Below are 994,186 nucleotides of genomic sequence, written 5' to 3'. Positions count from 1 at the left end.
CAAAGGAGAAAAGGAAAGATATATCCATTTGAATGCAGAGTTCCAAAGAATAGCAAGGAGAGATAAGAAAGCCTTCCTCAGTGATCAGTGCAAAGAAATAGAGGAAAACAACAGAATGGGAAAGACTAGAGATCTCTTCAAGAAAAATAGAGATACCAAGGGAAGATTTTATGCAAAGGTGGGCACAAAAAAGAACATAACCAGTATGGACCTAATAGAAGCAGAAAATATTAAGAAAAGGTGGCAAAAATACACAGAAAAACTATACAACAAAGATCTTCATGACCCAGATAGTCACGAAGGTGTGATCACTCACCTGGAGCCATACATCCTGGGATGCAAAGTCAAGTGGACCTTAGAAAGCATTGCTACAAACAAAGCGAGTGGAGGTGATGGAATTCCAGTTGAGCTATTTCAAATTCTAAAAGGTGATGCTGTGATAGTGCTGCACTCAAAATGCCAGCAAATCTAGAAGACTCAGCAGTGTCCACAAGACTGGAAAAGTTTTCATTCCAGTTGCAAAGAAAGGCAAGGCCAAAGAATGTTCAAACTACCACACAATTGCACTCATCTCACATGCTAGCAAAGTAATACTCAAAATTCTCCAAGCGAGGCTTCAATAGTACATGACCAAGAACTTCCAGATGTTCAAGCTGGATTTAGAAAAGGAAGAGGAACCAGAGATCAAATTACCAACATCTCTTGGATCATAGGAAAAGCAAGAGAGTTCCAAGAAAACATCTACTTCTGCTTTATTGGGGCTTCCCTTGTGGCTCAGCTGGTAAAGAATCTACCTGCAATGTGGAGACATGGGTTCGATCCCTGGGCTGGGAAGGTCCCCTGGGAAGTCTACCCACTCTAGTATTCTGCCCTGGAGAATTCCATGTGCTGTATAGTCCATGAGGTTGCAAAGAGTCAGACATGACTGAGCGACTTTCACTTTCTGCTTTATTGACTATTCCAAAGCCTTTGACTTTATGAATCACAACAAACTGTGGAAAATTCTTAAAGAGATGGGAATACCAGACCACCTTAACTGCTTCCTGAGAAATCTGTACGCAGGTCAAGAAGCAACAGTTAAAACTGGACATGGAATAACGGACTGGTTCCAAATTGGGAAAGGAGTATGTCAAGGCTGTATATTGGCACCCTCCTTATTAGCTTACATGCAGAATGTATCATGCAAAATCCTGGGCTGGATGAAGCTCAAGCTGAATCAAGATAACCAGGAGAAATATCAATAACCTCAGATATGAAGATAACACCACCCTAATGGCAGAAAGCAAAGAGGAACTAAAGAGCCTTGTGATGAAATGAAAAAGGAGAGTGAAAAAGCTGACTTAAAACTCAACATTCAAAAAATGAAGATCATGGCATCTGGTCCCATCACTTCATGGCAAATAGATGGGGAAACAATAACAAAATTTATTTTCTTGGGCTCCAAAATCATTGCAGATGGTGACTACAGCCATGAGATTAAAAAACACTTGCTCCTTGGAAGAAAAGCTGTGACAAACCTAGACAGTGTATTAAAAAGCAGAATTACTTTGCCAGCAAAGGTCCATATAGTGAAAGCTCTGGTTTTTCCAGTAGTCATATATGGATGTGACAGTTGGACCATAAAGAAAGCTGAGCACCAAAGAACTGATGCTTTTGAACTGTGGTGTTGGAGAAGACTCTTGAGAGTCCCTTGGACTGCAAGGAGATCCAACCAGTCCATCCTAAAGGAAATCAGATGTGAATATTCATTGGAAGGACTGATGTTGAAGCTGAAACTCCAATACTTTGGCCACCTGATGCGAAAAACTGATTCATCTGAAAAGACCCTGATTCTGGGAAAGACTGAAGATGGGAGGAGAAGGGGACAACAGAGGATGAGATGGCTGGATGGTATTACCAGCTTGATGGACATGAATTTGAGTGAGCTCTGGGAGTTGGTGTTGGACAGGGAAGCCTGGCATGCTGCAGTTCTTGGGATCTCAAAGTGTCGGACACGATTGAGCAATTCAACTGAACTGAACTGACTGAAAAACATGATAAGGGACACCCAGCTAGACATCAAAGTTCAGGAAAGTATAAAGGAAGTCGTATACAAAATGTGACCTGAAGGAGAAGTATGTGGTCATGTATGGATGTGAGAGTCGGACTGTGAAGAAGGCTGAGCGCCGAAGAATTGATGCTTTTGAACTGTGGTGTTGGAGAAGACTCTTGCCAGTCCCTTGGACTGCAAGGAGATCCAACCAGTCCATTCTGAAGGAGATCAACCCTGGGATTTCTTTGGAAGGAATGATGCTAAAGCTGAAACTCCAGTACTTTGGCCACCTCATGCGAAGAGTTGACTCATTGGAAAAGACTCTGATGCTGGAAGGGATTGGGGGCAGGAGGAGAAGGGGACGACCCAGGATGAGATGGCTGGATGGCATCACGGACTTGATGGACGTGAGTCTGAGTGAACTCTGGGAGATGGTGATGGACAGGGAGGCCTGGCGTGCTGCGATTCATGGGGTTGCAAAGAGTCGGACACGACTGAGCGACTGAACTGAACTGAAGGAGAAGTAAGAGAAAGTGGGAAAGGCAGGAAGAGTCTCTAGACAGAAGAAACAGCATGTACTAAGGCTCAGAGGAAAAAGCTTGCATATTTGGGAGACTTCATGTAGCTGAATAGGGCTAAAATATATATAGGGCAAGAGAAAAACTGATGTAATATGAAGGACTTTATGGACACTATAAAGGGTCCATATTTGGGTCACCCTAAGAGTAATGAGACATTGTAGAAAATAGATTTTGCGAGGAGCGGCTACAAGATTAGAAGCTGAGAGACCAATTAAGAAGTTATTGCAATATCTCATCAAAAAATGATCTTGCTCAGGAGTTGGCAATTACAGACCAAAGGCCTATTTTTGTATGGTATACAAAATAGGAATTTTTTACATTTAAACCTTTTTAAAATAATAATATTTCATGGCACATTAAATTCAAATCTCAGTGTTATAAATAAATCTTATTGGAACACAGCCACACTCAATCATTTATGAATTTATATAATTTTTTATTACTTCAGGAGATTTGAGTAGTTGTGACCTACAAAGCCTGAGATATTTATTAACTGGCCTCTTCCATTAACACATTTTCTGACTCTTGATCTTGGGCATCAAGCTAAGGAGGTGTCAATGAGGGAGGAGAGATATTAGGAGACTGAATCAGTAGAACTTGATGAAAGATGGAATGTGAGAATGAGGGACAGTCACAGGTGATGTCCAAGTTCTTATTTTTGCCAACAATAATGACAAACACTTACATGGCCTTATCATGTGCCAGGCACTGATCAAAGTCATGTAAGTATATTAATTTGTTAACCTGTTCAACATCCTTATGAGGTCATTGCTATTTTTATCATCCCCATTTTGCTTATGGGGAAGCTGAGGCACAGAGGTCCAGTAATTTGTTCAAGGTCACACAATTAATGTGAGGTAAGAACTGAATCCCAGTTGTCTGGTTCCACAGTCTCCACTCTCAATGTTCTATAAATCCAGAATAGGGAACTTAGTAGGTAAAATAAGTGTGGAGGGAAACGATAAATGCAGATTTTGGACATTTATAGTTGCTATGAAACATCCAAATGAAATGTCCAGTAGGCAGTTAGATGAGTCTGGTGCTCCAGGTATGGAAGGGAGGGATCTGGATTATAGATATAAACCTGGCAGTCAGCTGACAAGAGCAATCATGGGAAAGACAAGAATTACCCAGGGGAAATAAGAAGAGAAAAAGGCTAAGAATGAAACCCTGAGGACCACCAATATTTAAACAAAGAGCAGAGAAGAGCATCTCACAAAAAAGACTTAGAAGGAGTAGTTACGGAGGTGAGCAGCAAACTGGAAAAATGTTTCATTTTTTGTGAAGTGGTGTATGTACGTGTCTAGCATACTAACCAGCATATCGTAGGCATCACAAATGGTAGCTCCTTTTACTACTGAAGTCTTATTTGAAAGGGCCAGCTCTTTCTTAGCTGTGGAATGGGGCTGTCTGTTCCAAATCTTTTCCACATTCTCATGTCTTTGAACTCCCATCTCACCTTGCAGTTCTTAGCAGACCTTACCTCTCTACTTTAAGGAGAAATTTGAGGTGTTTTTCTTGTCTGCATCAAAATAGTCCATAATTCCCCATCTTTTATCTTTGCCTTCTGTTTCTGGCTTCCTCCAGGAATTTGTTCCATGGTTTTCCCGAATCTTATTAAATACTTCTTCGGCCTTCCATCCCTCACTGCTATGTTCCTCAGGTCTAACTGGGACATATGTTTCAAAAACCATCTTTCAGACCACTTCTTTCTTCCTTTGATCTGTCAAACTTTTGGTAGAATTCAACCTTATGTCAATTTTTTTCATCTCTTGAAATCAGATTTCTGTCTCCACCATTTACTGAAGCTATATTCTTCAAAACCACAGAGTCCCCTACTGCTTGACTCATTTATTGTCCAATCACTACTTTCAGCCATGCTATATTAAATTGGCCTTTCTTGTCCTTGTATTACACGTTCTGTAGAGTCCATAACTTTCTGGTTAATAAAGCCTCAGTTCAGTTCAGTTCATTTCAGTCACTCAGTCGTATCCGACTCTTTGCGACCCCAAGAATTGCAGCATGCTAGGCCTCCCTGTCCATCACCAACTCCCAGAGTTTACTCAAACTCATGTCCATTGAGTCGGTGATGGCATCCAGCCATCTCATCCTCTGTCATCCAGTTCTCCTCCTGCCCCCAATCCCTCCCAGCATCAGAGTCTTTTCCAATGAGTCACTTCTTCACATCAGGTGGCCAAAGTATTGGAGTTTCAGCTTTAGCATCAGTCCTTCCAATGAACACCCAGGACTGATCTCCTTTAGAATGGACTGGTTGGATCTCCTTGCAGTCCAAGGGACTCTCAAGAGTCTTCTCCAACACCACAGTTCAAAAGCATCAATTCTTCGGCGCTCAGCTTACTTTACAGTCCAGCTCTCACATCTATACATGACCACTGGAAAAATCATAGCCTTGACTAGACGGACCTTTGTTGGCAAAGGAATGTCTCTGCTTTTTAATATGCTATCTAGGTTGGTCATAACTTTCCTTCCAAGGAGTAAGCGTCTTTTAATTTCATGGCTGCAATCACCATCTGCAGTGATTTTGGAGCCCGAAAAAATTAAGTCTGACACTGTTTCCACTGTTTCCCCATCTATTTCCCGTGAAGTGATGGGACCAGATGCTATGATCTTCATTTTCTGAATGTTGAGCTTTAAGCCAACCTTTTCACTCTCCTCTCACTTTCATCAAGAGGCTGTTTAGTTCCTCTTCACTTTCTGCCATAAGGGTGGTGTTATCTGCATATCTGAGGTTATTGATATTTCTCCTGGCAATCTTGATTCCAGCTTGTGCTTCTTCCAGCCTAACATTTCTCATGATGTACTCTGCATATATGTTAAATAAGCCTAGTCTAGTTTTAAAACTTTGAATCAAGGGTAGGTTTGGATGAAATCACAAAAAATCTAAAATAACAATTTTTAAACAACATAGGTATCTACTTCTTTCATGTTTTTTAAAGAAAAAGTCCAGAGGTAGGACTAGCACAGTTAGCATGGTAGTTCCACTGTCATCAGGGACTCAGGCTTTATCTTTATACTCCACCATCCAAAACCATCTACCTTCAAGACTGTCTTATAGTACAAGACAGCTTCTGAAGTTTCACCATTTCAGACAACATTAAGGAGAAAGGGAAAACAAAAGGGCCTACCTTCCATCTGAGTCAGCAACTTCTAAGAAATTTCCAGTTTTAAGCAGCCCACATAACACTTCTTTTACATTTCTTTGGCCATAACTTAATCACTTTACCATGCCCAATGGGAAGAGAGCCTAGAAAAACAGGCTTTTAGTAGGTGCATGGACTTGCCAAGCAAAATAGAAGTTCTAACATCAAGGAAGAAGGAGAGGGTAGTCTTTGGATGGCAACTAGTAGTTTCAACCACAAACTATAATCTCAAAATATTTTAAAATCTCATTTCTTTTCCCTTCACTCAAGATCTAGCTCTTCTGGTGTGTTGGTACAAATAGGAGAGGAAGAGGAACCAGGGCAGTAGCACAATTAGACCCAGACTAGAAGGAGCCACTCTGGGGAAGACTCTCTTTCTTTCAGGTAGAGGGGTCCACAAAGCCAAAGAGATTTGCCCAAGAGTCTAAGAAGTGGTCAAGGGACAGCAGTTGGTAATAGAGGTTGGATGTTTGAGTTGAGGTGAAAAACCTCAAGGTTAGGAACTTTGAAGAATGAGGAAGAATCAGAGTAAGAAGAGAAGGGAGGTGGGCCGGGAGCCATAGTTGGAAGACCAACTCTGCCTGTGCTGCCGCATTCTGCTGTGAAACTCCAAAGACTTCAAAAATTCCAAATTGTGACCCCGTCTTACATGTTGTTTTGAAAATATGTTCATCAAAGTAGGAGGATAAAACATATATTGTTTAAAAGTTTGTTAGTTTGATTTATAACGTGTAAATATTTAGACCTATGGTAAGTAAGCTGCCATTTGTACACTTGTCCTGGGCCCTGCAAATTGTTGGGGTGGGTCTCAACGAGTGTCTGCCCAACTGGCAAGGATCACAGTTCTTGCCCTTATAGTTACCTCTGCTTCTTTGGAATTACTCATTCTTGTTATGAAAAATGATGGACGTTCAGACTACTCCATAGCCTTCTAAGTCATTAAAGTAGTGTCCGACTCTTTGCGACACCATGGAAGAGGTTGCCATTTCCTACTCCAGGGGATCTTCCCAACCTAGGGATCAAACCCACGTCTCATGTCTCCTGCACTGGCAGGTGGATTCTTTACCACTGTCACCACCTGGGAAGCCTCCATAGCCTACTTCCAATGCCCATTTGACATCTCTCTTCAGTTCCTTTCCCTTTTCTTCCATCAAGTCTCCTACTCAAAAATACATTCAACAGGAAATCAGCTTCCCTTTCCCACATACCACAACTCCAAACTTACTTGGTGGTGAGAACAGAGGAAAAGCATTGCTTCCCTGGGAGAACAAAAGGCCTCTTGCTATAAACACACAACCTGGAATGGGTTGCCATTTCCTCTTCCAGGGGATCTCCCAGACCCAGGGATTAAACTGGAATCTCCTGTGTCTCCTCCATTGGCAAGAGGATTCTTTACCACTGAGTTACCTGGGAAGCCCGATTAATTAAGATACTATGTTAAATATACTTCGGTCACTGTCCTAAGTGATAGAAGAAAAATAAAAATATGGATACAGTCCTTAACCCCCATGTGCCTCTACAGTAGAGTTGGAGAGAATAAATATACAATAACAACTTTGATAGTTACAAATAAAAATAAATGGTATAAATAAAAATAAATGGTATAAAGAAGTCATGGAAGGCTTCTCTAAGGAAGTGTCAAACTGAAATGTAAGGATGAGTAGACTTCAGCCACTGAAAAGAGAAGAGGTGCACCTTTACCCAGTGAAGGCAAAGACCTTGCAGAAGGAGAAACATGGTGATGTTGAAGAGTTGGTAGAAGACCAGTTTGGCTGGAGCAGAGAGATTGGGGGATGTACCAGATGAGTCATAGAGGTTGGTAGGACCTATGCCATGCAGCGTCTTATAGAGAGTGTTAAGAATGCTTGTCTTTATCATATGAACACTGAGAATCCATTGAAGTGTTTAGATTTGAGAATGGCATAATCCTGAAATAGTTGCTTAAGAATGGATTAACTCAATAACTAATTCTTCCTTTAGATTTCTGCTCTTCCCCATTTATATTCTCCTCTGGGCAAACCACCCACTTTCAAGTCATGAGTAACTGCATAAAGGAGACTGAAAACAAGTGGTCAGTGATACAGGAGGCGATGTCGAAGAAGCCAAGAGAATTTTTCATGAAGGAGAAAGTAAAGAAGAAGAGAGTGATCATTAGTATTCAAAGCTACTGAGAGTAAAACGTAGATTTAATATGTCCATCACTTCCAAATGCTGATGGGATAAAGCCTGAATTTCTTACTCTGGTAGAAGGCCCACAACAATTACATCTTTACCTACCTTTCCATTATTTTTCCCATGACAGTGCTAAAATGAGCCTTTTAGATAAGTTGCCCTTCAGATAAGGTGCCCAATTTTCTTTTTAATCTAGAACAGATAGTATACTCTGCCTAACAATCACCATTGGATATATCTTCTGCCCATCACTACTTATCTAATTACTGCCTATTTTCTAGGCCCTGACCCTATCTTACCTCTCCTATGAAGATTGCTGTGGAGGTCATTAGAATATACTTCTCAGATCTCTGATTGCAGTGAGCATAATTGACTGAGGGCACTAGCTACTGACCTCTGAAATTCATCACTGTTTGTACCAAGGTTCTTCTTCCCATGGGCTGCTCCTGGACAATGACTGAACACAGCACCGACACTAAAGTAGGCCTATTCTTGGGAGATGCCAGACTCCTCTTATAGATGACTTCAAGAAATACTGAAAATCCTTGTCCAACTGTACTTAGAACTGCACTGGGGTGTAAGATGCTTGCATTCAATCTTCCTTCCCTCATCCTTTCACTCAGAGTCAGACTTGTTTTGTAATCTGATGGCTCTTTCAGCATCCTTTTTTTTTTTTTTACTCCCTATTTTCTCTACAGCCATTTCCTCTAATACATTTCTTGCATGATTAGTCTTGTCTTGCATCATTTCTCAGTGACCTGGACTTACACAAGTGGTACCAGAAGTGGTCCAATAAAACAGGCAGTAAGATAAGAATTTGGACTGGCTTTATCTACTGTGGCTCAGACGGTAAAGCGTCTGCCTACAATGCAGGAAACCCAGGTTCAATCCCTGGGTCAGGAAGATCTCCTGGAGAAGGAAATGGCAACCCACTCCAGTATTCTTGCCTGGAAAATCCCATGGGTGGCAGAGCCTGGTAGGCTACAGTCCATGCTGTCACAAAGAGTCAGACACGACTGAGTGACTTCACGTTCACTTTATCTACTATCTATTCAAAGGCACAGCAAGCTGGTTTGTAGGCGGAACATAGGTAGTAGCTCAACTACTAAAGATTCTACCAGTGTTAACCCGCGGAAATGGCCCAATGGATGGGAATGCTGTGGCAGATGTGATGACACAAGCATTTTAAAACGTGGGAGCAGGATTGGGGAGTACTTCCACAGCAGTCCAGTGGCTGACACCACACTTGCAATGCAAGACACACAGGTTTGATCCCTGGTTGGGGAACTAAGATCCTGCATGCCATGTGGCATGGCAAAAAAATAAAAAATTAAAATTAAAATTAATAATAATAATAATAAATAAAAACATGGGAAGAAATAATGCTTACAAAGCAAAACTGAGTGGTTACTACCAAGTTGTACTGATGCCTGCAGAGAAATCATGAGAGATGGAAGGCCATTAACAACAAGCAATTTTTGGTTAAGCAAGAAGCCATAGGCCTCTGGGATAGCTTACAAAGAGACCTTTATGTCCATCAGGGGACGGGAATACACAGCTGAGTTGCAGGATGAAGACCTAATTGTTAGAGCAGCAGAGCTCCAGAGACGTTGGAATGCTCAGCTAAAGCATGTCTGCAGTGGCTTCCAAGGGCACTGAAGTACTCGATAGAGGCAGCAAGTTACAGCGTAGACTTTGGTGCATGGGGTGCCCATCTGATTTAACACATACAAGACACAGTGTATGTGTTAAAGCAGAGATCTCTACATGGTGCTATATCCTCATTAGGAAAGATACATGGGTCTAGGAACCAAGAGATAGAAGCAGAAGTGACCTCGCTTACTATCACACCCAATGTCCTACCAAGGAGTTTTGTTCTTCCTGGACCCACCACACTTTTTTTTTTAAATTTACTTGGCTGTGCCTGGTCTTAGTCGTGGCACATGGGATCTTTAGCATGTGGGCTCTTATTTGTAGCATGTGGGATCTATTGCCCTGACCAGGGATTGAACCCAAGGCCCCTTGCATTGGTAGTGCAGAGTCTTAATACTGGATCACCAGGGAAGTCAATAGACCCACAACTCTTAACTCTGCAGGTTAGCCATCCAAGTCCCCAAACAGGGCACGCTTTTGCCAGAAGATATAATGAGGAACCCTTTGAACTACAAGCTGCAGCTGCTGCCATGGCTCTTTGAGTTCTATGCATCCAGGACCACAGGTGAGAGGAATCACTATCCAGCAAGAGTAATTGACTCTGTTTAGCCGGGTGGGGACATGGCTTTTACACAATGGGGATAAGGAAGAAACATATGGAAGCCAAGTGATCCACTTAGGTGCCTCCTGGTACTCTCTGTTGTAGCCTGAGAAAGGTTCAGACTCTTCCAGGATGAAAGTTTGGGTCACATCACCAGTTAAGTCAACAAGACCTGCCAAGTTGATTCCTGAGGGTGAGGGGATTTGAGAGTGGGTGGTGAGGCTGGAGAGGATGAGCACCAGCTGTGGCCCTGAGAGTAACTGCAGCTACAGAGGCTATAGCTTGTGCCACTAAATGCCCTTTTTTGAGTTTCCTCTCTGAAAGGCAGGCCCACAGGAAGAGGGAGGAACTGCTTCCTAAACCTATGGGAAGAGGCAGATCTGTGTGGGGGTGGAGGGTAGACTGTGGTGGCCCTGAGGATACACCTTTCAGATCTCCAGCTTCAAGGAATATAACTGACCAAGGGCCTCACTGCTGCTCTCCGAATTCCCTGGCTGGATTTTCTCCAAGGCTGTACATCCTATAGGCTGCTCCTAGTCAATGACTGAGGGTGGCAGGGACACTGAAGTTCCTGGGAGATGCGGGGCTTATCAGGTGGGTGACTTTACTCAAGGACTCCTGGATGGTCTGGCTCCACTTTCCTTAACCTACTCTGCAGTTTAAGATGCTTTCACCTAGGACTTCTCTCAGAGAAGGCAATGGCACCTCACTCTAGTACTCTTGCCTGGAAAATCCGATGGACAGAGGAGCCTGGTAGGCTGCAGTCCATGGGGTCACTAGGAGTCAGACACAACTGAACGACTTCACTTTCACTTTTCACTTTCATACACTGGAGAAGGAAACGGCAACCCACTCCAGTGTTCTTGCCTGGAGAATCCCAGGGACGGGGGAGCCTGGTGGGCTGCCGTCTATGGGGTCACACAGAGTTGGACATGACTGAAGCGACTTAGCAACAGCAGCAGCAGCAGCAGCAGGACTTCTCTGGAGGTCCACCGGTTAGGATTCTGAGCGTCCACTGCAGGGGGTGCAGTTTCAGTGCCTGGTCAGGGAACCAAGGTCCTGTATGATGCGCAGCACAGGCAAAAATAAGATGCTTCCACTCAGATCACTTCTCACGTTCTCCTTCACTCAGGACCTTATACTCATGGTCTAGAATCTCTACCCTGGCTCCTGCTGCATTTTCTCTCACTGCTGTGCTGTGCTTAGTCACTCAGTTGTGTCCAACTCTTTGAGACTATGTGAGTAATGTGACCATGTGGTGAGCCTGTAGCTCACCAGGCTCCTCAGTCCATGGGGATTCTCCAGGCAAGAATACTGGAGCGGGTTGCCATGCTCCCCTCCAGGGGATCTTCCCAGCCCACGGATCAAACCCAGGTATCCCACATTGCCGGTGTCTTTACCCTCTGAGCCACCAGGGAAGCCCTTTCTCTCACAGGCATTTACCTTAATACATTTCTTACACATTCAATCGTGTCTGGGTGTCAGTTTTTTGGAGGACCTGAACTAAACACCTGCTCTAAGCCCTCAGCAGTCAGTGACAACTTCCTATTTTGAACTTTTATGGCGCTTGCCCGCACCATTCACTTGATACTTCCTAAGTTCAGTTCAGTTCAGTTCAGTCGCTCAGTAGTGTCCGATTCTTTGCAACCCCATGAATCGCAGCATGCCAGGCCTCCCTGTCCATCACCATCTCCCGGAGTTCACTCAGACTCATGTCCATCGAGTTGGTTATGCCATCCAGCCATCTCATCCTCGGTCATCCCCTTCTCCTCCTGCCCCCAATCCCTCCCAGCATCAGAGTCTTTTCCGATGAGTCAACTCTTCACATGAGGTGGCCAAAGTACTGGAACTTCAGCTTTAGCATCATTCCTTCCAAAGAAATCCCAGGGTTGATCTCCTTCAGAATGGACTGGTTGGATCTCCTTGCAGTCCAAGGGACTCTCAAGAGTCTTCTCCAACACCACAGTTCAAAAACATCAATTCTTTGGTGCTCAGCCTTCTTCACAGTCCAACTCTCACATCCATACATGACCACAGGAAAAACCATAGCCTTGACTAGACGGACCTTAGTCGGCAAAGTAAGTGCTACCTAAAAAAACAAAACTTATCTTTCTATATACATCTTCCCAATAGTTTAGAAGTCTCATGGAGATACCTACCATTATTATGTCATCCTTGTCAACCTCTGCATTTCACCAAGTGCCCTATACACAGAAGGAATTCAGTGCAACAGTCATAGGAAAGAGGTTGTCAGGGATGCTGCATTTTTCAACCTATCCTGCACCCTGGGATTGATATTCCCCATTTACTTCTACTTCCTGGTGTACTATCTCTTTCCCTACTCTCCAATCCCCTACTCAGAGAGTTCCCCACCTTTTCAGTTTGCTTTCATCTTTACTTCCCTGATCCCAAACCCCACACACTTTACACATACATTGATTCAGTACAGGATGTGGCATAGGCAGCATATTGGCAACCACACTTTTGTGACTCCCTTTCTGTAGTGTGGAGTTGTTGCTAGGAAGTGGCTGGCCAGGCAGGGATCACATGGCCAAGCTTGCTCCTATATCCAGGGATACCTGGGATCTTTAAGAAGCAGGACTCCTCTTCTACTTGCCTTCTTCCCTATTCTCCAGTTGAATACAGAGGACTCTAGGGATAGTGAGGCTGCAAGATGGAAGATACCTCGGCCCCTGAAACACCATGTGGAGGAAAGCTGCCCACCACGTGAGGAACACCTACACTGGAATGTTGGATGAGTGAACAATAAGCTTCTATTACATTAGGTCACTGAAATTTGGGGGTTGCTTCATTACAGTTGCAAGCATTATTCTAAATAATACAGAAATCATTTGTCCTTTTCTTGGCTACTCACCATTATAACTCCCTTTTATTTAGAAGGAGTCTCCTTTCATGGGACGCTTGACAAATGGATTAGATCGTTCTCATGCTAGAGTGTGGGCATTTTACTTAGTCTCTGACAATCTGACACATTCCCACTCAAAACTCCAAACGTGGGAGTAACACAAAGATACATAACAGTAGCAAAACCATTCACAGTAGTGGTACAGCCTTGAGAATCCAGGGGCAGCGCCAGCATGGTCTGGCAACAGTGTTTTTTAGGTCAATGTTTTAAGCAGACTATTCTTGCAGCATGACCTTGGCTCTGTTTTCCTACTTCTAGCTTCACTTACTTTTTGACTTTTCTTCAGACTTCTTGACAATTCCTTCCTTGCAATAGTTAGCTATCTTATTCAGAGCTACAGGATTGGTTTCGTCTATACTATCCTTCCTATCTAATTGGCCTCTCATCTCAAGCTAGAGTCAATGAGATTAATGTTTATTAAGCACCTAGTGCATGCTGTCACACTTAATTTAATCCTTCCATCTCTTCTATAGGGTCAATATTAATACTGCTGTTAATAAATGGGAAAACTGCAGCTCAAAGAGATTAACTGAGTTTTTTCAGTGCTGTGTTACTTGAAATTCCATTTTTTATGGCCTCAAAGCATATTTTTTCATTGTGCCAGAAACCCTTTACTAACTCCTAACTACTGCAGTGCTCTTCTCTAGGGCCTCTTGTAGCCTGTGATCATCTGATTCTGGAAGTATGAAGTACATCAATATTTACTTGATCCTTCCCTACATATCAAAGAGGTTCTAGAGAAAATTCTCCTATTGTATCTGCTTTCTAAGCCTTCAACCAATATGTTTTTCATTTCCTTTCTTGCCATTCCCTGCTCTTCCTTTTCTTCCTCTTTCATCTTTCCTTATTTTCCCGTTCTTTCTCCTTCCTCGGTCCCTCCGTTCCTTCTTTCATTTTTCCCTTCCTTCCTTAACTAAATAACAAATCACATGGGACAGCAGATAGTACTTGGTGGCATCACATCATTCAACTCCCGTGCTGACTTTCCTTAGAATGCACTGCCTTTTCCCAAACCTCCTTCCTTCTTTCTCTCATTCACTTAGGGTCATTCACGCTTGCATCAGTCATAAGATTGGATGAACCATGCCCTAAAGGAAAATGACTATTACTTTTTATATTCTTCAGGAAGTATGTCTCCAATATTAAAAACACCATTGGGAAACTGTATAGGTTTCCCATGCTCCATGAGAAAGAAGTTGCTTTTTTTTTTTAAATTTATTTTTAAATTCAAGGATAATGTCTTTACAGAATTGTGTTTTCTGTCAAACCTCAACATGAATCAGCCATAGGTATATATATCACCTCCATTTTGAACCTCCCTCCCATCTCCCTTCCCATCCCACCCCTCTAGGTTGATACAGAGCCCCTGTTTGAGTTTCCTGAGCCATATAGCAAATTCCTGTTGGCTATCTATTTTACATATGGTAATGTAAGTTTCCATGTTACTCTTTCCATATATCTCACTCTCTCCTCTCCTCTCCCCTCCTCATGTACATAAGTCCATTCTCTATGTCCGTTTCTCCATTGCTGCCCTATAAATAAATTCTTCAGTACCATTTTTCTAGATTGCATATATGTGCATTAGAATACGATATTTATCTTTCTCTGACTCACTTTACTCTGTATAACAGGTTCTAGGTTCATCCACATCATCAGAACTGACTCAAATGCATTCCTTTTTATGGCTGAGTAACATTCCATCATGTATATGTACCATTACTTTTTTACACATTCATCTGTAGATGGACATCTAGATTGCCTCCATGTTCTAGCTATTGTAAATAGTGCTGCAAAGAACAATGGGATACATGTGTCTCCTTCAATTTTGGTTTCTTCAGGGTAGATGCCTAGGAGTGGGATTGCTGGGTCATATGGTGGTTTTATTGCTAGTTTTTTAAGGACTCTCCATACCGTCTTCCATCATGGCTGTATCAATTTACATTCCCACCAACAGTGCAAGAGTGTTTCCTTTTCTCCACAACCTCTCCAGCATTTATTGTTTATAGACTTTTTGATGATGGCCATTCTGACAGGTGTAAGGTGATGTCTCATTGTGGTTTTGATTTTCATTTCTCGAATAATGAACTATGTTGAGCATCTTTTCACATATTTGTTAGCCATTGGTATGTCTTCCTTGGAGAAATGTCTGTTTAGGTCTTTTTCCCACTTTTTGATTGGGTTGTTTGTTTTTCTAGCTTTGAGTTGTATGAGCTGCTTGTGTATTTTGGAAATTAATCCTTTGTCAGTTGTTTCATTTGCTATTATTTTCTCCCATTCTGAGGGTTGTCTTTTCACCTTCCTTATAGTTTCCTCTGCTGTGCAAAAGCTTGTAAGTTTAATCAGGTCCCACTTGTTTACTTTTGTTTCTATCTCCATTACTCTAGGAGGTGGGTCATAGAGGATCTTTCTTTGATTTACGTCATTGCATGTTCTGCCTATGTTTTCCTCTAAGAGTTTTATAGTTTCTGATCTTACCTTTAGTTTTCCTCTAAGAGTTTTATAGTTTCTGATCTTACCTTTAGGTCTTTAATCCATTTTGAGTTTATCTTTGTGTGTGGTAGGAAGTGTTCTAACTTCATTCTTTCACATGTAGCTGTCCAGTTTTCCCAGCACCATTTATTGAAGAGGCTGTCTTTTCTCCACTGTATATTCTTGCCTTCTTTGTCAAAAATAAGGTACCCATAGGTGCATGGGTTTATTTCTGGGCTTTCTATCTTGTTTCATTGGTCTATATTTCTGTATTTGTGCTACTAGGATGCTTGATGACTATAGCTTTGTATTATAGTCTGAAGTCAGGAAGGTTGATTCCTCCAGCTCCATTCTTCTTTCTCAAGACTGCTGTGGATATTTGGGGGCTTTTGCGTTTCATCTGAATTGTGAAATTTTTTGTTTTAGTTCTGTGAAAAATGCCATTGGTAATTTGATAGGGGTTGCATTGAATCTGTAGATTGCATTTGGTAGTATAGTCATTTTCACAATATTGATTCTTCCTACCCAGGAACATGGAATATCTCTCCATCTGTTTATGTCATCTTTGATTTCTTTCATCAGTGTCTTATAATTTTCTGTGTACAGTTCTTTTGTCTCCTTAGGTAAGTTTATTCCTAGATATTTAATTCTTTTTGTTGCAATGGTGAATGGGATTCATTCCTTAATTTCTCTTTCTGATTTTTCATTGTTAGTATATAGAAATGCAAGTAATTTCTGTGTATTGATTTTGTATCCTGCAACTTTACTAAATTCACTGATTAGCTCTAGCAATTTTCTGATACTATCTTTAAGGTTTTTTATGTACAGTATCATGTCATCTGCAAACAGTGAGTGCTTTCCTTCTTTTCTGATCTGGATTCCTTTTATTTCTTATTCTTCTCTGATTGCTGTAGCTAGGACTTCCAAAACTATGTTGAATAACAGTAGTGAAAGTGGACACCCTTGTCTTGTTCCTATTCTTAGAGGGAATGCTTTCAATTATTCACCATTGAGAATAACGTTTGCTGTAAGCGTCTCATACATGGCCTTTAATATATTGAGGTAGATTCCTTCTATGCCCATTTTTTGAAGATTTCTAATCATAAATGGGTGCTGAATTTTGTCAAAGGCTTTTTCTCCATCTATTGAGATTATCATATGGTTTTTATCTTTCAATTTGTTAATATGGTGTATTGCATTGATTGATTTGCGTATATTGAAGAATCCTTGTATCCCTGGAATAAACCCAACTTGATCATGGTGTATGAGCTTTTTGATACGTTGCTGAATTCTGTTTGCTAAAATTGTGTTGAGGATTTTTGCATCTATGTTCATCAGTGATATTGGCCTGTAGTTTTCTTTTTGTATGTTGTCTCTGTTTGGTTTTGGTATCAGGGTGATGGTGGCCTCATAGAATGAGTTTGGAAGTGTTCCTTCCTCTGCAGTTTTGAGAAAGAGTTTTAGAACATTAGGCATTAGTTCTCTAAATGTTTGATAGCATTCTCCTGTGAAGCCATTTGGTCCTGGGCTTTTGTTTTTTGGAATACTTTTGATCACAGCTTTAATTTCAGTGCTTGTAATTGGGTTGTTCATAATTTCTATTTCTCCCTGGTTCAGTCTTGGAAGATTGAACTTTTCTAAGTCCTGTCCATTTATTCCAGGTTATCCATTTTACTGCCATATAGTTGTTTATAATAATCTCTTATAATGTTTTATATTTCTGCATTGTCTGTTGTAACCTCTCCTTTTTAATTTCTAATTTTGTTGATTTGATTCTTCTCTCTTTTTTTCTTCATGAGTCTGGCTAAAGGTTTGTCAGTTTTGTTTATCTTCTCAAAGCACCAGCTTTTGGTTTTATTCAGCTTTACTATTGTTTCTTTCATTGCTTTCTCATTTATTTCTGCTAGGATATTTATGATTTCTTACTTTCTACTAAATTTGGGGTTTTTTTGTTCTTCTTTTTCCAGTTGTTTTAGGTGTAAAGTTAGGTTGTCTATTCGATGTTTTTCTTGTTTCTTGAAGTAGGATTCTATTGCTATAAATTTCCCTCTTAGGACTGCTTTTGCTGCATCCCATAGGTTTTGAGTTGTTGTTTTCATTGTCGCTGTTTCTAGAATTTTTTTTCCCCTTTTTATTTCTTCAGTAATCTGTTGGTTATTTACAAACATGTTGTTTAATCTCCATGTATTTGTGCTTCTTACAGTTTTTTTTCCTGATCTAGTCTCATAGTGCTAGGGTTGGAGAAGATGCTTGATACCATTTCAAATTTCTTAAATTTACTGAGGTTTGATTCGTGACCCAAGATGTGGGCTATCCTGGTGAATGTTCCATGTGCACTTGAGAAGAAGGTGTATTTTCTGCATTTGAATGCATCTCATCAAATGTATCATTTAAGACTCGTGTTTCCTTATTAATTTTTTGTTTTGATGATCTGTCTACTGGCGTGAGTCGGGTTTTAAAGTCTCCTACTATTATTGTGTTGCTGTCTATTTCTCCTTTTATGTCTGTTAGTGTTTCTGTTATGTATTGAGGTACTCCTATGTTGGGTTGCATAGATATTTGCAATTGTTGTCTTCCTCTTGGATTGATCCTTTGATCATTATGTAGTGTCCTTCCTTATCTCTTGTAATATTCTTTATTTTATGGTCTATGTTGTCTGATATGAGGATTGCTACTCCAGATTTCGTTTGCTTCCCATTTGCATGGAATATATTTTTCCATCCTCTCACTTTCAGTTTATATGTCTGAAGTGTGTTTCTTGTAGATAGCATATATATGGGTCTTGTTTGTGTATCCATTTAGCCAGTCTATGTCCTTTGGTTGGAGCATTTAGTAAATTTACATTTAAAGTAATTATTAATATATATATTCCTATTACTATTTTCTTGTTTGTGGTTGATTTTGTAGATCTTTTTTCTTCTCTTGCATTTCTTGGCTATATAAGTCCTTTTAACATTTGTTGTAAAGTTGGTTTGGTGGTACTGAATTCTCTTAACTTATGCTTGTCTCAAAACTTTTGATTTCTCCATCAATTTTGAATGAGACCCTTGCTGGGTACAGTAATCTTGGTTGTAGATTTTTCCCTTTCAGTACTTTAAATATATCTGCCATTCCCTTCTGACTTTCAGAGTTTCTGCTGAAAGATCAGCTGTTAAGTATATGGGGTTTCCCTTGTATGTTACTTGTTGCTTCTCCCTTGCAGCTTTTAATATTCTTTCTTTGTGTTTAGTATTTGTTAGCCTGTACTCTTGCCTGGAAAATCCCATGGATGGAGGAGCCTGGTAGGCTGCAGTCCATGGGGTTGCTGAGAGTTGGACATAACTGAATGACTTCACTTTCACTTTTCACTTTCATGCATTGGAGAAGGACATGGCAACCCACTCCAGTGTTCTTGCCTGGAGAATCCCAGGGACGGGGGAGCCTGGTGGGCTGCCGTCTATGGGGTCACACAGAGTCAGACACAATTGAAGTGACTTAGCAGCAGCAGCAGCAGCAGCAGTTTGATTAGCATGTATCTTGGCATGTTTTTCCTTGGGTTTATCCTGTATGGGACTCTTTGTGCCTATTGGACTTGATTGACTATTTCCTTTTTCCATGTTGGGGAAATTTTCAACAATAATCTTTTCAAAAAATTTCTCATATCCTTTCTTTTTCTCTTCTTCTTCTGGAACCCCTATAATTCGAATGTTGGTGCATTTGATATTGTCCCAGAGGTCTCTGAGACTATCCTCAGTTCTTTTCATTCTTTTTACTTTATTCTGCTCTTCAGAAGTTATTTCCACCATTTTATCTTCCTAGCTCACTGACCCATTCTTCTCCTTCAGATATTCTGCTACTGATTCCTTCTAGAGTGTTTTCAATTTCAGTAATTGTGTTATCTCTGCATGTTTATTCTTTAATTCTTATAGGTCTTTGTTAATTGATTCCTACGTTTTCTCCATTTTGCTTTCAAGGTTTTTGATCATCTTTACTATCATTATTCTGAATTCTTTTTCAGGTGGTGTGCCTATTTCCTCTTCATTTATTTGGACTTCTGTGTATCTAGTTTGTTCTTTCATTTGTGTAGTATTTCTCTGCCTTTTCATTATTCTTTTTTTAATCTTACTGTGTTTGAGGTCTCCTTTTCCCAGGCTTCCCGGTGGCTCAGTCAGTAAAGAGTCTGCCTGCAATGTGGGAGACCTCGATTAGATTCCTGGGTCAGGAAGCTCCCCTGGAGAAGGAAATGGCAACCCACTCCAGTATTCTTGCCTAGAGATTTCCATGAACAGAGGAGCCTGGTGGGCTACAGTCCGTGGGGTCACAAAGAGTCAGACACGATTGAGTGACCAACTTTCTTTCCCATGCTTCAAGGTTGAATTCTTTCTTCATTTTGGTTTCTGCCCTATAAGGTTGGCCCAGTGGTTTGTGTAAGCTTCTTATAGGGTGAGATTTGTGCTAAGTTTTTGTTTGTGTGTTTTTGTTTTTCCTCTGATGGGCAAGGCTGAATGAAGTGGTAATCCTGTCTGTTGATGACTGGGTTTGCACTTTTGTTTTTTGTTGTTTAGATGATGCTTCCTGCACAGGGTGCTATTGGTGGTTATGTGATACTGGGTCTTGTATTCCAGCGGTTTCCTTTGTGTCAGTTCTCACTATTTGATACCCTCAAGGGTTACTTCTCTAGTAGTCTAGGGTCTTGGAGCCAGTGCTCAAACTCCAAAGGCTCGGTTCCACAAGTGGTTTGTTATGGCATTAAGTGTGATTAAAACAAATATCCCAAAATGAGAAACCAAAGATGAACCCCAGACAAAATCAGGCAGATAATAATTAAAATAATGGAATATACACATATACACCCATGAGCAAAATCAAAACAGTCCAACAAAAATAAAGTGCAATAGATTGACCTGGCAAACAAAGGATATAAAAAATTATACTTACCAGTTAAGAACAAAACTAACTATAGCAGAAACTGGAAAACAAAACTAAAGCAAGGTGCCAAGTGGGGAATAAAGCAATAAAAGCATAACTAACAAATACGTTGAGAGGAAAGCAAAGAAAGAAAGGAAAGAATAGATATGTAAAGTTAAATAGAGGTAGATGAAGATCTGAATATAGAAGGGTTAACTGCAAGGGGAAAAGAGCAGTAGGAAAGGCAAACAAAGGAATACATGTATAAAAAATATATTGGGTTTAAGACAATTAAAAGTTAAAATTATAAAAAAGAGAAAATAAAATTTTAAAAAATGGAAGAATAAAGAAAAATTTTTTAAAAAGGAAAACTCCACAGAACTGCAGAAGCCCAACATAGATGTAGAGGTTTATAACAACAATAAAAAATTGTGACTGAAAATACACATATACACATACACCCATAAGCAAAATCAAAACAGTCCCACAAAAATAAAACAATAGATTGGTCCAGTGAACAAAGGAAACCAAAAATTATATCTACCAGAACAAAAGTAACTAAAGTATAAACTGGAAAACAAAACTAAAGCAAGGTGCCAAGTGGGGAATAAAGCAGTAAAAACAAAACTAACAACTATGTTGAGAGGAAGAAAGAAAGGAAAGAAAGAAACAAGAGAATAGATATGCAAAGTTAAACAGAGGTAGATAAAGAAGATTTATATATATTAAAGCTTAATCACAAGGGGAAAAGAACAGTAGGAAAAGCAAACAAAGGAATAAATGTAGAAAAAAATAATAGGTTTAAAAAATTAAAAATTTAAATTTAAAAAAGAGAGAGGGGAAAAAAAAAACTATCCAGACCTGCAAAAGCCCAACATAGAGGGAGAGGTTTTATAACAACAATAAAAAAAATGTGACTGAGGAAAAAAAGAAAAGAAAAAAAGCTCAAAACCTTAATTGGATTTTATAGTGCCAATAAAATCGACTACAACAGAGGGGAGAAGAAAAGGAAAGAAAAGAAAAAAAAAATCCCAAAGAATCTATAGTGAAAGTGAAGTTGCTCAGTTGTGTCCAAATCTTTGCAACCCCGTGGACTGTATGTAGGCCACCAGGCTCCTCCGTCCATGGGATTTCCCAGGCAAGAATACTGGAGTGGGTTGGCATTTCCTTCTCCAGGGGATCTTCCCAACCCAGGGACTGAACCCAGGTCTTCCACATTGCAGGCAGATGCTTAAACCTCTGAGCCACCAGGGAAGCCCCTAAAAGAAAGAATCTATAGAACAAGTCAAAACATAAGAATAATAAATCTTTTTCTTGAGTCACAGCTGTCAGAGTCCTTTCCCATGCTGGGAGTCACAGTCCACTTCCCCTCCCTAGGATGCCCTCTGACACTGTGCTGATCTCTGCACCTGCTGTGGGGGCAGCTCAGATTCTGATCTGGTCCTACTCCTCTGTGTTCTCACATCCAATGTCCACAGCTATCAGAACTAGCATGTTTTCTTTTGTGGGAGCTCTCAATGACCTTTAATATACTCCATAGACACAGGGTCTGCCTAGTTGATTGTGTGGGTTTAATCTATAGCTTATACAGCTCATGGGAGGGTTTTGAGTCTTCTTCCTTAGTCACTCTGCCCCTGGGTTTCACTTATGTCTTTATTTCCACCTCTGCATGTGGGTGGTCCACTGGGGTTTGCTCTTGAAGCTGCTCTGGAGGATTTGGGTTTGCCCCTGTGAGGGTCAGGTGTGGAAGTGGAACAGCTGCTTGGGTCACAGGGGTTCTGGCAGCACCAGGTACTTAGGGGAGTTGGCAGCTAAGGCAGCAGGAAATATAGTGCTCTAGAAGCGAATGGCAACCATTGGCCAATATGCTCCTGTATTCTTGCCTGGAGAATCCCCCTCCTTGACAGAGAAGCCTGGCAGGCCACAGTCTACAGGGTCGCAAAGAGTCACACACTACTGAAACATCCCTGCCCGCATAGATGCAAGACTTCTTTTTGCCTGTGATAGCTTTGCCCTAGTGACAATTGAGCGTGAAGGTGGCGCAGCTTCTTGGCTTGTGGGGACTCTGGCGGTGCTAAGTGTGCAGGGACACGGACTGCCTCAGCCGCAGTGTTATGGCCTTATCAGAGTCTTTTTTCGAGCCTCTTGTAGCTGGTGATCAGAGGGCCTCTTTGGCTAGTCCCTCTCTGTGGCTCCACCCACCAGTTCAGGCACTTAGAGGGCTTTCTTGCCTGGGGTCCTTCTCTGTTGTTCAGCTTATCAGGCATGTAGAGGACCCGCCCTCCATCTCCCCCCTCCCTCGCTGGGGTCCTACTCTGTAGACCAGCAAGTCAGGCACTTAAAGGTGCACCCTGGGTTGGGTCCTACTCTGTAGTTCAGGGTGTCAGGCGTTTGATGGGCCAGCCTCTCTATTGTTTAGCTGCCAATGCTTGTGTGTGGGAGGAGAGAGGTTACGGTGATGGCTCCACCCTCTATGTGTGACTCAGCAGTATCGCCTTGTTTCCATGGCTGCCCGGCTTTTCTCCATGGGCATTTCCCACCACAGTCTCCTCCCCCACGTCCCCTCAATCTGTCTCTCCACAGTCAAAAGCAGCCCTCGCCGGGGATTCCACCACAATCCCTAAACTCCAGCTCCCAGCCACTGTGCAATCTAGGGTATGTATGGCTGCGGCAAGGCCTGTCTGATTCTCATTCCATTTCAGTTCAGTTCAGTCACTCAGTCGTCTGCAGCACACCAGGCATCCCTGTCCATCACCAACTCCCGAAGTTTACACAGATTCATGTCTATTGAGTTGGTGATGCCATTCAACCATCTCATCCTTTGTCATCCCCTTCTCCCACCTTCAATCTTTCCAGCATCAGGGTCTTTTCAAATTGGTCAGTTCTTTGCATCAGGTGGCCAAAGTATTGGAGTTTTAGCTTCAACATCAGTCCTTCCAATGAACATTCAGGACTGATTTCCTTTAGGATGAACTGGCTGGATCTCATTGCAGTCCAAGGGACTCTCAAGAGTCTTCTCCAACACCACAGTTCAAAATCATCGATTCTTTGGCGCTCAGCCTTCTTTATAGTCCAATTCTCACATCCATACTGGAAAAACCATAGCTTTGACTAGACAGACATTTGTTGGCAAAGTAATTTCTCTGCTTTTTAATATGCCATCTAGGTTGGTCATAACTTTTCTTCCAAGGAGTAAGTGTCTTTTAATTTCATGGCTTCAGTCACCATCTGCAGTGATTTTAGAGCCCTAAAAAATAAAGTCTGTCACTGTTTCCACTGTTTCCCTATTTGCCATGAAATGATGGGACCAGATGCCATGATCTTCATTTTCTGAATGTTGAGTTTTAAGCCAACTTTTCTACTCTCCTCTTTCATCAAGAGGCTCTTTAGTTCTTCTTCACTTTCTGCCATAAGGGTGGTGTCATCTGCATATCTGAGGTTATTGATATTTCTTCTGGCAATCTTGATTCCAGCTTGTGCTTCCTCCAGCCCAGTGTTTCTCATGATGTACTCTGCATATAAGTTCAATAAGCAGGGTGACCATATACAGCCTTGACATACTTATTTTCCTATTTGGAACCAGTCTGTTGTTGCATGTCCAGTTCTAACTGTTGCTTCCTGACCTGTATACAGATTTCTCAAGAGGCAGGTCAGGTAGTCTGGTATTCCCATCTCTTAAAGAATTTTTTGAATCTTTTTTGGGTGTTAGTTCTAGAAGGTCTTGTAGGTCTTCATAGAACCATTCAACTTCAACTTCTTCAGCATTACTGGTTGGGACATAGACTTGGATTACTGTGACTTTGAATAGTTTGCCTTGGAAACAGGTCATTCTGTCACTTTTTAGATGCATCCACATACTGTATTTCAGACTCTTTTGCTGACTATGATGGCTACTCCATTTCTTCTAAGGTATTCTTGCCCACAGTAGTAGATGTAATGGTCATCTGAGTTAAATTCACCCATGCCGGTCCATTTTAGTTCGCTGACTCCTAAAATGTCAGTGTTCACTCTTGCCATCTCCTATTTGACCACTTCCAATCTGCCTTGATTCATGGACCTAACATTCCAGGTTTTTACAGCATTAAACTTTGCTTCGATCACCAGTCACATCCACAACTGGGTGTTGTTTTTGCTTTGGCTCGGTGTACTCATTCTTTCTGGAATTATTTCTCTACTGATCTCCAGTAGCATACTGAGCTCCTACTGACCTGGGAAGTTCATCTTTCAGTGTCCTATCATTTTGCCTTTTCATACTGTTCATGGGGTTCTCGAGGCAAGAATACTGAAGTGGTTTGCCATTTCCTTCTCCAGTGGACCACGATTTGTCAGAACTCTCCACTATGACCCATCCATCTTGGGTGGCTGCCACAGATCATCTGTTTCACTCTTAGCCTTAAATGTTTCTCCTCTGACTCAGACAATTGCCCCAATGTGGGGAATGGACCCCTGCTTCAGTTCCGCCATCAGCTGAGGCAGGTCCAGTCCTACTAATACTCCTGTTCTTCCCCCTAGTTCATTCATCCTACCGAATTTGGGTAGGTCTATATATTCTTTTCCGCTGGTCAGGCACCCCTGTCCACTCTCAGCTGCTGTTCTGTGTGCATTTCTGTGTTTGAAGTTTCTTCCTGATGCATCTGGGGAGAGAGATGTACTCCACGTCCGCCTACTCCTCTGCCACCTTGTTTTCTCTGAAGTCGCTTCTAATAATGGAAGTGAGGGTCAGAAAATTCCATTTTCCCAAAGAAACTAGAGTAAGGAGATGGGAAGTTCATTCAGTGATTGAATACCTCCCCTGGACTAGGAACCATTGGTCGCTAGAAACTTAGAAATAAAACTTATAGAATCCTTATCCTAAACAACCTTATAAACCAATAGAGAGTCATATATTAATACTCATTTTTTCCAGTTTCTAGATGTTAACTTTAATTGCTTTAGAACAGCATAATTCATACCAAATGCTTTAAACCATCCATTATAATAGAAATAATTGTGAAAGTAGCATAGATCATCTGTGTGAAAGTGAAAGTGTTAGTTGCTCACTTGTGTCTGACTCTTTGAGACCCCATGGACTGTAGCCCACCAGGCTCCTCTGTCCATGGAATTCTATACCAGAAATTAGAAAAGAAGTGAGGAGGAGAAGCCCCTAAATAAAAGAAACTTTCTTAATCCAGTGCCATGACTCTTGTCTTGGAATTTTCTAAGCAGCTGGAAGAGGGCTAGGAAGGAGGAAGATAAGGGAAAACGAAAGAATATTTCTAGTGTGATGGTTAGATTTTAATTTAAATGCAAACCAGTATCCAGAAATGGAGAGAATCATTAAGACATTCAGTTGAAGTGGAAAAGGCTATTCTCAAGGGTAGTAGAATCAATGTACTCAGAAGGTAACACTGGAACTGTTTTTGCAAGCTCAGGACTCTTTCTTCGAATCTACATCATTTTTCTTATCTTCTATCATTCCAGCTGGGTGTATGTACCCAATGTATTATAGTCCTGAACACATTCATCCCAAACCCATTGCCAGTTATAAATACAGATAGAGTGTAATGTGGATGGTAAGGGTCAAGTTTGCAAAACCTGAACAAGTAATTTTAATGCAACTTATCAAGAAGGTACCATCACAGAAGTAGGGACAAACAATGGGAACATGAAAAACAAATGCACACATGTTGGATGTTAGAAAAAAGGGACTAAGTTTATCAGAAAAGGCAAGAAGTTGAAGGCAGTGTTCTTGGAGAAAGTTAAGGCAATCAAGGCGACTTCCCTTGTGGTCCAGTGGCTAAGACTCTGCACTTCTAATGCAGTGGACCTGGGTTCAACCCCTGGTTGGGGAGCTAGATCTAACAGTTTGCATGCTGCAACAGAGATTGAAGATCCCATGCGCCACAACCAAGACCCAGAACAGACAAATTAATCAATCAACTGATTTTAAAAGGGCTGTCTAGTAGGCTCTGAGGAGGCAGAAGAAATCCTTAAGCAAAGAACTCAACTGGTCAAGGAGAGAAAAGGGAAGCAACCAATGGCCTGATTGAGAAGTGGAAGTAGAAAAATGACAGGTTGCTGAGCACTGGGGGGAAGCGGAAGAAGGAGGGAGGAAGATAGAGAACTAGTTAGGGAAGAAGAATCACTAAGAATCATAAGCCTCTTTTGATTGAGAAAGACAAAGACCGTTAGGGTAGAGGGGCCAGGGCAGCATGTTCATTCGTGGCAGGAACAACATAAATGATTCCCATCAGAGCTAAGATTCCAAAGTGAAGACTGCTAATGAAATAGTTTCTGCAACCCAAGAAACCAGAGATTTCACTGGTAATAGGTAGAAACTGATAAAAGCCATTAATTAGGGACAAAAAGCAGATGGGAGTTTGGCAAAAGAAGAGGTTGCTTGGTGTTTGAAAGTGGATGTATTAGATTTGGACATGCAGAGATAGGGTTGAAGAGAACAGCAAGGAACAGCAAGAATCTGCAGTGACCTAGTGCAGTGTTGGGAATGATGTCCCCCCAAATGATACATCCAAGCCCTAACCCCTAGCACCTGTGAATGTGACCTTATTTAGAAATAGACCCTTACATATGTAATCTTGTACATGATCTCAAAATGAGGTCATTCTGGATTTAGAGAGTATGCATGCATGCTGAGTCCCTTCAGTTGTGTCTGACTCTTCGCAACCCTATGAACTATAGCCTGTTAGGCTCCTCTGTCCATGGATTCTCCAGGCAAGAATACTGGAATAGGTTGCCATGCCCTCCTCCAAGAGATCTTCTTGACCCAGAGATCAAAGCCACGTCTCTTAATGTCTCCTGCACTGGCAGGTCGGTTCTTTACCACCAGTGCCACCTGAGAACCCTTCCTGGATTTAGGGTGGGCCCTCAATCCAATGACTAGTATCCTAACAAAGAAAGGAAGAGGGAGAGCACAGAGGAGGAGACCCAGAGAAGAAGACCACGTATGTGAGGGTGGAGATAAGAGTGGTGCTACCATAATCTTAGGAATATCAGGAATCACCAGAATTTGGAAGAGACAAGAAAGGAGTCTCCTCAAAAGCCTTTGAAGGCAGATTGTCCCTGCCAACACCTGATTTTGGTGTCGTCCTCCAGAACTGAGAGAGAATAAATTTCTTTTCTTTTAAGACACTAGTTTTGTGGTAATTGGTTCCAGCAACTCTAGGAAACTAATATGCCTGGTATGATTTTTTTTTACTTCTTCCAGCAACTGTGGGCAGTCTGTGAGCAGAATCAGCATGATCCAGAAGAAGTGGTGACCCAGGGTTGGGCCTTGGCATGGTGATCTTGATGGAAAGGGGTCAAGAGAGGGCAGTGCTAGAGTAGGCAGAGTTTAAATAGTTATACTGTGGGAATTAAAAGAGGTTATATGGGGATTTTTCTGGTGGTCCAGTGGTTAAGCATCCATCTTCCAATACAGGGGATGCAGTTTGATCCCTGGTTCAGGAACTAAGATCTCACATGCCACAGGGCAACTAAGCTCACGTGCCACAATGAAAGATCCCTCCTGCTGCAACGAAGACCTGACTCAGCCAATAAATAAGTACTACTGGACTGTCCTGGTGGCACAGTGGATAGGAATCTGCCTGCCAATGCAGGAGATATGGGTTCAATCCCTGGTCTAGGAAGATTCCACATATCTCAGAGCAACTAAGCCCCTGCACCACAACTACTGAGCTCTAGAGGCTGTGCTCTGCAACGAAAGAGGCCACCACAAGGAGAAGCCTGTGCACTCAGTGAAGAGTAGCTCCACTCGTCAAAACTAGAGAAAGCAGGAGCAAAATAACAAAGACGGACCACAGCCAAAACCAAAAATAAATACTCCTGCTATGTCATCTTCATTAAAAAAAAAAAAAAAAAGAAAGGGCGGGGAAAGGTGGGGGATTATATTGAGGGCATGGACCAGACTCAGTATGAAGAAAGGGTCTTGGAAAGGAGGACAAATAGTGGTAGAGAGAACCTCTGGGTTCTAGGTCCTGGAAGTGGAGCAATTCTAGGTGATTAGAAGCCCCAGCGTGTGGGTGGCTGAAGTAGAAGACAGCTGAAGGCCCTTCTTGTTAGGAAAGCTGAGGCACTCTCAGGCCAGATAATCAGAGGATATCAGTATAAAGATTGAATGAGCTCGTTCATAATTGTGGTGGAAGAAAGATGTGAAGGTTAATTTGATGTGTCAACCTAACTAAGTTTAGGCTAAGGGATGTCCAAATAACTGGTAAACATTATTTCTGAGTGTGTCTGTGAGGGTGTCTCTAGAAGAAATTTGTATTTGAGCATACTGGGTAAAAAGGATCATCATCACAAATGTGGATGGGCATCATCCAATCGACCGGGACAAAAAGGCCAAATGTCTCTGCTTGAGCTGAGACATCCATTTATTTCCTGTACTTGAACACCTGTATTCCTGATGGCTTTGGGACTCAGTTGGAGATTTACATCATTAACTCTTCAGCCTTCTTTTCTCAGAATTTTCAACTCAGACTGAATAGCACAACAGCCTTTCTTTTTAAAAAATAAATAATTAAATAATCTTTAGTGTTGCAGCTGCCGCACGTGCTTTGCTGGAGCGACCATGAAGAGATACCCCATGTCCAAGGTAACAGAAAACCAAGTAAGACGGTAGGCACTGAGAGAGGGGATGAGAGGGCAGACAGACCGAAACCACAATCAGAGACAACTAGCCCATCTGATCACATGGACCAGCCTTGTCTAACTCAATGAAACTAAGCCATGCCATGTGGGACCACCCAAGACGGACGGGTCATGGTGGAGAGGTCTGACAGAATGTGGTCCACTGGAGAAGGGAATGGCAAACCACTTCGGTATTCTTGCCTTGAGAACACCATGAACAGTATGAAAAGGCAAAATGATAGGACACTGAAAGATGAAATTCCCAGGTCAGTAGGTGCCCAATATGCTACTGGAGATCAGTGGAGATATAACTCCAGAAAGAATGAAGGGGTGGAGCCAAAGCAAAAACAACACCCAGTTGCAGATGGGACTGGTGATAGGAGCAAGATTTGATGCTGTAAAGAGCAATATTTCATAGGAACCTGGAATGTTAGATCCATGAATCAAGGCAAATTGGAAGTGGTCAAACAGGAGATAGCAAGAGCGAACATCAACATTCTAGGAATCAGAGAACTAAAATCGACTGGAATGGGTGAATTTAACTCAGATGACCATTATATCTACTACTGTGGGCAGGAATCCCTTAGAAGAAATGGAGTAGCCATCATAGTCAACAAAGGAGTCTGAAATGAAGCACTTGGATGCAATCTCAAAAATGACAGAATGATCTCTGTTCATTTCCAAGGCAAACCATTGAATATCACAGTAATCCAAGCCTATGCCCCAACCAGTAAAGCTGAAGAAGCTGAAGTTGAACGGTTCTATGAAGACGTACAAGACCTTCTAGAACTAACACCCAAAAAAGATGTCCTTTTCATTATAGGGGACTGGAATGCAAAAGTAGGGAGTCAAGAAACACCTGGAGTAACAGGCACATTTGGCCTTGGAGTACAGAATGAAGCAGGACAAAGGCTAACTGAGTTCTGCCAAGAGAATGCAATGGTCATAGCAGACATCCTCTACCAACAACACAAGAGGAGACTCTACACATGGACATCACCAGGTGGTCAACACCGAAATCAGATCGATTATATCCCTTTGCAGCCAAAGATGGAGAAGTTCTATACAGGCAGCAAAAACAAGACCAGGAGCTGACTGTGGCTCAGATCATGAACTTCTTATTGCCAAATTCACAGACTTAAATTGAAGAAAGTAGGGAAAACCACTAGACCATTCAGGTACGACCTAAATCAAATCCCTTATGATTATACAGTGGAAGTGAGAAATGGATTTAAGGGACTAGATCTGATAGACAGAGTGCCTGATGAACTATGGATGAAGGTTCGAGACATTCTATAGGAGACAGGGATCAAGACCATCTCAAAGAAAGAGAAATACAAAAAGCAAAATGGCTGTCTGAGGAGGCCTTACCCATAGCTGTGAAACGAAGAGAAGTGAAAAGCAAAGGAGAGAAGGAAATATATACCCATTTGAATGCAGAGTTCTAAAGAATAGCAAGGAGAGATAGGAAAGCCATCCTCAGCAATCAATGCAAAGAAATGGAGGAAAACAATAGAATGGGAAAGACTAGAGATCTCTTCAAGAAAATTAGAGATACCAAGGGAACATTTCATGCAAAGATAGGCTCAATAAAGGACAGAAATAATATGGACCTAACAGAAGCAGAAGATATTAAGAAGAAGTGGCAAGAATACACAGAATACAAGAAAGATCTTCACGACCCAGATAATCAGGAAGGCGTGATCACTCACACTCACCTAGAGCCACACATCCTGGAATGTGATGTCAAGTGGGCCTTAGGAAGCATCACTAGGAACAAAGCTAGAGGAGGTGATGGAATTCCAGTTGAGCTTTTTCAAATCTGAAAAGATGATGCTGTAATAGTGCTGTACTCAATAGGTCAGCAAATTTGGAGAACTCAGCAGTGGCCACAGGACTGAAAAGGCCAGTTTTCATTCTAGTCCCAAAGAAATGTAACGCCAAAGAATGCTCAAACTACCGCACAATTGCACTCATCTCACACTGTAGTAAAGTAGTGCTCAAAATTCTCCAAGCGAGGCTTCAGCAATATGTGAACCACAAACTTCCAGATGTTCAAGCTGGTTTTAGAAAAGGCAGAGGAACCAGAGATCAAATTGCCAACATCCGCTGGATCATGGAAGAAGCAAGAGAGTTCCAGAAAAACATCTATTTTTGCTTTATTGACTATGCCAATGCCTTTGATTCTGTGGACCACAATAAGCTGTGGGAAATTCTGAAAGAGATGGGCATACCAGACCACCTGACCTGCCTCTTGAGAAACCTGTATACAGGTCAGGAAGCAACAGTTAGAACTGGACATGGAACAACAGACTGGTTCCAAATAGGAAAAGAAGTATGTCAAGGCTGTATATTGTCACCCTGCTTATTTAACTTATATGCAGAGTACATCATGAGAATCTCTGGGCTGGAGGAAGCATTAGCTGGAATCAAGATTGCTGGGAGAAATACCAATATCTGACAATATGCAGATGACACCACCCTTATGGCAGAAAGTGAAGAGGAGCTTAAAAGCCTCTTGATGAAAGTGAAAGAGGAGAGTGAAAAAGTTGGCCTAAAGCTCAACATTCAGAAAACGAAGATCATGGCATCCTGTCCCATCACTTCATGGCAAATAGATGGGGAAACAGTGGAAACAGTGGCTGACTTTATTTTTCTGGGCTCCTAAATCACTATGGATGATGATTTCAGCCATGAATTTAAAAGATGCTTGCTCCTTGGAAAGAAAGTTATGACAAACCTAGACAGCACATTAAAAAGCAGAGACTTTGCCAACAAAAGTCCGTCTAGTCAGGGCTCTGGTTTTTCTAGTAGTCATGTATGGATGTGAGAGTTGGACTATAAAGAAGGCTGAACACCGAAGAATTGATGCTTTTGAACTGTGGTGTTGGAGAAGACTCTTGAGAGTCCCTTGGACTGCAAGGAGAGGCAACCAGTCCACCCTAAAGGAGATTAGTCCTGGGTGTTCATTGGAGGGCCTGATGTTGAAGCTGAAACTCCAGTACTTTGGCCACCTGATGCAGAGAGCTGACTCATTTGAAACGACCCTGATGCTGGGAAAGATTGAGGGCAGGAGGAGAAGGGGACGACAGAGGATGAGATGGTTGGATGGGATCACCGACACAATGGACATGGGTTTGGGTGAACTCCGGGAGTTGGTGATGGACAGGGAGGCCTGGCGTGCTGTGGTTCATGGGGTCGCAAAGAATTGGACACGACTGAGAGACTGAACTGAACTGAATATTGACAACATATGCAAATATGAAATAAACTATGAATATTACAGAGTGCTTTCTTTGTTAATTAAAAATTTTAATCTGTAGCCTTTTTTTAAAAACTGTTTATTTTGTAATGATGTTCAGCTGATTAACAATGTTGTGATAGTTTCAGGTGAACGGCAAAGGGACTCAGCCATATGTATATATATGCATCCATTCTCTCCCAAACTCCCCTTCCATTCAGGCTGCCACATAACATTGAACAGACCTCCATGTGCTATACAGTAGATCCTTTTTGGTTGCTGCTGCTGCTGCTAAGTCGCTTCAGTTGTGTCTGACTCTGTGCAACCCCATAGACGGCAGCCCACCAGGCTCCCCCATCCCTGGGATTCTCCAGGCAAGAACACTGGAGTGGGTTGCCATTTCCTTCCCCAATGCATGAAAGTGAAAAGTGAAAGTAAGTTGCTCAGTCGTGTCTGACTCTTAGTGACCCCCATGGACTGCAGCCTACCAGGCTCCTCTGTCCATGGGATTTTCCAGGCAAGAGTACTGGAGTGGGGTGCCATTGCCTTCTCCGCCTTTTCGGTTATCCATTCAAAATATAGCAGTGTATACATTCCACTCCCAGTTTCCTAATTACCCCTTCCCCTCATCAACCATATTAGTTCATTCTCTAAGTCTCTGAGTCTTTCTGTTTTGTAAGTTCATTTGTATCATTTCTTTTTAGATTCCACATATAGTAGATGTCATATGATAGTTCTCCTTCTCTGTCTGACTTTACTTCACTTAGTATGACAGTCTCTAGGTCCATTCATGTTGCTGAAAATGCCTCTGTTTTTAATTGAGGTGTAATTGACATATAACATTATATTAGTTTTAGGTCTACAATGTAATGATTCTATATTTGTATACATTGAGGAATGGTCACCACAAGTCTAGTTAACCTGACACTATACATAGGTATACATTTTTTTCCTTGTGATGAGAACTTTTAAGATCTATTCTCTTAGCAACTTTCAAATAAGAAATATAGTATTATTAACTATAGTCACTAACCTGTACATTACATTCCCCGTGACATATTTAGTACTGGAAGTTTGTACCGGCTCTGGCAACCACTAATCTGAGCACTTAAATTCCACGTATAAGTGAGATCATACAGTATTTGTCTTCTTCTGCCTGACTTATTTCACTTAGCATAATACCCTCAAGGTTCACCCATGATGTCACAAAGGGCAAGATTTCATTTTTCCTCATGGTTGAATAATATTCATATGATATTATTTACCCACTCATCCATTGGTGGACACAGGCAGTTTCCATGTCTTGGCTATTGTAAATAAAGCTGCTGTGAACACGGTGGTACATATACCTTTTAAAATTCGTGTTCTTATTTTCTTTGGACAAATACCCAGAAGTGGATTGCTAGATCGTATGATAGTTCTGTTTTTAGTTTTTTGAGGGACCTCCATAATATTTTCCATAATGGCTGTATCAAGTTACATTTGTACCAACAGTAAACAAGTGTTCCCTTTTCTCCCACATCATCACTAACACTTGTTATTGCTTGACTTTTGGTAATAGCCATTTTAACAGGTGTGAGACTAACACCTCATTGTGGTTTTGAATTGCATTTCCCTGATGATGAGTGATATTGAGCATCTTTTCATGTACCCATTAGCCATTTTCTTTGAAAACATGTCTATTCAGATCCTCTATCCATTTTAAAATAAGATCATTATTATTTTATTGTTGAGTATAGTTAGTTTATGTTTAATTTGCGCTATATAGCAAAGTGACTTAGTTATATATATTATTTTCCTTTATAAATTATCACCGAATAGTGAATATAATTCCCTGTGCTATACAGTAGGACCTTTTTGTTTATCCATCCTATATATAATAGTTTGCATCTGCTAATTTCAAACTCTCAATCCTTCCCTACCCCACCCCCACCTTTGGGAACCACAAGTCTGTTTTCTATATTTGTGGGTTTGTTTAGTAGATATGTTCATTTGGGTCATAACGTATCTATTTTAAAATTTTAATTAATTTATTTTTGGCTGTGCTGGGTCTTTGTTGGGGTGCATGTGCTTTCTCTAGTTGCAGAAGCAGGGGCTACTTTTCACTGTGGTGCACAGGCTTCTCATTGTGGTAGCTTCTCTTGTTTCAGAGCAAAGGCTTAGGGCACGTGGGCTTCAGTAGTTGCTGCATGGGTGCTCAGTAGCTATGACTTGTAGGTCTTAGAGCATGGGCTCAGTAGTTGTGGCACAAGGGCTTAGTTGTGCCACAGCATATGGAATCTTCCCAAACCAGGGATCGAACTTGTGTCCCCTGCATTGATAGGTGGATTCTTATCCACTGCAGCACCAGAGAAGTCCTTGGGCCATAGTTTAGATTCCAGATATAAGTGATATCACATGGTATTTGTCTTTCTCTCTCCCACTTATTTACTATAATAATTTCTAGGTTTGTCCTTATAACTGTAAAGGGTATTATTTCATCCTTTTTAATGACTAAGCAAAAAGTCCATTGTCCACATATTCTTTTTCCATTCATCTGTCACTAAATATCTTGGTTGTCTCCATGTCTTGGCTGTTATAAATAGTGCTCCTATGAACATAGAGGTACTTGCATATTTTTATAGTTTTGTCTGGGTATACGCCCAGGAGTGGGATTGTGGGGTCACATGGCAACTCTATTTTTAATTTTTTGAGGAACCTCCAAACTGTTCTCCATAGTGACTGCAATAACTTACATTTCCATCAACAGTGTGAAAGGGTTCCTTTTTCTCTACACCCTTTCCAGCATTTGTTATTTGTAGACTTTTTAATGATGGCCATTCTGACTGAAATGAGGTAGTAGCTCACTGTTGTTTTGTGGCACTTCTTATAAAAAACCTCTCTGTGTGTCTTTCTCTGTCTCTATCTATTGCCCAATAGTTCTATTTCTTTGGAGAGCCCTAATCCTGACTACTATAGTAGGGAAGAGGGAAAATGTGAGCCTGACATAGACATTGTAAGAGAAGGCAGAGGAGGTATGTTGGGGAGGTCAGGGAATGCTGAAAGGTGGTATCAACAGATGGCAAAAACTTCAAAAGAAGAGCAGCTCATCCAACGTGGAAAAAAGGATAAGCCAGTTCTGTTCATTTCCCACAGAGCCCAAGGAGTCAGAAAAGATGAAGATTTTCCAAGATGACTTGAAAAATGTGTGGACTGGGGAAAACCAGGTTCCATATCTTAATAACAGTTTTAACTGGAATTTAAACTGGGGCTCTTGTGACCCAATCTCAGAGGTCAAAGAAACATGGTCCAGACAAACACAAAAAGTGAATTTAAAGTACTTTCCCCCTTCACTTAAAAAGTAGAACACTGAGGGATAAGTGCATTCATAATGTACAAGAAACATTTAAAAAATCCTCTCTCCCCACATGGATGGCAGCTGCTGTCCAAAATTTCCTCTAACACCGTTTTGACCTACCTTCCCTAAGGTAAAACAATACCAGTATTACATTAATCCTAACTGACCGAGAGCCCCTGGCTTCATTGCTTAATTAACTGCTGAACTTGCCCTGAGGCCACACCTCTCACAGTCTCTTAAAATGGCACATTACTCTAAAAATCTCCTAGTTACCCTTCTTCCTTCTCTTCCTCTTTGACTAGGGGTCATACTGAACTGCAATCTGACTGATGGGTCTTCCAGCTTCTCCCAAGTGCTGTCCCATTTTCTCTTATAGGCAACTACCCTAATTGATTTCTTACATGTTTAATTCCTTTTTTGGCAGCTGCTTTTCTGAAGATTCTGACTAACCCACTCCCCTAAATATGCCACTTCTTCCAAATTTACTCCTTCCACTTCACCCATCTTTGCTGACAGCGGTCACTGACAAGCACAGAATGGCCAGATCAAGGTGACTCCTGTCTTGAAGTGAAGAAATAACTCAAACATAGCCCAGAGCATATGAGGATTCCAAAGGGCAATTGTTGAGTACTTAAATCTTCCTCCTCCTCCCACCCCCCTAGGCTTACATCTGAAATAGCAGAAATAACATGATAGATCTTCAGAATTCTGTACAGTATTGAGCAGCCAAGGTGGGTTACTAGAACAGTGACGAGGAAGACTGGGAGGAGAAAGAAAGGGAGGGAAAGAGAACTACCTGGACAGGGCTCTTAACAACTCTTAACAGTTGTTTATGGATCCTTCCTGTGCTGTGCTTTCTGTTAAACACAGGTTGCTGCTGCTGCTGCTGCTAAGTCGCTTCAGTCGTGTCCGACTCTGTGCGACCCCATAGACGGCAGCTCACCAGGCTCCCCCATCCCTGGGATTCTCCAGGCAAGAACACTGGAGTGGGTTGCCATTTTCTTCTCCAATGCAGGAAAGTGAAAAGTGAAAGTGAAGTTGCTCAGTTGCGACTCCATGGACTGCAGCCTACCAGGCTTCTCCGTCCATGGGATTGCCTTCTCTGAAACACAGGTTACTCAAAGTTAAATAAGAAAAACTTCCTTGCTGCCAGAGGGACCAATAGTCTCCCTAACTCAGGTAGAGGGAGGGTCAGGGTAGACTGCCTGAGGAGATGATACCTGAGCAGAGCCTGGAAAGACGGAGAGGTCTAGGAGAAAACCTCTTGAAACACATGCTACTGCCTAAAGCTCAATTCAATTCCACAAATACATTCTGAAGGCCTCCTTTGTTTTAGGTCTTCTTCTAGGTGCAGGGGCCACAGTGGTGAGCAAGCTGACATGGTCCCTGCTCTCTGGCCTGGGAATCTCACTGGGAAGAGAGCTAAACACAGAGTGAAATGTTAACACAGTGTGAAATGAGCCACAGGAGAGGGATCTGCAAAGCACCTTAGGACAAAGGTGTCCTAATGCCCCAAGCCACATCAAGTCCCAGTTTCAGAATATTGCGAAGTTCTTCACACCATAATTTACCACCATTCTCCCTAAAGCTGGGGACACAATCATGTGTATGAATCTGGACAGGCCATTACTCCTGGAATGCAGTTACCTTCTTAGAGATAACTCTCCTTGACACACTCAGCCTTGCCCAAATTCTTCCCTGTGCTACCAGGCCGGTCTTTAGTCTACCTTTCTAGGTTGGCTGTGCATGCACGCTCAGCTGTGTGCTCAGTGTGTCCAGCTCTTCTCGACCCTCAAGGACTGCGGCCCACCAGATTCCTCCCTTCATGGAATTTTCCAGTCCAGAATACTGCAGCAGGTTACCATTTCCTCCAGGGGATCTTTCTGACCCAGGGATTGAATCTGTGTCTCTTGTGTCTCCTGCATTGGCAAGTGGACTCTTTACCATCGTGCCACCCAGGAGGGACCCAAATGCAGGGCCAAGAACATCTATTAATACTATGGAGTCAGAGAGCTGCAGGTGGGCTTTGCCCAGTCATATGACTTCAGGCCTAAAATCCTCAGCTTCCCTGCATATCTAGGTGAACAATTCTACTCCAGGAAAGTAGTAAGTACAGATGGTTTGTTCTTGTCAGATAGCAACTGCTCAAAAACATTTGCTGAATAGAACTGTATTAACACTGAACTGAACTGAACTGAACACTGAAGTCTCAGGCCAGAGTTTGGACTTTATGAATGCCCTGGCTGTGAGCTCAGTGGGATTAATGATCAACTTTAGCAGTTTCCTGTGGTGAAGAATATAAAATGTACACCTTATTCTTTTCCTTGAAGAGCTATTAGCTGGGGAAACATACAAGCTTCCAACCGTTCAGTTCTAAAGCCCTAGATGAGTGGTTCTCAAACTCAGAGCAAGTACCAAAATCACCTAGAGGTCATCTGTTGAAACAAATTGCTGGCCAAACCCCCAGAATTCCTGATTCAGTAGGTCTGGGATGGAATCTGAGAATTTGAAGGTTTGCATTTCCCTACTGGCCTTCAGGTGATGCTGACGCCAGGTGCTCAATAAGTCGTACATAACACAACTCTGTGTTTGAATCCTGGTTCCATTTCTGTAGTCGTCGCTGGATCAAATCACTTTCCCTCTTTTAATTTGCCTCACCAGTAAAATCAGGATAATAGTTAATACAGAAAATTCTTAAAGTGACACTTGGTACAGTGTTCCATAAAGCTAATTATTGTTGCTGTTCAGCCACTCAGTTGTGTCCAACTCTTTGTGACTGCATGGACTGCAGCACACCAGGCTTCCGTGTCCCCCATCATCTCCTGCAGTTTGCCCGTTCATGTTCATTGCACTGGTGATGCTGTCCAGCTATCTTGTCCTCTGACACCTTCTCCTTCTGCCCTCAATTTTTTCCAACATCAGGGACTTTTCCAATGAGTCATCTGTTTGCATTAGATGACCAAAATACTGGAGCTTCAGCTTCAGCATCAGTCCTTCCAGGTAATATTCAGGGTTGATCTCCCTTAAGATTGACTGGTTTGATCTCCTTCCTGTCAAAGGCACTTTCAGTAGGTTTCTCCAGCACCACAATTCCAGGCATGAATTCTTTGGCCTTCTGCCTTCTTTATGGTCCAGCTCTCACAAAAACTGACCACTGGCAAGGCCATCAGTTCAGTTCAGTCACTCAGTCGTGTCCGACTCTCTGTGACCCCATGAATTGCAGAACGCCAGGCCTCCCTGTCCATCACCAACTCCCGGAGTTCACTCAGACTCACGTCCATCGAGTCAGTGATGCCATCCAACCATCTCATCCTGGGTCGTCCCCTTCTCCTCCTGCCCTCAATCCCTCCCAGCATCAGAGTCTTTTCCAATGAGTCAACTCTTCGCATGAGGTGGCCAAAGTACTGGAGTTTCAGCTTTAGCATCATTCCTTCCAAAGAAATCCCAGGGTTGATTTCTTTCAGAATGGACTGGTTGGATCTCCTTGCAGTCCAAGGGACTCTCAAGAGTCTTCTCCAACACCACAGTTCAAAAGCATCAATTCTTTGGCGCTCAGCCTTCTTCACAGTCCAACTCTCACATCCATACATGACCACTGGAAAAACCATAACCTTGACTAGGCGGACCTTAGTCGGCAAAGTAATGTCTCTGCTTTTGAATATGCTATCTAGGTTGGTCATAACTTTTCTTCCAAGGAGTAAGCGTCTTTTCATTTCATGGCTGCAGTCACCATCTGCAGTGATTTTGGAGCCCAAAAAATTAAGTCTGACACTGTTTCCACCCTTTCTCCATCTATTTCCCATGAAGTGATAGGACCGGATGCCATGATCTTTGTTATCTGAATGAAGAGATTTAAGCCAACTTTTTCACTCTCCTCTTTCACTTTCATCAAGAGGCTTTTTAGCTCCTCTTCACTTTCTGCCATAAGGGTGGTGTCATCTGCATATCTGAGGTTATTGAGATTTCTCCCAGCAGTCTTGATTCCAGCTTGTTTCTTCCAGTCCAGTGTTTCTCATGATGTACTCTGCATATAAGTTAAATAAGCAGGGTGACAATATATAGCCTTGATGCACTCCTTTTCCTATTTGGAACCAGTCCATTGTTCCATGTCCAGTTCTAACTGTTGCTTCCTGACCTGCATACAGGTTTCTCACGAGGCAGGTCAGGTGGTCTGGTATTCCCATGTCTCTCAGAATTTTCCACAGTTTATTGTGATCCACACAGTCAAAGGCTTTGGCATAGTCAATTAAAGCAGAAATAGATGTTTTTCTGGAACTCTCTTGCTTTTTTCCATGATCCAGCAGATGTTGGCAATTTGATCTCTGGTTCCTCTGCCTTTTCTAAAACCAGCTTGAACATCAGGAAGTTCACGGTTCACATATTGCTGAAGTCTGGCTTGGAGAATTTTGAGCATTACTTCACTAGCGTGTGAGATGAGTGAAATTGTGTGGTAGTTTGAGCATTCTTTGGCACTGCCTTTCTTTGGGATTGGAATGAAAACTGACCTTTTCCAGTCCTGTGGCCACTGCTCAGTTTTCCAAATTTGCTGGCATATTGAGTGCACCACTCTCACAGCATCATCTTTTAGGATTTGAAACAGCTCAACTGGAATTCCATCACCTCCACTAGCTTTGTTCTTAGTGATGCTCTCTAAGGCCCACTTGACTTCACATTCCAGGATGTCTGGCTCTAGATGAGTGATCACACCATCGTGATTGTCTGGGTCGTGAAGATCTTTTTTGTACAGTTCTTCTGTGTATTCTTGCCACCTCTTCTTAATATCTTCTGCTTCTGTTAGGTCCATACCATTTCTGTCCTTTATCGAGCCCATCTTTGCATGAAATGTTCCCTTGGTATCTCTAATTTTCTTGAAGACATCTCTAGTCTTTCCCATTCTGTTGTTTTCCTCTATTTCTTTGCATTGATGGCTGAAGAAGGCTTTCTTATCTCTTCTTGCTGTTCTTTGGAACTCTGCATTCAGATGCTTATATCTTTCCTTTTGTCCTTTGCTTTTTGCTTCTCTTCTTTTCACAGCTGTTTGTAAGGCCTCCCCAGACAGCCATTTTGCTTTTTTGCATTTCTTTTCCATGGGGATGGTCTTAGACTTGACTATATGGACCTTTGTTGGCAGAGTAATGTCTCTGGTTTTCAATACAGTCTAGGTTTATCATCAATTTTCTGCCAAGAAACAATTGTCTTCTGATTTCAGGGCTGCAGTCACCATCAGCAGTGATTTTGCAGCCCAAGAAGAGGAAATCTGTCACTACTTCCACCTTTCCCCCTTCTATTTGCCATGAAGTAATGGGGCCAGCTGCCTTGATCTTAGTTTTTCTAACATTTAGTCTTAAGCCAGCTCTTTCATTCTCTTCCTTCACTGTGGTCAAGAAGCCCTTTAGTTCCTCTTCACTTTCTGCCATTAGAGTGGTATTATCCACACATGTGAGGTTGTTGAGATTTCTCCAGACTGTCTTGATTCCATCTTGTAACTCACCCAGCCCAGCATTCAGCATGATATGCTCAGTGTATAGGTTAAACAATGGGACAGCAGACAGCCTTATCATACTCTTTTCTTGATCTTGAATCAGTCAGTTGTTCCATACAGGGTTCTAACTGTTGCTTCTTGGCTCGCATACAGGTTTCTCAGGTCTGGTATTCCCGTATCTCTAAGAGCTTTCTACAGTTTGTCATGATCCACCCAAAGATTTTAGTGTAGTCACTGAAACAGATAGATGTTTTTCTGAAATTTCCTTGATTTCTCTATAATCCAGCAAATGTTGGCAACTGATCTCTAGTTCCTCTTCCTTTTCTAAATCCAGCTTGGGACAGCTGGAAGTTCTTGGTTGCTCCGTGGAGGACACAACTAGCAGTCTGATGCTGCTGCTGCCAAGTCGCTTTAGTCGTGTCCGACTCTGTGCAACCCCATAGACAGCAGCCCACCAGGCTCCCCCGTCCCTGGAATTCTCCAGGCAAGAATACTGGATTGGGTTGCCATTTCCTTCTCCAATACATGAAAGTGAAAAGTCAAAGTGAAGTCACTCAATCGTGTCCGGCTCTTAGCGACCTCATGGACTGCAGCCCACCATGCTCCTCCATCTATGTCACTTTACAGGCAAGAGTACTGGGAGTGGGGTGCCATTGTCTACGTAGCCACAAAAAGCAAAGGCTAAGTCCCTCTGTTGATCCACACGGTCAAAGGGTTCGGCATAGTCAATAAAGCAGAAATAGATGTTTTTCTGGTACTCAGTGCTAAATATTTATTGGAAGGACTGATGCTGAAGCTGAAACTCCAGTACTTTGGCCACCTGATGCAAAGCACTGACTCATTTGCAAAGACCCTGATGCTGGGAAACATTGAAGGTAGGAGATGGGGACGACAGAGTATTAAACGGTTGGATGGCATCACCTACTCAACGGACTTGAGTTTGAGTAAACTCACGGAATTGGTGATGGACAAGGAGGCCTGTGGTGCAGCAGTCCATGGGGTCGCAAAGAGTCAGACATGACTGAGCGACTGAACTGAACTGAAATCCCTCTTCTGTGCAACCTGGAGGGCACAACACAGATTGATCCGTCCTACACGTCTTCTCAGGGTGACGCCCTAGCGCAGCCTCAGGACTCCAAGGCCTTTCTCCCAAAAGCCTTTGGTATTCCAGCCCTCGGGCTCCCTACGTCCCGCCCATGCTGCGCAGGCGCAGACACCACAGAGCGCCCACTTGACGCACATGCGCACTCTGGTTCGCTGCTAGAGCAAAAATGGCTGCAGCAATGCGCGTGGCGGTGGCCGGAGCCAGGCTCAGTGTTGTAGTGAGAAGTCTCCGGGGCGCTGGGCGCAGCTTGTGCACCCAGCCCGTATCGGTTAACGAACGCATCGAGAACAAGCGGCAAGCTGCACTGCTGGGAGGAGGGCAGCGCCGCATTGACGCGCAGCATAAGCGAGTGAGTCGTGAGGGGGTCCAGGCCAGCCAGCCCGCCCCCAGCGGTCGCGACCTATCACAGCGAGTGCGGCTCGCTGCGTAAGAGGCCTCCCAGCCAATCGAAGCGAGGTCTTGAGGGGCGGGGCGAGGCCGAGGATGTTCACCTTGTGAACCTGATGCCTTTTACTGGGCAGGTAAAACCAGGACAAGCACTATTGTGCTTTGTCACTGTCTCCTTTCTCTTTGAAATTTTAGACTAGCCTGGCTGGGCTCCAGCGGCTCACCAGTTAACTTTGGACAAGTTACTTATTCCCCCGGAGTCAGTTTATTCTTAACAGAAAATGGCAATAATTCTCCCCTCATAATCTTAGTGGAATAAGATAATGAAACAGCGATAGGCACAGAAAAAAAAAAAATCTTGCTCTTCTCATGCCTGGTTTAAGAGTGGTAGGAGCTTCTTACTCCATTATGGAAGCAGGAAAATCGAGACATTTGGCAGGGGAAGTTACATGGGCAAACTTTCCTTCACCTGGGTAGGCGTGTGGTTTGTGTAGGAAACTGGTGGAAACTCTCTCCCCAATGCCAGCCGAAACTCTTATGGGTCTCAGAGTACATCGACCTGCTTGCTGGGTAGGAAAGACACCCTACGAAGCAGGTGTTTGGGTTTTTTTTTTCTGGGGTGGCTTAGGTCATTCTGGGTGTTTGGCTGAAGTGAACAGCTCAAGCACTGCCACCCACTGCCCGGGGTGCTTCTGTGGATCATTTTAGTAGCAGGAGAAAAAAAAAAAAACACTGAGGCCCAGATCAGTGACCTGGGACTTGAGATGAGGTTCGCCCACTGGGTCCTAGACACCTATGAGTCTGGATTGGTGTGGTGGAAGAGTTAAATAACCAAGCTGGAAGGCACAAAAGTGAAATTCTTAGAGATGAAGGACAGTGAGGCATAAACTCACAAGCAGGGGGGTGATGGGATCTTCAGTGAGGAGAGTTGCACCAGCCCTTTATTAAGTTTAAATTGAATGTTGATGTAGATTTGATAAGGGCCTGAAGATGACAGTTCCTTTTTGCCATTTGGGAGTGAGATGTAAATTTGGTTGATAGTGTGTGGTGCCAGGAGTGCCACCCGACCCCAGGTGGCTGTGTTTGTGAGGGAACTTCAGATTGTCCTCTGCAAAGGCCTGTTGGTGCTTTGTGCACTCTTTCTGTTGGGGTCCATGGCTCAGTCCCTCCCTGGATCATCACCCCAACCATTTCCATGTGATCCTACTGGCTTTAGATGTAATCCCCAGAAACTTTTTCTTTTGCCAAAGCTGACTTAGTCAGGAGGCTGACTTGGTTTAAAACGTCTCACTCCACCCACTTTTACACAATTTTTGGACTACTTCCATAGGGTAGATTTCCAGAAGTGGAATTACTAGGTCAAAAGATCTGAATATTTTTCAGCACTAATATATATTGCCCAGTTGCTTTCCTGAAAACTTATTTTATGCAGTAGTGTGGAGGATTGCCTTTTTGTGTTAATACGCAATGCTAGCTTTGGTCTCTTTCTTAAGGGGAAAATATAGCTAGTTAGAGGTGTTTTTTATGTTGTTTTCTTTTTTTAACAGGGCTGGTGGGGTTCCCTATAGGAAGTCTGTGAACCTGGGATGTAGCCTCAGATGCTTTGCAAAGCCTGAGTTTTCTACCTCCTGCTTCTCCATTCTTCTTTTTATTGACCCTTGGGTCTCTAGTAAATGTTTGTGTCTTGTTCCAGGGTCAGGCTTTCCTTACCCCCTCATTTGCCCTCTCCACCTTTTCCTCCTACTCTTTATTTGTTTTCACAGTTAGTGGCTCTTGGAGCAGCTGGTTTGACTTGATTGCCTTACTGGCTGAATTCTACTGATAACACCTGTCTGTTGGGCAGGTTGATGGAATAGAGAGAGGGCTTTCATGTGGAGTGAAGGCAAACCCAGTCCTCCTGGCCCTCCCATGAATACTCCTTGCCTACTGACTTTGTGTGTCATGACATTGCTGAATGATTTTTGTTGCATTTTAGGGAAAGCTGACGGCCAGAGAGCGGATCAGTCTCTTGCTGGACCCTGGCAGTTTTGTTGAGAGCGACATGTTTGTGGAACACAGATGTGCAGATTTTGGAATGGCTGCTGATAAGAATAAGGTATCTGTTCACAATGGTGCAGGCCTCCAAGTTGCACTTACTAGCTGTGGCCCTGCTGGTCTACTACTAGATAATAAAGTCCTACCGGAACTCAGAATACATTGAAAATTTTCAAGTATCAGCTTCTGGCATTGCAGAAGTGCCTCTTGAGAAGCACTGTTGGGGCCACCAGGTTCCCCCTCACCTTTGTCTGCAATTGAAGGATTGTGGGTTCACTGCTCATGCCTTGTGCAAGGTGACTGGCCTAGCTGCCAGGGCTCTGGTGTGGTTTCCCAGTTCTCAAAAGTGTAGAATGACAAACTTAGAAGGAAAGTTGAGAATGTCTTTTGATTGGGTTCTGTTCTGCCTAGGTATCAGGGACCCCTAAAGGCTAACCAGTCACCTCTTTGACATACTTTAAGTTTATGCTTTGGAGTTTTGGAGGTCAGAGTCACCAACACCTATTCTTTCGACTGGGTGTTCTCCAAGATGCACAGAGTTCTTTGGACTCACTGGGTCCATTTTCTTCAGGTCTGTGATCAAAGATTTGTAACCTTGGCAATAAACTAGCCAGCTCCATTTGATTCATTATGAACCACATAGTGACTGTCAGAATTCCAAGCAAAATGCTAGGTTTGCCTCAAGGTTTGGGGGGTGGTATGTGGCTTTGCAGAAATTGCCATGTTTCTTTATATGTCCTCTTCTTTTCTATGAGCCCTCAGTAGTGATAGCCCTAGGGAGTCTCCTGATTATTCTACTTCTAGGAAGGATACAGTGCTTTCACTTGTAGTGATGAAGCAGCAGCCCAGTGCTTGATGTTGCAGAGCTAAGGCGGGGAGGGGGAGATTCCTTCATGTTCTGTATTTATACTGAATTTTAAGGGATTTGGGGTGGAGTTTTATTTTAGGGTGGGATCTTTCATTGGGGCATAATTGCTAGATTCATGAGAGAAGTCTTTGGATTTTTTAACCTTTATTTTTCTGTTTTTCTGGTAGTTTCCTGGAGACAGTGTGGTCACTGGACGAGGGCGAATCAATGGAAGACTGGTTTATGTCTTCAGTCAGGTATTTTCTACTCTAATTGGCTGAGCTTTCCTTGAGGGCAGAGCCAGGAGTAAAATGTTCTTTTCTTTGAAAAAGAAACAGTTCTGGGGAAAGAATGCTTACCTATAGTTGGGGCTGGTGAGGGGATTATTATTATTTTTAGTACATATGTCCTGAGTATTATACTATGTGTTTTTTTTCTTAGGGAGAAAGAGTCCTTAGTCTGTTTGAAGGAGGATCATAGGACAGTAGTCTTATAAGCGGTCTTGGGAGACAGGAGTTTATCCAAGTGAGTGAGATTCCCCTTGGCAGATTGGGTGTGTGCTGGGAGGGCTGCCACGGTCTGGGCAGTGGATGCATTTGGGCAGAGGGGAGTTGACTCTCAGAACCATAGGCCCTTTTGGGCTTTCATGAATGTGTTCAACCAAGTTTTATTAGGCTGTATCAAGACAGATACAGTTTCTTCACATGGAGACCGTAGAAGAATGTGGTAGACAGAATAGTGACTCAAAATCCTAATCCCTGAAACCCGTGAATATGTAATTTTACCTGGCAAAGTAGAATTAAGCTTGCAGATAGAATAAATGTTACTAATCAGTTGACTTTAAAATAGAACAGCTTGGGTTACTTAGGTGGGCCCAGTGTAAGCACAAGGGTCCTTAGAAGTGGAAGAGAGAGGCAGAAGGGGAGGTTGGAGTAGGCTGTGCGAGAAGGACTCCGCCTGCCGTTGCTGCCTCAGAAGAGGGTGGACAGGGGTCGTGAGGGGAGGAAAGCAAATAGATGGTCTCTAGAAGTTGGAAAGAAGAAGGCAATGGCACCCCACTCTAGTACTCTTGCCTGGAAAATCCCATGGATGGAGGAGCCTGGTAGGCTGCAGTCCATGGAGTCACTAAGTCGGGCACGACTGAGCGACTTCACTTTCACTTTTCACTTTCATGCATTGGAGAAGGACATGGCAACCCACTCCAGTAGTCTTGCCTGAAGAATCCCAGGGACAGGGGAGCCTGGTGGGCTGCCATCTATGGGGTCGCACAAAGTTGGACGTGACTGAAGTGACTTAGCAGCAGCAGAAGTTGGAAAAGATAAGACAAGAGATTCTCCCCTGGAGCCTCCAGAAAGGAGCATAGACCCGCTAACCATGATTTTAGCTCAATGAGACCTATGTAGGACTTCTGAATTACAGAACTGTAAGGTAATGAATATCTATTGTCTCAAGCCACTGAATTTATGGTAATTTGTTACAACAGCAATGAAAACTAATGCAAAGAACATGTTGTATACTATTTTTTTGTTTGACTTTTTTTTCCCCTCCACTAAGAGATGGGAATATATATATAATTCTAAATATTCAATTTTTTTTTTTTTTTCAATTTCTTTTACAGATCTTAAAAGTAGAAGCTTGGTTAGGAACCTAGAATGTTTTCTGGGTTTGGTAGTAAAATAATTATACTTGATTATTTTAAAATTCCATACTAATTTGCGAATAGGATTACTTTTGAAATATTTTAAAACTTTTTTATAAATGAGTCTACCAAATGCCTGACTAGAAAGAATCATTTGTGGTCGCAAAGAGTCGGACATGACTGAGCAACTGAACTGAACTGAGGCAAAAAATTGTACAGAAGGAGCCATTAGTAAGATAGCTCGAACAAAGAAGGTTATTGTGCTTTTTGGGCATAGTGTTCTCTGAACTTTAAGCAGATACAAAAATTCACTGAATTGATACTCTGAGCGCCTCTTCTGCCGCTGTTTGGTGGGAGTGTGGTGGAGGTGGAGATGATGAGACAGTTCTTGTCCTGAAGAAGCTAATCATTTTGTGGATGGAGTGGGGCAGAACAGGAATGGCTACATCTACAGTCAGGTTCTGGGCTAGCTCTCAGGACACGGAGAGATCACATTGGGATCCAGGAAAGCTTTAGGGAACATGGGGCATGTGAAATAGGCCCTGAAAGACACTGAGGGGAAGAATGATGAGCTAGCTTTTTTGTAGTGATCCCCCAGATGTTCATATCTGCAGGCCTTTTTTCTAGGAGGAGTATTCATTTTTCCAGAGAAACAAGGGTGCAGTCCATGGGATCGCAAAGAGTTGGACACAACTGAGCGACTTCACTTTCACTTTTCACTTTCATGCATTGGAGAAGGAAGTGGCAACCCACTCCAGTGTTCTTGCCTGGAGAATCCCAGGAACGGGGGAGCCTGGTGGGCTGCTGTCTATGGGGACGCACAGAGTCAGACATGACTGAAGTCACTTAGCAGCAGCAGCAGTCACAGTCTTTTGTGTGATAATTGGCTGTAGATGTGTTCCTGGTAGAGGGAGGTCAACATTGGCTCATTGTACAGATTGGAAATCTCACCTGTTTTCAGCCTCATCTTTGCTGCCTCTAGTGGCGGGGGTTGTGATAACAGCCCTCTGGTTAGGTTTCTTTAGAGAGTAAACATCCTTTTTCCTCTCCAGGTAAAGAAGAGGCCCTGTGGGGTCTAACTGCTCTCAACCCAGACTTCCTGTCAGCCTCTTCCCACCAAACTTTGTGGTTCCTGGACTGTCCTCTCCTGAGGTTATCCCTACACAAGTGTAGAGGCTTCCATTTGCTCCGAGTTAGATACTCTTGTGCTTTCAGTTCGCTCATTTGTTTACTCTCTCGTCTGCTGTTGTTTGCTCTTCCTTTTTTGTCCTCATGGGCTGAATCTGTTATTAATTTTCTACTATCTTTTTGAGGGGGCTTTAGGAAGGAGGTCATTCCTACAGAAAGCTTTTTATGTCAGAAGGTAATGAAAATCTAGAGGCAAGAAGCAGCAGTGAGGCCTGTCATTCACTTTTTTCACCTCTTTTATCAAAACAGCAAATATATCCTAGTAATAGAAATGCCTGTTTGACCTCCATAGAACCTCTGATAACCTCTGATTTTGGAGGTTAATTCAGCATGAAAACTTTTCCTTTCCTCAGAGCTCCAAATCTTTTTTGTAGATAAAAACTAGGTCTTTTGCTCTTCACATTACATGAACCCCTTTTAAGATATTTTATTCACTACTTATTCTATGGAATAATATAGAAGTCAGACTTTTTCCCCAGTCTTTTAAACTTTTGAAAATGCTTTAAAAACTTTAAAACCTGTGAATTTTTCACTTCCTCCTCCTAGTGGGTCTTCGTCTCTGCCTCGTCATTACATATTTTTTTCATTTAGTTGTTTTCTTTTTAGGATTTTACAGTTTTTGGAGGTAGCCTGTCCGGAGCACATGCCCAAAAGATCTGCAAAGTAAGTATTTAATGTTGCAAAACAAACTCAGTACTTTTATCAGTTACATGGGGTGGGTCAGAGGTGTGCAGCATGTGGTGCTAACCTGAAGGTTCCTTCAGTCCAGGGCAGGAGTTCTTAACATTTTTTGTAACATGGAACTCTTTGGCAGTCTTATGAAGCCGGGACCCACATTTTTATACATGCATAAAATAAAATATGTAGGAATAGAAGGGATTAAAAATATTAAAAATCACGTATGTATTATATATGCTTCCTTATTTAATGTGTTAAATAACAAGATTTAGCAGTGGATACACTCTGGTTTCAAAGTAGGTATGAATGAAAACAGTATTTTGAGATTATCTGCAGGAACTTCAATGAGACATAAAAATCTGTGACTTCTATTTATGACAAAAATCACAGGTATTTCTAATACTTCTATGGTTAATAAAGATGTAAGATTTTCCCATCCAAGTTCATAGACTCCTTGCTCTAAGGGTCCAAGTTCACAAGCCGCTTTGGGTTCTTGGGACCCCAAGTAAAGAACCCGTGATCTAGGTGGAGAGTTCAGTTGCTAAAAGAACAGTGCAGGGATTACATGATGGTATTTAAAAACCTCTGCTAGAGATTAGATGCTCTGGAAGTGAGTAATAGTGTGGATCACATTTGGAGAGTTTTGGAATTAAAGGTGCTATGCTTAGTTGCTCAGTTGTGTCCTACTCTTTGTGATCCCATGGACTGTAGCACGCCAAGCTCCTCTGTCCATGGGGATTCTCCAGGCAGGAAAACTGGAGTGGGTTGCCATGTCCTCTTCCAGGGGATCTTCCCTACCCAGATATCAAACCCAGGTCTCCCACATTATGGACAGGTTCTTTACTGTCTGAGCCACTAAGGAAGCCTAGAGGGAACTATGGCCTGTAAGGGGATTGAACCTGTAACCTTGGCGTTACTAGCACCACGCTCTAACCAGCTGATCTAAAGGGAGACATTACTTAATAGCTGGGTGGGTTTCCCTGTGTAACAGAACACCTGGCTTCTCGATGTGGTCCTGGCATGTGTTATTCCTGAGACCTTGGGCCAATCACTTCACTTTTAAACCTTCCTAATTTTTCTTTTCTTACTGCCTCCGTTATGATGGTTAAATGAAACAATGGAAGTGAAAGTACTTTGTAAATTCTCTAGCACTGTTAAAAATGTTGCTCATTAGGTTGTCAACTACTGAGCTGTGAGAAAAATCTGTCTTGTTGGAAGTAGAAGGCCTGAGCCTGGGTTTTGCTTAATAGATGGGTCCACATTTACTTTCACAAAAATACTGCTTTGGGAGACTTCCCTGGTGGTCCAGTGGCTAAGACTCCATGCTCTTGATGCAGGAGGCCTAGGTTCGATCCCTAGTTTGGGAACTAGATCCCATATACCACAACTAAGACCCAGTGCAGCCAAATAAACACATAAACACTAAAAGAAAAATATTGCCTTGCCGTTCTGTCTTCTATCGGTTCTTTCAAAAGAGTAATCGGGGACAAAACTGACTATTGAAAAAATACTACAGCCTGGGCCTCTGGCTCTAGAAATTGCCATGAATAGTCTTAACCTCTGCTAATGGGAAGTTCTTTGGCCTTGGGCTGTTTGGGGGTCTTTAATTAGCCCTTTAAATTTCTGATTTTCTGTCTTCCATGAAGGTACTCAGTCACCATGGGGAATGAAGCCAGTGTTACTGACTCCTGTTTTGAAAAGTACACTTAAAACATTTTCTAGAAAACCACTGTGGTGCTTTGTAAATATGGTTTTTCATAGCAAGATCCGTTGTCTCACAAAAAATTTCTCTGTTGTCTCAGATCATGGACCAAGCCCTCACAGTGGGGGCTCCAGTGATTGGACTGAATGACTCTGGGGGTGCACGGATTCAAGAGGGAGTGGAGTCTTTGGCTGGCTACGCAGACATCTTTCTGGTGAGAAACTGTTCAAAGAGAATCAAAGAGTACAGGACTCAGTTCTCTAAGCTGTGTGCTGATTAGCGCTTCCTCATCTCACCTCCTTGTGTCCTGTGGCTCCTTCCTGTGTCATTGGGGGTGGCATGAGGGCAGATGAAAACCAAGAGAGATGGGAGTTCCCTAGAGACCTAGTGGATAGGACTCTGCCATTGCGTGGGTTTTTAATCCCTGGTTGGGGGAACTGAGATCTTTCAAGCAGAGTGCTGCTACCAGGGGAAAAAAAAGCAAGAGAGGTACAATGGGGAGGATTTTCTTCCTTTTTTACTCGTAGAGGCCTTGTACTTACTGGGGAAAAACAAAGATGATTCAGAAGTGAAAGTCACTTAAATTTTTTTTTTTCCAAAAGCAAGGAGGAAGGAATATAAAAGGTTAAAATTAACCGACTTGCTGGAATTAGAAATTTTCTTATTATACTTTTTTTTGACTTTTTATTTTATATTGGAGTATAGTTGATTAACAATGCTATGTTAGCTTTAGATGTATAGTGTAGTGATTCGGTTATATGTATACATGTATCTATAGGATTGGAATCAGAGAAGGCAATGGCATCCCACTCTAGTACTCTTGTCTGGAAAATCCCATGGGTGGAGGAGCCTGGTAGGCTGCAGTCCATGGGGGTCACTAAGAGTCGGACACGACTGAGCGACTTCACTTTCACTTTTCACTTTCATGCATTGGAGAAGGAAATGGCAACCTACTCCAGTGTTCTTGCCTGGAGAATCCCAGGAATGGGGGATCCTGGTGGGCTGCTGTCTATGGGGACGCACAGAGTCAGACATGACTGAGGTGACTTAGCAGCAGCAGCAGTCACAGTCTTTTGTGTGATAATTGGCTGTAGATGTGTTCCTGGTAGAGGGAGGTCAACATTGGCTCAACGACTAAAGCGACTTAGCAGCAGCAGCAGCAGGCATAGGACTGGAAATTTTAAAAAAGCAGTGCTTTTTTTTCTTTGGTTAAGACATTGCAAGATCATTACACAGAACAAAGTTCAAGCTGTAGTGCAAAGAAGGAAGAAATCTCCCTTCCCCCAGACCTCACCATTTAGGAACTTTTGGTGAACATCATTTCAGATGTCTTTCTGCTTTCCTACAGACTGAAATTAAAGAGAAAGAAATAAAAAGAAACACAAAAATAAATTAAATGTGTTATTTGAAGTGGGAAGTGTATTGTGAGAGTGTAGTAAGGGAGGCTGGGGTGAGGGAGAGATCCTGCCAAATGGAAACTTAAGAGAAGGGACAGGTCAGCATTTCCAGGGAAGGGAGGAGAGATAGGACGGAGACAGGCAGACATTGTTTCTAATCAGGCCAGCTGTTCTTGTTGTCCTCTGGCCTGCACGCTTATGAAGGTTTTTATTCCTAGCCTCTGCCCTCTGTGATCAGACAGAAAAATGTGTGTTTACTTTGTGTATGATACTTGGCTAGTTGTGGGAGCACTTGGGTGCGTTGAGAAGCCACTTTGTAGATCTTAAACCTACTTTTTAATCTTTAAACTTGAGCTCTAGGGATAGCCCACTAGGGAGTAAAGAAACTCCTATATATCGTATACCTGCATTCACCAGTTTACATTTTGCCTGTTTGCTCTTATCATTTTCTCTCTCTGTGTGCATATTTGCATGTTATATTTTTCTGAAACATTTGAGAATAGATTGGAGATTGTGCACCCTTTATCTCCTAAATCCTTCATTGTTTTCTAAGAACAAGGACATTCTTGTATAAACAGTACCATAGTTAGGAAACTTCATACTGACTCATTGATGTTTTTCATATTCCATCAAATGATTCTAATAAAGACCTTTAAATTACTCCCCACTCCCTGGGCATCCCCCCCGCCCCCAATCCAGTCTAGGATTAGGTATTGCCTTTAGTGGCTCAGAGGGTAAAGCATCTGTCTGCAATGCAGGAGACCCGGGTTCGATCCCTGGGTTGGGAAGATCCCCCCGGAGAAGGAAATGGCAACCTATTCCAGTACTATTGCCTGGAAAATCCCATGGATGGAGGAGCCTGGTAGGCTACAGTCCATGGGGTCGCAAAGAGTCAGACACGACTGAGAGACTTCACTTTCACTTTTAGTTGTCATATCTCTTTAATCTCCTTTAATCTGGAACATTTCCTCAAATTTTGTTTGTCTTCCATGACTTCTGATATTTTAAAATACAGCTTTATTGAGATATAATTTACAAGTCATAAAATCTATCCATTGCATACAATTCAACAATTTCTAAAATATACTTAAACCATTACCACAATCTATAGTTTAGAATCTTTCCTTCCAAAAAGATCCTTTTTCATCTGACTCTTTTCACTTAGCATAATGTTTTTGAAGTTCATTCATATTGTACTGTTTATCAGTGGTTTGTGTTTATTGCTGAATAATATTATATAGATATACCACATTTTAATATACCATATTAAGAAGAGGTGGCAAGAATACACGGAAGAACTGTACAAAAAAGATCTTCACGACCCAGATAATCATGATGATGTGATCACTAATCTAGAGCCAGACATCTTGGAATGTGAAGTCAAGTGGGCCTTAGAAAGCATCACTACGAACAAAGCTAGTGGAGTTGATGGAATTCCAGTTGAGCTGTTTCAAATCCTGAAAGATGATGCTGTGAAAGTGCTACACTCAATATACCAGCAAGTTTGGAAAACTGAGCAGTGGCCACAGGACTGGAAAAGGTCAGTTTTCATTCCAGTTCCAAAGAAAGGCAATGCCAAAGAATGCTCAAACTACCGCACAATTGCACTCATCTCACAAACTAGTAAAGTAATGCTCAAAATTCTCCAAGCCAGGCTTCAGCAATACGTGAACCGTGAACTTCCTGATGTTCAAGCTGGTTTTAGAAAAGGCAGAGGAACCAGAGATCAAATTGCCAACATCCGCTGGATCATGGAAAAAGCAAGAGAGTTCCGGAAAAACATCTATTTCTGCTTTATTGACTCTGCGAAAGTCTTTGACTGTGTGGATCACAATAAACTGGAAAATTCTGAAAGAGATGGGAATACCAGACCACCTAACCTGCCTCTTGAGAAATCTGTATGCAGGTCAGGAAGCAACAGTTAGAACTGGACATGGAACAACAGACTGGTTCCAAATAGGAAAAGGAGTATGTTAAGGCTGTATATTGTCACCCTGCTTATTTAACTTCTATGCAGAGTACATCACGAGAAACACTGGACTGGAAGAAACAAGCTAGAATCAAGATTGCCAGGAGAAATCTCAATAACCTCAGATATGCAGATGACACCACCCTTATGGCAGAAAGTGAAGAGGAGCTAAAAAGCCTCTCGATGAAAGTGAAAGAGGAGAGTGAAAAAGTTGGCTTAAAGCTCAACATTCAGAAAACGAAGATCATGGCATCTGGTCCCATCACTTCATGGGAAATAGATGGGGAAACAGTAGAAACAGTGTCAGACTTTATTTTTTTTGGCTCCAAAATCACTGCAGATGGTGAGTGCAGCCATGAAATTAAAAGACACTTACTCCTTGGAAGAAAAGTTATGACCAACCTAGATAGCATATTCAAAAGCAGAGACATTACTTTGCTGACGAAGGTCCGTCTAGTCAAGGCTATGGTTTTTCCTGTGGTCATGTATGGATGTGAGAGTTGGACTGTGAAGAAGGCTGAGTGCCAAAGAATTGATGCTTTTGAACTGTGGTGTTGGAGAAGACTCTTGAGAGTCCCTGGGACTGCAAGGAGATCCAACCAGTCCATTCTGAAGGAGATCAGCCCTCGGATTTCTTTGGAAGAAATGATGCTAAAAAGTTGAAGCTCCAGTACTTTGGCCACCTCATGCGAAGAGTTGACTCATTGGAAAAGACTTTGATGCTGGGAGGGATTGGGGTCAGGAGGAGAAGGGGACGACAGAGGATGAGATGGCTGGATGGCATCACTGACTCGATGGATTTGAGTCTGAGTGAACTCCGGGAGATGGTGATGGACAGGGAGGCCTGGCATGCTGCGATTCTTGGGGTCGCAAAGAGTCGGACACGACTGAGTGACTGAACTGAACTGATACCACATTTTGGGGGCTTTCCTGGTGGCTCAGAGGTTAAAGTGTCTGCCTACGTTGAGGGAGACCTGTGTTCGATCCCTGGGTCGGGAAGATCCCCTGGAGAAGGAAATGGCAATCCACTCCAGTACTCTTGCCTGGAATCCCATGGACGGAGGATCCTGGTGGGCTACAGTCCACGGGGTCGCAAAGAGTCGGACACGACTGAGCGACTTCACTTCACTTCATACCACATTTTGTTTTTCTAACTGATGGACATTTGGATTTCTACTTTATTATAAATAATGCTGCGATGTACATTTGTATATAACTCATTGTGTGGACATATATTTTCATAACCCTTGAGTATATTCCTAAGAGTAGAATTATTGGTCAAATTGCTGAACCTAAGTTTGTGTGCCAGATGCACAGTGAGGCCAAATAAAACTAAAATGTTGAGTGTGGAGTGGAGAAAGGTTTATTGTAGGGCCAAGGAAAGACCTGAACTCCTCAGTGTGTTTCAGGGAAGACTTTTTGGGAAGGTGAGGGTGGGGAGTAGCAGTGTGTCTGACCTTCCTCTATCTGGTTGATGGTGAGATAACATGGTGCTGTTCCAGGACTCTCACTCATCAGCATTCTGGTTCCAGCCAGGCTGGGGTCCAGTGCTTGTGCTTAGCCTCAAGTTACCATCCCCGACCCCGGTGGTAGAGGGCCTTAGTTTCTGTAGAACTCAGAGATATGTGTCAAATTGTTAGGCCCATCCCCTGAGGAGGAACAGTCCCAGGCCCCATTTACTCCCTTAACTAGCTGTTGTTTGAATCTGCCCTTTGAAACTCAGGGAAGGTCTAGGAGACTGAACCATTTTTCCTACAAACAAGAATTGGGGGACACAGTAAGATTTTTGCACTTGGGAAGGTCTTACAAGATCCTGCTTGACTTCATTGTGATAAGTTTATGTGTAACTTTACAAGAAACTGCCAAATTTTTTTCCAAAGTGGCCGTAATTGAGGGTTTCAGGTTCTTGCTATCCTTGGTGACACTTAGCATTGTCATCCTTTTTCATTATAGCTATTTCAGGGATAAGTAGTGGTATCTAAGATTTTAATCTGTATTTTCCTGCTAACGAATCCAGTTGAGTATTTTTTAATGTGCATAGTAGTCATTTGTATATTTTATTTGCTGAGGCATTCATTCAGATCTTTCGCTCATTTTGTAATTGGATCTTGAGTTGTGAGAGTTCTTTATATATTCTGGATACAAATCCTCTATCAGATAAGATTTACAAATTTATTTTTCTCGTCTGTAGCTTTTTGTTTCTTAATGGTGGCTTTTGAAGTGCAAAATTTTAAATTTTAAAGTCCAGTTTATCAGTTTTTTCTGTTGTGAATCATGCTTTATTTGTCATATGTAAGAACCCTGCCCAATATGTCATGAAGTCATGAAGATTTTGTCCAGTGTTTTGTTTTTTTAAATGGAGTTTTATAGATTTTGGCTCTCCTATTAGGTCTGTGATCCCTTTTGAGTTAATTTTTGAGTATGGTGTGAGGTCAGGGTCCAAATTCATCCTTGTCTCACTACCATTTACTGACATGATCATTCTTTCTCTCTTGAATTGTCCTGAAACTTTGGTGGAAAGAAAATCAGTTGAGATAAATGTAAGGGTTTCTTTCTGGACTCAGTTCTTTTCCATTGATCTACATGCTTATCTTCACATCAGAAGTACACTCTCTCCTGGTATCCGTGTATGGTGTTTGTTGGTTCATTTGATGTTTTTCCACACGTCTCTCAGTCTCTGTTCTTATTTTTTTTTAACTTTTTGGCTATTTCTCAGACTGAATAGTTTTAGTTGTCTTGTCTTCAAGTTCTTTCAGGTTTTTCTGCTTGCTAAAATCTGTTAAACCCCTTTAGTCACCTTTTTGTTTCAGTTATTGTACTTTTTAACTCCAGAATTTATGCTTGGTTTCTGTCTGTAATTTCTGTTTCATTACTGTCTTTCTCATTTTGTTCACACATTGTTTTCCTGATTCCCTATAGCTCACTCAACATATTTAAGACAGTTAATATAACATCTTTGACTTATAATTCCATTGTCTGGGCTTCCCAGAAGTAGTATTTGTCGGGTTCTTTTTTCCCCTGTAAATAGACTATACTAGGCTATTTCTTTGTGTGTTTGATAATTTTTTATGTACTAGACATTGAATTATGTTTGGTAATGTTGGGAATCTAATTCTCCCACTTTTTAGATTGCTGATTTTTGCTTATTGAGGGCTGAAAAGTGAAAGTGTTAGTTGCTCAGTCGTGTTTGACTCTTTGTGAACCCATGAACTGTAGCCCACCAGGCTCCTCTGTCCATGGGATTTTTCCAGGCAAGAACACTAGAGTGAGTTGCCATTCACTTCGCCAGGGGACCTTCCTAACCCAGGGATTGAACCTGGGTCTCTTGCATTGCAGGCAGATTTTTTACCATCTGTGCCACCAGGGGCTTCCATTTGTGACTTTTCCAACTTACTTTTGCAAAATGTTTTCCATTTTTGTGGCCACTGAAGTTTTAATTCTGTTGCAGGAAGGGGAACCCCTTCCAGGACCTGAAAGTGGGCTCTTGTCAAATACTCACTGAGGGACACACATGCTAACGAAACAAGAGGTTTTATTGGGAAAGGGGTGCCTGGGTGGAGAGCAGTAGGGTAAGGGAACCCAGGAGAACTTCTCTGCCATGTGGTTTGCAGTCTCAGGTTTTATGGTGATGGGATTAGTTTCTGAGTTGTCTTTGGCCAGTTGTTCTGTTTGCTGATGGCACACTCAGCCAAGATGGATGCCAGTGAGAAGGATTCCGGGAGGTGTCAGGATACCTGGCACCTCCTTTTGACTTTTCCTGAACTCTTCTGGTTGATGGTGACTTATTAGTTTCATGTTCTTTACCAGGACCTCCTTCATAAAATAACTCATGCAAGTGGTTACTGTGGTGTCTGGCCAGGGGGGACAGTTTCAGTCACTGTGCTTCCGCTAACAGTTCCATTGTGTCTACAGTCACCTGGTGACCTGACAAAGATTTCTTTAAATATCTGGCTCCTAGGAGATGAGAAGTCTGTCCCTTTAAATCCCATCTCAGCTGGGAAGTAGCTTTAGCCAGTCAGGGGTAAAACAATGGCTAGCCTCTGTGCTGGCCTCCCAGTGATCAAAACCCATGATCAGTAACCAAACCCACAAACCTGATTTTTGGAGGACAAGGCCCTTGTTACCCACCCTGACACCAGCTAGCCACCCTACTGAGATCTGGGACTCTTTGCTGCAGTGCTGCAGTGCTTGTACCTGGACACACCTCGAGCAGCAAAATACAGAGAAACTATATGGGACTAAAAATAACTTCATGCATGGGCAGTCAGGACAAATTCCGGACAAAAGATGCAAAAAAAAACCAACAGAAAACGCAACTGCTACTTCTCAGGAGCCTGGAGCGAAAGCAGGATACTGTGCATGCCCTCCTCTGACACCTGGACACACCCCTACCCTCACCCAATATAATGAACAACCTGCTTACCACCTGCCTGCCTCCCAATTTCGGGAACCAGCAACCAAAGGAAACTTGTTTGTTCTTGCTCCTCCCTGCTGAGCATGGGTTTCCCCCTCCTTCTGCTAATTAAGGAAGCCAAGAACTCTGTTGCAGGACTACTATGCTAAATGTGAAAATTGACCGAAATTTACCTACCACTTTAGGAAGTCTATCCTGGAAGCTACAAGTGTTCCTCTAGATTGCAGAGTTTCAAAAGAGTTGCTTCAGATAGTTCGTGCCAACTCCATAGTTATTTCGGTGGTGGGATGGATTCCTTTTCTATAATCTTCTTTGATGTCACTCAAATATTATGTCAAACACATATTTTTAACTGTACCTTTTCAATTCCTCTGAGCTTTTGGTACTGTATGAGTTTTTTAAGTGGTTACTCTTGTTGAAACTCAGCCTCTCTTCACAGGTGCCAAATAGAAACACGGAGACAGAATTTTGGGTGAAGTAGAAAAGACTAGCTTTTATTGCTTTGCCAGGCAAAGGGGGCCAGAGTGGGCTAATGCCCTGGAGACTGTGTGACCACCCATGGAAGGGGTAGTGAAGAGTTTTATAGTATTCAAGGAGCAGGGCATGATCAGCTCGTGGACAGTTCTTGGATTGGTTGGCATCAAGGTGAAGTTTCTAGCATCGTCAACTGTGGGGAAATTAACAAGATGGCTCCAGTCAGGCTCTCTTGCTCCATGTTCTCACACCCTCTCACCCTATGTTCTGTAAACAATATCTTTGCAGGGTTATGTAACAGCTGAGATCAATTATAACAATACTCATGCACACCACGAGTTTTGTTCTATAAGTATATATAAGCTTCACCTGAAAAGCCCTGGCTGCTGGGGTGGCATCATGGTTATGTTATGTGAGATAATGTGATGACTCGGTTATGGCTATGTTGCGGCTGCTGCTACAGTTGCTGTGTCAGCTAGGAGAGAGGCTGTGTTATGGCTGCCGTGCCAGCCAAGAGAGAATAAACATGTCTGCAGTTCCTATGGGTCCTTGTGTCTTCTTCCAGCCTCTTAGCTTGCCTACCCTGGGTTCAGTGAACAGTGAGAACAGCAAAACAATTGGCATCACGAACAGGATCAGCAATACAGTCAACCTTCTGGTTTCAACCAGTCCAGGGTCTATGTTCCTGTGGTTAGCATTTTTCATCTGGAGGGGGTCTGCTTCCTGTAAAAACAACTTAGGAGTGTGTGTCATGCGTTTATGTCTTTCAGGAAACTGGCAGTTTGGTGATTCTGTTATGTGGCAGAATTATAGTCTAAATTGTTACCAGTTCCTTAGCCCAACAGCTATTCTTTGTTTCTACATCTTCACATTTCCCACTCATTAACTCTTGAGTCAGCATTGTACTTCAAGAGACAAGGACACCGGGCTTGTACATGGTTTCAACTCTAAGGGTAATAAAATGTAAATTTATCTATTACAAATTGATCCTGACTTAATTCTGGTAAAATATAAGAACTTGGTTCCAACAGAGCTCCACTTTTATCCTCCTTTCTTTGTGCTGTTATTGTTATAAGTCTAACATCAACATGTTACCATTTTTGCTTTATGCACCCTTATTGTTTTTATCTTTCTTTTTTTTTCTTAAATTTATTTATTTTTTTATTTTTTAAATTTTAAAATCTTTAATTCTTACATGCGTTCCCAAACATGACCCCCCCTCCCACCTCCCTCCCCACAACATCTATCTGTTTTTAAAGTATTAAGAGAGAGAACTATGTTTATGCAGTATTGTATATTTAACCACAGATTTACCAGTTTTAGTGTTCTTACGTCTTGTGGATTTGAATTACCATCTGGTGATGTTTTCTTTCACCCTGAAGGACATCCTGAGCTTGTGTGGGCAATGATAGAGCCTTGGTTAAGAATGCCGTAGACTCCCACTGTTCTTATCACACAGTCAGCAGTTTTTCATGAGTAAACACGCCTCTGTTAACGTTTGGTCCACTTTCAGAGCCCTGAAATATTTTTGACAATTTAGTGATATTTTGTAGTTGGTTTTTGGAGAGTTTTCTGAACTCTTTACTCTGTCATAGCTGGAAGCCTGTTCACCCAGCTTGATATTTTTTCTGCAGAGTATGGACAGCTTTTCTTCATCTTTTTTTTAATAGTTGTGGTAAAATACACATAATAGAAAACTTACTAAATTTAAACATTCTTAAATGTACAGTTCAGTGGTCTTGAATACACTCATGATTTTGTGCACCTGACACCATTATTCATCTCCATAACTTTTTGTCTTGCAAAACTGAAACTCTGAACCCATTAAACAATTACTCTCTGTTATCCCCTCCCCCAGTCCCTGGTAATCACCATTCTACTCTGTCTCTATTATTTTGACTAAATAGCTTATTTAAGGAAAATTGTACACTGGTTTTCTGTGACTGGCTGAATAATATTCCACTGTATACACATACATTTTGTTTATCCATTCATCTGTTGATGGGCATTTGGGTTGATCCCACATTTTAGCTACTGTGAGTGTGAGTAATACTGCTATGAATGTGGGTGTAAAATTATCTCCTTGAGACGCTGTTTTGCATTCTATATGGTATATCCCCAAAAGTAGATGTGTGGGTTGGAAAAGAATTTCCTGACATGAGGCAGACTGAGAGGAGGATCGAGTTTATTACAGTGGGAGATGCTGTTATCACAGCGGCTGGCTCAAGCGAGAGCCCATGGGTTTCGTGGGCTAGTAGCCAATATTTGTAGCCTCACAACAAAGAAAATTCCTGCTGGAAGGGTGGCATTAGGTGATTGGTGAGGATGCTATAAGGTGGTAAACAAGGTGGATATTTTTATCTAATATGCTGTCAGAGAATAGGCCAGTTTAGATCAGAGGGGCTCTCGGCAACAGTTGTTATGGGGCTCTGTCGGTTCCAGAGATGACCTTGGTTGTGGGGCTCCACATCTGTGGCCTTGATACAAGACCTTGCACCTGTGACTTTGGTATAAGACTCCACAGTAGACTTTCTGGATTGTGTGATAATTCTATTTAAAGATTTTTGAGGAACTACCATGCTATTTGGAGAAGGCAATGGCACCCCACTCCAGTACTTTTGCCTGGAAAATCCCAGGGATGGAGGAGCCTGGTAGGCTGTAGTCCATGAGGTTGCTGAGTCAGACACGACTGAGCAACTTCCCTTTCACTTTTCACTTGCATGCATTGGAGAAGGAAATGGCAACCCACTCCAGTGTTCTTGCCTGGAGAATCTCAGGGACGGGGGAGCCTGGTGGACTGTCGTCTATGGGGTCGCACAGAGTCGGACACAACTGAAGCGACTTAGCAGCAGCAGCAGGAACCATGCTATTTTTCACAGCAGCTGTACCATTTTACATTCCCACCAGCAGTGCACAAGGGGCCCAGTTTCTCCTCATCCTTACTGACACTGCTTATTTTCTATTTTTTTATTTTTTTTTTATTTTTTTTTAGTTTTTTATTTTTTAAATTTTAAAATCTTTAATTCTTACATGCATTCCCAAACATGAACCCCCCTCCTTCCTCCCTCCCCCTAACATCTTTCTGGGTCATCCCCAAGCACCAGCCCCAAGCATGCTGCATCCTGCGTCAGACATAGACTGGCGATTCAATTCACATGATAGTATACATGTTAGAATGTCATTCTCCCAAATCATCCCACCCTCTCCCTCTGAGTCCAAAAGTCCGTTATACACATCTGTGTCTCTTTCCCTGTCTTGCATACAGGGTTGTCATTGCCATCTTCCTAAATTCCATATATATGTGTTAGTATACTGTATTGGTGTTTTTCTTTCTGGCTTACTTCACTCTGTATAATCGGCTCCAGTTTCATCCATCTCATCAGAACTGATTCAAATGAATTCTTTTTAACGGCTGAGTAATACTCCATTGTGTATATGTACCACAGCTTTCTTATCCATTCATCTGCTGATGGACATCTAGGTTGTTTCCATGTCCTGGCTATTATAAACAGTGCTGCGATGAACATTGGGGTACATGTGTCTCTTTCAATTCTGGTTTCCTCGGTGTGTATGCCCAGAAGTGGGATTGCTGGGTCATACGGTAGTTCTATTTGCAATTTTTTCAGGAATCTCCACACTGTTCTCCATAGTGGCTGTACTAGTTTGCATTCCCACCAACAGTGTAGGAGGGTTCCCTTTTCTCCACACCCTCTCCAGCATTTATTGCTTGCAGATTTTTGGATTGCAGCCATTCTGACTGGTGTGAAGTGGTACCTCATTGTGGTTTTGATTTGCATTTCTCTAATAATGAGTGATGTTGAGCATCTTTTCATGTGTTTGTTAATAGTAGCCATCCTAATGCGTGTGGTGTGGCATCTCATTCTAGGTTTGATTTGCCCTCTTGCAAGTGATTCTGAGCTGGAGGGAGGGGCTTGCAACAATGAGGTGAGGTGCAACAACAATGGCTGCCTAACTTCCTAACTTGCCTTTTAGAACTAACACCCAAAAAAGATGTCCTTTTCATTATAGAGGACTGGAATGCAAAAGTAGGAAGTCAAGAAACACCTGAAGTAACATGCAAATTTGGTCTTAGAATGCGGAATGAAGCAGGGCAAAGACTAATAGAGTTTTGCCAAGAAAATGCACTGGTCATAGCAAACGCCCTCTTCCAACAACACAAGAGAAGACTCTACGCATGGACATCACCAGATGGTCAACACTGAAATCAGATTGATTATATTCTTTTCAGCCAAAGATGGAGAAGCTCTATACAGTCAACAAAAACAAGACCAGGAGCTGACTGTGGCTCAGATCATGAACTCCTTATTACCAAATTCAGACTCAAATTGAAGAAAGTAGGAAAAACCACTAGACCATTCAGATATGACCTAAATCAGATCCCTTATGATTATCCAGTGGAAGTGAGAAATAGATTTAAGGGCCTAGATCTGATAGAGTGCCTGATGAACTATGGAATGAGGTTCGTGATATTGTACAGGAGACAGGGATCAAGACCATCCCCATGGAAAAGAAATGCAAAAAGCAAAATAGCTGTCTGGGGAGGCCTTACAAATAGCTGTGAAAAGAAGAGAGGCGAAAAGCAAAGGAGAAAAGGAAAGATACAAGCATCTGAATGCAGAGTTCCAAAGAATAGCAAGAAGAGAAAGGAAAGCCTTCCTCAGTGATCAATGCAAAGAAATAGAGGAAAACAACAGAATGGGAAAGACTAGAGATCTCTTCAAGAAAATGAGAGATACCAAGGGAACATTTCATGCAAAGATGGGCTCGATAAAGGACAGAAATGGTATGGACCTAACAGAAGCAGAAGATACTAAGAAGAGGTGGCAAGAATACACAGAAGAACTGTACAAAAAAGATCTTCATGACCCAGATAATCATGATGATGTGATCACTAATCTAGAGCCAGACATCCTGGAATGTAAAGTCAAGTGGGCCTTAGAAAGCATCACTATGAACAAAGCTAGTGGAGGTGATGGAATTCCAGTTGAGCTATTTCAAATCCTGAAAGATGATGCTGTGAAAGTGCTGCACTCAATATGCCAGCAAATTTGGAAAACTGAGCAGTGGCCACAGGACTGGAAAAGGTCAGTTTTCATTCCAATCCCAAAGAAAGGCAATGCCAAAGAATGCTCAAACTACCACACAATTGCACTCATCTCGCATGCTAGTAAAGTAATGCTCAAAATTCTCCAAGCCAGGCTTCAGCAATATGTGAACCATGAACTCCCGGACGTTCAAGCTGGTTTCAGAAAAGGCAGAGGAACCAGAGGTCAAATTGCCAACATCTACTGGATCATGGAAAAAGCAAGAGAGTTCCAGAAAAACATCTATTTCTGCTTTATTGACTCTGTGAAAGTCTTTGACTGTGTGGATCACAATAAACTGGAAAATTCTGAAAGAGATGGGAATACCAGACCACCTAACCTGCCTCTTGAGAAATCTGTATGCAGGTCAGGAAGCAACAGTTAGAACTGGACATGGAACAACAGACTGGTTCCAAATAGGAAAAGGAGTACGTCAAGGCTGTATATTGTTGCCCTGCTTATTTAACTTATATACAGAGTACATCATGAGAAACGCTGGACTGGAAGAAACACAAGCTGGAATCAAGATTGCCAGGAGAAATCTCAATAACCTCAGATATGCAGATGACACCACCCTTATGGCAGAAAGTGAAGAGGAGCTAAAAAGCCTCTTGATGAAAGTGAAAGAGGAGAGCGAAAAAGTTGGCTTAAAGCTCAACATTCAGAAAACAAATATCATGGCATCTGGTGCCATCACTTCATGGGAAATAGATGGGGAAACAGTAGAAACAGTGTCAGACTTTATTTTTTTTGGCTCCAAAATCACTGCAGATGGTGATTGCAGCCGTGAAATGAAAAGACGCTTACTCCTTGGAAGAAAAGTTATGACCAACATAGATAGTGTATTCAAATCAGAGGCATTACTTTGCCGACTAAGGTCCGTCTAGTCAAGGCTATTGTTTTTCCTGTGGTCATGTATGGATGTGAGAGTTGGACTGTGAAGAAGGCTGAGCACTGAAGAATTGATGCATTTGAACTGTGGTGTTGGAGAAGACTCTTGAGAGTTCCTTGGATTTCAAGGGGATCCAACCAGTCCATTCTGAAGGAGATCAACCCTGGGATTTCTTTGGAAGGAATGATGCTAAAGTTGAAGCTCCAGTACTTTGGCTACCTCATGCGAAGAGTTGACTCATTGGAAAAGACTCTGATGCTGGGAGAGATTGGGGGCAGGAGGAGAAGAGGGCGACAGAGGATGAGATGGCTGGATCGCATCACTGACTCAATGGATGTGAGTCTGAGTGATCTCCAGGAGTTGGTGATGGACAGGGAGGCCTGGCGTGCGGCAATACATGGGGTCGCAGAGGGTCGGACACGACTTAGCAACTGAACTGAACTGAATCTTCCTTTGGAAGTTAAAAACCTTCAGTAGGCTCTGGAGTTCCAAAAAGTTGCATGAGGCAGATTCTGCCAGTGCAGTTTTTGTCTAGGTGGGGTGTCAGATTCTTGGTGCTTCCCACTCTGTATCTTCCCAGAATCTTCTCTATAGATCCTTTTTGTGCTGTCCTGAGCTATGTCCTGAGTTACAGAAATTGGTCTCAGACCCAGGGCAGGGCTAAAAATGGACATATTTCTCTCAAGCTGATGTGGCTCAGGGAAGGATAAGAGTTGGTCATTGGGCTCATATCTTGTCTAGGTCCTCCATTCCCCTGGGAAATCTTGTTTTTCCCAAGAGATGGCCTGAGGGTTGGCTCTTCACAGCTCCGTTGTCCCTGTGGAACCCTTTTGGCTCCTTCTGCCTCCTTGTTGTCCATCTGCCTTGTCTAGGGGTGGGCAGACATTGAAGACTTAGGGTAAACTAGCACTTATCCTCTTAGCCTTACCCTGTAACTATTGGGTATCCTCTGTGTGGAGTGGGAAGGGGCTCCAAGTAGAGGTCAAGAGTCCAGGATAAGTGTTGGCCCTGTGTATTATGCCTAAGGTTTCCATTCATCCTTCCAGCCAGTTTTGTACAGACAGAGGCTCTGGCTTGCGGTGTGTTGAAGGTGGGGTGCGAGTGGTGGGGTTCTCTCTTGAGTTCATGTCCTGGTGGAGCTTTTGGGGAATGAGTCCTGCCAAGGAGAGAAGAGGTTATTTGGTCCAGAAAGTAATATGTCAACCCTCCCACCAGTTATGGGGAGAAGATCCCATATACAATTTTGGAAGAAACTGTACAGATTAGCTCTCTTGGATAGAATTTCTGTGAGTAAAAGCCAAATGTACTTTCATTGTTGCCTCTGTCTTTTTGCAGATAATGCCTTGAACACCTCTGTAACCAGATACCTTTGACTTTCTCTTTTGGCAGAGGAATGTCGTAGCATCCGGAGTCATCCCTCAGATTTCTCTGATCATGGGCCCATGTGCTGGTGGGGCTGTCTACTCCCCAGCCTTAACAGATTTCACGTTCATGGTGAAGGTAAGAAAGAAATTCCTGGTTTTCCTGCCCTTTGAGAGTTATGCAGCACCTCACGCGCAATAGCAATCATTCCTGACCCATATCTGGGTTGTTATTTGTACAGTTGTATTGACTTTCAGTGTAGTGATGATAAAATCTTGGTAGGGAGAAAGTTTTGGCATGAAAACTGCAGCTTGTGTGCATTCAGTGACAGAATGTGCTTGGGTACTTCATTGGTGGGTGATTTTACTTGCTGATATGAATTGCAGATGATTTTAGGTAATCAAAGGATTCTATCCTCTGCCCAGACAGGTGATTATTTACTGGATTCTATTAGAAAGTTTCTCATGGAAAACTTTTCTGTAATCTGTTTCATTGGGAAGTTGTTTCTTGTGTTCTGCCTGTATTTATTCAGCTCTTTGCCATTTTATTATATTTTGTCTATGGTGGTAATGTTAAATCTGATTTCTAGCTTCATTGTGCAAGGTACATATCTTTATTACATGATTTAGATGACTTGATGTTTTAAAATGATTTGGGGGGACTTCTCTGGCAGTTTAGTGGTTAAGACTTTGCCTTCAAATGCAGGGAGTTTGGGTTTGATCCCTGGGTCAGGAAGATCCCCTGGAGAAGGGAATGACAACCCACTCCAGTGTTCTTGCCTGGAGAATTCCATGGACAGAGGAGCCTGGTGGGCTACAGTCTTTGGGGTCAAAAAGAATCAGACACGACTGGCCACCTCAAGCGAAGAATTGACTCATTGGAAAAGACTCTGATGCTGGGAGGGATTGGGGGCAGGAGGAGAAGGGGATGACAGAGGATGAGATGGCTGGATGGCATCACTGACTCAATGGACGTGAGTCTGAGTGAACTCCGGGAGTTGGTGATGGACAGGGAGGCATGGCGTGCTGCGATTCATGGGGTCGCAAAGAGTCAGACACGACTGAGCAACTGAACTGAACTGAACTGAAAGCGACTAACATACTTTTCTGGGAGCTAAGATCCCTTAGTTCTCATGGCCAAAAAACCAAAACATAAACAACAGAAGCAATATTGTAACAAATTCAGGAAAGACTTTAAAAATGGTCCACATTTTTAAAAAAGTCATATAAATGGAATCATACAATATGTAGCCTTTGAAAAAAATGATTTTTAAAAGAAGACTATTTGAAGTCATATGTGTATAATTACCCTTACCCTGATACTTAAAAAAGTCTTTTCTCTTAAAATATTTTTAAACATAATGAGCAATAAATGTCAGGACAAATTAGTGTGCAAAATGAAAGAGAATCATCCAAGATGAAAGCAGTGTAAACATAGGGAGTGTACATAGGAAACACTTTTCTCTTTGGCATTAGGAATTAAGATTTAGCAGAGTCCTTACCCCTTGATTCAACTATTTTTTCTTAGTGATGGATTAAAAACAACCTAAAAGTTCAATGTTCAGTTTAGGTAGGGCTTTAAAAAATTAAGATGACCACATCCCTTACTTCCTGAACAAAGCAGATTCCTTGAACTTTGCCCACTAAATCTGTATATGCCATACCTACCTGGTGCTACCCTAGTTGTCTTCCTGCCTGGTAGGAATGGAGGTGTGGGATCAGTTCCTCTGGCTAAAGCCTTCTTTCCTCCTCTCCCTACTTACATGCTGGGATTTTAAAACATTTTCTCCTGTTTTATTGAGATATAATTGACATATAACATTGTTCTAGTTTAAGGTGTACATGTTGATTTGATATTGCAAAATGATTACCCTCATAATGCTTGCATAAATGCCATTCCTATTTTGTGATGATAACATTTAGGATCTACTCTCTCAGCAGTTTTCCAGTGTGTGATATGATATTTACTGATAACTAATCACCATGTTGTATAGTAAATCCCCAGAACTTATTCATCTTATAATTGCAAGGTTGTATCTTTCGATTAACATGCCCCCCCCCCCCAACAACTTGGTAACCACCATTCTTTTTCTACTAGTTCAGCTGTTTTAGAGTCCACATATAAATGAGATCAAACGGTATTTCTCTTTCTCTGATTTATTTTACTTAGCATATGCTAAACAAAGTGCCCTAAGGGTCTATTCATGTCACAAATGGTAGGATTTCCTTTTTTATCATGGCTTGATATTTCTCTGTGTGTGGTTGTGTGTATGTATGTGTCATATTTTCTTCATTGATATGCATATCCAGTGGATAATGCTGTGTGTGTGTGTGTGTGTGTGTGTGTGTGTGTGTCACACATTTTTTTTAATCCATTCATCCATCGGTGGGCACTTAGGTTGTTTCTGTATTTTGGTTATTGTGAATAATGCTGTGTTGAACATGGAAATGCAGATATCTCTTTGAGGTCCTTTGGATATATACCCAGAAGTGAGATTGCTGGATCATTTTATAGTTCTGTTTTTAGCTTTTTGGGGAATCTTTCCATATTTTTTTCTACAATGGCTGTATCAATTTACATTCCTACTAATGTGCACAAGTGTTCCATTTTTTCCCACATCCTCACTAACACTTGTCATTTCTTGACTTTTTGGTAATTGGGATTCTAACAGGTGTTTTGGTAATTGGCATTCTAACCTCATCATGGTTTTGGTTTGCATTTCCCTGATGATGAGTGATAATGAGCATCTTTTCATGTACCCATTTTTATATTCTCTTTGGAAAAATACCTGTTCAGGTCCTTTGCCCTTTTTTTAATCAAGAAAACTTTGCTGTTGCTTGAGTTCTCTCTATATTTTGAATATTAACTCCTTATTAGATATATGATTTGCGAATAGTTTCTCCCATTCAGTAGGTTGCCATTTCATTTTGTTGATTGTTTCTTTTGCCCTGTAGAAGCTTTTTACTTTGATATAGTCCCACTTAGTAATTTGTATTTTAAAATTCATTTATTTATGGCTGTGCTGGGTCTTAATTGCTTAATTGTTCTAGGTGTGAGGGTTTCCGTAATTGCAATGTGTGGGCTCTAGAGTGCTGGCTCAGCAGATGTGGAGCATGGCCTAAGTTGCTTGGTGGCATGTGTGATCTTCCCACACCAAGGATCAAAGCTGTGTCTCCTGCATTGGCGAGCAGTTTCTTTATCACTGAGCCACTAAGGAAACCTCACATTTATTTTACTTCTGTTGCATCCTCTTTTGGTGTCTTACATAAAATTATTGCCAAGACCAGTATTAGGGAGTATTTCCCCTGTGTTTTTTTTCTAGAAGTTTTACAGCTTCAGGTTTTTAAGTTGCTAATTCATTTTAAGTTAATTTTTGTGAGAGGTGTAATATGGGTCCAAGTCCAGTTTCACCTTCTGCATGCAGTTATCCAGTTTTCGCATTGTAAATTTACTGAAGAGACTATCTTTTCCTCACTGAGTATTCTTGACTCACTTGTCAAGTATTCATTGACTGTATATGTGAGTGCTTGTTTCTGGGCTCTTGATTCTGTTCCATTAGTCTGTGTTTCCCTTTTTATGCCATGACAGACTTCTCTTGAAAAAAGCCATTGCAGTTTTGATAGGAGTTGCTTGGAATTTATAGATGGCTTTGGGTAGTATGAACATTTTGACAGTATTTTTATCCATAAACATGGGTTCCCCTCCCCCACTTATTTGTGTCTTCTTTGGTGTTTTTCATCAAAGTCCTATAGTTTTCAATTCCTTGGTTAAATTATTGTAATTGTTTGATGCTGTTGTGAACAGGCTGGTTTTATTTCTTTCTCAGATATTTGGTATATAGTGTATATTTTGTATATAGTATGTAAAAGAATAGCTGATTTCTATGTTGACTTTGTATGCTTTGTCTTTTAATCCTGTGTTTGAACTGAACTGAACTGAATTCCATTCTTCACTGGTAGAATTTTAATACCTACATATTGGTACTACCTCCTCTTTCTCGTCCTCCACAACTAATCATTAAGCCTTAAGCAGTCTGCATCTTAAATTTCCCATGTATTTAATGAGAGTACAGTAAAAATGCTAGCAGATTCTCCTTTAAAGGACTAGACAGGTAAATATAAAGTTCATATTAGGGGGAAAACCACAGTGTAAAAATAGACATACCATGAAGGAAGTGCAATGAAGGGTTAGTGCTGCCAGGGGAGAAAATACATGATAAAGCTAAAATAACTAAAGCTGTTTGGTCAGTTTGTAAATAAGTAGCTGCTGCTGCTAAGTCGCTTCAGTCGTATTCGACTCTGTGCGACCCCATAGATGGCAGCCCACCAGGCTCCCCCGTCCCTGGGATTCTCCAGGCAAGAACACTGGAGTGGGTTGCCATTTTCTTCTCCAATGCATGAAAGTGAAAAGTCAAAGTGAAGTCACTCAGTCATGTCCGACTCTTAGTGACCCCATGGACTTCAGCCTACCAGGCTCCTCTGTCCATGGGGTTTTCCAGGCAAGAGTACTGGAGTGGGTTGCCATTGCCTTCTCTGTAGTAAATAAGTGGACCAGGGAACAGAACAGAATTGAGAAATAAATCTAAATATGCTTGTGTGTGTTAGTCGCTCAGTCATGTCTGATTCTTTTTGACCCCATTGACTGTAGCTTGCCAGGCTCCTCTGTCCATGGAATTCTCCAGGCAAGAATACTGGAGTGGGTTGTCATTCCCTTCTCCAGGGGATCTTCCCAATTCAGGGACCAAACCTCGGCCTCCTGCATTACAGGCAGGTTCTTTACCATCTAAGCCAAATATACTTAGACATTTAATTTAGGATGAAAAGGATATTATTCTATTCAGGGTCATTGATAATATCAGTTTCTCTTATCAAAGACATCAACGATTTCTGTATCACTAAATCCAGTGGACGTTTCTCAATCCTCATGTTTCTTGATCTTCTAGCAGCACTTGACACATCTCGCCACTTCTTCCTCTTTGAAACATCAGGGCACTATACTCTCTTTTTTTTTTTTCTAGCAATTCTCTCATTCCCTTGGTGATCTTATCCTATCTCAAGACTTTAAATATCTATGTGCTGATAGCTCTCAGACCTATTTCTTTAGGATGGAACTGTCTCCTGAACTCCAGGACTAAACATTCAGTTTAGTCAACATTTGTCAACATTTCCATCTGGACTTTAATGGGTTTCTCAAAATGGATAGTTTTAGATCTTTCATGAACCTTTCCCAAAGTGCTCTTCTGTAGCCTTCCTCGTCTCAATAAATGGCAAGACCAGCTTTCCATTGGCTCAGGTCAAAAACATTGGCATAATTTTGACTCATATTTTTCTGTCAAATTCCAAGTTCAATCAGTCAGAAATCATATTTGCTCTACCTTAGGATATAATCTAAAGCATAATCAAATTGGCATGTACGTCTTATTACTTACACTGCCATTACTTTGAGTCAAACACCCCATTGAGGGTTATTGCAGAATCCTTCTAACTGATTTTCCTGCTTCTGTCTCAGCCTCCTCTCCCAGTTAATTTAAAAATTTTTAAATACTCTATTTATTTACTTGTTTGTTTATTTTTATTTTTGGCTGCACTGGGTCTTGCTGTGCAGAGACTTTCTCTAATTGGGGCAAGCAGGAACTACTGCCTAGTTGAGGCATGTGGACCTTTCATTGCAGTGGCTTGTCTTGTGCACGGGGTTTAGAACACAGGCTCAGTAGTTGTGGCACATGGGCTTAGCTGCCGCTCAGCATGTGGGATCTTCCTGGAGCAGGGATGGAATCCATGTCCCCAGAATTGACAGGCAGATTCTTAACCACTGAACCACTGGGGAAGTCCCCCAAATTTTGAACGCTTTAAATTTTCTAATGTAGTACATACTCAGGGAAGTAGATAAAGTATGTAAAGCAGTTATTATTAAGTACAGATTCATGTATATAATACCCAGATCGAGAAATGGCCCTGGTGGTCCAGTGGTTAAGGCTCTGTGCTGCCACTGCAAGGGGGTGTGGTTTTGATCCCTGGTCAGGGAATTATGATCCCATATGCCATTCAGCTCAGCCCAAAAATTAAAAAAAAGAAAGAAATGGCCCTCCAGGAACCCTGCTCTCATTACCCTCCTAATCACTATTGTCTCTTATCTATCCTGCCTAGAAGTATTTATTTCAACTTTTATGGTAATTTAAACATTTGCTTTGCTTTTTGGTTTAAAATTTTATTTATGTCTCACTAAACAGTGGGGTAATGCTGCCTATTTTACCTTTAAAGTAAATATACATTCTTTCGTGTGTGACTGTGACTCGTGCTTTTAAGGTTTATCCATGTACTTTGTAAAAGTATTTCATTTTAGTAGTGGTATAGCCATTACAGATCATGCTGATGTAAGCATTCTTACACGTGTATCTTGCTGCATACGTGTCTCAGTTTCTCAAGGTCATAGAATGTACATATCTTCAGCTTTTCTAGGTAACACTTGTTACCAAGAAGTTGCAGCAAGGTACACTTCTGCTAGTAGTGTGTGAGAATTTCACTTGTTCTATGTCCTTGCCAACTGCATCGATGGCATCACTGACTTGAAGAACATGAATGTGAGCAAGCTCCGGGAGTTGGTGATGGACAGGGAAGCCTGGCGTGCTGCAGTCCACGGGGTCGCAAAGAGTCGGACATGACTGGGTGACTGAACTGAACTAATGTCCTTGCCAGCACTTGTATTGACGTAATTTAATTCATGCCAGTTTACATGTGATGTGGTCTCTTCTTGTCTTAATTTGCATTTACATGACTGACGAGGTTGAATCCTTTTCATGTTTCTTTTATTTATTTATATTTTGTCTATGCTGTGTGACTTGTGGGACCTTAGTTCCCTGACCAAGAATTGAACCCGGGCCCTTGGCAGCAAAAGCAAGGAGTCTAACCACTGGACTGCCAGGGAATTCATTTCTGTGTTTCTTTTGTGGCATGCCTGTTCATTGGTTTTGCCAGTGATTGAGGTATTCATTTTTTTAAAGATTGAGGTATTCGTTTTTTTCTTACTGGTTTTTAGCAGTTCTCTATATGGTCTGGATATAAGTATCAACTATGTATGTTGCACCTGTTTTCTCCAACTCTGTGAAGTTTTCTGTCTCAATGCTATCCTTTGGGCAGAATTAAAAAAGAAATCTTATCTCGAAATTTCAAATGTACAGAATTCTTAACTGAGAATGGGATATATATATCATGTCCCTTTACCTTTTTAATGTTTCAGTGTATAATTCTTAAGAACTTATATAACCAGTTGTTAAATTCTAGAAGTTTAACACTGATATAATACTTTTTAAAAAATTGTTGACTAATTTTTGACTGTGCTGGGTCTCTGCTGCACATGTTTCTCTCGAGTTGCAGTGAGCTGGGGCTACCTTCTTGTTGTGGTGCTTGGGCTTCTCATTGCAGGGGCTACTTTCTTGTTGTGAAGCTTGGGCTGTAGCCGTGTGGGCTTCAGTAGTTACGGCACATGGCTTAGTAGTTGCAGCTCCCAGGCACTAGAACACAGACTCAATTGTTACGGTGCGTGGGGTTATTTGCTTCGAGGCACATGGGATCTTCCCTGACCTAGGATCCAGCTAGTGTCTCCTGCACTGGCAGGTGGATTCTTAACCACTGAGCCATCAGCGAAGTCCAGATATAATACTTCAAAAAAAAGTATAGAATATACATAAGAAATGGTTAATGTGGTAAAAATTTGTTACATTTCTGTACCCTTCAGTTCAGTTCAGTTCAGTTCAGTCGCTCAGTCGTGTCCGACTCTTTGCGACCCCATGAATTGCAGCACGTTACTCCAGGTGTTTCTTGACTTTCTACTTTTGCATTCCAGTCTCCTATAATGAAAAGGACAATTTTTGGGGGTGTTAGTTCTGGAAGGTCTTGTAGGTCTTCATGGAAGTGTTCAACTTCAGCCCCTTCAGCATTACTGATCGGGGCATAGACTCGGATTATTGTGATGTTGAATGGTTTGCCTTGGAAACAAACAGAGATCATTCTGTCATTTTTGAGATTGTATTCAAGCACTATATTTCGGACTCTTTTGTTGACTGTGATGGCTACTCCAGTTTTTCTAAGGTATTCTTGCCCACAGTAGTAGATATAATGGTCATCTGAGTTAAATTCACCCATTCCAGTCCATCTTAGTTAGCTGATCCATCTTAGTTAGCTGATTCCTAAAATGCGACTTTCACTCTTGCCATCTCCTCTTTGACCACTTCAGTTTGCCTTGATTCATGGATGTAACATTCCGGGTTCCTATGCAATATTGCTTTTCACAGCATTGGACTTTGCTTCTATCACCAGTCACATCCACAACTGGATGTTGTTTTTGTTTTGGCTCCTTCTCTTCATTCTTTCTCGAGTTATTTCTCCACTGATCTCCAGTAGCATACTGGGCACCTACCGACCTGGGGAGTTCATCTTTCAATGTCCTATCTTTGCCTTTTCAACAAAATGGTAATTCTGTTTAATCTTTTGAGGGAACATCACAATGGCACAGTGGCTGTACCATTTTACATTCCCACCAACAATGCACAAAAGTTCCATCTTCTCCACATCCTTGCTGGCACTTGTTTTCTGTTTTGATGATAGCTATCTTAGTTTGTGTGAAGTGGTATCTCGTTGTAGTTTTCATTTATATTTCCTAATATAATTAGTGATGTTGAGCCTCTTTTCATATTATTTGCCATTGGTAGGGGCTTCCATGATAGCTCATTTGGTGAAGAACATGCCTGCAGTGCAGGAGACATGGGTTTGATCCCTGGGTTGGAAAGATCCCCTGGAGAAGGAAATGGCAAGCCACTCCGGTATCCTTTCCTGGAAAATCTCATGGCAGAGGGGCCTTGTGGGCTGCAGTTCATGGGGTCGCAAAGAGTTGGGAATGACTGAGCAACTGACACTTTCACTTTCACATATCTTTTTCTGGAGATGTCTATGTCTTCTTGATTGGATTGTTTTTGTTGTTGTTGAGTTGTAGAAGTTCTTTACATATTCTGATATTACAGTTTAATAGATACATCTTTGAAAATATTTCCTCCCATTCTGTGGGCTCCTTTTTTATTCTGTTAGTGTTTTTTGCACAAAAGATTTTAATTTTGATGAAGTCTGTGTACTTTTGTTATCTCTGCTTTCATTGTCATACCTGAGAAATCTTGCCAAATCCAGTGTCACAGAGTTTCCCCTTTTTCTTTTCTAAGTTGTATAGTTTTAGCTCTTATGTTTGGTCCTTTTGAGTTAATTTTTGTACATGGTATTACATAAGGTCCAATTTCATGTTTTTGCATGAAGAAAAGTTATGACCAACCTAGATAGCACATTAATTTTTTTCAATTTCTATCTAATCAGGTTTTTTAAATATAAATTTATTTCTTTTAATTGGAGGCTAATTACTTCACAGTATTATATTGGTTTTGCCATACATCAACATGAATCTGTCACAGGTGTACATGTGTTCCCCATCTTGAACCCCCCTCCCAATTCCCTCCCCATACCATCCCTCTGGGTCATCCCAGTGCACCAGCCCCAAGCATCCTGTATCATGCATAGAACCTGGGCTGGTGATTCGTTTCACATATGATATTATACATGTTTCAATGCCATTTTCCCAAATCATCCCACCCTCTCCCTCTCCCACAGAGTCCAAAAGACTGTTCTATACATCTGTGTCTCTTTTGCTGTCTCACATACAGAGTTATCATTACCTAGATAGCATATTAAAAAACAGAGACATTACTTTGCCAACAAAGGTCCGTCTAGTGAAGACTATGGTTTTTCCAGTGGTCTTGTATGGATGTGAGAGTTGGACGGTGAAGAAAGCTGAGCATCGAAGAACTGATGCTTTTGAACTATGGTGTTGTAGAACACGCTTGAGAGTCCCTTGGACTGAAAGGAGATCCAACCAGTCCATCCTAAAGGAGATCAGTCCTGGGTGTTCATTGGAAGGACTGATGCTAAAGCTGAAACTCCAATACTTTGGCCACCTCATGCGAAGAGTTGACTCATTGGAAAAGACCCTGATGCTGGGAGGGATTGAGGGCGGGAGGAGAAGGGGACGACAGAGGATGAGATGGCTGGATGGCATCACCGACTCTATGGACGTGAGTTTGAGTGAATTTTGGGAGTTGGTGATGGACAGGGAGGCCTGGCGTGCTGCGATTCATGGGGTCGCAGAGTCGGACACGACTGAGAGACTGAACTGACTGACTGACTGATCTAGTTTTCCCAGCAGTATTTTTTTTCATTATAGTTTATTACAGGATATTGAATTTACTTTCCTGTGCTCTACAGTAGGTCCTTGCTGTCCTATTTTATATATAGTAGTGTGTATCTGTCAGTCCCAAACTCCAAATTTTTTCCTCTCCCTACTCCTTCCCCTTTGGTAACCATAGACTTGTTTTTTATATCTAGGGGTCTGTTTCTGTTTTGTAAATAAGTTCATTTGTATCATATTTTAGATTCCACATATAAGTAATATCCTATGATATTTGTCTTTCTCTTAGTCCCTAGTGACTCAGATGGTAAAGAATCTGCCTGCAGTGTAGGAGACCCTGGTTTGATTCCTGGGTTGGGAAGATCCCCTGGAAAAGGAAATGGCAACCCACTCCAGTAGTCTTTCTTGAGTATTCTAATGACAGAGGACAGTGGCAGGCTACAGTTCATGGGGTTGCAAACAGTCAGACACAACTGAGAAACTAACTTTATTTTCTTTGGTTCACTTTGTATGATAATGTCTACATCCATCCATGTTGCTGCAAATGGCAATTATTTTATTCTTTTATTTATTATTTATTTTTAGTAAAACAAATTTTGGCCATACTAAGTAGAATGTGGGATCTTAGTTCTCCATCAGGGATTGAACCTGTGCCTTTTGCAGTGGAAGCATGGAGTCTTAATCACTGTATCACCAGGGATGTCTTTCATTCTTTTTTATGGCTGAGGGTTGCCGTCTATGGGGTCGCACAGAGTCGGACATGACTGAAGCGACTTAGCAGCAGTAGCAGCAGCAGTGTTTTATTGTATATATTTAGTACATCTTCTTTATCCAGTCATCTCTTGATGGACATTTAGGTTGCTTCCATGTCTTGGCTGTTGTTAATAGTGCTATTATAAATACTGTAGTGTGTGTATTTTTTCTGAATTAGAGTTTTCTCTGAATATATGCCCAGGATTCCAGCATAACGCTGGATTCCAGCACCATTTGTTGGAAAGACTGTTCTTTCTCCATTGAATGGTCTAAGGATCATTGTTCAAAACCACTTGACCAAGTATGGAAGGGTTTATTTCTGGGCTAATTATTCTGTTCCATTGGTCTGTATGTCTGCTGTTATGCCAGTTCCACACTGTTTTGATTTTTATAGCTTTGTAGTAGGTTTTGAAGTCAGAAAGTGTGAGATCTCCAACTTAGTTCATTTTAAAAATTGTTTGACTGTCATTCTTTTATTGCATCAATTGAGATGATTTGGTTTTTTTTTTTTTTCCTTCATTCTATTAAGGTGGCATATCACATTGATTAATTTTTATCTGTTGACCCATTCTCAAATTCCAGGAATAAATCCCACTTGATTATAGTGTATAAACCTTTTAATGTTCTCCTTTGGTTTGTGCATATTTTGTCTAGGATTCCTATGTCAATATTCATAAAGGATATTTGTAATTAAAAAAATATATTGTTTGACTACATGCAGAGTCTCTTGAGGCTCCACATCAAATTTAGGATGGATTTTTCTATTTCTTCAAAAATGTCATTGGGATTTTGATAGGGATGACATTGAATCTGTATATTCCTTCTGGTAGTTTTGACATTATAACAATATTGAGTCTTTCAATCCACAAATAGCTGTCTTTTCCGTTATGTCTTCTTTAATTTCTTTCAGAAATGTTTTGTAATTTTCATTGTACAAGTTTTCATTTTTTGCCTTTTTGCATTATTCCTAAGTGCTTTATTCTTTTAGAAGCTATTGTAAATGAACTTGTTTTTGTAACTTCCTTTTCAGATTTTTCATTGTTAGTGTACAGAAATGCAACTGATTTTGATGTGTTAATTTTGTATCCTGCAGCTTAATTTGTTCATTCTAACTTTGTATGTAATCTTTGGGGTTTTCTGCATATAAAATCCATGTTGTCTGCAAACAGATAATTTTATTCTTTCTTTCTGATTTAGATGCCTTTTTCTTTTTTCTTTTTTGATTAGGTCTATGTTGAATAGAAATGAGAAAACAGGCATCCTTACCTTGTACCCATTCTTAGAGGAAAGCTTCTAATCTTTTACCATTGAGTATGTTAGCTGTAGGTTTTCCATATATAACCTTAATCATGTTGAAGTAGTTTCTTTCTAGTTTTCTGAATATTTTATCATGAAAGAGTGTTGAATTCTGTCAGGTTTTTTTGCATTGAGATGATCATGTAATTTTTTTCTTTGTTTTTTGTTAATGTGGTATATTACATTGATATTGGTGTGTTCAACCATCCTTATATTTCAGGAAAAAAAGTCTTCGTTTTGGTGTGTAATTCCATATAAAATATTGTTGGATTAGGTCTGCTAGTATTTTGTTGAGTATTTTTATGTCAGTGTTTATATGGGATATTGAGCTGTGCTTTTCTTGTGGTGTCTTTGTCTGCTTTGGTATTAAGGTAATGCTGGGTCTCAGAATGAATTAAGAGATATTTCCTCCTCTTCAGTTTTTTGGAAAGAGTTTGAGGGGATTGGTGTTTAATCTTTCTTAATATTTGGTGGAATTCAATGGTGAAACCACTTGGTCTTGAGCTTTTATTGGGGAGGTTTTTGATTACTGATTGAGTCTCCTTACTAGTTATAGGTCTATTCAGATTTTCTACTTTTTCATGATTCAGGCTTGGTAGTAAGAGTGTATGTTTTAGGAATGTGTCCATATCATCTAGGTTATTCAATTTCTTGGTATAGAATTGTTCATAGGACTCTTATAATCTTTTTATTTCTGTAGAAGTACTAGTTATGTTTCCACTTTCATTTTGTTAAAATTTTTTTTTTTTTTTGTCTTGGGCAGTGCTGGATATTCATTGCTGTATGTGGGCTTTCTTTAGTTGTAGTGAGGTGAGCAGGGGCTCCTCTCGTTGTAATGGGTAGGCTTCTAATTGCAGTAGCTTCTCTTATTGAAGAGCACAGGATCTAGGTGTGCATGCCTCAGTCGTTGTGGCTTCTGGGCTTTAGAGTGTGGGCTCTGTAATTGTGGCAGGGATCAAACCTGTGTCCCCTGCATTGGCAGGTGGATTCTTAACCACAGGACCACCAGGAAAGTCCCCCCACTTTCATCTCTGATTTTAGTAATTTGAGTCTCTTTTTGCTAAATATTTATCCATCTTACTAAATATTTGTCAATTTTGTTGATCTTTTTGAAAAACCAACTTCTGGTTTTACTGATTTTTTTTCTTCCCTCTCTTTTTTCTATTTTTCACTTATCTCAATTCTAATATTTATTTCCTTTCTTCTGCTCTTTAGGTTTAGTTCTTTTTTTCTTGTTAAGCTCCTTAAGGTGTAAAGTTGGGTTCAGAACTTTCTTAGTGTAAGTGTTTACAGCTTTAATTTCTCCTCTTAGCATTGTTTTTGCTGTATCTCATAAATTTTTGTATGTTTTCATTTCTTGATATTTTTAAATTTCCCTTGATTTCATCTTAGTTCATTGGTTGTTTAAAGAGTGTGATGTTTAATTTCCATCTATTTGTAAGTTTCCAGTTTTCTTTCTGTTTCCAGTTTCATTCCATTGTGATCAAACAAGATAGTTTGTATGATTTCAATTTTAAAAAATTCCTTAAGCTTGTTTTGCATATGACTAACATGTAGTCCATCTGATGTAATACTTTTGTTTACCAAGCAGATTCCAGTTCAGTCAGTTGTCCCATAAATGTCCTTTATAGCATTTTCTTTAGTACAGGATCTATTTCAGGATCACATATTGCATTTAGTTGTTATATTGCATTAATTTCCTTTACTCTGTGACAATTCCTCAGATTCTTTGTTATGACATTGAAGGCTGCAGAATGAATTATTTCATAGGTTGTTGCTCAGTTTGGGTTCTGACATTTCCTCATGATCAGATTCAGATTAGATATCCCAGTCTGTCTGCTACATTAGTGATATTGTATTGCTTAGATGATCACATCTGGAGGCAAGTGGTGGCCATCTGCCCTTCATTGATGATGTTAATTTGATCATTGTTTTGGTGTTGTCTGGTTTCGCCACTGTGTAGTTACTGTTTTTCCTTCGTAGCTGATTCTCACTGGAAAGATGCTTTGAGGCCATATAACTGTTTCACGTTATACTTTTGCTCCTTGATTAATCTATCGATTATTCCTGTCCAAACCAATCTTTACAAGGTGGTTATTTTCCAGCTCCACCACTTGCTTCATGTTAATTGGCATTCTACTTTAAGGAAGAGCCCTGTATTTCTTGGGCATTTGTTCATTTCATTGACTTAATATAGGTTCATGGATTTCAGATTTTACTGAGTGGTTTATAATCCATCACTATCATTATTTTGATGCTTAAATCGTCCTTCCCTTAGCCAGTGGGAGTCCCTGTAAGCTGGCTTCTGTGCCCTTTTTATAGGAGAACCAGTGTCAAATGAATACCTTATGGATAGTGTGTTTAAGTTCTTGAAGCTTTTCCAACCCTGAAGTCATGAAGATACTTTCTGTTTTCTAGAGGCTTTTTTATTTTGTGTTTTATATATTCATCTAAAATTGGAGTGGCTTTTACACATAGAGGCTAGTTTGATTTATTAAAGAAAGTTTTTTCCAATACAGGAACCTAGTTGACATCTAGCCTTATATTGAAAAGAACATTGTTTCCTGCTCTGTAATGTCATTTATGTCACGAATCAAGTGTCCACATATCAAGAGTGTTTACTGTGCTTTCTCAATCTGTTTGCTTATCTCTATGGCAGTCAGTATGATACTATCAATAACAATGGCTTTATAACAAATGCTAATATCTGGTACAGCAAGTTGTTCCCCCTTATTTTCTTTAAGTCATATGGATACGGGATATTCTTGACCCTTTGCATTTCCACATATTTTACAGCTTTGAGATATAATCAATATATGGTGAACTGTACACATTTAAGTTGTGTAATTAAGAGTTTTTTGATGCATGTTTATAGCCATGAAGCTATGACCACAATTAAGATAATGAACACAGCCATTACTTCCCAAAGTTTCTTCATGTATCATTGTAATTCATTCTTTCCTACCTCCCAGCCCTGTCCTCAGGTTCATCTGCTTTTATCACACTAGGTTAATTTGCATTTTCTAGAATATTATGTTGATATAAACAGAATCATACAAAATGACATTTTACAAAATAACATTTTGTATGTACAAAATATATACAAAAAGTATGTACTTTTTTTCATTCACAGTTTTCTAAAATTTTATTTTATTTTATTTTATTTTATATTTGACTCCACTGAGTCTTTGTTGCTGTGCATGTGCTTTCTCTAGTTGCGATAAGCAGGGCCTATTCTAGTTGTGGGTGGCTATTCTTATTGTGGTGGCTTCTCTTGTTGCAGAGCATGAGTTCTATGCACGTGGGTTTCAGTAGTTGTGATGCATGGGCTTAGTTGCAGGACGGATCTTCCAGGATTGAACCTATGTCGCTTGCATTGGCAGGTGGACTCTTAACCACTGGACCACTAGGGACGTCCACTATGTACTCTCTTTTTGTTTGTTTTGTGCTATGGGGCTGGTTTCATTCACTTCAGTTCAGTTCAGTTGCTCAGTCGTGTCTCACTCTTTGTGACCCCTTGAACTGCAGCATGCCAGGCCTCCCTGTCCATCACCAACTCCCAGAGTTCACCCAAATTCATGTCCATCGAGTCAGTGATGCCATCCAGCCGTCTCATCCTCGGTCGTCCCCTTCTCCTCCTGCCCCCAATCCCTCCCAGCATCAGAGTCTTTTCCAATGAGTCAACTCTTCGCATGAGGTGGCTAAAGTATTGGAGTTTTAGCTTCAGCATTAATCCTTCCAAAGAACATCCAGGACTGATCTCCTTTAGAATGGAGTGGTTGGATCTCCTTGCAGTCCAAGGGACTCTCAAGAGTCTTCTCCAACACCACAGTTCAAAAGCATTCATTCACTTAGGATAATTATTTTGAGATTCACTTGATGGCATTGGGCTGTTACTAATTTTTGGCTGTTATGAGTCATGCTCTTATGAACATGTGTTTGAGTCCATGTGTAGAGTGGAGAAGATAGACCTTTCTAGCTAGGCCATTCTAGCAAGATTCCAAACCACGGAGCCATAAAATAAAGATTAATACACACAGGTAATAATCTAAGGACTAAAGTCCTTTATATAAAAACATCTATCCAGTAAGAAAATAGGCAAAGAACATGAACAGTGAGTTGACAGATAATTGTAGTAAGATATTTATTGCAAGATTGCTTGCTATAGCAAAACTCTGGAAACAATCTAAAAGACCATCAGTAGGTGACATCAGTAAATATGTGATACATATTTTACTATCCTGATGTGGAGTGATCATCAGGAAGTTCCAGAACAATGTGTGGTTTACTGTGCTGGAGAGAAAATAAGAAGGAAAAAATATATAAATGCTCCCATATGCATGGATGTCAGAGAAACTGACAGCGGTTGCCTTGGGGGATGGAAATTGGAGGCCTGGAAATAAGGGCTGGCATGTAGACTTACATTCCACCGTATCCCCTATTCTGGTTAAATATTTTATAATATGTCTTTATTATCTTTAAGTTAGAAACTAGAAATCAAAGCATATCAGTCTCTCAGAACACCAAACATTGATTATTATCATTATCTCCAGATGGCTTCACTTAAAGTGACTGGTTCATTTTAGGCAAGCTGCAGACCAGTGATAAGGTGATAATAGTACCAAGGCTTTAATGACACAGTCTGCTGAAGTGCTTAGAAAAGTCCTTAGTGCATAGCAAGGTCTGCATCAGGCCACTTGTTAGGGTGTGGCCCTACAGATGAATGACCCTGAAATGTTAGCTACACTGCAGGTCATTTTGCTGAGAGAGAACCAGGCCATGAAGATTTTTTGATGGCAAGGCAGGCAAAACATGGGTCTTTACTTTAGGCATCTGTGAGCTGTATCCTAACTTGGCTCTGCCACCATGTCACCACCTTCTCTGAGACTGAACTTTCTGGAATTTTCTGGTTTCAGGACACCTCCTATTTATTCATCACTGGCCCTGACGTTGTGAAGTCTGTCACCAATGAGGACGTTACTCAGGAGGAACTCGGGGGCGCCAGGACCCACACCACCATGTCAGGTGAGGGGCCTTGAGGCTCACCTCATTATTGTCAGACATGGAGAGGAGGCGTTGCTAGAGCTGACAGTCTGGTACAAATGTCGCTTCATCGACAGAGCTTATTTGAATAGACTGTAGTGTGATGTATTATCTACAGATAGTAATAAATGTGGATTTATAGCTCAAAATTGCTAACTAATGGGGTACTTCTAATGCTTTTGTAGTCTTTGAAAATGTTGAACTAACTAGAATGATGGCTGTAAGAACTGTGATTCATGTGAGTATAGCTGAACTTAAAATTGCATTTTGATGTGACTTTTTAAAAAGAAAATAATTATTTGGCTGTGCTGGGTCTTAGTTGAGGCAAGCAAGATCTTTAGTTGTGGCATGTGGGATCTAGTTCCCTGATCAGGGATTGAATCCAGGCCTTCTGCATTGGGAGTGGGGAGTCTTAGCCCCTGGACCACACCAGGGAAGTCCCTTGGTGTGGGGCTTCTTTTACGCCAAAGTTGGGTTATGTTTTAAGAGTCAGTGGCATCTTACTGGTCACCATTGGCCAGTGAGCACATGGTCAAGACCTGCGTGCTCATGAGCTGGGTCATAGCTTTTCACCTCCTCAAGGTTAAGTGTCACATATGGAAGATTATCCTTTGCTTTCACCGTTGAAAGATTATGTTTATACACAGAGGCATGTAATTGGGAGCAGAGCAGGAATCTGGTATTAGAGAAGACAGTTGTTGGAATAATGATTGGAATTCCATAATTCCTTGGCAAAAGACCTCAAGTTGTGAAAGTATTGCGTACCACACAGCAAGCAGTGTAACTGAAGATGGGAGAAATTGCCTCTTTGAGAGGTTTCAGAGCATCGAGAGGCTGGTGGATGGTCTGTGCGCCTCGCTGTATTGTGCTTAAGGCATTGGGTCATCATTTGATTGCAGCATTTCTTTCTTAGTGTACATATAGTCGAGGTATGTCTTAATGTCCGTGAGGTCTTAACGTTTGATGAAATTTGCTTAAAAAATAAAAGTCAGATCTCTTGTTTCCCCCCACCCACAGAAGATGTTCCTCCCCTATCTTGGGTGGGGGTCACCTTGACACACCCCTTTCTCTCACCTCTCAGGTCCTTTCAGCTCTCTAGCCAGCACACTTCTCACTGCTGACCCACAGCTTGTCACATTCCTATCTCAGGGCTCAATTGACAGCAGTTTTTTTCTTACTGGAATATAAAATCATGTTGCGACTTTTTTTTCCCCCTTGTTCGCAGTCTTGACTTTATTGTAGATTTATAGATCACAGTGCAGAAGTTCTTAAATTAATATCATGATTGGAAATGAACCATGGTATTTTCAAAGATGTATGTATTTATTTAATTAGAGTATAGTTTTATAATGCGTTCATTCCTGCTGTACAACAGAGTGAGTCTGCTATGTGTATATATACATCCCCTCCGTTTTGGATTTCCTTCCCATTTAAGTCACCACTGAGCACTGAGTAGAGTTCCCTGTGCTATATAGTAGTTTCTCATTGGTTATCTATTTTATATATAGTAGTGTCTATATGTCAACTCCAACCTCGCAATCCATCCCACCCTAAATAATGTTGAGTCTTGATGGAGTCTTAGATTTGATGAAATATGCAATTTTTTCCCTGACTGCAATAGTATTACATGTTTGTGGTAGACGACTTAGAAACTATAGGAATAAAAATCACTAGGAATTTTATTATCCAAAGATAAACACCATTCACTTTTTGGTTATACCCTGCAGTCTTTTTGTGCAGATGGATGTGAATATACAGCTGCATACTCAAACATACGTGTATAATGTTCCTTTGTGGCCTGTTTTTTCATTTGACAGCTTAATGTAATGAATGTTTGTGACATTATATTTTCTTCTATAACATAATTTTAGCTTTGAAAGCATCATTTGGTATCCTGAATCTTAGGCTCTTGAGCTGTGTCTGATGCACTCAGCTCTGTAGTCTTAGAGTAAGACCCAAAAGATGCTCTTTATGCACACATATATATATTTATTTTTTAGTAATAGCTTTATTGAGATATAATTCACATAATGGGCTGTGTTTGGGAGAGGGGCCAGGGGAAACTCCAGTGACTAGGCGATATTAGGGCAAAAACTTGTGTAATGAGTGACCCCTGTAGGGGTGTAGATTTGGAGCAGAAGAAACAGGCTGCATAGACAGAGGATCAGCCTGAAGGTGTGTGGTGGGATGCCATCCTCAGTGGAGGTGGGCAGCAACAGGGCTGTCAGCCAGCCTGCCCTAGAAGGGGCAGGTGGGCATGAAGCTGCATCTCTGGGCTGACAGGTGCCCTGGCTCATCACATCCTCCCTGTCTTCTCAGGCGTGGCCCACAGGGCATTTGAGAATGATGTTGATGCTTTATGTAATCTCCGGGAGTTCTTCAACTACCTGCCTCTCAGCAATCAGGACCCAGCTCCTGTCCTTGAGTGCCATGACCCCAGGTGAGTTGCAGGTTGAGGTCCTTCTCTGGCCCCCCTGCTCTGGCTAGATCTCCAGGATCTGCCCTGGTGGGCAGCTGGGAGTAGATTGTGGAGTGGAGTCAGGTGTAGGTGTGGTGGTGGCATGTCTGGGTACACAAGCCAAGAAAGATATCATTTATTTGTTAAAATTCTTTTCTTTTTAAATTTATTTTTGGCCATGCTGTGTGGCATGCGAGATGTTAGTTCCCCAGCCAGGGATCCAACCTGTCCTCCCTCCAGTGGAATTGTGGTGTCTTAACCACTGGTCTGCCAGTGAAGTCACAGAAGATTTTATTTTTATTTTTATTTTTATTCCTCTCTGTAATACCTGACAAGTAGCTTGGGATTAAAACAAATGGGGCCCCAAAATATTATTTCTGGCAGTCTTAATTTGTTCAGAATTGAGATAGATTTTGTTTGTATTAACATGAAGTAAATCAGTGTGAACTGATACAGACAACGTGCCCTTTAGGAAATGTGCTTATGCACACTTGCTTGTGGCCAGAAGCTAGAGCAGCCCTGGGGAAGGCCGTGTTGCTGGCCTCCCTGTGAAGACCTTCTTCACTTTCCTTGTTGCTCATTTGGGCCACTGCCTGACGTGGGGGCACTCCACAGAGTGAACCAGACGCCCAGCTGGGGAACCACTGCTCCCGACCTCTGGCGGCTTTCTTCTCCGCTTTGTTTCCTCTGATTTTGAAGCACTCACTTGGCTTACACGACTTCTGCAGAAGGATTTGAAATTGTGTCCCTTGAGAAGAAACCATTTTCAGACCCTCCCCTGTGGGTGGACCTGGGCTCCCACCTTTTGGGCTGTGTCTGGGCCAGAGTCATGTCCCCAGGACCCCTCCCTGTCTGCCTGCCTTGCTCCTCAGGGGACCCAACCAGTGGCCCACTGTGTGTGGTCATGAAAGGGAGAGTGGTCATAAGGCCCAGAGCAATGGACACAGCCTCCTTTTCTGAGCCTCTGCACTGTGTGGGGGTTCTTGAAAAGTTTAGGACATCTTTGAAGGTGTTATGGACCAAGGGCCTACACATGTCTGAATAGCCTGCCTTGGCCCAGCCATAGCTGCTTTCTATTCAGTCCTAGGGAAGCTGTATGTGTCTGAGTTAAATAGCTAATGAACAGTAGGGAGGCCTTTGTTACTGGGTGGGGTGATGCCCAAAACCCCAGTGTGGGAATTGTCTTGTTCCCACAAGACAAAATTGGATGGGCATTGTCTTGTTCACTACATGTCTTTAGTGCCCTGTACAGTTCCTGGAATCTAGGAAGTGTTCAGAGGATAAATGAAGGCATCACCACATTCAGGGGAATAAGCTCATTTTTTCCCTCTAAATGAAAATGGGAAGATCTTCTGGGTTAATATCAAGCTCAGGTTCATTTTAATGTGATGGTAACATAGGAATGTATCTTTTGAGGACTGCTTTGCAAGCCCAGCAGGAACAGAATCAGTCCAGCCCCTAAACTCTTGTCTCTCCCATTTCCCTCTCCTATCCCCCACCACCCGCAGAGGGCAACTGGCTTTTCCATGTTGATTAAATCTACTTCTTTTTCTACCCAAAGTGACCGTCTGGTTCCTGAGCTTGACACAATTGTCCCTTTGGAATCTACCAAAGCCTACAACATGGTGGACATCATACACGCTGTGAGTCCCATACCTGTTTGTCCGTCTGCTGGCTTGGCAGTGTGCATGTCCTTGTGCTTTGGCTCAGTGAGGAAGTGCAGGACCCACACGCCTTCATAGCAGGCACCACAGACAGGCCATGGGGTGGCACAGAACCAGGGCACTGAGGAACATGTTGTGGGAAGAGTCAGCGGCTGTGGCCACCCTACTGGCTCAGATGTACCTGAGGGAGGGGCAGCATTTGGGCCAGCAGAGCCCGGAGGTCCTGAGTTGGCACTCTGTGGCCCATGGAGAAGGGGCCCTATGTCCAGAGCCTGGAGCTGAGGTGGGTTGACTCTTCACACACTGCTGTCGGGGGTCTCATGCTCAGAGGGTGTTTTGTTTCTCTAGAGAAAGGAGAGTTCACGAGGCATCCCGTGCCAGAGTTGAGGGATATGTGTGTAGGTCTGAGGAGCACAGGAGTCCTTTGTACCTTTTTCTTGGTGTAGTGGGTTCCTGGCTCATTAAGTGAAGAGGACGGTGTTGGAGTGAACTGGAGGTGCCTGTCCCTGGCCATTGTCTCCCTCCTGCTTCCATATGTGCTCTGAGCTCTCAGCTCTTCTTGCTTAATTTAGCCCAGGCAGCTCTGTGGGGTCAGCCTCTCCCAAGGCCCTGGCTCCCCCAGGGACCTGTTCCTTCTCCCCTGTGCTGTGGGAAGCCAGCGTGAGTCAGCAGCTGATCCTTGTTGCCGGGATCATTGCCTGCTGAGCACTGTGTGAGCCCCCTTCCTCCAGCATGCCCTCCTCTGACCTTGGCCTTCACTACTCTCTGCACCTCACAGTTGTCCTGTCCGTCTCTCACTGTCTCTGTCCCTTTCTTCTGGAGCCCTCCGTGCCTTCTGGACACTTCCTTCCTGGCCCAGCTTGGACTCTGCCATTGTGCCAGATATTAGTAGCCAGGCCCTGTTCTTAGTGACACTGTGATGGACAAAACCCTACCTTGGCGACCTCACCTCTGGGTAAGAGATTCAGAGAGTAAAAGCATACCCAGCATGGGTAATTTTAGGTCCAAAATTACAGTGAATAAGGTAAAATGGGTCTTTGCTGTCAGTGCCCCGATTCTCCTTTGATCCTATGGAGCGCCATCCCTGGTTCAAGGCTGCAGTCATCTGCCCATCCACCCGTGTTGCTAGCCTGCTGGGGGGAAGCCCTGGAGCCTTGCTCCAGCCTGAGCTGGGCCCTCGATGTGCCTCTCTGGCCCCTGGCTTGAATATGTGTTGTGAACCTCCCCTCAGCCCCTGGTCTTATCTTCTTCACTCTTCCTAATCCAAACCCTAACTTCCTTGTCTACTCCGCACTCAAATCACGTGACATTGGCATTTCCTTTATGGAGAAAATTAAGAGCATCAGTTTCCTCAAGCCCCCCATAGGTGCCATTTCTCCCCACCACCATCCCCCTCCCAACCCCCCACATTGTATCTCCCCAGGCTCAGGGAATGAGGTGCCTTCACCGGGGCTCCTTGCTCTATCCCTGTCTATCTGGCCTCTTGCTTTCTTTCCTGGTTTAACTTTTCCCTCTCGCAGCTCCTTCCTCTGGGCAATCAATGTGTTTGAACAAGCATGGACTTCTTGTCTAAAACATGCCCCTCTTTACCTGTTTTTCTGCTTAACTGCTGTCCGCAATCTTTTCTCCCTTTTTCCTCCATCTCCTCATGTCTCTTCTTCCTTTATTCCTCTCTGGAACCTGGCTTCTGGTTTTGTCCCTCTGTTGAATGCCAGCCCTCCTGGTGACTTCTCCAGTTGCTAACTCCAGGGGACCAAGAGCATTAAATAGTTATAGTTACAGAGGTAACCATTACTATTATTATTAATTTTTTAACAATTACAAGTCTTCCTAAAAACAAAGCAAAATTATGTAGAGCAGCTCAAATGCATCACATAGAGAAACAGAGAAGCCTCCCTGGTGTTCTCTTCCAGGCACTGTTTCCCCCTAAACCTTTAAGGGAAACCACCATCCTGACTTTTAATAGCACAGTTTAGTTTTTCTTGGTTTGGTATATTATAGGAATGGAGTCACATAGTGTGTGGTCTTACCTGTCTGGCTGCTTTGCTTCAACTTGACAATTGAAATTCGTCTGCATTGTTGCATTGTGTATTGTTCCCATGGTTCTTCATCTTTTGTATGAACTGACCACAGTTTATCTACTGTTGATGGGCATTGGATAATTCTGGTTTGAGGCTATTGCAAATAGTTCTGAAATGATCATTCTGTTACGTGATTTTGGCAAAAAACAAAACTTTCGCGTCTCTGAGTCCATACTGAGAGTGGAAGTACCACGTCACAGTCGTGGAGCTTGAGTGGACACTGCCCAAGTGTTCTTCCTCTTAAAAGGACACCAGTCCTTTCGGACTAGGGCCTGAATCTTTATGACCTTGTTTACTTTATCTCCTTAAAGGTCCCGTCTCCAAGTATAATCACACTGGGTGTTAGGTTTCAACATATGAATTTGGAAGGAGGCGGTACATAGTTCAGTTCATAAAGTGCTATAATAAGAATGTGCAAGTTTTCTTTCTTTTTCTATGGACTGAACAACTGGAATAGCATTGGGATTTTCTCCTCTTTAAAAATGTGGGAGAAATTCTTGTAAAATTGTCAGTGCCTAGTGCTTTATTATTATTATTTTTTGATGGAGGAGTGGCTTTTTGATAACATCCTCTGCTCTTTAATGCTAATGTCTCTAAACTTTATCTTTGCTGGGGTAAAGTATATAAATTTTGGGTAAAGTATATAAATTTTTTTCTGTGACTCACCTATTTTGTCCAGATTTTTAATTTTGCCTGCATAGGGTTATGTAGGGTTATATAGTCTCAGATCAGCAAAATCTGTTTCAGTGGTTTTCTCTTCTGACATTTTGTATTCTGTATTTTCTTGATAGTTACCTAGAAGTTGAAATGTTTCATTAATGTATTTTGAAGGGTCAACTTTCAGAGTCGTTTCTCTTTTAAGGCTATTTTTTGCTTTTGTATTAACTCCTTTTCTCCTTTCATTTAATCATTTTTTCCCCTTCTCAGATTTTTGAACCAGAAGTTTAATATATTTTCTTTTATTTTGATATAGCCACATCCAACTGCAGGGGAGGTTAGGAAATAGGGCCATTTGGCCATCGTTCCTGTTACAGTGGTAGAAATGGAAGCTGGATTTTTGGTGGATACTTAGGAGTCTCTGCTACACTCTCCTTTCAAAATAAAAGTAAATAATATGTACAAAGGAGAAGATATAGTATAGAAACATGTAAGGGGAAATGCAAAACATTTCTCTCCTCATCAGTCTTTCTCAGAGGTAACTACTATTAAGTTTCTTGTGTATCCTTTCAGAAAACAAATTATATGTCAAATATGGGTCAATATATTTACTTTTAACTGAAAAAAATTATTATAGACACTTGCACACCTTGCTGTTTTTCACTTTCTTTCCCAATCATGACATACAGATTTACCTTATTCATTGTGATGGCTGTATATTATTCCATTGTATGGATGGAACATTATTTAAGCATCACTGTACTGATGGACAGTTTAATCTTTTATAGTTTTTGCTTTTACAGTAGTGATGCAGAAAACATCTCTGTGTATCAGTATGTTTTTGTGACTGTATCCATTGGATCAGAATGGATATTTGGCCAGTAATGGAATTTGGCCAGAGAACAAAAGTCTTAAATTTTTTTTTTTTTTTTTTTAAGAAAGAAGGGCAGCAGGGAAAGTGGTATTTCTGGGTAGTTATGGTCTTCTAAATCCAAAACTGTACACATCCTTGAAAAACTGTATGTAGGTCAATAAGAAGAAAAAAAAAAAACCTACCAATTCCATGCGTTTATTGTAACTGGAAGACAGGAAACCATAAACTTAATATAAAAATGAGTGGAACAATAAATACCACTTCCTAGTTGGACTGTTTCTTGAGTTTTGGCTATAAGTCTCTGTGGAGAGCGAGAAGAAGTGTCAAGATGTTGCTCAGAAGGAGAAGGGAATTTAGAAGAAACCACTCAGAAAGTTCACTGTAAGAGTGAAAATATTGGAAAAGAGTCCTGTTAGTTTAGAAGAGTTACTTCAGAGGGGAGATTTAAACATGCACAAGAATCAAGAAGGCAATCATGGAAGGGTATTCCTTCTTGGGAAGAAAAGATTTAAAGGAAGAGAGAGGCACCTTTCAGTTCAGTTCAGTCGCTCAGTAGTGTCTGACTCTTTGCGACCCCATGAACCACAGCACAGCAGGCCTCCTTGAGTCGGTGATGCCATCCAACCATCTCATCCTCTGTTGTCCCCTTCTCCTCCTCCCTCAATCTTTCCCAGAATGAGGGTCTTTTCAAATTAGTCAGCTCTTTGCATCAGGTGGCCAAAGTACTGGAGTTTCAGCTTCAACATCAGTCCTTCCAGTGAACACCCAGGACTGATCTCCTTTAGGATGGACTGGTCGGATCTCCTTGCAGTGCAAGGGACTCTCAAGAGTTTTCTCCAACATCACAGTTCAAAAGCATCAATTCTTCGGCACTCAGCTTTCTTCATAGTCCAACTCTCACATCCATACATTACTACTGGAAAAACTGTAGCCTTGACTAGACGGAACTGTTGACAAAGTAATGTCTCTGCTTTTTAATATGCTATCTAGGTTGGTCATAACTTTCCTTCCGAGGAGTAAGCATCTTTTAATTTCATGGCTGCAATCACCATCTGCAGTGATTTTGGAGCCACCCAAAATAAAGTCAGCCACTGTTTCCACTGTTTCTCTATCTATTTGCCATGAAGTGATGGGACTGGATGCCATGATCTTTGTTTTCTGAATGTTGAGCTTTAAGCCAACTTTTTCACTCTCCTCTTTCACTTTCATCAAGAGGGTCTTTAGTTTTTCTTCACTTTCTGCCATAAGGGTGGTGTCATCTGCATATCTGAGGTTATTGAGGCACCTTTGGAAATTATGAAATGAGGGAATAATGAAGAAGGAGATAAATTTATGTGTTTGCAAGATAAAAAAATTTGAAGGTCATAATACCCCTTTCCTTACCACTCTAATATCCAGACACCCATTAACTAAATGGCACTTTGTTATACTGACAGAAGAGGGTGCTCTTGAACTGGGAATCTTGTTCACCATCCAAACTGCCAACCTTGTTCATTCAGATACAAGTAGTTTATCTATATAAAGCTACTAAAATTAGAAAACCAAAAATGAGAATGAAAGACTTCAATTGACAAAACTCCTTTCAGAGTAAGAGTTCATTCAGCAGTTGATCACCCTGCAGTTGTGTTCAGTAGCCTCAGATCATTTGAATTGTGAAAAATTCAGAAACAAATAACAGAATAGACATAAAACAGGAAAAAGTAAAAATTAGTGGTGACTGAATTAAAATGTGGGGAACAAAATCACATATCAGAAATGAAGACAATTATAAAGTGCTCTAGGGAGAAAATTTGAATGAAATTTAATAGGGAATGTTGAAGAAAGGGGGACGACAACCAAGAATATAAAGAAAAAGGTAGAAGAAAATCAGAAAACAAGTGATTAAAGTGGTAAAGAAGACTGAACATACATATAACTGGAGTGTCTGATGAAGGACAAACAGGAATAGAATTGATGTGTAAAACTGTAATCCAAGAAAGCATTCCAGAAATAAGACCCAGAGCTATACTCCCACTGAGTATATGGGAAAATTAACCAAGACTGATGAAACTCTAGTTAATATCCACATATAACCATTAGATTTAAAAAATCCTCAGATTGGTCATGACTGAGCACATAATGCACGTACAAACAGGACTTTGAGGCAAAAAGATGAAAACTTACAAGGTTGGGAGGACTAGAGTAGCAGCAGGTTTCTCAAAACCAGCAACAAAGTAAGGCAACAATAGAAAAACACTTCTGGAGACTCCAGGAAAGAGTATGGGACTCAGGATTTTATGTCTGGCCGAGCTGCTGTTCATGTATGAAGACTAAAGAAAACTAGTCTTAAATAGGTAAAACTGAGGGAATTCTGTGTTCCCAGGTGTTTCTTGAAGCTACCAGAGGATGAGATTCATCCAACCAAGAGATAACTGGAGAAATTTTGGCAAAGGGATTGATGGTACTTATTTAATTATAAGGCTAAAACTGGGTTGGGAATGAGTGTTCCAATTGGAGAAAAAAATGCCACTGAAAGATGAAAGAGAAGGATGAGGGAAAGAGTATAACAGTAAGTTCACTGATAGCTGTGGCTCAACAGATTTTAAAAGTAGACAGCTCAGTTAATAAAGATATTAAATGGGGAAACAGACTAAGGTATAATTAAAGGTATAATTAAAAAGGTATAATTGCAGTGGCAACCACTAGATAAAAAATATACATCTTTTTAGATGACAACATAAAGCATATCAGTTAGAACAGCAAATACAACATGATAAACAGAATAATTATAAGAATAAAAATCTGAAATACCAATAAGTATGGATGGCTTAACTTATTAAATTGATCTCATTTATTAAAAGAAAAAGATGTTCAGTACACCTCATAAAGAAAAACCATCTTAATGTGATGTACAGGAGACAAAGTGATTCTGAAAAGTTAAACATAAGGGATGGGCAAAGGTATGTCAGGAGAACAGAAATAGCAAGTATGTGTGGGCCTAATATTGGATGATGTAAAATTCAAATATTTACTGTGACAAGGAAAGACATTGTCACATAGAAAGATCTATGCCCTAAACGATACAACTGCCATCTTTGAAAAAGAAAAGCTATAGGATATTCAAGTAGACATAGAAACAACTAAACACACCTTAATTAGTACAATGTACATGAAATGGACAAAAAAATTAATATATGAAAGATCTCAGTAACATCATAGATAGATGATGTTACTTCACTTTGAAGTGAAGTGAGGTTGCTCAGTCGTGGCTGACTCTTTGCGACCCTGTGGACTGTAGCCTACCAGGCTTCTCCATCCATGGGATTCTCCAGGTAAGAGTACTAGAGTGGGTTACCATTTCCTTCTCCAGGGGATCTTCCTGACCCAGGGATCGAACCCGGGTCTCCCGCATTGGAGGCAGACGCTTTAACCTCTGAGCCACCAGGTAAGCCCCATTTCAGACTTTACAGCCTGGTAAAAGGCAATGAGGAGAAGGCAATGGCAACCCACTCCAGTACTCTTGCCTGGAAAATCCCATGGACAGAGCCTGGTAGGCTGTAGTCCATGGGGTCGCTGAGAGTTGGACACGACTGAGCAACTTCACTTTCACTTTTCACGTTCATGCATTGGAGAAGGAAATGGCAACCCACTCCAGTGTTCTTGCCTGGAGAATCCCAGGGACGGGGGAGCCTGATGGGCTGCCATCTATGGGGTTTCACAGAGTCAGACACGACTAAAGCGACTTAGCAGCAGCAGCAGCAGCAAAAGGCAATGAATCTTATTCTTAAGTGCACATGGAACATTTACAAGAGTTGATCACATATTTGGTCAGAAAGAAAGCATCCTAGCAGCCCATAAAGCAAAAATATTATAAATAACACTGATCAAAACTGGAAATTTATAGCTACAACAATACTCATTTGGAAATAAATTTTCTGTTAAACAATTCTTGCATAAAAGGAGAAAATACAAGCCAAAATGACAGAATTATAAGGTGGTGCTAGTGATAAAGAACGCACCTGCAAGTTCAGGTAGATGTAAAAGTTGTGGGTTTGAGCCCTGGGTCAGGAAGATCCCTTGGAGGAGGGCATGGCAACCCACTCCAGTGTTCTTCCCTGGAGAACCCCATGGACAGAGGAGTCTGGTGGGCTATAGTCCACATGGTCTCAAAGAGTTGGACATGACTGAAGCAACTTAACTTGCACACATGACAGAATTAGAATCAAGATAATAAAAACACTGCATATCAATATATACAGAATACTCTCTGTGAGAGGAGGAAAATTTATAGCTTTCAATGCTTAGTAAGAAATGAAAGAAGGAAAAGAAACTAAATTCTGTACTCAGAAAGCTGGGGAAAAACAGAATTTTCTAAAGAATTATAAGACTTTAATAATAAAGCAGAAATTTTATGATTTTGGATATAGAAAAACAACTGTAGCTAATGGAATAGAATAACTACTAGACAAGTTAAAAAGACAAGTAAAAAGTACAAAGGTAGAAATATAGATCAATGAAACAAAATAGAAAGCCCAGGGATAAATCCACGCACCTATGGACACCTTATCTTTGACAAAGGAGGCAAGAATATACAATGGAGAAAAGACAGTCCTTTAACAAGTGGCTCTGGGAAAACTGGTCAACCACTTGTAAAAGAATGAAACTAGAACACTTTCTAACACCATACACAAAATTAAACTCAAAATGGATTAAAGATCTAAATGTAAGACCAGAAACTATAAAACTCCCAGAGGAAAACATAGGCAAAACACTCTGACGTAAATCATAGCAGGATCCTCTATGACCCACCTCCCAGAGTAATGGAAATAAAAGCAAAAATAAATAGATGGGATCTAATTAAGCTTAAAAGGCTTTTACACAACAAAGGAAGCTATAAGCAAGTTGAAAAGACAGCCTTCACAATGGGAGAAAATAATAGCAAACGTAACAACTGACAAAGAATTAATTTCAAAAATATACAAGCTGCTCATGCAGCTCAATTCCAAATAAGTGACCCAATCAAAAAATGGGCCAAAGAACTAAACAGACATTTCTCCACAGAAGACGTACAGATGGCTAACAAACACATTAAAAGATGCTCAGCATCTCTCATTATCAGAGAAATGTAGGTACCATCTCATGCTGGTCAGAATGGCTGCAATCATAAAGTCTACAAACAATAAATGCTGGAGAAAGTGCAGAGAAAAGGGAACCCTCTTACACTGTTGGTGGAAATGCAAACTAGTACAGCCACTATGGAGAACAGTATGGCGATTCCTTAAAAAACTGGAAACAGAACTGCCATACGACCCAGCAATCCCACTGCTGGGCACACATGCTGAGGAAATCAGAATTAAAAGAGACACATGTACCCCAATGTTCATTGCAGCACTGTTTACAATAGCCAGGACAGGGAAACAACCTAAATGTCCATTGGCAGACGAATGGATAAGAAAGCTATGGCACATATACACAATGGAACATTCAGTTCAGTTCAGTTCAGTCACTCAGTCATGTCCGACTCTTTGCGACCCCATGAATCACAGCACGCCAGGCCTCCCTGTCCATCACCATCTCCCGGAGTTCACTCAGACTCACGTCCATCAAGTCCATGATGCCATCCAGCCATCTCATCGTCTGTCGTCCCATTCTCCTCTTGCCCCCGATCCCCCCCAGCATCAGAGTCTTTTCCAATGAGTCAACTCTTCACATGAGGTGGCCAAAGTACTGGAGTTTCAGCTTTAGTATCATTCCTTCCAAAGAAATCCCAGGGCTGATCTCCTTCTGAATGGACTGGTTGGATCTCCTTGCAGTCCAAGGGACTCTCAAGAGTCTTCTCCAACACTACAGTTCAAAAGCATCAATTCTTCAGCGCTCAGCCTTCTTCACAGTCCAACTCTCACATCCATACATGACTACTGGAAAAACCATAGCCTTGACTAGACGGACTTTAGTCGGCAAAGTAATGTCTCTGCTTTTGAATATGCTATCTAGGTTGGTCATAACTTTTCTTCCATTACTCAGCCATTAAAAAGAATGCATTTGAATCAGTTCTAATGAGGTGGATGAAACTGGAGCCAATTATACAGAGTGAAGTAAGTCAGAAAGAAAAACACCAATACAATATATTAATGTATATATGTGGAATTTAGAAAGATGGTAACAATAACCCTATCTACGAGACAGCAAAAGAGACACAGATGTAAAGAACAGTCTTTTGGACTCTTTTGGGAGAAGGCAAGGGTGGGATGATTTGAGAGAATAGCATTGAAACATTTATATTACCATATGTGAAATAGATCGCCAGTCCAGGTTTGATGCATGAGACAGGGCGCTCAGGGCTGGTGCACTGGGATGACCCTGAGGGATGGGTGGGGAGGGAGGTGGGAGGGGGGTTCAGGATGGGGGGACCCATGTACACCCATGGCTGATTCATGTCAATGTATGGCAGAAACCAGTACAATATTGTAAAGTAATTAGTCTCTAATTAAATGAGTTAATTTTAAAAAAAGGAAAAATAAAAAAGTGCAAAGGAAATATAAGAAATTTCAAAATCACAAGAGGTGAGATGAACTGGACATTTTATTTGGAAAATACATTTTACCAAAAACTGACCCTCTTAGACGTAGAAAGCCTAAGTTGACCCAATTACATAGTAGTTGTTTCACAAAAATAGCAGCAGGCCTAGATAGTTTCATGTGGGAATTCTGTAAAACTTTCAAAGACCAAAGAGTGACAATGCTATATAAATTGTTTCAGAGACTAGACATTAAAGACACACACACACACACACCCTTTACAAATTCTTTTCATGAAGCAAGTATGGCATTGATACTTGAACCTGATGTAGAGTAGAAAAACATTTCAGATTGGCATCACTTACCATCACTTGGCAGGAATACCAAATAAATGTTAACAGATTCCAACACCGTGTTAATATATACCCTAAGGAAGTAGGATTTATTGGAATGCAGGGTTGGTTGTATAGAAAATCTATGCTGTACTCTGTTAAAAGATGGAAGAAAGATCATGTAGTTGTTTTCATAGATGCTGAGAAAAGCTTTTAAGAAAGTTCAACACCTAATACACACACGAGACTAGGAACTGATGGATATTTAACATGATAGACTTTAATATACACTTCTTCAAAACCAAGCATCTTACTTGATATGGAAATACTTACACTAAGATCTGGGATGCTGTCCATCTTCACTATTATTTAACATTGTACTGGAGGTATCAGCCAATGCAGTTCAGCAAGAAAGTCAACTAGAGGCCAAAAGCTTTGGAAAGTTTAACCTATGCTTGTAGAGGAGATAATATGCTAAAGATGCTAGAGAATGTGTGATAAATAGAATAAATAGGGAACAGGATATAAAATTAACCTAGGAATAGTGTTCATATACACAAACAATAACCAATTGTATATGGTAGTGTAAAAACTCCTTTTACATAGCAGTAAAGATAGAACTGGACATGGAACAATGGACTCCTTTTCAAAACTGGAAAAGGTGTAGGTCAAGGCTAAATATTGTGACCCTGCTTATTTAACTTTCATTCAGAGTACATCCTGCGAAATGCTGGGCTGGATGAATCACAAGCTGGAATCAAGATTGCTGAGAAAAATATCAATAATCTAGATATGTAGATGATACCACTTTAATGGCAGAAAGAGAAGAGGAACTAAAGAGCCTCTTGATGAATGTGAAAGAGGAGAGTGAAAAAACTGGCTTAAAACCCAACATTTAAAAACCTAGGGTCATGGAATCTGGTCCCATCACTTCATGGCAAATAGATGGTGAAAAAGTGGAAACAGTTGCAGACTTTATTTTCTTGGGCTCCAAAATCAATGTGGACAGTGACTACAGCTATGAAATTAAAAGACGCTCCCTTCTTGGAAGAAAAGCAGTGACAAACCTAGGCAGTGTATTAAAAAGCAGAGATATTGCTTTGCCAACAAACGTCCGTCTAGTCGAAGTTATGGTTTTTCCAGTATTCATGAACGGATATGAGAGTTGGACCTAAAGAAAGCTGAGCACCAAAGAATCAATGCTTTTGAATTGTCATGTTGCAGAAGACTCTTGAGAGTCCCTTAGACAGCTGGGAGATCAAGCCAGTCAATCCTAAAGGAAATCAACCTTGAATATTCACTGGAAGGACTGATAGTGAAGCTGAAGCTCTAGTACTTTTGGCTACTTGATGCAAAGAGCAGACTCATTGGAAAAGACCCTGATGCTGGGAAAGATTGAGGGCAGGAGGAGAAGGGAGCCACAGAGGATGAGATGGTTGGATGGCATCACCGACTCAATGGGCATGAGTTTGAGCAAACTCTGGGAGATAGTGAAGGGGAGCCTGGAGGCTGCAGTTCATGAAGTCGCAAAGAGTCGGACATGACTTAGCAACTGAACAACAACAAAGATAAAATATTTAGTAATAAACTTATAAGGCAAACTTTAAAACTTCTGAAAAACATGAATATAGGCTTAAACAAATGCAGACATCCCTTGTTCCTGGATATTGAGTTAATATAAAAATGTCAAAAGAGAAACTATGGCCATATCCTTTAGTAAAGAAAGTCACTCAGTCGTGTCTGACTCTTTGCAACCCCATGGACTGTAGCCTACTAGGCTCTTCCGTCCGTGGGATTTTCCAGGCAAGAATACTGGAGTGGGTTGCCATTTCCTTCTCCAGGGGATCTTCCTGACCCAGGGACTGAACCTGGGTCTCCTGCATTGTGGCCAGATGCTTTACCATCTGAGCCACCAGGGAAGTCTTATTAAAGCATGCTATAGTTAAAACAGTATAGTCTTGACACATAAATAATGGAATAGAAGAGAAAAACTAGAAGTTGATTCAAGTACATATAGAGTTCAGGCATATATGATAAAGCTGTTATGTCAAAGTCTCAGGGCAAGATTAGCTTTTTAACGGTCCTAAAGAATTTGCTAGCGATTCAGTGGTTAGGACTCCACTCTGTCACTGCTGAGGGCCTGCATTCAGAAAAAGAAAATGGCCCTCCCCACAAAATAATGGTGCTAGGTGACTGGATAGCTGGTTGCATGCTCAGTCTCTAAGGTGTATCCTACTCTTTGCAACCCTGTGTACTGTAGCCCACCAAGCTCCTCTGTTCATAGTATTTCCCAGGCAAGAATACTGGAGGGTGTTGCCATTTCCTTCTCCAGGAATTCTTCCTGACCCAGGTATCAAACTTGCATCTCTGCTTTGGCAGGTGGATTCTTTACCGCTGAACCACAAGGCAAGCCCAGATAGCTGGTTAAGAAAATATAAAATTATATTTTTAGTTCATACCATATATAAGAATAAACTACAAATAGAGAAGTAAATATAATAAGTGAACTGGTACTAAAAGAAATCATGGATCAATTTCTCTAGGAGAAGATAAAGGATTTTGAACTGATTTAAAATGCAGTTTAAGTTAAAAAATTGATGAATTTGACTGTGTAAACATTTAAAAATTCGACTCCACATAGTAAAAAGTTTATACAGTTAAAAGACATCCAGGAATGGGACTTCCCTGGTGGTCCAGTGGCAAAGATTCCACACTCTCAATGCAGGGGACCAGAGTTCAATCCCTGGTCAGTGAACTAGATCCCCCATGCGGGAACTGAAGAGTTTGCATGCTGAAAGATCCTGCATGCCACAGCAAAGATCAGAGATCCTGCATGCTGCAGCTAGGAACCAGTGCAGCCAAATAATAACGTGAATATTAAAAAGACAATCAGGGATTCCTTAGTGGTCCATTGATTAGAACTCTGCTTCCACTGCAGAGGGCTGGAGTTCAATCCTTGGTCAGGGAACTGAGATCCCACATGCCCTGAGGTGTGGCACAAAAGGAAAAAAAAAGACAACCAACAACCTGGGAGAAAATACTTGTGACGTACATCACAAATAAAGGACCGATAACTCTAAAATGTAAAGAACTTTTAAAAAAAGAGAACAAAGACAAAACTGATAAAAAGCAGGAAAAAATCATGAATAGATAGCTCACACACACACAAGATATGAAATGGATGTTAGACATCTTAGAAAGATGTTCAAGTTTACTCATAATGCTAGAAATGCAACTTAAAATTATACTCAATTGTTTCTCCTTTGTCAGATTGGCCAAAAACTAAAAACTTGGAAATACTTTCTGCGGTAAGTCTGTGGGGAGTAGACACTCTGATATATTGCTGGTAAGGGTTATGGTAATATCTGAGGTTTTGCCCTAGCAGTCCCACCTCTAGGGATTTACCTTGACGATACACTTCCCACTATACAAAATTATAGATGAACAAGGTTACTACTGTTACATCATTATTTATGATTACAGAATATTCTAAGCAACTTGATTGTCAGTTTCACAATAATGTAAACAACACATAGGAGATTGATTGAATAAACTATGGTACATCCACACAGTGCAGTGCTATGCAGGAGTGAAAAAGAGTGAGGTAGAGCTGGAGAAGGCAATGGCACCCCACTCCAGTACTCTTGCCTGGAGAATCCCATGGACGGAGGAGCCTGCAGTCCATGGAGTCGCAAAGAGTCAGACACGACTGAGCGACTTCACTTTCACTTTTCACTTTCATGCATTGGAGAAGGAAGTGGCAACCCACTCCAGTGTTCTTGCCTGGAGAATCCCAGGGACGGCAGAGCCTGGTGGGCTGCCGTCTATAGGGTCGCACAGAGTTGGGCACGACTGAAGCGACTTAGCAGCAGCAGCAGAACCCTCTGAACTCATATGGAGTGATTCCCAGGATATATTAATTAAAGAAACCCAGAGTGCAAGAGAGAGTATTTCTCTAAGGTGGAAGGGGAATCAAAATGTTATAAATGTATCTACTCATTTCTGCAATACACACACAAATCATAAATCAGAAAATGATGACATTGATAACATGGTGAGTGGAAGAGATAGGGAATGACATTATTAAACTATGTTAATGTTTATATATTAAAAAATAAAATCAATACTGGTTGGTTAACCTTTGAAATAAAAACAAAAGAACATGACTGTGTTTCAAGTGAATGACTTGAACACAGTATTTTGACTATATCTTTAGTGTAATGACAGAAATAAGGAAATACTGAATTGAAGTTGTATTTTCTGTGTGTGTGTATTTGGCAGTCATATGAATTCTGAAACTATTTCATTTTTATTTGCAAATTGAATAAATGTTTTGAGGTTAATGGAGTTAGATTCCGCTGTAGGAGAAAGAGATATGGAAAGGGAAGTACTAGAATGAACCCTGTAGTTGAACTAGAATGACGTTATCAGTGGAACTCCTGACTTTCATATTACTCACAGAAATGTGTATATGAGTGTGTCTGTGGCCTTCCTATCTCTTTGCTCTGGGATAGCTTCTTAGAAGTAATTGTTTACTCCACCTCTCCATCCCAGGGACCTGGGCTTCTTGAAAAAATGGCTGTTTATATGTTTGGGGCAGGAAAAAAATATGAGGTGAACCTGAAAGTAAGGTAATTCCAGAATGTAGGGTAGTGCTCAAAGAACGATGGAGAAACATCAAAAGGGCATAGGATCTATCTTGAATGAGCTCTCACTGTCAAATATGGGAACATTTGAACATAAAATAATGTTGGTAAAGATTGTAATCCACATGATAAAATATAAATCTGTAAATTCACACTGTGGATTTTCCATTAGTAAATGGGAAAGGCAAAGACATTTCTAACAGTAAAATGCCAAGTAATAAGTGGAGAAGGAAAATGGAGTTAGAGAAATCATTTGACAGTTATTGTAGCAGTAATTTGGGTTCCCTGGTGGCTCAGAGGTAACGGATCTGCTTGCCAGTGCTGGAGATGTGGGTTTAATCTCTGAGTTGGGAAGAGCCCCTGCAGAAGGGAATGGTAACCCACTCCAGCAGTCTCACCTGGGAAATGCTATGGGCAGAAGAGCCTGGTGGGCTGCAGTCCACAGGGTTGCATAGAGTCGGACATGACTGAAGTGCTCGAGCACTCAGCTGTGAATGCTAAGTAAACCTCCCGAGTAAAAACTTGATGAAGAATAGGGTTTTTACATAAGTTCAAAATACTTCCCCACAAAATACTAATTACAAGTGGAAAAATAGTGACTTTACAGGAGAGAAACCTGGCATATCTCACCACTATTAATGGGCAAATTGACTGTGCGTGCCTTTTGATGTGATGCACTTGAGAGGGTCACTTCTGTGATATTCTGCCAAAAATGCTTAGGCTGAAATTAAACATGAACAAACATGAAACCCAAATAACCAAATAACCGACCTGTAGTCTTCAAAGATGTTATGAACATGAAAGACAAAGATGGAGGGGAAAAATTTAAGGGAGGCTAAAGAGACATTAGCCTCGCTTAATAGCGAAGAGTTGGACACGACTGACCGACTTCACTTCTTCACTTCAAAGAGACATTACCACTAAAAGTACCAGGTGACCAGACTTTTGTTGCTGTAAGAGATGTTATTGGAATCACTGACAACATGTGAATAAGATTTTATAATAGATGATATCTGTTAATATTAGCATCCTTATTTTGACAATGTCATTGAAGGTACATAGAAGACTGTCCTATTTTTAGGAGATAGACACTTGGGTACTTAGAGGTAAAGAAGCAGCATGTCTGTAATTCTCAAAATTCAGAAAAAAAGATTGCTTGTATATACATACATAGTAGTAAATACATATACACACTTATATACTTGAGAGACTAAGAAAAGAGTAAGGTAGTTAGATAGGGAGAGGTAATGATAAAGCTTATATGGTAAAATGTTAATAACGGAATGTGGGTGAAGAATATTTAAATTTTTTGTACTATTCTGGAAATTGTTATGTATGTTTGAAATTATTTCAAAATAAGGTAAAAAATGTATTAAATATGCCAAGTTAAATAGAACCTTTAAAAAGAAGGGTGCACTCACTGATTTATCTTCCCCCAGCTGTGCACAAGGAGGAGGTACCACCTTTGCCCATTGTCCTGTTCACAGGGAGAACCTGTCCTAGGAGCAGCTGTCCTGCCTGTAAATCTGCAAATATCTGACTTCCTGTAATGTGGTTATATCTTGTTTATCATTTTGAGCTCAGGAGTGAATTTATCCCTGCAGGTTGTTGATGAGAGAGAATTTTTTGAGATCATGCCCAATTATGCCAAGAACATCGTTGTCGGTTTTGCAAGAATGAACGGGAGGACTGTTGGAATTGTTGGCAACCAACCTAAGGTGGCTTCAGGTAGGAGGGAAATGCTCTTTAGATACAGACCTAAATCGGGGTAGGGGAGCGGATGGGGGCCAGGGCTGCCTGTGCCCACAGTGCCTGTCTTCCTTTTCCTCAGTCAAGGCCTTCTATGGCCAGAAAAACTCAAATAGATGTTGCAAAAGCTCCTTTCTTTCTTAAATTCTCAAAATTAACTTACACTTCTGAAAATGCTTCTTCATGCTTCTCTAGTGTTTTAAATGTTTATGGATTACTTTTTAACTTTTAAGCTCTTTGCTTTTTCAGAGGTCTGCCTTCTGTCCATCTGGTTATGCTATGACTAACCTACTGAACTGTGAGCTCAATGAGGCCAGGGGTGTTGGTGTCTCATTCACAGTTTTATTGCTAGTGCCTTCAGGGGTGCCAGGTACAGAGTTATATGTGACAAGTTAACAGCATCCTGGTGTGCACAATTTTCTGGTGAGATGGCCAAATTTGAATCCCAGCCGGGTGTTGGGGACTATTTCATGCTCATGCTCAGGGTGGGGCTGGGGACTCTGCTTACCACTTCCCTCCTTACTGTCTTCCTTCTTAGGTTTCCTTTGCATCCCTGTGTGGGATGCATACACCTTTCCTTTTTGACCCAGTCTCAATTTTTGTTTCTGCCATGGCAATTTCTCCTTGTCTTTAGAAAAGGGTTTGTAAAAATGTTTTTTATTGTGGTAAAATATATTAACATAAAATTTGCCATTTTAACCATTTTTTGTGTTAGTGAACTATGGTTGATTTACAATATTGTATTAGTTTCAGGTGTACACCAAAGTGATTCAGTTTTTATATACATGTATATGTGTGTGTGTGTGTGTGATATGTCAGTTCAGTTCAGTTGTTCATTCATGTCTGACTCTTTGTGACCCCATGGACTGTAGTACACTAAGCTTCCCTGTCCATCGCCAACTCCTGGAGTTTATCCAAGCTCATGTCCCATCTAGTCGGTGATGCCATCCAGCCATCTCATCCTCTGTTGTCTCCTTCTCCTGCCACCTTCAATCTTTCCCAGCATCAGGGTCTTTTCCAGTGAGTCAGTTCTTTGCATCAGGTGGCCAAAGTATTGGAGTTTCAGCTTCAGCATCAGTCCTTCCAATGAATATTAGGACCAATTTCCTTTAGAATGGACTGGTTGGATCTCCTTGCAGTCCAAGGGACTCTCAAGAGTCTTCTCCAACACCACAGTTAGAAAGCATCAATTCTTCGACACTCAGCTTTCATTTTAGTCCAACTCTCACATCCATACATGATTACTGGAAAAATCATAGCTTTGACTAGACGGACCTTTGTTGGCAAAGTAATGTCTCTGCTTTTTAATATGCTGTTCAGTTTGGTCATAGTTTTTCTCCCAAGGAGCAAGCGTCTTTTAATTTAATGGCTGCCGTCACCATCTTCAATGATTTTGGAGCCCAAGAAAATAGTCTGTCACTGTTTCCATTGTTTCCCCATCTATTTGCCATGAAGTGATGAGACTGGATGCCATGATCTTAGTTTTCTGAATGTTGAGTTTTAAGCCAACTTTTTCACTCTCCTCTTTCATTTTCATCAAGAGGCTTTTTAGTTCTTCATTTTCTGCCATAGGGTGGAGTCATCTGTGTATGTGAGGTTATTGATATTTCTTCTGGCAGTCTTGATTCCAGCTTGTGCTTCATCCAGCCCAGCATTTCACATAATGTACTCTGCATATAAGTTAAATAAGCAGGGTGACAATATACAGCTTTGACGTACTCCTTTTCCTATTTGGAACCAGTCTGTTGTTCCATGTCCAGTTCTCACTGTTGCTTCTTGACCTGCATACAGGTTTCTCAAGAGGCAGGTCAGGTGGTCTGGTATTCCCATCTCTTGAAGAATTTGTTGTGATCTACATAGTCTAAGGCTTTGGGGTAGTCAATAAAGCAGAAGTAGATGTTTTTCTGGAACTCTCTTGCTTTTTCTATGGTCCAATGGATGTTGGCAATTTGATCTCTGGTTCCTCTGCCTTTTCTAAATCCAGCTGGAACATTTGGAAGTTCATGGTTCACATACTGTTGAAGACTGGGTTGGGGAATTTTGAGCATTACTTTGCTAGTGTGTTAGGTGGGTGCAATTGTGTGGTAGTTTGAACATTCTTGGGCATTGCCTTTCTTTGGGATTGGAACGAAAACTGACCTTTTCCAGTCCTGTGGCCACTGCTGAGTTTTCCAAATTTGCTGGCATATTGAGTGGAGCACTTTCACAGCATCATCTTTTAGGATTTGAAGTAGCTCGGCTGGAATTCCATCACCCCCGCTAGCTTTGTTCATAGCAATGCTTCCTAAGGCCCACTGTCGTGAATGGAATTCACTAATGGTGAATGGAATTGTTTCCTCAATTTCTCTTTCTGTTTTCTCATTGTTAGTGTATAGGAATGCAAGGGATTTCTGTGTGTTAATTTTATATCCTGCAACTGTACTATAGTCATTGATAAGCTCTAGTAATTTTCTGGTAGAGTCTTTAGGGTTTTCTATGTAGAGGATCATGTCATCTGGAAACAGTGTGAGTTTTACTTCTTCTTTTCCATTCTGAACTTCTTTTATTTCTTTTTCTTCTCTGCTTGCTGTGGCTAAAACTTCCAAAATTATATTGAATAATAGTGGTGAGAGTGGGCACCCTTGTCTTGTTCCTGACTTTAGGGGAAATGCTTTCAATTTTTCACCATTGAGGATAATGTTTGCTGTTGGTTTATCACATATGGCTTTTATTATGTTGAGGTATGTTCATTCTATTCCTGCTTTCTGGAGGGTCTTTATCATAAATGGATGGTGAGTTTTGTCAAAGGCTTTCTCTGCATCTATTGAGATAATCATATGGTTTTTAATCTTTCAGTTTGTTAATGTGGTGTATCACATTGATTTGCAGATATTGAAGAATCCTTGTATCCCTGGGATAAAGCCCACTTAGTCATGATGTATGATCTTTTTAATATGTTGTTGGATTCTGTTTGCTAGAATTTTTGTTAAGGATTTTTGCATCTATGCTCATCAGTGATATTGGCCTGTATGGTGGTTTTTTGTGCGTGTGTGACATCTCTGTCTGGTTTTGGTATTTGGATGATGGTGGCCTCATAGAATGAGTTTGGAAGTTTACCTTTCTCTGCAATTTTTTCTGGAAGAATTTGAGTAGGATAGGTGTTAGCTCTTCTTTAAATTTTTGGTAGAATTCAGCTGTGAAGCTGTCTGGGCTTTTGTTTGCTGGAAGATTTCTGATTACAGTTTCTATTTCTGTGCTTGTGATGCATCTGTTAAGATTTTCTATTTATTTCTGGTTCAGTTTTGGAAAGTTATACTTTTCTTAGAATTTGTCCAGTTCTTCCAAGTTGTCCATTTTATTGGCATATAGTTGCTGACAGTAGTCTCTCACGAGACTTTGTATTTCTGTGTTGTCTGTTGTGATTTCTCCATTTTCATTTCTAATTTTGTTGATTTGATTCTTCTACCTTTTTTTCTTGATGAGTCTGGCTAATGGTTTGTCTATTTTATTTATCTTCTCAAAGAACCAGCTTTTAGCTTTGTTGATTTTTGCTATGGTCTCCTTTGTTCCTTTTTCATTTATTTCTGCCTTAATTTTTATGATTTCCTTCCTTCTACTAAGAAAGGGGTTCTTCATTTCTTCCTTTCTAGTTGCTTTAGGTGTAGAGTTAGGTTATTTATTTGACTTTTCTCTTGTTTCTTGAGGTAAGCTTTTATTACTGTGAACCTTCCCCTTAGCACTGCTTTTACTGAGTCCCATAGGTTTTGGGTTGTTGTTTCATTTCATTCGTTTCTATGCATATTTTGATTTTTTCTGTGATTTGCTCTTTATTCAGAAGCGTGTTGTTTAGACTCCATGAGTTTGTATTTTTAATAGTTTTTTTCCTATAGTTGACATTTAATCTTACCGCATTGTGATAGAAAAGATGCTTGAAATGATTTCAATTTTTCTGAATTTACCAAGGCGAGATTTATGGCTCAGGATGTGATCTATCCTGGAGAAGGTTCTGTGTGCACTTGAGAAAAAGGTGAAATTCATTGTTTTGGGGTGAAATGGCCTATAGATACCAATTATGTCTAACTGGCCCATTCTGTCATTTAAAGTTTGTGTTTCCTTGCTGATTTTCTGTTTAGTTGATCTATCCATAGGTGTGAGTGGGGTGTTAAAGTCTCCCACTATTATTGTGTTACTGTTAATTTCCCCTTTCATACTTGTTAGCATTTGCCTTACAATTGAGGTGCTCCTGTGTTGGGTGCATATATATTTATAATTGTTATATCTTCTTGGATTGACTCTTTGATCATTATGTGGTGTCCTTCTTTGTCTCATTCTATGGCCTTTATTTCAAGTCTATTATATCTGATATGAGTATTCCTACTCCTGCTTCTTTTGGTCTCCATTTGTGTGAAATATCTTTTTCCAGCCCTTAACTTTCAGTCTGTATGTGTCCCTTGTTTTGAGGTGGGTCTCTTGTAAACAGCATATATAGAGGTCTTGTTTTTCCATTTAGCCAGTCTTTGTCTTTTGGTTGGGGCATTCAACCCATTACATTTAAGGTGATTATTGATAAGTATGATCCTGTTGCCATTTACTTTGTTGTTTTGAGTTTGAGTTTATACCCTCTTTCTGTATTTCCTGTCTAGAGAAAATCCTTTAGCATTTGTTGAAGAGCTGGTTTGGTGGTGCTGAATTTGTTCAGCTTTTGCTTGTCTGTAAAGCTTTTGATTTCTCCTTCATATCTGAATGAGATCCTTGCTGGGTATAGTAATCTGGGTTGTAGGTTTTTCTCTTTCATCACTTTAAGTATGTCCTGCCATGCCCTTCTGGCCTGAAGAGTTTCTATTGAAAGATCAGCTGTTATCCTTATGGGAATCACCTTGTGTGTTATTTGTTGTTTTTCCCTCTCTGCTTTTAATATTTATTCTTTGTGTTTGATCTTCACTAATTTGATTAATATGTGTCTTGGGGTGTTGTGCCTTGGGTTTATCCTGTTTGGGACTCTCTGGGTTTCTTGGACTTGGGTGGCTATTTCCTTCCCTATTTTAGGGAAATTTTCAACTATTATCTCCTCAAGTATTTTCTCATGGCCTTTCTTTTTGTTGTCTTCTTCTGGGACTCCTATGATTTGAATGTTGGGCATTTTACATTGTCCCAGAGGTCTCTGAGGTTGTCCTTATTTCTTTTAATTCTTTTTTATTTTTTCCTCTCTGCTTCATTTATTTCCACTCTATCTTCCACCTCACTTATCCTATCTTCTGCCTCTGTTATTCTACTGTTGGTTCCCTCCAGAGTGTTTCTGATCTCAGTTATCGCATTATTCATTATTGATTGACTTTTTTTTCTTTCTAGGTCCTTGTTAAACATTTCTTGCATCTTCTCAATCCTTTTCTCCAGGCTATCTGTAACTCCATTTTGTTTTCAAGATTTTGCATCATTTTTACTATCATTATTCTGAATTCTTTTTCAGGTAGACTCCCTATCTCCTCATCTTTTGTTTAGTTTGGTGGGCATTTATCATGTTTCTTTACCTAGTGAATATTTCTCTGCCTTTTCATCTTGTTTAGATAGCTGTGTCTGTAAGTTTGTGGTTCCTCTTTATTTTGGAGGTTCTCCCCTGTGGGTGGGGTTGGATGAGTGGCTTGTCAAGGTTTACTGGTTAGGGAAGCTTGCCTCAGTGTTCTGGTGCGTGGAGCTGGATCTCTTCTCTCTGGAGTGTAATGAAAAGTCCACTTGTGAGTTTTGAGGTGTCTATGGGTTTTGTGTGACTGCGCAGCCTGTATATTAATGCTCAGGGCTATGTTCCTGCATTACTGGAGAATTAGCGTGCTATGTCTTCCTCTGGAACTTGTTGGCTCTTGGGTGGAGCTTGGTTTCAGTGTAGGTATGGAGGCTTTTGGATGAGCTCTTGTCGATTAACGTTCCCTGGAGCCAGGAGTTTTCTGGTGTTCTCAAGTTTTGGATTTAAGCCTCCTGCCTCTTGTGTTCAGTCTTATTCTTACAGTAGCCTCAAGACTTCGCCATCAATACTGCGCCGATGATAAAACATCGAGGTTAATGGAGGAAAGATTCTCCACTATGAGGGATATTCAGAGAGGTTCACAGAGTTACATGGAGAAGAGAAGAGGGAAGAGTGAGATAGAGGTGACCAGGAGAAGAGGGGGAATCAAAAGAGGAGAGAGCAGTCAAGCCAATAATCAGTTCCCTATGTGCTCTCCACAACCTGGAACACCCAGAGAAGTTCACAGAGCTTCATAGAGAAGAGAAGAGGGAGGAAGGAGATAGATGTGACCAGGAGGAGAAGATAGGGAGTCAGAAGGAGAGAGATTTAGCCAGGAATCAGTTCCCTAAGTGCTCTCCACAGCCTGGAATACCCAAAGAGATTCACAGAGTTGGGTAGAGAAGAGAAGAGTAGGGAGGAGATAGAGGTGACCTGGGGGAGAAAAAGGAGAGTCAAAAGGGGGAGAGGGCAATCAAGCCAGTAATGACACTCCTAAGTTAAAATGGGTACTGAAGATTGGATTCTTAAAGGTACAAAATTGATAACACATACCAAAAAACAAAGATCAAAAATCTGGAGTAGAGGTTAGACTCTCAAAAATACAATATTAAAAAAACAAAACAAAATCAGAAAAATTATAAAAAATATATATGAATTTTGCTTTAAAAATAGGGTTCTTTTTTTCCCCCAAGGTAATAGTAGGTTATAGAAATGAAAATTAATGGAGTAACAAAGGAATTAAAATTTAAAAAATTTAAAAAATGATAATAGTGAAATATATCTAGGAATTTCTCTGGAGCTGTTGTAGGCAGTGTGGGGTCATTCAGTTTCAGATAGTTCCTTGTTCCAGCTTATACTTCTTCTCAAGGTCTGCAGGCCCCTTCCATTGTAGTTGGTCCTAACTACAGGATTTTAATCTATTGCACCTGCTACTTCCAAAGCGGTTCCATCTGTTTATTTTGGCTTCTTCTGTTTGCAAGTCTCTTCAGTGTCTAATTTCCGCCCTGACACAAGGGGGCGGAGGTGGTCACTTATTTAGGTTCACTTGTTCAGTTGTGCTGTGGGAAGGAACACTGCAAACAAGTATCACTGACATGTGTGGGGAGTGTTTGCAGTGTCTGGGACACACTGGGTTTGCCCCCACTCACAACATGTGCGCTTTTCCAGTCTACCCTGCTCAGGCTTCAGGCTGATCTGCAGGGGAACTGTCTAAAGCAGGCCTTGGGTTGCGTGCAGTTCCCAGATTTAAGCCGCTCCAGTTCAGATTCTCAGGTACTCCACAAAGGCACAGACTCAGTTGGGCCTGCGTTTTGTGCCCTTCCCAGGTCCGAGGAGCTCAGGCAACCAAATGCTTGGTGAGCACACTCTTCCCAGGTGGGGCGGTGCATCTTATCACCTCCCTGGTCCCAGCCACTTGGTTTCCTGAGTGCGCAGTGGGAACGCTGTCTCAGGTATGCCGCGTGTCTCCTCTGGGGAGCTGATCTCTGACTGCAACCTTTCTGGTGGATGTCAACTGTCACGATCCCTGGAAGACTTGGTTAGCAATTGGGGGCCTCCTCAGTTTGGTGGAGGATGCCGTCTCTGGGGCAGAGATTGCCCCTCTCCCTCCAGCTCTGGTGGTTGCCTGCCTGCCTCTCTGCCTCCGGTGGGGAATGGGCCAGTCCGCAGCCAGCTAGCTCTCCTCTGGTATCCGCTCAGTCCTTTGTTCTGTGAGTGGGCCTGGCAGTGCCTTAGGTTAGAGCTTTTCACGGGAAAGGTCTCTCTTTCTCTCTCTCTCTTTTTTTTTTCTCTCTAGCTATCCCACAGTTTGGGTTGCTACCTCAGGTTAGCTCCCTCAGATTGTCCTCAGGGCATTCAGGCCGAGTCCTTGCCCTAAGCAACGCAACCCATGCCTCCCTGTTCAGCCTCTGCTCACTGGTCGCAGACGCAAGTGTCTGGGCTACTTTACTGCTGGGACTTGCAGTTAGGTGTGTACTCGGTGGGTTTTATTTATTTATTTTTTCCTCCCAGTTATGTTGCCCTCTGAGATTCCAAAACTCCCCACAGACCCGCCGGTGAGAGGGTTTCCTGGTGTTTGGAAACTTCTCCTCTTTCACAACTCCCTCCCTGGGACGGGTCTCCGTCCCTAACTCTTTTGTCTCCTTTTTTATCTTTTATATTTTGCCCTACCTCCTTTTGAAGACAGTGGGCTGCCTTTCTGGGTGCCTGGTGTCCTCCACCAGCGTTCAGAAGTTGTTTTGTGGAATTTGCTCAGCGTTCAAATGATCTTTCCATGAATTTGTGGGGGAGAACGTGGTCTCCCTGTCCTATTCCTCCGCCATCTTAGGACCACCCCCCCAACTTTATTCTTTTGCGTGTGGAAACTTAGTTATCCCAGCATCATTTGCTGAAGAGAGTATTCTTTTCCTATTGAATGGACTTGACATTTTTGTCAAAAATCAATGGTCTAGAGATGTATAAATTTATTTCTGATTTTTCAATACCGTTCCTTTTGTCTACATGTCTGTCCAAATGCTGGTATTACATTGTTCTGATTACTGTAGGTTTCTAGTAAGTTTTAATAGTGGGAAGTGTGAGTCTTCTTGTGCTATTCTTTTTCAAGATTATTTTGTAGCCCTCTTGCAGTTCCATATGAATTTGACTATTGATTGGCCTTTATATTTTTGCAAAAAAGGATGTTGGAAGTTTGATGGTGAGTGCAGTGAGTCTATTGATCACTTAGTGTAGTATTGACATTTTAACTATGTAAACTCTTCTGACCCATGAACACAGGATGTCTTTTCATTTATTTTGGTCTTCTTTTATTTCTTCAGCAGTATTTTGACGTTTTTACTGCATAAGTCTTTGAGTAACCTCTTGGTCAAGTTACTCCTGACTGTTTTATTCTTTTAGATGCTATTGTAAATGGAATTCCTGTTTTGGTTTCCCTTTCAGATTGTTCATTATTGGCAGATAGAAGGCCAAGTATGCACCTGCTTTTGGTTTCCTGATCTTGTAACCTGCAACTTTGCTGAAATTATTACCTTGAATAGCTTTCTTGTAAATTTTCTGGAATTTTCTATACATAGGATCATATTTATGCAAATAAAAATAGTTTTACTTCTTCCTCTCCAACTTGGATGCCTTTTTATTATTAACTGCTCTGGCTGGAACTTCAGCACAGTGTTGAATGGCAGTGGTACTAGTGTGCATCCTTGTCTTGTTCCTGATCCTAGGGTGAGAATTTTGCATTTCAAGGCTTCCCTGGTGGCTCACAGGTTAAAGCATCTGCCTGGAATGCTGGAGACCCGGGTTCGATCCCTGGGTTGGGAAGATCCCCTGGAGAAGGAAATGGCAACCCACTCCAGTACTCTTGCCTGGAGAATCCCATGGAGGGAGGGGCCTGGTAGGCTATAGTCCATGGGGTCGCAAAGAGTCGGACACGACTGAGCGACTTCACACTTCACACACTTCACACATTGAATAGGATGTTAGCTGTAAGTTTTTGTACATGGTCATGATGTTCGGGAAATTTCCTTCTGTTTGTAGTTTTCTGAGTGTTTTTCATGAAAGGTGATAGAGTTTGTCAAATGCCTTTTCTGTGTGAATTGAGATGATCAAGTAGATTTTGTCCTTTTTTGTATTAATGTGGTATATCATACTGATTGATTTTTTTGGTATATTGAACCACTTTTGCATTTCTGTAGGTTTTAATAAATATGTAATGATATGTATCTACCATTTGCAGCACTATACTAAATGGTTTCACTTGCCTTAAAAATCCTCTGCCTAGTCATGACTCCCTTAGCCATAACCCTGATAGCCTGATAACCACTGACAGTCACTCATGCGTCTATTATTTCTATAGTTTTCCAAAATTTTGCAAAATACTGTATAGTTAGAATCACACATAATGTAGATTTTTTGGATCAGGCCCTTCCAACTTGTTATATGGGAGAAGCTGGCCTGATAAAGCTTTTTACTCTGTGATTCAAGTTTCCTCCATGTGTTGTCATTGCTTAATATCTGATTTCTTTTTAGCGTTAATATTACATTGTCTGGTTATATTACAGTTCATTTTTCTATTAACCTACTGAAGAATGTCTTTGCTGCTTTTAAGTTTTGGCAGTTATGAATAAAGCTGCTAAAAATACATATGCAAGTTTTTATGTGGACATGCATAAGTTTTCACCTCATTGGGTAAATATGGAGGAACATGATTGCTGGCTCAAAAAAGTAAGAGTGTGTTTAGCTTGTAAGTAAACTTGTAAGTATGTTTATTTGGCCAAAGTGTCTTCTAGAGTGGCTGTACTAATTTGCATCCCTACCAGCAGTAAGAAGAGTTCTCTTGCTCCACATCTTTTTTCAGCATTTGGAGTCAGTGTTCTGAATTTTGGCTGTTCTGATAGGTGTGTAGTGGTATCTCATTATAATTTGCATTTCCTTGATGACGTATGATGTAGAACATATTTTCATATGCTTATTTGCCATGTCTGTGTTTTCTTTGGTAAGGGATCTGTTCAGGTCTTTTGCCCATTTTTTTAATTGGGTTGTGTTCTTATTGTTGAGTTTGTTTGATCTAAATATAGAGGTAAACTGAAACAAGCTCAAGAAAATGAGTTTATTCAGGAATAGCAGAGGAACTGTGATTCAGGACAAGCAAACTGTAGCAAGTGACAGATGAGTCCATTGAGGATTTGGGGCAGGTTGTATTTATGGACAAGGAATGTAAAGAGGGGAGAGTGCAGTTAGAGTCAGTTAAAATAAACAACAAATGGAGACCAGCCTTGACAACTTCCTGAGCAGACAAAAATCAGTTTAGCCACAGAAACAAAACTCAGTTCAGCCCCCTCTTTGAGTCCAACCCGACCTGGGTCATCTCCCGTTTTTAAAGTTCCTGAGTTTGATATGAGACAACCCCTGGTCAACCCCCTGTCATCTGAGAAAATTTTGGCACTATTGGTGTTCAATAAATCAGGCATTTTAGAGAAATCAGTTTTTTAGTCTTTAAGTTTTTTCCCCCTGAGGACAAATGTATGCGATTCTCCATTTTATATCCTCTCCATTTTATATCCTGTTTTAGACTGACATTCTTCCACAAGTTTTAAGAGTTCTTTGTATATGTTAGATAGCAGGCTTTTGTCAGACTGTGTGTTTTGTAAGTATTTTCTCCCAGTCTGTGATTGTCTTCTTGTATTCTGGATAGTGTCTTTCACAGAGGAGAAATTTTAATTTTAAGTCCTGCATACCAATTATTTCTTTCATGGATCATGCCTTTGAAAGTAGAGTATCTAAAAAGTTAACTGCCATACCCAGGGTCACCTAAGTATTCCCCCATGTTGTCTTCTACGGGTTTTATACTTTTGTGTTTTACATTTAGGTCTGTGAATCCATTTTGAGTTAATTATTTGTGAAAGGTATAAGGTTTGGGTCTACATCAGTTTTTTTGGATAGGGATGTTTCAGCATCATTTGTTAAAAAGACTGTCTTTCTTCCATTGTATTACCTTTGATCCTTTGTCAAAGATTAGTTTATTATATTTATGTAGGTCTGTTTCTGGACTCTTTTGTTCCATTGATTTGTTTCACCAATACCATACCTCATTTATTTTACCAATACCATACCGCTTGATGATATTGAGTCTTTCTATCCATGAACATGGAATATCTCTTCACTTATTTAGATTTTTGAGTTTTTTAATCTTTGTAAACTCTACATAAGAGTTTTGTAATCTTCCTCATATAGATCTTGTATATGTTTTGTTAGATTTATGCCTATATCTTTCTGGCAGAGGGGTGTGTGCTAATGTAAATGGTATTGTGTTGTTACTAATAGTTTCAAATTCATTGCTGGTATATAGAAAAGTGATTTACTTTAGTAAATTCACTTTGGATCCCACAGCTTTGCTGTAATTATTAGTTTCAGCAGTATTTTTGTTCTATAGGATTTTCCATGTAGACAATCATGTCATCTGTAAACAAAGTTAGATTTCTTCCTTCCCAGTCTGTATGGCTTCTATATATTTTCTTTTCTTGGTTTGTTGTATTAGCCAGGACTTCCAGTACAGTTTTTAAAAGGAGTGGTGGCACATGTGGTCTTCGATCTTTGTTGCAGCATAGATCTTCAGTTGGGGCATAAGAACTCTTAGTTGCAATATGTGAACTCTTAGTTGTAGCATGTGGGATCTAGTTCCCTGACCAGGGATCAAACCTAGTCCACCTGGATTGGGAGCATGAAGTCTTAGCCATTGGACCACCAGGGAAGTCTGTTTTTCAGATGTTGAATCAGCCTTGCATACCTGGGATAAATCCCATCTGGAAGTAGTGTATAATTATTTTTGTCTATTACTGAGTTTGATTTGTTAAATATTTTGTTGAGGATTCTTGCATTTATGCTTGTGAGAGACACTGGTCTGTAGTTTTCTTGTAATGTTGTTTCAGTATTAGGGTGATGATGGCCTCATAGAATGAGTTAGGAAATATTCTCTCTGATTGTATCTTCTAGAAGACATCATAGAGAACTGGTGCAATTTCATTTTTAAAGGATTTGTAGAATTCTCCACCAAAGAACCTGTTTGGAGTGCGTTTTTTTGTTGTTACTGTTTTGTTTTTTGGCTACACCACATGACTTACACAATCTTAGGTTTCCTGACCAGGGGTTGAACACAGGCCCTGGCAATGAAAGTGTGGAGTCGTAACCACTGGACTGCCAGGGCACCCCTGAATTTGTTTTTTAAATCATGTAAGAAATAAAAAGTGGCATTACAGTAATAATGCCAGAAATAATAACCAGAAATACAGTAATAATGACTTTCATTTTCCCCATGTAGTTATCTTTACTGGAGATCTTGATTTCTTTATACGGTTTTGTGATACCATCTACTATCTTTTTATTTCAACCTGGTGGGCTTGCTTTACCATTTTTTGTAGGGCAGGCATAGTGGTAACAAACTCTTCAGCTTGTTTATCTAGAAACGTCTTAATTTGTCCCTCATTTTTGAAGGACAGCTTGCCAAGTGTAGACTTCTTGGTTGAGATTTTACTTTTTCAGCATTTTGTTTCTTAAATTTTTAATTAAAGTATATTTATTTGCTGTATAATATAGTATAAATATAGTAATTCACAATTTTTAAAGGTTATAATTTAAAAATATTTATAGTTATAAAATATTGACTGCATTCACTATGTTATACAATGTATCCCATAGCTTACTTTATACCTTGTGTCTCTTACTCTCTTACCCCTATATTGCTCCTCCTGTCTTATTTCTCCCCATTGACAACCACTAGTTTGTTGTCTACATCTGTGTCTGATTCTTTTTGGTTGTATACACTAGTTTCTTATATTTTTTAGATTCCATATATAAGTGATATACAGTATTTGTATGATACTGGCTTATTTCGCTTAGTATAATGCTCTCCAAGTCCATCCATGTTGCCACAAATGGCAAAATTTCATTCTTTGTATGTCTGAGTAGTATTCCATTATATGTATGAGTGTTAGCCACTCAGTCATGTCTGACTCTTTCGACCCAGTGGACTGTAGCTGGCCAGGCTCTTCTGTCCATGTTATTCTCCAGGCAAGAATACCGGAGGAATAGTCATTCCTGTTTCCAGGTGATCTTCCCAACCCAAGGATGAACCCAGGTCTCCCACATTGCAGGCAGATTCTTTACTGATGAGCCACCAGGGAAGCCCAATATACATATATACCATTTTTCTCTATCTGTTCATCTGTTGATTGACACTTATGTTGCTTACGTATCTTGGCAATTATAAATAATGCTGCTGTGCACGTTGGAGTGCATGTATCTTTTTGAATTAGTGGTGTGTTTTTTTTTTTTTTGGATACATACTTAGGAGTGGAAATTACTAGGGCAGAAGCACTGAATAGACATTTTTCCAGAGAAGAAATACAAATGGCAAACATGCCCATGAAAATATCCTCAACCTCGCTGATCATCAGGGAAATGAAAAATCAAACCCACAATGAAATATCACCTCACGCCTGTCAGAATAGCTATCATCAAAATGAACACAAATAAATGTTGGCAAAGATGTGGAGAAAAAGGAGCCCTTGTATACTATTAGTGGGAATGTATATTGGTACAGCCACTATTCAGAACAGTATAGAGGATTCTCAAAATACTAAAAAATAAAACTACTATTAAAAAAAAATAGGAGGAGCAAAGACTGCCACCACATTCTGCCTGGCAGTCTGTCTGCTGCAGACACTGGGGTATCCCTCCAGCACCTTGCTTCAGAGAGGGGAGGATCCAGTGATGAGTCTGTGGCTTGGAAGAGTGTCTTCACCTGACCACGCCAGGCACCTCGATCTCAGACCTTCAACCTCCAGCACAAGATCAAGCCCTGAGCCTTTAGAGTGGAAGCACTGACTCCAAGACCATGGACTACCAGAGAACTAACCCTGCTGCTGCTGCTGCTGAGTCGCTTCAGTCGTGTCCAACCGTGTGACCCCATAGACGGCAGCCCACCAGGCTCCCCTGTCCCTGGGATTCTCCAGGCAAGAACACTGGAGTGGGTTGCCATTTCCTTCCCCAGTGCATGAAAGTGAAAAGTGAAGGTGAAGTTGCTCAGTTGTGTCCGACTCCCAGCGACCCCATGGACTGCAGCCCACCAGGCTCCCCCATCCATGGGACTAACCCTAGGGAGTATCAAATAGTGAGAACTCATGCAAAGGAAACCTCTTGAATACAAGACCCAGCATCACCCAACAACCAGTAGCCCCCTGTGCAGGATGCCTCATCTAAACAACAAACAAAAGGAAAATATCACTCAGCCTTGCCCATCAGATTAAAAACAAACAAATAAAAGCGCAGCACAAATCTCACCTATACGAAGCTTACACAAACCACTGGCCCAAACTTAGGAAGGCAAAAACCAAAAGGAAGAAAGAATTCAGCCTTGAAGCCTGGGAAAAGGAAACCTGAAACACAATAAGTTAAAAAAAAATAATGAAAAGGCAGAGAAATACTACACAAATGAAGGAACAAGCTAGAAATGCAGAAGTCCAAATAAATGAAGAGGAAATAGGCAAACCACCTGAAAGAGAATTCAGAATAATGATAGTAAAGATGATAAAAAACCTTGATAAAAGAATGGAGAAAATGTAAGAATCAATTAACAAAGACCTAGAAGAATTAAAGAATAAATATACAGAGACAGACAACACAATTACTGAAATTAAAAACACTTTAGAAAAAACCAATAGCAGAACATCTGAAGCAGAAGAACAAATCAGTGAGCTGGAAGATAAAATGGTGGAAATAACTTCTGTACAGCAGAATAAAGTAAAAAAAAAAAAATGAAGTGAGGATTGTATCAGAGACCTCTGGGACAATATCAAATGCACCAACATTCAAATTATAGGGGTCCCAGAAGAAGAAGAGAAAAAGAAAGGGTATGGGAAAATTTTTGAAGACATTATCATTGAAAATTTCCCCAACAAGGAAAAGGAAATAGTTAATCAAGTCCAAGATGCGCAAAGAGTCCCATACAGGATAAACCCAAGGAAAAACATGCCAAGACACATACTAATCAAGCTAACAAAGACTAAACACGTAGAAAGAATATTAAAAGCCACAAGGGAGAAGCAGCAAGTAACATACAAGGGAAACCCCATACGCTTAACAGCTATCTTTCAGCAGAAACTCTGCAGGCCAGAAGGGAATGGCAGCATATATTTAAAGTACTGAAAGGAAAAAATCTACAACCAAGATTATTGTACCCTGCAAGGGTCCCATTCAAAATTGATGGAGAAATCAAAAGCTCTTCAGACAAGCAAAAATTAAGAGAATTCAGTACGACCAAATTAGCTTTACAACAAATGTTAAAGGGACTTATATAGCCAAGAAATTCAAGAGAAGAAAAAAGATCTACAAAATCAACCCCAAACAATTAAGAAAATGGCAGTCAGTTCAATTCAGTTCAGTTCAGTTGCTCAGTCGTGTCCGACTCTTTGCGACCCCATGAATTGCAGCACGCCAGGCCTCCCTGACCATCACCAACTCCCAGAGTTCACTCAAACATCCATTGAGTCAGTGATGCCATCCAGCCATCTCATCCTCTGTCATCCCCTTTTCCTCCTGCCCCTAATCCCTCCCAGCATCAGAGTCTTTTCCAATGAGTCAATTCTTCACATGAGGTGGCCAGAGTACTGGAGTTTCAGCTTTAGCATCATTCCTTCCAAAGAACACCCAGGACTGATCTCCTTTAGAAAGGACTGGTTGTATCTCCTTGCAGTCCAAGGGACTCTCAAGAGTCTTCTCCAACACCACAGTTCAAAAGCATCAATTCTTCGGCACTCAGCTTTCTTCACAGTCCAACTCTCACATCCATACATGACCACTGGAAAAACCATAGCCTTGACTAGATGGACCTTTGTTGGCAAAGTAATGTCTCTGCTTTTTAATATGCAACAGGAACATATATATCGGTAGCTACTTTAAATGTAAATAGATTAAATGCTCCAACCAAAAGACACAGACTGGCTAAATGGATACAAAAACAAGACCCATATATATGCTGTCGATAAGAAACCTGCTTTAGACCTAAAGACACATACAGACTGAAAGTGAGAGGATGGTAAAATATGTTCCATGCCAATAGGAAGGAAAAGAAAGCTGGAGTAGCCGTCCTCATATCTGACAATTAAACCTTAAAGTAAAGAATATTACAAGAGATAAGAAAGGATAGTACATTATGACCAAGGGATCAATCCAAGAGGAAGACATAACAATTATAAATATTTATGCACCCAACACAGGAGCACCTCAATACATAAGACAAACACTAACAGACATAAAAGGAGAAATGGACAGTAACACAATAATAGTAGGAGACTTTAACACCACCCCCCGACACCAATGGACAGATCATCACAACAGAAACTTATTAAGGAAATACAAGTCTTAAATGATACATTAGATGAGATGGATCTCATTGATATCTGCAGGACATTCCAACCAAATGCAGATGAATACACCTTCTCAAGTGCACATGGAACATTCTACAGGATGGACCACATCTTTAATTGCAAATCAAACCTCAGTAAATTTAAGATAATTGAAATGGCATCAAGCATCTTCTCCAACCACAACGCTATGAGACTAGATATCAATTACATGAGAAAAACTGTAAGAAATACAAGCACCTGGAGAGATTAAGCAACACATTTGTAAATAATCAACAGATTACTGAAGAAATCAAAAGGGAAATAAAATAATTTCTAGAAACAAGTAACAGTGAAAACACAACTCAAAACCTATGGGATGTACCAAAAGCAGTTCTAAGAGGGAAGTTTATAGCAATACAATCCTACCTCAAGATACAAGAAAAACATTGAATAGACAATGTAACTTTACACCTAAAACAACTGGAAAAAGAAGAACAACCCCCCTCCCGCCCCCCCCGCCCTTGCAAATTAGTAGAAGGAAAGAAATCATAAAGATCCTAGCAGAAATAAATGAAAAACAGTGAAAGAAACAGTCAGGTCAGTCGCTCAGTTGTGTTTGACTCTTTGCGACCCCATGAATCGCACCACGCCAGGCCTCCCTGTCCATCACCATTTTCCCAGAGTTCACTCAAACTCACGTCCATCGAGTTGGTGAGATGCCATCCAGCCATCTCATCCTCTGTCATCCCCTTCTCCTCCTGCCCCCAATCCCTCCCAGCATCAGAGTCTTTTCCAACGAGTCAACTCTTCACACGAGGTGGCCAAAGTACTGGAGTTTCAGCTTTAGCATCGTTTCTTCTAAAGAACACCCAGGGCCGATCTCCTTTAGAATGGACTGGTTGGATCTCCTTGCAGTCCAAGGGACTCTCAAGAGTCTTCTCCAACACCACAGTTCGAAAGCATCGATTCTTCAGTGCTCAGCTTTCTTCACAGTCCAACTCTAAGCTTAATAGAACTAAAAGCTCATTCTTTGAGAAGATAAGTAAAACTGACAAACCTTTAGCCAGACTCATCAAGAAAAAAAGAGAGAAGCATCAAATCAACAAAATTAGAAAATGGAGAGGTTACAACAGACAATGCAGAAATACAAAGGATTATAAAAGACTATTATGGACAACTGGTGGATCAGAGGTTAATAGTCTGCCTGCTATGTAGGAGACCTGGGTTCGATCCCTGGGTCGGGAAGATCCCCTGGAGAAAGAAACGGCAACCCACTCCAGTATTCTTGCCTGGAGAATCCCATGGACGGAGGAGCCTGGTGGGCTACAGTCCACGGGGTCGCAAAGAGTCGGACACGACTGAGCGACTTCACTTCACTTATGGACAACTATATGGGAATAAAATGGATAATCTGGAAGAAATGGACAGATTCTTAGAAAAGTTCAATTTCCTAAGACTGAACCAGGAGGAAATAGGAATTATGAACAACCCAGTTACAAACACTGAAATTGAAACTGTGATCAAAAATTTCCCCCAAAACAAAAGCCCAGGACCAGATGGCTTCCTTCACAGGAGAATTCTATAGAACATTTAAAGAGCTAATGCCTATCCTTCCAAAATCTTTCAAAAAATCGCAGAGGAAGGAACACTTCCAAACTCACTCTATGAGGCCATCATCACCGTGATTCCAAAAACAGACAAAGACAGCACAGGCTACAGGCCAATATCACTGAAGAACATAGATGCAAAAATCCTCAACAGAATTTTAGCAAACAGAATTCAGCAACACACTGAAAAGCTCATACATCATGATCAAGTTGGATTTATTCTAGGAATGCAAGGATTCTTCAATATATTCCAATCAATCAATTTGAGAAACCATATTAACAAATTGAGAGATAAAAACCATATGATAATCTCAATAGATGGAGAAAAACCTTTGACAAAATTCAGCACCCATTTATGATTAAAACTCTTCAAAAAATGGGCATAGAAAGAACCTACCTCAACATAAAGGCCAAATATGAGAAACCTACAGCAAACATTATTCTCAATGGTGAAAAACTGAAAGCAATCCCCTTAAAAATAGGAACAAGACAAGGGTGTCAACTTTCACTACTGTTATTCAACATAGTTCTGGAAGTCCTGGCTACAGCAATCAGAGAAGAAAAAGAAGTAAAAAGAATCCAGATTGGAAAAGAAGAAATAACGTGCTCATGGTATGCAGATGACATGATACTGTACATAGAAAACCCTAAAGATAGTATCAGAAAATTACTAGAGCTAATCAGTGAATTTAGCAAAGTGCAGGATACAAAATCAATACACAGAAATCACTTGCATTTCTGTATACTAACAATGAAAAATCAAAAAGAGAAATTAAGGAATCCTATTCACTATTGCAACAAAAAGAATTAAATATCTAGGAATAAATTTACTTGAGACAAAAGAACTGTCCACAGAAAACTGTAAGACACTGATGGAAGAAATCAAAGATGACATATACAGATGGGGAGATATTCCATGTTCCTGGGTAGGAAGGATCAATATTGTGAAACAGACTATACTACCAAAGGCAATCTACAGATTCAGTGTGAACCTTATCAAATCACCAGTGGCATTTTTCACAGAAATAGAACAAAAAAATTTCACAATTCATATGGAAACACAAAAGCTCCCAAATAGCCAAGGCAGTCTTGAGAAAGAAGAATGGAGCTGGAGGAATCAACCTTCTTCACTTCAGATTATACTACAAAGCTACAGTCATCAAGACAGCATGTTACTGGCACAAAAACAGAAATATGGACCCATGGAACAAGATAGAAAGCCCAGAAATAAACCCATGCACCTATGGGTACCTTATTTTTGACAAAGAAGGCAAGAATATACAGCGGGGGAAAGACAGCCTCTTCAATAACTGGTGCTGGGAAAACTGGACAGCTGTGTGTAAGAGAATGAAATTAGAACACTTTCTAACACCATACACAAAGATATACTCAAAATAGATTAAAGACCTAAATGCAAGACCAGAAACTATAAAACTCTTAGAGGAAAACATAGACAGAATACTTGATGACGTAAATCAAAGCAAGATCTTATGACCCACCTCCTAGAGTAATGGAAATAGAAACAAAAGTAAACAGGTGGGACCTGATTAAACTTAAAAGCTTTTGTACAGCAGAGGAAACTAAGGCTGGTGAAAAGACAGCCTTCAGAATGGGAGAAAATAATAGCAAATGAAACAATGACAAAGGATGAATTTCCAAAATATACAAGCAGCTCATAGAACTCAATGCCAGAAAATCAAACAACCCAATCAAAAAGTGGGAAAAAGACCTAAACAGATGTTTCTCCTAAGAAGACATACTGATGGCTAACAAACACATGAAAAGATGCTCAACATCGCTCATTATTAGAGAAATCCAAATCAAAACTACAATGAGATATTGCCTCACACTGGTCAGAATGGCCATCATCAAAAAGTCTACAAACAATAAATGCTGGAGAGGGTGTGGAGAAAAGGGGACGCTCTTGCACTGTTGGTAGGAATGTAAATTGATACAGCCATGATGGAAGATGGTATGGAGATTCCTTAAGAAACTAGGAATAAAACCACCATATGACCCAGCAATCCCACTCCTAGGCATCTGCCCTGAGGAAACCAAAATTGAAAAAGACACATGTGTCCCATTGTTCATTGCAGCAGTATTTACAGTCGCTCAAACATGGAAGCAACCTAGATATCCATCAACAGATGAATGGATAAAGGAGTTGTGGTAAATATACACTATGGAATATTACTCAGCCATAAAAAGGAAAGCATTTGAGTCAGTTCTGATGAGGTGGATGAACCTAGAACCTATTATACAGAGTGAAGTGAGTCAGAAAGAGAAAGGTAAATATCATAGTCTAACACATATATTGTCACCCTGTTTATTTAACTTATATGCAGAGTACATCATGAGAAATGCTGGGCTGGAAGAAGCACAAGCTGAAATCAAGATTGCCGGGAGAAATATCAATAACCTCAGATATGCAGATGACACCACCCTTATGGCAGAAAGGGAAGAGGAACTAAAAAGCCTCTTGATGAAAGTGAAAGAGGAGAGCGAAAAAGTTGGCTTAAAGGTCAACATTCAGAAAACAAAGATCATGCCATCTGGTCCCATCACTTCATGGGAAATAGATGGGGAAACAGTGGAAACAGTGTCAGAGTTTATTTTTCTGGGCTCCAAAATCACTGCAGATGGTGATTGCAGCCATGAAATTAAAAGACACTTACTCCTTGGAAGAAAAGTTATGACCAACCTAGATAGCATATTCAAAAGCAGAGACATTACTTTGCCAACAAAAGTCCGTCTAGTCAAGGCTATGGTTTTTCCATTGGTCATGTATGGATGTGAGAGTTGGACTGTGCAGAAAGCTGAGCGCCAAAGAATTGATGCTTTTGAACTGTGGTGTTGGAGAAGACTCTTGAGAGTCCCTTGAACTGTAAGGAGATCCAACCAGTCCTTTCTAAAGGAGATCAGTCCTGGGTGTTCATTGGAAGGACTGATGCTAAAGCTGAAACGCCAATACTTTGGCCACCTCATGCGAAGAGTTGACTCATTGAAAAAGACTCTGATGCTGGGAGGGATTGGGGGCAGGAGGAGAAGGGGACAACAGAGAATGAGATGGCTGGATGGCATCACCAACTCAATGGACGTAAGTTTGAGTGAACTCTGGGAGTTGGTTATGGACAGGGAGGCCTGGCGTGCTGCAATTCATGGGGTCGCAAAGAGTCGGACATGACTGAGTGACTGAACTGAACTGAACACGTGTATATGGAATCTAGAAAAATGGTACTGAAGAACTTATTTACAGGGCAGCAGTGGAGAAACAGACACAGAATAGACTTATGCACATGGGGAGAGGGGAGGAGAGGATGAGATGTATGGAGAGAGTAACATGAAAACTTACATTACCGTATGTAAAATAGATAGCAAATGGGAATTTTCTGTATGTTTCAGGAAACTCAAACAGGGGCCTGTATCAACCTAGAGGGGTGGCATGGGGAGGGAGATGGGAGGGAGGTTCAAGAGGGAGGGGACATAGGTATACCTATGGCTGATTCATGTTGAGGTTTGACAGAAAACAACACAATTCTGTAAAGTAATTGTCCTTCAATAAGAAAATAAATAAAAAACAGAACTTTCATCGCTTTACATTACATATGTATCCCGTTGTCTTCTGGCCTCCATGGTTTCTGCTGAGAAATCAGTTTGTAGTCTTATTGACGATTCTTTGTATTTGATTAATCACTTACTTTTGCTACTTTCAGGATTCTTTTTCTTTAAATAGTTTGACTATAATGTGTCTCAGCGTGGATATGTGTGAGTTTATTCTACTTAGGCTTACAGTTCTTGGTTTTGTTTCTTCACATCTTGTGCCAAATTTGAGAAATTTTTTGGATATTATTTGTTCAAACAATGTCTCTACTCATTTCTCCTCTCTCCTCCTTACGGTACTGACTTGCTGTATATATTGGTTTACTTCATGATATTCATAGTCCATTAGTCTCTAATCACTTCAGTTTTTCTTTTCCTTCTGTTCCTTTGATTGGATAATATAAGTTTTTATATTTTCAGGATTCCTCATCCTTCTTCCTGTCTTCTCAATTCTGTTGAACCCCTGTAGCGATATTTTCGCTTCCGTTATTGTACTTTTTAGTAATAGAATTTGTTTGGTTCTTTTTTATAATTTGTTTCTCCATTGATAGTCTCATTTTGTCCATACATTTTTTTTTCCTGTTTTTTGTTTGTTTGTTTAGTTCTTCATGTTTTTCTTTACCTCCTTGAGCATATTTAAAACAGTTGTTTTAAAACCTTTGTTTAGTAAATTTATTGTCTGGGCTTCCTTAAGGATGATTGTTTATGTTTATTTTGTTCATTTGAATGATTCTACTTTCCTGTTTCTCTGTATGCTTTTTTTTTATTGCTGTTGAAAACTGAACACTTGAATATTATAATGTGTTGAACTCTGGGATCACATTTTCCCCCTTTTCCAGAGTTTGTTGTTTTCTGATTGTTGAATGCTGTAGCAGTCTGTTTGTCTAGTGACTTTTCCTAACTGGTTTTGCAGGGGCTGTGTTCCTTGTTCTCTTCCTTAGCTTGTGTCCAACTACTGTTTGTGACTGAGGTGCCAAAATAGAAAGATAAGAAAACATCTCTTTTAGTCTTTGCAATTTGGCTCTGTATAGAGGCTTTCTTTCAACACTTGGCTAGACTTAGACAGAGTTTAGGGATCAGCCCAAGGTTAAAGCTTAAGATCCTCTCAGGTCTTTTGTTTTGTAATGTTATTTCATTTTCATTCATCTCAAGATATTTTCTTTTTTAGAAATATTTTATTGAAGTACAGTTAGATGGCATCGTTGACTCAGTGCACATGAGTTTGGGTAAACTCTGGGAGTTGGTGATGGATAGAGAGGCCTGGCATGCTGCAGTTCTTGTGGTTGCAGAGAGTTGAACACGACTGAGTGACTGAACTGAACTGATAGTTGATTTACAGTTTTGTGTTAATTTCTGCTATACTGCATAGTCAGTTGCATTCTGTTTTATCACAGGATGTTGAATATTTTCCCCTGTGCTATACAGTAGGACCTTGTTGTTTATCCACTCTCTATATAATAGATTGCACCTGCTAACAACCAAACTCCTGATTTTACTTCCCCCATACACCCTCCCCTTTGGGCACCGTGAGTATGTTTGTTCTCTGTCTCTGAGTCTGTTTCTGTTTAGTACATATGTTCACTTGTGTCATATTCTGTATCCCACATATAAGTGATATATGGTATTTATTCTTCTGTTTCTGACTTACTTCACTTAATGTGATAATCCGTTGGTCTATCCATGTTGCTGCAGATGGCATTATTTCATTCTTTTTAATGGCTGAGTAATATTCCATTCTGTATGTGTATACACCACACACATCATTCTGTCACTGGACATTTAGGTTCTTTCCATGTCTTACCTCTGAGCCACCAGAGTCCCTTTCCATGTCTTGGCTGATGTAAATAGTGCTGTTATGAACAATAGGAATCCATGCATATTTTCAAATTATAGTTTGTCCGGGTATATGCCTAGGAGTGAGATTGCTGTGTCATACTTCACCTCTATTTTTAGTTTTTTGAGGAACCTCCATACGGAGGTTTTGTGTTGAACTACACTCATTTTCCTGCTCTCTCTCCAGCATTTATTATTTCTAGACTTTTTAATGTGGTCATTCTGACTGGTGTGAGGTGGTACCTCATTGTAGTTTTGATTTACATTTATTTAATAATTAGCAGTGATGAGCATATTTTCATGTGGCTATTGGCCATCAGTGTGTCTTCTTTGGAGAAATAAATGTCTGTTTAGGCCTTCTGACCATTTTTTGGTTGGTTATTTGCTTTTTTGTTATTGAATTGTAGAAGCTGTTTATATATTTTGGAAATTAAGCCTTTGCTGGTTGCATCATTTGCAAATATCTTCTCTGAGTTGGAAGTTTGTCTTTTTCATTTTGTTTATGGGTTCCTTTGCTGTTTGAAAGCTTATATGCTTGGTTGATCTCATTTGTTTATTTTTGCTTTTATTTCTGTTGCCATGAGAGACTGACTTATGGAAACATGGGTGCGATTTATGTCAGAATGTTTTGCACATGTACTGTTCTTGGAGTTTTATGGTGTCTTGTCGTACATTTAAGGTTTTGGCCATTTTGAATTTCTTTTTGAGTATGCTCAGAGGGTGGTTTACATGTTGCTGCCCAACTTTCTTAATTTCATTTGCTGAAAGACTGTTTTTTCCCATTGTATACTGCCTTCTTTGTCAAAGATTAATTGTCCTTAGCTCTGTGGGTTTATTTCTGGGCTCTGTTTTGTTTCACTGATCTATTCAAGGTGCGCTCTAATTTCCCTTCTCAGATCTTTTCTGAGCATACATCTCGCTCTAGTCATATCTGCCTCTTTCTGAATTCCCTTGTAGATACAGTGGCTCTAGAATGTCCAAATTCTGCCCCACCCCCGCCAAACCCCCATGCTGCCTGTTTTTTTCCTCCCTGGCCTTAGATGATCTCAACTGTAATCTTTTGCCTCAGATGTCTGTCGGTGGTTCTTTTTTCTCACAGTGAGTGTTGGCTGCTACTTTTGTGGTCTGGATGAGTTCTGAGTTAGGTACAGAGATGAAAGGCTTGCACCATCTTTCAGGGCGCCCTCACACAAGGTAGAACAGACCTACATGGAGATTTGTGTCTGAGGTCGTCTTTTCTTCCTCTAGAACCAGGGAGAATGTGGGGAAAGTGTAATTCAAAATTCCACAAAGCTTTTCGGCAGTTTCTAAATTGCCTTTTTCCCATTTCAGCTTTTGCTTAACTTGTCTGTTTCAGAATGTGGACAAAGTTAGTTCTGACTGTTTTTGCTTGTTTTTTGATGCTTCTCTTTGAGGATAGGAGCTAGGTGCTGTCTGTTCTGCCGTTTTGTTGTTTAGAAATCATGTTTACGCACTGACTGTGCATTTTGCTCCTGTGGTGAGTTCTCATCTGTTCACATATTCTTGAGTTCCTCCTCCTCACTGTGTCTGTCCCTGGCGTGGACTTCACATGATTTCCTGTGTCTGCACAAAGAGATTTCTTGTCCTGAGACCATGTCTGCAGATTCTGGCACCCTCCGGTACAGGCACATTCTCACAAGCTCTCTTTTGAAGAAACTGCGTGGCTTATTCTGGAAACTTTATCTTCAAATATGTAGACTTCTATCCAAGGCCTTCCTGAGCCCTGACTGGGGTCTGAATACTTGGTTCCATTGTGGTTCTTCAGCTTCCCTCCTTCTGACTTTGTAATTTTCTTTGTGATATTTATGGAGTGTCATAAAGTGTCAGAGGCTCACAGAGGAGGCCTTTGTCATGGTTCTCATTTCTGTTTCTTTTGTATTGATGTAGTTGATTTACAATGTTGTGTTAACTTGTGCTGTACAAAAAAAGTGATTCAGTTATACATATATTAATATATATATATTTTTCATAGTCATGATAAACCATGGGGTATTGAATATAGTTCCCCATGCTATATAGTAGGACCTTGTTGTTTATCCATTTTATGTATACTGGTTTACATCTGCTAATCCTAAACTCGCACTCCTTCTCTCCCCTTTCTCTCCTCCCCCTTGGCACCGGTTCTTATTTCTTCCTTGTAGAATTTGCCAGGGCTCATTGGACTTCCTGGGTGCCAGATGCTCTGACAGGCCTGGACTATGATGAGGCAGCCAAGCTCTTGGACCTAGGGCCCACTCTTGGCAGCTCAGGGTCACAGGTTTTCCATTTCTATTTTCAATTCCCCAATGATTTTATCTTGTTTTGGTTGTCATTGCTCATATTTTTCTTCCTTTTAATTTTTATTCTGACCTCTTTTCCATCTTGCGGTTTCTTAATTTAGAGTTGTCTTCATCCCAAGACTCATCATTCGCATTCTTTATTAACATAGATTTGGATAGAGAGGGAGGAGGGGAGATTTAAAACATTTTTTTTTTACAGTTATAATTTACAGGCCATAAAATGCACAGCTTTTACATGCTCATTTGGGTGGGTTTTGGCAAGTTGACAATTCATGTGTGCTAAATCACTTCAGTCATGTCTTTGTGACCCTATGGACCATAGGCTCCATGGGATTCTGCAGGCGAGAAAACTAGAGTGGGTTGCCATGCCCTCCTCCAGGGTTCTTCCCCACCCAGGGGGAGACTCCCAACCTGTAATCACCATCCAAAATAAGATGTAGAACACGTCTGTCATCTCAGACATTCCCTCTGGCATTTAGCAAGAGGGAAGCTTTGCCTATTGTTTTTATTTTTTGAGTTGTCTTTTTATTGTTTATTTCTAAGATTCTTTATATAGTCTGATGTGAACCCTTTGTCAGATTTGTATATTTTAAATATTTTTTTCCTGCTCTGTGACTTGTTTGTTTATTTAATTAAGTCTTTTGACTCACATTATTTTTAAAAAGTGGTAAAATCCTTTTTATCAGTGTTTGACTTCTGATTAGAGCTTTTGTGTCCTGTCCAGGAAATCTTTGCCTACTGCAAGGTTTTGAAGATAGTCCAAGTCACCTTCTTGGAGCTTTGTGGTTGTGGGTTATGTTAAGCTCTGTGATCCATTTTGGGTTGATTTTCGTGTGTAGAGTATGGAGTGAAACAGTATTACCGTTGGTTAAGAAAGACTTGCTTTCCACATTGTTTTGGTGCGTAGTCTGAAATCAGTTCTCTGGGTCTATTTCTTCCCCATCTGTCCTGTTTGGTTGCTGGTTTTGCCCGACTTTATGCTTCTGCCATCTTGTCTTGATTTCTGAAGCTTTATGGTTCTTGGTGGTTCTCAACTAGGGACAATTTCAATGTACTGGGAACATGTGGCTATATTGGAAACAGTTTTGATTGTCACAGTGGGTGTGATGGGTGGAGGGGGGCTCCTGACATCTAGTGTGTCTAACCCAAAGATGGTGACTAAACATTCTACATGCAGAAGTCAAACCCCCATAGCAAAGAATCATTCTGTCCAAAATGTTGGTAGTGCTAAGACAGAGAAACCCTGCTTTTGTGAGTCTTCAGGTTAGCTAGTGGAAGTCTTCTGATACTGCTATTTAAAAAAAATACCATTTGACAGTCTATCTCCTTTGTATTACCATATGAATTTTCCGTTCAGTTCAATCGCTCAGTCGTGTCCGACTCTTTGCGACCCCATGAATCGCAGCACTCCAGGCCTCCTTGTCCATCACCATCTCCCGGAGTTCACTCAGACTCACATCCGTCGAGTCCGTGATGCCATCCAGCCATTTCATCCTGGGTCGCCCCCTTCTCCTCCTGCCCCCAATCCCTCCCAGCATCAGAGTCTTTTCCAGTGAGTCAACTCTGCATGAGGTGGCCAAAGTACTGGAGCTTCAGCTTTAGCATCATTCCTTCCAAAGGAATCCCAGGGCTAATCTCCTTCAGAATGGACTGGTTGGATCTCCTTGCAGTCCAAAGGACCCTCAAGAGTCTTCTCCAACACCACAGTTCAAAATCATCAATTCTTCGGCGTTCAGCCTTCTTCACAGTCCAACTCTTACATCCATACATGACCACAGGAAAAACCATAGCCTTGACTAGACGGACCTTAGTCGGTAAAGTCATGTCTCTGCTTTTGAATATAGTATCTAGGTTGGTCATAACTTTTATTCCAAGGAGTAAGCGTCTTTTAATTTCATGGCTGCAGTCACCATCTGCACTGATTTTGGAGCCCCCCAAAATAAAGTCTGACACTGTTTCCACTGTTTCCCCATCTATTTCCCATGGAGTGATGGGACCGGATGCCATGATCTTCGTTTTCTGAATGTTGAGCTTTAAGCCAACTTTTTCACTCTTCTCTTTCACTTTCATCAAGAGGCTTTTTAGTTCCTCTTCACTTCCTGCCGTAAGGGTGGTATCATCTGCATATCTGAGGTTATTGAGATTTCTCCGGCAATCTTGATTCCAGCTTGTGTTTCTTCCAGTCCAGCGTTTCTCATGATGTACTCTGCATAGAAGTTAAATAAGCAGGGTGACAATATATAGCCTTGATGTACTCCTTTTCCTATTTTGTTGTTCCATGTCCAGTTCTAACTGTTGCTCCTGGCCTGCATACAGATTTCTCAAGAGGCAGGTCAGGTGGTCTGGTCTTCCCATCTCTTTCAGAATGTTCCACGGTTTATTGTGATCCACACAGTCAAAGGCTTTGGCATAGTCAATAAAGCAGTTCCAGTTTTTCTGGAACTCTCTTGCTTTTTCCATGATCCAGCAGATATTGGCAATTTGATCTCTGGTTCCTCTGCCTTTTCTAAAACCAGCTTGAACATCAGGGAGTTCACGGTTCACGTATTGCTGAAGTCTGGCTTGCAGAATTTTGAGCATTACTTTACTAGTTTGTGAGATGAGTGCAATTGTGTGGTAGTTTGAGCATTCTTTGGCATTACCTTTCTTTGCAATTGGAATGATAACTGACCTTTTCCAGTCCTGTGGCCACTGCTGAGTTTTCCAAACTTGCTGGCATATTGAGTGCAGCACTTTCACAGCATCATCTTTCAGGATTTGAAACAGCTCAACTGGAATTCTGTCACCTCCACTAGCTTTGTTCGTAGTGATGCTTTCTAAGGCCCACTTGACTTCACATTCCAAGATGTCTGGCTCTAGATTAGTGATCACATCATCATGATTATCTGGGTCCTGAAGATCAGACTTATCAGTTTCTACAAAGGCATTTCCTATGATTTTGATAGTAATTGCTTGAAAATGCAAATTTGTCCAGCTATGTTAGCCTATTAAGCTTTAAATCTAAAATAATAAGATAGTGTAAGTAATTAAGATTCAATACGATTAGGAGCTTAGTCTCTCACTTTCCCTAGTCATATTTCAGGTGTTCAGTAGCCACGTGTGTCTAGTTGTTACTATGTCAACAAATAACAGAGTCAGAACATTTTCTTCATCATAGAAAGTTCTCTTGGACAGCACTGGCATAGTTCAGTTTGGGAATTTATATATTCTTCTGATCCATGAGTATTTAAGTTTTTTATGGACATTCTTTATCAGACAGTAGAAGTTCCATTGCACTCATAGTTTACTGCTGGTTTTTAATTATGAATATTGGATTTCCTCAGATGTTTGTATCTGTTGTGATGACCGTATTGTTTTTTTCTTTTAATAATTTCACTGCTTTCCACACATTAGATCAACTCTGGATTCTTGGGTTAAACTGCACTTGGCAGTGTTTTTCTAATATCTCAGAACTTTTCATGAGGGATTTTGCTTTGCATTTTCTTGTCCCAAAACAAGAAGTTTTGGTATCAGGATAATGCTGGCCTCATAGAATGCTCTGTAGACCGTTCTGGGTGAGGGGACTTACTAGTAATTGAGCTCTTATTCTCTTCTGTGCCATTTTACCAATACCGTCTCCTTTAATCCTTACAACTATGGTAGGGCTTCCCTGGTGGCTCAGTTGGTAGAGAATCTGCCTGTAATGCAGGGGACCCTGGTTCGATCCCTGGGTCAGGAAGGATCCCCTGGAGAAGCAAATGGCAACCCACTCCAGGGTTCTTGCTTGGAGAATCCCATGGACAGAGGAGCCTGGCGAGCTATAGTCCACGAGGTCGCAAGAGTTGGACACAACTTCACGACTAACCCACCACCTCCATAGTAGGGGAAGTAACAGCCTTCCTTTTAAGGTGGGGAATCTCAGGCTCAGAAAGTAATTTCCCCAAACACATGGCTGTGGCTGTTGGAGCCAGAATCCAATTGCAACTACACAGACTCTAGAAGACCAGCCCTTGGATGAGGGCCTCCCACTGCAGCTCCAGGGGTGAGGTGGGCTGTGCCTCAGGTGACCGCTGCCCTTCAGCTCACGAGACAAAAGCTGGATGTCTGTGCTGGGGTGTGGTGCCAGCCGCCGGGGCCGAGCCACTGCTGGGTCCTCTGGCCAGAGCCAGGGGGAGTCTCCTGTCCCCCCTGTTTTTCTTGGAGTATGAAGCTCTCCTTTAGTTTCTCTGATGACGAAACTTTGGTACCCCTGTAGAAACCAGCTCCGAATGGTTGCCCAGTGTGGGTGGGGCTGGGACTGGTTTCTCTCTTTCTAGGATGCTTGGACATTAATTCATCCGTGAAAGGGGCTCGTTTTGTCCGATTCTGTGACTCGTTCAACATTCCCCTCATCACTTTTGTGGATGTCCCTGGCTTCCTGCCTGGTGAGTCACTGAGGGAGGTGGGTCAGGAGAGGTGGTTTTGCCCTGAGACGCCGCTTTATGTGGAGGTCCTCTTGCACAGGATTTGTGACGTTGCCATCCTCTGGGCATCTGGAGGTGGGGACTGGCTGGGGTGGCCCTGTGGGGAAGGGGAAGCCCTCACAGCTGAGAGTGGGGGTTGGCCCTGGGGAGACTCTGTGGGTATCCAGTAACTTGCTCCTGCCACAGGCACCGCACAGGAGTATGGGGGCATCATCCGCCACGGCGCCAAGCTGCTCTACGCATTTGCAGAGGCCACTGTGCCCAAAGTGACGGTCATCACCAGGAAGGTGAGGAGCTCAGGCTGGAGGCTGGAGCCCGCTCACTCCCAGCGGTGGGGCCTGGGGTTTGGGGGTCTGGCCGAGAGGGTCAGCAGTGCTGGAAGGAGTCTACGCCTCATTCCCCTTAACAAGTTCTCGAGGATGGCTCGGCGTGGATGGTCCTGCAGAGACGCCTCGCAGAGAAGTCCCTGCTCATCTGGGAGTGGGAAAAGGCCGGAAGACCATGACCGTGAACTGCGAAAGGCCTGTGGCTGTGCCCTCGTATTCCTGGGCCTCCCAGCCCTGGGCCTTCAGGAGCCCAGGAGGGCCAGTCTTGCTTTCCATCCTCACTTCAACTTGGCTTCCTGGGGTCCTACAGGGATGTGATCCGGCTGATTCAGGCTCTAACATCCAGCATCTGGGACTGTTCTAGGCCTACGGTGGCGCCTATGATGTCATGAGCTCCAAGCACCTCTGTGGTGACACCAACTACGCCTGGCCCACGGCGGAGATTGCCGTCATGGGGGCAAAGGTAAGACCCTCCAGCTTCCCCTTCTCCGGGCTCCAGGGACTCTACTCTCCCCGCACAGCTGGGAAGTGTTGGGAAAAGGCCTGGGCCCCTGGGGTCGCCAGGCCTCCTGGGAGTTGGGGTCTAGACCCTGGCAATCCCCCTCCTGCACTCTCACTTCAGGCACGGACCCGGGTAGTAGGGGCCTCGAGTGGGTTCAGGGATTCAGTAGAACAGAAAGGGCTGAGTCAGCTGAACCAGTTGTTGGAGGACTGGATGTTTCCCCAACCCCATCCCCAGCTCCCAAGAGGTCCTGGAGCCACTCCTGCAGCCCACGGGGGCCGAGCTGTAGTCCCTACCCTGCTGACTTTGGGCAGGGTGCCCCCTGTTGCCTAGTCTACTAACCACTCCTTTCTTGCTTTGAAATAGCTGTCGGGGTTGAACTAGGTATCTCCCAGGCCCCAGCCTCCCCAAGCTGACTTTTAGGGGTTCTGACAGGACGGCTTCTCTCTCAGGCCTCATTTTTCTACACTTGCATTTTAGTTTCTCTGCCTCTGGCCATTGAGTTGTGTGCTCAGGGCTCAGGATAATGAAAAAGTGTAACAGCATTCTGCTTCCCTTGATAAGGGGGCCTTGACTCTTAACAGTGGAAACTGGGCCAAATATCTTGCCTTGGAGAAGGACAAATGCACTTGGAGAGATTAGGACAGAATCTAGGGAGGCAGGTGATGCCTCGGCCTGGGCCACCCGGTCATTGGAGCCGTGGCTGAGCATCCATTGCAGCCGGGGGGTTATGGCGGTCGCTCCAGGCACCTGGGGTGGCCACTGCTCTCCAGCACACTTTGTTTACCGAGACTTTGCAATCACTCCCAGTGATGTTGGGGGGGGAGGGCTACTCTGGTCTCCGGGGGCCTCCAGGGCGATCACCAACTCCTCTCGTGACAGGGTGCTGTGGAGATCATCTTCAAAGGGCACGAGAACGTGGAGGCGGCTCAGGCAGAGTACATCGAGAAGTTTGCCAACCCTTTTCCTGCAGCCGTGAGAGGTGGGCCTGTGGTGGGGAGAGCAGCTCGGCTCAGTTGTTGGGTTGCTTGCTGCTTATTTTGCTCCAGAAGGCCCACCTTTGCCTTTCCTGTTAAGTCTGGAGACTGGTGAGGGCTGGCTGGACCCTGAGCCATCATCACTTAAGGGCAGAGAGGCCTGTATGGGCCACTTTGTAACTGATCAAGAAAACATTGCTGGAAGTGGCTAAATCTCTCTTTGTGGTATTCCAGCTACCCAGTACTGTGAAAAATCTACTCAAAACAAAGTGGTCTGAAATAACCTCCCTGCACCTTCCCCTCATAGTTCTGTGTCAGCATTTGGTCTGGTCTGGGCTGAGCTGGGTAGTGGTTCTGCTGGGATCAGTCATGGAAGTATGTCATCTAGCTGCCTGACTGGGGCTGGATAGCCCATGGTGGCCCCACTCACATGGCTGGTGCTGGCTGTCAGCCGGACTCTCCTTCACGGGGTTGCTTATTCTTTGGGAGGTGCGTCCACGTGCTCTGCAGGGTGTCCTGAGGGCAGCAAGAGGGTGAGAGGGGAAAGAAGGTGCCTTGAGGCTTAGGTGTGGAAGTTGCAGTGTTACTCTTGCTACATTCTGTTGGCCAAGGCAGTTTACAAGGCCAACTGAAGAAGTACAGTCCACTTCCTGATGGGAAGAGTGGCAAAGAAAGTGGCAAGACAGACTTATGCACAGGATGGGACGGATGATTGTAGTGAGTTTTTAAAAATGAAAGTGCACTTTCTTAATTTTATTCCGTACTAAATTCATCTTGACAGGATGGAAGAGGGCTCACATTTTCCTTTTCTTGCTGCATGTTTCTGGGCCAGTTTGGGACCCGCCAGAGGAACAGGGGGCTCCTGGGGTCATGGGGAGGTTCGCAGGACTGAGCCTCTCTTGTGTCGGCCTGGCCCTACATGCACACTGTTGGCCCCAGAAGGTGGTGCCCACACTGGGCACCATGTGAGGGCTTGGTGGGCAGCAGGTGATCCGCTTCCTTTCCTGTGCTTCCCCAGGGTTTGTGGACGACATCATCCAACCTTCCTCCACACGTGCCCGAATCTGCCGTGACCTGGATGTCCTGGCCAGCAAGAAGGTACAGCGCCCTTGGAGGAAACATGCGAATATTCCATTGTAAATGAATCAGGGAAAGAAAAACCAGGAGCTAATTACTGCCTGGCCATTTGTATACACCCCTGCCTTTGCAGTCATGAAACCTGGGAATCTAAATACCATTAATCACTTGAAATGGCTAAGTTTATTAAATTCTAGAAAGATTTCATTTGTGCCTTACTGTAAAATTATTTTATTAAAAATCTTAACTGATATATTTTGAGCTCAAATTTCTTTTTCTTTCTTTGTGGTAGAAATCTGAAAAAATGAAGAAAACTAGAAAGAAAACACTCTAGTGTGATCACTTTGAGCTGACCCTTATCTGTGTGTTGTTTTCCTTTCTTTCCCTAAGAATTAACTTTTTTCTCTGAAGGTGAGATAATAAGCCTTTAGAGTGAGCTACTTATCCACTTAGGCATCAGTTTTCTTACTTTTATGGTATAATATTTAAATGATGTATGCTATCCGTTTCCTTCAGGAAATGTTGAGGATTAAAGGTATTTATAATTGTGTTGTATACATGTGTGTGTCTATCAGAATAGATGCTTAGGAAGCATATGCTGTATAGTAATTGCTTACCTTCTATTAACTTCTTTCCAGAAATGTGTTCCCAGATTTAAAAAACTTTTTTGGGAAAATTTCAAACCTGTGGAAATGTGGCAAGAGTTGTATACTCTTTACCTAGATTCTCCAGTTCTTAACACTTTCTACAATTGCTTCATCTCCTACATAAATGCATAATTGCTATTTTTATTGACCTGTTTGAGAGTAAGTTGCAGAATCATAACTCTTTGTCTCTCCAGATTTCAGTGTTTATTTCCTGTGAAGCAAGGCTCATTGTCGTACATGGTCTTTAATGAGATTGACATTTTTGAAGCATGTTTGTAAAATATTTTGTAGACAGTCACTCAGTTTGGGTCTGTCTGTTTACAGACATTTAGATCCAGGTAAGAATAATTCACAAGAGTGTTCTTTTATTACATTAGGAAGCACATGTTAGTTTTTTCCCATTATTGATGAAATTGAATCTGATCACTTGGTTAAGGTAACAGCTGCAAAGATGACAGCCTTTGTAATTTTCTCTTTGTAATTAGTAATGAATCTGGGGGCATTTTGTAAGCCTGTCAGCACACTTTTGTCTAGTACTTGTAGTATGATTCTTGCCTCAATCAGCTTTTCTGTGTTGGTTATAAAATACTATATTTCTGATCCTATCATTTTATCCATAAGGAAGGAAGGAAGGAGTTTTCTCTTCAAAAAATTATTTAGTGTCAGTTTAGATGTGTAAATTATTTTTTCATTTTTAAACAGTTTTCCTGAAATAGTTTATTTTTCTTACTATGTTCAGTTGTGTCTGACTCTGGGACCCCATGGACTGTATCCTGCTAGGCTCCTTTGGGAATTCTTCAGGCAAGAATTCTGGAGTGGGTTGCCATTCTCCCAGTCCAGGGATTGAACCCAGGTGGTCCTGCAATTGCAGGTAGACTTTTTACTGTCTGAGCCACTAGGGAAGCCTTTTCTTACTATACTACCTATCACCCTATCAGATTTTCAAACACACATTATACTAGTTGGTTACATTTTTCTCCCTGTCCCGCACCTTCACCTCAGGGTTTCTTTTTTTTTTTTTTTGCATTTATGTATGATTTTTGGCTGGGCTGGGTCTTTTTTGTTCTGTGGGCTTTTCTCTAGTTGTGGCAAGTTGGGGCTACTCGTGCTTGCCCTGCTCAGGCTTCTCGTTGCGGGGCACGGGCTCTAGGGCATATGGTTTCCCAAGAGTTGCAGCGGGCGGGCTCAGAACTTGCGGCTCCCAGGTGGCCGGCGGGCTCAGGAGTTGCGGCTCCCAGCACAGGCTCTGTAGTTGTGGTCCACGGGCTTAGTTACTCTGAGGCATGTGGGATCTTACCGGACCAGGGATCAAACCCGTGTCTCCTGCATTGGCAGGAGGATTCTTTACCACTGAGCCACCAGGGAAGCCCCAGCCTAGGCTTTCTTGAGATTGAGAATCATATATTCATAGCTGAAATCTGTGCTTGGTATATAATTTCATAAATGCTTGTTTTTAGTGAATGAATATATTCCATCATGGGTTCTTTAAAGATTTAATGTTACACATTTTGATGTTCAGAATTTCCTGATATGGCCGGAGGGGTGCTCTTTCAAGCTGGTTTCTTAGTCCTTTTGGTCTGTTACAGTAATTTTTTGTGCCCTTATTTTTTGACACAGGATAATATATTAGGTTCATGATGTTTTTCTTAGAGCCATGGTTTCTTTTAGTAGATGAAATTTGAATGCAAACATTGACCCTAGATTTTCACATTGATACTGGGTTGTCATTGCTTCTAGGTATTTTCAGCGGACTAAGAAAGATTTATCCTGGTATGTGTGTGTATATATATGTACATGGGGAACATATATACATGAAAATACATATATTATGTACATTTTTGAAAATGAGTTCATACTGAAGCTTCTAATTCTAATCTAATGGATAAGTTATTTGCCTTTCTTTTATTCCATAATTAGGTCTTCTCCTACACTGATGAAATGGGCTCTTATTCAGTATATACTTGACCCTTGAACAATGCGGGGGTTGGGGGGGCTGCCCTCCTAACATCAAGAAGCCATGTAAAATATAGTTGGTTCTCCCTATATGCAGATCCAATCTGTGTTTCCACATCCAGGATTCAATCAACTGTGTGCCATGTAGTACTGTAGTAGTTACTGTTGAAAAATCTGTATAAGTGGACTTGCCCAGTTGAAACCTGTGTTGTTTAAGGGTATTTTACTCACTTGCTTAGTCCTACAGTAAACACCAATTTCAGAGATACTACAGCTTTATCAACATCAAACCTTCTAAAGTTCAAGACTTTTTTGTAATTGTTTCCAAATAGAAGGTACATGGTTGTTTGGATTAGTAACTTGGGTGGTTATCATTTTTAAAGAATCAGTCCTTTATGTTTGTAGACCACTTTATAGAGTTTTTTCCCCCACCCTTGTTGATTTTATTTTTCTGAGTATGTAAACTATTGTTATACCAGCAATGGTGATTTTAAGGGATTCCAACATGAAGATTAAAGCATGGGTGTGCTTCTCTGAGGTGAGAATTCTGAATCCTCCAATCCCTGATGACTTTCTGTTCCAAACTCTCAGCTCCAAAGGTCTGTAAGCCCTGCTTGATTGTATCATTTGAAGCTCAACTTAACCCACATGTGACTACCATCCATTTTTCCCATTTCTGCCAGTCACCCCACCATTCTGGATAGATAGGTTTATGCCCCTAGTTATTTTTCTTGAGCATCTTCCCTCTGTTGGAGAATGGAAATCTCCCACTCTAGTTGGGTTCCGAGTTCTTTTACAACAGTCTTCCCCCACCTCTTGCCCATCTCTGTGGCCTCCTGCTAAGCCAGAAATCCATGTCCAGATCTTGTTGCATTTCTAGCACTTCTAATGGATAGCACCCTGCTCTCGAGTCTGGAGCCCACAGGTATGTCCCTGTCCTGCCTCTAGTGAGTTTTGAGAATACTGTCTTGCTTCAAGTAGCTCCAGTCTGCTCATGCAGTTCATCTCAACTTGTATTGAAATGATTCTGCTCATAACATGTATTTTTTTAAGCTTATGGTGCATTCCTCACCCTCCTTTCCTTTTTAGACCTGAAACCTAGTTTTGTCTTCCAAGCTAGGTGATAAGTTCCTAGTGGGTAGAGATGTTTGGCCAGGGGTCCTTTGTACTTCTCTTTGGCACCAGCAGTAAGATTCAGCGGTGGGAACTGGGAAAGGAGTGGTGGCAGATTCTGGGGTTTTTAGAGGCTTCCTGGCTAAGGAAGAATCATATAGGTACGCTAGTGTGTGGCTCAATAGCTTGAAGTTGCTCGGCCAATCCAGTTTCTGGGGTCTGCCAATCTAGGATTTGGCCCATTTGAAAACCAAGCTGGTGGTGAAGGAGACATGAGGCTGTTAAGATCTTGGCAGCTTTGTCCAGTAGACCAGCCTCTGTGGGTTACAGAGTGGCACTGAATTCTCATGGGCTGGTGTTTAGTCATGCCTTTCCCAACTGTGGTCTTGTTTTTAGAGGAAAATGATGAATCTCGTCACCAGATTTACTTAGTATTTAGTAGGTAGGTACTTCCCATGTCCCTACTGTTTTTGTGATAATTTGTGTCCTTGGGAGTTGAAAGCTATCCTTCTCCTCTGCAGAGCAGGGCACTTAGGAGGGCAGGGATGGAACCTTACCTGAGTTTGGTCTGCTATGAAGAACCTGAACAGGCACTAAGCCTTTGCTTCCCAGGAAGATCCTGCTCCTTGTTTGATTGATTCTTTCCTGAGAGCAGGGCCAACAGTCATAGCCAGGGTAGTAGAATCACACCTGGGTAAAGCCCTGGTCTAATCTCATAAGCACAAACCTTCAAGATGAGCTGCTAGAGCCCCAACTTAATCACCTTCCATCTTTGGCTGCCCCAGAGTCCCCGCTGCCCATTTATCCCCTGCGTTCCTGCTGCTTCTCATGGACGTCTCAAGGCCATCTAATGACCACAGCCCAGAGAACATGGTGGGGCCCGTAAAGTGTAGGACGTGATTTTGTGCAGTGACATCTGGCAGCGGTGTCAAGAGAAACCTTCACTTTGGCAGCCACACAGAACACAAGTAGTCTTTAAAGGGCATGGTCGTGCATAAGTGCTGGGTCTGGATCTCAGGCGGGGGAAGGTCCCAGGCTTCAGACCATTTGATAATCCATGAATGCCTCCCCCAACACTCAGCCCACAAGAGACTTCCTCTTGAATGCTCACTTGGTCTAACCAGTCTTTCCCTCTCGCCAAGGAAATCCAATGGATGAAAGAAAACTGATGAGCTAGTCCTAAAATTCTACTTGCTTAAAAAAGTAAAGCCTCACTGATAACAATGATTTGCTGTTTTAACAAATTATCCTAAAGAGCAAATTCTCAGTTCTTGGTTAAAAAAAAACAAAAGTCTCATCATTCTGTTGGACAGGATGAGAAACCACCTCTTTCAAGCTTTACCTGATATGAACAATAGGATGACTACCACAAGCCTGATTTTGAACAGTTTATTAAAGGAAAGGTGAAGCATCAGTTTCAAATTGTACAAAAGGAAAAAAACCTCATATTGCAAATGTACAATTTACAGAATTACTAGCAAAACCAATCAAGGAGACACTGAAAATACAAAAATTCGATTGACTTCAAACTAAACTGGAAACCCATTGGAGTAGACACTAAGCCTTTTCTGTCGCGTGGTTGTCTACGATTCTAAGTCGGCACTGGTTTTTCCACATGAAACGGTCCAGCAAAGGACCAATCTGTGCAGGTGCCAGGGCTGGTGTGGTGGACAGTCCAGTCATCCCTGCCCCATCACGTCCAGTGAAATCCATATTTCTGGAAGAAAGCGATATCCCAGCCCCCCTAAATGGAGCCCAGGAATTGCTAAATTAGCAGATAAAACATTTTTGGTGACCAAGTTTTTTTCAGAACTGTACAAATGTTGAGAAGTTTGTTTACTAAAAGGATGAATAAAATAACCCATTTTGCTTTCCCACATAGTCACTGGGTGCACAGATTTGTTTTTTAAAAAACACCTTTTTTTTTTTTTTTTGGTAAAAAGGGAAAGCAGAGCCTCATCATTCTGTTGCAGCTACTTTAAAAACCAGCCGGGAAACAGCTGTGGTGGATTGGTTTGCAAATTCTGAGGCTTACTTTTAAAGTCAGAAAGGAAGAAACTAAGTGGGCTTTTTAAAATAACAGTAGCAGCAAGTCATAAAAGTCTAAGCAGAATGTAACTCTAAACCATCGAAGGCTGTCCTGAAGATTCATAATTTCTTTTCCCCAAAGAATTATCCTTAATATGCACATTTAACACTGAAATGTAGCTGTATTTCAAGGTAAGCTTAAGAACTTCACCCTCTAAGCACAGACTTCTATGCAGCACATACTTCTATAATTGGTAAACTTAATTCACAAAATTAGTGCATAAGGGTATTAAGTGCATGGGAAGTAGACACGGTTATGTTACACTTAAAATTACGTTTGAATGGCAAAGGAGTTCATGATTATCTTTTTAAGAAAATGGAAGTCCATGTAACTTGAATTTGGCAGGGCATGAAATAAGTGGTAAAAACAGCAAACTGATAACTTGAGAACCATTTTTGTTTTACTGAGAATACTTTATTTGCTGGTAGAAGTTGCTAAAAATGCACAGAACAAATACCAATAGAAAATGTACTGTATTTGAATCTCCCTATTCTATATAAAATGAACGGTGTACAGCATCTGTTGGAAAAATGGCTGCATGGACATTTCTTATTTTATGCCCCCTTATAAATAAAAATAAACCTTTTTATTCAAGAGTATATAAAATCTGGGAATTCATATCCATGTCCACAGAGGGTGTGTGGTTTTTGGCAGAGATGCACTGTCAGAATTTCATCATAGCTTGTCAATATTCTGCTCCTCCATAATCCCGTATTCCACATGGTCAACCAAATCCAGTGAGCTCCAAAAACACTCTTCGGCAATTAGGGTGAGCTGCTTACTCATAGGTTTAATAAAAATGGTTAGCTTTTAAAACATAAAAAGGCAAAATGTTAAAACGGTTCTTAAATTGTACAACAGGAAAATAAAGTTAAAAATATTTTTTTTTTTTACTCAATGCTGAGTTTTCATAAAACAGGTGTATTACAGTGTTTATCTTGACAGCTGTTTTAAAAATTTAAAATTTCTTCCTCCCTCCAGAAAAACACACACATCTGTACTGGGATAAGTCCAATAATAGGACACAAATGATTTTTCAGGTCAGTCTTTCTGAGGTGACATTCACCAACATTCCCTTGGGTAATTTACATGCGCCTCTTCTGTCACTGCAAAAAGAGATTGACCTTAATCATTTGATTAAAAAACAAATCAGATCACATCAAAAGTGTTTTTTTCCCCATACAAGCTATCACAGTATATAGGCCTCTAGCTCTAAATAATAGAGTTCCAGATTTGTAAATTTTCTTCAGACTTCAGAACATAGGCATTCCAAATCCCTAGAAAAAATGAAACATAATTATCAATTTCATGCATAAACAAGACCCAGAAAAAATAAGAAAGAACAGTAATAATTTAACATTTACTGAATCGTCTTCTATGATAGCTGCAGAATCAAAGAAATCTGGCCTCAACTCAGCTCTCTCTCGCCGATTTCTTGACGGGGGCTGGAAAGAGAAACCGATACTTAATTTTTTCCTGAGATACACTAAGACAAACTGTGATAATCAGCTAATATTTCTATGGTATCATTAATATAAATAACTGTTAAGTGTCACTTTGAAAGGAAAAGAATCAGACTTATAGGAGCATACATTAAAGAAAAATCTAACTGGCTTTTATCACTTAGTTTTTTTTTTTTTTTAAAGGCTTTCAAATTACAATGAATGTATAAAAGCATATAATTTGGGGGCCTATAAACAAAAAACACACCTTTCAATCATGGAATAAGTATAAGATTGATCAAACAGTAGGTGACAAAACTTCACTGAATTCCCTACCCCAAGTAGGTAGATGGAGAGCTACTGATGGGTGGGTTGAAGGAGGTTATAGACCAGATTTGTCTCATTTACATTTCTTACCAAACTTTTTCATTATGTAAAATTCAAAACACATAAAGCATACTGCTATGAGCTAAATTATGCCCCTCAAATTAATATAGTTAAGTGCTAACCCTTAGACCACAGAATTTGACTGTATTTGGAGATGATAGGGTGTTTAAAAAAAGAGGTGAGTGAGGTAACAGGAGGTCGTATGAACGTGAACGTGAAATTGCTAAGTCGTGTCTGACTCTTTGGAACACCATGGACTGTAGCCCGCCAGTCTCCTCTGTCCATGGGGATTCTCCAGGCAAGAATACTGGAGTGGGTTGCCATTTCCTTCTCCAGGGATCTTCCCAACCCAGGGATCGAAGCCGGGTCTCCCACATTGCAGGCAGACTCTTTACCCTCTGCGCCACAACCTGCAGCCCACCAGGTGTCTCTGCCCATAGGATTTTCCAGGCAAACTTACTAGAGTGGTTTGCCATTTCCTTTTCCAGGGGATTGTCCTGACCAAGGGACTGAACCCTGGTCTCCTGCACTGCAGGCAGATTCTTTACCAACTGAGCTACCAGGGAAGCCCAGAGGTCATATGGGTGGGTTCTAATTCAATGTGATCTATGTTCTTATAAGAAGAGGAGACACACACAGAGGAAACATCATGTGAAGACAAAGGGAGAAGATGGCCATCTACAAGTCAAGGAGAGAGGTCTCAGAATGAAATCAATGTTGCTGATACCTTGCTCTCAGACGTCTAACCTCCAGAACTGTGAGAAAATAAATTTGTTAAGCCATCAGGTCAGTGGTGTATTTGTATGGCAGTCTAGCAAATTAATACACAGAGGAAGCAGTGTGATGAACCCCTGTGCACCTATCACCCAGCTTCAACAACTTTCAAACATTTGGCCAATCTTGTTTCATTCAATCGCCTTTTTTTTTTCTCATGTCATTTCACTTCTGACAACTTCAGTGTGTCTCTTAACAGATCTCATTTTAAAAGAACATAACCACTATGTATTTCAGACAAAGTTAATCATTTCTTAGTATACCTACACTAAGTCCATATTCAGACTTCCTTATTTTAAACATGTCTCTCTTTACTGAACAGATAAGGTCCATATTCTGCAATTGGTTGCTATGCTGGAGCATAGTGTATATGGTCAGATTCCAATTTAAAGTACGAGAGGCCAGATGCACATGCTGCACTGAAAGACAGATCTAGGGAAGCGCTTTTTCATGAATGTAACAAGGAGCCAGTTCCTATTATTGCCAGAATTCAAAATCTGACTTGCTTTGAAAGCAGGTTTGAAAAACACAAGCTTATCCAAATGTCACACCCACTGTTGGTCAAGGTTACCCCCTCTTGTCCCTCACAGGGTTCTTAAAACAAGAGCATCATCTTACACCAACGCTTTCACATATTTTAACAGAAAAAAAATGTATTGAATTTCCTTACCAGGTCAATGACCATAGTGTCTTCAAATTCTTCATTCATATCTTCTAACTGGCTCCGGGATGACATCATCACATCTTCAAAGATGGGCTCAGCATCTTCCTCCATGAGACCCCGACTGATACAAAAAGATACAGTCAGAAAGCTGTTCAGACTCAAAGAACCTGGAATCCTGACTCTTATATTGGGTTTGCAAACCAGTTAAAGCACCTTCCAAATGCAGCCAACAGACTGCACAAATTATGCTATTGAACTCAGGTAATTAAGGATCATTCATTTGATTCACTCAAGATTTCATCTCAGTTCATCAGAAGGAAGTTAAATGCAATAACGATATTACTAGTTAACTATGTACACAAATTCCCACAGAACTCTAAGTGATTGGTACCATTATTATCCCAAGTTTACAAATGAGGAATTGGAGGCACAGAGGTTTTAGAGCTTACCCAAGACCACACAGCTGACAAAGGCCAGCACTAGGATTTAAATGCTGAATGCGTTAAGAGCCCATGCCCTCCATTCCTATTCTATGCTGCATAGCATATCTGAATTATGATTTTAACTCCTAAGACTAAACATCAGAGAAACCCAAGTCATTACACAAAATGACCATCATCACAGTCGTCATGTTCTCATGACACTTGATGGAACACTTACACGGCATGCCTTACTCCAGTTCTGACTTTCATGTAGTTCATTCCTGTTCTGTCCTTCCGATTTAAGTCTTCTAATTTTGGCTGGCCTAACCAAGAGATCTGCATCTGAGGACTAAGAGAGAGTAGTATTATTCATTTTGTGGCAGCAGAGGCGGGGTTTAGGTAATCAGTCCCATGCTAAGAAGGCATAGTTGGTTGGTCTAATCCCATGTAAGGGGAGTTACTGGATTTATTCCAGGGTCAAGGTTGAGATAATTATCAAAGAACCTGTCTTGGCAGAAATGGTAGTAAGCTGGAGATCCCTAAGTCCCCAAGAGCTGTGGCAGCTAGTTGTTAGGTGTGAAGGCAATCGGAATATGTCATCCCCAAATATGCCTCTATGAGACAGAAACTATTTTGAGCTGAAGGCAATTAAGCAGCAGCAAAACACACACACAAAAGTTCTCCTTTTCATCCTAAAAGGGTAGGAAATAAATTATCCTTTTACTGGAGACAGACTCTGATGAGCCCAGAGATGGTAGCAGAGGAACCTGCAAACAAACCTTGCTAAACAAATGCTCTTTCTTCCTGGTTAAGAAAGACGAGGACTACCTAGCCCTGGTGCCACCCCTAGTCCAAACTCATGTGTCTTGTCATTTCTTCACAAATGTATTGTTTCTTTGTCTAAAAGGCTTAAAAGCTTCCTACTCTGGTTACTTCTTCAGGTCTTCCTTCTCTTGTGAAGGCTCCCCTGTACATGTAAACATTTAATAACATTTGTATACTTTTCTCCTATTAATCTGTCTTTGTCAGTTTAATTTTTAGACCCAGACAGGGGCTCTAAGAGGGCTGAGGAAAACTTTTTCCTCTCCTATTAGGTACTTAAATTATCAGCTTAATTCCCCAAATCCCTACTGAGCAAGAAGGTTTCTCAGACTCCTGTATCCAGCTGCTACCCTACTTACAAGTGTTCCTAGCTGGACACTCAGTCCCCTAAAGGACAGGAACGATGCTGGCTTGGTGGCTCAGAGCTTTCTAGAGTCGAACAAGGAAGGGTAGACCACATTTTTTCTTAGCCCTTCGAGGAAGTTTGGAGTCAGATACATACTGGGCTAAATCTTCACCTACACTCTGTCCTTCCTGAAACATGGACACTTGCATACATATGCTTCTTGAGAGTTTTATAGGATGCAAACTTGGATGGGATGACTCTCTGGTAGCTAAAATCTGCCACATGAAGTTCTCTCAAAGCAGCTGTCTTTGTATCATGTGAGGCTACCACCTTGATTCAACCTATAAAACTATAGCACGAAAAAGATGACAGACCACTGCCAGGAGGGCCTGACATGGTATAAAGTCAGGAAAGCAAGGCGAGCTGCTCAAATAAGACTTCCCACTGCCCAAGGAGGTGAAGTAGGAATGTTGGTCATAAGGCAAACTCCTCTCTAAGACTGCTCAGTTATGCAGGAGCTGACAATAATTATCCTTTCAGCTTTCAAGATGGCAGATCTTCAGAGAAAGGATTCCTTATGAAAACCCAAGATCTGAATACTTCTAACATTTCTAACCTTTCTCTTTTCAACCTGCTAAGTTTGTTGAGTTTGAGTGAGAATTCTTTTATCCATCAGAGTAACTCACAGAATTATTCTAAATGAATAGAAACACAAGTGAGGAGCTTAGAGACTTTCAAATTTGAATGGAAAAATAACAGAAAAACTTAAGGTTTTCATAGCAAGTCATGCCATCACCCTGACTTTTCTGTGATTTGCAGAGCCATGGTACCAGAAAGCACTTTAATCTCTGGTGTGGGAAAAGGTAAGAGCTTGATTCTCTTTTACAGAAAGAGCAACTATTCTCACAATTTATCACCACTTTAGAAGATACTATATATATTCTAATATAAGTTATTTAATTTCTTGGTGGTTTTGTTTTCTCATGAATTGAGAAAAGAATATGCTCGGATGAAATAATTCTTCTTACTTTAACAGTTGAAGGTTTACGCCAAGAAAACCATTTTTCACTACTCACTTGTGTAAAAAGTCGGGCTCGGAGCCATGTTCAGACTCAGGCTCCTGAATCTGCTCTCCCATGGGCCGGCTGTTCTCCCGCAGGACAGTGGAAGTGAGCTGTGGTGCAGGCAGGGGGCCAGGAGTCTGAATCATGGTGTCAGTCCTGTTCAGCCACGTATTATCCAGGCTTTCATCTGTAAAATTCCAGTCGGAGTCACAGAACGTCATGGGTGGAACGAACTCTGGTAGAAGTTACAGCACACATTCAAAGAGCATGGCCCTGGAGTAGACTGCGTAGGTTTGAATTCCAGTTATACCACTCACTTGTGTGACTTTGTATAAGCTATTAAATTTCCAAAATTCAACCTCCTCATATACAAAATGGAATATCAGTAACTGCCCTCCCTATTGTAAGGATTAAATGAGGTGATGTATATAATCAGCAAATAAATGTTAGCTATCCTACATTATCATCTCTTCTAAGTCCCTCCACCTCCAGAGAGAGGAAGAATGTAGCTAGCCAGAGACCCCTGTACCTTCCTTTGCTCAAGCAATAAAGGGCCTATTTGCTGGGTCTTACAGGGGCCCTAGGCAGTAGAACTGAAAGTCTGGCTTCACTGAGAAATCAGCAAATCCTGTTACACAGTTAGGCTCTGGTCACCAGACAAGTACCTCTGCCAAGTTACACTTCTAGGGCTGGATCAAGGGTCTGCTCTCACACCTTTACCTTTAACCTCGTTAGGGAAGTCTTCCCTGGGCACCCTGCTTGGCCCCCACTTACCATTCTTTTTTAGCTTCTAGAGGAAGCAGAATCATTCTTGCTCACTTAGGGCTTAATTTTATATACTGTCCTGGCAGTGATCTGTAATGTGCATTTGCTATCTCTGTAATCAGATTTAAGTTTCTTCAAGAGACCAGGAACTATTTTTTCCTTCTAAAGATCATTCATAAAGGCTTGAACAAGATTAAGTCACTGTTTATAGCATCATTTGCATATTTAAATTCTGATAAAATACTACGTAGTCATAAAGTTCTACCTATAAAATTCTAAAGTACAACTGATCCTTGAACAATATAGTTTGAACTGTTGGGTTCATTTAAACATGGATTAAAAAAATAAACAAGTATTCCAGTGCTGTATGCTTCACGGTTGGCTGAATCTATGGATGCAGAACCATGTATATGGCCTGTAAAATTAGATATGGATTTTCAACTATGTAGGTGGTTGCTCCCCGTCACCCCATTGGTTCAAAGTCAACTGCATTTTCTTGTGTCAGAAGAATTTTAATCACAAGATATATTACGAAGTTTTCCTTCCCCATTAAGTCACAGAGACAATGTGCACATGAGACTTCTCTTTAGCCACCAAGCATTCTATTGCCCTCAGGTTTTCTAAAATTCTGTCAGATGCACGTATGTTCCAGATAAGCTTTTTTGTTCCTGGAAATATCTATCTACTATCTGGTTAAGGTCATTCCACTGATCTGAAGCTCACTACCAACCCTCTTCTAAGTCAGCCAAGATTACATCTTTTATTCGTATCACTTTCATTCAACATTTAATTCAAAACTGTTATTCTCTGCTGCATTTAAAATTTGATGACCATAGGAATGGTTTCATTTAGGTTTTTTAACTTGGTAAACCATCTTTCAGCTTTCTACTACAGGTCATCTTCAAAAAAATCTTCTGGGCTCCATTAAGAGATTGGTCACTCCCTGTATGTTTCCAGAGAACCTTTTTGGCCCATCAGAGCACTCACCATGTTGAACTGAAACTGCCTGCTTCTGTCTCCCTTTCTGTAGTATGAATTCTTTTTTAATACCAAATCCCCAGCATCTAGCACAGTTCTTAGGATGGTGCTTGGTAAAAACTTACTGAATAAAAGAATAACTTCAAGAAGAATTTATTCTTCTAGAAGAGATCCTCCTAACCCCTCAAGATTCCTCAATGAAAACACTTCTTGCAAAGCTCTCTCATCTTCATCCCAAACCCTGTTGCTTAAGGGTTCTGGACACCTAACCTACCTCAATCACTTGGTAAATCTGAAACTGATACAGAGAAAGATTTTCTTTTTTGCAATTAAATGGTTACCAAACTGGGTTATCTGGCCCACATATACCTCTCTGTCCTGAGCACACTAATGACTAACTCTCCATTTGTGTGTAGATAAGTGGGTATCTAAATTCTCTAGGCCTTTGTTTCTTCTCTGTAAAATCTGGGTAATAGTGCTGAACTCAGAACTGATTTATAAAACATCTACATAGCATTCACTGTGTGCCAGGAACTGACCAAAGTGCTTTACAAACATTGGTCAAATAAATGATTAAGTGATAGAATGTAAGTACATAGCAAGGATTTGATGAATGCTGGCTCAAAAATACATACTACACCTAAGAAAAGCTGTGAGCAGGAAAAAAAGTCCAGATAATGAATAGATATGGGGTGCCCAGATAAAGACATTTTCAAGAGGAAATGACTGAAATCATTCTTTAGAGAAAAGTCGAGGATCCTATACTATGAAGGTAGGGTTCTGTTATTTTCATTTTCTGGACCAAAAAGATGTTAAGTCCTAAAGTTGAAACTTCAAAGGAAATCTTTAACATTAATTTTGTAAATATTTTCAAATCTTTTTATTCTCTTTGAAATATACATTCAGCCTAATCCACTGACTAATGCTAGATGAGGGGCAATACTATCTGATGACCACATCTGAACAATGGCAGCTAACATTTATCAAACGATGTCTTTGTGTCAAGCCCTGTGCTAGGTAATCACTGTCTGTGTACTAAGTTTTTTACCTAAGAGTATCTCATTTAATATTCACAATAGCCAACAGGACAAGTACTCAGATTATCCTTCATCTGCTCAGTGACTGAGGTTTATAGAAGTTCAGTAACATGCTCAAAGGTTATACAGCTGAAAAACGAGAAAGCCAGGTCTATATTCTAGAACTCTGAATTTAGACTTTGTGCTCTTCATCAATAGTTAATACCACCTCCTCAATGATGAAAGAAACATTAGACTTAAATTCTAATTAATTCTGCTACAGATTTCAGCAAAGTCTTTGATGAGTCAGTTTTTAAGGTAGGAGAGGTAAACAGAAATTTGTAAAAAGAAGCATGTTGCTGTCCTGGTTTGTAGAAATTTTGTTAGGAGAATCATGGAGATGGAGGAAGATTATTTGAGGAAATAAGCATTTTTACTTTTGAGTTTTCTCTTAGTTTAAGAATAATCCTTAAAAAAAAAAAAATCCTTTGGGCTTCCCTGGTGGTTCAGATGGTCAAGATTCCTCCTGCAATGCAGGAGACCTGGGTTTGATCCCTGGGTTGGGAAGATCCCCTGAAGAAAAGAAGGGTTACCCACTCCAGTATAATATGGCCTGGAGAATTCCATGGACAGAGGAACCTGGCAGGCTACAGTCCATGGGGTTGCAAAGAATCGTACACAACTGAGCAACTTTCATACTTTTAATAGCAATCTTTAGTCTTTTGGGATATAGGAATTTCTACTCTTGATCACATTTTCATGACAATTCAACGCCCCGTTCCCCATAGCCTATGAGTAATCTAGACCTATGAGGTCTAGATCTAAAACTAGATCTGACCATCACTATTTTAATATACAAAAATAGATTTTCCAACCAAGCAGTGGAAATGGAAAGTTGTTTTGGTATATTCAATGTGTTGCAGAGTTCTACCCTCAACTTACTAGAATCGCTCCTATATTAGGATGCATGTTTATAGAACAACATTCAGTTCAATTCAGTTCAGTCGCTCAGTTGTGTCCGACTCCTTGCGACCCCATGAATTGCAGCACGCTAGGTCTCCCTGTCCATCACCAACTCCCGGAGTTCACTCAGACTCATGTCCATCGAGTCGGTGATGCCATCCAGCCATCTCATCCTCTGTCGTCCCCTTCTCCTCCTGCCCCCAAACCCTCCCAGCATCAGGGTCTTTTCCAATGAGTCAACTCTTCGCATGAGGTGGCCAAAGTATTGGAGTTTCAGCTTCAGCATCAGTCCTTCCAATGAACACCCAGGACTGATCTCCTTTAGAATAACATGACTATCTTGTTTTAAATTTTAATGTATTAGAGGTCTATGTTAAGGGAATCAATTTTGTAAACCTTCTTGTCTCCTTTATTTTTCTGTGCTTATCATCTTCCTGTGTTCAATGCTTTCTCAACTTCTTTTTCCTTGACCCTCTTCTGCTTGACTTTGTCTATTCTAACCTTCATGCCTATACCTCTCTCAGTGTGTATGAAACACACAAGGAAATAATGTGCATAACGGTATTATCTTGCTTCAACAGAGTATTCACCACTTTATTTATCCTGACAGGCACATTATTTGCCTCACACCATAAAGGCACACTTACCTTCTACTCGTTTTTTGTGAAGTGGAGGTCGTCCTTTCTTATTCCTTACTGAGGAGGTTTTGCTGCTGCTACTTCCACTGTTCACAGACATTCTGTCATCTTCACCTCCAGTGACTAAAGAATTTCTATAGGATATGAGTGGAAGCCATACATCCTCTCTCCTTTCCATCATTTGTTCCGTAAGGAATTTTTCTAGGTATGAGTGACTAGAGACAGAAAAGAAGCAGTCATTTTTATGGAAGCAGTTCATGCATCACTTACTTAATTTTTTTCATAACCTGAAGCTCTCTTCTCTCTGAATAATCCTTAAAGATACACATTAATCTGTTCACAGTGGTTACCTTTAGAAAGACAGGGATTGAGAATTTAAGATTTTGCTTCACATTATCTCTGGAATAAGCAATGTATTACTAAGGGTGTATGTGTGTTTCTTCCTTTATTCCTTTTTTTGTTTCGAAATACCAATGTTAAAAGAAATAATCAGAAGTTTGGCTCAAAAAGGATACTGATTCTCTTTTAAAACGTTCAAACAGGGCAGGATTTCTAAAATGGTGGAGTGTGGAGAGTGGCATACCCTGTCCCCAGCAAAACCACCTTTTTGGTGGTAGATGTTGAGAGTGGGGGATGCTAGGGAGTCTATGGGATGGGAACTGTCTGTACCTTCCCCTCACATGTGCTATGAAGCTAAAACTGCTCTAAAAAAGTAAAGTTAAATAAAATAAATACTTTACATCACATGTTTCCCTCTTGGTCTAGAAAACTGTACATGGCCCAAGGCTGCCCTTCTCAGGAGCAATCAGGGAGGAAGCTTCTAAGCTGCTGGTCTCCTGACTGACCATGGGGCAAAGTAAACAATCTGAATTGTGACTGCAGCTTTTAAAAGGCACACACATCTCCAACCATAAAAGGTAAGAATCTAACTTGCTAAGGAGGTTTAAGCACAACCTTTGAGAGGCTAATACAGGTTAAATGATAAAAAACAAAGAATAAAGATCTGAGTAGGGACAGTAGAGGCTGCATACTCCAAGAGAAACAGACCTCACAGAGTTTGTTGGTGCAGGTCTCTAAACAAATAAACAACCAAGTAACCAATCACCTTAATCTCTAGGGAGATAAAGAATGAACATCATGAGTAGATAAATTGTTATCTCATGATGTATCATATGTGCAATATGTTATTTAAAATGGTCACTTTTCAACAAAAAATTATGAGACATGCAAAGAAATAGGGAAATGTAACCCATATATAGGAAAAAAAAGCAAGCAACAGAAAACTTGGCCCAAAACAGTGCAAAGCAATTATTATACATGTATTCAAAGAACTAAAGAAAACAATGTCTGAAGTATTAAAAGTAAGCCCCATAATAACACAATTTCTCATTAAATAGAGAACATGAATAAGAAGATAGAAATGATAAAGAATCAAATGGAATTTTGGAGTACAACAATGGAAATTAAAAATTCATTAAAGGTGCTCAACAGATTTGAGCTGGCAGAAGTCAATAATCTTGATCATATATCAATAGAGATTATGTAATCTGAAGAGCAGCGAGAAAATAAGTGAAGAAAAATGAACAGTGCCTGAGAGAAATGTGGGATATCATTAAACACACTGACATGTGTAATGGGAGTACCAGGAGAAGAAAGGTGTAGAAGCAAATTTGAAGAAATATGGCTAATAACTTCAGAATTTGATGAAAAACAATCAACACATCCTCAAAGCTCAACAAACTCTAAGCAGTATAAATACAAAGAGACCCACAACGAGATGCATCACAATGAAAATGCTGAATGTCAAAGACTAAAAAATCTAGAAAAGTAGTTAGAGAAAAGTAACTGATTACAAACAAGGGAACGCCAATAAGTTTAAAAGCTGACTTCTCATCAGACACAGTAAAGGCCAGAAAGCAGCAGGATTACATAGTCAATATGCCAGAAGTAAAACACTATCAAACAAGAATCTTGTATCTAAAAAACTATACTTCAGAGGTAAAGAGGAAATAAAAACACTCTCAGATGAACGAAAGTGTATAGAGAATTTGTTGGTGGCTGACTTGCCTTACAAGAAATACTAAAGGCAGTTCTTCAGGCTAAAAACAAATCACACCAAAAAGTAATCTGAACTTATATGAAAAAACTATGAGTGTGGAAGAGTAATTACCAGGTAGTCATAAAGAACAATATAATTGCCTACTTATCATTGACTTAAAAAGCAACTGTATAAAACAATATGCACTACTGTGCTGTTGGGCCAATAACACAGAAATGTATATTTAACAATGTACACAAAAAAGTGGGTGACAGCAAAGATGTACTGGAGTAAGGAAATGATATGAGATAGAGATGGTATTTCACATCCACAAGTAAGGAAGAACTGAAAAATATAATTAAGGACTGAAGGAATTAAAATGTTATACTAGAAAATATCTATTTAATATAAAAGAAGGCAATAAAAGGGAAAAATCAAAGACAGACATACAGAAAACAACGTATCAATGGCAGAGATGGTTTTAAAACAAATAACGTGACCTAATAACATAGAACATAACAAATAACCTCATTTTATTGTGCTTTGCTTTAGTGCATTTTTCAGATACCTCAGTTTTTACACATTGAAAGTTTGCAGTAAGCCTGCATTGTCAGATGATGGTTAGTATTTTTAAGCAGTATGTGTTTTTAAAATGAAGGTATGAACATTGTTTATAAGACATAATGCTATCACACACTTGATATACTACAGTAGAGTGTAAATACAACTGTTCTATGCACTCACTGACAAACCGAAAAATTCACGTGACTTTATCACAATATTTATTTTCTTGTGGTGGTGAGGAACTGAACCTGTAATATCTCTGAGGTATGCCTGTATATGCTGTCTACAAGAAACATACTTTAGATTCAAAGGCAACAAAGGTAGGAAGTGAAAGGATGGGGAAAGAAAGCTATACTATGCAAACAGTAACTAAAATAGAGCTGGAGTGGTTACACAGTAGTATCAGACAAAACAGACTTTAAGACAAAAATTTTCTAGGGACAGAGAAGGCAGTAGAGTTGAGAGTCAACCAATCCACCAGGGAGACATAACAATTATATATACAACCTAACAACAGAGTCCCAAAATACACTTGAAGCAAAAACTGAGAACTGAGAACTGAAAGGAGAAACAATTCAATAAAAATAGTTGGAGACTTCAATACCCCACTTGTAGTAATGGACAGAACTAAGAGAAAATAGAAGACTATTATGTTATGAAGAAAACTATAAGCCAACTGGACTTTGATTTTATGGAAACAAGTCAAATACAAAAAAAACTGAACTATAACTAATATAAAAGGAAAGAGGAAAGTGTTCCACAATGGTTAAGCTAGTGTTCACAGATCTTTGAATAAAAGAATAAGAAATCATTCCCACTTGCAAATTCTAGGGTACTGAAGGTAAGCAAAGAAAAACTATATAAAAGTTTAAAAGAAAATTATAGTCCTTTAAACTATCAGAGTCTAAGTTATCAATGTAATTACATGATTAATTTCCTTCAAAAACTGTAACACTTAGAATTATAATGGGAATGAAGTCACTCAGTTGTGTCCGACTCTTTGCGACCCCATGGACCGTAGCCTGCCAGGCTCCTCCATCCATGGGATTTTCCAGGCAAGAGTACTGAGTGGGTTGCCATTTCTTTCTCCAAAAATTATAAAACCACTTGTCTTGCAACGTGCAACTTACACAGTCTTTTTGTCTTGCCGAAGAAGCTTAGATGAAAATTCACTTAGTACTTCTAGGAAAGCCAGATTAGGAGGTGGGTATTCTTGTCCTTTCTGATTTTGGTATTTAAAGGCAAATTCTATGCCATCCCTGAAATAAGAGAAAATATTGTCTTATTTTTCCAAATAGCTAGTATAGTTCTTCAATAGGCTAGAATTTAAAAAAAACAGTTGGGAAGGCAGCAAAATCATCACTGAGGGTAAAAATAAACTCAAATGGTAAAGTAATAATTTGCATGACATAGTTGCATGATAATATTTAATTTTAGTATTTATAGTGGAAAACAACTTATGTTTTGAAGTTATATTTCAAAACTTACATTGTAAAAAATAAAAAATAGCTCTGCAGCCACAAAGCTAAATTTCTGTGTAGCTTTCAGAGGTAATAGAATACCCTGGAAAGATACAGAGATTGTCAGAAAATTTGGTTCTTAAGAGTTTTTGTAAGGTACTTAAAAATTTTTTTATCATTCAGTTTTCAATTATGAAATGAGGATGCACAGTGTTTTTAAATGTATGTCTCCCACAACATTTTCTCACTGATAAAAGTGACAAGAATATTTTGTTAAAACTTTCTGTGAAAAGTCTAACATTTATTACTTTAAAAAATTGGTCAAATAATTTTTTGGTAAGTTTCAATAAGCCAGATTGTGTATAACAGTGTTTATTTAGCTCACTCACTTGTGGAGTGTGGCAACTGCTTCTCGTGTCTTGATCTGGTCCAATCCGAATGTAAGGGCAAAGCGACGTGCCAATTCTTTAATGCCACTGACATGGGCAGATGTCCTATCTAGGTTGGGCCCTTGCTCTTGAACAAGTTCATTAAACAACTGGTAGAAAGAAAAAAAAGAGGAAAAAGTTCATAGCTAAGAAATATTTATTGTTAGAATAGGTAATACAATTTAAAAAATATTTAAAAGCCATACGGTAAGATATGTTATTTCCCTTCTTGTATTAACAGTAGCCACACTTTCCCCTTCTCCAAGTCATCTACTATTATCTACTATTTCTTGAGCTCATTTTCATGCTAGTTGTGTGATTACATGCAAACCAGAATTTATTTTTCTACCAAAAGGAACATATTTTGGGTTGGGGAAAATGTTTACAAAAATATACTATGTATTCTTTTTGTTGTTTTCACAGGAATGGCAATATATAAAACGTAGGGTTCAGAACTTTGTTTTCACTCATTACATTATGTAAAAGAAGATCATTAAGATATATGAAATGTTTTTTCCCATCCAATGACAAAAGATACCAAAAAAGTTCTAAAACTGAGTGACGGGTTTTATAATTACATACACATTACATGTATTGCATCAAAATAACAGAATAAAAACTCTGGAATACTAAAGAATATAAAAGCCATCGTCATTCTGCCACCAAAGTTAGACACTTACATGTATCTGCCTCCTCTTTTATTATGAGAGAATGAACAGTCCAAGCTCTGATCTAAAGCCACTCCCTGCTTATGTACTGAATCTCACCCCCTTTACCTACTTAGTGGTTTGGTCCTGTGTACTGCTTTTTCCTGAATCATTAACTACTCCCTCTCTGTTAGATGCATGCATCTTAAAAAACAAACAACCCTAACTTCTTGATTCCATCTCCTCTGCCAATTACGGATGCATCTGTCACATTCTCTTTATACAACGTTCCTGAGAAATACTGTTTATATTTGTTTTCTTTACTTCCTCACCTCCCAACCTCTCAATTCACTCTAGGCACACCAGTTCATTGAAATAGCTTTTATCTTCTATTAATTATGTTGTCTACCTTTTTATGTTTCTTTAGCAATAGACTGGCTTAAACTACTTACTCTGCCATGACTAGAAACAGCAGTTCTTCCAGAGATTTTCAAATTTATTCATGAGTAATTGTTTATAAATCATTAAACTTTAAAATGTTTTCAGAGATATTTGTACACAATAGCCTTAAACTCTAAAATTTACATTCAAAATAAGTACAAAGAATATATTTCACTGTATAAAATTCAAGGAATATCAAAGTAAAATTCTCTTTTGTCTTTCCCATTATATATCATTCTTCTCTCCAAAGGTAATCAATGTTAGGGTTAAAGTTTGAAAGTTTTTTTTAGATCAATTTAGACACATTAATATATTACACATACATAAAGTTTTAATTTTTGTTTATATGGTACTGCACTATATTTTGTCCTGAAACTTGCTGTTTTTCACTTAATATTTTGTCTTACAATTTTTTTAGCTATTTCAGAATAAGTTTATTTTACTAGTCTTATGTTGATGAACATTTAGAGTATTTAGAATCTTGCAATATTACACAGACTGTTGCAATAAAACTGTCTTTCATATACATGGTTTTGTGCGTACCTGAATGTATCTATGCAGATACCTAAGTAGGAAAAAACTGGTTCAAAAGGAATGTATATCTTAAACTTTGAAATATACTGCAAAATTATATTCCAAGAAGGTAGGAGAAATTGCTTTCACAAAGGACCTTTTTCTTAGTGTATGTTTAACAATCATTGGTATATCTATCATTTTAATTCTTGCCAGTCTATTTGGCAGTAATAAATATCTCCTTGTTTCAATCTGTATTGTATTAATTATTAATGAAGTTATGTTTTTTCACATGTTTACTGCTTTTAAAGGAAAAGTTGCCTCTTCTGAAAAGTGGCTTTTTTCATTTGCTCACTTTTGTATGGGATTTGTTTACCTTTATTACAGATTTGTAGGATTTGCTATGTATGATTAAAAATATTTTCCCATAATCTGTCATTGGTTTTTCAATTTTGTTCAGAGTGCTGGTTGATGTATAAAGCTGTTTAAGTTTATATATATATTATATAATCAATTTTTACATTGTGACTTCTCTCCTGGAGGACTTCTCTACTCCAGTATATAAAAATATCCTTTTATATTCTTTCAAACTTTTAATTTTTAACATATATATATAATCCACCTAGTAGTTATTTTGGCTACATGTTTGGTAGGGCTATTTATAGCCATTTCTCCAAATACATAGTCAATGGACCCATCACCTATTAAAAAGGAGCTGATCCTTTCCCCACTGACCTTTATCAAAGGCTAAATATATACATACATACATATATACCTATAGCCACTACCACCCCTCATCTCTACTTTAATACTAGGCATTTATTAGGAATCTTCTTTAGGAAATGCACGTGACATATTTTCTTATTTGGATACTACTGTTGCCCCTTTAATTATTAAATACTTTTAAAATGTATTTTTATATTTGTTCTTTAAAAACGATCACTTTTTAAATATCCAATTTGGCATTTCATTTGGTCTAAGAGTAGATCACCTTAGGATTTCACCCATTTGAAATGTAAACTATAGGACTGTCTTCCTAAAGAAAAGACACATAACACATCTTTGTACCAGAAAGTATCCATAGTAATGTAGTAATATAATGATCTAATTTAAATGAGGTAAGATAACTAGCATATAATAATAAGCACATGCCAATACTCAATAATATTAATACTACTCATTTCTTTTCCTTCAAATTTCTTACCTGCTGTAAACTGAGAATGAGGGTCTTGGCACACTGAATTTTATCAATTTGCCTAGTTTTACTCAATGTTTCCTTAATAATATCACCATAGTCATTGTAATACTGTAAGGAAAAGAAACACAGTTTTAAAACTGTTGACATTTCATGACATAAAGAACAGGCTGGTGAAAAAAACGGAAAGGAGAGTAAGGACATGTTTAATTTTTAATGTTAAAAACCTAATGAGAGTTAAAAGATATTGTCTAATGCTAAAAAAATACCCATTGGACATTTAAAATTATGAAATAAATAATAAAACTAGAAAACTGGGAAATTCAAAGAGGAGAAGTGATATATGTGAGCAAAATTACTCATTCTTTACAACATGGATTCAACAGACACCACTTGTCCAGATCAAGAAACAGAACTCTGATAGAAATATCTTGAAGAACTAAAACCTAAACAGTCAAAATTGCTTACTTCTGGGGAGAGGGCCTAAACAAAGGAAGGGTAGATTACAGTAACAGATTTAACTTTTCATTAAATATTTTTGTGTACCCATTTCCCCTCACAATGTCTGTATTTTACTATTATATATAATATAAAAAATAAAAATGATTTCTTCAACAGTGATTGGGAAAAATTCAACTAATTTTATAATTCAATTTTTTGATACAGGATTTAAAGAGTTTTCCCTGTGAGTAAATACTTTGGAGAAACTCTGAGACTATTAAATCTGGATGTTATTTCCCAACTAAAGCCTAAAACCTATAACCTATGTAAAGAAATGAGTATATTAGCTTGACAATTGCATTTTATCTTCAAGAAGATGGGTATATACCCATGATGGGAAGCACACACACACAAAAAAGGGAAAGCAAAAGAAGGGGAAATATCTCAAAAGAATCATCTTTTCAGTGCAATTAAAAATTATCTCAGTGAAGACAAAGAGAAAAAGACGTATGAGAACACTAAAGTAGTTCAACAGGTAGATCAACAAAAATTCCGATTTTTAATAATCACATAGAGAAATGAGACAAAAAGCCAAATAGACAAGGATATATAAAGAATAGTAAACAGTGATTAAAATATTCATAAAAAATTAAAGCCTATAATGAACACAGGTTTGTAAAAACTGCTAAGGATGATAAAAGTTTAGATAAAGCCTATTTCTTGAACCCAAGACAGTACTGCTGAAGGACGACAAGGAAAACCATGGTAAGCTCATATTCATCCAACCAAGCCCTATTTAGATATTACTACTGGAAGCCTGTCCTTTGCTCACTTAAGTGTCCATATATCTGTGCTTGCTTTGTAATTTATACATCTATCACCACAATAATCATGCTGAAGTTTTTATATCTAGTGGAAAGAGTTAAGCTTTAAGTTAAAGAAACCAAATGTCAGTTTTTGCTACTTTAATAGTTGTGTGTGATCTTTGAAAGTTACTCTGCCTCTCTGAGCCTTGATTTCCTTTTCTATAAATGATGATTTCCTAAATCACAGTTAATGCAGTCAACAAAGATAATATAAAAGCCTTAGAGCAGTCTCTTGAATATAAATGGCATAGAACATAGGCAGCTATTCATTATTAGCATGTTATATAATGTTTACATTTCAGTTTCTCTGTAATCTATAACTGCCATACTACAGAAATTATGTCTTATTTAAACCTCTGGCTACCAACATAGTACTCATCACATTGGAGTTGTCTAGCAAAATATTTAGTTACTGTGTCATAACTAGAATGGAGCCCAAACATGGACAAAGACACAAGTGAATGAATGGCATACACAATATTCTGAACATGGGCAAAATAAAATACTGTCTCTGACATAAAAACAAGGCAAAAATACATATACCGATAAGTATGCCTGTTAGGTTTTATCATAAAGATTTTTGAGGACTGCTTTTTTTGAGTGTCAGAAAAAAATGGAGCTTCTGGGAAGAGCAGCCAGGAAGTCAGATACTTTTCAGAATGGTGTAAAACCCTCGATATCTCCGTACCTCCTGAGGAAAAAATCCCACATTCTCACAAAACATATAAGGTCTAACCTCATTTAATATCTTTAAATCTTACCTCTAGCTCCATTCTCATAAGCAATCTATGTTGCTATATCAAATTACTTGCATTTTCCTCAATTTCCTTTATCTCTGTACAAGTAGCCCAATCTGCCTAAAAGTCCTTTAACTAGTTCTTTGCTTGACTAATGAATGCTTCTCATCTCAGACTTAGTTCAAAAGGCACGTCTAACAGTTTTCATTAACCCTCATATTTTTTCAGAGTGCATCTATTTTATATATTTCCAGGGACCCCTATACATATCTCTCTACACTGTAGAAATGCAATTGTCTAATCACTTGATTGTCTCCAGCTTTAGACCACTTTGGAGAAGGAATTGAAAAATCTTTGTTAACTTTAGTGCCTGGCAGGTAGCATGGTAGGCACACATATAAACATCAGGAGAGAGAGATGTCATAGGGAAGAGAGAGCGTTTTCTTCCATAAGAAGGGTCCAAGGCCTTAAGAAAACAAAACAGCATTCTTTCTTATAAACGTAAGGAACTCGTACTTCATGGAATTGATATAATGGTATATAGTGATAAAAAACTCATAAAAAAGAGAAATTTTAAATATGTCAGAAAACCATCAATAATATTTAGGTAAAAGCTGTCAATTTTAGCTTGCTCACTACTCTTTCATTTTCAGTAACTTCTAAGGCACTTGGTGGAATGAGAAAAACAAGAATATGAAGCTACTATCTTAATCAATCAATCAATCAATCAATCAATCAATGTCCTTGACCCATTAAAAAAAAGACTATGAAACTATACCTTCATGTAGTGTTTAAAGATGTCTGCAGCTGCGTGCATGTCAACAATATCATAGATGATAAGTTTGCTGAAGGCAGCAAGTAGATTCCTTCTCTTGTGTAAGGCCTCAATTTTATTAGCTTCATCTTCTTCATCACCCTCTAACCACAGAAAATAAATTAGTTATGAACTTTGGCCCTTTATCCAAGGTAAAACATTGTAGACAATCTGTAGAACAAATAACTAGGCTATAACTTTACAAATAGGTACAATTTAGTTTTAGATAGGATAAAAATTATTAGCTGTACTGATTATTTTAGGGTGCTATACTTAGTTACATATTTATTAAACACTAGGCACTAAGGTTCTAGGAGATTATCATAGCAAAGACTAGTTATATAGGTTTTTTTCTCAGATTTTTGTGATAACAATACTATTGTCCTTTTACCTTTAAAATGCTGCCTTTTTTCTGAATATTCCTTATGTGCTAATCTATTTCTACAGAGAAGAAATTTACAGAAAAATTTAAGACACAGGGAAAAGTTTTCTTTTAGATATATATATGGGGAGGAATGGAAATTACATGAAGGAGTTAGTTTTCAGTTCTTGTCTTAAACGTGGTTACATTAGAAGCTGAGAAATAAAGTATATTTTGCAAACCATGTTATGTACATACATATTTTTTAAAACAAATCATTATCAAATGCTTTCAAACAAGTAGTATTTATTCCTCAGTTTTTAGATTCTCAGGTTTATCTATTTCTAATCCCCTTCAAAATATTTCCACAAGTCTCCAGATGATAAAAGTTGACACAGTTGTTTCAGGTTCTGTACTGACCCTCTCATGTCTTGGCCTGCTATTTAGAGAGAGTGTTCTTTTTCTCTTCTTTACATGTATATTCATAAAATAACTTATTCTCATCTTCTCTCTTCCCTTTCTATTACCTGGTCCTGTTGTGAAACACCAGTGCTTTTGGAAGTTGGAAATCTTTTTGCTTAGGACAAGCAGCAGGTAAATATTGTCTCCTAAGATTAACATGAACTCAGAGATCCTTTTTTCACAGTCTAGTATTTTCTAAAATGTTCTGTTAAATAAAGAACATTCCAATAGCACCAGGTAGATCTGTGGATTTCATATGCCACAGATCTTACTTAAGAGAGCTTAAATCATCTATTTCACAAATAAGCTATTTTATATAGTATTTATTTATAATTATTTATATTCAGTCTTATTTTGCTAAGTTTTCATCCTGTAGGCTCAGAACAATTTTGACTGGTGAGGTTTCATAATATTCTTTTAGCATTTAGTATCTTAGAGTCATGTTTTGTTAATTTAAGTAATATATGATCACTCCTCAGGAACAGAAAGGAACTCAGATGCTTTTCTTTAGAAAATTGTGAACCTGGATGCAGTTCTATTAGAAAAAAAAAATCTATCTTAAACATACATTTCAAACATGTGGGAAATGACAAATGTACACAATGATCCATTATAGTATAGCTTAGGATAGCAGAAGACTGGAAACTAGTCAAATATAAATCAATATGAGATGAATAATATAAATTATGCTATATTTAAATAATAAAATACAGTATAGCTATTAGAATTAGAATAAGGAACTCTCTGTACTTAGTGATGGGAAAAGATCTCTAAGGTACTATGTTAAAGGACAGACACTTCACTGTGTATATTATTATTATTGCTTTCTGACTTATATGATTGTATTAACTTTCGTTTAAAAGAGAGAAATTGTAGTAGTTTTTAGGACTGAATTGGAAATTTTTTCTTCAATCTGTTGAGGTTGTTAAGACAAGATCAATATTGACAAGATGACAGCTGCAAATACCCATGCTCTGGTTCTCCTCATCTTGGTCAATGAAAACATGATCCATCACAAAACTGAGGAGTTCAGACTGAAGTCCAGTATCTGGATTAAACACCAAAGGCTGAAGGCCCTCCCTGCCACCTGTCATTAATTGGTGGCTAAAAATCATCAAAAGATCACAGAGTAGCATGAAAGCCTGGAATGAAAAGGAAATACATCACTAAAACATTGTACAGTAGTAGCTACAAATGACAATATACTAAATTAAATGCAGTTCAGTAATGGTACCATAATAGAAATGCTAAGTATTCAAACTGCAGCTACTTAATTTTAATTTCCAAACATAATAAAATTACTTTTTCTCATTATATACTAGTCATATTTACGACTCTTCACTTCCCCTAAATATAAACTATTTTTTAATTTGGCTGTATTAACTCAAAACGATTAAGAGATTTTTGACTTGAACTTACAAAAAATGAACTGAATTCAACTCTGGAAACACAAACTGAATTACTATATTAATGACAGAGATTATAAATCAATCGTATACTGCATAAGCAAAAAAATAAGCACAAATCTTAAAATTAAACTGTATAATTCAATCAATTACAATATAGTACATTAAATCTGTAAGCTACCATTTTGGATTCTTCTTTTAATAATCTACTGTAAAACAAAATTTTGAACCATAGGTTAAACTTGGATTCAAGATCATTCACATAAAAAACAGTGATGCAAAGCTTCCCAACAAATGTATTCACATAAAGAACTTTCAATATATTTTCCCATAGAGAATACATTACAGTTATATTGCCATCCATTGCTATTTAATGGATGGTACAAAATGAACTTGTGTCATCAATTTACTGTTATAGAATAACTGAGGGCTCTCACACCCTAAAACAATCCATTCACCCCTCTCTAAAAATTGACTTCTGTGGAAAACACAATTTTGGTATATATTTGGAGATGGTTGTATACTTGGCTGTTTACCTCCAGCAAGAATCACGGAAATTCATGCTCTAAGTACACTACCATGAAATACATAAATTTAGAAACAAGTCACTTGAAAAGAGGAGAGCATGAAAGGAATCTAGGGAAATGTATATTTTTAACCGAGGCCATACTTTTGCATGTCACCAAACAGTGATGATGCAGAAACACTGAATTTCTGGCTTCAGTGTCCTGAGTTACATACTTTTAGATTGTACTGGTTAAGTTCAGAAAATTTAGAGAATAAGGTTTAGGAAAGATAATCTCTGTTCCCATTTTAAGTTAGATGCTGATAACTTAATAAAGAAGAGACCTTACAAATACCCTATTTGTAAGATGAGATAGCACAGGGTTAAGTACTATTGTATTCTTTAACTAGATATAGACGCTTTCTAGTTGAACATCAGAATAAAAAACAGCATGGAAAAGATATATCTTTTTTTTTTAATAGAAGCTCTTCCTAACAGAACAGTTTTAGCTTACAAAATCACTTTGTGAAAATGGTATTGCCTTGGGCTTCACTTTGACTGTCTTTGGTCTACACCCCTTGCCAAGGGTGAGAAATCTGTTGGCCCAATGGGATATGCCCATCAGCACCCCAACTTTATATCTTTGTCCAGAGACAGGGATTCAGGAACTTCCTGCCCTCACAGACTGGATTCTACTATGAGGGGCTACACAGGCATCCTTCTGAGACACACGGCATCCCCAGTGTGTACCCCTAGGCCCCAGGATAGTTAAGGAACAACTTGTTTAAGGAAGTGATGCTGACAGTTTGGATATGTGGGTTAAACTGTTCACATGCATATGTGAGAAGTTCTACCTGGTGTGGGAAAGAGCTGAAGGTAAGATGAGAAGAAAGTGGACCCTAAGAAGCTCCCATTCTGGTAAAGAATCCTCAGGTTCTGGTATAGAACTCATAAGAATTAAGAATTCTAAACTTAAACCTGACCTCACTTGCCAAGGTACAAAGATGTATAACAAGTTTGTTAGCTTACTTTATAACTTAAATATTTAGACATCTATACTTTTATGCCAGGTCCAATAAGATAAACTACATGCTAAGAACTGCCATAAAAAATTATATCTTAAAAAAATTTACATCTTCTTATGCTTCTTCAATGCATTTGAATTATTTATATTGAGGGCTCTTAACTGACAGTCTCTTACCTGTTCCTTCACTGGAGTATTAACATTAGATAGGCACTGCTGGCAAACAGCCAGAAAGGACTTCACTGTTTTCCTCAATACCAACAAGTCCTCCTGTAAGACACAAATTTGCAAGCATGAATTATAGTATCCTTGAAAACTGAAGAAATAATAAATGGAAAATAGCCGAACCAGTTTATTGTTAAGGAAATTCACAAAACCAAATTTATCACTGGGAACCAAATCATAATTTCCTAGTTATCCTAATGGAAGGGGCAGCGAAACTGATAATCCCAAATACTCTGTTCAATTTCGCTTTGGAATGCTCAGTATGATTTCCTCCAACATATTTCCTTTATAAATATGGTTTACTTGGGCTGGTATTAAAATTGATAGTCATTCCTATTACAAATACTAGATGTAGTAAAATGAGGAAGTGCAGCAGCATCTGAAAAAAAAAAAACCAATTAAGCAATAAACATGTACTGAATTTTTCCCATATTCTCAGCATTCGGCAAAATGCCAAGGCAAAAAGATAACTTTAAGATAGTGTCCATGTTCTCAAAGAGTTAATATTTTAGCAGGGAGTTAGACCAATCATAGAGTAATTGTTTGATTTTTTGGTATCAACTCTAATTGTAGCAGACAGACATGGCTGAGTTGGAGACAGCTTCATAGAAAGACGGGCTTTAATCCAAGATTGGATAGGTGAATAGGTTTTAATCAGATGGCCATATTACAACATTCAATATGAAACACTGGAAAACTATAAAAGGAAATTTAAGTTTATCAAGTCCCTATAAAGTGCCAGGCACTGGTAAGAGGGCTGTTGTATAATTTAATATTTATATTGATTATAAGAAGTAGTTATTAGTAGCAAAGATTGAAAGCAGGACTGTCTGATATCAGAGCTCATATTCTATTCAATGATTAATAAGCAAGATGCATGCAGATAACTCAGTATTATACTGACATTTAAAATAGTAATGAATAATAATTAAATGAGCATAGGCTGGTATAGAAATAACTTTTAAAAAGTATTCTATGAAACTAAGATTCTTTAAGCTTTTCTATTTTGCATAGTTGACAGTACTTATTCCTTTTTGGAATCTTCACATCCCAAATAATGATACTTCAAAAATTACATATATTTCCTTTTGCTAAAATGAGTGCAGTTATTTTGAAGGAATAAGACCCTCTTGTGCAGAGTAGTAAATAGGACACTGTCTCCAGAAACTTTAATGTTCCTGTAGATTAACATCCAACAATCAAACCTCAACATTTCTTGATCTTCTTTAATTTCAAAAACTCATAAAGCAACAGGGGAAAGAGACAAGAGAATAGGCAGTCACAAAAGAATTTAAGGAGTTCTTACATCGGAAAGCTTAACCCAGAGTCAAGAGCAGTCACAGCAGGGTTGCTAAAAAGAGTTCTGAACAACTAAAAGTCATCTACCTATAAGGAAAGGTGTTTCAGAAGGCACAGAATGTTCAAAAGCCTGGAGGTGCTTTTGAGAGACTACTGTTGGGGTGCAAATGGGAGGAGAGTGGTGACAGAAAACAAGAGAAAGAGGACCCATTTCCATTTAAATGGAATACAATTTAAAATTTCATGTTATGTATAATATCATATATGAAACAAATCGCCAGTCCAAGTTCGATGCATGATACTGGATGCTTGGGGCTGGTGCACTGGGACAACCCACAGAGATGGTACAGAGAGGGAGGTTCAGGATGGGGAACACGTGTATACCTGTATACACGTGTATATGGTATATGGCAAAACCAATACGATATTTTAAATTAATTAACCTCCAGTTAAAATAAATAAATTTATATTAAAAAAAATAAAATGCCATGTTAAATTACTTGGCTATTATCCTGTCAGCAATAAGGAGCTAATGAGTAAGGATTTTTATCATGAGGTTGCTAAAAGTTTATGCTAAGGAATCATACTCAACGAAAAGGGAGAAAGATGTAAAATAGCAAATAAAATCTTAATAGTATTAATAAATACACTCTTCTCTTGAGGGTTTATTATGTACCAAATGCTGTGTTCTAAGGGGCATGGTGAAGAGCAGGGAAGCTGGCATGCTGCAGTTCATGGAGTTATAAAGTTGAACTGAGCAACTGAATGGATGACGATGAACAGGCATAAATTTAAGTCTCACAGTCACCCCTATGAAGTAAGTGATTAATATGCCTATATTACAGAGGAGGAAACAGGTTCAGAGCATCTACAGATTTTAAGTGATAGAGTAAGGATCCATACCTAGTGCCATCTGACTCTAAAGCTTATGCTTCAAACCATCATCCTACAGTTCATCATATTAACAGATGCCATAGAATATTGGGCCTAAAAATAAAATGTTGTCAGTAAAGATGTTAACACAGTGTAGAGAAATTAAAGCAGCAGAATTGATAGAATTTAGGCGCTAACAGTGGTTATGTATGGATGTGAGAGTTGGACTGTGAAGAAAGCTGAGTGCTGAAGAATTGATGCTTTTGAACTGTGGTGTTGGAGAAGACTCTTTAGAGTCCCTTGGACTGCAAGGAGATCCAACCAGTCCATTCTAAAGGAGATCAGCCCTGGATGTTCTTTGGAAGGAATGATGCTAAAGCTGAAATTCCAGTACTTTGGCCACCTCATGTGAAGAGTTGACTCATCAGAAAAGACTCTGATGCTGGGAGGGATTGGGGGCAGGAGGAGAAGGGGATGACAGAGCATGAGATGACTGGATGGTATCACCGACTCAATGGACATGAGTATGAGTGAACTCCAGGAGTTGGTGATGGACAGGGAGGCCTGGTGTACTGCAATTCATGGGGTCGCAAAGAGTCAGACACAACTGAGCGACTGAACTGAACTGAGGAGCTAACAGGAACAGAGATGTTGCTGTGACTCCTAATTTCTACGTAGTTGCCTACTAGATAGATTATGGTATAAGTCACCAAGATAGTTAATACAGGAACAAATGCTAAGGTAACAAGTTTGGCTTTAGGGATGCTGATCTGCAAATGCTGAAAGATATCGTTAGGTAGTGAGAATAGGAAAAAGAAGTCCAAAATGGCAGTGGCAAAAAGACAAGGAAGGGAAAAGTCTGCGAAAATAGAACAAACGAAGGAGTGAGGACCTTAGGTAAAACAAACAGCCCTTCTGGCTAGCCCAATCTACATAGGGCAGGCTCAGAGGGAGGAAAGAAAACATAAAGAGAGGAGCCAAAAAGGGGACTCTCAAGAGTCTTCTCCAACACTGGTTTTTCCAGTGGTCATGTATGGATGTGAGAGTTGGATTATAAAGAAAGCTGAGTGCCGAAGAATTGATGCTTTTCTTTTCTTGTATTTTGGATTGGACCGCCCTCACACCTGAGGGTGTATTTTCCTTTGCTTGCCAATAAAACTGAGCTATAACACCGGTCCATCCATCACTTCAAATTTTTGCTGCGACTGAGGAAATTACATGGGGAATGCTTAAAATTCTCCAAGCCAGACTTCAGCAATACGTGAACTGTGAACTTCCATATATTGAAGCTGGTTTTTAGAAAAGGCAGAGGAACCAGAGATCAAATTGCCAATATCCGCTGGATCATTGAAAAACCAAGAGAGTTTCAGAAAAACATCTATTTCTGCATTATTGACTATGCCAAAGCCTTTGACTGTGTGGATCACAATAAACTGTGGAGAATTCTGAAAGAGATGGGTATACCAGACCACCTTACCTGCCTCTTGAGAAACATACATGCAGGTCAGGAAGCAACAGTTAGAACTGGACATGGAACAACAGACTGGTTCCAAAGAGGAAAAGGGGTATGTCAAGGCTGTATATTGTCACCCTGCTTATTTAACTTATATGCAGAGTACATCATGAGAAATGCTGGGCTGGAGGAAGCACAAGCTAGAATCAAGATTGCTGGGAGAAACATCAATAACCTCAGATAGGCAGATGACACCACCATATGGCAGACAGTGAAGAAGAACTACAGAGCCTCTTGATGAAAGTGAAAGAGGAGAATGAAAAAGTTGGCTTAAAACTCAACATTCAGAAAACTAAGATCATGGCATCCGGTCCCATCACTTCATGGCAAATAGATGAAGAAACAGTGGAAACAGTGGCTGATTTTATTTTTCAGGGCTCCAAAATCACTGCAGATAGTGACTGCAGCCATGAAATTAAAAGATGCTTACTCCCTGGAAGGAAAGCTATGACCAACCTAGACAGCATATTAAAAAGCAGAGACATTACTTTGTCAACAAAGGCCCGTCTAGTCAAGGCTATGGTTTTTCCAGTGGTCATGTATGGATGTGAGAGTTGGACTATAAAGAAAGCTGAGTGCCGAAGAATTGATGCCTTTGAACTGTGGTGTTGGAGAAGACTCTTGAGAGTCCCTTGGTCTGCAAAGAGATCCAACCAGTCCATTCTAAAGGAGATCAGTCCTGGGTGTTCACTGGTAGGACTGATGTTGAAGCTGAAATTCCAATACTTTGGCCACCTCATGGGAAAAGCTGACTCATTTGAAAAGACCCTGATGCTGGCAAAGATTGAGGGCAGGAGGAGAAGGGGACGACAGAGGATGAGACGGTTGGATGGCATCACCAACTCAATGGACAAGGGTTTGGGTGGACTCCGGGAGTTGGTGATGGACAGGGAGGCCTAGCATGCTGCAGTTCATGGGGTCGTAAAACGTCAGACACGACTGAGCGACTGAACTGAACTGTAACACTGGTCCACCCACTGCTTCCAGTTTTTGTTGCGGTGAGACAGAACTGAGGAAATTACACACTCCCCCCGGCAATATCCTACTAAAGATGTCTAATAGTCAGCTGGATGAGTTCAAAGTCCACAGTAAAGAATCTGAGCAAGAAAAGATTTGGGAATCCTCAGCATTTAGAAACAATGGAAGTAGATGAGACCTTTAAAATGAGAATATGTAAATAGGGCTGACAAAAGTACCCTGGGGAACACCAAAACTTAACAGATGGATAATAAAGAAAAGCATATGAAGAAATCTAAGAAATAGTCTGAGAAGTAGGAACAAAATCAGAATATGGCATCCCAGAGGTAAGAAAAGGAAACATTTAAAAATGAGTAAAATTGAGACTTTGTTGGTGGTCCAGTGCTTAAGAATTCACCTTGAGAACTGTACCTTAAATACACTACTGCAGGGGATGCGGATTTGATCCCTGTTCAGGGAACTTGGATCCCATAGGCTTCAGGGAAACTAAGCCTGGTACCACAACTACAGACAAGCCTGAGCAACACAACAAAAGATCCTGTGTGCTGGACTGAAGATCCCCCATACTGCAATGAAGATCCCACCTGCTGCAACTAATACCTGACACAGCTAAAAAATAAACAAACAAATAAAAATATTAAACAATAATAATGAATAGAATAGTTTAATGATGACAAATGTCACCAAGAGAAAAGAAAAGGACTTGAAAGTATTACAAGAATAAAGCAATAATGTTATGAGTGACCTTGGGGAGAACACTTTCAAAGGGATTGTTCAGTTGCTAAGTTGTGTTCAACTCTTTTGTGACTCTGTGGACTGCAGCACACCAGACTCCCCTCTCCATGGGATTTCCCAGGCGAGAATACTGAAGTGGGTTGCCATTTCCTTTCCCAGGGGATCTTCTGACCAAGGAACCAAACCTGTTTCTCCTGCATTTACCACTGAGCCACCAGCAAAGCTCTTCAAAAGAACTTTGCTGTTGTTCAGTTGCTAAGTGGTGTCTGACTCTTTGCGACCCTATGGACTGCAGCACACGAGGCTTCACTGTCCTTCACTATCTCCTGGAGTTTGCTCAAATTCATGCCCATTGAGTCAGTGATGCTATCTAACCATCACTTGTCATCCCCTTCTTCTCCTGCCCTGAATCTTTCCCAGCATCAGGTTCTTTTCCAATGAGTAGGCAGGCTCTTTGCATCAGGGGGCCAAAGTACTAGAGCCTCAGCTTTACCATCAGTCCTTCCAATGAACACCCAGGACTGATATCCTTTAGGATGGACTGGTTGGATCTCCTTGCAGTCCAAGGGACTGTCAAGAGTCTTCTCCAGCATTACAATTCAAAGGGATCAATTCTTCCCAGGTGGCACGAGAAGTAAAGAATTTGCCTGCCAATCCAGGAGTCACAAGAGATACAGGTTCTCTCCATTCAGGAAGATCCCCTGGAGTAGGAAATGGTAACCCACTCCATTATTCTTGCTTGGAAAATCCCATGGATAGAGAAGCTTGGCAAGCTACAGTCCATAGGCTCACAAAAAGTTGGACATGACCGAGCACACACACTCATTCAAAGGAATTAAAAGGGCTTAAAACTGCAATGGTAGAAAGGATAAGCAAGCAAGCAACTCTTTCAAAAAAGTCTGACTGTAAAGAGTGAGAGGAAAAATAGGACAGCTACTGGAGAGGTCTTTGGGGGGTCTTTGTTGTCCTTTTCATTAGAAAAGATTTGAAAATGTTTGTTGAATAAATAACTGAAAGAAAAACAAAATGCAAGCCATGCTATGAACTAGTTTAGACCTTAGAGAAACTGTATTTCAGGATTACAGATTTTAAAAATCTATAAACAAAAGGGTTGAAATATGTATTCTCTGAGGTTCTATGGCATTCTGTGAATCTGCTGAATTAATCTAGGCACTCAAATGAGAACATACAGGTGTTAACTGGTAAACCTAGTATTCAAAGGATGAATGCTCACTCTTCCTGCTGGTACCTAGAACAGTGTTTGGCACATGGGCAGATGTTTAGTAAATACTTGCTGAATGATATCCAAGTATACATAATACAGATGATAGCACAATCCGAGGGAAAAATAAATGTGTTCATTTTACTGCACAATAAATATAGTTAAAAATGATGCCAGGAGGCATTAATGCTCTTTTATTCCCTTAAATTTCATGGTTACTGTGCAGTTTGAAGCCGTCTAGGGAATCAGCCATTGCTGGAGCTGGAGACAAAAGTTTCCTTTAAAGGTCAATCATAAAGCAGATGTGCCTTATATAAAATGATTACTTGCCAATCCATCTGAGAAGTTGTAAATTTAACATCACAACTAGGTAAGCAACCTACTGATTGCTTAGTAATCAGCAGTAGCATTTTAAGAATGTAGAAATGGAAAGCAACTAAGGAAACAGAAGCTTTTTTAGCATTAAGTTTAGCATAGATTTGGACAGAACTTCAATATTCAGTGCTCAAGAAAGTTAACTTAATTGTAACCAGTTAGAACCCACTGAGAGAAGTTTAAGTACCAACAATTTTAGGTAAACAGGCACGGATACTGTATATTGAACAGAGGTAGCTAATCTCAAATAGTAAATTCCTCTGAACAGCTGAGAACAAAATTTTAGTTCTTTTGGATTTCAGAATACTGTGCTTTATTTATTCATCCTATAATTTTCCCACAAACCTCATTATGCTAGCATCTCACACTACATAAAGTTAACATCTATTGGCAGTTACTGTGTACTAGGCACTAATCTAAGCTTCTCACATATTAATTCAACTGTGACGGGTATGGATATTATCACTTCAATTCTACAAATGAAGAAACAGGCTCAGAAATGTTAAACGCAGACCCAAAGACAAAGCTATAAGTGAGGCAGTAAATTAACCAGAACAGTTTGCCTCCAGAGTCTATAGTCTTAACCATTTTGCTATAGTGACTTTCTATAATGCAGGAAAATTAATATACTGAAGAAACAGGCAGCATTATAGAGATAAGAAATATGAGACTCAGATAACTCAAATATATAAACAAAAATGCAGGTCAACCCAAAAGACACTGAAAAAGAACAACACATGAGCTAACTTATCTGTAACAGACTGTGATTTTAAGTGACTAAAATTTTTAGGGAGTGCCTCTAACACTCTGAACATGATGGGATTTCTATTTAAATTCTTTCTAGCCAGAGTACTTGCATTATAGTGTTAAAAACTGAAGGCAGAGTTAGAACAGTAATCTCTTCTCTCAGTCCATATAAGAGAATATAGACCAAGAATACAGTGTTTCCTTTTAAATGCTTTCCTCTAGATGAAACCAGTATTTTCTCTTATTTTCAGAAAGCAGCTTGGGGTTAAGAGCACTCTCCCTTAAGTAGTTATGGAAAGGAATTCAAAAGAGTCAAGTGAGAAGATGACACAGACTTAAATTATAATATCTTAGCTATGTTCTTTTATATGCATTGTGCAAGTTGCTTCACTAAGAGAAGCTTTTGCTTCCCTGTAGATTTAGTGAAACCAAGAATCAGAAGATTGAAACCCAATATGCTCAAATGTGAAAGGGCTAAAAGAGCTTCAGTTTTTCAGTGATCTATTGTTAAAAATAAAAGAAATCTCTCTTAAAGAACATGATGTTTTGAAAATAAACCCTAGTCAGCAAAATTTCAACAAATAAGAGCCCCAAATAAGGCTAGCACAATTAAGATAGTGAATTTATCATATAAACTATATTAGAAGTTTTCTCAAAGGTACAAAGGCTCAAACTTGACTTACCCTAACATCTTGGGAAGAAAAATGCAGATTGTCCTTAAAGAGCCAAGTATCTCAACATGATTATAGTCAGTGAGGAAAGATAAGGGTTTAATTCCTAAACACACAAAACATAAAGATCTTGACAGTTTTTTTTTTTTTGGTCATACCACAGGGCATGTGGGATCTTAATTCCATGACCATGGATCAAATCTGCACCCCCTGAATTGGGAGGCGAAGTCATCCACTGAACTCCCTGGAAGACCCAAACAGGCAGATTTAAATGGGTGATTTCCTTTCATTTTTGCATCATAATTTTATGTGTCCAGAGGAAGACTACATTTGGCTGTCCTTTTATCCACAACTATGAAATACGGGTTAGATAATCATAGAAACTGAAGCCATGGAAAAACTAGCAATAAATATCTAAAATTATCTGACAATTGTACATTTTCAGAGTGTGCAGAAGTAAAATATGGGAAGTTGTGAAATAAGGACCTAGATCAGGCCAAAGATCTTAGAATATGAGAATAAAGCCTGTTAATAATTTAGTGAAACATTTTTTGTGATTAAAAAATGGGGCACAAAACTAAGCTAGTTAAAAACAAGACCAAGGGGTTACTCTACCAGGCCAGGTACTGGCAAACCTTTTGGGTATAGGGTCAGATAGTAAATATTTAAGTGTTTGTGGGTCATAATGTTTCTGTTACAGCTACTTAAGTTTGCCTTTGGAACAAGAAAGCAGCACATAAATGAATGAGCATTCTTGTGTTTCATTAAAACGTTCCTTTCAAACACAGGTGTCTAGTCAGATTTGCCCCATGGGCTATATACTTTGTCTAGTTTGTATTGGGCTACAAAGCTCTTTGGACATATAAATTGCATTATACTTTTATGTACTTAGCATCATTATTAACATAAGGTTCATTAAATTATTTTTCAGCTCAACTAACTTATTATCCATAGTAAATATGACAGAAACATATTTCATTCACTTGGGACACATCAGTGGGCAAGAGACAAAAGCCTCACCATTGCTATAGGGTAAACCCTATGGAATATCTTTGAAACTGCTTTCATTCACGAGTAACTGCTACTAGCTTCTCTTCTGAAGATAAGGAGAGTGTGCCACTTCTGTGAATAAATAACAGTAAAATACTGGATTTTAAAACCCCAAATGTAATATCTAGTTTTCAGTGTTGCTTTTCTTGGTGATCTGAATCCCCACCTGCTGACTCCTGCCACTGCCTCAAGGGTAATCCACTTGATCTAGGAACCCTTAAGCTGCCTACTGTAGTTCCAAAACTCTTCTGATTTCTCTTTTCTGTGGTGTACAAAGATGCAGAAAGCTAAAGGAGGAGTCAGAGGGACGGGGGAAAGTAGTGACTGTTAGGAGCAAAGCGAGAGATGTGAATTCTCAAATTTTTCAAAATACAGATGGAGGACAAAATCTACCATGCTATATTCCAAACCTACACTAGACACTGAGCATGTTTATGTACTTCCATAACTTTATGTAACAGTTCATTTAGCCTTAATTTTTGGTTTTGGCAGGGGAGAAGATTAGGAAAGCACAGTCTAGGACTGCAATTTAATGTTATCAAAGCAACAGTTATTGCTGACTAAAACATTTCTTTTAATTTAATCTTCCCAACAACCCTATCCAGCAATGAATATCACTTATTAGGAAACTAAAGTTCAAATATGAAGTAATTTGTGTACCTTTGTTACAGGTGGTAAGAAATGGAGCCAAACTTCAAACTCAATTTAACTCCAAAGGCCATGTTTCAACACAAAAAATGCTGGAAAGATATTATTTATAAACTGAAAGTTTCTTATATATATATAAATTGGGTCAGCAAGAAGAAATCATTTAAACAAATACCTAGTAATTACAGAATGGCCACTGGAAAAAACATTTTCAAAATAAAAAACCTACTGCAGAAAGGAAAAGTGATTATTTTATCACTCAGGGAATATTAAATAATATTAAATACTTACATTCCTTTATTCAAATAAATGACCTGACAGGAAAGTAAACTTCCTTTAGTATTAATTTTGGTGAGAAAAATTTCCAATTTCTGTACTGAAGAGCGGGAAGTGTTATGCTTTTTTAAATATTATTTTTAAAAAATATCTGGCCACACCACACAGCATTAAATATTGTTAACACTGCTTTCAGCCTCTAATAAACTTAGTTAAAACACATTTTTACATTATAATAATGGTTATTTAGAATAGATCTTCTCAGTCCTGGCTCACTGCTTAGATCCTGAGGTGTTAAATAAATCAGGAGTTAAGAGTATTTATAAAGTAGTACTTTAAAGACCACTGTCCCTGTGCAAGTAAAAACAGCATCCAAATGGACAGGCTAGGGAAGCTGAGGAAGCCTTATGCTGTCCCGTCACGGGGTTGGAAGGCATTCCTTACCAGAAAGCAAGCTCCAAAAAGCAGAGGCCCAGGAACAGGGTTGCAAACACAGCATGGAATTCCTAATAAGATGTTGGAATCATGAATTGTACATGCCCCTCTAAGTTGAACATATTTACTTATGATTTCCAGAAATTTTTAGAATGTTAGAGTCAGATAAAATTTTGGACAAGTTGAGAGTTTAGTATAAACAGCCATCTACTTATGTATTCCAGATTTATGAAAAAAAAAAAAAAGAACCCTCGAGGAGCTGAAAAGGAAATGAATATAAAACAAGTCCTGGATCTTTCCCTCCTAACTTTCCTAGACCAGCCAATCAGGTACTTGAGACTGGACACAACATTAATAGAAACAAAGCTATCAAAAAATCACTCTGAAGTCATGGACCAGTCAAAAGGAAAGGCTTAAAACTAAAACCAAGTAGACAGTTATTGAGGATAGACTTCTCAAGAAATAAAAAGGTAGGGAGGGGAGATCTAGAAAAGAATGAAGCAAAATGGTTGTATAATTTATTCCTAGAGGGATAGCTATTGTTGCCAGCTGTTGGCCTCATTCCCTTCCCCTTCAAAGCAGTAAACTCTGCAGACTGAGGTGTATTATCTGTATTTTGTTATTATAAGAGTTTTGGGGCAAGGACCTAAGTAAGCTATCTCTTTCTTATTCACAGATATTAATACTCTACAGGACTTGGAAGGGGAGAGGAAGAGGTCTAGAAAGAAGACATACACAGCAAGGTTGAACATTTCTCCTCATGGGCCTTAGCCACCATCAGTCTCATCTTTACCCTAACTATTTGGAGGTAAACAAGTTGAAATTTGCAGAGGAGAACCTTCAGTCAAGAGTGTAACGGAGGAACAAATTTCATAATAAGTATGCTATACTTCTCAGTAATAATTTGACTTGTAGCTCCCTGAGGGATGTAGATTTTCTTTAATTTGAAGACTTAAGGATAAAGCCTGGGTCCAGAATACCGGGATGTTTCCCCCAGGCTATTCCTACTGCTGTCTAGAATAGAAACATGCAGGATAACGCAGAGAGCACCACAAATTTAAGATTACAGACAGTAGGACAGCTCCTCCCAGGAGGAAAATAAAACTGAGGATAAATTCTAGATCCCCAGGCCAAAAAAGGCAATAGGGATATTAGTTCAGCCCTAACTCTTATTTACCTGGCTCTTTAAATGTCTCTGTATATGTCCAGAAGGAGCTGAAGGAAGAAGTGTGTTTTCTGCTACAGAGAAGAGAAACTGAAGGCTGCTTCTACAGGACCAGCACTAGGGGGCACCCGAGCAAAGTATACTGAGCATGGCCTGTGAGTTTGCTAAAGAGCTTCAACTCTGGAAATTAGGGTAACAGACGAAATACCCATCGGTGAAACCCAGTGGACTACCATTTTAAATAAATAGCTAATCCTGTTCTTGACACAGTCTTCTCATATACTTCATTTTATAGAATACTGTTCACTGTTAAGTTATAATTTGAATTTAAACTTCAAATATAACTACCATTCATAATCCCCCAAATGACAGTGTTCATGACAAAAGAGAAAGAAGAAAAGTAAATTTTAGGAAGTGCTCATTAAAGAGCAATTTGGTAATGTGTATTAACCCTTAAAAGTATGTACAATCTTTGACCAAGCAATTCTAAGAATGTAAGATGAAAAAATGCAAAACACAGAACAAGCTTTTGCACCAGAATGTCCACACAGAATTTTATTACTTAAAATGTGTAAACAGTCTAAATATCCAAGAGAGCAGTAAAATAAATTATAAGCTACACTATGTACTATCATGCATATGTTAAAATATTATCTATAAACATTAAATACATGAAGAATATGTTAATTGAAGAGACACAAAATTATAAATACATCATTATCTTAATATGACTGAAAAGTATGTAAGAAAAAGTACTGAAAGAAAATACATCAAAATATTAACAGGTAGTAAGATTTGGAAATTTCATTTTATGTATATAGTTTTTATAATGAACACATAAGTAAGAAAGCTCGAATTTATGAAAACCATTCTACCTTATATTTTATACCAAAACCAAACATGCATAATTTATTAATTAAAAATATAAGTGACCTTTTCAGAGGTTTAAATGAATTTCTATAAATATAACAACAATGAGCAGAGAAAAACAGCAGTCAGGTGGCCAGTTCCTCACTAAATAAATGGCTCATTCTATATTAACAGTTATTCAACAATAAAAAAAACAAAATTAATTCATGTAGTAAGACTTTCATGTTACCTCTACAAAATCAATATTACAAATGTTAAATATATAGACCCAAAGGGTTTGCTGTATTACATTTAAATTTCAGGAAACAAATTAAAGGGGGAAAAAAAGGACAGAATTTCAGGTGCATCACTAGCAAAGTTTTCCATATACTTTAACTAAGCCACTGACTTTACAAACTGAGCCATTTAGAAATCATGGTAACTTCTCATTTAAATGCCTTGAGGGATACAGAATGACCCCAGAAAACTGCCATGTGTCATACTTTTTCAATATACAACTGACAAATGATATTGTTCAGTGAGGAATCAACCAATGTGTCCTTAGAAAATTTGCTTTTAAAAAAACCAACTATAACAAAACTCCATAAAAAGTAGTTGTATCAAAAGCTTTATAATACAAGATTTTAAGGAGTAGTAACAGAAAGAAAGTATGTTGAGATTCAGAGACTTGCGCTATAAGTGTGATTTTAGACAACTCTCAATTTTTGTTAAGTATTAGGTTTCTTTTCTGTAAAAATGGGATTATAATATCCACTCTATAGGATTATTAAGCAGATTTAATTAAATTAGAACATTTATATTAAAACAATTAATAACATGTAAAATATAAACAAGGTAAAAATAACAATGTCCCCTTATAGGTTTCATCAAATTATTTTCAAATTCCTTTATAGCTTTAATATTACATTTATAAACAACAGAAAAATGCTGTAACAGCAAGTAAGATACAGAACATACTAGTACTTTTTTAGCATTCATCTAAGTCCAACAACTCAGTGAGTTATTTGTGATAAACCAAAACTTAAGATTAGAAGATGGAGAATCAAAAAATTTTCATAGTAGTAGTTTTTAAAAATCATCTTTTAAGATATTAACATTCACTTTAAATATCAGCAACAAAAAAAAATCCCTCAAAAAGTATCAAAAGGTATAAATGGAAAAGTAAATTTCTCTCCTTATGCCTGCCCCCAGAGAATTTCTACTTCCCAGAGGTAATCACTGTTAAGATTCTTGTATATTTATCGAAACATCTTCGGTATAGCAGTTTTTAACTTTATCATAGGTTGTAGAATTCTAGAGCTAGAAAAGATTGGCAACACACAACTATAAACTTCATAACAAAGTAACCTGAGACACAGGTAAGTGATTATTCAGTTGTTACTAGAATATGGAAAGCCCTTTACAACTGATAAAATGCTTTGATATAAATGATTTATTTTAAAATTATTTAAGTGACTTGACTCAAGGTTATTTTCATAACTTAATGATGTGGCCAAGTCTATACTTAAGAATTTGATATCTTATCAAGTGGGATGTTACTAATACAGATTCATGTATACAGAGTTTATGTATGTGACTCATATATTTTCAAAGATATCCTATATCATATACAGGATTAGAAAGTTTGATAATTCCTGATCTTGTGATTATTATAAATAAGAATCATGAAAATATTTTAAAAGAAAAAATATTAGCAACAGAAGATTAATTTTTCAAGTTTGTGTGTATCCTAAAGATTCATGTTTTATAAGGTTATCATTTTCAGCGAATCACTTTTAAACTACAGATACAACCAATACATGATTACTAAATATACGTTGGTTTACAAAAATTACCAACAACTTCAAAGTGAGAAGAAACATCCTGAGATACAGCTAAGTAAGGAGAATTTCACATGTGATATAAATGCACACAAAACCAAAATGGAAATCAATGAAAACTAAAGCATCTAAAAGGTGCTAGGGCACACTTTCTGGAATAAAGAAAACCAATGTTGGCTACAAAATCTGCATTGCCATTGTGGCAGAGACAAAAACAAAATCAGTAGAATGACTAAAGACAAAAAGGAAGCTATTTTCATTAGGAGAATATATCAGATGAAAGTTAAACAGAAAGGCAAAGAATCTCAAAATAACTCTGCTGCAACAGAGTTATTAAAAAAAACAAAATATTCTGGACTTCCCTGGTGGTCCAGTGGTTAAAATTCTATACTTCCAATGCAGGGGGGCATGGGTTCGATTTCTGGTTGGGGTTAAAAAACAAAATATTCAAAGAAGGAGGTCCAAGAATAGATTCTTACTCTAATTATGGAATTTAATTGTAAAGGGACAAAATTTACATTAAATGAAGGAAATAACCACTAATTATGCTAAAGTTTTAGGCTAGCGTATATTTCAAATTTACTAAAATGCAGTTATCAACATTCAGTTAAAATACAAATAACTCAGACAATCAAGATGATCTCAGTGGAAAAACAATATAAAAGTCAAATAAACTATGTGAAAAATTCAAATAAACTATGCATAACATATAAACTCTTGCTTTCAAATTTTAACTTACATATATACACTCTCCTTTAATCTTTTCATATAAAAGAATATTTCAAAAAACATGAAAACTTTATATAGTTTTAAAGTGGTTTTTGTTTCCAATAAAAGAATATTAACCTTGATTTTTGCTTTTCAAGACTAAAACTTTTAATAAAATAGAAAAAAACAAAAAGCCAACAAATATATCAATCTCCTTCTAACTGAAAGTGAACAAAACTCCCAATTACTTCCAAAGGCACAGAAATCCTCCAATCATTCAACGGAAAAGATGAAAAGGAATAAAATTCTTTCTCCAAGAAAAGAATACTCTGTATCAAGCAGTTGGTTCTATATGGAAATGTATTATTATCATTGTCACTGGTTGAATAGCTTCTGTTTTGTTAAGCTGAGGATATATAAACATCATAGTCTCTTTATTTGGTTCTTTATCAAGTGTTTGCTCTTTCAGCATATGTTCAAGCCCCTTTGATTTCATAACACAATTGAAATGTATTTGTTTTGTATTTATGTCAGATAATTTCAATGTATAAAATATTTTTTAGTCTGAATCTCTTCATGGCTTCTAGTCTTCTTTTTAGTAAAGTTGGTTTTTTTAATATGAGCTCATTTTTCTTAAAACTATGGAAAACTCTCTGAGGCAACTTCCTTCAGAAAGGATTTATATTTGATTCTCTTAGGTGCTTGGGTATACTACCATTACAGAACATAATCCAAATCTTATTTATTCCCTCATGAATGGAACTGGTATGAGTTTATTTCTAATTTACCCTTATGCTGGGAGTAGCTCTTTTTGGGATCCCAACTTTATCAAGGGACATGCTACTTATTAGACATTCCTCTTCAGGAGGGCTTTGGGACTTGTCTATATTAGCAAATATCCTCAAGATTAAGTAGGTGTTAGTACTCTGCTTGACTTTCTTGGATCTGAGTTTCACTTAACTTATGGTTTGTATTTTGTTTTGCATGGTCATGGGTAAGTTAAAAATTCAAAAAGATTTTTTTTATCCAATGATTTAAAATGTTCAGAAACAAAAGTTTGTTTAGTTTGGGCCCCAAGGTGCCATAATACCAGAACTGAAACCTACACACTATTGTCTTTCAATATTATTCTCTTTCTTATAGCATATCACCTATCAAAGCTCTTATGGTTTCAAGTATAGTTATTTCTTAAAAGAATTTAAACTTCATGTATACATGCAACTCTGTGGCTATTGCTTGAAAACCTTTATCTTTCAAAGATGTAAAAAAATATATATATATGTTTAGGATAAAACAAGAATTGATAACAATTATATATTTTATTAAAATTATAGTAATAAAAATAATATAATGAGTTAAGCAAGATTATTGTGCTTTAGTAATAATCCTTCTGCCTACGGAAACTCTTACTTACTTTGGAAGGAGAACCATCAGTAATTTTCACCAACTGCCAAAGAATCGAGTAATGGGAACACTGCAGTGCCTGTACGACTATCTGTATCAAATAAAAAATTCAAACAAATGAGACATAATTTACGTTTGTACATTAAGAGAACAATACTTATCACAGTTTTTATCTTACAATAAAGCTTCAAGTCCAAATAGTTGTAGAATTAATAAGAATGCACAAAATAATATTTACTTTAAAAAGACAAACCAATCAATCAATCTAGAGAATACTGATATAATGTATCTCAATAACTATGGACCCGAATACACTATGCTTTAAACAAAAATGCATTGTCATGAATACTTTACTCAGTCAAATTTTTAAGAAGAGATTGAAGAAATTATTTTATTCAAATGTTAAATGATTACTTAATTTGTTTAGTTTTTCATATGAAATATAACACTCACACAGAAATGTGCATAAACATATATAAAACTTAATGACTGAAGTATATGAAGAAAATACTGTCACAGATTAGTGTTTGTTTGTAGATAAATGTGGATATTCTTTGATACAACACCAAATACTTCAATTTGCACTTGTGAGAGAAAGCAAATGACATCTTTCTCTTTTATGAAAATAGTTTGACCTTATGAGCCTGCCTTGGAAATCTCCCAGGTTCCCTCGACCACATTTTGAGAATCTCTGCTCTGAGAACAGGATTGCTGGGTATGTGTGTATTTAACTTTACAGGAGATAGTACCAAATTTTTGTCCAAAGTGGCTATATCTAATATTCTTTGACAGTTCATGTGGCTCCATGTTTTTAACTACATTTGATGTCATCACATGTTTTACATCTGGCGACTTTATGCATGAGTAGTATCTTAATGTGGTATTAATTTATATTTTTCTAATTATCAATGGAGATGAGCACCTTTTCACTTTTTATTAGGACTGAACCGTCATTCTGTAAAATATTATCCATATATTTCAGCACGGCAAACAGTAGAGTTTAGGAAAATAAAAATTAAGAACATTAATAAAAAAGAAAATTTCATTTTGGATAGGGCTTTTATTAACATTTTTGTTTGAATACATGATACATCTCTACTGCAATAAAGCGTATCAGATATGATACTCCATTATTATAGTGTCTCTATTATTTTCCCCTCTAGACAGACTAAAAATCGTAAGAATGAATATATGTAAAAGAGAAATCAGTAAGTGGACTGCTTCAGGAAGTAGAAATTTGATTTTTTAAAGTAGAACTTTAAAAATTTCAGGTTTCAGATCCAGTGCATCTTCTCAGCTCCGAAAATAACTCATCAGAATTAGAAGGATGAGTGGTGCTGCTTTTCATACAATACTAATGAGATGTCAAGGTTTTATTAAACATGATAATTAAATGCCTGATTTATGTCAGAATGCCAGAAACAAGACTTACTGAAACACCGTCAACTTACGAACATTAATGCTAAAGAAATCCTCTTACTACACTTAGAAGATACTCAATATGGTACACTTCTGGTCCCGAGACACCTTCTGATAACTTCTACTTTATAAAAGAAGTATTGAAGTGGTTTGTGTGATTTAAAACTTTTTCTTGAATTTGAAACTATCTGTATTATTAGATTACTAGAAAAGTGATATACAAAAAGCATTAATCAATGGGAAATTAAGATACGGAAAAAATTATTGTTGAAGGATCTGCTTAATTTTGGTTATATCTATCCTAATCATTACAAATATCATTTCTTTTCATTCTACATTTCTATGACCTATATACTAGGAATTACTCAAAATGTATTTCAAAGTTGTACACAAGTTTCTTAGATTTAGAAGAGAGAAACAGGTCACTTCAATACCTATACAGCATCCCCATTTTAATTTTCAATACAATGGTATTCATCATATGTTTACTTCAGAAGGGCTCCACAGTATTATTTTAAAATAAAAAGCTCACTCTCATTGATTGGGAAACATTTTACTTTCTCACAGTTATAATTATGTAACAATATAGTTGATCACACTTCAAAAGAAAATTCAGAACTCTTTCTTCCAGGCTTTACATCAGTCATATTGATTTTTATCTCCCGTATTAGCAATGTTATCCTAAATCTGAGAGTCATTTTTATTTAGCAACTTCACCTTTTTGTAGTACAGGTAAAACAAGAAAGGCAAGCAATTAAAAACTGAAAGAGCTGAAAGATAATTCTAACCTAGGAGCAGGATAGTCCTTCTGCCTTTTCTTGACTAACACTGCTCTGACTCTGAAAAGGATCTTTTAATAATACCAAATAGATGGGGAAACAGTAGAAACAATGGCTGACTTTATTTTGGGGGGCTCCCAAATTACTGCAGATGGTGACTGCAGCCATGAAATTAAAAGACGCTTACTCCTTGAAAGGAAGGTTATGACCAACCTAGACAGTATATTCAAAAGCAGAGACCTTTGCCAACAAAGGTCCATTTAGTCAAGGCTAAATTTTTCCAGTAGTCATGTATGGATGTGAGAGCTGGACTATAAAGAAGGCTGAGTGCTGAAGAATTGATGCTTTTGAACTGTGGTGTTGGAGAAGACTCTTGAAAGTTCCTTGGGCTGCAAGGAGATCCAACCATCCTAAAGGAAATCAGTCCTGAGTGTTCACTGGAAGGACTGATGCTGAAACTCTTAATACTTTGGCCACCTGATGTGAAGAGCTGACTCATTTGAAATGACACTGATGCTGGGAAATATTGAAGGCAGGAGGAGAAGGGGATGACAGGATGAGTGATTGGATGGCATCACCGACTCAGTGGACATGAGTTTGGGTAAACTCCGGGAGTTGGTGATGGAGGGAGGCCTGGTGTGTTGTGGTCCATGGGGTCACAGAGTCAGACATGACTGAGCGACTGAACTGAACTGAACTGAGTAATACCAAGTATTAGTCTCCTGACTAAGAATTTCTTCCAACCCTACTCTTCTGACCTCATTTTTACACAAGGTAATGATGTTCCCAGAAGGTCACAGTAATGTATACTGCATACTTCTGGGCAAAAATTAGTTAAGAAGCAGGACTGCTTTCTTCATCCTTTCCTCCTCTATCCGCCAGCAGGATACCAACAATCAAGGAGACCATGGGTCTCTGAATGACTTGGCTGTGCAGTGACACCTACTTCCTGCAATTGTGCTTTATGGTTATATAAGTGAGAAATTACTTTCTATTGTTTTAAGCCACTGAGATACTAAGATTACTCTATTACAGCAGCTAGTATTACCCTAACCAACATAAAAATTCTTTTTTATTAGCCCTTTAAAAAAATAATTACTTTAATCTATTTAAAGGAGCTAGCTCTATCTTTGATTAGCAGATTGAATCAATGAGAATCATTCAACCTATAACTAATGATATATCTTGGAGATGAAGGTGAATTGTATTTATTACATGTAAGTTAAGACTAAGAGATATAAAACCTTAGAAAGTTAAAAGTTTTGAAAAACTGAATTTGCCTGGAAAATAAAATCTGACAATAAACTAATAATAAGAAAAATGATTATGATACTAAGAATGGGAAAAATGTTTATGTAATATATATGCATGTGTAGATATATATCATCTACATATACGGGACATGTTTAAAATACCGAAAACCTGGGGGCACAGTTCTTGAGGTGCTAGCCTGCTATGTTCCTCCTTTGCCTGACAAAGTAATAAAATTCTGAAAATCCATATAATGACTGGAATAAATTAGGACTCTTACTTTTTTTCTGTTTGTAAGACACTTTAAGGGGAAGGATGATCAAAATTTTTTTAGTGGACAAGTGCATGACAAAAGAACAAACTGAACTTAATACTAGTCTGCTGCTAATATCCAAAACTGGTCTTTTTTATTTATCATATTTAGACTTGGTTAACACGAATAAAAAGAGCCTTTAAGGTAAAAATTAATAACCAACATGGTTTCCTCAAAATGGATAGAAGGCTGGCAAATAAGTACATGTAAACATGTTTAACATCATGAGCATTAAGAAAACATACATTAAAAAACACAAGTGAAACACCAATACATATCTACTCAGATGGCTAGAGTAAAAATTGTTCATATGAAGTGCTGATGAGAATTCAAAACAACTGGAACTTTCATACATTGCTGGCAGAAATGCAGAATGGTACAGTTACTCTGGAAAATGGTTTGGCAGTTTCTAATAAAGTTAAACATATACTTACCATAAGACCCTGCAATTATACTCCTGGGAATTTACTTTAGAGAAATGAAAATTTATGTTCAAACAAAAGACTATATAAATATTTACAGTGCTTTTTATTGTGATAGCCAAGAGTTGAAAACAACCCAAATATTTTCAACTGAATAACTAAAAACAGTGATGCATAGGTTGGTGCAAAAGTAACTGCAGTTTTGCACTGCTGAACTTTGCCATTTGATACTGGAATAGATTCTTAAATAAATGTGGTTATGTTGTATACCATTTTAATGCACATTTTTTGCTTTATGTTTTTTTTGCTAAAGATTTATTACTTGCTGTTTATTTTAGACTAGGGAAATTATGTTACCCAAAAAGCAAATTTGATTTTTTTATTCGAGTTCAAAATGTGTTGTAAAGCAGCAAAGACAACTTGCAACACCAACAATGCATGTGGCCCAGGAACTGCTAATGGATATACAGCATGTGGCAGTTCAAGAAGTTTTGCAAAGCAGAGAAGACCCTTGAGTAGTGGGTGGCTGTCAGGAGTTGACAACGACCAGTTCAGAGGATCACTGAAGCTGATCCTCTTACAACTGCATGAGAAGTTGCCCAAGAACTCAACATCAACCATACTATGGTTATTTGGCATCTGAAGCAAACTGGAAAGGTTAAAAAGCTCCATAAATGGGTGCCTTATAAGCTGACTATAAATTTAAAAAATCGTTGAAGTGTTGTCTTCTCTTATTTTATGTAAAAACAATAAACCCTTTCTCTATTGGATTGTGATGTGTTACGAAAAGTGGATTTTATATGTCAACTGGCAACAGCCGGCTCAGTGGTTGAACCAAGAAGAAGCCCTTCCCAGAGCGAAACTTGCACCACAAAGGGGTCATGGTCACTCTTTGGTGGTCTGCTAGTAGTCTGATCCACAACAGTTTCTGAATCCCAGCGATACCATTACATCTGAGAAACATGCTCAGCAATGCACCAAAAACTGCAAGAATCGCAACTGGCACTGGTCAACAGAATGGGCCCAATTATTTTCCATGACAATATCCGACCATGTCACACAGTTAATGCTTCAAAAATTGAACTAATTGGGCTACACTGTTTTTCTTCATTTTCCACATTCACCTGACCTCTAGCTAACCGACTACCACTTCTTCAAGCATCTCTATAACTTTTTGCAAGGAAAATGCTTCCACAACCAGCAGGAGGCAGAAAATGCTTTCCAAGAATTCTTGAAACCCTGAAGCATGGATTTTTAATGCTACAGGAATAAACAAATTTATTTCTCATTGGCAAAAATGTGTTGATTGTAGTGGTCTCTATTTTGAATAATAAAGACTTGTTTGAGCCTAGCTATAATGATTTAAAATTTATGGCTTGAAACCACAATTACTTTTTCACCAAAATAATTATCTACACAAAGGACTAACAATGAGCAGTAAAAATAAACCAACTACTGACTCACACAATAACCTGATTCAATCTCAAAGGCATGCTCAGGGTTTATACTATAAAATTTGATTTATTTGGAAATCTCAGAAAGACAAAACTATAGTGATGCAAAACAGATGAGTGATTTCCAGTAGTCGTATGTAGGTGGTGTAAGCATATGACTGTGACGGGATAATATGAAGCTTTGGGGATGATGAAACTGTTCTGCATCCTGATTGTGGTGGTAACCACATAAATCTATACATATGTTAAAATTCTTCACATAGGAAGGAAGACAAGTCAGTTTTACCGTATAACAAGGAGCAAGAATCAATGTAGCAAAGAGTAGAGTTTACAGTAATATTTTTGAGTAAATGCAAGAAAAGCACAAACATGGAAGCAAATTATAGTGTTATAAAGTGACAAAAATTATTTAATAAAGAGGAGAGATTCCTAAATCCTACATGTGTTTTGGGAATGAGAGATCATCCACTGTTGTATTACCAATATGCATATTGTATACATTTTTTTTTAATTGTAAGCTTGAAAATATTCAAACAATAAAAGGGCTCAGTAGTAAAGAATCCGCCTGCCAATGCAGGAGACATGAGTTTAATCCCTGTTTCGGGAAGATTCCACATACGGAGGAGTAACTAAGCCCTTGCACATAACTATTGAGCCAGAGCTCCAGAACCCAGGAACCACAGCTACTGAAGGCTGCACATTCTAGGTCTATGGTCTATTTTAAGTTAAGTAAATGAACTGAGATTCTTTTTTTTTGCGGGGTGGGGGGGGCGGGGGGTGGCGGAAGATATGGATATCCAGCCATTTCAGCATCACTTTTGAAAAGATCATCCTTTCTCCAAAGAACTGCTTTGACACCTTTTTCAAAAATCAATTGACCATATATGTGTGGGTCTATCTCTGGATTCTCTATACTGTTCCTCTGATTTAATGTCTATGGGGTCACACAGAGTTGGACATGACTGAAGCGACTTAGCAGCAGCAGCATCCTCTCATCAATGTCACACTAAAACTTTTTATAGTCTTGAAATCAAGTAGAGTGAATCTTCTTCATTCATTTTTAAAACATTCTTTTGGTTATTTTATTTCCTCTCCATATAAATTTTAGTATCAAGTTGTCACTTTCTACAAAAAAATTTTGCTGAGATTTTAACTGGAATTGTGCTAAAGCTAAGATCAGTTTGGGGAGAACTGACATTTAAACAACACAGAGCTTTGTAATTCACCAACTTGACATATCTTCATTCATTAAAATCTTCTATCATTAGTGTTTTGATTTCTATCATTAGTGTTTTATAGTTTTCAGTATACATACCCAGCACATATTTTGTTGGATTTATACCTAAGTATTTTGCATCTTTTGGTGCTATTGTAAATGGCACATATTTCTAAAGTTTCCTTTGCCAGTGTTTATTACTAAACAACTGCCTTTTATACATTGTAGTTTGTATCAATTCCATACCCTTATCTTGCCCCTCCTCCATACCTTACCCTACTGGTCTTAAACACCTGGTTTTTAAACTTAAAAAGTAGTAAGTATAATGGTAAAATTTACAATAATTTGCTTTTATTTTTATTGAGGTATAGCTGATTTACAGAGTTGTGTTAGTTTCAGGTATATAGCAAAGTGATTCAGCAATACATACGGGTGTGTGTGTGTGTACACATATTTTTCAGATTCTTTTCCATATAGGTTATTATGAAATACTGAGTATAGTTCCCTGTGCTTTACAGAAGGTCCTGGTTGGTTATCTGTTTTACACATAATACTGTGTATAGTTAATCCCAAACTCCTAAATTAGCTACCCCCTTAAAATTAAGTTTTTTGACCACTACAAATCTCTAGTTTTCCACTGAGAAAGCCACTATTAAAGTCACTGTTAATTTCCTATGTATCATTTCAGAAATAGTTGTCAATCAAAAGGTACATGTATATATAAATCTCATCATCCTTTTAAATTTACATTGTTCTGTTCCTTGCCTTTTTCATAAAATTTCTTCTCACAGAGAATATTATAGAACAAATAATATCAACTCCACTCTTTTAATTATGACTACACAGTTTTACACAGAATCAAAACTGTCCTTCCATAGATAACCAGTTTTCTGTTTCTGGACATTTAAAATTATCTTAAATTTTAAATTTTTATAAGTAATTTTCAATGAATATCTTTGTACCTATGTCCAAGTACATATCTGTAGTCTAAATTCCTCAAACTACTAACGCTCAATGAAAGGTATGTCCACTTTTAATTTTGATAGAGACTGAGAAATAACCTTCCAAAAGGATCACACTAATTTTTTCTCAGAATGGTATCTGAAAGTATGTCAGTATTACAAACAACAACAACAAGAACAACAACAAACAACTCCATAACGTTTTCTGACACATACATACAGTTGAAAATTACTGGAATAGAACCTAGACTGGACAGTGGATGAAACTCAGGTTACTAAGACAAAATAGGCAGCTACTACTAAGATCTGCAAGAGAAGATATGAAGGATGAAACTAAGGAGATGGCAGTAGGGCTAGAAGAATGATGACAGGAAGAGATATTAAGGAGGTAGAATTTTTTAAAAGATCAAAAGTCTCTTGAGGTTAAACACTGCTTCCAAGATACCCTTATACCTCCAGAACCTGACACTCAAACACATTTTTGGTCAATAAGGACCAGAGAATTAAGTAGATGTGTGTGGAAGGGTCGTGAAGATGTTCCAAAAAGTTCTGATATGGCATGCCCAGAGAGTAGTAAGAAGCTGGTAAGTGAAAATATTTCTATGCCCAGTCAATGAGATAAGTATGTAGTCTTTCAAGGAAAGCATGACTACATCGATATACTTCTACAGAAAACAAGGTCCCATTATTTATATAATAAGCCTTATTATAATCATAAGCAATAACTTGACTAAAATTAAACTTAACCCCATACACTACGTTATGTCTAAAGAAATATGTTGAGGGCTTCCTTGGTGGCTCAGTGGTAAAGAATCTACCTACCAATGCAGGAGACAAGTTTGATCCCTGTTTCAGGAAGATCCCATATGTGCAGGAGCAACTAAGCCCATGCACATAACCACTGAGTCTGTGCTCTAGAGTCCAGGAACTGCAACTACCGAAACCTTCAGAAACTCATAAAGCCTGTGCTCTGCAAGAAGAGAATCCACCACAATGAAAAGCCCATGCACTGCAACTAGAGAGCAGCTCCCTCCCACTCACTGCAACTACAGAAGCATGTGCAGCAATGAAGATTCAGCATAGCCAAAAAAAAAAAAAAGAAAGAAAGGTATTGATTTTCAGTTCACAATAATAAAGTATCAGCATCTAATCTCTCCCTATAATTCTCACTAGAACAATACAAAAGAAGTTCAGAAAAAATATAAAAATGCAAAATAAGAGTTTGACATGGGACAAGCATCAGAAGGCATGGGATATTATAAAGAGTAGTATCAAACTAGCAGTAGAAAATTTGAAAATACAATGAAAAGAATTTAAAAGCTTGATTTAAGAAGGTATGAAGCAGTTATGAGGCTTTGGAGAAGTTAAAGTCTATTTGCTTCAGTTTAATAATCAATAAAATGAGAATAACGATGTATATTCCATAGGGTTGTCAAGAGGCGTCAATAAATGCATGCATATAAAGACTTAAAAAAGTATGGTACACAATAAACACAAAACTAAAATTTTCTATTACTGATGGCTTGACAGGTCCAAAGTTACTGACATGATTAACTTTCCTTTTTATGTGTTTAATCACACTATTATTATATAGCAAATATTTACCAAAATAATTAATGAATTTTTCTTTATTGGCTTTCAATTTTTAGAATATGGAAAGATAATTCTTGGAAATATGTATTAAAAGCAGAATTTTAATATTTAATTTTTCTTAGATGTTGCCTAAGAGGAGTTTTAGATAACTTAACAGATATACTAACAAGAAATACAAAACAGGATAAGAAGAATTTAAATATTTAAATTTTTTTGCCTTCATTTTTTTACTAAAAAAAAAAAGTATGAATACAATAAATTCTGAAACACACGTTCTATATAAGCTAATGACTACTGTGTCAAGGAGTTGCAGTAAAAGTCATGTTTTCCATAGGTTAAGAATTCATTAGCATAGGGCAGGGCCTAAACAGACCTTGGAATATATTCTTGAGCCAGAAAGTATGGTAATGCTCAAAAAGATATTTAAAGCACACAGGAGCAGGCTGAAAAGAAATTCTGTCTGGCTAAATATGACAATTTGAGCACCAAAATAAATAACCATAGTACTGTTTTAACCAGATGAACAGAACAGGAATAAAATAGGAAACTATAAGTCCATTATGCTACTAAATTTTTAAAAATAAGTTTAAAATTTAAAAGGTAAATTAATGAACAAATACATAAGTAAATAACTATTGGGAGTAAGGAAAAGCTCTTTCTTACAGCGGAGGGCCAACAAATAAATACAAAATAAAAGACAGAAAATCACCACTTAAGTTACCATTTTGTGATCATAGTAATAAATGAGTCAGGCAAAATCATAAATGAATGCTCAAATTATTATGTCAAAGTTTGATAGGAAACAGGATTATATAGTCTTAAGGAATCTTCCCATAGATTACTTACACATTAAAAAAGAACATGGCAACTCTACACAGGAGTTACTTGGCAGACCTCACTTACTAAAGTGATCAAAATTATTACCAATACTGAACAAACTGCCATCATGTGCTTCCTGATGTGATTCACTGAAAACAGAGTACCATTTACGTAGCATTCCTGCCAAGAATGCATAATCTAAATCTAAACATGCAGATCAGATAAAACTACATGGAGAACATTCTATAAAATAACTGGTCTGTACTCTTCAAAATGTGATAAAAGATAAGCCTGAATGACCATTCAGATTTAAAGGAGACAAAAAAAAAAAACCCCAAAGATATTACAAAAATGTAATGCATTATTATGACTTGGATCCAGGGCTGGAGAAAAATTCTAGAGTATTGTTAATATTTATTTTTACACATGCATATTATTATATGGGGAGAAGAGAGAAAGAGGGAGCGAGCAAGCGCAAACGTGAGTGTGCAACTACGGGAAATAGACAGCTGATGAACTGAAGGAAACAAGTTAATTTTTCTAACTTTTTTTATAATTCAACTTTAAAAATGTATTTTATGAACAGCTAGATTTTTAAAAATTTGGTTTTACATATTCTACTGTAATAGTTAAAATAGCACTGAAATGAGATCATGGAAAGAGGAGAGAAAAAAAGAATTCAGTTAATCCCAAAGAGTGGGACTGTAAAACTTCTCATTGAAATGGTTACCATAGAAAATGAACAGTCAACCATGAAAGGACAATACAGTTCCACAAACAGTTGGTAAATAAATTTTAATCTATCTTCAAAATGTTAAGCATAACTGAGGCTTAATAACAGTACACATTGTAGTGGTTTTTTGATATATATTTTGGATTCTAAATGAAAGGAACAGAACTGGAATCTAAAAAAGCAAGCTTGCATGGCAATGGCTACACACTCCAGTATTCTTGCCTGGAGAATTTCATGGACAGAATGGACAGAATTTCATGGACAGAAGAGCCTGGTGAGCTACAGTTACGGGGCTGCAAACAGTTGGACACAACTGAGCGACTAACACTTCTACTTTTTTTTTTCTCATGGTCCTATGAAGAAATGACTGAATTCATGGTTTGGATTTTCAATACTGGGTATCTAAAGAGATGTTTCTAAGAGCTGTTAAATGCTAAATAATTTCTAATTGCTAAAATGAGTAAGAGTACAATCTAGTAATGATGTACTCAAAATGCATACACGTGATTAAAGTTTAAAGAATGTGTCTAAGAAGTTAACAAAGCTAAAGCAAATATCACATAAATATGTTCTTTTACTCAAAGAAATTAAAATATGGGGTAAATAATGCACATGTAGTACAAATAAATAACAGAAAACCAGCATAATCACCAAAAAATACTGAGACTATAACAAGTCACATCTAAAACAAAAAATGATATTGACTATAAAGCAATTATCATTCAATTATAAATAAATAATATTTAAAAAGACCACTGAGAAATGCTGGTATTGAGAATTAAAAATAAATTTAGATATAGTTATAATCTCCAGATAAAACAGCAAAGTGCTATTCTTATTCTCTTCTTGAGGAAAATAAGTAGACCAAAAAAAGATTATCTTAACTCTATCATTTCAACTCTGAAGCACAGCTTAGAGTATCAGTGAATTGCATTTAGGCAACTGAAAAGTTTGAGATAAAAAGAGGATGAAAGTTGGAAGAGTCAACAATAAATGAAGAACAAACAAGGGGTCAAATATTCAACATTTTTGCACAAACTGTAATAAAACATCTACTACAATCAGGGACATTTATTATTAAGAGTCCCTACAAAGTAGAGATCAAAAACATGAATTAAGGCAACTTAAGATTTTATCATAGCAATAATAAAGCATGGTTTCTACAATTAAGTTTTAATGTGAACTGATAATTTTGTTACATCTATTGACATTCTTATTGCTTTAGTATAATGAAGTGTCATCTAAGCATTCCATATTACCTAAACAGGAATGGATGAACTCACCCTTAAACATCATCTGTACCTAACCACAGGGATAGTATTAATATTTTGGTCTATATGAATGAGTGTCTACAATGTACAAAATAACTCTTACTTCTTAACAACAGATTGTTACTTTTAATTAGCAATAATTATCATTGCTAATTAATAACTCACAATTTAATTCTCATATAGAAGTACTATATTCTTAATTCTCTGTATGATAGCTGACAGAATCTCTTTCAGACTAGAGAAACTTTTTCACTCCAACTTACTTATGAATACAAAAAAGTCTAAAATCTGCTAAAAACCTCTAAACTTATTTAACTATGATTCTTCCACAAAAACGAAGCCATATCTAAGGCTTACTCTTATTAATACCTAGAACAGTGCCTGAAACACACATGATCAGAAATTTTCATTATATTAAATTGATCAGGTTTTGAAATTGCTTCTAGATTAATTAATGGTATTTTCCCTAAAAGAGTGACAATACTTACTTCAAAATTAAATATTCATATTAAACTTCTGCTACATTATAGCAAACTTTTTCTATTTTTTTCTGTTCAAATCTGAAGGTAAAATATACCTATCTGTAACACTCAATCACTATGGTGATAATTCTCAGAGGAGGTGGCTGCATTTAAGAATTGTCAACTATGTTTCCATGAAAGGCTTTTGATAATCCTACATGATCTCAGAAAAGCTTAGCTTTCTAAAATAACACAGAAGGACTTTGCTGGCGGTCCAGTGGGTAAGACTTTGTGCTCCCAATGCAGGAGGGCTGTGTTTGATCCCTGGTTGGGAAACTAAATCCCATATGCATCCTGCAATGGAGTTGTAAGCTGCAACTAAGACCCAACACAGCCAAAATTAATAAGTAAATAAATAAATAAAATGACATGGAAGGAATAACGATAAACTCCTACCTGTTCTGGCATAGCTCCATGTTCAATTCCAGTCTTCAATAATCTGTAGCAATTACCAAATAGATCCCATTTTGTGAGATCATGAGCACTAAAATAAACAAAGATGCATTAACTTTATTCTAGAGTGGAGGAAAGTTTAAATTTGTTGAGCTCAGTTTCACTGGGGGAAAAATAACATAATTTCATTTTCCAGTAGAAGTGTAAAAGTTCCATAAGGAAATGTTCAAGTCTCCAAACTTAGAAGGAAAAAAGAGAAAGAGGGGGAGAGACAAAGAGAGAGAGTGAAAAGAAAAAAAGAGGGAAGAGAGGAATGAGTGGGAGAGAAGAGGACAGAGGTGGGTAGAGAAAGAGAGTAGAAGTTGATATTAGGAATTCATTAAGAGAAATCAATAATAATAAAACTTCATATGTTTAAGTGAAAGTAACCATTTCTCTATTATATTTTAAAGCATATTTAAACAAATTCATTTACAATTTCAAAGTATAAATACATGTGTATTTTTGAAAGATATCTGTAATCATCACAAGATGGAGACAACAGACATGAAAGACAAAGTCAGGGTAAGGGAAATATAGCACAGTTCAAAACCTTTAGTACAACTGTCTATATGGGCTGAGGACTTCTGAATGAGGTAAGACTGACACTGTAAATTCTCATGAGCTCTGCTACTAAAAACAGTATGATTACTGGCTGTCAACTTTTATTTTCATGTATCAAAATATTTTCTTGAAAAGGAGTTTTGACACTGGTTGTCAGCTTTTATTTTCAGATGTCAAAATATTTTTTTCAGATATGAGTCTGTTTCTCCATGGAATTCCAAAAATGTACTTGTGTATATAGAAAAGACTTAGATTGTAGACATTGTTTTTGAAATGACTCTGACGTATTCATTAAAGTAAGAGCTATACCTAAATATTCTTTTTCACAACAAAGTTCTTTACTTCTCCCTCTTTATGGAGAAGAGAAGCATGCTTCATTACAAGGGACATGTAAAGTAGAATTTGAAAATGATACCTATTTCTGATCTGAGCCTTTTTTCCTTACTCAAATCCAACTATTCTGTCTACACAGTAAGAACATAATAATAAACAGACAAACAAGAATAATTCAGGGAAAAAAGCATATGGAAATAACTTTTATGGCTTTTGTCAAAATTGTGATTCTTATTTAGCAAGCTTTCTAAGATCTATGAACTGAAAATTATACCTACAAAACTCTAGCTTACAGAATAAGCCCATCTAATTTGTTAATAAAACTAATTATCTTCAAGTTTTTACAGTGTAGAGTGTACATTCACTATGCTGAAAGATAAATCTTATTCTGTAAGTCATCAAATAATAACAAAAAACTCAATTTATTTTGGGTAAATGAGTAATAAAAAATTTACATCTCAATATTTCTCTAAAATTTCCCATTGTTACACAGATGTTAAACATTACAGTTTGTTTTATGTTAACTAATATAGGATATTTACTAAATCTACTTTAAATAAAATGACATACTTGTGAAAAGAGGTTAACCGCTTTAATGTAGAAAGAACATTGTAAATATCATCATCATCAGCTTCTTCTCCCTATAAACAGAAAGCAGATAGCACCTCACTACCATAAATTTACTCATCCTCAGATTCACATGAAAGCGTACCAATACACACCATATAAAGAAAAATTCTTTTAAATTATACAAAAAGTACATATTCACTGTTGGTAAATGAGAAAGTACAAATAAGCAAAATACCAGAAAATAAACAACACCTGTAAGTCCAAAACCGAGAGATGACCACTTTTGCATTTTAAACAATGTCATAAACATGACTTTGTACCCTTTTCTGGATAAATTCCTTGCAACTGCTGAGTGGAAGGATATATACTTTAAAGATTTTAATGGTTATTTCAAACATTTTACTGACTGTCACTTATATGTGTAACTGCAAAATCACAATGAAAAATTTTAAATAGTTGAAAAAAATTAAGTTAAAATTAAAAATAGGGGAAAATTGATTATAGGGATTAAAAAGAAATCCTATGAGCCTGGGTGTCAGGACATACAAAGCTGTGGGAATTCCAAGTTGCCTTATATAGACGGAAGGAAGACGGCAAGACTCAGGAATCACAGAAATAATTATAAAAGTAACCAGTTGGAGGTGCTTGCTGCTTTCTTAGGCACACCACTGGTGAGCAGCCATTCTTTATTAGCACACTTTATTTTCATGTTCTATTCATTAGTACATCACAGTAGTTCAGTAATATTAAAATGCAAATTAGATTCCAGGAATAGAAAATGAAAAACATAAGTTAAAAAATCTGACCTTAAAAAAGATTTTCCTTTAAAGAAAAAAAAAAATCTGCCCGTTATGAAACAGGTTTTTTAAAATAAAAATAAAGTGTAACTAAGGCTGATCTTTATAAAATGAACTGCAATAATGCTGCCAAGCTGTGAAAACGTTTCTACTAAGTTTCATTTTAAAATGGAAAAATTTACAAACTCAGCTACCTTGAATAATTATTAGCCAAAATTATTATATGTATACATTAACTTTAAAACCAACCTCTTGTAATAGATCTTCCACAGAATGATTGAATCGATCTACAAACTCATCAATCAGTTGGCTTCGAGCTATGTCAACTCTGTTCTGGATGGTATACTCTTCACTGCATAAGATGCTATAGGTTTTACTGCAGGCTTCCAGAACATCTGATTCTACATGTTTCTCCACAACAAATTTAATCTGTTTTAATAAAGCGTCTAGATGCTGCAGAGGAAAAAAAACTAGGATATTTAGATTAATAACAAAAAACAAAACTAAGCATCTGTCACATAATAAGCCTACATATTATATGAAAATAAAATACTCCAAAAAAAAAACAATCCAGTTAATAAAACAGACTATAATAGCAGAATTTCAATTTTACAGTTCCTTACCTTTTCCATTCTACCTGTGCTATAAATTTCTAGATCAAAATACTGTGGGATTTGTAGCAAGTTTGCTACCTTCTCTGCATCTGCAGAATACTAGAAGAAGAAGGAAAGAAAAAGATGTAACTACTTTAATAGTATAGTGTAGTAAGCAAATTTGGTGGCATACTATCACAAAACTGAAAATGGAAACTGTACCTTTGACAGCAACATCGGCAGTGTGATAATAAAATGCTCAGTCAATTTGTTTCTATCATCAATTTGAGTTTTCCTTTCTTTGGCAGTTAGCACCTAGAAATAAATTTAAATGTGTAAAGAATAAGTGTCATGTACTAATGTATAAATCTAGAATGTTACAAAGATGATGAAGCACTGGCAGATAATAAAACAGAATTTGCAGAAAAGCTTAACAAACGACTAAAATAAATGTATCTAGTTTTACTCAAATTACTAATAAACATGTACTCTTCCTTTATTAAACAGGGCTTCCCTCTTAGTTCAGTCAGTAAAGACTCTGCCTGCAGTGCAGGAGACCCGGGTTCAATCCCTGGGTCGGGAAGATCCCCTGGAGAAGGAAATGGCTACCCACCCACTCCAGTATTCTTGCCTGGAAAATCCCATGGACAGAGGAGCCTGGTGGGCTGCAGTCCATGGGGTTGCGAAGAGTCGGGCATGACTGAGCAACTAACACTAATAAACATGTACTCTTCTTTTATTAAATAGCTACTTATTTTAGATAAATTATTACTTGTTTAGATTAAATCAAAACAAAAACATTTCTAAAAAGCCAGTTACAATATTTGAGACAGAGGGGTATAGCCTGTGGTCACTGAGCACACTAGAGCCCTTCACCTTAACCTGTACTCAACTAGTTAAACCATAGGTGGTTCCAAAAATAAAACATTAAAATGCAGGCTCAGTGAGGATAATTATTTCCCCAAAGTATTCTGCAGTTTGAAGGAACTTGCCACCATAATTTTGAATGATTTTACAGGACAGAAACATTCCAATATAAACTGCTACTTTATAAATGTAAACCTCAATGTCTGATAACATATGAAAGAACAGGACGTCCTATTTAATTGTTTTTTCAGGGGCTTTATTGCTTTTCAATAAAATCATGGCATCTGGTCCTAACACTTCAATTAGATGGGGAAACAATGTAAATAGTGACAGACTTTACTTTCTTGGGCTCCAAAATCACTGCAGGTGGTGACTGCAGCCATGAAATTAAAAGACGCTTGCTCCTTGGAAGAAAAGCTATGACAAACCTAAACAGTGCATTAAAAAGCAGAGACATTTCTTTGCCATCAAAGGTCCGTATAGTCAAAGGTATGGGTTTATCCAGTAGTCATGTATGGATGTGAGAGTTAGACCAAAAAGAAGGCTGAGCATCCAAGAATTGATGCTTTTGAACTGTGGTGCTGGAGAACTCTTGAGAGTCCCTTGCACAGACAGCAAGATCAAACCAGTCAATCTTAAAGGAAATCAACCGTGTATATTCAATGGAAGACTGATGCCACTGAAGCTGAAGCTCTAATACTTTGGCCGCCTGATGTTAAGAGCAGACTTATTAGAAAAGACCAGTGCTGGGAAAGACTGAAGGCAGGAGGAGAAGGGGACAATAGAGGATGAGGTGGTTCGATGGCATCACCGACTCGATGGACACGAGTTTGAGCAAGCTCCAGGAGATGGTGAAGGACAGGGAACTCTGGCGTGCTACAGTCCATGGGGTCGCAAAGAGTTGGACATGACTGAGCAACTGAACAACAACTGTTCTTCAACCTCTTAAAACATAAAATAAACATTTTGGAATGATCTACCACCAAGTGTCAAGCTTGGTTTTGCACAAAATAATTAAAGGGGCTACATATAAAATGAAATGTATATGTATATAGAAATGTATTTAGAATATTTAGAAGTCTTCAAATTCGTTAGACAATGTATGAAAGGTCTAAGGATATTGATTTTAGGGTAATAGCTATCGTCAATTAAATGGTCATTGTGTCAGGCACTCTATGTACATGAATTTATTTAATCCTCACGGAATCTTCGATGGGAGAGCAAAAATGGCATACCTATGAAGGGGAATTTGAAAATATCCAACAAAACTGTACACACTTTTTTTCTTTGCCCCAGCTATCTTACTTTAGCAATCTACCCCACCAACACACTTGGTACAAATATGAAATGATACAGGATTATTCACCTCACATTATTTCTAGCAGAAGACTGGCAACAACCAAAACGACTCTCAATAGTGTATCTGCAAAAAGAATCCTATTCAGACATAAGAAAATACAAAAAATCTGCAAGTAAAGTTATGTAGTAATACCCAGGATATACTGTTAAATGAAAATATTAAGGTATAGAACACCATATATAATATGCTATCTTTTGTAGGAGATAGGAAATTGAAAGGGAAGAGAATGGAGAATAAAAATACATGCACCTGTATTTGTACATGCATTTATCTTTATTTGCAAAATGAAACACTGAAGGAGAGATAAAAAAACAAATAAAATTGGATACAGGTAGAAAAGGGGTATAGAGGGAAGGATTTAAGAAAGACTTCTAAACATTCTGATTTTTTAACTAAGTAAATTTTTTATGTATTTCCAAAAAATAAAGATGCGAAACAAAATCAAAGAGGTAAAAACTCTGTTATGCTAAATTGAAGTCAGAAATATTAATATGAATGCATGATTTAAGCACAATACATATAAATATATGTATTTCTTAGCTTTGTATACTAATGGTACCTAGCAGAAATGATAACCAATTGACAATGAGTATTCTTAGTGAATCACAACAAACTGTGGAAAATTCTTCAAGAGATGGGAATACCAGACCACCTAACCTGCCTCTTGAGAAATCTGTATGCAGGTCAAGAAGCAACAGTTTGAATTGGACATGGAACAACAAATTGGTTCCAAACTGGGAAAGCAATACGTCAAGGCTGTATTACTCTCATCCTGCTTATTTAACTTATATGCCAAGTATATCATGAGAAATGCTGGACTGGATGAAGCACAAGCTGGAATCTACACTGCCAGGAGAAATATCAATAACTTCAGATATGCAGATGACACCACCTTTATGGCAGAAAGCAAAGAGCTAAAGAGCCTCTTGATTAAAGTGAAAGAGGAGAGTGAAAAAGCTGGCTTAAAACTCAACATTCAGAAAACGAAGATCATGGCATCCAGTCCCATCACTTCACGGCAAATAGATGGGGAAACAGTGGAAACAGTGGCTGACTTTACTTTTCTGGGCTCCAAAATCACTGCAGATGGTGACCGCAGCCATGAAATTAAGATACTTGCTCCCTGGAAGAAAAGCTATGACCAACCTAGACAGCATATTAAAAAGCAGAGACATTACTTTGCCAACAAAGGTCTGTCTAGTCAAAGCTATGGTTTTTCCAGTAGTCATGTATGGATGTGAGAGTTGGACCATAAAGAAAGCTGAGTGCTGAAGAACTGATGCTTTCGAACTATGGTGTTGGAGAAGACTCTTGAGAGTCCCTTGGACTGTAGGGAGGTCTAACCAGTCCATCCTAAAGGAAATCAACCCTGAATATTCATTGGAAGGACTGATGTTGAAGCTGAAACTCTAATACTTTGGCTACGTGATGCAAAGAGCTGACTCATTTGAAAAGACCCTGATGCTGGGAAAGACTGAAGGCGGTATGAGAGGGGGACAAGAGAGGATGAGATGGCTGGATGGCATCACCGACTCAATGGACATGAATTTGAGTAAACTCTGAGAGTTGGTGATGGACAGGGAGGCCTGGTGTGCTGCAGTCCATGGGGTCGCAAGCATCGGACCTGACTGAGCGACTGAACTGAACTGATCCTTAGTGAGAAGATTTTTATTTTTACATATCACTCTTTATCAAAAGGAACTACTGCTCGTGAGCGAGTCCTGTTCTAGGGTAATGTAGCCTACAGCATGGCTTCCAAAAGACCATTGTCTCCTAGTATTCATGCCCTTAATAGAATCTCTTCCAAAAATGAATAAGGCTGACATGTGTAACCTAAAGAATACTGTGGGAATTATGCTATATGACTTTTGAGGTCATAAAAGACATAGAAGTGTCCACTTTATTCTCTCTTGGACCATTCATTCTGGGGGAGGCTTGCAGCCTTGAAACAGTACTACTAAGAGGTCAACATGGTAAGGATCTAAGGCTTCCTACCAACAATAAACACTAACTTACCAATCATGTGACTAAACCATTACGGAAGTAGCAAATTTACTATCAAGACTCCAGAGGTTAAGGCCCTGGCTATATCTTAACTGTAACCCTATGAGACAATCTAAAGTAAAAAACAGCTAAGTCATTCACAAATTTCTGACCTACAGAAACTATATGAGACAATGAATACTTATTCCTTTAAGCCTTAACGTTTGGAGTACAGTTGTTCCCCTTAACTGTGTGGGATACATTCCAAGATGCCCAGTGGATATCTGAAATTGCTAATTGCCCTGAACCCTTGATATAGTATGTTTTTTACCATCATGAACATGCCTATGATAAAGTTAAATCAATAAATCAGGCATAGTGTGCGATTAACAGTAACAGAAAATTATAATATACTGCAATAAAACATGAATGTGGTCTCTCTCTTTCAAAATATTTTATATAAATTTAATGCCTTTTCCACCTTAACTAAGAATTCATCAAGTATTGTGGCCATCACTTTTGCAGTTTGATGTATGACACTAAACAAACAGGAATTTCCTTTTCCTTCCTCATAATGTCACAGACAGAAATTTATTCTTAATGAACATCTTTGCAAACTCAGTACATATTTTTTTCTCTTCCTGTTAAGTCTAGAACTTTCATCTTTTCACTTATAGGAAGCAGTTATGGGTTTTCTTTGACATATCCAAAATGCCAGCATCAATACTCTGTACATTCAGGTCAATATTAAGTACAATAAGGGATACTTGAACACGATCACAGCAACACTATTATAGCAGATTTGATAACCTACAAGAGCTATGAAGTGTCTAACTGGTGGAGTACATTGGACAATGGTATGATTCACTTTCCTGGTAGGATGGAGAGAGACAAAGCTGGATGTGTGAGAATTTTTACCATGCTTCTCAGCATAGCATGCAACTTCAAACTTATCAAATTTTCCATTTAATATTCTGGACCATAGTTGATTGGTAATTAAAACCTGGGGAGAGAAATGATGGATAAGGGACAACTACTGCAATTTTTTTAAACGTAGTAATAGATTACTAATATAAGCAGTAAAGGTAGAAAGTGAGCCTGGAACATTTTGCTCTAAAAGAAAGCACTCAAAAAGTGGTAGTATGTCAAAATGACAAGAAATTAGCCCAAAGGGGCTGTGAGTCAAAATTACATTCTGTCATTGCTTCATCAATTTCTCTAAGTTTTTTTTTTTCCCATTTGTAGCATTTTAAGGGAAATTGTGGTGTATCATTTCACCCCTAATATTTAAGTGTGTATTTAACAGATGAACATGCAAGAACAGACTTTACATCTCCAATATTAAACAATAATCGCTTATTATCATTACATACTCAGTCACTACTTTTCTCAGTCTTTACTTTTTGGAATCATTCCTGTATTCATGTGGGTGTGCTAGGTCGCTTCAGTTTTGTCTGACTCTTTACAACCCTACAGACTGTAGCCCTCCAGATTTCTTTGTCCATGGGATTTTCCAGGCAAGATTCTGGAGCAGGTTGCCATGACATCCTCCAGGGGACCTTCTTGACCCAAGGTTCAAGTCTCTTAAGTCTCCTGCACTGGTGTGCGGGTTCTTTACCACTAGCGCCACTTGGGAAGCCCTATGTTCATATTTAATGAAATTATTAATATGGTTAAATTTGTATCAGCCACTGGGCTATTTGTTATCTATGTATCTTTTTTTCCTCCCCTCTTTTCATTCTTTGTTGTCTTCTTTGCAATTAAACATTCTTCAGCATGCAATTGGAACTTCTCTGTTGATTCTGTTCTCCTTTTTTAGGTATGAGAGGTTGCTCTAGGGGTTACAATATATCAAAAGCTCTTCAACTTATTACAAACAACTTCAAATTAATAATGAATTAATTATAACAAAATACAGCAATGTTACTCCAAGAGAGTTCTATTTCCTTTACACTTCTTTGTGCTATTGTCACACATCAGTGTATATTACAATCTTAACACTACAATGCTAGTACTATTGCTTTAAAATAATCTCATGTCCCTTTAAAAATTAAAAAAAAAAAACACAGCCGTTTATGCCCACTCACATCTTTATCATTTCTAGTACTTTCTATTTCTTCCTGTGGATTATAGTTTGCATTCTTTACAACTTAAAGGATTTTTTTTTTTTTTAGTGTTTCTTGAAAGGCAGGTCTTTTAAACAATGTGTCTCTCAATCTTTGTTTATATAGGAATGTTTTCATTTCACCTTCATACTTGTAAAATAATTTTACTGAATTTAGAATTCTTGGTTGGCAATTTTGTTGTCTTTCAGTGACTGTCATTTTACTGTCTTCTGGCCTTAACTATTTCTGATAAGTCAAACTATTAAAGTTATTGCTGCTGTCCTCCACATTCTTTTTTACTTGCTGCTTTAAAGATTTTTCATTTTTGTCTTTCAACAATGTGACCTGTGTTTACACTATTTCGTTTTTTAAAAATTTCTTGGATCTGTGGATAAACATTTCTCACCAAATTTGGGTCTTCTCTGGCAATTATTAACATTCCTTTAAATGTTTTCCTTCTTGTCTCCTTCTCTCTTTCCTTTCTTTCTAGGACTCCACTACACAAAGCTGGTGCACTTGATGCTGTTTCATACATTTCTTAAGCTCTGCCATTTCTCTTCATCTTTTTCCCTGTTTTTTTCAAAATGAACAATTTCTATTAATCTTTCATGTTCACTGTTACTTCTGTCATCTAAAATCTGTTGAGCTCATCTAATAAATTATAAATTTCTGTTATTGTAATTTTCAACTCATAAATTAGCATTTGAAAAACAAATTACTCACTCCTTATTTCTTGTTACCATATTTTCCTATAAGTCTTTGAACACATTTACAAAAAGGGCTCTGAAGTATCTGTTAAATCCAACTGGGCCTCATGAGAAGCCATTTCTTGTTTCTAAGCTTTTTAACACTTTAAATTAATTTTGATTTTTTTAACCTGCCCTGGGTCTTTATTGCTGAACGTGGGCTTTCTCTGGTTGTAGTAAGTCAGGACTGCTCTTCATTGTGGTGCATGGGCTTCTCACTGTGGTGGCTTCTCTTGCTGCAGAGAACAGGCTCTAGGCATTTAGACTTCAGTAGTTGTGGCATGTGGGATCTTCCCTGAATAGGGATCAAACTAGTATCCCCAGGACTGGCAAGTGGATTCTTAACCACTGGACCACCAGGAAAGCCCCTGAGAAATCATTTCTATTGTCTACTTCCCCCCCCCCCCCCAGAGTATGGTCACACTAGACTGTTCATTTCTTTTTTTGGCACGGGTCCAATTTTTATAGAAAAGCAGACATTTTGGGGTACCTTGTAACAGCTATGTATTTCAAAGTTATTTTCCTAAGTTTCACTTTAACAAATTAATCTTTAATTGAAACTGTGTAACTTGTCTCTCACATGATGGATGGTTTCTGTTTGGAATTTTATTTATTTATTTATTTATTTTTAAACTGTCTTTCCAGAAGTTTCTTCCGTGTTTCTATATCACTGGTTAACCAATGATTTGGCAGAGATTGTGTTCAAATGCTTCAAATTTATAAGATTCCTCCTCTCTGACACCTGATTTGCTGTGGGATAGGGAGTACATTCAAGGTTCAGTCAGTTTGTTAGTTTCCTTGATTTTTATTTTCTGTTGGGTTCTCTCACGTTACCCAATCAGCCAGGGATGTATAAAGAGTTTATTAAACCTTTTACCATTTTCTCGTTTCCAGTATTTTTATGGTTAGATTCTTGGCTGGTCCACTACTCTTACCAATTGCAGATACAATCTCTGAATGTTACAGGTGAAAGTTTCTCTTATGTGTGTTTCTTTCATTACTAGTTGACAAAGTTGTAGATGTTTCCCTCTTGTCCCATATTGAGTCTTTTCTCTCTGACAGCAATTGCATGCTGGTTTTTGCATACAGTGCCGCTCTGGTAAAATTAGAGATGTCACCATTCAAGCTTGTGGGCTGCGTGCATTGTAACCCTAGGCAAAAAGGCTATAGACTCCTATAGCTTTAAACTGAAGCTTCAGCAGTTTTTCAAGAATATAAGCACACCTCATTATATTTTGCAGATACTGCATTAAAAAAAAAAAATCCACCAAGTTGGAACTCTGTGACAACCCTGTTTGAGCAAGTCTATTGGTGCCATTTTTCCAGTAGCATTTGCTCACTTTGTGTTTCTGCGTCACATTTTGGTAATTCTGGCACTATTTTAAACTTTTTCATCATTATTATTAGATTTGTTCTGGTGTGAACAACAATCTTTGATGTTACCACTTAATTTGTTTTGCAGTGCCACAAAACATGCCCATATAAAATGGGGAACTTACTCGATGAATGTTGTGTCTCACTGCTGCTCCAGCAACTAGCTGTTCTCCCATCTTTCACCCTTTCCTCAGGCTTCTCTACTCCCTGAGACTCAACAAAATTGAAATTAATAACCCTACTAACCCCTAATAAGCCTCTTAAGTGTTCAGGTGAAAAGAAGCTTCATCACGTATCTCTCACTTTAAATCAAAAGCTTGATGCAGGTGAAAGAAGAGGGTGAAAAAGCTAGCTTAAAACTCAACATTCAAAAAACTAGATCATGCCATCTGGTAATATCACTTCATGGCAAATATATGGGGAAACAATGGAAACAGTGACAGACTTTATTTTCTTGGGCTCCAAACTCACTGTGAATGGCGGCTGCAGCCATGATTTTAAAAGATGCTTGCTCCTTGGAAGAAAAGCTATGAGACACCTAGATAGCATATTAAAAAGCAGAGATATCAGTTTGGTGACAAAGGTCCTAACAGTCAAAGCTCTGGTTTTTTCAACAGTCATGTACAGATGTGAGAGTTGGACCAGAAAGAAGTCTGAACATCGAAGAAATGATGTGTTTGAATTGTGTGCTGGAGAAGACTCTTCAAAGTCCCTTGGATAGCAAAGGGGATCAAACCAGTCAATCCTAAAGGAAATCAACCCTGAATATTCATGGGAAGTGCTGATGTTGAACCTCCAATACGTTGGTCACCTGATGCAAAGAGCTGACTCATTGGAAAGGACCTTGATGCTGGGAAAGACTGAAGGCAGGAGGAGAAGGAGACGACAGAGGATGGTTGGATGGCATCACAGACTCAGTGGACATGAGTTTGAGCAAACACACAGGGAAACCTCGATGGTCCATGGGGTCTCAAAGACTTGGACATGACTTCAGCTCAGTTTAGTTCAGTTCAGTTGCTCAGTTGTGTCTGACTCTTTGTGATCCCATGAATCGCAGCACGCCAGGCCTCCCTGTCCATCACCAACTCCCAGAGTTCACCCAAACTCATGTCCATCAAGTCGGTGATGCCATCCAGCCATCTCATCCTCTGTTGTCCCCTTCTCCTCCTGCCCCCAATTCCTCCCATAATCAGAGTTTTCCAATGACTCAACTCTTCGCATGAGGTGGCCCAAGTATTGGAGTTTCAGCTTTAGCATCAATCTTTCCAAAGAACACCCAGGACTGATCTCCTTTAGAATGGACTGGTTGGATCTCCTTGTAGTCCAAGGGACTTAACTGTATACCTGTGGCGGATTCATGCTGATGTATGGAAAGACCAAAACAATATTGTAAAATAATTAACCTCCAACTAAAGTAAATAAAGTTATATTTTTAAAAAAAGTCTTCTCCAACACCACAGTTCAAAAGCATCAATTCTTCAGTGCTCAGCTTTCTTTATAGTCCAACTCTCACATCCATACATGACCACAGGAAAAACCATAGCCTTGACTAGATGGACTTTTGTTTGCAAAGTAATGTCTCTGCTTTTGAATATGCTATCTAGGTTGCTCATAACTTTTCTTCCAAGGACTAAGCGTCTTTTAATTTCATGGTTGCAATCACCATCTGCAGTGATTTTGGAGCCCTTAAAATTAAAGTCTGACACTGTTTCCACTGTTTCCCCATCTATTTCCCATGAAGTGATGGGATCAGATGCCATGATCTTTGTTTCTGAATGTTGAGCTTTAAGCCAACTTTTTCACTCTCCTCTTTCACTTTCATCAAGAGGCTTTTTAGCTCCTCTTCACTTTTCTGCCGTAAGGGTGGTGTCATCTGCATATCTGAGGTTATTGATGTTTCTCCCGGCAATCTTGGCAATCTTGATTCCAGCTTGTGCTTCTTCCAGCCCAGCATTTCTTATGATGTACTCAGCATATAAGGTAAATAAGCAAGGTGATAATATATAGCCTTGACGTACTCCTTTTCCTATTTGGAACCAGTCTGTTGTTTCATGTCCAGTTCTAACTGTTGCTTCCTGACCTGCATACAGATTTCTCAAGAGGCAGGTCAGGTGGTCTGGTATTCCTGTCTCTTTCAGAATGTTCCACAGTTTATTCTGATCCACACAGTCAAAGGCTTTGGCAGAGTCAATAAAGCAGAAATAGATGTTGTTTTGGGACTCTCTTGCTTTTTCCATGATCTGGCGATGTTGGCAATTTGATTTCTGGTTCCTCTGCCTTTTCTAAAACCAGCTTGAATATCTGGAAGTTCACGGTTCACGTATTGCTGAAGCCTTGCTTGGAGAATTTTGAGCATTACTTTACTAGCGTGTGACATGACCTACCAACTGAATAACAAAAACTAGACTTGATTAAACTTAGTGATGAAGAAGTGTTGAAAGTTAGGACAGGTCGGAAACTAGGCCTCATGAATCAAACAGTTAGCTAAGTTGTGAATGCAATTTCTTTGAAAAAATTAAAAGTGCTACTCCAGTGAAAACACAAATAATAAGAAAGTGAAACAACCTTATGGAGGATATGGAATCAGCTTTAGTGATCTGATAAAAGCAAACCAGACATAACATTCCCTTATGTCAAAGTCTAATTCAATGCAAGGCTCTCTCTTAAATTCTATGCTGAGAGAAGTGAGGAAGCTCCAAGAGAAAAGTTTGAATCTAGTTCATGAGATATTAAAAGAGGCCATCTCCATAAAATAGGGCTTCAAGGTGAAGCAGCAAGTACTGATGCAGAAGCTGTAGCAAGTTATCTAGATCTAGGTATAAGGCAAGCAATGAAGGTGGCTTGGGTGGGTCATGGTGGAGGGGCCTGACAGAATGTGGTCCACTGGAGAAGGAAATGGCAAACCACTTCAGTATTCTCGCCTTGAGAACCACAGTATGAAAAGGCAAAATGATAGGATACCAAAAGAGGAACTCCCCAGGTCATTAGGTGCCCAATAAGCTACTGGAGATCAGTGGAGAGATAACTCCAGAAAGAATGTAGGGATGGAGCCAAAGCAAAAACAATACCCAGCTGTGGATGTGACTGGTGATAGAAGCAAGGTCTGATGCTGTAAAGAGCAATATTGTATAGGAACCTGGAATGTCAGGTCCATGAATCAAGGCAAATTGGAAGTGGTCAAACAAGAGATGGCAAGGGTGAACGTCGATATTTTAGGAATCAGCGAACTAAAATGGAGTGGAATGGGTGAATTTAACTCAGATGACCATTACATCTACTACTGCGGGCAGGAATCCCTCAGAAGAAATGGAGTAGCCATCATGGTCAACAAAAGAGTTCGAAATGCAGTACTTGGATGCAATCTCAAAAATGACAGAATGATATATATTCGTCTCCAAGGCAAACCATTCAATACCACAGTAATCCAAGTCTATGCGCCAACCAGTAATGCTAAAGAAACTGAAGTTGAATGGTTTTATGAAGACCTACAAGATCTTTTAGAACTAACACCCAAAAAACATGTCCTTTTCATTATAGGGGACTGGAATGCAAAAGTAGGAAGTCAAGAAACACCTGGAGTAACAGGCAAATTTGGCCTTGGAATGCGGAATGAAACAGGGCAAAGACTAACAGAGTTTTGCCAAGAAAATGCACTGGTCATAGCAAACACCCTCTTCCAACAACACAAGAGAAGACTCTACACATGGACATCACCAGATGGTCAACACCGAAATCAGACTGATTATATTCTTTGCAGCCAAAGATGGAGAAGCTCTATACAGTCAACAAAAACAAGACCGGGAGCTGACTGTGGCTCAGATCATGAACTCCTCATTGCCAAATCCAGACTTAAATTGAAGAAAGTAGGGAAAACCACCAGACCATTCAGGTACGACCTAAATCAAATCCCTTATAATTATACAGTAGAAGTGAGAAATAGATTTAAGGGACTAGATCTCAGAGTGCCTAGTGAACTATGGACGGAGGCTTGTGACATTGTACAGGAGACAGGGATCAAGACCATCTCCACGGAAAAGAAATGCAAAAAAGCAAAATGGCTGTCTGGGGAGGCCTTACAAATAGCTGTGAAAAGAAGAGAGGTGAAAAGCAAAGGAGAAAAGCAAAGATATAAGCATCTGAATGCAGAGTTCCAAAGAATAGCAAGAAGAGATAAGAAAGCCTTCTTCAGCGGTCAATGCAAAGAAATAGAGGAAAACAACAGATTGGGAAAGACTAGAGATCTCTTCAAGAAAATTAGAGACACCAAGGGAACATTTCATGCAAAGATGGGCTCGATAAAGGACAGAAATGGTATGGACCTAACAGAAGCAGAAGATATTAAGAAGAGGTAGCAAGAATACACAGAAGAACTGTACAAAAAAGATCTTCACGACCCAGATAATCATGATGATGTGATCACTAATCTAGAGCCAGACATCTTGGAATGTGAAGTCAAGTGGGCTTTAGAAAGCATCACTATGAACAAAGCTAGTGGAGGTGATGGAATTCCAGTGGAGCTGTTTCAAATCCTAAAAGATGATGCTGTGAAAGTGCTACACTCAATATGCCAGCAAGTTTGGAAAACTCAGCAGTGGCCACAGGACTGGAAAAGGTCAGTTTTCATTCCAATCCCAAAGAAAGGCAATGCCAAAGAATGCTCAAACTATTGCACAACTGCACTCATCTCACATGCTAGTAAAGTAATGCTCAAAATTCTGCAAGCCAGACTTCAGCAGTATGTGAACCATGAACTCCCTGATATTCAAGCTGGTTTTAGAAAAGGCAGAGGAACCAGAGATCAAATTGCCAACATCCGCTGGATCATGGAAAAAGCAAGAGAGTTCCAGAAAAACATCTATTTCTGCTTTATTGACTTTGCCAAAGCCTTTGACTGTGTGGATCAGATTAAACTGTGGAACATTCTGAAAGAGATGGGAATACCCACCTGACCTGCCTCATGAGAAACCTGTATGCAGGTCAGGAAGCAACAGTTGAACTGGACATGAAACAACAGACTGGTTTCAATTAGGAAAAGGAGTACGTCAAGGCTGTATATTGTCACCCTGCTTATTTAACTTCTATGCAGAGTACATCATGAGAAATACCAGACTGGAAGAAACACAAGCTGGAATCAAGAATGCAGGGAGAAATATCAATCACCTCAGATATGCAGATGACACCACCCTTCTGGCAGAAAGTGAAGAGGAGCTAAAAATCCTCTTGATGAAAGTGAAAGAGGAGAGTGAAAAAGTTGGCTTAAAGCTCAACATTTAGAAAACAAAGATCAAGGCATCTGATCCCATCACTTTATGGGAAATAGATGGGGAAACAGGGGAAACAGTGTCAGACTTTATTTTGGGGGGCTCTAAAATCACTGCAGATGGTGACCTGAGCCATGAAATTGAAAGACGCTTAGTCCTTGGAAGAAAAGTAATGACCAACCTAGATAGTATATTCAAAAGCAGAGACATGACTTTGCCAACTAAGGTCCGTCTAGTCAAGGCTATGGTTTTTCATGTGGTCATGTATGGATGTGAGAGTTGGACCGTGAAGAAGGCTGAGCGCTGAAGAATTGATGCTTTTGAACTGTGGTGTTGGAGAAGACTCTTGAGAGTCCCTTGGACTGCAAGGAGATCCAACCAGTCCATTCTGAAGGAGATCAGCCCTGGGATTTCTTTGGAAGGAATGATGCTAAAGCTGAAGCTCATGGACATCTCATGTGAAGGGTTGACTTGGAAAAAGACTCTGATGCTGGGAGGGACTGGGGGCAGGAGGAGAAGGGGACAACAGAGGATGAGATGGCTGGATGGCATCACGGACTCCATGGACTTGAGTCTGAGTGAACTCTTGGAGTTGGTGATGGACAGGGTGGCCTGGCGTGCTGCGATTTATGGGGTCGCAAAGAGTCAGACATGACTGAGCGACTGAACTGAACTGATGCTATACAAAACATTTGCAATGTAGATAAAATAGCATTATATTAAAAGAAGATGCCACCTAGGATTTTCATAGTTATACAGGTGGTGACTTTAAGATGAAGCCAAAGTTCACTTGCCTTTCTGAGAGTTCTAGGGACCCTTGGTGGTGGTGGTGGTGGTGGTGGTTTAGTCGCTAAGTCATGTCCGACTCTTGCGACCCCATTGATTGTAGGTTGTCAGGCTCCACTGTCCATGGGATTCTCCAGGCAATAATACTGGAGTGGGTTGCCATTTCCTTCTCCAGGGGACCTTCCCAACCCAGGAAATGAACCTGGGTCTTATGTACTGCAGGCAGATTCTTTACCAACTGAGCTATGAGCTGCCTGTCACAATATTCATTTTGCAGCCCCGTGGATCAAGGGCCCCTTGAATTATGCTAAATCTATGCTGCCTATGCTCTATTAATGTGGCAACAAAGTCTGGGAGATGGCACATCTGTTTACAACGTGGTTTCAGTTCAGTTCTATTGCCTCAGCCATGTCTGACTCTCTGTGACTCCATGGACTGCAGCATGCCAGTCTTCCCTGTCCATCACTAACTCCCAGAGCTGGTGGTTTGGCAAGTATTTTAAGCCCACTGTTGAGATCTACGGCTCAAAAAAAAGATCCCTTTCAAAATATGACTGCTCACTGACAATGCATCTGGTCACCCAAGAGTTCTGATGGAGATGTACAAAGAAAATAATGTTATTTTCATGTCGCTTAACACAATATTCATTTTGTAGCCCGATGGATCAAGGAGTAATTTTGACTTTGAAGTTTTACTAGTTAAGAAAAACTCTGTAAGGCTATAGCTGCCACAGACAGTGATTCCTCTGATGAATCTGAGCAAAGTCCATTGGAAACTTTCTAAAAAGGATTCAGCATTCTAGATGGCACTAAAAAGATTCATGATTCAAGGAAAAGAGGTAAAAATATCAACATTACCAGGATTTTTGAAGAAGCTGATTTCAACTCTTATGAATGACTTTGAGAAGTACAAGGGGTTCTTTGGAGGAAGGAACTACAGATGTGCAGGAAATAACAAGAGAAAGAATTCAAAGTGGAGTCTGAATATGTATAAACCTCATGACAAACACTTTAACAGATGAGGAGTTGCTTCTTATGGGTGAGCAAAGGAATTGGTTCCTAGAGATGTAATCTACTCATTGTGAAAATGCTGTGATGATTGTTGAAATGACAATAAAGGATTTAGAATATGACACATATTTAGGTGATAAAGCAGTGGCAGGGTTTGAGAGGACTGACTCCAGTTCTGAAAGACTTTTACTGTGGGTCAAATGCTATCAGACAGTATTAGATGTTACTGAGAACCAGTTTTCAAAAGGAAAAGTCCATCAATGAGGTAAACTTCATCATTGTCTAACTTTAAGAAATTGCCACCAGCAAAAAGACTCTTACTTTCTGAAAGCTCAGATGATTGTGTTTTTCTTTAAGCAATAAAGTTTTAAATTACAGTATGTACATCGTTTTTCTAGGCATAAGGCATTGTACACTTAATAGACTACTGTATAGTGTAAATACAACTTTTATATGCATTGAGAAAAGAAAAAAATCATGTGCTTAGCTTTACTGCAATATTTGCTTTATTGTAGTGGTCTGGAACTCAACCTACAATATCTCTAAGATATGCCTAGAAATACTTCTAAATTTTTTTTTTTTTAAATCTGCGGTGAATTTCCAGAGCCCTGATATGGGTTTTGATATTTTTTCCAGTTTCATTCCTTTTTGTGCGGGGGTGGGGGTAGAGAAGAGGAAGGGAAATTGCCTACTTCTTCACACTACCAGAGTTAGTCTTTCCGTCTGTGATCATCTCAATTCATCTGGAATAATAATGAAAGATCTAATCCTTAGGTAGGTTGATAAGGAGTCTGGGGTCCTCAAGGAGGAAGGGGTCCAGAGCCCTTGAGGAAGAAGGGGTCCAGGGCTCTCAAGGAGAAGAAAAGGACAAACTTTCTACACTGCTTTGTCTTAGTCAATATAAGAATGTATCTTGCTCGAGGACATTTTTTCCTTAATAAGAACCTTCTGACTAATCTTGTTATCTTAAGATGTATGCTGTAGGAGTGGATCTTGTAAGACCTTTCTATTGTTAGTTCTAATCCTGTTAATTTAAGATGTATGTTGTGGGAGTGGGTCTGGTAAAAGTATATAAGGCCTTGATAAGACTCTGGAGGGGAGGCACTCTCCATCCTCCTTCTGATGTCCAAGTCAGAAGCTTTCTCTGTCCTTTTTCACTTTAATGAAACTCTGCTGCACAAAAGCTCTTGAGTGATCAAGCCTGGTCCCTGGTCCTGAAGCTAAATCTTCCTCAGAGATTATGAATCCGACATCGTTCACTGTAAGCTATCAGCAATAACACCTGCATTATTAGCCTCATACTAGGGGTGAGCAGTTTAAGAAAGAAAATGGTCAACTGTCCAAAGATTACATAGATGCTAAATGGAAGAGTTTGCAAAACTAGATAGTTTGCCTTCAGAGCCTTTCTGTACTTTAAACAAATATGAATGTGAAAATTCTTAGGATACTGAAGTAGAAGCAGGCACAAGTGTATGCAGCATGGACGAAAAGAATCTAATTTTGGAAACTGAGTAGACAGGATATAAGAACTACCACAACTTGTATCATTTACAAAATTTTCATGTGTATAGGAATACATATGTCAGTAAATGTAAATATTTCAAAGTTGTTCACTTTTTTTTTTTTTTTTTTTAGATTTTTTACTAGTAACTTACTCTCTTGCCGGTACCCCTTCCCACTGGAGGATGTGCCTCAGCAGCTTGACGAATTGTACAAACCATTAGCTCTATAAGAGCACTCTCCTGACGGTCGGACATTGCTAAAGTCAAACAAAACACATTAGCGTAAGTAGATAGTTTTATAATAGCCACATATAAAAAATGCACACAATTATTAAAAAAAAACCCTGCAACGATTACTTAAAGACTAAGGTTAAGTTCTATTCTTTGTCCTTTTTATCTTTTCAATAATATGTATCTGTCATAAGTCAAATAAGAAAGAGATACACGAAGTAAAGAAAAAGAGAATAACCTCCAGTTTCTTCTAATACCTAATCTCTTATAATATCATACTTCTGAACTGGGCAATGCCAAAATTTTCCTTCTATATCATTTCAAAGTTTACATATATTTTGCTTTTTTTAGTAACAAAACATTAACAATAGATTTTGAGTATCTTTCAAGTGATATGACATATATGAATAATTACCTTAAATAATTACAAGTTATTACATAGTTTGTGTTTCACAGTTTATTCAACCTTCTCTATTAACATTCACTCAAATTTTCCCCAAATTCTTGTCACATTTATAAAAAATTCAATAACAAGTATCATAAATACACACGTATTTATGTAACTAACACTTCTATTTCGGCAGAATAAATGTCAAGAGAGGGAATAATGACTCAAAGGTTAAAATCTTGGTACTGACAAATCAGTAAGGTTACTTACTGCAATCCACACCTCCAACTGCCATGATGACAATGTTTGATTCCTTTTATCCCTGCCAACACTGGATGTTATAAGTTCCTTTAATTTTTGCCAATCCAATCACTCAAAGTGGTATTTCTTATTTTGCTCCTGCATAATTAGTGGAGTGCATTTTCTTGTTTATTAAAAAAAATTTTTGGAGATTCTTCTGTTTATTTTCTGTTAACTTTTCCATTGTTACACACCTTTCTTGGATTCTTATATATTAGTAGCATTAACTTTGTCTTAAATGATGCAAATATTTTCTCACAGCTTGTTCTTTAGGTTTTAGACTCCTCATGGTATATTTTGTCAGAAATAGTTAACTTTTACAGAGTCATATCTAAAGAGATTTGTGTTACGACTTTCAGATTTCTTTCTTTGCTTTCCAGGATTTTTATTTATTTTTTTGAGAGATAACTGACATACAATACCATACGGGTTTAAGTTGCACCACACAATGATTCAATTTACTTACATTGTGAAATGATCACCACAGTAAGTTTAGCTAATATCTATCATTTCATATAGATTAAAAAAAAAGTCTTTTGGGTTTCTTGCATTGCTTTCAAAGAGCTCCTTTCTCCCAGAGATTAAGAAGTATATTTTCTTCTCTGTCTCTGTTGCTTGCTTTTACATCTCTTTTCTATTTGAAATTTATTCTGCTGATAGTATTAATATCAGGTTTGGGTCTGTTTGCTCCCACCAGATGAGTACTCAATGATGCCCCCATCATTGTTAAAGAAAAGAAGCTTTTCTTGGTTTATCTGAAACGTCAACTTTTAACATGTTGGTGGGCTGCCGTCTCTGGGGTCGTACAGAGTCGGACACGACTGAAGCGACGTAGCAGCAGATGCTCCTATACAGGATAAAGCATCTGCCTGCAATGCAGGAGACCCGGGTTCGATCCCTGGGTTGGGAAGATCCCCTGGAGAAGGAAATGGCAACCCACTTCAGTATTCTTGCCTGGAGAATCCCATGGACAGAGGAGCCTGGAAGGCTACAGTCCACGGGGTTGCAAAGAGTCGGACACGACTGAGCAACTTTACTTTCACTATATACTTTGATCTATTAATATTTCTGGATTCTTCAGTTTCAGTGTTATAAAGCCATGCTGTTTCGATTATAGCAATGTTATACCCCACGTCTGAGGTCAGGGGCGGTGGCCAGGAGGACTTACCCCGCGTCTGAGGTCAGGGACAGGGGCTGAGAGTGCCAGCTGCGACAGTGCAGGTGCAGCCGAGAGGAGCTATCCCACGCCTGAGGCGGCAGCTGGGAGGAGCAACCTCACGTCCAACGAGTGGTGGCTGCGCGGGCGCAGGAGGGCCTAGAGGAGCTATTCCACGTAAAAGGTCAGGAGATAGCCCTTGTCCAAGGTAAGGAGCAGCAGCTGCGCTTTGCTGGAGCAGCCATGAAGGGATACCCCACGTCCAAATAAGAGAAACCCAAGTAAGACGGTAGGTGTTGCAAGAGGGCATCAGAGGGCAGACACACTGAAACCATAATCACAGAAAACTAGTCAATCTAATCACACTAGGACCACAGCCTTGTCTAACTCAATGAAATCAAGCCATGACCGTAGGGCCACTCAAGACGGGTGGGTCATGGTGGAGAGGTCTGACAGAATGTGGTCCACTGAAGAAGGGAATGGCAAACCACTTCAGTATTCTTGCCTCGAGAACCCCATGAACAGTATGAAAAGGCAAAATGATAGGATACTGAAAGAGGATCTCCCCAGGTCAGTAGGTGCCCAATATGCTACTGGAGGTCAGTGGAGAAGTAACTCCAGAAAGAATGAAGGGATGGAGCCAAAGCAAAAACAATACCCAGCTGTGGATGTGACTGGTGATAGAAGCAAGATCTGATGCTGTAAAGAGCAATATTGCATAGGAAGCTGGAATGTCAGGTCTATGAATCACGGCAAATTGGAAGTAGTCAAACAGGAGATGGCAAGAGTGAACGTCGACATTCTAGGAATCAGTGAACTAAAATAGACTAGAATGGGTGAATTTAACTCAGATGACCATTATATCTACTACTGCAGGCAGAAATCCCTTAGAAGAAATGGAGTAGCCATCATGGTCAACAAAAGAGTCCAAAATGCAGTACTTGGATGCAATCTCAAAAATGACAGAATGATCTCTGTTCGTTTCCAAGGCAAACCATTCAATATCACAGTAATCCAAGTCTATGCCCCAACCAGTAACGCTGAAGAAGCTGAAGCTGAACGGTTCTATGAAGACCTACAAGACCTTTAAGAACTAACGTCTGAAAAAGATGTCCTTTTCATCATAGGGGACTGGAATGCAAAAGTAGGAAGTCAAGAAACAGGCAAATCTGCCTGGAGTAATAGTCAAATTTAGCCTTGGAATGCGGAATGAAACAGGGCAAAGACTAACAGAGTTTTGCCAAGAAAATGCACTGGTCATAGCAAACACCCTCTTCCAACAACACAAGAGAAGACTCTACACATGGACATCACCAGATGGTCAACACCGAAATCAGACTGATTATATTCTTTGCAGCCAAAGATGGAGAAGCTCTATACAGTCAACAAAAACAAGACCGGGAGCTGACTGTGGCTCAGATCATGAACTCCTCATTGCCAAATCCAGACTTAAATTGAAGAAAGTAGGGAAAACCACCAGACCATTCAGGTACGACCTAAATCAAATCCCTTATGATTATACAGTAGAAGTGAGAAATAGATTTAAGGGACTAGATCTCAGAGTGCCTGATGAACTATGGACGGAGGCTTGTGACATCGTACAGGAGACAGGGATCAAGACCATCCCCATGGAAAAGAAATGCAAAAAAGCAAAATGGCTGTCTGGGGAGGCCTTACAAATAGCTGTGAAAAGAAGAGAGGTGAAAAGCAAAGGAGAAAAGCAAAGATATAAGCATCTGAATGCAGAGTTCCAAAGAATAGCAAGAAGAGATAAGAAAGCCTTCTTCAGCGGTCAACGCAAAGAAATAGAGGAAAACAACAGATTGGGAAAGACTAGAGATCTCTTCAAGAAAATTAGAGACACCAAGGGAACATTTCATGAAAAGATGGGCTCGATAAAGGACAGAAATGGTATGGACCTAACAGAAGCAGAAGATATTAAGAAGAGGTGGCAGGAATACACAGAAGAACTGTACAAAAAAGATCTTCAAGACCAAGATAATCATGATGGTGTGATCACTTACCTAGAGCCAGACATCTTGGAATGTGAAGTCAAGCGGGCCTTAAAGGCATCACTACGAACAAAGCTAGTGGAGGTGATGGAATTCCAGTTGAGCTATTTCAAATCCTAAAAGATGATGCTGTGAAAGTGCTACACTCAATATGCCAGCAAATTTGGAAAACTCAGCAGTGGCCACAGGACTGGAAAAGGTCAGTTTTCATTCCCATCCCAAAGAAAGGCAATGCCAAAGAATGCTCAAACTACTGCACAATTGCACTCATCTCACACGCTAGTAAAGTAATGCTTAAAATTCTCCAAGCCAGGCTCCAGCAATACATGAACCGTGAACTTTCAGATGTTCAAGCTGGTTTTACAAAAGGCAGAGGAACCAGAGATCAAATTGCCAACATCCGCTGGATCATGGAAAAAGCAAGAGAGTTCCAGAAAAACATCTATTTCTGTTTTATTGACTATGCCAAAGCCTTTGACTATGTGGACCACAATAAACTGTGGAAAATTCTGAAAGAGATGGGAATACCACACCACCTGACCTGCCTCATGAGAAACCTGTATGCAGGTTAGGAAGCAACAGTTAGAACTGGACATGGAACAACAGACTGGTTTCAATTAGGAAAAGGAGTACCTCAAGGCTGTTTACTGTCACCCTGCTTATTTAACTTCTATGCAGAGTACATCATGAGAAATTCCGGACTGGAAGAAACACAGGCTGGAATCGATATTGGTGGGAGAAATATCAATAACCTCAGATATGCAGATGACACCACCCTTATAGCAGAAAGTGAAGAGGAACTAAAGAGCCTCTTGATGAAAGTGAAAGAGGAGAGTGAAAAAGTTGGCTTAAAGCTCAACATTCAGAAAACGAAGATCATGGCATGTGGTCCCATCACTTCATGGGAAATAGATGGGGAAACAGTGGAAACAGTGTCAGACTTTATTTTGGGGGGCTCTAAAATCACTGCAGATGGTGACTGCAGCCATGAAATTAAAAGACGCTTACTCCTTGGAAGAAAAGTAATGACCAACCTAGATAGCATATTCAAAAGCAGAGACATTCTCTGCCAACAAAGGTCCATCTAGTCAAGGCTATGGTTTTTCCTGTGGTCATGTATGGATGTGAGAGTTGGACCATAAAGAAAGCTGAGCACTGAAGAACTGATGCTTTTGAACTGTGGTACTGGAGAAAACGCTTGAGAGTCCCTTGGACTGCAAGGAGATCCAACCAGTCCATTCTGAAGGAGATCAGCCCTGGGATTTCTTTGGAAGGAATGATGCTAAAGCTGAAACTCCAGTACTTTGGCCACCTCATGTGAAGAGTTGACTCATTGTAAAAGACTCTGATGCTGGGAGGGATTGGGGGCAGGAGGAGAAGGAGATGACAGAGGATGAGATGGCTGGATGGCATCACGGACTTGATGGACTTGAGTCTGAGTGAACTCCGGGAGTTGGTGATGGACAGGGAGGCCTGGAGTGCTGTGATTCATGGGGTTGCAAAGAGTCAGACACCAATGAGCGACTGAAGTGAAATAATGTGTAACTCTATTCAACTAAATTGAATATTTAGTTGAACAAATTTCCCTTACCTAATCCTTTTCCTTAAAATTTTCTAATTTCTATAAAGGTCATAGCAAGCAATTTATGAAGTATTTTTTATACGTAGGGCAGTTATAAACAACTTTTCAAGGCACTCAATTAGTAGTAGACCCCAGATATGAACCCAGGCAGTCTGACTTCAAGGTTTATGCTCTTAAGCACTATGCTATACTGTCTTTACAACATATTCATGAAATTCTGCATAAACTTTAATTTTTAGTTTTTATTGGAGCATAATTTATTTACAGTGTTGTGTTAATTCAGGTATACAGCAAAGTGAGCCATATATATATATATAGCTCCACTTTTTTTTAGATTCTTTTCTCATATAGGCCATTAAAGAGTACTAAGTAGTTTCCTGTGCTATACAGTAGGCCATTATTAGTTATCTGTCTTATACACAAAAGTGTGCATATGGCAATCCCAATCTTTCAGTCTATCCGCCTCAACTTTCTGGTTACATGTCTGTTTTCTGCATCTGTAACTAATTCTGTTTTGCAGATTGTTCATTTGTACCCTTTAAAAAAAATATTCCACATATACCCAATGTCATGTATTTGTCTTCTCTGTTGGACTTACTTTACTCAGTCTATGTAAGTTTTAAAATCATTATGCTTAGTTCATTTTCTCACCTCACCTTTCAGAACTCTCTCAAATGCACTGGAATTTGCACTGGTATTTTTAAGAAAATTATACATTATGCTGGGAAGAACTGACATTTTAATCATCTTTCCTGCCAGGAACATGATATAACTCTTCATTTATAAGATCATATTTGACATTATTTAATGAAACATTATGATTTTCTTTACAGTGATTCTGTACTTTCCTTATTGAATTCATTCCTATACATATATTTTAAAACATTTTGAAACTAATTTGAATAGTTTAATTTTATCTTTGTCTCCTTCCTCATGTTCTTTTCTCTGTATAGTTGTTTATGCTAAAGAAAAAAAGAAAGACCAATAGATATGCGGATTATAGAGATAGAACTAAGCATAAAGAAAAAATAATAAGCTTTGGAAGCTGAGACATCTATATTGATTATTTCAAAATAAACTGGGGTAACACCAACGAAAAGGCAAGCAAAGCTGTTACATCTTATCCCTTATTCTATACCAAAATCATCCTGAACAGGAATATGTATGTACATCTTAATTAATTTTTACACTTTTACTGATAGGAAAAACACATGAAGTTTAGCTTGTTTTAGTAAAACCACAGAAATAGCTTCAGCTTTCCATTTATACTCTCTGATTCAATGCTTAATAATATGAAAACCTTCCCATGCAATAAAACAATCAAAGAATTTCTTATTTTTTCACATTTGGCTAGGGATAAAGGAATGACAAGACTATGAATTACTGGGTCAGCCAAAAAGTTTGTTTGGCTGACAAACAAACTCTCTGGCCAACCTAATAAATGCATTTTCTATTATTTATGAAAAAGAATCTAGTTCTGAGGAAAATGAGGTAAAAGAAAATCTTATCAAATATAGAAATACTCTTCTATTATACACTAAAATCTATAGATTAGTGTTGAAGAATTCAACCTTATACAGTATCTAACGTCATCAGCTTTATTAGTGTATATTTGAAACCATCCATTTTGATATGGCAAACTCAAAACAATTGAAATTTACAAGTGAAAACAAGCAAGCCTTAAGCCATATTTGAGAGTCAAACAGCCACAATGGCAGAAAGGAATGGGTGCTGTTTGCTCTCTGAATTATCAAATAAGTACACCACTTTTTAAGTTTTCAAAAACCTCTTTAGATATCATCTCAATTTCCTCATTATTGATTTCAATCTTATCACCTTAAACTCTGGCTTTTCTCCTTAATACCACTGAAAAGAAACACTACAAAGTCACTGATGACCCAAATCTTCACTTAAAGCTGATGGTCTTTGCACAGTCCTTTTTCTCCTCCTCTGCAATATTTGATATTATTAACCATAGCTCTCTTGAACACCCTCTTTACTTTGCCTTCTATAGTGTATAGTTATCTCTTACCATCCTTTTTATATAGCTTGCTCTCACTCTTGTTCTTCCTGCTTTTGTCCCCTTCCTACCCACAATTTTAAAAACTGACATGGGCTTTTTATTTCTGTAATTTATTTTCATCTTTTGTATTTTTATTATCATTTCCCAATGAGACCACTGCAACAGTTATCTAATTGATCTTCTGCCTATTCCAAAAATGTTGACAGAAAGCATTTTCCTTAAAATACAAATGCGATCACATCACTTCCCTGTTTAAAATCTTTCAGTGGCTGCTGGGAGCCAGCATGAGGAGTACCGCTCATGGCAAAGGTCATGAGGCTAAGGGGTCAGACAGGCAAAGGCAAGTTGACAGGCAAAGGCGAGTCCAGCCTTAAGGGAGCCTCGCTGAATTTTCTCGTGCATCTGCCCCCAAATCAGAGTCTGCCTGCCTTATTGCATTGTGCTTTTCGCCTACTTTTCTGACATTAACAGGGGGATGTCCCCCCACCACCTTTTTCTGGAAAAAGTTAATTTAGAGCTTTTAGATAATAAGTCTCCTGGGCACAATCAGAGTGTTTCAATCCAAAAACCCCTCTGATGGCTTTCTAGCTTGCCTAGAGGACTCTTACAGCTGCGCATGTGATTGTTTGTGGCCTCCTGGCCAGAGGCACAGGAAGCTTAAAACATCCTAGGAATGCAGGGGCTTCAGAGGAGTCAAAATCATTAGAATAGGACTGATTAAGGGTTTCATTTGTTGAGCCAATACTTGCTGCCAAATTTTCATATCTTTTATTTGTTGATATAGTTGGTATATAGAAAAAAGCAAGTAGCAACATAGATCTTTGAGGTAAGTACCTTCTTTGTTATAACCCATTGCACCATTGTTCTATAGGGATGTAACTTTAGTGCTTTGAGGGTGATGCAGATTAAAGGAAAACACTTCAGGGGAAATGAGATTAACATTCATTAAGGAAGAGAGCCATAAAGTGTTAACAGGCCTCTTGACCAGAAGATAATGTAAATCACCTGAGACCCTTTGTATACAAAAAGATATACAGAAAGGGTCAGGACTGCTGCCCCTGCATGACTCTGTATCTTGCATTATGTAAAACTTAGGGTATATAAACACCTTTTAAAAATAAAGCTAGGGGGTTTTTGCACAAGCTTGGCCTCCCCCCGTGTCGACTCTCTCTTTCTCCCTCTCCCTCCCTCTCTTTTTCAGGCTGATCCCTTGGAATGCTGAGGCTCTGTGTGTCTACTTATTTGCCCAGGCTTCTAAGACCCAGGCGAGAGGGAGCCCAAGGCAGGGCACCCTCCGCTATTCAAGCGGGAGCCTGTGGCCTAACGTAGACGGTGCAAGTTTCTTGTCTTGAGACTTTATTAGCTTTCCGTGTAAACCAAGAAATATCAGCCTCTTTTCTCCACTAATTTACCTACTACACTATTCTTTCCTAATCTCTGTTTATATTCCTAATTAAATAATTCTTTCCTAAGACGCCGACTCCGTCCCCCCTTCGAATTACCCTGGATCCACCAGGGCTGGACCCCAGCAAGTGGCTTTCTATTATACTTACAATAAACTAAATAAATCCACTTATGAACTTAAATAGTCTACATCATCAGGCCTCTGCCTCTATCTCATCTAGTGCCGCTGACCCACAGTGCTCCAGCTATTGCAGCTTCTGGAATATAACAATATCATTCATGCTATAGATACTCTGCAGTTACCATTTCCTCTATTAACCCCCATATCCTTTAGATTCCTGGCTCATGGATGACATCCTTAGAATCTCCTTTTCAGATTCAATCTAACAATGAACACTTTCTTATTGTTATCACCTATCACAGGTACTTACTAACTTTTGAAATTATTCTGACCAGTTTTGGTCTACCATCCCCACTTGAAATGTAAGCTCCATATGGGCAGTGAGCTGTCCCTGCTTAAGACTACACTCGCAATGCTTAGTATAACAGCACATAAAAGGTGGTCAACAAATATGTTCATATTGTAACTGAATTAATTACTCACTGCCTGAAGAATTCCACTTATCCACGTTACGTCAGCCTCAACTGGATCACAGAATTCTAACCGTAAATGACCACAGAAGTTTATCTAATCAATAAGACTTTTCTTAATAAATGAAGAAGCTGAGACCCAGAGAAGTTAAATAACTTAGCTATGGCCCTGTTTTTGCCTGATTACCTGTAATCTAGACCTTCACATTACACTAAAAAATTTAACCAGAAATTTGATTTTGCTGTAGAATATACATATATCCCCACAAACTACCATCTCTTAAAAACACTGCAAAGTAGTCTTATAGAAGTTGTGATTTATTATTATTTTTCTTTCCATTATGGTTTATGATACGATATTGAATATATTAACAGTTCCCTGTGCTATACAATAAGACTTTGTTGTTTATCCATTCTACATACATTTGGGATTCCCTAGTGGCTCAGACGGTAAAGAGTCTGCCTGCAATGCAGAAGACCAGAGTTTAATCCCTGGGTCGGGAAGATCCCCTGGAGAAGGAAATGGCAACCCACTCCTGTATTCTTGCCTGGAAAATCCCATGGACAGAGGAGCTACTGGTGGGCTACAGTCCATGGGGTCACAAAGAGTTGGACACGACTGAGTGACTACACCTTTATACAGTCGTCTGCATCTGCTAGTCTCAAACTCCCAATTCAACCCCTTGCCCTATCAGCAACCGCAAGTCTGTTCTCTATGTCTGTGAGTCCATTTCTGTTTCATAGATAAGTTCATGTGCGTCATATTTTAGATTTCACATATAAGTGGTATCATATGGTATTTGTTTTCCTCTTTCTGACTTACTTCATATAGTATGATAATCTCTAGGTCCATCCATGTAGCTGCAAATGACATTCATTCTTTTTATGGCTGAGTAGTATTCCACTGTACATATACACCACATCTTTTTCATCCATTCATCTGTTGATGAACATTAAGGTTGCTGCCACATCTTGGCTACTGGAAATAGCGTTGTTATGCACTCAGGGGTGCATTTTATCTTTTTGACTGATAATTTTGTTTGGACATATAGCAGTTATGATTTAAACTTTTATTGGTAGTCTTTGATAAATGTTTTGAAAAAATTTTAGTCCTATATTTGCAACTGCTAACTAGACTTTCACCCACTAGAATATCTAATAAATTTCACTTACCTAAAGTACAACTTAACTTCTAATTAGTCTTAAGAAAATAAGTTACTATGGCATTTTATTATATCAAATACAGCGAAACAGTAGCTCAGAATATTGATTTGGATGTCATTCCATACCAAAGCTTATATGTGGTACAGCATGCATATGGACAAATGTATGAAAAAAAGGTGAATCAGGATTTCAAAATAGTTCTGCATTTGTTATGAATAAATTCTCCAGCCTTGCCTTTCCAGATTCAACCATACCCTGAAATTGTGGTTGATTTAAAAATTTCCCCCCATTTTACAATCTGCTTTTCTGGTTAAAATCAAACCAAATCAAACCAAACCAAGCCAACTGGCTGAAAGTTAAATTCAATGTCAACTAAACTTAAACCACAAAGAAAATCTAATAATAATATACAGTTATTTTAAGAAGGCAGATTCATCTTGAAAACCTTGAAGACTAACAGTCATGGTAATTGTTTTCTGAATGACATGTTTTATATAATTAAATGAGAGTAAAAAGTTAACAATACCAAGGACTTTCCTGGTGGTCCAGTGGTTAAGAATTAGCATTACTGCTTGGAAAGAACACTAAGGGATGGTCACTATTAAGTATAGGTAATCTATTGCAGGTAATGGCTAATTCTGCTCTTATATACCAGAGAGCTGAACCACACAGAAAAGTAGGAGAAAAAAAGAATAGAGAATCAATAGTAAACTATTTCATTTAATACTCACAATAGCTATTTAAGAAAATAAGACAAAGAATCTATGTTTTAAAGAAAGGTAATCTAAGGAACAGAAAAAAGACTATATAAGTAACAAAGGATAGTTAGATATCTGAATCTGTTTCTTTCAATTCTAAAGTTCATTACAAGCCTCATTTACATCAAGGTATCATCTCCATTCTAGGAATTCATATAGATTACATGAAACAGTCATTTTTTAAACTACTATTGTGGGGAAAACCACTAGGCAATTCAGGTATGACTTAAATAAAATCTCTTATTATTATATCACATAGGTAACAAATAGAGTCAAATAATTAGATCTGGTAGGCAGAGTGCCTGAAGAACTATGGACAGAGGTCTGTAACACTGTACAGGAGGCAGTGACCAAAACCATCCCAAATAAAAAGAAATGCAAGAAGGTGAAGTATCCAACATCTGCTGAATCATAGAAAAAGCAGGGGAATTTCAGAAAAACATTTACTTCTGCTTCAAAACTGTGGAAAATTCTTAGAGATGAGGATACCAGACCATCTTACTCGCCTCCTGGGAAACCTGTCCTCAGGCCAAGAAGCAACAGTTAGAATTGGACATGGAACAAAGGACTGGTTTCGAATTAGGAAAGGAGCACATCAAGGCTGTATATCGTCACCCTGCTTATTTAACTTACATGCAAGTACATCATGAGAAATGCTGGGCTGGATGAAGCACAAGCTGGAATCAAGATTGCCAGGAAAAATATCAGTAACTTTAGATATCCAGATGTCACCAACTTTATGGCAGAAAGTGAAGAGGAACTAAAGACCCTCTTGATGAAAGTGAAAGAGGAGATTGAAAAAGCTGACTTAAAACTCAACATTCAAAAAACTAAGGTCATGGCAACTGGTCCCATCACTTCATGACAAATAGATGGGGAACAATGGAAACAGTGACAGACTTTATTTTCTTGGGCTCCAAAATCAGTGTGGACTGCGGCTGCAGCCATGAAATCATAAGACGCTTGCTTCTTGGAAGAAAAACTATGACAAACCTAGACAGTGTATTAAAAAGCAGAGACATCAGTTTGCTGACAAAGGTCTGTCTAGTCAAAGCTATGGTTTTTCCAGTAGTCATGTACGGACATGAGAGTTGGACTATAAAGGCTGAGCGCTGAAGAACTGATGCTGTTGAACTGTGGTACTAGAGAAGACTCTTGAGAGTCCCTTGGACAGCAGGGAGATCAAACCAGTCAATCCTAAAGAAAATCAGTCCTGAATATTCACTGGAAGGACTAAAGCTGAAACTGAAGCTCCAAAGCTCGGGCCACCTGATTCAATGAGTGGACTCACCGGAAAAGACCCTGATGCTGCGAAAGATTGAGGGCAGGAGGAGAAGGGGGTGATAGAGGATAAGATGGTTATATGGCATCACCAACTCAATGACATGAGTTTGAGCAAACTTTGGGAGATGATGAAGGACAGGGAAGCCTGGTATGCTGTAGTCCACAGAGTTGCAGAGAGTCAGATATGGCTTATCGACTGAACAATATTCTGGGCTAGACTGAGAAACAAGCTATACAGAAGAGGCATTGCTAGCTTTACGGAGCTAATATTCATATAAGTGTTTAGAAGATGAATGTTTTATTAAGTATACATATCCAGTCTGCTGTTCATGTTATTACACAAAGTGTAACATTAAGATGCATACTTCAGAAATTATCAGTATAGCAATTATTTCTCTTCTTTTTCTTAATATTTATTTATTTGGCTGTGCTGGGTCTCAGTGGCAGCATGTGAACTCTTAGGTGCAGCATATGAGGTCTTGTTCCCCTATGAGGGATCAAACCTAGGCCTCCTGCACTGGGAGTGTGGAGTCTTAGCCACTGGACCACCAGGGAAGTTCCCTCCCTATTTCTTGAACAGTTAAGTAACTGACTTTATTGTTGGTTTCCTGATTTTAATGTTAAAAAAATATATAACGAAAGATGGGATGATTGTGGTCTAATTAAACCTTGTATGTGAAAGGCCAAGTACTTATATACAGCAAAAAGACTCGGATAAACCATTTTTTTTTCTTTTTACGTTAAGTACATCAGTATTTTGTATCTGAAATCAGCATAAAGAAAACCTTGAATGCTCCATGATGTTTATAGGGTTTTAAAAACTTCTGGGACATGCACGGTTGTAGTCCTAATATAGAAAGATGTTAGATACTATTAAGACACCTTTGCTTGTTACAGGAAACAAACTGTTCTCTTTGAAAAAAAGATACACAGATATACTTGCATATACTCATTTTTAAGAAGTCATTTATACAGGATGGTATGATTATCAATATGAACCCAAAACAATATATAAATCAACTTATCAAAATACTGTACCTTCCTCTCCTTGAACAGGTTCTTCTAATAGCAATTCTGTCATACATTCCCAGTCTTTCAACAGTTCTTGAGAGCTCTCCCACAAACTGTCCACTAAGTAGGCGGCATGTTCATGTAACTAAAAATAACAAATCAAATGTGACTGAAGAACATTTAATGAAGAAACTACTACTAATATATCGAGTTATTCAGCCATTTTGTTTATAATTAAAACTGTTGATAATGTTTTCAAGAGCCACTTAGAGAACACACACACACATACACACACACTTGCTTTCTACTACTGATAATGGGGATACAATATATAGACTCAATCAATTTTTTAAAATAATAGTTAAGCTAAGGATCTCCTAGTCCAATGGCATGATCTTTAATGAGTAAACTGAGAGGACAACTAGTTAACAGATTTCCTGAAGTTACATTTGGATTTATGCCACTATTCATTACTTTTAGTTTGTCTCTCTCTATAACAACCTTTAAAAAAAAAATCAAGTACTTTTCCCCATAATTTCATTTGAAACATCCAACATTGGTACCAGCCTAACTTTTTATTTGTTTTCTTCGTAAAGGTAAAAATGTAAGTTACTCCGTGTCTCTGCTTTTCCCCTCTAATTTCCACTTAATTCAATGAATCTGTCACTTCACCACACCTTCACTTTTTGCTGCTAATTACTTGACTATTTTCTTTGGAATCCTTGTTCCCACAGTAAATGCTCTCAAGTTTCTCATCAAACATTTCATGCTCAACTCTTTTCTGCTTGTCAGTCACTAAACTGAAGAATATTAATCTCTTTAGAAAAGGTAAGTAGAAGTGTTGGCCATGTACTAGTTTCTGCTACTTAAAATTAACTTCTCTATCCTTGTATGAAAGTTCTACTACTTTTGAGTCTCATGACAACCACCTTCTTGATCAGCATTTCTCAAACTTTAGGATTGCAACCCATTCACTGGCTGTTAATATAATTTAATGTGTTGAGATCAAAGTTTAAAAAAAAAGGAAACACTAAAAGAGAGTGTAGAGCACATAGAATGTTAAGTACTATTTTATTTATCAGTCATATGTTCTTGTATTTGTGAGTGAAAATAGTTTTACATTGTGAGGAGGGGTCTGAAAATGTGAAAGTCACCTTAGTAGACCTACTGGTTATCTACTGATATCTTGGTACATTTTGCAGGTGAGTTGCTTTTCTTCCTCATTCCTAATTCTACCGTTATTCTTAACTTCTATGTAAATTTTGACGACCTATTTAAAGCTCTGCCTCATTTCACCTCTTGAATTCTATACTTCATTTCCATTGCATTTTGAATCTCATATTCTGTTTTCTGAAATGCCTCAGGAAATTATGTACATACTTATGCACACTCAACATCCACAGTTTCCCAATGTTTTTTGTCAAAGCCAGAGTAGATAATACTGATCAGCATCTCTGTTCAGAAAGAAGACGGGCAAAGGTTTACAGCCAGATATAGTCAAACTTTCTAAATCACATATCCTAGGAAAACATCCCTAGACCATCAGTAACATTCAAACAGTGACAGGCACAAGTACAGTGTACAACCTGGTATCAAAAATGAAAATTAACAGCAGAAAATAGAAAAACCAATAGTTTTTTTAATAGGCTAGTAAAGTGAAGTGAAGTGAAGTCGCTTAGTCGTCTCCGACTCTTTGTGACCCCATGGACTGTAGCCTACCAGGCTTCTCCGTCCATGGGATTCTTCAGGCAAGAATACTGGAGTGGGTTACCATTTCCTTCTCCAGGGGATCTTCCCAACCCAGGGATTGAACCTGGGTCTCCCACACTGGAGGCAGATGCTTTAACCTCTGAGCCACCAGGGAAGATCTAATAGGCTACTAACCCTATGCTGAAATGGAGTTACTATTTAGTGGGTATAGAGTTTCAATATAGGGAAGATTTTGAAAAAGTTCTAGAGATTGATGGTAGTGACACCTGGACATCCATGTGAAAGTACTTAATGCCAATGAACAAGTACACTTACTAGAAGCTAAAATGGTAAACTGTTTCACCAAAATTTTAAAAAATGCTGAGTAAACTTGAGTTTATGCTTGACACACTTAACCATATCTATAGAATAGGTATAAAAAGTTCACAAATATATTTTTGGCAGATTATACCTTCTATACATATCCTCCCTGTCCCTTTTAGTTCTGAATTCTGGACTTACATATGACATTGCCCCTTCAGCTTTTTATAAGCATTTGTTAATTACATCCAGTATCTATCCAGTTCACTTTCTATGTTAAATTTTTGATTACGGTGTATTTGTAAACATTTAATCTCTTTATTTCAACCCTATATGATAACCTGCCTTTTAAATAAAGCATGTTAGTCCATTTACATTTATTGAGAGATTACAGATGTTGGCATCTGCTTCCCCTGTGCTCTACTAATGCCATTTTCTTTTTCTTTTTTTTAATATGTGCTTCCTGCAGAGTTTTTTTTCCTAACTCGTTTTTTCCATCACCATGATCAACAAAATTTAAAAATTTTATTTGCCTTAAGCATAAGAATCATATTGTTTAGCTTGATTCCTAGATTTATTTGTTCACCAATATTTCTTATATTCCTTATTTTTCTGTTATTAAATCAATTTTTCACTTTGCTAAAAAACTGCCTCAAGTAATACTTTGCATATAGGATACAAAGGTAGTAAACATTTTAACTACATATCCTTTGTTTAGTCGCCCCCTTTATTCTCTGTTTTCTTTGAAGTTTCTACTAGATAACACAATAAACTTTTAATTTGTACCCCCTATTTCTTAATTTTGCTCTGATACTTTTAATTTCTTTCCTCCTTTGGAAAAAACTTTTTCCTCCCTGGAAAAAAATCCCTTGATCTATAGCCAATCCTTGGTTATGTCAATTCAGGTCATTTAATGATCCACCTTTCCCCTTTCATGATTTTGAAAATCATGTTAATTTCTAAGAACTCTCTTCTTCTTTCATAATTACTCTTTATTGTATTTGGGGGCATTAATAAAAAATTTTCATATGGCAGGCCTTGTGCTTCCTTTTCATTGTATTTTATTTTCAGGTTTCAGAGTTTCTTGGGTACCAGCATACATACATATATATATATATATATTAATGAGCCCAGACTGAAGAATGCTAGTAGCTAGAATGCTTTTCTTGAGTCTGATTGCAAGGTCCTAGCCTCCTTGGTTGTGAAGAAGTGGTAAGGGAGATATATAGTCAGGCAGGCTAATTGCAGGTATGTACTTTGTAAGTTCCCTGTCCCTATAGGTATCCATAAATTATTGGGGTATTTATTCACAACTTTGCATCTCAGCCTAATGTCTATATCCCAATGCCCAGACCAGCACTTCTAAAGTGAGGAATAAGCTCCACTAAAGGGCAGTCACTTAATTATTACTGATAGCTTACTCCTTTGTTGCTCTCTCTTGTCTTTAACGTATTTCAGATTTCTACTAAAAAAGTCTCAAAAATTTTTTTCTCCTATTTTTGTCTTCTGTGAGGGTCAGTTCAGTTCAATTCAGTCGCTCAATCGTGTCCGACTCTTTGCAACCCCATGAATCTGTGAGGGTATGGGTTACTTAACTCTATTGGAACGAATTCATAATCATTTACTTTGCATTGTTCTGTCAACTGGTAATGTCTCATTCATTCTGACATTTTTAGCCTGAGGTTTTCAGTTGGATGAGTTGTTGGCACAATTCAAGGCTTTAAATACTGTGATTCCCTTAGTATTGGCATTTTTAAGGATGACTTTTCTATGCCTTAAATGACAGCATATTAAAATTTAACTCAGGAATGTTGTCATTGTTCTGGAAATTTTTTGTGTGTATATTCTCAATATAGATGCTAATGTCTTAGACCATTTCCTCTTTCTGACTCTAAGGTGGTGGCTTAGTAAAATGCATTCTGTTAACACTAATAATCTCTTGTTTCAAACTCAATGTGTACACCAGCAGGGCATGATAATATGTTGGCCCATTTTTTTATTAAAAATTTTAAGTTCAACAGTATTAGCAACAACAATCAGTACAACATAGTCCGTCAGGAATTGGCTTGACATAATATTCATGATACCATCTTCCTGTCTTGGGGCATCTGTGATGGCCAAATAACTTGCTACTCTCAAACCTCTACAACAATACCAGGTAGACAGATCCATGTTTGAGAAAAAAAAAAAAGTTTTTTATGTGGCCAATAGGGTAAAAGGTTACAATAGTCTTTCACACAATTCATACCAAGGATCTTCTACTGTAAGTGAAAGATGAAGCTATTAAGAAGAAAGGTCTTGAGGCATTCTCAATGGCCATAAAGAAGCCCTGGGATTAAAAAGGATCTGGAACCCTAACAATGAAACAAAAATTTACTTTCTAAAAACAGTTTTTGGTATCATAATTTTATAAAAACTGCATGAAAATCAGGTTGTGCAAGCATTCTTTGTATTTCTTTGAAACGGATGAACAAAAAAGGTTGCTCATTAATGGATAGTCATTGTACAGCAAAATAATCAGAATTATATTATATATATAAATTAAAATTACATTTATGTGGGGTGAATTTTACCCTGCTATATCTAAGCATAATTTATTTTATAGAGTTTCCTCTAATCTTATATATAACAAACTAATTTCATTTTCCTGGTGACTTTAACTAAAATTTTCTCAGTGTGTTCCCACTTGTTTTTAATTGGTTTCAAGGTTACTCATAAATATTGTACCTCATGTCAAATAGTTAACTCTTCTGTCAAACAGTTAATACTATAAACGAGCTCACAGTATAATGGAATCTTACACTTGTTCCTTTTATGAAAAATCATTTACAGTGCAAATAACCATTCTAAATAATTAAGCCTAAATTTGCAAATACTTTTATACTGGGTTTATTCTCTGCTGAAACAGTCAGCTTTGGTAATCTTGAAGAACACATTAAAAAAATAAAACACAGGAAAAAGTTATTCTGGGGGGGATTTCTTGGTTGTTATAGTCATAATATATCTGTTAACTTTCTGTCTTAGATGACTGCCATAACTGGCCTTATCATTCTATATGCCTAGAAGTATAGTTACAATACTTCTAGATTGTCCGGAAATGTTCTGGGTTATGATTAACTGCTTTGGAATAATTATTAACAGCATCCTCGTCACTCTGAAAAGCATCAGTTTCAAAAGTTTGTATAGTAAGTATTATGGTCATACAACCTACAGGGATATCTGGGCTTATCATACACAAGTACCATTTATCCTACTATTTGGCATGTATTTCAAACAACAAAGACAATCTCAAATATACTAGGTATTTTTTCACTTGAAGCCAATGACTGCTAAAAAAGTTGTGATGGCTTAAAAATGCCACTTTTTGGTACAAAAAGAGAAAAACTAATTTAGGTAGATCTCTTAATCTTATTTCACCTACAATTCATATATAAAAGAGGAAGACCCTATGGACTGCAAACCTGTTTCAATTCAATATTTTACAATTCTATTATTAAAATGTTACTACTTAACATCCCAGGAAATTCCAGGGACAGAGGAGCCTGGTGGGCTACAGTCCACAGGGTTGCACAGAGTTGGACAGGGCTTACCAAGTAAAGAACAACATCATCATCCCAGTAAAACAAAGGAATAGGAAAGATAATCAGTTCAGTCAATTATAGGTAACTGACTGATAATTCAACTATAAGCTAGACTTATTCTACTTTTATGATTTCTAAGGTTTCTTTCAATTCAACTTTTTATGAGCCTATGACTAAAATATTACTAAAAACTCACATTATAGTAAAACCAGAGGAATTTAGAATAAGGTATAATCAGAATCCCATCATATTACAAGAATATGGGTTTAATAAGCATTCAACTCCAGGTGTACGGTAGTATTACAAAATAAGAAGAGAGATTTTAACAAACAATGCTTCCTGTAAAACAGGAGACCATAAACACCAATATTATGATCATGAATCAACTAGAAACCCTTAACTACGATTTGCAGTTGTTTTCGCAGCTGACAAGAATGTCACAGAAGACAACTGGGAAATATATTTTAATGTTCTTGTAACATTTTAGTAAAGAGCAGCAAACACATAAAACAGTAATACCATTTCAAAAATAGAGCAATAATACACATCACAAATTACTGCTAAGAATAGAGGATGAAACTGTAAAACTAAGTACTTGTGACTTTTAATATATCAAAAAAGTAAAGTCCTTGGACTTTCAGAGATGTAAAACATTTTCTTTCAATTAATAATCAAGTTCAACTAATCTGATCATCATATTCCCCAAACTTTTCAGTAGTTTAATAGTATATGTGTATCTCATCCCTATCAATTTTTGATACTACTGTTACTATTAAAGTCAAAATTTTAAATAGGACTTGATTGTTGCAAAATACTTTCAATCTCATTTCTTTAAAACTTAAAGGGTTAAGGGTTTAATTTGAATAGCCCATCACAGGTGTGATATTTACTGAGTATTTAGTGTTTTACCTTAAACATTTATAAGCATCTATATTTTACTCCATAATAATATCCACACTTGCTTTGTTAAGAAAATAATGCTTTGGACTCTTGCTATCCAAGTGGTTCCTGGACTTCTGGTCCAGAAGCATAAACAAAAAGTAGCATCTCTGATTCCAACTCAAGAGTAACTGAATTAGAACTGGCATTTTAAGAAGATCTCCACAAAATCTGTATACATATTTAATACACTGTTCTCAAACACATCCTTTACACAAATGCAACTCTCCAGTTGGTTTCATTTTGACTATATTCTTTCTCTGTTCCCAACTGCCTTAAAAAGTATTAGCAATTCCTTCACTTTTCTGGTTCTGCTTTGCCCTAACGCCACTCTTTCCACTAATCCTTACATCTCTGTCTGATCTTAATTTTCTTATGGACTATCTGTTTGTCTCCCAATTCCTCATTTCTACAGAGTATCTCCAGCACTTTCAAACGTGAGCAGTCATACAGTCTCTTACGTTTCTCTTATTCCTAGACATTCCCATACAAACCAAAAATTCTCTTTCCCCAAGTAAAGTTCAGGGTCCTAGATTTCTAGATTTTTGCTACCTTTATTTGCAACTCTATTCCCACTCATTTCTAAGCCAACAAGTTTGTTCATTCAGGGCTTCAGGTATAAGTTTGCTAGCCCCCCATGTTATACCAGCAGTTGGAAATACAGTTCTAACATTAAAGAACATTTAAATGGGCAAACTAAAGTTCACATGTGCAAACAGATTCTGATAGATAGTATGTTATGGACGTTAACTGTTTGATAAACTGACATGGATATGCTGCATGAGCTTGCACTACTACTAATTTACATTCAAATTCATATTTTTCCTTTTCCTTAAATAACTTAACTTTCAAACAAGATAGAACCAGTGGTTTGACAGCTTGAAAATGTTCATATACTGTTTCAATAATATAATTTTTCTTTTCATTTTGGCCATACCACACAGCTTGTAGGATCTTAGTTTTCTGACTAGGGATCGAACCTGGGCCCTCTGCAGGGAATTCCCTAAATAATGTAATTTAAAAGCTACAGGTAAAAAGAAAAGCTACAAGAAAAACAAAAAGCAACAAAAAGAGTATGCTGTGTTGCAATGCAGTACTATAAAACTTTAAAAACGGCTAACCTATATTCAGTGTTAATCCATATCTGCACACATATTCCCAAAAAATGTAGAGTACTGATCCCATTATTATGGAATCAAATCTATGGAGCTAAGGAATTTCTTGGTGGTCCAATGGTTAGGACATGGGCTTTCACTCAGGGAACTAACATCCCACAAGTTGTGCAGCATAGCCAAAAAATTTAAAATATCCATGAAGGCAACTTTGTAAGAAACAGTCTTGTCTTCATTTGATTTTAAAAAATTACTAATTACAATGATTAAATGACAATTTTACTTAAAATATAATCTAATACAACAAAATAAAGAGCTATGTTAAAAATTTACCTCACTTTCAAGAAAGAAAAGGACAAGCATCCTAATAAGGTTCCCATTCGGACTGTTTCTCCCCCTTCTCTTTGCTAATGCTTCTTCTGCTTGTGGGTCATGTCTGCTAAACAATCTGGAAATAAGTAATAAAATAAGAATATTACAAATTTACATGGATATGAATTTAAGTCTTCTCCTTCAGTATATAAACTTCAGTGTTTAGACTAAAAAACAGACTAAGTGTATGTGCATGTACATTTTGTAAAAAACAAACAAAAAAACCAAAGTTGATCATGGAATTCTGAGTCTACAGTTTACTTAACAGATTTTAAAAGATCACAATATTAAATGGTAGGAAAATGCTAAATAAGATTAGCTTTTTCAAAAGTTCTCCAACTGAGTATTTCCAGGGCAGGGGTATAAAAGATGCTTATAAGGCAAAGCTTTTGTTTGCATAGGAACTGACTCCATTTTCTCAAAGAAATAAAAAATAATGGAGGCTTACTTTGGTAGATATTCATATGAAATGTTAAATTTAAAAAATTTTAGTAAATGTTTCAAACTTAGACAAATATAGTAGAGATAAAATTACATATATCCAAGGGCTCTTTCTGATTCCAGTGTTGCCATTAATGGCCTTCATTCTGTAGATAATGAACCTTTTTAAATCTATCTTTGCTTTGAAACTACAGAAGCAATACACTCTTTCTAAATATATGGAAGCAATAAGTTCTTTCTATAATTCCTTTTGAGAAGTTAAAAAAGAGACGAACTGGAACATAATAAAAAAAAAGAAAGGGAAATTAAGACTACAATATACCCTTGATATTCGCGACAGATAATACCTCAAGATAAATATGGAAACAGCACTATTTTATATTAGCCAATGAGTCAGAGTCACATCTTACTGTAAAAGCCATGCCTGAAAATTCTGATTTCTTCACTTTCATTAACAGCACGCACTACTAGCCAGCTTCCTTCTTAAATAAATATTTTTTTACATAGAAATAGCTCTTTCTTGTTTTGAGAGGTATCACTGAGTAAAGAGGGGCTTCCTCAATGGCTCAGCTAGTAAAGAATCCACCTGCAATGCAGTAGACACAGGAGATCAGGTTCGATCCCTGGATCGGAAAGATCCCCTGGAGGAGGAAACAGAAAACCATTCCAGTGTTCTTGTCTGGAAAATTTCATGGACAGAGGAACTTGGCAGGCTGCAGTCCAAAGAGCTGGACATGACTGAGTGGCTAAGCACACTGGATGTGTGGTGCTTCCTTGTGCTTTGCTGACTCCTATGACAGCTGAACACCCTCAATCTTAGCCTACTTTGTGGCTGTCCACAAAGAAACAGGTTTACAAAGAGACAGTGGGACAAATATTTAATAGTTATAAGCAAGAGTCACTTTACCACTGAGTAAAGTGCAGTTTGTGATTGCAGCACCAAGATGCTGATGCTAGATGGAGGGCCACGCTTGCTCATTATCAAAGTTAATCACCCATGTACAACAGTTGCCCAGTGCATGATTTATATCTGTGCTTAGCATAATCACACATAATTACAAATCACTACATGTAAAAGACCTCTGGGTTAACCTGTCAAAGTCACTAAGTTAAATCTATGACAGCAAAACATCCCCCTGCCCAAGAATATGCTTATATTTTAAGAATGAATTAATAAATTATAGAATATATATAGTAGAGACCATGATCGATAACATATTTCATAAGGATGTTTAATTACATCAAAAAACTCTCATTAGCTCTATGCTTTGTCAAAAAATTGGATGAGATTTTGCTTCGAAATTAAACTGTAGCTGCATACATATTTTTACTATCATTACAGATTACTGATTAAAATAATCCTCCTCCTAATAAGATGAAAAAAAAAAACCCTGAAAATTTGGGAGGTATTTTGAAGATAATTTTAGATTACTAGTGTTGGGAAGTTAAGATGAGAACACAGAATTTTAAAAGGGAAAACAATTTGATGAAATAAAATTTCAATTACTTAGGTGAGTCTTTATAAACTTTAAGCACTTCTGCCATCTCCATTTACAAGGAGCTGACTAGCTGAGGACTGTCGTTTTAGATTTTAGATCAAAGGAATATGTCACAAGGGGCATCTTTCTCAGGGATGAGACTCATGATGTGTATGTAGGCTGTAAGAATGTTACAGCCCACAGAATTTGCAGTGGCCACTTTAGCACTATGTTCAGTCACTCTTTTACTAACTATAAAACAACAACAAAACAAAAACAGAAAAGTGGAACTTGTTTCATAGAGAATTAGCTCACTTTTTGTGAAGGAATTCTCCAGCTGCCACAGCAACAGGGCGATGTGCTGAGTACACCAAATGGTAAACATTTTCACAGTCTTCATTGGAAAGAGCTTCTTCACTTCCACTGAAAAATTCAGAAAAGTAAAACTGAGCCAAAACAAATGTTTACTGTCAGTTCTACCTTTATCAAAATTTTGTATGGTTCTTTATAAAAACTCAAGGTATACTGATTTTATTTTTCCACTCTTTTTAGTTGAGTTTGAAAATAATATTTTTAACTATAAAGGGCACTTCAATTGTTAAATAAAATTCAGAAAATACAGATAAAATAAGAAAATAAAAGGTCCACATGTCTTCCCATACACACCTATAGACAATGACTCTTAATACCTTGGGATATATACTAGCCCAATTTAGCTCAGTTTCTTTAAACATGCATAAGTTTTTTTGTTAACAGACATTAGTCATATATTCACCCGTTTCATAGTTAACTGTTACTGTGCTATGTCACTCTTGCCAGAATTGTCTATTTTATAGTTTATCACAATATTTACAATACTATTTAGTCTTCTTTGTATACAAATGATTTACTAGTCATAATCACTCCTTTACTAATGCAAATCTGCTGTCTTTCCTTTCATGCAGTCTTAAGGTTTCAACCTTTTATTGGTTTGCTGGAATGCATCTTTAAGTATTTTTTTCCCAAAGAGGGAATATCTATTTCCTGACTATTAATATGGTTAAAAACATTTGAAAGGATTAAAGATTAATGACTAGATGGGGTACAGAATGTTTGGGCTGTACAGGTTCTTGACAAGATGTAGCAGTATAAACTCATTCCACAGAATTCAATTCTGGAGATGCCTCAGAGACTAGGAGACTGAAGGATCTGTCAAATGAATATAAATTAGAATGACCTTTGCAGCAAAATAATGTAGTTGCATCATAGTATAAGGAACAAACTTTAGTTGTGAATGAAAAAGAGCTGGATATCAAGGATGGGAGACAGATTAGAAGCAGTTTAATTTTAAAGTTCACTCTTTTCCCCCTCTCAACAAGGCCTAAGTTTTAACCACTTAATTATATGTATATAAATCAGCTCAATGAACTAATACCCTCAGGATGAAGTTAAACTCATAGGAAAAAAAAATTAAGATTTCTCAGTAATCCAAGTTCATAAGGGAAAGGAAATAATCCACACCAAAAGAAAAATAGACAGATGGAGAGAAAAAGAATTTAAAGATAGTACAACAGGATGTTAAAGGTGACTTTAACTTGTTATTTTGAGGAAGTTTTGGTAGACATCTCACAAGCCAAGAAAAATAAGGCCAGATTATTTCATGCAGTGCTGTAAGAGACTGGAGAGTTAGTTTGTGAACCTCACCATGTAAGTAGAAATCAGGAGACAGAGCAATATAATGAGTAGAAATTCATACTTCCTCCAAGTTTCCTTTAGGCCAGACATGAAATAATTAAAGAGAGCCAGCCTGGATAGTTTTAAAAGACATCTTGCCCAACAAGGCCATATACAGGGCAAGCAACTCAGAGAGGAAACCGAAAGCCAGGTGCTGAATCACAAAGTAAATAGCCAGAGGAAGCATCATCCACTGCGGGGAACCACTGTCATAAACACCCAAAGCGGAGATAAGACAGGAGGGAAAAGGGCAGGACACAAATGTGAGATGACGACGATGGGGAGCACCTGCTGACATGCTGGACAGGCTGGAGCCAGCTGAAACCAAGGTGGCTTTCAGAATAGTACAGTTATTGACCTTTAGCTCATAATACCTTCACCGAAATACTAAAAAGCACTCCTTTCACACCATGTCAGTTCTGAAAAGGACCATAAAAGGCCAAAAAAGATTGGGCAGTGGCCCAATTTTTGGGAAATCCTCACCCCTCCCCCAAATAGCAAGAATATTTCTCCTACTCATTAGCCTATGAAATCACTTAACCCAAAAAAAGTACGTCCCCATGCCCCTGGGCCTATTTCACTTTCCCAGAGGACCCTGTGCCCTGGGGTGGCTCTTGCCTTCTGAGACAGACTGCATTCTGTCTATGGAATGTGTATCACTACATAAACTTGCTTTCCCTTTACTATGGTTCCCTCCTAAATTCTTCCTGTGGGTTGCCAATGACCCTAACTTGGAGGTCCATCCTAAGGACTTCTGTGGGTCTCAGGATGACACCTCCCTCTCCTGCAACAGGGAGAGCTCTCTGAGGAATCCAGAAAAGGACCAAAGTTATCTAATGAATTAGATCATCTGACACAGTTGGAGGGCCATAACTGTACTTTTTATATAAGATATGTTCTGCCCTTATTTCCTCCAATGAAAGCACAGAAAAGAACCTTAAAAATAGACTTTTGAAACTAGCCAAACTACTTTCTAAATTCAAGATGAAAGTATGATTTTTCTTTTCAGCCAAACAAGGTATCAGATAGTTTGAAAAACACTCTTTAAGGAAGTAAACTAGCTGGAAAATATAATATTGGAAGAGCCTATGAGAGACTGCTGCAAATAAGGCAGAGCACCAAAGAATTGATGCCTTTGAACTGTGGTGCTGGAGAAGACTCCTGAAAGTCTCTTGGACAATAAGGAGATCAAACCAGTCAATTTTAAGGGACATCAACCCTGAATACTTGTTGGAAAGACTGACGCTGAAGCTGAGCATAGTGAAAGTCACTCAGTCATGTCCGACTCTTTGGGACCCCATGGACGATACAGTCCATGGAATTCTCCAGGCCAGAATACTGGAGTGGGTAGCCTTTCCCTTCTTTTTTTTTTTTTTTAGCCTTTCCCTTCTCCAGGGAATCTCCCCAACCCAGGGATAGACCCTAGGTCTCCACATTGCAGGCAGATCCTTTCCCAGCTGAGCCACAGGGGGAGCCCCCAAATACTGAAGTGAGTAGCCTATCCCTTCTCCAGAGGATCTTGCCAACCCAGGAATCAAACCAGGGTCTCCTGCATTGCAAGTAGATTCTTTAACAACTGAGCTATCACAGAAGCTGAAGTTGAAGCTCCAGTATTTTGGTCATCTGATGTGAACAGTCGACTCCTTAGAAAAGTCCCTGATGATGCAGAGGAACACTGAGAGCAGAAGGAGAAGAAGGAGTCAGAGGATGAAATGGCTGGGTGGCATCACCAATCCAATGGACATGAACCTGCCAAACTGGGAAATGGTGAGGGACAGGCAGGCCTGGCATGCTGCACTCCACGGGGTCACAAAGAATGGGACATGACTGGGCGACTAAACAACAACAACAAATGAGAGAATTACTCTTTCTTGAAGGTAAGAGAAGAAGTATTGAAAATATCAAAGCAGTTAACACTTGCCTGAATAAGCAAGTATTGAAACTAAATTAAAAAAAAAAAGCAAAAAAAAAAAGGGGGGGGTAAAAAAGTAATCCTTAACAACAGATTTTAAACTCTAGACAATTTCAATGAAAAAGATGAGTGGGTGGAATGAGGTTATTTTTTGTTCAAGGGAAAGACATTGATAAGCTTGTAAAATTCACACTTAGATTATAATTACTTGTCATAGTAGTCACAATCTTCATAAATGACAAAGAAGAAAGAGATATAACGATAAAGTGAATACTATCAGAAGATGTACAAATCATGAATAGAGAGGTACTGATTTATATACTCTGAAGTATATCAAACAACAGTGTGTAAGAAAAGATAAGATAGTAGTTGAAGACTCTAACACATCCTTCTGAAAAAATAGGCAAAAAAAAGTAAAGTTGTAGATAATTTGGATGACACTGAATAAATTCAAAGTAATGAACAGAAATACATAACTATATAAGCAACACAGATAAGTACTGTTTTTACACATATTTAGAAAATTCAGAATATTGACCAAAATATGCAGAACACATTCTTAAATAAAACAATAAAACAGAAAGAATAGCTTTAATCTGATCTAGGGAGAACAGAAATTACTACTGAATAATCCATGCTTAAACTGAAAATCATAACAGTAATCAAAGTATTTATCATTGATTGTCTATGAAAATATTCCATGTCCAAATTTTTAGGAGACTAGTAGTGAAATTGAAAGTAGTACTTTAAACATGATTATTCAGAAACAATAAACAAACAGCTTAAAGAAGCTAATGTATTGAAAAGAACAGTAGTATGGACAAACCTCTGGCATGACTGATCAAGAAAAAGGGTATACAAATATGATAAATGATGAAAAAGAGAAATAACAGAAAAATAGCAAAGTTTTATGAATAAAGAGATCATAAACAATAAAACAATAAAGTTCAAAACTGTGATAAAACTGATAATATCTTCAAAAGCTTATAAAAAGCCAAAATTAATATGAGGAAATAAAGATTAACTTAGATAGGTAACAATTAAAGAAGTAGGAATGATGATCAAAGACTTCTCCTCAAAAGAAACTTAAAACTGATAGGGCTTTAACAAGAGAATTCTCTCAAACTTTGAAGAAGAAATTAATCTTTGTCATAGAAAAGTTATTTCAGAACAGAAAAAGGGTGAGAAATTACTGATGATAATTTACAAAGAGTATACATATAACCCTGATTTCAAAGTTGGATAAAGAAAAGAAAAAAAATGTCAAAGTTATACATAACACAACTATGAAAACCCTAAATAAAACACAGAACTGCATTTAAGCAAATTATAGTGAAAACAAATATGTCACGTTCAAACAGGATTTAGTTTAGAAATGCACGTGTGGTTTACCATTAAACAAATCCATCAATTTCATTCAGACTCATCTATGTAAAAAAAGAAAATCCCAGAAAACTGAGACTACAGAAGAACGTTTTTCATATCAAAAACCTATCTCAGTAACTGCAGAAACAAAAAACTTTAGATGCCTTCCTAGAAAAAGAACAAAAAAAGCCACTATCAGGGATATTTTTATAGTGCTCAGTATCTGGGCTAATGGAATTAGACAAGAAAATGAAACAAAAGTTTTAAAATTAGAAGAGAAGACAGAACTAAAATTGTCTTCACATCATAAAATAATCTACATAGTAAATTCAAGAAAATCAAACCATCAACATGGATAAAAGTTCTAATATGCTGCACACAAAAGACAACCATGAAAATTAAGGTTCTCTATCTTAGCAATAATTCAGTAGAAAATATTTTAAAACTAAATATTTATCACATAACAAAAAGAACATATAGTATTTAAGAATTAACCCAGTAAATAATGTACGCTACTGCTACAAAACAAATTTAAACCTTATACAAGACTTAATGAGATCTGAATAAAGGAATGTATCACTTTCATGTATAAATGATATATATAATTATAAAAAATTCCATTCTCTTCTAAATTTATCATAAAATTAAACACAGTTCTTTTTTTCTTTGGCCACACCACTATAAGATCTTAGCTTCCCAGCCAGGGATCAAACACTTGTCCCTATAGTGAAAGTACAAAGTCTTAACCACTGGACTGCCAGGGAAGTTCCTAAATGAAGTTCTAATATTTAAACTCCCAACCAAAGTTTCTGAGGAATTAGACAAAAGCACCTTAAAAATTCATAAAGAAAAAAGTAGCTAAGTGCATTTTAAAAAGAAAGGCAAAGAAGGTACTGATCAGTAAGAGGCCATATTTATAAACACACAACATCTACTAGAATATAAAGCCACAATAATAAAGAATATGGTAGTACAGCAGAAAGAGGTAAAAAGAAACCAAAACAATAGACCCTGGCATACATGATATTTGGTGTATGACAGATATAGCATCACAAAATAGGAAGTGGAGGATTTGTAATGACTTTGTCAGGTCTTTCATTTTCTCATACAGATTCTTCCTGGTTTTTAGCTAGTTCTATATATGAAACTATTCCTATTTAAAAATCTGTATCATATTAATGACATAATTTAATCACCTTGCTTCCTTTCTTTTACTTCTGTACCATTCCAAAGAAGTCTATTTGAAAAACTGAACCCTTTTAAGTCTTTTATTTCTCAATTTCTCTGTCTCTCTCTTTAAGCAGAAGAACCCACCTGCCAAGGCAGGAAATGTGGGTTCAATCCCTGGGTTGGGAAGATCCCTTGGAGAAGGAAATGGCAACCAACTCCAGTAATCTTGCCTGGGAAATCCTATGGACAGAGGCGCCTGGTGGGCTACAGTCCAAGGAGTTGTGAAAGAGTTGGACATGACTTAGAGATTAAACAATAACAATGTTACTTCATTGATACTTTTTCTGGATTGCATAAAAGAACTTTTACATAGAGGAAATAGAAAATATTCAAAATAAAAAACAAAGAGAAAACATTTTGTTTCAAACCTAACCTTAAAATAAGAAAGCAAAACCAAAAGTAGTAAGAATACACATTAGGATTATATATGTGAAGGGCACTAATAATGCTGGGAAACAACATTAATATTTTAACAGACTAAATTAAAATATTATACTTACTGAAGTATTAGTGTAACCAATCGAATAGCTTCAACAGCAACATCATATTCCTTATCAAGTGTCATTGATACAATGCGATCCTGAAGAAAAGTTATAAGTCAAACCAACTATGAACAGAAAAAAAGCTGAGACAGATCTGAGGTAATGTTTTGGGGGGAGATGATGGAAGAGTAATGATAGATTAGTCTAATGATGATTAGATTAGATGGTAAGTTTTCCTTTTCAAATGTTATCATCATGGTCCTATGCACACACAGGAGGTGTTGTAAATGTCTATAATTTCCATCAACTAGCATTCTCTAACAAAGAGCCAAACCTTACCTTGCAAAATCAATATAAAAAGATGTCCAGGAAAAAAATCTTATTTGAAGCAGGAGAGCTTTCCATTGAAGGTAATAAATAAGACCTCATGTTGGTAATATCTTTTTTAAAGCAGAGATTCATCTATTTAATACAGGTCTATTTAAAGAACATGTATAAAGAATATGAGCTACACTTGGTATGGTAATGCCATTTGCTAAGCTAGCTTTAACAAGCATTTTTAAAGTGAAAAAGAAAAGTCATTCTTACCTTGAATCGGTTAGTGAATAGCTCCAACTTGGGGAATAATTCTCTATTAGTATACAGACTTTGTAGAGCTTTCAAACACTTCAGCCTGACTTCTCCTTGCTTCAGAAACAGAAATAAAATCAAAACACAGTCAATTCCATGTCACAAAAGTTAGATTTTCAAGTCTATATGAAAATGAAAGTGATTTTCAGCTTAACCATTCAATTTATTTCATACTGTAATTTGACATAAGACAGAACCAAGTAATTATATTGTACTTACATTTAACTAAAAGTGCACTAAAACCCCTTAGTTAGGTGAGAGAAAGTCTATACCTTTTTCAAATGTGTATCAATTCTGGTTCAACATGAAATATTTCCTACAATCATACCTGTGGCACTGTGAGATAATTTTTGACATATGATTTTAATTAAAGAAGGGTATGCTAATTTCTCCTTTTTTCAAAAAGCATCTAACTTCATAATAAAGTATTATCACTCATTTATTTAGCAAATATTTACTAAATGTCTTTTATATTCCAGAAAGAGCAGTTAGGAAAATATGATAAAGGGATGAATGTTTAAAACAAAGGCAAAATGATAGTCATGTGTCCTGGGGTTGCTCTTTACTAGGGCAATATAATAAAGCCATTAACTTGGAGTAGATGTTGGTAATCAAAATGCATTCAGAATCACATGGAAACTTAGCCAATCCAAATGATTCAAAAGAGAACGAAATTTCTATGTTCAAAAAGCAACATGTTCCACAGTGGGCATCCAAATTTTGGAATCAGACAAAGCTAGATTTCCAATTCTGTATATTCTTAGAGAGATGATAAGTACACTAAAACCATCCCCAAGGAACAGAAATGCAAAAAGGCAAAATGGTTGTCTGAGGAGGCCTTACAAACAGCTGAGAAAAGAAAAGGGAAAGGGAAAGGAGAAATGGAAAGATATATATATCTCTCTGAATGCAGACTTCCAAAGAACAGCAAGGGGAGATAAGAAAGTCTTCCTCAGTGATCAGTGCAAAGAAATAGAGGAAAACAATAGAATGGGAAAGACTAGAGATGTCTCCAAGAAAATTAGAAATACCAAGGGAACATTTTATGCAAAGATGGGCACAATAAAGGACAGAAACAGTATGGACTTAACAGGAAGCAGAAGATATTAAGATGTGGCAAGAATACACAGAAGAACTATACAAAAAAGATATTCATGACCCAGATAACCATGATGGTGTGATCTTCAACTAAGAGTCAGACATCCTGGAGTGTGAAGTCAAGTGGGCCTTAGGAAGTAACACTATGAACAAAGCTAGTGGAGGTGATGAAATTTCAGGTAAGCTATTTCAAATCCTAAGAAATGATGCTGTTAAAGTGTTGCACTCAATATGCCAGCAAATTTGGAAACTCAGCAGCAGACACAGGACTGGAAAAGGTCCGTTTTCATCCCAATTCCAAAAAAAGGCAATATCAAGAATGTTCAAACTACCACACAATTGCATTCATCTCACATGCCAGCAAAGTAATGCTCAAAATTCTCCAAGCCAGGCTTCAACAGTACATGAAACAAGAACTTCCAAATAAATGTTCAAGCTGGATTTAGAAAAGGCAGAGGAACCAGAGATCAAATTGCCAACACCTGTTGCATCATAGAAAAAGCAAGAGAATTTCAGAAAAACATCTACTTCTACTTCATTGACTATGCTAAAGCCTTTGACTGTGTGAATCACAACAAACTGGAAAATTCCTAGAGATGGGAATACCAGACAACCTTACCTGCCTGCTCAGCAATCTATACGTAGGTCAAGAAGCAACAGTTAGAACTGGACATGGAACAACAGACCAGTTCCAAACTGAGAAAAGAGCACATCAAGGCTGTATACTGTCACCCTGCTTATGTAACTTATATGCAGAGTACACCATGAGAAATGCTGGGCTGGATGAAGCACAAGCTGGAATCAAGACTGCTGAGAGAAATATCAATAAGCACAGATATGCAGGTGACACCACACTTATGGCAGAAAGTGAAGAAGAACTAAAGAGTCTTTTGATGAAAGTGAAAGAGGAGAGTGAAAAAGTTGACTTAAATCTCAACATTCAGAAAACTAAGATGATGGCATTTGGTCCCATCACTTCATGGAAAATAGATGGGGAAACAATGGAAACAGTGACAGACTTTATTTTCTTGGGCTCCAAAATTACTGCAGATGGTGACTGCATCCATCAAATTAAAAGACACTTTCTCCTCAGAAGAAAAGCCATGACTAACCTAGACAGCATGTTAAAAAGCAGAGACATTACTTTGTCGACAAAAGTTCAACTATTCAAAATTATTGTTTTTCCCATAGTCATGTATGGATGTGAGAGTTGGACCATAAAGAAAACAGAGTGCCAAAGAATTGATGCTTTTGAACTGTGGTGTTGGAGGAGACTCTTTAGAGTCACTTGGACTGCAATAGATCAAACCAGTCAATCCTGAAGGAAATCAGTCCTGAATATTCATTGGAAGGACTGAAGCTGAGGTTGAAGCTCCAAATCTTGGACCACCTGATGTGAAGAACTGACTCACTGGAAAAGATCCTGATGTTAGTAAAGATTGAAGGCAGGAGGAGAAGGGGACAACAGAGGATGAGACGGTTGGATGGCATCATCAACTCGATGGACATGAGTTTGAACAGGCTCTGGGAGTTGGTGATGATGGACAGGGAGGCCTGGGGTGCTGCAGTCCATGGGGATGCAAAGGGTTGGACGTGAGTGAGAGACTGAACTGAAGTACACTAATCATTCTGATACTAGTTTTCTCACTTTTAAAATACGATTCTGACTTCATAAAGTTGTTTTAAAATTTGAATGCAGAGGTATGTTGGTAAAAGTTTTAACAACAAGCTCTGGGAATGGAGCCCTGAACTGTTCCATTTACAGATTTCTGTGATGTGATTTACTCCCTCCACAGCCAATTTCAAGATACCAATCCTGAACTGATATAAATGAATGGATAAGCACTGAATGCTGATTCAAGGTAGCTCAAGTCCCCTCCTGTGAGATATGGTTGTTGGTCAAGTCTCTAGCACAGAGAAGGTATCTGTGGTAGTTGCTGTTGATGACCTGCCCAGATGTCCAAATCCTAATATACACGGCTAATCTTCCCACTTCCTTCTGTACTGACAGCTAATGGAGCTTATCTGCATTTCTCTCTGGAGAATTGATCATGGCTGGAAAGAACCACCTAGTACAGAGATTCCTATGCTCTACTTTGCCTTTGCCTCCTTCAGGATGAAGCTCATAGCCATTGGGGAATGAAATAGGAGGATGAAAGAGCCCAATCTCCTTGTCTCAGGACAGGATAACCTCTGAGGTGCAATTTATTCTTCAAAGTTCCTTCTGAGGTGATGCTCAGACAAAACTCCTGAAACCATATTTCTGTCAGTGTATCCTACTTTATCTTATATTCCTCATTTACTTACAAGTTTCTCCTGAGAATATAAACTTCAATGTATTTCTAGCACAAAAATCTCTGACTGAGGTGAGATTCTAGGGAATGTGACCCAAATACTTGGTAGCAAGAGTGGTCCTAACAAGCAGACTTCACTGATGGGATTCTGAAGATGGATCACATGAAGGAAGAGCTACTATGAGGATGGACCCAATTATTGTTTGTAAGTGAAGTCAATGATAGTCTCTGACATAGAAGAGTAGCCATTTGTTAATTCACTTGTACATGAAAGGAGATATGCACTTAGCTTGTACAACATGATGAACATTTGAGGGATAACACTGTAAACAGTAACTATAAGGGCAACGGAATTGGGTGGCTGTCACTGAGAGTGCTGAAGAGAGAAAATGACAGGCTAATTAATTATAAGTTTAAATTAACAAATGGCAACATTTAAGAGACTTTCATCTCCTGTGGATAAAGAGTTCATTATATTGAAGACTAGACTGAGAACTCAATTTTAAGGGTGAGAGAATTTATGAGCCATTGCATCTCAGGCAAGTCTATGCCAAAATCACAGCCATATAGGAAAGAAGTGGGAGTTCAAAGACTAGCTGGCAGATATAGACAGAACAATGAATTTGAAATTTTCCATGAACATGTGGTCCTGCAAATAAGTCTCAAGTTCCCCTGTTAGAAGAGAGCATGCTTTTTCCACCTAACTATCCCCTTGAATATTCATATGGAAACCTCAAGTGAAGCAACTACCTTAAGGACAATGCTAGCAGCTTTCCTCATGTTCTATACCAACCCTCCGTTATGGCCACAAGCTAAGGTCAAATTTCAGTATGGCCCAAGTGGGGAAGTAACAGGTCTGCTAAAGGAAGAGGAAGATTATATTGCTGTAAGTGCTACAGGAATGCGCCAAGTTGAACAAGTAAGAACAGAGAGTGGTTGCTAAGGGTACTGGACTAGGGAATGGGAATATCAAACAAGATAAGAGAAGGAGTTTTTGGATATGGGGCACTCTTTCTTGCCTCAGAATTTAAGGCCCATGCAAACAGACTAACACTGCTGGATGACCTCTGGAAAAAGCAGTGGTACATATTAAAGAAATAAGAGATCCAAGAATCATTGTGACAGACTGTGAAGAAAGGCAATTAAAACACAGCGAAGTAAGCAATATAAAGGATCTACCATATAAACTCAGAAGACCTATTGGTTGGGTACATTCCTCAGGAGGGCCTGGTCAATACTGTTTATCAAGGCAATGAAGAAAAGACTTGGGGCAGGGGCACGCATTACTGAGAAACTACAAAATGGCTGTGTTCTGGAGGCTAGAGCTGGCAACAGAAGAGACTCAAACAGAATTCAGTTTCCATTCCAATAACAAAAATGATGATGAGATGATAGAATAGCAGAAACAAGGTACCATCACCGAACTAGTAGATGCAAGGTGCACATGATAACTGTAATGGGCAGAGCAATGCTGAAGAGCAGCCCATGGGGTCTGTGGATATGGCTCATAAGATATGGTTTTCCTGGAGGCAAGATATATGAAAAGCCAACAAAAGTATCATATAATATGTATCCATGATCACAAGAGATCAACAGATGAGCAAAAGATTAAAGACAGCTGACCCAAAGTAAAATTATAACTCCAGATTTAAGATAGCATCTAAGAAGTTTCTTTACCTCTAAATTTCAAAATAAGGCCAAAAGAGATGAAATTACTTTCAACCAATCAAGTTCACACAGCTAATTATACAAAGACATTAATCAAGTTTTATCCACACCTTGTTTCATGATGCTTCCTAATCAAGTACCTCTCATACCAAATCTTTGTTCTTTACCTATAAGATGGCCTGCTTACATTACAGGAACTTAACTAAATCTTCAACAATAACTTAAATGAAAAAGCCACCTGAAATTTTGGTAATTTTTCTCTTTTGGGACTCCATTATACTCTGATTGTTATTAAAATGCATACAATAATATGAACACCCCAATGGGAATACTGTGAAAGAGTTCAGTTCAGTCACACAGTCATGTCCAACTCTCTGCGACCCCATGGACTGCACCACGCCAGGCTTCCCTGTCCATAACCAAGTCCCAAAGCTTGCTCAAACCCATGCCCATTGAGTCAGTAATGCCATCCAACCATCTCATCTTCTGTTGTCCCCTTCTCCTCCTGCCTTCAATCCTTCCCAGCATCAGGGTCTTTTCCAATGAGTCAGTTCTTCGCATCAGGTAGCCAAATGTTGGAGCTTCAGCATCAGTCCTTCCAATGAATATTCAGGACCGATTTCCTTTAGGATGGACTGGTTGGATCTCCTTGCAGTCCAAGGGACTCTCAAGAGTCTTCTCCAACACCACAGTTCAAAAGTGCTCAGCTTTCTTTATAGTCCAACTCTCACATCCGTACATGACTACTAGAAAAACCATAGCTTTGACTAGACGGACCTTTGTTGGCAAAGTAACATCTCTGCTTTTTAATATGCTGTCTAGGTTGCTCATAGCTTTTCTTCCAAAGAGCAAGCGTCTTTTAATTTCATGGTTGCAGTCACCATCTGCAGTAATCTTGGAGCCCCCCAAAATAAAGTCTCTCACTGTTTTCATTGTTTCCCATCTATTTGCCATGAAGTGATGGGACTGGATGGCATAATCTTAGTTTTCTGAATGCTGGGTTTTACAACAGCTTTTTCATTCTTCTTTTTCACTTTCATCAAGAGGCTCTTTAGTTCTTCACTTCCTGCCATTAGTGTGGTGTCATCTGTGTATCTGAGGTTATTGGTATTTCTCCCAACAACTTGATTCCAGCTTGTGCTTTAACCAGTCCAGCATTTCACATGATGTACTCTGCATATAAGTTAAATAAGCAGGGTGACACTATACATCCTTGACGTACATAGTAGCTCTGTGAAGAGTGAAGTTACTCATAGAAGGCCATCCACATGTTTTTGTGGATGAGGCCCTTTAGACCATTTCAGGTGCTGATAATCTTATCACTGAGTGGTTCCTATCACTGAGTATACAATAGGTATTAACATTTTGGCTGTATATATACTGACCACCATCACTGCCTCATAGGGTATGTACGACAAGGACAAATTAATTCAAGCACAATGGGACAGGTGCGCTCCTAACCAACTCCAGAGCTGTCCAAATCACAGTACACTGTTCAACAAAAATATTAACTCTATGGTGGGGAAAAGGACATCATTCTGCTAATTCAAGATAATACAAGCAGTCCAATCTAGCCCATAAGGAAGGCCTCCAGAGACTAGACGTTGACAGATTACCAAAGGATAAATGTCGAAGTCTGAGCTTTTGCCCCAGCAGCTTCTGATATTATCACCATCACTGAGACAGTGCAACCCATAAGTGAAACAAGCAAGCTGTGACTGATATGGCTAAGGCTTTTTACTTGATCCCTTTGCAGAATAAGGTCATGACCTATTTTTGTTCACACTGAACAGGCTCCAGTATATTTCTACTGCACTCCTGCAGGGATACCTAAATCATTCTGCAATATGCTACCAGAGGGCAGGGCTTGATCTTCAATAAACCCAAGGGCCCACAGAAATTTGTCATCCCTTAATGAGATGGCTACAGTGCTGCTAATGACATGGAGGCTACAGTACTGTACTGCGCCACTGACACTGAATGATTAGTGCCAATTTGACTATAAATCCAGATAAGTCCTGGCCCTAGGCACAACAGGTGCAATTTCTAAGGCTCAGGGTTCAAAAATGACATTATGGCATCGTTTACAGACAGCTCTATGAAACAAAGGCAGATAAGTCCTGCTAGGTTGCAGCCACCATCTGGACCAATGGATGGCTATCTTTTGACTATCAGGTGTCAGCATTTCAATAGGCCAAGCTCTGCAATATGGTAGTAGCAGTGCAGGTCACCTCTACTACCATTCCTTGTAACATTTTTCACCAACAAGCAGGTTGTTGCCAATGACCTAACCATCTGGTCAGGCAAATGGCAACTGAAAGACTGGATCCCCCATATGGGAAAAAGATCTATGGCAGCAGCTTGCTTCCTGGGAAGAAAAAAACATATGTCACTTATGTAGATACTCATGGCAAAGGATCTTCTTTTTATATTTATTGAAGAATAGTGGATTTACAATATTATATTTGTTACAGGTATACAACATACTGAGTCAATATTTTATAGATTTATCCTCCATTTAAAGTTATAAAATATTGGCTATATTTCCTGCTTTGTACAGTATATCCTTGTAGTTTGTGCCTCTTAATTTCCTATGCCTTCCTGGAGCTCTTCACTTCCCTCTCCCCACAGGTAAACACTAGTTTGTTCTCTATATCTGTAAGTTGGCTTGTTTTGTAATATTCATTCATTTCATTTCTAGGTATGTATTAACATGCAGTATTTGTCTTTCTCTGACTTTTCACTAAGTATAGTACTCTCCAGATCCATCCATGTTGTTGCAAATGGCAAAATTTCATATTATTATACGACTGAGTAATATTCCATTGTACGTGTGTATATATGTATAACAACACATTTATCCATTCATCTGTTGATGAACACAGGTTTCTTCCATATCTTGGTTATTGTAGATGATGCCATTATGAACACAGGAGTGCACATATCTTTTCAAATTAGTGTTTTCGTTTTCTTTGGACATAAACCCAGAAGAACTGCTATATCGCATATATTTTCAGTTTTTTTAGAAAACTGTCATGCTGGTTTTCACAGTGGCATCTCCAATCCATTCCCAGGAACACTGTAGGCAGGTTTCATTTTCTCAACATCCTTGACAACATGTTACTTATGGTATTTTTGATGACAGCTATTTTGACAGGTATGAGGTGGTTTTGATTTGCATTCCTACGGTGATTAGTAGTGTTGCAATGTTGCATCTTTTTATGTGCTTATTTGCCATCTGTATGTCTTTGGGAAAATGACTATTCAGATCTTCTGCCCATTTAAAAATCAGGTTGCTCGGTTTTTTGATATTGAGTTGTATGAGCTGTTTTTAACCCCTTATCCATCATATCATTTGCAAATATTTCCTCCCATTCAGTAGGCTGTCTCTTCATTTTGTTGATGGTTTCCCCTTTCAGTAGGTTGTCTTTTCATTTTGTAGATGGTTTCCTTTGGTAAAAGCTTTGCAAAACTTTTGAATTAGTTAGGTTTTATTTGATTATTTTTACATTTGCTTCTTTGGCCTTAGGAGATTGAGGCAAAAAAAATACTGCTATAATTTATGTGAAAGAGTATCCTGCCTGTTTTCTTCTATAAGTTTGTACTTTTGGATTACATTTAGGTCTTTAATCTATTTTGAATTTATTTTTGTATATGGTGTGGAAAAATGCTCTAATTTCATTTACGTATAGCTGTCCCCACACCACTTATTTTAGAGACTGTATCTTCTCCATTGTATAGTCCTGCCTACTTTGTCTTAGATTAATTGACTTTATTTTGGGCTCTCTATTCTGTTCTATTTATCTGTGTGTCTGTTTTAGTGCCACTGCCATACTTTGATTATTGTAGCACTGTAGTATAGTCTGAAGACAGGGACCATGATATCTCCAGCTTTGTTCTTTTTTGTAAAGGCTGCTTTGATTATTCAGGGTATTTTGTAATTCCACATACATTTTAAGATGATTTGTTCTACTTATGTGATAAATGACATGAGTTATTTTGATACAGACTACAATCTTTAGATTGTTTTCAGTAATATAACCATCTTAACAGTATTCTTTCAGTCTGAGAACAAGGAATATCTTTCCATTTTTCGTATCATTTATGATCTTCAACAACATTTTATAATTTTCAGAGTACAGGTCTTAGCTGGAGTAACAGGCAAGTTTGGCCTTGGAGAACAAAATGAAGCAGGGCAAAGGCTAACAGAATTCTGCCAAGAGAATGCATTGGTCATAGCAAATACTCTTTTTCAACAACACAAGAGACGAATTTACACATGGACGTTACCAAATGGCCAATACTGAAATCAAACTGGTTACATTCTTTGTAGCTGAAGATGGAGAAGCTGTATACAGTCAGCAAAAACAAGACCTGGAGCTGACTGTGGCTTCGATCATCAGCTTCTCATAACAAAATTTAGGCTTAAACTAAAGAAAGTGGGAAAAACCACTAGGCCGGCCAGGTACAACTTAAAGAGAAAGTGAAAGTCGCTCAGTCGTGTCCGACTCTTTGCAACCCCATGGACTTAGTCCATGGCATTCTCCAGGCCAGAATACTGGAGTGGGTAGCCTTTCCCTTCTCCAGGGGATCTTCCCAACCCAGGGATCAAACCCAGCTCTCCCACGTGGCAGGCAGATTCTTTACCAGCTGAGCCACAAGGGAACCCCAAGAATACTGGAGTGGGTAGTCCATGCCTTCTCCAGGGGATCTTCCCAACCCATGAATTGAACCGGGGTGTCCTGTATTGCAGGCGGATTCTTTACCAACTGAGCTATGAGGGAAGCCCACAGCTTAAATCAAGTCCCCTATGACTATGCAGTGGAGGTAACAAATAAATTCAAGGGATTAGAAACTGTAAACAGTGTACCTGAAGAACTATGGATGGAGGTCTGCAATACTGTACAGGAGGCAGCGAACAAAACCATCCCAAAGAAAAAGAAAGGCAAGAAGGCAAACTGGTTATCTGAGGAGGCCTTACAAATAGCTAAAGAAAAGAAGAGATGTGAAAAGCAAGGGGAAAAGTGAAAGGAATATCCAACTAAATGCAGATTTCCAAAGAACAGCAAGGAGAGACAAGAAGGCTTTCTTCAATGAATAGCGTATAAAACAACAGAAGGGGAAAGACTAGACATCTCTTCAGGAAAGTTGTGGCTATCAAGGCAACATTGTGCCCAAAGATGCGCACAATAAAAGTCATAATAGTAGATACCTAGTAGATGCTGAAGAGATCAAGAGATGGAAATAATACATTGAAGAACTGTACAAAAAAGATCCAAATAAACCTGATTACTATGATGGTGTAGTCAGCCACACAGAGCATGACATTCTAAAGACTGAAGTCAAGTGGGCCTTACGAAGCACTGCTGTTAATAAAGCTAGTGGATACAGTGGAATTCCAGTAAAACTATTCAAAAACCTTAAAGGATAATGCCATCAAGGCATTGCATTCAATATGTCAGCAAATCTGAAAGACCCAGCAGTGGCTACAGGACTGGGAAAAGTAAATCCTCATCCCATTTCCCAAGAAGGGTAGTGACTCAAGAATGTACTGACCACTGGACAACTGCAGTCATCTCCCATGCTACTAAGGTCATGCTTAAAATCTTACACGCTAGGCTTCAGCATTATGAGAACCAAGAACTTCCAGATGTCCAAGCTGGGTTTAGAAAAGGAAGAGGAACCAGAGATCAAATTGCCAACATTTGCTGGATCACAGGGAAAGGTAGAGAATCCCAGAAAAACATCTACCTCTGTTTCATCAGCTATGCCAGAGCCTTTGACTGTGCGGATCATAATAAACTGTGGAAACCTCCTAAAGAAATGGGAATACCAGACCATCTTACCTGTCTCCAGAGAAACCTGTATGTGGTGAAGAAGCAACATGTAGCAGCCTATATGGAATAACTGATTGGTTCAAGGCTGAGAAAGAAGTATGACAGGGCTGTCTGTTGTCACTCTGTTTAATGTATACGTTGAGAATACCATGAGAAATGCCAGGCTGGATGAGTTACAAGGTGGAATCAAGATAAACGGGAGAAACATCAACAACCTCAGATATGCAGATGATGCCACTCCAATGGTAGAAAGTGAAGAGGAACTAAAGAGACTCATGAGGGTGAAGAAGGGGAGTGAAAGACCAGGCTTAAAACTAAATATTAAACTAAGATCATGGCATTTGGCCCCATTAATTCATAGCAAATTGGGAAAAGGTAGAAGTAGTGACAGATTTTCTCTTCTTGGGCTTTAAAATCACTGAAGACGGTGACTGCAGTCATGAAATCAGAAGACATTTGCTTCTTGGCAGGAAAACTATGACAAACCCAGACAGTGTGTTGAAAAGCAGAGATATTACTCTGACAAACGTTCATATAGTCAAGGCTATGGTCTTCCCAGTGGTCACATATGGTTGTGAGAGCTGAACTGTAAAGAAGATGGAGAGCCGAAGAAGTGCTGCCTTTGAACCATGGAGAAGACTCCTGACAGTCCCCTGGACAGCAACGAGAACAAGCCAGTCAATCTCAAGGGAAATCAACCCTGACTAGTTGTTGGAAGGACTGAGGCTGAAGCTGAAACTCCAGTATTACGGTCGTCTGATGTGAATAGCTGACTCCCTGGAAAAGTCCCTGAGAAAGACTGAGAGGAGGAGAAGGCGTCAGAGGATGAGATGGCTGGATGGCATCACTATGCAATGGATATGAACTTGGGCAAACTCAGGAGGGGTGAGAGACAGAGGCCTGGCGTGCTGTAGTCCATGGGGTCGCAAAGAGTTTGACACAACTGGGCGAATGAACAACAGCAACAGGTCTTTCATCTCCTTGCTTAAGTTTACTCCTAGGTATCTTATATTTTTGATGTAATTACAAAGTATAATTGATTTATAGTGTTTTGTTAGTTTCAGATGTAGAACAAAGTGAATCAGTTATAGATATATATACACCCATTCTTTTCCAGATTTTTCCCCATTATAGGCCATTACAAAGTACTGAGTAGAATTCCTGTATAGATAGTTATTGGTTATCTGTTTTATATACAGTAGTGTATATACATCAATCACAATGCTCCAATTTACTTTTTCTCCCTTACCCCCTTGTAATCATGTTTGGTTTCTATGCCTGCAATTATTTCTGTTTTGTAGATAAGTTCATTTGTATTCTTCAAAAATTGTTTTTAAAATTTATTAATTGAAGGATAATTACTTTACAATATTGTGATGGTTTCTGCCATATATCAACATGAATCAGTTATATGTATACATATGTCTCCTCCCTCTTGAACCTCCCTTCTACGTCCCTCCCCATTCCATCCCTCTAGTTTGTCAAGTCCTGACTTTGGGTTCCCTGCATTATACAGTCAATTCCCACTGGCTATCTATTTTACATATGGTAATATATATGTTTCAATGCTACTCTCTCAAATCATCCCACCCTCTCCTTCCCTCATTGTCTAAAGTCTGTCCTTTATGTCTGCATCTCCTTCACTGCCCTGCAAATAGGATCAACATTACCATTTTTCTAGATTCCATATATATGTATTAATATACAGTATTGGTCTTTCTGACTTATTTCACTCTGTATAATAGGGCTACAGGTTCATCCACTTCCTAGCATTGACTCAAACGTGTTCCCTTTTCAGAGCTGAACAATATTCCATTGTGTATATGGACTACTACTTCCTTATCCATTCATCTGTTGACGGACATCTAGGTTGCTTCCATGTCCTAGCTAATGTAAATGTGCTGCAATTAACACGGGTGTACCCCCCTTTTAGATTCCACATATAAACAGTACCACAGGATATTTGTCTTTTTCTGATTTACTTCACTCTGTATGACAATTTCTAGGTCCATCCACGTTGCTGCAAATGGCGTTTTTCCATTCTTTTTTATGGCTTAGTAATATTGCATTGTATACATGTACTACTGCTGCTGCTGCTGCTGCTAAGTCACTTCAGTAGTGTCTGACTCTCTTTGATCCCACAGACAGCAGCCCACCAGGCTCCCCCATCCCTGGGATTCTCCAGGCAAGAACACTGGAGTGGGTTGCCATTTCCTTCTCCATGTTCTTTATCCATTCCTCTGTTGATGAACACGTAGGCTACTGTAAACACTGCTGCAATGAACACTGCGGTGCAAGTATCTTTTCAAATTATGTTTTTTTCTGGATATATGCCCACGAGTCAGACTGCGGGATTATATGGTCTCTCTCCATATAGATGAATCTCTATATAGAGATATGCAGACTGTTTTCCACAGTGCATGTACCAGTTTACATTCCAACCAACAGCATAGGAGGGCTCCCTTTATTTTACACCTTCTCTCGCATTTACTGTTTGTTGATTTTTTGATGATAGCCATTCTGACTGGGTCTTCCCTGATAGCTCAGGTGGTAAAGAATCTGCCTGCAATGCAGGAGACCCCAATTTGATTCCTGGGTTGCGAAGAACTGTTGGAGAAGGGATAGGCTACTCACTCTAGTGTTCTTGGGCGTCTCCTGTGGCTCAGCTGGTCAAGAATCCACCTGCTGTGCGGGAGACCTGGATTTGATCCCTGGGTTGTGAAGATTCCCTGGAGAAGGGAAAGGCTACCCACTCCAGTATTCTGGCCTGGAGAATTCCATGGACTGTATCGTCCATGGGGTCCCAAAGAGTCAGACACGACTGAGTGACTTTCACTTTCATTCTGACTGGTGTGAAATGATACCTCACTGTACGTTTTGATTTGCACTTCTCTAATAATTACTAATTTTGAGCATCTTTTCATGTATTTTTTAGCCATCCGTATGTCTTCTTTAGAGAAATGTCTATTTAGATATTGTGCCATATTTTGACTGTTTTGGGGTTTGTTTTTTTTGAGCTTTATGAGCTGTTTGTACGTGGGAGATTTATCCTTTGTCTGTTGCTTTGTTTACAAATATTTTCTTCCATACTGAGAGTTGTCTTTTTGTTTATGTTTCCTTTGCTGTGCAAAAGCTTTTAAAATTAGGGTTCATTTGTTTATTTATTTATTTCAATCCACCTCTCAAAGAGGTGGATTGAAAAATATCTTGCTGAGTTTTATAGTATCCAGCTTTACATTTAGGTCTTTAATACATTTTGAGTTTATCTTTGTGTATGATGTTACAGAGTGTTCTAATTTCATTTATTTACATATAGTTCTCCAGTGTTCCCTGTACTACTTACTGAAGACTTCCCTTCTTCCACTTTATATTCCTGCCTTCTGTCATAGACTGGGTGCCTATAGGTACATGGGTTTATCTCTGAACTTTCTATTCTGTCCATTTAATGCAGTTTTAAATGGGACTGCTTTCATGCCTTCTTTTTCTGATAGCTCATTACTAGTATACAGAAAAGCAACAGATTCTGGTATATTAATCTTGTGTCCTGCAACTTTACTAAATACATTTATTAGTTCTAATAGTACATTAGTGGACATTTTAAGGTTTTCCAAATGCAGTATCATGCTATCTGCAAATAGACAGTTTTACTTTTTCCTTTCCAATTTAGATGCCGTTCATTTCTTTTCTTCTCTGATTCTTGTGGCAAGGACTTTCAATACCATGTTAAATGGAACTGGCAAGAGTGGGGCATTCTAGGCTTGTTCCTGATTTTAGCTGCTTTCCACCACTGAGGATGATGTCAGCTGTGGGTCTGTCATGTGTGTGTGTGTGTGCTAAGTCACTTCAGCTGTGTCTGACTTTTTGTGACCGTATGGACTGTAGCATGCCAGGCTCCTTTGTCCATGGGATTCTTCAGGCAAGAATACTGGAGTGGGTTGCCATGCCCTACTCCAGGGAATCGTCCAATCCAGGGATTAAATCTGTGTCTCTTACATCTCCTGCACTGGTAGGCAAGTTCTGTACCACTAGGGCCTCTTAAGTTTGTCATAAATAGGCCTTATTATTTGACATATGCTTTCTTGATATCAACTTTGATGAGAGCTGTTGAATTCTGTCAAATGCTTTTTCTGTGCCTACTGAAATGATGTGGTTATATTCACCATTTTGTCAATGTGGTGTATCACTGATTCATTTGCAGATATTAAATTATCCTTATATCTGTATAATAAATTCCAGTTGATCACGGTATATGATCTTTTTCCTATATTGCTGAATTAGCTCCATTCATATTTTGTTGAGAATTTCTGCACTTTTATTTATCACAGATATTAGTCTCTAGTTTTCTTTTTTTGATAGCTCAGTTGGTAAAGAATCTGCCTGCAATGCAAGAGACCCCAGTTCAATTCCTGGGTTGGGAAGATCCCCCGGAGAAGGGATAGGCTACCCACTCCGGTATTCTTAGGCTTCCCTTGTGGCTCAGCTGGTAAACAATCTGCCTACAATGTGAGAGACCTGGGTTCAATTCCTGGGTTAGGAAGATCCCCTGGAGAAGGGAAAGGCTACCCACTCCAGTATTTTGGCCTGGAGAATTCCATGGACTGTATGGTCCATGGGCTTGCAAAGAGTCAGACATGACTGAGTGACTTTCACTTTTTGAAGTATCATTGTCTGGTTTTGGTATTGGGTAATGGTGGCTTCATGGAATGAATTTGAAAGTGGTTTTCAATTCTTGGAAATAGTTTGAGAAGGATAGGTAGTACCTTTTCTTTATGTGTTTGGTAGAATATCTCTGTGTAGCCATTGGATCTTGGACTTAAATTTGCTGGGAGTTTTTTGACTACTAATTCAATTTTACTATTAGTGACTGTTCAGCTTAGATTACTTCTTCCAGAATCAGTCGTGAAAGATTGTAAGTTTCTAGAAATTTACCCATTTTTTCCCTAGGTTTCCAATCTGTTTGCATATAACTTCTCATAGTACTCTCTTTTGAGTTTTTCGTATGTCTGTGATATTGGTTATAGTTTCTCCTCTTTCATTTCTTATTTTGCTTATTTGGGTTCTCTCTCTCTTTTTAACAAGCCTGGCTGAAGACTTTTCCATTTTGCTTATGTCTGGAAAGAAATCAGCTCAGCTTCGCTGATCTTTCCTATTGCATCTTTGTGTGTGTGTGTGTGTGGGGGGGTGGATGGGGGACTCTATTTCATAAATATTCTCTCTGATCTTTATTATTTCTTTATCCTGCTGACTTTGGGCTTTGTTCTAACTCTTTCAATTGGTAGGTTACGTTGTTTGTTTGAGATTTTTCTGGTAGACCTGTATTGCTACAAACTTCCCTGTGAGAGCTGCTTTTCTATATCCCATGGATTTTGGCAAGTTGTGTTTTTATTTCCATTTGTCTTGAGGTATTTTCTGATTTCCTCTTTAATTTCTTCATTGATTCACTGATTTTTTTTTTAACAGTAGCATTTTTTTTTCTTTTTTTGGCAAAGAACTACATGCCTGAGTTTGCAAAGGACCTTTTAAAATACATACAAGGAATTCATGCGCCAATCAAATTTGTGCCCAGTAGGTTGCAACAGATGCTTGGGTCCATCTATGGGAAAAGAAGTCCACTTCAGATGCAAAAATGGGCCAGAGCTCAAGAGGCGACCTAGAAGTCTAAGGATGTAATACAATCTTGTGATTCTCAATGACATACTTAAGTCATCCAGAGAGAAAAACTGGGATACATTAACTGAGGACCTGGACTTGCCTGGGTCTGGCAGATTATTCACATCAAACCCCTGACCACCAGCCATAGGCAAGGATGATGCCTCACCGTCATAAGGCTTGGTCAGGCTATGGTATTACTATTCCAGTCTGGCATGTGGACGCCAAAACTATCATAGCTACCCTTGAATAAAACATACATCATATTTTTGGATAGCCCATGCGATTTGACTCTGTCCAAGGAAAATCTTTCACTACCCAAGCAAGACAACAATGGGCATACTCCTATGGACTATGGAGACTAAACACTCCAGTTCAAGGGAACAAGGCTCTGTAAGACATGTTGGGAAATACTCAGTTTGATAGTGGTAGAAATGAACTAGGCAGTCACAGAATTACACCATGCCTGCAAAATAACAAACTCAACATGTCAATCATTATTTTGATTTTTTCTCCTTCGAATGTACAACTTTGGGATGGTCTGAGGTTCTGTATACCAATGTATTCCAGACAGGGCTCCTTGACTCTAGTCTTGATGTGATGCTTCCCATGGGCACTTTCCTTCTATGGGATACCACAAAGATAGGAGATGAAACCAAGTAGTACCAGGGTGTTAGCTAGGATCATTCTAGTAGTACTGGCATGCTGCTAACCATTCCAATTAGGTGGGTGATGTTATCATGCATGTGAAGTTTGTGCAGTCCTTAGACTGGTTAATTGAAGCTAAAAACTTTGTGTTTTGGTTCAAGCAAAACAAGTGTGATGCAAGAAAGTAGGAGAACTGTACACATAAGCTAAAAGTAAAAACACTACAGTCATATTTCCTAACTGTAAAGGACAGAGAAAGGCAAGCTAGAGTCATGAGCATAAATACAAAAAGAGAGTAAGATACTTAGCCCACAGCACAAGATTACTAAAGGTCTATTTAAATTAGATCTCTTCTGTGTCATTCTCAATGTTAGAAGTAAAACGAATGGGTAGGGATTTGGAAATAAGTTTTGGTGGAGAGAAAGACAAACTGAATTTCTAACAACTCCTTTAGTTAAACTAGAAATTGTTTGTCTTTCTATTGGCCAAAACTTATACTTTAAAACTTACACAAACCAGCAGCATAATAAAAATGCTGTTTGTCTTATTTTTACTGTAGTTTATAGTAAACTATAAAATAGTAATATATAATAGTTACATAGTAATATAATATATAATAGTATATATTATAATATTCTAAAATAAAAATAGAATATCAATTTATTCTGTACACCTTAAACTGAAACGATAAAGGCAATTATACTGCAATAAAAATGGAAAAATGCAATTGATAATTAAAATGCAAATCTTAAAAAAAAGAGAGAAGAAATTTTATCAGCTCATTAGAAAAGGCACAGGTTGGGTCTGAACACAGAAGCCATATCCTATACAATGAGCAGTTTCAACCATATGATTAAATGGAGAGAAAGGAAATTACTTTGGTCCTCAGAGGGAAAAATAAAAAGGTGATGAAAAGGGAATGACAAAAAAGAAAGTTTATAAATAAATATTTAATACTTATTCCCTTTTCTAAGTAAAGCAACTGGAGATCACACAAGAAGTTTTTTAAATCCTTCTATGGAAAACTCTTTAAATCATTTTATCAACAATATAAAAGAGAAATCTACCTCTTTCTTTATCTTGACAGAAGATTTCTATAAACACAGTTTAGCGATTTATTTGAAAAGGGTGGTTATTTTTTGATAAGTAACATCAAATTGGTATTTCCCCCAGATTTCGTAGACATACATAAGTTCCGCTAAAACTAGTAAATGTTATTGTTACTGAAATTCAGTACAATACTCTACTAGGGAGATAAGGAAAGGAAGAAAACTGGTATGGTAGTAGTGGGAATAAAAATGAAAGACTTTAAACTTATTCCTACTAAGAAGTTGGTCTTTTCAGGTTTAATAGTGTGGATATGCCCACATAATGGCACAGGGTGAAATCCTGTAATGTCTCCTGTGTAGTAAAATTTAACTGGATGCACCTGAGATGAGGCTTAGACGTGAAGGTCCCCAAAACCCCATGAAGACTGGAGAATGAAAACGAAATCGAGCATGGGATTTATTAGTGAAGAGAAAAGAATCTGAATTGCTAGGGAAAATAAATATTCAGGAAAAAATTCACTATGTACATACTAAGTGATTTCCCCTCACATGAGATAGGAAATAAGAACCATCTATTTCCATCTAACCTTCTAATTATCAAATAAAAATCAGTAATTGTGAAACTGACCAACCCATCTGTGATGCTCTGAAATATCTCTTACAGCGAAAATGGCATTAGTAAATTCCACTGGGAACTTTCATTATAATTTATGTGATTTTGTCATTTTGTAAATATCTTTTATAATACTTAGCACACTACTATTAAAAAAACATGTCTGGGGGATAGATCAAGATGGCAGAGGAGTAGGATGTGGAGCTCATCTTCCCACAGATACATCAAAAATACATTTATGTGTGGAACAACTCTCATGGAACATCTACTGAACACTGGCAGAAGACTTCAGACTTCCAAAACGACATGAAAAGTGGGTAGGGCAAAAGGAAAATGATAAAAAGAGAAAGGAATACAGACAAGACCTATGCCTCTGGGAGGGAGCTGTGAAAGAGGAATGCTTTCATCACACGAGTAAGTCCTCTCACTAGCAGGGACACAAGTGGAGCTTTGGAGCCTCAGAGAGCCCAGCAATAGGTGTGCAGAGGGCAAAGCTGAGTCAGGTCCTGACCACCCAGCACTCTCCAGCCTGAGCTATCTGGAGATGGTGGGGGCAGGGTACCAAGACTCAGGCTTCAGCGACCCTGGGGACTGGACTGGAGTTGGCTGCATGAAGACAGCCTGAGGGGCTAACGTGCAGTGCACTACAACCGAAAGAGTCTAGGAGGAAGCCTGGGCCTGCCAGAGAGCCATGGGACCATTGTTAGGAGGTGTGTGAGGAGCGAGGCGGGCCAATGCTGCTTTCTCCATGCACTTGCAGGCAGCAGGGCTCTGCCTACATGAACTCCAGGGGAGGCTGTGAGCTGTGGCTGTCATCTTAGACTCCAGGTGCAGGCGCAGACTGCTGCTGTTGCAGTCACCTTGCCAAGAATTCTGTGAGTGGGTGTCACTGGCCCCACCTTCCCAGAAGTCAGCATGGCCTGTCACTGCTGAGGGTCCTGTGATCCAGGACCAACATCCCCGAAGTGAGGATGGCCCACTGCTGCCGAAGAGGACTCTGTGACCTGGCACCAATCACTGCTCCCACCTCCCAGGGGTGCATGACACACTGTCGCCACTTAGGGTCCCACGCTCAGTGGTCAACTTTCCTCAAGAGTGGTGACTTGCTGCTGCCCCTGCTAGGGACCCACGATTTGGAGGTAATCACTGACGTGCCTCCCTGGGAGCGAGCACCAGCACACCTGCTATCAAAGGGACAACAGCCAGCACAGGCTAAAGAAAGAGAGAGCAAGCATATAAACCAAAAGCAACCCACAAGTCAAGAACAAAAACTGAACCCACACAAGCTACACAGGGACATTGTTGTTCAGTCACTAATTGGTGTTTGACTCTTTGAGACCCCATGGATTGCAGCATGCCAGGCTTCCCTGTCCTTCACTATCTCAAGGAGTTGGTCAAACTCATGTCCATTGAGTCAATGTTGTCATCCAACCATCTAATCCTCTGTCACCTCCTTCTCCTCCTGCCCTCAATCTCTCCTCGTATCTGAGTCTTCTCAATGAGTCAGCTCCTCACATCAGGTGGCCAAAGTACTGGAGCTTCAGCTTCAGCATTAGTCTTTCCAATGAATATTCATGGCTGATTTCCTTTACGATGGACTAGTTTGATCTCCTGGTTGTGCAAGGGACTCTCAAGAGTCTTCTCCAACAACACAGTTCAAAGGCATCAATTCTTCAATGCTCAGCCTTCTTTATGGTACAACTCTCACATTTGTACACGAATACTGGAAAAACCATAGCTTTGACTCGACAGACCTTCGTTGGCAAAGTGATATCTCTGCTTTTTAATACATTGTTTAGGTTTGTCAAAGCTTTTCTTCCAAGGAGCAAGTGTCTTTTAATCTCATAGCTGCAGTCACCATCTGCAGTGATTTTGGAGCCCAAGAAAATAAAGTTTGTCACTGTTTCCATTTTATTCCCATTTATTTGCCATGAAGTGATGGGACCGGATGCCATGATTTTAGTTTACTGAATGTTGATTTTTAGGCCAGCTTTATCATTCTCCTCTTTCACTTTCATCAAGAGGCTCTTTACTTCCTCTTCACTTTCTGCTATGAGGGTGGGTATCATCTGCATAACTGAGGTTATTGATATTTATGCTAGCAATCTTGATTTCAGCTTGAGCTTCATCCAGCCAGGTATTTTTCATGATGTACTCTGTATATATGTTAAATAAGCAGGGTGACAGTACACAGCCTTGATGTGCTCTTTTCCCAATTTGGAACTGGTCTGCCTTGACATACTCCTTTCCCAGTTTGGAACCAGACTTGTTCCATGTCAGGTTTGAACTGTTGCTTCTCAACCTCCATACAGATTTCTCAGGAGGCAGGTAAGTTTGTCTGGTATTCCCATCTCTTGAAGAATTTTCCACAGTTTGTTGTGATCCACACAGCTAAAGGCTTTAGCAGAGTCAATGAAGCAGAAGCAGATGTTTTTCTGGAATTGCCTTGCTTTTTCTATGATGCAACGGGTGTTGGCAAGTTGATTTCTGGTTCCTCTGCCTTATCTAAATACAGCTTGTACATATGGAAGTTCTTTGTTCACATACTGCTGAGGCCTAGCTTGAAGGATTTTAAGCATTACCTGTTAGCATGTGAAATGAGTGCAATTGTGCAGTAGTCTGAACATTCTTTGACGTTGCCTTTCCTTGGGATTGGAATGAAAACTGAGCTTTTCCAGTCCTGTGGCCACTGCTGAGTTTTCCAAATTTGCTGGCATATTGTTTGTGGTGATTCTTCTTCCTAAGGCCCCCTTCACTTCACACTCCAGGCTATCTGGCTCTAGGTGAGTGATCACACCATTGTGGTTATCTGGGTCATTAAGACCTATTTTGCACAGTTAGACTTCTGTGTATTCCTGCTACCTCTTCTTAATATTTCTGCTCCTGTTAGGTCCATACTGTGTCTATCCTGTATTGTGTTCATCTCCGCATGAAATGTTTCTTTGGTATCTCTAATTTTCTTGAAGAGACTGCTAGCCTTTCCTATTTTATTGTTTTCCTCTATTTCTTTGCACTGTTCACTTAAGAAGGCATTCTTATCTCTCCTTGCTATTCTTTGGAACTTTGCATTCAGATGGGTATATCATTCCTTATCTCCTTTGCTTTTGCTTCTCTTCACTCTTGCTGATAAACAGCCTTCTAAGACCACAGTAGATAACTGTTCCTCCTAAACTCAGAGTAAGAGAAATATAAGAAAATGAAAAAGCAGAGGAATCACTTTCAGTTAAAAGACCAAGAAAATGCCCCTGAAGGAATAAACAATGTGACAGACCTCTTCAGTCTAACAGATACAGACTTCAAAAAGGAGGTATTGAAAATACTGCAGAAATTAATAAACACTATTGATGAAAATGCAGGTTATTATAAAAAGGAAGTAAAAACTATAAGGAGGTGCCAAGAAAAATTAGAAAATTCCTTTCCCGAGACAAAACCTGAGCTCAAGGCAATGAATAGCAGAACAAATGCAGAAGAAAGAATAAGTGACCTGGAAAATAAGACTGATTAAAAACTACCGAATCAAGGCAGCAGACAGAATGCCAACACCCCCCCCCCAACCCCAAAACAACCCAACATAAAGAGACCTACAGGATAATATAAAGTGGGCTAATCTATGCATAATAGGAATTCCAGAAGAGGAAAAAGGAGGACAGAGGATTAAAAATGTATTTGATGAAATTATGGCAGAAAATTTCCCAAACTTAAAGAAGGAAACAGATACCCAGATACAGAAAGCACAGAAGGTCCCAAACAAGATGAACACAATCAGATATACACAAACACGTATTATAATAAAAAAAGGCACAAGTTAAAAGGAGAGGATTCTAAAGGCAGTAAGAGAAAAGTTTGGTTTTTTTTTTTTTTAACAAGCAATTCCCATAAGGCAGTCAGCTGATTTCTCTACAGAAATACTGCAGGCCAGAAGGGAGTGATGAAATATATTGAAAATCTTAAAAGAGAAAAATCTGCAACCTAGAATATTCTAGCCAGCAAGATTATAATTTAGAGTAGGATGAGAAATAAATAATTTTTCAGAGAAGCAGAAATTAAAACAACATAGCAATGCTAAACCTATCCTAAAATAAATACTGAAAGGTCATTGCTAAATAGAAAAGAAGAAATAGGAAGGAGGAAATCACAACTGGAAAGTAAAGCATTTAAATTAGCCATAATACAGATGAAAAGGGGGGGAAAAAAAAAACCCTACTTGCGAAAGTAATGATAAACACAAGGAACAGCAAAGGGATAAATATGAAGATATAAAAAGGGACATCAAAAGCATAAAATGTAAGGAAGCAGAGTAAGAAAATGCAAATTTTTTTTCTTTTCTTTTAAGAATGTATTTGAGCCCATATGAGTATCAGTCTAAATCAAGTGGATTAGGAAGGAGTTAACAGACTTGAAAAAACAGGGCAATGACAAATTAAAAATATAAAAGAAATCCATAGACTTTAAAGCAAAGGCTGAAAGATAAAGAGCATTAATAATGATAAAAGGATCAATAAAATAAGAGGATTTTTACCCACTTCAATATATATGCACCTAATATACAAGCACCCCAATACTAACAGAACATAAAGGGAGAAATCAATATGAATACACTAACAGCAGGAGACTCTAACATCCTACTCACACCAATAGACAGATCTTCCATACAGAGAATCAACAAGGCAACGTAAGTCCTTAATGATACAACAGAACAGCTTCGCTTAACTGGTATTTTCAGGATACTACATCCAAAAAAGAAAACAAACAAAAAAACAAAACCCCAAGTAAACATTCTTTTTAAGTGCACATGGAACATTCTCTAGGACTGACCACATCCTGGGGCACAAAACTAACCTTAACAAATAGTACAGAAACTGTTTTAAGTATCTTCTCTGACCACAATGGCATGAAACTAGAAATCAACCACAGGAGAGAAATGAGAAAAAAATGATGACCTGGAGACTAAATAACATGCTGCTGAAAAATGGGTCAATGAGGAAATCATAATAAAAGAATTTTAAAAATACCTTGAGACAAATGACAATGAAAACACAATCATAAAAAATCTGGATGCAGCAAAAGCAATTCTCAGAGGAATGTTCAGAGTGATAACAGGCCTTGATCAAAAACCAAAAAATTTCAAGTAAATACCCTAAACTATCACCTAAAAGAATTAGAAAAAGGAGAACAAAAACAATAACAAAAAATTAAAGTCAAAGGAGTGAAATAATAAAGATCAGGGTGGAAAGAAAATAAAGATTAAAAAAAAAAAACAAAACCAACAAATCCAAGAGCTGGTTCTTTGAAAGGGTAAACAAAATTGACAAACCTCCGGCCAGACTCACCAAGAAGAAAAGAGATGGCACCCAAATAAACAAAATAAGAAGTGAAAAAGGAGTAATTTCAATTGACAGGGCTGGTGGGGGGGAAAAGGTAAGAGAATAGTGCAATTATACAGCAACAAATTGACAACTTAGAAGAAATGGACAACTTTGTAGAAACATATAGACAGCCAAACGTGAATCAAGAAGAAATAAATAATTTGAAAAGACTGATCACTAAAAGTAAAATACAACCTGTAATTAAAAAACGTCCTAAAAAAAATTCAGTCCAGGACTGGGTGGTTTCACGGACAACTTCTGCAAACATACATACAAGAATGTATACTGATTCTTGTTAAACTCTTAGAAAAGACTCAAGAGGAGGGAACACTCTCAGAGACAATCTATGAAGCCCCATCACCCTGATACCAAAATCAGACTAAGACATTACCAAAAAAGAAAATGACATGCCAGTATCTTTGATGAATGTAGATGCAAAAATTCTCAACAACACATAGAAAAGACAATATACCATGACTATGTGAGATTATATCCCAGATTTACAAGGATAGTTCAAAATACGCAAATAAATGAATGTAATAACATCACATTAACAAAATAAAAGTAAAAAAACACATGATTATCTCAAGAGATGTAGAAAAAGCATTTGACAAAATTCAACATCGATTCATAATAAAAATTCTTACCAAAGTCAGAAAAGAGGGAACAAAGCTCAACATACTAAAAGCCATTTATAGCAGAGCCACTATAATACTCAATGAGGTAAAATGGAGAGCCTTCGAAGTAAATGCTGGAATAAGACAAGGATACCCACTGTCACCACTTCTATTTAATACAGTTTCGGAAGTTCTACCCATATCAATCAAACAAGGAAAAGAAATAAAAGGTATCCAAACTGGAAGGTAAAAGTTTTACTATATGTAGATGACATGAAACTATACACAGAAAATTCCAAGGACTCCACACGAAAACTAATAGATACAAAAAGTGAATTCAGCAAAGTAGAATACAAGATTAACATTCAGAAATCAGTTGCATTCCTTTACACAACAATGAAATATCAGAAGGGGAATGTAAAAAAAAAATACTATTTAAAAAAATTACATCAAAAATAAAATACCTAGGTATAAACCTGACCAAGGAGGTGAAAGACTTATATGCTAAGAACTATAAAATATTAATAAATGGAATAAAAAATTCATAAAATGGAAAAATAACCCATGCTTTTTAAATCTGAATAATTAACACTGTTAAAGAGGCAATACTAGACAAACTAATCCAGAGACTTAATGCCATCTCTATCAAAATACTCATGACATTTTCCACAGAACTATAGCAAATTTATATTGAACGATAAAAGACCCAGAACTGCCAGAGCATTCTGGAAAGAAAAAAAAAAGAAAAAAGCAAGCAGAAGGCATAACTCTCCCAGACTTCAGACAAGACTACAAAGCTACAGTAATCCAAACAGTGCGGTATTGGTACAAAAACAGGCATATGAATCAAAGGAATAGAAAGCCCAGAAATAAACCTACACAACCATGACCAATTAATCTTTGACAAATGGGACCAGAATATACAATGGGAAAAAGAAAGTCTCTGTAGCTAGTTGTGCTAGGAAAGCTAGAGACCTGCAGGTATCAATAAGTCAATGAAGTTACAACACATCCTCACACAATGCACAAAAATATACTTGAAATAGCTTAAAGACTAAACATAAGACACCATAAAACTCCTAGAAAATAGCATGAGCAAAACAGTCTCTGACATAAACTGTACCAGTGTTTTCTTAGATCGGTGTCCCAAGACAATAGAAATAAAAAATAAACCAATGAGACATAATAAAATTTATATACTTCTGTACAGCAAAGGAAACCATTAAAAAAAAAAAACACTGAAAAAAACCTATGGAATGGGAGAAAGCATCTGCAAATGATGTGACAGACAAGGGCTTAATCTCTAAAATATACAAACAACTCAATACAATTTAACAACAAAAAAACAAATAACCCAATCAAAATGTGGGTAGACAACCTTGATAGACCTTTCTCCAAACAAGACATACAAAAGGCCACTAAGTACATGAAAAGATGCTCAGTGTAACTAAATTATTAGAGAAATGCAAATGAAAACTACAACGAGGTACCACCTTACACGGTCACAATGGTCATCATTAAAAAGTCTACAAGTAATAAATGCTAGAGAGGATGTGGCAAAAAGGGAACTTTTCTACACCGTTGGTGGGAAGGAAAGTTTGTACAGTCACTATGGAAAACAGAATAAAGGTTTCTCAGAAAACTATAAAAACAGAATTATTATATGATCCAGTAGTCCCACTGCTGGGAATATACATGGACAAAACTTTGAGTCAAAAAGATATGTGTACCCTTATATTCCTGGCAGCACTGTTCACAATAGCCAAAACACAGAAACGATGTAAATATCCATTGACAGATGAATGGATTAAGATGTGGTAAATATAAACAATGAAATAGTACTCAGCCATAAAAAAAAAATGAAATAATGCCACTTGCAGCAACATGGATGCATCATACTAAGTGAAGTTAAGTCAGAAAGAGCAAGACAAATACCATGAGAACTCTTATGTGGAATCTAAAATATGCTACAAATGAACCTACCTATGAAACAGAAACAGACTCACTGACATATAGAACAGACTTGTGGTTGCCATGGGGAAGGGGGAGAGGGAGAGAGATGGACTAGGAGGCTGAGGTTGGTAGATGAAAACTATTACATTCAGAATGGATAAAAAACAAGGTCCTAATATATAGCACAGGAAACTATATCAAATATCCAGTGATAAATCATATTGGAAAGGAATATAAAGAAAGGAATGTATGTATCTGTATAACTGAGTCACTTTGCTGTACTACAGAGTTTGGATAATATACACTATTTTTCAATTTAAAAAATTTTAAAACTTGCCAACCTATTAAAAAAAATAAATTGCCCTGAGCTCTTTAAAAATAAAAAACTAAAAATGACCTACACGTTAACAATGGTAACATACAGAAAATAAGTCTTAATTGTGGACACAATGGAGAAAAGAGACGGTAGGATGAAGGGAGAAAGTAGCATTGACACACATATATTCAGTTCAGTTGCTCAGTCGTGTCCGACCCTTTGAGACTCCATGGACAGCAGCACCTCAGGCCTCCCTGTCCATCACCAAGTCCTGAAGCTTGCTCAAACTCATATCCATTGAGTTGGTGATGCCATCCAACCATGTCACCCTCTGTCATTCCCTTCTCCTCCTACCTTCAATCTTGCCCAGCATCAGGGTCTTCTCCAATGAGTCAGTTCTTTGCATCAAGTGGCCCAAGTACTGGAGCTTCAACTTCAGCTTCAGTCTTTCCAATGAATATTTAGGACCGGTTTCCTTAGGATGGACAGGTTTGATCTTCTTGTAGTCGAAGGGACTCTCAAGAGTCTTCTCCAACACCACAGCTCAAAATCATATATTCTTTGGCACTCAACTTTCTTTATGGTTCAACTCTCATATCCATACATGACTATTGGAAAAACCATAGCTTTGACTAGATGGACCTTTGTTGGCAAAGTAATGCCTCTGCTTAATATGCTGTCTAGGTTGGTCATAGCTTTTCTTCCAAAGAGCAAGTATCTTTTAATTTCCTGGCTGCAGTCAATATTTCCAGTGATTTTGGAGCACAAGAATAAAGTCTCTTACTGTTTCCATTGTTTCCATGTCTACTTGCCATAAAGTGATGGGACTGGATGCCATGATCTTAGCTTTTTGAATGTTGAGTTTTAAACCAGCTTTTTCACTCTCCTCTTTCACTTTCATCAAGGGGCTCTTCAGTTCCTTCTTGCTTTCAGCCATAAGGGTGGTGTCATCTGCATATCTGAGGTTATTGATATTTTTCCCGGCAATCTTGATTCCAGTTTATGCTTCATCCAGCCCGGCATTTTGCATCATGTACTCTGCGTATAAGTTAAATAAGCAGGGTGACATTAGACAGCCTTGATATACTCCTTTCCCAATTTGGAACCAGTCTGTCGTTCCATGCCCGGTTCTAACTGTTGCTTCTTGACGTGCATACAGATTTCATGAGGCAGGTAAGGTGGCCTGGTAGTCCCATCTCTTTAAGAATTTTCCACAGTTTGTTGTGATCCATACAGTCAAAGGCTTTGGTGTAGTCAATAAGGCAGATGTTCCAGATGTTTTTCTGGAACTCTCTTGCTTATTCAATGATCCAGTGGATGTTGGCAATTTGATCTCTGGTTCCTCTGCCTTTTCTAAATCCAGCTTAAATATCTGGAAGTTCTTGGTTCAGGTACCGTTAAAGCCTCGCTTGGAGAATTTTGAGCATTATTTTGCTAGCATGTGAGACAAGCGCAGTTGTGTAGTACTTTGAGCATTCTTTGGCACTGCCTTTGTTTGGGACTGGAAAGAAAACTGACCTTTTCCAGTTCTGTGGCCACTACTCAGTCTTCCAGATTTGCTGGCATATTGAGTGCAGCACTTTCACAGCATCATCTTTTAGGATTTGAAATAGCTCAACTGGAATTCCATCACCTCCTCTAGCTTTACTTCTTAGTGATACTTCCTCTGGCCCACTTGACTTCACATTCCAGGATGTTTGGCTCTTAGTTGAGTGATCACACCATTGTGGTTATCTGGGCCATGAAGATCTTTTTGCCACCTCTTCCTAATAGAGTCTACTTCTGTTAGGTCCATACTGTTTCTGTCCTTTATTGAGCCCATTTTTGCATGAAATGTTCCCTTGGTATTTCTAATTTTCTTCAAGACACCTCTAGTCTTTCCCATTCTACTGTTTTCCTCTATTTCTTTGCATTGATCACTGAGGAAGAGTTTCTTGTCTCTCCAGGATATTCTTTGGAACGCTGCATTTAAATGTGTATAATTTTCCTTTTCTCCTTTGTCTTTCACTTTTCTTCTTTTCTCAGCTATTTTTAAGACCTCCTCAGACAACCTTTCTGCCCTTTTGCATTTCTTTCTCTTGGGGATGGTCTTGATCACTGCCTCTTGTACAATGTCATGAACCTCTATCCATAGTTCTTCTGGCACTCTGTCTAGCAGGTCTAATCTCTTGAATCTTTGTCTTTTCCATCGTATAATCATAAAGGATTTGATTTAGGTCATACCTGAATGGTCTACTGGTTTTCCCTACTTTCTTCAAATTAATTTTGCAATAAGGAGCTTATGATCTGAGCCACAATCAGCTCCTGGTCTTGTTTTTGCTGACGGTATAGAGCTTCTCCATCTTCAGCTGCAAAAAATATAATCAATCTGAGTTCGATGTTGACCATCTGGTGATGTCTATGTGTAGAATCATCTCTTGTGTTGTTGGAAGAGGGTGTTTGCTATGACCAGTGTGTTCTCTTGGCAAAATTCTGTAAGTCTTTGCCCTGCTTCATTTTGTACTTCAAGGCCAAACTTCAGGTATCTCGTGCCTTTCTACTTTTGCATTCCAGTCCCCTATGATGAAAAGGAATCTTCTTTTGGTATTAGTTTTAGAAGGTCTTGTAGGTCTTCATAGAAACCATTCACCTTCAGCTTCTTCAGCATTACTGGTTCAGGCACAGACTTGGAATTCTGTGATACTGAATGGTCTGCCATGGAAACCAACACAAATCAGTCTGTTGTTTTTGAGATTGTACCCAAGTACTGCAATCTGGACTCTTTTGTTGACTATGAGGGCTACTCCATTTCTTCTAAGGGATTCTTGCCTAAAGTAGTAGAGATAATGGTCATCTGAATTAAATTCGTCCATTCCAGTCCATTTTGGTTCACTGATTTCTAAAATGTCAATGTTCACTTTTGCCACTTTTGCGTGTTTGGCCACTTCCAATTTACACTGATTCATGGACCTAACATTCCAGGTTCCTATGCAACATTGTTCTTTAGAGCATTGGACTTCACTTCCATCACTAGTCATATCCAGAATTGGTCTCTGTTTTCACTTTGACTCTGTCTCTTCATTCTTTCTGGAGTTATTTCTCCACTCTTCTCCAGTAGCATATTGGGCATCTACCAACCTGGGAAGTTCATCTTTCAGGGTCCTATCTTTTTGCCTTTTCACACTGTTCGTGGGGTTCTGAAGGCAAGAATACTGCAGTGGTTTGCCATTCCCTTCTTCAGTCGACCATGTTTTGTCATAACTCTCTACCATGACTCATCCATCTTGGGTGACCCTACATAGCATGGCTCATAGTTTCATTGAGTTAGACAAGGCTGTGGTCCATGTGATTAGGTGGCTAGTTTCCTGTTATTGTGGATTTCATTCTGTCTGCCCTCTGGTGAATAAGGATAAGAGGCTTATGGAAGCTTCTTTATGTCAGAGCCTACACTATCATGTAAAAATGGATAACTAGTGGAAAGCTGCTATATAACACAGGGAGCCCAGCCTGGCTCTCTGTGATGACCTAGAGGGGTTGGATGTGAGCAGAGGAGGCTCAAGAGGGAGAGGAAATGTATAAAATTATTTCTGATTCACATTGTTGTATGTAGAAAGCAACACAATATTGTAAAGCCATTATCCTCCAATTAACAAATTTTTAAAAATAGCATAAAAAAGAAAGTCAAGGAATATTACCAAAATTATCCTAAAAGTCTAAAAATAAAATTGCACTTAAAAAGATAAAATACTGGGCTTCCCTTGTGGCCCAGTGGTAAGGAATTCACCTGCCAATGTAGGAGATAAGGGTTCAAATCCCTGATCTAGGAAGATCCCGCATGCCATGGAACAACTAAGCCCATGTGCCACAACTCCTGAGCCTGTGCTCTAGAGATCAGAAAGTGCAACTACTGAAGCCCACATTCCCTAGAGCCTGTGCTCTGCAGAAAGAGAAGCCACAACATTGAAAAGCCTACATACCACAACCAGAATGTAGCTCAAGCTTGCCACAACTAGAGAATAGCTGGCATAGCAATGAAGATGAAGCACAGCCAAAAATAAATAAATAAACAGAAATTTAAAATGTTTTCTAATACCTATGATACTCATAACAATTCAAATAATGGAATATAGCAACTTTCAAAGCAGACTGCTGTGAGATTTAGTTTTTTTCTGTGAAAATCTGGCAGTTCAAGTTATAGGAATCTAGGCTATTCAATATAAAAATTCCAGTGCTTTCTCATTCCTATCCTTTGTTATTTTAATGATTACATATCCAGTATTCAACACTGTGGGATTCCTTTTATATCAGAGCCTTTTCTAAGAGATGGGAAGTACAGAAATAGTTTAAGATCAAATATTCTAAAATCCAACAAATCTATTCACCTCTGATAAAAGTTCTACTATGGATATGACTCTTGAGAATCAAAATAAGAAAGCTTACTTAGTTTCTACATATTAAGAGAAACAAGGAATCTCTTTCGATTATTAACTAAGAAAAAGACTGTAATCATAATTGTAATTAGCTTCTTAAGATACTGTATCTTCTTAAATTTAGATGTATCAGGCTGTCAGTGGTGGTTTAAGACAGCATTACAACTAAGACAAGAGTTTTGAGACATGTGCTAATGTTTTAAGTTTCATCATGGTCACAAGTAAACAGTATTCAGCTATATCATCTCAAATTTCATTATTATTACACTTTTTGGAAAAAAAGCCAACAAATGCCATCTTAATTTCAAGCTTTTTACCGTTAATATTTGCACAAAGCATATCTTCTATCAAAGCTGAGAACAGAGTAACTTACCCTGTCATGAAGAGTCCAGCCAACATATTTTAGGTAACTGTCATTCAAAAAGGCATCACTATACATTTTCATCCATACTCCAATTTCTTCAATACAAATGGCTCTAATTTCAGCAATAGCATCACTAGAGGAGGAAAAAACAAAAGAAAAAACAAAGAAAGAAAAACCTCTGACTAACATTCAAAGGTAGAATGGACTTCGTACTCATTTTCAGCAAGCAACAAAAACAGTATTATCCAAATACTGGGCTTTCCAGGTGGTGCTAGTGTTAAAGAACCCGCATGCCAATGAAGGAGACATAAGAGATGGGGTTTGATTCCTGGGTTGGGAAGATCCACTGGAGAAGGAAATGGCAACCTCTTCAGTATTCTTGCCTGGAGAATTCCATGGGCAGAGAAGGCTGGTGGGGTATAATCCATAGGGTCACAAAGAGTTGGACACGACTGAAGCAACTTAGCACAATTCAAATACTGTTATATATACATGCACTCTCGAATGTCTCCAATTTGAATATCTTCCATTTTTAACATGACTTCGTGGCTTCCCTGGTGGCTTAGAAGGTAAAGTGTCTCCCTGCAGTGCGGGAGACCAGGGTTCAATCCCTGTGTTGGGAAGATCCCCTAGGGAAGGAAATGGCAACCCACTCCAGTACTCTTGCCTGGAAAATTCCATGGACAGAGCAGCCTGGTAGGGTCCATGGGGTCGTGAAGAGTCGGACACGACTGAGCGACTTCACTTTTCACTTTCTATAAAAGCTACCAATAACAAACAGAAAAAAAAAATGCTTCTGAAAATCATCTTATTCTGACTCAAGTAATGTATTTAGACTTGGAAATGGCATTTTCAGCTTTCTGAAAACCTCACAATTATGGATGAGATCATTAAACATGTTAAAATTTCTAAGGAACTAGAGTATCAATATCCGAATACAGAATAATGTAGAATTCAAAAACTGTTTCGCTAAATAACTGTGAGTTATAAGCTAGTACACATCTAAAGAATTAAACGAAAATGATTTTCATGAACAACAAATTAGTATTTATTAGGCAAAATTTTAGAAGCCTGTATTATTTGAAAATGTTCGAGCATGTGTGTTCAGTCACATCTGACTGTGATCCTATGGACTGTAACCCACCAGGATCCTCTGTCCATGGAATTTTCCAGGCAAGAATACAGGAGTGGGTTGTTATTTCTTTCAACAGGCTATCTTCCTGACCCAGAAATCAAACCTGTGTCTCCTGCATTGGTAGGCAGATTTTTTATTACTGTGCCACTCGGGCAGCCCTTGAAAATATAGTTTACAAAACCCAAAACCTTAATTCACGTTTAGTCACAAAAGAACCATCCTGGTGACTACACTATGAAGTTGTAGGAGAAAAAACTGCAAAAGTCAAGCTCTCTGGCTCTGTGCCCAGACAACTTTTCACCTCACCATCAGCATCCATCACAACCCTCTTGGGATTAGTTCTATTCTAAAATCTGTGCACCACAAAGACGATATTAATTTTTCACCCTATCTTTCAACAGGTTAATAGTTCTGGCTAAAAACACTCCCAAATTATACAATATGGTAAATCCCACCTTTCTTTTGTAGATCAATCTTAAAGGTTTCTGAGCTGCCATACATCAGTACATAGTTAAAACTTTAGGTAATTTTTAATTCTCCAATTTACACAAGGCAATCATCTATCAAGGTGCTTTTCTTGGTTTCTCTTTTGTGATGAGTGCTAGTATTCTAATATTTAATTCTCTGCTCTAATAAATTTTAGTGCCTTCTAAGTCTATGTCATTGCTTAAAAAATAAAAATATGAAACACTCTCTCTCAAAAGTATACTACCAATTACAGAGTTAAGGTATTCCTACATTTTTGTTGTTGCTGTTGTTAATACCCTTTTCTCTATAGCACGGAGGTGAATGATACAGACTTTGGAGCAAGATATCTTGAGTGTAAATCCTAACTCTGCTAAGTACTAGATGATAGTTACTTCCCTCTTTCTTAATTTCTTCATCAGTAAAACAATAATAATGGAATCTAGACCTCATAGTTACTGTGAGAAGGTATAACGGTGTAACTGTGAGAAGGTCTGAGAGTAAAATAAAATATTTAGAAATGTGTTTCGTGCACGTGTGCTCAGTCACTTCAGTTGTGTATGACTCTTTGTGATCCTACGGATTATAGCCTGCCAGGCTCCTCTGTCCACGGGGATTCTCAAGGCAAAAATAGTGGAGTGACTTGCCATGCCCTCCTGCAGAGGATCTTTCGAACCCAGAGATCAAACCCACGTCTCTTATATCTCATGCATTGGCAGGTGTGTTCTTTACCACTCATGCCACCTGAGAAGCTCAGAACTGTGTTCTGTACCTACTAAAACCTTCCATAAATGTTCATTATCATAATCTTTTAGTTATCATCAATCTAGACATTCACATCTAGACAAGATAATATAAAAAGCAGCTTAAGAACTGTAAAACTCTGACCTGTAAAATACTGAATGCAATAGATCAAGGGCATTTTCTAAATTCATGTCTCAACCAATTTTGTCACTAATGTTTTGCTAAAAATTTACATTTTTGGAAACAGCACAACTCTTACAAGGTGAACAAAAGCCTAAGGGAGAAAGGAATAGCAGAAGGAGTCACCACAAAGTCATACTGTATCATTCAACTGGACTGTGAATAAGAACTAGAGAATACATAGCTTGCAGAAAATGATTAAAATACTCACTTAGAGAGTGTTAAATGTTAATAAAGGGCAGTACAGGGAACACTGAACCATGTAAAATGATGGAGGGAAACAGAGGGTCAAAGAAGGCTTCTGAGAGGCAGTAATGTTTGTATAGACCCAAACAGCTGAAACTCTTTTGGTGTGCTTACTAAATCCAAATCTTCCACTAAACTATTTCAGTATGACCAGTGTTATTTAAAGCTGGGGTCCCTAACCTCTAGGATTTAATGCCTGATAAAATGAGGTGGAGATGAAGTAATAATAATACAAATGAAGGGCACAATATATGAATCCTTGCAAAACCATTCCCCTTCACCTCTGGTCCATGAAAAAATTGTCTTTGATGAAACCAGTCCCTGGTACCAAAAACATTGGGGACCACTGATTTTAAGTGCATCAGAAACATAATAAGCTTATATAAAATAAAAATATATCTCCTTTCTTTTGCTGTATTATCCATGAGAAAAAATATGGGCAAAATACATGACAATGCATTATATCACTGTAAGTATCCCACAGAACAGGTGACATAGTTATCTGCTACCTTGTATTATCCCTTAACATGTGACTATTAACAGAAGTTTATGCATAAGAATAAAAACTCAATGTCAAGGATACATTAACTATCAAGGAAAAATATATTTAATTTATATTTATACTGAAACTATGAATGTGACCCACATGTTTAGGTCAAGCATGAAATATTAGGAAGTAAGGAGATTAAAGCAACAGAATGACAGGTTTACTCATAATAAATCATATCACCACATAGTATAAGAACAGTTCTGAAAATGTGATTGGAAATGTTCCATTATTGTCTTAAAAAATGAAAGACTCAACAGGTCTTTCTCAATGGGCTTGGCAATGAGCTACCAAAGAAGCCCCCAAACTAATAACATTTAAATTCTTTTACTGACACTAAAATAGCAGTCTTTCTTTTCTGATTGCTTTAAAGAATTTATCTTGGTCTTTGATGTTTCGTACTTTGACTATGGTATGCATAGATGTGAAATATTTTTCTTAATCTACTTAATACTAATTTTTTCAATCCATTTTTCTAACCAATTTTTGAAATTTCAGTAAATTTTATTACTAATTTCCAATATGTCTCCCTTCTTTTGAATATTATGTAAAGGACTTACAAAGCCTCTCAAATGATTGTTTGTTTTTTTTCCAGAAATGCCATTCTATTAAATTCTATGTCTGGGTAAATTCCTCAGTATTATATTCTAATTTACTAATAGTCCCTTCAACAGTCTAAAGTATATTTCCTTCACTAAATATATATCCATTAATAGAGTTTTTATATCTGGTATTTTTTTTTTCATGAAACTATACTTTTATTTATTTTTTAAGGTAATGGATTTTTTTTTTATTTTTTAAAGGTAATTTTACTTTTTTTTTACTTTACAATATTGTATTGGTTTTGCCACATATCAACAGAGAATCCGCCACGGGTGTACACGTGTTCCCAATCCCAAACCCTCCTCCTACCTCCCTCCTGACACCGTAAAATTGTATCTTTAAGTCTACTTGTTTATATTATATGCCATTTAATTGTTGAATAAACTGAGTCATTTGGTATGAATACCCCATTCTGGACTAAAATGATACCATAAGGATTCAGTCAGACAGAATGATCTTCTATTTTCTGTATTTCCTATAACTAGGACTTATATCTAGCAACATATACATTAATATTTAGTTTTTGTTTGAAGCTGGGGTGGCAGGTGAGACACGAAGCATCAGTTGAAACTGGCATCTCTCCATGGAACTTCTGTTTCTATGTACACGCAATAACATCTTTCTTTAACAAATAAAATAGATTAAGAGATACTTCTGGAAAAATCAATAACCGGTATTCATGACATGCTAATCACTTTGGCAAGATCATCATATGCTTCCATATTGAGGAACTGAAATTCAATGTATCAAAAATGAGCTAGTTCATCAGGCACTCTATCAGATCAGACCCTCGAATCTGTCACTTCCACTGTATAATCGTAAGGGATTTGATTTAGGTCAGCCCTGAAAGGTCTAGTGGTTTTCCCTACTTTCTTCAATTTAAGTCTGAATTTGGCAATAAAGGAGTTCATTATCTGAGCCACAGTCAGCTCCCAGTCTTGTTTTTGCTGACTGTAGAGACTTCTCCATCTTTGGCTGCAAAGAATGTAATCAATCTGATTTCAGTGTTGACCATCTAGTGATGTCCATGTCTAGAGTCTTCTTGCGTTGTTGGAAGAAGGTGGTTGCTATCATCAGTGGGTTCTCTTGGCAAAAATCTATTAGCCTTTGCCCTGCTTCATTCTGTACTCCAAGGCCAAATTTGCCTGTTACTCCAGGTATCTCTTGACTTCCTAGTTTTGCCTTCCAGTCCCCTATAATGAAAAGGACATCTTTTCTGGGTGTTAGTTCTAGAAGTTATTGTAAGTCTTCATAGAACTGTTCAACTTCAGCTTGTTCAGCATTACTGCGCAGGGCACAGACTTGGATTACCATGATATTGAACGGTTTGCCTTGGAAACGAACAGATCATTCTGTTGTTTGTGAGACTGCATCCAAGCACTGCATTTTGGACTCTTTTGGTAACTATGGTGGCTACTCCATTTCTTCTAAGGGATTCTTGCCCACAGTAGTAGATATAATGGTCATCTGAGTTAAATTCACCCATTCCAGTATATTTTAGTTTGCTGATTCCTAAAATGTCAACATTCACTCTTGCCATCTTCTGTTTGACCACTTCCAATTTGCTTTGATTCATGAAACTAACATTCCAGGTTCCTACGCAATACTACTCTTTATAGCATAGGACCTTGTGTCCATCATCAGTCACTTCCACAACTGGGTGTTAGTTTTTGCATTGGCTCCATCTCTTCATTCTTTCTGGAGTTATTTCACCACTGATCTCCAATAGCATTTTGGGCACCTACTGACCTGGGGAGTTCATCTTTCAGGGTCTTCTCTTTTTGCCTTTTCATACTGTTCATGGGGTTCTCAAAGCAAGAATAGAGAAGTGGTTTGCCATTCCTTTCTCCAGGGGATCACATTTTGTCAGAACTGTCCACCATGATCCATACGTCTTGGGTGGCCCTACACAGCATGGTTCATAGTTTCATTGAGTTAGACAATGCTGTGGTCAATGTGATTAGACCTGTTAGTTTTCTGTGATTGTGGTTTTCAGTCTGTCTGCCCTCTGATACAGAAGGATAAGCGGCTTACGGAAGCTTCCTGATGGGAGAGACTGAGGGGGGAAACTGGGTCTTGTTCTGATGGGCAGGGCCAGGCTCAGTAAATCTTTAATCCAATTTTCTGTTGATGGGTGGCATGTGTCCCCTCCCTGCTATTTACCAGGGGCCAAACTATGGTGGAGGTAATGAAGATAACAGCAACCTCCTTCAAAAGATCCCATGCACATATTGCTACACTCAATGGCCCCAACCCTGGAGCAGGGTACCACCGACCCACACCTCCACTGGAGATTCCTGGACACTCACAGGAAAGTCTGGGTCACTCTCTTGTGGGGTCACTGCTCCTTTCTCCTGGGTCCTGGTACACACAAGGTTCTGTCTGTGCCCTTCAAGAGTTCATTTCCCAGTCCTGTGTAAGTTCTGGCAGCTCTATGGTGAGGTTAACGGAGACTTCCTTCAAGAAGGCTTATGCCATATGCAAGTCTGCTACACCCAGAGCTCCTGTCCCTGTGGCAATTCACTGCTGACCGCACCGCCACAGGAGATGCTCAAACACAGTTCTGTCTCAGTCTCTGTGGGGTACCTGGGTCCTGGTGTGCACAAGGTTTGTTTGAGCCCTCTGAGTGTCTCTGGCGGGAATGAGGCTTTATTCTGAATGCAAATTTGCCCCTACTATCATCTTGCTGGGGCTTCTCCTTTGCCCTTGGGTGTGAGATGTCTCCTCACAGTTGCTCCTAGACAAAGTGAGTGATGAACTATGGGTAGAGGCATTGTATAGGAGGCTGGGACCAACACCTTCCCTAAGAAAAAGAAATCGAAAAAGCAAGAGAGTTCCAGAAGAACATTTATTTTTGCTTTATTGACTATGCCAAAGCCTTTGACTATGTGGATCACAATAAACTCTGGAAAATTCCGAAGGAGTTGGGAATACCAGACCACCTGACCTGCCTCTTGAGAAACCTGTATGCAGGTCAGGAAGGAACATGGAAAAACAGACTGGTTCCAAATAGGAAAAGGAATATGTCAAGGCTATATACTGTCACCCTGCTTATTTAACTTGTATGCAGAGAACATCATGAGAAACACTGGGCTGGATGAAGCATGAGGTGGAATCAAGACTGCCGGGAGAAATATCAATAACCTCAGATCACATATGCAGATGACAGCACGCTTATGGCAGAAAGTGAAGAACTAAAGAGCCTCTTGATGAAACTGAAAGAGGAGAGTGAAAAAGTTGGCTTGACGCTCAACATTCAGAAAACTTAAGATAATGGCATCTGGTCCCATCACTTCATGACAAATAGATGGGGAAACAGTGGAAACAGTGGCTGACTTTATTTTCTTGGGCTCCAAAATCACTGCAGATGGTGACTACAGCCATGAAATTAAAAGAAGCTTACTCCTTGGAAGGAAAGTTATGACCAACCTAGACATCATATTAAGAGCAGAGACATTAATTTTCCAACAAAGGTCCGTCGAGTCAAGGCTATACTTTTTCCAGCGGTCATGTATGGATGTGAGAGTTGGACTATAAAGAAAGCTGAGAGTAGAAGAGTTGATGATTTTGAACTGTGGTGTTGGAGAAGACTCTTGAGACTCCCTTGGACTGCAAGGAGATACAACCAGTCCATTCTAAAGGAGGTCAGTCCTGGGTGTTCTTTGGAAGGACTGATGTTGAAGCTGAAACTCCAATATTTGGCCCGCTGATGCAAAAAGCTGACTCATTTGAAAAGACCGTGATACTGGGGAAGATTGAAGGCAGGAGGAGAAGGGGACAACAGAGGATGAGATGGTTAGATGGCATCACCGACTCAATAGACATGAGTTTGGGTAAACTCCAGGAATTGGTGATGGACAGGGAGGCCTGGTGTGCTGTGGTTCATGGGTTTGCAAAGAGCTGAACATGACTGAGTGACTGAACTGAACTGAAAAAGGTAGAAACGCTGTCTGAGGAGGTCTTAAAAATACCTGAGAAAAGAAGAGAAGGAAAAAGCAGAGGAGAAAAGGAACGATACAACCATTTGAATGCAGAGTACCAAAGAATAGCAAGGAGGGATAAGAAAGCCTTTCTCAGTGATAAATGTAAAGAAATAGAGGAAAGCAATAGAATGGGAAAGACTAGAGTTCTCTTCAAGAAAATCAGAGATACCAAGGTAACATTTCATTCAAAGATGGGCTCAATAAAGGACACAAATGGTATGGACCTAACAGAAGCAGAAGATATTAAGAAGAGGTGGCAAGAATACACAGGAAAACTATACAAAAATATCTTCATGACTTAGATAATCACAATGGTGTTATCCCTCACCTAGAGCCAGGCATCCTGGAATGTGAGGCAAAATGAACCCTAGGAAGTATCATTAAGAAATAAAGCAAGTGGAGGTGATGGAATTACAGTTGAACTATTTCAAATTCTAAAAGAGGATGCTGTGAAACTCCTGCACTCAATATGCCAGCAAAATTTGGAAAACTCAGCAGTGGCCACAGGACTGGAAAAGGTCAGTTTTCATTCCAATCCCAAAGAAAGGCAATGCCAAAGAATGCTCAAACTACCGCACAATTGCACAATTGCACTCATCTCACACACTAGTAAAGGAATGCTCAAAATTCTCCAAGCTAAATTTCAACAATACGTGAACTGTGAACCTCCAGATGTTCAAGTTGGTTTTAGAAAAGGCAGAGGAACCAGAAATTAAATTGCCAACATTCATTGGATCACTGAAAAACCAAGAGAGTTCCAGTAAAACATCTATTTCTCCTTTATGACTATGCCAAAGCCTTTGACTGTGTGGATCACCATAAACTCTGGAAAATTTTGAAAGAAATGGGAATACCAGACCACCTGACCTGTCTCTTGGGTAACCTGTATGCAGGTCAGGAAGCAACAGTTAGAACTGGACATGGAACAACAGACTGGTTCCAAATAGGAAATGGAGTATGTTAAGGCTGTATATTGTCACCATGCTTATTTAAGTCATATGCAGAGTACATCATGAGAAACGCTGGGCTGGAAAAGCACAAGCTGGAATCAAGATTGCCGGGAGAATTATCAATAACCTCAGATATGCAGAAGACACCACCCTTATGGCAGAAAGCGAAGAATTAAATAGACTCTTGATGAAAGTGAAAGAATAGAGTGAAAAATTTGTTTTAAAGCTCAACATTCAGAAAACTAAGATCATACCATCTGGTCCCATCACTTTATCGCAAATAGATGGAGAAACTGTGGAAACAGTAGCAGACTTGATTTTGGGGGGGTTCCAAAATCACTGCAGATGGCGACTGCAGCCATGAAATTATTCTTTGTAATAAAAGTTATGACCAACCCAGTTAGCGTATCAAAAAGCAGAGACATTACTTTGCCAACAACAGTCTGTCTAGTTAAAGCTATGGTTTTTCCAGTAGTCATGTATGGATGTGAGAATTGGACTATAAAGAAAACTGAGCACCAAAGAATTGATGCTTTTGAACTGTGGTGTTAGAGAAGACTCTTGAGAGTCCCTCGGATTGCAAGGAGATCCAACCAGTCCATCCTAAAGTAAATCAGTCCTGAATATTCATTGGAAGGACTGATGTTGAAGCTGAAACTCCAATACTCTGGCCACCTGATGCGAAGAACTGACTCATCTGAAAAGACCCTGATGCTGGGCAAGATTGAAGGTGGGAGGAGAAGGCGATGACAGAGGATGAGATGGTTGGATGGCATGACTGACTTGATGGACATCAGTTTGAGTAAACCCTGGGAGTTGGTGATGGACAGGGAGGCCTGGCATGATGCAGTCCTTCCGGTTGCAAAGAGTCAGACACGAGTGAGTGACTGAACTGATACTGAAATTGAAAACTGAGCTATGGCAGACTCAGTGATAGTATGCAAGGTCTGATTAAATTAGAAATCAATAAGCTAACAGTAAGAAATTAAAGAACTGTTGTTTCTATGAGAATAATAGACTGAAAACTTTGGCAATACTCAAAAAGGGTGAGTAACTAAGAGAAAATTGAGGCTGTGTCACTTCGGGGTTGAAGACTAAAGTAAAATCATAAAAAATGAAATGGATTCTGCATTGAAGACTGCATGGCTGAGCCAAGATGGATAGGGTTTATACTTCTACTATAAAAACAGTATAAAAAGCTGCATAAAATATATAAAATAATAGCTTTTAGATGTTGGATTGTCAGGCAGAGAAGCACAGTAGTATAGGCAGAGTAACCCAGACAGAGACTGGGTATCTCCCTGAGTTGAGGGAAAGGAGCTGGGACTATAGACGGTAGGGTAGCTAAATTATTATGAGGCACAGTACCAAGATGCACATGACAGTGAGCTCCCTAAGTCTGCAGAAAGACCCCAGCAATTCTTCAGCTGAATACTCAAGAGCTCCTGTATATGAAGAAACCACCCAATGCTGAGGAAAGAATGGAAAGAGCAGACAGGACAATATCTGGAGCAAACATAGGGCCTGGAATATTTTTGTGTTCCAATGAATTAGAACAGAAAAGCCTTCTAATTCATCCAAAAAAGTACAAAAAATGGTTTACCTTAGTACCTGGGTAAAGTTAACCTTAGACTACATGCTGCATTGGTCCACTTTACAAACCTTGATTAAAAAGTCTTGAAAAGACAAACATTAATTATGTCCTGCCGGGAGCCACCACGGGAGATCCCACCCATGACAAGGTCATGTGGAAGAGAACTGTTAAGCAAGGCTTCAGAACTCAATGGGCTCCCTAGGCTTTCTCGAGCATCTACCCAAAAACCAGAATCTGTCTGATTTACTATTTCATGACTTTCACCAACTCTTCTGACATTAACAGGGGGCTATTCCTGACCACCTTTCTCTGGAGAAAATTAACTTAGGGCTATAGCTAATAAGTCTCCTGGACATGAGAGGAGTATTTCTAATCAAAACCCCTCTGTTAGCATTTTAGCTTGACTGGCACGTGTATCTAGACTCTTGCAGCTATGCATATGATTATTTACAGCCTCCCAACTGTGAGAGGCACGAAAAGCTTAAAACATAGAACCTTTTAAAGAGTTAAAAGTTATTAGAGTAGTGCTAATGTAGGATTTCATTATTGGGCCAATTGTTGTTGCTAAGTTCTCATATCTTTTATCTACTGTGCACCTGGCAGTGCATTAGTTAACATAGTTGGAAAGTAAGAAAAACAAGTGTAGCCTTGAATTTAACTACATCAGACTTTTAAGCTAATTGGTTCTTTCTTGTAACTCACTGCCTCTTTGCTTTGTAAGAATGTAACTGTTTGATATTTTCTGAAGCTGACATAGATTAGAAATATAAAGAAAAAACACTTGAGGGAAAATAAGTTCTCTGGTTGAGCAGCCTTTATCAAAAGAGGGTTATAAAATGTTCACAGGCCTCCAAGGCCAGAAGACAATGTACACAATATTGTTTATGGGAAAGGTTTGCAAAAAAAATCCTGGTTTCGATAAAGACAAAACAGATGTAATGTTTGGGCTGACTCTGTGTGATTTTGCATCATTCATTTCCCTTTATGTATAAGACAAGGTATAAAAGTACCTTTTAAAAATAAGCTATTGGGCCTTGCACACCAGAGCAGCTTGGTTTCCCCGCGTCATTCTTTCTCTCCCTCCCTCTGTTTTTCAGGCTGATTCCTTGGAGCATAGAGGCTCCCTGCGTTCACTTATCTGCCCAGGTTTCTAAGACCTGAACGGGAAGACGTTCTGCATCTTCATTCCGGTGGGAGACCAAGAGAGCACCTGTGGCCTCCGTGAACAGGGCAAACTTCTTGTCTCAGAGTTTTATTGGTTCTCTATGTAAACCAAGGACTATCAGCCTCTTTCTCTCCTCTATTTTCTTATCTACAATATTCTTTCCTTATCTCTCTAAATCATCCGCTGACACCGTTTTTCCTTCAGGTTCCCCTGTATCCTGCAGGGGCTGGACCTTGGCAATGTCTCAGAAAAAAGTGGATGCTAATTTTCAGAATGTCTTGTCTGGCACTCAACAAAACCCACAGTGGCTGGCATCTAATAAAAATTGTGAGGCATTCAAAGAAGAAAGAAAATGACTCATAAGAATGAGAAAAATCAATCAAAAGAAACAAAACCAGAAATAATGCAGATGATGAAACTAGTAAAATAAAGAGTAAAACATTACAACCAAATTCATGTGTTCAAGAGGCTATAGGAAAGCCTGCAGAGAATAAAAGAAACATGAAGAAAATGACCCCAAAGAATAGCATGAAAGAATGGTAAAAACTAGCTATAAATTTTAAAACATCTTAAATACAACCAGTGCAAAAGATAAATTAACTACAAAGGACGCAAGATAAGTATGATAGGAATTTTAGACAGAAACAAGGCAAACCACAGAAAGTGGATCAATTCCTTTAAAAGACTGAAAAAAAGTCAAGCTAAAATCCATACTAAGAGAAGACACCTTTCTAACCACCTCCAAATAAAATATAATCTGTTTTTCTAGAAATTAATTTTAAGAAGTTGAGAAGCATTTAGTTCATTTGTAAAAAGGTGATAAAATTTGAGACAAAAAGAGCAAAAACCTATGGCATCTTGGAAGGGACCTAACCCCTTCAAACACCATAACAGCAGGAGCAGCAGGTATAGTTGAGTTGACAAGCCTGGGAATGCCCATGAAAATCAAAGATTTAAGCTGAGGGAGGTGACTGAACTGATACAGCATGCTACATATCTACACCCAGGGAAGGCTTCAATAAAAATGCTGAACTCTGGAAGAATGAATTTGGAAAGAGAAGAGTTCTGCTTAAAGCTACAGTCCAGCAGAGAGAAATTCTAACGCATGTAAGAATTAAAGATTTTAAAATTTAAAAAATAAAAAACTAAAAAAAAAAAAAAAGTCCAAGTAAATTATTCAAAAACAAAATCACCAACAACAGAACAAATTTCAGGGGTAAAATCAGAACCCAAATTTGGTATGATATATTTTGCAAAATAAATAGTTTCTAACGAAAGTTGGATGATGTACTAAGAAAAAGGGAAGTAATAGTTACACCTGGAAATTGGAATGTGAAGTCAAGTGGGCCTTAGAAAGCATCACTACGAACAAAGCTAGTGGAGGTGACGGAATTCCAATTGAGCTGTTTCAAATACTGAAAGATGATGCTGCGAAAGTGTTGCACTCAACATGCCAGCAAACCTGGAAAACTCAGCAGTGGCCACAGGACTGGAAAAGGTCAGTTTTCATTCCAATCCCAAAGAAAGGCAATGCCAAAGAATGCTCAAATTACCGCACAATTGCACTCATCTCACATGCTAGTAAAGTAATGCTCAAAATTCTCCAAGCCAGGCTTCAGCAATACATGAACCGTGAACTCCCTGACGTTCAAGCTGGTTTTAGAAAAGGCAGAGGAACCAGAGATCAAATTGCCAACATCCGCTGGATCATGGAAAAGCAAGAGAGTTCCAGAAAAACATCTATTTCTGCTTTATTGACTATGCCAAAGCCTTTGACGGTGTGGATCACAATAAACTGTGAAAAATTCTGAAAGAGATGGGAATACCAGATCACCTGACCTGCCTCTTGAGAAACCTGTATGCAGGTCAGGAAGCAACAGTTAGAACTGGACATGGAACAACAGACTGGTTCCAAATAGGAAAAGGAGTATGTCAAAGCTGTATATTGTCACCCTGCTTATTTAACTTATATGCAGGGTACATCATGAGAAATGCTGGACTGGAAGAAACACAAGCTGGAATCAAGATTGCTGGGAGAAATATCAGTAACCTCAGATATGCAGATGACACCACCCTTATGGTACAAAGTGAAGAGGAGCTAAAAATCCTCTTGATGAAAGTGAAAAGAGGAGAGCGAAAAAGTTGGCCTAAAGCTCAACATTCAGAAAACGAAGATCATGGCATCCGGTCCCATCACTCCATGGGAAATAGATGGAGAAAACAGAGGAAACAGTGTCAGACTTTATTTTTTGGGCTCCAGAATCACTGCAGATGGTGACTGCAGCCATGAAATTAAAAGACGCTTACTCCTTGGAAGAAAAGTTATGACCAACCTAGATAGCATATTCAAAAGCAGAGACATGACTTTACCGACTAAGGTCCGTCTAGTCAAGGCTATGGTTTTTCCATTGGTCATGTATGGATGTGAGAGTTGGGCTGTGAAGAAGGCTGAGTGCCGAAGAATTGATGCTTTTGAAGTGTGGTGTTGGAGAAGTCTCTTGAGAGTCCCTTGGACTGCAAGGAGATCCAACCAGTCCATTCAGAAGGAGATCAACCCTGGGATTTCTTTGGAAGGAATGATGGTAAAGCTGAAACTCCAGTACTTTGGCCACCTCATGCAAAGAGTTGACTCACAGGAAAAAACTCTGATGCTGGGAGAGATTGGGGGCAGGAGGAGAAGGGGACGACCCAGGATGAGATGGCTGGATGGCATCACAGACTTGATGGACATGAGTCTGAGTGAACTCTGGGAGATGGTGATGAACAGGGAGGCCTGGTGTGCTGCGATTCATGGGGTCGCAAAGAGTCGGACACGACTGAGCGACTGAACTGAACTGAAAGAAACTGTCTCTGAGTGGGCCCAGTGGTTAAAGACAGCAACAATTTTAAAGCAGATATAACAAACAGAATCAATGCATAACAAGAAGCTATACTCAAAGAATTAGATGAGAACATGAGAAGGACATGAGTGGATTATGAAGAAATACCAACTAGAAAATACGACCAACTGAAAAGCACAATAAAAAAACCTAAAAACTCACCATACTTTCAGCAGTATATTTGAATTGACAGGAAAAAAAAACACCAAACCTGAAGATAACAGAAAATATCCAAATAATTGAGATGAAAAACACTGAGAAGGAAAAACAAGAAAGAGAAAGAGTGAGGAAGAGGAGGAGAGGGAGTGAGATAGAGAGAGAAAGAGAGAATGTGAGTAAGCTCCAAAACCCTAAAAAACAGTATCATGTGTACCAACATATGTGAAAATGGAGTCCAAACAAAGAGAAATAAGGAAAAGAATATTAGAAGAATCCATGGCTCAAAGCTTCTGAAACTGATGAAAATCATTAATCTACAGATCCAAGACGGTCAACAAAATCTCAGGATAAACAGAAAGAGGTCCATATCTAAACAGATAAAGAAACTGTGGAAAGCTAAGAAAAATGGGAAAGAAAAGAAAAATGAACATTACAAAAAAAGTGACTCATGATGTACAGGGGCAAAGCAAGACTAACAACTGAATTTTTATTCAGAAAATATGAAGTACAGTAACTGGCAGAAAGTATCAAGTTATTGCAAGGAAAATTGTCCACCAAGAATTCTATACCCAGCAAACCTATCTTTTAGAAACGATGATGAAATAATGCATTTCCAGATAAAGAAAGACTGCTAGCACACTTGCCTTACAAGAAACAGGAAAGAAAGTTCTTCAAACTGAAAGGAAATATAACTCCATATAATAGCTCACATTCATAGAAGAAAATGAAGAATGTTAGAAATGCTAACAACGGGGTAAACAGAGAAGACAGAATGAACATTTGCTTGTTTAATTTCATTGAATAGCCTAAGATTTTGATAGTGGTAATTTCATTGAATAGCATAAGATTCTGATAGTGGATTATGGTTAAGATGCCACTGTTAAGACAATAACAAACAGAGATAAAAGATATATGACAATAATGCTACAAAGGAAGAACAAGAAAATGGAGATATACTGAAGCAAAGAAACTGTATTTATGTGAAGTCAGTCAAAGCTAATGGGATGAAATTTCTGTAGCAACCATAAAGAAAATAAACAGATTGTTTAATGATTAAAACCCAATATCCATCTCTAGGCTCTTCATATGGGCTTCCCTGGTGGCTCAGAGGTTAGAGCGTCTGCCTCCAATGCGGGAGACCTGGGTTCGATCCCTGGGTCGGGAAGAGCCCCTGGAGAAGGAAATGGCAACCCACTCCAGTATTCTTGCTTGGAGAATCCCATGGATGGAGAAACCTAGTGGGTTATAGTCCACGGGGTCGCAAAGAGTCGGACACGACTGAGCGACTTCACTACACCTTAGGCTCTTCATAAGAGACATGTTTGATGTACAAAGACACAAGTAAACTGAAAATAAAATGATGAAAAAGATGTCATACATCAAACAAACAGAAAAGAGCTTTAGGTATGTTATTATGAGGCAAAGAAGTCTTTAAGAAAAAGATGTTTCATATTAGAAAAGGACATTTCATAATAACAAAAGGTCTATGGGAAGATGTAACAAAATAGAATATATTCTTCTATGCACATGGACTGTATTTTTGGAAGAGGGCATCTAGTAACCTTGTTGTCTCTCACAATTTTTATTGAATATTATACTGGAGAGTCAAGGTAAATATTAAAAGTGTCTTTGCTCACAAAAGACATGATCCTGTACGTAGAAAATCTTAACGAATCTAAAAAAACAAAACACTGAAACCACAGAATGAATGAAAATATTTTATAATTTTTGAGGAATAAAGGAATTATATTTTTAACGTATCGATAAGAAGGAGTCTAGAAGAAAAATTAAGGAAACAACTCCCATTTATAATAAAATAAAAATGAAAACATATAGAAATAAATTTAATAAAAGCAATAAAGACATATACTGAAAATAGTAAAAACTGCTAAAAGAAACTAAAGAATATCTAAGTAAATGCAGATACAACCTATACTCACAGAATGGAAAATGCAATATAATGAGGAAGGCAATTCTCTCCATATTGAAGGACTGATTGATTATATACTCCATCAATATTCCAGCAAGCTTTTATGTAAAGACTGACAATCTAATTATAAAATTTTATGTTCTCACTTTTATGTAGAATCTAAAACAGTGAACCTACAGAAATACAGAGTACATAGATGGTTGCCAAATGCTAAGGGTGGGAGTAAAGTGGGGAGGTACTGATCAAAGAGAACAAACTTTTAGTTCGAGATAAAAAGGGTCTAGGGACCTAATGTACAGTATGGCGATTACAGTTAACCATATTGTATTACACAGTTGAAGGCTACTAAGGGAGTAATTTTAAAATATTACCACAACTATAAATTTTAAAAGGTGAGGTGATGGAGGTATTAACTAACTTTATTGGAGGTTAATCATTTAAAAATATATGTGTTTCAAAGGACTTTGTTGTACACCTTGAATGTATGTATCTTATATGTCAACTAGATCTCAATAAAGCTTTTAAAAAATTTCAAAAGTACTGAGATCAATACAGGTGGTATGGGTGTAAGAAAAGATTTAAAAATCCAAAAATAAAACTTTGCAGTTATAGCAATTTGATTCCCAGGAAAGCGCTAAAGCAACTCAGTTGAAGAACAGCCTTCTACCAATGATGCTTCTAAAAATAAACACCTATATGCAAAAAGCTTATATACACCATATACAAAAATTAACTTAAAATAGGTTATATAAATTAACTTAAATGATTAAAAATCTAGAATATAATGCATAAGAATGGGTTAGGCAAAATGTTCACAGATATGACATCAAAAGCATGACCAAAGAAGAAAAATGGATAAATTATTGTGTTGAATTTGAAAACTTTTGCTCTTCAAAAGGTACCATGAAGAAAGAAAATAAAGTCATAGGCTGGGGAAAATTATGAAAATCATTTATGTGATAACACACCAGAATTAAGAATACAAAAAGTACTCTTATAAAATCCCTCTTGATAATTGTTAGAATAAAAAGAAGATCAGTAAGGATAGAAAAGACTTAACCAACCATAAACCAACTCTGACCTAACTGGCATAAAAACAGAAGCATGATACATACTGTTTTCCTACTCAAAAGGAAAGTTTATCACAACAGAACATACTGTGGTACATAAAACAAATCTTATTAAACTTAACACTTAAATCATACAAAGTATATTCTCTGACTAAAATGATTTTAAGTTAGGAGAAAATAAAAAGAAAGTTTTGAGATATTTGCAAATATACACAAAACTTCTAAATCTAAATAATCCATGGTTCAAAAAAATAAGCCCAAAGGGAAATCAGAAAGTATTTTGAACTAAATGAAAATGCAAACACCACACATCCAAATCTAGGGAAAACAGGTATAGCACTGCTAAGAAAGAAAATTATAGGAGTAAAAAGGCTCCAATACTTTGGCCACCTGATGCTTAGAGCAGAGTCATTGGAAAAGACCTTAATGCTGGGAATGACTGAAGGTAGGAGAAGGGGATGACAGAAGATGAGATGGCTGGATGGCATCATCAACTCAATGGAGACTGTCTGACTCTTTGTGACCCCATGGACTGTAACCCACCAGGTCCCTCTGTCCATGGGATTTTTCAGGCAAGATTACTGGAGTGGGTTGCTATTTCCTTCTCCAGGGGATCTTCCCAACCCAGGGACTAAACCCAGGTCTCTTTACCATCTGAGCTACCAGGGAAGCCCAATGGACATGAATCTGAGCAAACTCCAAGAAACTGAATGACAAGTAGTTCATGGGGTCACAAACAGTTGAACACAACAAACTGACTGAACAACAAGGAATTATAGCAGAAAGAAAAGCAAGGATTAAATCAACAATCTCTGTTTCCACTTAGAGAAACTAAGGACAAAGGAAGGAAACCTAAAGAAAGCAGACGAAAGAAAATAATAATAAAAAGAGCAGTCCTCAGGTGAAACAGAAAACAAAAACAGTGAAAACCAAAATCTCGTTCTCTTAAGAAAAAATAAGTATAACTGATTAGTTCTAGACAGAAGATAAGTGAGATGACAGAGGAATATGTTTCAGACAAAAACAGGATAAAACCACAGAACAACAACCAAGAGATGCAGAGACAGGCAATCTACCTATGCGTTCAGAGTGATAACTGTAAAGATGATGTAAAGAGAAGAATGGATGCATGGAGCAAGAAATGAGGCATTTTTAACAAAGAATTAGAAAATATAAAGAATAACAAAATGGAAGAATACAATAACTGAAATGAAAAATGTAACAGGAGGAATCAACAGTAGACTACAAGAGGCAGAAGAATGTATCAGCTGGAAGACAAAGTAGTGAAAATCACTGCCACAGAACAGAAAAAAAAATTATATAAAAGGAGGAAGTTTAGGAGAATTCTGGGAAATCATCAAGTGGAATAATATTTACATTATAGGGGTCCCAGAAAGAGAGGAGAGAGGTGGAGGAAGAACTTGAAGAGCTGGAAACTTTCCTAACCAAGGAAAGAAAACAGTCACCCAAATTCCCACTCAGGATTAATCCACAGAGGAACACACCTAGACACACTGTAACCAATTAACAAAAGTTAACAGGATTCCTTTCAAATCCCATTATATACACAATATAACCTTCTTTGGATGAAGAGTGGCCTTTGGTGTGGTTGGGGTTGGTTCATACCACTTGCCCTAAGATCTCTTCCATTCCACATTACCAAGATGGTGGAAATTATTTTCAACGCTTATTTAGATATTTTCAGTATCTCAGCTATCTCCTGAACAGTGTTAACATTGATTGTTTTCAATTAAAATCTCGATTTGACTGCCATTGATTTCAACTGCTCTATCCGACCTTGGAGCATTTCCTCCAAGAAATCCCCAGCATGAAACCTTGCAAACCACGTTAGACATCTCTGATTAGTCACAGCACCTTCTCTACACAGTGCACAAATCTTCTGCCACTTTAATGGCAGAAAATGAAGAGGAACTAAAGAGTCTCTGGATGAGGGTGAATGAGGAGAATGAAAAAGCTGGCTTAAAACTCAACATTTAAAAAGTGAAAATCATGATATCTGGCCCCATCACCTCATGGCAAATATGAGGGGAAAGTGGAAACAGTGACATATTTTATTTTCTTGGGCTCTATAATTACTGCGGATAGTGACTGCAGCTACAAAATTAAAAGATGCTTGCCCCTTGGAAGAAAAGCTAAGACAAACCTGCTGCTGCTAAGTCGCTTCAGTCGTGTCCAACTGTGCCACCCCAGAGATGGCAGCCCATCAGGCTCTGCCGTCCCTAGAATTCTCCAGGCAAGAACACTGGAGTGGGTTGCCATTTCCTTCTCCAATGCATGAAAGTGAAAAGTGAAAGTCAAGTCGCTCAGTTGTACCCGACTCTTAGCGACCCTATGGACTACAGCCTACCAGGCTCCTTCGTCCATGGGATTTTCCAGGCAAGAGTACTGGAGTGGGTTGCCATTGCCTTCTCTGAAGACAAACCTAGACAGTGTATTAAAGGAAATCAACAATGAATATCCATTGGAACTTCTGATGCTGAGGCTCCAATACTTCAGCCATCTGATGTGACGAGCTGACTCACTGGAAAAGACCCTGATGCATGGAAAGACTGAGGGCAGGAGGAGAAGGGGGCAACAGAGGATGAGATGGTTGGATGGCATCACCGACTCAATGGATATGAGTTTGAGTAAACTCTGGGGGATAGTGAAGGACAGGGAAGCCTGGCATGCTTCAGTTCATGGGGCTACAAAGATCTGGACATGACTTAGCGAATGAACAGCATGGCAAAAAAATTAGGAAAAAAATAGACTTACATTCATGTACAGTGAGTGCCCTCCACACAAGCTTGCAAGCTGTGAAATTTCAAAGATGAGAACGTGTGTTTGCATGTCCGATTTATATAAGTTAGTTCATATGTCCGGCATACACTGTCATGTGTGTGCATCCTCTACCAGTGGCTGTTCTTTTCTGTACTTTACTGTGAAGTACTGTATAGAGTACAGTAGTACAGTATCTTTATGTAAGTCCAGGATGTCTAGAAGTAAGCATAAGAGCAGCAGTAATATAAGTGGTACTGCTAAGAAGTGCCAGGAATTGGAAGCTCAGAGAAAAAACAAGAAGAGAAAGAAGTAACTCAAAGACTGAAGAGATCCATGATGCAGGAAATGGCTAGGGGATTTTATTTGAGGAAGTGTTATTTGTTTGTAGGCACAGGACTTTAACATAGACCAGTACATGAAGCTTTCAGCAACAAGCTTCAGAATGCAATCCGGTGGTGCTGTGTCATCTATGGTAAGAAAAATAGAGCTACGTATCACAGGATCATTTTTTTTCCCCCAAGAGAGTACACAGAACTGAATCCTGCAAGAAACCAGAAGCTGTACAATCATCGTCAGGTGTGAGTGAAACTGCACCTTGCTCTCTCTTATTGCTGACAATCCTTCAGCTCTACCATCTCCCATCCTTCCTCCCTCCTACAGTCAGCACCTCTTCTTTCTTATTCACTCAACGCCAAGTCCTATGTCAGCTGCTGTAATACTGTACTTTTTACAATACTGTAAAGATTAAAAATTTATTGTTTGCTTTTTGTGTATCACTCATGTATAAAAGTATTATAAAACTATTACACTATGGTACTGTATTATATGGGCTTCCCAGGAAGCTCAGCTGGTAAATTTATCTGCAACGCAGGAGACCTGAGTTCGATCCCTCAGCTGGGAAGACACCCTGGAGGAGGGCATGGCAACCACTCCAGTATTCTTGCCTGGAGAATCCCCATGGACAGAGGAATCTGGTGGGCTACAGTCCATGGGGTTGCAAAGATGTTGGACATGACTGAGCGACTAAGTACACTACTGTACTATATAGCTGATTGTGTTAGTTGGGGGTTCAGGATAACTTTGTTGGACTTATCAACACATTGGACCTAAAAATTTGCTCTCAGGACAGAACTCATGCTCCTATAGGGGACTTAAAGCATGTGTAAATTTTTGTGTGTGTGTGTGTGTATAAATATATATATATATATATATATGTGTATATGTATATATATATATATATATATGAGTCACTTGCTGTGTACCAGAAAGATGATACTGTAAATCATTTGTACTTTAAAAAATAAATCTGAATTTATAGTGATAAAAACATTCAAATGAAGAAAAATAATACATCACGATTATGTGGGTTTTAACCCAAGAACTTAAGGTTGAGTTAACATATGAGAAATCAACCAAATTAACTCACCACATTAATAGTCTTAAAATAGAAAAACCACAAAATGAACTGAAAAGATGGAGAAAAGTACTTGACAAAAATCAGCATTTATTCCTAATGAAGTCTCAGAAAGCCAGGACAAGATACGAAACTTTCTGAACTCAACAAAGTTAATCTATGAAAAACTTACAGTTCAGTCTTAAGGATGAAAGACTTTAGTAGCGAAAGAAATCAGAAGGAGACAAGAACGAGAAACAGGAGTACAATATGGACATACCTTGCCTGTCACTTTTACAGGTGTGTGTGTGTGTGTGTGTGTATGCCAAAACATCAATTATGCATTTAAATGTACAATTTATTTTATGTTAATTATATTTATGTATGTATGTACATGCTCAATCACTCACTCATGCGTGACTCTGTGACCCTTTGGACTGTAGCCTGCCATGCTCCTCTGTCCATAGAATTTTTCAGGCAAGAATACTGGAGGGGGTTGGTGATTCCTTCTCCTGGAGATCTTCCTACCTTAGTGATTGAACCCACGTCTCCTGTGTCTCTTGCATTGCAGACAGGTCCTTTAACCACTGATCCACTGGGGAAGTCCAAAAAGACTGCACAGCAGGTAGGAATTCAAGGAAATTCTTGCATTTTTGAAAATTAATTTGTTGATAATTTATTATGAAGTGAAGTTTGCTCAGTCATGTCCGACTCTTTGCGACCCCATGGACTATACAGTTCATGAAATTCTCCAGGCCAGAATACTGGAGTGGGTAGCCTTTCCCTTCTCCAGGGGATCTTCCTAACCCAGGCCTTCTGCACTGCAGGCAGATTCTTTACCAGCTGAGCCACCAGGAAAGCCCAATATATGGAAGGAAGAGTATGTGATTCTCCATTCAGAGAATCCACACTCAAAAGTAAAAGCCTTGGTTCTATTTCAAGAGTTTTATATTTTGAATGACATCAAAATGATTTAAAGTAAATTATCAAAGTTACAATTTTTCCTTTAAAAAAAAAATTCCCCCTACTTTCTCTGTTTTAATTAACTTTTAAAATTAACTGGCCCATCACAAGTTTCAAAGGTGTCTAAAAAAACAGTATTATTATCTGTATCCATGTCTTATCTATGTAAACATCACACCTAATTAACAGAAAACAACAAGCATATGTATATGATTCATTAATTCTCTATGAAATACACTCATGTAGTTAATATTTTAAAAGTTCATAGGTTTTAAAGAGAGACACTTGAAATAGAGCATGACAAAAATACTTCAGGAGTATATGTTGCTCCTACTTTCATGCATATAGTTGAAGGTAAAGAAGGATGATATTATAGAGATGCTGCATTATTTGCAGAGGTGTCCTTTCTTGTACACATTTCTCCGATAACAATTTTTAAAACACCGCTGGTTGATTTGATCATATAATAAGATGTGTACAATGGGGCATTAAGCACGGAATTCAATTCTTTCAAAAATGAAGATAATGAAATCATATTAAGGCCACATTAACTTACTGATATCTTATTAATTAAAATGAAATTAGTACAAACGCAAGTACACAGGAAGTCTCCAACAGTATATATTCTGAATCTGGAAGAACGTGTCAATGATAGCTGTGGTACAATTTTGACCACAGTTAACAGCATGACATTTATTTAGCTTTCATATACAATAGTGCTTTCCAGCTAACAAAACAAGTAATTAAAGAGTTTATGTTTTTATAATTGAGTAGAACTACAAAGAAGCTACAAATTAAGTTAAAAATCTTCTAAATGATTTTTAAAATCCCTTACCGGTATCTATGAACAAATATACCCTTAAAAATAGAGTTCATCATATTTTCGATTTCATCCTGATTTTCTTGTAGCTGAAATGAAAAATAAATAAAAATTAAAATACTAATAATTTTATTTGAAATAAAGAGTTCCAATCATTTTAAATTCATGATTATTCTCATTCTGTGTAATTTTCAATCCTTTTTCTTAAGTATTGTGCAACAGATGTCTTAAATTACCAGGATCCTTTCATTTTTTTCAACAGCTTTACTACATTGGCTTAGAACCTTTTTCTGTCTCTCTCAACCTTTTTCTGTCTCCTGTATTAATGGAGAAGGAAATGGCAACCCACTCCAGTGTTCTTGCCTGGAGAATCCCAGGGAGGGGGAAACCTGGTGGGCTGACGCCTATGGGGTCGCACAGAGTCAGACACGACTGAAGTGACTTAGAAGCAGCAACACGTATTACACAATGACTAAAAAATAGTGGTATGGTTTAAGTGTGACCAGATGACTATCACAAAATATCATTTGCTTTGGGAATAGGCCTCAACTTATATACCTCTCCTGTCCAAACCAGGTCCCCTGCTTGGTTTTACTTTTCTCAGTAACAGGTAATTCTTGATTATTATATTTGCCATTGTACAGGAAAGTTCCTATCTCACCTAAAGTATCCAAATATTAGTCTATATCTGATTAGCCTCAAAGTGAGTGCAGGTGAAATTCCCAATATAGGAGGAATACAAGGCGGCAAGCATCTTAGCCATTAGTGATGAAATGCAGCAACAAAATGAATACTATAGAAAAGAGATAAACAAATTTCAGGCATTACTACTCATTGAAGTTAAAATCTGAGTTCAATTATTACTCAAAAGTAATAAAACCAGTGATACAAAAAGTACATTCAATACTGTGACAATAAAATACCTTCAGATCTCCTCTTTTAATATATGCTTTATTTTCAGTTTTACTGAAATAAGTTTGGGAATCATTCAAATTATTGAAACCTACTTTAAATTTACTTTTGCTACCTTTATTATATAAAAACTTAATAATTTATATAAGAGGTATACAGTTTGGTTAGCAGGACTTACTAAAGAACAATTCCAAAACTTACTTACAGTTATTTCTAGTATGGAATGTGCTATGAGTTGTACTGTGTTTCTCAAAACTTCATATACAGAAGTCTTAACTCCTAGACCTCAAACCTTATTTGGAAATAGAGTTGTAGCAGATGTGATTAGTTAACTTGGAGTCATAATGGAGTAGGATGGACCTCAAATCTAATTGACTGATGTCTCCTTTTTATAAGGAAAACAGAGATACACACAGTGAGAAGGCCATGTGACGATCAGAGTTATCCTCTACTTTCCAGCCTATACAACTGTGAGACAATAAATTTCTGTCCTAAAGAAAAATCAGTTTGTGGTATCTGCTTTACCAGCCTTAGCCCTCCAATACATCACAGACTATGATTTAATCAATCATAAGTTTGTTCCCTCTTACTGCCAGTTATAACCCAGTATTTGTTGACAGTGATGTGTTTATAGCACTGAGATATTATTCTTTTTTCAAGCTAAAACAGAGATTAATACTGTACCTCTAAAATTTTATTTCTGATTGGATGAAAAAATGTTGCCCATAAAAATCTAGTTTAAAATCATTTTCAACCCATACATGAAACTTTCACTACAAAATTGGGGCCAATCTTATTATTCACAGAAATGTCTCATACACTACAAATATACAGTCTTTGGCTTTCTCATGGAATGCAACTTGGCCCCTAGTTCTGATGTTAGTATTTACTGTGCTTTCTGGTTTCACAGCTTGATAATCTTTTTCAGTTATCTAACTCTCAGACCACTTTCTTTCTAAACAGGGTTGTTTTGTGATACTCTTCTGCCATCACACTGCACTCAGATAACCACTGGCCGGAATCAAATGCCAGATTCATTTGAAAACTTTGAGATCAAACAATCTAGCTTTAAAAAACAAATTGAAGAATCTCAGTTACTGTGAAACTTACCTCTTTACGTTTTTGAAGTAGTAACTCCAACCTTTCATTGGCTCTCTTCCCAATCATTTTATTTCTCTCAGCTTCATATTGTCTCTGTGTATTATCCTGATGAATACTGAGGTTTAAGGCAACATTCACCAGAGCAGTCATGAGCTTCATGGCTATGAAATAAAGGAAGATTATAGTATTCACCTGTGAATCAGAACTTCAAAAGTTTACAATTTTGTAGCAGAAATGGATGATGGAAGGAAACTAGTCAACTTCTATGTTTGATAATCTAGGCATAATTAAAATAAAAAGAAAAATTATTTCATGGAAATAAAATCATTTTAGTCTGCAAAAGTTTTCTCTCTCTCAGTGTCCCTATAAGCTTGGCTTATTAATATTCCTACGAAAACCAGACTCATCCTGGGAGTTCTGCAGTGGTGCAGTGGGTAGGAATTGGCACTTTCACTGTTCAATTCCCGGTTGGGGAACTAAGATCCTACAAGCTGCATGGTGGAGACACAAACAAGCAACAATAACAAAAAAAAAATTCCAAACCCAAACACTGCCCCAACCTCCACAACTGACTCATTCTAATTATCAGCATGAAGAACTTAAATAGCATCTTCAACAACTTTCCCTCACCTTCAAACATACACAAAGCTAAGTGTGTGCATGTGTGCTCTCACTTCAGCCGTGTCCAGCTCTTTGCAACCCTATGGACTGTAGCCCACCAGGCTCCTCTGTCCATGGGATTCTTCAGGCAAGACTACTAACCAAGCCTCTTAGACCTCACTTCTAGCTACCAGTTCTGTGTATACAATTGCTTCTTTAATTCCTGTGCTTAGATGCCTCAGAGGTGTCTCAGCTGTGTACAATCAATTTATGACTTTTATTCCCATATATGGTTCTTTCCCTATGTTTCTCAACTCAGTGAATGGCATAACTTTTGATTCCTGAAAAATGGACTGAACCTATGAAACACATTAAATTCATCAAAAACATATTTTCTGAATTTCTCGTTGATCTAGTTTCCCCAGTCACAGTGTTCATGTACTTTTAAACATTCACCTGTATTCATAAATCTGTATTTAAATATTTTCAAACTTCTGTTTCAAATCCTCTGAGGAACAGGTATGACACAATATTTAATCTTTTGTCTACTCTTATTCAGTTTCATCATTGAAATGATGAGAGTATAGGGAAATCTGTTAAAGGAACAGAAGAACTTGTGATGGAAAAATAATCACCCCTTTTTTCCCTTTAGTTTACTTATCTGCAATATGAATGCTAAGTTACTACTGGGTGTTTTGGAAGAACCAATACAAATATGTACCATAATTAAATGAGCCTGCATTTCTTTTAAAACTTCCAAAATTTCCTTTAATTACACATAAACATATATACATAATGTTGTATCTATATCTTTCTATTCATCTACACACATACACACGTGTTATTCTGAAACTCTATCTATGTTTTGGATACTATCAATTGATACTGCCCTCAAACCAAAATACTAACACAAAAAATCCTAAAAACAAAATGCATTTAAGTTAGTGAGCTGTTAGAAATGCATTTAAATAAAATGTTTCTCTTTTCCTGAGATACAACATTTAAATATGATATATTAAGAAATCTTGTGTTTCAAAATATAGGCTAATGATTTGACAGCATTTTACACACTGTCAGTAGAATACCTCTGAAAGCTAAAAGTGCTTTTAAAATTAACCTGTATAAAAAAGAATAGCTTAAAGACAGAATTGATCAGGGGCATTCAAACTGCCTAAGTCAAGAATAACTTTTCTTTTAGGAATAATATTTTAAGGGAGTTTGTCCTAAGCATACAAAGTCATACCCAAATGGAGCTTCATTCTGTTTATACTTCTAGACTTCTAAAATAAAATGACTTGAAGATCAAGGAGTTGGAAAGCATTTAAATTTATACCAACTCTGTCTGGAATTAATCAGTGGAAGCTGAGACATTAATGCGCTTGAACTTAACCATTTTTTGTTTTGTTGTATTGCCTTGTGGACCCAGATCCCAAACTCCTCAACTGTCAGTTGTGTAATGACCCTTCTCACACTCTAGGTATATATCAACAACAAAATATATCAACATACTAAAACAGAAGAAATGTAAAATGATCAGTATATTTTTAGAAATATATTAGTAATATATTTAATATTAGAAATATATTAAATAATGCAGTATTTAATGTGTATGAATATGTAAAATTTCAACTTCACTGAAACGTTCACCTTAAATACTAACATACAAGCAAATACAGCCAGTGAAGAAGACTCCTAACTTAACAATATAGGTACAATATGGGGACTGTGATATGGATGAGAGTCCCCGGAAAAAAGACTCATTCCTGCATAAAGTGAGCATGAATGACAATTTACTGGTATTATTAAAAGAATTTTACAAATGAATAATACTACAGGAATTCAACCTGGTCTATATGGACTTTGAAAGTATCTTCTCTTTGTTTACCAAAGTGAATACTTCATTTAGCATTCACATTTTAAAGGTTAGCTATGGAATGACAAACTTGTTCTATTGCTGTACTACTAAGAGTGTGCTATGCAAATATGTGCAGAATACAAATGGCTTGTTACCAGTTCAGTAAAGTATAAATCTGTTCTTAAATGATTTGATTTGGCCTCTTGTGCTTCTGTTAAAGTCATAACAAGAACATGCTCTGGGGAGCTGCTGATTCCAGAGGAGAGAAATTCTGAGCACATCTAATCGAAATTGCAGCTTGGAGTGAAAACACACTTGCAGCCTAGAGTCTAGCCAGCTAATCCCTATTTAGTCCACAGAGACTTCCAAGAAAAACTATAAACATATTAGTGAGAAAAACAAATGTTTCTTGTTTAAAAAAAAAAAAAGTATAAATTTGCAAGTAAGTTTTTAGAAATTTTCATAACAATCTGACAGAATAATCTTATATATATTGAGTCTATTAACAAAATGACACTAACAATGTAATGTAAAAACTAGTCTTTTGCCACAAAAAATACTTATTTAGTGCTTCCCACTCATCTGCCAATCCGGAATAAGCACTGTTCTGAGTATTAGAAGCTGAAAAGTGAATGAGATAGTATCTGTGTCCATAAATTTATTGTCTAGTGAGGAGAAGGCAAAGTAGCAATAGAAAATATAAAATAAAAAATACATCAGTTAAATAAAAATAAAATATGGTTAAGAAAAATAAAGTATGGTAAAAAGGACAGAACACAACTGGACTCGTTTCATATGCAAGCAAGGTAATGTGCAAAATTCTTTGACTATGCCGAAGCCTTTGACTGTGTGGATCACAGTCAACTGTGGAAAATGCTGAAAGAGATGGGAATACCAGACCACCTGACCTGCCTCTTGAGAAACCTATATGCAGGTCAGGAAGCAACAGTTAGAACTGGACATGGAACAACAGACTGGTTCCAAATAGGAAAAGGAGTACGTCAAGGCTGTATATTGTCACCCTGCTTATTTAACATATGCAGAGTACATCATGGGAAATGCTGGGCTAGTTGAAGCACAAGCTGGAATCAAGATTGTCAGGAGAAATATCAATAACCTCAGGTATGCAGATGACACCACCCTTATGGCAGAAAGTGAAGAACTAAAGAGCCTCTTGATGAAAGTGAAAAAGCAGAGCAAATAAGTTCGCTTAAAGCTCAACAGTCAGAAAACAAAGATCGGGGCATTTGGTCCCATCACTTCATGGCAAACAGATGGAGAAACCATGGAAACAGTGTCAGATTTTATATTTTTGGGCTCTAAAATCACTGCAGATAGTGACTGCAGCCATAAAATTAAAAGACACTTACTCCTTGGAAGAAAAGTTATGACCAACCTAGACAGCACATTAAAAAGCAGACACATTACTTTGCCAACAAAGGTCCATCTAGTCAAGGCTATGGTTTTTCCAGTAGTCATGTATGGATGTGAGAGGTGGACTATAAAGAAAGCTGAGCGCAGAAGAATTGATGCTTTTGAACTGTGGTGTTGGAAGAGTCTTCAGAGCCTCTTGGCCTGCAAGGAGATCCAACCAGTTTATCCTAAAGGAAAGCAGTCCTGGCTATTCACTGGAAGGACTGATGTTGATGCTGAAACTCCAATACTTTGGTCAACTGTTGTGAAGAGCTGACTCAACTGAAAAGACTCTGATGCTGGGAAAGATTGAAGGCATGAGGAGAACAGGATGACAGAGGATGAGATAGCTGGATGGCATCCTCGACTCAATGGATCTGAGTTTGAGTAGACTCCGGGAGTTGGTGATGGACAGGGAGGCCTGGTGTGCTGCAGTCCATGGGGCACAAAGAGTCGGACACAACTGAGCTGAAGCTTCAACAGTACATAAAGTAAGAAATTACAGAAAAAAAGCTGGATTCAGAAAAAGCAAAGGAACCAGAGATCAAATTGCCAACCTTCACTGCATCATAGAAAAACCAAGGGAATTTCAGAAAAATATCTTCTACTTCATTGACTACACTAAAGCCTTTGACTGTGTGGATCACAACAAACTGGAAAATTCTTAAAGAGATGGGAATACCATACCACCTTACTTGGCTCCTGAGAAACCTGTATGCAGGTCAAGAAGCAACAGTTAGAACCGGACTAATTAGATTAGATTAGAATCAACAATTTTGAACTGACCAGTTCAAAACTGGTAAAGGAATACGTCAAGGCTATATATATTATCACTCTGCTTATTTAACTTGTATGCAAAGTATATCATGCAGATTGCCAGGAGAAATATCAATAACCTCAGATATGTAGATGATACCATACTAATGGCAGAGAGTGAAGAGGAACTAAAGAGCCTCTTGATGAATTTGAAGGAGAGTGAAAAAGCTGGCTTAAAACTCAACATTCAAGAAACGAGGATCATGGCATCCAGTCTCATCACTTCATGGCAAATAGATAGGGAAAAATGGAATGGAAAAATAGTGGCAGACTATTTTCTTGGGCTCCAAAATCACTGTAGACAGTGAATGCAGCCATGAAATTAAAAGACGCTTGCTCCTTGGAAGAAAAGGTATGACAAACCTAGGCAGTGTATTAAAAAGCAGACACATCACTTTTCCGACTAAGGTATGCGTAGTCAAAGCTATGGTTTTTCTAGCAGTCATGTATACGGATGTGAGAGCTTAACATAAAGAAGGCTGAGTGCCAAAGAATTGATGCTTTCAAATTGCGGTGCTAGAGAAGATTCTTGAGAGACCCTTGGATAGCAAGGAGTTCAAACCAGTCAATCCTAAAGGAAATCAATCCTGAATATTCATTGGAAGGACAAATGGTGAAGCTCCAATACTCTGGCCACCTGACGTGAAGAGCCAATTCATTGGAAAAGACCCTGATGCTGGGAAACACTGACGGCAGGAGAAGGGGGCAAAAGAGGATGAGATATGGATGGCATCATCAATTCAATGAACATAAGTTTGAGCAAACTCCTGGAGACAGGAAAGGACAGGGAAGCCTAGTGTGCTACAGTTCACAGGGTCACAAAGAGTTGGACATGAATGAGCAACTGAAAACAACAACAAAAAAGGACAGAGAGCAAACAAGCTAGCTAGGCTTCTCTGAAGGGCTCATAATTAAGCATAAACTGAGGTGATGAACAAGATTTTATAACAGAATTGTGTCCCAGGGAAAAGGAATAAAAGGTCCAAAGGTTATGAGGTAAACTGTTCATAAAAAGAGCAACATATTTAGTGTGGCTGAAGCATAGAAATAAGCAAGAGACAAGGCTGAGGAGGAAATGAAAAGGCAAGGTTACAAGAGTTTTACTAGGAACTAGTTAGAACACAAGAATGAAATCTAAAGGAGATATGACTGACTCACTGGAAATTTTGGTGTGGGTGAGAAATAGCCTGATTTATTTTTTAAAATGCTGTGTGAACATTTATAGAGGAGTAAAGGTGGAAGAAGGAAGACCAAATAGAACACTGAAAAAGAGCTGCACATATTTTGTCAAAACCTTATTAAGCTGATTCTCAAGTTTTTGGCCTTAAGCAACTCAGTAAAGCAATTCTGGCTTTGATTAGAGTGGCAGCAAGAGGTAGAGAGAAAATCAGATCCGAAATATATTTCCAAGGTAAAGCTGAAAGAATATGATAATATAGGAAATTAGAGAAACAGCAAATGCAAGGGAAATTGGAAAGTCTTGTGCTTATTAAGTATCTAAGTGGAAACAGGGCTTTCCACATGGCTCAGTGGTAAAGAACCCGCCTGCCAAGGTAGAAGGTGCAGATTCGATCCCTGGGTCAGGAAGATCATCTGGAGAAGGAAATTTCCAGATGTTATAGTAGTCTTGCATGGAAATCCCATGGACAGAGAAGCCTGGTGGGCCTCAGTCCATGGGATTGCAAAAGGAGATGGACACGACTTAGCAACTAAACAACAAGTGGAGATGGTTAACATATATACATCATCATCAAAATACTAGTTTCTAAAGCCATTAAACTGGATGTCATATTGATTCAATGAGCTACAATTTAGTCACTGGAAACAAATGAGGCATGATTTGTATGCTGAAAAGAAGTCTACCGATACACTTGTTAATGGAGGAAAAAAAGATGATTGTCAGTGTGTATATTATACTATCATTTATGCATAAAGAAGGAATGCATTATTTATTATGATATGCCAGTCTTCTAAGCTCTTTTACACACTTATTCATTTGTACCTCATAACTCTATCAAGTACTATAATTATTTCTTTCTTATATAAGAGAAATCTGAGGTACAGATTAGAGATTTGGAAATTACACAGCCAGTAGCTGGCAGAGATATAATTTGATTGCAGCCATCATGCTCCAAGGTCGAAGCTTTTAACCACTATACCATACTGCCTCTCACTAAATATGCATTTACTATCATATTCATAAAATATCATTGGAAAGATATATTAGAAACAGGAAATTTTGGATGCATCCAGAGAAGCGTATTTGTTGCCTGAGAGCCACAGGTAGAAGAGTGACATTTTACCATATAACATTTATAAATCTGGAATTTTAAATCAAATGACAGCATTACTCTCCTACCATAATTATTTTCTAGTAGAAATAATAAAGACATGGAATTTGTTTTCACTTTATTCACTGAGGAGTGAATAAAGATATACAAGAATGAAAAGATCTTTAGATTGAGTCCTCAAATAATTCAGTATTTACAGCTTAGCTTTCTAAGATCCATCAAAATAGCATTTTAAGAAGGAAGAAGTAGCTATGTCTTTCAAGAGAGAGAAAGGTAACAATGGAACTGCCCAGTGATTAGGACACTAAGAAGGTAACTGCCGACCTCAACAAGAGCAAAGGCAGTGAAGAGGTAGAGATAAAAACCCTGCTTGAGTGGGTTTAAAGAGAGTAAGAGGAGAGTGAGTAGAGACAGTAAACAGAAATGATTCTTTGACATTTGCTATAAAGAAAAGGAGAAAAATAGGAATGTAGCTAAGGAGCATGTGGAAACAAGGGATGGTGGGATGGTCAGTATTAGGTATCAACTTAGCTAGGCTATCAGTTCAGTTCAGTCACTCAGTCATGTCCGACTCTTTGTGACCCCATGAACTGCAGCATGCCAGGCCTCCCTGTCCATCACCAACTCCTGGAGTCCACCCAAACCCATGTCCACTGTGATGCCATCCAACCATCTCATACTCTGTCATCCCCTTCTCCTCCTGCCCCCAATATTTCCCAGCATCAGGGTCTTTTCTAGAGTCAGCTCTTAGCATCAGGTGGCCAAAGTACTGGAGTTTCAGCTTCAGCATCAGTCCTTCCAATAGCACCCAGGAATGATCTCCTTTAGGATGGACTGGTTGGATCTCCTTGCAGTCCAAGGGACTCTCAAGAGTAGACTCTCAAGAGTATTCTCCGACACCACAATTCAAAAGCATCAACTCTTCAGTGCTCAGCTTTCTTTACAGTCCAACTCTCGCATCCATACATGACTATTGGAAAAACCATAGCCTTGACTAGATAGACCTTTGTTGGCAAAGTAATGTCTCTGCTTTTGAATATGCTATCTAGGCTAGTCATAACTTTCCTTCCAAGGAGTAAGCGTCTTTTAATTTCATGGCTGCAGTCACCATCTGCAGTGATTTTGGAGCCCAGAAAAATAAAGTCAGACACTGCTTTCTGGCTAGGCTATGGTATCCAGTTATTTAAACAAACAGTAATGCAGGTGTTACTGCGAAGTTATTTTGTAGATAAACTTAACATCTATAAGTAAAGGAGACTATCCTCAATAATGTGGTGGCCTCATCCAATCAGCTGAATACCTTACGGGCGAAAACAGAGGGGTTCTGGAGAAGCAATTTCTCCTTCAAGACTGTACAACTCCTGCCTTCCCTGTAGGTCTGCCCTACAGATTTTAAAATAGCCCGCTCCAAAACTGTGTGTGTCATTCACTAAAAGAAATCTTTCTGTCTTAGCATATATATATATACATATATATATATATACACATATACACACACACACACTACATAGCTTAATGGTTGTATTATGCAAATAAATAAGCAAGTAACAAAGTATATTTTCCAGTGGTTCTGTTTCTGAAGAGCCGTAACTGATACAAAGTGTTTCTAAAAGATAAGGGCTGTTACAGCATATAATATAATGATAAAGGGTGTGGGGAAATTGAAGCCTGAGAGAGAGAGAACTTCTTGAGGTAGTGAACAGGGATTAGATCCACTGCACAAGTACAAGGATTGATCTTAGGTAGATAGCACCCTCATAAGAGAAAAGGCAGAGTATATGTATACAGGTACAGCTAAAACAAGCAAACTTAATCCTTGAAGGATTCTATTCTGTTCCTATAATCAGCCAAGTGTGAAGAAAAGAGGACAGCAGACATTACAGGTTTGAGGAGAAGGTATGAAATAATATTAGAAGAAAGCAATATCCATGACATAAAATACTGTAATAGGATTGCTAGGTAGAAATGAGAGAAAAATGTAAAAAGCCCAGTCATTATTTGTTTTTCTACACTCACTTTCAACTCCATTGGTGCAATTATGGAGCAGGTGATAATATGAGGTTTTCCTAAGCGATACAATAGAGGGCAAATAGGCAAGGATGTTAAGAGTCCTTCATGAGAAGGACATGATTATAATTAATCTGGGTAACAGAATTAAGCTAGGAAAGTAGAGGAAGTAAAGACATTAAGAGCACTAAACAAAGAGGATCAGGAATTAAACAGCCTAGCAGAGGAAAAATAATACTGGAGCTGGGAACATATAAAACAAAAACAGGGACAAAAGGTATCAACAAATAGGATGGCTGAAATTAAGATTATGGACACTGGCCATTTAATCATTATTCAACAATTTGCAATTATGTTTTCTTAAATATAAAAATGAAAACTAAAAATCTGCCCTTAAATTTAGTGATACCTACCACACTTTTGAAAAATATTACTGCAAACTCTAAAATGTTTGATATTGGGACAAAACTAAATTTTAAAGAGAGATAAGATTATCTTCCTGTTTTAAAAATTGAAGTATCATTGATTTACCATGTTAGTTTCTGCTGCTGCTGCTGCTGCTGCTCCTGCTGCTGCTAAGTCGCTTCAGTCGTGTCCGACTCTGTGCGACCCCACAGACAGCAGGCCACCAGGCTCCACTGTCCCTGCGATTCTCCAGGCAAGGACACTGGAGTGGGTTGCCATTTCCTTCTCCATGCATGAAAGTGAAAAGTGAAAGGGAAGTCACTGAGTCGTGTCCAACTCTCAGTGACCCCATGGACTGCAGCCCACCAGGATCCTCCGTTCATGGGATTTTCCAGGCAAGAGTACTGGAGTGGGGTGCCATTGCCTTCTCTGATGTTAGTTTCTAGTGTACAGGAAAGTGATTCAGCTATGCACATACATACATATTCTTTTCCATAATATTTTATTTTTACATATAAAATCCATTATTTTACATTTTACATATAAAATATATTATGTATGTTTACATAATATATTTTATATAATGTTTACAGGATAGTAAATATAATTCTCTGTGCTATACAGTATAACCTTGTTGTCTGTTTTATATATAGTAGCTTGTATCTGCAAATCTCAAACTCCTAATTTATCCCCCACTCCCATTCCCAATCATAAATTTCTTCTGTATGTGAGTCTGTTTCTGCTTTCTAAATAAGCTCATGTGCATCACATACCATATGTCTTTCTGATCACTAGGTCTACCCATGTTGCTGTAAATGGCATTACTTCATTATTTTTTTAAGGCTGAAGAGTATTCCATTGTAATCATGTTTCTTCATTAGTTTTAAAATACTTATTTTTTAAAAAAAGGTTTACAAGCTTCCACTTTACAAAGAATATTTAATAAATCTTTTATCTCTTAAAAATCCAACCAAAATAATGAGAAAACAATTTTCATCCCCAATAAATCCAGAAAAACACTTGGAATGCCAAACCATAATATGTTAATATATGTATATGAAAAGCAGATGGATGAAGTATTCAAATCAAACTAAATGGTCAAAAAAGCTTGACAACTCTATTTAAAGAAAAAAGACAAAAACAAAGCAGTTTTACTCTGTAGAAACCAGAAGCATTAAGGAATTGGAGAAGTACTGGCTTTTACAGAAGATGGAGTGAAATAAGGTCTAAAAACAGGAGCATTTCAAAGTCTGTATAATAAGCAATTAAATCTCTACTTGAACCAAGGCAGTCATGTAATTTCTCCAACACAAACTCATCTTAGAAGTTAAAAAAGTTTATTCCCTAAAGAACATAAACAAGAGATTTGGATTCATCAGATACAGAGGAGGGATACATGTGAATTGCAGAGTGCCCTAGGTGCTCCTTCACCCTGTATAACTCCCAAATGGTACACAGCAACCAGACCTGAGACTGAAAGATCCTTCTACAAAGGAGCTGAACTTCCCCAGGGAAAAGAATTATCAACACCAACCCTTTATGGTTCATAATGAAAACGGTAAGTGACCACAGGACCACCCGACAATGATGATCACCAAAAAGGTTAAAGTCATTGCCACTGCCTGTCAAACACAACACACACACAGGCAATCAGTTCTTTAGTGTCTCATTGTTAACAATGACTAGAGAGCCAACGGATACTTAAGGAAAGCTTCCCATGAAAGAAACTCATAAAAGAGAATTGAAAAAGAGGTCAGAATGGGGCACCAAAAAAAACAAAAACAAAACTTTTGAGTAATAACACTGTCAAAGAGATAAGAGAAAATGTTACATCCATGATAATGTTAAAAAACGACATGGAGAATGGAAAAGAACTCTTAGAAGATTTAAAAAGATAATGAAAATTACCTCAATAAAGTTGAAGAAATACAAGCAAAGTGAACAAAAAGTAAGGAATGAAAACTGAAAAAGAAATAACAAGAAACTTAGGACTGATTCAACAGATTAACATCCAAGTAAAATATATTCAGCGGAGAGTAATGAATGGGAAATTTGGAAACAAGATGAAAAATTCTCATGAAAATCTTCACTGATGAATTCTGTACTGGGCAAACTAAACATAAGAATATAATGTATTTCTCAGATATGTAAAATCTAAAATATATACTTTCCCAATGCTCTTTTTCTCAAGAAGCTATCAAAAGACATGCTACCCAAAAAGAAGAGGCTAAATTAAAAAAAAAAAAGCCAAGGCAAAAGGTAGGAGATCCAACAGAAGACAAAGGATCCAAATAATGGCAAAAAAGCTACAGTAGTTAAAGGACATCTAGATTTTAGAAGATGAGGCTGCTATATTAAACGTAATTATAAAAATTTAAAGCACAGAAAACGCATTCCACAAAACTGATATCCTATTATTTGTTTAAAAATAAAAAATTCTTATATGTATATGAGGAAAAAACTAGAAACACCAACATGTCATGGCAAAATTAAGAAGTGGTATGATTATGGCTGATTTTTACTTTTGTAGTTTTCTCCTTTTCTGAATTTGTTAAGTTGTATGTGTAATTTTATATCTACAGAAAATGTTTACATGTGTAATATGAAAGCACTGATGGAAAATCTAGATTTTCTCAGTTTCTCTGCCTGCTTTAGAGTCAAACCAAGCAAGCTTTGTCATTATATCATAATTATAACATCAGACACTGAATGACTTGTATACAGAAAACATTTAACACAAATTATTTCATTTAAGCCTCACAACACTCCTAATAAAATGGGACTATTTATATTAATACTATACAGATGAGGACAGTAAGGCACCAAAGTTAAATAACTTGCCCAAAGTCACTAAGTTGATATAGAAAGGACATGCTTATAAAATGATTTTAAAAATCGTAACTTCCTAGCTCCCCAAAGAAAACTAATTTTCATACCTGGTGATAGAAAATAAGAGATAATTCTAAGAAAATGATACTTCTTCATTACTCTAATTATCTATATTTTGATTTGAAAGAGCAAATTACATTTAAAAAGTTTACTATATTTTATGTATACAGTTACATGATATATAGTGGCACTTGTATTATTTGGTCAATTATTGGGCACTAATCCTAGAATACCAGAAGTCTACCATATAGAAATTCATATACAATTTGGTTAAGAGTCATAAAATAGCTACTGAATTTAATAAACAGAATTTGGCACTGAAGAGCCAAAAGACAAATAAAATTAAAGTGCATACTGTTAGTTTTCCTAATAATAGTTTTTGAAAGATCTGTGTATTTACATGTTTGTTTCTGATTTCCCCATCTATAATGTCTTCTATTACTAAAATAGTAGGTGTTCAATAAATTCTGAGGGAAAAAGACATGAATGAAGGGAAATGCTGCAAATACTACTGGCATTTTTTGTAGTTACAGAATAATAGCACTAGTTTACTAAATGTCAGGCATCATTCATGCTTTCCTAATTTCTTTTAATGAGATAGTTATCAACTTCCCATTTTGCATATGAAGAAAGTGAGGCCAAATAAATTATGGACTTGTCAAAATTACCCAATTAGTAAAACACAGAAAAGGATATGTATTCAGACAATCTCGTTCAGAACCCATTCTATGAACCCTATATTATATGGTTTCAGCAACTGAAAGCCAAAGAAAAGATCAATTTACTGAGATAAAATTATTTTTGTCTATGACAGGAGAACAAAGAAATTTCATATAGCTTGTCTTGCCTCAGTAAAAGTCCAGAGATGCTGACTTGGTAAAAAGTGCTAATCAATAACAAATCATACATCAATATAAAAATCAATCATATACCAACATAATGATGTTAAACAATGAGATATAAAAGAAATGTTTACTTCTCCAAGAGTCTGAGAAGCATCCATTATTGTTAAATAATGATAACCTTCCAGCATAATGAGGGCACCTATCATATGATGATTTTAACCATATTTTCTAATTTTTTCATAATTCATTTTAGAAAAAATAGAACAGAACCAATCATCATGTTGCTATTAATAACATTCTGTACGGTTAATCCTTCTTTGTTCAAATTAGCATTTTTACCTTAGAAGCGACACAGTCATTATTAATCTATTTCTAATGTAGAAAATTATGTAGGTGAGAGAAGAGCAAAAAATAAAAAAGGTAAGCCAACATTACTCATCTTGCCATCTAACAAAATTTTAAAGTCAATTTCTAAAGTACTGTCAGAGATTATAACAGCAATGACTGAGTATAATATAAATCTGAAAAATAGATCCTTTGAGAGTAGCATTATCTTTATAATACCAAAGAACAAAGTGGTAAAACAAAGGGAATCCTACTTAATTTTTGACCTGGAGGAGAAAAACATTTTTTCATGAAAATTTCATGAAATTGGAGAAAGAAAATATGGCCAATCTCAGATTGTAAATCCACTAAAATATTACTTATATATATTAATTCCACAAACTATGTTCTAATATGTCTTAACTATTTAGCTATCTATTTATCTATGTACCTTGACAACAAAGGCACGTAACTATGAAGATTGTTAATGAAAAGTTTACTACAAAGTAAGCTTCTTTACTGAAGATAAATCAAAAAAACAAGAGAGTATGCTTTACAAGTACAATTAAAAGAATAGAAAAAAATAAGGAAAATATAATATAAAATCTGTTATTTTTTACAGTTATGTTAACAGTCTGTTTCAATTTAATGGTTAACAGTTATGTTAACAGTCTGTTTCAATTTAATGGTAAAAAGAATTCCAAAAATAAAAGGCAAAGTTCAGTTTATCACTAATGGAAAATGAAACTACTTCTACCTGGAGAATAGACAAACCTGAAAAACTACAAAATGATGAAAAATTTTAATAAAAATGTGGCAAAATATACAATTAAATGCAATGCATAAACACTAACAAATTGGGACACACTATTAATTAACAACAAGAAAACGGGATATTGGTAAACAGATTAAAAGTACTACTGATAAGATCACTCTGATGACTTATGAAGCTCTAAAACTTATCTTGTCTGTACCCTAGAAAACAACTAACCTGATTGTCTCTCTTCTCAGCTAAGATATAAGCAATGTCAAGGAGCATTTTATTCCAAAGCCGATAATCATATCTGGCCATAACTGCCTTGTAACTGTCCATGCACATAGTCTTTGAAGCAGAGGATTAAATGTTCCTGCCCATTTTATCTAGTCCCCAAGACTCGTCCTGCAAAGTGAATAAAAATGATTATCTTTAAATCTATCCCTCATACACATACCATAAAAGAAAAAAAAAGGGGGTGGGGGAGGAGAACCAGAGAAGAGATTAAAGATGAAAAGAAAATAATCCTTGAAAAGATGGAAATTATCATCCAGCCTGGAATTAAATTCTCAGCAAGATTTCCACACTTTGTTGAAGGGTAGGACTGGTATCTCACTTTTTATGAAACTGAACTTTGGAAGACATGTTCATTAATGTACACAGAGAAATTACCATAGTATTCTGAAGTAAATTTGAGAATAACTTGAAAAATAGGTTAGCTTTTGAAAAATAAGGATAAACTTAACATTAATCTCCTATTTTTCTTGGTACAATGCATCTGAAAAATAGCTAAATAAAAGGGAATTGCTGTACACAGACAGAAGAATGACAGATTGAAAAGTAAATAGAAAATATAAAGAAAAGAAAAAAGTACATATAAAGGGCAGAAAATAATAAAAGTCATGAAATTAGAAAAAATATATAGTATCAGGGAACTTTTAAGTAATAAGTAGTATATTTATAGTACCTTGTCAAAAAAGCTACAAAGTCTCCCAAAACACAGAATAAAATGTACTTGATGTTTGTTCCATACAGAAAATTTTTTCAACAATAAACTGTGATTTTACCTTTATAAAAAAGATAAAATTAAGTAAAAGATCTGCCTCTTTACCAAATAAATAGGAAAGGGACACTCTTAAATCTCATTTTTGTCATGGTACTGTGTGTAAGTTGAATATAGTCAGATATTGCTACTAAAAGGGATGTAATTTGGGAATATTTAAATATATGTTTATGCAAACACACAGTTTCTTTATAAACATGCACATATATATAAGAGAAAAAGAATAGTCATTTAGTCATTGTAGGTAAACACAGTTTAAATCGTTGAAAAATTCAGAACAGCTAAATTAACAAAATTATCTTGTTAGAGGAAAACAAGGGGAAAATGAATATACTTGACTCAGAAGTTACATAGATAATTCTAAAACAGAAGCAAAAGGGAAAATGAGAATCTATCAGTTCCTCAGGACTTAGTCTACCTACTTCAACTGATTTTAGAAACACTACATTTAAGTTATTATACCACTAGGAATAGAAAGAATCCTACTAGGTCACAATTACCTATTACAATTAGATGGAACTCTTTAGAAAATATATATATATATAAACAAATATTTACATATTTATGTATAGTAACAATGAAACCATGTAATTAAGTAGGAAAAAACCTGTGAATTTGGAATTTCAACTATTATTTGGTTTTATCAAAGAATATGGCCTGCTGGACCCCTACAACTTATTTGGTTATAAAATAAAAATGCAAGAAAATAACTATACATTCAGAAAGAGATTTGGTAACGTTCATCAGAAAATTTCAATTTTCATTCTCAAGACTAACAAATGTCAGTTATTAAAATAAGCACACATTTTACTTCAACAGAGAATACAAACCATTCATGCAAATTTTGGAGAAAAATTGTGTTTTTCAAGAGTAAAGTAATTAATTTAAATTAATATTTAATCTAAATAAAGCTTAACTGGAATGGAATATATTTAACAAAACTAAATGAAAAGGAAATAAAGCGTTAGTTACTTACCAGCAAGAGTACTTGTATGCCTAAAAGCTCTGACCTGGGAGTCTGACAAACCAGTCAAAAGCGAGATTACTGTGTCCATCATATACTCATCATAAATTATGCTATATTGACACTGTCGAATCAGGACTCCAATAAATTCACAAAAGTTTGAACGAAATTTTTTCCACTGAGGTCCAGGCATGGTAAGGGGATAATCACCACTGTCCTAAAAGGGATAAAAAGAAAAAGTAACATATTAAATATAATATATGATATCCAGTTTGATTTCTTTTTTCCTCCTACTGGAAAAGGAACACTTTTTCTCAAAGTATATGTGGACAGATATCAAGAGGTACATGATGGCTTTCTCCTTTTTGCTTGTTTTGATCTGCCCCAACTGAATAATTGTTAGTAAGTTCAAAATTGTTATTCGGAAAAGGCACTGGAAACCCACTCCAGTACTCTTGCCTGGAAAATGCTATGGACAAAGGAACCTGGTAGGCTGCAGTCCGTGGGGTCACAACCGGTATTTAATTCATTATTCTAAGCCATTCATTCAAAATAATAGTTTAAGTTTTATTGTACTTGGGAACTAGTTGAGGTAATTTAAAGTAAAGAAGAAAAAAAAAAAGTTTAACTAGAAAGGATTATTTGCTACTGAATTCAGATCAAACTAATCATGATATGTGTAACAGCACCTTTCAATTATATTAAATAAGACACTTTAAAGAGTTAAGCATTTCAAAAGTATAACTAACTTCCCACATATGAAATTTCAACCCTACTTCTTCTAACTCTGCTATGAACTTTCATTTAACTCTATAGTTTATGCACTGAATTTATTAACTTTTCCAAGAAAAAGCCGGTTACCATGGGCTCTTGGTATCACCAGATTGTGTCATCTTATTTAAAATACAAAACTGACAGCTGAATCCAGCAGAGGTTTCTCACTCTAGCCTAAAACATTTTGGTGGAGAAATGGAAATTCACAAGGCAGAGAGTGAGAAATTCTGTGAACTTCGTTATCAGACTATTCTCAATTTGTGGCTATTTGTTTTTTACAGGCCAAAATGCGGCTAGGAAATTTGGACACAAATGAGGTCTTGAGCTCTGTTGGTGTCCCATGAAAGAGCACTTTGATAATTACAACAACAAAGAATCTCAAAGAATCTCAACAGCCTTGAACAGAAAGAAGGGGAAAGCTTGGCACTTAAGTTAAATACCCCGCAAAGAGTTTATTTTGGTATTACATGAGTACTACATGGGATACTAAGCTCGATCAGTTCAGTTCACGTCAGTCGCTCAGTCGTGTCGACTCTGTGATCCTATGGACTGCAGCACAACAGCCTCCCTGTCCATCACCAACTTCTGGAGTTTACTCAAACTCATGTCCGTTGAGTCGGTGATGCCATTCAACCATCTCATCCTCTATCATTCCCTTCTTCTCCCACCTTCAGTCTTGTCCAGTATCAGGGTCTTTTCAAATGAGTCAGCTCTTCACATCAGGTGGCCAAAGTACTGGAGTTTCAGCTTCAACATCAGTCCTTGCAATGAACACTCAGGACTCATCTTCTTTAGGATGGACTGGTTGGGTCTCCTTGGAGTCCATGGGACTCTCAAGAGTCCTCTCTAACACCAGAGTTCAAAAGCATCAATTCTTCCATGCTAAGTTTTTTTTTACATTCCAACTTACACTTCCATACATGACTACTGGCAAAACCATAGCCTTCACTAGACAGACCTTTGTTGACAAAGAAATGTCTTTCCTTTTTAATATGCTGCCTAGGCTGGTCGTAACTTTCCTACCAAGGAGTAAGCATCTTTTAATTTCATGGCTGCAGCCACCATCTGCAGTGATTTTGGAGCCCCTGCCGCCACCCAAATAAAGTCTGCCACTGTTTCTCTATCTATTTCTCATGAAGGAATAGGACCAGATGTCATGATCTAAGTTTTCTGAATGTTGAGCTTTAAGCAAACTTTTTCACTCTCCTCTTTCACTTTCATCAGGAGGCTTGTCAGTGCAGAATGACAAGGAATTCACACTCACTCCAAATCTCTTTTTATCAGCTGACCACAGGTTTCAACCAGGTAATAAAAGCCTGAGACAACAGAAAAGACAGAACCTATTTTGATGCAGGCCAGAGAGGATGATCCTCAATTGCTATGGGCAAGGTAAGACGTACAGCTCACTTCTCTAGACCTTTCTCCCAAAAAAGCCAGAAACCTTAATCTTGTGGGGGAGGGCCAGAGATTCACCATCATGGCACAGCAAAAACCCACTACAGCTAGGAGAAGAGTAGAAAAAAAGAATCCTATAGTACATATAAAGATGAGAAAAATAAGTTCTAAAGAACCTGTCCCAGATCACACAGCTACAAGTCTCTGGTTCTGGGTTTGTAAATCCACATATTCTCTATTCTACAATGGAGCGTCACCTGGTTTACTCCAGTAGCTTTGGAGGACAGAAAGGCTGTCTAGTGAATACTCTTCCAAAGGAGAAAAACTCTGTTTTTGCTGCCAAATGAGAGACAAAAAATGAAAATGCCTATTTTGGAAGTTCTGGGAACACTGACGGGTGTGGGTAGGTAAGGGTGTGAAGCTTCAGAGACAAGAGTCAACAATGAGAACTAGAAGATTGTAAGCTTCTAACTGGGATTATATTAAGAATCTTAAAAGGTAAAAGGTGCACTGCAAGGCAGAACTCATGCAGTTAGCAGAGGTGGAAGGCTAACTGCCTAATTCCTAAGACTTTGGTATTTGAGAACGCAATGTGGTCACAAATTAAAATATTTAAAGAGATAAAACAGTTTCTAAGAATAATTTGATTTTTTACCCAGCTGATGGACAATGTTATAAAAAAGTTCACCTATTTGGTAAAACCTAGCTTTTGGTTACCTAATTTCAATAGACTTTGCCTGAGGCTATGTACCACTATTGCTTAAAACAATGATCTGCAAACAACTATTTGGAGAAACTATCCATCCACCCACTCATTTATCTTTTCATACCATTTATTAAGCAACAAATAGCTCTGGCACTGTACCAGGTCCTCAGGCATACAACCAGAACAAAGATACTCTTCTAAGAATTTCTACTCTCTATTTTTTTTTTACACTTTTATTGAGATATAACTGATATATGACTCTGTGTAAGTTTAAGTTATACAACATGTTGATTTAATACACATATATTGCAAAGCTTATCACCACTCCATTAGGTAACACCTCCATCCCATTACTTTTCATATGTGTGACATAAGATTTAAGATCTTCTCTCTTAGCAAGTTTTAAGTATGCAACACGTACTATTGCCGTACATTAAATCATTAGAACTTATTCATCTTGTAAGTGGAAATTTAAACTCTTTTATCAACTTCTCCCCATTTCTCCAATCCCCTAAATAAACTAATTGATAAGATGAACACATTAAACTGTAAAAGAATTAAATACAATAATAGGAATGTGACAAGGGTATTTAGTACTAGGAAAAAATGTCAATTCTCTGCAGAAGCAACTGGATAGGGAAAACAGGGTCAACACCTTTCCTAGGTAATCACAATAGCAAAGGCCTATAAACAAAAGTACAACAATGGGAGGAGAGAACTGCTTTAACTTTGGAATCTAAATTGGATTCTATAACCAAGAAGAAAGATGGGGTTGGATCAAAGAAAGGTAAGGAAGCCAAACTTTACTTTGGAGAAAACAGGTGGTCACTGAATTAAAAAGCAGAGACATTACTTTGCCAACAAAGGTCCATGTGGTAAAAGCTATAGTTTTTCCAGTAGTCATGTATGGATGTGAAAGTTAGATTATGACTCTCTAACTGTGAGAGTTAGAAAGCTGAGCGCGGAAGAACTGATGCTTTTGAACTGTGGTGTTGGAGAAGACTCTTGAGAGTCCCTTGGACTCCAAGGAGATCCAACCAGTCCATCCTAAAGGAAATCAGTCCTGAATATTCACTGGAAGGACTGATGCTGAGGCTGAAACTCTAATGCTTTAGCCACCTGATGTGAAGAGCTGATTCATTTGAAAAGACCCTGATGCTGGGAAAGACTGAAGGCAGGAGGAGAAGGGGACATCAGAGGATGAGATGATTGGATGGCATCACCAACTCAATGGACATGAGTAAACTCCGGGAGTTGGTGATGGACAGGGAGGATTGGCGTGCTGCAGTCCACGGGGTTGCAAAGAGTCGGACACGACTGAGCAACTGAACTGAACTGAAGGATGTTCATCAACAGCTATGAGCTTTAAAAATTTATTTTTGGTTCCAATGTGAAAAATAGAGGAAAAGGTGAAGGAAATAGAGCAAAGGTGACTCTCCACTGCAGTCAATCCAAAACCAAAAGTGTGAGGGGAGAGACCATTTAATATACTAACAATAATGACAGACAAAATGGGAGGGATGTGATGAATATTTGAAAATTGAAGAAATAAAATCTACTGAAGTGAATAATGGACAAAAATGACTTTCTGTTTCTGGGTGGAACCTGTTTCCTCACAACAGGAAACAAATAATTCTTTACTCCCTGACTCCTGCAGAAGGCATAACACTTTTAAGAATGCCTAATTAGTATACCCCATAAGAAGAGACTGCTGCTACTGCTAAGTCGTTTCAGTCGTGTCTGACTTTGTGCAACCCCAGAGAAGGCAGCACACCAGGCTCCTTCATCCATGGGATTTGCCAGGCAAGAGTACTGGAGTGGGTTGCCATTGCCTTCTCCGTAAGAAGAGAATGACACCCTCTAGTTCGTAAATGATTGATAGAGAATATTCTATTTTTAGACAGCACACCACACTGCTATCTACAGTCAAAATACATACAAAATTTCTGGAACACGCTGTCAATGGATGCTAAAACCATTAAGAGGCAAGTTGACATAAGCAAAATGTTAATAAAGTGCCAAATAATTTGAGACTTAAAAAGGGAAAAGCAGTTTCACAAAAAGATTCAAGAGTTATTACCTTAAATTAAACAAGTGCTTAATTAGAATAATAAGTGGGCAACCTGACATTATGAGCTACCTACTGTGACCAAATATGAAGTATACAGCATCACTGATGAAATTATCTTTCCGAGGAATGTAAATATAATTTAACAAAGTCACTAGACCTAACTTTCAGTTACAAAATAGAGGCCATATTTTAGGAGGCTATACTATAGGAATAAATTAAATGATACCATGGAGGGAAAACAAATAAAAATATGAGGTATTGTTTTAGATGACAACTAGGTTGTCATCTAAAAGTTAATGTGATGCAAATAACAAAAAATATGGAAAAACTATTTCATATTTAAAAAGTCCTCAGAACACAACAATCAAGTGCAGTATGTAAATCAGTGTGCTTTACTTCACTGTTGTCTAATATCCTAGTTATGCTTCTATCAAGGGGCCATTAGCCCTTATTGATTTCTCTTCCCCCAGATATATGCCTGCATGCTCCATCACCTTCTTCAAGTCTTTATTTAAGGTTACATACTTAACATGGTTTTTCTGACCATCGTATTTAAAATAATCCTTCCTTTTCAAATTTCTTTGGTCTTCTCTGATTTATTATTCTGCATAGCATTTATTATCATTGGCCATACTCTTTTGGCTAATATATAGCCATTCATTAGCTTTTCCCCTGAATAAAATGAAAATTCCTATGAAGACTGGGATTTTGGTTTATTCAGTGCTATATCTTCCATTTTTGGCATGGTTAACAGACAGTCAAATATTTCTTGGTAGAACAAATGAATTACCTCAAAACTGATACTGTCAAAATGGGCCCAGAATAATGATTCAGTTCAGTTCAGTAACTCAGTCCTGTCTGACTCTTTGCGACTCCATGAATCGCAGCACACCAGGCCTCCCTGTCCATCACCAACTCCTGGAGTTCACCCAAACTCATGTCCATTGAGTCAGTGATGCCATCCAGCCATCTCATTGTCTGTCGTCCCCTTCTCCTCCGGCCCCCAATTCCTCCCAGCATCAGCGTCTTTTCCAATGAGTCAGCTCTTCGCATAAGGTGGCCAATTATTGGAGTTTCAGCTTCAGCATCAGTCCTTCCAAAGAATACCCAGGACTGATCTCCTTTAGGATGGACTGGTTGGATCTCCGTGCAGTCCAAGGGACTCTCAAGAGTCTTCTCCAACACCACAGTTCAAAAGCATCAATTCTTCAGTGCTCAGCTTTCTTCACAGTCCAAACTTTCACATTTATAAACGTAACTAAATGATCCTATCAATATTTTTCTTAATTATAAACTTTGATAACTTTTGTTTCTTTAGGCACAGACAGAAATGAGGAAAATATATAAAGTCAAAGCAGCAATGGGACTACCAATGTCACTCCTTTTAAATATGTCCTGCTCCACACTGATATCAGCTATTTAAGTGAAGTGCTACCAAACGTCTAGCCTCTACTCCTATCCATGCATCCTCACAAACATTTCATGAGGAGTGGTAAATGATTAATGGGTTTGTAAGAAAAAAAATGCTTATTGACCTCAAGACATTGATTACCTCTGATGAGAAGCATTTTAGTAGGTATTAATAGTTCAGTTCTTAAGCTGAAGTTGGGAGATTTACATATCTTACACATTAAGTACATTTTTTGGTATGTATTGAGTGACATATAATTTCTTTAGGTGGATGCATTAAAAAGTGTTTGAAACTATCCACATCAACATCTTTGTGTTCCTAAAATCAATAGAAGAAATCCAAAATTCTGGGGTATCATTATCTAAATTATTACAATGTCACAGTCTGTGTTTAACATCTGTCACTTCACATATCACAGTAATCAGTAGAGTTCTGCATTTTAATTTTCCCTCACAGTGTCAAAATGCATAACAACTGTGTGTCATGGGAACAAAGAAAAGGATATACTTCTTATCTTTGGAAAGATCAGTAGAAAACGTATTTATAAAACAAAACTGAGTATTTTACATTTTATCATTAATATTATTAAATATATCTTTTGAACTTTTGTTTTTAAATTATACTGTACATTTAAAAACAACAAAAATAACTATAAAGGTTATTTACAGGAAAGATTTTGTGGCTGTCTGCCATGATGCACAAAAGAGAAATTGCTCTTTACTATCAGACCAGATGAGATAGCTGGATGGCATCACTGACTCGATGGATGTGAGTCTGAGTGAACTCCGGGAGTTGGTGATGGACAGGGAGGCCTGGCGTGTTGCAATTCATGGGGTCGCAAAGGGTCGGACACAACTGAGCGACTGAACTGAACTGAATCAGACCTCTGCTAATTAAGCTGAAACTAACTCTTTCAATTTTGGCAAACCCTCAGACTTCCAAAGTATCAGTAAATTCATATGCCCATAGAAATATATGTACACTAATTAAGAAACAATATAAAAATGTATTTGGAAAGAACAATTTTACAAGTCAATCCAACAAAAATGTTATTATAATCTTACTCATCTCTGTGTCTGGAGAGGCAATGGCAACCCACTCCAGTACTCTTGCCTGGAAAATCCCATGGATGGAGGAGCCTGGTAGGCTATAGTCCATGGGGTCACTAGGAGTCGGACACAACTGAGCGACTTCACTTTCACTTTTCACTTCCATTCATTGGAGAAGGAAATGGCAACCCACTCCAGTGTTCTTGCCTGGAGAATCCCAGGGACAGGGGAGCCTGGTGGGCATCAGTCTATGGGGTCACACAGCGTCAGACATGACTAAAGCGATTTAGCAGCAGCAGCGGCAGCATCATCTCTGTATCTCTAGCATTGATCTAGGACACTGTCTCATGTGCTTAGGAGGACAACAATGTTTTGGACATGACTTATTTATTAGTACTAAATACAATCTCCTTAGTCTAATCTACAAGGCTATTTTCACTTTTTCCAGGTTTGTATCTCACTGTCTCCTCCTCTACAAGTTAAACATCATCTTCTCTATAAGCTCCTTCCAGATTTTATGACTGAACTTTTATTTATCATTGGAAATCTAATTTTAATAGTTGAATAATCATTATCTGATGTATGAAGCATGCACACCTCAGATAATGATCTCATCCTGTGGGTTCTCATGGGTCTTATATTTTTTAACTATTGAAGTTGTCAGTGTATTACTGCTATTAGTTTACAAAGTTATTTTATCATTTAGAATATAAATTCACTGTCTAGAGCTATAACCTTGTTGATCTCTATAGTTCCTATGCAAAAGTTGGACATGCATTAAGTGTTATTACTGAACAAATACAAAATTACATTAATACCATAGAAATAAGTTTGAAAGATCAAACAGTTCATGTAACACTTGTCAAAATAAAAAGTTACCCCTAAAATAAATGTGCATCATTTATGTCACATTTATGTCACACATCAATTACATCATGATTTTGTAGGTATATTTTAAAACTGAAGGATATAATGCTTGAAATTACCACAAAGGAATAACCTCAATATACAGCTGATTATGATTAACGCAGACAGGGAGTTAATCCAGTTCCCAGCAATACAAGTATTACTGTTGAGTCATACTTTGGTTTATGATTATCTCATTTAAGCATTTCTCATAATAAGTGTCTCAGAAAACTCGATCTACATTAAAGATTTATTTTGTGTGTGTGTGTGTGTTTTTTTAATTTTAAAATCTTTAATTCTTACATGCGTTCGGATTTAATATTAATCAATAGAATGTAATTGATCCTTTAAGAAATACTAGCTAAATTCCACAACTTATTCAGTTAGTCCTAAGACACATGTAATAAAACCCACCAGAAAGTTATAATATGACTAAAGGTGTAACTATTACTTGTACCCATCTCCAGCTATTTCAGATTATACACTTAGAGTTACATATTAGGCAGGATACAGTAGTGGGTACCAATATGAACTTAGGAGCTAAATGATCTGGGTTCAGTTCCTGGCTTTGCCATTCACTAGTTTTGTGACCTCAGAGAAGTTTCTCTACCCTTTTGGCCTCAATATTATTATCTGTGAAAAGGAGATACAGAAAACCTGCCTCATGAAAATGTGAAGAATTACATTTTTATGAAAAGTACTTACAATGGTGCATGGTACAGAATAGGTACAGTATCTGTATTTGCTACTATTATTTTTCAACATGTTTCATCATGCCTTTAATAATTATACCTCAAGGTTCATAGGTATAACATTATTTCCAGCCTGGAACCTTTCCACATTACAAATTGGGTACAAATTCTTGAGTCTGTATTACTTTCCTACACGGTTATTCCTTTGTTTTGGCATTTCTCATTTCCAACTTTGCTTCCTTTCTTTAATATTCTGTTTACCTTCCTCAACTTGCAGTAGTCTCCAAAGTAATATAGACAACACAAACTGAACAATGCATTGCAACAAAATATAACTTTATTTTTATCTAAAAATAAATAATTTACTATAAATATTTAAGATAACGAATAAGATTGGTATGTCCTCACTAGGTCCATATTCCAGATTGTTCTGTGTCACAGATAGTATTTGAGATATCCTATTTGAGGTATTTAGAAGAACAAAAATAGTTCAGTGCTCTAAAGGATTGACACAAGAAATGGAACTCTTCTTAGGTTGTTCATAAGTTACTTATCATTGCAATGGATTTATGATTTATACTATGTTTAACTCTTCACAAAATGGAAATGCAAATATTTCTGGAGAAAACAGACACAAAAACAAAAATCTATAACCACAAGTGAACAAAACGCAACATGGAGGCACTGACACTTCCTGCACAAGCTCTCCTTTAGACCACTATGAAACTTAAAGCCATGATGACAAGCTAACGATATCCATCATTAGAAACTCACCAGCAATTATCCTTTAGTTAAAAATAAATTAAAAACAAAGAAAAACTGACCTAGTAGTACAAGTATTTAATTCTATAAATAAATATATGCTTTAACAAACACTAACAATAAATACAGTGTACTGACATAAGGATAAAAGGAAACAACTTCCTATTTTTATTTATTAGGTGTTTAGGAAATTAACTTAGTTCAAAATTAAGAAAGTCTGCAACAATTAACAGGCAGCTACCTTTTAAGCAACTTCCTTACAAGAACAGAACAATACAGCCTTCTGAGAAGTGTGGGGAAGACATGGGCAGAATAATTTCACATATAAAATTAGCCTTTTCATAAGTTTTTATTACTAGAAATTTAGAAATGTTTCACTGATAGAAGATACAATCAAAAATATTTAGAGACTTTAAATTCAGGTTTCCTCTATCATGTTTTGGCATCTCTTCACATTTTCTCAGTTTGTACTATTTAAACATTTTTACATTTCATAATATCTTTAATCATTTAATAACTGCTCAAAAGGATAAGCAAAAAGTATTATACTTAAGTTTAAATCAACAAATTCACATAAGCACATATGATTAGAAATGAGAAGAAAAAAAAATCTAGAAGGTAAGTCATAATCACTATAAAGAGCACAATAAACAACATTTAGAATTATGAGCAGAGCAATACAAAATAACACACATACGAATGAAAGGTACTAAGTGAACACAGTTGACCCGTGCACAACACGGGTTTGAACTATGCAAATCCACACAAAGGTTTTCAAATTTAAATAAATTGGGAAATTTTTTTTATAGATTTGCAAAAACTTGAAAATTAACTGGCAAACCACACAGCTTGTCAACCGAAAAACTAAGAAAAATAGAAACATCATAAATGCTTAAAATAATGATATCAATTATTTTATCACTACCATAAAATATACATAAATCTACTATAAAAAGTTAAAATATATCAAAACTTACCCACACAAACACTTACAGACTGTCACATGGCGCCATTTGCAGTTGGGAGAAATGTAAACAAATGTAAAGATGCAATATTAAAACATAACTGCATAAAATTATAGAACATACTGTATTACTGTCATAATTTTGTAACTACTTCCTGTTGCTATTTTAGTGAGTACTGGCTTAATATGCTGTGTGACACTAATCATCTCCATGTGAGCACTTTGTTTCTTTAGTAACCTGCATAATTACAGTAAAATGGAATCTCTTGCTCCTCTTTCATATTTAACATCATATTTAGTACAATGCCATGAGAAACCTTCAATAATACCATGAGACCCACAGGAAGTGCTACTAGTGATGCTGGAAGTGCTCCTCTGAAGCAGAGAAAAGTTGCTTGATATGTACGAAAGACTGAGGTCTGAAGCTCTGGCTGCCCACCATTTCAAAATAAATGAAATCCAGCATAAAGACCATTTAAGAAGAAAAGGAAATTCATGAAATGATCACTGTAGCTATTCCAGCAGGCATAAAAACCTTGCACTTTTCATGATATCTTTTTATTTCATTTCGAATGCAGCTCTTATATTGGTATAGGACTGCTTCAAGAAAGGCATATCTATGACTTCTAATATAAGTGGAGAAAATGTAGTCATTATATGAAAACATAAAGCAAAAGAAAGGTGAAACATATAAAGCTGGAGAATTTAAAGCCTGAAAAGGATTGATAATTTTAGAAAAAGTGTTTAACAAACATAAAGATAACCGGCAAAGAAAATTGTGCTGACCAAGAGGCAGCAGACAAATTTAAAGTCTTCATTAAGACAATCACTAAGGAGAAAGGACAACTGCCTAAAATAAATTTTTTAACTTTTATTGAAATACAGTTGATTTACAATGTTGTATTTGTTTCAAGTGGACATCAAAGTTATTTAGGTGTGTACATATGTATCTGTATGTATGTATATAAATATTTCTTTTTTTACATTTTTTTACATTCTCTTCCATTATATGTTATTACAGGATACTGAGTCTAGTTTCCCGTGCTATAACTCTTAGGTACTTGCTGCTTATATATTTTATATATAGTAATGTGTGTATTTTGGAACCAAACCCCTTGTGCCTTTTAGTAAACCAAAAATTTGTTTTCTTTGTCTGTAAGTGCATTTGTTTTCTATATAAGTTCATTTGTATCACTTTTCTTAAATTTCACTTATAAATGATGTATGATTGTCTTTCTGACTTACGCCACTTAGTATGATAATCTCCTAGATCCAACCACATTGCTGTGAGATTTCATTCTTATTTTTAATGGCTAAGTAATGTTTCACTGCAAACACACACACACACACACACAGCACTCTTCTTTATCCATTCATCTGTCAATGGACACTTACAGAGCTTCCATGTCTTGACTGTTATAAATAGCGCTGCTCTGCACATTGTGGTGTATGTATCTTTTTCAACGATGCTTTTTCTTCAGGATATGTTTTTTATTCACAAGCCCAGGAGTGGGACTGCAGGATCATATGGTAGCTCTATTTTTACTATTTTAAGGAACCTCCATAATGTTCTCCAAAGTGGCTGTCCCCATATATATTACTACCAACAATGTAGGAGGGTTCTCTTTTCTCCATACTTCTCCAGTATTTATTATTTATAGACTTCATGATGTAGGTCATTCTGAATGGTACGAGGTGGTATCTTATTATAGTTTTCATCTGCATTTCTCTAATAACTAGTAATGCTGAACATCTTTTTGTGTGCCTGTTGGCAATCTGTATGCTTCTCTATCTCTTCTGCCCATTTATTTGCTTGCTTTTTTGACGTTGAGTTGCATAAGCTCTTTGTATTATTTCAGCGATTACTCCCATTTCAGTTGCATCATTTGCAAATACATTCTCCTATTCTATAGGTCATCTTTTTGCTTTTGTAATTATGTCCCATTTTTAAATTTGTTTTTGTTTCCACAACTCTAGGAGAGGGATCCAAAAAGATATTCCAATGATTTATGTTAAAGAATGTTCTATGTTTCCATATAGGAGTTTTATACTATCAAGTCTTTATTTTTGGTCTAATCCATTGTGTTTTTGTGCATGATGTGAAAGAAAGTTCTTATCTTATTTTTTACATGTAGTTTTTAGATTTCCAGGCACCACTTACTGAAGAGATTTCTTACTCTCCATTGTGGATACCTGCATCCTTTGTCATAGATTAACTGACCACAGGTACATGGTTTTACTTCTGAGTTTTCTATCATGTTCTATATGTCTATTTGTGCCAGTACCACACCATTTTGATGACTGTAGCTTTGTGATATAGTCTGAACACAGAGTGCCTGCTTTCTCCAGCATCAGTTTTATTTCTTAACATTGCTTTGGCTATTTGTGGTCTTTTGTGTTTCCACACAAATTCTGTGAAAAGTCTAGTTCTGTGAAAAGTGCCACTGGCAATTTTATAGAAACAGCACTCAGTCTGTAGATTGTCTTCAGCAGAATAGTCATTTTGACAATGTTGATTCCACCAATCCAAAAATATGGTATATCTTCCAAAGTATTTGTATCATCTTCAATTTCTTTCAGCATTTTATAGTGTTTGGAGTATAGGTCGTTTACTGCCTTTTCTAGGATTGCTACTGCTGCTAAGTCACTTCAGTCATGTCCAACTCTGTGTGACCCCAAAGACAGCAGCCCACTTCTAGATATTTTTTTTCCCTTTGATACAATGCTAAATGAGATTTTTCTTTAACTTTCTGAATTCCCACTGTTAGTGGGAAATACAACACAGAAATACAACAAATTTCCGTGTATTAATTTCATACACTTTAACTTTACGAAATTCACTGATGAGTTTCAGTAGATTTCTAGTACTATATCTAGGATTTTCTAAAGGCAGTGTCATCTGCAAATAATAAAAGTATTCTTCTTTATCTATTTGGATTCTTTTCATTTCTCTTACTACCTTGACTAGGACTTCCTAAAGTGGCGAGAGCAGACACCCTTATCTTGTAACTGGTCTTAGAGGAAGTCCTTTCAGCTTTCCATCACTGAGTATGATGGTAGCTATGCATTTCCTGGTGGCTCAGACAGTAAAGCGTCTGTCTATAATATGGGAGACCTGGGTTCGATCCCTGGGTTGGGAAGATCCCCTGGAGAAGGAAATGGCAATCCACTCCAAGACTATTGCCTGGAAAATCCCATGGACAGAGGAGCCTGGTAGGCTACAGGCCATGGGGTCGCAAACAGTTGGACACAACTAAGCGACTTCACTTTCACTATGCATTTGTTCATATATGGCCTCTATTATATTGAGCTCTGTTCTATGTCTGCTTTCTGGAAAATTTTTTTAAATTATAAATAGATGTTGAATTTTATCAAAAGCATTTTTCTGCATCAATTAAGAGGGCCATATGGTTTTTATTTTCCAACTTGCTAATGCAAAGTATCACACTTACTGATTTGCAGATATAGAAAAGTTCTTGCATTTCTGAGATAAATCCCACCTAATGACTCTTGAGAGTCCCTTGGACTGCAAGGAGATCCAACCAGTCCATTCTGAAAGGAGATCAGCCCTGGGATTTCTTTGGAAGGAATGATGCTAAAGCTGAAACTCCAGTACTTTGGCCACCTCATGCAAAGAGTTGACTCACTGGAAAAGACTCTGATGCTGGGAGGGATTGGGGGCAGGAGGAGAAGGGGACGACCGAGAATGAGATGGCTGGATGGCATCACTGACTTGATGGATGTGAGTGTGAGTAACCTCTGGGAGATGGTGATGGACAGGGAGGCCTGGCGTGCTGCGATTCATGGGGTTGCAAAGAGTCGGACACGACTGAGAGACTGAACTGAACTGAACTGACTGAATCACAGTTTATGCTCTTTATACCATATTCGATTTGCTTGTATTTTCTTGAAGAACTTTGTACCTAGGTGCATCAGTGAAACTGGCCTGTGATATATACATATATATATAATTTTTTTTTTGCATATCATGTGCTATCACATTGATGTTGGCCTCACAGAATGATCATGGAAATGCTCTTTCCTCTGCAATTTTTAGAAATAGTTTTATAAGGATAGATGTTTTAATTCACTTCTAAATATCTGATAGAATTGACCTGTGAAATTATCTGGTTACTTTTGTTTGATGGGAGGTTTTTAGTCTCACATTGAATTTCAGTACTTATAACTGTCCTATTCTTGTTTTCTATTTCTTTCTAGTTCCAGCTTAGGAGACTGTAAATTTCTAAGAATTTTTCCACTTCTTATAGATTGTCCATTTTATTGGCATACAGCTGCTCATAGTAGTCTCTTAAGGTCCTTTCTATTTCTGCAATGTCAGTTTTAACTTTTCTTTTTAATTTTTAATTTTATTGATTTGGGCCCTTTCACTTTTGTTTTCTTGATGAGTCTGTCTAAAGTTTTATCATTCTTTAAATCTTTCAATCTTCCAAGGAATTAACTTTTAGTTACATTGATCCTTTCTTTTGCTTTCTTAGTCTCTGTTGCATTCATTTCTACTTTGACATTTGTATTTTCTTTCCATCTACTAACTGGAAGTTTTCCTTGTTCTTAATCTCATTGCTTCTGTGGATACTTAGGATGTTTATTTGAGATTGTTCTTGCTTCCTAAGGTAAGAATGTATTGCTATAAACTTTCCTCACAGAATTCCTTTTGCTGCATCCCACTGACTTTCAGTCTTCATCTTTTCATTTTCATTTGTCGCTAGGTCTTTACTGATTTCCACTTTCACTTCTTCAATGATCCATTGGTTGTTTCCTAGAATACATGAAGTCTCCATGTGTTCGTGCCATGTGCACAATTTTCTTCCTGTAGCTGATTTCTAGCCTTGTGTTGTGATTGGAAAAGATGTTTCAGTCAATTTCAGCATTCTTAACTTTACTGTGGCTTGCACTGTACCCGGGCATGTGACCTATCCTGGTGAATGCTCCATGTATACTTGAAAAGAATCTGTACTCTGCAGCATTAGGGTGGAACTCTCTATGAATATCAATTAAGTCCATTTGGTCTGACACATCATTTCAAGTCTGTGTTTCCTTCTTTTCTATCCAGATGATGTGTCCATTGATGTATGTGAAATGTTAAAGGAATCCTTATTATCGTGTTATTGTGAATTTCTCATTTTATGTCCATTAATATTTGCCTTATACATTGAGGTGCTTTTATGTTGGGTGCATTCATTTACAGCTGTGATATAATTTTGGATTCATTATTATACAATACCCTTGTTGCCTCTTATAATAGTCTTTTTTTTTAAGTTTATATTGTCAGATATGAGTACTGTTTCTTCCATCTTCACTTTGACTTCCATTTGCATGAAATACCTTCTATCTTCTCCCTTTCATTCTGTATATAACTATAGATCTAAAGGAATTCTCTTGTTGACAGCATACATACAGGTCTCTTTTTATATTCATTCAGCCAGTCTATGTCTTTTGGCGGAAGAATTTAATCCATTTAAATTTAAGGCAATTTTCAATATGTATGTTCTTACTGTTATTTTGGCAATAGTTTTGGATTTATTTTTATAGTTCTTTTTTCTCCCTTCATCTTCTGTTCTCTTCTTTCATGATCTGATGATTTTCTTTAGTGCTGTGTTTGGATTCTTTTTCCTTATTTGTGTGTATATCTATTACAGCTTTTTCCATTGTAGTCACCATGAGTGTTTGATACAGCAGTCTGTACATACACGTTTTCAGTTGTTGGTCACTAGATTTCAAATGTACTTCAAATATCCTGCAATCATATACTCCTTTCACAATTATTGGTACAGATACCATTTATATGCATGTATGATTTCCTATCTTTATTGAATGTTTGATTTTCCTGGTGAACTTTCTTGCTTTGTAATTTTCCTCCTCCTAAAAGTGGGCCTTTCAACCTACAGAATTTCTATTAGCATTTGCTGTATATCTGCTTGCGTGGGGCTGGATTCTCATAGTTTCTCCTTGTCTGTAAAGCTTTTGATTTCTTCACTGAATCTACACAAGAGACTTATTGGATAGTGAATTCTTGGTTGTAGGTTTTTCCCATTCTTCATTACAAAGGTACTATGCCAACCCTTTCTGGTCACAAAGTTTCTGCTAAAAATTCAGCTGATAAAACTATGGGTATTTCCTTGTATGTTATTCGTGGTTTTCCCCTTGATGTTTTTTTAAAATATTTTTCTCTCTATCTTTTTGTCAGTTTGATACTGTGAGTCTTGGTATGTTTCTCCTCGGCTTCATCCATATGCTACTGTCTAAACTTAGTAAACGTAGTTACTGCTTCCTTTTCCATGCTGCGGATATTTTAAGCTATTACCTCATCAAATGTCTTCTCAGGCCCTTTCTCTCTCTTCTCTTAGTAGGACTCCTATAATGCAAATGCTAGTGCATTTGACATGGTCCAAAAGATCACTTAAAATACTCTTTTTATGAGAGAGGGTGGTGTAGGGGTCTGAGCACCTGCAGATTTTGTTTCTGGCAATGGGGAAATGAGACTGAGGCAGACTGCTGTCTATGGGACAGCGAGACAAACATGATGCACAAGCGCTACCCTTTGATATCACTGTCTCTCTCACCCTTACAGGAGGGTTGTGGAGATCAAGCCCTGAACCTCTGGAGTCGGAGCACTGACTCCAAGATCCTAGACTACCAGAGACCTAACCATAGGGAGTATCAAAGATAGAGAAGCTCGATAGAGTCAGCAAAAACAAGACGGGGAGCTGACTGTGACTCAGATCGTGAACCCCTTATTGCCTAATTCAGAGTTAAATTGAAGAAATTGAAGAAAACCACTAAACCATTCAGGTATGACCTAAATCAAATTGTTTATGACTATACAGTGGAAGTGAGAAATAAATTTAAGGGACTAGATCTGATAGACAGACTGCCTGATGACCTATGGACAGAGGTTCATGACGTTGTCCAGGAGACAAGGATCAAGACCATCTCCAAGAAAAAGACATGCAAAAAAGCAAACTGGCTGTTGGAGGAGACCTGACAAATGGCTGTGAAAAGAAGAGAAGCGAAAAGCAAAGGAGAAAAGGAAAGATATACCCATTTGAAGGCAGAGTTCCAGAGAATAGCAAGGAGAGATAAGAAAGCCTTCCTCAGTGATCAATACAAAGAAATAGAGAGAAACAATAGAATGGGAAAGACTAGAGATCTCTTCAAGAAAATCAGAGATATCAAGGGAACATTTCATGCCAAGATGGGATCAATAAAGGATAGAAATGATATGGATCTAACAGAAGCAGAAGATATTAAGAAGAGGTGGCAAGAATACATAAAAACTGTACAAAAAAGATCTTCATGACTCAGATAATCACTTTTGTGTGATCACTCACCTAAAGCCAGACATTCTGGAATGTGAAGTCAAGTGGGCCTTAGGAAGCATCACTATGAACAAAGTTAGTGGAGGTGATGGAATTCCAACTGAGCTATTTCAAACTCTGAAATATGATGCTGTGAAAGTGCTGCATTCAATATGTCATCAAACTTGGAAAACTCACCAGTGGCCACAGGACCGGAAAAGGTCAGCTTTCATTCCAATCCCAAAGAAAGGCAATGCCAAAGAATGCTCAAACTACCGCACAATTGCACTCATCTCACACACTAGTCAAGTAATGCTAAAAATTCTCCAAGCCAGGCTTCAACAACATGTGAATCGTGAACTTCCAGATGTTCAAGTTGGTTTTAGAAAAGGCAGAGGAACCAGGGATCAAATTGCCAACATCCGCTGGATCATGGAAAAGCAAGAGAGTTCCAGAAAAACATCTATTTCTGCTTGATTGACTATGCCAAAGCCTTTGACTGTGTGGATCACAATAAACTGTGGAAAATTCTGAAAGAGATGGAAATACCAGACCACTGGACCTGCCTCTTGAGAAACCTGTATGCAGGTCAGGAAGCGATAGTTAGAACTGGACATGGAACAACAGACTAGTTCCCAACAGAAAAGGAGTGTGTCGAGGCTGTATATTGTCACCCTGCTTACTTAACATATGCAGAGTACATCGTGAGAAATGCTGGGCTGGATGAATTACAAGCTGGAATCAAGATTGCCAAGAGAAATATCAATAACCTCAGGTATACAGATGACACCACCCTTAGGGCAAAAAGTGAAGAAGAACTAAAGAGCCTCTTAATGAAACTGAAAGAGGAGAGTGAAAAAGTTTGCTTAAAGCTCAACAGTCAGAAAACTTAGATCATGGATCCGGTCCCATCTCTTCATGGCAAACAGATGGGGAACAGTGGCTGACTTTATTTTTTGTAGGCTCCAAAATCACTGCAGATGGTGACTGCAGCCATGAAATTAAAAGATCCTTACTCCTTGGAAGGAAAGTTATGACCAACCTACACAGCATAGTAAAAAGCAGAGATTACTTTGTCAACAAAGGTCCATCTAGACAAGGCTATGGTTTTTCTAGCAGTCATGTATGGATGTGAGAGGTGGACTATAAAGAAAGCTGAGTGCTGAAGAATTGTTGCTTTTAAAGTGTGGTGTTGGAGAAGACTCTTGAGAGTCCCTTGGACTGCAAGAAGATCCAACCAGTCCTTCCTAAACGAGATCATTCCTGGTTGTTCACTGGAAGGACTGATGCTGAAGCTGAAACTCCAATACCTTGGCCACCTGATGTGAAGAGGTAACTCAGTTGAAAAGACCCTGATGCTGGGAAAGATTGAGGGCAGGAGGAGAAGGGGATGACAGAGTATGAGATGGTTGGATGGCATCATCGACTCGATGGACATGAGTTTCGGTGAACTACAGGCGTTAGTGATGGACACGGAGGCCTGGCATGTTGTGGTTCATGGGGTTGTAAAGAGTTGGACATGACTGAGCGAGTGAACTGAACTGAACATACAAAGGAAACAACGTGAACACAAGACTCAGCATCACACAACCACCAGTAGCACCCTGTGCAGCACGCTGTATCTAAACAACAAATAAAACAAAAATACAAACCAAATAATCAGTAGAGACGATTACCTTCTCACTCAGCCTTGACCATCAGAGGAAAAAGAAACAAATAAACAAACAAAAACTCAGCACAAATCTCACCCTATATGAAACTTACAGGAATCAATGGACCAGCTTTAAGATGGCAGAAACCAAAAGGAAGAAAGAGTTCAACCTTTAAGCATGAGAAAAGGAGAACTCAAACACAGTAAGTTAAGAAGGAATAATTAAAAGGCAGAGAAAACTACACAAATGAAGGAACAAACTAGAAACACAGAAGTCCAAATAAATGAAGAGGAAACAGGCAAATTATCTGAAAAATAATTCAGAATAATGATAGTAAAGATAATGAAAAAACCTTGAAAACAAAATGGAGAAATTACAAGAATCAATTAAAAAGACCAGGAAGAATTAAAGAATAAACATGCAGAGACAAACAACACAATTACTGATATTAAAAATACTCCAGAAGGAAGTGACAGCAGAATATCCGAAGCAGAACAAACCAGAGAGTTGGAAGATAAAATGGTGGAAATAACCTCTGACGAGCAGTATCAAGTAAAAAAAAAGAAAAAAGAAAAGAAAAGAACTGAGGATCGTTTCAGAGACTTATAGGACAATACCAAACACACCAACATTCGAACTGCAGAGGTCCCAGAAGGAGAAAAGAAAAATAAATAGTATGAGAAGATTTTTGAAGGGATTATAGTTCAAAATTTCCCCAACATGGTAAAGGAAATGGTCAATCAAGTCCAGGAGGCACAAAGCATCCCATACAGGATACACTGAAGGAGAAACATGCCAAGATACATACTAAACAAACTAATCAAAACTAAACACAAAGAAACAATATTAAGAGAAGCAAAGGAGAAGCGACCAGTAACATACAAGGGAAGCCCCATACGCTTAACAGCTCATCTTTCAGCAGAAATTCTGCAGGCCAGAAGGGAATGGCAGGATATATTTAAAGTACTGAAAGGGAAAAGTCTATAACAAAGATTATTGTACCCAGCAAGGATCTCATTCAAAATTGATGGAGAAATAAAAAGCTTTTCAGGCAAGCAAAAGTTAAGAGAATTCAGTACCACCAAGCCACCTTTATAATAAATACTAAAGGGACTTATATAGTCACAAAATACAAAAGAGAAAATATCTATAAAATAAATCCCAAACAATTAAAGAAATGGCAATAGGAACATATATATCAATAATTACTTCAAATATAAATGGATTAAATGCTCCAAACAAAAGGCACAGATGGGCTGAATGGATACAAAAACAATACCCATATATATGCTGTCTACAAAACTCACTTCATACCTAAAGACACATATAGACTGAAAGTGAGAGGATGGAAAAAAAATATTCCATGCAAATGGAAAGCAAAAGAAAGATGGAGGAGCAATCTTCATATCAGACAAATTAGACCACAAAATAAAGTATATTACAAGAGATAAGGAAAGACACTACATAGTGATCAAGGGATCAACCTAAGAGGAAGACATAACAATGGTAAATATCTATGCACCCAACATAGGAGCACCTGAATACCTAAGACAAACACTAACAGACATAAAAAGAGAAATGGACAGTATCACAATACTAGTAGGAAAGTTTAACGCCCCACTCACAGTAATGGAAAGATCATCAAAACAAAAATTAATAAGGAAATACAAGTCTCAAATGATACATTAGATGAGATGGATCTGATTGATATCTTCAGGACATTTAAACCAAATGCAGAAGAATACATCTTCTTCTCAAGTGCACATGAAACATTCTCCAGGATGGACCACCTCTTGGATCACAAATCTAATGTCAGTAAATTAAGAAAATTGAAATCATATCCAGCATCTTCTCTGACCACAACACTATGAGACTAGATATCAATTACAAGAAAAAAAGTGTAAGAAACACAAACACATGGAGACTAAACAACACGTTTCTAAATAACCAACAGGTTACTGAAGAATTCAAAAGGCAAATAAAAAAATTTTCTAGAAATAAATGTCAATGAAAACACAACAACTCAAAACCTATGGGATACTGCAAAAGCATTTCTAAGAGGGAAGTTTACAGAAATATACTCCTACCTCAAGAAAGAAGGAAAACACTGAATAGACAACATAACTTTACACCTAAAACAACTGGAAAAAGAAGAACAAAAAACCCCCAAAATTAGTAGAAGGAAAGAAATCATAAAGATCCTAGCAGAAATAAATGAAAAAGAAATGAAAGAAATAAAAGTAAAAGATGGTTCTTTGAGAAGGTAAACAGAATTGACAAACCTTTAGCCAGACTCATCAAAAAAAAAAAAAAAGAAGAAGAATCAAATCAATAATATTAGAATGAAAAAGGAGAGGTTACAACAGACAATGCAGAAATACAAAGGATTATAAGTGACTATTATGAGCAATACATGGCAATAAAATGGCTAATATGGAAGAAATGGACAGATTCTTAGAAAAGTTCAATCTTCCAAGACTGAACCAGGAAGAAACAGAAGTTATGAACAACTCTACTACAAGCACTGAAATTGAAGCTTTCTTCAAAATTCTCCCAATAAACAAAAGCCCAGGACCAGACAGCTTCACAGGAGAATTCTATCAAACATTTAGAGAAGAACTATGCCTATCCTAAAACTCCTTCAAAAAACTGCAGAGGAAGGAACACTTCCAATCTCATTCTATGAGGCCACCATTACCCTGATACCAAAAACAGACAAAGACAACACAAAAAAAGAAAACTACAGGCCAATATCACTGATGAACATAGATGCAAAAGTCCTCAACAAAAGTTTAGCAAACAGAATTCAGCAACACATCAAAAAGTTCATACACAATGATCAAGTCGGGTTTATACTGGGAATATAAGGTTTCTTCAATAAATGCAAATCAATCAATGTGATACACCATATTAACAAACTGAAAATAAAAACCATATGATCATCTCAATAGATGCTGAAAAAACCTTTGACAAAATTCAGCACCCATTTATGATTAAAACTCTTCAAAAACTGGGCATAGAAGGAACCTACCTCAACATAGTAAAGGCCATATATGAGAAGCCTACAGCAAACATTCTTCTCATTGTTGAAAAACTGAAAGCATTCCCTGTAAGAATAGGAAGAAGACAAGGGTGTCCACTTTCACTACTATTATTCAACATATTTCTGGAAGTCCTAGCTACAGCAATCAGAAGAAAAAGAAATAAAAGGAATCCAGAATCGGAAAAAAATAAGTAAACCACTCACTGTATGCAGATGACATGTAACTGTACATAGAAAACCCTAAGGACAGTATCAGAAAATTACTATAGCTCATCAGTGATTTTAGCAAAGTTGCAGGAAACAAAATCAGTATACAGAAATCATTTGCACTTCTATATACTAACAATAAAAAAATAAGAAAGACAAATTATGGAATCAATCCCATTCACCATTGAAACAAAAAGAAATATCTAGGAATAAACTTACTTAGGGAGACAAAAGAACTGCACACAAAAAATTGTAAGACACTGATGAAAGAAATCAAAGATGACATAAACAGATGGAGAAATATTCCATGTTCCGGGGTAGGAAGAGTCAATATTGTGAAAATGACTATACTACCAAAGGTAATCTAGAGATTCAATGCGATCCCTATCAAATTACCAATGGCATTTTTCATAGAATTAGAACAAAAAAATTTCACAATTCATATGGAAACACAAAGACCCCAAATAGCCAAGGCAGTCTTGAGAAAGAAGAATGGAGCTGGAGGAATAAACCTTCCTGACTTCAGATCATAGTACAAAGCTACAGTCATCAAGACAGTATGCTACTGGCACAAAAACAGAAATACAGGCCAATGGAACAAGGTAGAAAGCCCTGAAATAAACCCATGCACCTATGGGTACCTTATTTTTGACAAACGAATATACGATGGGGCAAAGGCAGCCTCTTCAATTAATGGTGCTGGGAGAACTGGACAGTTACATGTAAAAGAATGAAATTAGAACAGTTTCTAATAGCATACACAAAGATAAACTCAAAATGGATCAAAGACCTAAATGTAAGACCACAAACCATAGAACTCTTAGAGGAAAATATAGGCAGAACACTGAATGACATACATCAAAGCAAGATCCTATATGACCCACCTCCTACAATAATGGAAATAAAAAGAAACATAAACAAGTGGGACCTGATTAAACTTAAAAGCTTTTGCACAGCAAAGGAAAGTATAAGGAAGGTGAAAAGACAACCCTCAGAATGGGAGAAAATAATAGCAAATGAAAAAATTGAGAAAGGATTAATTTCCAAAATATATAAGCAACTCATACAACTCAATGTCAGAAAAACAAGCAACCCAATCAATAAGTGGGAAAAAGATCTAAACAGTCATTTCTCCAAAGAAGACATACAGATGGCTAACAAACACATGAAAAAATGCTCAACATCACTCATTATTAGAGAAATGAAAATCAAAACCACAATGATATTTTCACCTCACCCCGGTCAGAATGGTCATCATCAAAAAGTCTACAAACAATAAATGCTTGAGAGGGTGTGAAGAAAAGGGAATGCTCTTGCACTGTTGGTGGGAATGTAAATTGATATAGCCAATATGGAAGATGGTATGGAGATTCCTTAAGAAACTAGGAATAAAACCACCATATGACCCAGCAATCCCACTCCTGGGTATCTACCCTGAGGAAATCAAAATTGAAAAGGCACATGTATCCCACTGTTCATTGCATCAGTAGTTAAAATAGCTAGAACATGGAAGCAACCTGGATGTCCATCAAGAGATGAATGGATAAAGAAGTTGTGGTACATATACACTATGGAATATTATTCAGCCATAAAAAGGAACACATTTGAGTTAGTTCTGATGAGCTGGATGGACCTAGAGCCTATTATACAGAGTGAGGTAAGTCAGAAAGATAAATATCATAGTCTAACACACATGTATGGAATATAGGAAAATGGTACAGAAGAATTTATTTAAAGGGCAGCACTGGAGAAATAGACATAGAGAATTCACTTATGGACATAGGGAGAGGGGAGGAGAGGGTGATTTGTATGGAAAGAGAAACATGGAAACTTACATTAAAATATGTAAAACAGATAGCCAATAGGAATTTGCTGTATGGTTCAGGAAACTTGAACAGGGGCTCTGTATCAACCTAGAGGGATGGGACGGGGAGGGAGATTCAAAAGAGGGGATATATGTATACCTATCGCTGATTTATTTTGAAGTTTGACAGAAAGCAAGAAAATCATATATAGCAATTATCCTTCAACCAAAAAAGGAAAAAAAATACTACTGTTTCTTTCCATTCTTTTTCCTTTATTCTAAACCACAATAGTGATGTACACTACTCTGTCTACCAGTACACTTACTTGGTCTTCTGCTTTATTTATTTAATGGTTCCTTCCACTGTATGTTTCATTTCAGTTTTTGTATTCTCTAAGTTTTTTGTTTGATTTTTGGCTGTACTGGGTCTTCAATGCTATGTACAGGTTTTCTCTAGTTATGGCAAGCAGGGGCTACTTTCTGATTTCAGTGTGCAGGCTTCTCATTGCAGTGGTAGCTTCTCTTGTTGCAAAGCATGGTCTCAAGGATGCATCGGCTTCAGTAGCTGCAGCATGCTGGCTTGGTAGCTGTGACACATGGGCCGAGTTGTCCTACTTCAAGTGAGATCTTCCTGGATCAGGGATCAAACCCATGTACTGTTCATTGGCAGGAGGATTCCTCACCAATGGACCACCAGGAAGACCTCAGATACCGCATGCTAATTTTTCTAATCCTTATTAAAAACGTCTTTTAACTTATTGCTCTGTGTATCCATTCTCTTCCTAAATGTTTGCATCATGTTTTTAATCATTACTCTGCACTCCTTCTCATATAGTTAACTATCTCCACATCGTTTAGTTGTTTTGGGACTTAATTTTGTTCCTTTATCTGGGACATGTTCTTTTTGTCATTTCATTTTGTCTAAAGTTCTATTTTTATTTTATATATGTGTAAAGTTGTTATTCTTGACTTTGAAAAAGAAGCCCTCTGTTGAGTATGTCCTATGTGTTCTAGCAGTACAATTCCCTCTCATAACGCAATGGTCGGGTACCAGCTGGTCCCATTTTAAGTTCCGACCTGTTTGTAGACTCAGCTCCACAGGGTGTAAGACTGTATGTTTTTTGCTTCAGCTGTCTGCTCCCTGGTGGGAGAGGCTGGTCTAGAGGCTTGTGGAACCTTCCTGGTGGGAGGGAATGGTGGGGAAAATTGGATCTTGGCTCTTTGGTGGGCTGGGCTTTGTCAAAAGGTGTGCCAAGAGGTGGCTGTACGATCAGGAAGTCTTTAGGTGGCCTCTTTATTGACGGGTGGGACTGTGTTCCAGTCCTGTTGCTTACTTGGTCTGAGGTATTCCAGGACTGGAACCTACAGGCTGTTGGGTGGTGCCAGGTCTTCATGCTAATGTCCCAAGCAAGATGTCAACCTTCAGATAATTTCTTATGGATATGTTCACCGCCAACTTTTATGACCGAACAGAGAGCCACAACCCCATTCTCCCTCCCAGGAAGCCCTCCAAGAGCAGGATTAGCTCCAGCCCAGGCTCCTATGAAGTCACTGCTTTCCCTCCGAGTCCTGGTGCTCATACAACCTCATGTGCATCATCCAAGACTGGAGTCTCTGTTTCCCCCAGTCCTATAGAGCTCCTGTGATCAAAAGTTGCTGGAGTTAGAAGCCAAATAAATGCTCTGGAGGCTCTTCCTCCTGATGCCAGACCCACAGGCTAGGGAGCCTAAAGTGGGGCTCAGAGCGCTCACTCCCATGAGAAAATTTCTGTGATGGAATTATTTTCCAGTTTCTGGGTCACTCCAGATGTATGGGATCTGATTATATCACAAATGTGCTCCACCTATCACCTTGTGATTTCTTGTCTTTGGATGTAGAGTACCTTTTTGGAAGGTTTCAGTCTTTTTTATTTATGGCTGTATAGAACTTAGTTGTGATTTTGATATTCTTATGGGAGGAAGTAAGCTTAAGTTCTTCTACTCTGCCATATTGTTTTCTCTCCTGCACCTGCAGGAACTGGCAAGAGCCACAGACCCTTGCTTAGTGTCAACAGTGCTAGAAACTGCTCTCCGGCATAACAGATACCTCGCTGTTCACAGCTGGGTGTGTTCCTACATATCTCAATGGCAGGAAAATAGTTCAGCTTTGCTGGACTAGTGCTCTCAGCTGCAGCTACTGTCTATGGACTGAGCAGAAAGTTCCAACCATCCTGTCCTAGTCAACAAAACTTTTGAAAGGAAAAATTTCCAGCTTGGATCTGGTAGAGAGGGCCTGAAGATTAACTGACAGCCAACAGACTAAGTGGAGAAGAGAGTTTATTTACAACTGCACATGCTCAGTGGTATGTATGGCTGCCTGAACAAGTTTTTAATGCAGATGAAAGTGCCCTTTTGTGAAAAAAAAAAATTGTTCAGGAAAAAAGTTTTCATAAAGAACATTATTAGTAAGGAAGAGAAGTGAGCACCAGGCCATATGGCAAGAAGGCAAAGGTTAACTCTACTTTTTGTACACACAGAAGTCAGGTTTATGATCAAGACTCCTAACTAAAAAACTACAAACTCCTCAGCCTTGAAGTAGAAAAGATAAACACTGGCTAGCAGACTTTTGGTTGTACAATAAGAATGCATGGACAATGAGAACCCTTTTCTGGACTGATTCCATTAATGCTTTGTTGCTAAAGTTAGGAAGTACCTTGCCAGTAAGAGACTGACTTTTAAAATTCTCTTCATAATGAACAATGCCCCTGATTACCCAGAACTCTATGAATTCAACACTGAAGGTGTCAAAGAAATCAAACTGTTCTGAAATAAAACATCTCTAATTCAGTCTTTAGATTAGGAAGTCACAGCTGTTGCTGTTCAGTTCCTAAGTTGTGTGCAACTCTTTGCGGCCCCATGGTCTACAGCATGCCAGGCTCACCTATCTTTCACTATCTCCTACAGTCTGCTGAAATTAATTTCCATTGAGTCTGTGATGCTATCTATCTCATCCTCTGCCACCCTCTCCTCCTTCTGCCCTCAATCTTTCTGAGCACCGGGGTCTTTTCCAGCAAGTTGGCTCTTCACATCACATAGCCAAAGTATTGAAGCTTCAGCATCAGTACTTCCAATGAATATTCAGGGTTTATTTCCTTTAGGATTGACTCTCTGCAGTCCAAGCGACTCTCAAGAATCTTCTCCAAAAGCACAATTCAAAAGCATCAATTCTTCGGTGTTCAGCCTTCTTTACAGTCCAACTCTCACATCCATACATGACTACTGGGAAAACCACAGTTTTGACTGTATGTACCTTTGTCGGCAAAGTGATGTCTCAGCTTTTTAATATGCAGTCAAGATTTGTCATAAGCTTTCCTTCCAAGGAGAAGGCTTTTTTAATTTTATGGTTGCAGTCACTGTCCAGTGATTTTGGACCCTAAGAAAATAAAATCTGTCACTATTTCCACTTTTCCCCCTTCTATTGGCCATAAAGTGATGAGACTGGATGCCATGGTCTTCTTAATCTTTGAATGCTGAGTTCCGAGCCAGCTTTTTCACTCTCCTCTTTCACCCGTATCAAGTTCTATAGTTCCTTTACAACTACTGTCATTGGAGTGGCATCATCTACATATTTGAGGTTGAAATTGATATTTCTCCCAGCAACCCTGATTCCAACTTGTGACTCATCCAGCCTGGCATTTCACATAATGTATTCTGCATATAGGGGCTTCCCAGGTGGTACTAGTGGTAAAGAACTTGCCTGCCAATGCAGGTAGATGTAAGAGACTCAGGTTTGATCCCTGGGTTGGGAAGATGCTTGGAGTAGAAAATGGCAACCTACTCCAGTACTGCCTGGAGAATCCCATGAACAGATAAGCCTGGTGGATTAACGTGTCAGGGCTGCACAGAGTCAGACACCACTGAAGCGACTCAGCGTGCAAACACACACTCTGCACATAAGTTAAATGAGTAGGGTGACAATATATAGTGCTGTTGTACTCCTTTCCCAATTTTAAACCAGTCACTTGTTCCATGTCCAGTTCTAACTGTTGCTTCTTGACTTGAATATAGGTTTCTCAGGAGGCAGGTAAGGTGGTCTAGTACTCCCATCTATTGAAGAAATTTCCATATTTTGTTATGATCCACACAGTCCAAGGTTTTCACGTAGTCAATGAAACAAGCTTTTCTGGAATTCCTTTGCTTTCTCTATGATCCAATGGATGCTGGCAATTTGATCCCTGGTTCCTCTGCCACTTCGAAACCCAGCTTGTGCATTTGGAAGTTCACATACTGCTGAAGCCTAGGTTGAAGGATTTTGAGCATTACCTTACTAGCATGTGGAATGAACACAAATGTACGGTAGTGTGAACATTGTTTGGCATTGCCCTTCTTTGGGACTGGAATGAAAACTGACCTTTTCCAGTCCTGCAGCTGAGTTTTCAAACTTTGCTGACATACTGAGTGTAGCTCTCAGGATTTTACTTATTTTTTTTCCTTTTTTAAAAAATTTATTTATTTTAATTGGAGGCTAATTACATAGCTCAGGAGGAATTCTGTCACCTCCACTAGCTTTGTGCATAGTAATTATTTCCTAAGGCCCACTTGACCTCACAGTCCAATATGTTTGGTTCCAAGTGAGTGACCACATCACTGCAATTATCTGGATCATTAAGAACTTTTTTGTATAGTTCTGTGCATTCTTACCACCTCTTCTCAATGTCTTCTGCTTCTGTTAGGTCCTTACCGTTTCTGTCCTTTACTGTGCCTGATCACTGAATAAAATGTTCACATAAGGGCCTCATAATACACAGGAATCAATGGAAAGGATTGTCTCTGTACTATGGAAGATAGAACATCATGAAAGTCTGAAAGAACTTCACCACTGAAGTTGCCACTGTTGCTACAGAAAAAGTCATGAAAGCTATCAGACCTGAAATAATAAATTCCCACTGGAGATAAATTTTGCCCAGATGTTTTCCATCACTTCAGAGGACTCAGGAGAGAGCCTATCAAAGGAATCATGAAAGAGACTATGAACATGGCATAAAAGGTGGGGTGTGGTGAAGCATTTTAAGAAAATACTGGAGAAATCAAGAGCTAATAGACACTACACCAAAGGAATTATGAAAAGATGACTTGATAGAGATTAGTGCTTCCAAACCAGTACTGTACAATGAGGAAGAACACACAGAATAAACAATTTCAGAAAACAAATAACATTAGACAATCTTACTCAAACACTACTTTTAACTTCTTTAACAACAAGGACCCTTTTAATTTAGGGCATTGAAACTAAAGCGAATGGTGGAAGAAGGTTTGGTATTATATAGAAGCATTTTTATACAGATGAAAAAGCAAAATTCAGACATAAATTATGACGTAGTTGCATAAAATTACACTGAATATGCCTGTTTTCCTGCCTACTGTTCCACCTCCTCCACATCTGCCATCTCTGAAACAGCAAGACCAAACTCTCCTCTTCCTCAGCGTACTCCATGTGAAGATAATGAGGAAAAATACTTTTATGATGATTCACTTCCACTTAAGGAACAGCAAATAATCACTATGCCGTACACTTAATAAATGTATCTGTTGTATATGTCTGTGTCTCCAATGGAAAATATCCCACATAGCTCAGTAGGTAAAGCATCTGCCTTCAACGCGGGAGACCTGGGTTCAATTCCTGGATCGGGAAGTTCCCCTGGAGAAGGAAATCGTAACCCACTCCAGTATTCTTGCCTGGAGAATCCCATGGACAGAGGAGCCTGGCAGGGCTCATGGGATCACAAGAGTCAGACACACCTTAGCACTACTATCTTTATCTTTTTATGGCAAGAACTGCATGAGTTCTTGTGCCATCATCATTGCTTAAGTGTTCAATTATGTTTTGTGTGCAAGACAAGCATAAGGTGAGTGATATTTTTCACACAGTGTTCTATAACTTTGCTTTCGAAGAGTTACATTACTGTATAGTATGACACACTATCTCTCATATAGTTGGAGAAACTATGTATCAGCATATCTTGTATCAGCTATATATGAGCTGAAACTATGTAACTGCACGATTTAAAAAATGTTTCCAATAGTATATTATAAATATGACAGTAATACTATATGCTATAAAAATTTTATAACAATTCATTCATTAGTGTAAAGGCAAGGCTACTGTGAAACAATTTTATCAGTTACCCTAGGCTAATACAAAGCAATCATATTATTGCCTTCTTCATCATCACACATAAATCATCATAATTATAAATCAATATGAATTATTCACAGTATCTTTTCATTTTTGACATCTAGTGTTAGTTATATATGTAACACCTACTATGGTGTTTTGTATCATATAAGACAATACTGATATAGGTACTAACAGATGATTCACCTTGTAAACTGATGACATAAACTTGCAGTAATGATAAACGTAGTACACAATACTGTAAATTTACTTTAGCCCTTTAATGATTTTAATAACATTTTATTTTCTCTAGACTACTTTATTATAAGAATATAGCATATACTACACATAAAACACAAAATACGTGTTAATTGACTGTCAATATTACTGGTAAAGTTTCCAGTCAACAGTAAGGTATCAGTAGTTAACTTTTGGGAGTGTCAAAAGTTATATTGACGATTTTCAGCTACAGAGGCATTACAGTAACCAATACCCACACTGTCAAAGGGTCAGCTGACTATGAAACGTACTGTGTTGCAAAGATTTCCCAACATAGATGTCTTACTTAAATATTTGAAAACTACACAAATTGACCTTTGAGAAACCATATCTAAGAATTTATATATAGAGATCTGATTCTAATAATCTCAGGAAGAAATACAATTACATTTTGCTTTATCTCATAACAACTGACTCCACCAGGAACCAAGTATATCTATTGACCTCGAAGAGTTATAGACTGCTTTGGGAATTAACATATTTCTAATTAGGTTGTTATTACAATTATAAAAGACTTTTGGCCAGGTAGAGATTTGTAGGGCTTTCAAAAAAGGTCACGTAATAACTGGGTATGACTGATTTGTAATAAGGAATAGAAGTTACAGCACACTATTTTTTCAGGTAATAACATACTTTTGACCACCTTTTTCAATTTAAACAGTTTCAATCGAAATGCTTTCTACCTCATTTCACCTTTACTTCACTTTGCTATAATACAACATATTCAGTCATTCATTCAACAGAAGTTTAGTGGCTTTTCTCTATTAACTAGGCATTTTTCTCGGATCTTGGGATCTAATGACTCCTTTCATCAAATATTTCAGAATTTTTTCACATAGCATAATTTAAAAACTAACCTCCTTCCACTCTCAAGGAATTAAATGACCCACTCAGTATTTAAGAAAAAAAACCTCTGTATTTAATAATATGCAAGCATTTAAATGCATTCTCAAGTATATACACAGTAGTAAAAGATTAATATCTTTCTAAAGAATTGAAGATAAAAATTTTTATCTGCATCTCAATTATAATTTCATTGAGTCCATTAAAGTGAACAATGTGTGATTCACTCCCACTTACGCTTATTATGTACTGAGCTCATAAGTCTTACCACTCTTCATCATCAATGGCTTTTGCAAATACATAGTCTGTCCCTCCAAAACACAATACCACCTTTCAAACAGAATTTCCACTTGTTCTTCCTTCATTGAATCTTGTCATACTTGCAGACAATTATCATTGTCGAACAGGTCTGGCACATCTTGTTCACTAATATCATCTCTGGAAATTTTGTGTATTTGTTTGTTTGTGTGTTTATTTATTCATTATTCTGAGTTCAAATTTTTATTTTTCAAATTGTTTATACAAGAAAATCTCAAGCAAATGAGTAAGCATCCTATTTTTTTAATGACACTGTTTTAAGCCACCTAATTAAAAGTATTATATAGATATTTAAAATTGAAACTTAAAATATTTATTAAAATTTCTAATCATCACAATTATATTTACTTACTTTTATGTAGCCCTAGGAGATATTTAATTCTGCTTTAAGTTAATATATTCTAATAACAATAAAAATAATATTAGAACAGAATTGTATTCAAACAGAATGCTGATTTTTAAAAGTCTTTGATTAGGTCAATAATCTCAAATATTCAGACAAAATGTTTAAGAATATGAAACATGCATTCTGAATAATTTCATTTGTTACACTGCATTCATTTTTGTTTTCCCCTCAGCCTGTTTTCATATATGAAGTGTTCTTATAACTTAAATCTTGGATTCCTCTTTTTACTTACCTTAGAATAATAGTTCTCAATAGTTGTTCTATGTTAGAATCACATGGTGAGCTTTTTTAAAAAAAATCCCTATGCCAAGGTCACATTCCTTACAAATTAATTAAATGTCTAGGGCATGTGTAAAGGAGCCAGGCATCAGTATCCCAGTGAGACATTAATTTGCAGCTCAAATTTAGTTTGGGAACTACTGTCTTAAAATACTTGATAATCATTCCATCATGTGTTAGTCCTGAGAAGGTCCAAGACATATACCACTTTTAAATTTACAATCTGAATCACCTGTAATGCAGGCCACGCATAGTAGAACAGTAGCTGGTAAGTAAACATACTACTTGCACCTTAACTGTATGTTACCTGGCTTTAACTTCGATTTCTAACATATAAACTCATGTATTAACAACAACAACAAAATATGTTTTACTGAACAGTAGCCCCACAGAAATGTTCCAGAATCTAGGGTTTTTGAATTTTAAAAGTGAACTTGGTGCATAACCTTATATTTCATCATACCCCAATAAAACCTGGTGTAGCACTCTGTAGTTAAGAACATTAATATTTAACAGCAATGCATATATATATATATATATTTTTTTTTTTTTCAAACTGACTGTGAGAAATAAAAATTGACTGTAAATAGCCTCATGTTAGTTGATGCCAAGTGGCCTTAGAGCCAAACCTGAAAGTTTGGATTACGAACTGTCAGAGCTTTTTTGAGATTACAGAAATTAAGGCAAGTGATTCTGAAATATTATGTCCATAGGTTACAATTCAAGGTCTTCCCTTGAATTGGCTAGTCTGAAAGCCAGTGACAGAATGTTTATCTAGAAAGATACACATTAAAACATTTTGATACTGCTGCTAAAGGTGAACACCTGATGAGAAAAACACATTGAGCAGCCTATGCTTGAATATTTACTTTAGTATGTATTTGTAGTACTTTTTTCAATTAAAAATAAATACTACTGCTACTATTAATAAAAAACCTAAACCCATGTTACTAGTAAGAGTCGACTTATAAGAAAGCCAGTCCTTGTGGCTAGTCTTAAAGGTCGAAACAAAGGAACACCTATCAGAAAATAGAAAATAATACCAAAGGCAGAATGTTAAAACAAGAACTGATGCTGGCCTGAAGCATGACATGAAATGAGTTCACTATAAATAAAGAAATAAAACTGTTAAAATGTCTCAAAAATAAACATTTATGACCAGTGTAAAACTATTTGAGAGAATATTTAAGTCTTAAAATGGAAAACCATGCATGATTAACTCATGAAGACTAGCAGAGAAGACTCATATTCTGAGTAAGAAATCAGATTATCTCAAGCAGAGTGTTCCAAATGGAAGTACTATACACACACACAGAAAATGGAAAGGGGGTGGGTGAGGGTAGAGGGACACATGTCAGCGTCAGGGATCCATACAAAACAATTTTGGGAATTCCGGATTAAATTTAGGAAATTTTTCACTATTAGGATTTCTAATAACCCTAAATAAGATAATGTGCGTTGACAATCTTAGGTCAGGTATCTTAGGTAGGTATAACAGTCAGCCTTCTAACACTTCCTTGACCTCCAAACCCTTTTTTCTTTAAAACATTTAAGAGGACTAGCATTCCACAGAATATGAAACTGTTAGAGGTGCATTTATAAATTCAGGATTTTAGATGGTCTTCAAGAATGAATATAAAGAATCAACTCATACCTCATACCATTAATTTTCCAATCATTATCAGCCATCAGTCATTATTCAGTGCTACTATCTCCATGCAATGTAATAAAATTTCCAAAGATGATTCATTTTGGAAATAACAGCATGGATTATCACATAAATGAGAAAATAGTATAAATTCTCTCATACTAAGTACAAAGTCAAAACAAAACTTAAAATAATCAACATATTCACCATTTACAAGTACAAGCAGGCAATTTATATAAACAGTGAAATGCTATACCTCATCAAATTCTTCAGTCATTTTTCTGATGATTTCTGCATTCTGCATATTTCGAAACATCTCTATTCTCACAGTACCTGTGGAACAACAGATTCTATAGTTAATTTTTCCTCTCCATGCTAAAAGTTAAATGTAACTTGACTACTATTTGAAAAGTTTTATATGAAAGTGATTGGGTTTTTCTTTCTTCCGCAAACTTCTATTTAAAGGAATCTCTTGTTTAAGAATTTAAAAATTCTTTAAACGTTAAAAAAGAAAAACACCTGAATAACCTATGCATTAGGTAAGTCTAATGAAAAATGTTTAGAGAAGTATTAAAGAAGGAAAAGACAAAGAAATAAAACAATGAATTTACATAGTACAGAGGGCCCTAAAGATGGCTTATGATAACCAGATATATGAGGCTTCCCTGGTGACAGATGATGAAGAGTTGGCCCGCAAAGCAGGAGACCTGGGTTCGATCCCTGGGTCAAGAAGATCCCAGGTGGCTACCTTAGTCCAAAAACCATCCAAGTAAAGAGAATGTTATCTCCCTTCAAGGCACCTTCTGTTTTTTTTTTTTTAATCATCAGAATGTTCTCCTTTTATTTAAAACTAAGTGTTTCTTAATTTAACAATACTTTCAGTCAAATCTGTTTTCTTTGAAGATTCCAGGAACTTCTACATAAGGATCAAACAAAGGAAAAAGCCATAACCCCCTTTTCATCTCATTCCTTCATACTTCTACCTTACTTTACTTTTATCTCAAATATGGCTATGTTAATATTATCACTCTTATAAGAATGAGTGGTTTACACTGAAAAATCTATGTTTAAAATAACAGAATTAAAAAAAAACTGAAACAAGGTTCAAAATCAACTTAGATACAAAGAATTCTGATATAATAATTAAAGGAGGTCCTGTTTCAATTGGATAAATGTGTTGGACGCTAAGCTGTGTCTGACTCTTGTGACCCCATGGACTGTAGCCCACTAGGCTTCTCTGTCCATGGGATTTCTCAGGCAAGAATACTGGGGTTGGTTGTCATTTTCTGATGCAGGAGATCTTCCTGACCCAGGGATCAAACAGAGTCTCCTGCACTGGCAGGCGGATTCTTTACCACTGAGCCACCGGGGAAGCTCAATAATTAAATAAGGTTCAGTTTCAACTGCATAAATGTAAAATATTCAAGTTAAAAATCACAAGAATAATACTCAATAAACAGTAGGAAAATAATTAATTTATAACTTCTGACAGGCTCCTTGCAAGTGATTAATATCAGCTCTATCTGAAGTCACAATTAGGAATGGAGGCTGGAAGAGTCTCTGAGTCATACTGTATGAAAGAACATAGAGAACTGAATAGCCATTAAAGTCAAAGTATGATCTAGAATCAGAGTCCTTAAAAAACTACAGTGGTATATTTAGCTCTTATTCAACTTAATTTTTACTAATCTTAAAATGAAAAAAATTATGTTTGCCCTATCTTTAAATCAGAACCATTTTACAGCACATTTTATTTATTGATACATAGCTCTCATTAATTTTCAATAGGTATTCCAAATATTCAACTGTAGAAATGATAGGTTGGAAGGAGAATGAAAAGGAAAAATGTTTTTAAATAGTTCTTCCCCTTAAAAGTTCTTAAAAACTTCAAATAGTTTTTGGAAATATGCAATTTCAAAAAAAAAGAGAGAAAATTTTTACTGTGATTTAAAATTTTATGGTAAAAACAGTAATGCACAGAGTATTCAACAGTGTTGAAAATAGCCTGTTTATGTACTACAGAACAGTCTATGTTTTCAGAGGATTTTAAAAAATTAAATAAACAAGAAATATGCTTAACTGATAAGTGAGCTCAAATAAAAATAACTTTCTCTTAGATATTCTCAAAAATCACTCAATTAAATAAAATTGTTTGCATTTAAACTTGCATAGGTCATAAAATATTGCATCAATCTGAAATAGATTTGATAGATAAAAAGTAAGTCATTTCAGGAGTTAATTCATGGTACTCTTGATAAGTGGAAGGACTGATGCTGAAGCTAAAGCCTTAGTATTTTGGCCACCTGATGCGAAGAGATCACACACTGGAAAAGACCATGATGCTGGGAAAGATTGAGAGCAGGAAGAGAAGGGAGCAACAGAGGATGAGATGGCTGGATGGCATCACCAACTCAATGGACATGAATCTGGGCAAACTCAGGGAGGTAGTGAAGAACAGACAAGTCTAGTGTACTACAGTTCATGGGGTCACAAAGAGTCAGATTTGACTTAGAGACTCAACAACAACATTTGATAAGTAAAATTACATCCATCTGTACTTATTAAAGCAAAAGAAATAAAATCAGATGTTAAAATTATTAAACATGACAAGAACTGTTCTTCTTAGGGGGATGGAAATATTTTAGATCTTGAATAGAGTTGTCATCATTATGGCTGTATGCATTTGTCAAAAGCTATCTATCTACATACTCTGGTGACTTTTAATGCATGGAAATTAGATTTCGGTAAAGTAGATTCTTTAAAAATTCAAGAAAAAGGACAAAGCTAACCCTAACTGTTCAGTAATGAGTTGCACATATAACCGTTAAAATACTTCCGATGTAAATAATGCTCAACTACTCAATTTCCATAATTGACAAGGCAGTTTTCACATAGAGTGGAGTTCTAAATATACTTTCAATAAAATAGCTATGTTAGTTCATAAAGGGAGGACTATTTCATGGCATCAATTTAATGCGGTGAAGGGAAAGGCAACAAAACAACAACCATTATTAAAAGAAATATAAAAAACTTTAAAGATGGCTATAATATAAAAAATCAATTACTAACATCAGATGTTTAAAAGTCACACTTTTTAAAATGAACAGAAGCCTTGCATTGATACTTTTTAAGAAAGAAATTCCTTTTGCTGCCATAATGACTGTGCCAAAGATTACCTTATTTACTTATTTTTCTCCTGTTCATTCTTCTCCAACTGAGTCCCACAATTTTACTGAAACTGCTTCCTCACACCAGTGATCTCTGAACTGCTACATCAACCAATCTTAGTAATAATCTATCTATTCTATTTAAAGCATTTGTTTATTTCATTGGTTCCTATAGCATTCTACATTTGTACTATATTTTCTGTTGATTTGTCTTGATTTCTTTCACTTACTTTTAGGCATTTAACGTGAATAAATACAGGTATTTTCTAAAGCTCTACTTAAGCATTCTTCTTTGTCCATTTTAAAATTTTCTAGCCTGGAAACAGCCCCAATCTAGCTCACCCAATAGAAAAAAGTATAGCAGGGACCACTATTTACTGATCTTTCTATTTCTCCACGAGCCTTAAAAACTTTGACATCTTAAGTTCCTCTGTCCTATTAAGGTTTTTTGATAATAATAATCAAGAATATTGCCCTAATTCAAGACTAATTTTCAGAATACATTAAAGCGCTAACCTCAGTTCATTTTTGGATTCGTCATTCTTAAATATGAATATTTCTAATAGATTATCCTAAGATTATGGAGAGTAAAGGTAAATAAATCTGAAATAATTCAGATTTATGGAAACAAAACTAAACAAAAATATAGAATAAAAAAGAGTAAAGACCATCTTTCAAGCACTTAAATACTAACAAGTTACCCATAAGAATCTTAAAAGAATAAGCCACCAATATACATATTTTATGAAACGTTGTTTCAGCAGGCTCTCCAGACAGGATTGCAGTTTTAATAAAGAAAAAGGAAGAACTTTAAAAATTGTCATTTTAATAACCCAGAGAGATGTTGTGGGGAGGGAGGTGGGAGGGAGGTTCATGTTTGGGAACGCATGTAAGAATTAAAGATTTTAAAATTAAAACAATAAAAAACTAAAAAAAAATAAAATAAAATAAAGAGGAACCCCCCCAAAAAAATGTACTATAAATAATATGCTAAGAAAAAAGAGAACATTGAGTCATATAGAATGCTCAATTAAATCCAGAAATGGCAATAAAAGAGTGGAAGAATAAAATAAAGAATGAGAGAAACAAGTAGAAAACAGTAAAAAGTATAGTGGATATTAACTATATCAATAATCACTTTAAATGTCAGTGGTCTAAATATACCCATTAAAAAACAGAGATTGCCAGAACAGATCAAAAAAGAAAACAAGATCCAATTATATGTTGTCTACAAGAGACAGATTTTAAACAGAAAGATAATTTAGGTTAAAAGTAAGAGAATGGTAACAAAAAACAAATGGGCTAAGGACTTGAATAGACATTTCTCTGAAGAGAAAATACCAACTAAAAAAAATTAGCAATAAACACCTGAAAATATGCTTAATATTGCTAATAATTAGGAAAATACAAACAAAACCTACAATAAATGGTGCCTAACATCATTAGGATGGGTACTATAAAATAATAATGATAATAAAGTGTTGGCAAGCATGTAAAGAAATTGGAGCCCTTATGCACTGTTAGTGGGAATATAAGTAGCTGCTGTGGAAAACAGTGTGGTGGCTCCTAAACTTATTAGAAATAGAACTACCATATTATCCAGTATCCCATTAGTGGATATATACTGAAAGCTATTGAAAACAGGATCTAAAAACAATTTGTACTCTTATGTTCATAGCAGAATTACTCACAATAGCTAAATCGTGGAAGCACTGCAAGTGTCCATTGACAGATGAATAGATAAGCAAAATGTGCTATACACATATGTGTGTGTGTGTGTGTTTATGTATATATATAAAATGAACTATTATTCAGCCTTGTAAGGGAAGAAAATTCTGACATGTGCTATAATATGCATGAACCTTGAAGACATAATGCTAAGTGAAATGAAGCAGTCATAAAAGCACAAATACTGTGTGATTCCACTCATATGAGTTTAGAGTAATCAAAATCATAGACACAGAAAGTAGAATGGTGGTTCCCTGGGCTAGAGGAGGAGGCAATTGGAAATTATTGTTTAATGGGTATAGAGTTTCAGTTTTGCAAGATGAAAAGAGTTCTGGTGAGAGTGGGGATGATTGCACAATAGTATGAGTGTACTTAATGGCATTAAACTATACATGTAAAAGTGGCTCAGATAGTAAATTTTATATTATGTGTATTTTATCACAATAAAAAAGTGGAATAAAAAAATAAAAATAAAAATTGTCATTTTAAACTATGAATAATTTTAGAAAGAGAAGTAACATCAGAAATCTACCTGCAAATTCTTGATCATTTAAACTATGTCAAACACTGATGACAGCAGAAATTGATAAAATCCCTGTGGAATGTGACTTGGCAAATGTCTACAAAAATTAAAAATTTATATTCCTTTTTGCCTTGATATTGTACTTGTTGCAAAGTATTCATAAAATCACATGTGTGAAAAATACTTCACACCAGTCAGAATGGCTGCGATCCAAAAATCTGCAAGCAATAAATGCTGGAGGGGGTGTGGAGAAAAGGGAACCCTCCTACACTGTTGGTGGGAATGCAAACTAGTACAGCCACTATGGAGAACAGTGTGGAGATTCCTTAAAAAATTGCAAATAGAACTGCCTTATGACCCAGCAATCCCTCTGCTGGGCATACACACCGAGGAAACCAGAATTGAAAGAGACACATGTACCCCAATGTTCATCGCAGCACTGTTTATAATAGCCAGGACATGGAAACAACCTAGATGTCCATCAGCAGATGAATGGATAAGAAAGCTGTGGTACATATACACAATGGAGTATTACTCAGCCGTTGAAAAGAATTCATTTGATTCAGTTCTGATGAGATGGATGAAACTGGAGCCGATTATACAGAGTGAAGTAAGCCAGAAAGAAAAACACCAATACAGTATACTAACACATATATATGGAACTTAGGAAGATGGCAATGACGACCCTGTATGCAAGACAGGAAAAAAGACACAGATGTGTATAATGGACTTTTGGACTCAGAGGGAGAGGGAGAGGGTGGGATGATTTGGGAGAATGGGAATTCTAACATGTAGACTATCATCTAAGAATTGAATCGCCAGTCTATGTCTGACGTAGGGGGCAGCATGCTTGGGGCTGGTACATGGGGATGACCCAGAGAGATGTTGTGGTGAGGGAGGTGGGAGGGGGGGTCATGTTTGGGAACGCATGTAAGAATTAAAGATTTTAGAATTTAAAAGAAAAAAAAAATAATGAATACACAAGGTTATGCCCTGAAGCATAGTTTGCAACAATAAAAAAGGTAAACACCCCATTTCCCCATAAATAAGAATCTGATTAAGTAAAAATGGTGATGATAATGACAATGGTGGAAGGCAACATTTGGCTGCTCACTACCAACTAGGCCTTGTACTAATAAGTGCTTAAACTTCACAACAACTTTATTCAGAATACAATTTTTCTCCCATGTACAGATGAGAAACTTGAGACACTTAAGAGATTTAGCAACTTGTAAAGGGCTTTTCCAGCAGCAGATCCATGGCCTATATGTAGGCAGACTGGCAATAGATCCATGGAAACCACTACTATTAAATGGCTCTTAAAGTCAATGGAAGCCATGGATATAAAAAACAAAGTTATCTATGACTGATATAAAAAGATCTGTAGGATATGTTCATACATGAAGAAGAGAGGTATAGGCTCTCGTTCAAGGTGGCAACATAGGAAGATCCTGAACTCACCTTCTCCCATGGAAACAGTCAACAATTACATATGCAAAGACTTCCTCTTAAAAAACACCTAAAGGTTGGCTGAATGGGCTGAATGATGATTACATATCCGGCAAATGAGAAGAAAATCACATCAAAGCAGCAAGACAGGCTGGCACAAAATATCATCAAATGGCACAAGATAAAACCAATCTACACCGCAGTGAACTACAATTAGGAGGGAACTCAAAACCAGAGCTTCTCCTGAGGAGTGAAGGGCTCAAACTGCACATTAGGTACGACAAATTTTAAGATATGCACTTGAGAGATGAGCCCCATCCCCCAAAAATCTACTTTTTAAAATCAACAAGGATCGCATCTTGAGACCCATAAAACAGCATCAATCTAGTAGAAAGTTCTAAAAGGGCCTGCACAACGTGAACTCTTCCACCCAAGGCTCAGCTCAGGTAGGTTAAGGGAACTAAAACTTAAAGCGAATAAGGATCACGTGCTTATATTAAAACCATGGCCTAAGAGGCAGGCACCTAATTTAACACATGCACATCTAGGAGCCTGCTGGAATACTCTGGGGACAGAGAGTAGCGGGCACCATTTTTATACTTTTCCTTTGCCATGCTCTGGAGCACCAATATCTCTTGGAAGAGGGCCTATGTGTGCCTGATGTCCTAATTTTTGCGGCTCCTGCCGACAATATAATTCTTGATCACCTGGCTCTGGAGGTCGGGGAATGGCACTCCTGATCATGTGGAACTGTAATAATCAGTGTCATCATAATGGAGCTCCTATCCATCTAGTGCCCTGATTTTTGTGACTGCTGCCAGGACACCTTTGTTTCACTGGACTTTAGAGGCCAGTAGGACTTAAAATTGTAGATCTCGCAACACCTTAACGAATGAAAAAAGAGTTCGAAATCAGCTACCACTTCCAGGGAATAGGAAGAGGCAACAGATCCAAGAATTCAATCTTTCTGTGAAAGAGACCTATTAGTTAGTCATTACGATTGTGACCTGAGGGGCAGGGTTCTCTTTAAACAATATCTAGGGACTGAGCTTTCCTTTTTCAATGATTTCTCAATAAACTGTGGAAAATTCTGAAAGAGATGGGAATACCAGAGCACCTGACCTGCCTCTTGAGAAATCTGTATGCAGGTCAGGAAGCAACAGTTAGAACTGGACATGGAACAACAGACTGGTTCCAAACATCAAAAGGAGTACGTCAAGGCTGTATATTGTCACCCTGCTTATTTAACTTATACGTAGAGTACATCATAAGAAATGCTGGACTAGAAGAAACACAAGCTGGAATCAAGATTGCTGGGAGAAATCTCAATAACCTCAGATATGCAGATGACACCACCCTTATGGCAGAAAGTGAAGAGGAGCTAAAAAGCCTCTTGATGAAAGTGAAAGAGGAGAGCGAAAAAGTTGGGTTAAAGCTCAACATTCAGAAAACGAAGGTCATGGCATCTGGTCCCATCACTTCATGGGAAATAGATGGGGAAAGAGTGGAAACAGTGTCAGACTTTATTTTTTTGGCCTCCAAAATCACTGCAGATGGTGACTGCAGCCATGAAATTAAAAGACACTTACTCCTTGGAAGAAAAGTTATGACCAACCTAGACAGTATATTCAAAAGTAGACACATTACTTTGCCAACTAAGGTCCGTCTAGTCAAGGCTATGGTTTTTCCTGTGGTCATGTTGGATGTGAGAGTTGGACCGTGAAGAAGGCTGAGCGCTGAAGAATTGATGCTTCTGAACTGTGGTGTTGGAGAAGACTCTTGAGAGTCCCTTGGACTGCAAGCAGATCCAATCAGTCCATTCTGAAGGAGATCAGCACTAGGATTTCTTTGGAAGGAATGATGCTAAAGGTGAAGCTCCAGTACTTTGGCCACCTCATGCGAAGAATTGACTCATTGGAAAAGACTCTGATGCTGGGAGGGATTGGGGGCAGGAGTAGAAGGGGACGACTGAGGATGAGATGGCTGGATGGCATCACGGACTTGATGGATGTGAGTCTGAGCGAACTCCGGGAGATGGTGACGGACAGGGAGGCCTGGCGTGCTGCGATTCATGGGGTCACAAAGAGTCGGACACGACTGAGTGACTGAACTGAACTGAGCTTTCCTTTTTCAATGATTTCAGAGAGTGGGCACTATATTCACCTCACTCTCTGAAGTGTTCCAGAGCACCAGAGTCTACTGGTAGGAACTTCTACATGTATCTGGTGCCCTGGTTTTTTGTGTTTAACACCTGAGATTTTACAAATGGAACTATGGCTACCTGATCACCTTGTTCTGATAGAAGGGGCTGGGGTATCTGGGTGATGGACTGTGGCAATTACAGAGATGATTCGGGGCAGATTAACATGCATAGACCACTGCACAAATAGCTGCCTGAAGGACATTTCCAGTATATGAAAGAGGCTACTTTACTTCTCTTGGACCTTTAGATCGATAAAAAGGCTTGAGGTTTGACACACATGTAGCAGCATATATGGAGCAGCTCTCAAGGAATACAGACTGCGGATGTCATTTTGATGCTCTCTTTGGCCTTGTTTCAATTCACCGTTATATTCTACTCATCTGAAGCCCTGATTTTTGTGACTGTTCTGCAAGATATACTTTCAGATTGCCTGGCTCTAGTAACCAGTGGGTCTTATGCTTGCAGCCTTTAAGGACTGCATATATTATATCTACATATTTTTAAAAGCTGTTAGCTGATGGCCTGGCTTCTAGAATTCCCGGAGTCCACCCAAACCATGTCCATTGAGTCGGTGATGCCATCCAACCATCTCATCCTCTGTCGTCCCCTTCTCCTCTTGCTCTCAATCCTTCCCAGCATCGAGGTCTTTTCAAATGAGTCAGCTCTTTGCATTAGGGGCCAAAGTATTGGAGTTTCAGCTTCAACATCAGTCTTTCCAATGAACACCCAGGACTGATCTCCTTTAGGATGGACTAGTTGGTTCTGCTTGCAGTCCAAGGGACTCTCAAGAGTCTTCTCCAACACCACAGTTCAAAGCATCAATTCTTTAGGGATCAGCTTTCTTTATATAGTCCAACTCTCACATCCATAGATGACTACTGGAAAAACCACAGCATTTACTAGATGGACCTTAGTCTGCAAAGTAATGTCTCTGCTTTTTAATATGCTGTCTAGGTTGATCATAACTTTCCTTCTAAAGAGTAAGCGTCTTTTAATTTCATGGCTGCAATCACGATCTGCAGTGATTCTAGAGCCCAGAAAAATAAAGTTAGCCACTGTTTCCCCACCTATTTCCCATGAAGTGATGGGACCGGATGCCATGATCTTAGTTTTCTAAATGCTGAGCTTTAAGCCAACTTTTTCACTCTCCCCTTTCACTTTCATCAAGAGGCTCTTAGTTCTTCTTCACTTTCTGCCATAAGGATGGTGTCAGCTGCATATCTGAGGTTACTGATATTTCACCCAGCAATCTTGATTATGGGATGGTACCACATATGCTAACATTCACATTTTATGTCTCCCAGGAGAAGAAGGCAAGAAAGGAGCAAAAATCAGACATTCAAGTTCTAGAAGCCCAGAGAATACCAAATAAGATGAATTGAAAATGGCTCAAAGGAAGGCACATTATAAAATGAAAAAAAGACAAAAGGATAATGCTAAAAACAACAGGAGAAAAGCAACTGGCTATACACAAAGACCTCCCATGAGACTTTGAACACACTTTTCAGTAAAAACTCTACAGGCTAGAAAGGAATGCATGATATATTCAAAGTGGTAGAAAAAAAAAGAAAAGAAACTTCTAACCAAGCAAACTCCACCTGGAAGAGTTCTCATTCAGAATTGAAGTTGAGGGAGTTGTCCAGGCAAGCAAAAGCTAAAGGAATCTATACCATTAAACCAGTCTACAAGAAATGTTTAACGGACATCTTTAAGATGAAAGGAAACAGCACTACTTAGTTATCAGAACACATATGCAATAGTAAATCTAACTGAAAAGCAAATATACAGTAAAGTACTGGATTAATGACTTGCATGTAAATGATTAAGAAATACATAAGTTTTTCAAAATGTTAAATATAACATCAAAAATATAAAACATGGAGTGTGGGAACAGAGTAGTCATGTTGAGCCTTAAAATTAGACGAAATGTAAGTTATCATCAACTTAAAATGCTATTACAAATCTCATGGTAATCCAAAGCAAAAACCTATATTATAAATACATAGAAAATAAAGAAATATACACCTACCACTAGATAAAGTTATCAAACTACAAAGGAGAGGCAGAGAAGAAAGAAGAAACAGAGAGTAACTACAAGAGCAGCTAGGAAACAAGAAAAAGGCAATAAGCAAAAATCTATCAGCAACTACTTTCAATGTAAGTGGACTAAATTCTCCAACCAAAAGACATGGAGTAGTTGAGTAAATAAAAACCAAGTTCCTTCTATGGGCTGCCAACAAAGACACACTACAGGTAAAGACACAAAGACCGAAGTAAATGTACAGGAACACTATACCATGTAAATAAAAACTAAAATAAAGCTGGAATAGACATTTACACATCACACAAAACAGACTTATTAGAAGACAATTAAGTAGACAATATAATAAGGAGACAATATAATAAAAAAAAATTAATGTGTAAAATAATGGTAAATGGATCGTCCAACAAAAAAACAACACCTGAAAATATTTATGCATACAACAGCAAATAGGAAAAAAATACCAGTGACCACATAAGAGTCTGGGCTTGACCTACCTTTTAGAACTGGATGGTCTTCTGCAGAGGTGGCATGGTGGGGGTGGTGGGGGGAGGGTGGCTGTTGCTGACTGCAGGGATAAACACAGTGGCAGTTTTGGCGAATATTCACTCATATGAGCCCTCCTGGAAACCATCATTTCCTCCCCAAGACCTAACCTAACCCAACAGCCTGTAGGCTCCAGTGCTGGAAGGCCTCAGGCCATACAACCATCAGAGCCGCATCCAGCAAAAGACAGGCTGCTTAGGTCTTCCTGAGCACAGTGCTGTCCATTAGAAAAACAAGACCCAGCTCCATTCCAGTGAGAGCAGGAATAAACTCTCCCACAAAGAAACCTGCACAAGCCTGTCAGACAGCCTCATCCAGCAGAAAGGCAGAAAAAAGAAGGGGAAAGAAACTACAACTTTGTAGCCTGTGAAACAGAAACTGTAATCAAAGAAAATTAGACAAAACGAGGTGGTAGAGGAATATACTGCCAATGAAGAACACGACAAAACCTCAGAAAAGTAATGAAGTGAAGTCCAAATAGGCAATCTACCGGAGAAAGAATACAGAGTAAAGAGAGTGAAGAAGATGCAAGATTTCGGGGGGGGGGGGGGAACGGAGGCAAAGATTAAGAAAATGCAAGAAATGTTTAACAAAGACCTAATAAAACTACAGAACAAAAAGAGAGGAACAATACTATAACTGAAATAAAAAAGACAACAGAAGAAATCAATAGCAGAATAACTGAGTCAGAAGAACAGATAAATAAGCTGCAAGAAAAGAATGGTGGAAATCACATCTGCAGAACAGAATAAATTAAAAAAAAAAACAATGAAAACAGCCTCAGAAGCTCTGTGACAACATTAAATGCACTAATTTGCATTACAGGAGTCCCAGATGAAGAGAGAATGAGGACCTAAGAGAATATTTGAAGAGATAGAAGAAAACTTCCTTAACATGGGAACAGAAACAGTCATCTGAGTTCAGGAAGTACAGCAAGTTCCAGGCAGGTTAAACCCAAAAAGGAATACACTGAGACACAGTCATCAAACAGACAAAAATTAAAGACAGAAAAAATATTTTTTAAAAAAATAAGAAAAGCAAGAAGTAACATATACGTGATATCCCTCCTGTAAGGGTATCAGCTGATTTCTCAGCAGAAACTCTGCAGGCAAAAAGGGAGTGGAATGATATATTTCAAGTGATGAATGGGTAAAACCTACAACCAAGAATTTCCTGTCTTGCAAGGCTCTCATTCAGATTCAACAAAAAATAAAAATAAAAACCTTTAGAGACGACCAAAAACTAAGAGAATTCAGTATCTTGAAACCACCTTTGCAACAAAAGCTATGGGAACTTTCCTTAGTGAAAAATAAAAGACCACTACTAGAAACAAGACCACTAGTATGAATGGAAAAATTCACTGGTAAAGCCAACTATGAAATAAAGGTAGGAATTCATCTGCATACACTTAGGATATCAAAACCAGCAACTGTGAGAAGAGGAGAGCAACAAATGCAGAATATCAGAAAGGCAACTTAATTTAAAAGGCAGCAACTTAGAATATTCTTGTTATAGACTGCTATATCAAAACTTCCCTGTGGATCCCAAAGAAGGGTACACAGATTTGATCCCTGGTCACGGAGCTAGGATCCCCACATGTTGAGCAGCAGGGCCAAAACTAAAATATCCCCCACTCCATCCTTTGGGTCTTCCCCCAGAAGTCCAGAAATTAGGACTCTGCCTTCCAATGCATGGGATGCATGTTGGATCTCCAAACAAGGAGCTAAGATCATACATGTCTCATGGTCAAAAAAAATCAAAACATAAAACAGAAAGAATGCTATGAAAAATTAAATAAAAAATTTAAAAATGCTACACATAAGAACAACCTAAAACAAACCATCACAATAACCACAAATAGAAACTCTATTATAGATAAACACACACACACATAGAAATCCAAATACAACACTGAAGTAAACCACCAAATCAGAAGAGAAGAGAACAAAATAGGAAAACAGGAAGGGAAGGAAAAAAGACCTACAAAAACAAATCCAAAACAATCAACAAAATGGCAATACTAATATACACTGAGATAACTACCTTAAATGTAAATGGATTAAGTGCTTCAACCAAAAGACATAGACTGGATGAATAGATACAAAATCAAAACTTGTACATATACTGTCTGCAAAAGACACACTTCAAATCTAGGGACATATATAGTCTGAAAGTGAGGGATGGAAAAAAAGTATTTCATGCAAATGGAAATCAAAAGAAAGCTGGAATAGCAACACTCATATCAGACAGTACAATTTAAAATAAAGACTATTACAAGAGACGAACACTACGTGATGATCAAGGGATAGGTTAAAGAAGAATACGTTACAACTACAAATACATATGCACCCAGCATAGGAACATGCCAACATATAATACAAATATTAAGAGCCATAAAAGGAAAAACTGGCATTACCTCAATAACAGTGGGTTAAGACCTCACTTTGATCAATGCACAGATCATCCAGACAGAAGACCAATAAAGAAACACAGGCCTTAAATGACACGTTAGACCAGATTGTCTTCACTGATATTTATGAAGCATACCATACAAAAGCCACAGAAAGACATTCCTTTCAAGTGCTCATGGAATATTTTCTAGGACTGATCACATTCTGGGCCACAAAACAAACCTACCTTGGTAAATTTAAGAAAACTGAAATCATATCCAGTATCTTTTCTGACCACAATGCTCATGAGATTAGAAATCAAGGATAACGAAAAACTATAAAAAACACAAACATGTGGAGGCAAAATATGCTACTAAACATGGATATGGATCCTAGGTGGCACTAGTGATAAAGAATCCGCCTGCCAATGAAGGAGACACAAGAGACATGGGTTCAATCCCGACGTCAGGAAGATTCCCTGAAGTAAGAAATGGCAAACCACTCTAGTATTCTTGCCTGGAAAATATCCTAGGCAGAGAAGCCTATTGGATTTCCATTCATGGGGTCGGAAAGAATTGGACATGACTAAGCAACTGAGCACAGCATAGAAATCATGAAGCTGCAAAAAATCAAAGAAGAAATTTTAAAATATCTAGAGACAATGATAATGAAAACACAAATATCTAAAACCTATAGGGTACCATAAAAGCTTTTCCAAGAGGGGAAACAAACTTACCACAAGAAATAAGAAAAACCACAAATAAACATCTTAATGTTACACCTAAAGCAACTAGAGAAAGGAAAAAAGAAAAAAACTTGTTAGTAGAAGGAAAGAAATCATAAAGATCAGAGCAGAATAAATGAAACAAATGAAAACAATAGAAAATATCAATAAAACTAAAAGCTGCTTCCTAAAAAGATTTTTTTTTTTAATCGATAAAACTTTAGCAAACTCATCAAAAAAAAGAGGGATCAAGTCAATAAAATTGCAAATGTAAAAGTAGAAGCTACAATATACGCTGCAGAAATACAAAGGATTATAAGAGACTACTACGAGCAACTATATGCCAATAAAATGGACAAAATGACAGAAATGGGCAAATTCTAAAAACATATATAACTGTCTCCCAAGACTGAATCAGGAAGAAATAGAAAATATGAACTAAGCAATCACAAGCACTGAAATTGAAACTGTAATTTTAAAAATTCCCAAGAAATCAAAGTCCAAGACATGAAGCTTCACAAGAAAAGTTTATCAAACACTTAGAGAACAGTTAACACCTATCCTTCTGAAATGATTCTTTAAAAAAAACTGCAGAGGAAGGAATACGCCGAAACCATTCTATGAGGCCATGATCACCCTGATACCAAACATTACAAAGATATCACACACACAAAAAAAGAAAACCACAGGCCAGTATCAGTGATGAGTGTAGACACAAAAATCATCAACAAAATGCTAGCAATCCAAATCCAACAAATGCCACATTAAAAGGATCATACAGTAACCATCAACTGGAATTTACCTTAGGAATGCAAAGATTTTCCAGTATCTCCACAAATCAATGGGATACACCATATCAACAAACTGAATAAAAAGCACATGATTATCTCCAAAGATTCAAAAAAAGCTTGTGACAAACTTCAACACCCATTTATAATTTAAAAAAAAAAAACCTCTCTATAAAATGGGCACAGAGGGATCATATATCAATATAATAAAGCCCTTCTATGATAAACCAACAGCTAACGTCATACTCAATGGCAAAAACCTAAGAGCATTTCATATAAGATCAGAAATGCAAACGGATGTCCACTCTCTCGATTTTAATTCAGGATAGTTTTGGCAGTCCTAGCCAGGGCAATCAGAGAAGAAAAAAATAAATAAACAGAATCCAGATTGGAAAAGAAGACTTAAAACTCTAACTGTCTGAACTTCCCTGGTGGTCCAGTGGTTAAGAATTCACCTGCCAAGGCAGGGAACAAGGGTTTGATCTCTGGTTTAAGGACAACCCGTGCCGTGGGACAACTAAGCCCATGTGCCACAAGTCCTGGGCCCAAGTAGCACAACTACTGAAGCCTGCATGTTCTAGAGCCTGTGTGCCCCAACTAGAGAAGGCACCACAATGAAAAGCCCGTGCATCACAAGTGGAAGAGTACCTGCTCATCCCAACTACAGAAAGCCTGCGGGATGCAGTGAAGATCCAATGCAGCCAAAAATAAATAGATGAGTAAACAAATTAAAAAAAAGTTTGCAAATGAAATGATACTTACTATACATAGAAAATTCTAAAGATGCTACCAAAAATCTACTAGAGTTCATCAATGAATTTGGTAAAGCTGTAGCATAAAATAAATGCACAGAAATTCGTTGCATTTCCATATGCTAACAACAAAAGATAAAGAAACAATCCCAGACTACTCTGGTGGTCCAGCGGTTGGGAGTCTATGGGCCAATGCAGGGAACATGGGTTTGATCTCTGGTCCAGGAAGACCCCACGTGCTGAGGGGCAACTAAGTTCGTGCACCACAACTACTGAGTCTAGGCTCTTGATTCTGCAAGGTACAACTACTATGACCGTGCACAGCAATTACTGAAACCCATGCACAGCAACCACTGAAGCCCGTCCACTCTAGGGCCTGTGTGCCACAACTACTGAACCTTTGCACTGCAGCCCCAGAAGCCTATGCACCTAGAACCAATGCTCTCCAACAAGAAGCCACCACAAAGGGAAGGCTGTACACTGTAAGAATAGCCTCCACTCATTGCAACTAGAGAAAACCCACACATTGCAACGAACACCAAGCACAGACCAAAATAAATATGATTTTCAATAAAGGAATAAAATTTGATTTCAAAAAATTTTAAATAAATAATACCATTTATCATCACATCCAAAAGAATAAAATATCTAGGAAAAACTCCCTTAAGGAAACAAAAGACCTGTACACAGAAAACTATCAGACACTGAAGACAGAAATTAAAAACGACAGAAACACAAGGGAAAGATTTACAATGTTCTTGGACTGGAAGACTCAATATTGTCCAAATGACCGAAGCCAATCTAAATATTTGATGCAATTCCTATCAAATTACCAATGGCATTTTTCACAGAACTATTAATATAACAACAACAACAAAATCTTAAATTTGCATGAAGACACAAAAGATCCTGAAGTCAAATCAATCTTAAAAAACAAAAACGGACCTGGAGGAATCAGGCTCCCTACCTCAAGGCTATAGTATAAAGCTAAAGTCAATATCAAAATAGTATGGTATGGGCACAAAAATACAAATATAAATCAATGGAACAGGATAGAAAGGCTAAACTCATGCACCTATGGTCACACAATCTATGACAAAGCAGATAAGAACACACAGTGGAGAGAAGACAGTCTCTTCAATAAGCAGAGCTGGGAAAATTGTAAAGCTACATGTAAAAGAATAAAATTACAATGTTCTCTAATACCATACACAAAATCAAAACAGATTAGAGATCTAAATGTAAGACCAAATAGTATAAAACTACTAGAGGAAAACATAGGCAGAATACTCTTTGACATAAATCACAGCAGTATCTTTTCCAACCCATTTCCTAGAGAAATGGAAAACAAACAAACAAATGGGACCTAATTAAACTCAAAAGCTTTTGTTCAGCAAAGGAAACCATAAACAGAACAGAAAGTCAGGCCACAGAATGGGAGAAAATATTTGCACAGGATTCAACTAACAATGGGTTAGTCTCCAAAATTCACAAAACAGTTCATGTGGCTCAGTATTAAAAGAAAAAAAAAAAAAAAAGACCAAGGAACCCAATCAAAAAATAGGCAGAAGACCCAAACTGGCAATTCTTTCTCCAAAAAAGACAGATCACCAACAGGCACATGAAGCAACGCTCAACATTTCTACTTGTTAGAAAAATGCAAATGAAAACTACAGTGAGAAATCACCTCATACCAGTGAGAACTGCCATCCTCAAAAACCTACAGTGAATGTTGGAGAGTGTATGGAAAAAAGGGAACCCTCCCACAGTGTTGGTGGGAAGGTAAATTGGTACAGCCACTATGCAGAACTATATGGAGGTTCCTTAAGAAACTAGACTACCATATGATCCTTAAGACCTACCTTAAGACCTGGTTCCTTAAGACCTACCATATGATCCAGAAATTCCAATCCTGGGCATGTATCTGGAGAAAAACATGGTCTGAAAGGATACTGGCATGCCAACATTCATAGTAGTGTTGTTAACAATAGCCAAGACATAAAACAACCTAAATGCCCATTGACAGATGAGATAAAGAAGATGTGGTACCAAAACACAAATTATTCAGTCATTATAAAGAATGAAATAGTACCATTTGCCACAACATGGACAGATGTGGAGATTATCAGATAAGCGAAGTCAGAGAAAAACAAATATCAAATAATATTGTATGTTGAGTCTAAAAAAAATAGGATACAAATGAACTTATCTAAAAAACAGAAACAGACTCACAGACTTAAGAGAATGACCTTCTGGTTCCCAGCAGGGAAGGGTGGGAGAAGGACAGAATGGGAGTTTGGGACTGACATGTACACACCACTATATTTAAAACATAGTTAACAAAGACCTACTGCATAGCACAGGAACACTGCTCATGGGAAAGAACTTGAAAAAGTATGGGCTTCCCTGGGAGTTCAGACAATAAAAATCTGCCTGCAATGCGGGAGACCTGGGTTCAATCCCTGGATCACGAATATCCCTTCGAGAAGGAAATGGCAGCCCACTGCAGTATTCTTGCCTGGAAAATGCCATGGACAGAAGAGCCTGGTGGGCTACATGGAGTCGCAGAGTCAGACATGATTGAGCAGCTAACACATACATTTAATGAGAAAGTATAGACACATGAACAATATATATAACCTAATCACTTTGCTGTATACCTGAAACTAATACAACATTGTTAACAACTATGCTCTAACGTAAAATAAAAATTACAAGAAAACTTAAGAGGATTGAAATCATATTAGGCATACTTTGTGACCACAATGGTATAAAGTAGAAATTAGTTACATGTAGAAAACTGGAAAATTTACAATATGCAGAGATTAAACCACATATGGTATTAAATAAATAATGTCAAAGAAATTTTTAAAAAATACCTTGAGGCAAGTGAAAATAGATATGCAATATGTCAAATTTTATGAGATACAGCAAAAGCAGTTTTAGGTGGGAAGTTTACTGAGATAAATGCTTACCTCAAGAAACAAGAAAACAATCTAACTTTATACCTAAATGAATTAGAAAGAGTAGAAAGAAATGAACCCAAAAGTTAGCAGATGGAAGGAAATAATAAAGATTGAGGCAGTAATGAAACACAGACTAAAAGGAGAGTAAGCAAGATTAACGAAATGAAGAGGTGAATCTTTGAAAAATGACACTGAGAAGTGTTTTGGCTAGACTCACCAAAAGGGGAAAAAAAGACAGAGGACTCTAACTTAAAAAAAGAAATGAAAGAGGTGTTCTATCTGATCTTACAGAAACACGAAGGATCATAAGAAACTACTATAACCAAAGATATGCCAACAAACTGGACAACCTAGAAGAAATGGATAAATACCTAGAAACAACCTATCTAAATAGTCAAACAAGACAAAATAGAAAATCTGAATAGATTACTAAAGAGTTACAAGTAATCAAAGCTCTCCCAACAAACAAAATCCAAAACCTTGTACTTATTGGTGAATTCTATCAACTATTCAAAAAAGTATTAATGCCAAACCTTCTGACACTCTTCCAAACATCAGAATTGGGGGCAAGGGGAAGGGAACTCTTTCAAACACATTTTATAAGACCAGCATTATCCTCATACTAAAATCAGACAAAGATGCCACAAAGAGAAAATTGCAGGCCAATATCCCTAATGAACACAGATGTAAAAATCATCAAACAACAAGGAAAATCAAAGATCCTGCATGCTGCAATTAAGACCTGGCACAGCTAAGTAAATGAATGAATAAACAAATATATACAAAATTAAACATCCATAAATGATAATCATTTCCAACTTAGCAGTTATAGAGGAACTTACTGCAACACAGAATAGGCCATGTATGACAAGCCTATGGGCTTCCCAGGTGGCACTAGGGGTAAAGAATCTGCCTGCCAATACAGGAGATATAAGAGAGGCACGTTCCATCCCTGGGTGGGTAAGATCCTCTGGGGTAGGGCACGGCAACCCACTCCAGTATCTTTGCCTAGAGAATCCCCATGGAAAGAGGAGCCTGGCAGGCTACAGTCTACAGGGTCGCACATAGTTGGACACGACTGAAGCAAGCTACCATTATACTTCATTGTGCACAGCTGAAGCCTTTTCTCTAAGATCAGGAACAAGACAACAAGGCTCACTATTGTCATTTTTACTTAATATAGTACTGAAAATCCTAGTCAGAACAATTAATCAAAAATAAACACACAAACAAAAGGCATCCAATCTGAAAAACAGCAGTAGCAGCAGCAGCACTATCACTGTTTGCAAATGACATAATCTTATGCATAGAGAAAACCCTAAAGATTTCAACAAAAACCTGTGACTACTAAACAAACTTTAAAAAATTGTTAAACTAAGGACGGGAACTATAAGAGACAATAAACATAAAATACTTAGCACAGTACTTGCAAGATATAAGATGTTCAGTTAGTATACTCTCTTACTTTAAGCATTCATTTTGGATAGATTATTCTGCAATTTCAGAGGCAAGCTAAGAGCTCTAATTTCTTACCTGACTTCTACTGGACTCCAGATTCCTACTTGTGCATGTTGCCAGGTGAATGCTCTTTGGAGAAACAGATCAGTCACCTCTATTATTCCAGAATCGTGGAAAGTCATCCCAGCAACTTTCCCATCACCCAGACCTTTAGCTTCCACATCCAGAGTGGAGCTGATCAAATATAACAGCAGTAAACATCTGTGCCCCAAAAGCCTAGAACCTGTCACAGGGAAAAGCTATGGCCATAAAGAATTCATTCTTAGAGAAGTCAAGCAGGAACCAGCAAACTATCTTATTCTTATATGTATGGATTCATGGCTTAAAGTACATCTCATCTTATCTTCTTCAATCTTTTCAATTTTATCCCTGCACTATTTTATGATACCAGACAGACAGGAACATTGGCTTCTCTGTATCATTCCAACAAGATACAGAAGCAGGTAGAAATGCAGAATGAAAAACAATCTGTCTAAAAATAACAAAATATTTGTACCTTTTATGACATAGTACCATTACAGCTCACTCAAAAGTAACCTGGGAGTAGGGATTTCATGGGTGTAGGACACTAACATTGCCTGGGAGCACTTAACAGAGAGCCTTCCAACCAGTAAATGTTTTCTAAGTAACTGGTCTGTGTATTTAAAAACTTTTAAGACTGTTTTGTTTTTTTTTTTTTTTTGCAGAGTGGATAACAGAGTCTAAATAAATAAAATCTAATCTGATGAGGGACCAGAGAAGCCAAGTATGTAACAGGATGGTTTGGTTGTCTTTTATTTTTTGTCTCATTTTATTTTATCTAATATGCAGCAGATTATGAATCAAAATAAAATGGAGAAAGAACTGTGGTAGTCTAGTGGTTAAGAATCTGCCTGCCAATGCAGGGGACACAGGTTCCATCCCTGGTCCAGGACGATTCCACTGTCTCAGGGCAACTACGCCCATGTACTGCAACTACTGAGCACACACTCGAGGGCTGGAGAACTACTGAAGCCTGTGCTCCACAGTAAGAGAAGACACTGTAAGAAGAAGCCCACACACTGTAAACCAAAAGTGGCCCCCACTCCGCACACCTAGAGAAAGCCTGTTCACAGAAACAAAGCCTATTTGCAGACAAAAATAATTAAACAAAATGAGAAACACTGAACATAAACATGGTTAAATTTAGTAGAGAAAATTTGAGTCAAAAGAGGGGAAATAAAGCTGAGGCTACTGCTGCTGCTGCTGCTGCTGCTAAGTCACTTCAGTCGTGTCCGACTCTGTGCGACCCCATAGATTGCAGCCCACCAGGCTTCCCCGTCCCTGGGATTCTCCAGGCAAGAGTACTGGAGTGGGTTGCCATTTCCTTCTCCAGTGCATGAAAGTGAAAAGTGAAAGTGAAGTCACTCAGTCGTGTCCAACTCTTAGCGACCCCATGGTATGCAGTCCACCAGGCTCCTCCATCCATGGAATTTTCCAGTCAACAGTACTGGAGTGGGGTGCCATTGCCTTCTCCCTGAGGCCACGGAGGAGTCACTAAAGGAACATCTGCGTACCAAAAATGTAGAATGTAACAGACACCTAGGATTCCAGTGACCCTAGGTAAAAGTCTTTCTCAAGATTTAAGCGGAGGGAGTGGGGAAAAGGTAGAGAGAGACACTTTACTTCCGTTTTAATAAGCATTTCAAGCTTAATTATAAAAATCTTAGGATGTATTTGGTCTAAGTAATATATGAAAATACGGAAAAAGTTAACTCACAAGTTATTATAAATAAGTATGTAGTTTCAGAAACATAAACCTTTCAAAATTGCATAAAAATAAAACTTGTTGTGATGTCTCCAGTGACACTCTGTCTCTAGATGGCAGCCTGTACTTTGTAACATTCTTTGTTATATAAAAAAAAGTTAATATACGTCTTCCTCTGTAAATAGAGAAGGTAAAGGAAACATCAAAATAAATGCTCAAACAGAAAAATCACACATCGGCATAAGATATGATGAGTACCAAGTCTTTCAAAACTGAATACAATATATTTCATCCATATCAAGAACAAATAATTTTACTAAAATATTACAATTTGAAATTTTGGAGCTTGTTTGAGCCATGCTAGTATAGCACAGGGCCAAAGCAAAGCAATATCCCAGAGCTATAATATTTCAAACTATTTTCACCAAACCTTCAACAATATTATAATAACTTCATTTTCACTGCTAGTGCTGTTCATACAGACAAGAATTAAAGAAAAGCGAGGAAAATAAACATTTTTAAAATGCCTGTCTGCTACCTGAGGCTCTATTACTAATATTGCTAACGTAATTCAAGACAGACAGGCTTTCTTGATCCATAGCACATGGATTCCTAAGTATCTATGAACCTTTTGAAACTATATGAAAATTTGGCTCTATGTACTTCTGTAGAGAAAGATCCAAACTTTTCAGGATATTATTACAGGAATTTGAGAAATCAAAAAAAGTAAAAATTATCCATTGCAGAAAAAATACTAAAGATTTTTCTTCTTAGAAAAATAAACAGAGAAATAAAACTGTGACAGTAAAGAATATCTCTAAAGAAAATTCACCCTTCATAATGTGGAACAGCAAAGACTGGACTTTAAAATGGAGAGAAGAAAAGGCTGAACTCTTTCCCATCCTAATAAATCGAGCCATGAGTGAAACAGTATTGTTTAAAGAGAACCCCTGTCATCTCTAAATGGCAAAGGAAAAAGCACTAGGAAATCTGCACATTAGACTAATCCATAAATAGTGAAAATTTTTATTTGCCAATTATCCAACTTAGAGAAAATGCTACGTATTTCATTCCAGCTACATACTATAATTTAAGATTTAAGTATTTGAGATTATATAGGATTATATGGCAGTTTCTTATCAAACTTCATATAAATAACCAAGTCCTGTTTCTTTAAACTGTGTTTCAAAGCTTTATTCATAGAAGGGCCTAAATACTCTCAAGAACAGTTTTGTAAAATCCCTCTTATAAAATTCTTATGGACCATTAAAACTTTTTCAAATTATCTTTGTCTAAAAGGTCTTTTTCCTATTTTATCAACCTTAGGTATGTGATCAAAGAGAAAGAAAACTAACTAGTTTCAATAAGAGTCTCAAGAAGTTTTTCTTAAAGTGAATTCCCCAGTATTTTCTTAAAATATACATTTTATTTCAGAATAGTTTAGGCTGACAGAAAAGTTATGAAAACAATACGCAGGCTGTCATATACACCACAACCAGTTTCTCCTACTGTTAGAATGTGATGTTAGTATGGCATATCTGAAACAACAAGCCAATATTTATAACATTACTATTTTCTGACTAACATTATTTTATTGAGAAATAATTAACATACCTCATGGCATGTACATTTAACACATATAGCATGATGGTTTGACATAGATACACAATGAAATGATTACAAGAGGTTTAGTTAACATCTATCATCTCATATAGTTCAGTTCAGTGGCTCAGTCGTGTCCGACTCTTTGCGACCCCATGAATCGCAGCACACCAGGCCTCCCTGTCCATCATCATCTGCTGGAGTTCACTCAGACTCATGTCCATCGAGTCCCTGATGCCATCCAGCCATCTCATTCTCGGTCGTCCCCTTCTCCTCCTGCCCCCAATCCCTCCCAGCATCCCAGTCTTTTCCAATGAGAGTCAACTCTTCGCATGAGGTGGCTAAAGTACTGGAGTTTCAGCCTTAGCATCATTCCTTCCAAAGAAATCCCAGGGCTGATCTCCTTCAGAATGGACTGGATGGATCTCCTTGCAGTCCAAGGGACTCTCAAGAGTCTTCTGCAACACCACACTTCAAAAGCATCAATTCTTCAGTGCTCAGCCTTCTTCACAGTCCAACTCTCACATCCATACATGACCACAGGAAAAACCATAGCCTTGACTAGACGGACCTTTGTTGGCAAAGTAATGTCTCTGCTTTTGAATATACTATCTAGGTTGGCCATAACTTTTCTTCCAAGGAGTAAGCGTCTTTTAATTTCATGGCTGCAGTCACTATCTGCAGTGATTTTGGAGGCCAAAAAAATAAAGTCTGACACTGTTTCCACTCTTTCCCTATCTCTTTCCCATGAAGTGATGGGACCAGATGCCATGATCTTCGTTTTCTGAATGTTGAGCTTTAGTCCAACTTTTTCGCTCTCCTCTTTCACTTTCACCAAGAGGCTTTTTAGCTCCTCTTCACTTTCTGCCATAAGGGTGGTGTCATCTGCATATCTGAGGTTATTGATATTTCTCCCAGCAATCTTGATTTCAGCTTGTGCTTCTTCCAGTCCAGCGTTTCTCATGATATACTCTGCATAGAAGTTAAATAAGCAGGGTGACAATATACAGCCTTGACATACTCCTTTTCCTATTTGGAACCAGTCTGTTGTTCCATGTCCAGTTCTCACTGTTGCTTCCCGGCCTGCATACAGATTTCTCAAGAGGCAGGTTAGGTGGTCTGGTATTCCCATCTCCTTCAGAATTTTCCACACTTTATTGTGATCCACACAGTCAAAGGCTTTGCCATACTCAATAAAGCAGAAATAGATGTTTTTCTGGAACTCTCTTGCTTTTTCCATGATCAGCAGATATTGTCAATTTGATCTCTGGTTCCTGTGCCTTTCCTAAAACCAGCTTGAACATCAGGGAGTTCACGGTTCACATACTGCTGAAGCTTGGCTTGGAGAATTTTGAGCATTACTTTACCAGCATGTGAGATGAGTGCAATTGTGCGGTAGTTTGAGCATTCTTTGGCATTGCCTTTCTTTGGAATTGGAATGAAAACTGACCTTTTCCAGTCCTGTGGCCACTGCTTAGTTTTCCAAATTTGCTGGCATATTGAGTGTAGCACTTTCACAGCATCATCTTTCAGGATTTGAAACAGCTATCATCTCATACAGTTACAATAAAAAGAAAAAACTTCTCCTTATGATGAGAACACTTAGGATTTCTACTTAGCTTTTTTATTAGAGAATAGAATTAAGAACCAAGATTTGGTCTAGGTGTGTCCATTGCTACTGGCTCACTATTAATAGAATGTCATTTTCTCTAAGTCCTCTCAGCTGAAATAACAAGGAAACACTTATGTGGGGCTTCCCTAGTGGCTCAGTCCCTAAAGAATCTGCCTGCAGTGCAGGAAACTGCCTGCAGCACAAGAGACCTGGGTTCTGGAAGACCCCCTGCAGAAGGAAAAGGCAACCCACTCCAGCATTCTTGCCTAGGAAATCCCATGGACATAGGAGCCTGGTGGGCAACAGTCCCTGCCTTCATGCTTAGTCGTATCTGACTCTTTTTGACCCTTTGGAATTAGTCCGTCAGGCTCCTCTGTCCATGGGGTTTTCCAGGCAAGAATATTGGAGTGGGCTGACATTTCCTTCTCCAAGGGATCTTCCCGACTCAGGGATCGAACCTGCATATCCTGTGTCTCCAGCATTGCAGGCAGATTCTTTACCGACTGAGCCATCAGGGAAGTTCAGTCCACAGGGTCACAAAAGTCAAATACAGCTTAGTGACTAAACCATCACCACCATACAAACATGCCAATAAATATTTTCATATGTAATAACATATATATATTATGCTATATAAATTATACTAATAACTCCAACAGAATTACCAAATGGATTATTCTAATGTCTTCACCTCAATTATCTATAATCTCTTCCTTCAACAGCAAAATATCTGGTTCCCAACGTTAATCATATATTTACTTAATTTTCCAACCCAAGCATACCTCAGAACTGGTAACTGACACTCCCATGGAAAACAACTTGCTATGTAAAGTACAGTACTTATATACAGTTCCTTTCTTTAAAAACACTGAATTATAGTTGATTTATGCAGAAAGTGAAGAACTAAAGAGCATCTTGATGAAAGTGAAAGAGGAAAGTAAAAAAGTTGGCTTAAAGCTCAACATTCAGAAAACTAAGATCATGGCATCATCCCATCACTTCATGGCAAACAGATGGGAAAACAGCAGCTGACTTTATATTTGGGGGCTCCAAAATCAATGCAGATGAAATCACTGCAGCCATGAAATTAAAAGATGCTTACTCTTTGGAAAGAAAGTTATGACCAGCCTAAACAGCATATTCAAAAGCAGAGACATTACTTTGCCAAAAAAGGTCCATCTAGTCAAGGCTATGGTTTTTCATGTGGTCATGTATGGATGTGAGAGTTGGACTATAAAAAAGCTGAGCAGAGAAGAATTGGTGTTTTTGAACTGTGGTGTTAGAGAAGACTCTTGAGAGTCCCTTGGACTGCAAGGAGATCCAACCAGTCCATCCTAAAGGCGATCAGCCCTGGGTGTTCACTGGAAGGTCTGATGTTGAAGCTGAAACTCCAATACTTTGGCCATCTGATGCGAAGAGCTGACTCATTTGAAAAGACCCTGATGCTGGGAAAGATTGAGGGCAGAAGAAGAAGGGGACAACAGAGGATGAGATGGATGGATGGTTTCACTGACACAATGGACGTGGGTTTGAGTGAACTCTGACAGTTGGTGATGGACAGGGAGGCCTGGCGTGCTATGGTTTATGGGGTCACAAAGAGTCGGACACAACTGAGTGACTGAGCTGAACTGAAATGAACTGATTTATGATACTGTGTTACTTTTGGGTGTACTTCAAAGTGATTTCAGTTACTGAAATGCCTACATTCTACTTTGATTCTTTTCTGTTATATTTTATTGCAATATATTAAATATAGTTCTCCGTGCTATATAGTAGATACTCCTTGTTTATCACATAGAGTTCCTTTTGTCATTAGTTATGAGCGTTTACTCACATCTTGAGTTATTAAAAACAGTTTTCCCACATCCATTCAGTGAAGCTGAAAGTGAAAGTGAAAGTATTAGTCAGTCATTTCTGACTCTGCAACCCCAGGGACTGTAGCCTGCCAGGTTCCTCTGTCCAAGGAATTCTCCAGGCAAAAATAATGGAGTGGGTTGCCATTCTCTTCTCCAAGATACTTTTCCAACACAGGGAACAAACCCAGGTCTCCGGCAACACAGATTCTTTACTACTGAGCCAACTGGGAAGCCAAACAAAAAGTCTTTTTTAAAATATATGAAATACCCTGCAGTAAGTTTATTTCATGTATTTTTTTTTTTTAAATACAGTTAGATCCTTTATCCTTTTGTCATAGTCTGCATTCATCCTGGGATTACCTGATAGGTATTTTTTTCAACTGTCATGCACTGATTTTTATTCTTTGTGCTATAAAGTTCTAGGGGCTTTGAAAAATGCAGAATGGCCACATAGCCACCATTACATTATCATACAGAATAGTTTCATCCCCTATTCAACCATAATTCTTCCCCGAAACCTGATGCTGATATGTTTATCATCTTTACAGTTCGTCTTTTCCAGAATGTCACATAAACTTAATTAACGCATTATGAAGGCTTTTCAAACTGATCTCTTCCACTCAATAATACCCATTAAGATTTCTCTGGTTTTGCATGTCATGGGAACTCATTTCTGTCTCATCAGGAAGGATTCATTCTTTGGTTGCACTGCAGTTTATCCATTTCATCTTCTGAAAGACATCTTGGTTGTTTCCAGTTTTAGCAATTATAATTATTATGAAGGGCTTCCCTAGTGGCTTAGCTGGTAAAGAACCCAGCTGCCAAAGCAGGACACACAGACTCAGATTTGATACATTCACGTATTTATAACATTAAGTTTCAAATCAGCTAGGTAACACCTTAGAGCATGATTGCTGGATTTATAGTAAGTCTGTGCTTGGTTTCATGAGAAACGCTTAGCTGTCGTCCAAAATGACTACGTCATTTTGTATCCCCACCAGTACTAAATTCTTTTTCTTCACATTCTTGGCAATAATTGGTTTTATAGGCTTTTCTTGAATTTAGACTTTCTAATGGCTTATATACTGTGGAAAATTCTGAAAGAGATGGGAATACCAGACGACCTAACCTGCCTCTTGAGAAATCAATATGCAGGTCAGGAAGCAACAGTCAGAACTGGACATGGAACAACAGACTGGTTCCAAACATCAAAAGGAGTATGTCAAGGCCGTATATTGTCACCCTGCTTATTTAACTTATATGCAGGGTTAATCATGAGAAATGCTAGGCTGGAAGAAACACAAGCTGGAATCAAGACTGCCGGGAGAAATATCAATCACCTCATATATGCAGATGACACCACCCTTATTGCAGAAAGTGACGAAGAACTTAAGAGCCTCTTGATGAAAGTGAAAGAGGAGAGTGAAAAAGTTGGCTTAAAGCTCAACATTCAGAAAACAAAGATGGTGGCATCTGGTCCCATCAATTCATGGGAAAGAGATGGAGAAAATGTGGAAATGGTGTCAGACTTGATTTTGGGGTGCTCCAAAACCACTGCAGATGGTGATCGCAGCCATGAAATTAAAAGACGCTTACTCCTTGGAAATGGCAACCCACTCCAGTACTCTTGCCTAGAAAATCCCATGGATGGAGGAGCCTGGTGCACGCTACTGTCCATGGGGTCACAAAGAGTCGGACATGATTGAGCGACTCCTTGGAAGGAAAGTTATGACCAACCTAGATAGCATATTCAAAAGCAGAGACATTACTTTGCCAACTAAGGTCCATCTAGTCAAGGTTATGGTTTTTCCAGGAGTCATGTATGGATGTGAGAGTTGGACTGTGAAAAAAGCTGAGCACCGAAGAACTGATGCTTTTCAACTGTGGTGTTGGAGAAGACTCTTGAGAGTCCCTTGGACTGCAAGGAGATCCAACCAGTCCATTCTGAAGGAGATCAGCCCTGGGATTTCTTTGGAAGGAATGATGCTAAAGCTGAAACTCCAGTACTTTGGCCACCTCATGCGAAGAGCTGACTCACTGGCAAAGACTCTGATGCTGGGAGGGACTGGGGGCAGGAGGAGAAGGGGACAGAGGATGAGATGGGTAGATGGCGTCACTGACTCGACAGATGTAAGTTTGAGTGAACTCTGGGAGCTGGTGATGGACAGGGAGGCCTGGTGTGCTGCGATTCATGGGGTCGCAAAGAGTCAGACATGACTGAGCGACTGAACTGAACTGAACTGAATGACAAAGGACGTTGAATGCCTTTTCTCATGCTCAGCTATCATCTGTGTATTTTATTTGGTGAGACGTCTGTTAAGATCTTTTACCCACTTTTAACACAACTGTTTAATTTGCTATTATTGATTTTTAAGGGATATTTGTATATTTGGATACAAATGATTTATCATATATGTGTTTTGCAAATATTTCCTCTAACTCCGTGACACTTCTTTAAAAAATTTTTTTAAATCTATTTATTTTATTTTTCACTGTGCTGGGTCTTCATTGCTGTGCTGACTTCTCTTTTTTGTGGTGGATGAGCATCCCATTGTGGTGGATTCTGTTTTTATGGAACCTGTACAGGCTCTAGGGATGTGGGCCCAGTAGTTGTGACTTGTGGGCTCTAATCACTGGCACAATAGCTGTAATGGCATGTGGGATATTGCTAGATCAGGGATTGAAGGAATGTTCCTTGCACTGGTGAGCAGATTCTTTACCACAGACCACCAGGGAAGCCCTGTGACTTGCTTTTTGTTTTTCTAACCATGATCTTCTACGGGATGAAAAAATTCTTTTAATATAATCCAACTTGCCAAATTTTTCATTCCAGGGATCTCATTCTTCATGGTTGTATCTAAAAACCTCATCACTTAACCAAAGTTCATGGAGACATTCTTCTATGTTTGCTTTTACAAGTTTACAGTTTTGTACTTTACAGGATCGATTTTGAGTTAATTTTAGCATAAAGGAGTAAGCTCTGTGTTAAAATTCACTTTTTACATATAAACATCCACTTGCTCTAGCACCATTTACTGAAAAGATATTTCTTGATTTAACTCCTTTTGCATCTTTATTTATATATATATTTTTTAATCAGTTGAATACATTTGGGTGATTTCTGCAATATTTTAAAAGCTAATTAAAGGTATAAAAATTTGATATCTCATATCCAGGAAGCCAATGAAAAGAAAGGCAAATATATAACAAAATATTTCAGGTTCAATTCCCATATGGGCCCAATCCCCATATTTTAATAATATTCATCATGTTCTCTTCACATCCAACAGTTTCTCATCAACAATAAACCTCTCAGAATTATCTGTGATTTCAAGAGCACTCTATCCAATACAATAGCCTGTATAAGTCTCTATTCAAAAGCTCTTTCAAAAACATGAGAATAACAATGAGTTTAGACTTATAATTAGTCCCAAGAGATTCTAAAGTACATAAAAGTAGAAATTAATTTACAACAAAATAAAAGATGAATATATAAAATATGTTCAAACTGTGAAAATTTAAAAAATTTTAGTTATATTTATATATACACCTGAGGCTTTCTGCTTTGGGCCAACCACTTCATTCTTTTGATGGCTATTAGTAGTTGCCCTCCACTGTTCCCTAGTAACATACTGGATACCTTGAGACCCATGGGACTCATCTTTTGGTGTCATATATTGTTGTTTGGACACTTGGACACTTATCATTCTTCAAGGGAAGAAGTTACTTTTAATTGATACATACAAATCCTGATTATGTGCTATTTTAAACAATATTAGTAATAGAAATCTTTGAAATGCTACCAAAAATATGCAAAATATTAGAAAAGCATCTGAAACATTATAAAGTTGTAAAAAAGTATTACTATGATAAATAACTAAAAGTAGAAATCCAAAATAAGGAAGAAACACCAAAATCACCTTTCTCTCATAACACTTGCTGAACCTAAAATGCATGAACTCAGGATTCTAAAGTGAAACATCAGGGGAAATAAGTCGTTCATGAAGTGGGGGCTCAAAGAATTTAACCTCTAGATTAAGGTTAACCTAGCAGTATACTTCCCCTTCACAGATCACTTCCTTCATGGCAAAGGGACTTGCAAGTAACTTTAAGCCATGAGCCACGCTGTTTAAAGCCACTGAAGACAAACAGGTCACCTGCTGTGAGAACTTCAAGAAATGCATTAAAAAACAACAATATATGACACCAAAGGATGAGTCCCACGGGTCTGAAGGTGTCCAATATGTTACTGGGGAAGAGTGGAGGGCAACTACTAACAGCCACCAAAAGAATGAAGTGGCTGGGCCAAAGCAGAAACGATGCTCAGTTGTATATATGTCTGGTGATGGAAGTAAAATTTGATGGTACAAAGAATAGAATTGCATAGGAACCTGGAAACAGTTCCACAAATCAAGGTAAATTCTTAAAGTCATTTTCTCTCTTCTAAGGTCAACAAGCTACAAAGCGAACTGCTAGTTCAATAAGGATATATATAACTACCTGTAGCTAGGAAACTATCTACCACTCACCCTTAGACGGGCCCTGCCATAAGGACCCTGAGGCTTGAGACCAGTAGGGTTGGGAGGAGGCCCAACACCCCTTGCTGTACCAGCTCAGCAGGAAGTTGCCAGACAGACCTCGATGCTCCTATTCCCAAAGAATTGGCCCTCCTATCTCTTGAGGGGGAAACATTAGGTACTCAGAATAGGAAAAAGGAGTCCAAAATGGTGGTGGCTACAAGACAAAGAAAGGAAAAAGGCCTGTGAAAACGGAAAAAAAGACAATCCAAGCATGAGAATGAAAACCTTAGATGAACCAAACTCAACTCCTTCCTGGCTATCCCAATTTGCATAGGGTAGGCTTAAGGGAGGGGGTAGGTGGAGACAAAACACATAAAAAGAGGAAGCACAGAAAACTCTACACATGGACATCAACAATGCTCAACACGGAAATCAGATGGATTGTATTCTTTGCAGCCAAAGATGGAAAAGCTCTATACAGTCAGCAAAAGAAGACCAGGAGCTGACTGTGGCTCAGATCATAAACTCCTTAGTGCCAAATTCAGACTTAAGTAGAAGAAAGTAGGGATAAACACTAGACCATTCAGGTATGACCTAAATCAAATCACTAACGATTACACAGTGGAAGTGAGAAACAGATTTAATGGACTAGATCTGACAGACAGAGAGCCTGATGAACTATGGACAGAGGTTTGTGACATTGTACAGGAGAGACAGGGAGCAAGATCATTCCCAAGAAGAAATGCAAAAAAGCAAAATGGCTGTCTGAGGAGGCCTTACAAATAGCTGTGAAAACAAGAGAAGTGAAAAGCAAAGGAGAAAAGGAAAGATATACCCATTTGAATGCAGAGTTCCAAAGAATGGCAAAGAGAGATAAGAACACCTTCCTCAGTGATCAGTGCAAAGAAATAGAGGAAAATAGAATGGGAAAAACTAGAGATCTCTTCAAGAAAATTAGAGCTATCAAGGGAACATTTCATACAAAGATGGGCTCAATAAAAGACAGAAACGGTGGTGAAGTCGCTCAGTCGTGTCTGACTCTTTGCGACCCCATGGACTGTAACCTACTAGGTTTCTCTGTCCATGGGATTCTCCAGGCAAGAATATTGGAGTGGATTGCCATTTCCTTCTCCAGGACCTAACAGAAGCACAAGATATTAAGAGGTCGCAAGAACACCCAAAAGAACTGCACAAAAAAGATTTTCATGAACCAGATAATCACGATGGTGTGATCACTCATCTAGAGCCAGACATCCTGGAATGTGAAGTCAAGTGGGCCTTAGAAAGCATCACTAAAAACAAAGTTAGTGGAGGTGATGGAATTCCAGTGGAGCTATTTCAAATCCTGAAAGATGATGCTGTGAAAGTGCTGCACTCAATATGCCAGTAAATTTGGAAAACTCAGCAGTGGCCACAGGACTGGAAAAGGGTAGTTTTCATTCCAACCCCTAAGAAAGGCCATGCCAAAGAATACTCAGACTACCACACAATTGCACTCATATCACACGCTAGTAAAGTAATGCTCAAAATTCTCCAAGCCACGCTTCAACAATAAGTGAACCGCAAACTTCCAGATGTTCAAACTGAGATGTTCCCATCTCTGCATGCAATGTTCCCTTGGTATCTCTAACTTTCATGAAAAGACCTCTAGTCTTTCCCATTCTATTGTTTTCTTGAAAACAACAATCACAGAAAATGAACGAGTCTGATCACATGGACCACAGCCTTGTCTGACTCACTGAAACTATGAGTCATGCCATGTAGGACAACCAAAGATGGACGGGTCATGGTGGAGAGTTTTGACAAAACGTGGTCCACTGGAGAAAGAAATGGCAAGCCACTTCAGTATTCTTGCTTTGAGAATCCCATGAACAGTATGAAAAGGCAAGAAGATAAGACAATGAATGATGAACTTCCCAGGTCAGCAACTGCCCAATATGCTACTGGAGATCAGATAATACCAGAAAGAATGAAGAGATCGAGCCAAAGCAAAAGCAACAACCCAGCTGTGGATGTGACTGGTGATGGAAGTAAAGTCCAATACTGTAAAGAGCAATATTGCATAGGAACCTGGAATGTTAGTTTAATGAACCAAAGCAAATTGGAAGTGGTCAAAAAGTAGATGGCAAGAATGAACATTGAAATTTTAGGAATCAGTGAACTAAAATGGACTGGAATGGATGTATTTAACTCAGATGATCATTATATCTACTACTGTGGACAAGAATACCTTTGAAGAAAGGTGGTAGCCATCAGGATCAACAAGAGAGTCCAAAATGCAGTACTTGGATGCAGTCTCAAAACTGACAGAATGATCTGTGTTGGTTTCCATGGAAAACCATTCTGTACCACAGTAATCCAAGTCTATGCCCCGAGCAGTAATGCTGAAAAACCTGAAGCTGAACGGTTCTATGAAGACCTACAAGGTCTTCTAGAACTAACACCCAGAAAAGATATTCGTTTCATTATAGGGGACTGGAAGGCAAAAGTAGGAAGTCAAGAAATACCTGGAGTAACAGGTAAATCTGGCCTTGTAATACAGAATGAAGCAGGGCAAAGGCTAGTAGAGTTTTGCCAAGAGAACGCACTGGTCATAGCAAGCATCCTCTTCCAAAACACAAGAGAAGACTCTATACATGGACATCACTATATGGTCAATTCCAAAATCAGGTTGATTATATTCTTTGCAGCCAAAGATGGAGAAGCTCTACACAGTCAGCAGAAAGAAGACAGGGAGCTGACTGTGGCTCAGATCATGAACTCCTTATTGCCAAATTCAGACTCACATTGAAGAAAGTAGGGAAGACCATTAGATCATTGAGGTATGACCTAAACTGAATCCCTTACGATTATACAGTAGAAGTGACAAACAGATTCAAGGGATCAGATCTGATAGATGGAGTGTCTAAACAACTCTGGACCGAGATTCATGACATTGCACAGGAGGCAGGGATCAAGACCATTCCCAAGGAAAAAAAAAAGCATAAAGACAAAATGGTTGTCTGAGGAGGCCTTACAAATAGCTGTGAAAAGAAGAGAGGCGAAAAGCAAAGGAGACAAGGAAAGATGTAAGCATCTGAATGCAGAGTTCCAAAGAATAGTTCCAAAGGAGAGACAAGAAAGCCTTCCTCAGTGATCAATGCAAAGAAATAGAGGAAAAGAACAGAATGGGAAAGACTAGAGATCTCTTCAAGACAATTAGAGATACCAAGGGAACATGTCATGCAAAGATGGGTGTGATAAAGGACAGAAATGGTATGGACCTAACAGAAGCAGAAGATACTGAGAAGAGGGGGCAGGAATACATAGAAGAACTGTACAAAAAAGATCCTCATGATCAAGATAATCATGATGGTGTGATCACTCACCTAGAGCCAGACATCCTAGATACATCCTGTATATTGTCACCCTACTTATTTAACTTATATGTAGAGTACATCATGCAAGATACCATGCTGGATGAAGCACAAGCTGGAATTAAGATTGCCAGGAAAAATATCAATAACCTCAGATATGCAGATGACACCACCCTTGTGGCAGAAAGTGAAGAACTAAAGAGCCTCTTGATGAAAGTGAAAGAGCAGAGTGAAAAAGTTGGCATAAAACTCAACAGTCAGAAAACTAATATCATAGCATCTGGTCCAATCATTTCATGACAAATAGATGGGGAAACAGTGGAAACAGTGTCGGACTTTATTTTTTTGGGCTCCAAAATCACTGCAGATGGTGACACAGCCATGAAATTAAAAGACGCTTACTCCTTGGAAAGAAAGTTATCACCAGCCTAGATAGCATATTAAAAAGCAGAGACATTACTTTGCCAACAAAGGTCTGTCTACTCAAGGCTATGGTTTTTCCAGTAGTCATCTATGGATGTGAGAGTTGGACTATAAAGAAAGCTGAGCACTGAATAATTGATGCTTTTGAAATGTGGTGTTGGAGAAGACTCTTGAGAGTCTCTTGGACTGCAAGGAGAGACAACCAGTTCATCCTAAAGGAGATCAGTCCTGGGTGTTCACTGGAAGGACTGATGTTGAAGCTGAAACTCCAATACTTTCACCACCTAATGCCAAGAGCTGACTCATTTTCAAAGACCCTGATGCTGGGAAAGACTGAAGAGGGGAGAAGAAGGGGACGACAGAGAATGAGAAGGTTGGATGGCATCACTGACTCAATGGACATGAATTTTAGTAAACTCCGTGAGTTGATGATCGACAAGGAGGCCTGGTGTGCTGCGGGGGTCACAAAGAGTTGGACATGACTGAACTGAACTGAACTGATACCCATTTGGATACAGAGTTCCAAGGAAAAGCAAGAAGAGATAAGAAAGCCTTCCTCAGTGATCAATGCAAAGAAATAGAGGAAAACAATGAAATGGGAAAGACTACAGATCTCTTCAGGAAAATTAGAGATACCAAGGACAGTCCTAAGGCACTGTCAAAAGACCAAGGAGTAGACCCAATTTCTGAAAATCTCCACCCCTGCCCCAATATGGTTGGAATAATCCTCCCAGTAATTGGCATACTAAATTACCCAGTCTATAAAAACTAACCAGGCCACATTTCGTAGCCGCACTCGCTCTCTGGAATGTCCCACACTGTATCTGTGAAGTACGTTTCTCTCTGAATCTGAATAATCCCAGTCCTTACCCATCAGTTTGTCTCACTGAATCCTTTCAGAGATAAGACATCAAGAACCTGAGCTTCATTAGGTCCTGAAACCAGGTACCGTGGATTTTGGGTGGGTTAGATTTCCAGTCTTACAGGTTCAAGTCCCAAACAGGGTTTTGGCCAGGTTCCAGTACAACCACGTGGGTTCAAGTCCCAAGATGGGTTTTGGCTGGGTTCAAGTTACAGCACATGGGTTCAAGTCCCAATCCAAGGTAAAAGGCTTCAAGAATTCTCCAAAAGGCCTCCATCTCAACACTGTCAACTACACACCAGCACTTGCCTGACAACTACAAACTGGTACTTCCCAAAAGCATTTGGCAGCAAGTGAATAACAAGGGCTTTTGTCATCTGCTTCATGGTGATTGAACCCTGTCTGTGCTGTTGCAGCTACTGACCTTCAGTAGCTCCTGAGGGAATTCAGGGTGAAGAATGAGGCACTCTGCTTCAGGGAAACTGGTGGAACAGGTCTTCAGATAGTTAGATATTTTCAGGAACTACTTTAAGATTCCAATGCTTGTATCTTTTCACATCTAGAAAATCACTAAATCCCTTCATGATGACATCAGCTCCTTGTGCCCAGCAGAAAACCTTTTGTAAAGCAGGCACTTGATTGCACTTAACTTCCCTTCACCAAAATCTTATATACTGACCTTTCCCCATAGCCTCTTTGGAGCAGTTTATCAGAGCTGTCTAAGGTGCTATCTTCCAGGCCACTATACTCATTTTGCTCCAAATAAAATTTAATTTGGAACTCTCACATTGTGCATCATTTTAGTTGACAACACTAAAACCTGGTTCCACTAAACAGCCAGCAAGCTCCAGTGCTGGAAGCCTCATGCCAAACAACTAGCAAAATTGGAACAGAACCCCACCCATTAGCAGCCAGGCTGTGTATACCCATACTAAACTCACAGACTCCCCAAAACACACGGTGGAAGCAGCATTGTCTATAAGAAAGAGAAGATCCAGATCCACCCAACAGAACACAGGCACAAGACCCCTCACTAGGAAGACTACACAAGGAACTGGTCCAAACCCAACCCACTGGGCCAAGCTGCTACAAGATGAACTATGACCCTGAAGCTTATGGAAAGGGGACCCTAAATTCAGTAAGTTAAACAAATGAGAAACAGAGAAATATGCAGAAGATGAAGGAGAAAGGTAAAAACCAACAAGACCAAAAAAAAAGAAGAGGAAATAGGCAGTCTATCTGAGAAAAAATTCAGAGTAATGTCAGCAAAGATGGTCTAAAATCTGGGAAACAGAAGGAAGGCACTGATAATAGAATGGAGATCTGATAGAGAAGATACAAGAAATGTTTAACAAGAACTTAGAAGTACTAAAGAACAGACAATCAGTGATGAATGACTCAAAAACTGAAATAAATACTACACTAGAGAACTAACAGCAAAATAACCGAGGCAAAAGAACAAGTAACTAAGCTGCAAGATAGAATGGTGGAAATAACTGAAGCATTGGAGAAGGAAATGGCAACCCACTCCAGTGTTCTTGCCTAGAGAATCCCAGGGAAGGGGGAGCCTGGTGGGCTGCAGTCTCTGGGGTAGCACAGAGTCAGACACGACTGAAGGGACTTCGCAGCAGCAGCAGAATTAACAAAAAAGAAATGAAAAGAAATAAGGACAGTTACAGAGACCTCTGGGACAACATTAATTACACAAGCATATAAATTACAGGGGCCTCAGAAGAAGAAGAAGAAAAAAACGGATATGAGAGAATATTTGAGGAGATTATAATTGGAAACTTCCCTGACATAGGAAATAGCCACCCAAGTACAGGATACTCAGAGAGTCTCAAATAGGATAAACCACATGAGAAATGCAACAAGTGAAGTGAAGTGAAAGTCACTCAGTTGTGTCTCTTTGCGACCGCACGTACTGGATAGTCCCTGGAATTCTCCAGGCCAGAATACTGGAGTGGGTAGCCTTTCCCTTCTCCAGGGGATCTTCCCAACTCAGGGATCGAACCCAGGTCTCCTGCATTGCAGGTGGATTCTTTACCAGTTGAGCTACAAGGGAATACAACAAGACACATATCAATCAAACTGACAAAAATTAACACAAAGAAAAATTATTGAAAGCAGCAAGGGAAAAGCAACAGATAACATACAAAGGGATGCCAATAAGGTTAACAACTAAAGGAACTAAAAAAGAACGAAAAAACCCCAAAGTCAGTAGAAAGAACAGAATCATGAAAATTACAGTGGAAAGAAGTGAAGAAAAAAACAGCAAAGATGAATAAAACTAAAACAAAGATGAATAAAACTTTGACAAGATAAATGAAATTCATAAACCACTAGCTAGACTTATCAACAAAAATGGGAGAAGACTCAAATCTATAAAATTAGCAATGAAAAAAAGAGAATAATACACAACACAGAAAAACAAATGATCATAGAGACTACTGTAAGCATCTATATGCAAATAAAATGACAATCTTCAAGAAATGGGCAAACTGTTAGAAAAGTATAACCTTCCAAGACTGAACCAGGAAGAAACAGAAAATATGAACAGATCAATCACAAATACAGAAATGAAAACTGTGATAAAAAATATTCCAAAAAATAAAAGCCCAGGGCCAGATGGCTTCACAGGAGAATTCTATTAAATGGTTACAGAAGAGCTAACCACCTATCTTGCTCAAACTCTTCCATAAAATGAGATGGAGGAACACTTCCAGACTCATTTTACAAGGCCACCATCACCCTGATACCAAAACCAGACAATGAAATCACAAAAAAAGAAAATTACAGGCAAATATTACTGATGAAGATACATGCAAATATCCTCAACAAAATACTAACAAACAGAATCCAACAACACATTGAAAGGATCATATATTATGATCAAGTTGGGTTTATCCCAGGTATGAAAGGATTTTTCAATAGACACAAATCAATCAATGTGATATACCATATAAACACACTGAACAATGAAAACCATATGATCAACCCAATATGCAGAAAAAGCTTCTGACAAAACAAAACACTAATTTATGACAAAAACTTTCCAGAAAGTGCGCATATAGGGAACCTACCTCAACATAATAAAGGCCTACATGACAAACCCACAATAAACATTATTCTCAGTGGTGAAAAACAGAAAGCATTTCCTGTAAGATTGGCAACAAGGCAAGGGTACACACTCTCGCCACTATTATTCAATATAGTTTTGGGAAGTTCTGGTCAAGGCAATCAGATAAGAAAAAGAAACAAAGAAACAAAAAATCCAGATTGGAAAAGAAGTAAAACTGTCTCTCTTTGCAGATGACATAATACTGTATACATAGAAAACCCTAAAGATGCCACCAGAAAACTACTAGAGGTAATCAGTGAATTCAGTAGTCATAGGATACAAAATTAAAAAGAAATCTTTTGCAATCCTGTAAGTTTATAACAAAAAATCCAAAAGAGAAATTAAGAAAACAATCCCACTCATCACTGCAAGAAAAACATTAAAATATATACGAATAAAACTACCTACAGAGACAAAAGGCCTGTATGATGAAAACTTTAAAACACTGATGAAAGAAATAAAAGATCACACAAACAGATGGAGAGATATACCATGTTTTTGGATGGGAATGCTATACTACCCAAAGCAATCTACAGATTCAACGCATTCCCTATCACATTACCAATGGCATTTTCCACAGAACTAGAAGAAAAAATATCACAGTTTGTATGGAAACACCAAAGATTCCAAATAGTCAAAGCAATCTTGAGAAAGAAAATGGAGCTGGAGGAATCAACCGTCCTGACTTCAGACTATACTACCAAGGAATAGTAATCAAGACAGTGTAATACTGGCAAAAAAACATATATATATATATATATATATATATATAGATAGATAGATAGATAGATATAAACATATATATATAAACATATATATATATATATAGATCAATACAACAGAAAGTCCAGAGATTAACTCACACACTGATAGGCACCTTATCCTTGACAAAGGAGGAAAGAATATACAATAGAGAAAAGATGGTCCCTTCTGTAAGTGGTGCTGAGAAAACTGGACAGCTATGAGTAAAAGAATGAAATTATAACACTTAACAACACCATACACAAAAATAAACTCAAAATGGATTAAAGACTGACACAGTAAGTTCAGAAAATGTAAATTATAAAACATAGGCAGAACCCTCTTTGACATAAATCACAGCAAGACTGTGACCCACCTCCTAGAGTAATGGGAATTAAAAAAAAAAATAAACAAATGGGATCTAATTGAACTTAAAAGCTTTTGCACAGCAAAGGAAAGTATAAGCAAGGTGAAAAGACAACCTTAAGAATGGGAGAAAATAACTGCAAGTGAAGCAACAAGTTCCGAAATAAACATGCAACTCATGCAGCTAATTATCAGAAAAACAAACAACCCAATCCCATAAAGGGCAGAAGACCTAACCAGATATTTCTTCAGAGAAGATATACAGATGGCCAATAAACACATGAAAAGAAGCTCAGCACTGTTCATTATTAGAGAGATGCAAATCAAAACAACAGTGAGGTACCATCTCACACCAGTCAGAATGGCCATCATTAAAAAATCTACAAACAATAAATGCTGTAGAGGATGGGGAGAAAAGGGAACCTTCTTGCACGGTTGGTGGCAATGTAAATTGATACAGTGACTATGGAGAACAGTATGGAGAGTCCTTAAAAACGAGAACTAAAACCACGCTCTGACTCAGCAATCTCACTACTGGGCACAGACCTGGGAAAACCATAGTTTTTACAGATGTACCCCAATGTTCATTGCAGGACTATGTTAACTAGCCAGGACATGGGACCCACCTAGCTGTCCATCAACATACGAACAATAAAGAAGGTGTGGCATGTATATACAATGGAATATTACTCAGCCATAAACAAACATGAGTCAGATGAACAGAGGTGGATGAAACTAAAGCCTGTTATACAGAGTGAATTAAGTCAGAAAGAGAAAAATACTGTATATTAATGTACATATATTGGAATCAAGATAAAACAGTACCGATGAACCTATTCTCAGAGCAGGAATAGAAACACAGATGTAGAGATTGAACTTGTGGTAGAAGCAGCGGGTGGGATGAACTGACAGAGTAGCCCTGACATATACACAACATATACATATACACTACTGTGTTTAAGACAAATATCTAGTGGGAAGCTGTTATATAACACATGGACACCATCCAGGGTTCTGTTACGACCTAGAGGGGTGGGATGCAGCGGGGTGGGGGGGAGGTCCAGATGGAGGGGTTATATATAATTACGGCTTATATTAGTTTTTGTACAGCAGAAACCAACATGATACTGTAAAGCAATTATCTTCCAATTAAAAAACAAGACAAAATAAAATACTAATATTTGGTTTTTGGTGCAAAACCTCCTATATATCCTGGTTCCTCCCTTACATCTTTGGAGTAGTCCCTTTGAGCTATCTCATAGGCTGTTTTAGGGTTAAGTCCTCAGCAAGTTCACAAAATAAAACATAATTCTCAACTTTTAGGTTGTGCATTTTTTTCAGTGGACAAACCCTAATGTCAACGAAGGACTTTAGTTAATAATGTATCAATACTTTTTCATCAATTTTAACCAAATGTACAAGATGAATGTACAGGTGAAACTGAGGGGAAAAGATGGTATATGGGGACAATGTAATTTTTGCTTAGTTTTTTTGTAAACCTCAACCTCCTATAAAAAATAAAGTCTACTTTAGAAAAAATGAAGACTACTTATAATGATTTCTTTTAATACCTAACATTCAGAAATAAAAATTTTGGAAACACAAATGTAAGACTTTTTTACTCATGTACACACAATTGATGAGATGCACCAAAAACTGGAATGCCTGAAGCCAGCACTGGTCAACAGAAAGAGCCCAATTCTTCTCCATGACAATGCTTGACCACAGGTCACATAACCAACATTTCAAAAGTTGAATAAACTGGGCTACAAAGTTTCGCCTCATCAGCCATATTCACCTGACCTCTTACTGGTACCAACTACCTCTTCTTCAAGCATCTCGGCAACTTTTTGCAAGGGAAATGTTTCCATAGCCAGCAGGACACAGATAATGCTTTCCAAGAGTTCACCGAATCCCAGAGCATGGATATTTATGCTACAGGAATAAACTTATTTTTCATTGGCAAAAAATGTGCTGACTGTAATGGTTCCTCTTTTGTTTAATAAAGATGCAGTTGTACCTCGTTATAATGATTTAAAATTCAGGCTCTGAAACTGCTATTACTTTTGCACTAACCTAAAAGCTGTGTGTCTGTGATACTTACACCTTATTATACTGCCATATATCCTCCATACCAAGTTTGATGTTTCCCTGATAACTCAGTTGGTAAAGAATTCACATCCAATGCGGGAGACCTGGGTTCAATTCCTGGGTTGGGAAGATCCCCTGAAGAAGGAAAAGGCTACCCACTCCAGTATTCTGGCCTGGAAAATTCCATAGTCCATGGGGTTGCAGAGTCAGACATGACTAAGCGACTTTCACGTTTGATAAGAGTTTTTATCACGAATGAATGAATGCTGAATTCTGTCTACTGAAATGATTTGTGTAATTTTTTTTTATGAATGTGGTATATTGATTTATGAATGCTAAACCATCCCTGCATCCTGTATAAAACCAATTTAATCATGGTGTATGATCCTTCTGATTGCTGAATTTTGATCATGGTGTATGATTCTTCTGATGGCTGAATTCTTTTCTTGCTGTATGATCCTTCTGATTGCTGAATTCTGATGTTGGTGTATGATCCTTTTGATGATTGCTGAATTTGGTTTTCTAATATTTTCCTGAGATTTCTGTAGCTATAGTCATCGGAGATATTGGCTTGTATTCGGGGTGGGGCCAGTCTTTGTGCATTAGTGGCCTTACAGAATGAACTTAGGAATGTTTCCTCCTCTTCAACTTTTTGGAAAAGTTTGAGGACAGGCAGTAGATTTTCTTAGTATGTTTGGTAGAATTCAACTGTGAAGCCATCCAGTCTTGGACTGCCCTTGCTCTGTTCCAACATAAGACTGAGTCTGAGCTAGCTCCAAATCTCCAAGTCCTTACCCTACTTGCCAGTGGCAGCCTTCATCCTAGTAGAGTACAGTGTGAGAGGAAGGGGGGCTGGAGCAAGTACTCAGTGCAAGCCAGAGTGTGCAATTGGGACAGTTGCAGGAAATCAGTCAGTCTCAGGTAGTTTTTTTTTTTTTTTTTTTCTTTTTTCTTTTTTTTTTTTTTTTATTTTTAGTTTTTTATTTTTTACATTTTAAAATCTTTAATTCTTACATGCATTCCCAAACATGAACCCCCCTCCCACCTCCCTCCCCATAACATCTTTCTGGGTCATCCCCATGCACCAGCCCCAAGCATGCTGCATCCTGCGTCAGACATAGACTGGCGATTCAATTCACATGATAGTATACATGTTAGAATGTCATTCTCCCAAATCATCCCACCCTCTCCCTCTCCCTCTGAGTCCAAAAGTCCGTTATACACATCTGTGTCTCTTTCCCTGTCTTGCATACAGGGTCGTCATTGCCATCTTCCTAAATTCCATATATATGTGTTAGTATACTGTATTGGTGTTTTTCTTTCTGGCTTACTTCACTCTGTATAATCGGCTCCAGTTTCATCCATCTCATCAGAACTGATTCAAATGAATTCTTTTTAACCGCTGAGTAATACTCCATTGTGTATATGTACCACAGCTTTCTTATCCATTCATCTGCTGATGGACATCTAGGTTGTTTCCATGTCCTGGCTATTATAAACAGTGCTGCGATGAACATTGGGGTACATGTGTCTCTTTCAATTCTGGTTTCCTCGGTGTGTATGCCCAGAAGTGGGATTGCTGGGTCATAAGGTAGTTCTATTTGCAATTTTTTAAGGAATCTCCACACCGTTCTCCATAGTGGCTGTACTAGTTTGCATTCACACCAACAGTGTAGGAGGGTTCCCTTTTCTCCACACCCTCTCCAGCATTTATTGCTTGCAGATTTTTGGATCGCAGCCATTCTGACTGGTGTGAAGTGGTACCTCATTGTGGTTTTGATTTGCATTTCTCTAATAATGAGTGATGTTGAGCATCTTTTCATGTGTTTGTTAGCCATCCGTGTGTCTTCTTTGGAGAAATGTCTATTTAGTTCTTTGGCCCATTTTTTGATAGGGTTATTTATTTTTCTGGAGTTGAGCTGCAGAAGTTGCTTGTATATTTTTGAGATTAGTTGTTTGTCAGTTGCTTCATTAGCTATTATTTTCTCCCATTCAGAAGGCTGTCTTTTCACCTTGCTTATATTTTCCTTTGTTGTGCAGAAGCTTTTAATTTTAATTAGATCCCATTTGTTTATTTTTGCTTTTATTTCCAGCATTCTGGGAGGTGGATCATAGAGGATCCTGCTGTGATTTATGTCTGAGAGTGTTTTGCCTATGTTCTCCTCTAGGAGTTTTATAGTTTCTGATCTTACATTTAGATCTTTAATCCATTTTGAGTTTATTTTTGTGTGCGGTGTTAGAAAGTGATCTAGTTTCATTCTTTTACAAGTGGTTGACCAGTTTTCCCAGCACCACTTGTTAAAGAGATTGTCTTTACTCCATTGTATATTCTTGCCTCCTTTGTCAAAGATAAGGTGTCCATATGTGTGTGGATTTATCTCTGGGCTTTCTATTTTGTTCCATTGATCTATATGTCTGTCTTTGTGCCAGTACCATACTGTCTTGATGACTGTGGCTTTGTAGTAGAGCCTGAAGTCAGGCAAGTTGATTCCTCCAGTTCCATTCTTCTTTCTCAAGATTGCTTTGGCTATTCGAGGTTTTAAATCTGCTTCCTCCACCTTGTTCCTGAGCAGAAACAAGTGTTTTTATGCAACCATCACAAGTGGAACTTGGTTTTTTATAGCCATATGGTAAGTCTTACTGGATTTCAAACCAGCTAAAGTGACTAATCTTCCTGGTAATGGACCCCAAATCTGGGTTGCCAAATATGTAGCTCAAATGTCTCACACCCTAGGAAGGATCCTCGAGCTTGTGATATGCTCTCCTTGCTAGGGGTGCAAGTCCAGAACTGATAATTTCTGCTCTCTTCCTACTCAACTCTGTGTGACTCTTTCTCTGCCGTCTTGGTCACAGAAAGGCTGTTCTATCAGTGTACAGTTTGTTTCAGTAACAGTAGCCACACGTCCTGTATTTCTGAGATGTCCATCAGGGAGAAGGGAGCTCAGCATCCTCATACTCTGCCATTTTGATCTCTTTCAGAATTATTATATTGTTTTTACTAGTTTTTCAAACTCTTCCTCTTGAAATTTCTCAACTTTCAATATTACTCTCAAATAGTGATCATACATACTTCACTTTACTGGCTTCATCACAAACATGCTGGCTTGTATGGATAATATTAACTGGCAGTTGTGAAAAAGGGCATCTCTGTCTTGCTTGACTACAGGGAAAATTATTCTACTATATACCCTTGAGCATGATGTTGGCTTTGGGATTAAAAGGATTTTTCATCCTTCCATTTTTCACTTTCTAGAATTTACAAAAAAGTTGTAAGAAAAGTACACGGGATTCTGAATACCCATCACCAAATTCTCAGATGTAAACATTTTACCCTTTTAATCCTCTCCATCTTCACATATCCCTTTATTCATCAATACTCCTGTATATATTTCCCCAAAGCAAACAAAAATCTAATACTACTACAGAATAATGATCAGAATGCTGAAATTAACAACATAATATGTATGTTCTAATTCACAGAATTGATTTTACAATTTAGTATTCGTCTCAATAATGTTGTTGACGTCAAAAGAAAAATCTAAGATCGTATATTGCATTAAGTTCTGGAAGTTTTCTTAGCCATTTCTATTTCATGACAGGGACACTCTTACAGAGTACAGGATAGTTATTATGAAAAATACACCTCAACTTGAGCTTGCCCACTGTTTTCTCACGAGTAGTTTCAGACTCTGTACTATAGGCTAATGAGGCTGAGTTCTTATAAGTGCCTACCATGAACCATACGGTGTCTAGTTTTTACAGGTAAAGTACCATTTTATTCATAATACATATCTCGTAAGGAGACAATCTGAGGAGGTAAATATGTTTTTCACGTTACCCCACTAGTGTTGGAGTATAAGCACTGAGTTCAAATTTTAGTTTGTACTTTTTATACTCTTCAGCATGTGTTATTTATGCATGATTCATCTATTCTGAGTGCATCCAAGTCTTGGATTTTCCATCCATCTTCAATGATTTTTCCTTTCTTCTGAGTATATGAAACATGAAGATAACTTCCAAAGTCAACCAACACTGTTCAAAAAGTATATTCCAGTAAGTATCATCCCTCCACCCCAATTTCCTGTAAGTTTTACACTCCATTTACATACACACATAACCTACAGGGGACTTCCCTGGTGGCTCAGACAGTAAAGCGTCAGCCTACAATGCAGGAGACCCAGGTTCAATCCCTGGGTAGGGAAGATCTCCTGGAGAAGGAAATGGCAACCCACTCCAGTATTCTTGCCTGGAAAATCCCATGGACGGAGGAGCCTGGTAGGCTACAGTCCATGGGGTCACAAAGAGTTGGACACAACTGAGCAACTTCACTATACCCTACAGGTAGGCAATTATTATTCTGTGTCTTATCTTCCCTTTGTTTCTTTATGGTCAAGTGACCAGATACATGTGTATATTCTACTATTTCCCTTCTTTCGTCTAAAAATGTTGAATACTTTTGGACACTCTTTTGCACTTAAAAAAATAAACGTATCCTGAAAATCTCCCTGCATTAGCCCACACAGTTTTTCCTCATAATTTTTTGCCATGCCATAAAGCTCCACTGAATAAGTTTTGCCATAGTTTATTCAATCACTGTCCTATACACTGGCATTTAGGTTGTTTCCAATATTTCACTACTACAAATAATATGTTACTGAATAACCTTGTGCATTTATTTTTGTAAAATGGAAATATATCTTCATGGCAAAATTCCAGGAACAGTATGGCTAGGTCAAAAGATAAGAACATATGGAGTTTTGGTGAAAGTTGCTTAGTCGTGTCTGAGTCTTTGCAACCCCATGGACTGTATAGGCCAGAATACTGGAGTGGGTAGCCTTTCCCTTCTCCAGGGGATCTTACCAACCCAGGGATTCAACCCAGGTATCCCACATGGAATGTGGATTCTTTACCAGCTGAGGCACAAGGGAAGCCCAAGAATACTGGAGTGGGTAGCCTATGCCTTCTCCAGCAGATCTTCTTGAACCAGGAATTGAACCAGGGTCTCCTGCATTGCAGGCAGATTCTTTACCAACTGAGCTATGAGGGAGTTTTGGTAGATAATGTCAAATTTATATCTATGAGCTATGTATCTACTTTTATTTCTACAAATAATGTAAGAGTGTCTGTTTCCTCACAGCCTAAAGAACAGAGATTATAACATAATTTTTCAATCTCATAGATGAAAACTGGTATATTGTATAGTTGTATCTTACAGCTGTCTTCTTTCATATGTGCTAGTTAGTATCTGCTTACTACAGGTTCACAGGTACTTGAATCTATTTTAGATTTTTATTACACTGTACTAACATGAGAGACAGTGAGCTTTCTCTTTTAAACATGTTAAGGAAATATGCATCTCAGTCTGATATACTAAAATGTTTTAAATCTGTTTTGTCAAATTGCTTTTCAGGAACTATGAAGATAGCTAAAAGGAAAAGTAGCAAGGCATATGAACAGAAAACTGAAAAAAAAAAAAAAAGAAATAAAAATGGCTCTGAAGTCACACACGTAAGAGAAATACAAATTAAAATCATCCAAGTACAAAACTTAACCATGGATCAATGACCTACATATAAGTTCTAAAACTATAAAACTATCAGAAGAAAATATGGAGGTAAATCTTCATGCTCTTAGAAATGGCAACAGATTCAAAGATTTGATACCACAAGCATGAGCAAAAGAAATGAAAAAAGAGTTGGACTTGACAAAGATTTAAAACTTTTGTCCATCAAAGGACATCTTTAATAAAGGGAAAAGACAACCCACAGTATGGGAGTAGTTGCAAGTTATAAAGTTACATGTTATGTATCTGATAACAGATTTAATATCAAGAATATACAAAGAAATCTAATACAATAACTCACAGCAAAAATAAAACCCATCTAATTTCAAAATAAGTATAGGACTCAAATACACATTTCTTCAAAAAAGACATACAAATTGCCAAAAACACAAAAAGTCGCCCACTGGTAATAAAGAAAATGCAAACCAAAACCATTAAAAAAATACCACTTCATACCCCATAGGACACTAAAATCTTAAAACTAGAAAGTAAAAGTGTTTTAGAGGATGTGGAGAAATAAGAATCTTCATATATTTCTGGAATTTAAAATGGTGCAGCTGCTGTGAAAACAGTTTGGCAGTTCCTCAAAAACTTAAAATAGAATTACCATATGATCCAGCAATTTCACTACTAGGTATTTACACCAGAAAATTAAAAAATAAGTACTCAAATAGATAACTGACCATAAATATTCATAGTAGCAATATTCACAACAACCAAAAAGCACAACTCCAACTGTGTATCAATGGATGAAAGGATAAATTGTAATACATACATACAATTAAATGAATTTTATCAATATATGCTACTACTCAGAGAAATCTCAAAGATATGCTAAATTAAAGAGATCAGATACAAAAGGTCACATACTATACAATCTCCTTTTACATAAAATGACTAGAACATAGGAGCAGAAACAAGATTAGAGGTAGCCAAGGACTGCAGGGAAGAGGCTAATGTGGAGTGACTAGTTAACGATAAGTATTCTTCTGGGATGATAACAAAAAAGTTTTGATATCAGAAAGGGGTGGTTGTACAACACTATTATGTTTTTATGTGATAAAAACTACTGAACCACCCACTTTAAAATGGTTAACTGTTTAAGTGTATTTCACCTCAATTAAAAAAAAATCATATCATGTATTTTTAAATTATTCATAAGACCAATAAAAAAATCTGATAAAAACACTTTGTTAAAAAGACCAAATAGAAACAGATTATTTTCATATACTGATAGGAGTAAAATGGACATAATTTCCATAACAGGAAATTTGGCAATATCTAATATAATTAAAAATATAATAACCTACAGATATTCATTCTGCCACAAAGAACAAATGAGGTACACATGAAATTACTCATTGTAAGAGCAAAAGACAACAGATAGTAGTCAATGTGCTGTTAACAGACAACTAGTTAAATAAACTGTTGTACATACATAAAAAGGAATGCTTTGATTCTGGAAAAGAGGGAAAATGAAAGTGAAAGTGAAGTCGCTCAATCATGTCCAACTCTTTGCGACCCCATGGACTAGTAGCCTATCAGGCTCTTCCCTCCATGGGATTCTCCAGGCACAAGTACTGCAGTGGGTTGCCATTTCCTTCTCCAGGGGATCTTCCCGACCCAGGGATCAAACCCAGGTCTCCCGCATTCCAAGCAGACGCTTTAACCTCTGAGCCACCGGTCACTTTCACTTTCTTTTCAGTAGCTCAGTCATGTCAGACTCTTTGTGACCCCATGAATCGCAGCACACCAGGCCTCCCTGTCCACCACCAACTCCCAGAGTTCACTCAGACTCACGTCCATCGAGTCCCTGATGCCATCCAGCCATCTCATCCTCTGTCGTCCCCTTCTCCTGCCCCCAATCCCTCCCAGCATCCCAGTCTTTTACAATGAGTCAACTCTTCGCATGAGGTGGCCAAAGTACTGGAGTTTCAGCTTTAGCATCATTCCTTCCAAAGAAATCCCAGGGCTGATCTCCTTCAGAATGGACTGGTTGGATCTCCTTGCAGTCCAAGGGACTCTCAAGAGTCTTCTCCAACATCACAGTTCAAAAGCATCAATTCTTCGGCACTCAACCTTCTTCACAGTCCAACTCTCGCATCCATACATGACCACTGGAAAAACCATAACCTACACTAGATGGACCTTAGTTGGCAAAGTAACGTCTCTGCTTTTCAATATGCTATCTAGGTTGGTCATAATTTTCCTTCCAAGGAGTAAGCGTCTTAATTTCACGGCTGTGTCACCATCTACAGTGATTTTGGAGCCCCAAAAAAAGTCTGACACTGTTTCCACTGTTTCCCCATCTATTTCCCATGAAGTGATGGGACCGGATGCCATGATCTTTGTTTTCTGAATGTTGAGCTTTAAGCCAACTTGTTCACTCTCCTCTTTCACTTTCATCAAAAGGCTCTTTAGTTCCTCTTCACTTTCTGCCATAAGGGTGGTGTCATCTGCATATCTGAGGTGATTGATATTTCTCCCGGCAATCTTGATTCCAGCTTGTGCTTCTTCCAGTCCAGTGTTTCTCATGATGTACTCTGCATAGAAGTTAAATAAGCAGGGTGACAATAAACAGCCTTGACGTACTCCTTTTCCTATTTGGAACCAGTCTGTTGTTCCATGTCCAGTTCTAACTGTTGCTTCCTGACCTGCATATAGGTTTCTCAAGAGGCAGGTCAGGTGGTCTGGTATTCCCATCTCTTTCAGAATTTTCCAGTTTATTGAGATCCACACAGTCAAAGGCTTTGGCATAGTCAATAGAGCAGATACAGACAGACAGATGGATATACAACAAAGGAGTTAAGAAGTAACTCTGTGGAGATAGATGGTAAAGCAAGATGTAGTAAAGGCTTTTTGATTTACATTTCTCTTGTGTGTGTGTGTGTGTGTGTGTGTTTTTAACCATACAAACAATTTACAAAAGCAAAATATTTTAAGACTACCATTTGTTTTAAAATCGAAACTCATTCTAATAGGACACTTACATAGATTAGACAAGAACACATATGTAAAGCACTTCACTCAGTAATTGCCTTTCCCAGTTTAAGACTGTACAATTAACAAACTCACTTTCCTTCAAATAAACTAATCTCTTGCCAACCCTCATCTAACTCTATGCTCCAGGTTGCTGCCACAAACTTTCTTTATGCACTAGAGTGTGCTGTACTTTCTCTTCTGGAATTTTTACACCAACTGTTAACTTGGACTCAACACCTCAGTTCCAGTATCAAGTTTGTTCCTTTGAGATGCACTTTCTTACAAATATCCCCATATTCACACATACACACAACCTAGGTTGAATCAGAAGCTCCTCCTTGTCGTTCCTACACTACATCTTGTGGTTAGACATGGAGACTAAAGATAGCGACAAGCCTGAATCTGAATCATGAATTCGGCACTTAAAAATTGGATGATGTCCAAAAAACTAACCTAAGCCCTGAATCCTTATTTTGTTGAACAACAGAATAAAAATCATATCTGACTGATAAAACTGTCAAACCAATATTAAACGAGCTAATTTATGTGAAGCATACAGCATGGCACATATACTGCCAAGCTGAAACAGTCATTAAATTGTAACCAATTTTATTAGTCTCTTGGTAATGAGCAGTTCAGTGAACTACTGGTATATTTCCCTCCTTTTCTTTGCTAAACACCCTTTTTTAAAAACTCAACAGGGACTTTATTGGTGGTCCAGTGATCAAGACTTCACACTTCCACTGCAGCAGGCAACAGACTGGATTCCTAGCTGGAGAATTAAGATGTCGCACACTGCATGGCATGGCCAAATAAATAAATAGCAAATAAAGTCAAAGTAGAAAGGACATTAAAAAATTAAAGCAGAAATTATTAAAAAATAAAATAAAAATTAAACATATTCTAATAGTTACTGGGGCATAGACTGTCTTGATAGTGTATATATATATATATATATATATATATATACACACACACACATACACTTAGGAACAATAACCTAGGTACTTTGTAAGTATTTGATAAAATTTTTACATTAATATGGTGAATGATAACTTGATCAGAAATAAGAAAGCCTTCAAGAAATCAATTTGATTAGTGACCCCAATAGAAGATCACCTTTCTTCACTGATAAGCAAAGAATGGTGTTTACCAACTGATGTATCCCATACAGTACAATTTAACCTGTTAATATTTATTCTAGAGAAAAAAGGTCTCTATCAGTTACCTACTAATATGATTAAAATAACTTCACTTTTTAACAAATTGTCTATGGATTCCAAATGATTATAAATTTAAACCTGATTTTCATATTCAAGCACTTCATCTACAAGATGAGGATTCAAAATAATAATGTTAGCAACTGGCACAGTTTACAACATAGAGCACAGATACAAATAATATCAGTAAACATTAACTATAAAACCTTGTGATCTAAAAGGTCAATTCACAAAATTCTTAATTTCAGATTTCCTTCAAAACATTAAAATTTCAGAAATCTGTTATGAGTAAAACTGAAGTTGGAAAAAGAGAAATATTTTTAAATAAAATAATTTTACCACAAAAGACTAGCAATTAATTCCAGAATGAATTATAAAATGATTAACACAAGGTAAAGTAAATTTGAAACTGTTGGACTGACAAAGTCTCAGTGTACATCATTTATTCCAACATTCTGTACCTCGACATCCTGAACACTGGATAAAAAAGTTGATTAAATCCAGAAGTGCAATGTCCCTGTCTTGTTTATATGATTCAATCCAGTCATCGACCACAGACTGTGGGGGGGTGGGGGGGGAGAAAAAAAGAAAGAAAAAAATTTTAATTGACATTACAGCAAATGAATTTTCGATAAATTATTGGTTTTCTATGTGTAGCTATTTAAACAAGAAAACTACTTAATTAAATCACATATATAATATATATTAAATTATATATATAATATAAAATTAAGACCATATATAATAAAATACATTTTTCCCTACACACAAGGACGATTCAAAATTAGGAACTCAATTCAATTAATCAACAATGTAACGAAGAAAAATAAATGATTATAATACCAGATCTCAAAAGGTATCTGATAAAAATCCTGGAGCCATGCTTAATAAAAACACATCTAGAAAAACTGGGCTTATGTGATATGTTGGTAAACAACATAAAGACAAAGGCCAAAACAGATTTCTTGTGGAAACTTTAACACTTTTCAGCTCTAAGAAGAATGAGGCAAGGATGTATCCCTAAGCATTTAACACATATTTTAAAGATTTTAGTTTATGCAAAAATTAGTAAAATATCAATAAGGACAATTCTCCTTTTCTACTGAGTCTCTACTAATGCAATATAAAGATTAATTAAAGATTTTACAACTGACAAAAGATAAAAGTACAAAATCAAATTTGAACATTAGCAATATTATGAAATATAAATGGATTGAGAAGGCTGCTCACAACTAAAATCATCTAAAAACAAATTGAAGGACTACATAAATTTTAATGAAGAACATTATAAAACCACCTTTAGGTTACAGAAAATGACTTAAATCAGTTCCATATTAAAAAAGCTTCATGTTGCATCAAGAAAGTCTTTCCAAATTGTTAGATAAATTTAATGTAATTCCACTTAGCATACTACCAGGCATAACTATTGAGAGTTTTGCTGGGGGTGAAGGGGAAGCACAGGAAATAGATAAAAATTACTTTTCAAAAGTTTTAAGTAAACTTTTATTTCTGTACTTAGCTACAACTATGTATAATTAATCCAGAAATCTTAAGATATTCCTTGATGAAAGTTTACATATACATGCACCTGTATAACCATAACCAAAATGCAAATATAAAAAACACCTCCAGAACCAAAACAGGCTGCCCCATGTTCCCTTCTAGTTAGTAACCATTTGGCAAGCAAATAGCTTAATTATTATTCCTTAACAATAGATACGCTTTTGAAATTCATGTCAATACTATTATGTTTTGTGTTTGATTTATTTCAATGTTTTAGCAGTGAGATTCAGTCATGTTACTATGTGTTATTAGTAATTCCTTGTTTGTACTGCTGGACAGCACTTCACTGACTTAACATACTTATCTTACAATCCAATTTACTACTGATGTACATGAGAGTTGTTTCCATTTTAGGGCTATTGCAAATAAAATTATTATGAATACAACTATACACATATCCTCACATAAATGTTTTTTCTGCTGTATACATACCTAGTAGCAGAGTTATTAACAAACAATACATATATATTGAGGTTTAGTATACAATGTCACACTATTTTCCAAAACAGGTATATACTTCCTCCAGCAACATAAGATACTGATATTCAGTGCTCCACATATCACCAATTCTAGATCTCATCAGCCCTTTTATTTTAACCCATTCTGATTGAACATTTCTCTTCTTTAGTGATCTGAGGAGCAATCATATTTCCTTCTATGTTTAAGGGGAAGACCCTTTATTAAAAGCTGGTGTAAATAACAACTCTCTCTCAACACATTAGCGTCTGGTAGATTTGGTTTTTGAAGTATAAAGAAAATACAGTGGTGGTGGTAGTTGCTCAGTTGTGTCTGAATCTTTGCAACCCCATGGAATGCAGCACCCCAGGCTTCCCTATTCTTCACTATCTCCAAGAGCTTATTCATGTCCACTGAGTTGATGATGCCATCCAATCATCTCATCCTAAGAATCTAAAGTTAACTCCAAAAAGATAAGCCTTTCTTAGACTGGCAGACTGATAACTGTTAGACACATTACCAAGTATGGACACAAGCATGTGGATGATACAACTTGCCATAATTTACAGGACCTTGGCTGATAGGTGAAGAGGAGGATAAAATAAAAACTTCATAAGGTACCTCAAAACTAAATAGCTGGGAACATTTTATAAAGAGGAAAAAAAAAACCATAGGGTACATACATGAGATAAAAGGATAAGATATATGGCACACTTCTCATAGAAAATAATAAAAGCCAGTGAATAATAGAATGATATATTTAAAGAAAGAAAGAAAGAAAAACTGCCTGTTGGTTGGAATAAAACCCAGCTTCTCCATCATCCCATAAAAATCAATGTCTGGAGCTTCCCTGGTGGTCTAGTAGTTAAGAATTCTGCCAAAGCAGGGGACATGGATTCCATCCCAGGCCGAGGAACAAAGATTCCATATGCTGTGGAGCAGGTAAGCCCGTATGCTGCAAGTACAGAGCCCATGCTCTACAACAAGAAAAGCTACCGCAATGAGAAGCACGCGCACTCCAATGAAAAGTAGCACCTGCTTACTGCAACTAGAGAAAGTACTCAAGCAGCAAGGAAGACCTAGCGCAGCCATATATAAATAACTGAATCTTTTTTAAAAAAACAAACAAACCAATGACTGAACAGCTATCCAAGAACAAAAAAAGATCCAGGAGATCTCTATAGTCACTTATGAAGTTTTAAGAACAACAAAACTGAGAACATTCACATTAGAAGAAAATGAAGGTTAAATTCATTTTGCCTGCATCATCCCATCCCCCAAACTGGCACCCTTCAGTGCTAAGAAGAAATCTTCCACAGCTAAAAAGAACTCTTCCTGCCAAAAAAAGGAGTGTGGGGTGACTGACCAGCTTCCCCAGCTTCACAGTGCATTGTACAGAGGTTCGGCTTTGGTTTCATTCCACCAAGCCCAGCCACCTGAGATGTTATTGACCCAGCTATGAACAACGAATAAAAGCAGAAGTAATATTATTAACAGAGAAGCAGCCAGAGGGATCACAGTTCACAGAGAACAGCTCTTCAGACAAACTCAGCAAATTTCACCAATGAGAAAGCCAAAGGCCAGCATAGTCACTGTAGACCCCTACAGATCTCGCCAGCTTTTCCCCCAAAGTTATTTGTGTTTGTGTTCATTGATGTCAACTGCCTGAGTCCCTCTCTGTAACCTTTTCCTGCCAATACCAAACCTACACTTGGCCACTACAGCGGCTATTTTATAAATAAGGATATTTTATATCTTATAAATACATAAAATAAAGAAATAAACATACACACACACAATGGAGGGGGGAAGAAAGATTATAATATGTTATAGTTCTCTACAGCTGTGAGAGTTTAAGATGCCAGCCCCCTGAATCTCTACCCACCAAGGAGCCAGACAGCCACACCTGCAGCCAACTGGGGCTGCTGTAGCTGCACAAATGCAAAATACCAGCCTAATACCACCTCCCCACACTGAACCAGACCACTGTGTTCATGCTCAGGGATTGTCCCTCCAACTGTGCACTACCAGACTGACATCCATCACTGGCCTCCCGTGCAGTGAGCATGCACAGAAGGGATGGGAGGGATACGCAGCCACTAGTGAGAGCACCTACAACGAAGGCACCCCATAGCTTCTTGTGGGCCCAGAAAAGGCCCTGCCTCCTGTCACTGGCCAATACCAACAAGTCCACCTATACTTAGCCACTCCAAGCTGTGCACTGCACAACCCAGCCCAATGACCTCTGGCAGCCTTCAAAGCAGTGTGCACATGTGGGCAGAGTGTGTGCAACCATAGATGATGACACTGATGGCCAGGAACTCCAGTTTAGCCAAGGAGACCATAGTGAGCACGAATCCTTGTTGTCTGCAGTGGCCCTCATCACTGTATGTATGCCTGCAACTGGCCTCTACAACAGCCTACCTTGGTCCCTAGCTGATAAATCCCTAGTGAAGGCACTGCTTAGAACTACTACAAGGTTCCTCTCAGTGCTGAGCAAGAACCACACAGTTGTCAATGGTGTGTAGCCCAGTGGCCTGAGCTAAGTACACATCATGCCTGCCCACAGGGATCCAAACTACCACACGTTCCCCACATTGGCACCCTGCATCACCATACCCAGGGTCACAGCATGTGCCAGTGTACTCTCACTCACACGTGAGAGGCTGACCCTTATCAAATTCAGTCTATATATTCTGGAAGAGGTTAACTGCTTCTTCAAATGAACAGACATGAAAACAAAGCAATTGGGATTATGAAGAATTGGGGGAATGTATCTCTACCAAAGAACATAGTAAGCCTACAATAACTGGCAGATTCAGGAGATCTTTGACAGACAAGGAGACTTAAAATAATTACTCTGCAGATGGTCAGAGAGCTATAAGAGAACACAGATAAAAAACTAATGTATCAGGAAAAAAAATACAAGAACAAAATGAGTTCAACAAAGAAACAAAAAACAAAGTAACCAAACAAATTCTGAAACTGAAGAATACAATGACTATACTGAAGAATTCAATACAGAATATATTACTTTTATTGGTATAAATAAATAGAAATTTGTTATCTATTACTGTATCTTTTGATTACAGACCTTACTGAATTCACATTTAAAGTAATTATTGATATGTATGTGTGACTGCCACCTTATTAATTGCTTTCAGGCTGTTTTTGTAGTTCCTCTCTAATGCTTTCTCCTTCTCTTGGGAAAAATGAAAATGGAAATGTAACACCAAAATTTATGGGATACAACAAAAGCAGTTCTAAGAAGGAAGTTCACTGTGATAAACACCCATCTCAAGAGACAAGAAAAATCAACAACCTAAGATTATACTTCAAGAAACTTGAAGGAATGAAGCTCAAAATAAGTGGAGAGATGGAAATATAATGATAAAGATTCAAGCAGAAATTAAGAACTGGTTCTCTGAAAAAGTAAACGAAACTGACAAAACCTTTATCTAGACTCACCAAGAAAAAAAGACTGAAATAAACAAACTCAGAAATAAAAGAAGTATTATAGCTGATTCCACAAAAATCCAAGGATGATGAAAGACTACTGTGAACAATCATAGGCCAACAAATTAGAGAACCTAGGGAAAAAAATAACTAAATTTCAGGACTTCCCCAGAGATACACTGGTTAAGATTCTGCCCTCCAACAAAGGGGGTGTGGGTTCAATCCCTGGCCAGGGAACTAAGATCCCACATGCTGCAAGGGTGGGACCAAATATTCAAGTAAATAATTAAACCTGATTTTAAAAAGTGAGTTAATTCCTAGAAACAAACAACCTAGTAAGACTATCTCATGATGAAATAAAAAATCTGAACTAGCCAGTTACTAGCAAGGAGACTGACAGTAACTAAAAACCTCGCAACAAACAAAGTCCAGGACCAGAAGGCTTCACTGATGACTTTTAACAAACATTCTAGGAAGATGGTAGAGGTCTTCCAAACACATTTTATGAGGCCAATATTACTCTGATACCAAAGCCAGACAAAAATACACCACAAGAAAACGCCAATATTCCTGATGAACACAGATGCAAAAATCCTGTAGGAATATCAGCAAATCAAACTCAACAATGTATTAAAAGGATCATATACCTTGACTAACCCTGGGATTTCTTTGGAAGGAATGATGCTAAAGCTGAAATTCCAGTACTTTGGCCACCTCATGTGAAGAGTTGACTCATTGGAAAAGACTCTGATGCTGGGAGGGATTGGGGGCAGGAGGAGAAGGGAACGACAGAGGATGAGATGGCTGGATGGCATCACGGACTCAATGGACTTGAGTCTGAGTAAACTCCGGGAGATGGCATGGACAGGGATACCTGGCGTGCTGCGATTCCTGGGGTTGCAACGAGTCGGACACGACTGAGCAACTGAACTGAACTGAAGCAGGATTTGTTCCAGTGATGCAAGGATGGTGCAAGATGCAAAAATAAATGTGATACACCACATGAATAGAATAAAAGATTAAAACAGCACTCTTGTCATCACTCCTATTCAACTCTCCTAGCCAAAGCAATCAGTCAAGAAAAAGAAAATGTATTTTAAAAGGTATATAAAAGGTATCCAAAAAGAAAAGGAAGCAATAAAAAAATGTTTTTGCAGATAATGACCTTCCATGTAGAAAATCTTCAAGACTCCATGAAAAAACAAGTCAACAAGTTGCAGGATGCAATAAGTTACAGGATACAAAATCAACATTCAGAAAACAGCTGCATTTCTATACAATGTAAAACTTGTATTTCTATATTAAATCAAATTAATAAATCACTAACTTTGATAGAAAACAATCAAATTAAAACCTGGCAAAGAATTTGAATAGTTTTACAGAGAACACATACAAATGGCTAAGAAATACATGAAAAGACACTCAACATTATTTAATCATCAAGAAAATACAAATTAAAACCGCAATAAGATATTAATGCCACCCCAGTTTGGAATGGCTATTATCAAAAAGATAAGACATAACAAGTGTTGGTGAGAGTGTGCACTGTTAGTGCAAATGTCAACTAGTACAGCCACTACATAAAGCAGTACAGATGTTCATCATAAAATTAAAAACTAGAACCACCACATACTCCAGAAATCCCACTTATGGGTATCTATATATATAAAGGAAATAAAATCAGGATTTTATTGAAATATCTGCACTCTTATGTTCACTGCATTCACAATGGTCAAAATAAGGAAATAACTTCAATATCTTTTCTTTTTTTAATATTCCACATGTAAGTGTTACACAGTGTTGTCTGTCTTTCTCTGATGTACTGAACCTAGTACAATGGCCTCAAGGTTCATGTAAGTTGTTGCAAGTGGCAGGATTTCCTCCTCTCTCATGGATGAATTAGTATTCCCCTCCCAACACACACATATAGTATATCTCAATAAAGGTGGAGAAAATTAAAAACAGGCTATATAGAATTTTGTATATGGCAGAAAGATACCTTCAAATAAAAGCAACATGAAAACTTCACAAAGAAAACTAAAACAAAACCAAGCAAATAGACTAATAAAGACTACTCCTGAAACACAGACAATCCAGACTGAATAAAAATCAATCACATGATATTTACAAGAGACATACTTTGAATATAACAGCACATATAGGTTATAGTAAAATGGAGAATAAATGTATACCATGCAAACTTTAACTATAAAATGCTGTTATGATTGTTATATTAGACAAAGAAATCAAGACAAGGAATATGACAAAGATTTTTTTTAAAACCTTATAATAATAAAGTGGTAAATAATCAGGAAGATAAAGTGATTACAAATTTTTATACATCCAAATAATGGAGAAGGCGATGGCACCCCACTCCAATACTCTTGCCTGGTAAATCCCATGGACGGAGGAGCCTGGTAGGCTGCAGTCCATGGGGTAGCGAACAGTCGGACATGACTGAGTGACTTCACTTTCACTTTTCACTTTCATGCATTAGAGAAGGAAATGGCAACCCACTCCAGTGTTCTTGCCTGGAGAATCCCAGGGACGGGAGAGCCTGGTGGGCTGCCATCTATGGGGTCGCACAGAGTAGGACACAACTGAAGCGACGCAGCAGCAGCAGCAGCAGCAGCAGTGAGTCCCCAAATACATAAAGCAAAACGTGAACTACAAGGAAAAATGTGCAAATAGACAACTATAGGCGAGATTTTTACTACACCTCTATTGATAACTGAGGGAAGAAGCAAACACAAAAAATAGTAAACATATAGAATATTTGAACAGCACTGCTAATAAACATGATCTATTCAACATACAATCACTACACCAACAATTACAGAATACACATTCCTTTTAGCTACACACTGAACATTCACCAAAAGACCGAACAGCAAGCCTCTATGACTTCTCAAGGATAAAAAAAACACACGGAAAATTCTCTGAATATGATGGATTTAAATTAGACTTCAGCAACAAAAATGTTATCTGAAATATCCCAAATGTTTTGGTAATTAGGCAATATTTTGAACTGAATGATAATGAAAGTACAACATATCAAAATTTGTAGAATGCAGGTAAAACAGTGCTTAGAGGGAAATTTATAGCTTCATGTACTGTATAATAAAAGAAAGTTCTAAACCAATGATTTAAGCTTTCACCTTAAGAAACATACATTACATTTAAATGTTGGCTGCCCTCAGTTAAGGAGCAGAGAAAGATATTACCCCAAGATTACAAGAAAAAAACATTTCTAATAATACACCCACAATCTCTCAGAGAGAAGAACATGTAAAATACCAGTCACACAATCATTCTGGGAGCTAAGGTGACAGAGGCTCTAACATCCTCTATCACCTTTTAAGGTCATATAAGGTCATCCTCTATAAGAGGCTTCCAAGGTTGATCATGAGAAGTCCAAAGCCAGCTAATGGAAGAAAAAACATAGAAAAGCATGACAGATTTTTATAATTCAGCTTTGGAATAATACTTTGTCCAATACTTCATTAGCAAGAACGTATAAACTAGCCATATCTAGATAAATGGGAAGCATGAAGTCTGTTTTCGCCAGTACCTTTCTGGAACTTTATCCACTATGAAAAAGGAAAAACAAATTTGGTAAGTGGCCAGTCATATCTGCCAAAATCTGCCCTCTTGTCTATAAATATTTATATATTTCTTCTTCCTACACAGAAAAAGTACGCACCTGCCTGGATACTTTAAGTGCTGCTTACTGGGGCAAAAGTATCAATCTAAAATATTTATAAAAGAATGTTTCACAAAATTACATTATATGTGTACAGAATAAAATATAACTACACAAATGAGCTATATCAATATGGTAGCACTAATGATTTAAAGTTATTTGTGACATGTTAAGTGAAAAGAGAACTGTATGATTCTACTCTTAGATGATATCACACACATGCATTTATAGTAGCATAGAAAAAGATATGCAAAAATTCAAACTGTGACACTGACAGGCTTGTCCTCAATTCATTATAAAAAGTTTAAATCTAAGACTTTACTAAAATTATAATCTGAGAAATTATAGATCCTCAAAGAGAAAACCACAAGCCAGCAATTAAATCACAGATAACAGTGAAGTGACAAAAATTATGACACTTGCTGTTTTAACAGTCTACAAAGGTAGGACAGTATAATAAATTTATAGTAGTTAGAAGTATAGCTTAAAAACTGAGAAAGAAAAACTAAAGCGAAAATAAATGTCAAGAGTAAGAACAGGAAACAGAAAAAATGTGGAACAGAACAGTCAATATCATAGTTTAAAATGAGTTTCAGATTTGCCTCTAAGCATCATAAAGTAAACCTAAAAGAAAGATTTTAGATATTTTTTCAACACTGCTTTTACTAATATCATATACATGTCTTCTCGGAATGCAAGTAAAAAAATAAATATGACATAGGTAGACTGAGAAGAGTTTTTTTATTATTCCATGAAACTAGACTGTTATTTTAACCTCAGATACAAGCTAAAATATTCTTCTTTCAGAGTTCTCTAAAGGCTGTTCTTTGTTGTTGATTTTTGTGTTAACTGCAGTTTCTGGCCAATTTGATCACCTTATCACTGTCCTTTTACCCAACTGTATTATTGCTTAGAGAAATTTGTTTTTAAACTCAGATAAATGCTGTGACCCATCATGTGACAGGGCAGATTTTATTCCGGAGTTAGGAATAGAATCACATACTGCAATATAATTCCAATGTCATTTTTCAGAAAAATAAACCACTTTCATACTTTTACTTGACACCAATCTTGTTCTGTTCTTCTTTTGTTTTGTATTATTCAGTTTTTGAAATAGAAAGCAATTTCAACAAGTACACTTTTCAGTTTAACATGATAACCTAACTAGGTCTGAAGTTGAGTACTGTAATAGTGATATGTAAGTAAAATGGTACAAACACGTTAAAACGATATTTTAAATATCAGTTCTCTGCCTCAGGGGAACTACAGGGGATTATTACTGTAAGGTGAGTTGCCTCCTACTCCTAAAGCTGGGAAAACACTATCCAGTTAATAGAACTATTGGTTAGTGTGATATTCACAGAAATGGAGGCCATGACAACACCCACTGGATTTGGCCATCCAAATTAAAGTGAGCCTTAAGAAGGCAATGCAAAATAATATGCCTAAAAGAGTCAGCAATCAAGAAGGAAAAAAGAAAATCAGGTATGTATGAAACAGATGGAAGATTTAAAGCATGAAAAGACTTTCTGGAAGTTAAAAAAAAAAGACTATCAAATTTAAATATTCATTGGACCAATTTAAGAATAATCACAACAAAGAATAAATTTAAAATCCTGGAAGGTGAATGGGGAAACAAATCTCAACACAAAAATATAAAAATGGAATTCATGAGTTAAAGGGTAAAGTCGAGATAAAATCTTATGTCAGAAAGCCTATACAAACTCCACTTCTACACACAGAGCATAACCTGCCTCTCTCTTAAGAAAGCAAAGAGCTGCCAACACCAGCCATTTAAGGAAATCTTCATCAGTTACCAGTTTACTGTGCCTCAACTCCAAAGTTACCCTTCAGTTATCTGCTCTGTACTAATGAGCAGATACTTCTCTCACAGTAAAGCACTATTACTTCTCTTTCACAGTAAGCACTATTTAAGCTTTATTCGCATATAGCTCTGGAAGAATACTGCAGGAGGAAAGGGGCCTCTCTTCCTTTTCATATGTCAGTCAAGTTATTCTTGCTCTTAACGTATAGTCCAAGAGCAGCAACTATATAAAAGGAAATCCAGTGGTGTTTATCCCAGGCTCATGACAAGAGTGTGCCGTCCTTGGGCAACCTTATGCCCCAGCCTGGGATTAGTGATTGCCCTTGTGATGCAGGCCTACTGACGCAGACACTGGCATGCTTCAGGGCTCATGCTGGCAGCAGTGCCCTCATCTTTCATGTACAACTGTCTACCTCGCTTAACATGGCTATAACTCAGTACTGTTTTCTGCTGCCCAGTAACTGTGAACCAGCTCTGGTTAAGGCAATCCAGTGAACTTCTCTGTTATTTAATAGGCTCTAACTCCACTTTCTCCAATAAGGTTTGAACTCCTGCCTAGGGAACCTTCTGTCTTTCCTTGAGAAATCTCCTTCAGCCCTAGAAGATTTAGTGTTATCTTTACATCTTTATAGTTACTCTTCTATCATAGTTTAGTAATTATGTATAATACATTTTACCAATTCAAACTGTTGTTTCCAACTCCCAACTGAATCCAGATAGGTACAGAAATAGTCCTGGGAATGGTTCCAAATGATAAACTAGTAAATATGAGATTTGGGGACTGGTTTGGTCATATCCTGGGGATTAAGCACAGGGCTAAGATCCTGGCCAAGCAAATGGGATGCTAGTAATATATGGCAGACAGCAGTTTCAGGAAACCAATGAACCTTTCAGCTGTGTTTCATCGTGATAAAGTGTCAACTCAAGCACATGCCTTTGGAACTTAACTGGCTCTTTATATGCCACTGGGTTTCCCAAGTGATGCTGAGGCTAAAGAATCCGCCTGCCAATGCAGAAGACGTAGGAGACCTGAGTTCAGCATCTGGGTCAGGAAGATCCCCTGGACGAGGGCATGGCAGCCCACTCCAGTATTCTTGCCTGGAGAATCCCACAGACAAGAGGAGCCTGGCGGGCTACAGTCCATAGGGTCACAAAGAGTTTGACATGACTGAATGGCGTAGTACAGCACATGATACCTACCATTACGGTAGTAATGATGACAATTGAGCACTTAGAAAATGAAAAGCTCCAGTCCATTAACTCTCAGCTTAAGTCACATTGTGAGAACCAGAGAGCTGACACTGCTGAAAGCCAAACTCAAAATTTAATTGTGTACACTGCTGAATTACAAACATCAGCTAAATTCAGTCTCAAGTTTCTCATTGGAAAATTAAAACCTTAATGGGGAAAGAGTAAGATCCTGAAATTCGAATAGAGCATCGAGCTGGTCTTAAATGAAACTGAAAATTTTGACTCCTTGCCTACTCCCTAACCCTCCACTACTAATTAGGAACCTCCTATACATTAAAAGACACTCCTTGGAAGAAAAGTTATGACCAACCTAGATAGCATATTGAAAAACAGAGACATTACTTTGATGACTAAGGTCCATCTAGTCAAGCCTATGGTTTTTCCAGCGGTCACGTATGGATGCGAGAATTGGACTGTGAAGAAGGCTGAGAGCCGAAGGATTGATGCTTTGAAACTGTGGTGTTGGAGAAGACTCTTGAGAATCCCCTGGACTGCAAGGAGATCTAACCAATCCATTCTGAAGGAGATTAGCCCTGGGATTTCTTTGGCAGGAATGATGCTAAAGCTAAAACTCCAGTACTTTGGCCACCTCATGTGAAGAGCTGACTCATTGGAAAAGACTCTGATGCTGGGAAGGATTGGGGGCAGGAGGAGAAGGGGACAACAGAGGATGAAATGGCTGGATGGCATCACTGAGTCGATGGACGTGAGTCTGAGTGAACTCCGGGAGTTGGTGATGGACAGGGAGGCCTGGCGTGCTGCGATTCATGGGGTCACAAAGAGTCAGACATGACTGAGCAACTGAACTGAACTGATACAGGTGGAAATAGCTTGCCTTCCAGTGTCTAAGAACACTAGCCCTCTTTGGCTTAAAAATCTTCTGATAATCTCATGTGGAAAAATTCTTGAAGGGTTATGCTCATTTTCCTAAAGACCCGCCACAGTCAACTCCTTTGGCCATTAGATTCATAAATAGAGTCAAAACTCAGCATGATCCTGGGGGGACAGGTACACACTATGACTCAAAAGGAAATAGCTTACATACCCAGAAGAAACTCGAGAACCACGTGTAGAGTGGATTCCTGAACTATTTGACCACAGAAGGTAAAATATAATGTCACATCTGGGCAAATTAATTGATTCATGGGTACACTTAGCAGAGAGAACAGATTTAATATACTAGTTCATGTACCTGAAAGTGGTGATCACTATTATCTAATTGGTGCAACAAAAGCTGGATTTAAAGGTTGAGATGTCAGAGCTTTCTTGGCATTGATATGGAAGGAAGGAGGAAAGAAGGTAGTGATTTAGGGAGCTGAACTGGACTTATCATGTGAGAATTTCATATTGACATTTCTCATCTATGCTACACAAGAGAGCACAGAGAGCATTAGTGCAGGGAGGAATGACATCTACCTTCCTTACAAAGGTCTGTGATTACTCTTCTTTGTGAGCCTGGTAAGAGTGTAGGGAATGTGGTCATGAAGAAGAGCTTCCAGGCTTCAACAGAGATGATGAGAGTCAAGGTAACACAGCCCAAGAGGATATACTTAAGCACCAAAGACAAGGTGGGTACATTACCTGTACAGGGCATCAGGGATGTACTTATCATCAGAATGATTTGGCAGCAGCTAAAGGGTTACAGTGCCCCCAGGAACAAAACAGGTGTGGAGTCCATGTTTACTATGTTTATTTTATATAACAGGAAAAATGCTAGGTCTTGTAGCCAAAAGTCTGTCACCAACACATAGTGCAGAGTTAAAGCCTTCTCATCAAGTTAACTTTTCACCAAGAACTTAAAGCCTTCTCACTTGCCAAATCTGAGTTAGCTCACAGATGCAGAGTTGGCTGAATAAAGTGGAAACCAGGTCCCTTGCAAAAGGACCTTGCAGAAGTTAAGTCACACCATATACCCTCCTCTTAACCTTCTCCAGAGACTTGCAACCACTAATTAGAGGTATTATATATCATAAAAATGAAATAGTTTTTGATAAACATTGTCTCTGAACAGCCTTTAATTCCTGGCACTGTGGTTCAGAAGTTAATTTAAGAAGGAGGTTTATGGGGATACATGATGTATGAGTCAGGTGACATACATGGAGTTGTTAACTCCAGCCCGACCAAGAATGAGGCCAAACGGCCCAGGAATTCACCCTGTGGTTATTTCCTTGGTTCCTGAACATATACTTGGAACAGACATACTTGGCAACTGGAAGAAACCCACATTAACTTTCTGACCTGTGGAATAAGAGGCATTATGGTAGGAATGTCGGAAGAAAGTTCATGGAACTTCCTTTCCTTACCAAAGTAATAAACTAGAAGCAATACAACATTCCTGGGGGAATTACAGAATTTAACCGAAGACTTCAAAGAGGGAGAAGTAGAGAAATCCATCTTTTCCCTACTAAACTCATCAGGTTGGCCAACACTGAAGGCAGATGGAAACTGAAGAACAACTATGGATCACTGTAAGCTTAAAGAAGTGGTAACCTTCAAAGCATCTGCAGACGCTGTCAATTGATATGCAGCTACCAACCTGGTTGGGCTACCCATGTGGGCTCCCTGGTAAAGAATCTGCCTGCCAATATAGGAGATGCCGGAGACATGGGTTTGATCCCTGGGTCAGGAAGATCCACTGGAGGAGGAAATGGCAACCCACTCCAGTGTTTCTGCTGGGAAATCCAATGAACAGAGGAGTTTGGTGGATTACAGTTGATGGGGTTGCAAAGAGGTGGACATGACTGAGCACACACACACACAATTTGGCTAATGTCTTTTTTCCTTATTTACAAGGACCACTCAAAGTCAGTTTCTTTACCTGGAATGGACAAGCAAGTACAACTTCCACAGTGCTGCCTCAGCATTATGTTAATTTTCCTGGTATCATAAACAGCTTCGTGGTTACGTACATCTCCCTATCTTTGAGAGTCAGGGATCTAGATACAACTCAGCTGAATCTTCTCATAGGGTCTCACAAGGCTGCAATCAAGGTATTTGCTATCCTACATTATCACTTGGAGGTGCAAATGAAAACGAATCTACTACTAAGCTCACTTATGTTGTTGGGAGCATTTATTTCCTTGTGGTTGGTTAAAGAATTGAGGACCATGACCAGCTGCTGGCTATTTGCTGGAAACAAGTTGCCCACAGTTTCTTGCCACATGCACTTCCCCAACATGATCAATTACTTTGAGTCAACCAACAATCAGAATCATTAGACAAAATCACCTAGCAAGACAGAATCTTGTATAACAAAGGGTAATTTAAGAATTGCACTCCCACCACCCTTGCTGTAACTGATGGTTAGAAGCAGGTCTCAAAACAGTCAATGGGATGAGTCAAAAGCATGAATAATAACAGGAAGCCATCAGGGGCAACACTTGAGTCTACTGCCAAAGCAGTCCACAGGTATCTTGATCATCTCTACATGTCACAGAACATCACATTAGTTTACTATTTTGATGACATGCCCCAACCACTGAATGCCCAAATACTTAACTGAGATGGCCATGGGGCCCCTAATGTTTTTAGGTACTGCCCTCTATTTTGCATATATATAAGGTTTGCTCGTATTTAATAACTTCTGTTCATCATATTCAATCAGCAAAATGCTGCCAAAAATAATAGTGAGTAATTATGTTGAATAAATATCAGAAGAAAATGTTGAAAGAAATGAAAATATTATTTTGAGAAGCAGGACTGCAAGTAAGTAGGTAAAGTCATGACAAATTGCAATTATAGTCCCTGTACTCTTTGATTTCTCTAAAAAGTCATGTACATACATATAAACCAACTGGCTTACAAAAGGAAGAAAATAAAGATATGGATGAGAAAAACTAGGTGAATAAACAAAAACAGATATGCTGAGTAGAAATGTAAACATTAAACTAGAATTTAAAATTAGAAACACTAAACAGAAAATAGATATTATATAATTCTAAAAGGCTAAATACTAAAGAAAATTAAACAAGTAAAACATTTCCTTTAAGTTTGCTTTAGAATTCTCAACCCAATTATTTTTCATATAACTTTTTCTAATTGTTTCATGACATAACTGTGTATATTTAATTCTCTACTACATTTTTAAAAAATTATTTTCTTATTTTTGCCTGTGCCAGGTCTTCCTTGCTCTGTGCAGGCTTCTGGTTCTGGTGGGTTCTCTTGTTCCAGAACATGGGTTCTAGAGCATGCAGACTCAGCAGCATTGGGAATCTTGCCAGACTAAGGATGGAACCTGTATTCCCTGCACTGGCAGATAGACTCCTGACCACTGGACCACTGGAAATACACTCTACTCATTTAGACATTGGTGTATTATAGGAGATAAAGTTCTGCATTTTTTTTCAAGTTGTTAATAAAGTGACAGCTATAAAGAGCAACAAATAGGAAGGGCACAATTTTTAACAAATTATTATATATGCTTAGGTCTGTTTGTGTTTAGCTGATCCATTTTTGAGTTGTTGAGCCAATCACCAACATTAATATTTTCTGTAGTTTTACAGTCTACTAAATTGCAGACAGAGTCCCCTGTTACTCTTTGTTTTTAGAATTTTCTTGGCCACTTAAGTGTAATTTGTTCTTCTCAATCACTTCAGCAATTTCAAAATCAATGCCTAAGATTCTGAATGGTGCTGCATTATATAAATAAATTAATTTTAAGACTTTTAAAGGAAATATTAATGAACAATACTATTTCAGGAAAAAACTGATTTACTTCTAAGTACAGAAACAAAATCCTGGGGATTCAAAGTTCCACCATTTAAAAATACTTTTTTAACTGATGTATAGTTGATTTAATATAAAGTATAAAGAAAAATAAAAAATAAAGAAAAATAAAGTACAAAGTATGATTTAGTAGAAAGAAATATCAGAGAAGGCAATGGCAACCCACTCCAGTACTCTTGCCAGGAAAATCCCATGGATGGAGGAGCCTGGTAGGCTGCTGTCCATGGGGTATCAAACAGTCGGACACAACTGAGCAACTTCACGTTCACTTTTCACTTTCATGCATTGGAGAAGGAAATGGTAACCCACTCCAGTGTTCTTGCCTGGAGAATCCCAGGGACGGCAGAACCTGGTGGGCTGCCACCTATGGGGTTGCGCAGAATTGGACACGACTGAAGCGACTTAACAGCAGATACTTTATTTTTCTTTATAAAGAAAAACTACATAGGATAAAGAAAGCTGAGCACCAAAGAATTGATACTTTTGAACTGTGGTGTTGGAGAAGACTCTTGAGAGTCCCTTGAACTGCAAGAAAATCCAACCAGTCCATCCAACAGGAAATCAGTCATGAATATTCATTGGAAGGACTGATGCTGAAGCTGAAATTCCAATACTTTGCCACCTGATGCGAAGAACTGACTCATTTGAAAAGATCCTGATGCTGGGAAAGATCGAAGGCCAGAGAAGAAGGGTACAACAGAGGATGAGATGGTTGGATGGCATCACCAACTTGATGGACATAAGATTGAGTAAGCTCAGGGAGTTGGTGATGGACAGGGAGGCCTGGTGTGCTGCAGTCCATGGGGTCACAAACAGACATGACTGAGCGACTGAACTGATAGTTGATTTACAATACTGTTATTAGTTTCAGGTGTATAGCATAGTGATTCAGCTTTTCTTTTCCAAACTATATTCCATTATAGGCAAATACAAGATATTTGATATAATTCTCAGTGCTATACAGTAAATTTATGCTGCTTAATTATTTTACGTATAGTAGTTTGTATCTGTTAGTCCCATACTCCTAATCTGTCCCTCTGCTACTACTTCTGTCCTTTGAGGGTAACCATAAGTTTGTTTTCTATGTCTCTGAGTCTGTTTCTGTTTTGAACATAGATTCATATGTATCATTTAAAACTTGTTTATTGAAATAGAGGTGATTTAAAATATCACATTAGTTTCAAGTGTACAGCATAGTGATTCAATATTTTTACAAATATTTTCATTAAAAGTTGTAATAATAAGATAATGGCTATAATTCCTGTGGGCTTTCCTTGTGGCTCAGCTGGTAAAGAATCCGCCTGCAATGCAGCAGACCTGGGTTCAATCCCTGGGTTGAGAAGATCCTCTGCAAAAGGGAAACACACCCACTCCAGTATTCTGGCCTGGAAAATTCCATTGACTGTACAGTCCATGGGGTCACAAAGAGTAGCACATGACTAAGCAGCTTTCACAATTCTCTGTGCTATACAATATACTCATCAATTTTATACATAGTAGTTTGTATGTCTTAGTCCCATAGCCAATCTAGCCTAGACAGCATATTAAAAAGCAGAGACATTACTGTGCCAACAAAGGTCCATCTAGACAAACCTATGGTTTTTCCAGTAGTCATGTATGGATGTAAGAGTTGGACTATAAAGAAGGCTGAGAGCCGAAGAATTGACGCTTTTGAACTGTGGTGTTGGAGAAGACTCTTGAGGGTCCCTTGGACTGTAAGGAGATCCAACCAGTCCAACCTAAAGGAAATCAGTTTTGAATATTCACTGGAAGGACTGATTCTGAAGCTGATACTCCAATACTATGGCCACCAGATACAAAGAACTGACTCATTTGAAAAGCCCCTGACGCTGGGAAAGATTGAAGGTGGGAGGAGAAGGGGACGACAGAGGATGAGATGGTTGGATGGCATCACTGACTCAATGGACATGAGTTTGGGTGAACTCCGGAGTTGGCGATGGACGGGGAGGCCTGGCATGCTGCAGTCCATGGGGTCGCAAAGAGTTGGCCACAACTTAGCGACTGAACTGAACTGAATCCCATAGCCCCACTTTTCCCCTCCCGATAGGATAAGTACTAGTTTGTTTTCTGTATCTTCTCGTTTTTTCATATACATTCATCTGTATTATTTTTTATATTCCCCGTGTGATATCATACAGTATTATCTTTCTTTGACTTATTTCACTAAGCATAATATTCTCTAGGACCATCCACATTATTGCAAGTGGCAAGATTTCACTCCTTTTGAGGCTAAGTAATATTCCATTGTGTATATATATATCACATTTTCTTTATCCATTCAACAGTTGGGTATTTGGGTTGCTTTCACATTTTGTAAACAGTGCTGCTGAGAACAATGAGAGGCATGTATCTTTTCAAGTTCGTGTTTTTATCTTTTCCAGATATATTGTGGAGACTGGATTTCTTGGGATTATACAGTAGTTCTATTTTTAGTTTTTTAAGAAACTCCACACTATTTCTCACAGTGGCTGTACCAATTTACACTCCAAACAATGATGTACAAGGGTTTCCTTTTCTCCACATCCTCTCTAACAATTGCTATTTGTAGACTTTCAGAGGACAGCCATTCTGACTGGTGTGAGATCTTTGTCAACTATTTACTAAATGTTGAATATATGCATTTTACTGTGGAAGGTGGTATACTAGATACAAAAAGTGCTTGTCATACTTGCTGATACTAAAAAACATTTAAATCTTGAGGGTTTTTGGAGGGAGGGGCATGGGGTCAGGGAGGGACACAAACATATCATAAGTGTGTAGCTAGTATCTGGCATAAGAGGAGTTCATGCATTAAACTTGACTGGAAGAAGCTGTATACACTTTAAAGAAAGCTAAGGGAGTTTGCCTCACATTGAACAGATGTTTCTAAAATAACAGTTAACTGTGACCACCTGTTTTTCAGTAAGCCATCAGCAGGAGCTGATAATGGAAAACTGAAGAGAAAATGTAGCCTGCTATTCAGGTGGCCAGAAGTTCATTCAGGTTTTTCTATACCATCTTATGGAAAAACCCAAATGACCTATTTGGCCAACCCAATACTTACCAATGATGTCAGAGTTTTAGTTAAACTAGTGATTCAAGATGTTTTTATTCCATGAACCAGCAAGTCTAAATATATGATTTGAGAGATAAGCAAAGAGGTGCCAACAACTTAACAGCAAAATAATGAACAACAAGATATGAGAAAGACAGTCAATACTTGCCTTTATTTTTTCTCTTTTGCATGAATTACTGTCAAAGAATTAATGGAACTGTTCTGAACTGTTATGCTTCTTTGCATACTCACAACAGTCCTTTACTAGAAGAGATACTGATATCAAAACAACTAAAAATGTTGAAATTAGTTATTTTTCTATTAACCTCAGCATTTTATTCTAAGCAGCATTTTATTAGAGTACATTATCTAATACACGTTTCAAAAGAACATGATTAATTTGTGGTAACTTACATTACACATGCTTGGCGAGGTCTGCCTTGGCTTAAAACATGACCTCCCAGAATCCTTTTCTTTATAACTTTCTCCAGCTTTAACAAAAATTTTAGCATGATGCATTCTAAAATTCCCCTAAAATATTTACAAATACAAGCCCAAAACACAGAATCAAAACCACATTAAGTCTCACTGAAAGGTGAGCTTTGAATTTTATCATAAAACAAGTATGACTAAAATGTTTTGTATCACAACACTGCCATAAATTAGCCTTACTTACTCTCACAAGGAGCCTAATGTGAACAATAACAATCACTGATAAGGAAACTATAGGTAAAAGATGTTCAGTGACTCTCAAGACCATCTCAGCTGAATAATGAAAACTTTCTCTTCTAACAGTGCAGCATTTTCCCCACTATTGTCTAATAAGGCTCAGTTTTAAGTCAATCAAAGCTAAAAATACCTGGAGAACTGAATGCACTGAATTTTCAAATCATCTTAAGCCACGTTTATTCTGAAAACTCAAGTCAGTAAATCTCTTAAAATGACTATGTACCTTGTTATCATTTATAAACATTAAAACCACTTAGCCCACCTTTTTCCTGCTCTAGAATACTACACAGTTTTTGGTTTCTTTCTCTTAATTCACTCTCCAACTGATTTTTCTTTCACCTATTTTCTCTGAAGACATCCAGAACTAGCAGTTTACTGTAAAATTCCTCTACACGTTTAAACAATTCAATGTCTCTATATCCTTGATGCAATCTGAAACTTGGCTGTTTTCCCTAATGGCTTCATACTACTACATACTTCCTTTTTTTGTGTTTTATGATAACTGGCTTTAATTTTATAGCAAAGCCACCCTGTTTCTATCAGCATTCAAAACTCATCAGCCTTTAAGATCCTTGCCAGGTTGGCTTACCTTTCTACTACTCACCCTTTTTATGATACACTAATTATCCCCTAGGGTCACCCCCTACCCTCTCTCTCTCCCTTACGTAACTGAACCTTTGTTTCTTGGTCAAGGTCTTCCCTTCCACCCCAATCAAAGCATCTCGAACCAATTCTAGAATGTTAATAAAGATATATCCAATATCTTAAGATACATAATTTTTACTTCTGATCATCTGAAAAACCATCAATATTTTAAATTTAAATTCCCCAAATACATCTAAGACACTGAGGAACTACTTCCCCTTTGAAATCATTAAATTTCCATACTCCCTGGCATGATCTCTATTCATTAAACACAACGTTTTATACCCACCCACACTGTGCCTTTTGAGCCTCATCAATAAGCTTCAATCTTATAACTTCATCATCAGTTAATTTCTTTACCAATTATTAGAGTGCCATTACAATTTATCACCCAAACGAAGAACTTAAAAGGTGAAAGGGGGTACTATTAATTACACTAGAAAAGACTGTCCTAAACCTTTTCAGTCTCTTGCCAGGATTCTCAACTGCTTTGTGCTGCTGAGGCTAGCTTCAACCAGTAACACAAAGTTATTCTGGAATTAAATGTTCAGGTTAGTAGAAAAGTGGAGTTAAAGTCATCCTAACTATTTTCTTCTCTTCCATTTTACTCTGGGATCGACTGAGTCCTTCTACAATCTATTCAGTTCAGTTCAGTCGCTCAGTCATGTTGGACTCTTTGCGACCCCATGAATCGCAGCATGCCAGGCCTCCCTGTTCATCACCATCTCCCAGAATTCACTCAGACTCACGTCCATCGAGTCTGTGATGCCATCTAACCATCTCATCCTCTGTCGTCCCCTTTTCCTCCTGCCCCCAATCCCTCCCAGCATCAGAGTCTTTTCCAATGAGTCAGCTCTTCGCATGAGCTGGCCGAAGTACTGGAGTTTCAGCTTTAGCATCTTTCTTGCCAAAGAAACTCCAGGGTTGATCTTTAGAATGGACTGGTTGGATCTCCTTGCAGTCCAAGGGATTCTCAAGAGTCTTCTCCAACACCACAGTTCAAAAGCATCAATTCTTTGGTGCTCAGCTTTCTTCACAGTCCAACTCTCGCATCCATACATGACCACTGGAAAAACCATAGCTTTGACTAGACAGATCTTTGTTGGCAAAGTAATGTCTCTGCTTTTCAATATGCTATCTAGGTTGGTGATAACTTTTCTTCCAAGGAGTAGGCATCTTTTAATTTCATGGCTGCAATGAGTAAATATCATTTCATAAGCCAAACCGTTCTAAAAGGAGTTTTTAAATAACACCTTTAAAAAAATTCTTGCCAGTCCTTAGTATAACTTAAAAATAACCTACTATTGTATCAGTATGTGGAGAAGATGTGAAACGGCTGGCTATAAATGACAAGGAAGTGATATCACAGCATAAAAATCTAAGATATATGTGTGCATATGATGACATGCTTATTAAAACTGATGACTGTAGTGAAAATAAACCTGTCTTGCAGTTAATGCATGAGATGTTGCCATAAAGTTGGCAACAACATTTTCCAAGTATTGAATATATGTCTATAATGTACCTTCTAAAATCAAAATGACTAAATTATGAAGTATTGGTATTTCAAAACCAAAGTTAGGCCATGGATATTATACACAAATGATTTCCTATCATATCTACCAGAAAACCCTGTTAATCACACTCTTCTCAGTTAAAATATAGGATCTTAGTAAAAATATAGATTAACATTTGTCAGACCTACTTAAAATGGACAGGAAGTAAAGACCTAAGCACAACCAAGTTTAATGTATAAGACATCAAAGTTCACAAGGAAAAGCTAACAAGAAATATATCTAGACAAGCATTTCTGAGTGATAAGTGAAAGTTGGAGTTTTACTAGAGCATATGAAATATGTGACTTTCTTCAAAATATGTGTTCATACAGTACAGAATTTCTGTAGTCAGAAAGCATTCATATTTGAGCACAAAGATGCTACAAACAACACAACATACATACTTTTTAAAACTATTGATGTCAGATTAGTTTGCATTGTTTCAAGTAATCATAACCCTCAAAGGATTACAACTATTGAAAAGGAGTCAATGGCACCAATCACATGGAATATATTTCTCCATCCTCTCACTTTCAGTCTACATGAGTCTTTAGGTCTGAAGTGGGTTTCTTGTAGACAGCATATGTATGGGGCTTGTTTGTGTATCCATTCAGCCAGTCTGTATCTTTCGGTTGGAGCATTTAATCCATTTACATGTAAAGTAATTATTGATATATATGTTCCTACTGACATTTTCTTAATTGTTTGGGGTTTGCTTTTGTTGATCTTTTTCTTCTCTTATATTTCATGACCATATAAGTCCCTTTAACATTTGTTGTAAAGCTGACTTTGTGGTACTGAATTTTCTTAACTTTTGCTTGTCTGAAAAGCTTTTGATTTCACCATTAATTTTGAATGAGATGCTTACCAGGTATAGTAATCTTGGTTGTAGATTTTTCCCTTTCAGTATTTTAAATATATTCTGCCATTCCCTTCTGACCTGCAGAGTTTCTGCTGAAAGCTCAGCTGTTAAACATATGGGGTTTCCCTTGTATTGTTATTTGTTGCTTTTCCCTTGCTGCTTTTAATATTCTTTATTTGTGTTTAGTCTTTGTTAGTTTGATTAGTATGTGTCTTGGCGTGTTTCTCCTGGTTTTATCTCGTATGGGACTCTCTGTGTCTCTTGAACTTTATTGACTATTTCCTTTTCCATGTTGGGGAAATTTTTTACTATAATCTCTTCAAAATTTTTCTCATACCCTTTCATTTTCTCTTCTTCTGGGACCCCTATAATTCGAATGTTGATGGGTTCGGTATTGTCTGTGAGGACTCTTGAGAGTATCCTCAGTTCTTTTCTTTTACTTTACTCTGCTCTTCAGAAGTTATTTCCACCATTTTATCTTCCAGCTCACTGATTCTCTCTTCTGCTTCAGATATTCTGCTACTGATTCCTTCTAGAGTACAATTTCAGTAATTGTGTTGTTTGTATGTTTATTCTTTAATTCTTCTAGATCTTTGTTAATTGATTCTTGCATTTTCTTCATTTTTCTTTCAAGGTTTTTGATCATCTTTATTCTCGTTATTCTGAATTCTTTTTCAGGTAGTTTGCTTGTTTCTTCTTCAATTATTTGGACTTCTGTGTTTCTAGTTTGTTCCTTCATTTGTGTAGTCTTTCTCTGCCTTTTTTATTATTTTTTTAACTTATTGTGTTTGAGGTCTCCTTTTCCCAGGCTTGAAGGTTGAATTTTTTCTTCCTTTTGGTTTTTGTCCTCCTAAGGTTGGATGAGTGGTTTGTGTAAGCTTCATATAGGGTGAGATTTGTGCTGAGATTTTTGTTGTTGTTTCTTTTTCCAGTTATGAGCAAGCGGAATGGTAATCCTGTCTGCTGATGATTGGGTTTGTATTTTTGTTTTGTTTCTTGTTTAGATGAGGCATTCTGCACAGGGTGCTACTGGTGGTTGGGTGATGCTGGGTCTTCTATTCAAGTGGTTTCCTTTGTGTCCGTTCACACTATTTGATACTCCCTAGGGTTAGTTCTTTGGTAGTCTAGGGTCTTGGAGTTAGTGCTCCAACTCCAAAGGCTCAAGGCTTGATCTCTCTTTTTTTGGCCAATCTGTATAACAGGATGCTAGTTCCCCAACCAGGGATCGAGCACATGCCCCCTGATATTCTTTTGGAAGAGAAGCCATTGGAATGAAATTGATGTTCCAAAGCTTCTGTGAGCAGCATTAAAATATTTGACAACCACTATTTCTTCTCCATGTACTTACTTTTTCAAAATCAATTTCAAATTTGTTATCACTCTCTTCATCTCTGTTCATGCTTATCAAAAATTATAGCTTTGACTCCAGGTTAAGAAATCCTGTACTATATCAAAAGTCCTCAACAGGAGGAAAATCCTTTTTGTCTTCCATTTTCAAAGGCTTGAGTGTCCCTTGAGGCTCAGCAAGTAAAGAATCCACTTGTCATGCACAAGACCTGGGTTAAATCCCCGGGTTGGGAAGATCCCCTGGAGAAGGGAGAGGCTACCTACTCCAGTATTCTGACCTGGAGGATTCCATGGACTGTATAGGCAATGGGGTCGCAAAAAGTCAGACACAACTAAATGACTTTCACTTTCACTTTTTCAAAGGTTTAGGACTAAAGCCCAAAATAATAATAAGGAATGTTATCAACATATATATAATTTTCTTAAAACAGTTTAGAAACAACTCCTGGAAATATTTTTTGAAAGGTTCTGCTTTATACATGATTAGTTAGTATATACAGAAAGAAACTACAAGAGCACATAATCCAAATTTACTGAAGTGGACAAAAGAAGAAATGCTAAGAAATCTCATTTATACCTCAATACATCTTTATTTACACTTCCCTAAGGGCACAGCATTAAAGAATCTGCCTGCCAATGCAGAAAACACCGATTCCATGCCTGGGTAAGGAAGACCCCTGGAGAAGGAAATGGCAACCCACTCAAGTATTCTTTAGTTTTTAAATTTTTCTTTATTTTTTATTTGATGGATGACTGCTTTACAATTTTTTGGTGGTAAAGAATCCATGGAATTCTCCAGGCAAGAATATTGCAGTGGATTCATTGACATTCCATTCTCCAGAGGATCTTCCTGACCCAGGGATTAAATCTGGATCTCCCTCATTAGATTCTTTACCTTCTGACCACCAGAGAAGCCCTAAGAATTAGACAGACTCAGGAAAGAATCAGAAACTTACTTTAATGTTAATATCTTTTCTCCTGAAAATATTGATATCACTCAACAAATAGCAGAACAAGATTGTCTTCACTTGCTCATTTTTCCACTGTGGTTGGTAAACAGAAGATAAATGTAAATATACATGTATCTTTGAGAAACAGTAAAACAATACTAATACTTCAAAATCTATGCAACACAAAAAGTGCAAGGTATACAGTTTATGTTTGGAACTTTGTTACAACTGTTGTCAAATAACCTAAGCATCTTAAGGCACTAAACTGATTATGAAATAGTCTGGAACAGTTCCAAATGTCAGTTTAACATAGGCACAAAATAATGATATGTGACCATGAATCTTAAACAATAAAGGAGTTGAAAAATAACCCAGTCAAATATCTAAAATGGATCAACAATGATTACTGTATAAAAATTTAATCATTTATGGGAAAAACCTTGGGTTATAAAAGCAGAACACTTCTGAAGTTAAAATTAAGTTACTATGATTCTAAGGTGTGTACCCTGGTATGTTAATATCATGACTAAAGAAACTATTTCATTTCTCTAATTACTATTTGAAGTTCTATTTAAAACATCTTCCTCTTATGTAAAAGCTAACACAGAATAAAAAATATATATATAGGTTTCTTTTCTTTTATTGGCATTATTATGATGCAAGTTCAAACTCTTTCTTGTTATGTCTTCTTCACATTTTACTAAATTTCATTAAGTTTGCAATATTAAGAAAGTCACAAAAGTACTAGTGACAAAGTATATACAAATATTTTAATATAATAAAACACTATTAATATCAGCTATAATAGAGGTAAGCTGAAGAATAAACCCTGACAGTTCCTGACAGTCTTCTGCAAAAAAATAAAAATGTGTTTAAGCAACGAAATTAATATTCCAAGTGAGAAGCATATGTGTTGTTGGTTTGGCCCCAATGATATGGCCATTATGCAACCCCAAATGAAGCCAAATTTTCTTCTCATCAATAAGTAATACCAGCAGATAATTCAGAATGAAGATGATACTTCTCTCTTTGTAATGTACTGAGAAACAGCTATTTCTCACCTAAATTTACCTAAGCCTTCAAAAGGTATTCCATCACTTTTAAATGATTCTAGAATGTAATCCTAACCTTTTTATTTTAGACATAATCAAAGATGACATTAATTTGTCTGCCTTTAGAGAATCAGATTTCTTATCCTTGGACTAAGAGTTCAATTCAGTCATTCAGTCATGTTAGACTCTTTGCAACCCCATGGGCCGCAGCACACCAGGGTTCCCTCCCAATTACCAACTCCTGGAGCTTGCTCAAACTCATATCCCTCGAGTCCATGGTGCCATCTGACCATCTCGTTCTCTGTTGACCCATTCTCCTCCTGCTTTCAATCTTTCCCAGAGTAAGGGTCTTTTAAATGGCAAGCCACTCCAGTGTTCTTGCCTGAAGAACCCCATTGACGCAGGAGCCTGGTGGGCTACAGTCCACGGGGTCGCAAAGAGTCGGACACGACTGAGCGACTTCACTTTCACTTTCTTTCTTTTCCAATGAGTCAGTATTTCACATCAGTCAGGTTGCCATGGTATTGAAGCATAAGCATCAGTACTTTCAATGAATATTCAGGACTGATTTCCTTTAGGATTGACTGGTTTGATCTTCTTGGTGTCCAAGGGACTCTCAACAGTCTTCTACAATACCACAGTTCGAAAGCATGAATTCTTTGGTGCTCAGCTTTCTTTATGGTCCAACTCTCACATCCATACATGACTACTAGAAAAACCATAGCTATTACTAGATGGACCTTTGTCAGCAAAGTAGTATCTCTGCTTTTTAATATGCGGTCTAGGTTTGTCATAGCTTTTCTTCCAAGGAGCAAGCATCGTTTAATTTAATGGCTGCAGTCACCAACTGCATTGATTTTGGAGCCCAAAAAAAGAGTCTGTCATTGTTTCTATTCTTATCCCATCTATATGTCATGAAGCGATGGGACCAGATGCCATGATCTTCATTTTCTCAGAGTTAAGTTTTAAGCCAGAATTTTCATTCTCCTCTTTTACTTTCATCAAGAGGCTCTTTAGTTTCTTTCTGCTTTATGTCATAAGGGTGGTGCCGTATGCATATCTGTGATTACTAATATTTTTCCCTGCAATCCTGATTTCAGCTTGTGCTTCATCCACCCCAGCATGTCACATAATGTACACTCTGCATATAAGTTAAATAAGCAAGGTGACAATATATAGCCTTGACTTACTCCTTTCCCAATTTGGAACCAGTCTATTGTTTCATGTCCAGTTCTGCTGCTTCTTGACCTGCATACAGATTTCTCAAGAGGCAGGTCAGGTGGTCTGGTATTCCCATGTCTTTAAGAATTTGCCACAATTTTGTTGTGATCCACACAGTCAAAGGCTTTGGCATAGTCAATGATGCAGAAATAGATGTTTTTCTGGAATTCTCTTGCATTTTCCATGATCCAATGGATGTTGGCAATTTGATTTCTGGTTCCTCTGCCTTTTCTAAATCCAACTCGAACATCTGGAAGTTCATGGTTCACATACTGTTGAAGCCTAGCTTGGAGAATTTTGAGCATTACTTTCTGAGCGTGTGAGATAAGTGCATTGTACAGTAGCTTGAACATTCTTTGGAACTGCCTTTCTTTGGGCTTGGGATGAAAACTGACATTTTCTATTCCTGTGGCCATGCTGAGTATTCCAAATTTGCTGGCATACTGAGTGCAGCACTTTCACTGCATCATCTTTTAGGATTTGAAATAAATCAGCTGGAATTCCATCACCTCCACAAGCTTTATTCCTAGTGATGCTTCCTAAGGCCCACTTGGCTTCACACTCCAGGATATCTGGCTTGAGGTGAGAGATCACATCATCATGGCTATCTGGGTCGTTAGTTCTGTGTATTCCTGCCACCTTTCTTAGTATATTCTGCTTCTATTAGGTCCATACTGTTTCTGTCCTTTATTGACCCCATCTTTGCATGAAATATTCCCTTGGTATCTCTAATTTTCATGAAGACATCTCTAGTCTTTCACATTCTACTGTTTTCCTCTATTTCTTTGCACTGATTCACTTATGAAGGCTCTGCCATTCTTTGGAACTCTGCATTCATATGGATATATTTTTTTCTCCTTTGCCTTTCATTTCTCTTCTTTTCTCAGCTATCTGTAAGGCCTTCTCAGACAGTCATTTTGCCTTTTTGCGTTCCTTCTTAATTAATCTTAACCTTTTATTTTAAGCACAATCAAAGATGACATTATTGTATCTGCTTTTACAGAATCAGATTTCTTATCCAAGGACTAGGAATAAGAAGGAATATTAGAAATGGGTCTTCAAAAGAGGTTGGGACACAAAGCCAGAAAGAAAGATAGTCCTAGGAAAAGAACTGTTAGGATGGAGACAGGTAGGTGAGAAGAACAGGACGGTGGTGAAGAAAGTACAATACCTGCCTTGAGTCAAGAATCAAATTTCACCCCTGAAGTGGTCTGAACACTGTTCTCTGACTCTCTCCACTATAAACATATGCTGGGGTGTATATTCAGTTTCCCAGTCCTGGATTCCTGCCTTCTTGTACTTCCCAACTTCCTCCTGATGTTGATCAGCAGGACTGCAATGCTAACAACCATGGCCAGCAGGACCATCACAGTGACTGGAACTAGCTGTCAAAGTTTCACGGCAATTGAGCTGGATTTCTTATCCATGTAGAGATTCCCAGCAGGGGACTTAAGTACACAGTGAGACTTCTAGACCCAGAAGAATAATTCAACCCTACCCTTGTCTCAAAATAGGCAGAGCTAGGAATGTCCATCTCATCCACTGTCCATCTCATTTAGGATCTTCTAAAAAGTGCTCTGTTGCTGCTTAATATAGATGGTGGGCTGCTTGTAATGCCAGCATATAGTTGGAATTTAGCCAACAGCAGTCACAAAAGAATCACTGAAGCTCAACTTCCCAGTCTGAGTTTAAAAGCCACAGACATGCTAGCAGTGATGTCTTTGCAACAGGGTGTTTTGCTGAAGACTCAGATTTTCTTTTTCCAACTCATGGATGCCACCCAGGTTAACCAACATGATTACATCTACTTGAACTGGTAGGCCTTCAAACAACATTTCCGTCACATTTGGGACTCTGCAGGCAGTCAATGTTCACAAAGGTATGCTTGCTAGGCCTTACTTACCAGGCTTTGACCATTCTTGTGGCCATTCATGCATGGTTTATCTACAGGAGCTAAGAGGTTTAAAATGAAGCAGTTCATCTCAAGAGCCCAGTGCCTGGCACCAGCAAGGACTTCCTCCCTCACCCCATCCCTAAAACATCAACTTATTCATGGAATATGTAACATGTAATGTGGATAGCTATCATCATTAGTAGATATATTAGGTCCACAAGGGTCAAGACAGAGGAATGAGAAATAGGATTGAAAATATAATCACTGGATTTAAAATAGGACCCAATGTCTGCTACCTTGGGTAGAGACTACAATTGTGCTGCTGTAGTGACTTTCTATTATGTAATATTCATTTTTTATAAGTAGAAAAACTTATAGCTGTTATAGTTATGATTACATATTCCTTGTGAAGCGAAGTGAAAGTCGCTCAGTCATGTCCGACTCTTTGCGACCCCATGGACTGCAGTCTACCACACTCATCCGTCCAAGGGATTTTCCAGGCAAGGGTACTGGAGTGGGTTGCCATTTCCTTCTCCAGAGGATCTTCCCAATCCAGGGATCGAACCCAGGTCTCCCGCATTGTATGCAGATGCTTTACCATCTAAGCCACCAGATTATTAAAGTATTAAAATATATAAACAATTTTGATGCTCCGTCAGTCTACCTACTGCCATTGCAAAGATCACCTAAGATATTTTACATATAAGAGAAATAGATATAAACTATTATTTAAACAATGGCTATTTTCAGTTTTCCACGTTTACCATCACCTAAACTAAATCTAAATGTTTTACATTAAGTTTAGATATTTTATTATGATACTGTTAAAAATCAGAATAAATCTTTTCATTTTTTTTCATGATTTTTAAGTCCTATATCCCAATATCCTGTCACTGTAGTGTTTGTACTTATAACCAGGTATTTCTCATATTACACTGATACATTGATCCTATTCAAGTATTTATGTATTTACTTAAGTTTTGTAAGTTTTCACTCATCATCATTGTAGTATTTCCTTCTTTCAGGATTTCCTGACCATCTTTGTTATAAAATTTCATTTCATGCAATAGTTCTAAGTTCTCCTTTTCATTTCACACAATAGTTCTAAATTCTAATAGTATTTGTCTCTTAAGGTTTGTTTCATTACCAATTCTTCTATAATTACACTTCTTACGACATTCTTCAGCTATTTTCAGTTCAGTCGCTCAGTCGTGTCCAACTCTTTGTAACCCCAGGAACCACAGCACGCCAGGCCTCCCTGTCCATCACCAACTCCCAGAGTCCACCCAAACCCATGTCCATCGAGTCGGTGATGCCATCCAACAATCTCATCCTCTGTCGTCCCCTTCTCCTCCCGCCCTCAATCTTTCCCAGCATCCGGCTCTTTTCAAATGAGTCAGCTCTTCTCATAAGGTGGCCAAAGTATTGGAGTTTAATCTTCAATATCAGTCCCTCCAATGAACACCCAGGACTGATCTCCTTTAGGATGGACTGGTTGGATCTCCTCGCAGTCCAAGGGACTCTCAAGAGTCAGCTATTTTAATACTTAAAACTTTTAAGCTTTTAATGAACATTCAGAAATTTAAAAACTATTATGGACATATTAATCCATTCAATTAACAGCTCAGAAAAGTATTTAATTCTCATACAGTCACTACCTAACAGTCAGTTGAAACACAAGTTAACAGGTGTAATTTTAATAAACTCATAGGTGCTTTTTCACTTTCCTTGGTGTCATCATAAAGTAAGTAAAACTCACCTACACAAACCTTGGGGGAGAACTCCCCTGCATTTGATACCTTGAGATCTGGCATCTAACCCATTTGTAAGCTGGGTACTAAAAGAAACGAATGTCCTGTAAAAGTTTATACTTTCATTTAGCATCAGAACAAAGTTTCCTCCTTAAAAGAGTATGACTAATCACAGACTAACGCCCTAAGATACCTGTCTTTCCCAATCACAACTTCAACAGACAAAATCAGTTTTATCTTCCTAGTCATCTGTCTAAAGCAAATAGGACGCCAAGCTGAGCCATTGAGTATACTTCACTTATAGGCTTAATCCACTTCCTTATTCACAAAATTTATTATATCTGTACATTAAGACCAAATGGAGTTTTATTAGCATTAATCAACAGTGTATAATAGTATATTCACAGACCACTTGACTTTTATGCAGAATTTCCTCTCCCATCTATGGTTAGAAAGTCTATGAAGGGAAGGGTCAGACAAGCTTAGTTCATACTGTATCTCTTGAACCTAATCCAATGCCTTAAACAAGAGCTCTCAATGAATTTCTGTTGAATGAATCAACTGTAGCCCAACTTTTTTAGATGAAGTCTGGGGTACAAAATGCAAATACAAATGGATTATAGAAATTCATTATAATACTACTTCATAACTACTAAAGCAACAAATAACAGAATAATAGCTTGAATGTTCCAAAATTCAGTATGTAGTCAGTGTCATGCACCTAAATGGCAAAATGTCCAAACCAAACTATTTCCATACCCATCATTAACACCTATATTCTTATAAATTTCCTTTCAGTGAATATCCCCAAGTCAAACAAATAGGAATTACCTTTGATTCTGTCCTCTTTCTCATCTTTCAGAAGTATCTTGCAGCCTTAATATTTATGGAATCAGTCCCTTTCTCTTCCTCTTCCCCTTCACTGACACTATAAATTCAAACTTTCATTACTTACGAATTGTATTAAAAAAAAAAAGCCTCCTAACTAGTCTCTCTGCTTCCAACCTCACACACCCCAAATCATCACCTAAACTATTTCCAGAAAGGTACTTCTAAAAATGCTAATATGATCATCTCATTTTCTTACTAAAATGCCATCAATTTCACAAAAAAGCTAAATGTTTAGAATCTAGCCTTTTAGTTCTACTCTTATGGACATCTTATGGCTTCCATTGTAGGGGTAGAGATTTTATCTTTGTGTGTTGCATTTCTGCTATAAGAAGTTCCCTCTGCTAACCTCCTAGCTAACTCCTTTTCATCCTTCATGTCTCAGGTCATTTTTTTCAGTTATACAGGCAAGACTTCCACAATAACCCTGTCCTCTAGACAGGCGCAAGTGAATTTTTAGTGTTTTCAACCTATTCTATATATCTGTTTTATTAAAGTATTCTGTAATACCTGTTCCCCATGAGAGAAAAACTGTGGTTTTATTTCTATACAGTCAGGAAATATCTAGCACAACATCCAATTACAGGAGGTAGATAGCAAATATCTATTAAGCCAGTAAAGTTGATTTTTCACAATTCCAGTAAGGAGAAAAGACTAAAATACAAAATGGTCATAAATAGTTGTAGGAGTCAAAGGTTTATGGAATACTGGATAAATAAAAGAAACTAGGGTCTTTAAAACCAATCTTTCCAAAGCCTTCACAAGTCACCTCTCCAAAGGGGATGGGATACAATCATTTTTCAAATATACTGGCAATATACTATCACTTTTATTTCAAATAATAAGATAGATAAGAAGGTATAAACCATCCAGTTTCAACAACAGTTAATATTTTACAGCCATATTTGTTTCTTTCTGCTTCTTTTTCCGGTTATTGCTATAGTGGTCCAAATACACCTGTCTGATCCCTTTAGGTATGTGTTTATATAAGTAGTACTATATATTATGTATCATTCTGCAGCTTGCTTTGTCCCTTAAAATGCATTTCTAAAATCTGTCCATAATGGTACCTAAAGCTCTAGTTCACACTAGTTTTAACTGTTATAGAAAATTTAACTGTCTGAATATACCACATTTTATTTATCAATTGTTCTGTTCACAGACTTTTACTTCCTTTGTCTTTCTTTTCACCATTACAAATTAACAACAGAAATTACTGTATGAGCCTCATCTATAAAACTACATAAAATTTTCTCTAGAAGTTATACCTAGGAATTAAATTCCCTTTATTCAAAGTATCGCAGTTAAAAAAAGAAAGACATAAGAAAGAAAAACGTGTTGCCCACAGTGTAGGTACTCATTAAATAGTTGCTAAATGAAGGAAAAATGAATAGATCATTTAACCTTTCTTAATACTGTCAAATTTTTCTCCAAAGGGGTTATACAGATTCGTACTCCCACTAGTTGGTACTCTGCATCCTTACTGACTTTTAGTACTTTCCAGATAGTTTTATGCTACTCAAATGAAGAGTATGAAACAGAATTTTAATCTATTTCATGTCAAATTTTATTCACTCTTCTTCCTATTTTCTTATATGGCCTACTGTTTGCTCCAAAGTGTTCTAACTGTTTATTACTACTTTACAGAATGCTGATTTTTCTTATAATGTTAATTTTCTCTCTAGGAGTCTTACTGAATACTCATTAGTCCAACAGTCTAGGTTATATTGAAATTCCTACATAGACAATTGCATATTCTGCAAATCGGATAATTTTATATTTTCAACTATTATACTCTAGCGCTTATTCCTGGGAATACATCTAAACTTCCCTGTTAAAAATGGTATGACGTGAGCTACAATGTTTTTGTGTGATAGCCTTTACCAAACTATGGAACTTCCCTCTTGATGGTTTACTCACAAAGAATTATTGTTCACTGTATCAGCTACTATTTTATCAAATGATTTTTATAAACATTCTACATCAATTTTCCCCTTGATATGATTATGTGCTATATAATAGAAAAAGACTCTCTAACATTAAGCCACCCTTGCATTCCTAAGATAAAATCTGTAAGTTTTGAAGTGTACTGAACTCAAATTGCCAGTATTTTGAATCAGCAGACCTATCATTTCTTTTTCTACTTAATTTGCATTTCTACTTTTTTTATTCCTTTCTTCCTAATTACTTTAAGTTTGCTATTTTTCTTTCTTTAAATTGTTTCTATTATTGCTAACTAGTGCTTTTGCGGGAAGTCGTTGCTTTTATTAACATTCACATTTCAACAGTTTATTTAACTCTTTACTACATGAAATAATTAAAAGTGCCTTTCCAGATTTGTGACTACGATGTAATGTAGAAAGGGAATTTATTTTGCATATTTCAATCTTACTTGCATTGTGGTCAGCAAAAAGGTTCTTAATGAAATATTAAGGTTCCTTAATGAAATTTTCAAGACTTTCTTTTAAGCCTCAATATTCTACAATTATACTTACAGGCACACCTTACACCTATTAAGGATTTGGTTTCAGACCACTGCATCACAGCAAATATTACAATACAGTGAGTCACATGAATTTTTGGTTTCTCAGTTTATATAAAAGTTATGTTCACACCATATTATATTAAGTGTGCAGAAACATTTGTGTCTTAAAAATCATTGCCTATACCTTAATTAAAAGATAATGCTGTTGGGAAAATGGTGCTTATAGACTTGTTCGATGAAGGGTTGCCATAAGCCTTCAATTTGTGAAAAATGCAGTATCTGCGAAGCTCAGGGGAAAAAAAACAAACAAACAAGGAATGCCTGCTTACTCCTGACAGCAAACTCTAGATCCGAGGAAATGTGACTGAAAATTTCTAAAAGACTACCTCTTCAAAACCTATGTCACTTCTATTCCCTTGGAATTCTTCCCCTGCATATTCTGGAACCCTTTCAATCCACATCAAAGTCACTCAACTGCTCTTTCATATTTACTTTTTTATTTCTGGGCTACATTCTGAATGAATGCCTAATGAATGCCAATTCTTGAATTCTCCTTGGATGGCATCTAAAAACCTATTTACTAAGTTTATTTCCTTTTTAGTATTAGTTAGAATTTCTTTCCAGAGAAGGTAATGGCACTCCACTCCAGTACTCTTGCCTGGAAAAACCCATGGATGGAGGAGCCTGGTAGGCTGCAGTCCCTGGGGTTGCTAGGAGTCGGACACAACTGAGCGACTTCACTTTCACTTTTCACTTTCATGGATTGGAGATGGCAATGGCAACCCACTCCAGTGTTCTTGCCTGGAGAATCCCAGGGACGGGGGAGCCTGGTGGGCTGCCGTCTACAGAGTCACACAGAGTCGGACACAACTGAAGCCAACTTAGCAGCAGCAGCAGCAGAATTTCTTTCATCTCTATGGAAACTTAAACATACTTATTTCTTTTATTTTTTACCCCTTCCTATGTTTTTGAGATTATCTCTGCTCCATCTACTCACTTCATGGAGAACTACATCGTATAGTGGGCTTAAAAAGAACTTCCTGCTCTAAGATGATACAGGAGATTTTTAAAGACTCCCTCACCAACCAAGAAAGTAGTCATTTTAATTCAGGTCCTGATTATAAGGACTATGTCTGTCCTCCCCTTTCCTTCATCTCACGATTTTCAAAAAGTGGGGTTTTAGCATAAGCCAGTATCCAAACTAAGGCCATCCTGAGTAGTAAAGGAGTCTCTATTAGTTAACTACATGGATGATAAGCATAAAGCAGAGTCTCAAGGCTAACCAAAGATATTTATTAATATGATCCCCTGAAACACAAGCCTTAGCCTATGCAACAGTTATCAGTGGCTTTCTTCCATCTCCTTCCAAGTATGGGGTCTCATATTAGGCCCTGGCTTCATGTATTTTAAGCCTAACTTTATTCATACACACTTCATGAAGCACTTTACATCCTTTTAACATACAAGATCCAAACTCCTGGCTACAAGTAACTACTTCTGCTACCTTAACCCTAAGGCTGATCACTAGGTAGTTTTTTTCTATATAAACCACAGAAACATTTAGTTTTTAAACCCATTAATGCCTACCCTCTTTTTAGCACTTTGTCTTTCATTACTTTATATTTGAAATGAAGGGATAATAAACACTGAAATTAGTGTGCCAGCTTCATTAAAAGACCTGCATTAATTTTTTAAACATGAATTTTTAAGCATTCCTTTCGCTCAGTAACCACTTTCAGGAATTTACATTACAAAGGATTCCTACAGGCAATATTTCATAAGGATATATAAAGATCTTCAAAGTAGTACTATTTTTAACAGAATAAAACTACTCTTAAATAGTTATCTTAAATATACTTATTCTTCTTAAACAATAAAGTACTCCAACAGAAAACTAATTAGATAATATAAACACTGAAAATTCTAAGGTTAATCCACTGGAAAAAAAATGCCCACAACAGAGTGCTGAATAAAATGAAAAAAATTACAGCAGTTTGTAGATTAATATGAATACAGCTAGGAAACAAAAACATAAAAGAATAATAAAAAATTACACCAAAGTAGAAAATGCATAGGGTCACTTTCAATAGAATAGTGAGAAAAGTTGAAAAAGTGAGTTAAAACCAAATTCTGGAAGGTACCAAGGTTCTGACTACTAATCTTTACCCTTTATAAAATATGAATCCAAAATAATTTAAAAAGAGAATAAAGTATGAAAACAGCAATAGGGAAGAGTAATGTAGATGAAGAATACAGAACATAATGGGTAAAAAAGAAAAAAATCTTATACTCATCACTAGTGTATATCAAAATCAAATGATTAATTTTCTTCACAATAAATATTGAAGATTTTATTCATATTAAATAAAAGATGGAAAAATAAACTTTTGCATGAAAAAAGAAAGCAAAATAATGAAATGGAATTTTAGAATTTAATTTCCTTGATTTTCTGCTTGTGTCTTTACCTATGGATGGGAGGCAATAAATAGATTTTGATTAATATCTCTATAGCCTGTTAACAATTTTTTTATTGCAGTTTGTATCTGCAATAGAAACTATCAAGCTTAATGGCTAAAAATCACTTAATATATTTCAAAATTATACTTATATACTTTAATGTTGTCCATTGCTTTGGATAACTGGGAATTCAATATTTCACCACTTAGCATCATCAATATTTAGCATCATCACACCACTCTAACACCCTCTCCTTCCCATACGAAATTCCAAGATTCCTGAACAAATCAATCCGGCAACATACATTAAACTCCCTTAAGGAATTCAAAAAGAAATACATGTAAAAAATAAAAGGTATATTAATAGAAAGTTGCCTGCTTTTGGCTCTAAAAGTAAATCTGTTTCATAAATTACCCAACTTTCACACTTAAATTGAAAAATGAAGTATCAAAAATGAGCAAAGACAAAATAGAAAGATTAAACATATAATCATTAGTAATTAAAAAATGGAAATTAAAATAATGAATTACAGTCTTTATCTATATTGCCAAATAATTCTTAAATATAAAATAACCAATTGCTAGCTAAACTTCTGGTGAAAGATAAACTAGTACAAATTCTGGAGAATAAAATGGTATTTATTACTACAGAGTTAAGAAATATTCTTAAAATAATTTTACCTCTAGTCCTTCAAAATGAAAAGAAGATGTAAGGAACTAAATACAAAGGATTAATAAGTTTTCAAATATTCTAAAAATGTAAACACACACTAAAGGAATCATAATACTTATAGTTTATCCTTAAAATGAATTAGAAGCCAATAAAGATGTGCTCTTCAAGACTATTTAATGACACTTATTGAGTGAATGAGGGCAGAAGAAACAGTGTAAGAAGTTATAAAAGATCACACAAACACAAATAACCATAAAATGTTAACTGTGGTTATTTCTAATTCACTACTTAGGCATTTTTTAATACCCTTTCTTCTTTCAAATATTCTTCAATACACATGTTACTTACATTAAGTCAAATTCTAAAAATATACAGGACTGACGCAATACAAATTCTCAGGCAGTTCCTACTATACTGCAAATTATTTTATTCAACATAATGCAATTTAAAATTTGTAACATTAACTTACTATTAAACAATATGCCTTTCCTGACACTTTTACAAAATAAGCAAAGAAAAACCCTTAGTAAACTTGACTACACATCAACAATTGTATAAAAATGTCAAAATATACACTAACAGGTCTTACATGTTATTGACCCTATATTGCTTTATTAGTAAAATAGAAACACTTAAAATTTACCTGCATTGCACTTTTCCCCAGCTTCACCACTTCAAATAATGTGACAGGTTCCCCTTCACCATTCTGTTGAGGGTGCCCATTGGCTCTTCCACGGCCTGTTCCTCTAACTCCAGCTTCAATTCTACTCTTCTCTCCTGGTGATTTTCGAGGTTTCTTATTTGTAGACTGAATAAAAAAAGGGGAAAAGCAAAATTAAATGCAGGCATATTTGCCTTATGGAGAGTGATCTCAAATTATGTTTGAGCCTGTGAAAGGGAATTTAGCACTGTTATAGGTAAGAGATAATTTCAAAAGCTTTACAATGTTTGTACTGATTTTTTAAAAAGTGCAAACAGAAAAGTACAAGTTAATTTATACAAGGTATGAAAAGAAAAAGATTTACTATTTTGTACAATAATGACAGTGCTGGAACCCTGTCCCCAAACACAACCCTGTCTTGACATTTTCTTATTACCAACCTCAAGACTAGACTTCCTCCGAAATCATGTTCAACAAAATGCTACCTGGACACACTGCATGTTCAACTTCTCCTTCAACTTAAGTACTAAAATATTTCTTATTCAGTCATGCAACAAATATATATTGACAATTTTTGGAACCATCGCAAGTAATAAAACTACGGCAAATATTCTGGCCTTGAAGTTGTTTTTCAGTAAGTTCATTTCAGTCGTTCAGTCCTGTCTGACTCTTTGCCAGCCCATGGACTGCAGCACGATAGGTTTCCCTGTCGATCACCAACTCCCAGAGATTGCTCAAACATGTCCACTGAGTTAGTGATGTCATCTAACCATCTCATCCTCTGTTGTCACCTTCTTTTCCCCCCTTCAATCTTTCCCAGCATCAGGGGCTTTTCCAGTGAGTCATTTCTTTGCATCAGATGGCCAAAGTATTGGAGTTTGAGCTTCAACATCAATCCTGCCAATGAATATTTAGCACTGATTTCCTTTAGGATTCACTGGTTTGATATCCCTGCAGACCAAAGGACTCTCAAGAGTTCTCCAACACCACAGTTCAAAAGCATCAGTTCTTTGGTACCCAGCTTTCTTTATGGTCCAACTTGCAGATCCAAACATGACTGCTGGAAAAACGATAGCTTTGACTAGACACACATTTGTTGGCAAAATAATGCCTCTGTTTTCTAATATGTTGTCTAGGTTTGTCAGAGCTTTCCTTCAAAGGAGCAAGCATCTTCTAATTTCATAGTGCAATCACCATTTGCAGTGATTTTAGAGCCCCAAAAATAAAGCCTCTCACTATTTCCATTGTTTCCCCTTCTATCTGCCATGAAGTGATGGGACGAGATGCCATGATATTAGTTTACTGAATGTTGAGTTTTAAGCCAGCTTTTTCACTCTCCTCTTTCACTTTCATCAGAAGGCTCTTTAGTTCCTTCTCACTTTCTGCCATAAGAGTGGTATCAACTGCATATCTGAGATTACTAATATTTCTCCCAGCATTCTTGATTCCAGTTTGTGCTTCATCCAGCCCAGTATTTGACAGGATGCACTCTGCATAGAAGTTAAGCAAGCAGGGTGACAATAGACAGCACTGACATACTCCTTTCCCAATTTAGAACCAGTTCGTGATTTCATGTATGGTTCTAACTGTTGCTTCTTGACCTGCATACGGATTTCTCAGGAAGCAGGTAAGGTGGTCTGGTATTCCAGTCTCTTTAAGAATTTTCCACAGTTTGCTGTGATGCACACAGTCACAGCTTTAGGAATAGACAATAAAACATAAGGTTTTCTGGAATTCTCTTGCTTTTTCAATGATCCAATGTATGTTGGCAATTTGATCTCTGGTTCCTCTGCTTTTACTAAATCCATCTTTACCATCAGTACTGTTCATTTACTGTTGAACCCTAGCCTGGAGAATTTGAAGCATTACTTTGCTAGAGTGTAAGATGAGTGCAATTGTGCAGCAGTCTCAACTTTTTTAGCATTACTTTTCTCTGGGATTGGGACACTTTCCATTCCTGTGGCCATTCTTAGTTTTCCAAATTTCCTGGCATATTGAGTGCAGCACTTTCACAGCATCACCTTTCAGGATCTGAAATAGCTCCACTGGAATTCCATCACCTCTGCTAGCTTTGTTCGTAGTGATGCTTCCTAAGGCTCACTTGGCTTCACACTCCAGGATATCTGGCTTGAGGTGAGTGATCACATCATCGTGGTTATCTGGGTCATTAAGATCTTTGTGTATAGTTCTTCTGTGTATTCTTGACACCAATTCTTAGTATATTCTGCTTCTATTAGGTCCATGCCATTTCTGTCCTTTATTGTGCCCATCTTTGCAAGAAATGTTCCCTCAGTATCTCTAATCTTCTTCAAGAGATCTCTAGTCTTTCCCATTCTGTTGTTTTCCATTTCTCTGTATTCATCACTAAGGAAGGCTTTCTTCTATCTCCTTGCTGTTTTTGGAACTCTGCGTTCAGATGGCTGTATCTTTCCTTTTCTCCTTTGCTTTTCGCCTCTCTTCTTTTCACAGCTATTTGTAAGGCCTCCCCAGACAGCCATTTTGCTTTTTTGCATTTCTTTTCCATGGGGATGGTCTTGATCCCTGTCTCCTGTACAATGTCACAAACTGCTGTCCATAGTTCTCCAGGCAGTTGGTCTATCAGATCTAATCTCTTGAATTTATTTGTCCCTTCCACTGTGTAATCTTAAGGGATTTGATTTAGGTCATACCTGAATGGCATTTTCCCTATTTTCTTCAGCTTAAGTCTGAATTTGGCAATAAGGAGTTCATGATCTGAGCCACAGTCAGTTCCCGGTCTTCTTTTTGCTGACTGTATAGAGCTTCTTCATCTTTGGCTGCAAAGAATATAATCAATCTGATTTTGCTGTTGACCATCTAGTGATGTCCATGTATAGATTCGGCTCTTGTCTTTTTGGAAGAAGGTGTTTGCTATGACCAGTACATTCTCTTGGCAAAACTCTGTAAGTCTTTGCCCTGCTTCATTTTCTACTGCAAGGCCAAACTTGCCTATTACCGCAGGTATCTTTTGACTTTCTACTTTTGCATTCCAGTCTATGATGAAAAGGACATCTTTTTTGGGTGTTAGTTCTAAAGGATCTTGTAGGACTTCATACAATCATTCAACCTCAGCTTCTTCAGCATTACTGGTTGCGGTATAGACTTGGGTTACTGTGATACTGAATGGTTTGCCGTGGAAATCAACAAAGATCATTCTGTTGTTTTTGAAATTGCACCTAAGTACTGCATTACCGACTCCTCTGTTGACTATGATGGCTACTCCATTTCTTCTATGGGATTCCTGCCCAGAGTAGTAGATCTAATGGTCATGTGAATTAAATTTGCCCATTCTGGTCCATTTTAGTTCCCTGATTCCTAAAAAGTCTATGTTCACTCTTTCCATCTCCTGTTTGATCACTTCCAATTTACCTTGATTCATGAACCTAACATTCCAGGTATCTATGCAACATTGTTCTTTACAGCATCATACTTTACTTCCATTACCAGTCAGTCCACAACTGGGTTTTTCTTCTGCTTTGGCTCTTTCTCTTCATTCTTTCTGGAGTATTTCTCCACTCTTCTCCAGTAGCATACTGGGCACCTATCAACCTGCGGAGTTCATCTTCCAGTATCCTATCTTTTTGCCTTTTTCCAATGTTCATGGGGTTCTCAAGGCAAGAATACTTAAGTGGTTTATCATTCAGTTCTCTAGTGGACCACATTTTGCCAGAACTCTCCACCATGACCCATCCAACTTGGGTGGCCCTACAGGGCACAGCTCTTAGTTTCATTGAGGTAGGCAAGGCACAATCTTCAATTAACAACCCATCCCATGCCATACCCCCAACTTACAAAGAAAAGTCAACACCTGATATCACCTTATCTATGTCTCACCTTTAGAGTCAAGATAGAGTAGCTTGCAGTCACTACTCTTGTTATCATTCCCATAAATTTCACTTATATATAAACACACTAGAGTTACTGACCAAATTCACCAGTAAAATTAATGTTGGTAAATTTAATAGACATTTTTTTGCAACTCTCCCAGCAAGCCACATTATCCCTATGTGTTTCAGATATCTCTTCCCTCCCTATATTCCTTCCCTGTCAGTGTTACCTTAGGTCTCTGCTAAGCATCCTCTCAATCTTTATACGCTTTCTTGAGTGGTTTAGTTCTCTCTCATACCAGTCTGTTTTGGTTATCAATTTACTGTTCTCCAAATGTACTCTATTTTGCCCCACTTTGTGACGCTGGAACTGGATTCAGTAAACATTTCTCTTGCCATCCGCTGCAATGGTAAGCTTTATAACTCAAATGCCCTAGAGGAACACTACAAAGCACAGCATAGTGGGACTTCTCTTCCCGCTCAGAGGACACACTCCCATCATTCTCTATTCTTATATTCTTCAAAATACTCTCTCACTCCTCTTGATATTATAGTTAATAGCCTGACCTCTATTTGTGTGTGTGAATTAATACATAATAAATTTACTGCTTATTTTCAAATAAATTAGTTTTATAACACTGTTAGCTATAATAAAATAAAGTTGTGAAGACAGTAAAAGGAACCCCCACATATATCGTATCTAATTAGATCTATTAACACCTTACTATTTGTATGATATATGTTACAATTAATGAACCACTATTGATACATTAACAAAAGTCCATATTTAATTCAGATTTTCCTAGTTTTTTTTTAATGATCTGTTCTAGAAGCCCACCCAAGGGCTCTTAGACATATTCACATCATGTCTCCCTAAGCTCCTCTTGGCTGCAACAGTTTTTATTCTTTCCTGGTTTATGGTGACCTTGAAAATTTTAAGGAACTTTGGATAAGTATTTATGTTGTACAGGTATTTTATACAACATTCCTCAACTGGGGTTTATCTGATGTTTTTCTCACAACCAGACTGGAATTATGGGTTTGGAGAGGAAGATATAAGAGATAAAGTGTCACCTTTATCTTTTGTCACCTCACAATTAAGGGTATAGTCTAACACATGACTTATCACTCTTAATGCTGACCTGTTAATCAGTTGGCAGAGGTGATATTTGTCAGGTTTTCCACTGTAAAGTTACTTTTACTCTTGTCTCCATACCTCACTGTTTGGAAGAAAGTCACTATGGGCATTCCACATTGAAGGAGTGAGGAGCTATGCTCCACCTCCTTGGAGATCGAGCCTTTATACATACTGTTTGATATTCTTTCAGCATGGGAGATTTCTCTATTCTCTCTCATTCATTCAATCATGTATACTAATATAGATCCGTCAACAGTTATTTTGGATTACAATTAAATATTATTTTATTTTGTTGTTCAACTTGTTTCAGCTTTGGCCATTGAGAGATCTTTCAGTTTTGTCTCCTTTGTCCTTCAGACATATTATTGTGTGATAAATATACACATACTCCATTGTGTGTATTTTTCATTTAGAACTTGGTTACTTTCTGGCAGCACAACATTCTCCATGCTCATACTGTATATTCTGTTTTCCAGTTTTAGAATCAGGTAATAGTTCTGGTTCCTTTTATTAGAGAATTTTATTAGGAATAAAGATCTGGGCACTAGGTTTTGCTCCTTGATACTGAGTGCCCTTGCTTCTAGGCCCTTAAGTGAGCAAAACAATGAAATCTATGTCCCATATATATATACATAACTACAAATATTTCTCTATGCAATGATCTGTTATCTATATTAAGTTAAGCAAACTTTTTTTGAAACTGGTATCTCCAAATCTAATCCATTAACATATGGATGCTTCTTCCCCATACTCATCTACAAACTCCCACTCCCAACAGCGAGAAATCTGGCTCTCATCAGTGTACTTATACAGCAGTATTTTAAGCCCTAGCAGTATTTTAAGCCCTATCTCATGGGAAACAATTTTATGAACTAGATTGCAGCTCTTTTATGCATTGTGTACAGCAGTTTTCTTTGACTTTAGTCTTACAGACTCATTTCCAAAGTTACTAAAGTCAGCAACAGACTTAGATGATATTGATACACTCTACATTTCATCCTGGTATTCCCCAACCTTATAAATGATTTTTTAAACATGTGAATTAATAAAATTCACTTTTCATGAAAAGTTCAATGATTTTTGACAAATACATATTGTCATGAATGCACAATTATGGAATAACAGAAAAAAGTCTCACTACCTTAAAAATGCCTATTGTTCACATTTAACCCTCCCACTTTCCCTTGGCAAACTCAAAAAAATATTTTTTAATCACCACTACTGTTTTGTCTTTTACACACTTATATAATTGTAGTCACACAGCATATATTTTCATACTGGTATTTTTCATCTTACCAAAACAAATTAAATATTGATCTATGTCTTTTAGAGGTTAAATAGCTCATTTCTGTTTATCTGTAAACAATATTCCACTGTATGCATGTACCATGTTTTGTCATCCAGTTACCCAACAGTGGACATCCTGCCCACCATTTTTAGCAGTTAGGAATAAAACTTCTATAAGAATTTACATGCAGAGTTTTGTATAAACAAAACTTCCGAATCCATTGTGCAAACATCTAGGATTACCATATCATACAGTAAAACTATGTTTAGCGTAGTACAAAACTTCCACAGTCTTCCAAAGTGGCAACACCATTTCACATTCTAACCTGAGCTCCAGCTTCTGTTGCTTCGAATTCGTGCCAGGAAATTGGTATTGCCAGGTTCTTAGATTTCAGCCACTCTAATAGATACTTAGTTGTCTTAATTCATAATCCTTGAATGATAACTGATTAAAGAATTTCAACAAATGATAATTTCTCACATTACATTTTTCTGTTTGAATTACTGGTGAAGATTTCTCTCCTGATTAGACTCTCCAATCTTGTACAATCCAACATCATAACCTCTATCCCCACAAAGCTATTACGATGGTGCAAAAGTAAACGTGGTTTTGCATTGTTGAACTTTGCTGTTTGATATTGGAATACACTGTTAAATACATGTGATTATCATATACATCATTAAAATGTACATTTCTCACTTTCTTTCCTAATGACTTAACACTTGCTCTTTATTTTATATTTTTTTAGACAGAAAACAAATTTGAGCAATTTTTTTAAAAATTTGAGTTCAAAATGGGTCATAAAAGCATCAGAGACAACTCACAACATCACCAATGCATCTGGCCCAGGAACTCCTAACGAACATACAGGGTACTAGTGGTTCAAAAAGTTTTGCACATTACACAAAAGCCTTGAAGATGAGGAGTACAGTGCCCAACCATTAGAAACAGACAACAACTAACTGAGAGCAATCACTGAAGGCAATCCTCTTACAACTGCACATGAAGCTGTCAAAGAACTGAGTATCAACCATTCTACAGTCATTAGGCATTTGAAGCAAATTGGAAAGGTAGAAAGGCTTGATAAGCAGGTGCCTCATACTCTGCCAGCAGATCATAAAAAACCGTCATTTTCAAGTCTTGTCTTTTATTCTACACAACAATCACAAACCATTCCTCGATTGAATTGTGATGTGCAACTAAAGTAAATTGTATAGAATAACTGATAACGACCAGTTCAGTGGCTGGACTAAAAAGAAGTTCCCAAACACTTTCCCCATGAATCGCAACACACCAGGCATCCCTGTCCATCACCAACTCCCGGAGTTCACTCAGACTCATGTCCATCGAGTCAGTGATGCCATCCAGCCATCTTATCCTCTGTCGTCCCCTGCTCTCCTGTTCCCAATCCCTCCCATCATCAGAGTCTTTTCCAAGGAGTGAACTCTTCGCATGAGGTGGCCAAAGTATTGGAGCTTCAGCTTTAGCATCATTCCTTCCAAAGAAATCCCAGGGCTGATCTCCTTCAGAATGGACTGGTTGGATCTCCTTGCAGTCCAAGGGACTCTCAAGAGTCTTCTCCAACACCACAGTTCAAAAGCATCAATTCTTCGGTGCTCAGCCTTCTTCACAGTCCAACTCTCACATCCATACATGACTACTGGAAAAACCATAGCCTTGATTAGACGGACCTTAGTCAGGAAAGGAATGTCTCTGCTTTTGAATATACTATCTAGGTTGGTCATAACTTTTCTTCCAAGGAGTAAGCGTCTTTTAACTTCATGGCTGCAATCACCATCTGCAGAGATTTTGGAGCCAAAAAAAATAAAGTCTGACACTGTTTCCACTCTTTCCCTATCTATTTCCCATGAAGTGATGGGACCAGATGCCATGATCTTCATTTTCTGAATGTTGAGCTTTAACCCAACTTTTTCTCTCTCCTCTTTCACTTTCATCAAGAGGCTTTTTAGTTCCTCTTTACTTTCTGCCATTAGGGTGGTGTCATCTGTGTATCTGAGGTGATTGATATTTCTCCCGGCAATCTTGATTCCAGCTTGTGTTTCTTCCAGTCCAGTGTTTCTCATGATGTACTTTGCATAGAAGTTAAATAAGCAGGTTGACAATATAAAGCATTGACGAACTCCTTTTCCTATTTGGAACCAGTCTGTTGTTCCATGTCCAGTTCTAACTGTTGCTTCCTGACCTGATATAGATTGCATTAAATCTGTGGACTCCTTTGGGTACTATGGACATTTTAACTACTAATTCTTCCAATTGAGGAGCATGGGATATCTTTCAATTTCTTTAAATCACTTTCAGTTTCCTTTATCAATGTATTATCATTTTCTGCATATAGGCCTTTCAACTTGGTTAAGTTTATTTTTGGTAATTTTTGACACAGCTTTAAATGAGATTTTTCTTAAGCTTTCTCTTTCTGATATTTCATTTTACTATAAAGAAACACAACACAAGTCTAGAAATAAATGGTGAAAAAGATCTGGAGAAAAGGGAACCCTCCTATACTGTTGATGGTTATATAAACTGATACAGTCACATGGTACAGTATGGAGGTTCCTTAAACAAACAAAAAACCTAAAAATGAAGCTACCATGCTGCTGCTGCTGCTAAGTCACTTCAGTTGTGTCTGACTCTGTGCGACCTCATAGACGGCAGCCCACCAGGCTCCCCTGTCCCTGGGATTCTCCAGGCAAGAACACTGGAGTGGGTTGCCATTTCCTTCTCCAATGCATGGAAGTGAAAAGTGAAAGTGAAGTTGCTCAGTCGTGTCCGACTCTTAGCGATCCCATGGACTGCAGCCCACCAGGCTCCTCTGTCCATGGGATTTTCCAGGCAAGAGTACTGGAGTGGGGTGCCATTGTATAATCCAGCAATTCCACTCTTGGGTATAAATCAGGAGAAAAATGAAAACTCCAACTCAAAAAGATATATCCATCCCAATGTTCACAGCACCACTAAATACAAAAGTCAAGACATGGAAACAACCCAAGTGTCCCTCGACAGTCAGCTGGCTTAAGAAGATGTGGCACACATATATAATGCAGTGCTGCCCAGGCACAACAAGAAATACTACCATTTGCAGCCACATAGATGTACCTGGAGAATATTATATTTAATAAAGTAACAGAAAAACAAATATTATATGATATCACTCATATATGGAATCTGAAAAAAAATACAAATGTATTTATATACAGAACAGAAACATACTCACAGATGTAGAAAACAAACGTGGTTACCAAAGGGGAAAGAATAAATTAGGAATATGCAATTAATAGATACAAAAAACTAAAACAGATAAGCATGAAGGATTTACTGTAAGCACTAAGAAATATATTCAATATCTTATAATAATCTATAATGGAAAATAATCTCAAGTATATAACATGAATCACTTTGTTGCATACCTGAAACAGTATTACAGATCAACTATGCTTCAATTTAAATAAGTTAATAGAAAAAAAAAAAAAAAACCTGAGTCTTTCCCTTAATTAGGAGGTTACTAATGCCTTAGAAACCCAGCCAGTAATTCAGTTCCTTGGAGCTAGAGTCCTATCCATTATAGGTTTGTCTCAGGGACTGAAATGCTATCCTTGAATCCCAGGCCATTGGGTGGGGCCCTCATAAGAGACTTCCAGGCAATACAGGTGCTAGCTCTAGACCAGATGTACTTTACGATCCTAGAGATACAGTTTCCCTGGTAGATGATGATCAGCTTACTCCATTTATCCCAGCTATTACCTGTCTAGTAAATCTTTCTTCCACTAATGGAAAGTGGACCTCCGTCCAAATATGTGCCTCAACTGAGTATGCGTGGCTAGCTCTAATGTCTTCTCTCACGGAGGCTCATTTATACTACCTCTAAGAACTTATGCTTAACAGCCCAAGTGACAGTAAGTGGTAATATTATCAAATATGTATAACGTGAATTTAATCATGAGCAAAGAGACATGAGCAAATTGATTCCATCTACAGAATATAAGATATCAGACAATTTCTTTCACTCATTGAACACAACTTTTCTTTCTATATTCATTCTCCACTTACTATGTGTGAAAAATATTAAATAGTTGATACTTCTATATAGCAGCACACATACCTGTCAAAAAATTCACAGTGTTTTAAAATGTATTTTTCAACATCCTAATACAATTCTGTCATTTGGTGGTGGAGGAGGGACACTGAAGCTTCAAATCCCAGAAACCATAGTGCAAGTGAGATACCTATGCTACACCGGGTTGAGGTATTCATTGCTATAGGTAATTCAAGGGACACTGTGGGTAAAAAAGACATGAACAAATATCTGAGGGGAGGGGGACAACTTTCTAAAACAAACCCTGACTCAATCTATAAAGTAACGAATTTTCTGGAAAACAGACTCAGGAATTCAAAAACCTAAATACACCCTTCACTTTGTGAAAATGATGCAATTTAATGTAAGAATGTACTCTGGGCTGGAGAATCCCATGGACGGAGGCGCCTGGTAGGCTGCAATTCATGGGGTCAGTAAGAGTCAACATCAAAATCAGACTGATTATATTCTTTGCAGCCAAAGATGGAGAAGCTCTATACAGTCAGCAAAAACAAGACTGGGAGCTGACTGTGGCTGAGCCAAATTCAGACTTAAATGGAAGAAAGTAGGAAAAACCAATACACCATTCAGGTATGACCTAAATCAAATCCCTTATGATTATACAGTGGAAGTGAGAAATAGATTTAAAGGACTAGATCTCATAGATAGAGTCCCTGATGAACTATGGACTAAGGTTCCTGACATTGAACAGGAGACAGGGATCAAGACCATCCCCATGGAAAAGAAATGCAAAAAAGCAAAATGGCTGTCTGGGGAGGCCTTACAAATAGCTGTGAAAAGAAGAGAAGCAAAAAGCAAAGGAGAAAAGGAAAGATATAAGCATCTGAATGCAGAGTTCCAAAGAATAGCAAGGAGAGATAAGAAAGCCTTCCTCAGTGATCAAAGCAAAGAAATAGAGGAAAACAACAGAATGGGAAAGACTAGAGATCTCTTCAAGAAAACTACAGATACCAAGGGAACATTTCATGCAAAGATGGGCTCCATAAAGGACAGAAATGGTATGGACCTAACAGAAGCAGAAGATATTAAGAAGAGATGGCAAGAATACACAGAAGAACTGTACAAAAAAGATCTTCATGACCAAGATAATCACGATTGTGTGATCACTCACCCAGAGCCAGACATCCTAGAATGGGAACTTAAGTGGGCCTTAGAAAGTATAACTGTGAACAAAGCTAGTGGAGGTGATGGAATTCCAGTTGAGCTATTTCCAATCCTGAAAGATGATGCTGTGAAAATGCTACACTCAATATGCCAAATTTGGAAAACTCAGCAGTGGCCACAGGACTGGAAAAGGTCAGTTTTCATTTTAATCCCAAAGAAAGGTAACGCCAAAGAATGCTCAAACTACCGCACAATTTCCCTCATCTCACATGTTAGTAAAGTAATGCTCAAAATTCTCCAAGCCAGGCTTCAGCAATACGTGAACCGTGAACTTCCAGATGTTCAAGCTGGTTTTAAAAAAGGCAGAAGAACCAGAGATCAAATTGCCAACATCCGCTGGATTATGGAAAAAGTAAGAGAGTTCCAGAAAAACATCTATTTCTGCTTTCTTGACTATGCCAAAGCCTTTGACTGTTTGGATCACAAGAAACTGTGGAAAATTCTGAAAGAGATAGGAATATCAGACCACCTGACCTGCCTCTTGAGAAATCTGTATGCATGTGAGGAAGTGACAGTTAGAACTGGACATGCAACTACAGACTGGTTCCAAATAGGAAAAGGAGTACGTCAAGGCTGTATATTGTCAACCTGCTAATTTAACTTATATGTAGAGTACATCATGAGAAACGCTGGACTGGAAGAAGCACAAACTGGAACCAAGACTGCCAAGAGAAATATCAATCACCTCAGATATGCAGATGACACCATCCTTATAGGAGGAAGTGAAGAGGAACTAAAAAGCCTCTTGATGAAAGTGAAAGAGGAGAGAGAAAAAGTTGGTTTACAGCTCAACATTCAGAAAACGAAAATCATGCCATCTGGTCCCATCACTTCATGGGAAATAGATGGGGTAACAGTGTCAGACTTTATTTTTTTGGGCTCCCAAATCAATGCAGATGGTGATCGCAGCCATGAAATTAAAAGATGCTAACTCCTTGGAAGGAAAGTTATAACCAACCTAGATAGCATATTGAAAAGCAGAGACATTACTTTGCCAACAAAGGTCCATCTAGTCAAGGCTATGGTTTTTCCTGTGGTCATGTAATGGATGTGAGAGTTGGACTGTGAGGAAGGCTGAGCACTGAAGAATTGATGCTTTGAAACTGTGGTGTTGGAGAAGACTCTTGAGAGTCCCTTGGACTGCAAGGAGATCCAACTGGTCCATTCTAAAAGATATGAGTCCTGGGTGTTCTTTGGAAGGAATGATGCTAAAGCTGAAACTCCAGTACTTTGGCCACCTCATGCGAAGAGTTGACTCATTGGAAAAGACTGATCCTGGGATGGTTGGGGGCAGGAGAAGAACGGGACGACAGATGATGAAATGGCTGGATGGCATCACTGACTCGATGGACGTGAGTCTGAGTGAACTCCGGGAGTTGGTGATGGTCAGGGAGGCCTGGCATGCTGCGATTCATGGGATCACAAAGAGTCAGACATGACTCAGTGACTGAACTGATCTGAACCTAAAATTATTAATGAGGTATGAATATATAATAATCCCCATCCTTTCACAAATAATGAATATCAACATATGTGGGGTAGTTTAATGTAAAATCTTCAGAAACTAACAACTGAAACAGAAAGACAAATAACTACAGTGAAATACAGTATATTTTTTAAAAAGACTTTTCATAGAAACTTGCTTTAATATAAGTATTGCAAAGGTTCTATGAAAGGAAAAATAACTTTCACTGACTGATAATCAGGGAGAAGATCAAACAAGAGATAAGCATAAAATTGAGACTTGGTCAATTAAGTAAGACTAATAAAGTTAGTTAGATTTCTATGAACAGAATTTAGGAAACAAAGATTTCAAAAAGAAAATAAACACCATGAGCTAAGGTTCAGTTCAGTTCAGTCGCTCAGTCATGTCCGATTCTTTGTGACCCCATGAACCACAGCACGCCAGGCCTCCCTGTCCATCACCAACTCCCGGAGTCTACTGAAACCCATGTCCATCAAATCGTTGATGCCATCCAACTATCTCATCCTCTGTCGTCCGCTTCTCCTCCAGCCCTCAATCTTTCCCAGCATCAGGGTCTTTTCAAATGATTCAGCTGTTCGCATCAGGTGGCCAATATATTGGAGTTTCAGCTTCAAAATCAGTCCTTCCAATAAACACCCAGGAATAAGTGAAAAACCACAAGCCATATACAGAAGGACAAAAGAGATGTATCTGACTAAATAAAAGGTTATGAGTTTACAAACACAATAAAATAAGTTGGAGGAAAATGCCCCTAAATAAAAAGGTGCTTCTTAATATTCGAACAAGTTAAAAAAAAGGGGGTCAACTTGGCAGTGATTTAAAAAATAGGATGGAAAAGGGAAAAGTTTAAAAACAGGAAGGTAACAGTACAAGTCCTTTAAAGTGAGGCCTAAAGAAAGGAACACTGGAAATGTAACAGAAGGGACAGATTGTATAAGACATTATGAAACAAAAATTCATGAGACTTGGAATCTCATTAGATATAGGGTGGAGGGGAAGGGATTTAGTATGAGGAAATTAAATGGAGACTGCTGTTTTAATTCTAGATTCCTGGAAAAAGTATGGTATCTTTTAGCATAATTAAGGAAGCCAGAACTAAATGTTAGTCTAAATGTTTGTCTAAATGTTCAATGAAAAAATTTTCAAAATAAAACAAGAAAGCTGATTTGACAAAGAGGAGATAGATACAAATCCAACTAATAATTACATTTCCAAAACTGATCATAAAAGTATGTAGGCTTAACCTACAAAAACTATTTTTAAAAGATGTTTCAACTGTTTAGAAAATTAAAAATAGAAAAAGTGGTATAGAAAAGGACCAATAGGCAATTCAGAAAAGAAATACAAATGACCACTATTGCATAATATATTGACAAAATGTTACATTACTTAAAAATCACAAAAGATTTAACAATCAGTATACTCAAAAGTAAGATAGGTAATGCCATATATTTTGTTGTGTGAAAAGTAACCCAGTAACATACATCAAAAACTTTCAAAATATATAGCATATTTTTTGAGTAATGAATTGTAATTTTAAGAATCTAGATTAAAAAGTCTGAGAAGGCAATGGCACCCCACTCCAGTACTCTTGCCTGGAAAATCCTATGGGCGGAGGAGCCTGGTAGGCTGCAGTCCATGGGGTCGCTGAGTCGGACACAACTGAGTGACTTCACTTTCACTTTTCACTTTCATGCCTTGGAAAAGGAAATGGCAACCCACTCCAGTGTTCTTGCCTGGAGAATCCCAGGGACGGGGGAGCCTGGTGGGCTGCCATCTATGGGGTTGCACAGAGTCGGACACAACAGAAGGGACTTAGCAGCAGCAGCAGCAGATTAAAAAGTATCTATGGCTCTAGAACAAATTTATTCTTGAGATAGAAGCTTATGTCTTCATGGTTTAAATTAGTAAGCAAATTTTAACATATATATTCAAGGATAAGGAATAAATTAAAATAGATAATCACATTCAGAATACTATACAGTGATTAAATTTATAAAATATATATCGTAAAATTCATAACATAAATAATAGTACCAAGGAATTTAGAGTATCTGATTTTCAAAAATATATTTACCTGTTAACCTTTACTTCTGATACTCATGGTTAATATTTTGTTGTACATGCTATACTAAATTTTCTATGTGTATGAATATATCGGCAGAAAAGTAAAAATTATATCTCTTTTTCTACTTTTCCTACTTAGCCTATGTATATATGAAAGTTAAATAATGTTCAGAATATAAGTACTGGTCTCACTTTAATAGAATGGAGAACAAAAAACATAATAAAACATTAAACCAGAGAGTAAAGACAAGTCAGGTTACAGTTACGCTGATTTACATGACACCTAAAAGCAATAGGAATTCCTGGATTAGATCATAAACCAAGGGAAAAAAAAAAACTTTTTTCTTCTATTTAGGCCATTCTTAGAGCATCAGACAAAATCTGAATGAAATTTATGTACATAAGGTCAGTATTATACAAATATTGCTTTCCTGATTTTTAAAATATGTACTGTGGTTGTGAAGAATACATCTGCTTTTAAGAAAATGTATACTAAATAAAGTACTAGGAGTAAAGTGGCATCATGTCAACAAATTATTCTCAAAGAGTTAAAAAATAATAATTGGTATATAATAGATTTGGATATATAAATGTATACTTACATTTATGCATTTCTGTGTATATATATATAGAGAGAGAAAATATGATAAAGCAAATGTTGTAACATGTTAACATTTGGATAATATGCATGAAGAATCTGCACAGGAATTCCTTGTAGAATTCTTGTAATTCATCTGTGACTGTAATCATCTCAAAATTTTAGAAATTTTAAACACTAACATAAAAAAAGTGATGATTTAACAAAATTAAACACCATTCATTAATTCAATAAACAATCACTGAAGTCAAACACTAGTATACAGCAGTAAACAAACCAGATAAAAATCTCTCACTTCAAGCAGCTTACCTTCTAATAGGGGGAGACAGACAATGAATAAATACCTAAAGGACATACTATGTTAGATAATAGTAAGTACTACAGAGAAAGGAGAGAAGGCACACACACACACACACACACACACACACAGAAGATGAGGATAAAAAGTCCCTTGCAGTAGGAGAGAAGATATGCAATTCCAGATACCATCCATAAGAGAGGCCCCACTGAAAAGATGACACAGGACTCTGAGGCAAAGAGCACACATGATAGGTTTCACCAAAAGCACATGATGATGGCTTACCTCAGCACTACAGTAAAAAATGATTGATGCAATTTGCAAATCAATTAGACAACATACGTTGATATTTTAGCTACAGGCTGGGAAAGAAAGACTGAATGACTACATGGTTTACAGCTGAGCAACTAGAAGCACAAAGCTGCCATTATGGGGAAATGGCTTAGCAGGGGATGGAAGTGTGAAAGTTTGTTTTTTTTTAAATATATTGGCACCATTAAATACTAAATTATGATTTTCAATGGAATCATCATTTAGCTGTGGTCTGGAATCCAGAGTAAAGTTCAAGCTGGAGACATAAATCTGGGTGACATGAGCTTAGAGATGGTGCAGACAGAGAAAATGATGTCCATTAATTCCTAATACAATCACAGGGGTACAATAAACATGATACTATATAGTGTCCATTTGGAGATCAATAATTATTTGAATTGTTGTTGTTCAGTTACCCAGTCTTGTCGGATACTTTGCAATTCCATGGACTGCAGCACACCAGGCTTCCCTGTACCTCACCATCTCCCAAAGTTTACCCAAGTTTATGTCTATTGCATCGGGGACACCATCCAGCCATTTCTTCTTTTTTTATTATTATTTTTTAAATTTTAATATCTTTAATTCTTACATGCGTTCCCAAACATGAACCCCCCTCCCACCTCCCTCCCCATAACATCTTTCTGGGTCATCCCCATGCACCAGCCCCAAGCATGCTGCATCCTGCGTCAAACATAGACTGGCGATTCAATTCTTACATGATAGTATACATGTTAGAATGTCTTCTAATGACGACTTCTCCTTCTGCCCTCAATCTTTCCCAGAATCAGGACTTTTCCAATGAGTCAACTGTTCACATCAAGTGAACAAACACTGAAGCTTCAGCTTCAGTCCTTTCAAGGAATATTCAGGCTTGATTTCCCTTAAGATTGACTGATTTAATCTCCTTGCAATCCAACAGACTCAAGTGTCTTCTCCAGGACCACAGTCTGAAGGCATCAATTCTTTGGTGGTGTGCCTTCTTTATGTCCCACTCTCACAACCCTATGTGACCAGTGAGAAGACAATAGCCTTGAATATACAGACCTTTGTTAGCAGAATACTGTTTCTGCTTTTCAACACACTGTCTTAGTTCAATACAGTCGCTCAGTCATGTCCGACTCTTTGCGACCCCATGAATCGCAGCACGCCAGGCCTCCCTGTCCATCACCAACTGCCGGAGTTCACCCAAACTCATGTCCATCAAGTCAGTGATGCCATCCAGCCACTTCATCCTCTGCTGTCCCCTTCTCCTCCTGCCCCCAATCCCTCCCAGCATCAGAGTTTTTTCCAATGAGTCAACTCTTCGCATGAGGTGGCCAAAGTATTGGACTTTCAGCTTCAGCATCGGTCCTTCCAATGAACACCCAGGACTGATCTCCTTTAGGATGGACTGGTTCAATCTCCTTGCAGTCTAAGGGACTCTCAAGAGTCTTCTGCAACACCACAGTTCAAAAGCATCAATTCTTCAGTGTTCAGCTTTCTTCAGTCCAGCTCTCGGATCCATACATGACTACTGGAAAAACCACAGCCTTGACTAAACGGACCTTTGTTGGCAAAGTATTGTCTCTGCTTTTCAATATGCTATCTAGATTGGTAATAACGTTCCTTCCAAGGAGTAAGCGTCTCTTAATTTCATGACTGCAGTCACCATCTGCAGGGATTTTGGAGCCCAAAAAAGTAAAGTCAGCCACTGTTTCCCCGTCTATTTCCCATGAAGTGATGGGACAAGATGCCATGATCTTTGTTTTCTGAATGTTGAGCTTTTAGCCAACTTTTTCACTCTCCTCTTTCACTTTCATCAAGAGGCTCTTTAGTTCTTCTTCACTTTCTGCCATAAGGGTGGTGTGACCTGCATATCTGAGGTTATTGATATTTCTCCCGGCAATCTTGATTCCAGCTCGTGCTTCTTCCACCCCAGCGTTTCTCATGATGTACTCTGCATATAAGTTAAATAAGCAGGGTGACAGTATACAACCTTGACGTACTCCTTTTCCTATCTGAAACCAGTCTATTGTTCCATGTCCACTTCTAACTGTTGCTTCCTGACCTGCATATAAGTTTCTCAAGAGGCAGGTCAGGTGGTCTGGTATTCCCATCTCTTTCAGAATGTTCCACAGTTTATTCTGATCCACACAGTCAAAGGCTTTGGCATAGTCAATAAAGCAGAAATAGATGTTTTTCTGGAACTCTCTTACTTTTTCCGTGATCCAGCAGATGTTGGCAATTTGATCTCTGGTTCTAAACTTGATCTCTTTTCTAAAACCAGCTTGAACATCTGGAAGTTCACGGTTCACATATTGCTGAAGCCTGGCATGGAGAATTTTGAGCATTACTTTACTAGCATGTGAGATGAATGCAGTTGTGCGGTACTTTGAGCATTCTTTGGCATTGCCCTTCTTTAGGACTGGAATGAAAACTGACCTTTTCCAGTCCTGTGGCCACTGCTGTGTTTTCCAAACTGGCTGGCATGTTGAGTGCTACACTTTCACAGCATCATCTTTCAGGATTTGAAGTAGCTCAACTGGAATGTCATCACCTCCACTAGCTTTGTTTACAGTGATGCTTCCTAAGGCCCACTTGACTTCCCATTCCAGGATGTCTGGCTCTAGGTGAGTGATCACACATCGTGATTATCTGGGTCATGAAGATCTTTTTTATACAGTTCTTCTGTGTATTCTTGCCACCTCTTCTTAATATCTTCTGCTTCTGTTAGGTCCATACCATTTCTCTTTTATCGAGCCCATCTTTGCATGAAATGTTCCCTGGGTATCTTTAATTGTCTTGAAGAGATCTCTAGTCTTTCCCATTCTGTTGTTTTCCTCTATTTCTTTGCATTGATCGCTGAAGAAGGCTTTCTTATTTCTCCTTGTTAATCTTTGGAACTGTGCATTCAGATCCATACATCTTTCCTTTTCTCCTTTGCTTTTCGCTTCTTTTCTTTTCACAGCTATTTGTAAGGCCTCCCCAGACAGCCATTTTCTTTTTGCATTTCTTTTCCATGGGGATGGCCTTGATCCCTGTCTCCTGTACGAACCTCTGTCCATAGTTCATCAGGCACTCTATCAGATCTACTCCCTTAAATCTATTCCTCGCTTCCACTGTGTAATCATAAGGGATTTGATTTAGGTCATACCTGAATGGTCTAGTGGTTTTCCCTACTTTCTTCAATGTAAGTCTGAATTTGGCAATAAGGAGTTCATGATCTGAGACACAGTCAGCTCCTGGTCTTGTTTTTGCTGACTGTATAGAGCTTCTCCATCTTTGGCTGCAAAGAATATAATCAATCTGATTTCGGTGTTGATCATCTGGTGATGTCCATGTGTAGAGTCTTCTCTTGTGTTGTTGGAAGATGGTGTTTACTATGACCAGTGCATTGGTTTGTCATAACTTTCTTTCTTTCATCAGCAGAGTAATGTCTCTGCTTTTCAACCCACTGTCTAGGTTTGTCATAACTTTCCTGCCAAGAAGCAAACATCTTCTGATTTTATGGCTACAGTCACCATCTGCAGTGATTTTAGAATCCAAGAAGAGGAACTCTGTTACTACTTCCACCTTTTCCCCTTGTATTTGCCATGAAGTAATGGGGCCGGATGCCATTAGTTTTTTAATACTTAGTTCTAAGCCAGTTCTTCTACTCTCCTCCTTCACCCTCATCAAAAAGCTCTTTGATACCTCTTAGTTTTCTGCCATTAGAGTGGTATTATCTGCATATCTGAGGTTGTTGATGTTTCTACTGTCTATTTTGATTCCAGATTGTAAATTGTTCAGTCCAGCATTTCTCATAATGTACTCAACGTATAAACAAACACGGTGACAACAGACAGCCCTGTTGTATTCCTTTCTCGACCCTGAACCAATCAGTTGTTCCATACAGGGTGTGAACTGTTGCTTCTTGACTCGCATACAGGTTTCTCAGCAGACAGGTAAGATGGTCTGGTGTTTCCACCTCTTTAAGAGCTTTGAACAGTTTGTTATGATCCACACAGTCAAAGGCTTTGGGAAGATCCCCTGGAGAAGGAAATGGCAACCCACTCCAGTATCCTTGCCTGGAAAATCTCATGGACAGAGGAACCTGGTGGATTGCAGTCCACGGGGTCGCAAAAGTCGGGCACGACTAAGCGACTAAGACACACAAGAGCTTTCCACAGTTTGTTATGATCCACATAGTCAAAGGCTTTAGCACAGTCAATGAAACGGATGTTTTTCCTGATATTCCCTTGCTTTCTCTGTTATCCAGCAGATGTTGGCAATTTGATCTCTGATTCCTCTGCCTTTTCTAAACCCAGCATGGACATCTGGAAATTCTTGGTTCACATAATGCTGAAGCTTAGCATGTAAGATTTTAAGTATGACCTTACTAGCAAGGGAGATGACTACAACTGTCCTACGATTTGAACATACTCTAGTATTACCCTTCTTGGGAAGTGGGATGAGGATTGACCTTTTCTAGTCCTGTGGCCACTGCTGGGTCTTCCAGATCCTTTGACATACTGAGTTAGGGCAACTCTTGGATAGCATCATCCTTTTAGAGCCACAATAATAACAAGTACGAATAGGACATCTGCAAAGTAACAGTTCAGTAAGAAAAGTCTCTGAAATAATAACCTACTGAAAAGAAACACCAAAAATGAGATGTCTCCTAAGAATTTAGAAATAAGGAAAATAATGCTGCCCAAAGTCCTTATAAAATTTGTTTTCATTTCCCTGAGGAAATTAGTAAAATCAGAGATCCATGAAGTCCTTTTAACAAGAATGAACACTAACAAAGGGTTTATGAACCAAAACTTAGAATTGTTCAAAATGGAGCCAGCTGACAGAAAGTGCCCAAGCCAACTTCATAACAGGTACTGTGGCATAACTCAAATATGATCATCCTGACAATTATACCTCTCAATTTTAATTAACATCTTGGTGTTTTGGCATTCTTGAGGGAAAGAGTTTGGGAGGTAAGTTATGAATTTAAATCCTAGTTTTGTTTCTTATGCAACAATGTGACCTCAGCCACTTTCTTTTTTTGTTTTCTACCTTGTAAACTGCATACAAGACCTATTTAACACTACTGGTGTGAAGATTAAATGAATAAAAAAACATCAATACAGTACAAGCCCAGAGTAGAAACTCAGGCAGCTCTTTTGTCTCCAAGGTTAAGAAATGGGTCTGAGTCAGGTAAAAATATAAAATGCTATGTGACTAATGAGTGTGAATATAAGTACTAGAGTCTACATGGCTCTAGAATGCTACTATCCTATGATGGTTGACAGTTTTTCCATACTAGAAACATGGGATGAACATGTACTATTTACATATTAGATTATGTAGTAGCAGTTTCATTAAGTCAGTGCTAGTCTTTCAGTCATGTTATACTCTTTGCAAACTCATGGACTATAGCCTACCAGGCTCCTCTGCCTATGGAATGCTCCAAGCAAGAATAATGGAGTGGGTAGTCATTCCCTTGTCCAGAGGATCTTCTCTATCCACACACACAACCCTGGTCTCCTGCACTGCATACAAATTCTTTACAGTGTGAGCCACCAGGGAATCCAATTTCACTAAAAATAAAATCTTATTTCTAACCACAAAAGAGCTAAGCATTTGGACACACAGACTCCTTTTCATCAGGAAAGCAAAACATTACATGAATATAGCTGTAGACAAGTTAAAACTAAATAGGTTATAAAAAATAATACAACAGAGTGCTGAAGCGGTGATAAATTCTGTTTAGGAAAATAAATAAATAAATAAAGGTGTTCTTGAAGAAGACAGCACTTAACCTGAATCATTAAGTAAAGAATTTTAATTGGAGGGGAACAAATTCAACAAAGCAATCATGTTTGCAGTTTATTCTACTATTTTCAAGCAACTTTTCTCTTATTTCAAAATGTGTACTTATAAACAATGAATCCTAGAGAAAGCAATGTGACTTGCTAATAGTCTTAGAAAAACCATACAGTAGTAAGACAAACTAAAAGAGTCTACCGCTTCTAGGTACAAGACTCTCACTTTGCCCAACATGTTTATTAAACGAATACCATAGCATCAAATACTTCTACAAAATTAAGGACTATAAAGAGTGCCTATAATATATGTCTTCTCCTCCACTATTTTTTACTTTATATAAAGGCGAAGGATAAAATCAAGTGTAAAGAAAACTGTAGAAGTCATCCTTCTATCCCTTTCTTTGTTGATGTTAGACTGTCCTGGAAAGTAAAAGCTATGGAGTTTCACTGAATCTAATAAGAAACTGTGGCAAACAGATAAATACTGATAGAACAAAATTAACATAAAAAACATTTTTAAGTCACTACAAACGACACGCATACATAATAACGGGTTAAATAACATAGCTACTGACTGCAATAGGTAGATCATGAGTCAACCTAACAAACTAATTTTTAAAAGATAATATTTATGAGATGATTATAAACTTTAAATGTCTTATTTGGAGATTTTGCTAAAATACTGTCATCTTGCATTATGAGAATGATATTGGTTGTTGTTTAGGTGCTAAGTCATGGAGTGATGTTTTAAAAAAGAGAGAAGGGAAGCTCTTATTTTTTAGATACATTTTGAAATATTCAAAGATGGAATGCTATCTACAATGACCTTCAAAAATAACACAGGAAAGATTGGCGATGACTTGTTAACTGCTGTAACTTAGATTTATATGGAGAGTTTATTATACTATTATGATTTCCATAGAAAAAGGCTAAATTTTTCCATAAGAACTTTTATAAAACAAAATTTGAAAACTGCAATAACAAAGTCAACTCACCTTTATTCTTATAAAGGTGAGTATAAAATAATACAAGCCTTAACCCACTGATACCATTGATACTACGTCTCTGACAGTACTACTTTCAAGTAAATGACTGTGTACTCATATGACATAAAGATATGATACAGTAAGAATACTTAGAGCTTTTCTAAACTCAATCATGTGTAAATGAGAATATATTCTGAGACTGAACTCAAATACTACAAAAATACATAAAGAGCTCACAAGAAATCAGAGCTGCATCTAAAAATAAAAAGCAAGGAAATCATAACTACACCTTATTCCATGTCGATCATCTTCCCAATCCCTTCACACGGACTACGATTTATTTATAAGAGAGGCATGAAAAGCAAAGAAGATACTGTAATTAATTTTCTAACCACTGCTAAGGCTATTTATGAAGCAAAGTTTCCAAGACATTCTAATGTGTCAGTGAGATTTTATAAAGTATTAACAGTATTATAATTAACAAATAGCTCATATCAAGAACCTTTCCTTGGTAACCATTATAGAAACAAAGATGACAAGTATATACATACTGGAGGCCGGCCAGGTCGACCTCTTTTTCTTTTTCCTTTGACCTCTGTTTCTTCAAGTTCACTGCCAGCATCAGAATGGGCAGTAGTCTCATTAGTTGAATCTCTAGAAAATATGATACATTATTTTAGTGAACAAATTAATAAATACATATCTATTAATAATACAACACAGCTCTACTCCTCTAGCTTTCTTACCTTTTGCTGTATGTACACATATAGCTGATTAGAAGTGGTTTATACTTTCAGGTTCAGAAAAAATCTCTAGCAAATTCAAAATATTACCCTCCCTGGTTAATATTACATAACAATGAATAAAATGATTTTCCAAACTGAGAAATACTGACAAGGAAATAAAACTGTGGAAATGGCAGCTACTATAGAAAATATAAATGCAAAGTACAACTGCAAAAGGCTAATTCTTCAATATAAAAAAAATAAAGGTTTGGGAGGAACTTTATTCATTTCATAATATAATGAAAGTGTGTTAGTAAATGTTTAAGAATGGCACTTCAAAAAATTTATGCACATAAATTATTAGAAACGGTACCAATATAAAGTAGAGCACACAAATTACAAGCGATAATAAAAATGCACAATATTCTTTATCATAAATTCTATCTAGTTCAGTTGAGTCGCTCAGTCGGATCCAACTACTTGCAACACCATGACCCCAGCACGCCAGGCCTCCTTGACCATCACCACCTCCCAGAGTCCACCCAAACCCATGTCCATTGAGTCGGTGATGCCATCCAACTACCTCATCCTCTGTCGTCCCCTTCTCCTTCTGCCCTCATCTTTCCCAGCATCAGGGTCTTTTCAAATGAGTCAGCTCTTCGCATCAGGTGGCCAAAGTACTGGAGTTTCAGCTTCAATATCAGTCTTCCCAATAAACACGAGAACTGATTTCCCTTAGAATGGACTGGTTGGATCTCCATGCAGTCCAAGGGACTCTCAGGAATCTTCTCCAACACCACAGTTCAAAAGCATCAATTCTTCGGCGCTCTGCTTTCTTTATAGTCCAACTCTCACATCCATACATGACTACTAGAAAAACCATAGCCTTGACTAGACTGACCTTTGTTGGCAAAGTAATGTCTCTGCTTTTGAATATACTATCTAGGTTGGTCATAACTTTCCTTCCAAGGAGTAAGCGTCTTTTAATTTCATGGCTGTTGTCACCATCTGCAGTGATTTTGGAGCCCAAAAATCAGAGGTTTCCCCATCTATTTCCCATGAAGTGATGGGACCAGATGCGATGATCTTTGTTTTCTGAATGTTGAGCTTTAAGTCAACTTTTTCACTCTCCTCTTTCACTTTCATCAAGAGGCTTTTTAGTTCCTCTTCACTTTCTGCCATAAGGGTGGTATCATCTGCATATCTGAGGTTATCGATAACCTGGCAATCTTGATTCCAGCTTGTGCTTCTTCCAGCCCAGCGTTTCTCATGATGTACTCTGCATAGAAGTTAAATAAGCAGGGTGACAGTATACAGCCTTGACGTACTCTTTTTCCTATTTGGAACCAGACTGTTGTTCCATATCCAGTTCTAACTGTTGCTTCCTGACCTGCATATAGGTTTCTCAAGAGGCAGGTCAGGTGGTCTGGTATTCCCATCTCTTAAAGAATTTTCCAGTTTATTGTGATCCATACAGTCAAAGGCTTTGGCATAGTCAATAAAGCAAAAATAGATGTTTTTCTGGAACTCTCTTGCTTTTTCCATGATCCAGCAGATGTTCACAATTTGATCCCTGGTTCCTTTGCCTTTTCTAAAACCAGCTTGAACATCTTTAAGTTCACAGTTCACATACTGCTGAAGCCTGTCTTGGAGAATTCTAAGCATCTATCTAGTTTACAGATTCATATAAAATGATGTTGATAATTTTGTGAAACTCTTGTATCCCTAGCTAACCTATGGTTTCAACTGATGAGCAAACAGGCTTTTGACGTGAAAGACAGTTGCTACCTTTGTACACTTTAATGAACAGAATGCAAAAGAAATGACAAAGCCATCTGTTGTAACTTCACTCATTAGTCAATGTTGTGAGCATCTTTTTTACTGAATTGCATATGTAATAGTTTTCAAACACTAGAAGGATATGTCATCAAATTTTTGTGGTGTCATAATATAATGACTAAAGACCTGTTAGATCTTTAAGTTTAATCTGCATTATTAACAATTTCTCCATCATTTTATTGTGTCCACAAACAATGAAACAATTCACTGAGTCCTGATTTATAGTGTTTGCTGACTTTCATACAGTGAATACTCTTAACACAACCAAATTCAAACTAGCAAAGTGACATCACCAAATACAGAGTTGAGAAGTAATTAACAATAGTAGTACACTACTACAAAGTATTTCCACCATACATGGAAGAGGTGTAAATAAAAACCTAATAGTAAGATGTAAGCATAGAAAATAGTAAAATGTAAAATAATTAGGAAGTGATGAGTTTTGAAAATGTACTGTTATTTTTAATAGGATTTATTTAATTTTAAGCTTGCATAATTTAACTTTCCATAATAGCTATGTTATATATGGGCTTCCCAGGGCCACCAGTGGTAAAGAATCTGCCTGCAATGCAGGAAACATAAGAGACACAGGTTTTATGCCTGGGTAGGGAAGACACCCTGGAGGAGGGCATGGCAACCCACTCCAGTCTTCAGGCCTGGAGAATCCCATGGACTGAGAAGTCTGGAAGGCTACAGAGATCCATAGGGTCACAAAGAGTCGGATACAACTGAAGCAACTTAGTACATACACATGCATGCATGTTATATTTAACAAGGTCACAAAATTTCTGGAAATTTAATTTTCAGCTCTCTAGGCCAATACAGACTGGCCCTATCATGGCATTAAAAACGCATGGATAATATTAACAAAAATACCTTCACTGAATTCTATATTACTAGCTGCATCTATATAAAACTGCAAGTAAGAGGAAGGGTACAAAGCAAATGGTAAACTCAATTCACAACTTAATATTTCTGAAACTGCTCCATTGATGGCTCTTAGCTCCACTCTCTTTGTTTTGATCCCTTAAAGCTCATCTCATTAGTATCTGCTCTTTTCCCTTTAAACTAACCTCTCTTGGAGAGCTCATCCAATTCATGTGGAACTTTTATGCAACTTTTATGCAAATGACTTCAGTATATTATCACTACAACTATCTGTAATTCAAGATTTTCAACTGCATGTGTAACACTTCTTTGCATACCACTGCAAATTCACCAAATAACACACATAAAATTAAGTTCAATTATGACTTATTTCTAGCTGTCTACTCAAAGCAATATCACTAAATAACTAATTTATTAATACCCAAATTTGCACTGTTTTACAAACTTATTATTGTCACCATTATCCTGTCGTACTCATACTCACATCAGTCCTTCTCTTAGGCCATCAGTTAAAACTCTTCCTGAATCATCCTCTATATACTAATTCTGTCTCCCATTCTTTTTATGATTACTACCATAACCACAACTTTTTGAGTTAATTGCAACCTATCTCTCTGCTTCTAACATTTCCCTGTCCAAGCAACTCTACACACTACTACCACTAATATTCTCCTATCACGTTCCTTCTTTGTTTGCAAACCTTCAAAGGCAATTTGGTATTTAAAACTATAAATAATACTGATCTAGTCCAAGGGTCAGCAAACATTTTCTTTAACAGCTATACAGTAAATATTTTAGGCTGAATGGTATGAAGTTCTCTGTATCTGATACTCAACTTGTGGACCATAGCATGAATATGGCCATTCATAATATGTAAGTAAATGGATATTGCTGTGGTCCAATAATATTTATAAAAATAGGTTTCTGAAACAGTATCAGTAGTCTTTCAATCACTGATTTAATTAAGAATAAAAAATCATACTGCTTTTTCTCCTCACTATAATCCAAATAGACCCTTTAGTATATACTGTCTGCCAGTTTATACACATCACCAATGCACAAAACCTTATTAAGACAACATATTGATGTCTCAGTTTTACAGATGAGGAAATGAAAGATCTTAAAACCTTAGATCTCAAGGTAAAAGTGAATTCTCTATCTCCATGGCAGGATAGCAGAATGCAAATATTATGTTTAGTATTTCTCTTATGTGGACAGAATACACTAGTACTTTTGATGCTTATAGAAATCTCCAGGCAACTACAAAAGCAAATTTGTTACAAGGATACAAAATGTGTCCCATTAGTGAAATTAATTTATCCTTCAGCAATAGTTCACTGACAACAAAAAAAAGTACAATTGCTTTTTAATTCTTCACACTTCAGACAGCTTAAAAGATGAAAGCTATTACCAACAAACAACTAACATACTTCAATCAGTTTACATGATTTTATTTATTAGAATACATGATATATAAATATGTTTTCTAATTTCAAACAAGATATAAGAATAGAAGGAAGAGTTTCACTTCACTATACCCTAACTCTGAATTTCAATCTGCAGAACAAGATTATTAAGTTTTATCAATACTGTCATAAATACTTATGTTCTGGCATATATATACATAAATACAAAGCAATGTCTACATTTTAATTTTTTAAACTTAAATTAGTAGGAATTTTCCTACAAATACAAAGGATTCCTAAATGCTACTCTATAATATGTTCCCTATCTGTGAGTACTTAAGACTGTCTCCAGTTTTTAACTACCACAAACAGAGGTGAAACAACTATCCTTCCACCTTAACTCTTATTACACATCAACAAATATCTCTCTAGAACAGACACAGAAAGATGGTTCAAGGGCTATGCAAATTCAAACGTCAACCAAACTGCTCTACCAAAAAGCCTGCAAATGACTACTGGACATAAATAAAGAGAATAGAAAAATCATATTCAACCTTATAAAGTCATTTAATTCCCTGAAAACTCTCTAAATTCTGTCTTACTCTCTCCATTTTCACTGTAATCATTTTAGTTCAAGTTGTTATTATCTCTGGCCTGGACACTGCAACACCTTTCTCCTAGTAAGACTCCTCGTTTCTTCTGTTGCCTTTTCCAATCAAATCACTATACTATGTACTAAGAATGATTTTCAAAGCATATATCTTATTCTATCTCTCTCATGATTAAAACTCTATGATGACTTTCTTCTACTGCCGGGGGAAAACAACCTCAAAATTTTTAATTTAAGACTTAGTAGGTCCTATACAATACAGCCCTATTCTACTTGCAAGCCATATCTCACCCCACTCTCCATCTTTAATTCTGGGGGGGGGGGGGGCGGAAATCACAGCTTTATTTCAGTCCCTCAAACACACTGTGATTCAGCCTATCATGATTCCTCCTAACTCCCTACACGTCTTCCTTAGAAAAGTAGACTAACTCAAGGCATGTATTAAAATTCTAATAAAATCCTCTAGCTTACTTTCAAACCACCAATGGCAGTTTAAATCCATATGTTGGTGATTATTTGATTAATATCTATCTATATAAGCATCATGGCAGCAAGGACAAGGTAAGTTTTTTCCACTTGATCTTTCTCCTCAAAGCCTAGCATAGCTCTACTACAACATTTATTGGAATAAATAATATGTTGTAATTGGCAATATTTAATAATGTTTAATGAATAGGAAAGCTTGCCAGGTGGCTCAGACAGTAAAGAATCTCCCGACAATGTAAGAGACCAGGGTTTGATCCCTGGGTCAGGAAGATCCCCTAGAAAGAGGAGCCTGGAGAGTTACAGAGTTGGACAGAACTCAGCGATTAACACTTTCATATTCAGACAAATGAGTAGGGTAGGTATTGATGGCTTTTAGCATGTAAAGTAATTTGGATAGCATTCTGTCTTAAAACTCTACAGGAAAAAAGGAAGGACAGGAGACCAACTGGAAGGAGACTACAGTTTCTTAGAAAAGACACATATAAATGTTCTGGAACTATAAAAATATATAAATAATTATGTAAACTGTTGGTCACTTTCATTATATCTAAACTGCTGTTATCATACATGATCAGAGTATATAGATTCCTACATTGAAGCTGAATGAAACCTATAAAGGGCAAAGAATTTGCCATTACATGATCACATTTCCCAGAGAATAAAAAACAAGATCAAATTCTAGATGTGTCCTGTAACTCCAAAAAAATCTAATTAGATGCCATTAGAAATGCCAGGAAGGACTCATCAATTACAATCTCAATCTCAGGGAAAAGAAGTTCTGGCATGGGGTGAGAGGGTGATATGGGATAGAGGTCTACAAATTCTTGTCTATATAGTCAAACAAAATATTTGTTTGCAGGTTAATTTTTTCTCTAGCACATAAACAATTCTGCAAAGGAGTCAGTGTGATTTTGTTTCATTAACGCTTTATTTACAGAAGAGGTTGGCATGTCAAACCAGCCCATGGTCATAGCTTCTGCTGAATCCTAAAATAAGACAGTAACTTTTTTGTTCAGTAACTTGGACATTACATACTGACATTATAATGCAAAGGCTATAGATGGATATAATAATTATACCCTCTTAATAGTTCTTTTACTTCAAACATATTGCCCAACTATCAAAGAACACATTTCATGTCTCATTAATAAAAGTATTTTGATACAGAAAAGTGTGACATGCACTTAAAAAAATGAAAAGCTGTAATACTTACTGTAACACTGGTAACTCTGAAGTAATCATTGCTGCAAAGATCTTTCCACAATGCAGCAAAATAATCAAGTGCTGTACAACTCAAAACTTTCAAAATAACCTCAAAGGTAATCCTGTTAATTAAAACAGAAAGAAAGAAATTATTTTTCCAGTTTACTGATGTATAGTTGACAAACTATAAGATAGTTACAGCAAGATGATTTGAAATATGGACACACAGTGAAGGGCTTCCCTCATTGAGTTAATTAATACATCCATCATCTCACATATCTTCCTTTTTTTTGGCCCAAACTTTTAATATATTCTACTCTCTTAGCAAATTTCAATTATACAAGAAAGTATTATCAACTACTGTCACCTTATTATACAGTAGATCTTCAGACTATATTCATTTAGAACAAAGTTTGTACCCTTTCACCAATCGCTCCTTATTTCCACCACTTTGCCCTTGGCAACTACTTTTTCCACTACTTTTTCTATGAATCTTCCCGCTCTATAGATATCACATATAAGTGATTTCAGGTGATATTTGCCTTTCTCTGTGGTGCTAATTTCATTAGTATAATGCCCTCCAGGCTGATCCAAGTCGTCTAATGATCAGTTGTTTTTTTTTTGTTTTTTTTAAAGACTGAGTAATATTCCACCGTGTGTACACAGAGACAACCAGGTTTTCTCTATTCATTAAGACCATGGACACATAAAGCTGTTTCCATATTTCAATTATGGTAAATAATGCTGCTGTAGTTCAGTTCAGTTCAGTTGCTCAGTCGTGTCTGACTCTTTGTGACCCCATGAACCGCAGCACGCCAGGCTTCCCTGTCCATCACCAACTCTCGGAGTCTACCCAAACCCATGTCCATTGAGTCGGTGATGCTATCCAACTATCTCATCCTCTGTCGTCCCCTTCTCCTGCTCTCAATCTTTCCCAGCATCAGGGTCTTTTCAAATGGGTCAGACTCTTCGCATTAGGTGGCCAAAGTATTGGAGTTTCAGCTTCAACATCAGTCCTTCCAATGAACACCCAGGACTGATCTCCTTTAGGATGGACTGGTTGGATCTCTTTCCAGTCCAAGGGACTCTCAAGAGTCTTCTCCAACACCACAGTTCAAAAGCACCAATTCTTCAATGATAAGCTTTCTTTATAGTCCAACTCTCACATCCATACATGACTACTGGAAAAACCATACCCTTGACTAGACGGACCTTTGTTGACAAAGAAATGTCTGCTTTTTAATATGCATGGCCGAGAGGAGCTACCCCACATCCGAGGTCAGGGGCAGCAGCCGAGAGGAGCTACCCAACGCCCGAGGTCAGGGGCAGGGGCTGGGAGGAGCTACCCCGTGTCCAAGGTAAGGAGTGGCGGCTGCACTTTGCTGGAGCAGCCATGAAGAGATTCCCCACATCCAAGGTAAGAGAAGCCCAAGTAAGACGGCAGGCACGGAGAGAGGGCATCAGAGGGCAGACAGACTGAAACCACAATCACAGACAACTAGCCAATCTGATCACACGGACCACAGCCTTGTCTAACTCAATGAAACTAAGCCATGCCCTGTGGGGCCACCCAAGACGAGCGGGTCATGGTGGAGAAGTCTGACAGAATGTGGTCCACTGGAGAAGGGAATGGCAAACCACTTCAGTATTCTTGCCTCCAGAACCCCATAAACAGTATGAAACGGCAAAAAGATAGGATATTGAAAGAAGAACTCCCCAGGTTGGTAGGTGCCCAATATGCTACTGGAGATCAGTAGAGAAATAACTCCAGAAAGAATGAAAAGATGGAGCCAAAGCAAAAACAACACCCAGTTGTGGATGGGACTGGGGATAGAAGCAAGGTTCGATGCTGCAAAGAGCAATACTGCATAGGAACTTGGAATGTTAGGTCCATGAATCAAGGCAAACTGGAACGCTGCTGTAAGCACGGGATAAATACATCTATATGTTTGGGATAATGATTTCATTTATTGTGGATATATACTGAGAAGTGGGATTGCTATATAATATTATATATATAATACAACAGTCTTATTTTTAATTGTTTGTTTTCTAGAGATTGTACCAAATTACATTTCTACCAATAGTGAACAAGGTTTCTGTTCTGTCCGTATCTTCAACAAGAATATCTCTCATCTTTTTGATCAAAGACATCCTCAAATAGGTGTGAGGGAAGACCTCATTAGGGCTCTGATTTTCAGTTCCCTGAAGATTAGTGATGTTGAGTACCTGTTCATGTAGATTTTGGTTATCTGTGTATATTCTTCTGAAAAATGTCTATTTGCTGCTGCTGTTGCTAAATTGCTTCAGTCGTGTCTGACTCTGTGCGACCCCATAGACAGCAGCCCACCAGGATCCCCCATCCCTGGGATTCTCCAGGCAAGAACACTGGAGTGGGTTGCCATTTCCTTCTCCAATGCATGAAAGTGAAAAGTGAAAGTGAAGTTGCTCAGTCGTGTCTGACTCTTCGCGACCCCATGGACTGCAGCCTACCCGGCTCCCCCATCCATGGGATTTTCCAGGCAAGAGTACTGGAGTGGATTGCCATTGCCTTCTCCAAATATCTATTTAGGTCCTCTGAAAATTACTTTAGAAAAAAATGAATATGCCAGAATACATAGACTACAATCAACAGTACTACCAACTACCAGTACTACCAACAATCACACTCCTTTGTATTTACCCAAATGAACTGAAAATTCATTATTACTTAACACTTAAAAGTAATGAGCTATCAAACCAGGAAAGGACATGGAGGAAGCTCAAAAACATATTAATAACGAAAAGAAACCAATGTGAAACAGTTACACCCTATATGATTTGAATGACATGGCATTCTGGAAAAGGTAAAACTATGAGGACAGTAAAAATATCAGGGGTGGCCAATTGTTATGTGATAGCAAAGATGAACAAGTGATACCAAAAGATTTTTAGGGCACAGACTCTATTTTGTATGATACTAGAATCATGGATACATCTAAACTGTACATTTAAAACAAAACCCATAGAATATGTAACACAAAGAGTGAACCCTATTGTAAACTACAAACACTGGGTGATAATGACATTGTCAACATAGGTTCACTGATTGTAACAGATGGATCACTGTGATGTGGGATGTTAATAGTGGAAGAGGTCATATATATGTGGGAACAGGAGTTATGGGGGATCTCTCTAACTTCTATTCAATTCTGCTGAGAACCTAAACCTTACCTTAAAACTAAAGTTTATTAAATAAAAAAAAAGGCAGAGTGAGACAAAACAGAGCATCCAAGACAGGCCATGGCACAATACCTAACAGAATAACACACAACTAGAATTTAGGAGAGAGAAACATCAAGGCAAAAACAAACATTTGAAGAGGTAGCAAACAGCTTTCCAAAAGTAATTTGAGATTTTAAAACACAGAAGAAAGATCAGAGAATTCCCACGAATAGTCTAAAATATAAATATTGGTAAATATGAAGAAAATTCAAAAGGAAACAAAAGAAACATAATTCCTCATAAACAGAGAAACAAACAAAAAATTCTGATCAGACTTCTCAGTAGAAACTATGCAAGCTGATTAAACAAGTCCATTCTAAAAGAAATCAGTCCTGAATATTCATTGGAAGGACTGATGCTGAAGCTGAAGCTCCAATGCTTTGGCCACCTGATGCAAAGCCAACTCACTGGAAAAGACCCTGCTGCTGGAAAAGAGAGAAGGCAGGAGAAGGGGACAACAGAGGATGAGACGGTTGGATGGCATCACTGACTCAACAGACATGAGTCTGAGCAAACTACAGGAGATGGTGAAGGAAGGGAAGCCTGGAGTGTTGGGGTCCATGGGATCAGTCACTCAGTTGTGTCTGACTCTTTGTGACCCTGTGGACTGCAGCACGCCAGGCTTCCCTGTCCATCACCAACTCAAACAATGTAAGCTGAAAAGCAGATAAGCAATGTTTGAAATGCGAAGTGGAAAAAATCATGAAAATCGAACTGTCAATCTTTCAACAACAAAAGAAAGAAATGATGTCATGGAAAATGGAAGACTAGGAAACCTCAAAAATTAGGCCCTCCAGTAAAGGAACTTTTGTTGTTTTTTAGTTATTAAGTTAAGTCCAACTTTTTGGGGACCCCATGAACTGTAGTCCACCAGGCTCCTCTGTCCATGGGATTTCCCAAGCAAGAATACTGGAGTGGGTTGCATTTCCTTCTCCAGGGGAGTCCTCCTGACCCAGGGATCAAACAGACATCTTCTATATTGGCAGGTGGATTCTTTACCATTGAACCACCAGGGAAGCCAGAAGCAACTCTTAGTTTGGCCAAAAATACAACAAAGCTCATCTCTTATGAACATCTGGAATCTAATGAAAGTTTATGATAAAGAGAGGAGTGCCTAAAAGTCATCTATTACATTTGATAAGAGAGCACAGTAGTATTTTTGCTTACTCATATGCCATCTCCATAGCCCACAAGGACAGTAGACCAAGTTACTGGTGTGGCTTGCTAATGCCCAAGAGAACACCATGGACCCGTTCTCTAAAACTGTAGCAGAGTGTTTTGACGAGCTTCCTTTTCCTTTTTCTGGAAAAACTATTATCTTTCAAAAGCATTTAAACAGACAGTGATACAAGTAGCTGTCTGGGGCAAGAGAGTGGATTATATAAGAATAAAACAATCTAAAAAGCCTCAAACTTAAAAAGGGGGAGAACAAAGATATTTGGGGAGAAAATACTTTAAAGGGGTATCACATATGCAAGGAAATGGAGAGTATTACATGAATGCCCAGGGCTGAATGGATTCTTAGAGAAGAACTAAGGAGTACTGGCTTTCAATTCTAGGTGATCTTTGCTCTCCGTGCAAGCACAAAGTGAATACTAAGGCAAAGCTGTAGGAAGCCTGCCTAATTTTTGAAGACGTACCTCAGCTAATAGACCATCTGCAAAAAAAAAAAAAAAAAAAACACACCAGAAAGTACTTGTTTCCATTAGCAAAAGAAATCTCGAAGATGACCGCTGAACAAGACAACAAAATTTTAGGACCCACACATGACAAAGAATACAGTCCTTACAAAAACAGGTTAGCAAAGCAAATAAAGAGATGACTGTAGCCCTTGAAAAGACAACAGTAAACCATGGGGAGGAGAGAAGAACCTACTGTCCAATGTTACAACACTGGACATATTGAAAATGTTCCGTTTTTTAATAATATCAAAAATTCAAAAGGCATACAAAAAAATATGAGATGAAGGCCCATTAACAGAAAAAAAATTTTTTTCACAGAAATCATGTCCATCTAAGCCCAGATATTGAACTTAGACTTCCAGAAGTAGATAAAGAGAGACAAGAAAGAATATCTGAAGATACATGGCAAAAACTTAACCTATTTTAAATACATAAATCTACACAATTAGTAAGATAAATGAACTCCAAGAAGGAGAAATTCAAGAGAGAATCAGACAGAGATATAGAGAATAAACTATTAATAGTAGTTACCAGTGGGAAAGGGTGAAGGGTGGTAACATAGGGATGGGGAGTGGGAGAAACAAACTACTGGGTGTAAGATACATTTAAGCATTATTAAAAAACATGATGAATATTGCTAACACTTTACAATAACTAAATAGAAATTCATCTTTTTAAAGGCACACAGATACAAACTATAGTTGGCTCCTGAACAACAACAAGATTAAGGGAATTGACTTCCTGCACATTCAAAAACTTCATATATAACTTTGCAGTTGGCTGGCCCATATCCATGATTCTATATCAGTGCTCAACCAACCAGATTGTGAAGTACTTTAGTATTTACTGAAAAACATTTGTTTAACTAAGAGTGAACAAGTGCAGTTCAAACCTACTTGATTCAGAAGTCAACTGTACAGTCAAACTGTAAAAGCCAGATTAATGAAAGAATCTTAAAGAACAAAAACAAACAAGCTGACCACATACAAGTAATCCACAGAATCCACAATAAGACTAACATTCAACTTCTCATTAAACACGGAAGCCAGAAAGCATTAGAATGACATATCTAAAATGCTAAAAGAAAACTATCAAAACAAGAATTCTATACCCAGCAAACTATCACTCAAGAATGACAGAGAAACGAAGACATTCCCAGAAAAATAAAAACTGAAGAAGCTTGTTGCTATACCTGCAATGCCCTACAAGAAATAATAAAGGAAGTCCCTTATGCAGAAATAAAAGAACAATAAACAGTAACTTGAAGCCACACACACAAAAAAAAACCAGAAAACACTGGAAAAATGAAGTAAAAGGCAAATACAGAAGCCAACATCATTTATTTTGGGTTTGTAATTCCCATATTTGTTTCCTTTATAATTTAAAAGAAAAATAATAAAATAGTATTTATATGGCTATGTTAATGAATACACAATGTATAAAGATATAGTTAACTTTCTAATTGAAGTATAATTGATTTACAACACCATGTTTGTTTCAGGTATACAGCAAAGTGACTCAATTATACCATTTTATCAGATTATTTTCTGTAATAGGTAAGATATTATAGCTTTGTAGTAGAGTCTGAAGTTTGAAAGGGCTATGCTTTGTTCTTTTTCCTCAGGATTGCTTCAGCAATTCTGGGTCTTTTGCAGTTCCATATAAATTTTAGGACAACTTTTTCTAGTTTTATGAAAACTGCCATGGATATTTTGATACAAGTTGCATTAAATCTGTAGACTGCTTTGTCCAAAATGTATGGACATTTTAACACTATAAATTCTTCCAATCCAAGATTATGGAATATCTAATTCTTTGAATGAAAATATATAACAATAATATAAGTGAGGGATGGGGACAGAAACAAGATTTTATAAGTTATTACAAGTATACCTCATTTTATTGCACTTTGATGATACTGCATTGTTTTTAAAACTAATTTAAGGTTTTGTGGAAACCCTGAGGATCTATCACTGCTACTCTTCCAACAGCAGTTGCTACATCTCTGTGTCACATTTTGCTAATTCTCACAATACTTCAAACTTTTGATTATCATCATGTGTTATGGTGATTTGTGATCACCAAGGTTACTATCATAATTGTTTTCAGGTGCTGTGAATGACACCCACATAAGCCAAAGAACACAGTCAATGAATACTGTCTCTATTATGACTGCTCCACTGAACATCCTCCTGTCTCTCTCTCCCTCTCTGCAGAACTATTCCTTGATATGTAATAATACTGAAATTAGGCCAATTAATAAACCTACAAGAGCCACTATGTGTTCAACTCAAAGGAAGAATTGCATGTCTCTCACTTTCAATCAAAACCTAGTTGTGATTAAGCTTAATCAAGAAGGAATGCTGAAAGTTCAGAGTGATCAAAAGCAAGGTCTCTTGCACCAAGCAGTCAAATTGTGAATTCAAAGAAAAGTTCTTAAAGAAAACTGAAAATGCTATCTAGAAAACACAAGAATGATGAGGAAACAAAACAGCCTACTGGTGATAGAAAGTCTTAGTGATCTCGATAAAAGATCAAATCAGTTACAACTTTCTCTTAAGCCATGTCTAATCCAAAAAAGGCCCTAACTCTCTTAACTCTATAAAGGCTAAGAGAACTGAAGAAGCTGCAATAGAAAAGTCTGAAGCTAGCAGAGATTAGTACAGGACACTTAAGGAAAGAAGCCGTCTCCTTAACATAAAAGTGCAAGGTAAAGCAGCAAATGCTGACGCAGAAGTTGCACCAAATTAACTAGAAGATCTAGTTAAAATAATTAATGTATTTACACTAAACTGGACTTCAAAGTTAAACTCCCTGGGGTTTCTCAGTCCCTTGGCCAGATCCCGAGGTGGAGAAATCTGTTGTGGGGCCTAGAACATTCACAACAGTGCAAGAACTTCTTTGGGATAATTGTTCTCCGGTTTCTGGGTGGCCTGCTCTGTGGCTCTGTAGTAGGGATAACGGCAATGTCCTCCGGGAGGACTTTTGCCACTTGCCACACTTCCCAGAATTATCCCAGCAGCTGGCCGCTTCTGACACATGCCTCCACAAAAGACATTCAAACACAGAAAGGCAGGTCTGGCTCAGCTTCTTGTAGAGCTCACGGCTCCTTTTCCTGGTCCCGGGACACACAGGGTTTTGTTTGCACCCTCTGAAGAGTCTCTGGATCCTATGAGGTTTGATTTTAAATGTGACTGCACCCTCCTACCATCTTGATGTGGCGTCCTTTGCCCTTGTACATGGGGTCTTTTTTTGGGGGGGGTCCAACATTCTCCTGTTGATGGTTTTCAGCAACTAATACACAGAATGCCTGAAGAACTATGGATGGAGGCTCGAACGTTCTACAGGAGCAGTGATCAAAACCATCACCAAGAAAAAGAAATGCAAAAAGGCAAAATGTTTGTCTGAGAAAGCCTTACAAATAGCTGAGAGAAGAAGAGAAGTAAAAGGCAAATGAGAAAAGGAAAGATATATCTATCAAAATACAGAGTTCCAAAGAACAGCAACAAAACATAAGAAAGCTTTCCTAAGTGATCAATGCAAATAAATACAGGAAAACAATATAGGAAACACTAAAGATCTCTTCAAGAAAATTAGAGATACCAAGGGAATATTTCATGCAAAGACAGGCACAATAAAGGAAAGAAACAGTATAACTGTAACAGATGCAGAAGATATTAAAAAGATGGTGGCAAGAATACACAGAAGAACTACACAAAAAAAAAGTTCTTAATGATCTGGATAACCACAATGGTATGATCGATCACTCATCTGCATCCAAACATCCTGCAGTGTGAAGTGGACCTTAGGAAGCATTACTACGAAAAAGACAGAATTCAAGAAGAACTACTGCAAATCCTAAAAGATGATGCTGTCAAAGTGCTGCACTCAATATCCCAGCAAATTTGGAAAACTCAGCAGTGGCCACAGGACTTGAAAAGGATAGTTTTTATTCCAATCCCAAAAGAAGGCAATGTGAAAGAATGTTCAAACTACCAAACAACTGCATTCTTTTCACATGCTAGCAAATTAATGCTCAAAATCCTTCAAAGTAGCCTTCAACAATATTTGAACCAACAGCTTCCAGTATTTGAACCAAGAACTTCCAGATGTACAAGCTGGATTTAGAAAAGAGAGAGGAACAAGAGACTGAATTGCAAACATCCATTGCATCATACAAAAAGCAAGAGAATTTCAGAAAAAAACATCTACTTGCGCTTCATTGACTACACCAAAGCCTTTGACTGTTTGGATCACAATAAACTGTGGAAAATTCTTAAAGAGATGGGAATACCACACCACCTTCCTGCCTCCTGAGAAATCTATATGCAGGTCAAGAAGCAACAGTCAGAACCGGACATGAAACAACGGACTGGTTTCAAATTGGGAAAGGAGTATGTCAAGGCTGTCTATTGTCACCCTGCTTATTTAACTTAATGCAAAGTACATCATGCAAAATGCCGGGCTGGATGATGCACAAGTTGGAATCAAGACTGCCAGGGGAAATATCAATAAACTCAGATATGCAGATGACACCACCCTTATAGCACAACGCAAAGAGGAACTAAAGAGCCTCTTGATGAGTGTGAAAGGGAAGAGTGATAAAACTGACTTAAAACTCAACATTCAAAAAACAAAAGATCATGGCATCTGGTCTCATCACAAATACATGGCAAATACATGGGGAAACAATGGAAACAGTGACAGACTTTACTTTCTTGGGCTCCAAAATCACTGCAGACAGTGACTGCAGCCATGAAATTTAGAGGCTTGCTCCTTGGAAGAAAAGCTATGACAAACCTAGACAATATATTAAGAAGCAGAGACATCAGTCTGTCGACAAAAGCACATCTAGCCAAATATATAACTTTTCCAGTAGTCAAGTACAGATACGAGACCTAGACCATAAAGAAGGCTGTACACCAAAGAATTGATACTTTTGAACTGTGGTGCTAGAGAAGACTCTTGAGAGTCCCTTGAACAGCAAGGAGATCCAACCAGTCAATCCTAAGGGAAATCAACTCTGAATATTCATTGGAAGGACTGATGCTGAAGCTGATGCTCCAGTACTTTGGCCACCTATGGGAAGAGCAGACTCATTGAAAAAGACCCTGATGCTGGGAAAGATTGAAGGCAGGAGGAGAAGGGGATGACAGAGGATGAGATGGTTAGAATTCAATGCACATGAGTTTGAGCAAACTCCAGGAGATGGTGAAGGACAGGGAAGCCTGGTGTTCTGCAGTCCATGGGGTTGCAAAGACTCGGCCATGACCGAGTGACTGAACAACAAAACTAAAGTTTCTCAGTGTAGACAAAATAGTATTACACTGGAAGAAGATGTCATTGAGAACTTTCACAGGTATAAGGAGAAGTCAGTGCCTGGCTTCAAAGTTTCAAAAAAACAAGCACACTTTCCTGACAGGGTCTAATGCAACTAGTGACTTTAAATTGAAGCCAGTGTTCATTTACTATTCCAAAAATCACAGGGCCCTTAAGAATTACACTATTTTCTATTCTGTCTGTGCTACAGAAATGGAAAAACAAAGCCTGGTTGACAGTAGATCTGTTTGCAACATTGTTTAGTAAATGCTTTAAGCCTACTCTAGAGATCTACTGCTCAGAAGAAAAAAAAAAAAGATTCAAATATTACTTACTGCTCGTTGACAATGTAACTGATCACCAAAGAGCTCTGCTAAAGATGCACATTGAGACATATGCCATTTTCACACCTCCTGACACAGAACCCATCCTGCAGCCCACAAGGAGTTATTTCACTTTTCTAGTTTTATTAGTTAAGAAATACCTATTATAAGATTGTACCTGTCATAGACAGTGATTTCTCTGATGAACCTGGATGAGGTCAGGTGAAAACCAGGAAAAGATTCAGGAAAAGATTCATTCATTCAAAATGGTATTTTCTAGATACAATTAGTGATGTTCATGATTCATGGAAAAGACCAAAATATCAACAAGAGTTTGCAAACAGTTGTTTTCAACCCTCACAGATGACTTTGAGGGATTCAAGTCTTCAGTGGGGGAAGGAACTGCTGGTGTAGTGAGTGAAATAGCAAAGAACTAAAATTAGAAGTGCAGTCTGAATATATGACTGCATTTCTACAAATCTCATGATAAACACTAACAAATGAGATGCTTCTTGCATATGAACAAACAAAGTACTTTCTTGAGGTGAAACCTGTAACTGCTGAAGATGCTGAGCAGATGTTGAAATGACAATAAAGAGTTTAGAATATTATGCAAGCCTAGCTGATAAAGCAGTGGCAAGTTTGGGAGGGCTCACTCCAATTTTTTTTTAAGTTCTCTTGTGGGTAAAATACTATCAAACAGCACTGCCTGTTACAGGGAAATCATTCATGAATGGAAGAGTCCCCCAGTGCAGCAAACTTCACTGTTGCCTTATTTTAAGAAACTGCCACAGTCACTCCATCCTTTGGAAACCACTACCCTAATTATTCAGCAACAATCAACATTGAGGCATGACCCTCCTTCAGCAAAGAGACTACAAATAGCTGAAGGCTGAGATGATGGCTAGCATGTCTTAGCAATAAAGTGTTTTTATATATGTAAATAAAGGTATGTACATCATTTAAGACATAGTGACACTGAAAACTTAACAAGCTATAGTTTAGACCAAACATAACTGGAAAACTGAAAAACTCAAGTAACTATTGTGCTACTTGCTTTGCTGTGGTGTTCTAGAACCAAACCCACAGTATATTTGAGGTATGCCCAAATATATAAATAAAAAGTCAAGTTACTACTGTTTCAAACTAAATTGATATAAATATAAGATATCATGATCACCAGTATAATTTAAAATGAAATTTTTTTAAATGAAAAAGGTACACTAGAAGACCAAACACAAAGGAAGGCAGTGATGGAGACATTAAGCAACAAAGAAGATCATGGTAGCAGTGTTTACAATAGCCGAACCACTGCTGTTCAGTTGCGAAGTTGTGTCCAACTTTGTGACCCCATGGACTGCAGAACGCCTGGCTTTCCTGCCCTCCACTATCTCTAGGAGTTTGCTCAAACTCATGTCCACTGAGTCATGATGCCATCCAACATCTCATTCTCTGTTGCTCCTTTTTCCTCCTGTCCTCAATCTTTCCCAGCATCAGGGTCTTTTCCATGAGTTGGCTCTTTGCATCAGGTGGTCAAAGTATTGGAACATCAGCATCAGTCCTTTTGATGAATATTTGGGTTTGATTTCCTGTAGGATAGATTGGTTTGATCTCCTTGCTGCCCAAGACTCTCAAGAGTCTTTTCCAGCACCATAATTATAAACCATCAATTCTTCAGCATTCATCCTTCTTTATGGTCCAACTTTCACATCAATATATGACGACTGGAAAAACTACAGCTTTGACAATACAGGCCTTTGTCAGCAAAGTGATGTCTTTGCTTTTTAATATGCTGTCTAGGTTTGTCATAGCTTTCTTTATAAGGAGTAGGAGTTTTTTTAATTTTGTGGCTGTAGTCACGAAAATCACTACAAACTGTGGAAAATTATTCAAGAGATGGGAATACCAGACCATCTTACCTGCCTCTTGAGAAATCTGTATGCAGGTCAGGAAGCAACAGTGAGAACTGGACATGGAACAACAGACTAGCTCCAAATAGGGAAAGGAGTACTTCAAGGCTGTATACAGTCACCATGCTTATTTAACTTCTATGCAGAGTACATCACGAGAAAACGCTGGGCTGGAGGAAGCACAAGCTGGAATCAAGACTGCCAGGAAAAATATCAATAACCTCAGATATACAGATGATACCACCCTTATGGGAGAAAGTGAAGAAGAACTAGAGTCTCTTGATGAAAGTGAAAGAGGAGAGTGAAAAAGTTGGCTTAAAACTCAACATTCAGAAAACTAAAATCATAGCATCTGGTCCCAGCACTTCATGGCAAACAGATGGGGAAACAGTGGTTGACTTTATTTTGGGGGGCTCCAAAATCACTGCAGATGGTGACTGCACCCATGAAATTAAAAGATGCTTGCTCCTTGGAAGAAAAGTTATGACCAACCTAGACAGCATATTAAAAAGCAGAGATATTACTTTGCCAACAAAGGTCTGTCTAGTCAAAGCTATGGTTTTTGCACTAGTCATGTATGTTTGTGAGAGTTGGGCTACAAATATAAAGAAAGCTGAGCGCCGAAGAATTCATGCTTTTGAACTGTGGTGTTGGAGAAGACTCTTGAGAGTCCCTTGGACTGAAAGGAGACCCAACCAGTCCATCGTAAAAGAGACCAGTCCTGAATATTCACTGGAAGGACTGATGCCGAGGCTAAAACCCCAATCCTTTGGCCACTTGATATGAAGAACCTACTCACTGGAAAAGCCCCTGATGCTGGGAATGATTGAGGGCAGGCGAAGAAGCGGACTACAGAGGATGAGATGGTTGGATGGCATCACCAACTCAAAGGACATGAATTTGAGTAAACTCTGGAAGTTGGTGATGGACAGGGAGGCCTGGCATGCTGCAGTCCATGGGGTCGCAAAGAGGTGGACACAATTGAGCGACTGAGCTGAACTGGAAAAACCACACCTTTGACTATATAGACCTTTGTCAGCAAACTGGTATCTCTGCTTTTTAATACACTGTCTAGGTTTGTCACAGCTTTCTTTATAAGGAGTAAGAGCTTTTCAATTTCATGGCTGCAGTCACTGTCCACAGTGATTTTGGAGCTCAGTGGAAAATGTCACTGTTTCCACTTTTTTCTCCACCTATTTGCAATGAAGTGATGGGACCAGATGCTGTGATCTTAGTCTTTTGCATGCCGAGTTTTAAGCCAGGTTTTTCACTCTCTTTTTTCACCCTCATCAAAAGGCCCTTTAGTTCTTCTCTGCTTTCTGCCATTAGAGTAGTTTCATCTGCATACCTGAGATTGCTGGTATTTTTCCTGGCAATCTTGATTCTGGCTTGTGATTCCTCCAGCCCTGAATTTCACATGATTACTCTGCATATAAGTTAAAAAAGCAGGGTGACAACATACAGCCTTGAGGTATTCCCTGCCCCATTTTGAACCAGCCATGACATGGAGGCAACCTAAATGTCCACTGATTGAGGAATGGATAAAGGAATGGATAAATATCACACACAGTGTAATATTACTAAGCCATTAAAAAGAATGAAATAACACCATCTGCAACAACATGGATAGACCTACAAAGTGTCATACTGAGTGAACTAAGTCACACAGAAATATTATATTACATCCCTTATATGCGGAATCTAAAAAGAAATGATACAAATGAACTAACTTACAAAACAGATACTCACAGACTTAGAGAACCAATTTCTCATTGCCAGGGTGGGGATGGGAGAAAGGGAGAATTACGGAGTTTGGCGTGGACATACAGCATAGTGCTGTATTTAAAATGCATAAACAACAAGGACCTACTGTACAGCACATGGAGCTCTACTCAATGTTATGTGCCAGCCTGGATGGGAGGGGAGTTTGGGGGAGAATGGAAACAGGTATATGTATGGCTAAGTCCCTTTGCTGTTCACCTGAAAATATCACACTGTTAATCAGCTACACCCCAATACAAAGTTAAAGAAAAATGAAGATATAAGACAAGCAGGAAAGAAAAAAAAAGCAAAGTGTCAAAAGTCTTTCCTTATCAAGCATGCATGCTCACTCAGTTGTGTTGGACTCTTTGCAACCCCATGGACTGTGGCCATAGTTGGTGATTTCAATACACCACTTTCAAAAAAAAAAAAAAAACAAGATCCACACATAAGATTAATAAGGCAATAAAGGACTTGAACAACAGACACCGTAAATCAAACAGACCTAACAGACATGTAAGGAACACTCCACCCAAAAACAGAATACCCCTTTTTCTCAAATGCACATACAACTTCTACAGCATAGCTGATTAGGCCACAAAAAAAGTCCCAGCAACTTTTAAAAGCTTGAAATCATAGAAACTGTATTCCTAGAGCAGAAAAAAAAGGAAGTAGAAATCAGTAATAGGAGAGAAACTGGAAAATTTGCAAATATGTGGAAAATAAACAACATACTCTTAAATTACTGAGTTAAAGAAGAAATGACAAATTAGAATACTATGAGAATAGTGAAAACAAAGACACTATATGTCAAAATTTATGAGACACATCAAAAGCAGTGCTCAGAGGAAAATATAACTGTAAACACCCACGTTAAAAAAAAACTGTGTCAATTCAATAACCTAACTCTCTACCTTAATGAAAAGCAAACTAAAACTGTGTGCGTGCTATGTCACTGCAGTCATGTCTGACTCTTTGCGACCCAATGGACTATAGTCCGCCAGGCTCCTCTGTCCATAAGATTTTACAGGCAAGACTACTGGAGTGGGTTACCATGCCCCGCTCCAGAGGATCTTCCTGACCCAGGCACCAACCTGCATCTCTCATGTCGCCTACATTGGCTAGTAGATTCTAGCGCCACCTGGAAGGCCCAAATTAAACCTGAAGGCAGCAAAAGTTATGAAATAATAAAAATAAAAGGAGAAATAAACAAGAGTAGAGAAATAATAGAATATACAAGGCTAAAATTTGATTTTTTTAATGTATTTACTTTACTGACAAACTTTCAGACTCAGAAAGTAAAAAAGAGAGAAGATGCAAATAACCACACTCATAAATTAAAGCAGGAATATTCCTATCAACCTTACAGAGAAGTAGGTTCCTGCAGCAAGCCACTGCTGATCCATGCCTCCAACCTCTCCAACACTACCAGTTCCCTCACCAGGGATCGAACCCATGGTCCTGGCAGTGGAAATGTGGAACTCTAACCACTGGACCACTAGAGAAGTCCCTCTAATGGAACATTTTCATATCAAGTATTTCAAATTAATGAAGCTCTCTAACTTCATGAAAGTGTGTGCACTGTCCAAGTTGTCATCATGCACACGGCGTGTAGAACACTAAATGGAACTTAGCGTTGAACTGAACTGAACTCAGCCAGGAATTCAACCTACATGAACACTTGACATCAGGACCTCTACCTATCATTGAGCCTACAAGGATCCCCCACCCTGCCATCCTGGTCTGAGCCCCATGTCAACTGGCTCCTAAGCCCTGTGCAGCTGCTCTGGGTGAAGAGATACGAGCTCCTCCCACAGTTCCATGGCCTTTCTTCAGATGACAGAAGCAGACAAGCAGATGGTAGAATATCTGAGGAGGGACAGGATGTGCTGATATGATGCACATTCTCTGTCTGCCTCTGAGGACAAGTTGGGACCAGTAAGACCCAACCCTGGATAGGCCATTGATGCTGGAGACTGTGGTTTGGAGGCTTTGAATACTCCTAGGGGTTCTGCTCCTGACTGCTGAGGGCACCAGGTCTCCATTTAGGGAATACTAGGAACATTCAGGAAAGCTCTGCACTGGGGTTTTTCAAACTTCGGTGTGTATCAGAATTACCTGAAAGTCTTTGTGGAATACAACTGCTAGATCCCATCCCCAGGGTCTGATTCAGTAGGTATGGGGTGTAACTCAAGAATCTACATTTCTTTTTTTTTTTTCAGCCATGCCATGCAGTTTGCTGCATGTGTTCCCTGACCAGGGATTGAACCCATGCCCTTGGCAGAGAAACCAGAGTCCTAATCACTGGACTTTCAGGGAAATCCCAAGAATCTGCATTTCTAACTGTGCCCAGATGATACTGACATTGCTGGTGGGGAACCATACTTTGAGAACTATTGCTACAGAGCCTGCAAGTGTTTCCTAACAGGATCTGATTAAAGGAATTTTAAATTTATATACTTATTTATAAATCCCCCCCTTTCTTAAATTTCTAGAATTAAAAACCTTACAGAAATAAAAAAGATTATAAGAGAATAGGAAAAAATTACATGCCAATAAATTGCATAACCTATACTGAATGGCTCAAGGAAAAATAAAAGATTAGAACAAACCTGTAACATTCAAAGAGAATCAGGTATCAAAACCTCCCAATAAAAAAATCCAGAATCAGATGGTTACACTAGTGAATTCTACAAGCAATTTAAATAAATAACACTGATCATTCTCAAAGTCTTCCTAAAAATATACAAGGAAGATTTCCTAACTCAATCTACGAAGCTAGCATTTCTTCTATATAAAAGACAAAGACAGCAGCCCCCCCCCAAAAAAAAACCCTTACAGAACAATTTCTCCTGTAAATATAAATGCAAAAATTTTCAAATAGCAAACATACAACTACATATTAAACATAATATATACCATGGGCAAGCGGGGCTTACCCAAGAATGCCCAAGTTGTTCAACATTAGAAAATCAATGTAATAAGATACATTATTAGAAAGTAAAAAAGAACCACAAAATCATCTCAAATTAAGACAAAAAGTATTTCACAAAATCTCAAGGGACATCAAAGAGCCAAAACATTCCTTCATGATAACATTCAAAAAACTAGGAAACTGAATGGACTTTCTTATGAAAAACACGTAACTAATTTCATACTCTGTTGAACGACTAAAATAAAAGCTATCCCCCCTAAAATCAAGAAGTCAACAATGTCCATTTTTACCCTGGTTTTCAACAAATTAGTGTATGTTGAAGCAGAACAATTATGCAAGAAAGAGACATAAATCACATCCAAGTAGGAAAAGAAGTAAAACTATTCAGACATGACATAATCCTTTATATATAGAAAATCTTACAGAATTGAAAATAGTCAAATACTAGTTGAAAATGGCATCACTTGACTCAATGGACATGAGTTTGAGCCACCTCCTGGAGATAGCCAACAACAGGGAAGCCTGGTGGGCTGCAGCCCATGGGGTCACAAAAAGTTGGACACATCTAAGAGACTGAACAAGTTGAAAAAAACTTGTAGGTGGAAGAAAACATACAAAAATGAACTCTTTTTCAGAACTAATAAATTTAACAATGTAGGAGGATAAAAAATACTGTTTTTATACAGTGACAATTAGAAACAATGAAAGGGAAGAAAATCACATTTATAGTTGCATTAGAATAAAGGAAACATTTTCAAAAGAAATTTAACCAAGGTAAAAGATTTGTTCATAGATGGGAAGACAATATTATAAGGATGTCACTAGGTATTCAAAACAATCTACAGATTCAATACTGTGATTATCAAAATCTTAATTCGTTTATATGGAAAATCTCATCCAAAATTCTTGTGGAATCTCATGGAAAGAGAGACCAGAGTTGGAAGTCTCACACTTCTAGAGTTCAAATTTCACCACAAAGTGACAGTAATCCAAACACTGTGATACAAGTATATAGACAAATATACAAACCAAAAGAAAGGCGCTTCCAGAAATAAATCCTCATATATTTGGTCAAACGGATTCTGGCAAGCAAACCAAGATCATGCAAATAAGGGAAACACTGTCTTTTCAAAAAAATGGTGCTGGGAAAAATAGATATTCACATACAGGAAAAAAAGGAATTGAACCCTGGTCTTACATCATACACAAGAATCAACTGAAAATAGATCAAACACCTAAGTGTAAAAAAATTATATAATTTCTTAAAGAAACACTAGTGCAAAAGCATCATGACAGTAGATTTGGAAATGATTTCTTGGCTGTGACACCAAAGGCACAGGCAATGAAAGAAAAAATAAGATAGATTTCATCAAAATAAAACAAAACTTTTCTGCATCAAAGGACTTTATCAACAGAGTCAGAAGGCAACCAAAGGATAGTAAAGAAAATTTGCAAATCATTTATCTGGTAAGAAATCTAGTATCCAGAATACAAAGATGACCCTTGAACAACACAGGGCTTATAAGGTTCAACCACCCACACACTTGAAAAATCACATATAACTTCACAGATGGCCCTCTATATCCACAGTTATGCAGATACAGATTCAACCAACTGTATACGGGGTTTAGTACTATAGGATGCATTTACTGAAAAAATTCTATGTTTAAGTGGATTCACATAATTCATATTCATGCTGTTCAAGAGTCCACTGTAATTTCTTACTATCCAATTACACCAAAAGAGAAAAAAAAAAAAAAACAATTAAAAAGAAATTGTCAGAACGTCCCTGGAGGTTCAGTGGTTGGCAGTCCACCTGCCAATTCAGGGGACCTAAGTTCATCCCCAGGTCCTGGAAGATCTCACATGCCTTGGAGCGAATAGGCCTCTGCACCACAATTACTGAGTCTGTGCTCTAGAGTCTGAGAGCTGCAACTACTATACTCGTGAATCTGAAGCCCATGCTCCACAACAAGACAAACCAGGATAATGAGAAGCCCAGGCACCACAACAAAGAGGAGCTTCAGCTCAGCACAGTTAGAGAATGCTGCCTGCAGCACCAGGACCCACCACAACCAAAAATAAATATTTTTTTTAATGGTCAAAGGACTCAAAGAGACACTTCTCCAAAGAAGATACATTATTGGCCAATAAGCATATCAAGGGTTGAGGCTCAACTTGTTAGAGAAATGAACATCAAAACCACAATGCAACAATATTTTCCAGTTTTGAGGGTGGCGATAATCACAAAATGGAATATAACAAATACGAGAAAATCTTTGTCATCTCCGGTTAGGTAATAAGTTCTTACATGTTGACATCGAAAGTATCATTCATTAAAAGAAAAAAAAAAGAGAGAGATTAACTAGACTTAATCTTTTTTCTCTGAAAAAGACACAAATTTTAAAAAGTCACACACTAAGAGAAAATACTTTCAAATCATGTAATTGAAAAAGAACTTATAGGAAGAAAACTTTCAAACCTCAAATATAAGACAGAAAACAGTTCCTTTTTTCCCCACAGGTGAAGGATTTGAACAGACACTTCAACAAACAACATAAAAGGGTGAAATATATTTCCAGTGGATGCTCTTTTCCATTCCTTTGTTGTTTTAGTCTATTAAGTTGTATCTAATTCTTTTGTGATCCCATGGCCTACAGCCCGCCAGGCTCCTTTGTTCATGGGATTTCCCAGGCAAGAATACTGGAGTGGGTTGCTATTTCCATCTCCAGGTGATCTTCCCATTAGGGAAATGGAAACTAGAACTGACATGAGATACTACTACATACATATTAGCATGACTAAAATTAAAAAGACCATTTCAGTTCTTGATAAGGAGTCAGAACAACTGGAAAACTCATAGATAGCTGGAAGGAATGGAAAAATGGCAGAATCCCTTTGAAAAACAGTTCAGTAAACAGACACTAACTATTAATATATAACTAAGCAGCTAAAGTTGAACAGCACTATTAAGACCTACAAGACATTTTAGAACTAACACCCAAAAAAGATGTCCTTTTCATTGTAAGGGACTGGCAAACAAAAGTAGGAAGTCAAGAAACCCCTGGAGTAACAGGCAAATTTGGCCTTGGAGTACAGAATGAAGCAGGACAAAGGCTAATACAGTTCTGCCAAGGGGACGCACTGGGCATAGCAAACACACTCTTCCAACAACACAACAGAAGACTTTACACATGGACATCACCAGGTGTTCAACAACAAAATCAGACTGATTATATTTGTTGCAGCCACAGATGGAGAAGCTCTATACAGTCAGCAAAAACAAGACTGGGAGCGGACTGTGGCTCAGATCATGAATTTCTTATTGCCAAATTCAGAATTAAACTGAAGAAACTGGGCAAAACCACTAGACCATTCAGGTATGACCTAAATCAAATCCATTATGATTATACACAGAAAGTGAGAAATAGACTTAAGGGACTAGATGTAATAGAGTGCCTGATGAACTATGGACAGAGCTTTGTGACATTGTACAGGAGACCGGAATCAAGACCATCCACAAGAAAAAGAAATGAAAAAAACCAAAATGGCTGTCTGAGGAGGCCTTAAAAATAGCTGTGAAAAGAAGAAAAGTGAAAAGCAAAGGAGAAATGGAAAAATACACCCATTTGAATGCAGAGGTCCACAGATAGCAAGGAGAGATAAGACAGCACTCCACAGCGATCAATACAAAGAAATAGAATGTGAAAAACTAGAGATCACTGCGGATTCATGTCAATGTACGGCAAAACCAATACAGTATTGTAAAGAAAAATAAAGTAAAAATAAAAATTAAAAAAATAAATAAAAACTAGAGATCACTACAGAAAATTAGAGACACAAAGGGAACACTTCATGCAAAGATGGGCTCAACAAAGGACAGAAAACGTACAGAGCTAACAGAAGGAGAAAATATTATGAAGAGGTCACAGCAATGCACAGAACTGTACAAAAAAGATCTTCATGACCCAGATAATACAATGGTGTGATCATTCACAGGAAGGCCTAAAGGAGCCATCCCACGTTGAAGGTCAGGAAGGGCGGCGGTAAGGAGATCCCCTGGTCCAAGGTAAGGAGCAGCAGCTGCACTTTGCTGGAGCAGCCATGAAGAGATACCCCACGCCCAAGGTAAGAAACCCAGGTAAGATGGTACGTGTTGCAACAGGGCATCAGAAGGCAGACACACTGAAACCATAGTCACAGAAAACTAGTCAATCTAATCACACTAGGACCACAGCCTTGTCTAACTCAATGAAACCAAGCCATGGCCGTGGGGCCACATAAGACGGGTGGGTCATGGTGGAGAGGTCTGACAGAATGTGGTCCACTGGAGAAGGGAATGGCAAACGACTTCAGTATTATTGCCTTGAGAACCCCATAAACAGTATGAAAAGGCAAAATGATAGGATACTGAAAGAGGAACTCCCCAGGTCAGTAGGTGCCCAATACCCTACTGGAGATCAGTGGAGAAATAACTGCAGAAAGAATGAAGGGATGGAGCCAAAGCAAAAACAATACCCAGTTGTGGATGTGACTGGTGATAGAAGCAATCTCAGATGCTGTGAAGAGCAATACTGCATAGGAACCTGGAATGTCAAGTCCATGAATCAAGGCAAATTGGAAGTGGTCAAGCAAGAGATGGCAAGAGTGAACGTTGACATTCTAGGAATCAGAGAACTAAAATGTACTGGGATGGGTGAAATTAACTCAGATGACCATTATATCTACTACTGTGGGCAGGAATCCCTCAGAATAAATGGAGTAGCCATCATGGTCAACAAGAGAGTCCGAAATGCAGTACTTGGATGCAGTCTCAAAAACGACAGAATGATCTCTGTTCGTCTCCAAGGCAAATCATTCAATATCACAGTTATCCAAGTCTATGCCCCTACCAGTAATGCTGAAGAAGCTCAAGTTGAACGGTTCTATGAAGACCTACAAGATCTTTTAGAACTAACATCCAAAAAAGATATCCTTTTCATTGTAGGGGACTGGAAGGCAAAAGTAGGAAGTCAAGAAACACCTGGAGTAACCGGCACATTTAGCCTTGGAATGCAGAATGAAGCAGGGCAAAGACTAATAGAGTTTTGTCAAGAAAATGCACTGGTCATAGCAAACACCCTCTTCCAACAACACAAGAGAAGACTCTACACATGGACATCACCAGATGGTCAACACCAAAATCAGACTGATTATATTCTTTGCAGCAAAAGATGGAGAAGCTCTATACAGTCAACAAAAACAAGACCAGGAGCTGACTGTGGCTGAGATTATGAACTCCTTATTGCCAAATTCAGGCTTAAATTGAAGAAAGTAGGGAAAACCGCTAGACCATTCAGGTATGACCTAAATCAAATCCCTTATGATCATACAGTGGAACTGAGAAATAGATTTAAGGGCCTAGATCTGATAGATACAGTGCCTGATGAACTATGGAATGAGGTTCGTGACACTGTACAGGAGACAGGGATCAAGACCATCCCCATGGAAAAGAAATGTAAAAAAGCAAAATGGCTGTCTGGGGAGCCTTACAAATAGCTGTGAAAAGAAGAAAGGCGAAAAGCAAAGGAGAAAAGGAAAGATATAGGCATCTGAATGCAGAGTTCCAGAGAATAGCAAGAAGAGATAAGAAAGCCTTCTTCAGTGATCAATGCAAAGAAATAGAGGACAAGAACAAAATGGGAAAGACTAGAGATCTCTTGAAGAAAATTAGAGATACCAAGGGAACATTTCATGCAAAGATGGGCTCGATAAAGGACAGAAATGGTATGGAAGAATAGATGCTTTTGAACTGTGGTGTTGGAGAAGACTCTTGAGAGTCCCTTGGACTGCAATGAGATCCAACCAGTCCATTCTGAAGGAGATCAGCCCTGGGATTTCTTTGGAAGGAATGATGCTAAAGCTGAAACTCCAGTACTTTGGCCACCTCATGCGAAGAGTTGACTCATTGGAAAAGACTCTGATGCTGGGAGGGATTGGGGGCAGGAGGAGAAGGGGACAACAGAGGATGAGACGGCTGGATGGCATCACAGAATTGATGGACGTGAGTCTGAGTGAACTCCGGGAGATGGTGATGGACAGGGAGGCCTGGCGTGCTGCGATTCATGGGGTTGCAAAGATCGGACACAACTGAACGACTGAACTGAACTGATCACTCACAAGAGCCAGACATCCTGGAATGTGAATGAAGTTCACTGGGCGTTAGGAAGCATTACTATGAACAAAGCTAGTGGAGGTGATGGAATTCCAGTGGAGCTATTTCAAATCTAAAAATGATACTGCACTCAATATGTCAGCAAATTTGGAAAACTCAGCAGTGGCCACAGGACTGGAAAGGGTCATCTATCATTCCAATCCCAAAGAAAGGCAATGCCAAAGAATGCTCAAACAACCGCACAATTGCACTCATCTCACATGCTAGTAAAGTAATGCTCAAAATTCTCCAAACCAGGCTTCAGCAATACGTGAACCGTGAACTTCCGGATGTTCAAGCTGGTTTTAGAAAAGGCAGAGGAACCAGAGATCAAATAGCCAACATCCGCTGAATCATGGAAAAAGCAAGAGAGTTCCAGAAAAACATCTATTTCTGCTTTATTGAGTATGGCAAAGCCTTTGACTGTGTGGATCACAATAAAGTGTGGAAAATTCTGAAACAGATGGGAATACCAGACCACCAGACCTGCCTCATGAGATACCTGTATGCAGGTCAGCAAGCAACAATGAGAACTGGACATGGAACAACAGACTGTTTCCAAACAGGAAAAGGAGTACATCAAAGCTATATACTGTCACCCTGCTTACTTAACTTATATGCAGAGTACATCATGAGAAAGCCTGGGCTGGATGAAGCACAAGCTGGAATCAAGAAAGCTGGGAGAAATGTCAATAACCTCAGATATGCAGATGACACCACTAGATATGCAGAAATTAAAGAACTAAAGAGCCTCTTGATGAAAGTGAAAGAGGAGAGTGAAATGGTTGGCTTAAAGCTCAACATTCAGAAAACTAAGATCATGGCATCTGGTCCCATCACTTCATGACAAATAGATGGGGAAACAGTGGAAACAGTGCCTGACTTCATTGTGGGGGGCTCCAAAATCACTGTAGGTGGTGACTGCAGCCATGAAATTAAAAGACACTTACTCCTTTGGAAGGAAAGTTATGACCAACTAGACAGCACATTAAAAAGCAGATCCATTACTTTGTCAACAAAGGTCTGTCTAGTCAAGGCCGTAGTCATGTATGGATGTGAGAGTTGAACTATAAAGAAAGCTGAGCACCAAAGAATTGATACTTTTGAACTGTGGTGTTGGAGAAGACTCTTCAGAGTCCCTTGGACTGCAAGGAGATCCAACAAGTCCATCCTAAAGGATATCAGTGCTGGGTATTCATTGGAAGGACTGATGTTGAAGCTGAAATTCCAATACTTTGGCCACCTGATGCGAAGAGCTGACTCATTTGAAAAGACCCTAATGCTGGGAGGGATTGGGGGCAGAAGGAGAAGGGGACGACAGAGGATGAGATGGTTGGATGGCATCACCAACTCATGGACATGAGTTTGCATAAACTACCGGAGTTGCTGATGGACAAGGAGGACTGGCATGCTGCCGATTCATGGGGTCCCAAAGAGTCGGACACGACTAAGCGACTGAACTGAACTGAACTGAAAGCAATGCCATGCCTAGGTAGCAAAGTGCAAAGAAAGCTTATGTTCTTACCAGAAAATTGCATTAATAATCAAACGCTTGTAGTAATTTATTCATAACTGCCAGAAACTGTAAACATCCCCAAAGTGAATGTGAAAGTGAAGTTGCTCAGTCGTGTCCGACTCTTTGCAACCCCCATGGCCTGTAGCCTACCAGGCTTCTCAGTCCGTGGGATTTTCCAGCAAGAATACTGGAGTGGGTTACCATTTCCTTCTCCAGGAGATCTTCCCAACCCAGGGATTGAACCTGGTTCTCTCACACTGTAGGCAGACGCTTTACTGTCTAAGCCGCTAGGGAAGTCCAAACATCTCCATAACTACCCTGAATTAAAAGATTATAAATATATGATTAGCACATTCACAAGATGGAATACTATTCAACAATGAAATGAATCTCAAGTACACAGACTATGTACTTACTGTAGAATTCCACTTACAAGACATTGTGAAAAAACCAGAGAGCACAGAACAGACCAGTGGTTGTTAGAGACTGGGGTAAAAGAGGACTGACTAGAAAGCGACAGCATAATAGAATCTGGGGATTGAACAACATATCCAAATTACAACTTAACTTTTAAATCCAACAAGGATCTTCTGCAGAAACTCATTTAATTCTCAAATAATATCTCAAATAACTGATATAATTCTCAAAACAGAAAGGAACTAAAATGAGTAACTACAATATTTTGCAACAGAAAAAGTGAGAAGAAACAAAATACATGATTCCTGTAAGTATACAAACTTACACAAGTTTAATAAGAAATACAAATATGGAATGCTTTACATGTTTATATGCAATTTACATTTTTTACTTGGAAAAAGCACTGTGGAAATTCTACACCATTTGTTAATACTTAAGTGTCATAAGTGTATTTAACCCATTCCTTGGGTTAAATATACTTTAAAACTTATATAAACACAGTATGGGGCTTCACTGGTAGTTCAGCTCTTAAAGAATCCACGTGCAATGTAGGAGACTTGCATTGGATCCCTGGGTGGGGAAGATCCCCTGGAGGACAAAATGGCAACCCATTTCAGTATTCTTGTCTGGGAAACTCTGTGGACAGAAGAGCCTGGAGGGCTACAGTCCGAGGGGTTGCAAGAGTCGGACACAACTGAGCAGCTAAGCATAAACCTACTATAGTTTTAGTTGTATACCAATACAACTTTAAAAGGCAGAACACTCAGCTTACCTTCCTGCATTTAATATTCTTGTTCAGAAAATAAAGGCCACTGCTAGGTATTTTTTTTTTCCTTAGGGGCTTCCCAGGTGGCACGAGTACTAAAGAACCTGCATGCCAACGTGGGAGACGTCAGAGATATGAGTTCAATCCTTGAGTCAGGAAAATTTCTTGGAGGAGGGCAAGGCAACCCACTCCAGTATTCTTGCCTGGACAGAGCAGCCTGATGGGCGATGGTCCATTGAGCTGCAAAGAGTCAGACACAACTGAAGCGACTTAGCACATATGAACACCAGGTTTTGGGATCAAGAAACAAGAAGTCTAGTGATGGTTTACATCTGCAAAATTTTGAGAATCTCATTTTAAGAGTACTTTACTTAAGTAAAATAATCCAGTGCACTCTTATTCTCTATTCCCCATTTTTAATTGTCATTTTATTTTATTTTTTTTTAGTTTTTTATTTTTTAAATTTTAAAATCTTTAATTCTTACATGCATTCCCAAACATGAACCCCCCTCCCACCTCCCTCCCCACCAACTTTGTCTTAGAAACCTATACATTTGGCTCTCTACAGCTCTGAAAAAATTTCCCTTGGTGGAGAAGTTATATAAAAATGATGCATACCAATCTTTCACTTAACATTTTACCATCCCTTAATCTTATTTCTGTTCTAATCACAGCTTTAAAACTCGTGTTTGCCAAGACAGCGACCACCATGAAGAAGGCAGCTGCAGAAGATGTCAATGTCACTTTTGAAAATCAACAAAAGATAAAAAAATTTGCATGGAATACATGTAGAATCACAGAGCTGAAGGAAGAAACAGAAGTAAAAAAGAAACAACTCCAAAATTTAGAAGATGCCTGTGAGGACATCATGCTTGCAGATGACGACTGCTTAATGACTTTGATGCTGGGAGGGATTGGGGGCAGGAGGAGAAGGGGATGACAGAGGATGAGATGGCTGGTTGGCATCACTGACTCAATGAACATGAGTCTGAGTGAACTCTGGGAGTTGGTGATGGACAGGGAGGCCTGGCGTGCTGCGATTCATGGGGTCACAAAGAGTCAGACACGACCGAGCGACTGAACTGAACTGAAGCAATCAAAAAAAAAAAAAAAAAAACTCGTTTGTACTTACTACATTTTTCATAAGCCATTCTAAACATTTCCCTTATCATTCCAGCAGTCTTATAAATTTGTCATTGGTCATATAGTCCTCTTTTTCGTTTTTATAGTCACCCATAAATTGGTATCACTCTATAACTAACTTGCTATTGTTTTTCCTCTTTACTGATAACATCCAACACGCATTAAAGCATCTACCTACATGCTAGACACTGTGCTAAATTTCACTTTCAATAAAGAAAATTCCCCATTCTTTCTGAATTATGTTGGTTTTAAAGATGCATGCATGCTCAGCCGTGTCTAATTTTTTGCGACCCAACTATAGCCCATGAGGCTCATCTGTGCATGGGATTTTTTCCAGGCAAAAATACTGGAATGAGTTGCCTTGCCCTCCTCCAATGATCTTCCTGACCTAGGGATCAAATGCAAATCTCCTGCACTGGCAGGCAGTTTTTACCACTGAACCACCTGGAAAGATATTACACCTGAAAAAGCGTATCTCTCTCTCTCTCTCTCTCTCTCTCTCTCACTCACTCTAAAGGTGCATTCCTCATCATCCCCAAGGTTATCTTCTAAGCTGAGCTGATTACTTCTTCTCAGGGCTCCTAACTCTTTCACTTCTCCCATCAGTTCTCACACTCAAAATACAATGTAAAAGAGTTGTTCCTATCATTTTGTCAAACTTCTGAGGGATAAACAATGGCAACAAAAATAGTAAAAAGTAGGCAGAAAATCAATAAAGACACAAGTGAACTCTATAACACAATCAATCAACTGTATTTAACTGACATCTCTAAACTGTTTCATTCAACAACAGCAGAATTCACATTTCTCTCAAGCTCACATGGAACCTTCATCAGAACAGATAACATTCTAAGCCATAAAAAATTCCTTAACAAATGTGAAAAAGCAGAAATCATACAATGCATGCTCTCAGGCTACAATGGAATTAAATTAGAAATCATTAATAGATAGTTGGAAAAATCACAAAAGACCTGGAAATTAAACAACATGCTTCTAAATAGCATGAGTCAAAGGAGAAATCTCAACAGAAATTTAAAAACCTTTCAACTGAATGAATATGAAAATACAACTCATCAAAATTTTTAGGATGCAGCCAAAGCAGCTTGGAGAGAATTTATAGCACTGTGTGCATGTAGTAGAAAAGAAGAAAATCTACAATCAATCGTCTAAGCTTCCAATCTAAGAAACTATTGGGGGGGGGAGGGGCGGGGAGAGCAAAGTAAATAAAAACTAAGCATTAGAAAAGAAATAATAAAAACTAGAGCAAAAAGCAAAGAAGTTGTAAAACAGTAAGTCAATAATGATGGAAGTGACTAAAACCAAATACTGGTTCTTTGAAAAGATGTATAGAAATTAATAAACATCCACCTAGGCTAAGAAAAAAGGACACAATATCAGAAATAAACGGAGTATCATTACAGAAAATGACAACACAAAAAGGGTAATAACAGAACACTATGAGTATACTCACAAGGTGTGAAACCGAGACGAAATGGGCCCAATATGTGAAAGATAAAATATGCCAAAACTCACAAGAAACAGGCAATATAAACTGGCCTATATCTATAAAAGAAACTGCATCAATATTTTAAAACCTGCCATGACATAAAGAACCAAGCCCAGATAGGTTCACTGGTAAATTCTAACAAACATTTAAGGAAGAATCTATAACCAATTCTCTACTATATCTTCCAGAAGATGAAAGAAGAGGAGATACTTCCTACCTCATTTTATGGGACAGTATTACCCTAACATCAAAATTAGACAAACACACTGCAAGAAAATTACAGACCACTATCTCTCATCAACACAGATATAAAAGCCTCAACAAAATAATAGCAAATCAAAAAATTTTTAAGTATTTTAAAAATTACGCACCACAAGTGAAATTTATCCCAGGTACAGTTCAGTTCAGTTGCTCAGTCATGAGCAACCCCATGAACTACAGCACTCCAGGCTTCCCCGTCCATCGCCAACTCTCAGAGCTTCCTCAAACTCATGCCCACTGATTTGGTAATGCCATCCAACCATCTCATCCTCTGTCAGCCCTTCTCCTCTTGCTTCAGCATCAGTCCTTCCAATGAAAATTCAGGACTTATTTCCTTTAGGATGGACTGGTTTGACGTCCCTGCAATGCAAGGGACTCTCAAGAGTCTTCTCCAACACCACAGGTCAAAAGCATCAATTCTTTGGCGCTCGGCTTTCTTTATGGTCCAACTCTCACAACTACATATGACTACTGGAAAAACCATAGCTCTCACTAGAAGGACCTTTGTTGGTGAAGTAATGGTTCTGCTTTTTAATATGCTATCTAAGTTGGCCATAGCTTTTCTTCCAAGGAGCAAGTGTCTTTTAATTTCGTGGCTGCAGCCACCATTTAGATGGTTTCCCTATTTGCCATAAAGTGATGGGACCAGATGCCATGATCTTAGTTTTCTGAATGTTGAGCTTTAAGCCAACTTTTTCATTCTCCTCTTTCACTTTCATCAAGAGGCTCTTTAGTTCTTCACTTTCTGCCATAAGGGTGATATCATCTGCATATCTGAGGTGACTGATATCTATTCTGGCAATCTTGATTCTAGTCTGTGCTTCATCCAATCCAGCATTTCACATGATGTACTCTACATGTAAATTAAGGTAAGTAGGGTGATAACATACAGCCTTGACATACTCCCTTCCCAATTTGGAACCAGTCTGTTGTTCCATCTCCGGTACTAACTATTGCTTCTTGACCCACACAGAGGTTTCTGAGGAGGCAGGCAAAGTGATCTGGTATTCCCATCGCTTTAAGAATTTTCCATAGTTTGTTGTGATCCACAAAGTGTAAGGCTTTGGTGTAGTCACTAAAGCAGATGTTCCAGATTATTTCTCTGGAACTCCCTTGCTTTTTCAATGATCCAACTGATGTTGGTAATTTGATCTCTGGTTCCTCTGCCTTTTCTAAATCCAGCTTGAACATCTGGAAGTTCTCATACTGTTGAAGCCTCACTTGGAGAATTTTGAGCTTTCCGATCATGTGAAAAGAGTCCAACTGTGCAGTAGTTTGAACATTCTTTAGCACTGCTCTTTTTTCAGATTAGAATAAAAACTGATATTTTCCACTTCTGTGGTCACTGCTGAGTTTTCCAAATTTGCTGGCATACTGAGTGCAGCACTTTCACAGCATCATCTTTTAGAATCTGAAATAGCTCATCTGGAATTCCATCAACACCACTACCTTTGTTTGTAGTAATGGTTCCTAAGGCCCACTTGACTTCACACTCCAGGATGTTTGGCTCAGATGTTTGGCTCACCACGGTTATCTGGGTCATGAAGACCTTTTCTGTATGGTTCTTCTTTGTACTCTTGTCACCTTTTTTTTTTTTTAATATCTTCTGCTTCTGTTAGGTCCATACCATTTCTGTCCTTTATTATGCCCATATTCGCATGAAATGCTCCAGTTATCTCTATAATTTTCTTTAAGAGATCTCTAGTCTTTTCCTCTATTTCTTTGCACTGATCAATAAGGAAGGCTTTCTTATCTCTCCTTGCAGTCTTTAACTCTGCATTCAGATGGGTATATCTTTCCTTTTCTCGTTTGCCTTTGGCTTCTCCTCTTTTCTCAGTATTTGTAAGGACTTCTTGGGCAATCAGACATTTTGCCTGTTTGCATGTTTTTTTCTAGGAAGGTTTTGATCACTGCCTCCTGAACAATGTCACAAAACTCTGTTCATAGTTCTGCAGGAACTCTATCAGAGCTAATCCTGTGAATCTCTTTGTCACTTCCACAGTATAATTGAAAGGGATCTGACTTAGGTCATACCTGAATGGTCTAGTGGTTTTCCCTACTTTCTTCAATTTAAGTCTGAATTTTTCAATAAGGTGTTCATGACCTGCACCACATTCAGCTCCCAGTCTTGCTTTTGCAGACTGTATAGAATTTCTCCATCTTTGGCTGCAAAGAATATAATCAATCTGATTTCGGTACTGACCATCTGCTGATGTACATGTGTAGAGTTGTCTCTTGTGTTGTTGGCAAAGGGTGTTTCTATGACTAGTTCATTCTCATGGCAAAACTCTGTTAGCCTTTGCCCTACTTTATTTTGTACTCCAAAGCCAAACTTGCCTATTATTCCAGGTATCTTCTGACTTCCTACTTTTACATTCTAGTCCCCTATAATGAAAATGACATTTGGGCGGAAGGCGGGGGTGCTGTTAGTTCTAGAAGGTCTTTTAGGTCATCATAGAACCGTTCAACTTCAGCTTCTTTAGCATCAGTGACTGGGGCATAGACTTGGATTACTGTGACACTGAATGGTTTGTCTTGAAAATGAACACCATGAACTGTAACCTTCCAGGCTCCTCTATCCATGGGATTCTCCAGGCAAGAATACTGGATTGGATTGCCATTTTCTTCTCCAAGGAATCCTCCCAACCTAGGAATAGAACCCTGGTCTCCTGCATTGCAGGCGGATTCTTTACCATCTGAGCCACCAACAGTCCTTTATCCCAGGTACACATGTCTAGTTAAAATTTGAAAATCAAATAATGGAACCCATCACAACAAGAGGCAAAGAAGTAAAGCCACACAGTCTTATCAATAAATTCAGGAAAAACATTTTATAAAATCAAACACACATTCATAATTTTAAAAGAACTTTCACTAAACTAAAATAATTGGGAACTTCCTGAACTTACACCTAACACATATTTAATGGGAAGAACTAGCCCTCTTAAGAACAAAGCAAAGATATCTTTTACCACTCCTTTTGAACATTGTACTAGAAATTCAAGCTAAAGCAATAAGAAAAGGAAATAAAAGGTATACAGACTGGGAAGGAAGAAATCAAACTTTCTTTGTATGCAGATCACATGACTGTCTATGTAGAAAACCTGAAAAAACTGAAAAGCCATTTTTCATATATAAAATGAACAAATGAAATTTGAAATTAATACACCATTTACATTGTTCAGTTACTATGGCATGTCTGACTCTTTGCGACCCCAAAGACTGCAGCACACCAGACTCCTCTGTCCTCTACTATCTACCAGACTTTGCTCAAATTCATGTCTATTGATTCAGTGATGTTTATCCATCTAACCATTTACATCAGCACCAGAAAAAAAGAGAAATATTTGAATATAAATCCAAAACAATATGGACAAGATCTAGACAAGGAAAACGCCAAAATTCCAATGAAAAATCTAAGAACTAAATATGTGCTCAGGTGCACCTTGATTCTTTGTGATCCCATATCCATCAGGCTCCTCTGTCCATGAAATCTGTCAGACAAGAATATTGGAGCAGGTTACCATTACCTACTCCAGGGGGATCTTCCCAACCCAGGGATGGAACCTGTGTCCTTTGAATCTCCTGCACTGGCAAGTGGATTCTTTACCACTGCGCCACCTGAGAAGCCCAAGAACTAAATAAGCAGATAGCTATTCCTGGTTCAAATAGGAAGACAAAACTGTCAAGATGTCAGTCCCATCTTGGTCCATAGATTCAACACATTCCCTGTTGACTGTATAACAAGTTAATTTCTATATATCAAAAACTGGTGCTAAAGTTGATTTGGTGGGCAAATGATCTAGAATAGCCGAAACAATATTCAAAATCAAGAACAAAATTAGAAGACTGATAATATCAGAATTTAAGATTTGCTTTAATACGTCTATAGTAATCAAGACTGTGATAGTAGCAAAAAAAATAGACAAGTAGATTAATAAAATAATATAGAGAGCCCAGAAGTTGACCCACCAAAATATAGTCAACTGATCTTTGACAACTGAACAAAAGTGATATAATGGAGAAAACATCATCTTTTCAACATATCATGCTAAAATTGGATATCCATGTGGGAAGAATAAGAAGAATTTAAACACAGATCTTATACCCTTCAAAAAATTAACTCAACATGGATCAAAGGACTAAATATAAACTCAAAAGTAAAACTCTTAAAATAACATATGGGAAAATCCAGAGGACCCGGGTATGGTGATGACTTTTTAGTCATATGGTGATGATTTTTTAGATACAACACCAAAGGCACAAACTACGAGGGAAAAATGATTGTTAAACTGGACTTACTAGAATTAAAAACTTCTGCTCAGCAAAGGACTGTCAAGAAAATGAAAAGACAAGTAACAGACAGGGAAATAATATTTCTCTAGACATTTTTGTTTAATATTTTCAATGTTTTTAATCGTTCTAATATCTTAAGTATCCAAAATATACAAAAAAGTGTTAAAACTCAATAAGAAAACAAATAACCTGTTAAAAATGTAAGTATAAGACTCGAACACCTCACAAAGGAAACTACACAGCTGGCATATAAGCATATGAAAAGATACTTAACATCCTATGTCATTAGAGAACTGCAAATTAAAAAACAGTAAGATACTTCTACTCTCAGAATGGTGAAAAGCCAGAAGACTGACAAAACCAAATGCTGACAAGTAAATGGAACAACAGAAATTCACTGTTGGCAGGAAAGCAAAATGGTATAGCAACTCTGGATGACAGTCTGGCAGTTTCTTACAAACTCCATATATTCTTACCATATGCTCCAGCAATCATGCTCCAAAGTATATATCCAAAGGAAGTAAAAACTCATCTCCACACATAAACCTACATAAAGATGTTTAGTAGTTTTATTCAAAATTGTGAAAACATGGAAGGAACCATGATGTTCTTCAGGAGGCGAATGGATAAATAAACTGTGGTACACGCAGACAATGGAATATTACTCAGTACTAAAAGGAACAAGTCACCAAGTCATGAAAAGACACAGGAAAGTCATATGCATATTAGTAACTGAAAGAAGTCAATCTGAAACTGCCACATTCTCCATGATTTCAACTACACTGCATTCTTGACAAGGCAAAACTATGAGATGTTAAAAATACTAGTGGTTGCCAGGGATTACAGGGCAGAAGAGATAATAGGTGGAGCACAGAAGGTTTTTACAGCAGTAAAACTTTTTGTATGATACTATAATGATGGACACATGTAATGATATAGTTATAAAAAGCCACAGTTCATACAACACCAAAAGTGAACACTAACGTTCCACTATGGACTCTGGGTGATAAGGACATGTCAGTGTAGGTTCATCAATTAAACTCACGTATGTACCGACACGGTACAAGATGCTGATAGTGGAAGAGACTGCATGTACATGGGGACCGGAATATATGGGATAGTCTCTGTATATTCCATTCAATTTTGCTGTGATCCTAAAATTGCTCTTAAATATAAAGTCTTTTTTTACAAATAGTAAATAACTTATTAGGCGATTAAAGTTTTCCACAGAGTTAATTTATATCCTTGGTCAGTTTTCTGACCTCACACAGATTTAAGCACATGAGTACACACACAGATACAGAGGCATAATGCCCCATTTACTTAAATACACAGTGCCCCTATCTGTTTGACATGCACTGTGCCAAAGATGATGACAGGAAGAAAAATAAAATTCAGAATATAATGACCAGCCTGTATCTTGCCTAAATAACACCCAGTTTTATTAATTCTCATTAACTGATTCAAGAACAAGGGTTAAAAAGCAATATCTATCGCACAGCTTATTTCCAATTACAGTCAGTATCACCTGTGGAGTACAAAGTTCTAGTCTTTTTTTTTTTTAATTTTAGTTTTTTATTTTTTAAATTTTAAAATCTTTAATTCTTACATGCATTCCCAAACATGAACCCCCCTCCCACCTCCCTCAAGTTCTAGTCTTTAATCAGAGGAATTCACTCTCCAGGCAAACTTACAATCTAATTAATTCAGGCCCCTATGTTATCATACCTAAAATTTTATCTGAGCTGTCTTAGAAAATCTCTTAGCAGTGAATGTGTATATACATACACATGTAGGTAGATGTTAGTGGGTGGCACATGATTTGCAAAGCAAAACAATGATTAAAATGGGGTTTCCGAAACTGGACTTCTCCAGTGATCCAGAGTTTAAGAATCCACCCTGCAACGCAGGAGACAAGGATTCAATCCCTGGTTAGCAAACTAGGATCCCACATGCTGTAGGGCAACTGAGCCCTCACACAACTAGAGAGCCCATGCATTTTTCGCAACGAAGATCTTGCATGTCGCAGGTGGGACCTGAAGTACTAATCTGTACCAACATAGAAGTGTTACACTCACTTACTCTTTTAACTAGAATTATGATTGTTACCTAAGTTCATGATAGCAAATTAAAGATATTAAGAGAAAAAAATTTTCTAATACATAAATGTATATATCATACTATAAAGAATTTAAGTAATTTCAATCAAGAAAACAAAGTACCAATCTCTTTTCTAAGTAAAAGTAGCCTACAAATGAGAAAATTTTTCTAGTTCTTTTAGTGAATAAAAAGAATGTCAAAATAGAATTCAAACCTCCAAGTTACACAGCAATTCCTACTACAAGATGATGCAAATAGGAAAAAGGCATTATGACACAGGAAATGGAGAAGTAATAAACTTTAGAAAACATTAATCCTCAAAATCTCAAATATTAAAGAGACCAGACAACTTACACCAAAATTGAATTACATGCTCACTGGGACAGTTCACTGGTAACAGCAAGTTGACTTGTTCATTAGTCCTCTTTTTCTCTTCAAATATTCTAAAAAAGTATCCCCTTCTTTTACCATCTCCAGGTAACAAAGCCTTAAAATCAAAAGGAATTATAGCAAAGGGCTTCAAGAATTTGGGCCCTGGATCCAGATCATCTGGGCCTTAAGCTTTCTAACTCTGTAACTCACTATGCCTCAGTATTCTCACCTCTCAAACAGGAATAATAAAACTAAAGAAAAAAAAAAAAGCTTCATATGGTTGCTGAGAAAAATAATTGGAAGAATGCCTATAACTTTAAAAAATATTAAGACCGAGCTACAGAAAGAAGTATATAAAAACATAAAGTTCTGCAGGCCCAAGTATCTGTTCTTTTTGCTCACTGCTACACTCTTAATGGGGCTTCCCAGGTGGCACTGGCAGTAAAGAACCCGCCTGTCAATGCAGGAGATGCAGGTTCGATCCCTGGGTTGGGAAGATCCCCTGGAGGAGGGCATGGCAACCAACTCCAGTATTCTTGCCTGGAGAATCCCATGGACAGAGAGGAGCCTGAAGGGGCTACAGTCCACAGGGTCACACAGAGTCAGATATGACTGAAGCAAATTAGCATACATGAAAGCATACTCTTAATGCCTGAAACCTAGTAAAACTTTGTTCAATTAAAGTGTGTCCATGCATGTATATTATGTAAATACATTTTTAAAAGCAGTAGTTGCAAAACTGAACATGAGAATTATCAAGATAGTTAATAAACCAAAAGCAGCAGTACTTTCTTTAAAAGCAAACACAAAAATAGTTGACAGTAGTATTCTCAGTAACTGACTTACTTAGCAGTGACATTAAGATGTTGGGCAGATGAAGGTGGGAAGACAAGCAGGGGGGTTAAGGGATCAGATGGAGGAACTGAGCATATGATAAATGGAAGAAAGTTGTTTGCAAAAGCCCCCCACAAGTGATCTTATACACACATACAACTCTACCACACAGATAAATGTCCTGGCACTAAGGGAAAATGACAAGCCAAAATAAGACTCCTGTCATATCCAGAGAGCTTCGAATTTTTTTCTGTTTTGACCAAACTGTGCCAAAACTTTACATGTTGCCCTTGGAAAATGAAGTTCCATGATAAACATCCTCAAACTATTTCCCAAATTCTTCCTTCTTATCTTCTTCACATCTAGTCACATTATCCCTTTACTTTTTATATTTCCATTACTTTATGTTCTTATAACTCTAAAACCAAGAGATAACAGCAAGAAACTTAAAACTCTCCTACAATCGCAACTTTCACTGCTCCTCTCCCATTACTTTACTCCTAATTCCAAAGTGCTTGATATTTCTCGACAAAACCAATTCTCTTCTGCTTCTGTGCATGTGCAAATACTACCTCATGCCCCAAAAAACCCTTCTCCTCCTAAGCAAATTTGAAAGCTCTAAACTTATTGAAATCTAGGCAGAGTTAAGAATCACACTTATAATAAGCTTTCATACCACGTTGTATGTACCACTGAGAGCACCTTTTGCTGCATACTATGTGTGTGTGTCTGTGTGTGATGGTGTATTATTTTGTAAGTAATAGTTCCACAAATTTCTTTCGGCTCCTTACTTCTGTCACTCCACTCTGTTAGTCTTTTTCTCTTTTTTTAATTTATTTTTTAATTGAAGGATAATTTCTTTACAGAATTTTGTTTCCTGTCAAACCTCAACATGAATTAGCCATAGGTATACATATACCCCCTCCCTTGTGAACCTCCTCCCCATCTCCCTGACTGAGTTTCCTAGGGCAGTTTTAAGTTCACAGCAATTCACCACACAATTTAAGTATTCATTTGCATTTCTAGCTCTGTAGGAGATTTTATGATCTTTTAGGGAGAAATGTCTTCTCATCTTGTTCCTAAAGAAATGTCTAGTACCTGGCACCCAGAAAAGTGGCTTATTAGCAAATGTAAAACATTAATAAAGTGGTGAGTGAAAGTGTTAGTCGCTCAATCATGCCCCAACTCTTTGCAACTCCATGGTCTGCCCATGGAATTCTCTAGGCAAGAACACTAGAGTGGATTGTTATTCGCTTCTCCAGAAGATCTTCCCAACCCAGGGATCAAACTGCATCTCTTGCATCTCCTGCGCTGGCAAGTGGATTTTTTACCACTGAGCCACCAGGGAAGCTCACTAAAGTGATAAGTAAATTGACAGTTCATTTATAAGTTTGTTTGAAATATTTATTTATGTGGCTTTAGTTGCACCATGTGAGATCTTCAAAAAAAAAAAAAATTGTAGTAGGTGAACTCTTAGTGCCAGTAGGTGGGATCTAGTTCCCTACCCAAGGATCAAACCCAGACCCTTTGCACTGGCAGTGTGGAGTCTTAGCCACTGGACCACAAGATAAGTTTTTAAAGCTATTGTGCATGGGATCTTTTTCTCACTATAATTTCTAACCAGTTACATAGCTGTCATAAAAACTGCCTTTTAGTTTGACTGAGATTTCTCATTTCTGTAAATCTGTACACCACCAAAACTACAAAAGGAAGTCAGAGTACAGTAAGCTTCACCCCTGGTTCCTCTCTAGAGAAGGCTGAGGCCTCCTGAGTTAAGTTTCAAGAGTTCAACAGGCAGGTGTACTATGTGAAAAATGTAGAAAAATAAAAAAGCATCAATTGAACAGATCCAACTAGAGTTTTGATAAGGAATCAAAATCCAAAGTCAGATGCAAAATGACAAATCTAACAAACGAGTAAAATTACAAACACAAAATGGAACTAACAGAAAAGAATCTTACATAAAGTATTACATCAAGACCAGAGCAGACTGGAAACAAATAACAAAACTTCAAAGACTGCATGAATATAATACATGAATTTGTGGCAGAGTCAAGACATTTGCTCATCTTTATTATTAATCTAACTTAATAAAAATTTTAAGAAAGCATTACAAAATATGTATCCATTATCATTTTAATAAAAAATTAAACTTAAATAAATTTAAATATATAGCCCTCTAAAATTATCTTAAAAATATTAAATTATACAACTAACCGACTACAAATATGTTATTGATTGGCCCGCTCTAAATTTAAATAGCATTAAAAATGCCATCAACCTTTAAGATAGCTAAAAAGTAAAAATGAACACCAAGGAGATTAAGTTCCTTACATTGAATCATCCTGTACTAAGTATACAAGAGAGAATACAATTGCAAACATTTAACTCACATACCTGTCTGCCAAAATTTCCACAATATTCTATTTACAATTCACTGTTTCTTTTATCAGCTTGTACAACATTAATTTGTAACACTAACTTTCTAATAGTAATTCTAATTTTCAAAATAAAACATTCTAACATGTATACTATTATGTAAGAATTGAATTGCCAGTCTATGTCTGACGCAGGATGCAGCATGCTTGGGGCTGGTGCATGGGGATGACCCAGAGAGATGTTATGGGGAGGGAGGTGGGAGGGGGGTTCATGTTTGGTAACGCATTTAAGAATTAAAGATTTTAAAATTTAAAAAATAAAAAACTTAAAAAAAAAAACTATACTCAATGAAAAAAAATTAAAAAAAATAAAAATCACTTTTCTTCAAGTCTGAAAAAAAAAAAAGGCAACATAATAAACTTTTCTCACTGCAGAATGCATACTTCCATTCTCTGGTTTAGGGATGAATGTGTAGTCTTCAGGAGACATTCTGGAATAGTTTTCTACATGCTTAGTTTCACAGGGGAATAATTCCACAAACTTAAAAAGACAAAACCATATTCTTCTGGAGCCCTCCATTCCATATCCCCAGTGGTATTTAAATGCCCCCAATGGTATTTGATCTACTAAATGCAAGGCAATGTTAGAAAATGTTGGTATCAAAAAATGTTTAAATTACGGTGCTTGCCATGGTCAAGTAGGGTTTATCCCATGGATTCAAGGATCCTTCAGTATACACAAATCAATCAATGTGACACACTGTATTAACAAAAGGAAAGATAAAAAACGTATGACATTCTCAATAGATGCAGAGAAAGCCTTTGAGAAAATTCAGTACCGATTTATGATAAAAAAAAAAAAAACCTTCAAAAAATGGGCATAGAAGGAATCTACCTCAACAAAATAAAGGCCATACATGATAAACCCAGAGTAAACATTATTCTCAATGGAAAAACTGAAAATATTACCTCTAAGATCAGGAACAAGACAAAGGTACCTACTCTCATCACTATCATTTTTTGGAAGTCCTACCTAAGGCAATCAGAGAAGAAAAGGAAATAAAGGGAAACCAGATTAGAAAAGAAGTAAAACTCTCACTGTTTGCAGACAACAATGATACATGGAGCCCTAAAGATACTATCAGAAAATTACTAGAGCTAATCAGTGAATTTAGCAACACTGCAGAATAAAAAATCATTACACAGAAATCACTTACGTTTCTATACACTAACAATGAAAAATCAGAAAGAGAAATTAAGGAATCAATCCCATTCACCACTAAAACAAGAAAAAAAAGTATCTAGGAATAAACCTACCTAAGGAGACAGAAGAGCTGGATACAGAAAAATATAAGACACTGACAAAAGAAATCAAAAATGACATAAACAGATGGAGAGATACTCTATGTTTCTGAGGTAGAAGAAACAATACTGTGAAAATGACTAAACTACCAAATGCAATCTACAGATTCAATGCAATCTACAGATTCAATGCAATCCCTATCAAATCACCAATGGCAGTTTTCACAGAACTAGAACAAAAAAACTCACAATTCATATGGAAACAAAAAGGACCCAGAATAATCAAAGCAATCTTGAGAAAGAAGAATGGAGCTGGAGGAATCAACCTTCCTACTTCAGGCTATATTACAAAGCTATAGTCTCAAGACAGTATGGTACTGGCACAAAAACAGAAATATAGAGCAATGGAACAAGAACAGAAAGCCCAGAGATAAGCCCAAGCAACACCTATGGACACCTTATTTTTGACAAAGGAGGCAAGAATATACAATGGGGCAAAGACAGTCTCTTCAGTAAGTACAGCTATGTGTAGAATAAAATTAGAATGCTTCCTAACACCATATACAAAGAAAAACTCAAAATGGATTAAAGGCATAAATGTAAAACCAGAAACTACGAAACTCTTAGAGGAAAACATTGGCAGAACACTCTAACATAAATCACAGCAAGATCTTCTATGACTGACCTCCTAGAATAATGGAAATAAAAACAAAAGTAAACAAGTGGGACCTAATTAAATGTAAAAGCTTTTGCACAGCAAAGGAAACTGTAAGCAAGGTGAAAGACAACCCTTAGAATGGGAGGAAATAATAGCAATTGAAACAACTGACAAAGGATTAATTCCAAAAATATATAAGAAGCTCACACAACTCAATATGAGAAAAACAAACCACCTACTCAACAACTGGGCAAAAGACCTAGACAGACGTTTCTCCAAAAAAGACATAGAAATGGCCCATAAACACATGAAAAGATGCTCAACATCATTCATTATTAGAGAAATGCAAGTCAAAACTACAATGAGTCAGTCTCACACCAGTCAGAATGGCCATCATCAAAAAATCTACAAACTGTAAGTGCTGGAGAGGGTGTGGAAAAAAGGGAACCCTCTTGCACTGTTGGTGAAAATGCAAATTGATACACGCTTTATAGAAGACCGTATGGAGATTTCTTTTAAAACTAGGAATAAAACGACCATATGACCCAGCAATTGCATTACTAGCCATATGCCCTGAGGAAACCAAAATTGAAAATGACACCTGTACTCCAATGTTCGCTGCAGTACAATTTACATTAGCTAGGATATGGAAGCAACCTAGATTTCCACTGACAGATGAACAGATAAAAAAGCTGTGGTACATATCCACAATGGACTATTACTCAGACATAACAAGGAATGCATTTGAACCATTTCTAACGAGATGGATGAACCTAGAGCCTATTACACAGAACAAAGTAAGTCAGGAAGAGAAAAACAAATACCTAAACTAACACATATATATTGAATCTAGAAAGATGGTACTGATGACCTATTTGCAGGGCAGCAATGGAGACACAGAGAACAGACTTATGGACATGGATCGGGAAAAGAGAGGGTGGGCGGTATGAACAAACGTTACCATGGAAATATATTACCATATGTAAAACAGATAGCCAAGGGGAGGTTGCTCTATGACTCAGGGAACTCAAACCTGGGCTCTGAAACAACCTAGAGGGGTGGGGTGGGGAGGGATGAGGGAGGCAGGATCAAGAGGCAGGGGACATAGGTATACCTAAGGCTGATTCTTCTTGATGTTTGGCAGAAACCAACACAACACTGTAAAGCAATTATTCTACAATTAAAAATAAGTTTAATTTTTGAAAAATTATGCTGCTTGCTCTTAGGAAACTCAAAATTCAGAGAGAAAAGACACACAGAATCCATGATAGATTCTTAGTTGTTGAGGGAGGAATATGTACCTTTTCAGTCTGATAACTGCAGTGAAAAAACACTCTATGGGGTGATGAACAGGAAGAAATGGGTTCTTAATAAATCCTTATGACTAAACAAACTTTAAAGAATGAGGTCCAATTTTTCAAAAGATGACATACAGATGGCTAACAGGCACATCTGCTAATTATTGGAGAAATGCAAATCAAAGCCACAATGCAGTATCACCTTATACCTGTCAGAATGGCTATCATCAGAAAGTTTATAAATAATAAATGTTAAAGAGGATGTAGAGAGAAAGGAGTCCATTCAGTGCTGATGGGAATGTAATTAATAACAGCACTATGGAAACATTAAGTTGTTGCTGCTTAGTTGCTAAGTCATGTCCTACTCCTTTGAGACCCATGGACTCTGGTCCAAGGAGCCCACCAAGCTCCTTGGTCTATGGGATTTGCCACTCAAGAATACTGGAGTGGGTTGCCACTTTTTCCTCCAGGGGATCTTCCTGACCCAGGAATTGAACCTGGGTCTCCTGCATTGGCAGGTAGATTCTGTACCACTGAGCCAACAGGAACGCCCATGGAAGCAGCATGGAGGGTCCTTTAATAAACTAAAACTAGAACTACCATACGATCCAACAATTCCATTCCTGGGTATATACTGGGGAAAAAAAAAAAAAAAAGGTAAACTTTAACTTGAAAAGATACATGTACCCCAGTGGTCACAGCAGCACTATTTATAATAGCCAAGACATGGAAGCAATCCAAGTGCCTATCAACAGACACTGGGTTAAGAAGATATGCTGTGTATGTACAATGGCCTGTTATTCAGTCATATAAAAAGAACAAACTACTGTCATTAGCAGCAATGAGAACGGACATAGAGAATACTATGCTTAGTGAATTTAGTCAGAAAAAGAAACATATTATGTGTAACTTGACTGTGTGGATCACAATAAACTGTGGAAAATTCTGAAAGAGATGGGAATTCACCAGACCACCTGACCTGCCTCTTGAGAAACCTATATGCAGGTCAGGAAGCAACAGTTAGAACTGGACATGGAACAACAGACTGGTTCCAAATAGGGAAAGGAGTACGTCAAGGCTGTATATTGTCACCCTGCTTATTTAACTTATATGTAGAGTACATCATGAGAAATGCTGGGCCTGAGGAAGCACAAGCTGGAATCAAGAATGCTGGAAGAAATATCAATAACCTCAGATATACAGATGACACCACCCTTATGGCAGAAAAGTGAAGAGGAACTAAAAAGCCTCTTGATGAAAGTGAAAGAGGAGTGTGAAAAAGTTGGCTTAAAGCTCAACATTCAGAAAACGAAGATCATGGCATCTGGTCCCATCACTTCATGGGAAATAGACAAGGAAACAGTGGAAACAGTGTCAGACTATTTTTGGGGGGCTCCACAATCACTGCAGATTGTGACTGCAGCCATGGAATTAAAAGACACTTACTCCTTGGAAGGAAAGTTATGAACCACCTAGATAGCATATTCAAAAGCAGAGACATTACTCTGTCAACAAAGGTCCTGTCTAGTCAAGGCTATGGTTTTTCCTGTGGTCATATATGGATGTGAGAGTTGGACTGTGAAGAAAGCTGAGCGCAGAAGAATTGATGCTTTTGAAATGTGGTGTTGCAGAAGACTCTTGAGAGTCCCTTGGACTGCAAGAAGACCCAAAAAGTCCATCTTAAAGGAGATCAGCCCTGGGTGTTCACTGGAAGGACTGATGCTGAAGCTGAAACTCCAATACTTTGCCACCTCATGTGAAGAGTTGACTCATCGGAAAAGACCCTGATGCTGGGAGGGATTGGGGGCAGAAGAAGGGGATGACAGAAGATGAGATGGCTGGATGGCATCACCGACTCGATGGACATGAATTTGGGTAAACTCCAGGAGTTGGTGATAGACAGGGAGGCCTGGTGTGCTGCGATTCATGGGGTTGCAAAGAGTCGGACATGACTGAGTGACTGAACTGAACTGAAAGGAACAGAAATTTATTCTCTCACTGTTCTAGAGGGAAGAAGTCCACAATCAAGATGTTGACAGGACCATGCTCCCTCCAATGCCTCTAGGTTAGGACCCTTTCTTGCCCCTTCCAGCTTCTCGGAATCTGAGGCATTTCTTGGTGTATTACAGTATAACGCCTACTTCTGTCTCCATCTTCACATGGCTATCTTCCCTGTATCCATGAGTCTCTGTGCCTTCACATAGCATTTTTCTTCCTCTGCTTCAATTCTTTCTTCTTATAAGGACACCCGTCAAACTGCATTAGGGCTCACTTCCAGGTGGTATAGTGATAAAGAATTTGCCTAACAATGCAGGAGATGCAGATTTGATCCCTGGGTCAAGAAGATCCCCTGGAGTAGGACATGGCAACCCACTCCAGTATTCTTGCCTGGGGAATGTTATGGTCAGAGCAGCGTGGCAGCCTACAGTCCATGGGGCTTCGACGGACACGACTGAGCACATTTGTAGATCACAGAATCAGACAATAAATAGACAAACATGACTACTTCGGATTGTGCAGTGACAGGAGGTGATAAAGAACTTTAAACAGATGGTTTAAAATTTTCTGAGAGGCTAACATTCAAGTCAAGACTTGAGGAGTGTGCCAGTGTAATGGTCAATGTAAAAGGATGGGAAGTGAAAGTCACTCAGTCGTTTCCAACTGTTTGTGATCCCATGGAATAGTCCATGGAGTTCTCCAGGCCAGAATATGGAGTGGGCAGCTGTTCCCTTCTCCAGGAGATCATCCCAACCCAGGGATCGAACCCAGGTCCCCTACATTGCAGGCAGATTCTTTACCAGCTGAGCTACCAGAGAAGCCCAAGCAGAATGACTATTCTTGACAACAAACGAAGGGAAGGTATTTCTTTAGTTATCTGTTATGGCCATGTGGCAATGGTGCAGACAGTTTACAATTTATTAAGCATACCTACTTTAAAATTACAATTCTTACTTTAGGGGAGTCTTTTATTAAATTCTGTACATCAAAATGTTAAGACACTTAACTTTTTATGTTATTTCGATTTTGAATCATTTAAATCTATATAGTCCCCAATCATACCATGAGAGGTTGCTGATCACAAAAGTTGGGTTTCAAAAGACATTTAACTTGGTAATTATACGTTTAGTCAAGATACCATGCTGTCTTCATACAAAATTAATTAGACAGTTATAAATTTACTGCTACTAAATACTGTTGTGGTTTAGTCACTAAGTCGTGTCCAACTCATTTCAATTCCATGTACTATAGACTGCTTAGCCTGTGTCCATGGGATTCCCCAGGCAAGAATACTGGAGTGGGCTGCCATTTCATTCTCCAGGAGATCTTCCCGACCCACGGATTGAACCTGCATGTCCTGTACTGGCAGACGGATTATTTACCACTGATTATTATTGCCCACCAGAATAAGACCCAGTTTTCCCCAGAGCTGGTCCCTCCCATCAGGAAACTTGCACAAGCCTCTCATCCTCATCCATCAGAGTGCAGACAGACTGAAAACCACAATCAGAGAAAAGTAACCAAACTAATCACAAGGACTACAACCTTGCCTAACTCAATGAAACTATGCGCCATGCCATGTAGGGCCAGCCAAGATAAACAGGTCATGGTAGAGAGTTCTGACAAAACCTGGTTCACTAAAGATGGGAATGGTGAACCACTTCAGTATTCTTGCCTTGAGAACCCCATGAACAGTATGAAATGGCACAAAGATATGGCACTGTAAGATGAACCCCCAAGACTCGTAGGTGTCCACTATGCTACTAAAGAAAAGCGGACAAATAGCTCTAGAGGGAATGGAGACTGAGCCAAAGCAGAAACAACGCCCAGTTATGGATGTGACCGGTGATGGAAATAAAGTCCAATGCTGTGAAGAGCAGTATTGCACAGGAACACAAATGTTAGGTGCATGAATCAAGGTAAATTGGAAGTGGTCAAACAGGAGATGGCAAGCATGAACACTGACATTTTAGGAAATCAAGGAATTAAAATGGATGAATTTAATTCAGATGACCATTTTATCTACTACTGTGGGCAAGAATCCCTTAGAAGAAATGGAGTAGCCCTCATAATCAACAAGAGAGTGCAAAACACAGTACGTGGATGCAATCTGAATAACGACAGAATTATCTCTGTTCATTTCCACGGCAAACCATTCAATATCACAGAAATCCAAGTCCATGCCCCAACCACTAATGCCGAAGAAACTGAAGTAGAACAGTTCTATGAAAACCTAGAAGACCTTCTAGAACTAACACACAAAAATAGATGTCCTATTTATCATAGGGGACTGGAATGCAAAAGTAGGAAATCAAAAGACACCTGGAGTAACAGGCAAGTTTGGCCTTGGAGTACAAAATAAAGCAAGACAAAGGCTAACAGAGTTTTGCCAAGAGAACGCAACAGTCATAGCAAACACTCTCATTCAACAACACAACAGATGAAACACATGAACATCACTACCAGATGGTCAATATCAAAATCAGATTCAGTATATTCTTTGAAACCAAAGATGGAGAAGCCTTATAAGATCTGCAAAAACAAGACCGGAAGCTGACTGTGTCTAAGATCATGAACTCCTTATTGCAAAATTCAGACTTAAACTGAGGAACAAAGGGGAAAACCACAAAGCCATTTAGCTATGACCTAAATCAAATCCCTTAAAATAAATACAGTGGAAGTGACAAAGAAATTCAAGGGATTAGGTCTCATAGACAAAGTACCTGAACAACTATGGATGGAGGTTCCTGACACTGTACAGGAGGCGGTGATCAAATCCATTCCCAAGAAACAGAAATGCAAAAAGGCAACATGGTTGCCTGAGGAAGCCCTACATATAGCTGAGAAAAGAAGAGAAGTGAAAGGCAAAGGAGAAAGAAAAGATATACTCATCTGAATGCTGAGTTCCAGAAAACAGCAAGGAGAGATAAGAAAGCCTTTTTATATGAACAATGCAAAGAAATAAAGGAAAACAACAGAATGGGAATGACTAGAGATCTCTGCAAGAAAATTAAGAGATACTAACAGACATTTCATGGAAAGATATGCACAATAAAGGACAGAAATGGTACAGACCTAATAGAAGCAGAAGATATTAAGAAGAGGTAGCAAGAATACACAGAACTATACAAAAAAATCTTAATAAACCCAGATGACCACAATGGTGTGATCACTCACCTAGAGCCAGACAATATGGAGAGTCAAGTCAAGTAGGCCTTAACAAGCTAGGCCCTCCTAGAAACAAGGCTAGTAGAGGTGATGGAATTCCAGCTGAACTATTTCAAATCCTGAAAGATTATGCTGTTAAAGGCTATACTCAATATGTTAGCATATTGGGAAAACTCAGCAGTGGTCAAAGGATTGGAAATGGTCAGTTTTCATTCCAATCCCAAAAGGGGGCAATGCCAAAGAATGTTCAAACTACTGCATAATTGCTCTCTTATCACATGATAGCAAAGTAATGCTCAAAATTCTCCAAGGGAGCCTTCAACAACAGTACATGAACAGAGAAAGTTCATGTTCCAGATGTTCAAGCTGAATTTAGAAAAGGCAGAGGAACCAGAGATCAAACACCCAACATCTGTGGGATCATTGATAAAGCAAGGGAATTCCAGAAAAACATCTACCTCTGCTGTGTTGACTATGCTAAAGCCTTTGACTGTGTGAATCACAACAAACTGTGGAAAATTCTGAAAGAGATGGGAATACCAGACCACCTTACCTGCCTCCTGAGAAACCTGTATACAGGTCAAGAAGCAACAGTTAGAACCAGACATGAAACAACGGAATGGTTCAAAACCCTTGTTAAGGCTGTATACTGTCATCCTGTTTAAATTCTATGCAGAATACATCATGGGAAATGCTGGGCTAGATGAAACACAAGCCGGAATCAAGATTGTCAGGAAAAATATCAATAACCTCAAATATGCAGATAACACCACACTTATGGGAGAAAGCAAAGAGGAATTAAAGAGCCTCTTGATGAATGTGAAAGAACATGAAAAATGCTTTAAAACTCAACATTCAAAAAACAAAGATCATGGCATCTGGTTCCAACACTTCATAGCAAATAGATGGGGTAACAATGGAAACACTGACAAACTTTATTTTCTTGGACTCCAAAATCACTGCAGATGCTGACTACAGCCGTGAAATTAAAGGACGTTTGCTCTTTGGAAGAAAATCAATGACAAACCTAGACAGCATATTAAAAAGCAGAGACATTACTTTGCCTACAAAGGTCCGTACAGTCTAAGTTACAGTTTTCCCAGTAGTCATATATGGATGTAAGAGGTGGACAATAAAAGAGGCTGAGAGCAAAAGAACTGTTGCCTTTGAACTGCGGTGCCAGAGAAGACTCTTGGGAGACCCGTGGACTACAAGGAGATCAAACCAGTCAATCCTAAAGGAAAGCAACCCTGAATATTCACTGGAAGGACTGATGATGAAGCTGAAGTTTCCATACTTTGGCTATCGGATACAAAAAGTTGACTCACTGGAAAAGACTTTGATGCTGGGAAAGAGTCAAGGTAGGAGGAGAAGGGGACAACAGAGGATGAAATGGTTGAATGGCATCACTGACTCGATGGACATGAGTTTGAGCAAACTCCAGGAGATGATGAAGGACAGGGAAGCCTTTCATGCTGCAGTCCATGGGGTCGCAAAGAGTCAGATATGACTGAGTGACCGGACAACAATGGAATATTACTGCCCATGCCATTCATGGCACCTATTTATAAAACTTGCCTCATTTTATATTTATAAATGACTATTTTGAGTTTTATGGGTAAGGCCCATTGAAACATCTCAGCTATGTAGAACTCAGCTGAAAAGTAGGACAAATATTTTCCTATAAACTGAACTTCTTCATTACCTACAGCCTCTCCTAAACCATTACCACTCCTGCCCTCCAAGTATGTATAGGCTCTAATCATTCATCTACTCATTTCCTGATCACCTACCACTGCTCTTCACATTCACTGAACAAGTTTGTATCTTGGCCAGAATTTTGCTTTTGTAAGTTCTACCACCATGGGCAACACCTATCTAAAATCAAAATCTCAAGATTCTTGAACCGTTTCAATTCCAAAGACATTCACACACAGCCTCTGGACTTCATCTACCAATTTTATATCAATCATTAAATTAATTTGACCCAATCTTCCAATATTCATAACTCCCTCATGCCCACACTATCTTTATCTCTGCTCCTCAACTTTATATACGAAGCCTAGCACTAACCACTGTCTACCTAGTCCCTTTGTCATATTCTTTCCTTGTGTGGTGTGGTTTCGTCGCTAAGTCATGTCCGATTCTTGTGACCCCAGGGGCTACAGCCTGCCAGGCTCCTCTGTCCATGAGATTTTCCAGGCAAGAATACTGGAGTGGGTTGCCATTTCCTTCTCCAGGGGATCTTCCTGATCCAGGAATTGAACCCAGGTCTAATGCATTGTGGGCAGATCCTTTACTTAGCTATGAGGGAAGCCAGTAACCCTACATGTGAATGATCTCTTAAACCACTTCCTCAACAACACGTTTTTCCCGCTGGTCCTTCTATAAGATCTGTCATGCAAAAGTCCAAGCCTAAGACAATCACACATAGTATCTTCTCTCAAATATCTAAGCTACTGAGCATCTGGAAAAAGGGTCAGATATGAAAATTAATACCATTCTAAACTGTGGTCTACAATTTCATATGGAATCTTAATTCCACCAAAGCAATATTTTTATTTAACCTTGGTAGGTGCCTTTTCTTACTCTCTTTAACAACTACTTAAAAGTTTAATCTTAAGACCCTTTCCCTTGGCCAACCTCCACCCTCCCTGAAGTTTACTTTAAAAAAAAAAAAAAAAATCAGTGATTAAATCTGCCCAACTCTTAGCCTCTCCTTCACTCACTGTCTCTTCTTTAATATTATTTCAGAACATAATTCCTTCTGTTGTTTTTGCTATATTCCCTCATGTCATTATTTCATTCTCTACTTCTCTTTCCCTAAGTCTACAAACCACTCAAGTGTCTCCTTATCACTTAAAACAGAAAGACTGCAGCTCCCTATCCTTGGTAGGTACCACAGTATCTGTTTTCCTTCTTAGAAAAGTTGTTATATTCACTGCTTCCATCTCCTTGCTTCTCATTTCCCCTTGCAGGTTTTTTAAATCTGATTTTAGCCTTAATTTTCTGCTGAATTACACTTTCAACACAATCACTTGGAAATATTTTTAGATTATGAAATTATCAATATTTTAAATGCTTAAGGTCATTATCTTTTATAAATACATACTAAAATATTTACAGATGAAATGGTATGTCATGGATTTGCCTCAAATGAATATGGGATTGGAGATACATAAATGAAACACTATTAGCTATGAGCTGGAGCTGGATTCATTACATATGGGTTTACTAAAAAATTCTATTTATTTCTATATATGGAATCTTCCTGAATAAAATGTTTATAATAATAAAGAACACAGATCTATATATTTTAGTATTCTTTTCAACTAGACCATAATTTTTAACCACCACAGAATCCTTGAATCATCAACCTCCCCAAAATCCCCCAATCCCTGTCATCATGTGACAGTAAAATACTTTAACCTATGGGATGTGATATATCCTTTATTTGGAAAGGTTTAAATGTTATTTATATGAATTTTTAAAGTACCTGATCACTCTAAAATCTTATTTCAGATTTAACTACTTCTTCCTGTATACATTTCTTTAACCAAAAAATAGTGACTTTCAGCTATTATGACAGTCCATAAATTGAGCATCTCTTCTCTATAGTACTTGTCTTTCAAAAAAAATTAATAAAATTAAATTTTAAAATTGTTTTTCCTACAAATTACTCATCTCATCTCACAGAGTTCATCCTGTCACCCAAGCTGAAAATCAGAATCCCTGAGATCAGCCTTGATTCCTCCTTAAAATCTTGCCCATTTTACCAGCAAAATGTATCTTAAATTCACCTTTAATCTCTCTATTCCTCCTCACACTGCCCTAATAAAGGCCCTCATTGTCCCCATGAGTATCTCAATAGTTTCCTACTCTTCATGTTTCCTTCAATTCAATATACCATCCTAGAGCCAGACTGGTTTGTTTAATCATACCAGATCAGTTTAAAATCTTTCAAATAGATCCCTATCATTTCTAGGGTGAAACTCAAGTTCCTAAGCATAGCAAACAAAAATTGTAATCATCTGGTTCCTTCCTAGATTCACTTCCAATCTTTCCCTGACATTTTATAATACTACTCTGATAATACTAAATTACTTGCAGTTTCAATACAAACACTTTTCTGTTTTACACTTTCATGACTTTGTTCATGCTATTTCCTCTCTCAAACATTCTATTTACCGTTTTGTTTGTGTGTTAAATTAAGAGTCCAGTGTGAGTTAATAAAGACTTTAATAAGGAAGCTAAAGAACCAGGGAAAAATGAATAACTTGTTTTTATACCAAAAAGCTGAATAATAATAACAATAAACTAGGATTTCAAAGTCCGTATTAACAACACAAAAATTCTAAATTATGTATAGGATTTCCTGAAATGACAATCCACTCCACTATTCTTTCCTGGGAAATCCCATGAACAGAGGAGTCTGGCAGGCTACATACAGTCTATGGGGTCGCAGAAGAGTCAGACACGACTTAAACAACAGCAGCAACACAGGACTCCCTGATGGCACAGTGGATGAGAATCCGCCACCAAGGCAGGTAACACAAGTTTAATCTGTGGTCTGGGAAGATTCCACATGCCTTGAAGCAACTAAGCCTGTGCAGTACAACTCCTGAACCCATGCTGTGGAGCCTGTGTTCTGCAACAGGAGAAGCGACTGTGCTAAACCTGTGGACCACAAGAGTAGCTGTCGCTCACAAGAGAAAGCCTACGTGCAGCAACAAAGACCTATCACAGCCAAATAAATAAGCAAAAATTTTAAAGGTATATATAAACTTATCAAAACACACAAGATACATATGAAAACACTCAACTCTTATGAAGTTCATTTTAAAAGACTTGACTAATGAGTATCTCTATTTAGTGAGGTTATGAACAACTTTTATTCCCTGTTTTTTATTCTCTGTACTTACTATAACCAACTATTACATACACAATAAAGGAGTTATGATTTTTCACTGAAATAGTTAATTCACAAAGTTAACTATACTTCAATTAAAAAACACAATGTGTTAGTTTCAGATGTATAGCAAATTATATAAGCTCACATCTCAGTTCCAAATCTGCAATGGTCCCTGAGATACCTCCATAAAATCCGGAACTCTATAGAAACTAACAGTGAGGGGAAGAGCCTGTGAGGGAGGAGAGTGAATATTTATGACCACCTTCAATTCCAGCACTTCAAGAGAGGTAACACCCAAAATCAGGTGAGTGATTCAGAACAAAAGAGTACAGATTGATAAGAACACTCCCCTTTAACCAGGAAAACATCAGATATAAGCAGAAAGATCGCAGGAAGGTCTCAGAAGAAAACAGCAGCAGGCATAAAACCAGTAAACGATCTTAACAAGGAAAGATAAGTAGATTTGACTTCATGCAAATCAAAACTCTGCACATTAATACAAACAAGGAAGCTAGGAAACAAACCATAAGAAACCAAAGTGTCCAAATTAACAGAGCTGTTAACTTACAGAAACAGTGAAACTAGTAACACTAGGCAAGCAAACTAGCAAAGGATAAAACTACAGAGGAAATATGGCTAATGCACTTGCAGAAAAATTGCTGGTATCACCAGTGAAACAGACTTCTTTATTCCTTAAATTATTATATTTCTCTTGACTAATAGTGAAGTTAAATATTCTCCCCTCAAAAACATACTTTAAGTATTAATACTCAACAATGGCAAAGTAAAATCACATTGTGACTACCTCTTATATTTCTGGTGTTACTTTACATTAAGAAACTTAAAATTCATTCTATAAAGTTGAGAAGACTACAAACATGCCCACTGTCATTGACAGTATTTAACCATGGTAAAGGTCCTGGCCAATGCTAGATGAAAAGAGAAAAAGGAGAGAGGGAGGAATGAAGAAAGAGTGAGAAAATACAAACGAAGAGACCAAATCATCAACACAGACAAATAATTAGAATCTACAGAATTTAAAGAGTCCAGTAGTATTGCCAGATGATTCCAGAAAAACATCTACCTCTGCTTTATTGACTACAACAGTCTTTGACTGTGTGGATCACAACAAACTGTGGAAAATACTTGAAGAGATGGGAATACCAGACCACTTTACGTGCCTCCTGAGAAACCTGTATTCAGGTCAAGAAGACTGGTTCCAAATTGGGAAAGGAGTTCATCAAGGCTGTATATTGTCACCCTACTTATTTAACTTCTATGCAGAGTATATCATGAGAAATCCTGGGCTGGATGAAGCACAAACTGGAATCAAGATTACTGGGAGAAGTATCAATAACTGGAGATATGACTATCATACCACCCTTATGGCAGAAAGCTAAGAGGAAATAAAGAGCCTCTTGATGAAAGTGAAAGAGGGGAGTGAAAAAGCTAGCTTAAAACTCAACATTCAAAAAACAAAGATCACGGCATCCAGAACCATCACTTCATAGGAAACAGATGGGGAAACAGTGGCAGACTTTATTTTTTTGGGCTCCAAAATCACTGCAGATGGTGACTGCAGCCATGAAATTAAAAGATGCTTGCTCTTTGGAAGAAAAGTTATGACCAATCTAGATAGCATATTGAAAAGCAGAGGTATTACTTTGCCTACAAAGGTTGATCTAGTCAAAGCTATGGGTTTTCCAGTAGTCATGTATGGATGTTAGATTGGGACTAGAAAGAAAGCTAAGTGCCAAAGAATTGATACTTTTGAACTGTGGTGTTGGAGAAGACTCTTGAAAGTCCCTTGGACTGCAAGGAGATCCAACCAGTCCATCCTAATGGAGTTCAGTCCTGATTATTCATTGGAAAGACTGATGCTGAAGCTCCAATATTTGGCCACCTGATGCAAAGAACTAACTGATTAGAAAAGACCCTGATGCTGGGAAAGGCTGAAGGTGGGAGGAGAAGGGGACGACAGAGGATGAGGTGGTTGGATGGCATCACCGACTCAATGGACATGAATTTGAATAAGAAAGCCTGGTGTGCTACGGTCCATGGAGTTACAAAGAGTGGGACACAACTGAGCAACTGAACTGAACTGGGCAGTATTGCCAGATACAATAGAGAAAATCCATACCATTTTCAACTAAAAAATAGAATACACAATTTACAATGGAAACAACAAAAAACATATATCTACCCTGGGTTTCTTAACTCATCATTTCCTGACATAGGGAGCTAGATAACCGTAGTTGTGGGTGTTAGTGTGTGCACTGTAGGATGTTTAGCAACATCCCTGTCTTCTATTCATGAGATGCAGGAACATCTCCCAAATATCTCCAAGACAAACAAAAATGTCACCAGACAAGGCAAATGGTTCCTGGGGGACACAAAATGACCTTGACTAAAAACTAGTTATCAAAAATAATGAGTATTAAGGAGAAAGAAAATAAAATCTAATTTTAGTAAAATACATGAAAAGTTTTGATCAATGGAGAGTCACTCCATGCTCTTGGATATATCAAATATACCAATTCAATGGAATTTCCTCCTATATTCTAGCTGGATTTTCTTACTTTGGTAACAGTAAGCCACTTAATGTAGCATCTACTCTGTGCAAGCTACTAATGTAACACTTCACACATATTCACAAATTTAATCCTCAAAAGGGCAGGAAATTTCTCTGAACTTCATTTCACAAATTACAAAACTGAAGCAGCCAGTTGTTAAGCAAGCCCAGGGTCACAGAATTAACTACCTGACACAGCCAGGATTCATCCCAAGCTGAATGGGTCCAAAATGCACACTCTTAACCACTTCACCTGAGGAAGGCAATGGCACCCCACTCCAGTACTCTTGCCTGGAAAAATCCCATGGATGGCGGAGCCTGGTAGGCTGCAGTCCATGGGGTCGCTAGGAGTCGGACATGACTGAGCAACTTAACTTTCATGCACTGGAGAAGGAAATGGCAAGCCACTCCAGTGCTCTTGCTTGGAGAATCCCAGGGACGGCAGAGCCTGGTAGGCTGCTGTCTATGGGGTCGCACAGAGTCGGACACGACTGAAGCAACTTAGCAGCAACCACTTCACTATCCTATCTGGCAAAACACACAAAAACAACCCTTTCAGTCTTTCAGAAAGACTGAAATGAAATGCCTGGAAAACAAGTACACTCCTAGAACCTGGAAGCAACTGGCTCTTTCCTACTAATATTGAAAAAACTAACCATATCAGGAATTTATCTATAGTGGAAAACCCGGAATCCTCATGAACTCCTGGTGGGAGTATAAACTAACACAATTATTTGTAAGAATAATCTAGCTTTAGTAAAACTGAGTATATACACACATAACTCAGGAATCCAAATCTTGAAAATATATCCGTAAGTGGACGTGTATCAGTTCAGTCACTAGGTCGTGTCCGACTCTTTGCAATCCCATGAACTGCAGCACACCAGGCCTCCCTGTCCATCACCAATTCCCGGAGTTTACCCAAACTCATATCCCGTGAGTCTGTGATGCCATCTAACAATCTCATCCTCTGTCGTCCCGTTCTCCTGCCTTCAACGTTTCCCAACATCAGGGTCTTTCCAAGTGAGTCAGCTCTTCACATCAGGTAGCCAAAATATTGAAGTTTCACCTTCAATATCAGTCCTTCCAACGAACACCCAAGATTGATTTCCTTTAGGATGGACTGGTTGGATCTCCTTGCAGTCCAAAGGACTCTCAAGAGTCTTCTCCAACACCACAGTTCAAAAGCATCAATTCTTTGGCGCTCAGCTTTCTTCACAGTCCACCTCTCACATCCATAAATGACTACTGGAAAAACCAAAGACTTTACTAGATGGACCTTTATTGGCAAAGTAATGTCTCTGCTTTTTAATAAGTTATCTAGGTTGCTCATAACTTTCCTTCCAAGGAGTAAGCATCTTTCCATTTCATGGCCGCAGTCACCATCTGCAGTGATTTTGGAGCCCAAAAAAATAAAGTCTGACACTGTTTCCACTCTTTCCCCACCTATTTCCCATGAAGTGATGGGACAAGAAGCCATGATCTTCGTTTTCTGAATGTGGAACTTTAAGCCAACTTTTCCACTTTCACGTTCATCAACAGGCTCTTTAGTTCTTCTTCACTTTCTGTCTGCCATAAGAGTGGTGTCATCTGTATATCTGAGGTTATTGATATTTCTCCTGGCAATCTTGATTCCAGCTTGTGCTTCTTCCAGCCCAGCATTTCTCATGATGTACTCTGCATATAAGGTAAATAAGCAGGGTGATAATGTACAGCCTTGACGTACTCCTTTCCCTATTTGGAACCAGTCTGTTGTTCCATGTCCACTTCTAACTGTTGCTTCCTGACCTGCATATAGGTTTCTCAAGAGGCAGGTCAGGTGGTCTGGTAATCCCATCTCTTTCAGAATTTCCCACAGTTTATTGGGATCCACACAGTCAAAGGCTTTGGCATAGTCAATAAAGCAGAAATAGATGTTCTTCTGGAACTCTCTTGCTTTTTCCATGATCCAGCAGATGTTAGCAATTTGATCTCTGGTTCCTTTGCCCTTTCTAAAACCAGCTTGAACATCTGGAAGTTCAAGGTTCACATACTGCTGAAGCTTGGCTTGGAGAATTTTGAGCATCACTTTACGAGCATGTGAGATGAGTGCAATTGTGCGGTAGTTTGAGCATTCTTTGGCATTGCCTTTCTTTGGAATTGGAATGAAAACTGACGTTTTCCAGTCCTGTGGCCACTGCTGAGGTTTCCAAATTTGCTGGCATATTGAGGGCAGCACTTTCAAAGCATCGTCTTTCAGGATTTGAAATAGCTCAACTGGAATTCCATCACCTCCACTAGCTTTGTTCGTAGTGATAATTCCTAAGGCCCACTTGACTTCACATTCCAGGATGTCTGGCTCTGGGTGAGTGATCACACCATCGTGATTATCTGGGTCACGAAGATCTTTTTTATACAGTTCTTCTGTGTATTCTTGCCACCTCTTCTTAATATCTTCTGCTTCTGTTAGGTCCATACCATTTCTGTCCTTCATTGAGTCCATCCTTGCACGAAATATTCCCTGGTATCTCTAATTTTCTTGAAGAGATCTCTAGTCTTTCCTAGTCTATTGTTTTCGCCTATTTCTTTCCACTGATTGCTGAGGCAGGCTTTCTTATCTCTCCTTGCTATACTTTGGAATAAGAATAAGGATGCTTTTTTTCAGCACTGTTTGCGCTAACAGAGAGCTGGAGGAATTATAGTGTACATCACTGCACTAAGGCAATGGTTAAGTGAAACATGGCAGGTGGAACACTATGGAATACTAAGAAGCCATTAGATTCAATGGACAAGACAGGCATAGAGTAACATGAATAAATCTTTAAAACATAATGCTGAATGGGTAGAAAAAAAAAGTAAAGGACAAAATGATGCCAATTCTACTCTATGTCTGACAAGGAAAAATTCCACACAAGACAGCAATATGTTTCTCAAGAATGTACACAAATAGATTTGTGTGTGTGTGTGTGTATGAATCATCTTATATAAATGCCTGTGAGAAGAGATGGAAGAGTGGATAATGCAGATAAAAGGAAATTTAAAAAATGAGAGTAGGACCTTAAGTGAATCAGTAATTACCATGTGCCATAAAGTAAGGAGAGTATTAATTCTACATTCCACACTTGGGGTCCAAAAAGTAAATTTAAAGTAACTTCAAAGTAGGAAAAAAAACATGAAAAAAAATTCTTCTAGAAAGCAACTAACAGATTAAGACCTTTAAAATATCAGTAATCTTTGACTTACTGTTATTCCCTGAATCTATCTTAAATTTTAAAAAGTAAATATTTTTACACATACAAATTTTTACACAGTGTCCTGAAACATTATAACAGAAAATAAAAATAAAACTGGAAACAATGCCCTATAAATGAACAGCAGTATATTTCATATACCATTAAAATAATGACTATGAAATATTAAACATGAAATGTTAATGAAACTTTATGGAAGGAAAATATATGAAGAGTGACTTGCATACGTTTATATACACAGAAGCCTGAAAAGGAGATGCACTAAGAAGATACACTAAAATGTTAACAGGTGATTATCTATGAGTTACATACAAATCTGTACATGATTTCCAGTACTTTTCTTTAAATTTCCTAGTATTAAATACAAAATAGGAGTGCTATTTAATATTTTCATCTAGGTAACAGAATAACAATTCATTACTACCAGAATGGCCCAGGCAGACCTGGGCCTAGGTTCACCAGATCCCCCAGATCACGACATTATCATTTAAAAACAAATGATATTTTAAAATATTTCCAAAGATCATACTGATGATGGGCATACAGGTTTAGTGTTTAGAAGTCATTTACTGAACTTCCAAAGCGTTTTGTCAAAAAATTAATAGGGGTACCCCACACTTCTATGTAGTCTGTTATGAAAAGTTCTTTAATATCATAAAGGATTTCCTTAATAAGGGAAACACCAAAAGTAATTTAGGGTGTTACCAAGTGCTAATTAATTTTTTATCATGAGTTAGTTTTGCTAGCAAAATAAGAAAATCTAATATAACTATACATACCAACACAGCTATTTCTTAGTGTATCAATTTCAGCACCACCACCATAATCAACTTTTTTTAACCCTAACATAAAGTAGAAACAGCAGTTACTTAAATTAGTATAATTGCCCTCATTCTAACATTATAGTTACAAAAGAGGTGGTAGGTAGATACTGAGAAAAATTCCATCATTTAAGAAGATAGCTTTAACTGTGCCAATTTGCATGGCTCAATTTATTTTTTCTATGGTAGTTCCTAATTAGACTTGATTTTACTTCATAGGCCTCAAAATCCAAACTACACACCACCACCTTCCTTTTCACACCATTCCTATACCCCTAAGAAAGGCAGGTTCATGGGAATACATTAAGAATCCAAGTGACAGCAGACTCAACTCAGGTAAATAGAGTCTATTTAAACTTCATTCCTAGTTTTACCATTCTTTCTGAGCCTCCACAATTAGTAATCTTTCCATGTCACAATCTAATTAACTCCTCTGAGGTAGGTGCTACAGACAGTAGAACATAGAATGTAACTGACAGCTTTGAGTGTTTCTTTAAACAATAGTAAAATAAGGGAAAGTGACAACACAAGCTTCCAGCATTCTTAAAAGGGTTCAGATAATTATTTTTCCAAAAATGTTTCCTGTCTTTCATTATTCATAAAACTAGTAAATTGTTTAAATAGTGTTATAAATGTTAAAATTTTGTGTGTTAGTCTGTTAAACTTCAAGAGGTTTAAGAGGATCCCTTCAAAACCCTCTTTCATTTGCTCAATTCTCTTCTCAAGCATATTAGACTCCATTAACAGCCAATCATGTAAGCTGAGCTGCAAGTGACCTGAGAGTTGCCATAGCAACAGCTGCTTTCAGAAATACGTGTTATGCATTTTAAAAGCTCTTGCAGAGAGGATACCACATCTATCAATTAACAACCTAAGCTCAACATAGCACATTACCCTAATGAAAGGAGAAACTCAACCATCTTTAACACAGCAACTACTTTGTAACAAAAGGGATACTTGATACTCTTGAATCAAAATGTTACCATGTTCTATAAATTTCAAAATTGAGCTTATAATTAATAACACAGAATATAAAGAATAGATGCAGAGCTTTTTTATAAATGCACAAAACTGATACAGGAAAGGAGATAAAAATAATTAGAACTACATTTAGCAATGGACCATCAAAGGCAATAAACATGCTATAATAAAAACTGCCAAATTTTCATGCAATTCTACTAACGAAAAAGTTGGCCCTAAATGTGGTAGATTAAAATGTTTCTCAATCCACATATGGCATGTGCACGTGTGTCACACAGACTTCACAGATAAAAGATGTGCAGGCAAACAGTAATTACAAAAGACACTTCACTATTTTTAAGAAAAATTATTCTTCTAGCAACACATCACAGATAAGACATCTTTTCTTCAAAGACTATACTGACAAAATTCCTTCTCATGAAGAGATACACAGCTAGTCAGGGTTAACCAATGAAGTCATTCGAACAGTATGCAATTCTGCAATAAAAAACTTTCAAAAACAAATTCGTATCTGCAAATAACTTCAAATGTCTATTTAATGGATTTACATGACTAAAGAAAAAAATGATAAAACTTACAAGTCTTAAAAAATCTATTTCTAAAGCTATACTCAAAAACATAATTCACATAAATACACACAACATATAACAAGTATTACCCAAAGTGTTTTTAAACAGCAAAAAAAGTTGCTAAAAACAGGATAACTAGGTAAACTACAATGAAATTACTAAAAATCTAATATTTTGAGTATGTGATACTCAAAAACTATAAAGAAAAATATTTTCTTTATAGAAACTCTAACTAGAGTTCCAGAAAAACATCTATTTCTGCTTTATTGACTATGCCAAAGTCTTGACTCTGTGGATCACAATAAACTGTGGAAAATTCTGAAAGACATGGGAAGACCAGACCACCTGACCTGCCTCTTGAGAAATCTATATGCAGGTCAGGAAGCAACAGTTAGAAGAGGACATGGAACAACAGACTGGTTCGAAATAGGAAAAGGAGTACGTCAAGGCTGTATACTGTCATCCTGCTTATTTAACTTATATGCAGAGTACATCATGAAAAACACTGGGCTGAAAGAAGCACAAGCTGGAATCAAGATTGCTGGGAGAAATATCAATCACCTCAGATATGGAGATGACACCACCGTTATGCAGAAAGTGAAGAGGAACTAAATAGCCTCTTGATGAAAGTGAAAGAGGAGAGTGAAAAAGTTGGCTAAAAGCTCAACATTCAGAAAACAAAGATCATGGCATCCGGTCCCATCACTTCATGGGAAATAGATGGGGAAAGAGTGGGAACAGTGTCAGACTATTTTTTTGGGCTCCAAAATCACTGCAGATGGTGATTGCAGCCATGAAATTAAGACGCTTATTCCTTGGAAGAAAAGTTATGACCAACCTAGATAGCATTTTCAAAAGCAGAGACATTACTTTGCTAACAAAGGTCCATCTAGTCAAGGCTATGGTTTTTCATGTGGTCATGTATGGATGTGAGGGTTGGACTGTGAAGAAAGCTGAGCGCCAAAGAATTGATGCTTTTGAACTGTGGTGTTGGAGAGGACTTGAGAGTCCCTTGGACTACAAGGAGATCCAACCGGTCCACTCTAAAGGAGATCAGTCCTGGGTGTTCTTTGGCAGGAATGATGCTAAAGCTGAAACTCCAGTACTTTGGCCACCTCATGCGGAGAGTTGACTCATTGGAAAAGACTTTGATGCTGGGAGGGATTGGGGGCCGGAGGAGAAGGGGACGACAGAGGATAAGATGTCTCGATGGCATCACTGACTCGATGGACGTGAGTCTGAGTGAACTCCAGGAGTTGGTGATGGACACGGAGGCCTGGTGTGCTGCGATTCATGGGGTCGCAAAGAGTCGGACACGACTGAGCGACTGAACTGAACTGAACTGAACTCTGTGCAACCCTATGGATTATACAGTCCATGGAATTCTCTAGGCCAGAATACTGGAGTGGGTAGCCTTTCCCTTCTCCAGGGAATCTTTCCAACCCAGGAGTCGAATCCAGGTCTCCTGCATTGCAGGCAGATTCTTTACCAGCTGAATATGTCACTAGCACTGTCCTAAAAGTTTTTTTTTTTCAATATGCTCTAAATTCTAATGATCACAACAACCCTAAAAAGTACATATTACTACCCTTACTTTAGAATAAGCAAACAGGTAGAGAGAAATTTCTGTACCTTATTTGCCCAAAGGTACAGAACTAGTAAGTGGCAAAACGAATTCAAAACCCTCTGGCAGCGTCACCATAGACAGCTTAACTCTTAATTATGACCCAACCAACCACTTAGCTCTGGTGAAAAGGGGAATCACATGATTTTACAGGTAGATATGTCACACAGGCAGTCAACATAAACAATCCTAAAAATAATCATGGCTATGCATGCAGATTTAACCATCAAAAACTTGCAGAAAAATTGGAAAACACATCGCACAGTTATGTCTGACTCCTGGAACCACATGGACTGTAGTCCACCAGGCTTCTCTGTCCATGGAATTCTCCAGGCAAGAATACTAGAGTGGGTTACCATTTCCTTCTCCAGGAGACCTTACCAACTGAGGGATTGAACCCGAGTCTCCTGAATTAGACGCAGATTCTTTACTGTCTGAGCCAACAGGGAAGCACAATGTTAAATAAACTAAAGAACTTCCAATTCAAGATGGCAGACTAAACACACTAAGGTGCCTTTAATAAAATATATCATAAACATATGGAAGAAAAAGCATTCTACAATCAGATCAGAAATTTTGGATAATACCTGGAAAAAAAATTCAGATTAAGAAAAAGTGAACAAGGTAACTCAAATCCAGATAAGCACTTTGGGTCTTCCCAACAAAGTCAAAAAGAGGCGCCAAGCTTAAAGTACTGGGTTGGGCAAAAAGCTCATTCAGGATTTTCTGTCAGATCCCAATAAAAAGAGCAAGAGGTAAGGCTGGGATGTCATCCAGAATATAAATCAGTATATCAATAATAAGAGAACTGCATTCCAAATAATTAGTCAACTCTTTCTGCTTAAAGAAAAAGCTGAGAAAAGTGGTTCTTAGTCTTACAATTAAGTAAGCCCAGGCACTAAAGTCCTCTTCAAACTATGCTGCTGTGCTCAGTTGCTGCCCAGCTACCCAGCACTGTGCAACCCCACAGACTGTAGCCAGCCAGGCTCCTCTGTCCATGGGAATCTCCAGACAAGAATAGTGGAGCAGGTTGCCATTTCCTACTCAAGAGGATCTTCCTGAGCCAGGGACTGAACCCACATCTGCATCTCCTGCACTGGCACGCAGATTCTTTACCACTGCACCATGTGGGAAGACCCTATTCAAACTACAGGTCTGAAGAGTCTGGATGGGTTACAGCTAGCAATTTTTAACAGTCAAGAATAAATAGTACAGAAAACAAAGTGAGAGTATACACTATTTCACGGAACTTTTGCTCAGTTACGGATCTATTAATTTATGTGTGTGTGTATGTACTAAGTTTCAGTGAAAATATCAGAAGACTATTACTCAAAATAAAGTGTGCAGGGCTGTGGAGGGCTCCTAGGGTGGGGGTTGAAGCATGAAAAAAAAGCAAAGCAGCAGCTGAGACACTCTCGACATAAGCTATGATGAGTTTGGCAATTGTGGATACCCAACAGTCTGCCTCCTCAAACAAATACCTTAAAGCACTTTTCCCACCTTTCTTTCCAATATCTACCCACTAAGCTTTCTTAACATCTTCACCCTGATCACCATTTCCATGAAATTGTAGTACCACAGATATACTGTGAATTCATTTGTGTACTACTGATATATGTATATCTGTGGTTTATACTTAAAAAGAGACACTTTTTTTAACCCCATAACCAATTTTTACCCCTTTAAGAATTAATGCCTTAGAGTCAATAAAGAAGCCTACCATAGTATGGGAAGGAATCTATTAATAAAACAAACCTGCAGCAGAGAAACTCACTTACCAACTTAGTCCTTCTTCCACGAGTATGAATAGACAACCAAGAATTACCAAATATAAGGAAAGATAAAAGATGAAAAACCAAACAACAAAAATACCCAAAGAGGGCAGAGATGCAAGCCCAGAGGGCAAAGGTCCCAACTGCAGAGGATTATTCACTCCCAGGCCTTAAAATCTACTGGTAATTCCCCAACTGTCTTTTTTTAATTAATTTATTTATTTTAATTGGAGGCTAATTACTTTACAATACTGTAGAGTATTGTGGGTTTTGCCACACATTGACATGAATCAGCCATGGGTGTACATGGGTCCCCCCATTCCAACTGGTTTTTAAAAGTTACTTGGTACTTGTGACTAATTTTTCTTTCCATTGTCTCCCTTTTGAACTGAAAAATTTAATAACTATCATCTTAATGCTATCCCACCACTGCATTTATGGGATGGATAACTACCTCATTAGTTTCATAGGTCCACAGACAGAGAGCTTCCCCCATACTTGAATTAAATAATTCAGACACAAAATTTAAGACTTCTAAGCTGATGATACTTAGAACTCCGAATTGATACTCTAAGAAGGATAAGGCCTTTGGGGATCTTGAGACAGGGTTAATGCATTTTTACACAAGAGATAGACACAGATCACAGAGGCCAGAGGGAGGACTGTATTAGGCCAAGATTTTGGCCACCTTGATCTCCATTCCCTGTAGTTACTTCTTTATACATCTCCTACATGAGAAATTAGTTAGGGCCTTTTAAACAACGGGATTATCACTGAGCAAGAGTCAGACACGACTTAGGAACTAAACCACCACCATCACCATACAGGTAAGACTATACAGACTACAAAGGATTTCGAAAAGGCAAAGGAACCAGAGATCAAATTGCCAACATCTGTTGGATCATCAAAAAACCAAGAGAGTTCCAGAAAAAATTCTACTCCTGCTTTACTGACTACACCAAAGTTGCTGACTATGTAGATCACAACAAACTGTGGAAAATTCTTAAAGAGACAGGAATACCAGACCACCTTACCTGCCTCCTGAGAAATCTGTATCAGGTCAGGAAGCAACAGTTAGAAATGCACAAGGAACAACAGACTGGTTCCAAATTAGGAAAGGGGTACATCAAGGCTGTATATTGTCACCCTGCTTATTTAACTTATAAGGAGAGTGCATCATGCAAAATACCAGGCTGGATGAAGCACAAGCTGGAATCAAAATTTCTGGGAGAAATATCAATAACCTAAGATATGCAGATGACACCACACTTATGGCAGAAAGCAAAGAGGAACTAAAGAATCTCTTGATGAAAGTGAAAGAGGCTAGTGAAAAAGTTGGCTTAAAATTCAACATTCAAAAAACTAAGATCACGGCATCCAGTACCATCACTTCATGGCAAACAGATGGAGAAACAGTGGCAGACTTTATTTCTGGGGGCTCCAAAATCTCTGCACATGGTGACTGCAGCGGTGATATTAAAAGGCACTTGCTCCTTGGAAGAAAAGCTATGACCAACCTAGACAGCATCTTAAAAAGCTGAGACATTACTTTGCCGACCGGTTCCGTCAAGTCAAGGTTATGGTTTTTCCAGTAGTCATGTATAGATGTGAGAATTGGACTATAAAGAAAGCTGAGCACTGAAGAATCAATGCTTTAGAACTGTGGTGTTGGAGAAGACTCTTGAGAGTCCCTTGGACAGCAAGGAGTTCAAACCAGTTCATCCTAACGGAAATCAGTCCGGAATATTCATTGGAAGGACTGATGCTGAAACTCCAATACACTGGCCACCAGATGCGAAGACCTGACTCATTTGAAAAGCCCCTGATCCTGGGAAAGGTTGAAGGCGGGAGGAGAAGGGGACAACACGGGATGAGATGGCTGGATGGCATCACCAGCTCGATGGACATGAGTTTGGGTAAGCTTCAGGATTTGGTGATGGACAGGGAAGCCTAGCGTACTACAGTCCATGGGGTCACAAAGAGTAGGACACAGCTGAGCAACCAAACTGAACTGATACAGGTAGGTTCAAATGTAATCACAAGCAAAGAGGAAGGGAGAAGATTAAGGATCAGCAGGAGAGATTTAAAGCTTGAGAGGAATTCAACCCTTCATTGCTGTTTCTGATATGAAGGGAACCATAACAAAAAGAATGTGACAGGCCTCTAAATGCTGAGAATGACTCTTCTCCCCAAAGCCAGCCAGGAGGAAAAGAGACCTCAGCCCTAAAACAACTTCCATAAATTCTGCCAACAATCTGCATGATCAAGGAAATAGTTTCTCTCCTAAAGCTTCCAGAAAGGAATCAGTCGTGCCAACAGATTTTGGCCTTGGGAAACTACAGAGGCTTAGCCTAGCCCACTGAATCTAACCTAATGGAAACTGTAAGATGCCAAGCCCGTGGCAATTTCTCAATTATTAATCAAAAGTCAATATAACTGATATCAGATGGATTCTATCCTTTGCAGTCAAAGATGGGAAAGCTCTATCCAGTCAGCAAACATAAGACCCGGAGCTGACTGTAACTCAGATCATGATCTCCTTACGCAAAATTCAGACTGAAATTGAAGAAAGGAGGGAAAACACTAGGCCATTCAGGTATGACCTAAATCAAACCCCTTATGATTACACAGTGGAAGTGACAAATAGTTTCAAGGGATTAGATTTTATAGGGTGCCTTTAGAACTCTGAACAAAATTCAAGTTCGTAACACTGTACAGGAGACAGTGGTCAAAACCATCCCGAAGAGAAAGAAATGCAAGAAGGCAAAGTGGTTGTCTGAGGTCTTATAAATAGCTAAGAACAGAAGTGAAAGGCAAAGGAGAAAGGGAAAGATATCCCCATCTGAATGCAAAGTTCCAAAGGATAGCAAAGAAAGATAATAAAGCCTTCTAAAGTGAATGCAAAGAAACAGAGGAAAACAATAGAATGGGAAAGACCAGAAATCTCTTCAAGAATATCAAAGATATGAAGAGAACATTTCATGCAAAGATGGGCACAAAAAAGGCAAAAGCCTAACAAAAGCAGAAGATATTAAAAAGAGGTCTCAAGAATACACAGAACTGTACAAAAAAAGGTCTTAATGACCCAGATAACCACAATGGCGTGGTTAGTCACTTAGAGCCAGACATCCTGGAGTGTGAAGTCAAGCGGGCCTTAGGAAGCATTACTATGAAAAAAACTAGTGTTGGTGACAGAATTCAAGATGAGCTATAATCCTAAAAGATGATGCTATTAAAGTACTGCACTCTATATGCGAGTAACTTTGGAAAACTCAGTAATGGCCACAGGACTAGAAAAGGTCAGTTTTCATTCCAATCCCAAAGAAGGGCAATGCCAAAGAATGTTCAAGCTACCACACAATTATTCTCATTTCACATGCTAGCAAGGTAATACTCAAAATCCTTCAAGCTAGGCTTCAACAGTACATGATCCAAGAACTTCCAGACGCACAAGCTGGATTTAGAAAAGGCAGAGGAACCAGAGATCAAATTGGAGACATACACTGGATCATAAAAAACAAACAAATTCCAGAAAAACATCTATTTCTGCTTCTTGGCCTACACTAAAGCCTTTGATTGTGTGGACCACAACAAACTGTGGAAAATTCTTGAAGAGAGAGTAATACCAATCTACCTTACCTGCCTCCTGAGAAACCTGTATGTACGTCAAGAAGCAAGTTAGAACAGACATGAAACAATCAACTGGTTCAAAACTGGGAAAGGAATACATCAAGGCTGCATATCGTCATCCTGCTTATTTAACTTATATGCAGAGTTCATCATGTGAAACGCCAGGCTGGATGAATCCACAAGCTGGAATCAAGTTTACCAGGAGAAATATCAACAATCTCAGAAATGCAGATGATACCAGCCTAATGGCAGAAAGTGAAGAGGAACTAAAAAGCCCCTTGATGAAGGTGAAGGAGAGTGAAAAAGCTGGTTTAAAACTAAACATTCAAAAAACTAAGATTATGACATCCGGTCCCATCACCTCATGGCAAATAAATGGGAAAACAATGTAAACAGTTGCAGACTTTATTTTCTTGGGCTCTGAAATCACTGTAGGTGGTGATAGGAGCTGTGAAATTAAAAAATACTTGCTCCTTGGAAGAAAAGCTATGACAAACCTAGAGAGCATATTAAGAAGTAGAGACATCACTTTGCCAACAAAGGTCCATCTAGTCAAAGCTATGGTTTTCCAGTAGTCATGTACAGATATGAGAGTTGTACCATAAAGAAGGCTGAGTGTCACAGAATTGATGCTTTCAAACTGTGGTACTGGAGAAGACTCTTGAGAGTCCCTTGGACTGCAAGGAGATCCAACCAGTCCATCCTAAAGGAAATCAGTCCTGAATATTCATTGGAAGGACTGATGCTGAACTAGATGTTACAATACTTGGGCCACGTGATGTGAAGAGCTGACTCACTGGAAAAAACCCTGATACTGGTAAAGATTGAGAGCAGGAAAAGAAGGGAGCAAGAGAGGATGAGATGGTTGGATCGCATCATTGACTCAATGGTCATGAGTTTATGGAGTTCCAGGAGACAGTGAAGGACAGGGAAGCCTGGCGTGCTGCTTCCATGGGGTTGCAAAGATTCAGATTTGACACAGCAACTGAACAACACACAAACTTTGCAGATCAGAATTTTTAAGCTGAGAGTAACTTGCTCAATATCACATTACAATAACTACTGATAATCAGATTCAACCATAAGTAGTGTGGAATATGTTCTTCACCACTGAAGACGACAACATGAGCAGAAAGAACAGAGATAGCTGGGTATCTAGAATGAAACTTCAAGACTTTCTCTGGCAGAAGCTAAAATACACAGAATTACACTCCTTTATAGTTTCAACAAATCACTTGGTTCACAACTAAATTATACAATTATAAAATAGCAGATGCTATTGTTTAAAATCTATTTTTAAAGTCAACTGACAGTCAAAACACAGTATAAATTACAGATTTTATAACTACGTATAAACAAAACTTTGATGAGGTAAAAATAGTAACAAGTTAACAAAAATTAAAAGAGGAGGAATTATAAAAGGAATGTTAGATACACTAATTTCTTGGTCTTTCAAAACAGTAAGATAACATACTACCTAAAGTTGACAAATCCAAAAAATAATGTTAGAGTATGACATTGGTATAAAAATTAACTTGTGAAGATAGTTTTCTGAGGGTTTTGGCGAAGGGGTAGATATTTTACTTTTCATTTTGTGCGGTTCTCTGCTTTTTTAGAACCAAGCACATGTATTACATCTATAACACTGAAAAAGATTTAGTAAACACTACACACCTGGATGTGAGTCAAGTCAGTTTCTCTGGGAATCAGACCCAACATGCAGTTAGAAGTTAAAGAAATTCATGATGAGAAATGCCTATGAAGAATGAAGGGGAGGGACTTCCCTGGTAGTCGAGTGGTTAAGACTCCAGGCTTCCAAAGCAGGGGGCACAGGTTCCATCCCTGGTCCAAGAACTAAGATAAGATACCACATGCCATGCAGCCAAAATGAAGAAGAAGGGAAAAAAAAAAAAAAGAATGAAGGAGAGGAAGAGGAGCAGAAGCAGGCAGATAGGCAGAGAAACTGTTCAGGCTGCAGCGGAGATCTGAGTACTGTATGAGCCTCAGACCAGTAGCAGCTCTGGTCTGCCAGCACAACAGGGAGTTTAGGTGCAAAAGATAAAGACAGTGCTAGGTCGTGTCTGACTCTTGTGATCCCATGAACTGTAGCCTGCCAGGCTCCTCTGTCCATGGCATTCTCCAGGCAAGAATACTGTAGTGGGTTGCCATTTCCTTCTCCAGAGGAACTTCCAGATCCCCAAAGAACTGCCTTAAAAAGAACCCATGTTGGAAAGAAATGGAGAGACTTTAGTATCCCGCTGTGCTCAGTTACTGGTAGACAGCTGCCCAGGAAGAACATGGCCACGCCTCAATGCTGCAGCAAATCCCAAAGGCTCTGTTGCCTGGAGGCTGTCATCAAACACTTCTTAAGGTAGGTTTCTTTCAAGGGAGAGCTAAGCAGAATACCTATAGGGCTATTACAGATGCCATAGAAAGGAATACACTCTGCAGCCATTAAAAATGTATGTTAGTCCTAACTTTCAATTACACTTCCTAGAGTTCTTCAGAGGTATCGCCAAGGCAGATTATTCAGGCTAGGGAAAAAGAGCCAAATACTGAAGTTTTGTATTTCCATTCTATTTTCAACAAAGCAGCTCCACTGTTATCTATTTACTACATTTCTCCCTAACATTAGTTTGAACTAATGGCTGCAATGCTAAAAAGAACTCAGAAACATCTCTGCCACAAAAAATAACTTCTAATTGAAAAAATTAACAAATTGTGTTTAGAATTATTCTTGTGCTTATGTGTAAGCCTGTAACAGAAACATGAAAGACTATAAGGATAAATGTTGTAGTCTTTTAAACATCAAAATGATGTAACTTACTCAGTGGTGAGAGTGTAACTTTTTTATTTTTTTTGCTTACTTGTATTTTCTGTACTTCTTACAATTCCCATTACAAGATCTTGCCAATCAGGGAAAGTAAACTCTATTAAAATTTAAAGCCCTGAACTGACAAACTGTCTCTCTCCACAACTTCAGATCTATGTATTACTTCAAAAAATTACTTGGCATCTTATTAATAACAGGAAAAAAAAATCACATTTACAAAGCCAAAGATAAAATCCCTTATATGTGGAATCTAAAGGAAAAAAAAAAAAGTACAAATAAACTTATATACAGAAAAAAAAAAATAGATCCCAGACTTAGAAAACAAGTTCCCCCTTATGGTTACCAAAGGGGAAGAGGAGGAAGATAAATTAGGAGTTTGGACTTAATATATACATACTGCCATATTTAAAACAGATAATCAACAAGGATCTAACTATATAACACAGGGAACTATATTCAGTATTTTGTAATAACCTATAAGGAAAAAGAATCTGACAAAAACAGATATATACATATATGCATAACTGAATCACTCTGCTATATATATAATACTCACACATTGTAAATCAACTATATTTCTATTTTTAAAAAAGGAAAAAAGCAATATACTTATCCCCCTCCCCCAAAAAAGTCACATTACAAATTATAACATTCACTTCAAAGAGCACTCTACCCATTAAGGAACAAGACTTGAATTTAATTATTCTAAATAACATACTTACATTCAACTAATGAAATCATGGCACTTACTATTTATAGCAGCACACAAATAACTAACGCATATTACATAATTTTCAGGGAATTTTCAATGATCTGAATATATGTGTCAGGAACAACTTACAGTTAAATTACTCACTTACCATTTCAATTTCACAGACTCCTTCAACATTACCAGCAATGTATGTAGTAAAAAGCAACATAATTTCACGTTTCTCTTTTGATTTTTCCAGCCCTGTAGCCAAAAAAGCTTCCAGTATTCCCATTTAATAAATGCAGAATTTCATGTATGAGTTCTAGGTCGCCAAGCAAGTAAGTGGCAAAGCCAGAAAAAAATACTGATTCATAACTGATTTTTAGACTACCCTAGTAAGGCTCTTGCAAAACTCACCCATTCTTTCAGAACTCTTATTTACCAGAATAAAAATACATTCACTTTAAAGAAAAGAGCTAGAACTCAAGATTTTTTTTTTAATCAACTTGTACTTTGAAGAAAAATAATGTATCCCAGTACATGTTGGGATAAATATTAACTGACACCACCAAGAATTTCAATAATGGATGAATTTTCTAGCTCATGGTGAACTGTTTTTGTTTTGCATCTATAAAGACTATGCCAAAAACAACACAGAAACAAAGAGGCTCAATTTTTTAATGAGCTTTTATTTTCTTTAAAATGTTTTTTCTCTTGCAAATGCTTTATAAACCTATAACAGATACTCTCTCATACTCTATTTGGTTCTCAAAACAGCCTTACTATTATCTTCACAAACGTACCAAAGGAGAAAGGTAACGTCTGGATCCAACGTATCTCTAGATAACTCCTTTGACAGCACCAAGAAAAATGTTGTTGTTGTAGGTGTTCAGTCACTAAGTCAGGTCCAACTCTGCGACCGCATGGAGTGCCGCATGCCGGGCTTTCCTGTCCTTCACTATCTCCTAGAGTTTGCTCAAATTCATGTCCATTGAGTCGGTGATGTTATCCAACCATCTCATCTTCTGTCATCCCCTTCTCTTCCTGTCCTCAATCTTTCCCAGCATCAAAGTCGTTGCCAATGAGCTGGTCTTCGCATCAGGTGGCCAAAGTATTGGAGCTTCAGCATCAGTCCTTCCAATGAATATTCAGGACTGACTTCCTTTAAGATAGACTAATGACTGATAGTCCTTGCTGCCCAAGGGACTTTCAGAAGTCTTCTCCAGCACCACAGTTCGAAAGCATCAATTCTTCGGTGCTCAGCCTTCTTTATGGTCCAATTCTCACATCCTTATATGACTACTGGAAAAACCACAGCTTTCATTAGATGGACCTTTGTTGGCAAAGTGATGTCTCTGCTTTTTAATACACTCTCTAAGTTGGTCATAGCTTTCCTTCTAAGGAGCAAGGGTCTTTTAATTTTGTGGCTGTAGTCACTGTCTGCAGTGATTTTGAAGCCCCAGAAAATAAAATCTGCCACTGTTTCTACTTTTTCCCCATCTATTTGTCATAAATTGATGGAACGTGTTGCCATGATCTTAGTTTTTCAACATTGAGTTTTAAGCCACATTTTTCACCCTCAGATATACTAAGAAATACTTCAAAAACAGGACTTTTGAAGAAGAATTTTAATAAAAATGCAATATACTGAAATGATGACCAGATACAAATAATTTAAGTGCAGAACCGACAAGGAATAAATTAATATTCTCAACTTTAGTGATTTATGAGGTAGTAGGAAGCTGGCTGCTAAAACATGAGCTAAGTCAAATAACCCATTCAACAATAAAGCATATTTCTACAATTTCACTCAAATAAATATGCACAAGCACTTCTCTATTTTGTTGCTGTTGTTACTATTTACAAATCAAAGATTTCCTTGACATGGAGCTAGCATTTTAGCCAACATATATGAGCCTAACTAGAATATAGAAATGTCATCCGAATTCAGATTAGCCCGCAAAAAATGAAGCCCACAAACTGAAAATTACTGCTCCTGCTAAATGTATCAGTTATGATGGAAACAGCATTTTTAATGGATGTATGTACACACAGAGATATGTGAGCTTCATTACAACAGAAGATCTTAAATCTGGGGATAGGGAGTTAATAAGTAAATAAGGATACATAATAAAAAGTAAGACTCCTACAACTCCTTACCCCAGAGGCAACTAGACCCACCATTGTAATCAACTGTGTCTGTATCTTTTCAACTGTATTATATGCCTAAACATATATTCATATATGTGTACATTTTTTAAGTAATCCAATTTAGAGAAAGAAAAAAACTATGACAAAGTTTTGCTATTTTGTATTTTTGACATCCACATATTTTAATTAAAATTTTACCACAAAACATAGAAATTAACAAAGTGATTTTTACCAGGATGTAAAAATCAAGTAGAGAACCTCAAATAAAGTTATCGTTGAGTAAATGTACCAACCACTCCACTCCATGCCAAACACACAAACACATACATACATCCATCCCAAGTCAAAAGAAGAAACAAAGAGAATTAGTACAGCTTCAGATTTTGAATGCAAGAATACTGTTAGACAAAGGGAACAATAAAGAGGCTGACTTAAGTAGTAAATCAGATATAAGGGAAAAGAGACTGCAGAGAACATAACAACACAGATAGTCAGGTCCTGTGAACTGAAAATTGTCTAAAATCCTTCATTAACCTATGGTTAAACTTTTTCGCACAGATAGTTTAAAAGTAACATCATGTACCTTCTATGTTCCTGCTGAAGTGTGAACATAAATTCAATTTTCTTCCACTGTGAGTGATGATGAATCTGATCATTTAGTTAATAAAATGGTAAGATTTACCAGACCTTTCCCTTTACAATTTGTGGAATGATATTGTTGTCCAGAATATCTTTCATGTAATGGCATTAGAATTCACTGATGATCTTTATCTGAATCAGTTATTTCACTGGTGATAGCAAAATGGTAATTTTCTAATTCTTTTATTTCTTCCACATTTACTCACTGGCATTTTTTCTATTACAAAAAAAGAAAACACCCTTACAAGTGAGGGTAAACTATAGCTCGCCTAAAAATGCAGCAGAAATGCTTAATTCTTTACCTTTACTTAACCATATTTTCAGAATAAGGAGTTTATCCAATGTACATTTCTATGGTAGCAAGTCAGTTTCTCATTATGTCTTATTGAGTACCCTTGCGTACAGTTCTTACATTTTCTATAATCAATTATAGTTATTCTTTTTGACGTTAAAATTGTTCAAAATTTAGCCAGTGGGGTTTTTTTCATGCACAGGGAAAACAAAATTGGAGACCAAGGACTGTGTCATCTAATGGGCAGGCGTTGAAATGAAAAACTTCTCCTTTCTCTTTAGATATTAGTTATGAAAAAGAGATTAAAATATTGAGGTAGTAACACTGTAGCAAATATATACAACTTGACATAGGGGTTGTTGGATTGTTATATTACAGTTTTCTAATCCCTACATCAAGTGGTCATTTCTGATGACCTAAATTTATCTTTGTTAAACTTGCTACTCCTTTTAGATTTAACAACTCATGTGTTCTAATATATTACATAATATATTATCTAATAATTACATAATTATAATATATTATGAACATTTCCCTGGTGGCTCAGACGGTAAAGCATCTGCCTACAATGCAGGAGACCTGGGTTTGATCTCTGGGTCAGAAGATTCCCTGGAGAAGGAAATGGCAACTCACTCCAGCATTCTTGCCTCGAAAATCCCGCGAATGGATGCAACCCCGTGGACTGGGTTGCAGAGAGTCGGACACAACTGAGCAACTTCACTTCACTATTATAACTAGTACAATTTTTCCTCCCAAAAATGAAATAATAAATGAAATTCATCCTGGGCTCAGAACATACTTAACATTATCAGAGAGTGAAGAGACTTTATGGTAAAAACTAGTTGTAACTAAAAAGTTTTCAGCAAACACAATCATTCAGTGTTTTCAGTTCACAAGGAACACAGAAGATAAAGAAACAAGTTAAAGAATACCTCTGAAACAATTAAAAAAAAAAAAAAAAAACCCGGTTGAGACATTTTAAAAATAAGCACTCTTGCCTAGTAAAAAGTCAGTACCTTACAAGGAAAAGAGCATGAGTTATTCTAGATGACAAGAGAACAAAGACATAACCATGGGCCTTGATGCAGTGGGTTGCCTATACACATAAGGGAAGGAAAAGACACTATGAAAGACCTTTGAAATCAACTAGGTAAATTTGAACAAAGCATTATATTACAATAAAAAACAAATCACTGGTATTTTTCTCAGACATGATAATGATAAAATAGTCATATAAGAGAAATGACATTTTTAGACAATGTGAACTGACATTATCTATGGAACTGAAAACTTACATCCACACAAAGAGTTCTACACAAATGTTTGAGAAGAATTTATTTCTACTGGGTTAGCGAAAAATGTTCCTTTGGTCTTAAAGTAAAAACAAAAGACACACTTGTCATTTTCACCAAGAACTCTACTGAACAATGTGTTCACCAAGCATTTTGTTTCACTATCTTCTGCAATTTTTCAGGCAACTTCATAATTCCATCTTCCCAAAACTTTTCATCTTTTTGAGCAAAGAACTGTACCAGGTGCCTTTTACAATCTTCCAGGGAATTAAAACTTTTTTCCATTAAAAGAATTTTGCAAAGATCAAAATAAATGGAAATCTGAAGGTACAATCTCTGGTGAATACAGCAGATGAATCAGAACTTCCCAGCCAAGCTGTAACAGTTTTTGCCTGGTCAACAAAGAAACAGGCAGTCTTGGATTATCCTTATATAAGATTATGCATTTTCTGTTGACTAATTCAGATGCTTTTCATCAAGTGCTGCTTTCAGTTGGTCTACCTGGGAGCCGCACTTGTTGGAATTAATCGTTTGGTTTTCCAGAATGAACTCATAAGAGAGGACCCCTTTCCAATCCCAGCATGCACACAACATCACCTTCTTTGGATGAAGACTGGTCTTTGGTATGGTTGGTAGTGGTGCATTTCACTTGTCCCACATTACTTACACTATCCAGTTTTCATCACTCCTCATAATGTTTTAAAAACAGAACATTTTTGTTACATTTAAGTAGACAATCACACGCAGAAATAGGGACAAGAAGGTTTTTTTTTTTTTTTCCACTTTACTTAGGTGGATCCCAAACAACAAAGCAATTAACAAAACCAAGCTGGTGCCAATGATTCTCAATGGCCAATTTAGATATTTTGAGTATGTTGGCAATCTCTCAAGTGGTAGAACATTGATTATTTTCAATTAAGGTCTCAATCTGACTGCTATCAATTTCAACTGGTCTACCCAACCATGGAGCATCATCCTTTGAGAAATATCCAGCATGAAACTTTGCGAATTACTTTTGACATCTTTTATCAGTCACAGCACATACCTTCTCCATACACTGTACAAATACTTTTTTCCATTTCAGTTGGGTTTCTACCTTTGTTGAAATACTAAAGCATAATATGCCAAAAATGTTGCTTTTTTTTCTTCCTTCTTCAATATTATAATGTCTACACAAAAATTCGCCAGTTCTGGTAAGTTTTTTTTTAACTCACAGTTGTCACAAAACAATCTAACAAAATTCTTTCGAATTAAGTTAAAGATAACTAAGTGCTATAGAGTCATCATTGGAAAAAATTGAACAAACTTATTGGCCACAACAGTAACAGCCAAAAATGTCAACACGGGACTAGACAAATTGAATACATTCAAACAACAGAATGCTTTGCATCAATAAAAAAGAGAAAAATACTGATACATACAACAACATGAAAGTGAAAGTCACTGAGTTGTATCCGACTCTTTGCGACCCCATGGCCTATACAGTCCTAGAATTCTCCAGGCCGTAATACTAGAGTGGGTCATCTTTCCCTTCTCCAGTAGACCTTCCCAACCCAGGAATGAAACCCAGGTCTCCCGCATTACAGGTGGATTCTTTACCAGCTAATCCACAAGGGAAGCCCAAGAATACTAGAGTGGGTAGCCTATCCCTTCTCCAGCTCATCTTCCCGACTCAGGAATCAAACCGGGGTCTCCTGCATTGCAGGTGACCTGCTGCTGCTGCTGCTGCTGCTGCTAAGTCACTTCAGTTGTATCCGACTCTGTGCGACCCCAGAGACGGCAGCCCACCAGGCTCCCCCGTCCCTGGGATTCTCCAGGCAAGAACACTGGAGTGGGTTACCATTTCCTTCTCCAATGCATGAAAGTGAAAAGTGAAAGTGAAGTCACTCGGAAGTGAAAGTGAAGTCGCTCGGTCGTGTCCGACTCTTAGCAACCCCATGGAGTATAGCCAACCAGGCTCCTCTGTCCATGGGATTTTCCAGGCAAGAGTACTGGAGTGCCATTGCCTTCATGCAGGTGGCTCGCAGGTGGATTCTTTACCAACTGAGCTATGAGGGAAGCCCACACAACAACATGCATGACTTTTAAACGACACGGCCTCACCAAAGAAGCCAAAAGCAAAACGATATACACTTACTGATTCTATCTGTTCTATTGAAATATTCTGTCACATACAATGTAACTATATTTGCCTGAGATAATGACTGAAGGAAACATGAGGAAACTCTCTTGGAGTGCTGAAAATGGTTTCACCTTGATTATGGTGGTAGTGGTTACAAAAACCTATACATTTGTCAAAACTAAAACCATATACTTAAAATTCAAACATGAACACCATCCCCCAAAAAGTTGATTTTAGGAAGTAACAAAAAAGAGTCCTATTCACAATTGTATCAAAAAGAATAAATGCCTAGGAATAAATTTAATGGAGAAGAAAGAAGTACATTTTAAATTAGAAGACACCTATGGAAAAAAACTGAAAATGACAGAAATAAACGGATATACCATGCTCATGAATTTAAAAAACCAATGCTGTTAATATGCCCATACTACTCAAAACAATCAACAGATTCAATGAAATCCCTATCAAAATTTCAACAGCATTTTTCACAGAACAATCCAAAAATTTGTATGGAGCCCTAGGAGACCATGAATAGCCAAAGCAATCTTGAGAAAGTGTAACAAACCTGGAGGCATCACACTTCCTAATTTCAAAACAGTATTATATTGGCAACAAAACAGTTGAAACAGAATACAGAGCCCAGAAACAATGAACCAGAATACAGAGGCCAGAAATAAAATCAAGACTATACAGTCAATTAATTTATGACAAATGAGCCAAAAATACACAAGGAAAGAACAATCTCAATAAATAGTGTTGGGAAAACTGGACAGCCACATGCAAAAGAAAGAAATTGGACCACCATCTTACATCATGCACAAAAATTTATTCAAAATGATTAAAGCTGAATGTAAGACCTGAAGCCATAAAACTCCTAAAAGAAACTATAGGTGCCAAGACCCTTGGCATTAGTCTTGCTAATGATTTTTTGAATTTGATACCACAAGCAAAGGCAACAAAAAGCAAGTGGGACAATATCAAACTAAAAATTTTCTATACAGCAAAGGAAACCATCAACAAAGTAAAAAGGCAACCTGCCGTATGGGAGAAAATATTTCTAAGCCATATATCTGATAAGGGGTTAATATCAAAAATACATAAAGAACTCATACAACTCAATAGCCAAAAAAAAATCCAATTTAAAAAAGAGTAGAAAATCTCAATAGATACTGTTTTCAAAGGCATACATATGACCAATATGTACATGTAAAGACATTCAATATAACTAACCATCAGAAAAATGCAAATCAAGTCAAAATGAGTTACCACTTCACATGTATTAGAATTTTGTTGTTCAGTTGCTAAGTCATGTCCAACTCTTTGGCTATAATCAAAAAGAGAAAAAAATAAGTCTTGGTGAGAATATGGAGAAAAGGGAACACTTGTATACTGTCGATGGAAATATAAATTGGTGTAACCACCACAGAAAACAGTATGAAAGTTCCTCAAATATTAAAAATAGAACTACTACATGATCCAGCACTTCCACTTCTCAGCATCTGTCCCAAGGAAATGAAAACGTTATCTCAGAGAGATCTGCATTCTCATGTTCACTGCAGCGTTATTCACAATAGCCAAAACATGGCGGGAAGCAACTTAGACTGCATGTTACATAAAGAAAACATTTCATATATATACATGTGCGTGTGTGTACACACGCATGCACACACACCTCTATATGTAGCTATATATATATATATGCAATTAAATATTATTCACATAAAAAAGAAGAAAATCTTATTTGTGAAAAATGGATGGACCATGGGGGCATTATGATAAGTCACACAGAGAAAGAAAAATACTACATGATCTCTTAAATATGGAATCTAAAAATTTTAAAACAAAACAGAACACCAACTCATAAATACAGAGGACATTGATAGTTCTCAGAGGCAGGAGATAGGGTGGGTAAAATGGGTAAAGGTAACCAAAAGGCACAAACTTCCAGTTATAAAATAAGTTAAGTCCAAGGGATGAAATGTACAGCATGGTGACTACAATTAATAATGTTATATTATATATTTTAAAGTAACTAAAATATATAATATAACAGTATTAAAAGTTATCACAAGAAAAAAAAAATTGTAACTGTGTATTGAGGGACATTTACTAGACTTATTGTGGTGACCACTGTGCAATACATACAAATATCAAATCATTATGTTGTATACCTGAAACTATTATGTTACACATCAATTACATCTCAATAAAAGACACACTAACAAAAAAAAGTTTCTTAACTGCAGTGACATGTTTTCACAAGTGTATACTTACGTCAAAACTTAATTGTACAATTTAAAGTGTACAATTTAAATACATACACTTTATTGTACGTCAATTCTAATTCAATAAAGCTATTAAAAACAAAGCTAAAGGGAGTCCTGAATAATTAGTTCCCTATTCCCCATTCTGTAAATAAACAAATGCTATGAACAACCCCTGAAAATGTAGAGAACTTTAAAAGAAAAAAACTAAGTTAACTAGGAAAAAAACTTGAATATAACTGAGACTACAAAATCTTTTTTAACTGTGAGTCTTTTTTAACTGTGAAACACTAAATGACATTAGTTTAAATAAAGATCTAGATGGGAAAGCTTATTTGCCACAAACTTTCTGACACAAATCTCACTCCCCACCATCTTATCACCCGCCAACTTCCAGCCAAGAGTGACCATTTAACAAGGTACAGTCTTGAGATTTGAAAACTACTTTGGAGTTACTGATACAATCACTGTTGCTTCCCCTTCCTCTATCTTCCTGTGCTTGGAGCCATATCAACCACATGCAAACATGAAAAAGAAGTCAAGAATAAATTATGGAGCAAGAATTAATTATCTGTTCTGCTATCACTGTATCAATGAAGCAATACAAAAGACAACTGTGTAAGAAAAATGAAGTTCTATTTTATCAAGCCAAGGTTGTCTGGTTTTCTGTTTCCTAACACCAAATTCAAGGCTAAGTAATACAAATAAAAAGCAACCGTTTCTTTTTAAACACTGAGATATAATTCACACATCATAAAATTCAACCTTATATACTTTAAGCAAACAATTCAGTAGTTTTCAGTTTATTCACAATGTTGTATAACCATCACCACTATCTACTTCCAGAACATTTCATCATCCCCAAAAGACACCCTACACCCACTGGGAGTAATGTCTCATTTCTGTACCCATAGCCCCTGACAAATACTACTTTCTGTATCACTGCATTTGCCTATTCTGAACATTTTCATATAAATGGAATCATACACTATATGAACTTCTGGATTTGACTCTTTTTACTTAGCATAATGTTTTCAAGGTTCATCTATCTTATCTAAACACAAATCAACACTTGGTTCCTCTTTATGGCTAAATAATGCTTTGTTGTATACCACATTGTTTTTAATCCATTTACCAGCTGATGATAGAGAAAAGAGCAATATACAAAAAAACAATAGTTTTTGTGCTGAAGGAAGAATAACCTTAGAGACAGAAGAATAAAATGTTCTCATTATAAAAGCATCAAGACCTATAAAATATTTAAATAAATAATTTGGCAAAATATATAAAGCATGCATTATTATTAAAAAATATAAACATTATCATATCCTGAGAAAGCACTATCATAGACACGTCAGTTATCCCTTATGCTAATGAATTTCATGTAATTCAAATTAGAATCCAAATGGCTTTTACAAACTATTTTTAAGGAAAAGAAGACCATATTTATATATAAGAACTAATGCTGCAAGCCAAAGATGAAAAAGGTTAAGCTGGAACCTGCATCTAATATGAAAACACATTACTGTTAGAGAAAACTACTCAGTATTTATACAGGAACAGAATAGTACAAATAAAATAACAAACTGAGAGAAAGAGTGCCATAAAACTGAAAATTTTTAATAAATAAGGGCATTCCCTCAAATTAGAGGAAAACGGATGGCTGCAGTTCAGTTCAGTTCAGTTCACTCAGTCGTGTCTGACTCTTTGCAACCCCATGGACTGCAGCACATCAGGCCTCCATGACCATAACCAATTCCCAGAGTTTACCCAAACTCATGTCCATTAAGTCAGTGATGCCATCCAACCATCTCATCCTCTGTCATCTCCTCCTCCACCCGCCTTCAATCTTTCCCAGCATCAGGGGCTTTTCAAATCAGTCAGTTCTTCCCATCAGGTGGCCAAAGTAATGGAGTTTCAGCTTCAGCATCAGTCCTTCCAGTGAATATTTGGAACTGATTTCCTTTAGGATGGACTGGTTGGATATCCTGGCTGTCCAAGGGACTCTGACTCTCAAGAGTCTTCTCCAACAACACAGTTCAAAAGCATCAATTCTTTTTTTTTTTTTTTTAAAGCATCAATTCTTAGGCGCACAACTTTCTTTATAATCCAACTCTCATATCCATACATGACTAGTGGAAAAACTATAACCTTGATTTGATGGACCTTTGTCGGCAAAGTAATGTCTCTGCTTTTGAATATGCTGTCTAGGTTAGTCCAAGCATCTTTTAATTTCACGGCTGCAATCACCATCTGCAGTGATTTTGGAGCCCAAAAAAATAAAGTCTGCACTGTTTCCACTGTTTTGCCATCTATTTCCCATGAAGTGATGGGACCAGATGCCATGATCTTCGTTTTCTGAATGTTGAGCTTTAAGCCAACTTTTTCACTCTCCTCTTTCACTTTCATCAAAAGGCTCTCTAGTTCTTCTTCAATTTCGGCCATAAGGATGGTGTCATCCACATATCTGAGGTTACTGACCATTTCTCCCAGCAAACTTGATTCCAGCTTGTGCTTCGTCCAGTCCGACGTTTCTCATGATGTACTCTGCATAGAAGTTAAATAAGCAGGGTGACAACATACAGCCTTGACATGCTCCTTTTTCTATTTGGAACCAGGCTGTTGTTCCATGTCCAGTTCTAACTGTTGCTTCCTGACCTGCATACAGATTTCTCAAGAGGCAGGTCAGGTGGTCTGGTATTCCCATGTCTTTCAGAATTTTCCACACTTTATTGTGATCTACAGTCAAAGGCTTTGGCATAGTCAATAAGGCAGAAGTAGATGTTTTTCTGAAACTCTCTTGCTTTTTTGATGATTCAACAGATGCTGGCAATTTGATCTCTGGTTCCTCTGCGTTTTCTAAATCCAGCTTGAAGATCTGGAAGTTCTCAGTTCACATACTGTTGAAGCTTGGCTTGGAGAATTTTGAACATTACTTTACTAGCGTGTGAGACGAGTGCAATTGTGTGGTAGTTTTAATATTCTTTGGCATCGCCTTTCTTTCAGATTGGAATGAAAACTGACCTTTTCCAGTCCTATGGCCACTGCTGAGTTTTCCAGAGTTGCTGGCACATTGAGTGCAGCACTTTCACAGCATCATCTTTTAGGATTGGAAATAGCTCAACTGGAATTCCATCACCTCCACTAGCTTTGTTCATAGTGATGCTTCCTTAGGCTCACTCGACTTCGCGATCCAGGATGTCTGGCTCTAGGTGAGTGATTGATCACACCACCGTGATTATCTGGGTCATGAAGATCTTTTTGGTATAGTTCCTCTCTGTATTCTTGCCACCTCTTTCTAATATCTTCTGCTTCTGTTAGGTCCATACCATTTCTGTCCTTTACTGAGCCCATCTTTGCATAAAATGCTCCCATGTTATCTCTAATTTTCTTTAAGAGATCTCTAATCTTTCCCATTGTATTGTTTTCCTCTATTTCTTTGCAATGATCACTGAGGAAGGCTTTCTTAGCTCTCCTTGCTATTCTCTGTAACTCTGCATTCAAATGAATATATGTTTCCTTTTCTCCTTTGCTTTTCGCTTCTCTTCTTTTCACAGCTATTTGTAAGGCCTCCTCAGACAACCATTTTGCCTTTTTGCATTTCTTTTTCTTGGGGCTGATCTTGATCCCTGCCTCCTGTACAATGTCACAATGGTTTAATTAATTTTTTTTAAATGTTGGTAATCTTGAAGAAAAAGTGGGTACTCTAAGGTTGTAAGACATACAAAAATAAACTCAAGACAAATGTGAAGTGTAGAAAAAGTAAAAATCTTCCACGAAAAAAAACCTGGGAAACATCTTATTAAAAATTCAAAACTAAAAAAGTATAAAGGGATTCACACAAAAAGCTTTTTGTACCTGGAGAGAAATAAAAACATCTGCAACAGAAGTAATGTATTAATGTATTAAGACACAGTGAGCTCTTACAATATGAAAAAGACAAACAACCCAAACAGAATTTGGACAAAAAGGATATCAAAAGAACAATTCACAAAAGAGGAAAATCAAATGCTCACAAATTAAAAAAAAAAAAAAAAAAGATGTCCAAAGTCCTTAGTACTCAGGGAAATTCAAATTAGAAATAACAATGAACATTACACCTACTAGACTGGCAAAGGTTTAAAAAGCTATAGCCCCAATTCCTGGCAGAGGTGTAGGAGAAAAAGTATTATTACACACTGCTAATGGAAAATTTTGGTAAAAAGCAATTTGGCAACATCTACTTAAATAAAAAATATAAAAACCTTTCAACCTAGCAATTCTACTTCTGGAAATCTATCCCAAAGAAATAAAACCATCTGGAAGAAAGGACAGATGCAATGCTGTTTAAAATGACAATGAAATAGACTACTTCCATAAATGTGGGAATGATTAAATAAATTTTATACAACACACAATTAAGCATTCTTTTGAAGTCACAAAAACAATGAATTAGAGTTACACTTCAAATGGATAGCAAAGTTACCCTTTAGATGGGGGATTTCTCTAAGGCACTATTAATGAAAACAGAAAGGATGCCGAAAGTATATATAATGATCCCACCTTTTTAAACTCAACATCACAGCAAGTCTATATATGCAACTGGGAATACAAATATCTGTATAAGATAATATAAAGAGAGAGAAATATGGAACAATAGATACTATGCTATTCACACAGAATGAAGGAAAAGTTGAGAGCTAAGCCAAAAAGAATAGCAACAGGGGGATAAATTCTCATGTCTTTATGTAAAAATTATATGAATTGAATATTTTTAATTTAAAGTAGATTATATCAAGATGCAAATTTTGTCCAATATAAGGATTAGAGAATTATATATAATAAAACTAAGCACTGCCTGTTGTAACACACACAAAAATTTCATTTTTTGCATGGTAAAAATTTATAAATATGAGTAAATATCAACTGAATTATACAGAGGAAAACAAAATCACTCAAGATAGTAAAGGACAAGGAAGCCTGGCATGCTGCAGTCTACAGGGTTGCAGAGTTGGACACAACCTGGTGACTGAAGAACAAAAATTATAGTATCTCTTTGACTTAAAATACATTAATCTGAGAATTGCAGTTCAGAACACTATAAAATAGCAACATATCTATGCCCTAATTGCAAAATATGCCTCTTTTATACTAGAACTGAAAACTGTATCAAACTCACCAATATTTAACTGTATGACTTAAGTAAGCAGCGTTCATATGTGAAATTCTGTCTGTAGCCTTAGGGGAAGCAATATACTCCCATAAATCAGGTATAATCGAAGCAAGGCAGTATATAAACATGAGGTGAAAAGTAAGAACTGAAACACCACACTATACAAGCTCTGTATAAAATGAACATAGCCTTGTCATTTATTAAGACTATCATTATATAAACAAAAATTATTTTTTAAAATGTTTCAAGACTGAGGTAAACAACAGCATACTGAAAGAATTATACCCCTTAACCAAATGGGATTTATTCCTAGAAAGCAAGGATGGATCAACATATTGAAATCCATCAATATACTACACAGCACATTAATGAACAAAGGGGAAAAAATTACATAATCACCTCAAGCAATACAGAAAAGGCACTTTACAAAATGTGACACCATTTCAGATTAAAAATAACAAACTAGGAATAGAAAGAAATCATCTTTTAAACGATAAAGGCAATATATGAAAGTTTCACAGCTAATATCATACCTAATAGTCAAAGGCTGAAAGCTTTTCTCTAAAATCTGGAAGGAGCAAAGGATGCCTACTTTCACCACTTCTTTTCAACAAAGTATTAGAAATCGCAACAATCAGGCAAGAAAAATAAAGAAATAGCATCCAAATAGGAAAAGAAATAAAACTATCTGTAGATCATATAATATTACATGCAGAAAACCCTAAAGGTTACACACAAAGAGAAAAAATTTAGCACTAATATTAAAAATTTAGCAAACTTGTATGTGCTAGGGACCAAACGACGGGCTCTAGGACCTGAGTCATGTTTACCAGAAAGAGACAGGACATGCGCTCATCCTGCCTGGCCAATCATGTAACGCCAGCTACTCCTGTAACTGAGACAAAGAACTGCCTGTATATAAGCCGCCATACTCCTTTGTTTGGGGCTCTTGTCGGATTCCACTGTGCTGGAGAGACTTGGGCCCTAGCGCGCTAGAAATAAACTCCCTTCTTGCCTTTGCATTACTGTGGTGGACTTGCTCTCTCGGTTGGTTCAGAGATACGGGCTCAGTGCATAACAGTATGATTAAAAAATAAACAAATATATGCTGTTTCCATATAATAAATATGAACAATCTGAAAATGAACAATTCCATTTAAAATGCCATCAAAAATAAAATACTTAATCCTTAAAAAATTAAAAACAGAGCTAACACAGGATCTTGCAACCCCACTTCTGGGCATATATCCAAAGGAAAACATAATTTGAAAAGAAACACACACTCCAATATATATTGCAATACCATTTATAATAACTAAGACATGGAAGTAACCTCAGTGTCCATCAACAAATGAATGGATGTGTATGTATCCCCACCCCCTCATACAAACACAATGGAATATTACTCAGCCATAAAAAAGAATGAAATGTCATCTGCAGCAACATGGATGAACCTAGAGATTATTGTAAGTAAGCCAGACAAATTTCATGCAACATTGCTTCTATGTGGAATCTAAAAAAGTGATACAAATGAATTTACAAAACAGACTCACAAAGAAAACAAATTTATGGTTACCAAAGTGTGGGATAAATTAGGAGTTTCAGACTAAAATATACATACTTCTATATATAAAATAGATGATCAACAAGGACCTACTGTGTAAACATAGAGAACTATACTCAATATCTTGTAATAACCTATAGTGGAAGAGAATGTAAAAAATAAATATATATATTTGTGTGTTTGTGTATGTGTGGATATATATATATTTTTTGACTGAATCACTTTGCTATATACCAGAAACTAATACAACACTGCAAATCAACCATAAATCAATAAAATACAAAATAAAATTGAAAAACTGAAAATAAAATACTTAAGAACAAATACAACAAAGAAAGCAAAAGCCTTACATACTAAAAACTACAAAAAGTTGTTTAAAGAAATTAAAGAAGAAATGAATGATCCAATAATTCCACTTCTGAGTGTATACCAAAAACAATTAAAAACGGGGCTTCAAGGAGATACATGTATATCCACATTCAGAACAGCATTATGCATAACAGCACCTGGAAGCAATCCAAGTGTACACTGATGAGTGAATGGATTAAAAAAAGTATATATACATGTAATTATACATTATACTTATAATTCAGCCTTAAAAAGATGAAAATTCTGACACATGTTATAACATGGATGAACCCTGAGGTCATTATGCTAAGTGAAATAGACGAGTCACAAAAAGACAAACAGTGTAAGATTCCACTTACATGAGGTACCTGGAGTAGTCAAATTCATAGACATAGAAAGTAAAATGGTGGCTGCCAAGGGCTACGAAGAGTGAAAAAATACAAAGTTGTTTAACCAGTACGGAGTTTCCATTTTGCAAGATGAAAAGAATTCTGACATTGATTGTACAATATGAAAGTACTGAACCCTACTTAAATGTGCACTTAAAAATCAAGATGATACATTTTATGTTATGTATCAGTTCAGTTCTGTTCAGTCACTTTCTGTTCAGTCGCGTCCGACTCTTTGCGACCCCATGAATCGCAGCATGCCAGGCCTCCCTGTCCATCACCAACTCCTGGAGTTCACTCAGACTCACGTCCATCGAGTCCGTGATGCCATCCAGACATCTCATCCTCTGTCATCCCCTTCTCCTCCTGCCCTTAATCCCTCCCAGCAGCAGAGTCTTTTCCCATGAGTCAACTCTTCACATGAGGTGGCCGAAGTACTGGAGCTTCAGCTTTAGCATCATTCCTTTCAAAGAAATCTCAGGGCTGATCTCCTTCAGAATGGACTGGTTGAATCTCCTTGCAGTCCAAGGGACTCTCAAGAGTCTTCTCCAACACCGCAGTTCAAAAGCATCAATTCTTCGGCGCTCAGCCTTCTTCACAGCTCTCACATCCATACATGACCACTGGAAAAACGATAGCCTTGACTAGACAGACCTTTGTTGGCAAAGTAATGTCTCTGCTTTTCAATATGTTATCTAGGTTGGTCATAACTTTTCTTCTAATAATGACTGTTATCTAAAATATACAACGGACTCTTAGCACTTTTATAAATGGGCAAAAACCCTAAATATCTCACCAAAGAAGATACTCAGATGGCATATAAAAAGATACTCAACAACACACATCTATCAAAATGGTCAGTCTGGAACACTGACAATATCAGATGCTGATGAGGATGTAGAGCATCAGGAACTCTCTTATACTGCTGGCAGATATAACCACTTGGAAGACAACTGGGGAGTTTCTTACAAAACTAATGTACCTTTACCATATGATCCAGCAACTCCACTCCTTGAAGGTTATCTAAATGAATTAACAACTTGTGCTCACATAAAAATATACACACATACTATCATGTAAGAATTGAATCGCCAGTCTATGTCTGATGCAGGAAGCAGCATGCATGGGGCTGGTGCATGGGGATGACCCACAGAGATGTTATGGGGAGGGAGGTGGGAGGGGGGTTCATGTTTGGGAACACATGTAAGAATTAAAGATTTTAAAATTTTTAAAAAAAAAGAAAAGAAAAAAGAGAAGAAAAAAAAATACACACAGATTTTCAGAGCAGTTTTATTCCTAATTGCTAAAACTTAGAAGCAACCAAGATGTCCTTCAGCATGTAAATGAATAAACTGTGGTGTTATTCAGTGATAAAAAGAAAATGAGTTATCAAGTCATGAAATGACATGGAGAAAGTTTAAATGCATATTTTTAAGTGATGTAGCCAATCTGAAAACACTACATATTGTATGATTTCAACTAAATGGCATTCTGGAAAAGGCTAAACCATGGAGGACAGTAGAAAGTAGCTGCCAGGGATGAAGGGTTAGATGGGATAAACAGGCAAAACATGGTTTTTTAGGGCAGTGAAACTATTTTAGGTTTACTATAATGGTCGATACATGTCATTACATTTTTGTCAAACTCAAAAAATAAACAATAAAATGAACCCTAATGTAAACTATGGACTTTGGATAATAATGACGTGTCGATGTAGGTTCACTGATTATAACTAGTGAACCACTCTGTGATTAATCAGGTCAGCTGAGAATGGGGGGGGGGGGGGTCATGGCTATACAAGAATTTTCTACGCTTTAGTTTAATTTTGCTGTAAACCTAATATGCTCTTACAAAAAGAAAGAAAGAAATGGAAGTACTGATAAATGCAACATCATGGATGAATCTCAAATGCATTCTGCTTAGTGAAAGAAACCAGAATAGGTGATTTCATTTATATGACATTCTTAAAGAAGCAGAACTATAAGATGAGAAAGGAGATCAGTGGTTGCCAAGGTTGGAGAAACAGGCAACTACACAGTGGCATGAGAGAATTGTTACAACTCTTCTATATTTTGATTCTGATAGTTTCACAGTTGATACATTTGTCAAAACTCAGGAAAGAGTAACTTCTACTTTATGTAAATTCCACCTCAATAAACCTGACATGAGAGAGAAAAATTTGCTTTCTTCAACATCGGAGGAAATGGCAACCCTCTCCAGTATTCTTGCCAGGAACATCCCATGGACAGAGGAGCCTGGCAGGCCACAGTCTGTGGGGCTGCAAAGAGTTGGACATGACTGAGCAACTGAGCACACACACATTATTAATAATATTGGGGATTTTTTCATTTCATCTAAAAACTTTAAAGGTTTAAGACTTATGAATATAATGAATACAGTAATAACCTTTCTCCTTTACAAATTACAGAGTTCACCACATAACACCTTTTACTTTGAAATCTATAATTCCTATGTTCCTTATCGACTAAGCTTCTTCATTTAATATCGCATATCCTCCAAAACAAGTAGTTCATAACCTAACAGTACAGTTCTCAAAGTGTAGTCCCTGGACTGGTATCAGTACCACCTGAGAACTTATTAGAACTGCAAAATATCAGGCCCCAAACATAACCAGCTCAATCACAAATTCTCAGTTTGGGATCTAACAAACTCAGAAGACCCCTACAGTTAATTCTAACACTGTTTTAAGAACCCCTAACCACAACTCCAGATGCATTAAGTCAGATTTTCTAGGGGTGGGGTCCAGTCATTTGTAATTTTTTTAATCTTCCCAGGTAATTCCACTGTGCAACTAAGGTTTATTTTGATTCAGTAAGTCTTGGGTTGCACTCAGAGGTCAGATTTTTAACAGCACTCCAGTCATTTCCAATGTCAATAGCCTAAGGATCCACAATTTTTTTAAAATTCATTCATCACAAATAATGACTACAACCCACTACCACAATGTACTGTACTTTTTTATTACTGCTAAAACTCATCTACTTGAACATTCTGAAATCAGACACAACCCAGACATTTTAAAATATGGAGCTTTACAGCAAAGAGAAATAGAAAATGAAGAGACCAAAACTTCCTCATCCTGACTGCATCCCCAAGGTCTGTATCTTGTTTAATAGAGGAGTTAAAATATACATTTATAGAAGCTAGACTACACAACAAATATTTAAGCAAATAAATATGAGGTACATTTGGCACAAGTGAGATATTCACAATCACATTTTTCAATGAAATATATATTACAACTATAGAAGATCTGATGATTATCAATAATTTATAGAACAGGAAACTGTGACTAAAGGAGGTATTTATCCCAAAAATCAAGTAAGTCAAGACATAAACCTATATTTTCCTGCTTTTCAATGCTATTTTATTCATTGCTAAAGACCAGTGCTTGAACCCCACTTTAAGACCCACTGACTCCTGAATCAAACAGTTGCAAATAATTCTCCTTAAGATGATCCCTTACTTCCTGAACATGTCATTTTGTCTTCCTGGAATTCTGTTTTATATCATAAAGCAGGAAACAAATTTGTGGAGAACACACTTTCTTGTTTTCATGTTATTTTAATCTATATAAAAAGGCAATCACTGCTTAAGGAATATAGAGTTTCCTATAAAACTGGGGTTACTCTTTGTAAAAATCTTCTATGATTTACCTTCTAAAATCTAAATTCATTTTAGAAGGCATGAGAATAAATGCTGGCAGAATGTTGTTCCCATGGAGACTCTTAAGCAAAAATCTTCCATTCCTGGGATTCTGTATCTAACAATTCAACCATACTTGCTTCATAGTCAAGAATCAAAATAGTTTCCTATTTTCCTCACATTGAAAATACTTTGATACTAGTGCTATTTGCTAACCAGCTGTCTTACTGGCAAGATCAAACGATCTTCTTTACTCCTATTAAAAATGTCTCCTTTTAATGTCTCACTAGCCTACTTAATTTTATAGGGAGATAATGTCTCTGCTGAGATAACTGTTCATTCATATACTTAAGGCACTCTGTGTGTGATTATTTATCCACTGTTGTATTGTACTTTGTAAGAAGAGGGTCAGACTTTTAAACCCTGTCCCCTGACCTCCAAGGAAGGGAGAAAAGAAAGGATGGAAGCTCAGAGAGCTTCTGGGTTGGGAACTCATGGAGATGGGGGTGCCATGCCTCTTCTCCCACACCTGGCTCTATACCTCCTCTTCCACCAGGTATTCCTGAGTTGTATCCTTTTATAATAAACCCATACTCTAGTAAACAGACCACTATCCTGAGTTCCATAAGCCATTAGAGCAAACTAATCAAACTGAGGAGGAAGGTGTAGGAACCTCCACTGACAGCCAGTTGGTCAGAAGCACAAGTAACAACTTGGGTTAGTTATTGGTATCTGAAGATCCGTGCATGTGTGTCTGTATGTCTGTGGGAGGAGAGGTGGTGGGCTTTGGTCCTGTGGGATTGTCTTTTACTTGTGTGATCTGATGCTAACCCCAGGTAATATGTTAGAATTGACTAAAATTTTGGGATACCCAGCTGGTGACATGCAATTGCTTGATGTTTGGATAACCAACACATCTGGGCAGAGAGTCTTCAATATTGTAGCAGAAGAGAGAAGAAATACAACAGTGTTTTTCTTTTCACCCACATAACCAAAAATTGTTCCAAATTAGAAAATCAGTCAACTGCACTTTCTCATCATCACTTGATTATACTGGCCTGGTGCTCTTCATTGCCTTCAAAGTTTTCCAGGGTCCTTCATAACTATGATTACAGCAAAAACAAAACAAAACAAGAACTCTTTCATTCCTAAATGATGTTGACTTGCCTCATCATGCACCATTTCCAAAGTGCTGTTCAGCTTTTATGACAATTTGTCATTTTTCATCCTAATTCCTCTGACCAAGTGTAAGAAAAAGTAAACTGAAGATTAAATTTTTTTCAAAAATTGAACAAAACTCACAAAATTTATATTCTGAATTAAATGACTATATTAGAACAGTAACTTAAGACAGAGCACACTGGGCCCATCTTTCACAGAATCTGGCCCATCTTTCACAAATCTGGGCCATCTTTCACAGACCTATGACTCAACAGACATCAGTCTATCATAACAGTAGAAGACCTCATTAAGAGAAAAACCAAAGGGATCAATCAAATCTTCAGTGTTGGAAGTAGTAGTTAATATAGGAGTTTCTTGATTAAGTGACTCATTTCTTAATTTCAGAATGGGGATCAAACTGCAATCTAATTCACTAGTCATATTTTCTGTTTATGACAACAGGAGCAATAAGTCTTTCTCCTTTAATTATTTTCATTTAAATAACCTAAGATGCTCTGAATATATTTAATTTCAATAATTAAAATCATGATGATTTGATTTTCATAACATACAGGATTATTATGAAAGACCAATGTCATGCTTTACATGAAACACAAAGAAAAATGAAATGAAATCTAGGAATAGGGCTCAAAGAAGAGTGGTGTGAGCAGTTGTACCAAGAACTCATGATTTTAAGTGGTGAGAATTACATACAGTTCATAACAAAAGTGGTTTTTAATACTTACAAACTACCAGACTTCTGTGAGTTAAGCAATTTCATTATATACAGGCTTACCTATATTTTATACGAGTTCAACATACCAAACTATGTTTACAAGATTCTACTTCTGTCTTCAAAGGTTACAAAGCCACCTCCCCCAACTCTGTCCTCCTTTCTTTTTCAGCATTTTATGTTATGTTAGGCTTATTATTACCTTTGATTAACCCAATAAAGGAAGATAACTGTCAACTACAAACAAAAGAAGATTATACATTTGTCTCTTAAAAATATACTTGAAGTTTATTATACTTAGCTATTTTCTCTTAAACAATGGGTATCATTTTTAGGCAGCCTTACAAATGGCTGAGCATAAGAAAATATTTAATTCACTAGCAATTAGAGGAGTGCAAAACAATACAATACACTAATTTTTACCCATTAGATAAGAGAAATTAAAGATTCTTAATATTCAGTGTTAGTGTAAGCAATGCTCAAACTGAAGATGGGAATATAGATTAAAACAATCTTTTAGGAGGGCATATTTGGCAGATCTTCTGGAAATCCGACAGAAACATACAGCTACTGAAGAAGGATAGATTTTGTTCTTTTCAACAACTGCATTATATTTCCATATGCTCAATCTACTATGCTCACCACGAAGGCTCTAGAGGAAAATTCTTCCCGGCCTCTTCCAGTTTCTGCTGGCTCCTAGTGCTCCTTGGTTTGTGGATTAAATCTCTGCTTCCATATCCACATCACCTTCTCCCCACGCTTACTGACTTCACATGTCTGCTTCTGTGTCTTCTCTGCTAAGGATATTTGTTATTGGGATTTAAATTCCACCCTAATCCAAGATGATCTTGCCTCAGGATCCTTAATTATATCTGCAAAGACCCTTTCTTTCAAAGTCACATTCACAGGTTCCAGAGGTTAGGACACGGACACATAACTGGTACTATTCAACATTACTCAGCTCAGCTACATTTTGTTAATTGTGTGTGTATATATATACACATATACACACATTTATATATATATAAGAACATACACTTTTAAATAGCTAGAAAAAAGGTATGACAGGCCACAGAGAAAACTATTAACAGCAGTTACCTCTGAGGAAGGGAGGCAGATAAAAAAATGAATGGTAATTTTCATATTCTACTTTATATACTTCTGAAAAAAATTAAATAATGAGCACTTTATTTCCCACTGGCCTAGACAACCATTTTACACACACCCACACTAAATCTCTCTTCAATCCTACAACATACCATTTCCCATCTTTGCTCAGCTTCCCCTTTCACAGAAAAAAACTGAAATTATCAGAAAACTTCCACAAACCAAAAACCCTTCATTTACCCACTCACTGGCACCTACGCCCACAGACTTGCCTCCCTCCAGCGAACTTGTCAAGGATATATTCCCACAATTTCTCAAATTTTTTCCAACATCAATTTTTCACATACTGATCATTCACCTCAGCACAGAAATGAATTTGCATTTTCTTTTAAACACCTTCACCAGGGATCTCCCAAGTGGTCCAGTGGTTAAGACTTTTCCTTCTAATGCAGGAAATGTGGGTTGGTTCCCTGGTCATGGAACTAAGATCCTACATGCCTCAGGGTCAAAACTGTCATCAAATAAAACAGAAACAATATTGTGACAAATTCAAGAAAGACTTAAAAATAGTCCACATCAAAAAAAATTTTTAATTAAATAATAAAAATATCTGGAGCCCATTTTAATTACCTGTACTTGCTATTTCCAACATTGCTCATTCCATTCTTTCTTAAACTCACTTTTCTGTAAGACTTTTCCTCCACTACACTATCAAAAGAACTAGCTGAAGTCACCAGTAACTCCTTTTTGCTAAAACTAGCAGTCAATATTCAGTCTTCATCTTAACTTGACCTATCAGCAGCACAAAAATTTAATTTAAAACATTTGTTGACTTCTGGATTACCTTACTTTTCTATCTGTTCTCCTTTGCTGGTAACAACTTTACTGGATCCTCCTCTCCTTCCCTGGCTTCCCAAGTAACTCAATGGTGAAAGAATCTGCCTGACAATGCAGGAGACACAGGAAGCAGTTCAATCCCTGGGTCTGGAAGCTCCTCTTGAAGAGGAAAGGGCAACCCACTTCAGAATTTTTGCCTGGCAAATTCCATGGGCAGAGAAACCTGGTGGGCTAGTCCACAGAGTCGCAAAGAATCAAACACTACTGGGCAGGCACACACATCTCTCCTCCCCAACCACTTGAGTACACATCTCAGTGCAAAACAACCCTAAGGCTCATCCCTATCTATGATCAGTCTCTGCAGATGTAATTTTACAGATTTAAAGATCTAAACTATCTCGATTTTATATTTCTAGTATAGAAATCTTTCCCAAACTCCTGGTTTGTTTCATGTAACTTCCTACACTGACATCGTTCCTTTTCTCTTTTGTCTTTAGCTTCCCTTTCTCAGCTCTTTGTAAGGCTTCCTCAGACAACCTTTTTGCATTTTTTTTCTTGGGGATGGTTTTGATCACTGCCTCCTGTACAATGTCAGAAACCTCCATCCATAGTTCTTCTGGCACTGTCTATCAGATCTAATCTTTTGAATCTATTTGTCCCTTCCACTGTATAATCCTAAGGGAACCAGACGAACCAGAGTTCAAATTGTCAACATTTGTGGGATCGTAGGAAAAAGCAAGAGAGTTCCAGAAAAACATCTACTTCGTCTTCATTGACTAACGCCAAAGAATTTGACTGTGAGGATCACCACAAACTGTGGAAAATTCTTAAAGAGATGTGAATACCACACCACCTGACCTGCAGAGAAATCTGTATGCAGGTCAAGAGGCAACAGTTAAAACCAGACATGGAACAAGGGACTGGTTCCAAACTGTAAAAGGAGTGTATCAAGGTTGTATGTTGTTACCCAGTTTATTTAACTTCTATGCAGAGTACATCATGAGAAATGTCTGACTGGATGTAGCACAAGCTGGAATCAAGACTGCCAGGAGAAATACAAATAACCTCAGATATGCAGATGATACCATCCTTATGGCAGAAAGCCAAGAGGAAATAAAGAGCCTTTTGATGAAAGTGAAAGAGGAGAGTGAAAAAGCTGGCTTAAAACTCAACATTCAAAAACCAAAGACCATGGCATCCAGTCATCACTTCATGGCAAAAAGATGGGGAACCATGGAAACACTGACAAACTTTATTTTCTTGGGCTGCAAACTCACTGCAGATGGTGACTGCAGCCATGAAATTAAAGACGCTCGCTCCATGAAAGAAAAGCTATAACCAACCTAGACAGCATATTCAAAAGCAGAAACATTACTTTGCCAACAAAGGTCCATCTAATCAAAGCTATGGTCTTTCCGTTGGTCATGTATGGATGTGAGAGTTGGACCATAAAGAAAGCTGAGCACCGAAGAATTGATGCTTTTGAACTGTGGTGTTGGAGAAGACTCTTGAGAGTCCCTTGGACTACAAGGAGATCCAACCAGTCCATCCTAAAGGAAATCAGTCCTGAATATTCACGGAAATGCTGAAGCTGAAACTCCAATCCTTTGACCATCTGATGCAAAGAGCTGACTCACTGGAAAACACCCTGATGCTGGCAAAGATTGAAGGCAGGAGAAGGGGACGACAGAAGATGAGATGGTTGGATGGCATCACCGACCCTATGGACATGAGTTTGAGCAAGCTCTGGGAGTTGGTTATGGACAAGGGAGCCTTGTTTGCTGCAGTCAATGGGGTGGCAAAGAATCGGACACACTGAGTGACTGAACTGAACAGTGACATCACCACCAGGTATCTGCAAAGTTAACTTTCCCTACCATTAAATATCTACACCAGATTATTTATGTCTTCTGGTCTCTGGTTCTCAACAGTTTTACCATCCTAATACAAATTTCAACATTCCACCTCTTAACACTCTCAATCTCCTTACTCTACTCTACTTTTTTCTTTTAGAAGATTACTTACCACTTAATCTATTTACTTATGTTCAGCTATTGTTTACACTGTGCCCTCCTCCTCAAATTGAAATGTAACTTTCTTTATGATAGCGATCTTTGTTATCTTTGTTCACTGATTTATCTAGAACAGAGCCTGTCACATGATAAACACATTTATTTGCTAAACTGATTTTTTAACTAAAAAAATGTAAATAAGAGCAATATGGAAGCATATACACTACCATATGTATACTGGATAGGCATTAAAAATTTGCTATATGACTCAGGGAATTTGAACTGGGGCTCAGTAACAACCTACAGGGGTGGGAAATGCTGGGAGGTGGGAGGCAACATTCATACATGTGTGGCTGATTCATGTTGATGCATGGCCGAAATCAAAACAATATTGTAGAGCAATTATCCTTCAATTAAGAATAAATAAGCTTATAAAAAATGTAAATTAAAAAGCCATTCTTTATTCTGCTAACATACGTAGTTCACTTGATACCCAAATTTCACTTGTCTGTGATTTGCCTCTTCTAATTGTATTTCTAAAGATAACTGAAGAAGTCTTCCTCTGTGACACATCATTCTGTTACATCTCCTATTCAAAACATCAATTCAGTTTCAGCATTAACATATTCAGTTAAATAAACATATTTTAAAACTCATCCTTATTTTAAAGTTTTTTCTATCAACTCCAAATTCAGACTTCTCCAAATTCCTATCTTTGATGGAAGATTTAATTTTTTCAACCCTGTTTTCAGAGAGAAGGTAGGAGGCTGATGCAGAATAATCACGTGGGTAGCTTTTCCCAGAATATAAATAGTATCTTCCTCTCTACTCTGACCCTACATTTGTACATTCTGATTTACCAAGGAGAATCATAAATAGATACGTACTTTCCAAAAAGCTTCCCTAGACACTTCTAATATTATATAACCCCAAACACTACACTGACAATCACTGAATTAAAATATACAAGGCTGTGATTCATAATCTATAAGTCTTCACATCTGTGATTCTCTTAAAGAAAAGTACTGTCATAGGAAAAAGAAGTTAATAGTTAAATTAACAGATTAATCAATAGGTTTGATCAATACTAAGAAACAAGGAGGGACCTACTAAGTAGCCACATCTTGTCTACATATGACCACCTTCAAAATTCTATGCTTGTTACCATGTGACAGGCCTCTAATTCTTCCTCTTGTCTGCTAATATCTATGAATTTACTTTAGAAGATTCAAAACAGCCTCCTTGTTGAAAAAGAATAGTTTATTCTTCCCTTTCTTTGATATTCTTCAACATGATTAAAATGCAACAATGTCCTTCCACCTTCTCTCCTTATTGGCCTACCTCCCAAAGTTTTTCTTCCTCCCTGTCTAGAAAGCTTTCCCTAGAATTGGCAATTACAGAAAATGATTTCTAGATGTTCATGCTATCTTCTATTCCTAATCTTGAGCAATTAAGCACCAAGGGAACGTAAAGCAAATATATCACAAAACTGAGTCTCTCTCTGGAGTAGAAAATGGCAACCCATTCCAGTACTCTTGCCTGGAAAATTCCACAGACAGAGGAGCCTAGTGGGCTACAGTCCATGGGGTCACAAAGAGTTGGACACGACTAAGCACATACACACAAACTGGGTTTCTCATCCTAGTAACGTTCAAACTCAGTGTTCTCATCTGATAAATGGACATACAGAAGTAGATTACTTCAAAAATCCCTTCCAGTTACAGGATATATGATTTAATGATTCTGTTCCTTATAATGGTATTGCTAGCAAGAAATCAATACAAGGTCTCGCAAAAACAATTTAAAAGGACATAAATATGCTTTATCAAGTATTTTAAGTAAATGTGATATTCCCTATCTTGAGTTATTCCATCTTCAAAAACCCTTAAATTTATTTAAATATCCAATTTGTCTGAAATATATTAAAAGGTTTTAATAAAAACCTGATTTCTATCCCTGAATAGTTTGGTTACTGATTAAATCTTAACCCCTAGCTGACACACCACCACCATTTTTCTATCCTCAAATGTCTACACGTGTACACAGCTATAAAACTCTTACTAAGAAAGAATCTCTTAATGAATTTCTGGTTGCCGGAGCAGAAGGATGTGGGAAGAGAGGGAGTCTGGAATGGACATGTACACACTGCTATATTTAAAATGCATAATTAACAAGGACCTACTGTATAGCACATGGAACTCTACTCAATGTTATGTGGCAGCCTGGATGGGAGGGGAGTTTGGGGGAGAAAGGATACAAGTATATGTATGGCTGAGTCCCTTGCCTGTACACCTGAAACTATCACGACATTGTTAATCGGTTATACTTCATACAAAACAAAAGGTTAAAAAAAAAAAAAAAGACCCTCTTCTTCAATGAAAACATCAATACCCCATGCCTCATTATAGAAAATTTCTCCAAAGTAAGTCGTATTCGTTCTACTTTTTCAGGTAAGTTCTAGAAGTCACTGTATCCTATAATTAAAAGCAGCTCAGTAAAAGAGCCAGAAGGACCTGAACATGCCTCCAACCTCTGCCACTTAATAGCTGGTATTGGCCACCCCACTGTGTACATATACCTAACCACTCTGAGCATCAACTGTCTCCAATCGAAATGATAAATACCTATCTTGTGAGGATGCTCTGAGGATTAAAATGGATCATATACTGCAACTTTCAGTGTCCTAGGAATATAGCAATCGCTCAATAAAAGGTGACTATTACTTTTGTGGGACTCACTTAACAAATCAATTCTTTCTATCCACTGAAAACTTCAAATGAAGTCAGCTAATTAACATCATAAAATATGAAGAGCTATTTCTTTGCCCCCACAGTTTTACTACACAAATTAATTAGATTTTAATTATTGATTCAAACCTAGTTTGACTATTCTTTTACATTTTTTAAATGAAAATCACTACTTGTTAAAATTATTTCCAAGCAATAATGGCCAACATTAAATTAATTTAAATTATTAAATTAGCAAATGTAACTTTATAAATTCACCTTAATTAAACTTATAATTCATTTCAACAACCCAGGTTCATTTACTGATTTCAGGTCAAAAAAATTGATAATGATTATAAGCAAGCAAAAAAGCCCAGAAAAACACATGCAAATATTGAGAGCTGAATGGAGAAACAGATGATAATAGTTGTGAAGACTCTAAAATTCTGCTTTAAACAACAGCTGGAACAGCTAGACAGAAGATCACTAAGAAAATAAAGTACACAAACAATACTATAAGTCAACTAGATATAACAGACATACACAGAACATTCCACCTACCAGAAGAGCATATACTCTTCTCAAGTACACAAGGAATATTCTCTGGGATATGCCACATGTTGAGGTTTCAAAACAATCCTTGATAAATTTAAACAGACTGAAATATACAACATATCTTCTTGGACCACAACAGACTGAAACTAGAAATTAATATCAGAAGGAAAACTGGAAAATTAGCAATATAAACCCACCTTTACACAAGAAACAAGTCAAAGAATAGATCACAAAGAAAATGAGAAAATAACCTGAGACTAATGAAAATGAAATTATAAGTTACCAAAACCTGTATATAGCAAAGGCAGTGCTCAGAAAGTAATTTATAGCACCTATAAACATCTACATTAAAAAACAGTATTTCAAATCAATAACCTAACTTTATACCTTAAGGAAATAGGAAAAGAAGAGCAAACAAAACCCAAAGCCAGCAAAAAGGAAGAAAGAAAGACTAGAACAGAGATAAATGAAATACAGAAAACAGAAAAACAACTTACAAAAATCAACAAACTTGGCAAATCTTTACCTAGATTAAGAACAAAAAATCAAAACACAAATAATTAAAATCAGAAATGAAAGTGAGGGTATTACTACCAATCACACCAAAAATAAAAGGACTAAAAGAGAACACTATGAACAATTGTACACCAACAAATTAGATAATGTAAATGAAACAGACCAAAACTAACTCAAGAAAATCAATATATTTCTAACAAGAGAATCAATCATCAAAAGCCTCCAGACAAAGAAAAGCCAGCTTCACTGGTGAATTCTACCAAACATTTAAAAAAAGATAACACCAATACTATCAAACTCTTCCAAAAATTACAACAGGAAATACATTCCTAACACATTCTATGAGGGCAGTATTACCCTGACACCAAAGCTAGACAAAAGTACAAGGGGAAAAAAAAACCACTACACAACAATATTTTTTATGAATATACATGCAAAAACCCACAGAGAGTATCAGCAAACTACATACAACAGCACATTAAAAGGATTATATACCATGACCTATGAGAATTATCCTGGAATGGCTCACACAATTTCATCAGTGTAATAAATCATATTAATAGAACGTGGGTGGGGAGACAATATGATAATATTAATAGACACACATACAAAAAGCATCTGACAAAGTTCAACAGCCTTTGGTGCTAAAAACAATACTCAGAAAACTAGGAATAGAAGGAAGCTTCCCTAATATAATAAAAGAAATTTATGAAAAATCAATAGTTAACACTGAAGCTTTTCCCCTAAGATCAAAAACAAGATAAGGAAGCCCAATGCTATTTAACATTGTACTGGCAAGTTAAATAGGCAAGATTTAGAGAAGAAAAAATTAAAGGGCAGCCATGATGCTGAAGCTCCAATACTTTGACCACCAAAAGAGCCAACTCACTAGAAAAGACTCTGATGCTGGGGAAAATTGACGGCAGAAGGGGATGACAGAGGATGGCATCACCAACAATGGACATGTGTTTGACCAAACTCCAGGAGATAGTGAAGGACAGGAAGCCTGGCGTGTTGCAGTCCATGGAGTTCCAAAAAGTCAGATACAACTTAGTGACTGAACAACAACATAGTAGAAAGGAAGAACTACTTCTAGTTATACAGAACAGACTCAGATAGATATATAAACTATACCAAAGAATCCACCAAAAAGTTACTAAGCTAATAAACTAAGCCAAGTTGCAGGACGTAAGATCAACATACAAAAATTGTGTGTTTTCTATTCACAATGAACAATCCAAAAAAGAAATAAAGATAACTCCATTTATAACAACATCCAAAAAATAAAGCACCCCGAAATAAGTTTAACCAAGGAGGTTAAAGACCTGTAAACTAAAATGAAAAGAACACTGCTGAGAGAAATTAGGAAGACCTAATGAAATGGAAAAGCATCCCATATTCAGATTGAAAGAGTATTTAATATTGCTAAAGTGGCACTACTCCTCAAAGTGATCTACAGATTCAGGACAATCCCTTTCAAAATTTTCATGGCCTTTTTGCAGAAATGGAAAAATCAACTCCTAAATTAATGTGAAATTACAAAGGGCCCTGAACAGTCAAATCAATACTGAAAAAGAAAAACAAAGCTGGACAGTTCACACGTCCTAATTTCAAAAATTCCTACAAAGCTACTAAGTCAGAACAGTGTTATACTGGTACAGAGACAGACATAACCAAGAGAAAAGAAATGAGAATACAGAAATAAACATAATTCTACGGTCAACTGATGCAAGACAAGGATGCAAGACAATTTAATGACAAAGAAATCTCTTCAACAAAACATGCTGGGGTAATTTGATATCCACATGAAACAGAATGAAGTTGGACTCTTATCTCACACCATATAAAAGTTAACACAAAATGGATCAAAGACCTAAATACAAAGGCTAAAACCACCACACTCTTATAAGAAAATACAGAGGTAAGCTATGGAGTTGCAGTTGGCCATGGCTTCTTAGAGATAACACCAGAAATACAAGAACTTCATGGAAAAAATAAACTGTACCTCATCAAACTTAACTTTGGACACTATCAAGTGAATTAAAAGACAGTTCACAGACTCCAAGAAAATACGTGCAAATCATACATCTGATAGGGAAGCCCTGGTGGCTCAGATGGTGAAGTGTCTGCCTGCAATGCAGGAGACCAGGGTTCGATCCCTCGGCCAGGAAGATCCCCTGAAGAACGAAATGGCAACCCACTCCAGTACTCTTGCCTGGAAAATCCCATGGATGGAGGAGTCTGGTGGGCTACACTCAATGGGGTCACAGAGTTGGACATGACTGAGCGACTGAACTGAACAAGAATGTAGACTAATAGGAAGTCTACAATGCTGGTGAAAATGTACAGTGGTGGTGCAGCCAAGTCAAGAAAAGTTTGGCAGTCACCCAAAAGCTAAACACAGATCTGGCATATGATAACCATGTGATCTGGCAATTTCACTCCCAGGTATATACCCAAAAGAAATGAAAACACAGGTTCACAAATAAATTTGTACACAAATATTTATAGGAGCATTATTGACAATTAGCCAAAATGTGCATTAGATGAATGAACAAGCTGTGATACAACTGTCCCTTGGTATTCCCAAGGGATTGGTCCCAAGATCCCATCACAGATAGCAAAATCCAAGATGCTTTAGTCCCTTATATAAAAAGGCATACATACAATGGAATTACCATTCAGTTGTAAAAAGGATTAAGCTACAACTGGGATAAACTTTTAAACCATTAAGCTAAGTGAAAGCCATATATTAAATTATTCCATTTATATGAAATACCATAAATAAACAAATCCATAGAGATTTGCTGAAGGCTGATTTCTAACAAGTGTAGGGGGTAGTGGGGAGTGATTCCTTAATGGATATGCTGTGTGTTGTTCTGGTGTTATGAAAATGTTTTGAAGCTGGAGAGGTGTGGTTGCACAAAACTATGACTGCACTAAATGTCACTGTAAAATAGTTAACTGGATATTACATGAAGTTTTCAATTTAAGAAAATAAGGTTCATGGAAAACCAATATGAATTATGAAATACTAGTTTGAAATAAACAGTTTCATTGCTTACTAACAGTGGTATTTGTACCATTTAGGTGCCTAGTTCAATCCTCCAATGCCCCCAAATATAATGTGCAGTAAAAGTCACAGAATCTTTGAAATGTGTGCTAAATTCTTAAAATTTTAAGCATGTGTATATTTACTAGTACCTACTTTATAACCAACCCTGATGTAGAATTTATGATGTAGGAAAGTCAGATTACAGTGTGATTTACATAGATGATATATGGTTATTTGTCAGTTTAAATGAACTTTGCCCTAATTAAGGAAGAATCAGAACACCAGATAAGTCCCACAGAATTTACTCATAAAACATAATACCATTTTCTGGTCTATTTACCCCCAGAAATATGTGAGAATTTTTCTTTTTCCTTCATTTCTGGATATTGTTTTTAAGGGCTAGGAAAGTTCAGTTCAGTTCGCTTCAGTTGCTCAGTTGTGTCTGACTCTTTGCAACCCCATGGACTGCAGCACACAAGGCTTCCCTGTCCATCACCAACTCCCAGAGCCTGCTCAAACTCATGTCCACCTAGTGGGTGATGCCATCCAACCACCTCAACCTCTGTCGTCCCCTTCTCCTCCTGCCTTCAGTCTTTCCCAGCACCAGGGTCTTTTCCAATGAGTCAGTTCTTCACAGCAGGTGGCCAGTGTATTGGAGCTTCATCTTCTGAATTGAACTGGCCTATCTACCCCCCAAAATATCTGGGTTTTGGTGTTCTTCCTTCCTTTCTGGATATTGTTTTTAAGGTCTAGGAAAGTTCATCTACACAAAATTCCAATGCATAAGTTTTTATTAAATGAAAATCAGTCTTCCCACAGTATTGAAATCTGAATTCATAATGATTTTCCAAAAACAAATAAGCAGTTCAAGTATTATTTTATTATTGCATTTTCTAGGGTATTTTATTTTACCATCACTCTCTAACACTTTTCTCTCTTAAACACTCTATTCCAGTGCTCCAGTTACAGAGTTCCTGTCTAATATTTTCTCTCACACACATACACCACTATGCAGAATTAAACCTACACTGTATACACTTTCCAGTCACAGAATTTCAAAATATCTTTTTATACTTCATATTCATTGCAACAATGTTGGAATTTGCATAATGTACTTCACTTTAATGTTTATTTAGGTCATAGTCCTACCCCATTATAACCAGGGACCAGAAGAAATGATTTAATGCGAAGTACAGTTTGGCAAGAAAACTCTAAAACTAAAAAAAAAGTAAAAAGATCATTTTATTTAAGCAACTATTTCTGTAACTAGCTTAAAACTGTAAATCCAAATAAAGGTCAAATGCCAAAAAAAAAAAAGTCTATTCAACCATACTGGGTTAAAGTGAAATGGTCATGTGTATGTATTTTTATCACTACACGCAATAATCACTTTGTCTACCCTCTTTGAAAGCAAAAGGAAAATACCAATATTAGAAGCAGTTACTTTGTGTAGTATCTGGAACCTGTCAGGCTTTAGAAATGCTAAACATGCTTTGGACAATTTGGCTTAGAACTAGAATAAAATTCTGTTCACAAAAAATTTTGCTACAAAACTCCTGATTTCAAAAAAAAAAAAACTCCTGATTAAAGTATCCCAATTTCTGTGAGCTTACAAAAAAAAAAAAAATTAGAGTACTTATAATACCATTTTAAAAAACTAAGTATCTAATAATAAACCTAACAAAAGATATGCATAACTTCTACCCAGGAAGCTATAAAGGGTGTCATTTCTCCCCAACCCAAAACTGATTTAAAGCAACAATGCAATTCCAATCAAAACTCCAACAGGTTCTAGAGTTTTATTGACTTTTTTTGTTGTTTTAATGGGGGTGTGGTGAGGGAAGACCTGGCAGGACAGTTCTAAATTACACACGAAATGCAAAAATTAGATTAAAAAGTCTGGAGGGAAAAATAAGGTGGGAAGACTTGCTTTGTAGAATAGTCTGAGTCAACATTAAACTCAATAAATAAGGTAATGATACTCGTGCAAAGAGAGACAAACAGATTGATGTAACAAGATGGAGGCACAGAGACAACGTACACTATATGAACATGAATTATAAACAGACGACGCTGCAGAGCAATAGGAAAGGTTTCTGACATCTTGTTTGATTGTTTCTAAATGCTGCCAGGACAACTGGATATCTGTATCAAAAAATATTAAAATATGACTTAATAAATACACAAAAGTCATTTCCAGGTAAAGTACACACGTAAATAAGAAAAGCAAATTAAGCTTCCAAATGATTTAAAATAGTAACTTCATAACATCCAAGTACGGAATTTTTTTTAAACAGGGCACAAAAAGCACTTAGCAGAAAGAAAAAAACAGTTAAAAACAACTATATAAAAACAACTCTGCACCAAAAGATAACACTTTAAATGGCACCTTAGGCAACTACAGAATGGAAAATAGAAGGGATCTATTTAAACTGACAAAGGACTCAATATTAAGAACCTCCATTAATCAAACCAGAGACAATCCAACAGAAAAATGGACAAGTGATAAGAACAATCACTTCACTTATAAAAAGAGCCAAAAGTGAGATTCTTAACAGCATTAGTACCCAGTGAAAATAGAAACTTAAGCCATCAAAAATGGCTAAAACTTTAAAAGACTAGGAGTAAGTGCTGAGGAGAAATATAAAGAAAGGAAAGGGAATTCTCATATACTGCTAGTAGACATAAAATATGAAACAACAAAACTACTTTGGGAAACAACTTGGCATTTTTGGATGACATACATTAAGACCAAAAGATCTGACTCCAAGATACAGATCCAAGAAAAATGGTATTAAAAACATATACAGGATTGTTCTTAGAAGCATTATTCATAATGGCCCTGACCTGAAAATAATCTAATGGACATCGACAGTAGAATGGATAAACTGTGGCATAATCACACAACTGAGTACTTATTAAAAATGAATTATGTCTTCACAACCTGGATGAATTTCACAAATACAGTACTGACTGAAAGAAGCAAGACATTAAAAAAAAAAAAAAAAGCATGATTCTGTCCGTGTGAAACTATAAAATAGACAAAGCCAAGCATTTAGGAATAAAGACTTAGAAGGTAGAAATATTTTTTAAAAACAAGAAAAATTCTAAACAAAAAAAACCAGGATAATGATTCATTTAGCGTAAAGGGATGGGGCTATAATGCAAATGGGCATGCAGTGGAGGAGATTCTCCAGTGCGGACAATGTCCTGGTTCTTGACCAAATCAGATTCACAATGTTTACTTTACAATAATTAAGCAGTACATTTATGTTTGATGCACTTAACATGCTTTATTTCATAGTTGAAAGTTCTTTTTGAAAGGCAAATAGAGAAAGTCTGCTAAACATCTTAGTCAATTACTATAGCTAAAAAAGGAATATATAAGGTGGCTCAGAGCATAAAGCGTCTGCCTGCAATGCAGGAGACCTGGGTTCGATCCCTGGGTCAGGAAGATCCCCTGGGAAAGGAAATGGCAACCCATTACAGTACTCTTGCCTGGAAAATCCCATGGACAGAGAAGCCTGGTAGACTACAGTCCAAGGGATCGCACAGAGTCGGACATGACTGAGCGACTTCACTTTCACACATAAATTAACGTGCATCATTTCTAATGGCTCACAACACAGAGAAAGAAGTTACTTTGGGCCTGTCACAAATGGTTTCTGCTCTGGTCTTGCTCTTGCTTAGTATGAATGCCTGCACCTTCCTTAGCTCAAATTTTCTCTATCAGCTTATTTTACCTTGAAAAAAGATAAAACCCTTAAGAGTTAAATCTTCCAAATCTGAGTTTTCTCCAATGAGTGCTATGCAAACCACTAGTGGCTAAGGAAGCATACCCGGTGCAACACTGAACAAGTTTTTAATCTAAAACTGGAAAATGGCAAAACTGCTGACATTTGTACCTGAAAAGCTGAAGTTCTGAAAATACTTTTGATGACCCATTGCTTTGACCATGTGCTTTCAGGATGCTTATTCTATAAACCCAATTCAGCCATGCAGGTAACAGAAAATAACTCGTTTTACTTTTCTATAAAGTTGCCTAAATATATTACTAACAAGTACAGTTATATTACAAGTATTTTAATTAACTAACTGGCCAGAGTAGCTTTTAACATTATAATGCTTAAGACAAAAAAAAAAAAAAAAAGATTAAAAATGTGCATTATCTCCCTGGTATACAACTGTCCACAACAGAAAGAAACATAAACTTTCAAATTAAAGCAGCCCTAGACTGAAATTCTGACATTAACTAGTTGTAAGCATTTTTGCAAATTACACTTCTGCAAGCCTTAGATTCCTCACTCATAGTGAGGATAACATACACATTTTGCAAAACACTTCACATTTCTGAGCTTTGGTTTAGAATGAAGATAATAATACATGTAATCTTTCCAGCATTGTTGTAACAAGCAATCAGGAATTTATGTAAATAAATTACCACAATGAGTGTATCTAACAGGCACTTAATAGCTGCCTTCTGTTTTTCCATTTCTCCTTGCTCTGCTCTGTAAATGTATAAAGTGTAACACCATCAGTTCAGTTCCGTTCAGTCGCTCAGTCATGTCTAACACTTTGTGACCCCATGAATTGCAGCACGCCAGGCCTCCCTGTCCATCACCAACTCCCGGAGTTCACTCAAACTCACGTCCATCGAGTCGGTGATGCCATCCAGCCATCTCATCCTCTGTCGCCCCCTTCTCCTCCTGCCGCCGATCCCTCCCAGCATCAGGGTCTTTTCCAATTAGTCATCTCTTTGCATGAGGTGGCCAAAGTACTGGAGTTTCAGCCTCAGCATCAGTCCTTCCAATGAACACCCAGGACTGATCTCCTTTAGGATGGACTGGTTGGATCTCCTTGCAGTCCAAGGGACTCTCAAGAGTCTTCTCCAACACCACAGTTCAAAAGCATCAATTCTCTGGCACTCAGCTTTCTTCAGTCCAACTCTCACATCCATACATGACCACGGGGAAAACTACAGCCTTGACTAGACGGACCTTTGTTGGCAAAGGAATGTCTCTGCTTTTCATATGCTGTCCAGGTTGGTCATAACTTTCCTTCCAAGGAGTAAGCATCTTTTAATTTCACAGCTGCAATCACCATCTGCAGTGATTTTGGAGCCCAGAAAAATAAAATCTGACACTATTTCCACTGTTTCCCCATCTATTTCCCATGAAGTGATGGGATCAAATGCCATGATCTTCGTTTTCTGAATGCTGAGCTTTAAGTTAACCCTGTCCAATACCCATACTCCATCTACTAAACCTTCTCATTTTATTCTTTAGTAAATCTGAAAGCCCAGACTTACCATAAAGTTACCACTGACTTTGATATTACAGGTGTTTTGGTACTAATTCTGTGTACCAGGAAAAGAAAAACTGTACTCTTTTCAGAAAACAAAACGAAAAATAGACCATGAAACTGGGAGTATCCAGAGGATCTATAATGCTGATCAGAAACCATGTTATAGAAATTTGTGTGCTGTGCTTAATCACTCAGTCATGTCCGACTCTTTGGAACCTCGTGGACTGTGGCCCGCTAGGTTCCTCTGTCCATGGGGATTCTCCAGGCAAAAATATTGGAGTGGGTTGCCATGCTCTCCTCCAGGGGATCTTCCCAACCCAGGGATCAAACCCAGGTCTCCTGCATTGCAGGTGGATTCTTTACTGTCTGAGCCACCAGGGAAGACCAAAACTCAGGAAGCCAATTTGAATGTAAATTTAAAAATTTCCCTAAAGCTGCAATAAAGTAAATTTCAATGAGAAATGGCAAATTCCTTCTAACCTCACCTCATGTTTAGAAGATACTTTAGTTGCTCAGTTGTGTCCGATTCTTTGCGACCCATGGACTGCAGCAAGCCAGGCAGGCTTCCCTGTCCAATACCAACTTTCAGAGCCTGCTCAAACTCATATCCACTGAGTCTGTGATGCCACCCAACCATCTCATCCTCTGTCATCCCCTTCTCCTCCTGCCTTCAATCTGTTTCAGCATTGGGTCTTTTCTAATAAGTCAGTTCTTCGCATCAGGTGGCCAAAGTATTGGAGCTTCAGTATCAGTCCTTCCAATGAATATTCAGGACTGATTTCCTTTAGGATGGACTGGTTTGATCTTGCTATCCAAGGGACTATCAAGAGTCTTCTCCAACACCACAGTTCAAAAGCATCAGTTCTTCAGTGTTCAGCTTTCTTTATAGTCCAACTCTCATCCATATGTGACTACTGAAAAAACCATAGCTCTGACTAGATGGACCTTTGTCAGTTATGTCTCTGCATAGAAGTTAAATAAACAAAGTGACAACAGACAGCCTTGACATATTCCTTTCCCAGTTTTGAACCAGTTCATTGTTTCATGTCTGGTTCTAACTGTTGCTTCTTGACCCGCATACAGGTTTCTCTGGAGGCAGGTAAGGTGGTCTGGTATTCCCATCTCTTTAAGAATTTTCCACAGTCTGTTGTGACCCACACAGTCAAAGGATTTAGCGTAGTCAATGAAGCAGAAGTAGATACTTATCCTAACGTAAATGGACCACAGAAAGCATAATCCCATTCTCCATACCCTCAAAACTGTCGTATTTTTCTAGGTGGGGAGGAGAGGGAAATATAGAACTAAAAAATGCATAAAGAAACATTTCCTTAAAACACACACACTCCAATTCCTGAGTTAGAAATCTATTTTTAAGTATTAATATTTTCATTTTTAATAGTAGACGTATTTAAAATTTTCTTTCTGCATCTCACTCTTCTAAAACAATAAATTCTAAGTAAAGGATTATTACTAATAGCATCAGGTATGATAATGGCTTTATCTTTACGATGTCTAGGGTTTGCTTCAAAATAATATAGGGGAGAAGGGAACAGATATGGCTATAGACAATACTGGACATGATAACAATTTTGAAACTGGGTGATGAGTATGTGAGGATTCACTGAACTAACCTGTCATATTTTAGGTTTTTCTGTAATCAAGAGCTAATTTTAATTAAAGTAACAAATTTTTCCCACAGTTCTATAGAATGCTTTGTCTTAATTTTTTGATTACATTCACCTAGTTGAAATTTAGGTTTTTAAACATTTAGAACTATATTTTTACATTTTCAAATATAATTTTTTTTCTAGCTTTAGAAGTAAAATCCTGTAATGCTATGACTCTTGTTTGCTGATAGCAACTAATATCATATGTGATATTAAAATCTAATCAAAGAGACATCTAAAACATTCAGAAATCCTCACACACTGATAAGCATAAACACAAAGTGGTATAGCCATTTTGGAAAATAGTTTGGCAATTTTAAAAATGTTAAATATAAATTTAACAACAATTCTACTCCAAAGTATCAATGGAAAAGAAATAAAAGTATGTCTTCACCAAGACTTGTACACAAACTTTTAACAGCATTGTTCACAACAGCCAACAAATGGAAATCCAAATAATCATCAACTGGTCAATGTATCAACAAAATCAATATTCTTCAACAATAAAAAAGTAAGTACTGAAACGTGCTATCAATATAGGTCATCCTTCAAAACCACTTAAATGAAAGAAGGAAACACACACAAGACCACATATTTTATAATTCCACTTATATGAATTATCCAAAAAGGGCAAATGAATAAATACAGAATATAAATTATTAGTTGCCTAGGTTTAGGGGTGAAAATGTGAAGTGACTGCAAATGGTTATGGAATTTCTTTGGGGATGACAGAAATATTCTAAAATTAGACTGTGGTGATTGTTGTACAGCTTTGTAAGTTAACTAAACATCACTGAATCATATACTTTAGGAGTATTTACGTTATATATACCTCAGTATAATTGCAAAGGAGAAGGGAAAGGAGGGGAAGATGGAGCAGAGGGACTAAAGTGCCTCTGAGATGATAAATGAATGGACAGATTCATCTAAGTAACCCGACCGAAAATCTCAGCTAAACAGATGTCAGAGCCAATATTGAGATTGAGATCCAAACTTGACTACAAAATAACTTATTCTTCCTACATCCAGAAGTACACTCAAAGCAGTATCACTCAACTCTGCAAGGATAAATTCAATCCACTAATGAAGCAGTATATGGGACACACAAAAAAAGGTTCCTTTAAAACTGAGGTAAAGTCAGAATGAGAATTAAATTAGAGAATCAAACATAAGAAATAAATCATCTGTAGAATGAAAAAAAGTAAATACATAAAATACAAATAAGGCAGCATGGGAAGCAGGACCCCGCGCTTGTCCATGACTATACGAGAGCAGAAACCAAATTAACTGAATTCTGAAGAGTGCTGAAACAAATTAAACCTGGCAGTTTGTCTCCAGCACTGTCTCTGGATAGTGTTCTGACCCAGATCTGCTGCAGTGCAGACATACATATCAGACTATCACAGTTCAATAATACTGACAACTAAGATGACTGAACTTACTTTGGGTTCATTCTAGGTTTACCGGTCAATCTTCAGATTATACTCTGTGTCTGACACAGGTCTTCGGCCAGGAGCAGAATAAAATGACTAATGAGCACAGGCAGTCCATTTCATTTGAAAGTTACATTTCTCAGTGTACAACAATAGACTGACACCCTGACTTACACCGCAGACTTCACCCAAAACCTAAACACTCCTACGTTTAAATAATAAATTGAACTTCTAAACATATCAATTCTGAGAACCAGAGTCTGGTACATAGTTCATCAGTTCCTGCCACACTTAAGAACTGACTCATCAGACTCTAGTCAGCCTTCCCTGAAGACACTCTACCGCCCTGCTGCATGCCTCTGACAACTGCAACTTGTATTTTGTTTTGTTTTATAAACTAGATGAATGCTGCTCAGAAATCTGCAAATGTACAAAGTGCCCCCTCAAAAGACAACTGTACATATTCATTTTTCATAGTTTATAGAGCGCTGTTACAGTAGCCCATTTACTGACATCCTCTGACATACATTCTGATCCCTAACGTCAGTGAGGCTTATCCCTAAAAGTTATTCACAAAAAGACATGCTGCTTAATAAACAGATTAGCTTGGATTAGAATCCAGATATCTGGTCTCCAAATTCAGTTGTTCCTTCCACTTTACACAATGCAAGTGTCTAAAAAGCAAACCCAATAAGACCAAGAAAGCCTATGCTTCTATGAGAAAAACCAATGATTATTTACTGCAGTCTTAAGAGCAGTCAGAGAAATCCTTTAATAATAAGATAATCTTACAGGGATCAGGATGAACTATAATAGAAAGAAATGATAAAATGTGAATAAAGATAGGAAATTTATAAATAAAGACTTATAAACAACCTTGAATAAAGTACTAGCAGAAACAAAAATAGTACCATTTGGAGCCAAATGAAGAATTTTAATCTTATATGTAAATGAAAAACAAAAAAAGTGCCTTTTCTTAGAGTCTTGTTAGAAAGTCTAATGCTCTTTTTGTATTCTTTACCAAAAGGAATGACATTGCTTATAGACAAGGGTACACACGGACATCATCAAATGGTCAATACCAAAATCAAACTGATTATATTCTTCGCAACCGAAGATAGAGAAGCTCTATACAGTCAGCAAAGACAAGACCGGGAGCTGACTGTGGCTCAGATCATGAACTCGTATTGCCAAATTCAGATTTAAATTGAAGAAAGTAGGGAAAACCACTAGACCATTCAGGTATGACCTGAATCAAATCCCTTATGATTATACACTGGAAGTAACAGATTCAAGAGATTAGATCTGATAGAGTGCCTGAAGAACTATGGGTGGAAGTTAGTGACACTGTAGGAGGCAGTGATCAAGACCATCCCCAAGAAAAAGAAATGCAAGAAGGCTAAATGGTTGTCTGAGGAGGCCTTACAAATAGCTGAGAAAAGAAGAGATGCTAAAGGTAAAGGAGAAAAGGAAAGCTATTCCCATCTGAATGCAGAGTTCCAAAGAATAGCAAGGAGAGATAAGAAAGCCTTCCTTAGCTCTCAATGCAAAGAAATAGAGGAAAACAACAGAATGAGAAAGACTAGAGACCTCTTCAAGAAAATTAGAAACACCAAGAAAATATTTCATGCAAAGATGAGCACAATAAAGGACAGAAATGGTATGGACCTAACAGAGGCAGAGGATATTCAGAAAAAACGGCAATACACAGAGGAACTATACAGAAAAGATCTTCATGACCCAGATAACCACGATGGTGTGATCATTCACCTTGAGCCAGACATCCTTGAATGAGAAGTCAAGGGGAACTTAGGAAGCATCACTATGAAGAAAGTTAGTGGAGGTGATGGAATTCCATTTGGGTTATTTCAAATCCTAAAAGACAATGCTGTGAAAGTGCTGCACTCAATAAACCAGCAAATCTGGAAAACTCAGCAGTGGCCACAAGACCGGAAAAGGTCAGTTTTCATCCCAATCCCAAAGAAAGGCAATGCCAAAGAATGTTCAAACTACTGCACAACTGCACTCATCTCACACGCTACCGAAGTAATGTTCAAATTTCTCCAAGCCAGGCTTCAACAGTATGTGAACTGTGAACTTCCAGATGTTCAAGCTGGACTTAGAAAAGGCAGAAGAACTAGAGATCAAGTCGACAACATCCAAGGATCATCAAGAAAGCAAGAGAGTTCCAGAGAAACATCTACTTTTGCTTTACTGACTACACCAAAGCCTTTGATGGTATGGATCACAACTGTGGAAAATTCTTAAAGAGATGGGAATACCAGACCATCTGACCTGTCTCCTGAGAAATCTGTATGCAGGCCCGGAAGCAACAGTTAAACTGGACATGGAACAACACATTGGTTCCAAATCAGGAAGGAATATGTCAAGAACATCAGGTATATTGTCACCCTGCTTATTTAACTTAAATGGAGAGTATATCATGCGAAATGCTGCACTGGATGAAGCACAAACTGGAATCAAGTTTGCTGGGAGAAATATCAATAACCTCAGATATGCAGATAACACCACACTTATGGCAGAAAGTGAAGAACTAAAGAGCCTCTTGTTGAAAGTGAAAGATGAGAGTGAAAAAGTTGGCTAAAAACTCAACATTCAGAAAACTAAGATCACGGCATCCGGTCCCATCACTTCATGGCAAATAGATGGAAAAACAAGGGAAACACTGACAGATTTTATTTTCTTAGGCTCCAAAATCACTGCACATGGTGACTACAGCCATGAATTAAAAGAAACTTGCTCCGTGGAAGAAAAGCTATGGCCAATCTAGACAGCATATTAAAAAGCAGAAACATTACTTTGTCAACAAAGGTCCATCTAGTCAAAGCTATGGTTTTTCCAGTAGTCATGTATGGATATGAGAGTTGGACTATAAAGAAAGCTGAGGGCCGAAGAATTTATGCTTTTGAACCGTGGTGTTCAATACAGCAATAAAAAAAGAACTGTGGGTACATGCCAAAATATGGATGAATCTCACAAACATCATGTAAAGCAAAAGAACTCAGACAAAGTATAATTAAATGATAGCTATAAAAGTTGGAATAGTTTGGGGGAGGAGAGGGAGAAATAACTAAGAGAAGCTTTCAGGGTGTTAGAATTGTTTTAGATCTTTGATCTGCGAAGTGGTTACATGGTATAAATTCATCACACTTATGGGCAGTGTTATTTATGTCATTAACAAGTTATACTGCAGTTTTTAAAAGTGCCACAAGATATTTATTTGGAACTTTTAACTCCATGCAGAAGAATGGTTTTAATCTTAAATTTCAAAACATAAAACTACTCCAAGAATGTAATTATAATTGAAGTGATTTTATACTAAAATCAGCCCACAGTATATTCAACCAAAAGTATTACAAAGTTAAATATTTTAAATTTTGTTCTAAAATTTCTATCTTAGTTTGGTGTATGCCTCCAAGGGTTGGGCATAGCAAATGTCAGGGTTATCTCTCTCTAGCCTCATTTCAACATATTCTGGAAATAAAACAGTAATTAAATCCAAGTTTATCAGTGAATAGATATGATCATCTATTGAGAAAGAGGGTAAGTGGTTAAGGGGGTTACAAGAGAGTAAAAATTTTTTAATAACTGCTATGAGAAGTGAAAAAGAACTAACTAGGCAAAAAAGAACTACTGGGTAACGGTGATGATCCAATTAAGATGGGTAAGCATGAATAATTTAGTAGCTCCAGTCAGCAAAGTTATGGTTTTTTCCAGATGTGCTCAGCAGGTTGGAGCCAGGTACATAGAAATCAGTACAGATCTGTGGCTGAGTACTGACTGAAAAGATACAATGAAGAGACAAAGCAGGAAAGCAGCACAACATATTTCAAAAGTTAAATGAGGTTCTAAGCTACATGAGAAAATTAGAGCAGGAGGGAGACAAGAAAGGTGTCAAAGGACTAAGGCTCTGGACTGTAAAGAAACTGTCAATGACTGTGTTCAAAAAATAAAATTCAACATATACAGAGATTCATGAACAGGTCTTTTATACAAAGTGCCATTTTTTTCTCATTATCTTAGAAAATGAAATGCTCCTAACTATTAAAAAATTTAAGAGAACTAAGAAAGATTACAAATGGAAAAGGTTAAATGTCTGAAGTATTATAATTACAAATTTATATTTTCCTCAACATTCTATGTAAACCCAAAGATAAATTTTTTTCAATAATATTTTGAATTAACTAAAGAAGCATCCAAATTTCTTGGTCAATTAATGAACCTGTACCATCTTTATCAAAAAATCTAACGTAAGCAAACAGGGCAATGCATACATCAATATACCATTCTTTAATTGTGTGGGTATCTGTTTAAAGTAAAGTCACATGACAAAAGAATTATTTCCCATTTCCAAGCTCTGTTCAGCTTGACCTTAAAAGTGAAACTGGTCAGTAACAATATGCAATGAATGAATGAAGTATAAGTAGACAGGAAAAAGGTGGCTGAAAAGATTTAGGAACAAATAGCATAATAAAGGAATTAATCTCAGCAAAGAATGTTTTCAGCATTAAAGCTAAATGCAATAATCTCTAATAAAAAGATTTAAAGTGTAACAATTAAGCTTAGTATACAGTATGAATCTAAATTATTCAATACGGTTGAATTAAGCAGCATTTATTGAGTGTCTATTATTTTGCCCAGCAATGTGCTTGCTCCACTGCTGTAAGGCACACATGCAAAAAACATGTCCCTACCCTGGAAGACACTTTATAGTATACAAAACCGTATGTGAATTATTACAGTTTATCACAATACAAACAATATTTAAGTGCCAAACAAGTAAGATAAAGTCATAGCAGGGTATTTGCGACTTGACCAATATGGTTATTACAGTGGGGTGGAATAATATCACTATCAGACCTCACAGGAGTACCTGATGTTTCTGACTGGCCTGGCTGTGGTACAGTTTGGACTAAAGAACCACAGCTGCAGTCACACTGAAGAATGATAGCAGTAAGAGATTTGGGTTTTGTATGTCAAAGAAACATTACTAACATACACACACATGCACACACCATTTATATACAAAGGAACTTTGTTTTGGTTAATAAACATTCAGTATCTGTTCTACCTTTTAATATAATGCACCAAAACTACTAGCAAACTGCTTTCCAAAGCTATGTAAATTAAACTATTAATAGAAATTATAATGCAATATGTGTGTGTGTGGGGGGGAGCCAGCTAGGTTTTCTAACTAACCAAAATTAAAATGTATTTGTCTATACATCAACTCTGTAAAACTGTGCTGCTAGTATAGGCACACAGCCTCAAAAATCACATGCACATGGAATTTCATTGCTTTAATTTCATCCTTTAGCTTCTACAATACTGCCTTAGAGTGATTTCTTACTTGTCACCCTCTGTACCCATTCTTTCAACAAATTCTACCACTGTTTGACCAGCTCATTGCAAATCCAAGTTTTCACCTGCCAGTGATCTTTAAAAAGTGAGTTTCCCAATTCCATTTGCCACTGCAATGAAAAGAGTAAAACACTTAGGAATATATCTACCTAAAGAAACTAAAGACCTATATATAGAAAACTATAAAACACTGATGACAGAAATCAAAGATGACACTAATAGAGGAAGAAATATACCGTGTTCATGGATCAAAAGAATCAATATAGTGAAAATGAGTATACTATCCAAAGCAATCTATAGATTCAATGCAATCCCTATCAAACTACCACTGGTATTTTTCACAGAGCTAGAACAAATAATTTCACAATTTGTATGGAAATACAAAAAACCTCGAATACCCAAAGCAATCTTGAGAAAGACGAATAGAACTGGAGGAATCAACCTGCCTGACTTCAGGCTCTACTACAAAGCCACAATCATCAAGACAGTATGGTACTGGCACAAAGACAGAAATATAGATCAATGGAACAAAATAGAAAGCGCAGAGATAAATACACGCACCTACAGACACCTTATCTTTGACAAACGAGGCAAGAATATACAATGGAGAAAAGACAATCTCTTTAACAAGTAGCGCTGGGAAAACTGGTCAACCACTTGTAAAAGAATGAAACTAGAATACTTTCTAACACCATACACAAAAATAAACTCAAGATGAATTAAAGATCTAAATGTAAGACCACAAACTATAAAACTCCTAGAGGAGAACATAGGCAAAACACTCTCCAACATACATCACAGCAGAATCCTCTATGACCCACCTCCCAGAGTAATGGAAATAAAAGCAAAAATAAACAAATGGGACCAAATTAACATTAAAAGCTTCTGCACAACAAAGGAAACTATAAGCAAGGTGAAAAGACAGCCTTCAGAATGGGAGAAAATAACAGCAAATGAAACAACTGACAAAGAATTAATCTCAAAAATATACAAGCAACTCCTGCAGCTCAATTCCAGAAAAATAAATGACCCAATCAAAAAATGAGCCAAAGAACTAGACAGACATTTCTCCAAAGAAGACATACAGATGGCTAACAAACACATGAAAAGATGCTCAACATCACTCATTATCAGAGAAATGCAAATCAAAACCACAATGAGGTACCATTTCATGCCAATCAGAATGGCTGGTATCCAAAAGTCTACAAGCAATAAATGCTGAAGAGGGTGTGGAGAAAAAGGGAACCCTCTTACACTGTTGGTGGAAATGCAAACTAGTACAGCCACTAGGGAGAACAGTGTGGAGATTCCTTAAAAAAATACAAAGAGAACTGCCTTATGACCCAGCAACCCCACTACTGGGCATACACACCGAGGAAACCAGAATTGAAAGAGACACGTGTACCCCAATGTTCATCGCAGCACTGTTTATAATAGCCAGGACATGGAAGCAACCTAGATGTCCATCAGCAGATGAATGCATAAGAAAGCTGTGGTACATATACACAATGGAGTATTACTCAGCCATTAAAAAGAATACATTTGAATCAGTTCTAATGAGGTAGATGAAACTGGAGCCAATTATACAGAGTGAAGTAAGCCAGAAAGAAAAACACCAATACAGTACACTAATGCATATATATGGAATTTAGAAAGATAGAAACAATAACCCTGTATGAGAGATAGCAAAAGAGACACAGATGTATAGAATAGTCTTTTGGACTCTGTGGGAGAGGGAGAGGGTGGGATGATTTGGGAGAATGGCATTGAAACATGTATAATATCATATATGAAACGAATCGCCAGTCCAGGTTCGATGCATGATACAGGATGCTCAGGGCTGGTGCACTGGGATGACCCAGAGGGATGGTATGGGGAGGGAGGTGGGAAGGTGGTTCGGATGGGGAACACGTGTATACCCGTGGCAGATTCATGTTGAGGTATGGCAAAACCAATACAATATTGTAAAGTAATTAGCCTCCAATTAAAATAAATAAATTTATATTTTAAAAGTGAGTTTCCATACACAGAAACCATTTATATTATTAACACAAGTACTATCAGTAGTGCTATTAATCCATTTCAACATATCATATGTTAAATGGACTGGTAGGTATGTTTCTGACTACCTACTGTATTTCACATTTTCCCCCTATTTTAACATTTCTGAGATAAAGATGTATCTGACAATTAAAGGCATTTTATAAATGTGCTGAACAGACAGTAATTAAACACAGCTGCCACTGTTCACCCGTGAACTCAAGCATATTTGTTGACTGATCTTGTCATCAACTGAATTGTCTGCACTGTCAGTTTCACGCATGTTGAGTTTAACTACCTGCTAAATGTCTTAAAATATTACTCTGCAATTTAATATTGAAAACTCACCATGCATAAAGTTACAAAAAATGAGATTAGCAAATAAAATTTCATTATTGCTGATAACAATCCCAATTTCATGTTTTCTTGCAAAGCAACAAAGCGACTTATGGGATATAAGAACAGCCATTATGTTATGCTACTGAGTATTATGTTTTGCTACTGAGATACATGCTGAAGAACAGCCTATCACACGCCAAGCAACAGAAATGAAGGAAGAAGAAGTTGTCAAATCTCTGGAAAGAGATGAAAGGTTTCCAAGCAATGAGTGGCTGGTATGACCAATTATAGACTGCACAAGCATACAGCATTTTTTTTCTTACTGCCCATAAAATAGTGCTGTGTCATCTTTTAATAGCAATTCAGGTTCCATGAATAAGATTTAAAAAATCAGAACTCCTCATTCTCGGTCTTTCCCAAGGTGGTGCCAGGATGGCACCACCATTCACTCAGTTACTGAAGTCAGAAACCTGGAGATCATTCTTGACTCATTATTTCCAAAACATAAAAACAATTACATTTCTCATTATTACGTTTACTGAAACCATGGTGCAGGTACCATCACCTGGACATTGCATCAACCTAACTTTTCCTTCTTCCATTCCAACCCTCAGCACAATCCAATATTCACAGAGCAGCTAGAGTAGAAGTTCTCAACTGTGGCACTATGACATTTTGGGCCAACAATCGCTTGCTGGAGGGGGCTTACTGAAGAATGTTTATTTAGCAGCATCCCTGGTCTCTATCCACTAATGCCAGTAGCATACATCATCACCCCCCAGTCATGACAATCAAAAATCTCTGCAAATTGCCAAATGTCCCCTGTAAAGCAAGATATAACCTATAGTTGAGAATCACTGAACTAGAGGGAGGGATGTTGTTTAAATGCTTCCCTGCTTAAAACTCAGTGGTTTGTCATTTTACATATCGTAAAATCTGCACTCCTTACAGTTCCTGCTAACCCAAACATATCGTACGTAGGCTGGACTCTGGCCTACCCCTCTAGCCTCAGGTGAAGGCACTACATTGTTCGGGTATTGTGCACGCTCCCTCCATTATCACCTCTCAGTTCCTAAAATACAACAGCCATTTCTGCTACAGAGATTTTGCACCGGCTCTTCCTTGTGCCTGGACCAGTCTCGTCAGGTTTTGTGCAAGCTCAACTTAAATTTAATATCCTCAAAGATGCCTTTCCTGACTGTATGTATCTCATTATTACCAATCACAGTACCTCAATCATTCCCTTCACAGCTTTTAACACAGTGTATGGTTATTTTGTTTACCTGATTATTGACTGTCTCCCACATGAAGACAAATACCTTGTATGCCTTATTTCCAACATCTAGGCAAAATGAAATGAATGAACTTACCAGCTGGAGAACCTTAAGTACTAGATAAGCTGGTATCAGTAACCTCAGCCCCACTCCCCTCTCATTCCCCACCTATATTTATGATCATTCCCTTGAAGTGGAGAGGGTAAAGCTGAGAGAAGAGGAAGAGACTAACAAAGCCCTCATCCAAAAGTATCCTTGTCATCATCATGTTCTCTGAGGCACTGGGTGCAGATTAAATGACATATGTAATGAATCTAAAGCATTGCAAGGGTGTGAAAAACAGCCTATAGTTAATAAATGATGACTTTATATGTAAAGCCTCAAGCACAATGCCTATACAGATAACTGAAAAATGACAGTTTTCTTGCCCCTTTTAATATCACTCTATCACCAGCTCACCCAGAATAGAGCAGGAATGGAATTCTGTACCTCAGATATACCTCTCCCCTTCTGGGCCTCCAGGAACCCAACATACCATACTAGATGTAACATAGGTTAGTTAGTCACATGTGTATATTGACTAAGGAAAGCCAAGTACCTATTAACCAAAGCCAACTCATTGCAAAATGGCTTCAGAATTATATTTCAGTTAGTTTCAGTGAACAAAATAACCACGTGAATATTCAGTTTCTGAACCCAGCTTTAAATTAAACTTAGGAAAAATATAAATTACTGTTTAACAATATCAATGTTGGTTACTAAAAACACCTAATACATCTAAGACAAATTTACTTACAGAAAATAAACCAGTAAGCTCTGCACAACTTTTAGCTGATAGTTAGAGCAAAATGAGTGATCTTAAATTCCTTTTTAAAATATTGCTTCTGACATCCTGTCAGAAGCACGGGGGCGGCGGGGGTGGGGGTGGGGGGTCGGAATCTGAGGAAAGTGATTAAAGGAACATATTAAAAAGGGAACATAAAGGAAGCAAGACTACCAGGGTCTGAATCCCCAGTTCTGCTAATTACTAGCTATGTGAACTCTGGAAAATCACTTAACTTCTCCAGGTTTCAGTTTATCTGTAAACTGAAACTTAAAAGAGTGTCCACCTCATGGGGTTGTTGTATGGATCTCATAAGTTAATATATGTAAAATGCTTAGGTAGTACTGCTATTAATGTTATTATATTGCTGTTATCGTTATTTTGATTCTTTGCGTTATTATGGTTAATAGATGCCATACTAGACAGCACATAAACAAAACATTTCCATCAATGCAGAAAGTTCTGTTAAATAGCATTGTATCAGATGACCAGATAGTTAGAATGCTTGATAAGATAATGCACATATCTCTTCTAATTTTTCAGAAAGTGCTTTAAAAAAGGCACTGCAAACCCAAGTAGTCTTTTAATAACTTTGACAATAAGAAGAACTTGGGTTTTGGTCCTATTTAACAGTCAAAGAAAAGAAAAGTGGTGAAGGAAAGAGAAACTGTCTTTTATAAGGATCTCAATTCTACAAGATAACAAAAATGATTTTTATTTTCTGTCCACCTTACTCTACTAAACTCTCTCAGCAAAAACTATTATCTAGAAAAGGAATTCATTATTAATTATATTCAAATTTAATTATCAACATATTAAGGAAACAAATTAGTGATACAGTATTGTATGTGCTTCTTTAACACAATAAATGACACATCTAGAGGTGGATCTAACAGCCCAATTTTAAAGCACTGCTTAGGATCAAAGATATTTTGAGATATCTCCAACATCTGTAATTTAATATGAAAATATTTCTGATTTCTATTTGTAAGAAAGCTACAGTATTGCTCACACAACTGTGATTTGTTACCTACATTCAAAATTAAAGAAAATGCGAAATCTCTCTTAGAGATTAGGAAAAATGAAAATATGATTATTTTCCCCTCTAAGTTTATGAATCCCAGGTTTAAAAAAAATTGCTTAAGAGATTTATTATAGAGTTTATGGCTTAAGACTTTATTATAGAGTTATAAAAACTTGGACTCAAACCTACCACTTCCTAGCTAGGGAAAAGTACCTAACTTCTCTACCTCATCTGTGAAATGTAATACCCATGTAAGACTGTGATGTTGTTTATCATCATGCTACTGGACAAAGTATTTGACACATTCTCAGTAAACACATATTCTATTATAATCAGTACCAAGCTCTATCAGGTGTGCACTTCAGAGCGCTCTGTGCGTCAGAAAGTCAGAGACTGGGTGTCAGTTGGTCTGGGGCAGATACCAACCATTCTTTAGTTTATTTTCTATTTCTTCAAACTTTCTATTTACTTTTAATCTTCTGGTTGTACTGGGTCTTCATCCCTGCGGGCAATATTCCGCTAGTTGCAGCTCCTGGGGGCTGCGCGCACTGCAGTGCACAGGCTGCTCACTGCAGTGGCTTCTCTCGCTGGCGAGCGCAGGCTCTAGAGGCACAGGCTTCAGGAGCTGCAGCACAAGGGCTCAGCAGTTTCGGCTTGAGGGCTCTAGAGCACAGGCTCCGAAGCTGTGGTCCTAGACCAGATCACTACATTACCCCTCTATATTTACCTGGAAAGCCATTCCATCTCCATCATCCCACTCTTGCCTGGTTACTTCTACTCTTCTTTCAAACCTTACATAAGAATTTGTGTTCAGGAAGCACGTGCTCCTTCAACAAACCACTTCAAGGCATGTATTACCTACTATAAAACTTACCTGCCAAAAAAACACTATGGAAAGTTCTTAATGGTACACTTATGCACAGGATAGATAGCGGCTACCATATGCAAGTTCTTTTCTAAGAATTGGGGGAAAGGGCCTCTGGGGAGGTGATTAGAAAATCATGAAAAAAGCAAATGGATAGTTGGTCAAGAAGAGTGAACTCTGGATTTCAGCCCTGACCAAACCCCTTGGCTGGAGCACCTTTATGCAGAGCATCACCAATTCCATAGCCAACCATGCCACCCCGGCACAGCATACCACTAAAAGACAAAGGAATAGCACTTTGACCAATCCTGGATTTGAGAAAGGGAGAAATAGTGGGAGTAAGGCCCAATAAGGCTATCGGAAAAGGATTTCTGGAGGTTATCACACCTAAGTTCTGAGTCTTGAATTCTCTGCACATCAGGAAGACAAGAACTGTGCTTTTATGTCTTTATAACCAAAGTGTAAGGCACACTACAGGTGTTCAACAAATGTCTGAATAACTCAAAATGACTAAAATTACATGAAGACACTTGCTAACCTTTTTTTACACCAAATAAAGAAGTAAACAACCATAGCTAAAACCAGAAACTGGTAAGTACTACCTAAATATTAACGGATTTGGTCTGTATATGAATCAGCTAGAGGAAAGCATGAATTATTCTAATAACCTATTAGAAGATGAGACAAAGGAGCCTGCTGATAACACACTCAGACTTAACTAAAGTCTTTAAAATTAAAAACTTTGCATTACCTGATTCAAAGTTGATTTCCTCAAGAGACTAAAAAATTTACAGTAATCTTAGAAACTAAGTCCAAGTCACAAATTTTACAATGAAGAAACCAAGGTTCAGAGAAGTAGTGATTCAAAAACACACAGCTCTTTAGTGGTAAAGGTACAACTAAAACTCAAGTCTCTAGCTCTACACTCGTTTTTCTCTCTTATACCACATTCTCTTCACATTTATAAATTATTAAATATCCAAAACTTTTTTAAAAGCTCAGATTAACCCAGGTTTTGCTTCCTGTACCCCATTTTTATGACAGGAAAAGCAGTCATCTGACCATCTTACTTTAAGAACTTACACAAAGAAGTAACTTTCAAAATTATGTTTTGCTTTTGGTAAAGATTCATTCCTAGTCTCTTTGCGAAATTATACATGCAAAGCTATTTTTATTTTTTTATAAAGAAAAACCTTGATACAGCCATCGAATCTTCTCAATTACTAAGGAAGCATCACAATGGATTTCCAAGATGTTCTACTTTCTAGAGCAAAGAAGAGAGTCTGATTTTTTAAAATATATTTAACAATAAGCACAAAACTCTGGCTATAACCCTCATCTCTCTATTAACCTGAGAACCTCACCCTCTGACCACTCTCATTAATAGAGCTTATTGTTGAACCAGCTTTAACGTGCTAAGAAGAATCAGCTAGCTCTATGCGCTGGTAAGAACCAATTAATTAATAATCCTTGCTTCTGGAAAGTAATCTTATGATTTATCCAGATTGTAACTTTATTCACCTTTTAAATTTAACACTAATGTATTTACATACAAAACAGCAGACTCTAACAGTTAAAAGTTAACTTTCTAACTGATACATTAATCCATGAGGCATTAGTGACATTACACAGGTGAGAAAACTGAGGTTTAGAGAGGTTAAAGAATCTGCCCGTGTTTACATACCTAGGAAGGAGATGAATTAGAATTTGACACCAGGAGTGTAACTCAGGCCAGGATATCTCTTGGACAACAGACAATGGCTTTCTTAGCCCTTCATTATGTGACAGTGCTTCCTTCATCTGTGAACGCACAAACTCTTTAACTATCCCCACAGTGCAAAGCATACACTAGGGCATTTTCTTCCTGAAAATTAATTTAGGACTTAACAACTAAACAGAACATAGCTTAAGACATTCTTTAGCTTCTGTATCTTGCATTCTGTCATAAGAATTTCTGCACATATACTACTTTGTACCGTCTAGTATCTACTAGAGAACAGAGAAAGCCTACCTCTCAGTATTCTAAATGAGATAGGAAAAAAATAATAATAACCTAATATAACAGAATTGGCAGAGCTTCAGGATAACTTCAGGGAAGATAACTTCAGGATAGCTTGAGGGAATCAGTTACCTCAAAAGAGGCAATCAGGTCATATTCATGCTTGACTATGTATAAAGCACTTTTTTTTGCCTCTCTAAGACAAGGAAACAAGCAGTGGTGTCTCAAACCTCTACCTGAACCTTTAGACCAACTCAACAATTATGAAGACAAATCTTGCCAGAGGCTAAAAACAGTACAGGTGATACTTACCTACCAAAGTCAACGAACTACCCTGAAAAACTCTTCTAACTCTTCCTGATACATTAAAAATGATCTACTTTGGGCCGGGGCGGGGGGGGGGGGGGGGGGGAGGTGGTGACAAGGAGAGGGGCACGTCCTCTTACCTCTGTACTTCATGCTTCCAAAGTATCCTGAACCTAATGCTCTCACAACTTCCATGTATTATCCTTATTACCTTGGTTTGTTGCTTTAGGGGGTTTGGTTTTTAAATCTCTCTCAATAGAACAGAAGCTGTTTAAAAGCAAAGTCTATGTATTAAACAACTCTGTATACTCACTGCTAGTCATGGAGTAGGCACTCATAAATATTTATTTAAAGAATCTTAACTGGATTCCCATCACAGAGATAAGACAACTGAGGCCTCTAGAAATCAAATGTTCTACTCAAGACCACCTGACTGTTATATGACGGAAAAGGAAAGAAAACCAAATCTCTGTAAGATACACTTCAAAATGCAAAAGAGTTCAAACAGCATAAATAAGGTTGAGATTAAAATGCGCTTTTAAGAGATTTAAATTGTGGGTTCTGAAAGTAAGCAGGTTTAAATCCTGACTCTCTCATTTATTAGTTGTGTGGCCTTGCAACAAGTAGTCTACAAAATACCATGCCTTATGAACTCCATCACTCACCAAACATTATTGTGCCAATAATATATCTGCAATAAATGAAAATACAAAGAGGGTGAAGATATCAGGAAGACATGAAATAGATTCTACAGCTCAGTGTTTACTTCCTTTTTCTGTTTTTCCTTTCTTTGGGAAATACATCAATTATATGGCATAATACATAAAATCTAAACAACAGTTTAAAGAATTATGAAGTGAGCACTCCATGTAACTATCACTAACATCAAGAAGTCAAAGGATTCTCTATAATGTGTCTCTCCCTCATCACAAACATGAGAGACTTAATCAAACCTAATAAACTTATTTAGTTAATTTAAATAACTAAATTTAACCTAACCTTTGAAACAGATAATAGCAATGTAACTTCTTCACAGGGTTATTGCAAAATATTTATTGCTACACAGTAAATACTCAATGAGTGTTCCTTACATACACATTATACACCAGAACAAAGACATGAGGGACATGGAATAAAGTATGAAATCAATCTAGTGAGAGCATAAAACCCAGAGAGAAGTACAGTGCAGAGAGAGAGCTGGAAAGCTAGGCTGGGGCCATCTAACAAAGAAAAGAAAAACCTAAGCTACGTAGGGGAAATTGAGAAAATTCACCGGGCAGTTTTGAAAGAATTTTCCATGGGTCTCTAGTTTTTCTGCCTATCTTGAAAACAGAGACACCAATTGTCTTTGATCCAATGTTTTCAAGTATATTTGTAGAGTGAATTATCTTGGGAAAGAGAAATAGCATCTCCCTCAGAGAAAAGGAGAGGTATGCTTATAACCCATTATAAAAATATGAGTTTCTCTAAGCTTGGGATTCCTCTCCTCTAACACAACCCATACTGAAAAGCAGAGACATTACTTTGCCAACAAAGGTCCATCTAGTCAAGGCTATGGTTTTTCCTGTGGTCATGTATGGATGTGAGAGTTGGACTGTGAAGAAAGCTGAGCGCCAAAGAATTGATGCTTTTGAACTGTGGTGTTGGAGAAGACTCTTGAGAGTCCCTTGGAGACTCCAACCAGTCCATTCTAGAGATCAGCCCTGGGTGTTCTTTGGAAGGACTGATGCTAAAGCTGAAACTCCAGTACTTTGGCCACCTGATGAAAAGAGTTGACTCACTGGAAAAGACTCTGCTGCTGGAAAGGATTGGGGGCAGGAGGAAAAGGGGATGACAGAGGATGAGATGGCTGGATGGCATCACCGACTCGATGAATGTGAGTTTGAGTGAACTCCAGGAGACGGTGACGGACAGGGAGGCCAGGCGTGCTGCAATTCATGGGGTCGCAAAGAGTCGGACACAACTGAGCAACTGAACTGAACTGAACACAACCCAACACACTTGTGGGTGTCACATCTTCCCTCTACCATGTACAAAGCGGGGCTCCAAGATCTGACACTAATGCTGATGCTGTGGCTGCTGTTATTGCTGTAGTGCACTGTTCATCTCTGACCAAGGAGTCTCATGACTCCATTCAACTGTAACAGGTTAACTTGTTAGCAAGTTAAATCTCAGTAAAATCTTAGAACTTCTACATTTTTTGACAGGTATTAGTACATAATCAATGCAATCAAACTGAAAGATGCCACTTCCACACTGTCAGAATGGATTTTTAAAAAAGCAAAACTCAACTATATGCTGCCTTCAAGAGGCACATTTTAAACACAAAGAAAAATTTTAAGTAACTGGATAGAAGAAAATACACTACAGAAACAGTAAGCTCAAGAAAATTAGAGTGGCTGTATTAACTGAATGTGCCTAGAAATAGAGCTTCAAAATACTGAGGCAAAAAGCAACAAAATTAAGGGGGAAATAGGTAATTCCACAGTCACAGTTAGCTATTTTAACATCCCTCTCAGCAACTGATATAACTAGACCAAAAAAAAAAAAAAAAACAGTAGACAAAAATGATTTGAAAAATGCTACCAAAACACCTGAATCTAATTGATATTTACAGAATAGTATACCATACAACTGCAGAACACATATTTTTTTTCAAGTGTGAAAAGTACATTAATATAAACCACATGATGAACCATAACTCAACGTTCTATACATTTGAAAAGATTAAAATTATACAGCATGTATCTCAAGCCTCAAAATGAAATTGTTAAAAATCAATAACAAGATATCTAAAATAACGCCAAATATTTGAAAATTAAACAAAACTTTTTAATAATCCCTGGGTCAACAAAGAAATCACAAAGCAAGTTAGAAACTATTCCAAAGTAAATGATAATAAGAATATCAAAATCTGTAGGCAACTGCAGTACTTAGAAGAAAATCTAGAGCTTTGCACATTTAAATTAGAAAACAAGAAATGTCTGAAATCTCTGACCACTTTAAGAAGCTAGAAAAGGAGAAGCAAAATACATGGGGAAAAGAAAATTATAAACAACAGGAGAAAAATGAGAGAGAAAAGACAAACGGAGCAAACCAGCATTGTTATTTTTGAAAAGATATACAGATAAACTAAGAATCAGACTGGTTAAGAAAAAAAAAGAACGAACACATTAATAACATCAGAAATTAAAGCGGTATCGATACAAATCCTACAAACATCCTAAAGATGACAAGGGAATTCCAAAACTGACAAAAGATGAAACAAAATCTATGTCCAATTAAAAACAAAAAGAATTTTAATTTACCAAAAGTCTCCCTACAAAAAAATTTAAAAATTTAAGTCTAAACGGTATCACTGATGAATTCTACCAGTCAAGGAATATTTGACAAGGTCTTTCAGTAAGTAGAGGGAACACCTCCCGTACTTTTAAGAGTATCATAATTCAAATACTGAAACCTGACAAAGACATTACAACCTAAGAAAACTACAAAATAATATTCCTGATGAAAAAATATCCCCAAATTCTAGCAAAACATTAAATATAAAAGAGATAGTACACTGTGACCAAGTGAGGTTATCCTACAAATCAAGATTATTTTATCATTTGAAAATCACCACTGGTATTTGAAAAGCAGTGGTAGAATGATGAACACTTTGTTGCTAAATTTTGGCTATTGCAAACATTTTTGTTTCACATAACCCAGCATACAAGAATTTCTCTCATTAGGAATAAAAAGACAAAAACATAATTACTAGGTTAACGTACATGTATTCTACTACTACAAAAGTCACTTTCTTTTACAAAATGACTATGTCCCTCCAAAGGTGGTAGGCTAATTTCCCCACATTCTCAGCAATACTTGATATTATCAGAATTTTTAGTAGTTGCCAATGTGACGGAAGTGAAATGATTTCTTATGGTTCGGTCTTACTTCGCACTCTCCCAATTAACAATGAGATTATAATTCAGCCAAGTGAAAGGGTTGCTGTAAATCACATAAGTGAGCTGTAACCAGCATTCTTAGTTTCAAAAATATATACAATATATCAGCATGAACTGCATGAAGGTTAAGTGTTATTTCTATTGTGTGTGTGTTTGTACTGGGTCACAACATAAAATGTTTTTGTAACTTTGTGCTTCCAGTAAGTTAAAAGCCATCTATAGAGCTGTTTAATTGCAGCAAAACTCTACAGAGAAATTTGGAGGACTAACTAGTGCATCATTTAGGCTCACAGCACAAAGGAATGTATCCTATAAAGAAGGCAGGACTGACTGTCCTGTAAGCACTAACTGGCAAGAACACAGAAAAGGGGAAGAAACTTGAAAGAAGCAATAGGTGTGAATTAGTACACAGAGAAAAGATTCTATAAAACCAACTGGCCTATGACCTACTTAAAGCTCAATTAAAAAGAATCTCATTTGTCAATAACAAGGTTTCTCTCAGCACTAAAGAAGTTGGGATCCTGTCCTCTTGACTACCAAAATGACAAAAAACTGATCCCTTCTTCTCTATAGACACATCCTTATTCCCACCTCAAGAATCATCTCTTTCCTAGGCTTATGCAAGAGCATCCTCTTAGTTCTCTGCTTCCTTCTTTTCCCTACAGTATCACAGTAGCAAGCATCATATAAATTCTAGAGACATATTTTAATTCAGCTAACAAACATCTACCAAGCCCTTACTTTATCACCTCTCTATTAAGAAATTTAGCTGTATCTCCTGAACAATTTTAACTCCTGGTTATAGTCTCTAAATCTTATTCTTAACTAAATTGCCTTCTTTTGAAGATATTTTGCTTCTTAGACTGTGAAACCTCCAATATACCATGACCAATTTTTGCTCCCCTCTTTGTCCACCAGTTGACCTAGGTTCGATCCCTGGGCAGGGAAGATTCCCTGGAGAAGGAAATGGCAACCCACTCCAGTATTCAAGCCTGGAGAATTCCATGGACAGAGGAGCCTGGTGGGCTATAGTCCATGGGGTTGCAAAGAGTAGGACATGGTTCAGCAACTAACACTTTTCAATATCTGTACTCCATTTTAAATAATTATTCTTTTTCATAATTCTCTTCAAAAGTAACTGGACCAATCATACCACAGCAACTGTCTGATGTAATAAGTTTATGAATCTACCTGCCATTTAATAGGAGGATCATCTTAGCCATTTAAATTTCTTAACTTCCCTGAGATTCAATCTCATTCCTAAAATGAGTAAAACAATAGGTATCAGGCAATAATGAAAGCTGCATAATCTCCACTGTTCTCTTTTTGCCTTTCTACTTAACTTTTTAATTTTAATTTTTAATTTCCTCTATATGGAATAATTGGCACAGACAGTAAAGCGTCTACAATGTGGGAGAGCTGGGTTCGATCCCTGAGTTGGGAAGATTCCCTGGAGAAGGTAATGGCAATCCACTCCAGGACTATTGCCTGGAAAATCCCATGGACAGAGGAGCCTGGTAGGCTACAGTCCACGGGGTCACAAAGATTCGGACACGACTGAGCGACTTCACTATTCACTATTACTATTCACTATATGCAATAAAATCTTTTTATAGAGGGAGGCACTTCAACTGAGGTACCAGGAAATACAAAGAGGAAAAAGCATGAAGACAAAACAAGTATGAGTAAACTTGTCAAGTGGGATTACTGCTTTGCCTAAGTGGTCTTCTTGTACATAAAGATTCTAAAGTGTAAAGATACTTCTGTCCCCATGGCAAGCAAAATTCTAACAAACCACAGTGACTCACCCTCATTAGCAACCCTGCAGTGTGGGAGAGACCTGTAATTATAATGGGGTATCACTCCTGTGATTGCTATATGGCAAATAGATTTTTGCATATGTACTTAAGGTCCCTAATCAGTTGAGTTCATCAAAAAGATCATCCTGAGTAGGTCTGATCTAATTAGATCAGCTTTAAAAAGGAGTCTCCTAAGGGAGTCCAGAGGACAAAAACAGAGGAAGCCAGAGCAACTTACTTTTGCTTGCCTGGATGAAAGCAAAAAGTCATGACGTGAAAATGCCTATATGAACATGTGGTAAGGAAGTGAGAAAGTCTTGCCAACAGCTAGAAAGAAGATGGTGACTCCAGTCATACAGCCACAAGGAAATTCTGCCAACAAGTAGTGAGCATGGAAGAAAGTCCTAAGCCTCAGATAAGAACTGAGCCAACACACCCAACACCCTGATTTTAGCCAGATGAAATGTGGAACAGAAAGCCCCACTACAAAGTAAAAAAAGTTGGCTAAAGCTCAACATTCAGAAAATGAAGATCATGGCATCTGGCCCCAACACTTCATGACAAAAAGATGGGGAGACAGTGGAAACAGTGGCTAACTTTATTTTTCTGAGCTCCAAAATCACTGCAGATGGTGACTGCAGCCATGAAATTAAAAGACGCTTACTCCTTGGAAGGAAAGTTATGACCAACCTAGACAGCATATTCAAAAGCAGAGACACTACTTTGCCAACAAAGGTCCATCTAGTCAAGGCTATGGTTTTTCCAGTAGTCATGTATGGATGGGAGAGTTGGACTATAAAGAATGCAGAGCGCCAAAGAATTGACGCTTTTGAACTGTGGTGTTGGAGAAGATTCTTGAGAGTCCCTTGGACTGGAAGGAAGGAGATCCAACCAGTCCATCCTAAAGAAGACAGTCCTGGGTGTTCACTGGAAGGACTGATGTTGAAGCTGAAACGCCAATAGTTTGGCCACGTGATGTGAAGAGCTGACTCATTGGAAAAGACTCTAATGCTGGGAAAAATTGAGGGCAGGAGAAGGGGACGACAGTGGATGAAATGGTTGGATGGCATCACGGACTCAATGGACATGAGCTTGACTGAACTCCGGGAGTTGGTGATGGACAGAGAGGCCTGGCATGCTATGGTTCATGGGGTCACAAAGAGTCGGACACGACTGAGCAACTGAACTTAAGCTACTAAATGTGTGGTACCTCGCTATACATAAAAGGAAAACTAATACAATCCAAAATTTTTCATTTTAGTGATAAGGAAAGTAAGGTTAAAACAGCGACCCCTCAAAGATCAAATACCTAGGAAAAGTTTAAAATAACTTCAGTCCTGGGCTCTCTTCCTACCACAGCCCCCTTAAGGCTTTAAGACAGTTATTCAAATCAACAGTACTTGCATACTGTGTTCAAAGGAAGCAATTCTAACAACATTTTCCATATGGAAAATAACAATTTTCCATATTTCACATCTATTTCAATACCCCTAAGTTTTGCCAGAATATCAAAACTGAAGTGGATATTGAGGAATTTCTAATCAAAGCAGCTTGGTTGTTAAAATGACCATTGACAGACCACCGGAGTAAACTTAACGTACGTTTTGAAATGTAAAGAAAAAACGGTATCAAAACTCTGTCGGTTTTTTTAGTACTTTATTTAGATAGCAAACTACTTGTGTTATAACTATTCTCAAAGACTGAGAGCAAGTAAACAACCTTCCCGAACTTTTCGCTATTTCCTCCCTGGAGTAAATTTTTTTAGCCTGAATTTTTCGTACAGTATAAACATGAGTACAAGGTACACTATCCAATACAATACACAAGTTGTTTTTATTTTCACTGTTCTGAATCTTTATTTTCCTAAGTGCTTCACCATCAGAATTTGCAATTTTCTTAAAAAGGCACATGAAAATCTAAAAGATGGAGTCAAATACCACGTTAAGTCACAAATCACACAACTTTCTTTATGCCATGTCAAATACTTTCATAAACACTACGTTCGCGAAGAGATGAAAGAAAAAACTCCTCTCTAGTCACAATCACGAGAATAAACTATACACATCATCTTAACATCGACTAACAGCAAGTAATTCGCTATCGTCGCATACAAACAGCATTGTTTTGAAACTGTAAGTGCCCAAAACCATCCCCTGCTTTACACTCCCGGGGCACGATTCTCTGCAATATGAAGAGAATCGGTAACATTTCAAATGTAGGTAGAAGAGGTGACGTGACAGTCCTAAAACCTGAAAATTTCTCAGTCCCCACAGCACCCAAGAAGCACCCAGTTTGGACTCTCCGATCGAGGCCCAGGTTCAACTCCAAGCACTCCCGTTTCCCAGCTCTTCACCCCGCCCCCACCCCGAGAAAGGAGGGAAAACAACTTTTATTGGCCTCGTCTCCGGGGGGGCTGGAAAACTAGCGGGGCAGTGCTCCGGCCTGCACACGTTTCTCAAGGAGGCCTCCGTCGGGGGCGGGGAGGGCAGATAGCGGGAAAGCCCGGCTTTGACGTCCCCTCTGCCCCAGGCGCCAGCCCCCCGCTCCTCCCCATTGAGAAGAGGCCTGGGCCGGTCGCCTCGCCGAGCGACCCCCAGGCCCCTCAGCCGAGGCGAGCTCGTTGTCATGTGACGACGCCGCCGCCGCTAAAACACCGCAGAAACGCAGGGCGGCGGATGGCATTCGCACCAGCCCGCCTCGGCCCGGCCCCGCCGGGCGCGGGCGAGTCCCGAGAGTCCGGGCGGGGGGGCGGAGGGCGGGCTTGGCGGCGGGCCCGAGCGCGCCACAAAGGCTTCCGCGCCCGTCGCCGTAGTGCCCGAGCGGGCGGGGGCACAATTTTCGGGGCCCGCGGGAGGGGTGCGGAGCGACTAGGGTTCCGGGGTGCCCGCCGCGCCCACAGCCGTCCCCGCTGGCGCCCGGACGGCCGGCGACCGCCGCGCCCCGCACAGGCCTGCGCGGCCTCCCTCCCCCGCGCGGGGCCCGCGCCCGGCCCGCCCGCTCTCCGCTCGCGCTCTCTCGCTCTCGCCCGGCCTCCATCTTGGATCGGCGCTTCCAGCCCCCGCGCCGCTGCCGCCGCATTCCCCCTCTTTCCCGCCCCCCGCCGCCGTCGCCGCCGCCCGCGCTCACCTCAGCTGCCCATCCGGGCACCGCCAGCCGTCGACCTAGTTTCCCCCCAAAAGTCTCCGGTGTGTTATTCCCGATGTGGGGGGGTTGTTACGGGGTGGTCGCCGGGGGTTCGGGAGCGGGGGCCGCGCCTTCAACGGAGCTGCAATCCTAACCCGCCATCTGGTGGCATTTTCCACACGCCAATGGCGCCGCTGCAGACTTGGGTCCGGACCGCCCTCTGCTGGCCGCGGTGCTTACTGCTTCGCTGACGGGACGGGCCTACCCGGAAAGGGGAGGGAGCTGAGGCGCGAGCTGGGGGCCGCGGCGGGGACGCGCGCGAACGCTTTCCTGTGGGGATTGCGCGCACGCGCACCAGCGGGGCGGGAAACGTGGCCGCTGCGTGGCGGCCCGGCCCCCGCACGGAGCGCTGGCCCAGCTCAGCCAATCGCAAGCGGCGCATACCTCTCCGTGAGGGGGCTGTGGATGGTTTGTGGGCCGCCCAAGGCGGGCGGAAGGATGGCGGCAGTGGCGCCTGCGCGCCCCGCTAGCTGAGTTGCCGCCCGCCATTTTTGGAGCTTTTCCGAGACCTGGGAGGGAAACCCGCCCCTGGCCCCTTCACCGCGGCCCCTCCCCAGGTCGCGAGACTAGCGCACCCCGCAGCCCCCGCCCGGCCTTGCTGCCCCCATCCCCCGCCTCTGCAGAAAAGCGGAGGGGTGGCAGCGCTAAACCACGCTCCCGCCTCCTGGTGTCAACCAGGGCCTCAGAGCTTAGCATTGTACGAGCGATTTATTGTCTACTGTTGACGAGGTGCTTTCCCGGGCGAGGGTGAAAAGGTTTTGAGAGCTGTTTGGGACCTCCCTCGCCGTGCATCTAGACGCAACACTGCGCGCCCCAGGCCGATTGGCGTCGTCACTACCTCTAAAGCAGATCCTTTCCGTGGTGCCGGCTTTGCATAAGGCGGCAGCATTGGCTAGTTAGTGAGAAAAGAATGTAAGTAGATTGAGAAAATATAGCCTCCGCTTTGGAATCAGATTTCTCCTTCCACAGCCTAGGACTATTCTCAGTAGCTCTGAAATGGACGGGAGAATCGTAGCCGTTTAGCTGCCAAAAGGGAAACAATTGACTAGCGTGAGATCATGACCAAAATATGCTTTTGAATGTTGCCTTTTCCCTACTCTTCCCCCCCACCCCCCGCCTCTGCCTGATCGTGGCTTCTACCTTTCACCCACTCAAAACTTTCAATACAAAAGTGAATCCTTAATCTCCCAGGTCATCAGCCCCATTATGACTAAATTCTCTTGTTACTGTAGCCAGCCAGCTCTATTTCTGTATTGCCTTAGAATCGCTAGAATTGCTTAGACTCCTTTATAGTCTTAAGGGTCAGTCTCCAATAAATTATCCCTATTTCTGATTTCTCTCTCAAAGGTCACACTGTGTGGTTTTTCACTGGAGGAAGCCCCAGTTCTACCTGGATGGCTATGAAGTCGTGACCACACTCCCACTTGATACATATATATATAAACTCATCTTTGGATGAATTCCTATCGTATTCTCTACAAACTGTTTCTCATTTTCCTTGTTAAGGTGCCAGTCCCTATCCATACTAATAGATAAAATCATCTGGTTAACAGGGATCAGAGCCATGGAATTCCAGTTTGATATTCTCTCCATCTTAAAATATTTGTTGACACGCCGTGTTCATGACCTTTCAAATTCTCACCAAATTAACTCATTCTCCCTCTCCCCTTCTCCCCAACATCAGTGCTTCTTCCAGGACTACCTATGTCGTCCATTCCTTTTCCTCCTTCCACCACTACTTTCCTAGGATCTTATATCTCCAGTATCGTAGCCATTGGCTTCTTTCTGTTTTTCAACAGTTTCGAAGGGCTTTTTAAAAATGTGTACTACTACCTCCAGTTACTGTAATATCAACCTTCTTTGCACTGTCGCATTTCTTAAAAGAAGTAGTCTCCTGCTTCCACCTTATTCCTTACCTTTTATCAATCTAACCCATAATGGCAAACTGAATTTACACTTTAAAGTCCACAAGTTCTAACTTTCAACCGTTTTCTCATCCTATTTTTCTTGGCACACCCAATCCTTATCTCTTTCTTGAAACCCTGTGCCCCCCACCCCAACTTTTTAAGACAATTCCTGGGATCTACAACCTATCTGGTTTTCTGGTCTTTGTATTCCTTTGCTAGTGCCTCCTGTTTGTTCCAACCCATAGGTCAGCTCTTAGCTCTCTGTGGTGTTCTCTACTACATTATTGCCCTTCAAAAGTCTCCTTAAATTACTATCTGTTCCTGATTTTCCCTTAGCATTCCTCATATTCAGCTTTCTTGCCAGGAAGCTCCAGTGCAAAATTCAACATTTAAAATAATACATCTTTCTTACTCAAGTTTCTGATTCCTCTTAGTAGCTTTGTAATATCAGGTACATTCAACCTTTATCTATTTGATATGATAAAGTAAAAGTGGTTCAGTCATCTGACCCCATGGACTGTAGTCCACAGTCCATGGAATTCTCCAGGCCAGAAGACTGGAGTGGGTAACCTTTCCCTTTTCCAGGGGATCTTCCCAACCCAAAGATGGCACCCAGGTCTCCCACATTGCAAGCGGATTGTTTACCAGCTGAGCCACAAGGGAACCACAAGAATAGTGGAGTGGGTAGCCTATCCCTTCTCCATCAGATCTTCCCAACCCAGGAGTCAAACTGGGGTCTCCTTCATTGCAGACAGATTCTTCACCAACTGAGCTATCAGGGAAGCCCAAGATAAAGTAGAAAGTTTAAGTTCAGTCACTTAGTCGTGTCTGACTCTTTGCAACCCCATGAACTGTAGCCTCCTCCGTCCATGGGATTTTCCAGGCAAGAGTACTGGAGTGGGTTGCCATTTCCTTCTCCAGAGGATCTTCCCAACCCAGGGATCGAACCCGAGTCTCCCACATTGTAGGCAGACATTTACCGTCTGAGCCACCAGAGAAGTCTATAGGTCCTACAACAAGTTGAGTTTGTTGCAGAGCCAGATGTTTCCCAGGAGCCTCTGCTTTCATGAAATTCTTAACCAAGAGTCCAAAGATCTCAGCAACGGTTTTCAAACACCACAATTTTCATTAACAGCTTCAAGTTAGAGGTATGAACAAAAATGTCAAAAAGAATACCTGGAACTAATATGGATAGAACTAAGGATTCTTAAGTATTATTTGCGGTAGGGAGTAAAGTATCAATAGAACAAACATTTGACCTGAAATGAGACCTGACCCACTTTGAAGATTCAGGTTGATAGGTTAGTTGTCTAAAGAGGAAGCACATGCCTATTAGACTTTTGTTTCAACTCATCTCTTAGCCAGTCTGGTCCCAAAGTATATAATACATAAAATACTAAATTTGAAAGTTTTATTATTATAAAATTTTAATTGCATTACAGAATTACATGTAAATGTAATATAAATGCTTTACAGAATAAATCATTAACATTTATTAACCAACAATGTGAAGAACTTTGCCTTATAAAAAGCTAACTTGTGGCTATTTAGATGGCAGAACTCCTTTTAAATTTTGGCTGAACTTACATCTTTTTCCTTTCTGGATAATTTTAGCATGAAGAAGATTTCAAAGTTATTCCGTTGACCTTAGGGTCCTGCTTAAAGTAAAAGACATTCAGCCAACTTGCTTCGTGACAGTAATGATTGCATTCCTTTCACAGAAGCCTTTTTTTAAAATGACTTTTTTAGAGCACTGTTAGGTTCACAACAAAATTGAGCCTGCACACATGTAAAGTCTCCCCTGTAATCAACATCATTCACCAGAATGATACAGTTGTTACTGAGGATAAACATATATTGACACATTATAATCACTCAAAGTCCGCAGGCAATTCCCTAGAGTTCACTCTTAGTATTGTACTTTCTATGAGTTTGGACAAATGTGTAGTGACATACGTCCATCATTATAATAGTTTTTTCATTGCCCTAAAAATTCTCCACACTCTGTGTATTCATCCCTCCTCTTCCCTCATCCCTGGCAATCATTAATTTTTATTGTCATATGGATAGGTAGCCTTTTCAGTGGCTTCTCTCACTTTGTAATATACATTTTAGCCACTTCCATGCCTCTTCCATGTCTTTTGATGGTTTAATGGCTCATTTCTTTTTAGAGAATAATTCATTGTCCAGATATACCACAGTCTTATTTATTCACTCACACACATGTAACTGAGGGACCTGTTGTTTGCTTCCAAGTTTTGGCAATTATGAATAAAGTTCCTGTGGACTTCCCCAGTGGCTAAGTGGTAAAGAATCTACCTGCCAATGCAGGAGATGCAGGTTCAATTCCTGGGTCAGAAACATCCCCTGGAGAAGGAAATGACAACTCACTCCAATATTCTTGCCTGAGAAATCCCATGGACAGAGGAGCCTGGTGGGCTACAGTCCATGGGTCGCAAAGAATCAGGCACAACTGAGTCACTAAACAATGACGAACATTCCTATATAGGTCTTTGTGCAGACATAAGTTTTCAGCTCCTTTGAGTAAATACCAAGGAGTGTGATTGCTGGATCATATGGTAAGAGTATCTTTAGTTTTGTAAGACACTGCCAAACTGTCTTCCAAAGTGGCAGTACTATTTTGCATTCCCACCAGCAATGTAAGAGAGTTCCTGTTGCTCCATATCCTCATCAGCATTTGGTGTTGAAAATGCTCCAGATTCTGGCCATTCTAATCAGTATGTTATGATATCTCATTGTTGCTTTAATTTGCACTTCTCTGATGGCAGGTTATGTAGACCACCTTTTCGTATGCATATTTGCCATTGTGTATCTCTTTGGTAACATGTCTGTTAAAGTCTGTGGCTCATTTTTAAAGTGGGTTGTTTGTTTTCTTATAGCTGAGTTTTAAAAGTCATTTGTACAACAGTCTTTTAATAGATATGTCTTTTGCAAATATTTTTTCCCGGTATGTAGCTTGCCTTCTGATTCTCTTGGCATTGTCTTTTCCAGGGCAGAAGTTTTTAATTTTATGAAAGTCCAACTTATCAATTATTTCTTTCATGGACTGTGTCTTTGGAGTTGGGTAATACATAAAAAGGTATCACCCTACCTATGGTCATTTAGATTTTCTCCTAAGTTATCATCTAGGAGCTTCATAGTCTTGCATTTTACATTTAGGTCTATGATCCATTTTGAGTTAATTTTTATAAAGGATCTAGACCTGTGTCTAGATTCTTCTTTTGGGGGAATGTGGGTATGCAGTTCTTCTAGCAACATTTATTGAAAAAACTATCTTTACTGCACTGTATTACCTTTGCTCCTGTGTCAAATATCACTTGATTATAGGAGTTTACTTCTGGGCTCTCTATTCTCTTCCATTGATCTATTTGTCTATTCTTTCATGAGTACCACAGCTACCTTGATTACTGTAGCTTAATATTAAGTCTTGAAGTCAGGTAGCATTAGTCCTCCACCTTTGTTCCTCTCCTTCAATATTATGCTGGCTGTTCTGGCTCTTTTGCCTCTCTATATAAACTTCAGAATCAATTTGTTGATATTCATAAAATAACTTGCTGGGATTTTCATTTGTATTGCATTGAATCTAAGATCAATTTGGGAAGAACTGACGTCTTGATGATATTGAGTCTTCCTAGCCATCTCTTCATTTATTTCGTTCTTTTCTGATTGTGTTCATCAGAATTTTATACTTTTCCTCACATAGATCTTGTAAGAAAAACTGTTTGAAGTAACATTTTATTCATGATTCTCCCCTTTCCCATACCTTATAACAGAGTTCCAGACACACCTCTTGATATTTAGACTAAAGAAAAGTCTTCTGATTATACTTTATCATACTTCACTTTGACTACCTCCATGGATATCTGTAACATAGTATTTTAGGGATCATGACCACTGTCTCAATTTACTCTTCCCAAATCAAGTATTCTTCCTTTGCATTTTTCACTTGGCTACAGGATATTTCCTGTTGCTTATCAGCTGCTGCTGCTGCTGCTAAGTCACTTCAGTTGTGTCCGACTCTGTGCGACCCCAGAGACGGCAGCCCAACAGGCTCCCCCATCCCTGGGATTCTCCAGGCAAGAACACTGGAGTGGGTTGCCATTTTCTTCTCCAATGCATGAAAGTGAAAAGTGAAAATGAAGTCGCTCAGTCGTGTCCGACTCCCAGAGACCCCATGGACTGCAGCCCACCAGGCCCCTCCATCCACGGGATTTTCCAGGCAAGAGTACTGGAGTGGGGTGCCATTAGACTTTTGCAAAAATCGTAAATGGTTTTCCCTTCTTTTCTACTCTTGCAATTAAGGTGTGCTGCCAATTGGTGGCAATAATGTGCCATAGTGGCCTACCTATCAGATTAAACTGTGACTTTTCCCATTCCATTTTTTAAAACATTTTAATTTATTTATTTTTAATTGAAAGGCAATTGCCTTACAATATTGTATTGGTTTCTACCATACATCAGCATGAATCAGCCATAGATATACATATGTCCCCTTCCTCTGGAACCTCCCTCCCACCTCCCACCTCATCCCACCCCTCTTTTTTCCCAACTCCTTCTAAACATGAAAAATCAATTCTGTCCCAAGACCAGAAGTCCTCCCCTTTCAGAATCAGTAAAACTGGGTTCAGGAAAAACTCTGTCCCCCAAATAATTGAAGAAAAGAACTACTCAGAAACTTTTAAAAAGAAATCTCGTAAGCAGAGTGCTGGAGCTAGTAATGGTAGAGTTAAGGACTCTTACATGTCGTTTGGGCTTCTGTGGTATCTCAGATAATAAAGAATCTGCCTGTAATGCAGGAGACCTGAGTTTGATCCCTGAGTTGAGAAAACCCCTGGAGAAGGGAATGACTATCCACTCTAGTATTCTTGCCTGGAGAATCCCATGGACAGAGTAACCTGGCAGGCTATAAATCCATGGGGTCACAAAGAGTCAGACATGACTGAGAAACTAAGTAAATATCATTTAGGGTAGAGTAAATTATCAGTAGAACAGCCATTTGCTTAGTCCAAGTATCTAGGTGTCCTTGGAATTTCATTTTAAAAGTTCTGAAAGGAGGCCTGACATATTTCAGGGAGTCAACTTTGATAAAGGTAGATGTCTAAAATATTGTTTCCATATAAACAGAGCAACCAGTCTCTAATGTTTTTTTCAATCAAAGAAGTGTACAAATGGCAACAAATGAAACTAATTATACTGTAACAAATCAAACTGCACAAAAGAATTTATGATGAAAAGCAACAAATCTCATGCTAATCCTTTCTACCTCTAGGCCTATTCACCAGGGACAACCTATTTTACATGTTTTTGTTTGTGATTACTTCAATATTTCTAAATATGCTCATATCAGTTTTAGACAGTATCTAAGGACACGATCATAGAAGGTAAGGATTGTGGTAACAAGTCTTTTGATGCTTCAGTTCAGTTCAGTCATTCAGTCGTGTCCGACTCTTTTTGACCCCATGAACCGCAGCACACCAGGCCTCCCTGTCCATCACCAGCTCCCAGAGTCCACCCAAACCCATGTCCATCGAGTCGGTGATGTCATCCAGCCATCTCATCCTCTGTCATCCCCTTCTCCTCCTGCCTTCAATCTTTCCCAGCATCAGGGTCTTTTCAAATGAGTCAGCTCTTCACATGAGGTGGCCAAAGGATTGGAATTTCAGCTTCAACATCAGTCCTTCCAATGAACACTGAGGACTGATCTCCTTTAGGATGGACTGGTTGGATCTCCTTGCAGTCCAAGGGACTCTCAAGAGTCTTCTCCAACGCCACAGTTCAAAAGCGTCAATTCTTCTGCACTCAGCTTTCTTTATAAATTACATTAATCTCAGCTCTTTTGTTGGTTATCTTTGTAACTTTTAACAGAATATTGTGAAACTCTAGATAATACTTCAACCTAAGATAATATTTCAATTCTAGTATTAATACCACCATTCCTCCTTCCCACCTTCTGCTCACCTCCCTTAAACACAGTCAATATCTTTGTGTTTTGTCTATTAGTTGATTCTAAATTAACAGCCAACTTCCAAGCTATGAAAAGTGCCGGGATTACATTTTCTTCTCTAGGCTACACACTCCAGTATTCTTAGGCTTCCCTTGTGGCTCAGCTGGTAAAGAATCCACCTGCAATGCAGGAAACCTGGGTTGGGAAGATCCCCTGGAGAAAGGAAAGACTACCCACTCCAGTATTCTGGCCTGGAGAATTCCATGGAGAGTTCATGGGGTTGCAAGGAGTCAGACCCAACTGAGTGACTTTCACTTTCTCTTTCTTTTTAAGACCTCTGTCACAACCACTAGAAAGCCACTCAGAACATGCAGAGCAGGGATCAAATAAATTATCTCCCCTATTACCCATTGCCCAAATATGTGTGCAGCATACTTGGACCATAAGCTGCTCATTTGGCTTTATTGCTTCTAGAGCTTCAAATTGTACTTTTTTAATATATGTTTTACATAGTTTATCTAATCAAGTTTTTCTGTTTTGTCTATCCTTTTACAGAGATGATTTCTTTCTTTTGTCCTCTGGTGATGAGACCTGATTGACCTTTGGCCTTCTACTCTGACTTTGCCTAACTGTTCTTAAACTCTATTGTACTGCTAAGAGCCTCCTTTTATTCTGCTCCAAAGTTGGAGCTACTCTTCTAGAATCTTGGTCTATGTTCTTGGTAAATCTTTCTGTTTTTCAGAAGAATATCCTCAATAACTACATATAAAAGAATAGGAAGTAATGCTGTCAATATAACTGAATTTACTTTCCCTTAAAACTCTTAAGGCATTGTCTAGTGTATTCTAGTATTCAGTGATACTGATAAACTGGGTGGAAATGTGGTCTTGCTCTTAATGAATGACTAGTTGCTTAATTTCATCATCATCACCAGAAGCTTACACATGTTTAATTTGCTTTATTTGCTATAAATCATCACTGGATAAAATATTTTATGGAAACACAATCAAATCAATTCCTGTGATTTTTTACTGCATTTTTTAAATATCAAATTTTTTCTTAAAAATAACTTTTTTTCGCTGGTTTCCTACTAATGTTGTCAAACTTACATAAGTAATTTCTCAACTATGAGATAAACTGGGATCTAATGTTAGTTTTCTATTGCTACAGTAACATCTTACTGAAAACATGTGGCTTTACAGCAATACAAGTTTATTATCTTAACAGTTCTAGAGTCAGAAGCTCTAAATAGTGTCCACAAGACTGAGTTCTTTTGGAGGCTCTAGGTGAGAATCTACTTCCTTGCCTCTGGCTTCTAGAGGTTGCCTACATTCCTTGGCTCGTGGCTGCTTCCTTAGATCTCTTCTCTCCTCTATAATTTGCCCTCCTCTATTACATTGAGAAGAACCTCTTAATATAAATACTACATGCATGTGACCAATTTTAGAAGTTACCTATCTTTTCCCCCTAGCCTCTTAGTTCTTTCAAGAAGCAGCCACTATTACCCAGTTCCAGAAACTTTTGGACTTTTTCTTTAATCTTAGTGTTATGACATTTCTAGGGATCAAATTTTAATAAAAAGTTACCAGGACCTTGCATTTTTTTTCTGCAACCATGGAAACAATCAATGAATATAAGCGTCTTCTTTCAATGATGTTTAGGTAGATGTGCATTAAGCACTTACTAGTATATATGGCAGATAGTTGGTATGTTTTTTTGTTGTTGTTTTGTGGGTTTAGTTTTATTTTTTATAGTTATATTGAGGTATGATTGATATATAATAAGCTGCACATATTTAAATTATATGATTTACTAATCTGTAACCTATATAAACCCATGGAACCATCACTATAATCAATATTTCCATCAACTCTAAAAGTTGCCTCATATCCCTTTGCCTTTATTGGGGTTTCCCTGATAGCTCAATTGGTAAAGAATCCGCCTGCAATGCAGGAGACCCCAGTTTGATTCTTGGGTAGGGAAGATCCACTGGAGAAGCGAAAAAGCTACCCACTTGAGTATTCTGGCCTGGAGAAGTCACAGAGAGCCAAATAGGACTGAGTCACTTTCACTTTTTTGGACTTCCCTCCTGACTCAGCCAGTAAGGAGTCTGCCTGCAATGCAGGACACCCAGGTTCAATCCCTGGGTTGGGAAGATCCTCTGGAGAAGGAAATGGCAACCCACTCCAGTATTCTTGCCTGATAAATCCTATGGACAGAGGAGCCTTGCAGGCTATAGTCCATGGGGTCACAGAGTTGGACATGACTGAGTGACTTCACCTCTCCTCTCTCTTTGCCTTTATTCATCCATTCAGGCAAGTACTAGTCTGCTTTCTGTCACCATAGATTAACTGCATTTTCTAGAATTTTATATAAACTGAATAATACATTGAAAGGGAAAATGTTAGTTGCTCAGTCGTGTGTGATTCTTTGCGAGCCTATGGATTTGTAGCCTGCCAAGCTACCCTGTCCATGGGATTCTCCAGGCAAGAATACTGGAGTGAGTAGTCATTCCCTTCTCTGGGTGATTGTCTTGACCCAGGGATTGTACTCAGATCTCCTGCACTGCAAGCAGATTCTTTACCATCTGACCCACCAGGGAAGCCCTGAATAATATATTATGTACTTTTTAAAAATTTCTTTACTTGGTACAATTATTTTGAGATTCATCCACATTGTTGTGTATAGAAATTATTAATTCCCCTTTAGCACTGCTGTAATGTTCCATTATATGATTAGACTACAGTATGTCCATTTAACTGCCAATGTACATTTTGTACTTAATTTTTTTCTTATAGTAAAGCTGTTATGAACACTGAGACAATGATTATGTTTCACTGGATTTGGTATTTAGTAGGTAGACTAAATCATGAATCACAGATAGCTGAGGAAAGAAGAGAAGCAAAAGGCAAGGGAGAAAGGGAAAGACAGCCAAGTGAATGCAGAGTGCCAGAGAATGACAAGGAGAGATAGGGCCTTCTTAAATGGACAATGCAAAGAAATACAGGAAAACAACAGAATAAATACAGTCAAACCATAGAATGGGAAAGTGAGATCTCTTCAAGAAAATTGGAGATATCAAGGGAATATTTCATGCAAGGAAGGGCACAATAAAGGTCAGAAGTGGAGAGAACCCAACAGAAGCAGAAGAGATTAAGAAGAGATAGCAAGAGTACCAGAAGAACTATACAAGAAAAATTGTAATGACCTGGATAACTGTGATGGTTTAGTTGCCAGACATCCTGGAGTGTGGAGTCAGAAGGGCCTTAGGAAGCATTTTGATTAACAAAACTAGTGTAGGTGACAAATCTCTAGCTGCGCTATTTCAAATCCTGGAAAACGATGCTGTGAAAGTGCTGCACTAAATATGCCAGCAAATTTGAAAAATTTAGCAGTGGCTATAGGACTGGAAAAGGTCAGGTTTCATTCCAATCTCAAAGAAAGGCAATGCCAAAGAATGTTCAGACTACCGCACAATTGTGCTCATCTCACACACTAGCAAAGTAATGCTCAAAATTCTCAAAGCAAGGCTTCAACAGTACATGAACTGTGAACTTCCAGATGTTCAAGCTGGATTTAGAAAACGCAGAGGAACCAAAGATCAAGTTGCAAATATCCACTGGATCATAGAAAAAGCAAGAGAGTTACAGAAAAACATACATTTGCTTTATTGACTATGCCAAAGCCTTTGACTGTGTGGATCACAACAAACGGGGAAATTCTTCAAAGGATGGGAATATCAGACCACCTGACCTGCCTCCTGAGAAATCTGTGTGCAGGTCAAGAAGCAACAGCTCAAACTGGACATGGAACAACAGCCTGGTTCCAAATTGGGAAAGGAGTACATCAAGGCTGTATATTGTCACCCAGCTTATTTAACTTATATGCAGAGTACATCATGTGAAATGCCAGGCTGGATGAAGCACAAGCTGGAATCAAGAATACTGGGACAAATATCAATAATCTCAGATAGGCAGATGACACCACCCTTATGGCAGAAAGTGAAGAAGAACTAAAGAGCCTCTTGATGAAAGTGAAAAAGGAGAGTGAAAAAGCTGGCTTAAAACTAAACATTCAAAAAATGAAGATCATGGCATCCAGTCCCATCACTTCATGGCAAACAGATGGGGAAACAATGGAAACAGTGACAGACTTTATTTTCTTGGACTCCAAAATCACTGCAGATGGTGACTGCAGCCATGAAATTAAAAGACGCTTGCTCCTTGGAAGAAAAGCTAGGACAAACCCAGACAGCATATTCAACAGCAGAGACATTACTTTGTCAACAAAGGTCCGTTTAGTCAAAGCTTTGGTTTTTCCATTAGTCATGTATGAATGTGAGAGTTGGACTATAAAGAAAGCTGAGCACCAAAGAATTGAAGCTTTTGAACGGTGTTGTTGGAGAAGACTCTTTGGAGTCCCTTAGTCTGCAGAGAGATCCAACCAGTCCATCCTAGAGGAAATCAGTCCTGAATATTCACTGGGAAGACTGATGCTGAAACTGAAACTCCAGACTTTGGCCACCTGATGCAAAGAACTGACTCATTGGAAAAGATCCTGACGCTAGGAAATATTAAGGGCAGGAGGAGAAGGGGATGACAGAGGATGAGATAGTTGGATGACATCACTGACTTAATGGACATGAATTTGAGCAAGCTCCAGGAGTTGGTGATGGACAGGGAAGCCTGGCATGCTGCAGTCCATGGGGTCTCAAAGAGTTGAACACCTGAACTAAACTGAGTGGTGGTCACAACTGGAAATGGTCACTTTCATTCCAATCCCAAAGAAAGCCAATGCCAAGGAATATTCACACTACTGTACAATTGTGCTCATTTCTCATTTTGTTTTTAGTCACCCAGTCATGTCCGACTCTTTGCAACCCCATGGACTGCAGCATGCCAGGCTTCCCTGTCCTTTACTATCTCCTGGAGTTTGCTAAAACTCATGTACATTGAGTTGATGATGCCATCCAACCATGATCCTCTGTCACCCCCTTCCTCCCATGCAAGTAAGGTTATGCTCAAAATCCTTCAAGCTATGCTTCAGCAGTATGTGAACTGACAAATTCCAGATGTACTCGCTGAGTTTAGAAAAGGCAGAGGAACCAGAGATCAAATTGCTAGTATTCGTTGGATCATGGACAAGGCAAGGGAGTTCCAGGAAAATACCTACTTCTGCTTCATTGACTACATTAAAGCCTTTTAGTGTGTGTATCACAACAAACTGTGGAAAATTATTTAAGAGATGTGTGTACCAGACCACCTTACCTGTCCCCTGAGAAACCTGTATGCAGGTCAAGAAGCAACAGTTAGAACTGGACATGGAACAGCTGACTGGTTCCAAATTGGAAAAGGAATACAATAAGGCTATATGTTGCAACCCTGTTTATTTAACTTATATGCAGAGTATATCATGCGAAATGCCAGGCTAGATGAAGCACAAGCTGGAATCAAGATTTCCAGGAGAAATATCAACAACTTCAGATACGCAGATGATACCACTCTAATGGCAGAAAGTGAAGAGGAACTAAAGAGCCTCTTTATGAGGATCAAACAAGAGGGTGAAAAATCTGGCTTAAAACTCAACATTCAAAAAACTAAGATTGTGGCATCCAGTCCCATCACTTCATGACAAATAGAAGGGGGAAAAGTGAAAGCAGTGACAGATTTTATTTTCTTGGGCTCCAAAATCACTGCAGACAGTGACTGCAGCCATGAAATTAAAAGAGTCTTGCTCCTTGAAAGGAAAGCTATGTCAAACCTAGACAGTGTATTAAAAACCAGAGACATCATTTTGCTGACAAATGTCCACATTGCCAAAGCTTATGATTTTTCCAGTAGTCACGTATTAATATGAGAGTTGAACCATAAGGAAGACTGAGTCCTGAAGAATTGATTCTTTCAAATTGTGGTGCTGGAGAAGACTCTTCAGAGTCTCTTGGACTGCAAGGAGATCAAACCAGTAAATCCTAAGGAAAATCAACCCTGAATATTCATTGGAAGGACTGATGCTGAAGCTGAAGCTCCAGTGCTTTGGTCACTTGAAGAGCCTACTCATTGGAAAAGACCCTGAAGCTAAGAATGAAGGCAAAAGAAGGAGGGGGCAGCAGCAGATGAGATGGTTAGAAAGCATTTCTACTCAACTGACATTAATCTGAGCAAACTGAAAGATAGCAGAGAACAGAGGAGCCTGGCATGCTACAGTACGCAGGGTTGCAAAGAGTCAGATAACTTAGTGACTGAAGGACAACTACATGGACTGAATTGTGTCCTGCTCCCTCAAATTCATCAGCTGAAGTCCTAACCCCCATGTGATTGCCTTAGAAAATGGGGCTTTTAGATGGTAGTAATTAAGGTTAAATAAAATCTTATAGGACTTCCCTGATGGCTCTGCGGTAAAGAATCCGCCTGCAGTGTGGGAGACACAGATGCAGGTTTGATCCCTGGGTAGGGAAGATCCCCTGAAGGAGGACATGGTAACCCACTCCAGTATTCTTGCCTGGAGGATCCCATGGACTGAGGAGCCTGGTGGGCTACAATCCATAGGGTCGCAAAGGGTCGGACACGACTGAAGAGAGTGAGCACACACAAAGTTTTATGAATAGGATCCTGATCTGATAGAACTGGTGGTCTTATAATTAAGAGGAAGAGACCTCTCTTTCTCTCCCTCCTTTCCTTCCTCTCTCCTTCACATTCCCCTCCCTTCTACCTCCTCTTCTCACTCTCCCCACCACACACAGGGAAGGAAAGGTCATATGAAGATACAGCCATAAGGCTGCTGTCTGCGTAATGAGCAGAAAAGGTTTATTGGGAACCGAATCAGCTGGCAGGCACCTTGATCTCTTCCTAGAACACTGAGAAGTAAATTTCAGGTATTTAAGTCACCTAGCCTATGGTATTTTGTTATGGTAGTCTGAGCTGACTAAAACAGTGGCTATTCCTTAGCCAGATTGATGCACTGTAAAAAGATAATGATAAGCTAAGTGATTAATCACCAACTGAAAGCTAAAATGAAGACTATAGTACTTTGGTAGTGCACAAAGTAGCTGTCATCTCCTACAGTGGGAGACCAAAATAAACTCAAAGTGGCTAAACTCCGAAAATTAAATGTTTAGTCAAGACAGATATATTAAGCCAAGGTCAGGGCCCTGGTTGGAAAAGAATGGGGCTTAATACAGAAGATGAAGATATTCCCAGTAGGGGCCCACCCTCCTCTGCTAAGACCTATTCCTTTCTCATTATTCAGAGATGGTGCAAAGACTTCTTCCCATCAGGACAAGTGCCCTCCCTCTCAAGATTTGTTCTCAGTTTGTATTGTCCAAGAGGCCTTAACTGAAGTTACATCTCAATGTGCTGGATCTAATAATTTAGGAAATAATTATATTCCAAAGGAGCTTTAATATCTAGTCAGCATGAAGTGAGAGAGTATGTATAGAATCGAAATTTTGAGGCTGCTTGATTAACAGCAAGGGAATGTAAGGATGGATAAGGATGAAATTAGATTTGAGAGTGTTCTCCTAGTAGTCAAGATTTAACATCATAGTTAAACCTCCAGGAGACAGTGTGAATTTGCTACTAGAATGATTTCTAGAAGCATGGAAAAAGCAATGATCCATACAAAGTTGGTTTAAAATCCGTAACTGCCCTGACAGACAGTGGAAGAAAGAATTTAAAGAATCAATTGATTACACTGCAGACTATATACTATGCACAGATGAAAAACCCACCAGATGATCAGTTTACAGAAGGCTAGGAAGCTACATCATATGTAAAGACACAAGAAATGTAGCATTGTGAGGACACCAGTATGATTAAGAGGCTCCATGGTGAGTTCTTATCAGCCAGCTGCTACCGCAAAGTCACTTCAGTCGTGTCAGACCTTGTGCGACCCCATAGACGGCAGCCCACCAGGCTTCGCCATCCCTGGGATTCTCCAGGCAAGAACACTGGAGTGGGTTGCCATTTCCTTCTCCAATGCATGAAAGTGAAAAGTGAAAGTGAACTCACTGAATCGTATCCAACTCTCAGTGACCCCACGGACTGCAGCCTACCAGGCTCCTCCGTCCATGGGAGTTTCCAGGCAAGAGTACTGGAGTGGGGTACCATCGCCTTCTCTGTTATCAGCCAGAACTGATGGTAGAAGAAGCCACTAAGGAGCTAATTTTATTGATAGCAACAGAGACAACAAGACCCCCAAATTATAGAGGTCAGGTTGTGGTGTTTAACGATCAGAACCCAAGTTGGACAATTGTCGTATAAATTTAGAGGAGCAATTGGGGGAAGTGACCTACAAGAATAATGGAGACATTATTAGAATATGATGTCCCTAGGGGAAAAATAGATGGGCAGTCAATAAAGGTGCCACTCAGTTTGTATCATCAGTTGAATTCAAAATTGATAGTCAGGAGACTAAGGAAATTGTCCCAATTAAAAGCATGATTCCTTGCCAAGTTTTAAAACATGAATCTGTGTTTAGACCTGGAGTCCCGCTAACTTAAGAAGGGATCAGGTCCCCAGGAGGAAGGAACCTGTAACTCATTGCAGATGTAGTCAGTAATGATTCCCTCAATTTTTCACCAAAGTTTGGTCCGGAGCCCTTGGGCCTAAGGCCATTTACTCAGATAACTGTGCAACTGGGAAAATGAGAATATATAAAATTTTTCAAGGACTATTGATTATAAAGTCTGAATTGACATTGATACTTGGAGACCCAGAGGATCAGCACGGCCTCCTTTTCAGAGCAGGTGCATATGGGGGCCATATAATAAGTGAAGTCCTATCCAAGTCACAGGTCAGGTCACAGTGGCCCTCGAGGCCTATAGATTCACATGTTAGTCATGTCTTCAGTACTTACATATGTCACCAAAAGAGATATTTCACAGTGGGCACAACTCCCACGTTGAGTCCTTGATCTATGAAGTAACAGGTATCATAATGGGGCAGGCCAACTGGAAACCTCTGAAACTGCCCCCTCCTTTAGCTAAGACATACGTTTTGAAAAGTATTGCTGAGGAAAATGATGGAAATTAACACCACTCCTAAAGGATGTAAGGATGATGATCCCCATCATTCCTCCATTTTATTCACCAGTTTGGTCCCTGCAAAAACGAGACTGATTATGGAAAAAGATACAAAATATGATTCTTTGCTAGAGTAGAATAACAGAGACACAGGTTCTTTTCCATCTCTCTCAGAAACAAGCATCAGAAGCAATTCTCATTTACCTGTACTAGAAAACAATATACATGAACATTTCTGCCCCAGGGCTGTAATTCTCCCACCCTTAGTAATAACACAGTTGTCAAGAACTGTGAAGGTTTTGAGATTTTACCCAATTTGCAGTCTGACAAGTTGGCCTGCCACTACTGTAGATGCTGGTAGAAGACATGAGACGCCTGGTCAGAGTCAGTAGACTTTATTGTTCACAGCACAGCAAGCAACATGAGACTTACATTCGCGCTGGTTTTCCTTGTTCCCCAAGAACCATGAGGAGGAAGTGGAGTGGTCTAGACACAGCTGTACATAGATGGATACCGCAGTATCATGGATGACATATTTTTAGTTTAGAGAAACTTTTATCAAACAACTTGCTTAAATTTTTCCCTACATGCATTATCTTTATTATACTGAACAGTAAACAAAGCTGTCTTCTGCAAATGTCATAAGATATCACTTATACATGGAATTTAAAAAATGACACGAACTTATTTACAAAATAGAAATAGACTCACAAACATAGGAAACATACTTATGGTTACCAAAAGGGAAAGCCAGGGGAGGGATAAATTAGGAGTTTGGGATTAGTGGATACACACTACTGTACAAAAATAGATGAACAATAATCTGTATAGCATAGGGAACTATATTTAATATCTTGTAATAACCTATAATGGAAATGAATCTGAAAATAATATATATTATATATATGTATATAACATATGGGAACTTCCTTGGTGGCTCAGACAGTAAAGCATCTGCCTGCAATGCAGGAGACCTGGGTTCAATCCCTGGGTCAGGAAGATTCCCTGGAGAAGGAAATGGCAACCCACTCCAGTACTCTTGCCTGGAAAATCCCATGGATGGAGGAGCCTGGTAGGCTACAGTCCATAGGGTCGCAAAGGGTCGGACACGACTGAGCAACTTCACTTTATATAATATATATGGGCTTCCCAGGTGGCACTAGTGGTAAAGAACCCACCTGCCAATGCAGGAGACATAAGGGATGCAAATTTGGTCCCTGGGTTGAGATGATCCCCAGGAAGAGGGCATGGCAACCCGCTCTGGTATTCTTGCCTGGAGAATCCCATGGACAGAGAAGCCTGGTAGGCTACAGTCATGGGGTCTCAGAGTCGTACACAACTAAAGTGACTTAGCACACAAGCCTGAATAGCATATATATAACTGAATCACTTTGCTGTACACCAGAAACTAACACATCCTTGTAAATCAACTATATTTCAATTTTCTAAAAAACTTTGTCTTTTGTTCTGAAGAGAGACACCAACTCTATCTTCTAAGGTTGCTCCTGTACAAACATCCTTGAAAAGATAGCTCAGAACAAAAGCTGTTGGTGTCCTCAGGGAAGATCAGCAGAAACAGATCCATGGAAAATTGTCTCCCAGCTCTGTAGAGTTGGAGGTACAGGTCCCCAAAGGCAACCCAGGTTTACCAGCAAACACAGCGAGACTCCCATTGAGATACGAGCTAGGCTGCTAATCCAAGCTCTTCGGGTTCTTTGACTCCAGGAACCAGCAGGCATCAGTTTCTGAAAAATGGCTCAAAGGAGCTACCTCAGAACATTTTCTATAGCCCTTGAGAAGGAACTAAAAGCCCTTAACTCTGCTTTGGAAGTGTTAGTCACTCGGTTGTATCCAACTCTTTGCAACCTCATAAACCATAGCCCGCCAGGTTCCTCTGTCCATGGAATTCTCCAGGCAAGAATACTGCAGTGGGTCGTCATTCCCTTCTCCAGGGGATCTTCCCAACCCAGGGATCAAACTCAGGTTTGCTGCATTGCTGATGGATTCTTTACCATCTGAGCCACTAGGGAGGCCCTAACTCTGCTTTATGGCTAAACTACTGTTATTTTGTCTTGCTTGGCTCTTTTCCTTTGTTTCTGCATTTTCTTACTTCTCTCATTAAACTTGCTCTTTGGAACTTGGGGAAGGCCTAGGAAGTTAAAGCTTCTCTGTGAATGAGAGGTGGGGGATTGGGGAGGCTGTCTCTAGAAAGGCCCTGCAGGGTCCTGATTGGTTTCAGCTGCAGTGCACACCGTGATATGCTGCCTAGATTCCTATTCAGTGAAGGATTTGTTACCCTGACTTCTGGGAATGCTATAAGCTCCCCCAGAGATGGTCTCCTCTGCAAAGAGGTGTGTCCCTTCCCAGAATGGCCCATATCCAATGACCAGGCAATGCCAGGGTATGAAAAGCCTGGCATCTTGGTCTAATTTGGGATAATTCTTGGGGGCAGGGAGTGGCATTTCAGCACCAGAATTCTTTTTGAGGTCAACTGAGACTCTCACTGGGCTTGCATCCCAGTTTAACTTCTCTCTTTCTAATTCTGCTTCCTTCTCCTTCCTCCCATAGATTTTGATACCAAAGTTACTCCTTGATAAATATCCTACCTATTAAAATTCAACTCAGAGTCTGCTTCCCAGGGGACCCAGCCTGAGACAGCCATTTATAGTATTACCTCTTAATAGATTACTGTGTACTTATTAAAAAGATACTGTACCTCCATAAGATGTGTTGGCTTGGAAAGAAACATTAAGTTAAGTAAAATCAGGTTAATATATAGTAAGAAAAAAATCTGGATGTATACCTTGGTGTTAATGGTAATAATATCTGGATAGTAATTTTTCTTTTCCTTTTTACCATTTTCCTGCATTTTCTGAATTTGTATATTTATTTTTAATCAAATGTGCAACAAAGCTATTTTAATTTTGGAAAATTAACTTTGTCATAAATAGACAATCTCTTCCACACCTAAGGCAGTAAACTGGTGTAAACAATCTGGAATTTAACTTCCATGTATGTATAAAGACCCTTAATTCCCAGTAATTCTATTTTGAGGAATTTATTCTTTGAGTATAATTTTAAACAGGATTAAATAAATTAATGGGGAATTGAATATACACAAAGATATTTATCACAGCCTTACTTCAATTAGAAAGAAAAAAATAAACAACATAAATGATTCACATGTATGCATGATATATGAAAACTGAAAGTGAAAGTCACTCAGTTGTGTCCAACTCTTTGCAACCTAATGGACTATACAGTCCATGTTCTCTAGGCCAGAATACTGGAGTGGGTAGCCTTTCCCTCCTCCAGGGGCTCTTCCCAACCCAGGGATCGAACCCAGGGATCAAACCCAGGTCTCTCATATTGCAGGTGGATTCTTTACTAGCTGAACCACAAGGGAAGCCCATACATGATATATGTGTATGCATAAATTTTATAGCTTTTCAAAATATTGTTTTCAAAGAATATTCATTAACATAAAATATTGCAATATAGTACTAGTAAATGACAAAAATTAATATATAAAGTTATAGATACAGATTGATAATTAATAATCCCCATTATCTTGGGGATTGGGGATTGTTTCTTACCAGCATATACACATGGATGTATACGTATCCACACACATACATATACTCTCACAAAAGAAAAGACTGAGAGAAAATATATCAAAATGTTAACAACAAATATTTCTGAAAATTGCAATTTGAGGTCCTTTTAAAAATCTTTAATTTTTCTTATTAAAAAATATACATACTCATGACTATTAAATAGAAAATTATATTGTAAAAAAGTATATGCAAGGAAAAATAAAACTTCCTAACACTTCAGAACAATATTCCTCCCCAGAGGAACCAGTTTTACAAATCAAAAGAAATATTTTTGTGCCCATATTTCCCTTTTTACATTTTTAAATTTTTTGCACAGATGAGTACATACTATTAACATTATCCTACATCATTCATTTTCTCTAACAACTGAATGAGAAACAAGACATCGACTTTCTTTCTAATGGCTGAATAGTATTTCACTGTGTAAATGTACCATATGGACATTGAGGTTACTTTTAATTATATACTGTTGAAACATTATTTTACATTTTTATCTTTTCATGCTCATGGAATGTACCTAGAAAATACATAGAATTGCTAAGTCAAAGAGTATATGTATTTTAAATTTGTATCATTAATTTTAATTTCCCTTCAAAGAGAGAGTACCAATTTGTACCCACAATCTACCAAAAAAACACAGGCAGGATATAAAACTAAAAATGCATATAATTTCATGTTTCTAAAAAATTGAACTATATGATACCAATAACAAAAACACTATCAGAAACTACACGAAAATGTTAGTGGTATATTTCTAAGGTATTAAAATTAAAGGTGATATTTATTTTCTTCTGTTTTTGTGAATGTTCCAAATTTTCTATAGTAAATATCGACTGTTATAATCAGAGAAAAATGATGTCTTTAAAGTTAAACAATGTTAATTGTATTATACATTTTTATGTATTCATTTCTAGAAATTCAGTAGTGTTACAAACATCATTTTGTTTGCTACTTCTGAAGCTGTAAAATAATATGATATGCAACATATCATAATGGAAAATGAACTATTAAACATTCATATTAGTATTTAAATAATGAAAGAACCATTAAAATAATTGAATCTAATTTTCACCACTGAAAAGATTCTTTTAACTTCGGGCTAAAGCACTGAATAACTCTTGGATGAATGGTTTCTGAGCACATGCATCATAAACAGACATCTAGAACTGGAAAGAAACATGAAATCCAAGTCCAGGTGACCTTCCATTAGAAAGAGAGAGGCCTAGGTATCTGCATGTGCCTCTCAGAGGCTGAAACCAAGACATATCATGAGTCTTAAAGAAGAGATTTCCCTTCTCACAGAAGGCTGGGAGAATCTGAGAATGAAGCAGTTCTCATTCATTTACCAAATATATCTGAGTACCTATTATAGTATACAAAGCCTCATGTTAGGTGTTGGGGAGACAATGATGAACAAGACAGACACAGTCCTCACCCTCTTAGAGATTAACATTCTAGCTTAGGATAAAAGCATTAAACAGCTAATTATATAATAACTAAGGGACTAGATCTGCTAGACAGAGAGCCTGATGAACTATGGATGGAAGTTTGTGACAATGTACAGGAGACAGGAATCAAGACCAGCCCCAAGAGAAAGAAATGCAAAAAAGCAAAATGGCTGCCTGAGGAGACCTTAAAAAGAGCTGTGAAAAGAAAGGAAGCAAAAAGAAAAGGAAAGATATACCCATTTGAATGCAGAGTTCCAAAGAATAGCAAGGAGAGAAAAGAAAGCCTTCCTTAGTGATCAGTGCAAAGAAATAGAGGAAAAAAATAGAATGGGAAAGACTAGAGATCTCTTCAAGAAAATTAGAGATGCCAAGGGAACATGGGCACAATAAATGACAGAAATGGTATGGACCTAACAGAAGCAGAAGATATTAAGAAGAGGTGGCAAGAATACACAGAAGAACTATACAAAAAAGATCTTCAAGACCCAGATAATCACAATGGTGTGATCAGTCATCTAGAGCCAGACATCCTGGAATGTGAAGTCAAGTGGGCCTTAGGAAGCATCACTACGAACAAAGCCAGTGGAGGTGATGGAATTCCAGTTGAGCTATTTCAAATCCTGAAAGATGACGCTGTGAAAGTGCTGCAGTCAATATGCCAGCAAATTTGGAAAACTCAGCAGTGGCCACAGGACTGGAAAAGGGCAGTTTTCATTTCAGTCGTAAAGAAAGGCAATGCCAAAAAATGCTCAAACTACCGCACTATTGCACTCATCTCACATGCTAGTAAATTAATGCTCAAAATTCTCCAAGCCAGGCTTCAGCAATGCATGAACCGTGAACTTCCAGATGTTCAAGCTAATTTTAGAAAAGGCAGAGGAACCAGAGGTCAAATTGCCAACATCCACTGGATCATGGAAAAAGCAAGAGAGTTCCAGAAAAACATCTATTTTTGCTTTATTGACTATTCCAAAGCCTTTGACTGTGTGGATCACAATAAACTGTGGAAAATTCTGAAGGAGATGGGAATACCACCTGACCTGCCTCTTGAGAAACCTATATGCAGGTCAGGAAGCAACAGCTAGAACTGGACCTGGAACAACAGACTGGTTCCAAATAGGAAAAGAAGTACGTCAAGGCTATATATTGTCACCCTGCTTATTTAACTTCTTTGCAGAGTACATCATGAGAAACGCTGGACTGGAAGAAGCACAAGCTGGAATCAAGATTGCCGGGAGAAACATCAATAACCTCAGATATGCAGATGACACCACCCTTATGGCAGAAAGTGAAGAAGAACTAAAGAGTCTCTTGATGAAAGTGAAAAAGGAGAGTGAAAAAGTTGGCTTAAAGCTCAACATTCAGGAAACTAAGATCATGTTATACGGTCCCATCACTTCATGGGAAATAGATGGGGAAACAGTGGAAACAGTGGCTGACTTAATTTTGGGGGGCTCCAAAATGACTGCAGATAGTGATTGCAGCTGTGAAATTAAAAGACGCTTACTCCTTGGAAGGAAAGTTATGACCAACCTAGATAGCATATTCAAAAGCAGAGACATTACTTTGCCAACAAAGTTCTGTTTAGTCAAAGCTTTGGTTTTTCCTGTGGTCATGTATGGATGTGAGAGTTGGACTATAAAGAAAGCTGAGCGCTGAAGAATTGATGCTTTTAAACTGTGGTGTTAGAGAAGATCTTGAGAGTCCCTTGGACTGCAAGGAGATCCAACCTTCCATCCTGAAGGAGATCAGTCCTGGGTGTTCATTGGAAGGTCTGATGTTGAACCTGAAACTCCAATACTTTGGCCACCTGATGTGAAGAGCTGACTCATTGGAAAAGACCCTGATGCTGGGAAAGATTGAGGGCAGGAGGAGAAGGGGACAACAGAGGATGAGATGATTGGATGGCATCACTAACTCGATGGACGTGGATTTGGGTGGACTCCGGGAGTTGGTGATGGACAAGGGGGCCTGGTGTGCTGCAGTTCATGGGGTCGCAAAGAGTCGGACACAACTGAGCAACTGAACTGAATTGAACTGAACTTACATAATAAAAAACTATGTAACAAATAGGTATATAGTTGTTGTTGTTATTATGTTCAGTCACTAAGTCATGCCTGACTCTGCAATCCCATGGACTGCTGCACACCAGGCTTCCCTGTCCAACTCCCAGAGCTTGCTCAAACTCATGTCCATCAAGTTGGTGATGTCATCTAACCATCTCACTCTCTGTCCCTTTCTCCTCCTGCCTTCAATCTATGATCTTCTTGCAATCAAAGGGGATCTCAAGTGTCTTCTATAATAGTGAAAGTAAAAGTCACTCAGTTATGTCTGACTCTTTGCAACCCCATGGACTATATAGTCCATGGAATTCTCCTGGCCAAAATGCTGGAGTGGGTAGCTGCTCCCTTCTCCAGGAGATCTTCCCAACCTAGGGGTTGAACCCAGGTCTCTTGCATTGCAGGCAGATTCTTTATCAGCTGAGCTACCCTGGAAGCCCAATAGTAGCTATTCTAATTGTCATAGTGCTATGAAAAAGTGCAGGATTGTAAGATGCCACATACAGGAGCATCTGACTGATGTGAGGATTCTTGAAAAGACAACTTCAAAGAAAGGTTGCTTTAGCTGAGACCTGTAGAGCATGGGTTGCTTGTAAGAGCTATTTGTGCACATGTCTTCCCAACTGTGTTCTGTGATGTCAAGTTGAAATTAGGATTTATACCATGGATATTGACAAATGCCAAAACCAGTGATTCTCCCCTACTTCAACCCTTGAGAGCTAGTTGCTAAATATTTACTGAACTTCCCTGGTGGCCCAGTGGCCAAGACTCCACCCTTCCAATGCAGGGAACATACCACAACTAAAGATCCCACATGCCACAATTAAGACCTGATGCAGCCAAATAAATAAATGTTTTTTAAAACTCTGAATGAAAAAAAAAATTACCAGTATGTCACTGCTACTAATTTATTCTGCCAAAGTAAGGACTCAGTTTCATGGCAGCAGATGTTACCTGCCTCTGAGCAGTGGTAGAACTGAGGATGGCTTTGAGTATAGTAAGAGATGTTCACTTTTCCTTTGTAAGGTCCATCAGCTTTTTGAGAAGAAAGCACTGACTTTGTCCCAGGATAATGCATGATGGATGCATTCACAGAGTGATCTTCAGAACTATAATCTGTCCCATGTGGTACACACTTTGGTTGCTACTGTGTTTGATTTTATCCTGTAGCATTTCTACCATGGCTCCGAGTCTGTAGGTAATTGTCAGCATTTGTTTTATCCTTGCCTCATCCCAGCTGTTCAAATCAACCTTTCAGCTCCCTGCAAATTGTTTACCTGTTCTTTGGAATTATAAAAGGCTAACAGTAGAAGGCAGTTAGATGGTTCTTATCCCAGGAGTCAATGGCACTGGTAATAGTCTTGTGCTGCTCCTTCTTAGATTCTGTAAGTATCTTGTAATTTTCACCAGAAGGAAGGTCTGCTACCTCCCAGATCTCCTTCTGGAAGGTCACTTAGGTACACTTGACCACTTTCTTCCCAGTCCCCTTTCCTCAATCAGTGATGCAGATGTGAAGGATACCCCTGTCTCTCCGTAGTCTACCACTAACAACTTGGATACTTTCTCCAGTCAGGTCCATTTTCTGGGGGCTGTCTGTTGGCCTTTTCTTCCCTGACTGGTTTTTAGATGGCTTTCCACAATGACACTGCTCAGAATGATACTACTGCTGTCTCTACCTATGAAATGTCCTAAGCATCTTACCAGAGGAGAGGATGGGATTGTTTCTGTAGCTCAGAGTTCAGGCTGGTTCAGGGCCTTCAGTGGTCAAAGTCATAGCATCCCCTTAAAAGTTTTAGCTACTGTCCTCTTCAGCTGAGGGAACTTCTCAGGCTGTTCTGTGTTTTATTTTTTTTTAATTTGACCATGCCATATGCCCTAAGGAAGCTTAGTTCCCTGACCAGGGAACAAACCCATGCCCTTGGCAGTGAAAGTGCAGAGTCCTAACCACTGGACTGCCAGGGAATTCCCACAAGGCAGCTTTAAACTGTCCTTTTAAAATTCTTCTTCTTCTGCCTGTTACCTTTAATATACATTCTCCCTCTTCATTTTTCCTTTAGTGCAACCTAGGTTATCCTAGCTATTAATCTTTTTTTTTTTTTTGCACCATGCTTATTCACTCAGTCATGTCCAACTCTTTGTGACCCCATAGACTGTAGCCTGCAAGGCTCCTCTGTCCATGGGGATTCTCCAGGCAAGAATACTGGAGTGGGTTGTCATGCCCTCCTCCAGGGGATCTTCCCAACACAGTGATTGAACCCATGTCTCCCACATTGTGGGTGGATTCTTTACTGTCTGAATCACCAGGGAAGCCCAAGAATACTGGAGTGGGTAGCCTATCCCTTCTCCAAGGGATCTTCCCCTGGAATTGAACCAGGGTCTCCTGCTTTGCAGGTGGATTCTTTACCAGCTGAGCATTTTTTTTTTACTATGGGAAATTTCAAACACGTACAAATTTTGAAAGAATTGTATAATGAAGAGTACACTTTCGTATATCCATGACCCCAACTTCAGAAATATAGTGTAGATACCTCTATATAGTTTCCCAACAGATCTACCTTTAAGCAGATCAAAGAAGTCTGAAACTGAACTTTTTATTTTTTTCTAGTTTGAGGACAGATCATTTTATGCAAAACCATCTCCTCATTGCCTCCTTCTTTGTATATGACTCCTTAGTGAATAGCCCCACCCTCCCCACTGGAAAGGCAGCTTGGCTCCTCCTCTTGCTCTTTCACTGTCCAGTTGATAGTCCTAGTATGTAGGACTCCTACATACTACTGTACTGCCTCCTACATACTACTCCGCTCCATTCGCTTGGTCATGGTCCTGGTCCAGGCTTTTGCATTTCTGGAGCCTGACACTGAGATTTGGGCCACTTCTTAGACAACCAGCATTAGGAGTTTAGTTTATTATTTATCTATTGCTGTGTACAAATTACGCCAAAATTTAGTGGCTTCAAACCATACACATATATCATATTACAATTCCTGTAGGTCACAAATCTGGGCAGAGCTGAGCCGGGTTCTCTACTTTACAATCTTTCACAAGGCTGGGATCATGGCTTTAGCCCAGAGTCTGTGATCTCATCTGAAGGTTCAACTGGGAAAGAATCAACTTCCAAGCCAACAACTCACTGGCTGTTGCACAGAGGACTTCAGTTCCTTGTTGCCTCTTAGCTAAAACAGAGGTTCCCAACCCCTAGGACATAGACAGGTACTACTACATGGCCTGTTAGAGAATGGGCAGCATAGCAGGATGTGAATGGTAGGTGAGTGAAAAAAGCTTCATCTGTATTTACAGCCACTCCCCATCACTTGCATTACCACCTGAGCTCCACCTCTTGTCAGATCAGCAGCAACATTAGATTCTCATAGGAGTGAGAACCCTATTGTGAACTGCACATGTGAGGGATCTAGGTTGCATGCTCCTTGAGAATCTAATGCCTGATAATCTGATCTGAATTATGGTGAGTTGTATAATAATTTCATTATATCACAATGTAATAATAATAAAAATAAAGTGCACAATAAACATAATGTACTAGAATCATCCTGAAACCATTCCTCCATACCCTGGTCCATGGAAAAATTGTCTTTCACAAAACCAGTCTTTGGTGCCAAAAAGGCTGGCAACCGCTGAGCTTGAAGCTGCCCTCAGTTCTTCACCACACAGTCCTCTACTACATGAATTGCTGACTTCCTCAAAATGTTCAAGTCCAGAGACAACAGAGAGCATCTGCTAGCAAGACAGAAGTTATAATATTTTATAACTTAATTATCAAAATGACATCCCATAACTTATTCCATAGAATCAACTCAATAGGTCTAGCCCATACTCAAGGGGAGGGAATTATGCAAGGGTATGAATACTAGGAGTTGGAGAATCATAAGAAGCCATATTAGAAGTCTACCTACCACAGTGAGACAGGAGGGAGGTTTTTACAATGGCCAGAGAGCAAAACTGAAAAGAAAGCTGAGGCACGGGGAGACTTTGTGATCCCCACATGTCTATATTGGGCTTGAGGCCCAAACTCCAGCATATACTAATAGAAACTCAGAGTAGAACATCGGTGAACAAGAATGAGCAGCAGAAAGTTCTACAATAAAATACAGCACAAGATGGAGTTATGTTTGGGACTTCTCTGGTAGTTCAGCGGTTAAGACTTCAGCTCCCAATGCAGGGGCTATGGGTTCAATCCCTGGTCAGGAAGCTAAGAGCCCACATGCCTCACAGCCAAAGGAAAACCAAAACGTAAAACAGAAGCAACACTGTAACAAATTCAATAAACGGCCCACATAAAAAATCTTTAAAAATGTAGTTACATTTGCTGTAAGTTTTTTTGTCAGTATAAATATTGGCTGCCAGGCATATTTATAATGCATTTTTCACAGGGAAGCCAAGTTTATATGTCATTAAAATACAGAATCATTTCTTGGCTTTTCTCATTGATCACTGTGCTTCAAGGGCTCACTTTCCTTGGCCACCTCTGAAATGTGAACATTATCTAGGATTAAGAACTGTGCTCTCTATCTCTCTCCCTTTTTGTGTGTGTGTGGTTACCTCTCATTTCTCTCCCTCACAACTCCTTCACTCTCACACCATTAACAATGCAGAAAAAAATTCCAGATCTACCTCATTAGTTCTCACTTCTCCAACTGCCTATTTAAAATGACCAGCTGTTCTTGGAACATTGCCACCAAGATATAACATCATAATCCTCCACTTAATGCGTCTCAAGCCAGAGTCATAATCTCTCTCTCAAAATTAATCCTTCAGATTCACACAGAGGAAATCATTAACCACAGTTACTGATTAACTATGGGGTAAGGGATGATGACTTAAGAGTGGGGAGGTTCTTAATTTTCACATTAATGATACATTTACTTTTCAGAAGGAGCATGTTCAATATAAAAATAAAACAAACAAAAAGGAAATTATATTTTAAACCCAGTCAGCTCTTCATCCTGACTTAAGCTGCTATGTTTCTGGTCATGGTTCCCCATTCCTGGTCATCCAGACTCTGCCTCCTCCTTGATCCTTTCTCTTTCAGGGTCTATTCAAGTGTCTGAGGTGATAGGTACAGGTGTCACTTCATATTGTGACAACAGAGAGTGATGATTAGAATGCAAACCAGAGAGACTCAAGGAAAAAACCATGATAAACCTGAATGTGATGGGACTGTGGATAGGAACATAGAGCAGAAATTCTTGAAGTAGTTATTGTTTTTGATATTGTTATGGCAGAATTTTACATTGATTTCAGGGTATGAGACCAGCAAATTAGGTAGCCACGAGAAGTGGGCAGAGATTCCCAGGTGGCTCAGCGGTAAAGAATCCACCTGCCAATGCAGGAGCCACAGGTGATGCAAGTTTGATCCCTGGGTCAGGAAGATCCCCTGGAGGAGGAGTTGGCAACTCACTCCAGTATTCTTGCCTGGAAAATTTCATGGACAGAAGGTCCTGGTCAGTCAGAGGACCATATGGTGGTTCATGATTGGTGTTAGGAGTCAAGGCTGTCATAGTGGCAGAGGCAGGTTTATAGTGAAATCGTTAGAACTTAAGCTCCAGGGTTACTGACATCCACACAATTCTTTCAGAGCTCAAGAGAGAGCCCAAGAACATTCTAATAGTGGTATATTTTTGTAAACTTTGCAAAAATAAGAAATTTATTTCCACTTAAATTTCTTGTGTCACACTTCTTAAGTTGTGCAGCATTGGAATGGCCATGAGTATTTTGGAAATCTGGTTAAAGAGAAGTTGAGTTGGAAAAACAGTTTGGATTTAGTGAGGTATATTTATGTACTTGGGCTTACCTGGTGGTTCAGATGGTAAAGAATCCACCTGCAATGCAGGAAAACTGGGTTTGATCCCTGGGTTGGGAAGATCCCCTGGAGAAGGGAATGGTTACCCACTCCAGTATTCTTACCTGGAGAATTCCATGGACAGAGGAGCCTGGTGAGCTACAGTCCATCAGTCATTTCTATATGTAGTAATTTATTGCTTACTGCCCTGGGTTAGAAATGTCTTCCAGGAGAATTCCTATTGCCCATTATACTGATTCACCTGGGATCATGACATTAAGGTATGAGTTAGAGGATGAATTGCCTTATGAAGTTGTCCACAGAACCTGACAGTTGAAGTATATGGGGAGTAGAAACATAGTTTGAAACATATAGATCCAGATGTTACTCTGTGGAATATTTTAGCAATCACTACACATAACAATTATAAGCATGTAATTCTATTCTCATTCATGTCTTTGAGAATATACTTAGTAATACAACATTTATAACTATAAATACTTAATACTTTCCTAGACCTTTTTTGATGGAATTTCTATGAACTAGAATTTGCCAAGATTTCTGTGTTTAACGTTATGCCTAATTTGATACCACATATTGATATGGATGGACTTCTCTGGTAGCTCAGCCAGTAAAGAATCTGCCTGCAATGCAGGAGACCCCAGTTCGATTCCTGGGTTGGGAAGTTCCTCTGGAGAAGGGAATGGCTACCCACTCCAGTATTCTTGCCTGGAGAAGCCCCAAGGACAGAGGTGCCTGGTGGGCTACAGTCCATGGGGTCACAGAGTTGGGCGCGACTGAGCAACAAAGCATAGCACGGAAGCATTGACATGGACAAAGACAATATAAAACTCAAAATGTACCGCTACAACTGGAACACTGGCAATGTACCAATGAGTGAGCATCAGCAGTTCAAAAAATGCTCAAGATTAGTCCTGGTGTTAGACGGAAATTTATTTTCTAACAGTTCTGGTGGCTAACAGTCCAAGATCAAGGTGTCAGCAAAGTTTTTCTTCTGAAGTCTCTCAACTTGGTTTGTAGATGGCCGTAGATGGAGGAAGAGCATTTGACAAAATCCAATGCCAATCATGACAAAAACTCAGCAAATCAAGAATAGAGGAAAACTTTGTTAATCTGACAAAGAATGTCTATTTTAAAAAGTTACTCATGTTACCACACTTAATGGTAAGAAAGTCAAAACATTCCTATTATGATTGTAAGCAAAGCAAGGATATTCCTTTTTATCACTGTTTTTTTTTTTTTATCAAACTGGAAATCCTGGCTAGTGCAATAAGACAAGAAAATAGAATGTATATAACTTGGAAAGGAAACTACATACATTTTAACAAAGACATCCATCTTTGTTCACAGAGGAAATGGTCATCTATGTAGAAAATCTGAAATAATCAACTAATAAGCAATTATAGAAAGTTTGCAGGATACTAGATTAGTATCTTGTAAATAAAAAAATCAATTCCTTTCCTATATATTAATGATGAACAAGTCAAATTTTAAATTAAAAACACTAACTTTCAACAAATTAATTAAGTATAAATCTAATAAAATATGGACAATATTTATATGAGGAAAACTATAACATTCTGATGAAAGAAATACAGAAAGAACTAAATAAATGGAGAGCTACTCCATGTTCATGGATAGGAACACTCAATATTGTCAAGATGTCAGTTCTTCTGAACTTCATCTATAGGTTCAATACAACCCTAATCACATTCCAGAATGTTATTTTGTGGATATTTATAAGCTTATTCCCAATTGTGTATGGGTGATATCACCAAGATGACAGTGTAGGAGGCTCCAGTCTTTGTCCTCCCACACAGCTGGCAATTAGAAGGTAATCCAAAATAAAAACAGCTCTGGGAGAGCTCAGGATTCCACTTAAGAAATTTCAGCCTCACAGTAGGAAAAAAACCTGAGAATAACTCACAAAAAGGAAGAATTAACAGTTCCATTTTGCCTGCATCATCCTATCCCCTAGGCCAGCACTGCTCAGCTCCAAGAGAAAATTTTCTGGCTAGAAAGAATTTCCCTCATCAGTAATGGGAGAGCAGGATGAATAACCAGACTTTAGGGGCAATACTGAAGGGACCCAATTCAGTTTCACCCCACCCAGAGACAGGCAAAGCTGAGATATACAGAAGTATGTAAATATACAGAGATATATAGACATATAGAGACAGCCAGGAAGAAGTTCTCCCATTATCAGCCATGCAGTAGGAAGCACTGCACTTTCCAGTGATCAGCTATGTAGGGGACCCCAGCAGATTTTACCACTGATGGAACCATAGGCCAGCACAGCCACCAAGGACCCTCTACAGATTTCAATGGTTTTCACCCCACCAATTTTTACATTGGAAGACACCAGCTGTCTAAATGCCTTCCAGCTCCTTCTTTAGTCTCTTTCCCTCCTACCACTCCAGCCCAAGATCTATAAAAGCAGCCAGCCTCTGCCTCTACACCTGCATAAATGAAAATGCCAACTTAGCCCCAAAGACTAACCTCCACAGTATTGCACGTGCCTGTCGTGAGATCCTGTAGCCACAAGAATGCGCACCAACAGCTAGAGCCCCCACAGTTGCTTCTGGATCCCAATCCAGCCCTGTCTCCGATCACTGCCCTGCACTGGTGAATTCAACTGCAGCTAGCCCCTTCAGCTGTGCACCTGTACCCTGTTGACCTGCATACTGTCACCAGCCTTTACTGCCATGCACTTGTTGCAAGATTTTGCAGTTGCACAAGTCCAGGTCAACAGCCAGAGGCCCCACAGCTGCTTGTTGGCACATATAAAGCCCCACTTTTGTCACTGGCTTGCACAGCAGATCTTACCTGCAGCCCTATCATCTGTGAAATTTGCACACCCTGGCACAACTCCTGTCATTGGCCTCCACTGCTGTGTGCATTCCCATAGATTCTGTGGCCATAGGAGTATGCTTGCATAGCCAGCATACATAGATGCCATTGTCCCAGCAGTTGGCCTTGGTCTTTAGTTCTGGCCCTAGCCATCACCACTGAGTGTGTCAGCAACCATCCCCTGCCACTAAAGCACCTGCAGCTGGCTCCCACAGCCAAGTGTGTGCACACAATTGGCTCCAGCCACAATCAGTGCCTGCAATGATCTCCATAATCTTATAGCCATTGTGGACTCCCCACAGTACTCACCAAAGACCACATAGTTGTCAATGCTGTGGACCCCAGCAGCCTGAGCCATTGTCACCACACACATCATGGACCTGGAGCTGCCACATATCCCTTCACAGGACACCTTTCACCACTAGACCTTGGGTCACAGCATGCTCTTGTGTACCCCAACCACAGGTGAATATCTTTCTTTACCAAAGTCAGTTCATAAAATCTGGAAGAGGTGACTTCTTTCTCAGATGTGTAGACACCTGTAAAATGCTACAAGGATCACAGAGAAGCAGGGAAACATGATACCACTAAAGGAATACAGTAAACCTCTAGTACCTGAACACAAAGAAATGGAAACGTGAATTTTCTGACAAAGAATTAAAAATAATTGATTTAAAGATGCTCAAGAGCTACAAGAGAAAACAGATAATTTAATGAGGTCAGAAAAACAACATAAGAATAAAATGGAAGTTTAACAAAGAGATAGATAATAAAAAGGAGCCAAGCGGAAATTTTAAAGACTTAAAGAACTAAACTGAAGAGTTCAATAGGGACCAAGTGGAATAAAGAATTAGTGCACTTGAAGACAGATCATTTGAAAATATTCAGAGAGAAAGAAGAATGGAAAGAAATGAAGAAATCCCATGGGATTTGTGAGACTCCATTACGATAAACAATCTGTGCATCATTGGAGTTCCAGAAGGAAAAGAGAGGGAGAAAGAGGTAGAAAGCTTATTTGAAGAAATGATGACTGAAACTTCCCAAATCTGGGGAGAAATTTGGAAATCCAGGTCCATGAAACTAATTTCATGTTTCAATTCAAAACAATCCTCCCCAAGACAAATTATAGTAGAACAGTCTAAAATCAAAGACAAAGAGAGAATTAAAGCAGCAAGAGAGAAAAGTCTCTCTCATTCAAGAGAATCTCCATAAGGTTATCCATGAATTTCTCAACAGAAACCATGCAGGCCAGGAGAGAGGGGCATGATACATTTAAAGTGTGGAAAGAAAAAAATATAACTGTCATCAAGAATATCTTACTTGGCAGAAATGAAAGTAACATAGAGACTTTTTCAAACAAAAAAAAGTTCAGAATTCATCATCAGTAGTCCTCCCTTACAAGAAATGATGATAAGAATCCATCAAACTGAAACAAAAGGATACTAATTCGTAACACGAAAATACAACACATCAGAAAATAATACTCAAGGCAATTCTGTGGAAGTTCAGTGGTTAGGACTTAGCACTTTCACTGCTGTGTGCCTTGGTTCAATTCTTGGTTGGGGAACTAAGAGGACATTCCATCCAACAGCAAGAGAATATTATTCTTCTCTGAAGAACATGGAACATTTTCCAGGACAAATCATACGTTACGCCACAAAACAAATCTTAACAAGTTTAAAAAGGCTAAAAATGCATCAGTTATCATTTCTGACCACAATGGTATGAAACTATAAATAGAAAACAAGAGGAAAACTGGAAAATTCACAAATACATGGAAATTAACACACTCCCAAACAACTAATAGGTAAAAAATGAAATAAAAAAATATCTTGAGACAAATGAAAATGGAGGGGCTTCCCTGGTGGTCCAGTGGTTAAATATCCACCTTGCAATGCAGGAGACACAGGTTTAATTCCTAGTCGGGGAACTAATAAGATCCCATATGCTGCAGAGCAAGTAAGCCCATATGCCACAATTGCTGAGCTTGTGCACAACAAGAGAGTTTGTGTGCTGTGGCAAAAGATCTTGCATAATGCAATGAAGAAGATCTTGTGTGCCGTAACTAAGACCTGACACAGCCAAACAAATAACTATTAAAATTTAAAAAGTGAAAGTGGAGATATAACACACTAAAACTTACAGAATGCAGCAAACCTGAGGTAAGAGGAAAGTGCATAGTGATATGTGCCTACATTAAGAAAAAAAAAAGATCTCAAGCAAACCACCTAATTTTACACCTCAAGCAATTAGAAAAAGAAAAGCAAACTAAGCCAAAATTTAGCAGAAAGTAGATAACAAAGATCAGAGTAAAAGTAAATGAAATAGAGAATAAAAAAAAAATAGGATCAATGAAACTAAAAGTTGAGCTTTGAAAAGATAAGCAATAAACAAAATTTTTTCTAGATTTACCAAGAAAGAGAGACAGAATTCAAATAAATTATAAATGAAAGAGGAGGCATTGCAATTGACATCACAGAAATAAAAAAGGATCATAAAAGACTATTAAGAACAATTATATGTCAACAAACTGGGCAACCTAGAACAAATGGGTAAATCCCTAGCAACATTCAACCTACCAAAACTGAATCATGAAGAAATAGAAAATCAGACCAACAACAAGTAAGGAGTTTGATCAGTAATCAAATCCTACCAATCAAGAAAAATCCAGGTGGCTTCATGGCTGAATACAACAATATATTAAAAGAATGAATCCCATTCCTTCTTAAACTCTTCCAAAAAACTGAAGAGGAAGGAACACTCCTAAATGCATTTTACAAGGCCAGCATTACCTTTTTACCACAGCCAGATAAGGATACTATAAGAAAAGAGAACTACAAGACAATATCCCAGATAAATATAGATGAACTAAATGACAAACTAATTATATGAAAAAGAAATAAAGAAAACAATTCTATTTACAATAGCATCAAAAACAATAAACTACACAGGAATAAATTTAACCAAGGAAGTAAATGGTCTATACATCAGAAATTATTAGACATTCTTGGGCTCCAAAATCACTGCAGACTGTGACTGCATCCATGAAATTAAAAGACACTTGCTCCTTGGAAGAAAAGCTATGACCAACCTAGACAGCATGTTAAAAAGCAGAGACATTACTTTGCTAATAAAGGTCCATCTAGTCAAAGCTATGGTTTTTCCAGCAGTGTGAGAGTTGGAGAAAAAGAAAGCTGAGTGCTGAAGAATTGATGCTTTTGAACTGTGGTGCTGGAGAAGACTCTAGACTTCCTTGGACTGCAAGGAGATCTAGTCAGTCCATCCTAAAGGAAATCAGTCCTGAATATTCATTGGAAGGACTGATGCTGAATCTGAAGCTCCAATACTTTGGCCACCTGATATGAAGAACTGACTCATTGGAAAAGACCCCAATGCTGGAAAAGATTGAAGGCAGGAGGAGAAGGGGGTGACAGAGGATGAGACGGTTGGATGGCATCACTGACTCAATGGGAGCAAGCTTGAGTTTGCTTGCTCCTAGAGTTGGTGATGGTCAGGGAAGCCTGGCATACTGCAGTCCACGGGATTTTAAAGAATTGGACACGACTGAGTAACTGAACTCAACTGATTGAGGGGAAAACTTGAAGAAGATATAAATAAATGGAAAGATGTCTAATGTCATGGATTAGAAGAGTTAATATTGTTAGTGTCCACACTATTCTAAGCCATCTATAGATTCAAAGTGATCCCTATTAAAATTCCAATGTCATTTTTTTTTCAGAAATAGGAAAAACAATCCTAAAATTAATTTGCAATCACAAAGACCCCCAATAGGCAAAGCCATTTTGAGAAGTAACAGAGCTTGAGATATCATGCTTCCTGATTTCACATTATATTATGAACCTATGGTAATCAAAACAACATGGTACTTGCATAGGAACATACACATAGACAAATGGAAGAGAACTGAGATCATAGAAATAAACCCACACATATGTAGTCAACTAATATGCAATAGGGGAAATATAATCTCTTCAATAAATGATGCTGGGAAAATAAGATATTTATACAAAAAAGAATGAAACTGGATCTCTGTCTTACACCATTCACAAAAACTAACCTACAATGGATTAAAGACTTAAACATAAGACGTGAAAATATAAAATTTCTAGAAGGAAACAAGGGAAAGCACATGGGTATAAGTGGTGGCAATGGTTTTTTGGATATGACATTAAAAGTACAAGCAACAAAAGCAAAAATAAATGAATGGGACTATGATTAGGGAAAACCACTAGACCATTCAGGTATGACCTAAATCAAGTCCCTTATGATTATACAGTGGAAGTGAGAAATAGATTTAAGGGACTAGATCTCATAGATGGAGTGCCTGATGAACTATGGACTGAGGTTTGTGACATTGTACAGGAGACAGGGATCAAGACCATCCACATGGAAAAGAAATACAAAAAAGAAAAACGGCTGTCTCAGGAAGCCTTACAAATAGCTGTGAAAAGAAGAGAAGAGAAAAGCAAAGGAGAAAAGGAAAGATATAAGCATCTGAATGCAGAGTTCCAAAGAATAGCAAGAAGAGATAAGAAAGCCTTCTTGAGCAATCAATGCAAAGAAAAGGAGGAAAACAACAGGATGGGGAAGACTAGAGATCTCATCAAGAAAATTAGAGATACCAGGGAATATTTCATGCAAAGATGGGCTCGATAAAGGACAGAAATGGTATGGACCTAACAGAAGTAGAAAATAGTAAGAAGAGATGGCAAGAATACACAGAAGAACTATACAAAGAAGATCTTCACGACCTAGATAATCACGATGGTGTGATCACTCACCTAGAGCCAGATCCTGGAATGTGAAGTCACGTGGGCCTTATAAAGCATCACTACGAACAAAGCTAGTGGAGGTGATGGAATTCCAGTTGAGCTATTTCAAATCCTAAAAGACGATGCTGTGCAAGTACTGCACTCAATATGCCAGCAAATTTGGAAAACTCAGCAGTGGCCACAGGACTGGAAAAGGGCAGTTTTCATTCCAATTCCAAAGAAAGGCAATGCCAAAGAATGCTCAAACTACCGCACTATTGCACTCATCTCACATGCTAGTAAAGTAATGCTCAAAATTCTCCAAGCCAGGCTTCAGCAATGCATGAACCGTGAACTTCCAGATGTTCAAGCTAGTTTTAGAAAAGGCAGAGGAACCAGAGATCAAATTGCCAACATCCACTGGATCATGGAAAAAGCAAGAGAGTTCCAGAAAAACATCTATTTTTGCTTTATTGACTATTCCAAAGCCTTTGACTGTGTGGATCACAATAAACTGTGGAGAATTCTGAAAGAGATGGGAATACCAGACCACCTGACCTGCCTCTTGAGAAACCTATATGCAGGTCAGGAAGCAACAGTTAGAACTGGACCTGGAACAACAGACTGGTTCCAAATAGAAAAAGGAGTACGTCAAGACTGTATATTGTCACCCTGCTTATTTAACTTCTTTGCAGAGTACATCATGAGAAACGCTGGGCTTGAAGAAGCACAAGCTGGAATCAAGATTGCCGGGAGAAACATCAATAACCTCAGATATGCAGATGACACCACCCTTATGGCAGAAAGTGAAGAGGAACTAAAAAGCCTCTTGATGAAAGTGAAAGAGGAGAGTGAACAAGTTGGCTTAAAGCTCAACATTCAGAAAACGAAGATCATGACATCTGATCCCATCACTTCATGGGAAATAGATGGGGGAACAGTGGAAACCATGTCAGACTTTATTTTGGGGGGCTCTAAAATCACTGCAGATAGTGACTGCAGCCATGAAATTAAAAGACGCTTACTCCTTGGAAGAAAAGTTATGACCAACCTAGATAGCGTATTAAAAAGCAGAGACATTACTTTGCTGGCTAAGGTCCATCTAGTCAAGGCTATGGTTTTTCCTGTGGTCATGTATGGATGTGAGAGTTGGACTGTGAAGAAAGCTGAGTGCTGAAGAATTGATGCTTTTGAACTGTGGTGTTGGAGAAGACTCTTGAGAGTCCCTTGGACTGCAAGGAGATCCAACCAGTCCATTCTGAAGGAGATCAGCCCTGGGATTTCTTTGGAGGGAATGATGCTGAGGCTGAAACTCCAGTACTTTCCCACCTCATGCGAAGAGTTGACTCATTGGAAAAGACTCTGATGCTGGGAGGGATTGGGGGCAGGAGGAGAAGAGGACGACAGAGGATGAGATGGCTGGATGGCATCACTGACTCGATGGACGTGAGTCTGAGTGAACTCTGGGAGTTGGTGATGGACAGGGAGTCCTGGCATGCTGCGATTCATGGGGTCACAAAGAGTCGGATACGACTGAGCGACTGAACTGACCTGAACTGATGATTAGCTAAAAAGCACATCAAAAGAATCAATCTACAAAATGAAAAGGTGACCTAGGAAAGGGAGAAAATATTTATAAACCATATATCTGTTAAGGGGTTAACATCCAAAATACATAAGGAACTTACGCTATTCAATAGGGAAAAAACAAATAATCCAATTAGAAAATGGGTAAAGCGTCTGAATACAGTTTTGCCAAAGAAAACATACATATGGTCAACAAGTAATGAAAAGGGGCTCAAAGTCCCTAATCATCACTGAAATGAAAATCAAAATCACAATGTGATACCACCTCACACCTGTTAGAATGGCTATCATAAAAAAAAAAAAAAAGATAACAGAGACTGGTGAGAATGTGGAGAAAACCTTGGTGATTTGTTGGTGGGAATGTAAACTGGTGCAGCCACTATGTGAAACAGTATGGAAGTTTCTTAAAAACTTGAAAATAGAACTGCATATGATCTGGCATTCCCACTTCTGCGTATATAGCCAAAGGAACTGATATCATTATCTTGAAGAGATATCTGCATACTCATGTTCATTGCAGCATTATTTACAGTAGCCATGACAAGGAAGCAAACTAAATATCCATCAGTGGATGAAGGGATAAAGAAAATGTGTGTTACTGTATATATATATATATATATATATATATATATATATATATCTGCATGAAATATTAGTCAGTCAGAAAAAATCTTTCCATTTGTAACAACATGAATGAATCTAGAAGGCATTATGCTAAGTGAAATAAACAAAACAGAGAAAGACAAATATTGTATGATCTCACTTATACTGGAATCTAAAAGTATCGATGTCATAGAAATAAAGAGCAGATGGATGGCTGTCAGGGAATAAGGGGTAGGGAAAATGTCTGCCAAAGGGTGCAAAGTTTCAATTGCAAGGTGAATAAGTTTCAGGGATCTAATGTACAGCATGGTGCCTATAGTTAACAATACTGTCTACTTGAAAATTGCTATGAGAGTAAATCTTAAGTACTCTCACCATAAGATGAACAACAAAAATGGTAATTATGTGAGATGAAGGATGTGCTAACTAACCTTATTGTGACAAACATTTCACAATAAATACATTTATTAAATCATTACTTGTACACCTTACGGTTACATGATATTTTATATCAATTATGTCACAACGAAGCAGAGGAAAATAAAATTAAGAATTTTAAATAATAAATAAAGTTTACATTGAAAGGTGAAAAATCCAGAGTGACCAATATAATACTGAAGGAGGAGGACAAAGTAGAGGATTGACATTATTCAGATTCAAGACTTAACTATAAAGCCACAGTAATCAAGATGGTGCAATAGTGGCAAAAGAATAGACAAATAGATCAATGGAATAGAACTGAGAGTTCAGAAATAGACCCCCATAAATATAATCAACTCATCTTTTTTTTTTCTAGTTTTAAAAATTTATTTATTTTTTAATTGAAAGATAATTGCTTTACAGAATTTTGTTGTTTTCTGTCAAACCTCAGCCTGAATCAGCCATAGGTATACCTATGTCCCCTCCCTCTTGAACTTCCTCCCCATCTCCTTCCTTTCCCCACCCCTCTAGGTTGATACAGAGCCCCTGTTTGAGTTTCCTGAGGCATACAGCAAATTCCCAGTTGGCTATCTATTTTACATATGGTAATATAAGTTTCCATGTTACTCTCTCCATACATTTCACCCTCTCCTCCCCTTTCCTCATGTCCTAATCAACTCATCTTTGACAAAGGAACAAAGATGATACAATGGAAAAAATACAGTATCTTCAACAAATGGTGCTGGAACAATTGGATATCCACACACAGAAAAAAAATTTTAGACATAGATCTTATTTTCTTCAAAAAAAAATTAACTCAAAATGGATCATAGACCTAAGTGTAAAATACAAAGCTTATTATGAAACTCCTAGGTGATAATACAAGAGAGAAGCTAGATGACTTTGGGTAAGATGATACTTTTTTATCAACAGCAATGAAGATACAATCCATGAATGAAATAACTGATAAAGTGGACTCTGGTAAAATTAAAAAACTTCTCTGCAAAAGACAATGCTAAGAGAATCAGAAGACAAGCCACAGACTGGGAGAAGATATTTGCAAAAGACTCATCTGATAAAGGACCTTTATCCAAAAGAACTCTTAAAACACAACCATTAAGAAAACAACACAATTTAAAAATGGGCCAAAGACCTTAACAGACTTGTCACCAAAGAAGACAATGGCAAATATGCATATGAAAAGACTCTCTACAGCACATGCCATCAGAGAAGTGCAAATTAAAGCAACAATGAGATATCTTAACATACTGATTAGAATGGCCAGAATCTGGAACACTTTCAACACCAAATGCTGATGAGGATATGGAGCAACAGGAACTCTCTTACATTGCTGGTGGGAATGCAAAATAGTACTGCCACTTTGGAAGACAGTTTGGCAGTGTCTTACAAAACTAAAAATACCTCTTACCATATGATCCACCAATCACACTCCGTGGTATTTACTCAAAGGAGTTGAAAACATATGTCCACACGAAGATCTGCATGGGAATGTTTACAGCAGCTTTATTCACGATTGCCAAAACTTGGAAGCAACCAACATGTCCCTCTGTAGATGAATGGATAAATAAACTGTGGTCCATCTGGGCAGTGAATTATTATTCAGCCCTAAAAAGAAATGAGCCACCAAAGCCATGAAAAGACATGGAAGAAACTTACTTGTATACTAAGTGAGAGAAGCCAGTCTGAAAAGGCTACCTACTGTATGGCTTCAACTACATGACAGTTTGGAAAAGACAAAACTAACGAAGCATTAAGAAATCACTGGTTTCCAGGAATAAAGGAAGGTGGGAGGGGGACTCCCTTAACCAATGGGAATCCATTGGTTAAGAATCTGCCTTGTAATGCCGCAAAATTGAGCAGAAGTTACAAAGCTTTCTCACATAACTCCCTGCCCATCACACACACAGCCTCCTCTGGTATCAAAATCCCATATCAGAGTGATTCATAAATGACCCAATACATGTGTCCCTTGCAATGCAGGGTAATGCATTGTTAACCCTAACCCTTGCAATGCAGGAGACATGGGTATTGGGGGAGCTAAGATCTCACATGCCGCAGAGCAACCAAGCCTGCTTTGCGACAGATTCAGAGCCTGTGTGCTCTGGAGCCCCTGTGCCCCACAACTAGAAAGTCTGTACCTGGCAACCAAAGATCCTATGTGATGAAGATCCTGCCTGCCTGCATTTTAAGAGTTGTTTTACATAACTAAGACCTGATGAGACCAAATGAATAAATAAAATATTTTTTTAAAAAGGAAGGAAGAAGGGATGAATAGGGAGAGCACAGAATTTTTAGGGCAACGGAACTACTCTGCATGACACCATAATAGTTGATACATACCACGATGAACTTGTCAAAACCTATAGAACCCTATGAACTTCCCTGGTGGCTCAGACGGTAAAGAATCTGCCTGATTATTTAGGCAGGAGACCCAGGTTCGATCCCTGGGTTGGGACGATCCCCTGGAGAAGGGAATGGCTGTCCACTCCAGTATTCTTGCCTGGAGAATCCCATGGACAGAGGAGCCTGGCAAGCTACGGTCTATAGGGTCGCAAAGAGTTGGACACAACTGAGCGACTAATACACACACACACACACACACACACACACACACACACGCACACACAGAACTCTAATGGGGCTTCCCTGGTAGCTCAGTGGTAAAGAATCCTCCGGCCAGTGTAGGAGACAAGAGACACAGGTTTGGTCGCTGGGTGGAGAAGATCCCTCGGAGTAGGAAATGGCAACTTGAGCCAGTTTTCTTGTCCAGAAAATTCCTTGGACAGAGGAGCCTGGTGGGCTACAATCCTTCAGGTCTCAAAGAGTCAGACATGACTGTAACTAAGGACAGCACAGCACGTAGAACTCTAATATAAACTATGAACTGTGGGTGATAATGATATGTCAATATAGGTTTATCAGTTGTAACAAATGAATCACTCTGAGGTGGGTTTTGATATTAGGGGATGTTGTGTGTGTGATGGGCAGGGAGTTCTATGAGAAATCTTTTTACGTTCTGCTCAGTTTTGCTGTGACCCTAAACCTGCTCTAAAAGTCATCTAAAGATTGAAAAAATATTGAAACAGTTTATCTCAAATTATATTCTCCAGTAAGCAGATTGAAAATGGAGTTTAGTGTGCTGGCTATTTATGGGGAAGTGCCCTCAGAATCAACCCTTGTTGAACAAAGGGGAAAGAAGCAGGAATTGACAGAGTGAGAAACCAAACCCCAGAGCAAGGCCAATAGTGGCCTTGGCTCCCTCAAACGGGGTGTAAGAGAGAGAATGGCCCTTCAAAGTTTTCCCACGTTGGATTCAGGTGGCTAGGTCTTTATTTCCTGCATCTTTCTTCATTGAATATGGCCTGTCCTGAAAGACTAACCTTAGATGAAGCAAATCTCTACAGACGAGACAACTTCTGAAGGAACTGAAGGCCAAAGGCTGTCTGCTAACAGCACTCCCAGTAGCTGGGACAGCAATCCTGCCTTGAAGGGGATCTGAATGGCAGGTTACCACGTATAAAGCATTCACCAAGGAGACACCACAGCCGAGTGGCCCGGCTGCCCAGATGGAAGGAGGTAGTCTTCGATACTGTATTTCAGAAAAGTAAAAATACAGTTGGAGAATCCTAATTTCAAATTTTAAAAGTTCATTTAAAATTTCTGATTCATCACTGACTAGTTTCACAAAAGCATTGCTAATCCTTGGAGGATATGTTTTGAAAATAACATTTTCAAGCTTTTGAGTATGGAGAAGGGGAGAGGAATCACTCCAAGGTTGGACAACTAGTCAGTTGCTTGAAACCTTACAGTCTCTTTAAGTTTCGATTTTTTCATTTTTAAAAGTTAGTGTTTTCTCTTGCCTTCTCGACTCTGGCACTATCTTTGTTCACGTCCAGAAATTCATCAACGCTTAATTCTTCAGACTGCTTGTCTGACAGCAACAGAGGAGTGGTGAAGCATATGTTTCATATTCCTTAATGAGATCTTCTTCTGGCCCTCAGCCTGCTGGCTCCTTGAAATGCAAGAAACACAGAGCCAACAGAGGCCAGGGGTGATGCAGCCCAGCCTGCATTCGCAGTGTGCAGCGGCGTCTCCAGGAAGGGCCTCTCTCAGCTTGCATGTAACCAGGAGGCAGAACGGATAGGTCAGCACAGAAGCCAGCCCTCCTCCTGTCCCAGTTCTTTTTGAGTGGAACACTCAATTACTCTGAGTCTCCAGGGAGAAATGACACCGGGCCCAGAACTTGGTGACTTCCAGGGCTGGTGGAAGGCTCAAAGGATATCTTAGATGTGAAAATGTTCCATAAACTGGAACACACTGAACAATCACCAGGCAGGGTTTCTTTTTGTGTTTCTCTTAACAGTGCGACCTTGTAAAAATAAATACTCTTTCCTTGGCAAAAGAAATTTAGTCCCTTCCAAGGGCTAGGACAGCCTGGTGCCCTGAATATGCCCTCAATTTCAGTCATGAAGTTTGGATTCCAATCCCCAATTTTCTACCACCCTAAACTCACTTAATCTCTCCTCTGAAGTAAGAGAATTGGACTCTATGACTACTGAGTCCCCTCCCAGCTGGGTTAAGCTGATGTGTGCTGAAGGGAATGGGACATATCAGGGTGGAGGACACATTGGTGTACAAAGGAAAAAACACCAACTAAGATTTAGGAGACTAGAGTTCTGCTTCATTCTTGTATTAACCAGCTGGTGACCTTGGCCATAACACTAAAATTCTCTCAATCTTCAAAGAAAAGTGGAGATAATATACCACTTTATAATAATATGTCAAGACTTACTATGAAGATTAAACAAAAGAATTTATGTAAATGAATTACCTACCAGTGTCTGGGGGCCTTCTTACTTAACTATCTCATGGTCTGGTTGTGGCAGAAAGAAGGTAATTGGCACTGCTTTGCCGTTAGGCTCCAAAACTCAGCACCTGTTATAGGTAGGATGCACCAGCCTTGCTAGACTTGAGCCATGAACTTGAAGAATGATGATTTCAGCATGGACCCTGAAGAGAATGGACGTTCATGTTTCCAGCGGAGCCTGATGACAGCTGAGATACTGTGAGGCCTGATGCACAAAGCTGAGCCCACAACACAGGTCCTCTATGAACTGAGGGAAAGGCCAAGGAAATTTCAATACGTGTAGAAAGATGGTAATAGCATTACTTGGTTGGAATATTCCAGGAATTGTTAGTGGACATGTTAGTGAGCTATAGTCACAATAATTCTGTGTAGCAAATGATCCCAAACTCATTTGTTTTTGGTTGTGTATCATAGAGTTGACTGATCTAGACTGGATTTGGTTGGCTGGCTCTGCTTCAAGCTGTGGGTTCACCTGTGTTTGCCTCTTCATTGAAAATAGGGCTCAGATATGCTCCATATGTGTTCACTCTGAGGCTCAGGCTGTGAGGGCAGTTGTTCCTTAGGACAGTTCTCATGGTGACAGCCGAGATGCAAGAGGGCAAGCTGAATTGCACGAAAGGATTTTAAGCTTTCCCATGCATCATGTCCAATAATAGCCTCTTGGCCAAAGAGAATCACAAAGCTTTACACACAATAAGGAGAAATATATTCTGCCTCTAATGAAAGGAACAATAAAGTCACATGGCAAAAGGTGTGTTTTCAGGCAAAGGTGAAGAATTGGTGCCAATAAATCCATCTACCATACTGTCTAAATAATACACATCTGTTTAATGGGCCACAGAGATGTAATAGGCATATTGTCTCATAATTCAGAGAGGACTGGTCATAGAACAGGAGGTTATTTGAGTTAGCTTATGTAAGGGGTATATTATTGTAAGAGGTCAATGAACAATGTCTTAAGCACCTGAGGGCAGGAAATGAGGCTGCACTGGCGGCACGGGACTCAAACTAGAAAGTCAGGATGAGAAGCTGTTGCAGAGAAGAAGCTAAGCCTGACTCCGTGTTGAAACTGTTTCTTTGACTTGCTTTTCATTGCTTTTGTTATTACAATCATGTATAATGGCCTGCCTCAGAGGACCCTGTCCCTCTGCCTGACTGTAAACTACAATGCCTTTGTTCAGCTCATAGAGAGATAATCTGACCCTGCCCATCTGTGAAAAGCTATAAGGAAAGGAAGAGATTAACACACCACTTCCAAAGGCTGGTCAATCCCTTGGAGATGTTATGCAACACTGAAGACCCTTTCACTTTATTTCCCTTCTAAATCCTGCTCTCCCTCTCTATCCTGCCTTTTGAGTAGTTCCTCATTGCTTCTTTCTCTGACTCTACAAAAGAAACGCATCCAGACCCTGACAAGATGCTTACTTTGAGACACTAGTCTGCCTTCTTGGTCAGCCAGCTTTCGGAATAAGTCCTCTTCCTTGCCTCAACTTTGTCTCTGGGATTCATTGGCCTGTCGTGCAGTGAACAGAGTGAGCTTGAACTCAGTAACAAAGCTACCCCTGCAGTTCTTGCAAAGTGGTATGGCTCTTGGTTTCTGCTTCTTTTGCATTTGCTTTATTAACCTGTTTCTCTGTGAGACCAGTTTCTTCTTTCTTCTCAAGGTGACTCTTCTTTCTTTATTTTTGTTTCCTGTTAGCTGTGGTGCTGACTTGTTCCTGTGCTGATTTAGGTTCACTCTCTATGGTTTTTTATTAAAATATCCATCAGAGTCAATCACTTGGCTTTTCAGCTTAGATTAATCAGAGAATCTGGTTGCCTTTGGATTGATTTCTATAGGTTCTAATAAACTGTGGCCAGAGGAGACAGGACTCCAGGGTGATCAGGAACTATGCAAGGGATCAGGTCCATGGGTTGGATGGCGGGGGTGGGGGTTGGTTTAGAGGCAACAGTGAACATATCCATTTCACAGTTGCAGGAGATCTAGAAAAGGGGGAAGGTGCTACCCAGAGATATTCCATTACACTAATTTCCTAAAGGAATTTAGGCAAAGCCTTACTGACACAGGCTCAAGACCTCTTCTTCAGTTTAGATTCTTGTTTCTCTGACCTCCTAGCATCCTCCATGAGTGTCTCTTCTTTCGTTCCCTCTTTAAATATTGTGCCCCCGGGACTCAGCTTTTATACTTTGCCCAGCTGAGCATCACCTATGTCCAAGGCTACCTGCCTGTTTCTACAGCTGGTTGTGAGACAATGTCATCAGGACTCTGATTCGCTCTATTCCTCTACACCAGCTCTATTCCTCTACACCAGCTCTCTGCTTGTTTCCTTTCTCTTCTTTATCTTTCTTCCCTCACCCCCTTACGTGTTTCTCCTAAGAGCACACTTCTGAATCATTGCCTCAGCTTTTTCATCTAGGGAACCTCATCTAAGACACATGCACATTTTTGAGTCAGTTACTGGTAGTTAAGGGGAGCGATTATGCTAAGAAATAACCAAGGTCACATGCCCACCTATACCACATAAACCTGAATTCCCAAACAGCTTTCATTAAGAACTTTGAATTGTGCACTACTGTGGCTCCTAGGTCCAGAAGAGCATAGTGAAAGCATCTAATAAGTACTACTTAAATAAATTAAGAAGGGACTTCCCTAGTGGTTCAGTGGCTAAAACTCTGGGGTTCTACCCTTGGTCAGAAAACTAGAACAAATATTCCACAGCTAAGAGTTCTCATGCTGTAACTAAAGATCCTGTATGCTGCAACTAAGACCCAGGGCAGCCAAACAATAAAAATTAAAAAATAAAGATAAATTTAAAAATAATAAAATAAAGAGTGAACTGAGTATGTATTTATTGATTTCCCCCCAAACTGGGAGGGGGAGATGATAACTACATACTATAAAGATGAACAAGCAGAACTGGGCTTAAAAAACCAAAACCTCTTTCATGCTGCCAAAGGCCAGTTTTCTCACAAAGACCAGATACACCAAGTATCTGTGACCCTAAGCAGCCCTTTCACTTTAGGACTTAAAACACATTCCAGGAAATGTGTTTGTTGCTTACTTGCCATCTGGTGAGTTATGGAATTATTTCAAGTAGATAATAAGTATGTACTTTTTGTTTAATATAGAAATTGTGGAGAGCAGCAGCTAAATCCTGGAAACAGGTTTCTTGCTGAGTCATTCACCCTTGCTCAAGACAAGCTTTCACTTTGCATTGAATTTTAATATGATGATTCCTCATCGTCCCCTCCCCCTCTCCTGGAGTCCCAGAGTCAGCTAGTCAGTAATTTCTCTGTGGCTGGAGTAACAGCTGAGTAACAGTAACAGCTGAGTAACAGTAACAGTTGGCCTGACCCTCCCGGGCACTTCCAGGGGCCCCCACGCCTTGGCACTTCCCAGGACCCATTCATGATCTTTTCCCCAAGGGCCCTTGTGTGAGAGACCTCTTTGCAAAACACAGCATGGGACTGGAAAAAAAATACATTTGTTTTCTCAAAATTGATTAATTAAACCAAGCATGCTGGTACAATTCTAGGCCAAACTCAAGCAGTTTTGAGTTCATTTGTTTTACTTGCTTGAGTAAAAGTGGGATCTCCATCGAATTTTTGTAATAATGAAAATATTGGGAGTCACTGAAGAATCTTATTTCAGGGAAATAGAAGTTTACAAAGATCATATTGGGTTGGACAGGAGCAAAAGTCCAGCCAGGGAGAGCCATCAAAAGGCTGTTTTGGTAGGCCAAGAGAAAGACTTGTTAATTTTTTTAAAAATATAAAAAATGCACTTTGGAATAAAATTGATTACCTCCAAGTGTCTGGATTTACTGTGTGAAGGAGGAACCTATACTGTGGAAACTGGAACTAACAAGGTTCTCACAGCCACTGTCTTCAGCTTCTCATCCAAATCATCTACAATCTTTGTAGCTGTCACCAGATGACAGGTGCTGGGAGCCTAGATCTTGGTGTGTAGTCTTCATGATTAGGCCATGGACATGATTAGCCATGGACAAGTGGCCGTCCATATGATTTGGCCCATAAATAAAAACCTTATCATTGATATGAATTAACCAACTATTCATTATTAGTAGGGCTGAATTATGACTTTCATGAGCCTTGGCATTTTGAATTTGTAGGCCTTTTTTTCCATTAATTTTTTTAAAATTGTATTTTATGATTGTTGGTATAAAGATGAATACAGTCCAGGCTTCATTCACTTTTTTTAGCGTGTTATTATGCATCACAGAAAATTTACCATTTTAAGTGTACTGTTCACTGGCATTAAGTGTACTGGATTCGTTTTTATATAGTCATTGCATTTATTTTTATTCTGATTTTTAAAAATATTTTTTTAAATGTGGACCATTTTTAAAGTCTATTGAATTTGTTGCAATACTGTTTCAGTTTTTTGGCCCTGAGGCATATGGGATCTTAGCTTCCCAACCAGGGATTGAACCTACAACCCCTGCATTGGAAGATGATGTCTTAACCACTGGACCACTAGGGAAATCCATATTCTGATTTTCAAAAAAAAAAAAAATTGGTGGTCCCTCTCAAGTGTCACAGATCCTGGATGCTGTGCTTGCTGTGCCTAACAGATAAGTTGGCCCTGACTATGAGAGGGCAAAAAGGGTGAGAAAAGCCAAAACTGAAATGTACTCAAACTCACTTTATAGTTCACATTCAAAACCAATATTCAAACCTGCATTTCCAGTCTGCAGGAGATATTAATCCCGGGAAGCAGTGTGTCTGAGTGGACAGAACACAAGGCTCAGGCGGACTTAGATTCAGGGCTATTTTTGCCCTGTCACACCAGCACAGGTGGGGCTCAGGCCTCGAGAGCAGCCCGGGGTGGGAACAGTGCCAGCAGACTCAGATATAGCACCAGCTTCAGGATGAGAGGTCTGGGCTGGGCTCCAGATGAAGCCCAAGACAGCCTTCAGGAGTCCAGTGGGGAGAACCCAGAGTGCAGAAAAGGACATACGTATCAGTCACAGCTGCAAACCAGGGGACTGAATAAATAAGCAAACAGGAGACTAAAGGGAGAGGGGCAAACGCGTCAGACCGGCTCAGAGCTGCTTTTCTCAAGCTTGCTCTGAGCTCCTTGTTCTTGACACAAATGCCACGGGTTCCCTGAAACTCTGTGTCCCTCAGTACTTGTCTTCTCAAGCCTCAGTTTCCCCATTTATGCCATTAGGGACTGGACTAATGACTCCTCCGGTCTGATGAACCATTTGCCTCTTTCCTGCCTCCTGATATCTCCACTATCTTTCCTGTTCTAGCTCTGGATTGTTGAAATTCAGAGCTTAATGTCTAGTTTCCAAGCAGAGATTGCAACTTGGTAGCTGCTGGGCCAAATCCACCCCACAAGTGAGCTTTGTTTGGCCTGCTCACTGTGTTTAAACTTTGAATTAATTGCCAACATCCCCAGACCGGGAGATGGCTCATAAAACTCTGAACTTCTGCCTCCTCTTGAGAAGTTGGCAGTTCTCCCTTTCTTGGGCCCACATTGCCACAGGGTCTTGGCTGGAGCTGCGTGGGAGTTGCCCCTTCTGGATGAGACACACCTGCTCCAGGGTACCAGTCTCCCCCACCCACTTCACTCTTGCATGGTCTGTGTAGGCAGTTGGATTTCCTACCGCTGAAGGTAAAGATCACGGCGTTATTTTATTTGCTGAATTTCATGTCTCCCGTGCCTTGGCACTGTCCCTTGTGAGTCGGCTCAAAGTTGACTCTCATGCTTCCCAATCTTTGCGGTTCATTCTGAACAAAACCTCTGAGCACTGAGCCACCCACAGCTCATCTCCCCAAGGGAATCTTGATTCAAAGAGCGGTTTTCCCTGTTACCTACCCACCCCTTCTCTCGCTAATAATAGTCCTGAATCTGGAGGTGCTGGGATCTGTCTGACTGAGTGTCATTTTTCCTTTTCAGGGCATTGACTAAATAGACCAGAGGTGCCTGCTTCTGAGGAGTCAGTCAATTAAAGGCTGAAGGACTGAAGATGGACAGTGCTGGTTGGAAGCTCTGAGAGAGTTAGAGAGAGAGAGGAACCAAGAGAACATGGGAGCTACCAAGAGTTATGGAGCTAACACCAGCTACATGCCTACCTACCACTGCCATATTACTGTCTGTGTTCCCTCCACATTTCTTCACAAGTGGGTTCTGTGCTTTTGTTTTCCTCTGCTACAATTACAGAGGAAACTATAACTGTTAATCTTAGTTACAACTGGACTAGAACAGAATGAGCTTTTAAAGCAGTTCTACAGAGATTTACTCATATTAGTTTGAGACAGTTCAAGGATAAATTCAAGTCAAAATGACACAGATTCTACAAAGACATTCAAGTGTCATGTTCTAGACTGTTTTCCTGAACCAGCTCAAACATTATCCATACTACAGTTTTCTCTCCCCTTCCCCCCAACATCACTGAACACCATCCTTCCTATAAGCTAATTATCCCTGGGACCTCTGCACTCCCTCCTGAGAGCTTCTGCTTTGGCTCAAGTAGCCTGGCCTCCTGGCAGCTCCCTACTGGCTCTGATCATCTCCTTGCAGCTGTCAGGGTGAAGAGTCTAAACAGAAATCAAAGTATCCTACTTTCTAGCTTAAAATCTCAGAGGACTTTTCTCACAACTCCAGGGTAAAAGCTAAGTGTCTTCAGTAGATGCTGGAATCCTACTGAGCCCTGCCTCCCTCTCCAGCCTCCTCCAAAGCCCATAGTCTCTAGTCACATAAAATCACCCACAAATCCTCAAGCAGCCTCATAAGTGTTCTACCTCTCAGTCTTTGCTCTTGCTATTATTATTATTTTGGCTGTGCTTGTTCTTCACTGGGGAGAAGGCAATGGCACCCCACTCCAGTACTCTTGCCTGGAAAATCCCATGGGCAGAGGAGCCTGGTAGGCTGCAGTCCATGGGTCGCACAGAGTCGGACACGACTGAAGCGACTTAGCAGCAGTTCTTCATTGTGAGGCAAGGACTCTCTAGTTGTGGTGTGTGGGCTTAGTTGCTCTGAAGCATGTGGGCTCTTAGTTCCCTGACCAGGGATGGAACCCATGTACCCTGCATTGCAAAGCAGATTCCTAATCACTGAACCACCAAGGAGGACCTTGCTCTTGCTATTTCTTTCTACATTTTTCTTCATTGTCAAACTCCTCCCTGGAAAACTCATACCCATCCTTAAAGACCCAGATCAACAAAGCCTCCCCTGGGCTACCCCTCAAGGGATTAGGATAGGACAGGATGCAAGGTGACAGTTCCTTAGAGGCTGAGCACCAGAAAGGGGTGCTCTCCTGTGCTCAGTTATGGCCGACTCTTTGCAACCCCATGGACTGTGGCCCACCAGGCTCCTCTGTCCATGGAATTCTCCAGGCAAGAATACTGGAGTGGGTTGCCATTTCTTTCACCAGGGTATCTTCCCCACCCAGGAATCAAATCTGGGTCTCTTGTATTACAAGTGAGGCTCTGGCTTTGAGCGGGGAACAAATAAATAGACCACTTCAACAAGAAACCTGCGAACTGCAGCTAGACAGTAGCCTGCTCACTGCAACTGCATAAAAGCTCATGAAGCAACAAAGACCCAGCAGAGTCAAAAAATAAATAAATAAGAAATAGACCAGTGATCGCAAGCTGGCAACTTCCCAGTCTATATTCTGTCTCCAGAAGTGTCTTTTTCTTTGTCAGTCATAGGCTTTCATGTTTTTGGATTTGAGCATTTGTTCTTTAGTTCTCTGTCCCTGAAGACCTCTGGGTAAATGAATGAAAGGCCTGTGGATGAAGAGCTGGAAAGGATGCAAAAGGGAGAGTTTTCTTTTTTATCTATGAGGAGTTGGCCACATGAGGTGGCCTGAGTGTCAGGAACCCTCACCCCATCTGATCCCACACCAGCAGCAGTGGCTAGACATTCAAGTTCAATAGAAGCCTTGCCCACCTTTATTTCTTCTCCATGCTCTCTACTCTCTAAGGATGGGAATATACCATGAAAGGCAAAGTTAAGAGCTATCTGTATGGTCCAGGACCCCCATGTGCACTTGTCTAACTCACAGCAAGCCTGAGAGGCAGCAGAAGGTAGAAAACTTGGACTTTAAATTCAGACTGAGTTCTCATCTCGGTGCTTTGTAGAATGTGGTGCTGAGAGCAGGTTATGTCACCTCTATGCCTTTATTGTCTTACAATGGAGATGCTGCTGCTTCTGCTGCTTAGTTGCTTTAGTCATGCCCAACTCTGTGCAACCTGCTATGGACTCTAGCCTGCCAGGCTTCTCTGTCCATGGGGATTCTCCAGGCCAGAATACTGGAGTGGGTTGTCATGCCCTCCTCCAAGGGATCTTCCCAACCCAGGGACTGAACCCAGGTCTCCTACACTGTAGGCAGATTCTTTACCACTGAGCCACCAGGGAAGACCACAATGGGAATGCATGCTCAGTCGCTTCAGTTCTTGGCTTTTGGACAGTACTCTCCCTCCAGTTCACAAGGAAGAGTGCAGTGCTGGCCCTTTATAGTATATGTAGGGTTTCTTATTAGTTTGACCGAAGTGCCCCTGAGAGTAGCTAAAAGCGGATGCAACAGAGCCTCCTCAGCAGGTCTGCTTCTTGCTGCCTGGGCTGCAAGAGCCCGGAATCAGTGCTCACAGATGGCCATCTGTGGGCACAAGCCTCGCCACCCAAGTTCTATTCCTTTCATCTTTCTGTCATCTCTGTGTAATAAGGTAAGCCTGGTGCGGCATGTTGAAAGAGAGAGAAGGTAGGGGGAATTTGATTTGCATCCTGCTGGTACAGTCCTGTATCTTTTTCTGTATCCAAATAATTCAGACCCAAGGCAAAATTTTGCAGAAAGCTTCCTGGGGAGCTCAACTACATTTCTGCTGCTTCTCCCTCCCTCTAACACTTGGTCCCTTCTGTCCTTTGTACAGGCTTCAGTCATAGCACAGGGCACAGCAGTATACCAAATTTCTTCAGTTCCAAGAAGTTACAGATTGTAAGACATCTTTTAATATAGTAACTTGGTAATAGATATCTGGGTCTATATCTATTACTAATAAGGAGAAGCCATATGTTAAATGAACTCATCCGTTGACACACCTGATTTCAGAAGCTTTAAACTGTTTTTAAAAAGCATCTTTTTAACACAATGATTTTTTAAAATACTCTATCCAATAGACTTGTGAACTTGGTGGGGTCAGGGACAGTGCATTTTTGTCCCTCTCCCCACCCCCTCTTCCCCCCAGGCCATGTCTGTTGATGCCCTGAATGAATGTTTCATTTGGAAAAATTTCCAGAACCTCCCTTAGTTACCATGGTAACCCAAAATTGGTTTCACAGTCCTGTGTACCAAGGGGAGCCCTGCTGAGGAAGGCTGCCTGCTGACCTGGACTCTGAACCATGCTGCTAATGTTGGCCTCCCTTCCCCTGCAAGCAGAACAATGATGGAAATGAAACATTTGAATGAAAACCTCAGGGATGCCCTTGCTAATAAAAAACAGTTTGTTTAAAATAATTCTATTGTCAATTGTCAGATTTTCTTATCAATGCAAAAAAAGAATCTATCTCTCAAAGTCTTTTCTCAGTGAGCCCTAAATAATTTGAACAAAGAACTCTCATAGTTAGAAAATCTATTTTCATGGTTCAGTAATTTGTTGAACTTCTGTTGAATCCAGTTATTCTCTGAAAGTTTAGAGATTCTAGCTGAGAAAGAATGCCTATAAAAATAATAACAGCTTATATATATACATATATATCCCAGGCTTCTGTTAATGCTCCTGGCACTTTCCATGCATTTCTTTGTAAACACTTTTATATCACTTACTGTGTGCCAGGCACTGCTCTAAGCACTTTGCACATATTAATTCATTTAATCCTTATGGGAAACCTATGAGGCATCTTCTATTGTTATCCCCATTTTACAGATGATGAACTTGAGATATAGAGATGTTCTAGTGACTTGCTCAAGGTCACATAGCTAGTAAGCTAGAGAGACAAATTTCAAGCCAAGAATAGCCTAACTCCAGGATCTGTGTTTCTAACCAAGTTGCTATGCTGCCTCTTTCAATACTTCCAATAATTCAATAAAGTAGATGCTATCATGCTTACTGGATTGGATACTGAAGCTCAGTCAGGTAACACGTCTCTATGGCTTCTTCACTCCTAATCACATTCTGACCTTGAGAAATTCTGGAAACACTTCAATGACTTAGACTCAATTTTCCATCTTCCAGCTCCCCTCACACACATTCATACAGTCATAGGAAATTTATAATGCTCTTCTCAAAATTATATTTAGGAGATTACAAACCTCAATCTTTGCAGATCAATTATTTCGAAGTGATCTAAGGCATGCACTGGCAGGAGTTGAATATGCAAGCTTAATGAGTTTAATTAGAAGAGTGTTTCTTTTAAGATCACAAAGGAACTGCTTTTTGAAGTGTGAGTTCATAATTGGGAATAAGGTAGCTTAAAGGGTTGCAGCATTTGAATTGTATTATCCTAAGAAAGGGCTCTAAGAACACAGAAGAGTGATTATCTCCCACAGTTGAGAGGTGGTCAGTAGGAAGAATGACCCTAAAACCCTAAAGTTGGGGTTGCTTTTCCCAAACCACATGGTGAATTCCTTGAATACAGAATAATGGAGTGACCAGCTATCCTGGTTGACCTGGGACTGTTCTGGTTTTATTGCTGAAAGTCCCTCATTCTGAGGAAATCTTTCATTCCTGGGAAGACTGGGATGGTCGGTCATGCTAATGAAGGACCAGTTATGAATGACAGTTTGAGGGAGAAATTCCCTGTTGGATGGAGAAGGGGAACTGAGGGGAGAGTTGAGGAGCATCCCAGGCAGTGGGAAGTTTGAGCAAAGGCCTGAGGTACAGAATGATGTGGTGGTTTGGGGAGGAGTTGTAAGGATCCCATGTGAGAGGGGGGCCAAGTGGAAAATGAGGCAAAAGGAGGGGGTTGGCCAAATAGGAAGTTGATGGAATCTGAAGTAGGCAGATAGAACTTTATGAGCCTGGCTCAATGCTAAGAAGTTTATCCTCAGTGATAAGGAGCATTATCAGGACTGGGAGCCCTTTCATGGTGATGGTTAACTTAAAACAAACTAAAACAGTAGCAACTCAGTGGGCTTCAAACATTTTTGCTCTTATGTTCCCTAAAATAATTTGAAAACTATATATCCTGTGCATTTTTTGCATATTTTTAAGTTGAACTTTAAAATGTTTATCATAAGTTTAATCATGGCAAAGGATATACTTTCTGGTGCTTTATAAATATTGGCATTTTAAAATAAACTGTTATATCACTCTTTTAAATGAATCCAGTAGAATTTAAATACTAAAGCAATGCAGTACCGTCCTCCAACCAATATCCATTTAAAACATACATGAACAGCCTTTTTTTCAGTAGAAAATTTTGTACTGCAAAATTTCATTGCATCTTTTTTCTCCTGGAACTTATATTTCCATTTCATTTCCTTCACAGAATTATATTTTTATGCTTGTCAGTCTTTTATTGATCACACTATCATACTTCTTTATGACAAAATTGTGTATATAAATTGAAATGGAATTTTAAAATGTTTGCTATGATCATTAGCCTACATTAGACTAATTATTTAAATACTTTTTAAGTATTGTGTTATCATTACAATTAATATAAGTACTTATTTGATTAAAACAATATAAATATATCCCAAATTTTGACAAGTGATACTAAACATCAAGATTAAAATTAGTTGGAGTAAGTTTATTAATGAAGTGGAGGGCTATTTAAAAAATTAGTTCATGAATACATGGGTGAAAATTATTTATTGCTGGAACAAGATAGCATCCAGTAGCAACCATATTTCTTTTTTGTTTGCTTATATATGTGTGAGCCCTGAGAAATCTTATTTATATGAATAAGATGATGGAGATGGAAAGCATTTTGTTATAAATAAATGTCACTCAGGGTTTCAAACTCTTTTAAGTTATATGCCACAAAATAATAGAATTATATACTAAAATTTATTTTCTTTGAGCTGTCAGCTGATAACTTGATTAGTTCCTCCTTCAATTTGTTGAAGAAAGAATAGGAAACACCTTGCTTACAAAAAGTCTTGTAATCTAGTGATTCACCTCAGCACCAACACAAAATTATCAAATTCCTCCACCCCAATATACTCACACCCTTTTTTGGTACACCATAGTAAAGTGACAGGTGTGACTCTCTTTTGTAAGAAGGAAAAAGATAACCATAAAATAGTAGGTAGGACAGGATGCAAACCTGTCATTTAGCAGAAAAGAAATAAGAAAATCTTCATGTGCCTCTAGAGGTATACAAGCCTCAGGTCAAAGACCATTGTCTTGGGAGACGTTGTTGTTGGCCCGTATGAGACCTAGGATGTGGGAATGTCTCCCTCCTCAGTCCATAACCAACTTTTGAAATAAGAATTTTCTAAGAAAAAAGAGATCCCCTTCTTGCGTCTTGCCAAGTTGGCCTTTGCTTTGAAGATTCTTACCTTCGGAGGGTTCCTGCACCTTGAGCTTTCTGTCTCTGTTTCATGACCCTCCTTCAGTTCTGCTTCTTAACTATGGGTGCTCCACTGGTGGCTGTCATCCATAGACGAAAAATACCAAGGGATGTCTTTCCTGTCTTTATCCTGGTTCACAGGGGCTGACCCCAGAAAAAGATTCATTATCTTTGGAGGAGTCATTATCTTGTTTTGAATCTACAGAAAAGGAGACAGGAAAGGACCCAGCAAGCTGGGGTCCTTGACACAATTTTCCCCATGAACATTCTTCTAGAGTCTTTCTCTCTCTCAGAAACCACTCCCCACCCCCCACCACACACACACACACACACACGCAGAGTTCAGTTCAGTTCAGTTCAGTCGCTCAGTCGTGTCTGACTCTTTGCGACCCCATGAATCGCAGCACGCCCAGGCCTCCTTGTTCATCACCAACTCCTGGAGTTCACTCAAATTCATGTTCATCGAGTCAGTGATGCCATTCAGCCATCTCATCCTCTGTCGTCCCCTTCTCCGCCTGCCCCCAATCCTTGCCAGCATCAGAGTCTTTTCCAATGAGTCAACTCTTCTCATGAGGTGGCCAAGGTATTGGAGTTTCAGCTTTAGCATCAGTCCTTCCAATGAACACCCAGGACTAATCTCCTTCAGAATGGACTGGTTGGATCCCCTTGCAGTCCAAGGGACTCAAGCATGTGACAAAGACTGGAGATGTTTTAAACAGCAGGAAATCTGTTTGGCAGGAGTGTGAAGAATGTGTTGAATGGCCCAAGACTAAAAGCAGTGAGATGACTTAGGAGACCATTATGGTTCATGCAAGAGATGCTAATGGCCTGAACTGAGGCAGGAACAGAGGCTCTTGGACAGAGGAAGCTGGTGGGCTGCAGCCCATAGGGTTGCAAAGATCCAGACATGACTGAGTGATTGAGCAACATTGCCCCATCAATGCCACTACCCCCATCCCCTGTTTATTTCCTTCCTCAAAAAGCTAAACTTCTGACAAGAGTTTACCATTTCTGTCTCTAATTCCTCGTGTTGCTTCTGCTTTTTCCATTTGACAGATCTTGATCTCTCAGGAATCTTCAGACTATCTGATCAGAGGCCTTTTCTCATAGTAGTCTTTTGTAGATAATGCCAGGAAGCAACAGCAGGGAAAGTGAGAAAGAAAAAGGAACAGAGGCAACAAATGGTATCCTATCAAGTCAGTTACCACTGTGATTAGAACTTAATGCTGCACAGGAACTCTGGGAGTCAGTGCAGAATATGGGCTCAGAATTATCCTAAGGGGTGTGGAATCTGGGGTATTTATACACCAACTCTAGTTAGTGATTGACTAAGGGCTGTTGTGCTGCAGCAAGGATAGGAAAGCACTACTTTCCTAGCACTTTCTTTTCTTTTTTTTTAAAAAAAGTACTTATTTTTAATTAGAGGGTAATTGTTTTACAATATAGTGTTGGTTTCTGCCATATGTCAACATGAATCAGCCATAGGTAAACATATGTCCTCTCCTTCTTGAACCTCCCTCTCATCCCCTACCCCATCCAACTCCTCTAGGTTGTCACAGAGCACTGGGTTTGAGTTCCCTGAATTATACAGCAAATTCCCACTTGCTGTCTATTTTACCTATGGTGATGTATGTTTCCATGCTCCTCTCTCAATTTGTCCCACCCTTTCCTTCCCCCACTGTGTCCACAAGTCTTTCTCTATGTCTGTCTCTCCATTGCTGCCCTGAAAATAGGTTAATCAGTACCATCTTCCTAGATTCCATGTATGTGCATTAATATGCTATATTTGTTTTTCTCTTTCTGACTTATTTCACTCTGTATAATAGGCTCTAGGTTCATCCACTTCACTAGAACTGACTCAAATACATTCTTTTCATGGCTGAGTAATATTCCTTCATATATATATATACCACAATTTCTTTATCTATCAATGGGCATCTAGGTTGCTTCCATGTCTTAGCTATTGTAAAGAGTGCTGCAGTGAACCCTGGGATACATGTGTCATTTTCAGTTATGATTTTCTCAGGGAATATGCACAGTGGTGGGATTGTTGGGTCATGTGGTAGCTTTATTCCTAGATTTTTAAGGACTCTCCATAGTGTTCAGTATGGAGATCAGTTTACAGTCCCACCAACAGTACAAGAGGGTTCCCTTTTCTCCACACCCTTGCCAGCATCTCTTGTTTGTAGATTTTTTGATGATGGCCATTCTGACCGGTGTAAGGTGATACCTCATTGTAGTTTTTATTTGTATAGTTTTTTTTATTTGTATAGTTTTTTATTTGTTTTTTTTATTTGTATAGTTTTTATTTTTATAGTTTTTTCTCTAATAATGAGTGGTGTTGAAGTATTTTTTTTCTTGCATTTCTGTCCTGGCACCCTAAGCAAGTTCTCATTTCCATCTTAGTCCTGTCTCCTTAAATAGCTGGTTTTCTTTCTTCTAGCTCTTAAACAGAGCACACTGCAAGGTGGAACTCCAGTCTTCAGTCCTCTGTTCTTTCTTCCTTTACACACTTACTTGATTGTTTTTCTATCCTCATTAACCTAACTCTTGCTTCTATGCAGATTACGCCCAGTGTGTTGAATGTAATTATGTTCAATGGCTTTGCTGTTGAGATCAAGATTTATTTAAAGGTCTTCAGGAAAAAATGACTTTGAATATCTTTTATAACTTAACAGACTGAAAAATCTATAAAAGTCTGCTGGGAGTCATTCAGGAATTACACTTCCCACTGACAGTGTGAGAAGCAGATTCAATATATGACTCAGCTTGCAATCAATGGAGCATTATGCTTCAAGGAAATCGGAAAGTTTCGCACCAATTTAGAATTTGTCACTAAGTCTAGTCTGACTCTTTGTCTACAGAGAAGTGCAGCTCCCTACTGTCAAGGCCTCAGCTCCTGGGATCTTTGCCTATTTCCTGGGCAGAGCCATAATTAACAATTTTTGCTATCAAGAAAAGCAGCATGATGCATGTCCTCAAATTAAGCTAGCGTATGTGTGTCTGTGTGTGGGTGAGAGAGAGAGAGAGAGAGAGAGAGAGAGAGAGAGAAAGGGTGGTAGCAGTGAATAATGAAAGGCTGGGTGGCAGAGGTAAAGTCTGAGGGAAAAATAAAGGGATGGCTGGCAGGCAGGTCCTTAGCTCTGGCTCCATCCATCCCACTGGTTGCTCAGGATGTAGTGGAGAGGGGAATGAGTTTTAGACTTTTAAACAGGACTTAGTCTTCTACTATCATGATTTATAATTTTCTTTTGTCCTCAGTCTTTGACCTATATTTAAGAGTAGAGCACTGAAGGGAATCCCCTGGTGGTCCAATGCTTGAGACTCTGCACTTTCACTGCTGCCACCTGGGTTCAAGCCCTAGTTGGGGAACTGAGATCCTGCAAGCCCTGTGACATGACTGAAAAAGGAAAAGAGTTAAGCACTGAAAACCTGGCTGGAAGTGCTGAGCACATGGCAGGGGCTTTGTTCAAGAAGCCCCAGGAATTCTAATTCTTGATTGATTGATCAATTATCAAAGTATATTTGTTGTGCAATATTGTATAAGTTACAAAAGAGTGATTCACAGTTTTTAAAGGTTATACTCCATTCATGGTTATTATAAAATATTGGCTTATGCTTCCCATGTTGTATGATATATTCTTGCAGCTTATTTTCTAAACAATAGTTTGAATCTCTTATTCCCCTACCTCTGTGGTAACTGCTAGTTTGTTCTCTACACTTGTCAATCTGCTTCTTTTTGTTATATTCATTAGTTTGCTCTGTTATTTAGATTCTACACACAAGTGATATCATATGATATTTCTCTACGTGACTTATTTCACTTAGCATAATTCCCTCCAGGTCCATTCATGTTGCTGCAAATGGAAAACCCCATTCTTTTTTACGGTTGAGTAGTATTCCACATCTTCTTTATCCATTCATCTGTTGATGGACATTTAGGTTGCCTCCATATCTTGACTATTATAAATAACGCTGCTATGAACACTGGGGTGCATATATCTTTTTTAATTAGCGCTTTTGGTTTTTGGATGTATACTCAGGAGTAGAATTGCTGGCTCATATGGTAATTCTGTTGGTGGGAATGTAAATTCACGCAGTCACTGTGAAAAACAGTATGGAGGTTTTTCACAGTGGCTGCACCAATTTACATTCCCACCAACAGTGTACAATAGTGTTCCCTTTTCTCAAGATCCTTGCCAACATTTGTTATTTGTGTTCTTTTTGATGACAGCCATTGTGACAGGTGTGAAGTGACATCTCGTTGTGGTTTTGATTTGCATTTTCCTGACACCTAGTGATATTGAACATCTTTTCATGTGCTCGCTGGCCATCTGCATTTCCTTTTTGAAAAAAATATCTATTTAGTTCTTCTAACCACTTTTAAAATTGGGTTGTTTGTTTTTTTTTGATGTTGAGGTGTATGAGCTGTTTGTACATGATGGATATTAACTCTTTACTAGTCATATCATTTGCAAATATTTTCTCCCATTCAGTAGGCTATCTTTTTATTTGTCAGTGGTTTCCTTTGATGTGCAAAAGCTTTTAAGTTTAATTAGGTCCCATTTGTCTATTTTTGCTTTTAGTTCCTTTGCTTTAGGAGATGAATCAAAAAAATATTGCTATGATTTACCTCAAAGAGTGTTCTGCCTATGTTTTTCTCCAGGATTTCTATGGTTTCTGGTCTTACATTTAGGTCTTTAACCTGTTTTGAGTTTATTTTTGTATGTGATGTTAGAGAGTGTTCTAATTGAGTTTTTAAACATGGGGCTGTCCAGTTTTCCCATCACCACTTATGAAGAGGTTGTCTTTTCTCTATTGTATATTCTTGCTTCCTTTGTCATAGAGATTAATTGGCCATAAGTGCATGATTTACTTCTGGGATCTCTGTTCTGCTCTATTGATCTGTCTCTGCTTTTGTGCCAGTATCATACTGTCTTGATAACTGTATCTTTGTAGCATAGTTTGAAGACAAGGAGCATGGTGCCTCTAGCTCTGTTTTTCTTTTTCAAGATTGTTTTGGCTACATGAGGTCTTTTGTGTTTCCATGTACATTTTTAAACTATTTTGTTCTACTTTTGTAAAAAATGTCATTGGTATTTTGATAGGGATTGCATTGAATCTGTAGATTGCCTTGCATAGTGTGGTCATTTTAATATTAATCCTTCCAATCCAAGAACATGGGGTATCCTTCTGTTTGTGTCATTTTCGAGTTTTCATATATTCTATCAAAATGTTTTTCATTTTTATTTTCTTTCTAGAAGCTTGAAGATGTTATGCTTGTCCCTGTGTGTGTGTCTGTGTGTGCTCAGTATTGTCAGACTCTTTGTGACCCCGTGGACTATAGCCTGCCTCTTCTGTCCATGGGACTTCCAGGCAAGAATACTGGAGTGGGTTGCCACTTCCTTCTCCAAGGCATCTTCCCAACCAAGGGATAAAACCTGCATCTCTTGCATCTCCTGCTTTGGCAGGAAGATTCTTTACTAACTGTGCCACATGGGAACCCCCAAGGGTTATGAAATTTCACTAAGATCTGCCTTCATGTGGGCCTATTTTAGAGAGAGTGTTGGGTACTATATAGGCTCTTTCAATTTGCAAACTCTAGGATATTATCCTGAATCGTTTCAAGGATTATTTCCTCACCTCTGTTTTCTCTGTTCTGTTTTTCTGGACTCTTTATTTGGAAGTTGTACTTCCAGAATCGGTCTTCGCATTGTCTTACGTTTTCTATCCAATATTCCATCCTCTTGTCCTTTTGTTTCACATCATGGGGCACTAGTCTCTTCTATCTCTTTGCTAACTTGAGAAAAAGGCTTTCAGGATTTCTGTGGTGGCACAGTGGATAAGACTCCACCTGCCAATGCATGGTGCATGGGTTTGATCCCTGGTCCAGAAAGATCCCACAAGCTTCAGAGGAACTGAACCTGTGTGCCATAATTACTGATCCTAAGTTCTAGAGCCTGTGCTCTACGACAGGAGAAGCCACCTCAATAACAAGCCCGCACACCTAGAGAGTAGCCCCGGATCGCCACAACTAGAGAAAACCCTGGAACAGCAATGAAGACCCAGCACAACCAAACATAAATAAACAATAATTCAAAAATTTTTATTACTATGTTTTAAATTTTCAAAGGCTCCCTTTGTGTTCTATGAGTATTCCTTTTTATAAATATACTTTCTTTCTTTCTTTGCTGTAATATTGTGCTCTCTGAGAATTTGGGTTATTAAAAAAATTTTTTTTTCCTCCCTAGATAGACTCTGTTTCCTCAAAATTATCTCTGTTTCTTCTGGTCTCTCTGAGGCTTTCCTCAGATGTGTGGTGATCTTTGACCTCTGCTCATATTTAAGGATAGGGCATAAAAAGCTGATTGGATGCTCTCAGAGCATAGATTGTGGCCTGTCGGTTGTTTATTTCACTGTACAGAGGTCTAGCATGGCCAATGGCTAGCAAGTCCTTACGTCAGAATTTTGAAGTCTCTCTCTTGAGCATCAGAATATGCAGAGAAGGCTCTCCCAGGCTCTTGGATGGTACAGGCCTGGCTGCCATTATTCTGGGAGTTAAAATGTAGAAGAGGCCCAGTGGTTTTAACATTCAGTATGTTTGTCCTTTTCATTATAGGGGACTGGAATGTAAAAGTAAGAAGTCAAGAAACACCTGGAGTAACAGGCAAATTTGGCCTTGGAATGCAGAATGAAGCAGGGCAAAGACTAATAGACTTTTGCCAAGAAAATGCACTGGTCATAGCAAACACCCTCTTGCAACAACACAAGAGAAGACTCTACACATGGACATCACCAGATGGTCAACACTGAAATCAGATTGATTATATTCTTTGCAGCCAAAGATGGAGAAGCTCTATACAGAAAACAAAAACAAGACCAGGAGCTGACTGTGGCTCAGATCATGAACTCCTTATTATCAAATTCAGATTCAAATTGAAGAAAGTAGGGAAAACCGCTAGACCATTCAGGTATGACCTAAATCAAATCTCTTATGATTATACAGTAGAAGTGAGAAATAGATTGAAGGGCCTAGATCTGATAGAGTGCCTGATGAACTATGGACTGAGGTTCATGACATTGTATAGGAGACAGGGATCAAGACCATCCCCATGGAAAAGAAATGCAAAAAAGCAAAATGGCTGTCTGGGGAGGCCTTACAAATAGCTGTGAAAAGAAGAGATGTTATGACCAACCTAGATAGCATATTAAAAAGCAGAGGCATTACTTTGCTGACTAAGTTCCGTCTAGTCAAGGCTATGGTTTTTCCTGTGGTCATGTGTGGATGTGAGAGTTGGACTGTGAAGAAGCCTGAGCACCGAAGAATTGATGCTTTGAAACTGTGGTGTTGGAGAAGACTCTTGAGAGTCCCTCGGACTGCAAGGAGATCCAACCAGTCCATTCTGAAGGAGATCAGCCCTGGGATTTCTTCGGAAGGAATGATGCTAAAGCTGAAACTGCAATACTTTGGCCACTTCATGCGAAGTGTTGACTCATTGGAAAAGACTCTGATGCTGGGAGAGATTGGGGGCAGGAGGAGAAGGGGACGACAGAAGATGAGATGGCTGAATGGCGTCACTGACTCGATGGACGTGAGTCTGAGTGAACTCCGGGAGTTGGTGATGGACAGGGAGGCCTGGCGTGCTGTGATTCATGGAGTCGCAAAGAGTTGGACACGACTGAGAGACTGAACTGAACTGAACTGATGTGAACATTCACACCCTCCTGCTTTCCACATGGCTCTCCCTACCCTGTTAGGCCTGATGTCCTCCAGTTCAAGGACCCTCAGATTTCCCTTCTCCAGAGAGCATTCCTCTTCGCTCTCAGAGGGAAGGCCTCTAGTCTCCTACTATGGTGTGGAAGAGGTGGTTTCCTTGCTGTGTGAACTGGGAGAGGAATCTGGGGAACTGACAACTTCTTAAAAGAACTTTCAATCAACCCATTTTATCTCCATCCCTTACTTTAGCCCCACTTTACTGATACCTAGTGCTGCCAGTTCATGAGCTTTGGGGTTTTGCAGTGTAAATTGGGCTGCTTCTTGTTTTCCACCATCACTGATTTAAGATTCTGTTTACTAGAGTCTTTGAAACCAGCTACTGGTTGTTTAGGCATTTTCTAACTTTCTGAATTCAGATAAAATTCAGTTGTTGTCTCCTCATCTTTTATCTTGGTCTTTGTAGATACATATCTTAAAAAATAAAGTAAATGAATTGAAAGAGACATGTGTACCCCAATGTTCATTGCAGCACTGTTTACAATAGCCAGGACATGGAAGCAACCTCGATGACCATCAGCAGATGAATGGATAAGAAAGCTGTGGTTCATATACACAATGGAGTATTACTCAGCCATTAAAAAGAATACATTTGAGTCAGTTCTAATAAGGTGGATGATACTGGAGCTGATTATACAGAGTGAAGTAAGCCAGAAAGAAAAACACTAATACAGTATACTAATGCATATATATGGAATTTAGAAAGATGGTAACGATAACCCTGTATGCGAGACAGCAAAAGAGACACAGATGTATAGAACAGACTTTTGGACTCTGTGGGAGAGGGAAAGAGTGGGATGATTTGGGAGAATGGCATTTAAACATGTATACTATCATGTAAGAAATGAATCGCCAGTCTAGGTTCGATACAGGATACAGGATGCTTGGGGCTGGTGCACTGGGATGACCCAGAGAGATGATATGGGGAGGGTGGTGGGAGGGGGATTTAGGATTGGGAACTCATGTACACCTGTGGTGGATTCATGTCAATGTATGGCAAAACCAATACAGTATTGTAAAGTAAAAAAAAAATAATAATAATAAATTAATTAAATGGGGGAAAATAGATGTTCCGTCATCCTCTCTGAGGGATCAAGAGGAAAATAATAATAATAATAAATAAATAAATCTTTCCTGAACTTCCCTGGTGGTCCAGTGGTTAAGTATTTGCCAGCCAAAGCAGGGGACACAGGTTCAATACCTGGTTCGCTCCCTAGTCCGGGAGGATTCCACATGCTGCAGGATACGTGTTTGAGCACCACGACTCCTGACTCCATGCACCTAGAGGCCATGCTGAGCAACAAGAAAAGTAACAGCAATGAGAAGCCCGAACACTGCAGCTAGAGAGTAGCCCACTCACTACAACTAGACAAAGCCTGTAAGTAGCAATGATGACCCAGCACAGCCAAAAATAAATAAAACCAAAACACACAAAACAGAAAAACTCTTTCCTACTTGTTTTAGTGAGATTTTTAAGAGGGAGTAGAAGTGAAGAAGCACAAGCTGGAATCAAGATTGCCGGGAGAAATATCAATAACCTCAGACATGCAGATGACACCACCCTTATGGCAGAAAGTGAAGAGGAACTAAAATGCCTCTTGATGAAAGTGAAAGAGGAGAGCGAACAAGTTGGCTTAAAGCTCAACATTCAGAAAACGAAGATCATGGCATCTGGTCCCGTCATTTCATGGGAAATAGGTGGGGAAACAGTGGAAACAGTGGCAGACTTTACTGGGGCTCCAAAATCACTGCAGATGGTGACTGCAGTCATGAAATTAAAAGACGCTTACCCCTTGGAAGGAAAATTATGACCAACCTAGATAGCATATTCAAAAGCAGAGACATTACTTTGCCAACAAAGGTCTGTCTAGTCAAGGCTATGGTTTTTCCTGTGGTCATGTATGGATGTGAGAGTTGGACTGTGAAGAAGCCTGAGCACCGAAGAATTGATGCTTTTGAACTGTGGTGTTGGAGAAGACTCTTGAGAGTCCCTTGGACTGCAAGCAGATCCAACCAGTCCATCCTAAAGATCAGTCCTGGGTGTTCTTTGGAAGGACTGATGCTAAAGCTGAAACTCCAATACTTTGGCCACCTCATGCGAAGAGTTGACTCATTGGAAAAGACTCTGATGCTGGGAGGGATTGGGGGCAGGAGGAGAAGAGGACGACAGAGGATGAGATGGCTGGATGGCATCACTGACTCGATGGACATGAGTTTGAGTGAACTGCAGGAGTTGGTGATGGACAGGGAGGCCTGGCGTGCTGCAATTCATGGGGTGCAAAGAGTCAGACACGACTGAGCGACTGAACTGAACTGAACTGAACTGAGAGGTTACTTCAAGCTTTCCAATTGTCATCCTAATTTAGGTGTCATGGGACAATACCTTGGATGTTTCCCCCCTAGTTAGGGCCCTCCTCTAGGAAATAGAGGTGGTGGGAGAGAGCACTGGGTCCCTGGAGGAGCTTCAGAAGAAGGAAATCCTATGTATCTAGAATACTCAACCTCTCCCCAGGCCAAAGTGCATGGGGAGTTAAATGCACACAGAGGCTCCGAGGCTCACTAGAGACTCAGGAGGGTCAGGACCTGCACAGGAGCTTTTCCTCCACCATCTTCATCACCTTGTGGTACCCTGTCTACTTCCCACCTCTTCCTTAATCCCTTCAGCCTGAATGAGTGTTTCTTAGTATCTTTCCTTTTGTAGAAAAAATAAGAACTCTTTATTGGTAACTTCTCATTTGTGACCTGTTAAAAACAAAATCAATTTCTTTGAACATTTTAGAATGCTGCAGGTGAAGAGAGCTTAGAGAACATCAAATTTAATCGTGCTCTTTAGAGCTAAGGAACTGATAGGTCCAGAGGGGTTAATTGATTTGCTCAAGGTCACACAGTTGCAAGGCAGCAGAGCTAACAATAGAACTCGGGCCATCCTCCCCCGACCAGTCAGGAGCTCGTGCCCAATGCCACCTGCCGTGTGGGCAGACTGCCAATCTGCGTGTCCACATCTCCTTAAAAATCTTTAAAGTGTTTCATAAACTACCTCACAGCTGAAGCAAAGTTTGCTCTAATTTTTTATCACATTGGTTATTACATATGGTATTAAATACCCTGTGTGAGCAGTTATATCTCTAGTTCTAAAGTGAAAAAGTCTTTGAGGATTAGTGGAGCGAGAAGAGAGAGGTTATTTTGCATATAGAAAATTTGGTGACGGGCTGGTTATTGTTTTCACCTGTGTTTAGAGAGGCCTCAGAGGGGAGGAAAAGTGAAATGGCAGAGGGCAAAGGCAGGAAGCCCGGGGTGAGTCCCCTCCACCCCCACTGCCGTTGGTCTTGGGTCCTGGTGACCCTCTCCCAACAGACCGCTTCTTTTTCTTTGTATTTTCACAGTCAAATTGAAGCAGAAAGACCCATATATTGCAGATATTATTAATATTATACATAATAATAAGCAATATGATAAAAATTAGAGCAAATTCTGTTCAGTCGTAGGTGATTCATGAACCATTTTAATGATTTTTTAAGGAGATGTGGACATGTAGACTAGCAGCTTGCCCACATAGCCAGGGGTATTGGGCAAAGGCTCCTGTTTCTCATAAAGCCCCAAGGGTTCAAACAAAGTCCTCTCTGTCCTAGGGCAAGGACAAAGACTGAAGACAGAAGTGGGCTAGGACACCTAGGAAATAGGTGAATTTTGTGTATCAAATGCAGGCACTAGGATATTATTTCAGAGAAGGCAATGGCACCCCACTCCAGTACTCTTGCCTAGAAAATCCCATGGACGGAGGAGCCTGGTAGGCTGCAGTCCATGAGGTCGCTAAGTCAGACACAACTGAGCAACTTCACTTTCACTTTTCACTTTCATGCATTGGAGAAGGAAATGGCAACCCACTCCAGTGTTCTTGCCTGGAGAACCCCAGGGACAGAGGAGCCTGGTGGGCTGCCGTCCACGGGATCGCACAGAGTTGGACACGACTGAAGCGACTTAGCAGCAGCAGCAGCAGCAGCAGCAGCAGCAGCAGGATATTATTTTAAAAGAAATTTCCCCAAGCAAGAAGCAGGAGACAAAAAGGATCTGTACTATGAGGAAGAGTTGTAAAGATTAGGTTGTTTCTGTTTTACAATTTTTTTTTTTTTTTAGTTTGACAAATGCTTGTTGAGCAGTAAGTCAAATCAAATCTGGTAGACACTGGAGGTGGCCCAGATCACTGTCATTGTTCACCCAACACATGTTTCCCTTTTTCCTGGTTAATGATATCTACTGCTCATTCCCATGATCCATGGGCTTCAGGGGAACTTGATACCCATTTTCTGCTTTAGAGATGGAATATTTCACATGGGATGTGGTGTTTAACTTAAGCTAAAAGGTATCATCTCAATCACCACAACGATTGGATTGGGGAAGGACAAATACGACCCTGGCTAAAGCTCAAGATTTTGGTTCAAAAGTGGAAGAGGGAATGTGCTCTTCTTTCCTGCAAGTGAGCAAGAAAGCCTGTGGGTCCTGGAGACTCAGACAGTCTCCTGGAGCTTCTGGAAACCGTGAGGGGAGAAACCTGACAAACACGGAACCAACAACGAACGTGTAGATTTGAGAAGCAGGGAGAAACTGAGTACCAATTCCATCATTTCAGCATTCGGTTAAAGCCTGGCCTGAAACTCTGGACTGTCCAGTTAAATGAGCAATTATATTTCTTTATTGCCTAAATCAGTCCATTTTATTTAATTTTAAAAAACACACAGAGGAGTCAAGATGGCTGAATAGGAGGACCCAGAACTCCTTTCTCCTCACAGCTACATCAAGAGTCCAGTTCAATTCACTCAGTCGTGTCTGACTCTTTGTGACCCCATGGGCTGCAGCACACCAGCCTTCCCTGTCATCACCAATTCCTGGAGCTTGCTTTAACTCAGGTGCATCGAGTCGGCGATGCCATCCAGCCATCTCATCCTCTGTCATCCCCTTCTCCTCCTGCCTTCAGTCTTTCCCAGCATCATAGTCTTTTCTAGTGAGTCAGTTCTTCACATCAGGTGGCCAAAGTATTGGAGTTTCAGCTTCAGCATCAGTCCTTCCAATGAATATTCAGGATTGATTTCCTTTAGGATTAACTTGTTTGATCTCCTTGCAGTCCAAGGGAATCTCAAGAGTCTTCTCCAACACCACAGTAAAAAGCACCAATTCTTCAGTGGTCCATTCTTTATGGTTCAATTTTCACATCCATGTATGTCTACTGGAAAAACCATAGCTTTCAGGAAAGTAATGTCTCTGCTTTTTAATATGCTCTCTCAGTTTGTCATAGCTTTCTTTCAAGGACTCTACACATGGACATCAGCAGATGGTCATTATCAAAATCAGATTGATTATATTCTTTGCAGCCGAAGATGGAGAAGCCCTATACAGTCAGCAAAAACAAGACTAGGCGCTGACTATGACTCAGATCATGAACTCCTTATTGCTAAATTCAGACTTAAATTGAAGAAAGTAGGGAAAACCATTATACCATTCACGTATGACCTGGATGAAATCCCTTACGATTATACAGTGGAAGTGACAAATAGATTCAAGGGGTTAGATCTGATAGATAGAGTGCCTGAAGAACTGTGGGTGGAGGTTCGTAACATTGTACAGGAGGCAGTGATCAAGACCATCTCCAAGAAAAAGAAATGCAAAAAGGCTAAATGGTTGTCCGAGGAGGCCTTACAAATACCCGAGAAAAGAAGAGAAGCTAAAGGCAAAGGAGAAAAGGAAAGCTATTACCATCTGAATGCACAGTTGCAAAGAATAACAAGGAAAGATATGAAACCCTTCCTCAGTGATCAGTGCAAAGAAATAAAGGAAAATAATAGAATGGGGAAGACTAGAGATCTCTTCAAGAAAATTAGAGATACCAAGGGAACATTTCTTGCAAAGATGGGCACAATAAAGGACAGAAATGGTATGGACCTAACAGAAGCAGAAGATATCAAGAAGAGGTGGCAAGAATACACAGAAGAATTATTAAAAAAAGATCTTTCTTCATGACCCAGATAACCATGATGGTGTTATCACTCACCTAGAGCCAGACATCTTGGAATACAAAGTCAAGTGGGCCTTAGGAAGCATCACTACAAACAAAGCTAATAGAGGTGATGGAATTCCAGTTGAGCTGTTTCAAATCCTAAAAGATGATGCTGTGAAAGTGATGCACTCAATATGCCAGCAAATTTGCAAAATCCAGAAGTGGCCATAGGACTGGAAAAGGTCAGTTTTCATTCCAATCCCAAGGAAAAGCAATGTCGGAGAATGTTCAGACTACCGCATATCAAGAGTACATCTACAAATGGAACAGTTCTCCCAGAGCACCTGCTGAACATTAGTGGAAGGCTTCAGGCCCCTAAAAGGACAAGAAAAATCTCTTCACAACTAGATAGGAAAAGGAAAAAAGGAAAGCAGGAATCAAAAAATGGACCAGCAACTCTGGCAGGAAGCTGAAAGTGAGAAGATATTTTCCCAATCAGGAAAACTCCCTCATGGTGGGGAAATCAGCTGAGACAGAAAGGGATGTTTGGGGGATTGAAGGAGAACATAGTGGATGGTCTGTGGAAGGCAGGACAGGGTAAGAACTGTGCACATGAGGCATGCCACAGCCCTGCCCACCCTGGCCTGAGTAGTGTGTCTCATTGCAGCAGGGCTGGGTGCTGGAAAGTGGGGGTCTGGAGTGCAGACTCAGGGAGGAGACAGCTGTTGGCTGTGAAAAGATAGCCTGAAACTCCAGTACTTTGGCCACCTCATGCAAAGAGTTGATTCACTGGAAAAGACTCTGATGCTGGGAGGGATTGGGGGCAGGAGGAGAAGGGGACGACAGAGGATGAGATGGCTGGATGGCATCTCACCAACTCGATGGACGTGAGTTTGAGTGAACTCCGGGAGATGGTGGTGGACTGGGAGGCCTGGCGTGCTGCAATTCATGGGGTCGCAAAGAGTCGGACACGACTGAGTGACTGAACTGAACTGAACTGAACTGACCTGAACTGAAGGGACAGGAGTAAAATAATATACAATGTGTTCTTCTCTTTTGCATTTCCATGTATATGACCTCTCTAGTCCTTCAAAGTTAGCTACTAACCATGAGAGTGGGGATGATTAGGACTCCTGAAAGAGGAATTTAATGAGAAGAAAAAATAGAGTCAAAGTTCAGTTTGCTACTTGAGTGCAGAAAGGAGAAGAAAGTGAGAGTAAGAGTAAAGAGGTAGACTCTTGTACTGTGACCTTAGTCTTCCAAGCAGAAATTCCAAGGCTGTGGGGAAGCCAAGAGTGGAAAGAGCTTCAATTCCACTCCTGATGTGAATGATGGAGGAGGAAGCCTCACAGGTGGCTTTGCACCAACACAGGATGGCAAAGCAGAGGGAAAGTGAGCGTGCGCCAAGGCAGAAAAGTGTGGCTGAGGTGACACCCCTGACTCTTCTCATACTCTTGTAGAGAGTGGAAGGGATCCAGAGGCTCCTGCCTGCACTGTGAGGGATATGGAAAGTAGCTGATGATGCAAGTTTGTCTGACCAGAAGGTCACCATGGTGGCAGCAAAGTGACCTTGTGGCCGAAAGATGTTTGCAGATTTCTTAGGCTAGAAATCCTCTGGAAGTCACAGCCAGACATCAAGGGGATCCGTAGTGCCAGTAGGAAGCAATCAAGACCAGAGATGACTTCCCTGCTGCATCTCCTTGACTCGCCCTACTGATGAGTCCTCATGTGATTTTTAATTTTTCATTTGTTCACATCTTATCCTCTACAGGTTCTATGACTTGGGATTATGGATGTCTTTGACAGAGTGCTTATGTATTTGCATTTTGTAACTTAAATTTTAAAAAATTATGGCAAATATTCATAACATGCATTTACCATTTTAACTATATTAAAGTGTACGTATCTATTCCTGGTCAGGGAACTAAGATCCTACGTGCCATGGAGCAATTAGGCCTGTGCGCCACAACTGCTGAGCCCACGCGCTTTGGAGCCCACGCCACAACTAGAGAAAAGCCTGAGTGCCACAGTGAAAGATCCCACATGCTGCAATTAAGACTCATTGCAGCAAAATAAAATAAGTTAAAAATTAAAAAAATAAAGTGTATGATTCTACGTTGGCAGACATTCTCTGATATAAATTGTACCAATGTTTTCTTAGGTCAGTCTCCCAAAGCATTAGAAATAAAAATGAAAATAAACAAATGGGACCTGATCAAAGGTACAAGCTTCTACACAGCAAAGGAAACCATAAGAAATAAAAATGAAAAAAGACAACATACAGAATGGGAGAAAATATTTGCAAATGATGTGACCGACAAGGGCTTAATTTCCAAAATATACAATCATACAACTCGACAACAAAGAAATAACCCAATCAAAACATGGGCAGAAGACCTAAAGAGAAATTTCTCCAGAGAAGGATTGCAGATAGCCAATAGGCACATGAAAATGTACTCATTGCTAATTATTAAAGAATTGCCAATCAAAACTACAATGAAATACTGTCACAAGACAGGAGACCCCTTCCAGGGCCCAAGGGTGGGCTCTTTTCTAATGCTCAGAAATGACTTGTGTGTCGCATGTAAGAATTAAAGATTTTTAAATTAAAAAAAATAATAAAATAAAAAAAAATAAAAAATAGAAATGACTTGTGTGAAGAGAAACACACTGACAAAGCAAGAGACTTTATTGGGAAGGGGTGCCTGGGTAGAGAGCAGCAGGTTAAAAGAACACAAGAGAACTGCTCTGCCACAAAGCTTGCAGTCTCAGGTTTTATGGTGATGGGGTTAGTTTCCAGGTTGTCTCTGGCCAATCTTTCTGACTCAGAGTTCTTCCTGGTGGCACATGCATCATTCAGCAAAGATGGATTCCAGCAAGGAGAATTCTGGGAGGTTTGTAGGACATAGGAACTGGTGCCTCTCTCTTCTTTTGACCTTTCCAGAATTCTTCTTGTTGGTGGTAGCTTGCTAATTCTGATTTCCTTACCAGGACCTCCTGTTGTAAGACAACTTCTGTAAGAAGTTACTATCTTGCCTGGCCAGGGTGGGTCAGTCAGTGGTTTCCCTAATAGTATCACCTCATGCCAGTCAGAATGGTCATCATTAAGAAGTCTACAAAAAACAAATGCTAGAGATGGTGTGGCGAAAAAGAACCCTCCTACACTGTTGGTGGGAATGTAAGTTGATGCAGCCATGGTGGAAAACAGTATGGAGGTTCCTCAGAAAACTGATCCAGAAAATATGATCAGAAAATATGATCCAGTAATCCCACTTTTGGACATATATCCAGGCAAGCTGTAATTCCAAAAGATACATGCTCCCTTATGTTCATAGCAGCACTAGTCACAAAGGCCAAGACATGAAAACACCCTAAATGTCCACTGACAGATGAATGAATAATGAAAATGTGGTACATATATACCATGGAATATTATTCAGCCATAAAAAAGAGTGAAATTGGGTCATTTGTAGAGACATGGATAGGCCTAGGGCTTCCCTGATAGCTCAGTTGGTAAAGAATCCGCCTGCAATGCAGGAGACCCCAGTTCAATTCCTGGGTCAGAAAGATCCACTGGAGAAGGGATAGGCTACCCACTCCAGTATTCTTGGGCTTCTCTTGTGGCTCAGATGGTAAACAATCTGCCTGCAATGTGGGAGACCTAGATTCCATCCCTGGGTTGGGAAGATCCCCTGGAGAAGGGAAAGGCTACCCACTCCAATATTCTGGCCTGGAGAATTCCATAGACTGCATAGTCTGTGGGGTTGCAAAGAGTTGGACACAACTGAGTGACTTCCACTTTCATGACCTAAAGACGGTCATACAGACTGAAGTAAGTCAGAAAGACAAGAGCAGATATCGTATATTAATGCATTTATGTGGAATCTGAAAAAAATTGATATAGACAGTCTTATTCACAAAGCAGAAATAGAGACACAGACATAGAGAATAAATGTATGGACACCAAGGGGGAATTTTCCAAGCTATGCTTCAACAATATGTGAACCGTGAACTTCCAGATGTTCAAGCTGGTTTTAGAAAAGGCAGAGGAACCAGAGATCAAATTGCCACATCCACTGGATCATCAAAAAAGCAAGAGAGTTCCAGAAAAACATCTATTTCTGCTTTATTGACTATGCCATAGCCTTTGACTGTGCGGATCACTGTGGAAAATTCTTCAAGAGATGGGAATACCAGACCACCTGACCTGCCTCTTGAGAAATCTGTATGCAGGTCAGGAAGCAACAGTTAGAACTGGACATGGAACAACAGACTGGTTCCAAATAGGAAAAGGAATATGTCAAGGCTGTATATTGTCACAATGCTTATTTAACTTATATGCAGAGTACATCATGAGAAACGCTGGGCTGGAAGAAGCACAAGCTGGAATCAAGATTGCTGGGAGAAATATCAATAACCTCAGATATGCAGATGACACCACCCTTATGGCAGAAAACGAAGAAAAACTAAAGAGCCTCTTGATGAAAGTGAAAGAAGAGAGTGAAAAAGTTGGCTTAAAGCTCAACATTCAGAAAACAAAGATCGTGGCATCCAGTCCCATCACTTTATGGCAAATAGATGAAGAAACAGTGGAAAGAGTGGCTGACTTTATTTTGGGGGCTCCCAAATCACCGCAGATGGTAACTGCAGCCATGAAATTTAAAGATGCTTACTCCTTGAAAGAAAAGTTATGACCAACCTAGACAGCATATTATAAAGTAGAGACATTACTGTGTCAACAAAAGTCCATCTAGTCAAGGCTGTGGTTTTTCCAGTAGTCATGTATGGATGTGAGAGTTGGACTATAAAGAAAGCTGAGCACTGAAAAATGGATGCTTTTGAATTGTGGTGTTGGAGAAGACTCCTGAGAGTCCCTTGGACTGCAAGGAGATCCAACTAGTCCATCCTAAAGGAGATCAATCCTGAATATTCATTGGAAGGACTGATGTTGAAGCTGAAACTCTAATACTTTGGCCACCTGATGCAAAGAGCTGACTCATTTGAAAAGCCCCTGATGCTGGGAGAGATTGAAGGCGGAAGGAGAAGGGGACGACAGAGGATGAGATGGCTGGATGGCATCACCAACCCAATGGACATGAGTCTGAGTAAACCCCGGGAGTTGGTGATGGACAGGGAGGCCTGGCATGCTGCAGTTCATGGGGTCGCAAAGAGTTGGACACAGCTGAGCAACTGAACTGAACCAAGGGAGAAAGGGGTGGTGGTGAAATGAACTGGGAGATTGGGATTGATAAATATACACTATTGACACTATGTATAAAATAGATAACTAATGAGATCCTACTGTATAGCGCAGGGAATGCTCCACAGTGACCTAAATGCGAAGGAAAACCAAACAAGAGGAGATATACGTATGTATGTATACACGTACATACATACACATGTATAGCTGATTCAAATTGCTGTATGGTCGACACTAACACAACATTGTAAAACAACTATACTCCAATAATTTTTTTTAACATACAGATACCCCTGTGTTCATAGCAGCACTATTTCCAATAACCAAGTTATGGAAAAGACCTAAATGCCCATTGACAGATGGATGAAGAAAATATGGCAGATATATACACTGGAATATTTTGTATGGGTGACCCTCTTAACAGTGAACTCCAGGTCACAAGACAGTAACTGTCAGCTCAGCTGCACCAAGGTTTCTGAAGACAAGAGCTTCTCCACCAAAGCAGGTTGCAAATAAATTTTGAATGGAACCTAGTATCACCCTGAAGGAATTCTAACTCCACACTGTTGGGGTAGTTCACCAAAATGGCTTCAGAGTAGACTAACCTTACACAGCACATTTTTAAAAAGACACATTTATTCAGCATTATGAGCAGACTATTACATTTAGCAATTGACAACATGGGTGCAAAAGAAAAAATCTACATTAAAATCCTTTGTTGGAATGTTTTACACTTTGCACAGAACAAAAACTGAAACAACCTGTTATACAATTAGTTACAAATACAATCCTCGAGTTTTTTCGCCCATACACATGCTGCTGCTGCTGCTGCTGCTAAGTCGCTTCAGTCATGTCCGACTCTGTGCGACCCCATAGACGGAAGCCCACCAGATTCCTCCTGTCCCTGGGATTCTCTAGGCAAGAACACTGGAGTGGGTTGCCATTTCCTTCTCCAATGCGTGAAAGTGAAAAGTGAAAGTGAATTCGCTCAGTCGTGTCCGACTCTTCGTGACCCCATGGACTGCAGCCTACCAGGCTCCTCCGTCCATGGAATTTTCCAGGCAAGAGTACTGGAGTGGGGTGCCATTGCCTTCTCCCCATAGACATGAGTATTGTCTAAAACACGCTTTCTTCGTAGCAGCTAGGCCCTGCCATCATTGTGCTTGCCTGAAAGTTCACAAATCAGTTGTAACCTGTGGCCTCCCTGTCACTTCTCTGGCTCTCCTCTCCTGCTAACCTTTGTTTCCTGGCAGTAATTAAAACTTTCTGTCACGGCCATAGTAACTCGTGGTTTGGGGCTTCCCTGGTGGCTCAGACAGTAAACTGTCTGCCTACAATGCGAGAGACCCAGGTTCGATCCCTGGGTGGGGAAGATCCCCTGGAGAAGGAAATAGCAATCCACTCCAGCACTCTTGCCTGGAGAATCCCATGGACGGAGGAGCCTGATAGGCTACAGTCGATGGTCGTAAAGAGTCGGACTCGACTGAGAGAGAGCGACTTCACTTTCACTTTCACCACTGGGGCCAGGACTTTTGTCTCCAAAGTTTCCTCCTTTCATGGGTCCAAAATTTGAAGATCAATTGTCATAACTGCCCAGATCACTGTAGCTTCCACCACCTCCAAAATTGCTTACATCATTACCAAACCCATTATAGCCATCCCCATTGCCACCGTATCCACCACCCCCACATCTCCCACCAAAGCCACTTCGACCACTGAAGCGTCCTCCACAACCAAGGTTGTCATTTCCATCAAAACCACCTCCATGACTGCCACCAAAGTTTCCAGAACCAGGTCGATCTCTTTGGCTGGATGAAGCACTAGCCATCTCTTGCTAAGATAGGGCTTTTTTTACTTCACGCTTGTAGCCATTCACAGTGTGGTGTTTCGGAATGACAATCTTGCCTATGGAGTCAGGGTCATCAGAGGTTACAAAAGCCTCTCTTTTTGCCACTGCCTCAGTCAGCTGTGATTTCAATTGCTTCAATTTTCCAATATTATTTAAAATAATCTCTTCCGTGACATTCTTCAGTGTCTTCTCTAATGCCACCAACAAAACTCTTTTTCCCAGTTCAGTGGGAAGCAGATCTTTGACAATCTTCTCTTGAGGCGGCCTGCTTTGGTTCCAAAGACTCTTTCATCTGCCTTGTGTGGCCTTGTGTTCATGGCTGCATCCGCCTCCTCCACGGCGGCGTACCTGACAAACTGGAAGCCTCTGGAGCATTTGGGGTTTGGAGCCCTCATTCCCACACAGTCTGTGAGCACTCCCTGTTGTTGAAAATGGCTCCTCAGACTCTCATTGGTTGTTTCAAAGCTCAGTCCTCTGATGAAGAGCTTCCACAGCTGTTCGGGCTCTTTGAGAGACTCAGATTTGGAAAGGGGTACACTTCAACGATGATTATTCTGAGGCATCCATGCGCAAAGAAAAGCAATACATTTTTTTAAGTATCAAGATTTCTGGGAATTGTCTGGTGGTCCAGCAGTGGTTAGGACTTGATGCTTTCACTGCTATGGACCAGGGTTCCATCCCTGGTGGGGAAACTAAGATCCATCAAGCCTTGTGGTAAAACTGAAAATAAATCAAGATTTCTACCTCATATTAAAAAAAAATAGAGGGTCTTTCAGCACTGGATTTGAATTTCCTTAAGGTCTCTGAAGCGGAATGAACAAATATTCTCCCTATACAACATTCTCTTTAGATACGATCTCCACAGATTTTTTTTCCACATGTTTTACTTGTGGAGAGGGATGTACATTTGGGCCCCTGTAATCATAAAAGCAAACATTAATTTAGTGCTTACTGAGTGCCCAACATTGTCCTCCTCAACACTTTACATGTATTAATTAATTTAATCCTGATAACACCCCTGTGTAGTAGATTATCAGTGGCCCTTTTTCTCATAAGGAATCTGAAGCACAGAGCTAGTAAATGGTGTAGTCAGCAAATGCGGTGAAGTGAAAATTGCTCAGTTGTGTCTAACTCTTTGTGACCCCACGGGCTATATAGTCAGTGGAATTCTCTAGGCCAGAATACTGGAGTGGGTAGCTTTTCCCTTCTCCAGAGGATCTTCCCAACCCAGGGATTGAACCCAGGTCTCCCACATCGCAGGTTGATTCTTTACCAGATGAGCCACACGCAAATGTGGTAATAGGGTACTAAATGATAACAAAGAAAGAATTGATTGAGGGGAAAACAGACAGCTCTGTATATTGTTGGTGCCCTTTGTTTTGTACACAATTTGAAGGCTAACGCAAGTGCTTGATCTTTGAGACAGCAAGTTGTCACACATATTTCAAGGTTTGTGGTGGTGTGCCAGGTATTTGGGGCTTCCCTGGTGGCTTAGTTGGTAAAGATTCTGCCTGCAATGCAGGAGACCAGGGTTGGATCCCTGGGTCAGGAAGATCCCCTGGAGAAGGAAATGGCAACCCATTCCAGTATTCTTACCTGGAGAATTCCCATACAGAGGAGCATTTGAGTTATGAAAATCTGAGTGTTCCTGAAATGGGTTGTTACTGTGTGCCGCCCTGTGTGGATATGCAAACCAATTCTTAGCTGTCTAGCCCAGAATGCTACAAGTATTGGGCTTTGTGTCTAATCCCAAGAGTGAAGTTGTGGTGGCATTGATGGGGGAAACATGTATTTTCACAATGGTAATCAGGAACTCTAGCTACTTCTTCAGGCTTTCAGGAATTTGAACCATTTCCCGGGATCAGAAAAGAGGCTTTTAAATGGAGGCTGTATGTATATGGAAACTCAGAACAAAAATATATTTTAAAAATCTTTTCTGGCACCTCTTTCTGTAGGAACAGCAAGATATTTCACTGTATTTTTTTAGTTGAAAGAACATTTCAGCTGCCATGCTTCTCATGTCAACATTATGTCATTTTCAAAAGAAACACAATTCTAATATTAAAAAAAATTGAAAAGCAAACGTAAATCTTTTTTGTTTGTTTAATTTTAATTTTTACTTTATTTTACTTTATAATACTGTATTGTTTTTGCCATACATTGACATGAATCCACCACAGGTGTACATGCGTTCCCAAACATGAACCCTCCTCCCATCTCCCTCCCCATAACATCTCTCTGGGTCATCACCATGCACCAGCCCCAAGCATGCTGTATCCTGCGTCTGACATAGACTGGCGATTCGATTCTTACATGATAGTATACATGTTACAATGCCATTCTCCCAAATCATCCCACCCTCTCCCTCTCCCTCTGAGTCCAAAAGTCCGTTATACACATCTGTGTCTTTTTTGCTGTCTTGCATACAGGGTCGTCACTGCCATCTTTCTAAGTTCCGTATATATGTGTTAGTATACTGTATTGGTGTTTTTCTTTCTGGCTTACTTCACTCTGTATAATCGGCTCCAGTTTCATCCATCTCATCAGAACTGATTCAAATGAATTCTTTTTAACAGCTGAGTAATACTCCATTGTGTATATGTACCACAGCTTTCTTATCCATTCATCTGCTGATGGACATCTAGGTTGTTTCCATGTCCTGGCTATTATAAACAGTGCTGCCATGAACATTGGGGTACATGTGTCTCTTTCAATTCTGGTTTCCTCGGTGTGTATGCCCAGCAGTGGGATTGCTGGGTCGTAAGGTAGTACTATTTGCAACTTTTTAAGGAATCTCCACACTGTTCTCCAAAGTGGCTGTACTAGTTTGCATTCCCACCAACAGTGTAGGAGGGTTCCCTTTTCTCCACACCCTCTCCAGCATTTATTGCTTGCAGACTTTTGGATTGCAGCCATTCTGACTGGCGTGAAGTGGTACCTCATTGTGATTTTGATTTGCATTTCTTTAATAATGAGTGATGTTGAGCATCTTTTCATGTGTTTGTTAGCCATCCGTATGTCTTCTTTGGAGAAATGTCTATTTAGTTCTTTGGCCCATTTTTTGATTGGGTCGTTTATTTTTCTGGAGTTGAGCTGCATAAGTTGCTTGTATATTTTTGAGATTAGTTGTTTGTCAGTAAAAGCAAATGTAAATCTTAACTGAAGTTTCTTTGAGAAGAACTTGTAGTGGACATGTTCTATTTTCCACCTGCCTATCATTTTACAGTTTTTTTCTGATAATAGAACTTTGATTTTCCTTTGGAGAATGACTCATCCCCCATTCTTGGTCCTCTGGACTAAAGCATATGTTTGAGGATATAATCCAGAGTTTGCTAATGAGAATAAGATTTTATTGGAACTACTAGGAAATACGTACTTTGTTTCTACTGGAATGATTAGCTATAAGGATAATATAGGTTCAACACTGGGGAAAGGTGAGGAGGTGGGGAAAAATCACTGCATGAGAATAAACACTTTGAAGGCAACAGAGAGGGAAGGACCATATTTGATAACATTGTTTGCACTATCTGGATCCAGCCATACCTGAAGTTATCTATTTATATATTTTTTTGAGTTAAATCAGTTTGCATTTTTGACACTTGCCAGAAAAAAGTTCTCAATATTATAGCACAAAAGAAGAATTCCACTTAATACACAAAACAAAATATCTAAAAATCATTTTTCTTGTTTCTCTGTATCTCTCAGTATCATTCAGAATGGCAGCTGTGCTAAACTTCTAGTTTTACTGTCTCAAACCTCCCAGAAACCTCTCTTAAACTCAGATTACTCTCTATCTTCATTTTTCTCACTCTGATTCTCAAAACTTTTCAGGTTCTCTTCCTCCTCCACTTCCTTCAAGAGCAACATAAGCCCTAGCTGAGTTTTGTGCATCAGTCTAGCCTTCCAAGGCTCCTTTTGCTTCTATACCTCTGCTCCTTACCTAGATCAGCACAGTTAGTGCCCAGGCTGCTTTCTGAACAACAAAGGATCCTTCCTCTTCAAACTGATGAAAGGCCAAAAATACATGTTAAATTTTCTGTCCTGGCCTCATTTGCATTCAGTACAAATAGTGGACATTAATTTTGTTTGCAAACAGCTACTCCTGAGGTTACCTTTCAGTAAATTTTGTCAAGATAGTGCCTCAGTGTTTGGTTTTGTCTGTATGATTTGTTTAAGAGGGTGGGGTGGGGTGAGGAAAAATTAAGTTAGTTAAACCAGTTTGATTGTCCTTACAAGTCAGAGGACTGGTCAGGAAACCCAGCTAACATGAGTGCTATGGGCAATTGCTACTCACTATTGCCTTTCATTTCTCCCTCTTTGGGAACATTCTTTGGGTTTTCTACAGAAACAGCTGGAAACTCTCATTGACAATTGCCTCACTCAGCAGCTCCTTCTCAAACACATTTTTTTCAGACACTGTGCCCAAGACTCTTTAAGTGTTCCAAGGATTTTGACTCATTCAAAAGCAGCCCAGCTGCAGTTGGAAGGGCACCAGCTCTTGCTCCATAAAGGTCTAGATTGTCTCTACATTAAGAGGCATCCAAAAGTTCCACTATGCTGTACACTCAGACGACTCCCAGCCCTTTTGTGAACACATAGATGGTGAGTAGTCTGAACCACATTCTTGGGTCTACTCAAACTGCCTTTGATGCCCTCAGGCTGGGGAAGTCAGTGGGGAGACCACCATGATGACTGCCCAGAGCCTGAGAACTATCAAGATGAGTCTGGGAGACATCCCACCTTTTAAAAGTCTCATCTTTCTTTGACACATTTTTTTTAAAAAAATGAATCTTCCCAGCCACAATAAAGTCAAAGTCTGTTATAGTAACTTGGAATGGTAGGAAAAAGGTGGGACAATAACGATGGCATGGCACATCCAGGGGATAGTTGAGAATTTAGCGAAGGTACTATTTTAAAAGATCTGGGCAGGGTTAAAGGAAACCTCTGGGAACCATAGGCTTCCCAGGTGGCTCAATGGTAAAGAATCCACTTGCCAATGCAGAAGACCTGGGTTCCATCCCTGGGTTGGGAAGATCCCCTGGAGGAGGGCACCACAACCCACTCCAATATTCTTGCCTGGAGAATCCCATGGATAGAGGAGCCTAGTGGGCTATAGTCCATAGTGTCACAAAGAGTCAGACACCACAGATCCACTGAACATGCACGTACTGGGAGCCATAACTAGCCTCAGGTCTGTAGGGGCAGAGGCAGCAGGTGGGAAACAGAACTAAGAGAGAAATGTAGGAGAAGGCCACAGGGTTGGAGAAATGGAAGTCAGATTAAGAATGCAGACACAGCTAACAGAGTGGCCCTCTGATGCTACAAGGGGGAGGTCCTGAATAATAATCCTGCCTTGTGATCCATTGGTGGCTCAGTGGTAAAGAATCAGTCTGCAGAGCAGGAGCTGCAGAAGACCTGAGTTCAATCCCTAGGTCAGGAAGATCCCCTGGAGAAGGAAATGGCAACCCATTCAAGTATTCTCACCTGGAGAATCCACATGGTCAGAGGAGCCTGGCAGGCTACGTTGCATTGGGTCACAAAAAGTGGGACAAGACTGAAGCTACTTAGCGTTCAAGCACTGTGATCCATCTCCTGTGATCATCTTCCATTGACCAACACCAGGCAAAAAGCCAGAGGATAGTTGATGTCATCCCTAAAAGTCAGCCCTGAGTCACAGAGCAGAGTGGTGAGTGGGTCTCGAAGGACATGGGGAAAACCAGCAGTCACTTCCTATCTCTTCCCGCAGCTGGCACCTTGGTTCAGGCATCACCCTTTCTTGTCTGGCCTGTGATGCTGGCCTTCTTGCCAGTCCTCTTGACCCATCTAGTCCATTGCTTTGATGACCAGGTCTGTAGTCAAGAAGCTGTATTCATTCAGCACAGGATTGGGGTGCATAAAACTCAGTTCAGGAGCCAGCTCTGGAGTGTCAAGACCCTCCCCCGAGAAACCTTATGGGTAAAACTTCCAGTCTGGGATGCTGGAAGACCTTTCCAGACCATGATTTAATGATGATAGACATATTTTCTTATCTCTCCTCCCTATTCTTTGGAACTCTGCATTCAGATGCTTATATCTTTCCTTTTCTCCTTTGCTTTTCACTTCTCTTCTTTTCACAGCTATTTGTAAGACCTCCCCAGACAGTCATTTTGCTTTTTTGCCTTTCTTTTCCATGGGAATAGTCTTGTTTGCATTTCTTTTCCATGGGAATAGTCTTGATCCCTGTCTCCTATACAATGTCACAAACCTCTGTCCATAGTTCATCAGGCACTCTATCAGATCTAGTCCCTTAAATCTATTTCTCACTTCCACTGTATAATCATAAGGGATTTGATTTAGGTCATACCTGAATGGTCTAGTGATTTTCCCTACTTTCTTCAATTTAAGTCTGAATTTGGCAATAAGGAGTTCATGATCTGAGCCATAGTCAGCTCCTGGTCTTGTTTTTACTGACTGTGTAGAACTTCTCCATTTTTGGCTGCAAAGAATATAATCAATCTGATTTCAGTGTTGACCATCTGGTGATGTCCATGTGTAGAGTCTTCTCATGTGTTGTTGGAAGAGGGTGTTTGTTATGACCAGTGTGTTCTCTTGGCAAAACTCTATTAGTCTTTGCCCTGCTTCATTCCGTATTCCAAAGCCCAATTTGCCTGTTACCCCAGGTGTTTCTTGACTTCCTACTTTTGCATTCCAGTCCCCTATAATGAAAAGGGCATCTTTTTTCGCTGTTAGTTCTAAAAGGTCTTGTAGGTCTTCATAGAACTGTTCAGCTTCTTCAGCGTTACTGGTTGGGGCATAGATGGGAATACCAGACCACCTGACCTGCCTCTTGAGAAACCTATATGCGGGTCAGGAAGCGACAGTTAGAACTGGACATGGAACAACAGACTGGTTCCAAATAGGAAAAGGAGTATGTCAAGGCTCTATATTGTCACCTTGCTTATTTAACTTATATACAGAGTACATCACAAGAAACACTGGACTGGAAGAAGCACAAGCTGGAATCAAGATTGCTGGGAGAAATATCAATAACCTCAGATATGCAGATGATGCCACCCTTATGGCAGAAAGTGAAGAGGAACTAAAAAGCCTCTTGATGAAAGTGAAAGAGGAGAGTGAAAAAGTTGGCTTAAAGCTCAACATTCAGAAAACGAAGATCATGGCATCCGGTTCCATCACTTCATGGGAAATGGATGGGGAAACAGTGGAAACCGTGTCAGACTTTATTTTGGAGGGCTCTAAAATCACTGCAGATGGTGACTGCAGCCATGAGATTAAAAGACGCTTACTCTTTGGAAGAAAAGTTATGACCAACCTAGACAGCATATTCAAAAGCAGAGAGATTACTTTGCCAACAAAGGTCCATCTAGTCAAGGCTATGGTTTTTTTGTGGTCATGTGTGGATGTGAGAGTTGGGCTGTGAATAAAGGTGAGTGCCGAAGAATTGATGCTCTTGAACTGTGGTGCTGGAGAATAGTCTTGAGAGTCCCTTGGACTGCAAGGAGATCCAACCAGTTCATTCTGAAGATCAGCCCTGGGTGTTCTTTGGAAGGAATGATGCTAAAGCTGAAACTCCAATACTTTGGCCACCTCATGCGAAGAGTTGACTCATTGGAAAAGACTCTGATGCTGGGAGGGATTGGGGGCAGGAGGAAAAGGGGATGACAGAGGATGAGATGGTTGGATGGCATCACCGACTCGATGGACATGAGTCTGAGTGAACTCCAGGAGTTGGTGATGGACAGGGAGGCCTGGCGTGCTGCGATTCATGGGGTCGCAAAGAGTCGGACACGACTGAGCCACTGAATTGAACTGAACTGAGACATATTTTAAATATCAAGGAATCGACTTGCGACCTTAAACACAAATAGAACGGTGGAAATAGATTGAGGCTGCCTCCCTGCCCCCTTCCAGAAAACCAAGTCACTCGGGCTGGCTGGCGATTGCTTCGAATCTGGTCTCTCCAAGGGCGTGTTTCTGAGGGCGTAGGCTCTGGCGGTCCGGGAAGGCAGTCTCCCGGCTCCTGGGCCCTCCCGCCGTGCGCGTAGGGGAAGTCCCTCAACTCGGCCCGAATACCCGGCGCCCCCAGTCGTCTTCCACTGGGGCACCTGCGGGTGAGGGACGGGGGAGCCGCAGAGAGCGCAGGCGCAGTGTCCGCGCGGGCGACGCCCCTCTCCCCGCCCAGCCCCGCGGCCTCCGCCGCCCGGGCCGCGGCTTTCCCGGCGAAGCCCGCGGTGGCCCCAGCGGGCTCAGAGCCTGGACTAGGCGCGCGGCAGCGGGCAGCCCCGGCCGGAGCACCGGTTCGCGCCTTCCTCGCCGCGACACGCAGGTAACCCGGCCGCCGGTCAGCACCGCAGACTGGGGACTTGGTCCTGCCTGCCGGGCCGCCCCCACCCATAAGGAGTGGGGAAGCGCACACACTCGCTTTCAGCCGAGGCACCTGAGGCCGAGCCCCTCTCTGGGGCCTGGGCCGGACCCGGGTGAAGCGCCCCGCCCCCTTCACACCCTTTCTCCCGGGCTCTGCGCGACGCCTGAGGGTCCACGGGGCCCCCGCTTCCCAGCGCTGCGCCCTCGGAACACCTGGACACGGGTTCGGTAGGGTCAGCATCCGCTACGGCCTCTGCGCCCCCGCTTCCTGCCACCGTCGCGTGTCTGTGTACTTCTCTGATAAAGGCCAGGGCTCTTGCTTTCCTCACGCCCGAGCCCACCCAAACCAGGGTGAGTCCCTGTGGCGCCATGCCATCAATTTCAAACTTTTAAAGAATGCTGGGTGGTTTTAGAAATAAGGCCAAGAATGAGTATTTTCCTTTACTATGTTGCCGACTCTTGGACGCCTGTCTGCATGGTTAGATTTTCGCAGAGAATAAACGGTATAGCGGGATCTTTCGCCAATGAAAGGCAAGGGCAAGGAGTAGTGGAGGAAGGGCCAGGCCGCCGCCGAGTGTGGTGGCTAGAGGCGCAGGGCAAGTCCACGCAGCCTCCCTCAGCTCCGAGGAGGAAAGTGTCACCCCTCCCTGACCCGCCTTTGGGCCGTAGGGTTTCTACGCCACGTGCGCCCGTGTGGCCTCTTTGGAGAGAGGAGGATGGAGGGGTGGCGGGGGCCAGCAAGAAGGGCGAGTAGGGGGGCTGCGCAGACTCGCATCTGTGTCCAGGCTTTTGCTGGGGGTGGCGGGGGAGCGGGATGAAGAGCTGGCGACTGAGTGACGATTGAGGGCCCAGAGACAGTGACGCACTGGGCGGAGAGGTCTGGGAGCGCTTGGGGAAGGGGAGGTGTCGGCTGTCTTTAGGCTCTAAAGGACCTGATTGGGGTTGCCCGTGTCCGTGGTGCTGAAGTACCTCCAGCTTCTTCTTTGTCGGCTTAGTTCCCTGGAGGCGGCCTGCCTTGCGGTTCTACGCCCCACCTTTGCCAGAAATAGCCGGCCTCCAAGGCAGGTGGCCAGAGTAGCGCCCGTTCGACAGTGTAACCCTTTTCGGATGAGTTGATGCTTGTTTCCTGAAGATAACTGAAGGCAAATGTGGCTCGTCCTGGGGGTGCAGATAAAGCATATGCCTAACAGGCTTGATTTACCTACAAGGGCACAGGGTGAGCATAAAGAACTCTCACATATGCAAATACATAGCATATGCAGGATGCGTGTGTGAGTATATACACACAAACATTACACACATGTAAATACACTTACTGGTTTTCAGCGCCATCACATACTACAAATTACACGTTTTCCAGAACTTTTTTATAATCTATCTTTATTTTTGACACCTTTAGTATTTCTGAACTCTTCAGAACCATTAAGTTTCATAATCATCTGTTTCCAGGTTTCTTTTGTTTGTTTCCAAACAAAAAGAATTAATGACAAATTTAATAGGAAACAATAGCTAGCCAACAATCTTATGGAAAGTTATAACCTGAAGGAAATAATGACTAAGGTGTATCACAATGCTGATAATCTCAATGATACTGGTGGGATAAACTTTGTGAACTCTGTAAAGACTACATATATGCTCTTCAAAATGTTGAATAGCTGTGGTTTTTCTCTAATAAAATGTATGCTCATTGTTAAGAAATTTGGGTTATAGGGCAATACATAAAACCAGAGAAAAATATTGTAAATATATTTTTAAAAAACTGAATTATAGTTGACTTACAATATTGTGTGAGTGCAGCAAGTGATTCAATTATACATTATGCATTATATTCTTTTTTCTGATTCTTTTCCATTATAGTTTATTATATGATATTGAATGTAGTTCCCTGTGCTATACAGTAAATCTTTGTTATTTATCTATTTTATATTTGGTAGTGTGCATCTTTTAATCCCATATTCCAACTTATGCCACCCTTTCCTTTTGGTAACCATGTTTGTTTCCTATGTCTGTGAATCTGTTTCTGTTTTGTAAATAAGTTCATTTGTATTATTTTTTAGATTCCACATACAAGTGATGTAATATTTGTCTTTCTCTGACTTACTTCACTTAGTATGTTAATCTGTCACTCCATTCATATTGCTGCAAATGACATTACTTCATTCTTTTATGGCTGAGTAATATTCCACTATATATATGTACCACATCTTCTTTATGCATTCATTTGTTGATGGACACTTGGGTTGCTTCAGTGTCTCAGGTATTGTAAACAGTGCCTCTATGAACATTGGGGTACACGTATCTTTTTGAATTAGAGCTTTCATCTTTTTTGGATGAATGTCCAGGAGTGAGATTCCTGGATCATTATGGTAATTATATTTTTAGTTTTTTAGGACACTTCTATACTCAAACGGATTTTCTTTTAAATAAATCCACATGTATTTTAAATGAACCAATCTTCTGTTGGTTGCATTTTCACTGTATAATTTATCACTAATGTCTTTCAAATCAATACATATAAAACTAGGTCATCATTATTAAGTGTTGTGTAATATTGTACTATGTAAGCAGAGCAATTTATTTAAATAATCTCATAATAAAGAACATTTATTTATTTCTGATTTTTGCTATTATACCGTGCTGCAAATAGTATCTTTGAGCAAATATTTGTGCGCTTGATTATATCCTTGGAAAAAATTCCTAGAAGTGAGATTGATGGTTCAGTGGATATGTATGTTTTATTTTTGATACATTGATTTGTTTATTTCTTTAATTATTTCTTATCTCCTCCCTTGTCTGTTTTATTTTTTACTATGTTCTTAGCATCTACACAATGTTAGATATATGTGTATTCAAGAAATATTTGTTGGAAGAATGATATTTCTAGATTGTGCTACAGAAAAGATGGACCAATATATACCAGTATAAAAACTGAATTAGAATGTCAGAATCCCCACACTATTACCAAAATAAGGTTTTTGGTCAATTGGATAGGCAGTAAAGAGCATCTTTTTATATACTTACTGGTTATACTTATTTTTCTTTTGTGAGTTTCCAGCTCATAGCTTTATTTTTCTGTTGGTATGCTTATAGGCTTTTTCTTATTTGTGAAAATTCTTCAGATGCTAAAGATTTGGTTGCATATGTTGCAACTTTTTTCCTGACTTAAAAAAAATTTTTAAACTTTATTATATTTTCTGCTGTATAGAAAATTTCACATTTTATATAGTCAAATCTATCTTTTTACCCTTTATAATATCTGACATTTACATTTGGTTGTTCAGTTCAGTTCAGTCACTCAGTCGTGTCTAACTCTTTGCGACCCCATGAACCGCAGCACACGAGGCCTCCCTGTCCATCACCAACTCCATCCTTCTATAATAAAGATAATCTACTATGCTTCATGATATTATAAAAATATTACATTTTAAATTCTAGGTTTATACTCCCATTTTCCTTTTTAAATTCATTTCATTACTAGATGTAAAATTCTATTGACGATGGCTTTGTGAGAAGTAATTGCTTATATTAACCCACATGTACATAGGCTTGTCTTCTACGAGGAGTAACATGTTTGAACCTTTTAATACTTATTCAGTTTCTAAATATTTAATGATTCAAAAAGATACATGCACCCCCATGTTCACTGCAGCAATATTTACAATAGCCAGGACAAGGAAGTAACCTAGATGTCTGTCAACATATGAATGGATAAAGAAGTTATGGCATATATACACAATGGAATATTACTCAGCCATAAAAAGGAATGAAATTGTGCCATTTGCAGAGATGAGGATGGACCTAGAGACTGTCATACAGAGTGAAGTAAGTCAGAAAGAGAAAAACAAATATCATATAGTGGCACTTATATGTGGAATCTAGAAAAAATGGAAGAGATGAACTTATCTGTAAAGCAGAAATAGAGGCACCAATGTAGAAAACAAACGTATGGATATCAAGGAGGTGACGGAGAAGGCAATGGCACCCCACTCCAGTACTCTTGCCTGGAAAATCCCATGGACAGAGGAGCCTGGTGGGCTGCAGTCCATGGGGTCACAAAGAGTTGGACACGACGGAGCAACTTCAGTTTCACTTTTCACTTTCCTGCATTGGAGAAGGAAATGGCAACCCACTCCAGTGTTCTTGCCTGGAGAATCCCAGGGATGGGGGAGCCTGGTGGGCTGCCGTCCACGGGGTTGCACAGAGTCAGACATGACTGAAGTGACTTAGCAAGGAGGTGAGAAGGTGGAATGAATTGGAAGATTGGGATTGACATATCTGCATAATTATGTGTAAAACAGATAACTAATGAGAACCTACTGTATAGCAAAAGGAACTCTATCCTCAGTGCTCTGTGGTGGCCATTTAGGCCTATTTAAGGAAGAAAATCCAAAAAAGAGGGGATATGTGTATATGTATAACTGATTCACTTTGCTGAACAGCAGGAACTAACAACATTGTAAAGCAATTATATTCCAATACAAATTAATAAAAAAATACTTAATGAAAGTGTTTTTATTTAAATGCCATTTAGCTTGTCATATTTTCAAACTGTTACTATCCAATCTTTTAAAAAATGAGCTATTCTTTAGAGTATTTTTTGTAGATGAAAGAAAATATGACAATGAAGAAAATGTGTATACATATAAATATATGTATGTATTGAGAATATTGAGAAAGGAGTATTGAGAAAGGAGTACATCAAGGCTGTATATTGTCACCTTGCTTACTTAATTTATATGCAGAATACATCATGAGAAATGCCAGGCTGGTTGAAGCACAAGCTGGAAGATTGCTGGGAGAAATATCAATAACCTCAGATATGCAGATGACACCACCCTTATGGCAGAAAGCCAAGAGGAAAAAAAGACCCTCTTGATGAAAGTGAAAGAGAAGAGTGAAAAAGCTGGCTTAAAACTCAACATTCAAAAAACTAAAATCATGGCATCTAGTTCCATCACTTCATGGCAAATAGATGGGGAAATAGTGGAAACAGTGAGAAACTTTGTATTTTGGAGCTCCAAAATCACTGCAGATGGTGACTTCAGCCATGAATTTAAAAGATGCTTACTCCTTGGAAGAAAAGCTGTGACCAACCTAGACAGCATATTAAAAAGCAGAGACATTACTTTGCTGACAAAGGTCCATCTGGTCAAAGCTATGGTTTTTCCAGTAGTCAAGTATGGATATGAGAGTTGGACTATAAAGAAAGCTGAGCACCGAAGAATTGATACTTTTGAATTGTGATGTTGGAGAAGACTCTTGGGAGTCCCTTGGACTGCAAAGAAATCCAACCCGTCCATTCTAAAGGAAATCAGTCCTGAATATTCACTGGGAAGACTGATGCTGAAGCTGAAACTCCAATATTTGGCTAACTGATGCAAAGAACTGACTCACTGGAAAAGACTCTGATGCTGGCAAAGATTGAAGACAGGAGGAGAAGCGGTGACAGAGGATGAGATAATTGGATGGCATCACTGACTTAATGGGCATGAGTTTGAGCAAGCTCTAGGAGTTGGTGATGGACAGGGAAGCCTGGAGTGCTGCAGTCCATGGGGTCACAAAGAGTTACAAATGACTGAGCGACTGAACTGAACTGAATATGCCATAATCAAATATAAGCTTAATTGGAGCTTATAAAATTAATTTTCACAATATTTTAATTCAAATGGATGGCTAAATTCCCCAGTAACTTTTTTTAATTGAAGTATAGTTGATTTACAATGTTGTGCCAGTCTCTGCTATACAGCAAAGTGACTCAGTTACACACATATATACATTCTTTTTAAAAATAGTCTTTTCCTTTATGGTTTATCACAGGATATTGAATATAGTTCCCCATGATATACATTAGGACCTCGTTGTTTATCCATAGTGACTTTTAAGTTGGATAGTACTGCTATCCACACAGATCTTTTAGCTGATCATAGCAATTGTTGGCCTGTCTAGCAATCTGACAGTTTGTGCTGGTCTTCATGAGGACTAGTTCATTCCCAATTAGTAGGTGCTCTAGGAGTCTTTACATCTTGGTGAACTGAATAGCAATCTAATTTTCCAGTTTGAGGTTGGAATTTGTTGATGGGGAAAATGATGATGGTGTTAATTGTATTCTAACCAAACTCTCTTTTTTGAGCACTTTCAAACATTTCATTGGTGATGAGTGTCTTGTCTCACTTTCCTTGTAGAGGTCACTTTGCCTCTGCAAGGAAATATGGATGATATTCTTAAACACTGTGGTAAGTCATGGTTCCAGGATGTTACGTGCCGCTGCTCTTTCTTATTTCATGTTTCTCTGGCATTATTTTTACTATAAAATCAGGCACAGTAACCTTTTCCATCATCACAGTTGTCTTTGTTTTTCTTTTGCCATTCTGTCCTTAACAGTTGATTCTCTAAGTAACCAAAGTATTGTTTAAAAGTCACTGTGTGCTGATCACTGGCTTGGGTGTTGGAAGGAGAATGATACCCACTCCAGGGCCTCTCCATTCTCACTTTTCATCCATCTACCTTCTAGTCTGGACACAGGAAATCCCCATCTACTTAGGGAAATATCAGAGATAAGCTGAGATCATTGAGTTTTTTCTTTATATATATATAAAGCTTAAAAATTTTGGCCCTTTATGAGTTTCCCTGATAGCTCAGTTGGTAAAGACTCCACCTGCAATGCACGAGACCCCAGTTTGATTCCTGGGTTGGGAAGATCCCCTGGAGAAGGGAAAGGCTACCCACTCCAGTATTCTGGCCTAGAATATTCCATACACTACAGTCCATGGGGACTCAAAGAGTCAGAAACGACTGAGCAACTTTCACTTTCACTATATAACATTATACATGTTAAATACTTACTACTCTGATTTCCCTTATAGTCACTGCTGTAGTTGAATTATATATGATCAATGGGCATATGTAATAATTTATGTGCACTTAACACTATTTCATGTATTGAATTTTATGTATTTATGTATTTCATGTATTGAACCTTGACTTATACTTTAAAAACTTGAAGGAAAGTAAAGCTATTAGGTAATCTAATTTCCCATTTATTTTGCCTCTGGGCTCTGTGTAACTCTGGCTGAGCCATTGTTCTAAATGGGGGTGGGGGACTTGCCCGGTGGTCCAGTGGTTCAGAATTCACCTGCCAATGTAGGGAACACAGGTTCCATCCGTGGTCCATGAAGGTCCCACTTGCCTCAGGGCAACTAATCCCATGCACCACAACTATTGAGTCCTTGTGCCCTTGTTGCTCTGCAACAAGAGAAGCCACCACAATGAGAAGCAGTGCACCACAACTAGATAGTAGCCCCTGCTTGCCACAATTACAGAAAGCCCACACACTGCAACAAAGACCCAGTGCAGCCCAAAATAAAAACAATTAAAAAAATAATAAATGGGAGCGAGGATCCCAAAGGTGAATGAGGCTGCTGAGGGTGGGATGGACTGAAGCCAGATACTCACAATTACTTCTTGGATGACTCCCTTAATTTAGAGCTGAGATAGAAGATAGTGTTAGATTGCAGAATTGTGGCAACCAAAGCTCTACACAACAAATGAGACCCAGAATTAGGGGTCTCTGGCTAAACGGGTGACTTTACTCAAAGCAGGCAAGCTATACCATGCTCCCAGCACTTGTTGAGTCTGGCAATGCCTTAAGGTATGGGGATACCATGAAGAAGATAAGGATATAACCTCTGTTCTTGGAGCAGTAACACTTTATCAGGAGTGAGTGTTACATAAACAATTCACAGTGATACCTTATGCCAAGGGTTGTAACAGAGTTCTGTAGAAAGTGTTCTTGAACCCAGAGGAGGAACAGGTTGTTCAGTGAGAGATTTCTCCCAAGTAGTTCTCCAGGAAGGTTATGGGAATGTGGGTGGGAGTTTGCTGGATATTGCTTCATTGGACAGTAAGTAGTTGATGACTTCAAGTCGGACTGGAAGATGACAGTCTGAATTTGAAGGCTGGCTGCCATAAGCAGCTCTGTAACTTTGGGCAAGTCACTGAAGCTTGTTGATCTTCACTTGATTTGTTTTTAAAGAGAGTCTAATATTAGTGCCTACCTTGTTGGGGTTGTTGTGGGATTTAGTAAAATAATAATGTAAAGCATTAGGTGCATAGTAGTCAGTTTATTTGTCTTTCTATAAAGTTGCATGTAAATCAATCTGGACAAGTGTTTATTGATCACATTGTCACAGGTCAAAAGGATAAAAATATAAACTTTTTGTGTCTTCTGAATCGATGTGTAATTCTCCCAATCTGGAAATTCCTCTCTTAATGTTGCTTAAATCCCACGCTTACTGCTTTTTACCAATTTTTATGCTATCCCAAACCAAAACAGGTCTAGTCTGAAACTGTCATTATTTTTTCTTTGTTCTCTAGTACTTAGTGTTACAACAAATACATATTTAATTAAATAATTTCCTTCTTTTAACATACACAGCACTTGTGTCTATTTTTGGTACTTATTAGCATATTTCTTTTCTCCCAAATGAATGTGTGAGTTCTTTAAGAGAGAGCATATGTTTTCTTAATTTTGTCTCTCACAGTATCTTAGCACAGTGCCTTCCACACCATAGGCATTTAGTAAATATTGACTGAAGGAAAAACCGTAAATGTGTGAGGATGCCAGCATAGCTGGTGTGACCTCAGGCTCCCCTCATAGAAATAGAATCTCCTGAATAGGCGAGATCATAGAAACTGGGGTGGCTAATACGGTGAGAAGAAAATCATGATAATATGTGGAGTAATTAAAAAAAGAGGAGATTTTCAGTCTGGAGAAGAGAAAACTCCTGATGGGAGACCTGGGATGGGGAGGGTAGAAAAGTTCCTGATACTGAAATTTCCTGTGGAAGAGAAATAATTAGTGACCCCAGAGCTAATATGTAGGAACAGACTCTGGAAATTATAGATAGAGAGATTTTGACTGAATGTTAAAGAACAATTTTCTAACAACCAGAATGATTCCCAGGTGACTGCCTTCAAAAGGAATAAGTAGGTTCAAACAGAAACTGTACTATTTGTTGCAGATGCTATAGGGGTTATAGTTGCTATTAAAGGAATTGGAGTAGATGACCCCCAAAGACTTTTTCAACTCTCATCGTCTCATACAATTCTATGTGTATTATTATAATGTTGTATATGACTGCCTTATAATAAATATATACGTTAATTTATATATTGTATATGGATAAAGATATATAAGTATTTATGTACAGATCATATAATCTCATTATCACCATATTGCCTAAATTAATGAAAGATGAAAATGACTTTTCAAAAGCTTGATCTTGATTATTTAAAATATTTTACTAACATCTTTTTTTACTTGAGGACAACAGTTTATAAAATATTATCCTACATGTACACTGTATGCTTAAATTTCAATAAAAAGTTTAGTGATGGTGTTAGCATCTCAAATACAAATAAATGTTCTTTCAATCTCAAAATTAAATCTGAAAAGAGAAAACAAGTGAGCCACAGTCAACTTGTTCTGATTCAGATGAATTGTGGTGTAAAGTTCAGGTATTCATTACTACTACCATCTTTATCACTAACATTTATTTAACACTTACTGTGTACCTTGTTGTTGCTGTTTAGTTGCTAAATTGTGTCCGACTCTTTGCAACCCATGAACTGCAGCACACCAGGCATCCTTGTCCTTCTTTATCTCCTGGAGTTTGCTCAAACTCATGTCTACTGAATCAATGACGCCATCCAAAAATCTCCTCTGTTGTTCCCTTCTTCTCTTGCCCTCAACCTTTCACAGCATCAGGGTCTTTTCCAAAGAGTTGGCTCTTCGCATCAGGTGGCCAAAATATTGGAACTTCAGCTTCAGCATCAGTCTCTCCAATGAATATTCAGGGTTGATTTCCTTTAGGATTAACTGGTTTAATTTCCTTGCTGTCCATGGGACTCTCAAGAGTCTTCTCCAGCACCACAGTTTGAAAGCATCAATTCTTCAATGCTCAGCCTTCTTTACAGGTACTGTATACCTAGCTATGTTTTAAGCACCTCATATGTATTAACTCATGTACTTCTTCCAAAAACTCTTATGTTATCCCCAATATATTTTTTCATATTTTATTTATAAATAATTTCAAATTTATAGTAAAGTTTCATGCATAGTCCAACGAACTCTTGGGGTAAAAGCTAATTCTCATGTAAACTTCACCCCAAGTTCTCCAATGATAAACATTTTTCCATGTTTTCTTTGTCATTCATTCACTTTTTTTTTCCTGAACCAACTGAAAATAAGTTGCAAATGTGATGCCTAATTACCCCTACTTAAGTGTCTTCCTTAAAGATAAGACACACTCCTGTATAACCACAGAATTATCACCAAAATGAGGAACTTAACACCTAATTCTGCATTGAATCCACAGATCTCATTCAGTATTTGTCCCAGTAATTTCCTTTTTGGAAAAATATTTTTTATTTCTTGTCTAGAATAAAATCCAGGGTTGTAATTGCATTTAGTTATGTACCTTCAATCTTTACTCTGTGATAGTTCTTCATTTCTTCCTTGTTGTTAGTGACTTTGACATTTTTGGAAGTTCAGACCATTCATTTGGTAGAATGTTCCTCATTTAGGATTATTTAGGTTAGTCTGAGGCAAGTTATGCATTTTTGGCATAGTTATACATTTTTGGCAGGAAAATTATAGACATGATATTGTGTGTTTTCAGTGGATCTTATTAAGAGACACAATATTGATTTGTCTTTTTTTTTTTTTGCCATTTCAAATGAATTCATTTAATTCCAAGTACCACAGAATTCAGTTTAGAACAAAGACTTAAGAACACACTTCGGCAGGATTCTGGGTTGGATTTATGCAGATCTCATAGCTAAGGTAGAAATGGCTAAGAAAAACTAAAGAGGAGCTACTCTATGATTACTTATTAATTTATACAAACATTTGTTCTTAAATGTACTAGGTTCTAAGACAACAGCTCATTCTAGCTATAGATGGCAACAGATGTTACAGCAGGAAATCCAGATGTTTAAACATGAGTGGAATTAAGGAGCATCATTGCCCACAAGGAACAGCTTCAGTGGTTGCGGCACATGGGCTCAGCAGTTGTGGCTCCTCGGTTCCAGAGCACAGGCTCAATAGATGTGGTGCACAGGCTTAGTTGCTCTGCAGCACGTGGAATCTTCCCGGACCAGGGATCAAACTGGTGTCTCCTGTATTGGCAGGAGGATTCTTTACCCCTGAGCCGTGAAGGAAGCCTTCCCTTTGTAATTAATAAGCATTTTGTGGGGAGATACTTTGAGACTATGTCATCCTATTCTTCAACAAACTTTCAGTCATTTATGATGATTTTTGCCTAAATAATTATTATGATGATTGCCAAAGGGAAATTTTTCCAATTCATTTTACCTTTTTTGTTTTCTTTGGCCTTGCCATGTGGCCTGTGGGGTCTTAACTCCTCAAGACCAGAGAGTGAACCCCAGGTGGAGTCCTAACCACATGACCACCAGGGAATTCCCCATTTATTTTACTTTTACTAGTTGGTATTCTATTGTAAGGGAGTTTTCTCTTTATTTATGTATTCATTTATTTACATCAATTTGGCTTGTGGATTTCTATTGTGTTCAGTGGATTACACTCATTATGGACTTTGATGCTGAAATTATTACAGATTTGGTCATTTGAATCCCATTCAAGTTGTTTCTTGTGTTGCTTTGAAATCTCTATTATCTGAGTACTTTCTAGTGTAAGATGTTTCAGATTCATCTTATACTTTTCCTGTCCCTGCCATTTCAGTCATTTCAAAAGATATTTTTCCAAAGAGCCCTGCTTTCTTTTAGTAGAGAATGCAAGATCTGGGTGCTAGGTGTGGTCATTGCTACTGGAGTATCATTACTTTAGGCTACTTTAGGGCCATCTTAGGCTTCCCTAGTGGTTCAGTAGTAAAGAATCCCACCTGCCAATGAAGGAGAAAGATCCCATAAAGAAGGGAATGGCTACCTACTCCAGAATTCTTGCCTGCGAAATTCCATGGACAGAGGAGCCTGGGGGGCTACAGTCCATGGGGTCACAGAGCTGGACATGATTTATCAACTAAACAAGAACAATGGCCATCTTAGCTGACAGAACTGGGGAACTCATAAGTACACATACACATCTATACTTATTAATCTATTTATATTAAAATTAGTTTAATAGCTTAAACTGCACTCCAGTACCACAGTGTTAATTCTAGTCTTCACCTTTTTTCTATTTATATCTTCCTTCTCTGATGGTGAGAAATTTGGTTCTCATTATCCTCAATATGTTTAACTATAATATTTGTTTATTCTCTCTTTATATAACCAATATCCTGACCTCATGTGCAATCACCTTGGCCACAATTCTTCCTCATGCTCAGTCTTGCTTCCTCTACCAGCCTCTTCACAGCCTTAAGTTACACAGCTAGAAAGTGGTGACGCAGGAAAAAATGTGCAAAGTTGCTTAATTGCTTGACTGGGAGTTCTCCACCCCAAGAGTGTCTATTGTGAAGCTGCTGCTGTGAAGATATACTCAAGGAAAAGGGGCCCTTTGGCTAATGAGATGAAGATTTAAGCGGGCAGAGTGGCAGCTTTCAGGACTGTGCCTTCCAAGGGTAACTTGAAGAATGAAGGATGGAGGCAGCCGAATGGTGGTACCTGCCAAGAACCACAGTGAGGGGATTCTCCAAAACTAGTGCAGTTCAGTGGTCAGTCAGCCAGCCCCTCCACTGCAACAGGTCTCCACCATGTTTTGTTTCTGTATCAAGAGCACATTCCATTAAGACAAACATATCGCAGTGCTGTTATTTCTAAAGAGGGAATATTGCTTTTATTAGCAGTTCCTTAAATTAAAATGCTAGGAGCTGGATGATGGTGTCTGCTGTTATAGTGCTAACTTCATTTCCTGGTCCAGAAGATCAGAAATCTGTTCATGTTTTAGAAAACAGCATGAGATCCATCTGTTCAGGTTAGATTTTTCCACATTAACATGGAGATTTATAGAGTGGTAACTTATGTAAGAAAAACCAGTGATGATTATATTCTTTGCTATTTGGAATCCATGTTATTTTTTTTTGTTAGTCATGAAAATATAGTAATACATGTACACATGCACAGTGAATCAATTCTTTTGAACACTGTATAATAAAGGCATCCACTTTAGTTCATGTAGTATTTCACCTCCGTTTCGGTTTGGGTTCTAGACACCATTTATCCAGTTTCCCTTTGTAATATGGTCTGTTTATATGCAGTTTTCCTTGTAACAGAAGGCATAGAAATGTAAGAGCTACATTTGGCTTCCTGGGTGACTTCTGGTCTGACTGAAACACGGAATACTGATTATATTCCCTATGATGAAAGTAGCTTTTTTTTTTTTTTTTCCTGATTTTAAAGTAGATACGTGGCTTATATGGAAAATAAAACTAAAAAGTAAATAGAAGAAAGTGTTGAATAATTGAAATTTCACCATCCAAAGTCTAGATACAAATTGTTTTATATAGAGTCATAGGATGAATGCTTTTTTGTATGTTTTGTACCTTTCTTTTTACTTAGCATTGTGACATGAAGGGGCTTTCTAGGTGGCGCTAGGGCTTCCCAAGCGGTGCTGGTGATAAAGAACCTGCCTGCCAATGCAGGAAACACGGGAGATGTGAGTTCGAGGTTTGATCCCTGCACTGGAAAGATTTCCTGGAGGAGGGCATGGCAACCCACTCCAGTATTCTTGCCTGGAGAATGCCATGGACCCAGGAGCCTGGCAGGCTATAGTCCATAGGGTCGCAAAGAATTGGACATGACTGAAGCAACTTAGCACGCATGCAGGTGACATGAAGATTTTTTCTGTTAATATATGTGTACAGATACTTTATCGTTTTTGATGACTGCATAATACTGCATTGATTTTTTGTTCAACAGGTCCCTCATTAAAGGACAATAAAGTTATTTTCCATTTTTCACTGTGTAAAGAAAGCCATGATGAGTGTCCTTGCTTGCCATCTTTATGTACTTTACTAGTGATCTCCTTTGGATATATTCTTGGAAATAGGACTGCTGGGTCAAAGACTTCACACATTCTAAATTTTCGTACATGCTGCTGGTAAAATTAACTCTTGATGAGATGGGTTATACTATGCTTTTCTTTCATATACAGTGTCCCTGCCAATGATGGGACTTTATAGAGTCTCTTCAGCTTTGCAGTAGCATCATATATTTGTGTGCATTCTCTAAATGACATTAAAGGAATCGAACAACTTTATTTATAAAAATATTTATCTATTTAGCTGTGTTGGGTGTTAGTTGTAACATGCAGGATCTTCATTGCATCATGCGGGATCTTTCATTGTGGCACACAAACTCTTTAGTTGTGGCGTGTGGGCTTCAGTATTTGCAGTGTGCAGGCTTAGCTGCATGTGGAATCTTAGATCCTGGATCAGAGGGAGAACCCACATCCCCTGCATTGCAAGGCATATTCCCTAAGCACTGGACCACCAGAGAAGTTCCATGAAATAACTTTGATAAATCCATGTATGCCATCTAAGCAACCAGATGTTGTCAAGTTTCATTCAAAATCTGACATAGTTTGGTCTGAAACAAGATGGCATCTGGTCACCATTTTTTCTATTGCTTTATGTTATTTCAGTTTAATAAGATGTATGGAGAGATGTGATGGAGTTGTAATGTCATCAAGTGATGCCTATAGCATGAAGAATAAATTAAATGAAACCAAATGTGTAAAATTTTGAACTGATTCATTTGGCATTTCCATAAGTCTTGGCTTCAAAAGAAAATTCAGGCTTGAATTTTGGCTTTCTCATGGGTAAACAGCAGCAAGAACAGGGCAAATGTGAGCAGGTGGTATATGTAGTGTTTGTGGGATTTGAGAGTAGACTGTTGATCCTGGGTATTCCATTTTTGTTCAGGGACTGGTGTTAAGACCTGGGGGATTGGCAGCTTTCTTTGTACTCAGTTGGGTTATTTGATCATCTTTCATAACAGTTGCTGCTGCTGCTGCTGCTTCTAAGTCGCTTCAGTCGTGTCTGACTCTGTGCGACCCCATGGACGGCAGCCCACCAGGCTCCCCTGTCCCTGGGATTCTCCAGGCAAAAACAGGTTAGGTAAAGAATAAACAACCGACAAGTTCAACTTTAACAAGATATCAGAACAGCACAGTAATCTATTGTACATTTAACATCTAACCTACTTAGTGATTTAACCACTTGGATACATACAAAAAAAGATGATGGAAACAGAAAAGGATCATGTTATTCCTTTCCCTCCCCCTTCCAGCAATGGCTTCCTGCCACTCTTGACCGATTCACCCAGCATGGCTGAATTTAAAGGTGCTGATTCACTGCAAGCTAATTCTGTTTTTTTTTTTTTTTTTTTTTTTTAAGACAGTAGGAAAGTAAGTGGTAGATGATAAATATGTGTTCATTGAGAATGGCAGATTTTATGCAAATTGATAAGTCCACTGCTTCAGAGATGAGACCGGCTCTTTCCTAGAAGGGGAGTGTCGATTATAAATGGTGAGAGACTTTGCATTTCAGCAAGTTCTTAGCTGCCAGCTGACACATTCATCACAGTGTGCCAGAATGGATTTTAAAATGGTACAACATATATTGCTCTTTTTCAGATCAGGCATCATCACCTTCACACAAGCCAAGTCAACCTGCTTGTTTGAAAACTGCCACATGAGGCTGTTTTTCAGGTTAATCTCAGTTAACCTTTCCCTTTCCTGATATACACAGTTCATTAGAATCTACCCAAGTCATTTCAGTACAGAAGAGACAGGCTTCTCACTTCAATTTTGCCTACACAGCAACTGAATGCCCAGAATTTCCAAGCTGATGGGCAAAATAGAATGTTTAGCCCAGCTCTAACCAGACTGATCTGGCGGAGGAAATGGGAACCCACTCCAGTATTCTTACTTGGGAAATCCCATTCACAGAAGAGCCTGGCGGGCTATAGTCCATGGGGGTCACAAAGAGTCGGACATGACTGAAGCGACTTAGCACACACAACCAGACTGATAGCTCTCATCCTTACCTCCCCTCTTTCACCCCTTTCTCTTTCCCACATTTTGCACCTCTACATTTAATTATTTCTTTTTTCTCAGTCTTTTCCCCTCCCAGAGTTGACTCCTGGCAGCTCCTACACAGCTGACAGCCCCTAGCTGTCTCTTTCCTAACTTTCTGCCCTAGAACTGTTAGCTGAATCTCCAGGTCAAACGAGTGCTAGGCTTCCTGTTTGGTGCATCTCTCCACTTCTCCTTCCTACCTCTCCTGCTCTCATATCCACCCTGCTAGATCTCTCTCCCCACCTCACCTTATCTCCAAGCCCTTTAGCTGTAATTGTCTCCTCTCTATAACCCAGACTGACACAGCCCAGCAACATCCTCCGGCCTTGCTCTAGCTTTCTCATAGCCCAGCAGAGCGCAGTACTTCTTAGATCACTGAGACCAGTGGTCCCCAACCTTTTGGGCACCAGGAAAAGGGTTCCTCATGGATCTGGAACCAATATTTCTAACACAGAAAGTCAGAACTCTAGCCAAGTGGCAAAGATAACAGTGCGAGGACAATCTCAAAGGTGAAACCAGGAGAGAAATGGGAGACTGAACATCAGAGCCTGTGAAAACTGATAGCAGACTGGGACAGAGTTCAAGGAGCAGCTACAGAAGGTAGTTCAGAACTGAGTATTTTTGTTCAACCTGCATTTGTTCAGTGTGTTTTGTGTGCTATTAATACAAATATGGATGAGAACTCTCTTGCTTTCATGGAACTTACAGGCTACAAAGGAGATTGTGACTTGGCAAGTTCCCTTTAAATAGTGCCTGGATCTGTTGACAAAGTGGACATGGCAGATTAAAGGAGCTACATTGGGCTGTGCACAACCCAGAAAACTTGAGATGTACTGACAAGTCCTGCCTAGCATGGATGTGGGAGGAGATGGAGTCATACTGTGATGACTTCTGACTTCTCTGTGTCTCTGAGTCCTCTCAGAAATAGCTCTTTTTAAAACATCAGAGGATTGAGTAACTTTTAATACTTGCCTGAAATTTGCTAGCTGGGCCTACAAGAAGATTTGTGAAGTGGTTGACAGAGTAGACAGAATGTGTAAGGAAGTTGTAAGAAACTCATTTTGATAATTGCATTTACAGAGAATTAAGTAGTCCACATTAAATTTCAAAGGTTTCTAACAACAGTGGAAGATGAATTGAAGGAATTTTTTGGATTCTGTCCTAATTAGCAGTCCTAAATTCTTATTTACCACAATTAACATGTATTTCTGCAGTAGGAGCTCAAAGTGCTGTCTACCTATCTTTATGAAAATCTTATGTTATTATTACTCCATACCAATCCTGGTTGATTCTTTCAAAAATCTGTTCTAGCTTTCTTGATAAATTGTAGGCCATTTTCCCCAAAAAATAACTACATGAGGAACAAAATGTTAGGTAATTGTCTACCATGAATTATTATTGTTTACCACCCTGTCTCACCAAGTAAAGAGTTAATGGCAATTTAAGATTATTGGAAGGGATCACCAGCATTATCTTCAGCCTTTGGTTCATTAGATTGGCATTATGTATGAGTGAATAGTCTTCCATAAATTCTAAAACATTAATGCTTTGTTAGCATCTATGTTGTTAAAAGCAGAATGAGCAGAAGAGGTTCCTTGACTGACAGGATTCAGTTTTACATATCACATGGTGTAATACACAGTGCGTCTGTGTATCTGGCAGGGTGTAGTTACAGATAACAAAAATCACTCTAGCTCTTTGAATCAGTAAGAGGTACAACACAAGGGATCAGAAGCCTCTGAAATCATTGGAAGGGATGGAGGAGCAGATTTCAATATGGGCCTCCAGGCACATTTCCTAGAATGAATGTTTACATCCTTTAAAAAAAGTTCCTAATCTAGAAATTTATAAACTATAAGCCTTCTTGCAATAAAAACAGATCATAGAGGAAAACAAGCATTTCCTCTCTGCTGGTAAAAAAAAAAAAAAAAAAAAAAAACCTTTACAACATTTCAGTAACATGAAGGAAGTAAGCTAATAGTTATTGGCTGCTATGTGCCAGGTATTGTTCTAGATGCTTAAAAAAATTTTATTTGTTTGTTTCTGGTTGTGAAAGGTCTTTGTTGCTGTGTGCCAGCTTTCTCTAGTTGCAGTGCATGGGCTTCTCACTGTGGTGGCTTCTCTTGTCACCAGAGCACAGGCTCTATGCAAATGGGCTTCACCAGTTGCAGCATGCAGGCTCAGTATTTGTGGCTTACTGGCTCTAGAGCACAGGCTCAGTAATTGTGGTGCATAGGCTCAGTTGCTCTGCGGCATGTGGAATCTTCCTGGACCAGGGATTGAACTCATGTCCCTGCATTGGCAGGCAGATTCCTATCCACTGCACCACCAGGGAATTCCTTGTTCTAGATGCTTTAGATCTATCTTTTTATTAAGTCCTTATTAAAAACCTTTCCAAGCTGGTAATATCAGCCCATCTTGATGAAAAAAATGGATGTTTAGAAAGATTACACTATAAATGCACAGGTAGAAAGTAATAGAAGTAGAATTCAGGTTCAGATCTTCTGCCTCGAGAATTGGTAGACCTGTTGTCCAGCACTGTTTATTACTCCAAAGTCCTATCTGTGGTATCCAGCCTAAGTTCTGACTCAGTATTTAATGAGTACATCCAACAAGGCAGTTTACTCAGCCCTTGAGAGGTGTTTCATAATTCACTTTTTTCCCTAGATGATCCATGAGGTTCTTAAAAGCAGATGTCTCAAACAGGATCACGGGAGTAAGCAAGCCATAGTAGTAAATAGATAGTAGATATTTTTCTATCTCAGGTTAAAATAATCTTGTCCATGTCACTTGACCCAGAACTTTGTAGTCTCCTCCAACACTTTTCTAGATCTTAAGAATTCTTTTCTGGGGAAAATCATGGATTTACATGCAGGAAGTAGCAACTGAACAACAACAACTAAGTGTGTGGGTCTTCTCTCTAAGAATACAAATCTGATCTTTAGATATCCACAAAATGATGGTGTATGAGTTTCCTGTTTGCTGCTGTAACAAAGTACCACAAACTCGGTGGCTTAAAACAACATGAATTTATTATCTGGCAGTTCTGTGAGTCAGAGGTCCAGTTCAGGTGTCACTGGGCTTAACCCAGGTGTTGGCAGGGTATATCCCTTTCTGGATGTTCTAGGGAAGGATTCACTTCCTTGCCTTTTCTAGCTTCTGGAGGCTGCCCATATCTCTTGGTTCATGATTGCCTTCTATCTCCAGTGTTAGCAACAGCAGGCTGAGTCCTCACATTGCATCACTCTGACTTAGCCTCTGTTGACACATCTTCTCTGTCTCTGTCTTCCACTTTTAAGGACACTTGTGATTACAATGGGCCCGATTAGATAATCCAGGATGCTCTCCCTATTTTAAGGTCAATTGATTAACAACTTTAACTCCATCGGCAACTTTAATTCCCCTTTGTCATATAAGGTAATGTTTTGGCAGTTAGGATGAGGTGGGGGGCATTACTCTGCCTACCATGAATGGTTACTTAATAGAGTAACATAGAGGAAAGGGCTTTGGAAGGCAGACCTTGATATGAATCTTGTCTCTAGCATTAACTAGTTATGTCACCCACTAACTGGCAAATTATCCAATCTCTCAGAACCTATTTCCTTATGTACAGAATAGAGATTATAACCTACTTCACAGAACTTACTTGACCTTTAAATGGTAAAGTTCTTACTATATGCCTGCCACAGAATAGAGGCTAAATAAACATATCCTTATAATTAGAGAACCTAGAACTGTATCAGGACCAAGCAATCCAAAAGAGTACTTCCCAGATGCTTGGAAGTGTCTGTGCTTGATATTTCCTGTGGTTTCATTTTTCCTTTAACTCTAATTGGATGGTTACCTCAAAGTTTTTCAAAACCAAACAGTGTATTGATCCTAAATAAACACAAAAAATGAATGAAGACACTTTATTTCACTACTTGTCTCAGTCAGTTTCTCTCCATAGATGACATTTGTACAGGGAACAAAGAGAGAAACATGAATCCTCTTGACTTATCTCCTATTTATTCTTTCACAATCTTCCCCTGGCCATCAAAAACTGTTTCCTCATTTATACTCAGTGAGAAAACTTCAACATTGTTATCTGTGCCTTTTCCTGGGATGGTTATAGATCTATCCCTGCATAAAAGATCAGCAGCAATTGGTCATCTCATTTGCCTTTCAGCTGTCATAAAGCTGAAGTTAATGACTGACCTATTGTGTTCAGAACCCAATATTGGGTACATAGTAACTGGCCATTAAAAATGATATTTAATGACATAGAAAAATGTTTACAATGTATTGATAAGTAAGGGGGAAGTTATAAAATAGGATATAGTGTTTGATACCACTTTTGTTCCCAGGTGGCATTAGTGGTAAAGTGAAAGTGAAGTGAGCGAAAGTTGCTCAGTTGTGTCCAACTCTTTGTGACCCCATGGACTGTCCATGGAATTTTCCAGGCCAGAATACTGGAGTGGGTAGCTTTTCTCTTCGCCAGGGGATCTTCTCAACCCAGGGATCAAATCCAGATTTCCTGCATTGCAGGCGGATTCTTTACCAGCAAAGCCACAAGGGAAGCCCAGTGGTAAAGAACTCACCTATGAATGCAGGCGACAGGAGATGCAGGAGGCCAGGGTTTGATCCCTGGGTCGGGAAGATCTCCTGGAGTAGGAAATGGCAGCTTGCTCCAGTATTTTTGCCTGGGAAATCCTATGGACACAGGAGCCTGGAGGGCTACAGTCCATTGGACCACAAAGAGTTGGATATGTATGAGTGAGTATTTATATTGCATTACATTGGGGAAAAAATGTTCATAAATAGAAAAAAGTCTGGGAGGGTCAGTAGTTATCTCTGGGTGGTAGGATTATGAGTTGTTTTCATTTTCTTTGCTTTCTCACATTTCTCATTTTCTACAATAAATATGTTGCTTTTGAAATAGGAATAAACAAAATGTGGTGTTTTTTTTCTTAAAGATCTGATGGTGGTGAACAGCTTCTAAGTGAAGCTTGTCCTGAGCAAGTCCAGGGAACTCTGTTAAGGAACTCCTGTGGTCTCGTTGGTGGGATTTACTTGACTGGGCCAAACTGTGAGACATATTCTGGAAAGCAGGGAGATAGCAACTGAAGTTCAATCTGGTGGTGCTAAAAGATATGTATCTCTACATCCTTCCTAACTGGCTAATAATGGTTTAATTAAGAAAAGTAGATACACATTATTTAAGGGACAGCTCTAGTTATGCCTGGAGAATTTAATATTAAAGAAAATATGGGAGACCTAGCAGCAGAAATAGAGGCAGAGAAGCTAAATACACACATTCTCTTAATAGGCAAACTTCTCACCTTGATGTTTTATCATTCTCGAAATGTTATTAAGGACTTTAAAGTACTTTAATGATAAGGCCCCTTATTTGAGTTACTTGCCATTTAAATCCATTTGTTTATGTTACTTATGGGCTTCCCTGGTGGCCCAGTGGTAAATAATCTACCTGCAAGTCAGGAACCATAGGATATATGGGTTTGACCCTGGGTTGAGAAGATCCTCTGGAGGAGGGCACTGCAACCCACTCCAGTATTCTTGCCTGGAGAATCCCATGGACAGAGGAGCCTGGCGGGCTACAGTCCATAGGGTCACAAAGAGATGGACACAACTGAAGCAACTTAGCATGCATGCACGCGTGTTACTTATATTTTCTACTTAACAAAATTTGCTTCATTAAAAATAGTCCATTCATTCACTCATTCATTCATTCAACAAACAGTTACTAAACACCTGTCTCATGCCAAGCACTGAGCTAGGTGCTGCAAACATAAAAATCAGTATTATCTAATTTTAATACCTGTGGGGTTAAAAACCCTCACAGGTCTAGCAGAAGAGAAAGACAAAAATACAGTTATAATTCAATGTATTCAATACATTCTATGATTGAAGCAGTTTGGTGGGCATCTAACTCAGACTGGGGGTGGGAAGTGGGCCTAGGGAAGATCTCCAGAGATGAGCCTTAAAAAATAAGCAGGAATTTACCAGGTGAAAAAGTAGGGGCGGTCTCTACGTCGGATCCCCGAGAGTAAGTGTTTCCGGCCATTCATACGCCCAACCTCGGCTCTCGGTGGTCGGATTTCGTGTACTATCGGGCGGAAAGGGTGACGGCGCCTTTAGGATGAAGCTCGTGAGATTTTTGATGAAATTGAGTCACGAAACTGTAACCATTGAATTAAAGAATGGAACACAGGTCCATGGAACAATCACAGGTGTAGACGTCAGTATGAATACACATCTTAAAGCAGTGAAAATGATCCTGAAGAACAGAGAACCTGTACAGCTGGAAACACTGAGTATTCGAGGAAATAACATTCGGTATTTTATTCTGCCAGACAGCTTACCTCTGGATACACTGCTCGTGGATGTGGAACCAAAGGTGAAATCTAAGAAAAGGGAAGCTGTTGCAGGAAGAGGCCGAGGCCGAGGAAGAGGACGAGGCCGAGGCAGAGGCAGAGGAAGAGGGGGTCCTAGGCGATAATGTCTCCCAAGAAAGTAGTAAGGATTACGGTGGGGCAGGAAGACGGATACGTGACAGAGGAAGACTATGAGGCCAAGGCAGGGGAATGTGAAGTCCTAAGCGATAATGTTGCTGGAGCTTACAAGTTCCACAGGGGTAGATGTTGCAAGTTTTTTGTACAGGCTTTGTTTGTTTGTAGCAGTTTTTAATAAACGTAAATGTAACACACACACAAAAAAAAAAAAAAAAGAAAAAAGAAAAAGTAGGAAAAGAGTAATCCATAAAGAAGGAACAGCATATATAAAAATTGAGAATCATGAGAGAGCATGACATATTCAGAGAATTTCCTGCAGTTTGCAAAAGCCAGAACTTTTGTACATATAAAGGACAAACAATGGTTGAGACTGTGATAGTTAATTTTATGTGTCAACTTGGCTGGTCAAAGATGATGGTGATACTGTTTACAATAGCTAGGACATGGAAGCAACCTAGATGTCCATTGGCAGATGAATGGATAAGAAAGCTGTGGTACATACACACATGAAATATTACTCAGCTATTAAAAAGAATGCATTTGAATCAGTTCTAATGAGGTCGATGAAACTGGAGTGTATTATACAGAGTGAAGTAAGTCAGAAAGAAAAACACCCATAAAGTATATTAATGCATATATATGGAATTTAGAAAGATGGTAATAATGACCCTATATGCGAGACAGCAAAAGAGACATAGAGATAAAGAAAAGACTTTTGGACTCTGTGAGAGAAGACGAGGGTGGGATGATTTGAAAGAAAGCATTGAAACATACATATTACCATATGTGAAATAGATTGCCAGTCCAGGTTCGATGCATGAGACAGGGCACTCAGGGCTGGTGCACTGCAATGACCCTGAGGGATGGGATGGGGAGGGAGGTGAGAGGGGGCTTCAGGATGGGGAACACATGTACACCCATGGTTGATTCATGTCAATGTATGGCAAAAACCACTATAATATTATAAAGTAATTAGCTTCCAATTAAAACAAATTAATTTAAAAAAAAGATGATGCTGATGTTTCTACAAGGGTGTTTTTTGATAAGCAGCTGCTGCTGCTGCTGCTAAGTCACTTCAGTCACGTCAGACTCTTTGCGACTCCAGGGACTGTAGCCTACCAGGCACCTCCGTCCATGGGATATTCCAGGCAAGAGTACTGGAGTGGGTTGCCATTGCCTTCTCCTTTTTGATAAGAGTTACATTTAAATTGGTGGATTTGAGTAAAGCAGATTGCTCTCCATAATAAGGGTGGGCCTCAGCCAATCAGCTGAAGGCCTTAATAGAAAAAACCTGACAGCTCCTGAGGAGAAGGGAATTCTGCCAGCAGACTCTTTTGGACTTAAACTGCAACTGTTTCCTGGATCTGCAGCCTGCTGGGGTATTCTGAAGATTTTAGATTTGCCTGGCTGCATAATTGGATAAGCCAATTCCTTAAAATTATTCTTTTCTTATAACTTTATATATACACATCATATTAATTTTGTTTCTCTGGAGAACTCTGACTAGTAAAGAGGGTAAAGGCGGAAGACAGGGAGAATTCTTCTGAACAGTCTTTAGTTTGAATGATCATGGGAAACTGTAGGTTTTCAGTTACCTGCCATTGATTGAACAGTGATGTAAGAGAGCAGAAGTGGGTCTATAAGATCCTATAGAGATGTCAGTAGTCAACATCATTCCTCATTCTTTTCCATGTCTTCCACTTCTCGGTTTTGAAATCCATCCAACAGACATTTGCTTCATGCCAGTATGTGCCAGAGATAATGGTGCACAAAGATTGGAGAGACCAGTTAAGACTTTGCAAAGAAGGAAGTAACACTTGAGCAAACCACTGAAGCACAAATGTGAGCTCTGCAGGTAGACAAGAGCAGAAAAGGGGAGGACCATGTCATTCCAGGCAGATGGACTCATGTGGAAAAAGAACTAAATTTATTGAGCAATTGCTAGGTGCCATATTCTAGGTGTTTTGTATTATTAAGTGATTTAATATTTTTATTCTACCCTATGAGCAGAATCTTCTTGAAATTTCAGAAGAGGTTAAGTAAGTACCCAAGGTCACATATTTAATAAGTTCTATAACTTAGACTCAAGTCAGAAAATCTGGCTTCAATGACCACTTTAAAAAAAAAAATCTCCATCTCTATCTTCCTCAATCATGCAGTAGCCATCAATTCATTAAATCTTAAAGCCAGAAGGGTCCCTAGATAATTTGGTTGAGTGGTTCTTGCACAAGAAAATTATACATTAGGATCACTGAGGAGGTTTTTAAAAATATCAATGCCTATCATTGCCTTCCTTTATCCCCCAACTGGAGGAATCACAACACCCCCCAACACACACACACCTCTCTTTTCTTTTTTCTCCTATTAAAAAAAATTGGGTTAAAACAGAAATAAAGCAAAATCTACCATTTTAACACTTTTAAAATGTTCAACTCAATGACATTAATTATATTCGCAATATTGTACAACCACCACCACTATCTATTTCCAAAATTTTTTGATTACCCAAAACAGAAACCTTGTAGCCATAACTGCCATTCCCTCTTCCCCCACCCCCCAGGAATCTCAAATTGATTTTCTTCTTTTTATGAATGTGCCTATTCTAAATACCACATATAAGTGGAATTATGCAGTAGTTGTCCTTTTGGGTATGGCTTATTTCAGTTAGCCGACTGTCTTCAAGGTTCATCCATGATGTAGCATGTATTGAAACTTCATTCCTTTTTTGGACAAGTAATATTCAATTGTATGGATATACTGTATTTTCTTTGTCCATTCATCTGTTGGGGCACTTAGGTTGTCCCTCTTTCCGCAAAGACATACTGAGGATCCACTGCTTTTTAAAACTGAACAATGTCATACACAAAGAATAAAATGGCAAAAGGAGGCAGGGTCTAAGTACCAGATAGAACAGGAAAAAGACCCAGAGTAGTGATACGTATACATTTTGGTCTGGATGGTAAGAGGCTAGTTTTTAGGGTGGGGCTCTAATGTCAGGGGTGCTCACGTGACTGAGGTTTTTATCCAACTTTCTGCATAGATATTTTGTCATCCTCACTCCTGTACCCTGTCAGAGAACTTATGATTTCAGGAAAATGAAAATAGTTTATTCTGTTATGGAAGCGGAATGTGACTCTGACAGTGATAATGGCTTGTCCTTTTAGGCAATAAAATAATTTTTTTCCTGAAACCATTTGCATGAACAAGTGGTAGTTACTTCTGGGCTAGAACGTCAGACCAGGTTGTATCTGTGGGTGGCAGGAGTAAAGCTGAGAAGGTAAGATGGGGAAAGAGTGAGTAGATTGGGAAGAGGAAAGGGTGACAGGAGAGCAGAGAGGAGAGACTAATTTGGGGTGACATGCGACAAAGTTCCAGACAAAACTCTGGGACAAATTCTCAACAATAGAAGCTACTGACCTGCTCCACATGGACTACCTGGTGCCCTTCACATAGAGGGTGTTCAACAATATGTGCCAACTTAGTTTTTCTAAAGTGAGCACCTTTAAGTTCTTTCTGTTCACAGTGAGGTGGGCCATTAGTTTTCTCCATTTTGCCAGGGTGGGGGGGGGGGTTGTTTTCCACCCTTCCCCAATGCTGTCCCACTCCACAATCTCCTAAGATTTCATTTTCTCTCAAAGCTGAGTTGACCCATGTTTCGTGTTTAGCACACTGTCTGTACGAATGTAAATATCAACATGGCTGTCTACTGACAGTATTATTATTGACTTGTCCCATATTTCCTTGTTTTCACTGGATTTTAGAGTCATCAGTTGTGCCTTTCTTTTTTCTATGTTTTCCCATTCTTGCTTTTATGCTAATTCTGATTGTTTCCATTAGAGCTGAAAAAGTTGTCATGTTCTCTGGCTAAATCAAGATCTTGTCTTCTTAGTCTCTTTCTGATAGCTATTGCAAGTATGCTTTAATCTAAGTGCTACAAAGGAGAAATTGATAACATGCCTTATTTTATGCTTTTCTCAGATTGATGTAGATGCACTGTTGTTTGTCAGGCAATAATCTGATGCAATATGAGTGCTATTAATATTTTAATTGCAGTTTCAGCCATTATATATAGTCAGTACTCAATGCTCAGTTGCTTAGTCGTGTCTGATTCTTTGTGACCCTAGGGACTGTAGCATGCTAGGCTCCTCTGTCTATGGGATGTTTCAGGCAAGAATATTGGGGTGACATAAAAATAAGCTCAATATGGATTAAATAGCTAAATGTGAGACCAGCACTATAAAACTTCTAGAGGAAAACATAGACAGAACTCTGACAAATCACAGCAACATCTTTTTTGATCCATCTCCCAGAATAATGGAGATAGGAACAAAAATAAACAAATGAGACCTACTTAAGCTCAGCAACTTTTGCACAGCAAAGGAAAACAATAAACAAGATGAGAATACAACCCACAGATTGGGAGAAAATATTTGCAAATAATATGACCGATAAGGGGTTAGTCTCCAAAATTTACAAACACTTAAATGATGCTTAACATCATCAAAACAAGCAATCCACTCAAAAAATGGGCAGAAGATCCAAACAGACATTTCTCCAAAGAGAATATACAGATGACCAACAGTCATATGAAAAGATGTTCAACACTGCTAGTTATTAGAGAAATGTAAATCAAAACTACAGTGAGACACCTCACATCAGTCAGAATGTCTGTCATTTAAAAATTCACAAACAAATGCTGGAGAGGGTGTGGAGAGAAAGGAACCCTCTTACACTGTTGTTGGGAATGTAAATTAATACAGCCATTACGGAGAACAGGATGGAGGTTCCTTAAAAAAACTAGAAATAGAGCTACCATATGACCTTGCGATCCTACTCCTGAGCATATATCCAGAGAAAAGCATGATCTGAAAGGATACAAGGACCCCAATATTCATGACAGCACTGTTTACAATAGCCAAGTCATAGAAGCAAACTAAATGTCCATCGACAGAGGAATGGATACAGAAAATGTGGTACATATGTACAATGGAATATTCCTCAGCCATTAAAAAGAATGAAATAATGCCATTTGCAGCAACATGGATGGACCTAGAGAGTGTCATACTGAGTGAAATAAGTCAGATAAAGAAGGAGAAATATTGTATGACATTTCTTGTATGTGGAATCTAAAAATAAATGATACAAATGAACTTGCTTACAAAACAGAAAGACTCACAGACTTAGAAAACAAACTTATGGTTGCCAGTGGGGAAGGGATAGTTAGGGAGTTTGGGAAGGTCACATATACACTGCTATATTCAAAATAGATAACCAACAAGGAACATGGAGCTCTACGCAATGTTATGTGTCAGCTTGGATGGGATGGGGGTTTGGGAGAGAATGGATACATATATATGTATGGCTGAGTCCCTTCACTGTTCACCTGAAACTGCCACAACTGTTAATCAGTTATACCCCAATACAAAATAAAAAGTTTAAAGTTTGAAAGAAAAAACAAAGCACATTGGAATGGGATGCCATTTCCTCCCCCAGGAGATCTTCCTGGCCCAGGGATCTGTCCTAAGTAATATATTTGAGTTAGAATGATTCTGTCCAGGTTCTTTGAAATTTCTTTCTATATTTTTATAGAGATTCAGTGTGCCCATTTTGCATGCTAGCAAATAATGTTCAAAATCCTTCAAGATAGGCTGCAACAGTACACGAACTGAGAACTTCTAGGTATACAAGCTGGACTTAAAGAAGGTAGAGGAACTAGACATCAAATTGCCAACATCTGTTGGATCATAGGAAAAGCAAGGGACTTCCAGAAAAACATCTACTTCTGCTTCATTGACAACACTAAAGCCTTCGACTGTGTGGATCACAATAAACTGTGGAAAATTCTTAAAGAGAAGGAAATACCAGGCTACCTTACCTACCTCCTGAGAGGAGAAACCTGTATGCAGGTAGCAACAATTAGAACCGGACATGGAATAATGGACTGGTTCAAAATTGGGAAAGGAGTACATCAAGGCCATATATTGTCACTCTGCTTATTTAACTTAAATGTAGAGTACATCATGCTAAATGCCAGGCTGGATGAATCACAAGGTGGAATCAAGATTGCTGGGAGAAATATCAATAACCTCAGATATGCAGATGATACCGCCCTAACGGCAGAAAGCGGAAAGGAACTAAAGATCCTCTTGATGAAACTGAAAGAGGAGAGTGAAAAAGCTGGCTTAAAATTCAACATTCAAAAAACAAAATCATGGCTTCCAGACCTATCACTTCATGGCAAATAGATAGGGAAGAAGTGTAAACAGTGGCAGATTTTTTTTTCTTGGGCTCCAAGAAAATTTCTACATGACTATAAGCCATAAAATTAAAAGATCTTGATTCCTGGAAGAAAAATTATGCAAACCTAGAGAGTGTCTTAAAAAGCAGACATTACTTTTCTAACAAAGATCTGTATAGTCAAAGTTATGGTTTTTCCAGTAGTCATGTATGGATGTGAGAACTGGACCATAAAGAAGGCTGAGTGCCAGTGAATTGATGCCTTCAAATTGTGGTGCTGCAGAAGGCTCTTGAGAGTCCCTTGGACAGCAAGGAGAACTAACCAGTCAATCCTAAAGGAATCAGTCCTGAATATTCATTGGAAATACTGATGCTGAAACTGAAACTCCAATACTTTGGCCACTTGATGTGAAGAGTCAACTCAATGGAAAAGACCCTGATGCTGGGAAAGATTTAGGGAAGGAGAAGGGGGCAACAGAGGATGAGATGGTTGTATGGCATCACAGACTCAAGGGACTTGAGTTTGAGCAAACTCTAGGAGGTAGTGAAGGACAGGAAAGCCTGGTGTGCTGCAGTCTGTGGGGTTTGAAAGAGTTGAATGGGACTTAGTGACTAGACACAACAACAAGAGATTCAGTTGGTTTACCATAGGAGACTCTTAGGTTGTATGTCTTTTCTTTTTCCCTCCTTTAGTTGAATTTGCTTATGTTGGTTCTTTTATAATCTGAGTATTTGAAATCTTATACAATTAACTTTTCTTGCAGCCTGCCATTTACATCTTCATAAAAGTGTTCAGTTTCATGATTTGTTTATAGACATTTCATTTTGATAATTTACTACTTAACACGCAATGTGAATATTATCACATCTTCTAAGAAGGGCAGACATTTACTTCTTCATGGTAAATCCCTCACTTCCTAAGTGTGACTGGTTTAAGAAAGGGCATGTTCTTTACTTTCTACTGTTATTTCTCACTTATCATTCTTGTCTTTCAAATTCTACTTTGTTAGTTTATTTAAGAACTAATTTTCTAGTTCCAGAGGTTGGAGCTTAAAAGGAGATTCTTTTCCCACTAAAACAGTAGGCCTTTACAAAAAGATATAGACTCACAGAGTCTTAATAAAATACAAGCAGACTTAAATGATGCCTCTAATTCTTCTGATCCTCATGGGTTGCAGTGGAGAAGAGAGAGAATTCAAAGAGGGGTGTTAAAGGTTATGTTAGGCAGGGTTCAGCACAAGGATGGGTAGACTCATGCTCACAGCCTTTGGAGCATCAGAATATGGTCCCCTTTTTCATCAGTTTGGAGGGAGAATGGCTTCTCTCAGTAGGTCTCAGAAGGTATGTTTAATAGCACAGATCCTATGCATATCATGATGTCTCACAATATCCTGGAAAGATGGTTGTTGGGTCTTCCCTTTCAGGTGACCAGTTAGGTATGGTCTTTTTATTTTCATTCATGGGCAAGACTGTCCAAGGGTACCAGGGTAATAAGGTTTCTCAGGACTTGGCTTCTCAGGTATAAGGTAGTAACCAATCAGTTTCTGATAAATATTTAGTTCAAAGCCAGCCTGACTCATGAGTGTCAAATATCACATCAATGCCTACATTTAAATCACTATCTTATAATCAAGTTGCACTAGCTAGCTTTATATCTAAGACTTTTTACTATTTTAGGGGTTAGTCTGGTAACTAAAGAAAGAAGTTCTTATTACCAAGTGCCATTTGCCTTAGGCACCATAAGGGTTATGTCTAAGGATTCCCACTAAAATGATAGGGATGAGTGTTAATATTTTCAGCTTTAGGACAGAAGTGATCTTGGGCCTCATGTTGTGGGATGTAGCATAGGAAAGGACCTCTTTTGGATACAAATACTGTTTTCAGGCTTGAATTGTGCCCATTATTCAAGCAGACACCAACTATGTATCCTTTTAATCCATTTATGCCCAGCATTTCAAGTTGATACATTTGTAGCTGGGGAGGCTAGTCTTCTGGTCCTGTTGTTTCACATTCCTTCTGCTCAGGCCAGTTGCTTTACACAGCTGAAATGGACATTTCTGCCTGGGAGGGGGACATCCCCATATAAAGTCAGGGGCCCTGGAGCCATGAAATTAGTTCAGATTCCTCATCTCTGTAAAGAAGGAGGAGAAGCTGAGTTGGCACATTGGTCACAATAACTGAGAGCAGGTAGTAGAAAGCTGTGATTATTGAATTGCATGTGATCCCTCATGGGAGCGATACCAAAACACTAGATATGTGAAATCATTAAACTGACAAACTGATTTTGAAGAGAGTTGAGTTGAAAGATCCCAACAATTATCATCTAAAACTCTTTATCTTAAAATAGACATAATTATTGCTCTATTTGGTGGCAGAGCTAGAACTCAAAATCAGCATTTCTGACTCCTAAATTGTTTATCTCTAGAAAAAAATTTTAGGTTTTTCCCTTTCTCCTCTTTTTTCTTTATAGGTTACATATGCTTAAAGCCCTAGTTCAGGCATCCTTTCCACCTGGAAATCTGCAAAGATCCTCTGTGTTTGGGTTTAGATGCCTTTTGTATGTGCCCTTTCCTGTATTCAAGTAGTTACTTGCATTACTGACTTTTAAAAATATTAAATTTGAATTGCTTGCTGTCTCTTCCACTAGTTTTATTTATCTTTCTACTTATAGAGCCTGGAGTGGTGCTGGGGACATGGTACCTCATTATTTACTGAAATGTTAACAGGTTGAATGACTTAAATGTGCACAAATGTAAGTACTAGTCAGGATTCCAGATTCTCTTCAAGAATTATACTCACAGAGCCTGAAATTAAAGGAAAACTAGAGAGAATGAATAAGATCTTGAGACTTCCCTGGTGGTCCAGTTGCTAAGGCTCCATGCTCCCAATGCAGGAGGCATAGGTTCGATCCCTGGTAAGGGAAGATCTCACATGTTGAATTGTGCAGCAAAAAAAAAAAAAAAAAAAACAAAACTCAAAATCTTTAGTATAAGACTGACTTCTGCATCAGTGGGATACAATATAATATTAAAGGTGTTGAGATATACCTGGAAGATATTAGGTATAAACTAATCCAGTGACAGAAATGAAAAAGATGACAGAGTTCAAATAATACTTTAAAATATGCAGTTGGACTAGGACTAAATACACTAATCTGTGCCTAACAGGATGTTGAATAAAATTTTCTTCTTTATTCATATATATATATGTATGAAAGTGAAAGTGAAAGTGAAGTCGCTCAGTCGTGTCCAACTCTTTGCGACCCGTGGACTGTAGCCCACCAAGCTCCTCCGTCTATGGGATTCTCCAGGCAAGAATACTGGAGTGGGTTGCCATTTCCTTCTCCAGGGGATCTTCCCAACCCAGGGATCGAACCCAGGTCTCCCACATTGCAGGCAGATGCTTTAACCTCTGAGATATATATATATATATCAAAGTGATTCAGTTTTATACATGTGCATAGATATGTATATACATATATATAATAAAATTATTTTGCTGTACACCAGAAACTAACAGATTGTGAATCAACTATACTTATTTGAAAACAAAACAAAAAACTTTCCTCTTACCTCAGAATTAGAATCCAGGATCTCACAACAAGGGACAAAATGTCTGACTTTCAAAAGCCAATCAATTTGGTCCAAATATAAGGGGCCTTTAAGCTATCATTAAGACCATTCCTCCTTCCCATTCCTTAAAATCCTGGGAAAGGAAATAGGGTGTTCCAGCTATCTATTGCAGGTAACAAGTCACTCCAAAGCTTTAGTGGCTTAAAATGACAATACTCATTTTACTATCTGTCATGGTTTCTAAGATCAGGAATTTGGAAATACCTTGGAAGGGCAATTCTGACTCAGGGTCTTATATACACTTAAAGTCAGATGAGTGGCTGGACTTGGAACAGCAGGGGGCTGAAGCACCTGGGGGCTGACCAGGAATTTCTCTTTGTTCAGTCTTAGGACCTCTCCATGTGGTTTCTTTACATGGCTCGTTTGAGCTTATTCACAGCATGGTGGCTTCTGAGCAGTAAGACTACTGACCTGGTAGCTCAGAGCTCCAAGCACAAGTGTTGCAGCTAGGAAGGCATAGTTATATTTATGACTTAATCTCAGAATTTACAACAGGTCACTTCTGCCATACGCTACTGGTGAAATAGTCACAAAAGTGGGGCTACTTTTAAAGGGAAGGAGCATAGACCCTACTTCTCTATTTAATAATGTCAAACTCACATTTAAAAAAAACTAGACATGTAGTATGGGAGATACTAGATTGGTGGCTCTCTTTGGAAAACACAGTCTGTCAAAGGGATCGTATCTGTTATGGGTCCTTGGTCCAAGAACAGTGTGTGCTTTTTCCTATTTGGGACGGGAGAGGGATATTCCCCTTTAAAATCTACTGAGGGTGAAGGTTACCAAATTATTATTTACAACAATTGGGTGTGCTTTCTTCCTCCAACTGAAAGTCTGCTTAGACAGCACATTTAATTTGCTCTTTACTTGCTTGAGCAAAGAGAAGTAAGATTGGAGAGAAGTGGGGAGTGATGAGTAGCTGATACAATACTCACTGAAGTGGTAAGGATATATGACTTTCCTGGGGTCAAGTGAATGCTGTTGGTGCCTCACTAAGAGAACTTCCCAACAGGCAAGAGAACCCAAACAGCGAAAACCTGTGGCCCATAGCAGCCTACATCAAGGATTTGTGCACTGGGAGACTAAATAATTGATGCAAGATAGCATGCATTTGGATGTCTACAACCTAGAGACTATCAGTGGCCTTTTAGAGTTAGTACAGAAACAAAGACAACAATCAAAGACAGAATTTCACCTTGTATTAGAGTCAGGGTGCAACCTGAGACACAGAACCAGTAGGATATTTATTATAAGGAATTGGCTAATGTAATTGTCAGGGCTGGATAATGAAGTCTGTGGTCTGTAGGGCAGGCAATCAGAAAGAAAAGATCAGGAGCATGTTGGAAACCATGCTGCTGCTGCTAAGTCACTTCAGTCATGTCCAACTCTGTGTGACCCCATAGAAGGCAGCCTGCCAGGCTCACCCATCCCTGGGATTCTCCAGACAAGAACACTGGAGTGGGTTGCCATTTCCTTCTCCAATGGATGAAAGTGAAAAGTGAAAGTGAAGTCGCTCAGTCGTGTCCGACCCTTGCTCAGTCGTGTCTGACTCTTCGCGACCCCATGGACTGCAGCCTACCAGGCTCCTCTGCCCATGGGATTTTCCAGGCAAGAGTACTGGAGTGGGGTGCCATTGCCTTCTCTGGTTGGAAACCATGAGAACAGGCCAAAGCTTCTTGTCCACAGGTAGTAAGGAAGGTCATGAGAAGCCTGGAACCCTAATGGCATGAACTATTTGGAATTTCTGAGCTCATGGAAAGCCTAATCTCTTTTTGAATGAGCTTACTTGTTTAGGTCAGAGGTTAACCCACTCCAGTATTCTTGCCTGGGAAATCCTGTGGACAGAGGAGCCTGATGGGCTACAGTCCATGGGGTTGCAAAGAGTCAGACACAGCTGAGTGACTTTCACTTCACTTCACCCAGGATAGTCTTTCTTTTATTAACTTAAAGTCAGCTGATTAGGAACTTCTGCCACATCTGTAAAAACCTTCATAGCAGCACATAGATTAGTGTTAGATTAAATAACTCGGGAATGTAGTTCAGCCTAGCCAAGTTTATACATCCAAAAGCCATCACACAGCAGCAACCAATGTCTGAGATATGTGTCCTTTCCCTTCCTCCCTGTGCCAATACACCGGAGAAGCTGGAGCCTAGCTCCTTTCTCTCAGGAGTAAAACAGCAGAATGTGTCCTTCCCCTATTCATGCTCCTGGGACTAGAAATCTGGCTGCAGTGGGAAGGGAAAAGCTTTGATGGATATAAACCACAATTTTAACAATTTTAAGCAAATATGAAGTTATGAAATGTCATTAAGATACTTGCTAACAAGGAAAGGCTATTTAACAGCAAATTTGGGTACAATGACTGCAGATAAAATTCCACTGAGTTGAGACAAGTAAGTAACAAAGTGATGAGATTACAAAAATTAGAACTATTGCAGATGTTAAATAAGGAAGGAAAAAAAAGTGACTAGAGTGGTCAGGGAAGGCTTGTTTCTAAAAGGCAGGATTTGGACTGGGCCTTCTTAAAAGATGAACAGTTTATAAAGTGGGAGCAGAGGGGAAACTAGTAGGAATAAAGACTTAAGAGAAATATGCAATGTGGGGTGTCAGGACAGGGAGAACACTGGAGTGAAGTCTCTGTGTTAAGGAGCTAAGTATTGACAGGGGCAAGGCTAGGCAGGATCTTGAGAGCTAGGCAGAGGAGTTGAGACTCAGTGAGGTAGTTGGTAGGAAATAGTGTATGTTCTTGAAAGGGGAAAGCTTGAGGGAAGTTTTTTGTTTTGTTTGAATCTTTTAAAGACATTAATGTGACAGTAGCATAATATAGTTGGATTTTAGAAAAGAAGGACTAGGATTCAAGGGGACTAGTTAGGATGCTGTTGCAATATGCTAGATGGGAATTCACAAAAATCTGATCCAGATTCAAAAGGTAAAATAAATTGGAGGAGAAAGGAAAAGTCAGAAAAATATTTCAGAGACAAAAACAATAAAATTGATGACCAAATGGAGTGTGATGGCAGAAAGAATAATTGAGTGTTCCTTGGTTTCTAGCTTGGGGAACTACAAAGATGGTGGTATTTCAAACATAAATGAGGAATTTAGGGACAGAAAATCTATTTGGGAGACCAAGATTGTTAATTCAGTTTGTGACTAAAGCTAAAGTAATGATTCAAAGTGGAAATATCCTGATAAAAGTTAAAAAAAAAGAGAACATCCAGATTAGTTTAATAGCATTATGCATGAAGGACTGCAAGTTGGAGATCCAGGCCAGGAACTGAAGGGCTTGGAGGCACAGGTGGTGGTTTTTAAAATAATTCTTCCAGCTGAAGGTAGTGTCATTTAGAAGAGAAACGAATAAATAGGAACAGTTGGTTTATCCAGATGGTGTTAAAGAACAAAATGGGATTTGATTTCTGGACCGTGGTTTAAGATCCTGGAACTGATGAGTTTTTGGCAATGAACAAGGGAAATATGTCATGAAGACAAAAAATAAAAGGTTTCCTTTTTAAATTTTTTTGTTTTGGGGGGAAGAAATCATTGGGAAGGAAATAGCAAATTGTTCTTGGGGAAAGGGGAAAGAACTAAAGAGAACTGAATGAATACTGGTCTCAAAGAAAGAATAACATTGTAGAAGACACCCAGTGTTTCAAAAGAGTTAATTATAGGTGAAAGGAAGCTGGATTTATTAATATTCTTTGAGATTTTACTATATGCCAACACCATGGCAAATCCTTCATACAACATGGACATCTTTCTACATCAGTAAAGATCAGCATTATTTTAAACAGATGCATAGTGTAGTAGGAGGGTCATTCTGGTGCGCTACAATGAAGTCTCCTGTTCATACATTTTCCCAACCTTTTTATGTGCTCTCTTTTCTCAATACCAGATGAACTTAAAAAAAAATTCAACAATTATGATTCAAATAATATATTAAAAAGTATACAAAATGTTTTCTTTCTATTATTTCCTGTCTCACATCAATGATTATTAGTTTGCTTTGTATGTTTCCATAATTCCTTTATGTTGTACTTTTTATATTATATAAACAAATATAAATATGTACTCTTTTTTCCTTTCTTAAAAAACACATAAGGTAAAAAGCATCTTGTGTTCATCTCTTTAGGGTAAAATCTTAGATGTGATATTGCTGAATTGAAGGGTAGTTTCAGTTAGAATCTTAAACCTATTGCCCAGTTGCTCATCAGAAAAGTTGTATATAGCAACAGTGCATGAATGTCATAAAATCAAAATTTTATTTTCTACTTTCAGTATTCCATATATCTGAAGATGTATGGGAATCCAGAATAAATGTTTAAAAAATCATGATAATTCATAATACTAGTTTTGGTATCATACAGAAGTGATTATACAAAAGAATTTGGACTTAATTTATAGACAAATGGACACAATCAGAAGGAAAGGTTTGATCTACCTTGTTATTTATTTTTCTATCTTACTGGGTTGATAGAGAGGTAGGAATGAAAAAATGGAAAAAATCAGTTATTTATTATTTAAAGAAATACAGTTTAATGAGACAAAGAATAATCATGTTGAGAAACTGGGGCTGACTTAGGATGAGAGTGAAAAAAGGATAGACAATTTCACCGGAGCTTGTATAATGATAAGGCATATTGTCAGATCATCTCTTCCTATTACTTTAGGAAAAAAAAAAAACCTCCTGTTACAACCTCTGCTTTCTATTATTGAATTGATGCATGAGATTATAATGGAATTTAAAGCTATAATTCAACTGATGAACATGAACATTTGTCTTTTTTTCCTTCTTAAATAGACTTGATTGCCTGGAGAAATGGATACTTCTCCCTCCAAAAAATATCCAGTTAAAAAACGGGTGAAAATACATCCAAACACAGTAATGGTGAAATATACATCTCATTATCCTCAGCCTGGGGATGGTGGATATGAAGAAATCAATGAAGACTATGGAAGTTTTATGGAAGAAAATCCAAAGAAAGGCCTGCTCAGTGAAATGAAAAGAAAAGGAAGAACCTTCTTTGGAACCATGGATACCTGTCCTCCAACAGAAGACCCAGTGACCAATGAGATTGGACAGTTCCAAAGCTTTGCAGAAAAAAATATTTTTCAATCCAGAAAAATGTGGATAGTGCTGTTTGGATCTGCTTTGGCTCATGGATGTGTAGCTCTTATCACTAGGCTTGTTTCTGATCGTTCCAAAGTTCCATCTCTAGAACTGATTTTTATCCGTTCTGTTTTGCAGGTCTTATCTGTGTTAGTTGTGTGTTACTACCAGGAAGCGCCCTTTGGACCAAGTGGATACAGACTGCGACTTTTCTTTTATGGTGTATGCAATGTCATCTCTATCACCTGTGCTTATACATCATTTTCAATAGTTCCTCCCAGCAATGGGACCACTATGTGGAGAGCCACAACCACTGTCTTCAGTGCCATTTTGGCTTTTTTACTTGTAGATGAGAAAATGGCTTATGTTGACATGGCTACAGTTGTTTGCAGCATCTTAGGTGTTTGTCTTGTCATGATCCCCAACATTGTTGATGAAGATAATTCTTTGTTAAATGCCTGGAAAGAAGCCTTTGGGTACACTATGACTGTGATGGCTGGACTAACCACTGCTCTTTCCATGATAGTATACAGATCCATTAAAGAGAAGATCAGCATGTGGACTGCACTGTTTACATTTGGTTGGACTGGAACAGTCTGGGGAGTATCTACTATGTTTGTTCTTCAAGAACCCATCATCCCATTAGATGGAGAAACCTGGAGTTATCTAATTGCTATATGCATTTGTTCTACTGCAGCCTTCTTGGGAGTTTATTATGCCTTAGACAAATTCCATCCAGCTTTGGTCAGCACAGTACAACATCTGGAGATTGTGGTAGCAATGGTGTTGCAGCTTCTAGTGTTACATATATTTCCTAGTGTCTATGATGTCTTTGGAGGGGTAATCATTATGATTAGCGTTTTTGTCCTTGCTGGCTATAAACTTTACTGGAGGAATTTAAGAAGGCAGGATTATCAGGAAATACTAGACTCTCCCATTAAATGAATACTTGATTGTTATCTTGTTAATGTTCAGTTACTAATAGGTACACTGCCATTTTAATGTTCACCTATAAATGTTTTTTTTTGTGTTGTATAACTGACAGAGTGCTATATATAATATATGCAGATGTAGAAAAATTTATTCTAGTCTTCTAAATATTAAATTATGTGGAATATCATGAGTCTGGTCTCTTTGCTGTTAACAATAAAAGGTAATTTTTATTATAAATTATTTATTATAAATAATAAAAGGTGGTAGAGAATGTCAGTTTTTAGCACTAAAGAACATAAGACTTGAAGAAATGACTCCTTTCCAGTGGAAATTCAGCAGTCCTAAAGATTAAGAAGTTAGAAAAAATGTTCATGTCCAGTGTTCTACAAGTGTTCAACAAAAATCCCTCAATATTCAGAACTCTGTAAGATGAAATGCTGAATACCAAGCCCTGTTTTTGTCATCTGTTTGCATTAGGGAACTAGAGATGATTGGGCTGGGTAAAGTAGCTGGAGGTGAAGCAAGAAAGAGGCAACAAAGGAAAGGAGTTGGTTTTTCACTGGCAATGGTGGTCATCCTACCTTAGGAGAGGAAACTGTCTTCTCCTTGCCCTGGCCATATTAGGCAATGCATAGGAAATGGAGGTAGGGAGAACATGGATTCCTGCCGGCTCTACTTAGTCTATGCCATTTTGTGTCGTATGGTGTGAGACTGAATGCTGCAGGAGGGTCTACTCATCCTCAGTTATGCCGGTCTCTTCCAAACCTGCCCTTGTTTATGATTTTGTAGCAAGTACATGTGTGAGCTGCAGCAAAGGTACTCCTTACTCCTGGAAAAGACACTAACGGTAATCACAGTACAGCAGAAAACTGACAACTTCGTGTACTGGATTCTTTTCAAAAGAGCTGCTGGTGCTTCAGTTGTGTCCAACTCTGTCAACCCAGAGACAGCAGCCCACCAGGATCCCCTGCCCCTGGGATTCTCCAGGCAAGAACACTGGAGTGGGTTGCCATTTCCTTCTCCAGTGCACAAAAGTGAAAGTGAAGTCATTCAGTCGTGTCTGACTCTTCGCGACCCTGTTGACTGCAGCCTTCCAGGCTCCTCCGTCCATGGGATTTTCCAGGCGAGAGTACAAGTCTGTAAAACTGCATAAGGTAGCATTAATTTGGATCCAGTCTGGGAAGTTTTTACTAATTTAGCACAAACAAATGTTGATATGTTACTGGTTATTAAGTTACTGTTATTGAGCTATCTTAACTTCAGATACACTCATCTATAACTTTCCTATGTGATGCTATGGCTCAGACTCTACAAACTACATTTTTCCTATGCCAGCCGGTATCTTGCTAGGTTAGAGGTGATAGCTGCTCTCTGTAGTTACCACATCTGGGCTACTTCAGTATTCTTTTTTTGCTTTTCCAGTCCATCAACACCCAGTGTTAAGTTCTCTGTTGTAATATCTTTTGATTTCTGTTCTCTTGACTAACATGCCTTTGGACAATACCCCAAAGGAACCCACAGCCATTTGTAGGGTGTTTGTGTTTTGGGGAAAATGTTAACATTCAGATTTTCTGGGAATTACTGGCTCTCAATAGAAATTATGCAAATTGAAGGAAAGAAACAAAAAGATTTGAAAAAAAATGAACAGATCTTGGAATGACTTATACTAAGGAGTAAGAAATTTAGCATAAATGTAAGTGTAGTCACAAAGAGAGAACAGGCAGAAAAAAATACTTGAAGAAATGCTGGCCAAGAGTCTTCCAAATTCAGTAAAAAGATACAATAACCAGCAATCCACACATCCAGGGAAATAAGTGAACCCCCCCAGCAGCATAAATACAAAGAAAACCACACCTAGAAACATAGTGTAACTGTTGATAAACTAAGATAAAGAAACAAATCTTAAAAGCAGCCTGACCTACAGAAAAACAATGATAAGAATTACAGCTAGCTTCTCATCAGAAACAGTGGAGGCCAGAAAGCAACAGAATGACAGTTTAAAGTGCTGTTAAGAAAACCCTTTGATGTCTTCTCATTGCCTATAGTATAAAACAAAGGCCCTTAACTTGCATAACCCACTCTTGCTTACACTTTGTCATCTTTTGCTCTAGCAATATTCTGTTGTGTACTTCCTTTTTTAAAAAACTAAAAAAAAAATTTTTATGGAGGCCCCTCTATGTGAAAAGCCCTTCTCTTCTTTGCCTACTTATTTACCTTGACTAGCCTGATCACACACACACCTCCCCTCGCATTGTGGCCTAATGTCTCCCTGTAGACATCTATTGCTGTATTTACTAAACAAATAATAAGTATCAGTTTAAATTTCATTCTCTGACATTGGATGGAGCTCCTTTAAGACTGATTTTTAGTTCTCTGGTATGTATTGTAGTGCTTAACACAGATTGAACTCAATAAATTTTTGTTTAATTCCCATAAAAGAGTAATAATACTCAACCCAGAAAGTGAATTTAGTTACCAGGGTTCACTAATTTCTACACTTCACAGTCAAGCCTGTGATTAGTGACTTCTTACTGATTTAGTAGGTAGGATTTTGTTTTTGTTTGTTTTGTCCTATGTAGTCCTTACAGTGATATTAAACCAGATCATTCTCTCTAATCATTTCTAACTACAAGTCCTCAATAGTTTCCTGGGAAAGGTCTTGAGACATGGAGGCTCATTTTTCCTTTCCTTGTCTTCTCAAATTCTTTCCTCTGGGATGAATCAAGTGAACTACCTATATGTTCTTATCCTAGATTGATTAGCTACCTGTATCTGAAACCCCATTCCTAGTCCATAGGTCATAAGTTTTGACCTAAATATTGTTGCCTGATTCTGGCTAGTCCACTCAGAACTAATTAGCAGGGTTGATTCCCATTTTTGGTTTGAGTTCTGCTAAAAGAGAGGAAGAAGAAGTCAAGCACATGTTTCTATTTGGAAGTTGGGGAGACAGTGTGAAAGGTCTCTGGGACAACACCCACCCCTTACAAACATGGGCTCCATACGTCTAAGTACACTATTGAGCAATTCCATACATGACTTCCTGTCTATCTACCCCAATGCTTTCCTCTCATTTCTGTTTCCTTATTTTTATTCTTCAATTCCTTCTCTTTCTCTTGTATTTTTTGAGTTTTTCTTTCTTTCTTGAGTTCCTGGTAAGAATAGGGTGATGAGGGAACATTTAAAGAAAAGTTAAAAGGAAAACATGTATTTACAGGAAACTAAAATCCTTTTATGAAAAAATTCTCTCCCTTCTTTTATTACTTAAACAGATGGCACACAGTAGTAGTTAAGAGATCTGGATCAAAATCTCACAGTCTGTTCAGATCATTGACCCATTCAAAATACATAATCCCTTACAAAATAAAATCTAAAATTAAACGACTTCAGCATATTTTTTTTCTGGGTTTATTTTCCCCATTTATGGAAGTGGTTTAAGCTGCCTGATAGCAAGGACTATTTTACCTGTTATGTTTGTATTCACATTCTCCTAATCCCATCACATGTTAAAAAGCTAAAGCTGAACTGAGCCAGGTGTAGCTAAGTTTGTTATGAGCCAGGTGTACCTAACAGTTTGTTGTGTGAAACTATTTTGGAGAAATAGTTTCAACCTCTGGACAATGGGTTTATACAGCTTCAAAAATGAATTAAATATCTCAATCCATAAACTTTATAAGATGTATCAACAAATAAAACTATTGTTAGACAGAGCTATAACAATAGTGTGGGCTGCTGTAACAAAATGCCATAGACTGGGTGGCTTAAACAACAATTAAACTTCTCACGGTTTTGGAGATTGGAAGTCCCACGTCCGGATGCCAGCATGGTTAGTTTCTGGTGAACACTCTCTTCCTGGTTTGCACACGGCTGCTTTCTCACTGTGTCTTTTAGTTGTGAGGACAGACAGCAAGACAGTGTCTACGTCTCTGCCGTCACTTCTTATAAAGGACACTAATTCTATAGGATTAGGGCCCCACTCTTATCACCTCAGTTAACCTAAATTATCTCTGAAAGGCCTTGTCTCCAAATACAGTCACACTGGGGGGTTAGAGCATCAACACAGGAATTTTGAGAGGGGACACAATTCAGTCCATAGCAGCCATGATAAAATATACAAAGGTATTTAGATCCTTAGAATAAATCCAAAATCCACTTACATTATTAACTTTAGATCCTAATTACAGGATACAGATGGAGTTGCTGCCCAGATTTTCCTGGTCCACTTGCCCTCTCAACTTGAGGCCAGGAAGGGGCCACAGGTGATTTATGCTTGACTGTGTGATCCTATATATGGCAAGTGAACCATATTCCTCTATTAGGATACAAATGAATAATTCTGAAGTTAAATACAGAAAAGCATAAATGAATGAAATTGGGGATTGAAGCTGTACTAATGCCTTAAACAATACTTACTGATGATCTACCATGTGCTAGAATCTGCCTGCAAAGTGGGAGACTTGGGTTCGATCCCTGGGTCCAAGATCCCCTGGAGAAGGAAATGGCAACCCACCCCAGTATTCTTGCCTGGACAATTCCATGTGTTACAGTCCATGGGGTCGCAAAGCGTCAGACAGGACTAAGTGCCTAACACTACCATGTGCTAGGTACTGGGGAAAAACAGTACTGACTGACATGATTTCTGATTTGAAATCATGTAGGGGTAGGGAGGTCTCCCCAGGTGGTAAAGAATCCCCTTGCCAGTGCAGGAGACGCTGGTTGTATCCCTAGGAAATGGCAAAAAGCTCCAGGATTCTTGCCTGGCAAATTCCATGGAGAGAGGAACCTGGTGGGCTTCAGATCCATGGAGTCGCAAAAAGTCTGGCTCTTTCAGCAGCTGGATGGGGAAAACACCTGTGCACTTACCAGGCTTCCCTGGGCGGCAAACGCCTAAGCAGAGCCACAGAGATGGCTGGGGAGGAAGAGGCAGGTGATGGGGTCTGAGGCTCCGGCGTGGGGAGAACCAGCTTACTGATGGCAGGTGTCTGGGGCTGGGCAGCTAAGAAAGAACAGACCTGTCACCGAAAGTCACTGTCCTCACAGCAAGGCTACGGCAACCAAGAATGGAAGCTATCCACGCACCAGGGCGCTTCGAAGGCCCTCAGACTCAGCTTATTTTGGTTTGCGGTTCAAGTTAAGGACACGTCTTACATTTTTCTCTCAGGACTCTACGTTCAGGCCTTTTTGTTTGCTTCTCATTTTCGCTCCCGTCCCTAAGAACTTTCCGCTGGTAAGACCTTCTTCAGGTGCAGAAACCAGAAGGAAGCTCCCAGAGCAGTCGGGGCTTAACTCGGAAAGCAGTCAGTTCTGTTGTGGAATCTCCTGTGGCGCTGAGGAGGAAGGCCCCAGAATAATCAGCCAGAGACACAGAAGCAACAAAACCCAGAAACTGGAAGGGCGCTTCTGCCTCTCTCACTCCCTCTCCACCGAGCAGCCTCAGCTCCACACCTAGCACAGCAATTGATTGACAGGAGGGCTCGCCCAATCCCAGAGCGGCGAAGACCGCCCTCGCGTCAGTGATAGGAGGGAAGGGGAAGACTGAACCTATCAGATTGGGCAGGGAGGGGGGTTTCCTGTCTGCGCGGGTCCGCCCAGGGCCTCGCGACCGGTCGGCGCTGCAGCCCCGCCCTCCCGCCGCGCACGCCCCGCCTCTCTCCCCAGAGCTACGCGGCGCAGAGCGGAGGCCTCGTGCCGTAACGACCATCGCGGCGGCCGTGGCGGCGTCCCTGCCCTCCTCAAGTGAGCTGGCGCCGCCCGGGCTTGGCAGAGGGGAGGTGAGACGGTCCTGCCGGCAGGCAGACGCACAGACAGCCTTTTTCTCGTCTGGGCAATCTACATAGCCCGTTACTTGCCGCGGAGCTTCCTCTTCCCTGCTGAAGTTAGCTCCCGGGGCGCCGTCTGCCGGCTCGGAGCGAAGCCGGAGGGGGCGGGGAGGCCGCTTGGTCGGGCCTGGGCTTTTTGCCTCGCGGCTTCGCGCGACCCTCCGGCCACTGCCCTGGGAGGCGCAGCCCTACGACCTTCCTGTCCCTCCCTGGAGCGTCGGGTCCGGGTGAGCGCTGCGGCCGGCCGTCCCTGGAGGCTGAGAGGTCGAGTGTGTGGCGTGCACCCTCCTCCTTTTCTTTACCTCTCAAAGTCCTGACGGCTTTGTGGCGCATTCCGAGGCCGCGGTGGTGGTGGAGAGGGGCGCTTACCTCTAGGAGTGGGAGGGAGCCGTTCCGGGTGCGGAGGATGGACATCCTCGGGATGCGCCTCCCGCCCCTCCCCCCACCCAGCCCCCTGCAGTTTCCCTTGTTGGGAAATCTGGGTTATTATAATATCATGGATTCGTACGTGAGTTACTTGGGCTGTAAGCTTTTGACTTGAGTTGTAATATATCCGGGGGGAAAAATGTATCTTGGTAGTTGGTTTTGTAACCTTTCCTATGTGTGTCCATAAAAGTTTGCTATTAGAAGCTCGGGAAGCTGAATTTTGTGCGGGACTGAGAACCCTTACTTTATAGACGCCCAGTTTAGTGTCACACTAATGAACTAGTCACTTAAAAATAATTCTGCCCGTTAACTTTGGCAAGAAACCAGGGGAGTTAGGAAAGGATGAGTTGAAGAAATTTCTATCCCCATCTTGGGTGGTGAGCAAAAAAAAGCTCACTGTTCAGTCAGGACGAGTAAATGTTGCAAGAGGTATTCATTTTTAAAAATCTTACTTTGGTAGATGTAAGAAAGACCAACCATACAGTTTATTAAGCAGGTGGAAAGTGCTGTGTCTCAACCCTCAGGGAGTTTACAGAGTAAATGGGGAATTATCCAAGAAGAAGGTTCTGTTTGGTAATTGTCAGTAATATTCAGTTCTTAAATAGATATCCCTCATAGTTTGATAGAAACTCGAGATCTGTGCTTTGGTTGATTAATAGTTTTATTTCATTTTTATTGCAAACTTTACGATTTTCTTCTTTGGAAAATTCTGAACAGTTTGCAGAATGTTCAGGATTTCTCAGCTGTGCTTGTTCATATATTAAATTTTAAACTTGTTTGTTCTGTTTTTCTAAATATTTAGTCTAGATTTTACTAGTGCTTTCAGGTCCTTGAAAATAAAACATGAAACATAACAGGGTACGTTTTGTTAGATATTGAAATATGTTTTAGGCCACTGGATTTTTTGCACCTTTGAGAACTTCCCTGCCAAAACTCAAGGTAGATTTGATGCAAATGTTATAAATCACTTGTCAGGAAGACTTAATAAATCCATATCCTGTCTATTTTATTCTTTTATAGTTTAACAATTTTTACAATTTATTTACCTTTGTAATATGGAAAAATACCAGATATTTTTCTGCCTACACCAGAAGACTAAATGATTTTCTTATTTCGTCAATAAGTAGAATTGGAGGAAACTATTGAAATCACTAAGCATTTAACAAATTCTCTGTTAATACTTTGCTGTGCTGTTTTAGGAAGACAATTGACAGGGCCAAAAATGACATTTAAAGATTATTTAATAAGGCAACAATTCTGTCTGGATGTTCCTCACTTTATTTGAAAGATAGAATTTATAGTCTTCCTTCAAAACTGATTGCATATGCTGACTTTGTTTTGGTGATATTTATCATGCCTTAAACTACTCAGGCATAAGCCCTGGTTTTATCTTAAGACTTCCTCTCGCCACATAACATTGCCCAATTTTTGTCAGCCATTTTCTGAAATTTCTTTCAGATATCTGTTCTAACCACTCGTTTTCTTTTTTCCCCCCAGTAGCTTTTAACCGGATTTTCTGCCTCTTTTCTCCCTTAGTATGTTCTGGCTTCTGCCTTGTTCTAAAATAGTGCTTCCACCGCCCTCACTGTTAAACCAGCATTAGTTCCCTGTTAATTTAGAGTATAGTTCAGAATTCCCAGCCTTCTAACAGTCTGCTCAAAACCTGTTTTTTTCTAATGATAACAGTAATTCTCTATAGGAGCTGTCCATCCTAACACAAACCAATCTCTTGTTCTCATCTAGATTGTGTATTTTCCTGCCTTCATGTCTGTTGACACTTTGCCTGTTTATTGCTAGTATTTTTTAAAAGAAATTTTCCTCCTTAAATTAAGTGGCAAGTAAAGTCAGATTTTGTTAACATTTCACATTTGGTCCTTCTGCACAGCCTTCTAGATCTTTCTGTTTCTGTGTTGTTGCTTTCCTTTGAACCCACAGCCCTTACTGTTTTATCATTTCTTTGGTTTTTAATATGTGGACTTGTATTATAATACTACAGAACAATATTGTGGGAATGTTGAATCCATCCTTCCATTTTATGCATAGGGAAAATGTAATCCATACAGACTAAGTTCACTGAAATTCACCTAGTGACCCTGGCAGAGCTGACTTACATATACCTTAATTTCCTACTTGATTTCCTAACTCAAGTTCTGTATATTAACATTTATGTGTGTATTCTTATGAAGCTATACTTCTTTTCATCTCTTGCAGTGTCATTTTGTATTGTTTGCTTCACATTACTTTGCGTTTTGTGTATTGGTTAGATTCAGAACTTCTGTATGAGGGGAGGGGAACGTTTATGACCTGAATTGTTTGAATCCTTGAAACAGTGATTTAAAGTCTACAGGAAGTCTTTCTCTAGCTTGTTGGGTATATTAACAGCATTAACTAAAATAATATTGGTGTGTCCACTGTTGAGTCCTATGACCCATTAAAAATGAATCTCTTACAAGTTTTACTGTTGGATTTTAGTTTGAATTTCTTGAAAAAGAGAAACTCTTTGGGAGCCTTGAAAGTAAATGTGAACGATGTATTACTTGTAAGGCATCTGAGTTTATTGATCTAACTAAATGCTCTTTTTGATAGAACAGGAACACTTTTTGCTAATTTTTTCGTTTTGTTCTGTCAAGAACCAGATTGTTGAGCAATTTGTTTATTGAGCAGAACATTCTGAAAATCATTTGTTCCACTTGGAAAGTTGGAGAGCTTTTGTATGTTTGTTCTTCACACTCTGCCCTCCACCCCCACCCCAACTCTAAAGTTTCTGTTAAAACCAGCAGCATAGAGTTTCCTTGGTATTTTTCTTAATATTTATGTAACAAGACAAGTAGCACAGAAAAATTAGGTGAAATATCTCAGGAGGGTATGCTTGACATTTTTGGCCTGAAACAAATTAGAAGCTATTTTTGTTTTATTTTTTGGTTGTTTGTGAATGGCTTATTTTTATTTGTTTAAATAAATTATCTGCTAAAATAAACTGTTGAAACACTGATTCTCTTGTTCTTTATTCCTGAAATTGTACTTAAGGAGTGCTAAATTGGATAAGTGTGCTATGAGTAATTTCTGTTCAAACAGACCAGTTGAATAAAGCAGTGAGAGTATGCCTTGGGGAAATCTTTTAAAAAAATGAATGCATCTAAAAAGGTTCTTTTTTTTTTTTCCCCCTTGGTGAACCAGCCTTCCAAAAGTCTCAGTACATGCTTCAAAATCATGTTGCACTTAGATCAGTTCAGATAATAAATATAACAAAGAATTTAGTATTCCTTGTACTCTATGCCTAATCCAGGTATATATGAAAACATTTTATTAAACAATGCATTGGAAAAGTTTTTGGAAATGCTTGATCACTTCCAGATACAGTATGTTTTTAAGTAACATTATTTTTAGGTACATTTAGAATACCTTCTGTACCACCTCTCAATTTGCTGCCTGGGAAGTCGGTCCCCCGCCCCCCCTCATTTTTTTTTTTTTTAACATGTTTTTAGTAAGCTCTCTAAAACTTTCCATAATTTAGCTTTTGCCAGCTTCTATCTGCATCTCTTGTCATTATGTTTTTCCTTTAGGCTGCTCTTTGGGCCTTGAATAACCAAGCTCCTTTTTGCCTTGTAGCCTGTGAACCCTTCTGGCAGATGGCTTCTTTAGGGTAATAAGTATTAAGTTTGGCTGCTAGTAATAAAAACACATCAAATAATTATTTCTCTCCTATGCCAGAGAAATCCAGAGTTTGCATGGCACTCGTTTTTTAAGTGTTATTCCTAGTTTTTTTTTTTTTTTCCTATTATAAATAACTTTGAAATAAAGATCTTTGTGTATAAGGCCTTAGAAAATTTTCCTTTTGATTAGTCCTTGTTGTGGGGTCCAATTGAAAAGTTCATTGATTTCTTTAAAAACTTGTTTAGAGACAGTATTGTTACATTTTTTTAAATTGTAAGGTGCCCAAATTTCAGTGTATCCATAATGAATTTTTCCATTTGTAGGCATCCTATTACCATCACCCAGGTCAAAGTATAGAACTTTCCCAGTGCTGCAGAAGGCTCTCTCGTGCTTCCTCCCAATCTGTGCCTCTTGCCTCCCAAAGTAATTACTGTTTTCACCTGTATTACCATAGATTATTTTTACCTGTTCTTGAACTTATGGAACCATACTGTATATACTCTTTTGTGCCTACTTTTACTTAACTTTGTGTTTGTGGATTCACCCATGATGCTGGGTGCAGAAGTAGTTGGTCTTATTCATTGATGACTGAATTTTGTCGGATGAATAGATATGGAAAAAAAAAATCACCATTAATGAATATTTATTTACATTTTTTAAAGCAGTTGTGAATAAAGCAGCTGTGAACTTTTACTTACAACTCTTTTAGTGGACATATACTCTTATTTCTTTTGAGTATATATATGTGTGTGTGTGTGTGTGTCTGTGTGTGTGAGTAGAATTGCTCCGTTTTTGTCTACCAGTTTTTAACTTGATCAGACTAGTTCTTTAGCTGGTCTACAGTAAAATGACCCCCCCTCATTTTGATGGGTTATATTGCACAATAGATTCCTGTGAAAAGTTGAGATCTGTATTAATAACCCCTCCTTTATTTATTTATGTAGGTCTTCCCACTGATTTGGTGGGTTGAGTAATGTATTGTAGGTTGGAAATAATTTCCCTTAGAAATTCTGAAGGCATCTCTCCACTGTTTTCTAGTTTGTAACTGTTTTAGGAATTTTGAAAACATTCTGATTCCTGATCCTAATGCTTTTGGCCATTTTGGAATTTTTTTAATTTCATGAGACTGTGACTTGGCATACTCCCATGAACTACATCTATTATCTGTTATTCATTGTGCCCTCCAAATCTATCAAATTATGTTCATCAGTTCTGGTAATTTTTATTTAATTTCTTAATTGATGGTTAGATTAATTGCCTAGGACTGCCATAACAAAATACCACAGACTGTGTGTTTTAGATAACAGGTACTAATTTTCTCACAGTTCTGGAGTCTGGAAGTCTGAGATCAAGGTGCCGTTGGGATTGGTTTCTGATGAGTTTGCTTCTTGGTTTGTAGACAGCTGCCTTTTCACTGTGTCCTTACAGGGCCTTCTGTGGAAAGAGCTGTATCTTTCCTCTTAGGAAGATACCAATCCTGTTGGATTAGGGCCCCACCCTTATGACCTCTTTTAACCATAGCTACCTTCTAAAGGTCCTATTTCCAAATACAGTCACGTTGGGGGCTAGGGCTTCAACATACAAATTTTGACAGGACATAATTCAGTTCATAACAATGGTTTCCTCTTCTCCTGTTTGTATCTCCTCTCTCTATGAAACTTCTGTTATTTCTTTGGATCTCTTAGACTAGTCCTCTAATACTTCTTTTTCCTTTTGCTTTTCACCTAGTCTTTTTGGTCTGTTTTATCTGGGAGTCTTTGTTAACTTTATTTCCTAAGCCTGGTGTTGAATTTTCCTTTTTTTGTTGTGAAGATTTTGATTTTCCAAGAGTTGTTTTCCTCTTAAACTTTCTCTTTTATAGAGCACATCTTGTGTTTGTGTCATGGATGCCTTGTCTTTAATTTCTGAATATAATTTAAAAAAACCTTTTTTTTTCTTTTTACAGCCTCTTTCCTTCTAAATTGGTCTCCAGCTTTTCTGTTGGAGGCTTACTTAAGTGTCAGTAATCCTTGGATGTTATCTAGAGAGTGAAAGTCTGAATTGATAGAAACTTAAAGACTTCATAGTGGCCTAAGTGAGCCATTTTTTAAAGAAAACCCTGATTGATGTCCAGGAGGTGTTTTCTTCTTGAGTCAGGTTTGTGAAGGAAAATGCAGATCTGCTTGAGGGCTGAAAGTTTGGCTGCCAGTTTTTTTTGGTGTGAGGGGTTGGATTTCTCACCCCCCTACTTTTGGTAAGGTATGTTGCTGCTGCTGCTGCTGCTAAGTTGCTTCAGTCGTGCCCGACTCTGTGCGACCCCATAGACGGCAGCCCATCGGGCTCCCCCGTCCCTGGGATTCTCCAGGCAAGAACACTGGAGTGGGTTGCCATTTCCTTCTCCAGTGCATGAAATTGAAAAGTGTAAGTGAAGTCGCTCAGTTGTGTCCGACTGTTTGCGACCCCATGGACTGCAGCCTACCAGGCTCCTCCGTCCATGGGATTTTCCAGGCAAGAGTACATGCCAGTCTTTATTTCTGGTGAGAGTGGGGAAGCCAACCAGTCTGAATGATACTACATTTTTAAAGGGTTGTAAAAAAGAGAATAGTATGTAATAGAGACTATGCGTGACCCATAAAGACTAAAACGTTTGCTATTTAGCCCTTTACAGAAAAAGTGTGTACCTTGTTCTTGTTGTAATGGTTCTGGTTTCCTTTAATAAAGCTTCTGGACTATAACTACTTTTAGTCCTACTCAGGCTTAAGTTTACAACCTTGGAACTTCCTGAAGCTCTTTGTTTTAATTTAGTCCAGTGCATAACATGGAAGTTATGACTAAGAATTGGTAGGATATACTCTATTCAGAGATACAAGATATTTTTAATTTAAAATCTCAAAAAGACACAAAATATTGAAGAAATAAATCACAACACGTAATGAGTGTACGCGTGCACTGTTCTTTGTCTTGTCACCTAAGTGCAGAACATGAGTGCATATACTTTGAAAAATGGCAGAGTGACAGTTGTATTAAGAACAGGCCCAAGTCATATTTTAAATGAGCCACTTTCATCTGCTCTCTCTGTAGTCAGTAAATCATAATTGGCAGAATAAATCGGCTCTAGACAGGAAGCTGTTCCAGGCAGTAGTATATGTATATATGTGTGTGTGCGCGCGCTTGTATTTTTCCACCTGATAGCAGTCAGAAATGAGAGAATTAATGTAAGCCCTGTGGCAGAATGGGAGAAACAGGAATTACGTTGTTACAGGAAATAAATGTCTTATCCTTTAAGTCCGAGCTGCTGAAAAACTAAGTTGTTTAGTCTTAATTGTGTGAGCAGTCTCATCACAGGTTTCTGTATAATGATCTTTTTCTTTCCTCTAAATGACAACTGCCTTTAGTGTTTATGTGTTTTTCTTGGCTGCACCATGTAGCATGTGGGCTCTTAGTTCCCTGATCAGGAATGAAACCCATGTCCCCTGCTCTAGGAGCATGGAATCTTAACCACTGGACTACTAGGGAAGTCTCTATTATTTTTTGATCTATATATTCCAGAGTTGTTTCTATGAATATATAAACTCACGCTAACTTAAAAATAGGATCCCATGCTACATCTTGTGTTCTAACTTGTTTTTTATCAACATCCTTTTAAGTCAGTATGAAAGTGAAAGTCACTCAGTCGTTCATGTCCAACTCTTTGCGACCCCATGGACTATATAGTCCATGGAATTCTCCAGGCCAAAATACTGGACTGGGTAGCCTTTCCCTTTTCCAGGGGATCTTCCCAACCTGTGGATCAAACCCAGGTCTCCTGCATTGCAGGCAGATTCTTTACCAGCTGAGCCACAAGGGAAGCCCCAGAATACTGGAGTGGGTAGCCTATCCCTTCTCTAGCAGATCTTCGCGACCCAGGAATTGAACCAGGGTCTTCTGCCTTGCAGGTGGATTCTTTACCAACTGAGCTATCAGGGAGGCCCTGAGTCAGTATATATAAGTTTAAAGATTCTAGAATTAGGCAACTTAAATTCCAGTATAGGTAGACTTCATGACTAGATAGACTTCATCACTATTTGTTTGGGCATACACCTTTTTTAAAGCTTATTCTTCAGAAGATTATTATAAAGTTTACATGATAAAGTTGGCTTGAAACTCAACATTTAGAAAACTAAGATCATGGCATCTGGTTCCATCACTTCATGGCAAATAGATGGAGAAACCGTGGAAACAGTGGGAGACTTCATTTTTGGGGGCTCCAAAATCACTGCAGATCATGATTGCAGCTGTGAAGTTAAAAGACGTTTCCTCCTTGGAAGAACAGTTATGACCAACCTAGACAGCATGTTAAAAACCAGAAACTACTTTGCCAACAAAGGTCTTTCTAGTCAAAGCTATGGTTTTTCCAGTGTTCATGTATGGATGCGAGAGTTGGACTATAAAGAAAGCCGAGTGCCTAAGAATTGATGCTTTTGAGCTGTGGTGTTGGAGAAGACTCTTGAGAGTCCCTTGGACCGCAAGGAGATCCAACCAGTCCATCCTAAAGGAGATCAGTCCTGATTATTCATTGGAAGGACTGATGCTGAAGATGAAACTCCAATACTTTGGCTACCTGATGTGAAGAACTGACTCATCTGAACAGACCCTGATGCTGAGAAAGATTGAAGGCAGGAGAAGAAGGGGACAACAGAGGATGAGATGGTTGGATGGCATCACTGACTCAATGGACAGGAGTTTGAGTAAACTCTGGGAGTTGGTGATGATCAGGAAGGCCTGACGTGCTTCAGTCCATGGGGTCGCAAAGAGTTGGACACGACTGAGTGACTGAACTGAACTGAACTTACATGATAATTCATGAATCCTCGTAACTGCTAAGCAATGTTTGGTGCACATTAAGAGCTTTAGAATCAGTTTCTAGGTGTAAAATATCAAGGTTCAAAGATACAGAGGTTTTAAGTGTTGATAATGGTTGCCAAAGTACTATTCAGAAAAGAATACTGGTTTATCTATTTACCAACAAAATGTTCCTTGTTTTTGCGTTGTTATTCTAAGTTTTGCCAGCGTGGTAGATAAAAAACTGGCAGAACTAAAAGAGACAAATCTACAAATATAATTTGGGATATTTTAGCGTAACTTTACGCGTGTTGGGAAGATCCCATGGAGAAGGGAAAGGCTACTTACTCCAGTATTCTGGCCTGGAGAACTCCATGGACTATATAGTCCATGGGGTCACAAAGAGTCGGACATGACTGAGCAACTGAACTGAGTGTTAACTTTGAGTAATTATTAATAGTAGAACAACTACATACTCTTAGATTATTATACAAAGACTTCTGTGTAAAGATACATTAACTTTTACTCCCCTCCAAAGCCTACCGAGATTATCATATAGAATTTTTTTTTACATAGATTTGAACTGTACAGGTAAAGAAAATGGAAGAAGCAGTGAAATTTGGAAGCTAGAAAGCAACAGACTGATAGAAACATCTTCAGTTCAGTCGCTCAGTCGTGTCTGACTCTTTGTGACCCCATGAACTGCAGCACGCCAGGCCTCCCTGTCCATCACCAACTCCTGGAGTCCACCCAAACCCATGTCCATTGAGTCAGTGATGCCATCTAACCATCTCATTCTCTCTCATTTGCTTCTCCTCCTGCCTTCAATCTTGCCAGGATCAGGGTCTTTTCAGATGAGTCAGTTCTTCACATCAGGTGGCCAAAGTATTGGAGTTTCAGCTTCAGCATCAGTCCTTCCAATGAATAATCAGGACTGATCTCCTTGCAGTCCAAGGGACTCTCAAGAGTCTTCTCCAACACCACAGTTCAAAAGCATCAATTCTCACATCCATACATGACAACTGGAAAAACCATAGCCTTGACTAGATGACCTTTGTTGACAAAGTAATGTCTCTGCTTTTTAATATGCTGCCTAGGTTGGTCTAAGAAACAACTTAGTAGACTTAAAAATGTTCAGTCCTAAACTGAAAGTGGGGAAAATGGAGAAGAATCCTCAGGCTCAGGAATTTGCAGCATCAGGTATTCTTGTGGAAGAAGCAGGCTAGAGTGGTGCTAAAAATAGGATTGTTTGAAAGCCTGTTTAAGGAGCCAGCTCAGTCATTCTAATAGCCTAAAAAGTAGAAACAGCCCAAGTGTCCATTACCTGATGAATGGTAAATAAAATGATATTATAATAAAAGTAGTGAGGGACTCATACATGTTGTAACATGAATGAACGTTAACAATATGTTTATGTGAGAGAAGCCAGTCACAAAAGACCACATATTATGTGATTCTATTTTGTATGAAATGTCTTGAAAATACAGATCTATAGAGATAGGGAGTAAATTAGTGGTGGCCTAGGGCTGGGAATTGGGGAGATAAGAGGGAGATGGGAAATGACTGCTTAAGGGTACAGATTTCTTTTTGGTGTAATGAAAATGTTCTAAAATTGTGATGATTACACAACTGAATATACCAAAATCATTGAATTGTATGCTCTAACTTGATCACTTATATAGTATTTGAGTTATATCTCAGTAAGCTCTTATTAAAAAAAGTAGCATGAGCTTAGATATTTTTGTCACTTTTAGCTAAGTGCCCTCTTTACTACCTCAGAGAAGACTGAAGGTTTATCCTCTACAGTGGATAAAATGCAGTGTCTCTGAGAGAGGGATAGATACTAGATACAATTGAAGACCAGGTGTCCTACAGAGAACACTTGGATCATGTAAATGTGCTCAATGTTAGAACCTTATTGAAGTCTCTTCTCTTGGGGGCCCAGAATCTTGACAGTCAAGTAGGAACTTAGAGCAGGGATCCCAAGCCTCCAGGATCTAATGCTTGATGTTTTGAGGTGAAGCTGATGTAATAATACTAGGAATAAAGTGCACAATAAATGTAATGCACTTAAGTAATCCTGAAACTACACCTGATCCATGGAAAAATAGTCTTCTATGAAACCAGTCCCTGGTGGTAAAAAGGTTAGGGACCGCTGACTTAGAGGATGATTCTCAGTAGAACCAAGAATAAAAACTCTTTAAATTATACACAGTCAGTTTTTAGGGCCCAGCTTTTAAATATGAGTAAATCAAGGATCACCAGGTTAATGAGAGAAGCTTTTGTAATACAGGAGACCAAAAAGAAAGAATTTGGAGCAGTCAGAGCAAAAAAAAAAAAAAAAAAAGCCTCTTGAAAATGAGAGGGTAGTAGCAAGAAGAAAACACTCTAGAAGAATAGAAGTTAGAGTAGAAGCAAGTACAAGTGTCAGTCAGTCTGACTCCTTGTGACCCCATGGACTGTCCAGCTCCTCTGTCCATGGGGATTCTCCAGGCAAGACTATGGAGTGGGTTGTATGCCCTCTTCCAGGGGATCTTCCTGACATAGGGATTGAACCCAACTTTCGCTCATTGCAAGCGGATTCTTTACTGTCTGAGCCACCAGGGAAGCCCTAGAGTAGACCTTGGGTAAAGTAAAGGAAAAGATGGAAAACAGCGTAAGAGAAAACAGCAATACAATTCAAAAGTCAGTCCAGGAGATAACTTCCTAATAACAAAAATGCTGGTAAGAAAACAGTATAGAGAATAAATATTCATGAAATATTAAAAAAAAAAAACCCAGAGAGTTCAGAACATTATTTTACATATTGAGAGGTCCTCTGAGTACTCAAGGAAAATGAATGAAAAAAGATAAATGTACTTGGAATCAGTGTCTAGTCAGGAAAATGAAGACCATGCTACTTATAACAGTTTTATAATACAAAGAACTATTTAGCCATATGTAACAGGTTAAGTTGTATCCCTGCAAAATGATATTTGAAGTCCTCAGAATGTATCCTTACTTGAAAAGATTCTTTTCAGAGGTAATCAAGTTAAAGTAAGAAGGTAAAGTCATAGAGTGTCCTTTAAGCCAGTATGACTGGTGTTAAGATTTTTGTGGGTGGGGGATGCGGGGGGATTTGGACTATTTTTAAAGTCTTTATTGAGCTTGTTACAATATTGCTTACGTTTTAAGTTTTGGCTTTTTGGCTGCAAAGCATGTGGAATCTTAGTTCCCTGACCATGGATCGAACCAGCACCCCTACACTGGAAGGCAAAGTCTTAACTGCTGGACTACCAAGGAAGTCCCAACTGGTGTTCTTTAAAAACATTTGGGAAATTTAGACATAAATCTGGACACAGGTATGCATAGAGGGAAGATGGCCATTTACAAGCCAAGGAATGCCTGCCATGTAGAAGCTAGGAGCTAGTCCTGAAACAGATTCTTATTAGTACATTGAGACAGAGCATGGCCAATACTTTAAGTTTAGACTTGTGGCCTCTACAACTGTGAGAAGGATTTCTATTGGAATCCAGTCTAGTTTGTGTTACTTTGTTACAGCAGCCCTCAGAAACTAATAGACTAGGTAATTAGAGGACTGAAAAGGCAATAAGGGAACTTTCAGGTATCACAAAGATAGTTAACTGTAGGAAGTAATTTCTAGCCCGCCCTTAGGTTTAGGAGAACAAAGAGAAGAGATTGGAATTAAAAGAAATCCTGAAGAATGTCCCTGAGGCACTGGAACTCAAACTTCTAAGAAGTTGCTGTATGCTCTGGAAATATAAGTATTTTAGGAGACTTGATGAGGCTGGTCTGGGAATGGCGGGAGAAACAGAAGTTGTTAACTGAAAACCAGTTGCTGATACTAGAATAATTGCTATTGCCAGAGTGAAGGTTGACCGTTGATACTGAGCTGAAGGAGTATACCTCTGTTTCTTCCTTCAGTCTTCCAGTGTCTTGCTAGTGTCCCCTTGGGCAGAGTCTAACAGGAAGCCAGCTAGCAAAGAAATGTGGTTTGCAGGGTTCCAGCCCCTACAGAGCAGTGAAGAGTAGGTTTGAACTCTGGGACAATAGCTTACTAACCAACAGACACTGAAATATGTTATTGTAAAAGTTTGGAATACATGGGCCAAAGAATATCTATAAACTTCCAGAGGGGGAGAAATGGGTCTTTCACCTTCAGAGATTGAGTATTCTCAACTGCAACCTCTCTAGCTGGAAGACTGAGCAATGCCCTCAAATTCTGGAGGAAAAGGATTTCCAAGCTAGAATTCTTTACCCAGCCAAATTATTACACACAAGTATAAAATGTAGACATTTTAAGTTATGCAAGGTTTCCAAATATTTCTCTTCCTCACTAATGCTATTGTGTGATTTGCTCCACCCACCAAAAAGAAGGAGTAAATGTCAATGAGAGAAGAAGGGGAGCAATATAGAAGCAGGAAATAGAATTCTAAAGGGACAAGTGGGAACCTGAAGGTAATAAGGAGGATTCTCTTCATGCTGCTGCTGCTAAGTCGCTTCAGTCGTGTCCGACTCTGTGCGACCCCATAGACGGCAGCCCGCCAGGCTCTCCCGTCCCTGGGATTCTCCAGGGAAGAACACTGAAGTGGATTGCCGTTTTCTTCTCCAATGCATGAAAGTGAAAGTCAGGTTGCTCAGTCGTGTCTGACTCTTAGTGACCCCATGGACTGCAGCCCACCAGGCTCCTCTGTCCATGGGATTTTCCAGGCAGCAGTACTGGAGTGGGGTGCCATTGCCTTCTCTTCCCTTAATGCTAACTGATTGCTAAGTGAAAGAGCAGTGAGTCTGGATTTGAATAGGTGAAAAAGCCTTGGTAGTTTTATGACAGTGAAACTATTAGAATACCTTGTGTTTGTATCTTTTAATATAGACAATTGGCAAAGAGTGTGAAGTTGATTTAGTGATGTCTTTTGCTTACTTAGTTGAAGCCTAAGAGCTTCATTTTAAGAGCTGGAGTTTAGAGGTTCATTCTGGAATTACTTTTCTCTCGTACTGTCCCTTAGTTTAATTGTGTCGTGTGATTATACATAGTATTGGTATGTGGTTGATTCACAAATTTATGTCTCTGTGCAAGACCTCTGCTCCAAGGTCCAGAGTCATAGATTATTATCTATTACTTTGTAAAAGCCACGCCAAAACTGAGTGGTTTAAAACAATGATCATTTTATTTTGTTCATAGGTCCACGTTTAGGCAGGACTTGGGTAGAGATGGCTTGTATCTGTTCCATGAGGTATCATATAAAGGTGGCTTACTCATGTTGCTGACAAGTTGTTAATAGTTGATTGGGGGTTCTGTGGCTGCCTGTGGATTGGGGACCTTGTTTCCTCTCCTATAGATATCTACCTAGGGCTGCTTGGGCTTCATCATAGCATGATGGCTGCGCTCCAAGAACAGGCATTTTTAGAGTGTCCAGCAGAAGCTGTGACAGTTTTTATTATGACAGCCTTGGAAGTCGGGTAGCTTCACTTCTGCATAGTAATAAGCCTACCAGTGTTCAAGGCTAGGGAAACTGACTGTCTCCTCCTCACTTGCCCCCATGCAGAGGTGGTGTCTCAATCATACAGAATCATGCAGTATTGAAGATACTGTTTCAACCATTTTTGGAAAATACAGTATGTCACATATATCAAACTTTTTCCTTTATATTGCCACTTGTATATTTTAGAGATTTTGAACTTAAAACAATCAAAAAAAATTTCTTGATTTCTTAAACTGCACCCTTTCCCTTCTTTCCTCCAGTAGTCCACTCCTCAGTGTTTCTCATTTCATTAAATGGTATTGCCATTCACCCAGTAGCTTGCTTTCTTTACTTCCCATACTTCTAGTCCATCCTGTGTCTTCGAACTCCAAATACATCTTGAATTGTTCTGTGCTCTATCTACACAGTCACCATAACATTCAAGTCCAGGCTACCAAGCCACCACCATCATTTCACTTGGACTCTTGTCAGTATTTATTTGAGATATGATTAACATTTTATTAGTTTCAGGTATGCCATGTAATGATTCATGTCTTTTTAAAAAATTGTGGCAAAATGCACATAACATAAAATTTACCTTTCTAACCAGCTTTAAGTGTATATAGTTCAGTATTGTTAAGTAAATTCACATTGGTGTGCAACCAATCTCCAGAACTTTGCTGCCTTGCACAAACAAACACTGCACTCACTAAACAACTTGCCATTCTCCCATTCCCCCAATGTCTGCACCCACCATTCCCCTTTCTGGTTCTTTCTGTTTCTGTTTGTTTGCTCTGGATACTTCGTGTAAGTGGAATCACTGGCATTTGTTTTTTTATGGCTGCATTATTTCACTTAGCATAGTCTTCATGTTCAAAATTTTCTTCCTTTTTAAGGCTGATAATATTCCATTGAATATATATACCACGTATTGTTTATCCATCTGTTGATGGACACTTAGTTTGCTTCCACTTGTGGCTATTATGAATAATGCTGCTGTGAACATAAATGTACAAATGTCTGTTCAAGTCTCTTTTCAGAAATTGCTAGACCACGTGATAATTCTGATTTTTTTGAGGAACTGCAATACTTTCTTTTGAGGAACTATGATTCCTCCCTCCCTTCCTTCACTCTTTTCTTGATAGTAGCTCTCCTAATGGATATGAGGTGATATCTCACTGTGGTTTTGAGTGTTGTTTCATGATGTTGAGCACCTTTTCATGTGCTTGTTGGTCATTTGTATATATTTAGCTGTTGTCATTAAGTCGCTAAGTTCTGTCGACTCTTTGTGACTCCATGCCATGCACTGCAGCACGCCAGGCTCCTCTGTCCTTCACTCTCTTCCTGAGTTTGTTCAAATTCATATCCATTGAGTCAGTGATGCTATTTAACCATCTCATCCTCTGTCTCTCCCTTCTTCTTTTATCTTTAGAGAACTGTCTATTTAAAATTTTTGTTGTTGAGTCTTAACTAGTCTGATGGACCAGTTTATATTTCTACTGTTTGATTTTTTCCTTTAACTAATTCTTCACCAGTAGTCAAAGAATGATTTTTAAGATTTCCGTATTAATTGTGACATACTAACAGCTCTGCTGCTGCTGCTGCTTCGCTTCAGTTGTGTCCGACTCTGTGCGACCCCAGAGATGGCAGCCCACCAGGCTCTGCCATCCTTGAGATTCTCCAGGCAAGAACACTGGAGTGGGTTGCCATTTCCTTCTCCAGTGCAGGAAAGTGAAAAGTGAAAGTGAAGTCGCTCAGTCGTGTCCAACTCTTAGTGACCCCATGGACTGCAGCCCACCAGGCTCCTCCGTCCATGGGATTTTCCAGGCAAGAGTACTGGAGTGGGGTTGCCATTGCCTTCTCAGCTCTATTAAACAACAAATCTTAAGTGGCTTACCTTGATGGAAGTTTATATTACTTTCTCACGTCAGTCTACTGTATATGTGTTTTGGAGGTGTTGTTACTAAATCATGTCCAACTCTTTTGTGACCCCATGGACTGTAGCCTGCCAGGCTCCTCTGTCCTTGGGATTTCCCAGGCAAGAATACTGGAATGGGTTGCCATTTCCTTCTCCAGGGGATCTTCCCAGCCAAAGACTCAAACCCACATTTCCTGCATTGGCAGGTGACTTCTCTACCACTGAGCCACCAGGGAAGCCCCTATGTGAATACAGTAGGAGTGGGGCTACCTCTGCTCTATGTGGTAATTCAGAGGCGTAGGCTCCTCTATCTCTTTAAGTTTTCACTGTCACATAACAATGTAGCTTTTGAGATGGTCTTGAAAAGGGAAGCAAGTATGGAGGAAGATTCTGGGGTCTGCTCAGAAAGTGGCATATATCACTTTCACCCACATTTCACTCGTCAGAACTGAGTCCCATGACTCTGTCTAACTATAGAGGCTGCTGAGAAATGTTGTATAGCAGTTGTACTAATGAGAAAACATAGATATTCACGAGCAATAGCTCTGGCAGTCTCTGTCACAGTGTGTATTAGATTAGAACTCCCCTGATTAAGGGCTTCCCAGGGGGCTCAGTGGTAAAGGATCCGCCAGTATAGGAAATGCAGGTTCAATCCCTGAGCCTGGAAGATTCCCTAGAGTAGGAATTGGCAACCTACTCCAGTATTCTTGCCTGGAAAATGCCATGGACAGAGGAGCCTGGTGGGCTGCAGTCCCTGGTGTTGCAGAGTCAGACATAACTGAGTACAGCACAGCACAGCCCCTGGTTAAAACCCTTTAATCACTTTATTACCCATAGAGTAAAATTAGCTTATATCTGTTCCAACCTTACTTTGTACCACTTCCCGCTTATTATTCTCAAGTTATATTAGAATAGGTCATTTTCCACAACACGCCAAACATTTTTCCTGCTGGAACCTGTGTATTTTGCAGTTTTCTTTGCTTGAAGCACTCTAAATATTTAGATTACTTCCACATTTTCATCTTCGTTATCAGCTTAAAATCCATTTCTAACTAAAATCCCAAATGAAAATAGCTCTCCTATTCGCTCTTTTAGGACAACACTGTTTATATCTGTACAGCATTTACCACAATCCTTAATTTTATTTGAAAAAAAAATTTATTTGCTTTAAGTAAAGCAAGAGATGTCTTTCTCACTTTTATACCCCTGCAATACCTAGCCAGTGCTTAGCACACTCTAGTCATTCCGTGACTGTGTTGTATGAATGAATGACCATTATACTGAACAGACTGAAATGGAGAGGTTGGAGTGAATTAATTATAACGAACACTTCTAATGGTAGTTTAGGTGAATTGCTGAGGGCTTGGGTTTTAGTGGTGGCAGTGCCAATGGAACAGAAAAGGATAGACAAGAAAGGAAAAGTGAATGCAAATTGCTCTGTGACTAAAGTGGGGAATCTGGGTAAAGAGAATGATAATGGTTTGTAATTTACAGATGAGTAAAGAGGATAGAGGATTCTGGTGGGCTACAGTCCATGGGGTGGCAAAGAGTTGGACATGACTCAGCACAAAGAGGATAGAAGAGTTGGTGTTTTGGAGTTAATGATGAGTTGAGATTGATACTGTTGAGTTTGATGTGATAGCAAGACTTTGATGTAGAAATATTGAGGAACAGTGGCTTAGATTAGAGCACACCATTGAAATTTTAGATCTGGGAGTCAGTTGACTAAGGTGGTAAGATGAAGCCGTGAAAATGGATGATCTACTGAGAGTGTGTATACTGATAAGAGCAAGGGGAGAAGGAAAAAAGAGAAGCCAGATATGGAAATCAGGAGTAGGTAGAGAGGGAGGAGGAGAACCAACATAATGCAGGGTTAAGGAAGCCAAGGCATTTCAGCAAAGAAGGAAGTTTAACTTGACTGCTGCTGGTGTGGCTATTCCTTGAGATGGCAGTATTAATGTCTGCTTCATAAGGTCACTGTGGGGATTATTAACATTTATTAAAAGCACTTAGTGTACTTGCTCTTTTCCTTAAGTGCCCAGTAAACATTTTGAAGTGAAATTCAATAAGACAGTACAATTAAGCATCAAGGAGACATTAAGTAGTTGGTAGAGGAAGAAAAGACTTCTTGGTTTGCTGTAGCATCTTTTCTTTAGATATACATTCTTTTTAAATGTTGTAGATAACATTTATGAATTTATTTTGAAGTGTTTTAGTAGGAATTTTCTGACCTGAAAGTATGCAGAATCATAGTACAATGACAGTTCATCTGTTCATGCTTCTTAACCACATCCTTTTACTGAATCTTACTCCAGATGCATTTATAACGCAGGTGCGTCTTTGAAAGGCATTGTCCTTTAAACTGGGTTGAGATTAAATTCTTATTTAACATTGAAATAAATGAAGGTATATTTAAAATGGAAATGTAGTTTAATACGTCAAATTGTATTAACTTCAAAGAGCACTTGACCTTTGGTAGTGGAACTTAGTTAGAGGTAGTGTAACAAAATTCCAATTCCTTTTATGTAGCTACTACAAGATTCTGTCTCCAGATAAGTAAGAGAGCCCTATGAGGAAAGGTGTGGGAGCTTTCCTGAATTCATTTTCATTATTGTCTTTTTGTTTAGGGGTTTTTGGGCAGGATTAGCCAAAAAAAAGTTTGATTGTTCCATAGTTTGCCTGACCAGTTTCTTTTTTCTTTTCTTATCTTCACATGTATTATTATGAAAAAAATAAATTATTTTTGCCTTATCATGATCAATAGCAATCTGTAAGTAAGAGTAGTAGTTTCGAATAAAGGGTAAGGTAAAAAGTCAGGGAGGCAAGGAAAGACCTGTATAAAGTGAAGGAGGGGAAGAGAAAAGGAAGCTGAGAGATAATTGGTGAATGGAGCTTCTAAAGGTTATCTTTTGCTTTGCCTCAGGTTTCAACTTGCAGTGAATTAGCAGTTGAAAATTGTGTTGCCAGTAGCATGTAATTGATGACTTGTAGGTCATTTGCTACATGAAATGGACATAATTTCTTTATAAAATTCAGATATGACTATCATTAAGTTAGGTGGGAGGATAGGGCAGGAAAGGACGATTATGTAGCAGGCACTGTACTGTTTTACATATTAATTTGTTTAATCTTCACAACGGCTCTGTAAGTAGATGTTACCAAAGCACAGAGAGTTTAAGTAACTTGCCTATGGTCACACATTTAATAAGTGTCAGAGCAAGAATTCAAGCTGTGATGTCTCTGTTTTCTTGTAGTTAATCTTTTATTCATCCCTTTGCTTTACAGTCAGTCCCTGGGCCCTGTTGACATTAAAAACAAAAAAAAAGCTTACTGAGATATAGTTCCCATACATACAGTTCACCTATTTAAAGTATACCATTCTGAAATCAACCACAGAAAGAGAAAAGAGAAAAAAATGATTACATGGAGACTTGACAACATGCTACTGAAAAACCAATGGATCACCAATGAAATCAAAGAGGAAGTCAAAAAAATACCTTGAGATAAAGTGTCCACTTCAGTAGCGTTTAGTACTTTCACAGTTTTGCAGCCGTTAGACATAGAACGTTTATGCCACCCCTGAAAGGAAACCCCACTGCTGTTGCCACCGTCTGACCAGCCCCACCCCCAGCCCTCCATTACTCTACTTCCTGTCTCTAGATTGGTTCATTCTGGGCATTTCATATAAATGGAATCATATAATAAATATGTGGTCCTTTGTGGCTGGCTTCTTCCCTTAGCATAATGTTTTTAAGGTTCATCCATGTTATAACATGTATTTAGTACTTTATTAATTCATTAGTACTTTGTTATTTTTATTACTGAATAATATTCCATTGTATGGATATACCAGATTTATCCTTTTTCATCAGTTGATGGACATTTGGATTGTTTCTCCCTTTTAACTATTAGATAATACTTGGGAACATTCATGTATGAATTTTTAAAATTGCGGTTAAAATATACATAACATAGAATTTACCATTCTAACCATTTTTAAGTATTGTTCTTTGGCTTTAAGTATATACAAAGTGTTGTGGAACCATCACCACCAGCTAGTTCCAGAATTTTTCATCTTCCTCACCTGAAACTCGGTATCCATTAAACACTGAATTTCTCATTCTCCCATTCCGCCTGCCCCTGATAATCACCATACTTTGTGTCTATGTATTTGACCTAGGAACCTTATTTACAGTTTCCTTTTATGATTGGCTTATTTCACTTAGCATAATGTCTTCACATTGTAGCACATCACTTTTAAGGCTGGTATTATTCCATTGATTGTACATATCATATTTTATTTACCCATTCATCTGTTGATGGGCTGTGGTAGCCCCCCCTTTTTGGTTATTGTGAATAGTGCTATGTGAATATGTGTGTTCAAATATCTATTCAGGGTTATGCTATTATTTCTTTTGAGCGTATCCTGAGAAGTAGAGTTGTTTGATTATATTTTCAATTTTTAAGGGACCCCAAACTTTTCTGCAGTGGCTGTACCATTTCACTTTCGTACCAGTAATGCACAAGGGTTATAAATTCTCCATGTCTTCACCAATACTTGTTGTTTTCTGTTTTTTGATAGGATTAGCATCCTAACGAATGTGGGGTAGTGGTATCTCGTTCGTCACTAAGTTATGTATGACTCTTTGTGACCCAACGGACTGCAGCACACTGGGCTTCCCTGTCCTTTATTATGTCCCAGAGTCTGTTGCCCCTTCTCCTCCTGCCCTTGGTCTTTCCCAGCATCATAGGGCTTTTCCAAAGAGTCAGCTCTTTGCATCAGGTGGCCAAAGTATTGGAGCTTCAGCTTCAGCATCAGACCTTCCAGTGAATATTCAGGGTTGATTTCCTTTAAGATTGATTGGTTTGATCTCCTTGCTGTCCACGTGATTCTCAAGAGTCTTCACTAGCACCACAGTTCAAAAGCATCAGTTCTTCGGCACTCAGCGTTCTTTATGGTACAACTCTCCCATCTGTACATGACTCCTGGAAAAACCACAGCTTTGACAGTATGGACCTTTGTTGGCAAGGTGATGTCTCTGCTTTTTATTAGGCTGTCTAGGTTTGTCATAGCTTTTCTCTCAAGGAGCAAGCATCTTTTAATTTCATGGCTGCAGTCACTGTCTGCAGTGGTTTTAGAACCAAAGAAAATAGTATCTGCCACTGTTTATATTTTTCCTCCATTTATTTGCCATCAAGTGATGGGACCTGATGCTATGATCTTAATTTTTTGAATGTTGAGTTTTAAGCCAGTGGCAGATTTTATTTGATTTGCATTTTCCTAATGATTAGTGATGTTGAGCTTCTTTTCTTGTGCTTGTTGGCATTTCGGTATATATTCTTTAGAGAAATGTCTATTCAGATTCTTTGCACATTTTTAAATTGGGTTGGTTTTTTTGTTGTTGTTGTTGTTATTCAGTTGTAAGAGTTCTTTATATATTATGGATATCAATTCCTTATCAGATATGTGACTTGCAAATATTATCTCCCATGCCAGGATGGATTCCTTTGATGCTCAAGAGAATTTAGTTTTGTTAAAGTCCAGTTTGTCGACTTTTTCTTGTGTTGCCTGTGCTTTAGATATTAGATCCAAGAAATTGTTGCCATGTCTAATATTGTGAAGCTTTCGTCCTGTTTTCTTCTAAGGGTTTTATGGTTTTAGTTCTTCCATTTAGGTCTTTGATCCATTTGGGGTTCTTTTGTTTTGTGTATATAATGTAAGGTAAGGCTTCAACTTCATTGTATAAATTTTATGTGAATATAGATTGGGGTTTGTAACTAGGAATGGAATTCTTGGGTTATATGCTAACTATGTTTAGCTTTTCACGTAGCTGTCAAAACTGTTTTTCAAAGTGGCTATGTATAAGGGTTCTAATTTCTCCATGGCTTCTTGAATTCACACTATTACCTTCTGACTGGCTTGTTTCAGTATTTTCTAGACTGGCCTCTTTGGTATAATTTCTCAGTTCTGCCTATCTACTGTCCCCTTTCATCATTCCATAGCATTGTTTGTTGTATCATAAAAGTTTCGAGCTGAAAGGAATTATAGAGAATCATGGAAGACAAATCATTCATTTATAGGTGATAAAACAGAGAAATTAAGAAATTTGAGTCCAGGTTAGTGGTAATCTCAACACTTGACAGCCTCCTTTATCCATAGTTTTTGTTTCCCGTTTCTGTGTCTAAAACTATACCTGACTGACTGCCTTAACCAGGTCTCTTCCTCATCCTCTCCCCTAGAACAATCTAAAAGCAGAGTTGCATGTAGGTGATGTATTTGCCAGATGATCCTAGGGAACAAGAGCAAAGGACCAAGGTGAATGAAATAGAAGAAAAGGTGATATAAGAGTGTGTTATTGAATTATTAAGTGCTGTGACAATTAGGACTCAATCCCAGTGGGAACTTCTGAGGATCTTGATGCTTCTCAATTTGTCGATTCAGGGTTGGTCAGGAGTGAACTGTATCACACCATCTGTCCTTGTTCTCCACCAGTAGACAGTTGCCTCAGTGGGGAGCCCTGTTTTAGGGCTGCACACAGGAGCCTGCTAAGTGGTGTCTCACTTCATGGCTTTAAAGAAGCCTCGGGACACAAAGAAAATGAATCACAGTGAATATTGTGGGGGAAGTAAGTCAGAACCTACTATTAGCCTTGGCTTATGCCTAGTGTGGTAGGCAGAGTAATGGTCTCCCAAAGATATATACATCCTAATCTTCTAAACCTGTGAATACGTTACATTGCATGGCAGAAGGAACTCTGGAGATAGGCTGAGTTTTCTGGATTATCTGGGTGAGCCCAGTGTAATCACAAGGAACCTTAGAAGAGGAAGTAGGAGTGTCAGTTTTAGAAAGAAAAAAATGGAAAAATATAAAAGGTGAAATAAGAATTATATAAAGGTGAAACATTTTAGAAATAACATATTGAGTGTATATTTTGAAGATTTTCAATAAACTTGACTGTTTCGTTTAAAAAAATAAGTATGACAGTGGAGACAGAGGTCATCACAATGATCTGGCTAGGAGCCAAGGAATATGGGAAGCTTCTAGAAGTTGAAATGGACAGGAATGGATTTTCCCCTTGAACCTTTTGAAGAAATGTAGACTTTGATTTCAGCTCTGTAAAACTTATTTTGGACTTATCTCTAGAACTTTTAAGTTAAATTAGTACTGTTTTAAGCCACTAAATGTTAGGCAGTTTGTTAACATGGCATTAGGAAACTTAATACAGTTAGAATCAAAGGGGAATTGGACCGCATGAAGATGAAAATTTTTCTGATAGACTCTATACCTTGCTTCCCGCCTCACCTTCAATTCTAGCTGTTTTAGGCTCTCTCTCTGTAACAAATTACCATAAATGTCCCTCTTGCTCTGTTCAGATCTGATTGTTGTTGTTCAGTTGCTAAGTTGTGTCCATCTCTTTGCCACCTGATAGACTGTAGCCCGCCAGGCTCCTTTATCCATGGGATTCCCAGGCCAAGAGTACTGGAGTGAGTTGCCATTTCCTTCTTCGGGATCTTTCTGACCCCAGGTATCGAACCCATGTCTCCTGGCAGATGGATTCTTCACACCACTGAGCTACCAAGAAGGGCTGCAGATCTGCTTGGACCATGCATTGATTGTAATCCTTCACTGAGTCACTGCGCTCTCAATAGAAATTTACAAAGGGTTGTTGATGCATGCTGTTGGTACTGGCTGCTGCAGCTGGTCTTGAAGCAAGGATTAATATTCAATTGTTTTCCTCTTCCACCACCCATTCTAGATTTTCCTTATGCTGGCCAGCAGTTCAGCTGCTGTAGGTGGCTTGTGATCTCAAGTCCCTTCCCTTCCAAACCTGAGGGACTTGAGCCCTTAATGGTCTTACCCTTTTTGGGCCATGGTTGCTTCGATTTCCTGTTTCCTTTGTTAGTACCAAGCATGGAAAAAGGTTTCAGACAGACTGCTTCCTACCTCTGCTGTGTACAACTCCTAATGAGGTTTAGAGTCCGTTGTCACAGCTAGTATATTTTATTCCTTTCTTTGTCTGCTATTCTGTCAACATGAGGAGCTCACAGTGCCCAAGTAGTGGTTGTAGCTTTTTTAAAAAATGCCAGTTCATCTAATTACATTTCAGTTAGTACAGTTATATTTGCATTAGTCACATTTCAGCCAACACGACTGTGATAACAGTTATGTAGAAAATTTTCAGGACCATGAGCTCGTATAAAAGGAGAGAAAGACTAAGCCTAACATTCAGGAGTTGGGGATGGTCTCTCTAAGGGAATTCCACTTACTTGGAAATGGGATGGATAAGTTGAAATTAAGTAAGGTAGATAAGAACATTCCATCTGATAACACATGTGCAGAGGCCCTGCATCAGGAAGGTGCTTCTCGCCTTCCTCCTCTGGAAGCTGCTCTTTCTTTGATTTGCATGGTTGTAGCTTTTAGGCTCAGTGGAACCCTTATTGTATCTTCTGGTAGAAGTATTACCCTCAGAAACTCTAGTACAGAGAGCTTTTAAATTGTGGGTATGGGAAATCCAGATTCCACAAGTGAGTTACTGGGATTGGTGGTGAAAAAGAGTCCAGCGTTTACTTTTGGTTTCTGGACTAGTACATTCTTTAAGAATCTGCCTGCCAGTACAATAGATGGAAGAGATGTGGGTTCGATCCCTGGCTTGGGAAGATCCCCTGGGGTAGGAAATGGCAACCTGCTCCAGTATTCCTGACTAGGAAATTACATGGACAGAGGAGACTGGAGACACGAATGAGTGACTGAGGACACATCCATGTTCTGGATAATAGGGATGCGACACCATAGTCACCGGTTCAGTGCTTATGCTGCAGCCTGGAAGACTAGCAGGGTGGCTGTTCAGCTGAGTAACATGCCATTTCATTGTTTTGTTAATCTGGTTATTTCCTGATGATGCGATACGTGCTAAGAGCAGTGGATGCTTATTATTAATACTATCTTTCCTTCACTATTAAGCAGGTCTTTTGGTTTGAGGTGATGTTAAGAGGGATCGCATTTTGGTGAAGCAAACATTGTTAAGCCATAGGATGGTAGTGCTGTATGGAGCCTTTATTGTGGTTTCTGTGAGAAAGCATGGATGAAGCAGGGTAGGCAAACTTGAGCAAGTTTGGAACTGGATAGTCTGAATAATTTATAACTCCAGGTGATAGGGGTGGACTTAAGTTGTTTCTCATAGTGGCCCTGGAGTGATTTAGGGCAGGGAGAATACTGGCTTGGAATATGAGCGGATTTTTTTGATGGAAATGGTTGGGGATATGGGCTCTGGGTTCAGTGTTGTACATGAAAGATGTGCTTCTGGGTTTATTTGCTATCTCTAGAGATTATGCAGGTAGTCCTTGGATGGCCAGCCCTTCCCTGGGTCCTAAAGCGAAAAAGCGAAAGCGAAGTCGCTCGGTCATGTCCGACTCTCTGCGACCCCATGGACTGCAGCCTACCAGGCTTCTCTGTCCATGGGATTTTCCAGGCAAGAGTACTGGAGTAGGTTGCCATTTCCTTCTCTAGGGGATCTTCCCAACTCAGGGATCGAACCTGGGTCCTCCTCCATTGTAGGCAGACGCTTTTACCTTCTGAGCCACCAGGGAAGTCCAAAAGGCTGGGTCCTAAAGGCTCTGCCATATCAGAGCATTAAAAGATACGTTGTTGTTTAGTCACTGAGTTGTGTCCAGCTCTTCTGCGACCCCATGGACTGTAGCCTGCCAGACTCCTCTGTCCCTGGGTTTTCCCAGGCAGGAATGCTGGATTGGTTGCCATTTCCTTCTCTGGGGGATCTTCCCAACCACACGGATCAAACTTGCATCTCCTGCTTGGAAGGGGATTCTTTACCACTGAGCCACCAGGGAGGCCTGTTAAAAGATACAGAAAATTTTAAAACATGATTAATGCATTTATGCTTTCTTTAGGTTTATGCTCTTTTACAGTTTTTGATTGAAAATGTATTAATTAAGCATATTTTGTCTTACTAGGGTAATACATGCATTAAAACTATAAGCTGAGATCTACCTTTGGATAGCGTAATACTTTTATTGTTGCCTAATTCTTATTGTATCATTTCTATTTTGATTTTCTTTTAAATTTTTTGTGTAGGAGTCCACTGTTAAAAAATACTTATTTGTCTGCACCTGGTCTCAGTTGGGACACAAAGGACGTTCGACCTTTGTTGTGGCATGTGAACTCTTAGTTGTGGCATGTGGGATCTAGTTCCCTGACCAAGTATTGAACCTGGGCCCCTGCATTGGGGGTCAGAGTCTTAGCCACTGGACCACCAGGGAAGTCCCTTGGAGTCCCATTTTTAAGTTTTAAAACATTTAAAAGATGTTTTATTGATGATTTCAAAATTATATTGTGGTCGGAGAAGGTAACTTAGACATAAGTTCTTTGAAATTTTGTGTTTTGTGACTCTGTAATCAGTTTTTTAGTTCCATTTGTACTTGAAAATAATTATATCCTTATATTTTTGTTTAGTGGAAAGTTCTCTATATAACCGTTAGACTAACCTTATTAATTTTGTGGATCTATTCTACATATTTACTCTGATTTATCAGTTTTTAATACAAGTAAATTAGCAGTTCATGCAGTGGTTGAAGATTGATTTTTTCCTTATATTAGTTTTGCCTTACTTAAGAGTGATGTATGAATAAAGTTTTGATGCATTTTATTAGTTTATTTATGCTTTTTTTTTTTTTGCCACCCTGCACAGCTTGTGAATCTTAGTTCCCTGCCCAGGGATTGAACCCAGGCCCTGATAGTGCTAAAAGTGCTGAATCCTAACCACTGGACAGCCAAGGAATTCCTGTTTATTTATACTCCTTTTGCTGTATATCATACCTTTCCATACCTATTAATGTTATCATGATATTGTTTTGTCTGATATTAAGATTTCTGCATCATCTTTTTTATGTGTTGGTGTTTGCCAAAATATTGTAAAATTTATTTTCAACCTGTTTCTCCTATAAACAACTTTTAGTTGAATTTTGTATTTTATTTTTATATCAAATTTGATAACTTCTTGCAAATGAACTAAACACATTTACATCTAGTAGAGTGATTTTTTTCATTGATTTGTTTACCACTTTTACTTCTCTTTTTCCGTCTTTTGATGAGTTGATAACTGAATACTACTTATAACTCGGTTTATAACAAAGTGGGAATATAGAATTACCTATTGACCTCATTGCCTCAGATACCAAATCCTTATGTGGCATCATCCTCAGCCACTAGATCCTTGTGTATTTAATATGCTAGGGAACTGGGTGATAGAGTGATAAATACTGTTTTTATCTCAGTAGTGGTGGTATTTCTGAAAGTAGATTTGGAAGCTTTTGCCCTTCAAAACTGCAAAAGAAGGGAAGGGAGGGAATAAGGGAGGAAAGAAAAACAGTTGATAAGATTTTTGTATTTCGCATGTGTTTCTTTTTAATAACAAAATAAGTACATGCATATCTTATATAGCTTTACCATACTAACATTTCTTCACCAGTATCTGCAGGGACCCATATAGTTTTAATAATTGGTTGGATTAAGTTTTTAGAATGGGTAATACATGCTTGGTCTATAAAACCAATGATAGATAAAATAGAATTTTAAAAGGTAACGCCTTGTTTGAAAAAATGAGATAAGTTTATATGTGGGAGTAAGTAGTAGATTAGAAGTAAGACTTGCAAAGTGGGGTTGAAGACTTGGCTGTGCCAGGATTTAGATACGGAAATAGTTGAGGTGGTCCTGAATTCATGTCCTGTAAGATAGAGGCTGAGGGTCACACTTGATACTGGAGACCAGAGCTCCAGACATAGGGATGGGTTGCCTTACTTGTTATGGGAGGCACACTACAACTGCCTGCTACTTGAGAGTAAAACTTACATGGTCACAGCTAACTCCAAATTTACATTATATTTTTTATTGTGGTTGCCATGTGCTGAGCTCAGTTGGGGAGTTCTAAATAGGAAGAAGAAAACAAATAAAAAAGGCAGACAACTAATGGTTCCTGCCATATGGAGGTACGGAAATTGTCAGAACTGTGTACAAGAGGATTTCCGATTCAGGAGAAGGCAATGGCACCCCACTCCAGTACTCTTGCCTGGAAAATCCCATGAATGGAGGAGCCTGGAAGGCTGCATGCAGTCCATGGGGTCGCTAAGGATGGACACGACTGAGCGACTTAACTTTCACTTTTCACTTTCATGCATTGGAGAAGGAAATGGCAACCCACTCCAGTGTTCTTGCCTGGAGAATCCCAGGTTCGGGGGAGCCTGGTGGGCTGCCGTCTCAGGGGGTCGCACAGAGTCGGGCACGACTAAAGCGACTTAGCAGCAGCAGCAGGATAAGTATATAAAGAGAAGACGTTAGGTAGATGCATAGTAAAGGGATTGACTAATTCTGATCAGAGATGTATGGGGAAATAATGAAAAAAGAAAACCATAAATGAGACCATAAAGGATATTCAGGAGTTTGCTGACTGAGGAAGGGCACTTGTATTGAGGAATGGAATACCATATGAAGGAAGCTGAAAGTTATGATGTTGAATCTGTAAATTTAATTATCATACACATGGTATTCTGTTAAGGTGCCAAGAATACAAAGTGAAATGAGACTTCGTGTAGTTCATCTAAGAACTTGCTGGGTGGGGAGATACTATTTAAGCAGCCTATTTCAGTGACAGGACACACAGTGCCTTAATAAAGAAAAAGTGGTACAAGAGCACAGTGGCCTGCCTGGTGTGCATGCTCAGTTGTGTCCAACTTTTTGCAATCCCCATGGACTTCAGAGGGTAACAGGCAGGAAGGCCCAGGGGTCTCCAAACGGAGGAAATAGGCTGCAAGCGTCAGACATTTTTTATCTCTCCCTTAAGCGGCAGGAGGAAACAAACTCCAAGGGTCAGATTTTTTTTTTTCCTTCTCCATACAAAATTAAAAGGAGGTTCTCTATGGAAATGTTTTTCTTAAACTGTGTTAATGAAACTATGTGTTTGCTTTGGAATTTGCCTTTCTTCAAAATGGTTCCACCTAAGACTGACTTTTTCTTTTCTCAAGCCTTGGGCTAATAATAGCTCAACGAACCAGTATTCATATCAATTGTTTTATGGCTGGGGGATGATACACCTCATGTCATCCTATCTCAAAAATGCATATTGTGGGAGAGTGGCCTGGTGAAACTCTGTCAGCCTTGAGGTGTCTCTCTTATCTGATGAATAGCTTTCTAACAGACATGAAACAGCTTGCTAAAACGAGCAAGAGGGGGCACTTCCCATCCCCCTTCTGATGTCTTATGTCAGAAGCTTTCTCTGTCCCTATTTATACTTTAATGAAACTCTGCTATACAAAAGCAGAGTGATCAAGCCTGGTCCCTGGTCCCGAAGTTAAATCTTCTTTGGAGATCACGACACCGTTCACTGTAAGCTGTCAGGCTATAGCCCGCTAGGCCTCTCTCTCCATGGAATTTTCCAGATAAGAATACTGGAGTGGGTTGCCATTTCCTGCTCCAGGGAATCTTCCCAGCCCAAGGATTGAACCTGTGTCCTGCATTGGCAGGCAGATTCCCACTGTGCCACCTGGGAGCACAGTGGAGAGGCACCTAAATCAGCCTTATCTGATGATAAGAGAAATGACTCTTGAATTTAGGTTCTAAAGGAGCAATACAGAGACAAACATCTTTAAAGGATGCCAAACTGGGGGAGCAGAACATGGATCTTTATGATGGAGCATAGGTGAGAATATGGAAAGATAGGTTTATATGAAGGTGGTTTTGTTCTGAGGGCTAGGAGGAACCATTGAAGGATTTTGAGTAGGGGACTTTAAAGCTCAGATTACTGTGGCTGTAGCATGGAGACTAGGTCATTTACAATTTAATAATTAAACAGAAAATGGTTAAAAAGGGAAACATGGACCTAGGAAGTTTAAATCTATTGAGTTGGCCAGAAAGTTTGTTTGGTTTTTCCACAATGTTTACAAAAAAATCTGAATGAACTTTCTGGCCAACCCAATATATACCTTCCCCCCAAATTTTTAATATTGTATTAAAATACATATATATAAAATTTACCGTCCTAAACTTTCCTCCTGGTTTTATTGAGATATAATTGAAATTGAGTGCTATGTAAATTTAAGGTATACAACATAGTGATTTGACTTACATGTATTATGAGATGATTAGCAGTATTAAATGATTAGCAGTAGGTTTAGTGAATATCCATCATCTCATATAGATGCAACATTTTCCTTGTGATGAGAGCTTTTAGATTTACTCTCTTAACAATGTTCATCTGTAACTTGCAGCAGTGTTAATTATCTTCATCATGTTTTACATTATGTCCCTAGTATTTATTTATCTTGTAACTGAAAGTTTGTACCTTTTGACTGCCTTCATCCAATTCCCTCCCCCCCGAACCCCTCTGGTAGCCGCAAAACTGGTCTCTTTTTCTATGAGTTTGTTTGTTTTTGATGTATAATTGATGCAACACTATATGTCTCTGATATACAGCATAGTGATTCATATTTTTGTATATGTATATTTCAAAATGATCATGATAAGTCATCTGCCACCATACCAAGGTATTACATTAATTATTGGCATATTTCCCATACTGTATATTTCATATCTGTGACTCATTTATTTTGTAACTGAGAGTTTTCTTAATCTCCCTCACTTACTTCTGTTCCCCCCACCTCTCCCCTCTGGCAACCACCTGTTTGCTTTCTGTATCTTTCTGTTGTTGTATTGGTTCGTTTGTTTTCTAGAGTCTGCATATGAGTGAAATCATTCAGTATTTGTCTTTGTCTGGCTTACTTCCCTTAGCGTCGTGCCCTCTTAGGTCCATCCATGTTGTTGCAGATGCGAGATTGCATCTTCTATGTGGCTGAGTAATACTCGTGTGTGTGTGCACACACACAGATCCCACGTCTTCTTTTTTTTTTTTTTTGAGAAAACTTGTTAAAGGCAATTTTTATTTATTTTTTTAAGTTACAAAAATATGCACATGTCAAAAATACAGTCTAGTCCATATAAGAGTAGTTCCAGCCATTAAAGTTATACAGAGTTTGGAAACAGCAATTTATACACAAGTCTTAAAGCACTCAAGTAATGAACAGAATACATACAACCAGTCAATTCAGTTATTGCTAGTTATATGCCACTTTTACTTGAGACTGTTCTCCTTTAGGGAAAAGGCAATATTTGGGCAATCTGATTGTTGCTACTAAAGCTGTGGTTTTAAAAAGTCAATCCAAAATTAGAATAAACTCAGTTTGAGTAGAATATGTGTAAGCTTTAGTCAGTACTACAAGAAGGTGTGGTCTGTATTTCTGTTCCATCCCTTTCTCCTACTTAGTTCTATTTTATATCAGAAATGTGACATGTAGTTTGTGACAAGAGTAAATGAATCGTTGATCTTCAAATTAAGTAACAAGAAACACTGAGTTGGAATGTGGAAACAAAGTTGGCACATCTAGTGTAACAACATGAGAATGATGAATTCAAGAATGGAAAAATGTTCAAATTTTAACCAAAAAACAAAGATTTCTTTCTCTTTAGATGCTGAGACACAGAATGAATCAACTGGTTTTTCTGAAGTTTATAGGCTATGAAGATCTGCTGTTCTCTATCTTTTCCAAAAAGAAAATGTGAGCTATATAACAGGAACATGTTTTATAACATATCTATTTGCTCAATGCCATATGGAAGAACACCATTATGAGATTAAATAATTTTAGCTTTAAGTAGTAAAAAGATCATGCAGTTGACAGTGTAAACACAGGGAACAAATCACTCACTTTGGGGGTGGATAGTATGTAGCAGACTTTTGGTCTGAAGTTCACGTGGAAGACTTAGAAGTTAAGGGTCCCAAAGAGAGAGCCATGGCTTTGTTTCCAACTTTTCTGTCAGACCCTGCTGCAGGGTCAGGCTTATTGCTGACATTTTTCCCCAACAAGTTCTTAAATTGAAATATATACTGGTAATAATAAGTATGAGGTGAACTAGAAAAACATTTAAAAATAATTCTTAGAACAAAAATGACACTCATGACCTTTTGGTAAAGATACTTATTACCTTAATGACTTAAATTCTAAAATTAGGCTACATTTTTAGGAGGTAGAAAACAAATACCCAAAGCGTACCACTTGGCCATCCTTCCTTACTTGTGGCCAACCTCGGATCTATACATTTTTCACTCCTCATTCTCCCACTAAAGCTATTAGTCCTACTACCATTTACTATCTAAAGTTACAGACCTGGAGCTGCCAAGAAAAAGCTTTTAAAGAAGTCTTGCTTTTAAGTCACTGAGTGTATCCAACACTCGGGTATCAACTGAGAACACTTTATATCTCTCGAGTAGATTAACTCACTTCATAAGAAAACATGCCAACATGAAAAAAATTACTTAATATAAAAAGACTATTGAACTTCTCTACATGTGACTCCAGTATGTCCGAGTAGTTATGTAAACCAAAACTAGTAATGCGTTCGTTGAACTGCTTTAAAAAAGCCTTATATATAAACCGCATTACCAGTGTTAAACGAAAAAGGTACATTTTATACTACAAAATTAACCTAAATTAATCTAATAACAACAACAATAAACACTCCACTTCCTCCCAGAAAGTTACATTGTGCTGATATCCCATAAAAGATTTATAAAAGTACTATAAAAAGATTTTATTTTTGCGATATGCTGGGCTCACAGTGAATATGCTAATACAGCGATCGTGGATATAATGTTACTGTAAGAAAGTCATTAGTGAAACATGTATAAGGCATGTAGAAAACTAGCATTAAAGCTCTTAAGGGCAATGATTCAAATTGGCAGCTGCTAGAAAAGGTGCTGCTAGGAATAAAAAAATATTAAAGAAATTTAGTTTCAGCACATACTAGTTTTTAATGCTTCCACAATGAAATGAATTAATAACGCACATAAATTTCTGTTGCTGGAACTAATGGACCAAAAAAGAATGGACTTCTGCCCCCTTTAAATAGCAGCCCAATCTTGAAAACGGAAACAGTCACTTGCAATCTTCCACGCGGTATTGTTAGCAGTAGTCTGAGCGGTCAGCAGGAAGTTCTGGTTGAAGTAGTGTTGCTTGTTGCCATCAAACTTCACAGTTCCACTGGTCACAACAAGAAATGTGGTTTGGGCCTGAGTAGCTTGCTCATGAACTGGCTGGCAATCTAACATATTGACCTGGAATTCACTAGAAGGCAACATGTCAAAAAAATTGGCTAGGGCTTCCAGCCCTGTAACAATATTTCCATTCCATATTAAAGTGGCCTTGTCCAGATACAGCCTGGTTAGTGCCCGTCTTCTTTTGTCCATTGTCTCATAGTAAATATTGACAAATTCCTCAGCAGCTCTGCATGCCTGATCTACATAAGTTTTAAATTCCACAGCCATGGCCATCGGGGAGTCCGAACTGTCCTTTTTCTTCAGTGGCGACGTCACTACGTCTTCTTGTCCCTGGTTCCCTCTCCTGTGGGATGATCAAATACTTAGCAAGACAGCGAAACCCGCCAAACGCACAGAATTCTCTGCCCGCCCATTCTCTGTCCCACGTCTTCTTTATCCACTCACCTGGTGGGCACTTCGTTTGTTTCAATATCTTGGCTCTTGTAAATAATGCTGCAGTCAACATGGAGATGCACATATCTTTCTAAGTTAGTGTTTTGATTCACTTCAGGTAAATGCCCAGTAGTCAAAATGCTGGGTCATACAGTAGTTCTATTTGTGGGTTTTTGAGGAGCCTTGATGTTGTTTTCTGTAGTGGCTGTACCAGTTTACATTTCCACCAACAAGTGCATAAGGCTTCCATTTTCTCCACATCTTCACCAGTACTTATTTGTCCTTATGATAATAGCCATTCTGGCAAATGTGAGGTGACCTCTGAGTGAAGTCCTAAATCTATTTTTGAGTGAAAATTACACATGGGGGCCTTGAGGGGAAAGGAGAATTAAGTATAGCAGTTAATGTGAAAGATGCTCAAATGTTATGATTAATTGCATGTTATATAGGCTGGAATTTCAGGTGACCACGAGTTTGGTGTATGTCAGGAGAATATGGTTGGTAAATTTTACCATAAATATGGTAAAAGTGATGATGCAATCTAAACCTTATTTATACTGTACATTCCCCTGTGCTGTGTGTTCTGTTATTCTTTTGGAAATATGTACAACTTCAAGTGACACTTTAAAGATGTACAATAATTAGAGTATACTAAAGAGTAAGGAGTGGAATAGTGAGGTGGTTAATATAATGAAGAAAAATAAAAAACACAAGGTAAATATGGTCTTGTTTAGGCCATAAAATTATTCAATTCCCTTATTTTACAAATAAGGAAATGGAGTTTCCTGGAGGTTGATGTGACATTCCCTGAGTCATAGCTAATGACTGAGCAATGTTGAGAACCCAAGTGTGAGGTTAAAAAGGAAATCGAGTGCATCATAAGCATGTTTTATTCACGGGGCAGTCAAGCAGGACTGGAACTACCGTGAGACAAGCAACTAAGTTGCCTAGGATACAGAATTGAAGGACTTACCCATTCTTGGGTGCAGACCTTGCACTTGCAAGATCCTTATTTGTCAGTGTAGTATATGAATGTGATTTAAAATGTCAAATAAGACTAAGAGGTACCTCCCAGCCCAACACATTAGGGATAGCCTGAGGAAGCTAGGTGGGGTGATGGTAGAAGAGAATTGTCTCTTAAGACCTAGCCCTCTGTGTGCAGTTATCTAAGTTTGTGAGCACTTGCGGAACATTGCTTCACTCTGAGAGCAGCGTAGGGCTTACTGTTGTCAGGCTTGGACTGTTTCCTATTCTTTTTCCCTTGAATCAGAGAGTGCAGATTTTCCTTTGTGCTTCTAAAGTTATGTTCACCTACACAACCACCTGGGATTCTCTCAAGCTTGGCTGAAGAGTTAGAGAATCTATAGACAGTCCTCATTTCTTCTACATTGCAGCGCACATACCAATGTGGAGGAAGTTTAGAGATAACTGTAAAAAAGACATAAATCAGCTGTTTTGCTGTCATAGTCAAATAAAACTGGTCTCTTTCTACTCCTTTTTTGTTTTTTGAGGGTGGAGTCACCTAGTTCAGCTCCATTCTTCTTGGAAAAAGAACATGTTTCTTTTTGAGAGTCCTTTCCCCCAGCAGTTAGGGGTTAGAGGCAGACAAGGCTGAGTAAAATGCCTCCTTCCATGTCTCAGGAAGATAGTTTGTATTTACCAGCACCTCCAGGATGGATGACTCATGGAGTAGAAAAGCTCTCCTCCAACTATTAGTGGTTTCCTTTTTCGCATTACCCTCTGTGAGGAGAATGAAGTCAGAATGTAGAGCCTCTCTCTTAGAACTTGTTACGCTGCTCTTCTGGATCTGTCCTGTTTTAACCTGATACCAAGCTTGCCTTCTTAGGACCATTATATTTTTTGTTTTTTAGGCCTTTGAAATTCAAGGCAGGCCATATGTTTTTATATCACATTTTAAAATTGCTGTGTTCTGGAAGCTCAGAGTTTATAAAGTGAAAAGAGAGGCTAAGTTACCATGGAAACCCAAATAAATATGTAAACAGTAGCAACACACTGGACCTAATTTACGCATGCAGTTGGCATAGTTTGTGATTCTGATCGGAAGTGACATGTGTTTAAGATAAGTCAGCATTATAGGTAAAATAATAGTAACAAGAAGTAAAACTTTTCCCACTAGTCTGTAAGCTCTTCCAGGACAGCTTTAGTTTTGTAGCTCAACACACGGTAGGACCTTGAAAACAAACAAACAAACCTGGTAAATATTTACAAGTGAAAGCTTGGTAAAACCAGTGATTTGGTTGTTTATAAGCACCACATAGTGTTCAGTGTTAGCTATCATTAGCCTATTGCAAAGTGTTTATATGTACATGTACAGGCACACATACACACAAAATTGTTAAATCTGAAAGTATCTATACTTGCTAATGTTAGAGTTTCCTTAATCCTTGTCTAGCTTTTTGTATTCTTGTTTTTTCATTTTTCTTCCATCTGAAGTCTTCTTATACTACTATTCTCTCTTTTAAATTTAATACTTTTTTTTCCCAGTCAGTTCGGATGCCTTTCATTCTTGTATGTGACCCTTTCAGTTTGTTTTTAACAGAAAGGTACTTTTTCGCTTGTGAACTGAAAATTTCAGAGATAGATTCTAGACAGAAGAATGATTAAGTTTAGAGGCTAAAAAAATCATCTTTTTTTGCCTCTCAGCTTCATTGCCAGGTTCCACGTGGTGATGGTTGCTCTGAATATACATGTTCTCAGGTTTTAGTCTGTTGGGAAAAGGGTATCATCCCAGTAACCCCTCTAGACATACTGGGAGTCTTTCAGGATGAGCACATTGAAGTTAGTTATTTGGGGATTTCCCCTTCTTCATTGTTTACTGAGAAATCTGTAGCCCAACCTAACTTCCGGAGCTAGTCACTTGGGTATTGTCACTCTGCTGATTTTTATCAGAAACAGGAAGTTGTCAGGTTATGTACTAAAGTACACTAGATTTCTAAAATTGCATTTGTATTAGCATGGGAGATTTCCCTTTTGAATCGCTAGCTGGTTCTTTACTTTTTCCTTGGAATATAATAACTGGCTTCCCCCAAATGGTCATATTTATCACGATCTATATACATAGCAAGAAGCTTCCCAGGTGGCGCTAGTGGTAAAGAATCTGCCTGCCTGTGCTGAAGACGAAAGAGACACGGGTTCAGTCCCTAGGTCCAGAAGACTCCCTGGAGGAGGGCCCGGCAACCCACTCCAGTATTCTTGCCTGTAGAATCTCATGGACAGAGGAGCCTGGCGGGCCACAGTCCATGGGGTTGCAAAGATTGAATGTGACTGAAGTGACTGAGCACTCAAACATATGTAGCAAACATGACCCTCTCTCATTCTGTCCCTATCCTGCACAGTATGAAGATGATTGTTAACATGACTTAATGTTATCACTATGTATGGGTGTGAGAGTTGCTGTGAAGAAAGGTGAGCGCCGAAGAATTGATGCTTTTGAACTGTGGTGTTGGAGAAGACTCTTGAGAGTCCCTTGGACTACAAGGAGATCCAACCAGTCCATTCTGAAGGAGATCAGCCCTGGGATTTCTTTGGAAGGAATGATGCTAAAGCTGAAACTCCAATACTCTGGCCACCTCATGTGAAGAGTTGAGTCATTGGAAAAGACTTTGATGCTGGGAGGGATTGGGGGCAGGAGGAGAAGGGGACGACAGAGGATGAGATGGCTGGATGGCATCACCAACTTGATGGACATGAGTTTGGGTGAACTCCGGGAGTTGGTGATGGACAGGGAGGCCTGGCGCGCTGCGATTCATGGGGTTGCAGAATCGGACACAAATGAGTGACTGAACTGAACTGAATGAATTTATAAAAGTAGGTTGGGAAGAACTTATTTTTAGGTGTTTGGCTTGATGTTATTCCCACATTTAGATAAGCAGTTCTCTAAAGGGGCTTCCCTGGTGGCTCAGTGGGAAGAATCCAGAGGAGCCTTATGGGCTACAGTCTATGGGGTCGCAATGACTTAGCAATTGAACAACAGTAACAACAACAACAATGTTCCTAAAGTGGACCTTTTAGGGAGTTCATAAGGCCCAAACTGTTTTCATTAGACTGAGATGTTCAGTTTCTGTTTCCACTCTGAAATTACTAGAGACTGCTTGAAGTGCAGTGTTACAAAGATGTCAGCATTTGGAAGATCTGCAAAACTTGGTGAATGTATATTGAGTGATGATACAATACCATATATGAGTAAAAATAGTTACATTTAAGGCCAACTAATGAATGTTTTCTGCTGTATATTTATTTTAGTTTATGTACAGTAGGATTCACACTTTGGGGTATAAATGAGATTTGACACATACCTGGAGTGATGTACACCACAGTGTTTGTACAGAACAGTCCCTTCACCTGTTTAAGAAAAAAAAATTTCCTTCTTGCTTTGTAGTTTTACTTTCTTCCCACCATTAACTTGTGAAAGCCACTGATCTAGTCTTTGTTCACGTTAGTTTTGCATTTCCAGAATGTCATATGTAGCCTTTTGAGTCTGACTCAGTGAGATAGCTGTGTCCTATGTAAGTTATGTTTAATTCTATAAGAAGCTGCCAGGCTGTTTTCCATAGTGACTGTGCTGTTTTGCCTTCCAACAAGCAGTGTATGGATTCAAGCTGCTCTGCAGCCTCATTCACACCTATTATTGTCAGTTTTTGTGTTTCCTCCTCCTCTGTTCCACTCGCTTTCCTTGCTCCCTTTTTCCCTTTCTTTCTTTCCTTCCTTCTTCCTTACCTCCTTTCTCTTTTTAGCCATTTAATAGCTGTGCAGTGATGGCATTTTGTGGGTTTAATTTGCATTTCTGTAATAACTAATGATATTGAAGATATTTTCATACGCTTATGTGCTCTCTATATGTCTTCTTTGGTGAAGTATCTGTTCAAATATTTTGTCTAGAACTTCCTGGTGGTCCAGTGGTTAAGATTCCATGCTTCCAATGCTGGGGGCATGGGTTCAATCCCTGGTTGGGAACTAAGATCCCACATACTGTACAATGTGGCCAGAAAGAAAAAAGAATATTTTTTTAATTTCCCATTTAAATATTAAATATTTAACTTTTAATTAAATATATTAATTTAATCAGTGGCAAAGCATTTATTATTAAATAATAATTTAGTGTATGAGACCTCGCATACTAGTGGTTCTACTGGCCTGGCCCCCGTGGCTTTGGGCTGGAAGTCTTGTCAGGCCTGTTGAGACCCCAAGTAATAGCCTCCTCTTTGGAAACTGGGGAGGCAGCCTTCATGATTTCAGAATCGCCTTTGGGGTCCTTGTTCTCATGTCTTGAAGAATATCCTGGGTTCCCAACTGAATAGGTTTGTGGTCCCACCATGTAAAAGTCTTCTAAGAAAACTGACAATCTTTCTTCTACTTCCAGTTCAGATTGGCTGTTTCCTGCTTGGGTGTCTAATTAAGTCTAATTTCACAACCGTACTAATCTCTTTATCAAGGGGTCCTTGGCCACAACCTTAGTGTTCTGTTCTGAACATAGTGCTTTCTCATTTTTTCTAGTATATGTAGGCAGAGAGTTTTTCAACTTAATATTTAAATTTCTGTTTACCACTTGACAAGAGAACAATTCTATCTTTATTTCTCTACTTGCATTTTAGTATTAGCATTCAAGGGAAGCCATACTGCTGCTTCTGCACATTGTTTGGAAATAGTGTCAGCCAAATAGTTCAGCTTCATCCTCAAAAGTTCTACCTTCCACTGAACAATAAGACAAGTTGTCTTCTTGGTCATTCTTGCTTGAGAGAGGACGATTTTCTTGATCATTTCAAAGAACATCCTTTTGGTTTCAGAGTAATTAAGTAAGTGTTAGTCGCTCAGTCGTATTTGACTCTTTGCGGCCTCATGGACTGTAGCACGCACGGCTTCCCTGTCCTTCACCATCTCCTGAAGTTTGCTCAGATTTATGTCCGTTGAGTCAGTGATGGTATCTAACCAACTCATCCTCTGCCACCCTTTTCTCCTTTTGCCTTCAATCTTTTCCTAGCATCAGGGGCTTTTCCAGTGAGTCGGGTCTTCACATCAAGTGGCCAAACTATTGGAGCTTCAGGTTCATCATCAGTCCTTCCAATGCATATTCAGGGTTGATTTCTTTCAGAATTGACTGGTTTAATCTTGCAGTCAGTCCAAGGGACTCTCAAGAGTCTTCCCCGGTACCACAGTTGGAAGGAATCAGTTCTTCGGCACTCAGCCTTCTTTATAGTCCAACTCTCACATCCATACATGACTGGAAAAACCATACCTTTGCCAGTGACATCTTTGTTTTTTAGTATGCTGTGTAGGTTTGTCATAGCTTTTTTTCCAAGGAGCAAGCGTCTTAATTTCATGGCTGCAGTCACCATTCATAGTGATTTTGTTTGGAGCCCAAGAAAATAAACTCTGTCACTGTTTCCCATTGTTTCCCCATCTATTTGTCATGCAGTGATGGGACTGGATGCCATGATCTTCATTTTTTGAATGTTGAGTTTTAAGCCAGCTTTTTTACTCTTTTCTTTCACTCTCATCAAGAGGCTCTTTAGTTCCTTTTCACTGTCTGCCATTAGCGTGGTATTATCTACATAACTGAGGTTATTGATACGTCTCCCAGCAGTCTTGATTCCAGCTTGTGATTCATCCAGCCCAGCATTTTATTTGATGTACTCTGCATGTAAGTTAAATAAGTAGGGTGTCAGTATACAGCCATGTCTTACTCCTATCCCAATTTTGAACCAGTCTGTTGTTCCGTGTCTGGTTGTAATTGTTGCTTCTTGACCTGCATACAGGTTTCTCAGGAGACAGACATTTTGCCTTCATGCATTTCTTTTTCTTTGGGATGGTTTTGGTCACTGAGTCCTGTACAGTGTTACAAATCTCTGTCCATAGTTCTTCAGGCACTCTGTCTACCAGATCTACAGAATATTAGAGTGGGTTCCCATTACTTTCTCCATGGTGTCTTCCAGACCCAGAGATCGAACCCACATCTCCTGCATTGGCAGGTGGATTCTTTGCCTCTGAGCTACCTGGGAAGCCCCTGGTAATTTTCATTCTGAAATCTATGTGGTTAGATATTAATACAGCCACTACAGCTTTCTTTTGAAATAATACATGCTTGATCCTTTTACTTTTAACCTATATAGCATCATATTTAAAATGGATTTTTGGTAACAGTTGGGTCTTATTTGTTAATTTAATCTTGTAGGTCATTTATATAATTATTGATACATTTGAGTTTTAATATTTGTTACTGTTTGTTTCTTGTGTTTTTTGTTCCCATTTTTCCTTTTCCTTCTTTTGGATTGAGTATTTTTTAAATATCTGTTTTAATGTATCAGTTTTTGGCTGTATCTCTTTGTCCCTCTTTTTAGTAGTTGCTGTAAAGACTTTTTAGTAGTATGTTCTAAATAATATACCATATATTTAATATTTAATTTTCCCCATATTATTAAATATAAGTATAATATATTAAATTAAACATTATACTTTCCTGGTGGCTCAGTTGGTAAGGAATCTACCTGCAATGCAAGAGACCCACGTGGGTCAGGAAGATTCTCTGGAGAAGGAAATGGCTACCCACTCCAGTATTCTTACCTGGAGAAGTCCATGGACAGAGGAGTCTGGTGGGCTATTACAGTTCATGGGGTTGCAGACTTGAATGTGACTGAGTGACTAACACTTTTACTCCTTCTTCCCCCCGCCACCACCCTCTCACCTCCTCATATATCTTTTAAGTTTCTGTTTTACAACTTAAGCTAGAACATAAAGCCTTAAGTTTCTGTTTTACAACTTAAGCTAGAACATAAAGCCTTAATATCTGTTTAGGTTCCATTGCTCTATCCACTTACATGATGATTGTCATATGAATTGTACATATATAGGTTGAAAGCTCCCCCCATGTAAATGTTACAGTATTCCCTTTCAAGAGCTGTGTATATTTTGAAGATCTTAAGAGATGAAAATTAATCTTCTTATATTCACCTAGGGATAGTTCCCATTTTTATTGCTCCTCCAACATTCCTGAAGTTTTGTTTCCCTCTGATACAATTTTTTTTTTTTTACTAGTTTTAGCCTTGAAACTTCTTTTACATTTCTTTTAGAGCTAGAGTGTTGGCAACAAAATAATATTTTGCTTCATCTGAGAATATATTTATTTCATTTCATACCTGAAGGATATTTTCACTGAATATAGAATTCTGAATTTTCAGTTGTTTTCTTCTAGTGTTTTTAGATATGGTTCATGGTTTCTGATGAAAAGTCATTTCATTCAAATTGCTCCTTATATCAGGATTTTTCAACTTTAGTACTTTGGACGGGATATTTTCTTGTTGTGGAGTCCTATCCTGTTCATCATAGGATGTTTAGCAGTATCTCTAGCCTATACCCATTAGCACCCCGACCCACACAGTGATAATAAAAAATGACTCTGGACATTGTAACATATCCCCAAGGATGTAAAATATCCCACAGTTGATTTTTTTTTTAAATTTATTGTTTTTAGCAGTTAGAGTATGATGGGCTTGGACATGATTTGAATTTATCCTGTTTGGGTTTGCTTATTTTCTTGAATCTATAAGTTCTTGATTTTTGCTAACTTTTGGAAAGTTTCAACTACTGTTTCTTCCAAGTATTTTTTTTTTTTTGCACCAATAGCTTTTCTTTAGGGTTTTCAAAGACATGAATAGCTTTTTTGGTATTGTCCCATTGGTCCCTGAAGCCCTGTTTTTTTCTTTTTCAAAAATATTTTCCCCTCTCCGTTCTTCAGGTTGGATAATTTTTATTTGATCTGTCTTCAGGTTTACATAGTTTTCCCTTTGTGGTATTTTGCTGAATGGAACCCTTTAAAAAGATATGTTCATTTCCTAAACTCTGGAATTTGTGAATATTACCTTATATGATAAACTGGTGTGATTAATTAACTTGAGAATTTTGAGAGGAGGATAAATTCCTGGATTATCTGGTAAGCTGTAAATTCCATGACAAGTATGCTTATAAGAGTGAGGCAGAGGGAGATCTGCTAGACAGAACAGGAGGAGGCATTATAACTGCAGGGGCAGAGTGATGCAGTCACAAGGAATGTTCATAGCCACCAAAAGCTGAAAGAGGCAAAGTACAGGTTGTTCCCTAGAGTCTTCACAGCTAGTACAGCTCTGTCAGCACCTTGATTTCAGACTTCTTGATTGTATCCTTGATTGAGACCTTCAGATCTGTGACAGAATACATTTGTTTTTTTTTTTTTAAACCACCCAGTTTGTTACAGCAGTCATAGAAAATGAATACATCTGCCATCTTGATTCTGCATTCTATCAAGTCAGGTTTTTATTTCAAATATTGTGATTTTTTTAATTCTAAAATTTACATTTGATTCTATTTAATAGCAGCTTCTCAGATTTATTTTCCATTTGAGTGTTTACCTTTACTAATGGAACATGATTATATTGGCTACCTTAAGATTTTTGATAAGTCCAACCTCTGGATTATTTATTGGTTGGCATCTGTTGGTTGTCCTTTTCTTCCAATTTTCCGCCAAATTTTCCTGCTTCTTGGTATGTTGGGTAATTTGGGGTTATATACTGGACATTTTGAGTATTATGTTGTGAGAATTTGGATCCTGTTAAAATTCTTTGGAGAATTTGCTGTTGTTTAAGCAGGCGTCAATCTGATTAGGTTCAGAGCAGTTTTTACTTGTTTTTTTATGGACGGTAGTTCTAATACCAGTTTTAGTTTCTAAACCTTTTCTGTACTGATTGCGTCTGTTTGCTGTATGCACCGGTCACAGATGGATTGGGCTTGGGCGGCATTTATTTTGTGTTTCAGTTCTCAGTGCTTTTGTAACACTTCTTTGGAAATTCCATGAACGTTCAGCTTGGTGGAGGTTTAGTACTTACGTTTGTTCGTAACTAGAATTATAGATATTAAAGATTCACAAGCTCAATACTAGTTGAAGTGTTAAGGATAGCTTTTATTCAGTAAATATTACAATAGGGAAGAGAGAATTCAACTTTGTCAAAACAAAAGGCAGGAGGCTTTTTAGAAACTGGAGTGTGCTAAGGGAAAGGCATCCAGTGGTGTTGAAGTGGGGTTGGTCCATATGCCGAGGGGAACCTGGATTTGTAATTGTTACTTAGCCAGAGGAGAAATAAACTTCTTTTATAACAGAGGCAGTGGTGCAGGTTTTAGAGCTAAGTGAGTCTCTCAGTTGTGTTCGACTCTTTGTGACCCTTTGGACTGTAGCCCATCAGCCTCCTCTGTCCATGGAATTCTCCAGGCTAGAATACTGAAGTGGGCCACCAGGGAAGCCCAAGTTAGAGCAAGGCACCCACCAAAGTTAAGTCCCTATCTTCCTACAGGGTCTGGAAACAAGAATGAGAATTATCTTCTTGAATGTATTTTAAACAGATTGCTCTACGGTTCTTGAAAAGGCAGTTTTAGGTCGTAGACAATTATTATCTCAAGGCGGCAGAGGAGGTATTTATAATGGCAAGCTTTCTAAAGTAACTGCCCGAAGAGGGATTTCAGGGGCCTATCATCCAGTTTTAGCTAGAACAAACAGTAAATTCTTCTGGCAACACTGAACTTTCTCAGGCAGGAAATTAAGGGGGCTGGAGGAGTCATCTTAGGGATGGAACCATAAGTTGTTGGAAACTGTCCTGGTGTTTGTTCAAGTCTGTTAGTGTGAGAAGTCATTTATGACAAAGCATTTATGCTGAGAGTCTGCAGTTTTTATAGATCAAGTTTGAGGCCTAGTCAAGAAGAGGGTTCAGAAGAACCTGACTAGAATTTGGTCAAGAGGAAGTCTTTGTCATAGATTACATTCTTCTCCTCTTCTTTCATGGGTGTTTTCCCCATATTCTCCAGTTCCTGTAGCCAGAAAAGTTGGATTCTCTTATTAGACGTCTGAGCACTTAAGAATTGATGCTTTCGAATTGTGATGCTGGAGAAGACTCTTGAGAGTCCTTTGAACAGCAAGGAGATCAAACCATTCAATCCTCAAGGAAATCATCCCTGAATATTCATTGGAAGGAGTAATGCTGAAGCTCTAACACTTTGGCCATCAGATGTAAAGAGCTGACTCTTTGGAAAACACCCTGATGCTGTGAAAGATTGAAGGCAAGAGGAGACAGGAATGACAGAGGATTAGATGGTTGGTTGGCATCACCGACTCAGTGGACATGAGTTTGCACAAACTCAGGGAGATAGAGCAGGGGACAGGGAAGCCTGGTGTGCTGCAGTCCATGGAGTCTCAAAGAGTAGGACACGACGTAGCGACTGAACAGCAACACGTACAGTTTCAGTCTCCTGTGTTGTTGCTCAGTTTTGGGCACAACTGTGCCTGCCTTCAGGGTGAAGTGGTTCGAGAAAGCATAGGTGTCCCGTCCCTATGGGTTCTTTTTTAAGAAAAATTATTTCTTTTTTGGTTGTGCCACACAGCATGTGGGAAGCTAGTTCCATGACCAGGACTCAAACCCATGTTCCCTGCATTGGGAGCGCAGTCTTAACCTCTGGGCTGCCAGGGAAGTCCCCTCTCGCGGTCTTAATATATATGCTCTCTCCACCATTGTGGCAGTAATGCAGATGCACTATTGCTGGCCTTGGGACAGGGCTGGGAGAGGAGGAAAAGAAAACAGCCTCAGGGACTGAACTTACCCACTCTGGCTTTCAAGAGCCTTTTCCCCCAGTGCTTTGGCTAGGTGAGCGTCTTTTCCATATGAAGTTTTTCCTTATTGTACCTGCTACACAATTTCCTGTTCCACTTAATTCTGTGTCAAAGCTAAGAAATAAAGTGTGTGTGGTGGGGTGACCAAAAGAAAATTTATTGTTCAGTCAAATTTCAAAGGAAATTTACGTATTTAAAAAGAAATTTATGTATTTAAAGAGAAATTTATGTATTGATCTTTTTTACAAGTTGATTTTCCTCTTCAAGCCACCTGTTGTATACTTCCCAGAGTCCTTAGGTAGCTGATTCTTTGCATTTTTTTCATGGATATTTTAGTTGTGATCAGTTGGAGAGAGGGTTTGCAGCAGGCTTATTTACACTCATCATTCCTGAAATTAAAAATACTTGGGCCAATGATTTTTAATATTTAAAACAATATGGAAAAGTTCACTGATAAAGTTTTAGATTCCACATTGGAAACTAGTCTTTAAGAAACTCTACTGCTGTCATGTTTTGATATAGTACCAAAAAAGAATCCACAGTTATCTGAAAACACTTTTAAAGTACTCTTTCCCTTTTTCCAGCTATGCATTTACGTGAAACCAGGTTTTCTTTTCAGCCAAAACAATGTTGATGGTGGTTTAGTTGCTAAATAGTGTCCGACTCTTGCAACCCCATGGACTGTAGCCCGCCAGGCTCCTCTGTCCATGGGATTTTCCAGGCAAGAATACTGGAGTGGATTGCCATTTCCTTCTCCAAGGGATCTTCCCAACCCAGGAATCGAACCCAGGTCTCCCGCATTGCAGGCAGATTTTTTACTCACTGAGCTATGAGGGAAGCCCAAAACAACGTTGTAATACAGTAAATGCAGAAACAGATATGAAAATCCACATTCTATTAAATAGACATTTTTAAAAGATATGCAAAAAAATGTAAAATAATTCTACTCTTTTCATTAATGTTTTGTTTTAGAAAATATAATTTTCATTTAAAATATGTTAAAACATATTGGCCTAAATGTGATTATATTTAATTGGATTATAAATGCCCTAATATTTTCTTACCTTTAATTTTCATGGTAAATATTGATAGAACCAACATAAAAAAGCTCTTTGAGTCTTCACATTTTAAGTACATGAAGGGGTTTTGAAACCAAATAGTTTGAGAATTGTTGATTTAGTAGGTAATTGGTTTCCATGTATTTATAACTTGTATATTCCTTTTCTGTTCCTTAAGAGTCAGCAGTAATCAAAAGTACATGGACTCGGCGGGGGTGGGGAGTGAAAAGAACATGTATTTGACTCCCATTTGACTCCCATTTGACTCCCACTGCTTATTTTCACAGGTTGAAAAGTCATTTAATTTCTTAATATCTGTATTATGAAGTGAGGATAATACTTTAAATGATTGTTGTGAGGGAAATGCTAGGATATGCCTGAATCATAGACCTTCAGTAAATGTTCCTTGGTGTATATTTTTAACAACTCTTAGCCTTTTTGAGGGTTTAGAAACCTTTCATTTTAAGCCAGTAGGTGTTCTCTAACTCAGTTTGTTGATCCCTTTCCAGTTAGAATGAAGGGTATAATTTATGAAGATTCCTAGAACAGTAAATTTCATATTGTCTTTAGTGACATATTGAAATGATTGAGTTCTTTAATTCCAACTTGGTTCTGTCCTTGTGGTAACCAGATTAGTGAGTGTGTGGAGATCCAGTTTGGGAATGAGATTGGAAGTGAATTTGAAAAACAAACTAAGATGAGGAAATAAGCCCAGAAAAAAAGACAAGCAGGATGTGGGTACTATAAGGTGAGAATGATGTCAAGTGCGAGGTCCATGATTATATGTTGAGAGCAGGGCAGGCAGTCAGTGTGGATTAGTGGACAGCTTTATAATGGAAATCCAACACTCAGTGTCAGGGAGAAATTGGACACTGTTTGGTGAGGCTCTTCGGTTTAGGTGCTAGGTTCAAGGACGGAGACAAAAGGATAGGAATCTCATTCCTGAAAGCAAGAATGGGGGCAGAGAACATCCCAGTGCAAATATTGTTGGTGTAATTGGAAATATGGAGCTGAAGCTTTTGTAGGAAACTGGGATATTAATTGACAGTCTTTACAACCAGGCCTCTGGGTTGAATCAAAGAAAGTGCAGTGGAGTCACTTCATTTTTAATTTAGGTCATTTAAACTAAGCTTGGATAAAAGAGAGCAAGAGAAATGGCTGTTAAAATAGTGCAAATGTTACTACTTGTAACTCTCCCCTGAGCATCTGTTCCAGGGCAAGCATGAGATGGGAAACATTTACTTTTGTTTTCTCAGGTTGCCTCAGTTGCTGTCCCTCCCATAGTGTCATGTCATTTCACTTTGTGGCTTGTTTTCAAAGATGTAGAGTTTTCCCCACTATCAGAACTCTAAAGTTAGCTCTTTTATCTGGTCTTTAACTGAGAGTTGGTCATCAGAGGAAAGCTAAATTATAGTGGGTTTTGTTTTTGTTTTAGAATGTAATTGTTTAAATTTTGAATGTAATTCTGCTGGAAAGTAGATTGCATTTTATATAAACTTAACTACTCTCATATTTCGTTTTTTATCTTACTTGTCCCATGTTCCTCATCCATATTTTGTGTTTTGGATGCCTGTTCTGATTAGCAAGCTTTCAGTTTTCTCTCTTTTTATAGTACATTTAAAAAATCAAGTAATATGAATGAAAAATAGTCAAACCACACATATATATGGAGTGTAGAGAGGGAAATGAAAGGCTTACCACTCAGAGAGGCTACCACTGTACGGTTTGATGTGTATCCCCCTTGAACTCTCAGTGTAGTAGAATTTTTTTCAAAATATCAGTCATATTGTTTTGGAATTTGATGGTGTGATCACTCACCTAGAGCCAGACATCCTGGAATGCGAAGTCAAGTGGGCCCTAGGAAGCGTCACTACAAACAAAGCTAGTGGAGGTGATAGAATTCACTTGAACTATTTCAAATTCTAAAAGATGATGCTGTGAGAGTGCTGTACTCAATATGCCCGCAAATTTGGAAAACTCAGCAGTGGCCACAGTACTGAAAAACGTCAGTTTTCATTCCAGTTCCAAAGAAAGGCAATGCCAAAGAATGTTCAAACTGCCTCACAATTGCACTCATCTCACATGCTAGCAAAGTAATGCTCAAAATTCTCCAAGCCAGGCTTCAACAGTACATGTGAACCGTGAACTTCCAGATGTTCAAGCTGGATTTAGAAAAGGCAGAGGAACCAGAGATCAAATTGCCAACATCCAATGGATCATCGAAAAAGCAGGAGAGTTCCAGAAAAACATCTATTTCTGCTTTATTGTCTATGCCAAAGCCTTTGACTGTGTGGATCACAATAAACTCTGGAAAATTCTGAAAGAGACGGGAATACCAGACCACCTGACCTGCCTCTTGGGAAATCTGTATGCAGGCCAGGAAGCAACAGTTAGAACTGGACATGGAGCAACATGATACATGGTTCCAAATCGGGAAAGGAGTATGTCAAGGCTGTTTATTGTCACTGTGCTTATTTATTTAACTTATATGCAGAGTACATCATGAGAAACGCTGGGCTGGATGAAGCGCAAGCTAGAATCAAGATTGCTGAGAGAAGTTATCAGTAACCTCAGATATGCAGATGATACCACCCTTAGAGCAGAAAGTGGAGAAAAACTAAAGAGCCTCTTGATGAAAGTGAAAGAGGAGAGTGAACAAGTTAGCTTAAAGCTCAACGTTCAGAAAATTAAGATCATGGCATCTGGTCCCATCACTTACCTGGTAAATAGATGGGGAAACAGTGAGCAACTTTATTTTGGGGGGCTCCAAAATCACTGGAGATAGTGACTGCAGCCATGAAATTAAAAGACGCTTACTCCTTGGAAGAAAAGCTATGACCACCTAGACAGCATATTGAAAAGCAGAGACATCACTTTGTCAGCAAAGGTCCATCTAGTCAAAGCTGTGGTTTTTCCTGTGGTCATGTATGGATGTGAGAGTTGGACTATAAAGTAAGTCGAGTGCTGAAGAGTGTTGGAGAGGACTCTTGAGAGTCCCTTGAGCTGCAAAGAGATCCAACCAGTCCATCCTGAAGGAAATCAGTCCTGAATATTCACTAGAAGGACTGATGCTGAAGCTGAAACTCCAATACTTTGGCCACCTGATGAGAAGAACTGACTTCATTTGAAAAGACCCTGATGCTGGGAAAGATTGAAGGCAGGAGGAGGAGAGGATGACAGAGGATGAGATGATTGGATGGCATCACCAACTCAGTGGACGTGAGTTTGAGTAAACTCCGAGAGTTGGCGTTGGGCAGGGAGGCCTAGCATACTGCAGTCCATGGGGTCTCAGAATCGGACACGACTGAGCGACTGAACTGACCATACTTGAGTCATTATTTTAGAAGACTGGTAGGTTTTGAGTCCTTTGCAATAACCCCCCCCAAAGGTATCTTCCTTGTAGATACAGTTGAATGCTAGGGGTTGTTGATACAGTTGAATGCTAGGGGTTGTTGAATTCTAAATTAAAATGCATTTCTCTGAATATGCTGAAGAACTTAACTCCTTTGTTGAGAAAACAGAATGCTATTCAATAAACAGAAGCTGAATTTATTTGCTTGCTAAACCAGGGGTAGCTATTTATGTATCTCTCTGAAGAAAGTAGAGAGCTAATCTAGGTGCAGGAGTGACTTAAATTGCAACATTTCCTCTCTTTATTCTAAAAGAGTTTGTGTAAGTTGAAATTATTTGTTCCTTTTTTTGCTGTTCTGTGAATTTTAATAGAATTTGCCTGTGAAACTATCTGACCCTGGTGTTTTCATTTATGGGAAGATTTCTTAATGACTAATTCAGTTTTACTATTTTGTTACTTTAATTTTTCTATAAATTTGTACACTTTTTCTCATATATTGATAAAGATTTTAATATTCCTGTAGCTTTTGAATGTCTAGCATCTATAATTAGGATTCCTTTTTTATTTATATTTGGGTGTACTTTTTCTTTTTTTGTTTTTAAAGAAATTTGTTGAAGTATAGTTGATTTACAAGGTTGTGTTAGTTTCTGTTTACAGCCAAGTGGTTCATTTTTATATATATTCTTTTTCATATTCTTTTCCATTATGGTTTATCACAGGATATTGAATATAGATCACTGTGTTACACAGTAGGTCCTTGTTTATCTATTCAATACATAGTAGTTTGCTAATCCCAAACTCCCTCACGCATGTGCCCCTGCCCTTGACAGCCTCGACGGTTTTTCCTCTGTGTATGTCAGTCTGTTTTATAGACAGTTTCATTTATGTCATTTTATTTTTAAATAATTCTATTTTGGCTGTGCTGGATCTTCACTGCAGTGCGTGAGGCTCTCTGTTGTAGCACATGGGCTTTCTCTAGTTGCAGTGAGGGGGGCTGTTCTCTAGTTGTGGTGCGCGGGTTTCTCAGTGCTGTGGTTTCTCTTGTCGGGGCATGGGTACGCGGGCTTCAGTAGTTCTGGCATACGGGCTCAGTTGCCCCGCAACGTGTTGGATCTTATTTCTCAGTCCAGGGTTCAAACCCTTGTTCCTTGTGCTGGCAAATGGACTTCCCATCCATTGTGTGTCATATTTAATAGGTGATGTCATATGGTATTTGTCTTTCTCTTTCTGATTTACTTCACTTAGTATAATAGTCTATAGGTCTGTGTTGCTGTACATGACATTATTTCACTTTTTATGGCTGAGTAGTATTCCACTGTGTATATATACCACATCTTCTTTATCCATTCCTGTTTCCATGGACATTTAGGCTATTTCCATGTCTTGGCTATTGTAAGTAATGCTGCAGTGAACTTTAAGGTATGTGTATCTTTTTTATTTATAGTTTTGTCTGGATATATGCTTAGGAGTGGGATTGCAGCCTCATATAACAGCTCTATTTTTAGTTTTTTCTGTTTTTTATTTTATTTTATTTTTGAGGAAACCATCTTGTTTTTCATGGTGGCTGCACCAATTTACATTCCCACCAACAGTATAGGATTTTTCTCCACACCTTCTCTGGCATTTCTTATTTGTAGACCTTTCAATGATTGCCATTCTGACTAAGGTGCGATAGTGCTTCATTATGGTTTTGATTTGCATTTTCTAATAGTTAGTGATGTTTAGCGATGTTGAGCATCTTTTCATGTGCATGTTGGCCATCTATATGTCTTCTTTGGAGAAATGCATGTAAGTCTTCTGCCCATTTTTTGATTTTTTTTTTTTTTTTACCGAGTTGTATGAGCTGTTTGTATATTTTGGAAATTAAGCCCCTGTCAGTTGCATTGCTTGCAGATGTTTTCTCCCAGTCCATAGGGTATCTTTTTGTTGTGCTTGTGGTATCCTTTGCTGTGTAAAAGCTTGTAAGTTTGATTAGGTCCTATTTACTTTTATTTCCATTGCCTTGGGAGACTGACCTAAGAAAATATTGGTATGATTTGTCAGAGAATATCTTGCTTATATTCTAAGAGTTTTATGGTGCCATATCTTATATTTAAGTCTTTAAGCTATTTTGAGTTTATTTTTATGTATGGTATTATGAGAGTGTGTTCTAACTTCATTGATTTACAGGTAGCTGTCCAGCTTTCCTGACACCACTTGCTGATGAGACTGTCTTTTCTCCATTGTATATTCTTCCCTCCTTTGTTGAAGATTAATTGACCATAGAGATGTGGGTTTATTTCTGGGCTCTCTATTCCTTTTTTCATTTTTTAGTCTTGTCAGAACTATATCCATTTTTTAGTCATGACATCTAACTTTGTCTTGAGCCTTTCTCCTATGTCTTTGCTGTTTCATTAAATTCTGCTTTTATTTGTATTATTTCCTTTTATCTGCTTTTCTTTATGTTCTTTTCTAACTGAAGACAGATGATCTGTTCATTAATTTATTTTTAACTTTTCTTATTTTTCTGATGTAACTATGTATAACTACAGATCTCTTTTTTATATACCTCTTTTGCTGCATCACACAAAGTTATTCGTATAGTCTTTAATTTTACTTATAAGTATTTTCAAAATTCTGTTAAGATTTCTTCTCTGACTCATCAGTGTTTGTTATTGTTTTGCTCAGTAGTGTCTGACTTGGTGACCCCATGGACCATAGCCCACCAGGTTCCTCTGTCCGTGGGATTCTCCAGGCAATAATACTGGAGTGGGTTGCCATTTCCTTCTCCACATCAGTTTTTAGAAGTTTCTAAACCTATAAGATTTTTCAAAAGTTATCTTTGTTATGATTATCAGAGAATATGATTTAAGATACCAAGTACACAAAAAATGTGTAGAGATTTTTATGGCATTTGATTGGATTTTGTACATACTCTTGTTTGTGTTCTTCTGTGAAGTTATATTTGCATATGTTTATTGCATCAGACTTAATAGTTGCAATGTCAGTTCTTCTTTAACCTTTCTGATTTTTTGTCGTCTTAATTTACTACCGAGATAAATATGTTAAAAGTTAAACCTTTATGACAATGGATTTGTCAGTTTTTTTCTTGTTTTGTCAATCTATTTTGGACCTATATTAATAGGTATACATAAGCTTAGCTGTTACATACATATATTGAATAAAACCTTTTATCGGGATATAGTGACTTTCTTTATCACTAGTGATAGCTTTGCCTTAAAGTCCTTTTGTGTGTTATTAATATATCTATACCAGTTCTGTATTGATTAGTATTTGCTTGGTATTTAATTTTTTTCCCTGTTTTTATTTTTTAACCATTCACTACTTTAGGTTCTTAGGTGTGTTTCTCTTGACAAGCATGTGGACAACTTCTCAACCTTACATAAAATATTTTCTGTGTGGTTGCAGTGCAGAAGGTGCTGAACAATGGCAGAGGAAGTGGTGGTAGTAGCCAAGTTTGATTATGTGGCCCAGCAAGAGCAAGAGCTGGACATCAAGAAGAACGAGAGACTGTGGCTTCTGGATGACTCTAAGTCCTGGTGGCGAGTTCGAAATTCCATGAATAAAACGGGTTTTGTGCCTTCTAACTATGTGGAAAGGAAAAACAGTGCCCGGAAAGCATCTATTGTAAAAAACCTAAAAGATACCTTAGGTAAGCTATTTTTGTTTTAAAACAAGAACAGCAATACTTTCTTTCTAGTGAATGCTAGAAATTGGTTCTTTGTAGAATTTTGGCATCAGTGGGCAGAACTGACTAGAATATCCCAAGCTGAGATTTCAGCTAGGCAAGGTAAGTTTGGCTCATAGCAAGGGTATTCAAGTCAGGTGTGTTCAAAAAGACCAGTGAAGGTCATTTTCTGTAACTCTAGCTAGTGGAACTCACTCTGATTTTCTATCAGGGGCTTCTTGAGCCGTAGGTACCTATTGGAGTTTAGACAGATTCTCCATATAATTAAGATGAGGATAAATGAATGAGATGCAGAATATCCTCCTTGTCATTAAGGTCACTTATTTTACAGGATACATTGATGGATTTTACATCTAATGGCTTCAGTTCAGTTCAGTTGCTCAGTCGTGTCCATTTGCGACCCCATGAATCGCAGCACTCCAGACCTCCCTGTCCATCACCAACTCCCGGAGTTCATTCAGACCCATGTCCATCAAGTTGGTGATGCCATTCAGCCATCTCATCCTCTGTCGTCCCCTTCTCCTCCTGCCCCCAATCTCTCCCCCTGCCCCCAATCTCTCCCAGCATCAGAGTCTTTTCCAGTGAGTCAACTCTTCGCATAAGGTGGCCAGAGTACTGGAGTTTCAGCTTTAGCATCATTCCTTCCAAAGAAATCCCAGGGCTGATCTCCTTCAGAATAGACTGGTTGGATCTCCTTGCAGGCCAAGGGACTCTCAAGAGTCTTCTCCAACACCACACTTCAAAAGCATCAATTCTTCGGCGCTCAGCCTTCTTCACAGCCCAACTCACATCCATACATGACCACAGGAAAAACCATAGCCTTGACTAGACGGACCTTAGTCGGCAAAGTAATGTCTCTGCTTTTTAATATACTATCTAGGTTGGTCATAACTTTCCTTCCAAGGAGTAAGTGTCTTTTAATTTCATGGCTGCAATCACCATCTGCAGTGATTTTGGAGCCCCCAAAAATAAAGTCTGACACTGTTTCCCCATCTATTTCCCATGAAGTGATGGGACCAGATGTCATGATCTTCGTTTTCTGAATGTTGAGCTTTAAGCCAACCTTTTCACTCTCCTCTTTCACTTTCATCAAGAGGCTGTTTAGTTCCTCTTCACTTTCTGCCATAAGGGTGATGTCATCTGCATGTCTGAGGTTATTGATATTTCTCCTGGCAATCTTGATTCCAGCTTGTGCTTCTCCCAGCCCAGTGTTTCTCTGATGTACTCTGCATATAAGTTAAATAAGGAAGCTGATAATGGCTTGCATTTTGATATTTGCTTTTAAAAACAAACTCTTTTTGTTCTTATATTTGATAAAAGAGTTTTGAGTTGTGGATCGTTACCATATATTAGCATCTACAAAGCTTATCTTTCTTATTTTGTTTCTCTTCTTTCTTCCTGTAACTGTAAATTTTGTTTCTACTGACCTTCCCTTAGGGCCATAAAGAGGAGAATCTACTTCATGTTGGGCTTGGCCAAGCTGTGATAGGAAGGAAATGTGCTCTGATGAGAACCAGTCTGTCTCTCTCTCTCTTTAAAAAATTCTCCTTCGCTGACAGGAAGGAATTGGGAGGGACATAGTTTCCCTCAGGTATTTAGGCAAGCATGCTGTTACTTAATAGTTCTTGGTGTATATGTAGAAGAAGTGTAATTTCTCCTTGAACAAGATAGTATGAGAATAAAGTGACTTTTGAGAATGTGACATGATTGAACATGGAGTATTATTGACTGCTTTATATTAATTTTTATTTCTTACTCAGCATTATTGTTATTCTACTCTAAAGGTAATTTAACAAATGAAGTTATTAACCATACATTTAAATGCTTTAACTAGGCTTACCTTTTTTTTTTTTTTTGAGATTTTTGAGGTATTGTTATTAGTTAATATTATTTAATTATTTAATATTAGTTTTTAAGTGGAAGACAGTTGGAAAGAGATTGTCCTTGAATGGTTGAAGAGAACAAAGTTAGAACTAGAAATACTTAAGATTTTGTAAATAATTAGATATTTAAAGTATATTGATTAAAGGTGTTCAAGAAAATTAAGGTGACTTATGTCAAAATATGCCTTTATAGTGATGAAGGCACAGAAAGGACTAAGGACACACCTAGAGAAACTTTTATGTCCTTTAAAAAAAGGGTAGTGGTATCCTGAGACTATAGCAGATGTGATAGTAATTAACAAAAGACAGTGAAAAAACTAATATAGAGCAAGGAGAAAAAATCCCACTTTTACATACAACTTCACATAAATTTCAAAAGCTTTATTAGGTACAGTTTTTTGTTATTAATACTCCTGGGAAACCTTCCATACTATTTTCTGATATTATTGAGACAGTTTTAGCTGTCTCAAGATTGTATCTTTTTAACTGTCTCGAGACTGTATTATTGAGACTGTTATCTATTTAAGTTCTAGGCTATCATTGTATTATATTACAATTATTGCTGTCTATTCCAAAGTACTTGGAAACATTCTGTTTTAAGGTAGTGACCTATAGTTAGCCTGTATAATGATGTAAATCCTGCTTTTGCCTTGGGTGGACAGCCTTCTGAATCCTGTTTTGGTAACTTAAATGTTCCATATAACTAATGAGTTTGTTTCACAGTGATTGTGCTGATGGAGATATTGTTTGAAGGTTAAGAAAGAAAAGGATAAAACAAAGGAAAGAATGAATACATGATGAAAAATAGAAAAAGAGTACAGATGAACATAGTTCCAGGGTGGAAATAGAGATTCAGACAAACAGAACAAACAGACAAACAGAACCTCTTCAGAGAAGAGTTAGGAAAGGGGAGGGTGGGATGAACTGGGAGATTAGGTTTGACAGAAATACACTAACACGTGTGAAACAGATGGCTAGTGGGAACCTGCAGGGCAGCACAGGGAGCTCAGCCTAGTGCTCTAGGATGACCTCGATGGGTGGGTTGGGGGTGGGGGATCCAAGGGAGCCCCAAGAGGGAGGGGATATAGATATACATACTGCTGATTCACTTTGTTGTACAGCAGAAACTAACGCAACATTGTAAAGTAATTCTACTCCAATTAAAAAAGAAGGAATACATGAATATATTTTCAACTACTGAAAAAAATATGCTTTAAATATGTGCTTTAAAACTTCTTCCAAAATAAATCTGAATAGTAAGGTCCTATTTGTGGCCATCACAATATCCTTGTTTTATAGTTCAGTTAGCGTTCAGGGAAAAAATGTTTTGGCAAGAGAAAAGCCTTAGGAAAACTTTCTATTGCCTGGGTGTGGGCCAAGTCACGTGGATGGGGTGTGGGGAGTTTCAGTGTTGCAGAACCAGGAAGTTCACTGAAAACTATCCTGCTGTGTTAACAAACTAACGAAAGAGAACACGGGATTTTTTTTTCAAAATGAATTGGCTAAAGGTGCTTAAAGATTTTTTCAGTAAGTTAATCTGTTTATTATATCTATAGCTTTCTTGTTTTTAAATTAGAATTTTCAGTTTGTGAATTTAAAGGAAAACTGTAAGGAGAGAACGGGGTGGGTTTATATAGGCTGGTGCTTTATGTTTGTGCAGCATAAGCTAAGTGATTGGCAGTACATCAGATATTAATAGCTTTGACTTGATAAGTAAAATAATTTCAAATTTTTTAATATCAATATTTAAATAACAAATAGAAAAAGTATAAATGATTTGACTTTGATGTAGTTAGTTCTCTGAACTTAGCATAGACATTTGAAATGAACTAAATAAATTGTAAACATATTAGGAGGAGAAAAAGGATTTAAGTGAGCAAATTCCTTCATCCTCAGCATTTGAAGTAACATGATACTGTTACTGCTTTTACTTAGACTTTAGAGGACTGATGTAGAAGATAATGCTTAATGAAGGCACCAGTATAGAGGGTATTTTAATTAAATCACTGTCAGAGTGCTAGAAATTGCTGTTTCGGTTAATGTGAGGTTTGATAGTTTGAAATGAATTGTGAGAGCAGCTGCATACAAAGAATTTGAAAACATAGAAAGTAGTGAACTCTCGGATTGCTTTGAGTCGAGGTTTTAAAATGATTCTGATACTAACAAAGAACCTAAATTGTAGATCTGCTGATAGCCTCTTTTTACTCTTATGATAGTGAACTTGATTTGGTCTCTTTGAACAGTTGCTCAGTGATTCTAGAAAAATGAACACAGAGATATTGTTGTAGAACTATCTTATGTGTAAGGAGTCTAAGGAAACAGAGTAACCTGTCAGGAGATTTTGGGGCAAAGAGCAAAATGGAAAGGGATGAAGCACTTCATCGGCAAAAAAGCTGTAATATTAAGACTCTTTTTTTTTTTTTTCTGGTAACTTTGGTGGCCAAATGAATCCTTCTGGAATATGTCTCCCTTGGTTACTTTTTGGGGAGTTGTTAAAATTTTAGATCCATTTTTGGGAGTTAGTTTTCCTTTTAAAGAGTTTATTTATTCATTCATTCATTCGTTTATCAACATTTTTATTGAGAAACTACCTACTGCAAGCCAGAGAAAAACTAATTGTCACAGAACTTAGATTCTGATGGGGAGGTAGGTGATGGTTGTTACTTATTGTTAATATTTCTTAAGTTTGATTTTAAGTGATACCATAAACCAACTAGAAGTGATATAAAAAGGATATACTGTATCACTGATACAGCGATTTAATATATACCATCAATATAAAATTATCATTCTACTGAATCTTAGAAAGTTGATAGTTATTCTTAAATACATTTGTAGACTTAGAGTCAGGATTTGAGATTGATAACTAAAATATTTGTTTCCTCACTGCTTACAGTAAGCCGAAATTTTTACTAATTTAGTTTTATAGCTTGTTAGAATAGAAATAGGCTATTCACCCACTGTTTCCCTGAACGGACTTGAAACATAGAGGAAACAATATTTGTTCTCTTTGTGTGGTAGGCAACTAGAACCCTTGAGAACAGAAAGGGCATTGTTTCAGATAAAGCAGAGAATAATAAAAAGCAGTAATTTATCTTATTTTATATAAATCAGATAAACTGATAAAAATACAAAAAAAATTAAATAAAAATCTCTGTTGGAAAGAACATCATTTATAATATTTAGAATTCCTTCATTCTCCTCCCACATATATCACTTATTAGCCATGTGGCCAAGGGTGTATAACTTTCCTGATTTCCTGTTTCTTATTTGTGAAGGAGAGAGCTGGGCAAGACCAGATGATCTTGGAAATTCCCTACTGACTCTGAAAGTCTTATAGTTCTGGTGCACAGCTGATCAGCCTTACATGTATCATAGAAATCAGGGGAAAATCCATAAGGGAGAAACTGGTTTTGAAGAAATAGGAACATAACAGAATTATAGTTCCCTAAAAAATTAGCAAGGATCAGTATTATTATTATTTTTGCTGTGCTGGGTCTTCATTGTGGCACACAGGCTTCTCGTTGCAGAGCATGCGGGGCTCAGTAGTTGAGGCATGTGGGCTTAACTGCACACAGCATATGGGATTTTCATTCACTGACCAGGGATTGGACCCGCCTCTCCTGCATTAGAAGGGGGATTCTTAACCACTGGACCATCACAGAAGTGCCCCGTCAGACTCATTCTGTTGAACATTTATTTACTGTGTGATTTAGATGGAGGGGGAATGACATCCTTAAAGACCTAATGAAGAAAGTGTAACTAGTACATTGAGTTAGAAATACATTTGAAAGCTAAAAACTGAGAAACAGATTAATAGAGACAGACATTAATGTTAAAGTCTACATTAACTTTTTAAAAGGGATTGAGAAATTGCTGAGACTCTGTCCTGACAGTGGTTTACATGAGTAAAAGACTTGGCAGGAGCTGCTGTGATAATGTATGTGCTAAAAAAACTCTCAACATGTTATATCGTGGTGTTGATTCAAATTTTTGAGGTGCTCAGGTGAAGGGCTGCAGTGTGCTGGCCAAATAAAACATGACATAGTCTATTCATTTTGGGGAGCTATACTTTAACAGTGGTTTTGAGAAACTCAGGTGCTTCCAAATACTGGCATCAGGTTTATCAAAGGATTTGGAAACCAGGTTACATAATGAATAGTTAATGGGTACAAAGATTTGCCTTAACTATCCTATAGGAGAGGACAACTATTTTATAAAGATGGAATATTCACATTGCTTCACTAGATTCTTAAAAACTCTTGAGGAGTTAATAGTACATTGTTTTGGTCAAGAAACGGTGCTGTAGGAAGAAAGAAGTAAGACCTAGTGGATTGGAGTGGAAGGGGAAGAGTGTGAGTGAGGGGAAGATTGAAAGCTATACTAATGCTTTTGGTTTTTTTTAACAAAGCTAATGATAAAAATGACTACCTCAGAGTTAGGTACGTCCTGAGTTCACAAACCTGAGTATTTCCCTCCCAACCCTGGCCACGTCCAGCTTTTTCATGCTATAGTAAAAAAAAAAAAAAAGTATAGTAAAAAAAAAAATGCTTATTTTTGAAAAAATAAATTCTGGAAGCACTAGGAGGTAGGAAAATATCGATAATCATCATCATCGATTGAGTGCCTGCTGTGTGCTATGTACTGTGCTGAGTGCTTTCCATATAAACTTTAAAAAAATTCGTTACACAATTTTTCTAAGATAGGTAGTTACTCTGCACCACATTTCACAAACAAGGAAAGTGGAGTTTAAAGAAGGTTAAATAACTTGACCAAGCTCTGATTAATCTGTAAGTAGCACCATTGAAATTTAAACTTAGGGTCTCTTGTTAAAGAGTTTTCCTAGTGCACACATTACATGTATGACTATAGCGTTAGAGTCAGAATAGTAATGGATTGGCAGGATTTGCTGCAAAAGGGTCTGGTTAAAATTAGGATTCTGGTGAACCAGCTGAAGTTGAGAAAAATTTAAAAAAGACTATACATTAATCTGAGGGAGCCTGCTTGTTGATGTGACGTGATGTGATGTGAAAGTCACTCAGTCATGTCTGACTCTTTGCGACCCCGTGGACTATACAGCCCATGGAATTCTCCAGGCCAAAATACTGGAGTGGGTAGCCTTTCCCTTTTCCAGGGGAATCTTCCCAGCCCAGGTCTCCGCATCGCAAGCGAATTATTTACCAGCTGAGCCACAAGGGAAGCCCAAGGATACTGGAGTGGGTAGCCTAACCCTTCTCTAGCAGATCTTCTTGACCCAGGAATCGAACTGGGGTCTCCTGCATTGCAGGCGGATTGTTTACCAACTGAGCTATCCAGGAAGCCCTGTGTTGTTAAAATGATCTAATTGTTGTTGATTATAACATACTTGAGAAATTGAGATACTAACATTTTACATTTGCATAATTTTGTAAAGTACATTTGCATCTACTCTCTCATTGATAAAACATGAGATTAGAAGGAGTGTTTTTAAGCAGTGGAAACAAAAGAAATAAACAAGCCCTTCCTAAAGATTTGTAAGCAGGGGAAAAAGCAAACCATTGATTTTGCATGCATTTGTATCATCCGCATGATAAACAGGACTTTGTGTTGCACAGAAAACAGATATTCTAAGTTTATATTTTCTGTGAACTATGTCTGGCCTCTAAGATTAAAATAAGTTGTTTTGATTGTTTCCCACTTGGTATTTAATTGTTGGGTCTGTCTAGAAATTCTTCATTCTTTTTTTGGGCAAGGTACAATTAGTCTTAGACCATTATCTTTTTCAGAATCAAAAAAATATTTTAGAACTAGTCTTCCATTTTCAGGTTTAAATTTTGCTTTTGCTTATATCAATATTCAATTTAAATCAATTTAATAAACCCATTGATCATCTTCCTATACAGGAAATGCAAAAGATCAGTGAGATAGTAAAATAATCCTCTCTGAAAGCTTATATTCTAGTAGATAGGGTTAAAAGATAAACACAGGAAATGCTAGCATACAAGTACCTCAGAAATACAGAATACTAAAACAAAAATACTTAAAAAAATGGAGAGCTTATATATCATGGGAGGTGAGGATAGAGAATGAAGGATGTTGAAAAACACAAAGCAGGAAGATAATAAAGTTGTTATTTGAAATGACACTTCTTGAATGGGTAGATTCTTTAAAAGACAAAATTTTTAATAAGGTTTTGGGGAAAAACTAGCAAACGAGGTAAACTAAGTCATGAATTAGATATTTCCACATTTTTATTAAACTTTAGAGTAGTTTCAGTGCAGGGCGTTACCGAAAGATGCTTTTATTTAACATTTACTCTTGTGTACTGTGCTATTCCTTTACATTATTTTATTCAGTTCTCGTAACACTTGTGGTAAGTGCTGTTTACTCCATTTCTGAGCTCCGAAAAGTGAAACAGCTTGCTCAAGATGGCATGGTTAGTAAGACGCATACCTGGGATTTGAACCCAAAGGCCTATAATGTTTCAAGTCCTCTCCTGTTTTCTATAGTCTGTAACATAAGCCTGGAAAGGAAGGTTTGAAGACATCCTGTAGAGGACTGTAGACTCTAGGCACAGTTGTTGTTGTTTAGTCGCTAAGTTGTGTCCGACTCTTGTGATCCCATGGACTGTAGCCTGTCAGGCTCCTCTGTCCATGGGATTCTCCAGGCAAGAATACCTGAGTGGGTTGCCATTTCCTTCTCCAGGGGATCTTCCCGGGAATCGAACCCAGGTCTCCTGCATTACAGGCAGATGATTTACCAACTGACCTATGAGGGAAGCTCTAGGCACAGTATTTCTTTTAATTTGTTAGGCAGAAGAGCCACTATTGGCTTTTGTGCAATCAGTTCAGTTTAGTCGCTTAGTTGTGTCTGACTCTTTGAAACCCCATGGATGCAGCACGCCAGGCTTCCCTGTCCATCACCTACTCCTAGAGCTTGTTTAAATTCATGTCCATCAATTTGGCGATGCCATCCAGCCTCCATCCATCTCATCCTCATTCCCTTCTCCTGCCTTCAATCTTTCCCAGCATCAGGATCTTTTCCAGTGAGTCGGTTTTGTGCTTTGGTGCTCAGCTTTCTTTATAGTCTTAACTCTCACATCCATACATGACTACTGGAAAAACCATGGCCTTGATTAGACGGACCTTTGTTTGCAAAGTAATGTCTCTGCTTTTGAATATGCTGTCTGGGTTGGTCATAACTTTCCTTCCAAGCAGTAAGTGTCTTTTAATTTCATGGCCGCACTCACCATCTGCAGTGATTTTGGAGCCCCCAAAAATAAAGTCTGACACTGTTTCCACTTTCTCCCATGAAGTGATGGGACCAGATGCCATGATCTTCGTTTTCTGAATGTTGAGCTATAAGCCAACTTTTTCACTCTCCTCTTTCACTTTCATCAAGACCATCCTAAAGGAGATCAGTTCTAGGTGTTCATTGGAAGGACTGATGCTGAAGCTGAAACTCCAATACTTTAGCCATCTCATGCGAAGAGTTGACTCATTGAAAAGACCCTGATGCTGGGAGGAATTGGGGGCAGGAGGAGAAGGGGACGACAGAGGATGAAATGGCTGGATGGCATCACCAACTCAATGGACATGAGTTTGGGTGAACTCTGGGAGTTGGTGATGGACAGGGAGGCCTGGCGTGCTGCAGTTCATGGGGTCAAAAAGAGTCGGACACGACTGAACTGAACTGAATATTGCCTTATATGGATATATACCACATTTTTCTTTATCTATTCATCTGTTGATGTACATTTGGGTTGTTTCTATCTTTTGATTACTAGGACTAGGAAGCTGTGAACATCCGTACACAAGTATTTGTTTTAATTCCTGTTTTCAGTTTTTTTGAGTATATACCTAGGAGTGGAATTATGGTAGTTCTGTGTTTACCATTTGAGGAACCATCACCTGTTTCCCTTGGCATTTGTACCATGTTACATTTTGACCAGTAGTGTAAAATGGGTTCCAGTTTCTACATATCTTCATCAACACTTGTTTTCCTTTTTTTTGGTTTGGTTTAATTTGGTTTTATTATAGCCATCCTAGTAAGATGTGAAATGGTATTCATTGTTATTTTGATTGGCATTTCTGTAATGACTAATGATACTGAGCATCTTTTCAAGTGCTTTTGAGGTATTTGTGTACCTTCTTTGGAGAATTACTTATTCAAGTCCGTTATCCTTTTTTGAGGTAAGTTTTTCTTTTTGTTGTTAGGTTCTACAAGTGCATTATATGTTCTGGATATAGATTCTTATCAGAATTATATTTGCAAGTATTCTTTTCTAATCTGTAGGCTGTCTTTTCATTTTCTTGATATTGTCCTTTGCACAAATGGGTTTTTTTTTAATGAAATATAGTTTATTATTATTATTTGATGTCAAATCTGAGAATCTGTTGCTAAATCCAAGGTCAGAAAGACTTTTCCCTAAGTTTTCTTCTGAGAGGTTTTAAGTTTTAACTCTTTTATTTTCATCATCTATTTATTTTGAGTTGATACTTGCATGTGGTATGAAGTAGGAATCCAGTTTCATTCTTTTGCATGTGGATATCCAGTTGTCCCAGCATCATTTGTTAAAGAGACTATTCTTTCCTGTATTAAAATGGTCTTGGCATCCTTCTCGTGGTCAGAGTCAAAAGTCAACTGACCATAGATGTATGGTTTTATTTCACTACTCTCAATTCTATTCCATTGGTCTATTTTTCATTCCTTGTGTGCCAGTACTACACTGTTTGATTACTGTGCCTTTGTAGTAAATTTTGAAATTGGGAAGTATGAGTCTTCCAACTTTGTTTTCCATTTTTAAGATTTTCTTTTGGCTATTTGGGGTCTTTTATAATTCCATATGAATTTTAGGGTCAGCTTTTTCCATTTCTGGAAAAAGGGGGGGTGTACTTTGATAAGGATTACACTGAATCTGTGCATCACTTTGGATAGTATAGTCATCCCTTGGTATCTGCTAGGTTTTGGTTCCAGTATCCCCTGCAAATAACAAAATTTAATGATAATCCTTGTACAGACAGCATAGTATTTGCATATACTCTACACATACTCTCCCATATATGTTAAATCATCTCTGGGTTACTTGCAATACCTAATACAATGTAAATTCTATGTAAATAGTTGTTGATGATGGCACATGCAAGTTTTCCTTTTTGGAACTTTCTAAAATTTTTTTCTCAATTTTTTTTTTTTAATTTAAGATTTTTATGTTTTTTACCTCAGGCTGCTGCATCAATTAATTTCAGCAGAAAACACCCTAACCCTGAAAATGCTCAAAGTCAGGTGAAAGCAAGGCAAGCCACTGTGCCAGTCCTTCAGGTAGCTGCTGAGAGCTTGAAACCCATAATTACAATTCTTTGTGAGAAAGATCTGTATTACTCTTTCTGACATTATTAGTTTAGGTTGCTGTCCTCACAGTCACAGCTAATTTGGAATTAAGAGATACTTAGGCAGACAACTTCGGAGAAGGCAATGGCAACCCACTCCAGTACTCTTGCCTGTAAAATCCCATGGACAGAGGAGCCTGGTAGGCTGCAGTCCATGGGGTCGCTAAGAGTCAAACACGACTGAGCGACTTCACTTTCATCTTTCACTTTCATGCATTGGAGAAGGAAATGGCAACTCACTCCAGTGTTCTTGCCTGGAGAATCCCAGGGACGGGGGAGCCTGTTGGGCTGCCGTCTATGGAGTTGCACAGAGTCGGACACGGCTGAAGCGACTTAGAAGCAGCAGCAGTCAGACAACTTAAAATGCTACCATGCTGTCTTACTACACAGCAGCAGCTTCTTTCTTCATTAAGCCTTGCCCTAGTTATTGTAAGTTCCTTACTGAATTCTAGAGTTCCACAAAAGTTGATTTTGACAGTATTCACTTGCTCATTAATTACTCTTTTGGAAGGATGGAACTCTAGAGTTCCCTACAGTGCCAGAAATCCCTGATGTACAAATTTTTCATAATCATGAAATATCATTAGTCAGAAGGAAGGAAATTAGGGGAGGGAGTTAGTTGATTTATGGATATTAGAGAGATTATTTTCATTTGGACATGGCGGTTGTATTTGAGGTGCTCATGGTGCCTTCTGTAGATGACTAGTGGCAGTTGGAATTATAATGTGTAAATTCCAGCTTGGAGCTGCAAAGAGACCTTGGAATCTTCTGTTTGGAAGTTAACAGAAAATGAAAGTGATTTCCTTGAAGTAGAGGCTAAGTCCAAGCATGGCATTTTGGGAAATACTTTGAACTAAGAATCATTCACTTACTCTTTCAGCAGACATTCCCTTTGTTCCTGCTACTAGTATAGTTACTGCTAAGTGCTGGAGAGACAAGGTAGTAAAATTCAGTTTACTGCCCCAGGAAACTTACTGTTTTATTAAGATGAACAAGTAGGCAAATAAAAATGCAGTTTTTATAACAAGGTTTACAGGAGCCCAGACAGAGGAACACAAAAATATTTAAACAGGTCAGTGGGGAAAACAACATACTCTCGGGGAAATTAAAGAAGGAGAAAATGTTGTAGAGAATAATCTGTGATCTTGGTTCTGTATAGAGAGTTTGAAAAGACTGAGGACTCTAAAATGGTCTGATTTGCAGTGAAAAGATGACAGTTGTAGTTGAGTAGTTTTGGTGGAGATGAAGGACCAGATTATGAGTTAGGAGTGAGTGGGTGGCAAAAGAGTTGAAGGAAAAAGGAAAGACCACCTTTTAAGAATGATGTAGTTAAAAAACAATAGCAGAGTTGTGTAACTCCATTTCGGAACAGAAGTGATCTAAGTGTTTTTCTAGACTTTGGGAGTGAGTGGGAGGAAAACACATCTGGATGGCCAAGAGTCCCAAAAAGAGGCAGGAAAGATGGTATTAAGAGTCCAAAAGGATTAGAGGTTGGGAACTTGGCCGAAGAAAAAGAGTAAGGGTAATGAGAAAGAATTTTGAGATAGAAAGTATTTGAGAATTTTTCTTTTTTCAGTAAAAGGAGAACACAAACTCATATGCTAAAGTTGCTGTAGCATACATTTACGATGATAGTACCATTTGGTTATTTTTTTCATTCTTTTAACAAATATATATTAAGCATCTCCTGTGTACTAAGGCACTGTGAGATCCTTGGGATTATATCTGTGAACAGAGTCAGCAAAAATCTCTGCTGTTTTGGAGCTTATTTATATGTGAATTGGATGAAGACAGATAAGCAAGTAAATAGTATATTATTGTAAAATAAGCATGAAGTAAATAGAGCAACCTGAGTCTTGGAAACTAAGAAAGCAAATGGGAGGATTACCCAGACATAACTAGAATTTTATATTGCATATCAAATTGTAATCTAAGTTACTATTTAATTTCTATACAGCTAGTTATAGACTCTTAGTTAATAAAGAAGAACTTGGTTTTGCTGGAGCCTTTATGTATTTAGATTGTAGATATGTGGGAAATAATTGAATATTTACATTTAAGAGATAGTTTATTAATTTTAGGGCAACTTCAGAATGTTACAGTTACTTCAGGGTCTTTAACATGAGAAAAGAGAATTTATGAGGTGGGTCAAAAGTAACAAACTTCCAGTTATATAAAATAAATAAGTCATGAGAATGTAAAGAAAGAAGAGTGACATGGAGAGGAAGAGGGAGGGTAAAAAACTTACTGAGTTGGGCATCCTTTTGTAATGAATGAATTGATGTTTCTTGTTTTTCATTGTTTTGTATTCTCATTACCCTTTTTTATTTAAACAGGCATTGGAAAAGTGAAAAGAAAACCTAGTGTGCCAGATTCTGCATCTCCTGCTGATGATAGCTTTGTTGACCCAGGGGAACGTCTCTATGACCTCAACATGCCTGCTTATGTAAAATTTAACTATATGGCAGAGAGAGAGGATGAATTATCATTGATAAAAGGGACGAAGGTGATCGTTATGGAGAAATGCAGTGATGGGTGGTGGCGGGGTAGCTACAATGGACAAGTTGGATGGTTCCCTTCAAACTATGTGACTGAGGAAGGCGACAGTCCTTTGGGTGACCATGTGGGTTCTTTGTCAGAGAAGTTAGCAGCAGTCGTCAATAACCTAAATACTGGGCAAGTGTTACATGTGGTTCAGGCTCTTTACCCATTCAGCTCGTCCAATGATGAAGAACTTAACTTTGAGAAAGGAGATATAATGGATGTTATCGAAAAACCTGAAAATGACCCTGAGTGGTGGAAATGCAGGAAGATCAATGGAATGGTTGGTCTGGTACCAAAAAACTATGTTACCATTATGCAGAATAATCCATTAACATCAGGTTTGGAACCATCGCCTCCACAGTGTGATTACATTAGGCCTTCACTTACTGGAAAGTTTGCTGGCAATCCGTGGTATTATGGGAAAGTCACCAGGCACCAAGCAGAAATGGCATTAAATGAAAGAGGGCATGAAGGTGATTTCCTCATTCGTGATAGTGAATCTTCGGTAAGTTGGTTTTCAAAGGTAAATGGAAATAGAGCCCTGGATATTAAAAAAAAATAAATGGAAGACCAGAGAGGTTTAGTGGCTTCCGGAAAATTAACCAGGTAGTATATTTGTTAACATATGAAGTTTCTGAGTAAAGTCGATGTTCTTTGCAGGTATATTTATTTTTAGTAAAATATAGCCTTAAACAGGATTATTTGGCCTTGTCTAGTTCTGTTGGTTTTGCCTTCCTGAAATATTTCTGTTGCATTAAACTGAAAAATGGAGAAAATTAAACTCTGACTTTTTCACTGAGAACAATGCAGTAGATTAAACTGGAAAAACATTTCTTAAATTGCATAATCGGTACACTGTCATCCTTATAATAAAGGAAATCCCTGAATTTAGAAAAAAAATCTATATTTGTTTCTGTATAAATACTTGTTTGGAAGTTGGAATACACTTTTAGGTACCTTAAAAACCCATTTGAACATGCACCATATTTGGAGGGCATTTACAATAATGATAAAATCTGTCCCCATAGTAGTGAAACAATAAAATTGTAAAACCATAAAAATTGAATAAGAAAATAGTTATGTGGGCTCTTGCATACTGTATAGGATTTTAGAATTTGACAATACTCATTTCCCTTAAAAATGACCTTTATTTTTCCTTGATAAAGGATATCACTACTTTTCCATGATTAGTATTAGCTTTGTGTGTATATATATTGTGTGTGTGTGTGTGTATGTGCATGTGCGCACATGTGTGTAAGGGGTGGGGGAAGAGAGGGCAATATTGAAATTAATTGAGCCACCTGCTGTGTAGTTCAGGAAATGAGGGTCTGTATGTAACCCCGCAGGAAGAGCAGGTGGTTGATGATAGGGAAGAGCAATGGGATTTGTTTTCTGTTAGATGCCTGACCTGGCCCTGGTTTCCAGGACAAGCAATGGGCAGAATGGCTAGGAAGGGAGTGACCCTGGAGTGGGTGGTAAATAACCATAAGATGTTTCCAAGAAACCCACTGTTTGAAACTTTGACAGTAATTGCATAAGAGGGTGATATAGACTATTCAAAAAAGTGTTAGCATTAAAAAAAGAAAAAACATAAGAAAGTAGCTTGATTGCAGAATACCTTGTATTTTCTTATAGGTAATTGAGCATAGATATTAGGCAAAATACACCATTATTTTTAGTAGTAGAAATTTTAAAGTAGAGATCTCAAATAAGCATATTTTATTTGACTTGCACAGTGTTTTTAATCATTTGAATTTATTGTCAGTATTTAAATATTCGGCGGTTTCAAATAAAAATTTAGACATCAGACTTCCCTTTTAAAATTGGAAGACCTGTCAATGTTGAGCTGTATTCCTACAGGGCAACAGGTGCAGCTAAGTGGCCATGCACTGTTGTTCCTCCTATATAACCACCCTGGCCCTTGTGTATATTTCTTTCTTCCCCCTTACAGGCATTTTGATTTTATGACCTCTTAGAGTTTACATTAGTTCTCATTTTTGTGTCCTTCATCTTTGAGAATTCAGAGTATATATTAGCTATTCTGTAAGACAGCTACTGTTTGCTACTAATTGGAAAGGGGTGGATGTCTTGGATTTTCTGCTGTGTTTCTCCAGTAATTTGAATGAAGAGAAGACCTTACGAATCAAATGCTAAACTAAAGGATTTGCCATGGCATTAGGAAGATTTTGGTGTCTTACCTGGTTCAGTATTGAATCCTGGCTCTTTTAACTAGATAGATGATCTTGGACAACTCAGCTTCTCTTGAGCTTTTATTTTTTCATCTGTAAAATGGGTTTGTTTTGAGGTATAAAGGAGATAATTCATGTAAATAATTTAGCATTGTGCCTGGTGTTTAAAGTGCTCACATTTTAGCTGTTATAGTTTATATAAAAATGCTAATAGATGTCTTTCAAAATGTTTTTTTCTCTTCTAGCCAAATGATTTCTCAGTATCACTAAAAGCACAAGGGAAAAACAAGCATTTTAAAGTACAACTAAAAGAGACTGTCTACTGCATTGGGCAGCGTAAATTCAGTACCATGGAAGAACTTGTAGAACATTACAAAAAGGCACCAATTTTTACAAGTGAACAAGGAGAAAAATTATATCTTATCAAGCATTTATCATGATACTGCTGACCGAAGTGAACTGCTGTACAGTTGTAATTCGTCATGTAATTGAAGACTGAGAAAATGTCAGTCCAGTCATGCTTGATTGGAAATTGCTGTTTCTAACTCTATATGAGAATTGACTATAATACATAAAATATTTTTATTATAATTCAGCTCATATATATATATATACTACATACAGCAAGTATCTGCATAGAGCAGTTCCTTATCCTTGGTCTTCTGTTTTATTGTTTTCTTTGCTCTTCTCTTGCTTCTAATATTAAGGTTTTATATTTTGAACAAATGATGCAAATCAAAAGTCTTTATATGAGAGAATTTCTTTATTGCCTTTCCTTTATTTTCTTGTAAGGTACCACCTTAGTTACTTCTGCAATGGTTTCTATTCATGTAAAATTATTATATCTATTATATCAACATATACCATATGCTAAAATAAATTTCTTGGAGAGTTAATCTTTTCTGTGACTAAATAGCAATAAATGAAAAATTAGACATTATTTTCAGCTATTAATATTTGTCACAAACCTATGTAAATACCAAATATGTTGTGTCTGTCATTTTTCAGAATTCATTTGTTTTTGGTTTAAAGCAAACCATATGGGACATAGGTTAGAAAATATATATCTTGTACAATTTAAATTTACAGCTGTTGGAAGCAAAAATCTCCAAATGCCTGTGAATTTTTTCCCTCCACTTCTCTCTCATCTGGTTATTCAAGAGAAAAAAGCATTCTCAAGATGTTTAGCTTTTAACTGTAAATGGATGCTCTAGTGTTATTTTTTTCCCCTAGTGTTATTTTACCACAGCATCTAGTTTTTGAGTATGTTATATCTTGTGACTGAAAAAAAGCTATGGCCAAATTTTGAAGAAGTAGGTGACAATGAGATACTTGGTTCTCTCCCTACCACCCCTCCCCCCCAAAAAATCAGTAATAATCAGGCATAGTAGTTGTAGTATTTTTATTTTCTTCATTCAGCTTTGAATTTTATTGACCAGGACACTAAAATTGATATATATTTGAGGAAAAGATGTGATGTGCTAATGCTTTGAGAAAATTTTTAGAATCTTCTTTTTGCAGATGCTTCTGTTACATTTTTATCTAGCAGAAGTTTGGGTATATGGGTAAGAGGCTGAGGCTTCTGTAGAGAATTTAATCTATTTCTGTACATAACAGAAGAAAACCAGTTACATTTTATGGCCACATCTCCCCCTCCCCACCTCCCCAAACACACCATTAAAAATTCTGGAGGTTTAAGAAAAGTACCTTCAATATTTTAATAGAAAATACTTCCTAAAACAGTTAAGTAATTAGGAGAAAGTCATGAGATTTTAAAAAATTTCACCAATGCTGCCTAGGCAAATGAATATTTCCATTCTTTAATATATCATAAACAGACATTTAAGACACAAAATTACTGATCCTAAATTTGAAGTTGTCTAATTCATGAATTTCTTGATTTTGGTGGTTTTAGATTTATTTTTGTTCTTTAATTCTCTAAATCTTCAAATCATTTAGAGACTTACATTGCCACTGGGTGGCAGCCCTGACTTCTGCCTCTGCACAACAGGATTTAGCAAATATAAACATTTTACAATTTTTAAAATCTTTATTGCATCTGCTTTTAAAGCCTTTTAGTTTGTATTTCATTATCTTTCTCAGCCCCACTTTATTTATTAAGATAATTATGAGTAGGCAAGTTTAATGGAAACAAAAGTCACATGCTTACCTTTTTTGGCTGTAAAATTACTTGAATATCAATTGAGGAAAATAGTTTTAAAGTAGTTGTAAAATGACTTTAATTTTAAACAAACATTTGATGATGCTTTCTTTTTATTCTCTACCTCTTTGTGGTTTCCCCTCCATCCAGTCTTCCTTACTTAAAAAATGGATGGTTGTTTGAAAAAAGAAAGGAGGATGATGGTTCAATTACTACTTTGAATCACAGACATGAGCTATTTATAGCAGACCCTGCTGAGCTGATGTCAAGCATTTTGAGAAAGTAGGAATGGAGGAGCACTGGAAACAGAATGCATATTTCTGTGCTATAATTAGATTTATAATAACTAGAGAATTCCTAGGAGATCCATGTGTGCCAATAATAGCTATTGTGTGCTCTTACTATATGATGGAAACCTCACTGGGAACTATTTAACTTTGCAGTTCAACATTTTATCAATTTTTTTAAAGTCTTAAAACCAATGTTTACATCAGTGACTTTTTTTTAAAAGCATGAATTATTCTTAAGAACTGGAACCATTTTTAAAAACATCTACATAGCTAGCTAGTAGCAGGACTTCTATTAGAAACCACTTTTCCTTATTTCTAGCCTGTATACTTGTCTTGTGACACATTGGCCTCATTGTACCTGTTTTTAGACTAGGAGGAAGGTCCTGGAAAGAGCAATATTACAGAAATTTTCTTTCATCTGTGAGGAGATGCTTAGCTTTCAATTTAAATATTCATAACAACACATAACTGCCCCACAACCCACTTCTACAAATAACTTCAAATTCTTGGAAGAAGGATTTTTAGAACTTTATATAAGCTCAGTGACAGAAAGCTATTGCTGTATCTGTATTTAGTCAGAAGTCCTTAAGTTCAGCTGAATACATTCACACATATTACACACCTTTGACTATATACAGTAACACCTGGCACTTTTAAAGATGGTGTGCCACAGATACTTAACAAAATCAGAAGGCTTTAGTGCAATCCATTGTAATTGCTGTAAGAATAAAACGCCTAGCTTTGGTTGGTAGAATGATGTCTTCATGGATATGTGGCTAGAGTAATGACCCACAAGTTGTCTCCAGCTTTAATGCTTTAATTTTGTCATCTGATCTAGAGATGACAAGAAGCAGGGCCACTACCATCTGTGTAGATACATTTGTGAGAATTGCAAAAAGGCACGTCTTCCCCTGGCAAGACAGCCACTTTTGTTGTTAATAAGCCCAGAACTCACCATCACCACCCTTCCCCCATCTTGCAAGATAACCCATTTCAGGATACAACCAAACAGGAATACAGTTCAACCTACAATGCTTGAAAAAATAATTGTGAACATTTTTTAATGGGGTTGGGAGGGGTTTACATAAATAGAGTTTTGGTTTCCCCTGAAAAATGAGAAGCTGGTAACACTGGATTTGAATTCTCACAAGGCATTGGATATAGTATGGATGCGCCCATATTTTTACCAGTACATTAAAGATTAACAGCGTAGAACAGTGTTTCCCAACCTTTATCCTCCTAGTTCAAATCTCAAAATGCAGTTACTTCCTGTTTTTCCTGTAACTTGGAGTTTTGGGTTTGGAATCTGGAAACTTACCATTTTGCAGAAACATTTCAGTTGCAATGTCCAAATTGATAAATTAGGAATAAATATTACAGTATGCTATAACTTTTCCACTTTAGTATTTTGCTAGAAGAAGAGATCCTTTGTAGTCTTATTTATCTAGATTCTTTAAATGTTTTTGAATGGTTTCACAATTGGAGTCACTTCTAACATAAAGCAAATTTGATACAGCACAAATGACATCCTCATTTTATGTTTTGAACAGCATCCAATGGACTTTTTGAAAATGCCATATTACTGCTTCTTGGGAAAATCAGTGTTTTTTTCTATTACAAGGCAAGGTAGGAAAGCTGCTTCTGAAAAACTTGGTTTTTAACAAGTTTATATGACTTAACTATCATCTTCTAAACTCTTAACAGACCAGCACACTATGCATACTCCACACCCTAGTTTCTTATTGTTAAATGACCTAAAACCAATGACCAAAGAACTGAAATACATTTTTCTTGTTTACTGTGAGGCTTCTTTTGATTTGGAAGTACTAATAGTTTGCTGCGACTTTAATGAGGACATAAATTGGGCTTAGTGAGGTTTTGAAGAGCAAGTTTTCGTTATCACTGGCTGTGTTCACAGAGATAAACCACCATGTCTTTTAGAATATTTATGTTGGTTTGAGCACTGAAATTATCTCGGATACTTCAGAATTGGCCTGATGCCTACCAAGGATTCACACAAACACTTAGTTTATCTAGCAGATTTTTAAACGTTTCCTCTCAAGTTACTTTTTAAGCTGCCTTTAAATCTCCAGGGAAAGCTGGTCTCAGTATTTTGAAATAATGTTGCAAATTTTATTTGTAGTTGTAGACGAAAAAGTACTCAATTTCCTCTCTCCCATGTATTATTGTGACTTTTGAACAGGAAAACAAACTTAGACAAGAATAGACATCTAAAGTAGTTTAGATGTTGCTTTAAATAGATCTCTGGACTCAGAAAATATATTAAATCTGTATAATATTTGAAGATAGCTTTTGGGAAATTATGGAGACAGGTATATTCCAGAATGAGACTACAGAGTCTGTTAAATACTGGAATGGTTATAATTGATGTTTTTTGAGCATTTGTAGAAGAAATTAGTGATCCCTGAATAAATGTCTTTTCTTGGAAGAAGTAATGCAAACACACTTTTACTTGTTTTGATATGTTTTAGACTATAGGTAAGGGGGATGGTGTAGAAGACAATTTCATCAGGGCATATGCTAGTCACTTGGTGTCAAGATGAGAAAAATACTTTTTGGGCAGTTATATCTATGTGTATAGTTTTGTGTCTGCTTAGGTTTTGGAGATGCTTATCCATCAACCAACCATCCAGCCACCTCACCTCAAATAATTTGATTGCATAGGTGCCAGACCATTCTAACCTAGCAATATGAGAGTGAAGAGAAGAGACACGTTTGTCCAAAAGCTATACATTTCTCATGATGTAAAGCCTAATGGAGAAGTTCTATGAAGAAGAACAGAACAAGATGAGTGTGTGTGGTGTTAATTTATGTAGGATGTTCTAAGGAGATCTCATAAAATTGACATTGAGTGCACTGTGTGCCTCACCTAATCTGGTGACTAGCTTAAAACCAGTGAATGAGTGAAAATACAGCAGTCAAAATCATTTGAAAAATTACGTTAAGATCTTCACTGTTACAGAGCATTGTTTCTGGTTTTCAAATTGTAAAATTGAATAAAGTGATATTTGTTTTATTTAGGCATGGAACTTTTAACTGCAAAGTTCTATTTTGAATAAGGCCTGATTCTCCATCTTAAGAGGAGTTGCTGGGGAATGTCACATAGAAAAGAATCAGTTATAACTACAGGAAGGAGGACAGTTTGTTGACAGACTTGAAGGTTTTAATTCATACCCGAAAGAAAGAATTGAGGTTAACATTCCTGATGTTCTGCACTGTGGCCAGACAATAAGTCAGGCAGGAAATTGAAAAAGTAAAGTATGTTCAGAGGAGGTTGAAAAGGGGCTGCAAGAATCCTGAAAATGAGAGCTGGAAAGTGTGTCAGAGTTACATGAGCAGACTCCGTGGAAGCAGGAGTAAAACAATCTAAGACAAGGCAAATTCTACTGTTTAAATACCTACTGCGTTACTTGCAGAAGAAAAAATAATTGAGATGGGGTTACAGTGAAATGTCAGATGTGCTGAAATACAGGACATAGACATTCCTTTGGTTAAAGGGAAGAGGACTATTTTGTGCTAAGTAGAGCAGGGAAGCATTATTGCGGTTAACTGACCTCATGGTCTGTGCCAGAGCACCAGGACCTACCTTGAGTTTGCACAACCTTAAGAGTTAGTGCCTCAAATTTTGTGCCCTGGTGCCTCCCTTGCTTCAGTTTAATCCCAGCCCTTATGGGGCTCAGGGGGCTTAGGAGTTTCTTCCTTGAGCATCAGTTCCCTTTTCCCTCCCAACTCTCTTGCTTTTCCATAAAAAGAAACTATCTCCTTGCTTTTCCTTCCATAATCATTCAAGTGGCAAATAGTATAACAGGAAAACTAATTCCTATTTGTAGACTGTACTTAGGAAATAGCTTTGTTCTTGCAGTGGTTCATCTTCAGACATAGATGACTGATCATCTTCAGCTCTGGAATGCTGTGGGAATTAATCTGAGAAGTCCTGGCAGCAGGTTGCATAGACCAACCAACCAACTAATAGATCACAACCAACTGATGAGAAGGTATAGAGAGGGAAGTTCCTCAAAGTCAGAAGAAAAAGGCATGGTCAGAGTCAGGCATGTCCAGGCAAGGGTAGTGGCTAGCAGGTGAGGCACGGCCCTCCAGAAATTCTCAACCAGTGGCATGGTCCATGCAGAGGTTGATGGTCTGAGCTCCTCGTTGATTCCTGGGCGAGTCCTGAGATGAACTGTCATTCAAAAGCATTGGTAGCATTCAAAAAGGTAGCATTACCCTTCAGTGCCCCAGAAGTCTGCTGAGCAGAGTTCAGAGTCCTTGCAGTGGATTGTGAAGGACTGGCAGGCAGTACTGCCTTGTCAACATAGTGGTGGGCAGGGGATCCTGACAGGGACTCATGTCCAGACTGAGCTAAATATCTTAAGATCTCAAAGTCTGGTGAACAACTCTCCTTCCCCTACAGCATAACTAAATGAGTCTTGTTTTTTCTTCCATTTTCTGTTTACTTACCTTTTCATCCTCTCAGTTGGAATGCTTAACTGCAAATGTGTATCCTATCCAAATCTAAGTGGGTACATCCTTGAAATGCCATATTAAAGACTGTCTGTTCTCTCAAGCCCTTGCTAATCTCCTAGATCATTCACTGTTTTATGTCCCTCGTACACATTGCAAGCTCTCTTTTGGTGCTAATTGGGAGGCAGTAAGGTGAGTGAAAAGAACTTGGAGTTAGGCAGATCTCTGTCAGAATTCCTGTCTGTCTAGCTCTGGGGGTCTACAGTAAATTTTCAGGTATGTCCTCATCTGAAAAGTAGGGAATCAAATCAACTTGAAAGACTTAAATTGTGTATATACTATATATATAATGTGGGGATCAAGGAGACGGTGCAGCAAGTGTTCTTGACCGTTATGTATTTAAAAAATACAGCTGATGCTTATTGTGTACTTACTTTGCCAGATCCTGTCCTGAATGTGCTGTCTCATATAATCCTCACAACAGCCTTATGAATTAGGTACTATTACAATTTTTTCCAATTTGCAGAAGAGGACGTTAAAACAGATTGCTTAAAAGAGCTGGCTAAAAAAACACAGCTAGTAAATGGCGAAGCCCAAACACCAACCCAGACAGTCTGGCTCCAGAACCCATGCTTTTGACGACCCTCTTAATAGGTGTCACCAACTGGAAGCCTTTCTTTGCTGATCCAGGGTCCAAACTGAAAGATGGGCAGCCTACAAAGGTCCAGCCAGTAAATAATCCCTAATGTATTTATTGTTAATACAACAAATGGTTAATAAACCATTTGTGAAGACCTATTGTGTTCCTGGCACTGTGCTAATGTGCTTTGTCTGTGTTCTTTAATTCCCACAACTATTATGCAAGACATCGTTTCATAAAAATGAGGCTCCTGGAGTTGCTATCTTCCCCTTCACATCAAGAGAGCACTACTTTTTCCAATCCACTCCTTGGCCTACAACGATCTAACTTCTGCTCGAAGTTCTCCACTATAACTCCTCTTACTGAGATTACAAATGACCTTCTAAGTGACAGAAATCTTGGAGACATGTTTTTGATGATCAAGTGATTTTCTTCTGCACTCCCACTTGGTGACCACCCCTTCCCTCATTGTTTCCAGGACCATAGTTTGTTCCAGAACCACCTTTCTGACCTATTTATTTCCCTGTATCTTTCTATGCCATTTTTCTTTTGTCAGTTCATTCTTAAATGCTGATCAAGAGCATATCCACCCACCTCCTTAATCTACATACCCTCCCTGAATGTTCTCACCACTTCTAGTCTCAGCTACCCCTGAAATGCTGAAGGTAGGGGAAATGGTGCCATACCCTGACACTCATAAACTGAGACAAAGATCGTTTACGTTTGGAAGACTCCCCCAGTCCTTAGGAGCACCTCAAGTTCAAGTGTATCAAACTGAACACATGCACACTTTTTCTATACCATCCCCAACCCTGACTACCTTGCTGCCGCCCCACCTTCCTTAACATTATTTAGGTTAAGCTGCTGTCACCACCTAGTTACTCAAACCTAGGGCCTGAAAATCATGTTTGCCCCCTCCTCCTCCTCCAGTCCACTCCGTGTCTAGGAGCTGTCAATTCTACCTCCAAGTTTTGAATTTATTCGCTTCTCTCTGGAGACATGGGAAAACCTAGTGGAAGCCACCATCTCTCACCTGACTGACCAAAATACCTCCCTCCTCACCTACCAGCCTCCAGTGAGGCTGCTTCGGCTGTTTTCTCCACCCTAGTCATGAACTTTCTCAAACTCAAAAACAGAGGATGATGTGATCAGATTGGAGCTCCTTTAACCCCCATTGCCTCAGGATAAACTCAGTGCTCCTCGACAAGGCATTCAAAGCTCTCCCAAACTCTGTTTTTGTCTGCCGTTGAGCCCCATTTCTCGCTGCTCGGACCTGGTTCTTTAGTTGCACCAGGCTGCTTGTGGTTTCCTAAGCACACTATAGCTGGCTGATCTTTTTAGCATTTAATACTCAGCCCTAAAGTAACCTCCTCCAGGAAGTCTTTGACCCCCTAGCCTGGGTTAGGTGTTTCTGTTTAGTGCTCCTAAATTCCTTTGATGACATTTCTATCACTTCATTTCCAATATTGATTTGTGATTATTCTCATGTCCATTTTCCCCACTAGTTCGGAAGTTTGTGGTTGAGGTCAGGAACCATTAATTTCCAGTATCTAGCATATATATAACTCCTTAGTGAATGGCAGTTGAATGAGTAAATAACTTTCCTAAGGTTATATTGCAAATAGTTTCTGACTAAAATGTTGCACTCTAAAATTCACGTTCTTTTTACTAATGCATTTGCACATGTAGAGTATTTAGAGACTTTAAAAAGCTGACATTTTAAGGGGCCAAACCTTATAAGATTTCCTTCCAATTAAAAAAAAAAATTAAAATGTTCAATAATACAGTCACATGGTTCAGTAATCAAACAATATAAAAAGATACATAGCGCCCACAAGAGTTGAAAGCAGAATCTCAGGATATTTGTACGTGTGTTCAGAGCAGCATTATATTCACAGTAACTAAGATGTGGAAGCAATTCAAGTGTCCGTGAATGGATAAGCATAATGTGGTATATGGAACATAATTCAGCCTTGAAAAGGAAGGGATTCTATAATAAGCTACAAAATGGGTGAATCTTGAAGACGTTATACTGTTGTTTGAAATAAGCAAGTCACAGACAGGTATTGCAGGATTCCACTTACACAAGGTACTTGGAGTAGTCAAAATCGTGAAGACAGGAAATATAATGGTGATTTCCGGGGGGAGGGGGGAAGGGGGAGTTACTGTTAAAAGAGTATAAAGTTTCAGTTTTACAAGATGAAAAGAATTATGGGGACGGATGGTGGTAATGGTTGTATAACAATTTGGATGTATTTAATACCACTGACTGTATATGGAAAAATGGTTAAGATGGTAAATTTTATGTGTATTTTACCACAATAAAAACAGTTTTTAAAATTCCCCAAACGAAAGTTACTGGAAAGAGTCTGGTTCCCATTTTTCTCCTCCATCTTCCCAATTCCTACTCCCTTTGCACCAAGATAAACAACCTTGGTAGTTTCTCTCTCTCCTTCCGGGTTTTCTTTTTGCAAATGCAAACAAATATGAAGCTATATATTCTTCATCTCCTGACTTTCAAAAAGATATTAAAAAAATTTTTTTTAAACATCTCTACTTCTGAAGTGGAGATGTAGCAAAAAAGTACCCACCTCCAATGAACTCACAAGAGGGAGCCTTGTGAAAAAGAACAGCTCTTTGACGAGAGGCTCAGATAATCTTGCCTGCTACTGCCAAGGAGACCTCTAGAGGTCTATCCAGGGTCCCCCAGGTTAGAGCCTGTGATCCAGGCAGATTTTTTATTAAAAAAAAAAAAGATAACTAATAATAACTATTTACATTCAGGATCTTAGTTCCCCGACTAGGGATCGAATCTGTGCCCCCTGCAGTGGAAGCACAGAGTCATAACCACTGGACACCAGGGAATTCACTTCACCACGTTGATTCTTAAGCTTCCCAGGTACCTTTTCTCTGGAACTCTCCTAGGCCACTCCCACTTGACGCAATATCTAGGTTTAGGCAGAAAGGAGGGTGCTGCACAGCCTGCCTGTTCAGAGCTGTCCGGGCTGGCTCCTCTTTCCAGAACAATTCAGGCTTTACAGCAACTCAGACTCAGCTCCAACATCTGTGTCCCAAAGCAAGGATGGCTGAGATGGAAAGCACACTTCATCCTGGAAGGAAACAACATTCCAGGTCAAGCTGAGTCTGCCAAACACCGACCCTCAAAATGATTCTAGAAGAAATCAAGACAAGTCTTATCATGTGGGTTTCCTACGCCTTGATTCCTTGTTTGTTTGTGGGTAAGTATTATTTAGAATACTGCCAATAGTCTGGGACTCAACTATAGGTTAAGAAACTGAAAAATGCTTTCCCAGGGTTTGGGGTTGTAATATATGCATAGGCCACCTTATGTCTGTTTTTAAAAAGGTTTTTCACTTCCTAATCCTCCATCCCCACAAAGAAAAGGCCTGTGTTCTATTAAGAAACTTCTCTTAAATTCATCAGAGCAATCTAGAAAGATAAAGCATCAGAACAAATAGTTTGAAGGTGAGCAGAGATCCATATGCATTTTATTATTCATTTCATTACCGAGTTTTAAAAGCCACAAAACAGTATTATCTCAGTCTTTCTGTTTGTGCCTCAGAGATGTTCTCTGTAAGAAGAGGTTTAAGTAAAATAAAGATTCTAACAAAACACAGGCAAATAAGAAGACACACTTTGCAACCTTAATATTGGGTCTAAGACATAAAAATTGGATGCCTCTCCTGGTCAGGTACTCTGTAACATTTTTAGAAGTATTTGGTTTGGAGCATTTTGCCTGCCAGTTAAGATTACATAATTTTCTCTGCTCCATTTCTGGCTGCTTGCACCTACATGTTTTATTGTTATGAAATCGCAGCTTTTTTGCTTTTGATGTTTCTTCCTGTCAGCATTTAAGAGAAATTTCTAATTTGAATACATCAAGGTACGAGACACTTTGCACTGCTGATGGGTGTATTGAATACTTTCTTTTTCATACTTTCTTTTCTATTTTGGGGGTAACATTGAGAACTAATCATCCAGTTAGTTTAAATCAGGTAACAAATCAGTGCCAAGGTGATTAGCAGATGTTTGGAGCTGACTTAAACATCAAATTTATTCCTGTGTAGCTCACAGCCCTTCATAGCTCTGTGTCTCAGCATGTGATATGTAAATTTGCTCTTTGTTTTGTGACCCACTGTATTTAGGCCCCAATCCTCTTTCTTACAGCTCCTTGTAAACAAGTATATGCCACAGGCAGCTGTTGTCTTCACAGTTGGCATGTAACCCCCTCATTTCCTCCTCCTGGACTTTATTATTGTTCTTCTCCACCAGAAGCTTGATCTCTAGTTCCTTACCCCACTCTAAACCCATCATCCCATCGTCATTCCAGGTGGGACTCTGCTCCTGCAGAACCTTACCACACCTCTCTCCTTTGACCCTTGACCCCATGTATTCTATTTCAGTGCATTATTTCTGTTTCCTACACTGGCCTGAAGGCAGGGCCTAGGCATCTTTCCTGGTGTCCCCATGGCCCCTAGAATAAGCTAAGCGTGTTGGTTGATTGTTTAGTTGATCGATTGATTAGTTGGTGGGACAAACAAGTTGCCAGGAAACTACTCCTCCACTAAGCCAAAGGGAGAAGATGGGGAGGCTGAATGAGAAGGGGAAAAGCCAGCATATTTTTCCTAATTTTTTTTAAACAGGAAATTTATGGGGTTTTTTAATCTCCTTGACCCATTTATTAATTTGACATTTTCTTCAATGAGGCAGTCCAGCCTTTTAAGGAAAACTATTTTAAACAGACCTGGAGGTGAATACTCTTCTGATACCTGTAAACTTGCACAGAAAAACAAAGAAACAAAAACAGCCACCACTATCCTTGTCTCTCCCTGCTCCCCCCTTCACCCCCCCACCAAAAAACAGTGGTAGAAGCCACAAGGATGTCAGAGTGAGAAGGACCTGTGGGTGAGTCTTGATTTTTATTACTTGCTAGTTCAGTGAATGTATCACATCACTTCAGTTTCCTTGTCTGTAAAATGGTCAAAATAGCTACCTTGTGGTTGGGAGGTGTCAAACGAGATTATGCAAACAAAGGCACTCTGAAGATGTCAGGTTGCCCACCCCATGTTACTTACCATCTGTTGGTTGTGCAAACTGGTGGTGGTGTCAGCAAATATTTCCTTGAGCTGAGGTTACCTTTATGCAATTTTGATCATTTCCTCTGAATTGTGTAGAAGTCTGAAATGATTTCAGCAACATCTAAATGAACTATTGCTTACTTTAGATCCTTGGGAGAGATGGGTAGAGTTCTTGCTCTCTTTTTTAGAATTATTTTGCCTTGCCCTGTCCCTTTCAAGTAATCTGTGTGATTCAAGAAACTGATTCCCACTACCAGTAATAATAGTAATAAAAATGGCAACAACGATGACCATCACGACTGCCATTTATGAGCACACACTGTGTGCTAGATGAGTAGAAACATTCTCTTGACATCTCACATCAGTCCTGCAAAGGAGGTGATATAATCCCCATTTATGCGCTAGGAAACAGGTTCAGTTAGTTACACAAGTGTATACATCTTGTAAGTTGGAGAACTGGGATTTGATCCTGGTTTGGGTGCCCACAGAGCCTGTGCCCTTTTAGTTCTCTGCAGAAGAAGCTGGCACATAAGCAGGACAGGAAAATGTTGGAGAGACGAAGTGAAAGTAATAAAGATGTTTCTACCTTTTCTGACACATTCGCCAGAAGGGCTATTGAGGTAAAAGTGAGAGAAGAGGATCCAAATGAGGGGAATTGACAGCAGACCCCATGAGGGGAAAGCCAGTATGGAGTCATGCAAGGAAGAAGATGAAAGGTTTTCTGCTGGGGAAATTTGCCTGAGGACTTTGTGGTGGGCATAAACCTCAGAAGGGCACAAAGGTCTAATGTGAAATAGGAACTGTTGTTCAGTTGATCAGTCATGTCTGACTCTTCACGACCCCATGGACTGCAGAACATCAGGCTTCTGTGTCCTTCACTACTTCCCAGAGTTTTCTCAAACTCATGTCCATTGAGTCGGTGATGCCATCCAACCATCTCATCCTCTGTCATCCCCCTCTCCTCCTGCCTTCAATTTTTCCTAGCATCAGGGTCTTTTCCAGTGAGTTGGCTCTTCGCATCACATGGCCAAAGTATTGGAGCTTCAGCTTCAGCATCAGTCCTTCCAGTGAATATTCAGTGTTGAATTCAAATCAGACTTGAAATCCTTTAGATTTGACTGGTTTGATCTCTCAAGGGATCCTCAAGAGTCTTCTCTAGCACCACAATTCAACAGTATCAGTTCTTCAGCACTCAGCCTTCCTTATGGTCCAGCTCTCACATCCATTCATGACTACTGAAAAAACCATAGCTTTGACGATATGGACCTTTATCCACAAGGTAATGTCTGCTTTTTAATATCCTGTCTAGGTTTGTCATAGCTTCTCTTCCAAGGAGCAAGCATCTTTTAATTTTACAGCTGCAGTCACCATCTGCAGTGATTTTGGAGCCCCCCAAAATAAAGTCTGACACTGTTTCCATTGTTTCCCATCTATCTGCCATGAGGTGATTGGACTGGATGCCATGATCTTAGTTTTTTAAATGTTGAGTTTTAAGCCAGCTTTTCCACTCTCCTCTTTCACCTTCATCAAGAGGCTCTTAAGTTCCTTTCTGCTTTCTGCCATAAGGGAGGTATCGTATACATATCTGAGGTTATTGATATTTCTCCCAGCAATTTTGATTCCAGCTTCTACTTCATCCAGTCCAGCACTTTGCATGATGTATTCTGCATATAAGTTAAATAAGCAGGGTGACAATATACAGCCTTGACATTACTCCTTTCCCAATTTGGAACCAGTCCGTTGTTCCATGTCCAGTTCTAACTGCTGCCTCTTGACCTGCGTACAGGTTGCACAGGAGGCAGATAAGGTGGTCTGGTATTACTATCTCTTTAAGAATTTTCCACAGTTTGTTGTGATCCACACAGTCAAAGGCTTTGGCGTCGTCAATGAAGCAGAGGTAAATGTTTTTATGGAATTCTCTTGCTTTTTCTATGATCCAACAGATGTTGGCAATTTGATCTCTGGTACCTCTGCCTTTTCTAAATCCAGCTTGCACATCTGGAAGTTCTCGGTTCACATACTGTTCAAGCCTAGCTTGAATGATTTAAGCATTACCTTGCTAGCATGTAAAATGAGTACAGTTGTGTGGTAGTTTGAACATTGTTTGGCATTGCCTTTCTTTGGGATTGCAATGAAAACTGACTTTTTCCAGTCCTGTAGCCATGGCTGAGTTTTACAAATTTTCTGGCATATTGAGTGCAGCACTTTCACAGCTTCATCTTTTAGGATTTGAAATAGCTCAGCTGGAATTCCATCATCTCCACTAGATTTGTTCGTAGTGATGCTTCTTCAGACCCCTTCGACTTCAGGATGTCTGGCTCCAAGTGAGTAATCACACCATTGTGGTTATCTGGGTCATTAAGAACTTTGTGGTTAGTTCTTCTGTGTATTCTTGCCACCTCTTCTTAATATTTTCTGCTCCTGTTATGTCCATACCATTTCTGTCCTTTATTGTGCCCACCTATGCATGAAATCTGTATGCAGGTCAGGAAGCAATGGTTAGAACTGGACATAGAACAACAGACTGGTTCCAAATAGGAAAAGGAGTACGTCAAGGCTGCATATTGTCACCCTGCTTATTTAACTTATTATGCAGAGTACATCATGAGAAACGCTGGACTGGAAGGAACACAAGCTGGAATCAAGATTGTCGGGAGAAATATCAGTAACCTCAGATATGCAGATGACACCAACCTTATGGCAGAAAGTGAAGAGGAACTAAAAAGCCTCTTGATGAAAGTGAAAGAGGAGAGTGAAAAAGTTGTCTTAAAGCTCAACATTCAGAAAACAAAGATCATGGCATCCAGTCCCATCACTTCATGGGAAATAGATGGGGAAACAGTGGAAACAGTGTCAGACTTTATTTTTGGGGGCTCCAAAATCACTGCAGATAGTGACTGCAGCCATGAAATTAAAAGACGCTTACTCCTTGGAAGAAAAGTTATGACCAACCTAGACAGCATATTCAAAAGCAGAGACATTACTTTGCCAACTAAGGTCTGTCTAGTCAAGGCTATGGTTTTTCCAGTGGTCATGTATGGATGTGAGAGTTGGACTGTGAAGAAGGCTGAGCCCCGAAGAATTGATGCTTTTGAAGTGTGGTGTTGGAGAAGACTCTTGAGAGTCCCTTGGATTGCAAGGAGATCCAACCAGTCATTCTGAAGGAGATCAGCAATGGGATTTCTTTGGAAGGAATGATGCTAAAGCTGAAACTCCAGTACTTTGGCCACCTCATGCGAAGAGTTGACTCACTGGAAAAGACTCTGATGCTGGGAGAGATTGGGGGCAGGAGGAGAAGGGGACGACAGAGGATGAGATGGCTGGATGGCATCACTGACTCGATGGACGCGAGTCTGAGTGAACTCTGGGAGTTGGTGATGGACAGGGAGGTCTGGCGTGCCTCAATTCATGGGGTGGCAAAGAGTCGAACATGACTGAGCAACTGAACTGAACTGGTGCATGAAATGTTCCCTTGTTATCTCTAAGTTTCTTGATGAGGTCTCTAGTCTTTCCCACTCTATTGTTTTCCTCTGTTTCTTTTCACTGTTTGCTTTAAAAAGGCTTTCTTGGGGAGGAGGCCAGGCAGTCTGAGAATGTTGGACGTGGAACCCAGCGGAGGGAGGGAGGGAATGCGGCTGAGGCCCTTCCTGCCTGCTGGGGGAGGAGGTAGGAGCGAACATGTCTTTTCGGGGCGGAGGTCGCGGAGGATTTAATCGAGGTGGCGGCTTCGGTCGCGGCGGCGGCAGCAACAACCACTTCCGAGGTGGAGGCGGCGGTAATTTCAGAGGCGGCGGCGGCCGCAGAGGCTTTAACAAAGGCCAAGACCAAGGACCTCCAGAACAAGTAGTTTTATTAGGAGAGTTCCTGCACCCTTGTGAAGATGACATAGTGTGTAAATGTACCACAGATGAAAATAAAGTACCTTATTTCAATGCTCCAGTTTATTTAGAAAACAAAGAACAAATTGGAAAAGTGGATGAAATATTTGGACAGCTTAGAGATTTTTATTTTTCAGTTAAATTATCAGAGAACATGAAAGCATCTTCCTTTAAAAAATTACAGAAGTTTTATATAGACCCATATAAGCTGCTGCCGTTGCAGAGGTTTCTACCTCGACCTCCTGGTGAAAAGGGACCTCCGAGAGGTGGTGGCAGGGGAGGTCAAGGAGGAGGAAGAGGCAGAGGTGGCAGAGGTGGTAGAGGTGGTGGTTTTAGAGGTGGAAGAGGAGGTGGAGGTTTCAGAGGAGGAAGAGGGGGTGGTGGTTTCAGAGGAAGAGGACATTAAGTGTAACAGTTGACAGAAACTTCACCAGTTGACTTCTGCATTAACCTCATAATCTACTTCAGTGGATCAGAAACTTGTTTCTTGAGCAAATTTTGAAGAACTGGTCTTTTTAGGACAGTGGAGCTAAAATGTCAACATCACGCAAAAATGAGTGTGGCAGTACAGGCAACTTTGCTTCAAAAGAGTATGAATAAGTGTTTTAACATTTTGTACAATGTTCGGAACTTTGTGGGTGTTTAATAAAGGGACAGCTTTTAATTGGAGCATATTTGAATTTTGTAAATAATGTGTTTTATTTCTTTAAAAAAAAAAAAAGGCTTTCTTATCTCTCCTTGCTGTTCTTTGGAACTCTGCATTCAGATGGGTGTCTTTCCTTTTCTCCTATGCTTTTTGCTTCTCTTCTTTTCTCAGCTATTTGTAAGGCCTCCTCAGACAACCATTTTGCCTTTTTTGCATTTCTTTTTTGGGGAGATGATTTTGATCACCGCCTCCTATACAATGTCACGAACCTCTGTACATAGTTCTTCAGGCAGTCTGTCTGTCAGATCTAATCCCTTGAATCTATTTGTCACTTCCACTGTATAATCATAAAGGATTTGATTTAGGTCCTACCTGAATGGTCTAGTGGTTTTCCCTACTTTCTTCAATTGAAGTCTAAATTTTGCAATGAGGAGCTCATGGTCTGAACCGTAGTTATTTCCCACTCTTCTTTTCACTTACTGTATAGAGCTTCTCCATCTTTGGCTGCAAAGAACATAATCAATCTGATTTCAGTATTGACCATATGGTGATGCTCCTGTGTAGTGTCATCTCCTGTGTTGTTGGAGGAGGGTATTTGCCATGACCAGTGCATCCTCTTGGTAAAACTGTTAGCCTTTGCCCTGCTTCTTTTTGTACTCCAAAGCCAAATTTGCCTGTTACTCCAGATATCTCTTGACTTCCTACTTTTGCATTCCAGTCCCCTATGATGAAAAGGACATCTTTTTTTGGTGTTAGTTCTAGAAGGTCTTGTAGGTCATCATGGTACCGTTCAACTTCAGCTTCTTCGGCATTAGTGGTTGGGGCATAGACTTAGATTACTGTGATATTGAATGGTTTGCCTTGGAAATGAACTAAGATCATTCTGTCGTTTTTGAGATTGCACCCAACCAAGTACTGCATTTCGGACTCTTTTGTTGACTATGATGGCTACTCCATTTCTTCTAAGGGATCTTGCCCACAGTAGTAGATATAATGGTCATCTGAATTAGATGGGAATCAGAGGAGAAAAAAATTCAGGCTGAGGCCAATTTCACTGAACCAAGATTTGGTTCACGTATTTTGTTTTCATTCATTCTAAATTTCTGAGCACCCACTATGTGCCAGTTTCTGGATTAGGTGCTGATTAAAGATGAACAAAACAGAGTCTCCTGTCTTCAGGGAACATAAGAGCCTACTGGGAAATACACTCAAGTCTTTAGGGATTTATCATTCATAGTTTTTTTAAACTGAAATATAGTTGATTATAATTTTGTGTTGATTACTCCTGGATAGCACAGTGATTCGGTTATACATATATATATATGTACATTCTTTTTAAATATTCTTTTCCATTATGGTTTATCACAGTATATTAAATACAGTTCACTGTGCTATACAGTAGGGCCTTGTTGCTTCTCCATTCTATCTATAAAACCTTACATCGCTAACCCCAGACTCCTACTCCACCCCTTCCCCCATCCCCTCCCCCTTGGCAACCACCATTCTGTTCTATGTCCGTGATTCTGTTTCTGTTCCATAGGCAGGTTCTTTAGTGTCGTATTTTAGATTCCATGCAAAAGTGATATCATATATCATTCATAGTTTTAACTGTCTTTCAGGCCCCAGAAGTAAGGTCTAGGTCAGTGGTTCTCAATCTCAAGTGCACATTGGAATCACCTGGAGCGCTGGTAAAAATACAAACACTTTCACTTTTCACTTTCATGCACTGGAGAAGGAAATGGCATCCCACTTCAGTGTTCTTGCCTGGAGAATCCCAGGGACGGGAGAGCCTGGTGGGCTGCCGTCTATAGGGTCGCACAGAGTTGGACACAACTGAAGCGACTTAGCAGCAGCAGCAGCCAGGATTTCACAGCCAGAAATCTGACTTAATTAATCTAGGATGCTGCCTTGACTCTGGGATTTTTAAAAACTTCCTGGGCCAGACTCCTTAGAGAAGCAGTTTATTCTATAACTGGGAAGAGAAAATACAAGTTTGGAGCATCTTGTGGTAACGAAGGAAGTGCTCAAAATAGCATCAAAATGGCATCTTGGGGGCCAAGATGCCACAAGTATCCTGGATTGGAACCTGACATGGAAAAAAGAGTATCAATGGAAAATTTGGCAAAATCCAAGTAAAGTTTGGAGTTTAATTGAAAGTAATATACCAATGTTAGTTTCTTAGTTTTGACAAGTATATCATGACTATATTAGATGTTAGCATCAGGGGAAGCTGAGTGAAGGGTTTACAAGAACCCTGTACTTACTGTCTGTACTTTTTCCTATAAATCTAAAATTATTCTAAAATTAGAAGTCTATTAATGAAAATAACATGAGAAAAGAGAATGAGAGATGAAAGTAAGTCAAAAGCACACAAAATCCAAAATAACTCCCAGTAACCGAAGATGGAACAATTTGAGTAACATAACCAACACTGATAGAATAAAATAAATTTCTATGAGTCCACACTGTTATATTATAAATCTCCACAAGTGGTAGAGCGGGAAGAACTCTTCCTTACAAAATTTCAGTTAACACATAAAAAACCATTACTAGAACATCATAGCAATGATTGTTGCAAGTATCATCTGCCAATAAATACAAAAATTAATGGATAAAAGCTTGAGGAGAAAGAATATTTGCACAGTATCACAGTATTTCCCCTAAATTATGTATTAATTATAAAGGGGAAAATGGTAATTTTATAGTGAAGACACTGCCTTAACCACGTGGTCAAGGGTAACTCCACCAGTCATAACATATGTTAACATCATACACTCCCTGTGAGTACATGGCAAAAATGTACAACCTTATCAAATCATGAAAAAATGTGAGATGAACCCAAACTGAGGAACATCGTACAAAACAACGAACCTGTACCTGTCAAAAATGTCAAGGAAAGACTGAGGACAGACTGGAGAAGACTAAGATATGACAACTAAATGTAGGACCTGGATTGGTTCCTGAAAAAAAGAAAAAGGAAGGAAGGAGGGGAGAGAGGAAGGAAGGCAGGAAGAGAGAAAGAAAGAAAGAGATTTAGGGGAAAATTTGGTGACATTCAGATAAAAACTGAGGCTTCATTATGGATGTTGGGCCAATGTTACTATCTTCCTTTTCGTATTTGTTCCCTGGTTATGTACATATGGAAAACTGACTGAAGGGTATATGGGAGCTCTCTATTCTATTCTGCAACTCTTCTGTTAAGTCTGAAATTATTTCAAAACTTAAAAAGCCTCTTCCCCAGTGATTCTAATGGGCAGCCAAGATTGAGAAGGGTTAGTTTAACCTCTATATACCAGTGCTTCTGAAACTTTAATGTTTATGAATTACCTGGGGTGGGAGGGTGCCTTGTTAAAATGCAGATTCTGGTTCAGTAGAGCATAGGTTGCAAGGTTTTGTGCTGCTGCTGATCCAGACCATACTTCAAGATCCTGAAACAATAGACCACTTTCCAGAGGCATGAACTGGTTTGCATACTTTTTGAGGCTGGGATGTGGGCACTAGTTACTAGGCAGCAAGTGATGCCAGCAACTTGTTTAGCAGCCATGTCCTAGTTCAGCCTTGCTCTTTGTTCAGATCACATACAAGGGGATTCTCTTGAAATAATCTACTGTAATTGAGAGACATGTCATGTCAGTTTGCAGTACCAGTATCCCCTAAAGTGCAAGCCCCCTGTGGTGGTAGTCAAAATGATGGTCCCCCAGTGATATCCACATTCTTTTTCAAAAAACACTTATTCAACTGTGTGGCTTGTGGGTTCTTAGTTCCTGGACCAGGGGTTTGAACCCCTACCCCCTGCATTGGAAACACAGAGTCTTAACCACAGGACCACCAGGGGAATTCAAGATATCCATTCTCTAATTCCTGGAAACCAGTGGATATGTTACCTCCTGTGGAAAAAGGGTTTTTTTTTTCCACATTAAGATGCAATTAATATTATGAGATTTTGAGATTAGGAGATTATCCTGGATTATTGGTTGGGCCCAATCTAATCATATGAGTCCTTCAAAGCTGAGAAGCTCTCCTGGATCCAGGGAGAGAGGGATGGGAGGACAGAAAAAGAGGCGGGAAAAATTTGAAACATGAAAGGGACTTAACCAGCCATTGTTGGCTTTGAAAATGGAGGAAAAGAGGGGCCGTGTGCAAGAAGGTGGGGCCTTGTCCCAGCGACTGGAAATGGCAAGAAAACAGTCTTCCCTGGAGCCTGCTCTTCTCCCAATGCCTTGATTTTAGCTCAGTTAGACCTGATTCAGATTCCTGACCTATGGAACTGGACAATAATAAATCTGTGTTGTTTTAAGATACTGCCTTTGTGGGAACTTATTACAGTGCAATAGAAAACGAACAGGCCACAAGAAAAAGGGATCAGCTTCATGAATGCAGCTCTGTGCAAAAAATGTTGCTTAGCTAGTTTTGCCATACTGAGTACCCAAATCTTAATAGTCAGGTCACAGTCACCCAGCTCAAGTTTTTGTTGGAAACACAATCCAAGAGGCTCCACCCCATGGGCCTTCTTGAGATACTGAGTCAGACGGTTAAAAGAGAATAATTCTCTATAGTGACAAGAGCATAACTATTCAAAGGAACCAAATGACCAGAAGATATCCCAACATCTCACTCCAGCTCTGGTGGGAATTCTCATCCAGTGTGGCTGAGCAAACACTCTTCCCCATTTTGCACCCTCCTCCCTGTGGCTAATATGTCTTTCCCATTCACACTACAAGCTTACTCTCCTCTTCCCCCTTGGCTGTATTCTTTTTTTTTTTTTTTTTTAGTATTTTTTAAAAGTCTTTATTGAATTTGTTGCAATATTACTTTGGTCTTACATTTTGTGTTTTTTGGCTGTGAGAGCTGTGGGATGTTAGCTCCCTGACCAGGGATGGAACCTGCACCTCTTGCCTTGGTCAGTGAAGTCTTAACCACTGAACCATCAGGGAAGTCCCTTAACTGTATTCTTTGTTTTTGTATTTGCTTATTTACATCAGGGAGAGTGTCTATTAACTGGTTTCTTCAGAGACTTGACTTCAATACATATTACTCCTGGCTGTTAGATGACATTTCTTGTTAATGAGATTGCTGGGTGGATGACAAAGTTTTCTTTTTCTCCATTGAATTGCGTTCTAAGGACCACCATGTGTCTTCTCAAACAATTGGAGGGGATTTTAAAACCTTCCATAGGTGAAAGGAGTCACTCTCGCTCAGAGTTGAGCTGAAACTAGAGTTCCCTGTTTAGTGTCCTAGCATAAAACGGATCCTTCCTCATGTAGTGCCACCTTAGTTTTTTGCTTTTTTTTTTTAATTTAAAATTTTGGCTGCACGGCATGTGGGATCTTAGTGCCCAGACCAGGGACTGAACCTGTGCCCCTGCCTTGGAAGGCAGATTCTTAACCACTGGACCATCAGGGAAGTCCTTCACCATACTTTCTATGTAATCCAGTTAAATATACCCTGGCATCAGTAGTTCACTGGCATTACTGATTTTCCATCTCATTCCCAATGTGTGTGTGTGTGACATAAACTACAGTGAAACAAAGATAGAATTTGGAATATACAAGTGGAATAAAGATATTGAAGATGTTGCTTATAGGGCTCAGAAGGAAGCAGTAATTTTCATTTTAATATAGGAATGAGACAGTATTTTGCTGATAGTGGAGTTAGATTTGGAATTTCACAGCTAGGTGAAGACAGTTACACAAGTGCAAACTGTTGCATAGCATAATGGAGTGACCTGAAAGTTGGGACATTTGCTGTTGTCCTGCCTGTGTGCCCTTCATGAAGAAAGACATATCCAGAAATTCAACCTCAGAGTGTCTTCCTTAAAGCCTTGGTAAGTGCCCTAATCATTGGGACAGCTAATCATTAGGACTCCCTCCATAAACAGGTTTCCCTCGCAGATTTAATTGACTACACTCAATTATACAACTTTCCTAGATGCATTTCATCCTGTTTGAGTTTATCCTATCATGGTCTTTTAAAATGTATCCTGTCATTCAGATAATCAGAATTAATGTTAATTTTTTAGGTGTGATGACACCATATTTTTTTAACTGAAATTTTGCTGTAATTCTAGATTTTTATGCAGTTATAAGAAATAAGTGGGCTTTCCTGGTGGCTCAGATGGTGAAGAATCTGCCTGCAATGCAGGAGACCCTGGTTCAATCCTTGGGTCAGGAAGATCCCCTGGAGTAGGAAATGGCAACCCAATCCAGTATTCTTGCCTGGAGAATCCCATGGACAGAGGAGCCTGGCAGGCTACAGGCCATGGGGTTGCAAAGAACTGGACACGACTGAGCAACTAACACTTTTACACTTTTCATAAGATATGACACAGAGGGACTTCCTTGGTGGTCCAGTGGCTGACTCCACTCCCAAAATGCAGGGGACCCTGGGTTTGATCCCTGGTCAGGGAACTTGATGTCATATGCCACAACTAAGAGTTTGCATGCCAAAACTTTAAAAAAAAAAAAATCCTGCATGCTGCAACTAAAAAAGATCCCTCATGCCCAACTAAGGCTTGGTGTGCTACTGCTAAGTCACTTCAGTCGTGTCTGACTCTGTGCGACCCCATAGACAGCAGCCCACCAGGCTCCCCTGTCCCTGGGATTCTCCAGGCAAGAACACTGGAGTGGGTTGCCATTTCCTTCTTCAATGCATGAAAGTGAAAAGTGAAAGTGAAGTCATTCCGTCGTGTCCGACCCTTAGCGACCCCATGGACTGCAGCCCACCAGGCTCCTCCGTCCATGGGAGTTTCCAGGCAAGAGTACTGGAGTGGGTTGCCATTTCCTTCTCCAAAGACTTGGTGTAGCCAAATAAATTTTAAAAAAAGAAATAATACAGAAAACCCAGTTTTCCCAATGGTATTTTGTAAAACAATAGTATAATACTACAATTAGGATATTGAAATCCTTGGTATTGACAAAATCCACACATCTTATTCAGATTTCCCCAGCTTTACTTGCATTTGTATGTGTGTGTGTGAAGGTTTGCATATTTATCACCACAGTCAAGATACTGAACATTTCCAATATCACAATGATATGTCTTGTTGCCTTTTTATAACCTCACCCATCTCTCACTACTGTGCCTTTCCCCACTCTTCCTAACTCCTGGCAACCATTAATCTCTCAAAATCTAAAATTTTGTCATTTGAAAATGTTATAAAAATAGAAATATACAGTATGTAGCTTTGGGGGTATGGCTTCTTTCAGTTGGTGTAATTCCCTGGAGATTCATCCCGATTGTTTTGTGTAGTTTGTGCCTTTCACTTGGATATACCATATTTGTTTAACCATTCACCTGTGGACATCTGGGCCGATTGCATTTTGTTTATGGACATTTGTTGTGCAGACTTTGTGTGATATAAATTTTCATTACCTTGGGATAAATGCCCAAGGGTGCACTTGCTGGGTTGTGTAGTAATTTACAAGTTTAGTTCTGCAAGAAACTGCTGAACTATCTTCCAGTGTGGTAGTACCACTTTGTTCCCACCCAGTGATGTGTGAGGGATCCACTTTCTCTGCGTCCTCACCAGGGTTTGGTTTTGTCACTTTAAGAATTTTTAGTCATTCTGATAGCTGTGTGGCACTCTCTCATGGAAGTTTTAATTTGCGTTTCCCTAATAGCTAATGATATTGAACATATTTTCATGTGCTTATTTGCCATCTGTGTGTGTGTTTTTTGGGGAAATGACTCTTCACATCTTTTACTCATTTTCTAATTGAATTGCTTGCTTTTTTACTGTTGGATTTTGAGTATTCTTTATGTATATATTCTAGATATAAATCCTTTGTGAGATATATCGTTTGCAAATGTTTTCTCCTAGTCTGTATCTTGTCTTTTTATCCTCTTAACAGGGTCTTTGTGGTGCAAGAGATTTTAATTTAAATGATGCCTGTTTATAAATTTTTCCTTTTATGGGTCACGCTTTGAGTGTCAAGTGTAAGAAATCTTCGTCTGGCCCTGAAGATTTTCTCCTATATTTTTTCCTAAAAGTTTTAGACTTTCACATTTTACATCAAGTCCATGGCCTGCTTTGAGTTAATTTTTGCTAACATGCAAGATGTAGGTTGAGGTTTTTTGTTTGCCTGCAAATATCCGATTGCTCTACTATTGTTTGTTGAAAAGGCTATCCTTCCTTCAGTAAATTGCTTTTGTACCTTTGCCAAAAATCAGCTGAGCATATTTATGTGGGTCTATTTCTGGGATGTCTATATTGTTTAATCAATCTATGTGTCTATTTCTTTGTCAATACCACACAGTCTTAATTATTGTAAGTTTTAAAATTGGGTAGATTGAGTTTTCTTATCTTTTGCTTTTTCAAAATTGTTTTATTCTTGTTCCTTTGCCTTTTCTCATAAATTTTAGGAAAAGCTTGCCTATCTCCACAAAAAACCTTGCTGGGTTTTTTATAGGAACCTGTTAAATGTATGTATCAATTTGGGGAGAATTACCATTTTAACTGTGTTGAGTTGTCCAATCCATGAGCACAGTATGCCTCTCCATCTATTTAGATTTTCTTTGAAATTTTTTCACTGGCATTGTGGTGTTTTCCCCATAGAACTCTTAGGTATGTTTCATTAGATTTACACCTGAGTTTTTCTTTTGGAGAGGGGCAATGATTGCAAATAGTATTTTAAGTTCCTGCATAAAAGTGTTCATTGCTAGTATTTAGAGATACAACTAATTTTTTTATGTTTATCTTGTATCCCATGAACTTGCCAAATTCACGATTAGTTTTCAGAGGCTTTTTTGGTAGATTCTGTGGGATTTCCTACATAGCCTAACATGTCACCTGGAAATAGAGGGAGATTTATCACTTATTTTCCAAGCTGTAATGTCTTTTACTTCCTTTGTTTGCCTTATTGCAGTTGCTAGAACTTCTAGTACAATGTGTAATATAAGTGATAAGTGTGGGCATCCTTGCCTCATTCTTGATATAGGGAAAAAGCATCCAGTCTTTTACCACTGAAAAAGATGTTAGCTGTAGGTTTTTTTTCTGGCAGTGCTGGATCGTCATTGATTTGCATGGGCTTTCCTTGGGTGCAGTGAGCAGGGGCTCCTCTTCACGGCCATGCTTCTCACTGTGGTGGCTTCTCTTACTGTGGGGCACAGGTTCTAGGTGCACAGATTTCAGTAGTTGCGGCTGGCAGGCTCCAGAACTTGGGCTCAGGAGTTGTGCTACGGGCTTAGTTGTTCCACGGCATGTGGGATCTTCCCGGATCAGGGATCAAACCTGTGTCTCCTGCATTGGCAGGCAGGTTTTTATCCACTGTGCCACCAGGATAATCCAGCTGTAGGTTTTTTATAGATGGTCATTATCAAATTGAGATAATTCCTGTTGTTCATAATTCAAAGAAACAGTTTCTTTTTTTCTGTTTTGTTTTAAAATTATGAATGGGTGTTGAATTTTGTAAATGCTTTCTTGGTGTCAGCTGAAACAATTATATGATTTTTCTTCTTGATCTTGTTGATGTGGTGGATTACATTAATTGATTTTCAAATACTGAAGCAGCCTTGCATACCTGGAATAAATCACACTTGATCAGAGTGTATAGTCTTATACAACACCAAATTTGGATTGTATTTGTCAAAGATTTTTACATCTAAGTGCCTGACACATATTGATCTGTAGTCTTTTGCTTTTTAAAAAATATACATAATCTTTGTCTGATTTTGGTATCAGGGTAATACTGACCCCATAAAGTAAGTTTTTTCTTCTCTCATTTCTGGAAGATATTGTATAAAATTGGTACTACTTTCTCTTTAACTATTTCATAGTTTTTGTTGTTTTTCAGTTGATAAGTAGTATCCGACTCTTTGTGACCACATGGATTGCAGCATGCCAGGCTTCCCTGTCCTTCACTATCTCCCAGAGTTTGCTCAAACTCACGTCCATTGAGTTGATGATGCCATCCAACCATCTTATCTTCTGTTCCCCCCTTCTCCTCATGCCCTCAATCTTTCCCAGCATCAGACACTTTTCCAATGAGTCAGCTCTTCACATCAGGTGGCCAAAGTACTGGAGCTTCAACTTCAGCATCAGTCCTTTCAGTGAATATTCAGGATTGATTTCCTTTAGAATGGTTGGATCTCCTTGCAGTCCAAGGGACTCTCGAGAGTCTTCTCCAACACCACAGTTCAAAACCATCAGTTCTTCAGTGCTCAGCTTTCTTTATGGTCCAAGTCTCACATCTCACATTCATATTCTCCAGCATAATTATCTGGTCCAGGAGATTTCATTTTTGAGGGTTTTAGAATTATGAATTCAAGCTTTATGTTTATAGTTTCAAAATCCCCACATATCTGACTAGAGAAATGTTTTGTCTGCTTCACCAGAGGAAGCATGTCAGAGGGGAGTACCCCCTGCCCTCCTGTGCTATCTTACTGCAGCTGGCTCTTTTCCCTTTCTTCCCTTGGGTGACGACACGTATAAGGGTGGGGAGGGCAGGAAGCCTCCCTTGAGGGCACCCCAGGTGTTTCCTCACAGGCCAAGCCCGGGATGCTGAGAGTGAGATTGGGCTGCATCACCAGGGTCCTACATTAGTGCCCACAAGGGCACTAAGTGGGATATTCCCGGCAGCCCCCATCCCCTCATGGTTACAGGACTTGATAACGAACAGCAGGTGCCAATTTGGAGACAGACACAGAGATGAAAAGTCCCAGGCGAGGATCCCAGCCTCATGCACACTGTGCTGTTGATGTTATCACTGCAACTGTAACAGCAAAAGGAGGCAGGTGTTGGGGATTAAAAGAGGAGTGTGTAAAAGTCAGAGGGGAAGACCACAGTAGAAGGTCCGGACTGGGGTTGCGAAGTCCTTATAAGGGATCAGCTTCACAGATGATTCTGTGAAGAATCACAAGAATCACAAATCAGCTTTGATTCTGTGTGCAAGCTGTAGACCCACTGTGTGCACACTCTGGGCACACAGCTGTGTGGGCAGATGCTTGAATCTCGTCTGGCTTGGAGGCCTGCAGGCTGTCTGGGGTGGAGTCTCCAAACTGGCTTGGTGCCCTTCTGTACTGGACTCCTTCCATGGCAGACCTAAGCCTGCACTTCCCAAATAGCAGCTGTGCCCCATTTGGCCATTTTGGAGACACAGAGGAATTGCTTTGATACCTGAGGATGGCAGTAGCAAGAGACGGCGGTGATGAGAAGCTGGCAGGAGCCGATATGGGTTTGCCATGTAGAGGTGGGGAGCTCAGGTTTATGCAATATGTTTACAGTCACAAAGTCAGGGGCAAAGTCCAAACCAAGTCCAGGCCTGCATTGCGGCCAGTGTGACACAAGGGTTGTATATAATGTGCTTCAGCTTTTCTCACTTGTACAACAGAGAAACTGATGGTCCTTACATCCCAGTATGGTCATGAGAATTAAATGAGATAATCATGTGATAACTGAGCACACGGCATAGATAGAGTTTGGTAAGTGCTCAGTAATATTGTTGTTGTTCAGTCGCCCATTCATGTCCGACTCTTTGCGACCCCATGGACTGCAGCACGCCAGGCCTCCCTGTCCCTCACCATCTCCTGGAGTTTGCCCAAGTTCATGTCCATTGCATCAGTGATGCCATCCAGCCATCTCATCCTCTGATGCCCTCTTCTCCTTCTGCCTTCAGTCTTTCCCAGAATCAGGGACTTTTCCAATGAGCTGACTGTTTGCATCAGGTGACCAAAAATACTAACCATTATTAATGTCAATAATGTTAGCTATTACTATTAATATTAACTGGGTTTTCCAGATGGCTCAGTGGTAAAGATTCAGCCTGCAATGCAGGAAATGCAGGGGATGTGGGTTTGATCCTTGGGTCAGGAAGATCCCCATGGAGGAGGGCATGGCAACCCACTCCAGTATTCTTGCCTGGAAAATCTCATGGACAGAGGAGCCTGGCAGGTTATATTCCATAGGGTCACAAAGAGTGGGTCACAACTAAGCACCCACATACATATTATTATTAGTGTTAATATGCTATTCTATCACCAAAGGGAGAATTACAATGATGATAGCAACATTTAGCATGTGAACACAAATATGGTAAAATTAGAGTTGTTTCCAGTTCCAACCAGTCTATCCTAAAGGAGATCAGTCCTGGGTGTTCATTGGAAGGACTGATGTTGAAGCTGAAACTCCAATACTTTGGCCACCTGATACGAAGAGCTGACTCATTTGAAAAGACCCTGATGCTGGGAAAGATCGAGGACGGGAGAAGGGCATGACAGAGGATGAGATGGCTGGATGGAATCACTGACTCGATGGATGTAAGTTTGAGTGAACTCCAGGAGTTGGTGATGGACAGGGGGGCCTGGTGTGCTGTGGTTCATGGGGTCGCAAAGAGTCAGACATGACTGAGCGACTGAACTGATGACTGACTAGTTCCTAAGCATGTTTGACTTTCCATTAGCAGCTAACTTGAAGCTGTGGCATTCCCTGAGGTGAACTCACCTCGTCAGCTTGTCTGTCTCCTTGGTCCCAGATGGAGTGGCTGTTCTACCTGCCCCTCAGAACCTCTCTATGCAATCAACCAACATGAAGCATGTCTTGACGTGGAGCCCAGTGATTGTGCCTGAAGAAATAATACACTATTCTGTCGAGTACCAGGGGTGAGCATTTGTTGTTGTTGCTGTGTTGTTTTTTTTTTTTTAGTTTCTCTCCTTTAGGCAGTAGTTGATTCCTGGAGGCACAGCCCTCATTCCAGAGCTCAAGAAGGCTTTGTGAGCCCAGAGAAAGATGATTTTCTATGATCTGCCTCCTCTGTCTTCATGGGCCCTAAGAGAATTGAAGCAACAAGGGAAGTTGTCCCATGGATTTGACAGTGAACTGTCTGAGAACACAAACGTATATAAATACATTTTCGTGAAGTTTCTTTCCAACAGTGAGTCAGTTGTCTATAGCTGAAGAAAATCTTCAGATGAAATGAGTTTGCCTCTGACTTGAGGAAGAGAAATTATTTGGAGATTTGTATCTTTTAGGGGTCGGGGAGACCTCAGTTTTCCTGACAGTACGCTTGCCCCCAAAAGCCAAAACAAACTGTGACCCTATAGGTCAGCTGGTCCTTCTCCAGGTGTCCAGGCCCTCAGAGCTGTCAAGGAGTGACAGGGATGCAGAAGGTACTCAGTAAAGCTCATTAACAATTCATACGAACCAAGCAGCTACATGCGAAGACATTCTCCTAGGCTCAGGGGTACAGACCACAAAGTTTCCAGGCAGAAGAAGATTACATTTAGAGGAGACAGTAAAAACTTAAAGAAATATGTACACCAGGTCTGCACTGTCCAACGTGGTAGCCACTAGACACGGCAGCTATTTATACTCAAATTAATCAAATTTAAATTCAAAAGTCTGTTTCCTAGCCATATGAGCCACATTTCAAGTTCTTAATAGCCATCTGTGGCTACCGGCTACCATATAAAACAACACGAATACAGAAAGTTTTCACTATCATAGGAAGTTCTATCAGGCAGCACTGCTGTAGGTAAGTTCAGATAGAAATCAGTTCTAGGAGGGAGCTAAAAGCCATTGCAACAGTGAGTTGGCTCTGTGGCAGCTTTTTATCTGATGGTTAGGAAAGGTCTGTCTGAGGATGTGATATTTAAGCCAATATCTGAAGGACAGGAGTGGGCAACCTGTGTGAATGCGGGGGCAGGGCACTGAGACACAGCAAGCACCTGCCAGCCAGGAGGAATGGTAAGGAGGCCCGTGTGGAGGGAGCATCGCCTTTAGGGGCGGAGCAAGAGGCCAGAGAGTCTCGTAGGCTGGGGTAGAGTATGCATTCCATTCTAGGCTCTTTGAAAGTCACTAAGGAAATGCTCTGCTCTGCTGAGTGACAAATGGTTTGAAGACTGGCAGGAAGGGAAGTAGGAAAATCTGTCCGGAGACACAGCAAGGCAAGGGGTGATAGTCGCTGAGACTAGGGTGGCGACCGTGCAGATGGAGAGACCAGGACAGAGCGGGATTGATGCCTGGGTCTCCCTTGTCTTTGGAGTCAGGAAGAAGGGATGGTTGGTGACAGAGGAGAAGGGAGGAACGGAATGTGGAGCAAATACTTGTTTTCCCGAAAAAAGTTAGCGGAGGAGGTGGTTACTTGAAATTGTCATTGAGCCAGGGTGGAAGGGCCTGGTGTTACCGCTGTCCCCTCCTCTCTTTGGCCAGGGAGTATGAGAGCCTGTACACAAGCCACATCTGGATCCCCAGCAGCTGGTGCTCACCCACTCAAAGGCCTGAGTGTGACATCACGGAGGACATCACTGCTACTGTGTCATACAGCCTCCGGGTCAGGGCCACCCTGGGCTCACTGACCTCAGCCTGGAGCACTCTGAAGCACCGCTTTAACCAGAACTCAAGTAAGGCCCTTCTCTCCTTACTCCCCCGCCCCCCAGCAGCCTCCCCTTCAGCAGCCTCCCCTTCAGCAGCCTCCCCTTCAGCAGCCGTGCTCACTGAGACTGTTGGGATTCTTTTCAGCGTCAAATGAGTCTTACAAAGTCAGAATGCTACAAACATAGACAACCCTAACTGGTCTGTTGAAAACATTGCCAGCTGCTTCCTCTCTCTCGTTTTGAAATGAGACTTTGGAAGTTATTCCTGACTGTCTCTGGAAGGAAAAGTGCTCTGGAAGTGGGTAGAGGCACTGGGATGGTCTCTCCCTACCGTGATCACACAACATTAACTCTTAACACTGCCTTCCATCTGAGGCCTCACTGTCCCCATCTTTGATGCCTGTGTGAGCATCTTCTTTGGCAATAGGGTCTATACATGATCAGAGTGACCAAAAACAGCCCTTTGGAAATAAGTAACTTTTCTATAGCAATGGAACCTGGCAAACATATTGAGAAAGAAGTAAGCGAAGAATCTGGATTGGTGACCAAAATGGCAGAGTGCAAACAATGCCCAGTGTGTAGCAGGGAGCGAGGGGAAAGAGCAGGAGCAGGGTCTGGATGGCTGGAGGGGAGGAAGCAGCTGCTGTCATGGTGAAGGGCTTCTACATGAAGTCTCATCAGATCAGTAGAGGAGCGTCATGGAAGACGAGGGGGTCTGGTTCAGGTCTGTGTACAGAACGATTGCTCTGGCTGTGGTGTGGAAAGTGAGCGGGAGTAGGACAGACCTGCAGGCCATGGGAAGAGTGAAGAGAGGGCTGTAACATTCCAGCTGAACCGGGGTGGATCGTGATCCTAGAGGAGGGGGAGGCGTGGGAAGGAGAGGACAAATTCCAGAGACATGATTGAGTTAGAAGGGACAGAGCTCGGTGACCAGTTCCCGTGAAACAGAGTTGGGGGAGATGGTGATGACACCCAACTTCCAGATGGGGTCAGTAGGAATGCCATCCAAGGAAGAGAACCCAGGAGGAGTGGCTGGTCTGAGGAATAAGAGATGCTGCTGGCTTTGGGCTCTTTGAGGTTGAGATTCCTATCAGATATCATCCCATGGATGTCTGATTAGCAGTTGGGAATCAGGCCCTGGGACTCAGACAGGTCACAGACACACAAAATGAAATTAATAGCTAACGGCCTGAGAGCAGGTGAGGGTGTCCAGGGACGAGATATGAGGACAAATAGAACCAGGCTAGGATTCTGGGAAACCTAGGGTTTAAAGAGAATGGAGGGGAGGGTACCAGTAGTGCTGGACAGGGAGAGAGTCAGAGAAGGGAGAACAGATGAGCTGCTGCTGGGCCTGAGGGAGGCCCCCAAATAGGTCCTCTTGAAAGTGGTCTCATGGAGCAGGTGGAGGGAGGATGTTGGGCAGGTTGCCGACTCGGGGATTGAATGGAGGTGGAAAGACAGCTGTGGGCGATGATGTGACCCCCTGGGACACACAGGATAGGCAAATGAAAGGTCTTCGGGAACCTGTATTCTCTGGGTGACAGGTGACCCTCTGCTGGGAGTGAGGACACAGGGAGGTCGGGGCGGCCTCTAAATCAATGGAGTGAGTCAGAGCTTCCTGAGGAGTGTGGGGGTTGGCAGAAACCAGGAGGGTTAGAAGGTGAGGGAGCCCCTGCTGGAGGAGGTTGAGGAAGGTGAAGGTAGATCTGAGAGAGAACTTGGTCCTCCAGAGTCAGACAGACGGGGTTCAAATCCCGGCTCAGCCACTTGAGTGAGAGGGGCAGTGGCTTGCCTCAGTGGGTGGTTGGGGGTGAGATGAAAAGTGTAAATGCTCAGGGCAGTGCTGCCTTGTAACAGAACTCAGCTATTTGTATTATTATTATTACCCTAGGGATATGCCCAGAGTTGAGAGCCAGCAAGCAGAGGAAGAAGGGAAGAGCTGGGGGGCGGGAATGGGACCATTGGAATGGATGTGTGTTTGTGTTAGTCGCTCAGTCGTGTCCAACTCTTTGTGACCCCATGAACTGTAGCCCACCAGGCTTCTCTGTCCATGGAATTCTCCAGGCAAGAATACTGGGGTGGATTGCCATTCCCTTCTCCAGAGGATCTTCCTGACTCAGGGATCGAACCCTGGTCTCCTGCATGCCGGGCAGATTATTTACCGTTTGAGCTACACGGAAGTCCTTTTGGAATGGATGCCAGTAGGAATTTTGGTGCAGGATGTGGGCTCCTCTGCCTGCCCTCTCTCCCATGGCACTGGCAGGACATGGTGGAAGCAGTGGGATCCCAGTGCCAGGCCCTGGGGGAGCCGGAGGGGCACCGGAGGCTGCTGTAGCTCTGCCTCCACCCACAGCGCCTGGGCAGCACCAGCACCACCTCCCTCTGGCTCCTGGAAGCAGAGTTCCAGCCAAGATCATTGCTGGAGGCTGGCAGCTGTTGGAAAGGCAGGCATGGGGCATTTGGAGATAAGGAAGTGTCTACGCAGCTCTGAGGGTGTGTGTGTGCACTAGCAACTTGTGCTTGAGAAGGTCAGTATAAACAGGAAAAGGGCTGGCTGCCGAGGAGCTGAGGAAAAGTGTCTTCGTACCTGCCCCAGAAGCAGAGGACGAGGGTCCTCACACAGGTGGACCCAGCTGCAGAGCTGGGAGGAAACTGAGACTCCTCAGGGCATGACGTCTGCTTTTTGGCCTTTGTAAAACCCCACCCCAACTTCTCCTCAGACGTGAAAAATCTGGTTTTAAGGCTGTCTTGGAAAGGATCCCCTGTTCTTAAAGGGAAGCCTGTTGAGAGCAGAGGTTCTTAACCTCAATGCAAATCCAAGTCACAGGAGAGCTTTAGAACCCCTGATCTTCGGGACCCATCCCTAGAGTCTGATTTAAGTGATCGAAGTGCATCCTGTTCCTTGGGAGTTAAAAATCACCCCACACAACAGAGTCTAGAAACGTGGAAAGACATGAGCTCAAAGTCTGGCCATTCACTGGGGGACTCTGGGAATATCACTTAACCTCTCTGAGGCTCTGCTATGTCACCTGCAAGTAGGAGTAGTATTTACTTTCTGAAGTTTGCTGGTTGGATTAAATGAGATGAGTATGTAGAGTACATAGGAGAGAAGTTCCTGCCCCAACATTGTCAGAAAATCATCTGAACTGAAATGACATGTGGTCATTTTGTCTAATTATATTCTCTACATAGATGGAGATAAGGGGATCCAATTCTAATCATGTTTAACTTAAAAGTGGAGGAGTCAAATATCACCTTTCTTACTGGAGGTGTTTCAGAGGCAATTCTAGTGGTGCTGTGTGCTCATATGAAGCCTCTGATCTGGGTATGTTTTGTACAGTTGGCCCCTGACTTCCCAGGTCCTCGTGTCCCCTTTCCAGGCAGCTCTTTAGATGCCAGGAAATACTTTGTTCTCTGAAAACTCCCTGTAGGAATTGCCTTTCTGTTGAGTGTCTATTGACCCCAGTGCAGGAGGTTTAGCCAGAACACACTCCCAAGCCACAGACCACAATTAGGGTGGCCCTTCCGGTCTTGCAGTGTCTGGATCTGAGAGGAAGGTCTGGATCCATCATCAGTAGGCAGGGACTGAAGACTGTGTGGGCCCTTTGGTTTCTGGTCTACTAAGTGGAAAGTATCCATGGGGCCGGTGGGGTCTCTCTGTTTCGGATCCAAAAACATGAAGGATGGTGTTTGTGCTTAGGCTGTAATTACTAGAGCTGATTCGTGGAATTTGTAAAACCCTCTGACTTTCCAACATCTCCCATAAGGCTATGAGATGAAGACCCCTTGGACTGGGAATGGAAAGGCCAACCCATCCACAGGCTGCTGATCTGCTGATGTTTGAAAGTTAGCAGCAGACGGTATATATCACTGATCTATGTGAATTGTACTACATGGTTGTTGTTTGCTTTTTTCATTTGCTCATCATTCACAGAGTTTACTGAGCACCTGCTGAGTACAGTGCTTGCTTCTGCATGCTGTGAAGCCACATCAAAACCCCTCCCCTCCCATGAGCCTGGCGTGTTTCCACTGATGGTTTGGTCATGGTCTCCCTGGACAGAAATCAGTCTTGTCTGGGACTGGCTTTGACTCTCCCCTTGTCTTGCCAACAGCCATCCTCACCCCGCCTGGGATGGAGATCACCATGGACGGCTTCCACCTGCTTATTAAGCTGGAAGATCTAGGGCCCCATTTTGAGTTCTTTGTGTTCTACTGGAGAAGGGAGCCCGGTGCCAAGGTGAGACTTGCAGCCGGGACCTTTGAGTCAGACTTTGAAGAAGCTCTGAGAGCTGGATGAGGAAGGCTGGCTCCTGCAGTGCCTGCTGTCTGTGGTGGCCAGAGGATGAGCAGGCCTGGGTGAAATTAGGGAACACAGAGATGGGTGTAGGCTGACAATGCTGGCAGCATCAAACTCAATGGACTGCCTTGGTCCCACCCAGACTTTGGCTGGGAGCCGTCTTAGGACATATTCACTGAAGTAGGCAGGCTACCTCCTTGCCTTAAACTCTGTCATAGTTGGATCCACAATACCTGTGCAATGCATTTATTCTCTCCCATCAGCGTGTCTTCTCAGCCATTCTTCCCGCTGTTTAGGGGCAGCAGACAGGGCTGTTCCAGATCAGTTGGATGATTTCATAAGTATACGAGGCCAGTCCCAGCTTCTTGAGGGTGTGTATCTGGGCTGAGTGCAGAATTAGGGGCAGAGAGCCAGGAGCTAACTTATAAACAACCCTAATTATAAGCCAGTGGGCCACCTGGAATGCCTAGATGGGGCACGGCCCCTCCCTGTGGGGTGGGTGCTGCAGGCCAGCCTGGGTGGGAGGTCAGCTCTCTCACAGGGAGTGGCTGAGCTGCAGCAGCAGAAGGCATGAAGCGTGGGTGCACCTGTGGAGCCCTATCCAAGCTGAAACGGTGATAAAACCCACTCAAATCAGTGCAGGGAAAAGCAGGCTCTGTCACAAGGATTGTTGTTGTTTAGTCACTCAGTTGTGTCTGACTCTCTGCGACCCCAGGGAATATAGCCCATCAGGTCAGGTTCCTCTGTCCATGAGATTCCCCAGGCAAGAACACTGGAGTGGGTTGTCATTTCCTTCTCCAGCAGATCTTTCTGACCCAGGGATCGAACTTGTGTTTCCTGCATTGGCAGGAGGACTCTTTACCACTGAGTCACCAGAGAAGCCCTGTCACAAGGATTAACACGGTGCTGTTGGGGGCTCTCACAGAATCCATGACTGGAGCAGGCCCAGAGCTGCACAGCGTCACTCACCCAGAGGCCCCCGTCTGCCTGGAGAGCCTTTGCTTCCCCCTGGGGGTCCCCTCTATGCACTCTGTCCATGGCCCTCGCCCCAGCTTGCCCCAACCCCTCATCACTCCTTCCTGTGAGTGTCCATGGCTGCGACTGACTCCCCTCACCATGTCCTCTCCCGTTGGTCCCTGCTTCTGGCTGCAGTTATTCAGTTCCTCAATACCAGTTCCCAGGCCAAGAAGTCTGACTGGTCCTGCTGATTTTATCAGGTCAAGCGTAGGGGTTGCCAGATGCTCGCTGGCCTTTGATAGACCCTTCTCTGGCCAAGGATACCCCTGAGCTAATGCCAGGACATGTGCCCCACCACACTCCCCTGGAAGGGGAGTAGCCATGGTTCCTAGCATTTACTCCTGCTGGGTCAGGGCTCAGTGGTAGGGCCTGGCACTGCGCGTCGGGCGGATGCAGTCGTGTGGGAGCAGATAGGGGCCTGGGCTGCAGGGACCAGGCAGGTCCCTCAGGTTCTTTGGGAGAGGAGCACCTGCCCTGAGTCACCTGGGCTTGGCCCAGACAAGCCTCCGCAGGTCTCAGGGGGTGGCAGAGGTGGAGGGCTGTGCAGATGGACGGACAGACAGTGGATGGGTGGATGCTTGAGGAGGCACTGCCCACTGGCTGCAGTACTCCTCTTCACTGACCCTCTGGAAGTCGTGGCTGGGCCAAGCACCCAGTCAGCTTTCTGTCCAAGTATAATCCTATCAGAGAGGCCTCCCCGAGCCCCTCTGTTGGTGCCTCCTCTCTACTCTCTACCTGCTTGTCCTGCTCCACGATTCCTCGTAACCCTCGTCACCACCTGATGTGTGTTGTCAATGGTCCAGCTTTCTCGTATATGGCATAAGCTCCGTGGGGGCAGGAACTTTTTGTTCTGTTCAGTGCTGGGTGTCCCTGTTTTGTTCAGTGCCTACAGCTGTGCCTGGCACACAGTAGGTGCTAAATGAATTGCTAAATAAATGAGTAATTTTTAAAAAGTGAATGAATGAATGAAAGAATGAGAGGAACATTCTGTATGCATGCTGGAAAGGAAACATTGACAGCTTTCCTTCTCTCCTCCTCTCCCTTTCCTGGCCTGCTTCGCTCAGGCTGTGACTGTTTTCTGGTTTCCTAAAGGAACACGTCAAAGTGGTGAGGCCCGGGATCCTTCCCGTGTACCTGGAGACGGTGGAGCCCGGGGCGGCATACTGTGTGAAGGCCCGGACGTTCGTGAAGGCCATCGGGCGGCACAGTGCCTTCAGCCGGACAGAATGTGTCAAGGTGCAAGGTAAGGCAGCTTGCCTGCCCCTCCTAGGGGTGCATGGCGCCTGCTGCTTCCTCTGGCTCTGAGTCTCCCCTTGATTTCCCTGACCTGCTCCCGCAGGCTGCATGGGTTCCGGTGGTGAAAGCGTGCTGTATCCTAATCCCCACCCCAACCCTGAGGTAAAAGTCCACCCTCGGGCTGGGTGGGGGTCCCTTGGCAGCTGTCTGGCACACTTCCCCTGAAAGCTTCCGAGGCCTGAGGACAGACTTTGCAAAGCTGGTTGACCAGGTGGCTGCTGCCTGTCAATTGGGCCAGTGTAGGTGAGGCGTTGGGGCCCCTGAAGCTCAGAGCTTGTGAGGGGTACCCACTGTGTAGTGCAGCTCTCAGCTAGGAGGGGCCTGATAGGACATCTGTAGAATCCTCTTCTTTAATTTTTTTTCCCTTAAAGTTTTTATGGTCTACAAACCTAGAATCAAGAGAAGCAAAATGAAACCCCACATCCCATGATTCTGCCATACAGACACTGCTAGTGACATTTGTGTAGAGATTTTTAGTTTTTAAAATATAATTTTGAATATTTGGTACATATATATTTCAAAAAATATGATAAGGATTTGGAATTGGCTACCTCCTCCTCTTCTTCATCCATGTCATTCCTATCCACTCCCCCATAAAGGTTAGCTCTTTGTATATCTTTCTGAAAACTTCCCAGTGCATTTACAAGTAAATGGGAATAAGTTATTATATATTTTTCTTCTTTTTAGCACAAATGGTAGCATACTCTGTGCACTGTTCTGGGTCTTTTTATAGATCTTCTGGATCTATAAAGTCTTTTTTCACTTTATACATATTATAGATTTTTTCATATCTAAAAAAGAATTTCTTTAACCTTCTTTTACTAGCTACCTAGTTTTCCATTGTGTGTTGTGTACCTATAACTAATTTAACTACCCCTCTATTGAGGGGTAGGCTTCCCTGGTGGCTCAGCAGCAAAGAATCTGCTTGCGAGGAGGCAGGGATTTGATCCCTGGGTTGGGAAGATCCCCTGGAGGAGGGCATGGCAACCCACTCCAGTATTCTTGCCTGGAGAATCCCATGGACAGAGGAGCCTGTCAGACTATAGTCCATAGAGCTGCAGAGTTGGAGATGACTGAAGCAACTGAGCACACACGGACGGTATTGAGAGGTATTTAGGTTTTTTCCTGATATTTTGCTATTATAGCCAATGCTCTCATTAGTTACCTTGTACATAGATCACTTGCTGGTGTATGTGAAGGATAAATTCCTGGCAGCAGAGTTGCTGGGTTGAAGGGATACACATTTGAATTTTGACTGCTGTTTCCAAATTATCCTCTAAAGGGGTGTTATCCTTCATGTAGACATATGTTCCAGTTGTATTGTACATATGTTTTGTGTCTGCTTTTTCACAAATGTCATATCAAAAACATTTTTCCTGAAGACTTTCTGATTACCATTTTATACTATTTTTTAAAACCATGTAGGTCAAGCTTGTTAAAAAAATTCAAACAACAGAGAAGAATGTAGAATAAGAAGTGTGCGTGTGTGTGTGTGAGCTCAGTTGCTCAGTCGTGCCTGACTCTTTTGTGAGCCCACGGACTATAGCCGGCCAGGCTCCTCTGTCCATGGAATTTTCCAGGCAAGAATCCTGGAGTGGGTTGCCATTTCCTCCTCCAGGGGATCCTCCTGATCCAAGTTTTCCATTCTTCCCACACCACTGAGGAGGTTTCCTTTGGCAAGTGTGGTGTTTAATTTTGCAGTCATCGTGTGAGGCCAGAACTCACAAGCACAGTTGGGACTGTACTATGCTTACTGCTCGGCACCGCCCTCACCGTCACTTGGTGTTGCTATTGTGAACACCTGTTCACGTCAGTGCATATGGATCTACCTCATTTTTAAAGATGCATAACAAGCCAATGTGTGGGTGTGTCAAAATACGTGTAACAGAACCCCGTAACTAGGTATATTCTGGGCTTTCCAGTGTTTTGCAACTACCACCCATGATGCAGTGAACAAGCTTGTGTATATTATGTACCCTAATTCTCATTTTAATAGCTGACCTCCTGACCTGACATGCTGATATTTGATGATGTGGCAAATCATCCTCTCCTTGAGGATATTTAGGTCATTTCCATCTGCTTTTTTATAAAAGATTATTTAGTTTTGTCTGTGCTGGGTCTTCCTTGCTGCATGTGGGATTTCTCTAGTTGCACCAAGCAGGGGCTATGCTCTCCATGCAGTGCTCAGGCTTCATGTTGCAGTGGCTTCTCTTGTTGCAGAGCATGGCGGCTTCAGTAGTTGCAGCTCGTGGGCTCTAGAGCGCAGGCTCAGTAGTTGTGGCACGTGGGCTTAATGGTTCAGTGTCATATAGGATCTTCCCAGACCAGGGATCAAACCCATGTCCCCTGCATTGGAAGCTGGATTCCTAACCATGGGACTACTTCCGGAAGTACCCATTTCCATCTGCTTTTGAAGATGATGTTCATTTTCACGGATTCATTCATTCATTCAGTGAATAATTACTGAGCACTGTCACTGGGATATAGTCCCTACCCTCACTAAGCTTACCTTCGAGTTGAGTAGACAGACAAGTAAGCAAATGCGATGGTTTCCTGTGGTGGTTCGTGCTATGAGGGAACACACCAGAGCATACTGGGGTGGAGGGAGGTGCAGGTGTGCTGCTGTGGGCTCTGCGGACAGCTGGTTATGAAGCTGTTGCTCTAATCTAGACGTTGCTATGAATTGCTTTATGTGTATGTTTTGTCCTCTTTGGAATTATTGTTTGGAATCTACTCACAGGAGCGGGTGAAAGAGTCTGAACGTTTGTGTATCTCCTGATGCGTGCTCTGTGCTCAGTCACTGTCCTGTTTGACTCTTTTGCAACCCCGTGGACGGTACCCCACCAGGCTCCTCTTTTCATGGGGTTTTCTAGGCAAGAATGCTGGAGTGGGCTGCCATTTCCTTCTCCAGGGGTTCTTCCTGACCCACGGATTGAACCCATGTCCCCTGCATTGGCAGGCAGAATCTTTACCACGGAGCCTCCTGGGAAGCCCCATCTCTTGATGTGTACTGCCAAAGTAGTTTCCAAAAGCATTGAGGAGACCCTCCCAGCTTCTCTGCAGCTGCATCAGCTGTGCCACCCTTCACACTGTGGGTGAGCAGCCCAGCTCAGAGGGGCTACACGAATAGGATGGAGAGATGGGAAAATAACCCATCCCGCACTTCGGTATCTCCAGATGCTCAGACTTGGCACTTTCTGATACAATACTTAGTAGCATTTGGAGCTCGGCCCGGCCCTCCGTGTGTGACCTGGGGTAAGTCACTTAGCCATGGCCAGGACTTGCTACATCGGAGTTATTATGTGACTGTTCTGAATTCAGTATTTTCCTCCATAATACAGATCAATGCCAAGAGAAAATTGTGAAACACACTTTGTTTTCAGTTACCGCCCAGCTCCCTTCTGGGCTGTGCTCTTGGGCGCCACCCCCTCATCTTGCCTGGGGGCCTGGCTCTCTGCCTTCCTTCTGGCAGTGGTACCAAGGTGTGTGCAAACACAGCTAGTGCTTAATGCATGAGGCTCCTCCCTTTCTGGAAACCAATCTGGATTCTAGAAAAATGATTGAATGGTGGTCACTCTTGTCCCTGGGGCATATGTTAGATCTCAGGGTGCCGGAGTCTGCTCTCTTGATCCGTCTGCAGAGCCAATCCCGGGAAGGCCAGGGAGGCCCAGGACTGGCGAGCGAGTTGGTCTTTGGGGCTGTCTCCTAAGCCGGTTCCTGTCTTTCTGTTTTCAGGAGAGGCCCTGCCTCTGGCGCTGGCCCTGCTTGCCTTTGTGGGCTTCGTGCTGATCCTGGTGGTGGCGCTGCTCTCCGTCTGGAAGATGGGCCGGCTGCTCCAGCACTCCTGCTGCCCCGTGGTGATGCTCCCCGACACCTTGGTGACTACTCTCCTCCCCTTCAGTGTGACGCGCTGTCCAGGTGTCTTCTGGGCCTGAGTGGGATATGGACCTCCGCTTCGTGGGTGAACAAGCATTTGCACCAAGAAGGGAGAAGGACCTCCCTTCTAATTAGAGGGGCTGGGAGACCACCCTTCTGGGTGGAGGTTGGCCTCCCCCAGGGTCCCGTCAGGCCTCTGCTGCTTACCCCTAGGGCCTGGCACAGCAAGGCAGCAGGTGTGTAGCCCAGGCCAGGAGCTCGGCGTTCCAGGAATCATGCACAGTCTTACCCTGAGGACCGGCAAACCAGGCCTTCTTGGCCCCCTCCCATCATTATAACAGCAGCTATATCCAGAAACAAGTTCCAACACAACAGAGTCAATTCATACACCAAGAGTATCCTGGGTTCTTGGGGTGAGGTGCATGTGTGTGAGTGTGGGGCATGCGGACAGTGCTTTGCCTTTGGCTGGGGCAGGGGAACTATCCGCACCTGCCCAGTGACTACCCAGGGTGAGGGGTCCCCACAGCTCACAAGCCTTGAGGACCCTGGGCCATCCATCTGAGTCTCCCTGTGGGGGCAGGCCCCATGTGCTTTGCAGGGGTGGGGGAAATGCAAAAGCAGGCCTCCAGAGCTCCCTCCATGTTGCATCTATGCAGAACTTCAGGAGCACAAGGAAAGCACTCAAAAGACAAGAGCTCCTAGGAATCCTAATGCATTCTGTTCTTGTTGTTGTTCAGTCTCTAAGTCGTTTCTAACTCTTTGCCACCCCATGGACTGCAGCATGCCAGGCTCCTCTGTCCACCACTATCTCCTGGAGTTTGCTCAAATTCATGTCCATTCAATCAGTAATGCTATCTAATCGTTTCATCCTCTGCCGCCCCCTTCGCCTTCTGCCTTCAATCTTTCCCAGCATCAGGGTCTTTTCCAATGAGTCAGCTCTTCACATCAGGTGGCCAAAGTATTGGAGTTTCAGCTTCTACATCAGTCCTTCCAATGAATATTCAGGGTTGATTTCCTTTAGGATTGACTGATTTGATCTCCTTTCAGTCCAGGGAAAATCCAAGCAACTGAGATGAGACCAGAGACAAGAGATTCTGTGAGAGAATGTCCACTTTCGTCCATGGAAGATAAATGCCATGATCTTTGACCCCCTTTTGCTTCTCTGTTCCCCTCTCCATCCTTCCTACATCGTTCCAGTGTCTTCCTACATGCATTCCTTTCCATAAGTCTTTTAATTTCTATTCTGTTTTCCCCCAGATTTTAATGTGGACAATTTCTCTGAGTATATGCATTTCCCGCAGTGCTGTGTGAGAAATAGATCGCTAGGGTCCATCAAACCCCAAACAAGTTCTGGAGCTGCACATCTCCACTGACATCTCTCCTCATCCTCAGCCTCAACTTTAGTACAGGCTAGCTGCACTTCCGGAGAAGGCAATGACAACCCACTTCAGTACTCTTGCCTGGAAAATCCCATGGACGGAGGAGCCTGGTGGGCTGCAGTCCATGGGGTCACTAGGAGTCAGACACGACTGAGCGACTTCACTTTCACTTTTCACTTTCATGCATTGGAGAAGGAAATGGCAACCCACTCCAGTGTTCTTGCCTGGAGAATCCCAGGGATGGGGGAGTTGGTGGGCTGCCGTCTATGGGGTCGCACAGAGTCAGACATGACTGAAGCGACTTAGCAGCAGCAGCAGCAGCTGCGCTTCAGCATTGGCCTTAGTCATAGATAATCCTCCAAACTATTAAAAAGCAGCTTCCAGCCAACCTTGCAAAATCCATGCATCTTTCCAATTAAACCATGGAAAATTACCAAGTGGAAATCCTTGAGAAGCTTCAACAAGTCCTATTGAGCTTGTAAGTGTTTTATCTGTTTGGATTAAACATTTCATGTCTACATCTGTAATTTTACAGTTGGTGATGGTTGCACTTTGAAATATACCATTAAGAATGTCTTTTCTTTCCATTCAAGTTTATATCACGAAGGAACAGTCTAAAGCAAAAATATACATGCAAGGAGAATTATATTAAGACTGCTCGGTGTGTGTTCCCTATTTTAAAATATAATGTGTTTTCCTTGTCTTTTATCCATAATTGCTTCATGGAGATGGAGGCTTTGGTGCTAAAGGTCTTAGTTTTCTTCTGTGACTCGCTTTATTCTTTCTCTTCTTGCTGTCACATTCCACTGTAAACGTGGGTGGCAAACACCAAGACGGCCCCAAGCTCAGCTCAGTTCACTTCAGTCGCTCAGTCATGTCCGACTCTTTGCGACCCCATGAACTGCAGCACGCCAGGGCTCCCTGTCCATCACCAACTCCCGGAATTCACTCAAACTCATGTCCATCGAGTCGGTGATGCCATCCAACCATCTTATCCTCTGTCGTCCCTTTCTCCTCCTGCTCCCAATCCTTCCCAGCATCAGGGTCTTTTCCAATGAGTCAACTCTTCGCATGAGGTGGCCAAAGTATTGGAGTTTCAGCCTCAGCATCAGTCCTTCCAATGAACACCCAGGACTGATTTCCTTCAGAATGGACTGGTTGGATCTGCTTGCATTCCAAGGGACTCTCAAGAGTCTTCTCCAACACCACAGTTTAAAAGCATCAGTTCTTCAGCGCTCAGCTTTCTTCACAGTCCAACTCTCACATCCATACATGACTACTGGAAAAACCATAGCCTTGACTAGACAGACCTTTGTTGGCAAAGTAATGTCTCTGCTTTTGAATATGCTATCTAGGTTGGTCATAACTTTTCTTCCAAGGAGTAAGCGTCTTTTAATTTATGGCTGCAGTCACCATCTGCAGTGATTTTGGAACCCCCCAAAAATAAAGTCTGACACTGTTTCCACTGTTTCCCCATCTATTTCCCATGAAGTGATGGGACCAGATGCCATGATCTTTGTTTTCTGAATGTTGAGCTTTAAGCCAACTTTTTCACTCTCCTCTTTCACTTTCACCAAGAGGCTTTTTAGTTAGTCATCTCCAAATTGAGATATGCTTCAATGGACTTTGTGTGCTTCACAGAAAGTAGAGTCTGTGAACAGAAACAGACTCAGAGACTTAAAGAATGAACTTATGGTTGCCAGGGGGATGTGATACTTATGGAGTTTGGGATGGACAGGTACACACTGCTATATTTAAAATGGATAACTGACAAGGACCTACTGTGTAGCACATGGAACTCCACTGAATGTTATGTGGCAGCCTGAATAAGAGGGGAGTTTGGGGGAGAATGGATAAATGTATATGTATGGCTGAGTTCCTTTGGTGTCCACCAGAAGCTATCACAACATTGTTAATTGGCTATGTGCTGTGCTAAGTCATTTCAGTCATGTCCAACTCTTTGTGACTCTATAGCCCAAAGGCTCCTGTGTCCACGGGATTCTCCAGGCATGAATAATAATCGACTATACCCCAATACAAAATAAAAAGTTAAAAACAAAAAAAGAAAGTGAAGTTTGTGAACTCAGATGCCTCGGGGGCCCAGAGAGATACAGAAGAAAACAAGGGCCCAGAAAAAACAAAAAGTGTACAGTGCAGTAAATGTGACTTAATAGGGAGAGATGGATATGGGGACCAAGGCGCACATGTCCCAACTAAAGAAAGCATCTGCTTCTCAGCTCAAGCAGGCTACCAAGAGGAGATGTGAGCTGGTGCTCCCTGGGCTCCACATTTGAAATGAGAAACCAGAAATCCAGACTTTATAATAAATCTCCTGATTTTTGAGCATTAAGAACTAATTCAAGTTTATATATATATAAATATAGATTCAAGTTTATATATATATAAGCTTATATATATATAAGCTCAACCTTGCTTGAAAGTTTGTTCTAATCTATGGGATGACAGTTTTGTACCTTCTGAAATTCTGAGATTATGCCGATTCACTTTAACATTCTAGAACTACACTGTCCAAAACAGTAGCTGCTAGTGTATGTGATTATTAAGCACTTGAAATGTGACTGGTCCAAACTGAGATATTCTGTAACTATAAAATACACAATAGATTTGGAAGGCAGTACAAGGAAAGTGAAAAATGGTTTATTAATATTTTATATTGATTATATATTGAAATAACATTAAAAATAAAGTATATTATTAAAATTAATTTTACCTATTTCTTTTTAGTTTATAAAATGTGCTACTAGAGGATTTTTAATTGCACATGTAGCTCCCAGTACATTCCGCTGGACAGCGCTGCTGTGGAGTTTAAGAAACCATCAGGTATAAGCACTGCAGATGTAGGTAGCCAGCGTCCTGAGAATGAGTGGACCATCAGTGTGAATTGATGGCGGGCTCCACACTGACATCCTGTTTGGTGAGCCCTGCTTGTACACTGTCCTTGCCCATTATTTGCCAAGCCCTGAAGCCACTTCTTTACAAACAAGATCCAGAGCAACTGACTTGATGAAGCTGTTGTCTCCTGGGCACTGGTGTGGAGGAAATCATTGGTGCCTACCTGTCTGTGCCCATGTGCCACTCTTCAGAGTAATGATGAGCAGAACTTCAGGAGAAGCTGTTTAAGAGTCGAGTGAGTCTGTTGGAAGTGACTGAGTTAGCAACAGTGGAGAGAGTTACCCTGAAAGGAAGATACCTGAATTTTTACCATTAGTTATGATAATGTAGGAAATGCACCCCACTCCAGTACTCTTGCCTGGAAAATCCCATGGACAAAGGAGCCTTGTAGGCTGCAGTCCACGGGGTCACGAAGAGTGAGACACAACTGAGCGACTTCGCTTTCACTTTTCACTTTCATGCATTGGAAAAGGAAATGGCAACCCACTCCAGTGTTCTTGCCTGGAGAGTCCCAGGGATGGGGGAGTTGGTGGGCTGCCATCTATGGGGTCGCACAGAGTCAGACATGACTGAAGCAACTTAGCAGCAGCAGCAGCATGATGATGTACTGGGCTCACTGGGAGAAGATGGCAAGAAAGTGAAATACGAGTAGGGAGGGACTTCTGTTTATGGAGCACCATCCCTGGAGCGGACACCGTGCTGGTGCTGTTTGTAGAGCGCCTTGGACCAGGTCACTATTCTCAGAGCTCTCTGGTGGAAGAAGGCTAGATTTTTGGAACCAGCACTACATGCTGGACTTTTGTGGGGCAGGGTCCCTGAGGAGGCAGGGCGCCAAGAGATCCACTAGTCAGTGACCTGGGAGATGATCTCAGTAAAATGGCAAGCCCATGGTCTAGGGGTTAGAATTGTCTATTTTTTTTTAAGTTTATTTATTTGACTGCATTGGGTCTTGGTTGCAGTACGTGGGATCTTTGTTGTGGCTCAGAGACTCACTAACTGTGGCTCATTCCAGAGTGTGTGGGTTCAGTAGTCGTGAGGCATGGGCTTAGTGGCTCTGAGGCATATGAAATCTTACTTCCCTGATCAGGGACTGAACCTGTGTCCCCTGCATTGGAAGGCAGATTCTTAACTGCTGGACCACTAGGGAAGTCTCTTCGGGCTTTTTTTCCTGCTAGAAAGTTAATGAGTCAAATAGTTGGGATTTTTGGTGATATTCTCTTCAACTCTGACTATGACTATTAACCTAATGAATATGAATGAAAATTGTCTTTCAGAAAATAACAAATTCACCCCAGAAGTTAATCAGCTGCAGAAAAGAAGAGGTAGAAGCCTGTGTGACTTCAGGGCTCTCTTCTGAGGAGCTCCTCAAGGCCTGTATCTAGCAGATGAAGCCGAGAAATCTGGGCTGCAGGATGCAGAAACCACTAGGGGAAAGGCTGCACTTCTTTTCCTTCAAGGACAAAAGACAAGAGAAGAGGCTGCCATGTCCATGTCTAGAAGCAGCTGTCAGAGGCAGGGTGGTATGGCTGATGGAGTGCTAAGAGGGGGTCAGGGGATGTGACCTCCAACACTGGATCTCTGCCGTCTACTAGCAGGATGACCTTGGGGGGAAATGACTTAGTCTCTCTGCCCCTCAGTTTTCTCATCTGTACAATGGTTAACTACTTGACCATTAAACCGTATGTGTATATATATCTATATTATCTCTCTGCCACTTGCAGAGCTGTCGGGAAACTGGCAACATTGTATGTTGTGATTAGTTCTGCTTTTCTGAAGAGCAGCAGATCCATGTGTAACAGGAATGATCAGAGACTACACAAGCAATGGCCACTTTCCTGGAGGACACTTTGAAGACGAAAAGAAGAGTGTGTACAACGAGGTTGATTTCACTTCAAGCCAAATGCCTCTGCATGCATGTGGGCTAAGTCACTTCAGTCGTGTCTGACTCTTTGTGACTCTATGGACTGTAGCCCGCCTGTGCAGAGGTGACTGAATGGCTCAGCCAGCAATAAGATCTGTGGCCTAGAGGGAGACTACAGCCCCACTGAAAATGGGCTGTGCGTGGATGCTGCTGACCTGTGAAATGCTGTGCAGGGTGAATAGGGTGTGTACGCTGAGGACAGCAGCTGAAATGAGTGTGTATGATGAGATGAGACTGCAGAAGGCTGTCGATGGTAAGCGTAATGTGTTCTGTGCTCCTTTCTCCTGTGGAGTTGTTAACAGTACAGCATGAAAAATAGAAAGAGGTCACCTTGGGGACTCATTTTGGTTTCTTCCGAAACAGTGGTCTTTAGGGTTCGAGTTACATCATCAACCTTGGGTCCAGGCTGCATGAAGGCCACCTTTGGTTAGGATGCTGGGGGTAAGCCCAGGTCGGGGATGGAGCAGGGGTAGACTGGGGGACAGTGTCTGGCTGCATGGGGGCTCTGACTGAGGCAAGGTGCTCTTGGCTATTCCTGGGACCTCACACTACAGAAAATCCCTTGGGGAACTCTTTTAAGATAGCCCCTCAGGGTGTCCTTACTTCTCCCAGCATGTTCGTCCTGGACCCATGAGTGAAGCTTCTTCCTGACCCTCTCGCCCACCAGGTGAGGAAAAGTCAGGGTCAGAGAAGGGATGGAGGGGAAGTCTCTTGAAGGCTGAAGCAATTGTTGGGCAAAGCCTGGGTCTCCCATCATAGACCCCACCCTTCCCAGCTCTGGAGCCTCTGAGCTGGTTTGTTTCCACCCTCAATTCCTGGGCCCCTTCCAGCCAGCCTTGAGGTGGAGACAATCTAACTGCTTCAGCCAGGTGTTTCCCCTATAAGGCAGAGGCCCCTAGCCCTCTCTCCACCTGGGCAGGGGTTTCTAGGGGCCAGAGGAGGGGCTCTCTCTAAGACGAGATCACTGGAGAGCTTCTCTTTTGTACCATTTTGTATGGTTCTGCATTGTTTGATTCTTTTATGAAGAGTATATGTTCAGTTTACCTTTGGCCAAACTGGAATCCCACTCCAGTTTGGAGTGGCAAATGGCAACCCACTCCAGTACTCTTGCCTGGAAAATCCCATGGATGGATGGAGGAGCCAGCTAGGCTACAGTCCATGGGGTCACAAAGAGTCGGACACGACTGAGCGACTTCACTTTCACTTTCTTTCTTTCTAAACTGGAACCATATTTTCAGTTTGCAGGAATAAAGACTCCACTACTCCACCAGCCATGACCCCTCCTTCTTCTCCCCTGCCCTCCACCCTCGAGCCACAGTTGCCCTATCACCTGTCCAGACCCAGAACTCAGGAATGACCCCCAACTTCCCTCCGCTTGCATCCCTCTCACAGCTAGTTCCCTTGCCCATCCACCTTGCAGGTTTATACAGGTATCCAGACATTTCCCTCAATTATCCCATTGTCCTCCCATGTCCCCAGAATCATTTATGGAAGCCTGACCACGCACCAAACATTTAGCTGGTCCTTGAGAGTAGAGGGGAGCCCTCCCCCATGGCTGGCCATTCCATCTGCCCTGGAATACTGGTATTTTGACTCCCTGGCCTCTCCTCCGATTGATTTACCCCTATCACCCGGATTCTTCAATGAGTGAAAGGGGTGTGATTAGTAACTACAACAGGAATACTGACCATCTCTCACAGTCCTTGATGATGCCCAGTGAGCAGACACCCCTGATCCCCAGAGTCAAGCACTTTTTTCTTAGTCCTGCCTTCAGATGCTACCAGGGTCCAAGGAACAAAATCCTGGTTCTATGAGGCTTACCTTTGGATGGTGGGGCCTGGGGGAGGAATAATAAAAAAAATAATAACAGTATTTATCATTATTAGGTGAGTTATCTAGAATATTGGGAGTGTGTAAGTCCTATGGGAAGATGACAAGATGAAGCAGAAAATGGAGGGGTACGGTGAGGGCAGATTGCAGCTTCCTCTAAATGAAAATAAATGGAAACAGAAGAACCACAATGTTAGTTAAGTCCTTCCACAGTGTGGGGGACTAAGCGTATGTGTGTGCTAACTCACGTCAGCCGTGTCCTGAAGTGCAGGGCCCTATGGACTGTAGCATTCAACACAACCCTATGGACTGTAGCCCTCCAGGCTGCTCTGTCCATGGGATTCTCCAGGCAAGAATACTGGAGTGTGTTGCCATGTCCTCCTCCAGGGGATCTTTCTGACCCAGGAATTAGAACCCACAGTTCCCACATTGTGGGTGGAATCTTTACTGCTGAGCCACTAGGGAAGCTCAGATTAAGTGTGACTCTAGAGCAAATGGTTTGGCAACAAGTCCTTAGGAGTGTGCAGCCTCAAACAGAAACTTCACTCAGTATTTTGTTTGTACTGACAGTGTTTTTTTTTTTTAACTATTCTCTTAAGTTGTCACAGCAAGTAAATAATTATGTTTATTTGGATAGGAAACTAGATTTCAGGATTAGTGAAAGGGAAGGTCAATGGTATACTCAATTATTTGAGTAGGAGCAGTGTACTACTGGCAGAGAAGGCAATGGCATCCACTCTAGTACTCTTGCCTGGAAAATCCCATGGACGGAGGAGCCTGGTGGGCTGCAGTCCATGGGGTCGCTGAGGGTCGGACATGACTGAGCGACTTCACTTTCACTTTTCACTTTCATGCATTGGAGAAGGAAATGGCAACCCACTCCAGTGTTCTTGCCTGGAGAATCCCAGGGACAGGGGAGACTGGTGGGCTGCCGTCTCTGGGGTCGCACAGAGTCGGACACGACTGAAGTGACTTAGCAGCAGCAGTAGCAGCAGCAGCGTACTACTGGAACTGAATTGAGTCCATCCATATGAACTCATGCCTTTATAAAACATTACATTAGAAGTAGATTTCCTTTTGGGCTTTTTGCCACCGAAGTGGCCTAGTTGCAATGTACCCTATATTTTGCTTTTTTTTTTTTTTTTTGCTATTTTTCTCTCAAAAGGAGCCAGAGTTTCTTGGAGCAATGTCTGATTCTATACCTGGTCTGGGGTAGAAATGAGCAAGATAATAATGCCAGGACACTTACACCTTGTTGGGCCAGAAGCAAAAAGCTTTAAATAGGTGGGTCATTCAAAATTATGCAAGGAATCAGTCTAAGAGAGGTAAATTTGCCTCAGCCAAAGTTGGGACACTGTGAACATCAAAAGGCGAATACTGGCTGATATCAATGGGCAGACCACATTTGCAAAGTCATGGGTCCATAACTGTACACGAAAAGAGCAAATGTTAATACAATGAATTCTCAAAGAAGATGAATAAAATGTCTTTCTACTGAGTCTTGTTATTGAATCCTATGGGGCTTGTTGACTCACTGTACCTAAGAAGCATACCTGTATATGTAAACTGGTAAATGTAGCTACACCAGTCAGAAGGCGTTCTTCTCCCCCACCCTTCCCTGGCCCAGGCCATGACCTGCTGAATGCCTGCAACAGCCTCCTCTTCCTGTCTCTGCACTTGCCCATCTCCTGTCTTTTCAGGGATGCCCTGGCAAAGCTCTTTTTTAAGTTCCTTTTACAGACTGTCTAGCTTCTGTGCTAGCCTTCCCCATCTCTTAGATAATTTTTCTTATTTTTCTGTGCGCCCTGTTTTTTCCGTTGGCTAACTTCCTGTGGGTACTCAGCGTCCTCAGTTTCATTGGAATCTGGCCTGACTGGGTCCCTTTAGGGACCAGCTTCTGAGCCCACCTGGAGTGGGGAGCGCATCACGTCCACGGGTGTCTGGCGCCACCTTGTGTTGAGTGCTGGAAATTCCCTCTTTTGTTCCCATTTGCCTGGAAGTGCCCTGGGCTTTCTGGAGAGAGAAAAGGAAAACTCGGGCAAATTTCCTAGAATGAGAACTGCAGAACTTCCATGGGCTTGGTCCCTGGCGAGCCTCCACCATCATCAGTGGATTTAGAATTTAGCAGACACCATATCCTCACTCGTGCTCAGAAGCGCTCTGCTCAGTGCTCCTGTGGCTCTCCCTCCTGGCTGGACCTTGGCCACTGCCTCAGGCCTCTGGCTACCAGTCTTTCCTCTGTGCTGCCCTTCCCTACCTCTTTAAAAAACAGTTTTTGATATTTTCTCCTGTGTTCTATAACCTATCTCAGGGTTTAACTGACTTTTTTGGGTGGTGGTGGGGTTTGTGTCCATGACAGGGGAGTCATGTTAAACCATTTTGGCACCCAGACTATGACATTTGGAACTGGCACACAAGAGGTGAACCCAAATTACAGTTTTCTCTTGCTGGCTGTCAGGTCCTCAAGGATCAAACAAAAAAGCCCAGAAAATCTATCTTCCCTGGAGGTGGGAGCACACACAGATGGGAGCAGGAGGGAAGACACAGCCCCTTCCGCCCTCCTTCAGTGAGGGGCCACCAGCGCAGGAGCAGCAGTAAAACCCCATGAAGGACCCTGGAGGAAAAACTGAGACGTCTTGTCAGGTACCTGCAAAAAGCCCCCAAAGCCAAAGGAAAACTCTCCTATGGGAGGAGGTTCGTGTCCCCAGTCCCTCCACTGGAGCCCACTGGGGAAATTTTAACAAACAACCTTAAAAATCCTGACTGTTGAAAAAAATTAGTGCCTGTGTAAACCAAAGTAACTTCTACATTTGCTCCTGTGCTTTCAAATCACCCATCTACAAGGTGGCCACATATCTCCAAATTTCCTGGACATGACAGTAAGTCTTCTGCCGAACTGTCTACTGATGTTATTACCGGTTTCTAGCCTTAGGAGATCACACCCCAGAGCGGGGGCCCCTTGATGCCATCCCACCTACATTACCCACACTGAAGGACTTTCCCAGGTGATGCCCTGTTTCACTGAAGACTTTGGAATCTTGCACTTAGAAACAGGCCAAAATGAAATAGCCCTCAGGTTAAGCCTAGGTGGGGCTTCTCTGGTAGCTCAGGTGGTAAAGAATCTGCCTGCAATGTGGGAGACCTGGGTACACTCTCTGGGTTGGGAAGATCCCTGGAGAAGGGAATGGCTACCTATTCCGTATTCTTACCTGGAGAATTCCATGGACAGAGGAGTCTGTGGGCTATAGTCCATGAGGTTGCAGAGTCAGTCCTGGCTGAGCAACTAACACACTTAAGCCTAGGTTATGGAGGGCCAGTGGGGTGGAAGAATTATGTATTTTAGGTGAGGAGTTTTAATTTAGCAGATGGCAGCAAGTAGATGCTAAAATTTTAATATGGGTACCTGTAAGCAGCTCAGTTTTAATTTATGACATAATCTCTTTGTCTGAGAAAAGGATTTGCCTCCTTTATCCCTCCCCCTTTCCTCTCTTTTTCCCTCCTGCCTTTCCTTCCTTTATACCTATTTCCCCTCTTTCTTGCCTTTCCTTCCCCTCCCTCTTTCCTTCCTTTTTCTCTTTACTTCCTTTTCTAACAAAGTTTTAAACTCTGAAGGAGAATTTTAACTTGGGATTGGCAAAGACGACCTTCAGGTTGAAGAACTGATAAGAAGTTTGGGTCTGAGGTGTGGTTCTAAATGTGTTGCCTAAAAGCCAAAAGCCCAGACCCTAGAGATGGGTGTGGTGTTGGAGGTGGGGCAGGGCGTGGGTCTGCACTTCCCACCTACCCCAGTGGGCAGCACTCACACCCCTCTCCTTTCCACTCTTACCCTGCTTGGTTGTTAGAGCTTCAAGACTTGGGGGGATCAGCCAAGGCCAAGCTGGGCTGAAGGTGCTGCCCCTGGAGGGAGCAGAAGCCCAGTGAGCAACATGCTGGAGGCCGAGAGCTCATTGAGTCTGAAGGAGGAGCAGTCTGACCTCCTGTTATCAGCGTTTGCACTTGAGATTTTATCTGAATGCCCCCTCCCCACCCACCCAAGTTTCTTACATGAGGAGGAGGGCTTGGGGAGGCCTCTGGAACTGTGGCTCTCCAGGACCCTGCTCCGGCCTGCCCTGTGTCAGCTCCCGTGAGGAAGTGACCACTCTTCTCGGTGGGACAGGACAGGAGAGGATAAGATTTCTGCTTTAGTCACTAATAAGAAAACTCCTCCTATCACTGAGGGAAAGTGTTCCCACTTTGGAAATGGGCCCGACCACTCTGTGAAGACCGAGATTGTTGCCAAAACCTTGGCTCTCTGCGCACTAATGCCAAAAAGAATACGGAGACAGTTATGGAAAAGAAAGAAAGAGTGGCTTTATTACTTGGCCAGGTAAAGGGGAAAAACCGGAAGTTAGTGCTTCAAGAACTGTGCCCCCCATCCTGGTGAGTAGGGAAAGGTTATATAGTCAGGCAGGAGATTGTGATGAGGATCAAGACAGTACCAGGCGGCACTAATGGTAAAGAATCTGCCTGCCAACGCAGGAGACCTAAGAGACGTGGGTTCAATCCCTGGGTTGGGAAGATCCTCTGGAGAGGGCATGGCAACCCACTTCAGTATTCTTGCCTGGATAATCCCACGTACAGAGGAGCCTAGCAGGCTATAGTCCAGGGGGTTGCCAAGAGTTGGGCATGACTGAAGTGACTTAGCACGTATATTCTTCTTTCTTCTGCAGTTTCAAAAGGGTGGGTTGCTGACAAGATTAAGGTATGTGCAGGGTCCTAGGAGAAGGCAATGGTATTCCACTCCAGTACTCTTGCCTGGAAAATCCCATGGACAGAGGAGCCTGGGAGGCTGCAGTCCATGGGGTCACAAAGAGTTGGACACGACTGAGTGACTTCACTTTCACTTTTCACTTTCATGCATTGGAGAAGGAAATGGCAACCCACTCCAGTGTTCTTGCCTGGAGAATCCCAGGGATGGGGGAGCCTGGTGGGCTGCCGTCTATGGGGTTGCACAGAGTTGGATATGACTGAAGCGACTTAGCAGCCGCAGCAGCAGCAGTCTCCTGGGTAGTCCTCTCCTAATATTGATGAGTTTCTGCCTCAGGTGGTTTCATTGCTGCTTCTCCTTTGATTAGCAACTGTTCTGCCCTTTGGAACTCAGAGAAGGTCGTGGAGTCTGGAGTCTTGGCTACAAGGACTAGGGAACAAAAAGGCCTCCATGCCCAGGAGTCCCACAAGGCCCTGCTTGGCATCAGTGACTGGGTCTGGGACATGTGTCTACTTTTAAAAAAAAATTGTTTATTTATGTGAATGTGTCGGGTCTTAGTTGCAGCATGCAGGTTCTCTAGTTGTGGCAGGCAGGCTCTAGAGCACTGGCTCAGCAGTTGCTGCACACTGGCCCAGTTGCCCTGTTGCAAGTGGGATCCCAGTTCCCTGACCAGGGATCAAACCTGAGTCCTGTACAGTGGAAGTCAGACTCTTAACCACTGGACCACCAGGGGAATCCCTGGGGCATGCTTCTTGCTTGTCTAGCTCAGTAGCGTCTGAGACGTGCCTGGAAGACCTTGATCAAAATGGTGGAGTGAGCACACATCAAATCCTCTCTGTAACCTCCACAGAAGAGTGATTGATGAAATTCACACACATACACACATACACACACACACAATAAATCAGTGAATCAATCAATCTTTGTGACTAATAATGAAGAATAAGCTTACTGTGTGGGCTGGTGAAATGTAGCCCAAGGGTAGAAGGTACTGGGTATACTGTCCATAGGGTGGGCCTCAAGACTCATGTGAGAACAGAGATGAGTGCACCCCATGCTTGGCAGGAGAGTGGACCTGTGCTCGCTGCATGAAACTGAGGAAGGGGCTGGTTGTCTTGCCTATCCAGTGGATGGGGGCTGAAAAAGCTCCAGAAATGTGCTGCTTGTTCACGCTGCAGGAAGAAAAAGAGGCATCTTGTTAAACGGAGGAACTGGGCTGGTCGAGCACGGGATGCAGCGCCTGGGATCATGTTGGCTGAGAGCAAACGTCTGAAAGTCCATAACTTAAGACCCAGTCCTGAGTGTGCAAACCAGGAAGAATGGTCTAAGTCAGCGGCAAAAGTGCTTACCAAGCAAGGACTTGTTCATGGCAAAAAACCTGGCAGAACAAGCTGAGGAACAAAAGTTACAAAGAACACTGGGAGGCAAGCTTTACAGACTCAACAAATAAGAATTTGTAACAGAAGGGATGGAAATAATAGATAATTTGAAAATCTAAAACTCATGGAATCTCTCCCACCCTTCCTTAAATTTAGTGGTGGCATTTTTTTCCCCTGCCAATTGAGACTATTTAGCTTAATTCTGGACAACTGAAAGCTCTACAGTCATTTTAACTAGGAGTTTGCATTCATAATTAAAATTACCTCTCCCCAGATAGTAATAAAAACTTTGAACGCTCTCTGGAGATATAAAGCTTCTTTTGTCTTTGGCAGGTGGCTTCCTTACTTCAGGGAAGGGTGTGGTCAGTTTCTATCTCTTAAACCTCCTTCTCCTTCACCTGCTGCCATTGTGCACGTCTGAGATTGGAATTCAAGAAGAGGGGATGGTAAAGGGGATCAGGAAGGGTCTTACTTCATTGTAACAGTGAAAATCTGGATTTGGGATCCCTGAGACCGGCTGAGATTTAAAGTTGATTCTCCTGTGAGTAGTTTTGTGAGTTCTTTGTAAGGTTTTCCTGCTGAAACTCTCAGACTTTGAGCCCCAGACAGACAATGAATTTTGTTTTTCCAGCTTGTGATGGTTAACTTTATGTGTCTTGGCTGGGCCATGGAGTGCCCAGATAGTTGGATGAACCTGATTCTGGGTGTGTCTGTGGGGGTGTTTCTGGATGAGATTCATGTTTGAGTTGGTAGACTGGGTAAAGCACATTGCCCTTCCCATGGTGGGTGGGCCTCCTCCAATCCAATGACTGCTTGAGTAGAATAAAAAGGCAGAGTAAGAAAGAAACAAAATTGTGTCATTTGCAGAGACCTGGAAGGACCTGGATGCTGATACTGAGCGAAGTAAGTCAGAAAGAGTAAACCAAATATTGTATGTTAATGCATATATGTTGAATTTAGAAAAATGTTATAGATGATCTTATTTGCATAGCAGAAATAGAGACACAGATACAGAGAACAAATGTATAGATACCAAGGGGGAAGGGGAGGTGGTGGGATGAATTGGAGATTGATATAGACATATATACACTATTGATACTATGTATAGACAACTAATGAGAACTGACTATATAGCCCAAAAAACTCAGCTCGGTTCTCTGTGGTGACCTAAGGGAAGGAAATCCAAGAAGAAGGGATATGTGTGTGTAGGTGGCTCAGTGGTAAAGACTCTTCCTGCAATGCAGGAGATGTGGGTTTAATCCCTGGACTGGGACGATTCCCTGGAGTAGGAAACGGCAACTCACTCCAGTTTTATCACTTGGAAAACTCCATTGACAGAGCAGTCTGGCAGGCTACAGTCCATGGGTTCACAGAGTCGTAGCCGACTGAGCATGCGTGCACATGCCTGACCCACTTTACCGAAAGCAGAAACGGATCCAGCAGTGTAAAGCAGCCATACTTCAAATACATACATAAATAAAACTACTTAAAAAAAAGGAATTCTCTCTTCTCTGTCCAACTGTTTTCAAGCTGGGACGTCAGATTTCTGTCTTCAGACTCAAACTTGGACTTGAAATTACACCATTGCCTTTTGTGGTTCTCAGGCCTCCAGGCTCGACGGGAACTATACCATTGGTGCCCCTGGGTCTCTACTGGGCCAACTGCAGATTTGGGGACTTGTCAGCCAAATCACGTGAGCCAACACAATACATCTCTATCTCCCACTGGGAGGGTCCAGAGGAAATACCTTAATTTTTATTTTACTTTATTCTACATTATTGTTAAAATTGAATTATAGTTGACTATATTAGTTTCAGGTGTACAATACAATATTTTGCAATTCAGTATTTTTATAGATTATACTCCATTTAAATTATAAAATATTGGCTATATTCCCTGTACTGCACATTGTATCCTTGTGTGTTATTCATTTATGTTTGTTTTCATGTAAATCATTTATTTATTATTTAAACTGATAACTTTGTATTGGGGGAATAGCCAGTTAACAATGTTATGATCATTTCAGGTGAACAGCAGAGGGACTCAATCATAGGTATACATGTATCCATTCTCCCCCAAACTCCTCTCCTATCCAGGCTGCCACATAACACTGAGCAGAGTTCCATGTGCTACACAGTAGGTCCTTGTTGGTTGTCCATTTTAAATTGTGTGTTATTTATTTTATACCTACTAGTTTGTATCGCTTAACCTCCTTCGCCTATCTTTCCCCTCCTCCTACCCCTCTCCCCACTGGAAGGGCTAGTTTGTTCTCTATATCTGTGAGTCTGTTTCTGTTTTGTTTTATATATATATATATATATTTTATTTTTAGTTTTTGGATTTCACATTTAAGTGAAAACATACAGTATTTTCCTCTGCAAAGATCTTTCACCACCACTGTGAGAAATAAGTGTGAGAGGGGAGCCCTGGCATCCTCAAAGAGCAATGTGATCTCCCTTCTCTGCAGGTCAGATCTCACAGTGGGAGCTGCATTAATTGAGACCTAAATGCAATGGGAGTAATCGCATCCAGGGGTGGCAGGAGCCAAATGGTGGCAATCAACCAGCAAAGCAAGGTGGATGTGGTTAGTGTAACGGACAGCAGAATAAGGGCAGCGATCAGGATAGTCTGACTCACATAGACCTAGGGCATTGGCTAGTGGGTCACAATGCTCCTAGAAGTGAAATAGATAGGAAGCCTCCTACTCAACCTGTAGAAACAGAAAAATTCTAAATCAAGGGGAAAACAGTCTAACCTAAACCATTAAAAACAGAGAAGCAACCTAAATGTCCTTCAACAGATGAATGGGTAAAGAAGACGTGGCACATATATGTAAGTGGAACAGTAGCCATAAAAAAGCATGCGATGATGCTGTCTGCAGCAATATGGATGGAACTAGAAATGATCACATAAGTGAAGTAAGTCAGAGAAAGACAAACATCATATCACTCACGTGTGTAATCTAATTAAAAATGATATACATGAACTTATTTACAAAATAGAAACAGACTCACAGATTTCAAAAACAAACTCATGGTTACCAAAGGGGAAATGTGGGTGAGAGGGATAAATTAGGAGCTTGGGATCAACATATACACATATATAAAATAGATAACCAAAAAGGACCTACTGTGTGGCATAGGGGACTCTACTCAGTATTTGGTACTTTGGCCACCTCATGCGAAGAGTTGACTCATTGGAAAAGACTCTGATGCTGGGAGGGATTGGGGACAGAAGGAGAACGGGATGACAGAGGATGAGATGGCTGGATGGCATCACAGACTCGATGGACATGAGTTTGAATGAACTCCGGGAGTTGGTGATGGACAAGGAGGCCTGGCGTGCTGCAATTCATGGGGTCGCAAAGAGTCAGACACGAATGAGCGACTGAACTGACTGACTGACTGACTAATAAGGGAAAAGAATCCGAGAAAGGATGAATATATGTATACCTGAATCACTTTGCTGTAAACCTGAAACTCATACAACATTGTGAATCAACTATGCCCCAATAAAATAAAAAAGAAGAAGAGGAGGAAGGAGAAAATACCAGAAGACTATGGCCTCCCAGTCAATCCCCAGACCTGAGCCAGTTTATAGACCCAGAATGAAGGAGGGTGGTGGCTGGTGCCCTTAGAAGGATGCTGGAATGTTACCAAACACGGTACTGTTACTCTTCCTCTCATATTTCCTGAAGGGACTGACTTCCAGCCTTTTTCCAGGGTAACTGCATTGGGGAAAAGGAAATAGTCAGGCATTCTGGGGATGACTGGACACTGACTCTGAACTAACAGTGATTTTGGTAGACCCAGCATGTCACTGTGGTCTACCAAAAGTGACTTTGGTAGAGTCAGGGACTTTGGGAGGTCAGATGATCAATGGGCTCAATTCAGGTCTGTGTCAGAGTGGACCGGCGGGTCCCTGAGAACATTCTGTGGCTATTTCCCTGGTTCTGGAGAGCATAAGTGGAAGAGATACACCTGCTGGCTGGCAGAATTCCCACACTGGCTCTCTGACCTGTGGAGTGAGAGCTATCGTGGTAAGAAAGGCCGAGTGGAAGCTGCTAAAGCTGCCACTGCCTAGGAAACTCGTAACTCAAAGGCAGTACTGCATTCCCGGTGGGAACTGCAGAAATTAGTGCCACTATCAAGGACTTGAAAGATACCCCACCCACTCCACCTCACCTATTTGGCCTCTGCTGAAGAAGGGTGGATCCTGGAGAATGACAGTGCATCATGGAATATTATAAGCTTAGCCAGGTGGTGTTCTTTTTAAGATTAAAACAATTATTTATTTTTGGCTGCACTGGGTCTTCATTGCTGTGGACGGGGTTACTCTAGTTGTGGCGAGTAGGGGCGAGAGTCTAGTTGCGGGGCACAGGCTTCTCGTCGCGTTGGCTTCTCTGGTTGCTAAGCACAGGCTCTAGAGCATGTCAGCTTAGTAGCTGTGGTGCATGGGCTCAGTTGCCCCATGGCGTGTGGGATCCTCCTGGACTAGGATTGAACCTGTGTCCCCTGCATTGGCAGGTGGACTCAACCACTGACCACAGGGGAAGGGCCCAGGTGGTGTTTTTAATTGCAGTCGCTGTACCAGACATGATTTCGTTGCTTAAGCAACTCAACACATCCCCTGGTATGCAGTTATTGACCTGGAAATTGCTTTTTGCTCATTGCCTGTTGGTAAAGGTCACCAGAAATAGTTTTCTTTCAGTTAACCAGGTCAGCAATACACCCTCCCTGTCCTGCCTCAGGGGTGTATCAGCTCTCCAGCCTCTATGTTGTAATTTAGTTCACAGGGATCTTGATCACCTTTCCCTTCAATAAGATACCATATTGGTCCATTACATTCATGACATTATGCTGATTAGACCTACTGAGAAAGAAGTAGCAAATTATTGGTATTTGAACTTTAAAGGATGGGAAATAATTCTAACAAAAATGCAGGGACCTTCTACCTTAGTGAAAATTCTGGGGCTCAAGTGGTGTGGGCATGTCAAAATATTGCATCTAAGGTAAAGAATAAGTTGCTGCTCAGGCCCTTCTAACAACCAAAATTGTGGCACAACACCCAGTGGGTCTATCTGCATTTTGGGGATAACATATTCCTCCTGTGATATGTTTCTCCTGCCCATTTACTGAGTGATCTGAAAAGGTGCTAGTTTTGAGTGTGGCTCGGAACAAGAGAGGACTTCACTGGTGGCTTAGACAGCGAAGAGTCTGTCTGCAGTGCAGGAGACCAGGGTTCTATCCCTGGGTTGGGAAGATCCCCTGGAGAAGGAAATGGCAATCCATTCCAGTATCCTTGCCTGGAAGATTCCATGGATGAAGGAGCCTGGCAGGCTACAGTCCATGGGGTCGCAAAGAGTCTGACACGACTGAGCGACTTCACTTTCAGAACAAGAGAAGGCTCTGCATCGGTCCAGGCTACCATGTAAGCTGCTCTGCCATTTGGGCCACAGGACCCCGGAGGTCCAAGGGGGCTTAAACTGTCCTGGCAGACAGGGATGCTGCTTAAAACATTTGGTGGCCCCTGTGGGTGAAGCACAAGTTGGGCCCTTAGGGTTTCTCGGGAGAACCCAGACTAGTCCACAACTCAGCTTTCCTCCTTAGCCTCTGGTTTCCCTAGACACTGCCGCCTCCTTGTATGCACAGGCCCTTGGCCTCCTCCCAGTGAGCCAGGCACACGCCTCTTTTTGTCTCCAACAGCAGGGAATACACATTGGGCTCTGTGCATGGGACCCCCAAGGTTGGGGTTAAAAGATAAACTGCCCTTCAATCCACCCTTTGCTGGGGTTCAGTGACACTCAGAGCACTCCAGCACTCTCTCCACAGGTACCCTCTTCACACATCCTTGAAATGTCCAACAACTCAATCCTTTTTATATCCTCTCAATAGGTGTTGGGTACAATATTCGGATATTGCTTTCTTTTGGCTGTGCTGGGTCTTCACTGCAGCATGTGAGCTTCTAGTTGTGATGTGTGGGCTCAGTAGCTCCAGCGTGGGGGCTTCTCTCGTGGTGCACAGGCTCAGTTTCCCTGTGGCATGCAGGAAGACTGGAAGCTGCCTATCAGTGAGCCAAGTTGATTTAGGACCACCCAGGTGGTGCTAGTGCTAAAGAACTGCCTGCTAATGCAGGAGACTCAGGTTCGATCCCTGGGTTGGGAAGATCCCCTGAAGGGAGGGCACAGCAACCTACTCCGTTACTCTTGCCTGGAGATTCCCATGGACAGAGGAGCCTGGTGGGCTATGGTCCATGGGGTCACAGAGTCAGACACAACTGAAGCAACTTAGCATGCATGCTTGCCAGGCTGTCTGCGTAAGATCTGCATGCCACAGGGAAACTAAGCCTGTGCACCGTGAGAAGACCCCCCCCACACTGGAACTACTGGACCCACACATCACAATGAAGACCCAGCACAGCCAAATGTTCCCTAACCAGGGATCGCAGATTCTTAACCACTGCACCATCAGGGAAGTCCCTGGATATTACTTTCGAGTTTAATGTCATGTTATGTACTGAAGAGGTAAGGATAGAAGAGAACCTCTGCAAGGAGATCAGGAGATGATTAAATGTGAACAGGCAGTTATGAAAAATATTGCTCTTGGTAATAAAAAGACTTTAATATGTAGGCTAAACAAGAGGCTAGTATAGTTGATAGGTGAGTTGATCCAAGGAGAGGAAGAAATGTCATATAAAAAGCACCAAAAGATAGAGAAATGAAAATGTGAAATTGAGAGTCATGGAAGACTGAGAAATTCTAATCCAAGAGGAATTCTGAATGAAAAAGCTGATGAGATCATAGGAGAGGGAACGGATGAAAAACTTCCACTTCTAATCCAAGAGGAATTCTGAATGAAAAAACTGATGAGATCATAGGAGAGGGAATGGATGAAAAACTTCCACAACTGAAAAAATTCCAGCTTAGGTACTGTACTGATTGTGGTGAGAGTAAAGTAATAAAAAACAAAAAATCCCTCCTGAGCACCATGGCCTCCATGCCTCACTGGGAACAGACAGGGAGGGGGCCGCCGTCACACCGGCCACATTCCCATCACAGGAAACATCTGGGTCAGGAGTGTATCCTGCCTCCTGGGTCCAGGATGGGAGAATAGCAAGCATGTGACGGGCGTCTCCACAACTTTCTACTACTTCCTTCTCTCTCCACAAACTGATCAAACAGGTTTTTTGTTTTTTAATCTATTAAAGATAAACGACTTTTCTGCTGCTGCTTGTGATAAGCTCAAGGCACTTGTTTAGGGCTCAGACACATGGAACACCATAAGAGCTTATTCCAGGGCTTTTTCTGAGTGTTTATTTTTTTTTTTTAGGGGATAAAAAGTAAAAGTGTTAGTTGATCAACCATGCACGACTCTTTGTGACTCCATGGACTTGCTGCCAGGCTCCTCTCTCCATGGAATTCTCCAGGCAAGAATACTGGAGTGGGTAGCCATAGCCTTCTCCAGGGGATCTTCCCAACCCAGGGACAGAACCCAGGTCTCCCGCATTGCAGGCGGATTCTTTACCATTTGAGACAGATTTATTTGGCTGTGCCAGTTTTGGCGTGTGGAATCTTAGTTTTCCTACCAGCAGTCAAACCCACACCTGCTGCAATGGTAGCTCGGAGCCTTAGTCCCTGGACTACCAAGGAAGCTCCTTTTTCTCACTGTTAACACTCAACTCGCTAATAGGGCCTGGCTGATTCAGTGATGGGGACTGGGTTGGTAAGCGAGGAAGCAGCAATACCCATCTCTTATGATGTATTCTGATTGCTCTCCTATTGCAGAGCTGTTGCAGGCAATTGTTTCACAGGATGAACAGAATAGGAAGGGAACTAACAAGATTTGTCTAGTCTTTTGATTTTTAACCTTTAGGCCAATTAAATCGATCTCCAAAAGGAATATCTGCTTATTGTAAAAAGTCTGAATGATAAGGAAGGACATAAATCAAAAAGCTTCTCCCTTCCTCCCCTTCCTCCTCTTCCTCCTTCACCCAGGGTGTGAGCCCTATGATTATTTTATATATATATATAATGTTGGAGAAGACTCTTGAGAGTCCCTTGGACTGCAAGGAGATCCAACCAGTCCATTCTGAAGGAGATCAGCCCTGGGATTTCTTTGGAGGGAATGATGCTGAAGCTGAAACTCCAGTACTTTGGCCACCTCATGTGAAGAATTGACTCATTGGAGAAAACTTTGATGCTGGGAGCGATTGGGGGCAGGAGGAGAAGGGGACGACAGAGGATGAGATGGCTGGATGGCATTACTGACTTGATGGACATGAGTCTGAGTAAACTGCGGGAGTTGGTGATGGACAGAGGGGCCTGGCGTGCTGCGACTCATGGGGTCGCAAAGAGTCAGACACGACTGAGCGACTGAACTGAACTGAACTGATATAATTTTAATTTATTTATGTTTGGCTTCACTGGGTCTTCATCACAGCCTGTGGGCTTTCTCTAGTCGTGGCAAGCAAGGGCTACTCTCTAGTTAAGGTGTTCAGGCTTCTCATTGCAGTGGCTTCCCTTGTTGCAGAGCACGAGCTCTAGGGCGTGTGGGCTCCAGTAGGCGCAGCACTGTGGGCTCCAGCAGGCGCAGCATGTGGGCTTCAGGAGGCGCAGCACGTGGGCTTCAGGAGGCGCAGCACGTGGCCTCAGTAGCTGTGGATACTCCGCTCTAGAGCACCGGCTCAAGAGCTGTGGTCATGGGCTTAGTTGCTTCGCTGCATGTGGGAGCTTCCCCAACCCAGGGACTGAACTCGAAATTCCTGAGTCTCCTGCGTTGGAAGGCAGATTCTTTACCACTGAGCCACCAAATGCTCACAGGGGTCTTCCAGGTGTGCGTCCTTCCATATCCTTCTCCCTGAGAGGTGGGATAATATGTGAAGTGCCACCAGCTCTGGTTCGCCCACCCTTCTCGCCTTCTTCTCTAGAGGAGCTCTCCTCCACTCCTGATTTGGGAAGGTAAATCCTCATCCCCTTGGGGAAGCTGCCACAGTGGAATCAGAGATGAAATATGCCAATTCTTAAGTTTTCATCTGAGAAGTTCTATTCCCAGATATGAAATAGAGAAGACTGTGCAGGCGATGCCCTGCCAGTTTTTCCCCTCCTCCCAAACCCAGACTAGACAGAGCTGAGGATGAGGAAGATGAGGAGGAAGCGACAGGAAAACAGGGTCTCCTGCGCCCTCCTGTTGGGGTTAGATATAACCATGAGGGTTTTATGGAACACTAGGGGCAGAGTGTGTGGACTCAGGGGCTGAGGGGTCAGTGACAAAGCTTCCATTTGGAGCTTTGGGAAGCAGACACCTCTCCTCTTAAAATGGGATACTAAGCAGGCCCCTAGACCTAAGGGTCAAGGTAAGGAAAGAAAACTTCTGCACTGACTAAGTCTAAATATAAAATACCTGACTTTACCCAGGACTGACCATGGTTAGTCAGGAGGGATGGAGACTCCAAATAAAGGTAAAATTGAATTATGTAACAACAAAGTCATGGCAAGTGCACCCAGCTGATATATATATATATATATATATATATATATATATATATATATGGCTTTTGTCATGTAGCTATATATTTTTAATATATAGTATATATCTATATATCAGTATTTATATAAAAATATATAGTCTGTCTATATAATATTTGGCCTTTTAAAATTGTTTTTATTAAAAAAAATTTATTTGGCTTAACTGGGGTCTTAGTTACAGCATGTGGGATCTATTTTCCTGACCAGGGATCCCAAAGCTCCTCCTGCTTTGGGAGCATGGAATCCTAACCACCGGAAGTCCCAAGTTTCCATTAAAAAAAAAAAAATTCCCAACACAGCTGCAGTGACTATCTCTGTGCACTTTTGTGACTATATGTAGGTTGGATTCTTAGATCAGAAGACTGTGCAGTGTGAAGTTGAATTCCACTTACGCTTTCAACTCTATTCCTCCATTTCTTTCTCAATAGACTTTAACCTATGGGATGAAAAAGTAATGGTTTCAATTCTTCCTCTCCTGCCAATTTAAGATAAAAATTTTAAAAAAAGATATTTAATATGAAGTATGGGTTTGTCTATCACCAGAGAGGTTCTGGAAAGTGAATTTTTTGTTTCCCACTCTGTCTTCCTCTCAGGTATTTGTAAATACCTGGATCAGTGGCTTTTGTTTCACTTCGCTTAGTCTTCCGTGGTGGCTCAGACGTTAGCCTCTGCCTACAATGCGGAAGACCTGAGTTCAAGCCCTGGGTTGGAAGATCTCCTGGAGAAGGAAATGGCAACCCACTCCAGTGTTCTTGCCTGGAAAATCCCATGGACAGAGGAGCCTGGTAGGTTACAGTCCATGGGGTTGCAAAGAGTCGGACACGATTGAGCGACTTCACTTTCTTTTCTAAAGGAACTCTCCTGAGCCAGCTCAGTTCTGAGAGATGCCACTAGGTGTCAGTGTAGGTCTTGGTTGGCGCCTACTCCCGGCTGCTGTTAATTTGATATGGAGCCTCTGCGTCCTCTCCTGCAAAATAACAAATGTATGTGGTGCAGGGCACTTTCTTTGGGAGGGACTCCAGGGAGTTCAGGAGTTTGCATACGAAGCCAAGAAAGCGAGGGGCTTCTAATAATGATATTCAATGTCTAACGGAGTCGCTTACAGGCAGAACTGGGGTCTCTCCCAGGTTTGATGTATGAGATTATTATGGAGAGGTAATGCAGGCTGACGAATGCTATATGGTGGGCTGTGCAGGTGGGCTCCTGTGTGAATAGGAAATCCTGGCGCTGCCAAGATGGTCACTTCACAGGGTGGAGGGAGAGGGGTGCGATGGGGACCACCATTGAGGGCCAGGCGCACTCTGTTCTCAGCAGCAAAGGACAAGGCCTCTTCGTGGGATGTGAAGGTGGCCAGACCTGGTGAGTGTCTCTCCCAGGGCCTGCGGTGGAGGACAGAGCATATTACCCTGGGGAGATGCCCAGAGGGGCTGCCAAGAGGTTACTGCTCTGGAGTCTAAAATGTTGACTGAATCAGTATTAAATTAATGCAGGGAGCTCTTCAATTCAGGCCTTTATGAAGGTGACGGAGTAAAAGAGGAGTGGGCTGGCACTCTGGAATGAGGTCCCAGTAGAGGTTCGTCCCCAGCTGACCTCCAGAGATGATGGTGGCAGGGCCGGTAGACCCCTAGATAGGGTTGCTAATAAAATAGTCTTTCTTCCCTTTCAGCTGTGCAAACCTTTACCATGGCCCACCTGTTTAGACTGGAGTCTTGTTTTCTGTTTTGCTTTGAGATTCTTATGTTTGAGCCATACCACCAACTTGAAGCAAGAATTCTATCCTCTTGCTTTGATGTTTCTACCTACCCTGGGGAGTAGTCCCTGCAGGCTCTGACTAAGGGTGATGAGAACCTCCTTTAAGGTTTCCATATCCCACCCCACGCTGTTCCAGGACCACAGATGTTTTACCTCTTGGGACCTAACTGTGATCACCACCACTGGGCATCTGGCCATAGATGAATGGATGTTTGTCCTCTGCAGAGTGAATTCTCACCCTGTCATCCAAGTTTTTACTCAATTTTTTCTCATCTGCTCTGCTGTTACCCCCAGGGTGCAGCGCAGGCCCCAGCCAGGCCTTGTCTCTCCCACAAGCCCTGACCCCAGGCCTCAGGCTCAGGTTAGAGCCTGAGTCCCCACCTCAGATTTCCCATAGACCTGTCCACCCTGACAGCTTTCTTTCTCTTTTTAGTTTTCTCCTCTCTTGTTTACTATTTATGTGGCTATACTGACTCTATTTGTGGCATGTGGGATCTTAGACTTCATTGTGGCACACAGGATCTTTTAGTTGGGGCATGTGGGATTTTTTTTTTTTCTTTTTATTTGCAGCATGTGGGATCTAGTTCCCTGACCAGAGATTGAACCGGGCTCCCTGCATTGGGAGCTCGGGGTCTTAGCCTCTGGACCCCCAGGGAAGTCCCCAACAGCTTTCTTAGCTGCAAGTCTGGATCTTAGACCCTTTGTTTCTCAGAAGATCCTGGCTCCTGCTGCAGATGTTTGTCTTTCCCCTGAGCTCTGCGAATCATGGGGTGTCAGGCAGCAGCTTCACAGCACCCCATAATCCTGCTACACTCCTACAGGGCATCAGCAATAGGGACTTATATACCTGCATCCCCATGGGGCCTTAGCATCCTCTCCCCTAATATATGTAAGGCCTTAATATGCATAACTAAGAAGGGTCCCCCAATGGCCCCAAGGTGACTTACCATCCTAACCCAACAGACAAACAGGCAGACAGTGTAATTTGTTCAATTCTGGACTTACTCTGGACAGAGTTACTCTTACTGTTGACAGAAGACTCCTCAGCTTTGTATGATATGATATGATATGATATGCGAGGTAAATCTGTCATTTTGACTATTTGCTGATCTGTGGACGAGCATATAGGTAATTACTGTCTGTTTTCAAATGAATGAACACTGGGCTCTGGCTTCAAACCTGTGACGAGTGACTGTTTGCCAGCCTGATGGGATGGGGTGGAGGTGGGGGCCGTGTGTGCTGAGTGACTGTCATTTTCCTCCTACTCTCTTGCTGTCCCTCACTCCTTGGCCTCTCTTCCCTAAACCTGGGCACTCAGCCTATTTCTGGGGTCTGGATGTTTGGTTTCTGTTCTGTTCAGTGTCCTTCGCTGCTTCGATCTACAGTGGGAGGGGCATTTAAAAACACACTGGGTGGGAGAGTCTTGGATCTGGGACCAAGGGCAGGCAGGCACTGTGGGGCTTTCTGTGTGACACCATTAAATATGCTTCCAGGCTCTTGCAGCTGAGGGTAAGGAAGAAGAGTACTGGGGTTCCTAATTTAGCTATTTTGTGCTCTGTGTCACATAGCTGACAACCATAAAAATGATTCAGTGGTTGGCAGGCAGGCAGCTGGGACATGGGATCAGCCAAGAGGTGAGGGGGCCTGGAGAGTGCTATGAATAGGTGAGTTGTGGACTGGAGAGAATGCTGGTGGTCTGGATCAAGCTCTGGAAGACATCTAAAACTCTTTTCTACATTTCAGTTCTGTCCAGGACTGGTGAACAGACCTCTGTTTAAACGACCTGAATCCCTGAAGTGGGATACTGGCCATTAGAGAAAAGCATAATGAAGCCAAGAGGGAGATGTGCAGAAATGGTGAAAGGGACCCCAGGGGGTCTGGGTGGAGCATGGAGGCCCCTCCAGCCTTTGTGCACATTGGGATTGGTGCCATCGGCACACCCTATTGTGACAGGTGATGCCCAAAGCTCTTGGACAGCCTGGTCAGAGGATCTCTGTACTTTGTTGGTGCTGACCCTCTAGTCTCCATCCATGTGCTCAGATCCACTTATGTTTGGAATCCCTTCTTTTCAGTACCTATCCTAGTCTGGGGTCTGGACTTGGGGATGGAGCGCTGCCAGAGCTCAAGTGGGACCCCGAGCGAGACCCCCAGCTGCCCCCTGATGAACAGCAAGCCCAGACATCTGTGGAGAGCACAAGCTAGAGGAGGCATTGTACACACACAGCACGGGGGATGTCACTGTCATTTAGTCCCCTCCAGGCGTCTCACACACACGGACATTAGGCCAGAGATGTGGATACAGTCAGCTCACTGGGACTCCTTTGGCCTTGGGCTCCAGGCCCTGGCCTGGCTGTGCTGTTGGTTTCATCACTGGCCATCATTCAAGTTTCTGCCTTGCTGAGTCCAGGAAATGGGGAAGTAGATTACTGTGCTGGCATCACCTGAATACCCCCAAACAGCCCTGTTTGAAGACCCCATGCAGGCGAGGATCTTCCAAGGAGGGGCAGGCGTTCCCCCAGCAGTGCAGCTGGGACTCTGTCTGCTGCATGCCGGCTTCTGTTGGAGCAAGTGTTACGTTGAGCTGCCTCAGATTCCCTGGGTCGATCAGTTTCAGATATTAAAGCAGACATAGCTCAGATTCACCCTGGACACCCACTTGTCCTCCATTCCTTCAGCTAAAAGAATTCATCACCAAATCCTCTTCTTTCACTTTTTGGAAAAAGTACTCCATACATCTGAAAGATGGGACAGAGTCGTGGCAGGAGCGCTGAGCTCAGGCACGTTGCCTACGCATACCACTGAATCACTGAGAAGGTCATGGCAACCCACTGCAGTATTCTTGCCTGGAGAATTCCATCGACAGAGGAGCCTGGCAGACTATAGTCCATGAGGTCGCAGAGTCGGACACGACTGAGCCACTCTCACTCACTCACTGACCACTGAATCACAGTGAACTGTGGAAAAGTCCATTCTGAAAAACCCACACATTTAACTAATGTATGTTTGATGCTCCAGTTTTTTTTTTAAATTTATTTATGTGTTTTTAATTTCTTGGCCACACCATATGGCATGTGAGATCTTAGTTCCCCAACCAGTGATCAAACCTGCATGCCCTACATTGGAAACATAGAATCTTAACCACTAGACTGCCAGGGAGGTCCCCCCTCTTTTTTAAAAAGTTAATTTTTAAATTTTTATTAAAAAAAAAAACCATGGCACATGAGTTTGCACTTCATCCTTGCATGGGGGCCAGTCTAATGGTCTCTGTATTGTTCTAATTTGGGTGTATGAAGCCAGCATGGTATTCCAATTTATTCATTGGGGGTACTATGTGGTATGGGTGGAATCTGTAGCAAACATTAAAAAAAAATAACAAATGACATCCTGTGGTCTCTCTTCCTTTTTTATTTTTATTTTATTTTTTTACCTTAAGTACAATGCATACCGATAAAAAAGATGTACGTTGCCTGTATCCGTGATAATAGCCGCGGCCAAGGCAGTCTGAGGCATATTAACAACAGACTTATCTGTGGAGCAGCACCTTATGTAAGATGCATTTTCCTCTAGAGCCAAGCAGCGCAGAATCCACCTACATGGCAGATAAGTGGCCCCTGGGCCCAAGTGCAGCCTGGTGCCAGGGCTGCGGCTGGGGAGTTTTCTCATCCATAGAATTGACACAACAAGGGTAGGATTTCCATTTAGTGCAACAGAAGCTGCCGTGTAAATTGGCACTTGATGCTTTGCAGTCTGGCTGTACTAATGTCATCTATGGAACCCAAGATAACTTCAGTGACATATTTCTTTTCTCTGGGGGAGAAATGTGCTTTCAGCCAGGGTCCATCTGACAAGCCTGGGTAAAGATTTGCGTGGCAGGTGGAGACCGTGTATAAAATTGTCCCCCACACACTCTAGTGTTCTAGTGGAGAATCCCAGGGACGGGGGAGCCTGGTGGGCAGCCGTCTATGGGGTCACACAGAGTAGGACATGACTGAAGTGACTTAGCAGCAGCAGCAGCAGCTCTGCAAAAGATATAGGGCTAAATAACTTCTTGGTAGAAGATGATGGAATAACCTTGATTCCTTGCTTATGGGTGGCCAGGGGCTCCTTGGACTGTGGTGACCAAATGGATCATCCAAGAAAGCCAGCACCCTCATCTGTGCAGGTCTGTGAGCCTTGGGTGTGGCCTGGTTAGGGATGTGATGCTTTTCATCTGTAGCCCCGCCCCCATCCAATCACAGCCTCTACCCTTCAGCCCCAGGTCCTAACTCACAACCATGTGGCCGCAGGTTGGCTGTTCATTCTGACCTGCGTGCCGTCACTCCCTGGTGCAGATGGAGCCTTTCCCCAGGCTGCTGTCTGTCTCCCCCTCCCACTTCAGTTCTCCACTGCCAGCCTTCCCTGCCTTCTCAGTTGTTCTGCTGTTGGTCTCTCTAGCAGACCAGTATTGCTTATTTCCCAGAGCCTCCGTGAAAAACCATCCAACCTTTGCCTTTTGCTCTTTATCCAGGCCTCGGAGCTCTTGGGAAAATCATGAAGGTGGAGTCAACATCCAACATCCGCTGGAGACTGTGAGTCGTGTTGAACTTCTCTTCCTCTTGGGACTCCTTCTTGGCATTTCCCCGGAGGGAGCTTCAAGCCTGGGACCTCAAGGCCTGGACTACTTCTGCCTCGTCCCATCTCAGGGCAGTGGGGTCTCCCCTCCAACTTCCATACCTCAGTGACTGCCGCTCCTTTTGCTCCTTTGGTCTGTCTGATTCTCTCTCTGACTGTAGTTCTCTCTTCATCGTCCTTTGCTGGACTTTTCCTAGGAGTGGTCAGCATTTCTGCTTCCTTGTTTTTACCACCTGCATGCCTCTAATCGCTTTTTTTTTGGCCACGTATCATGAGGGAACATAGTTTGCTGACCAGTGATCAAACCCCTGGCCCCTGCATTGGAAGCTCGGAGTCTTAAGCTCCAGACCACCAGAGAAGTCCCTTGTAATCTTTTGATATCTAATTTCCATTCCTTCCATTTTGTGAAAATGATATTTTTGAAGGACACAGATGAGGCTTGTGAGACTCAGTGGCTGTTCCTTAAGCTAGTGTCAGGGCTTGTCTTGTGTGACCACCATATCCTTCTTTTGGTAGACAGAATAATGACCGTTCAAGGATAGTCACGTTCTAATCCCTGTGATCTGTGATTATGTTACTTTATATGGCAAAAAAGACTTGGCAGATGTGACTAAATTAAGGATCTTGAGTTGGGGAGATTATCCTAGTTTATCTGGGTGGGCCCAGCGTAATCACAGGAGTCCTTATAAGGAAAAGAGGGATATAGGAGAGTCTACTCTGGGGAGGACCCAAGCAGAGAGCAGATTGATACTGGGCCAGGAGCCAAGGAATGCTGGCAGCTTCTAGTAGCTAGAAAAAGCAAGCAATGGATTATCCCATAGAGCCTTCAAAAGTAACACAGCACTGCCAATACTTAATTTTGGCCCCATAAGACCCATTTCTGATTTCTTCCCTCTAGGACTATAAGAGAATAAATTTGCATGGCTTTAAGACACTGAGTTTATGGTAAGTTGTTACAGCAGCAATAAGAAACAAATATACTTCTCAAAACTCTCTTCTCTCTAGATTGTCCCATCTAAAGTAATGGAAACTTCTGCTTCATCTTCTAGTCTTTTTCAACCTGTTTCCTCCAAAATGGAAAAATACATTTTGCATTTCATAATGAATATTTGCAGAAGTAGTCAGTCTGTTTAAAATGATACCACTGTATTTAGCACATGTGGGGATACCTCCCTTCTTAGAGAATCTTCCTCCACTTATAGCCCTTGATGGGTAGACCTCAGATCCCTGACCCACCCCAATCATAGCTGATTGACTCAGGGGTGTGCACCTCATCTAAGGGGACCTCATTGGTCAGCTGGCTTGGTGCAGAAAAGGGGAGTTGGGCCAATCAGATGCCCACCCTGGGAAATCGGTCTGATACCAAGTTTTGGTTCATGATAGGCAGTGGAGCAGAAAGACTGGTAGATTTAAATCTGGTATGGCAATAAAGGACTAGATGAAATTCAGAGATTGGAGAAACTTAGAGGTGACTAATTGGAGGATGAGAAGGGGGTGAAGGTAGAGATACTGAGGAACCGCTCAGAGGGAGGAGGCAACAGCATCTGTGTCTTGCAGCAACTTTGGTTTTACCTTTGCCGAGGCCTGCGAGTTTTCCATGTTTCTCTGAGACACTCCTCTTTGACTTGGATGGATTTCTGTTCCTTAAGATCAAAGATTCTCAGACTAGAATGCTCTGTGTTTGTCCAGTTGCTCAAGTCAGAAAGCTGGGGTGTCACCTTTCACTCTTCTTGTCTTCTCTGTTGTCCCGGAGCCTGAATACATGAGAAGGAGGAGAACATGGGTCAGACCCTGAGAAAAACCAACATTTGAGGAGCAGAAGAAGAATCTTCAAAAGGGGAAGAGAAGGAGAAATGGGAGGAAAAGTAGGAATGCTTCCTGAAGCATCCCTGAAGTAAAGGAAGCGCGTGCTTAGAAGCATTGAATGTCATCAGATCCCAAATCAACTGATTTTTGTTTTGATGGGTGATGAAAAAGGAACAACGTTTTGGAAACCCAGTATCTTAAAACTGGGAGCTGAGGGAAGAGCATTTGGGTGAGGGAATACATAAGCCATTCTCCAGTGGAAGCCAAGGCAAGTTGTTTATTAATGCCAACTGCAAAATACATACAGGGATGAGAAATGAGTGATGAGGATTGCAACTAGATCTGACCTTGAGCTCCTCAAGGTCAAAGCTTGTATCTTATTCACTCACCTATTTTGCAATACCTGGCTTAGCTCCTGGCATTCATTCATTCTCGCCACAATCTCTGTCACATATTTAGGTATCAAGAACATAGTAGGCATTCAGTTGGACAAATTAAGTTCTTTTTACATCATGTTCTGAAAATTGTTCATCTGAAAAACTCCAGACTTCCCTGACTGACAATTTTAGCCACCAGAATGCATGGGAAGAAGAGACAGTTTGTTTAGAACTAAAGATATTTTCCACTTGTCAAGGAAGGAATCTAGGTTTTGAGCAAGTATTGAATTGTGTGCTAAAGAAAATATTTAATGAAAAGAAATTTGTTGTTTGCATGGATGGATCCATGCAACTAAAACTGTTCATACAGAGATAATCCTCACTGAAAAGATTAAGGATAAGGGCCTCCCCAGCATTGTGTTGGACTTGCCCTGAATGAAGGGGAAACCCTGAATGTGCCAGGTTACCACTCTAAAGTCATAATGACCCATACAGAGTCCTTTGCCCCATCAAAGGAAATTCAATGTGGACCCTGGACCTTTGACAGGAGGAAATAAACTCCCTACCTCTGTGGCTCATTTTGGAAAAAAGAAAAGGGGAATTGTATAATCAAATGTGCTCTTTTGAAAATTCTGAGAGCAGCAGGACAGAAACCTTATGGGGAGCATGCTTAGGTTGGGTTGAAAACAAGTGGAGTGTTTCTGTGTCCATAGGAAGCCCTCTAGGTTGGATGCAGTCTGGCTTTGTGAGAACTGATTAGGATGCAAAGCAATCTTGCAGTCTTGTTCCTGGAGCATGTCTCACCTCTGTCCCCTCAACTCTGCCTCGGCCCATTCCTAAGTGTGAAAGTTCTGATTGTTATCTTGGTTACAGAATCCCATTCCTTGTCTGTTTTCTTTTGCCCTTATCCTCACACTTCTTTGAATGTCCTTTCATGGGACGCCTTGATCTGCTCCCAAAGAAATGCAATTATCAGAAATCAACCTCTCTCACCCATTTCTGCCCTAAGCAGCTTTTGCCCACTGGTGAATTTCGCATTGTACTGAGAAAGTCAGCAACTAATACTAGCAACAATAAAATATGTTTGTATTTTTTAGATGACTTTTTCCATTGGGGACTCCCTGGTGAGAGCCAGGCGCTGAGCAGAGTAAGTGTGTATATGAGCTGGAAATGGAGAGCAAGAAAGAGACCTGGCCGGTTGAAGCCTTTCCTTGACAGCTAATTTCCATTTTTTGGTATCAAGGGGTCTGTGCCAGTAATTGGCATGCAGATTGTGTCTGATGGGCCTGTTATAAAGAATAAAGGAATCTGCTAGTTAGAATAAGCCAACCCCAGGCTGATGGATGGGGCATAAGGAGGTCATTGCAAAAGAGAAATTGTGTGTGTGTGTGTGTCCCCCTGTGCGTGCGTGTGTTTCACAAGAATTCCACCCCCCCCATCTCCCTCTTGATCCAGCAAACTCTAATCTTTCATATTGCATTGAGACAAATGTTGCTCCATTTCTCTCCCTCTCTCTGTTTTTCCCTTGAAGGGATATTTGATAGAACCCAGTCCAGGTTTTAATAAAGTGTGGGGGCAAAGGAGAAATTAAAGCAGTGTCATGGTTTGTTAGCAGCCCAGGATCTTCCAGGATGGGCCCAGGCTACAAATTATACTCTGGAATTAATTGGCAGAAGGTAGTTCTCCTGTCCATCATGCTTAATCCAAAGGTGTGGGTGGAATGGGGCTGTGGGGCATCAACAGGAATGTATATACTCTTATCTACTTCCCCTTTGCTTTGTCTAAGTCACTGGTGCCATTAGGTAGCTGTTTCCTGGACCCTCACCCCATGCCTCGTTTAGGTAGGAGTTGTACCATCTCCTGTTACCTCTAAAGCATAGGTGCCATACAATGTTGTGTTAGTTTCTATTGTACAGCAAAATGAAGCAGCCATACATATACATTTATCCCCTCCCTTTTGACTTCCCTCCCATCCAGTCCATCACAGTGCATTAAGTAGAGTTTCCTGTGATAAACACTAAAACAGAACATTATTATATTTTGAAAAAGAAATAGATGAATCCATCATAGAAAATTCTTTGCTTTATTTTCCATTAGAGAAATTCAGTTGTGTCACTGAGCAGATGTCAGCAAGAGTTCTGAAGCCCTTTGTCTTCTGAACTGATCCAGAAGGGTCTCACTTTTTTTCCTGGCTATGTCTTTCTCCAAGGCTGCCATAACAGGTGAATGCAGAACATTTAAAGGGTCCGATTGTAGTCCTATACTTTTGGGTAGGACTATGATTTGACCTTTTTATCTCACTAACCTCTAAGAGTGGGGCCAAGGGCCTGTAGAAAAGTGGTACTGGAGGGAAAATGGAATGAGGAAGACAGAAGAAGAACAAGGACAAGCGGCTAAGGAGTAGGAGGGAGGGAAGTGAGAATGAGAATGAAGAGAAAGGGACAGAAGAGGGAGACCAGAGATGAGAAGAGAAGGTGAGTTGGAGATTCAGTTCAGTTCATTTCAGTCGCTCAGTCGTGTTTGACTCTTTGTGACCCCATGAACCACAGCACGTCACGCCTCCTTGTCCATCACCAACTCCCGGAGTTCACCCAAACCCATATCCACTGAGTTGGTGATGCCATCCAATCATCTCATCCTCTGTTGTCCCCTTTTCCTCCTGCCCTCAAACTTTCCCAGCATCAGGGTCTTTTCCAATGAGTCAGCTCTTTGCATGAGGTGGCCAAAGTATTGGAGTTTCAGCTTCAACATCAGTTCTTCCAATGAACACCCAGAACTAATCTCCTTTAGGATGGACTGGTTGGATCTCTTTGCAGTCCAAGGGACTCTCAAGAGTCTTCTCCAACACCACAGTTCAAAAGCATCAATTCTTCGTCGCTCAGCTTTCTTTATGGTCCAAATCTCACATCCATACATGACCACTGGAAAAACCACTTGACTAGATGGACCTTTGTTGGCAAAGTAATGTCTCTGCTTTTGAATATGCTATCTAGGTTGGTCATAACTTTCCTTCCAAGGAGTAAGCGTCTTTTAATTTCATGGCTGCAGTCACCATCTGCAGTGATTTTGGAGCCCAGAAAAATAAAGTCTGCCACTGTTTCCACTGTTTCTCCATCTATTTCCCATGAAGTGATGGGACCGGATGCCATGATCTTAGTTTTCTGAATGTTGAGCTTTAAGCCAACTTTTTCACTCTCCACTTTCACTTTCATCAAGAGGCTCTTTAGTTCCTCTTCACTTTCTGCCATAAGGGTGGTGTCATCTGCATGTCTGAGGTTATTGATATTTCTCCCGGGACCTCCTAAACCCCAATCTGGGATAGAGGCTGTGTGCCTCCTCTCTTGGTCCTGCCAGGGAGCTTCCATGGTTTCAGGACAGTGCTGCTGTGCCACCTGCAGGCCTGGGGGTTGAACGGAGGCAGGTAATGTCTCTGCTAACATTCCTTTGAACTCTGTGCAGCCCCTACTTAATGCCCTCTACTGTGGAGGAAAGACCTCCCTCCCTTTTGCCAAGTGTGCCAGAGGGTCTTTTATTGGCTGCTGATGTAGGTGGTACTCTTTATTTCTCTCAAACACATCAGTATCTCTGAGTTTGTGCTTCACAGAGAATTTTTTTGGTGGCAGGAGAGTGTAAAAAGGAAGAGGAGGGAGTCAGTGGTATGGTAACTGTTCCTGATTCAGCTTGGTGGATGGGGAACCAGACCTGTGGGCTGAATCCCTGGAGGATATGGGCGTCTTTGCTGGCTCCCAGGTTTCGCCAGGTTGCCCAGGCCCAGGGGTGAGCTTGGGGTGTTCTAGGAATTGACAAGGCCCTTTGCTGAGACTCTGGGTGCTGACAGTGCTGATTTGGGACCCAGGCAATGAGGAGAGGCACAGATCTGGGGAGACCATCTCCCCCTTCTGCATGGGGACCAGCACAGTGAGGGCACCTGAGGACGGTGGCTTTGGGAGTGTCTGTCACAGCACCCACTGCACAGCTGGAGGCATTTCCCCATGGGCTGGTGGAGCTGAGGCTCAGGGGATACAGACAAATAAAATGTGGGGTCCCGGGGAAGGGAAGGCTGATGCCTGGTTGCAGCTCATAGGCCAGTGGTAAGTCCATGGCAGGGTCTCCTTTGAAGACTTCCAGAATAGCTGGGTGTGCTCTAGGTCTATCTGGGGGCTCTGGAGTCCTACTGTTCTGTACGGGGAGTTATCAAGCCCATCTGAGGTCATAGTTGACTTTCTAAGTCCTAACTTTATAATTTGGGCCACCTTCCCAAAAGATAGAGAAAAGAAAAGGCTGCTGCTATGGAGAGCAGGTCACTTGTCAAATTATGGGTCTCCTAACAAGGTCTTCCAGCAGGGGTACTGACACCCTAGCCTTGCCTCAGGACAGGGAGCCTCCTTCTTAAAAGTCCTTTCCCCTTGTGTTCTCGGAATATTAAAAACCTCACACAAAGCTCTTGAGCACTCAGGTGGGCCTCATTTTGTTCTCTGTTGATATTTCTTCCTGCTTCCCCATTCTCTTGCCTGCCATGGGTTTTGGCAACTCTGGACAGGGCCAAGGCCAGCTAATGAGAATTAGAGAAACCTTTGTGTAAACTTTGCACAAGTTATAAAAAAGTGTCCTTTCCTCGGGAGACTAGCTCATGCAGGGTGCAGAGTGTGATGACTGAATCACAGGCTGAATTTGAGCCCCCACTCACCTCCTTGTCCAGGCGCCCTGTATAAACTGCAAGGGGTCTGGCCTCTCCTATCTTTCTACTTGTCAAGGGTGCTACAATTGTCATGTGACCACACTCTTCATATTCAGCATCATTTTCTTATTCCCAGCTGTGAATTTTGTTGATTTCTACCAAAAATTATCTTCCTGTTCTCCTTAAGCACTATCCACTTTTGAAGCATTGCTCCATGAGGACAGGAGTTTGTTACTGTGTTAGCCATGTGGCCTCGGGTTATAATTGAGAAAACAAAGTCACTTTAGTTATTACAACAGGAGGATTTTAATGCAGGAAATTGTTTAAGCAGGTGGTAGAGATGCTGAGAAGGCAAACAGTGGATTGGTAAAACAACCTAGAAATTAGCAGTAGCAGGGAGCTGCTCCCACCCCAGGAGGAAAGCGAGGTGATGGTGTTACTGGGGCAGCCAGTTTACAAGTGAGGCTGCACGCATAAGGCTCAAAAGCCCATAAGCCAAAGATGGGAGCACGGACAGATATACACTCTTGGTTCCTCAGTGGCATCATTAGGCTGCCAAACCATCCCTAGGATCACCCTTTTCCATTTTCTTGTTAGTGTTGAAGGAGTCAATCTGTTGAGAAACCAAGCATCGCACTCCAGACTCAGAGCTGGAGAATTCAGGTTTATTACGCCAGCAGGCCCAGAGGAATTAACACTTCCAGCTATGAGCTCTGAACAAAGGAATTACAGAGTTTCTACAGACAGTGCATGACACCAGACTTTAGCGTGCAGTGGGGACTGAATAGGCTAGTTCAAACTAAGGGTCTCCTATACTCCAGAACAGTGATTAGGATGCAGCCAGAGGTGCCTGACCTTTATGCAAACAAACATGGTTAAGCAGGATTACAGGGGCTCAGTAAATTGACAAGGGTGAGTGAAGTAAATTTCAGCTCTTAGAATTGTTGCAAGTTTCTGTTTTCCCAGAACTATGTAACTTATGTGATTTTGCAAGGAGCCGGCTGAGTTGCAGAAGCAGGAGCATGAGGTTATTTCTAGCTGGGTGCAAGTTTTTAAATTTTCCTCTTCATTAGCAAATAATAAAGGTCTATATTTGTTTGAATCTGTTAGATTTTCTGTTACTTATAGCTAAACATGTCTGATGTAATCGTCGTCCGATGTGAAATAGTCTACTTATGTTAACAAGTGTGTTACATTTTATCACCCTTTGAAGCAACAGTTGGCTGGTTGAGGCCATAGTGAACCCCAGGCCTGTGGGTGCAGTGCCCCTCTACGCCCCGCAGTGGCAAACTGTGGGTGCCGATCAGTGATGGAAGCAGAGCCTGGGTTGAAGCATGCTGGGATTCACTTCCAGGGTCTCCCACCGGACACCACCATTGTGTGATTCATTCAACACACCCAGCCACCTGTGTGCCTGCTAGGAGTCCTGGAAGAAGTGTTTTCTACTTCCTTCTGACCAGCTAAGACTCAGGGCTTCCTGATTGCCCCACATAATATAAACACACAATTATAGTATTTATCCTGGAAGTGCCCCTGAGCCTGGTACTCAACAATGCATGCAAAGATCTCCTCTTCTTTCTCCTGGGTACTCTGATCTCAGGGCAGTGAGTTAATGAAAAAAAAAAAATTGCTTGAGGCAAGGCTTCCTTTTCTGTTCCTTTACTGTTGATTTTCAGTCTGAGGTCAGTTTTGCTTGTTTATTGGGAGCAGCAGTGGTCAAGTGTACCTTGTAACTGGGAGAGTACAAACATTTGTCATAAGAATTATCTACCAGTGGGTTAATTTTGCCCAACTGGTGTGCTCAGTTTTGTGGCACACAAGCCAGGCTCAACTACTCCATATGATGGTAGAAATTGGTCTCTGAACAACCAGAGAGTAAACATTTTTGGATGGATTTGCCTTTTCTTTCATCTTTTGGGAATTATAAAGCTTTCTCTATTTTGTGTTAGAACCACTTTGCAACCACATTTATGTCTTGCTATTACATGGTATAGAAATTCTGAAGTTGATTTAATTCATCATCATCATTCTTGCCTGGATAATCCCATAGACAGAGAAGCCGGGCAGGCCATGTTCCATAGGGTCGTAGAGAGTTAGACATGACTGAAGCGACTAAGCACGCATACAAGCATCATTATAGCATAATGTATCAATATATAGGGCTTCCTCTAACCTAAGCATTTTACAAAACCTAACTCATTTTAATCCTCATGACAACTCTATAAGGTAAGCGTTCAGGGTCATACTGTGTCCTCAGTTCAATTCCAGTGCCTAGAACGTGCCTTTATTTGGAGACAGTGTCTTCACAGAAGATAATCAAGTTAATTGAGGTCACTGTGTGTGTTCAGTAGTTTCCAACTCTCTGTGACTCCATGGGCTGTGGCCTGCCAGCCTCCTCTGTCCAGGGGAGAGTACTAGAGTGGGTTGCCATTTCTTTCTCCAGGGGATCTTCCCAACCCAGGAATTGAACCCATCTTGCATTTCCTGCAGATGGATTCTATACCACTGCACTGTTTGGGAAGCCCAGTTGAGGTCATTAGGGTGGGCACTAATCCACTATGACTAGTGACCTGATAAAATAGGAAAATTTGGACACACAGACATACATCACATAGAGAAGACTATGTGAGACACAGGGCCATCTACAAGCCAAAGAGAGAAGCCTCAAAAGGCACTAGAATTGCCAGCACCTTGATTGCAGACTTCCAGTCTTCAGAATTCTGAGATAATATGTTTCTTTTGTTTAAGCCACCTAATTTGAGGTGCATTGTCCTGAGTCCAGGATCTGCACTGTGCCCGCAGCAAACACCAAAATCTGCTGGATGCTCATGTCCCTGTGTAAACTGGGGTAGTGCTTTTGGATGGAGAACCAGTGGACATGGGGAGTCCACTCTAGTAAGTATTCTATTATTGTCTAATATCTTCATTGTCTATTGTTGTCTAATATGATTCATTATTATCTTTTATCTTCATTTTCAGAAGAGGAAGCTGAGGCAGAGAAATGTTGGGAACTTCGCTAAGTTCATAAAACTATGTGAAAGGTTGTAGGCCAAGGCCTTTAAGAGAAAGTAGGGGTGGTTCTAGCTTCGCAGGCACCCAGATGTGTTGAAAGTGGTCAAGTGCGGTGGGTGTCTTCAGTCTTGGTGGCCCAGATATCATTTTGAACAGGACTTCCCTCTTCCCTAAGTCTCATTTATAGTCAGTGGACTTTGTGTGAAAGTGGATCTGATGTTTGCTTAGGAGAGAAATGAGGCTATGTTCATGAACACTTCACAAAAGCTGGGGATATAGCTGTTTGCTGGACTTCAGAAGAAGGTGGGCTCTTCTGGCTGTAGAGATGTTCAAGTGCTTTGAGTTACTTCTGCCCTTGACCCCCTCAGTAGGAGAGCTAGACACAAGCATGTGTGCCCATGTGCATACACCCATCACTTCTTGTATACACACAAATTAACTTGCACACAGCCTTCACTTATATCCACATTTACAAATAGAAACACACAGACACATATCTGAACACATGTACAGGCAAACACACTTGTCCCTCAGAATGCACATGTGCTCATTCTCCTGTATGCTTACACTGTTATGCACCAACATGCCTGTCTTCACACTCCCTTCCACATGCATGTGTGCGTGCATACACACACACCTGAGGACATAGATGGTGAAGCAGGCTCAGACCAGTAGCCCTGCGAATCATCAGAGTGTGTGACAAGCTAGTGTTTATTTTAGGTCAAGTTACCTAGAAGCAGATCCTGAGATCAGAGGGAGTGTGCAAGTGACTAATTAGGGGGGTGCTCTGGGGGAGTTCAACATGGGAGTCAGGCAGGCAGGATAGGGGTGGGTGAAGTGATTGTCTGTGAAGTTAGACATTGCTGTGATCCTCGGTGGTGCTATGGAGCACCAGTCATCCCTCATGGTGTCTCTCAGAAGGCAAGGAATCTGGCTGTCCTTTTGCACGGGTCAGCTATGCACTGGCTTCAGAGAACTTAGTTGGGGCGAGAGGCCGTAAACTCCTGGGCACTTGTGTCTGTTGCTGTGTCTGGGTAAAGGTTCTAGCCACTGAGGGGTCATTTCCTGAAAACTGCAGAGTGAGAGCTCTTGGAAGCAAAGCACAGGGGGAAGGAAGGTAGGGGCGCCTGGCACGGGTACACGGGGTCTCGGTGTCTTTGGGCAGGGTACAGTGTATGCATGTGTAAGTGTCTGTGTATATTGAAGGGAGTTCCTGGGGCTCTGAGTGTTCTTTCAAGGAGCAGAAGGATGATTTGGGGGCCTACAGAGGGGGGAGGCCTGTGGATGTTGGTCCTGATCCAGGAAGGCCCCTTGAGCAGAGGCTGGATCAGGTAGCTCAGTGAGGTGGCCCATGGGTAAAGGCTATTTGTCCCTCTAGGGGTCTTTGTGCATTCTTGGCCAGGATGTGAAAAAGACCAAGGTCAGCCTTGGGGCCAGTTGCAATTCTGTGTACATGGGGCAGAGGCAGATCATAGGGAAAATCTCCCACATTGTCTGTGAGAAGATAGATAACCCGAGATCCTGGAAGAATTTCTATGCCCTCCACATACTTAGCAGCTCCCAGGGGGCTGCTGCAGAGATCTGGTTCTGCTGGTCTATACAGTGGCTGAAGGAGGCGGGTAAGAGGTGGTCTCTCTTGCTTACCAGCTCCTTTGGCCGATTGGATGTCACTTCCTATATACAGGGTGGCAAAGCCCACCGCCAACCCCCACCCCCCGCCATCCTAGGGTGGGGGCTGGGGGCAAAACTAACCTTTTTCTTGGCATCTCCCTGGTAAGTTAATCTCTCTGCATTTTGCAAATAAGGAAAATGAATCAGAAGAGGTAAAGTGAGTTGCTTAAGGTCATATAAGGATATAGTGGTCAAATTGGGGTTCAAACTTATGCTCCTAGCAACTAGATTGGGGCCACTGGGCTAAGGCAGTGATGGCAGCAGGGGCAGAAACTCAAGTGCAGCGTCCCAACTGGCCAGGCCAGGGAGCACCAGCCAAGCCCATGCAAGCCCTCTTTCCTCAGTGTGAGACTACCAGGCCTGATGTTGCTCCTGGCATGGGCTAGTCTGGCAATTTACTGGGAATAAACACTAAGAGGTAGAGAAAATAGAAATATCTGTCCTAAGCAAGCAATGATTTTCAGAGACTGAACAGTTTAAATTCATATTTTAAAATAATTTATTTGCAAGGCACAGTCCTGCTAAAATATAAACGAAATTTTCATTATTGAACAGAATACTTAACATCCAAAGCCCTGACTGGTGCAGGGCTGTATGAAAAAAAAAAGGGGGTAAGAAATTGCTTTAACTTTGTCTGCATGACTAAAAAGGTCACCTGTAAAGGCCCTTCCAAAGGAGAAGGAAGGCCAATCTGAGGACAAATTCCAGCTTAATCTCTAGGATGTAAAATTTAGTTGAGTACCAAAATGAGTTTCCCACTTTCAAATATTAAGCCTCACCTGTAGCAATGGGAAGAAAATGTTGGCAATTAAAAAATATTAATTTTCTCTGCTACAGGTTGTTTACTTGGCAGCTGGTACCTCACTTTCAAGCAAGATTGCTTATGGCTCTTAATAAATATTTGGTAATTTGGTTAAAAACCAGTATTTCTAAACCTGCCTTGGGCCTTAATATAGCAGTGTTTGAAAACTGATTCCTCAAATAATGGGAGGTTGAGGATGAAGATGTCATCTCTTAGCAGCCTGCTGATTCTGAGGAATAGCCACGCTTTGAGCTTCTAGACTTCTGTTGAGAGTCAGGGTGTAAATATGGATATTTGTATACTTCAAAGAAAATATCTTACTAAATTTCCATGCACTTTGAAAGTGTTTTTTCCAATTATTAATAGATTTTTGTTTTGTTTTGAGATAGTTATAGATGCACATGCAGTTGTAAGTAATCATACGGAGAAACAGGCATTAAAATATATGTTTTGCAAACAGCAAAGCAGAAATAGAGACACAGATGTAGAGAACGCAAGTATGGACACCAAGGGAAAAGGAGGGGTGAATGATTTGGGAAATTGTTAGTGATGTATATATACACACTACTATGAATAAAAGAGATAACTAATGAGACCCTACTGTATAGCACAGGGAACTCTACTCAATGCTCTGTGGTGACCTAAGTAGGAAGGAAATCCAAAAAGGAGGGGATGTATGTATACATATAGCTGTTTCACTTTGCTGTACAGCAGAAACTAACCCAACATTAAAAAGCAACTATACTCCAATAAAAATTTAAAATGTGTGTGTGTGTGTATGTGTTCATTTCCTTCATCTCACGATGCTTACGGGCATCCTTCTACTTGCTCTGTCTGGTGATGAAGGAGGATCCTCTGCAGGAGGATGAGGCATATGGTGGCCTGAACTCTGAGTTGATCTGTACCAACCTACCACACACAGATCTAAAAGACTGCATTTTTATCCTCTGTTAATGTTACAAGGGAAGAATTTAGCTACATATGTCAGAAGTCCAGGCAATAATGAAATGTACCTCAAGTTTGCACCTTGCAAATGACCATGAAACAAGCCATAGAAAAATCAAAAGAGAATGAAATATTATATTTATTTATACAATGGAAGATAAATATGTGATATTTAAAGCAATAGAAGATATCATCAGAAACAATGTTAGTTGAATCAGTTATAAAATAATTTCAACTTTTGGTAGACAAAAAAACACTAAATGAAATGAAAAATTAGAAAATTATTTAAATTATTACAAATAAGGCTTAAGGTCCAAAATAGATACAGTTATGCAAATTTATGGTGAAGACCTGTATTCTACTTGTGGATTTATCAAAAGATATGAAGATATTGTTTACATATAAAGAATGACAGGTAACATCTTTCATTTATATCACCTTTACCATTTATAATGTTGCAACATCATTGTAGGGAATAGATTTTCTCTAACAAAAATGTCTTGTTTTTGTGTCTTACAGATAATAAACTAACATGAAAAGATGTTCAACGTGAGTAATAATTAAAGAAATATGAGTTTGAACAGCTAAGGAATGCCAACATGAAATTAATGAAAATAAATAAGATCAAGAAAACCAGTTAAATTAGATTCTGCGTGGAAAACCCACACTGTTGTTGGCCACGCTGTAATTTGTTCCTATTTTTCTCAAGTGCGATCTGGAAATTTATAAGAAAAATTATGGAGCATTTGTATCCTTTGACTTGGTAATCCTACTTTTGGGAAAATACCCTAAGGTAACAATCCTGATGGAAAAAAAGCCGTTTATATGAAGATATTATGGCAGCATGTTCATAATAGGGGAAAATAGAAAGTGACCTAAATGCTCAGTGAGTGGGAATAACTATGAGAACTATGGTGAATCAGAATTCCCTGTGACCATGAAAACTGAGAAGTATGTGAGCTGTGAAAATGTGCACACATCACAAAGCTAAGTGCAAGCAAAACAGAACGCAGAATAGACTAGCCACTCTTACGACTTCACGTAAATGGTATTTGTGCTCTGATGAGTTTGGGAAAAAAATGTAGGTAGATGTAAATAGCTAGGAGTGTTCAATTCCTTCTTATTTTCCCTATAAAAGTATTTATTTAAATATTTGTCAAAGATTTACTATTTGACAAAACAATGAGATGGTAGTTAAAACTTCATTAGATGTGCAATCCATGCAGACAACTGTTTTCTAATGTGTAGGGTATTTCTAAGTTTCCTTTGGAGGACTGACCTCACTATTTCTGTACTATTACTCCTACTGTAGTTGGGTGATCACCTGAGCCTTCTGCCTGCAGAAAGCCATCACAAGGTTGCTGTGGGTGGCCTGGAGGAGGTGGAGTCCCTTTTCCCTCCTCATTCCAGATACCATCTTCTTACCTGAAGTTAATACGTCCTCTGAGTTTTGGCCAATGGACCACCAGGGAAGTCTCTGAGTTCCTCTTCCCTCCCATGTTCCTCTTCATCCTGGCAACCGCTAATCTGCTCTCTGTCTTTATAAACTTTGTCTTTTTTCTATATTTCTATAAATTAAACCATAGATTAGAAAACAGTACATCCTCTGAACCTTGAGAAGGAATTAAGTAATGCCCTGCCCCAGGAATCTAAACACAGAGTAAGAGCAGCATTGGGTGGGTGAGGTCTGACCCTTTGTCCATGGTCTAGCAATCTTTTTGCCTTTGTCTAGCAATCTTGCCTAGTGGTAAAGAAGTCGCCTGCAAGACAGGAGACCCAGGAGATGTGGGTTTGATCCCAGGGTCAGGAAGATCCTTTGGAGTAGGAAAAGGCAACCCACTCCAGTATTCTTGCCTGGAGAATTCCATGGACAGAGGAGCTTGGTGGGCTACAGCCCATGGGGTTGCAAAGAGCTGGACATGACTGAGTGACTAACACTTTCACTTTTCATTGGTTGGATGACACATTCTTACAGAGACATAGGAGGGAGAGAACATCACAGATCATTATTTCCAGCCCTCTGCCTTCAATTACAGCTGACTGAAATAGGGGATCTATAGTACAGTGCCTGTTAGGTATACACAAACCTCACAATGTAAGCTTGGCAGACTAAGAGAAAAGACTTAAAGACAGTGACATGGGAATCCCTGGACAAACAGCTCAGTCAGATCACCTGGTTGTGAAGATGATGGTTCATGAACTCTACCACATACTAGGGACTTCTGGTCACTTTTTGTTTTTTAAAGTCTTTATTGAATTTGTTACAATATTTTTTCTGTTTTATGTTCTAGATTTTTGGCTGAGAGGCATGTGGGATCTTAGCTTCCTGACTAGGGATTAAACCCACACATCCTGCACTGGAAGGTGAAGCCTTAACCACTGGACTGCCAGGAAAGTCTCTGCTGCTGCTGCTGCTAAGTCGCTTCAGTCGTGTCTGACTCTGTGCAGCCCCAGAGACGGCAGCCCACCAGGCTCCCCGGTCCCTGGGATTCTCCAGGCAAGAACACTGGAGTGGGTTACCATTGCCTTCTCCGAGGAAAGTCTCTAGTCACCTTTTAAAAGTCATATTCTTAAAAAAAAAAAAAAGTCATATTCTTAGGAGCAGATAGGATAGCCATGAAGAAGAAATAGGATACTACGAAGAAACCTTACATGTAAGAGAGAGGCAAAAACAAATAGTTATAAGCATCTTCAAGTAAATAGTTGCCATAGGAAAAAGTGAAAAACAACTATCCTTAATATTCTCAGAGAGTGTAAAGAAGATATTTCACAAGAAAAGTAAGAAAAACTACTATTGGACCAAGAACTATTAGAAATTAAAAATATGAAAGGGTGAAATGATAAACTCAAGAGAAGAGCTAAAAAAATTGTATGACATCTCTCAAAAGGTAGAAGCAAAAGTCTAGCGATAGAAAATAGGGACACAATTAAAATAAATTAATTAAAAAAAAGAAAATAGGAGGGACAATGTGAGAAAGTTAGAGGACCATGATGTTCACCAACATCCAAATAACGGAAGTCCCTGAATGAGAGAATAGAGAGAGCAAAAAAGCATACATCATCAAAGAAGCAGCTCAAAATGATAAAATTAAAAATGTGAGTATTCAGACTGACAGGTGTCCCTGAGTGTCAAACACAATGAGAGAAAATCAACTGACTCTAAGATATATCAAAAAATTGCAGAATGCTGGGGCTGAAGTAGATTTTTAAAACCTTCAGAAAGAAAAGTCAGGCTATATAGTGATGATCAGGAATCAAGTTGTCTTGGACTTCTAAACACTGGGAACTCGCCTAGGGTGATAAAGTAACACCATGAAAATATCAGATGGAGTGACTCTGATGCTCAGCGATATTAGTCAGAATTCTCCAGAGAAACAGAACTAATAGGTCACATATATCCTATTGGTTATATAAATGTTTAATGGAACATATTTGTATAAATATATATAAGGAATATTTCAAGGAATTGGCTCATGTAACTGGGGAAACTAGTGAGTCTGAAATCTGTAGAGCAGGCTGGAGATGCAGGCAGGAGTTAATGTTGCTGTCTTGAGGCAGAATTTCTTTTTCTGGAAGCTTCAGTTTTTGCTCTTAATTTCTTTCAACTGATTGGTTGAGAGTCACCTACATTATTGAGGGTAACTCCTTTTACTTAAAATCAACTGATTGTAGATGCTAACCACATCTATAAAATCCTCTCACAGCAACATCTAGATGAATGTTTAGTTAAGTAATCGGGTACTATGGCCTAGCCAAGTTGATGCATAAAGCTAACCATCACACCACCAAACTATCAATTAAGGATGCCAAGAGAATAAGACATTTTCATGCACAGAACATCTTAAAATGTTTATATTCCATACATTCTCAGAAGCTACTGAAGAATGTACTCCAACAAACTGAAGGATTAAACCAAGCAAAAGGAAGACTTGGGTCTCATGGTGGGCTCCCTTGAAGACTGAGACAGGGATTCTTGTGCAAGTGATTTATTGAGGACATCTGTAAGGGAGTGGAGTAAGCAGGTCTAGGAAATAGAGAAAGCTCAACAAGGGGTGAGTCTAGGCAGAGTTCAGTCTGATCCTCCAGGAATATGCTGGAGGGCAAGTTACTTTATAGCTGTCCCAACCTGAAACAAAGGGACTGGCTTGCATACTCCCCTCTAGTCCATCAAGAGATACTCCGGGGGATGGCAGATGAGGGGTGAAAATTCCAAGACCCTTGGATCTCCAGGTTCAGGCTGAGTGCCCTCAGTTGTCCAAGGACAGTCCTCCTAAAATGAACTGAAAGTACTGGCTGTTGGAAACAAAAGCACACTGAAGCCAGGAAGTGTGTGTGTGTGTGTGAACACGAAACATGGTGAAATAGGGACAGAGGAAACAGAGATGCCAACTCAGGAGAGAAGAAAAGAAATCCCCAGGATAACAGTGAAGGGCAACCCCAAGAAGACAGCCATGCAAACTGTTTAGTCTGCTGGAGTGAATCAGGAGACTGGGAGAAAACTATTCAAAAAATAAAAATGGTAAAATTCCTAATGAGTTTGAATATATTGAGAAGAGACTTACATGTATGAGGAAGAGTTCACATCTAGATTAATGATAAGAATATAGAAAACTTAGCAAAGGAAATAACAAAGTAATCATAAACTCCAGGGAAAACAACACGCAGTAGAAATTAACACCAGTTCATAAGCTTCATGACTCAGTTGTGAATAGCATTTACATGATCATAATAATGTAAACAGTGAGGGTATCGAGTTTAACTAAAATTATAAAGAAATTCCATTGGGAGAATGAGGATAAGGAGAAGGTATGTGGTGGGGCTGGCGACAGTGACAAAAAGTCTTATCTTCTGTACTGGGAGGCCAGTGAATAGTGCAACTGAAAAATCAAGAAGTATCAGTATCAGCATGTTTCTGAGAGATAGGGAGGAAAACATTTAGAATAATCATCTAAAAGGTGAGAGTGGTTTCCTCTGAGTGGTGGTGGAATGGAGCGGTGTGTGCAGTTGCCATTTTTCATACAAGGCTTATAAAACAATTTGACTCTTGAAACTGTGTGCACAAGAAATTTTTACCAGAAGTAAAAGAGTAAATTAAAAAAGGAGGAAATGCCTTCAGGCAGAGATGACAGAGATGTGGGAAATGATGAGGAATAGGATTCTGATTCAGATACATTTCAGATGGTTTGTGGTCTCCCTGCCCGCGAGTAGGGGTCCAGTATATAGCAGTGCTAGTAGGGAGCCTTTGATCTGTAGACTTGAGAAAAAAAGGCGTCTTAGAACCTTGAAAACTTAAATGCATGGAACCATGAAAGTTTGTAATCCTTTTAAAAAGTTAATATTTTATTTATTTTTTTGCTGCACTGGGTCTTAGTTGGGGCATGCAGGATCTTCGATCTTCGTTAGGGCATGTGGGCCCTTATGGTTAGGGCACGAGAACTCTTAGTTGTGGCATGAGGGATCTTAGTTCCCTGATCAGGGATCGAACCTAGGCCCCTGCATTGGGAGTGTGGAGTCTTAGCTACTGTTCCACCAGGGAAGTCCCAACATTTGGAATCTTATATTCATAGAATCTCTTTTTAATTCATTCTCTAAAATGCAACTCAGCTGTCATCTCCTCCAGGAAGCCTTTACAGATTGATCCTCTTCCCATACCCCCAAGATCCCTGCCTTGTCCTGATACCCCAGTATTCATCAGCCTGTAGCAAGCATCATGCTGCTTACCTCCCTCCCTCCTCCACTGATGGCAGCACACGAACCCTTAATTATTTCCAAGTAAACTCAGTCATTTCTACTTTGAACACGATTGTTCAGGATTCCCACCCCAGCTCCTATCCTCTTCCTGGAGGGACATCCAGTCTGGGGACCTGGAGAGGCCCTAGCTTCATGGAAGCTCCTGGTCTCTGGTTGTGGCAAGAGTCCATGTTGGCACTTGGGATGTGTCACTCACCCCTCTGGTTTGGTTTGTGCCATCCTGAACCATGGACACCTCCTGAGGTATCTATGTCACGGGTCTGTGTCTTCCTGGTCTTGCCCACAATGCCCCTTCTTGTCTGCTGTCCCTCCTCAATCATATCCTTGAGTCCCTTGAATGAAACTCTGGAGCTTCTACAGTATGACGGAGGCTCAGGGAAGGCTCTGCACGTCCTGTTTGCTCAGACGTGCCCCGCCTGCCACCATTTTACCCCACCACGTTTTTACTGAGATGGGGTTGTGAAACTCTCATGGGTCCCGGCAGGACCTCACTTACCTGGCTGGCCCTTTCCTGGGAGTGACACGCATCCCTTCTCCCACAGATCCCTGAACTAACTTAGACTCGTTTTCTGTTGTTGCAAAACAATATTACCACTAATGCTGAGATTTAAAACAAGACGCACATGTTATCTCATGGTTTCTGTGGGTTGGGAGTCTGGCCATGGCTTAGCGGTGACTTTGCAGTCAAGGGGCTGCCAGGGCTGAGTGCTTCCCTGAGGCTCAATTGGGGAAAGATCTGCTCCAGGTTCGCATGGTGGTCGGCAGCATTCTGTTTCTCAGCTGTGGGCCTTGGGCCTTGGTTTTTCGCAGGTGTTGGTTGGAGAGCGCTCTCAGCTCCTTGTCATGCGGTCCTCACAGGGGTGCTCCCAGCATGGCAGCTGGCTTCTTCGAGTCAGCCAAGGAGGGTGTCTCCACATACGGCAGACACAGAAACCGCGTGTCGTGTGATCATGTGCCTATGGTCATGGCCATGCTGTCACCTGTGCCGCGTCTGATGGTTGGAAGCAAGTCACAGGTTCTGCCCACACTGTGGGCGGGGGAGGGGATTAGCAGGGACTTGAGTACCCAGAGGCAGTGGTAGATCCATCACTGAGGGCCAGCTCAGAGTCTGCTCCCCGCAGGGTCTGGCTCCCGGGTCTCGAACATCCAACTAGGGCGGCGGGGCCCCCACTCCTGCATTAATCTCTGATTCCCCCGCTACCTCTCTGTCTCCTCCTGGCCTGTGGAGCCTTGGTTGGGGGAACTGACCCAACTCAAGCATGTCTTCTTAATTCTACTTTTGCAGCATGCTGCCTTTGTGTGCCCAGAAGCCTGGATTTTGATATCTCAAGCAGTTTGCAGTCAGAAATTCCAAAATTCTATTTTAAACTAAAAAGCCAAATTCTAACATACATTAGGTACAGCCAGATACTGCTTGATTCCACTTATATGAGATACCTAAAGTAGTTGAATTCATAGAGTCAGAAAGTACATTGCTAGGTGCCAGGGGCTGGGGATCGGGGGTGGTGGAGTGGGGAGTTAGTGTTTCATGGGGACAGAGTTTCAGCTTAGGAAGGTGAAAAATTCAGGAGATGGGTGATGGTGAGATTTATACAGTGTGAGTGTACTTAGAGCCACTGAACTGTCCAGTTAAATATGGTTAAAACAGTGTTTTATATCATATGACTTTTACCACAATAAAAAAAAAATTAAAAAACTCTCCCAACCCCCCTCAAAAGCTGAAAACTTATGTCTTTTTTCCCCCCCTTCCTTTTCAATGTAACAAACCCAAACTACCCAAACTGCTGCCTCAAAAGTACAGAAAAATGATGGGCAAGAGTGAATGGTAGGGAGTCCCGTCCCTGTGCCCTGCTCCCACAAGTGCGAGCTATAGGAGTGCAAACCACACAATGTCAGGGCCCTGGGTGCAAACTCTGGCTCTGCCACCTACTTGATTTGTGGCCTTGGGCAAGTCACTTATTTTCTATGAGCCTCAGCTTCCTCCCCTATAAGATCACAGGGCTAATCCTTATGCTGTGAGGATTAATTGGAATAAATCTGGCCAAAACTCCTTTGTAAACTATAAAGCACCATACATGTGTGCATTCTTATTATAGTCACACAAGTGCACAAGAGGCTCCTCTGATTGTAGGCAACGCCCAATTGTGATACGGTTTCTTTGTTGTTCTGGAGATAGAATTGCAGCCTTTGATTAGATGTGTAAGAGCAGATGCTGACTGCAAGCTTGTAGCTGTGTCTTGGGCAAGGCCTGCTTTGTCTTGAGGTTTTACCAAATCAGTGTCCAATAACCAGAGCGTAATATTAAGTGTGTGGATGTTCCTGGTAAATGCCAGATGTGGAATGAATCAACAGTCAGATTCCTAAGCTGGAGGTGTGATTTTAAAATGCCACTTGAGGGACTTCCCTGGTGGTCCAGTGGTTAAGACTTCATCTTTCAATGCAGAGGGTGTGGGTTTGATCCTTGGTTGGGGAGCTAAGATCTCACATGCCTTGTGGCCAAAAAGCCAAAACATAAAGCAGAAGCAATATTGTAACAAATTTAAAAAGACTTTAAAATGATTCTTATAAAAAAAATCTTTAAAAAACAACCAAACAAACAAATGCAACACACAAAAAACAAAACCAAAAAACCAAAATGCCATTCAGACAGTTTATTCATTCCTTGCACGGCGTTCTTTCCATCACAGCGGCGTTATGACTCATTGTGTTACGAGGTTGCTATGGTCCCAGGCTGTGTGACGGCAGAGTTATGTTATGCAAAGACTTGCAGAAGTGCTTTCTCCTTTTTGGACTTGCTCAAACAATATTAATTTTAATAAGTATTTATGGAGGCTGGCTGCCATCGGATGGTATGGACAACACAAACAGGCCATAAAATTCCTTTAACTTTCTCGAGAAAATCTCATCTTCTGCTGCCTCATAGCTCATCTTTTACTAGAAGAAATTGATGCATCAAACTGCAGACCCAGCTGGAGGTTCATAAAATGAGAAAAGCAACCTGTTACCTGGGTATGAAATGAGGGCCCTCCTGATGGCAGAAGGAACTTCACGGGACTGTCTCATTCTGTCCACAGATGTTTTGCATTTGTCTTTCTGCAGTTGATCTGAAGATCTCTACTCTCGTTGGGGCTTTCCACAACATTTCTCTTTAAAGGGACCTCCTTGCTGCTCCAGTGGTTAAGAATCTGCCTGCCAATGCAGAGGACACAGGTTCGCCCCTGGTCTGGGAAGATCCTGCATGCCACGGAGCAACTAGCCCCATGCATCACAACTACCAAGCCTGTGTACTGCAGCTGCTGATGTCCAAGTGCCTAGAGCCCATGCTCTGCAGCAAGAGAAGCCACAGCAATAAGAAGGCCGCACACCACAGTGAAGAGTAGCCCCTGCTTGTCACAACTAGAGAAAGCCTGAGTGCAGCAACGAAGACCCAGAGCAGTCAAAAGTAAATAAATAAATAAACAAAGATAAAAAAATGAAGCCAGTTGAATCGAACATGCAATGTATAGGCAAACCGCATTATTTATCTAACATTCTTATCAGGGTGACGTTGGGTATACCTCTGGTTTCACATTGACATGGAGAAAAGAGAGGGTGAGTTAATCATCTTAATGGTGGTGTTTTGGGCAGAGAACTCAGAAGTTGGCAAAGGGAAAGCATTAATCCACAGGGGTCAGAGCCGGAAGCCTAGTTTAGCCTTCTCTGCAGAAGAGAGACGCAGGGACAGGGAACCACTCAGTGTCTTGGAGGCAGTTCCCGCCTGCAGGATACAGCAAACAGGGTTAGGCACTGCTCCAGGGTGGAGAGGGTTCGCTCCTTGTGTTATTTCTTTAGGCCCAATGGTGCTAACTCTGGAGGGGTGAAGGCAGACGGATGTTACTAACAGTTCTGTGTCTTATGTGCTGAGCCCAGTGTTAAGGCCTTTATGGATAGGGCCTTATTTAATCACAATAAAAAGTCTATGAAGCAAGTACAGTGACCATGACCTTTATACTTACGATAGCCTCAAAGACTCAGATGAGAAGAAATGAAATTTTTAAAATTTCTCTAACATTGAACTTAGAGGCAAATCTTGCTGATAGAAGATCTGTAACCTAGCAATAGTTCAAGCCTTTTCAACACAAAATATTAATTTATTTGTCCCTTCTGGTTGAAAAGATATCCATTTCAAGGTCTGTGGCCCCATCTCCCCCAACTCTGCTCACATTTCATATGTCCTGCATTTTCTTGGTGGGCTTCAGGTCTGCGTTGCCTCATTGATGAGGTATCTCCTGTAGATGCTCTCCTTGCCTCCTTGCATCTTGGTCTGTGCTTAGGCCAGGAGCAGGGTATCTTCCTCTGTTTCCTTGGCCCCACTTCTACCCTTCTGCTGTTGCTGTCACCCTGAGCTCAGCTGCAAAGAGCTTCTTCTGATCCGTCTGGGCCCTCCTACCCAGCCTCAGTGGTGGGGTACACTTGCCTTGTGCTGTGCTTACTTCTAGACTGACTCATGGTGTTCATTCTCAATTAATTTCTGTTTTCCATTCGTGCTCATGGACACCCCTAGGGCTCCGGCAGCCGGTCCATCACCTCTCACTGTCAGCTCTGCAAGGCTGCTGGCTGACTCTCAGAGCTCTCAGAAGGGCAGAGTACAGCCCTGTCCACTCTCAGATGTCCTCTGCCCTGCCTGACCCTGCCCTGGGATGAGAGGCAGGGATCTGGGTTCTTATGAGGTGTCTCCTTCCTTTTTCTCTCAAAACTTTCTTCCTTCTCTTGCATCTTGGAGCTCTTCCATTTGCTTTGGAGTACAAGACAAGTGTACTTTCTCTGTTGGCATCCCCATTTAAAAATCTTCATGTTTCTCATCCAAAAAGTGACCTCTTTTGATCTCAAAAGATAAAGCATGCAGCCATTTGTTCCCAACAGTGATTGTTGCTAGCTCGATGGATGTCCTTCTTTCCCTGTAATTACAGAGTATGAGTAGGACGGTGACAATACACTAGCATAACTAATGCTTTGAAACACAATTTCACTATATTAGTGAAGGGCTTCCCAGGTGGCGCTAGTAGTAAAGAACCCGCCTGCCAATGTAGGAGACATAAGAGACACAGGTTCAATCCCTGGGTCCAGAAGATCCCCTGGAGTAGGAAATGGAAACCTACTCCAGTATTCTTGCCTGGAGAATGCCATAGACAGAGGAGCCTGGTAGGCTATAGTCCATAGGGTTGCAAAGAGTTGGACATGATTGAAGCAACTTAGCATGCATGCTAATGTTATCTCCATTTCACAATGAGGAAATTGTCTCAAAGAGGTTGAGTATCTGATCAAGCTGGTACAAACCCCAGAGCTGTCTTAAAAAAGATGTTCCCCCTACCCACCTCTTGCACCAATCATGCTACTTTCCAGAGGAAGCCCACGCTCCTTGCCAGTTGCTGAGTGGGTACAAAGAAAACCCTTTCAAAGCAGGAATTGTTGGTCTTAAGGTATAACAGAAGCTAGAGTCCTCATGGGGAGACTGGCTGTGCTAGGTGGGGTTGTAAGAACCATGCTAAGTACACAGACAGATGCTAGCAAACAGGTCCCTGTTGCTTCAGCTAAAGCAGGAAAAGGGAAGAGAGGGTGAGTAAATTCCCACATATGAAAACTGTTCTCTGTGTTCAAGAGGTCAGAAAAACCAGTGAAAACTTCCAAGTGGGTTCTATCCAGTGAGATGACTGAAGAAACAAAGGAGGAAAAGATAAGGGGATGCACTTGATTTCTGAGAGCTGGTTCACCAGCTGTTAGGAACACAGGATCCAGGGCACACAGGAGGTATGTGAACTCCCAGTTCTCCAGAAAGAAACATTGACTGTCACAAATGTAATAGAGTACTCTCAGCTCAATGATTTCTTTTCCCTGCTCAAATCTCACTGAAAAGGCAGAGGACTAACAAAAGGAATAAACCCACAAGAACAAAGAATACAACAGAGAATGAATCTCCAGACACTGATATTTGGAAACCCCCACACAAATGGCTGGGTTACCACGTGATCTCCTGTTGCAAAGTCTAGAAGCCAACAAGCTCTGCCAAAGCACACAGAGCTTCTGGTCACCCTTTCAGAACTTCACTTTTAGATGGGCAACCATCGACCATGACACATTTGTAACAAGCCTTGCATGAGATCAAAAAGGCAAACAGGAAAAGGTAACTGAAGAAACCCAGATGAGAAAGAAAGAAAAATCTTTAAAAAAGCTCCCTATAATTGAATATCCTCAGAGTGATAAGAAGTAATATAATATTAAGTATCCTTAGAGAGATGAGGTGAGGTAATGTGGAAGAGTTCATGGGAATTTAAAATGTGATAAAAGTGATATATTTACTAACTGAGTTGGAAGATAAATTGAGTAAGATAGTGTAGAAGGTAATCCCTCAGAAATAGAATAACAAAATAAAAGAGATGGAAACTAGAAAAGAAAAGATAAAGCTGGAGAATCAGGTCAAGATGTCAATATTTGATGAAAAAGAACCCTAAAGAAAGAATGAAGGAAGTGGATGAGAAGAAACTATCCAGGAAATAATGCAAGAGAAATTTATAGAAATAATATCATTTCTAAGACAAGAACTTCTAGATTTAAACTTTCAGCAAAATGAATGACCAGAGTTTGACTATGAGGTACATCTTCATGTAATTTCAGAACACCTGGGATACAGAGACAAGTCTAAAATCTTCTAAAGAGAAAAAGCAGTCTATGCCTCACATATCAGGAATTGGAATGGTATTGGATTTATCATGGAAACTCCGGAAGATGGAAGACAATGAGTCATGCTTTCAAAATTCTAGGAAAGATATATTTCAGTCTAGAATTCCATACTCTGCCAAATCATCAGTCAAGATTCACGGCAGAATATTTGCAGATGTACAAGTTTTTACAAATGCATCTCCTTTGTTCAGATGTTTAGAAAGCTACTGGGTGTGTGTTCAACAGAACGAAACAGCAAACCAAAAAAAAGGAGAATGTCAACTTAAACTGGGAAGAGCCAACACAGGACAGCAGCAAAGGGAATCCTCAGGATGATGGGAGGATAATTTCCAGGACTGCAGCTAGTCTAGGTCCAGAGAGCACCTGTTGAGATTTGAGAAGGATGGAAATCTCCAAAAGGAATGGCCTCAAGAAATTCCCTGGGGGACTTCCCTGGTCCAGTGATTAGGAATCTGCCTTCCAATACAGGGAACGCAGGTTTAATCCCTGGTTGGGTAACTAGAACCCACACAGTGCGGGACAACTAAACCGACACTCCTGCAACTGCTGAGCCCACACTCTAGAGAGCCCAGGTACAACTGGCGAGAAGCCCACGGACTGCAACGAAGAGCCTGCACGTAACTAAGACCTGACAAATAAATACATATTTAAAAATCCCCTGGAATTGGTAGCTTATCTGATGGGTTTGATGCCACTGAGGTTGTCCATATCTTCCACAAGATGAAGTGACATATGTAATATAAAATAAAAAGATCATGAAGTAAAGATTTATTAATATTATTTAGACATAAGCAATCAAGAGTAATAGTTTAAAAAGCTAAAAATGGTTGCCTCTGGGTAGTAGGAATCAGGGATGGAGTGGGAGTTATCCTGAGGAATAATATTTTCATTTAAGTCTGTAGTTCTGTTTAAAAGGATGCATATATATTATTTTGAAATTGGTGATATTTGTCATTTTTGACCTATAAAAATGGTAGTTTCTGTGGTCCTACTTAATAAAAATTAAATTATAGCATAAGTGTGAAAGAATCATTAAAACAGTGTTATACACATCAAGATGTATTAGTTCCATAGTATTATAAAAGTAATTTTTCATCAAGATAGAAAAAGGAAAACAAATTATGAGCACTTTGGCATAACTCAGTGGATGAGATAACACTTCGGTTATATCATCTCTGCCCTTCTAGTGTTCTTCATGTCTATGTATGAATTATGTTTTCATGAGAATGTTACATCTATCTGGTTTCTTTCTTGATAAATGATTATTTGAAGACCATGGCAAAACATTTGTATTTCTTGTTCATCTCTTGGCTTCTCTTGATGCCTATACTAAGTATCTATCTCTTTTTCTCTATCTGTAACTCTCTATTTAATCCCTTTCTCCAAAAGCTTTCTCTTTCCTGACTTGGTTCAGATTTCCTGGCAGAGACTGGACAGACCTCAGACTGTCTAGGGTCAGGAGAGACACAGTGGCCCATTGTCCAGTGCTGGTTCTGGACCCTGGAGAGAACACAACACCTCTACCCTGGGAACTGCTCCCAGGAGCTCTGTATGTGAGACAGGCCTGGGACCTGGGACTCTGCTGCAGTGCTTGCACCTGGACACAGCTCTCCTCAAGCTACAAAATACAAAGAAACTATTTGGGGTTAAAAATAACAACATACGTGGGCAGTGAGGGAAAATTCTGGACAAAAGACACAAAGAGACCAAAAGGCCCAACAGCCAGTTCTGAAGAGCCTGGAGCAAAAGCAGGGTAGTGTGTCTGCCTTCTGCACACAATTCCTCCTGGAGGTGGTCGGATTACCTAGGCCTTCCCTCAGGGACCCTCACCCCAGGTAAAGAACCAGTTTGCCCTCCTCAGGGTGTAAGCAAGGGAACCTGTTACTTGTTTTGGCTCCCTCCTGTGGCAGCAGGGGCCCAAGTAAGGCCTTGCCTGAGTTTCTTGTCTGGTCTCTGATCAATTTCTATTGATGAAGGAGGTAAAACACCCTGATCAGTAACATATGCACTGTAGGCTATCTCCTTAGAGCTAAATGGGACAGAGATGATAATTTACCTGATCAGATTCCCTTCTCCAAGAATCTGGATTTGAACTGGAGAGACAGCCAGATATTTTGTTTCTTTGTGGAGTGGCAGGAGCTGTGGGTCTCTTAGGAGGCATGGATTATGCAGTTTGTCCTGTGAGCTGAGGATCAGGAAATGCCAGGCTGCAGACACAGGGCAGTGAAGCACATGCTCAGACAGAATCAGAAATGAGAGGTGGAATAGAAATCAGGATGACTCCTAGTTCTAGTTCTTTCCTGAGAAAGCCTGTATTCTTCTCAGATTCTGAAAGAGAGCTTAATGGTCTTAAACAAAATCCTCCCCCCTTTCTCTGTTGAAATTAGATCGTGTGTGATTCAGTATGATACTATACTGCCACCATAATACTAGTGGTGACATGTTAATTTCGAGAACTCTGTAATGCAGTGAGACACTGGACCACTTATGTGTTTGAGGATAGGGAGAACTGAAATGTGGGTCCTGGGCAGTGGGGAATTGAGGATAGGGACTGGGAGGGGTTCTGTGTGAGTGAAATTTACTTGGCTTTATGAATAGGATAAGAAACTCCCCGCTTGGCAGGCATACCTCAGAGAGCACCCGACTAGACTAGCTAAATATTATTTTTCTTCAAGTTTTGGTATTAGTCTTTGAAGTGCAGTGGATAGTTTAAACCTAAATGAGTCCAGCTGTGGTGAGTAAGGGGAGACACCCTTTCTGATGAAGATGTTCTCCCTGGCCTTCAGTGTGTGCAGTGTGGAAGTCAGTGTAGAAAGCGCCTGTCTGGATTAATTTCGTCTCACGCTCAGTGTTTTTCTTCCTTCCTTCCGCTCTGTCTGACCTGATGTGATGTCATTTGGGCTGTATTAAACATTTTTTTTGAAAAAGAGTGAACATTATACATTTCATCCAAAAAATGCTATTTCTGGGTCTACAATTCATCTCTGCCACGGCATTTTCTGGTTCCTAAAGGACTCTGGTACAGAAGTATCCTCTCCCCCTCCTCCCTTTCACCTTGGATTCAGCACTAAAAAATGTAAAAGACGTTAATAAGGCAGGAGGTGCTTTATGCCACAGGGTATAGATGATACTATTGGAAATGAGGAATCTTCTTCCTGAATGTTGTCAATTTGTTACTTTTCTGAGTCTGCTGGTGGCGGCTCAGCATGGGGCCCCCTTATCTCTCGGCCCAAGCAGCTGGCTTTGGGCACAAGTCTGGACTAGGAGAGATTGCTTCGCGGCCCCAGTGGGGCATTTCACAATTTCCTTTTCCTTGAGAAACTTTAAAAAGCCATCTAGGCGTCACTACCTGTGCACTTAATTTAGAGCAACTGTCACGTGACTTGGTTCAGCAAAGGCAGCAGCAGAGTCCCTGCTGTGGAGAAAGCAAGGCATGTCACCCCACAGGGGCTGGCGCCTGGGACACAGGGCACAGGGGGTCTCGGAGTCAGCCAGTTTGGCTCAACAAGCGCTTATTCAATACCTACTGTGTGTAAGCACTGTGCTAAGTCTGGAGGGCACAGGTGAGTAAGGGGTGGTCTATGCCTTTGAAGGGACTTCTGAGGTGGTGCGGTGGTAAAGCATCTGCCTACCGTTGCAGGCGACTCAAGAGATGCATGTTGAATCCCTGGGTCGGAAAGATCTGCTGGAGGAGGAAATGGCAACCCGCTCCAGTATTCTTGCCTAGAGAATCCCACGGACAGAGGAGCCTCGTCTGTCCATGGGGTTGCAAAGAGTTGGGCACAACTGAGTGACTGAGCACATGCCTTCAAAGAACTCACAGTTCAGTGATGGTGATGGAAAAACGAACAAATAATTAATATATAGCAGGTAAAGTGCAGAACGGGAAGGAAATTCAGGGGCAGGCACTGAGAACTGGTAGATGTGGAAGGGTGAGGGGTGAAATGTGGAAGGAGATGTTCTTCTGATCTGATACTCAACGAACAGGAACAGTCAGGAGTGAATTGAGGGAAAAGCATTTGAGGCAGAGGGAACAGCATGAACAAAATATGGAAGCATGAAACCGAGAGACCCATTTGGGAGATAAATAGATGGCTAGAGTGTTCAAGAGAAGAGAGGGAATATATAAAACAGGGCTGGAAAGGTAAGCAGGGCCTGGGCAGTTGTGTACCTTGTTGTGGGAGAGGGGACTGGCCTTCTCCTGTAGGGGCTGGGGAGCCATCAAAATAAGGGTGTGTCTTGCACGGATGGGGGGCTGAGTCTGAGGAGCAGCCCAGGGGGTGAGGCTCAGGCCCAGAAGCCCTGGGGATAATCTGGTGGTAGAGTGAAAACTGAAGGGCTGGCAGCAGCAGTGCTGGACACCTTCAAGTGCTGAGTCTGAGCGGGACCGGGACAGTTGGAGACAGACAAGTGCGTAGACAGGCAAGGAAGGATCGATGGATGCACTGGCCTTGAAGGCTGGGATCTGAAGTCTGCACGGTGAGGTTAATACTGAGGGTCAGAATAAGTCTGAACAGATCAAACTAGACCTCCTGCAGAAGCTGGAGGCTCACCCAGCTGCTGACATAGGACGGGTCAGGAGTTGTGATCCCCACTTCTTCCCCACCCCAACCCTGCTGAGTTAGCTTTAGGTGATCAAAGATTTCCACCCAAGAGTCTGTTTCAATGCTGGAGGTGACAGATCAGAACCAGACCTAGTCATCAGGCTGCTGGTGGGGTACCTGTCAATAGCTTGGTGGCTTGGGCCAGGTGGTAGCCCCGGAGGTAGAGAGAAATGGGCTGATTGAGACATTTTGCAGGTTGACACAGAAGGACTTGGTAATAGGTTGGATTTAGGGGTGAGGAAGAAGGCATTTCAGGACTGACTCCCTGATTTCTGGCTTTTAGCTACTAGAGGTTGGTGGCAACAACTATTTATGTGGTGTGCTCGGTTGCTAGGGCTGCTCCGATCAAATACCACAGACTGGATGGCCTACACAATTAAAATTTATTCTCTCACAGGTCTAGAGTCTGCATGCCCAAGATCAAGGAGTCGGCCTAGTTGGTTTCTACTGAGGGATGAATTTGTTCTAAGCCTTTCTTTGCTTTATATTGATAGATGGTTGTATTATTCCCATATCTTTACATTGTTTTTCTTACGTATGTGTTGGTGTCTAAATGATACCAGTCATTAGATTAGTGCCTATTCCAATAACCTCACTTTAACTTAGTTATCTCTTTAAAGACCCCTTACTTCCAAATATAGTCATTTGTGGAAGTACAAGGAGTTAGGATTTTGTGAGGGGGGGCATAGTTCAAGGGCTTAGAATTTTGAGGGGGGCATAGTTCAGTCCATAACAATGGGGAAGGAACAGTTTTCTGAAGAATTTAAATAATTTACTATTGAATGTATTAATTTTGAGAGGTCTATCATAAATACAAGTAAAAATACCAGGAAAGCAGTTGTATATATAGGATCTGGGGCTCTGAGGTGAGTTCTGAGCTGAAGATACAAATTTAGGAATTATTGGCAAATATAAATTTTATTGAAAGCAATGGGAAGTGGCTCTCTGTGTAGGGAGCAAGGGCACTTGTATGTTCTGTGACATGCAAGGAACAAAGAGTCCGAGTTGAATCCCATGGATTCACAGAAGTTCTTCCCTCCTGTAAGGCTATGGCCCATGACTTCAGGCCTGCCACAGGTCAGTTCTCAAGGCCAAGTTCAATGTAGAAAGTGAAAAGTGAAAGTGAAACACTCACAGTCGTGTCCGACTCTTGCGATCCCATGGATTATACAGTCCATAGAATTCTCCAGGCCAGAATACTGGAGTATCATTTCCTTCTCGAGGGGATCTTCCCAACCCAGGGATCAAACCCAGGTCTCCCACATTGCAGGAGGATTCTTTACCAGCTGAGCCATCAGGCCAAGTTCAATGTAGAAACTCACTTGAAAGAAATGTGGAGTACTTTGGAGTACCTGGGACTTTTCCATTGCAAATAGAGACTAATTTCAAAAAAGAATCCTAATTATACCATCACTATAAACATAACACGTTTATTTTTCAAAACATTTATTTATTTATTTATGTTGGCTGCACCGGGTCTTAGTTGCGGTACACAGGATCTTTAGTTGTGGCATGTGGGATCTAGTTCCCTGACCAGGGATAGAACCCACCTCCCATGCTCCATTGGGAGCCCAGGGTCTTAGCCACTGGACCAGCAGGGAAGCCCCATCCTCTTCATTTATAAAATGGAGGTAACAGGTATAACTACCATTAAAAGTTATGATGAAGGAAAACGAGAAAACATCACGTCATCTTTTGTTGTTGTTGTGCTTCATCTTCGTCTAGTCTCAGTCCTTTATTGCAGGATCGGCTATGGCAATGGTTTCATGTGGGCTTAACTTCCTTCCTTTGATAGCGCCTTGGCTCCTGCATGAGTGTCTCTTGCACTTACCCTGGGGCTTCTGTGACACCATGGCAGGGGATATCAGTGCTGGACACTCTGCCATGCACAGCTTTGAAGTGTGACAACCCTCAACTGATGGGGATGGAAACCAGTGGATAAATACTTCTCCATGCTGATCTTTGGAGGGCACAATTCTAAGACACCTTTTGTGTATTTCCTCAAGAGAACCTGGACAGATGGATCATCAGTTGCCCATGGTGATGCTCAATTTGACAGCATCCTTATATTAGCAATTCCTCCTTGCCTGCTTCACTGTCCTTGGTTGCTAGAAATCACTTCCCAAATAAACCATCTGCTCATCACTCTTTTCTCTGGGAATTTAGGCTAAGATATACCTCTAAACACTCAACCCTGGCATAGTCATTCTCAATGCAAATCCATTCTAGAATATCTCTATGTATATAAGACTGTCAGAAAGTAGAAACAAGTTTATAGAAATAAGATAATGGTTTCCAGCTTTACTGAGGTATAGTTGACATATAACATTGTGTAAGTTTAAGATGTATAACATGATGATCTCACGAACTTGTGTACTGTGAAGTGATGACTATAGTAGGGTTAGTTAATACCTCCACCGCTTCACATAATTACCACTTTTTTTTTTGTGGTGAGAATATTTCAAATCTACTCTGTTAGCACATTTCAAGTATATAAAATACCGTACTGTTAACTATGGTCATCATGCTGCACACTAAACCCTCAGAACTTATTTATCTTATAACTGGAAATCTGTGCCCTTTGACCAGTCTCACTATTTTCCCCACCCTCCAGCCCCTGCTAACCACCATTCCATTCTGTTTCTGTGAGTTTGGCTTTTTCAGATTCTACATATAAGTGATGTCATGTGGTATTTGTCATTGTCTCTCTGACTTATTTCACTTAGTGTAATGTCCTCAAAGTCCATCCACGTTGTAATAATTGTAATAAATGGAAAGATATCCATGGTCAAATAATATTCATGTATTACAAATGTATTAATACATTTGTTGTTGTTGTTCAGTTGCTCAGTCGTGTTCGACTCTTTGTGATTCCATAGACTGCAGCACACCAGGCTTCCCTGTCCTTCACCATCTCCTGGAGCTTGCTCAGACTCATGTCCATCAGGTTGGTGATGCCATCCAACCATCTCGTCCTGTGTTGTCCCCCTCGCCTCCTGCCTTTTTTCTTTCCTTGCATCAGTGTCTTTTCTAATGAGTCGGCTCTTTGCATCAGATGGCCAAAGTATTGGAGCTTCAGCTTCAGCATCAGTCTTTCCATTGAATATTCAAGTCTGCTTTACTTTAGGATTGACTGGTTGGATCTCCTTGCAGTCCTTGGGACTCTCAAGAGTCTTCTCCAACACCGCAGTTCAAAAACATCAGTTTTTTGGTGCTCAGCCTTCTTTATGGTCCAACTCTCACATCCATACATGATTACTGGAAAAACCATATCTTTGACTAGACGGATCTTTGTCGGCAAAGTAATGTCTCTGCTTTTTAATATGCTGTTTAGGGTTGTCATAGCTTTCCTTCTAAGGAGGAAGTGTCTTTTAATTTCATAGCTGCAGTCACCACCTGCAGTGATTTGGGAGCCAAGGAAAATAGTCTGTCACTGTTTCCATTGTTTCCCCATCTATTTGCCACGAAGTGAACGGGACTGGATGCCATGATCTTAGTTTTTTGAATATTGAGTTTTAAGCCAGCTTTTTCATTTTCATCAAGAGGCTTTTTAGTTCCTCTTCACTTTCTGCCATAAGGGTGGTGTCATCTGCATATCTGAGGTTATTGATATTTCTCCCAGCAGTCTTGACTCCAGCTTGTGCTTCATCTAGCCTGGCATTTTGCATGATGTACTCTGCATACAAGTTAAATAAGCAGGGCGACAATATACAACCTCGACGTACCCCTTTCCCAATTTTGAACCAGTCCGTTGTTCCATGTCCGATTCTAACTGTTGCTTCTTCACCTGTTATTGGTAGTTCACCTTGAGAGCTGACTGCTGGATGGGGTTATGTGTGGGTGAGGTGCACGGAACATTGCCTGTGGACCAGTTAGGGGGATCTGTGGGCCAGGTGTCCCTAGCAGGTGTGGGTGGGCTGGATGGAGTTCTTGATACAGCAATTGGTCTGCATCATTTCAATGTTCTCCAAGATTCTTATATGCTGCTTTTCCACTCTCTTCCTGCCTTCCAGTCACATAGTTCTTGAATCAATGACTCTGGATGGAGTAAGAGAGAAATGGGCCTTCTTGGCAGCATCCTGCATGTAGGGAAGTCAGGTGTCCACCCAAACACTCTCTTTCCCCTGTGGGACAAATCACAGGTCACGAAGAGACAATGTCTCTTGACCCTGAGCTGGGCTGCTTTGGGAAGGGGTGATGCAGGTGAAATCAAATTGTTCCTCTTATCCCTCCCTCCAGTGCATTCAGATTTGCATTTTTTCCTTCAGTGGCATGCTGGGACTTCTCCACTGGAAACCTGAACTTCCAAAACAGCTCTTTGTCCATGGGGAATTGTCTAAGACAGCATTTTCCAGGGACTCCCAGACCTTGGCTGAAAGGGTCTGGAGAAGGTTCATGGGCCACCATTGCAGGGACAGAGCTGGAACAGAGGTCTCTCTGCCTATTATCTGCCACATGGGTGGCCATGACCCTCAGGGTCCCTTAGTGAATAGTGCTGGACCCCACAGACCCTTTGTCTGTGGATGGATGCCAGACTGCCACTGAAGCATGCGTAAGGATGAATGAGGGATGTCTTGGTTATGCTGGTGACATCACTCCGAAAATGAGATAATTTGATACATCTTCAAATAGTATATTTTTTTAGGATATCAAAGAAGATCCCTAAGAGACTCTATGTCTAGGACTAGGGTGAGATGACTGAGACTCCTATGGCAAAATTTAAGGAGATCTTCACTCCTTAAAGGAAATGGCAGTCCACTCCAGCACTCTTGCCTGGAAAATCCCATGGATGGAGGAGCCTGATAGGCTACAGTCCATGGGGTCACAAAGAGTCGGACACGACTGAGCGATTTCACTTTCACTTTCACTTCACTCTTAGGGTCATGTACATGCAAGGTCAGCCTCTTGTCTTACCCTAGCCCTAGGCCTAGGAAAATCAATAGGGTCTCTTGATGACTAAAGTCTGAAAGCTTGTCTAGGGACAAGGCATAATACCTGCTGAATAGGGAAAGCCTTTTCAGTTCAGTCAGTTCAGTTCAGTCGCTCAGTCATGTCTGACTCTTTGCAACCCAATGAATCACAGCACGCCAGGCCTCCCTGTCCATCACCAACTCCGGGAGTTCACTCAAATTCACGTCCATTGAGTCAGTGATGCCATCCAGCCATCTCATCCTCTGTCGTCCCCTTCTGCCCCTAATCACTCCCAGCGTCAGAGTCTTTTCTAATGAGTCAACTCTTCACATGAGGTGGCCAAAGTACTGGAGTTTCAGCTTTAGCATCATTCCTTCCAAGGAAATCCCAGGGCTGATCTCCTTCAGAATGGACTGGTTGGATCTGCTTGCAGTCCAAGGGACTCTCAAAAGTCTTCTCCAACACCACAGTTCAAAAGCATCAATTCTTCGGCACTCAGCCTTCTTCACAGTCCAACTCTCGCATCCATACATGACCACAGGAAAAACCATAGCCTTGACTAGACAGACCTTAGTTGGCAAAGTAATGTCTCTGCTTTTGAATATGCTCTCTAGGTTGGTCATAACTTTCCTTCCAAGGAGTAAGCGTCTTTTAATTTCATGGCTGCAATCACCATCTGCAGTGATTTTGGAGCCCCCCAAAATAAAGTCTGACACTGTTTCCACTGTCCCTTCATATATTTCCCATGAAGTGATGGGACTGGATGCCATGATCTTCGTTTTCTGAATGTTGAGCTTTAAGCCAATTTTTTCACTCTCCTCTTTCACTTTCGTCAAGGGGCTTTTTAGTTCCTCTTCACTTTCTGCCATAAGGGTGGTGTCATCTGCATATCTGAGGTTACTGATATTTCTCCCGACAATCTTGATTCCAGCTTGTGTTTCTTCCAGTCCAGCGTTTCTCATGACGTACTCTGCATAGAAGTTAAATAAGCAGGGTGACAATATACAGCCTTGACGTACTCCTTTTCCTATTTGGAACCAGTCTGTTGTTCCATGTTCAGTTCTAACTGTTGCTTCCTAACCTGTATACAGATTTCTCAAGAGGCAGATCAGGTGGTCTGGTATTCCCATCTCTCTCAGAATTTTCCACAGTTTATTGTGATCCACACAGTCAAAGGCTTTGGCATAGTCAATAAAGCAGAAATAGATGTTTTTCTGGAACTCTCTTGCTTTTTCCATGATCCAGCGGATGTTGGCAATTTGATCTCTGCTTCCTCTGCCTTTTCTAAAACCAGCTTGAACATCAGGAAGTTCACAGTTCACGTATTGCTGAAGCCTACTTCTATCACCAGTCACATCCACAGCTGGGTGTTGTTTTTGCTTTGTCTCCATCCCTTCATTCTTTCCGGAGTTATTTCTCCACTGATCTCCAGTAGTGTGTTGAGCACCTACTGACCTGGGGAGTTCCTCTTTTAGTATCCTATCATTTCGCCTTTTCATACTGTTCATGGGGTTCTCAAGGCAAGAATAATGAAGTGGTTTGCCCTTCCCTTCACCAAGGGAAAGCCTTTAGGGGCAGAATATTCCCCTCTTTGTACCACAGCTTTGGATAAGTGAAGATGGCACAGTCTCTTAAGTATTTTTATTTATTTATTTTAAAATTTGATGTATGGTTGATTTACAATGTTGTATTGATTTCTGTTGTACAGCAAAGTAATTCAGTTATACACACACACACACACACACACACACACACACACACACAGAAAAATTGAAAAAGCTGCTCAGTCGTGTCTGACTCTTTGTGACCCCATGGACTGTAGGCTGCCAGGCTACAGGAGACTGTAGGCTCCTCTGTCCAAGGAATTCTCCAGTCAAGAATACTGGAGTGGGTAGTTGTTCCCTTCTCCAGGGGATCTTCCTTACCCAGGGATCAAAATGGGGTCTCCTGCATTGCAGGCGATTCTTTACCAGCTGAGCTGCCAGGGAAGCCACCCCACCCCACACGTATACACTTTTCAAAAAATTCCTTTCCATTATGGTTTCATTGGATATTGAATATAGTTCTCTGTACTACATGGCAGGGCCTTGTTGTCTATCCATTCTATGTATAATAGTTTGTACCTGTTAACCTCAAACTCCCAATCCATTCCTCCCTCATCCCCTCCCCTTTGGCAACAACAAGCCAGTTCTCCTTTGGTGTGAGTCTGTTTCTGTTTTGTAGAGATGTTCATTTGTGTCATATTTTAGACTCCACATATAAGTGATATCATATGGTATTTGTCTTATTCTTTCTGACAGTCTCTAAGTCTTAAATAGGACAGGCTTTGGGATCAGATGGGCTTGGACACCTACATGAGAATCCATTTGTTGGACAGTGGTGGGCAAAGCATGCCAATTTGTTGGGAGAGGAATTTGCTTCACTGAAGCCTAGTTATGGACCTTACTCAGAAGGTAGGTGCCCTGGGAATCCGAGGAAAGTGAGAATCACTTCTGTCTTGGGAAACTGGAGGAAAATATAGCAAAGGAGAGGACCACCAAGTGAATTTCAATTTAACATAATAATCAAGGACCTGTATATATAAAACACTGTGCTGAGCTTGTGGGGACATAAGGATGGAGGTGCAGTTAGGGTAACATACACCCTGATGCTCTCCAGATATGAGGTGTGGGGCAGCCTGTGTGTGACAGAGGTGAGGTTGGGGGTCTGTGTGACTTGGGAATGTTGGGCCCATGATGGTTCCAGTGACTGTGGGTGGGGAGAGGCAGGTGGGTAGATACACCTGCCTGTGTGTGTGTGGGGAATGGGATTCTGTGACGTGGTGCGTTACAGAGTGAAGAGGGCTTAGTAAGTGTTTTTACACTGAATGCAGGTCTTGGAATGTGTGACCTTGGATATGTGTGAAAGGTGGTACCACTCAAACTTTAGTCTGACTGTATCAGTGTGACGAGAGTTGTTCAGAATCTGTGTCAGTTTAAGATAAAGACATGGATGTAAGTTTCTGTTTGGTTGCCTGCGGGATTGTGGTAGCTGCTTTCAAGTTTTCTTTCCCAATTTCTATATAGGGTAATAACTCCACATTTCTTCCCACCCTGAAATTCTGCAGCAAAGCACAAACAACATAAAACATGATAAAAATATAACTATTACATAAAAGAAACAGAATTACTATGGAGAAAAATGAAAAATCAGCCTAAAATGTTAAAACATGAAGATGGGTTTCAAAACAATTTCTTACTGTGGTGTGGCCTGTCATGGTTCTGTTCCAAACACTACAATTCGTCATTCATTTCCTTTTGCTGATTAGAATGTGGCTGCAGAAATTCAGGAAGCCTTGGGCTGCAGAATTCATTTCATCCATCCTAAAACACTGATCTAGGACATGCCTGACCTGCTCTGCCCATTCTCTGAGCAAGGACGCTTTTCCTAAGAAGGTTTCACAGCTTATGCAAGGCAGCAGTTTGTCCCTGAGCCCAACCCAGAACCCAGAGTTTCTCTCCCTTAATATAGTTTTGTTTTCATCTGGCCTCATGGCTTCTGTGATGTCATGAAGCAAATGTCGATCTTTGATATTGCTTTCTCTAAGGAATTTACCACCTTGATTCCATCTATATGGGAATGGAATAAATACAGGAATATTTCCCTGCAGCTGTTGTAGTTCATAAGAGGAAATTTCAGAATTATATAGTGTGTGTGCGTGCTAAGTCTCTTCAGTTCGTGTGGAACTCTGCAACCCCATGGACTGTAGCCCCCCAGGTTCCTCTGTCTGTAGGGATTCTCCAGGCAAGGATACTGGGGTGGGTTGCCATTTCCTCTTCCAGGGGATCTTTCCAACCCAGGGATTGAACCCGCATCTCTTATGTCTCCTGCATTGGCAGGTGGGTTCTTTACCACTAATGGCACCTGGGAAGCCCCTGTGAAGATGTCTATGTCCTAAATCCCAGGAATCTGTGGGTATGTTTTTATATAGCAAGAAGGAATTAAGTTGCAGATAGAACTTAACATTGTTAATCAGCTGACTTTAAGACAAATTTTTGCTTACTTGGTGGCTTAGTGGTAAAGAATCTACCTGCAATACAGGAGACGTGGGTTTGATCCCTGAGTTGGGAAGATCCCCTGGAGGAGGGCATGGCAACCCAATCCAGTATTCTTGCCTGGAAAAGTCCATGGACAGAGGAGCCTAGCAGACCACAGTCCATAGAGGGGCAAAAAGTCGGACATGACTTAGCAACTAATCAACAACAAGCTCTCTGTCACCCCCTCTCCTGATAGGGGCTGGGCCTGGTCTGGCTGGTGGCGTGTTCTGTGCAGGTGGCAGGCCAAGGAGTTTGTCACTTACTTGGAGATAGTTTGGCTGCTGAACTTATGGATGTTTTCAAAACTGGAGGTACAGTGGATGTAGGAGTGGAGAGATGGACTAAAGAATGGGATCTGAATGGGTCAACAAAAGCGAGGAAGGTGAGAGGTGGATGCTGGAGACAGGGAGCGAGATTGTGGTGGATGAGGGTGGGAGATGGATCAAGAGAATAAATAGAGTTGTGGTTGAATACTTAGGAAAGAAGCTGTTATCTGGAGCTGGCTTTTGCTTCATGGCATGGTTCCTGGCACAGCAATGTGGCAGACGCCTCTCACCCAACATGGGAGTCATCTTCCTGCTTCTTCTCCAGGTTTGAGTGTTCTTGATGAGGCAGGACTACATTTTCTGGAGAGAGAGAAACCGTGAGTTTAGAGACAGTACTCTGAGAATTCAAGTGTTTTCACTTTCTTACAGGTCAGCCTCGTCTGAGCTTTAAGTCTCTGTCCCCATTGCCACAAATCATCTTATTATTCTTGACTTTGCTGTCACTGAGCTCTGTCAGTCACAAAGTGTCAGCAATAAGCACGTATATGAGCTCACTTAGGAGAAATATTGGCCGGGGCTGCTGATCCCGCCCCACAATGCATGCATCCGTGCTCAGTCGCTCAGTCGTGTCCGACTCTCTGTGACCCCCATGGACTGTGGCCCGCCAGGCTCCTCTGTCCACGGGATTCTCCAAGAAAGAATACTGGAGTGGGTTGCTATGCCCTTCTCCAGGGGACCTTCTCGACCCAGGGACAGAACCCATGTCTCCTGCATTGCAGGTGGATTCTTTATTGCTGAGCCACCAGGAATAAATAAGTCCACCATAAATAAGTCCCAGCCCACAATAAGCTATATCTATTTTTCTTGGATATTAAAAATAATCTTTGACCCATTCTGTCCACATGTCTTCATTCCTATGAAGCTAGTATACTTTACCTCTTTTCTCATGTCCTGCTTTTCTTCACATGAGCGCAATCACCTAGTTTTCACATTTACCCCATAGATACTTTCTCACTAAGATCCCCCTGGGTTGCCACAGCCAATGGGACTCTTTTAGTGTTTACCTGAAGCCCTCACTCTATGGCAGCTACTTTGGATCACATCCCTCTTCTTGATTTTCTTTATGGGGTTCTTTTTCTTAAGTCTCTTTTATTTAAAATTTTTATACAATTAAACATTTTTTTAAATTGTATAAATTAAAATATGTTATCAGTTGTATGAATTATTTGGCTGCATTGGGTCTTAGTTGTGGCACTTGGGATCTTTGTCCTGCCATGTGGGATCTTTCACTGTGGTATGTTGACTCTGTAGTTGTGGTGCCCAGGCTTAGTTACTCGGCAGCATATGGGATCTTAGTTCTCTGTCCAGGGATCAAACCTGTGTTCCCTGCATTGCAAAGTGGATTCTTAACCAGTGGACCACTAGGGAAGTCCCCTTATTTTTTTCTACAATTTTAAAAGTTACTTTCCATTGACAACTATTACAAAATGTTGGCTATATTCCCCATGTTGTATATCCTTTAGTCTATCTTACACCCATTAATTTGCACCTTCCACTCATCCACCGTTTTATTACCCTTCTTCCTCATCCCCACTGGTAACCACTAAATTTGTTCTCTATATCTGTCAGCCTGCTTCTTTTTTGTTATAGTCACTAGTTTGTTGCATTTTTTAGGTTCCTCATCATACTGTATTTGTCTTTCTTTGTCTGACTTATTTCACTTAGTATAATGTCCTCCGAGTCCATCCATGTGTTTGCAAATGGGAAAATTTTGTTCTGTTTATGGCTGAATAGTATTCTGTTCTCTACCTATCTAGCTACAAACCACATTTTCTTTATCCATTCATCTGTTGATGAGAACTTAGGTTGCTTCCACATCTTGGTTATTGTAAATAGTGCTGCTGTGAGCATTGGCGTTCTCCTTGGGCTTCTGTGTTATTCTTTCTTTGTTATTATTTCATTGTCTTCTCCCATCTCTCTGGCTATCCCTGGCTCATTCCTTCTGGTTCATTTGCTCCTCAGAGGCTGCTGTTCTACAGAGTTGTGTCCTGTTCCCTTTCTTTCCTATCTCACTGTGTATTTTTTTCCTTTCTATAATTATGGAATAATATTCCGTAATATATGTAGGTCACTGACCGCCCCCCTCCCCACATCTTTATCTACAGTTCAGATCTTACTCTTGAGATCTCAGATCTATATATTCAACTGCCCCCAGGATTCTCCCGGAAGTATTTCAAACTTAACATGCCCCAAATTGGACTGATTATTTCCTAAAAAACCTGATATTGTTCACCTATTACCTTTATCAGTAAATGTAATTTCAGAAGTCAGGTCCTTGGGTATCATCCTAGACATGCCTCCACCTTCATCCTTCACATGAAACTAATGACCAAGTCCTGTTCTTTCTACCCTGTTGAACTCTCTCTTGTTCATTTCCTCCTCATTCTCTAATCTTATAATTAGTCTCCTTGGCTCCAGTCTCACCATACAAAAAGTATTCTTCAAATTCTTGTCAGTGTGATCTTTATGAAATACAAGTTTTACCATTTCACTCTCTGGCTTAAAACTAATCAAAAGCTTCCCACCATCCAGGAATAAAGCCTAGACCTGTCAGTCTGCCCTTCCTGTGCCTGCTCACCTCATTGCTTTGTAAAAGGATGAATGAATGAGTGAATGAATCCATCATTGAAGTCACTAATAAACAAGGTGTACCAAACAGCTCAAGATCTGCCCCTGAGGAAGCCCACTTATCATGCTGATAAGCCTATAGGACATCCTGAATCAAAAGTTTCAAAATCAGAGGCAAAGTTTAATCTCTGTGACTCAGGAGGGCAGTATGGGTTTCAGCTGGGTTTCAGCCCAGCATGACTGTCTACCAGTGAGAGCTGGCCACAGAGCAGTGGATTCCCAGAGGATGTGAGCTTCCCACATTTGGAAGTGACCAGACAGGAGCTGAATGACCAAAGCAGGAAGATGGAGGAGGGATTCCTGCACTGTGTGGAGTATTGGATCTCTTATCTCCATTCTGTGAGAAGGATATGAGAAAGGGAAAAAAACACTAATATTTGTTGAGCACTGATTATGTATCCTGTGTTGTGGTTGATGCTTTATATTATTAGCTCATTTTTCCTAACAATCACTTTAGTGGGAAAGTGCTATTATTATCTCCATTTTTTTGATAAGGGCTCTAAAACTCAGAGAGGTGAGATAACTTTCCCAAGGTCACTTGGAAGGTAAATGACAGAGCCAGGCTTATAATCCACTCTGGAGTGGTTCTCAAAGTGAATCCCAATCAGTGGCATCAGCATCACCTGGGATCTTGTTATAAATGCAAATTTTCAGGCCTCATCCAAGACCTACTACATCAGAAACTCTGGGGGTGAGTGGGACCTAGACATAATATTTTAACAAGCCCCCCAGTTGATCTGATACCTGCTAAGTTTGAGAATGACTGCTCTAAAGAATGTTCCATTATATCTAATTATATTCCTGGGAAAACATTAGGAAGCAGTTCATCTCAAATTTCTGGAGAACTTTGGGGAAAAAACATGTTCTCAGTCTACATGGCATACACATTTAGTCCACCACCCGCAAGTGTAGGGCAGGCCATGGGGCGTCATGGTAGGTCCCAGCATCCCACAGTTCCCAGCAGATTACAAGGTAACTCAGAACTACATTTTCCTTGAGAACAGCTTGTAGCTTCTCATGTCATTGTGCACAAGGAACAATATGAATCTGGATTTTAAAAAAACCCAAACATAACCAAAAACAAAGGACACCTTACCATGTAAAATACTAAGAAGATAGCGCAAATCCTCCAAACCACTTTTTAGAGAATGAATTCAATAAAAGCAAGGGAAATTTTTTAAAGCCCCATAGAATTGCTGGTATTATGCTATCATTTATTTTGTGAATTCAGCAACATTTTGAGGGAGACCCAGACACTATAGAATTTAAAAATAATGCAACCTTGCTCTTGATGCAAGTGGCAAAAGCGAGAGGTCTCCGTGGAGCTTTGCTAAAGGGAAAAAAAAAGAAATTAAAAACCGTCCACTAATGTGCCAGCGAGTAATGAAATAAGAATCTGACACTTGGTGCATTGAAATGCAAACAAGATGTCCCTGTGTTACCCTGGCAATTCATCATAAGGCCGGTGCATTGCTGCTTATTATACATGAGGTGCAGTGAATTATTACCAGTCTGGTTCTTCTAACAAACTTTTCAAAGTATGTACATGATAGGGTCAAAAGAGATTTATATATGTGTTTGTGTGTGTGTGCACTCATGCTAGGAAGTGCACAAGAAGTATATTTCTGCCTGTGAATACATGGACCTAAATATGCTTGCATTATAGATATGAAATTCAGGAGACGACCCAGGTATTTGGAAGCACTCTCTCTCTCTCTCTCTCTCCCCCCCCCTCTTTCTCTCTCTTTCTGTGCAGATAGATCTGCAGATAAAATGGAATTTAGTGTCAGGAAACACTAACCCAAACAGGTTTTATTTGCAAGAGTTTTGATGGGTTAAGACCATCTTGGAAACCTATGGTTGGAGATACTGGATCATCATACATGAAAGAGTTGGAAAAGAGAGAGATGAAATGAGATTTAAAACCAAACCAAGACAAAACGCGAAAGGTGACCAGCTAGGTACTTGGGATTTTAGAGATAATGTTTGGGACACATATATATCTGTATGAACATGTGTCAGCCCATGTTATTCCTCTAATGGAAAGACATCCTTTTTGTTGAGAAGGGTTGAAGAAAACAACTAATGCTTTGATTTGTTTGACTGTCTTACATTTTAATGCAGTGAAATCTGAAACAACATATTTGTGGTGTGTGTATGTGTGTGTGTGTAAGGTTCGAGTTGAGGTTTGGCCATGAGTTTGGTGAGAACTCACAGTGAGGCAAGAACATATGGTAAGTAGAGGACTGAGGGTGAGGGAAGCAGAAATTGAGCTTTACAGGCATAAAGTTGAATAATAACCCTGAGCAGTTAGTTTTACTGTTAGTGTCATGAACCGATGGCAACACTGAGGCACAGGGAGATTAAGTATCCAGCCAGAAAGTGATGCAGCTGTGATCTGAACTCAGACTGACCTTTCAAGTTTGCTTTAAAAGCCTCTGATGAGACCAAGGAAGGGAGAATTGGGCTGTGAGGAAAATGTAGGAACGTCTCACAGGCGGGTCAATTAGGAATTAAGGCGCCCCCTTCTGTTTGCCATGGGAGTGACATGCGAGATGCTGGGCCTGGGGAAGCAGGAAGGTTGATGAGGGGATTACAAAGATTTTCTCTATGGAAATTTTTCAGGCACATCTCCGAAATCAATTTCACTACAGGATTTGGCACAAGGTTGGCATAGAAGCGGGATAAAAAAATGGACATTCATTTAAAATACAGAAAAATATCTGGGAGAATATAGAATCAACTTCAAGTAACAGCACTTCTGGGGAATGAGATTATGAGAAGGGAGAAGCAGGAGGCTTCACTCATTATTCACATACCTCAGTTTTATTTTTAAAAACTTTTTGTCGTGGGAAGTTTCAAACATATATGAAAGTAGAGAGAATAAAATAGTAAAACAAAATAGAATAACTTTACTCTGCCCAGGTTCAACAATGATCAACTCATGGCCAATCTTGTTTCATTTTACCCCATTCCCCCAGCCCATTCCTCAACTCCCCAGCTTATTTTGAAGAAAATCCCAGACAGCATAGCTTTTACTATAATGTGTTGACTTTAAAAATCATGTTGTAATATAAAATATAAATGAGAAATTAATTTGGTATCTATAATTATTTAAACAAGGTTGGCGTTTCCATTGTCTAGTTAATTTTTTCTAGAGCAGTGATTCTCATACCTGGCTGATCACTGAAATTTTCTGGGAAGCTTTTGAAACATGTAGATTTCACAGCCCACTAGGACCCATGGAATTGGAATCTCCGTGGCAGACCCAGGGATCTCTGTGATTAAAAAGTTCCACATATGATTCTGATGATGAGTCAGGTTTGGGAACAGTTGGTCTACTTAAGATAAACTGTTTCAAGTACCTTCAAGCACTTTGGAAGGACTTAATTCCATACAAGCCGTTGATACGCTAATTACAAACTTGCCTTATCTAGTCATTAAATTAGGTTCCCTAAGGACTATTCTGAACGACACTCCCCCCCACCTTGGATTAAAGGAGTGGTTGAATCTAGTTAACCTAGTTCTGATTAGTATATAGCTATAAAATAGAACACATTTTCTTAATATATTTTGCAATCATACATATTACCAATGTAATACTAGTCTTTGCTACAATTGGTGAAACCACATGGTTTATTTTTGCTGGTAGATTACCTAATTTTAAGGTGAGAAAATGGAATCTCAATGCAATTAAGCAATTTCCCTAAGGATATATAGCTGGTTAATAGCTAATCTAGGACAATACAAAACCTGCAGTAAGTTAGGCGCTGGTGGGTTACTGACAAATAATACTGAGTTTCCAGTGTTTTAGGAATTTAGAGATTAGTGAGATGGATGGACAGGTCTTATAAACGTGATTTCCAGTCAGAACACCCGCACCCTAGGTCAGGACAACAAAAGTAGTGGCTTGATCTTATTAAACAAACTCAAATGCCCACAATATAAAACTGGTTCCCCCTCCCCACCCCAACAGAACTTAATTTCCACTTGGAGCTTTTATTCTGACTACAAATGGATACTTTCTTTTGGCCACAGCTCAAGGCTTGCAGGAACTTAGTTCCTGACCAGAGATGGAACCCAGACCTCCTGCAGTGGAAGCACAAAGTCCTAACCACTGGACCAATAGGGAATTCCAACAAATGGACACTTAATTTCCACTGATGTAAGTACCTTGGTCAGCTCAGGATTTTCTGCCTCTTCCATGAGGCTGAAAGGAGTTCTGAGTGTATCAGAATGCTAAGACATTGGGGTATGGAGGATGCTAGTATCACCTTCCACACTGGCATCTCCTGAACATCTTATTTCCATTTGGTCCGTAAGGGCTAGTCCATGTAGATCAAAGCTCTCTCTCTATCCTAGCCACAAGGCTTTTTCAGGTCTGGGTCTTACCTGCTCCTACAACCCTCCCCTTGTTCCCAGAGAATTAGCTGTTTCATGCACTAAACTGGCATAAGAAAACATATATACTTAGTCTTTGTCCCTGGTTCCTGGCACAGAACTCCAAAGATCTTTGGAATTTCCTGAGTGATAAAGATGATAGGAACATCTTTTGTTAATCATCTCAACCATACTTGAGTTTGAGCTAATGAAGTGACTCTTGTTGGGCTCGTGGATAGATTTAGAATGGGACTGGTTGCCAGAAAGACCAAGTCTTGATTTTCTTAGAATTTTTAGGCCCACCTTTTATCCCAGTCTCCAGGCTGGAGTTTGATTTCAATCACCAAGGCTAATGATTCAAACAATCTTACCTATGTGGGTAAACCTTCATAAAAATTCCTAAATGGCTGGATTCAGAGAGTCCTGATGCTGGGTTTTGGGAAGTTCCATGACTTTTAGCAAGTACTGAGCTCCACCTGGGAAGCACAAATCCTCCTTATTCTTGGATTCTCAAATCTGTCTGGGAATTCTGTTGTGTACACTGCCTCCAAAAGGCTTGGCTTGGTGAGTATGGGTTGGTGGGGGTAGGTGGGAAGAGGTAGGAGAGTAAATGGCTTGGGTACTCCTCTCAGGAACTCACCTGGATCCAGGTTTCTTCCTTCCCATGTAGTGATTGCAGTACTGTTTTTTGATGTCCCATTATTCCCAGAATGTACTTATTTTTCAGTAGCAAATGCCAGTGTGTGTGTGTGTGTGTGTCTTCTCCTCTCTTTGCCTTAGCCCAGGCCTGTCTTAAGGTTCCAGACCAGTTCCTAGAAAAACCAAGGCCAGACTGACTCTATTCTTTCTCAGAATAAACTCAAGGTTTATGTTCCCTAAATGGTTTTTAAAGCACTATAAGCTAAGAATCAGTTCAGTTCAGTCGCTCAGTTGTGTCCGACTCTTTGCGACCCCATGAACTGCAGCACGCCAGGCCTCCCTCTCCATCACCAACTCCCGGAGTTCACTCAGACTCACGTCCATCGAGTCGGTGATGCCATCCAACCATCTTATCTTCTGTTGTCCCCTTCTCCTCCTGCCCTCAATCTTTCCCAGCATCAGGGTCTTTTCAAGTGAGTCAGCTCTTCGCATCAGGTGGCCAAAGTATTGGAGTTTCAGCTTCAACATCAGTCCTTCCAATGAACTGGGGGACTGATCTCCCCCAGGATAGACTGGTTGGATCTCCTTCCAGTCCAAGGGACTCTCAAGAGTCTTCTTCCAACACCACAGTTCAAAAACATCAAGCCATATTTTCCTAGGTTTCCAAAGTCTAGCTTCTCAAAGAGAGAACCTCCAGACATCAGGAAATCTTGGAGAAAATTACATCAGTTACAGTGTTAAAACTGTTAAAACATCATTTTATCATCTGCACAATGGCATTCATTACAAGATGGAGAGAGCTCCCTGAAGGGGGAAACCTAACATAGCCTCTTCCTGGAAGAAGTGACCCTTGAGATGTCTTTTTCACCAAAACAGGGAGAGGGAAGAAAAGAGAACTGTAGGCAGAAGGAAAAGCACTCATTGGCTGAGCTGGGGGAGAGTGTATATGCACTTAAGAGTAGTCAGTCATGATGCTTGCTTTGCTCAGAGTCCCTTCTAAATAAAAGCAAGAGAGTCCACCCCTATCTACAGCTGATGGGATCAGAAGTGCTTATGGACCCAAGGGGCAGCCATTTTGCAGGCTGGGTAGCAACCTAAGAAGTTGCCCTGTACATGAGGAAGAGTTGGGCCAATCAGATTTTCTCTCTTTCAGGACCATGAACTGGAAGATGCCAAGAGAAAGAGGCTGTGAGGAGCCAGAGCTAAAGCTGAAGGGTTGTGTGAAGACAAGTTTTGAGGAAGAGTGGGGGCTGAGAGGATGCTGGAGAGTCCAAATTATGAGGAAGGCAGAGAAATGGCAGTTTGAAAGGATGAGCAGTGAGGAGACTGCAGCAGACAAGCCCCAGGGAGACAGTCTACTTGATGACAGCTGAATCCTATCAGTGCGGGAGCGTGGAAGTCTGCTTATCCCAAGGGTCTCCTTTTTCTGCTGCTAGGGGCTAATGTGACCAGGAAGTCCCCTGTTCCTGGAATTTAGGTTCTTTCCTGTCCCTCATTGCTTCACATACATCCTTAAAAGTCTTCACTCCCTCCCGCAACTTATTTGAGATTTTTGCAACTAAAAGTAGTTGAGGGAAGCAGGGACTAGACCGGGTTGTCTATCTTACAGACCCAGGTGTCAGTTTATAGATGCTCCATCAGAGCTTATTCTGTTGTATGTGATAGAAAACCCAACTTAGTTTGGTTTAAGACCAGATAGCATTGCATTGTCTCACATACCTGAAAAGCCCAGTAGTTAGCTCAAGTGTGCTGGACTGGGGGCTTCAGACACTGTCCTTAGGACTCTCTCCGTACGTCTTTGCTCCGTTCTTTTCTGTGTTGCCTTCAGGCAGGCTCTCTCTCTAGGTGTACATCCTATGGGCGTGGAGGGTCTTCTTCCTGGTTGAACTGGCAAAAATCCTGGGAATGAAGACTGGACCAACTTGAATTAGATACTTGTGCCTGAACAAATCTCCGCGGCTGTCAGAACTTGGTGGATTGGTGGGACCAGTCCTGTTCAACTTCATGAATTAAATTAATGGCAAATGCTAGACAAGTACATTTGGCCGTCTACCAGGGTGTGCTCATGTGTGTGTGTATGTATCTTTAAATGTATTCATTAGTTCCAGCCACCAGGAAATGAGGAGCTTAGACAAGAAGGAAAAAACAAGGCATAGCCGTTATCTGGACACAAATGCATAATTATTTAAATAAAAATTAATTCAAAAGCCAATACACATTTAATCTGTTTTCATTACTATTTTTTCATCTTCTCAAATAACTTTGGAATTTCATATAGATGGTGGCAAACCATGATTAGTGGGTCATAGGACCATCAGAAAATGAGGTTTTATGACCCTAGAAGCAAACCAGGGTGTGTAGCAGAAAGGTAGGTCCTGGAGTTTAAAGGGTGGAATCTGATTCTGTCACCTACTGGCTTGAGTTATTCAACCCTTTAGGCATCAGAATTTGTAATTGGAGATGGTGATAGACATCTTATGTTGTTGTTGAGGGTTAAATGCAAGATAAGATGCCTGGCACATGGGAGGTGCTGACTAATGGTAGCTATTGTTATCAGGAGCTTGTTTCATAGCTACATAGATAAGCCTGCAGGATCCTTCCGTCTTCAGACAACACACGCAACAAACATCATTTCAGACTTCCTGTCGGGCTGCTCTACCTGAGCCGACACTCAACTGTGTGTATGTGTGTGTGTTAGTGGCTCAGTCGTGTCTGACTCTTTGCAACCCCACAAACTGTAGCCCACCAGGCTGCTCTGTTCATGGAACTCTCCAGGCAAGAATACTGGAGTGGATTGCCATTCCCTTTTCCAGGGGATCTTCCTGACCCAGGGATGGAACGTGGGTCTCCCACATTGCAGGCAGATTCTTTACTGTCTGAGCCACTAGGGTCAGGACTCACTTGACCCCCTGTAAAGAAAAACTCTGGTAGAAATCAGTTGGCAATGAGCACTTTGAAAACTATAGGTGGAATGCAGCTGATAGCAAGTTAATAACTAGCTGGTTCCAGAAGAGCCTGATAATGAGTAGAGAAAACATATGTCAAATAAACTTCAATCTTTTTATTTCCCGAACTAGTTTGTTCCGGAAAGATTCCTATTATAAATGATATCCTAACACCTTATACCCAGGAGTTGGTAAAGCAGTCCCCCAAAGGGTGTTCATGCATGTTGTGTGTATATATTTGTGTGCATGTGTGTTTTGTGTAAGAGGAATAGTGACATTGCTGAAGGGGCCATTGGTTTGGGAATAGAGGCCAACGAGGCCCCTGGCAGGTGATAGGATCCTTGCCAAACCTGTGACTAGAACCTGGAAATGGCTGCAGGGCTTGGGTCCCACTTGAGGCTGTAGAGAGAAGACCCAGAGAAAACATCTAAAGGGAGAATCCAAAAGCTGGTTTTGAATAGAACCTTGCAGCAGCCAGCGTCATAAGAGGCAGAGGGAAGCTGGCTCTGTGGCTCATGAGCTAAGTACTGTGCCATCTAAGCAGCCAGGCACCTCCTGCCTCGTGCTTGCAAGCCAGGTGTGGTATTGACACAGTGAACCAGCTCCAAGTCAAAGCCTACATGGACATCATCTTTCACTGACCCTTTCTTCAGTTTAATAGAGGGGAACGGTGTGGCAGCTAGAGTTTTATAAAGGTGAAAATATCCAAGTATAGGGCTTATGTTAAGGCTGCTGGCTTCCAAGTCTGACATTTCTAGGCTAGAAATAAAGTGCAATGAGAGTTTAGTCGTTCATTCACTCATCTGTTCATTTCACCCTATCTTCTTCTTAAACAGAAGCATGTTTCAATTAAAGGAGAAGCCCCTGAGGAACAGGTCTATAGAAGCACTTCCAACTTCAGTTGACGTTTTAATATAATTGATGATAAAAATAAGAGTTTTGAGCTTTCTAGAAGAAAGGGAAACACTGCATCTGGCAAAGGGAGGCATACCAGCACATCTGGAGAAAAATTTTTCCTGTGATAATTTCCCTAGGTAAGCACCAAACAAGTGTGTAAGTTCCTCTAAATTAGTGGCTGTCTGAGTGTGGTCCTGAAATCATATACAAAGCCCTGTGTCTTTTGAAGTAAAATGCTGACTCATGAGCTAACAGGAAATGTGAAGATGTAGAAACAAGAATAGCTATTTGGCTGGAGAACTGGTAACAATTTAGACTGTAAATCTGCCACACAGAAGAATCACAGAACTCCCAGTTCCCTGAAAGATATGAAGGCCTGACATGACACACATTCCGAAATTGTTTCTGCAGGAAGCAGACTCCCATCAGATGAGATCTGCTGACCACAAAAACATAGACCCTAGATTGGTTGAAACCAGGTAGTTGATGGTGTTTGAAACTTCACCTTGATGCCAACCAATCTGAAAATTTTCCATGAGCGGATGATGCCCTGCTCCTTGGACATTATAAAACTCCTCACTACCCTTTCCAGTAGGGGGCACAGTTCTTGAGGTGGTAGCCTAGTCTGTTCCCTCTTTGCCTGGCAAAATAATAAACCTATTCTTTCTCTTTCCTCCAAAACTCTGTCTCCATATTTTTATTCAGCACTAGTGCACAGAGAACCAAAGATTTTGGCAACCAGGCCCTGGGCCATCATATGGAACGTGTTAGGCAGATTCTCAGGCTCCATACCATACCTACAAGTCAGATACTCTGAGGGATAAGGCCCAGCAGTCCGAGCTTTAACAAGCCCATGAAGTGTTTCTGATGGATGCAGAAAAATTTAAGAACCATTGTTTTAAATGTCATATTTAAAAGAGGGGCCAGGTGCTTCTGACTACATTGATACCTGCCTGCCTTGTTTAGCTTGCCCTCAGCAATCTGCAAATACAGACTATTTCTTGGCCCTCCTCATGCTTATGGTTTTTGTATAATACTGGAATAGAGAGACGAGAGCTGTCTGTCAACAGCTCTATTCAACCTTCACTTGTTTTTAGGAAGTCGATGGCTGTATTTGAGAGGCACATTCTATCAGTTTTTTTTTTTCACTTGCAGACTTGCAGTGATCTAGCATGACTTCACCTTGCATTTCCTTCAACTTCAAATCTTTGTTAGTATTGCCAGGGAAAAAGCCCCTAAAAAATATAACTAGATAATTTCTTCTCAGTTTCTTCCTTAATATGTGCCTTACTATCTTATTTGAGGTAGAAATTTAATTTACATCCACTAAATCTAATAAAATTTCTAATTTCCCATAATATATCCTTATATTTGTCTTCTCTATCAGTACACTCATTCAACCTGGATTTTGCAGAACAACTAGCTTTTCCCTTTCTATGGAATTTCATGTTTTCTCTTTTTTTCCTAACAGTAACATGACAAATCTAAATAATTCTCTTTCAGTTTTGAAGACAATTGAGAGACTTGATTTTTATTCAGGTACACCATTTATATAGACTCACCCAATATTACAATCCACAGTTAAAACATTTTTGAGGATTCTTCATTTAGAGCGTTTCAAACTTTTGGTGTAAGTCAAGTAGAATATTGTATGCATCTGTCTTTTTTGGTCTACCCTGTCTAAGGCAGTGCCACTTACACCATCTCTGTATAAAAGCCCAGCTTTATCATAGCTATATATTGTCTTGAAATTGGGTAGACTAATTCTTTCTAATTTATTCTTATTTCAAAATAGTTTTAATTATTTTAGTGCCTTTGCCTTTCTATGTAAGTTTTAGAATATTCTTAAGACTCTTGAGAGTCCCTTGGACTGCAAGGAGATCCAACCAGTCCATTCTGAAGGAGATCAACCCTGGGATTTCTTTGGAAGGAATGATGCTAAAGCTGAAACTCCAGTACTTTGGCCACCTCATGCGAAGAGTTGACTCATGGGAAAAGCCTCTGATGCTGGGAGGGATTGGGGGCAGGAGGAGAAGGGGACGACCGAGGATGAGATGGCTGGATGGCATCACTGACTCGATGGACGTGAGTCTGAGTGAACTCCGGGAGTTGGTGATGGACAGGGAGGCCTGGCGTGCTGCGATTCATGGGGTCGCAAAGAGTTGGACAAGACTGAGCGACTGAACTGAACTGTCTATATCTGCAAAAATTTTTGCTGAGATTCTGGTAGGAATTATGATAAACTGTATATCAGTTTGGGGAGACTGACAATATTTACCATGACATCTTTACTATGTTGAGTCTTTCAATTCATGGATATGGTATGTCTCTCCATTTATTTAGATCTCTGATTACTTTCATCAGCATTGTGTAGTTTTCAGTAAGCAAGTCCTGTACATGTTTATAAGATTTATATCTAAGTATTTCATTTTTTGAGAGATTGTGAATGGTATTGTATTTTTAAATTAGATGTCCATGTGTTTATTGCTAGTATATAAAATACAAGAGAAATTTTCATGTTTATGTTGAATACTATGACATTTTGGAATTTACTTATTAGTACTTGGAGGGTTTTTTAATATTTTTTAGAATCCTTGGGATTTTCTATGTAGTTGATCATGTCATCTGCAAATAGGGACAATTTTATTTCTTTCTTTTTGCTTTGTATGCCTTTCTTGACTTAGCAAGAAAGAATGGATAGAATGTACAGCATTATGCTGAATAGAAGTGGTGAAGGTGGACATCCTTTCCTTGTTACTGATCTCAGAGGAAAAGCATTTAGCTTTTCACCATTAAGTATGATGAATTAGCTGTAAGTATTTTGGTATATCATCTTTATTGAGTTGAGGAAGTTTTTCTCTATTCCTATTTTTCTGAGGGTTAAAAAAAATAATGAATGAATATTGGATTTTATCTAATGCTTTTTCTGCATTGACTGATCTTTTAGCCTGCTAATGTGGTGGATAGCATTGATTGACTTTTGAATATTGGACCAGCCTTGCATCACTAGGGAAAAAGCTTAGTTACTCAAATTTCACTCACTTATAATTATGTTTTATATACTGCTGAGTTCTATTTGCTAAAATTATGTTAAGGACTTTTATGTACACATGAGGGATATAGGTTGATAATTTTCTTTTTATATTATTTTTGTCTGGATTTAGCATCAAGGTAATATTAACTTCATAAAATGAATTGGTATCTGTTCTCTTCTCTTCTTTTTCCTAGAAGAGATTGTGTACAGTTGGTGTTAATTCTTCCTTAAACATTTGGTAAAAATCTCCAGTGAAACTACTTGGGCCTAGAGGTTTCTTTTTGGTAGTTCCCTGATAACTCAGTTGGTAAAGAATCTGCCTGCAATGCAGGAGATCCCGGTTCGATTCCTGGGTTGGGAAGATTGCTGGAGAAGGGATAGTCTACCCACTCCAGTACTCTTGGGCTTCCCTTGTGGTTCAGCTGGTAAACAATCCGCTTGCAATGAGGGGGACCTAGGTTCGATCCCTGGGTTGGGATGATCCCCTGGAGAAGGGAAAGGCTACCCACTCCAGTATTCTGGCCTGGAGAATTCCATGGACTGTATAGTCTGTGGGGTTGCAAAGAGTTGGACATGACTGAGTGACTTTCACTTTCACACTTTCACTTTCAAAACTGTGAATTAAGTTGTCTTAATAGCTATAAAGCCATTCAAATTACTTTTTTCAGATTGAGTGAGTTGTGGTAGTTTTTGTCTCTTGAGAAAGTGGGTCATTTTATTTATACATGTACAGAGTTGTTCATGGTATTCCTTTATATTTCTTTTGATGTATAAGGATTTTTAGTGATATTCTCTATTTAACTTCTGATACTGGTAACTTGTGTATTCTCCTTTTTTCCTTCTCAGTCTTGCTAGAGATTTGTCAATTTTATTGATCTTTTCAAGAACCAGTTGCTTGTTTCATTGACTTCTCTATTGTTCTTCTGTTTTCAGTGTCATTGTTTTCTGCTCTTTATTAAGTCTTCCTTCTGCTTGCTTTGGGTTTCTGTTTTTGTTCTTGAGTGGAGAGCTTAGATAAGTGATTTTAGACAGTTTTTTCCCAGTGTGTACATTTAGTGCTATAAAATTTCCTCTAAGCACTGCCCTAGCTGTGTCCCACACATTTTGATAGGTTGTGCTATCATTTCCATCCAGTTCAATTTATATTTTGATTTCCCTTGAGACTTCTAATTTGACCTATGGATTACAGTAAGTCTCCTACATAAGAACCTTCAAGTTGCAAACTTTCAAAGATGCTAACATGCATTTGCATGTCCACTCGCCTAAGTTAGTTCACGTGCCTGGCATACATTGTCACATGTCTACAAGTGGTTGTGCTTTTGTGTGCTTTACTGTACTGTGCTATATAGAGCACAGCAGTGAGTATCTTCATTTCAAGCTAGATCTGCAAGAGGACAACTTCACTGAACTCCTTGCTGTGCAACACAAGGAGCTTATTAATAAAGACCTAATTGGAAAAGACTCTGATGCTGGGAGGGATTGGGGGCAGGAGGAGAAAGGGACAACAGAGGATGAGATGGCTGGATGGTATGACCGACTCAATGGACGTGAGTTTGAGTGAATTCCAGGAGTTGGTGATGGACAGGGAGGCCTGGCGTGCTGCGATTCATGGGGTCGCAGAGTAGGACATGACTGAGCGACTGAACTGAATTGAACTGAACTGAACTGAATGGAGTTGGAGGTCCAGAGAAAGGATGAAGACAGACAAGAGGAAGAAGACAACCAAAGAGATTCATGATGCAGGAAGTGGAAAGGGGATTGTCTGTATTTGAGGAGGCACTGTTAGTTTTTAAGGCACAGGACCTGAATGTAGAATGGCACATGAAGGGTGCAGCAGCCACTCAGAATGCAATCCAGTGCTATCATGTCATCTATGATGAGAAAAGAGGAACTACTATCAGACTTCACTGGATTGTTCTTGCAAAAAGGTAGATGGAATTGAACCTAGCAAGGAACCAGAACCTGTGTCACCAATGTCAGACTGTGAGTTAAATTGCAGCTTGCCCTCCACTTCCTATAGCTGATGATCTTTCATCTCTATTATCCCCCACCTCCTCTACCTCCTCCAGATAGAAACAGTTCTTATCTGTTCACTCAATGCCAGCCCCTGTATGCCAGCATTATACTGTACTTTTCAAGGTAATGTATTGGAAGATTAAAACTATTTTCTTTATTTTTTGTTTTATATGTATTATTTATGTGAAAATATTATAAACCTATTAAAAGACAGTATTATATATCTGACTGTGTTAGTTAGGTACCTAGGCTGACTCTGTTGGTCTTATGAACAAATCAGACTTACAATCACACTCTTAGAACAGAACTCATTTGTATGTATGCCCTGGTAGCTCAGATAGTAAAGAGTCTGCCTGCAATGCAGGAGACCTGGGTTCAATCCCTGGATCAGGAAGATCTCCTGAAGAAGGGAATGGCAATTCCTTCAGTATTCTTTCCCGGAGAATCCCATAGACAGAGGAGGCTGGTGGGCTGCAGTCCATGAGGTCACATAGAGTTGGACATGCCTGAGTGGCTTTCGCTTTACTGTATTTTCAAGTGTGTTTAGTTTCCAAGTGTTTGGAGATTTCCCCATTATCTTCCTTTTTCTTTCTTTTTAAAAATAATTTCATGTGGTTACTTTAAAAGTTTTAAAAATTTATTTTATTTTTGGTTGCTCTGGTCTTTGTTGCCACACACAGGCTTTCTCTAATTGGGGTGAGCAAGGGCTACTCTCTAGTTGTGGCTCATGGGCTGCTTATTGCAGTGGCTTCTCTTATTGCTGAGCATAGGCTCTAGAACACAGCAGCTTCAGCAGTTGCAGCTTATGGGCTCAGCATGTATGGCACGTGGGCTCTAGAGTGCAGGCTCAGTAGTTGGGATTCTTAACCACTGGACACCCAGGAAAGTCTTCCCCTTTATCTTTCTGTCACTGAACTTTAGCTTGATTCCACTGTGGTTTCAGAATACACTCTTAAAATATCAGTTAAGTTTGTTGAGACTTGTGTTATAGCCCAAGATCTAATCTATCTTGTTATATGTTCCATGAGCACTTAAAAAACCATGTGTATTTTGCTGTTATTGGGTGGAATGTTCCATAAAGGGCTTCTTTGGTGGCTCAGGAAAGAATCTGTCTGCCAGTGCAGGAGATGTGGGTTTGAACCCCAGATTGGGAAAATTCCCTGGAGAAGGAAATGGCAACCTACTCCAGTATTCTTACCTGGGAAATCCCATGGATAGAGGAACCTGGTGGGCTACAGTCCCTGGAGTCACAGAGTCAGGCATGACTAAACAGCAGCAGTAGCAGTCCTATAAATTGGTTAGATCCTGTTGGTTGAATGTGTTGCTGAGTTCTTTGTCTAGCTTATTTTATGTCTAGTACTATAAATTGTTGAGTGAGGGGTGTTGAAAGTCTCCAGCCATAACTATGGATTTGTCTATTTCTCCTTTCAGTTTTTGCTTCACAAATCATTCAGTTCTGTTGTTTAGTACATACAGATTTGAGATTGCTATGTCTTCTTGGTAAATTGACCCTTTTGTCATTGCAGACTATCCTTCCCCATCTCTGATAATTTTCTTTCTCTGAGGTCTACTCCTGTTTTCCTTGATTATGTTTGCACAATATATAGGTTTATATTCTTTTACTTTCAACATGCCTTTATCATTACCTTTAAAGCAATTTCTTATAGAAGGCATATAACTGGGTCAGATTTTTAAACCTGTTCTACAAATTTTGGTCTTTTAATTGGTGTATTTAAATAATTTACATCTAATCTAATGAAGTTAAAAGACGCTTACTCCTTGGAAGAAAAGTTATGACTAACCTAGATAGCATATTCAAAAGCAGAGACATTACTTTGCCGACTAAGGTCCGTCTAGTCAAGGCTATGGTTTTTCCTGTGATCATGTATGGATGTGAGAGTTGGACTGTGAAGAAGGCTGAGCACCGAAGAATTGATGCTTTTGAACTGTGGTGTTGGAGAAGACTCTTGAGAGTCCCTTGGACTGCAAGGAGATCCAACCAGTCCATTCTGAAGGAGATCAGCCCTGGGATTTCTTTGGAAGGAATGATGCTAAAGCTGAAACTCCAGTACTTTGGCCACCTCATGAGAACAGTTGACTCATTGGAAAAGACTGTGATGCTGGGAGGGATTGGGGGCAGGGGGAGAAGGGGATGACAGAGGATGAGATGGCTGGATGGCATCACTGACTCAATGGACGTGAGTTTGAGTGAACTCTGGGAGTTGGTGATGAACAGGGAGGCCTGGCGTGCTGCAGTTCGTGGGGTTACAAAGAGTCAGACATGAGTGACCAACTGAACTGAACTGAACTGAACTGAGTGACTGATCTGAACTGCATTTTGTCTTGGTAAAGAAAAGCTGTTAGTGACTGTTAGCTTTTCATCTATACCAGAAGGAGACTTGGCTCGGGTTGCCCATTTAAGCCAAGATAACCCTCTGGGGCAGAAGATCTCAATTATTAACTTTTATTTATTCATTTGTTTAAAATGTTTCTTTCTGATAATTATTTTATTGATCTACCATTCACTCTCACGTTCGAGGAAACTATTGCCTCTTTTTTCTCCCAGTTTTGACATATAATTGCCATAAAGAACTATATTGATTTAAGATGTATAGCATATGACATTTATTATGAAATGATTCCATCAGTAAGCTTAGTTAACATTGGACCTTAATTGTTAATGGGCACAGGAGTCACCCACGGAGTGGGTGATGCTTACAAGTATTTTCCAAGCTCCTTGAGAGTTACAATCACATAGGGTATTTGTCAAAAGTACAGATTTCTAAGCTACTCCCCAGGAAATCTGAGTCACTAGATTTAGGGAAGGGTTGGGAAACTGTTCTCAAACAAGTGTTCCAAGCAGTTTGTATCATAAGACAAAACTGGGAAACACTGCCTTACTCTCTGTTGCAGGAGCTTTTGATGGAGTGGCAGCTAACTTAAGTTTGGAAAGGAAGGTCTCTGGAGTTTAGTAAGAATGGTGTGTGTGCAAGGTACACCTTGCACATAAAAGCAACTTTCATGACCAAATGTGATTTATATAACTGCATATATGCAGACATGTGTGAGTACTCAAATAGTCAGGTTTGACACTTAGGCGATTCAAATGAGAAAATTTATCTAGAAATTAGTAATAAGGGTGTGCGGAGGGCTGGAGAAACAAAATAGAGGGAAGTGAGGTTATCCAAATAGTAGTAACTTCAGGAAAACACTAGCCTTCCAGGGCTTGGAGGGAATGACGGGGGAATAGAGTGATCTGGAACTGGGAGGAGACTGAGGCTTAGTCACTGTTGGGGTGGACTACTCACAGGGGTGGGGTGGGAGAGTGAAAGGAGCAGAGACAGAGAGACCCAAGTTAGAAAGACAGAGAGAGAATGGACAATGGCTTCTGCCTTCTTCCTGCTCTTGAGTCTCTTTTAGTGCTTCTCATTGGCTGAACAAGACTGGAATTTTGCTGGGAATCAGTGTGGGAATTATAGTTTGAGGGTATCTGTCCCACTGTGATACTTACAGAGCAGAACATAGATAGAGGGCAGGGAGCTGAGAGAGCTTAGGTTGGTGAACACTATCTATTTTACTTTCAAGTGCTGGTGAACAATGTATGATATGGTTTATGACTTAATGAAAAAAGAATCTATTGCCATTGGTTGATACTAGAGGTTGAAACTAACACCCCTGGGGTGAGTCAAGACCACAACCTTATTTTGCAAAACTTACACATAAAAACAAGTTTGAATTGGTTGCTGAATGCAAATTATGACATTTCCATAAACATCAAGAATTTCAATTTCTCTTGAAAAGTTAGTATATTTAGCAAAATTGGAATCTCGTTTCAACATAGCAACAATCAGCTGTAAGAAGATAGTGGCTGCCCCAACTTTTACAAACCTAATCTCTTATCAGTCCTTGCTTTGGAATGTGACTTTTTTTCCCCTTCCCACCTATAGATGGCCTCAGGTCATGACCCTTTTCTGACCGGACACTTGGCTGGTTTTTTGTCTGTTGACTCTCAGCTCCATGCCCTCCATCTATGTTCTGCTCTGTAAGTGTCACAGTGGGCTAGATACCTGCTCACTACGATTCCAACACTCACTTCCCACCTGAATTCCAGTCATGTTCAGCCAATGAGAAGTGTTGAAAGAGACTCAGATCAAGAAGAGGGCAGAAGCCATTGTTCATTCTCTGACAGACTTAGATGTATGCTCTTCATACGTGCCTTCCTCACATGTACTATGTGACAGGTCTCTGTGGGCATTCAAGTTTACCACTGCTAGTCTTAATCCACCATTGCATTTTTTTATTTACAAAAATATAAAGTTTTAGCTTATAAAAAATGTGAGAGAAGAGGTTTATCTGTGCCTGAAGCAATTTACTACAGTTTGTGCACCATAGTGAGAAGGAATATTAGTGATGATGATGGTGGCGATTGAAGGCCCTCCTAAATATAAGGTAGAAACTTCCAGTGGTGAATATTGCTCTTTTGGAAGATATTACAAATCCTCTGTAGCCCTGAAAAGTTGCTCTTTAATGTAAACAAATGTCACACTGAAAATGAAATTGTGAAAGTGAAAGTTGTTCAGTTGTGTCCAACTATTTGTGACTCCATAGACTTTTCCATGGACTTCTCCATGGAATTCTCCAGGCCAGAATACTTGAGCAGGTAGCCTTTAGGCCAGAATACTGGAGTGGATAACCTTTTCCTTCTCCAAGGGATCTTTTCAACACAGGGATCAAACCCAGGTCTCTCGCATTGTAGGTGGCTTCTTTACCAGCTGAGCCACAAGGGAAGCCCAAGAATACTAGACTGGGTAGCCTATTCCTTCTCCAGTGGATCTTCCCAACCCAGGAATTGAACTGGGGTCTCCTGCATTGCAGGCGGGTTCTTTACCAACTGAGCTAGCAGGGAAGCCCTAGTGGAGCTTGTTTGTTTCTAAAAAATTTGGGTCCCTTCTGGGTACTTAATGCCAAAGTCCCTGCACATCTTACAGGAAAGAGAGGGGTCACAGACATATGTAATCCTCTCTGCTATTTCCTCAGTAAGCAAGTAACTACAGCAATACTTAGCAAATAGCTTGGTGACCATCTTGAACTCAAGGAAACTTCAAAAATTAACTTGCATTTAGACAAGAGCTTTGATTAGGAACTCGTCAAAGATGCTTTTCTTCACATCAGCATAAAGTTATTACCTGCTTTTGCTACTAAGATTTTAAGAACTGTGTGAGCATAGTTCTAGAAAGAACAAGAATTTTTATTCCGTTGACCCTAGGTCAGAATCTTCTCTTTACATTTGCCGGTGAATGTCATAAAGGAGCTGAAAAGATCATTCATTGTATTGCTTATATAAAAATTGATATCAAACCTTGTAATTCCAAAGCTGCATGACTTACCAAAACTAGGAGGAGAGATGGACAATTACAAGGTGCCCTTGGCTAAGGACAGAGGGAAAGGGGGTTCCCAGATAAGACCAGCTTTCCCAAACGTCTTCCCTGCCATTATCTGAAAAAAAATTCAATGGAAGTGAAAAAGCAGCATTTTATTAGAATATGTTTATGTGAGAAAAAACATCCAACATTTATTTATTATAAAGTTAATGAGAACAGTGAGTTGGTTTTTGTGAATCCATACATTTGAGATCAGGGACAGATCTTTACTGTGGCTTTACAATCTCAGAATTCCACTTCATTTCTGTATTTTCTTTGGGTTGCAAATATTGTGAAAATTTCAATTCATATGAATAAGTAGTTGTAAAAGGTAAAAGATTTTAGGTAGCTGTTTTTACAACTTGGAATGTGTTTTAATTAAATGGAGGTCAGAGAAGATTATTCTGAATTTTGCACACAAAGAAATTTGTAGTAGGAGTCTGTGTCTGCTGCCTCCTAAATGTGTTAGAATTTGAGTTACTTAAAAGTTAAACTCAAAAAATTAGTTTTTAACCATAGTAATATCTTCACAGTTAAAACATTAAATTACAGGAAACTTATAATACAGTTTAGTAATTCCTTCCTTTAACTCTTCCCTCCCAATTCCTTCTCACCAAATTCAACTACTTTCAACCACTTTAATCTGCTTTTCTGAGTGTTTACCTCTACATCTCTAAATAATCTTGTTCTATGGTTTTTCCTGTGGATTGTGAAGAAGGCCGAAGAATTGATGCTTTTGAACTGTGGTGTTGGAGAAGACTCTTGAGAGTCCCTTGGACTGCAAGGAGATCCAACCAGTCCATTCTGAAGGAGATCAACCCTGGGATTTCTTTGGAAGGAATGATGCTAAAGCTGAAACTCCAGTACTTTGGCCACCTTATGTGAAGAGTTGACTCATTGGAAAAGACTCTGATGCTGGGAGGGATTGGGGGCAGGAGGAGAAGGGGACGACAGAGGATGAGATGGCTGGATGGCATCACTGACTCAATGGACGTGAGTCTGAGTGAACTCCAGGAGTTGGTGATGGACAGGGAGGCCTGGCGTGCTGCGATTCATGGGGTCTCGAAGAGTCGGACACAACTGAGTGACTGAACTGAACTGAACTGAACTGTTTCTTGAGTCACCTGTTCCAAATATTATCTGCTATGTAATTTCTTTTATGGTGACTGAGGGTTTTACCCTGTTAATCCTCACCCCTCTTATCTTCTACATTATTGCCGTCCCTATTCTCTCAATGGGACAAAGCTTGGTTAAACTTAGTGTTTACATTATAATGACAATGTAAATATTGTTTGCTGCTGACTGGATAGTTTACTATGATTATTTCTGCTACAACCTTTACTTTTCCTTGAGTTGATAATTGCTTTGTTTATTTATTTCATTTACTTAGTTTACTATGTGATTGTTATGGGCTAAATTATGTCCTCCCCAAATATGTATGTTAAAATCTTGGCCCTCAGTACCTCAAAATGTGACTGTATTTGGAGACAGACTGTATTTAAAGAGGTGATTGAGTGAAAATGAGGCCATTATAGTGGGCCCTAATCCAGTATGACTGGTGCCCATAAAAAGGAAATTAAGAAATGAGGGCACAGATACATACAGGGGAAAGACCACATGAAGACACAGTGGGAAGGTGATCGTCTGTGAGCCAAGAAGAGAGGCTTTAGAAGAAACCAACCCTGCTGACACCTGGGTCTTGGACGTCTAGCCTCTAGAACTGTGAAAAAATATATTTCTGTTTTTTAAGCTCCTTAGTTGGTGGTATTTGTTATGGTAGCTCTAGCAAACTAATGCAATGACTAATTTTTTCCCCCAAATGGTCCAAAAATTATAATCAATAATCTTCCCAAACCCTAAAGAGTTCCAAACATTCTGTCCACTCCTCCTACCTTCCTACCCCACAGCCTTGTTTCAGGGATGCTACAAGCTATTATGGAACTGTGGGGTACATGGCCCTCCCTCAGACTTGGTGAGCCACGTGAGGGCTGGGTTTCAGTCCCCTGGAACTTTTGGATGGCGTGTCTGTGGGTAGGACACAGTCTGGATGACCGCACTTAGTGCCCCACCTGCAGTTCCCCTGCTACCATTGGCACGACTTGTTCTCCAGGCTCTGGATGAATGACATCCTCCTCTTCCCCAGGCTCCTAGTCTGCTTCACTTGTTTCCTGAATCCTGTGTTATTCTCTTTTTGGTTTACTCCCTCCTTTTGACAAAGCAAGCTTCCCAGTGATTTTCTAGAAATGATATATGGGAAGCCACATCTTAAATCCTTAAATATCTGAAAAATTTTTTATTATACCCTAACTCTTAATCAATAATTTGGTCAAGTGTGAGGGTATAATAATTCAAGTCTGAGAATAAAATTTCCCTCAGAACTTTGAAGTTATTGGTCTACCGTACTCTGTCAGCCAGTGTTGAAAATTCCCATTATATTCATTTCTTTCTTTTTTCCCTAAGCAAGCAAAGTTGTTTTTTTTTTTTTTTAATATTTATTTACTTGGTTGTGCTGGGTCTTAGGCTTCCCAGGTGGCTCAATGGTAAAGAATCCACCTATAAATGATAGGATTCTCAGGAGACATAGGTTTGATCTTTGGGTCAGGAAGATCCCCTGGGGGAGGAAACGGCCACCTACCCCAGCATTCTTACCTGGGAAATCCCACTGACAGAGGAGCCTGGCAGGCTATAGTTCACAGGGTCACAAAGAGTTGGACACAACTTAGCAACGGAACATGCATGCATGCCAGATCTTAGTTGCAGTATGTGGGATCTTCAGTTGTGGCCTATGGGATCTAGTTCCCTGAGCAGAGACTGAACCTGGCCCCCTGCACTGGGAGCATGGAGTCTTAGCCACTGGCCCACCATTGAAGTCCCAAGCAAAGCTTTTTATTAAAAGTGATAGCTTTTGCACAAGGGAGTAGGCAGAGGGGAAAAGAAGTGCCAGGTGGCCAGGGTATTTCTAATGATCTGATTACCTGTATTGGTACACAAGAAACAATTTTGAAACCCTAAGGAAAGCTCACTTACAAACAGTACTTTGCAATTATATATAGAAAATAATGCAAGAATAACGTGATTTTTACACTGAGCAATGATACATGTAAAAGCATTTAAGAACTCTGAAGACATGAAAAAGATTCTTGCCTTAATTTTGACCCCGGTTGGAGGAGTGTTTGGTAATGTGGAAGAGAAAGACTCTGTCAGTGATGTACAATTCAGTTCATTTTAGGTTTGATTCAAATTTGGCACAGAGAAATCAGTTATTTTCAGGAAGCATAGAGAAATGGTTTATTTGGTATGATATCTTAGGAGGCTTCATGCTGGAACAGGCCATAAAATTATTGTTGGGAGAAAAGTGAATATTCTGTGAGTACAAGGAAATTGTCTGATCCAAATTCATTCAACAACAAAACAATTTTTAACAAAGTTTTATTTAATTATTATTATTTTTTGGCCATGCCATGTGGCTTGTAGGATCTTAGTTCCCCGACTAAGGATCAAACCCATGGCACCTGCAGTGGAAGCTGAGAGTTCTAACCATTGGCCCTCCAGGGAATTCCCATCATTCAGAAAATGTTCACTGAACACTGCCATGTACCAGTGCTGGTGCCAGGTGTTGGGGATGGAGAGGTGAGCCAGATAGACCTGGCCTCTGCAGTCCTAATGTCTGCCCTGAGTGGGGGAAATGGACATTAACAAATCAGAATACATGAAGCAGTTACTTAATTAAATTGAGATGAGGTTTATAGCAGAGAGTCTGCAGGCAGTAAAGGGAGCCTCTGGTGGGGTCGAGGGGGGTCAGACCCTAGTCCAGGGGCTCATGTGAGTCAGCCTCTGGAGGAGGTGATCTTTATCTGGGAGTAAAGAATGGGTATGGTGAGACATGCGAAGGACATTGGGAAGAGAGCTCCAGCCAGGGGGCATAGTGTCTGCTGGGCAGCGAGAACCTAGCAAGCGTCCATGTGGCTGTACCATGCTGGATGAGAGTTGGGGAGACAAGGATGGAGGGCTCGGCTGAGCCTCAGCTGTGGAGGGGTTTGGTGTTGATTCAAACAGCAAGCAAGAATTACAAGCTTTTGTAAAGGGGAGTGACATGATCAGATTCACCTTTTAAAAAGAATGCTTTGAATGGATATGGGAAAGGATGGAGGCAGGGGATCGGTATTGCCATCAAGGGTCGCGATGAAGTAGCCTGAATTTGTGTTGTGGGGTCAAAAGAAGTAGGGGGGATTCTGGAGATACTGGGAGATAGAATTGACTAAAAAATAGATTTATTCTCCTCGAAGAGAATAAATGCCACGGGGCTGAGTGTTTGTGGCATGTGAATGAGGGTAGGACAGGGGTGGTGAGACCGTGGCAAGGCAGAAGGAATCTGTGGAGACTCATGGAGCTTCCATTGAGACAGACAGAAGAGTCAGGAAATCCTGTGGCGAAGACCCGGGGCTGAACAAGTTTCTGACGTCTGTGTAGACAGCAAGGGGTTGGGGACAGAGCCTTAGGAAGACAGTGGTTGGCAAGAAAGTCAGCTCCTGGCCATCAAGAGATGTGAGGTGGCCTTGGGGAGTCTGACTTAGTGGGGTTCTCAGAGCTCTCAATGAGGGTCAGAGTGTCCCACAGAGGGCTGGCCTCCCAGAAAGGAAAGGTGACCGCAGGAAAATATTCTCATCAGCTCTGCTAATTCTGCCCTCAGTAGACAGAGATATGGCTCCTCAAAGGTGACTCAGTTCTGCCAGTGTGACAGAAAAGCAGTGTTTCCCCAAACATAGCTCTGTGCATGCCATTCATCAAGGGAATATAGTATGTTCCATTGTTCAGAGGCATTTGTTCACAGAACCCTGTTTCCCATGGAGCATCCTATGGAATAGGAAGTGAATTCTCTAGAACTCACTTTGGAAAATGTACAACTTGTTAATTACTATTATGGAGATGTTTATGAATTATGGAGGGACTGTGAGGCAGCCACACCCATCCCAGGAGGTGAGAGGAGACAGCATTTCAGATGCAGCTTGAAGGGTGGGCGGGGTCTGCTGGGTGGGTCAGTGTGAGACAGGGAGAAGAGGGCTCCAAGGATGGTGCTGGACGCAGTGGGACCAGCACACTTGCTCATTACATAGGATTTGTGTGTTTCACCAGCAAAAGAATCATTGTTGTGAATGCAGAGTCTTTGGGCCCTTGTAGTAGAAGATTTCTGAAACAGGACTGAGTGAGAAATACAGAAAGATGAAGAAGCTAGGATTAGTTGATAACAGCTAGAAACGTGGACATTTCTTATCCTGTGCACGGCAGGGGGAGAAGGAGCATCACCTAAGGTAGAAGGGGTGTCACTTAGGCCTGCTTGGGTTTGAGGTGGTGTCCTTTCTGGAGGGATGAATGGCTTATTAGCATCCCATACAAAACAATTACAGGGGATTCGCTCATGGCCTTTCAGTCTCAAAACTACAAAGTTCCTTTACAAACACTCCAGGTGCTGTTATAAAAATGAAGTGACCATAAGAGGGCGCCAAAGACAAAATTATGCTGTTACTTTCCTACGGCACGAATTCAGCAGAATACGCTCTGAAAACAGGGTATAAAAGGGAAGGAGAGAGATCTGAAAAGGGCAAGGTTTCAAGAATCGGAGAAAGAACGAACTCACCCACGGAGGGTTACAGATTCATTTATAGTTCTAGTAGCAACGTATGAAAATGACAGACAGAACAAAACAAAATCTATCCACTGCTCAACTAGAGCCCGTGTTACAAGATTTTCAAAAGGGACTTAAAATTTTTACCCTAAAGGACAGTTTTGTGTTTTGCCTCCAGACCCCTAAAACTCTGTAGGTGAATAGGCCCTTCTCTTTGAAGACAATGTCTGTCTTTCTGCAGGCTCTAAATGAATATAATCCCTACAGTTTCTACTCCTCAGAGCGCAGGTCAGGAAGGACGGAACATTTCTTTCTGCTGTCTCATCCTCGGGTGCTTGTAGGGAAAAGATGAAATTCTATTTCAACATGCTTAAACTGTTCAAGAGCCACTTAAACAGTAGTTCGTAGTTTTTGCTTTTCAGATGATTGAAGCATGTTTAGCTTCTCTGATTTTATTTCTGTGATGCTAACATATGCACTTGTATAAATAATATTCATGAGTTGAAAGAGCTTTAATAGAGTCATGGAATTTCAAGACTCTTGAATCGCTTAAAAATGCTTGTTTGGATGGTGAAAAATTAAATCTTTTTGCCTCTCCCTCCTCAATAGTTATTTATGAACGGCTAAAATGCTAACTTTCACTAAAATAAATGGATTTCAAAGAATTCTGTGATCCATGACAGACTATTTGGGATTTTTATTAAATAGCACATAAATTTACACTGAAAATTTCTGTTAACCCAGAAGAATAAAGTAAGAATTGTTCCTTGAAGGAAATGGGGTTTTTCTCTGTGGTGCCAAATTTCCCAATGAAAACAGAGAAATTCAGCTTATAAAAAGTCATGCATCAGAAAGTTCAAAGATCCTGAAAATCTTGGGCTGGCCTGTGGTCCTTGAATACCTAGAAAACTTGAAATAGGTTCACCAGAGTGTGTGAAAGAGTATGTCAGAGAGGGAGACTGGTTTCTAGAAAGAGAGCTTGTGCCCTGCTTATCATATAAATATACATATTTTCTCTTTCTCTTTCCTTTTTGGTGAGGGTGTCAAGAAGAAGTTCTGTGGTTGTGATGCAGGTAACTGCTTAAGCTTAAAAGAACCCCACGAAACAATAGATCTCTGAAAGCATTTAACATTGAAAGCTGTTTCCATGGAACTGAGGAGGCCGTTTTTATCCAAGAGAAGAACCAGGGGCAGAAACAATCAAGGTTAGGGATAAATGGGCGCCTCGTGGATAGAGAAGTGCTAAAAGTGGGGACCTCTTGGGATTAGTGTTTTGATGCATCTGTAATAAATGACCAGAAAGAGACGAAGGACAAAAACTTCAGGTTTGTGGAGGACATCAGATGCACAGAATCACTGCTGGGCTGAAGTCAAACACACTTAGAAGGGAGGAGAGGAGGCAGAAACAAGTGTAGTGTAGTGTGTGTGTGCACGCGTGTGTGTGCACGCGTGTGTGTGCATGTGTATATGGGCCTGTATGGCAGGGTGGGAGATTGTGGACCAGGACCGGGCATGCCAAGTTCAGAGTTATGAATGAGGAGGTGCTGCCTGACGTGATAAAGCCAGGGTATGGCTCTGTGGGCTGTGAGAGCTCCTCAGGTAGCCATTACTGCCAAGTAGAGGATCTGCTCAGCCTGGGCTCCAGAGGGCTTTTGTGTGCTCAAAGTTCTGAGTAAACCTTGTAAAGTAGATTCTTTGAAATCAAACCAAATTCTCTTCTGCCTTCATAGGCTGTATGAAGAACAAAAGAATATATAGTTGTGTGTATATATATATATAAAACATTTTTTCCCCACTAGGTTTACAGCTGTGAGCATCTCTCAATGCCTTGCAGCATTTGTACTTGGAAGGGATGCAACAAACCTTTGTGTTACTGCTGAATGTCAAATGGGTCCTGCTGTCTACAGAGGCAGGGAGAGCAGGACTCCCAGGCCTGTGCTGCCTTGCTCCAACTATCTCATCTCTTTTTGTTTCTCTTGTGATGCTGTGTCTTCTTTTTGCCTCCCTCCCTCTCTTCTTTTATGAAATATATCAAATGTACAGAAAAGAACTGAGAATAATTTAATGAGAGCACTTGTACCCACCTCCGACGTTTCACAATATTAACACTTCATTTGTGCTAGATTATTTTTTGAATACATAAAACATTACACATTCAGTGGAGGACTCCTTGTACCTTTCTCAAAATCCTCTTCTCTCTCTCCTTCCTTTCTTTTCTCCTTTCCCAGAATTAACCACTTTTTTCAAAACTGATGCATATTTCTTCTGACATTAAATGTTTGCTGCATTCCACATGTTTGTTTCAAAAAAGTCATATATGGTTTTTTTTGAGGGGGTATTGCTAAAACTTTACTTATATGGTACAGGGTGGGTGTGATTTTGCTGATTGCTTTTGTCATTCAGTACTGTCTTGGAGGGATATCCTGGTGGTATACTTAGATTCAATTTATTCATTTTCATTGCTGTTTTGTATTTCATTATTTAATATAGTAAGATTAAATAATCGAGTCACCTTTGGATGAACATTTAAGTTGTTTACGATTTTTCACCACTTATAACCAATGTCCTTGTAACGCTCTTTGTGATTCCCTTGAGCTTATACAACTAATAATTTTCTATTCATTCATTGGCCACTAGTCACATTTGGCTGTTGAGCACTTGAAGTGTGGCTAGTCCAAACTGGGCTGTGTTGTAAGTGTAAAAAACATACTGGATTTTGAAGACTTAGTACAAAAAGTAGATTGTAAAAATCTCAGTATTGAAAACATATGGGTTATAATTTGAAATGGTATCTTAGCTATGTTAAGTAAAATGACTCACTGATATTAGTTCCTTTTCATTTGTAGTGTGGCTCCTAGGAAATTTAAAATTACACATGTGGCTTGCATTTGTGGCTCATGTATTTCTATCGGACAGAGCTAGTATTAGTATGATTCTCTAGGATTTGGGTTTTGTGTGTTTTTCTCATTTTCTCTTCACTCCTTCTTTATCTTCTTTAATGGAATTTGATTTTTAGAGCCAGTTGCTTACCTATGAAGGAGCTCCTTTCACTGCAAACCCACCAATCATGTCAATCTTCTTGTAATAGGCCCTCTTAGGCTCTCCCTGGCTGTTTAATTTCTGCCTGTGCAGGGTAACTGCTGGGGATACTTGTGTGTTTTCAGATGCTCTGGATGGCTGAAGGTGTTTGATGCTTGACTCCCGGATAAGGGGAGTGTGTGACTCATTATTTATGGAGTTTTGGGTTATCACAGCACTCCATTACGCCTTCTCAAAATTATTGGTTTGAAATTCTGCTTAAGGACACAGATTTAGCTCTAAGCTATCACACCCAAACTTATACTATCTGTGAGTCAGCTTCTCTACCCAAGAAACTGAATAAATCTCTGAAATGCTAATCCATCTTTAAGGAGCCCAGTAGTCAGAGTTTCAAGAGAGAGGTTCCCCTCCCTTTCTCCCCCACGAACCTTGGCCATTATTCTCGCTAAGAAGGCAGGGATTTGAGACACTCTCAATCCTGCTTGAGACAGGGATCCTGTATGCACCATTCTTGCTGCTCTCACGGCAGCCTAAAAGATGGCAGCTAAGTCAAGCTGGAAGGCGCTTCTGTTCCCTATAGTGGTGGCTCCCCCATGTGTGACACGGCTCTGCTCTCTCGGCATCACCATTTCCAATGAGAAAATAAATTGCCTCTGTGCAGTCGCATGCAAAGCAGAGAGCCCTGTGAGCCGGCTGAAGCCGGGAGGTTGATGGAGAGCGAGAGTTCCGCGCACTGATTGTCAGCGGGAAGAGCGACGGATGATTTTTCATTGTCTGCTGAGCTCTGAGCACACCCTCTCGGAGTGAGTCTCAAATTCGAAAACAAATCTTCACAGTGGCTTTTCCAAGGTGCTTGGTTTTAGAAGAATGGCGCTCTGGTCTAAATTCTTCAAAACCCCACAAAGTTGAGCGACACAGCTTCTATTTTAGCCGAACTTAACACTCCTCTCTACCAAGGCTTTGTCTACACAAATGGAGGGCCTGTGCTGTGGTTAAAATGTGGGCTTTGGGGTCAGGCAGTGCTACGTTTGAATTGCTGCTCCACCACTTTCATTAGTCTTGTGAGCTTGGGCAAGGAATGGGTCTCATTTTCCATAAGCCTCATTTTCCACAGCTGGATAATGGGAACAACAAGCAACACTCACTTCTGTGTTACTGAAATGATGGTAACTATGACGACAACTGTTGTTATACTGTAAACCAGTCTGGAAAGATTTGATTGACTCAAGCAAGCGGATGGATGCTTTGGAACCAACGGGCTGTGTGGTTGACTTTAATCAATTGTTTTCAAGCTTACTCTGAAATGTTTACCTGACGATCATTAAGTCAATTTTTCCAGGAGAGTGGTTTTCCAATGGATACTCTGCCCCCATCTCTAGGATGCTAGATTGAGATATTGAGACAATGTGGCCCCCCGAAAATACATACATTAAATTTTATATTACAGTTTGAATTTGGAGAATTTTTTAAAAGCAAAAACTTCTTTATTTTTTCTACCCATTTATTGCTACCAACCCATCTCCCTCCACCCTCATGCACACATGCTCAGTCATGTGACCCCATGCACTACAGCCTGCCAGTCTGTCCATGGGCTTTTCCAGACAGGAATACTGGAGTGGGTTGCCATTTCCTTCTCCAAAACTTATTTTTTATTCCACATGACCGTGGCTCAGAAAGTATGACACAGTCTTCTTGGCTGATAAGGCTACATGGAATATAGATTCTAGGAATGATCTTCAAGATGGGGAGAAGGACTTTCCTCGTGGGGAAGTGGATAAGACTCCACGATCCCAAGGCAGGCAGCTGGGATTCAGTCCCTGGTCAGGGAACTAGATCCTACATACTGCAACTAAGAGTTTGCCTGCTGCAACTAAAAAAAATCCCGCATGCCACAACAGGGATTGTAGAAGAACCAGTGTGCTGCAACTAACCCGGTGCAAACACACAAACAAAAAGGCGAGGAGAGACTTACATGTGTGATATTTTTGTGATAAACACAAAACCGCTTTAGGGCTGCTTCTAAATAATTTTACTTGTGTTCCTGCAGTTCTGTTACTTGCCACTAGATGTACGTGAATGCCATTATAGACTGTCATCATTAGATCAGGATAATAAATTTATTCCTGGCTAATTTACCTGTTGTCCTTGTTCTTTAAAAATAGAATTTAATTTAGACTATGGATTGCGGTTACAAGAAGCCATCCGAGGCAAGCTGGGGGAGAAGTGTTAATGGGCCTAGGCTGAGCATCCTTGATGAGCACATCACTCCTAAGGGATTGAAAAATGTTATTGGGAGGGAACAAAAATGCTAACTCTTTTAACATAGGCAGCCCAGAGATACATGCGTTATACAAACAGATATACAGCATATCTGTGGCACTGAAATCCAGCAAGGGACAATTAGGGAAAAATACATAAAATGACACCTTAGGGGGATGGTAACAGAAAGAGGGCGAGAAACACCACCTGGCTTCACCCGGGTCATCTGGGCTTATTCTGGTTTGGGGGAAAGTGATGGACCAGTGAGGCCCCAACAGTCACTCTCAGCTCCCCCAGGGATATGGAGCCCCCAGAATGTGCTCACCGCCACCAACCACCCCCAGGCCTTCTGCTTACAGGGGCATGGAATGAAAACCCTCCAACAGCTTTTATGCTCCTATACACACATTACCTTAATGCGCTTGCTAACAATAGCTACCTTACCTCATTTTCTTCCTGCTCTTCAGCTTGGCCTTCAAAACCTGTCCCTTTTGTATTTTTTCTGCTGTTTCTATTTACTCCTAAAAGAAGAGCTTGAGAGAGTCCCACTGATGGGTGCATCTTAGTTTTGCCCCTGACCCCGTGACCCTAAACATTCAAGCAAGATATAATTAGTTCAGTGGGTGAGTTACTGTGTTAATCCCCATTGTGGGCTGTTCTTTCCATTCTTATAACCAACTCCACGCAAGTTTGGGCTCTGCAGGCAAAGGAGGCCTTCTCTTCCTCTAGGGGTTGGGGCTGGCTTTTCTTTGGCTCCCCGCAGCCAGGCTGAGCCAATCTACCTGTTCTTTCTCCCACCTGAGGATTTTATTTAGGCCTCTAATGTTTTTGCTCTTATCTCACTGCAGTCCATGGGGTCACCAAGAGTCAGACACGACTGAGCGTCTTCACTGCATTGGAGAAGGAAATGGCAACCCACTCCAGTGTTCTTCGGAGAAGGCAATGGCACCCCACTCCAGTACTCTTGCCTGGAAAATCCCATGGACGGAGGAGCCTGGAAGGCTGCATTCCATGGGGTCACTGAGGGTTGGACACAACTGAGCGACTTCACTTTCACTTTTCACTTTCATGCACTGGAGAAGGAAATGGCAACCCACTCCAGTGTTCTTGCCTGGAGAATCCCAGGGACGGGGGAGCCTGGTGGGCTGCCGTCTTTGGGGTCGCGCAGAGTCGGACACGACTGAAGTAGCAGCAGCAGCAGCACTATATGATACACTATATGTTAAGTGATGCCCTGAGTCATACATTGTACACTCCCATCTCCACTTTCTGAGGTGAGACATTTTCTTTCTTTTTTTTTTTTTAAATTTTTAGTTTTTTATTTTTTAAAATTTTAAAATCTTTAATTCTTACATGCATTCCCAAACATGAACCCCCCTCCCACCTCCCTCCCCATAACATCTTACTGGGTCATCCCCATGCACCAGCCCCAAGCATGCTGCATCCTGCGTCAGACATAGACTGGCGATTCAATTCACATGATAGTATACATGTTAGAATGTCATTCTCCCAAATCATCCCACCCTCTCCCTCTCCCTCTGAGTCCAAAAGTCCGTTATACACATCTGTGTCTCTTTCCCTGTCTTGCATACAGGGTCGTCATTGCCATCTTCCTAAATTCCATATATATGTGTTAGTATACTGTATTGGTGTTTTTCTTTCTGGCTTACTTCACTCTGTATAATCGGCTCCAGATTCATCCATCTCATCAGAACTGATTCAAATGAATTCTTTTTAACAGCTGAGTAATACTCCATTGTGTATATGTACCACAGCTTTCTTATCCATTCATCTGCTGATGGACATCTAGGTTGTTTCCATGTCCTGGCTATTATAAACAGTGCTGCGATGAACATTGGGGTACATGTGTCTCTTTCAATTCTGGTTTCCTCGGTGTGTATGCCCAGCAGTGGGATTGCTGGGTCATAAGGTAGTTCTATTTGCAATTTTTTAAGGAATCTCCACACTGTTCTCCATAGTGGCTGTACTAGTTTGCATTCCCACCAACAGTGTAGGAGGGTTCCCTTTTCTCCACACCCTCTCCAGCATTTATTGCTTGCAGATTTTTGGATCGCAGCCATTCTGACTGGTGTGAAGTGGTACCTCATTGTGGTTTTGATTTGCATTTCTCTAATAATGAGTGATGTTGAGCATCTTTTCATGTGTTTGTTAGCCATCCGTATGTCTTCTTTGGAGAAATGTCTATTTAGTTCTTTGGCCCATTTTTTGATAGGGTCGTTTATTTTTCTGGAGTTGAGCTGCAGAAGTTGCTTGTATATTTTTGAGATTAGTTGTTTGTCAGTTGCTTCATTTGCTATTATTTTCTCCCATTCAGAAGGCTGTCTTTTCACCTTGCTTATATTTTCCTTTGTTGTGCAGAAGCTTTTAATTTTAATTAGATCCCATTTGTTTATTTTTGCTTTTATTTCCAGAATTCTGGGAGGTGGATCATAGAGGATCCTGCTGTGATTTATGTCTGAGAGTGTTTTGCCTATGTTCTCCTCTAGGAGTTTTATAGTTTCTGATCTTACATTTAGATCTTTAATCCATTTTGAGTTTATTTTTGTGTGCGGTGTTAGAAAGTGATCTAGTTTCATTCTTTTACAAGTGGTTGACCAGTTTTCCCAGCACCACTTGTTAAAGAGATTGTCTTTACTCCATTGTATATTCTTGCCTCCTTTGTCAAAGATAAGGTGTCCATATGTGTGTGGATTTATCTCTGGGCTTTCTATTTTGTTCCATTGATCTGTATGTCTGTCTTTGTGCCAGTACCATACTGTCTTGATGACTGTGGCTTTGTAGTAGAGCCTGAAGTCAGGCAAGTTGATTCCTCCAGTTCCATTCTTCTTTCTCAAGATTGCTTTGGCTATTCGAGTTTTTTTGTATTTCCATACAGATCTTGAAATTATTTGTTCTAGTTCTGTGAAAAATGTGGCTGGTAGCTTGATAGGGATTGCATTGAATCTGTAGATTGCGTTGGGTAGTATACTCATTTTCACTATATTGATTCTTCCAATCCATGAACATGGTATATTTCTCCATCTATTAGTGTCCTCTTTGATTTCTTTCATCAGTGTTTTATAGTTTTCTATATATAGGTCTTTAGTTTCTTTAGGTAGATATATTCCTAAGTATTTTATTCTTTTTGTTGCAATGGTGAATGGAATTGTTTCCTTAATTTCTTTTTCTACTTTCTCATTATTAGTGTATAGGAATGCAAGGGATTTCTGTGTGTTGATTTTATATCCTGCAACTTTACTGTATTCATTGATTAGCTCTAGTAATTTTCTGGTGGAGTCTTTAGGGTTTTCCATGTAGAGGATCATGTCATCTGCAAACAGTGAGAGTTTTACTTCTTCTTTTCCAATTTGGATTCCTTTTATTTCTTTTTCTGCTCTGATTGCTGTGGCCAAAACTTCCAGAACTATGTTGAATAGTAGCGGTGAAAGTGGACACCCTTGTCTTGTTCCTGACTTTAGGGGAAATGCTTTCAATTTTTCACCATTGAGGATAATGTTTGCTGTGGGTTTGTCATAGATAGCTTTTATTATGTTGAGGTATGTTCCTTCTATTCCTGCTTTCTGGAGAGTTTTTATCATAAATGGATGTTGAATTTTGTCAAAGGCCTTCTCTGCATCTATTGAGATAATCATATGGTTTTTATTTTTCAATTTGTTAATGTGGTGAATTACATTGATTGATTTGCGGATATTGAAGAATCCTTGCATCCCTGGGATAAAGCCCACTTGGTCATGGTGTATGATCTTTTTAATGTGTTGTTGGATTCTGATTGCTAGAATTTTGTTGAGGATTTTTGCATCTATGTTCATCAGAGATATTGGCCTGTAGTTTTCTCTTTTTGTGACATCTTTGTCAGGTTTTGGTATTAGGGTGATGGTGGCCTCATAGAATGAGTTTGGAAGTTTACCTTCCTCTGCAATTTTCTGGAAGAGTTTGAGTAGGATAGGTGTTAGCTCTTCTCGAAATTTTTGGTAGAATTCAGCTGTGAAGCCATCTGGACCTGGGCTTTTGTTTGCTGGAAGATTTCTGATTACAGTATCAATTTCCGTGCTTGTGATGGGTCTGTTAAGATTTTCTATTTCTTCCTGGTTCAGTTTTGGAAAATTGTACTTTTCTAAGAATTTGTCCATTTCTTCCACGTTGTCCATTTTATTGGCATACAACTGCTGATAGTAGTCTCTTATGATCCTTTGTATTTCTGTGTTGTCTGTTGTGATCTCTCCATTTTCATTTCTAATTTTATTGATTTGATTTTTCTCTCTCTGCTTCTTGATGAGTCTGGCTAATGGTTTGTCAATTTTATTTATCCTTTCAAAGAACCAGCTTTTGGCTTTGTTGATTTTTGCTATGGTCTCTTTAGTTTCTTTTGCATTTATTTCTGCCCTAATTTTTAAGATTTCTTTCCTTCTACTAACTCTGGGGTTCTCCAACTCTTCCTTTTCTAGTTGCTTTAGTTGTAGAGTTAGGTTGTTTATTTGACTTTTTTCTTGCTTCTTGAGGTATGCCTGTATTGCTATGAACTTTCCTCTTAGCACTGCTTTTATAGTGTCCCACAGGTTTTGGGTTGTTGTGTTTTCATTTTCATTAGTTTCTATGCATATTTTGATTTCTTTTTTGATTTCTTCTGTGATTTGTTGGTTATTCAGAAGTGTGTTGTTCAACCTCCATATGTTGGAATTTTTAATAGTTTTTCTCCTGTAATTGAGATCTAATCTTAATGCATTATGGTCAGAAAAGATGCTTGGAATGATTTCGATTTTTTTGAATTTATCAAGTTTAGATTTATGGCCCAGGATGTGGTCTATCCTGGAGAAGGTTCCATGAGCACTTGAAAAAAAGGTGTAATTCGTTGTTTTGGGGTGAAATGTCCTATAGATATCAATTAGGTCTAACTGATCTAATGTATCATTTAAAGTTTGCGTTTCTTTGTTAATTTTCTGTTTAGTTGATCTGTCCATAGGTGTGAGTGGGGTATTAAAGTCTCCCACTATTATTGTGTTATTGTTGATTTCCCCTTTCATACTTGTTAGCATTTGTCTTACATATTGTGGTGCTCCTATATTGGGTGCATATATATTTATAATTGTTATATCTTCTTCTTGGATTGTTCCTTTGATCATTATGTAGTGGCCTTCTTTGTCTCTTTTCACAGCCTTTGTTTTAAAGTCTATTTTATCAGATATGAGTATTGCCACTCCTGCTTTCTTTTGGTCTCTATTCGCGTGGTATATCTTTTTCCAGCCCTTCACTTTCAGTCTGTATGTGTCCCTTGTTTTGAGGTGGGTCTCTTGTAAGCAGCATATAGAGGGGTCTTGTTTTTGTATCCATTCGGCCAGTCTTTGTCTTTTGGTTGGGGCGTTCAACCCATTTACGTTTAAGGTAATTATTGATAAGTATGATCCCGTTGCCATTTACTTTATTGTTTTGGGTTCGGGTTTATACACCCTTTTCGTGTTTCCTGTCTAGAGGATATCCTTTAGAATTTGTTGGAGAGCTGGTTTGGTGGTGCTGAATTCTCTCAGCTTTTGCTTGTCGGTAAAGCTTTTGATTTCTCCTTCGTATTTGAATGAGATCCTTGCTGGGTACAGTAATCTGGGCTGTAGGTTATTGTCTTTCATCACTTTAAGTATGTCTTGCCATTCCCTCCTGGCCTGAAGAGTTTCTATTGACAGATCAGCTGTTATCCTTATGGGAATCCCCTTGTGTGTTATTTGTTGTTTTTCCCTTGCTGCTTTTAATATTTGTTCTTTGTGTTTGATCTTTGTTAATTTGATTAATATGTGTCTTGGGGTGTTTCGCCTTGGGTTTATCCTATTTGGGACTCTCTGTGTTTCTTGGACTTGGGTGATTATTTCCTTCCCCATTTTAGGGAAGTTTTCAACTATTATCTCCTCAAGGATTTTCTCATGATCTTTCTTTCTGTCTTCTTCTTCTGGGACTCCTATAATTCGAATGTTGGAGCGTTTCATATTGTCCTGGAGGTCTCTGAGATTGTCCTCGTTTCTTTTAATTCGTTTTTCTTGTTTCCTCTCTGATTCATTTATTTCTACCATTCTATCTTCTATTTCACTAATCCTATCTTCTGCCTCCGTTATTCTACTATTTGTTGCCTCCAGAGTGTTTCTGATCTCATTTATTGTGTTATTCATTATATTTTGACTCTTTTTTATTTCTTCTAGGTCCTTGTTAAACCTTTCTTGCATCTTCTCAATCCTTGTCTCTAGGCTATTTATCTGTGTTTCCATTTTGATTTCAAGATTTTGGATCATTTTCACTATCAATATTCGGAATTCCTTCTCTGGTAGATTCCCTACTTCTTCCTCTTTTGTTTGGTTTGGTGGGCAACTCTCCTGTTCCTTTACCTGCTGAGTATTCCTCTGTCTCTTCATCTTGGTTATATTGCTGCGTTTGGGGTGGCCTTTTTATATTCTGATAATTTGTGGAGTTCTCTTTATTATGGAGCTTCCTCACTTTGGGTGGGGTTCTATCAGTGGCTTGTCAAGGTTTCCTGGTTAGGGAGGCTTGTGTTGGAGTTTTGGTGGGTGGAGCTGGGTTTCTTCTCTCTGGAGTGCAGTGGAGTGACCTGTTTTGAAGACAATGGTCTGCTTTTCTGGTTGCCTGATGTCCTCTGCCAGCCTACAGAAGTTGTTTTGTGGAGTTTGCTCGGCGTTGAAATGTTCTTTTGAGGAATTTGTGAGGGAGAACGTGATCTTCCCGTCCTATTCCTCCGCCATCTTTTTGTCATCGAGACATTTTCATTTCCATGATTATCTGCATTTCTTTTTTTTTAACTAGGAAAATTTCACTGAATTTAAAAATGCTGTATTTATCAAATAGATTGAGACAGTAATATAATATAATTGTATACAATAATTATATTATATACATAATTTAAATATATTTAAGTATATATAAATATTAGAACTGGACATGGAACAACAGACTGGTTCCAAATAGGAAAAGGAGTATATGAAGGCTGTATATTATCACCCTGCTTATTTAACTTCTATGCAGAGTACATCATGAGAAATGCTGGGCTGGAAGAAGCAGAAGCTGGAATCAAGATTGCTGGGAGAAATATCAATAACCTCAGATATGCAGATGACACCACCCTTATGGCAGAAAGTGAAGAGGAACTAAAAAGCCTCTCGATGAAAGTGAAAGAGGAGAGTGAAAAAAATTGGCTTAAAGCTCAACATTCAGAAAACGAAGATCATGGCATCCGGTCCCATCACTTCATGGGAAATAGATGGGGAAACAGTGGAAACAGTGTCAGACTTTATTTTTCTGGGCTCTATAATCACTGCAGATGGTGATTGCAGCCATGAAATTAAAAGACGCTTACTCCTTGGAAGAAAAGTTATGACCAACCTAGATAGTATATTCAAAAGCAGAGACATTACTTTGCCGACTAAGGTCCATCTAGTCGAGGCTATGGTCTTTCCTGTGGTCATGTATGGATGTGAGAGTTGGACTGCGAAGAAAGCTGAGCTCTGAAGAAGTGATGCTTTTGAAGTGTGGTGTTGGAGAAGACTCTTGAGAGTCCCTTGGACTGCAAGGAGATCCAACTAGTCCATTTTGAAGGAGATCAACCCTGGGATTTCTTTGGAAGGAATGATGCTAAAGCTGAAACTCCAGTACTTTGGCCACCTCATGGGAAGAATTGACTCATTGGAAAAGACTGTGATGCTGGGAGGGATTGGGGGCAGGGGGAGAAGGGGATGACAGAGGATGAGATGGCTGGATGGCATCACTGACTCAATGGACATGAATCTGAGTGAACTCCGGGAGATGGTGATGGAAGGGGAGGCCTGGCGTGCTGCGATTCATGGGGTCGCAAAGAGTCAGACACGACTGAGCGACTGAACTGAACTGAACTGAACTGAATATGTTTTAAATATATATAATGATAATATATAATATAATGATAAAAGAAAGACAATAGAACAATATTTTGCTCTTTGAGAACACACTGAACTGTATAATGACTTTACTTTCTCTTTGTTGCTCTCTACTTTTTATTAATACAAATTATTTTTTGACTTCGCTTTGGATTTCTGAGGTAATGTAGTCCTAGCTACAATCTGCTACTATGTCAGAAAATGTCAGCACAGAGGACTTGGCACAGAATCCTCCAAAGGTCGGATGCTGCTGAAACCAGTTGGTAGTGGGGACCTTTGCAAGAGAAAGGCAGGAAGTAATCCTAACCGCTGGTTTTGTCTAAGGGAGTCTTGTCATCCCACAGGACAAATGGATAAGAAGGTTGGGACTCACTTGATTTTGTTGGAGGAGATAATCATACCCCAGGAGAAACAGCCACCAGAATCCTGGGAGTGCCTGGGACTGGAGAACCTTTATTTGCTGAGTCACTGGACTCTCATGTGGGTTTGTGCCAGTGGGTACAGAGGAAAAGCATCTCAGTGTCCAGATTTGTTCACTTGCATGTAAAATTTTTGCTGCTCTCTTCAGATAGATACACAGAAAGGGGTATAAATATTCTCATAGTATTTGATGTGCCTACACATGCTGTTTCTTCCACCTGGAGTGGCTTTATCCCTACTTGTTTGACAGCTTGATAACTTGGTGAGTTTTTGTGTTTTAATTTACACTACCCTAAACATGAACATGGGCTTCATTTCGTATGTTTGTTGGCCATTTGAGTTTCCTCTTTAAGAACTGACTCTCATTGGATTATTCTTGTATTTTTTTTACATATTTTGATGATACTCATTTGTTGGTTATATATACTTCACATGTTCTCTCATATACAGTAGGAGTTAGCAAATTAATATTAAGATTAATTGTTTTATAATAATAATTCATTGTATTCATTATGCAGTTGTGGTGTGGGGCATAATTCTGGTCAATGAAATATAGGTTTATAAGAATTTTAAATATTTAAAAATATAATTTTATAAGAAATTGTCAAATGACCTTTCAAAGTAGTTTTAACAGTTTTTACTTTAGTGAGCAATGTATGAGAATTCCAGTTGCTCCATATCCTTGTCAACACTTAGTATTGCTTGCCTTTAATTTTAGCCTCTCCAAAGAGTATAAAGTGGTATCTCATCATGATTTTAATTTCTGTTTCATTTCTCTGATGACTAATGATAATAAGCACTTTTTATATGCTTTTTGGCCATTTGGATAACTTATTTTGGGAAGCAGTTAATAGATTTTTAACTGTTAGAACAATCTTTTAAACTGGAGTATCAGACTCTGATGCTAGGAGGGATTGGGGGCAGGAGGAGAAGGGGATGACAGAGGATGAGATGGCTGGATGGCATCACTGACTCGATGGATGTGAGTTTGAGTGAACTCTGGGAATTGGTGATGGACAGGGAGGCCTGGAATGCTACAATTCATGGAGTCACAAAGAGTTGGACACAACTGAGCAACTGAACTGAGCTGAACTGAAACTCTACTTAGTCATGATCAATTTTTTCATAATTTGTTTACTTTGCTAATATATTTTTTAATATTTTCATATTTGCTTATAAATGAGGTTGACCTGTAATTTTTCCTTCTCATAATCTATTTGTCCTATTCATAAAATGAATTGGGGGACTTTAACTCATTCTTTATTTTGGGGGACATTTTGATAATGTAGGAGTTATCTACAGCTTGAGGGTTTGATAAAACAGTGATAGAGCTGTCAGGATCTAATGCTTTCACTGATTATGGTTCTAACCCAGTATTCTGTTTCATCTTTAGACAGTTTTGGCAATTTATCTTTTTCATTTCATCTCGATTTTCAGATTGACTGGTATAAAGTTTTGTGTAGCATTTCCTTATGATGTTTAAATATTGGGGCCCACGTGATTTCCCCTGGGGGCCCACGTGATTTCCCCGTGGGGCCCACGTGATTTTTATCTTTTTTTGGTGGGGGAGGGTTCTCTTTTTATTTTCTTCCTTGATCAATCTTGCTAGAGGTGTCTGTTTTATTGCTCTTTCTACTATTTATTTTATTACTATTAATTTTATTATTTATTATTTTTGTCCTTCTACTCTTTGATTTTCTTGTTTCTTCTCCTAACTTGTGATAGATGCTCACTTTGTTGCCTTTAAATTCTTTTCTTTTTAAAAATATGCATTCAAGACTACAAAATTTCCTCTAAGTGCCTCTTCAGGCATATCTCACAAACTTTGATATGGAGCCTTTTTATCATTCAGTTCTAAATGTTCCATACTTTGGCATGACCTCTTTGTCCTATGAATTATTCAGAGATGTCTTATAAATTTCCAAATCCATGGGTCTTTTTGGATGGGGCTATCTTTTTATTAGGGCTTCCCTGGTCGCTCAGATGATAAAGAATCTGCCTGCAATGCAGGAGACCCAGGTTTTATCCCTGGGTCTGGAAGATCCTCTGGAGAAGGGAATGGCTACCCACTCCAGTATTCTTGCCTGGAGCATTCCATGGACAAAGGAACCTACAGTCCATGGATCACAAAGAGTCGGACTCGACTGAGCAACTAACACTACCCTTTTCTTATGAGTTCCAATCTTATTATATTACAGTCAGAACACATGATCTGAGTTGGTTGGTTTGAATGACGCAGGCATCAGCCTTTCATTCTTAGATCCAAACATGTTGAAATCAGGAAGAACAAGACTAAAGAGAATGAAGAGACCGGACAGAATTAACTTCTTTGATTAACACATGGTAGTGTGTATTTGTCAATGCTACTGTCTCAATTTATTCCACCCTCTCTTTCCCCTGGACTAGAGAATTTAGTCCATTCTCTAAATAGGTTCATCAATACCACCTTTCTAGATTCCATATGTATGTATTACTATATAAAATTTGTTTTTCTCTTTCTGACTTACTTCACTATGTATGACAGGCTCTAGGTCCATCCATATCACAAATGACTCAAATTCATCCTTTTTTATGGCTGAATACTATTCCATTGTATCTATGTACCACATCTTTATCGATTCATCTGTTGATGGACATCTGGATTGTTTCCATATCCTGGCTACTGTAAATTATGCTGCTATGAACATTGGGGCACATGTATCTTTTTGAATTTTGGTTTTCTCAGGATACACGCCCAGTAGTGGGATTGCTGGGTAATATGGTATGAGTAACTGAATATTAAAATGGACATTTTAGCTGAAACTCAAAGGCAATGAGTGACAGATACCATATGTTACTTTATGATGCCAGTTTGCAGAGAAAATATTTGGAAAACAAGTTTTCTCTCTCTCAAGCATACATTCACATCAGCAGTGGAAACAGTTGGGTTTTGGAGGTTAGAGAGAATTTTTGAAGAGAAGTTCTTTGTAGAGAGCTTCATCATAAGTAGCCCCTGTCCTCATGATGGGAAGGGTGAGTTATACCCCACTTTGCCTTAAGCCTAGTGAGGGGCACTTTAACAGGACGACCCAGAGAGTTTCAATGACCCCCGCAGAATGGAGGACATAGTGGCTTGGTGTCTGACTCCCACTGAGTACATCTTAGAAGTGTGAGAGGTGGGCCAGCTATCTGCTGGTGGATGATTTTGAGGTCACCCTGTGTTGGGGCAAAGGGGCATGAGTGTTCCTAAGGGCTAGATGATTGCGTGTGTGTAAAAGAGTTGGGTCGCTTCCAGTAGGGGCTTCCAGAGGGTCAATAGGACTCTCCTGACAAAAACTGGAAGTGGACTGTCCAGAGACAGTCCTGGAAGTACTATTGTACCAGGGAGACTGCAGGAAGTGATTAGTTGTACTAGAAATGAATTTTCCTGTGTCAAGGAGATTGTAGGTGAGAAATCAATGGGAATCTCTGAATAAATGGTGAAAGTGCTTCACAAGAGGATCAGAGTAGGATCAGAGACTCAGGTGACATCAAGTCGTATCTGTGGAGCCAGTCAAGTGCCAGTCAAGTAGCAGCTTTCGTGCTCCCTTCACTCTCCCCTCTGTGAGCCCTCAATCTTGGAATGTCAGAAACGGCAGCTGAGAAAAGAGAGAGAAATGGAGTAAGAAAGTCGGAAGTCAGTGACTTCCTTTTACCAGGTGGCAAGTCATTCATGGGGTGAGAAAGATCAGCTGAACTTTGAATGAAGTTGGAAGATTTGACTATTATGTGGGACTGGACATTCTAATTGCCTCTTTGAAACTGTGTCTGTAGGATTTTTTTTTCCTATAAGTCATTAGAAAAATCATAGGAAAGTCCGAGTTTTACACAGGGGCAAAAGTACATACTCTATTGAATAAATGTTAAAGGAATATAGAAAGACAAATATAAAGCTTTTTGATCACATTCCATGAATTGTGATTATTCAGTGTATAGCTTTTATCCAACATAGAGTGGAATTCTTAGGTATTTCAGAAAATTATTTATTCCTAAGGCTTCGGTGTGAGGAGGCTGATGACCAAAGTAGATAATGGGAAGCAGTTAACAGTATCAGCCTGAGCACACTCTTTCATGTTCATCCTTAAGGAGGTGGACTTTTGGGCGTCTTTCTAATACTCTTCCTACATGGAGCCTGCCCTGGGCCACACGAGAGAGGTTACTAGACCATGACTGATTCTTGAAGCCACCCAATGCCCCTGAATCTTTTCCTCCAAGTAGAGGCAGAGCCCTGCCCCTGGGTTCTGCACCAGGACACAGAATTGGGGTGACTTGTGACTATGGTGAAACAGCATTATTTTGTATTCACTGTAGGAACCTCTTCTCCTGTGTACCCCACCCATGTGTATACGTTCATCATTGTCCTTCATCACATTGTGATTATCTGTTTATGCACTATATTGGGTACTTGACTGCCGTAACAGAATACCAGAGACGAGGTGACTAACGCAAAATAAATGAATTTTCTCACAGTCTGGAGGCTGGACATCCAAGACCAAGGTTCCAGGTTCAGTTTTTGGTAAGATGTCCCCCCTTGGTCTGAAGATGGCTGGCACCTTGCTGTGTCCTCATGGCTTTTCCTCTGCGCATGCACTGAGAGCAAGAAAGTTCCAGATCTCTTCTTCTTCTAAGTGAAAAGTGAAAGTGAAAGTTGCTCAGTTGTGTCCAACTCTTTGTGACCCCATGGACTACAGAGTCCACGGAATTCTCTAGGCCAGAATACTGGAGTGGGTAGCTTTTCCCTTCTCCAGGGGATCTTCCCAACCCAGGGATTGAACCCAGGTTTCCCGCATTGCAGGCAGATTCTTTCCCATCTTCTTCTAAAGAGAGCAGGTATTTGGATTGGGACCCCACCAATATGACCTAAATTTAGCCTTAATTCCTTAATTAGTTCCTTAAAGGCCTTGTCTCCAAATACATTCACCCAGGGGTTAGGGCTTTAACATGTGAATTTTGGAGGAACATGATTCAATCTAGAACATGGATCATTTACTACCATCAAACTATGAGCTCCATGAAGCCAAAGATATAATATATCATTCATTTTGAATCCCCAGGACTTAGCACAAAATCTAACATATAGTAGATGCTTTACCAATGTTTGCTTGTATGCTGGTCTGATTTCTAGACAGTTTGATCTCCATATGACTACCTTCTCCTCATGTCATTGACTCACATGGACCTGTCATAACAAGTGTCTATACCGAGTGTGGTAGTCACGGCTGCTGTTTCTAAATATCACCCACTGTCTACTTACTGGACACTTGTAAGAACTGCATTTCTTGGGCTCTGTGTGATTGAATGGGGCTTTGGATTAGTACTGAATGAAGAGTTGTGAGTGGAAGTGATGGGGAGTCACTTCTAAAATGGATCATTTAAGTGATGATGTAAGACCCTGTAGCCATCTTTTGTTTTCTCTCATGTTGGCGATGTTCCTAATAGAGGCTGCTTCATCATCCTGCATCTTAGAGTGAAAGAAATATGAAGTGGACTCCTCAGTCAAGCATGGTGAACAGGCAGTTAAATAAGATAAATATTATTTGTAAAATCTACTATTTTTGGGGATTGTTTGTTACTATAACATAAACCGAGTGGCTCAGTGTTAAAGAATCTTCCTGCTAATGCAGGAGACACAGGAGACATGGATTCGATCCCTGGGTTAGGAAGATCCTCTAGAGGAGGAAATGGCAACCCACTCCAGTAATCTTGCTTCGGAAATTCCCATGGACAGAGGAGCTGGGTGGGGTGGGCTGGGGTGGCTACAGTTTATGGGGTCACAAAGAGTCGGACATGACTGAGGTGGCTACAGTCCATGGGGTCTCAATGAGTCAGACATGACTGAGCAACTAAGCACGCAAACCAGCCCATTCTGATGGATATATTGTCTCAACCGCTTTAGATCTCGGTGCAATCCAGACAGTGCATGGGCACACTTAGCCAGCTACATATGATGTTTCAGTCAAAGAAAAAGACCTTGCTATTTCACCCTTTCAGCTTGTTGAAATCCCAGTCACTCTTGAGCTCAGGATAAATTAATTCCTCCTCCATAAAGCCTTCCTCTGCCATAACTACTTGGGATCTGTCCTTCCCTCTTTAGGATCCTACATGACTTTATACTGTAACCTCATCCAGGCTTGAAGGGCAGTAGTTTGTGTCATAGTCTGTTTTCCCTCCGACAATGAGAGTCTTGATTCCAATGCATGTCTTTTCTCACAGCAACTGGCAAAGCTCATAAATGATGGTTAAGCTTTTCCTCCACAACCATCACCAGGCATACTGTTTCCTCTAAGAAATGGTGAATGTGGTAGGTATTTCAGCTCCTGAACTGGAAAGAACATGGGATTTGGATTCATACAGATGTAGGTTTTAATTTTTGGCTGTGTCATGCACTAGCTATATAGCCTTGGGCAGGTTATTAAACCTTTCTAAGTCTTGGTTTCCCATTTTTAAAATGAGAGGTAATTCTTATGTTACAGATTTGCTATGAAGATTAGATGATGTGTGTCAAACACCCGGGAGTGTCTAGAATGCAACAGGTGCCAGTTAGTGCCAGCTCCTTTTCTTTTTTAATTCATTCACTTGGGAAAGCAGGATTGGAAGGTGAGTGAAGGTCTCTGACAGGCTGTGGAGGAGATAGTCTAGAACACCTGGCATTTGCAGTTTCACTCTAGAAAGACATTTACAGATCACGTAGAATCTTTTTCTCACTTTTTCTCTAAATTTGCTGCTGCTGCTGCTGCTAAGTCGCTTCAGTTGTGTTTGACTCTGTGCGACCCCATAGAGGGCAGCCCACCAGGCTCTCCCGTCCCTGGGATTCTCCAGGCAAGAACACTGAAGTGGGATGCCATTTCCTTCTCCAATGCATGAAAGTGAAAAGTGAAAGGGAAGCCGCTCAGTCATGTCCGACTCTTCGCGACCCCACGGACTGCAGCCTACCAGGCTCCTCCGTCCATGGGATTTTCCAGGCAAGAGTACTGGAGTGGGTTGCCATTGCCTTCTCCATTCTCTAAATTTAGGTAGCCATAAAGCTCACACTTGAGCCGATTAGTGAGGAGTAATATATGACAATAAAATATTTTGGTGGAATCTGGTTAAAAAATGGGCAGAGGAGCTGAATAGACATTTTCCACAAAAGACATACAGGTAGCCAACAGGTACATGAACAGCGCTCAACATCACTCATCATAGGGAAATGCAGATCAAAACCATAATGAGTGAGTCATCACCTTAACACTTGTTCAACATGGATATTATCAAAAGACAAGAAATAAGAAGTCTTGGGTGAACTTCCAGTTATAAGGTAAAAGTCCTGGGATGTAATGTACAGCATCATGACTGTAATTAACAATGCCATATTGTTTATATTAAAGTTGCTAAGAGAGTAGATCTTAAAAGTTCTCATCACAATAAAAAATTCTAACCATGGTGGTGTGTGTGTGTGCTCAGTTGTGTCTGACTTTCTGATCCCATGGACTGTAGCCCACCAGGATCTTCTGTTCATGGAATTTTCCAGGCAAGAATACTGGAGTGGGTTGCCATTTCCTACTCCAGGGGATTTTCCCGACCCAGCAACTGAACCTACATCTCTTGGTCTCCTGCATTGGCAGGCAGATTCTTTACCACTGGGTCATCTGGGAAGCCCTGTTAATTTATTGTGGTGATCACTCTCTCTCTCTCTCTCTCTCTCTCTCTATATATATATATATATATATATATATATATATACACATATATACACACACACACGTACATACATGTATCAATATGTTGTGCACCCAAAACTAATACAATGCTATATATGTATCAATTACATCTCTATAAAGAAGTTAAATCACTGCAGATGGTGACTACAGCCATGAAATTAAAAGACGCTTACTCCTTGGAAGGAGGATTATGATCAACCTAGATCACATATTAAAAAGCAGAGACATTACTTTGCCAACAAAAATCCGTCTAGTCAAGGCTATGGTTTTTCCAGTGGTCATGTATGGATGTGAGAGTTGGACTGTGAAGAAAGCTGAGCACTGAAGAATTGATACTTTTGAACTGTGGTGTTGGAGAAGACTCTTGAGAGTCCCTTGGACTGCAAGGAGATCCAACCAATCCATTCTGAAGGAGACCAGCCCTGGGATTTCTTTGGAAGGAACAATGCTAAAGCTGAAACTCCAGTACTTTGGCCACCTCATGTGAAGAGTTGACTCATTGGAAAAGACTGTGATGCTGGGAGGGATTGGGGGCAGGAGGAGAAGGGGACAACAGAGGATGAGATGGCTGGATGGCATCACGGACTCAATGGATGCGAGTCTGAGTGAACTCCGATGGACAGGGCGGCCTGGCGTGCTGTGATTCATGCGGTTGCAAAGAGTCGGACACGACTGAGCGACTGAACTGAACTGAACTGAAAGACGTTATTTAGGGCTTACCTGGTGGCTCAGTGGTAAATGATCTGCCTGCTGATGCAGGAGACACAGGTTCGATCCCTGACTTGGGGAGATCCCACATGCCACAGAGCAACTAAGCATACGTGTCGCAACAAGAGAAACCATTGCAATGAGAAGCCTGCACATCACAACTAGAGAGTATGCCGTGTTCATGTCAGCCAAAATTAAATAAATAAAGTTTTATAAAAAATAAGAGAAAATAAAATACATGCCCTTTCCAACTCAAGGCAGACAAGAAATTTTCTAAAAAAAAAAAAAGGAAGATACTTAGATGGATAGCACTGAACACCTATAAAAGGTGATTTATTGCTATTTCAATAGAACATTTCATCCAGAAAATTTCTGGATGTAGGATCTTTCTTATCCTGATAAGTTCATCTTTGCACAGTAGCAGAAAGGTCCTTCATTAGCTAGCAGTCTTTCAGTTATAAGCAAGGGAAACCTTAATCAAATCAGTTTAAAGGACAAGGGAAATTATTGGCCATTTTAACTTGCCAGCCTCGAGATAAATCTGGGATTCAGGTTCAGTTGGATCCAGGTGACCAATAGCTGTCAACAGAACTTTCTCTGATGCAATTTATTAGCTTTACTTCTTTTTTTCTCTTGACTGCATTCTTTTCTTTCTCATAATTGACATGTTTTTCCCTTTACTCTTTCATGTCAGAAAGATGGGTGCTAGAGGCTCCCATCTGACTTCTTCCCATCAGTGCAACCACTGGGAAGTGCAACTACTGGGTCTACCAGAGAAGTCTTAGTAAGAATCTAATTGTCTGACTTGTGTTGCATGCCTAATCATTGTTAGAGATGGAGGATGGAAGGAAATTCTGACTGATGAGACTGGATTTCAAGCCCATGCTCACGTGATTGAGGGACGAGGAAAGAATGTCTTGTGATTGACAGCCTCCCGTGTCCACTTAGACTATGAAAGGGTATCTCCAGAGGAAGAGATACCAGGCCAATAAATAAGATGATTTATTATACAGAACTTCTCAGTTTCCCTTTGCCCTGTTTTATTATTCTTTTTTTTTCCTCTAGAGGACTCTTTTCATTAAGTGTCTTCTTCACATGTGATGCATTTTATTCCACTGTTGTTTTCTACTTGGAGTTTACCAAATACTTAATTAGAATTAAAGGACCTCTTAACCTTTCTCCAGTATGTAAGTTCAAATGGTGAACACTTAAGGGATTCCTTGAGAATGTCTCTGAAAGGAAATAATTGAATATGATAATATCGTCTGAACTGTTAGGATGATTAGTTGCTCATTTCCTAGGCATTTTCTCCAGGGTTGAAAAAATATTTTGGGTAAAGCTTCAGCCTTTATACAGGTAGTGAGGGAGCCAAGCATTGCTGCTCCTGGGGAGCTTGTGGCATGTGCCATGATTTTAAGAATGTGGGCTTGTGTCTTGGAAACCTAGCAAGAGGACCAATAATGTATTTTTCCCATCCTATAAAGTAAGCCTGGTGAAACTCCAATAATGTTTGTGTGATGGGTCAGATTTTTTGGTATATTAAAAAATTAATCAGTTGCTAAATCATGTCCGACTCTGTGACCCAATGGATTGCAGCATGCCAGGCTTCCCTGTCCTTCACCATCTCCCAGAGCTTGCTCAAACTCATGTCCATTGAGTTGGTGATGCTATCCAACCATCTCATCCTCTGTTGCCCCCTTTTAAATTTATTTTTTAAAATAATTTTGTTTATTTATTTGTTTTTGGCTCTTCCAGGTCTTCCTTGCTGCCCAGGCTTTTCTCTGGTTGTGGTGAGTGGGGATACTCTCTGGCTGTGGTGCACTGGCTTCTCATTGTGGTGGCTTCTCTTGTTGCGGATCGTGGGCTCTGGGGCACCCAGGCTCCAGTGCTTATGGTGCATGGGCTCAGTAGTTTTGGTTCCTGGGTTCTGGAGCACAAGCTCAGTAGTCATGGTGCACAGGCTTGGTTGCTCTGCAGCATGTGAGATCTTACTGGACCATGATCAAGCCCGTGTCTCCTGTGTTGGCAGGCAGATTCTTTCTCACTCAGCCACTCGCTTGGTATGTATTGACAGTGTGACTAGATATGCCCAATACTTCCCTGCCAGTTATCCCTGGCAATGGTTAGTTTTGTCTACCAATTTGACTAGGGCAAAAGATGCCCAGATTAAACATTATTTCTGGGTGTACATGTGGAGGTATTTTCGGATGAACATTTGAACCAGTGGATTCAGTAAAGCAGATTGCCCTCCCCAATGTGGGTGGATACCAACTAATCCATGGAGGACCTAAATAGAACAAAAGGGCAGAGGAAGGAAGAATTAGCCCCTTTTTTTTGCTTCTTGCCTGCCTGCTTGAGTTAGCCTGCTGGTTCTGTTTCTCTGGAGAACCTTGAGTAGTTACTTACTCTGTGCACCCCGCTCCCCCCGAGCAACCCCACTTCATCCCTCAGAACAGCATAAGCAACTGGTATTTCCATGCAGAGTTCTCTAGAAAAGGATGGGTATTATTGCATGAGGTTGAGACCTAATAAGTTCTACATCTCTAACAAAAACAAAAATTTTGAGATTCTTATCACCCTCTAGTTGGGGATCATATTAATAGCTAGTTCATAGAGTGATTGTAGGTTAATTTTGTGATCTAATGAGGTAATGTATAAAGTACTTGGAACAACTCTGATATCAATGAGTTTTTCTTCTTATCACCAGGGTATTATCATGCCCTCATTGGAAAACTAACATTTAAAATGGAATTAGGCCTCTTTTACCACTTTCAAAGAAAAACAAAACACTCAACCAAAGGTTGCTCTAGATTTTCTGAATATTTCAGTGGCATGTGTTATCTTTTGGGGGAGGCTAATTCCATTTCCTCTGTCCTCCCTCCATTTTGTAATCTGAAGCTCTCAGGCACTCTTTTCCTGCTCAAAAATAGCAACTATCTTCTGTTGCATGCAGTTATATTTCCTCAGTATTTATTTATTTGTTCTATCAAATACCATTATTTCTCTGAGGTAGATATATTGCTATCCCTATATTGTAGATGAGGATAGAACTTCCCTGGGCTTCCCAGGTAGTGCAGTGGTAAAGAATCCACCTGCCCAGGCAGGAGACATGGGTTTGATCCCTGGGTTGGGAAGATCCCCTGGAAGTGGAAATGGCAACCCACTCCAGTATTCTTGCCTGGGAAATCCCATGGACAGAAGATCCTGGCAGGCCACAGTCCATGGGGTCACAAAAGAGTCAAACACCACTGAGCGAGCTGTTGAATGAAAGGAGCTCTAAGACTTCCCTGGCGGTTGAGTGGCTGAGACTCTGATATTCCACTGCAGGGGACACAAGTTCTATCCCTGGTCCAGGACTAAGATCTCACATGCTGCAGCATGGCCCTCCCCCACGGCCCCCCCACCCCCCACAAAATGAGCAGACTGAGCCCAGAGAGTTTAGGGAACTTGCTGAAGGTGCTCAGTTTGTGTGACATGGCTGAAAGTGAGGGCAGGGTCTCTGCTGAAGAGAGTGCTTGTCCTTACCTGACCCCATGCTGTGGGGTGGGTTTGGTCAGCACTGCCAATTGGCTTGAGTTGCTTCTCTGTCCTGGATATTATTTTTGAGGGTTTTGAGTTGAGTATGTCTGGCTGGCTTCAGTCTTCCAGAATCTTCCTCAGGAACTCTGGGAAATGGAGTCTGGCTTGCAGGAAAGAAGCACAGAGACACCTTTGAGATGTTTCCCCTTACAAAACAACACTTATTTGAGCCAATGAAATAATTTTTGGGAAACATGTTATCTATTAAGAAGTTATAGGTACAATCATTTAATTCATATTCTACATCCTGTGAAAGAGTGATTCCCAATCGTCCTTCTCTTTTTTTCTTCTAGCCTCAAAAGTTGTTTTTTTTACTTCTAAAGGAAAAATTTATTATGCATTTTCCTTCATTTAAAAAATATTTAACAACCGATTTGTGTGTCGCATGAAAGTTACACATTTTCTAAGATTCATTTGCTATTTTATTTTCTTTCATTCAAAAATATGTCAGTAATCTTTTTGTTAACATGAAGATAAAGGATTAGTAATGCAAGATGCAGTTTTCTTGTAACCTTCTTGAAAGCAGACTATAGTTTCTTATCTGGCTGCAACATTCATTTTCCTGAATTGAAAAAAAAAGCGACTTAAAATGAAATAAACCACATTTGATTCCTAAGAGCATTGCTAGCAGGGAAATGTACTGTGGAAGGCAGACTTGGTCAGATTCCAGAAAGCCCCTCTGCTCCCTAAGTGAGAGAGTTGACTGATTTTGCATTTTAAAGTATAATTTTTAATGCAGGAAAGAATTGTGACTTGTCTTTTATTAATCACTAAACAGAAGATATATAATTTTATTCCCTGAAAGTTCCAGCTGCAAGAAAAAAAATGAGGTGTAAATGTTCATAATTTTGGTTTCAAATTTCATTTTATTTATTGAATGCCTCTTCTGAGAAAGGGGCTAATAAGCTAGTTGCTGAGAGCCTTCAGAGAGGAACGGAGATGGCTCCGTCCTTGATGGATGGTTTCTACCACTTGCCTTCACTCCTGATGGTAGTGGAGGCATATATCATGGAGGAAGAAGAACGTGGTTGTCAACTCTCAGCCGCAACGTTGAGGTGCAAGCAGAGGGAACTGATAGGTCTCTGATGGGCTTTCATATGTGGTCTTAGCCAAAGCATTGCTCACCACACATGCACACCCTTGGTGAGGGCGCATGTGCAGGTGGGGGTTCAAGCTGTCTGAAGTGTCACCTGAGTGCAGATGGGGATTCTTTCCCCCCAGAGTCTCTTAGATGAATTGATCAGGTTAAGGAGGTTCCTAAAGCTTGTGGTGACCCCTTACCTGTGCTGGTTCCAAAGTATGAATATCCAGCTTTGACAGAAACTTGTACATCATCATACAGTGTCCAGAGCAAACCAGGGTATTTGGCGGTATGTCTGCTAGGACTTTTCCCTCCAGGAGTGGAGATTCTGGACCTTGGAAGGGTGAGTCTCTGGGCAAAGAAGGGGAGTGGAGAGGATGTGAGGGGGACATGCCTTCTCCTCCCTGTGGTGTACATTGCTCTCTCTTTTTTTGCAAACCTGGTTTTGATGCAAGTGTTTTTTAAATGTTACTTTGAAAGGAACCAGAAATTGTCTGGAAGGCAGCTCTATTAGGCTAGAAAGAGCTCTAAATGTTGATCTGTTTAGGGTAGGAAATGGCTGAAATACGAATAACAGCAGTGAGAAGGATCAGAGCAATGAGAGCTGGGAGAGGTTAAAACCTGTGTGTCTTGGAAAGAATACTTCCAAAAGGTAGTGCCTACCTCCAGGGTGGTTATTTGATAAATAATCATTGAATTAAATGGAATTCAGTTTTGACTCCTGGAAGTGGTTGGGCCCCTGGGGGAGCTCCAGGCAAGGGCTGTTCTGTGCCTAAATTTTACATCATGTTTACGAGTTCACGAAGCCTCAGCACCTGAGGAGACAGTGACTTTGTTTTGCGTCTGAATCAGGAGCAACTCCTTTGCACGCTACCAGACTGGGGTTCCCAAGTGTCATCTGACTTGTTCCCTGTCCCCTGCAACTTGCAGCCCAGAACCTCGGACATGCTCGTTAATGAATCCTGTGCCCAGCGTAGGTTCCATCTTTGAGAACTGGAATTAGAACAAGTAAAGAGGAAGAGAAATCTGGGGGCCAGAAGGGGGTCTGGCTGAGAGGGAGCAGGGGGCTGACTCTATACACCTGTCCACAGAGCTGTGGGTTTGAAACGCTTCACAGTCAATGAGGTCACTGCAGTCAGCAGGCAAGTTCATTTGAGATGCTGAGAGGTGGCATAGTGGGACAGGGGATGTTTTCCAAGGTTTTCTGCCCCACCCTATGCTGTTCCCAGTCTCTTTCATTCTCATTTGCCCCACTTTTCTCCAAGTGAGCTTTCTCCCCCATCCAGCACAGTTTGCCACTTACACTGAAGGAAGACACAAAAATATAGACAAAAGAGTCAATGCCTTTTTTTAAACTTTAAAAAGCTAAGCCCTAAAGAAAACTGAATATATAATTCACCATAAACCAGTGGTTTTCAACTGCATCGAACCCAGTAGGCTCCCTTTCTCTTTAATTCAACCTTTCTATTGCCAAAAATTTCAAACATTTTCAACAATTGAGAGAATAGTAAAATGAGCCTGATGTACCTGCCATTAGCTTCAACAATTATTGATCCATCATGTGTCTTGTTTCATCCCTACCTGATTCATTCCACCATCCTGATTATTTCAAAGCAAACCATAGCGTTTTATCTGCAAATACTTCTGTATACAATCTTTTAAAATAAAAGAGCCTTGTTAGAAAACATAACCCCAATACAATTATTACATCTAAAGATAATTAATGATAATTCCCTAATCACTGTGTTCATATTTCCCTGATGAGCTTACACATTTCTAACAATTGGAAGTCCCTTTAATCACTGCTACTTTGCAAAGTCCCCCTTATTTTCCTGAAATGAAAAAAGACACACATAACCTACCTACATAAACACAAAACCACCCAAACAAAAAACAAACCTGATATACATTTCTGAATATAAAGGAGAAATAAAATGCAAGCAACTTAAAATAAAACATATATTTCTTTTTTAAAATATAAATTTATTTATTTTAATTGGAGGCTAATTACTTTACAATATTGTGTTGGTTTTGCCATACATTGACTTGAATTTGCCATGGGTGTACATGTGTTCCCCATCCTGACCCTCCCTCCCCATCCCATCCCTCAGGGTCATCCCAGTGCACCAGCCCTGAGCACCCTGTCTCATGCATTGAACCTGGACTGGAGATCTGTTTCACATATGATACTATACATGTTTCAATGCCATTCTCCCAAATCATCCCTCTCTCCCTCTCCCACAGAGTCCGAAAGACTGTTCTATACATCTCTGTCTCTTTTGCTGTCTCACATACAGGGTTATCATTACTATTTTTCTAAATTCCACATATATACATTATTACACTATATTTGTGCTTTTATTTCTGGCTTACTTCACTCTGTATAATAGGCTCCAGTTTCATCCACCTCATTAGAACTGATTCAAATGTATTATTTTTAATGGCTGAGTAATATTCCATTGTGTATATGTACCACAGCTTTCTTATCCATTTGTCTGCTGATGGACATCTAGGTTGCTTCCATGTCCTGGCTATTATAAACAGTGCTGTGGTGAACATTGGGGTACACATGTCTCTTTCAATTCTGGTTTCCTCAGTGTGTATGCCCAGCAGTGGGATTGCTGGGTCATATGGCAGTTCTATTTCCAGTTTTTTAAGGAATCTCCACACTGTTCTCCATAGTGGCTGTACTAGTTTGCATTCCCACCAACAGTGTAAGAGGGTTCCCTTTTCTCCACACTCTTTTTCAGCATTTATTGCTTGTAGACTTTTGGATTGCAGCCATTCTGACTGGTGTGAAATGGTACCTCATTATGGTTTTGATTTGCATTTCTCTGATAATGAGTGATGTTGAGCATCTTTTCATGTGTTTGTTAGCCATCTGTATGTCTTCTTTGGAGAAATGTCTATTTAGTTCTTTGGCCCATTTTTTGATTGGGTCATTTATTTTTCTGGAATTGAGCTGCAGGAGTTGCTTTTATATTTTTGAGATTAACTCTTTGTCAGTTGCTTCATTTGCTATTATTTTCTCCCATTCTGAAGGCTGTCTTTTCACCTTGCTTATAGTTTCCTTTGTTGTGCAGAAGCTTTTAATTTTAATTAGGACCTTTTTTGCTTTTATTTCCAATATTCTGGGAGGTGGGTCATAGAGGATCCTGCTGTGATTTATGTTGGAGAGTGTTTTGCCTATCCTCTAGGAGTTTTATAGTTTCTGGTCTTATGTTTAGATCTTTGATCCATTTTGAGTTTATTTTTGTGTATGGTGTTAGAAAGTGTTCTAGTTTCATTTTTTTACAAGTGGTTGACCAGTTTTCCCAGCACCACTTGTTAAAGAGACTGTCTTTTCTCCATTGTATATTCTTGCCTCCTTTGTCAAAGATGAGGTGTCCATAGGTGTGTGGATTTATCTCTGGGGTTTCTATTTTGTTCCATAAAACATATATTTCAATGTTTAAATACTTGGACACTACCACACTAGAGGATATCATGTGGTTTTATGTTTGAACTTGAACTGTGAAAGTGATAGTTTTGAACACAGACTGATATTGGGGTGTCAAGTGTTGACAATTACTGTAAATAGTGCTGCCATTAGTGACATACTTTTTTGAAATGAACTCTCGAAAAAATTCTGACAAAACAGGTTACAGCCTTTCCTTGATTTACGGCATTGTTGCTATATCTAAAAATTCAGCGTATAATCAATGTATGCAAAAGTCACCTTATTTATAAGTAAAATGAAATTAGGCTCTAGGTATAGATGATTATGCATCCATGGTGGCTCAGACTATGGTAAAGAATCTGATTGCAATGCAAGAGACATAGGTTCAAATTCTGGGTCAGGAAGATCTCCTGGAGAAGAGAATGGCTACTCACTCCAGTATTCTTGCTGGGAGAATTCCACGGACAGAGGAGCCTGACAGGCTACAGTCCATGGGGTCACAAAGAGTTGGACATGACTGAGCAATTAAGGCTTTCAGATAATTATAGGTAATACTTTCAGATAATTAGATAGATAATTATAAGCTATTTTTATTTTATTTATTTAAAAATTTCCATTGTATTTTATTAATGCTATCATTTACTTTAAAAACACATTATTGAAATATGATTGACATATAAAAAGTTGAATATATTTAATGCATATACAGCTGATGAATTTGGACATAAGTGGATTCCTCTAAAATCATCATCCTCTAAAATCATGCCATAAACATATCTACCACCCCTGAAAGTTTCTTCCTATCATATAAACAATTTATGAAACTGATATGAATGCCTGGAGAAACAGTCAAAAGGTCACATGGGACATAGAACAATTTTTGATTGGTGGGACCCTCCTATGCATTTGTGAGATGACTGTTATTCTTGCCTACTCTTCTCTGACTTCTATAGCTATTTAGATAAAAGGAGATTCAACACAGCTCAATTCAATGTATGTTCCTTAACTGAATCCTGGGTGGAACTAAAAACTAATTATAAAGAATATTATTGTGATATTGGGGACTCTTGACTAACAAATGATTATAATAGTTATGTAATTACTATTATATATAATAAGAAATTATCATATATAATACTAACTATTGTAATAGATAATAGTATTAATGATACATTTCTCAATCATCTAGATAATTATTCTATTCTTAGAATTCTTCCAGAGATTTGAAAACTTTGAAAAGAAGATGTTTTGGGAGAGCTGCCCTTACAAATTTTCAAAATTGCCAAGAGGGCAGTGCCTATTGAGAACTAGTACCCTAAGTGAAAGATCCAGAGATATGGAGATACAGATGGGGAAGAAAAACAGGATTAGAAATGGGAGTGAGGTTCTTTCCCATGCACTGCCTTGGGGTGGGTGCAGGGGGATACCTAGAGATATCTTTAAATGTAGTCTTCCAAGAATAATGACATGTAATCTGTTATCCTCTGGGACTTAGGAAGTGGTACCCTTGCTAATATTCCACAGGCCACAAAGGCATGGGAGTAGCTTTCCATTGAGAGAGCCTCAGAAAGTCCCCATATCCCTCGAAGTACAGAAATGACTGATCAAGGGAGAAGAGCCCATGCTGGTGGATACAAGCAGATGGGTGAGGATGGCTGTGGCCCAGAGGCCTCCTCCATGCCTCCCCAACCCCACCCATCCTGGGCTCTTGTGCTGTCTTTGGAACTTGGCTGCAACCCTGAATGGAAAGGGAATACAGAAGGGGAGGCGGAATGGAGAACAAGGAACATACATCATTTGATTGAACTAAGCTTAAAATGTCTGAATGATCAGCAATGTGACTAAATTGTTTGCTACTGTGTCAAATGGAAATGGGGGTTCAGACTGAGTGGAGATGTAGAAAATGAAGTGCTTCTCTTGGTAACTTAAATCTGTTAAAATAGTAAAGTATCAGAAGTGTCCATGGACGTGAGTTATTCACTTTCTGAATCTGATGGGGTGCTCTTTATTTTATTTCATGTTTTTCAGTGTCATTATTTCAACTCTCAGAGAAGTGGAGAAGTCAGGGGCATCACTGTATATATATCATTATAATAATAGAATGTAACAGAAAGATGACGAGGCAGTAGACAGGATTGTGCAAACACAGAAGTACCATTTTGATGGAGGCAGGGCACTGCTGGGGAGAAGTCACGTCTGAAATTGTGAGGATAGGAAAGTAACAGAACTTTTTCCCAGTTGTCAAATTAAGAAGCGACGAGGAAGACAATTTCTTCATTTAGGTAAAAAAATCAGTTTGAGAAGAAAATCATATTCCTAAATGAGGTGAATGAAGAATATATGGGCCCCTCTGAAAGAAAACCCTGGTGCCTTCAGCTGTTTCCCTTTGTTTAATCAGGGGATGGAGTAGGCACCAGAAGGGGCAGATGGCCGAGATCCTATCGCGGCAGCTCCAGGAATTAGGAACATTAATTTTAAAGGAGGATTAAAGCACAGAAGAACATTTTTAAAACATCATGCATTTTCATAAGCATCTAGGCATGCTCTCTGGCTAGCTGTTTATATGATGGGTCTTTGGGACAGAACCCGTGACAGAGGCAAGGGGAGTCTACGTGGCTGGGAAACATCGATATTTGTCTTGCTACAGAACCAGGAGGGGTTCTTCTCTTGTCTCAATTTTGGTTGCTTGGTCCATGGAATGGAGGAAGAGGCTGGCATCAATCCAGCTTGGTGGATCACAGTGTCTCTGGGTATTGAGGCCTCTCTTGAGACACCATGGCTTCTGGGAGGGAGTTCTAGGCATGTAGGAGCAGCGAGGCAGTCTGTCCATTCTAAATCAGCCTTCTACAATATTTCACTGCCCTGCACATGCGACATCAAGTCAGTCTGGTGTTGCAGGCTTCATAGCTGGTGAATGTGTGGCCCTGGGGATACACAGAGACCTTCCACATGGCATGAGGGCATGGGATAGCTTAGATGCTCAGACTTCACAGGCCTTTCATAATATTTATCTGTCTAGGGGCATGCCTGTGGTCGGCAGATTCTCCTTTCTCATCTCCCCTCCTGCTCTCACTTTAGAAAACATCTGCACACCTCCCTCCTGATGCCTCCCTCTTGACCATGGTGCTTTGCCTCATGATGAGTAAACATCCAGGTGCAACAAACAAAAGGCACAGCCTTGAGAAAGTGACTGGCTCTGACGACGGCTGGAAAATCCTCTCATTACTTGGCTGGCTTCTGACTCTTCACTTTCATCAGAATTGATGTATGTCCCTTGTCCTTGACTTCCGCCTCCTTTATTACCAGGGTAGCATAATTATTATGTCTAGGAGAGCATTAATGTTGGAAATCAAGGTGTGTCTCATAGTCAATGGCTTCTTGTAATGCCGTCAGTTAGGTTTCTGTCATGAAGTGGTTTTACTGACTGACATTTTCAAGTAAGAAAGCTCCAGAGAGAAGACTTAGAGAATGGTGACCATGTCTTGGAAGAAACTCCTAGAGACAATAGTGGAACATCATAAGAAATGTTTCTTCTTCAATGTTCTTGATGGCATAGAAGATGATTCTGGGTAGAAATTTGTGGTCATTACATCTCAGTTGAAAATTGATTCATGAGATGGGACTCAAAATGTGAAGATGTACTAGTACCATCGCCAACTTATTTTATTTATATTACCCTTTTTATCTGAGGTTATTGATATTTCTCCCGGCAATTTTGATTCCCGCTTGTGTTTCTTCCAGTCCAGCGTTTCTCATGATGTACTCTGCATAGAAGTTAAATAAGCAGGGTGACAATATACAGCCTTGACGTACTCCTTTTCCTATTTGGAACCAGTCTGTTGTTAAATGTCCAGTTCTAACTGTTGCTTCCTGACTTGCATACAGGTTTCTCAAGAGGTAGGTTAGGTGGTCTGGTATTCCCATCTCTTTCAGAATTTTCCACAGCTTATTGTGATCCACACAGTCAAAGGCTTTGGCGGAAAGTGAAGAGGAGCTAAAAAGCCTCTCGATGAAAATGAAAGAGGAGAGGGAAAAAGTTGGCTTAAAGCTCAACATTCAGAAAATGAAGATCATGGCATCCGGTCCCATCACTTCATGGGAAATAGATGGGGAAACAGTGGAAACAGTGTCAGACTTTATTTTTGGTTGCTCCAAAATCAGTGCAGATGGTGACTGCAGCCATGAAATTAAAAGACACTTACTCCTTGGAAGAAAAGTTATGACCAACCTAGATAGTATATTCAAAAGCAGAGACATTACTTTGCCGACTAAGGTCCTGTCTAGTCAAGGCTATGGTTTTTCCAGTAGTCATGTATGGATGTGAGAGTTGGACTGTGAAGAAGGCTGAGCGCCGAAGAAGTGATGCTTTTGAACTGTGGTGTTGGAGAAGACTCTTGAGAGTCCCTTGGACTACAAGGAGTTCCAACCAGTCCACTCTGAAGGAGATCAACCCTGGGATTTCCTTGGAAGGAATGATGCTAAAGCTGAAACTCCAGTACTTTGGCCACCTCATGCGAAGAGTTGACTCATGGGAAAAGCCTCTGATGCTGGGAGGGATTGAGGGCAGGAGGAGAAGGGGATGACCGAGGATGAGATGGCTGGATGGCATCACGGACTTGATGGATGTGAGTCTGAGTGAACTCCGGGAGTTGGTGATGGATAGGGAGGCCTGGCGTGCTGCGATTCATGGGGTTGCAAAGAGTTGGACATGACTGAGCGACTGAACTGAACTGAACTGAACCCTTTTTATGAATGCTTAAGCATGTTGTATAATTGCAATCTATATCTAAAGTCTACAAAGGTCTTCTAATAAATCTAAAAAATAATCCATTATGATAAGAGAGTTTTGCATCATGGTTTAATTTTCAGGATATTTCCCCCCTCTAGGTAAGTAAAAGAATGTATCTTAAAATCAATAATGTATTAGAGTCAGAGATATAGTATGCTTAATGATTATATATAATAATGTGTAATATATTTCTGTTCAGTTCAGTTCAGTCACTCAGTCATGTCCGACTCTTTGTGACCCCGTGAACCGCAGCATACCAGGCCTCCCTGTCCATCACCAACTTCCGGAGTCCACCCAAACTCATGTTCATTGAGTCGGTGATTCCATCCAACCATCTCATCCTCTGTCATCCCCTTCTCCTTCTGCCCTCAATCTTTCCCAGCTTCAGGGTCTTTTCAAATGAGTCAACTCTTTGCATCAGGTGGCCAAAGTATTGGAGTTTCAGCTTCAGCATCAGTCCTACCAATGAAAATCCAGTACTGGTCTCCATAAGGATGGACTGGTTGGATCTCCTTGCAGTCCAAGGGACTCTCAAGAGTCTTCTTCAACACTAGTTCAAAAGCATCAATTCTTTGGTGCTCAGTTTTATTTACAGTCCAACTCTCAGATACATACACAGGCAGAGGCTTCCCTGGTGGCTCAGAGAGTAAAGTGTCTGCCTGCAATGTGGGAGACCCAGGTTTGATCCCTGGGTTGGGAAGATCCCCTGGAGAAGGATACGGCAATCCACTCCAGCACTCTTGCCTGGAAAATCCCATGGACAGAGGAGCCTGATAGGCCACAGTCCATGGGATCGCAGAGAGTCAGACATGACTGAGCAGCTTCACTTTCACATACATACATGACCACTGGAAAAACCATAGCCTTGACTAGACGGATCTTTGTTGGCAAAGTAATGTCTCCACTTTTCAATATGCTGTCTAGGTTGGTCGTAACTTTCCTTCCAAGGAGTAAGCGTCTTTTAATTTCATGGCTGCAATCACCATCTGCAGTGATTTTGGAGCCCAGAAAAATAAAGTCAGCCATTGTTTCCCCATCTATTTCCCATGAAGTGATGGGACCAGATGCCATGATCTTCGTTTTCTGAATGTTGAGCTTTAAGCCAACTTTTTCACTTTCCTCTTTCACTTTCATCAAGAGGCTCTTTAGTTCCTCTTCATTTTCTGCCGTAAGAGTGGTGTCATCTGCATATCTGAGGTTATTGATATTTCTCCCGGCAATCTTGATTCCAGCTTGTACTTCATCCAGCCCAGCATTTCTCATGCTGTACTCTGCATGTAAGCTAAATAAGCAGGGTGACAATATACAGCTTTGAGGTACTCCTTTTCCTATTTGGAACCAGTCTGTTGTTCCATGTCCAGTTCTAATTGTTGCTTCCTGACCTGCATATAGGTTTCTCAAGAGGCAGGTCAGGTGGTCTGGTATTCCCATCTCTTTCAGAATTTTCCAGTTTATTGTGATCCACACAGTCAAAGGCTATGGCATAGTTAATTAAGCAGAAATAGATGTTTTTCTGGAACTCTCTTGCTTTTTCGATGATCCAGCAGATGTTGGCAATTTGATCTCTGGTTCCTCTGCCTTTTCTAAAACCAGCTTGACAGGACATGGAAACAACCTAGATGTCCATCAGCAGATGAATGGATAAGAAAGCTGTGGTACATATACACAATGGAGTATTACTCAGCCATTAAAAAGAATTCATTTGAATCAGTTCTGATGAGATGGATGAAACTGGAGCCAATTATACAGAGTGAAGTAAGCCAGAAAGAAAAACACCAATACAGTATACTAACACATATATATGGAATTTAGGAAGATGGCAATGACGACCCTGTATGCAAGACAGGAAAAAAAGACACAGATGTGTATAACGGACTTTTGGACTCAGAGGGAGAGGGAGAGGGTGGGATGATTTGGGAGAATGGGAATTCTAACATGTATACTATCATGTAAGAATTGAATCGCCAGTCTATGTCTGATGCAGGGTGCAGCATGCTTGGGGCTGGTGCACGGGGATGACCCAGAGAGATGTTGTGGGGAGGGAGGTGGGAGGGGGGTTCATGTTTGGGAACGCATGTAAGAATTAAAGATTTTAAAATTTAAAAAATAAAAAACTAAAAAAAAATAAAAAAAATAAAAATAAAACCAGCTTGAACATCTGTAAGTTCACAGTTCATGTATTGCTGAAGCCTAGCTTGGAGAATTTTGAGCATTACTTTACTAGTGTGTGAGATGAGTGCAACTGTGCAGTAGTTTGAGTACTCTTTGACTTGCCTTTCTTAGGGATTGGAATGAAAACTGACCTTTTCCAGTCCTGTGGCCACTGCTGAGCTTTCCAAATTTGCTGGCATATTGAATGCAGCACTTTCGCAGCATCATCTTCCAGGATTTGAAATAGCTCAACTGGAATTCCATTACTTCCACTAGCTTTGTTCAAATAACTGTGTAATAATAATTATAATGGCTTCCCTGGTGGCACAGAGGTTAAAGCATCTGCCTGCAATGTGGAAGACCCGGGTTCGATCCCTGGGTCGGGAAGATCCCCTGGAGAAGGAAATGGCAACCCACTCCAGTACTCTTGTGTAATGATAATGTAGCTCAGAAGAAAAAATGTTAACACACAACTGTATGGGTATAGAAAAACCATCTTTTTCTGTATATACACAATGTAGTGATAGTATTTTTCACAGTCTGACACATGTCCCTGTATTTCCTTGGAAATTTTAAAATATCCACATGCGTTTGTTATAGCACCCTGGGGTATCCCAGCACACAGTTTGGGAACCACAACTATAGGATATATTTATGATCTTCTCTACTGATATAATGAAGTCCAGGCTCTCTGTTTTCTGTGAGGTGGTTAGGACTCTGGCATCAGCTCAGGATGAAAAGGTCATGAAACTGGACAAAGAAGAGGCCAAAAATAGTCCAAGGGAGACCTGGGACTTGAGAAGAGAGTTTCTCTGGGACAAATAGCCATTTGTGTGTTTAATTTTGTCCTTGTGTGTGTGCACACACACGTGTGTGAATCTAATATTGAGAGGCCTGTTATCCTAACTGGCTGCTAAGCCGCATGCAATATTTTGTCACACGGAATATTTTTCCTCTAATGCAGTCTGAGAAAGCAAAGACTGTGCCTTTTTCACAATTACATAGGGCACCAAAAATTATGTATAATTTTATATCATGCCCAACACAGTGCCTGGACTTGAGTAGGTACCTAATAAATATTTATTGATCTACAAATAATAAATTAATCAATGGAAAAAAGAAAAACATATCGTATCTAGTACTAAATTCAATTCTTTGTACTTTATTGAAGAAAAGTGGTTAAACATAGTGCTATGTTTTCTTAGGACAGATGCTTATCTACATCAACATGGGTATCCAACTTGGTGTGCAGATCTGGTTTAAGAAGAGTGCTAACCTCTGCAGGGAGGGAATGAGGCCAGCCAATATACCTGTCTATCATAGAGATAAATACTGGGCCATGGTGGTCCCATACCTAACAATCCTACTTTTCAAATTTTACTTCTCCTTTGCCTACAAAGTAAGAAAACCCTGGTCTTGTGAAGAGAAAATAAAACTCTCCTTTATATATGCAAAACCTACTCTCTATCTTAATGAAGAGGCTTTGTTTTACTTGCTTGGAAATTAAAACTGAAAGTTCACAGTTGTGAATTCTCTAAGGCCATTAGAAGTTCTGAGTTCCTGGAGTTGTCTGTTTCTGTGAACCCTCGGATATATAGCTTGAGCTTTATCCAGCTGTGTCTTGGGTCTCCCATTGCTCCATCCAGCATCAGACCTTCTCTGCTGGGCCTTCCAGTCATCACATGTTTGTTGTTTACCCCTGGATTCTGCAGTTCAAGGTGGGAAAGGGGTGGCTGCAGGCACCAGAGATGAAAAACGGAAGCCTTGGACAAATGCTGCAACATAAAACAACGAGACTTCACTGAAGGGAAAGGAAAGGCTGTGGCGAAGTAAAAATGATGAAGAGGTGTTTTTAGCAACAACTGGTGACCCTGATGCTTATTTCAAAGTCAGTTATTTTGAATGGTTTAAGGCGTTAACCTTGGCCCAGACCAACTGCCTTTTAGCCACAGAGCCTGAAGATGTCCAAAGTGAATTATGCAGAAGGCCATTTAGGCTGAGCCTATTGGCATTCTGAATTGGATGCCATTTTTAAATTTTATTTTCTCAGGGTCACCGCATGTGTGTTTGTTTGCAAAAGCAGTTTAGGCCCTGGAATTGCAAGCTGTTCTGTTAAGACCAGGGCTGCACTTCTATCTCCTATCTTTGTTCCTCACCTCATTTTGAAGGATTGTTACTCGTTTGTAAGTACAATGGGATTATTTATTCATTGTGTCTGTCCACTCTTTTCTGTGCCACAAAAGGAGAAATAGCCTGCACTGCGACTTAAGAGCTTTCTGACCGCTCCAAA

General features: G+C 39.3%; 6 protein-coding genes, 2 long non-coding RNA genes, 2 other non-coding genes and 3 pseudogenes across 18 annotated transcripts; 8 read left to right on the top strand and 5 right to left on the bottom strand.

The window, feature by feature from the left end:
- Nucleotides 1-26,240: 26,240 nt before the first annotated feature.
- On the top strand, nucleotides 26,241-26,313 carry TRNAR-UCU (transfer RNA arginine (anticodon UCU)). Its single transcript has one exon. It is a non-coding gene; the product is annotated as a tRNA-Arg (tRNA).
- A 16,046-nt stretch (nucleotides 26,314-42,359) lies between these two features.
- PCCB (propionyl-CoA carboxylase subunit beta) lies at nucleotides 42,360-138,417 on the top strand. Its single transcript, XM_069565060.1, has 15 exons — nucleotides 42,360-42,621; nucleotides 44,635-44,754; nucleotides 45,729-45,797; nucleotides 48,974-49,030; nucleotides 50,848-50,961; nucleotides 66,388-66,498; nucleotides 83,547-83,655; nucleotides 85,993-86,113; nucleotides 87,693-87,774; nucleotides 104,487-104,610; nucleotides 135,136-135,243; nucleotides 135,469-135,569; nucleotides 135,973-136,071; nucleotides 136,993-137,092; nucleotides 138,106-138,417. Exons 1-15 carry the CDS (start codon nucleotides 42,439-42,441, stop codon nucleotides 138,225-138,227), a joined length of 1,620 nt encoding a protein of 539 aa, XP_069421161.1. The 5' UTR covers nucleotides 42,360-42,438; the 3' UTR covers nucleotides 138,228-138,417.
- Nucleotides 138,418-143,252: 4,835 nt separating this feature from the next.
- STAG1 (STAG1 cohesin complex component) lies at nucleotides 143,253-615,327 on the bottom strand. The gene is made up of 34 exons (XM_069564764.1): nucleotides 614,986-615,327; nucleotides 480,051-480,162; nucleotides 473,435-473,537; nucleotides 449,796-449,960; nucleotides 411,071-411,167; nucleotides 358,030-358,106; nucleotides 323,108-323,312; nucleotides 306,879-307,030; nucleotides 304,872-304,945; nucleotides 281,259-281,382; nucleotides 249,327-249,425; nucleotides 248,757-248,836; nucleotides 242,352-242,459; nucleotides 240,079-240,193; nucleotides 232,131-232,248; nucleotides 218,353-218,456; nucleotides 201,428-201,520; nucleotides 201,236-201,325; nucleotides 200,862-201,065; nucleotides 199,816-199,886; nucleotides 198,313-198,400; nucleotides 185,174-185,254; nucleotides 168,327-168,419; nucleotides 166,182-166,356; nucleotides 164,356-164,495; nucleotides 161,543-161,644; nucleotides 158,699-158,847; nucleotides 157,980-158,108; nucleotides 154,257-154,462; nucleotides 149,900-150,074; nucleotides 147,894-148,004; nucleotides 147,240-147,354; nucleotides 145,331-145,411; nucleotides 143,253-145,243 (listed from the first exon to the last, which is right to left on the bottom strand). The coding sequence occupies exons 2-34, from the start codon at nucleotides 480,077-480,079 to the stop codon at nucleotides 145,220-145,222; spliced, it is 3,777 nt and encodes a 1,258-aa protein (XP_069420865.1). The 5' UTR covers nucleotides 480,080-480,162; nucleotides 614,986-615,327; the 3' UTR covers nucleotides 143,253-145,219.
- On the top strand, nucleotides 155,013-180,761 carry LOC138426576 (uncharacterized). Its single transcript, XR_011251705.1, has 4 exons — nucleotides 155,013-155,164; nucleotides 165,303-165,346; nucleotides 179,873-180,004; nucleotides 180,406-180,761. It is a non-coding gene; the product is annotated as an uncharacterized lncRNA (long non-coding RNA).
- Nucleotides 615,328-692,902: 77,575 nt separating the features above from the next.
- LOC138444388 (heterogeneous nuclear ribonucleoprotein A1-like) lies at nucleotides 692,903-701,906 on the bottom strand (annotated as a pseudogene).
- SLC35G2 (solute carrier family 35 member G2) lies at nucleotides 701,537-740,378 on the top strand. 3 transcript variants are annotated; one of them, XM_069565075.1, is made up of 2 exons: nucleotides 701,537-701,627; nucleotides 738,900-740,378. In XM_069565075.1, exon 2 carries the CDS (start codon nucleotides 738,918-738,920, stop codon nucleotides 740,151-740,153), a length of 1,236 nt encoding a protein of 411 aa, XP_069421176.1. In that variant the 5' UTR covers nucleotides 701,537-701,627; nucleotides 738,900-738,917; the 3' UTR covers nucleotides 740,154-740,378. The 3 variants fall into 3 exon arrangements, with proteins under 3 accessions (XP_069421176.1, XP_069421185.1, XP_069421193.1); XM_069565084.1 differs by lacking the exon at nucleotides 701,537-701,627 and adding an exon at nucleotides 701,933-702,016; XM_069565092.1 differs by lacking the exon at nucleotides 701,537-701,627 and adding an exon at nucleotides 733,143-733,223.
- LOC138444333 (small nuclear ribonucleoprotein Sm D1 pseudogene) lies at nucleotides 723,761-724,424 on the top strand (annotated as a pseudogene).
- On the bottom strand, nucleotides 740,342-745,555 carry LOC138426581 (uncharacterized). The gene is made up of 3 exons (XR_011251706.1): nucleotides 745,002-745,555; nucleotides 744,296-744,422; nucleotides 740,342-741,286 (listed from the first exon to the last, which is right to left on the bottom strand). It is a non-coding gene; the product is annotated as an uncharacterized lncRNA (long non-coding RNA).
- Nucleotides 745,556-745,724: 169 nt separating this feature from the next.
- On the top strand, nucleotides 745,725-816,429 carry NCK1 (NCK adaptor protein 1). 6 transcript variants are annotated; one of them, XM_069565101.1, is made up of 4 exons: nucleotides 745,725-745,909; nucleotides 799,226-799,469; nucleotides 813,093-813,805; nucleotides 815,735-816,429. In XM_069565101.1, the coding sequence occupies exons 2-4, from the start codon at nucleotides 799,244-799,246 to the stop codon at nucleotides 815,927-815,929; spliced, it is 1,134 nt and encodes a 377-aa protein (XP_069421202.1). In that variant the 5' UTR covers nucleotides 745,725-745,909; nucleotides 799,226-799,243; the 3' UTR covers nucleotides 815,930-816,429. The 6 variants fall into 6 exon arrangements, with proteins under 6 accessions (XP_069421202.1, XP_069421226.1, XP_069421210.1 ...); XM_069565125.1 differs by having other exon boundaries at nucleotides 745,772-745,874; XM_069565109.1 differs by having other exon boundaries at nucleotides 745,772-745,909; nucleotides 799,231-799,469.
- Nucleotides 779,133-779,688, bottom strand: LOC138426543 (NTF2-related export protein 2). The gene has a single exon (XM_069565180.2). It carries the CDS (start codon nucleotides 779,605-779,607, stop codon nucleotides 779,179-779,181), a length of 429 nt encoding a protein of 142 aa, XP_069421281.1. The 5' UTR covers nucleotides 779,608-779,688; the 3' UTR covers nucleotides 779,133-779,178.
- A 9,485-nt stretch (nucleotides 816,430-825,914) lies between the features above and the next one.
- On the top strand, nucleotides 825,915-864,963 carry IL20RB (interleukin 20 receptor subunit beta). 2 transcript variants are annotated; one of them, XM_069565152.1, is made up of 7 exons: nucleotides 825,915-826,301; nucleotides 845,081-845,279; nucleotides 846,829-847,019; nucleotides 851,105-851,229; nucleotides 853,399-853,549; nucleotides 857,338-857,480; nucleotides 863,045-864,963. In XM_069565152.1, the coding sequence occupies exons 2-7, from the start codon at nucleotides 845,191-845,193 to the stop codon at nucleotides 863,150-863,152; spliced, it is 807 nt and encodes a 268-aa protein (XP_069421253.1). In that variant the 5' UTR covers nucleotides 825,915-826,301; nucleotides 845,081-845,190; the 3' UTR covers nucleotides 863,153-864,963. The 2 variants fall into 2 exon arrangements, with proteins under 2 accessions (XP_069421253.1, XP_069421248.1); XM_069565147.1 differs by having other exon boundaries at nucleotides 825,998-826,301; nucleotides 845,153-845,279.
- Nucleotides 831,793-832,708, top strand: LOC138426542 (H/ACA ribonucleoprotein complex subunit 1 pseudogene; annotated as a pseudogene).
- A 21,160-nt stretch (nucleotides 864,964-886,123) lies between the features above and the next one.
- LOC138431592 (U6 spliceosomal RNA) lies at nucleotides 886,124-886,229 on the bottom strand. Its single transcript, XR_011253749.1, has one exon. It is a non-coding gene; the product is annotated as a U6 spliceosomal RNA (small nuclear RNA).
- Between the last annotated feature and the right edge of the window lie 107,957 nt (nucleotides 886,230-994,186).

This window comes from Ovis canadensis, chromosome 1 (genome assembly GCF_042477335.2).
Source record: "Ovis canadensis isolate MfBH-ARS-UI-01 breed Bighorn chromosome 1, ARS-UI_OviCan_v2, whole genome shotgun sequence".
NCBI classification, from domain to species: Eukaryota; Metazoa; Chordata; class Mammalia; order Artiodactyla; family Bovidae; genus Ovis; species Ovis canadensis.
This window is presented reverse-complemented; position numbering and strand designations above follow the sequence as displayed.

What these genes read in the sequence shown, in the direction of transcription:
- PCCB (XM_069565060.1), top strand. Translation starts at nt 42,439, where the DNA reads ATGGCTGCAGCAATGCGCGTGGCGGTGGCCGGAGCCAGGCTCAGTGTT. An exon ending in TGGCTGCTGATAAGAATAAG is followed by an intron (nt 44,755 to 45,728) that starts GTATCTGTTCAC and finishes TTTTTCTGGTAG; the next exon opens with TTTCCTGGAGACAGTGTGGT. An exon ending in ATTTCACGTTCATGGTGAAG is followed by an intron (nt 66,499 to 83,546) that starts GTAAGAAAGAAA and finishes TTCTGGTTTCAG; the next exon opens with GACACCTCCTATTTATTCAT.
- STAG1 (XM_069564764.1), bottom strand. Translation starts at nt 480,079, where the DNA reads ATGATTACTTCAGAGTTACCAGTGTTACA. An exon ending in TGGGGAAAAGTGCAATGCAG is followed by an intron (nt 411,168 to 449,795) that starts GTAAATTTTAAG and finishes ACCCCCCCACAG; the next exon opens with TCTGTGGTCGATGACTGGAT. An exon ending in CTGATGGTTCTCCTTCCAAA is followed by an intron (nt 168,420 to 185,173) that starts GTAAGTAAGAGT and finishes TGTGTCTTACAG; the next exon opens with GAGGACTTGTTGGTATTGAG.
- SLC35G2 (XM_069565075.1), top strand. Translation starts at nt 738,918, where the DNA reads ATGGATACTTCTCCCTCCAAAAAATATCCAGTTAAAAAACGGGTGAAA.
- LOC138426543 (XM_069565180.2), bottom strand. Translation starts at nt 779,607, where the DNA reads ATGGCCATGGCTGTGGAATTTAAAACTTATGTAGATCAGGCATGCAGA.
- NCK1 (XM_069565101.1), top strand. Translation starts at nt 799,244, where the DNA reads ATGGCAGAGGAAGTGGTGGTAGTAGCCAAGTTTGATTATGTGGCCCAG. An exon ending in AAACCTAAAAGATACCTTAG is followed by an intron (nt 799,470 to 813,092) that starts GTAAGCTATTTT and finishes TTATTTAAACAG; the next exon opens with GCATTGGAAAAGTGAAAAGA. An exon ending in TTCGTGATAGTGAATCTTCG is followed by an intron (nt 813,806 to 815,734) that starts GTAAGTTGGTTT and finishes TTTCTCTTCTAG; the next exon opens with CCAAATGATTTCTCAGTATC.
- IL20RB (XM_069565147.1), top strand. Translation starts at nt 826,229, where the DNA reads ATGATTCTAGAAGAAATCAAGACAAGTCTTATCATGTGGGTTTCCTAC. An exon ending in GATTCCTTGTTTGTTTGTGG is followed by an intron (nt 826,302 to 845,152) that starts GTAAGTATTATT and finishes CCTTGGTCCCAG; the next exon opens with ATGGAGTGGCTGTTCTACCT. An exon ending in TGATGCTCCCCGACACCTTG is followed by an intron (nt 857,481 to 863,044) that starts GTGACTACTCTC and finishes ATTGTCTTTCAG; the next exon opens with AAAATAACAAATTCACCCCA.